The following is a 997,504-nucleotide window of genomic DNA, read 5'->3' as shown; positions in this document are numbered from 1 at the left end:
CATGGTCTTTTCACAACTTCAGCTGCTTAGAATCAGTTGGAGTAATATGGCGTTCAGTTTCTATATCTCCTAGGCAAGTGATGTTGTGAAATTTTTTTTCAATGGTAGAGGTAGAGAATAAATATACACTTCAATATGCTTTTTTTGGTTTCTCAAGAAATTATCATAGCCCTTAGCTAGTAAATATGTATAACTAGTTAGTTAAGTCTATTTCAAAGGTATACAACATATTTTGAAACCGTGGTTCCCCATAGATATAAAGTTCAGAGTAAGAACAATGCGTTCTTTTTCCTTGGTTTATCTCTGCACAGTATATCATCCACGATTGTGAACTTGTTTGTGGATATATTCCCAAATGCTCACCTCCTTAATATAGTTCCATGCATGTCATCCTAGCAAATGGAAAGAATGTTACCTTCTGCATCAAGATGACAAAGTTTTTACAATGCCTCGATTTTTTAGATAAGTCTAAAGACAATCCGCCCTTTAGACTTTCCATGGCCCTCCCCACAGCCACCTACAAATATGCCCATTTGTAATGATGTTTCAGGGAAGTCTAAGCTTCAGCAGCTTAGAGAAACAGAATTGAAGGCTCCTGTTTACTGTTTGAAGCTCTGATATTTTATTCTCAACAATTAGTTTTATCTAGAACTGCTTCTGTTTTGCTCCAGTACCTAAGGCTATAAGGAGGCCTATCTTTTCTGTGGTACAGAACTGTTGCAGAATGCAATTTAAACCTTTTTCTTGGGAAAAGGTTTCCATGACCATGCTATTTAGTTCTGTACAAATATCACGTCGTAGCAATACAAATAGTTGAGGTATTAGGGTCTAACTCCATGTTTTGACTAAGGAGAATTTTCAGGTATTGAATTGAAGAAGAAGGAAAATCAAGAATGAAGGTTTAATCCTTATTTCAAAATATTTTGCATTCTCCACTTTACCTGCAAATATGTGATATATAAATCATTTGAGATTTTTAAAAGATCCACCTATTTTGCAATATCTATAACTCTTCATAATATTAAGACTAAGTAGTCAAACAAAACTGATGGAATAAAATCAATTATCATTAAGAGAGGGTTGTTCAAGAGGTAATAGTTAAATTGCACAATTTATAATGAAAGTTTATATTGCCAGGATGAAAATATAATGAATGGCTTCATTACCAAAAAAGAAAATCATCCTAATTCATAATGATAAAAGGCTTTTCTCATGATATTCTTAATACTTGGGGAGGATGTACACTCTGAGAACCCATTAGGGCAATGGGATCATTCAAAACTAAAATTATGACAACATTGGATTCTTGAAAACTCCAAAATCTGCTTTCTCCTGTGTAATACTACCTATAATACAATGAATTATTGAAAATTTAGCTTTTATATTATCTTGGACACATTGAAAAATTAAAATTTTAGTTGGACAATATTAGGTGTTGTCCTAATATTGCATGTGAAGCAACAAGGAAGATCATAAAGTGCCAGAAGCATGTAAGTTGGGATAAAAACTGTAGAAAACAATTTGGAAAAAAGAACCACTTTGTGAAAAACCCTTTTGGAAAACAGTAAACTCAGAAAATGGAATATACCCCTATCCCACTGGCCAGGAATCTCACTGTACAATTATACCCTAAATAAACTCTTACACATGCACACGAGGAGAGAATGTACAGTAATTTTACGCAGCATTGTTACTAAATTTTTTTGGTTGTTAAACTGTTTTTTTTAGTCTACAAATATAGGAGTTGTAAAAATTTCATACAAACTTTGGATAACTGTAGAGCATACAGGTGTATAATATACTGCACAGCGTTGTTACTAATTTTTAACACTGGAAACAACCCAATATCCATCAACAGAAGCATAGAGAAATAAGTTGTGATAAATTTAGACAACAGAATATTATACAGCAGAAGACACCATTTTCAATTACACTCGTTATGACATGAATAAATCCCTAAGCATTATGTTGACCAAAAGAGATGGTTAGAAGAATATATGCATCCTAATTCAATATATGCAAAGTACAAAATAGACAAAAATAATATATTTTAGGGTACATATGTAGGTGATGAATCTATAAAGAGAAGAAGGAAAATTATTATAATAAATCATACTAGTGCTTAATATTCTGTGGGAGAAAGGGGATGAGGCCAGAGTAGGTTGTAGGAAACTTCTGTCATATATTTTGTTTTCTGGCCTGGGTACAGGAATGTTCACTTATCATTTGTTAAACACCAAACACATGTTTTTATACTACATTTGTGTGTCAGAGGTCCCTGAAACCACCCTTGGGCTCCGTGATTTACTAGAAGGAATCACAGGACTCAGAAAACTATTGTACTCACTGTAATGATGATTTATTACATCAAAAGGACACAGATTAAATCAGCAAAGGCAAAAGGAACATGGGGCAAAGTCAGGAGAAACCAGACACAAGCTTCCAGATGTCCTCTTCCAAAGAAGTTATATAGACATGCTTAATTACCCCCAAAACAATGTGTGACAGTGTGCAGTACTGTTAATCAGGGAAGCCTTCCCGCATTTGAGCATCCTGGGCCCATCAAGAGCCTAGGAAGTTTCTTTGAGCAACCCAAACCTGCTAAATTAACTTCTTCCTGCACAATTTATGCAATAGTTCATAATAAAACATACAATTTAAAATCATTGAGATGGTAGTGGTGCCTTTCACACAAGAGGAGAGGCAGCCAGGTTTTGAGTTCTTGATGCCTGAGTGCCTCACAGCCCTAGGGGAAGTGGGGGATGTAGGACGTCAGTACACAGTTAACAACTGTAAGAGACAACCCCCAAATGGACTTTTTCCCCATTAGTCCAAGTATACTCTAAACATATTGAAACAATCACTCTGGATTTTCCAAGATGGGAAAGTGATGGCAGGCGTGACTTTAAGCAAACATAGGAAGGAGATCATTTCCAAAAAGGGAGACTCAGCTCTGGAGTTCAGGGTTTGCAAACTGCCAGGTGGGATGGAGTGCAAATTGACCATAAATATGTTAGCTTTCCCCACACATGTCTATAATCTTTTTAGATACCTGGCAACAATTTAAAAAACAGAGATTTCTTGTAAAAATCTTGAATGTCAGTTTCTCTTGAAAAATTAAATCTGACAGCATTGGACCCATATTTAGATGGAATATTTGGTCTTCAGTTCAGCACAAGTTACTCATTTATATTAATGAACTGACCTCTGAAGGGTTGTGTAGCACCTGTTATGTGGGTTCTGTGAGTGGCAAAAACATGTGACCCTGTTACATCTAGTGCTTCAGATGCAAGACCGTGAATGAAAGAGGCCAAGCTAATACCAATGCAGGATGGACACCAAGTGACATCGTCTCTGATGAGGCCCCCTGGGTCCAGCCTGAATGACTTGGCATGGAAGGTTTAGTTGGGTGGATGTGACCATAGCAGCCACGTGGTTGCCCTTCAAGATCTCACAGCAACATGGGCAGTTAGAGAGTCAGCAGAGTCCATGTTAAATGGCTAACTCTCCCCTCCCATTTTTCCTGAATGGGTCCTGTCATGACAGAAAGGGTGGTCAGTGCTGAAGGAAAAGAGCCAAGAAATGTATTGATATTGGGCAAGTCAGCCATCTTGAAAAGGTGGGCTCAGAAACAGAGTTGATTTGATGGAGAGAGAGAGAAAAAAGTATATGGTGGTGTTTTACTATTACTAGTTTGATGAGAGTAAGGAAAGAAATTAATGTTCCAGTCTCTTTCTTTCTTCCCACCCAAAAAAAGTGATTATTGTCTTTGTTAGTTTATCTTCTCCCTTTCCCCCCACTTTTAGTGTATCGCTGCCAGAATAGCGCCTGTACTTGCACATGCCAAAGCAAGATTAGAATTGGGCTGGGAAAACAGCTCCCAATGACCGGAAGAAAAGGGGAAGATTGAGGGAAAGGGCCAAGTGGAGCTTCCCAATACAGAGCTGAGAAAGGGGGGAGGAGAGAAGAAAGTAGACTGGGGAAGAAGGAAGCTAGGAGGCTGCGTGAGAGCTGTGCTGGTATCTGGAGCTTCGTGGTGAGCAAGCACGTTGTTAAGGACAGCAAAATGAATACAAGGGTTGCTCTGTCAAGAATCGATAGAACCACCTTAATATTTTTGATAGACATGTTAAAAATTGGAATCTCTGTTTGTCAGGGGGGAATTGACTGGGTTGCGTTTCCTTGATCCTGATGCTTACAGAAACAAGGCAGTGAGGGTTTGGTATTTATAAGGTGACCCCAGAGCATGGAATCCAACACATTTAGATTCTATAGCAGAGTGAGCTTTCAATTAAGAGGGAGGGTCTTGTCCAATTTTAGAACTGGGCAGACAAAGGGTCAAACCTCAGTGGAACATACTTGAGACCATGAGCCAATAGGCAAAGACCTGAATCCAAAGGGAATCAGCAAGGACCTTACAAACAGTGATATGAGCAACCAGTGCTAACACAGAGGCTCTGATGGTTTGAAAGTCAGCTGAAGGCAAGTGAACCCTGAACTTAGTTGCTACTAGACCCACCCACAAGAAGGTCCTCACTGCTTTAGGAAGACTATTTGGTTAAACACTTTCTACTTATTTGCCTCATGGTGCCTGACCGTGCCCGGCTGCTCATTGATGGGGACTCATTATTTGGAACATAGTCAAGTGCTGATTTTTATGATTGCCATAATGCCAATCATAGTACTCGAAGCCCTGAAAATTCAAATGTATTCAAATGCAGCAATTTGAATTCAGTACATACTTACAGAATGACAATTGTTTATATAGTATTTGAATTTTGCCAATAATGTTCTTTATAGCATTTTGCCCCACATCCGGGCTCCCTTCCAGATACAACACATTGCATTTAGTTGTCATGTCTTTTTTTTTTTTTTTTTTAAAGGAAAGACAGAGAGAAGGAAGGAAGGAAGGAAGAAAGGGAAACATTTTTAAACATTTTCTTGTTTTATTGTATTCTGTTTCTCCGTTTTTGTTACATGGGCTGGGGCCGGGAATCGAACCGAGGTCCTCCGGCATAGCAGGCAAGCACTTTGCCCGCTGAGCCACCGCGGCCCGCCCCTGTCATGTCTTTTTTGTCCCCTTTTATATGGAACAGCTCCCCTGTCTTCCGATATCTTTAGAATTTTATTTTATTTTTACTTTTTTTTTACAACTGAATGGTACACTTTATTTTTCGGCATTTTAAGTAAAATATAATCATTTGTGCAGTAAGTTTCATAAACCAGTTTAAAATTAAGATGAATAAAGAAAAAATCTACAGATATAGATATCAGCATTTCTGAATTCTAAACATTAAACACTAACTTAAAAACCATTAGAGGGTGGTGCAACGGTGGCTCAGTGGCAGAATTCTCGCCTGCCATGCTGGAGACCCAGGTTTGATTGCCAGTGCCTGCCCATGTGAAAAAAAAAGGTAAAAAAACACATTTGATTAGCTATCAAAGCTGTATACTTTCTCCTAATATCAAGCATAAAGTTATTAGAAACATCGACTTTGCTAGAGTAATGTTGCTGTACTGTTAGTGAACATTTTCAAGTTTTAGTTTCAAGAAAATATAAAGACACAAATGTTTTTACAATTAACATGAAAATCTTATCTCTTATGATATCATTACATTTAAAATCTATTTTATCTACTATCATCATAGCTACTTGTGCTTTCTTTTGGTTACAGCTTACATAGAACATCCACTTCCACACTTTCACTTTAAATCTGTTTGTATCTTGGGTCTAAGATAAGTCTTTTGTGAGCAACATATAGCTAGATCATATTATTTAATCCATTCTGTCAATCTGCGGCTTTTAATTAGTGAGTTTAGTCCATTAACATTCAAAATTATTATTGTAAAGGCAGATCTTGGGTCTAATCTCTTATCCTATATCTATAAATACTGATCTTTCAGTATCTTATCAGTAACTTCTCAGGACCTTACCTGTGTCTTTCATGACACTGATATTTTTGAACAGTATAAGGCAGTTGTTTCATGCTTCAATATTATATTGAATATTATAGAGAAAGAAACACACACAAAAAAAGGTAAGGAAAAGGAAGGAAGAGAAAAAAAGAATATTAGCACTCAAGGGACATGTGAAATTATCCATTGTTACTTAATTTTATAGGTGAGAAAACTAATCTACAAGATAACTTTAAATTAATTCAAAAAGAGTAACTCAGACACTGAGTCTTCATTAAGAAGCGAGCAAATAAAGATTTGGTGAGGGCTGCAGTAGATTCGAAAGGCTCCGCGAAGGCAGCGGACCCGGAGCTCAGAGGATGGACAGATGTGGGGTAGACAGCGCACAGTGTCAGGTACCTTAGGGACAGGGTCCCCATCTGCGGGAGGTCCCCGTTTTCTAAGGATGACGACAATAATAACTCCTGTTTTCACGTCCTTCTAGAGCTTGGCCGCTCCCTTATCAAGATGAGGATTCCCAATCCCTTCCCCTTGGATTTGGGCGAACTTGTGTCTCTTTCTACCAGGAGAGTACAGTGGATGTGGCACTGAGTGACTTCCAAGGCTAGGTCAGAAGCTATGTCAATCTTCAACTTAGGTCCCCCTGCCCCCATTCGTACAGCTCCAGTTAATGACACATGAAGAAGAGAGTAGCTCTCTCCACTAGGCCTTGCCCCAAAGGTAGATTTGTGAGGGGAGTGAAGATGAAATGGGGTAGGGAAATGTTGTAACTGTTTTAAGCCTCTATGTTTTGGGTGTGGTTTGTTGTTTATAGCATAACCAGAACACTTTCCAACCCTCAAGGGCACATAGAGAAGAGGCAAGGAAACCAGGAGCAAGATGCTCAAAATCTTCCCAGGCATGCTTGTCTGGGGAAAAAACAATAACAACAAAAACATTTGGAGAATACTACAGAAGAAGTTAAACAGGGCCTTTTATATCTACCGGACCTCATAAATAAGAAACAGAAATCACACCCAAAGGCTCCAGTTTAAAAAGCCCAACTGTTAGCCCAGGCGCAAAGCATTGGCTCCACAGGGCTGTTCTGGATTAGCCCTTCAACCTCTTGCACTCCATCCTGGTCTTCACGATGAAGCCTACATCTCATCTTTCTCCTGCCTCTCTGATATATAGTGGCAGTCTTCTGGCTTCTCTCTGCCCTGACCGGAGTTCTTAACTCAGGCAATGGAACTCTCGACACAATCAGTAGGAACTCCTACACATGTAGACCTAAACTCCACAATGGCAGTCACAGCCGTTCTGCCCAAGAGCAGCCAAATTCCAAAGGATGTGAAGAGTTGTACAAGAACCTGAACCCTGAGTCTGCCTTAGGAAAATAAAAGCTACTATATGATAAAGACTTCCCAAATGTGGTTAGAGGTTTTCTCTCACGGGATGATAGCAGCCCCTTGACAGCTATGCAAAGAGCTGTCAATCTTCTCTAAAATTTATTAACAACTATTTTTCCTTTTCTTAAGTACAGCTTGGGAATAGTTTGGAGAGTTAATTGCAACTGATAAACTGTAATTAGGGACTTATGTTTCCCTAGAGTTTAAGACCAGTAGCTACAGAATCTTATTAGAGAATTTAATTAATGTATTTCCGTTACAGTTTTACTTACTAAGGGTGAAAACAGAGCAGTGATGGAAATGAAAATGAAAAATGTTGGGTTTATTACCATTTAAAAGCCTCATTATACAAGAAAAACAATCTCATAATGCAATCTACTTCAGCTAAATGAGTAAAAGTGCATCTTTGCACTTTTTTAAGTTGCCACGCCTCTTCCCAGTTTTAAACAAATTAAGACTCAAAAGGATGCTCCAGCTTCCAATGAAATTAGTTTGTCATGGATTGGAGGAAATATAATTTTGATTATAAGGGGCAAATGGAACTAAGATTAATTTAGCTAAGAGACAATTTAAAAAGAAACTACATTAACTTCTGATTACTCACAGAAGGAATACTATTTCACACAGTGTTCTCCATACTGTGATAATAAGACATTAAAGTTATTGTACCAAATATGCTAAATATTATACTAAATATATCCCCACCAATCTACAAAAATAACTAAAATTCCACAAATAAAGATTTGTTAATTTTCAATAAGGTGTTGTCTGCTAGAATGATCCTAAAATAGATGATATTATTTAATATATCAGTATTATTTTAATAATGTAAAATACTATTATTCCTGGAAATAGTTCTGTATCAGTTATGATCAGTTATTAAGATTTTATTTTTGGCCTTTGAAATAAAGAACTGCTGCCTTGGAAAGCTAAAGAAATAATCCTGAGTGCATGAAGATGCAGGATTGATACACTGTAATATGAAAAGGAGCTCAGTAGCTTTTTAGGAGAACTGGTCTGTGCAGGATGAAATAAATGCACAAAATAGAAGTTGAAGAGCAGTCTTCCATCACTTACCTCATCTGTAGTGGCAGAACTCAGGGTAAAGTGGATTGTAATTACTTAGAAATAATTTATGAACAAAACATAATGAAAGCTTCTTCCCTCCCTGTCTTTCCTCTTTGTCTGAAAATCCTACACTTCCCCACCCCGCCCCCAGTAAACCAGTCTTTCTTCAAGGTTTAGTTTATACCTTGCCTCCTCTGTGAAACCTTGCATTAACCCCTCCAATTCCTGGAGTAATTAATTGTTCCACCTTTTTTAATTGGGTAATTTTATATGTGTCTCCATTACAAATGGATAACCCCCTGCTAGAATATGAGCTCCTGGAATTTTGATGATACCTAAATAATATACGGGGTCTAATGGTTAACAAGTAAAAGAATTGTGGCACCTGTAATTTCTATATAAAGGGAGAATTCTCTTGAAGTTCAAATACAACCCATATGTAAGTTACTCTTTCTGCAGAGTCTTCAGGAACATTCAGAATAGAGACAGACGGAAAGCATCAGCAATATGCAAATTGAAAAACTATTGCCAGTTAATGAGTTTATATTGGCAAGCGTTTTGCCAACCTTACTTAATAAAGCAAACCTCCTAAGCTGTGAGATTGATGGGAGCCCTATTGCTTGGACCTGTATATTTGCAACCCAAAGAAACTGAGAATGCTCTGCAATTAGCAACACGTGCCCTGATGCAAGCAAACAGCCATTTAAGCCCATCCAGACATGAAGCAGAGCAAGCACGAGCCCAAAAGAGGTTCAGTAGAATCTGAGCAATGAGAAAAGGGTACAGAGCAGAAGAGAAATTCACTAGTTCAATTTAAGGAGGCATTTATGAATTAATCACCAAGCACCATGGTAAAATATTTTAGTTATTCTACCTTTAACTATATCTCGTTATCTCTCTATCATTTAGCTATGCTTAGGGTAACTGAATGGTAAACTATTTTTCTTATTCTGCCTTGTGAGTTCAGTCATTCTCAATCCTTTGACTACTTTTACAAAGAGTAGAAATAATCTCTCGAGTTTTACCATATCATAGACAACTGGATCTATTCAACCTGAATCAATTAAACTTTATCCAAAATTGCAAATGCAATCAAGATCTAAACGCTCAGAATTTGAGTTTACCAGGTAATGATTTTTCCTTGCATAATTTGCCTTAACAAGGTGTATTTCTGAGTGTTCTATATACTCCTCAAGCATGCTTTCTCACTAATCTTCCATTTTCAGTTTCTAGTACTGTGACTGATACATAGTAGGACAATTAGTATTTTTGCATTAATAAATGAATACAGGGTGGCCATAACTCCTTTCAGCTAATTCCCCAAAGTGAAGTATTAGTTTTCTTTTTAATTATGGGCATATAATCTATCTTGCTGATGTTAGTTGCAATGGGTTGAAATGTGTCCTAATTCTCAGTACTTGTAATTCTGATTTTGTTTGGAAATAGGGTCATTGCAAATGGAATTAAGCTAACATGAAGTCATACAAAAGAAGGGGGGTCTTTAATCCATTATGGCTAGTGTTCTTATAAAAAAGGGGGAAGGAGACACAGGCAGAAAAAGGGGAGCATGCCATATGACAAGTGAAGCAGAGATTCAAGCCACAAGCCAAAGAATGCAAGAATTGCCAAGCCAACCATCAGAAGCTAGGAAGAGGTGAGGAAGGATTCTCACCTACGGACTTAAGAGAAAGCACAACAGTTGAATTTTGACTTCTAGCCTCCAGAACTGTGAGGGAATAAATTTCTGTTGTTTTAAACCAACTAGTTTGTAGTATTTTGTACAGCAATCCTAGGAAAGTAGAGCAATAATAAATATCATACAATAAAATTATTGGTACAACAGTGACATCCTTTAAAACTGTTTGCTTTTTGTTTGTGTCTTCACATCATTATACATTATGTGTGCTTCCTTTTCTTTTCTTTTTTTTTTTTCAAGTAGTAACTGGGGTTTTGTTAATTAAAAAACATGTTCTTGCAGGACAGATGAAGGTCATGCATCAAAAATGGGGTCAACTAAAATGCTGATATACTATTTCCCTACTTTCACTTTAATTTTGGAATCCAGAAAATAGATGATTATAAAGAAAAAGGAAGTGGGTTTTTAGTTCATACCAAAAAACATTCTCAGAAGGCCTATCAGGTCAAGTTTTCATGTGTTATCTATAAAGCTTCAGATTTTTTAACTCTAGACCAAATTGGGCCAGAAAAAGGTCTTCCAAACCAAATTTAAACTGATTTGGGTCAACCTTTCAAAACTAGAATCTGGATGGGGCTCATGGTCTCAGATTTTAGTGAGTTCGTTTTAAGCCACAACATACTATCTTCCCTCATGTATTCCTCCAAAAAAGAGAAGCTAGATATTTCCTTTTAAGATGAAGACATATGCCAAAGTCATAACTGCTGCTAGAAATGCTAGAAATGGGGTACGTCGTAGAAAAATTATTTTAATTAACACTTGACTAATACACGGGGTTGCACATATTTTTGATTAAAGTATTTGGAACCAGACTGAATGTTAATATAATCAGTAGTTGTTACCATATTTATTAACACACCAAGATACAATTGTAACTGGGACCAAAGAAAAGACACAATGAATATAGACAGTTAAGAAAATACTTTTATTGATTGAATTATACAGAGCAACCACTTCCCAAAATTTAGAATCACAGAGGAAGTTCATGTAACCAATCAATTGGAAGGACCAAAATGCTAACCATCCCAATTCTCTCTAATGTGATTAAAATATCTTATTTCATTCCTCAGGGAAGGTCCCCGTCTTTAAGTGATCATATTTGTCATTCTCATGCAAAGATTTTGGGCAGTGACTCCAAGGAGAAAACTATTCTTGAGCTACAACCAGAAAATATCATAGCTTGTGGGAAGTCTAACTGGATTCAGACCAAGAGGCAGAAGGGCTCAGAAGTTGCGTGGAACTCATGCTCTCTGCCACCCTCTGACCAGCAGAGAGAGGGCTGGGTCAATTTTCAAATTTTAATTATACTATTGAGCTAGAATCTTTATTACATGGAATAAAGTCTCAGTCGATGAGTTCAGAAAGAGTTGAATCTTAAAAACTCACAAGAACCAACCCTTCAGGATGTAAGGCAGGTCTATAGATCATGCACTACTTGCTTCCACTCTTGGCTAGTGAAGTCTGCCTCTCGTGAGGTCTTGCTTATTGGGTATATCTACTTCACCAGCCCACTTATAAATAGGGAGACTAGCTCATACCACATAGGACTGTTGTAAGGATTAATGAATGAATTAATGCAAAGCACTTAGAGCAAGACCGCATTTCTTTAACCCATTCATTGTCCCTCTCTTCTCAAAGTGCTTCTCTTTCTTCAAGCCTCCCACACTTTCTGCCCTGTTTCCTCTCTTAGACTATAACTTGCTTCATATTTAACTGAGAAGACAAACAATCAGAAGAGAATCCACATGCTCCCACTACCACTTCAATTCCAAGACCAACCTCTGTGACCAGGTATTTTTCTTCGCCTATTACCATAGTTGAACTATCTGTGCCAAACCCTTCACTTATACTCCAGGACCCCTTCCTTGTCTTTTATACAAGGGCACCATTCCAGGAATGTTCCTCCTTCTTTCCTGTATCATCAGCCTCCCCTCTAGTAGATCATTCCCATCAGCACACAAACGTCACAATTTCTCCTATCATGAAGACATAAAAATAAAAACTCTCAAATCTCATGTCCACCTCTGGCTACTATCAATTTCTCTTTCTTTTTAGAGCAAAACTTGCAGCAAGAATTGTCTACTGCATTTCCAAGTCTTCTTCCCCCATACTATCTTAAAACCACTCCCATCAGGCTGTTACTCCAACTATGCCACCGATTCTGCTATCGTTGAGGCCACTAACCATTTCCACTTGGCCGAACACCTGGTCTCCATTGGCCTATCTGCGGTATTTGATCACTCCCTCCTCCTTCACTTTGGCTTCCAGGACACCTCCCCCTCCTAGTTTCCCTCCTACCTCATGGGATTCACATCCTCAATTTAATATCCTTGTTTCTCTTCTTCTCTCTTATTTCTAAATAATGGAGTGACCCAGTGTAACTCTTCACATCTTTTCTCTTTTCTACCTAATCTCTTCCTATACGATCTTGTTCCATTTCACACACTGGCAAATCTCAAATACACAGCTGCTGGCCAGGTAGCTCCACTTTTATATCTAACAGGGATCTCTAATGATGCATCTTCCTCACATGACCTACTTCTCCCAGTCTTCCTCACTGCAGAAAATGGCAATTTTCCCCTTTCAGTTGCTTAGCCATACTTGACTCCTCTCTTTCTCTTACCCCCAGGTTCACCAGTCCTACTGCTCTATCTGACACCTGCCAGCTCCTTCTGCCCTACTGCTCTATCAATCTGATACCAAGTCAAACAAGGAGCCAAGCAGAGTGCAAACGCTCCCCAAGAGGTGGAATAAGATCAGAACAACAGTTAATAAAAACTGAGAAGTCTGCAAGAATTATTCACCAGGATATTAATAGTGATGGTTGTCTCTGGAAAGGCATTTTTTGGTTTGTCTTTTGCTTGTCTTATTTTTCTGTCAAAAGCAAACGGAAGGAAAAGTTTTGAAAATTTTGTTTAATATAAACAAGAAAGAAAAGTTAGGTTCTGAGACTCTTATATCCAGGAGTGTATCTCTAAAATGTCCAGCACAAGGAGAGCCCAAACCCAGGGGCAGGATCCATTGACCTGGGTGGCCCCCGTGTCCCTGGACAGGGGTTGAAATGCATCCATCCCAGCAGCAATGGGCAATAGGACCACTAGCAATTGGGATCCACTTGCTGTCACGCCATGTTCACCACACAACCTTCTGGTAATAATTTAGTGTCCCAGGAAAATTGCCTAAAGGGAGAGTATGTACTCACTGACCATGCATCTAAGCATCTATCCTCCTGATAGTTACATTTTCTTCATTAAAAATTAATATATTTCTGGATTTATGTGCATTCTCTCTCTCTCTCTCCCTCTCCTTTTATTTTGATTTTGGTTTTAGGATAATGGCTTTTTTTTTTTTCTGTGTGATGTCAGCTGAGAATAACGTACTTTCAAATCAATTCCATTCAAAAATCCTATTTTAGTCTGTCTAAAGTGTTCATACAGGTATGTTCAAGTTTGGAGATGGGGCCTCTGCTTCTTACCTGGTAATGAGAATTGGATCTGAATTTCAGCTATATATTTGTAACCAATTATTGGGTCCTTACAGAAGATCAAATAGTGTGTTGAAACTATGGCAGAGAACAGAAGGAATACCCCCCTGAAAGAAGTAAACATGACTTAGAAGGATGGTGAAGTAATTAAACCTCACTTTGGTGAAGGGCTGCATGTTAAACATGGTTTTCATACCTAAAGCCACAAATTTTAATTTTCTCCTTGGAAAATGAATGACACAATTTATAGCAGGCAAATCTCTATGACTATATTTGCATGAAAATCACCTGGGGGAGTTTATTTAAATTGGAATCCTAGCCTTATGCACAAACCCTAGGATTCTGGCCAGCACCCAAACAGTGACCCTGACCCAGCCTTTTTTGGCTTCTTTGCTCAGCACTTTCAAATTCAACAAGGCTCAGCTCCACTCCTCACTCTTTGCTTTTCTCAGTACATTTCTGCTCTGCTCTTACTGATCTCTGGTCCATTTGGTTTGCAGCCTCCTATGCACCCCATGGATCTGATGCTTGTTAAGTCTACGTCACACTAATCCTTCTTTGATCTACCTTTATTCCTTGCAGCACACAGTTTGTGGTCAGCCTCACCCTGATGGTAGACCCATATCAGTAACAGAATAGTGGCTGTGAGCCAATGCCATAAGCAAAGGTATTCCTTAGAGTTCAGGAGAGAAGTAAAGGCCTCAGAACCTACATTTAAAAATAACCCAGGAGGTTATGATTTAGGGAAGTCTTCAATCGCATTTTGAGAAGCATTTATCAAGGTAGTAATGTTTTTTCAAACTCTAGGTCATAAACCTCTAGTAGCCAATTATATCAATTTAGTGGGTCACCACTGGAAATTTTTAAACAGACTAGACTAAAACAAAACAGAATAGATTAGAAGGCATCACAGAAAAAACAAAGTATCTCTTACTAAGGGTTGCAGTTAAAAAAAAAAAAAAAAAAGACTGGCTAGATCCAGGAAGGAATAACAGGAACATTCATTGCCAAATGCTGATTTTGCTTTCCACTCTGGAAAAGTACTTGATTTTCCCCTATCTTTTTTATATTTATATATTTCTTTACTGGGCCAATAGTATCTCAAGTTCAGGAAGTGTACGTGGTTTGCCACTGCTATGGTGATTCTGGTTTTGGTTCTCCCTGTTGCAGTTCTTCCCAAACATAGCATTTCTCATTGGAGTTTTAATTAGGCAGGGTTACAGACCCCTCCTCATTTAAATATTATTTATTCAAGGAGCATCACATGACATTTTTAATCTCATAGGATGGAGGGGGTGTTAACACTGAAGAGTAATAGAAATCTGCACAAGTATTTATAACTTTTCACTAGATCATTCAAGAAGGATTTAGAGATGATCAAAAAAGCCCTGATAATTTGCATTTCTTGTCTTGGCAGTGGGGCTGTGATGAAGGAGAGGGACTGAGAAATGAATTCTCTTACTGGTTAGCTGGTGGGATAACCTCCTATGCTGGTTTGACTCTGTTATGTGCCCTAGAAAAATCCATGTTCTTTTCATCCACTTTGTGGGGACAGACCTATTGTGGCTATGACCTTCTGGTTAGGTTATTTCAATTGATATGTGACCCAGCCCATTCAAAGTGGGTCTTAATTCTTTACTGTAGTCTTTTGTGAAAAAGATAAAACACCGTAAAAGTCTACAAAGCTTAGAGAAACACACCCTGGGAGAAACAGGCAAGGACCGACAGGAGCTGAGAAAGAAGGAGCCATTGAAATTAGAACCCAGGAGAGAAGCACCAGCAGACATCACCAGGTGCTTTCCTATATGACAAAGGAACCCCGGATGCCCGCAGCCTTTCCTCAGAGGAGATAACTTCCTCTTGATGCCTTAATTACGACATTTTGACGGCCTCAGAACTGTAAATTTGTAAACTAATAAATCCCCATTGAAAAAGCCAACACATTTTTGGTATATTGCATTCTGGCAGCTTTAGCAAGCTGAAACACCTCCCCACCAAGTGTTTCCACTCATTCCCTGCCATCCATCCTGACTACACATCAGATGCCCGTCCGAGCAGATGGGGAGGGGTTGTCCTACTCTTGACCCTTTTCCAATGGGGCTAATTAAATATATGTATAAATTGATTTTATTTTCATTTTTACTGTAAGTTGAATACTCTATGGCTTCTTACCTCTAAGCAGCCTGGAAGCTGCTTACTTCAATTTTTCCACTTGAAGTAAAGGTAAAACAGCACAGAGAAAGGAAGTCATTTGAATTTCAAGTCAGAGGGGTGTTTGCTTAACCAACCTGGTAAATAAGGAAGTCTAAAGAGCCAAACTTTATGGAGCTAGAGAAGGAATTTCTAAATTCCAAAATTCCTTATTTGAACCTATCAATGCCTGGTGGTCTTCGTTTTAGAGTGTTACTTGAAGGAAGTCTTGTGAAATAACATGTAGAATTGTTATTTCAAACAACTGAGCTTCTCAAAATCTTTAGGTTTGTGGGAAAAAGAAGAGAATCAAAGGTACTGTCTGGAGCTAGCCTTCATTTTCTCCCTTTCTGGGGCCTTGTGAGAGTAGAAGTGTGGGAACACGAATGCAAGTTTTGAGGTGTCCCCAATCTTGGGGCTCATGTGCTACTCAGGGAGCCTCCTGGGGAGCCCTGGCACTCTGCTTGGCTCCTTGTCTGCCTGGTATCAGACTGATAGAGCAGTGTGGCAGACGGAGCTGGCTGGAGAGGTGAGCCTGGGGCAGGGCTCTTGGCCTGTGTGCCCTGAAAGGATGGAAGGTGCTGGAGGAACCAGGGTACAACAGGCCCAGGTCTGGATAAAGAGGCTCCCATAAGAGGAGTCTTCACAATGGGACAGGTACCAGCATGTTCCCCTGAGGGCCATATGGTAATAACCACAGTTATTACCAATCAAGGTGAAGATCAAACAACTACCTATCGCAGAGACCAGCAAGTCAAGGGATACTGACCCCAGGAAGGCAGTAAGACGCCTCATACCCTTCTTAGGTTGGAGAAAGGGAGTAGAGCAGCGCTCTGGAAGGCTGAGAATTTATCCAGAGACTGAGTCACACAAAATGTATCATTTACACCAGCCCAGAAAGGAAATTGAATTTTGAATCATCTAATTTCTTAACTGAAAGGAGACTGTTTAACTATTAAACGAATAAGCAAGTTTCTCTGGTACTTTCTGAGGGTGGGGTGAGAAGAAGATAAACTACATCTTCTCATTACATGAATATATAGTCTGACTTATATACACTGGTAGAGTAAATCCACACGAATCCCAGAGAACGTTCTTTCTGTTGGTTTGCTAGTCTAGAAACTGCATTCAGAGGGTCAAAGACCTGGGCATGGGTCCTGTCCGCATCTCACCCCACTCCCTGCTCATGCAAGAAGGCATCATTACTCATCCTTGCAGGTTAAGTCATGTAGAATACTCCCCTCATTTCACAGTGAATTACTTCCTTGGGCCTCCTCCTCTTCTTCAGTGATAATGACTAAAATGATAAGGAACTGTATAATCTTTCACACCTGGAAGTCTAGAGGTAGGACAGGCTATACAGACTGTTGGATTCAGTGACTCTGAAAAACACTCTGAAGCCCAGGTTTCATTCCGTCTCTCTGGTCCGTTATCATTAGTGCTAACCCAACTCTTACACTGTTAGAAGATGGCTGCAGCAGTTCTGAGTCATGTTTAAGACATAACAATGTCCTGAAGCAGCAAGACCATTGCTTCCTGTGGTTCCCGAAAGCCCTCAGCCAATTTTCCCAGAGTCTCATTAGCAGGGCTTTATCACAAGCTTATTTCTAACCAAATGCTGGCAACAGTGAAGGAATTAAAAAGATGAGGTTAGACTATCTCGAATACAATTAGCCATGGGGCATCAACAACAAATATTCACTACATACACACACCAATCTTTCTCACTCCTGCAATGTACGTTTAAGTTATTTGTTCCTATCCCTCAAATACCTGGGAATGGGAGAGAGCTTTCTCCAACTTTTTCTGAAAACTTCAAGCTTTAGGTCCTTAAAATAGAATACAGGGGAAAAAAATGCATTAAAGAAGTCCAGGCAGCAACTTGCAATATTTTTCTTTTTCTCTCCGTATCATATTTTATTTAAAAAATAAAAGAAAACATCTCTCAATGTGAAAGCTAATCTTCCATCTAGCTTTGAAGCTTCTTGTGTCAAGAGTGTCTCATCTAGATTTACATTACAAAGCCATCTCCTGCTAACTTCTATTGCCCTTTCCCCATTTAGTTTTAAGGAGTTGCTTTTCCCTTATCAGCCTGATGGAAGCTGGTTGGTGATGGATCAAACCATCACACTAATTGACAAATATTTACAGGAGCGGAAAATGTAAAGACTAAAACAATGGGCAGAGAAGAACTGGGATATAAAAATGAGGATGGCAGAGATGAGTTCTCTGGAGGAGAAAGGAAAGCAATCCAGCCGACAGTGTGTGCAGTTATGAAACTCCAGACTGTGTGTGGCTTGCCTCAGATTCTTATTAGTATCTGAACTCTAACAATTTGGAATAGAAAAGGAAATGAGTTGCATTTTATTTGTACAATATATAGCACACTTTACAGCTACAAAGCACCTATACAGTTATTAGTGGTCAACTTCATTTTAATCCTAATTACATAGTTATGGAAGATAAAGAAGCATGTTTAATTTTTTTAAATGTTTTTAGATGCATATACATTTATAATCATCATATCTTTTTGTTGAATTGATCCTTTCCTCAATGTATAATGTTCTTGTCTCCTATGACAGTTTTTGACTTTAAATCTACTTTGTCTGATAGTAGTATAGCCATCCCAGCTATCTTTAGGTTACTATTTACATGGAATATTTTTTTCTATCCTTTCATTTTCCATCTATCTGTATCTTTGAATTTAAGGTGAGTCTCTGTGAACAGCCTATAGTCTCTGTAAACATGCTTCTTTACCTGCCTGTGTCTGCCTTTTGATTGCAGAGATTAATTAATTTACATTTAAGGTAATTAGTGATAAGGCAAGACTTACTTTTACCATTTGCTAATTGCTTTTTGTATGTCTTTAACTTTTTTTGTCCTTCATTTCCTCCAATTCTACATTTTTTTTTTTTGAATGTTGATATCTTTCATTGGATTTGGGAAGTTCTCAGCCATAACTTCTTCATATTTTTCCACCCTTTTCACTCTCTCTTTCCCTTCTGGAATTTCTATGATATATGGTGGTATATTTAATGTTGTTCCATTCGTTCCTCAAGCTCTGTTCATTTTTTTTTTCATTATTTTCTCTTTCTTCTCCTCAGACTGGATAATTTAAATGGTCTTACCTTCATGTCCACTGATCCTTTCTTCTGACTGCTCCAATCTGCTGTTGAGCCTCTCTTTGAATTTCTCATTTCAGTTACTGTACTTGTCAGGTTCCGAATTTCTGTTTGGCTCCTCTTAATAATTTCGATGTCATTTTAAAATTCTTATTTGTTCATGCATTTTTTCTTAATTTCCTTTAGTTCTTTGACAATGCTTTCTTTTAGTTCTTTGATTCTAGTTAAGAGACTTGTTCCAAGATCTTTGATTAGTAATTCCAGCATTTGGGCCTCCTCCTGTATAGTTTCTGTAATTCTATTTTTTTTCCTGACTGGGCCATTCTTTCCTGCCTCCCTGTATGTTTTGTAATTTTTTGCTGCAAACTGAACATGCTGAGTATTATATTATTGTCATTTTGAAAATCTAGTTCTCCTCAGTCTGCCAGACAAGAAAGAGAGAGAGAGAGAGAGAGAGAGAGAGAGAGAGAGAGGAGAGAGGAGAGAGGGAGGGAGGAAGGAAAAGGAAAATGTAAGAAAAACTTAAAGCAAGCAAGACACTAACAAGCAAAATACTTGCCCCACCCACCAGACACACACACACATACACAAAGTGTGCTGCCTTTCCAAGTCCCTCAGTAGACATTGGTGGCTGAGGCCAAAACTGAGGCCAGAATCTACAGCGGTCCCTCTTGGATCTGCCAGACTTATTTATTTTTCTGGTAGAGGGAGTGATCTGTAAAACTTTCTGCAGTGCCATTTTGTGTCTGTCTTGTTTTCTCTTTTCTGGACCATTTTAAATGGTTTGTCTCCTCTCTTACTGCCAGAATGTCAGCTGTCTGTCTCCCTGATGTTGGCTTTCCTGACTCCAGCATCCCTCTCCTCCAATCAGATGTGGGTGTGGAAACCTTATATCCACGTCTGTTAAAAGTGCATGTCATCTATAAACAGACAGTTTTTGAGTAAGGAACTCTCCTCTGACTACTACATTTTTACTCTTGGGCATGAACTTTGGGGCATTTATGATTTTGACTATTCATAGTCTTTTTCACCTTCTTCTCTTGTGTTCTAAAGATGTCTACTTCCTAAGTGACTGAATTTCACAGACGCGAGCACCTTTATATGTTGAATACTGCCTACCTCATGCCTATTTCCTGTTCTTTGGGTCTGTAAACACCCAGTGGGGAGGTAAGGACTAGTTCACAGGCTATGATTGGTCAAAATTGTAGGTGAGGTGACCAGAAACCATACAATCCTTGGAGTAAGGGTGTTTTATAGGAGAAGGCCTGAAAAGCCAGTGTTAGGTTCTGAAGAAGGCTTCATAAGCATCAGACCCAACTGATAAGTGAAAAGCTATAAACCAAATAGGCAAGATGTCTATCACTTTGCACAATTTTTTTCTCTGATAAAATACTGTGTGGCTAAGAATCCCACAATTCTGTGACTTACAGCAACAAATATTTATTTCTTTGTCCAACATCTGTAGATCAGCTATAGCTCTGCTTGGCTAGCCTGAGCTTGTCTAGACTTGGCTCCAGGGTTTGGGTCCACATGAACCAGATTGAAGGAATAGCCATTATCTACAACATGTGGTTCTGGTGGCCAAGGACAGAGTGCAAGCAGACAAGCAGAAAGAGGTGATTCTACTGCTCAGAACTTGTGTCTGTCATTGTCTTTGTATGCCCTGGACCACAGTCAATGTCAAGGAAAAGTATACTTGTTGAATGCATTAGTCAGGATTCTCTAGGGAAACAAAACCAATAGGAAATATCTGTAAATATTATGAGATTTATTATAAGAATTGTCTCATGTGACTGTTTTAATTTGTATTTCCTTAATAGCCAATGAAGTTAAGCATCTTTTAATGTTTTTTAGCCATTTGTATTTCCTCATCAGAAAAGAGTCTGTCCATGTCTTTTGCCCATTTTTAAGTGTTTTTTTTTTCTGTCTTTTTTTTTGTTGTTGTTGTTGAGTTGTAGGATCTCTTTATATATCCTGGATATTAAACCCTTACCTGATATGCGGCTTTCAAATATTGTCTCCCATTGTGTAGGCTGCACTTTTACTTTTCTCACAAAGTTCTTTGATGCACAAAAGTGTTCAGTTTTGAGGAGATTACATTTATCTATTTCTTCTTTCACTGATTTTCAACTTCATTCCATTATGATCCAAGACAGTATTTAAATTCTTTTAAAATTTATTGAGACTTGGTTTGTGACCCAATATGTGGTCTATCCTGAAGAATGATCCATGGGCATTTGAGAGAAGTATATATTCTGCTGTTGTGGGGTGTAGCGTTCTAGAAATATCTGTTAAATCTAGTTCATTTAATGTACTTTTCAATATCTCTGTTTCCATATTGATCCTCTGTCCAGATGATCTATCCATTGATGAAAGTGTATTGAAGTCCCCAACCATTATTGTAGAGGCGTCTACTTCTCCCTTCAGTGTTGTCAGCATGTGCCTCATGTATTTTGGGACACTCTGGATCAGTGCATAAATATTTATGATTGCTATTTCTTTATAATTAATTATTCCTTTTATTAATATATATTGTCCTTCTTCACATCTTTTAATTGTTTTACATTTGGAGTGTAATTTGTTTGATATTAGTATAACTACCCCTATTCTTATCTGGTTGTTGTTTGTGTGAAATATATTTTTCCAATCTTTCCCTTTCAACATATTTTTGTCCTTGGGTTTAAAATGAGTCTTTTATAGATAGCTAAAAGATGGTTCTGTTTTTTAATCCATTCTTCCAGTCTATATCCTTTTATTGAGGATTTTAATCCATTAACATTTAATGTTATACTGTACATGCAGTACTTTCTTCTACTATTTTGACGTTCATATTTTATGTCATATCTTATGTTTTTTCTCTCTCTTTACCATTTTTGATAGTCTTTATTTCTACACTCTTCTCAAAATCTCTCTATCCTATCTTTTCTTATTTGCCTATAGTGTTCCCTTTTCTTCACAAAGTCGCTCAGTGTTTATTTGTTAAACTATTTTAAACTCTCATTCATTTTTACAGGACAGTTTTTCTGGATGTAGAATTCTTGGTTGCCAGTTTTTCTCTTTCAGTATCTTAAATATATCATACTACAGCCTTCTCACCTCCATGGTTTCTGCTGAGAAGTGTGCACAATCCTATTGAACTCCCCTTTTATGTGATGGATTGCTTTTCTCTTGATGTTTTCAGAATTGTCTCTGTCTTTGACATTTGACAATCTTATTACAAAGTATCTGGAAGTAGGTGTATTTTGATTTATTCTGTTTGGGGTACACTGCACTTCTTAAATCATAATTTTATGTCTTTCATAAGAGATGGGAAATTTTCAGTGATTATTTCTTCCATCACTTTTTCTGCCCCGTTTCCCTTCTCTTCTCCTTCTGGGACACCCATAACACATATATTTGTGCACTTCCTGTTGTCATTCAATTCCTGGATGTCCTGCTGATAGTTTTCTATTTTTTTTTCTTATCTGTGCTTTTGTCTGTAGGATTTCAGCTGTCTTGTGCTCTAGTTCAATCATACTTTCTTTTGCCTTTTCAAATCTGCTGTTGTATGTCTCCATTGCATTTTTTAATTTCTTCGACTGTACCTTGCATTCTCATAAGTTCTTCCATTTTTTTTCAAACTTTCGAGCCTTCTTTGTGTTTGCCCAATGCCTTCTTTATATCCTTCATCTATTTTGCCATATCTTCCATTAACTCATTGATTTGGTTTTGCATTTTGTTTGAACATCTTTAATTAGTTGTTTCAACCTCAGTATCTTGTTTGAAATGTCACTTTATTCATTTGACTGCAGCATATCTTCATTTTTTTCCTACTAATGAGTTGTAATTTTTTGCTGGTGTCTAGGCATGTGATATCCTTGATTAGTTTATTCTGGAGGTCGTTTTCAATCTTTTACCTAAGGTTTTCTTGTTGCTTAGCTTTATTCTGTCTATTCTTTGGTGCTCAATTATTCTAGACCTTATTCTAGATCTATTCTAGATCTTATTCTAGACCTCTAGCATTTCTTCTGTTTAACTGATCAGAATTTTTCAGCTCTTGTTTTTTTGGTTCTTGCCCCACCTATGTGGAACCTTTTCATAAGGAGGATCTTCCCAGATTTGAGTGACCCCTCAGATTTTCCCAGATCAGACAGGCCCCAGTCTCAAGAGAAGGATGTAATCAGTATCAACTTTCCCCAAGCGTGAGACCCAGCAGGTTTTCACACTTCCCTGTGAAGCCTCAGGACTCTGTGCTTTTCCCATCCTACCCAAAAGGTGGTGCTTTTCTGCCTACAGCTCCCCACTGGCATAAAGCCATGTGGTGCCTTTAATTCCAGCCCCTCCTTCCCAGAGGTATGGTTGAGACAGAGACTGAAGTAGAAGGCACGCTTAAGCTCTTTCTGTTTTCCAGCACCTAGACCTGAATTATTTGAGGAAGGTATATCACTTGAGCTGAGTCCCACCATCCCTTTTCTTGGAGAAGATATGCCCTTTAGGAAATTATCTCCCCCCACTTGATTCATTTCTTTGTCCCATTTTTAGTCTCTACTATTGTGCCTTTCATCCCCATAATTTTTGTTATGTTTTTCCTATTCTTTATGCTCACATACTTTTTTCTTAATGTCCTTAATCTCTTTATGCATAATTCACTTCATCTCCTTGAATTGATTTAGGATATTTGTTTAAACTTCTTTGATTAGTTTTTATAACATCTGAGTCTCCTCTGAAGTTTTAATTTGTTCACTTTACCGAGCCATATCTTTCTGTTTCTTAGTATGACTTATAATTTTTTGCTGATGTCTAGGCATCTGATTATCTTGATGAGTTGACTCTGATGGTCAGCTGCTATTTCTTGTCTAGGGTTTTATTCTTGATTGATTATTTGTTAAGGCTCATCTTTGATGCTTGCTCCAACTTTTTTGGATCTGTAGAATAGTGTGAGTTTAACTGATCAGATTTTCTCAGCTCTTCTCCATCTGATTCTTGCCTGGGATATGTGGTACAGTTTTTATGATTGCACTTTTTCATGTGATTGTTTCACCGCCATGGAAAGGTTACTTTCCTCTGTTCCTTCTCTTGGAATCTTGCTCTGTTCTGTTTTCTTGTTTGTTTTTTAATAGCAGAATTTTCTCCTTAGCTCCTATGATGTGTTTAAATTCTCTCCCTCATTCAATGCCCAATTTCCTTACACTTTTCACTTCTGGGACTTTCTAGTTTCACAGCATTTCAGTTTAAAACTTTCTCCCCTGATAGATCGTTTCTGCGGCTGTATTAACTGCTCGCAGGTCATGGGCGGGGCAGAATTCCCTGGTTTGAGCTTTTTTCATGGGCAGCAGTGGAGTGTTCCATGGAGAGTTGCATGGTCGGATGATTCGGTGTGCTTCTAACCACACCAAGTGGCTTTGAATCCCTTCCAGAGCCTTTTGAGGGATCGGATACTGTCGCACTTTCACGGGCGGCTCTTCAACCACCACCGTGCCCTCTTCTGCCTTCACTAGCTCCTCCGCCACCGTCCTCGACAGCCTTGCCATCCTCACCTTTCCTCCTCCAGAACACCTACTAGGGGAGTAGAAACGATACAGAACAGCTCCCAGAGCCACAACAGAGATCAAAAAGACAGCATACCCCATCCTGGAACGGCTGACTGGCTGGGAGAACCTGCTCCGGTGAGATCACCGAGGGGCGCGGGCTTCCCCGGGCAGGGCGGCAAGCGGCCGGAGTCCCTTCCCTCCTCCTTCCTGGGCCAGCTGGCAGAATTGGGCAGGCGTTCCCCTCAAGCAACGGCGGCTGGCACCCCCACCACACACGGCCCCCTCGACCAACTGATAGAATTGGATCGGAAATCCCCAGGCCGTGGAGAATGGTGACCGGGGGATCCCTTCCAAACACGTGACTCCCCAGTCGGGCTGGGAACGGTGCACTGCCGCAGCGGCTGGCGCCCTCCCACAACACTTGGCGCCCCGGGCCGACTAGGAAATTCGGATGGGCGCTCTCCCGGGCTGTGGCGGCTGGCGACCCTCCCCACGTTCAGACTCCCAGGCCGGCTGGCACTCATCCAAGCCGCTTCCGCTGGCGAACCTCCCCCACGGCAAGAGTTTTCCAAAGTTAAAGGACCCACAGCACCCTTTACTAGTAGGACCTGCAGACAAACGTGTGCCACGAGCGCCACCTACTGGTCAGGATAGGAAAACAGAACCCAGAGATTTCACAGAAAAATCTTTCAACCTATTGGGTCCAACACCCAGGGAAATCTGACTACATGCCCAGACGCCAGCAGAAGATAACGGATCACGCTCAGAAAACTGAAAATATGGCCCAGTCAAAGGAACAAACCAATAGTTCGAATGAGATACAGGAGCTGAGACAATTAATGCTAAACATACGAACAGAAATGGAAACCCTCTTCAAAAATGAAATCAATAAATTGAGGGAGGACATGAAGAAGACATGGGCTGAACAAAAAGAAGAAATAGAAAAACTGAAAAAACAAATCACAGAACTTATGGAAGTGAAGGATAAAGTAGAAAAGATGGAAAAAACAATGGATACCTACAATGATAGATTTAAAGAGACAGAAGATAGAATTAGTGATTTGGAGGATGGAACATCTGAATTCCAAAAAGAAACAGAAACTATAGGGAAAAGAATGGAAAAATTTGAACAGGGTATCAGGGAACTGAAGGACAATATGAAGCGCACAAATATACGTGTTGTGGGTGTCCCAGAAGGAGAAGAGAAGGGAAAAGGAGGAGAAAAACTAATGGAAGAAATTATCACTGAAAATTTCCCAACTCTTATGAAAGACCTAAAATTACAGATCCAAGAAGTGCAGCGCACCCCAAAGAGATTAGACACAAATAGGCGTTCTCCAAGACACTTACTAGTTAGAATGTCAGAGGTCAAAGAGAAAGAGAGGATCTTGAAAGCAGCAAGAGAAAAGCAATCCATCACATACAAGGGAAACCCAATAAGACTATATGTAGATTTCTCAGCAGAAACCATGGAAGCCAGAAGACAGTGGGATGATATATTTAAATTACTAAAAGAGAAAAACTGCCAACCAAGACTCTTATATCCAGCAAAATTATCCTTCAAAAATGAGGGAGAAATTAAAACATTCTCAGACAAAAAGTCACTGAGAGAATTTGTGACCAAGAGACCAGCTCTGCAAGAAATACTAAAGGGAGCACTAGAGTCAGATAAGAAAAGACAGAAGAGAGAGGTATGGAGAAGAGTGTAGAAAGAAGGAAAGTCAGATATGATATATATAATACAAAAGGCAAAATGGTAGAGGAAAATATTATCCAAACAGTAATAACACTAAATGTTCATGGACTGAATTCCCCAATCAAAAGACATAGAATGGCAGAATGGATTAAAAAACAGGATCCTTCTATATGCTGTCTACAGGAAACACATCTTAGACCCAAAGATAAACATAGGTTGAAAGTGAAAGGTTGGGAAAAGATATTTCATGCAAATAACAACCAGAAAAGAGCAGGAGTGGCTATACTAATATCTAACAAATTAGACTTCAAATGTAAAACAGTTAAAAGAGACAAAAAGGACACTATATACTAATAAAAGGAACAATTAAACAAGAAGACATAACAATCATAAATATTTACGCACCGAACCAGAATGCCCCAAAATACGTGAGGAATACACTGCAAACACTGAAAAGAGAAATAGACACATATACCATAATAGTTGGAGACTTCAATTCACCACTCTCATCAATGGACAGAGCATCTAGACAGAAGATCAATAAAGAAATAGAGAATCTGAATATTACTATAAATGAGCTAGACTTAACAGACATTTATAGGACATTACATCCCACAACAGCAGGATACACCTTTTTCTCAAGTGCTCATGGATCATTCTCAAAGATAGACCATATGCTGGGTCACAAAGCAAGTCTTAACAAATTTAAAAAGATTGAAATCATACACAACACTTTCTCGGATCATAAAGGAATGAAGTTGGAAATCAATAATAGGCAGAGTGCCAGAAAATTCACAAATACGTGGAGGCTCAACAACACACTCTTAAACAACAAGTGGGTCAAAGAAGAAATTGCAAGAGAAATTAGTAAATACCTCGAGGTGAATGAAAATGAAAACACAGCATATCAAAACTTATGGGATGCAGCAAAGACAGTGCTAAGAGGGAAATTTATTGCCCTAAATGCCTATATGAGAAAAGAAGAAAAGGCAAAAATGCAGGAATTAACTGTCCACTTGGAGGAACTGGAGAAAGGACAGCAAACTAATCCCAAAGCAAACAAAAGGAAAGAAATAACAAAGATTAGAGCAGAAATAAATGAAATTAAAAACATGAATACAATACAGAAAATCAATAAGACCAGAAGTTGGTTCTATGAGAAAATCAAGATTGATGGGCCTTTATCAAGATTGACAAAAAGAAGAAGAGAGAGGATGCAAATAAATAAGATCAGAAATGGAAGAGGAGACATAACTACTGACCTCACAGAAATAAAGGAGGTAATAACAGGATACTATGAACAACTTTACGCTAATAAATGCAAAAATTTAGATGAAATGGATGGGTTCCTGGAAAGACATGAACAACCAACTTTGACTCAAGAAGAAATAGATGACCTCAACAAACCAATCACAAGTAAAGAAATTGAATTAGTCATTCAAAAGCTCCCTAAAAAGAAAAGTCCAGGACCAGACAGCTTCACATGTGAATTCTATCAAACATTCCAGAAAGAATTAGTACCAACTCTCCTCAAACTCTTCAAAAAAATCAAAGCAGAGGGAAAACTACCTAATTCATTCTATGAAGCCAACATCACCCTCATACCAAAACCAGGCAAAGATATTACAAAAAAAGAAAACTACAGACCAATCTCTCTAATGAATATAGATGCAAAAATCCTCAATAAAATTCTAGCAAATCGTATCCAACAACACATTAAAAGAATTATACATCATGACCAAGTAGAATTCATCCCAGGTATACAAGGATGGTTCAACATAAGAAAATCAATTAATGTAATACACCATATCAACAAATCAAAGCAGAAAAATCACATGATCATCTCAATTAATGCAGAGAAGGCATTTGACAAGATTCAACATCCTTTCCTGTTGAAAACACTTCAAAGGATAGGAATACAAGGGAACTTCCTTAAAAATGATAGAGGGAATATATGAAAAACCCACAGCTAATATCATCCTCAATGGGGAAAAATTGAAAACTTTCCCCCTAAGATCAGGAACAAGACAAGGATGTCCACTATCACCACTATTATTCAACATTGTGTTGGAGGTTCTAGCCAGAGCAATTAGACAAGAAAAAGAAATACAAGGCATCAAAATTGGAAAGGAAGAAGTAAAACTATCACTGTTTGCAGACGATATGATACTATATGTCAAAAACCCGGAAAAATCCACAACAAAACTACTAGAGCTAATAAATGAGTACAGCAAAGTAGCAGGTTACAAGATCAACATTCAAAAATCTGTAGCATTTCTATACACTAGTAATGAACAAGCTGAGGGGGAAATCAAGAAACGAATCCCATTTACAATTGCAACTAAAAGAATGAAATACCTAGGAATAAATTTAACTAAAGAGACAAAAAAAACTATATAAAGAAAACTACAAAAAACTGTTAAAAGAAATCACAGAAGACCTAAATAGATGGAAGGGCCTACCGTGTTCATGGATTGGAAGACTAAATATAGTTAAGATGTCAATCCTACCCAAATTGATTTACAGATTCAATGCAATACCAATCAAAATCCCAACAACTTATTTTTCAGAAATACAAAAAGCAATAAGCAAATTTATCTGGAAGGGCAGGGTGCCCCGAATTGCTAAAAGTATCTTGAGGAAGAAAAACGAAGCTGGAGGTCTCACACTGCCTGACTTTAAGGCATATTATGAAGCCACAGTGGTCAAAACAGCATGGTATTGGCATAAGGATAGATATATCGACCAATGGAATTGAATAGAGTGCTCAGATATAGACCCTCTCATCTATGGACATTTGATCTTTGATAAGGCAGTCAAGCCAACTCACCTGGGACAGAACAGTCTCTTCAATAAATGGTGCCTAGAGAACTGGATATCCATATGCAAAAGAATGAAGGAAGACCCATATCTCACACCCTATACAAAAGTTAAACTCAAAATGGATCGAAGATCTAAACATTAGGTCTAAGACTATAAAACAGAGGAAAATGTAGGGAGATATCTTATGAAACTTACAATTGGAGGCAGTTTTATGGACCTTAAACCTAAAGCAAGAGCACTGAAGAAGGAAATAAATAAATGGGAGCTCCTCAAAATGAAACACTTTTGTGCATCAAAGAACTTCATCAAGAAAGTAGAAAGACAGCCTACACAATGGGAAACAATATTTGGAAATGACATATCAGATAAAGGTCTAGTATCCAGAATTTATAAAGAGATTGTTCAACTCAACAACAAAAAGACAGCCAACCCAACTGCAAAATGGGAAAAAGACTTGAACAGACACCTCTCAGAAGAGGAAATACAAATGGCCAAAAGGCACATGAAGAGATGCTCAATGTCCCTGGCCATTAGAGAAATGCAAATCAAAACCACAATGAGATATCATCTCACACCCACCAGAATGGCCATTATCAACAAAACAGAAAATGACAAGTGCTGGAGAGGATGCAGAGAAAGAGGCACACTTATCCACTGTTGGTGGGAATGTCAAATGGTGCAACCACTGTGGAAGGCAGTTTGGTGGTTCCTCAAAAAGCTGAATATAGAATTGCCATACGACCCAGCAATACCATTGCTGGGTATCTACTCAAAGGACTTAAGGGCAAAGACACAAACGGACATTTGCACACCAATGTTTATAGCGGTGTTATTTACAATTGCAAAGAGATGGAAACAGCCAAAATGTCCATCAACAGAAGAGTGGCTAAACAAACTGTGGTATATACATACGATGGAATATTATGCAGCTTTAAGACAGGATAAACTTATGAAGCATGTAATAACATGGATGGATCTGGAGAACATTATGCTGAGTGAGTCTAGCCAAAAACTAAAGGACAAATACTGTATGGTCCCACTGATGTGAACCGACATTCGAGAATAAACTTGGAATATGTCATTGGTAACAGAGTCCAGCAGGAGTTAGAAACAGGGTAAGATAATGGATAATTGGAGCTGAAGGGATACAGACTGTGCAACAGGACTAGATACAAAAACTCAAAAATGGACAGCACAATAATACCTAATTGTAAAGTAATCATGTTAAAACACTGAATGAAGCTGCATCTGAGCTATAGGTTTTTTTTTTTTTACTATTATTATTACTTTTATTTTTTTCTCTATATTAACATTCTATATCTTTTTCTGTTGTGTTGCTATTTCTTCTAAACTGATGCAATGTACTAAGAAACGATGATCATGCATCTATGTGATGATGTTAAGAATTACTGATTGCATATGTAGAATGGTATGATTTCTAAATGTTGGGTTAATTTCTTTTTTTTCCGTTAATTAATAAAAAAAAAAACTTTCTCCCCTTTTTTCTCATTAAGCTTCTCTGCGTCTGTTTTCTTCCTTGTTAGGGTACCCTGCCTTGAGGAGCCAGATGGCATCAATCCAGATAGGTGGACCACCCCATAAAAGTCCATTTTGCATAGGGAATCCTGCCAATAGTAACTGGCTTGAATGTGTGCAGCACTTGACCCCAGTTCTGCTGTGGTTTCTCCCCTCAACCCAGCTTCTGTATGTCGCACTCCTCAGTGGCTAGTGATCTGCCTGAGGTCCCTGTGGACTTGGGTCCTTATGCCTGGGTAAGTTCTAACAAACTTCTGTGAATTCCTCTATAGTCTGTGTCACAGATGGGAGGAATCCTGGCTGCTGTCTCTGGAGAATTCCAAGCTTCACAGAACCAAGTGAGCTGGAGAGGAAAGGAATGGACATTCCAGCCTGGAAGTTTCCTGTATTAATATTTGTCTCTTTCTTTGATGTTGCGTTTGTGGAGTCCTTCTCCAATCTCTACCATCCTCCAGAATTCTGAACAAGTGGAATTTGTCCTTATATTCACTGAATCTCTGGAGAGGATTTTCAAGGTATGTCTTGTGTCACCATGTTGATGACATCCCATGCCTTTCATGTCCTTTTGTGATAGGTTGTAAGATTGAGGTATTGTTTTAGTTTGCAAGCTGCTGGAATGCAATATACCAGAACTGAAATGACTTACAAAAAAGGAAATTTAATATGTTACATGCTTACTGTTCTAAGCCTATAAAAATGTCCAAACTAAGGCATCCAAGGAAAGATACCTTATGTCATGGTCAGGTTTATGTGTCAACTTGGCCAAGTGGTGGTAACTGTTTGTCTGGTTGGGCAAGTGCTGGCCTGTCTGTTGTGATGAGGACATTTCATCGAATTAAATCATGATCATGTCAGGTGCATCCACAGCTGATTCCATTTGTAATCAGCCAAGGGGAGTGTCTTCTGCAATGAGTGATGCTTAATCTAATCACTGGAAGCCTTTAAGGAGGATTCAGAAGAGACAGGCTCTCTTCCTGCTTCAGCCAGCGAGCCTCTCCTGTGGAGTTCATCCAGACCCCTCATTGGAATCATCGACTTCACAGCCTGCCCTGCAGATTTTGGACTTTGCATTCCTACAGTTACGCATGAGACACTTTTGTAAATTTTACATTTGCGAGTGTTTAATTCTGTTTCTCTAGAGAACCCTAACAAATACACCTTAATTCAAGGAAGGTCCATGGGTCAAGAACACCTCTGTGAGGCCAGGGTGGCTCAGCAGGCAGAGTTCTCACCTGCCATGTCAGAGACCTGGGTTCATTTCCCAGTACCTGTCCATGTCAAACAAACAAACAAAAAAGAACACTTCTGTCAGCTGGGTAGTCAGGTGGTTGACATCTGTTGGTCACTTGTTCCTGGACTCCATTACTTTCAGCCTCTGTTCCTGTGGGGGTTCCTCACTTTGCTTCCCTGGGGTTGGCTTTCATCTCTTGGCTTCCCTTGGCTCTCTCCAGGTTCTGGCTTGCTTAACATCTCTTTGTGATGTCTGCTGGACTCCAAGCATCTCCAAACATCTGTGTCTCTGTCTCTGAAGCAATTGTTCTTCAAGTGTCTACATCTGCTCCTTCTGTTAGCTCTGAGGCTTCTGTCATTTTTTACTGTCTCCAAAATGTTTCTTCTTTTAAGGGTTTCCAGTAAACTAATCAAGACCCACCTCGAATGGGTGGAGTCACATCTTCATCTAATCAAAAGTTCACACCCACAACTGAGTGTGTCATATCTGTATGAAGTTAAATCAAAAGATTCCAACCTACAGTATTGAATTAGGATTAAAAGAAATAGCTGTCTCCACAAGATTGAATCAGGATTAAAACATGGCTCTTCTGGTGTAATAACACTTTCAAATCGGCACAAGTATCAAGGAAATAAAAGAGGCTCCAAGAGAGCAAGTCAGATGACCATAACTTGTAATGTAGACCACGTGTAGGAATGTGAGCTGCTTGTTATTATTGACAGATAGATTCCTGACTTGTGGAGCCCTCATCTTTTGACACCTGGAGCCCTCATCCTCCACCTGCAGGCTCAGCCTAACCTTTCTCCAGGCAGGAGACTATCAGACATTCTAGCCCAGGCCATATTTGTGGGCAGCCTAGCTGTGATTCTGCTCCCTTTCTTTCTTGGCTCCTTGCTCCTGAAACTTGAGGTCTAAATTCCAGTAACAAGATCCATTCTTTATTGGTCTTCTATGATGTGGGCTCATCTTTTTGCATCTTGGCCCTCTTTTACCTCTAGGACCATGGTTTGATTTTGCTGTTTCTTCCCCTGAGAACTGGAGTCCTGCCCGTGAATGTCACCAGTAACTGGGGCTCTACTAAATCATAGATTTCTTTCATTATGCCAGATGTCCCCTTGATTTCCAAGTATCTGTCCCTTTATTCCCTATCACTCTGCCCCATTCACCTTTTGGAATAAGCTTATTACTTTATATAATCTTCCCTCTCTGCCTTTCCCAACTGATCACTTGTTTGTCTTTCCTACGATTTTCAGATATAGGCTCCTGCCATTTGCACTGGGTTCCCCCAGTATTTCCATGCTGATCTTTATTCCTGATGTCAGGCCTCCCCTTTGGCAGGTGTAGCTTCATATCCAGAGCACTTTCAAATTGTCCTAAGCTGCTCTTCCTGGCCATAGACAGCCAGACTATCTCCCTTTACTGCAGAGATTTAATTAATGAAATAGCCATACTGTGGGCAGTTGATGGCTGGATCGTTGTCAACTCAGCAGGACAGCTCTAGAGAATATGGAATGCTCTTGATTTCCAAATATCTGTCCCTTTATTCCCTATCACTCTGCCCCATTCACCTTTCGGAATAAGCTTATTACTTTATATAAACTTCCCTCTCTGCCTTTCCCAGCTTGGCTTTGTGCTGTTTAAGCTTTTAATAAAGGCCTAGAAGGAGGCAAGAGAAAGAAGTTTTCTCATATTTTCAGATGATCTGTAGCTTGGATAGTAAATAAAGTCCTTTCTTACTTTGCGAATATTTGAATACTCCTCTGAAACAAATGAGACAAATACTAAAATTAATAAATGTAAAGACCATACTTAGGCTCTAATTGTTAACTTCTTGACTCCAGGAAAGGAAAGCTCTGGCTTACCATAAATGATTCACACTTACAATCCAGCAACACTGAACTGCAATGTGGCATCTTTTTACATAACGCTGTTTCACATTTTCTGGGCCTTGACTTGTCTTTTCCATCCAGAAAGTCTCCTTCCCACCCCCTTTCACCTGCCTTACTTTTTCACAATCTTGAAGAGTCTTTTGCAATCACCTTTCCCCAGAGACTTTCTGGACACCACCCAGCCTGTGATATTTGCTCTTTTCTGTAGTCCTTCTGCATTTCTCCATCCTTGTACCAAACACATGTTGATATAGGATACAGGCAGATGTCCTCTATTTACCACAGGATGCCGTGAGAACGCTGATGTTGGGGACTGTACTTTCTTCCTCCTTCATAACTGGTGTTTAGTTCAGGAGACATAGTAAGGGTTGGAAGGTGAAGATGCTGAAACAGGCGTGGTCCTCTTAACAGCTTCTGTTTCTCCTGACTCACCTTAGAAGAGTCAAGTTGTTTCAAGTTTCCTCTCTGGGTTCTACCTTCGATACTCGTTTGTCCCTTATGGAAGCCATTTCTAGGATGTTATTTTTAACTTTTCTGGCCTGACCTCAGGCAGAACTCCTTCTTTGATTTTCTTCTTATCCTGGGCACCCAGGACCGGGAGCAGGACCAGCCTCATTAATTCCTCTACCTACACCTCCAGCTTCTCTTCTCAGATCCAGCGAATACAAGAGGCATATCCTTAACAGCTTTCCCTATGCCACCTCCCCAACACCATACTTCCCTTGGCCAGTGTTTCGGTTTACTAAAATTGCCAGAATGCAATACCCCAGAAATGGGTTAGTTTTTAACAATGGGAATTTATTAACATACAATTTACAGTTCTTAGGCCATGAAAATGTCCCAATGAGACATTGACAGGATGTTACCTGGACTCTGAAGAAAGGCAGATGGGGTTTCTCTGTCACATTGGAAGGCACATGGCTGGCATCTGCTGGTCCTTTGCTCCTGGGCTCTGTTTCTTTCAGCTTCTGATTCCAGTGGCTTTTCTCTCTGAGTGTCTGTGGATGCTCTCTTAGCACCTCTGGTGCATTTCTCTCTAACCTCTCTCTTTCTCTGTGTGTGTGCATGTGTGTGTGTGTGTCTGCCTGACTTTCATCCTCTCATATAGGACCCCCTTGAATTGGATGGGTCACTTCCCAGTTGCAATAACCTAACTAAAAGTTCCAACCCACAATAGGTCTGTACCCACAGCAGTGGATTAAAAGAATATGGCTTTTCTGGGGTACATAATAGCTTCAAACCAGCACAGCTAGGAAAGTGCTAAAGCAGTGAGATCTTGGGCTTTTAGTTGACTATAACACAAGTCATTAGCTGCTACAAAAGCATTTGCTTCTGAATAATTCATTAGAAGTATGACAAATATCAAGGAATGAAGTGGCTCTATTACACTCTGGATAGACCAGATCCAATCTGAGCTATAAAGTTCTATCTGGGCATCTCATTTAAGATCTCATTTAAGAAAGACAATAGAAATTTAATCCCTTCAGAGGAGACAAACTAGAATACAGAAGGATTTCCAGGCACTCTCCTGGAAAACATAAAACCTATATGTCAGGGAATACTTGTCATGGAAAAAAATATTTTAGAAATAGTCTGCATAGATTTCTAAGTAAAGAATTAAGCAAAGATTTTTGTTCAACCTGGGGGAAACTTCCTCTGAATTTGAACTGTTCAAATGAAGAATAGACTGTTTTCATAGGCTGTAGACACTCGATTATATACATATACATGTATACATAGACTTTAATAGGTGTTGAGAGTCTGGGTACCAGCTATTATGTAGGGCATTCATGCACTGCAAGGGAAGTTGGACTGTATAATTTCCAAGGTCGCTTCAACATCTGAAATTTTGATCCTGTGAACTTTCTAAAGCACCCATTCTCAGCCTACTCTCTATAGTATTTATCCTTGTAGTTGTTAACCCGACTGTAGAGCAAGCTCCTTGAATACAAAGATACTGTATATTATTACATTTGCTAACCTATATACAAACTTGCTCAATATATATCTGATGAATGAATGAATGGATGCACAAATGAATGAGTAGATGAATCAAACGAAAACTGTGGGCTCCTCCAAGAGATTTTCTGTGATCTTGAGAAATTCATCATTTTTCTCAAGTTAATAAAATGGACACTGATGATTCTATCACTGCAATTTTGGAAGGAATTAGATAAAAATATGAATTTAAAGACCCTGGAAACATAAAATCATTACATAAAAGACAGTAATGTTTTATATAAAAATGCAGTAAAAAAGTATTTCATCAATGATCTTTGCTCCTGTTTCAAAACCTTCTATTAAAATTTGACTTTTTTCCTAATTATTGAGTTTTATAGTACTCATTTAAGACTCAGTTGCATTTTTATCTAAGAGATTAATATTTTTTACTATACTGTATTTCTCATAAGAAATCTTTACAGAGTCATAAAACCTTTCTGTGGCATGGGTTAGAATACATTAACTGAATAATATGTCTTTAGTCATATTACCTAAATTCAATATGATAAATAAAAGTACCTAGTACCTTATTGATGGTGGAGTTATACAGAGAAGTTTAGGTTTCATAAATGAGTATGAGTGCTGAATCATTATACTGATATTTCTTTTAGCCTCCAGTACCTTAGAGCAGCTAGAAATAAAAGCCTAAAATTGTGGAATTGTAAGCCATAGCAAACTCTGAAATCTGTTCTACAACTAATTGTTGGGATGTACTTTGAAATTTATTGCTTTCATGTATATATCTTATTTAAAGAGAAGGAGGAATATAACAGGGAAAATAGAATTTAACAAATGAGTATGACTGCTGAATCACTATTGGTCTTGGAGCAGCTAGAAGAAAACCCAAAAACTCATGGAACTGTAACCCATACCAAACTTTAAAATCTGTTTATCATTACTTGTTAAAATGTACTTGGAAATTTATTGCTTTTTTGTATATACGTTATATTTCACAATAAAATAAGTTTAAAAATATCTACTCTTTTTAATTATCCATAGCAGCCACAGAAGTGGCAACCCAGGAACACATTTAATCAAGAGTCAAAACATGAGATTGTTTTTTTTTAGACTAATAGGAGTGTGCCCTACTGGGTCATATGGACCAGCTCCCAGTAGCACCCCATTTATCCTATTCACAGACATAGTTATAAAGACATGGATGGTTCGTGACCAAAGCTGGATCCATCATAGCCCCAGGCTGGAATCCAGGCTTGAGGTTTAAATGCCAGGCCCTGTCCTGGGAGTTGTGCCTGTAACATGTTAACCTTGATGTCCAATTCTGCCCTATTTCTCAGGGTGTTCCAAATATCCGCAGAAATTTTTGTTGGTATGCATTCATTGCTTTTAGTTGTTTTTATTATGTGTATGCACAGTTTGATTTTTTTGCTGATTGCAGTGTCTTGCAGAGTATTAGGTGAGACTCTTTGGGTTGCAAGTAGCACTGGACATAGCTTAAGAAAGAGAATAGGAAATTTATTTTAAGGATATCAGTGGCAACTAATGAAACCCAAGAACCAGAACAAGGTACTGACAGTATCAGGGCTAGGATCCCATCTGTTGATGAAGCCCATTGCTTAGGTAATTATTAAAATTCAATTATTCCATTTGTTCAGTGATTTCTCTCTTTTTATCTTTACAGGCCTATTTCAAGTAGGTTTATGAAGATTGTCCTGGCTGAGACATTAGTTTATAAATAGGAGCGTTTCATTTTCTATCAATAGCAAAAACATTATTCATCATTCTATCAATATCAGTAACAGAATCCCTATTAATGTTACCTCTTTTGATATAATGCAAAATATTACTTAGATTCTCCAAGACCCCAAATTGCTTTCTGATTTTTTAAAATTAATTAAACAGGAACTATAGTTAGGTGTTTATTGTTTCTTAATTTTGTAAAAAAAGTTGTGTGTTTGGATTTGATGCATGTGAAATCTATTTACTTCATTCAAATCTGAAGGACCTGAGAAGCTACACATGCTTTATCAGAAGCTAAATTAAACTTCATACCACCAGAGGGCGACCTAATCTAGTCATGTGGATGCATGAATCTCAGGAAGGGTGAATTATAACCTGGAGTGAACTGTAAAATTGAGGAGAAAAGCATTGCAACAAGAACATATACTAGGAAAATTTAAATAGGCACATACAGGCCCATAATCTTCCAAGTTTTCCTATTCATAATTTCTTGCTTCTAAAAAGACCCGTTTCATTCATCAAGGACATATTTACTGTTCTCTACATATTTTCGTGAATTTCCTGAGCTATTTTTAATGCTTGTCATTGCCTGATTGCTGTCTGAGGTAATAACTGAAATGCTTCTTTGGGTGAAATGATAATGTAGAAAATAATGCGCTACAATTTACAACTCACTGCTTAAAACTGAAAGGTGCCCTGAGCCAGCCCTAACACATTGGGACCGCTCCTGCTTTAAAGATTCATGGAAGCATTTGTTCCATTCATTATGTTTCCTTTTCCCCTCCCCTGGGTAATTCCAGCAAGAACTCTCAAGGTCTTAGCCAAATTCCTGATAGTAGAAGGGAAAGACTGCCTTCTCTTTTGTCTTCCATAGAAACCTAAAACAGCTTGTTATGCAAACAGAAAATTTTATTGTATCCTTTCCTTGTCCTTTTCCTCTTCTAGTGAAATAATACGGATGATTTTTTTAGCTTCTTTTTCAGTCACAACATGGCACTCCTACTTGCTAACTTTCCTGTTGTTTTGCTGCCCATTTCTAAAACAAGTAGAAGAAAAATATTAGTTTTTCTAGTTGATGTCATTTTCAGCACCTTTTTGCCTCAACCCCCGGCTCTATTTTCCCAGCCAAGTAAGGAAGGCTCCATCTGTAGGTCCTTTGTGAAGTGGTTTGAATTCAAACTCACACCAGAGCCGGCCATTCAGTCTGAATTTATGCTGCTTTCCATTTCTCCAGCAGAACATGAAAGCACCACCCAAGCTTGTCTCCAAGCAGCCTGTCGTTACCTGAAATCAGCCCTTCGATTTTTCAGATGCATCCGCCAGGCAAGCCACAGTGTGCTCCCTAAGGAAGACTTTCCTCAGGAGGCTGCCGACACAGCCCAGCTTGCAGGGGCCGGTGAGGGGAGTTGCCTCTGAAGTTAGGTGGTTACTGTTCTCAGTGGTGCACATTGCCCACAGTGCCTAAACCCATGTGTCCCACTGCAAATATGTGGGCATTATAAAGCATGTTTTCCTGGCTCCAGACCTAAAAACTAACTCTGCTGAGACTTAACAAGTAGCCCCACAACCCATGCACAAACCAACATGCTGCCCAGACAGGGTTGTGTCATTTCTGCTCCAGCAAGAGAAGCCCTGGTTCAAACACAAGCAAGATCATGCTGGATTGAAGGGGATTGTACCAAACTCACACAGCAGAAGGTCAAAATACAAGTACATTTTCCTTAGTCAGGCAGCAGTTCTCCTTCTTCTGCTCCTCTCGTCCCTCCCCCTTCTCTTCTTCCTTTTCCTCCATCTTTGAAATTTTGATGAGAATGAAAAAGAAGCAAGAGAAAATCTGTTCTGCCCATCCTATCTCAGTAAAGACTGTGGGGAAAAAAGCTGGTCACTCTAGCGCTTAGCATAGTAAATATTAACTACCTAATAAGATGGAAAGTCCATTTTTCAACCCTTCTACTCTGCCTGCCCCAAAGAAATAGTAGATATATAATAATATTAGTTAATGTTTTGCAAGACTTTTGCTGTGCCAGACACCTGTGCTAAGCACTTGGTATACATTTTAGCATTTAATCTTCATCACAACATTTTCAGGTCAATATTTCTGCTATTCCAATTTTATAGATAGGGAAACAGGTTAAGAAGTATAAGAAATTTGCTCAAGACCTCATAGCCAGTAAGCTGCAGAGATGAGCATTGAACCTGCCATCATAACCATCCTTAAGTCTGGATTTAAATTGTCCACTAGAATACAGCCTGCATACAGGGAGTGTACTAAAAGTTCTACAATATCAATCATTAATATATAGCTCATTTAAAATCCTGTGCTGTAAAAATAGATGTTACTTCTTGCCAATTTCTCTAACCTAAAGAAAGCTTCACAATCTGCTGGACTTTGTGGCTGCACAGACCAAGGAAAGTCTTCAGGACCAAGAGATCGGTTCTGGCTTCCTCAGTGGTGAATGGGCCTTTCTTCTGTTTCTCTATCACTCCTTGGGCGGTTATAGCAGCTGTAACAGGGCAGTGCCAGGCAGAGAGACGGTGGGTCTCCCAAATGGCCAGATGTTAGCCCTTGAGGTTGACAAAAGCTTCTAGAACTAGATGTCCCTTGTTTTGGTTTGTTATGCTGCTGGAAAGCAATATACCAGAAATGTAATGGCACTGAAAAAGGGAATTTAGTAAGTTACAAGTTTACAGTTCTAAGGCCATGAAAATGTCCAAATTAAGGCACCAACAAGGCTACCTTCACTCAAGAAAGGCTGATACCATCTGGAATACCTCTGTCAGCTGGGAAGGCACATGGTTGGCATCTGCTGGTCCTGGTTCCTGGTTCTGATGCTTCCAGCTTCTGAAGCCAATGGTTTCCTCTGTAAGCATGTGTGGGTCTTCACTTTGTTCCCCCAAGACACAACTCTGGGTTTTGGCTTGCTTAGCATCTCATGGAAAGGCAAATGGCCACATCTGCTGGGCTCTCCCTGTGTCTAGGCATCTGCTCTGTCAGCACTCCAAGCATCTCCAAACATCCATGTCTCTGTCAGCTCTGAAGCAACTATTCTCCAAGTGTCTGCATCTGAGGTCTCTTCCAAATGTTTTCCCTTTTAAAGAACTCCAGTAAACTAATGAAGATCCACCTTGAAACAGCAGAGTCATATCTCCATCTAATCAAAAGGTCACACCCACCATTGGCTGTGTCACATCTCCGTGGAGATAATCAAAAGTTTCCACTCTGCAGTATTGAATCAGGATTAAAAGAAATGGCTGCCCCTACAGGATTAGATCAGGATTAAAAACATGGCTTCTCTGGGGTACATAATAGTTTCAAACCGACATATCCCTTATTTTAAATTAATACACAATGCATAATTGCAGGTGAAAATCAATCGATATTTATAAAGACTGCGCTGTGTGCTTGTGAACCTGCTGGACTCTGTAGAAGATAAAGAGGGAATGTGAAATGTGATCTCTAATGGATTTGGTCATTAGCAAAAGAAACAGGACTTGGAATTCCATGTTCCCTCTTAATTGTTCCTAATTCCTGGTCCCAGTCAGTCCCCCTTGGAGCACACTGTGCTTCCGGTGCTGCTGGAACAGAACCAGTGCTGTACAGCAGTGCTTTCTCAGCCTTCTGGTTTTAGAGGACTCTTTACACTCTTAAACATGATTGGAAATTATTGAAAAAGTATTGAGAATGCTTTGTTTATGTGGGTTATAACTAATAATATTTATCATATTAATTATTTAGATAAATTAAATATTAATATATTTAAACTTACAATAATAATAAGCCAATTGCATATAATATATTTTTATGAAAAAGAACTCTCTATATTTTTAAAGTTAGTGAGGGAAGTGGCATTATTTTACATTTTTCCAATCTCTTTCAGGGGTGATTTAATAAAGTACAGCTGGGGTCTCATATCTGCTTGTTCAGTTGAATGGAAAAGAGAGGAAAGCTACAGAGTAAAAGCAGAGGGATTATCAGAGAGAGACACATGCAATTATGGAAGGAAAGACAAGGGGACTGGAAGAGAGAGGAGGAGGAAGGGTGACAGAGCTAAACTGCTCTTATCACTATCTTTAGAATAGTAATTAGAGCACTAGCTATTACTCGGAACTCTTCGTCTTCCTTATCCTTCGAGATGAACGGTGTAGTGACAGTTTGCCAGATAGGGACATGTGATTTTTCCGGCTTAAGTGACCTAAAACTTACTAGCTTTGGGTTCCAACTGGAGCTGTTGTTAGGGCTAGAACTTCCCCAACCCTACACTTCATTGGTTCTTCCAAATTTGACCATAGGGAAAATGTGTAGGACGTTTCATCCCTTGGTCAGGGCCTGGACTCAGCAGTCAGACTGTGAGGAAGGCCTCCAAGGTGGCACCATGATCTCTGCCTCCTGGTTCTCATCGTTCTGTAACCGCTCCCAGTAAGTGTGGGCCAGACCTGCAGGACCGCTTCTTTAGAGCGATGGCAGAGGGATAGGCTATCGCTTCTCTGAGATTAGGTTATAAAATCTGTGACTTCCATCTTCTGAGCACTCTCTCTGAACCTTCTGTCTTGCTTGTTCTAATGATGCAAGTTGCCATATTGTGAGCTGCTCTATTGGAGAGGCCCAAGTGGCAAGGAACTGAGGGTGGCCTTGGCCCAACACCCAGAGAGGAGCTGAACCTGCCAGTAAACATGGGAGTGAGTCTGGCCCTTGATGCTTACCTCATTGAGCCTTGTAATTATCTGCCCCAGTCAACAAGCAGCCTCATGAGGGACCCTGATCAGAGGACCCAGCTGAGCCACACGTGGATTCTTTGTAACACACAGAACTGTGAGTTAATAAAGTTGTTTTAAGTGACTGTGTGGTGGGGTAATATATCATAGAGCAATCGATAACCAATACAAACTTCCTGGACATAAATTTCACCACTTATTAGCTATATGCTCTTGGACAAGTAACTGGAATTCTGTGCCTCAGTTCATTCATTTGTAAGATATTTATAATAATAATACTGACTGGATAGGGCTATTGTGGTACTAAATGATTCGATTCACATTAAAAAAGACAAAATCAAAACAACAACTGGCACATGATGAATGCACAGTAATTGTTACTTTTATCATTGTCTTTGAAAGTTCAGGGACCCATCACTCTGTCGATCCATCTGGAAAAAAAAACATGATATCATTGCCAGGCAGTTAAGGCTAACTGCTGCCCCTTGGAGAATTAGTCTGGAATTTTCAACATTAGCTTCCTAGGCTCCTTGGCAACTGCAGGTAGTCCTAAACTTGGGTTGGCTTCTCCATATACACTGGTGACCCCAGAGAGGCCGGTGCCTCACTGGGCCCAGAATATCCAAAAAGATTTCTGAAGTATTTGAGAAGCATCCTTCATAGACATCTTTTCATATTTGATCCCTTTTGTCATGTTATGATTTTACTGTCAGATTTTCAGAGCTCCAGTTATGGAGTTACCTGCTGAAGATATGGAGAGGGCTCTGGCTTTGGGAATTGATGAGCCATCATCACTAGGATGGAACACTGAGCAAAGCCTAGACCCTCACCTGCCATATGCTCCAAAATCGTAGAGAAACTTTTCCTCCAGGACTCTGACTCTGTGTTGGGAGGGGAGTGTCTACAAAAGGAAAAGACCAGATTAAAGTGGCACTAATCACCTTCCCTTTCCTTAGCAATAAATCAAATTTATTTTACCCTCTATACTTTTCTAAGCTTTCTTATTATGAATAAATGAATGAATGAATGCCTGAATGAATGGTATATTTAACACATCTGTTACCATGAAAGGAAGATTCAGATAATGGGTACTTCTGATTTAAAAGAAAAAATAACTGTCAAAAGGTAACAGATGGAATGTTAAGTACTAGCTGAATAAGCCTTGCAATTTTGCAGAAATGGAGCAGATGAAATGAACTCAGATCTTAAGGAATTCTTGCACTCTTAGAGATCCAAGAATGCCACAAATGCACCATCTGTTGACCAAGGCCAGGAAGCTGTCACTTAATTGGATTCCAAACCATTCTCTCTTGTCCCTTCCCAATTTGTTTTTCATAAGCTTAAGAGCAGTTGTGAGAGAAGTAGCCTTAGAAGTGGTCCCCCTGTCTGTGTTCATTCTGAGAGAGATTAAACGACCTTTAAATATAAGTGCTTTGGATCAATCTGTAGAATCTAATTTGACAATCCCAAATTTAAAGTAATTAAAATAATTCCTTTGCTTTGCTTTGCTAGAATGGAGGCATCAAAGTACCATGATTTGCTTTGGCTTTGAAATCAGATGCACCAGGGTTCAAATCCTAGCTTAGCTGTGAAGCTTTGGGGAGTTTCTTTAAACTAACTCTCAGTCTCCTCACATGTAAACTTGGGGTAAAAATACCTACTTTATAGGGTTAACGATAACCAATTATTATGACATGAAAGACAATGTTTAAGGTGGAATGTTACTTCAGGGTGTATTCGTTTTCTAGGGCTATCATAGCAAAGTACCATAAACATAGTGGCTTAAAACAAGAGAGATTTATTCTCTCAGATTTCTGGAGGCTGGAAGTCAGAAATCAAGGTGTCTTCAGGACCATGCCATCTCCAATGGCTCTAGGGAAGACTCCTTCCTTGCCTTTTTCTAGCTTTTGGTGATTGCTAACAAAGCTTGGCATTCCATTGTTTGTAGCTGCAAAACTCCAGCCTCTGCCTACATCTTCACATGACCTTCTTCCCTGTGTGTCTCTGTGTCTTCTCCCCTTCTCATCAGGACACCAGTCATACTGGATCATGGTCCCACCCCACATGTTAACTAGTGACATCTGCAACAGCCCTCTTTCCTAAATAGGTCACATTTTAAGAGACTACGGATTAGGACTTCAGCACATCTTTTTGGAGGACACAACTCAACTGAATACAGGGGTAGAGAGAGATTGAAAACTTGGTCTGCCTCTGGGAGTGGTGGTTTTAGGAGGAAGGCATAGCCACTGGCATAAAGCACTTTGCATATTCCAGAATAACCAACAGTACTGTTAAAAGCAGTCCCAGTCCCCAGGCCTTCCACCTTGACAGCTAACATCTGGATTCGAGATGCTCCTGGGCCCAATCTGTTTGTTATCCCCTCCTGGCAATGTTTTCCTGGCTCTGTTCTGCTCCTCTGAAAACTAATCATTCTATAGACTCAAGCCTCATCCTACTTTCTCAATGGAGCCCATTCTGGCTCCCCCAGGCATTGGCAACCTCATTCCTCCAAACAACTTGCGCATTTCTTGTCTGCTCCACTCACCTGACAGTTCAAAGTCCAACTTTCATTGAGGCTTCCATTACTGCTTGTAACATCTGGCTCTATTTACATTTTGCCTCTGTGGTTCCATGAGGGCAGGAAGTGGATTTTGAACTTCACTGAATCACTCATGGTAGCAGGCACCATGGACTGTGTTTTTTTACAGGCTACACTGCACAGCCTTACCATTCGGAGGAGGGAACACGTTACTGTGATGAGAGTCCGGTGCCCCTAGCACCAAATCCTGGACTCAGCAACCCTGTTCTCTTCTACCAGCTCCAGCAGAATGGCTGTTTTCACCTGTTTGCATTTGGACTTTAGTGATGATGATGATGATGATGATGATGGCATATTTGTGGAGCAATGCGGTAGACACTGTTCCCCACCATGTCTCCTTGGGCGCTGCCATTGCAGGGTACTTGCAGACCTGTTTCCATCTGCCTGAGCGATTTCTCTGACAGCTGAGCAGGCTGGAAGTACCAGAGAGTCAACACCCATAGGAGCAGCCTTCAGTTAGTATATAAACACTCCAACTTCCTTGCCCCTCTTTTGGGTGACTCTGAGGTGGGTACTCCTCTCTGACATCCAAAGTTCCCCAGGGAAATGAGCTTCACTTATAAACAGTGGCAAATGGTTTGAGAACCTACCCTGATTGGGTTTCTTCCTTTCCGCACCTTAATTCCTCACTCTCCTGTTGGTATTTCTTGGGATCATTGCCCAGATCCTTGTCTCAAGGTCTGTTCAGGGGAAGCCAGAAATTTAAACCTGTTCACTACCTGTCGCTGTTCTAAAATCTTTATAGACATTGGCTCCTTTGATTCTTCAATCACTCCACTAAAATATTTTATATTATTTTCACTTTGCAATAAGGACACTGAGGCAAGGAAAAATTAAGCATCTTATCTGAGTTTACAAAGCTAGTAAGTGTGGGTGCCAGAATTCAAAGCAGGGGGTTCCACATCGAGACTTTAAAATCTCCTGATTCAGGTAGATGCCCTGCCCATAGCAAAAGAATCACAATTTCCTTCAGAGATCCTTGGCAAAGTTCATTTTCTCTCAACTCCTGAATCTTTTCTTTTTAAAATTGTTTTAATAGAGATATTGTGGGTTTATGGATCAATCACACATAAAATACAGGATCCCCATATGCCACCCTACCACCAATACCTTGCACTGGTATGGAACATTTGTTATAATTGATGCAGCACTTTTTAATAATTTTATTATTTTACTACTAACAGTAGTAGCCAGCATTTGTAAAGAGATTCTATATTCTAGGCACTGTGCAAACAATTTACCTGGATTACCTCATTTAAAACACAATACACAAGCCTGTGAACCATGTCCTATTATTATTATTATTATTATTATTATTATTATTATTATTATTATTATTCATGATTAGGGAAGTTGTAGGTTTACAGAAAATCATATAAAAATACAGCATTCCCATCTACGCCCTATTGTTGACATTTTTCATTAGTGTGGTACCTTTGTGTAAATGATGAAAGAATATTACATTAAGGGTATATTCCCATATACCACCCTGCTATTAACAACTTGATTAGTGTCATACGCTTGTTATAATTTATAAAAGAATATTCTTATACTTGTACTCGTAACCCCAGCCCATAATCCACAACAGGGTTCACTGTGTTATACAGTCCCACGTTTTATCTTCTAACTTTCATTCTAGCTACATATAGGATTACCACAAGATCCAGCAGTCCTGCTACTATTTACGTACCCAAAAGAATTGAAAGACTTCAAAACTTCCCCCTTCAACCACATTCACACACAAAATTCTGCACTGTTAACTACACTCACAATAATGTGGTACCATTACCACCATCCATTCCAAACCGTTACAATCAACCTAAATAGAAATTCTGTACAAATTAAGCATCTTAATGAGAATTAAGGCTCCTCATTCCTTACCACAATATATCTCCTGGTATCCTATATTCTAGATTCTAGCTCAATTCGTTTATTAACTATAATTAGTTCATATCAATGAGATCACACAATATTTGTCCTTTTGTGCCTGGCTTATTGCACTCAGTATAATGTCTTCAAGGTTCATCCATATTGTCACATGCATTAGTACTGCCTTCCTTTTTATAGTTGAATAATAGTCCAATGATGTATATCATATGTTGTTTACCTAGTCATCAATTGATGGACACTTGGGTTGCTTCCTTCTTTTGGCAATTGTGAATAATACTTTGAGAAACATCAGTGTGCAACTATCTGTCTCAGTCCCTGCTTTCAATTCTTTTGGGTACGTAAATAGTAGCAGGACTGCTGGATCTTGTGGTAATCCTATAGGTAGCTTCCTGAGGAACTGTCAAACTGTCTTCCAGACAGGAATGCACCATTTTACATTCCTGCCAGCGACGAATGAGTATTCCTTCTTCTCCACATCCTCTCCAACACTTGTGACTTCTGTTGTTTTTTTTTTTCTTTTAATAGTAGCCATTCTAGTGGGTGGGAAATATCTCATTGTGGCTTTGATTTGTTCTTCTCTAATGGATAATGATGTTGAACTTTTTTCATGTGCCTTTTTTTTTTTTGCATTGGCAGGCACTGGGAATTGAACCCGGGTTTCCAGTATGACAGGCAAGAACTCTGCCTGCTGAGCCACCGTGGCCCACTCTAATTTTCATGTGCTTTTTAGTCATTTGTATATCCTCTTTGGAGAAATGTCTATTCAAGTCTTCTGCCCAATTTGTAGTTGGTTTTTTTTATTATTGAACGGTAAGATTTCTTTATATATTCTGGATATTAAACACTTATCAGAAATGTGGTTTCCAAATATTTTCTCCTATTGAGTTGGCTGTCTTTTCACCTTCTTGACAAAGTCCTTTGAAGCACAAAAGTATTTAATTTTGAGGAGGTCCCATCTATCTATTTTTTCTCTTCATTGCTCAGGCATTCACTGTAAAATTTATGAAATCATTGCCTAATAAGATCCTGAAAATTCTTCCTTACATTTTCTTCTAGGAGTTTTATAGTCCTGGCTCTTATATTTAGCTCTTTGATTAATTTTTAGTCAATTTTTGTATATGATATGAGATAGGGGTCCTCTTTCATTCTTTTACATATGGACATCCAGTTCCTATTGAAGAGACTATTCTTTCCCAATTAAGTGGACTTGTCCGCTGTGTCAAAAATCACTTGGCAATAGATGTGAGGGTCTATTTCTGAACTTTAAATTTGATTCCATTGGGCAATACATCTATCCTCTGCCAGTATCATGCTGTTTTGACCACTGTAGTTTTGTAACATGCCTTAAAGCCAGGAAGTGTGAGTCCATAACTTCCTTCTTTTTAAAGGTGTTTTTTGGCTATTCAGGGCCCCTTATCCTTCCAAATAAACTTGATAATTGGCTTTTCCATTTCTGCAATGTTGGCCGTTGGAATTTTGATTGGGATCACATTGAACCTGTAAATTATTTTGAGTAGAATTCACAGCTTAATGATATTTAGTCTTCCAATAAACATGGAATGTCCTTCAATTTATTTAGATCTTCTCTGATTTATTTTAGCATTTAGTATATAGGTTCTTTAGATCATTTGTTAAATTTATTCCTACATATTTGATTCTTTTAGTTGTTATAAATGGAGGTTTTTTTTCTTGATTCCCTATTCAAATTGCTCATTACTAGTATATAGAAACATTAGGGCAATTTTCCTGTCCATTTGTATCCCATCACTTTGCTGAATTAATTTATTAGCTCTAGTACCTTTTTGTAGGTTTTTTTTGTGCTTTTCAATAGATAGGTTCATGTCATTTGCAAATAGTGAAAGTTTATTTCTTCCTTTCCATTTTGGATGTCTTTTATCTCTTTTTCTTGCCTAACTGTTCTGGCTAGTACTTCCAGCACAATGTTGAATAACAGTGGTGACAGTGGGCATCCTTGTCTTGTTCCTGATCTTACAGGGAAAGCTTTCAATCTTTCACCACTGAGCACAGTGTTAACTGTGGGTTTTTCATATATACTCATCTATCATTCATAATACTGTCTTACCTTTGCTTTTCAATGCTTTAAGTCTACATGACTTTAATCTGCTTTTTCAAAGAGACACTTAATTGGAGGTGTCAGTTTTATCAGTTATATACCAAACTCCATTGTGGAGGCCAGAGCAGAGGCTGTGGAACAGAGTTAGTGCGTGCTGATATCTTGACACCTTGGTGGTTATTTTTCTGCTTGTTCCTTTGCCACTGTCACAGAAAGAGTGAAGGCCTTGGTTCTAACTACTGTTCCTTGGAGGACGGTGTGACCAATCATAGTGATGGAGACCTTAGGAAGAAGAGGAGTCAGCGGGTATGGAAAAGGGGAGTTAGTGGGGAGGGCCATTATTTATGGGGTTAATTCTATCATAGTCATGTGTTTGAACTAATGGTGATACATAGAGTTACAAATGTCAAGCAAGCAGTTAAAAAGTGAGATTGGAACTTAGGAGAGCTGGAGGTAGTGACTGAATTCATAGGAGAGGGAAAGATTTGAGTTTACAGGGTATGAAGAAGACTCAAAGATGAAATCTAGGGGACACCCATTTCTGATGTCACATGAGAAGCCATCAGAGAGGACCAACAAAGAACAGTCAGAGGAGCAAAAGGAGAGCCAGGGTAGTGCCACAACGTGGAACCCAAGGAAAGGGAGTAGTTTCAAGAAGTAGTAAAAATCAACAGGGTTGAATACTGTACAGTTGCTCTAGTTTGCTAGCTGCTGGAATGCAACACACCAGAGATGGATTGGCTTTGAATAAAAGGAGATTTATTTCATTAGTTCTTCAGAGGAAAGGCAGCTAACTTTCAACTGAGGTTCTTTCTTACGTGGGAAGGCACAGGGTGATCTCTGTTGGCCTTCTCTCTAGGCTTCTGGGTTCTGACAATTTTCCCCCGGATGATTTCTTCCTGCATCTCCAAAGGCCTGGGCTGAGCTTTGAGTGCTGAGATGAGGTATGCTGAGCTTCTTGGGCTGTGCTATGTTGAGCTCTCTCATTTAAGCACCAGCCAATTAAATCAAACATCATTCACTGCAGCAGACACGTCTCCTAGCCGACTGCAGATATAATGAGCAACAGATGAAGCTCACATGCCATTGGCTCATGTCCACAGCAACAGAACTAGCCACCTTCACCTGGCCAAGTTGACAACTGAATCTAACTACCACAACAGTCAAGGAGAACAAGAACCAAAATTAAAATGGAGTTCTTAGGAGGTTTCTCTTAACTTTAAGGCCATAGGCTACAATGTTGAGGTAGAAAACCAAGAAGAGTAGGGATATTGAAAATGTGAAAAGTGAATGTGCATGCTTATTTCATGCAATTTAGCAAATTAATCCTTTTGCTTTTGTAACGGGCTATTCCAGAACCACCTTAACATATGGGTTCCACCAATCTCCAAACCTCCTCAACATACTGTTTGAAGGCGCAATAGGTTTTTAAGTGAGAAATTTTTAAGATTCACCAAAACCTTAATTTGGGTTTTTTTTTTTAGTTGTCATTGGTTTTAAAGGTTAATAGAAAATCCAAAGGGAATAAGCACTCTGGATAATTCATTATTCTAGCTGCTAGAGAATTCTCACACATGTTATCAATTTTTAAAAGATTAGACCACAGTAAATTCACTTATGATTACAACTTTATAGAAAACAAAATAATTTTATTTGATGATTAAGAAAAAGACACTCCAGGATCTTGCTGTACCTCTGGGCCATTACCATGAGTTCAATTACAAAGAAGGAAGGGAAAATAAACACTAGATGAGAAGCCAGGAGATTTGGGCTCTAGTCCCAGCCTCCATCAATTCAGTTCACCTTAGGGGGCCTCAGTTTCTTCCTCTTAGAATGGGGCAAGAAGACTTCACCTGTGATGCCCAAACCTGTGCTCAGCCTCGATGATGTTTTCTTCACCTTTGTAGCAAAGAAAGAAGGTGGGGGGGAAGGCAGTGAAAGGGAGAGAGAGAGAATATAATGAATTATTCATAAACTAAGTCTGTTTATTTTTAATTCTGAGATTTGTTCTTTCTACCATTTTGTGTAAAACTTCCTTTTTTATATAAAACAATGGTAACAGCTATTAGTAGTTGGATTTTTAGTGTGCTTCAATAACAACATAAAATGCTGGCAACCCCATGATCCTGCTGAAGATTTTCTCTGCATTTTTACTGGCCTGTGGACCCACTGGATTAGAATGCTTATCTCCTCAGAAATTCTACCTTGTAGGAGAAGGTACAGATGCGGCTGGCACAGTTTAAAATCTCCAACTTTTATTTGGATGTCAGGTGAGAGTAACTCTGCTGACCGGCAGCATTACACGTCTCCCAACTCAGTGTTAGAAGCATTCTGCCCTTCAGTCAGCACCGGCGACTGGGCTTAACTGAGAAGGAATTTCAAAGCAAACCCCAAATTCTAGGACGTGGGAGCTCTGAAGGCCAACAGAAAATCACGCATCCTTGTAGCGTAGAGAGAAAGAAAATTTGCTTTGTTAAACTCCTTGAATCTTTTTAAAGGAAATTTCAACAGCTCAGATATATTGGAAATGAGTTCTTCTCAGACCATTGTTGTAGAGACAAACTGAACCAGGGCGTTGGCCACAGAATAGGTACCCTCAACCAGAACAAAAGTCATCTGCCTTTATTACGTGGGCCTGAGCCTGTCCCCTGAAATAAATGGCACAAGACTCTATTTGCTTCCTTCCCACCGTGTACCCTCCTATTTCAGCAGGAACTATTAAAACACAGCAAGTCAGAGCAACGTGTCGCTGGCAGCAACCTTAATAAATCTGTGCCACTGAACTGTAGGAAGAATTAAGATGCAGAAATTAGAAATTAAAAACACTGGGTGTAGCGTGAGACTTATCTGATTAAGTGCAGCTTCAAAACCCAATAGATCTCTATCTCAAAAAGACCAGAGGTAAACCTGGGAGAGGGGATGGACTGAAAATTCCACCTTCCCAGAGATGCTATAAATTTCAATATGCCATAGCAACAGAACACATTTCTCATTAAAGATGCAAACATAACACGACTCAGGACAAAAATTCCCTAGGAAACAAACACCAAAACGTGGTCGTGGTTTCACCCATTCACTAGCAATGCATGAAATCTGCCCAAAAGGTTTTGCTTATTGGGGCAGGAAATTGCTTCCTGAAATCAAAGGCATGCGTCTTTTTTGTGGATAAAGCTTCACAAAAGTCACATGAAAATGGAACTTTGAGACAGGAACACAAAGAGACCCAAGACAGGAATTGGAAACGAATACAAAGGAAGAGGAAGGGGATGGATCTGCAAGCTATAACTCAGGATTTTATACTGAGCACTTTACTAAGCAGTTTCTATTCGCTAAATTGTTTAATCTTTAAAACAACCTTAAGAAGTAGGTATTTTTATCCCCATTTTCCAGGAGATGAAACAGGCTCTGAAAGTTTAAATCAGTTGTTCAGGGTCACATAAACCATCATTTCAGGGTCTCACTCAGGACCCAAACCCAGGCCTGTCAAACATCAAAGTTTGTCCCATACAGTAGGGAGAGTAAGAGTTCTTGGTTAAACAGAGTGAAAGATCTGAGTTAAACAGAGTAAAAATTCTGGGTTAAACAAACCTGGAGACAAATGCAAATGAGCTATGATACTGCTGGTGGCTTACTCTACAACTTTAACAAATAGTTCCAGCTGGAGATGCTCTTAAAAATGAATCAGCTCAGTGGATGGCACATGGAGATCTGCCGCCCAAACTTCTGCAGGTGTTCCCAGCCTATCTACACTTCTGCTAAAACTCAGAAGCTGCTGCAACCCCCTTGAGACAGAGCCCTGACTTTGAATGATTTAATTTCAGGAGAATATCGCCAGACATGGCAAGTGAACTTTGACTCTATAATGTAATCATCTGATCTCAAAGTGTCAGAAAAACAAATGAAAAGACTTCCAAGTGTTCAGTTGCAGGAGTTGTTGGCAACTTTGGATCCTTGCCTGTGTTAGCAGTCACTATGTCTGTGGCTTTCATGAGAAAGATAAAGCAAATATCATTAGAAAAAACAATTTCCCTGCATCTGCCCTTTCCCTAATGAAGAAAAGAATTTGAGTCAGGGTTTTTGGCATGGCTTCCAGTTCTTTGGACCAAAGGAATACATCAACCTAGTAGCTTGTTGTAAAAATCTTTGAAAATAATATCATTAATTTCTTAATATTAAAAAAAAAAAGACTAAAATGTGTATGCCAGGTGGGCCATGGTGGCTCAGCAGGCAGAGTTCTCACCTGCCATGCCCGGGTTCACTTCCCGGTGCCTACCCATGCAAAAAAAAAAAAAAAATGTGTGTGCCATTTTACCTAAATACCTGTTGGCACCAAATCTTAAAGCATATGCACTTTTAAGAGTTATTTCTGTCCATAGGCTTAATGAGTGATATCTTCTTGTCCTACCACTAGTAAAAGAACTTCACAATTTAAACATCTGAACAAAAAGTACAGAAAGGTGTTTTATTTTCTGTTTGCCAATTGCCTAATAAGTAAATCTTGAGTCAATATATGGAGAGTACTTATGTATATGGGAAGATATTAAAAAAGGATGGCAGCTAGCAGAGGTTAGCTCCCTCAATTCTACAGTACTTTCACCGTTGCCTTTTATGCTTGCCCTAAGTGGAACCTGAGTTGAGGCAGATAAAGTCATGAGTGCAATTAGCTGGAGAAATGCATTTTCAGCAAATGGAGGACTCTTGCAGCTAGGAGGGAAGGCTAAAATGGATATTGCAGACAGATTCAATGTTGTGTACAATTCAGTATATCTCTAATATGGGTAAAGGCTATTTCTATTGTGTGCTTTCTTAGCTGCTATGTCCCCAAGTATGGTAGATCCTAGTTAGTCACCAAGCTTGGATTTGTCTCCTTTATGGCTAAATGAGCCTAGATTTACAAGGCTCTTCACCAGAGTGAAAGGGGCCAGCCTCTTTGGCCAACAAATAGAGTAGACCTAACAGGACCTCTTGGAATTAAATCTGTAACCCCTGCCAAATTAACATCAGTTGGTGTTGGCTAGCAAGAATAATAAAACACAATGAGTGAGATGCTGAATCATAAGACTGTAGCTATTTTTCATTAGTTTTTTTTAAGCTTACATCAGTCTTGTTGGTAAAACACACACAAGAGACCCTGTTATGTGCTAAAATCCTCAGGACCAATATTTTGGGACTCTTCTAGAGGATAAAATAAATTCATGAATTTTATTTCAATAATCAGACTTTGGATTTTGTCAGGCCTTTAAATTTATCTATATAAAAAGGTAGAGAGGGACTGAAAGGATAAAAATCACTGTTACTACAAGTATTCCAGCTGCTGTTGATATTGGTGCACAGAGCCTCAACATTCAAATGCTGCAAATGTTTTCAAGGCTGGCTTTGGCCATCCCACAGATATTTTATTGCAATTTGGGCACATTTTTGAAACCCTCATAATGGCTGATAGCTCTCTCCAAGGGTTTAAAAGTCTGGGAGGCTGTTTTTTATCCTCTGGAATGTAGTAGCTACATATCCTCTAAGACCTAAAGCCCAAGTCCTTGGGCTCCCTACTAAAAGTTACTAGTTTTGGGAGAAACTCAGCTTAAAATCAGGGTGTGGGAGAACAAGCCTGATGGGGAGTGAGTGGGAGAACAGGAAAAGTATGGTGAACCTGACATTTTCCACTTGGCTGTCCTAGAAGCAAGGTGTAGTGTGAAAAGGATTAGAAAGTACTGGGGTTGGAGTCATACAGACAATCTAAGTCTGAATCCGTTTACCACCTCCTAGATATATGGCCTTAGACAAGTAACTTAATCTTAGTTTATTTTTGCTTACCCTTAAATGAGAGGATAACTGACAGACCATGCATCAAAATACAATGCCTGAAATATATATCTTTTTAAAAAATGGTCATTTCCTTTCCTCCCATTCTTTCTTTCTACCATCCCTGAGGACAAGGATCCTGGCTGTCATGTTCAAAGTTTTATCTTATTGTGGGGAAATAATTTGATCTCATGATTAGAGCATTAATATTTGTGATTTCTTTGGGGGGGGGGCAGGGTGGGAATCTTAGAGAATTGATTAGGTACCAGTAGATTTCAGATAGAGAGGTAAAGTTCCCACTTTTCCCAAAACTGCAGTCTGAAACTACACCCTAAGAAACAATAGGCTGAGCCCTAGAATAATCCAAGATTGGGTTATAAACATTTTTGAGCACCTCCAAGAAACATAAAGCCCACCAGGCATCCAAGTGGATCCACCAATAGTGAGTCACGGCACTCTTTTTTCCCTTTCTTTTGTGATTGGGTTGACTGAGAAAGCAGGTCATATATCTTGATTTCAGTAAAGTATGTGAAAAAGGCATTCATGGTCTCCTCATGGACAAGAACTTTCTTGGGTTGTAAAATAATATATTTAGGTGGGTTCTTAACTTATTAAACAACCATAATTAAAGAGTAGAAAAGTTAACCCAAGAAAGCCTCTAAGACAAAGGTATGCCATAGTTTAGTGATAATTAGCATTTTGGATGGCATAATTTAGAGTCAACACTATTTTAAAGGACCATATAGAGATAGAAATAAATGAAATGAAATATAACAGGAAGAAATATTTTTTAAAGCTCATACTTAAGTACTTGTACATGGTCAAGATGGCGGGGGGGGGGGGGGGACTTGACTTTAGCAGTTCATGCAGGGGAGGGGTGGTGGTGGAGACGGAAACAACCCTAGGATTCTAGTAGTTAAATGCAAACAAAATAGGTGTCTCCAGTGCTGCCCCAAAAGTCAACTCAGCATCAGGCTGCATGTAAACGCTGTTCAAAACAAGAAGGAGAGCAATATTTAGGAGACAAAAAAAAAAAAAAGCAAACTAGGACACTTATAAATAAGGGCATTGGAGAGGATGGAGGCCTTAGAAACCACGCTGTACAGGGAATGGTGGGGTGAAGAGGAATCTTTTGCCAAGAAAAGTGAAGAGTGGAGGGTGGGTGGCAGGGTGAGCAGCACAGGCCCCTTCTAATGTCTGAAGTTCCACAACGCACAGAGTGGTTTCCGGCTCTGAAACGAGCACAGGAGCCAAGGGGTAGATTCTGCAGGGAGGCAGTTTTGATACAATTTAAGAACACCTTTTCCTAGCATTTCTGATGGGTCTAGAGCTAAGGAAAGAGATCTTAAGGCAGAATTAGGAGGCGGAGTTCATCCATGGTAAGGCTGTGAAAATGGTAGGGGTTTTCAGTGTCCTCAGCCACCAGCAGCCACCATCAGCCCAGAATTGCCATATACACCCCTTGTACGTTGTACTACATCTTTGATCTACGTCTCCCTACTGCCCCTTCTCTAGAACGCTTCTCCCGCCCCAGAGCTCCCTGGTCAGCAGACAGAAGGGGGCACCCTGCACCCTCAGCCTCAGCGAGGACCAATCCCACAGCCCCCAACCCTGGCAAACTATGTAAGGCTAGGTGGAATTCTGGCAGGGAACTGCAGATATTCCCCACTTCCCTCTTTAATGTCTACACTTAGGCGGGCACCCTAAGGTACAGAATAAGTTTAGGGAGTCGTGGAGGGAGGGCAGAGAGGAAGGATTCTGACGTCATTTGACTTCCGAATTGAGGATGGTACGGGGAGCCCCGGAGGCCCGCTGGGACACAGAGAGAAGTTACTGCAACGCTTGACAGTCCAGGGGTTTGGTAAATTGAACTTACTGGATTTTGGAGAGGGAAGAGGGCTTTCTTAAGGTGCAGAAAGGACTAACCAGGGAGTTGCAAACTTTGTAAGGCACGGACGATCACCTTTACTGCACCGCTCCTTCCCTGCTGCGGGGAAGCCCTTGGCACACCCGGCTCAAACCTTCCGCGGCTGAGGTCCCACTAAGGCATTTCGGTCGAGCAAGACTTTCGGGTCTGAGCAAGACATTCGTTTCCGAAGCACACACGCGCGCGCGCGCACGCACACACACGGACAAAGTGGGCAAAGCGGGCTGTTGGTGCCCAATCTTGGCCCGCTGGAGCGAGGCAACTGGCCTTTGCTTGTGAATCGGGGCAGGGTAGGGGGCATCATTCTATCGCCCCGAGGCATACGCCTCCGCAGAGTGTGCAGCGCGGTGCCGGCGGTGCGGGGCCGTGCGGGGGAGGCCCCACATCGCCTGCCCCCAGCCCTCCCTTGTGCCCCCGCCCGCTGGGCGCCTCGGGGGCTGCGCTCTCCGCGGGGTCCGCCGCCGCCGCGCACTTGGCTTCCGCGAGAGGCGAGAGGGGTGGGCGGGCTGCTTGGTTGGCGTTGGCGCTCTGCAGTGCAGTGTAGTGTTAGCCCAGCTCCCTATATGGTCGAGGATTAGCTCGTCGCTGCTGAGACTGAGCCAGGAGCGGGAGGAGGAGGAGGAAGAGGAAGAGGAGGAGGAGGTGGAGGAGGAGGAGGAGGAGGAGGAGGAGGAGAAGGAGGAGGAGGAGGAGAAGAAAGAAAGCGCAGCAGCAGTAGGCGCACGCCGAGCAGCTGCTGGGGAAAGCAGAGGCGCCGGAGGCGGGGGCACCGCCGACGCCTCGGGAACCATGGCCGAAGGGGGAGAAGGAGGCGAGGACGAGATCCAGTTCCTGCGGACGGTGAGTCTCCGCGGCGGGGGCGAGGCGGCGGGCAGTTGGGAAGGAGCGCGGAGCCGGGCGAGGAGGGCTTGCGCGACGCGGCGGTCCCGGGTGCCCGGAGCGTTCTCCGCACCCGCGGGCTGCAGAGGCCACCGGCCACCTTCGGGGTGTGTGTGTGTGTGGGGGGGGACTGAGAGGGGCTGCGCGGGAAGGGGCGCCTTCTGCAGCCTCCCTCTTCTTCCTCTACTGCCATCTCCACCCCCAGACCCGCTCTCCGAGCAACTTGCTACTTGCTTTGAAACCTTTGATGCCTAAACTTCCAGCCGCGGTTTGCCGGTGGTTGTCCTGATACAAAGGATCAGAGGTGGGAGACGTAGACCCGTGGTCTGTCCGCTCTGACACCCCCAAACCCCACTCCGTACCCTTTCCTCCTCAAGCTGCCTCACGCACTGAACCGTGTGGGAGAAGCCTGTGGGGCAGCGGCAGGTGCGAGGCTAGAGTCCGAGAAGCCGGCGCCGGCGCCGAGTCCCTGTCCTGGGATCGCTCGGGAGGGGGTTCACCCAGTGCCGTCCCTCGCACTTGATGCCCAGGCAGTCAACTGCTGCTGGAGCGTTACTTGACTGCCGGAGTGCAACAGCCATGACTTCTTGGGCTCTGGGCTCCCCGGCTCCTAGCAGAACGGGGAAACCCCTGACTGAGGACAGCGTCACTCAGGTCCTCTCTCTGGCACCGGGGGGCGCTGCCCCGCCCCAGATTTTAGGGAAGGGAGGGGGCGAAGCAGTTGCTGCCACACCAACCTTGCCTGTTAGGAGCTGGTGTAAAGCCTTTCATACAAGGTGCTCTAACCCGGTGCGGTGCGGGAGGGGAGGGGACGGGTGGTGGGAGGGAGCAGTGGGGATTGGGATGAGTCCTACCTCGGATTTGGGTCCCATGACCTTGAGCAAGTCACATAATCAGTCCCTCCTAACCTCAGTTTCTTTAGGTGCAAAATGGAGAAAATACAGCTAGCATTTCGGGCTGATGAGGATTAAATGAGATAGTGAAAGTCATAATGTTTTGTAAACTGTAAATTGCTCTATAAATGTTAGATAATTTCATGTGTGCTATCTAGCTCCCGGGAGTTAGAATGAAATTCTTTCTCTCCCTCTCCCTTACTTCTCCTTTTTAAGTGCTCCCCCCCCCCCCATACATAAGAACAAACACCAAATTGATCTGCTGAAGGTCAGTTCTGAGCTATTGTCCGTCTTCTGGGCTATTCCCTCCCCTTCTTGAAGTGTTTCCTTTACATTCCCTTCAGTCTCTCTTCCAAACATCGTCCCTCTGTTAGGGATAGGATGTGGGTCTTATTTGGGGAATTTGGAAGGACCCAAATCCCTCATGATACTACTGAGGGGCCAGAGGTTCATCTCCTCTTTATGGGTGTGATTTATAGACATGGACCCCATTTTCATTTCTTACTCTGCTCACAAGATGGTTCTGCTCATTCCAGCCCAGGTGATATAAAGCTGTCTGTTCCCCCTCAAAGCTCTGTGGAATCCCTTGGCTTTCCCCCCCAACAGGTGTCCTCAGTGTTGGATGAATGGCAGCTTGTGTCATGTCTAGTTAGTGGTTTCCTCTGCCTATTATTAGTGATCTTCTAGGCACCATCGGTTGAAGAAGGCTTCCCTTCTGACACGTAGGGCCTGTATTGAATAGGTGGCCTAGAGGACAAAGGCTTGGGATCCCATCTTGCCTGTTTCTCTTGGTTCCGTGTCCACCTTCCCTGACCTTCCCTCTCCACCAAGCAGTGAAACTGCTTTTTGGCACATGCCTGTAGCCAAGGTTTACTGTAGAGCAGTAGTTATTAAACTTCATTTGAGTCATGGGCATCTTGCCTCAGAGATCAGAGCAGGTTGACTCCTTCTAAAGCTCATCCCTTGTAGAATTCAAGGACCAGGTTAAGAACCCCTGTTGGAAAGTACTGTATATCAGTTATGGCTTAGAGAGGGCTATAAGTGGCTAAGAGGGGAATGACTCCAAATGTGGCATTATTGGTTCTTTCTCCTCTAGTAATCACCTTAAATACTTTTTAGGTGAATTCCTCAGTTTCCTTGTGAGCAGCTTAACTTCTTCACCTTTGGCTTACTGGGGAGAAGGTAGCTAATGAAACTAAGGCACAGGAAATGAAGATTCTTGGCCATGATTGCCCAGCAAGTTACTGGTAATTGTCATTATATGATTTTAGATTAAGTTTCCTGGCACTGAATATTACTCTAGAGGTTATCATCTTAAGATTGAACTCTGACACCCTCCATCTGAATCTGTGAACCAGACAAAGGCATTTTTTTTGAACCTAATCACCATTAGCCTTTGGCCTCTGAGTAATTTTTTTACTTTGTCTTGCAGTTTTTCAGGGAGTCTGTCACTGAGGTGTGCCAGTGTGATGGGAGTGAAACTTCCATTTCACACACAAATGGAATAACTTTACATTATTCCGTTTGAAGTCCCCTACCTGTCTTTCCTTAGGGCTTCCCTCTTATCCCCAGACAATATGTTTTGAAGCATTTTAGCCATATGTTAGCCATATAAAGCCTCCTTGTCTTAGCATTGTCCTGCACCAGAAGGTGGCTGATACTCGATGATAGAATAGAATCACATCTTTGCAACTGTGAAATTTTTAGCGGATTACCATCACAGAGAGCAGACCCCTTTAAACCCTTTTCTTAAAAATATTAAAACAATTTTATTAAAAGTTTGACGTTCAAGATGTACTGTTTTGATTAGAAATGAAACAATAAGGCTGAAACAAGGATGTGCTCTGAAATGTCTTAAATCGGTAAACCTCCTTTTAAAATACACCACAGAAGCATGGTATTGAGGATTCCACATCAAATTGTTAGTGCCTATAATGTCATGTTTATTAAAATAGTGACAAAAGCGAAAGCAGCTGGAATGAGCTCTGATGTGAAATGAGCTAGGATTACTGCAGCAGTTGCTACAGGTATGTGTGCTGGGCTATAGACGTCTGCTGGGTGTTGTTCATCTTGTGTCCTACAGCCCATTTGGAGCCCATCCTCTCCTAAATTGGGGAGTTTGGACTAAACAAGGGATTTGGAGGCTTAAGCTCATCACATTAACTCAGTGCTTCTGTACCGCAAAACTTAAGGTGGCTGTATGAAATTGCATACTCTCTTCTGGCCTTCTGATATCACTAATAGTCATTTATGCCAATGAGCAAGAGAGAGTCAGTGAGACGTATAAACCTGAGAGTTTTCTTTAAGGCTAAAATTTTCCCTTCCACTGCTGTTGGCAGTGGCATCATCCTCCCTTCCGATTGTTCTTGCTGACGTAGCCAGTGTCACTGACGTGGCTCTAAAGCTGCTCAGAAGCAGATAAACCTGCCAACCGCTGATCTGAAAGCCAGAAGTTATGGTGAGAAGAGTGACAATTACCCTATCTCCCAGACAGTTGGTTGAGCAGCTGGCACTGCATCATGTTTTGAGAGTGCCAGGGAACACTTCTTCCCCCTCCTCAGACTACAATGTCCATTAAAAAAAAAACACAGAAGCTTTAGCTTGTTGTTTTTAAAATACCACAGCCTTCTCCTTGCCACCCCCCCACTGCAAAGTTAATTTGAAACAGAAATGGAATTGAAATAGACATTAGTTTCCATTAAAGTTTGTTATAGGCTCCTAATTTAGCCCTCCTTTTAGAAAGTCGTACCCCTTCATCTAAATTTGCAGCTCTCTAGGCACAGGAGAGGGCACTTGGGATGACAATCAAGGACTGCTCCCATCACCGTGGCTGCCTCCCTAGAGTGACGAGGACAAATCCCTGAATTTAGCCGCGGCGTAACGTGAGCGCTCCCCTCTCTGGAGTATGCTGTCCTGGCTGGGGTGGCAGTGAACTTGCACTTAGTGTTTTATAGATTCCTGCTTGCTTTGCCCCTCAGCGGAGTCCATTTACATAACAGCTGCATGATGCCAGTGTCAGGCTTTTGGTAGATTTTCCTTGAGGAGGTAAGAAGGAGGAGGTGGGCACGAGCACCTTCTAGCTCAGGTCACAGTAGCTCAGGGGACATATGAGTAGAAATGAAAGCAAGTGTGAGAATGCAGATCCCAGACATCCAGGGCTGTGTTGTTGCAGGAGCTGGGCTCGGGACTTTTCTTGCTGAATTAGGTTTGATGGTTGAAATGGTAAAGCTCAGAATATGCCTGCATTCTGTGCCTACCAAGGTCACTTCAGGGTTTCCCACACTCTCAGTCTCTTCCCCATTGGCTTCACGGGGCTGATTTGATTAAATACCTGCATTGACCTAGTTGGACACCCAATATAGCCTCTTTCCAGGGACATTTCCCCGTGGATGGGAGAAGGAAGCTGGGACCTTCTCAAGTTGGAAAGGTAGGATCAGCATTTGAGATGGCAGCTCATACCTCTACTGCACTCCAAGGAAAGAAGGTGGCAATGGCTGCAAACTTGGAAATATCTGGAATGTGTTGTAGGGCAGCCCCTAATTGGAGTGAGACCAGGTCTGCAGTAAAAGGAGGTGTGTCTAATGTCTGCACAAATTTTTTTCTTATGCTAATATGATTATTAAGCAGGATGGAAAAACACAAGTGAAATGTATTTTTAACAATTTTTAATTCCTTATCAATGATTGGTTTAAAAGAAAAACAAATATATTCCTCTGGTTTCTTAGCATGGATCTGAGAAATAAAATGTTGAACAAGAAAAGGATGGGAGGAATTATCTTGAGAGCAAGCTTCTCTGTTAATTATTTTTGGGAAATTTGTATTTGAATAGGTCATATTATAACTGTCTATGTTTATTTGGCCTCTTTTGCTTGTTTCGTATTCATTTGTTTTCACTCTATCTTGGGAAATATTTTTTGTTTTCATATTATTTCATAGTCTAACTTTTCCTTTATCTTACTATTTAGAGAGTTTTTAATTTAGAAGATACGAGCTCTATCCTTTTTGAATTGACTTGGCATGCTTCTGAGTGATTCTCACCAATCTCTTATGTAGGCCCAGGAGTTCTTGGGTCTTAAGAACTCAATGCTTTAGCTCACTCCCCACAATATCATACCAGTATAAATCCTTCAAAATGAGCTCTGTCCTTAAAGCTACCCTTAATACAAGATTTATCCAATAGGAGTTGAATGGTGTAATAAAAAAATGAATTTAGAAGCAGGAATTCTCATTGCTAGACTTCACTGTGCCCTTGAACAAGTTATTAAGAAAACCGAGGTTCCATTTCTCCCAGTGTATGGAGCTATGTCCCATCTTTGCAGCTTCACAAAAGGAAACAACAGTAATTCCAGCAACACTCCGAATGAGAGAAGTGTGCAACACAAGGTATTAACATTGTATATCTCCTACTCTGGGAAATCAGTTCTTGTGACTGGATCGTATTATTGATGAGAAAGCCCCAGAGTTTCCCCCTCTGTCTCTGTCATAGGTTCTCACTTCTCTTCTAGAATTTTAGACTGTCTCCTGTTTTGGTCTAGCCCAAGTATATCAGGGCCCTTACTTGACCAAAGCAATACCTAACTTTCCTCCAAATATTTGATTCAAAGTCTTGAGAAGACAAGTCAGTTGGTGGAATGGACTTCAAAACGCCAAGTAGGCCCCCAGGATTATAGCCACCAAATAGAGTCTTCAGTTATCTTTTTTCCCTTTTCAGAAAATGACCAAAGCTACCATTTCCCATAGAAGCAACTTTTCCTATTAAATCCCCTATCTCTTCCTTTCAAGGCTATCCCTCCTTTTCCCTACCACCAGTTTCTTTCTTAAGTCCATTCTTCCTTTTCCTCACAGCAAGGGGGAGTGATTTTCTATAAAATCAACCCAGCTTTTCCTACCAGGGATTTTTGCTACTTAAGTCCCATCTGTTTGGGGAGTGGAAGCCTCTGAAAAGTTTCTCTCAGAAACACCTGGACAAAGCAGATCCTGCTGGGGTGGAACGCGTAGCCAATGCTGACACTGCAAGGCGACATTTCTCTCCAGGGAGCCAGGTTAGGTCTTTTGAGCAGGCCTCAGGCTGATGTCCTCTCAGCCATTTTCTTGCTTGGAAGCCAATGGGTAGTTTAGGGACAAGACATTTCCAGTTTCTGCAGTTTCCTTTGGGACAGTGAGTTTTGTCATCAGAACGTCTCTTCAATTCAGAGAGGGAAGCAAAAATGCTGTCACCTCTGCCCTGATCTATAGGGATGAGCCTACCTAGGTGCCAAGACTTTTTTTTTTTTGCTTAGAGACTGATAGTGCAATACTCAAAAATAAAAGTGCTGTGACTCCTTTTCACACACATCTAGCTTACAGCACTTTGCTGACTCTACAGTAATCCATTGGGCTCTTATCCTTTGAGGTGGGACACAGCTTTACAGGTGGGAGAAACTGAGGCATCAAAGCCATGTTTTGTTTTGTTTTTCCTTCCACCTCCCCAGACAGTGAAATCCTTCTTGATTAAAGATGTTTCACTCCACATACAGGCATGTCTACTTGAGGGGGGTCTTATTTTTATTGGAGTCAGCACAAATTACAGAGTCCTGGCCTCTGGGGTGACAGGTGCTTGCTGGAGACAGAGCTTCTGCTGCCTGTTTAGAACCTTATAAGACATCAACAGTTTTTCTCCTGCATTCAGTTTGTGTGTGGTTTTATGCTGTAGGAACCAGCCAGTGTGATGATCAAGTGCAGCCCAGCTTTAAGGAAAATTTAGAGATGAGAGTCTGTGTTGTTATCAGTGTCATGACCCATGTACAGAAGAATATCTTTCTCCCTGGTCTGCCTTTGAGATAAGACATTGTCTCAAGACATTCCCTGTATCAAAATACTGAAATGCAAAATTATTAGCTCAGTGGGTACCATTTGTGATTAGCAGACTTAACTGAAGGAGTAGAAATTGGATTGGAGAATGATGAGCATTTGGAAACATTATTGAGAGGGATGAGCCTGAGTGGGTCTGCAGTGGTGCCTGGGAAGCCCTGAGTCAGCAGAAGCAGCATCAGGAAGCAGAAGCTTGGGTTCTGGGGGGTGATAGTACAGGAAGCTCCATCTTTATCCACCTATGGCCTTTGATCAGAGGAAAGGAAACCTTGAGCTACCTGGGAGAAAGTAGCCAACTCTCTTTCAGGCATTGGGAAGAATCCTCTGCCATCAGGACTGGTGCTAATAAAGACGTTGTTCTAGATAATTTAGAACCAGAGATAACAGTTAAAAAAAATAAAGTCTCAGCTTTTCTTAGGATAAGGTGGCTCTACATCAAAGTGAGAACTAAGATGCCCCCTTCCTGACGTAGAGTGTTCAAGTGACAAACGTCTATTATCAGTTGTCATAGTTGCAATCCAAAACAAATACTGCAGAGTACCCCAAACCAACTTAAAACAGATCCTACAGCAAAAAAGAAGAGCGAGCCCAGGGAAACTGCCTTTCCCTCAAAACAGCAAATATAGGGAAGTGCTTTACTGGAAGTTACAGGCATCTCAACAGACCAGTGATAGTATCTGGCATTAACTCTGATAATTTCAAATTTGAGTTCTTTGATGGGCCAGAGCACAGAGAGCTAGCCAGTGGTACTGCAGGAAGAAATGGAAAATTCTCCATTAAGGGCACATAAATGTCTGTAGTGTAAGAAGTATTGATTAGAAACTGCTGCACTCCATGTCATAGACCAGGTCCAGACAGGAGATAATACGGGGGCAGTAGGAGTGATCCAGTTGGCCACAACCCCACATTGAACCAAAAACCAAATCCAAGAGTTAAATCAAAATAGTGAAACTAATCCTGGAGGAACGTGAGCACCTCGCAAGCCCTGCATCTCTGTCATCTTAGCTACATGGCTGTTGTTCTGTGCTATGACAGTGGCTCACTTCCAAGTTGCTCTCTCTTCTGTTCAGGCTGGCCAAAAGACACGAGTCCAAGAATAAACCATAAGAGATGTCTTGAACAAATCTCTTTTCTTTGTGAGAAGCATTTTCAGTTGCAAACGTATAACAGAGCACATACTAGCTGGTGGGTAAAGGCAGAACTAAAGCTTTTGCACTATTTGGTGACATTTCTATTGCCAGGTACCTGTAGGATTGTTGACCATTTCCTGAGTTTTAGTTCATCAAATGATGATTACATCTCAAGGATGTTTAGAAAATGCGAGTGAAGGGCTCTGAATCTCCTATAGGAGAACCAAACGTGGATATATGGACTATCTTCGAACAACAGTTGCTTACTGTAACTACATGATTGCCTGAAAAAGTTCCTATCAACTTAAAACATGAGCCATAGATAATGAGCTCCAGGAACACAGGAGTCTTAAATTCCTTCTCCTCCAAGTCCCTAGGTACCTGTAGATTGGAGGATTCACAAACTTAAAAATCTGTAGGGACCAGGCAGGTAACTAGATGTGTGAATTGGGTTTTATTTGCTAGGCAGTAAAATGAGGTGGGCCTGGTCTACACGTGCAAATAAAAAATTCTTAGACACTGCCAGCTAAGCCAAACACATCTGCAGCTGAATTCTTAGCTGCTGCCAGTTTGCAGCTGTAGATGAACATTTAGATTCTGTTTGAATGAATCCCCCCCACACTAGAATGCATATATTTTTATGAGTAGGATGAAGCTTACAACACACATCAGGGTCCTTGGATGAAAATGTCAACATAAAAGACAGGGTATCATTTATCATGTATAAGGAAGAGATTGACAGGCAGACAGATTAATAGAGCTTAATAAATGATAGATTCCATCATCAAAATGAATTCAGATTGTGCTTGTCTTTAAACACTCTTTAAAATTGCCATATACGTATAGATATCATGAAATTTAAAGTAAGCAGTGTGCTTTAGTTTCCTAGTCTACTTAAGGAAATACTGTGAAATGTGTTGGGTCAGACAATGAAAATTGATTCACTCAGGATTTTGAGGCCAGGAAAATGTCCAAATCAAGACATCATCATCAAAGTGAAGCTCTCTCCCTAAGACTGTGGTGTTTTGGGGGTTGGCTGCTGCTGACTCTTGGGTCCTTAACTTGTCACATCACAAGGCACATGGTTGCATCTCCTGGTCTTTTCCTTCTCTTTCATGTTCTATTTCAGCTTTTTGCTTCCATGGCTTTCTCCCTCTGTGTCTGAATTTTCTTCACTTATAAAGTACTCTAGGATTAGGATTAAGGTCCATCCTGATTGGGCTGGACCACACACACCTTAACTGAAGTAACCTCATCAAAAATCCTCTTGCAATGGATTCACACCCACAGGAATGGATTAGATCTAAGAACATGTTTTTCTGGGGGTACGTGCAGCTTCAGCCACCACACAATGTATCCAGTCAACATTTATTGACCAACTAAGCTACCTGACCCTGAGCAAGGTACTGGGAGTTTCCAGTACCTTGACATCTTCTTAGATGCTTCCCAACAGCTCAGTGTCAAGAGGGAGCTCATAGTCTAGTTTTGAGTTAGCAGAATATCAGTCACTTCAGACATATTTGTAACAATTAATCACACTTTTCCATGCAGCTTTTGTGCAAAAGTGTTCTTACTAGAATGTGTAAACTTGGGGGAATTTATTAACTTTTGTCCCTATTTCCTCATGTGTTAAATGAGGGAAATAATAGTGCCTGTCTCATATGACTATGGTGAGGATTAAATGAGTTGATCTATGTAAGGTGCTTGGAACAGTGCCCAACATATAGTAAGGACTCAATAAATAATAGCTGTTAATATTATCTTAATAAACTGTAAATATTGGTATTAGTCACGCTAGCTGCTACAAATGTCATTGGACATTTATTTTATGGCTGAAAAGGGATAATACCTGGTGATTATTCCATGGTCTTGAGTCCTGACATTCTGTTTAGCTACAAATATGGCCTGGCCTTGTGGATGCAAATGAGTTAGGCAATGATGTGGCCTCAGGAACATAAATTGGCAGATCAGTTCTCAGATGTTCTACTTTGCAAAGTCTCTTGATGCAAATGATGGTTGACTTTTCCACTGGCAATTTTTGATTATCCATTTTAATGGATGGGCAGTGTGACTTGGTTAATCCTAAACTGAAAAGAATTCATCTTGCTTGCCTTTTTTTTTTTTTTGCATGAGCAGGCACTTAGAATTGAACCCGGATCTCTGGCATGGCAGGCAAGAACTCTACCTGCTGAGCCGCCATGGCCCTCTTGTTGCTTGCCTTTTACATATATGTTTTAAATATGAAAATTTGCCGTTCTGGGAATTCATCTTATTTCCAACAACATAAGCTCACTCTACTGTAAAGGTTTGGCTATGCACTTTCTCTAATCACTTCTCGTCTCCAAGGGTGCAAAAGATAAACATAAAGTAAAGCTTGATTATGGTTACATACTTCAGTGCCCCTTCCCCTGAGTGGACCAAGCCTCTGATTAGCGCTCCTCCTCTTTCAAATGTCAATCCCATCTTCTGTCAATGTTTTCCATGGAGTTAAATTGGATAATGTTGGCTATTTAATTCCTTTAAGAAGTTTACCTTTTCTGAATGAGAGCAGATGTTTCCTAGTTTAAATGCTCTGTTCCTTAAGAGTGACAGGTATATAGGAAACCTAGGCATGCTGGTGCCATCTTGGTTCTGATTCAGTTGGATCATGCTAATCGGCTATTCAGTCTCACTCATAAAGCTGGCCCCAACACTGAAAGTTTAACTGAACTGAGTAGGTGGGAAATTTAATGAAATAATAATAATTAATAATTAAAGCAAACTCTCTCCAAATAGTAGAGAATGGATGGGCTTTTGATTTCCTTAAAGAAAGGAGATTTCTTCCTTAAAGAAAGGAGATTTCTTCTGGCCCTGAATCTGAAACTTTCACTAGCTGGCAATTAATTTCACATTTTAAGTCGTGAATAGAAAACTGAATTATGTCAGACACTGTAGTTCACCTTTTCCAGCATTGGTTTCCTATGCGATAGAAGGGTAAGAATCATAACTAGTTTGTAGGGAGGAGTCAGGATGAAATGACCAGACTCTGAATGTCTCCAGATTAAGGCCCTATTTAGTTATTGTTGGTTATCCCCTTGCCGCAGACACTGGCAGTTCCTGTTACTTAGGAAGTCCTCAGAAAATGCACTTTATAAAGTTAAGACAACATAAAGATGTTGGACATGCACATCAGAACCTGGGCAACAGTATAGTCTGATTTTGCATGTATAAAGCTCACTATTTTAATCAAATAAAAATTACATCAAAGTTATTCTGATGGCTTTATTTTTATACCCATATGTTTTACTGATTCATAATTAGGCGTAATTGTACATACAGTTAATATTAATTTTGTCTTGTCAGACCAATTCTTTTTTCATTGACTGTCTGCAGTCTCTCCTGTTATCAGCCTTAAAGTTGATGGTTTCTCTGCTACCATATGCCATTTCCTACCCACCATTATTACCGTTATCATCAGCATGGACGCCACTACCGGATGCCGCCTCTGATAAGAGAGTAGTAAAAGCTTAGAAGACAGACAGACTTGAGTGCAAATCCTGGCTTTGTCATTTGCTAGTTATGAAAACTGGAAAGTTTCCTCGTAACTTTTCGTGTGGCTATTGAGATAATTAAACGTGATTCTGCTTATAAGGCTGTAATGACTACAGTGCCTGAGTCATTTGTGTGTGTATTTTGTCTATGCTATGCTATGCTATGTGATGTGATGTAGTACATATTTTAGTAGTGCTAGATCCTGTTGCCCAGTGGATGGGGATTTTCTTTGTCACAGCCCCAGCACCATGCTCAGCTCATGCTCCTATGAACCACCTGGGATCCTGAAGCAGCTGCTATTCAGTGATATGGGAACTGTTTTGGGGGTAGAAGATGTGCTTAAGCTGTTTATTTACTACAATTCCTCACTCAATTAATTGAAGGAAATCTAAGTAACTTTCCCACCTGCTCCCTAGAAGCCTTAGCCAAATGAAAAACCTGTGGATGTGCACGTGCTCCTGCTGGGTTTTCTGAATGCATATGAAGGTTGAAGTCCCAAGTCGTGCTTTTAACAAACAATAGGAACCTGTGCCTGACTCCCAGATGCTTAGTAGGTGATGACAAATACGTTGACTGGCCACAAGGCTTTGCATATCACTCATGTTCAAATCCTGGTGAGGCCTCAAGAATATACCTAAGAAGTCAAGTGTTTCAGAAAACCGCAAGAGGCTCCCAGATCTAGTCTACACTCCCCAAATAAAATGAAAATTTAAAAAATAAGCATGTTTGTTGGGGTGTTCGGGTAAAAGCTATTAATCTCTCCCTGGCCAATAAGTTGAGTATAATTGGTCACTGGGAGAGGATATGGCCCCTTAACCCCAGACTTCTCTCTCACCATATGACATAGTATGTGAAATTCCTTCTAAATACTCCTTTGGATTAAGACATTATCTCCAAGGTAAATGCATTGTCTTGTTGGAGGAGTTAGATATAGATGTACCTACTCTTGGATTATCATATTATCTAGATATAAAACCTTGGTCTGGTATTTTGGGATTTAGGGGTTAAAAATTAATGAGTATAGGCAGTGCAAGGGTAGCTCAGTGGTAGGGTTTTTGCCTGTAATGCAGGAGACCCGGGTTTGAGTCCTGGACCCTGCACTTTCCAGACAGAAAAAAAAAAGTATGTGCATTTTTTTTTCTTTTTGGTTTTCTTTTTGGCTCCCCTTCCATGTGAAAGACCCAGGGTTGATTCCCAGCACCCAAAAAAGAAAAAAAATTAAGGGATTTTGGCAGGTAGGATTCTATAATAAATGTAATCACCTGGATCTCCTAGGGGTATTGAGGGAAAGAAAGGGTGCTTTAAAAAAATAAAAAGGTGGCACCTAAAAGGTATGGACAAGGAACAAAGATCCCCCAGTCTTATTTTGTAGATGCCAGAGTCTCAGGTGGAGCTCAGTGCTTTCCACTAATAGAGGAATGACTCTATTGTTAAATGTTTCTTTCTTCTTTGCTTATCTTTCTTCATCCTTGCCACTTGTCACCATCTAACATATTACATGTTTTAAGTATTTATCCTGTTTGTCCCTCTCTGACCACTCAAAGGCCAACATTTTATCTGTTTTGTTCTCTGTACTGAGAATGATGCTTGTCACATAGTATTCTCCTTAAATATTGATGGAATGAATGAATAAATTCTTCCATGTTGGTGTTCTAGCCCAGATCCTTACCTCATGAGCTCCAAAACCCCATCTGTGCATTCATGGGTGGTAAGACTGATACTAGTGAAACATGTTTACTATGAAGATAAAAACCCAAGCATATCACATTATCATCCAAAGTGGGGAACATGGGGACCAATATCTCAGTTTCTAAATTTTAAGTTCCATGAAGCCAGCTTGTGAAGACTGAGAAATGAGAAAGGCTCTGGCATCACATATGCATTTGTCTGAGTCTCAGTACTAACATATATATGGGGCATTTCTAGGTCCAGATGGAAATGGAAAATGGATATAGAACAATTCCATGTAAATGAGACCTGTCTGCTGTAGGTTTCATTGATCCCAGTTTGGTGACTATTGATATTTTTGTAGCCTTTGGGTTTCCATGTATTTGCAAACAAATGCTTATTTGATGAATTGTAGGTTATTTTGATGTCAGTCTACACTGGGAGAGATTTCTGTGTGCTTTTCAAATATCCAGTCTATACCAGATACAAACCAATAACCATCCTATATAGCCCCTTTACTTCCATGAGATTCTTGAGCACTTTTGATAGCAGATACCAGAATCTTCCACTGGTCTGTGAAGTTGCAGATTTTTTTTCTTTATTTAGAGAATACTTTATTAGTTTCTGTAATCAAATCCATGTAGCTAAGACCTTACATATTTAATACAGTGTGTTATCCCTGTACAAATGGAAAAAATTAAGTTTAATGTTTCTAGACCAATATGGCTGTTAATTTCTGTACAATGCCAACTCAACACAGTGCAACTGAGGTACTTTTTCCAAAGTTGACAGCACAGCCAAAGTTTCCAAAAGTTTAAACTATATAAATATGTGTATATATTTATTTATATAAAAAGACCAATAGCAGTATGTTATGCATCAACAGTTATAGCAGCAACAGTTTTCCAGGTTCTGCAGTCATCTGAACAAAATTATAGAGACAGCCAGCATACTCCATTAAAAAAAAAAGTAAAAAACCAAAAATCCCAGGAGACAGCAAGTTCTATTACTGTTATGTTACCTGGCATCATTTTTTTATTAGCTTTTTAATCACATCTGGAAAGAAAAGAATTCTAAAATAACATCATTAAAAACAGGTCTGACATAGCACAGTCACTACTACATATCATAAAGCAGGTACAAGATAATTTATACTCACAGAGGCATGACACAGTATTGTCCTACATCTGTAATACTAGAGGATACCATTAAAAAGAAGTTATTTGAGACTTGATTCTACTTTTCCGGCAGAGGGCCCACAGGTAGGTAGGACACAGCTCTGGCACAGTTCTAAGGACATTGCTCTTCATGAACATCAACTAAAAACTGTTTTGAAAAAAAAAATGTAGATTTGGAGCATAAATTCAGCTATCGCTCATCTCTATAGTTGGAAGAAAGTCATTTTATCAATAGTTCAAATTATTTAACAATCCAAATTGACTTCTATTTGGCTTTGAGTTGTACTTGACTACTTTTACATTGTTTCCACTTTTATCCCAATTTCCTCCTAGTCCTAGGCCCCTGTTGATGCCTACAGGTATCCAGTTGAGGCCCCTTCTTCTGAGAGGGGGGAGGACTGTAGTAGGGTCCTTGATTACTGTAGGGCTGTGCAGAGGTCTGTCTTTGTTGTACAAGTCTGTTAAGGTATTTTTTTTTAATGTTCACTGAGCTAAACCAAAGCTATGACTTTTCTCAAAGACTCACAAGACCATTATAGTTAGATAAAGGTCCTTGGTAATAATGTTTTAATTTTCATATAAGGAAACTGAGATGCTGTCTCTTTTGCATCCATCCATCCATCCATCCATCCATCCATCCATCCATCCGTCTAACAAACGTTTGTTGCGTTCTTACTGTGTGAAAGTCATATATGCTAGCAACTAGGGATTAATTAAAGGTGAGCAAGATATGTTCCCCATCCTCAAGTGTCTTCAAGTATAGCAGGAGGGTTGGACATCAAAGGGCTAACTGTGAAACAGGACAAAGGATATTTTAAATGAAGGTAAAGGTTAACCACTGTAGAAGAAATAGTCTGCTGCAATTAGGGAGTAAGGGAAAATTTTGAAAAGAACTGGGTGAATTCTATGGGGTGTTGGTAGATTGAAGTGAGATTAAAAGGACACCTGAAACAGAGGGATCATTATAAAGAAAAGTCCAAAGATGTGAAAGTATGTGGTGTGTTCAAGCAACTGTAAAGACTAAAGCATAGGGGGTGCATGAAAGATTGTGTTGAAGAATAAGACGGGAAAACTATTTTGAAAGCAAATCAGGATGATCTGGCTTTTTTCTTTAGATAATGAAGAACTAGGTAACATAAATATAATTGTCTAAAATTTCAAATATGTGCTCCATTAGTTCACTTCTGTATGCTTTTGATAAAGGAGAAAATATATAGAGATATTATATAAAGATGCTTTTTATATTGATTTGTTCAATTCATGGTTGTATATCTAGTGCTTTAGGAATCAAGTTGGCCTTTTAAGGTCAAATATAGATCATTTGAGCAACTGCATCCATAACGACTGAACTCTGGAGGTTTTAAACTATTAGAAAGAACCTCCACTGACAGGGAATTGGCCTTGCCCTTTGAATGGAAATGAAAGAACAGGCTCACATTGCACATAAACTTTGCTTCATGGAATGATAGCTTTTCTGTTGCTATAGAAGATTCTTCACTTTGGCTTAAGACAAGGGGTTTTAAGGTGACTGAAAAAGAAGTAGGTACTTCCAGAAGGTGTAGAAAATAGAAAGCAATTAGCACGGAAGTGGTGTAGTCCTGTTAAAAACCCTATTGAGGGCTCTGGCTGTTAAAAGTTAAGTATCAGCTCTATCCCTCAGACCTCAGACTGTTAAACTTGTGTGGCCTCCTCACCCTTGCCAGAAGGCATCCTTATTCCACGGCACACACAAGCCCTCTAAAACTATTAGAGGTGGTGTGGTGCAATCTTTTTCTTGAATGCACATTTATTTAGGAAATCAAAATTCAAAATAACACATTCAGGAGGTTGTTTGTTTAAAGGTTTGCTAAAGGTTTAGTGAGGAATATGACTGGAAAGTAATTGTTAATTATTGTTGTCTGATCTAAGTAATCTGGTACTTGATCATATTGTGCAAATTTTGTCTTCATGGTACCTACATTTCCCTTTCTCCACCTTTCTCCCTTGGGGCAAAGCCTTCTTTATTTTAGTTTTATTCATTAGGGTGTTCATATTAGTGCTCATATTTGGGTGCAGAGTGGCTCAGTGATCATTGATTGAGTTTTCAGTTATCGCTTCTTTGATTACGTATTCGGCAAGTTCTGTATCAGATCCCTCCAAGTGGTGTGCTCTTTCCTAATTATTGATGAGGCTGGACATTCAGAAATGAGTCACAAGATCCATTCTGAAGTAGACAATGTGAACTTCTAATGGGAATGACTTTTTTCCCCCATAAAATTCAAGAGGTGCATGCTTATGACTGAGATTAAGCCAAGGGTTTTGGATTTTTGTTATTGTTGTTCCTTCTGTATCCTTAATGGCCCATGCAATGCTGTAACACATACCATGTGCTGAATAAACATTTGTAAAACAACTTAATAAAATGAAATGGAGAAATAGAAGGAAACATAACTTTTTTTTTTTATCTGTTACCTTATGTACCAACCATAACTCTCTACCTCTGGTATTCACCTGTGCAGTGTCATTGATTCCCTGGTGTGAGCTTTTATCACGTCTACTTGCAAGTATCCCTATGTTTCTGGAGTGCTCAGCCTAGCTGTTCTCAGACTCCCATTGTTCCTTCGTAGATACACTTAAAAAGAGGTCCATCACTCATAACTTCTTTCTTCTTCCAAATATTCAGTTACTCCCCTGATTTCTTTCTTCAGGTATAGGGTCCCATGCTAAATTGTCAGATGAGCCCCTTTCCTCTTTATAATCCATATGGGGTTGTTAAAGTGAATGCCCTGGATAATACTCTTGCTTCCATTATAGTTTGGGGGATATTACATAGATGCAGGCATGAATGCGCATGCTGAGATGAAGAAATCCTTATGCTTTAGCTAAGATTGAACTGCAGCCTTTTTTTCTGGATGTTACTGATGTGTAATTGTTGTCTTGCACTTTGGATTGTTGACTTAATATTGTCATTTGAATGCCTGAATCTCTTTTCAGCCTTTTAATAAATTCAGACTTGGCATTCATTCAAATATGTCTAAATTTGTAAGATTACTCTCTTAATCTTTCTCCTTATACCTATTTATCTCTCGTTTTTTATGCCTTGCTCACTTTTTCTACCAGTTTTTTTTTTTTTTTTTCTGTTTTCAGTGGGATGGCATATATTATAGCTATGAAAGAATAGCCACTCAGCCACCCTGTCCCCAAGGTTATCTGTCCCCCTTTGTCAGACTTTTGGATATTATTCCATAGGATTAAACTTTAAGCTTAACAACAATGAAATATCTAGTTTCACAGGATTTTCTCTTTTATAAAGCTTATTTAATATTTGGGTTATAGTTTCATCTCTGCCATTACTTCTGTAGTCTTGGACTGTTGCTCACCCATCTCTAAAACGAGGAAATGGGACAAGATTTTTTTTTAGTTCAGTTCCAGTTCCAAAATTCTCTCACAATAACAGTGCCTGCATATTTCATTTGTGGAGAATAGCATAATCTATTAAGTATTTTCACTTATTCTTATATTCAACAAATATTTTTTTCAGTGCATACTATGTGTCAAGGAGTATGCTAGGCACTAGGGATGTGTGGACATATCAGGGTGGGGAACAGACATAAAGAGTTCCTGTCCTCCTGAAGCCTACGTTCTGGTTGGGGAGACAGACCATGACCACGTACACAATGAGTACACATAATTTCATATGCAATAAAAGCAAGGAAGGAAAATAAAGCAGACTCATGGGTTAGAGAGTGACAGTGAGTGGACATCTGGGTGTTTGCTTAAGGCAGATAAGGAGGATTCATTTGAGTCAAGCTTTATATGACATGAGAGAGGAGCCACAGAGAAAATATGAGAGTGGGAAAAAGAGAGTACAACAAGCAAGAGACCCAAAGACTGGGGAGGCTGGGGAGAAATGAGCAAGGGAAGGATGTAGGACATGAAATTAAAGGTAGGAAGGGATCAAATTGAATGGGGTCTTGTGGCTATGTTAATACTGTTATGTAGCAGACAATATTCTAAGTGTTTTATATAGTAATTCATTTACCCTCACATCACCGTTTAATGTTATTATCCCTGATTTACTCATAACAAAACTAAGGCCCAGAGAGACTGACTTGTTTAAGTTCACACACTCTGGACAAGCCTGAGCCAGGCCATCTGGCTCCAGAGACTGTGCCCTTAACTACTGTGTTCTACTGTCTGTCCAAGTCATAGGGTATTGGGATGTTCTGTTGGATGGGAAGCTATTGGGAGGTATAAAGATGGCGGGCCATAGTTCAAGAACTCCAGTTTCCATGTAGAAGGGCTGGAGTGGAAGCAAGGTGACTGGTTGGAAGGTGATTGCAGTGATCCAGGTGAGAGATGGTGGTGGCTTAGGCCAGGGCTTAGTGGAACACTGAGCTATGTCTATGTATCTTTGAGCTTAATATATGTTTTGGTTTTGTCTTTATTTTGGGCGTAGGAGGAGGGTGCATTTGATGGATAAAACACATTCAGATTTATCAGCACTCTGGTAAATGCAGAAGACCTTGCCTCATTTCCAAGTAGCTGTTTTCCAAGAAGCAGTATACTCAAGTGACAGAATCTTCCTTGATAGTTTTATGGACAGAGTTGAGAGAACCTATTTTAAGGTTGGTTTTCAAAATGGAACTTCTTCATCCTTATTTAATACTTAATACATTAGAGTAAAGTAGACAAATATTCTTTGGAGGAATAATATTGTAAAATGGATTCTTTCCCTCAAATATTAATTTTTAAATGTTCTTGGTACCTCAGCAAGAAAGGGTACACTTACATAATTAAGAAGGCAAAAAACCTATCCTTAAGTTCATTCTACCTATTATAGGTGTTTAATTTCTTGAGGTTCTTGCAAGTTAGATCACTAGCTAATTCTTAATTTTAGAAGCTGTACTGAAGCATAGCCTGGTTTAATTAAGTAATTTGAGGTAGCAAATTAGTTGTTTAACTAGGAATAGGCTTTTAGTTTCCTTGTTCAGCCCAGTAATGACAATGCTTCTATTATGCTGTGACAAAAAAAGTATATGTACACAAAATATATTTATATATTGTGCACTATATATTAATATGTAATATGTTAATGTACAATTATATTAACCACACAATATTGTTGACATATGATTATATTATATATGATGTATATGTAACAAACATTTTAAAATTATGGATTAAAGAAAGTTTAACATGGCTTTAGACGTGGAAATATGACCATACTGTGTTTCAAACTCAGGGTTACTAGTGTAACATGAAGAATCAACTATCTTTTTTTTCTTTTTTTATACATGGGCAGGCACCGGGAATTGAACCCAGGTCTCTGGCAAGGCAGGCGAGAACTCTGCCACTGAACCACCGTGGCCCATCCACTATCATTTTTTGTTTATTCTTTATTCTATTCATCTATACATACATCATTTTTTAACATGTATTTATTGGGAATATATTATGTGGCAGGAATAGCCAGTCATTAGAAGTAGGGAGAATAGGATGAAAATCCAAGATAGCTAAGCCACAATTTATGCTCATAGAAGCTCACAGCTCAGAGATGGAGATGATATTTATGATATTTTGCTATGAGTGCTATAATGAAGAAGGGTGGAGAGTTAAGGAGTCATAATGAAGAGAAAGGACTATTTTAATAAGGGCAGTAGGGAAAGGCTTCATGGTAAAATATTATTTTTAAGTATTTAAAAAAATAAATATGAGATTTCTAGGACACATCTCTGGGATTTCCATTTCTGCGAATGTTTTTACTAGATATTAGAATCACCATTCTCCTGCTAACAGGTACAGGACACTGAGAAATACTGGATAAGATATTTTTGAAGGCTCTTCTTTCATGGATGTTAGACCTGTCAGGAAAGTGTGAGATTTTCTTTGGCTCTGAAATTATAAGCAAACTCTAATCCACAGCTTCAGTATAACCATTGAGCTGGATTTTCTTTGGAAATATCTGCCAGTACTAGTGGCCTGGAACTAGGGGATCTGAGGCACAGCCTAGGACCCAAAACAAGGTGGGCAGTCAAATTAGGCACCCTGGTGAAAAGCTCAGTTTCTCAAAGGGTGATCATTTCAGTTGATGAAACAGAAGACCTACCAATCAGAGGCAAAATTTCTTCTCAGCAGCCTGTATCACCTTTTGCCCTGGATGTAATGAAAAAGAGAAAAAAATTGTTTCCTGAGAATTCCTAACTACAAAATTCACACTTTTTATGTATCCACAAAATTCTAAGCTGGACATTTTTAGTTTAAAGTGGTGTTGTTTTGCTGGTACCGTATTTCTCAAAGAAATGCACTTTAAATATATTCCCATAGATACCTAGGAATTAAACGTTTAAACATTAAAGGCTGAAATCCTACAGTTGGGTTAAACAGCAGATTAGATAGAGCTGAAGAAGGAATTTATGAAGCAGAAGATAGAGCCAAAGAAATTACCCAGGATGCAGCACCTAACACAAAGAGAAGAGAACTATTAAAGAGACATTAAGATACATGGAGGACAGAGTGAGAAGGTCCAAGATACGTGTAGCCAGAGTTCAAAAAGGAGAGAATAGAGTATATGAAGGAGACTATGTTTGGGAAAAAAAAATAATGGCAGGGAATTTTCCAGAACTAATGATGTATACCTAATACCAGTACTCAGAAATTAGAAAGGCTAACATATTGAAGTAGACTACATTAAAAGGGATCCACTCCAAGTCATATCAATACTGAATGACAGCAGAAGACAGTACAAAATTTTTAAAGTTCCAAGATAAAATAAGCTATTCAGTGAAATTCTCTTTTAAGAATAAAGACTAAACGAAGACATTTTCTGAAAATGTTAAAACAGTTTGCCACTACAGAAATTAACTGATAGATGTACTTCAGGAGGAATAAAAATGATCCCAGAAGGAAGGTCTGAGAAGAATTAAGAAATGGTAAGAAAAACAAAACAAAGTTAAACAAAACCAAAAACAAAATGACAAAGTCTATTTGATGCAGTAACAATAAGTCTAAATTGTAGGGTTAAAAAATCCATATAGTCCCAAAACTCTGGATAATAATAACATATAAATTAGGAAGAAAGTAATTGATGATAAAGTATTCTTAGGTTCTTTTATTGTTAGAGGAGTGTAAAGATATTTATTTACTTTAGACTTTAAGTTAAATGCGCAAGTTAAAATTTCTATGGTAGTCTGTTAAATAATAGAGTGCGTAACTTTAAAGCAAGTAAAAGAGAAAATATGTAGTGGGGGAAGATTCAGTCGATTGAAAAGAAGACACAGATACACACAGAGGAAGGCAGGAAGGAAGCAAGCAAGCAGAAAGAGTAAAACCTGGAAAAATAGGAAGTACAAAATCAGATAGCTGAAAATAATTTGGATATGGCAAAATCACAATAAACTAAATGGGTTATAATTGTCAGACTGGATAAATAAGGCATTAAGACAAAGAAAAATTTTAAATAAAAATATATTATTAGAAATAAATGAGGACACGTCTTCATAAGAGGGTCAGTTCACTAGGAAATTGTAAAAGTTTTATTGGTATATATATGAAAACATAAAGCAACAAGCTCAGTGCTATAGAAGAGATTGATAAATTCACTCTTTAGTGGGAGATTTTTTTAACCCTTTTCCCAATAATTCATTGATCAAGCAGACAATCAATAAGGATATGAAAGATTTTAAGGATGCTAAAATAAGCTTGATTGAATAGAAATGTATAGGCACGGCATCCAGCCATTACAGAATACATATTAATTTTAAGTACACATAAAAAATACTAAAGGAATCATGAACTAGGTCATGAATACAATTTTTACAAATTTTAGAGAATTAGTATCACACAAAAAATATTCTCTCCTCACAGGAAAACTTTTAAGTTAGAAGTAAATAACAAAAAGATAAGCTTGACGAACTATAGGTTTAGAAATTTCAAAAAGGACTCAACATTTTCAAGTCATCCATAAGTCAAAGAAATCATAATAGATATTGGAAAGCACTAAAATCAGAAGAGTCATGAAAATATGACACAACAAAACTTGTGTGCTATATCTAAAACAATATTTAAAGAAAAATCTATATAACTTCTTTAAAGCAGAAGTTGACAAATTTTGTCTATAAAGGGACAGATAATAAATATTTTTGGTCCTATGTTCTCTGTTGCAACCATTCACCTTTTCTGTTGTAGCACAAAAGTAGCTGTAGACAATATGTAAACGAATGGTTGTGGCTGTGTTCCGATAAAACTTTATTTATAAAACAGCAGGCTGGTTTTATATAGGTCTTCGTTTGTGACTTCTGCCTTAATGGCTTATAGTAGAAAAAGAGAAAGGTTGCAATATAAGAATAGATCATCCAGTGCAAGAGCTTAGAAAGAGAACAACAGCATAAACCCAAAGAGAGGAAGAAAAAAACAGTAAAGACAGGAGAAAAATAAATAGGAGACTTAAAGCCAAAAGCTCATTATTTTTAGAGACTACTTTAGCCTGTGTCTTTGAGAAGAGCCAGGCAAGGAGTAAGGTTTTTAACACTTTTTATTTGGAAGGTACAAGCCCAGGGCTGTGAGAGTGAAGGTAAAATTTGCACAGTTAACTGTCAAAGAGCACAGCATGTTGCACAACAAGGACTTTCACTCAGCAGTATGATGTATGAATCACATTTGGAAGTGTAAGTGTGTATTAGTTTCCTAGGGCTGCTGTAACAAAAGTAAAAAAGTACCGCACACCAGGTGGCTTAAAATAACAGAAATGTATGCTCTCACAGTTCTGGAGGCCAGAGTCTGGCATAAGATGTCAGCAGGCCTGTATTCTTTTTGAAGGCTCTAGCAAAGAATTCTTCATTACCTCTTCAGCTTCAAATTTCCCTTGACTTTTTTTTAATTGGGACACATGTCATTGGATTGAGGGCTCACCCGGATAATATTAAGAAGACGATCTCTTCTTAATAGCCTTAACTTAATTAGATCTGCAAAGACCCTCTTTTCCAAAATAAATCACGTTCACAGGTTCTAGATGTTAGGACATGGACAAATCTTTTGGGGGAGAGCATCATTCAAGCTCCTACAAAGAGAGATCTGGCTTAGGTGTAAGAGAGAGAAAGGAGGTAGTCAAGGAAATCTGAGAATGCACATAAGGTTTGTGTTGCTGTAGGCAAATTCTACAAAAAAAAAATATAAAGCAACTTATAATTCCAATCTTACCAAACCTTTTAAAAGAGTATTAAAAAGAAGAAACACTCACAAATTAATATATGAGGTCAGCACAATCTTTATACTAAATTCAATCAAGCATTATTTAGGAAAGGAAAATCAGAGGCCAAGTTCATCTTTGAACATAGATGCAACAATCTCAGATTTAAAAAAAACTGTCAGACTGAAGTTGTCAATAAATGAAAAAGTTAGCACATTATAACTATCATTTGGTACAGATACTATGGAAAATTCTCTGGCACCACCTGCTAATGTGGTCACATTGCACATACATACACGCTATGGCTAAGCAATTCCTATTTAGATACCTGTGTTCATGTATAGGTATGCCAGTTCTATTTTCAAGTATATTCATAATTTCAAATAACTGGAAACAACCCACATCAACAGTAGAATAGATAAAGTGTACATATGATACATATATAATCATATGTTTTTATAGAGAGAGAGCAGTGAAAATGAATTACAGTTACCTACAACAATGTGGGTATATTTCACAAATATAATGGTGAAAAAAATAAGTCCTAGAAAAATAAAAACATTTGTGTCCTCTTGTATAGAAGCATAATTAAACAATGTATCATTTATGGGTAAATAACACACAGAAAAACTATAAAGGAAAGCAAGAGGCTGATAACCACAAATTAAAAATAGCAGTTAGCTCTGATAGGTGGAAGGGAGCGGGTAGTTACAGGGCTTCCAAAGGCTGGTAATATTCTGTTTCTTGTATTAGTGCTAGGAGTGATTTTTATATCATATGGAATTTTATAATAAATACATAAATAATAGGCATTTTCCAACAAGAGGCAAAAGGGTTCCACATAGTCAGACCCAGAGGAATTAAAGAGTATGGCTGGGTCCTGGGAATGCAGAGATGTGGCTCCCGCTGAAGTTTGCAGTGGTAAAGGTCAGATTGGGGCAGATTAGAATTACTGAAAGCCTTGTCTGACTTTAGCATTTTAGGGGGAAGATTTCTGACCATATATTGCAGAGGATTTTGAAAGAGTAAGACTAATGACTAGGGCACTGGTTACAGTTTACTCCAGGCAAGGGATGACAAAAGTGTCATCTAAAGTAGTGACCAGTTGTATAAAGAAGAGAGAAAGGACTTGAAATGTATTTCAGAGGTGAAGTCAACAGATTTGGGTGCTTGGTGAATATGAGAGATGAGAAAGAGTCAAGGATTCCAGCTGACATAATCACAGGGTAAAAATGCCGTTACTGGGCAAGCCACGGTGGCTCAGCAGGCAGGATGCTTGCCTGCAATGCTAGAGGACCTGGGTTCGATTCCCGGTGCCTGTCCATGTTAAAAAAAAAAAAAAAAGCCCTTACCTGACATGGAACACCAGAAAAGGAATGCTTCATGGAACACTGGAGATGGAATGCTTTCATAATCTAAGAGAGGTGAGGAAAAGATGATGGATGGAGCTTGAGGTGTACATGGGCACTTTTCTCCAGGAAGGGACTGTCCAAAGGACGTTTGGCCACTGCACTTCTTAAAACCCTGTCCTGGTACTATTGCCTGCTTTCCTTTGAAAGACAGTATGATTTATCTTGTGTTATTCAGTCATACTTAGCATCTCCTGACCTAGTTTGGCTCCTTTGATTCTTTTTATTCTCTGACATCAACATTACCTTGTTTAGCAGTGGTGAAACTGCTAAACAAGGTGCAAAAGAGTAGAGCTTACCCTCTGAGCAGTGTCTGACCTATGCACATGGACAGGGGCTCTAGGAAGTCCTGTTCTTACCATCTGTCATGCTGGGAAAAAAGCCTTGTGTCTTAGTTTGCCTGGGCTGCTATGACAAATACCATCAACTGGCTGGCTTAAATAACAGGAATTTTTTGGTTCACAATTTTAGAGGCTGGAAGTCCAAAATCAGAGTTTTGTCAGGGTATGCTTCCTCTGAAGTCTTCTGGTGGTGGCTTGCTGACAATCAATCTCTGCCTCTGTCAAATGGCCATCTGTTTCTTTTGGTTGCCTCCTGTGGGTTCTACTCCTTCTCAGTTATCTGTATCTCTATTTTGATATCCTCTCCTTATAAGGAGTCCAGTTATGTTGGACCTAGGTCCACCCAGATTCATTTAATTTGCCCTATTCTAAATAGAATCTTTAAAAATCCTATTTACCAATGAGTTCATCCCCATTGGACAGGGGGTTAGGACCTGAACATGGCTTTGTGTGGGACATGATTCCATCTACAACACCTTCCTAGACAGTCATTTGTTTCTTTAGGTGTTGGAAGCTTGTTCTAGAATGCCAGAATCTCTCTCAAATATTTCTGTCCAGGGAATCAGGAGATCTGAATTCTAATCATGACCTAGCCACAAAGTACAAGTATAATCTTGGACAAGGGACTTGTATTGCATTGCTCTGCTTCTCATCTGTAAATGAAGGTGTAAGAACTAGAAGGCTCTCCTCAAACTTCAGCATGCTCTAGATTACCTGAAGGGCTTACTGCAACACAGATTCCTGGGTCCCATCCTCAGAATTTCTAATTCAGTAGGCTGGGGTGAGTGAGAATTTGTGTTTGGACAAGTTCCCATGTGTTGCTGCTGGTTCAGGAACCACACTTTGAGAACTCCTGGAATAACATGGCCTATAAAGTCTTTTTAGCTCTAGTGTCCTATGATGATTCTCTGGGAAAGTAACACATTGCAGCCCTTTTCAACTGTGGTTCATCATTTGAATCACACAAGATAGTAAATGATTGGACTGTTTTCTCAGTTCTCCCAAGGATAGTATATAATCTGCACCAATCTAGATACATTGGAGGGAAGTTAATTCATCACAGAGATCGGATGTCGTCAGACATTGCAGCTCAGTTCTTTTGTGAATCCCCTGTTGAAAAGGATGATATCAGAGGCCCAAGCAGGCTGAGCGGACTTCAGGATTGAACTTTTACTTCCTCCGACATGATGTCCAGTCTGCAGGAGGGCAGAAACCCTGTCTTACCTGTCACTGCCTTTGGTCCAAATAAATTTAAAAAACGTTAGAAGATACTAGTGCTCAAAGAGACTGTAGGTCATTTCTAGACCAGTTTTATAACTTTTCAGAGGAAGAAATTGAGGTTCAAGGATGAACTACCCTACACGGCTCCCTGCAGCAGGACCAGAACTAGAATTTAGGCCCTAATGATCCACCTGGGCAGCCCAGGCGCTCCATGTGGACTCTTACATGGTAAACAAATGATTCAGCAGGGGACGTGAGAGGATCAACATGGGAGTGGATGGGCAGGGTTTCTTCCTTCCAGTGTGAGCAGCAGGTCCTGCCTTGCAGCTGTGATGGGGTGGATTATTTTTGCATTTAGGATGGTGGCATATGTTACATAAGAACCCCTGCCAGAGCTTTCCATTGACTTCTGGCCCCTGCCATCTGCAAATTTCCATTATGTGGGGTTTAGAAAACTGACGATTTGTTGCATTGCCTGAAAGCTCAATTTTCACAAATTAGGAATAAAATACAAGAAACACTGATAAAATAATTTTGTAGCTGTTGAAAGCTGAGACATATTTCTTTCTCAACAGAATTGGACTTTAGTGTTAGTTTCTAAGACCATAATTCCTTTATGACAGTTTCCTTTACATATCTGGTTGATGAGTTGATATATATTAAATAATTATTGAAAATATGTTAATAGGTGGGATTTCCATAATATGCAGTAGTTTAAGAAATTATTTTCACTTTCAGAGAAATCAGGGGTCCTCAGTTTCATGTACATGATGTTATCCAATGGTTTTATTTCGTGCAGATAAAGCCAATTTGTATAAGTCAGTTTCCTTGTTTGAGATCCTTGTCCCGCCCTGCAAATCCCAAATCAGAAACAAGATGCTTCTTTGCAAAATTGTGTAAATTTTCATTAAAAAAATTTTTACCCCAGTATCTGAATCTATGCCTCAGATTCTGGTTTCTATTGCTCCCGGAGTCAAACTATAAATTTCCCTATCATACTTGGAGACAACTTTAAAACAATTTCAAGGAAAAAAGACATTTTTATTGATGGAAATTGCCTTGATCGTTTTCACATTTGCTTGGGACCCATGGTCCTCTTTTCCTTTTCCACCTTTCTCTTTTGAAAAGGGAATGTCTGTCCTGCCATTGCATTTTGGAAGCAGATAGCTTGTCTTCTGTTTTCACAGATCCACATATGGAGAGGAGTTTTGCCCCAGACCGTACTCTGAGTCTCATCTATAAATGATGTAGAAGAGATTTTGGACTTGGACTTGGTGCAGGAATGTTAAGACTTTTGAGGATTGGGTGAATGGACTTTGCACATGAGAAGAATATGAATATTGGGGGTGGGGGGAGAAAGAATAGACTATTATGGATTGTATGGTGTCCCCCTAAAATGACATCCCCAGTGCCTTAGAATGTGACCTTATTTGGAAATAAAGTGCTTGCAGAAAGAATTATATAAATTAAGATGAAGTCATACTGGAGTAGGGCAGGCCTCTAATCCAATCTGACTGATGTCTGTATAAAACACAAGACAGACAGACACGAGAGGGGAGAATGCCATGCGGCAACAGGGGTAGAGGTTGAAGGGTTGCATTTACAAGTCAAGGGAAGCTGAGGATTGCTGGCAAACACCAGAAACTAGAAGATGCAAAGTAGTCTCTTCATTACAGATTTCAGAGGGAGCGTGGTTTCAGACTTCTATCCTCCAGTACTGTGAGAGAATACATTCCTGTTGCTTTATGCCACCCAGTTTATAGTGCATTCTTGCAGTAGCCCAAGGAATAAATCTCACAGCTCAGAAGTTCTCTTCAAACTCTGTCCTCCGGGTCCCTCTTTCATAGGAAGTGTTAGAGGGCAAATTGTGATGTGTGCCAAAGTATGTCAATATCAGTTTCTCATCTCATGAGGTCCTAGAGGGGCGGAAGCATAAGGTTTTGAAAGGTCACAGAATTGATTTTTTTTTGTTCGTTTTTTTTCTATCCTGCTTCAATTATTTAAAGCAGAAATGAACAACCACATGTCTACCTTTAATAATGGAGATAAGAAAGTGGAATTGGGGAGCAGTATTTTCATACTTTTCCACCTGCCCATCATAAAAAAATAAGCAACCATTGAGTGAATGCATGGAGGTCTCTTTACTACAAGTACAGTATTTTGCTGCATGGTTATGGCATAAAATAAAGAGAATCTGTTTGACCTCTAAAATTTCTGAATTCCTTAAAAGCTGGGGATTGGCTCTCTGCTCCCTGATTTGTTCACCAAACCTTCCCCCACAACCTCCTGACTTTCTCAATGTGTCCTTCATTGTCAAATGCAAAATTAAAAAACCTTCATCTTTCATTCTCTTTCTCTTTTGTAGCCTAATAAACCCCTTTGTGGTTATCTCTATGCTGTCTTATTCATGGCACCGCCTGCTGAATCACATGAGATAATTTATTTTGGGTTATTTTGTCACTCTTTTGTGCCTCCCCTCTCCTCAGTGTGACTTCCCAGATGCTCTCACTTCACTCTCTTTTGAATTTTCCTGCTCTTTCCATTTTCAGAGTGATTTGTGCTCATGCATGCCCTTTTTATTTTATTTGTTTGTTTTTTGCACGTCCTCGAGGTAAGAGATTGTTCCTGTCGGTGGAAAAACATTTATTTTCCTTTCCTGTCTACACATTTTGATATTTTCAAAATAGTTTGCCATTTACTATTATGCTCAGTTCCTCTTGTTCCAATTTCATTTATCAGATAAAGGAAGGGAAGAACAAAGTGATAGAAGTCCTGTCCCAGGAATAGAAGCAAAAAGCAGAAACTTTTACTTCAGTTTCTGATTGTCTGTCCTGGCTGCAGACAGTTTGACTACTTCATAATTCAAAAAAAAGATGTCTTGGGCATTTGCATTATTTCTATACAGTGGTAATTCTTGCTATCTTCTGGCTTTGGAACAGTGATTGGTGAATGGAGAAAGGTTAAGAAGATTTCTAAAGCTGGCAGCTGCTAGCAATCTTATTTCAAGATTGAGAAAAATCTCTGCCAGAGCAAGAGTCCTGACACACTTGCTGTCTGTCACAAGCTTAAATTTTAAAAAATGTGAGTTCACTTGTTGGGATTTTTGCTGTTGTTTTTTTACAAAGCGGTATAACTGAAGATTAATGAGCGGCTACCTGTCAGTACCAGCCCTTATCAAAGGTGAGGTTTCAATCCGCCCAAGAAAGCCTGTGCTATAGGTGGACACTCCCCTGTTGACCTTGTTAGTGAGCTTGCACGTGCTGAAACATGCTGAACTGTGGAACAAGTACGTTTTGGTAATGTAGAGTTCAATAGTGAAAAGTAATTTCTTCCTAGAAAATATTTTCCATTGTTGACCTCTTCCAATGGAGGTCTAAAATTAGAAATATTAGACCTCGCCGTGGCTGTGTCCTCCATCAAGTGTTTTCTCATGATGTTGTTAGTCCTCCATTTCTTTATTTTTATTTATTAGTTCTCAGAGGACAAAATTTTTTCCTCTTGACTCTAACTTTCAAGTGCAGTTCTAAGTGAGAGACTCTTAATGAGTATAATGGTATAAATATTTAAAAAATTATTTCTTTAGACAACCAAGGTCTAGTTTCAGTTCCTGTAAGGTTGGCTTATCAGATCTCCAGCCAATACAAAGCTGAAGTGGTGAGGTAGGGAGTGATATAATATACAAAAGTAAAAGACCCAAGCTAACAATATCATATTTTAATAAGTATCATTGAAAAGTCTTGGGCTTATGCATGACTATTTATATAGGATGATGGAAGCCCTGGAATCCACCTTTTTGATTCTCTTCACATTTATAGATAGGAAAGAGAAGCTCACATATATGAAATGACTTCCCCAAGTTTACACAGCTGATAAAATAGCACAAGCAGAACCAGAATGCATGTTTTCTGGTTTCTAATCCATTGCTTTTTTGCAAGTTCAGTATGAAGTAACTATAACATGCAGTTGCCAAAATATATCATGCAAAGTAAAGTAAAACAAAAATAGAGCAGAGAGTAAGCCCATCTACTCTTGGACATTCAATAAATATTTATCGAGTACCTATTATGTGCCAAGTATTGTTCTAGGAATGGCATTAAAAATGGCTATATAGAATGCCATTAAAATTCTGTCATTTAAAAATGTATTTTTATTGAAAAATCTTCACACACATAGAGTCCATCCTCAGAATACAATCAGTAGCTCACAATATCATCACATAGTTGTATATTCATCACCATGATCATTTTTAGAACATTTGTAGCATTCTAGAAAAAGAAATAAAAAGAAAAAACTCATACATCCCACACCCCTTACCACTCCTTTTCATTAACCACTAGTACTTCAGTTTACCTAATTATTTTTAACCCTTATTCCCCTTTATTTATTTATTCATTTAATCATTTATTCATCCTTATTTTTTTACTCATCTGCCCATACCCTGGATAAAAGGAGCATCAGACATAAGGTTTTCACAATCACATGGTCACACTGTAAAGGATATATAGTTATACAATCTTCTTCAAGAATCAAGGCTACTGGAACACACAGTTTCAGGTACTTCCCTCCATCCACTCCAATACACCATGAACTAAAAAGGTGATATCTGTATAATGCATAAGAATAACCTCCAGGATAACCTCTCAACTCTGAAATTTCTTAGCCAATGAAATGTTATTTTGTCTCATTTCTCTCTTCCTGCTTTTGGTCAAGAAGGCTTTCTCAATCCCATGTTGCTGGGTCCCAGCTCATCCCAGGAGTCTAGTCCCATGTTGCCAGGGAGATTTACACCCTGGGAGTCATGTCCTGATTAGGGGGAAGGGCATTGAGTTCACTTGTGAGTTGACTTAGAGAAAGAGGCCACATCTGAGCAACAAAGGAGGTTCTCTGAGGGTGACTCTTAGGCATAACTATAAGTAGACTTAAGTTCTCCTTTGCAGGAATAAGTTTCATAGGGCTAGGAGGCTCAGCCTATTGGATTGGTTGTCCCCACTGCCCGTGGACTGCTTGTGAAATTCCCCAGATGGGAAAATTTAATATTTCCCTCCTTCTCCCCAGCCCCCTGAGGGAACTTTGCAAATACTTTTTTATTTTCTGCCCAAATTACTCTCGGATATATCGGGGCATCACACTAACCTGTACAAACCAGCAAGATCTCGTGCTCTATTCAAGATTCCATGTAATTATGTTGTTCAAATAAACTGACCATACAAGTTAAATTATATAATGCACTACCCAAAATATAAACTTTACACTATATAAGCCTCTCTCCCTTTGGTCTCATACAGAAGTTGAAATTTTAAAATATGAACCATATTATCCTTTACCCTGTATTCTGATATTCCTTAGTCTTATCCAGATGAGCTTCATTCATATCTCTAGTGGAAGTCTGATCACTCTTCAACCTTTTTTTTTTTACATGGGCAGGCACCGGGAATCGAACCCAGGTCCTCTGGCATCACCGGCAAGCATTCCTGCCTGCTGAGCCACTGCGGCCCGCCTACTCTTCAACTTTTTTAACAGTTGCTGTATGGGGTAATGTTGACTTTCATAGCTTCAGGGCCATTTTGTCATTTTAAACAGCCATTTAATTTTTATATATATTTTTTTGTTTGTTTTACATAGCAGGCACCAGGAATCGAACCGGGGTGTCTGGCATGGCAGACAAGAACTCTGCCACTGAGCCACCATTTCCCACCCTAGCCATTTATTTTTTTATGTATTAAAAAATCTCTTAAGGATTTAATGGCTGTCTTCTGAGCTGTAAGGTGCTTGTGTCCAGTCTGTCTCTGGATAACCACTTGGCAAAGAGCATTTCTGCAATGAATGGAGGTTTGAGTGAGATGGCCTCTAAGGTTCTCTATAGATCTTAAGTCCTATGGTCCCTGGAAAAGTTTCTATGAATATTTATTTGATAGTATTTTAGAGATATGTACTCAGTACGGGACAGGTAGTATCAGATTCAAATACTGTCATACATGGGCCTGACTTGGTCATGGCAGAGCTTTAAAGGGAAGGATGCGTAGTCTCCACTGACCTGCTAGAAAAAAAAATGGATGTTTTAATATTGAAGAATATTTAAATTATAAAATTAATAGTTATGTTTCTGAAAGTTCAAACATTATCCAAATACATGTATGAAAGTGAAAATATTCCTATATTCCACCCCTCCATAAAACTGTTTGGTTTGCATTTCACCTATTTTTTTTCTCTAAATGTATTAACATATGCCATCTCTTAATAAAAATCATATCATTTTATATTTAATTTGCAACTTGCTCTTTCACTTAATTATCTGAGATATCGTTCCATGTAAGTACCTTACATTTTAAAAAGTTATATTGCATTCCATTGACTGGTCATGCAATAATTTTTAATAATTGTTGATCTTTTTTCTATTTCTAAAAAATCAATGCTATACCAACTTCTAAGGGACCCGTGGGTTTGTAAAATAAAGATAACAGGCAATTATTAGAATTTGAGTGGCATACAAAACATTTTTTTAAGTGTGTGTGTGTGTGTGTGTGTATGTTCGATTGAGAGATATAGCTGATAGGGAATTAATCATAAAAATGTATCAAGCAAAAGGAGATTGTAATTTCTTTACAGCGACGATTGTGATATTCTATTGTTTCCTGCAATTGACTTCAGTGGTTTCAAAGCAGCACTACTGAAATGAATGGGGGAAAGTCTCCTAGTGTTATGTCTGAATCATCAAATGAAACCTGCACCAAAGTAACTCAGACAGCTACAAGCCCAGGGACCCCAGAACTATTTGGAAGGAGAGTGGATTGGTTATACATGGGTTTACCTCCAATTTTTCAGAGTACCTTATCAAATTAGAAATCCTTGTTGATATCATAAAAAATGGTAGGCAACTTTTCCTCTGACCCATACTCTTTTTTAAGACACCAGAAAAATAAGTGGCAACCAGGCCTAAATGTGTTCGCTTAATTTGTGGAGGTCCTAAAAGCACATTATAAACAAATTAGTGTTGAATTTCTGAACCAATATTGATACATTATTATTAGAGTCCATAGTTTATTCAGGTTTCCTTAGTTCTTCCCTAATGTCCTTTTTCTGTTCCAGGATCCCACATTATGTTTAGTTGTCATGTCTCTGTAGGCTCCTCTCGGCGGTGACAGTTTGTCAGAATTTTGCTGTATTTAATGGCCTTAACTTTTTTAGGATTATTGGCCAGGTACATGTAGAATGTTCCTCTGTTGGAATTTGTCTGATATTTTTCTCGGACAGGGGTTATGGGTTTTTTTTTGAGGCAGATCACAGATGGTAAAAGTTTCATTTTCATCACATCATGTCAAGGGCACTTACTGTCAACATGATTTATGACTGTTGTTGCTGGTCTCGATCACCTGGCTGACACAGTGTTTGTCAGGTTTCCTTGTTGTAAAGTGAGTCTCCCCTCTCCTTTCCATACTGTACTCTTTGGAAGAAGTCACTATGCACGCCCCACGCTTCATGCGTGGGGACTTATGCTCCACCTTCTCGGGCGGGGGGGTATCTACATACATTATTTAGAATTCTTCTTCTTGGGAGATTTTGCTCTTCTCCCCCATTTATTAATTTATTTAATCTTTAATTTATATCATTATGGATTCATACATATTTAGATTATACTTATATAAAATAACTGGTAAAAATCCAATGTTAGTTTCTTTATTTTGTTGTTCCGAATGTTCCAGCTTTGGCCATTTGAAACTCTTTCAATTGGCTCCTATGCTACTTTTACCTGCTCCATCAATATGTGTGTGGGGTTTTTTGTTTTGTTTTGTTTTGCACCCTTTATTTTCTGGCACTACCTGATGCTCCAGGTTCATCTTGTATATTCCCTGCCCCAGCCCTAAAATTAGCCAGTTCTCCAAAGATGCCTGATTCTTTACATTGGAAAATGATGGAGAAACCAAGGTCCAAATGCTAAGTGTATTTGTTGATATTGGGGTGTTAGGCTCATTTTTGCCCATTCAGCTGAGAGAACTAAAACATGTATGTGAGTATACTAACCAAAAAGATTTATGCATATCTATGAATATTCCTATATGTAATCATATGTATCTATATAAAATTAAATGTGAGTTCTTACTGAAATTTCCAACTCTACTCATAGCTAATAGTGTATGAGATTTATTCACAAACAAAAACTTTAGTATTAGAGTATTTTACTACTCTCACTGAGAGTTTAGGTTTCCTACTATAATTAGCTTTGAAAACAGAAGCCCATTCCCACTTCTGTTCACTCATGTAGTCATTTAGAGTCACTGTTAAAGCTGTAACTGGGCCATTTCTAGAAAATAAGCATAAGCAATTCCAAATGCCCCACTTTCCGCAATCAGCACTTTGTGGACCCATTTTCTCATCTCATACTCTATTTTATAGTATAGTGTAGTATATTTACTATACTATTTACTATATAGTATATAGTAAATATATATATTTACTATAGTAATAGTATATTTATTATGTAAATAGTATATTTACTATACTATTACAAGGCCTGTAGTATATTTACTATAGGCCTTGAGATCTACACCAGACCTAATATGAATTATTCCTTTGAAAGTGCTTCCCAAATGGTGAACCTACCCTGTGAGGTCTTCTGACATTTATTAAATCGAGTAAAAACATTTAGCAGCAAATCCAGAATTGTTTCATCTTCTTCACTCCTCTAAGTTATGTGAGTGCACTTTTTATATTTAGTTTGAATATCAGTGAGAACAACTTAAGTCAGCTATAAGATGGTAAGGTACAGCCACGTCTGATTTTTGCCTTGGTAAGGCATTTCTGTTAGTCATTTGCCAAGGGAAGCAATAAAGATTTTAAGTGGGATATTGATGTGATTTCATTTATTTTTTGAGGGATTATTCTTGATGGTGTGTAGAGAAGGAATTTTAGGAGAGCTGGAATGGAAGCTGGGAAAACCATTATGGAGCTGTTGCAATCAGCAAAGCTAGAGATAATAATGGTTTTGACCAGATGGTGGCAGTAGAATTGGAGAGAAGACATCATATTTGAAATGTATTTGGGAGGTAGAGCTAACAAGACTTTCTGCTGGATTGAATTTGAGGAAGGGACAGGGTGACCAGCTACTTGGTTTGCCTAAGACTGTCCCTATTTTATCATTAAAAGTCCCGCAACCCAGAAAGCTCACCTGGGATGGATGGTCTCCCTAGTGGGGGTTACCCACCCTTTAAAATTAGGACTTGGCAACCAAAACCATTCCAGCCAATCCTAAAGAACACCTAGGGCAATATATGAGATTCTACAAAGCTTTCATGTACTAGGATAACTTTCCAGAAACCTACAACCTCCAGATGGGTCCCTGGACCAGATAAGTCCTGAAACATAGAGGGCCCAGCCTCTCCAGAACATCGGCTAGTTACATCTCCCTATGCCATATTAGTGACAGACCCTTCTAACATGAAAAAGTTAGAATAGCCATAGCCCAAATACCCCTGAAGAGTGGGATAGAAAGATCAAAGGTGATGGTGGAGTTATACAGAGAAGGTAGGGTTTAACAAACAAATATGATTGCTGAATCATTGGATTGTTATTTCTTTTGGTCTCTAGTGTCTTGGAGCAGCTAGAGATAAAAATCTAAAATTATGGAATTGTAACCCATATCAAACTCTGAAATCTGTTTTACAACTAATTGTTGTGCTGTGCTTTGAAATTTCTTTTTTTTTTTTGTATATTTGTTATTTTTCACAAAAAAGAAAAAGTCGATTGCAATGATAAAAAATATTTATTACTTCTAGACTGCTGTGTTCTGGAGCAGGTAAAAGGAAAAATCTGAGATGAAGAAATGGTAACCCATGACAAACTCTGGGATCTGTCCTGTAACTGCTTATTGAAGAGTGCTTTGAAAACGATTGCATTTTTCTTTCTTTGCTTTGTATGTATGTTATATTATACAATTTAAAAAGTTAAACACACACACAAATTAGGGGTTGGATTCACAGATTATGAAGGTTCTCCTCAGTTCTAAATTCCTGTGTTGCTATGAATCTGTGTGAGCCTCCTGCAAAGCAATTTCCCCCAAATGGCAGAAGTTCTAAGGGTGATCGTAGTGTTTTTTTTCTGCCAAGACCTGGGCAGGCATTTCAGAAGGAGGCATCCCCTATAGGAATAACAACGGGTATCATTGTAACACCTGTGTGAAAGTAAATACTTTCCCTGTAGGGGAGATTTCTTTTCTATAAAAGAATAATTTCCCAACCAGTTAGCCCTGGTACATGGAAGGCTGTTAATCCTTCTTTTGGAAAGAACTTTGAAGAGCAGCCTGGACTTTCATTCATCTGAAGGCTGCCCAGAATGAAAGGAAAGGTTTCCATGACCTCCTGAGGCCAGTTTTGTGACACTTTGGCAAATGGTCTAAATTGTATAGCAAAAGGAGTTAGCAAACAGGAAAATGTGATGAGTATTTATTGTTACTACTTAAGACAAATGTTTAACATCCCATTTTCTCAGATACATGTGGCATTGATGAGAATCCTTTAGAGATGCATTCCACATTGTATATATATATATATATAGATAGATAGATAGATAGATAGATAGATAGATACATACATACATACATACATACATACATACATACATACATACATACATACATACATACATACATACATACATTGTAGCTATTCAGTTCAGCCTCTCTGCAGCATCTGCCGAAAACTGCTCATAAAGGAACCACATAGCAAAGTGTCTATTTGTTAGTGTTCCAATCCACTCAGTTCTGTTTCTCTCTTTGGAATCAGGTTTGCTTCCTTCCCTGCCTCTTTCTCCCAACATCCTTCTGCTATGACATTGCCTCCTATTTGCTTCTTTTCCCTGAAAACTGCACACACAAGTGCAAACATTTTGACAAATGTGATGCATATGAAGCCTTGAACTTACCCATGGGGAAATATCAAGAGTCTTTTCAAAATCCTTTAAATGAGAGCATCTTTTACAAAAAGAAAAACTGTTGAGTGTCAAGTATCACTTCATAATGCAGCTCTTAACTTACTATTCAAGAATGCCAGGTCTTTCATCTACTTTGCAAACCTTCCCTGGCATTGATTTAATCAGCTTTTTGTGCGTGGTGGGAATTTGAGGGGGGGAAGGGGTGGTAGTTTCTCGCTAACTCTTTATAAAATAAGTAGTTCTTTCTTTCAGGGAATAGTTTATTGAGGCTGATCTGGAAGCTTACCATTTTCTATGATGCTTAATTTCCTTAGCAATTCACGAGTGAAGAAGTTGTACATTTTTATCCCATCTCTGACCAGACTAGTTTAAAACCACTTGACAGAAATACTCACCACATATCCTGACAGCTAAAATTATGTCATTAGCTGCATTGACCAGGTTTGCCATCCTTATATTTTCTCAATGAAGTGTGTGATTGGCAAAGATTGCTTTATCACTATTAAATTATGAAGATTTATAACTCGCATTCATGATTTAATGGCAAGGAAAATAAGACTCATTGTTGTAATAACATCTAATATTTAGCACCGTGCAATACCTCATTTAACATTCTCCCCGCTAGCCCTAAGAGGTGTATATTATTATCCCCACTGAAGAAAGGAGGAAACCAAAGTTTGGGAACATTAAGGTATATAAGCAGTATATACCATACTGCATTAGAGTAACTAATATACATCACTGGGATGGGTTTGCTACTGCTGTGGATGCCATAAAGCCATCAAAGCCATGAGATGTATCTTGAGGCTTCTTTGCTGTGCTTCCTCATGGAATCGCAAACAGCTCTTCAGTCCAGTCTTAGGACATTCAGAAAGTCTAAACCTCCTAGGCTGTTGCAGCTGGCTCCCTGGAAGTCTTTTGGTCACCTGGGTTGCCAGAAGAAAAGGGCGGCCTTTCCCCTGGTCTTCTGGGCTGGGTAGCACTGATGTATTCATCTTGGGTGGAGCGGAGGAAAGGTTGCTATTCCCTGATCACTGCGCTGTACAGGTCCCCACCATACCTCTTGGCTCAGTTATTAGACCTTTTTCACTTTTTCCCTTTGCAAGCCTTCATTTGTTTATTCAAAAGTAGTTCTTAAGCCATTAAGTTACGTCATGCAGGACCTTGGAGTAGACGCCCAGGGGGGAAATAAGACCTTCAGCTAGGACATTCAGACGGAGATCAGATGGATATCAGAGTTGTTCTTGAATTTGGGAAATAGATAAGGATTATGAGTATAGATTTTTGTGAGTCATGAGGTTCACTGAATCTAAGTGAAGCAGCATGTTTTTCTGGAAAGAGCCCAGAATTTGAAGTGAGAAGGTCTGTGTTGGAGTTCTGTCTCTGAGTACCTGCATGACCTCTGGCAAGCTACTTAACCTCAGCTAAACCCAAGTTCCCTTATCTCTTAAACAGAATAATTATTCCTAGTTCACACATTGTTACAAGGATAGCAATGCACTCTGCTGACATACTTTGTAATTGTTATCAAAATTTGAGTGATTATTATTATTGTTACTATTATTAACAAGTGAGAAAAACAGAAATAACTTGGGTGGACCCACATGGAACTGACCCCCCTGGTTACAATCTTCCACTTTGGAGTGGGCTTGGAAGTCTGAATTTGAATTGCATATGTGGACCTGTCAGTGTGGGATAGCTGCTGTGGAACAGACAGAAGAAACAATAGTAACTAAGAAGATGTTCAAATAAGTAATACATGTATAGAAGAAGATTAAGTCACTTAATCTCCCTGAATCGTGTTTCTTCCTCACAAAAATGGGAATGATTATATAGACATCGTATGATTATTCTGAAGATTAAATAAGTTAAAAGATACGAAGAGAGCTCCTCTCCTAGTCTCTGGCACTGGCTAAGTGGGCCCAGTTACTGTGTAGAAGCACCTAGTGTTAAGCTTAATAAGACCTGCAAATTGCTTGGGACACTTACTCAAGTTTTCTCTAGATGGGCTTATTATAACAGGACCTACCACAGAAGTTAGCAGCCACTTCATTGGAGACCTTATTGACAAAAAGTTCATATAATGAGATAATGGGGAAATTGAAATCCATGAAAACTAAACATTTAGACAGATGGGGCAAATGGAAATTTTCTCTTTTGTTCCCATTGGTTAGGGCCTGTTGTCTATCTACACTGATAAGATTTAGGATCTGGTTTCTGCTGTATCAGTCTTTAACAGAGCTAAAATAAAGGACTTAGAAAAAAACAGGTGAACCTGGAGTCCCACCGCAGATGAGGTATTTATAGGTAAAGAGGAGAACCAGAAGTAGAAACAAAAACCAGCTCAATCTTTTGCCCACAATTGTATAGAGAAAAAGGAGAGATTAGTTAGTTTCATTCACTTTAAATGTTATAGCCAAATAAAATATAAACTGTATGGGCTTATGGATTCATTAACTTCAGTAAGCATCATAGTTAGGCTGTCAAATAGAAAAGCTATTACCTCCAAAACAGTAACTAAAATGATGGATTGCTATGGTAAATCACAGTTCATCAAAAATAATTTGCAGAAGCTCTTATCTGAGGTTTATATAAAGAGCCTTTGTGGTATTCATCATATAAAAAGCACATATAAAAAGCTTATCCTTTGGGGAGCTTACTATTGGCAGATCTGAGAATATTTTTGTTAAAATCTAGTGATTTGATGATTTCTGTAATTTAAGTATACAAATTAGGCCCCTGGAACTGAATAAACAATAAAAATATCAAGACTCTGAAAACCTAATCTGTTGTTTGTTTGTTTATTCTCTTTTTTTGCATGAGCAGGCACCGGGAATCGAACCCGGGCCTCTGGCATGGTAATCTGTTTTTAAGAATTGTCATCTTGGACTAGGTTATCAGCTCCAGCTTAGCTTTGATCGAAAGGATAGTCACTTTAAAATTGAATATAATAATAGCAACATAGGCTTTTGTTGTAATGCTGAACAGTGACACCTGTGATTCTATTTTCTCAACACTGGTGGAAGTTTCCTCCTGGACAAGTGGGTTCCTACTGCTGTGGGTCCAGCCTTAGCTCCTGAGGTCCTGGGCTGCGGAGAGGTTCAGGCAGGGTTGGCTACGAGGCAGGGGGCCAGCTGACCTAGGAAGATCCTAGGAGAGCAGTGGAAAGCAAAGCCAGGCAGGCCCCCTGGGAAGAGGCTTTTCCAGGAGTAACACGGTACAGATGGAGGTTAGAGACAGAGGCCCAAATCAAAGCATTGTGCAAACCCGGATAGGGAACGAAGGCACAAGGAGTCTTCTGAGCTATGGCGTGGAGTCTCAGGTCCATTTTAGGTGATACCGGCCTGCCTGCACCTGAGCTCTGACATCTGAAATGTAAGAATTTCGTCCAAGGCATAGTAAATCAACCAGTTGGTTAAGATTGTGGTTTGTTCTCTGGGGGCCAATGCATGATTTAATTTCCCTCTAACATGGCATGTATTAGGCATCCAATAAGTGGTAGATAATGATAGTTAATAAATAGAAAAATATGACTTTTTGAGGCCACAGGTCACAGTATTGTTCATGATTAAGCTACCCTTGTGCTTCTTCAGAAAGGAGTGATTTGCTACATTTTTGCTTTTCGTGCTGTTTTATAATGCCTATTTAAAATGGGCGATTATAAATATACAATAAAATATAGAATTTATTTATGAATATTTTAATAGCCTCTACTTTTACTAACTTTCAATTACCATTTAAAGGTAAACGTACAGCCCACCCCCCAAATCCCCCAACATTGAACTTGATCACGTTCAGGGTCTTTTTAATGAGAAGTATTTTACAAGAATAGCAAACTTGTGTTGGACCAAATGGGGAAACTTTACCGAGGATTGTGCCCAAACTCTTTTTATACCAGTATAGTCAGTAGTGATATTTGCCAGGGGCAAAAGAACACATCGCTGCTGTTTACATGAGCAGCATATGCCAGAGGGCGCGACCCTCTTCAGCTCCTCCTATTTCCTTTATGCTGGCAGATTAGGGATATGAGGAGAGTCTGGAGTTGCACTGGGTCCAAATCCTGCCTGTGTGACTGTTGGCAAGTTAGGTAGCTGCTCTGAGCCTCGCTTTCATCTTCTGTAAGATGCGGATAACTCTGCCAACTTCATAGGGTTGTTGTAAGGTTAACCGCAATGCGGGCTCAAGCTGCTGGGCCCCCAGGAAGCGAGGTGTGGGTTTGTTCGGCTGCTGGGCACTCCCCCCACTGGGGCGCTGCTGCCCCCCGAGACCTCAGACCCGTGCACCAATGAGGCCCTTTTCCCACCGACAGATTCTCTCTGCCTCTGTTAGGCTTGTGTGGAATTTGATTGACAGCATCTCTAGCTGACCTATAAAGAGAGGGATTTAGACAAGTTTGAAATGCATCAAATTCAGTCCTGTTTGCACATTGCACGCGCGCACCCTTTGATGTGTTTCCGCAAAGGGGGAGGCAGAAACATGGGGTCTTGCCAGGATTCAACCCGGAACCACAATGGAGCTGAGATGCCTAATCCCTGCCCCTGAGTCTAATATTCACAAAAGTTTTGACTTAGCCTCCTTGTAAGAGCTGTTAAAATAAGAAAAATGGGATTGTAGAAAAAAACAGGAATCATTCCAACTGAACCTACTTTCTTCCAGCACTCATTCAACTTATACAACTGAGGCCCACTCACTTTCTTTGAGCAAAAAAAAAAAAAGAACTGCTGCCTTCTCCTGAGAGGCGCTGAGCGTTGCTTTACCAAAGAGCAGTGATACTCCTAGCTCACGTGGCTGAGCACCTACTGTGTGCCAGGCATTATCCCAAGCACCCTTCTGTTCTGTTTGTTTTAGAATATTCTAAATATTACTCTAAGCGCTATTCCAGGTGCTTAGAGTATTCCAAGTACTTTTCTTTTTTTCCTCAGATATACCCCGAAGACAGGTACTCTTTTACTCCCAAACTCCACCCTGACCACCTTGCCCCCCGCCCTCGCCACACCTTATGCAAGGCGCCATCCCCCCTGCTTGATATCCCTGTAGGCTCACAGCTATTGCCTCTCTCTGCATGCACTTCTGTCTCCTCCCTACACAGCAGTCCACATGGTGCTTTCAATGCATATATCAGCTGGTATCAACCTATTTTCCTACTCATTAAAAGAGATGCCACCGCCACCCTATAAACAAATAAAAACTTCTAATAACTTTCCAACATACTTAGAGTGAATTCCAGATTCCTTACATTGTCTTCAAAGCTTCTACAGGCACAGCTCTTTAGCCCCCACTCTCAACCTTGCTCACTCAGCTGCAGCCACAGTGGTTTCCTTGCAGTTTCTCAGCCACCCCCTGATGCAGTGCTGCCTCCGGGCCTTTGTACTTGCTGCTCGCTGTCCTTGGAATGCTCATTCCCCACATATCTTCATAGTTCTCTCTCTCTCACTTCACCGAGATCTCTGTTCAAATGTCATCTCCTCAGATAGGCCTTCCCTGATACCCTATCGAAAATAGTATCTCTGTTACTCCCTATCCCCTTATCCTGCTTTATTTTTCTTAATGGTGTTTATGACTATGTGGCATTATATTATACATCTATTTTAATGCATTTATTATGTTTTTCCTCTTAAGAATGTATGCTTCATGGGGGCAGGGCTTAGTTTTGTTCATTACCGGACCCCAGCACCTAGAACAGTGCTGTATTATTAACAGTTTTATTGAGATATTATTTAAATACAATAAAACACATCCGTTTAAATGACTGATTTGGTGAGTATTGACAGATGCATTCACCCACGGACCCGTTACCACAATCGTAATAGAGAATGATTTTCCAGTGATTTCCTCCTGCCCCTTTGCCATCAGTCCCTGTCCGTTCCCCAATCCCCAGCCCCAGGCAATCACTGATCAGCTTTATTTATATCACAATAGATTAGATTTGTCTTTTCTAGAATTTCCTATAAATGGAATCATACAGTATGTACTCTTTTGTTTCTGCCTTCTGCCTGGTATAATGTTTTTGAGATTCATCTATGTTATTGCATGGACTACTTGTTTGCTCCTTTTTATTCCATTGTAAGGATATATCACACTTTGTCAGCTCACTTATTAATGGGCATTTAGGTTGTTTATCATCTTTGGCTGTGTTGATTAAAGCTGTTATGAATGTTCTTGTACAAATCTCCTTAAGGATATATGTTTTCATTTCTATTTAGTAAATACCTAGGAATGGCTTAAATGTATGTTTTCATGAATTTTATAAATGAGAAATTGGAGACTTAGGTTAAGTGACCTTCCCAAGAATACATGGCCAGCAAGTGGTGGAGCTGGGGTTTGAACCTGGGTGGTTTAATTCAAAAGTGCCCGAATTCGGAATCTTTGTTCAGATGCATTTGTTTTATTAATTAGCCCAAAGCAGCTTGAGAATCTGGCATGAGCTTTAGGAGACAGGAGAGCAGCCTGGGGTTTGAGTGGAAAGCGGACACCCACTTTCCTCCTTGGTTCCCTTCCCTCTTGCTCTCCTTCCTGCTTCTCTTCCCCAGCTTTCTCCTCTGAGCACACAGCAGTCGAGGCTGCATTGAGGGAGAAGCTGCTGCCACAGCTCCTGTTCCCGTCGGAGCACATGGCATATTCTCCTCTAACTGGAGGCGTCTCAGCCTGAACGCAGCTGGAGTCTGCGTTGCCCGTGGGCCTGGAGACAGTTCACAACTGTGCCGGCATAGCCTTGCTACTACATCTTTGCTATCTATGGCAAGAAATAGATGCCAGCTATCAATTCTCATATTTCATAAGGAAGCCCCCTTTTCCCTACCTGGAACTCGCCAGTGAGTGCTCATTAACTGTGTGGCACAGAACTATTACAAAAGATAGAATCTGTCAGCAAACTCACAGAACTAATTGGAAAGATGATAAACAAATATATACCCAAACATCACATGTAAAAAAAAAACTACCTGCCTGGAACTCTAGTGCACTGGGAAATATAAAATGGCATAGCTCCTGTGGCAAGCAATATGGTGGTTCCTCCAAAAATTAAATATAGAGTTATCATATGAGTCGGCAATTCCACTTACATACCAAAGAAAATGAAAACAGGGTCTCAGTTACTTGTACAACAATATTTATAGCAACGTTATTCACAATAGTCCCAAGGTGGAAACAACCCAAGTGTCTATCAACAAAAAATGAATGAATAAATAAAACCCAGTGTGCACGGGCAATATAATATTATCTGGCCATAAGAAAGAGTGAAGTTATGAGACATGCTACAACATGGAAGATATGTGAAACCATTGTACTCCGTGAAATAAGCAAGACACATAAGGACAAATATTATATGATGCCACTTCAAAGAGATGACTAGAAATAGCGATTTCATAGAGATAGAAAGTAGATTAGAGGTTATTAGGGACAGGGGAGGCAGGTAAAGGGGAGTATTTGTTTGTAAAAATAAAAATCAAATTAAAATAAAAAAATAACTACCTGCACATGCGTGGTTTTCTCTATACTAGCAGCGTTGGGATCATGTGGCGGTGGTAAACGTTTTGTTGCAGAAGGATAACCTTGATGGAAGAGAATGGCGAAGAATTCACTTCAGAGAGGTTTAGCCTTATACCTTGCTAGATTAGTCCTAGCAACGAAAGGCAAAAGAAACCTCAAGGATGGCAGGTGCTCAGGTCTCAGGCAACATCACAAATGTAAAGTCTGTGCTAACTGAGCAGCAGAAATGACATACTTCGTGGAAACATTAAAGCTCCTCAACTGAGAGAAGCCCTCGTTTCTATGTTGCTCCCACATAGATAGAGCAGGAGTGGCTTCACCAATGGTTTCCAAACCTAGCATGTGTGAGGAATAACCTGCTGGCGTGGTGAAAATACAGATTCCCAGCCCCTCCTCCTAGTGACTCAGAGCTAATCAAGCTGGGATGGGGCCCAGGAATCTGCGTTTTAGCAATTCTGAGATAATTCTGGTGTGTGTTGCCAGGGAACCACACTTAGGGAATGGGTGATCAAAGCCCAGTCTTCCTCTCCTAGCAGGGCTCAGTGGGAGCTCTGTGCAGCCGAGCGCCGGGAGGTCAGCAGAGGGGCCTGTGTTCCGAGGACTGAGCAGAGGCTTCGTGCGTGGCTCCGGGCAGGCGGCCAGCCATGACCACGTGCAGACCTCTTCAGAACCATCTTCACAGTAGCCCTTGAGAATGAATCCGACAGGTTACTGTTGCGTTATTTATAAAACATCATTCTTGCCTCCTACAGTGTGGTCTTTTATTTTTTGTACCGAATGCTCTGCAGCTCTTGGAAATAACAACTCCCTGTTGGCTTGCGTTACGTTTATTGTTTGGTATTTCTGTTTCCTATTGTCTTTGCCCCTCTCTGTTCCAAAATGAACAGGCTGGTATACCGCCCCCCCCCCCCCCCCATATAGTGGGATTGTTAGGAGAATTAAATAATTTAATGCATGTAAAGTATTCAGAACAGGGCTTGGCACGTAGCAACCCCTTAATGAATGTAATTGTCATTGTTGTCATTATCACTGTCATCATCATCATCCAATGTATATACACCTGTGCATTTGTGAGTGCATACAAGTGTTTACGCCCTCTGCTCAAATGCCTCTAGTGGCTCCCTGTGTTCTGTTTGATAGGACTCAACTCCTTAGCCCGGTGGCCAAGGCTGACCTCAGCCTTCCTTGTCAATCTCAGCTTTCTCTTTCAACCAGGAAGTGTTTGCATTGTATTCAATTATTCCCCATTTCCTCTTATGCTTTTCCTTGTCTCTTCTCACACTAGACTTTATACTTGGAAAGCCCTTTCCTGAAACATCGTAAATCATGACTCTGTCTCATTACCCAGGACAAAACACAGAAATCATCCCCTCCCCCAAAGTTTCCTGAGCCATCCCAAACAGCATTAACATTTTCATCCTGTGAAGTCTCGGGGTGACGAGGGGGGCAGGGGTGTACCTCTGTAATTTATCTGTACTTCTCTTATGGCACCTAACACTTTCTACCTTGTGATAGAATCAGTTGATCATGGATCTTCTCTTCCCTGTTAGAGAATAACAGCTGTAGTTCTAGGATGTGGCTGACCTATAAACTTCTTTATAACCTCACCCTGTCCTAAGTGCCCCTTCCCAGCACTGTGAGCCATATATGGTGGCATCTCCGTGTACATTGGTTGAATGAAAAACTAAAAAATTGAATGAACATTGCAATGAACATGTGCACATGTCAGCCTTGGGCAAAAGAAAGAAAACAAGCAGATTTTGTATTTAATGCCCTCCTTTTCCCACCTCTTTATCTTTTGCTAATGGTCATGTTTCCAGTGTAGTGTATGCTCCCAGTCTTCCCTCTCCTTCTTCTTGCTTCACTCTAATGAAAGCATCTTGCTTCTGTGTGAGATATTTGGCTTGCTAATATTTGATGACTAATTTTTGTGAATATGCTAAATGTTGACACAAGGGTCAGCATTTTTGTGAATATGCTAAATGAAGACCCAAAGGTCTTCTCTTCCATTTTAATCAATACAGATTTCTAATGCTCAGTTTGGGGAAGCAGAGGATCCTTTGGCTGTTGGATTCTGGCCTGTGGCTTGAGGAATATGGGCACTACTGGGGTGTTACTGGTTACTGGTACTAGACACTACAAACAGCACTCTCTCGAGATATTTGTAATGGTATTTTTTCCCAAATATTTACAGATGTTGTGATGAGTAAAATGAAATTATTTAAAGGTATTACTGAGCACATACTTTTTGTCAATTTACATATTCACAATTATAGGATGTTAAAGTAAAAATGACTATTGTGTTGACCCCAACAATGTTTTTTTGAATAGGGGGTTCTTACCCTCAAAAACTTTTTCATGGTATCTGTAGACTGTGTCATCCAATAGAGTAGCAACCTCTGGCTACTGAGCACTTGAAATGTGGCCAGTGGAACCAAGGGACTGAATTTTTAATTTTATTCAATTGCAATGAATTTAAATAAAAAAAACTGGTAGTGGATTGTGCTATTGGAAAACTTTAAATATGTTTGGAACAACTTGCGTATGTGAATCTATTTGCTCAACTGTAAATTTTATGAAATCTAAATATAGAGTATTTCCAAATTTGACATCCGAATTGAGGTGTGCTTTAAGTATAAAATATACATAATGTTTTAAAGACTGTAACTGAGAAGTTAGAAATTAACAAATGATTGTGATTACTGAATCATTGTATAGAAATTTCTTTTCCTTTCTAGTATGTTCAAATAGCCAGAAGAAAACACCTGAAATTCCTGAACTATAATCTAGTTGCCTTGATCTTTGATAATGATTGCATAACTGTCTAACCTTAATCTTGTGATTGTGAAAACCTTGTGACTGGCTCTACTTGTACTGCCTTGTCCTGTTTTCACCTTTAGAGTCTTATGATCACAGAAGATATCCCCTACTGTTTATAGTGAAGGCATTTGAGTCAGCCCAGAGCCAACCCAGCCAATACTAAACTATCTTCCTAGACAAAGGTGGATCTAACCAAAATCGGTCCACCTGACATGTGCAGTAGCTTAAACTTGAACCAATAAGTGACCTATATCTCATTATAATACTAAAATCATAGCCATCATCATAGTAATACCACCATTTTCTTACATACGTTCTGTATCAATCTGTGCATCATCAGTAATGAAATCATCTCTAACTTTGTCATCTTGAACCATTATCCTAAAAGCTGCCCATGTTTTGATATATAAAAAACTACATTATTACAGTTTGAAGAGACAGATTTTTAGGCCAAGAGGCCATCTGAGCTCCTGCTTTGCATGTAGCAATAAACCCGCTCTCTCTTTGTAAGCTGGGTGTCATAGATTGACTGACAGGTGCATTGGGCAGAGAACCCTGCTTTTGTTTGGTATCTCAACTTAGTATAAAAATATATAATATCTCATTAGAATTATATGTATATATGTTTAAATATTATTTTGGATATCATAGGTTAAATTAACTATTTATATTAAAATTAATTTCACTTTAAAAAAAAATGTGGCTACTAGAAAATTTAAATTCCATCTGGGGTTCACGTGATGTTTCTTTTGGACATTGCTGCTCTAAACCATGTCTCACAGTGATTAACTGATTCTTCCCAGCACAAACCTGTTCATGGTCTCTATTCCCCAAGCCCCATATGGAACAAAGGGGTCCTATAATTGCCTTAAAATAAATGGTTCGTTAAGTGAGATGGCTGCCTTCCATGCACACCTCATGAGTATTCCCTTGCAGCACTCCTCTGCTCCCCATCTGTACTTTTGCTATAAACGCTTATTTTAACCAGAGCAGCAATTTTGCTAGCAGTTTATCCATCCATGAGCACAAGCCTGGCAGAAATGAAAGATAGAGTAATGATGAGAGACTTCAAAGAGTTGGGCCTTCATGGGCGCACTCATTCAGTTAAAAAGTAGAGTGTCAGACAATGCATTGGCATGCTTTGTTTAAAAAGTCATCTCCTGAGATGTAAAGAATTGGCAAAGTGGACTGAGTTCTGTCCCAACAAGAAAAATCCAGGTTGGTGAGCTGGAGAAGAAAGGAGTCTTAGTAGGGGATTCTGTCCTTGATGCTCATCAGAATAATATTAGGGATGACTAGGCAGGGGTTCTCTAGACTTGAGCAAGGGAGGCTTCAGAAACTTGAGAAAAGAGCAGCAGATGTGACCCCAAGGCAGGAAATCCCAATAGAAAAGAGGGCTTAATGATGTTTGGGAGTCTCCAGAATTAACTTTGACACTGCCAACGCAAATTATCTCAGCAAGGAAGAAAAGAAGGTATTTAAGAGCATATATTTAAGAGCACTGCCTTCTTTTCTTCTTTCCTGAGATCATTTGTAGTTAGTATCATTTGTATCATTAAAGATGCTTAGGGAGCTCCCTCAAGAGTTCAGAGATAAAGAAGTCATGTGCCAAAGATGGACAGAAGGGCTTAAAACCAAGAGGACTATGCAGAGTGGCAACAACATGTAAGAACTGTACTCAAAAAGCTGAGGGTTCAGATCAGCTGATGCTTGTGAAAAATTTTGGCAACACTAAAAGCCATTTTAGGTTGGTGCAAAAAAAAAAACAAAACACAGTAATAAGAAGGGAAAATCTGAATAGACCTTTTCCTTGGGGCCACAGAGCTTATGTTTATCCTGAGATTGGAAGAATGAAGCTTAATAACAGGGAATTGAAAGTTTATGCTCCTGGCCTGGATGAATTATATCCCATTGGAACAAGAAACCATCAATAAGGATCACTGAATTTCTGACAGAAACTTTAGGTTATTGGAAGGACAAGAATGGCCAATGACTGGGGAATTTTTACAAGGCATGTTGGAAGAAAGTAGGTTGTAAAAGCTCTAGTGTAGTGAACTCAGCATCAATTCTACCAAGACTGCAGTATAGATTATGAAGATTGTTGTGAATTTTAGAAAAAAACTACCAGTGATAAAGGAGCCAGTTTGGGCTGACCAAAAGTAAATCATCTCAGAGCAGCTATTAAGAATAAAAATGGCATTTTTAAGAATAAAACACATTATTAAGAGTAAGAAAGGAATTTGGGATAGTATTTTACATATATATCTGCAGTTCATAAGGCTCAGAGAAAGGTCTCTTGAAAGCGTTGTGAACCACATTGAGAAACGAAAACTGATGATTCCCGAATTTTGGTTGATAACTAATGTCCATACTCAAAGTATATTTGTCATTTGTTATTTACTAGTATGAAAGCTCTATGACAGCAGTCTTTATTTCGTTTTCACTGTTTCCATAACACCTCTGTGCTTACACATAATAGGTGATCAATAAATGTTTTTTAATGACTGCATTAATTTGAGAAATATAGGTTGATAATCTATTATTGATTATCACAGAGTATTCATCTTCTATTCATGTGTCATTTGTTTTCTTCTTAGTCTTTCTTCATGATTTAATAATTTTATGAGTGAATTAGGTAAATTTAAAAATATGCATATCAATTTGCAGATGCCATGTAGCTTTTCGGAGTAGCTAATATATTGAATGGCAGAATTAAAAAAAGAGATCTTGACACTTAGGAGCTGCAGTCTTATCTAAGAAGGTGAGTTCTAATAGAATAAATGTGAGGCCCTGCGTTTATTTCCAAAAAAGCTAAGAGATCCAGTAGCAGTGGTGCATTGTCAGTGAATCCAATACTAGTCAGTGTGTGTGCGGTGCCTGCCAAAAGAACTAATGTGAATTTTGGTTCCATTGAAATTAGACAAGGATGGATTGGAGGTGTTGGCAGGAAAATGACTGGGATGGTGCAGAGTCTGAGAACCATGTGCTGGAAGGAGCCCTCAGTGCCACAGAGAGCGTGTAGTCTGGAGGGTGTGTACATGGCCTCTGAAAATACGTGGGAAGCAGACTTGTTAAACATAGTTCAAAAGGGAATAATTAGAATCAATCAGTAGAAAATAAGGGAAACTGATTTGAGCATTTTTAAACAGCTAAGATAAAATGGACTATCACAGAAGGATGAAATGATGTCTGGATGACATTGGAAGTGTGTTAATTTCAGAGAGGGCATTCTAGCGCTGGGAATGTAACATTTTATTCATTCATTTAAATGCTACTAAAGGCATTGCAGATGATTTAAGAACTATGAAAAATGAATGACCAAACATTATTTTTATTTTTATAAATAAATATTTCCAGTTGCCAGAAGCTGTGCTTATGTTATCAAATCACAAAATGTACAGTTTATTACCAGATGTTAAAAAATTCTATCTTTTGGCTTTTCTGGAAAGAAATTCAGAACATGTAAAGCAAATGAATAACCAAAGAAAAATTATAGAGAACTTGCCTTTATGTCCTTTGAATTCTCATTCTTTCTTTTCCTTTTTTTTTTTTTGCCTCTCTACCTTTTTTCCCTTTCTATCTCATTTTGTCCTTTTCCTCAGATAATCCTTCTTTGACTCTGCTGTCATCTCCAAAGTTTTTAGTTACAATTGATTTAATCTAATAAATGGAGACATCAGATTGAAATAATGAAAACAATCTGAATATGATGTTCTATAATAAACTCAGCTTTTGCAGTTTAAGAACATACGCATAATGTAACTCTGTGGGAGAAGGAAAAAAAAAAAAAAACAGAGCCTGCGGGCTACAGTAGCTCAGTGGCAGAGTTCTCACTTGCCATGCTGGAGACCTGGGTTTGATATCTGGTGCCTGCCCAATGGAAAAAAAGAAAAACAGAGCCTGAGATTCCTGCCCAGGTTTGTCCCAATGAGGATAATTTCTAATAAGCACAGTTAATGGTTGGGTACTAGGATTGTCAGTAAAGGGGTCTGTTCTTAAAAAAGTTAAATAATGCCTTGTGTACACTATGATTAAAAGTGAAACTAAGTCCTTTTTATTATATACATAAGTAAGATATGACTACAAATTTCAGGCCTTCTGACATAGATCCCTGAAAAGAAACCAGTAGCACAGTTGTTTGATCTGGTGGACACTTCGTTCCTCCTAGTTCACAAGCTCGGGGAATTTGTAAGGAATCTAGGAGATCTCTTGATCTAGCCCCACCAATTTGCAGATGTAGAAATTGAGACCCACAGAGATAACTGACATATAAAGTTGCGTGGCTTCCCTGCAACTCATGATCTTTCATAGCAGAACTTTTCCTATGCCTTGCTTATGTGACAAATATTTTCCATAATGAAAACATCTGACTGGGTATTGTTAACAGTGTAGGTAAGAGGTTTACAGTGAACTCTAGTTTTATTCATATTTTGTTATTCTGCCACTAAAAACCCTTTTGCTTTCATCAGATGCCTAATCATGCCTGTGTTTTAGAGAAACAAGCCTAGCTACCAATTCCAACAGGTAAATCACAAAAGGATGTAAGGACTGAGTATAAGGGAAAAACAAATCCCCATCGAGATTGAATTACCTCAGCTCATCTGAGTATCTAAGTCGCATTAGATTCTGGGTCATAGTCTGGTTTTGCAGCTGTAGAATGGAAAATCTGCTTCCCCGTTGAAGCCATTCTTTCTCTCTCTTTTCCCCTTGCTTGTTCCTTAACCATGAGGACTGGCTAACTACTTTGTTTCTCTTCTTTTAGAGTCAGCAGGGCAGTTTTCAGCAGCTCCCGTAATGGTCTGGGTGGCCTACCTCTAAGGCTGCCCTTGCCTTTGGGGTCTTCCTGACACAGCTTGAGCTAAGAGTATGGGAAAGAGATGAGGTGGATAGATGGACTTCCTGGCCCAGTGCTTAGTCGTGTTCAGTGCTTGCACCATTCCTATGGGAGACCCATTACTCCCAAAGAAACGCAGTGAGTAATCTCCTGTCCCTCCTCGTGGATGCCAAGGAACATCTTGGTCTGCCGTCTCTGTGGCACATCACCTCAGCCAGCGGTCTGAAGGAGGGAGAGCAGTTGAAGAAAGCCTCTTTCTTGAAGCAGATTCCAGTGCATTGACATCTGAGAAACAAGGCTAAGACCCAGTTTCACAACACAGTCCAGAAAAAAAAAAAATTAAATCTGAAGGAAGGCAGTGTCTTGCAAGTTTTACCTACTTTGTCTACCATGAAACAGTGGGGCTTGTTAGTCATCAACAGAAAGTGTCCCCAAAGTTTGGGGAGAACCTTCAGTGGGATCTTACTTTGCACCCCAGCATTGTTAGAAGTACTTTACATGGGGCATTCGTTCTCTGCTTGGTAATAGTATTTATTATTATGTGCCAGATACTACTTTACACATCTGATTGTAGAAAATTATTTAATCCTTAAAAACAACTCCATAATCCCCAGTTTGCCAAAAAGGAAACTGAATCACTGGGAAGTCATTCGCTGAAGGCCACGCATCTTGGAAGTGGCAGAACCAAGCGGGCCGGCTCCAGAACCAGGTCCTAACCCATAAGCTCTTTTGTCCCAGCCTGAGCTCGCTGGCTTCTTTGTGGTGTGCTACAAGGTGACGCTCAAATTCCTGGAAATGGTATTCAAATAATTCATGATTCGGCCTCAACCTGTCTTCTTTCCAATCAGATATTCCTCCTTTAAGTACTCTCCTTTTTTTTTCTATTAGAGGAGGTGGGTTTTCAGAAAAATCATATGTAAAATATAGAGTTCCTATATACTTCCCTATCATTAAAATCTCTCCTTTTTGTGGTATATTTGTTACAATTCATGAAAAAAGCATGTTTATGTTGTGCTATTAACTCTAGGACATTTGTGTTTACTGTGTTGTGCAGTCCTATGTTGTTTTTTAAAAATTTTTATTCTACACAACCTGAAATTCTCCCTTCAGCCCAGCCCACATCCACATGTATAATTTGGTGCTGTGAATTCCGTACGCAGTGTTGTTGGGATGAAGGCAGTCCCCTTTCATCCTAACCAGAACCAACCATTCACCTGTTCCACCTCGGCACCTTTGTTCAGTTTTACCTGTTTGTTGAAATCCTACTGATCCTCTAAGGCTCAGCTCATGCGCTGCTTCCTCCATGAAGCCTTTCCTTCTCCTCCCAGCTGTAGGAATTCCTCCTCCTTGGTGTTTGAGTTGCACTTTTATTGTAGAATCTTGTCTGTTACCTTCATGACAAGTACTCAGTTTGCAATCCCATATCTATCCATCTATCTGTCATCCATCTGTCATTTACTATATTATCTATATCATCTATCTGTCTCTGTGTATCTATCTGTCTGTCTGTCTACTTATCTGGTCAATCATCTATTGCTTGTGCCTCTCCCAGCACTGCACCATAAGGTCCACAAAGGATGGCCCCTTGTTTGTTTTTCTTATCACTGCAAACCCAAGAACAGAGCTTGGTACATAGTAGCGGCTCAAATATTGTTTTGAATACATGAGTAAATAAATGAATATTCATTTGTACCTTTCCTTTAGTTTATTTTTTGTTCGTTTATTTTGTACCTTTCCTTTAGTAGTTATCACACTCTGCTTTGTGTTTTAGTGTTTTTTGTTGTGAAATGCATCTGTGCAAAACTTGACTTATCAACCCCTTATGCTCCAAGGCTTACAGAATGGATAGTATCTTATTCATCACAAGATACATTAAAGATACATCGCTTTAATACCAAATATAATATGCCTAACGCATAGATAGTGCTCATTAAGACATATTTATTCACTTGAATTGGAGGAAACTCATGACACTTTCAGCCATCACACGACCACTTATTCACTTGTTTCTGTGCTACCAACAAGTATTTGAAAATGCATCTTTTTTCCCACTGTGGGAGCCTTGGTACCATAGCAACCAAATTGGTTTGATTTGGAAGCATGTCCTAGAAACTGAAGTCTTTTCCTTCTACCTGCTGCTATTAAAATAGTGCACTTAGACACTTTCCAAAAAAAGACTATTGTTTCCATTTGAGCAGATCTGAGTAAGTAGAGCCCTTCACTCTTTACCCTTTGATACGTTTTTCACCTGGCCTGCCCCACCTCTACATTTCAGCCAGTTACTGATGAGTTATTTTGAGGTCTGTAATCATGATGTCAGTAGATCAACAGTGCTAATTCCCTTGATGCCCTATTGGCTCAGAAATCCAAAGTCCAGAGCTCCCAAGCCAGATGTGCTGAGAAAAGCAAGCAGTTTGCAAGTTGGTGCTGCTCACAGACTGGACACAGCCGGACATAATGAGTGCTGACTCTCAATTCTTGGCTAATGTTTCTCGTCTTTCATGTAGGTAATCACTACTGTGGCCCAGATACAAAATAAACTTATTGGAGTTGTTATGTGTAATGGTTTTTCCATTTTCCAGCTGGGCATCTTGTGGATTTTGTCATGCCAGTATGTTGGCAGCTTTGGTGCAAGACAAGCAAGGCTGTGAGCCAGCTTGGTGAAAGTCAAGTAAAGCATCCAGAAGAACAGGAGGGAACACAGGAACTAAGGCAGGGCTCAAGGTAAAATCATGTTCAAGGTCATCTGAGGCAGGCAGGGAAGATAGATGTCAGACACTGGAAATAGAGAGAACTTCTAGCTAGAGACTAGTGCTTTGCCATACAGACTATAGTCTATAGCTAGGGAGATACAGACCCTAGAATTTAACTACCACGAGGCAGGGATTCTGGTCTCCTGTATCTTACTTTGATGCCCAGCTCCAAGAAGAATACTTGGTGCTCTGTGAATGTTTGATGAGTGAATAAATGAGCCCAGGACAGATAATTATTTTTAATTGATATTTATTTTATAACTTACAGTTTAGCAGCAGTTTTCTCACACACTATCTCATGGGATCCTAATAATAAGTACTGTTTTTTAAAAGTATTTTCTAATATTTTGTCATAAAACTATCAAACATACAGTGAAGTTGAAAAAATTTTACACTGAATATACATACCCTACTACCTAGATTCCACCATTAACGTTTTATTATGTTTGCTTTGTCACATCCATCTAAATACACATCTCTGTATCCATCCATCAATCCATCTTATTTTCTGATGCATTTCAAAAAAGATCCACAAACTACATTTTGAAATATGTCTCTGTCCTAGTTTGCTGAGGCTGTCAAAATACTGAATTCACTCTTTGAGGGAGTGAATCATTTGTTTTAAGTAAGGCAATGGAAGGAAGGCCAAGGCACTGAGGGTTGCTCAGTGGAAAGTGGCTTTGCAGGACCTTGGCCTCATGTCTGGAGCCACTTCCCCTGCTTGGAGTTGCCTGTCAACAGACAAGACACGAGGGACAAGGACAGCTGGAGCTAGGGCGAGACTGAGGCCTAGCATGAGGACTCATACCCTTTTTCTGGGAACTGGTGAGTGATTCTTCAACCGTGGCAGTACAAGGTTGGCAACACACCAGTTCTTTTTGCCTTGTAGTCCACAACAAGCATGGCCCAGCTGCTAGGCTGCTGCCCAAGAGTCCAGGGTCTGCTATGAGATGAGCTTGCAGGGGTCTGGTGAGCTGAGCCAGCCGTTGTCACTGCCTCCTTTGGAGCCCTGCTGAGCATCTACCAGTTTGTTGACTGGACATTTCAGATTTCAGGCAAGTTGCTGATACCTGGAAGGCTTCAACTGAAGGTTATTCACCTTTGCCAAAGAGGTGTTTGCAACCATGAAATGGTTGTATGCTTTGCCAGATGATAGCTAATATTTGTTAGCACATGTGCCAGGCACTGTGCTAATTTTTCTATGTGTTATTTTATTCGATCCACACAATGATGCTGGGAAGTAGACACCATTGCTATTCCCAAATTTCAGGCAAGGAAACTCAGACTTCAATCTTGTTACTTCCTTCCTCAGGAAAGGAAGTTTTGGTGGCTCTTCAATCGAACATGGTTTAAAGAGCTTGAATGTCTGGACTTTAAGGCCCTCCCTTTTTCATGGAGGACCTCGCCTCTCGCAGTGATCTCCTGCCACCCCCTGTCCACTGGAGACCCAGGCAAAAGACGAGGCACACTTTCTCTCCCTTTGCTCGTCACCATGCCTTTGCTAGCTTCCTACCTGCTCATCTCTCCCTTTTCTGTCTGCTCTCATCCATTAAGACTCTACTGAGATTTCAATTCCTTCATCAGGCTTCCCAACTACTCCAATATATGTGAACCTTTACCTTCTCCAGTCACAGGACTTCTTATTTAGCACAAAACAGTAGACTCCCTTGCATTGTTTATCGTCTCCATGTTTGTGTTGGCGCCTGTGTTTATGTTACACGTGCTTTGCAGGCAGCGACAGCGTCTCATACTTCTCACATGTGTCTCTCTCTCCGTTGCTCCTATCAGTGAATTTACTGGGTGATCAATTCACTTTGAGTTCGTTTTCCAGGAATGTTGGATATATGCAGATCAAGTCTTCTCCTTCCTGGACTCTCTTGAAATAACCAATCTGTATCTGCAAACAACCGACTGGGAAATCATAGGTCATCAACTTCTGCCCTAATAGAAATACATTTCCATATAGTGTTCTTGCATCCCTACTTGTTTCTGCTTTTTCTACTTTCTAGATATAAATGTTAAAGCAAATCCAGTAATGCATTCGTACCTCAACTACCAGATGATAGACTCTCAACAAGTTACTTAATTTCTTTGAACCATATTTCTGTGTCTGTAAATGGGTTGAGTAATGCCTACTTCATGTTGCAAACTCTATGCAAAGGGTCTGCTATCATGGATGATCAGCCTGCTTTTAGGAGAAGTAACAGTTGTCGGTGCTACACAGTGGCGTCTCAATATGTATTGTTGGTCTTTTCCAGATATTGGCACAGAGCTGCTCCACATTTGTTTCTGCCCAGGATAACTCCCAGTCATTGACTTGATTTCTGTATTACGGTGTGTTTTACATTGCATATGATCTCAGTAAAAGGCATCAAAATGTTTAATTCTGATGCAGACCCACAACCATTAAATCAGTTTAAGTGATTAAACTCAGGGCTGCTGGAAGTTGTGAACGTGAACGAGAAATAGGCAGCAACCATCTCATTTGTCTCACAGTTATAGTGACTGCATGGAAATGCAGTTGGTCCCCAGAGTTTACGTGGAGAGTGAGACAGGCAGATCTGGGAACTGTGTCCTTCAGGGTAGGCCCAGCCCACCGCTGTGGGTTACAGGGTGGTACGCCGACAGCAGTGGGCTCCTTCACTTGGAGAGCAGAGTATGTCTTCAAGTGCCCTAATGGCTTAATTTATGAGCTGCTTAAATGGGCTGTGAGGCTAAAATCATATTGTTTCATTAAAAAAAAGCTGCGAGTTCTGACATTGCAGTCTTTAAAAACAATCTGTATCTCGAAATATTAAGCAAACAACTATTTCATGGTAAAGGATTTCGACCTATATGGAATCAGTTCTAACTCCCCAAACTAAATGTTTAAAACCTGACTCAGGTTTTTTCCCCACAGGCTGCCAGTATATATGTTCTTTTTCTACAAATGCAAGATAGATAAAGGGGGGGGGGCAAACCAATTTTTAATATTCTGCGGTAGGAATAGAGAGAAGGAGCCAGCAGCTATAACAGGTAATTGCAATTTACAGGCAATTAAAGAAAAGAAATCTTGCTTTAGCCAATGGTTTAAAGCACTATCTTCATTATGCCTTGAATCAGAGATGCTGTCAGAAAGCAAAATTGGCTGGTTTTAAGATGGTATCTTTTTATTTTTCCAATCAGAACTCCAGTGGAGCAGTTAATCCGTAGTGAAATGTTGAAAAGATAGGTAACTAGAAAAGATGAACAGGAAAAAATTAAAAATAAAAACACGATAAATCAAAAAGAAAGAAAAAATCTGAGTAATTGATTGCCTTAGCTGGGGCTGTCTTCCTAGCTTAACTGACATGAAACCAGTTCTAGTCTCGTCCCTCACTTAGCAGTGCTTTTCCTAGCATCCTGGGCTCATTGCTTTCTGGGTCTCTGGGCCTCCTTTTGTATCTCTTACACAAGTGCACACACATACACACACACATACACACACATACATAAATACACACACATACCTCACCAGCCAAATTTCCTCCTTTCTCGATCACGGCCAATGGCACCTCTCTCTGCCTTCTTTGCTTTGAGGATCCCTAACAAAAGGAAGTGACATATATCCATGGTTTAATGGCATCAAGAAAGGTTTCTCAATGAACCAGGTGAAACATGCACCTTTGGGAGAGTTTGAAGTTGTGTCTGCTGGCCTGAGTTGAATCTCCCTAGGGTTAAAAAAATGTCTTTCCATACCATAGGATTCCATCCACAGCAATTTTGTGCTCTGAATGGTAATGAAATGGTAACATTGTGATTGAGAACAGGTGAATTTTATTGCACTAAAAATTCAATGAACAGAAACGTGACTGTGATAGCATATGTTCAGGGCATTTTGAAGTCTCCCAGAGACTTCCAGGACACTCAGCAGCTGCACTCATCTGCTCCATGACTGTGGTCCTTTTCCCAGCCTAAAGCAGAGCTTGCAATTTCATCGCTCCTTGTTTCTAAATAAACAAAACAAAAACACTGTTATTTAAAAAAAACTATCATGAGTGTTTGTTATAATTATTACACTGTTAATAGTATAGCTATTTTAAAGTCAAGCGATATATTTTATTAAACATGTATTAAAAGCAAATGTGTATAGTGGAGATGACTCAGCCTTTGGAATAGGGTTGGGCTTGAGTCCTGGTTTTCCTACTTATTGGCTGTATTTGGACACGTTGCAAAATTTCTCTAAATCTGTTTCCTTATCTGCAAAATGGGGATTTGCATATTAAAGATTATCCTAAGATATTAAGTGAGATAATGCATAGAAAGCACTTAAAACACTGCTTGATTCATGGTAAACACCCAAGAAATATTAATTGTTATTGCTGTCATTATTTTTATTATCAAGTCCTTACTGGTTTGGACACTGAGATGAGACCTGTTCTGAAGCTAGCAAAATTGTGGCCCTAGGTATCAGGAATGAGCAGAAACAGAGGCGAGGAGATAAAAGAAGTTGTCACAGTCCTCAAAGAACCTCAAGACCCCTGAAAGGAGGCAAATCTATCCAGATAAGCTAAAGGACAGAATGAAAGGAGAGGGGCTGAGTTCTGGGTGAAGTCAGATGGGGAAGTTTCAGGGTTCCTAACTCAAGTATGGCTGTTGTGTTCTGAACCACTCTGTAAAATCTGATGTGGTGGTGTTGATAATGCAAGAGAGCCTGAGGGAGAGAGGGCAGAGCACAGACTGAACTCAACATGATTTTTTTTATTGTGGTTTAATTTTCTGACAGTAAGACACACAGATCTTAAGTGTACAGTTTGATGAATTTTGACATTTCTGTATGTCAATGTAACACCACACTGATTAAGATATAAAGCATTCCCCATCAACCCAGAAAATTTCTTTCTGCCTTTTACAGTTGACCTCCCACCCCGAGAGGAAACCATTTTCTCATTTGCATCATAGTTTTACTGGTCTGGTGCTTCATATAGATGGAATAATACCATATGTACTTTCTGTGCCTGACTTTAAGAAAAAATTAAATATATTTTTTTATTGTGAAAAATAACATATATACCAAAAAACAATAACCTTCAAAGCACACCACAGCAATTAGTTATAGATTTCAGAGTTTGGTACAGGTTACACTTCCACAATTTTAGGTTTTTCCTTCTAACTGCTCCAAGACACTGGAGATTAAAAGAAATATCAGTACAGTGATTCGGCAGTCATACTTATTTGTTAAATCCTGTCTTCTCTGTTATTACACCACCTTCTCCTTTGATCTTTCTCCCAACCTTTAGGAGTATTTGGGCTATGCCTGTCTGGCTCAGCGTGTTTTTTGATATCATTCACGACATTGAATGCATCAGTAGCTTGTTCCTTTTTATTGTTGCGTAGTATTCCTTTGTATGACTGTCCCACAATTTGTTTATTCATTCTCTTCTAAAGGATATATGGGTTTCCAGTTTGGGGCTATCATGAATAAGGCTAACTACAAGCATTCGTAGTTACATATTTTTATGCACATGTGTTTCATTTCTGGTGGGATGACTCTCCAGAGTTGTCCCAAACTGAGGCAGAGGGCCAGGTGTTTATATTTGCCATTTGACCAATCACTGAATGAGGGCTGCCCCTTGCAGGGAGTATAAGGTTGGGTGAGTTAGATCCCCTTTGCTGAGGGAAATTCCTAGAGAGAGACTTAGCTGTGAACCATGAGTAGCCAACACCTCCTTTGAAAGGAGGAAGATGGGTGATATACCACACATCTACCTCACCTAAGAAATCTTCTCCCACCCAAGGTCATATTTCTGTTTTCTTCTAAATGTTTATGGTTCTAACTATTTGGATATCAAGTGAGCTAGAGGGTTGAGTTTGTCCTTTTTCTTTTTAACATACAGGTATCCAATTGTCCCAGCACCATTTGTTGAAAAGAGTTTCCATTCCCTATTGAATTGCCTTGAGGCCTGTGTTGAAAATCAATTGACCACATACGTGTGGGTCTATTTTTAGATTCTCTGTTGTTTCATTGATCTATTTATCTATCCTTACACGAGGCAATGTTTGGAAAGAAATCTGTCAGAAATAGTGTAACCCTTTTTAACTGGGAATGTGAATCGGTAGCATAGGGAAGGAAGGAAAGCAGCATGTATCATACAGATTTGCTTAGGCAGATATAGAGAATAATGGACCCTAATAGATAAGACCTAAGTAAACTGGGGAGTATGTACTCAGAATTGGCTAGGATATGCTACAGTCACAGACAACTCCTGAAATTCCAATGGCTAAACCCAGTAGAAGTTTATTTCTTGCTGACATCTCTGTCTGATGTGAGTTGGGTGGCTCTACTGGGTAGTTTTTCTCCAAGCGAGGACTCAGAGACCCAGCCTCCCTCAGTCTTATAGCTATGCTATCTGGAACTTCTACCTTCCAAGGCCTTGTGGACAGGAAAGAGAGAGCTAAATGACTGAACTAGACCGTTTTTTTGTTTGTTTGTTTTGTTTTGCATGGGCAGGCACCAGGAATCGAGCCTGGGTCTCCAACATGACAAGTGAGAATTCTGCCACTGAGCCACCATCGCACCACCCTGCACAAGACCTTTTTAAGTGTCCAGCCTAGACATCCTCACTTCTACCCACTCATAGCTAACTATCCAGAACCCAGCCACACAACTGAACCTAACTACAGGGCAGGCTGGAAAATATAGTGTTGGTAAGCATAAACATTGTCTCTGCTAAAAGTGAACCTAGGAAGAAGTGTGCCTGTGAATAAGTGAGAGTTTGATAACTTTGGTACTTTTGAGAGGCAGTATAGCACAGCTATTAAATGCATGAGCTCTAGAGCTAGATTGCTCCAAGTTCAAACCTGGCTCTGCCACTTACTACCTGGGTGACCTTGAGCATGCCATCTAAATTTCCTGGTACCTCAGATTATATATCTATAAAATGTTATTGGTAAACTTTAGGGACACCCAAATCAATAGTCCAAGCCCTTGATCTTGAGGCTTACTCTTTTGCAGCTTGTGTAGGTAGTGGAGAAGCTTAGCGTACCCATAGGGATGCCTGTGAGTTACTTCCGGAGGACCTCTTTTGGGGCTCAGATGTGGCCTCAGTCTCTCTAAGCCCAACTATGCAAGTGAAAACACTCCTCCCTATGTGGGACATGACATTCATCAGTGAAAGTCTCCCTGGAGGCATGGGAGATGACTCCCAGGGATGAGTATGGCCCTGGCACCATGGAATCAACAATTCCATCCTGACTAGAAGGGGGAAAAGAAGTATAAATAATAAAGTATCATTGGCAGAGAGAGTTCAAATAGAGTTGAGAGGCTACTCTGGAGGTTACTCTTACACAAGCTTCAGTTAGACATTGCTACCTATCATAACCTGCCAACCCCCAACCAGACCATTCCAGCCAATCCAAAAGAACACCTAGGGCAATATATAAGATTCCACAAGGGTTCCATGCTTAGAGTAACTTTCCAGAAGCTTACAACCTCCATATGGGTCCCTGGACCAGATAAGTCCTGAAACCTAGAGGACCCAGCCTCTCCAGAATGTCAGATAGTTCCATCTCCCCACTTCATATTATCAACAGAGCCTTCCAATATGAAAAAGTTAGAATGGCCATAGCCCAAACACCCCTAATGGGATGGACAGAAAGATCAAAGGTGATGGTGGAGTCATACAGAGAAGATAGGATTTCACAAATGGCTATGTATGCTGAATCATTAAATTGATATCTTGTTTAGTCTCTAATGTCTTAGAGCAGCTAAAAGTAAAAACCTAAAATTGTGGAATTGTAAACCAAACTGAACACTGAAATATGTCCTACAACTAATTGTTGCGCTGTGCTCTGAAATTTATTGCTCTTTTGTATATATGTTATTTTTTACAAAAAAAGAAAAAAAAAGGTAGTGATGATAAAAAAAATATTTATACCTTCTAGCCTCCTACATTCTGGAGTAGCTGCAAGGAAAAATCTGAGAATCATATGATAGCCCATGACAGACTCTGGGATTTGTCCTATAACTACTTGTTGAAGAGTGCTTTGAAAACTATTGTTTTTTTCTTTCTTTGCTTTGCATATATGTTATGCTACACAATAAAAAGTTAAAAAAATGTTATTGGTAATATTCATCTGAAGGGTTGCTTTGAGAATTTAAAGAATTAGAATATGTGATAGTTAATTTCATTTGTTGACTTGGCTAGGTTATTGTGTCCACTTGTTTCATCAAGTACTGGTCTACTGATTACTATGAGAGTATTTCTTAGATGGGATTTGCATCTACAATCAATTGATTGTATTAACAATCATCAAAAGAGATTGCCCTGAACAATGTGGGTAATCTCCTCATCCAACCAGTTGGGGGTCTTAAAAGTCAGGGTTTTAGAGCTCAGAAGAAGAATTTCTGCCTCAACTACATATTGGCTCTTGCTGGAATTTCCAGCCAGTCAGCTTCCCCTGGGGAATAGTACTGTGAATGTCAGTATCACTTTTATTGGAGTTTTTAGCTTACTGCCTACCCTAGGGAGTTCAGACTTACCACCCACCCCAGTTGTATAGAGTCAATTCCTTATAATAAATTTCTTTATATGTTTATACATAAATTGTTAGTTCTGTTTCTCTGGAGAACCCTGACTAATACAGCATAACGTAAGCACTTAATAAATAGTAGTTATTATCATGTGTAGCCATAGAGGCCCTTATGCATTATTTGAATAAGTACAGTTAAGAAGCAGCCAGTTTGGGGCACGCCAGACCGCCTTCTTCCCACTGTATTCAACATTTTCTCCCAGAGATTCTAGAACCTCGTTGGGGAGACCAGAACAACAGAAATGAAATAATTCCTTGTCCCCTATGTCTGTCCCTGAGCTGCATACCACGTTTTTTTTAATTAGTTAAGTTATAGGTTTTCAGAAAATCATGCAGAAAGTACAGCAGTCCCATATACTTCCCCGCCCCACACATGATTTTCCCTTTTATCAACACTTAGCATTAGTTTGGTTTGCAATTACAGCCAATGAATAATTGCAGTTAGTTTGCAGTAACAGCCAATGAACCCAAATTGTTTGAATGAGAAGTAATTGAAGTCTTAGTGTTTCTTTATGGAATAAACTACAAAGGTGTTTGCGCCGTAAATGTTTGTCTTGTCAGAAGTTAATATTAGGACAGAAAGTACATTGGAAACATGTTTTAGTATTACATTTAATCCAAATGGAAGACTTTTCCTCCTTTTAAATGGCTGTGGATCATGTCACCCCTCTACCTGTCAGTCTCTTCACACCCACATAAGAGGTGAAAGACAGTAAATCCTGATAGTGTTCTGAACAGGAAAAACTAAAGGAGGGCAAACAGATATGGTTACTGCTTTATGTGACTTATGTGACTTATGTGACTGCTTTACTGTCACATAAAGTTCTAGGGATGCTCGCCCATAACATGATATATCAGTGTAATTTTTTGGAATTTGAGAGGTTGCCGAAATGAGGATGGAAGTGATGCTTGTTTGTGGATGACTGGTCACCTAACTGTTCCCTTCTACTCTCTAGAAGAGTGGAGTGAAGGGTCCTGTTGGGCAGATTGGAGCTGAATAGACACTGTTGATAGACATTTGGCTCTGATTTGATGCCTTCTGTCATCATTCTATTTGCAAAATGTCCCACCACCCTCGATTTTATTGTTCTCCTGTTGCTTGTTTGTTTTTCACCCAATTGGAAGCAAATACTAGAATCCATAAGTTGATAAGAATGAAACTGAGGTTGAGTCATTGAACTCTGCTCTAATTTCTAAATTGGCACTTTCTTCCCCTGAGGACCTTAAAGAGGCTCCCAGGGGCCTCAGGCTTGGCAAAGGGCACTGACCAGAGAGCCTGCTCTTGAAGTCAGGAGGTGGCCTAGGGGTGGGGGAGTTAAATAGGTGCCTATTAGCCACCCCAGGAAACCCTTACAGCAGTCTATTTTAAGGCATTTTCAGACAGGGAACATTTATCTTTGAATGACTTCTAAAGTTCTTTTCGCCATGGGAAAGGCTGAATGAGAGATGGCTGAGTGATTAACTTCTAGGGTGATAAGTACTCTAGAATTTTCTAAGGAGAGGGCTAAAGATAGCAAATTCCATATGCAGTATTTATCAGAATGCCAGGGGAGACAATTCACACATTACTTGGTCTTTATTCATTCTACAAAATGTAGCCAGTCATATTTACACAAGTTGCCAAGCCATACCCTTGGTAGTGTTTTACAGCTGGTATGGACTGTATTCTATTTCTCTGGCACCATGAATATTCCTTGGGAAGCCATGTAGCAGCACTTATACAGTGGGCCCAGCCTTATACAGAGATCCCCAAATGTCTTTTGCTTATAAAACTCCCAACTATGCTGCCTATCTTGGTCAGTATCATGGCATTGAAACCTTTCTAGCAAGCTTTTTAATTGCACTAGTATTTTTAGGAAGAGGTGGTTTATTTATAGTATATCAAATCTACGTTATTCTTCCATGATTTTGATTCTTAGTGTGCTGGTTTGAAATTGTTGCGTACCCCAGAAAAGCCATGTTTTTTCCCTAATGGGGGACCTTTGGATTAAGTTGTTTCCATGAAGATGTGACCCACTCAGTTGTGGGTGGAGCCTTTTGATTAGGTGATTTCCATGGAGAGATATCTCTGCCCATTCAAGCTGGGTCTTAAACCACTTATTGGAGTCCTTTAAGAGGGGACAATTTTGGAAAAAGCTCAGAGCCCACAAGGACAGAGATGTTTGGAGATGCAGAAAGAAAACACCCCTGGGGAAGCTGTTTGAAACTAGAAGCCAAAGGATGAGCAGATGCAAGCCACATGCCTTCCCAGATCAGGCTTTCTTGAGTCAAGGTTTCTTTCTCTGGATTCCTTAGTTTGGACATTTTTATGGCCTTAGAACTATAAACTTGTAACTTAATAAGTTCCTTTTATAAAAGCTAACCCATTTGTGATATATTGCTTTTCCAGCAACATTAACAAACTAAAACACTTAGGATGTCTGTCTGGGTTTCCATCACCTTATATGGATCAGTAATCATCTAAATTGTATCTGACCTCCAATTTTCTCTCCTCTGTCTTCAGTCTATTAGAAAAATCTTCTGAAACCTCCATGTTGGAAGCGTTCCTTGTTCACAGATGGACAGAGGCTCCCTACTGCCCAGATGAAGGAGAACAGTTTCCTTAGCTTGCTAACATCTGGATCCACCAACATTTCTAACATATTCCTATTAATCTTAGAATATTGGAGAGAAAAATTATTTTAGAAAAGGCCAAGGCCCATGCATCATAGATAAGGAGGCAGATTTAGAGCAGTGAAGTGATTAGCTGAAGGTTACCCTGGGAATTAGCAGCAGGACCCCTAAAATAGAAAGCCTTTGAAATCAGGGATTTTTATCTTGTTCATTGATCACCAGTGGCCAGAACAGCAGGTGCTCAATAACTGTTTATTGAATTAATTCATGAAGATACAAGGCCTAGGACATCAGTCCTCAGACCTTCAGTTCAACCCTCTTTCCACCTCCCTCCTCTTCTCTACCAACCTCTTCTGCCTCAGCCTAATACATCAACATCATGTTCTCCTGATGTTTGTATCTAGCATTCTTTCAATTCTGAGGGCTCCTCTCTGTTCACTTCTTCCTTCCAGGCTCAGTTCGGTCCTGCCATTCATTGAAATCATTCCCGAAAGCCCTGATCTGGGCATTCTCTCCCTTAATGGGGCTCCTGTACTGTTTTTAATACATGCAACTTATTGAGCCCACAGTGCCTTGTATTGGCGCTGTCCTCCCATGAGCACATTCTATTGCATGCCCACTTCAGCACCCTCTGTCCTGCAGGTGCTCTGTATTTTGTCAGTGTAACATGGCAGTGCTGTGGGGTGGTTGCCGATTTTCAGACTCTTTCAACCTCATCCCATCTTTTTTTCAATCCTGTAAGTCTCTGTTCTTTCCCTTAAATACTGCCTGCCTTCATGCATCTCCTGCCTTGAGTGCTGGGGCCATGATAGTATAATGATGATTTCTGGAACCCAGGTAGCAAATATGACACAGGAATCAAGGAAATTAGAAGAGAGGCATCCAAATTAGACTAGAATTTGAGTATTTTAAAAGATTAGTGAGAGTTGGCCAAACCAAAAAAGATCAGAAAGGGTATTACAGGCAGATAGAGCCAAGTAGGGTGGTGTTTTGATATTTTGATACCTACAAGTAGATTGTGTGGCTAGAGGTAAGAATGCCTATGAGGAAGTGGAGGAAATGAAGCAAAGTGTGCAGGTAGCAGCCAGATTCTGTATTACCAGCATTTAAAAAAAAAAAAACCTTCATTAAAAAATGAACAGATGTTTTTACCTAGAACTGCTGGGCAGTCTAAAAGTTTTTAAATAGTAATTGATGTGACCATATTTCAAAAAATTCATCAGGCAATAGTGAGAAAACGGAGATAGATGGAGGACGTGCCTAGTGGAAGCAGGGAAAATAGATTGGATTTAGGGGTTATATGCAGGAATCTCAGGGAGGCATGATGGGGCATAGCTATGAGGATCAAGATCATATGGGAATGGAAATGTGAAATATGAGGAGGCCAAAGTCCAGGACACACATATAAGGAAAGGGGAGGAGGAGTGTAGCATGATGCCAGGTTTGTATTGTTGTGGCAACTGGTTGTCTGGTATTGTCATCAGCTGGAGAGGAAACAGAGCAAAAATTAATTTTTTTAATGAATGCAACTTCAGGATAAGTCACATCTGAGGTGCCTCTGTTAGGCTTGGTATTCTCTGACAAAGAGGACTGGTGGTCCTTGTTGATGACCCAGGAACCTGGGTTAACATCAGCATTTTCATGAGTTCCCAGTGCCTCTTTTGCCTTTTGCACTACTTGGTCTGATTGTGCACAGGGAAAAGGTAAGTTCTCTTCACTAGGTCTTCAATCTCAGTCTTCCTTGGGGAATCTTGCCATTGTGACATGTAAAATAATGTTTCTAAATCCAGCCTGTGGAAAAGTGCCTTCACTGCTCATGCTTCTTTTTAAACCTTCAGAGTCTAGCTACCTAGAACACCTGTCTCTCTCAAGGCACTTGAAAGGGTAAAGTGAAGGAATGGATTATTAGCTTATTAAATGACATAAACCAAAGCTACCAGGTTTTGCCTAGATTATCTAAATAATTCCTTGCCATTTTTCCCTTCTCCACTTACATGGTCCCAGCAAGGTACAAAAAAGAAGAAAGCTAAATAGTTTTCTGGGAAATTTGATGTAAAACCAGCCATTCACTGTGTCTTTTCCCTTATTCTCTTTTTTTTTTTTTTTGCATGGGCAGGCGCCGAGAAATAAACCCGGGTCTCTGGCATGGCAGGCAAGAACTCTGCCTGCTGAGCCACCATGGCCCGCCCTCTCCTACTTTTTATGTATACTCCAGATTGTTTGCTGGATTTGTTCAGCACTCACCATTTCATTCACAGAAGATGTGATGCCATGTGATTAATTAATAAGTGTTTATTGATTACTTCTGGGTCTCTTGGCAAAATTGAATTAGTGTCAGGTGCTATCCCTTTGCATTCAGTGGTAATTTTTTCTTTGTTACAGCTTCTTTGGAGAAGATGGAGAAACATATTCTCTGCTAAGAACAGTGGCAATGGAAATTTTCTCTTTTATTCTTGTAAATGCCAGGATACTTAAGTTCAACTGATTATTTTTAGCTGAGTGATGAGCATGTGATTCAAGTCTTATTTTTTATTTTCTGGAGTTGCCACTACTACTCCTTTTATAGATAGAGTTAGGAGATCCCAAAGTTAAAAAGCATCTACCTATCTTCCTACATTAAAAGCACATCAGAGGGGCCTTAAAATCTGAATGGCAAAATCAAATACTCATCCATTACTGAATTTGGGCAGGAATGACTTTCCTCCATGTCAAGGATTTTTACAAAATGGTTGATACCAATGCTGTCATTCCTTTTCTCTAAAAATGTCTACCATTGTAAAACAGAAAACACTTCTTCAGGAAAAAGAGTTTAAAAAGAACTGAAATCTTTAGAAAAATCTTTTTTTCTTCTATGTCAACAGTTTCATTCTGGAGTTTCATTTCATTCATATAGTCTGAAATGCTCCTCCTTTCCATCACCATCCCCCTTGCTTGCTTTTTCTCTTTCTTAGCAGAATATACAAAATAAGAATTAGAACGCTGGAATTCTTAGTAGTTTCTGCAACTAACTTGATGCTTCAGCTTTCTCATAATTACAGACCAATTTCCAAATTCAAAACAACTAATGTCAGAGAACCATCCTCTTGGAGATGAATGCTTGCATATTAATATTGGATATGATCCCACCCTTAATTGAAAAAAAATTTCCATGAGCTGGTACTTTTGAATCTAATTGGATTTATGACAACATGTACTAAAATGGTAATTGCTGAGAAAATAATGAGCAGGACCCCAACATTTCTGCTACAACTACCTGCCAGTATTTTTATAGCTGATTCTTAAATATGAACAACACTAAAGATGACTGAGTAGTTGAAGAAAGTCTGAAAAAGTTGAAGAGAAATGAAGATGATTAGACAGAAAAAAATGCCTCACAGAAAGCAAATAAGACAAAGGAAAGTAGGCTGTTTTCTTATTATTCTGAGAAAAATTTAAGTAAATACTGCATCCATAAACCAAGATGCTCTAAAAAAGTAGTAAAAATCAAAACATTAAAATATGACTATTGAAATAAAAAACCAATAGAAATATAATGGAGGTGGGCAGTAATACTGAAGCAATCTCTTAGAAAGTAGAATAAAGAGTTGAGGGATGAAAAATATGAGAGAAAAGATAAGCCATAGGGGATCAATCTAGGAGATCCAGAAAGAGAAAAGAGAGAGAACAAAATAATCAAAGACAAATTCTCAGATAATTTCTTAGTACTGAAGAACAAGAATGAAAAATTCATTGAATAAAACATGACCTACAGAGAAAACACACTGTTTCTAAAAGTTCTGGGATAAATGGAGACTTGTGTAAGCTTCTTGAAAAAGAAAACAAAAAAGGAAAAAACACAACAAACACAAGCAAACAAACAACAACAAACAGGCAACCAACAAAGAAACAGGAACCATAGAAACAAAGGATGCAAAATGTTAATGGAGAAAATTTTCAAGTTTCTGTGTAAATTTTTTTTTTTCAACATAGAATTTTGTGCCCAGCAAAATTAGCAGTGAAGTGTAAGGGTAGAATTCAGATATTTTGAAGTATGTTCCAAGAGGAAGGAAAAAAAAAATTAAACAAAGAAAAAGGGAAGGTGGAATCCTGGAAATAATGATTTCATCCCAGAATAGTAATGAAGGAGAGTTCCAGTATAACAGCTGGTCTGTACTGACTCATTGGTGATAATTAGTCATGATTGGAGCAGGAGAAAAGATTGCTTTAGAAGGGAGGTATCAGAGAGTAGGGATGAATGGGGGAAACAGTCCACAGGTTCATTGCTATCCTTGATTCTTTAGATAATATAAAGAGGTGGTACAGACAAATACTGCAAGAGAGAAAACAAAGGAAACTAGAAACTCCAGGAAAAATAAAAAGTAATGCAAAAAGGAAATATAAACGTATCGTAAATATTTAAGGAGTTATTATATAGGCACTGTTTATTGATTTCAACTTTTAGAACCAACCTATAGACAAAGGTTTATACTAGCAAGGACATAAAATGCCAACAATCTTTCACACTGTAGAAGTGTAAGTACAGATGATGCCATTTCAGAGTTGGAAGTTGAGGAGGAGTAATAAAAGTGAGGTGTAGGTAATCATATAATCATAGTTCTTCATTATCACAGAGTAAAGTTGTTATTAAAATATTGCCAGTATTTGCTTCCCAGTGCCTGCCCATGCAAAAAAAAAAAAAAAGCTGTTGGTATGTGTTTGGTTCCCGGAGCCTACTAATGTAAAAAAAAATACTACTGTAGGTGGAAGCAGAACTTAAGGGCTGAGTATGGAATCAAATTACAAAGGAGATCAGTAAAGAAACTAAAAATAATAACTGATAGATATTATCTAAAATTTATAGATTAAAAAATAATTACAGAAGTATGTTATTTAGGAAATGGAGATAATCAGTAGGAAAACTGAAAACAGAAACATTTAAATAAAAGTGGTCACTACTGGAAAATAGCACAGCACCTGGGGTTTGGTGAGGCGGGCTCTGTAGTTTTTCATGAATGTCATTTCTTGACTGCTTGATTTTTAAATATATGTTTAAAAATGTATATATATAGATTGCATACATATGTATAGATTACTTTGATTAAAAGTTAAGAATTTAAAGACATATGTTAAAAGTAAAATTTTATTCTAATATAGAAAATAATGGAGTGGAAGAACATTGAAATAGTCATCATATTTTGAAAAAAAACTGTGAAAATAGATGTATAATATCATAAATTACTTGAGAAAGTATATATTATGCATGTGGCCAGACACTGAAAAGTAATCTGCAGATAGATGGGTACTTTGTGAGAAATGGGGAATGATTTTCTCTTTGTAAAATTTTATTTAATATTTTTTACATTGCTTTTTCAAGGTTACAGTTTAGTATTTATGGCTTGTTATTATATGCAGCTGTTTTACCTTTCAGGAATATTTATGAAAATGTAACATGACAGTGAGTTACATGAGAAAATAGCATCCCATAAATATATTGCCTTGGAACCAAGGTCACTTTGGCTATGAAAGAGTTACAATGCAGAAGACCATTTGTTTAGGCTATACTAATCAGTTTCCAATTTTTCTCATTTCAATTTGTAAATTATTGCTGAAAACATGGTTTGTGTTTGTGGTAAATGGATTTTATGTCACCTGATGCGTCAGCTTCATTGCTTGAAAATCTGTACTTTCATTCCAAGCAGACTCTTGCTGTTGGGAGACAGCAGGCAGGATGAAATCTTGGTTTTTAATATGCTTTCCAAACAAAAGCAATCATTATGTATAGACTATTTATATTGTCTGTTCTAAGCTTATAAAATAAGAGTTTTTTTGTTAGTCTGCTCTTTTGGCTGGGTCCAATTGGACTTCAATACCTGTACTGGGCTGCTTCAACTTCTGCTGGTCTATTGAACACTGACACTTCCAGACCATTTAGGAGCAAGCCACCACGGAAGAGAATTCCTATAAAGCTTTCTACTAAATTGCTTATCTTTTTTTTTTTTTTTTTTTTAACATGGGCAGGCACCGGGAATCGAACCCGTGTCCTCTGGCGTTGCAGGCAAGCATTCCTGCCTGCTGAGTCACCGTGTCCCGCCCTAAATTGCTTATCTTTGTATGTTGCCTGCATCATGATCTAAATAGAGGAAATTTTGGCCCATTTGTTTTTTACAGTTCATTCATGGAGTGGTAAGTGCAGAAAGAGTTCACATAGCAGTCCTGACTGCTATCTTTAGAAGGGTCTCCTTGCAAGGTTTGCCCTTGACTGGCATCTGGGAACTTGCCACTCATCTCATTCCCTAAGGTATAAGGGTAGTCTGCTGTGCCTGGATCATTTGTACAAATAAAGCAGTGTATGCTGAACACCTGCTTTCCTTCTGGGGATGCGGAATTTTGTAACTTGCTAGGCAGAGGGTGCCTATGTGACCATCCCAAATATAAAGCCTTGGGTTCTGAGTCCCTAAAGGGATTCACATGGCAGAAATATTGCACATGTTAATGTGCTTCCAGTTGCTGGAGAAAGAAACATGCTTAAGTGTGGCCCTCACAGGAGAGAAAGAACATAAGGAAATATGCGTATATGTCTCCAGACTCCATTTGTGTCTTTTTCCCTTACGATCCAGCTCTAATAAATCCTAGCCATGAGTACAATTATACATTGTACCCCATGAATTCTTCTCATGAATTTCCAAATGTGGGGTGATATTTGGGACCCCAAAACCGTGGAAGATATATTAATAATGTCCCCTTCCTCTCATCTCTTCATCCCTTAGAAGATCAGATTTGAGAATCATTCCCAAACACGAACATCTTTTCCTGGCAATCTGAACTGCTGGGCCTCTACTGAAGTCTCCATTTTCTTGAAGTCAAATAACTGTACTTTTGAACAACTTTAAGACCTCAGTGTGTTTATAAACAGAGTTTAAAAGAAGCCATATTTTTGAGGGCTGGACAAGATGCAATTGTTGGATCATCAGATTTGTAAAATAAGAGTGTGTCATTTTTCTTTTAACTGCAAATGAAATCAAATAGTACTTTCAGTTTCTTTCAGGTCCTTTGCACACTTTTATAACTTATGGGGGATTGGAAGAGGGTATAGGACTCTTCCGCCATGCTACAGCCATGTTTTCTTTCTCTCTGCAATGTTGTCTCCTTAAGTCTCAGGGCTTTTATGCTTGCTATTCCCTCTGTGTGGGACACTATTCCACCCACTGTCCACCTTGCTAATTCTTACTTATCCTTTAGCCTTTGGCTAAAAGCCACTTTCAAAGGGAAACCTTTTCCCCATCGTTGGCTATGTCTCCTGTGTACTTTGTGTTCTGCATTTTGTCGTCTTAGTACCCATCAATTAAATACTTACTTGTTTCACTTACTTACAGTTTTATGTCAGTCTCTGCCATTAGACTATACATTCAATGAGAAAAGGGATGGTATCTGTCGTGGATATCCTTGCAGCCCTAGAGCCTAGCACAATGCCTGGCACCTAGCGAGCCCTCAATAAATCTACATTGTCTAACAATGAAAAAGAACAGCTCTGTCTTGGCGTAATGGTAAACATTTTTGGTCCTGTGTGTGTGAGTCTCTTAGGCTGGGCTGTCTCAGGAGCATAACTTGAGATAAGATTTGAGCACAGGTAGTTTATTTGGAAGATGATCCCAGGAAGCCCCGGTAGGGGAGTGGGGAAGTGGGGCAGGGAAGGGAAGGATGTCAACCCAGAGTGAACAAATAGCTCACTGTGGGCATCGGGGACTGAGTTCTGCTAGGACCCTCAGACAGACTCTATAGAACATACCTCAGAATTGTTCTGAGGAGTGAGGGATCAGGTATTTCTTTTTGTTCATTCCCTCTGTATTATATGAAAGCTAGCCCCTGGGTCATTAAATCCCTGACTCTTCTGGCCTATTGCCCTTGAAGGCCCATCAGGCTCCTGTGGTCAAAGAAGCCCCTTAACCAGAGAACAGAAAATGCTTGCAAGAGCAAGTCAACAGTCTCTACTAGAATGAGGTTGAGAGGACATGAGTGGGTCGCTAACAGTGTCTCTGAAAGTCAGAAATCCATTGTGATGAAATTGAAGTAAGGAGAATTTATAATTGTGTCCTATATTGATGAAGGAGTAAAAACCATATAAATATGTATGCAGTTATTATTGTTCAAGTATATTTTAGGAAGCGAGCAATGACAGTGAATTGCATGAGAGGCTAGAACACTGTAGGTCTATAGCTTTGATAGTGACAAAACTCATGGTGCCTCTGGAGTTGGAAACCCTGAAAACAGGCTTTTCTAAAGGCCATGGATGAATGCTGGTACCACCTTACCTCTGTTATATGGAGTCATCTCTATCGAGAGGGAAATCATTGACAGCATTTGTCTTTGAGCATGTTTTCCAATTGCTTTAACATTTTTTGGGAAACAATTCTGCTAGGTGGAAGTTACCCAGTAGAATCTAACTGCTGATCTGACTTAAATAAGGAACTTTCTCCATACCTACTGACCTTCCCCTCTGTGTGGTGGTGATGATGTTTCTGTAGCAAGATTGTTACAAGAGCCACTGGAACCATTCAAAGAACTACACAACATGTATGAAAATGCCCCATTAAGCCATTTCTGGGAAGGGGGACATGGGGAGAAACTGTTTAAAAATAGGGTAGGAAATAGGAAATGTTAATTATTTATAGGGAAGGAAGCAGTTATGTTCTGTGAACCTTGAGCCCAGTTGGGCCCACTGTGGCTGAGGAGAAAGGAGAGGAAAATTCAACCACCTAGTATGATTGGTCAGACTCAGGACTGGGAACATCTTCATTATGGATTTTATGTTTGGTATGTTACCAATTTGGTAAATCCTTAGGCCCTCTATTGGATGCTGATGCAGGATGACAAGCTTGCATTCCAAACCAGGCAGGCTCACAGTACTGGATTCTTGGATCACAATATGTGCTTCCTGTTGGTTTTCCTGATATATCCCAGGGAAAGAAAATAAGCAGCTACTGAGCAAGAAATATGTGTCAGACTGTGTTCGATGTTTAAGCATATGATCTCATTGAAAGCATCCAGCAGTCATGCGAGATGTTATAATCTTTTCAGATTTTCAGATCAGGACAGTGAGGCACAAAGAAGTCAAACAACTTTCCCAAGATCACTTGGGCTAGTATTGTGACAGAGGTAAACTCAGCTCCATTAGGTTTGAAGTTTGTGTTCTTTGTACTGTTCTGTGTGACACGTGTTGCCTCTGCAGTCTCCTGTGACCTTGGGAAATCAGGTGAGCTGTTAAGACTCTTGTTTTTTGTGTTGGAGACAGTGGAAGACGCCACAGCCAGGATTTAGCTCCAAAGACCACATATTTAGCACTGCATGGTATTGTCTCCTTCTCAGAGCAAACTAACCCTTATTGTTAGCAAAGTGTCAATCCTAAAATAATCTGAGAAAGTAGGGAAGAAAGGACACTATTATGGGGTACACAAGCTTTGCAGTAGAGTTCAACATTGTTTAAAATATTTTCTGAAGAGCCCAAAAGAAATATGGGAACATCAGACAACCTGAGTATGTAATAATCTGGGCTCAGCGGTCTGAGAGAGAGATATTTTATAGTTTATGTTCTAACTTTCCATGTGGTTTAGGCTGGCCCGGTTTGCTGATCTTTTGTTTTTAGGCCTGAAGGCAGGAAGTATGAGACACCCTGTTTTTCTACCCAGTTGAGTCACATGTTGTCACTTTGGCTGCTGAGCTGATTTTCTCCTGGTATCTCTTTGGGGTGTTATCCTGTGAAGGGAACTGTAATTTCAGTGGAAGAATTCTTTCCTCCTTTCAACACTTGGCTGAAGCCTCAAATTAATTTGATTCTGAGATGAAAAGCTCATCTTTAAATCTCTAGGGCTTCCACCTACCAAATATGTACCGATTCTGTTTTTCACAAGTCAAGCTAATTTCCAAATAATGTGGCAACCATTTAGAGCAATAACAAGAGGCAGGGAAATTGATCTTGTAAGCCAGTTCTGAAAGATTAATGGAAATAAATTGGGAATTTGAAAGGTAAGCCGAGCCATATTACTCTACAATATACCACTAGTCATAAGGAGTTTTTAAAAATACTCATACCTGGGTTCCAGCGTCAGTGATTCTGATTGAATTGGTATGGTATGGGGTTCAGGCTCAGCGTTGGGATTTTACAAGTTCTCCAAAGTCTGAGGACTCCTGGACTAGAAAATAATTTGTATTATTCCAAGGAATGTGATATCAAGGTAATTTCAAAGAAAAATGAGAAAATTTGCCCAACCACATGAAGAAGATGGTGGTTTCAGGCCCAATTGTGAGAAACTCATGCCCTCCCTGATGGCTGTGTGCAATTTAACGTTTTTATTAGTCACAAACATGGGGCTCTATGTAAAGCATGTCTTTTAAGCGGTAGACTGATTATAGGAAGGCATTTCAAATACAGAGATGATGTTTCATATTTTATTCTTTCTTACCCACACCTCCTGGATCATTCCTCTATTTGCCAGTGTCTATTTAACCTTTTTTTTTTTTTTAAAGCTGAACCCACTCAGGGCCCTTCTATCTCCCTCACCTGTTACAGAATGCAATGCACAGAAGTGGTTCAACCCGGGCCTTTCCGAACATCAGGGCTAGGCTCTTAGATGATTGACAGGCAAACCAGAGAGACAGGCAGAACATAAAATTTGAGCTGGTGATAGAATCTGGGCCAGCCCCAGTGAGTGCAGCCTACCAGGAACAGAGACAGGAGCTCTGCTAAGTCCTTCCACTGTAGCTGGAACCCCATGTTTATCAGACATCCTAGAAGTCATATCTGGCTGCTCATTGCAGTGATGAACGTGGACATTACTCAATCTAAGGAGCTTGCTTGTTAAGTCCTCTCTGGTTAGCTGAGTGATTTATCTTGGGGTCTGCTTGCTCTGAAACGGAGTTCTTGATGTCAGGCTGTTCCTGCCCCTTTGGATGTCTGCCCCCAAGGGAGTGGATGTGAGTCTCCATCAACAAGGAGTTGTCTTTCAGGGACACAGGCATTTTGGATTTATATTCATGACCTTTCCAAGGTGTCTGAGAGAATGCAGTTGTTTGAAGTGATCTCAGATCCAGTTGTAAGCCCACCCAAGTTGTTCCTACAAGCTGAACTTATTCTGGTCCAAGATATCACACCTTGCACAGGTCTTCTTTAAGACTCACTTATTTAGATTGGGTCATGAAGTGCATCCATCCTGTGCAGATGAGGAGTGGGCATCCTTTGCTTCCATGGTCTAAGGCTGACACCCTGAGGGGCATGCCCTATCCATGCCTAAGAGGGACAGTCTGGTTTTCACCTGAACGGTCTTCTTCCTGCTTGTGCCCACCTGTGCACCACTTCACCTGCTCTTTAGGATAGTAGTGGGATTTTATCAGAGTTCTCAAACCCAGATGATCATGGTGGCCAGATTTCCTACGAATGAAACAAGCCAGTGCAAGAGGCAGTAGGTGCTGGTGACTGTGGTAAACCTGGAGGACAGGTGACCCATCTAAAGGGACCACCTGCTACTCAGCCCCAGCCAGTGTTGTCAAGAAGGGATTTGCAACAAAAGTTGCCAAACCTTTGAATCTCTCAAGAGAAACTTTAAACGCAGAATTTTATATGAAATTTCCTGATTTTTAATGTTGTCAAAAAATTCATATTTTTAAAACTGTGTTTCAGACAGACAGAAATTTCTGTGGGCCAGAAAAAAAAGAGCCAGGGGCTACCTCTTCCCAGATCTCTGCTCAGAAACAACCTCATTCTATGCTTTGGAGTCTCTGTAGCTCCACTCCCCCCTCCCCCCCCCCACCCCCCCCCCCCCCCCCCCCGCTTCTTCCCACCCTCAAAACTATAAATTAATACCTGGGAGGGACCTAGCTTTGAGGTTAGCCACTGCCACCAAGATAACAGATGACCTGAGTTGAGAGAGGATATTCTTACCTCTCACCCTTTCACGTGGAATGCGATGTGGGCACCTTCTTTATTTGGCCTGTTTTATAGGCTGTTAAGCCCACAAGACGAATGCTTCCGTGACCAAATTACAATGGTCTTCATTTCCTTGGTGAAAAACTAAGCCAGGTATTTTTTATTAATTGTACTATAAGAAAGCAATAATGATTGCCGAAAAATTGGAGCTTATATAACCCAGACAAGGGAATATAAAACGTTTGATTTTTGTGATGTATCAAAAGCTTAGCATATGGAATACAGTGTGTGTGTGTGTGTATAATACATTTCAACCCTTTTTCTATCATCCTTTAAGATAGAATATCCAACTTGGGGCTCATGGAAAAATGATCCTGTATAAATTGAAAATAGATCGAAATAAAATGTGATGAACACCATGTTTATAGAAACTATTAAAGATTTACCTTTTTTGTTTTTCAGATTTTTTTTTCAGTTATTTAGATCTTATAATATATCAGTGTCAAAGCAAACGTGGTATATTTTGACCGGAAGAAATTGTCAGAGGCCATATGTGTGGGCATCAGGCACCTGCCTTGTAACAGCAAGGAGGAGTTTCTGACTTGTAGTGTCTTTACTCTCAAAAACAAAAGTAGTGAAATCGTTTGGAGATATTCAGTGGTGTTTGGCAACCTCACTGTCAGAAAATCTGGGGGGTTTGAGACAAAGAGGTTAACAATTAGGTCACTGAAAAGCATGAGTGTCCTAAAATGCGCGGTCCTGACACAACACATGGACCTATAATGTTTTCATTTTGCATAAAACAAGAAATGGATGTATGCATGGGATTTCAGGGAATTCATTTTCTCGGAGAGGTTTTCTCCGTGTTCTTCTCACCCAGGCGTGTAACACGCGTTTTAGTTGCCTCCTGCAGAAGTGAGGTCACGTTGTCCGGAGCACGGTGAAGCAGGAGAACTGAGAAGGGCCTGGCAGTTTAAGGACTGATGGGGAGGAGGGTGCTGCAGCGCAGACCCACATGGGCAGGGCCGAACCGCAGACCCTGGCTCCGAGGAGAGCGAGCCCCCAGCTTGGAGGAGCTCAGTCACACAGGAGGAGGGCGTGGGTGCACGTGGGGCACGGCGGGTTGTCACGTGCACGCAGCACGCTAACCACGGACCCCAGATGGTGCCGACATATCCCTGCTTCCCTACGTTGAATGCTTTGTTTTCCCAGACTGAGGAAAACCGTGCAGTCCCTGGACCTACACAAGGGCTGGGATTTAGACTGAATGGAGGAAGAAGAGACCTAACAACATAACAGACACCTTGGTAAGGAACACAAGCTTTAGAATCCTTCCCACCTGGAGCTAAATCCTGATGTCACCGTTGGCGTGGGACTTAATCTAAGTGTCCGTATCCCCATCTGTGAAACAGAGATAAGTGGTGGTGAGGTTTAGATGACATATTTCCTTGTTAGCTAATTTAAGAACAGCACTTATAGTACTATTAAGTTGTATACTGTTAACAATTTAGTAAACCAGTTGAGCCCAGACCAGACTCTCTTTTCGTGTACTCACAAATAGACCCTTCCCGGTGCCTGCCCATGTTAAAAAGAAAAAAAAAAAAAGACCCTTTATTACCTCCCAACCCCACAGGCGAGGCAAAAGTAACATAGTAGCTGATACTAAAATAAACCTGCAAGATCAGTATGTCTGTTATCTATAGTTATAGCTATAGCTATAAAGATATAGATAGGTGATAGATATAAATTCAAACTATCAAATCCTCAGCCTTCTTTTGTAGTAAACTTTTAGCTGAAGTAGTACAGACAGAAAAGTGCTGTCATAAAAGCACAGTCCAGTGAATTACCACAAAGTCCACATACCACCCAAGTGAAGAAATTAAATGTTACCAGATTCTCCAAAGCCCCTGTCATGCCTCTCCCCTCCCCTGCTCACTCTCTTCCCCCAAAACAAACTCTAACCCTATTTCTAATCCCATGGAAAAGTTGTGGGTTTTGGAATTTTGTTTAAATGGAATTATGTGTTATGTATTCTTCTGTGTCTGGATTCTTTTGCTCAGCATTATATTTGTAAGAATTAAGAACCTTGTTGAATGTCCTAATGTAAGGTGACCTTATGTAAACTGGGAACTTCCTGGGTTTTGTTATTGAGTTGGTGTAATTATTGATAGCACAACTTTCATCCTCCAAAGTGTCCTGGTTTGGATAATAAATTGAACAGTCAGCTTCTCTTACCATCAAGATGAAAGAGATGAAATTTTTCCTCCCACATATGCTCCATGTGTCCCCCCTTTTTTTTGCTTATTTTTTCCCTTTTTTTCATGTAGCTGTGCACTTATATTACAATTGACTTTTTTTCCTTTTTGTAAAAAATAATGTATATACCAAAAAGCAACACATTTCAAAGCACATTGCAACAATTTATTGTAGAATAGATTTTAGAGTTTGGTATGGGTTACAATTCCACAATTTTAGGTTTTTACTTCTAGCTGCTCTAAGATACTAGAGACTAAAAGAGATATCAATGCAATGATTCAGCAATCATATTCATTTGTTAAACCCTACCTTCTCTGTAGAACTCCACTATCAGCTTCGATCTTTCTCCCACTCTTCGGGGTATTTGGACTATGCCCATTCTCTTCATGTTGGAAAGGGCTGCTGATAATATGGGATAGGGGGATGGAACAAGCTGATGTTCTGGAGAGGCTGGCCTCTCTGCATTTCAGGACTTATCTGGTCCTGGGACCCATCTGGAGGTTGTAGGTGTCTAGAAAGTAACCCTAGTACATGGAACCTTTGTAGACTCTTAGGGTTGGCAGGAATAGTGTTGGTTGGGGTTTGGCAAATTATGATAGGTGGCAATGTCTAACTGAAGATTGCATAAGAGTGACCTCCAGAGTAGCCTCTCGACTCTATTTGAACTCTCTCAGCCACTGATACCTTATTTGTTACACTTCTTTTCACCCTTTTGGCCAGGATGGCTTTGTTGATCCCACGGTGCCAGGGCCAGGCTCACCCCTGGAAGTCATCTTTGTTCCCCTTTTGTAACAACTTTTCCATTCACCGCCCCCCATCCCTCTGCCCCCTTGTGAGGGAGATGGTTGTACCTGACTCTCTTTGTGATCACCTACAGGGGGAAAGCAGATGAGGCCCTGAGGGGTCTGTGAAAGCTGCAGAGAGCTTGGTTCTGCCGCTATTCTGACTTTCTTCTTGGAGAATTCCTCCATGTGGGCTATATGGAACAGGGCAAGGATAAGGGACAGTTACCTAGAGCAGTGGCCTAGAGGTGTGTGCTATCTTAGAGACTAAAAAACATTGGCTGCTATAGCAAAGTGCCTGAGCTGGTCCCCATTAGGGACTGGAGGTGTCATCACTCTGACCCTTCCCCCAACTCATAGTCTAAACATATTGAAGTTGTAATCTGAACAAGAGGAATACTCTGTGGACCTTCTTTTATAAATTTTTAGGGCCCTTTTCTTACCTCTGATTTCTGAACTGCTGTTTAGGCCAATCATCCTGACCTTTAGGTCGAGTCAGTCTGGGCAGGTAAACTTTACATAAACTGTTACCCCTGGCACCACTGGGATCCAACCACCCTGAAAAAGCAGAACCAGGTTTTCCTTCCTCTCATCCCTTTCCCTTTCCCTTTCCCTTTCCCTTTCCCTTTCCCTCTCCCTCTCCCTCTCCCTCTCCCTCTCCCTCTCCCTCTCCCTCTCCCTCTCCCTCTCCCTCTCCCTCTCCCTCTCCCTCTCCCTCTCCCTCTCCCTCTCCCTCTCCCTCTCCCTCTCCCTCTCCCTCTCCCTCTCCCTCTCCCTCTCCCCCCTCCCTCTCCCCCTCCCTCTCCCCCTCCCTCTCCCCCTCCCTCTCCCCCTCCCTCTCCCCCTCCCTCTCCCCCTCCCTCTCCCCCTCCCTCTCCCCCTCTTTTGCTTTCTTTCTTTTCTTCTGTCCCTTCCTTCCTTCCTTTTCTTCTCCTTTGTTTTCCAAATACTCTAAATGAATACATATTCATTTTTAAAATGACTTAAAAATAATGTTCAAGGCCCAAGGACTCCTTAGTCAAGGCAGTAAACTCTAATTGAGAAATAGGAGGTGAGCATTTCCCCATGATTATTATAATGTAGTGAGTAGGTGGAGAATCAAAGCATTTATAAATATTTTCTGCAGAAATGGTTGAAAGTACTTAGGGAGAGGTTGGTTTGGGGAAAAGAAATAGAAATCAGTTTAAATGTATTCCAAGAAGTTTTTCTTGGTCATATATATTTCTGTATAATGTCAAAATGTCAGTTGGGAATGGAATTATTAGACACTAATAAAATAAATTCAGATGTGCATGTGATTGAGTCATTCATAAGAGGAAGAAACAGGAAGATTATGACAACCTCTGAATTGTAAATGAGAAAGGGTAATGGACAGCACAGCTGAAGTGGCATGATTAGTAAAGGACAATGGAATTCACATCTCCTAATTTGATTTTCTCTCCCCAAATATTTAAAGTACAGATGGGGCTTTCATAAACCATTGCATTGAATATGGGGGAAGCATTAACCAAGTGCTTGATGTTTCTGGAATATTTGTCATGCAGATTCACAATCTGCCTTTGATAAATATTCTTTATTCATCAGTTTAACCTAGACCTCTATTTTAGAGCCTAATTCACAATGGAAACATGAACAGTTAGGCTCTTGTTGTTTTTGTTAATACTGTCCTGAACTTTACATATTAATCAGTTTTGCCAGCCTTAGGCCACCAGCTTTGAAGATGCATCACTTAGGGCAAATCCTGCCCAGGCTAAGGGCAGGGGGTCTCCAGGGACTAGTACTTAAGGACTTAGAAGACTTGCTGCTGGGATATCAGATTTGTGTTTTATCAAGTCTCGATGGGATTTGGTGCTATCTGTTGTCAGGAAATCATATGCCTGTAAGGGCTGGGACCATCAAGGCTGAACATGGTGTCAGCTGCAGGAATGTGACGGTGGGTGAGTTTCCCACAGATGGGTGTGCGTGGGCAGTGCTGGCCTCGGCCTCAGTTACAAGTGTGCCTTGAGGGTGCCAAGAGCAGCCAAGCCCACCAGCAAATGATGAGATACGGAATAATTTCAATGAGCATTTAATAGCATTTCACTTTGGTACTTTATTTTAGTTTGCATCTTTATTATGAAGCTGTGTAGAAATTATTGAGTGGCCGGGACAGCTGCTTTGGTCATGAAGAATTTTAAAGACTTCATTTCTGAACCAGGACTCTATAAACAGGTTTGAAACTTAATAACTTATGACGAGTCCCTTTAGCACGTCTTAACTATCTGCGTTGATATTTTTTAACCACGTGTAAATAGCTAGTAAATTAAACCAGTTTATGATGACACAGGGATTTTGTTGTTTTTTTTTTCTTTTTAAACTCTGTGTCAATATCTTCAGTTAAATTAACAAAATATTTGGGTTTTGTGAAGATAAGTAAGTCTAGGTTTAAAAAATAAGATATGCTTAAAGCAGCTAAATTAAGTATACCGAAAAATGCTGAGATTTGTTTTCTTCTGTTGGTAGGTATCAGATGCTTTTAGTGATCAAACAGAGATGGATTGAAATATTCATGAAGGGCCAGTAGTACATTTTATTCTATAATGTGTGCACCTGATGCATATTAAATATAAATCTCCTTATTATGTAAATATATACACACACATATGCAAGAAATGTAAACATGAGTATTTTTAATGCTAATAGGTTTAATGAAAACTCTGAAGATTGTCCTAGGTCAAATTCTGAATTTTACTTAGAAAAATAATTCTGTAACAAAATTCTCAGTACATAGGTATAGCACAGTGATTTAAATTAGTGCAATTTTAGAAAACAGAAAATGAATTGTTTCCTTTTTCGGTGAAGTAAATAGTCACCATTTTGTCTCTCATTAATTTCATTGCTAATGATTACATTCAAGTATTTCTGTGTGTGCCTGACACAAAATGCTGATTTTAAATGGTCAATAAGAATTATTTATGATTCCTTCAATTCCTTAAAAATATCCTTACTCCTAATTGGCTGAGTTTGTCCCTTAAAGGTAGTCCTGGAGGATTTCTATATTAAAAAGACAGGAGAGCAATGCTTAGCCAGCCATAATTTTAGAGGACTTGAAAAAAAATACAGTTGCCAATAAGCATATGGAATATCATGTCAACTCAGATAAACAGTTGTTTTGTATAGATAATTCTCACTTATAATAGCAAGCCACATGTTCCTGTTCTTTCAGAAGTGTTTTGCTTCTCGCTTTCCGAGATGAAAGTGGTAGTAAAATAATAGATTGCATCTGGAATAGCGCCTGTTATTAGTAGAAATGATGACGGGTTGTAAAATCAAAATATTGCTTTGTCGTAGTTTTTTATCTTATAGTGTTGACTATAAAAATGATGAAACACATTGGTGATCTTTAGAGGGAGGAGAACTCACTTTTATTGAGTTACTGTGTATGCCAAGCACATGTATGCTCACTTGATTTTCACGACAATCCTAAGAGAATTCTTGCATCACCAATTAGACAATTGAGCCCCTGGAGCTGCCTAGTAACTTGGCCAAGTTCACAGCAGTGGGAATGGCTGTATCAGAAACCAGGCTTGTCTGATCTCAGAGCTCAGGTTTTTTTGCACCATATCGCTCTCCTTAGTGTGCTGGTTGTTCATAGCACAACTAGTATCACTGAAATAGACAATTGATATAGTACAATAAGCAAATCAGTGAAATAAGGGCCTAATATGATTTTTAATGAAGGGTAACTATTGACTGCTGTTTGTTACTTTTTAACTGTCAACTTTGAGAATCACTATGCTTAAGTCACTGTAAAAAATATGCAAGTCAAGAAAACTATCAAAACTGAGAGGTATTAACCATTATAACAAAGTCTTAATGCAACTGCAAAGTAAAGTTCATCATAAAAGTATAAACAAAAGCCGCACTGGTGGTTCAGTGGCAGAATGCTTGCCTTCCATGCTGGTTGCCCGGGTTTGATTCCCAGACCATGCACCCAAAAAGACTCCAACTACTTAATTTCCTTTTGAAAACTGTAGACAGATTTTTGTTCTCTATAGATAGAATGTATACAACTAGTCTATATATGGAATTTGTATGTTTAAAATATGTTGTTGGGTTTTTTTAGTATTAGATGTCAAGTGTCCTGAGGGGTCATCTCCTGGGAAAATTTAGAAGCATACAACAGAGCATGCATGCTGAAGTCAGATGACCTGAGTTTAAGTCCTAGTTCTTTCACTAACTAGCTGTGCAACCTCAGGCAAATGGCAACCTTCCTTGGAAAGCCTTGATGTTCTCACTTGGAAAATAGGAATGATAAAATTTACCTCCCAAGGTTGCCATGGAAGCCCTGTGAGATGACGTTTAAGGAAGTATTGTAAACTACGTAAAATGTTTTCTGAATCGAAGGTGGTGATATTTTTTGTCAAACACGTAAAAGAAAACTGTGGTCTTCTTGGGCGAGTATTTTTAGTGCGCAAGACAGCTTAGTGCTATGAGCCAGCATCCATGGCTGGTTTTTGTTCTTTAAGGGCCACAGTCCTGGCACTGGAGACTAAGGCTCTCAACCACTCTCCTGATATACTTGAAGTTTGTTTGAGTAAGATATGACCTTATAAACTGTCTCGTGTCTGCTCTCCAGAGATGTTCCCTGGGCCTTTTAACTGAGTTTTTCTGGCCAAGATTCTAGCTGCTACACTTCTGTAGAATGCCTAATGGGACCAGGGGAGCTTTTGTCTTGGCTTTCATAGTAGAAAGAAAAAGTCCCGTACAGATTCCAAGAATCATGAAACCTCTCTGGTATACTGACCTTTTCTTTTAACCTGTATTGAATGAGTGTTCAATAAATATTTTCTCTGGTAGAAAGCAGAGTAGTCAGCTCCCTGTTTAAACTGCCTGATTCTTACAAGTAAGACCAGTAGATAATAATGAGGTGACTTAACCAAGGGTCCTTCAGCAACAGGTGTCAGAAACCAACTCAAATGAGCTGGCAAAGAGGATAATGTATTTGCTAATGAATAACTGAATAGTCCAAGTGGTGCTGCTGGTTTCATATCCAGTTGATCTGAGGAGTTAGACGATGTCATGCAGACTTTGGTCTCTTTCCCTTGCTTGGCTCTTCTGTCCTCTGCTGCATCTTCAGGTAGACTCCCTTTGTGGTGGCTAAGAGGTTCATAGGGGCTCCAGGCCATAGCTTCATTTCAGCTGTATCTCCTGGAGAAAAGGATATGATCTCTCCCCTCACATCCATTTGAATTTCTGTTAAGGACTCTTAATAGCCCTACACAAGAGTGGCCAAGCACTATGTCCAGCGGTAGGGGTTATTCTGGGGATGCAGTCTGAGTTACTGCTGTGACTGGAAAGGTGTAGCCATTAATTTTATCTCATGGGGTAGGTAGGGTACAGTTCAAAAGGAAGAGATGCCAAAAAATTAAAGATGCTCACTATCTACTGGACAGAACTGGAACCAACAAATTATTTTTTAATTGAGGTATAGCATGTGCAATATAGTGCATACATCTTAATTGTAGAGTTTGATGAACTTTTATACATGCATACACCCATGTAGCAATGACATAGATAAAGATTTTAGGATGTTTCCATCACCATGAAGGTTCCTTTGTGCTCCTGTCCAGTCAATACCTCTCTCCCACTCAGAAGCTCATGGCCTTGAAGTGGATCTTGCTTGGTATGGTAGAAGAGCAGTGATGGAGTAGTGGCAGCCAGATCATAGAGGGTCTTAGAGGCCACTGGAAGGATGTTGGCTTGTATTCTGAGTAACATGGGAAGGGACTGGAGGGGAGGCAAATCATTTTACCCAGGTACCAAGACCTGAGAATTTGGAAACTGGTTTTGTGTCACTGGATATAGTTGGATAGGGTTCACATAGCTTCATAGTAGTGAAGTGGAGAACTTGATCGTGGTAGTGGGAGAGAGTGACTAAAGTAAAAAGTGGGGTGGAGTCTAGAGAAAATGCAAGTGTGAAATCAGAAGAAGGGCATTTTCTCCTGGTTTGGCCACTGAACTCCAGATTATTCATGAGTTATTAGGTATAGTCATCATCTGAGCAGTTCTCTCAACATATGTATTCCTTCTCTTCCCCTTTTCTCTCATCAAAAGAGACAAATGAAGTAATATTCTTTTGTATGGCACAGCATACAAAAATGTTCTTTTGTATGCTACTGCTTAGGCATATTTAGGAGGAAAAAAAAGGATGGCCATTTAAATTTGTGTTTCAGATAAATGACAAAGACTTTTTTTTAGTATAAGTGTGTCCCAAATATGGCATAGAACCATATCCATAACCAGTTTTGATGAGACTTTGTACAAAACATTATTTCTGATATGACCTAAGGCTTTGGGGATATTGTGATAGAATGAATATATTTTGCATATGGAAAGAACATGTCTTTTGGGGGTCAGAGGGTGGAGTGTGGTAGTTTGAAGCTTTATGTACACCAGAAATATATGTTCTTTAATCCATTCTTGTGGGTGTAAACCCAGTGTTTACAAAAAGTAGGACCTTTTGATGAGGTAAGTTAAGGTGTGGCACACCTCATTCAGGATGGGTCTTAATCCTATTATTGGAGTCCTTTATAAATGGAATGACTACAGAGAGAGAGAGAGAGAGAGAGAGAGAGAGAGAGAGAGAGAGAGAGAGAGAGAGAGAGAGAGAACATGAGCCATGGGAGAAAGAAGCTAAATCAGTGAAACCCAGAAGAGAAGGAACAAACCAGCAGATGCTCCCATTTGCTTTGCCATGTGGCAGAAGAGCCAAAGATCTCCAGCAGTCAGTCTTCAGGAAGAAAGTATCACCTTGATGATAACTTGATTTAGACATTTTTATGGCCTCAAAACTAATAAATAATAAATTCCATTGTTTAAGCCAACCCATTTTATGGTATTTGCTTGGAGGAGCCTAGAGAAATAAAACTACAAAAAAAGTCTTCATTATTGATCTGAAATTCAATTTTAAGTGGATATGTGTACTTTATCTGGTAAGCCTACTTAGGAACATAAAACTTAAACTTGTAACATTTCTGGTCTGAACCTCAGTTGTCAAATGGAGAAATGGATCTTTTAAAATGTATAGTCATCTCCATACTCAAAGTGAGCCATGACTAGAAAAGTACCCATCCCATATCCATCAAAGGTAAGTTTTCATGAAAATCTGCTTTCTATACAATGTGCATTCAGATGGAAAAAAAACCCTAAATATCATAATGCAGAACTTTTAAAAATTCAGGAGAGAGTCAATTTTTGACTGCTAAACAATGGCCTTTCTATCAGAGAACACTAATGGGTAGAGAATTCCATATACTTTCATTATCCAGTTGGCTTGGCCAATGGTCTAGGTAACTACAGTCTATCTGGAAATATAGATCAGACTGTCTTGTTCTAGAGACGCGATTAGAGTCCTCTTTCTGTGCAGCACTCTCCTTTCTGGTACTCTATCCTATGAATACCAGCTGCCTTGGTCTTCTCAAGACTACCTCCTCAACTCATACTCCACCTGGGGTTCCCCTCCCCATGCCACAGACTGCAACTCTTACAAGGCAGAAAGCTGGGACAATTGTAGGGCTTACTTCAATGGTTTCTCATCTCTCAGGGCTCACTGTCCTTCATTGCTGGATATTTGGCATCTCGAAAATCATTGTTTCATATACAATATTTGTTTTTTTTTGTATGTTTTGGTTGTTAGAAATAGAAGGGTAAACCTACGCCACAGGTGGAAGTACAGAAGTCACTAGGTAGGGAGTTTCTCACTCCTTGAGTTCTGGCTAAGCCTGAAAAATAATGCATAAAAACCATCTCTTGGAGGGAATCAAGAACTTATCTTGTAGACTAAAAGAGCACAAAACACTCAAGTGAGTTAGGAAATGCTGTTCCTCATTCTTCCTCTCCTGGCCTGGGATGGCAGGAGATATCCTTCATCCTTGCCTGCTACATGATCGTTGGGTTCTTCCCCATAACTTGGGAGATTCCTGAAAGAACCCGGGTCCCATGATCAGTGATATCAGGATTTAAATAATTTCCTTAGCTTAGGGCAGTCCATGGTAGGGGTAAACCCCAAAGAGTGTGGAAGTTCAAGTTTAAAAAGATTCTGTTTCCTTTCTTTCATTATTTTATTTTATTTTTATTTTGGACATAGAAAAACTGAGCATCACATGACTTGGGGCTCTATGTACAGTGATAAATGATAGTGGAAGGAACTGTACGACTGGTTCATATACTACCCCTTAGGAACTATATGTCATAGCGTTGATTAGGCAGATATTTGCGCCTAGTCTGCTAGTTCATCAGACTCAGTAGCATAATTGCTCCTCATGTATTTTTAAATAACTGAAAATGATGCTTTGCTTCTTCAGAACACTTGGCTTGACAGGCCCAAAGACTCCCTAATTTGGAATCATCTGAGGTGAATTGGAATAAATAGGCAAGTAGCCTCCATACTGGAAATTAATTATTCATTGCATGTCCAGGTGTTGAAAATAATGTTACAAGGTTAGACAAACTTTTTGTCATGGAAGTTTATCCTCATTATTCAAACACAGGACCAGCCATTCATAATGGATTCAAGAAGAAAAGCTTATCAGGTAAAAAAAAAAAAAAAAAAAGCCACTTCTCAGAAAGCAGTGGACAGTCGTGAGTATCTGGTGGTCTTCTGTTAATCTAATTGTAGGGGATAGTTGGCATTGAGATGTAGACATTTCTCAGAGCAGTTTGTTCCCCCACTGTAAGTTCTTTCATTCTCTCGAAGTGATCTGAGTGGTCTTCGGGCACCCACACAGCACGCCAGTGGGGAGAAGGTCCAGAAGGATTCTGTTCCCACTCTCCATCCCTGGCTTAGAAGCCAGCTTCCTGCTGGCACCCAACTTCTCAGCCACTCGTGCCTGATTTCTCATGTTTTCAGCTGTTTGCAAGTCTGCTTACCTAGTCCTGAAGCTGTTTTGCTAAGCCCCTGTTTTAGATTCCTTGGCCGCTCAAGCAAATACCATGCAATGGTCTGGCTAAACAATGGGAATTTTAATGGCTCAAGATTTCAAGGTTAGGAAAAAAGTCCAAATCAAGGTATCATCAAGGTGACGTTTTCTTCTCAAAGACTGTGGCATTCTGGGGCTGGCTGCTGGAGATCCTTGGTCCCTACCTTTCATGTGACAGCTCACATGATGGCATCACCTCCTGGTCTCTCTCTTCTCTTCTGGGTTCCATTGATGTTCTGTTTCAGGCTGTCCCCTCTGTGTCTTTCTCTCTGTCTGAATTTCATTCTGCTTGTGAAAACCTCCAGTAATAGGATTAAGACCCCTTCTGATTGGGCTGGGCCACACCTTAACTGAAGTAACCTCATTGAAAAGTCCTACTTTCGATGGGTTCAAACTCTCGGGAATGGATTACATTTAGAAACATGGTTTTCTGGGGTACATACAGGTCCAAACCATTAGTGCCCCTGAGAAAAGTTATGAGATTTCCAGATTAACTTTTAAATAATAAACTCCTCTTCTCTCAGAACACTTAACCACCATCTTGGCATCTTGGGGGCACATATGCTTTCTGCCTTTAAGAAATCTGAAGGCAAACATATGTAATTGCAAGTATCAAAGCAAAAAAAGGTATATTAAATTCTATTCAAATTTACATAGTAAGAAGAGTTTATGTCACCACATATGAATATGAGAAGGAATAAGATATAAGCTTGGTTTTAAATAGGATGCAGGCAGAGTGAAGACACGATACCACCTGTTCCCCATGCCTACTCTGTCCTTAAAGTCAGCCCTCTTAGTCCTCTGAATGATTTCTTTTTCCAGTTATTTACCAGCGAAGCTGCCAAAATCTGAATTTAAAAACTTAACCACATCAGCTGTCATTCCAGCTCTCATTTTCGTTGCTGCTCATTCACAAAGGATCATGAAGACTTTGGAAGTTTTAGAGCTTTCTGGGAGCCTGAATCTTCATTAGAAAATCATGTTTCTGTACAGTTCTCTTTCCTTTGGTAGGACAATGATGGTGCTTATGTACCATGCTGGCGGCTGTCATTTCTGCAATGAGATTTACATAAGTGGGGAGAAAATTGTCAAATGCTATGCCAATTTCCAGTTTTTGTTTCCTATCTTTTGCATATTTTCTGCAACAGTCATCTCCATGAAGACATTTTAGGGTCAAATGAACTCTCTTCCCCCCACCCCCGAAAAAATTTGTCACAGTCGTCTGTTAAGAAATCTCATATTACTGTGAATGTAATATCAAATTTATGTCAGTGACACCTGTTGTGGCTATTCAGTGGGCTACATGTACAGGAAAATGTTGACTTAGGCAAATTAAAGATGATAACTATGATTGTGAAGGTGATGCAGCCTTATTTCCCTCAGATCCAGTTATGAGTTTGTAATTTGAGTAGATTTAGAAATTTCTGGTGAACGAACACGGATTTTGGACTTAAGTGCCCTTTTGGTCTGTGGCTGGGAAGACCATGGACTGTTCTGGGCACTGACTTGCTGGTGACCTCTTACGGGTGCCAGAGTTATGTTCCCAAGCTGGGTTTGGGCTTTGATGCCGCTCTTCCCAGGGGAGAGAGCTGACAGCGGAAACCCCAGCTCTATTTAAGGCCTTTGGAGAGGCAGCAGGTGGCGGAGTGTGGATTTCCATCAAATAACTTGGTTGTCACCAGTAGGATCACTTTGAAGCTACCCCAATCATGTTTGCTGGCAGAGGTCTCCTGCCTTCTGGGGAGAGGAGAAGAAAGCTCTATGCTTTCCCTTCAGGGCCAAGAGTTTGTAACCAAGACTCAGTAGAATGGGACTCAGGCAGTTTCCTGCACCCTGCAGATGGAGTGGTTTGGTAGTTAACTCTCTGAAGCTGAGGAGTGTGGCTAAATCAGGCTTCTGCTGCACTGTTCCATTTTTTTCACAACTGTCCTCTCCTTTGCCTATTTCACACCCTCCCACTTCTGCGGTTTCCTGTTTGCAAACAGATTTGCTCGTTAAATGGAGAAAACCGTGTTCGTATGCATTTGTGTCAGAGAAAGGAGGAGGAGAGCTTGTCTTCCTGGGGGAAGGCCAGCTGGGGTTGAGTGTTGGTAATGAGAAAAGGATTCGTAGGAGAGAATAAGATTGTATAGCTTGGTTTCTCCACTTTTCTGTTTCTGTGCTCTTCTTGAGGGTGGGAATGGCTTCCCATCTCTGTGCCTAGAAGACAAGTGTAACATCTTGATAATTAGGATTTTTTTTAAACAAAGGTTATTTTTTTCATATATAAAATGACTCACCTATTTTGAAGAGGAAAAAATGAGATATTCTATGAACCACCTGAATTCTGGCATTTGTGCTTTTGGGAGGGGACTTGATGTGCCCTTTGAGAAAAGGGAGCTGTATTAGTCAGGGTTCTCTAGAGAAACAGAACCAACAGGAGAGATCTGTAAATATGAAAAGTGCCTCATACAACTGTAGGGATGTTAGAGTCCAAAATCTGTAGGGCAGGCAGTGAGCTGGTGGTTCCAATGAAGGTCCTCAACAAACTTCCCAGAGTGACTGGCTGTCTGAAGTAGGAAGAAAGAGTCTCTCCTCTGAATTATCCTTAAAAACCTTCAGGTGATTAGTTTAAGCATCATTCATTGCAGAAGATACAGCATTTAGCTGAATGCAGATGTAATCGGCAGTGGATGCAACCAACATGCTCATAATTTAAGTCCATAAAATGTCCTCATAGCAGCAGATAGACCAGTCCTTGGCCATCACCTGGCCAAGTTGACACATGAACCTGACTATCACAAGAGCTAACCTGCATAGCCCAGAAAATCTGGTAAAAATATTTCTATCGTCTAGAAACTCTTCTCACTTATTTAAAGGATTCTCAAAAGATTGATGTCTTGGGCAAGAGTTCATTACATTTTAACAAGTTTCTCAAAGGCTGAACATTAGAAAGAGATACTCTAACAAGTGTGATTTCCAGAAGGACGTGAAAGAGCTCTGAAACCAAAACGGAGAACAGTTTAATTCTTAGTGGAAGCGCCATGTGAAAGTGGGGAGAGCTGACAACTCAGCACAGCCATTGTCACTAAGCCTGGGCACCTCCTTGGGGCTTTCTTGGCAGCCCTAGGGGTCAAGAAGATATCACTGACCTCATTTAGAGACAGGAGAGATGGACCTGGCAGAGAGCATGGTCTTGATGAAAGGTCTGATCTAGGACAGGCTAAATCTCTTCTTCCAGTGTCTTCTACAGCCAGCCTCCCACGAAATTATGAAATAGGTGAAATGTGTTTTAGATGCCTCTCCGTTGATGACTCTTGTCTTGTGCACTACTCCCCACTAGGCCCTGCTTCTCCTGGTCTCCCCATAAGTTCCTTGCTACCTTCCCCATCAAAACTTACCTGCTATATTCCCCATGTGTCTGGGGCTGATTCTCCACCTGATATTATGCTGTGGTTGATAATAATGGTAATAACAGAGGGTGTTTCATATTTATACCTGAAACGGTTCTTATTGGCTACTCTTGTAATATCAGGAGAGAGAATTCTGAATACCATGGCAGGCCCTTAGGGAGTCTTCGGGAAATGTTTACATATTAATTTTCAAATATCTCTTGGTTGTATTTAAGGTATATTCTACTGTATTTATTTAGGTTTAAAATGGATATTTAATTTGCCTAATGAGCCTCTCTATCACCATTTACAATGCATAAATGTATTATTGATATCTTCAAGAGCCCTAGATTTCTTTCTACCCCTCCACCAAACAACAGAAATCAATGGATCATACCATAAAATTTCAAGTATTTTCATTAATTTAAAAGAATGCTTTTATGCTTTTATGACAAAATTGCAGAAATCTTAAGAGGAAAAATCATGTTAGGGGCCAAACAACTGAAGACTTTCTGGAAAATACTGGATTAGAGCTATGATTTGAAAGTGATTTGGAGAATGGGATGGTGAGCTCGGGGTAGAAAGTTAAATTATGTCCTGGATCCATTTAGTTGATATCTTGGAGACCAAACAGTTAAAAGGGAGACCATGACTACCCAAAGTATTTAGGATCTAGAGATCCCCGTGGATATTTTGCCTACAATTCTAAAAAGCTAACCAAACAGTTCTCAGCCCAAGGAAAATAGCTTCCTCAATGCACTGAGTAAGAGTGAAACTAGGCGGATGATATTTGAATACTGACTCAGAATCAGTGAGTGACAGGACATGTCCTACCTTGAGAGGCACATAAAGGTTTTAATAATCAGTTTTTATGGTTTACCAATAAACCCCCAAACATCCTTGTGCTCTTGTAATTTCAGGGTGGTGCGTGGCACCTGCTCAAATATGTGCATGCATATGGGTTAAGAATCTGTCCTGTCTGATATGATAGCCACTAGCCACATGTGGCTATTAAGTACTTGGCATGTGGCCAGTCTGAATTGATATGTGCAATAATTGTAAGGTGCACACTGAATTTCAGAGACTCAGTACAAAGAAAGAATACAAAATAGTTCAAAAATAGCATTTTATTGACTACAAGTTAAAATGTTAATATTTTTGATATACTGGGTTAATTAAAATATATTATTAAAATAATTTCCCTTGGTCCTTTACTTTTTAAATGCGGCTACTAGAAGATTTAAATTTTCATGCAGGGCTAGCGTTAGACTTCTGTAGGACAGCAGATCTAGATATTCATGTGTGTGTACATCTGTTAAATGTTTTTCCAAATATTTCTATATTTTCACTTTACTCTTTCATTTAATACCTGTCTACCCAGGGAATCCGAATCACAGAGATGAATAAAGTTTCAGTATACTCCCTGCATTTGGCAACTTGCCATTTGATAGATGAAATAATCTTCTTTTAAAATAAAATTATCAAAATGCAGTATATTACATGCTATCTGTGATAGAAAAGTATACCACAATTTGGGGGGCACAGAGGCCGGAGAGAGAGGAAGTGGCCACTGCAAGCCAGGGAAAGGAGTTGACCTTTTAATTAGAACTTTAAAGGTAGAGCAGAAACAGACCAAGGGAGAAAATTGGATAAACTTACTCCAGGTAGGGAAAAAGCATTGAGAAGCCAAGTCATAGAAGAGCTGGGCAAAGTGGACTGACCTTGGAAAATTATTGAGGAAAATGATGTGTCCTTTAGAATAAGACTAGCCTAGAAAGATAAGTCCTTAAAGGTTTTTGAAGAGGAAGTAACCTCAGATTTATATTTTAGGAAAACTAACTCTGGAAGGTAAATTTAAAAACCACAGGGAGGCCAGTCAGAAGGTCATTATCAAGAGGCATGAGGACCTGGACTTCAGACTCTGGGAATAAGGTTGAAGACAAGGTGACACATTCAAAAAATATTTAGGCAGTATAGAGAACAGAATTTGGAAATGGAATTGCTTTGGGGCATTTGGGCAATCAAGTGACAGAAGTCAGAATGCAGTGAGTTAGGGAGTGAATGGACATAAGGAAGAGGCATCAGTGAGAATAGATGACTCTTGATTTCTAGAAGCTTGAAGGTGCAGGGAGTTCAGTCCCTTTTGGTGGAAGGCGTGGAGATGACGTACAGCCAGCAGGCTGTGTGTTTTATGATAAAGGCTTATACCTTTGGAGTGCAGGAAGGGAGGCCCAGGTAGAAGGAGAGAAACTAGGGATATGAGAATAAGGGGATAATTAATAGGGAAGGGTTCCAGAAAAGGCATGGATAGTGGGTGGGAATCAAGAATTAGACAAAGGCAAGAAGTTAAATTAGAAAAAGCTACTGTGAAAAGTAAAAGTTTCTGAAACCCCAAGTTCTGGGTTTCTTTTGGCAGTAACACGGCAGGCCATCAGTTCTTCAGCCTGCAACAAGTACTGTAGCATGTCTGTCCTGTTTCTGCTTCCTGTTAACTTTCCTGGACGGGGCAGGGAATCATTTCCAGTTAGGAAGGTTGGTACCAGGTCTTGGAGGTGGGTTGTGTGCCACAAAACAGTCAGAGGGATTCTACGGTCTCTAATCATACGCACTTATAAGTATTTAGCGCTTGTCCTTTTATGAAATTTACATGCTTTTGGTTGAACTTTGGCTTGAAAAGATGTAAGGGAAGAAATTTAGAGAGTGCTGGACTCTCTAAAACTTGAGACCACATAGAATTCTCTTAGGCTTTCTGGGCTTCCTTATCTTTGTTTCTACTACTTGGGCATTAGATCTGATTATGGCTAAGGCTCCTTTTAAATCTAAAATTCTGTGTTGGTATGATTCTAAGTTGAATTGGTGCCCATTTACAAGATGTGAAACAGAATGAAAAAGTGACGCAGTGTGGGCTCATCAGTAAGGGAGCTGGTACTGATGTATTATATATGTATACAATTGCCACGTAACTTTACTCGGGCATCTGTAGTACAGGGACAGTTTGCCTACATAAGCAGCATATGCTTCAGCTCAATGTATGCCAAGCACACTTGAGAACTTTCATATTTCCCAGCTGAAGTACAACACAGCTGGCCTTCTAAATGATTTAAAGTCTTCCTCTCCACCAGCAGAATTAAAAACTAAGAGACTGTTATGGTTCTTCTAAAAGGACGAAGATGCAATCTATAATTATGAATTTATCAGATAATAGGTGACTTTACACAGCAATCCTTAATGTGTTACCATAATCACACTTTCTCCTTTAGAAAAAAAAGCCTTGCTTTCAAGCATTTGGGTTTGCTAGATAGGTGGAATAGGAAAAATGGATGTGTTGCTCACCTAGCAGAGCTGAAAAAGAGGATCTAATCGGTTTCTTCCTTATCTGCAGCTGAGCAACCAAGAGTTAGAACATTCAGTGATTCAGGAAGTTGGGTGTTCAGCAGATAACGTTAGGTTTCAGGTCTAAGGTTCTGTTTATAAGTCCATACAAAACTTAATACTTTCCTGCTTGTGATGTTACTTTGTACTGGTAGTTAAATTTGACTAATGTTTTTATATCACCATAGAAGAGTAAATTGAATTCATGATTCATTGGATTTCTTGTAGGCGACTCCTTTCAGAGTTGAGGTACCTTCTTATCCCTTCTTATTAATTCTTGCAACATCCTAAGAAGGTGGGGTCCTCTATTTGCAAATAGGAAGTTAAGGCACAGAGAACACAGTTTCACCAAAGCAAGTCAAGGATATATTAAGCACTAGAATCAGATTTCCATATTTGCAGCATGTTCTTTTCCTTCCCTTTAGAAAGAAGAAAGAATTAAAATTTAAAAGTTGAACTGATACCTTGTATTATTTGCCTAAGAATGGAAGCTGTTCACTTCTGATAAGGCCCCATGATTAAATATGCCCAAATAAAAGAAATAAAAAAGCAAAAATATTCTGGATCAGTCCCCACTGTTGGCAAGATGAAATTCCATCGTGTCTATTGCCTGTGCATTAGAAATGGTAAGTTGTCTTTCTAAAAGTGCTTCTTGAACACTTGTATTGCATAGGCACTGTGCCAGAGTCTGAAGTTGCATGGTGAATGATAGCCACAACCCCTACCCCTACCCTCTCAGAGCTCACAGTCTAGTGGGAGATAGAAGCAGGGAAACAGATGATGCAGATGGTATAAAAAACAGAGCAGCACCACATGACATGGGAACATAGAAGAGGGGCTACTCACTCTTTCTTGAGGTGTTGTGTTTTTGGGGAAAACTGTATAGAAAAGATGTCTGAGGGTTAACCAAGCTAAAAAGCCAAGCAATTTGGGATGTTGAGAGGAATAATTATGCACGTTGTTCATTCTATCTGTAACACAAAGGTCTGGAGATAAGAATCTTAGTGAATTGAAGAAAGAACTGAAAGAAAGCTGAATTTTAGAATTGAAAGTGGTATGCGATGGGACTGGAGAGAGTGGCAGAGGCCAAATATTACAAGACCTTGTAGGCTGCATCAGGTATTTGGAAGGGCTTTAAGCAGGTGAGTTTATCTTAACAGATAGTGATAGATTGGAAGGAGACAAGACTGAAGGCAGAGAGACCCTTGGAGTATCTAATAATGAGCTATTTTTAAAGCCATGGTCTGGACTAGGATAGTGGCATTCAGATTGGAAAGTATCTGGCTAGTTTGGGAAAGAGTTAGAAGGGCTTGGTGATTAACTGGACGTGGAGAAAAAAGCAAAGGAGGGGGATTCAAGGATGATACCTAGATCTCTGGTTCTGAAACCCAGGTAAATGGTGAGACAAGGAAAACTGGAAAAGGCTTTGAGGGATGGGCAGGAGACAGTGAAATTGGTTTTAGAAACCAAGTTCAACTTTAAATATCCATGATAAAGTCAAGGAAAGATCCCCCGTGGGCAGTTGGATATATGGGCCAGAAGCCCAAATGAGAGATTTAGGCTTTAGATGAAGATGTGAGACTCCAGCAGAGGGTTCAAAGCCATCTGAGCAGATGAGATTGTCCAAGTAGGCAGTCTAGAGGAGAATGAGCAGAGGATCTAGCGAGAGAACCCCAAGGCAGGCACCATATAAAGGAAGGAGAGAGGAAGAAGAGTGTGCCGAGGAGATTGAAAGAGCTTCGGTAGCCAGTCACAAAAGGCTGCATGTTTTATGGGCATTTATGTGAAAGGTCCAGACTAGGCAAATCCATAGAGACAGGAAGTAGATTTGTGATTGCAAGGGGTTCGGGGGAGATGGAGTAGGGAGTGACTTCTAATGGGTATGGGGTTTCTTTTTGGGGTGATGAAATGTTTTAAAATTAGACAGTGGTAAAAGTTGCACAACTCCTTGAACATACTGATAAACCCTGAATTGTGTGCTTTAAAATGGTGGATTTTATGGTAGGTGAATCATAGTTCAATAAATCTGTCCTGTAAAAAAGGAACATCAGTAAATCAATGCCTTAATTAGGGGAGGGGCAGTGTTAGTGCAGAGAGGTAGAGAGCAACAGGGAAATCCTAAATTGGTGGTCAACTTTCTCCAGACTTTTTTTAAGTCCTTTAGTAATCATGCTGAGCCATCCCTTCTCAAAGGGCAATTGGTGGTGCCAATTATGCTTATAATTCAATAAATTTAATTAAAAACAACACACCAACATGAGAAGGACATCTCATTTTAAAACCACAAGACTATGAAAAGTGTTTTCCTTGCTACAGTGGACAGATAGCAGTCACAAAGTAAAAAGATTCAGAGACAGACAGCCAAGGTTTTGAATTAACATCAGTTTTCACATTGTTCATGATTGAAGTTTCTTTTCTTTTTTTTTTTATTTACCACACAATAAACGGAACCTATTTTTGAAAGAAAATAAAAAAGCAATTTAAAGTCTTTTGAGTTAAGTCAAGAGTGTTTTTCCCATTTTTGCTTCTGTGGGCTTGGCCTCAGCTTTCAATCTGTCCGGGATCCTGCTGTGCTGCTGTCTTCTTATTGCTCAATTCTTATTTACCCAGGAGATAAAATGGAAGAGAAGTAGGGGTGCAAGTGTGGTTCAGAGGTCGAATTCTCCCCTGCCATGCAGGAGACCCAGGTTTGATTCCCAGCCCATGTACTTCCCAAAACAAGCAAACAAAAACAAATAAAAATTCAACAAATGGTGCTGCAATAATAGGATACTTACATGGAAAAAGAATGAAATGTGACCCCTGCCATACAGCATACAAAAAAAAAAAAAGAAGAGAGAAGCGAGGGAGCACACATCGGGACTCGGTCTGCTTAACTCAGGAGTGAGAACAGATGTATGAGCAGATTATTAAGGAAACCAGGCTCACGAGCTGATTGTAGTAATTAGTAAAGTACAAGTTTCTGGCCTTTATGCTGTAATGATCAGTTCCTTGTAATGCTAGGTTTGGACCAGCTTTTCAGATATAAATGATTTATGTGCACTTATTAAAGCTGGGAATGCAGAGACTCAGAGGAGGGGATAACAGTCCTAGGTTTTTTATTCGTGGGATTAAGTCAGAGCTGGAAATGAAACCAGGGCTTGGACCTCCTTGGACTCCGATACCTTGTCTTGCTTTGACATCAGCTGCAATGTGGACCCAGCCTCCTGGGGTATGGGAAATGGGGAGTGTCTGAGTGAGGACTTAGAAACTGGACTTGCTGAAGGGCATATGTGAGCCTTCTCTGTCCCTGGGCACTGGGGACTAGGCCAAGCCAAGTCCTTCTGAAATGGACATCTTAAAAGCCTCTGTGAGGTTCTGATGAAATGTGCCATGACCTTTAAGTAACTCAGCTAGGCCTTTGGGGACAGGATCACAGCAGAGCCCAGCTCATCTGTCTTTGGAATGCCTCTGAAGACCTGCTGTGATGGTATCGGGTAGTAACTCCATAAAAGCCAACCCAGAACACCAGTTATTCCCAAGTGTAGGGCAGGAGCTGTTGCTGCCAGAATGGAGCAATGGCTCACGCTTCCCCGTGACTTGAAAATATGAAGCTCTGAAGAAGCAGGATGGAATTTTGATATTCATGTGTAATTCTCTGTGTTGTGTAGGTCTAGCATGCTGGTAGAAATAGGGTCTTGTTAGCAGGACCAGAGGAGCACAGGGGAGGTAGAAATTCAATAATTATATTGTCAATAGTAATTCCTGTCTGATCAGAGATACTAAGTGGACTCCAACTTATAAGCAGCCTGTAGTTTATTTTAAAGTTGGCTATTGAGGATGTGGAATGAGTTTTCCGAAATGAATGGTAGTATAAATATAGGGGTTTATGCTGATTTGCAGTTGTTATGTACCCCAGAAAAGCCATGTTCTTTTAACCCAGGCTTGTGAGGGCAGACCTGTTGTTGGGTGGGACCTCTTGATCAGGTTATCTTCATGGAGATGTGACCCCACCCATTGAAGATGGGTCTTAGTTTACTGGAGTACTTAAAAGAACCCATGGAGAGTTCAGAGCCAACACAAAGAGCAGAGAGATGGAACCAAGACACCGATGTTTGGAGATGCTAAGCTAAGAGATGGAACCCAGAGTCTGCCCAGGAGAAGCTAAGTGCAGAACCACAGACGTTTAGAGTGAAAGCCACGGAAACAGAAGCTGAGAGAGGGTCAGCAGACATCGCTATGTGCCTTGCCCTGTGACAGAGGAACCCAGAAGAAATTGGCCTTTCTTGAATGAAGATATATACTTGTTGATGCCTTAATTTGGACATTTTCATGGTTCTAGAAATTTGTAACCTAATAAATCCCCTTTGTAAAAGCCAGTTCATTTCTGGTATATTGCATTCCAGCAGCTTTAGCAAACCAAAACAGAAGTTATGTAAAAGAAATGAAATTGAGCAGAGCTGGAATTAGCCAAATGATGAAAATGGAAATCTAGGGAGCATAACAACCAGGCAGACTTCTGAAGGGGAGCAAGAAAAGAGTTACGTTGGAAGAAGGATTAGGACCCCATGCTAGAGTCATATGAAGTACTCCAAATTATTAACCCTAAGGACTAAATTGTCACTTTTAATTATGCTCATGTAAGGCTGATTAAGTCAGCGAATTTATGCTGGCCAAATTCATGGGAGTTTATCAATCAGAGTATCAGTTCATTAATTCTTATTTAGAAACATCCTTCTGGTGAGTGGAATAACTCCTATTTTTATATCACTACCATCTGATGGGTAAAACTTCAGAGTAACCCAGCTTTCACATTTTGTTCTGAAGCAGAACAAAGAAAGTGAGAAGATTTTAAATAAGGTTGAATTTAGTCACATAAAATGTGGAAAGTCTTCTGCTTGGACAAATTTATTTGGTGACAAGAATAATCAAATCATCCACATGAGGTTGGTGGTGTTGGATGACCTCTAACATTTTTACTCTCCACCTTCAAATTTTGCTTCCCTTCATTGCAAAGCAGTTTCAATCCTCTTCATAACTGTATCACTTTCCTTCACATGGAACACATTTGTAAACTGCTATCTGCCTACCTTTTAGACAACTTCCTCAGTTACAGAGTGTATTAATTTCTTATAATCCCACAAATGTGGATGATCCTTTTCAGCATTTTTGACTCTGACTGTTTTACTTAATGCCTGGTATTCACAGTGAAATTTGGTGTCCTTTGAAGGATATCAAGGAAGCAGCAATGAGTGACTGCCACTTAGCAGGTAGGTGATCAGAGTCTTCTTCATTCCCTAAGTAAATGCTGGACCTTACCTTTTGCCCATTAAATTAAAAACCATTCAAAGAATACTAGACCATGCAGAGAGAATGAAATGGCCCATTTCCTGTTCTTAATAAAATAAGAGTCTAGGTAGACTATCGATAAACAAATAACCAATTGGAATAGTATAATTGCTAGAATGAAGGGATAAATAAATTAGTGGACCATTGGTAAAGGAACCTCAGAAATCCAGGGACAGCCTCATTGGGAAAGGCGTCATTGAACTGAAACTTAATAATGGATTAGGAATTTGCTACATGATAAAGGTGGAAATTTAGCTCTTTCTAGACATACAGAACAGCAGGTTTATCAGAGAGATATGAGGGAACCTGGCATGTGCTGGGACTCCACAGTAATGCTGAAGCATAGAACTATAAAGAGCATAGGCATTTGGGAAGGTGAACTTGAACTTGCATGGGTAAATAAAACCAGATTATGAAAGGCTTTTAATCCCTTTAAATAGTTACATGTTAGCCTGTAGGTGGTAGGAAGCCACTGAATGATTTTGAATAGCATATTTTGATGGCATATAGTGACAGATTCATTTGTCATTCTCATGCAGCACAAATATTAAGCTTGACATAGACTTATGGACAAGGAGGGCTGCATTTATTTCCTCTGGCAGTAGTTGAGGTAACACTGCATATTACTTTGAGTATATACAAAGATGCAAAGATGTTTACTTTGAGTATATACAAAGATGCAAAGGAATACCAAGCTTTGAAAACATTTTATTAATGAGGCTTAAGTGAAATGTTCCACTTTTTTATAATGGAAAATTGATGTTCAATTGCAGAATTGTGTTTCTAAGTGAGGGCTTGTAGTTGGAGCAATGTTTCAAAAAAGTTTTAATTAAAAAAATCCATTGTTGGAATGAGCGGAGACTCAGCATCAAGGGATTGAGAAAAACCCTAGAATGAGCTGAGACTTAGCATCAAGGGATTGCGAAAACCTTCTCGACCAAAAGGGGGAAGAGGGAAATGAGACAGAGTGTCAATGGCTGAGAGATTCCAGAGTCGAGAGGTTATCCTGGAGGTTATTCTTATGCATCAAGTAGATATCATCTTGTTATTCAAGATGTAATGGAGAGGCTGGAGGGAACTGCCTGAAAATGTAGAGCTGTGTTCCAGTAGCCATGTTTCTTGATGATGATTGTAGAATGATATAGCTTTCACAATGTGACTGTGTGATTGTGAAAACCTTGTGTCTGATGCCCCTTTTATCTACCTTGTCAACAAAGGAGTAGAACATATGGAATAAAAATAAATAATAGGGGGAACAAATGTTAAAATAAATTTAGTTTGAAATGCTAGTGATCAATGAAAGCGAGGGGTAAGGGGTATGGTATGTAAAAATTTTTTCCCTGTTTTTGTTTTATTTTTCTGTTGTCTTTTTATGTCTTTTTCTGAATTGATGCAAATGTGTGGGAAATGATCATGATGATGAATATGCAACTATGTGATGATATTGTGAATTGCTGAGTGTATGTGTTGGGAATGTTTGTGCTTCTTGTAATTTTTTTTTTTATTAATAAAAAATTTTTAAAAATCCGTTGTTCAGTAATGGCCTCTAATGCATTCAGGATTCATTTACTAAATTGCGTCTCTTGGCCATGCCAATATGCCTAAGCTATACAAGTTCCTGATTCTTGTGCATTGTCCTTCTATCTGGGCTGGACTGGTGAAGTGGCTCTCCCACTGCTCTTCCTTCCTATAATTTCCTCTCCCACTCAGCACAGTGAAACAGAGCAGTTACGGGCACAAGCGTCAGAATCAGACCCCAGTCTGCATCCTGCCTCTGCCCCTACCAGCCCTGACAACTTGGACCAGCCATTTAAACTCACCAATCCCCTATTTCCCCACTGATAAATGGGGAAATCACAGTGCCTGCCTCACAGGTCTGTTGTGAGGACAATGCAGGTCAAGCCTTTCGTTTACTCTTGGCACATAGGACATGCTCAGTAATTGTTAGTTTGGGGTCTTGTTAGGCTGCCTTCAGACTTATCTTTTTTCAAAACCTGATTAGGAGACTCCTCTGCTTGAATCATTTTCTACAAAATGAAGTTCAAATTGTATGACAGACCATACAAAGCCCTTTGTAGACCAGGTTGACTAACCTTGTTTGCCTCTTGGCCCCTTCTCCCTCTGCTCTCATTAGCCCCTGGCTAGTTCAGACCATGCACATTTACGTGACCATAGTGGAGTGTGTGCTCTGCTCTTCCTTCCGCCTGATTGAGCCACTTTTAAGAAACTTGTCCTTGACTCTCAAGCCTGTATAAAGGCCCTTTCTCTCTGAAACCTCACCTGACACAACAGGCTATATCATAGTTCCCTTACCTCCATGCCAATGATTATCTGTTCTTTGCATGGGTGTTTCTGCATAGAACAACTCTATGACTTATTTATCTTTATTTATACCATGCATTCTATAGGTGCAAAATCAAGATGGGAATATGGGAATTATTTTACCTATGCAAGTCATTATAGTAATGTTCTCTAGCTTGATATGGTTGATTAGGATTATGGATAGAATCTCATCATAAAATTTAGATCTGTCTTTTTGTGTTGCCATACATCGATCAGAATTAGACTCCTTAAAAGTGAGCCACAGATGAATCCTATTTGCTGGTGTTGATCTTGACAGTATTTTATTTATTCAGCAGCTCTGTTGAATATCGACTTTGGGTAAGCCACTTAATTTGCCCCCAAATGGAGACAGAATTACATGAGATGTTTCTGTCAATGAGATGTCTCAAGATAAATGCTCCTGCATTTCCTATGACTTTGAGGAATATAAAACTATTGGGAGAAATTGCAGTCTCTATCCAACTCTGGAGAGGCCTTGGGAAATTCTGACTCCTCATGTCATCACTGCAATTCCGCAATACTTTGTGAGTTGGCAGATGGGCCACTCATAGTCCTGATTTAGCTCCTGAATTTCTGGTAAAATCTGAAACTAGTAAGTCAAGGAGAATCATGCTGTTTGCAAAGAAGTCAAAAGGAGGCTCATGATAGCGTTTCAGATGTAAACTTTCAAAATAATCGTGTGTGGTCCACAGTGTGTTGTCTGATGCCCACTGTTTGTTTTACAATTTCTGCTAGGTTGTGACTCACCATTATCTTTCTGTGATTTTTTAAAATCTTTAAATAAAATGCATTGATATTTTCCTTCATTGTTTTTAACTTGCCTCCTTGACTCTCTGATCTTAATATGAAAGCTATAAAATCAGAAGCATTATTTGAAATAACGTTAATGAAAGAGGGAGCAGGTGTGTATCAGAAGAAAAATTCTAGCAAAAAGCGTAGGCTAAGCATTCTTGTTAAAATCTACATCACACTTACTTCTGAGCTTCTCAACTGTCAAGGCAAAAGAGAAAAATAAAGTAAATATCTAGAAGTGAATTAATACTTTGAAATTCTTTGATTTCAATACTTTGAAATTGCTCAGATGAAAATTTGTTTCTTTGTTTTTAAGAAAATGTGGCAAATGAAGGCATCCACTATGGTCCCTCCTATGTTTTAGCCTTACTTCCAGATTGGAGACAATGTTGCATTCAAGAAATGTACTTCAGCCTTGGAACTGAGAATGGGCATTTGTTCCTGAGTTTGAAAGATATCACGCTATAGACACTATTCTAAGATTTTTGGGTAGTCTTTAGAAAGGTTTCCCCTGGAAGTGGCATCTTGCCATACATTTTGTGGTAAGGGTGTTTTGTTTTTGTTTTTACTAGAGGAAGCTTAGTAAATACAAAACTATACAAAAGTTACATCATTTATAGAATGCTGTCACATACATATAAATTTATTTAAACCTTACCATAACCTTCTCAGGTATTATTATCATCTGCATTTTACAAGAAAAAAATTGAGGCTCATAGCCAGTTCACTAAATTATCAGCTGACTGGTGGTAGAACCAAGATTGGAAATCAGGGATTCTCAGGCATAGTTTTTTCCATTCCACTTGCTCAAACACTTATTGCTGGATCCTATTGTTACTGGTTGATAGTGCCTCTGAAGGATGCGAGGATCCAGCAGAAAATAATGTGTCTGAGTGTCTGCTAGAAAACTATACTAGTATCAGAGTTTAATGTTCTACGTTTTTGTATGTTTAACTTTTTTTTATTGTATAGTATAACATATATACAAAGCAAAGAAATAAAAAGCAATAGTTTCCAAAGCACTCTTCAGCATGTAGGTACAGGACAGATCCCAGAGTCTGTCATGGGCTACCATATGATCCTCTCATATTTTTCCTTCTAGCTGCTCCAGAATATAGGAGGCCAGAGGGCTTAAATATTTTTTTTTATCACAATCTACTTTTTTTGTGAAAAATAGCATATATACAAAAAAGCAGTAAATTTCAAAGCATAACACCACAATTAGTTGTAGAACATATTTCAGAGTTTGACATGAGTTACAATTTCACAATTTTAGGTTTTTACTTCCAGCTGCTCTAAAATACTGGATACTAAAAGATATATCAGTTTAATGATTCAGCATTCATAGTCATTTGTTAAATCCTATCTTTTCTGTATAACTCCACCATCACCTTTGATCTTTCTATCCCTCTCTTTAGGGGTGTTTGGGCTATGGCCATTCTAAATTTTTCATATTGGAAGGGTCTGTCACTAAAAAGTAGGGAGATGGAACTATCTGAGGTTCTGGAGAGGCTGGGCTAGGTTTCAGGACTTATCTGGACCAGGGACCCATCTGGAGGTTGTAGGTTTCTGAAAAGTTACTCTAGTGCCTGGAACCCTTGTGGAATCTTATATATTGCCCTAGGTGTTCTTTAGGATTGGCTGGAATGGTCCTGGTTGGGGGTTGACAGGTTATAATAGGTAGCAAGGTCTACCTGAAGCTTGCTTAAGAGCAACCTCCAGAGTAGCTTCTTGGTTCTATTTGAAGTCTCTCTGCCACTGATAGCTTATTAATCACATTTCTTTCCCCCCTTTTGGTCAGAATGGAATTGTTGATCCCATGATGCCAGGTCTGGATTTGTCCCTGGAAGTCATCTCTCATGTCACCAGGGAGACTTTCACCCTTGGATGTCATATCTCATGTGGCAAGGAGGACAGTGATTTCACTTGCAGAATTGGGTTTAGAGAGACTGAGCAACAAAAGAGGTTCTCCAGAAGTAACTCTTAGGTATGCCTAGGGGTAGTCTAAGCTCCTCCACTACCTATATAAGCTTCATAAGAGTAAGCCTCATGATTGAGGACATGGCCTATTGATTTGGGTGTCCCTAAGGTTTGACACAGTCTCAGGGGATTCCCTGATGGTAAGGTTTAATAGTTCCATATTTTTCTCCAATCCCTCAGGGGACTTTGCCAGTGCTTTTTGATTATCTGCTTAATATACTCTAGGATGTATCCAGTTATTATAATAATCTATACAGGATTAAAGGACCTTTTTCTTATTCTGTGCTCCCTGTGTTTCAGTTGTTCAAATGCACTATACAGATAGGTTGATTTAGATTATGCACTACAGAAAATTTCAGTTCCAGAACAAATAAACCTTTTTTCCATTGATCTTAAAGAGTATGTGTGGTTCTAAAATATAGGCACTGTCTTCCTTACCCCTGTGTCATTCTTAGCTGTAAATATCAGGTTATATATGTAAAACAGCCTTTCAAAATCCAGAAATAATAATCACCACTCTGGACTTAATGTGTCTGCTCTAAAGGCTTATAGTCTAGGCCCCTGTTTTCATATAAGCATTTGCTAAAGGTGACCATACCATTGTTGTTCTTTTGTTTCTGGCTTATTTTGTCTCACCAAATGTCCCACATGTTCATTTACATCGTTGCATGCCTCACGGCTTTGTTCCTTTTTGTAACAGCACAACCTTCGTTCATAAGTATACACCATTGTTCGCCAGTCTGCTTCTCCCTTAGTGCATCCTTCAGCCACCTGCATTCATCGGGCATCATGTAGAAGGCCCAAAGTCCACAGTCCATCAACATTCTCAATTTTATATTATTTCGTTGTTCCCAAGAGAAAGAAAACTAATAAACACACCCTCGCCAAATAGGAAATCTAAACCTCCTCTTAACTCTTGTCCCTGTCCCCATTATTTACCTCTCCTGCTCCTATGGTAGTGCTGATGGTTTCCTTTTGAACATAGCTCCTAACATGCGATAGCAGTTTTCCCCCTAGACCCTGGACTTAAACACTCTTTATACAAAGTAATTCTTGTGAGAATGAATTCATATTTCTAGTGTTAATCAGTGGAACACGTAGGTCTATACAACTCCTTTCGATCTTGTTCATCTTCACTATGGTAATATTACTTACAGACCTAGGAGAGAACCACCTTCACTCCTATTTATTCCCTTACATTGGAGTTCAATCTCATTAGCCAATGGTTCACCCATCTCTAGCTTCTATGTATCTCTAAGTCCTCTATATTCTGTATTATAAGCCTCTGATTATCGCTTTATGCTGGGCATAAAAGTGGACTCATACAGTATCTATCCTTTTGTGTCTGGCTAATTTCACTCAGCATTATGTCAAGGCTCATCCATCTTGTTATGTGCTTCAGGACATCATTTTGTCTTACTGCTGCATAATATTCCATCATATGTCTGTACCACATTTTGTTGATCCACTCGTCTGACGATGGCATTTGATTTGTTTCCATATTTTGATGATTGTGGATAATGATGCTGTGAACATAAGTATGCAAACGTATGTTTGTGTCATTGCTTTCAGCTCTTCTGGGCATATACCAAGTAGTGCTCTTGCTGGGTCATAGGGCAACTCGATATTTTGTTTTCTAAGGAACCAACAAACAGTCTTCCATAGTGGCTGCAACATTATACATTCCCACCAGCAGTGCATAAGTGTCCCAGTTTCTCCACATCCTCTCCAACATTTATAGTTTCCTTTTGTTTAATAGCAGCCATTCTTATGTGAGTGTGAGGTATGAGGTGGTATCTCATTGTAGTCTTGATATGCATTTCCCTTATAGCCAATGAAAATGAGCATCTGTTCATGTGCTTTTGAGCCATCCGTATTTGCTCTTCAGAAAAGCCTATTCATATCTTTAGCCCATTTTATAATTGGGTTGTTTGTTATTTTGTTGTTGAGTTGTATGATTTCTTTGTATATACAGGAAATCAAACATTTGTCCAACATATGATTTCCAAATATTTTCTCCCATTGGGTTGGCTGCCTCTTCACCTTTTTGACAATGTCTTTTGAAGAGCAGAAGCATTTGATTTTGAGGAGTTCCCATTTATCTATTTTTTCTTTTATTGCTTGTGCTTTGGGTATAAAGTTTAGGAAGCTATCTCTTATTACTAGGTCTTGAAGATGTTTCCCTACATTTTATTCTAGAAGCTTTATGGTGCTAGTTCTTATATTCAGGTGTTTGATCCACTTCGAGTTAGTTTTTGTGTAGAGTGTAAGATAGGGGTCCTCTTTCATTCTCTTGGCTGCTATTATCCAGTCTTTCCATGAAAAGACTATTTTGTCCTAGTTCAGAGAATTTGGGGGCCTTGTTGAAAATCAGTTGACCATGGATTTGGTGGTCTATTTCTGCACTCTCAATTCGATTCCATTAGTCAATGCTTCTGTCTTTGCGCCAGTACCATGCTGTCTTGACCACTGTGGCTTTATAATAGGTTTTAAAGTCAGGGAGTGTTAATCCTTCCACTTTGTTCTTGTTTTTTAGGTTGCTTTTAGCTAAAAGTCTCTTCCGGGGTCTCTTTCCCTTCCAGATGAATTTGGTAGTTAGCTTTTCCAAAGCTTCAAAGTACGTTGTTGGAATTTTGATTGGTACTGTGTTGAATCTGTAGATCAATTTGAGGAGAATTGACATCTTATCTGTATTTAGCCTTCCTATCCATGAGCTGTGAATGTCTTTCCACATATTTAGACTTCCTTTGATTTCTTTTGGCAATGTTATGTAGTTTTCTGTGTATAAGTCCTTTATGCCCCTAGTTAAGTTCATTCCTAAGTACTTAATTCTTTTAGTTGCTATTTTAAATGAAATTTTTTCCTTAACTGAAACCTCAGCTTGGTCACTACTTGTGTATAGAAATATTTCTGATTTTTGCACATTAATTTTATATTTTGCCACCTTGCTGAACTTTTTTATTAGCTCAAGTAACTTTCCTGTAGATTTCTCAGGATCTTCCAAGTACAGTATCCATCATCTGCAAATAATGAGAGCTTTACTACTTCCTTCTCATTATGGATGCCTTTCATTTCTTTGTCCTGCCTGATTGCTCTAGCTAGAACTTCTAGCACAGTGTTGAAAAATAATGGTGACAGTGGGCATCCTTGCCTTGCTCCTGATCTTAGGGGAAAGCTTTCAGTCTCTCTCCATTGAGTACGATGCTGGCTATCGGTTTTTCATATATTCCCTCTATCATACTGAGGTATGATACTTTGATTCCTATCTTTTGGAGTGTTTTTATCAGAAAAGGATGCTGAATTTTGTTGAATGCTTTTTCATCTTCAATTGAGATGATCATGTGATTTTTCCCTTTTGATTTGTTAATGTGCTGTATTACACTAATTGATTTTTTTGTGTTGGACCATCCTTGCATTCCTGGTATAAATCCCAGTTGGTCATGGTGTATAATTCTTTTAATGTGCTGTTGGATTCGATTTGCTGATATTTTATTGAGAATTTTTGCATCTATGTTCATCAGGGAAATTGACCTGTAGTTTTCTTTTCTTATATCATCTTTACCTTGTTTTGGTATTAAAGTGATATTAGCTTTATAAAATGAGTTAGGTAGAGTTCCTTTTTCCTCATTTTTTTGGAAAAGTTTGAGGAGGATTGATGTTAGTTCTTTATGGAATGTTTGGTAAAATTTCCCTGTGAAGGCACGTGCCCTGGGCTTTTCTTTATAGGAAGATTTTTGATGACTGATTGAATCTCTTTACTTTTGATTGGTTTGGTGAGATCTTCTATTTCTTCCTGAGTCAGTGTAGCTTGTTTGTGTGTCTCCATGAATTTGTCCATTTCATCTAAGTTGTCTAGTTTGTTGGTGTGTAGTTATTCATAGTATCCTCTTATGATTTCTTTTATTTCTTCAGGGTCTGTGGTAATGTACCTCTTCTCATTTCTGGTTTTGTTTATTTGCATCCTCTCTCTTTTTTTCTTTGTCAGTCTTGCTAGTGAACCATCAATTTTATCAATTTTCTCAAAGAACCAACTTTTGGTTTTATTGATTCTTTCTACTGTTCTTTTTTTCTCCCATTCATTTATCTCTCCTTTAATCTTTGTTATTTCTTTTCTCCTATTTGCTTTGGGGTTAGTTTGCTGTCCTTTCTCAAGTTCCTCCAGGTGTGCTGTTAAGTCCTTGATTTTGGTCTTTCTTGTTTTTTAATATAGGCATTTAGGGCAATAAATTTCCCTCTCAGCACAGCCTTTGCTGCTTTCCATTAGTTCTGTTAAGTTGTATTCTCATTTTCATTCATCTCCAGATAGCTACTGATTTCTCTAGCAATTTCTTCTTTGACCCACTGGTTGTTTAAGAGGGTGTTATTTAATCTCCATGTATTTGTGAATGTTCTCGTTCTTTGGTGGTCATTGAGATCCAGTTTCATCCCATTGTGATCAGAGAAAGTGCTTTGAATAATTTCAATGTTATTAAGTTTATAAATACCTGTTTTGTGTCCCAGTATATGATGGATCCTGGAGAATTTTCCATGAGCACTAGAGAAGAATGTATACCCTTATCCTTTGGGTTGCAATGACCTATATATGTCTGATAGGTCTAATTCATTTATCAAGTTATTTAACTTCTCTCTTTCGTCATTGATTTTCTGTCTGGTTGTTCTATCTATAGAGGAGAGCGGTGTGTTGAATTCTCCTACTATTATTGTTGAAACATCTATCACTCCCTTCATTTTTGCCAATGTCTGTCTCGTACTTTGGAGCTTCTTGATTGGGAGCATAAACATTAACAATTGTTATGTCTTCTTGGTGAATTTACCTTTTAATTAGTATATAGTGTCTTTCTTTGTCTCTTATGATGTCTTTACATTTAAAGTCTATTTTGTCTGATATTAGTATAGCTACTCCTGCTTTCTTTTGTTTACAATTTGCATAGAAAATCTTTTTCCATCCTTTCACTTTCAATCTATTTGTATCCTTGTGTCTAAGATGAGTCTCTTGTAAACAGCATATAGCTGGATTATGTTTCTTAATCCGTTCTGCCAATCTATATCTTTTAATTGATAAATTTAGTCTGTTAACATTCAAATTATTACTGAAAAGGTGTTTCTTGATTCCATCATCTTATCTTTTTAATTTTATTTGTCAGATCTACACATTCTTTTCCCTCTTTCTCTTTGTATCATTTAAATTATCCTCAGTGCTACTCTTCAATTCTGTGCCCTTCTCCAGACCTCCCTCTCCTGTCTTTTTTTTCAGCCACCAGAACTCCTTTTAGTATTTCTTGTAGGTCCAGTGTCATGTTAACAAATGCTTTCAGGACTTCTTTGTCCTTAAAAGCTTTAATCTCTCCCTCAATTTTGAAAGACAGTTTGGCTGGGTACAAAATTCTTGGCTGGAAGTCCTTCTCTTTCAGGATCTTGAATATATCATACACTGCTTTCTCACCTCCAGGATGCTAGTTGAGTAGTCTGAAGTCAGTCATAGATTTCCCTTGTATGTAGTAGATTGTTTTTCTCTTGCCACTTTCAGGATTTTCTGTTTCTCTTCACATGTAACAGACTGATTAGTATGTGCCTTGGGGAAGGCCACTTTGGATTTATTCTGTTTGGAGTTCTTTGGGCTTCTTTGACTTGTTTATTTATGTCCTTTATAAGGAGAGAAGTTTCCCCCTTTATAAGGGGGAAGTTTCCCCCATTATATCCTCAACTACTCTTCCTAGCCCTCTACTCCTCTCTTCTCCTGGGACACCAATGATTCTTATATTTGTGTGCTTTGTTTTGTCTGTCATTTCCCTGAGTTCCCATTCAATTTTTTCCATCTTTTTTGCCATTTGCTGTTTTGAGTCTTCAAAGTCAATTATCCTGTCCTCTATGTCACTTATTCTTTCTTCTGTCTCTTCAAATCTGGTGTGGTGTGCCTGTAGTATGTTTTTTATTTGGCCAGCAGAGTTTTTAATCTCTGTGATATCCGCTATTTTTCTATTTGTTCTTTCAAATTTCTCTTTATGCTCTTCTACTTTCTTCTTGATCTCCTTTATGTCATTTGCTATCCCACTTATTTTATTAAGCAGTGTTGTGTGAACATCTTTGATTAGTTTTTCCAATGTCTGTGTCTCCTCTGGTGTTTTAATTTGGTCATTAGGCAGGGCTATATCTGTCTACATTGTGATATGCTTAGGGTTCTTCTGCTGTCTTCATGGCATATAAATATCTTGATTGATTTACTTTGGGAGTTGATTTCTTTCAGTAGTCTAAGGCCTTGTGTTTGCGGGTGGTTGTACAGCATGGGGCAGGGCACAGGTGGGCACCCAGTGTAGTGATTTGTTTCAGGACAGGTATAGGTAGGTCCAGGTTAGGAATGTTGTGCTGATACTTGTGAATGTGGGCACCCAGTGGCCAGGGAGGATGTAACTGTGCAGGTACACTGGTCTGGGGTGGGGTGTAACCCTGGTATGTGCTGGTCTAAGGCATGGGGACCTTGTGTGCATGCATAGAGCTGTAGCAGCAGGTCAGTGTTATGCCTTCATGGATTGGGGGCAGATGTGACCCAGCTGAACAGGTCGGCACTTTCTCAGAGCTGGGAAGTGAGGCTGAGGGTCATGTGCAAGCACAGTTCCAGGACTGCTGTAAAGTGCCGTTCCCAGAGCTGAATGACGTGTTTGGGGGCCTGTGCACATGTGTGGGCCTGGGAGTGCCATAAATGGATGCGGATGCGCAGAGCTTGGGGTGGGAGGGGTGGAGTGAGGCTGTGTGACACTATGGGCATGGGGACAGGGATAGCCTAGGTATGGAGGTTAGTGCCCTCAGCCTTTATGCACCGGCAACAGCCTACAGGAAACATAGAGGAGGAGGTAGTATTCCGGAGGGGTGCAGGAGAGGTGGGTTACACTTGGGGTGGGGGTGTGTGGCAGGTGTGTGCACTGGTGGCTGATGGGGTGGGGACAACAGGAGTGTGGAGAATGGGAATAGGCAATGTGGTTTGACTGCGTGGGGTGTGGGGTGAGTTGCCGGTCACGGAGCTGTGCTGGTGAGGGTCCCGTGCCCAAGAAACGTGGCCTGGCTTGCTTCCTAGTCCCAGACTCCTGTCTGTGCACTCCTGCAGGCTCTGCAGCTCCATGCCTCTACACCAGGCTCCAGCTTTCTGCCTCTTGGTTCCTTGGCCTCTGCAGCCAGGGCTGCCCCATGTGGTGCAGAAGCTCTCCCAGGTCAGCCGCACTCCCAAATTACCACCTCAGTCGCCCACCTGTCCCATCTCTAACTTTTCTATGGAGCAGAAATAATCTCCAGCTGCTCTTTTCAGCCATCTTCCCTGAAGTCTGCCTAATATTCTACTTTTTCTTGGATTTGGTCTCAACCTCATTTACAGGGTGGATGTTGTAAGATATTTCTGATGAAAGCTCAAAAAAGATTGAAATTAAGATGACTGGTGGTTAATAATAAAGAACTCTGCCCCCAGCTTCGATTTGGCACATTATGAGTGGTCCCCTTGGTGCATCTTTATGACTAATATTCCCCCCTCCCTGGAAAATACTTTTTTGACTGATGACGTAAAACAACTCGATTTTATTTTCTGGAACTTGATGGTGTATTCTAACGTGTCACTGAAACTTTACTCATGACTCTCTCTGAAATGAATGTTTATGCATCTTTGCAAAGTTCCCCTCACATCTCCTAGCAGCACTAGTCCCCAGTCAATGGCATCACAAGGAAAAGGTCAACATTCACTAATATAAAACATGAAATTGAAATCTGACATTGAAGAAGTATCATTGGCTGTGTATTCCTCTCCCTGTTCCTGCTAGGTAGGATTGTTCTGGATAGGGAGCTCTGATCCAAAGAGAATAGCAAAGGGTAGGTCTAAAGTAAACTAGATATACTCATGTAGGAAATAGGATCTTGGTGAAGCCTCTCTGAAACCCCTCTGTTGTAGTCTGCTAGCTGCAAGAATGCAATATACCAGAAATGGAATGGCTTTTAAACGGGGAATTTAATGAGTTACTAGTTTACAGTTCTAAGGCCAAGAAAATGTCCCAATTAAAACAAGTCTGTAGAAATGTCCAATCAAAGGCATCCAGGGAAAGATACCTTGGCTCAAGAAGGTCAATGAAGTTCAGGGTTTCTCTCTCAAGTGAAAAGGCACATGGTGAACACAGTCAGGGCTTCTCTCTCAGCTGGAAGGACACATGGCAAACACGGCATCATCTGCTAGCTTTCTCTCCTGGCTTCCTGTTTCATGAAGCTCCCTGGGAGGTGTTTTCCTTCTTCATCTCCAAAGGTCACTCACTGGCTGTGGACTCTCTGCCTCTCGTGGCTATGTTATTCTTCTCTGCTCTCTCTGAATCTCTATCATTCTCCAAAATGTTCCCTCTTTTATAGGACTTCAGAAACGAATCAAGACCCACCCAAATGGGTGGAGACATGTCATCACCTAATCCAGTTTAACAACCACTCTTGATTAAATCACATCTCCAGGGTGATGATCTAATTACAGTTTTCAAACATACAATGCTGAATAGGAATTAGAAGAAGCATCTGCCTTTATAAAATGGGATTAGGATTAAAACATGGCTTTTCTAGGGTCCATACATCCTTTCAAACCAGTACACCCTCCTTCCCCCAGTCATTGAGCTCTCTATGGCGATCCTCTCCTGACTCTCCCACTCACCAGGTATAGAATGCTGTCAGGTGATGTCTATTATCTGTGTATAGTAAGCACCTAGGAGAAAGGTTCATGTCATTGTATTCTTCACCATGTTTGGCCTGTAGTAGTTGAAGCCCACCCTGATACTCCTGGAAGATTTGGAATTTCCGGGTAAGCCTATTGCTCTTCATGCAGATAGTACAATGGTACAGTTCCTTCTTTCCCTGCATCGGTCTACATCTTTTGTATTGCATTCTAGTTAATAGGCTGAATTCATATAAAATGACAACAATGATACTTAACATGTGAGTACTCATTATTAATAATGATGGTGTTTATCTCAGGTTTAGTAAGCTCTTGGTCAAAGGATTTAGCTTTCTCTCCCTTAATTTCCTTTATGAAAGTTGTCTTTGTATGCAGATATTAAGATCTGTACTTTGAAGATTTTAATAATCCTCTCTCAAATATCTTTGATAAACAAAATTCTCTTCCTCATTAAACAAATAACACAACCAAAAGTATCTCAGAGACATGTTTCTGGGTCTTCCTCTACCCATGTAAGACAGAATAAATGCCCATGTAGAAGCAAAACCTCAATCTAAGTTTATTTCCATTTTTTCCTCCCTTCTTTAAAGAGGAAGATGAAAGAGATAATTTCTCAGGCTCCCATCCAATTCTAAGACTCCTTGATTCCTTGTTATTTGCTAGCACTCACTTGCAAACAGTTAAGTCAGATACCTTTGTGGTTTGATTTTTTCAAAGTGAATAATGAAAAATCAAATGTAGTTTAGGTGCCGGGATTTCCCTAGAGAACAGGGGAGAAGAAAGGGAGCCACGCAGGATTAAGAAATGGTAGCACACAAAGTTAGTTAAGTGGGGTCAAGCGCATACTTGCAAGAGCAAGAGCCCTGAATAAACTGACATCCACATATTTATTGTGTTTTTACATGGGCACTGCTTTTAAGGAGTAGTCAAAGCAAGATTTATTTTGAACATCTGTCATGCCTGCAAACCTACAAAGTTTGGTTCCTCGCTCCTTGTCTCAGGAGCTATTTATTTCTTACCAGCATGCTCTTTATTCAGGTCTGTTCGGGCTCTTGAGTCAGTCAGTGTCCTTGAGCACAATTGCTTCAGCAGTTTACTATATTGGCAGGGCACGTGTGCCTGTGCCTGGTGTCCTCAGTCAGCCCTGAGAACACTAGTTTCTGCAGCCCCTACCTGAAGTTGCTCAGGCAGAACGTTTCCACAGTAAGGCCAGATTAAATAAGGTACAGCCCAGGCACAGATACAAAGCCCCACAGATACCAGGGGGCTTTTGCCTCCGCGGGTACTCTGATGTGGCTTTGTCAGCAGTCGGAGGCCTGCTTCATGAAAAACCTGACCTGGGCCCCAACATTTAGAGAGAACATTTTAATGGAAAAAAAAGTTTAAGTTGCTAACATGATTCTATAGGGTGCCATGTTAGGCTTTTCACTAAAATTTTTCAAGTACCTGAGATAGCATGACCCTACACCTACGGTGCAATATGAACATGCTGTCACTTCTCTTCCCTTAAGCCACTGAAATTCATTAATGTGTAAAAGCCTGAGACTTCCAAAAAAAGCAGAACTGTGACTGCTAATAAGCTCTCCAAAAGAACCTACTCGTTAAGCCATCTAATTGCCAGTGGCTTGGACATCTTGGGAGAGAAATGACTTTGTATTAGTGAGGGTTCTCTAGGGAAACAGAAACAATAGGATGCATATATTAAACATTATGAGTTGTTTTTTTTTTTTTTAAAGAAATTGGCTCACTTCTTTTTTAATGTGTGAATGGGCAAGTCAAAATTCCATAGGGTGGGCTGCATGCTGGGAGCTCCAATGAAGATTTTCAATAAATTCCCCAGGAAAAGCTGGCCGGCCAAAGAAAGGATGGAAATTCTCCCTTCTGACTGATGAAATGATCACCTGCCCTTTTAAGGTCTTCAACTGGTTGCATGAGAATTCTCTCAATGCTGAAGGCAGTCTCCTCAGTTGCAGCCAACTTATTGATAATTTAAATTTATGAAATATGATCACAGAAAAATCAGGCCGGTGCTTTCTTGACCAAACAACTGAGTGCCATAACCTGGTCAAACTGACACCAGGATTTAACCATCACAGATACTTTAGGTTTAGTGACAGTACACTGCAACAATTAGTCTCTCTTTTTTTCTCCCACTCTGAACCTCCAGGTTTCCTGGCACTGTGTTAGAATAATCTTTGAAATAGATGATGCAAGAGGCAGATCTTTCAATGTGTCTAAGCGTTTTTAAGAGTTACGCAACCAGGATTCTCAGAGAACTTATAATTTTATTTCCACTGAGTTATTATGAGCTGGCATGGAAATTTGTGAGGAAGTAAGAAAACATTTTTTCTTCAGCCCAATGAATAGCCTGCATTAGCAAAGTGTAGGAGTCACTACACTCAAAGAGATTAAAATTTTTCTCATAAACATTCTGCCTTGCAACAATAGCCAACCTCTTCTGAAAAATATTAAAAATCTGAGACAATAAATTTCACATACATAATACTCACTTCAAAGTTCCTCTTTCTTCTTTTAGCTTCTAGAAGGCAGACCCTGATGATCAGGGTACTTTTTTGAATGGTGCTCTTATTTACTGGTTAAAATGTGCTGTTGATGTTGCTAAAGTTTTTATTGGGCTTTAATGAAGCTCTTTGAAGGGAGGAAGCTCAGAACTCTGAACACTTCCCTACCAATACTCCCTCGCATCCCCTCCCAAAACACTATTTTAAAGGGACTTCTTCCTTTGTGCATTTTACTTAGATTTATTGAGAACTCTTTGAACGTGTGTAGGAAAATCACAAAAATTCAATGAATAATGTAGGAAGCTATTTAAAATGGTTGGATAGCTCTGACAATTGGCTTTTGGAAAAGCCAATCTCTGCTAAATATTATATGACATAAGATTTCTTTTCAAAAGATTGTTAGTTATTAGTGTTTCTTTTGGAAATGGAAATAGCAGCAATGGAATAAAGACGTTGCGTTGGGTCACTAATACACCTTAAGCTAGAGGTTCTCCAGGCACACAGGGCTCTCTGGCTGTGTGGGCTCTGGGTTGGCCTAAGTTGAGAGGAGCACATGGACAGGTGAATGAGTGAGAATTAGAAGAGGTACATACTGTTTGCTGTGAGAAATGTGACTGCTAATAAGCTCACCAACTGATGGTAGCCTCAGAAAAGAGAAATTAAATTGCTTTCTTATCTTTTTTGGGGGGCCCACATTTCCCATCCTTGCATTGAAAAATAATAAGAGTCAGGGATCCAAAATAGAGTGGGTTGAAGTGAACTGCCCTAAATAAAAAATGTTGACAATATTAAGAGTAGACAAGAATGCAGGGTGACTAGAATTCTCATATGCTGCTGGTGGGACTTTATATTGGTACTATCAATTTGGAAGATGGGTTGGAAATTTCTATCAAACCTAACATTTCTATTTCAGTGTATCTAGCAGGAGGTAAGCATAAGAATGTCCATTTCTGTACCACAGGATACTATGAAGCATTAAAGGAAATAAGTTATACCTGTAGCTAGCTCAACCCAGAATTTCTAAGACACATTGAGTTTTTAAACAGTAAGTATATTTATGCCTTTTGTGTGATGTGATATTGTTTCTGAGGCTACATTCCCATATAAAACACACACATGCGCATATGTGTAGATGGACTGGAAGGACACAAATCAAATTTTTACCTCTGGGGAAGAAAGGAAAGGACACAGATAGATGGTGACTATAGAGGGTTTAGTCTTTTTCAAATACTTCCAAATTTTTAATGAGTATGTGCCTTAGGGTGCTATGATAAATGCCTCACAGTGGATTGGCTTAAACAACAAAGATTAATTGTCTCACAGTTTTGGAGGCGAGAAATCCAAAACCAAAGTGTTGGCAAGGCCATGCTTTCTCCGATGTCTGTAGCTTCTGACGTTAGCTTTCCAGCAATCCCCTGCCAACTAACCAACTGTGTCTGGATCTCTTCTGCTTATAAGGACTTCAGCCATATTAAGTGCATCAGGGGCCACTCTGGTTCCGTTTTCCCTCACCAAAATAGCATCTGTATTAGTTAGGGTTCTCTAGAGAAACAGAATCAACAGGAAACACTCGCAAATATAAAATTTATAAAAGTGTCTCATATAATCATGGGAACACAGAATCCAAAATCTGCAAAGCAGGCTGTGAAACCGACGATCCCGATGGAGGGTCTGGATGAAAAACAGGAAGAAGCCTGTCTCTTCTGAATCTTCCTTAAAAGGCTTCCAGTGATTAGATTAAGTATCACTCATTGTAGAAGACACTCCCCTTTGGCTGATTACAAATAGAATCAGCTGTGGATGCAGCTGACGTGATCATGATTTAATTCTATGAAATGTCCTTGTTGCAACAGACAGGCCAGCACTTGCCCAACCAGACAAACAGGTACCACCACTTGGCCAAGTTGACACATGAACCTGACCTATTTACAGGTTATTTCACACCTGTATGACCAGGGGTTAGAACTTGAACATGTCTTTGTGGACAACATGACGCAGTCAACCTCAGTATGTACTGAAGCATTCCTTATCAAATTTAAAGCTTAAAACCGAAAGGAGAGTATTGTCCCTTTTGTGGTAGGACTGGGTAGTTAGTGGACCAGGAGGGGTTTTTACATCCTCATGTGACCTGTCAACACATATTAAATAGCAAACTACTTGACTTACTGGTAATAGGAGCCACTCAGTTACCCTCATTTATATTGCTTACCCTCCTAGAACCTCAAATGTGATGACTTATAAAATACTAATGAGACAGCTAGCTCTTGTTTAACTCATAGGTACAGCACTAATATTGATTATGCTATTTTTTGATGAGAATAAATTCATGTTCCCTTCATGGCTGAGTGAGTTTTTTAAAGAAAACCAAGATGAGTGTCACAAGCAGGAGCTTTTGAGAATCAAAAATCATATGTAGTGATGTAAAAAGGTGACTAGAACAAGTAGAAAAATAGCCAAGTGTCTGTTTTTAGATAAAAGGAAGAGTAGTTTGATACCTTGAGAGCACAAATAATATTATTGAACTATATAAATGTGGTTTTCAAACAGTACAACTACATTCAACCTGCCAGCCCTCATCCTGGTTTTATCTTCTGTTTGAGGAAAAAAATTCTGTACCAAGACTTTTTCTTACCTCTGGACTCTGAAAGATCCCAAGGCTCCTATCACTTAAGATTCCCTTTCTTGAGCTTTGCAACAGTGCTGCATTTAAATTGTGTTTTGGGGTGATTGTGAAAATAGTCTTGAGACAGAGTCAACTGTTTATCCAGTGTTTTTTGACAATGATAACCGCTTTTATTCTATTGACATGAAACTTTTTCTAGTCCCTGTAATTCTACATCAGTTTAGGTTTTCAGTGTCGGATTTATATGACGTAAAGATGGAAAAAATAATATAATCCAACTGTTTGGCTTAAATTCATCTGGTTTTGCAGCCCTAGAAGTAATGTCTGTTGTGCGGGCTGCAACACATTAGTTTATTGATCAACCCTTCCCCATTGCCTGAAACTTTTATTAGTCTTTTCTTTTAGTCTTGACGCATGCCAGCCTTCTGGTAGATGATGAAATTGGGCCCTGCAAGTCATTGATAACTGCTGTATAGCAGTGTATTTTATTTTGTATATACTCAGATATGATTTTGGTCAATGTGTAGGGAGCATAAAACTGTTGCCTGGGAGGCACTGACTGTACACCTTGGATGGATTGTATGGTGAATAAAACTGTTGTTTTTTTTTTAAAAAGTAAAAAACTGCTGCCTGGGGTTGGGCCAACACCACTCAACTTGCTTTCTCCCTCCGGAGAATGGATTATCACAGAAGAACATCTTGGGTTTTCTTAATATTAAAGGTTAGGCATGGGTAGCTTTGGATTTCTCTAAAGCAATTTTGATCATTCATCTTTTCATTTCATAAGCACATATTATATGCCCTAAATTTGCCAAATGCTGTGCGCTGGAAATAGAAGATGAATAACAAGTAATAATACTCTCAAGAGTTTTAAGAACATTAGTGAAGATGTATGTGTAAATAAACACATGCAGCGGTAGATGTTTGAACAAGAGTAAGGAAAGGTAAAAATAAGTAGCTAATTCATATATTGATTCTGTAGTATCTTTTGGGGGTAATGAATTTAACAAAACTATTCTATGTTAAAATTAGCATTTTAAAACAAAAATGAACATGTATGAAAGTACCCTTATTCAGATTTTCTATACATTGATTGTCCTTCTCTCAAGCTTTGAGATACCTTGTTCTGAAAATTATTTTTTACCTTGTCCAAAGTTTTGGATAAGTTGATGCATTTCATTTATTTTCCCATACAAACCCCATCCTCCAGATTGGCAGACTCATGTATTTTCGTGTGATCTCATTGGCACAACCTCACCTCCCCCCCACACCTTCATTATATTTAATCTTTGTGGATATTCAACAGTTCCATTCATTGTTCTTAAAGTGCAGCAATTTGAGCTGCACACAATGTTCCCAGTGAAATGCATCCTCATTGTCCAAATCCTAGGATAATCTTTTTTCTTTTCTCTTGCTTTATGGTACTTTTTCTGATGGTGGCTGACATTTTGTTGGCCATTATTCTAGGCAGTAGCACACTGGGCCAATGTCTGCAAAAGTAGTTTGGGATGCCTCAAGGCCTCATTTCTAAGTTGTGTCTGAGAAAGCCCATCAAGCAGCAGGTAGAATGTGGAGTGTTTTGTTTTTTGCCAGTTAAAATATTGTCTCATGCTTTCCCACAGTAAAATTCAGCATCTTGCTATTTCTTGATTATTTGCCAGTCACAACTTCAGAAGTTCACTCTGCAAATCACCCCATGTCTTTGCAGCTATAGCACTTATAATTAATAATAGCAGCAAGAGCTTTTTGTCATCTGTGCATTTGAAGATTTAAAAATGTCCTTCTTCTAGAAGGTGTAGAATTGGGTAGAATCCATTTATTCCTCCCCATATTTCCATGTCTCCGAAACTATCTCCTCTTAATTATACATAACAACATTAACCAATTTCATGGCATCTATTTGAAAATAGTTTTGTGTGGAATCTTGGCAATGTTAAAAAATCAATATACCTATATTTTGCACCTAAAAATATACAGCACTGCTATGTAAGGTAAAAGAATAAAGGTAAAATGAATACTCATATACTTACTATTCAGCAAAAGCCACAAGGCATTACTATTAATCATGTGTCTCTCCCTGATTACATTCCTCTCCTTCCTACCCAGTGGTAAACTTTGACCATATTTAGTATTCATCATTCTCTTTTTTTTAAAATTCTTTTTATTAATTAAAAAAATTAACAACAAACAAAAATAATAACATATTCCATTCTACATATACAATCAGCAATTCTCAATATCAACACATAGTTGCATATTCATCATTTCTTAGAACATTTACATCGATTTAGAAAAAGAAATAAAAAGACAACAGAAAAAGAAATAAAACGATAAAAGAAAAAAAAAGATTATACATACCATACCCCTTATCCCTCGCTTTCATTTATCACTAGCATTTCAAACTAAATTTATTTTAACATTTGTTCCCCCTATTATTTATTTTTATTCCATATGTTTTACTCGTCTGTTGATATGGTAGATAAAAGGCGCATCAGACACAAGGTTTTCACATTCAGAGTCACATTGTGAAAGCTATATCATTGTTCAATCATCATCAAGAAACATGGCTACTGGAACACAGCTCTACATTTTCAGGCAGTTCCCTCCAGCCTCTCCACTACATCTTGAACAACAAGGTGATATCTACTTAATGCATAAGAATAACCTCCAGGATAACCTCTCAACTCTGTTTGGAGTCTCTCAGCCATTGACACTTTGTCTCATTTCCCTCTTCCCCCTTTTGGTCGAGACGGTTCTCTCAATCCCTTGATGTTAATTCTCAGCTCATTCTAGGGTTTTTCTCAATCCCTTGATGCTGAGTCACAGCTCAGTCCAGAATCTCTGTCCACATCGCCAGGAAGGTCCACACCCCTGGGAGTCATGTCCCATGCAGAGAGGGGGAGGGTGGAGAGACTACTCGTCATGTTGGCTGGAGAGAGAAGCCACATCTGAGAAACAAAACAGGTTCTCTTGGGGGTGACTCTTAGGCCTAAATTTTAACTAAGCTTGACCTATCCTTTGTGGGGTTAAGTTTCATATGAACAAACCCCAAGACTGGGGGCTCAGCCTATAGCTTTGGTTGTCCACACTGCTTGTGGGAATATCAAAAATTCAACTTGGGGAAGTTGAATTTCTCCCTGTTCTCACCATTCTCCGAAGGGGACTTTGCAAATACTTTTCCACTCACTGATCGAATCACTCTGGGATTCATCGGGGCATCACTCTGGATAAACCAACAAAATCTCATGTCCTACCTGAGATTCCAAGTACTTATGGTGTTCAATCAAGCTATCTACATAAGTTATATTAGGAAATGCATTAGTCAAAATATAAATTTTGTAACAAATAAACATTTTTTGCTTTAGTCTCACACATAAGGTGACATTTTAAAACATTAATTACCATCTATTTTCAGCACCCTGCAATAATGACATTCCTTTGTTCTTCCTCATGCAAAAACATTTTTAAAATTTGTACATTGTACATTTCACTATTATTGTACACTCTAGGCATTCCTAGATTATACCATCTTAATCTTTAACATCTATCTTTCTTTCTGATTTCATTTATGTCCCCAGCCCTCCTCCCTCTATCATCTCCCATGCAGCTTCATTCAGTGTTTTAACATAATTGTATTACAGTTAGGTAGTATTGTGCTGTCCATTTATCATTCTCTTGCCTCTCTTTAGAGTTGGCTACGTATAGATGTATCTCTAAATACTGCTAAACAATATTCATTTGGTTTTGCTTATTTAAATCTTTATATAAATGATATCATACTTTATAAGATTTTCTGAAACTTGTTTTTATTATTTAACATTGTGATGTTTATAGATCTTTTCAATAAATTGTTAACAGTCTTATGGTACTGATGGTATATATTTTTACAATGTATTAATCCTATCTGTGTATTGGGTTTTGTGTATATATATATATATATAAAAACATATATATATATGTTTATGTGCATGCTAGCTCAAACTACACTGTTTATCGACATTCTTGTACTTGTGCAAGAATTTCTGCAGGGTTTCTACTTAGAGGTGAAATTAATGGGTTGTATGGAGCTCGTAGATCTTCAGCCATATCATATAATGGCGAATTGTATTCTCGAGTGGTACTTTTACCAGTTTATATTACCACCATCAGTGAATGAGTCTTCCATATCTCCATCCTTGCTGTAATGGTTTTATTGGACTTTTATAATTTCTGTGAATCTGTTGGACTGAAATGGTGCCATGTTGTGTCTTTATTTTTATTACTATTGAGGTTGGACATCTTTTCATATGTTTATTAGATATCGTTGTTCTTTGAATTGCACTGTCATGTCATTTTCTCATTTTTTAATTGGGTTACTTTCTTTCCTATTTATTAATGGTACTTTGAGCTGTTAAACTGTTTGCTATGTATTGAAAAGATTTCTCTGCTTTTGGCTTATCTTTTTTACTTTATCTGTCTTTTAATGAAACTATATGTTTTTATTTTAATATAATCTGATGCATTGGTCTTTCTCTTAAGATGCATGATTTTGTTTGTTGTTTAATGAAGTAATCCTTATATATTCCAGTATAAAACATAGTCTTTTTTCTTCTAAAATTTTAAAAGTTTTTCCTTCTACATTTAAATATTTAACCCACTCGAATTTGACTGTTTTGTGAGTTGTGAAATAGATATACATCTTTATTATTTACCCATGTGGCTAACCAGTTGCTTTAGTATCATTGCAAAGATTTGTACTTTCACCCCTATTAATATACGGATTTCATATGTTTGTATGTGTATTTCAGTTAAGATTCCATTTGATTGCAAGAAACAGAAAATGTTACTGCAATGACTCATTAAACAAGTATGGGGTTTATAGATCTTATGGAATAAGTAGTCTAGAGAAAAGTGACTCAGGGTAGAACAGCAGTTTACCTCTATCATTAAGGACCAAAGTTCCTTTTACGTTACAGCTCTGCCAGCCTTAACTTTTTCCTTCATGTTTGCAGAGTGGCTGCAAACATTAAATCTGCTTTCAGCGCAAGAAGAGATGGGGAGTGTAAAGGCCGAAGTCCTGTTCTTTGTGATGCTTTGACTTTCAGGAAGAGAAATTTTCCCCAAGGACTTCTGCCTAAATCTTATCCAATAAAACTGTGATGTGCTATCCTTAGTTGGAAAAAGACTGGGAATTTAAAAAGATTATTTAATTGGGTAGTCTCTACTGGAGAGAAAAGTAAAAGGAAATGGGGTAGGAAGGAATATTGGATGAACCAAATTACAGTATCTTCCATGTGGTCTGTTTCTGGGCTGTACTTTTTCATAGGTCTATATGTTTATTTCTGCACAAACACCATGTTATCTTACTTATTATAATTATAAAAGCGATGCTTACATGTGCGATAGGGCAAATTCTTTCCTACAAACCATCTCCCATTTCGTATTCTTTTTCTTTCAAGGGTCTCAATTATTCTTGGTCCTTTTATATTTTAAACAATTTTTAGAATTACCTTATTAAGTTACACACACACACACACACACACACACACACACACACAATTTTCATTGGTATTGGACTGGATTTATAAGTTAAAATGCAGAAAATTGGAACCTTCACAGTATATTATTTTTATCTTTGGTCATGGTGCATTTATTCAGGTCTTCTTTAATGTCTTTTAGTAAAGTTTATGATTTTCTCTTTAAATTGATGGATTTAGAGACATAATGAAAAGTAACAGAAAGAATGGAATTAATAGCACATTACCATTTAGGTCAGGTAATACACATTTTACAGTGCTCATACAAACAAAAGGACACACATTAAACACCTTAGGATGTTTTTCTGTGGGTGCTGTGGAATAAAAATAGGAATGAAAAGGAATATAGCTGTGTTTGTTTATGGGCTAAGTTACTCTTGAATTATTAACTCAAAGAACAAAAAGTTAAAAAATTAAATTTAATGTCTGTAATCTTTTGTTTAATGTATTTTTCTGGTTTTCTTATTTTTGTTGCTATTTAAATCTTAGTTTAAAAATTTTGTTTATACTTCTTTGCTTCTGGGACATACTTTTGCTTTCTTGGATGTTGATGATGGAACCAACCACATGGTAAAATTCTTTGTATTTTTAACTGTTTGTCTTTGTGTTCATTTGGAATTTCAATGCAAGCAATTATATAGTCTGTAAATAATGACAACTTTTTTTCCCTCTTGCCATATTGCATAGTAATGTTGAATAGAACTAATAGTAGTGGGTATACTTGAACTTGCTTTAATTTTTGAAGAGACTGCTTCCAAGGTTTCATCATTGAATATGACTTAAGCAAGTTCTCTTCGTTTCCTAGTTTGCTAAGTTTTGTGTGTGTGTGAAAGAGAGAATAAATATTCAAATAATTTTTCTGTAACCATTAAGATAATCATATGGTTTTCCTACTTTAATCCGTTTACATGATTGAGTACCTGAAAATATTTTCTAATGCTGAATTAGTGTTAAAATTTCTGGAATGTATTTAATTCAAATATGCTGTATGGAATCTTCTTCTTACACTGTTGGATTCAGTTTGTTGTTATTTTGTTGCTTTTTAATTTATGCTCATGAATGAGATTAGTCTTTGTCTTTTCTTATATTGTTCTGGCATCATTTTAATCTCATAAAAGGAATTGGGGAGTATTCCCTATTTCTTATCTTTTTTCAAAACATTTCAAGACTAAATCAGCTATATCCATAAAATAGTTCTGTGCTCATGGGCAAGTTATTCAACCTCATTAATGCTTCACTTTACTTATAAATAAAATGGGAATAATAATAGCATCTATGCCAGAATTTTTTTTTTTTTTAGAAGACTAATCGAAATAATCCACATGAAGCACTGAGCTCACTGGCTGACATATAGCAAGTACACAAAAAATGACAGACGTGGCAGTATTATCCTTAGTTCCTTTTCAACCATAAAAACTTGGTCTTGTCTTTCCTTCTGGAAAACTGATTGATTTTTGTGTGTTGTAATTATATGAGCATGGTATTTAAAACCGTGAAATGCAATATGATTCATTCTCCTAAAGCTCAGTTAGTATAACCAGAGAATTATCAGAAGTTGGGTCTAGGGAAGCAGGGGCTTGCTACTGTGCTTAAAACTAATTTGTTCAGGTTTGATGTCAGAGCAGCTAGCAACAGGTAGATAAAAACAAAGCCTCTTTATGTTGCCAAATTTTCATTCAACAAAGAACAAATTGGATCCAACCTCATGCAGAGCCTATGGGAAATACAAATAAATATGAGATCTGGCAGGTGGAGGTTGACAGGAGCCCATTTAGGTAGGGAGCACATAGGTAAGAGTGGGCCACCTTCTTCCCTAAGGTGATCATCGCTGCCTCAATCCCACAGGGCTTTAGGGGTAAAGTAGTTCACTGGTTCCCCACTTGGGGAGATTTTGCCTCCCAGGGGACATTTGGCTATGTTAGACACATTTTTGGTTGCTTACAACTAGGGGTGTCACATTACTACTGGTATCCTGTGAGTAGAGACCAGGGATGCTGCTGAGCCTCAAACAGTCCCTAGGAGAACCCCACTGAAACAAAGAAGCATCTGATCCAAAGCATCAATGTGCTAACTTCAAAGCCTGCTTACAGTAAAGTGATTCTCAGACACAGTATCTCTACATATCATTTGGGTTCCTTGACCAAAATTCCACAATTCCAGGTCTCATCTTATAGAGATTCTAATTTCAGCTTGGTAGAACCCTAAATCCTACATCTTTAAACATCCATAATGTTTATGGATGTTTTCACCATATGAAATGATGGCATAGACAAGTGTTACAAGTGTTTTGATGAATGCATTTTCCAAGTACATAGAGGATGAAAAGAAAGAATAGTAGGGCAGTGGCAGTACTGTTTGTACTTAGAACTGCAGATTTGGATGCTGCCGAACTTTCCCCAACTCATCCTTCTGGTGGTAATGATGATTTCTCAAGTCACTTGCCTTTGTACGACAGCGGTTCTTACCCCAGTTACACGCACAGCACAGCTGAATGGCTTCTATCATTATGAAGCACTTTGTGCTCAGCCAGCCACGTCTTCAGGGTCACTTCAGTGGTGCGAATCTGCCATCATTCCAGGCAGGCTGCAAACAGGGCTGAGTGCTATAGCTTAAATTTATAGCACTCTTCACAGAAACTCATTTATTGTCCTTCTAGTTACAGTTAGGGTTAAGGATACTTAGAGGAAATTGCACATTGAGTTTTATCTTCTTTGCCAAATTGTTCAACCTGGTTTTCTGACGATCCATTTCAGCAAGAGCATTAATTAATGTCACTTTGACCAAAAACCTGCTGGTACGGATCAACTTTGTATAACATGTGTTTTTTAGCCAGTGCTTATTTGGCACTTACAGTTTTCCAGGAATTGTTCTAAGTACTTCAAATATGTTAGATGATTTAATTTTCGCAACCCAATGAGGCCGGTGCTAGTACTATCCCCATCTATTAGTCGAGGAAACTGAGGCAGAAGGGAATGAGTAATTTTCCATGTCTCATGGCTAATACAAGTGAGGACTGAAACCCAGACATGCTTCCAGAGCCCATGCTCTCAGCCACTTGACCAAACCAACTCTTGTGGATGCTTTATCAAAACTCCGTGTTATAGAATTTTAACTTTACAAAATTCTCATGCCCTAGAAGTTCATTGTTGAAAAATCTCCATATCAGATGCTGTTAGTGAATGTTCTACTTTGTACATTTGGAGGTTTTATTTTTCCTTCTTTATTTCTGAAAATGTCCTAAGGAACTTACTGCTGTGGAATATGAACTACATGGCTTTGAGCCTTATGTGCTCCCTACATTGGAATCCACAGAGGACCTCTTGCTGGAGGCTGGATTATTATTTCCTAAAGAAGAGAGTAAGAAAGAAAAGCAGAGAGGGAGGAATAGGGGAGAGGACGCAAGTTGTTGTCAGATCACAGGACTGTAGTTCAGTAAATAAATTCTCAGTTTTCACTTTTTGTATTATCCATAGGAATTTCATTTTCTTTGCCACACAGCCGGGTCATAGACCACTGACTGGTAGGAAAAGTCCATAGAGAGGTCAGAGTCAGAAACTGGTGCTAGTGCTTGTGAGTGACTTCTGATTATGTCATGACAAATGGAAACAATTTGGTTTCTCAACTGGATACCATCGGCCCCTTTTATTAACTTTTGCATTTGAAAGTTGAACTATAATCATAAGGCAATCCATGTAAAACATTACCTTTACTTGTTGTGTTTTTTCATCTAAGAGGGAAATGTAGCCTGTTTTAGTTTGCAGGCTTACTGGAATGTGGTATATTAGAAATGGAATGGCTTTTAAAAAGTGGAATTTGTGAAATTGCAAGTTTCACAGTTCTAAGGCTGTGAAAATGTCCAAATTAAGGCAAGGCTGTAAAAATGTCCAATCTAAGGCATGTGGGGAAAGATACCTTGGTACAAGAAGGCCAGTGGCTTTCAGGGTTTTTCTCTCAACTGGAAGGGCATGTGGTGAACACGGTGATGTCTGCTAGCTTTCTCTCCCAGCTTCTCATTTCATGAAGCTCCCTGTGGGGCATTTTTCTTCTTCATCTCTAAAGGTCTCTGGCTATGTGGGCTCTGTCAGTTCTGGTGGTTTTCCAAAATGGTTCCCTCTGAAAGGGTTCTCGTAAGGGAGCCTCCATCTTGAATGGGTGGAGACACATCTCCTTGGAAACCATCTAATCAAAAGATACCATCCACAATTGATAGGGTCACATCTTTATGAAAACAATAAAAAGACCCTGTCCAACAATGCTGAATAAGGATTGAAGAACTTGGCTTTTCTGGGGTACACAACAGGTTTAAACTGGCACGTAGCTAAAAAAAGTTTGTGAAAGCAATATATGATGCCAAACATTTGGCATTTTCAATATGAATTAATCACATTGTTTTATGCCATCTCATTCATATATATTCTCTGGAACCAAGTTAGCAATTTTTGTACATCTTATTGTTGAGCATTTGTTTTTAATTTGTTGATTTGGACTAATATTAGGTAGTTCATGATTTAAAATGTGTTTAATGTTGCTTTACTGTGTTTCTGAAACAAACAAATGAAAGTTTTAAAGAAGACGTAGACTCAAGGATTTCAGTGTGAAATGGCCCACCACAGTGGTTCTGGCAGGACTAAATAGGGAAGTAATTTTGTAAAGAAGTGACATTCAATAATGATGATGCTGATAACAATGACAATTAACACTAGAGGTTATGACCACCTTGCTGTATCAGCAGATTGCACATGGTTTGAAAATGTTGCATTTTGTTTGCTTGTTTATATTCTCCCTCATTCCAAACAGGCTTTCAACAGAAACCTCAATCATAGCAATTCTCCATTTATCTCGAAATCACTTCAGCAGTATTTGTGCACATTTAAAATTTAATTGGCAGTCTAATAATCAGCAAAGACTTTTGAACAGGCAAAACAGATATCACAATACAGTAAGTCCATGTAATTATTCACCAAAAAGGGTCGTAATCAAAATGTTTGTGTTCTTATGTTAGAATAGTTCTACTCGTTTTGATAATTAGGATTTCCAGACCTTACAGTACATTACAAGGTGGGAGAAAAGGGGGGTTGTAAATGGCATAAACAGTGGCAAAACCTTTCTAGTTGACAACTAGAAAATGACCTGAATCCTGGAAATCAGAAAAATAGAAAAAGTAATGTGTCTTAGTGCTACTGAGCATAGGCTGCCAGACCCCCTGAGGGCATCGATGTTATAGAGCACAGTATAATTCTTTAATTAAGATAAGCCTAAATTATTAACAATGGGCCAAATTATATTCAATGCAGGCAGTTTAATAAAGGAAAAATTTATAAAGCACTTAAAAAGAGAATAACCCAATATTTTTCAAGAAATTAGAAAGCCCCTAATAATGTGACAATATTATATTAAATGTGTTACTTATCTAAAATATTAAAGAAGGTGCTTCTTTGATGTTGTTCAGAGTGGTAATCATCAGACTGTTAAGCCCTTTATTGTCTTACAAGATGCAGGGACCCCAGAGTCTGGAAATGAAGGGGTGGACACAAAATAAATGTGTCCACCTTGTTCATTCATTCAGAAATTTTCTGGATATGCCTCAGCCACATGCATAGAACAGCGAGATATTCTATGTTACATTTTACTTAGAATTTTCTCTTGGTTTCTGCCTTCATCCTATCACCTGGTATCATCTTTGGTAATTTCAGACTCTGTGGACAATTTGTTAGGTGTTCTGTGTAAGACAGCTTGAAAATCTGTCCCATTCCATCATGCTGCAGTTACTGGAAGAGGCAGCCATTGTCTGAAATCCAGTTATCTCACACCCTGCAGGTTATATTGGAGTGATAATTGTGAGATGCCCAATGTCCCTGAAATAAATGTAAGGGCTGTATAGTGAGCATCTTTTGAAATTAAATTTTTACTCAGGAGCACTAAGTTGGGACCCACACGTCATGGAATTTTAGTGGGTGTTTACTCTGTTTCCTGGGCTAAGCTCAAAACTAGGACCAGGAGGCTATCACACACTAATGTGGACTGGTAAATGACAGTAATTATTCTGCTCTGGGAAGAAGCTTGTTAGAACAGGAAGTTTTCTTAGCAGCATCCCTTCAAGTTAAACCTATTTGCATTTTAATTTCCTTTCTGAAAAATGGAAGGTTTAAAACGCATTTCTCATTTTGCTAATTTCACTTACTACCTGCTGAATGATAGGACAGTTTAAGCCCCTTGGCATGCTAGATTCAATGTGAAATCGCCACCGTCTCTACTTGGTGGTCACATTTATTCAACAGTCCTTGACTGCTCACTAACCCTGGGTAAAGCCCAGTGCTTGATGCTGGAGAGACAGTGACGGGTAAAATAGAACCTGCCTGCCCTCATGGGCTTATATATGTGTACTTATGGTGAAGAGACAAACAAGGAAGCACATGAGTAAGTAAGGATTGTGATCAGTGCTGTGATATGTATTCACAGCTGGGTAAGAAAGAATAGGGGTGAAGGGCTTTCTTCACAAGGGCAATTGCATCTGAGCTCAGACCTGGGGGGTGAGAGAGCCAGCCACGCACAAAACCTAGGGGAAGAGCTTTGCAGGTGGAGAGAACAGAGAGTTCAGAAGCCATGAGGGGAAAGGGGCTCATCACATTCAAGAAACTGAAAAAATGCCAGCATGAGTGGGTCCCAGTGAACTGGAGGGAAAGGATGGTAGTTGAGGTAGAGGTAAAGGCAATGGACAGCTCATGGACGGTCTTGTGGGACAGACTAAGGTTTATCCTCAAATGAAAATCCAACTGGACACTGTCAAAGAGTTAGCAGCAGAATGGAATGATCTGATTTAGATTTTGAAAGGATTCAATTTGACTGTTAAGTCAAATCTGAGCTGGAGAGGGCAAGAACGGATGTAGGGAGATGAGTTAAGTGGTCAGACCAGAGGTGGTGGAAGTTTGGGTTAGGAGATCGGTGGTGAGGGTGACATGAAGTGGACAGAAGGGATGTGTTTTAGTGGTGGCAGCGACAGGCAGAGCTGATGGATTGAATACAGGGGTAAGGGAGAGAGAAATCAAGAATGTGCCTTAGGTTTGGAGTTTGAACAATTGGGGCAATGGTGTTATTTATTGATGTGGGGAACACTGGGAAGGAGACGAAAAGATCTGCTTTTGGTATATTTGCAATGAAATGTGTCTTAGCCATTTAAGTAGAGAAATATGTCTTATTTTTCCTGATCAAAGTCCCATCTAGGGAAGAGGGCAAACACATAGTAGTTCTTAGGTTTAGTGGATGTTGTTACATGGCTGAGAATCTGCCTCTCAGCTTTTCAGTCTCCAATGGGAAATTTTAATTTCTGACCCTTCCTTATCTCACCATTCTGCCGCAAGAATGCATGCACGCGAGACTCAAAGAAGAAACTCAGAGGAAGAATTCAATGTGTATTGTTTTGATGAAAGTCAAAAGTCAGCAGAGTTTATACTTCATTCTTACTTGGTGCTGGGGTACTGGATTTCTACGTGTAAATTTTTTTGTTCTGTCATAAATAGCAGTAGAAAGTACTTTAGGTTGGGTAATAGAGATGGGCATTGATTCCCAAGGTTCTTCAACCCTGAGACAGCTCAGTAAGACATGGTAGGCTTGTTTCCCTTGTGTCTTTACGCAAACTCTCAGGAGTGTCTCAAGTGATTGCCCATGTTAGAGCCCTAAGGATAGTGAAAGCAATTTTTTAAAGAGTATTCTTTCCCCCCTAATATTTATTTTTGCATGGGAAAGTTCTAGAATGGGAACTAGGAAGCTAACTTCTATGACCTAGAGAAAATTACAGTAATTACCATTGACCTCACTAGCTTCTGTTTTCTACAAATTTGTGTTCTCCTCATGAGGATGAGACAAAAGAGACAGGGTAAAAACATTTTAAAATTTAGACTTAGGATAACTGAGCTTTTCCCTCCCAGATATGGAGGCTTCAAAATAAACACCAGTATTACTCCGAAAATTGGTATGAAAACAGACTTTATGTGCATCAGCCTTATTTAACTGTCCAAAACTCACTCCAGCATAGAAACTTACGTCTTTCATCGCCTCAAAATAAATGGTTTCTGGTTCACTGTATCTGTCCTTGCCCTCCATCCACAGTACTATCCACTTCACAACGTTACCTCTTTCCTGCAGTAATACAGCTGTTCTCCGACTGATCTCCATACCAACCCATCTTCCGCACAACATTCAAAATGATCTGACATACACATCTCAATATCACTAGCCCATTTTATACCCCTCTGTGGTTTCCCATTTCCTAAGAGATACGATCTAAACTTCTTTTATGATATAACCTCCACATAGTGGCCTTGCATGACTTAATTCCCACTCTTTTCCCATCTCCCTCCAAGGTTTGCCACCTAAGCACCCATCTAGGTGCTATCAGTGCTTCTCAATTGCCAAGCTTTGCACCTACCTCTCCTCGGCCAGCAGCGCCCTTCCTTCCCTTACATACTCTGGAAAGTTCTACAGGGTCTCATGACCTTGTTTAACTGCCTCCTACTGTGAGGAAATGTTTCTCTGTTGCCTCCAACAAATATAGTTGATTGCAGACTTCTTTATGTCACTGTATTGTATTTCTCGCCTGGCAGTCCAATTCTTTATTTACATCCCCAATTAAAATGGGAGATCTGAGGTCAGCAGCTGTGTTTAACCTTGTATTCAAGAGTTTAGCCTGGCATATAATAAGTGTTAATAGATGAGAAAATGAATATATACAGGTATTAATAACTTGGAGACAGCTTGCATTTCTTGTAGTGTCAGTTAAGGTAATCTTTAGAACTTGGAATTAATCACTATAAATTTCCAGAATCTCTTTAGTGTCACACAGAGATCCCCTGACTTCATCCAGCCAATAGCCATTAGAGTGGCTAGATGAGAATGACAATAACTGGTTGCAAAATGATCACTGTTATTCAGAACAACTGGAATTGAACCTTTATTAATGGTAGGTCAGGAGTATTCTCTTTGCCTGAAAGTACTTCCCTCCTCTTTCCACTCCCATTTGCAGAGTGCTTTCCTCTGAGCAATATTAGATCTTTGCACTCCTGAAGAGGTAGAGGTTGTATTTTGCAATGTTGTCTGTTCAGGTCAGGGAATCTGCTTGTGCTCCCTATGGGAAAGATATGAAAATGTCAGGCTTCTTTGTGGATAAGTTAACCCTCTAAAGCTGCTTTGTCCAATATGGGAACCACTAGTCACGTGTAGCTATTGCAATTTAATTAAAATAAATATTATTAAAAACTCGCATTTCTCAGTTATACTAGCCATATTCCAAGTATTTGATAAGCTTCCTGGGGCATCGATTCCCTTATTTTCTTCAGGATTCCAACTGAAGAAAGTTCGAGGTTTCTATCTTTGAAGAAATTTGTGTTGTTCAGCAGAGTTCAAAAACTTCGATTGTAACATTTTGTTGGTCATCTACTTCAGTAAATGATGATAGTAATAAATACCATTTAGTGCACATTTACCATGTGTGACAACTTTCTCTATAAAATCTCATTTTGAGAATATGGAAATGGAGGGTCAGAGAACTGCTTAACTTGCCCAAGCTCCCCAAGTTAGAAAGTAGCAAAGCTGGGATAATTATTAATATATGTTTTAAGATGATTAATTTGATAGATAGAAATGGTCTTGCATTGTCGTTTCAATCATCCATGTCTCTGACAGTAAAATTTAATAGAGCAAATCTAACCCTGTGAGGAGGCTTTGTTTCAGGGTCACCAGCTTCGGGTTTCTTCTCTCCACCTTGTCTTGGCTCTCAGTGCCTTGAGGTGGCTGAGCCTTCCTTTGAGGGGCTCCCTCTCAGGGAAGCAGAGCTCTGCCCAGCTGCCTACAGGGATTATGGGTGCAGGTTATCCCCTCTGCCAAGTTTCCTAACACCCAACACCTCATTTATAAGGAAAGATTTGACTTCATGACTGCTTTTTCACCTTCCCTTTTTTTCCAAATCTAAAGCAGGTTTAATTGAGACTGGGTGGGATAAGACTGAAGAGAAGTCCCTGAGGCAAACCAGTCTGCTAGTAAAAAAAAATAACTCTGGTAGAAAAAAGAAAAGAATTCTGAAAGGGTTAAGGAGGGAAATGATTTTTATTCATGTTTCACTATGAGTTTAAAAATACCCTGATCAGAGGAGATTGTTGTAGGCTTCATAAAGAAATGGATAGGGTGGGCCACGGTGGCTCAGCAGGTAGGAATGCTTGCCTGCCAAGCCTGAGGACCCGGGTTCGTTTCCCGGTGCGTGCCCATGTAAAAAAAAAAAAAATGGAAATGGATAAACGTCTCCGAAGGAGAGAACAAAGACAAAGCCTGGACCGCAAGATCCGAAGGTGGACAACGCTAAGGAATAAGGAAATTTGCATAAAATAACATGGGAAAGGAGCTTCCACAGATGATGGCAAAGTAATGAGAGTTTTGCTAATGGAGCGAACGTGAGGTTTATCCATGAATCAGTTATTTTTGTGTTCTGTTTCAGTGCAGTTGGAATCCTGAAGAAAATAAGGGAATTGAGGCCCCAGGAAGCTGATCCTAGTTTTCATTAGGTCTAAAACGGCACAGCGCATGGCAGGCGATGGCACATTCCTCGTATAGTCAGCCCCTGAGGACGAACGGGTTTACCTTGGTTGCCCATCCCAGTTGAGTAGAAGTGGCTGCCGGGAGTGTGGGGAGAGGAGGATGCCGCCTGATTCTCTACACCTTCCCCACGCTCAGAAAGGAAGGTGGTGGTACAGGTGTAATGTATTTGTGACTCAAGGGCCTGAGAAAAATGTCTTCAATACTGAAGACTTCTGATGAGTATTAAATATCTACTGCTGCATAATAAATTTCCCTGAAACTTAGCAGCTTAAAGCAACAAGCATATGGTATCTCACAGTGACTGTGGGTCAGGAATCTGAGAACAGCTTGGCTGGGTTCTCTGCTCAGGGTCTCCCACAAGCTGCAGCCATCTCAGTGTTTGACGGGGTGGGGGGGGGAGGATCCACCCCCACCGGCTGCTAGCAGGTCCTGGTCCTCACTGGCACCTGGCCAGAGATCTCAGTCCCTCACCTCCTAGGAAGGCTCACACCATGGCAGCTGGCTTCCGTCAGAAGGGGCAAGCGAGAGAGCGTGAGGGAACATGCAACCTGGAAGCCACTGTCTCCTTGTAACCTAATCCTGAAACTAACGTCAGATCATTTTGGCTGTATTCTTTTCTTCAGAAGCAAGCTCCTGGTTCCAGCCCGCGTGTGAGGGGCAGGGATTAGACACTGGTGTGAACACCAGGAGGTGTGGGTCATGGGGGCATCTTAGAGGCTGCCTCCCCCATAGAGCTTAAGTAGTGTGGCAAAGGCAGTATAGTGAATAAGTTACAGAAATACATGTGTTTTATCAGTGATGTATTTCAAAATTCAGTCGCACCACGTATAGTCCCACACTGAATGTAAAAAGAACACAAATGGCGTAATAAAACCATGTGAGGCTCCTGACAGTCCCCTGAAGTTTAGTCAGATGGCTTTTTGCGATAACATCAAGAGAATGGATGTTTTGACAAGGTGTAGGAGTGAGGCAGTCATTTTGGAATATGGGTCCCAGATGCTGGTGTTCCCGTGAAAGGAAAGTATTCAACCAAAGGGAAGCATAAAGACACCGAAATCCTGGGAGCTCAGGGGAGCAGGGGGACAAAAGGCAATCTGGAAAGTGGAACAGAAGAGGTGGGAAAATGTCTCAATGATAATTTAAACTTATTTTGAAGTTTTGCTTAGGGGCAATCTACCCTTCCCTGTTAGAGATGGAAATATCCATCAGTTCTCCCTCTCTCTTCTCAGTCATACCTTTCCCAGCCCTCACTAAGGCAGAAGCATTGAAACTTCAGGAGAGGATGAGCCCGCAGGAGGGAACTAGTTCTGTAGGCACATTAGCAAGAACATTGCTCGAATGGAAGAACGCCCAGGGGCATCTCTCACCTTGCCTGGCCTCGCGCTCGTGGAATTTAGTGGCGTTAGGCATCTGACAAGAATCTGAGATTGCCAGTGCCTTTCTAGACCAAGAAAATTTCCTGCTAAATAATTAGTTCTTGAGTTTATTGGCTGCACTTTAGTTGGAAAAACAAGAGCCCGAACAGTGCATTTATACGTGTAATTGATTAGCCCCAAGCCATGTACACTGTAGCTCTGCATGCTGCAAAGTCACCCCTGCTCCTGCTCTGATCTCACAGTACTCTAAGTCCAGTGTTTGCACATGCAGTTGACAGAGCGCAGAGTGCTGAGACCAAACTGTCGGGAGCAGAGGGGCATTGTCTGTTCCTGGGCAGAGCTCCAGCCCTCCCTGCTAAATCTTTAGCTGATTTGAAAGACCTTTTTCTTACTGTTTTGGGGAATACTTTGTCAGTTTATGGATTGTGTACGTAGCCTTTATTTAGACTGCAGAGCCTTGAGGATTCCTGTCTCTGTTGGTAAGTTTTGGCTCCCTGATTTTGCTCATCTTTAGTATGCACATGCGATGGATGCCAGGGAAAAAAGGCTCCCAGAAGGCACGCTCTGAACCACTGGAAACAGAGCAGTCCCATGAATCTTGTACTTGGTTACTCTTCATGGACTGAGGTAGGAGACATGTTTAGTGACGTTCCAGCTAACAAGTTCCAGTGCCTACCATTCTCCCTCTCATGTCTGCTGTGGTGATTGAAAAACTCAGAAATAGGATGCCCTGTCACTCTTACTGAGGCCTCCTTAGATGACTGAGACAGCCCAGTGTTGGCAGAGACAAAGTATGTAAGAGTTGACATGTCCCTTGATTGTTTCTAGCAGACCTGAATTCTAATTTCATCTCTACCATTGCATGGCTTTGGGTAAATGATGTAGACTCTGAGCTTTATCAGTTTTCTCATCTGTAAAATGAATACAAGGTATTGCTAGTATTTAATGAACTACTGTTTATAAAGTGCCTAGCACAGAGCTGCTACCTAACAGGCACTCAATAAGTGGTAGTTTCCTTCCCTTTTCCCCAGTGGACAGCATTGTTTGTCTTTACCACAATTCCTACCTGTGCTCTAATCTTCTCCTCTCGCTCCCTGCTCCTGCTCCACCATATGCCATTCAGGGGTACTAACTATTCCCATTTGCCTGGTCGATGCTCAGATATATCCTGCATAGCTCAGTTAGAAGCTGTCAGGATTTTCAGGAAAGAGAGAAGACATTATTCTGGCCCTGGAGAAGCTTCTGATCCCCCCGCCCCAGGGAAAAAGCAGTGGAGGGGATGTCCCTGCTACCTTGTCAGTGAGGCAGTCAGGCATGGTAACTGCAGGATTATCAATGCATCTATAACATATTCACTAGCCTGCCAGAATATGGCAGCATGGTGGGGTCTGGAAGATCTAAGGACCAGAAAGCAACTCAGAGAGTGGCCTGGGAGTTACACAGAAGGGAAGATAAAGTCCCAGGCAATTTGGGAAATTACAATAAAGGCTAAGAATTTGGGTTATCAGTATCTGTTATGCTTGTATCCTGCTTCTCAGTTTATGGATTGTATCTGTATGCCTGATCAGTTTTCCCCACTATAGTCTTTCACTTGGGCATTAAATTCATTTTGTAAATGAGGCTCCTAGAAGTTAAGGATTTGCCCAAAGCCAGCCAGTGAATAATTTAATCAGACTTCAAACCCATGTCTTTAGAATTTCGTTTTGGTACTTTCCCTGGTAAATCATTTATCACAGGCTTAAACTGTCTAGGGCACCAGACACCCCATTGAAAGGCAGGAAAGCGCCTCATGCCCCAGCAACAAGATGGAGCTTGGTAGCGGGGCAGACCTGTGGCAGGGCCTGGTCGCCTCCTTTGTTCCCAGTATTAGATTTGAGTTCAGAGAATGAGAAGGATCTAACCTTTATTTTGACTAAATAGTCAGATTTGACTATGGGGTGGGAGAGAGTAGTGCTGAAGGAGAACGGAATGAGTCGTTTCCTTTGTCTGACAGTTAATTCTAGGACAGAAACAAGACACTTCTCTTTTAACCTCTCATTTCAAAAAGCAGGACTAATAGTGTGGTTTGGATCAGTAATCTGCTGGTGGGATTTTAAGTTGTGAAAATTTAAAGCAGCATCTCAGTTGCTAGAAAAGAAGCCAGAGAAAACAACCAATCCTCCTACATCATGATTGTAACTTCAGAAACATCAATGATATGTCTATGAAGATCAGAAATGGGCTTCTTAAATATAATGATTATTGTAAAAGCTACAAAATACCAACATCTCTTGAGTGCTTGCTAAGTACAAGTACTGTTTTAGGAGTTTTACATTTACTAACTCATTTAATCCTCGAACAGTGTATGAAGAGATAACTATTACTATCCTTATTTCACATTTGAGGAAATTGAGGCAAGACGTTAATAAAATTTGCCAAAGGCTACATGGCTAGATACTGAGATAAGATTCTAACACAGCCAGTCTGATTTCAGTTCCTGGTACTCTTCCCTACTCTGCTGTAATGGATTTTATATGAAAATTGAAGTAGCAAAAAAATCAATCAATGCCCAAGACAGAATTAAAGAACAACTTAATTCTTTAACCGTAATTACATAAAAACCTACAGCAATATGTTAGTGCCAGCAGAGTTTTTTTTTTATCTCTGAATGTTTAACTTATCTGACAGAAAATATTCAAAAGTAGCATTGACAACAGTACCCTGGCTTTTTCTGCTTCCTTCTCTTTCAGGGCTCCAGCAGTTCTTACTGTTATTGAAACTAGGGTTTTCTTCCTTAGGAGCAGTAACCTGAATTGTAGGCCATAGCTTCAAGTGGGAATACAGCCTGGCATCAAGATATCTCTCTAAGCTCTACATGCACTAAGACCTTTGTTACAGCATTTGTCAACTTAAATTGAAGAAAGGTTAGAAGGTTAAGTACTATCTTAAAGCAAGATTTATGGAAAAGGTAAACCTTAATTACCATTCACAAGGCTTTTAGGCATATCTATCTACTTCTGATGCTGTTCCAGAGGTGGCTGGTTTTCACAAGATTTTTCCAGGTTTGATTGTCATTAGCTTAGGCTGTATGGAGGCTTCTATATTTTCATACTCTGGGGCACACTCTCCATATAAAAGCCTAGCGTTGCACTTGATGGAAGGAGATAACATCTGCTCTTACGATTACCTGGGTGAGACAGTCCAAGTATCTATTGTTTATCGGTAAAAAGGCAGAAATGTAAAGTTGGACATATGGCGATTCTGTAGGTTTAATGCGAAAAGGACCAATCAGTGTAGTGTAAATAGTGGCAATTTAGCCTCCATAAGAATGTATATCTGTATGCAAATGTTGACTATGCCATTATTATACCACAAACTGTTTATACTTAGAAAACAAGCAGGTGGTGTTGCATTGTCTTTGTGGTTCTACAATAGGCAACACACAGGCTTTGGTTTGTGAGTTTTCTATTTTAAGAAAAAAATGAAGGTGTTTTTTAGGAAGTGTTAGCTTCAGGGGGGAAACATATGGCTAAATCTAGGCTGCATAATGAATGATTAATCCTTTAACTCTGTAGGAGAGGGCAGTGAGACAAGCATAGACTTTCCTTTTCATTGAGTCTTCTCCTAGGATCCAGTGGATAGATGATTGGATTGATTTCAATTAGGAGTTTTGAGTTCTTGCCAAGCTAGGCTTGGGATATGAAATTTCCCCTGATACCTGGTAACAGCTCCTATCCGAAGAGACATAGTGGGAATTCCATTCAGTCAGAGAACATCTTCTCTGTCTGTTCCTTCAGTGCTTCCTGAAGTGGGGGCTGCACTTGACACAGCACTTTGAAGACACTGGAGGACTGTAAGACATGGCTCCTGACATCACAGAGCTGGCAGTAAAGAGAAGACCTGAAGGCTAAGAAACAAAGAGTTGTACTTCTACTGAGCACCCTCAAGCTAAAGTAACTGGCCAAAGATGACAGGCAAAGCACTTCCATGGAAGACTTTGCTTAAAGTAGCCCATTATTCCATTGTACTTAATGTTGACCTTTTCTTTCCACCCACCTTCCCATCCAGTAGTGGTCTGGGCTTAAAAAAAAAAAAAAAAGAGGCAATTAAACTGTGACTTTGAATTGGTGTAACATGCTGAGCTATTTAGCTTCATCATCAACTTATTTGGCATTTACTGGGCACCTCCTCTGTGCAACTTGTCCCCATCTTCAAGGATCTTAAAGCCAGAAGTGAAAGACAGGTCACACAGCAATTAGGAGATGGTGCTTTGCAGGGGTGCTGTGAAATCACAATTACTGATCTTCCTACATTAGATGATACATGTGACCAATCTTAAAAATGCACATGATTAGTCTTGGGAAAATAAGCGTGATAGCATTCTAGGCCAGAGAACAGCATTGCAAAAGTTCGAAGGTGAGAGAAGGCATAGCACTTCCTCAAGTACTATAGGGCCGAAGTTTAGCAATTGGATTAGGGTTGGTGGGGAAGGGGTAGGAACTGAGGCTATAGAGAGGCAAGCAGAAAGGCACAAAATTTGAAAGTTATAAAGAAACCACCGAATAATTTTGAGCAATGGAATGAGCTGCTCAGATTTGTCTTTTAGGGATATTATTCCATCAGGTGCATGGAAGGTTGATGGAGAGAAGTGAAAACAGAATTGGAAACTCAGTAGGGAAGCTATTATAGTACTCTAGGGGCCTAAATTAAGAAAGGGCAGAGTGGAGAAGTAAGGAAAATTCTAATTAGATGTGTAATATAGAGGAGTTATGGATGAATTCCAGGTTTCTGCCAGGGGTATGTGAGTGAACGATGATAGTGGACACCAACATAGGGAGTGCAGAAGGAACACGTCTGGGAAGGAAAAGATAATGAGATGAATTTTAGATGAATTGACTTTATGCATCAGGGATATCCAATGGAAGTGACTAGCACCCTGCATTTAAACTTAGGGATCTGTAACTCAGATAGGAGACAATCAGAGTTACAAATAGTATGAATTAAAAGCCTTGATTTGGATGGAGTCGCTTGATAAATAATATGAGAAGAACAGAAGTTTCTAGGTAAACTCCAGCTCTAGAGGGATAAGAATGGCTGACTGAGAGGTTAGAGAGCACTGGGAGAGGAGTTTAATTTGGCTTAGAAGCCAAAGGAGAACCTACTTTCCAGAAGAATGAAGAGATTACAATGTCCATTGCCACACTTGGGAGGTCAAGTAAGATAAGAAAATAAGATTTCCCTCAGATTGGATAAACTAGAAGTTGCTGGCGGCCTTGGGTGAAAGCAGTTGGCTGCAATGTGTTGAGGATTGCAGAGGAAGGTAAGGAACAGAGGTATGGCTGCATAGAGTTGAACAAATGCAAGAGGCTTTGTCACAGTGCCACAACGGATAGAGCTCAGGAAACATGGCCTCTGGGTATTGGTCCTAGGAGAAGAAGTATTAGGCAAGAAGTCTACATTGCTAAACAAATAGCAGCAAAAGCACTTTATTATCTACTTATTTGCACATAATGCCAGAGGGAGGCTTAAACACAGTTTGTGCAGTCACGAAACACAAATCCTTTGGTGCATGAGTATCAAGATTCTAAAACTGGATAAATTGACCGAAAAATAATCTTTTAAAATTCTTCTTCCACAGAGTTTGTTCTTACAGAATACCAGTCACAAGATGCTTTAAATATCTTTTTAAACTAACCTCCAGAGAGGATAGTTAAGTATTCTGTTTGTAAATAACTGCAATCCAATCTTGGTAATTTCTAATTGTGTTTAACCCTCACTTTCAGTAAGCCTATTCTCCTCTCATATTTCAATCTCTTCTGCTGTATTTTTAGGGATATTCTGTCTCATTCTGACCTCTGTGAATAACAGATGGTTACCATCTTTCATAAATCAGTCATTCCCATACTAGCAGAGAGCAATAATAAATTTCCTTTCTGCTTGAAATTCCCTAGGCTAAATAATTCTAATAAAGCCTAAAGAATTGATCCCCTTGAATGCCAAGATGATTAACTAGTTCACGGACACAGACTATCTGTAGGCATACAGCTTGTGACATAGGACATTTTTAATCAGAAAGAGAAGAGTGCAAGTTATTCTGCCATTCCATTGTTTTTGTTTGTTTGTTTGCTTTGGCATGGGCAGTCTCTGGGAATTGTACCCGGGTCTCCAACATGCAGATGAGAACTCTGCCACTGAGCCACCATGACCTGCCCTCCATTGGTTTTTATTTATTATCTTTTGAAGCTTTGCATGGAATGTCTTCTCTCAAAAGGAGGGTGGTTTAAGGTTCTATTGGATAAACCCTGAAGAGGTTTGGACTCAATGACTCCTGAAGTGCTTCATCTCTAAATATTCTATGATCCTACATAGACCATTTTGCTTTCTCTTATGTTGGTTTTGAGGCATGGGAGAACCTGATAAGGAGTGAGGCTTCTTAGGGTTTTGCTGGTAGAGATGAGTATTGTTTGGGACTATTACTGGGGAAGTCTCCTGCTTTGGTATTATTTCAGTTGGGCAATGCTGAATCAGATATTATCAGAGTAACAATTAGTTGCAGCTGTAGGGTAAAATAGGGGCTTGCCTATCTCATTGATCTATATAAAAAGAGTGGATGACGATGCTTAATTCTAAGCTGACTCAAGGATTTACAATCTAAAATTATAAAAGGAAAGACTCTCAATCCTTGGGACAATAAATATTACATTATTACTAGCATTTTGCATACAACACATGGATAGCTACCAATAGATGAAATATGATTTCAGAAGTTTATTTAGAATATATATTTGCTTCTAAGTCACATATATTATTTAATAATGCAGTATACCAATTGTAACATATTCTCCACAGTTTCCCTCTTCCCAGGTAGAAAAATGTGCCAAAAGAAAAGTTGTTTGGATACATATTAGATTGGGGATGTTGTTTAGAAATTCTGACTTCTGCCACTGAGAAGTAAATGCATTATTGTGGATATATCAAGAAACCTTGATTCTCATCCAAAATCAACCACTTCGTAACTGTGAATAGTTCCTTTATACATTTTGGGCATAGTTATTCCTATTACAGGAATAGAAAGAGTATTGTTGATTCAAAATAGTTTTACTCACTCTCCTTTGAAGCTATCAGAAAGTTATTCATACCTATCAAGGGTGGGGTTAGGGAGTGGATTGGGGAAAGGAGAGGAAGGATCAAGAAATATCATGGCATAGATAGTGCAAGTGAATTGAGGCAATTCAATAAAGACCCTCTGATTGGTTGGCTACTTTTCTGTTTTAAACTTCTCAATTCATTGTAAGTTTATGATTCCCTTTATCTGGAGGATTCCATGAGGAATTGGTCTCTCCTGGTGAGTCACTTAAAGTTGACAGATCTTCCTAGTTCCTATATCTAGAGAAGAAGATCTTTGAGGCAATGTTATAAAGACGTAGGGAAAAAGAGAAAAAAGGAATCAGGTTCTGTTCGAAATGAATGCACCTAATGAGGAATCCAAAATGAAAGGCTTTAGTGATTGGAGAGTTTGGGGTCACTAATGGCCTAGCCTTTGGATCCTTAATTGAATGAAATGAGGACCCAATATGTGATTATGCACCCGTTATTTTTCTTTTATCACATCCAAGACTCATTTATTTACCCCTATGATTCCATACCTGTAGCATAACATCTGCCAACTTTAACTTCCCCAGTTGAGTTTGTGGCAGTACAGTTTTCTATCCTCACTGTGGGAGTTCCTAAATACCTATGCCCCAAACCCTTTCCTGGATGCTCCTGCTCGTTTGGACTGGGCAGTAGGGCCCAGACATTAGCATATTTTTAAAAGTGTCAACATTCATTTGGGGTTGAGACCTAGTTTGACAGCACAGTCAGATTTTTTTTCCTCTGTAGATTCATCAAAATGAGAAAAATCTATGAAGAAATTAGAATGGAAGGAGTTATTTCTTCCTTCCCTTTATATTCAGAACAAGCAGGGCCTTGTGTCCTTGAGAGTTGGGGCTTCTTTTTGACCTGGGATGTAGCTGAGGCTTTTTTTCCCCAAAACCTCTTGGAGGTAAAAAGTTAGGTGGAAGAAGAGTTCTATGGCCCAGACAGGGTGAGGCCAAGTGACTAAATCTGGGAGACCTTTGTTTCCTGGGGAGTAGAAGGAAAAGCATGGTAGAAGGCTTCCTAGTTGGAAGAGACCTGCAAACCTGCCCATGTACTCTATCTGGGAATTGGTTGGCCAAGATGCATGGAAGCTTGGATGCCAATTCTGAAGCACCAAGGCCTTGGGGGCCACAGTCTCTGTGTTAGGATGGGTAAAGTAGTGACAGCCTTCCACCAAATGAACCATACAGGCTTGGGCAGTGGGCACCTCTGCAGCAGTGGTGAGTGACTAAAGACCAGCTGCCTTTCTCTGAATTTCATCACTATATTAATCTTCTGGGATTATTGAATAAACCTGGAAAGGGGAACTTCCCCAAATATGACTGAGATTGAGATTTTTGCAAGTAAGAAATCAAAACCAGACTTCACCATGTTTGGAAAGAAGACAATATTGTATTTCTTTTGTCTGAGAGGTGTGGAGGAAATTGTAGCCTATTAGAAAAGAAATTAAGCAGTCAAGCTTTAAAAATTGAGTAACTCCATCTCCTATGACTTCAGTTTTATTGGTTTTCTATTAGAATTTTGGTTTGGCCAAGAACTCTGAGGACTTTTGCTCCGAGAGAACATTTGCATTTCTCTAGATAAGCTGTAGGTCTTTGCTCCAGAATTTTTTATGACAGGGCTCGGGGGTAGCAGTGTGTTTGCTCACTGGGGGAAGTGGAGACAGATGGGGAGAGTGGCCCTGGGGCTTGAAGCTGTAGTTTTACTTGACATAAGATTGACAAACTGTTATTCATCTTTTATTCAAGAAAAAGCAAGCTGCCCTTTCACCTACAGCATTCCAACTGTATTCATAAACCCACCCCAATAAGATGAGCAAGTGAAGAAGCAACATTGCTAAGTGGAAGTGGTAAGAGTGACTTATGCAATTTTCTGAAACCCTTTCTTCACAGAGGAGTCTCAGTTTAGTGGGAAGAGCTTGGGTTTTGGAGTCACACAGAACTGACTTTAAACCACTACTCACCAGCTTTGACTAGGTTTTATATCCACAGGACTTAGCACTGCGTAGCATATGCTAGGCACTCAATAAATACTTAATGCATTAATGAATAATGAATGAACAAAAGAAATAGTCATCTGACTGTGGACAGATTCTTAGCATACCTGAGCCTATGCCTGTTGAATGAGCATCATGATAACTAATTTAAAAGGGTATTTAAGGATTTTATAAAATGTAAAATGCTTAATCCAGAGCCGGGTGCAAGGTGGGATCTCATAAAATTCTACTTGGCTCCAGGCCTGTCCCTTCCATTATGGTAAGAGCCTTGCTATATTGACATCTTCAAGGAGGGGAAATTGCTGCACATAACATTTGACATTGAACCCCAGTCTAAGCTCTAGGAACCTACCCCCAAGTCTTGCTGCAGGAGACTAAGTTAAAGAAACTAAAGTTTCTGCTTCCTTCTTCCTGTCAGCAGAAACAGGCTTTGCCTTGGTCTCCTGAGTCCTCAGTCTCTTCCTGAGAAGCATCTTAGAATCCCTGACTATGTCTGGTTTTGATTCCAGACCTTTGGGTACTTTGGGTCTATAATAGTTTACTTACATTTGACACATCATTCTGATCCTCTATCTACTTCTCCTAACCTTCATCTTTTCCCAAAAAACACTTGTGACATGTTGTTTCCCTTATGGTAGGTATTGGGGAGTACAAGATAAGCAAGATGGAGATGAGCAGGATGTAATCCTTGCCCCCTAAGCAGAAAAATTTTGGTGAGAGGAAGAGGGACAAGAAATCCAATCATCACACTATAAAGGGGCAAATTCCCTGATAGATACATATTCACACAGGAGCTCAGCCTAGGGCAGTGAAGTCAGGAAGAGGAGAGAAGTAGCTCACACATCCCTGTGTTCTTGCCTCTGTCTTACTCAGATACCTCTGGTCCTAAATTGTATCATCATTTGTCAACCACTGTTACCCAAAGCCTGTTGGTGCCAAAGTATTATTCATTCACCTGGAGTACAAGTACAGGAGGGTGGGTGCCCTGTTTGCCTTGTTCACCCCTATATCCCAGCCCATAAAACAGGGTCTGGGACTTAACTAAGAATGCAAATATTTCTTGAATGTCTATATGCCTTAGTTCTGAATGAAGCTGGAAGAAATGGATGGTTATTTTAGAAACTAGTTATCGGTAGGATAGTTCACAGGACTTTATGTACCATTTAATGAAAGCATGCATTTTTTTTTTTACCTTTAAGTGACTTATTTTCAAAGACTTGCCCATCCAATTGTCAGCCTTGAATTTCATTAAAATCCGCTAACTTTATTAAGCATCTTTTTTGAAGTGGCACAGTGTTCCCTAGCTATTCAATTGTATCTGAAATACAATCTGCTTTGTTCTTGCTTTCAGATTTTACGACATCCTTTAGTAAATTGGAGTGATTATGCATACGCACAGAGTATTAAGAGTGTGTCCTATTTGCTGGGTATGTTAGTAGGGTGTTAGGTTTGTTTTTCTACAAATCTTAATGTGGAAAAATCCATAAAGTACCCTGTGAGTCATTACCTTATACAAGTAGAAAGAATCTTAATAATGTAGTAGATTTCTCAGAAGCAAAAATGGGTAGTACTGTGGCCCATTCTTCTGAGTATAGGTATTGTTAGAAGTAAAATAAAAGTTAAAAGTAAATCTTATTTGGCAAAAAGTGGGTGGACCGTCACAGGAGAATGAATTGTAAGGCCCAAGAAACTCATTATGCCCCAACCCAAAAGCAAAGGATCTCAAAACCAAAGATAAAGCAAAGGAAATTGGAGAATAAATAAGGAATAGATCTAATAATGTACAAATGCAGGGATCATTGAACAATTGGGCAAAGTCTCTCAGTAGTACTGTGAGAGAATCAGAATTGGATCTGTCTCTGGGGCTCCAGAGCTTGGAGTGCACCAGGATGAAGACATGACCACAAGCTCAACAGCATTTATGATGTCAACATGGAAATTTGAAGTGTACTGTTTGACTCCCTTTTTAAAGTAGATTCAGAGGAATATTAGATCCAGAGACATAAATTTCTACTTGACCCTTGTTATTTCTGATGTTACTCAATGAAAACCATGATTTGCTTTAGTGATCTGGCTTTTTTCCCTCCATTGTTCTCCTTGGCTAATGTGCCTAAAGCACCTGTGTGTGGTCACTCACCCTGGAGTGTGTTCCAATTGGGTGCGAGGATAGTACTCACAATATCAACATCACAAAGAGTTACATGAAGACCCTCCTATGGGAGTCTGAAATTCCCTTGGTACCAATTAGATCATTATTTCTACATCCTGTGAGAACAGAAAGTCCTAATAAATTGATGACGATTAATCCTAGAAAGGTATGTCATAGGCCATTGCACTCTTTCCTGTCGGATAGAGGCACATTCTGCCCAAGGGATGATTAAGAGCATATGTAAACCCTACTGCCTGTGTATTTCCCTAATCAACTCAGGGTAAGGCTTTCCCCTTTGCTCTGACTCCTCCAACTTTCAAAGGGACTAAGCCATGAAGGAGGTTGAGTAGATTTTATAATCAGTCCCCAAACTCTGCCTTCTCAGCCCTGTTAAAAGCTAAAAGGAAGCAAAACTCTTCTTCTAGTTGCTGGAGCCAAAAGGGCCCTGGAGACTTGTGGATGCCCTTTTTGTTTATCAGTCTTTAACAGAAGCAAATTATTCCAGCTGAGACCAAGGACCATTTGGATACTTTTAGCAGGGGAATAAAAGAGTATAATGAATACCAGAGGTTTTGTGGGCAAGTTATTTAATAGGAACTAAAGTATCTAACCTTTCTTTCAGTGACTGAGCACCCATGTGTGCCAGGCACTGTTCCAGGCATTGGGAATACAATGATGAGCATAATAATATCCATGGAAGTTACACTCTAATGAAAGGAGAGAGATAAGAAATAAGTAATATGTACTATTAGGTAGTAAGGACTATTTGGAAAAGAAGACAGTTTAAGCAAGGCAGGAAGTGCAGAGTGGGAATGAGATTGTTCTTTTATTTTGGGTAATCAAGAAACACCTCTCTGATAAGGTGACATTTGAGCAGAAACCTAAAGAAAGGGAGGGAGGGAGCCATGTAGGCATCTGGTAGGAAGCATTCTGGGTAGAAGAAACACATGCACAGGGCTGGAGACAGTTTCCTGTTTAAAAATTTGAGCCCCACCACCACCACCACAAGGAGGCCTGTGTAGCTAGAGCTAGGTAAGCAAAAGAAGAGAGACTGTAGGAAGATGGGAATATTTTTAGGTCCTTGCAGGCCAAAGTAAGAACCCCAGCTTTTTCCTGAGTACATTTGAAAGCCACTGAAGAGTTTGGGATATGGAATGACATGATCTCTGGGTTTAAAAGACTCCCTCTGGCTATTGTGTAGAGACAAGATATTTGGTAGGGAACAAGTTAGTAAGTATTTGCAATCATTGTAACAAGAGATGAATGGCTTGATCTAGATGGTGGCAGAGAAGAGAATGCAAGGTGGTCTGATGGGTGTATTTGAGGATAGAATGGGCAGGATTTGTGGATGGCATGGCTATGAGGTAAAAGAAAGAAAGGGTTCAATATGACGCCAAGATTTTTTTTTCCTGAGCAATCTGAAGAATGGAGTTGCCATGTCCTGAGATAGAAAACGCTACACCCTACAGGAGGAGAATGCTTGGGAAGGTGATCAGGAATTAGATTTGGTGCATATTAAGCTTGACATGCCTATTGGATATCCAGTGTCTGGAGTTCAGAGGAGAGTTTCACGCTGGTGGTACAAATCTGGGAGTCATTCATATATACGTTAATAAGGGCATGAAACAAATGAGATCACCAAGAGAGACTGCAGGTGAAGAAGGGATATTCCAGCAACATTAGAGAGAGGGATTTGAGGAGAAGCCAGCCAGGCGAACTGTGAAGGAGCTGCTAGGGAAGCAGGAGGAAAGAGGAAAAGTATAGGAAACAAGCCAAATGAGGAAGACAAAGCCAATTTTGTCTCTTGGTGTCCTGAAATTTTCATTTTATTGCAGTTGCAACAAGTAGTAAGGAAACAGATGGGAGCCATCCCTAATATTTAGCAGATTCTAGAATGATAAGAAGTACCCAAAGGGTAATCAAACTAAAACCAAAACAGAGACATGTCCCTAGAGATCAGTTTATTCTCAGCCTATGAGAGCTAGATATCCAACAGGGCTGGTCACCCTCTTCCCTCAGTCTGTAGGCTTTAATTTTATAATCTGTAAAATGGAATCAACAATATTTTTATGTCTCATTGGACCATTGCCAAAGCAAACAGGGAATCATAGGTTGGTTTGTAGAATTCCAGTGATTTCTGTGTTGACATCCCGTGTTGGCTCAAGGGTCTTTATTACACAATTTTATACATAAGTATTTTCACTGATATGGTTAGTTGTTTTCAGAAGATGTGACTCCTTCATTAAATTCACAAACATTTGTGCTTATCTACTCACTGCCAGGTGTTATGCTCAGAACTATTTACAGGTAACTGAGAGGCTTCTGCCCTGAAGGAGCTTAGGATCTCAGGAGAGAAACAGTAAAAATGAGAGCTATTTACATCTACAAGTAGATGATCAGTGCCATTACTCCTTATAAAATAATTTGTGGATAATTTCTTGCCATTCTAAAAGTCCATTTATTTTTCCATTTAAGAGATACTTTGAGGTAAAGTCTCAAAAGTAGCTCTCAGTCATGTTTTTGCATGTATTTAGCAGGTAGCTCTAACTTTATTCGTTCCCTAAAAGAGTGCCTGATGTTCAAGATGAATGGATAGGACACATCTTCCTTTAAAAGCAATAAACAGTTATAGATTTTCCTCTGCAATAAAATCTGCACTTAAATGGAGACCCTGCAATCTGCTGGATTGCACTCTGTCCCACATGCTCCCTGCTCACAAGCTTCTTAGACCAGTGATGTGCAGCTCTAACTATAGGGCTGTCATCAGCTACCTAATGATCTACTTTAAATAGGGCTGTCAGACATTTTGTTTTGTCCCAAAGAGTTCTTTCCAAATGACCCAGAGAGAATAAGGAGAGCCAAGGTGCCCCCAGCCATCAACTCAGAGATGGCAAGCTTGGCACTTTACCATTCTGGCCTTGGGCCCAGACCCAGGGTGTAAGAACGAAGCAATAGGGATAGAAGAGGCAAGTTCCATTCATTTTCAAATTCAACATTCTTTAACCAGAAGACTATAGAAAGAACTTTGCTTCGTCAGTGGCAACCTGTGAAAATGTGAAATCCAAGCAAAGAGAGCTGAAGGCTGCATATTCTTGTTCAGGGACAATCACTCAACACCACCCCAAGCTGAATCCTTGACAGGAATAGCTGGCAAGTGTGAACCTCATGGCTTGGAGGGCTACTGACATATGATATATCTTGGATTTTAATCATTTTCCCTCTCTTACAAATTTTGGATTCACATTCACTCCTTCCAATGTTGTCATGGGCATAGAGAAATTTTGTTTGTTTTTTTGTTTTGCTTTTGTAGCCTTCTGTCTGTTCTCTCTGGTGTTGTGATCTCTGATTTGGTTACTTTTCAATGTTGTTTGACCATGTGAGAGGGCTGGGAAATATCTATTTTTATCAGAATCATCATCATGAGCCTTAGAGTCAGACAGACATGAATTCAAACCTATTACTAAGGTCATTCTCTTGGGGCAAGGGAGCCAGTATGGCACCATTGTGAAGAGTACTGGCTCCTGACCCAAGAAATCCTAGTTTCAAGGTCTGGCTCTATTCCTGACAAGCTGTGTGGCATTAGGAGAGTTACATAACCTCTCTGTGCTTCAACCTCTTCATCTATAAAATAGAGATACTACTAGTATCTACCTTATAGGGTGCTTATAAGGATTAAACTGAGAAACTGTATCACATGGTGACATATAAGGAGTATTCATTCAATATTCACTGTCATCTAACTCCTCTGAGCTTTGGTTTTCTCATTCTTAAAGTAGTTGGCTTGTTGTGCAGATTAAATTAAATAATCTTGGGGAAAATCTTAATGTGGCATCTGGTATAGAAGTACTGAATGAATAGTTGATATTATCCATAGCAATAATTAAGAAACAGAAATTTAAAACTTTACAGATAAACTCAAAAGCTTCTTTGTTTTCTCCGTTACTTTATTTTTTTGCATGGGCAGGCACCGGGAAACGAATCTGGGTCTCTGGCATGGCAGGCGAGAACTCTGCTGAGCCACCGTGGCCTGCCTGCCATTACTTTTTAAAATCAACATCTCTTCCCTTTTCATTAAATTATTCATTTCTTACTCATAATTGAAAAAGTGACCCTTTTTACAATAACTGCAGTTACGTGATTGAGAATAGGGAAAGCTCTTCTAATATGATAGCATATCCCAATGAAGCAACAAGTTTTTATCAACACATGGTGTTCCCAGCTTGGATGGAGAAGAAGTTTCTTCTTTAACAGAATTTATCATTAAGTATCATTAAGTGGGGTTACAAAGTTAAAAAAACACCCATTCAATAAATTATATTTGGGTAGTATAATATGCATATGGCACCATGCTAGTGAGTATCAAGATAAGTACAAATGTGAATCAAATGTGGATTTTGCCTTCTAAAGGCACAGAGTCAGCTGAGAGGATGGATAGACACTTTCCAGATTGGATACCTGGCTCTATCCCTTAGATTAATTACTTGGGTCCTCTATACATGTTTTTTTCTCATTTATAAAATGAAGACAATAGTACCTACATCACAATGTTGTTGTAAAGCTTAAATAAATTATTGTGTATAAGTGCAGCACCTGATATGTAGTCAGGGGTTGGTAAATATTAGCCATTTAAAATTAGGTGGGGAAAGATGTGTATTTAAATAAACATAAGGCAAGGTGTATTGTGATATTGCTATGGAAAGTCAAAGAGAGGAGAGATTAGTTGGGTTTCATAGAAGAATGTGGTATTTGAGCTAAATTTGGGAGGATAAATGAGAAATGAATGTGGAAAAATAGGACAAATCAGGGCAGCTTTATTATTAGAGACAGCATGAGCAAGGGCATGGAGGTAGAAAAGTCCCAGAAACTCCACAGGGAGAAACTGGGAAAATGGTTCGGGAACATAGAGATTCTCCAATGCTAGTTCAAGAAGTTCGTGCTTAGTATTGTGGACATCAAGAGCCATTGAGAATTTTTTTGGCAGGAAAATAATAGGTGAGAGCTATATGTTTGGTAAGAGACCAGAGGAAATACGTTCTCTATGTTGCAATAGCCTTGTCATTTCCTCATCTGTCATTTCTACAGTCATTTCTTCCTCTGACCCATTTGCTATAGAACAGGAGAGAGGGAAGACTCAGATATATGAGATAATGAAGTTGGATGTTCCATTAACAAATATGGGGAACACAGAAGGATGGGTAGATTGAAAAGGAAGCCTTTTAGTGTATCAGGGGCATATTGATTTCAGGTGTTGGGAAGTTCACAGCTAAAGTTAGGGATAGGTGGAAGTTTGGAACCTGAGAGTGGCACCAGGTGGGAGATACATATTTGCATAACAGCTCATTAAAAGGTAAACTGGAGGCCTGAAGAATAGATGAGATTGCCAAGGAAAAATGACAAAGAACAATTTAATCTCTACTCCTGTATTAAGGGCTGTTAAGAGAAAGAAGACAGAAAGGATCCATCAGAAAGGTGGAACTAGAGAATACAGAACTGAATATGGAAATGGAAAGGTTTCAAGAAAACATTTTATGGAAGCCTGACATTACTTATTTGGGAGACAATAGGGTAATAGGAGTGAATGGGGACATAAGGCTAGAAATGGAAGGTAGAATTCGACTTTGGGGTACTTAAACAGGCAGAAATATTTTGACCTTTTTATGGTAGAAAGCAGGGAAGCTTTATTCATGCAATCTTAAAGATACTTTTTCTGGGAACCTAAGAGATTCACATACTTCATCTAAGCTCCTTGAGAACAGAGGCTGCATCTGAGGGTATTATAATTTCCCCTGCCATTACTGGTTATTGTGCCCTCTGACTTCTCTTTATTTTGCCTCTCTTTCTCTTGAAGATAGGAGATATGGTTATTCGACATTTACTGAGTTGAAACTGTTTTTTGTCTTACAAAAAAGGGAAAATTTCATGGTCATGTTCCATTGGAATCTGAATTGAAACAAGTTGAAAATACATTGTCAGGAGACCATAAATTTATAGGAGTACAAACTCCCACAGTTGAATTATTTTCTCTTTGAAAAAAAATCAACCTTTCTCCTTCCTTGAGTAGATGAAATAATGAGGGTAGGATGCCGTCTAGAAATTGGAGGTCTTGATGAAGTAGAGCAGCTATTGTGGAGGTAAGAGAATGAAAAAGCAAGAAGGAGAGATTTAGGTTCATAGACTAGTACAAAGTAGGTATGGGTTTTAGAAATGGAACTATTCTAGGTCAAGGGATGTTCATCAAAATGTGTTACAAAAACATAGTGGAAATAATTAGGCCATGGTGTTCATTTTTAATAGATCATCCACACAACCTTGAATTTACTCCAGACAATGGCTAAAGTAGAGTGGAGAAAGGCAGTTAGTTGGTCTGTTAGCCTTCACCTCCATTATTCCAGTATTAATGGGATTTGGCTTACAAAAACTTGTGTATCCCAGAGCAGCCTAGCAAAATACTTTGTCATTGGAAGGTAGTCAGTAAATGTTTGTTGAATTAAAACAATTTTTTTAAATCAGATTTTCTGAAAAAGAGTCAGATAAATGGTGGGGGAAGAAAGTAGGATATTGGCTGATTGCCAAAGAAGATGTGGAGTTTGGCTATCACATACCTCAAAATAGAAGAGTTTTTGCACGTAAGCAGAAGAAGAATACTCTGAATTTGGCAGTGGAGGATATTAGGAAAATGCTAGCTTCTGGAGAAAGGAGATAAAAGGTGTACAAGAATTTGCAACTTCCTATTGAAGGGTCTTCCTTACAAGTGGTATCCTCATACAATTCCAGGTTTGATTTAATGCCAAGAGAGTAAGGAAGAGAGAGAATATGTCAGAGGGGAGAAAATTGCCAAGCCGTGTAGAAAGCTAGTAAGCTAGGAATGGCTGACAGCGAGAGGGGCTTGTGTTCTTGTTTTCCTAGAAAGTGAGAGAATTAATGAGAGATGGGTTAAATTAACTCATCTTATATTTCCAAATGGAACTTTGCTACATAGATTTCAGTATCAAGCACTCAAGGGCTCCAGATGTCTGTCTATTTAAGGTTTATGGAGATAATAGTTGCTGTCTGGAGCTAAGGCAGGTACAGGCTGTCAGGGCCAGTTGGCGTCTGCAGCCAGGTAAGCACTGAGCATATGGTTCTAGACAGAATGTGGAAAAAAGTCAAATGTGTTTGGAGAAGAGTAAATGTGGTCCAAAGTCCCACACCCATCTGTATGTTACCCAGAGCGCCAGCCTAGGGAAGTGCTGTTTCAAGGCTGCTATTCAGCAAGTATTTATTGAATTGAGGCATTAGCTGAATTGCATTAGCTGATTGGCAGCATGGATTAGGGGGATGTGAATTTTAGGATAGCTGAATCTCAGAAAACAGAGAGCCCTAAGGCTGCTAGTGCAAGGCTAAGTCAAGGTGATTCACATACTTGGGAGTGTAAAGAGAATGGGAAAGGACCTCATGGAAAGAAACCCTCAGAAGCACACACTGAAGGAAACTTTATCAACAGGTTTGTGAAAAGTCTGGTCCATAATCAGACTCTTGTATTTTACTGGTGAACTGTGGCCAGGTGAGAATTATTTAAATATTTTTCAGTGTGGAAAGGGTGTGCTCCTGGCATTTTGGACAGAAAAATTATGTGCTTTATGGAAAGCGCCTTGCATCATAAGACATTTAGCTTCCATGGTCTCTGCTTCCAAATGCTAATAGCGCCCCTTAGTCATCTTGACAACCAAGAGTGCTCTCATACTGACAATGGATGCCCTTTAGGAGGGCTGTCTTACCCCTAGTGGACATAGGGGCTAGAAGGAAACTCCACCTGGGGAAAACCTTCACTGTCTTCTGAGATTTCATTGAACCTACGTTTTGAGAGCAGTGATACTCTGGACTCTTCTTCTGTCTCAGTTCAAATACAGACCTATGAGTTCTGACCTCTATAAGCCGAGGCTTCTGAGTTTAAGATACTCAATTTGATTCGATGAACAGTGACATCTTAGTGCTCATGAGACTGTGGTCCTATAAATGTTTTCTCAATCTTCTTTTCCTGCATCAGTAATTTGTGGTTTTCTGCATTTATTTGTAGCCCCTCATCTCTCTCTGGCCACCTCCAGTCAGACATCTTTGTGGTGGTCGATTACTAGTGAATCTCTTCACTCTCCCACCAGGTGGTAGGATTTTTATTTTTCTATTTGACTAGGCACATGACAGATATAATTTAAGAAAAATCATTTGTATCGAATCTGCCTTTCCAACACTGCAGGGCGTACATTAGCATTCAGGGCACGTGAGTGAGACAGAGAAACAGGGGAGCCCTTGCTAAGGAGAACACACTGACAAGTTCTTGTCTTTGGTTTTTCCTTTAACTTAACTGCACCTCCAAAGCTTTTTGATATTTTGAAACTGAAAGTTCTGCTATGGTGGACAGGCAGCATGGACTGACAGATTGGAGGAGTAAGAATGGAGGGATGGCTAAGGAAAATGTTTTCCCCTCTCAGCTTCAGGCAGGGTTGGGCAAGAGGTGAGCATATCAGTGTAAATGGTGGTTTACCTTTTTTCCAAGACCCAATAAGAGGGCTGCTATTAAAACAAGGTCTCTGAAATTATAGGAAGGCTGATTTTGAGAATGATGTGTAGGACAGAGGTTTCTTCTCTGGAAGTTTATAGTGTCTATTCTACTAGACCTTCAAGCCCTCCTTCAAATCTGAATCTTCAAGGCTTCTTTCACCCTCTCTTTCACATGTACTGAAAACTCATCTCTTGTTACCCTCCACGTCTTTTTTCTGTCATCTCTGGAAAATATGTACACCCCAACCCAGAAACAGTCTGTTGCCTCCTCCACAGCCTGACACAATACAAGCTTTCCTTCATCTAACCCCACCTCACGCTTCTCTCTTCTCTAGTTTCTCTTCCCCTCAATCATATGTTATTTTACTCTGTGTTGGAGAGATTGCTTAGATTTAATTTTATATTTGTTCAACTGTTGAAATCATCTGCCCACCTAGATTGTGTATATTGTATACATCTCAGAAGTGAGGCCAATGCTATATGTGTATGTGGTGTGCTCATTCCATATACTCAACCCCACTCACACCATCCTAGAATTGAAGAGAGTTCTTACTCATGGTAGGTTTTCAGCTATGCCATGTAAATATGGGGTGGGGTGGGGCAGGGCAGTAAGAAAAAAAAATTTCCTTCCCTAATATTTAAGAGCATGTGCCTCCCTCTCATTAGAGATTGCCAGTTTACCTACCTCAAGTACTAGGGAACTTGGGGTTCTATAATAATCATGGAAGGTATTCCTTACACCTCGTGTTTGTGTCTGTTTTCCTGGTAGGAGGATGAAGTGGTACTCCAGTGCATCGCAAACATTCACAAGGAACAAAGGAAGTTCTGCCTGGCAGCTGAGGGACTGGGGAATCGCCTGTGCTTCTTAGAACCAACTTCAGAAGCCAAGGTAAGGTTGATTGCCTGCCTGCCTCGTCCTCCCTTGGCCCTTTAAGCACACATTTAGGGGAGGGAGCTGCTGAGAGATGGTGATACTGGTGATAAGAAAGAAATCTGAAAGAATGTGTTAAATGGAAAGCACAGCAGGTTTAAGACATAACTCTCCCCCAGTCTGGGAGACATTGATGTAGGAACCTGGAGCAGCATGAGGAAGCAGAAGTCATCTACCGTGACTCGAGAGCAGAGAGGAGAACGTTTACTCCCGTCTGCCTGCTGATGCCATGTCACATTGTGTCTCTTCAGCTGAACTTTCCTTCCTCAGTTTTCAGGCTTTCTCTCTTTTCATGGTCTGTCTGTCAAATGGACCTGGGTGCTGGGCATTCTCACGGAGCTTTGCAGTCCTAGCAAGTCCTCCAAGTTCAGTTTTTCTCACAGAACCTTTTTATGAGAAAATAACTACATTTTCAAAAAGCCCGCTTCACCAGACTGTAATTTCTCCAAATAAATGCACATGACACAGACACACTCGGAGGGTGTGAGCGAAGCCCTAGCCCAGATATGCACGGCGATTGCCACGTCTCTTTCACGCAGCTGCTTCTCCCTCCCACGAAGGCCACGGATCCACGGGGCCAGTCCTGACATGGTCAAGTCCCATTAAAATAAATGGTAGAAAAAAGGGACGAGGGACATTCTTCTCTTGTTAAGGATCTCAGACTTGATTTCCCTGAGGTCTTTCCTCATTTGTTCTTACTCTTAGCGAGGGATTTTGTCTTTTCATTCCCAGCCATCTGAAATAATAGGAAGATTATTCGATTAAAAGTAAAGAAATTAATACTCAGCTGTCACCCAGTTATATGCCCATGGGCTTGTTTACAGTTTTCTCATCTCCACATGAGGGGCCATTTGGGACCCTGGAGAGAGCAGTGGCCTGAATTAGAAACCGAGTGGTACCATTCCTTGAAATAGTCAAGGACACATGCTCTAGAACCGGAGTGTCAGGGTTTGAATTCTATCTCCACCTCTTACTACAAGTTATTTAACTTTTCTAGGCCTTTGTTTCTTTATCTGCTTTATGGGATGGTAATAGGGATTACCTAATAAGGTTGTTATTAGGGCCGCGTGAGTTAAAACATGTAAGGTGCCTAGCATCTGTAAATTGCCCAGCACATAGGTAGTTCTGTATAACCGCTGGTTATTTTATCTAACCCTGGGCAAGATATTAAAATCGGGACTCAGTTTCTTTATCTGTAAAATAGGGATAAATAATTACCTTTCAGAAAATACTGTGAAAATAAAAAAAAATAATATTCTTAAGTGCATAGTACTGATCCTAATACAGCACACATAATAATGGCTTGATAATTAATAGTTAATAATAATATTTTTAAGTATAATATTGGTATCCCTACTATGAAGTCTGATTTTGTTTCAAAGGCAGAAAGATCATAGATAAGCCTTCAAACTTGTAAAATCTTGTACTATAGAGTGAAAGTCTTGGATTAAAAGTCTTTCAACTATAGAGTTACATAATTCTGTAACTTGACTATATATTTGTAGTTTTCTTACTTAAGCCAAGATACAAATAACTGCATATTTGAACCTAAGAATCCTTTGCATCCCTCAGATTTAAAAGTGATAGCCTATACTTACTCATAAATGCATTGGGAATGATACAGTATCCTTCCAAACACCCACTTGACTAAGAGATTGTTTTTAATTTTTCATTTTAGATATAAAACAAGATAATAAGACTGAAGAATTTTTTTTAAAGATGTACAATATATCATCCATAATTTTACCACCTAGTCGCAGCTGTTTTCCTTCCGGCCTTTGCCCACATGTGCATTCATGTTTTCACAGTTGTGTCCATAGTGGGTAGTCAAACATTCGCTTTTTTTCTCTAATGTTTCAACCATTTATATATAAATAGCAATATATTTCTATATTGCTGTGCAGTCTTCGTGACTATTTAAAAAAGTCATGCATATGGTTTTGTTTGTTTTATTTCCTGGAGTAAATGTCCAGGGCTAGAGGGTGTGGTGCTGAGAACATGAACAATCTTAAACCGCTTTTCCAAAAGTATATACCAATCATGACAGTTTACATATCCATTAACAATTCATGAGTGTGTGTCCTTTTTATATATAGTATGAGGAAAGTGTACCATGAGGACTTCTCAGAGAAGACCAGGGTCAAGTTATGGAAGGAATAGAGTAGGTATTCGAATTTTCCACTTATCATTCCTGGGAGCAGCCTGCTAGATGACCCCATTTTCTGGAACTTGTAGACTTTCCTGCCATCAGCTACAACTGTACAAACCCCTCCTCTGGCTGCCTGTCTCCTCCCTTTTCACTAACTGTGTCCCCTAATTCTCTTCCATCAAATTTATCACCTAGCTGTGCCATACTTGAGTGCTTAGAACCTAACATAAGCCATGCAGTGATGTGAGAACGTGTGTTCCTGAGCCTGGCACTGTCCAGGAGGGACAGACAACAAATACTGTTTCTCAGCTGTCTACAGAGCCAATCAGACACTCAGAGACATAACACTGAGATGAATTCTAGGGAGAAGAAAGACCTAAGATGATGAAGTCATGAGATAAAGTACCCAAAAGATATTCTTAGTGTATGAGCCCTGAGAAAAGGAGGTCATATAGAAGCAAGGAGTGAGAGGGTAGAAGAATCAGGAACAAAAAGCATTAGAAAATCCACACTTGGTATAAACACAGAGGCTGTTCAGCACTTGGGAGAGCTCCTGTGACTGCTCCTGAATGCTATGGCCCATTCTTCCCTGAAGGTCTCCTGAAACGAGGTTTGCTTATTAGTTGATGGAAGGACGTCATTCAACTTCTCTTTCAAGTGAGCACAGGTCCAGGAATTAAAAGGAAGCGTGTTTGGTAGGAAAGTCTCAGCTATAATCAGAGACCAGGAAACATGAAAAAGAACCATTTCTTCTTTATCTTAACAATAGCAGCAAATACTTACTTACTGTCAATTTGTTCCCAGTCACCTGGAATTTTCTTACTCTGGTCATGAATGTTACATCTTATCTGTTTTGTATTTTCAGTCCCCACCCTGGGAGTGGTGTCTTCTTTGGTTCAACTTCATATCCAGGCCCATAAGACTCTCATAGATTCAAACAGTTCCCAAACTAATAAGACTCAGAAGTTCTATCAGTTTTTGCTTCACATATTTTCAAGCTCTGTTATTGGATTCATGTACACATAAATTTTTTTGTTTGTTTTCTTGATGAAGTGATTCTTTTGTAATTCGGAAATGTCCCTATTTATCCCTGGTTTTATACTTTGTTATTATTATAACTATACGCTTTCTTATGCTTACTATTTGCATGTTCTATCTTTTTCCATTCTTTTATTTTCAGCATGTTTATATCTTTATATTTAAAGTGTGTTCCTTATAAACGGCATATAATTAGGTCTTGCTCCCCACCCCACCCCCATCTTACAACCTCTGCCATGTAATTGGAGTGTTTAGTCCTTTTACATTTACTGTAATAATGGATACTGTTGGTTCTTCATCTAACATCTTACTATTTGTTTTCTTTTTGTCCCCTCTGTTTTTTGTTCTTCTGTTTCTGTTATTCTTTTTCTCCCTTCTTTTGGATAAACAAAATTTTTTTTAATATTCCTTTTTTATCTCCTATTGGATTTTTAGCTATATATTTTTGCATTGTTTTTTAGTAGTTCCTGTAGGATTACAATATAAATTCTTAACTTGTAATGGTCTTCTTTGAGTTAATATATCACTTAACTTATGTCGTTTATGTCATGTATTTTACTTTTACATGTTGTAAGCTGTGCAATACATTCTTATTTTTGTTTTAAATAGTTAATCGTCTTTTAAATAAATCAAGAAAAGGAAAAAGTTTTATTTTATAATACCCACATATTTACCATTTCTAGAGCACTTCATTCCTTCCTCTAGATCCAGATTTCCATCTGGCAGCATTTTTCTCCAGCCTTTAGCAAGAAATCCTTTAGCATTTCTGGCATTGAAGATCTGCTGGAGACAAACCATCTCAGTATCTGCCTTGATGAGAATGTTTTTATTTTTCCTCTATTTTTAAAGGCTGTTTTCCCTGGATTTAGAATCCTGTTTGTCATTTTTTTATTTTTCTTTCAGCACTTTAAAAAGTGGTATTTTAAAAATCTTCCAGCCTCCATTGCTTCTGATTAAAAGTTAGCTATCCTTCCTATCATCATTTCCCTCCATACAATAAGTCTTATTTTCTGGAAGATTTTAAGATCTTTTTTTTTCTCTGTAGGTAGTGTAAATGATATTTTTGAGGGTATGTTTCTTTGTTTTATACTACTTGGGTTTTTGCTCAACTTCCTCAATCTCATGGTACTTGTTTTATATCAAGTTTGGAAAATGTTTTCCATTCTTTCTTTACATATGAATTCTGCCACATTCTTTCTTTCCTTCTGAAACAATAGTTACTTGTATGTTAGACTGTTTTATATTGTCCCTCAGGTCTCTGTGACTCTGTTCATTTTTTAATCAACTATTTTTCTCCCTGTATTTCCATTTGAATACTTTATGTTGAACTGTCTTCAGGTTTACTGATTCTTTTATTTAATGTCAAAATTTTAAAATTTCAGATACTGCACTTTTCAATTCTAAAACTTCTGTTAGTTTGCTTGTGTGACTTACATATTCTTCTGAAATTCTTTCTCTTCTCTCAATGTATCGCTCTTCACCTGTAAATTCATTAGCATATTCATATTAGTTATTTTAGAGTCCTTTGCTGCCAAAGCCAGTATCTGGATTATCTGTGAATCTGAATCAAATGATTGACTTTTCATTGATTATGAGTTACATTTTTCTTTGTTTATCTACTAATTCTTAATTGTGTATTGGACATTATGGATGCTATATTGCAATTATTCTAGTTTCTGTTATCTTCTGTAGTGTATTACATTTTGTTCTAGCAGATAGGTAAATTGTTGGTGAATCTCCTTGATCCCATGGAGTCTTGGTCTATTTAGTTTTGATCTTAATTCTAGCATTTAGTCCTTAGTCTTGGCTTGCAGTCCTTTCAGGTTTCAATGAAAATCAGGTGATCTCTAAGCCTCCCTAAGTAGCAATACCTGAATGCCAAATTCTGTCATTCCAGAGCTGTGTAGCTGCTTTTGGTCCACCATTTAGTATTGCAGGTTTTGCTTTCTGTTGGGTCCTTAGAATGTTTTGAGTCAGCCAAAATCTGAGGTGAATTTGTATGCTGCATTTGGACTTTCCTCATCTATGGTATTTCCCTCTTTTTTAACAATCTTCACTTCAATTTCCAGCCATTCTAACAGCCCCAGACTCAGACCCCTGACACCACAGCAGATATTTGCTTGGGTTCTGTCTCCCATGGGCCCCATGAACTTGGAAGTCCCTCAGGGGAAAATGCAATTAATTAAATGCAGATATCACCTGGTTGGCTTCCCTTTTTAAAAAAGTGATGTTTCCTCCAGTTTGTGTCTGCATTAAGTTTCTTTCCAGTGCCTTCAAATGGTTACTTTTCTGTAACTGTCCAGAATTTATATTTGTTATAATCGGGAGGTTATTCTGATATGAGCTTTTCCTCCATTACATAAACCAGAATCTCTTCTTTGGAGAACTTGTATTAAAAGGAAATATATAGAATGGTAGCTGAAGCAGAATCCAGATTAAAAGAAGCAGCTTCCATAATGGAGAAACATAGCACGTTTCTAGGTAAAGAGCAAAGAGTCTCTGGAAAAAAGAGAGATGGAAATTGCACAAGAGAGAAAACTAATAGATGGGACTATTGGTGAGAGGATTAAGTTGAGTACAGCTTTTTTTAGCAGATGCAAAAGAAAAAATCAAAGATGAAGGTACAGATTGTGAAGTAGCAAGGATGGAAGCCAGACGTGAAAAGGAGCCCATTGTTGGAGGAAAACACGTACTTTGGAAAATTGTTTAGGTTCCTCATTTGTATAAAAAAAGAGAGGAATTAACTGAGATTAAATTGAATTCAGGTCTGTGTAATGAAATTCATATGGTGGGGAAATAATTAAGGTAGGAGGAATCAAATACAACTTTAAAGTTACAAGTTTTAGTTGTTTCTGAAAGACATATCATTTAGTGGAATAGAGACTATGAGAGAAGAAATAATATGTCCAAGGGTGAAATTGGATGTTATGGACTGTGTTTTGAACTCAGCATTGAATTCAAATGCCTGTCCTATATCTGAGTGGAAATTCTGATAAGCATTTAGTAGTATGGATCAGGAATTTAGAAGAGGTCTGGGGTAGAGAAAACATATAGGAGTTACTGACTTAAGGACAGTAAAACAAGTTGTGAGAGTGAGTGGAAAAGTATGGATTAAAAAGCAAAGAGTATAAAAGCTAGAAAAATTTTGATATTTTAAGAATGTGTGGAATAAGAGGGACACACCACAGGGAATGAGAAGGAGCATCCCAAAAGATCAGAGGAGACACAGGCAGGTGTGGTGTCACAGAAGCCACAGAAACCGAGGGAAGAGTGTTAAGAAGGTACATGATGTAGTGGCATGAAGGTCAATGGTGCTCTTGGTCAGGGCTCTTTCAGTAGCATGATGAGGCCAATGTAGAATAGGTAAGGAACAAGAGGAAAGTACAAAAATAGAGACAACCAGGGCAGGCATTTTTGATAAAGAGAGAGTGATGTCTAGAGAGGGTCTCTGTTGGAGGGATTCTTAGAATAGGAGAGACTTAAGCATGTTTAAATGCAGATAGGAAGGAGCATGTAGAAAAGATACAGGAAAGCAGAAGGACAATTGAACATGCAAAATCGCTGATATTATGGAAAAGGCAGTTATTAAGAACATAGATGAGGAGTTGGCCTTCAAATAAAGGAGGAGCTCAAATTTCACTGAGTAGGAAGAAAGAAGGATGGGGTAGAGGTAGAGCTGTAGGTTCTATACAAAAGGTTTACAGGGTTAGCTGCCTAGAGAAGGGTAATAGTGTTGTACAGTAGTGGGAGAGGCTAGTTGAGGTTGGTGACTGAATATTTAATGCTACCAGTTTTCTAGATTATGTCATTTTCTGAGGTAGCCCTTAGCAGTCCAGGTAGGAAGAAAACAAATAGTTAAATTCAGCCATGGTTCAAAGTACTGTTAGGCAAATATGATGAAACGACAAAGAGGAAGGACAGTTTGGGAAGCTGGCAAGAGTGATTCCAATTGTGGATCATGTAATTTTTAATTTAAGCTGAATGAGGAGAGAAATAAAAATGGGAAAGGACTGATAGTGAAAAGATATAAGAGCTATAAATAGTAATGAAAGTAATTGAGTGGTAAGCAAGCAGGCTGGAAGATGAGTGAATGGTTAGAGAGGGGTATCTTAGTCAGGGGTCCAGGGTTCAGCAGTTTGAGCTGAAGACAAGTCCTAAGTGCATGGCCATGCAAGAGAGAGCATGGCTGAAACAGACTGTAGGAGATTCTTGGTGAGGAGGAAGCAAAATAACTGAGAGGGCATAATACGAGATGGGTTATTCATATGAATGTTCACATCACCAGGGGCAGTTATGAAGAGGGGCCAAAGAATTCAGTGAGGGAAGGGAATATCAAGGAAGTACTAGCCTGCACAGAGGATGGGATTGATATATGAAGCTTAAAGGAGAAGGAGTTAATACCTAGGCGTAAAAAGGATACAGAACCCACCTCCTAAGCCCAAAGTACTTGAGGTATGTGAGAATGTACATCCTGTAGTAGGGAGGTCCTGATGGGAAGCCTGGTTCCTTGGGAGGAGCCAAATTTAGTGGCTAGCAATGGGAGGTGGTCTCAGGGAGAAGGCAGGGGTACGGGTGATAACGTATTGGTCATTGAGTAGGTGTTCCACTAGGTTTGGAAGATAAGAGGAGCTGGGGCAGGAGAGGGCATTAAGTAGAAGAGACTGAAGAGAGGAAAAGTGGTACAGCAGAGGATTTACACTGTAGGTGTTGTCTAAAGAAAATAAGGGTACAACCCTTCATGGGTTTAGTCCTGCAGTCTTCTGGAGTTCGGCGAGCATGTTGTGTCCTCACAGAGTTCAGCTGCACCAGAAAAAGAGGTTGAGGGGCTTATTTGCAAGACTGAACATTCTCTGTCTCTTTGTTATCAGAGTACCTGGCAGTGGTGGGTAATTGTTTGCAAGTCCAAACCCTGCTGTCCACCATGTGGGGATAAACAGAGGTGACTGGGAGAATTTGGTATGGTCCTGCATGCATGGGTGGGCTACCCTTGGTTTGGTCCTGTGGAGCCAATGTAGGTGCTCTCTGTTGAGTATTTCTTCTACATTGGGGCATGGTTCGAATTGGGCCAGAGATTATTATTTTCATTTGAAGGCAGGATCAAAAGACTCATTTTCACATTGGTCTTTATGTGAATTCTTCAAGTCCAAGGGTTGAGATACAATCCTAACTATGTTCAGATCCTGATAAACCTAGCTTCACATCTCAGTTCTTCCCAATTAGCAGCTAAAAGGTTTATTTTCAGGAAGTTTTCTTTTTATTTCTACATCCACATTGAACTCCATGCACTGCTATTTATAACAGTCAAGAAATGGAGAAGGGAAAGAGATATGCAAAGAGATAGCATAAAAGTCAGGCGCAACATATGGCAAGTTTATTAATGCATTTGTCATTTGCTGGAACTTCTTTAAGCCTCATATACCTGGAAGGATCTAAGGGCCTACTTGAAAAGAAAAAGCATCCCACCTCTTAACCCTGACATCTCTCCTCATCTATATTATCCTCCTTCCCATTTAAGTTATTTAAACTGTGGTGATAACTCATGTGCTTGAGGCAATACCAGCCCCTTGTTTTATTTAAAGGCATCCGAACCTTAGTGGTGGGAATCTTCACAAAGAATTTATTCAGTGTGTAAAGTAGCACCAAAGCTATGCTGTTCATTTGTCATTTACTTGTTCACAGCAGGCAAATGGCCCCAGGTGAATTATGCGCAGGTATTACTCATTCAGGGCCTCCCTTGCAGCGCTTAGTACTTTGCTCTTCAGACCTAATAGCTGCTATTTTAGTCCCAATTAGCAGTATTTTTTTCTTCCTCCACCAACTCCTGAACTTTGTGATCTAATTAGATTACAAAGACTCAGTTTTTTTTCTTCTTCTGTGATTAGAACATCTCTCTTCTAGTTGTTGCTTTTACAGAGAAGAGAAATTGTCTTGCATTTATGTTAGCACTTGATTTTGAAGAATCGAAGCCATGTTACATCTGTCATGTTTAGTTCTCATGGGATTTCTAAAATCTGGGGGATAAAACTCAAGTCATGATTATGACCTTTTGTGTGATCCTTTCCAGTTTGGTGCATATCAGTAATTTACAAATCAACTACTGCCTATAAAGAGTGCTAGATGGCAATTTGAGAGATCTGGGTTTGTTCCCTCTCCAACTTGTTTTAAAATGTTGTGCAAAATAATCTCTCCAGCCTTAGTCTGTCATGTGAGGACCACTTTGTAAAGGAAATATTTAAAATTGTTTTTGAAGTTAAGATTTTCAGACATTTAATTTCGTGCCATAAATTCTCCTTTTCAATAGTGTGCCCCTTTCATTTTTTAAAGTTTCATTCCTTTTAAATAATGACCTAACAAATTATGGGAACGTAAACATTTTTCTATTTGCAAACATTATCTTATTTGTTCATAATTTCCTAACTTGCAGCAGATTGGTGATTTTAAATTATTCAAAACGCTACGGCTAATCAATTTGTTTTTCTTCATCCACATTATTTCAGGGAATGATTACAAATTGTTCCTAACTCAGTTGTTCTAGGATTTAGCTGCTTTCTCTATTGGGAGGTTTTCAAAACATTTTTCTTCCATTCCACTTAAACTCAGCTGAGGCTTATTATTCAAAGCCTTTCGAAGATGAGAACAAACAGTCCAAGAAAGCTGTTTGCATGTCGCCCTCAGACACCATTTTTCAGCTACTTAGTGGTTGACAAAATTTTAAAAACCCTTGACCTAATGCTCTTTTTCTTATCGGAGCACTTTCATCAAGAATTTTTGCCTCAAACTCTATTTTAGCACTTCACTATTATATCCCAAGTAATTTCTGTTTCAAAAGAGAACAGATTTTCATCTTTCTGGGGTGGTTCAGGTGAATCAGTGCCTAAAGAACACAGAGGGTGGAATAATTGATCTTTCCCTCACCTCTTCAATCCTAAGAGCAGTCACCTCAGACTTGAAATTTGAATTATTACCCTAATAGGCTGTGGAACCTGATTTCAAATAACTTTACTTCTTTTACCTAAAGATGGGAAGAGTTTTTGGAATGTAACAGAAGCTATGAGACTGAGCAAACATAAGAAGATTTAATATCCTTCAGCAAAATCTCCAGCAGACAGATAAAAGAGTATTACATTTTTGTAAAAAATATAGCCAAGAAAGATAAGTACTTTTTGATGTTCATGGGAAGTTTTCCCAACCTCATCTGATCATATTTCATAGTGAAAAATGAATCCTGTGGTTCAGCTTACCACTAACGTTCCCAGGTAAGTTATGTCAAGAATGCCTTATCTATAAAGATGATAAATCTGGCCCAGTACCCATGGGTCAAATAGGAATTGGCACAGAGCTCCAGAGGGCTAGTGATTCTGAAACTTTAAGCAAGCATATCTTTCAATCCCCATCCTCATCTTGATTGGGGACTAGAAGTTTGCCTTTATTTTTTTAAACAAACTCTCCCAAAATCCTTATGCAGGTGGTACACAGCCCATACTTTGAGAAATTATGTTAGGGCTAAATTTGCAGTTGACAGCCCTACACACCTGTTTCCTCATTTGACTGACATCTTAATGGAAAAAGTAGCTCAGTAAAGTGTTCAGAAATCATCCCCAAATTAAGCAAAGCTATGACCTTTACTTCATTAGCAACATGTTCAAACTTACTTGCAGCCTGCCATAGAAAGTTTCCATTTGCTGTAGTAATGAATGAACTCGCTCTGCCAAAAAATGAACAGGTTTAGTAGGAAGCTAAATGTGGCTTTCAACTACATGTTGTTTATTGAGACCATAAGGACGAAGGCCACTGGAGAGCAACCAGCTAATTTGAAGAATTTATCTTCATAGGGTTTGACAAACTTTGCTTACATCACCATAAGCAAGGGCTTTGCTTTTAGAGATGTGAAGTGGCTTTGTCAATTTCTACTAATGTGTCCAGTTTCTCTAGTGGTGCCAAGATAATTCAGTCATTATTTATTGGAGATAACTTCTGGTTAACCAGGAGGGGAAAGGGAAAGTGCAACACCCCTCCCCTTCCACATTGTTGATGGAGAAGCTCAGTAATCCTCGGTTAGCTACTTAGCAGAACTGAGGAAGAGAATTTAAGGTGAAGGCCCAAGCATGTGATTTTGACTGGTTGGGCAGAGGCAGTATTTGGCATGGTATTTTCCAGCCAGTCCCAACAGAAACTGCATATTAGGAAGAAACTGAGTCTCCTAATGGTTCCCTTGTGTTTATCAGAGCCAGCTCATGTGCTGGGTGAAAGGTATCAGTGACTTCAACAGGGAGGGATTGAGAAGAAAGGGATTCTACAGATCTCCACAGTTCAATGGGCATTTTATTTGCACTCTTTCTTCGTACTTACAATCCCATCTCATAATGTTAAGTTTGCTAGCTGCAGGAATGCAACACACTAGAGATGGATTGGCTTTTAATAAAAGGGGATTTATTTCATTAGTTCTTCAGAGGAAAGGCAGCTAACTTTCAACTGAGGTTCTTTCTTATGCAAGAAGGCACAGGGCAATCTCTGCTGGTCTTCTCTCCAGGCCTCTGGGTTCCAGCAACTTTCCCTGGGGTGATTTCTTCCTGCGAATGCAAAGGCCTGGGCTGAGTGCGGAAATGAGGTATGCTGAGCTGCTTGGGCTGTGCTATGTTGAGCTCTCTCATTTAAGCACCAGCCAATTAAATCAAATGTCATTCATTGCAGCAGGCATGCCTCCTAGCTGACTACAGAGGTAATCAGCAACAGATGAGGTTTCATGCCATTGGCTCATGTCTGCAGCAATAGAATGAGGCGCCTTCACCTGGCCAAGTTGACAACTGAATCTAACTACCACACTATTGAAGAAGTTATGGCCCAAGGAGGTGATGAGTCTCTCTATTAACACTCCACTCAAGCAGTGCCTATTATTTATTGAACATTTTAAAAACTCTTATGACTGACTAGTAGTATTAAATCCCTACCCAACAAATATATTTTAAAATCTTTAACAAATGGGACCAATTTGTATTAATCCTTGCAAATATAACCTCTAGTAGTAGTACTTTAGCTCAAACATTATGAGGCAGTTGGGGCAGATGAAGTCTAGTTGTCTGTGGGGAAGATAGGAAGATTTTTTTTTCCATCTTGGGGAAAAATATTCGTAACTTTACTTCCACAAAGGTACCCTGCCAAACCTTTTTTTTTTTTTTTTTTCTGGCATGGGCAGGCACCAGGAATCAAACCCAGTTCTCTGGCATGGCAGGCAAAAACTCTGCCTGCTGAGCCACTGTGACCCACCCCTTGCCAAACTTTTTAAATCCAGAACTTAGTTTACAATGATATGCTTGTTTTTCTCAAAGCAAAATCTCCATGTAGGGTGCAAAACTTAAAATTTCATTTCCACATTGGAATTTGGATTCAGTGTAAGAGCGGGAAGGAGGCATTGGGGAAAAAGGTTCTAAACCTTTAGAAGTAAAGCTCTTGTAACCGCCCTTCATCTCCTCAAGCTTTGTGTGCACTTCAGACCCTGAGTCCATGAGCCTCACAGAGCTAATACTTCAGCCAGAGGAGGAGCCAGCACACGGGACCTGTGCAGAAAGGTTAAGTGATGCTAATGGCAACACACTTAAGGGGACAACATGGCATATAGGCACCGGGTGTCTCTATTCTCTGCCAGCCTTCAGTTCAAGCTTGGCATTTTCTCAGCTCTTGTGGGTGTCTCATAATACTTTCTCCAGCTTCCCCTACCTTTTATATAATAAAAAGACCAAGAGACACAAATTCTTCCCTCCTGCAGCTGCTAGGTACCATTGCCTTGGTAATAGAGAAGAGCCTCACCATGGTTTATAAATTCTGTAACAACCACGTCACTGAGAGGGAGGAAAGGAACATGTGGAAGGTGCAATGTTGTTCCATATTTCCCCCACCAAAATGAAAGTAAGCCGAACTCAAGACTAAAACATAAACATTAGCTTGAGATGACATTTGTTCCCCCTCCCCACCATCAGGATTTACCCCATCTCTCCCTATTTCTGCCTATCTCACCTCATTTTAACTCCACCGTCCTTCACTCTGCGTTCCTCTTCTAGCTGGCATTTAGACCCCTAACATCCCTGAAACACATAGGTTGGTTGCATCTCCTGTCTGATCTACTGCTTGTCCTCTCTCCTGGTCTCTGCTATTTTTCTAACAGGCTCTTCAAAATAGCATCTTTACAATTTCCCATCATAGCTTCCATTGAAAGCCACAATTCTAAGGATTCTAGGGTCCCATTAAGTATCCACAGAGCTTGCATAATACCTGTCCTACTCATTGGGTTTTTATTTACAGCCATATTTTCTAGAACCATATAAAGAGCCAGTGTTTCAGGTATCTCTGCCTGTAAGCACTAGCTATTAGGGCTGCTCATCAACACAGCTTGTTTTTCCAGGTGCAAGTGTTACAAGTTTTCACCTATTGGTACCTTAGTTATTTAACATGCCAGCAGTGCACTGCCAAGCAGGGAAGAAAACTTGGCTCAGTCCAGAACCAAATCAACAATCCAGACTGTCAGTTTATGCCTTTTTCCCAACAGGCACTTTTATAAGCCAGCTGCCCAGTGCCTTGTCTCTGATTCTTTGGCTACCCCTCTTCCTTATTTTAAAGGAAACAAGCTTCACAGTGCTAATTTTTACCAGACTCTTGATAACATTCTTTCTAACTGTGCCAGAAGCAACTAATACTTGGCAGAATGTAGGTGTCCAGGTTCCTTAGTGTTACTTCTGGATTGAGCCATATCAGGAGAGGTCATGAAAACTACAATCATGTAGTTCTCAAATTATCAGGTTATTCACTTGGAAGCAATTCTTGTATTTTGATGAATTGGACTCTAAAGAAAGACCTGGAGTGAAAATCAGACACTCTGCAGGGACCTGATTTTGCATGTTTGCTTGATTTAGTTTCTCTGCAGTATCTTTCAAAGGGGGCTCAGAGCTCTGTTTCAAAATCACCTGGAATATTCTTTTTAAAAATTTATAATATTTATGTATTAATCAATTTAAAAAAACAATAATAATACAAGTTAGCATAAGTAACAGCTTTTATAAAAAATATATTTTCATGAGAAAATTGGTGCAAAGTATGGCCTTATTTTACATTGTTTCAAATCTCTTTCATTTCTGGCTTAATAGAAGAAAGCTGGATTCTCTGTTCTTTCTGCATTCAATCTGTTTTTCCCCCATATATTGTTATGAGAATTTTTAAACGTTTAGAAAATTGAAAGAACTATACAAAGAAGATATCCATGTATCTACCATCTAGATTCCACTGTTAACATTTACTTTATCATTTTATCACATATCCCTCCCTCTATCCATCCATGGGATACTCTTAAAGCACCCACTTGGGAAAAGAGTGCCAGAAATTGAAATTTTGGCAGTCTTAACCCAGGAGATTCTTGGGCCCACCATAGTGCTTCATTAAATCCTACAGGATGTTTTTGTTAGCTCTTGTGAGAAATATCTGAACAATATTAGCAGATTAATTGATGTTGCCAGCATTGAGTTAATAAAATCTCACTTGAGTTAATAAAATCTTCCTAGGAGAGGCTAGGCTTAAAGGATCTGTGGATTACTATTGATTAAACCAGACAGTATGTTTGGGTACTCAAAGGTTGTGAAAAAAAACAGCAATTCTGGGTGGTTTTTAGCTCTTTTTCACTTTGAGTTAGCATTTCTCAGCAAGATTTTTGTCAAAGGATATTTGTCCTGCAATTGGGATTTCCTGCTTCTAGGTGACAGTGGTGCCTCCCTGACAAAGGAAAAACTTCTTTTTAAGTAAGTGTTCATTTGCACTCCCCAAGCACAAGGGTGCTATTTATTATTTTGAATAGAATCAACACTTTTCCATATTTTGATAACATTCTCCCTTTTCCTTGCCCATAATCAGTGTATCTCATTCTTCTCCTCTACTTGGAGCGTACCTTCAGGCCAGGAGGGCGTCAAACACTCTGCTGGGGGCTGAGTATTTCTGCTTAGTAAGTCTCCTGGCACTGTAGTCCTGTCTTTCTACAGCTGTCAGTTTTCTCAGGATAATCCATTCATCCCTAATTGAAGAACCTAGAGGCTGTCTCTATGCTGAGAGCATTACATCGCTGTGGTTGATTCCCGACATCAGAAAGGATCTTTAAAATTTTATCCTTATAGAAGGAAATGACATCTTCCCACTCCCTCCAGAAAGTGTGTTTTCCATCTCTAAGTTTAAATTTCATGTGCCTTACTGTTTAAGGCTTTTGTTGCAATGATGTCCAAGCAAAAATTCTAGCTCATCTGTTTTGAACAGTTTCTAAAAATGTTTTCAGAAAAATCCTCTCACCTTCGTAGCAAAATGTTACATTGGAAAAAAAAAGTAACAAGATCTTATATATTTTAACCTTGTTCCAAAATAATAGCCCTTACCACAAAGAGTCAAAGTCCCCTCTCTTAAATTGATAAAATCTGGATCCACTTTTCCTATATGTATATGTCCATGGTGGAAACTTGTACCATCATTTGTGGAGTCAAATTGCATTATGGAAGAGAAAGTTTACACGGTGAATTGGTCTCAGATTTTAGAGCTTATAAAAAGTGACTCATTTGCCACGTATTGAGATTTTTCTAAAGTTCTTTAGCACTGACAGTCCCACTAACTTCAACTCATAGTCTTTGCATCTTAGGTTCTGTTCCAAAATAGAGAACTGTTTCTGACATAGTCCAGGGCAATCTATCCTTAACTCTATATTATAATACAAGAGTTGGGAGGGAAGAAGCCTACTGGAGTTAGGATGAGAACTCTCTCTTCAGTGGGACTGTTGCAATGTAGACATTGGATTAAGAAAGAGTTGGGTTTGAATCTCAGGGTTTAAATGTTTTTTTCCAGCAGCACAATCATGGGGAAGTGATTCGACCTTTCAGAGTCTCTGTTTCCACTTTTGCAAAATGATTATAATAACCTCTCTAATATGTCTGAGATAGGTATTAAATGAGATACTATTTACAAAGCATTTAGTGCAACGCCTGGTATAATTATAAAAAAATATGTAGATACACATATACAGATTCTATTCTTATTTCTCCACTTGCCAGTATAAATTTTACAAAACTTCTTTCTGGTCTCAGTTGAATCCTCTGTAAAGTGGTTATAAAAGCATCTATTTTTGTGGTAATTCAAAAGTTGGGCAACAGCGTCGATAAGTTAAACATTCATTATGTGACTTTATTCGTTGTCAAGTATCCATAACTTTCCAGAGGTGATAAAAGTAGGCTTAAAAAGCTCTTGATACCATAAAGCCTTAAATAAAACCTGGTGGGGTGGGGAGGTGTTAGATTGGTTAATGACTGACTGGCTCTACTTTTGCAGTATAAGCACAATACAAATAATTATGTATTATCTATAATAGATTGAAAGTCTGTAAATGAGCTCATGTCTGCTGTGGTGGATGAGATAATGTCTGTAAAGTGCTTTAGGTTCTTTAAAAACAAACTGCACTTGCCATCTGGCTATCCCATGAAAGGTTGGTCTCATCCAATACCACTGCATCCAGTGGGTCCTAGTTGATGAGAACTTTTGCTAGAGGAGAGATGATCTTCTGCCCAGAAGAGCTTGGGAAGTCTTCTATATGATGATCTTTGAGAAGGAATACATGGAGCCATGACAGGGAGATGGTGATCAGTCCTCGTTAGGCAGCATGGTGAAAACGACAAACACAATGCATGTAGAAGCCAAGACAGCTGCTCAGGCACAGTATATCTGTCTCTCTAAATAGATTATACGTTCATTAAAGGATAGAAACCACATCTTGCTTTTCATCTTGTTCCCCAGAGCAACTTGCACAGTACTGAGTACCTACTGAATTTGTTCTCTAAATACAAGCTGACTGGTTGATAGACATGGGAAAGGAAAGCGAGGTTAATTGGGCTGACTTTGGCTGCCAACCCTCCAGGAAATCTCCCTCTGTAAAGAATATCTGTCTTCCGGATGTCTCCTTTTCTCCCCCCTCACCTTCCTACTGGCCTCAATGGGAGGCTCCAGTAGGTGGCTGCCAAGTGGAATTGCTCGCTGTGTGGTCCTTCTGATAGGATTTCACTTAGTGTGGCTTCTTCTTGTTGAGTCTCATCCTTTCTGTACTCTGACCCATCCAGTAGAAACACTGGTCATCTTCTAGTCCTCCTCCTCATCTCACACATCCAGTTCATCACCAGGTCTTCCCCCTCCTGATTCTTCAAATCCATTCCTTTATCTCCATCTCCATCACCACTGCCACTGCCACTACCTTAATTCAAGCCATCATCACCTCTTACCCAGTTTAGTACAACCACTCCTAATTTGTTTCTCTGCCTTGGTCTAGTTCCCTTTAATCCATTCCCCGCAATGCAGCTGGAATGATCTTTCAAAGATGCAGGTTTGATTACATCACTTTGTTTCAAATCCTTTAATGGTACTCTGTTGCTCTGAAGATAAAGTCCAAACTCCTTGGCAGGGCACTAGCTGTTCTGTGCACTGGGAATACCAAAAGTAGAATAAAACGCAGATTTTTCAGGGAACCTGCAGTCTAGTGAGACAGGAAGATGTCAGTGCTTGAAAAGCCACATAAGCCACAACAGACTGTGTATAATTCTGTAATAGAGGGACAGCGATAATCTTCTGTGTATCTAACGACATACTTTTCTTCCCAAGGGCTTGGTTAGTACATACTAGTATAGTGCCAGGTGCATATTGTAGATATTGAATAAGAATTGCTAAATGACTATAATAATAGGGCCATGAGATTCCTACCATCTTAGACTTAATAAGCCTCAGAAAAATACTTTTAGTGCAATGAAGAAGGTATTACGTAGATTTATGGAGCATGGAAGATGTATATACTTTCCACTCCACTATTTTTCACATAATAGGACTAAATGAATACCCCGATCCTGGCTTTTCCCAGGCCCTGGAATCTCAAGGTTTTCTTTAGGACACTTGAAAATGTAATGCTTCTCTAGAAAAAACACAGGGTTGGGAGAAGGGTGAGGAGCCATTTCAGACCAGATGTCAACAGAGCCCTTCTCTTCGTGCTGAGAATCATCAAACACATACCCCAGGCCTGCCAGGTAGAGTGATGGAAGCCCTGGCTCCAGAGCACAGAAACGGCGAGCTGACCTCCTAAGGGACTCTCACAGCTGCGAACAAATTAGCTTTGATGAATGAGTGGCCTTTGCCCAATCTTGGGGAAGTGGGATCTCAGACCTGTGTGGAGTTTAATTAGGGAGGGCAGCTGGCATAGCAGGTCAGATGACTCTGCTCTGCTTTGTTCATGTCACAAGTTGCTAGTTGCATTTTCTTTTTCTCCAGGTATTCCTGTTGCCTTGTTTCTTCCACTGCCCACATTTGTTTTGTGTGCTATAGGTGTGGCATGGCCATATCTCCAAATGTAGAGAGTTCAAGCAGGGTCAAAACTTTAGGATTAGATAAACTATCCTGGAAAAATCTATATAAACCAGTGACAGATTTGGTACTCTCATTCAAATTGCCATCTCCCTGTGCCTACTTTTAAGTGACCCATTCGTCCCAGGAAGTAAACCTTGACCACCTTGGGACTTTTAAGATCTGGAGGGAAAGGACAAATACAGATGTAGCCTGCCTTGTGCCTGTGTTATTGGTGGTATCCTTTCAGGGAGGATGAATGGCACTGACAGTGGAGATTCCCTGACTCCTGCCCAAGCAAACCAGATACAGAGGGAAGAAACCTGACTTAGAATCACACCCCCCATCTAGGCGCAATATCTCCAGAGCTGTGAAGATTTCTGTCTTAAAGAGAATAGGATAAATAGGGTTATTGTAAAGGTGAGCACAAATGTTGAGAGCATTCAATGGATAGCCAAATGCACTCTTTAAAGTACCACCCATAACTTTGCAGAAATTCTTAAATAGAAAATCCCCAAATCACATACTGGACTGAAGTGAGAAAGAGGAAAAACTTTAACTCTGGCTTTCAGACTCCTTATTCTGGGGACAGGAGATTCGGGCTAGGCTAGGAGTAGTGAAAAAAATCCCTGCAAAGTCATCTGAATCGTATCATATTTGGGGGACTAAGTTGGAGAATATATGCTGACAACATAAGGTCTTTAGGGAAATGTTTTATCATATAATTGTATGTTTCTTGTAATGATGCTAATTGTACTCTAAAAACACTCAATGAGAAACTCTGCCCCTCAATACAGCTGCCTGTTCTTTCAGGTGTCATACAAATTAGTTAATTACCTGCAGCAGGAATGGGCTTTGTAAAACAAAGCAAGAGACATATAGACTAAAGGCTATATGTTGTCTTCTCATTTTACACTTTTCTTCTTCCTTAAATTATTTTCATAAAGAGAGCTGGGCAAATTCCTGTAATATCAGACTTCTAGGTAAACAACTAAGTTTGAGGTTTCCTGATCATAGACACCCTGAATAGAAATCTATTTAAGTAGAAAAGTGCTCTAGTCCTTAGTAAAAAAAATACTTAGTAGAAAAGTACTGAAAATGTAAATAACCCATAGGTCAGTAGCCTTTGGGATAGGAGCATCAGTTCCTGGATTGGGGCTTGTTAGTAATTGCATCATGTCCCTCACCAAAGGCAAAATCAGGGAGGTGGGGCAAGATGGAAATTAAGGGTGGTATGGAATTTAGTTAGTCCTCCAGGGCAGCTAGCAAATAATCACAAACTGTCTGGCTCAACTGCTCTCAGGCCAGGGAGTCATGCAACCCTGCCACGCCCCCCTGAGCCATGCGTATGTGCAAACCAGGGCACTGTCCCCCAGACTTGTGCATCCCAGGGTCCCACCCCTCAGACCACGCAGGCCCACAGCCACATCCTCCCTGCTGGGTGCCCATTCATCCATGCATCAACCTCTGGACCCCTGGACCCCAACCCTCTACCCCGCACACATGTACACCCTTGCCCCAACCCCTGGCACAAGTGCCCTTCTCCCACACCTGAAAGGTGCTCATGTGCACATCTGTGCTATATAGCCCCCCCTGCACATGCGTGCACCCTGCTCCAACCACCCCTGTACCTGTTCACCTGCACCGGGGCCCCAACCACCTAGACATCACCTGCCCCTGACCCACATCCCACAACTCCTGTGACCTGTGCCTCACCCCTACACACACTGATCATATCCTGGCCCCCCAGGCCCCTCCTGCTATTGAAGAACACACCCATGTCCAGCCCTTCCTTTGCCCCTACCTCTGTACCCAGTATCCCACACCCTGATACCATGACCCCCATGTTCCACGTGCCCACCCACATCCTACCTGGGCACCAGCCCCATGCATCCACACAGCCCCTCCTATCCACCTCCCACTGTACCCTACCTCTGTGTCCCCCATGCTGCACCCTGCTCCTGGGCTCCAAGGCCTGCCTGAGCTGCATGCTGCTGCCATGACCCCTGTACTGCACCACTACAACCCTGTGCCCTACACCCTACCCTTGAAGGGACCAGCATAGCATCCCCTACCCATGCCTATACCTGCACCACGACCCATCACCACCACACACCCTGCATCCTGCTCCACATCCATCCTGCAAATATAAAACTTGAGACTATTGAAGGAAATCAACTTCCAAAGTAACCCTATCAAGATATTTGCATGCCTCAAAGGCAGCAGAAGATCACTAAGCATATCAAGAGGCAGACAGATATAGCCCAGCCTAATGACAAAATTGAAACACTAGAGGAGACACAGACTTTGGAACAGCTAATCAAAGATGTTCAAATAACTCTACTAAATAAAATCAGTGGGATGGCTTATGACATAAAGGAGATCAAGAAGGCCATAAAGAGAAGTTTGAAAGAATAAATAGAAATATTGCAGCTATTACAAAAATTAAAGATCCTATAGACCAAATAAAAAGTATACTAGAGACACATAACAGCAGATTTGAAGAGGCAAAAGAAAGAATTAGCAAACTAGAGGACAAGACAACTGAATTCAAGCACACAAAAGACAAATGGCAAAAAAGATGGAAAAATTTGAATTGGATCTCAGGGAAATGATGTCAAAACAAAGTGCACAAATAAAAGTATCATTGGTGTCTGAGGAGAAAAGAAGAGTAAAAGGCTAGGAAGGTTAGTTGAAGGTATAATGGGGGGAAACTTCCCAACCCTTCTAAAGGACATAAATATGCAAATCAAAGAAGCCTAATGAACTCCAAATAGAATACATCCAAATAGGCCTTCCCCAAGACACATACTAATCTGTCTGTCATACGTTGAAGAGAAACAGAAATCCCGAAAGTGGCAAGAAAAGAACAATCTACAACACACAAGAAAAACCACATAAGACTAATTCAACTAGCACCCTGGAGGTGAGAAGGCAGTGGTATGATATATTCAAGATCCTGAAAGAGAAAGACTTCTAGCCAAGAATTCTGTACCCAGCCAAACTGTCCTTCAAAACTGGCAGAGGGATTAAAATTTTCACAGACAAACAAATGCTAAGAGAATTTGTTAACTAGAGACGAGCCCTACAAGAGATACTAAAGGGAGTTCTACCAGCTGAAAAAAAAAAGACAGGAAGGGGAGGTCTGAAGGAGGGCACAGAATCAAAGAGTACCACTAAGGGTAATTTAAAGGATAAAAAGAGAAAATGATGTATATATCTGAAAATAAAATCCAAAGGATAAGATGGTGGATTCAGGAAATGCCTTTACAGTAATAAATATAAGTGTTAATGGACTAAACTTACCAATTAAAAGATGCAGATTGGCAGGATGGATTAAGAAATATAATCCAGCTCTATGCGATTTACAAGAGACTCATCTTACATACAAGGATACAAATAGATTGAAAACGAAAGGATGGAAAAAGATGTTCCATGTAAGCTTTCCAAAATAAAGAAGGAGACAAACATCAGACAAAATAGACTTTATATGTAAAGACATCATAAGAGACAAAGAAGGATACCATATATTAATAAAAGGAACAGTTCACCAAGAAGAAATAATAATCATAAATGTTTATAGTCCCAATCAAAGAACTCCAACGTACATGAGACAAACATTGGCAAAACTGAAGGGAGTGATCAACTTCTAACAATAATAGTAGGACACTTCAATACACCTCTCTCCTCTATAGATAGAACAACCAGACAGAGGATTAACAAGAGAACTTAAATAATTTGATAAGTGAATTATATCTAACAGACATATATAGGTCATTATACCTCAAAATACCAGGATATGCATTCTTCTCTAGTCCTCATGGAACATTCTCCAGGATAGATCATATGCTGGGGCACAAAACAGGTCTTTATACATTTAAAAACACTGAAATTATTCAAAGCACTTTCTCTAATCACAATGGAGTGAAGCTGGAAATTAATAACCAACAAAAAATCAGAACTTTCACAAATAGATAAAGGTTAAATAATAGACTCTTAAACAACCAGTGGGCCAAAGAAAAAGTTGCTAGAGAAATCAGTATCTATCTGGAGATGAATGAAAACAAGAATACAATATATCAGAACTTTATGGGATGCAACAAAGGCTGTTTTGAGAGGGAAATTCATTGCTCTAAATGCCTATATTAAAAAAGAAGAAATAGCAAAAATCAAGGACTTAACTGCCCACCTGGAGGAACTTGAGAAAGAACAGCAAACTAACCCCAAAGCAAAGAGAAGAAGAGAAGTAACAAAAATTAAAGCAGAGTTAAGTGAATGGGAGAACAAAAGAACAATAGAAAGAATCAATAAAGCCGAACATTGGTTCTTGGAGAAAATCAATAAAATTGATGGACCCTTAACTAGGCTGACAAAAAAAACTGACATTAAGATTTTTGAAGATGTTTTAATTAAGGTGTAAATAAGGTCTTTGACGATGTTATTAGTTAAGCCACTGAAGAGAGTGAGCTTTAGTCCAAAATGGCTGAAGTACTTACATGCAAAGATAATTGGGTACAGAAAGAGAAGCCATGGGAGAAGCAAAGAAGCTGGAAGTCAGTGACACCCAAAAGTAAAAGGGGAAGTTATGCATTGACTGAAAAGCCAAGGAACCTCAAAGATTTCTGGCCAGCCAGAAGATACTGACCCAAGAGGAAGCATGCTTTGTTGTCTTTGAAACTGTGCACCAATAAATTCCTGTTGTTAAGCCAACCCATTGTAAGGTGTTTCAGCTGAATAACTAATACAGGGTCTTAAAACTTTAATAAGGGAAAATTGTCTGCTTTAGAGTAGGTAGTTCCAAGAGCTGGCACATCATCTTATTTTTTAGGACATGGAGGTTAGGGAGGTGGATGAAAAATATACAAAACATTCGGAAATTAATGGAACTTTAAAGATCACCAACTCCTTCATCTTTATTTTTTAAATGGAAATACTGAAGTCAGAGAAGTTATCTCTGTCTTAGCAAAAGGTTTGCTTCTGCTTTTCTATTGCTCCATGGAAACAGCTTCCCCAGTCTTGGAAGGTTAGACATACCTGTCAGTGACTTCTGGCCTTCATTCTTCACTCCTGTTATTCTCATGGTGTCCCTGTTCTGCCAATATCATGGAGAAAACAAAGGCTTTGAATACAAGGAAATTTGAAGCTGTATTCCCAAGGGAATTGGTGTAGCATGAAACTGGATGGTTTCCAGTTTACTCCTTAAGAGCAATGGTTTACTTTTTCTTCATATCTTTCTCAGTACTAAACGCTGTGTTTTACATTAATGTAATCCTTAAATAATTGACGATCAAAATGTTCTGTTTGTGAAAAAATATTTAACATTTTCATCAGTAGAAGACGCAATGTAAAGTTAAATGTACCAACTTTGGAGATAGGCTGGATCTTACTTGAATCTAGACAGACTAGAACTGAAGCTCTGACTCAGACAAATACCAGCTGTGACCTCAAGCTGATGATATAATTTCACTATGCCTTAGTTTCTTTGACTATAAACTGGGATAATACTAGATGCTATCTTATAGGGTTGTTCTAATGATTAAATGAGTTAATACCAGCAGAGCACTTAAAACACTTCCTGACTCAGAGTGCTCAATGATTATCAGCCTTTACTATAGTCAGTAGCCAGAGATGGTTGCTGAAAAATGTTCCACAATAAGTATGGATTTCATGATGCTAACTGAGCATGTGATAGATAAGAATGATTGCTGTAGGGGATCATCAGTCCCAGACAGTTCCCTGTTCATTCTGTTAAATAGCTCTTAAGCCCCTCTATTGCCTCTTTGTACACTATGGTACCCAGGTTTTCTTAATGAGTAAATAGATTCTGTAGTCTGGTCACTTGTTATCTAGAGCCACTTTCTGGTCCATGTGTTGTCCTCTTACAAGTTATTGTGGATGAGAGCCTTGTGGTTTTCTTCCTTCGGTCCCTCCACCCCCACCCCAGACCTTGGTGTAGAGGAGTCTGCTTTTCCTTTCCCTTCTCCAGCAAGCTTGTTGGGAATGTTTCCCCCCCCTGCATACCATCAACCCTCACTCAAGTTGATCCTGACATCTTAGTACTTTTTAAACTTGGGAATTTTCTTCTTCCAGTCCCTCAGAATCCAATTTAAACCCATCTTAACTTGAAAAAGGGAAATTCACTTTTTACATTTCCATTCATCCGTCCAGTTTGCTCCTCAGATATGTTTTTGCATGACTGATCCGACTGATATGAGTAGATATCCTCATTCTGGTTTTATTTCCACAGTCTGTTCCTCCAGATCTCTGTGTCTGCAACTTTGTGCTGGAACAGTCCCTCTCTGTCAGAGCCCTGCAGGAAATGCTTGCCAACACAGGTGAAAATGGCGGCGAAGGGGTGAGTACCTGAATTATGTCCTAGATGGTGGTTGGGGCACACCACCACCCCAAAGCACACTCTATATTTCATGTCTCCAGTTTTGAACAGAAAACCTTGGAACTCTTGAAGCAATCTATATAGAGATAGTACATCTTTCTCGCTTGGTTTAGTTTCCTCTCATTCATCAACATAATCCTGATTCCTTTAGATTGTCCAGCTTCCACCAGAAAATATAAGAGACCACTGTTAATGCTGCCTGAGCAGAGCATGGGACAATCAACCTTCTCCCCTTATCACCCCCTTAATCCTCCAGAAAATGTGAAGTGCCTGATAAGGCTTTGAAATTGAGAGTGCCTGCTTGGCAATTTCATTTTTCTAGGGGAAGTCTGCAAGGATTTCTGACTTCCCCGATGGAGCAAAACCTTGTTGTTGAGATTTGAAGTAAATTTCATACAGAATTCAGTCTTTGACATATGCTCAGAACTCCTCAGTTTCACTCACAGTGAACAAATACAGAGCTGCCTTGAGTTCCTATTGTTAGTAAAATGGTCCCTCGTTGTTTAACTGAGGAGCAATGCCCCATATCTCCCATGTTAGTAGGTCTCTCAGGAGAGACTTTGGCCAAATCGTTTAGAATCATCCTTGACTCTCACCTTTCCCTAATGACTCATATTCATTATCATCAAGTGCTTTCATTCTACTGCATGAGAATCTCAAATTCAACCACTTCTCTCCATCCCCCACAGATAGTCCATTAGATGACTATCCTCTGCAACAGCCTCCTGTTTTTCTTTTTTCCATATTTATCCTCACCTCCAATTTTTTCACTCAGCAGTCATAATGTTCTTAATTCATTTGAATGAACTCATACATAATCCAGAAATCTTTTTCAGTAAAAGAGTCAATGACCTTAGAATCAAGAGAACCAATATTTACATTTAGGTCATCTTCCTTTTAGGCAAGTTTTATAATCTTTGTGGTCTCTCATCTACAAAATTCAGAGGTATAATTAGATCTCTAGTGTCCCTAACACCAAATGTGTCTGAATCTATGTTCTTTTAGTTTATAACAATATGCTTTAGTCAGCCATCTGAGAATAGCTTTATTTTGATCCTTAGAGTCTTAACTCAGATGACATTTTGTTCCCTTGTTTGATGTTCATTTAAGTCTATGTTTACTTCCCATTGCACTGACCTCAGAATCCCATGCTTTGTTCCATAGATACGCACCCTCAAATACTTTCAGTTCAGGGAACATATTTTTTAAATTGATCCTTCTTTTCAAAGACTAAGAACTCATCATTTATAGAAATTTTGATGAGGTGGACATAGTTGATTTGAAATATCACCATTTGAAATATCAAACAAGATCAATTAGACTGATGCCCACAAAATAGAAATTGGGAGAAAAGGGAGAAGATATTTTTAAATGGAGAATCATCTCTTGGACATTTTCTTATCCTCTTTTGTTCGAAAAGTGTATTTAAAAGAACTTCTTTTTGTTAATTATTTAGCTTTAGGACTTAAGAGAGACCTATAGATGAGAAACAAATTTTAAAAGTTCTGATTATAATCCTTGTTCTTTCTTGCCAAGAACTTAAATAATAGCCTTAACTTTGTCTTAAAGAAGAATAAGGAATAATTGATCTTTCAAATGAAATGAGAAGGCCAACTTAGTAAAATTGAACTCTTACTTTTGGAACATATGAATAAACCTATCTTAATTACAGTGAAAGTTTACTTAATCTAGTTATATGCTTCAGGGGAGCATCTTTAATGTATAATATTTTAAAGCTGATAAATTAAATTTTCTTGTGAGAGCCACTCTTTTTGAAAACTAGAGTCCAAAAGAAAGGATCCATGACACTGTGTATTAAATATCCATTGGATAATAATGGATTATTATAACTGTTGGGTGAGACTTGGAAACTTCTCCTATGCCATTTTGTCTTTCTGTTCTATTTTATAAAAAAAAAAAAAAAAAAAAGAATTTTAGTTAATTCCCATCTTGACTTTTATTATTGTTGTTAATAGAGTTTTTATAATTATCCATTAGAGTTCTTAGAGCTAGAAGGAAGGGATTTGAGAAGAGAGATGGAGTACAGATGTGAGAGGGCATTGTTTTAAAATTATTAATACTTTTACTATTCATTGCTGATTCTACTATGTCATTTCCTGGATAACAGTTTGTCATTATAACCCTTGTCTAACCCCTTCAAATTTTGTCTGGGCTTTCAGTCTTTAATATGAGAAATACTAATTATAAATAACCTCTTGAGTCTGGTTGTTCAGATTTTCTGAAGTAATTGAAGTAAACATTTACTGTTAGTACTGAATTTTATTTTTGAAGATAGTATTCAGCAGGGAGGAAAAAGAAAAAGAAGAAAAATAAAGAAAAAAGTGAGTAAACATGACAGAACATCATTCTCTGGAGGTCCTGGGATGTTTGAGTAAAATGTCACCTCTTTGGCATGCACTTCCAATCCGTTTGGAAATAGGCATTTGCTGCTTTTAAATAGATATTATTTTCACTAATAATCACGATTGCCATCAAACAGGAGGCTTTGAAGAGTGTAATTTTTCCTTTTAGTCATGAAATTGGTCCTTCTGTGGTTGTTGTGCAGCAAATGGACATTTATTTTTAAAATGACTTCAATATTCATTCACGTAATGAGTATACAGAAGTCTTTTTGCAAGAATCTATCATTCTGCAGCAATTTTTCATACTAACAAAGGAAACAAAAATGTCCAGCCAGTTTAATAGTAGAGAGTTTTTATTCCTGAAATGTCCTTAGCTATGGCCAGTAGCCTTGTATTGAAAAGGAGAATAAATTGGCCAGGAGGACCTGAAGCACAGAACACACTCTAGATAAACTCATCTTGAATCACTTTCTTTCTGGTCTAATACTGCCTGATATTCTTCTGGGGAAAATTACCAAGGAATGGATGCTTGGCACTGTGCCCAGTGAAATGGCTGGAGTTTGAAGTAAAATGCCCATATCCAAGTATTAAAGTATTTCCATATTTTTGATTGGCTAAATTTTACAAGACATCTACAGTATATGGAATTCCAGGCCACCAAGAGAGGACATACAGCTAAATGAGATGCCACTATGTCCCTCTGAACCCTCAATCCCCTCCATCCTATGGAAATGACTTCAAGTTTAGAGGAAGCAGCATTCATAGTGAGAGAAGCCGCTAAACTTTAGAGTCAGGCAGATGTTTGTTTGTTTCTCTTCTTACTATTGAGATGACCTCTGTGGCAAATTATTTCCTCTTTCTGTACTTTATATATGAAAATTAAGCAAGTGTCCGGCAGATGCCTGCAGATGCAGAAATGAATACTGCTTTCTTTCTTTATCTCTATTCACTTCCTCCAATCACAGATCCTTCAGGCATATTTCAACTCCCTCAGAGAAAGGAAAGCACCATGCTATATGACCAGGGGTATGTTAAATCTAGGACCTCATAACTCCATATGGGTTTTGACGTGAACTGGCGGACTGCTTCTAAAATGAAAGGCCACGATGAACACAATTACCAATTGCATGTCTTCTGAAAACGACTCTGGTTTTATCTAGAAGTTGGCTTAATCATTGTTGGAACTTTACAACTAAAAAGAGAGATAAAATATCCAAATATAAATATTTATTTATATGTTATTTATATGAACTAATGTTATGGTTGCCAGAAAACATAGGATTTGTGCTTGAGTTTCAATGTTAACATATCTGGAATGCCACAGTCAGCCTTCTAATCTTGATTGGGAAATGTGACCTGAAAAGTTTTATTTCTGCAAGAACCTTTACCACAGATATATCCTCACTGAGAGGTTCTTTACTTCCCTGTACTACTTATATCATAATCTCATTAACTCTAACAGGAGCTTTGGGCTCCTTTCATTTGCCCTTGTGTTTAGAGTGGGGAAAACACACAGCACAGTTCCCAGAGAAATGTGTGTGCACATTGCAGTGCCTTTGTCATGTGTTGGTGCTTCCTGAAGATGATGTGCTGCACTTGCTGAAAAGCTAGGGCTTGTGTCTTGGCATGACACGAACTTATAAATGGCCAGTGAGGCATAATCTTATTTTAATGCTCTTCTTCGTAACAGTCATTAAATTGCATTTCATAAGATTTTTAACTTGCATCTAAGTTCAGACATTCATCCATTTTATAAAGCAACAAAAATCCAGTATAAGTGTGAGAATATCATTTAAAAGAATCTGCTAAAGACATCTACCCTGAGACTGTTAAGTGTTCAACAAATCAAAACAGATTCTGATGAAAGGAATTAGAAACCCCTTTTCTGAAATCTGAGCTTTTTGAGAACCTATCTAGAATGAAGAAGGCTAATAGCATCCTCGCCTCTTTCTTCCCGGGTCCCTGAGTTCACACCATCATTTCTCTATCATTGAAGAGAGGGGGTACCCCCATCATCCACATTTAGCCTGTCAATCTGAGGTTTCCACTTTCCCTTCATAGTTGTCAGGAAAAGCCAGAATGAGAATTTATTTTGATGGTGGGGGAGACAAGACCGATGGAGGAACTGTGTACAAAATTCTAAATAACCTCATTCCCATCTACAGTTTTTTTAAAGATAAATAAATCATTCAATCAAGCATGAGAGTAGTCAGCATTACAGACCTGACAGTAAGCATTGCACATTAGAATAGTACATACTATTTTTTCCTTTGGAGAAAAAGTACAAAGTCACTTCTGCACATATGACGATGTAGGTCCTACGCTCTGCCCATATAATCTATACTCACTTAGGTCCTGCAGACAGCTTCAGGGTGCACCAGGGAAGCCTCGCTTGATGTTAAAATTCTGAATTCCTTCATACTAGTTGGCCAAAAACCCACTGCCTCAAGTACTCCAACTACCTCCCCATGCCTTCACCCAGGACCTGCCCATCCACGGGCCAGTGCCATTCAGTTATTCATCTTTACTGTTTTATCTGCTGGTGCCTAACTGGTAAGAGGAGGATGCCATTGAATTACATCCCCAACTTGCATGGCTTAACCCTACTTTCTTTTGAAAGGTAGAAAAATGTTCTGATTCTGAATGTTTCTCTCTCCTTTTCTAATCTGTGTCTGGTCATCCATACCTGCTCCAAAAATAATATTTTGTCTTAACAAAATAATAGCCAAATCTGTTTGGGCGAATTGCCCTGATTTGCAAAAGCTTGGGTGGTTTAATATGTCAAAAATGCCTCTTTAAGTCTGCCCCGTGGTAGAGTTTACTTTCCAGATTTAGGGTTTACCTGACAGATTTACTCATGGGAGGCAGCCTGCTTTGGTGAGGAAGCTGGGAATCAGGTTTAGATTTCACCCCAGGTCTGCCATTATCTGGTCATCTGATTTGGGCAAACCTCTCTCAGCCTCTGGGCTTTGGTTTCTCTGTCTCTAAATGATGCCCTCATTTCTATGCAACGCATTCTCCTGTCTGTGAAGGTTGTGATGCACCAAACATGCCACTGCTTCACTTCCTCTGATGTGACCTACTGGCCGTCGTCATCCCTGATTAGCTGCAGAAATTTCAGCCTGTTTTGTAATCGCCATTGTTCTTGACGCTCTGACGCCTGAAGTTTGAGATAGAATGAATAAATATTCTCTTCTGTGGTGCGGGCAGAGAAGAGATGTCCACAGTACATCCAAGACAGTAACCCTAAAGCACCACGTGAAGTCTGTGTTGAGGCACAATTCCCCTGCAGTAATCTTCCCTGTGGAAGAATGTTGGATGTATTCTATAACTTTGGCAGGATTGTTTTGAAAGGGCCAGGCAGATTATTTTGCAAAATCAAATTATAAGGAGAAGCCTCCAAATGAAGGATTTTAATGTGTTTCTTCATAGGCCAAATTGTTATTAAACGTGTTTCTGCTACTACACCATTCCCTTCCCTTCCTGACTGTTCTTTTTCCTCCAGTGCCATGATTTTAGGATTTTACACAGTTGTAATGTATTTTAACATTTCTCTGGTAAGCTGATATTTACGAAGATTTGTGCAAATAAACTCATACGTAAAATGCCTTCTTTTGCACTGGGCTTTTTATTTTTAAGAGAGAAGTTGTAGGTTTATAGAAAAATCATGCAGAAAATACAGAGTTTCCATATATACCCTCTTGTACACACAGTTTTCTGATTTTGACACTTTGTGTTAGTGTGGTACTTTTGATGAAAATATTGATGAAATAATATATTTATAATTATACTAAAACTATAGTCCAAAGTTACATTAGGATTCACAGTTTGTGTTGTACAATTCTGTGGTTTGCTTTTGTTTTATTTTTCAAGTTTATTCTGGTAAATTACAATCTAAAATTTTTCCCTTTCCCCCACATTCAAATATTGACTGACCTTTTAAAGATATCATTTTTAGCAAAAATATGCTATCCCAAAGACCTTTGTCATTAGATAGCATCCTCTCTGGTATGAGAAAAATCTGATTAATTGTTTATAGAGTTTCTAAGAAAAAAGAAATCTCAAATTGCCTGACGTAGGTATTGACCATTTTCCTTGGGTGGATTTTCTTATATGAATATAATAATGAGAAAGTGTAACCAAATTTAGGCTGTAGCATGTTGCTTACTTGCCAGTTTCTTGATATCAACACTGTCCTGAAAAAAATAAAATAAAAACTTTCAAGTCTAATGCCACTGCTAACTTCTAGCTAAAATAACAAAATATCCAACAGGTAGGAAATCCATGCCCTTCATTCTCATTGGGTTTTTTCTTTATAGTAAACATCGGTAGAGTCCTTAAAAGAGTTGAAAGCTTTCAGCAAGACCTGTGCACACTAAAATATCCATTTACTTTTTTGTTTTTTACTTTGCTAGCTCAGTGACCTCTCCGAATGGGTATGTTATTCTCTCCTTTAATATACATGTACTTTGCATGGACAGCTGACTCCAGCTGTATGTGTAATGAACCGGGCCTTTCACTTGTAAGTGTTCAGGAAATTTCCATTCTTTGTGCCTCTGCAATTTAAAAAACCACCACCACACCCACACTTCAATCTCGTGGAAGTAGAGGTGGCTGCACACTTGGAAATTCATTGCAAAGCTAGCAGCTTTGTTGAACCACTGCTCTGTAATTAGGAGAATGACTTGCCTGTGGACTCTTTTTCTTTTTTTCCTTCAAAACATTGAAAATTGTCTTCAAATTCTCTCTCTTTTCTTCAGAATATGGTCTAGTTGGCCTGAAGACATAAGAGGACACAGGTTTCAAATGGTAGAATGTCAGAAGTGTGCAGCCTTGCCTAACCCAAGCTCCTTGGGGCTTCAGCCCACTTCCTATGCTATTATGCAACTCCAGCTCGGATCTACCATAAATCTGGAGTTCATAATAAAAATGAAAAAAGCTAGTTCAATATGGTCCCTTTCTCAAGCATTGTACCCTAAGTGAAACTGCAGAAGAATCCAATGATAATTTCAACCGTTAAGAATAACCACTAAGATTAACTAGCTTTTTACATTTCTTCATATGCTGAAAGAAACATTTTCAAGTGAAAGAACCCACACAATTAATGTTTAAAGCTCCACACTCTACCAAATCCTCCACTTTTTGAATGTAGAGCTTCAGCTTTAGTGGAGTTGTCTTTTCTTGGGTGAAATTGGTTCATTTTGAAGTCAGCACCTCATGTTTAAATCAACATGTCTCTGTGATCGTGGCGATGTTTTGCAAATGTGTTAACACTTAGCTTTGCTAATGTTACACAAACCCTGGAATCTTTTCATTCTTGCTGTGGACATCTGAATGCTCTGATAGAATAGCTGTGTCATGGTGATTTCACTCATCTTAGAAAGCTTGAGCTTCTTCCTCATAGCTCGACTGAAAATGGTCATTAAAAAAATGTAATTGCAAAAATTTAAGCAACAGTATTAGTTTTGTAAAAGCGTGAGGAAGGATTGGGAAGTCTGAACATTCTCCAGCACATAATATGTAGTTAGTTATATTCTTAAGGGGGGTGTTTTGATGAGAGACTTTGCTGAAAAATTTTTTGGAAAAATAACTGTTTAGTTGTGGGAGCAGGGGTAGAGGCGGGGTTGTAATAATGGAATTCAGCTGCATTTTAATGAACATACCTTAATCCTCAACTGTAAGGCATTTGGATTTAGGGAGAGCATCTTATTTGAAGACACTTGGTTACCTGTTCCTCAAAAAACAAAAAATAGCATCTGGATTCAAGAAATCCTGGGAGAATAGAAACCTTCCCATTTATTTATTAGAGTTTTCCTTTGATCACATCACTTACTTTTAATAGCTGCCAGGGTTTAAATGATATATTTGAGGATAGAATTGAAAGAACTAGAGAAAACTCCAACTTACTTCCATTTCATGAACATTTAATGAAAGCACCTACTTGGTTGTTCTGGCAAAGAAAAGCTAGCTTGTGCCAGGGAAGCCCTAATCTCAGTGGTATTTTCATCCCCATTTGAATAAAGACTCAATGGCAAATGCCTCAGCCCTTGGACTACCACTGTCTGATTTTAGAATGGAAGGATCTGGAAGAAAGCAGAAATAGGAACAAGAGGTTTAGGAGGAGACCTATGGGATTGCAGTGGCCACCTGGAAAGTAAGAGGCAAGCTGAAGGCAGGGAGCTTCTCCTCTCACCTGGTGTCTCCCACCCTTTCTTAATATTTGGTTTTAGGCTGAGGAGGAGAAGGGGCTGGACCTTGCTCCCAGGAGATGCTGCTGTGGCGTGAGGGAGGAAAGGGCCAGCCTCATCAGGGGCTGAGCATTCTGGCCTCCATTCTGGAACCTTCTGGGTCTTGGTCAGCAAAGTGGGCTCTGAACAAAATGTGGGCTTTGAACTAAATTAGTGGTCCTGAAACATCTGTCCCAAGGCCAATGTGTGCCCGCGATAAAGGATTTGCAAGTCAGCAGGAAATGATGAAAAGACATGGTAGAATTCTTTCTTTAAACACGTTTTAGAAATGGGAAGCCTGCCTCCTTTTTTTTTATTTTCTGAGATTATGCCCTTCTTACAATTTTAAGAGTACAATGGTTATGAAGTTGGTTTATTTTCTCTTTGGAAATTATAGTGATAGTAGGTAGCAATTTCTTTACTCATTTTTTAATGCCCTTCCTGGGCAAAATGTAAAATTAGCAACTCTGTTGGGTGTCACTGGTGCTGCTATTGTCCAAGCTCTACCGGTTCTTGAAATTGTTCTCCCAGGCCTGTTCTAGCTCTTGAGATTCCACATTCTCAGTCATTTTACCAAATACCTGACGTGTGTTTTGATTTAAAGCCTATTGCGTTAAGATAGATGTTTTCTTAATGAAAAGAACCTGGGCAGTCAACCACACGCGCTGATTTCATAGGCACCAGTTGGGCTCATTAGGGCACCGGCCAGCTCATTTGAGAATCACCTCCTGCCATCTCGCTAGTGACGCTCAGCTGGGGGTTAGGTTCCCCTACCCCATCTATCTGCTGCTAATGTGCTTTCATAAGGTGGAGGCCAGTGGGCAGGAGAAGCAGCATATTCTTTCAAAAGCATGGATTGGGAGATGTTCCGGTGCAAATGATTCGAGGTTTCATCTGAGGTAACAGCCTTTGAGGATTTGCTTTAAACATCACCTCCTCGGGGTTGGCTCTCTGTGTGGGGTGCGACCTTCTCCGAAAGTTTGCATGTCTTTGGTGAGATAGTAGAATGGTAAGTTTGAAGCATTACTTTTTTCTTTTTTTACTATAGATATATCTTTAAGTAATTCATTTTTGTAAAGTTTAGGACTTGGCTTCAGGAATTTTCAGAATTACTCGTAAACCACAAAAATCTCCAGATTTTTCTCCTGTCAATTCATGCAGATAACTGAATTTTAACTCCTGGGGCATCTTTACTGAATGCAAGCAGTGAGCTAAGGTGCTGAGCCTCTAAACGTAACCTCCAATCTGTGCACCGCCGCAGAGAATGAGAAGACCTTTTGCTCCAGGGTCTGTAGGACCGTCTCCCCGTGACACTTCACTCCCCTTCAGCTTTACCTCATGCCTTTCCCCATGGGGATTTTCCCCTTGCGAGTGGTAAAGGGGCTGCTTGCAAACCCTGACCCAATTTTAAGGTTTATGCAAAGTCTGAAGATCATGTCCTGATGTGGTATATCTCAGATTCCTATTTCTCTCTCAGCCTTGAAAAATTCCAATTGCATGTTCCTAGTACAACATAATCTAGAGGTTTCCAGCATTGGGGGAAGTGGAGGGTGGATACTTAACAAAATGCTGGCATTTCACAGCTGCTTGCTCTGCCCAGGGTTGTAAATGTTGCAGTATAAGATAACAGTGCAGTCCTGCCTCCCTCTTCTACCCCCGCTCCCTCCCTGGGCAGCTCTCGCCCCCCTGCCCCCTCCCCCAGTGATGCTAAGGCCTGGAAAACATCAAAGTGGCAGGAGCCACCCTCTGACTTGAGGCAGTTGACCCAGGTCACCAGAGGAATGAGCAACTGCTGTTTCCCAATCCAACACTCCTTCCAGGCAGCCACGTCAGTGTGGAGAGCAGGTGAAACAGCGTGTATCTGTGGATCCATCATTTATTAGCTACACTAGATTCGTAGTGGGAGAAACAATAGGTCTGTAGTATTCCCTAATGCTCTCAAAAAGTCAGCCTTCAGTTCACCAGTTTATATGGAACTCGGGTCCTCCTCTCATGTGCCAGTTTGAAGCTATTAGGTACTGCAGAAAAGCCATGTTTTAATCGTGATCCAGTCTTGTGGGGGGGCAACATTTCTTTTAATCCTGATTCAATACTGTAGGGTGACAACTTTTGATTCGATTATCTCCACGGAGAGGTGATGTGCCCAATTGTGGGTGTGACCTTTTGATTAGATGGAGATGTGACTCTGCCTATTCAGGTGGGCCTTGATTACTTTACTGGAATCTTTTTAGAAGAGGAAACATTTTGCAGAAAGAGAGCCGATGTAGATGTTTGGAGATTCAGGCAGAAATAGCCTGGGTGCTAAGCAAGGACTCTCAGAAATAGCCAGAACCTGAAGAGAACCTCCGACCCCAGCAGATGCTAAGCAAAGAGATGAAACCCAGAGTTTTGTCCTGGAGCAGCTAAGTGAAGGCCCACAGATGCTTAGAGAGGAAACCACTAGCATCAGAAGTGGGAAGCAATGAAACCAGGAACAAGGGCCAGCAGACACCAGCCACGTGCCTTCCCAGATCACCCTTCCTTGAGCCAAGGTATCTTTCTCTGAATGCCTTAGTTACGACGTATTTATGGCCTAGAACTTTAAACTTACAACTTATGAAATTCCCTTTTTAAAGCCCATTCCGTTTCTGGTATATTGCTTTCTGGCAGTATTAGCAAACTAATACATCTCATAACCTCATTCTTTTCCTGTGGTGTGTATCCTCCTTGAGCTCCTTACTGTTTCTCTGTCCAAGTGGAGATACCTAGGCTTGGTCACTCCACCTCTCACACTATTTCAGCTGCAATATATTTTTTTTTATTAGATTTTACTAGACTGGGCTATTCCCAGGACAAATAGGAGTGGTAAAGTCACTTGTGAAATCCTGGTCTTGATGGGTTCAGTTCCCACTGGGTTCTTGTTTCACCTAATTTTTTACACATGTGAAAATGCAAAGCATTCCAGTGTACTGCCTGTCCTTTTCCCCCATATTGTCTGTCTTTGACATGTGTACTTTTTTTTTAAAATAAACTAACTTCATTTTAATTCTATTAAAAGATCTTGGTATTTTTCTTGTACCACTTGTATCACTCAACATCCTCCCACATTTATACTTGTTTATCCAAACTTATCCCCCTGTAAAAAAGGAGTTTTTTGTGTTTATCCTTGTTTAATTCCTTTGTCCCCTATCATACTTTGTTACTAAAATACCATCCTAACACAAGAAAAACTATGTAAAGAAATCAATTTTCTCAATCCCTTCTTCTCAAGACTGATTATTTCAATTGCTGTTTCTCGTAAAAATGCACCAAATGAATGTAGACATTTCTGTGTTCCACATTACCCCATGTACCATCTGATAAGGGCCATTTTGATTTGTCCTCAGGCTCAAGCTCAGATATGAGGCATACTCCCTCCCTAACCAAAGGTCTTGTTTTTAACACACATATTTATGTTTTTCTTTCCAAACCAAGATGCTTCATATCTATAAGGTTTATCTTAACTGTGATTCTTGGATGAGGGGAGGGGAGCAAATGTCTCCATCTAAATCCAAACTTTCCTGACAAATCCCAGTGGGCTCCAGAGAAGGAGGTACCTAGGCAGGCTGCACACCAGGGTTCACAAACTTCCCTGAAGCTTTGATACACTTTTCCAGACTAGGTCCTACTGGCTCCAGACAGTCCAATATGTATCCCCTGAGGCCTCACGGTCTTCTTCTGTCCCCAGTGGAGCCCCTGCAATTTTTCACACGGGGTTTAAAAAAAAAAAAAAAGTGGTCATGGTGGTGGTTCTCCAGTAAGGAGTTACCTGGGTCACCATGTTAACAAAATAGATGGCAAGGACAGTCACATTGGTGTTCTCCTGCCTTCTAAGTTGCCTTTCGAATTTATGTCCTTAATGTACAGTCTATTGATTGACATATAACATCAACATAAGGTTGCTATAATTTAAACTAATTGCTGCTTGGAGATTGTATCGAAAACTCATCTATACATTCCAATGGCCTTTTCACATACTGTGTTACCCCATTCCTGTTTTTAGTATCATTTTTGATTCCCAAATCTCTCAAGGTACTCAACATGTTCCAATATTCAGTCATTATCCTCTCCTTGGTGTTCAGTTGCTCACTGCTTGGTCAGGGGAATGCATGCCCATCTTTCAGCACTCCAGCAGATGTCTTGGAAATTGCTCTTGCTTCCAGGCAGGCAGTGATGAGGTGGCCCAGGCTCGCTTTCATTTTTCTAACAGAAGATATAAACCTGGGCAACTCTCTAAACATTCCTGGTTTCATTTCATGGAGAAAATTAGAGACTACGCTCTGAGGTTACAGATGCACATTACACTGCCTTCCATGACGACTGGGAGGAGATATTGATAGGATACCAGAAGAGAGGTTACTTAAATCATCTTAGTGATAGAGTGAGAACTTGTTTTTTTTAAAAAGCGTGTATTTGTTTCACAGTGATAATTGCACTACTACTAGCCTTATGGTTTTACCTTTCCTTACTTAAAGGGCTTAGTAAGCTACGTTTCCCTGGAATCTATGGCTATCTTGTACTGTATTGTCCTTCCCAAAGAAGATGTTCTCCATACATTTATTTTAAAAGCACTTAGGAAGTGTTGACTGTGAGTTGTTTCTGTCCTTATTTCATGGCAGAGATTTCTGCTGTGTCAAGGAAGATTTTCCTTGATTCTCCAAGCTACAGAAACAACTGTTGGTGCACACTGATTGATAACTGGATGGCCATTTATGTCCCATATTTGTCTAGTCTGTCCTGTCTCACATTACCTGTCTCTCTGGCTCTCTCTCTCACTGTAGACTATCACAGGTTGCTTCAACATATTTACTTCTTTGGTTTCTAAAGATCCTTCACCATCATCAGCATCTCTCCCAGTGGAAAGAGCTGAGATCAGCTACAGTGTTCTTTTTGGTACCAAGCCATCACATTACTTTAATGGGAGCCGCCAGCCCCACTGGGAAATGATTGGCTTATTTTGTTTCTCCAACCATTGAATGAGACAAGCATCAGCACAAATAACATTTCAGTTTTGTTTACTTTGGGGTTACTTTTCTTCAAATTGTGACCAATAGTGAGTGTTTTTGAGCCAGTTCTTTCTTCCTCTCACAGATAAAAGACGCAGCTCCTTCTTCCCCTCACAGATAAAATATGCTAATTTTAATATGTATTCTTATACCCCCTTGCCCACAGAGTCTGTCATGGTTTCTTGTAGCTCAAGGGAAGCCAGGTTTTAATGTCAGCCCCTGTGGGTTCTCCTCCTGTTGTCAGTGTGATGAATTTGCTGCCTACACAATGGGGAGAAAATAGATCAGCTGGTGATGGCACTATCTGGGTCCCAGCTTCCATCCACAAATCAGCAGAGAATTTGTTTTTTTAACTTTTATTTTTATGTTTAGCAGAAGAGCTCTTTAAAAATAAAAACTAGCTGGTGGGAGGAACACTTGGATCCAAGCCTCTGAAAGGTGGGCCTTGAAAGCAGCAGTGTGAATAGCACCACTGGAGTGTGAGACGATTCAAAACACTCCTGAGAGAGACAAATCCAGCTGAGCATTATAAATAAGAATGCGGAATGCTGATGTGCACCCATGCTGGGAAACTGGGTGAGAAAATAAGATCTCAGGTGACCAGCTGGGGATGGAGGTGACCAAGAAGTAAGAGAAGAAATAGGGAAAGTCCCTTTCCCCCTGGCCTTTGCCCCTAACTGTACCTCTTCTGAGCTCTGTAGAGTCCAGAAGTGTCAGGAGGGAGTTCTGGATTGCACAGGAGGAGCTCAAAAGGGTCCAGCTGACCCTTCATTGTTGTAAAGATGGGTAGATCCAGGGTGATCACTGTGTGCCAGGGATCTTTATCTGTCCAGCTTGAGTTATCTCAAGTCCTTACCACATGCAGCTTTTGTAATAGGGATTTGTATCTTTCCGTGTATCACATAAATTGGAGCAGAGTTGAAAGATAGAACTGAACCTTAATGTTTGTTCTTTTCTTCTGTGGGGTCCTGGATAAATGATATAAGGACGGTTCTGGACAAGAAGAACTTGACTGCCAGCATCATACCGATTGTTTCAAAGAAGGGTCTGATATGCAGACACTCTGGGGCAGTCCCAGAGGGGGTGACTGTCAAGCCTGCCTTTGCATCAGAATTCCTCAGGAGCCCAGACTCTACTATGAACCTACCAAATCAGAATTTTAGGGAAGCACTCCCAGCCTCTGTGTTGTTGTTGCTAGTTGGCCATTTTTAAAGTCCCACTGGTAATTCTGATATATGGCTGGGGATAGAAACCACTTCTCTAGAATGAATTCATGAAATGTTTAGAAGAATCATGTTGTTACCTTCAGAACAGCTTATGGTTCATGGGCAGGTAGGAAGTATTAGGGTATCAGGAGCACCTGTTATTCTATCCATGCACAGAAGCCAGCCTCTCTACCCAAGACCACTTCATTTACTTCAGGAAAAAAATCAGCCTGTTTGTTTGTTGCACTTGAAAGTTTAGACTTGGTCCCAAGCTTATTATGTGGGTGCAGAGAGAAAAGAATGAGTAATCACTATCCAGTGGGCTCATAATTGGGACCGGTTCAAGGTGGATGGAGGGATGAAAGGTTTTGTTGAACTGAGACACAAGAAAACCAATAGACTTAAGGAGTGTAAGAGGAGAGGGAGAAGGATCACACAAAAGACATAATTGACTTGGTTTTAGGTATTTGCTTAACAGAGGTTTGATGATAAAAAGTTGTATTTTGTGTTCTGTAAATCACTAGTGATTTTTTTTTCTAGAAAAATAATAGATTAGAAACAGTGCTCAATATTTCATGCAAAGGTAATTTGACCTTTCAAATGTTAAATTCTTTATAGGAAAGTTCATATTATATTGGGTGAAATGAAATGAGTGGGCACAGTACCTGGTCTTGACACTAAGAGGCCCCTGGTACTCCTGTTCATTGGAGACCTAATGAATGATGAGAATAATGGGTGGTTCTGAAAACACCAAAGCAATGACTGGTAAATAAATTTGACTGACAAGGTTCTTTTATTTTAAGAGTGAACTTGGCAATGTCAGATTCTTTAAAATCTGTTAACTATAGGAGAAAGGAGGAAAATTAATTCAGAGACAAAAAAAAAAATCACTGCACCTCTTTCCAAAGTATACTTGTATTAGATCTAAACATCATTAATACCTTGAAAAATATCTCCTATCAATTTGCTGTTTTAAGAGGCACCATGATAAAGGCATTGGAGCTGCCATTTTGGCTTTCTGGTTTTCCTGTGGCATCTACATTTAAAGAAAACCACAGATGTTTCCAGGATGACCCCTTGTCCAATTTGGAGGCACTTCCATCCCTGAATGGAAAGTGTTCCTTCACCTGTTTTAGAATCAGTGCTTATAAAATTCCAGGACTAGTGGGGGGAAAAAGAAAGATCAGTGTGAAATTCCTTGCTGGTCTGTAGTGATGCATTCAGGGTTTAAGTCTGCCAGGGGCAGTGTCCTGAGTGTCCACAGGGAAGCATCAACCTGGGGTTACAGTAACGGCTATTCTGCAGTCCCTGACTGAGCCAAGCCATCGCTCTGATTTTACTTACCCCGGTGGAACAAATCTGTGCAAAACAGAAACCACAGAGGTATTTTCCCAGAAGAGAATGCCTGGTTGCTGGGTAGGCTCTTGCTGCAATTGATACTCATGACCCAGAATCTAAAGTTTCTCACATTAGGCTCTGGTCTTTCACCCTCTTGTCCTGAAATATTTCCATGTGGCTGTGAAGTTAATGATGGAAACAAAAAAGAGATCACCAGAATCTTCTCTCCCAGGAAAAATAATTCTAGGAGCTTCTAAGAGTTGACTGAAAACAGTAAATTATAACCCTTGGGAATGGTAAATTTGACATCCAGTGACTGGGAATGGAGGATGGAATGTTTGTTTTGTGTGTGTGTTTTCCCTGCCTAAGGGCAAAGTTTACATGCTTAAAAAATGAGAGAAGGGAAAAAGAGAATATTCTGTCTTTGCACAGTGCTTCTGAAGCTGCCCTTCCCTTCCCTCCTGTGACAGGAGGTGGGGGGAGTGGCAGCCCTCTGGGTGTGTGAGGGGAGGCTCCCCGGAGTCATAGCCACCCTGTTGACCTTACTGCAAGGCAGAGGGGTGACCGAGCAGTGACTTCCATGGGCCTTTCTGCCAGCACAGATTCAGTCACTTTTTCTCAAGAGGCAGCATTATGCTGTTGTGCCCGCTGTCTCTGACGCTGCTCCTGACTTTTCAGTGAGGCAACTGGAGACACTGCCCCGATCGCTGACCCTGGGGCTGTAGGGCTATGAACCCCACGCCTTCCTCCTCTTTCCTCAACTTCATTAAAATTCTTCCTTAAAAAGTTGGTTTGGTTTTTAACAATCCCAAGAGGCCCGTGAAAGAGACCAAGAAAGACATGACCCTCCTCTTAAGTGCATTTATCTTAAAGGCTTGCACTGTCCTGGTTGAGTTGCCCCCTAATGTACTTGAAGGATTTCTTAGAGGGGAAACCTCTTCAGGGGATACTGTCCTGAGATTGTTACTTTCTGTAGCCAATCTCTCAGGTGCCTCTGACTATGGGTTTTAGATCCATATCAAGTGTGCCATTATTAGTAGAAAATCAGAGTGTCAGTTTAGAAAAACAATACCTTCTATTTGTGTAGTGTTTTATGAGAACCATATAATATAAAGAGGTATCTTTGTTTAGCCCAGGGAAAGCAGAATTTGGCAGCTACCTAATTAAAGAATCTGATGCAGAGAAACTAGTGAAGGAGTGAGTTGTATCCGCACTGGGCTCTTTAGAGTTGCACCCGTGGTAAAGGAATCAGGATGGCGGTGGTGTGTTCATTGAAGTCCCGTTGTCTCATTCCCTGCCACTCACTCCTAATCACAGGTCAATTTATTCTGGACATGTGCCCCTCCCAGACCTGGATGACATTTTCTAAATTCCCAGGTACTAATACAAAGCCCATAGAGGAAAAATTGTCCCTATTACTAGGAAGTTACAATCGAAGACCTCTCTGAAAAGTGCCACATCAGTTCCTTAGGTGTCATTCTGAGCTGAAGGTGGGGGCAGGGGTTACCCAACTATTTGTCGACCCCTCCTAGCAAAGGGGAATGCTTGAGTTGAATCTGCTCTGGCCTTTTGGTTAGAGGGGTGATTGGTCAGCCTGTAGCAGCAGGGCAAGGTAAACCTGGAATCCAATGGCTGGATGAGGAAACCTATAGACACTGAGACCCCAGAAACAAGAACAGGATCCAAAGTGAAGGGTCCCTAAAGCAGCGGTCAAAAGAAGCACTCGGTTTGGGACCCAAGTGGGATGGAATCCTTGTGGCAAGAGATTTTTCCCTTTGGAGTCTGGGCCTGACCCCGGGGTGAGGGATAGAGAACTTTGGAGTCGCATTGAATAAAGACTGCCTCTCAGTGGGCTCCATCTACCACCTCTGCAGTGGTACCTCGATGCAGGCATGCTGGGTCTGCATAGCCAGCTGGCCTGGAATGTCCTGGGGTAGGGGGCAGTCTTCAGGCAGGTTCACTGTTATGGATTCCTGGCAAATTGATCACACCCTTGAAGAACTGAAGGTTTAATGAACTTTGAGGCATTTTTATAGCACTCCATTTCTTTAAACACATGTGACATGTTGTTGCCCCACCCCCACACTTTTAATTTAAAGGATGTAGTGATTGTGTTAAAGAAAAAAATAGGGGGGGAAAGGGGGAATATCTACTGATTATGCAGCAAACGAATGGCTATTTGACTTTTATAGATTTCTTGATTATTCTTGCATAGATATAATAGTTAAAGGTGTTTCGTGTTCTGCTTTTATCACAGTGGCATATCATAAATGTTTTTCTGTTTTCACATAGCCTCTATAATTGTCTTTTTTTAATGGTTTGCAGGATAGAACATGCTAAAGACACCCCGTGATTTTTTTCTTTTGTATATTTTTTTCTTTTGTATATTTTGGTTCATTCCAGGTTTTTTGCTTGGTTTCCCCCATTATAAGGCTTTTGTCACAACTGTGTGCATACGTTTTTGTTCCTCTTGAATTATTCCCAGAAACAAAAATTGCTACAGCAAAGATTATGGACTTCTTTACAGCGCTTTTTATATTTTGTCAAATTGCTTTCCATAAGGGTGGTATGCACTGTCACAGCTAAACTCGGATTGCATTGTCTGTTTTCCCATTTTTTTAATTTAGTAGATATAAAATGATACATCTAAGTTGCCTTAATTGTTGTTCTTTTCGTTAAAACTAGAAAGATAAAATATCTTTCATATGTTTCAGTTTTATTCCTGATATGAATCATTTATTCATATCCTTTGCCTATTTCTTTGAGTCTTGTTTTCCTTCCCTGCATTTCAATGAGATAGTAACCCTTTTGTCATGATGATACGAAGTATTCCTGCAGTCTAAGTGTGGGTTTTCCCACTGTCCTGGAGTTCGGGAACTTGGTACAATCATATCGGCCTTTTATGTCCTTTCAGTGCATCTGTTGCTTCAAAGCATGGTTAAATATTAGATCTGTTTGTGAACATAGACTGTTTGTTCTGTTACATGCCCGTTATCCTAGAAATTAATTTTAAAATGAGATTTTTAACTCTATTATCCATCCAGAATCTCTTTTATGTTTCCTCTGCATCTAACTGAATGCTTTTCTGCTTTGCTATCCAGATATCAGAACCATTTGTGTAATAATCTTGCCTTTCACCCATTGTACTAAAAATCTGTTTCATCTTAAATTACATTTTCTAATTGTCAGATCTGTTTGTGGGCTGTTTAAATTTTGCTACATTCTCCTTTTTTGAACAAATACCAAAGTGACGTAATTTTGCTTCATAACACTTACTAAACTTTGGTTCCTTTTCAGAATAGAATTCTTGTTGTTTGTATTTCCAGATAAATTTTATAGCACTTTTGTTGAATTCCAAAACATCCTTTTGGAATTTTAAATAAAAACTACCTTAAACCTGTTTACGTTAGGAGGATAAGCATTTATAAATATTAACATTCTTATTCAAAAACAAAATGCACCTTTCCATTTCATAAAGTCAAATTTTGTATTATATAGAAAAAGTTTTTGTGGTTTTGTTTTGAAGATTTCACTTACCTAAGTGAATTCCTAATAGTTTAATATTTTATACTACTTGTGAGTGGAATCTTTCATTATATTTCTAACTGAATATACTAGTTGTTACTTGCTTTTGTCTATTTCTATTAGATATTAATGTATTTTTAGTTATTAAGAATTTTTATTATTTAGTTGTTGCCTGTATCAAAGGAAATGCAAACCTCTTGGCCAATGTAAGGTGTCTCTAACTGTTGAGGAAGTATTGCTTTATAACCTTCTAGAAAGACCCTTTTCTTTGATAGCCAAAAAGTGTAGACCAGAAGTGGGGTATGAAAGGACGTAAAATTAAAGCACACATATGCACATCCAGAAAAGAATCTCATGCCCTGCAAGGCCACCCAGGAGGGTGACCACTGAAGTTTTCATTCGGTTATGTTAGATTAAGGAAGGCGTCTTCCTGGAGTTTGAAAGACTTCGTAGAGCCCAGGACCCCCAAAGTGGAATTTGGGGTTACAGTTTACAAAAGGAGATGGCTTAGAGTGCTAACAAGCTTAAAGTATTTATGTGTGGCAGGTAAAAGTAGATGTGCTCTCAAATACTGTATCTAGTTTCCTCTAATGGAAGGCAGTCAGTGTCTTCTGGGATGCCACCAAAAGAAATAATTAATTTTGAAATTCCAGGGAAATGATTGAATTAATGATCTAATGGAGCATCTGTCCTCTGGACATGCCATCAGAACCTTTGCCAACCCTGTACTGCCCCACTCCCGTCCTGTGAGATGTGCTGATTCTCCTTCAGCCAATGATGGCAGTCAGGGTCATTCATGGCAGGGACAAGGCTGCCATCCTTGTGACGTCTCACAGCCCCGAAGTCTGGATCCCCGCTTCCTTCTCGTAGCCTGTCACATCTTTCATGGAATGTTCTAGACTTGACATCAAATAGTGAAAAATTACATTGTGGTTAGACCTCATTTCAAATCCAAGCTCACCAGTTTCAAGTCAACCATGGGAAATTTCTCAAATTCTCTTTTGCCATCTATTAAACGGAGACAAAAGCACCACCCCTTTTGAATATTGAAAAATGTTCAATATTTACGTATCATTTATTTTTTTCAGGAAATACCTCGTGAGTGCTTCCTATGTGCCAGGCACTGATAGAAGTGATCTTGATACGGCAGAGAATGCACCAAAGACCCTTACTCACATAACTTATGTTCTGGGGGTGGGGTGGATACATGTCAAAAATAATGTGTGAAGTCATCGTCTAATAATAAATGCCGTGACAAAATAATACGGCAGAAAACTCTGATAGAGTAAGGGTGACTATTCTTGTTCAGAGTGTGATCAAAGACGACTTCTCTAATAAGATGTTTTAGCGCAGACAAATATTATTGATGGAATAAAGGGTAGGAATGAGCCATGAGAGTTTTAGAGGAAGAGCATTCCAGGCAGAGGGAAACACATGTGCAAAGGCCTTTTAGGAGCATGCTTGCCTAAGAAAAATGGGAGGTGTCCAGTGTGGCTGGAGCAGAGGGAGTGATAGGGAAAGTTGTAGTGGTAAGTGAAGAAATCATAAAGGTGGAAGGAAACCAGGTCATGTCAGCAGGGATTGGCAAACTACAGCCAGCTGGCCAAACACAGCCTATGATCTGCTTATGAACAGTCCTCAATCTAAAAATGGTTTTTATGTTTTTTAAAGGTTAAAAAAAATCAGGGCAGGCCACAGTGGCTCAGCAAGCAGAGTTCTCGCCTGCCATGCCAGAGACCTGGGTTCGCTTCCCGGTGCCTGCCCATGCAAAAAAAAAAAAAAAAACAGAGATTACATGGCCTGCAAAGCCTAAAATAGTTTCTACTGATCTCTTGCAGAAAATTTTGCCAACTCCTGATGTAGGGATTTAGAGGACATGATGAGGAGTTTGCCTATGTGTGTAAGACACCACTGGAGGTTTTGAACAAGGAAGTAATACGATGTGATTTACATTTTAAAAGTATGGCTCAGCTGCTGTGTTAGCTGCGACTGTGAAGGGGGAAAGGCAGAGCAGGGAGGACGGTTAGGCCTAATTATAGGAGAGATGAGACATGGCAATTGATTGGACTAGATCAGGAACAGTGAGGCTGAGGAGTTAGAATATTTTGAAGGTGGAGCCGAATGTTGCTTTGGATTGAATGTTGGTTGTGAGAGGGACTCCTTCATGTGCAGGTGTGAGAGAAGCACCTTGCCTGGCTCTAGGGTTTGACTTCGCCTGTCCTTCCTCCATTTTGCTGTCATTTACTTTCCTAAGGTCCTTTCATTGTGACACTCTCCTTTCATAGCTTATACCAGCGGCCCTTTAACTGGGAAACAAAGTCCATCCACTTAGCCAGGGAGTCACAGCTCTCCATAGTCTGATGGCTTATACCCATTTCCTAATTTGCCTCCAGCTGATCCCTTTCCTAGACTCCCTCTGCATGCACTAGGCTGTGAGTCACCTGCTGGTCCCCACATGTGCTTGATCCTCTCCACCTCCAGGCCTTTGCTCATGTGGGTTCCTCTCTCTCACCATCTCTACAGGTAACAGTCCTATCAGAAGCTTATGGTCAACCTTTTCAGTGAGGCCATTCCCTAAAACCCAGTTCACCTTTTACCCTCCAGTTCTATTCCAAAGCTCTCTGTCTTCACCTCTTTAATGGCTAGGCTGTTTCTATTTCTACCATGATTTTGTTTATGTCCAAGTCTTTTGTCCTCTACTGGACTACAGAGAGGGAGACAGTAGAGCATATGGTTAAGTGCCTTTTGTCTTAAATCCTGACTCTGCCCTTGGAGCCTACATGACTGTGAGCAGCTTACTTAACCTCTTTAAGCTTCAGTATCCTGGCTGTAAAATGGGGTGATAACCATAGTTACTGAGCAGTGCTGAGAAGATAAAATGGGATGATTCATGTGCAGCATTTGGCATGGTTCTGTGCTTTTGCCCTAGGTTAGAGATCTTCAAGTCCTAGTTATGTGACTTCACCTCCAGAGAGAAGATGAGGGAATTCTTTTCTATCCTGTCTTTATGGGCGCTTTGTGCACTCTTTTGCACATAGGCAAATTAGTGCATTAGAAAAAGCAGGGCAGAATGAGCTCTGGAGCTAACCTGAAGTTCTAATTCCAAGCCCACCACATCCAGCTGGACGACTTAGAGTGAGGTCTACCCCTTTGAGCTTCACATTCCTCAAATACAAAACAAGAGAAATATTTCCTCTCTTGAAAAGTGGTTGTGAGGATGTGCCCAACGGCAGGTGTCACCATGATGATTGTCAGAAGTTTCTGCAGAGAAAACACCTTTCCCATTCTAGCACTGAAGCTTGGTTATTTCTTTAGTGGTCCTTGAATCAACAGCATCGGTATCACCTGGAATTTGTTAGCAATGGAAACTCTCAGACCTACTAGAGCAGAATCTCTGAAGTGGGTTCCAGCAATCTGTGGTTTACCAAACTCTCCAGGTGATTCTGATGTCCACCAACACCTAAGAACCACTGCCTGAAAGGAGGGCCGTGTTGGAATGTAAAGGCCACCAGCAAAGACTCCTCGCACTAGAACTGAAGTCCCTCTGCTTTCCTACAGCACTATCAGTAAAGGGTATGAGTACTGAAGGTTATTTCCAGAAGGGTCAGGGAATGAGAAGACCACAAGCTCCTTAGTGCTAGGGAATCTTTGGGGAATTCAGCAGCTCTTGACTTTTTACTTCTTATTCATCACAGAAATTATGGGAACAAAGAATTGGAAGAAGTTGTGGCCCATGGAATTACAATTTGGTCAGTAGTTCAGCCTGAAACATAAGATTAGTTTGGGTGTATATACCCATATATAAGCCCTATGCTGCCATCAGTGGAAGAGCAGACCTGATTTCAAGTTTTTAGAGAAAATTTCAGTCAAACCGACAAGATATAAAAATTATTGAATATGAATAGTTTTAATTAAGCTGTTGACAGACATTTGTAAATACAGAAACTATAAGTGCAATTTATTTCAAAAGATTTGGAAATGTTGTGAATAGCATTGTAATTCCTTCACAGCATTAAACTCGAATTTAAATTTCTCTTTAGCTATGGAAAAAGAACAGTCACATATATATATAGCTATCAGCTTTTTTGAACATGATACCACATTTAATCTTTTTCCTTTCTTTAGGCTTGTTGTATGACATGAAAAACCATCCCTTGTCAAAAGTGATTCTGTTAATCCAAACAGAGTTGAAACAAAATTACTCAAGGACTGATTGTGCAAACCTCTGCCTTTTCTCCATTACCTGGTTCCCTCTTCCCCCTCATTGCTCATTGTCCTAATTGAGGGTAGCCAAAGCTGAGAGGCAGGACATTAAGCCAGCCCCTTGGGCTGCTGGATGCGTTTTGGGTACATAAGCGGCACCTCCGGCATATGAAAGGAAAATATGAGCATTTCCATTTGTAATTGATTTTTATCTCAGGCTTTGAATTCTTTGTGTGCACATTGGAGAAGGGTGTCAGTGCTCAAAGAGTTTTTCCTAAAGGGTTGTGTCATCGAAAAAGTTTGACTACTGGTTTTAAGGACATGTTAGCACAATGGGCAGAGACATGGAAAAGAGGTTGAAGATGTTGGTTCCAAATAATTCTGGAATTCTCTGCCGATTTCAGTTATCCATGCTGTATACTCTCCTGTGTCTAGAGTAAATTACAGTTTCGCCTCCTATCATGGACCATGCAGTTGAACATAGGGATGTGTGACTCAGGTTAAGAAAAAGGTAAGAAGCAAACAGCTGTGGCTCCATGTAGGGTTGCGTCTCCCTCTTGTGCCTCCCTCTCCCACTATTCCAGCTGCCACTGAGCCAAGAGAGTAGCCAAAGTGGAGCTACATGGTGAGGCAGAGAAGATAGCTAGATGATCTCTCAACTGAAGGGCCTATTTCTGCATAACTGGTTACCCTTCTGAAGTCCTGGATTTAGAGCCATCTCTTACTGGCCCGATTGGTGTAAACAGGGTCAATTTAAGGGAGTGGGTAGAATGTAAAGAATAGAATGTAACCATATACCCACCTGCCATACTGCCTTTCTGTTGTTAGGCTGTAGTTACATCACATTTGTTTCTCTCTCTCTCTCACTCTGAACGCTTCTGAGAAGTTTCAAAGGAAGGTAAGCAGTACCTATCTGATTTTCCTGCTTCTGTGGTAGAACAGCTCTGGGATTCTCTTGACCCTGGGCAACTAAGAACCTGTAAGAAGAGGTTTGGCCCCCACACATTCTCTCCCAAGGCTGGTACGTGACTGTGGTCACAGTCCGCGTCCCGCCCGTAGGCCAGCCACTCATTTCTAGATTGAATTCCTTGGGAGCCTTGCAATGGGTTTTCTCCTCATAGACTACGTCCCAGAAATCTTGGGCTGCTCTGCTCTCCGAGAGGCCACCGTTGGGTGTATGCTGATATTTTTCATCCTTGCTTCTTACAGGCAGCACAAGGGGGTGGCCACAGGACCCTGCTGTACGGCCACGCGATTCTCCTGCGGCACTCTTTCAGTGGAATGGTGAGCACAGCCCAGGTGTCCTTCCTCACCATCACTGGAGTGGGAGGGATGGGGCAGCCTTGGATGGGGTGGTCGGGGAGGACAGGAAACCAGCAATCCTAAGGTAAAACAGTGGGAGTAATTTGGAATATAGATAACTGTAGGACACTATTGTCTTAGCATTTTCTTCATAACACTTATCTAGATTTGTCATTTGTGTCTCATCAATGTCTGACCCACACATTCCATGAGGAAAAGAACCATATCTTTCTTTTTCTCCACCAAACCTCACTAAGCAAAGTACCTAGATGTATTTATTGGATGCTGAATCAATGAACAATCAAGCGGACCATGGAATGACCAATTTCTTTTATGTGCAAATATAGCCAGCTTAGAAGAAAAAAATCAATCAAATGGGATTTTTGTGAAATTTCCCTTCTTTTGCCTAGTTAAATGAAATGAAATGATATCCATTGCCTTCAGACCTGACAGAATTTAGAGGTATTATTTTAATTCAGAGGCAGGAGGCTACAAGGTGCAAAGTAGCCTCAGAAGGCTGATTAGGCTATAATTATCATGGATCTAGAAGCTGAGTGAACCAGAATGGTGAAAACTCAGCATGAAAAATAGTTCTCAATTTCTGAAAACAACTTGTAGAGTACAGACACCGCAGATCTTTTTCAGGAAGTGTTAAGATGAGTATTGTAACTCCAGTCAAGAATAGTGTGTGCCAACTCCATAACAATCATTCCCAGTTCCTATGTGTATCCTCATTTGCTATCAGTGTAAGGGAGATTTGTCTTCTTTCTCTAGCCCTAGTGGAAAGCTGTTACATTAATTCAAGACTTTATTTTCACATGTTTATACCTGCAGCTTACTGCAAAGTTCATTTCAATGCTTGAACCATCGAATTGGCAGCAGAGTAGCAGCTGCTTTTTAAATAATTTATTTATTGCAGCTTTTTTTTCCCCTGAGCTATGGTAAGAAGTTGACCTTTTATGCCTGCTCTGTTGTAGTCCTTCATGGCAAAAGACAGAATAAAATGACCAAGTGGAATTTTATCAGAGGAGGAGATGGGGTGTTTAAGGAATGGGAAAACTTTATAAACTGACAATCTCTAGAATTGAGAGGTAATAATTTATCTTTTGGAATGTGGTGTTTATTCATAGAGTAAATAAAATCCTGGTACCTCTCTTTTTCTACCCAAGTAGAACAAACAAAACCTCGGGCTTTGAAAACTTAGTCTAACATCATGGTAGAGATGGGAAGGCTTGTATTATTTATTAGATTTAAACCCTCCCCCCCCACACACACACACACAAAAATAAAACAAAAATTGAAACCTATTCGCACTTAAAAGTAATTGGCTAACTTTAAAGCTGATGTTAAGAGCAGCTCTGGGATAGCACCTGTGAGATATGACTTTGCACAATGCAATACTCTACCATCTTCCTGTTGCAGAGATCACAAAATATAGCTCAAAAAGCATGCCCCATGTGCATATCTGCCTTCCAAGCTAATGCCAAGTCCTGCCACTGCACCCACTAGTGCACCCTAAGCTGGCACTTGGGGGAGAAGCTATGGGTTTCTTCCCTTTATGGAGTTATGTTAAACTTATTTTTAAGTTTTATGCCTACATGTATTTTTATAATTAAAAACAAAAGTTATCTGAGAAGTTCTAAAAGTTCATGGAAAATTTGTAAACCAAAAAATAAATAGAAGATGGGAGAGTCATCCATGGTCCCACTATCAAAGACAACTTCTGTTATCACTTTGGCATATTTCCTTCCAGTCTGGTTGTTAGGCATTTAAATGTTTGTGTTCATGGTAACTATACATATACACTAATTGTATGTTTCTTTTTTAGCTCAGTGTATTATAAATAATATGTTAGGCTATTATAGATTCTTGATAAATCCCCTCTATAGTCACATAATATTGTATCAAATTGAAATGCCAAAGTTCCTTTTGCCTTTCCATGATTGTTGGCCATGTATGTTCCTCTTATATTTTTTCCAGTTTTCGAATTTCTTGGAGTATCTTTGCACTAAAGCATCTTTAAAATTTCAAACCTATTCCTTCACACATAGTCCTGTAAGTTAAATTGCTAGGTCATCAGATAAGAACACTGTTGAGGTTTTAAATATCCTATATTTTCCAGAAGTATTGCACCCAATAACTTTCCAATGAGCAAGGCAAATAAGCCCTTTTCACAGTAGCTCAATGCTGACATTGACAACTGGGAGCCGAGTAGTGGTGAGACCCTGAAACCCAGTGGAAGTTTGTGCCTTGACTAGCATTTGCTCTTGTTTCGCAGTATCTAACATGTTTGACTACATCAAGATCCCAGACAGATAAACTTGCCTTTGATGTAGGTCTACGGGAACATGCCACAGGTGAGTAAATATTTCCAGATCTCTTCCTTACTGGGTCGCAGACTGAGACTTTTGAGAAAGATACTGAGTATCTTAATCTTTGAAATTCCAAACCAACCTGGTCAAGAAATGGGTCTGGTAAAATTTTGGAAAATAACAAAGCAAAGAAAGAATGTGTGATGGAAGCATAGGATCTAAGAATGAAGAATATAATGCTTTAATGCAGTCTGCTAGAGTCTTAAAGAAAAGCTATTTTTGTAGGTTCAGTTGCGGAAACTTAAGTAGACAAGTCATTGCTCCTTATAAGGACCACTGGTACTAAATGACTTGGTAAATACTAAAGGAACCATAATAAAGACTGAAAGAATAAAGTACAGTGTCTAAATCAAAGAAATAGTTCCATTTTATTCTGTTCTTTCTAAAAATAAGATTTCTCAAACTTTGATCAATGGTATCCACTTTCATGGTTCTCATCATTCCAGTGTGTCCCCTTTATTATTACTCCCTTCATATTTTTCTTTAAACTCATCTTTTTTGCTTAATTTCATAGATAAAACTCCTATCACTGCTATCAGTAGATAACTGGTATTACTTTCCATAAAATTAAAAATAACAAAAAGAAAACCAACCACATTCATTAAATAACTGAGATGTAGACAGATATTAGAAAAGTGTTCAAGATACACGAGCTCCACATTTAAACTTTTCTCTGATGAAACTGGAATGCTTAGAGGAGTAATAAAGAGGAAAGCTCTCACTATATGACTGAGCATCATTTAATTGTTTCCTACCAACAGTGGTAAGCAGCATATATTTTGGGAGACACTGGCTTTTGTCCATGTGTGCAGTCAAAAACATTGACAGTCAAAAGGTGGGCCTTAAGGAAGGAGGTGACCAGGATGGCGTTGGGCATACTGTGCCCTAAAGCTGGAAATGGGCAGAACAGAGAGGCCAGAAGAGAAAACAGCCTGATGTATGCTGCTAGAATAGTCTAGCTTGGATAATTTAACATTTTCCCTAGAAATAGGAAGGGAGTTCTTATATTGTGTAGCCAAAGAAGGACAAAAGTCTGTGCTGTTAGCCTGCAGCTGCTACTGGTTTATAAGCAAGGATCTAGATTGTCTGATTTATAGATGATCTAGAAAATCACTAGGCTAAACCACCTGCATTTTGCACCATAGTATCCTCATAGTGCCCAAGGAGATCCTTTTTCCTCTTCTTCCTCTTCTCATCTTTTTGTACAAAGCAGAACAGCAGGCCTGCCTCTGCCCATTACATTTTTTATTTTATAAAATAAGATTATATTTGAATTTGATTTAAGATTTCTTTGTTTTCAGCCAAAGTGTTATTCTTAAAATACAATTTTCTCCAAGGTTTTGTCAGCCTTTGCTGAAAATTACAAAGTGAGTGAAGTGCCATGCTCTCTGAATCTAAGCTAGCCTCTAAATATACACCAGCTGTCAGTCTTTGAGCATATAATCAGGAAAGTCATATATGGCCACTCTATTTATATCAGTAAAATGACTTTAGACTTCTTAAGAGTTGGGAAGAAGTTGTGAAACACCATTTTCCAGTCCAGCATTCAGGAAATCTATTTTATTAATTTGGGGAGGGGGGTCTTCAATAAAAAGAGTGGAAAGCTAGTGGCAGAGAATATTAACTCTCTTCAGTACTTCTTTTTAAATTCCTAAAATCAGGCTTGGTATGAATTCTACTAACATATGAACCAACCCAAGTTCATATTGGCTAATCAAAGGCTGACTTTGGCAGAAGACAGGCGCAATGAGGTTGACCAGCGATGCGTGAAAGCCTAGAGCCGAAAATCATTTACTCTCATTTCACCTTCCTTGCCCCCAACCCCTCTCATGTTTTTCTCAAAGGAGTCTAGCTTGGCACTTTTGAGAGGGCAGAGAGAATGCACATGCAGCCTAGCTAAGATTCCAGTATCACCCTCATGCGTCTCCTAATCTCGAGCGGAGAATCACACAGAATCCAGCCGCGGCACATCCTGTGTCCTGGACCTAAGTATTTCCCTGGGTCTTTCCCAGAAGGTGACAGGAGAACAGATACACTCCTGTCTTGTGGGCTCCTTCAGGACCACTTCATCCCAGATGCCTTCGGTGGTCCCCAGAAGACATGGAGGATATACATATTGTTTCCCTTCTGAAATATGAAAATCAACCTCTTTTGTCACTTAACTTTAAATTGAATCAAAGTAATACCCTTAAATAATTTAAAGAGATAAATAATACCCCAAGGCTTATGAAAAAGAGCAGTCTCCTGCTCTACCCTTCCCCACTTCTAAATTGCTGCCCCCGAAGTATCTACTTTCAACTCTGCTAGGATTGTTTACTACTTGCGTGTGAATAATGTGTGTGTACACTTCTATTTCCTTGTTTCTTCCAAAATGGGCATTATCTATTGATGTCCTAAATGAGTGATAAAAATTTAGCTCTTATGTTTTCCTGTCCCTTGTATTCTTTTCTTACCTTCTTAATATATTTACATCTATTTTTGTGTAACTATCAGTATTCACTGCTTATGTTGCTGTAACTGTGACTCTTATTTGCAAGTGACCCCATACTAGATTACAATTAGGTTTGCTTTATCCTATTACTTTTAAGTTTTCCAGTAGTTGTTTGATTAGTTTTCTGTGACCCAACCATTCTTTTTTTTCTGAACTATCCCACAGTGCTGAAAATATTCCCTGATGAGATTCCATCACGTCAGCTGTTGTGTCAGTTTCATTTTCTTCTTAGAACCATCCCTCATGGAACTGTCCATCAGTTCCATCCATCAGGACTGGATGCAGCCTCAGTCTGCCACAAAGAGATTATCTTGGAACTTTCCATCACTGCCTTCCAAGGAATTCCCTTTGCCTCTCTTTTATGTTCTGTATTTCCTAGATTTTGTATTTCTTTCTTCTTGGTTTAGCACCTCACTCTGGTGGAGCACATTTTCCAGTAGCTCTTACAGAAAAGATGCTTGAGGGTAAATTTTGTTATTTGAAAGTTGCTTAATTCTCACCTCACAAGTAATTCCATAGGTTAGTTGAATTCTATGTTGGAAATATAATTTTCCCATAACATTCTGATGGCTTTCTTTTATGTTTCTAGCTTATGATCTGGCTGTTGAGAAGTCTACATTCTAATACCTGGTCCCTTCTAAAAGACCTGTTTTTATTTTCTGAAAACTACCAATATCTTCACTTTTGTCCGGGATTCTGAAATTCCAGTGATTTATCTTGGATTCTTTTTGCTCTGACATCTCACAGGAATGGGCCTGAATGGATCTCTCTTTTCCACTATGCTAGGCACTCTGTAGGCCTTTTCAGTCTGAAAATGCATATCTTTTGGCTTTAGAAAAATTTTAATATTATTTCTTTATTTTCTCTGTTCTTGCTTTCTAGCATTCCTTTAGATTGGTTTTCTAATTTTCTTCTCTCTCTTCTAATCTGTTTTTCTTAATTCTTGTAGAATTCTTCAACTTTTCCCCACAACGCTCTTATATCTTTCCTTCCTAATTTTATACTCAGGTTCAAAAAGGATTCTTCTTTTTCTCTGGTGGATTCCTTCATGGATGCTTTCATAGCCATTTCATGACTGCAATACATTGTCTTTTCTCTCTGAGACGATTTACTTAAAAGAAAACCTTTAAAAAGAAACTTAACCTTCTGTAATCTTTGTTTTCTTCAAGTCCCTTTTCTCCCTTTTTGTTGTGTGTGTGTGTTTGTTTTCCATTCACGTTAGAAAACTACCTCAGTTGTCAGGTGATACTTGGTCTCCATTCATGTTTAAGAGCAGAGCACGAAAACCCCTATAGAAGCATTGAATGACACTTGTCACCTATTAAGCCTTTTTTTTTTTTTGATAACCTGTCATGGATGGGATAATTCCCCAGAGATGCCCCCCTCAACTGGAAGTATCTTTTATCTGGGATAGCTTGGGCCTAAAGAGTAATCTTTAAACTTGGGGAGGGGAGTTAGTTCATTCTGGTAGCTGACGGGTAGAATCTAAGGGAAAGGAGTTGGAGTTTTACTAATCAAGTGTAAACTTTTCATTATTTCCACTTCAATAAGAAACTTTACTTCATTGTTTAACACTGCCTGGTGTTCTCAGGACCAGACCCTTGGTGGTTTACCATTCCGAGGCTTAAGCTTCAAACTTCAGTAGGGTGGAGGAAGGAGAGTCACCTGGCTGTGCAGGGTAGGGAAAGGGATCTGGGGAGTTAGATGCTCCTTCAGATCTTTCAACCAAACCTCCTGCTTTCAACTACTGCCTGCAGAAGCAACTCGCCTCCACTGCCAGAGCCTTGGAATCTGCAGCAGGAAGGGACTTATTTCTTGGTGGCTTCTTGTCCCCCTTCTCTGTACACTGTGGCTTGGCTTTCAGCTTTCTCTGGACTGAGAGTATCCATCTGCTTTCCTTTTTTTTTTAAATTTTTTTCCAAAAAGTTGATTTCTCTTCTCTCGTCAGTTTCTCTCCTGTTGTCTTAGTCCGGTGGGATTAGACCTTTTAAAAATCCCTTCACTGACATTTTAACAGAATTTATAGGGAGGAAGGGAGCCGAGATAAAAGCAGGTATGTGTGTTCAGTAGACTAATGAAGTCAGTTCTTACAAAAAGAATTTGCAGCTATGAAGAAGACCCTGTGTAGTAAGACAGCTCGAGGTTCGTACAGTCTTTGAGGTCTCCATCGGGCTTCCCCAGACGCTGCCGTTCTGTCCCTAGTGGGAATGAAAATGACAGACGTTGTTAAGAGCAGACGCAAAGCCAGCAGAAATGGTTTCAGATAAATGGAAAATTGAGGGCTGGAGCGTATGTGTATGTTTATTTGAGGGATGTCATCAAGAGGAAGGCCACGAGGGGCAAAGTTGGGGGCATAGGATTCTACAAGGCATCGACTAACTGCAGGAGCCTTTGCAGGAGAAGCCTGCTGGTGGACGATACACCCTGCTTCCAAACAGAGGTCGGAGGGAGAGAAAGTTCGAATTGGCGATGACCTCATTCTCGTCAGCGTGTCCTCTGAAAGATACCTTGTAAGTATTTCCTAATGTAGGCATTTTTCAAAAACTTTTCAGAATTTTTTTCTTGAGGAATAGAGGCTGAGGAGAACAGAACCACAACAGGTCTGGGAGGAGAGGGTATTTTTATGCTGTGTGTCTGAAAGGTGCTTAACTCCTCCCCCTGCCAGATTATCACAGTGCCTGGAATACAGCAGCTCTCTGGGGCTATGGTGCTATGTTGGAAAAACTCTGCTAAAGCCACTATATGAGAGCAAACTATTGACACGTTAGCTACCATTGCTTAGTAATAAGTTTATCACAGGGCTTTGTTCTCACTCAAGCCTGAAAGAATGAGATACAGGAAAAATAAGTGTATATTGGGGAAAGAAAGAATTTAAAGTGTTTAAACATGTCAGTTGCAGAGGGTGGAAGAGGCGGGTGATACTTTGCCTCCAGGAAATGGGTACTAGACAGATGTCGATAACATCCAGCCTCTAAGGGGGTGAGGGTAGGGGTACCTGAAGGTCAGAGAAATGGCGAAGATCCGCTTTGTTTTTTATTTTAAGTTTCTCAACAGTTTCTCACAGAGCTGATGCTATCAGCTTGTTTTACTTTTTAACTAGTCCAGATGCTAGAGCAATTTTTCCTATTTATGAGTTCCCTTATCCTATAAAGTTGACTTTGTGTTGTCTCAGGGATCCAGCTGAGGTAAGGAAGTCAGCACTTATCTGCAGTTTCCATGGCTGAATACTTCCTCTTCCCTGAATAAAGTGTCCCTATTTGAAGCTGTGTCTAGATTGTGTAAAGAAATCTCCCACAGGCTATGTAGAAAGAACCAAATGATAGTGAGAAATGTTTAGTACGATCCTTGAAATTCTGAGTGAGATGCTTCTGTCAGGACTGGTCTGGTGATTTAAAGGCGCTCTCATTTCTGTTTCTGCCACAGCATCTTTCAATATCAAATGGTAACATACAAGTGGATGCCTCCTTTATGCAAACCCTCTGGAATGTACATCCTACATGCTCAGGAAGTTGCATCGAAGAAGGTGTGCTTTTTTTTTTACTATGTATTCAGTCCTCAGCCTGCCACTTTGTCTTGTGCTGTGTATATTGACATTTTCTGCTACTTCCCAGCTCCCACCTGAATGTCTTGGTACATAGGTATTATGGTTCTAGTTTACCTGAATTTCATGCTGTCATGTTGGTGTGGATTATTTTCTGGCTTGAATTCTGGTTACATGAGCATCCCTGATTTTATTTTTCAATCCTATAGAGCCCAGTATTGTTTTCAGCACTATGTACATTCAGAACATGGAAATACAGCTTCCCTCTCCTGCTCAATTTTCATTTTTATTTATGTTTATTAGCTAGGAGTGTACAGACCTCAGCAACTTCAGTTTTAGAAGAAGTTATTTGCCAGGCATGTGGCATATTTCTCCCTAATGCATCTTTCCAGACAGGTGGGGGAAAGATTTCCTCTGTAACAGAGGTGTGTTTGGCAATTTGTGTTATACTTGTATTTATGGGAAGCCACTTAAAAATAATGACGTATTTTTCAGTTTTTTATTTTTACCTTGGAAATGAGGTTATCAAAGTTTGTTCAACATTTACTATTTCTCAGAACCACTCTTTCAAGTTATGTAATAAACATAGTGGCCTACATCATGCTTACGTAATACCATAGCTGACAAGCCTAATCAAATGTCAAGCACCAATGGATTATTATAGTGTATAATCTTGCACTTTATAGCAAGATCAGAGTTTTCAAAAATATCCATCAGAGGCTTTAGCCCTATTTTTAGTCCCAACCCTTGTAGTTTAGAATTGGGAATATCCTTTTATGGTATGATATTTGAAAACAGAGGGAAAAATAGGAAGGTGTCAATGTGATACCTCACTTACAGAAGGCATCATAGCTAAACTGAATAATCGGGAAATGACATTCTTAACTTTTTCGGTACCATGTAGAAAGCTTTAAAAGGGCAAGATTTGGTTAGCTCTCTTCCTTTGTGCCCAAATTAGCTTGCTACCCAAAATCTATTGCCAGTCATTCCCTTTCTATCAGGATTCAAGAAGCTTTGGGTTTAAATGTTCCTCAGGAAAGGTTTGACTCAATCTTAACCTTGTTAATTTTTTTCATTTTAAACCATTGGAATAATTTTATCATTTCTTAGTCCCAACAGAGGGCTTGTGGGGATTAATTAAGGAATGTTTGCAAATCATGTCAAAAGGAGTCATCTAGAAGTGTTGAGTGCCGTTGTTGTAATGAAGTCTGGAGAGCTCATCACACCGAGTCATCTGGCTGTGTGGAAAACACCCTTCATCATTCACTGATGAGAGATGCACTTCAGCCTTTGAGTGTGAAAGTAGTCTTCATCATGATACCTCCTTGCTGACAATTGGCCAATATGTTTGAATTAAGGAAAGTTATGATGTACCAGCACTCAGGAGTTTCCTCTGTATGAGGAGAACATTGATTGAAGGAGTTGAGGACTGTAAATTATGGGCACCAAATGGGGCATGACCTTTGCCATCATGAGATGATGGAGAGTTTAATCAAGAGAGTGATCAAGGAGGGTTTAAACTTTCTAAAATAACTGACTGTTAAGAATCCCTCTGACCATATCATGAATTACTTTTTTTTTAATTAGAGAAGTTGTAGTTTTACAGAACAATATGCGCAAAATGCAGGATTCCTATAAACTAGCCTATTAACACCCTGCATTGGTATGATACATTTGCTGCAATTGATGAAAACACATTTTTATAATTGTGCTATTAACTATAATTACAGTTTAACTTGGGGTTCACTGTGTTGTACAGTTCCATGGATTTTTAAAAAGTTTTTATTCTAGTACCAAATATATAACCTAACATCTCCCCTTTTATCCACATCTAGATATATATATTTCAGTGCCGTTAATTAAGTTCACAATGTTATGGTACCATCACCATCATATACTATCATATAACATTTCCATCAACTCAAATAGGAACTCTGTTCATTTTAAACCTTAACTCCCTATTCCCTATCCCCACCCCAGCTGCTGGCAACCTATATTCTAGTTTTTGACTCTATAAATATCTTACTCTAATTATTTCATATCAGAGAAATCATACAATTTTTTCCTTTCACTTCTTATTTCACTCAACAGGTACCTTCAGGTTTCATCCATATTGCTGCATGCATCACAAATTACTTTTAATATAAAAAAAGTTACAATTCAAAACGTTGGTACATGAAGATAGGGGAAAACTAGACAAGGATTTCTGAATATTTGAGAAGTTTAAGGAAAACTTTTCTAGGATTAAAAATGACTTAGGAAATATTAGACTATCACTGTACACTGATAACACTCTTTTCTCCTCTGGTATGACTTCTCATTCTCACTGTTTTAATCCAGTACCAAAATAGTTTAAGACAGCCCTTAAAGTGACCTAATTATATGCTTAAAAAACAAGAAAGACGGGTAGAGACTTGGATTATATTCAGTCCTTATGTCTGCTGAGTACAGAGTAGCTTGGATAATTTTTTAACTCAGAGGAATAGCAAATCCCAATCTTTGTGCAAGATAAAGCTCAGACTTAATTTTTTAATTAAGGCTCAGAATTTATTTGAGGACTAATCAGTCATCATGTCCTTGAAAGAATTTGGTGTTGAGTGTATTTACAACTAAATGTAGCAACTTGATTTTGCTTGTGGCCTCTAATGATAGTAATTGACACGATTTTCCCCTTACCTTTGGTGTCAGACTTGCTTATCTCAGAAACCCTATGAGCTTTCAGTGTAACAATCACCTTGCCTTTTTTGTCTCTCCTGCCTGTTGACTGAATTCATGAATCTTTAGTTTTCCAAATGCACCTCTATTGGCTCAGTCCTGCATGAATTTATCTTTTTAAATGTGGTTTTCTCTGTTCTCCATATTGAACTTCCATCGGTTCATGGCAGAATGTAACTCTCTTATAGGATATCTACTTGGTGGGCATGTAGTACGTCTTTTCCATGGACATGATGAGTGTTTGACGATACCATCTACAGATCAGAATGACTCCCAGCACAGGTAAACCAGTAGTGTCATCCTTCTAGACATTTCCAGTCTCTTGTAGCTCAGACTAAAGAGTTTGTACTTGGATTTGTCAACAGATGAATTCTATGTTAGTCAATTGACAGATCTTCCTGTAGTCATGTGTTCCAGTTTGTAAAACAGGATTGGCAGTACAGTAGAGTTTGCTCACAGTAATAGCTAAATACAAGTGCTTCTTCTTAGGCAAGAAATTCAATTTGATTTGGTTGCTGCCCAGTCTAAGGAGTTTCTGGTGGCATTAACTGTACAGTGAAGCACCCGTTTTAGAAATGGGTATTGGGTTATTCATTCTAGTAAATCTGTACATTTATACAAATATTTACCAGGCTCTTCAGGGGCAACTCGTCTCTATTCTTGTTTCATATTAAGTGACTTAAATTGGAGTTTGGTGATTTGGTTTTGCTTATTACAAATAGGATTGGAGAAATCAATTAACAGCCTCTCCAACAGCAGTTGAATTTAATAGGGTTAGTGCTAAGAGCAACACTTAGAGGGGGCAGCTGAGACTAATGCTTTCTTTAACCCTCTGATTGACTCCTTAATGGATGCTTTTCAGTCAAAACCATGAAATAAAAGATATTAATCCAGGGCTTAAGTTAATAGTAAAGCATACTCTAGTATTCTGTTTATCATATCAAAAGCTTGGCTTCCATAACTATAGAAGTCTAGTAGAAAAAACTCAGAACTCAAACCCAAACGACTGAATTTGGGATGGCCATGATATCCATAATTTACCATCCTTTTGCATTGTTATGCTTCTGAGAACATTGTCAACTGTATTTCTTTGACTTCATTAGAGACATGGAATTATATGTCTTTACAACTTGGAGAAAGATCATCTAGGTCAGGCTCCTGCCACAGGTTATACGACTGGGCATTGCAGACAGGAGCTAGAAGCAGAGCTACTGATTACCCATCTGGAGCTCGTTCCTTACTTAACATGCTAAAGGATCCCATGAACAAGATGCTTGAATATATTGTTGTGCATCTTAGAAGCCATCTTTTGGCAACATGTATACTTTATAGTTCTGAATTTCTTTCTACCTTCTATGTATGTTCTCTGAATAACCCTTAATGGGAAGAAGATATGACCCAGAGCAATATCTGGGACATATAAAGTGCAGGTCCCTGTCAGGTGCAGTGTTAGTTCACATACTGTTTCCCTGGTCCCACTCCAATGGTTGACAGTCATCTCTGACCAAGGAAATTAGGCCGTGACGATCTCGCATAGGACTAAGGATTTCTTACCCTAAAGAATGTCATGTGATCCTCTCCAGTTGTGGTATTTCTTTTCCTTTCTCCCCCCTACAACTGAAACTATGCACTAGCCTATGTTCTTTCTCTTTAATATCATACTCTGCTGCATCAAGGGGAATATTTGTGGCCATCCAGAGTTCCCAGTGGAACTGAAGTTTACTGAATTTGCAGAATTAGCTACATCTAAGGTGAAACACACCAGACCTTCTCTAATTCTTTCTTCCCATCCTATTCTACTTGTAAGGGTCACAATATGGAAAAGGTAAAATACTAACCATGCGCACTGTAATTGGGTCCTGTACCCATCTTTAAAATTAGAACCAAGTTAGTAGCAGCAAGGGCAGAAACTACACTGCCTGTAGAGGCTTCACATTTGTTGGGCATTCTATTAAGTGGTTCAACAAGCTGTTCATTAAGGAAGACCTAAGCAGGCAAGCCTTTGAAGGGAGGTGCTGAAGAAGCTGAAAAGGAAGGAGAGGAAATCTAGAAGAAAGCACACACCAAAGCAGGCATACATGCCACCACTGCAATAAGAGAGGAAAGGTGGACCTCACTCCAACTGAGAATTCCATGATTTCTAACTTCTGTTAGAAATTTGCATATAAAAATAAGAGGTACCCCTTACCTTATAGGAAAGAATAAATGGGATGAGACTGGAGTGAAAAAGCAGCTGTTCAATACTCTGACTCTGGATTTTTTATCATTTGGTCTCTCAATCTCAAAGCAGGGTGTCTTGGTATTATTTAATGTCTAAATGAGGTGTGTCATCATTGTCTTCTGTCATCAGGTAAGTCCTCAGAACTGACTAGGAATGCTAAAATCTGTGGAGCAAGAAGGAATAGAAAATAGGGAATGAACTGAAAGGTCTTAGCAACTGCTAAGGCACATAAGAGATTCAATTGTGATGTAGCTGACTTTCCAGAGGAAATCATATTTTTATTCTTCCAAAGCCTGAAAGCAAGCCAGGCTGGGTAGAGAGAGGCTGACTCTCCTAGGTTAGCAACCCAAGACCAACAATCTAACATTCTGAGCTCTAATTCCTTGACTCTGCCACTGGCTTGAGCACCTAGGATATGTTACGTACCTATTGAAGCCAAGGCTAAGCTGTCAGCCAGGCTTTCGGAAGCTCCTCAGCTCTCTACCCACTGTACTCCCTTCTTTTGAGCAATTGTTGTAGAGAATAGGAACAGGTTATTTCGACCTCTCCAACCTTGTGAGGTTGACCAGAGCAAGCCACTTGAATGTCCTGCATTGGAAAGATAAATCTTCAAGAATCCTTCAGATGTCAGAAATAGGGAGTTCTCTGGTCTTAGCTCCAGTGCTGCCTTCCCTGAGACCTAAGTTGAGTGATGTAATCCTCTCTACTTGAAAGATCTCTCCAGTCCCCACTGAAGGGGAAGAAGCATCAGTGAAAATCTCAGTACATTTCCTGAGTGGTCAGGAGGATAACGTAGTATCGTTATGATCCTTGGCCTGTCCTGGGACACCTGGGTGTCAGAATTCTAAAGTAATGTAGGATTCCCTCCCCACAACCTAAGTATTACCTGATAACATGTACTTTTGAAAAAGTTTTGGAAATGTCCTTGATAATCCCATCACTCAGGGGTAAGTACTGTTAATGGTTCAGTATATTTCTATGCCTTTAAGTGTTCTTTTCTAGGCATGTTTATAAACATTCATTTATATTCAAACAAAATTTGGGTAAATCTATAGTACGTATTATTTTATTCAACCATGAACATTTCTGTGCATGTTTACTTTAAAAAGCACATGAAATTCTCCCAACCACTCTGTGATGTAGCTAAGGCATAGAAAGTTGGAGGACCTTTCCCAAGGTCACACAGCTCATGTTCAATCTCAGTTCTGTCCGACTCCAAGCCTACATTTTCAGCTAACTCACAACTGTACTACTTCTCCAGAGGAAAAAAAATAACTATACATTTCCTCTTCACCTCTGTCGATTACCTGTTGTCTCCAAATCAAGATCAGGCTTTCTCTGGGGCTTGAATAATTCAATTGTGATACGCAAATCCTCTATGGCAGAGATGGGATTTTAAATTTCTGAATTTAAATATGGTTAAATGATTGGTTTTGGTTAAAGGTCACAGAATTCTAAAAAGTGGCTGGATTTGGGGTATCAGGAAATCTGAAGATCAGTGTTGGTAGGATGTACTCTTAGAAACTGTGATTATTTGTTTAATTCCACAAAGCTGTGCTGTAGATAGGTTGGTACCCTTCTATAGATTTTAAAAACAGAGACTTTGTTGATTTATTAGAAAAACCTCAGACAAATCCAAGTTGAAAAACATTCTATAAAATATGACTGATGCGCCTCAAGACTGTCAATGCCATGAAAAACAAGGAAAGACTGAGAAACTGCCCCAGATCAGAGGAGAAGAGGGAGATATGACAACTAAATGCAAGGGGAGCCCTGGATTGGATCCTGAAACAGGGAAAAAAGACAGTAATGGAAGTACTTTGGTGAAATACAAAGAAAGCATCAATTTTAGTTAATTAAGAAGTGCCAATGTTGGTTTCTTAGTTTTGGCCAATGTGCCATGGTGATGTAAGAGGATGAGATTAGGGGAGTCTGTATGAGAGGAAATGGGAGTTCACTGTACAATCTTGACAACTTTCCTGTAATCTGAAATTGTTCCAAAATAAATTAAGACACATTAAAATGTCCTTAATGCAGGAAAGAAAGCAGAATAATAAAATCATAAATACTACAAACTCCCTACGACAATGGAAATGAGTTTGCACTGTACTGCATATATTTCTTAAAGGCACAACTAGGCTGTAAAAACAGATAAACCTACATCCATGCGCTTAGACTGAAGGAAACGGTGCCTTCTGCATCTGGTCTCATGGTGTGTGATGGCTATTTGACTCCCATTGTGGAAATGGAGATACTCTTGTGCCGCTTTCCTTGTACCTCCTGATAGTCTGCAAGTGTCCGTGATAAGTGTATCTATATGACAAGCGGGTCCATTTCCTTTAGAAGCTTTGATCCATCATTAAAAAGTAAGACTGAAAACAGTGCCTCCCTTTGACTTATGTTTTGCATTTTGCTGACACCGTGAGGGTTTGGAAGAACAAAAGGATCTGAGCAGCCTCTACAGGGAGCTGTTCCTTGCCTGGTGCTGATCACGTAGGAGCTAATCTTCAACTCTGCTCCTAGGAGGATATTCTATGAAGCTGGGGGAGCTGGGATTCGAGCCAGGTCTCTGTGGAGAGTAGAACCCCTTCGGATAAGGTAAGAAGGGGTCTGAATCGTGTTCTTTTCAAGACTGTTACTTTCTTTCCCAGTAGAGTCTATTCTCTGAAATAGTTCATTTGTCCTCTATCTGGCAAACTCAGCTTCCTCCTCTTAGAACCAACAAATCTGACCTAGCCTATAAAAGTTCGGTAAGTTTTTTTTTTTTTTCAATAAACAAAACAGATACACTCATACACATGTGTGTACACACATACATATGACTTCTAAATTTCTGTAAATCTTAAACTGTTCCGAAATAGAGCTTGAAGGTCTGTGTCCTGAACAGAAGCTTGGGCTTCTGTTGCTCTTGCTGTATGAGTTGTAAAGTCAAGCTCAGACATGACTTCTGAGAGCCATCAAAGATAGTTCCCCATTTGTTTTCCTAAGTAGATTTCCTAGAACCCAAACAAGTCTTCTCCCTACTCTCACGGGCTCCAGCAGAAAGTTAAGTTTAAATGACAGACAGGTGGTCATGATGGCACAGGGTGGGGAGACTGAAACATCTCTGGAAATATAGCAGTGAAGACAATGGTATTTATCAGGTCTTTTCGGAGACAGTATTGTACATGGACAGATTGAACAGGAGGCTGAGCTTTGAATAATGACATGTGGTCACTAAACCTCAAACTAGGGAAGGAGGGGCTAGTTAAGTGCAAGACCTTTATTTTGTCAAGAAGTTTTGCAAGTTAGGTGGGAGTTAAATTGCTTAGGGCAAGAGAGGAGAATTAAATGCGACCACCTTTGGTTTTCCTTCTCTGCCTTCCCCCTAGGCCTCTGCTCAGTCTCTCCCTGAACATGTGTTCAAATAAAAGCCTTTCTCATGAAGGGAGTATGCCTCCAAGGACGTCCCCAAGATAAATAACCTGGAGATCAGGAGAAAATGTTGGAATTTTATTTGTACACAACACACCCACAAAACACTAATACATGCAAAACACTAGTACATGCAAACATTTTACTGAGAAAATGGTGTGGAGACTGCTGGTTTAAAAAATGGTGGTGGTAAGCTGCACTCCCCTGTTAGTTGACTTTGTGCTATTTACATTCTTTTGCAACCCACTTAAAATTATAAAAGTAACAAACTTTTGTTCTCAAAATATTAGGCTTTGATTCTTGCTCAATGATATTTTCAAAAAGTCAAAATGGGTATGGATACATCGTTCTAATTATGGTTGGTTGGTTCATTTCCCCAGGGGCCTAAATAGGAAAAATTTAAGCCTTTTATCAATGTGATTTGTATTTGTTGGTGACCTGAAGAGTTGAATAAAGTGGAGAATCACTTAAAATTTTGATACATGCATCTCTTAAACATTTTCTAACAAAGGTTAAATTTTGAATTCCAGGTTATTCAGTGGATAATTTATTCTCTAATACTTTCGGTAATTTTTATTAAATGCCAATGTTTTGATATAGGACCATAAAAAAGATTGACATTCAGCATGGGGTCCCCCTTATTCCAATCCTCTTATCCTGCTTTACTTTTTCCCCAAAGCATTTATCAACCTCCTAACATACCATAATATTTCATTATTTTTTATGTTTATTATTTGCTTCTCTTGGAGAGTATAAGCTGCACAGTATTTTTACTATTTCTTTTGTAGGTAGAATTCTTTGTGGTAATAAAATGTTTATGTTAAGATAGCACATTGGGAAAGGCTCTGCTTACCCACAGAAGGCAAGCTTCTCAATCTTTTTGTGGTTCCTTGCATCAAGACACTTCAGTGGCGTGAAGGAAAAATTGGAAACTTGGGACTTACAGTTATATTTAAAATATTGACTTGCCCTCAGGATCAGGCTGTTGCTGCTGACCTTAAAGGGGGTTAAGAGAAAGCACCCTAGGTCATAGGCATGCTGAGTTGTGGTCGCACATGAAATGCTAGAGCAAGCCAGGAGACTTTGCGTCGTCCTTTAAAGAATGAGCCCCAAAAGCGTTCTGAATCTGGCAGCAGAAGGTTTAAAACAAAAAACAGGGCAAATGTTGTAAGCTACTTATTTTTTGAGCACATGCCATTTTTCTGTCTCATTTCCCAGTTGGAGTGGCAGTAACATCAGATGGGGCCAGGCCTTCCGCCTCCGGCATCTCACCACAGGCCACTACTTGGCCTTGACAGAGGACCAAGGCCTCATCCTACAAGACCGGGCAAAGTCAGACACCAACTCCACAGCCTTCTGTTTCCGGGCATCAAAGGTAAGATGTGATGAAGCGGACTTTAACCTTGTTCTAAAAGTGAAAGCTCTGAAACCTCCCAGTAGAACTATGCAAAGAAATTAAAGTGGGAGAAAATGGAATTGGAAATTGGACTTAAAATTTCCTTAGATGTTTCCTTCTTTTGTTTTTTGAACTGATTTCATAGAAGAAGTATACCCTAAAGTAAAGGTTAAAGACATGGGCAAGAGGAGAGTGGAAAACCCTAGAAAAGAGAAGGATTGCTGGCATGAGTATTGTTACTTGGAGGCTGATGGAAAATCCTGCCGTTGTTGTCTTCATAACTTGTGAGTTACATGAAACCAAACCCAGCTGAAGGGGAATGACATGCTTCCCTCCTGTAAAGCAGTGGTGCAACATGGAAGCACCTGTTTCACTGCTGTTTAAAGCAAGGAAGGAAATTTCTTTGCAAGCGCTACAGAGAACAGGCACAATTCTGCCAATAATCTATATAATGTGAAGTTACTTGTAACTATCTCATCCTTTTCTTTAGCTGTGTCTTTCTTCCAGGCCTCAGCTCTTTCCCATCAATCCCTATTCTTCATTAAGGGAGGAAGGTCTGTCAGGTTAACTCCAAACTTGTAACTTTGCCATTTAATGTGTATATAGATCACTAATTTTTTGAAAAACCTCTAGTTTTGATGTTCAGCCCAGTTTTGATGCTGCAAAAGCCAGAGCTGGATCTACTTGGATGATCAAAACTGCATGCTGAACTAACTTCTGACACACAGTTGAATGCACTGTCATGTCATGATTGTTCTGGAAAAAATCACTGAAGCCTACGAAAGGCTCTTCACGGACATCTGCACAGTTACCAGGAAGTCTGCACCTCCTTAGGAGAGTTCAGCAAATCCTTTGAGAGCTTCATCTCTAGTTTTCATTCTTCTTTGTTCTTTTCCAGAAATAAGTGTGGTATTCTCGACACGGTTTCAGTGAAAGGTTATTGAAGATTCAATTCACATAGGACGAGGTGTGAAGCCAGCAGCTGAATTTTATATGGGGCGAATCTGCATCCTAATACATAATAGAACAGCCTTTCCGCCCTACCCCTCTTTGCAGAAGGGGGCTTAGAATCCTTGTTCCCTCTTTTTATGGTCTGACAGTCTTTTGGGCAGATAATCTCTTTAGCATATAGGTGTTTCTCCTTCAAATTTCAGTATGTCAAAATGAAGTTTTCCCACACATTTTTTTTTATAGTTAAACAATTTTATTTACATAGTCAAGCAGTGTTTAACATTCACATCTATTATGTCACATCATACAACTGTAAATACAAAATTACTACAGTACAATGTATATTCTCTGCATGATCCAAAATATTTGGTGGCCCCCAAAAAACTCTTGTTAAAATTCAGCAGCTTGGGCAGGGCACAGTGGCTCAGCAGGTAAGAATGCTTGCCTACCATGCCCGAGGACCCGGGTTCAATTCCTGGTGCCTGCCCATGTAAAAAAAAAAAAAAAATATTCAGCAGCTTATCAAAAATTAAAACCGCATTCTGTTTAAAATGAAGATCTAGCACAGTGTTAGACTTAAAGAAATATCAATTTTAGTACATTCTGAGAAGTTGCAGAAGGGTACGTTTGAACCCACACATTTTTTTAAAAACATTAAAAATATGAGTTCCTCACCAGTAGCTTCCCAATAAGCACATCTTCTTCTCTTCCTGTGGCCTAAATGCCTCGTTGTGCTTGTTCTGGTTTTCTGAACTTATTTCCTTCATGTTACCTCACTCTCTTTTTCAGATTCTCTGCAATACAAAGGGGGTTTTAGCTTGAAAGTAACTAAAAGTAACCCAAGTAGTAGTTAAGGGCAGTGCAACTCATTAAAAGAATCAATGAAGCCAAGTAACAGAAGTCCTAAGAAGAGTGACAGACAAGACCCTGTCCTTCCTTAAGAGGTGACTTGGACATGGAGCACGGGTGAAATGGAGAGGGTGGGGAGATAGAAGCAGAGGTGGCAGTAAGAAAAAGACTCATGATGGCCGAGGACCAAAGAAGTCCCTTTCTAAGATGTCAATATGGTCCTGTCTTCATTTGTTTACTTCCTACCCCTTCCTCCTCTGTCCCTTCCAGCTGTGCTGCCCTTGAACAGAGCAGTGACACTACTATCTTTACCATTTCACAAAGAGACTTTTCCTATGACAAAAGGGGAATCAGTTGACCTTACGGGCAGCTGGTAGATTTCTTTTTCAAGGTCACATTTCCATCCCATTCCTTTTTTGGCTCAGCTTTGTGAGTGTGGCTCAGCATTGTGCCAGGTCTCTGGGGAAAGACAGAACAACTCAGAGCCCCTAGAGAGCCCCAGGACATTCCTTTCACTTGGTACCAGTTCTGGCCTACAAATACATTTACCCCACAAAGGCCCATTTCTTATTTCTCTAAGTCTGCCCATTTCCATGCACTTGGAGACAAACACTGATGGCTGGAAAGTCATGGTGGTTCCATGGGGGCCACTGGCATAGGCTAGCTGACTTGTGAAAGTCACCCATGAGTCACATTGTCCCTGTCACTTGGTTGCATAATTACATTTCATTGAAGTCACTGTGTTTGAGATTTAAAAAAACCCTAAATATAGTAGTATTCAACCCAGCCACCTTAATTTTAATTTGAAAGGAACTGAAATTAAAATGACCTAGGCCCCATAGCAGGTGAAGATATGATGGTATACCCAAAGGATTGAGGCTCCCTTGGGAAGTTATGAAGGCAAGATATTTGGCATCATAGATTGTGAAGCTACCAAAAAGGAATATGCAGGGCACACACATCTCTACCATATGTAGTCCACAAAGCTGTTGGAGGACGAACACTAAGGATCCCCTGATATCTCTGGACTTCCTGAGTCCTTCTTAATAAGCATTCTTGCCTTGGTTGTTGCAGGCTCTTCTGGAATGCTCTCTACAGTGTGCCTGCCCCTCACTGGGGAGCAGTGGTGTTCTCCAGAAGAAAGAGGTTTATGGTTCTATTTCTTAATTATGTGAGGGCATTGAATCATCCTGCCAGCTCTCGTACATTATAGGCATTGTATATAGAGTAGATGGCAGACAGTGGGCCCAAGAGAGTGTCTCAAGGACCTGGGTGGTGGCACAGAAGTTGTGAGAACTCAGCAGGAAGGCTGAGAGGTGGATGTGGTGAGTGGGGGCCTTTGTGAACTGACAGGGGAGGGGAATTCATCTGGTCCTCTCTGTTGGAGAACTTGGAATACAGAAAAAAAACACTACTGGTAAGAGCCCAGTTTGGGCTTCAGTTATGTGGTCTGGGAGGATATTGGGTTTATTTGGCCATGAGTCATTTGGTGATGACAGGCTTCCCACCCCATGTTTTCTGTCAAGTAGTATTGGCCTGTGGCAGCTGTGGCTACTAAATCAGGGGCCATGGAACAGCTGCAGGTGTGCACATATTTTCAGTTTCTTAATGCTGCTGAAATGCAATACGCCAGAAATGGAATGGTTTTTATAAAGGAGATTTATGAAGTTATGAGCTTACAGTTCTAAGGCCTTAAAAATGTCCAAACTAAGAAATGTCCAAACTAAGGCATCCAGAGAAAGATACCTTCACTCCAGGGAAAGGCCGAATGGCAACCAGGATTTCTCTATCAGTTGGCCTGCATCTGAGGTTCTTGTTCCCGGTTCATGGCTCTGTGCTTCTCATTCCAGTGACTTCTTTAAGAATCTGTGAGCCTTCATTTAGTTTCTCTATGGTAAAACTCTGGGTTCTGGCTTGCTTATCATCTCATGGGAAGGAACATGGCTATGTCTGCTGGGCTCCTGTCCTGCCTTCTGGCTTCAAACGGTTTTCGTAGATCCTGGGGGCCCTTTTGGCACCTTCCTCTGCAGCTCCAAATGTTGGTGTCTGCTTCCATCTCTGGTCTTGGTAATGGCTACCCAAGAATTTACAGATGTCTGTGTCTGAGCTTTCTCCAAAATGTTTCCCCTTTTAAAGGATTAGTAAACTTATCCTTAGTAAACAAAGGACCCACCTCCAATGGGCAGAGCCACACCTCCATGGAAATAATCAGAGTATCATACCCACATTTGGAAGTGTTGCATCTTCATGGAAACAACCTAATCAAAAGGTTCCACCCTAAACAATGGGTCTGGCCCCACAAGATTGGCTCAGTATTAAAATAAAATGGCTTTTCTGAGGTACATAATAGCTTCAAACCACCATATGTCCCAAGAAGGATGGCAGGTGCCACTGTGACTCTTGTATGTTCCTGATAGGACCAGGGATATGAGTGAGCCTTGCTGAAAGAGGACCAAGTCTGAATGCCAGCTGTAATTATTAGCCTGGGCCTGGCTCAAAGAATAATTCTTAAGTCTTGGAGTAAGCTATGTGAAAACACGTAGAATAATGAGCAGAATGTGATCATGGTCAAGGTTTTATTTTATTTTGTTTTATCCTCTTTCAGCAGGATGATCCAAATCAAACTGAAGGTCAGGAGGTCTACATTGTTTCCTCTAAACTTCAGCATTACATCCTTATTGTTTCCTAATCTGGAAGCAATGTAGTATAAGATACAGCATGGTCATAAAGTCATACAGACCTGACCTTGAGTTCTCTCTGTTCTCTGTGAGACCTTGAACAATTCTTAATCTTGTTGTACCTCATTTGACTCTGTCATAAAAATTTAAGATCTGATCCCTGCCTGCCTTTCTCCCATATCTTTTGCACTCATTCATGTGTTGTCCCGTGCTCCTGCATACTGAATGTTTATTGGTACTTTTATTCTCACTACCAATCACATGCCTAGAATGCCTTCTCTCTGCCTCTCCTCCAAAAATTTCCGCTAATAAACTCCTTATACCTCAGATAAGTTTTAAATATACCATACAGGAAGTGGTGACTTGGAGCTACATACCCCAAGAAAGTATGTTCTTAAGCTTAGTCCCTTCCTGTAGGTCTAAACCCTTGTAAATAGGACCTTTTGATGAAGTTACTTCAGTTCCAATGTGACCATGGAATCTGGGTGGGTCTTAATCCTGTTACTCAGGGCCTTTGAATGAAGGCCACAGGGACCAGCCAAGAGATGGAAGTTAACCAAACCTGGAAGAGAAAGAAAAAAAGGCAACAGAGGCTGTTATACGCATTGCCATGTGAAAGAAATACCTAAGACCAAGCGTTGCTGGCATCCAGCCCCCAAACACCACAGTCTTATGGGATAAAGCATCACCTTGATGGTGCCTTGATTTTGGACTTCTTCTGGCCTCAAAATGGTAAACCAATAAATTCACATTGTCTTTAGCCAACCCATTTCATAGTATTTGATTTATCAGTCAAGAAACTGAAACATAGGAGGGAACTCAGTAGGCTCCCATTCACAATTCTGATATAGCTGTCTTTGATGATTAGGTTCTGGTGACAGTTTGGCCAGGTAATGATACCCAATTGTCTGGTCAGGCAAGCACTGGCCTAACCATTACTGCAGGGATATTTCATGACTGCTTAATAAACTAGAAATCTGACTTATTAAACCATCAGATGCTGATTAAATCATCAGTCAGCATCTGTGGTTGATTACATCTACCATCAACTAAGGGATGGAAAAAATACAATCAGTTGGATTTAATCCAATCAGCTGGGTACTTTTAAGGAAGAAAGAATTTTCACTTCTTCAAGCCAGATAGCCTCTCCTGTAGAGTTTGTCAAGGGCCTTCATCAGAACTGCCAGCCTCGTGGCCTGCCCTACAGATTTTGGACTCTTTTATCCCCATGAGTGCATGAGACACTTTCATAAATCTCATATTTACAGATATCTCCTGTTCTTTTTCCCTAGAGAGCCCTCACTAATATACTGTCACTCACTAAACCAGGAGCCCCTGGACAACAGGGACCACACACAGCCCCTTTTTTGATACTCCCACCTCCCATAGTATAGAGCATGGAGTAAATTTGAAGAGGTAAATAAATGTGATTGTATATTAGAGAGTGAAATCCAATTCATTTTAACCCCCCTGTGGTGGTTTGGAGACATATGTACCCCTGAGAAACATGTTCTTAAACTTAATCTATTCCTATGGGCATGACCCCATTATAAGTAGGACTTTTGATGAAGTTACTTCAGTTAAGATGTGGCCCACCTCAATCAGGATGGGTCTTAATCCTATCACTGGTGTCCTATATAAGTGGAATGAAATTCAGACTGAGAGAAAGCCATAGAAAGTAGTCAGAAGCTGAAAAATCAATGGAACCCAGAAGAAGGGGGAAAAACCAAGAGACATTGCCACGTACCTTGCCATGTGACAAGCTAAGGACCAAGGATTACCAACAGCCAGCCCCTGAAATGCCACGTCCTTTGGGAAGAAAGCATCGCCTTATGACATCTTGATTTGAACTTTCTTTTAGCCTCAAAATGGTGAGCTAATATTTCCCATTGTTTAAGCTGACCCATTGTGTTAGTATTTGCTTGAGTAACCTAGGAAACTAAAACACCCCATCAGCTTCATAGTAGTATTCTGTTATCATTATGTAATCATTCTCTCTCATATCATCCCTGTAACATTAATAAAAGAGTCATTTTATTTTGAACATCTAAGTTCAATTTTTATGAACTTGATTTCACATAATTTGTCAATGGTTTTGACATTGCAAGGCCATTCCCTGAGAACTGTCAAATAATGTGATTTAATATTTGTTCTGGCATGGAAGTCTATTTAGAAGTCATTTCTCAATGTCACTTTACAAGACTGAATTCCATTCAGGAAAGTGTGAATTAACAATGATAAAGCAAGCCTTATTACATGTAACAGTTTAGTTTATAGCCATTTTAATTAGTGGACAGTAAGTCTTGAATGGTTGAGATAGAATCTCAAATTTCACCCCTTTCTTTGCAAAAGGGCATAGAGCCATCCCTTCCCTAATTAGAGGAAAAATTTCCTTGATATATAACAACCTGAAGCTCAACTTAGTAAACATTTATCAGACATCTCCTGGCAAATGTGCTAAGTACTGGCCAAATGTGACTTCTTTTCCCACTTTTCAGAAATCATGATCTCTTCTCTCTGCTGTGTGTGGAAAGCATCCCTGTCTTCTGGGATCTTCCAATCACAGCTTCTCCTCCAGCAGCCCTAAACTAGATGGCAGCTGGGCTCTTGGTGCATCCCATTAATGAAAATATGAGCACTGAAGTAGTGCCGTTTATGCCAGTGCCTTTCCTTGTTTTGCCCATTTCCTCATCAAGTTATCAGTTGGGGAAAGCAGGGGAATGCAGCAAACAAAGGAAGAAGAAAGAAAGAATATACATTAAGGTTCAAATATCTAGAGATAACACTTTATTAAAGTTTCATTTTACATGAAATCTGTGAAGTGTTTTTTAAGTTTAAATTGATTCTTCTTCCCAAGTCTATATTGTTAAAAGCAGAGGTGGTCAAGGAAGACCATAGACTTTGAAATTGAAGTTCGAAGTTTGAAGTTGGGCTTTGGCTTTGAATCCTGGCTCTGTAACCTGCTATTCAATCATAATGTCCCTGTTTGTAAAAATGGAGATGAAGAAATTTATCTTGAAGGATTAGGGTGAGGATTAAATTAGACCAGGAAAATAACCTGAGAATTTGTTTCCTTATCTATAAAATGGTAGTACATTGCCTACCTCAATGTAATGGTATAGGAGTTAAGTGAGAAAGATAAGGAGAACAGCCCACCCAGCACAGCGACTTCTACTCAAGAAATGTGTCCTTCCTATCTAGCTAGTTGAAAAAGCTGTCCTCAGCGTGCTGTAAATGCTGGAGGGGCTTCTTCCCTTCCCACCCAGCAGGGATCTTATAACCAGCCTCAGGATTTTTTAAGGCATAATAAGACGTTTCATTCTAGGGCAGAAATTGACAAGGGAATTGGAGGGGTATAGAAGTTAACCCAAAGGTAGTTTCTCAAGAGATACCTAGTAAAGAACAGACAAAGTCCTTGTTGGTTCAGTCCAGATTCCATGAATGCACCTCATCTTCTCATATCTACTTTGCTTCTGAAACATTTTCTGGGTGCCTTAAATAACCACAAATTTCACTCTATTTGATTAATATGAATTAGGGCCTACTCTGTTCCAAATATCATGCTACAAACTAGTGCCGCAGCCTACAACTTAACCCATCTCAGGCCTTGCTTCTTTTGAATCCATCAGTCACACAGCTGCCAGAATGATTATTTTAAGATGCATCCCTGTGTCAGCCCCCTGCTTAAAATTCTCAGTAGTTTTCTATTACCTACATGAGCTTTTCCCCAAAGGCATTCCAAAAATATTTCCATGAAAAGAAAAAAAAGGCAAAATGTCACATTAAGCAGAGTTCAACAGGTTTTATGCTTGCTTGCTTGTTTGTTTTTTGCTGCAGGATCGTAAGTGCTTATATGCACTTAATGTTCACTCTGACTCTTAAATGAAGTCCTCTTCCCCAGAGAAGGTCTGCTAACACTGAGTTTGAGAAACATGAACCTATATGGAAAGTTCAGAATCCTTAATCTGGTGTTTGAGTCCCTTTCTAGACTTCCACCACTCTGGTGCCTTCCCTGCCCTTCTTGCTAGAATGTCATTCCCTCCCATAGTCCCCTTCTCTCCGCTCATTACCAGCTGATCTCAAATCAGGTTTCAGTCTGATTTAAAACTGTCCTTAATTCCCCAGCAGAGTTGGTCTCTCTTCTAAACTCCGGTTGTATCCTGAGTACAGATCATATCACATTATTAGTTAGTAGGCATAACTCCTAAAATGTATATGAACCCAGAGTCAATTTTTCCATAAAGTAATAGGATACATTTTCAACTTCATTTTGAAAATAGCCTTTAAACAACTAAGACATTGGTTCAGTTAATTACTTAACTGTGGTAATGATAATGGCAGTAGTAACAATTCAACTAGTTATGTTCAAATGACAGATGGGCATTGGAATCACATCTGATTTTGGATTCTGGTTCATTGCTTACTATGGGGCTTTGAACAAATTGCTCAGTCTCTGTAAGCCTCAGAAAAAAGCAAAAGAAATAAAAACAGTAGGGCCATTGAAACGTTTACAGAAAATGCTTGTAAAGTCATATATAATACATGCCACTTTGTAGGTCCTTGGTAAATTTCCTTGCTGGAGTTATCCTTATAGAGTTCTTAGCATAATACTGCTCCAAGCCATGTACTGGACAAATAAATATTAAATAATATCCTTCTATAAATATTAAACCAAACTGGAGAGAAGGAAGTTGATCATCTAAGCCATATGCTAACATGAAAATTATGATGTAGTCACAAGCATTTCCTTGGTAAACTTTCAGTGGAAGCAGGAGATGATTATTAATAGCCTTCAACACATATTAAGCCATATAACCTGTTCCTTCTCGGTATCAACTCATCTCATGTAGACAAAGTTGATGGAGATAAATATACAAATTGATACTTATAGACTAATTAAAACATTATATTTAAATTAAAACATCCTATTTTAAGCAGAACACTGTATATAACACAAATTAAAATCCCAGTCTTGCCCTTAGAGAGTTTCCAATCTGGTAGAGGGCTTTAAGTGTGCTGACAAATGTTTCATATAGCAGAACATATGCCTTATCTCTCACCTTGAGAGGTGAAGCAAAATGTCAAGAGAACAGAAGATGCTACACTGTCTTCCAGGTGTGGAGATGGGAAGGTGAATGAGATATAAAGACTTAGAGATGAGGTAGAAGAATTCCAAGCAGAAAGTAAAATATCAGCAAAGGCCCAGAGGAAAAGAACATTTGATATACCCAGGTAGCAGCTAATGGTCCAATTTGGTTATAGCACATGGTTTATAAGGGTTTCAGAAATGAGAATTGTATTCTGTGGGACTGGTGAGTTGTTTAAGGGAGGGATTGATTTAGCCCTATCTTTTGGTAAGTTTCCCTTTCTAGCACTAGAATAAGTGCATCTGGGGCCATATTCAAGTACAGAGAGAGGAACTTTAGTTCATTCTCAAGTCAGAAGGAAATCATCAAACTGCTGTCCATTGAATCAAGCTCCTCTGTGGTTGCCCTCTTTCCTTTCTTTACTGACTTGTCATTTGTTGTCATCATTTAAGTTCGGGTTTGGATGGTTTTGCTTCAGTTTTAGTTTTTGTTGCTGCTGCTGATCTTCATCTTTGAAATTACAAGTGGCCACTGCAGCGATTACCGTAGAACTTGGGAAGGTGATGCAGTTTTGTAAAAGTAAAGACACAAAAGAGACTCTTTGTTCTGTAGAGACAAATGATCCATTTATTTCAGTAACTCTGAAAAACCACCTCCTAGTGTTTATTTTCCTTGGTAAAGCTGTGTTTAAATAAGTGAAAAGTGAGAATAATGGACAGGCCGTGCTCACTGATAGCTTGGGGATATGCATTATTTTAACCAAGAGTTCTTAGAGATCAGTGTAATTATTCATGTTTATCAATCGCAGTATTTATTACTTTGGGTTCACTGTATTGACTATGTTTAAGAACAGGCTAGACATAAAAATTATGGTATCTTTTAAGTTCTGCTACTAGACTCAATGTCTAAAGATCTATGGATAGTTCTCAGATGAAAGTCTAGCATCCATTATGTTATAGAATAAATGTGTTACTGACCAATTGCCTATGAAGAAAATCCTAGTATATAAAATTTGATTTTCCTGTTGGCTTTATTATAAAATCAGAAATGTGTCACTCTGCAAATGTTCATTTTGAGAATGTCATATCTAACAGTTCAGCCAAAGTTTCAACATGCACATTATTTTTTAAAGTGCTCAAAATGATTCTCTAAACAAGTGCAAAATAACTAATGTTGCTTTTTGAAGAGCTGAGAAAAAAGAAATAAAGACTTAAATGAAAAAAAATATATTTGAAAGAAAAATATTCAGTTATATCTATTGATTCACCTCAATGTTTATTAAGTAACTTCTGGATATTCTGTATTAGAGATCCAAAATTAATTGAAATCAGGCCCATGCCCTTGATTCTTTCTTAGTCTAATAAAAGAAAGCATCATATGAGTAGATACATCTGTATTTTAATGTGCTAAGTGCTAAAGAAAGGGATGAGACTGTGCTGGGGGGCAAATACAGCAGGAAGGCCTGAAACAGAAATGGAGGCACCTGAGCAAGGGGTTTTTTTTTCTTGCATGGGCAGGCCCTGGGAATCGAACCTGGATCTCCACCATGGCATGCAAGAACTCTGCCTGCTGAGCCACTGGGGCCTGCCCCAAGCAAGGTTTTGACACACGAGTAAGAGCTTAGAATAGTGGGAAAGAGCCCAGACTTAGGAGTCAAGATTAGAAGATTTAAATCCTGGCTGTCATTATTTCTTGAGTGTTCTTGGACACATTAACTTACTTTCCTGCCTTCGCTTTCTCATTGAAAAACGAGATAATATTTTTAGCCACATTATAGGCAGTTATGAAAAGTCAACCCATGTAGAGAACTTAGAGCACTGCCTCGCACCTGGCAACGACCCAATACACCTGTTGCTGCTGTTCCATTGTGACGAATGGGAGGGATGCATTGAAAGCAGAGGGACTAGCATGCTGTTTTTCATTCTGCAAAAAAAGTTCAAAATGCTCCCTAGCTAGTGACTTTTATAAATAAATGAGCAATTTAATGCAAGATGTGGAACAGAAATGGAGATAGAGTAGAATTGTTTAAAATAGAGCCACAGAGCCCCTGATTGATAAATAATGAACAGAATTACATTGCCTGGGGGGGGTTACTTCATGACACATTCTGTGGCAGGAACTTCAGGTTGTCCCCAAGTGGACCCCTAATACGTAGTAACTTCTTCTTTTCCATATTGAAGAATGAAACCCATTTAACTGCAACACACAAATGAGGTCCAAGGAGACTAATATGCAAATTATTGCATTAGACTTAAGGTACAGTAGTCCTTACCTGCTCAGTCTGCTGATTTCCACAAAAGGTATTTATATGATGCCAGCAGATAAAGCCACTGAAGCAGAAGATTTAAGCTATAATAACCACTTAAATTATGGACAATACCACTGGTCGAAGACAAATCAATTGGCTAATTAGGGTTTATTATTAAAGGTCTCCAGGTCAGGGTGAGGAAAGTATAAAACATAATGGAGAATTACATAAAATCAGAATAGAAGAGACAATCTAACCAGCTACTTCCTTTCCCCACAGATTTAAATAATCACTTAAGTAGCCTGTTGATTTTTACAAATAACAACAGATAAGGGAAACAAGCCTTTCTGAAAGCCAAGCTTGGACAGGCACAGCAGGATTCTTTTGGTAATTGGTTACCTGGCTTAAAACTTCTACATAAGTGATTTGTTTTATGTATCGAGTTGCTATGTAATCACACATGCCTATGTTTGTTTCTTTTTTGTGAAATAGGAAATGAAGGAGAAATTGGATTCAAGTCACAAGCGAGATATAGACGGCATGGGGGTTCCAGAAATCAAGTATGGGGATTCCATCTGCTTTGTCCAGCATATAGTTAGTGGCTTGTGGGTTACCTACAAAGCACAAGATGCCAAAACATCACGCCTTGGACCTCTGAAAAGAAAGGTAAGGAGTCAGAATTGTTTTATATTGAGTTGGAAGCAACCAGGCCGTAGAAATGATTCTGAGAATCCGATAACATGAAGTACTTATTACTATTCTGAAGAGTTATTCTGTGACAGTTTGTACACAGTTCCTCTGGTGCATCAACCTAATGTGGTTACTTTGCTCCCTGTATTCAGTGCAAAACACAGTTAAATACTTGACAAATCTGTAAGGCTGGGGGAAAGTCAAACAATATACTCTAAAATATGATCTAAATGACTTTGAATGAATATGCTGTTTTGGGATTATCCACATCGTTGCTCTCTTCACTTAGGTGGATAATTGCATTATTGTGCAATTTTCATAATAGCCCAATAGAATCACTATGGAGAAACTGCAGATTGCATAATAACAAGCTCACAAAAACCAACATGAAAGACGAGATCTTGTGGAATGATGCTGTACCCACAGAGAATTTATCAAAATTTGAGTGGTCTGTTCTAGCCTGCTACATTGGGAAATTGACCTAGATACATGCATTGTCTTTTTACTAGAAAGTCAATTGCCACAGTAATGTTTCCTCTGGATAGGAACCAGAAAATAGAAGCCAGGAATTTGATGCATTTTCTTAAGAAAACTTTACAAAGTAAGGGTTTAGGTAGTTAAAGAGTCTCAGAATAAGATTGTGGGAGATATTATACACTGTAGTTCAGATATATTAGCACAATGTGCTGGTGATGAAAAGTTTGCCACAATGCTGGTTCTTGAAGAAAGGATGTCAGGAACAAATTTAAGGTAATGTCTTTCTTTTGTGTAAAGCAAAATATACCTGAAGAATATTCAGAAAAGGAAAAATAAAATCATTAAGAGAGGATAGAAAATGGAATAAAAGACCACACAAAGAAGTTTGTGTGAACCCAACCCTCCCTCTGAAAATAATTGTAAATGCTGGATAAAATACAAAAACAGCAACAACAAAAACCAAAAAGACAAATGAACAGTTTGAAGGTATCAGTAAACAAGGCAGCCAGAATATGAATGCTAAAGATCCCAAATAAAAGTGAAGGTCAGTAAAGTGAACTCCATCATTGTCTCAACTTTTCCCCTTAACATATTTCTGATTTGTAGCACTTGGGAGAAAAGAAGGCTCTTGTGTTACTGTCATTAGACTAGAGAGACACATTAGAAATAGGGTCAGCCAAGGTTTCTGGGACTTGAGGGGCCAAGATTCCGGAGTGCAGGGAACTAGAGAAACATGAACCTAAAAGTCTTCTTGCAGTTGAACATGATGATGTGTGAAGCCAAGATAGCAGGTGTGAAGCCAGAAAGCTGTAGCATCTGTGATGCTGAAGAACAAGGCAGAGATTTTGACATAATGGCAGTACTAGGAAGACAGAGGTTGGGGTTCAGGGTCTCCAAAATTGGAGTGGCCCTGGAAGACAAAGTGGGCTTTCACTTATACCCAAGAAGAACTAAAGTCCAGGAATAAGGACTATACCTGAAAATAACGGCAAATAAAATAGAGACCAGAAATCCATCCTTTACTCTATCAGTCTATCTATAGAGAATTAAATCCTCTATAGAATATGATAATATCATCCAGAGCCTCCACAGTGTTCATATATGGCATTTGTTTTCAGTAGATTAGAAATAACTAGACTTATCAAGAAAAAAGAACAATAACCAAAGCCAAGAAAATAAAGCTATAAGAAAAGATGCTCCAATTATCCATAAATTGTCATTATTTGATAAGTTCTTTAAAACCAGCTGATTAACTACATCAGGAATAATGGAAGATGGAGAATTTCACAAGACAAACAGAATTTACTTTTTATAAAAGAAAAAAATAGAAATTCTAGTAGTTGAAAATAAAGTGATTTAAGCATTCAATTGATGGGTTTATTAGATGATTAGATACCACAGAGAAGAAAATTGGTAAAATGGAATATAGGTCAATTGAAAATATCCACACTGAAGTTCAGAGAAGAAAGAAAAGATACAGAATACAAAAACACCATAAGAAATGAAGGAGAAATGATGAATGGAAGCAGGAGAAGAGAGAGAAAAAGGGGCAGAAGCCATATTTGAAGAAATAAAAAATTATCCAAACAGACAAAAGATATCAAGTCACAGTTTTAAGAAGATTTACATGTCCCAAAGACATGTAAATTCCCAAAGAGAATTAATTCAAAGAACACCATATCTACCCCTAGCATAGTAAAATAGATGGAAACTAAAAAGAGAGAACAAAAACAACTTGTAAAAAGCTTATGGTGAAGGGGAACATTAGTTTCAAAAGCACAACAGTAAATATGAAGTCACCTTTTCAAAAGAAATGGTGGAAGCACGAAGACAATAGAATAATGCTTAAAAAGTTCTGGAAGGAAATAACTTCCAACCTAAATTCTATATAAGCAAAAACATTCTTAAAAAATAAGACTTCAAAAGTGAACACAAAGTCATTTTAAGACAACAAAAACTGAACTTGTTGCTAGCAAAACATATATCAAAGAAATGCAGAAAGCACTCATTCAGGCAAAAGGAAAATGGTTCCAGATGAAAGCATGATAATGCAGGAGGGAATGAAGAACACCAGAAAGGGTAACTATTTGGTTAAATGTAGATGAATATTGACTGTTTAGAACATTAATAACAATGTTTGCAGGGTTTAAAAATTTAGAATTAAAAACTCATAACAAAAATAGCACAAAAGGTGGAAGCAAAGTAAATAGAATTGAAATATTTTAAGGTTCTTGATTGTCAGCTAAGTGAAAAAAATACTGATGTAAGTTATACTATAATAAATAAAGGAGGCATATCAAAATCTCTAGAATACCCAGTAAAAAATCATGAAACAAAATATAACTAAATAGAGGGGAAATTGTGTAATGCAAAACATCAATTAATCCAAAAGAAGGAAAGAAAGAAGGAATGATGGAACAAAGAATGGATAGAACAGAGACAGGTAGTAGTAAACCTAGCTATATTAGAAATTACATTAAATATAAATTCATTAAACATTACAGTTAAAAGATGAAGATTGTCAGATTAAATAAAAATAAAAACAATACCCAAAAGTATGCTGCTTACAAGAAACACAATTTGAATATAGGTATACACAGAAGTTGAAAGGATAAGAATGGAAAAAATATGCTTGTTCATGTACTAACCTGAAGAAACTTGGTAGAGCTATGTTATATCAAGTAAGACAAGAAGTATTACTAGAGGTAAGGGGCTTATTTCTTAATAATGAAATAAGCAATTCAACAGGATGATATAACAATTCCTTATACTTAACAAGGGTAACTAGAAAACATTCAAATGTGTAGAAATTAAGCAGTTCACTTTTTAGTAACTCATGGGTCAAAGAGGAAATTAGAGCTATTTTTAACTGAATGATAATGAAAATACAATACCAGCAAAACTTGTGGAATGTAGGTAAAATATTTGAAGGAAATTTATAGCCTTAAATGCATATATTCAGGCTTATAAAGTTTAGAGGGAGATATGTAGCCTTAAGTGCATATATTAGAAAAGAAGAAAGGCTGAAAAATCAATTATTTAGGAAGCTATAAAAAGAACCACAGATAGATAGCAGAAATCAATGAAATAAAATAGATTAAAAATACGTAAGAGAAGATCAACAATGGCAGTAGTTGGATCTTTAAAAAGGCTAACAAAATTTATAAACTTAGCAAGATTGATGAAATAAAAAGAGAACACAAATTAGCGTTGTCAGGAAAGAAAAAGAATATCATTACAAATCATAAAAATATCAGAAAGTAAGAGGATATTATAAATAACTTCTTGCCTGTAAATTTAACAATTTAGATGAAACGTTCAAACTTATTGGAAAAAACTGATCAAAACTCACACAAGAAAAATAGAAAATATAAATTGTTGTGTGTTTAATACAGAAATCCAATCCTGTAAAGAAAACCATAAACCCAGAAGGAATTACAAGCTAATGCCTCCGTTTATTTAAGAAAGAAATAATGATCTTATACAAACTCTCTGGACGGTAGAGAAAAAAGAAATGTTTTCTAAATTATTTTATAGGGTCGACATAATCTTGACACTGTAACCTGAGAAGGATGTTGTAAGAAAGGGAAATTACAGGCCAGTTTCTCTCGTGAATATAGATGCAGAATTCTAAACTAGACATTAGGAAATTGCATTTAGTAATATGTAAAAGGAACAATGTGTGGGAATCAGGTCTCCCTTCCCCCAAGGATAGCAAGGTTGGGTTAACATTCAAAAGTTAGAAATCAAAAATTGAAAGTGAATAGAGGAGGTACAGGGGTAGTTTAGTGGTAGAATTCTCATCTGCCATGCAGGAGACCCGGGTTCGATTCCCAGTCCATGCACTTCCCAAAAAACAAACGAGCAAAACAAACAAGTTCAGCCAAATGGTGCTGCATAACAGGATACTCGCATGGAAAAATAATGAAATGTTACCCCACCATACAGCATACAAAAAGGGAATAGAAAAATCCCAATAGGTATAAAAAGACATTAGATAAAATTCTGTAAATTTTCATGAGAAACACTTTTAAAATAGGAATAAAACGTAATTTCCTTAATTTAATAAAGGATGTTTAAAAGCTATCTTCAACAAACATCATTTGCAATGGTAAAATACTTAAAGCTTCCTCACGGAGGCAGAAGACAATACAAATTGAACATTGTTCTGCAGGATAGTCTTGGAATAGCAAGACAATTTTGAAGGGCGAAGTTAGAGAACTTACACTAGGAGATATAAAATAGTGTTATATTGGTACAATGAGTGGCATATAGATCAATGGCACAGAAACAGACTCACACCCATGTAGTCACATTATTTATAACAAATAGTGCTAGTAGACTTAGAGTAACCTTTCCAATTAATGGTGCTGGATCAATTGATTTCTCATGGGGGAAAAAAAGAGACAATCATTTTAAGCCCAACTTTACATCTGTAAAAATAAATTCCAAGTTAATTAAATATTTAGGTATGAAAAGTAAAATAAATCTTTTCAAACGTAACATTGGTCATGGCTGGGATTAAACGGGTTACTTAAACAGAACAATCGAGCCGATACACTCATTGTCATTTGACCTAGCATTTTCACTCCTAACTATATACCCAACAAAAAGGAGTATACATGTGCATCAAAACCCACGTGCATGAATAGTTATAGCAGCTTTTATTTTGTAATAGCAAAAAATTCAAAGCACCCTAACAACCCTTTAATAATAGAATGTGTATGTGAATTGTGGTATGTTCTTACAATAGAATGTTATGCAGCAATGAAAATAATGTCTACAATAACATGGATAAATATCACAATGTTAAAGAAGCTTTACACAAAAGAATGCATAATAAATCCATCTGTATGAAAAAATAGGTAAAACTATTTGATAGTAATAGAAGCCTGAAGAATGGTTTCGTTTTATGGATGCTTATTAAATGAAAGGGATAAGAAAGAGGCTTCTGGAGTGCTGAATAATAATGTGAGGCATCCACAATGATTATTATAGGAAAGTAGGAGGCTTATGGGGCCTTTCTTCAGAACTTCTCATAAATAACATAATGCACAACAATCAATCTCCATGGTACCACCTTGATAGGACATTAAATTCAACAGATCTTTGGTTTCAACCGCAACACATTCCTTACAGTCTTAATGTAGACAGTATAGAAAATCATTATTTGAAAAGCCTCCTTAGAAACCAGAACTGTCATTTACACTGATGTGATATCTTTAAGGACTGCGTGTGTACCTTTTCTTTCTGCAAGTAAGAAAACAAGTGCCAAAGAAATTGCAGTGTCTCTGGATCAGAATGCATTTGGACAACATAACTTCTCAGAACAGAAGTGGTCAAATTTTTGTATATTAATCTATCTCTAGCCTCTCCCACTCAAAGTAATTTCATGCAATACCCACTATCTTCAAAGTTTCTGAATACAGAAGTTTGTTCTTGGCATGTTCTTGGTCTTCTGTTCACATGTAATCCTGCCCTTCAGACCTGGGCTGAACATAGGCAAGGCCTTGAAAAACATGCATTTACTTCAAAACTAGCAAAAACTTCTGTATACTTGAAAACCCAAAAGCTCTTGTTAATTTGTGGACTTAAGTCTCAAGCTTACAGCTGGGTGAAGGGGAGAGACAAAAACATCAACAAGCACTGTACGATGCAGGAGTCTACCCCACATTAGAAGGGAGCCTGAAATTCCTGGAAGGTTCCGAAAAGGAAGGGTGTGGTATTAGAAGAGAACCTTCAAGGTGGGAGATTTGATGGAGGTGGCAGAGAAAGGCTTTACATGAAGACAAAACAGTAGGAACAAAGATAAAAAGGCAAGAAAGCAGGAATAGTCCCTTTTGTCTACAGGACATCTTTGAATGCTCCAATAAGAAACTGAATCCACCCCAGAGCTTTTGGAGACTTTTTCAGGGGATAGTCATGACAATAAAATCTTGCTCCAAGAAGGTCAGTCTGACCTGGGAAGGTGGATGCAACTGATCATTGGGAGACTGGTCAGGGGCCTTTGTGTTATTCTAAGTCATAGGACCTGACTCACTAAGGTCATAGTGACATTTGAGGAGAGTGGAATTTGTGGCTTTGGGCTCTGACATGGGGAGAGGCCACTCTGAGAATCCTGTCTACTCGGGAGATCCGGTTGGTGTCATTGACTGCTTGGGCCTATCCCTACCTTCCTCTTCCAGGATTGCCAGAATCTATGTGAATTTGGGAGGTACTTTCAGAAATTCTCTCTAAATGGTGTTACAAAGCTTGGAACAGGGTTTCATTGCTCCAGCAGGTTAGATTCCCTCTCTAAAAATACAAAGTATGTCCAAAACTTTGTGAAGGGTTTTATGAAACAAGCATAAATAAGAACCTAGAAAAAACGATGGAAAACAAACACAGTGAAAAATGCAGTGAATGGTAACTCATCTTAAAGGAAGCACCCCTTGTCCCATTTCATCTTGGGCCTCTTCTCTCCACTCTTGAGCTGCCTTAAGCTTATAGCATAGGATTCCTCCAAAAGAAAAAAGAACCTTAGGAACTGGGACTGGGAGATCAATAGGAATCATAATAACAAAAAGTTCTAACAGCTGCATTTCTCCAATTCTCATTACTTTCTTGCTTTATTGGTGGTTTGAATATGTTATCTGAACAAGCAAAGCCTAAGAATTTTGGTCTTCAGGGACCAGAAATCTTGGTCTGAGGCCAAAGAAAACTTAGTGACATTGTATTGCCAAACCTAAATGCAGCATTGTTAACCAGTTGCTAGAAAGTTCTGACAAAAGTAATCATTTGTAACAGTTGATGAATCAAACGGTAAAATTATCTTTCATTAACTCTTTTAAGCTGTACTGTGTAATTGGGATGCAAAATAATTTTCTCAAAAATAAATATAAGCTTTGTAGACCAATATACTTCGTGTGTATAGTCAGTGTATTAGGACATGCCATCAGAAGAATAGAAAATAAAGAAGAAATTTCACATTGAAGGGAAACTAAATTATTTTTTGTGCTAAAAAGGAATGTAGCCAAAGGTACTTATTCTGAAGATATTTTTGGAGCTACATGTTTCACTTTCACTGACTCTTACAACCTACAAGTATTCTCCCTTTAACCCATTGCCAGGGAATTTGAATCAGTACCAGGTTCAAAGCATCCCAGTTAATATCTGTACATACTTGACTCTTGCAAGGGAAAAAGTTGCTGACCTCCATACCACAACTAACCCCATCCAAAAATTGCATCATGATATCCTTAGGAATCAATTAAGTGTGTTTAGCTTCCAGATAACTGATCGCGTGAAGTCAGTAATATACTGTCTCTTACACACAGACACACACACAAATTGAGCACCTAATATATTTTTGGAACTATCCTAACAGGCTTAGATGTAAATAATCTAGTCCTCCAAGCCACCTTCTAAGATAAATCCAGTAACATTTGGTAAAGGTGAGGCAAAGGGGGGCAAATGCCCAATGTCATACAGCTGCTAATAGCACAGTAGTTCTAGTCAGAACGAAGGTTGGCTGAAACCAGAGCCTATGCTCTCAAACCCGGTCTCTAGCCTCCATGAGAAATAAGTAAACTACCCAAACCACCATCCCAAGCTGCTTCCCCAGTTTTACAACTAACCCAATGTAACTGTTCTTTAATAGAGAAATCCAAGCCTGATCCCAGTAGAAGGTTTTGCCTTAAATTGTATTTCTTCTTCAACTTACCTTTCAAGGATAAACATCTGAACAGAGTGATTTTTCTCAGCTCTGAGGGCAAGATTTTGTGTTCATTTTAAGAGAAAAATCTGTTAAGAAGTATGTTTTCAACCATTTCAAATAGGCCATCCAGACCCAAGAAATTTATTGTAGCTCTTACCACTGTGGCATATGAAATTTCATTTTTGTCAAAGCACCATATCTCAGGAATGATTCATCTGTCATAATGGGGCATATGGACAAAATAACTGTGTTAATGTTCTATTTTCAAAATGGCCCCAGAAGAACTTGATTGGGAAAAAGGAGTGAGAAGAATGAGGAAACTACTGCAGGAGCTATTGGCTGCCCAGCTGTTGGGAAATGTGTAATCTGAACTTGGTGTCTGTTACACTGTGGGCAGGTCATACTCCACCAGGAAGGCCACATGGATGATGGACTGACGCTGCAGAGATGCCAGCGTGAGGAGTCCCAGGCTGCTCGTATCATCCGGAACACAACAGCCTTATTCAGCCAGTTTGTCAGGTAAGTTAGTGCCTTCCTTTTTCCACCTGTCAGCTTCTCTGTGGCCTTACAACCTTCATCACCCTTTTCTAATACTAGGAGTGTTGTCAAGAAAAACCGAACAGCAGCAAAGAGTTTTACAAGAGAGCTTGGAACTAAAACTTCATTCCCATATTTGTGACCTCCTACTGACTTTCTTTGTTTTAACAAATTTCTATGCCAATATATTGGTGTGGTAGTTAGGTTCAGGTGTCAGCTTGGCCAGGTGATTGTGCTTGTTTTTCTGTTATTATGGATGTAAATCATCAGCATGTGCAATTCATCCATGGCTGATTACATTTGCAGCCGACTAAGGGGAGTGCCTTCCACAATGAGTAACATTTAATTTGATTAGCTGGAGGTTTAAAAGAAAGAGGTGAGAAGGGTCCTCGACAGCTCAGCATACCTCATTTCAGCACCTGGAGCTCAGATCTATATGTTTGGAGATGCAGAAAGGAGCCATCCCGGGAAAGGCCATTGGAACCCAGAAGCTGAGAAGGAAGCCCAGTAGATGTCACCATGCCTTCCCATGGGACAGAGAAAGCTAGCTAAAATTTGTAACTAAATAAATCCCCTTTATTAATAGCCAATCCATCTCTGATGTGTTGCAATCTGGCAGCTTTGGCAAACTAAAACAATTGGTTATATTCAGGTTGGTGTGATGAATACACGTGGTTGTCCATAAAATTAAATGAATAGAAGTGGAGCGATTAAATTCGCTTCTGCATTACCATGTAAGAAGGGGAAAAGAGGAAAGAAACGGATCCACTATCTCTGTACTATTTTAAAAGGGCATCTTCATTCAGAAATAGTGCTATGGCTTGTATCAAAATAGATTTGCATTGGAAACCTTGGGTTACCCAGCCATGGCTGAGGCTTAAATAGGAAAAGTATCTGAACTCCCTGCTTGCATCATAATCCCTCCAGGCTCAACAGAACTGTGTGGATCATGCCCACCAATTACCATGAGAAACTAATTCTGTTGTAAACATTGCAGTGTTCCAAGCCACTCTTCTCTTGTAGGAAAATATCTCTAAAGCCGAAAGGATTTAAATTGCATGTGTGAATTTGCATGAAAAGAGAGGTTGTGTTTTTTTTTTATATATATATCCTTTTCTTGCTGTTGAAAGATTGATTCAAGAAATGTGTATTAATTAGGATATAGGCTAAGCTGCTGTTACAGTTCAGGATAATTTTTTTTTCTCTTTTAATACATAAAATAGACACATGGTTTAGGGAAAATAGGCAGCCCTGCTATGGGTTCTCAGGTTCCTTCTTTCTTACTGCTTTGTCGTCTCCTACAGCAGTGGTTTTTAAAGTGATTCCCTGGACTGGTACATCACTATCACCTGGGAACTTGTTAAAAATGCCTATTCTCAGGTTTCACCCAGACCTACTGAATCGGACACCCTGGGAGTGGGGCAAGAGAATAGTTTTAATAAGCCCTCTAGGTGATTCTGATGCATGCTGAAGTTTAATAGCCATAGCTCTGGAATCCACAGACATCTTAACTGTGGCTGTATGTTAAAATCATCTGGGACCTCTTTTAAAAAACACCCTGATGCTGAGGTTACATCTCAAACAAATTGCATCAGAATTTCTGGGGGTGGGATCGATACCAGCATTTTATTAAAGCTCCCCAGTTGATTCTAATGTTCAGACACAGTTTAGAATCACTGGCCTGGTATGTTTTCTTCATCCACATGTTCAAAAATAGCTCCCTAGCAGCCTGTCTGAGTTCTGTCCTGCAAGAAGGGAAAGAAAGAGGAAACTGTGGACAAGTAAACTGCTTTTCTGAAGGGTATGACCCAGAAGTGACATAGTTCACTTTCTTTTACAGTACAGCAGCTAAAACTTAGTCAGATGGCCACTCTTATCTGCATGGAGGTTGAGAAATATCATCTCTGGCTGGATGGCTATGTACCCAGTACAACTCAGAGGGATCTATTACTAAATCAGGGAAGGAGAGAGTGGATAATAGCAGTATTCCTGCCACAGGATGCAAGGGGAGAGTGGATAATAGAGATATTCCTACTACAGGATGCCTGCAAGTCAGTGATCCTTTCTCTACTTTTGGTGTAGCCGCTGATTTCTTGTGATCACTGAGCAAATTATTTCCTCCTTTCTAAGCCTCATCCAGAATATACCTCCTTTTTATATATATATATGTTCTAGATACAAATCCCTTATCAGGTATATATTTGTTCTAGTTTGCTAGCTGCAGGAATGCAATACAGCAGAGGCAGATTGGCTTCAATAAAAGGAGATTTATTTAGTTAACATATAGTTCTTCAGAGGAAAGGCAGCTAACTTTCAGCTGAGGTTTTTTCTTACATGGGAAGGCACAAGGCGATCTGTGCTGGCCTTCTCTCCAGGCCTCTGGGTTCCAGTATCACCCCTGGGTGATTTCTTTCTGCATCTCCAAAGGCCTGGGCTGAGCTGTGAGTGCTGAGATGGGGTATGCTGAGCTGTTTGGGCTGTGCTGTGTTGAACTCTCTCATTTAAGGACCAGCCAATTAAATCAAATGTCATCCATTGCAGCAGGCAGCCTCCTAGCTGACTGCAGATGTAATCAGCAACAGATGAGCTTCACATGCCATTGGCTCATATCCACAGCAATACGACTAGACACCTTCACCTAGCCAAATTGACACCTTGAATCTAACTACCACAATATTTTGTGAATATTTTCTCCCAGGTCACGAAAATTTACACATGTTTTTTTTCTTAAGTTGTTTTACAGTTTTAGGTCTTACATTTAGGTCTTTGATCCATCTTAATTTTTTTGTGTGTGTTAGGTAGAGGCCCCTCACTTTTAAGAAAGGCATAAGGGCAGAGGTTAGGAGATTTGGGGGCCAGATGAATAAAACTTTCCAGATATAGGGTGATGATTCCAGGGTTAGACCAGACTTCATGAAGACTCATGTTGTATGCCACCGTGGTTTTTTTTTTTCGTGTATATCAAACCATTCATTCCGATAGTGTTTTTCTTTCAAGAAACAGCCTATATAATGGGAGAAAATATTTGCAAAATATATATATCTGATAAGGGATGTAGCATATCTGAAGAACTCTTTCAACCTTACCTTTAATAAAAAGACAACCCAATTTTTAAAAACTGGGGAAAAGACATGAATGGACATTTCTCCAAAGAAGATATACATATGTCCAGTACACATGAATAAATATTAAACATCATTAGCCATCAGGAAAATGCAAATCAAGCAGACTTCATACACAATAATATGGCCCTAATTAAAATAAAAGCATTTATAACAGCATTGGTGAGAATGTAGAAAAAGTGGAGACCTCATGCATTGCTTTTGGGAATGTAAGATGGTATAGTCTCTTTGAAAGTTCCTTAAAAGGCTATACCCAGTGTGACTGTATGACCTAGTAATTCAACTCCTAGGTATATAATCATGAGAAATAAAATTATTCCATCCAAAAGCTTGCACTTGAATATTCATAGCAGTATTATCCATAATAGCCAAAAGTGGAAACAACCCAACATTCACCAACTGGGAGGAGATAAATTAAATGGGAATATCAATACAATAGAATATTATTTGGCAGTAAAAAAGAATGAGGCTCCACTTATATGAAATATCTAGAGGAAGCAGATTCGTAGAGACAAGAAGTAGAATATAGGTTACCAGGGACTGGGAAAGGGGAAAACGGGGAGTTACTGCTTAATGGGTACAGAGTATCTGTTTGGAGTGATGAAAAAGGCTTAGTAATGGATGGTAATACATATTGTAATTGCGAGTAACACCTCTAAATTAAAAAATGCTTGATTAAAATGGTTAAAATGGTAAATTTTGTTATATATAAATGCTACCTTAATACAATTTAAAATAGTTTTAAAATGAATGAAGTACTGATACACATTACAACATAGATGAACTTCTAGAAACATTAAGCTAAATGAAAAATGCAGTCATAAAATATATCATATTGTATTATCCTGCTTATTAAAAATGTCAGAAATAGGTAAATCTATAAATACAGGAAATATATTAGAGGTTACCTGCGGCTGGGGTGGTTGTGGGTGTAGAGGAGAGTGACTGCTAATGGGGATGGGGCTTTTGTAGGAGGTGATGAAAAAGTTCTAAAAATTGGAGTAATCACCACACAGCTTGTGAATATGCTAAAAAAAAAATGATGAATTGTACCTTTTAAATGGGTGAATTGTGTCCCAGTAAAGCTGTCATTTAAACAAATGACAGTGGGAGTTACATGCATTACAATGGGAGAAATTATTTATTAAACAGTTTCATTGAGTTATATTTAACATATCATGAAATTCACCCTCTTCAGAGTATGAGTAAATTATATTTACAGATCTGTATAACCATCACCACAATTCAAGTTTAGAACATTCCATCATCCAAAAAATCTTTTATGTCATTAAGTTTACTCCAATTGCCACCACCTGCCCTAGGCTTCTACTAATCTACTTCCTGTCTCAATAGATTTGCCTTTTCTGGATATCTCATGTAAAATAAATCACATAACATATGAAGTGCTGAATTTGGCTTTTTCATTTACCATTTGTTTTTGAGAATCATCCATATTGTAGCATATTCTAGTAGTCCCTTTTTATTGCTGAAAAATATTCTTCCTTTGTATATATGTACACACACACACACCCTATTCTGCTTATATGCTCATCGGTTGATAAAAGTTTAAATGTCCTTTGACATGTATTTTCATTTCTCTTGGGTATATGCTTAGGGATGGAACTACTGAGTTGAATGTAAATCTGTTTAACTTTTTAAGAAACTGAAAAATTGTTTTCCAAAGATGTTTCATTTTACATTCCCCTCGGAAATGTATAAGAATCCAAGCTTCTCCACTTCCATGGCTTCTTTATTGTGTGATTTTTGTATTATAGCCATTCTAATGGATGTGAAGTGATATCTCCCTGTGGTTTAAATTTGCATTTTTAAAATGATTGTTGGTGTTCCACACCTTTTTATGTGCTTATTAGCCACTCATATATTTTTTTAATAAACCGTCTAGTCATTTTATTTTGGATTGTTTTCTGATTGAAATTTGATGATTCTTTGTATCTTCTAGTTACAAGTCCTTTATCAAATTTATGACTTTCAGATATTTTCTGCTGGTCTGTGGCTTTTCTGATTTTTAGTACTGTCTTTTAAGCACAAAAGTTTTTTTAATTTTGAAGAAACCCAATTAACATTATTTTTGTTATGTGTTGTCCTTTTGGTGTCATAGCTAAGAATTATTTTCCTAAATCAAAGTCACAAGATTTTCTCCTCTGCTTTCTTCTACAACTTTTTAGTAATTTGACTGTTTTTTTTCTTTTGTAATTTGGCTTTTATATTTATGTCTATGATCAGTTTTGAATTGGTTTTTCTGTATTAATGGATTGAGAATGGAGTATTAAGGCTCTATTATTGTTGAGTTATCTATTTCTTCTCAATTATGAAGGGTTTTGCTTCACATAATTTGGGGCACTATTTTGCGTGTATATATGTTTATAATAGTTATAGCTTCCTGATTCATTGATTCTTCTATAATCATAAAATGTTCTTTATTCTTTGTGAGCATTTTTTGTCTTCAAGACTTTTTAATAGTCATTCCAGATGTCTTATGTGTAGATTATGATTAGTTTGCCTGGTATATCTTTTTCAATCCTTTTGTTTTCAACCTATTTGCATCTGGGAATCTAAAGTATATCTCTTGTAGATAGAATATATTGAATATATTTTGTTTTTTAACTAGTCTGGCAATCAACCCTTTTTATTAGAGTGTTTACTCCATATGTATGTGGTACAGTTATACATATAGTTGGATTTATGTTCACCATTTTGCTATTTGTTTTCTATGGTTCATGTCCTTTTTGTTGTTCTTTACCTCCTTTACTGCCTTCTTTTGTCTTAGGTATGTTCATGTATACCATTGTAATTCCTTTGTTGTTTTTCCCCTTGTTTTTTTTTAGTTATTTTCTTAGTAATTGCTTTTCAGAACTCAGCAAATATTTAACTTGAAATTATTGACTTCAAATTAACACTAACTTACCAAGTAAAATAAAGCAACTTTGCTCCAATGTTGTTCCATTTCCTCCCTTCTCTTTTCTGTTAATAGTGTCATATATTTTACGTTGTGTTTATGATTAATGCTTTATGCAATTATCTTTTGAATTAGTTATAAGAACAAAAGACAAATGCATACACATACTATCTTATATATTTATATTTTTGTATCTTCTATTTTGTCTTTAATAATTACCTTTTCCAGTGCCCTTTATTTCTTCATGTGGATTCAAACTACTTTCTAGTGTCCTTTTTCTGAAGCCTGAAGGCCTTTGTTTAGTAGTTTTTATAAGATATGCCAGCTAGCAACAAATTCTCTCCATTTTTGTCTGGGAATATCTTTAGTCTCCCTTTATTTTTTTTTTTCAGCATTTTTTATTGTGAAATATAACATATTTACAAAAAAGTAATAAATTTCAAAGTACCTTTTAAGAAGTAGTTCTGGAACAGATTTCAAAGTTTGGTATGGATTGTAGTTCTACAATTTCAGGTTTTTCCTTTTAGCTGTTCCAAGACACTGAAAACTAAAAGAAATATCAGTGTAATGATCCAGGAGTCATACTCATTTGTTAAGTCCTAACTTCTCCTCCTTCTTCTTTGATACATCTCCCAATCTTTAGGGATGTTTGGGTTATGCCCATCCTCACTCTTTTATGTTGAAAAGGGGTGTCGAAATAGGGGAGATGGAACTGGTTGATGTTCTCAGAGAGACTGGCAACTCTGGCTTTCAGGACTTATTTGGCCTAGGAACCACTGGAAGGCTTTATGTTTCTGAAAAGTAAACTTAGTTGTGTGAAACTTTTGTAGGATCTCAGACAGATCTCTGGTTGTTCTTTAAGGTTAAGAGGAATGATGTTGGTTGGGGTTTGGCAAACCTGGTCATTAGCAATATCTAGCTGAAGCGTGTTTAAGAGTAGCCTCCAGAATAGTCTTTTTGACTCTATTTGAACTCTCTTAGCCACTGATACTTTATTTTTCCCTTTTGGTTGGGGAAGCATTGTCAATCCATGGTGCCAAGGCCAGGGTCATCCCAGGAGTCATGTCCCATGCTGCCAGGGAGACTCATACCCTTGGACATCATGTCCCATGTAGTAGGGAGGATAATGATTTTACTTGCAGAATTGGGCTTAGAGGAGCCACATCTGAGCAACAAAAAAGGTCCTCTGGAAGTAACTCTTCGGGATAATTATAGTTAGGCTTAGCTTTTCTACTACAGGAATAGGTTTCTTAAGAGCAAGCCTCAAGATATAGGGCTTGGCCTGTTAACTTGGCAGCCCCTAGTATTTGAAAGAGTATTAGGGATTCCCAGGTGGGAAATTTTAATAGTTCCATATTTTTTCTCCAGTCCCTCAAGGGACTTTGCCAAATTTTTTTAATTAATCTGTCCAATCTGCTCTAGGATGTATCTGGGTATTACATTAAGTTATCCTGAATTACAAGTCCTTGCTCCCATTCTGGGCTCCAGGTATTTGTTTTGTTTAAATGAACTATCCACACAAGTTGAGTTAGATTATGTGCTACAGAAAATTTAGGTTTTGGACAAAATAAAGCTTTCTTCCTTTGGTCTCAGACAGTAGGTGAAGTTCTAAATTCAGACACTGTCATCCTTTACCCTGTATTCTGATTAACTTAGTCACAATCCTATCTACTTCATTCTTACCTCAAACTGAAGTCTCATTTCTTTTTCAGTTTCTTTAACAGTTGTTGTATTCAGCAATACTAACTTTCAGAGCTGCAGAACTCCAAGTGTGAGTCTTAGAGGTTGCATAGGTATCCACAGTTCCAGGGAAATACCAGGTTATACCTATGTAGCACAGCATCTCAGAATCTAGAAATAACACTGAAAGCTCAGGAATAATTGTGAGTGTTATAAGAGCTTACAGTCTAGGCCCCAATTTTCTTAGAAGTGTTTTCTAAAAGAAACCATACAGTATTTGTCCTTTCGTTTCTGGCTTATTTTGCACAACATAATGTCCTCAAAGTTCATTCACCTCGTTGCATGCCTCAAGACTTTGTTCCTTTCTGTAGCCGCACAATATTTCATCATATGTATACTCAACAGTTCGCCTTTCTGCTTCTCAGTCATCATACCCTTCAGCCACTTCCAGTCATTGGTCCTCATGGCTGATGTTCAAAATAAACTATCCAGGTCTTACAGTACCCTCACTTAGTTGTACAATAATCATTCCTCTCAATTTTAGACCATTTTAATTGCTCCAAAAAGAAAAATAACAGATAAACATACCCTCACCAAAGAGAAAATCCAAAACTCCCCTTAACTCTTGACCACCCCCAATTATTTAACCCTTGTTTTGCTGTGGCACTGATGTCTTCCTGTTAAATATAGTCCATAGCATGCAGTAGTAGTTCTCCCCCTATATCCCTCTATTATAGAATCTGTACGAGATTTATACCTTTGAAGTGGCTCATGAAAAAAACTTATTTATATTTATAGTGTTAATTGGTGAGGTACATGGCTCTATACAACCCCTTTCATCATATTCACCTTCAATATGGAATGTTATTTACAACCCCACTAATGAACTACCATCGCTTCTATCCATTTCTGTACATTTAGCTCAACCTCATTAGGTAACCATTCACCTATCTCTAGCTTCTGTGTATCTCTAGGTCCCCTATATTCTACATTATAAGACTCTGAGTTTACTTTTATCAAGGCCATACAGTATTTATCCTTTTGTGTATGGCTTATTTCACTCAGCATTGTGTGCTCAAGTTTCATCTGTTTTATCATATGCAGCAGGATGTCATTTCGTCCTACTGCTGCATAATATTCCATCATATATGTAACACATTTTGTTTATCCACTCATCTGTTGATAGGCACTTGGATTGTTTCCATCTTTTGGCAACTGTGAATAATGCTACTATGAACATTGCTGTGCAAATGTCTATTTGTGTCACTGTCATAAGGCAACTTAATATTGAGTTTTCTGAAGAACTGCCAAACTATCTTCCACAGTGGCTGTACATTCCCAACAGCAATGAATAAGTGTTCCAATTTCTCCACATCCTCTCCAACATTTGTAGTTTCCTGTTTGTTTAATAATAGCCTTTATTGTAAGTGTGAAATATCTCACTGCAGTTTTGATTTGCATTTCCCTTATAGCTAATGAAGATGAACATTTCTTCATATTTTTTAGCCATTTGTATTTGCTCTCCACAAAAAAAAAACTCTATTCATATCTTTTGCCCATTTTATAATTGAGTTGTTTGTTCTTTTATTGAGTTGTATGATTTATTTATAATTACTGGATATCAACCCCTTAACCGATAAGTGATTTTCAAATATTGTCTCCTACTGAGTTGGCTGCCTCTTCACCTTTTTGAGAAAGTCTTTTAATGCACTGAAGTATTTGAGTTTGAGGAATTCCTATTTATCTATTTTTTTCTTTCATTGCTTGTGTTTAGGTGTAAAGTTTTTAAATTACCTTTTATTACTAGGTCTTGAAGATGTTTCCGTATATTTTTTCCTAGGAGTTTTATGGTACTGACTCTCATATTTAAGTCTTTGATCCACTTTGAGTTAATTTTTGTTTAAGGTGTAAGGTAGGGATTCTTTTTCATCCTTTTGGCTATTGATATTCAGTTCTCCCATGCCCATTTATTGTGTCCCAGTTTAGTCGATTTTAGGTCCTTGTTAAAGATCAACTGACCATAGATTTGGTGGTCAATTTCCACACTCTCAGTCCAATTCTATTGATCAGTGTGTTTATCTTTATGCCAGTACCATGTTGTTTTGACTTCTGTGGCTTTATAATAACCTTTAAAATCAGAAAGTATTAAATGTATTTCCACTTAGTTCTTCATTTTAGAATATTTTTGGCTATTTGAGGTCTCTTTCCCTTCCAAATAAATTAGATAACTAGTTTTTCCAAGTCTTCAAAGTAAATTGCTAGAGTTTTGATTGGTGTTTCATTGAATCTGTAGATCAATTTGTGTAGAATTGACTATTTTTTGAGGGGTTTTACAACAGAAATTTATTAACTTACAATGTATAATTCTTAGGCCATGAAAATGTCAACTCAAGGCATCAACAGGGCAATGCTTGGATTCTTCTTTTTTTTAATTGCGAAATTGTCACACTCATACATTCTATACATGGTGTACAATCAATGGCTCACGATATCTTAGAACATTTGCATCACTCCAGAAAAAGATAGAAGAAAAAACTCATACATACCATACCCCTTACCCCTCCCTCTCATTGACCATTAGTATTTCCATCTACACAATTTGTTGTACTCCTTACCCCTCCCCCCATTATTTATTTATTTTTGTCTATATTTCTTTACTCATCTGTCCATACCCTGGATAAAAGAAGCACCAAGACATAAGTTTTTAAAAATCACACAGTTATGCCTTTATACAATCATCTTCAAGAATCAAGGCTACTGGAACACAGCTCAACAGTTTCAGGTATTTTCCCCCAGTCACTCCAATACACCCTAAACTAAAAAAGGATAGCTATGTAATGCATAAGAAAAACCTCTAGGATAACCTCTTGACTCTGTTTGAAATCTCTCTGCCACTGCCACTTTGTATCATTTCTCTCACCCCTGTTTGGTTAAGAAGGGTTTCTCAATCCCTTGAGGCCAGGTCTTGGCTCAGGCCAGGAGTTCTGTCCCATATTCTCAGGGAGATTTATACCCCTGGGAGTCAATCCCACAAAGGGGGGATGGCAGTGTGTTCACCTGCCAAGTTGGCTTAGAGAGAAAGCCCCATCTGAGCAACTAAAGAGGTTCTCTGGGTGTGATTCTGAGGCCTTATTTCATGTGAGCTTAGCCTGTCCTTTGCAGGATTAAGTTTCATAGGGGCAAACCCCAAGATTGTGGATGCTGCCTATTAATTTGTTCGTCCCCACTGCTTGTGAGAATATCAGAAATTCTCCAAACGGGGAAGTTGAATATTTCCTCCTTTCTCCCCAGCCCTCCAAGGGGACTTTGCAAATACTTCTTTATTCATGCCCACATTACTCTGGAATATATTGGGGCATCACAGTAACCTGGACAGACCAACAAGATCTCATGCCCTATTCAAGATTCCATGTACTTATGTTGTTCAACTAAACTGACCATACAAGATAAATTAGGTAATGCACTACCCAAAATGTAAATTTCCCATCAAATAAACATCTCTCCCTTTGGTCTCACAGAAGTTGAAGTTTTAAAATATGGACTATATCGTCGTATGCTGATTTACATTAGTCCTATCCATATTAGCTTCATTCATATCTCTCTCTACTCAAAGTCTGATCCCTTTTTCAACTTTTTAAACAATTTCTGTATGGGGTAATGTTAACTTTCATAGCTTCAGAGCTCTAACTCTGAGTCTCAGATGTCACATAAATGCTTGAAGTTTCTGGGAGTGACCAGGTTATATACAGACAGCTCTGTATCATGGAATTAAGAACCCCTGAAGATATGTGACTGCTGTAAGACCTTACAGTCTAGGACACTTTACAATAGGCCCCAACCTGATAATCCATATTCTTGACTTCACCAAGTTTTATATTATAGTCAGTCCATACAACTGAGGCATGATAATATGTCTTCTTGTTCCTGACATTTCATTCACCATATAGTCCATAAGGTTCATACACCTAGCTGCATGCCTTACAACTTCATTCTTTCTTGTGGCCACCCGGTAGTCCATTGTATGGTATATACACAAAGAATCCATACTCCTCCCCCATGTTGCCCCTCCTGTTGACATTTAGTTTTGGCACAATGTCTTTCCCACAATTCTCTTTTGCTGGCCAGTCTGCATCAGACTGGCTCCAATCTGCATCAGACTGGCTCCAATCTCCATCTCCCCCCACTGTCAAAAAGAAGGCCACCCAGAATCTGTCAAAACCCAGGTGCCCACAGCAGCCTTTCTCAGGGATTGGGGCAGGCACTGTGCAGTGGCTAGAAGGTCTCTGTGCACAGGCAAACCAAGTCTGCTGGCTTCCCAGTTCCCCACAGGAGGTCCTGGCTGCAGAGCTGAGAGGGAAGATCTCCCAAGCTAGCTGCAGTTCCCCCAGGAGTGAAGGAACCCGCTCCTTTCTGCACGCCATCACTTGGAGTCACGACCTAGTATACTCACCCTGTTCTCTCCATCCCAATTTCTCCATCCCAATTTCTGTTCTCTCCATCCCAATTTCTCCACTTTTTCATCCAGGACCTAGCTATACGGTGTAGAAAACTCTCTGGACACACTCACCCTGAAACTGCTGCCCCAGTCACTTTTCTGTCACTTCTCTAGTTGTTCCATGGAGCAGGAGTGAACTCACCCTGTCTTAACCTGCCATCTTTTAGTCTTCTCACTTTTAAAGGCCCCCTTCATTTTAAAAGGATAGTTTTGCTCAATATAGAAGCCATGGCTATGGCTTCTTGTTTTTGATGGAAAGTCAGCTGTTAATCTTATTGAAGTTCCCTGATACATGACAAATTGTTTTTCTCTTGTTGCTTTCAAGATTTTCTCTTTGTATTTGGCTTTTAACAGTTTAACTATGATATATCTAGGTTCAACTCACTTTATGTTTTTCTTACTTGATATTTGTTGAGCTTCTTGAGTGTGTATTTTAATGTTTTTATTCAAATCTGGGATGTTTTCAACCATTGTTCCTTCAAATACTTTTTTTGCCATTTTTCTCTCCTCTCCTCTGAGGACTCTCATTATGTATATGTTGGTCTGATTCATGGTGTCCCACAGGTCTCCGAGTCTCTGTTGATTTTTCTTCCTATTTTTCACATTGGATTGTCATTAATGATCTACTTTCAAGTGCACCCATTTCTCTTCTGCCAACCCAGATCTCTTGTTAAGTCCCTCTAGTGATTTTTTTCCATTCTAGTTATTGTATTTTTAAACCCCAGAATTTACATTTGATTCTTTAGTCTCTTTATTGATATTCTCTATTTGATAAGTCCTTGTTGTCATAATTACCCCTAATTTCTTAATCATGATTTCTTTTAGCTCTTGGAAAATACTTATAATAGCAAATTTGAAGTCAGCATCTGGCCCCCTTAGAGACAATTTATATTAACTGCTTTTTTTCCCCTATGAGTAAGCCATATCATTTTAAAACTTAATGTTGAACTCTTAAGCTTTTAGATAAAATATTGCAGCATCACACCACCAAATATCATTGTTGTTGCTGAGTTTTTAGTAGCTTACCTGAACTAATTCTGTCTCTTCTGCAATGTGAAGCTGCTGAGGCTTCTGTTCACTTTTTTCCTCCATGGATCTACATAGCTTAGTGTCAGTCAGTGTCTGGTCAGTCGTTGTGCTTAAACATCGTGAACCAGTATGGCTTCCACCCTTTGCCAGTGACTCTATAAAACATTCAAAGTTCAGGTATTTTATAAGTCTATACTGGATTTTACTTTCTGCTTACACAGGTACTCATTTTTAGCCAGAAATGAAGAAATAGCTAAGTTCCTCCCCAGTCACTTCTGAGTATGTGTGTGGCCTTGTACATAGCCCACCCCACCCTGTTAGAATTTCTGACCCATGAAGTTGGAAGTTGGATAGAAATAGCCCCAGACTGAAACACCACAGACCCCCACTGTTCCTAACAAGATCCAGGAATTTTTTTTAATAATTCAATTTGTTATATGGCTTTGGTCAATTCCTAGAGGCCTGAAATAGTAGTTTTTGACAATTTTGTCCAATTTTATCATTGTTTATTGGGAGAAAGGATTTGCTGAGCTCCTCACTTAGCTATTCTGGATGTCCCTCCCTGAAAGGAGAAATTTTTAATTCTTCTAGCCACATGATATTTTAGAAGAAAATGAGACTAATAAAAAATAAATCAAGTTGACAGGTAGGGGCTGAAAAATCATAGTACCTGAGTTTTGCAAGAATTGGGACTGGAAGGAAGAGAAAAGAACTTAGAATTTTCTTTTCTCTCTCTTTTGAGAAACCAACAGTGCATGCTCTATACCAATGGAAACAAGGAGGAGTGGATGGCCTTCCAGGAGAGCAAATTAAGGTTAAAGGAATAGGAAGGAACAAGAAGAGCAGTAAAGAAGGAAAAGTTAATGTTTCTTTGTACTGATTCATCCTCCTCTGTACAGTTGCTTGGAGAACTGTCCAGTAGGACAAATGGACAAAGTGATAGATCATGGAATCTCAGTAATCCCACCGAAGAAAAGATGCTGGCTAGTTGCCCTCTGAGTTTAACCTTAGGAGTAAAACAATATATAAATAAAGGGCTATGGTAAATATTCTGGATCACCTAGAATCTTACTTGAAGTTAACAAAAGAAATGACACAGGTACAAGAATGTAGTGGGACAGTGACTGTGCAGAGTGGAAGAAGACTGAAATGAGATAGGTGCCAATTGTTATTTTTGAATTGAGGCATTATCTTGTCTTCTGGGTCTTCATGCCGAGGTTTTTAGAGTAGAATGTGAGCACCATCATGCTGTTGAGAGGTCCTGTGTACTTTGATCACTGTTCCCAGTGTCTGGCATGCAGTATGTGCTCTGTTTTGATGGAACAAGGGATGTGTGTCAGTAGAGTAGAGAACTATTATATTGATGTTTCTGAAAGGAGCAAGATGAAATGATCAGCAATGAGAATCCACCAAATGAAATATCAGACCCTGAAGGACCCTGGCAATCATAAAGTATATGTTTACCGTTTTCCAGGTGTGGAGGTGAAACACAGGAGACCTAGGAGCACTCCAGTGTCTCATGGTTAATGGGAATGACAAAACCAAAACCTGGGTTTTCCAATGGCTTGTGTCATGTTTATGCTGTTCCATCATGGCCTCTGTGGAACTGCAATTTTGGGCTCTGAGTAATTGAGAATTGGATGAATGTGTACACAACATCAGAGCTTTTCCTTGGTGGTGCTAAGAAAAGATTGTCATCAAGCCCTAAAGCAAAGACTCAATAGGCTCTGAAAACACTCAGGCTTTGAGATGAAAATAATTCCAATTTTGAATAAAAAATGCCAACTGCATGCAAAGAGGGAACAACACTACTGGATGAAAAAAAAATGCCTACAAACCTTTTGCTTTATCTTTTCTTATTACAGGAAGACACAGTTTTTAGTAACCGTCCTTAGTATCTCTAGTAAATTCAAAATGCTTTAAAGAAAAAAGAAAGCAGATATTGGGCATGGAAATATTGAGAAAAAGTGTATTCATCCCTTTGTGAATCTAGAAGTGGGAAGTCACATCTGATTGGATTTTGTGTTTCCAAACCTTCCCCTCATGTCCTCATGTCGTTCTCTTCCCCACTGTCTGTATCCAATAATATTCCAGAGAGATGGCTCGTTACTGAGCATCTCGAATGCCAGGTTCTGCAGAAGTGGAGTGCACACTGATGAAAGACATACACCCCTACCTGTAATAACCTTCATCCAGTAGTGTTGTTCTCTCATTGCATGCAGTTGGCATTTTTTATTCAAAATTGGAATTATTTTCATCTCAAAGCCTGAGTGTTTTCAGAGCCTATTGAGTCTTTGCTTTAGGGCTTAATGACAATCTTTTCTTAGCACCACCAAGGAAAAGCTCTGATGTTGTGTACACATTCATCCAATTCTCAATTACTCAGGGCCCAAAACTGCAGTTCCACAGAGGCCATGTCTGTTTCCTTCTTCTTCTCTTTAACCTTTCCTTTTGAGAGTGCTCACTGTTAAACCCCTCATGGGATTGAGAAGATGAAGAGTCACTTTGCTATCTTTGGGAGTTTGCAGTGTCTTGGTATCAAAGGGATTAATCACAAGGTTTAGGAATCTTAGAAAGACCTACAGAATAGGAGAAGTATGATAGTTGGGGCGGGGCGGGGCACTGAGGCACAGAGGAAGGATATTGATAAATGGGGAACACTGAGAAAGAAAAGGAGGAAATAGAGGGGGGCCACATGGGGAGAAGAGGATCAGAAGGAGGGACACAGAGAGTGAAAGAGATATTAACATATGGGACAGGGAAAGCTGAGGTATGTGTGTACATGCATAGAAAATATTAAGAGAAAAGCCCATGCAGGGATATGAAAGAGAGACAGAGAGAAAGAAGACAAAACTATAGGCGGTGGGAGAGACCAAGTTATAGAAACCCTCCCAGCCTTATGTTTAACCTATTCCAAGAGAAGTGTGATAGTTTGAAAGAATGAAGGTTTGATATGTTTATTTAATTTTTTTTTCTTTAAAAAGAAAAAGCTATAGCAGACATCAAGGATAAATGTAAAGGAAGCATCTGCTACAGTAATAGAAAAGTCACTCACTATTCAAATTCTCTCTTTGGAGTAAGTAGAAATTGTCATTTGGCATTTAGTGAGGGCCTGTTTGGCACTAGGTGCTGAAATATCACAGCAGTTTTCATAGAATGGGTTATAAATTGCTTAAAAGTAAGGCTAAAGGGAGTCATTTCTCTTTACTTATAAAATGGTTTGAAAATCAAATCTGAATATTCTTTCCTATTGCTCTATTGGTAGTAAATTTCATTTTGTAACCATTCCTGTAGCAAGTACCTCAGGAAGCAGTTCTTGCAGCCAATGTGGGTAATGATGTTCATTTTGGGACATAATGAATGCTTGTTAGAACCCCTGCTGGGGGCTCCATGCCTCAGTGAGGTTGATTTCTTGGTTTTTAGTGGAAACAATCGCACAGCTGCCCCCGTCACCCTGCCAATAGAGGAGGTCCTCCAGACACTACAGGACTTGATTGCCTACTTCCAACCTCCAGAAGAGGAGATGCAGCATGAAGACAAACAGAACAAGCTCCGCTCACTCAAAAACAGGCAAAATCTTTTCAAGGAAGAGGTAAATGGAAAAAAATTAAAAGTTGATATTCACTTTGTGTCCAGAGGTAAAATTTAGCTGCATTTCAACATTGTTTCTACGCCTGCATGTCTTTATGAAAGAGCCAGAAAATAAGAAAGAGAGAAAGCTGGGAAGAAAAGAGTAAATTGGAAGCTGACCTTCTCTTTTAGCAACCCTTGTTACATTAGCCATGGTTGGCACACTTGAACTAGGTTGCATCTCTCAAAATTTGGTGGCATGTGTGTCAAAATCTGTTTTCAATGAGTCTCAGCTGTTAGAATGTGGCATTGGATGGGGTTCTCAAGTTTTAGAAGACATCAGAATCACTTAGGAAACCTGTTAGAAAAATAGGGAAGCCCAGGTTCCACCACATGAGAAATGCCTGGAAAGCAGATGTTGCTAGGTCTTACACAAGACCTAGAACTTCTGAGTTGCTGGAGTTGGGGCTGGACATGGAGAACACACTAAGTGGGGAGTCAAGGTCCCTAGGTCCTAGTTCTGGCTATGGCCCTCGCTGTCTGTAACCCAAGATAAGTCACAAGCCTTCCCCAGACTTGGAAGTGTTGCTCTGGCATTAACAGGCATTGGTTGTTCTGCAACCTTCCATGCATGAGAACAGGGCTTGTCCCTTGGGCATCTCCCAAGTTAGTGATGTGGGATGCAGAACCATCCCTGCTCAGTTTCCTGATCTAAGCAGACTTTGACTCAGGGGACATTCTGTATGCCTTATAGGTTACTGAAACTACATTTATTATCGCAACACAGACATTTTTTTACTGAGTGGCACATTACTGTAAATTAGCTGGAAAAGTCATTGCTGATCCTCTTATAGTATTACCTCCAAATCTTACCCTTCTTTTGTGGGAGTGGAGGAACAAGCATAATTTTCTTCTGTGACTGGATGGATTTTCTTGAGCTTATTGGAGATTTAAAAGAAAAATAGATACTATGTTCAGGACTGTTTCTGGGTGAGTCAGAATAATTTCACATCAGACTGAGGGCAGGCTTTTGTAAGATCATTTACACTTCCTCCTCAGTATGTCCTTGGTTTGAATTAAACACATGGGGACAAACCCATCAGAAGAGATTGCTGATTCACTCCCAAAATGGATGCTATTTAAGTCTCTAAGACATAAAAATTCGTGTTTTGTTTTGGGAGTCAAAAATGAGACATAACTGACACCATGAAGGTCTATTGCAATTACATTTTACCATTATCGGCTTTAAAAGGTGAATGATTTGGGAGGGAAAGAGCCAAAAGGATTCTGCTTTCTTAATCAGGACATTTAACTTTCCCCTAATTCTCCTTCTCAGGGAATGTTGGCCCTTGTGTTAAATTGCATTGATCGCTTAAATATCTACAATAGCGTGGCACACTTTGCAGGGATCGCAAGGGAAGAGAGTGGCATGGCCTGGAAAGAAATTCTGAACCTCCTGTACAAATTGCTGGGTAAGTACACAGAACCCTCTCCCTGGGAAGATTCTGAGGGTGGTATGTATAGGATTTTCACATGAGAAACCAAGGTTATCATCCAGCCTCATTCCTTGGAAGCCCTTTCTTAACCATTTGAGGAACCCAGCTGTTCATTCTAACCGGTAGCTAATTGTACTTTCCAAATTTGGAGCAAGAAATCAGATAGTGGAGAGTGGAAGTAGAGGAAAATCAGTTTTTCCATAACTACCTCGTGAAACCCTGTATAGTTACTTAAGCTTTCTTAACCTCAGTTTCCTTATCTTTAAAATGAAGGAACAGGGCGGGTCACAGGGGTTCAGCAGGCAGAGTTCTCACCTGCCATGCCAGAGACCGGGGTTTGATTCCCGGCACCTGCCCAGGAACAAGACTAGAACATGTCTATGGAGTCTTCCAGTTCTAAGATTCTGAAAAGATATCATATCTGTACTTTAAGGGTGGATACTATCTTCCCACCTTTCACTTCCCACTTACCAGACAGATAGGATTCCACAGCTCTGACTGGTTATTTCATTTTGTAGGAAAGAGGAAGTCAGAGGGAGTAAGATTGTTTCAGTCTGTCTTCTCAAAACACTAAGTGTGTGTGATGATGTTTTCCTGCCTGCTGTAAATATTTGCATGATGGGAGGTAGGCAGTGTGAAGACAGTGTCAGCCTGTGCAGAACTGTGACTGCCAGTGATCAGACATTGTGTCAAGGCAGCCCATGAAGGCCTTCCTCTAATGTGTGTGTCCATTGAGAGGAAACCCATAGAAAGTTGGGCAGGCCAGCTAGGATTCCAGAGAAATCCATCTGCAGTCATCCTCAGTGATAAGGGTCAGGTTGATTGGATAGCAGCTGCATTGTGTGACCTTGTAAAGTCTCTTCCAATTCTGATGTTTGATAATGATAGGACTCATACTTAATAGCAATATGTAATAATTATTGTTGTAGTGCAGTAATGGCTAACACTATTGAGCTTTGTGTGTCAAGGTGTGCAATATTTCTTCTTGATGCTCAGAGCAACAATTTGAGGTGTGGGTACTGTTATTGTCCCCATTTTATTGATGAAGCAACTGATGCACAAAGAAGTTTCCTTAATTCCTAAAGTCACATGTGTAGTAAGTGGGGGGGGGGGGGGTGGGAGCTGTGGTTTGGACCCAGGGAGTCTAACTCCAGAACTTGACCACCTTGTTGCAGCCACCCTGAAAAGCAGTTTTGGAGTTCAGAATGAATTCTGTCCTCTGCTGACTGCTGACATGGAAAGCAGAAGCCCTCAGGAAAACCTTTCCTTGTCCTAAATTCTTTCCCAGCCTCTGTAAAGCACCAGTTCCTGAAAAAAAACCACAGCATGAAGGGCAACCTACTTGGGGCCAATCAATTTACATGGACTTGTTCCAGAGTTGCCTCTACTCTTTTGTCCTATATAGGGAAGGTATTTGGTCTAGATTGGTGACAAATAACAGCATATTCTGTCCCTCTCTTTCTAATGACATCTACCAGTGGTTCACACCAAACATAAGCAACAGGACCAGCTGGAGGACTGGTTAAAGCACAGATGACGGGCTCCAGAATTTCTAATTTAGTAGATCTGGAATGAGGCCCAAAAATTTGCATCTCTAACAAGTTCTCAAATGATACTGGCGATCTGGTCCAGGGACCACACTTTGAGAACCACTGCCATATACTGATGCTGTAGATATTGTAGTGTTACATGTTTAGTTGTTATTAATCTATTAACCAGCCTTTCCAGCTGCATTCATTTAATTCCTGTCCTTAAACATTGAATACTTGCTATATTAAACAAAACGTTATGAGCAGTTGAGTTCTTGGTAACCAAACAGATATTAATTTCTTATCACTCTCTGACATAATTTTACAGTGAAATGTACTTATTATCTTGGTCCCCACCTCGAGTCTAAGTTTCACGAAGGCAAGGAATCTGCCTGTCTTCTTCCCCACTGCTCTTTTCTCAGCAACACGAACGATGCCTCTTTCATAGCAGGTTCTCTGGAAATAATTGTTGAATGAATGAGTGAATGCTAGATTTTTACTCACCTAAAGGTAGAATTGTATCAAAGGGTTAGGGAGGGGAAGACTGTTGTTCTATTCCTTTTCGTTCCTAAGCAAGTGAGGTACTTAATAGTACTTCCTAAGTTCTTGCGACCATCGCTACACCCTTTAACTTGCACGTTCTAATTGTCCTTGTTTCCAGCTGCTCTCATTCGTGGGAACAGAAACAACTGTGCTCAATTCTCGAATAACCTTGATTGGCTAATCAGCAAATTGGACAGACTAGAATCTTCCTCAGGTAAGAATTGATAGGAAACTTATAACTGGAGAAGGGGAAGTGACTTCCTCTGCCCTTTCTGTACAAAGAAAACAACACTGAATCTTTAACCATTCTCCTTTCCACTAGATTGCAAGCAGTCCTCAAATAATTACTCAACAAAAAAGAAAGTCCTACAACTCACGGGCACTCCTTCCACTTTATTTATCATCTCTAACCCAGACTCTAACAATCGTTCCTTTTCTATTTAATTTTTCACTTTTTACCTTCATCTCCGCCCCCTGGATCCTTTAATCGTCCCCCACATCCCTCCTACTCCGGAGACATGCTCTCCTTCTAACTGCCCCTTGAACTCTTGTTCTCTGGGTTTCTGAATACTCTCTTGATATTGTCCTCCTAAATATTTTGGTTAGAAGCAGGGCCGAAGGTCAAACCGTAGAATTAGAGGAAGTGAAGATCCTCACTCACTCACCTTCCAAATCACTCTTACCCATTTTTTTTTTTTTTAACATGGGCAGGCACCAGGAATCGAACCCGGGTCCTTGGGCATGGCAGGCAAGCACTCTTACCTGCTGAGCTACCGTGGCCCCCAAATCACTCTCTACATCATGTTTAGGCTTCTTGAGCCTCACAGAGAATTTGAACCAAGAGCATGATCATCATTGGTGACTGCCCATGCCACAGGGCCACGTTGTTTGCATCCTCAGCCATGAGTTAATATGACAGGTGTGAGCCCGCTCTAGGAAGCCGAAAAGTTTTGATCCCTTTCTCACAGTCTAGAGGTGTCAGATGCTTAAACGACAGGCAGGGGCAGGGCCCCTTAGGAGTCACCCACCTACACATGTGCGTTCCTGAAGTCTCCCCCTTCCTCCGCGTCTCCTCCTGTGTGCCAGTTATCTTTTAGGGTCTTTATGAAAACCGAGAGGAATTTTATCAAGACCAGTGAAGATAGTGGCCAACTAATTCCCTTGGATTTTCATCATGGTATTATTGTTGTGAATGCCAAGCTACAGGGGTCACCAGTTCATTTTTCTTAAGCCTTCCCTGAATAATGAAGACCATCCAATGTGCTAAAAGATGGCAGAACCGAACAGTTTTGCATTAGTGAGTTTGTGGTTTGTTTATGCCAGCACGTCTAAAATAAAGGTAATTTCTGGAAAGGGTCCTAGAAAACTTCTTATTTGATGGCACAGAATATTACCTCAATTCTCGAATTACCTTTACAGCTTCTTTAATAAAATGTGCATCTGCTTTTATATCTATTTTTAAAGTAAGTATTGTTAGGTTCAGTCAAGTTAGAAATTCTGCTTCACAACTGTGTGTCTCTATTGTGCCGTCAGAAGGACTGTTTCTTCATCTGGGAGTTAGGAGATGGGGTTAGTGCTAAATTAAACCCAGCACTGAATTGCTGACTGGTTGGCCCCCAGAGGCTCCTGAAGTCTACCAGAGAAGACTGCATCTTTATTCTGTCTGGACATATTTAATGGATTCACAGGATTGATGATATTTCTGTCCCCTCAGGATGGTGTTTTCATTCTCCACTTTCTAAATTACTATCCATTCTGCAGGTTATTTAATATCCAAATGATTTTTGTGGCATTTGTGTAGGTATCTTGGAAGTTTTGCACTGCATCTTGACTGAAAGCCCAGAAGCCTTAAATCTGATAGCAGAGGGTCACATCAAGTCCATCATTTCACTGTTGGATAAGCACGGGCGGAATCACAAGGTGGGTATTGAAAGACGAACCCAAGCAGTGACTGACTTTGCATGGCTTTTCCCTCCCTGATGCTTACTAGCTCGTTCTGTATTGCTGAAAGCTTGTTGGCTTGTCTCTTTCTTGACTTTAATAACTACCTTGGAAACCAGGGTTCTGAAAGACCCTTTCTTACCTAGGAGCATACTCCTAGCCAGACAGCCCACTGGACTTGGATGGTCTCCTTGGATGCCACCTACCTTCCCAATTCCTACTCACCAACACTAGTCCTGATCATACAACTTCCTGTGTGAGGCTCTCTGCTAGGCTCTGCACTCTGTACAAGGCCAACTGTACAGAGCTACCTCCTACCCTTTGTCTGTGAATTTAGTAATGAAACAACTAATACCAACCTGTTTAGAGAAGATATGCATGAATTGATTAAAAATAGGATAGAAAGTCTTGGCAACATGTGAAATCAGATTTATCATGAGTCAAATATACCAACAAGCAAGAGAACTGAAGTTGCTGATCCCTCCCTTTGATACAAAACAGCTGAGTGACTTAGGTCCTCTGTTATTTCATCTGTGAAATGGAGATAACACCACCTCATGTATTGAAGATAAAATACTTGGTCAATTTTTTGAGGTTTCTTATAGTTTTAAAGTCTCTAACTTTATGAAATTATACCTAAAAAACACAATGGCCAATGGGAAATCTATTCAAATAATGTAGACTTTATGTTGACTCTTCAACATTTGCACAGCAGGGGGGCCATTGGACTGGCTCATTAGAGGGCAGGCAAGGTACTCGAATATGGAAGGTTGAAGTGATGAATTTCAAGAGAAGATGGCATGAGTACACATGAGGGACAGCAGCTGCACTCCTGACTTCTCAAATGCGGGAACTCAGCTTAGGTACTGGTCCTTACAGCTCAACTATATTTTGGAGTATTGTGCATTTGAGATGCATCTTGGGGAATCCACGAGAATGAGCCTCTGCAGTGTTCCTTTTCATATGCTTCACCCTTAGGAAGCAGAAAAGCCATGGTCCTTAGCACCTCTGAAATTGCTTGACATGGAATAGAAAGAAATATGTGGGGCCTGTAATTGCTTTCCCAAATGTGGTAGATCAAAGCAGACATGAGGCACCAGCTTCAGTCCAGCTTCTTCGTGTTCCAACGTGTTTCTTCCTGTCTGCAGAGCGTAATGGGAATAATTGATAACTACCTGAGTCAGAAGCCATGTGCAGATGTCCGAGGAGCCCGTTAACAGGAAAGCCACTTCTTTGGTTGTTCCAGAGACTTCTTGATGATAATACTGCATAATACACCTAAATAATCACCATCACTTTAGCTTCTTGAAGCTAAAAGCCACAAAGCATTTAATGGATACCACTTGGTGGCAAGTTGATAATTTTATAGCCCATTTTGTGGTTGAGAAAACTGAGGCCCTAAAAGCTGAAATACTCTCTTAGGAATCAATACCGAATCTATTGTCTGAGTGTACTAGAGAGTAGTCTTTAATGTTTTAAAGCCAAGTCTCTGTTTTGGAAATTCTGGTGAAGTTCAGGCAATGTGATCTAAGCACATACAGATTTCTTCAAGGACGCCCCACTGTTTTGTCTTTTGATAGACTTAGGGGTGAAGGTTGCCTTGCCAAGAATTCAAATGCTCCCTTAGAGATTATTCAGTTGGATAGTTTTTATTTCAAAGTGAAACCTGTTCTCAAATCATCACCAGTGTTATCTGTGGTGACTTTGCAACGAATGTACTGAGTGCAGGCCAGAGTTCCATTCAAATGCTTTCCCTTCGGTTGGAAAATGCTAAGAAATGTCTTCCTATTCACGGTGCTGTGTCCTAGGTTGTCAGGAGTCTCCAACTCATTCACTTAGTTTTTCATAAAGACATTGACTCAAAAATGTAGACTCTTATAGCCACAAGTGATCCCATGAATCCTGCAACAACAGAAACAACAGTAATAATGATAGTTAATATTAGTTTTTCATTGACATGCCAGGTATTGCCCTAAGTGTACATTGCACCTTTTTCAATCTTCACTGTGATTCTATGAAGTAGCGTTATTATTATCCCCACTTCCCAGAGGTAGAAACAAAGCCTGAACATTGGCCCTGAAATGTTAAGCAACTCACAAGGGGCCTCATGTTAATATAGACTAGGACCAAAATTTAGGTCTCCAACTCCACGTTTAATATGCTCTCCAGAGTTTTTCAAGTCATAATCTATGGACATATTCATCCAGGTCCATCCATTCTGTGAGAATATGTTTAATTTTGTATTTTTATTTGTATTATCTAAAGACAAAATCTTCATGATGAAAAATTCACAACTGAAAGTCATTTCCAGAGAATGAAGTAGTGTTTCTAGGACTGGAGTTTAAGGGTCCCTATGGGTCTATAAGGTGGTCTTTAGGGTTCATGTCATTTTTCTTTTAAAAGAGATTTATCCATTTCTTGGTTTTGAGAAACCCCTTTCTGTCCCCTCTGATCACATGCTTAGAATTGCTACTATATACAAGTGACAATTATCATACCTTCCTGCCTCTCTAAAATTTAGCTGTTGTGACCCTTATTTGGTAAACATTGTGAATTATCTAAAGTGAAGTCTAATTTGAGGTTGACATTTATAGGGAAAGAACATAAACTTTGGAATGAATAGACTGAATTGAGTTGTTAACCCCACTCCCAACTTTCTGAGTGTACTTTTGCCCCTTTGATCTCTCAGTAATTCTGCTCTTGGTGATCCCTGAGTATCCTTTCACTTTTGACTTCTCCAGGACCCATCCAAATCCTACCCTTTAACCTTCGTTCAAATGTCATTCCCTCCATGGAGTTTTCTCTGATTCCATTTGGAATTGGTCTCCTCTCCTCTACCTTACAGAGCTTGCACTCTGTTTAGTGTTTGTTCCAATCTCCCTTTCGTTATGGTTATTTTTACATGTATATGTCTTTCAGACTGAATTTCTTCACAGTGGGGACAGTCTTTGTAATCCCCCCAGTGTCAAGTGCATATGTTATACATGGTAGGCATTAATACATGTTTTTGAAAGTTTAATTAAAGAAGAAAAGGGATGAATGAGTATAGCCAAAATCCCCTTTAGTCTCACCTTGAATTGAGGCAGCTCATATATAGGTACAGGTCTCATCTCATCCAACAGATGGCTCACCCATAGTAAGAAACACATTATGTTAGTCATAAAGATATTACTGTTTGAGGTTGAGCAATTGCTGAAAATTATAATAGTAACCCTATAATTTCCCCACGGAGTGAATTTCTAATAATAAAAATAAAACATCTTCTTTTATGTGCCCTACCACCTACCTGACTCCAAACCTGTCCATTTGTAGTCCTAGTTGAATATTTATCTTCTTTGTCTCACAAAGGACTTTGAGCTATCCATGAGAAAAAAATATAATTACAATAATAATATTGTTTATCCTTAGAAAGTATAAATCAGAATCAAAGACTTAGCCTGGGTTAGGGAGAGGACTAGAACACAAATAAGCAGACCACTACCTCCCACACTATTGCAGCAATAGCTCCATAAAATCAGCTCTGAGTTTCCAAGTAGCCACACCATGTAGAGGCATTCTCAGCCACCCAGTTCTCATCTGCAGGGAAAACAAAATCCATCCCTCAAGGCCTGCAAAGCACTCACTTCTCAAATATGGGACATAGCATAAAAATCCCAGGGTAAAGACAGGTAGATCTTTTTTTTTTGTTTTTTTGCGTGGGTAGGCACCAGGAATTGAACCTGGGTCTCCAACTTGGCAGGCAAGAACTCTTCCTGCTGAGCCACATGGCCCACATAGATTTTTTTAAATATATAAAGTTGCTTTTATAGATAAAAGCAAAGAACAAAATGCAGCAGCTATATGATGTTCACGTGGGCATGCAATAGTTTCTTATTTTAAAGTAGAATACCTACCTAAGCCTGTGTTTGGGGTAGAACAGAAGATATTAAAGCAAAATGAGAGGATCTTGAGTGAAATGTAGTGAATGGGATGAAAACAATTACAACCAAAAGCAAATGAGCTCCACAAAATGTACCAAAGAAACTCTCATATTAGACATATGTCTTGATTAGGAAAGTCCAGCTTCTATGACAAGCCTGAATTCTCAGTGTTTTAGCACAGGAATATCTATTTTTGCTCACATCACAGTCTGAGTCCAGTCAGTAGGAAAGGCTTCAATCTGCATAGTTATTCAGAAACACAGGTTCCTTCTATCTGTGGTTCAGTCCTCTACTCGGGCCAGGCTTCTCAGGCTGTGATGTGCTTCCAAATGTCTGAGCTTAGAATGCAAATCTTCCTGATTTGGAAGTCAGGCCTGAGAATCTGAATCCCTAGCAGTCCAGGTGTTGCCAAAATTGCTGGTCCAGGAATCCCTCTTTGGGTAAAGAGACTCTTGGGCATTGGAGTCCTTCACTGGATCTCTACATCTAGCTTGAAAGAGAGAATGTGTGGAGGACTGTGTCGGGAGGTTTTAGTAGGCCAGCCTGATGGTGTCGTACATCATGTCCATCTATTTTCCCTTGGCCAGAACTCAGCCACATGACCCCACCAAGCTGCAAGGGAAGCTAGGAAACATAGACTGTGAGCTGTGGAGGAGAAGGAAGTGGGTTCGGTGAGTTCTCGGCAGTATTCAGCATTCATAGATGTTCCATCTCAGTTGTAAACCTCAGAAGACCTCTAGGTATTATGCTCTGTACCCTCTGTGGGGGACTTCCTATCTATACTCCCTTCTGTTTTAGAGGACTCCATCTAAACATTTCCAGAAAAAAAGTGTGCCCCTATTTTCCAGTTTTACACAACGAAAAGCCTAGACAGTGGCAACCATGATTCTTGGCGGCATCATTTAATTATAGGTGAGGCACTGCTGTATCAGGGCATGTGCTTTTTATAGAGCCCTTTTCTCTTTTTTTGCTCTTTGTGTTGTATGTGGATTAAGCTCTGCTTTCCCTCTGACTGTGTCAACAAGGCTTCTATAGCCACCATTCCAGAGCAAAGCAGATGAAAGTTTGATAGGCCACATAAAAAGTATTTTATTTCCTGGCCATTGATGGCTCCTTTCTTAGAGTGAGAAATTATCCTCAGGATTTCAAGGTTCCACCGTTGATATGTTTCACGGAGTGGTAATGTAAGATTCCTCCATAAAACTGCCTTTGGGATTCTTTTCTGCTTGTCCTATAAATGTGTTTTGTATATATCTGGAACAAAATTGACATTCAGGAAGTCAGGTAGAAAATTGGTTTGTGAGAATTATGGATACCAATGCCCCATCAACAACCTGAAGCCATCCAGCCCCTCTAAGCATTGGGTCTTTGGAGGCCATTTAGAAAGACTGAAGCAAGGGCTGCCTGCCTCCTTGCCTGGGAGCCTGCCACATCATTGCTGTTATTTTTTGAGTACTATTTGCACATTCCTCTCTGTAGGGGAGAGACAGAGGAACAGTGCCTGGCCCAGCACAGCTTGCTCTGCTATGATAGGAACACAAAATCTGAATGAAAGAGGAGGTGGTACAATGAGACAGAGCAGCTGAGGGGCCAGCCCACTAGTGGAGGTGGCCAGGACCGTTGCTACTTCCTAGGCAGCTGGAGAACAAAAAGGAGCAGAAGTGGCTTGGTGACTAATCTGGTAGCTTTGAGGGCCATGTGGGTTCTTGCAGGTTTGCTTTTACTCTAGATGGGAGGAAGAAAGCAGGTGGCATCGTTTAAATACTGATTTCTAGGAGTGTACTGGTGTCTTGATGAATTTTAACGATATTACAGCAAGAAACCTAAGAACTGGAATCTGCCTTGCCACCACCCCTATCCCACTGACATGATATTACCAGAAATACTACACCCAGAAATGTTAGCTAAATGGGAATCTATGTGCCCTTTCATTAAGAGTTGTATGGGTGCTTACTAGTCCTTCACACAGAGGGCAATAAATACTGGGTAGAGCATGCAGCTTAGGTGTGAGGCCTAAGCAGGGCCTTACACCCCAACCCACTGCCCTTGCACAATCCTGAGAATGCATGCCTCCTTCAATTTTATACCCTAACTGTCTCAGTTGCTTCACCTAGTCCTGGCCCTGGCTGGGACTTGAAGCCAGCCTACCTTTAGAGCTCACATTCTTACTTTAATAAAACAGTGACCACAGGTGGTATGCAGAATTCGGAGGAAAGGGGCTAAGGCTAGGGCAGAGGGACTAAAAGCCGGGCTCAACCTCATTTTCTTGAGATGCAGCAGAATCTTGGAGCATCAGCCACTAATGCCTGTTGAGGTAGGTCCAGCTCCCTTGACTTTGAGCTGGTCTTTCCACCCAGCACCTATCTTCTACTCTTCACAACTACTTCCATCATGTATCGTGGCACTGAAGCCCTGGCTGCTGCACCAGCCTGGTGGTCCTAAGGTCTGGCCGGGTGTGTCCTGCTGCAGGTTCTGGATGTGCTGTGCTCCCTCTGTCTCTGCAATGGGGTCGCAGTGAGAGCCAACCAGAATCTGATCTGTGACAACTTGTTGCCCCGGAGAAACCTACTCCTGCAGACGCGGCTGATTAATGATGTGACCAGGTAAGGCCACCAACATCATCCTGAATGTTAAGCATAATTTTGCTCATCTTGTCTCCAAACAGAAAAGAGAGAGAGCTCATCTGTACCCCAAAGCTGCCCACCCGTAGTTTCTGAAGAGATGCAGGCACATAGCATGAGACCAGGCAGTTACACAGTTTTATGACTAGAGCTTTGTTACCCCTTAGCAGAGTTCTTCAAACTCTTCCCTTGAAATGGTCAAGGATGGAGTATATGTAGCACATGAGGGCTTAGGAATTTGGCCTGAAGTGGTCTGCCACGTTTTATCTTAAGCATTAAGGCAGCTCTTGTACCCTCCTACTAATATAGTCTTATTTATTTTGATATACCAACTTTTTTCCTAAAATATTTTAGTAGAATGGCTGTTCCCAGTTGATAATGGTTTCTTACGTCCTCTGGTACCAGGTCACTCATGCCCCCCAGGGCCATCTGTGAGAGCCATGATGAGACACATGGACCTAAATGGAACACCTGGCCTGCTGGTCCATATTGGTGGCTAATGAGTCATGTGAATTCCTTGTGCCTGGATTAGGCAGGCCTAAGGTTCTTTGGCCACTTGCTACCTAGGCTCACACCCTAATTGCCAATTGCTCCTCCAGTCTAGAGCAGCCTGTGTCATCCATACAGGCTTCCTTTCTTCTAATTATCAGCTGGCTTCTCCTCACCCACCCCAAATAGAACATAATCCCAGCCTGGTAACAGTAGACCTCTAAGAGTATAAATTCAAATAGAAAAAAGAAATCTAGATGATTTGACCCCTAAGCTTTTAACTACTTTGCTGGATAATTAAAAGTTCTAGTCCTTTACTAGTTTGCCTAGTAAATATAATGTTCTTAAGAGACCATTGGTATTGATGCATAGGTGACAAAATTCCTGTAATGAAAATGGGAGAACTTAGACCAATTAAGCAGAAGAAATTTAAGCAATTGAGCAGATGGAGCTTGTGTAAGTCATTTTTCTCACTTACAGAAAGAAGCAAGAGTGTGTAATCATGTCAAGTCTGTGTAATGTTTCCAACATCAGTCACGCATGGTTTACATTCAGTAAATGTTTATCGCATTGAATGTGATGTTTAAAGAGATACTTCATATATTTACATTGTAGTCAGTGTTGTCGAGAGGATTCCCACTAAGAACTTTGATCAAGATATTAGAGTCTCTAAGCTTTTTCTAGTCCAGAACAATGTGAAAAACATAGAACTGCTCGTCTTAGATTTAATTGACCCAATGCCTCCCGTCCTCTGGCTCAATTTGCTTTCTCCATTCTTAAGACTCTAGTACCACATGTCCCCATGTTTAATTTCAGTGTCCGGCCAAACATCTTCCTGGGAGTTGCTGAGGGCTCAGCCCAATACAAGAAGTGGTACTTCGAGCTGATTATTGACCAGGTGGACCCCTTCCTAACAGCAGAGCCCACGCACCTCCGAGTGGGCTGGGCCTCTTCCTCAGGCTATGCCCCATACCCTGGAGGTGGAGAAGGATGGGGAGGCAATGGCGTTGGTGATGACCTGTACTCCTATGGCTTTGATGGACTTCACCTTTGGTCAGGTGAGTACCTTGCCAAAACTTTGACCCCTATCTCTTAACTGATGATGATTAAATCTCAAATTGTTCAAGTTGAAATTGTCACTTTCACGTGAAATGATAAGGACTCACGAGTCTCAATTAATAACATAATTCTTGAGAAGAGCATCAGATCTGAAATGATACTGTCCTGGATTTAAATCATGGATGGGGCACTTCTTTGCTGTATTATCTGGTATTGATCATTTAACTTTTCTAAAGCTCCGTATTTGTATCTGTACCATCCTTACTGTGCAAGAATTATTAGAATTAAATGGGAAAACAGGGAAGGAGGAAAAGGCTCAGCATTTATTTACTGGGCAATGAGGTGCATGTTTTCGTACATTTCCTCTCTTTTTAACCTCATGATGACCCCTTGTGGTAGATATTGGTCTCGTGTTAATAGATGTGAAAACTGAGGACAAAGATGTTTAAGTAATTTATTGAAAATCTCATACTGGGAGCCAGATCTAACTACAAGTCTATAATCTTGTCAATTCAACATACTGCCTCAAAATACAATTTATAAGATGTCTGAATTAGTGCCTGATGCACAGTAGGTGCTCATCTCTTTAAAAGAAGGCAAAGCTTCCTTTTTAAAAGATAAACAGTGATGCTTTTCTCAAACTTGTTTTTTTTCATACCTGTGGAGGAATGGGTTGGCTTCTGCCTGAGTGACAAAAGCAAACTAAGGTTTTCACACAAGAACAAGAACTCTACTTTCCTTTCTGTCATCCAAAGCATGTCTTTTCTGCGTGTTTCGTATCCCATTATAAGTCCCTTATGTAAGTATTGTATTATGTGTCTCTTCTTTCAGGAACCATAACACACATTCTTCCTTAAATCCATTGAGAAGGAAAAGTGTCTCTCTACAAGATAATTCTATATATTTTCTTTTGTAATTGAAAATTGTGGAATCCATCAGTTTCCTTCTTCCTTTAGCTTTCAGATTAAAACCTAATCACCCAAGTCAGCAATTAAGGCAGTTAAGTTCCTGATGATATGGTTTTTATTTTTAATTGGTCAATATATTTCCTTTCTTTTTGTGCTGTGTTACATTCATTTTAAGCAGTTTGAAACTTTGGGGACAGTGTAAACTTATTAATGTGTTTATCCTGAATCATTTGGGGGAATAAATAAGAAAGACTCTCTGTCCATGTTCTGTGTGTCCTAAGGGACAGGGTAGTACAGACAGAAGCTGAAACAAAATGGCAGGATGATGGGTTATAGTGAAGTTAAAGCCTTGTCTTAGTGTACTCTCATCCTCCCTACTTAACTTTCCCTAGTTCAGTCTTTTTGGCGGGTGGATCATCCCTTCTTGGCACTCAGCACCTCACTGTGGAACTACCAAGTCTGTGACGATGCAGTAGCACCTTTAGCTGGTCCATATGCCTCTGAGGTTATCAGATGCCATATAGTTCTCAGAAAGCTGTCTCTGTGGATATGATATAGGAAGAACAAATCATTATGCTGATGCAGCTCCTGAGTTTGGGAGGATCGAATCTGCGAGGCAATGAATGGAATTGACTTAGTGGAAACCATTGCCTTACTGCGTCTGATTGCTGATCATCTCCCACCATCTCTTCACTATAACCTGGCAGTATTCTCTGGTGCAAAGAAAACTACCCATTTTCAATGTAATAAAACAAAAATTTACTTTTCTGGTCCAGATTTTACAGCGCTGCAGGAACTTTATAGCACTTATCCCTTGATAGATGAACACAAGAAATAAGTCAGTAGGCAGAGAACCCACTTATCATAGATGTAGAAAGGGTTGCTTTCTGTGCATTTCAGGGCTTGAGCATCATGGCTAATTGTGTGTGATTACAAGAGTGTACAGTGCTCCATTCTCCCCATCATCCCTCTTCCCCTGTCTCCTCTGAGGAGATGCTGGAAATTCCAAACCCACACCCATCTCCACTAGCAGTGACTCTTGTGAATAGAACTGGGAAAAGATGCTTTGTGACATAGCTTTTCAAAGGCCAATTATTGCTCTCTAAACACTACCTATATTTGGTTCTGCCCAAAGCAGGTACACTCAAGCAACTTGATTCCTCAGTCTCAAATATCTGATGACAGACAGAGGAACTAATGTCTATAAGATTTACACCTTTCATTCTCACTAAAACCCAAGGCTTCTTTGGGTCTTGGCATCATTTTGAGCTGGAAGGTACACAGAGAACATACATCATGCAGGGGGCCCTGAGGATGTGTGTGTCAGCACGTGCTCCTACTGAAGAGAACACGTTTCTGATAATGACTCCCACCAGGAGAACGGTGAATTTCTGATGAAACGGTAATTGTCTGATGAAGAAATACAATGGAAATGACATGCCAACCTACATGCCACAGGAGGGAATGGAGGATGGTTGGGACTGATACTGGAAACTGATCGTGGTGATTTTTTTCCCTTTCCTTGAAATTTAAATGCCCAGTTTCATTAACCTAAACTTGTCTGTGTCCATACATTAAGCAACTGCCTTGAAGTGGTCTTTAATGTACTTCTAAAGTACAGTAGATGTTGCAGTAATGGGAAAGAATTGCAGTGCCCCTAACATTTTGTCAATGGAAAGAGTCAAAAAGGAAGAGCATGGCTTTGAAAATATGCCTGGGTTTGAATCCTACTTTTGCCACTTACTGGTTTTGTGGCCCTGGGCAGATTACTTAACCTTTCTGAGCCTCAGTTTCCTCAGGTAAAATGGAGATGCTAAAAATGAGATAAGGATCCTAAAGTTCCTTATCTTTAGGATACCCAGTAAATATGATTTCCCTTCTCTTGTTGTCTGTGATGTCCACTGTAATCTTAAAGACCAAATCCAGAGTCCTGGACATCTTTCTGAAGACCTTAAGAGTAGCCAGTTAGAAGCCTGGGTGCTAGGGGATGAAGAACCCGAGTCCCATGCTGAATGGGAAAAGAAGTTTCAAAGTGATGTCCTGGGACCAGGAATGAGGTTTTTCTTCAGATAGGAGGGACGCAGCCTTAACAGGTCTTTGTTTAGCCATGGAAGCCCATGAAGTCGCTTTCAGGCATCAACCACAGAAACAGCCCCCTCCTCACCTTCCTGGGTGAACTCAGCCACTGTGATCCCTTCCTGGAGAAATGGCTCTTTTCTTTTGATACCATCACTTTCCCTAACCTCCATTTGGAGGTGAACTGTGCTCAGAGCACATACAAACCAGACCAGCCCACTCTCCTGTCCTGGACACACCAGAGAATGTCCCCTGAGTCTTCAGCAGCAGAATGTAAGGTTTCTTACCAACAGTTTGTTAACAGCTAAGGGGGCAATTTCACAGGAGGAACTCATATCTCCCCTTCCCTTTAACAGCTTCTTCCCCTGAAAAACTGGAATAAGCAGAGAAATTTCCCAAGAAAGCAGTGGTAAGGAAGTGAATGAGTGGAGTAAAATCATGTTTCCTCATTTAAGACTTCTAATCCATCAAGGAAATGTTGCTCTGCAGTGAAATTTGTATGCAGGGACTTCATTCCTATCTCCCCACCAAAATGAGTCTTGGTAGGGTGCTGGTTTGTCTGTCAGAACACACCCTGCTTTGACTCAGACCTTTCCATCTTCAGTCTATGTGGAGAGGATCCTAAGGGTAACCATAGAATACCAGCATTTTTATGTCTTTGGGTCCTATCACCTTTCTACTGCCTAGATGTTGGTATTTATATGATGCCAAACTCTGCATTTGGGGCTATGGAAATACTGGCTGTTAGTGTTTCTTGTTGCCTCCATTACTTACCCGAAAAGACAAAATCCCACAGTGAGACATCCTTGGGTTAATTTGGAGATAGACGGCATATGATTAAGTGGCTTTTTCCTTTGTCCTAAAATGTTAGTTTTAGAATGGCCTTTCCAAGCTTCCCTTCAGATGGGCCTGAGCTTCTCAATCAAGGGAGATTTCTCCTCTTATTCAGACTATCAGAGGCAATGGGACTCCTACTCTATTAGTGGATAGTCTCTAAGTTATTCAGTGTTCCTAAACCCTTAAAAAAGCAGTTGCAGAAATTCTTAGAAAATCTCTGAAGCAAGTTTCCTTTTCCTTTCTACATGTCTTGATTGTTCTAAAAGATCCAGATACATTAAACGCATTCAAAGTGGCTATTGTTAGCACTACTTTTCAATAAAGAGATTTTTGTGCTCAGTCCTCACTGCTGTAATTTTCCATGTTATCATTTTCCCCCATATCATGAATGGTATGAGATCCCTGTGATGTTCTGGTGAGAATATCTACCATTAGCCTAGTTATTAAGGTTTCTGGAGTACTCACGATTCTTTAAAAAATTATAATAATAATAATAGCATGGGTTTCAGTGTATCAGGCGTTCTTCCACTCACTCTACACACAGTAATGCATTCAGAACTCACAGCAACCCTAAGAGGTAGATATTATTATTATTCCTTTTTGACAGATGGAGAAACTTGAGTCTAGAAAAGTGAGTGACTTGCCCAAGTTCACTAGTTAGTAAATGACAGAGCCAACATTCAAGCCCAGGCAGTCTGTTCTAAACACCACCCTTGGCCTCCACCATCTGCTGCCTCTTGAGTATTGTTGAGGACCTCTATAATTCACTGCAGCAGCATAGGCGTGACGGTGGTACCCCACAGTCATGGCTTTGCTGTAGGTATTGCTGTGCCTACCTTGCAGGTGGTAAAGCCAATCCTCTGGTAAGATCCCACGGCCAGCTTCAGGTAGCAGGTGAAGAGTTGGCATTTAACCCCAGGCTTGTAAGAATGTAAGACATCTTCCTACCTGCCTGCCACCTCATCACAGGGTAATCGGAAGGACCAATATCTTGTTTAGATATGAGGTGCAGGATCCTTCTGAATCATTTGAAGCCTTGAGAACCCTCAGGATTCTTCCTTTATATAGGAACTGATTTATAAAAGAGAATGTACAAAAGCAACTACATACATCCTTCATTTTCCAATCCCCAAATCTTCTTACTACTCAGGTTTAAAAATGAGATACACTTTATCAGATGACCTTTTACAACTTGGCTATTACACAAAATGGATGCTTTTATTCAAATAGACTTCCCATTACATTGCTCTAAGCACTTGTTATGGATGTATATGCTACTTATACAGTGTTAATCAAGTCTCTCCTTTAGTTTATAGATAATATTAGCCTAAACTCTGTGTATTTTCTACTTTATGTGTTTTTTGTTTGGTTGGTTTTGTTTTGTTTTGGATTTGGTATCCTAGGTGGGACCTGTATGTGTTTTAAAGTAGGCTCAGCTTATGATTTCAATTTTCCTAAATAATCTTTGGTGAGTGTTCCAAAGGGAATTTCTACTTGGAGACTAGACTCTTAGAATAAGGGAGGTAAGAGACAGTCATTCAGAACAAAAAAATAATTACTTCTCCTGACTGTTATCAACCAAGAGAGCAAGCCAAACATAAGAACTTCCCACCACCATTTCACTGGATGGCAGTTGGCAACCATGGCATGTTAAAGGCTAAGTAAAGCTTAGAGCTGAGCTTCTGATGGCATAAGAGCACTGCTGCAAATGAAAAACATGCCCCATGGAAGCTGCCCTTGATTGCTACTGGCTGAAGCTCAGGCCAGCTCAGAAGCCAACAGTAAACTCATAGAGGCTGGGAAGAGGGCACTGGAGTCACAATTCAACACTGTCAGTTTAGTCCTAGTTTATGATTCTCAGAAAAGGGAAGGACTTTGTGACTTGTATTTTTATCCAACAAATACCTGGACACTTTAAAAGGTAATTGTCCAATCACACATTTCAATTATATCCTGGTTTTCCCAAGTTCATAGAAATTTCTTGGGATTTGTTTCGGTGACTAGAGTGATATTTTCCAGAAGTCAAACAAATGAAAAGAAAAACACTTTAAATCAAATGGGGAAATAAGATCATCTTTTAGAGTGAGATAATTATAGCAAGCTTTGCTGAGTTTGAATAGCATAGATTCCTTTCATAACAGACTTGAATAATGTAAGGAAGGAAAAAAAATTCTGGACTTGGAATATCTAGGTCTCCTCAAATGGAGAATTTTGAAATATGTCAAACCTGAATATTCTTTGAATTTGGCTTAGTTTGGGGTTTTTAAAAAGAACATGTACTTTAAATACAGATCCAGCAATGAGGAGCTTGTTCCTCCATCTCCTCAGCGAAGGATAATATTAAAGTTGTGAAATCAGAGTCCAAGGCTATCCCAGACTAATTTGTAAATGTTTGTTGAATGTATTATGTGCTATCGCGCTATCAAAGTTCATGTGGTTCAGATCCTACCTTACTGTCCAGCTTTATTCTCTTCCACATCTCTCTCATGAAGCCACCATCCAATCCCCACATTTCAGCCTTACCAAACACCAGCTATTTTGCAAATATGCCATAAACTCTTTTTGCACATACTCTGCCTTCTCTCTGGACAGTTTGTTGCTTTCTCATCTACCTAGTAGTTTGTGTAACCTTCAAGTCTCAGCTCATCTCATGCTCCCAGGCAGATGTGGCTCCTTCCTCTGTCTCTTTGGGCATTCTCCTACATTCCAACACTTATGCTCTACTGAATCATTTATTTGAGGGTTCATTTCCCAACAGAATGTAGGAAGGGAACTGAGTCTTCTGTCTTTGGTCCCCAGCCCTCAAGCACAGTCCTTGGCACATACTACAACCCCATTACTGTTTATAGAAGGGTGAGAGGAAATACAATATGGCTTTATCAGTAACCCAAAATAATTAGAAGGGGATAGTTTAATCTTTTATCATTAAGAAGGCTATAATGCTTTCACCATTTTAAAAATCCACCATCTAGTTTTAGAATCTATTATTAATAGAGAAGTAAGCACTGAAAATATTAAATAGTTCAAAGCTGAGATTAGAAATGTTACATAAAGATATATGTACAAAATTTGTAAATAACCCACATAGCCACCAGAGGGGATTTCCAAAAAATACCTTTTAATGGCATATTTCAAAGACATTAAAAATTTTTCCAAAAAGTATTTCATTAAACAGTAAAATGTTTAGAATATGATAAATGGGAAAAAATGAGTTATAAAATCTACAATAATCCCAATTTGGATTATTCTATACATATGGAAGACTGAAAGTATTTACATCAAAATGTTAATGGGCATTATTTTTAGATGTTTTTATTGAGGTAGATTTTCTTCCCAGCCAAAAAAATATATATATTTTTATAAATGCTATTTTTTTCCTGAAATCCCATTTTATTACCTAGCTTCTGCCCCTTTGTTGCTGTCTTCCAAATCCAGAACAGCAAACCTTGTAGGGGGGTGGGTGGAATGGTGATAATGATTTATTTTTAGAATTTCCAGAATAGGATGTTGTGAGATTTAAAAACAAAGAGGTGATTTTCTCACTACTTTAAGTCAGGTCAGGAAATACTATGAAAGAGATGTGCAAAAGTCACCAATATAGGGTATAACTTGCAGTGTATTTCCCTACCTAACTGCAACAATAAAATTCTTAAAAACAAAATTTAAAAATATGCTACAGGGTTCACTTCCCTGACCATGCAACTACTCCCCTCCCCCCAAAAGACAGCTACAGCTGAATGGGGAGGCTGCCTTTAATGGCGTCTGGATCCCCTGATACAGTGGCCATATCTTCAAAGGAAGTAGCAGGAAGAACAAGTTCTTTGGGCACTGATGAATAAACACACACATTTACTCCAGAGAAGCTTCACCCAGCAAAAACAGTGTGTCCGTTACTTCACGTACCAGGCCAGAGTCTGAATACACACTGAGTGGGTTGAATTCTTTGTTTTCATAACAGCTTTATAACTTCCCCTGAGACTCATCTCTTCTCAGGCCCTCATCAGCACTTAAGAAATCATTTCTTGTTGCTGTTCTCATACAGGGAAAGCAAAACTGCCTTTCCAATGCAGTAGCATATTAAACTTCCTGGGTACCTTCCCACGTAGCCCGCTGCCCACTGGTGGCCTGTGAGCATTTCCTTAGCCCAGCTTCCCTGCATGCCATCCCTCTGCCTGTCCCTGCACATGGTGCATCCCTCTGGAGCCCCACCCTCCTTCTTACTGATCTTTGCCCACCAGGCCGGATACCCAGAGCCGTGGCCTCCATCAACCAGCATCTCCTGAAATCCGATGACGTGGTCAGCTGTTGTCTGGACCTCGGAGTGCCCAGCATCTCCTTCCGCATCAATGGGCAGCCTGTGCAGGGGATGTTTGAGAATTTCAACACGGATGGGCTCTTCTTCCCTGTGGTGAGCTTTTCAGCAGGTGTCAAGTAAGTCATGGCTGAGAATTCACGGAGAGTAGCCGCTAGCTCCCTCCCCACCTACCTGCCCTATGAGCTGCAGAGTGAGACAATGTCCTCCAGGGTTTCAGCAGCACAAGTCAGATTCCCCCAGGGAAGTGATGGTGAAGGGTGAAGAGCAGTCCATCATTCATTCTGTAAATATTTGTTACGCATTTATCTCCTGCAAGGAATTAAATAATGTACTCAGATGAATATTAAGACAAATCCTGTCTATAAAATTAATAATTATAAAATGTGAGCTATAAGACAATAAAAATCACCTATGATCACAAAATTTAGCTATAGCCTCTATATTTTGCTATATTTTCTTCAAATGTGTAAATATCTGTTTTTCAATTGGCATCACACTGACTATGAAATTTTATATCTTAATTTCCATTCAGCCATAAGTCATGAACCTTTTCCCCAGACATTAAGTGTCTTCCCCAGAACAATTTTTTATGGTCATATTATATCCTTTCATTTGGCTGTTCTGTAATATAGCCATTACTTCGTTAATTTATATGTTGATTCCATTTTTGTTGTAAGAAAAATTTATGAACATTCTTGAGCATAAATCTTTGTCTGAATTTCTAATTAGTACCTCCTAGAAGTGGGTCGAAGGGTATGAACTTTTTAAAGTCTGTATTTGTAATTGTGTGGCCGAACTGATTTTAAGGAGAATTGCGTACACAGTTAAGAATTCCTTATCGATAGTACAGTCATAAAAATGTGCTGTCATCAATTGTAACAAATATTCCACACGGAAGTGGGGTGTTAATAGGGTAGTATATATGGGAATCCTACATTTTATGCACGATTGTTTTGTAAACCCACAACATTTCTAGTAAAGAAAAAAATTTTTAAAAAGAACTCATCAACAATCCTAACATCTAAAAAGTTCTGAAAACCACACATTTTTTTCTTAATTAATATAGCACAGAACCTGACCTGAGCTTATTTTGTGGCAAAAACTAATGTGAATAGATGTGAGGCTGTTTATAGTCTTTCATTTACTCAACTTCCTATGAATACTTATATAATTAAATACAGAATATTAGTGTACTCGTTATGGGGTACCATCCATCACCCTATTTAGTATAAAGTACGTGTAACCTTGTTTTAGGTTTTGTTTTTTTTTTTTTTTAAATCTGAAGAATTTTGAAGTCTGAACATATCTGCTCCAACAATTTCAGATGAAGGCTTTGGGCCTGTAGTAATCATTAAATCAGCATAATAAATGACCATTGGACTGGAGACTCATTAACTTTTACTGTTGCTAGTTATTTTGAATCCTTCCCAATTTGAAAAAAAAATTATGTCTTAAAGCTTTAATTTTCTGTTTCCTTGATTACCAATATGTTGAAATATTTTTGCACATTTATTGTTCTTAGGCTTTCTTTTAGCCCAATATTTTTGTCAATTTTGTGATCTCAGGCTTGTTGATATTAATTTTTATTGATTTGTACACATTTTTTATGTTAAGGCTGTTAAGCTTCTGTTAACCTTGTTTCTCAGTGAGTTACTTTTTTATTTTTTTTTCTTCATTTCATTGGTTTTTTTGTTTGTTATTCCCTTTTACAGAAGTAATACACGTGTTTTAGTTTCCTCAAAGCGTATCCCATACAATGGGTTGACTTAAACAATGGGAATTTATTGACTCAAGAAATCCAAATTAAGGCATCATCAAGGTGACGCTTTCTTCCTGAGGACAGCCGTGCAGAGCTGGCCACGGGGAGCTTTGGTCCTGGGCTCCTCTGTCCACAGCAGTGCACATGGCAGCCTCTCATTCCCTTCCGGGTTTCGTTGACTTCCAGCGTCTGCCTGTTCCCGCTGTGCTTTTCTCCATCTGAGTTTCATTCTACTTATAACAGACTCCAGTCCGAGGATTCAGACCCATCCTGACTGAGTTGAGCCACACCATAACTGAAGTAACCTCCTCACCCATAGAAATAGATTTAGTTTAAGAACCTGTTTTTCTAGGGTATGTAGCTCCACACCACAGCAAGTCAAAGAAAAGACCAAGAACCCGTAATCATACACCGGAGAGGAGCATGTTACCTCCCCACCTGTACATCTGAATGTGTTTGTGTTGACTTGGGCATGCACTGTGCATGCTGGCTTTCCGTATACTGTGGCTAACTGTTCTGTTCATTGCTCTGTCTGTCTTTCCGTATACCAGTTCAGTGCGTTCTGATGATTTTAACCTTATAATACATTTTAACATCTATAGGGCAAGATCCCATTATGAACACTCTTTCCCAAAATTTTCTTAGGCATTCTCCATCCCTGCCTTTTAAAGGGATCACAGTTGTGTGAGCAGGAGGTGAGTCAACTCAGTCAGAGGCCTGCTGGTTTTCATACAAGCTATTGGAAAAGACCGTGGAAGGAGAGAATTGGTAGTAGCACAGTAGCTGAGCAGGACTTAGAGCTGGTCACAAAGAAGCCATCACAGAGGTCCAAGTGTCCAAATGATGGAGATTTCAGAGCTGAGGCACTGTATAGGCCTCAGCACCTCATGTAGCTTGGTAAACTGAGACAAGTTCATATATTTTCCAAAGATGGATTAAAAATGGGTCCTATTCAATTAAATAAACTAGGAATAAAAAATTACAATTAAGGAATGATACTCTACTTAGGAAATCTGAGAGAGATGTATGTGTGTCTATATGTTACAATTGCATATTTACATACATACTCATGTAAATGAGTATAATATATGAAGATGAAACATTAGTATTGCTTGAGATTAATGTAGCAAATGGAGATCCTCTATAGTAAAGCTTTACTAGGGTTGAGACTCTATCAAGAATCCAAGCCAGAGAATGTTACATTAATCCCCAGTGACTATAATTCTAAAGGTTGAGAGGCTCTTTACCTGTGTTTCTCTGTGCAAAGGATTATCTCTTCCTTAATATCCCTTTTTAAGTGGAGCTTAACATGTTATTCCCCACTTCTATCTATATGGGACCTGTAGAAAGCAAGTGGTCTCATTGAAGACAGGGCAGTGGGCACTGAAAGCACAATGACTGGTTGGAGCAAAGATCCTCTGGCAGTCAAGGGTTGCCCCCATTCCATTCTCCAGGACTAAAGAGAATAAGTAGGAATCTAAATACAACATAACAGCAGTGGGGTCATCCACATGTGAACTCACTGCCTTCTCTAGAGAAACAAGATCATTCTGAGCAATCAGTTGCCAGGACTGCACCAGCCTGGGAACTGACTGAGTAGTTAGTGGTTTTTGTCACCCACATCAGTGCCCTCTCTTTCCTTATTTGTTTTGAACACATCACACTCTCCTATTTTACTTTCTTTCAAAGACACTGTGCCTACTTCCCAAAGCATCTCCTCTAAGTAAACTGCTCAGCTAGAATTCTGATTTCTGGAGAAAGGGGTCTTTCTCCAGAAAAGGGTCCAGTCTGCTGACTAAAGGACTGCTCCATATATTCTGCATTAAGAGACTAGTACATCTACTCTTGGATGTTGCATAATGATTTTTAATCATTAACTCACCCATGCACTCTCCCTCAGACTAATGAGATAGGATTTTTCAGTGTGTGAATCTTTATTGAAAAGAATTGCACCTAGCAGGTGAGGAAATAGGTGTCTGAGAGATATCCATGCGCAGAAGATATTTCTAAGCATCTTGTTTTTCTGAATATACAGTCAAGGAAAAGCAGAATTTCACGATAGCAAAATTAGATGTCTAACCCATTTATCTGGCACAATTGCTGAGAGAATTTAAGAAACTGAAAGGTCCAGATACAGGGACCTAAAAAAGTTCTAGATCTAAGAAGTCCTTGCTTATCAGGACACGTGGTGCACTAAAGAACAGTTTCATAAGGTTCTGTGTCTCTTGAGCCTCCTTTCTGTCAGGGAAAGATTGGCTCTAGCATATTCCTGTCTATGGATCTCAGAACATTACATGATCTGAGGAGAAGTGGACTCACACTAGCTACCTGCCTAGTTGACAAATACATTTTACTGAAATACACCCTCTCTGTCACATGTTGTCTATGGTCAGAGTCATTGCTCGTCATGTGTCGGAAATCAGCCAACTGTTTTATTTTCACTTATGAGGAAATGTGACTAATAAACCAAAAATTATTTTTGAGTCAGTTGGTAAGGTATGATTTGGTGCTCTTTGTACTACAGTAGCTTGGTAAAATAAAAAGTTTGAAAAAGAAACCAGGATAATAATTCCAAGTTAATTAAAATATTTTATTGGAAATAAATGTGTTTAATAATGAAGTTAAACAGAAAGCATTGGTTTTGCTCAGTGCTGCAGAATATTTGCCTGGTTTTACAGTGTCCCTTATAGCTGGGTACAGGCTCATTCCCATTATAGAAGACATGCAGAATTATTTCTCATGCATATATTTTAACTTCTGGTTTCTAAATTCAATTTCTCTTTTACAGGCTCTATCCCTTCCATTAATGTTCTTTACTATGGTCATAGTTCTGAATTTGTGACCCCACAGTTATTTTCATAATTACTGTGTTGTTAATATCACCTGATTAGGATGTTGTGACCAGCAGTCATCAAAAAAGCAAAGCCTCATGAAGAGCAAAGATCTTTTTCAATTAGATTTCTCTACAGTGAATTCAAAGGCAGCATTAGTAATTACCAACAAAATGCACAAATCAATATGTACTCTCTTTTCTAACTGTTATGAATGTGCCTCCTTAGTTTTCTTCTTAGGGTGGTTTGTTTATGGACGTATGTTGGTGGTGCGGTTGACCCTCAGCATAACAGTCCTAGTCATTATAGAACAGAATTCGGTTTGGGAAACCCAAAAGGAAGCCAGGAAGCTCTTTATTAAAAGGTGGTCTAACCCCCCACGTGAAGTACATTATCGAAAGCATTATTACAGTATATAGTGAAATATGGGTACTGATTTCTGTTTTGCAGAAAATTGATGAGCTACTCACTGTAGTAGAATATGCTTTATAGCTATAGTTAAAACTTCCCATAGATCTATTTAATCATCTTACATAATTCTTCTACGACTCTTTCCTAATTTATGAAACCAGTAATATCCAAAGACGGTTGATATTTGTGGTTGCTGTTTGTTTTCTCTTGGTATCCACCAGACTCGGCCAAAATTTAGGTAACCAACAGCTTAGCTATTTCCAGCCTGCTATGGTCAATGTGGAAATTATTGCTCAGATAAATATACTTCTGTGGAGAACATAACGAGGGCTGGTTGGATTGCCTTGGGCTTTCATCAAACCCTGGCCAGAAAGAAGTATGACTGTGGGAATGTACATAACTCAGATTGTTCTCCAGTCATAGCAGTATGGACTAAAGATGCAATTATGAATCATAACTTATGAGTTGAATTCAGGTCAGCAAATGGCTTGCTAAATCTTTTCCCTCTTAAGCACAGCCTGTTTCCTTTATTTCTTTGGAGCACTATCCTTGCTCTCTGGGAGGAATTCAATACCAGATAAAAGTATTGAAACATCTAGTAAGTAAAGCAAAAGTGACTTCGTGTGTCTTTGCTAGTGAGCTATGAGTATTGTACAATATGAATATGGTAGGTCAATGAAAGGAAAACTAATAACCCTTTTGAACACAGTAAAGCTTTATCTTGATTTTTACTGTATTTTTAATTCTTGGATTAGACTTTCAAATCTGGGAACTTGCGATAAATATTCTCATCTAATCTGCAAATTGGCAAGTAGAAATGCACAAATCTCAAAGGATGAAATTGAAAATGCTGGTGGGAATTTTTCAATATAATTTGCTGTTTTCAAATTTAGTCCATTAAATTAAAAAACAAACAAACAAACCTACTTATGCCCAAACTGCACTTATTCGCAGGCAGCTATTACTGAAACTTTTACTCGTCTCAGAATTGGAAGAGTCTAAGAACACACTTAATTGCTGTAAACACTGTAGGAAGAAAAAAACTTTCTTTGAGAGTTGATGGAACATTTGAGTTATAGGAAGAATCCCAGAAATTGATGCAAGAGCTTTAGTGGAAGCGATTGAATTGATTAATGAAATTGATTTTTAAAATTCATTAATGTAGAGTAAAATCTGAAGATAAAGAATTAATTTTAATGAACTCAATTCTTAAATTTTCTTTTTAAGTCCAACATTTTTATGATGCTGGAAGATTGAGTGGAACCCAAGGAGTGGGAAAGAAAACACCCAGAGAAGAGAGAATTATATTCTAACTGGAAATTTCTCATTTAGGAATGAGGTGAAGGATTTAAAAGATAAACATTAGATAGGTAACTGATTTATTGAAAGAAGCAGACTAGGTAGGTGTAACTCTATTGTTTCACCTTTTATCCTTTCAAATCCATGCTCTGAACTTCTGATCTTGGGGAGATCCATAGTTTTTAATGCACTTTTTAGGAATGAGAATAGTCATGACAGTGATTTAAAATTCCATTTATTTGAATTTTTAAATTCCACATGTGTTTCTAATTTAAAGTTTGAACCTTTCCCTTGCTCTGGTCTGCTGTATGAGGTTAGCTCCTTCTCCCCATTAACCAGCTTCTGTTTTGGACCCCTCTAGACTGGGGCCCAGGAGGGAGAGAGACTTGGGAACAAACACATCCTTTTGGAGTTGGTGCAGTTGTCATGTCACATCAGGTCTTTGTATGGCCGTTGCACAACTGTTGCCTCTTTCTCTTCTGGGATCTTCTATGGTTTTCTTGGAGAGCCTCATCGCTGGGAGCCTCCTACTCCATTCCTTTTGACAGGAACCTCACCATCCTGGCTGGCTGCTGCCATATGGCTGGCCTCTTCCATCCCACCCTCCTGTCTCACCCAGTCCCTGGGTCTCTGCTGAATCGTTTGCCTTTTTGGGCAGTATTCCTTTTCAAGCTGGCTGTGACAGCTGGCTCATTCCCTGAAGTCTTTGTTCTCCAGGGAGTACAATGCTTGGCCTCACCTAGAGTGAAAGTACAGCTTTTATTCCATGCAGCTTTATCTCTCTCTCTGTTTTTTCATCAGACAAACCTGTCCATCACTGAACTCCAGGGGATACTTGTCAAGCTTCTGAGTGATTTCTTGAAGCCCATATCATTATCATAGATGGGGATAACCATCCTCTCCATCCCTTTCTCCCTGACAGTTCTCTCCAAATGCATTCGTTACCTTTTCTTATCAATCTGGAAGTAAATGCTAGGCTAAGGCTACTCAGACTGGTGTCACAATTTTTGAGTATATCCTGAGTAGGTAAGCTGGCTTCTTACTTTAGGATGTAGAAATATTTGGCATCCTGTGAGTTATCTGCCTTTGGGACCTCTGTAAAGACTATGAGACAGATAGGATCCCATTTATAATATCCACACATAATTCGAGTGGGTTTGGGGTATTTTCTTTTCCTTCTTTTGATTGAAACATATAGTTTATCCCTACTTACTTCCTTTGAACTCATCAATCTGAATCTCCCAGAGGAAGTGACAATGTTAACCACCAATATTGATAACAGTTTGTTGGATCCTTTTTGGCAGATTCTTTGGGCAGGTTCTGCAAGGACAGTGAGGGAAGGAGCCTCCGATGGTGGAAGTATGTGACACCAGCTCCCATGCATTCCCACCTGCTGGGCAGCAGGGGCTTTGGAAGTAATCCAGGACCTTTTCTTCCATCACTGAAGCATGGTATAATGGTTTTTGAAACTGAATACTTCAGTGAGCAGTAAACACTGATTCCTAGCTATGTTCATTTTTCCTGTTATGGTTTTGGGGGCCATTAGATAAGTTTCAGATTTACAGCCAAATTATCACTGTCCTTTTAATAGCTAAACATAAAAACAGAAAGCACTGTCCTCTTTAAGAGCTGCCTGTAGCTCCGCCTTTCTTCGTTTATCTCTCCAGAAGACAACACCAGATTTTAAAACTTAAGGGAAATTTTAAAACTAAACAGAACTGGCAAGAGAGCTCATGAATAATTAAGTTCATCGAGAAGTCCTCGTAGAGATCATTTACTTGTCCTTGGAATCCGTACACTAGTGAGTAACTCAGAAAACAGTTGCTTACCAAGCTCCTGGTCCTTCAGCTGCTCACAGGAAAGTGCTCAATGAGAAGAGAGAAGCAAGAAACTTCCCACGCTAATTCTTTGCTTGCAAAGATCCAATTTTATCCCCTAGTTTGAACATGTCAGTAACTCAATCTGTTATGTTGCAATTGAATTGGAAACTTCTCAACAAATAATTTCAAAGCTTAGTCATTAGTTCCTGAAGGTTCACTAAATTAGTAGCATTGCAGGCTAATGACTCAATTTTGTTTTAATCTCATTGTTCATATTCCTAATACACATAGATCATGCCCTATTGCATAACACTCAATGTGGGAACATTCACAAGGAACAATTGTGTTTCTAATTCTATGTCATTGTTGTTTAGTACTTTAAAAGGGGAAAGTGGGAGGTTTCATATGATTTCTGTAATTAATTTAAAAACATTATATAAAATGTTGTTTGAACAAAGTATTCTTATCGGGAGGAGAAAAAAAGCCCTAATGTCTCTCACTTGGAGAGATTTTTATTTCCAGTTTCTTAAGTAGAACATTCCCATAACCACAGTTCTGTAGGTAACACTGAAGGTAACAGTGTAGGTAACAGTGAAACTGGCTTGCAAGGCTGCCCCACCAGAAGGTTGCAATTGGAGGAAGTGAGCCCATAGAGGTGTCCTGCTCTGACAGCTTTGCTAGATCTTAACCCTTCCTCCATGCACCTTTGCCGTCCCATTGACCCAACCCACCAGCAGTTGCTAACAAACCTAATCCAAAAACAAAACTGAAGTCTGATTGCTTCTTTCCTTCTTTGTCGTAATCACCTTGTCAAACCCACACTCACCTCTCCCCGTGACTTCTTTGTGAGCCTCCTAATTGGTCCCTCGATACATCTATATAGAGCAGATAGGAGATCTCCTATGTCCTCTCCTTTAAAGCCCATCAGAAACTTCCACCTGGAATAAAATTCCAACCCCTTGCAGTTCACAGGCTCTCCCGAACCTGGCCCTTCCCACCTCACTTCATCTCCTGCCCTTCTGGCTCATGTAGTGTCATCTATGCTGCCCTCCTTCTTGTAACCTGATCTGCACAAGCTCTTCCCCACCTCAGAGTTCCTTGAACCTGCTATTCCTCTGCCCAGAATGCTCGTCCTCCAGGTTTTAGACTCATTGGCCTCCTTATCCCTCAGGTTTTAACTCATGTGTCTCCTCCTCAAAGAGGCCGTTCTAGACTCCATCTCTAGGAGCCACCTTCTTCACCAAGCTAGTTCACATCTCCTCCTTTGTTCCTTCTTGGGATGTCTCCTAATTGGCAATTATCTGTCTTAGTTATATGCCAATTTGTTTAGTAGAATGCCTACTCTGTGAGACCAGGAATCTGTGTGCTTGCCCATTGTTGAATCCCAGGTCCAGAACTTGGGGCAAGCTGTAGAGGCTTAATAAATATTTGTTAAAGGGAGGGAGCAAATAAATGATTGCATGTAGCTATTATATGTATGTATTGATTTTTTTTTCCTGTTGAAATTATTGTTGAACCTGCAGGGCTGGTTCCTGCCCTGTTTTAATTACTTAAAATTGTGCTATATTTCCTTGTCAGTTTAATGTGGTTGTCATTGATTTGTTAAAGCTATAGATCTAGTTTAAAATCTAGGATCGTATGAAGTATTGTTTTGAAACGTTCCACTTTCACCTTTTCTGGTAGCAATCCTTGTAGAGGGAGCTTTCAGGGTCGCATATATACGGCCAGCATGATGAGTTAGAATGGTGGAAGACTTCCGCATGTCGGCAATAGTGTCCGCCATTACAGTGGGCACCGACTGTTATCCCCTCTTTTTAGGAGGCCTGTGCAGGGAGTGGGGCCTGGATGCCAGTGGGGAACACTGCCCCCAACAAAGGTACTGGCACACTAGTGAGCAAACACCTGGCCTTCCAGCCTTCTATACTGTGGCCACCTGTCCCTGTGGTGCTTCCCTTAATCTTCATGCCCTAAGAAAAGAATTTTCTTTATTCCCCACATAGTTGTACCATGTTCTCTTTAATTGACATGTGAGTAATCTCTCTCAAGAAGACTTGAAGATCTCATACTATAATTTCAATAATATGGTCTTTTAGGAGAATAACCTCATCACCGTTATCCAGTTACTCTTTTACCTTTTCAATACTCTAGTAATATCTGTGATAATGATTTACCTGCTCGAGTAAACTGATTTTTTAAACCTCTGATAGGTTATATATAAATTAATTTTGAAAGTCTTTTAGTTGATACGCATTGGGGTCAAGGGAGGATCATGCACTGATATCTCGTTACTGTTCCATTGATTTATTGCACACTTTAAGATGTTTGCTGTGCTGAATTGAATTCAGTCAATTCCCAAGAAAATTATTTGGGGGTGGGGGGAGAACGATCTTTAAATTTGACTTATTTGGGCAGATATATTTTTAACCTCTCTATGCCTAATCTCTCCAAATGACACAGAATGCGTTTCCTGTTGGGTGGACGTCATGGAGAATTTAAGTTCTTGCCTCCCTCCGGCTATGCCCCTTGCTATGAAGCTTTACTTCCAAAAGAGAAGATGAGATTGGAGCCTGTCAAAGAGTATAAACGTGATGCTGAAGGTGTTAGAGATCTGTTGGGTACAACCCAGTTCATTTCCCAAGCCTCTTTCATCCCATGCCCTATAGACACCAGCCAGGTAGGTTCAAATCACCAACCAGAGGCAACCCACATAGATGAAACAATAGGGTGTTAAGTCCTCCTCCTTTCTGTGTCACCTTTGAACCATTCATAGGTTCTATAGAATTGTTGTGTCATATCAACAATCATTACTCCCCATGTTTCTACATACACATGGATTGTATTCTTTAGGGATCTCCCAACCAGTGAACATGGGCAGGTACCCACCATGTGCAAGGCACTGTACTAGGCTCTGAGAAGCAAAGGCAGAAATATGTCAATTGTTATTCTCTGGGAATTCACCATGAAGTTGAGAAGATAAGAAGCAAATGTATTATTTTTTACAGTAGAATAACTACAAAATGAATATTATGTACAAAAAAATAATAGAGACAGCCTTTACGCTAGAATGTTTCTGGAAGTCTGGGTAGAAAGGATGGAATTCAGTAGGACCTTTAAGCTTAAATGAGGAAGGGAGCCCAGGAGTGACAGAGCAGGAAGGGATACAAGGGGCCTAGAAGTAGAAGCATACAAGGACCCGTGATGATGAATAGTCTTCCATGGCTTGATGACTAGATGAGGAAAAGCATTTAGATGAGTTGGAGATAAAACTGAAAGAAAAAACTGGCTTTCACAGAGGGTCCTGTGAGTGCTGATGGATGGATATGTTCTCTCCCTTTCTATGGCCTGTATTTTGAGAGAGACTCATTCACATAGTATGACAAGGGATTTACAACAACTTTCAGCATCTTCTACACAACAGGGCTATTCAATCATATTCTAGGTGCCAGGCACTTCTGTTAACAGTTTGTATGAACATAGCTCTCTTTTAGCCTATAGAAGGTCTCTAACAGGCATTTGCCCATGATGCTCATTTGGCCTGATTCCGTTCAGCTGGTCTGGGCAGGGCGGAGGAATGCATGAGGGTGGGAGGGAGGTAAAGAGTAGGAGGGCAAGGGGGAGAGGGGGGAAGTGAGTATGAGTTTGCTTCTTACCTCCTGTAGTTAATGACTGATTGTGAATTCCCGGGAAGTAGAGATTGTGGCATTTCTTTGCCTACTTTGCCGGGCCTGGTGTAGCACCTTGAACATAGAGTGGGTTGAGAATCTTAATGAGAAACTGGAGTGGAGTTGGTGAAATGGAAGTGATCCTAGGAATTATGTTGTCTGGCTCCTATATATTCTAGACAAGAAACTGGAGGGCCAAAGCACAAAAGCAGCTTTTCTGTGGACACAGGGCTGCTATGCCCAAGCAGGGAGAGAACAAGCTTTCCTCCTGCTTCCTCAAGTATGATTTCTGTTTCTCCATGCTGCCACTCAGTACTCAGTAATCAGAAACATGAGTTTGCTCTGGGAGGGCTTCCTGAAGAGAATGGCTTCAAAGAGTTCTGAAAGAGTGAAAGGGAGGTTTTGAGGAGGGAGTGAAAGGGGGGGTCTAGACAAAGAAGCAGGAAGAGTTTTCTAAATATCCAGAACTGAAGATATGGATATGAACAAGCAGAGATACATCAGTAAGCCAGGAGAAGTTCAAAGTCTGAACTAAAAGCTGCATTTGTGTGAATCCTGTAAATATGGAAATGTTACTGGGTAATCAAATAATAGGAAAGTTCTTGCTGGAAAGATGCAATTTATTATCTTGAATGAGATCTTGTGAATTTTTTAGAATCAATCATTCTGTGAAAATTGCCAAAGGAAAAGTTAAATGTAGAATACACAAAGTCACCTCAGTCTCCTTTAGTCCTTCTCCCAAAACACATTTGGTCTGAAGTTATAGATGCAGTTCTGAGCTATATGTGTGTTAGTTGGTATTTCCCTGGCTTTTTAGTAATTAGATTACTGAGTTTTTTCTTTAAATTTTATTTGAACAGTAGTGATTATAACACATTCAAAATATTTTATTGCTGATTTTCTTAATATGACTTGATATCGTTTTTCTCCAAAAAAAATTATTTTTCCATGAGCTAAAATACCAAGAAATAATTTTTTAAAATGTTTTTTATTGTGGTAACATACAAAGCACAAAATTTCCCATTTTAACCATTTTAAGGATAGAATTCAGTAGTGTTAATTTCATTCACAAAGTTGTGCTATCATTACCACCCTCCATTACCAAAATCTTTTTATCATCCCAGACAGAAATTCTGTATCATTAATCAGTGACTATGAATTTGCATATTTTAAGTATTTCATATAAGTAGAATCATATAATATTTGTCCTTTTGTGTCTGGCTGATTTCACACAACATGTTTTTACGGTCCATCTATGTTGTAGCAATAACTCCCTGTCCCCTCTCCTTTTCAGCTGCTAGTAACCTATAGTCTACTTTCTGTCTCTAGGAATTTGCATATTCTAGTTATTTCAAATAAGTGAAATCATACAATAGCTATCCTTTTGTGTCTGGCTTATTTCACTCAACAAAACATCTTCAGGGCTCATCCGTATTGTAGCATGTATCATTACTTCATTCCTTTGTATGATTGAATAATATTCCATCATATAGATATATATATGCCACATTTCATTTATCCATTCATCAGTTGGTGGACACTTGGGTGGCATCCACCTTCTGACCATAATGGATGATGTTGCTATAAGCATTGGTGTGCTAGTACATAATGAGTCTCCGTTTTCCATTTCTTTGGGATATATGCCTAGAAGTGGAATTTGCCAATACATTTTATTAGTGAAAGAATTAATAGTCATTGTTATAGAGTGAGAATTACAGAGCAAGGTAGGTGATGCATAAATGAAATGTGTTAAATGCCCAGGTCCTTCTAAAGTGGGCGGCTGTTTCTCAGTTCATTGGATAGCTGCCAGGCCAAAGTGTGAGCAGTCTTCCAAGAGGTTCAAAGAAACGCAAAAACTGGATTTTTATATTAGCTCTCTCATTCCTTAGAAGTTATCAACTAACTAAAAAATGTGAAAATAATAAAGAAAATTGAAGGTTAAAAAAGAGAAAGAGGGCCCCGGTTTGTGACCTCTGTGGAGAGATAGGAGTAATGTCCCAGAAAAAAATCACAGAGAATGAAGCTTTTAATACCCCCTGGAGGTAATCATGCAAGGCTTCTGAAAGGTGGTGACATTTGAACTTAATTCAGAAGGATAAATATTGAGGGTGTTTCCGAGGTGACACAAAGTTGTGTGTTATATATATGGCATGGGATATAAATAAGGGTAAGGGGAACATAAGCAAGGGCACGAAGCTACAAAACAGACCTTTTGGGAGCATTTTAAGTTTGGAGGGGTTGTGTATGGGGGGAGACCAGGTGAGAACACTGAAGAAGCTGTGTATCTGGTTAATACACCTCGTCTGTATCTCAGAGGTATCAGAGAATGAATGGAGGTCACTCAGGAGGAAAGTGTCATGATATGATTTTTTTTTTTTCACCACAGACTCATTATTTTGGCTACAGTATCAAGGATGGGGTGTTGGGAAGCCAGCTGTATACAATGGTCCGTGTAAAAATAATAATAATGAGGTCGAGTGATGTAGAAGAGGGCTATGTCAGACTTGCTTAGGAAATAAACATGATAGCCTTTATGGTTGATTAGATGAGTGGGTGATGGGGTGGGGAGTTGCTGCTGAAATAAAGGGAAGACCCAAGGTTGACTTCCAGGCTTGAAGTAGGGGTGGAAGCGTGCAACAGCAAGAGATGCAAGTTTCAAAGTTCAGCTTTGGACAGAATTCATTTTGGTGGAAGCATCCCACAGACATTTGGTGCTGTGGGCCTGCACTTCAGCAAAGATCATGGCTAGAAATGCAAAGACATGGTGGGAGAGATTTCCCAAGAAGAGAACATGACATGAGAAGAGATAAGGGCCAGGAAGCATTCACATGTGAAAAAGATTCGTGAAAAATCTGCAAAGTAGGCGAGGGGACCATCAAAAAGGCAGACTGTGAGCAGAAGGGAAGCCAAGGCGGGGAAAGAGTTTTGAGGAAAAGGAGGGCTGGAAGCATCTGGATCAAATAGGGTGAAGTCGAACAAGTGCTTCCTGGGTGACAGGCCAGTAATGGGGTTTGGCTCCCTGACCCTTATAGATTTTATGATAGACAGATATTCAATACAACTGGAACGTATAGTTCTAACTTTTCACGCGTTCCTTTTCCTTTTAGGTTGTTTTGCCCCCTCACCTAGAGAAGATCCGAGACAGACTGGCTGAAAACATACACGAGCTTTGGGGAATGAATAAAATAGAGCTTGGTTGGACTTTTGGCAAGGTGTGTATATTATTAGAGTTCTCCAGAGAAACAGAAACAATACAGATATATGTTTATATGTGTGTACACACATATACATGTTACGAACACACGTATATATGATTTACTGTAAGGAACTGGCTCATGCAATTGTGGGGACTGGTAAGGCTGAATTCTGTAGAAATTCTGGTGAAGGTGAAGTTGTAGTGTTGAATTTGAAATCCTTAGAGGAAGCTGGCAGGCTGGAAATTCCCATGAGATTTTGAAGTTAAAGCCTTGAGGCAGAAATTCTTCTGATGCCTGGTACCCTCAGTTCTTGCCCAGTAAACCTCCCAGCTGATTGGATGCAGCCCACCCACATGGAGGGTGATCTCCTTTACTCAAAGTCACTAATCCCATCTGCAAAATATCTCCACAGCAACAGCTAGGCCAGTGTTTGACCAAACAGCTGGACACCGTAACCTAGCCAAGTTGACCCATAACATCTCCCATCACGGTACATGGATCACTGGCAGGCTGGAATGAAGGGCTAGATGGCCTTGTTACTGGATGGGCTCTTCAGAGGCTCAAATGTGTACGAGAACCTCAGGAACCAAAATTTACTCCCTTCTTACTGCCATCTGTCTGTCAGCAGCAGCCCTGCTTGTTTATCTAGCTGTTATCTGGAGTGCTGAGGAAAACAGCTCTGCACAGAACCAAGAGTTTGCTTCCCTTCTTACCAACAAATGATGGTTTCCTTTATTTACGGAAAGGTTGGATACAATCACTCCTCAGCAACTCCTTCAAAGCACTCACCATGTCCCAATCCCTGCAGAAAGAAGTCTTCCCTGAACAGTGGGGGAAACAGGCTAATTCATTGTTTTGAATCAGAAGTTGTTTAAAAGGGTTTTCAGATGTATCATGAAGATTAATGAATACTCAGAGAAGGTTGGGGAATCGTGTTCACTAGAAAGCATTTTTCAAAGATGTTGTAAATTGACTTTGCTCTGTGATTTATATAAGGTTATGAAGGAAGACAGAAGGGTAGGTGAAATCTGAAGCTTCCTCTACCCTGTATCATGCACATTCTAGCTTAGTTATTCAAAGGGTCCCTTGCACTCTAACATTTATTTATACAACTACCATAAAAATATTCTCCTGATATATGGACACAGTCCCATGACCTCCCCTTTTCTCCCCACTGCCAGCTTCAGACTCTCCTCCCCAGAGCGCTCTTGCTCCTGCCTGGAATCACCTGAGCCTCTGGCTTATCAGTTGTTCCCCTACCGCCACCCTAGAGATGAGTCCGCAGCTGCGGGTCTGGTGAGCATGAAGTGGCAGGGGAGCAGAGAGCCTTTCTTCCCCTGTCTCCAGCTGTGCCAGCCTCCTGGCTGGTTTCATCGCAAGCCAATGGAGCTTCCCGTTCTGTCTCCTCTTTCCCTCACTGAGGAGCCCTACTCCAGTATAAATGACCCCATAGGCCCTATTACCATCTGGGTGGCCTCCAACTTTCCCAAAGAGAAGGCAGAAGATGGGGTAGAAGGAGCAACTTCATCCCTTAAAGCTCTCAGTCTCGGAAGGGCTGCGTGCTTGCTCCATGTGTAGGACCTGCGGTGGGGGGAGGGGAAGCAGGGGGACCATATGCTCTACCTCAGGGGGTGAGAGGAGGGGCAGTCCCAGGCTGAAAGTGGCAGGTGACAGCCATGGAAAGAGAAACTCCTGGAAGCAACCAGGACCAGAAATTGTCCTTGGGGTTTAAGTTCCTGCCTTGGCAGAAGAAATTCATCTCCTACCAATCCATGACCCTGGAGCCCCCTTTTCTGGACCTAACTACCCTTGTCTGTCCCTGCTGGAACCCCCGCCACAAAAGCCTCCCCAGTGACTGGGAGGTGGGGACGTCCCCTCCGCTCTCTGGTTGTCTCTGCCTCACAATTCAGCCACTGCAGGGCTGGGGAGATGTGTGGTTGCCGTCCCATATGGTGAGAGAAAGAGAAGACATTTGCTGGCCCGCGAGGGCCTGTGTAGTCCAGCCCCTCCCTTCCCATCCCCTCTGCACCCCATCCACCCGGTGTCCAGCCCCTCAACATGCCCTGCCCCTCCCCCCACCGTGCTGATGTGCCCCTCCATCAACTGGATCCCTAATCACCTTTCACTTCTTGGCTGATTGCTGTGCCCTGGGAGAGCCCTCCAGCTGCCCATAATGGCCACCTCTCTGCTGTATGCTCTCAAAACCCCACAGCCCCTTCTTTTAAAGAACTTAATCACAATTGCAACTTAGTGTGTATTTCCCTAATAATTGTATTGCTGTGTCCCACCTCCCTTAGACCGTATGCTTCACTAGGGTGGGAATTTTGTCTCTCCAGGCTCACCATAAACTCCTGACGTCTAGCTCAATCCTACCACATAGAAGACACCGAGCACAGAAGATCAGTTGGACAAAGGAATTAGTTATGGTCTCAGATCTGCGCTGTCTAGTATGACAGCTATTAGGCACACATGGCACTGAGTACTTAAGATGTGATTCCTGTGAACTGAGATATGCTTAAAATATGCACTGAATGTTCAAAGACTTAGTATGAAAAAATAATGTAAAATATCTCATCAATGTTGATTGCATGTTAAAATGATAGTTTTTTGGAAATTCATTTTTTAAAGTAATTTCATCTGTTTTTTTGTGTTTTTTTCATGTGGCCACTGGAAACTGTAAAATTTGAGAAATGTGGTTCACATAGTATTTCTGTTGGGCAGTGCTGGTCCAGATTCAGTAGTCCTTTAAGTGTAGCTGTTCTTTTCATAGCATTATGATTACATGCATTTTGGACTAGCAGGAGCACGGCTGCCATGTGTAAAATTGTTTCTCTGGGAAAGTATGTTCCGAATGCAGGTGCTGGACTAAAAACACATGGACAGAACACAAGCCATTAGTAACTTGGAGATGGAGTATATCATCTACTAGAGAGAAGATTGTCTGTTTGCCTATCAGCATATGGCTGTCTTTGTCTTTCCTGATATGGATTGCCTGGGCCATATTTCAATGTGTGTTCTTTTCTGTTTTCCAAGGCAGGGCCAGCTGTCTACACTTAAATTATATTCTTTCTTATGTTGTCACCTAGATACGGGACGACAATAAAAGACAACACCCCTGTCTTGTGGAGTTTTCAAAGCTCCCTGAAACTGAGAAGAATTATAACCTGCAAATGTCAACTGAAACCTTAAAGTGAGTGTTTAATTGAGTTGAATTTGGACTAAACAGTGAGTGGATAATTTAGTCCATTATAACTGAACTGCAAAGGTATATTTCTCTCTCCTTGAAACCCTGGCACCTTTTGATACATTAGAGGGAATGGTGATTACTCATCCCACAAAAGGATTTATCACAATGAATAACCAATCCACCATTATTATTTAGTGTGTGTATTTTTCAGAGACCATTTGGTATTTGCCAGGGCAGGAAAAAGGTAGCAGCAGAAGAAAAAGAAGAGAAACAGAGTCAAAAGGATACATGCCTCTTGCCATTCAAATTCAATCAAGAAAAGATAAGGCAATTCTAAAAACCAATGGGAAACCAAGGTTTGATTCACTAAAACTCAACTTTAAATCAACGTTGAGCTCCTCCATGATTCCACCTATAGTTAAAAGTCTAATTCAGACCCTAACTTTCCTAGCCCAAGTTAATCTCTCCATCTTCAATCCCCTTTGTGATTGTCGCCTGTTTCACACAACAGAGTCTCTGCTCTGTATTTTTCTGTTCTCTAGTTGTCAGTGCAGAATATTTCAATACACAGCTTTGCTGATGGAATGATGCTCTGTGATGGTGGTCTGTTTCACGGGGTCCCTGTGCGATGCCTTCAGTTGCAGGGATGCTGCCTGAGCTGCTTTGGTACCTCGTGGGTGTCAAGCGCAGCTAAAGGCACGCAGCCACTATAAATACTTGTTGGAATGTGAATGTAACTTGAAGATCCAATCTGGTTCAAAGAATCAGAGAAGTGGGATGCAGAATTATCGAGAATTTTTAAATTGGAGCACCTTTCAAGAAGGGCTACAAATTACCGCTCTCATTTGTTTTCTTCTGCTTTACTGTCATCTGAACCAGGGGTGGGCAAACTATGGCCTGCAGAACAGTCGGGCTGGCTACCTGTTTTTGTAAAGTTTTATTGGAACACACCCCAAACTCCTTAGTTATGTGTTATCTATGCTGCTTTCACCCTGTGGTGGCAGAATGAGGGGTTATGGCAGAGACCATATGGGCCGCAAAGCCGAAAATATTTTCTGTGTGGCCCTGTGTAGAAACAGTTGGCTGACCACTGGTCTGAATGAGTGGCTGTCGTCACTTCCCTGTGCTGTGCTGTGGGCTGGAGTCCGTGCCATCCTCCACCCTCTTGACCTTAGGCCTCTCCCTCTGTTCCACACAGAACCCTCCTGGCCCTGGGGTGCCACGTGGCTCACGTTAATCCTGCTGCCGAGGAGGATCTCAAGAAGGTTAAACTGCCCAAAAAGTAGGTGATCTTTTCAGTGACTCGAGGGTTTAGTGCTTCATCCTGAAGATTCAAACTGGGAGGGTGGGAGACCCATGTACAAAGGTTAAAAGAAAAATGGAAGGGAGTCCCCAGCTATTAGCTAGGACCAGTTTAGGTGGCTCAGTTACTTACGCTGTGTGTAATAAAGGTATTGAAAGGCTGTCCCTCTTTGCCTTCTGCCTGGGCCTCACACCACTACTGAGCTGGTCTTGACACAGAAGGCATGGAGCCCTCAGATGGGTTTACTGACTTTGGTCTACAACAACAGCAGTGGGCATGGGGACCTGAAAATAGTTAGTGCCATGGCAAAAATTCACTCCTTAGGCATCAGGCCAGCCTTATACATCCTTTGTGGAAATGGATGTAGCTGTCAAGATTTAATTTGGCCTCCTAAAGCCACATGTGTCCTTCTCTCCCTCTCACCCCCTACATACACACAGCCACATGTCCTCATACCTTCAGACTCACTCAGGCTACTCTGTGGCACTCACTTGCTCCAACCTTAAGTGCACATGCTCTCACACACAGACATAATAATTACTTAGGAACCAGCAGAAGTCTTCAACTTCTTCCCTGATAAACTCCCAAGCTGCCAAGCCCCACTCTCAGATGCAGTTCTGGGTACCAAGAGGCACATCTGAGAGGTGGCAGCTAGAGGGGCAGAAACTGCTAACCTAGGCTGCTTGGCTATTGATTCTGCCCAAGATCAGAGACTTTAAGTCCTGAGGAGGTAGACAAGAGGTGGTCTCTTACAACTGCCATAGACCCTGCGTCACTTGTGGCTCAGAGGCTCCTGGAGAAATGAGCCCTGAAAGAAGAAATGGGAACACTTAGGTTCTGGCCCTGGTCTGGGAAGTCAGTGGCCCTGTAACTGTGGATGCCTCTGGACACATACTACCCATAGCTCTGATCAGCTGAGGTTGAGTATCTGCTGCTCTCCTGAGAATCATTCCACAGCACACCCCGGTCTTCTCTCACACAATGCCTGTACCTGAATCTATGCATCTTCAAATTATCTATCATGTTAAAGGCATTTGAGACTGTGATACCTGGACTGGACAGCTAGGCACTGAGTCCACTGCAAGCTCACAAATACTCTGATGTCTTGATTTTTTTTAAATCCCAAGAATAAAGCTTTAGGTTTCTAAGACTGAGTGAACCTTCTGTGTTGATTTATAAAAAACCATACAGCCCAAGGTCCTGTCCTTGCCAATCTGGTTATAACATTTTTAGCTTTGGAAGTGGAATAAAGGAGCTACCTATAAAGTTGCAGCATTCTAAGTGTGCCACCATTTGTCTAATGCATCAGTAGTTTTCTTAGGAATAAGGATGGATTTATACTGCCCACCATATTCTCCAAGAGTTTCCTCTGAAATCTGGGGATCACATTGGCAAAATAAGATGGTAGATTAAGGACTTCATGTGTGAACTTGAAATAGAGCTGATTTATCCATTCTGTCAAAGGGTAGAGCCTGTGACTATAGCCTCATTTATAGCATTCTTACCATGTGCTATTGGTATAAAATCTGTAACTAGAGGGCCCTAAAGATCTGTTCAAAATATATATTTTTTCCATTTATTTGTAGCTACATGATGTCCAATGGCTATAAGCCAGCCCCTCTGGATTTGTCTGATGTGAAGCTATTACCTCCTCAAGAAATTTTAGTGGATAAGCTTGCAGAGAATGCACATAATGTTTGGGCAAAGGACAGAATAAAACAAGGATGGACCTATGGCATTCAACAGGTGAGAAATGCCGGTCGGACATGCTGGGGAAGTTAGGAAATGTGATCAGCCATCACGATGTCATTTTACTTTGGTGGGTATTACAGTGGAAGATGGAGGTTGCCCTTGTACTTTATCTCTCACATCTCAGTACCTCCATAGAATCATGGGACGGAACAGAATTTGTAAGGGTCGCATTGGCATTGACTCCAGGCACTGTTCAAATTTGCAGGGCTGTATAGGCTCACCTTCACCTTTATCAGTCTAATTCATTTATCACGTGCCTTACCCTACACTTGTGCCCACTGCCTGCATCATATCTTACTCTGTCTTCTAAAGTTGAGCTTCCTTGCCAATTACCAAAGCTAAAGTAGAGTTCACACAAATCAACATCACAGGTTGGCGGTATGTCTGGGATAGTCCTAAGTATCTGCTAGTGAGGCTGAAAAGGAGGGAAAGCAAGTCTTGGGGGGGGGGGGTAGTGAATTAGCCTACCTACTGAGAAGCCTGTACCCCTTTATTTAGCCCATCAGGCCAAGGATTGCAGAGGAGAGTTCCTGGCTTAAGGAAAAGGTAACCTGGAAGCAGTTAGGCAGAGTTTAGGACCAGAGTTAAGCCCCTAACTATGTGGCACACTTCTTTCTTTGAAATGCTTCCCTCATCTACATAATCACCAATGATAGAGTTAGTATCAGGAAAGTTCAAGGGGAGACACCCCCATTTGTTAGTTCATACCTCAGTCTCCAAACTTGCACATGTCTGGAAGCCAGGAAAACTGTAAGAGACCATGGCACGTAGGGTGGGGGTTAAAGGACCATATTGTACATACCAGTTTATGGTGACTTATTGCAGCAGTTTTCGTTATTGTCTTCCTGGTCTCCCCTACGGAATCAAGAAGGACTTTATCATGAATGTGTGTCCACTGCCATTAAAGGATGCACCGTGGCTCTGTTACCTTTCTGATGTTTTTCTAAGACCTGTTAAGAGGCTGTTGTGAGGAGGCTGTAACAATTTAACTCATGGCATGATCTTCCATAGGGGAATACTCATGCAAATCCCCATCTGCCCTGCCTTGAGAATGGAGGTCTCTAACCAATTTTGAGACACTTCATTTTATTCGCAGGCTACCATTATTAAGATGTGTTTTTTTATTGCTAGCTTTGAACACTAGTAAAAATTTTCTGTTTATACTCATTTGATCCTGAAAAGAAATAGCAAATATGTGTACTGCTAAATATCAAGACCCTGAGGGAAGACTTAAGAGACTGGTGTGAGCCAGCCTGGAAGCGAGGACTGTTGCTGGGGAATATGTGAGTGGAACAAACTATTTATAATATTAAAACGTGTTTTCTCAGAACTTCCTTTCTCTGGCTTCACATAGGATTTGAAGAACAAACGAAATCCCCGTCTGGTGCCATATGCATTACTGGATGAGCGTACCAAGAAATCAAACAGGGACAGTCTTCGTGAAGCTGTTAGAACATTTGTTGGTTATGGGTATAACATTGAACCATCAGACCAAGAACTAGGTAATGAGTTGAGATTGTTCATTCTGACTCCATTTTATTAGGCAGGTCTTCTTCTTGGGAAACACTAACTTTAAATAGGTCTAACTTGTACTGTTTGAAATAGTACTGATGCTGATGAACACTAAAAGACTAAATGATTTTTTAAAAACAAAAGGAGGCGGGCCGCGGTGGCTCAGCGGGCAAGAGTGCTTGCCTGCCATGCCGGAGGACCTCGGTTCGATTCCCGGCCCCAGCCCATGTAAAAAACAAACAAACAAACAAAATATAATAAAACAAGAAAATGTTTAAAAGATGTTTCCCTTTCTTCCTCCCTTCCTTCCTTCTCTCTGTCTTTCCTTCCCTTCCTTCCTCTCTCTTTAAAAAAAAAAAAAAAAAAAAAAAAAACAAAAGGAGGGGACTGCACTTGATGTGAAACATTGTCACATTGACAGATGTTTCTATGATGTGTTTCTATGTTTCTGTGACCCATCCCATAGGAATTAAGTTATCCTGCAGGGTAGCTGAGCCCTTTAGGAATACTTGGTCATAAAACAAGAACATATTTATTATTTTCCAAACATGCGAATATCATCGTACTTTTGGACCAGGTAATCTAATCTCCAAATAAAATTCTAGCATTGATTAAAATGACCAACTTACGATTAATGAATAGATCATAGTTATCCTATAATGCAGTAATTCAAGAGGTATCATAGGCCGCTGAGAGAGAATTATATAACGGTTAAGGGGATGACTTTGGAGTAAAACAAATCTGGGTTCAAATCCTTGCTCCTCAGTTTGTTGGATCTGTCATCGTTGTTCAAGTGATTTAACAATTGATTTAGCCTCTCTGAGCCTCAGTTTCCTCATCTTTTAAAAAGGGACAGTGTTACTGACTTCGGAGGGTTGTAGGAAGGAAAAATGGAAATACAGTCTGTAAAGGAGCTACCACAAAGTAATCACTCAGTGAATGGTAACTTCTATTGTTGTTATGATATAAGGATGATGACGATTGTTAATTATGAACACCTGCTGTATTGGTAGGTGGGGGATCTATGGTCAGTCTGTGTTGCTGACAAGTTACATTCTTTTGAGGAATGTCACCTGACTATTTAAGGACTCTGTTCTCTCTTTCCTTCTTGTGCCCTTTACTCCCCTTCCTTTTCACAATAGCTGACCCAACTGTGGAGAAAGTCAGTATAGACAAGATCCGATTTTTCCGGGTAGAACGGTCTTATGCAGTGAGATCTGGAAAGTGGTATTTTGAGTTTGAGGTGGTGACCGGAGGAGACATGCGGGTCGGCTGGGCCAGGCCAGGCTGCCGGCCGGACATTGAGCTGGGGGCCGATGACCAAGCCTTTGTGTTTGAAGGCAGCAGGGTGAGTACGGATAGTGTCTGCACAGACCAAGTCTTTTCTTCTCATTTTTCAGGAAGCCAGAAGTGTATTGAGTGTCTGGATCTCTGGTTTCAAAAGTGAATGGCCATACCACTGGCTAATTTAGACCATTGGATGAGCACCTCTTATGGCTGTTATTTTTACTCTGGTGAAGAGGATTGCATGGCCAAGTCTTATTTATACTCACCTCCATATCTGCTCTTGCACCTGAGCCCATTGCCTTCATACCAGAGGAGGTTCATAGAACACCATATAGCCAATATGTTATGAAACACACATGTATGACTTAGCTCTACCCTTGAAAATCCTACCAATTATCCCTAGAGGGAATCCTGTTTGTTGTCCTAGCAGACTAGGAATCAGGAGATTTGGACCACCTTTTCTAATGAGTCTGTGTCTTCATTTCATTGATCTGTAAAACAAACGAATCCTCCCTGTGAATCCTCTGTGATAGAGAAATGAGTGCCCTGTAGAAATCATGTGCCACTGCCTATTAGGAAAAATCGCTGATATAGTCATTTCTGCAGCAGCTGGAGAGTTCTTAGTACTTCCATATCTCAAAGCCCTGGGATCTTGTTTTCTAGGGCCAGCGCTGGCATCAAGGGAGTGGGTATTTTGGGCGTACCTGGCAGCCAGGAGATGTGGTTGGATGTATGATTAACCTGGACGATGCTTCAATGATCTTCACACTGAATGGGGAGTTGCTGATCACCAATAAAGGCTCTGAACTCGCCTTCGCTGACTATGAGATTGAGAACGGTAAATCTACCATCTGCCCTCCATCCCAATTCCTTGAGATCAAAGGAAAATCCAGAGAAGGCTGGATTTGAAACTGATGTCAAAGACTCACCTTTATAGTATGATTTATGAAGAATCAAGACACATGATAGTAATAGTTCATGTATGCAACATAAATATAAGTTCTGAACTTCTAGAAAGATTGACCAAGTAGCTCTCCTCTAAATCCTTCCCCGCTCTTTAACATACAAGGTTCTCCGGGTTTCCCAGTATTACAAAAGAAACACTAATTACATGTTAACTAATGTCCCTGGCAGAAAATAAAAAATAATGATTTAGAGAATTATCCTTTTATTCTGATTCGAATTGTCACTCTCCATATTTGTGTAATTAAATTTGATGCTTTTCTTAGAACTGCTGAAACACAAATCTGTGACTTAGCTCTACCCTTGAATGAAATATAATTTATTTTGTAATTATTTTACAACTGTGAGCTCCAAGCACAGTTGCACTTGTAAATGGCCATGAATAGACCACAATCAGGGCAGTGCTTTCAGCTACACAAAGGAACAATGGGTGTTTATGATTTTCCTACATAAGTCCACATGTTGGCACATGGGGGGAAGAGTACTGGACAGGGAAACCGTGAACTTGTTTCTAACAAGCCGAGTCTGTAAAGAGGAGATAAGAATCTTTGATGTCATGCAGAGTTATAAGAACTTTCCAAAGGAGAGCGATCCAAGGCCTTGCTACTCAAAGTGTGGCCCACTTGCTGGAAATGCAGCCTCAGGGCCCACGCCAGACCTGCCGAATCAGACTGCAGTCTAACAAGATCCTCCAGTCATTTAATTTATATGCACTTTAAAGATGGAGAAGCAGTGGCCAAAAAGCAGTGGCAGTATTAAGCTCATTTCCTAGTTGTAAGAATAAATAAGATGAAAACATGAAAAACTGACTAATAATGCAAAGCAGGATGGAAATTCTGTAAGAATGGGAGATGAGCTGGATATCAAATAAAGCACCCAAGGTGTGCACTGTCTAAGGAGAAGGCATTCCAGTCAGGGGCTGTTCCTGGACTGATAGTCTGGAATTGGTAAGCTTCAGGATATGCTGGAACCATTTGACTGGAAGATTTATAGAGGGAATTTATGGGAGATGAAGCTATAAAGGTAGATAAGGTACAGATTAAGCCCATTCATTCACGAAACTTTATTGTCTACACTGGATCAAGCACCCTTGGACTTGACTCTTCAGGAGTTGCCCACTAGGAACGGGTTTGAGCAGAGAATGCTGTAAAGGAGAGGAATGCTTTAGTGTAAACGTGAATTGACCTTCAAAGTAACAGTCCGTTAGGAAGCCATTTTGTGATAGAATTGTACTGTAACATATCCCTACATTAAACTTCAGTGTTGTATCACATTTTAATAACATTGACTAGATAATTGGAAAGCTCTTTCAATTCTGTGATGGTTCTAGGAGTTGGTGAAGGGGCAGTTGAAAAGAAGTCAGCATGCCATTCTTTGATAACAATAGCTCAGAGACCCAGAATAACCATATAATATCTCTCTATTCTCTGCATAGAGAGGAAAGACGCAGCGGTTCTTGCCTGAGCTCTTAGGAAAAGCATCTATTGAAAATAAAATATCTTATGCTTTGCAGCACCCCCATAGAGTAAAATCCCCTGTGTAGTTGTTATTTGCCCTGTTGCTAGCTGGCCAGCCCTGATTCAGCCAGTAGGAGTTTTATGCAGTAAGAAGTTTTTAGCCTTTTGGGGAAAGAAAGGGGAGTAGATATTATAATTCATGGCTGGATTTTTCCCCTGGGTTATTTATGTCTCCATCCTCTCTGCATCTTAGATGATAGACTCTTATCTGCCTCATTAGAATTTGTTCTAATCATTGTTCCCTACCCTGGTCGCTGGCCTGAATCATCACGGCTCTCAGCATTGTCACCTAAAGGCATCTGAAAGCTCAGGCTTCTCTTTTATTCCCTTTAAAGGAAAGATAGTTGAAATCCTGACTATCCTGCTAGACCTCAGAATTCGACCTCTAGAAGAGGCCAGGTCCCGGCCGCCTGTGCTGCCCCTCTGCCAGGCACACCCCTGAGGGACAGCCTGCCTCCTGCTCCAGTGTTGGGGCCTTCAGGGGCAACCTCCCAGGCTACTTAGTCAGGTGGAGGGAGCTGATGGGATGTACCCAGCCATCAGGTACTCCTTCCCAGGAGAAAAGTGCTGGCACCTAGGAGGATTCATCTTGCCTCTCTGTCCTTCCTGGGCTTTCTTTCTCCAATCGAAGTCTTGGATTTAGCATGTCATCTTCTGCCTTATAGAACAGCCTCAGCAGTGCCCACGCAGCCCCAGGAGGTACTGCCACTCTTTATCTCCTGTTGCTTTGGTGTCTTTGACGTCCATTGTCGGGCTTTTTCTTGTGCTGTGTTTAGCTCCCCCTTGCAGAGAGGGCTTCTGTCCCCGTAGGGGCAATACTTTATTCTGTAATAAATGCTGTCTCCTACCCTGGAAACTAACCGCTGTTTAAATCTGGGGCGCTCATTCTCTTTAACATTCTTGCCCTCTCTTGCACACTGATTGGCAGCTGGTCTATGAGTCAGAGGGTCTGGGATCTGGTCCCATTTTCTCACCAGCCCTTCACATGACCTTGGTCAAGTCAGTAGTACCTCAGATGCTCAGTTTCATCCTCAGGAAAGTGCTATCCCCTCTGCTGTTAGGAATGTCAAGGGGCCAAGTTCTTTAGGGAAAAAAAAAAGGGCTTCATGCAAATATTCCTTTTTTCCCCCTTCTGCATGTATCTTACCTTGTCGGTGAAACTGTGGCTAGGAAGGTATTCATATTACCTGAGGTTAACGTTGTGGCTGCTTCCTTCTCAGGCTTTTCCACCTGCTGCTCGCTTATCTCACTATCCAAGTTGATGGAGAAAAAAGGAGAGATTTCCTTTAGTTTCCCATTTCTGTGGTCACATCAAGATTAGGTTACCCTTGCTTAACAGAAACCATAATTCTGTCTTGGGAGTGGGCATAAACTTTGACTCAAAATTCACTCTACTGTACCCAGTGTCCCCATTTCTGTAAGCTTCTTAGGACCTGAACAGTTTCTTCTTCTTTCACATCTTACCATGCGTTCTCTACCCCCCAATGGAGACCTAAGAAATTTCGCTGACAAGCAGTCCTATTTAATACCATATTTGGATTCCCAAGGGTTCATTATTTATTAAAAATCTATATCCATATAATTGAAATGGAATCATCTGTCACAATCTCTAGCACAAACAAGCCAAAAGCAAAGCTGTGCTCAGGAAGTGGCAGGAAAGAATGTGTGTCTGACTGGCCAGGCCACCTGCCTTCCTGGGGAGCAGGGTCCCCTGCCTGCTGTCCAGCCTCCGTGGACCTGATGGGAGCTCCTCAGCCAGGAGGGCATTAAAGCACTCTCTTATTTGGAAATGGTAGTAAAAGCATCTCTGTTATCAGTTTCTGGAAGTCACCAACTTAGCTTGCAAAGGATTTACTTATGTGGCGTATTATTTAAATAGAAATCCTGTGGCTTAGATAAAAGCATATAAACATACCCACTCTAAGAAGAGTGTACTTTGGGCTTCATCTCAATGAAGGAAAGTGCTCACTGTTGGATGTCCCTTCTCCCAAAATTGGCCTTTAAAGTTCCTCTCAAGTTAACATTACCATTCTAAGAGTGACTCCAGTTTTCTTTGCGGTGAGCTTGTACCCTGGACTTAGCCACCGGCCAAGGGGCAGTTCTTCCCGTTCCACGTGCTCTCTGCAGCTTCAGTTGCCTTCCAGCCACCACCTTCCCCAGGCTCCCAAGTGCAGGGTAATTAGTGCTTTCCCTGCTTTGCTGATTTGCTGGTCCACAATTATGGTTTATAAATAGCCCACATACAATAATGCCAAATAATTAAAACTCCTGCTTTGGTCTCTTCCAAATGATAATTTCATAATGTGATCAGGATCCAGACATGCACTCAGAGAGACTATAGTGGTAGGAGGGAAAGGGGGCATTTTCTACCACTCCTACCCATAACTTTCCTTTCTGCTTAGATAGGGAGGGAAACAGTAAGCTAGGAGTATGGGAGTTTATAAATTATATTTGATAAGTGAGGGAAGTCATAATACTAGCATTTAAAAATGTTTTTGAATCACACTCTCAAAACTGGAGGACCGCTGAATTCTTGTAGTCTGTCTTCTCACTTTGCTGGTAAAGACACTGAAGCCTGGAAAACTTTATTTGTACCAAAGTCACTGTTCAGGGGTTTTGTTTTGCTTTGGGTAGCATTTAAAATTTCCCAGACTTAATATAAATGTTAACCAAGGTATAGATAAAGAATTTCACTTTTTCTTTTACTGGTTTTACTTTTCCATTTTATGTTTATTAATGTCTTATGAATAACCTTACCTAGGTGATTGTTGTTTGTTCCTTTTTTAATCAAGCCCACTTTTTTTTTTTGGCATGGGCAGACTCTGGGAATCGAACCTGGGTCTCCAGTATGGCAGGCGAGAACTCTGCCACTGAGCCGCCATGGCACTGCCCCATTTTTCTTTTTTATATACCAAAAGTAGCCAGAGAGTCCAATTTCCAGTTAGCATCCTATTGTTGAGTTTGAATGCCAGAAAGAAAGACCCATCTTTGGGGCTCCAACCCTTAAAGAAGCAAAGTTTCAACCTCCTCCCAGCTTCCTGGGGTTGGAACCTGCTGGCTGAAGCAGTGCTCTGTTTAACCATTCTACAGGCTTCGTACCCATCTGCTCTCTGGGACTGTCTCAGATGGGCCGTATGAATCTTGGGATGGATGCCAGTACCTTCAAGTATTATACCATGTGTGGCCTTCAAGAGGGCTTTGAACCTTTTGCTGTCAACATGAACCGAGATGTTGCCATGTGGTTCAGCAAGCGCCTCCCAACGTTTGCCAACGTGCCAAAGGACCATCCGCACATAGAGGTAATGCACCGCCCTGGCGGGTCAGGTGGGACAAGGCGCTAAGCTCCTGCAAGTTTCTGTCAACAGGCAGCTACTTCCCGAATCCATGCTCTGGCTGTGTTATAGCCACTTCCCTGCTGGCTCTCACAGCCATCGTTGCAACTCTGATGAGATGCAGTAGCTCAGTTGCATCTCACAAATTACAATAATTTGCAGATAGAGCCCCCAGAGGGAAAGCTACTGTATTTTCTCCAGAACTTTTTATACTGGTGTGTAACAACACGTTATCCAGAAATCTTAAGTATTATTTCTTTAAAAAGCTCAGTGCCCATACTTAAGATAGTATGTCCTGGATTCATTTGTGTTCATAGCGTAATGTCTTTGTGGCCCTGTTTAATTTCTTTGGTGCCATTTCCAGGATTTTAAACTGAAAGACAGTAGCTGATATGAAGCTATCACCTTGTAGTGAGAGCTGTGAGGATACAAATATTGTAAGCAATCTAATTTGGATTCTGGTTCTACATCTACTTGCCTCTATTTTGCCCATGCTAGCCATAGTATTTTCAAGGGCAGTAGAAGGGACCTAGTGAAAAATCAGACATACCCGCTGCTTAGCAGTATTAGTTGGAGTAGATTCTGTGGCTTGCTTCAAGCTGACTATAACTTCCCTTAACTCATCCTCCAACCTGAATTCAGTAAACCTCAACTCAGAATTTCCTATTTCCCTCCCCCCAACACACAGTCTTAAAGAGTAGAGATTTTATTTCTCTGAATCCTCCCTGCTCATTACATTAGAAAGGTGGCCCTAAACTTTTAGAAGTCCTGAATCCTTTGACAGACTAAAGGAATCAAGAGGCTTTCTGCTTAGAAAGAATATATAAGCCATATTTTTATATTTAATATTTAAGTATGCTTATAGACCCCTTAGCACTGTTCTTTAGAGAATAAGGAAAATGTTCATATTATAAGGAAATTATTATTATAGGTCTGAGTTTACATCCCCTACCACATACACACAGACATTTCAGAAATCCAGTTTTGATCTTTACTCTCCCAGCCCCCTTGCAGACGTGTGCCCTGGGACTGGGATTTTCCCCAGTGTTTAAAGGAGCCTAAGTCCTTCAGGTGTGAGTGGTGGAGATGGGAATGGAGAGGGTTCCTTCTGCAAGCACTCTGCTGTCTCTTCTTGAGCCTGGGTTCCCTGGCATCCTTTCCCTTAGCTGTTCTCATGCCCAGGGACAAGGAAAAGCTTTGACATGATAAAGGTTGGTCTTAGTGGACACTGTGCTGCCTCACACACCCACCCCCATTTGGCACCCCTCCTCTACCCCTGTCCTTGCAGAAAACCCACTGGGCATGTTTTCAGATCTCTGTTTTCTCCACCTAGAAGAACATTGGTTACTTCCTGGAGGGCAGTGTCCAAGTGATAATGCAAATAAAAAAATAATAGTTTTGGCTATCATTAGTGACATCTTACTGTTATGGTTCTCAGAACGCCTTGCCGTATGCTATATCAATGAGGGAAGGAGGGATAGGGTCAGGGTCAGGCCCCAAGGCATGTCAGGGTGAAGACCGGTGGTGTTTCCAGGTCGTGAGGATTGATGGCACCATGGACAGCCCCCCATGCCTCAAGGTAACCCACAAGACGTTTGGCACTCAGAACAGCAATGCCAGCATGATCTACTGCCGCCTGAGCATGCCTATCGAGTGCCACTCCTCCTTCAGCCACAGCCCCTGTCTGGACAGTGATGCTTTCCAGAAAAGGTGAGGGTGAGGCCTTCCAGCTCTCAGAGGTGCTCCGTGTGTCTTTTGTAAAGTTAGCCTTTTTTTTTGTTTTAACTCTATCTCATCACAAGAACTCGGGTGGGTGGGGTTTTCTCTGCTTTCAGTCAAGTAAATAAATGAGGATTTGTGTGTGTCCATGTGCACACATGGACATAAACTTGCATGTGTGTTTGTGACGCATAATTAAGGGACCAATCAAGCCAAAAGTGGAAAAGTTTCTACTCTTCTTGAGCTCTCTGAGTCCTTACCCTGCTTGCCACCCACAATTCCTATGTTTTAGGAGTAAAATGAATTTGCGTATGCAATTGTCGTTGCCTTTGTGTGAAGTTAGAAGTGTCTAGAAGCAAATACTGCCATCTTTGCATGATAATGAACAATGTCCAACCCAACAACTGTGTGAATCATGAATGATATGAATTCTTCCTTCTTCATAAGGATTCCTTGATGTTTTTCTTTTCCTTGACCTCTATTTTTAATTAATGATGTATGTCTGAATATCTGGAGCTGTTTTGCCCAGGTTTCCTCTAGAGTTTTACTATCTATCAAACCCTATGAACAAGCCCAGCAGATTGAGGAAACAGGATAATCTACTCAGATGTATCCCTACCTATATTATTTCTATCGCGTCACACCCTCTACAATTCGGGCTGAAGGACAACAGTTGAACAAGCTCCAAGACTATTTGGAATCCCTCATGTTTAGGGAAGTATCCAATATCCTACACTAGCTCAAGAAGAGTAGAAACTTTTCCACTTTTAGCTTGATTGATGCATTAATTATGCATCACAAACACACTTGCAAGTTTGTGTATGTTTGCACATGTGCATACACACTCATCCTCATTAGAGGTAGATCCGTTGCCTGTCAGAATTGTGGATTCTCTATACAGCTGAGCAGCAAATAATAAATCATGGGTTATTTTCCCCCACAGGAAACAGATGCAAGAAATACTATCTCATGCAACAACAGTAAGTAAATGCTCAATTATGGTTTTAATTATTTGATTCTTTGCTGTGCCTGGTAATATGCCCCATACAGCAAAGATCTATCTAGAGATCCTCTTTAATTGCCAATTACACTGTCTTTTAATATCCATCTTGATACTTCCAAAACACATCTGTGGCATTTTTCAAATGAGGGAAAGAAACAGATTTATTTAGTATGAAGAAGTTCTACCTGGAGCTACAAATTGGATGTCATTGTGTACTTGTTGCCCATTTGCCACCAGGGAGCCAGTACTGTCTTTCTAATGGAAACTAACCATTGCAGGACAGGATTAATTTAATCCTTTTGTTTACTCTTTTAAGTAAACTTCCATGAGTCAGTTCTCCCATCTCTCCCTGCAGTGCCAGGAATGCTGCTGAAAGCAATTAAATGAAAAGAAGGGGCAGGAAGCCAATCCAGAAGATGGTAGCTGCTTTTGGTCCCTTTTTCATAGCTGGTTATTGCCAGAAATTCTTAATTTCTTTCACTCATCCCTGTCTAGCACATGGCAAAACATTTCTTTGAAAGAAATGCACATCACTGCTTTTATGAAGGTATGCTACAATCCCGAATTTGTAGGTTAACCATCATGGGGAATAAGATACTTGCTGCCATATATCACATACTTAGTCTGTGCAGGGCACTGTTATGAACACTTTGTGTGACATTCCCATTGAACCCCCACGACAATCTCATGAGGTAAAAGATATTGTTCATTCTGCGGCACAAGGAGGTCACACGATTAATAACTGGCAGTGCCAGCGTTCTAGCAAAGATTTATCTAGCTTACCTCTTTTTCCTCCAGGCAAGAAAATGTGACAAAATACCAAAAAAGGATTTAAATCATTGAAAATAAATTTGCCCAATCTCATATGGGAAATGATGATGCATTCACTTATTTTATTAAGCATAGTATTTCTAATACACCTGACAGTTGTGACACCTGGTAGGATGGCTGTGCTTCTCAATCCTGTCTGTCATTTGGGCATGGCAGTGACACAACCCATGTTTGGTTCCTAGATAGGCTTTTTCTTTTGCAGCCTCTTTTTCAAGAATTACCAAAAAGCCGTGAACCTTCCTATGGAAGTGGATAATGTAATGGAAGGGCTCTGCCCCTTGATTGTTCTCTCTGAGGGCAGAGACTGTGCCTGCTTTCCACCACCACCACCCCCATAGACCATGTCTGCCTTGGTGCCCAGGAGATAGTTGCCACTCTGGGTTGACCATTCTGAATGGTTGCCACTGATTTTATCAGCAGTTTTTTTCTGGGCCAAGGGTAGTGGATTAAGTACTTATTTCTTCAGGTACTGAAACAAAACTGAAAAGGGGAAAATGAGGAAGCCAAATTCTCTATTCAGCCCTCCCTTCAAGTGTAGAGTAATCATTACATCTCTAGAATAGTATGTGCCCTTTTTAAGAAAAAAGGTCCAGTCAGCTGCTGTGTCACTCCTGCCTCTGACTGGTGGCCACTCGCTCACCTTGTGTTTTGTCCACAGCAGTGCTTCTACGCCGTCCGCGTCTTTGCTGGCCAGGACCCCTCCTGCGTCTGGGTTGGATGGGTGACCCCAGACTATCACTTTTATAGTGAAAAGTTTGACCTGAATAAAAACTGTACGGTGACTGTGACCCTGGGGGATGAGAGAGGCCGAGTCCACGAAAGGTAGGGGGCTCCCAAAAGAGGGGGGGCTGTGCCTTACGCTCCCTGCTCCCTTACCCCAGCACTCTTTTTCCTTACCATCCCCCCCCCCAAAAAAGGAAGCACCCCAACCTCTCTTACATGGGGAAAATGAAACATAGTCTAAAATCCTTAAGTAAACAGGATTACTGTATCAGCTGAGAAGGAGTGTTAGTGAAGATAAAGGGGCATTTCATCAGGTCTATAAAGCATGAGCCAGGGCTGGGACATAGGGATAGAGAGCTGGGACCTTTACCATCTGTCTGACTTCGGGATGTCTGAGCAAGCCCCCAATTCTGTACATCGGGACAAGACAGAGAGAATCCCTGCGTGTTTAAGAGCAGTTGATTCAGAATAAAAAATAAAGATGCACCAAATCACCCAGCAAACATAGAACTCCTTGTCCTGAGGATATTTGATATCTAAAACCATAAAGAACCTGAAAGAGGCATCGCAAATTCATGAATAGTAATCAGTGATTAGAAATTAGGGGTCTTTTTACCTCAAATAAACGAAATCATGCAAAAAAAAAAGAAATTAGGGGTCTGTAGGAAGTGTGTTTTAGGCAAGCCCACCCCTCCCCCAGTGGCCCGCTGGTACTGCCATCAGAGGGAGAGTCCTAGGCTAGGTGGGCCCCAGAGGTGACCCGAGACAGCCTGCCTTGGTATCTCCATGTACAACTTCCACCCACATGAGGTATGATGCAGTCTTCTCTCTATACAGACATACGGAGAGATGTAAGAAGTTGTTTCTCAAGCCGGGCTTCCCTCCCCTGCAGAGTTAGGAATGTTTTGAAATCAGTGCTTTTTAGATATTGCTGGCCTATCAAAGACTAGTGGCCAGAGGTCGGTCATATTCGGTGTGTCTGGAGGGACTTGTGTGGGGAGGTTAGGAGTGGGCTCTGGAAGGGACTTGCTGGGTTGTGAATGAGGTTCCAGTGCTTCCTAGAAGTGTTGACCTTGGGTCGGTCAGTTGTCCTCCCTGGGCTTCAGTCTCCTCATCTATAAAATGAGAATAATAATGCTACTTGTTGTGAGGATTAAACGAACTAACTACATAAAAGAATGCTTAGAGCCATGCCTGGACTAAAGGGCCAGGACTCAGGCACTGGTAGCTATTACTGCTGTCGTTACTGGATGCCCATTGTGTTAAGAGACCCAGAATAAATGCTGTTAAGCAGCATCTGCTTTAGGTTGGAAAAGAAACTACATGAAAGCAATTGAGCAATCCAGAATTTGCCCTTCACCCAGAAGGGTCTCTGCTAGTTGGGATTATTGCCCCCATTGCTGGCTTTGCAACCTTGGACAAACTCAGATATGTGTCAGAACCTCAGGGCCTGCCTTTACTGTGAAAATCTACCAACGCATTGACATGTGCGATGAGACGCAGTGTACAGTTGGTGCCCAGTAGTGCTTAGGTCTTTGTCCTTCATAATGATAAATCAATCTGGGATGGATTCTCAGCTCTTTTAGAACATTTTTAACCCCAGCCTTTAAAACATTACCAAAGCAAGCCACTTCACACTCCCGGTTTCAATGCATTATTAATTGAATTCTGTCTCAGTCATAAATGTATTTTTAATCACTAAAAACCAACAATAACATGGCTGCAGTTTAACCTTTATTGAAATTTCACTATGGCCATAACTCTGGGAGAGGCAGTTGGCGCTGGCCGCTGCCTGAGGCTATTTGTTTTAAGAAAACAGTCTAATTAGTGTCCCAAAGAGGTAAAGAAACTTTCAGGGTAGGCAGAGTCTGTTCTAGGGTATTTCTACCACACAGTGCTGAATGCCTTCTCCTTGCCCCTGAAAGGACCCTGTCCTCTACCCAGCTGAGGATCACAACAGGAAACCAAGTGGAATCAAATCAGATTGACTTTAGGATTTTAAAAAGGCTTCTGTAAGATGGGCATAGAGTCATGCTCTCATTTCACCTGAGGAAAATCACCTACGGTTCCTTCAAGGAGCCCCGCCCTCAGATGGTGTACACCAGCACCAGGCTTAGGCAGAGACCAGATCAGCTGCCCCTCACCTATAGCCTGTTGTGAGGGACTCTAGGAATCACCTCTGCTGTCCATTCATCATCACCAATGCCCAGGGTTTGCACTCCTACAGTTATGGAGACAGACTTTAGAGCCTTAAAGGCTTTTGTTTTGTAATGGTTTGCTTTTAAATATAAATGCTATAACTAAGGACCACATTCCAAGGTCTGATAGACAGCTGGGTGAGAAAAGCATCCAAGTTGGTAGTTAGCTAGAAATATAGGAGTCAGAACTCCAGGAAACTGGGGAGGAAAGGATGATGGGGATCAGGGAGGTGGGAAGGCATCAGAGGCCAACTCTGCCTACTTTGCAAGTCTGCCTGGGCCCAGGCCTGCCATGTGGGGGAACGTGGATCTGATTTGTTCATGTGTTTTATGGCCTATTGCCCTGACCACTGATCTGGGACTCCAAATCCAGACTTTTATTTTTGTTCTCTTATACCAAATCACTACAGAAGTCTGCCTAAGGTTACCTTCTTTGTGCCTTAATTTTCCTTCTTAAAAGTGGGAATGACAGCATCCCTATTACTTATTTTACAAAGGTGAACTGACATTGAGCTGGGTAACAGTTATCTGAGTTGGGCTCTTTGAAGGCAGATAGTCTTATAGATTTCCACATCCCTAAACTGAATAGTGGTTCGTGTTTCGTAAGCTGTGTTGAAGCTGAATGAATTCATTTAAGAAAAAAAAAAAAAACTGTTGGGGCTGATTAGAAAGCTCCATAAGGTTTCTGGGGCATTTCATTCCTGAGTCAGATCCCACGCTGCCCCAGTCCAGATTCTCTGTCTCTTCTTCTCTCTTTGGCTCCTAGTGTGAAACGCAGCAACTGCTACATGGTCTGGGGTGGGGACATTGTCGCCAGTTCCCAAAGATCAAGTCGGAGTAACGTGGACCTGGAGATCGGCTGCCTTGTGGACCTGGCGATGGGCATGTTGTCTTTCTCGGCCAATGGGAAAGAGCTCGGCACCTGCTACCAGGTAGGGCGGCTTCTGGGGAAACGCCAGCAGTGCCCGAGGTCTGGGTGCTCATGGCTGTGCCCCTCATTCTCCATGGGCAGCATGCTCACCACACCGTATGACGCCGAGGAGCCCACATAGAACACAAACCATAGGAAAACAAAAGAGGGAAAAAGAACAAAACGGCTTAATATTATATAGAGAGGAAAAGCAAAATTTATTTATTGGTTGATCAGAGATGCAAGAGATCTTTCTAATGGTTGAAAAAGGTTTTCTTTGGCAATGGGCTCTGAAATTCTCTTTATTCCATAAATATTTCTCATGCAAGTTTTACTTTACAAGGTGCCAGGTTTAAAAGGTAGAGATACTCCGGAAATTTAGATCTATACAAACTGATAAATTTGCCAGAGTATTCATTTTGCAGAAAAGTTATTCATATTCCCTAAAAATCCTTTACAAGGTCCTTTAAATAAGTAAGGTATTTCCCTATTTCATTGACTCTGAACTTTCATATAAACACCAAGGAAAATCATCATTTATACACAGCTAGATGAGCTGTCATTAGCCATGAAATGCCTGATGTCCTTTAAGGAGCATTTCTATTTTCAATAGATGTATCTCATGTCTGGACAAACAAAATTATCTCTCTACTAGAGAAGAAAAACACTAAATGCTCCCTTCTTTATAGTGCACTTTTGGCCTTCCAGTCTGAGTCTTACATGTCAGAATTAAGAAGTCTTAATTTGATTTTTATCTTCTAAAGCCTCCATGTTGGACTGGTTATATGTGGCTTCAGGAAGCATATCCCTGATGAAAACAGGTTGGCAATTAGATGGGTTAGAAATAGGCTGATGAGAAGGAAGGAACAGGCCATTTAGAATGGCAGGCATGATAGAGGCTGAGATTCTCCCTCCAAGATCACTTTGCTTCTGCTGGGTGCTGAAAACCACCACTGAGCTGTGGAAAATCATGCTGTAGCCCACCACTTGTCCCTGGGATTTACTCCATCAGGTAGTGTGTATGTTGGTAGCATTGGTTCCTGTGACTGAAGGGAAAAGGATGGGCAATGGGCTCAAAAAAGAGCTCAGCCCCTAAGAACTACCCTGAGTCTTCAAGTCTACTTTTCAGCATGGTCTGGTTCTCATGTCTTCCTTGCTCCAGACCTCAGTTGCCCCATCTATAAAATCATGGCTGCCATCCTTTCAAAGACATCAAATCAATAATTTAGGGCTGAAAAGTATTTTGTACATTATGTTTGAAACCAAGAAGGCCCACTCTTGACCATAGTTCAGTAACCCATTCAAAGCATCTCTACTTTTTCATTGGGAAAGGAGAATTAGGATGAAGGGAAGTGTGGGAGACCTCTGTCATTAGACAGTGGTGTGTGAGTTGTGGCAATCTAAATGACCCACAGGTCTCCCTGTGGGAACACTGGATCAGTAAACATTGGCTGTGACTTTTGACTCAGAACCCCAAACTGGTCATCAATCAGCATAAATGAGTTATCTGGAAAGTGTTCTCCCAGTTGGTATGAGAAATCAAAGATAATCCCAGTCTATTAAGGCCAGTGTTCCCCTAACGATTCCTTTAGAATATAAATCCTCAAGATATTCCTCAATTTAAAAATATTGTAGGGGCAGGTAAGCTTAGAAAAATGCCACATGCTATGTCAACCTCTTGAGGTTTTGCAGTGAACATTATTACATGAAAAACCATGAGAAATACTTCAGTAAGAACCCTGTATAACTAAGCATTTCTTAAAAAGCATATTTTTACTTTAACAAATTTGTAATAACCTCTATAAGTCTAGAGTTCGATGGAGTAAACCTAGGGAAACGTTAAGAAGTTAAATTTCTATGTGAAACATTCTTGACACCGAAAGGGTAGAAATGGAGAGTAACGTGTTTGTAGAGACAGAGAGTTGTGAGTTCAGAGAAGCACAAGCACATTTCATGGAGCATATGCAAGAAAGACTTCATGGGAAGAAAGCATCTGTACTGGATCTTAAAGGAAAAGAAGAATTCTTCCAGAAAGAAAGTGTGGGAAAGGTGTTCTAAGTTGAAAGAATGGCACAAGAGGCCTTATGGAAATGGGGAAGCACAAGGTGTGCTTGAGGAGCAATGGACAGAATACTGTGGGGGTTTTATGGGGAGTGACTGTGGGGAGAAATTCAGCTGGAAAGGTAGGAATTGATAGGAAATGGGAAGTTACTGAAGGTTTCTGAGCAGGAGGGTGACATACAATGTCTAAGGAAGCCAACAGATTTTTGAGTTGCCAACCTAGCTATCTACAGCACGTGAAAACATCCAGATTTTATGGAATGGATAAAACCCAGCTTCCTGAATCAGCTCTGGATCACAACCTCAAGACTGAGAAGCCTCTTGGCAGCCAATTATTCGCCTGTGGCTAGACAGAGGGGTCATGTTGGGAAGCACAGAGTAGTCACCCCAAGCCTGAAGTGTTCGGTGGCCAAGAACAAATGGACCAAACTCTTCCTGGGGTTCTGGGACAGTCTGCTGGACTCAGCTGCCCCATCTCTACAGAACCTACTCCAATGTTGTAATGCTCTGTATACTTCTTTCTCCTGAGAAGAAGTAGACTCATTGATGCTACACACAAACTTGGTCCAGCAGCTGGGGCTCAAGCAGACATTTTTGGAAAGAGATCTTTGAGAAACCGAGCATTGAGGCAGAAAGGTAGAGTATTATTCTCCTAGTACTTTCACGTGATGCTGCAGTCTCCTAAGAAAATGTCTGTGCACATTACTGCTGCCCTTCAGAATCCCTTAACTCTTCCCATTAACTTTTGAAATGAGTTAGATTGAAGGGTCTTCCTTGAGCTGCAAACACCTCAAAAGCACATTTAAGCCTAGTTGGGATTTGGAGGTCTAAACATTTTTTAAAAAGAAAAAGAAATGGCACCCACGGCAGCAGTGACCTGTCTGCCTCAAGAAAGACCCGGCAATGTTGAGATGTTATAACAAAGATGAGGACGTTGCAGTAGTTTTCATCCCATCTTTCAGACTAATTCCTGAGTGACTTTGAGCTAATCAGTTGTTTTATCTTAGCTGCATGTTGGCACCTACCTCCCAGAGTGCCATCCTCTCCTCCATGCATATAAATCTTGATGACTTTCCTCAGTGTTCCCAGTCACGACTCCAGCCCTGGGGAATGTTACAGTAATGGGGAGAGTGTCAGGGCTCATTGCCAGGGACACTCAGGAAGCTCATACCCAGCCAGCCCCCTTCTCATTCCGTGCGAGACAGTAACGTGTCCAGCTGTGCATCTGGGCCCCTAGCAGTGGGATAATTGTTATTCTGAAGCTGTAGCCATTTTCATTTTTCAATTAGCTTGAGAAGAGCAGGGCAGCAATATTTGTATACTGGCTTTCTCTTCAGAAAGGACCAGTAACCAAAATAATGAGAGCAAGATTCTCTCTAACAGTATTTCTAGACCTCTCCATTGAATACTGCTATGTAATTTGAAAACCTTTTTTCTGTTCCACTTAATATAATCAGTGAATAAATGAGAAATAAAATGTATGCAAAGATAACTCCTTAGTGATTGCCACCCGAGTCATACCACTCAGCGAACAGAGCCAGCTATGAGATACAGATTTACAAGAGGGGTTTACTTTCAATTCAGTCCTGTTCCTATGCCCTGACCTTCACACATGATTAGAAATAAAATGTCTGTTATTGCAAGAACAAAAGAGATCAGCCATTGATAAAAGATAACTTAAGGAAAAAAATAGCACATCACTGTAGCCCCAAATCTAGGTTCACTGTGCATTCCATTAGAATGCAAACTCTCCTTCCAAGATGTGCTCTCCTTGAGGGCAGAGCCTAACTCTCATGTCCACTGATATGTCCCCTGTGCCTAGAGTAATATGTGGCACCTAGCAAGTGATCAGTATTTGATGTCAGACTGACCATGCTGAGGACACACCTACTTCAGTTTTATTTTGTTTTTTATTGCTGCATAACACATTACCACAAACTTAGTGGCTTAACAGAGCACACATTTATTATCTTGCAGTTCTGCAGGCCAGAAGTCCATGGGGCTTGGTTGTGTTCTCCACTCAGGTACTTCCAAGGCCAAATCAAGCAGTCAGCCCAGCTGGGCTTTTCTCTGGAGGTCTGGAGAAGAAATCCCCTTCCAAGCCCATTCAGGTTGTTAACCGAACCATTTTATTTTGTGGTTGTCGGTCTGAGGTTCTGAAGCCCAGGTTTCCATGCTAGCCATCAGCAGGGGGCCACTTCCTGCTCCCAGACGTCTCCCACATTAATTTTCATGTGGCCCCTCCACATGGTTCAAAGTCAACAAGAACATGTTCAGTCTTTCTTGTGCTCACACCTCTTGGCTTCCCCTTCAGTCCTCAGAGAAAATATTCTGCTTTTTAAGGGCTTATGGGTTTAATCAGACTCAACCACATAATCTCCCTATTGTAAGGTCAACTGATTAGTAACCTTGCTTACCTCTGCAGAATCCCTTTTGCCAAGTAACATAACCTAATCTCAATGGTACCACCAGGGGCAAAGGGCATGAGTGTATCAAGAATTTTGCCTACCACGCCACCAATGATCACTTTTCCCCTTGTGTACCTGTAGATGTTCAAGAACCCACATTTTGTGTTTCGTTCTTATTGTAGTGACTGAAGAGAAATTTCCGTTGTTCAGCATGGTGGGAGCGTACTCTGCATGGTAGAATTAAACCTATCCCCGAGCCCCCTAAGTGCCTTCAAAGCACCTACTTTCTGCAGGGAGGTTTGAGGAGAGCCCTGGAGTTTGACCGGGTGGTTTATGAAGCTCGCAGAGACCAGTCCTCATGGACTGGAAAACGTATCACCCCTTTCGATGATGGCCCCTGCTGTGCTGGAGTGATTTAGTTGCGCATACAAAGCCCTGAGATGAGTGCAGTCATCAACCCCAGCTTGCACAGCACTCATGGGCCTTCTGCTGCTGCAGCCACCAGGCCCTCTGCTTGCTGAAAGCTGCAATGACTTGAGGGTGGCAAGTTATTCTGGATTTCACATAATAAACATTGGGGAAATCTGAACACCCGACCAGGGTCAACTCCTGCCATGTGGTCAAAATCAGAACAGCATCAAATCAGAGTTTCACATATGTGTCTATCACTGCTTTAAACCCAGGATCTGGCAGAAAAGCAGGCATCTAGGAGGCACCAAATAATTATTTGTTAAATTTCTTTCACAAATCTTATCTGGAGCGCAGCCAGACAGCTTTAGCACCAAGTGTTCGTACCTGTGCTAGGAGCCCTCTGCAGTGAACTGACCCATGTACTGGGAGCAGGTGGGCTTTAACCAGTCTTGCCTTTTTCATCTTGAGCAAACAATTGCTCTGGTTCTGCAATTTTAAAGCCATTTACAGCCATAAAATTTTGTTTTTTATAATTCATATATCTAAAAACATTGAAGAAGTTCATTAGTTAAAGGCAGCCTATAACAAACATTCTTACGAAAAGAAAACCTGCTGTATCCATTCTCTCATGCATGCAACAAATAACCCAAGGTCTGGTGGCTTAAAACAATGCTGATTTGTTTTTTCAGTGTCTGTGCACAGTGTAGCAGTTTGCTCAGCTCAGGTTTTCACACCTGTAGTTAAGGTGTCAGCCAGGGTGCATTCTTATTCGGGCGCTTGGTGACCTCTTTATAAGCTCACAGGATTGTTGGCAGAATTCAATTCTTTGTGGTTGTGAAAATAAGGTTCCCATTTTCTTGCTGGCCCTCAACCACCTGTTAGATCCTCCAGGCCACCCGCAGTTCCTTGGCACGTGGCTCTCTCAGGGACCCTCTAACAATATGACAACTTACTTCTTCGAGACCATCAGGAGAATCCCTCTCTCCAGTCTGCTAAGATAGTCTTATATGATGCAACAAAACTAAGGGAGTGACTTTCCCATCACCTTGCCATAGTCTATTGGCTAGAAACAAGTCACAGGTTCAAGCGAAGAAAATCAAGCATGAGTGTGACTCATTGGAGTCACTTTAGGATGCGTCTGCCACATGCATCTTAATTTGGGAGATGAGATTTGCAAAAATTCCCTAATGTCTGAATTTGCTTAAAGACAAAGTCCCAGTGTGTAGGTGGACTTCATGTTTTCTTCCATAAGCCACCAGCGACTTTCCCTGGGAAGCACTGTAGGAGAAGGTGCCCCAGAGGCTATTTGCTCTAAGTCTGATCAAAACCTTATAGCAGGATGGATAGATGATTGGGTGGGTGGGTGGATGGGTAGATACATAGAAAGATATGGCAGATGTGGCAAAATGTTAAAAGTTGGTAGATGTGGGTATGGGGGCAGAGTAGGGGTATGTCAGAATTCTCTGTGTGGGTTTTACATTACATTTGCTACTGTCTTATAAGTTTGAAATTATTTTCAAAATGAAAAGGTTTTTTTAAGAAATCCTACAGCATAGTGAGGAAATGACAAGTGGAGCCCTTGTTGTCAGCAATAAATTTATGTTCTTTATCTAAGTGGCAGTCAGAAGACAATCAGTGAATCTAAAACCACTTAACATAAGAACTGGAATTGTAAGGACAGAAGAGGGGGTGGAGGAATTCATCCTCTGCTTATAGAACCCCAGTTCTCAACTAGGGGCAATCTTGCCTCCCCAGGGTACACATTTGGCAATGTCTTGAGACATTTTTGTTTGTCGTGACTGTGGTGATGGGGGTGCTGCTATTGACATCTAGTGGGTAGAGGCCAGGGATGCTGCTAAAAATCCTACCGTGCACAGAATAGTCCCCCCACCCCACCCACAACAAAGAATTACCTGACCCCAAGGATAATAGTGTCAATGTTGAGAAGCCCTGCTGTGGTGTGTCCCTGTGCTTGTCAGACTAATGTCCATTTGCCTTCGGAAATTATCCTGAATCACCTTGACCACTGTGGATTGTATTCATCTCCTTTGGGCAGGAATGCTGGTGCTGCCAGCTGCACCAGTTATCTGGGGTCTCTGAAATGCAAGCACATCCCATTGATGTGTCCAGCAGGCACTGCGTTGGGTATGGACCTAAAAGCCCCCACCTGTGACCCTCCTCCTAAGTACTGGGGAGAAGTGTTGGGTAGGGTTACCTGAGAGAGAAAGCTGAAGGACAGGACTGTTCAGCCCCAAGTAGGCTGAGGATCTAAGGTAGGGAGCAGTGACAATACCTACTAATGGGCACCAGGTCTTTTTTTAATGGTAGAGAATGAGCAGCCAGTTTTAGCTGTCCAGGTTCAGCCCAGGTTAGAATAACGTTGTTGGCTAAAACACCCAATGACTTAGCCAACTATGATTTTATAACTCTGGGCAAACCTCTCAATCTGTTTTGGTTTCCAGGTGGAGCCCAATACCAAAGTGTTTCCAGCAGTCTTTCTGCAGCCCACAAGCACTTCTTTGTTTCAGTTTGAACTTGGAAAGCTGAAGGTATTTATCTGTCCTCTCCCTGAACAGACAACAAAAGTCAGAATTGCCCGTTAGAGTGAAAATCCTAGGCCTCAAAAAAAAAAGGGGACAGCCTTCTTCCTTCTCATACTCCCCTCCAGTTTTAGTGGCCCTGTATCCTGCCTTACCTATGAGATGCAGATAACAGAACAGTGTGTTCTCATTTCTCCCTCTTTCTTCTTCCTCTATTGGGTGCTGAAAGAATTAATTAACATTCATGCAACCCATTATGCAAGGCCTTAATTAATACCGGAAAAGCTATTAGAGATCCCTTGGATACATTTGTCTCTCTTTAACCGATAATAACCAGGTGCATTATTTAACAATTGACAATCTACACTGTATTTTCCTCTTCAATGCCTTTCCGCCTTGCCCCAGAATGCCATGCCTCTGTCGGCAGTCATATTTAAGAGTGAAGAGAAGAACCCAGTCCCACAGTGTCCACCTCGCCTGGACGTCCAGACCATCCAGCCTGTGCTCTGGAGTCGCATGCCCAACAGCTTCCTGAAGGTGGAGACAGAGCGGGTGAGCGAGCGCCATGGCTGGGTGGTCCAGTGCCTGGAGCCCTTACAGATGCTGGCGCTCCATATCCCCGAGGAGAACAGGTACTGGAGAGACCCAGAGAGGAAGGGGCAGGCCTGAGGGGCAGGAGAGGAAGGGCCAGACAAGCCCAGAAGAGTGCTAGGAGCATCGTCACTGGCCCACGGTCCTGCTCAGTCCCAGGATGACTGCTGATTTACCCCAAAACTTCTGTTTCTATTCTTTCCCTTCACCACTTCCATTTTATGCCCTCAAAAGCTACAGGTAATTCAATAGGATATGCTTGCCACAGGACCTTCATTGTACCTCTTATTGCTAGCACTCAGGGAATATTTCTATGCCTTTAATTAAAAATTCAGTGGCCCTACAATACACATTTATTTATGACAAGAAGGAAAAGAATGAGGCATGCTTAGCTTGACTTAGAGAACCAAGAGTCAGGCTCTTGGTCTCTCTTCTATTAAGAGGTACTCTTGGATTATAGTCTGGATTTGATCCCAGCTCTATCACTTTCTGGATATGTGGCCTTGGATAATTTACTCATTCACTCAGAGCCTCAGTCTATCTATGCAGTGAGAGAACAGTACCTGTTCTCCTGCTGGGAAGAAAAACCGAGATGGTAGAAATAAGTATCTAGTGCCAATTTCCATATATAGTAAGAATTAAATAAAATTTGTTATATGGATATTACTTTGCCTTGATCTCTCTGACTAAAGCAGTAGACTAATGAATGAGAGGATGGGGTTATGCATCCCATTTAGATGCATGGGATTGCCCATGGGATATGGGCAACACAGGGAGGGTCTGGTACAGGAAGGGAGCAGAGAAGACCATGAGCCCAGCCCAGTAAGCCAGTTCCAGAGGGTAATCAGATCCAGGATAGACAAAAGTTAGGAGGCATAAGACAAATGCAGGATCTAAGCAGAGATCAGAGCTAGAGTAATGGGCACCTGCAAATTAGCAACACAGGCAAATAGAGCTCCAGGTCAAGAAGGAAAAATTTATTTGAATTATGCTGCTGATCTGAGAATGGAAAGTCTTTCCTCCCTGGAGAAGAGAGTTCAGATGTGTGTCTTCCCAGGGGAGTAGATGCTCCATGGATGTTAGATTGAAGATTACTTAGATGATGTAGATGGGACGTTGATGGAGACCTAAGCTACATCTTCTGAGGGACTCATATCAGGAACAGAGGATTCACTTGAACCTACAGATTTGAGGACTGGCTAACCTGTGACATATACATAAATGTTTTTCAGTGGGGGTGGGGGGTGGTATTTTCCTTAATAAGGGGTGTTATAATTATAGTAAGCCAGGGTCTTTTAAGGCTTTTGAGAGGCTTGTAGTTAGAAATGGTAGACTATCAATAAATTGGGATATGGACCAGAGCTGAGTGAGGAATGCTAGCTTATGAGAGTAAGTGTGCCAGAAATTGCCCCTGTCTTCCATCCCCTTGGCTCTTGTTGGGTTGGGTGAAATCCCGGGGGATGCTGAGAGAGAAAGCTGAGCTGAATTTGGCATATTCTTCATTCCAAGGAGTGGATAATTCCTTGTCCATCCTCAGGTGTGTGGATATCCTGGAGCTCTGCGAGCAGAAGGACTTGATGCAGTTCCATTACCACACACTGAGACTCTACAGTGCCGTGTGTGCCCTGGGAAACAGCCGAGTCGCCTATGCCCTCTGCAGCCATGTGGACCTCTCCCAACTCTTCTACTCCATTGACAACAAGTACCTCCCTGGCCTCCTTCGATCTGGCTTCTATGATCTGCTCATCAGCATGCACCTGGCCCACGCTAAGGAGAGGAAACTGATGATGAAGGATGAGTACATCATCCCCATTACAAGCACCACCAGGAAAATCCGCCTGTACCCGGATGAGTCCAAGAGGCATGGGCTGCCTGGAGTGGGTCTAAGAACATGCCTCAAGCCAGGGTTCCGGTTTTCTACCCCTTGCTTTGTGCTGACCAGTGAGGAGCACCAGAAGCAGAGCCCTGAGATTCCCTTGGAATTTCTGAAGACGAAGGCATTGAGCATGCTGACTGAAGCAGTGCAGTGCAGTGGGGCTCACATCCGGGACCCTGTTGGGGGGTCTGTGGAGTTCCAGTTTGTGCCTGTGCTGAAACTCATTGGAACCTTGCTGGTCATGGGAGTGTTTGATGACGACGACGTCCGGCAGATCCTCCTCCTGGTTGATCCCTCTGTGTTTGGGGAGCACAGTGCAGAGACAGAGGAGGGAGGAGAAAAGGAGGAAGTGACCCAGGTGGAGGAAAAGGCAGTGGAGGCTGGGGAAAGGGCCAGCAAGGAGGCAAAGGCTCCAGTCAAAGGCTTATTGCAGACCCGATTACCCGAGTCCGTCAAGGTGCAGGTAATGCAGGGCAGCAAAGGTCATGCCCTTGGAAAGGGCCTGGGAGGGAGAAAGTGCAGCCAGGTGCTGAGGCTGGGGCGGCGGGCTCTGAGCTTGGGGCTGTGGCCTAAACCTGATGCTAAGAGAGTGTAGCAGAGATGCTCAGAGAGACATTGACCACCATGCTTATTTATAACATGGAATGAACTCTCCAGCATTTCCCAAGCCAAAATGAAAATGTTAACCCTTGCCAGTAAAGCCTTTGGCATTGTTTTTCTGGTACCAGGTCGTATCTTTCACTCTTTGGAACGAGAAATGACTGTCTAGACAGGGGACAGAGCGGAGCCTTTGCCCGAGGAGAAAGCCAAAAGTAACTGACTCATAGGGTGATCCCTCTTGTCACCTGCCCTCATTTGGTGCCAAATCAGTGGCCTATCAGAGACTTCACTTCATTCATTGTAAAATATGGATGAAAATATAATAAAACATAATATTAAAATATATTTTTATAAAATATAGTATGAAAGACAATTATCACAAAATGTAACAAAGTAATCAGTAGTAGAAGCCTTTATCCAATGAGATGGAATTGATAGTTGGTTAGTTCAACAAACTATATAGAGTTTATAGAATATAAAAGAGAAGCACAACACATTTTACATATCTTCCCTAAATAATTTATTAAAACATATAAAAGTTCTATGTTGAGGTAGGTCCAACATATAGCTATATATATCGTTTTAATTGTGGTAGCTTCTAAACAGTACAAATTTCCCATTTTAGCCACGTTCGTATGTCCAACTCAGTGATGATGAGTGGGTTCACAATGTGGTGCCATCATCACCACCATCTACTACCAACCCTTTTTTATCATCCCAAGCAGAAACTCTGTACTTATTGAGCAGTAACTTCCCAATCTCCCCACCCCAGCTCCCAGCCCCTGGAAACTTGCAAGCTATTTGGCTCTTTCACTTTGCTTATGCTAGGTATTTCACAGAAGTGACACCATGGAATATCCATAATTTTACATCTCATTTCATTCATCATGATATCTTCAGGGTCACATGTATCAGAACTTCCTTTTATGTCAGAATAGTATTCCATTCGTCTGTACATACCACCTTTAATTCATCCATTCATCTGTTGTGGACACTTGGATTGCTTCCATGTTTAGCCATTGTGAATAATGCTGCTAGGAACATTGCTATACAAATATCTGAGACCTGTTTTCAATTCTTTGGGGTATATACCTAGAGATATTGGTGCTGGGTCATACTGTAATTCTTTGTTTAACTTTCCTCAGTGGTCACACCACTTTACATTCCCAGCAACAATGACAAGATTCCTATTTCTTTGTATCCTCACCACTTGTTATTTTCCATTTTCTTATAATGAGAGCTATCCTAGGGGGTGTGAGGTGGTATCTCATTTTCCTCTTGGCTGATGCTGTTGAGCACTAGATCTTTTCTTTAATGTGAGTCCGCAGCCTGGCTCCATTTTCTTTTACATGGATGACACCATCTACAGTTGGTACTTTGGGTGTCTTCAAAATAATCTGTGGATTTAAAGGTACTTATAAAGCAGCGCAAGTGCAGAATGTTTCTAGACCTTTGTTTTCCCCCCAATTTTTATATTCTTCTAACTCATACACAATTACAGTGATTTTTAAAGACAGCCTGTCTTTTACAGATGTTTTGCAGGTGTTCCCTAGTCACTCCATTTAGTTTTGTATTTCATTGGTTTATGTACTATTTAATTAAGTGATATTATAATAACAAATGTGACTGGTGTAAAGCCCTCATTTGCCTGGTGGGAGCACAAGTGTGCAGATAGACCAGAGATTGTCCTGCTGGAGGAGAGTGTTCATAGGTGAAGGACACCCATCATCCGGGCACAGATGACAGAGCAACAGGTGTCCATTAACTACGTGGTCAGATGGAGGTGGTTTAATAGGACTTCTGCTTTAATGAAAATACCTAGAATACTCTGAGGATTAAAGGAGATAAAGAACAATAAGTACTTGGCACAGTGTCTGAGAAAGGATTGGTACTAGATGAGTTAGGGCTCCTGTTGCTATTGGTGTAAGTTATAGTAGTGATAAGATTAGAACTGGCCACAAGCAACAGTGCAGGTAAACAAAAGACAATGAAAGTCAGGGAGGGAGAAAAAGTCTCCATTTTCCATTATCCGTGGCTGAAAGACGTCAAGAAAGGGAGGGACTGCTTAATCCAGTTGCTTTCATACTGAAGTAGGAGCCCAGGAAAACTTGGGTCTTTCACTTTGCTTATTCTAGGTATTTCATAGAATTGGCACCATGGAATATCCATAATTTTACATCTCGTTTCATTCACATGATATCTTCAGGGTTGCATGTATCAGAACTTCCTTTTATGTCAGGATAATATTCCATTTGTCTGTACATACCACATTTAATTTATCCATTCATCTGTTGTGGACACTTGGATTGCTTCCATCTTTTAGCCATTGTGAATAATGCTGCCAGGAACATTGGTATACAAATATCTGAGTCCTCTTTCTTTCTCGAAAATGCTGTTCTCTCTCCCTGGGTAGATTTTTTCTATCTTTAGTGAGCTCCTTTTGCTGTTGTTCCCTGGCCTTAGTGGTGAAGAGCTGGTCTCAGGATTCAGGCCAGTGGGGATGATCGCTGCTTCACCAGCGCACGTGAAGTGCTCATTTATGAACGCACACACATGCTTGCATTGCAGATGTGTGAGCTCCTCAGCTATCTCTGCGACTGTGAGCTGCAGCACCGAGTAGAGGCCATCGTGGCCTTTGGTGACATTTATGTCTGCAAGTTGCAGGCAAACCAGAAGTTCCGCTACAACGAGCTCATGCAGGCTCTGAACATGTCCGCAGCCCTGACGGCCCGGAAGACCCGGGAGTTCCGCTCGCCCCCACAAGAGCAGGTGAGAGCCAGTCCCTGTGTTTCCATCCTCTCCCTGTGGAATAACGTGAGAACCAGGACACGGGAAAACAGGACAGTGCCTGGGACAGCCACAAGAGCTGTGGAGGATTAAATGCCCCCCCCCCAACACACACACAAGCAGGAGACAGGCCCAGTCCTCTGGGAAGGTGTCACCACGCTAATGACAATGAAGGAATGTCAGCCAAGTATATCTGGTGGGAAAGTAACTTTTTCTAAATTGCATATAGGGCAGGGAGGGATTCTTTCCTTCTCTTCCTCGATCCCCCAATCCCCTCATCACAGGGCCAAAGACCAAATCACTGTTGGGATTCAATTTTCACCTCAGCAAGGATCCACCACTTAGAAGAATTTCTATCCAGCCCTTGCAAAAGTCACTACCTCTCTATTAGAGATCAACAGAAAATGGTCAGCCTGCCCTGATGTATGATAGTTCACAGGCTTCCTTGTCCCATCTGTCCATACCGCCAGTGCTGCCCCACCCTCGCCTCCCACACAGCTACCCCAACCCTGTGAAGCTTGGAGAACAAGATTCAGCAAATGAGCCGTCTTTGGGGAGGTGTGGTATTAGTTCCTTGATGGGAGGTGTGGAATTAGTTCTTTGCACTCCCTGACTTAACAGTCAGCTTTGCCCATTTGGAAAGGCTGCTTTGAAAAGATGCATTTTGTAGAACAGTTTCCATTTATCCCCACTGCCCACTTACGCCATACAGGCTGGTCAACTGCTGCTTCCTATGTGTTCCAAAGAGGAGATAGATCTTTCAGTGAAGAAATTAGTTTTCTGTCTCTGAAAGCAGATCTTTGGATCTCATATATATTTAATAAACAGCCCATCCATAAATTGTTATCAGTATAATTACCACCAATATATATTAATGGCACAACTGCAACTAGGTCCGATTAATTTCCTAACTATTTTATAGAGCCTAGATGTTTATATTGCTTTAAAATGAGCCACATATCTTGCCTTTGAAAAGATTCCCTTGAAGAATACTGGCCTAGCTAAAGGATAGGCAAAGCTTACTATTATTTTTGCTAGAGGCAAAGTGAGAAAGCCCTTTGGATTGATGGCAGTAGATCACTTTGCAGTGGCAAGGAAAACACACGAGTGCACTGTTTCCATAGTCGCCTTCCAAGTATTACTCTTGAAGGTTGTCAAGCTGTTTTTAGATGGTGACAAGCATGATTGTCATCTTCCCCATCACATTGGGCCAATGCCGGCTCTTTCCTTTATTTGTGAAGAATGGGAGGGCATAATGGTGTGGTGATTAGAGCACCAGCATTGGTGTCATGTTGTGGTGACCCATCATGGCTCCCCCATTACTCTCTGTGGGCTTAGGCACATGACCTCTGTCTGTCTCAGTCTCTTCATCTATGAGATGTGGTTAACATTTGCTTTTCTCTCCCAGGTTCTCATGAGGCTCACATGAAACAATTGAAGTGCTTAGCACAATGTCTATCATAGAGTAAACATCCTATTCTGCAAGTGCGAAGAGCTATCATTGGTATTAATGTTAGAAATATGTTCATTTATCTCATGGCATGTCCAATGACCTTCTGTCAGTGACTCAGTGAGTAGAGTTTACACGTTTCCCTTAGCTGGCTGAGACTCAGGTTGTCCCTCTAATACCAGTCCTCATGGCCACGTCTCATGCTCATTGCTCCCAGAAGGACAATGTTGGCCCCTGCCTTCCTTTCCCCATCCTACATCCTCTTTGGCCATTCCAAGGCCTACCATCACTTCCTCCTTTGGTCTTCTAAACAGTCCTTTAACCAATCATTTCATAATTGTTTCAGAAGCATCAGTTAAGAAATTCTGTTCTAGTGTATTAGACCATTGACTCTTAAACTTGAGCAGACATCAAAACTACCTTAAGTGCTTAGTAAAGCACAGACTTGCCCCCACACTTACAGTCTCTAATTTACTTGGTCCAGAATAGAGTTCAAGAATTTGTATATTAAGTATCCAGGTGATGTGGTCCAGGAATAAAATGAAAGAGGGGACACCTACTGCTATGGCCCATGAACTACCTCTCCTAGACTTTTAAATAGCTGCTAGAAGGAGCCTACACATAGAGTTCTCTATTTAATTAGATATTTAACATCATCCAAGGACAAAGGGAATATAGATCGATTTCAGAGGGCAGCAAGGCAAAATCACTTGAAAAGTAGGATACATGGAAATGAGAGTTTTAAAAAGATCATTATCTCATTGCTGAATATTCTTTGAAGAGAAAATAGAAATTTTCATCCCTGTATCCACAGAGTATTCAGATGGATGAAAAGTCTACTTGGGGGATATAATTAAGAGCAAAAGAAGATAAAACCAAGATTAATCCCCGTTGTTGGCAAATTAAACACAGAGTCAGCCGGCCATTCACTTCCAGCCAGGCTTCGTGAAAGGCATGCCCTGCAGCAGAAAATTCAGCTCACTCGTCTTACAGTTTTAAGCCCTGCAAGCTGATTGGCCGTTTCTGAAATATTTCACCAAAAGAAAGAACTATCAGTAAAGAAATTAGTTTCTAGCTCTCTGAAACCAGATCTCTGGATCTTATTTTTATTTAACAACTATCAGTAAATATTGTGGATATGGTTACCATAATTTAGTGTCATGACACAACTATAACAATTACTTTCCTAACCTATTTTGTAGATATGATTTTATTACAAACAAGACCTCTACTTTCTTCTAAAATTTGATTTACAGTAGGAGCTTTGAGTAAGAGTCCTCCTAATATTAAATAATAATAATTTAATAAAAGAGATTATAAAATTTTTAACCTAGAAATCCTAAATCGAAAAGAAAATGTTCCTTTATCTGGTGTTTGGGTTTACCCTTCCTGAAGTGCAGAGTAGACAAGATTACTACTTGTTATTTCTCCAGTCCTTCCAGGAGTAGTGGGTCTGTGGAAAGAATTCCAAGGAACCTGGGTGGGAAATTAATTACAGCTTTATTTTCACCCATTTTCTACTAAACCCTGAGAGTATTTACTTCAGTTATTAGTATACACAACAAACCAGGTACCTGACTTTGTCACTAACAGAAATCACACAGCTTTTCATATCACATTACAGTGATTACAGTCTCTTTACAACCATAGTGGATGTGGGACCCGTCCCCAAATGTTTTTATCTAATGAATTAATAAAAAAGTACACTCTGTTACCATATCACACATTTGTTCTTGTGATTTTGATAGCTGGATTTCAGTACAATTGTTTACTTTTATAATACTATATGCGTATATATATAATTTTATGTATTTAGGATTTTAATCTGAGAAGCAATCCATGGGTTTAACCAAACTACTAGAGGAGTCCGTGGCATAGAAACAATTAAGAATCCATGGGACAAAACACTAAAGGAAAAGAGCAGATTGATTGCATAAGCATGAAACCTACAAGTCAAAAAAAAACCAAAGATGAAAAGAAAAACTCATAAACAAAATTAAAAGCTCATTGAAAACTGAGAAATATATCTGCAGCATGTATTGCAAAGTGTCAATAGTCTAGAAGTGTGCCAAGCACTCACTGATTAATTTTAAAAAGATAATTGCCCAACAGAAAAATGGAGAAAAAGCATTGCCAGTAAATTCATAAAATAAATAAAAAATTATCCTTGTGTGTAGAAAAATAAAGTTCAGCCTCACAATTAAATGCAAATTAAAAGAAACATGATACGACTTTTTTTCCCATTAAATTGAAAAATATTTGGAAATGTGTTAACGCTCATTAGTGAATATGGCAAAGTAAACACACTCATGTAAATGTTGTAATAATGTAAATTGTTGTGAGCTTTCTGGAGAGCAGTTTGGCAATTTATATCAAAAGCCATTAAAATGTACAAATCCTTTGATCCAGTTATTTCATTTCTAGGCATTTATCCTAAGGACATAATCAGAGATGGAAACAAAAGTTAAATAAAAGGAAGTGCAGGGGGTAGGGGTAGTTCAGTGATTAGAATGCCCATCTTTCATATGGGAGACCTGGGTTCGATTCCCAGACCATGCACCCAAAAAACAGGAAGTTCCAAACCAACTTTAATTCATAATGACAAAAAATGGAAACAATTTGTATCAGGGAGTCCATTTTTATGTAAATTCATTTATGTGATGAAATGCAAGTAAGTATTAAAAATCGGGTTAGGAAATTGAGAAAATGCTCGACATAAATTAAGTAGAAAAATCTGCTATAAAAAAACTGTACCTAGAGTAAGAGTCCCATCTGTTTGTGTGTCTATAAAAACTAGAAGATATTAAACATTTTTGGTGGGGTAACATTTTTCTTTATGCATGCAGTTTCCAGTTTTTCTGTAATTAATAAGTTAGCTTTGTAATCAGGAAAAAAGGTGAATGCTTCTTTTAAATGTTACCAATATATTTTTTAATTAAATAAAATTTGCAAACAATGTTAGGTGAGTGGCTAAGGCAGAATCTGAGTCCTCTTGATGGGTACTGAGAACCAACTAGCCATTCTTCTTTTGTCCCTTAAAGATCAATATGCTGCTTAACTTTCAACTGGGAGAGAACTGCCCCTGCCCTGAGGAGAGTCGGGAGGAGCTCTACGACTTCCACGAGGACCTCCTCCTTCACTGCGGTGAGCTGTCCAGAGAGAGGGGTTACCAGAGAGAATTCCGTTCCTGAGTCCTTCCTTAGAACGGGAGGGGGTGGGAAGTTGTTTTCGTATTTAAAATAACTAGAATACTAACTGTTTAAGATGTGGTTCTATACAAACTCTTGCCCGGTCAGAGAAAACATCAGAAATAACCCTGACAGAATATACAACTGAAAGGCCATCTGCCTACAGATTTTGCTACTATTTAGGAAAGGAGGCAGCTCTCTGAAGAAGGAAGGACCGTAACTAAATCCTACATAAGCCTTGCCCAATTACTTAAGTTGGGTAATGGGGTTTCTGCTCACGGCTGAGCCAAGATTTCAGCTGACCCTTTGCTTTTTATCTATCAGGATGATAAAAGTATTTTAACTTCTGCCCTTAAGGATTTGAAGCCACCGATCCCTACTTTGGTTCCTGTCTGCTGATTTTAAGTGGCTGTCAGCATCTGTTCTATTTGTACGCGGACAGGTTAAGTAATATATGCGTAATAGATTATCTTTTCATTTGGAATAACTGAATGTCAGCTCTCTTAGAGACTCTAGAGTCCTTTTTTGGGTATGATTTAGGGAAAGTTAAGTCTTGGGATTGAAATTACCTGATAGTCTTCTAAACCAGAAATTATCTTTTTTAAAAAAAAAAGTTCCCCAAGGACATTGTGCGCGAAAATATGTATGGGAGGCCACCACCTGTGTCCTTTAGAAAGAAGGGTGAGAAGCAGCCTCTGTGTGTCTCTCTGCCCCACACTGACTGTATATGCTGGTCGGGGTTTTCACTCTGTCCTCTGGCTTGCTTGATAGGAGTTCCCCTAGAAGAAGAGGAGGAGGAAGTGGAGGACACCACCTGGACCGGAAAACTCCGGGCCCTGGTGGGTAAAATCAAAGGCCCACTCAAGCCAGAGAAGGAGCAGCCAACTGAGGAGGAGGAGAGATGCCCCAGTAAGTGGCAGTGCCTTTCCGTCACAGTACCCCCAACCCTGTGCTCTTTGAAGAATTAATTAAGGCAGTCTCTCTGATTCTGTAAGATAGATGTGGGCTTCTTAGCTTGAAAGAAAGCATCTGTTGTATATTTCGGGCTAAAACCTTCTTCTGATTTAGGGAACTTGTTTTCAGAATCTTCTGAAACCCAACGGATTGATCACTTGGTAGTTCTGTTTTTATTATCTGTCTACTTAAAAATGCCTTTAAATAGATTTCCTTTCTTCCTGCTTTTATGTTTCCATAGTCGTCGTCTTCTAAATATTGTCATTTCTGCCACTTCTGTTTGTGGTTGCTTAGCATTGAGAACTTCCCCACTGAGGAAGTAAAATAATAGTGAAATGGGGATAAAAGATAAAGATATCGGCTTGTGTTTGGTTCAGTTTGGGCTGTGACTTTGATGATAGCATCCTAGAGGATTCTGACCTTTTATTTTTCACCAATGCCAAGCCTTGTCCCAATTCATTTCTCTAATCTGTAGAGTACAGATGACTCCTACCATTTAAACCCATGTTGAAACAATACAATAATTTGTTCTACAGAATAGTGACAGTCTCTGAACGATTAACATTTCAAGAGGAGAATTTTCTGAGTATTCTATTTAATCAGTCTGCTGTTTAATACAGATTCAGCAAATTTATCACTTGTCTAAAGAAGAAATATCCTAGTTTTAATATAGTTGCCTTGTATCATGTTCTCGGTTCCTATCAATCTTAGAACATGCTCCTAAATCATAGACTAGAGCAATAGACTGTCAAAATGTGATCAGTTTGTCTGAAAACATTCTTTGGGGGTTCATACATCTTATTGCCCTTTATACTGACCTCTCCTCTTCATCTGAATATCTCTGAAAGGAAACCATCTTGCAATTAATCCACAGGTGCATTGAAGCCTCTGGAAAAGTAGAAGAGGTATTTGGCAGGAGTTTCCCTGGCAACGCTTGATCAGTTTTATCTGTCAACATGGAAAGCATGGTATTTGGTGAGGGTAGGCCGGCAGGATTCTAAAGACACAAAGAAGAGAGTTTTTAAACTCCCTCTGTGGTTACTGCCAAAGCAGAAGTAAAAATAGACAATGCTGACCAGTATGTCTTTTTTATTACCTGCCAGGAGTCTATTTTGAAAATAGATGCTTCTTTCATACTTTCTAACACAGTATGTCATGACACTTGGGTGTCTTTCAAGGTGACCATTTCACATTAGGGAAATGTAGTCAGACAGATGAAATCACCTACAGTCTGGCCTGTGAAATCTGTCTAATTCTAAGAATGTTGTCCAGGCTCCAAGGATTATATGCATTTCAGCACAGCTACCCGGGCACCAGGGTAGACAGATCAGAGATGTGATAGGATGTGCCATACCTGAGAGGCCACCCAATGTAAGAGGCCGCGTCTTCACCCTTTGCTGCTTCCCCTTCCTGCAAGGAAAGTTTGAGATTTCAAGCTTTGTGTCCTGAGTGTTCTCCCTGGGGTCCCAGAAATAGAGGAAATGGCCAAAGTAGCCAAGTATGTCTGGTTGTCAGCACATGGGCTCCCTGCCAAATGCTCCAGAGGCATGGAACATTTGTCTCACTCAGGACTGACATTATAAGAGGAAGTCTTGGGAAGGGTTCATTCACCTTCCCCCACCACCAACACCCCCACCCCCACCCAGTCACATATAACGATTGTTTTTACTTTGATCAAATGGAGACATTTCTGAATGCATAATAGCTTACAATGGAGGGGCCAAAACTTCTTTAAAATTATAGGTGGTTTTGTTTGTGTTATTGCTTATCCAATTTACCTTATCCTTGCAGTAGATAAAATACTTAGTGTAGATATGATAATAACATTCTTAGCAAATTGACAATTTACCAAATACTGCTGCATCTATTAATTCACTGATTTTTGTTTTCTTTTGCTTTTTGATCTTGCATTGTATAATTGAAGAAAATATCAGAAGAATTAAGGGCTATTTTTGTTGTTGTTGTTCAGTCATTCATTTGTTCCACACTTAACCTGGGTCCAGAAAATTTTCCAGGTGGCTCATTGCTAGCCTAAGGTAACACTAAATGAGCAAAGCTGTGACTTGATCTCACGTTTTCTGACTCTGAGTCCATGCTCTTTCCATTGTACCATGAAGCTTGCCAAAAGAAAAAACTTGGCATATATATCATATTACCTTTTTATCTAACTTACATTTGTGAGATAATTCACTGTTGTGATTGGTTATTATATGTAGAAAATCTGAACCAAGCAGAGGTTAAAAATTTAACACCTTCAACCAAGCAAAGATCTGCACTCAGAGTTCTCAGAGAAGGTGATAGTGAGCCCTCCCTGCATGTTCTCCTTTCCGAGCAGTTGGTGTTGGTCAGGTGACCTTCAGGGAAACCTTAACTTTCCTAGGAGTGGGGTCTGTTAGGGTTCTCTAGAGAAACAACCACCAGGAGAGATCTGTAAATATGAGATTTATAAAGGTGTCTCACACAGCTGTAGGAATAGAAGAGTCCAGAATCTGCAGGGCAGTCTGTGAAGCTTGTGGCTCTGCTGAAGGGTCTTGATAAAGGCCACTGGAGAGATGTTTTGGCCGAAGAAGCAGTGAAAGTCTCTCTTCTTCCTTAAAAGCCTTCCAGTGATTGGAATATCTTGTTGTGGGAGCCACGCCTTAGTTGATTGCAGATGCCACCAACTGACTGAGGATTTAATACACCAGCAGCCTTCCAGTTTATCAACCAGCCATAAAATATCCTTGCAGCGATGGTCAAGCCAGTGCTTGACCAGACAACTGGGCATCATCATTTGGCCAATTTGACACCAGAAGCTGACCACCACAGGAGGAGGAACAGTATCCTGAAACTCAGGAGAATGCTGCTAGATGACTCAATATTTACAGGGATTTTCCAGCCTACCGAAACTAACTCCAGGCCACATTGTCCATGAAAGCTGTTAAAATAGTATCAAAAGACCATTTGATAATGAAGTAGTAAAAACTTCATACTAGCAGGCTACTATTAGTAGGTTACATTTTTCTTTTTCATAAACCAATCCAGCAAATCCCTTAGACATAGATGTAGAAAATATTTTGCCTATTAATTCTGGGCTAGAGTTTCTTAGACACTGTAGTTTTAGCAGAGCTTCCTTGAATATGAATATATAACCTCTGAATTAATCTGCCTGAAAAGGACAATATACTTTTAATGCTGAAAACTAAAATTAGCATCGAGAAAACACCTGTCACTTTGCATATCAAATCTGATGCCTGATCTCTGTCATTCTTGAATGATTTTTCCATTTCAGATGGGAGTTTTCATCATCATCTCTCTATGAAAAAAATGTCCCAAGGGGTTTTATGCTCTTGAGAAATGTGAGGAGAAAAGAAGGAATCTCCTTGATGGTTCTGGTCTCTTTTCCTGGAGGCCTTGTGATGACCTATTGCAATTCAGCTTTGGGTGACATTAGTTAAGAACTTGATTCTAGGTGAATGTGATGGAATCTGTCTGAAAGAAGTGTTCTTCTGTTGCTGCCTGGTACTATTTGTCACATAACACTACCACTCAGAGCCAAGAATCTGCAGTCTTAACCTTGAATAGTATCTGCTCTCCCTTGTCATTTACTGAATGTCGTCAGTTCCTGCTCTGATGAAGAACTGAGCTAGAAGTGACCCTGGAGTCGACCCTGAATCCACCAAGCTCCAATTCTGCTACTCATGTAGCTTTTGCCCAGTCACTGCATGGCTTAAAATCTCCCCCACCCAAAAGCTACAGCTTGTTTAGTGCTAAGGAGGAAAAAGCCTACTGTTCACCAGCAAAATAAGTCAGGGCCCCCTGACACCAATACTACATATAAGCAAATTAGTGGTAAGTACATCTGTGGAACTCAGATGATATTTTTAAACCTCTTGTCTAAATTCTCTCCCAACAGCCTCTCCCCAGAAACTCACAGGTACTGACTTCCTTCAGCCTCACCCTCCTTCCCCCCACCCCAGCCATATCCTAAAATTTCTAACATGACAGTATGACTTTCCACCTTGTATCAGTTATTTGTGTATTGGTTTGTTTTCCTTATTAGACATCAGTTCCTTTGAAGACAGGGATCATGTCTCACACATGCCACATTCAGCTCAATGGCACAAACCTTTTGCACTCCATTGGTATATTAGTCTCTGGAGATTTCACAAAGATGAAGAAAACAAGGGCCTGAAATGAGTGTGGACAGGGAACTTGGTATAAGCATGAGGTCAGATATGCAAACAAAATATGTAATTGGCCAGAGGAGAGGGACAGGGAAATTGTCCATAAAGAACATAGATGAGTAGATGGTATAAGAAGAGAAAGGCACTTTCGGTAAAAAAAAAAAAAAAAAAAAAAAAAAGAGCAGCTTCAACAAAGGCCAAGGGGCAGAAAAGTACAAATCATGGGAGTGGCAAAGAATTGAATAGCTGAATCATAAAAGGGGGAAGGTGAAGTCTGGGGAATATATAAGACTGGAAAGATATGGTGGTGTTAGAACACGGAGCATCTTGATAATCCAATGGTTAAATTGCATTCAATCTGAGAGCATTACATATTTGTTGTGCCCATGTATTTTATAATACTTGGCTTACGATTCTGGGCAGAGGGCGTGGGGGGGTGCAGAGGATTCCCATTTATATGGTACCCACTTTGTCCTGAGCATTGGCTTAAGACTTTCTAGAAATATTATCTCATGCAATTCTCACAACAGCCCCGTGCAGTAGACAGTTTTATTCCTGTTTCACAGCTGAAGAAACTGAAGTAATGACAGCTTAGGTAAATTCCCACAGTCACACATCTAGTAAGTGGTAGCATAAAAATTCAAACTGTTGCCAACCTGAGTCCAATTCTCATTCATATTATGTGCATATCAACACTCTGCCTCCTGTAAATAATGGAAATGAAAGGTAGCTCAGGAGTAAATCACCAATTTACTCAACAATATCGAGGTAGTTATGAGCACAGCCTCTGGAGTTAGGCTACTTAGTCTTAAATCCTGGCTCTGCCACATAATATCTGTGAGATCTTGGGCACAGAGTTTCTCTGTGTTTCATTTTTCCTGTCTGTAAAATGGGCATAGTATTGATACCTCACTGGTTTGAGGTGAGGATTAAATTTGTGAAATTGGTTAATATTTGCAAAGTGTTTCAAAGCATGCCTGGTACATTATAAGCACTTAATTTTAGCCATTTTTTGCTATTCAGATGTTTATTGGTTACCTGCCATATCTCAGGTGCTGTATTAAGCATCGGTACTAATTTATAGGATTGCAGTGAGGAGAGCCCGGAAGTGTGGGGGCCTGTTAGGATGTCACTGTCATGTTCCTGATGAGCAGTAAAGGGTTGAGTAGGGGTGGGGTGGCTGGCGGAATGGTTGCCCCCAGAGCTATTCATATCCTAACTCCTAGAGCCTGTGAATAGATTAGGTTACATGACAAAGAGGAATTCATGTTGCAGATGAAATAAAGGTTGCTTGTCAGCTGACTTTAAGATAGAGGGATTAGCCTGCATTGTTGGTGTGGGCCCAAAGTAATGACAAAAGTCCTTAAAGTGATTGAGGAGAGCAAAAAAGAGCCCAAGGGATGGCAACAAGGATGATTTGGCCCAAAGTTGCCCGAGGAGGGGAGAAAAGTGGGAGGCCCCTAGAAACCGGAAAGGGCAGGGAAACTTAGCGCCTGCAGAAATGAATGCACCCTGCTAGCATCTTGATTTTAGCCCATTGAGATCCATCTGAGACTTGTCACATACAGAATTGAAAGATAATAAGTGTGTTGTAAGCCACCAAATCTGTAGTCATCTGTCCCAGCAGCAATAGAAAACTAATATAGGAGGTAACAATAAAAGGTGGATTCCAGATGTCACGCGGGTTGTAAAGGTAGCATTGGCATATTTTGTCAACCAGTTAGAAATGTGAGGAAGAGAATGAAGTTAAAGGTGGCCTTTATGGGTCCCTGAGAGATTGGTGATTATGTTGAGAGATATGGAGACCTGAAGGGAGGGCAGGACCTCACTTTTACTTAGCTCCATAGATGTTGCAAGAAGATTTTTTCATATACCGTGTCATTAACCTTGATAACCCTTCATGGCAGGCAAATCAGACATCATTAGTCCTCATTCGAAATGGGGAAATGGAGAATCCGAGGTGGTGAGAGACTTGCCCTAATCTAGGCACTAATCATAAGCGGTAGGTGGTAAAGCGAGAACCAGAGCTCATTGCACCTGGCTCACAGTCCAGTGCTTCTCAGCAATAGGTGCATGGAAGGTCCTCTGCATTTGTTTTATTGATGTCAGGAGTCCCTATCATTTAGCAGCATGTTTTTTTGTTTGTTTGCATGGGCAGGCACCTCGAATCGAACGGGGGTCTCCACATGGCAGGTGAGAACTCTGCCGCAGCACCACCGTTGCCCACCCTAGCAGCACGTTTTAGTGATGAAGAAGAGAGTTTGGCTCTCAGAAGAGAGAGAATCTAACATTAACTGAACACTAACTTTGCAGCAGCGAATTGTGTTACATATTTAATGTACTTCATTTGATTTTATCCTCATAACAAACAAGCAAGTTTAGTAACAGCCAGGTTCCCGTTTTGCATGCTAAACAACTAATCCTGAGAGAAGCAAGATAATTTGGACAAGGTCTTGCAGCCAGTAAGGAAAGGGGCCAGGATTTGAATCATGCTCTCTGAGGGGTTGAATTTCCCCAAAGGAAATGTTCAAGTCCTAACGCCCATACTTGTGGATGTAACCTTAATTGGAAATAGGGTATTTGTAGATGTAATTAAGGCAGGGGTTGAGACAAGATCATCCTGGGTTAGGGCAGATCCAATAATCCAATGAGAGTATCCTTATAGGAGACAGAAAAGGAGAAGACTAAGAAACACACACAAAGAAGAGGTGCTGTGAGGAGGGGAGCAGAGATTGGAGTGATGCAGCTATAAACCAAGGAATTCCAAGGATAGCCAGCAGCCAGCAAGTGCTAGGAGAGAGGCATGGAACAAACTCACCCTCCAAACCAATCTCACCAGCACCTTGATTTTGGACTTCTACCTTCCTGAACTGTAAGAGACTAAATTTCTTTTGTTTTAAGCTATCCACGTATGCTGATTTAAGGTATGTCCTGTGAATCTAAGTACCCTCTTTCCAGGACCCATGGTCCTTCCAAGTCACAGCTCTGGGGTGCTTAGGAAGGGGCCAGCAGGGGGAGGACAGAGGGTGAGGGGAAGCATGGATATTTAGGGTATGTGCCCCATAGTCAGCTTATTTTCCATAACGAGTAGACATAGAAACTAAAATGGAATAATTCGATTACTTTCCCAGCCAAGGCAGAGACCATAGGCCCAAGTACTTCTGCCGCCTTCTCTGCCCCATCTCCCTTTCAAGGATTTTTCTCCCTAACACATCAGCTAGCATCATCTGTTCTCTCTGTGCGCTTCGCACCATCATCATCGGTCATTTAATTGCTGGATGTTTTTGAGAAAATGATTATGAGGCTGGTTGAATGATTTCAAAAACAACAGGCTAATTATCTCCAGATGATGGATGGAAGCCTCAGGGCCTGTAGAGAAGGACTGGAAGTATCTGCTGCAAACACTGAAGCACTGTGGTGGCTTGCAAGGTTGCTCTAGCAGTTATGGATGCCCAGCAGACTGGGGGCCCCATCCTAAGGGTGAAGCCGTTTGCTTTTACATTTGCCTTCAACCTTAAAAGTGGGAAGCTCTGACCAAGGTAGAAAACTACTGTGAGAGGGAAAATTTACCAGAAATATCCAACCACCTCAGGGCTGTCTGTGCACAGCTTACCCTGAGAGCCATGACCTGCCAGGCTGGCGCAGCCGACGCAAAGTGTGCTGCCCTGAAACCCACAGCCAATGGTGGGGACTCCATATCCAGTGCTCCCTCTTCTGTCCACTGCTCACTCTCATGGCTGCCTCAGCAGACCACCTAGTTACAGGAAGTTTGCTTTTTTATTAAAATGAAATGTCTTCCTTGCTTAAGTAAAAAAGTGAAGTAAGGAGGATTAGACTAATCATGGCCATCCCTGTTGGGAAGACGCAGTCTACACCATGTCTGACTTTTCTGTCTTATTCAGTCGCTGTGAGCGTTAAATGATCCATCAGGTAACGTGTTCAGCACGGGGTCTGGTACACCGAAAGCTCTTATTTAACTGCTGTGATTGTGAGGAGGAAGAGGAGATTCTAGTCGAGCAACTCAAACTTCTACCCTTATCTTCCCACCAAGAAAGCCAATGGAGAAGGAAATAAATGTGTATGTCTGGAAATTAAATATAGAGCTGGGATGAATGAGACTTGGGTACTTTCTTAGGTCTCTGCTGCTTACTGTGGAGGCTGGGGCTGGCCCCACACCATTCATCCATGTCTGGGGCTCTGACAGTCACTGCTGCTTTCACTGTGCCCTGATGACACGTAGTCAAGGGAGCAGTTCCTTGTCACCTGGGAGCTGTGCTCCAGGTTGTCTTCACAGGCCTTTCCTTTCAAGTGATCTGAGAGCCTGGGAACCAAGTCCGCTGTGATTCTGACAGCATACTTGTTCCAGAGAAATCAGGCAAAATGGTCCCTATGGCACAGGCTGGGTCACAGAGGTACAGGGAAAGCACAGAGAATTAATGATGAATTTTCTCGAGGTCTCCTTGGACTCAGTGGCTTGAACTTCCTCCATGACCTCCTCTGATAATAAGTAGTAGAAATTTGGCTATTTTGCAATGCAGACCAGACTTTGAACCTAGAGGAAGCTCTGAGAGCACAGAGTGCAAGCCTTCCCAAGTAATTCTTCTCAACTAAATCCAGAGGGTATCACTGCCCATCTGATCCCTGACATAGGAAGTTTCCTTTCTCTGCCAGCAATCAGAACAGTCATTGCAAAGGCCATCAAGTTGTCATAGCTCATCTCCTCAACATAAATGATGAGTGATGTGCAATGATGGCTTGATAATGGCCATTTACTCCTCATGGTCAGAAACCTCTGGAGTTTTAAGATTTTATTTCTTCGATCTCAGGTTTTATTATTAGAGTGATACAAGCTGGGTAATGTCAGGATAGGACACGTTGGCATTAAATATGGCATCAAAATGTGGGGGTAAAATTCTTGGTACTAATCAACTTTGCTAGACTAAATGAAAGCCCATTATTTTAATAAATTAGTACAGCTCTTTCAGGAGCACAGTGTGTTGGATGATCATAGAATCCTACAATATTAAAGCCACAAGTGACTTGACTTCATAGAAATGGAACAGAGGTACAGAGAGGTAAGGTGACTTGTCCAAGGTCACACAGCCAGACCTGGAATGAAAAACTCTTATTCTTGTCACTACACCACACTTGCATGCATTTTCTTCAGCATAAAGTTTATATTACCAACTCTGTTTATTGGTAAGAAATCGAAGCTCTGAGGTAGTGAGTCATGTGCCCACCTCACAGTCAGTTAGAAAAAGAGGTAAACCTGCATGATGTGTAGGACTTTATTTCTGAATGCATGTTGTAGTTTAAGGGTCTCTCTAGATGGTATCATATAGCTGGCATCAAAAAAGCTAACTATTTTTCTGAATTTTATGAAGCTATTGATATTTAGTACCTCTAAAATGGTAAAGTAGATGGGTTTGTATTCCAGTAACCTAGGTTTGAACCTTAGCTCAGCCATTTACTTATTGTGACAATGGGCAAGTTTCTTGAGCTCTATATATTTCGGTTTCCTTATCTATAAAAGGAGAATAATGATAGTCCCAACCTCATGGGATAGGGATGAGGGTGGTGTATTACAACTCAGTGGGATAGGGATGAGGATGGTGTATTACAGTTCAATGAAACGGGGCTCATTTTAACACTCTAGTACCTCCTTAGACGTCTCTATACCCTCAGCTTCTGGACTGACTACACAAAGTATAGGTCATAAGAACTTCAGCTCCACCTTTATCATTTCGGATGCTTTCAGCAAAAAAGCAACAGAAAACCTAACTCAGAGTAGTAGCCAGTAAGGGTCTTCCCTGACCCACTGAGCTAAAGGTTTACAGGTGGAGTCTGCTTGGGTTTGAGTCAATCCAGTAGCTCACTTTCCCCACAGTCTCCTCATTCCATGTTCCGACTTTGCCCTCAGGCTGGCCACAAATAGTGGCCTTGGATTTGGGCCTCATATCCATGTATCCCAGGGAACAACGGAAAAGCAAAAAAGCTTCTCCTGCCCCAGCATTCCCAACAAGGGTCCTGGACCACCTTTTATTGGAAACTTGGGTCACGTGCCAACTCACGGACCAATGAAGATGGAAAGGACTGATTGACTTAAATCCACAGAGACCTGCCCCTTTGGAGGTGGGGTTAGATTGGCTTTCCCTGAGGAGACCCGTACAAAGTCAGAATTCTGTTAGACGGGGAAGGGACAAATGGATATGGGTATGTTGTCGGTAGTATTCATCATTATTCATTCAGCATCTTTAATTTACTCAATGGTTAGTGCTGAGATGTGGGCAGTTCTAGCCCCTGACGTTCAGAAGAGGAGCTGAGGCAAGAAAACCAGGTTGTAGGAACTGAAGAAGGCGCCGTCTGTGAGCTGTGTAATTATCTAGAGGGCCATGGCGGTTCTACAGCAGGTACTTTCTGTATTTAATGTTGTTCCAGCTTAGCAGAAACTCTGGGCCAGATCCCAGCATACCTCCGTTGCATTAGCAGCCTACCTTTTACTCCAGTTCTCTCAGCACAAACCTAGAAACTGGGTCTCTCCCATCCAGGCCTCTGTGGGCGCTTAGTAGATTGGCTACAGAGACTCCCCAGTCTGACTTGCAGCCTCAGGAGAGGAGTCAACTTTTCTCAACCTAGGTCTTTCTATCAGCGGGTGTGTATTGGTTTCCTGTTGCTGCTGTATTAAATGACCACAAATGTAGTGGCTTACAACAATGCAGTTTTATTATTACCTAAAAATTCCAGATAACATAGATCAGCAGGGCTACATTCCTTCTGGAGGCTCTAGGGGAGAATCCATCGCTCCCCTTTCCCAGCTCCTAGCAGCTTCCTGCATCCCTTGACTAGTAGCTCCCTTCCAACTACAGCATCATTCTAACCTCAGCTTCCTTCGTCACATCTCCTCTGACTCTGACCCTCCTGCCTCCCTCTTATAAGGACCCTGATCATTACATTGGGCCCCCCTAGATAATCCACGATAACCTCCCTCCTCAAGATCCTTAATCACATCTGCAGAGTCCCTTTTGCCTTGTAAGGTTACACGTTCACAGGTTCCAGGGTTTTGGGTACGGACATCTCTGGGGGACCCTTATTCAGCTGACCCTAGGGAGGAGAAACAGCAGCAAAAATAAACACATGTGTTCTTACACTTGGAAATGACCCACCCCCTGTTAATGCCACTAGAGCATTTACAGCATGCTACAGGTTACCTTTTTAATCTCTTAGAATTTAAAAATAAGTATATGGTATTTAGATGCACATAATTATCTTTCTTCTCCCATTGCGTGAGCATTGCAAAGTACTTTCTAAGATTTACCTGAGTACAGTGCAATGTAGTTCTCTCTCTCTTTTGAATGTAACTGAAAGGCTTCTAAATTCTTTTCCAAACTAACCCCGATTTAAAAGTGCACTCACAGGAACCTAGCACCAGTGTGAGCTCTGGATCTGTGAGCTGCAGGGATTTGCATCACCAGTGGCCAGTGTCTGCCCTTTGATAGTAAGCATGCACCCTGTTGTATGATGGCCACCCTGGTCTGAATTTGGAAGTGAAAAGAAAAGGCTCTTTCCAGACCCCTACAGCCTGAGAATTTAAATCGACTCTGTGAAAGTAAATGACTTTTCTCTTATCATAGCTGGCATTACAAAACTGGTCATTCAAACCTCTAAAAACGGGTTGTGCAACTAGAGCGGGTGATTCTCTAGAGAACTTCCTTGTAGAGGGCACAGCAAGGTGGCTTGGGGGTTCTGAGTTCCGAGGAAGCAGGTTACAAAATGACAAGTGGAAGGAAGTAAACAATTTGACGGTAAGTTATACCTGGACTCCCAAACTAATATACTAAGATGAGCTCTGATTTAAAACACTCTAATCTTTTGTTACGTGGAATGCCTAACTAGTCCAAAAATCTGATATGGAAGTTGCTATTTTTAAAGTATTTTTCAGGCATAAAATCTCCCTAAAGCAATGCAGTGCCTTAGAAATATTTCCATTCTGAATTAGCCTGAACAATAATTTAAAATGTGGCTTATAGATCATCTATTCAGTGTAATTGCCAAAATGTGACTATCCCTAATTGGGCTAATTGCAAAAGTAGAGCAATTTAGAATGTTAATAATAATCTTATAAATGAAGCCATTTATAATTATCAAGGAAACCACATGCACACGACCAGCTTCCCGAAGACATTGTTTCTTAAAAGGATTTGCTTTGTTTTTCATCAGAATACAAATTATTGATTACATATATTTCTTCCTTACTTTTTCCTTTTTGAAAAGAACACTACAGCTTCTTTAAAACCCCTGGGCTGCACTGTCTAGAGCACTTGACAGAACCCTCTCGAAATTCAGTTGAATCAGTGCATGAAAATCCTAGAATGACAGCAGGGTCTGCAGAAGCATCTTCTTTATTAAGCATCTACATTTTACATGGTGAAGGTTCTGAAGGAAATAATATGGCATTTATTTCGGAGGGAGTAGGGGAGAGATGGGGCCATAGGTTGTGGCAAGCAGTAGATTTAACCTGTCTGCCTCAATCTTACTTTGTTTCTTGCATCTCTCCCACTTGAGTAGTTGAGTTCCTCATGATAACTGTTCAGCATTAAAAATCGTTAAAAAACAGCAACAGCATTTCCACAGATGAGCTTAGGAAAGCAGCAAATGTTAACAGTTGGTAAATTTTTAATGCATATGTCTCTCTCTAGTTAACAAAGAGGCTTCAGCTGTATCTCTAGAAGCAATGCTCCTATTGCTATTTGGAAATCCTACCAAAATTGTCAGTGTTGCCCTGTTGATACCAGAGGGAGTGCGGGGAGGGAAATATTCAGTACAGAGACTTCTTGTGTGAATCTTCTGTTGAAGGAAAATGGCATTTCTAAGTAGTCACAGCAAAGAGTAATATATTTTCCACCAGATTATTACAAATATCCCTTGGAAGGCCCCTCTTAACTTCATGATTGAGCTTTTTCTTCCTTGCCTCTTTGGTCTCAAAGCAATGTGGGCCTATCCTAGAAAAATGAAGGACTTTAGATAAAGGAGCCATCAAAAATAAAACAATACGGTAAGATCCTATCATTTCTCTGTTCTAATTTCTTTTAAATATATGTATTACTATAGAAGTTATACTGTCTTATGAATCCTCTCATCTTCTAAATATCTCTACAATACAGTTTTACACAGTAGTCTACACATTAAATGCTTTGCATGTACATATTTAGTTTCCCCAGCTGGGGAAAACTAGGATTATGTTTTCATAGAGAGTTCTTAGCTCAATCTTGGGCACTTAAGAGATGTCAGAAAATACTATTTGATTAATAAGCTACTTTAAGAGTGACACAGAGGTAATTCAGCTAGTCTGACGAGCATAGCAGCAGCTGGTGAATAAGATATGTCCTAAGGTCTAGACACACATCAATGCCGCTGCAAATCCTTCTAGAGTTGACAGCCTTGGTTTCCAGTGTTAATGAGAGCAAAGTCGTTGCTGAATGTTCAGCTAAAGAGGGAGCAAGGAATTGAGTGCCTCCATCTCCAGCCCACAGCCCACCTTTTCTCTGCGTGGCCCATTGTGCTGACTGGAGGGCAGGCTAAAGAAGGCCATGCAGCCTCCGCCTGACAAATGACCAGCTCCCTCCTTGCTCTGAGGATGACTGATCTTAAGACCAAAACAGGGAAACATTTGGGGCCCTTTAGCCTAGCACTGAGCCCTTGGAAGATGAATAAATAATGGCCGAGGCCCTCGCTGACAGCACGGATGCAATTTTCGAACTAATGCTTCCTTGAGCCTCACTTAATTTCTCAGTATGAAGGCTTTCACTCTTCTTACATTCACATTTAATCCCCCTCTCACCCAGAAACGTAGAACACTTTCTGAGCTGCAACTTTCCAGGTTCAGGTCAGGGCTACTTAAGTAGAATCACTACAACCTAATGAAACAGGGTGTCGTATTAGCTGGAGGGGAAACTTTGCTTTCCAGTCATGGCCTTCACTGCAACGGGGACTTTTATATAGCTTACAGGCTCTCAAGCTTGTTGTCTCAGAACTCTTTTGCACTCTTAAAAATTATGGAGGGGACTTCCGGAGAAGATGGCGGCTTAGTAAGACGCGCGGGTCTTAGTTCCTCCTCCAGAAAAGCAACTAAAGAAACAGAAACAATACGAAACAGCTCCCGGAGTCACGACAGAGACCAAAAAGACAGCGTACCCCATTCTGGAACAGCTGAACGGGCAGGGAGAATCTGCTGCGGTGAGCTACCCGAGGGGCGCGCGTTTTCCCGGCCGGGGCGGCTGGCGACTGGGGTCCCCTCCACGCACGTGGCTCACCGGCCTGACTGGGAACGTTGGATAGCGGGGCCCCCCCCGTCACGCTTGGCGTTTCGGGCCAGCTGGGCAATTAGGACCGGCACTCTCCCAAGCCGCGGCCGCCAGCGACCCCCACCTCCACGCGCGGTTTCCCGGGCCAACTGCGGTGCAGACAGATGAGCGCCACGAGCGCGACCTACTGGGCAGGAAAAGAAAAACAGAGCCCAGAGATTTCACAGAAAAAGCTTTCAACCAGCTGCGTAACACACCCAGGGAAATCTGATCAAATGCCCAGACACCAGCAGAAAATAATGGATGACGCTCGGAAAACTGAAGATATGGCCCAGTCAAAGGAACAAACCAATAGTTCAAATGAGATACAGGAGCTGAAACAACTAATGCTGAATATACGAACAGAAATGGAAAAATTCTTCAAAAACCAAATCAATAAATTGAGGGAGGACATGAAGAAGACATGGGCTGAACAAAAAGAAGAAATAGAAAATCTGAAAAAAAAAATCACAGAACTTATGGGAGTGAAGGACAAAGAAGAAAAAATGGAAAAAACAATGGATACCTACAATGGTAGATCTAAAGAGGCAGAAGCTACAATTAGTGAACTGGAGGATGGAACATCTGAATTCCAAAAAGAAACAGAAACTATAGGGAAAAGAATGGAAAAACTTGAGCAGGGGATCAGGGAACTGAATGACAATATGAAGCGCACAAATATACGCATTGTGGGTGTCCCAGAAGGAGAAGAGAAGGGAAAAGGAGGAGAAAAACTAATGGAAGAAATTATCACTGAAAATTTCCCAACTCTTATGAAAGACCTAAATTTACAGATCCAAGAAGTGCAGCGCACCCCAAAGAGAATAGACCCAAATAGGCGTTCTCCAAGACACTTACTAGTTAGAATGTCAGAGGTCAAAGAGAAAGAGAGGATCTTGAAAGCAGCAAGAGAAAAACAATCTGTCACATACAAGGGAAACCCAATAAGACTATGTGTAGATTTCTCAGCAGAAACCATGGAAGCTAGAAGACAGTGGGATGAAATATTTAAATTACTAAAAGAGAAAAACTGCCAACCAAGACTCCTATATCCAGCAAAATTATCCTTCAAAAATGAAGGAGAAATTAAAACATTTATAGACAAAAAGTCACTGAGAGAATTTGTGACCAAGAGACCAGCTCTGCAAGAAATACTAAAGGGAGCACTAGAGTCAGATACGAAAAGACAGAAGAGAGAGGTATGGAGTAAAGTATAGAAAGAAGGAAAATCAGATATGATATATATAATACAAAAGCCAAAATGGTAGAGGAAAATATTATCCAAACAGTAAATTAACTAAAAGTTAATGAACTGAATTTCCCAATCAAAAGACATAGAATGGCAGAATGGATTACGACCCAGCAATACCACTGCTAGGTATCTACTCAAGGGACTTAAGGGCAAAGACACAGACGGACATTTGCACACCAGTGTTTATAGCAGCATTATCTACAATTGCAAAGAGATGGAAACAGCCAAAATGTTCATCAACAGACGAGTGGCTAAACAAACTGTGGCATATACCTACGATGGAATATTATGCAGCTTTAAGACAGACTAAATTTATGAAGCATGTAGTAACATGGATCGACCTAGAGAACATTATGCTGAGTGAGTCTAGCCCAAAACTAAAGGACAAATACTGTAAGGTCCCACTGATGTGAACTGACATTCGAGAATCAGCTTGGAATATATCATTGGTAACAGAGACCAGCAGGAGTTAGAAACAGGGTAAGATAATGGGTAATTGGAGCTGAAGGGATACAGACTGTGCAACAGGACTAGATACAAAAACTCAAAAATGGACAGCACAATAATACCTAAGTGTAATGTAACTAGGTTGGAACAATGAATGAAGCTGCACCTGAAATATGTTTTTTTGTTTGTTTGTTTGTGTGTTTGTATCTTTTGTTTTTGTTTTTTTCTTTTTCCTTTATATATATATATATATATTATTAGTATTATTATTTTAATTCTCTTCTCTATATTAACATTCTATATCTTTTTCTGCTGTTTTGCTAGTTCTTTTCCTAAATCGATGCAAATGTACTAAGAAATGATGATCATACATCTATGTGATGATACTAAGAATTACTGAGTGCATTTGTAGAATGGAATGATTTCTAAATGTTGTGTTAATTTCTTTTCTTTTTTTTGATTAATAAAAAAAATTTAAAAAAAAAAATTATGGAGGACCCTCCCAAAATTTAGTTTATGTGCAGTTATATCTATCAATACTTTCTGTATTAGAAATTAAAACTGAGAAATTTTTAAAATATTTTTGATTGAGTCATTTGAAAATAATAATCCTATTATGCTTCATAAATAACACACTTTCATGAAAAACAACTGAACTTTCAAAACAAAAAAATAGTCAGAAGAGGGGCATTGCTTTACATTTTTGATAAATCTGTTTTATCCCTGGCTTAATATATGTGATTAATTATGAAAGAAATCTGGCTTCAGATAGATACGAAGGTAGATACTCAGAAAATGGAGTAGTTTAACAGCTTTTTTCAGATCATTGTGGATATTCTTTGATTCTGTATCAAAACTCCGCAATGGTATTTTCTTAAAACTTCTTTGCGGTTTGAATCTGAAACCATATTAAGGAACATTTTGTACTTGATTGCATAAAAAAATTCACAGCCCATCTTGCATATATTATTAGTGGCAACAAATACTATTGGTTGTTTTCCTTGCAGTGACAGGTTTAGTTATTCAGTTTTAAGAAAATGTCTGTCAGTTACCCAAATCTCAAAAACCTGTTTCCATGAAACAGGAAACTAGGTTAGCTCGTACTTGGGTCGTACAATTGCACAAGTGCTTTTTCTCAAGCAACCACTAGACTTTCATGTGTAGCACAGGATATTAAGAGATGTGTATACAATGGGATATTATTCAGCTGTAAAAAGAAATAAAAATATGATACATGCAACAACATGGATGAATCTTGAAGACATCATATTCAGGGAAATAAACCAGAAGCAAAAGGACACAAATTGTATGACCTCACTTATATAAAACAATTGGAGTAAGTATACTCATAGAATCAGAATCTAGAATGTAGATTACCAAGCCCAGGGCAGGAAAGTAGGCGATGGTGAGTTAATGCCCAAATTGTACAGAGTTTCTATTTGGGTGATAGAAAAGTTTTATTATGGATGGTGGTGATAGAATTGCAACATTGTGAATGCAATTAACAGCACTGAGTTATATATTTGACTGGAGTCAAAAGGGGAAATTTTAGGTTATATATTACTGGAATAAAAATTAAAAAAATACATAGGACTGTATATATATTTTATATATATGACACAAGCAGGGAACTGTAATGTAAACCATGGACTATAGTTAATAATACAATTATAATAACATTCTTTCATCTATATTTAACATATGCCTCATGCTAAAGCAAGGTGTTAATAATAAGGATGTATATGGGAAAATGATTTTTCCATAAATCTCTTTAACTTCTCTAATTTAAAAAAATATGTATTTGAGAGTTTACTGATAAAACTAATAACTTTTATTGCTTCACTAGGGATATTCTCCTGTGAAAGTAGGCATTTTTCTGGGGGTGTTGCTGTAAAGAATACAATCACTGCCTTTGCAGTTTGGTGTCACTATCTTGATTCATTCTCAGGCACCAACAGTTTTACCCACCACTGCTTTTGCACCAACCACACAACTGTCAATGCAATGAAAAAGGTAACTAACATATCAGGATGATGGAAATACTTTTGGTAGGACTAAAGGGTCTTGGAACTCCAAGGGTTTGTGACCGGATTTTATAAGTGCTGGTATAGATGGTAGTAATAGTTAACCTTTACTTAATTCACATTATGTGTCAAACAGGATTATATGTGTTAATTCCTGTAATCCTCAGATGTATAGATACATGGACAGATTAACACATTCTAAAAAATGTGCTCTTTTTAACCTCTCAGCATTGGTACCATTCGACTGCTCTCCTGCTTGTACTTGAAATTCATTAAAATCTAAGGAAATTTCAGTAGCACTGTCAGGGATATAAAACTCTATTGTCTCGGTCTTAGAAGTGTTTAGACCCTTAGAAGTTCACTGATTCAGCCCAGGCTTGCTTGGTGGGTGCTGAGTCTCTGGTATACATTAGACTACAAAATTTATGCTGTGCTTTTCAGGGCTCTTGAGAAGATTTTCTTTTTTCTTTCTGCTGGTCTTGTTTCTCCACATAGTTATTGGAACTTGGTCTTCGCAATGTGAAATCCTGTCCAACGAGAATGATTGGAAATGTCATTCCTTCCTGCTAAAGTGCTTCTGCCCATCACTGACAGAATGCTCATTGTTGCTTTCTCCTCTTCCGGCAGGAGCTAGGGCCACATCAGTTTTTGTTTGTTTTACCTTGCTTTAGCTTGGTCTTATGCACACATGAGGCTATCCCATTCTCCAATATTTATGTTGAAGGCTAACCCAGACAAAGCAGATTGGGGTGCTTCCGGCCCCTTCCTTTCTGGGTAGCAGGCTGTTTCCTTTCTCCTCTGCCCTGTAATGTGGTGCTTTGCTATGCAGATTCCACACTTCAGGCCACAATTGTTGATTTGGGTGTTTGAATCAGTGTGAGGCTCAGAGCTTACCCAAATCCTGAATTAATCTGCTCCTGGGCTAAGGGAAAGCTAATATGTAGTTGGTTTTGTTATAATTCTTTGTAGAATTCCCTTCTGAAAAAGGATGGCCCCTGAGCTGGTTCACACTTCTACCTGATTGTGGCTTTTCCATGAGTCTGGGCTGTGATAATGTGCTTCATCTCTGCAGAGAATCTGGTTTAGTGGTGAGAAGTATAATTCCTTCAAACCAAAGTTTAGGCTTGAAAGGGAATTGTACTTGACAGGACTAGAGAAACTTAGGTTGGGTCCAGGTGTCTATATGTTATTGTCTTGCTCTCATTCTTACTGTGAATACTAGCTAGGAGAAACAACAGGGACTTTAACATTTGGTTATTGAAGAAGCAAGTTTCCTGAGAGGAGCCCATTCTTGCCCATCAATAACTTTTTCCCTTAGAGAGTACAGATGTTATCTAGCCTAATGAGTATTAGTCATCAATCCTTGCCTACTGAGATCTCTTAGGAACATCTTTTAACTTCTCTCTGACTTGGGTATCCTTTTTTAAGTTTTCAGCTTATATCTCCATCTGAACCTAAAACATCCACAGGGTTGATAGACACAGCAAGAAGCTAAATTAATTCTCTATATCTAGAACTCTTTTGAAGTTTTGGTAACCAAGTTCTATTTTTGTATCCTTCTGATGAGCCAAGCCTGTAGCTAAAACAGGTATCTGCCATGTATAATGATATGTTGGTGGAAAACTGGACTATTAGAGATGGCACAGAGTACTGATATGTACCTGTGTGAGTTTAATCCCAGTTCTGTCACTGATTCACTGTGTGAACTTTATCACCCCCTTAGCTTTGCCTTTACCACCAGATCTGAAGTAAGGATCCTGGTGCTATCCCTACCTCACGGGAATGTGATAGGCAGAGGTAGATATTGGTGCAATTATGACTTAAAAGCGGCATTTCTTGCCTCCACCAGAGTATGTTGTGGGTATGGGTACGGCATAAGTAGGGATGAACAGTGTCTGCCCAGCCATTCCCATGGGACCCCCTTCCTCTCCTCCTCCCGCTCAGATCTAACTCTCCCTCTCCATCACCTTCGCACACCAACTCCAATCAGCAATGGTTAGAAGTCATTTGGTCCAGTATCTGAAGGTCCCATAGCTGGTTTGAGTCCCACTTCAGTGATCTTTCCTTTACTTGTTTAGTCAGTGACATTTCTGTGCAAACTGTATAAGCCTAACACTTCTGGATTCAAAGTCATAGTGGTTTCTCTCAATGCTTATGAAAGCAGTGCAGAATACATCAGCTGACTCCTGGCAGAGGTCCAGGGCAGTGATATCAGTTTGGTGGACAATGATCAGGCATCCAATTATAAAACGTTTACACTTGATAGAATGTTGTAAGTCCCCCTACTCTACATCCCTTACTGTATTATTATGTTTGTATCATCCAAAGTAGCTTTTACAATTCTTGAATCAATGGCTTGGTTTTGTGATCTGTAGTGTCTTTTAAATTCTTGGAGAAATTCCAGTATTTAATACTGCTTTACTCTAAAGAGGCTTCCTCTCATGGCTTTACCCACCCAGAGTCAGTCACTCCCAGCTCTGGATCCCATGGCACTTACATGTACCCCATTTCAGTATTTACTGCATTGTATTAGAGTTAAGAGATAAAAATGTAAACAACTTTTGTCTGACCAAGAAGACAAGGATAGTGTCTTATCCGTTCTTCCCTTTCCAACGTATATTCAAACATTGCTCAATCAAAATAGATATTTAGCACCCTTAACTCAAAATATAGATATTGTCTTCTGTATATGGCTGGCACACTTGTCTTTCAACAATGTATTCTGCTTTTCTGCCTGCCATGCCTTATCCATAAGAGTTGATGATGTCGAGTGAAGCGGCTGAGATACCCAGCTCTCCCTGAGCTGTGATGGCCTCAGTCATGGCCCTTCCTGCTGTCTTTCCAGCGACGCTGAAGGAGCTCATCTCACAGACAATGATCCGCTGGGCCCAGGAGGACCAGATCCAGGATGCAGAGTTGGTCCGGATGATGTTCAGCCTCCTCCAGAGGCAGTATGACAGCATCGGGGAGCTGCTGCAGGCTCTGCGGAAGACCTATACCATCAGCCAGGTCTCCGTGAGTGACACCATCAATCTGCTGGCTGCCCTCGGCCAGATTCGCTCCCTCCTCAGTGTCAGGATGGGCAAGGAAGAGGAGCTGCTCATGATCAATGGGCTGGGGTAGGTCATTCATAGCTAAGTGTGTTTCTGTCAAGAGAGCTTCAAGTGGAGAAACTAGTTTATGTCCATATAGGGATGTTCCAGAATCAGATCATATCAAATCTTTGTATGCCAACAAAGGAGTTGGTGATCCTGATTGTATTCATCATGGGATGATCTCTTTGCCAGATCAGTTATCTTTGATAACCTGGCTGAGAGACCAGACTACCTGCTATTCATAAAGGGCCATCGCCAAAGGAAGTATAGAGGAGTCTTAGAGAAAAACAAAATGATGTAGTCTTAATAACCCCAGGGAGGCAATGTAAAAATTCTGAGAAGGGGACAGTGTATGCAACCCAACAAGAGAGAAAAGATTTGAGCACTTGAGCTTTTGACTCTTTGGAAATCGAAGATTCCTGCCTGAATTCCCTCCTTTTTCTCAAGACTGACGTATGGAGTAATTTTTGTCGGTTCTATAAGACACCCATAATAGTAGCTCACGGCTCTCCTTGGAGGCAATGTACTCAAAAAGATCGCTAGCGGTTTGATCATTTAAAGGATTTTCCTTAATGATGTAGTCTAGCATTTCCATTTTGCAGATGAAAAAACTGAGACCCAAAAAGATTCTTTGACCAGCCCACAGTTTTACCTGATTAAAGTCAAGCATTAGAGCTATAAACTTCCTTCCCTCAACTTTCCATCCCACAATGCTTGAACCAGCAAACCAAAGGAAAATTACCAAGACCCAGGAAAGGGATTTTGAGGATCCTCGGGGGTGAGGGGTCAGGAAAGGGGAAACACATTCATTCCTCATTTCCAAACAAGGTCTTAAAAGCATCTTAATTTCTCTTATATGAGAAGAGAGAAAAGGGTACAGAACTGTCCTCTCCCGTCTCCCCCAATCCTTGAAGTAGATGTAGCTGCCATAGAAACTGGTGGTATTTTCTCTTCCCAGCCACAATAATCAGAAAAGGGGATTAGATTGGGGGTACAGAGGAAGCAAACTGCCCTGTAAGGGTTTGCACAGCCAGTTAGGCTATTTCTCTATTCATTTGCAGTTTTATTATGGAAAGTTGTATTGAATGACGTAAAAAAGAACTATTTATATATTTCTTTGCTTTTTAAAGACAGATGTCCAAAAGCTTCATTTGTTTCTCAATTGTCTTAAACAGGTACAGGCCTATCTTTAAGGAAACTGAAGTAGGTAGAGACAGCTATAAGGAGAAAAGGATAAAACATAGAAGACCAAGATTTCATAAAGGAAGAGAAGTTCAGTGATTTGAGCTGTCTCACAAATTATTGCAAGCCAAAGAGTCCAAGAGACAACTTTTAAATATGTCATTAGGAGGAAACGTTTCAGAGCTATCAAGTATTTAGTAAAGTAGCCCAAAACAATTCGTATGAACGAAAAAAAAAAGGTGCTCCACACAAATTCCACCTGGCCTCCTGCGTCTTATCTCTTTAGCCTATCCCGTTAACTTTTTTTCACCCCCATTTGTACATCTCTGTGTTTTCATCCCTGACTTTTCATATCTTAGGAATAAGGAAGTGCTAAAGTCTCTCTCTGCTCCTTACCCTAGAGACATAATGAACAACAAGGTGTTTTATCAGCATCCCAACCTCATGAGGGTCCTCGGCATGCACGAGACGGTGATGGAGGTGATGGTGAACGTACTGGGTGCAGAGAAATTGCAGGTAACGCTGGCAGGAGACACCCAAGGTGACTGGTTCAAGGCCCCAGGGCGGGTGTCTGCTGCCACAGTTATTCTTCTCTGGGAGAGGGAGGGAACTGTACAATGCCAGGAAGGAGCAAAAAGCTGGGATAATACTGCTGGGTGGAATCCAACCGTGGTAAGCACTCCCACTCTAAAAGCTTCGGGCTTTTCTCCCTCATCCCGCTGGGCCATTCAGCGGCTCAGCTTGCTTCCTGTACTCTGCAGGCCTGCCCCTCCGCAGATGGAATTCCTCTGGGTTCCATTTAGGAGCCTGTTATGTTTTGTGCTGAGTTAGGAGAAGGCTGTTCTAAAGAAGACAGAGAGAGTGATCTTAGTAATGCTCCTGGCAGTGTTCCCTCTGGCATGTTCGTGTTTCCTCTATGGGGTCTATAGTCAGGAGCTCCTATTGGGAAGGGTGAAAGGAATAGGGATGGGGCATAACTGGGCATTTATCCCAACTCATCTGGGATCCTCCTCAGAGGTAAATAAACTCCGAAGGCAGCAGATAGGGTATATTTTCAAATATTGAAAATTCCAGAGTGCCAGTGTCCTAGGAATAAATGATTTCCAATGCTGCTTCACCAATTGAAGGCAGAGTAGCTACCAAATTGGCCTTCCTTCTTACTTACTCCCTCTTATCTCTTGGGAAGTTGACATCTCTCCATAATATCCCTGAACAGATGTCTGGATGCCTCAGCAGGCAGGTTGGCTGTCTCTTTCAGAACCTCATTTCATAGAGCATTCTTCCTGACTCTAAAGGAGAAAACCAAGGCCCTTCTGGGATCCTTAGCAAGGTTACACTGACACACACCCTGAGCATTGTAAGATGTAACCCTTCTCTGGAGATGCTCATTACTTTGTTAAGCATATTTAAGCCAAGCACAATTAACAGTAACATAAGATGGCATCTCAGTACAAAATTGTATAATTCAGATTAGAAGTGATACAGGAGTCCCTAAGGAATCAATCATCAAAGACAAAAGTAGTTGGAAGAAACTTCAGAGAGTCAAAGAGGGTGATGTCCTTCAGACCTCACTAACATAGGGGCCAGCCATTCCCAGAGGACTCGGATTTGACATGGTGTGAGCTTCCAGCATTTCTTGCTGAAATTTCCCATCAGAGAGTTCTGTCCACTCACTCCTCAGTTGGAAACAACAGTAGACAGCAATGGGGTCATATCCCATCGCACATGACCTCTAGAATGACTGAGATTCTTATTTGATGTCTCTTCTCTTTGGAGGAAAGTTATTTTAGGAACTATAATTATTTCTCAGTATTTCCGGAAGACTCTTCTTAGATGGTTGCTCTCTGTCCCTTCTGTGAGCAAGTCATGGAATAAACTGGAGATAAGGAGAAAACTCGTTTTCTGAACCATTCACAACTTGTGAGACCTCACTAACCTAAGACTCTTCAAGGTCAGACTTCTGGAAAGTCCACCTGTTACTTCCGCTGACACTTCTTACTTCTCCTTACAGATTGCTTTTCCAAAGATGGTTGCTAGCTGTTGCCGCTTCCTTTGCTATTTCTGTCGAATTAGCCGACAAAATCAGAAGGCCATGTTTGAGCATCTAAGCTACCTGCTGGAAAATAGCAGCGTTGGCCTAGGTATGTCCTGTTATAACCTCTGGGTTCAGACTCAGGGATTATACTCCCTCCACTTATGAGATAAAGGAAAAGGAGCCATGTGCATGCTTCAGTGTTTTTTTTAACTATAAGAAGAAACCCAGCTTGATCTAAAAACAAGTGAAATAATGATACCTTGTCTAGGCTCCTAAACCTGTGTAGAGATGTTTCTACCAACCAGGACAGGTGACAGATTTTTGTTGGCATATTCATACAATTTTACCTTACTTCTTTGGGCACCAGTAGCTCACGGTTTGTGAACTGCTGCCTGGGATTGCGGATATAGTCTAGGGACTTTATCTAGGGACTCCTCCCAGCCCACTCAGCTGACCAGTGGGCATTGCTAACGAGACCAAGGTCATGGGTCCAATTTCTCCTTGGCAGACTGGCTGCAGACCACATGCTCAGTCGCAGCAGCCAACCAGCAAATATTTTCCTTTGCTGCAAGGCGGAATGGCCAAGAGCAACCATGGATAAACGGTATAAATCCATTACCACCACTAAAAAAGAAGCACAACGACATATGCCCTACTCAGTCTTCTGAACGTAAACTGAATGAATTTGTGGAAGACACAAATACAAGCACGTGAAATCTGAAATCTGTTTTTTTTTTCATTTATCAAATGCAACCTTAAGTTTTCAGCCTTTTTTGTCAGGTGCCACATAAAATTTTTCTTAGTTCTAAAAAAAAAAACCTTCTTAGTTCTAGTCTAAAAGCCAAATAAGAAAAAATCAAAGACAAGGTTGGGTGACCTGATGTAATTGTAGGATGTAATGCGGTTTGAGACTGTTTTAAGCTGCAGGCAGTGGCCTCCAAAGTGGTCAAGTCATTTGGGCTTAGTTGATTAAGTCATCCTTGAGTCTTTTGAGTGATCATCAAATTGGGGAACTTAAGAAGTCTCAGGTTAGAAAAGCACTTGAAAATGCATGGTCCCAGCTGACTGCATGAATCCATACATATTCAGCATTGAATGTTAGGAGGGAGATTAGCAAATAGAGCCATTCTTGGGTTAAGTTGGACAGGCTGCCCTCTTAGAGAACAGCGATGCGATGCAGGTTTCCATGTGTTTGCTGCCCTCGCCTGTCTGTTTATATACACTGCAACCTCAGTTAAGCACTGCTGGGTGGTCTTTCTGTCCCTTCCTTGTGCCTTCTCCCCTTCCTCAGCCTCCCCATCAATGAGGGGATCCACCCCGCTGGATGTGGCAGCTTCCTCTGTCATGGACAACAACGAGTTAGCCCTGGGTTTGGAGGAACCAGATCTCGAGAAGGTAACTATTGCTTGGAGGGCAGTGTGCTTGCTCTCCTCTGCCCACCAGCACAGCCAAACCAAGGAAAAGCTGGCTAAAAGCTGAATTTTCATCAGAACATCTACATCTTGATGGGAACAGGGTAGAATATAAGTAATTGGTGGAAACATGATAGTTATGATCAGCATCTCCTATGAACTGTGATAGCCACTTCGAAGACATGAATATGCAGACAGTTGTGCTGTCTCTTGTGGATGCCCAGCCTCATGGGTGTATATGAAATATTACCAGACATTTTGAGGTTCCTAATGCAGTACACTCTTACCTAACTTATAAGTTTATATAGTAAAGAAAGACGTGAAATAAAATTGTATAATCAGCATAAAAGTAAAGAATGTCTACTCCTATCCAAGTACAGATAAGACTAAACTGAGCTGCCCAAAATTGGGATTGTGGATTGCACACCTGATGGTGGTATTCATTTGGGGCTGCTTTACATACATCCTTTCCCTAGTGCACCTTGGGACTCTTTCCTCGCCTAGATGGCTAATGAGATTACCAAATGTGATTTCTGAGCATGGATATGTGAACAAAGCTGCCTGGCCACATGGGAGCTGGTCTACAGTCTGGTCCACTCAGAGTCAACCAGTAACTCAGTATTCTGGTCTGGCAATGTCATGGCCAAATGGATCCCCAGTGTGTTCTCTCTCCACCATTAACTTTCCAGATGTAACCAAGTAACTCCATAGGCCTATTTTTAAATGGCAGCTCCCTTTTACCAGAACTGGGGAAACCTGGTGTATTTCTATATAACAGAGATAATTAGTCTTATTGTGCACTTGGAAGCAAAAGTAGATTGGGGTTCTGATTATAAATCTACTATATTACTAGACTCTTTCTCTAGGGTCTAGGGAAATGAAAGCCTTTTGGTTGCAGAATTCCACAGGCCTCTCAACTATCTCTCTAAAACATTGGGCACTTACTTTTTTTTTTTTTTATTAATTAACGGAAAAAAAGAAATTAACCCAACATTTAGAAATCATACCATTCTACATATGCAATCAGTAATTCTTAACATCATCACATAGATGCATGATCATCGTTTCTTAGTACATTTCCATCGGTTTAGAAGAACTAGCAACACAACCGAAAAAGATATAGAATGTTAATATAGAGAAAAAAATAAAAGTAATAATAGTAAAAACAAAACAAAACAAAAACCTATAGCTCGGATGCAGCTTCATTCAGTGTTTTAACATGATTACTTTACAATTAGGTATTATTGTGCTGTCCATTTTTGAGTTTTTGTATCTAGTCCTGTTGCACAGTCTGTATCCCATCAGCTCCAATTACCCATTATCTTACCCTGTTTCTAACTCCTGCTGGACTCTGTTACCAATGACATATTCCAAATTTATTCTCGAATGTCGATTCACATCATTGGGACCATACAGTATTTGTCTTTTAGTTTTTGGCTAGACTCACTCAGCATAATGTTCTCTAGGTCCATCCATGTTATTACATGCTTCATAAGTTTATCCTGTCTTAAAGCTGCATAATATTCCATCGTATGTATATACCACAGTTTGTTTAGCCACTCGTCTGTTGATGGACATTTTGGCTGTTTCCATCTCTTTGCAATTGTAAATAACGCTGCTATAAACATTGGTGTGCAAATGTCCGTTTGAGTTTTTGCCCTTAATTCCTTTGAGTAGATTCCCAGCAATGGTATTGCTGGGTCGTATGGCAATTCTATATTCAGCTTTTTGAGGAACCGCCAAACTGCCTTCCACAGTGGTTGCATGATTTGACATTCCCACCAACAGTGGATAAGTGTGCCTCTTTCACCGCATCCTCTCCAGCACTTGTCATTTTCTGTTTTGTTGATAATGGCCATTCTGGTGGGTGTGAGATGATATCTCATTTGGGCACTTACTTTTGTACTGTCCCTGGCAGGTGGTGACCTACTTGGCAGGCTGTGGCCTACAGAGCTGCCCCATGCTTCTGGCCAAAGGATACCCTGATGTTGGCTGGAATCCAATTGAAGGGGAGCGCTACCTGTCCTTCCTGAGGTTTGCCGTCTTCGTGAACAGTGAGTCCCAGTTTTCCATGCACTTCTGACCCAGGACAGCGTAATCATGGGTACAAGCAAGGAAAAGGGGTTCCTTTAAATTGCTTCCCATCCATAAATATCATAGATCTACTGGTGCTTGGCAGCAGGCTGAAAAATTTTAGGAAGGATCAGGCCAATGGACAGAGCCCTGAGTCCCAGATCCATCAGTAAACTCACTGCCTGGGTGTGGGCTTGTCACCTCTCTGTGCCTCTTCTCCTTCTAGTAAGGAGGGGGCTTGTTAATATTTTTATATCACCTATTTCAAAAGCCAAATGTTAATGTGCCTCTAGATGCTTAGATTGTTTATTGACGGGGTGAATGAGTGGATGGATAGATAGATAGATGGATGGATAAAATAAAAAATAACTGAATAACAATAAAAGGTAAATGAACTCCAAGGAAAGAAAAATTGGTACAGCAACCCTAAATATTATCCTTCTTCGTAAAGTCACCTCTCATTTACAATGAATTCCAAGTTTCCTCCAATTTTTTGGTTGTATTAGTTTAATGTGCTGAATATTTATGGTTGTATTAGTTTAATGTGCTGAATATTGTATAAAATAAGTGGACTACTTTCTTGAAAATGAATCTAATCTTCCATGACTTTGTTATAATATTAATTCACTAAATTTACATTATAGTTTTGATCCTTCTCCCAGATTGGCATTCTAAACTAAGAAATCCAACTGCACTGGTGTCTTAGTTTGCCCCCAGATCTGCTATGACAAATATCACAAGTTGAGCTGAATTAAAACAACAGGCATTTATTGTCTCATAGTTTTTGAGGCTCGATGTCTAACACCAAGGTAACAGCGGACTTTGTTTTCTCTGAACTTGGTTGTATTCTGGTGGTTGAATCTCTGCCTCCATCACATGGCAAACTGTCTCTTTTTGACTCCTCCTCTGGTTTCACTACTTTGACCAATTTTCTTTGCTTACAAGAACTTTGGCCATATGAAATATATATATATATTTCAATTTATTTTGTATTATCAAATCTATCCAAACAACATACAAACGTGAACATTCTTAACATACAAACATTCCGTGTATGGTGTACAATCAGTGGCTCACAATCTTATATTAAGGTCCACCCTCATTCCATGTGATCACATCTTAACTAACAGGAGATTCAAAGGCCTTAGTTACAAATGGGTTCATACTCAGAGGACTAGGGTTTAGGACAAAAATATGTCTTTTGTGGGGGATTTGATTCAATCCCCAACAGTTGGGTAAGTGATCTCAAAGAGGAATTTCAGCTAATAAGCAATCTTTTCTATTGTGCTAGGTATAAGAGTTTATCTCAAAATATATTGACATGGATGTGACATCATCATATTCCTGTATGTTTTCTTGTCTCCTTTCCCTTCACCCCACTGGCTTACTTTCCAACACTCTACTAAGCTGTATTCTTAATATTTAAATGAATTCTATTTCCTGGTTTTCTCTTCTATCCTGCCAGACAAGGATCTTGAGATGTCGGTATTTTGTTCCCCTGGGATCCATACAGCCAGGTTTCCAATTCACAATCTTCTGCTTCTCTCTGCGAATTCTTTAATGCCCCTCCTCTCTTTATTCATCACCAACATCACTAAATTCCATTCTCCCCTCTCGAGGCCAGTTTCAGAGTATACTCTAATAATTTGTTTTACTTTCCATGCCAGAATTAATACAGAGTGACTGTAGTAGGAATGATTTTTAAAGTGATTTTTAGGATTCACAAGACTCACCATAGTCTGTGTAAATAGACTATAGGATAAGGAAACCAGATCAAGGCTGGACCAATGGACTCATCCTTAGTCACCTACACAGTCAAAATCAGGGGCTTTGTGAGTCACCAGTGAAACCATCTACATGCATTATTAGAGTAAAAGAATCCATTGTCTATACTTTCATCTGGATTGCCTGAAATCTGTCACTGGCTTTTTCTGGCTAGGTACAACCTTACTGAACTAAACTCTAGACCGAAATACTTGGTCAACCCCATTTGTTTTCAAATTATTTTATCTCTCTTTAACATAACATTCTCTGCAGTATGATATCATAAAGCAACAAGCTCTAGAAAATTGGCCCATCAGTAAATAGAGCTGTGCATTTTAATTTTAATGTGCATTGTTTCCTCACAATATAAAAGCCACATTCATTTTTGGCAAAGGATGTCAGCCCCTGCTTTCAGATAACTTACAGTCTAGTAAGGGGTCCAGACTCTACAGAGGACACTGCAATAAAAAGAAGACAGGAAGATGGTGCTAAAGGGCTTCAAGAGGGGGCACTCCTCCTGTTGAGATTAGAAAAGGCCCCTCAGAGGAGGTGCTTTTAGAGGTAGGCTTTGAAGGGTAGATTTCTGGATACGGATATGCAGGAGGGGTGTTCCAGTTACGGAGCAGCATGAGCTGTGGCCTGAGGTGGAAACATGCTGTGCCAGGAAACACATGTCAGTCTGCGGGGTGGTTGCATGGATGGAGTGGTAAGAGACCCATCTTAAAGGGCAGATGCGGCTATACTGAGGCAGAACCTGTGCCATGCCAAAAAGTTTAGTTTGATTCAGGGTGTAGAGAACTGAGAAATGTTTACAGCAGAAGAGAAACATGATGGGTACCATGATTATAAAAGGGCCAGCTAGTGAAAGAGAAGGACTGGGACTATGCTCAGGGTGGAGTAATGAGTTGCTGAATTCTAGTGTTAGTAGCAGGGATGGAATGAAGGACAGGCATCTGAAAGAAATTGTAGAGACAATTTATGGAACTAGATGGTGAGGACAGTGATGGTGGCCAAGTATAGATATGTTGAGGTCACGTTGAAGCTTAGGGATTGGAGGGAAGAGAAAATAGAAATAGTAAGCATGTCAGAAAGAGAAGATGGTTTGGGATCGGAGTTAATGAATTGAGTTTGGTTTAGATCATGTGGGGCCTGCATCCTGTGACCCCCAAATAGAGATGCTCCTAGTTGGGTTATGGAATGGGGATCGATCAATCAATAGATTGGGACTGAATAGATTTGCAGATTATCTGTGGCTGAAATGGTAGGAGTAGATTGTCACAGAGGAAAGGTTGAAAAAGAGAGAGATGGAGAATATGAAACAGAAGAATATTTCTGAATACAGCAAGAGTAGATCAATCAAAACAGAGCAAGATGCAAGACTTTGGGCTGTAGGGTGGAGTTTCTTGAGTTCATAATGGGCTCCATCGTGTCCTAGTTGTGTGACTTTGGGCAATTTACTTAAATTTTTCTAGCCTCACTTTTTCTTCTATGTAAAATAGAGATAATAATAGTATGTACCTCACAAGGTTTCTGTGAGCTTCAAATGAAATAATCCATGAAAAACCTAGTTCAACAGAGTGCTCGTAACATAGTTAGCCCACAGCCAATGTAGTTATTATTGCTGTTGACCCTTACAGAGTACTAGGTCATTTGAAATAGGAAGCTATTTATTTATTCCTTGGAATCACAAAACATTTAAATTCTTAATGTCAATGGGGTATGGGTAATTAAAAGGGACTTCCTGGCCAATCTTGTGGCTTGACATTTCAGAAATAGTGCTTGAATCCTTATCTGCTGCTCAGTCATGAAAGATGAAGGTGAATGGGTGGTCATGGTAGATGGTGGGGGTACTCATGGTGGGTGATGGTGGATGATGGTGAGTGATGTCAAAAGTGGTGAATGGATGATGATCGTAGGTGGTGGAGGGTGGTGGTAGGTGGTGATGGTAGATGATGGAGTATTCATGGTGGGAGATGGTGAACGATGGTGGGGTAGATGGTGGTGGGTGGTTAATGGTGATAACAGTGATGGTGGGTAATTATGATGGGGTAGCAGATGGTCATGGCAGGTTGTGAGTTGATTGTGGTGGGTGGTGTGGTAATAATAACAGCTAACGCTTATTGAAAATTTACCAAATGCCAGGCACTATCCTAAGCACTTTTACATTTAGTAACTTAAATTCTACAGCAGTCCAGTTAAATAGAAACTGTTATCATTGTCATTTTAGAGTTTAAGTCCCTGAGGCTCAGAGAAATTAAGTACCTTGCCTATACAGCTAGAAGTAAGGCCAAGATTTAAGCCCAAGGAATTTGACTTAAAAGGCCAGAGATACCCAAAGCATTATGCAATATTGCCTTCCTAGCACTATTTTCCTAATGAAGAAGGAAAAACAGCGTTTTCTCCCCACTTTGAGCTTGTCAGAAATTATAGTGTCATTCTTTACTGTTTAGAGCTAATGTTTATTTTAATGTGCCTTATTAAGGATCCAGAAGTGAAGCCTTTGCCATTTAAAATAATGGAAATTGGAAAATCCTTTCTAATGTATTATTTTTACTGGTATTTCTTATCTTTATGTTCATCTTAAATCTTCTTCAATAAGATTTGTCTTTAAAAGAACTTCTGAAAGCGTATAATTTCCTCTACTTTATTTTTATTACCTTGCTGGGAAACCTTGGGTTGCATTCAGCTCTAGGAGTAATGAAGTCGAGAAGCTTTTATTTAATCAGCAGTTGTAAACTCTATAACAAGGCAAGATACAGATGTGTTTGGGTGTTTGTGATTAATCTCTTCCTAACATAGATCCAGAGAAGGAAAATGTTTCCTACCAGTCCACAAGAAGAAAGGAAAAAGTTATTTAATGCTTTGTTGGTGTTCTCGATGTTTGTGTTTCAGTGATGTCTGGCTCAGGGTACAAATATGGTCATGAGGAACACAACATCTCCTAGTTTAGCTGAATCTGCTTGCCTAGGCAGACTGATCACTTGTAGTCATAAGGTGGGCATCTGTCTTGTGAAAAGTGTACGCAGGGCCATGAAGAGTGAAAATAGACATGCTCTAAAAGTTCTGCTCTCAAGTTACTTGCAACCTTCAGCAGAAATGAAGCAAGCCCAAGTAGAATTATCAGAAATAATGACAAATGTCATGGAATAATGACAAAAAAACAAAACTGTATCAAGTTACTTGCAACCTTCAGCAGAAATGAAGCAAGCCCAAGTAGAATTATCAGAAATAATGACAAATGTCATGGAATAATGACAAAAAAACAAAACTGTATGATCACCCACACCTACCTTCTTAGTGTCACAGGTAATTACTGGCATCCAAGGATGAAGGTGTTTACTAGAATCTCGTAGAGTTAGTCTAGGATTCTGTGAGAAAGAAGGCAACTGTTGAATAATCTTCTGAAGAAAGAAATGGATATAGTTTAACAGAGTAGTATGGGGAAAGCATACTGATGGAGCACTTGAGCCAGAAGACACGAATCTTTCTGGACCAAGCGCATAAATTTACATCTTAGATGTGAAGTGCATAATTGGTGTTGATGCTTCAAAGAATCAGCTGATTCATGTTTTTAGGATCAGAAAGGATGTAATGACCAAACTTACATGTGATTAGTACTAAAGACTGGGGACAGAACTCTTGTTCTCATATTTACAATACTATTGGGAAGACTCACAAACTCTTAAAAAGATAACTAACAGTAAAAGATTTATTTAAATAAAAGTTTAAGACAAATGTGAACAGTAAGTTGAACTCAGGAGATACTTATGGCTAGAGTAGGGAGAGGTGGTTCTCCAGAAAAGGCAGAACATAATGGTACATTTGTTCTGGGATATGTCTAGTTGGGGATTGGGTGCTTAACATCTGTGTTACACCTTCTTACTGGTTATAATGGAAGTACAGAATCTCTTAGCTTATCTTCCTCTTTCTTCCACTGTGCCCTCTCTCTAATTTCTGTGCCTGAGAACGGTAAGAAAATCAGTCAGTGGGAACAGGAAAGGACTTAGAGAGATAAAAGCAAGGAAATATGATTCTATCTGTAAAAAATCAGATATGAGACAGTGTCAAAACCCAGTAGATGTGTCAAAAACAACACACTAATAGAAAATAAATTCCTCAAACAAAGAAGCCAATTAGCAAACCAAACCCTAGACCATCAAACAAGAAAACCTCTGGCTGTGGTGAAAGACCATTTGGCTCTATCCCTTCCATGCTGAGTGAATAAGTTCAGGAGCTCCTTGTGGGCTCCACATTGCAGATCTGGCTGAGAATTTTGACAGTGGGTCCAAATGCCAGAAATTTATATGTATGTGGGCTTCATCAATCATTTTATTGACAATAATAATTAATGAAACCTGATATCTAAATAAAATTGAGTTTTAGCTGAAATATTAAAGTAGGGTAAAAAAACTGCTTCATCAACATTATTCACCAAAAAGATGCAGTATTATGAGCCTGGTACTCATCACAAATTGATTTTCATCAACTCCCTGAGAATGATATTTATTAGGTGGACTCTGTTCTTTTAGAGCACAGCTCAATTCTGCCTTCACATATTTATCTCGCTCAAGTTTTATTTCACATATTTCATGAAGAAAAGCATATAGACCCAATTCTAGACACATGGGCAAAATTTTAGCTAAATTCTGGGATTAAATATGGGTCTCTCAAATCCTGGGCTACTGTGCCAGTCCATCCTGTGTGATTCCATTTAGTCTCATGACTTTAAATTCCTATATGTTGATGACCCCAAATGTACATTTCCAGCCATATCCTCTTCTCTGAGTCCAAAACGTGTTTATCCAGCTGCCCATTTGACATTTCCACTTGGAGATCTAATAGGCAACTCAAATTTGATTATGTGTTAAGGATTGAATTTGTAATTATCTCCCCCAAGAATTCCCATCTCCCTAACTAGTACCACTAGCCTTTCAGATATCCAAATCTTGGGTGGTATCTTTGCTTCAGGCTTTTCTCTTATCCTCATCACCAATCCAACCTAAATGCTGTTGATTCAGCCTCTAACTAAAATCCATCTACTACTCTCCATCTTGGCTGGAAGCATCCTCCTCCAACTGCCATCTTCTGCCTGACCACTGCAGTAGCATAGGAACTGATTTCCCAGTTTCTACTTTTGCCCCTATATAGGTCAGTTTTTGCTGCAAAACAAACAGCTCATTGAATCTCTAATCTATGTACTTCTAATCTCATAGAAGCACAAGCATTTATTTCTTGTTCACTTATCAGTGAGATGGTTGGGTATAGCTCTGTGGGTCAGCTGGAGTGGCTCTGTTCCACTCGTCTAATTCTGGGGTCCAGGCTTGCCTATCTTAGTTACCATGTCTCTGCTGTTCCTGGATCAGTGACTAAAATATATTGGCTCAATGAACTGCTGAATTAATGAGCAAATGGGCAAAAAGTACCTGGTTTGCTCTTTGAAGACACATCCCCAGCTCCTCCCTTCTGGAGGGGCTTAAAGAGGAGATCATGTTTCCTCACCACTTACAATGACCTGGTTCATACAAGTTGCCTGATACCACATCAAAGCTAGAACTTACCAAAAAAAAAAAAAATTGGGCCCTGGCCATCACCCTGCTTTATCCTTCCTTAGGTAAACTAAGACTGTCTCCAGACTCATTCTTTCTGAGCCCCCACAGCTCTCTCTTACTGCACTGGAACTTGATCGAAGATGTATTCCTCTTAGAATTAATTGAAATCTGAAGAAATGGGTACCCCAGACTCCTGTCAACAGAGGCTGATAATTGGTCTAGTTAAGCAATGCTCTGATGGGTAGTCACCCTCAGCTTTCCATCTAAGTCTTGGAAATGGTTTCTCATCATCAAAGTGCATTATAATATATTGTGCATGGTTTTGTTCCAAGTGCTAGTAAATTGAACACTGTACTCCTTGCTCTAAAGGAGTTCCTAATCTAAATCACATTAATAATATTCACTAACATTTAATTACACTCTTACCATGTATGAGGAGCTGGACTTTATGCATTAAGTATATTATTTCAGTTAATCCTCAGATATATAACGTAATACTGTATTTATTGTCTGTATTTTACAGATGAGGAAACAGAGGCAATCATGTTAAGTTTCTGCCTTGTGTCTCAATGAAGTTTGTTCTTTCATTCAAGAAATAATTTTGAATGCTTATTATATGCCAGATGTTACCTACACCCTTGAGCACACAGGGTTAGATAAGTTAGATAATTCAAACATAAGCTCCTGTTCCTATGGAGTATACAGCCTAATGAGAATAACAGACACAAACAGTTCATTAATTACAATTGTGTTCACTGTTTAAAGGCAAAGGATAGGATGTTTGAGAGGACCAGGTCTTCTGGAGCTCCAATGTTTAAAATGGCCCTAAAGGATGAGGAAGACTTACATAGTTGTTTCAAATGAAACGAGGTAGAAGAGATCCCACGCAGAGGAACTTAAAAACAGGGTCTGTAGTGAGGACAGAGAGTGGGAAAAGCAGTAAGCTGAAGATGAAACCACTGCATTACAACTTAATTGTCTCTCTAGTGAGAATGACTCTTTTCCCAGGAGTAAAATGGGGAAAATCATTTCCATTTCTACCCAACTGCTCAGCAACATTGAAAAGGGGGTGCTAAAATGAAGACAGATTTGAGAGTCTTTGAAGAAAGTCAGCGTAAACACTCCTACTGTTATTAAATTCACTACTTATTTTGGAACTCAAGCAAAAACATTGTTGTAAGCCCTAGGGCAAAACTAGTTTACCTTAAATCACTCTCTGCTTGTAAAATACTCGTGTCAATTATTCAGCTTCCCCACAGTGGTTTTGGTTAGCAATCAAACCTTGTTGCTACAGGTCATTAGGAAAAGAATGTTATTCTATCTTCTAATCTTGCCATCTCTTCTACTTTGTGAAACCTTTGGAAATTCTCTTCTGTGACCCCTTTTTAATCAGCAACTGTGGTTACACTTCAGTTCTTTCCTCTTGTAGGGTTACTTCTGCATCCCCCACAGATAATCCGCATTTTAGTAAACAAGGGACGGCTTCCCAGATCAGTTGTTGGAGCCAGCCTAAGACATAGGACTTTGATAATGTAAGGATGATTTGGCAAACAGAATCCAATCTGAATATAAAATGCACACTGTGATTTTTCAATTTCTGATGTGCTTTTGTGGTTTCATATCCCATCTACCCCATGAATCACTGTGGGAAGAGCTAATCTGGATTTAGCCTGCTGATAAAAATTTTGGCTGAACCACAAGTATGTCCATCCTGGGAACTGAAATAATTAGAGTACAGTATTTAAATAACCTCAAATAACAGGATTTTCCCCCATTTTCTGACATTTGAAACTTCTAAGTTCTAGCTTCATTATTCTTGCAACTAAAAAATGACAATTCAGAAGGCTGATGCATGTGCCACCTGCCAAAGTGTTGGGGCTGTTTCAGTTTAGTGATGCTGCCAAAATGCAATATACCAGAAATGGACTGGCTATTACAAAGGGGATTTATTAAATTACAAGTTTACAATACTAAAGCCATGATTATGTCCAAATTAAGGCATCAACAAGAGAGTACTTAACTCAAGAAAGGCCAGTCATGTCTGGGGTTTCTCTGTTGCGTGGGAAGGCACACGGTGACATCTGCTGTCCTTCTTTCTGAGCTTCTGGATTCAAATGGCCCTCTCAGCTCCAATGGGCCTTCTGGCAACTCCTGGACAATTTCCTTTTGCATCTCCAAATGTCTATATCTAGGCATCTGCTCTCTGTGTTGGCTCTGAGCTCATTCTTTTTCTGTGGGCTCTTTTAAGGACTCCAGTAAACTACTTAAGACCTGCCTTGAATGGGCAGGGTCGCATCTCCAGCTAATCAAAAGGTACCCTCCACAATTGGGTGGGTCACATCTCCATGGAAGCAACCTAATCCAAAGGTGCCACCCCAAACAATACATCTGCCCACATAAGATTGATTAGGATTAAGAGAAAGGGCTTTTCTGGGGTACATAATAGTTTCAAACCAGCACAGGGGCCAATAATATTTTAAAGTAGTGAACTATGAGTTAGGTCTATGACTAAGAATATTTGCTTTTTCATATGTTGGTTCTCACAGTGCTTTTCTCTAAAAATCCCTCTTGTAATTAAACATCTATATCATGTTTGAATCTTAGATTCCAATTGGAATAAGCAAGGTCACTCAACCTCTTACTTAGTTTCTGTCCTTTGAAAACATATTGGTTCTTTCCACCATACTGTTATTGTGATTATGCTACCCTTTTAGCATCTCCAGGGAATTTTCTTTACATGGATTCTGATTTAATAAAAAATAATTTTTTGATGTTGTGCATTGGATTAAACTTGAAGAAAAATGTCTTTAAAAATATTTAGATTCATCTGGAATGATTGAGCTGTGAAACAGTGATTGCATGCTTATGGGCTATTTAAATTCAGCTTAATGAATATTTTCTTGAATCAAGTTACATCTAAAACTTACAGTGATATGTATTTGCGATCTTGAATTTTACCTGACGTACAGAAGATAGAGTTATAAAAAAGGATGTCAGCAAGCCAAGCTGTAGGATGGAACTGCAGCTGTAAATTAAGGTAGACTCTCTAGGGCTGCAGGACACTTCAGACATGATAAAGTATGAGTTTTGTGAGGGATGATCACAAGTTAATTTTGAGCATTCTGACAGCATGATCAGGCCCTCTGCTCCTTCTGACATAATAGGAGAAGACTGATAGACTCACTCTAAAACTGAGAGAGGCATGAGCATCTCAACAGGGCCAGTGAGACCTGTTGAAATTGTGGTGTGTGTATTCACACAGCAATTAGCTACACAGCTGAAATAGGAAACTATATCTTCTAGGTTCCTGTTCTAATGCTCTACTCAAAGCACTTCTTCCTAAGTTGACTCATAAAAATTTTCATTAAATAGAATTTAAACAATTGTGATGTTTTAAAATATGTCCACAAATTCTTTGATGCTCTTCTCTTCAAAAGATGGAACCTAACTCTCCTCCCCTTGAGTGTGGCTTGGACTTACTGTATCATTTCTAACAAAAAAAATATGGCATAAGTGATGATGTATGACAAAGTTAGAAGGTCATAACAGCATCTGGTTATAAAAATCATCTTGGCTTCTTCCTTGCCCTTTCTCTTGGATTATGTGCTCTATGGGGATTCAAGTATCATATTATGAAGACACTCAGTAAACCCTTGGAATGGTTCATCTGATGAGCAATTAAATCCTCCACCCACAATCCAGGAAGGAATTGCTTGTGGCCATGTGAGTGGGTCATCTTGAAATTGAATTCTTGGCCTCAGTTAAGCCTTCAGATGACTGTAGTTTAGCTAACCTCACAAGAGTCCCAAATTGCAATCACCTAGCCTAGCCAACTGTCAAATTCCTGGCCCACAGGAACTGAGATAATAAATGTTTATTGCTTTAACTTGCTAAATTTTGAGGTAATTTTTACACAACAATAAATAACTAATACAATAGCCTATCAGGATGCAATCTCTGTTAAACCCCTCAATCCTCCAAGAAAAGCCTAATGCTTTTGTAGATAGTTTTCTCCAGGCTTAATCCAATCTAATGTTGAAAAAACTCTTGCCTTTGAGTTTTTCCCCCAGCAATAAATTTTCATATGCAAATGACGATTTCATCTGAGAGGGAGGGCATGTTTTAGGATGTTTGTTTGGACAAGCTGTAGGACTGCTTTTGAATATAAGCCTCAGCTCTGAAAGAAGCATTGGCTTTCCCTTCCTGGTGTCACAGTTCCATTGCTTAATTACCTCTTTAAGAAATAGAGCTCTGTCTTAGTTGTGTAAGTTTCATCCAAAGAAAAATACCAACAAAATACAATTCTTCAACCTTTAATTTCTCATAGAACTATTTTATAGTGAAGACCGAGACAATTTTACCATAAAGAAAAATATCAGATTCTTCACCTGGATGAGGGATTTTAGAAATGGATTGAGGTCTATCCTACCAAACTAATCATCCTAGGGGGCATATTAGAATCTGTAGGAATACAGCTAATATGTCACTCCTCCAGATGTTAATTTAGGCTTATCAGCTTGAGTTATGGTTTTATCTCCTCTCAAGGAAGAAAGCAAATACCTTTTAATGGGCCCCTATGGAGTTAATAAATTTGCAAGGTTCTTTTGTTCCCTAAGTCACTCGTTAATGAATGAATGAATAATCAATGACATTGTAATGTATTTCTTGCCCTCTGAGTACTTAAATATAGTGAAATAATCTCAACTGTACAAAATCTTGAGCTGAAGAATAAGATTCTATTCTATAATCTTTAGTCTCAATACTTCATATAAATAGTTCCTGACCTAATTTATCAATGCTCCTTGCTCTTCATCAGCATTACATCCTCATCTTACTAGTAACAAGCTCAGTTAAATTCTGCCCTCCCAGCCTGTTGAATTAAAAATAAATTCCTGGATTTTCCTTTCCAATAAGAAGGAAATGATGCTTCTTTTCCTTAGGTGAAAGTGTGGAAGAAAATGCAAGTGTTGTTGTCAAGTTGCTAATCAGACGCCCAGAGTGCTTCGGCCCAGCCCTGAGGGGCGAAGGAGGAAACGGTCTGTTGGCAGCCATGCAGGGTGCCATTAAGATCTCAGAGAACCCAGCCCTGGACCTCCCTTCTCAGGGATACAAGAGAGAAGCGTAAGTGAATGGAATTGCTTCCGGCATGTGATATGGTCAATGAGCTGCCAAATAATATCAGTATATAAATGATGAAGGAGATGTCAATAACTTCTACTAGAGAAAGCACAGGATAAAACTTTGAAAATCACTTTGTCAAGCACATTGTTGTCTTGACTCTCCCAGTGAGCACTAGTGGTCAGTACTACCTGCACCCCTTTCCATTCCTCCTACTCCTTTCAGACCAACTGAAAGCATTGCCTGGAAAATGGCACAATCAACAAACTCTTCTGGCCACAATTGAGCCTCACCCAACAGCATCATCACAGGAGAAAGCTGTGTGGAAGTTAAATGGACTTTATCAAGGTCGTAGTCATTGTCTAACTCCAGCACCATTCCTTCAGTGTTTTCAGCTTTGGTCATGCCATACCTCATCTCTAAAAAGTGATAGTGCCCTCCACATACTCATCTGATGGCTAACTAAAAAAAGTGTTTTGATGCCTTACAGAAAAAGAGTTACAGAATGTGAAAAATCACAGCATTAATAATCATATTTAAAGGTTAAGACTATAGTCAGTGGATTATCTGATTTCCTTGACCTTTATCATGACTTGTGACAGTTTCCTTTTCTTTTATCACAGTCTCTAAATTAGACCCCAGAATCTAGAGAATGGGTAAAATCCAGCAGAGGTAACTCTCTGGGCAGCTGGCTTTTTTTTTCTGTCATCAGTTCTGGAGGTGACCTGGTAGAGCTGGAACAAACCCAAAACATAAGTTGTCCCAACTCCCTCGTATAACATGACAGAAAACTGAGGCCCAAGGCATATATCTTGGTAGCAGCAGAGCCAGGACATGGATTCAGCTTCCTGACTCCCAGTCCAATGAACTTTCCATGTAGTGCTCATCTAAGAGAATGGAATGAATTGTTGGTAGGAGCTTTGGGGATTACGTGCCACTCTGTGAGTATTGTGGTCTCCATGCTCAATTCATAGCAGTATGCATATCTTAAAGCTCATGGGACTGTAGCTATACCACGGATAACTACATGGATCCTTTGAGCTTTATGAATAAACCCATCTCTTTGACTTCTGGAGGGAAGAAGATATCCAAGGGAAAATATGTATGATTGATACGAGAGAAGTAAGTGTTTCCCTATCAGGCTGCTTATTCTAATAGCATGGAAGGGGATATTTAGCCTGGTGCTTGCCAGCCCTCCTCACATCTCACCTGTGTTGATTCTCTTTCAGCAGCACAGAGGATAATGAAGAGGAAGAAGAGATCGTGCACATGGGCAATGCAATTATGTCATTTTATTCAGCACTGATAGATTTGCTGGGCCGCTGTGCTCCTGAAATGCATGTAAGTATTACAGTTTCAAGTGAACAAATTTGAAAGGCTTTAACCAGGAGTACTTTAGATTTCCTGAATGGAATTTCCTCTATCTTTGGCATTTGCTAACATGCCTTTCTCTCAGTTCTTTTTAGCTTTACATCAAAATTAGTTCCATCTCTGATATCTGATTCTGTATCTTTCTAAGGAATGGCTCCTGGGTGAATCCTTATGTTGTGTGATTTCTCAGTGGCACTAGTTGGACATATCCTCTGCATATTGTGTTTCAAAAGCCTCCCCAAATTATATTTCCATGTGCCTCAATTTGGCAAAAAAATGTGACCAATTTGATTCTTGATCATGGCCAGTAAAATGGCTCCATGTAGAGATCCTCTTTTCTTGATGACCATGGCTTTCAGCTCTAGAAAAGCAATCTCTTTCCATTATCATTTCCCAAAGGCAGAACTTTGCATACCTCTAGAAAGAATCATTATTTTTATGGGAGGTTTCCTCAGACTTCCAGTTTTGAACTAGAAAGTTGTGTTCCTACCCTTTCCTTCTTCACCTCTGTTGGAGGCTGAGAGAGGTTGGCCTCATTATGGCTTGTGGAGAATGGTGGAGTCCATGAGGCCTGGGGGCCAGGCTCTGGAGGGCTTAGAGCACTGAGGTGGGTCTTCCGGGGGAAATTTGTTGGACTAGCCAACACACAGGGACACTGTGGCCAAGCTTTGCAGAATAGGCATGCATATAACAGTGTCCTCAGTTCCCAAAGGATCTCAATCTCTTGAGATGAAAGCATGTTGCCTCGTGTTCCTCATTCATGGGTTTTGAGCCTATGGCTCTGAGGCCTTGGGAGTAAGAGGCTATCATTTCACATTAAAAACAGAAATGAGCCTTTTACTGTAAGAGAATGGCCTGACAGTTCTTTGAGATAACTTCATTTTGGTTTGGGGGACATTTCTTTTTTCTTTAATTTTAATAATAGATGTTATTTAGCCTCAAATATTCAAAATAATCAATAGATCTCAGAGCTTATTCAAATTTCAACAATAATCCCACTAATGATTTTTTTTCTCATCCAAGATCCAATCCAGTGTTCCCTTTAATCTAGAACAGTTCCCCAGTCTTTGTTACATCCTTACCTTGACACTTATGAGGAATACTGGTCATTTATTTTATAGATAACTTTGAGAGGGTTTTGATTATTTTATAGGTAGCAGTTCTTCTGGCTTAATCCGGCCCTGGACTTTGCAAAGTTTGTCTTTTATAATTAAAACAAGGACTTCTCATGACAATCATGGAAATAGGGGGTCACTTTGTTTCAGTTTTAGAACATTTGCTTTATTATGTGCTGGTATTAAGTCCCTCTGTGCTCCCATTTTTGAGACCCAAAAAGTGTTTAACTTTTGTCAATGTTCTCATCTCTGGAGGAAACTGAAGTCTCATTGCCTTTATTGCCTTTGCCTAAGTGAAAACTCTAATTACATATGTTGCTGAGTTTTGTCTATATTATTAAAATTATAAATACTTCAAAGAGAGTCAACCTCCACGTACGTATTCACCATGTGCATTAAAGGGGAAGGTAAGATGTGCACCTGTCATTTTGAGGAACCTAGAAGACAAAAGTAGATGATAACTTCTGACACCGCTTTCATTATTTAGGTAAAGATAAAGTATTTTTTTTAGGCAAAATTGTTATGATCTTTCAGCTAAAAATAAGAAAAACGCATCTTAAAATTTTGAAGGTTTTACTGGTTTTTCTCTGAAAGAGGAATCTTGGAGATTTTACATGTTTACAAATCTGTTACCCCAAACTCTTGAAAATAAACCCTCATCAGGAACCTCATCCAGTCTTTGGGGATCATGGAGAATGAACATCATGAGAGAGGAAATAATTTCTTTTTAGTACAAAATTAGAAAAGAAATGATAGTCTTTTAGATTATGAAAAAATGTCTGGTAACTTTTTAAAAAGATTCTTCTCCTTCAGAACTCAGTTGCCTGCCTGTCTCTCTCTCTTTCTCTGAATTTGAATTCTAATTCAAATTAGAATAATTCTAATTTGAGTTATTCCCAAATATCTCCCAAAGGCACTTGGATTGCAGATTAGGTCTGACCTGAGTGGTAGTATCGAGGAGAATGTGTATTTGGTCACTGCCAAGCTAACTCTACTGTGCTGTTTTTTTTTTTTTTTTAATCCTAATGAGAGACAGAACACATTCAAGTAGTGGCTTTCAAACTTTTTGACCAAAATCCATAATAAGAAATATAATTTATGGTGCAACCTACTACACACATGTTCCAGAAACACTTCCCTTACTTAGAGTAATTCACTCTAATATTTTCCATTTTATGCTAACCTATTTCATGCTTCTTAATGGTGGTCATCATCCACTAACTTAATTTTACAGCCCACTAGAGTCATGACCTGTAATTTGAAAAACAGTGCAGTAAAACATCTGCTCTTACCTTTTTGCCATTTTGTCATTGTCTTGTCCAATACACAATCTAGCTTATTTCCAAAGCCGTTCATGAGTATTTAGGAAAGCCAATCCAATGTGGAAGACTCTAGGCTGAAGCTACTGTGGATAGAAGAAAATCTAAATCTTGATGAGGGAGGCAATGAGGATTCTAACCCTACTGGATAAATGGAGCCTTACCCAAACTTCCCCGTCTCTCTGTCCCTGTGCTTTGAAACAAATAAAGGGATCTTGAAAGGGAGCCAGGCAAACACTAGGATGTTCTGCAGTCCTGGTCAGGGGAGGGTCAGAGACCCAGCGTGTTCGTGCTTCAGCTCCCCTTGAGGGCTCTTATCAACTCAGAAAGCAAGTTATAAACTTTTCTCCTTCTCAGGAAGGCAGGAAGCATGGGATAGCTGAACCATGAGAGCCCTGTCCTGGGAGGACTTTCATCCTTACTCCTCCTCCAACCACACGCACACATGTGCATACACACATGCACGTGCATGCACACACAGACACGCAGACACACGCACACACATGCTCAGACCACTCCATGGGCCTCTATTCTGTGAGGAAGAAGTGAGAGGAGGCAGCCAGGATGGGTGAACCGGCATTCTCTTTTCTGGGCCACCAAGCATCATCCCCTGCATGCCACCTCTGGTAGATCCTGCTTGAGTTCATGATGGCGCCATCTGGGCTGCACATCTGTGCCCAGAAGCGTTCCTACAGCTGCCCCTCCAGGGTCTGTCCGCACACACGGGAGAATATGCATCTGTAAGGCTCATGGGCTCAGGTCATTCACCCTGAGGTGACTCCATGGAGACACTCAGGTCCTCGCTGACATTCTCTTCACTCCTCTTGCCCCCCTCCAACCCCATTAATCAAACTCCTAGGAAATCTACATTCATGCACCTCTTCGACGTGGAGCAGAATTCTAAAATACAGGATTGTGTTCACACTGTGAACACATCTGTCCTGGCCACTGAGAGTTCCTGCGTTGCTCACACTGAAAGCCACCAACAGGCTACAAATTCACTGCTAAGACTTGATATTGCAACTGCGTGACTATTTCTTAAGAGTTTTTCCCTCCATAGCACCTCTGCTAGAATATCAGGAGAGAGTCTCTGTCCCTGTGGCCCACGTGTCCATGGCAATTAGGAAGCATAGCAGTGTGCCCCTCAGCTTAAAAGAACCATGTAATGCCACAGGTTTGGAGGTGAGGTTGAGGTAAGGGTGTGGGGACTTCATACAGCTGCGTTTTATTCTGTATTTCAGCTTATCCAGACAGGAAAGGGGGAAGCCATTCGAATCAGGTCGATCCTACGCTCCCTGGTCCCCACAGAAGACTTGGTTGGAATCATCAGCATTCCCTTGAAGCTGCCTTCTCTGAACAAAGGTAAGGGAAGCAGCCCCAGGCTGAATCATCCCCCTCCTTCCTGCAGCTGTGCCTCCAGGCCCTTAATTATGGGGCCCACTGAGCAGGGGTAGTGAGCAGGGGTAGTGTCTTGCTCTTGTTTCTGGTGATGAAGAATCTGTCTCTTGTCTATCCAGACCGCTACTGTGGCCTCTGCTCCCCTGTGTCGAGCCCACGGTTGTCCGTGCCCCACAGCTTCCACGCAGTCCACTTCTCACAGCCCTCTGGACCCCAGAATGCTCTGGAAGGAGACTGATAGGACAGGACAAATGAAATGTCTCCCCATGGGCTTCCTTTTCCTCTGCCTCCATGTCCCCAGGAATATGTAGCCGGCCTAGGCCACAGAAGGGCAGACCTGGCACAAGCCTGTCCACAGTCCCATGCATGTCAGGGCTATAGACCACAAAGTTGTTTCCCCAACGTGACGCATTGTCACTTGCCATCAGTCAGTATTAACTTTGCAAAGCCTCTATCTCCCAGAAGCCTTCAGTTTCACTGGGTCAGCTGCTATGGAGCTGGTGGAGAAATTGCAAAGGTAGCTTGACTGGGAATGTTACAGTGTTCCCCAAACTGGTGTTCTGTGGAACTTTCTGGTCGGAGATGTTAATAGGTATGCTTAGTCATAAGGAGCTTGGGTCAAAAGACAAAGAGCTTTGGGAAATGATGTGGAATAGACCACATTTTTATAACTTTATGAAATACATTAAGATTATAAAAGCTCTGAGAAAACTTATGAAAAAGAAAATAAATGTTAACCCAGTGTTTCTACCCTTTTTGAGCACAGAACACTTTTAACAGCCAGCAGAAACAATATTCTTCGGAACATCAGCTACGGCTGAGAGAATGATTCAGCCTCAGCCATTCAGATCCATCTCCTTTGGTGCTGGGGAAGGGAGGGGAGGGGAAAAGATGGGAGGGGAGTTGTCTGTCTGAAGGGCCCCTTCCCTCCTTGCTCTCCTGGAACCGTGCACTAATCCCAGGGCACAGTGAGAGGTTCTATTCGGTCTCAACAGCACTTGAACTTTATGGCTCTCAGGGTGCCTTGTAAAGTTCCATTCTTTTCAAATATAGTTTTTAAATAGTTTCAAGTATAACATAATCATTAAGGGACTCGCTTTCCCTAGTCTTTGGTACATGACAAAACAGGAGGCGAGGGACAAGAGGAGGAGGAAGATTGTATTTCTTTTATTAAAACCCGTGATGAAACCCTGTCTTTATTCTCCATGCCAAGCAACTTTCCCCACTTTGTCTTTGAATCTCTGTGTTAAAATAAGATTAGGATTCGTGGATGATCTCTGGCCTAAATGTTACCGCTCTAATCAACACGTAAACCCTCTGTCACAGATTTAGCAGCAGTTTTAGAATTGCCCATGATTGTATATATTCTTAGCATATGGGCCACAGAATTTTCTAACTGGTCAGAAAATCTACTTTTCACATTTTACTGTGTGGCACAGGGCGAATCAGTTAACAGCTCCGTGCTTAGTATTTCCAACGCAGCAAATAAAAGCCAAAAGGCCAGTCTTCCTACCACTTCTTCCTTGTCATCTCTCCTCCTATCCTCACCCGAGATCCATAGCAAATACAAGTAGATAACTCTCTGCTTTCCACAAAACCTGAGTTTCTTGGGAGGAGCTGAAATAACAGTGATATGATGGTAAATGTTAATCAATTCTCTGGGAGAAAAAGTAGCTGAGTGTATATATGCACAGGCATGTACAACTACGTACTTTCACACACAAAGTTATTTTAAAGTGTATTGCTATAAAGGATATGTCATGCACAACTTATAAATAATAGTTAAATTGACAGTTCTCTTAATTCTAAATTCCTTATAGCCTATTGACTTTCAGACTAGTTTCTTCAATTTTTTTGCCAAATTCTTGTATCCGTAGCTGTTCTGAGTTTGTGGTCAATGAACAAGTGGAAAAGCATGATATTTTCATTTACCTTAACAATTAAGATGGAAGTGAAACAACAAACTAACTCTACTCATTCATAAGTGATGTGATGTGTGAAACTTCTTTGCCACATCAGATAAATTTTTCAAATACTCGAAGATGTTTCCTCATCTTCTGTGCTATTGATGACATAGTGGCTACAGACACAGCACACTTTTAAGTATAATCTGCATTAACATTTTCCTCTCACTTTCTTATGTCTGCAGTCAACAGAGCAATTAATCAAGCCCTGATTCTTAGCAATTCCCCATTGCTGTAGCATAAAAACACTCACCATGGCCAATTTTAAGCTATCAAAATGATGCCACTGAACACAGAATTTCAAACAAAATCCACATAGCACTCCACCATACTACATTTCTACCATACAGATACAATAATTATAAATAACCTCAAGAGGATAATTCATAGTAAGATGGAGTAAAAGAATTAGGAATTGATGACTTTGAGTATTTATTATCTTATAAAAATAATTTAATTGTGTTTTAATTTTTAATAATGGATAATTTAATTATGTTTTAATTTTTAATAATGGCTATGTTCAAAAACTGGCTCACAAAAATCCTGCAATTTTAACAGTTGGCTCATCCAAGTTGGCACAAACTGGCCCCAGCACATCATTAGAATATTTCACATAGCCCTGTGCACTATTAGAGCAAACAAGACACACAAGCCATGCGTAGCCTCTTGAGAATTGTGGAGACGGAAGAGGAAAGATGACGTTTTCTGTGTGTTTCTTCAGATGGGACAGTCAGTGAGCCCGACATGGCAGCCAGCTTCTGCCCTGACCACAAGGCACCGATGGTGCTGTTCTTGGACCGCGTCTACGGCATCAAGGACCAAACCTTTCTGCTCCACTTGCTAGAGGTTGGATTTTTACCTGATTTAAGAGCCTCCGCCTCTCTAGACACCGTAAGTTACTAAAATAAGAAAAGTTATTTCTCCCATCATTGTTATAAAACTAGTAGCAAAACTGGAATGAGAGGCAGGTATTTTCTATATACTAATTGATTACATGTTAATAGCCACTTCCAAGGATGAGAAAAAGGAGGCATCAAGAAATGGGAGAACTTCATTTATTAGGTCTCAGACTTAGATGTAGATAAATTTGACCTCAAATATCCGGTCTAGCTCCCTCCATTGCCGAGTTCCTTGATCTCAGCACTGCTGGCATTTGGGCTGGTTAATTCCTTGTCGTGTGCAACTTGCCTGTGCATTGTAGGATGGTTGGCAGCATACCTGGGCTCTAGATAACAGAAGCACCTCCCCCTAGTTGTGACAACTGACTGCAGACTTCACCAAACGAGAACCACTGCTTTGCTGCCTATGGAAGTGGCTGACTGGCAGCATTATAACCTAGAAATACTCTCCCCACTCCCCTTAAGTGGGATGGACTGACTGATTATCAGGAAGAAAAGGTCTCAATCCAGGGGCATGACAAAGGCCAGTACCCAAGAGGCCAAGGGCAAAACAAGTTTGGAGTAGAATAAGCTACTTCAAAAGACATTAAGGTAGGAGACCTCAGGAGTTAAACAGCAAAGATGTCAGATGCCCAAAATCAGAACTCAGCAAAGACAGTTTTCCAAGAAACCCGAGTCCAAGAAGAAGAGCATACTAAACTAGATCAGCTAAAGTCTGAAAACTATCTTGCCACATAGGGTTGTATTTTAATTTGCTAATGCTGCTGGAAATGCAATACACCAGAAATGAACTGGCTTTTATAAAGAGGATTTATTTAGTTGCAAATTTACAGTTCTTCATAGAAAAGGCAGCTGCTTTCTTCTGGCTTTCTCTGTCACATGGGAAGGCACGTGGCAATGTCTGCTGGTCTTCTCTCTCAGCTTCTGGGGTCAAATGGCTTTCCCTGGGGTGATTCCTCTCTTGTCTCCAAACATCTGGGTCTGAGCTGCTGAGCTCTCTTCTGACCTCATTTTAAAGCCTCCAACTAGTTAAATTAAACTTCACTGTTACTCATTGTGGAAGTCACACCCTTTAGCCAACTGCAGATGTAATCAGACATGGATGAATTTCACATGCTGGTCATTTAAGTCTCACAGTGACAGAACTGGGCACCATCACCTGGTCAAGTTGACACCTGAACCTAACTACTATGGGTTGCTTTTAATGAGCCAGAAGTATGTCTTGGTCTGTTATAAGGTTTCTCAAAGGCGCCACCTGGTGTCCCATAAAGGTAGAAATCTGAGCTCTGTGATGGGTAGTCACCTGGCTAGTACCTTCATTGGGATTTGAATAGATTACCCAGAAATGGAAAGCACTGTGAGCCGCAATCGGGATGGGAGTGTCATAGGTACATGAGATGAGAAATGGTATACTTATGAAGGTGTTAGAGACATAGGAAGCCTTTTGGATAATTAAAGCAGTGCTTCCGCAGCTTGCTTTGCTTTGGGCCTGTCTATAATTTCCTTGATTAAAAATTATAATAATAAAATAGTAGGGTTTTAATTTGTGGAACCTCCCCAAGATTCCCAGTAAATGCATTTATTCTAGCATTTGATGTGCAAACCACATGCTTGTCCAAGCAGCATCTACAACAGAGATAAATTCAGTACATACCTCAGCAGATAGATATTCTTGCATTCTCCTTTCCAGCCACTGGAATCAAAGCATTTTAGCAACTCTCTTTCTGTTAAAGTAATAAATGTTAACGATTAGATATCTTTTCTAGCATGGTCACCAGAGCTTCTAGAAGCAAACTTTTGACCATTAATAGGAGAGCACAGGACTGTGTACAGTTGAAAGAAAACAGTTTTTAAAATCGTTAAGTTATAAGAAATATGTTAACAGACACACTGACTGTGATAATCACAGGAAATGATGACAATATTAAATGTCCGTGGAATCTCAAGGTTTCTTTTGAAGTTCTGCAGTTTTCAAAGAGAGTAGTTAAGCATGCTTTGGCTATTTTTAGTGTCACTAAATAAGTCTTCTTTGAACTTAGCCTGACAAATGAACAAAACGGAACACTGTGAACGAGAATTATGCAAAGAGTTTAGGGATAGTTACAGGTTTCTATTCCCTTCACACTTTTTCCAAATATGCAGTTAGGGTCCCTATAGAGATTGCCTATCTTCTCATTTATCAGACTGTAAACTGCTCGCAGTGCTCCTACATTAACTGATGTGAGTCAGAGTTGTGGGTTTTGTTTTGTTTTTTGTCTGTAAAGCTGTCACAAAGCCCATGACTTTGAGACATTTCTTGGCCTGTAACCATTATAAATTTACTAATCTTAAAATCACAATGCTAACTTGTGAGCTCCCATAGAGTAAGAAAAGAGAGCTTCTGTCTTTTGGCTTTGGGTTATGTGTTTTTTTCCTATTAATTTAATTTTTGTTTTCATTTAAAATGCAAAACAAAAAAAAGAGAGAGAGAGAGAAAAACAACTGCTGGCAAGGTGGAAAGTTGTCCCCTCTGTTGCTTTGAAACATCTATATGTTTAAGCTTCCCTGAGCTGCAAATGGGAGCTGAGTGCACGGGGAAAAGCTTGGCTGTGCCTGTCCCAGGGAGATTGACCAGTGTCCCAATCTGCTTTCCCTAGGTCTCGCTAAGCACCACAGAGGCTGCGCTGGCACTGAACAGGTACATCTGCTCTGCGGTGCTCCCGCTCCTCACGCGCTGTGCCCCCCTCTTTGCTGGGGCAGAGCACTACACCTCTTTGATCGATTCCACACTACAAACAATATACAGGCTCTCCAAGGGACGCTCCCTCACCAAAGCACAGAGGGACACCATAGAAGAATGTCTGCTTTCCATTTGCAAGTAAGTACACCACCTCATGTTTCCATGCCTGCGCGTGCACCCATGTCAGCAGCATTTGACTGAGTAATCTAAAAAGTGGCGAACTCAGTCTTAGTTCCAGACTGCAGCTCTCCATGCACAGCCCTTCCTCAAACAGTCTTCCCTTAGCATGTGCTGGGTTGGCCTATTGGCTCCTTCCCTGAGGCTTAGCTCCCCTCTTAGGAGTGGACAGAATGGTGGAGGCTGGCTTGAACCTTAGCGTTAGCACCAGGACAGGAGGTATCTTTCAGACCTGATGTGTCCTCGTTAAGAACTGATGTTTTCGTGTCCAGGATAGACCCAGTTTCCCTCTAGATGAGTGGGTTTTTCTTTACACAGAGACCAGAGCATGACCCAAAGCTTTCTACCTATGGTTAAAATAAAGACTCCTCAGTCACAATGGAGAGTGAAAGGCAATCGTTCTCACCACTGCAGAGAGGGGGCATGCCTTTCTGAGGCCGGTCAAAGCTTCCCACAAGCCCCGGATCCTCGGGAATCCATATCAAGTCTCACAGAGACAGAGGGAGAAGGACCTTCCAATAGCAAGTCTCAGAGGCAGCTTGGCTCTGTGGTCTCAAGCCCGTGGTTTTCCATGGCAAGCTGCATATTAGAATCACCTGGGAAGCTGCTCCTCTCTCAGTGCCCAGGCTGCCCCCCCAGACCACGGTATCAAAACCTTTCCTACAGGACCCCGGCCTCAGCAGTTTTTGAAGCTTCCCAGGTGATTCCAGTGTGCAGCAAGATGGCATCCCCTGCCTTAGGCTGTCCTAGAGGAAGGACCCTCAGGCCAGCTAGGCAGGGCCCTGACTCCTGGAGAAGGAGCTGGATCCCCTAATCGCAGAGAAGAGAGAACTGTGCATCCCACGGCCAGGACTACCCAGACAAATGAACCAGGTCCTCAGTCCTTTTAGAACAGCAAGCTAAAAGGCAGTCTTGCACACATTTCAAACATAGTCCTGGCCCCTATGTTTAAAATGCTTTATGATAATTCATTTGTATGTGCTAGTTTTATATCTAAGGCCTACAGGCTTTGATTCCTAGGGAACAAACCATGCCCAGAGGAAGAAACTCTCATTACAGTGTACTGGGGTGCAGGGGGGAAGGAGGGCCCAGGCTCCAAAAAGAGTTTCTCCTTGAGACCCCCTATCAAAATCAGGTTCATTCTAAGGTTATTGAAATAACTGCCAGAGAATTAAGCTAATTACAATGTTTTTTTTTTTTTGGTCTCGAAAGAGAGAGACACTCGATAGTGAATTTACAGACTTCTAGGAATTAATAGGGCACCTAGGTTTTTCACTCTGCCCCCTTCTAAAGGAAAAGTAGTTGTTTACATCTCTTGTTTATATGAGCCTCTACTTTTCTTCCCAGTGCTGGCAAAGGGGATAAATAATGAGTTTACACAGAAAGAACTCTCTCTTAGCAGAATCGATTCTGTAATTGGCTGGTAACTGCATCAGTAATGCCTGCAGATCTTATTCTACCTTTTTGCTAGATCTAAACCCAACGTGCATCTTAGGAGATAAATTAGCCAAGGAGCTGTCTCACCTCATAAGCTGTTTCCTAGTAATAAAGCCACACTGGTGAGACAAGTCTTTACTGCAAAGGAATCAGACCATGGGGAAATTAGAATTTTACATCAAGCAAAAATAAAACTCACAGGCCTTTTAATATACTTTCTGGGGCTTTTATCATTCCTCTTCTTGGCATCATAAGCTCTAGACATAGTATAAAAACCAATATTTAGATTTTTCATTGTTCATAAAAAGTTAAAATTAGAGGTTATTTTACTCCTTGATTTTAGTCAGGTTACTCAGTCTTAGGTGATATTGCTAATTAGCTAAAAAAAAAAAAACATGAAAAATTGACTAATTTTACAACAAAATCCTTAGATTCAGAGACAAGGCTATTTGTTTGCTGTATACATTGACCACACATTTTATCCCAGGGCTTTTTGTCCCAAGGCCAGCTCTAGGAAAAGTTGGGAGATAGATGAGAACTCGTTTTTAATCTCCTTTTGCATCCATCCTCCTTGTTATAGAAACCCTAAGGCTTTCTTCCCTGGCATCCCAGTATTTAACATCAGAGTGACTTGCTTTGCCTCCCTGGCTCCTGAGGGGTCTGTGGAAGGAATTCAGGCCTTCAAGGGCTGAGCTTAGATGTCAAACCGCGTGTGAGTGTATGCGCTTTTCTGTGGAGAGAGTCCGTAGCGTCCTAGGTCTTAAAAAGTTTTAGCAACCTGCAGAAGAACAAATAAATGCTGTTTATCTTTCCTTTATCTCAAGATTAACTTGCCCCAAATACCAAGACCCTAAACTCATAATTTGGAAAATTGTTCTTTAGTTACTACATTGTAGTAAACCTCCTTATAAAGGACATTTTTGACTTGGTTTTGTTTTGTTTTGTTTTGTTTGAGGACAAAGCCTCCCAAAGAAATGAATGCAATAGTGAGAATTTCATGGGCCAGCTATATCCCAGTGGCCCTTCAGGTTCACTTCGAAGCCCACAGTAGATGGCCTGGGATTCTAGCTATGCAGCTGGCTCACCCTCGTTTCTCCCTTTGGAGCTTTCTAGAGGATGGTCAGTCCTTAGAAACAGCTCTAAAATCAGCTGTACCTTCTTTCTGTTATATTCTTTGTGCGTAATCAGTGAACATATTTGAATATGCATAAAGCATAGGACATCTTGTCACATGGTGATTAGAATTTAATCTTAGATATCCCAAATCATCAGCACTTGTCCATTTTTCTGTATTTTAACTATATTCCGTTTTTAAAGTGTTTTATCATCAGCTGTGGTTTATCCAAGATCTTGTGTTTTGAGGCTTAACTCTAAGCTATGTTGAGTCTGTCTTTCTTTCTGCCTGTCTGTCTGCCTATCCGTCTTTCTCTATCTTTTTTTCCTTATTCCATACTGCAGTCACTTGAGGCCTTCCATGTTACAACAGCTCCTGCGACGTCTTGTGTTTGATGTGCCACTCCTTAATGAATACTGCAAAATGCCTCTTAAGGTAAACATGTTTGTTGTTACAGAAATACAGTCTGTGCCCTCGGAAACGTGCCTTGTGAAACAGGATATCTTGAAAGTTTGGGGTGCAACATATGCACATTGAATGTGTTACTCCTTTGTGTTAGTAGTTAACCAGCAAGATAGAGCCCCAAATCAAACCACTTTCTAAAGGTCCAGGTTGAAAAGAATAGCTTTGCTAGATTAGTTAACTGCTCCAATTTTCTTTCGTTGTTTTCCGCTGACTACTGGTTTTTTAGAGAGTTTGTGACGGGGACTCGGGTTTCGCATTCTTCTGCCATCACTGGGTTTTCGAAATATTTTCATTCTCAAAAAGCTTTGAAGGCCCTGTGGTTTTTTATTTAAGTGCAGAAACTTAAGTGTCCCTTTCCTACTGTGTTTCTTTTTTTCTTTTTAACAGGTCCTCTTTTTGTTTCTTCTCTGCTTCTTTTACTTTTTCACCAAAAGGTAAATGCCACAGAGCGCTCTCTTTATTTTTTTTTTTGGCTCATTTGTGATTTCCTCTTGAATTATAAACATTTCATTGGCGGCACTGGGAGCCTCTCTGCCCAAATTCTTTATTTTCTACTTCTGAAGCACCTGCCATATTTGCCTGGTCTAAATGGCCAGACACACCCAAAAATTCTACTTACAAGTTTTATTAGAACTTTTCCTTCTTTTCAGAAGCAGCCCAAGCAAGAATTCCAAGAACATTTTACTGGAATAAGCAGGATTCCCAGAGGCCTTTAGTTCAACCCCCCATCTCCACACCAGGCAGAAAACAGCTTATGTTTTCCACAGCCCTGCAGGGGCTCATTCTTTTCTCTAATCCTAACAGTCCGTTTTAATCTCAAAAAATACTTTGGCTAAAAACCGTGTTTTACAGTTTAACTCGGCGTTACTTCCTGGGCAGACCTCTGCTGTCAGCCAGACGCTGGCTCTTGATAAGTCCTTATCAATACCATTCAGTCAGCTCACTTTTACCTCTTAGGTCAAGGAGATTTTTCTTAGAGGACAAGGCTCGCACCTGGTGGCATAGGAAAATTAGCAGTACACTTCTGCCCTCTAGTGGGCAGATGTGAAGCTGCTGTTACACGGCTGGGCCATCCACAGACTCGAGTAAAAGGCGAGGAAGCTATGGGCGGTCATCAGTGTAGGGAAAAGCATCAGACCTACAGTTTGCTGCCCACCATCCTTCTTCCTCCATCATCACTTCCATAATTACAAGCAGAGATCTCAGAAGAAACTATTCCCACCCCCACAGGCTGAAACAGCACCTGGTGGCTACTTTCCGAGGGTGCAGCATTTTCTTTATCTGAAGTAGATACAGTCCCCCGGCAATTTCCAGTGGCTGTTCAGGGCACATTAGGAGTCACAAGAATTAACCAGGCAGATTCAGCCAGGCTGGCGCTCATTAGGCATGAAAACAGAATATCCCCAGCGGTGTGTGCGGGCCTTTTTGTACACAATCCAACTGCTTCAGATGTTGGTTTTATTCTCATGATCTCTGGTTACTCTTTTGTTCTCCCGGCCTGTCTTGGATGCCTCTGGGTGTTTTCTATCCCACCTCACTGCTGCAATCCTGCTCTGAACTTCGCAGCTTCTGACAAATCACTACGAACAATGCTGGAAGTATTACTGTCTGCCTTCAGGACAGGGGAGCTGTGGTCTGGCCGTGGAGGAGGAGCTGCACCTAACCGAGAAGCTCTTCTGGGGCATTTTTGACTCCCTCTCCCATAAGGTAATAACAGCTGTTCCTGAGCAAAGGGGGAGGACCTCGATGACCCGAGTACCTATGAGTCATAACAGCAAATGTTGATTCAGCCTTTACCGTGTGCTAGGAGCTAAGCTTTACAAGCCTGTTACTTTAATCTTCACTCCAACTCTCTGCAAAACGAACTGCGATGATCCTTATATTAAGGTGAAGAAAAGTCTCAGAGCCGTTGAATAACTCGTCAAACTCACAGAGCTCCTAACAAAGGACAGCGAGTACAAGAGTGGATGGCAGAATGATTTCCCCGGGCCTGTCTGAAGGATTTATTCTCCATTCCTTCCTCCCTCCCCATCTCCTGGCCCCACGCCTGACGTGGTATGGCTTCTGTTAGTCATTAGGCTCAAGCCAAGAAGAAAAATCCCACTGTCTCCTCCAATGTTGGGATGTGGGATTTGCAGAAGATTTTAAGACCGTTCTCGTGGAGATTCTTCACAGCCACTTGTTTGACATAAAGGAGGCTGGATGAGAACTCAGAGCCTCTAACTCTGAGATATTACTCCACTTCTCTTAACCCATTTTATTTAGATGCATGAGGTCACTAGCTTTAGAGGCAGAAAGTGAGTAGACCTGGTTGTTCTTAGGGAATTCTGGAGCATGTGTGTACCTTGTCCACCTGCACTTATATCCTCATTAGCCCTGGAAATCTTTGGTCTAGGATAAGCCGGTCAAAAGTTGTTTGTGACCCCATTATTTGACTGAAATTCACTCCTGGCTGGGTCCAAGAGAGAATGGACATGCTGTTGGGAAGTCTGGTGAGGATATGTCAACATATGACCCTGCAATGCTTTCCAACACTTACTCTGCCCTCTCCAGTTCTAGGCTGGGCCACTTTCTAGTTTAGACTTTTGTGGCCTGGTGGGAACCACTTAACCTTAGATGCTCTTGAAATGAACTATTTAGGAGATAATGCTAGAATGTAAAGCAATTGGGGACCTGAGGGGTTTAAAGATTGTCATTTCATTTCCTGTGAGAATTCAGTTTCTACCAGAAAGCTTTAAATGGGTTATATGCTATCCTTTTTGGTTAACACAGACCGATGTATACATTTGATTTTATTTTCAGCTAACATTTGAATGGGTCTGCCTAATCGTATGTTTACACTTTCTCTACTAACGTGGTCTTTGCTTTTTTGCCCCGCAGAAGTTCGACCCAGATCTTTTCCGAATGGCCCTGCCTTGTCTCGGTGCCATCGCTGGAGCCTTGCCGCCGGATTACGTGGACACCAGAATCACAGCCACACTGGAGAAACAGGTCTCGGTGGATGCAGATGGGAACTTTGACCCCAAACCTATCAACACCATGAAGTGAGTCCAGAATCATCGCTCCCTCGGTCCTAGTATTTGCATAGGAGCCAATCATCCTCTTTCAGAAAGTAGCAGCAAACAAAAAGCTTCCCCTCCTTCCCTCTTGCTACCACTGTTCGTCATTTCCCTTGACACTTTCAATCACATCAGGAACTGGATTTTGTCTCCATTTTTTTTAAGGTTTAACCATCCATATCTGATTGTGTAATGTATTATTATACTCTGGGCCTTTTTTGCGGGGAGAGTGGGGTTGGTTTATTTTTACTAAGAGATGCATGTCCTCCATAGAATAAACACTGCCTGAGGCATTGAGAGAACCACCCTGACAAATGATGCAATTAATTTATTGATGAGTTTTTTTTTAACAAAGTCTTCACTCTTTGTGAATTAGGCATGTACAGTTCTAATACCATTGTACATCAAAATAGCCCCATAAATAACACTCAGCCGAGGTCTGGTAAGAGTAGGGTGATGGCAGAACCACCTAGGGTCCTTTTTTGAGAGGCCCGACCTACTCTTTTCCATGGCAAGGGATGCTTTAAGTTTGGAAAAATCCTACAATAATGCCTTTTAATTTCTCCCTTCAGTTCTCCAGCATTCCTCACTGGTATTGGCTAGAATACCAGTGAATAAGCCACAGACGTGTGTTTATTCTTTGAGCAAAATATTTCTCACTTTTGGCTTGTGGCAGTTTTGCCCCAGTTAAGAATATGTGTCATGGGGCGTATAGTCTTTTATCTCTAAGTGCATTGGAAGTAAAAGGCCCCAAAACTGTTTTAGAATGAGCAGGGAAAGTAGAACTGGTCCTAAGTGAGCACTTTGGATTTGTGTTTTGTGACAGTGGCTCTCACATGGCATTCTATGGAACAGAAGTGTAGCCTGAGCCCTTCCCAGGGGATGTCAGTTTTGATTATGTATAAATTTCATCTTTGGGGTAATTCAGTACTTCTTCCCTCAGACTGAGCCTGAGCTGAGTGTATGGTGGGAAACAATTCAACCTGCCATAAGGAAGAGGTAAAGGGCATGAGTAAAATATCAAACTGGAGCCAAAGAGAAGACAGATGTTGGCTTTGGAGAATTTTGCCCTATGATAATGTGGGTGCCAAAATTTGACAAAGTAAAAGTAAATGTGCAATAACTTAAATGTTTTCATAGACATTATGAGACAGAGTTATACTGTAATGGCAATTATGTACTAATGATGAGTGGTTCTGTGCTACTTTGAGTTCTGGTTTCTTCACATCTACCTCTGACATCAGTTTGGTTCTGGGAGTAGTGTGCAGAATGGAGACTACTTCTGGCTAACCTAATCAGAAAATGGCCTTTATAAGGGGATATGGAGTTACCAAAATCCAGTGAAAGACTAACTAACCAGTCCTCAGGAAGGACAGGGACCAGGGAAAGATTGGCATCAAGACAGAAAAGCCAATTGGACAAATCTTCAGGTGTCCCTGTGTTGGGTGAATCACCTTGAAGAATTTTCTGCCCTTGTCTCACCCCACTCAAGAGGCAAATACTAGTGATCAATGAAAGGGAGGGGTAAGGGGTATAGTACGTATATATATATTTTTTCTGTTTTTGTTTTATTTGTTTTTCTGAATAGATGCAATGTTCTAAGAAATGATCATGATGATGAGTATGCAAATATGTGATGATATTGTGAATTACTGATTATATATGTAGAATGGAATGATCAAAATAGGAATGTTTGCGATTGTTTGGTGTTTTTTGGTATTTAAAAAAATAAAACAAAAAATAAGAAAAAAAGAGTCAAATGCCAGGGAGAATGAGAGTGATTTGCCTACTCATGTGCACATCCCTTGCCCATCCTTAAGACTAGTTTCTCTAATATGATGCTAATAGAAGAGATAAGAGCTACAGGGCAAACAGAAACAATGGGTAGACAAACGACACAAATCAACCACTATTTTGTAACTTTTGGTCTTCTCATTACCCATTTCGGCCATTCCCAGATTGGAGCAGTAAGATGACAGGCCAGTTTCATTGGATGAAGGGATCCCCTTTATCTCATTGGCTAGTCTGGACAAAGGGGTTCTTCAGGAGCCAGGAGAATCCCGAGCAGATGGAGGAAAAGTACCTACTCAGTGGAGACCTCTGCAGAGACAGCCTGTGATTCACTGTGGGTTGGTGTGGCCTAGCCCGGCTGTCCTGCCATGTGTGCTTGAGAATGTAACTGTGTGGGAAACCCAGGCTCAGCTTTGGGCTTAACTAGTTGATCACATTCAACTTCTGACAGCCGATGGTTGGTTCTAGCCATTTTCTACCCTGTCTGGCTAAAGGGCTTCGGGAGGTTATAATTGTTTTTTTCCCTTTTTCACAGCTTTTCCTTGCCTGAAAAATTAGAATATGTCGTCACCAAATATGCTGAGCATTCGCATGATAGATGGGCCTGTGACAAGGTAGGGATTATCATCCAAGTGACAGTTGTCAGGGAAAAAAAACAAAGCAGCCCAAGAACAGAAAGGGTCGACTCCTAGAAATCTGCCTGATTTGTCTCAGTGATAGACTCACAGTTCCAAGAGCATCCATTATTCCAGAGCAGCAATTTCCCAGGGTTGATGGAGGTCAGTGAAATAGGCGGCGGCAGCAGCTGCTGGTGCTGCTTTTTATATTTCTTGAGAATGATCGATTCTAGAAGTGTTAGCTTCTTCACATTGCATTTCCTGGAGTTTGTGCCCAAGCACGTGCTCATGTGTGTTTGACATAAATCCTTACAGGGTGGGCTTTTATTTAATATCTTTATTGAAGAAGAGAGAAAATGAAATTAAAAGCCTTATCCTTGCATTTCTCCAGAGGCTGAATTTTATTCCAGGGGAGGACACAGGATCGTCTTCTGATGGTAGACAGCAGTACAACTTCCAGACACTCCCTTATGAATAAGCCTATCCATCTGGTATTTAAAATTCCTCACCGCACGAGGGTCAGGCTGCTTAATAAGTTTAATTGCTCTGTCAGCCCTTTAATGCTGGCAGACAAAGTGAGAGAACTGTGCCAAAGATATCTAGGATTCCTGTGGGCAGCCAGTTAAGACCCCTGGCCATTGCTCAGCTGAGCTGCAGCTTACGGCACACTGGAGTGGACCTGTCTCCATCCCAAGACCAAGAAAACCATCACGATGCAGTGTACCCGCAGGGTCGGGACACCTTTTACCCCTGGCTCAGCCTCTGTATTGATGGGGCAGCTCTTGTTCTTTCATGACCCTTATTTGGGGCTGATGATAACAACCATCATTGTAACCATAGGATAGACCGACACCTCATGACTCTGGAGCAGGGGTTGGCAGTGTTTTCCTGTAAAGGACCAGATGTAAACGTTTTAGGCTTTGCATCCCATATAGTCTCTGTCGCCAGTGCTCACCTCTGCCATTGTAGCACAAAAGACTTTAGACAATCCATAAAGGAGCATGACTGTGTTCCAATAAAATTGTATTTACAAGAAATGGAGCCAACTGGATTTGGTCCACAGGATTTGGTCACCCCCTTCTCTAGAGCATCTGTTTCTAGAAATCTTTACATGTGGCCTTTTGGCCAGCTTATGAATTGAAGAGAAGCACCTCCATGAATCTAAGCCATCCCTAAACCATGTGGACTTCACCTCCCAATTTTCTGGTGAATTAGTATAGTTGTCTCTATCCTGATGCTCATGCCCTTAGTCTAAGCTCCCATCCAAGCTGCAGTCACCCCTTGCCTAGATGATTGTGATGGCATCGTAACTGGCCTCCTCACATATATCTTCTCCAGTCTGTTCTTCACACTGCAAACAAGTGGATGTGCACATTAGAATGTGCAGATTTGGTCATATTCTTCCACTGCTCCTCCTACCCGACCCTTTCTTATTGTTAAAATCCTTTAATATCTTCCGATTGTTTTTAACATAAAGGTGAAAACCCTAAATGTAGTCTGATAGGCACTGCCTAATTGGACCCCTCCATCATCTCCAGCCCTTTCTTCATCCTCTGTCCACCCTCTTTTAGGCCCCTCTTCACGTGCAATACATGTGCCTAAAACAGTCAGGGCACAATGCACTCATCTGCACTCACACACTTGCACTCGCCATTCCCTTACTCTTCCTTCCACTGATAATCCAGGTATGAGTTCTTGGGATATGTCTTTCTGAGGTTCCTCAGGCATTAGCCTTCTTAGCACCTTGTTCTGTTCCTTTGAAGTATTTTCATAGCTGTCTTGAATATTTATAAGTGTTTTCAACTATATATTTACTAGTGTGGTAATTCAGTTGATCTTCCATCTACCACTAGACTGTTAGCTTCATGAGGGCAAGGAGACATGTTTGCTCACCATTGCCTGTACTTCCCTACCCTCAAGACAAGAGCCCACAGTCTAATGAGAGAAACAAAATAAAGCAGCCATTATGTACAGTTGCTGTGAAGGGCATGAGCACAGGAGTAGAGAACAGAGGAGTTCTAATCCAATATCAGAGTGCAGGAAGGCTTCCTAGGGCCAGTGACAGCTATAGCACATGTCGGAGGAGGAGCAGGGGCTGTTCTGCATAGGGGAGTAAGCACAGCACAGTCCGTGGGGGCAGCATATGCAAACCCAGAGGCAAGGGAGAGTTGAGGGGTTTAGAGAGGCACAAGTAAATGTCACTGGAGCATGGATAGGGCAGGGGAAGAAGAGTGGAAATCTGGAGAATTAAGTAAAATTGTCTCTATAGCTTCACAGGCCATAGGAAAGAGGGTGTAAATTTAAATAAAAAAAAAATTAAAGCAGTAGAGTGCCCTGATGAGGGTAATTTTCTAAGCATCACCTGACAATGTAGACCACAGAGCCTATAGAGATTTGGCAAGACTGGGGGCAGGGAGACGAGTTAGGAAGTCATTGCAGTAATCCAGGTGAGAGCCAGTGATGGCCTGATCTAAGGTGTTGGGGAGGAAGATAGAGAGAGCAAGACAAATGAGTAGGTCTAGAAAGTTGAACAAAAGTGAGATGGTACAGAGGAAAAGTGGCGCCAGGGAAGACTCCCTGTTTCTCATTGGAAAGTGAGTGTCAGCTGGGCCATTCATTGGGATCTAGAGAACACAAGAAGATGAGCCAGTTGGAGGAATACAGTGCCAGGTTCTGATTTGAGCTTAAATGGGTTTGGAAATTAGGGAAGGGATCCAAGTTGGAAATACTTGTTTGAGATTAATCCATTTATAAGTGATAACTAAAGCCATGGGCCTAGATTAGATCACCCCAGGGAGACTGTGTCTCTGGAGAAGAGACAGAAATGTGAAAAACATACATATTTAACAGATGGTCTAAGACAGAAATTGAGAAAGCAGTGAGGAGCCTTTGGGCGGTAATGGTGAAATCAGAGACTCTTGCTTATCTCTCTACCTCCAGTGTCTAGCAAAGAATCTGGTACATACTATAGCAGGCATTCAGCCAATATTCATTGAATGACTTGAAGTTCTTAAACTACTTCTATGGCTCTAGGAAACATGAACAACTACAGTTTTGCTCTGGGGTTCTCAGGCAAAGGGTATAAATCAAATCAGCCATCCACGTGGTGGGCAGGAGGCCCATCCTCCATGCCTGTTAGCCCTTACTTCTGGTCTTGCCTGTGAAGATGGCATGCTGACCTGAGAAGCATTGTTCTCTGTGTCTTTTGAAGCATTCTTCTGACTTACATGGGCCTGAAATACAAGTGAGTTAGTGGAAAGGACAGCAACTGAAATCAGAGGGACTAAAGGAGCAGAGTTCAAGATTCAGGGGACAGGATGCCTGACAGCTTTAAAGCATTAATTAGACATTTTGGAGAGGGATTTCCAAGCTCTGCCACAGTCCATTACATCACTTTTGTTCTGTGAAAATAGAAGCAGGGATTGGGGTCATACAGCAGGGCTCTTTCAGGGCCAACGACATTCAACTGAGAACATTTCTACAGAGTCAGAATGGATGGAAATACGGAATTTCCCTGGATGAAAATGTGAAGACCCACCCACTGATAAGGCCTTTCAAGACATTAACAGAGAAGGTAAGGAATGAGCATCTGTGTTGCCATGCTGATTTTTTTATGCTTGGAAATTATTTCAGACAGTGAGAGGAGTTCAAAGCACATTTATCCTCAAGTTGCTTTGAGACTTTCTAGGACTCAGTAAATGGCTCATAAGCCTGCCAATGGCAAAACCCCAGAACCAGTTTTCAAGAGCTGAGCCTCACATTATATATTTGGCTCTCAGAGTCCAACCTGAGCCAAAATGCATTTGTAGCTGTCATGTAACTGAACTAAGAAGGGGTTTTGTTTGATGATTGGAGAGGAGGAAAGTATTGCTGGAGAAAATTCAATTAGAAATGATTTCCAAGGACATAGAAGATAAAGGGAGTAGAGAAGAGAGGCCCCACGGATACATGGACAAGTCTCTTGTTTTTAGCTACCAAAAAATTTGGTTGAACTCAACTCTGAATTCCTATCCTGTAATCAGTAAGAGTTCTTTGTAATCTTTAGTACTAGTGGCACATTTAAAGGATGGCATGCACGTCTTTGAATGCATTTGACCACCTATAAAATTGTGCATACATTAAAGGAGAATTCTAAATCTAAGAAATTCTATTTCCCAAGCTCAAATGATTTTTTGCAGATGCATTTCAGTAATGCTCCCATCTTAAAGAGCTACTAGACAATGAGGAATCACTCTCCTTACTTGCTCCTCTCTTTTTCTGAGACTGTTGGGTCTTATCCTTAAAAACATCAAAAAGAGACTGATGATGTGTTTCAGGTGAGATGCTAAAAAGGATAGCTTGACCTAGTGAAAGGTCTGCCAAGCTCTTCTTCTCAAATGTTCTTCCAGGAGAAGGAAATTTATCGCTGGCCTGCCAGAGAGTCCCTGAAAACCATGCTGGCTGTGGGCTGGACTGTGGAGAGGACCAAAGAGGGAGAAGCCTTGGTTCAGCAGCGGGAAAATGAGAAGCTTCGAAGCATGTCCCAGGCCAGCCAGGTAAGACAGCCATGCCAAGAGGCTGACTGGATCGGTAGGATGGAGAATCTGGGAAAGCTGTCCCTGGGGTATCATCGTCCAGGACCACCTAAGACAAAACCAGGGGATCATTTGAGAGAGCACATTTCTTTGACAGTCAAAATTGGGGTTGCTGATAAGAATAAGGGAAATAATAGCAAACCTAGTGATTCTGCCTTTACTTTCCTAGGGCAACAGCTATAGCCCGGCTCCCCTCGACCTCTCAAATGTTGTGCTCTCCAGAGAGCTCCAGGTCAGTGTTGATACTTGTGTTCTCCAAAATAGCATGACATGCTTTCTGAACCCCCTCGAGTGTAAGACATATTACACTCCAAAGAGTTAAAGAAGAAAAGAATGCCAATATGAAATCTCCATTAAAATAGCAAAATTGAGAAGGGCCACATCATGCAGAAGTCGCAGAGAAAATCTTAGCAGGTTTGACTAATCATCCAAGAAAGGAAAGGTTCAGCACCTTTTCCAAGAACATCATAGCAGGTGGTGACTCAGGCAGAGGAAGAACAAACAGCAAATTACTATTAAAAACCCTAATAATAAAAAAAAAAAAAGCTGATATACCAGCCAGTAGAAGACTCTATGAAACTAAATCCCTGGATGGAGGTGTCTGATCCCTGTAAGTCCCTCTAATCATAAGGACAGACTGCATACGCCATAGCAAATTCTCTCAAGTTTCCCATGATGGTACAAGACATACAGCCAAGGGGATGACAATGAACGTTGTAAGCGCCTCCTGCCAGTCCTCCCGTCCTGTCACCCCTGCCCTTGGTGGAGTAGCCTGCCTGGGCTCGAGCAGTTACTGTTCCTGGAGGCCCTCACGCCAGTGCCTTGGGCCTTAGAGAATGCATCCTTCCAGAGGACACCCCTCATTTCAAGTCATTCTTTTGTTGGCTTCTGAAGGATGAATTTTACTTGAGAAACCATATTCACAGCAATTTTCTCCAAGATATGGCTGCTTTTAGTATAAGTCAAAAGCTTTCGGGGATTCTAGGTTTTGCCCCTCTCCAGCCATTGGACCCCCCCTCCCAACCCTCTCGTCAGGTTACGAGTTTGGGCTCGATGCCCTCTCCATGCCTCTCCCTTCAGCCCTGTGACAGATGCTGTGTGCCAGAATGCAATTCCAAGTGGAAATGTGTGCTTCTCATAAATACATCAAACTGCCAGGATAATAAGTTACAAGGGAAGGACAGAATTAGCAATTGTTTTCTGTGTGTAGGGGAAGATATAAAACTAATGAGGTGCGTAAGCACATGCTAATTAATGATGGGAAACAGCCATGTGCTGCTAGCATTTGGTCGTGCTCTGTTCCCGAGGCTGCCTGAAATAGCTTGGCAGATAGAAACCCCTTTTTCTTGCTTGGGCTCTCTTTGACCTGCATATCCTTGATGGGACACAGGGCATGGTGGAGGTCGTGGCTGAGAACTATCACAATATCTGGGCCAAGAAGAAGAAGCTGGAGCTGGGGAACAAAGGTGAGCCTGGTTCACAGCCTCCTCCACAGAAGCTGGGCTGTGGGGGGGGGGGGGGGGGGGCTCCAGGTGTGTTTTCCCAGAAATGGAAAGGAAAAGCCACATATGTTACTCCCTCTCACCTTACTGATCTCAGGTGGTGGCAGTCATCCTCTCTTGGTACCATATGACACCCTGACAGCCAAGGAAAAGTTCAGGGACCGGGAGAAGGCACAGGATCTGTTTAAATTCCTCCAAGTGAATGGCATTGTAGTCTCTAGGTAAGTAACCCTCCACATGATGCGAGCAGGGCGGGGGGGGGGGGGGGGCTTTGGTATGATCTCTTCCTCTCCATGTATTTAATTGCCTGTCTACAAAACAGATCAGAAAAAGGATAATACTTAATTTTTGAAAAGAGAAAAATTTTATTTTGGAGCATGAAGTCCTATTTTCTGACATAAATGAAACATGTGATACCAGTTTTCAAAAAATCAAGTACTGCAAAGGACCGTGACAAATTATACATGTACTGAGTTTTAACTTAAAACTTACGAACATGCATTCATTTACAAAACATTGCACTGTAGGCCAAGGCCTCTTTTCTTTGCAAATGGTTCTATGGATCAGAATTATAAACTGCTATCCATAATGCATCCTCAAAGTTTTGAAATTTGGGTTTCTTTAAAGAGCAGTGAGAATTTAAGGGATGTGCAAAACAATGTACATGTAGTAATATAGTTTTAGATTTTTTCCGTTTCTTCCACTATCTTTTACAGTTGTTTCATGCACAATTAATTCAGCAACTACTTATTTGGCAACTTGCATTTACAGATCTTTGCAAAATACACTACTTATTTTTCATATAATCAGCAGTTCTCTTCACACTTTGTTTTGTTGTTTTATGTGATATTTAATTACATTACCTGGTAGCAATAGCAGGCATAGCTAATATAAGCAGCCCTGAACAAAAGGAAACTGACCCTTGTGAGTGCACTTGAGCTGGAGAGAGCAGAAGGGGGAGGGGCCATGAGCTCTGGTCAGTGTTTACAGCGGGAATGGAGAGGAGTGGTTACCCAGCAAGAGGCTAAGGAGGGGTTGTTAAACCACAACAGTTTGACTTGAGTGGAAAAGATGGTGCAACGTATCTAAAAAGAGATATTGATGAGTCCCTGGGAGAAGTCACGTTACTGTCTTGGGTTTTGATAGGTACAACTATCTGCCTCTTTCATCTCTCATCCATTCATTCACCTAATATTTATTTATCACCCACTGTCTATCAGGCATGATTCCAAGTGCTGCTGACACAGGCTAATAGAATGTGATCCCATCAACAATAAACTTACAGTCATTTAGGCTAGTGGAGGATTTTACACTAAGTCCAGGATATTACGTGATAGACACATTTATGTGAAGGGATGTCCTCCCATCCTTACCTCTCCTGGCCAGAATTCTGACTTCATTGTCAGGTATCCAGGGAATTTGAACTTCCCCTGACTGAGTGACCTCAGATCATTTATCAATGCTTCAGTTTCCTCAACTGTCAATTGGGGACAGTAATGCCCACCTCATCAAGTTATTATAAAGATTAAAAGAAAAAAAAACTGTACAAACTATTAGCAAAATACCAGGCATAGGTATCAAGATTGCACAATTCAATTGTTTATTATGTTCGTTATTGTCTATTTCTCCACACTAGAATATAAATTCTACAAAGCCGATAATTTTGGTTTTATTTATTGATGAATCCACAGTTCCTGGAAGAGTGCCTTGCCCCTAGCAAGCTCTCAATAACTCCTGGATGAATGAACAAAGGAACGAAGCAGTCAGTCAATCATGATTTCCTAAGATTTTTAGTCTGAGACTTACCTATGTGAGAATTCTCTAGATGAATGTTTTCTATGAGAACGGTCTTGGCTGTCTAAGTCTTAGAGGCAGAACCTGGTTTCTCTCTGACCACGTGTCAGTGGTGGACTGTGCTGCATGGAATCATGCTTGCTGAAACCTCTGTAGAATGAAAAACAAGCTAGTGTTCCTATTAGGATATAGCCGTTCTTCCTAGGAGAAATGTTTACTGAGCAAACTGCCGTTTCTGCTTTTAGTTTCCTCAAGAAAGTAAAAATCTATACAAACATTTCTATTGTATCTCATACCAAAAAATAACAAAACTTATTTGCCGTATTGTCAAGCAGGAAAGGTCAGACAGCAGGAGACAGCTCCAGGGAAACATTCGAGAAAGTTTCCTATGGTCATTTTAATCCTTTTCTCAACACCAAGATGGATGCATAGTGTGATTTGCTGACAAATAGCTTGCTCGTAAAAATGAAAAAGTCTTCTTTACTATAACTACAAAGGAAATAGGGGACAAAACGAAGAAAGATCATTGAATTCTTCAGCTATATCCTGAGTATTTATTTACATTATGCCAGACCCTGTTGTTGGCATCTGGATTTCAGATGAAGATGGAAGGTCCTGGCCACCAGGAATTCCTAGCTTCCCCTACCTTTGTCTGAGACCTGCTCCATTCTCAGCTCCCCGTCACTCACAGACAGCCCATTCTTCCAGATGCTGAAGCCAGAAACCTTGACTCCTCTTTTTCCCACAATCTATACCCAAAATCCTTCAGGAAATCCTGGTAGTTCTACTTTTAAATTGTACACAGAATCTGCCCACATTTCACATCCTCCCTTCTGTCACCACTGTTGCTGAATTGCCTCCTGCTTGGACTCCCTTCTTTGACCCCCCCCCACACACACACACAAACAATCTATTTTAAACATAGCAACCACACTGATTCTGGGTAAGTCGCATTACATCACTCCTCTATTCGGAACATCTGCAGCTTTCAATCACGCTTTTACCAAGGCGAAATCTAAGAATGGTCCACAGAGCCCTGAAGAATTTGATCTGTCATCCATCCCATGCCCTCTTACTGCGTGCTCACTTCCATTCCCTCCACACTGGCCTCTTTCTAATGTTCTTTCAACTAAGGACACGTGCTCCTGCTACAGTACTTTGCCCCTCCTGCTCCCCACGCCTAGTAGACACTTCCTCTGAGGTCCACATGCCTCAGCCTTCACCACCTTCAGTCCAATGTCATCCTCCCGACGATGCCAACTCCCGTTACCGGGTTTAAAACGGCCGTCAGTTCACGCCCACCCCCGACACTGCTGGGACCTTTCACTGGACTTCAATTTTTATTTTCTCCTCTCCCCCCCACCCCCCCCAAAAAAACTTAACTTCTAGCGTGTTGAATGACTGATAAATATCCTAATAATAAAAATCTTTGAGGAAATTATTGTAGCTTAGATGTTGAATGTCCACCAAGACAGAGTCCAAGCGCAAGGGGAAATCAGTCAAATAACGAGTCATGTCACCAAACCAGAGTGACCATTAACATTCGGGAAATAAAGGACCCAAGTAGGATTGAGAATGCAATGAAGTCACATAGTTTTCTCTGTTGCTTCCTGGGATTTACCTATTTCCAACATAGGGGAATAAAGGATATGGAGCTGGATTCCTCCTCCATGGAAAAGAGGTTTGCCTATAAATTTTTGAAGAAGATCCTGAAATATGTTGATTCTGCTCAAGAGTTTATTGCCCATTTAGGTAAGTAGCCAAAAAAATTAAATTCCTTTATTTAGTATTTTACTTATTTTATATTGTAGTTTGTGATTCATTTAGAGTATGGTTTGGGGAGTAAAACAATGGCTGAGATTTTCTTTTCCCACTTAAAAAAATATATATCAGATTAGTCCTTGACTTCCCTACTGGGTTTTATTAACCCTTTTGTCATTTTTCAAACTAGTCTATTTTAACTTTTCCATTGTTTGGCTTTGTGACTATGGGCGTATGATCCTACCCCTCTAGAGCTGCTTTCCCATCGCTAAAATGGACTACAATTAGAGAATTAACGTAAGAAATAACTAGCCAGCACAACTGAGAAGTACTTTGTAAAAATATAAGGTATTTTGTAAAAATTCAAAAAGACTTACAGCGGCCTTCAAAAAAAAAAAAAACTACTGTTTCTAAAACGCTGTGACTTTTCTTACTCTCTTCGACTTTGTGTTAACTGTCTTTGTAGAAGCCATTGTCAGCAGCGGAAAAACTGAGAAGTCTCCCCATGATCAACAAATCAAATTCTTTGCCAAAGTAAGTGACTCTCTGCACTTAATCAAATCACTTTTTCTTTTTTCCCAAAATCTCTACTATTGAGAGTACACGTTAAGGGTCTCCAGTAGAGAGACCCAAACTACCAGTGGCTCCAACGAGACAGCCATATATTTCTCTCTCTTGTGACGGCTGGAGGAAGGTGGGCATTTGGAGATGGTGGGCAGCCTGCTCTGTTCCCCTCCCTCATCCAGGAACCCAGGTTCTTGTTGCTCAGGAAAGGAAGAACCTGAAGTACAGTTCATGTCAGCCCAGTCCAAGCAGGCTCACTTGCCTCGCTTCTGTGCAAAAGAGGAAAAGAAGAAGGGAAGGCAGGTTGCCTTCTTTTTAAGGCTCTATCTAAGTGGCTAGAATGTAGTCATTTTCGCCTCCCTCAGCTGCAGTGGAGGCCAGAGAATGTATTCTTTAGCCGGGCTTCCCTGTGTCCAGCGAAGACACAGGGAGTTGTGCGGGGTGAACCCGCGTGCCAGTGGGCAGCCTCTACACACAGCCCTACTCAGAGAACTAGTGAGGCTGTGTCTTCACATGTGTGGTAGCCTTGCGCTGAGAAGCAGAGACAGCTGTCCTGAGGCTGGTGGTGCTAAGCCATGCACCAGGTATGCTGACTGGATGCTGAGCCCAGGAAGCTCTCTCTAAGCAGCTGACCCTTGGGACTCTCCTGCAAATGTAACTCGGGGCTGCCTGCATGTTTCTTTGGGCCCTTAGTTGGTTGCCCTCACCTTTCACATATCCCTAGGGTCTCTGGTTTGAAAAAACAGAAGAGCGAAATGTGAAGGAAGCCTGGGCTCACAGGGTAAAGTTTCCTGGAAATGTCAGGACCCGTCTTCAGAGGCTTCTTGCTCACCGAGAATGAGCTCTTTAAAAGGAACCAAAAGAAGGGCCTTGGTAACTTCTTAGAAGTTAATTCAGGGTGGGTTTTCCAGGTTCTCCTCCCGTTGGTTGATCAGTACTTCACCAATCACCGCCTCTACTTCCTGTCATCCCCCTTGAAGCCCCTCAGCAGCAGTGGGTACGCCTCCCACAAAGAGAAGGAAATGGTGGCCAGGTGAGTCCACAAAATAAAGAGAGGGTCACGGTGCTGATGTGATTTTAAATTCCCAGATTCCTGGAAAATAAGTGGTGAGTCCTTTGGAGAAATGGTGATTGGTGGCTCAGAGGTTTTTGGTTATCATATTGATTTTGAGAGAAAAATGTGTTCATAAACCTAACTATACTATTTTGGCAACGAAGAGAAGTGTACTGTTTGGGGGGTATTGTTAGGGCTTGAGGAAAATTTTTGTATGCTCAAGTCAGCCTCTAACCTGAAATAACACTTAGATAAAGCCTAAGAGAACTCTGAAGCTTGGGAAAAGGGAACACAGAATAGTAAAAAGAAACAAGCCTGATACTGTTTGCAACCCCATAATCAGGCTTTTCAAGATTAGAAAAACAGAAGAATCAGATCTTATGCGATGACTTGAGATTTGAAATCTAGAGTAACGTAATTCAATATAAATTCCTAATAGGAAAAAAAAATTTCCACCAAAAGCAGCCTTCCTGCTCACTCTGCTAGGCAAAACGTGTGAATACAACAGGGATAAGAGAAAAGGCGATGTTAATGATGAGTCTGAGATAGAGTCCTCTACGGCTCAGGGTCTCTCTGTTTTCAATTTATGAAAGACACGGAATGAATTAGACCTTAAACAGCAAAGAGTTAAGGCCTCTAATGAAAGCAGTCCATCAGCTCTTTCCCCAGTATCCACAGAGGATAGACAGTGTGCATTATGCTTTCTAAGTGCTCAGCCTTAAATACCACTTTAGGATTTAGTTAACATTTATTCATCCCTAATCATGGCTAAGCACTGAGTGCAGTTTTTCACCTGTCAGCATCCACTGCCCATTTGTGTCAGTCTCACTGTGAGACATCAGTGTTTTGAATTCTAATAACTATCTATTATGAGCTCCTTTATGCAGAGGAGAAAACAGCAGTTGAGTGAGGTCCACTCCAGTGCCCCAAAGGACCCAGCTAGTAGGCGGGAGCAGAAGTGAAAGTCCAGTCTCCTCTCTCCACTAGTGCCACTTCTTCTGCCCTGTAATTATTTAATCTCAAGAGAGACTCCTTTGCTATAAAAAATGAGGATATCCTAAGTATTTTCAGGATGCATCAGTATATTATGTAGAGAGCTAGAGAAATGAGGAGCAAAGTGAAATATTCAGATAATCCAACAGAGGGCAGGTGTGTCTGTTTCCTTCATCTATTTTTCTTAGATTATTAATACATGGAAATGTAACATTTGTTCAGTCAGGCACCATTTGTTGCGGCTGCAATACAACGCCGAGTTGATCAGCCTTGCAAATAGCTTTCAAATACATCATGTGCTCTTCGCCCTCCTGCAGAAGTGGTCGTGTTTGCATTGAATGTGTTCACTTGTCCAGAGCCCTTTTGTTTCTGCTACTTGCACTTGTCCCACCTCTCCTGTCCCTGATGTCATTCACCAGTGGTTCCCAAACTTTCTCACCTGGGACCCCCATCACATTCTGAAATGGCAGGTGGAGTTCCTGGGGACTCTGGCCTCTCAAAACTCTGGGCCAAGGACAATGCTTCTATTTAAATCATGGGCTGTATAAGGGATGAAAAGGAACCGTTGGAAAATTCAGGCCCTGGCCTTAGCATGCCTCAGAAAGCGCTTCCGGCAGTGGGAGGACAGATGGCCAGGTGGGGGTGAGGGGCAGTGTTAGCTTGAGGATCAAATAACCCAACCACCAGCCTTAGGAAGAAGAGGTTCCTTTGCATTTATAAAGAGCATGTGTCCACTTGGAAGCATTTTCACTGGGAATACCTGAGTCTACCCACCTCTAATTCTGAAAATTAAGTAAAAGGGTCTTCTAATTACTCTCTGTTACAGAAGAGAAAACCAACACACAGACAGCCCAGCTAGTTCCAGGCAGAGCCACAGAATCCGCATTCCTCAGAGTTGTTCCCTCCCCCAAATCCATGAGTTTTCATCAACACATATCGCTGAAAAAAAACACACCATAGGAAGAGAAAAATGAAAAGCAGCAGCCATTATTTAATTTCACATTAGCTGGCTGCCAATTTTTCTGTTAACTTATTCTGAGTTTTTCTGAGCTCTAGGACAAGGGGTTCCAACTTACTTCTGCTTCGAAAACAAATGGCCCCCAGCTCATGCACCCCCAAAAAACAACAGCAACAAAACAAATGACCATTCATGGGGGACTCTGATTTTTCTAGTAGACAGCTCCAAAAGAGCCAGGCCACGAATTTACAAGTGCTTAAAGGTTAAACATACATCCCTCAGGATGCATGTCTTCTCAGTGAAGCTGTCCATCCAATGCCATCTGCCCTGTGAGGGGCGAGCCCCATGATGAGTATACATGAGAGCGTGGAATGAATTCAGCTCAGACTCACTGGAACCACGGCCGGTGCCAGGTGTTTGTACCCTGCTTCTCCTGTTCCCATTCCGCCACGTGACTGCTGTCTGAAGGGATTCCAGAGCCCTTACCTAGCTGCCCCAGTGTCAGGGCAGGGTTCTGAGGATTCTCTTCCCAAGAGCCTCAGGAACACAGGTCCAGTGATGGCCACAGTCCCCCTGGACATGGCCCATCTGTGGCGTGGTCAGAAACACTCCTGGGACTCCTTTCTAACTGTGCAAGGCCCTCTATGAGGTAGTGTGGAAAGCAAAGCAAAGCAGTGAAATACAGCCAGACTTTCAAGGGTTCTACATTAGCTAGGGTTCTCTAGAGAAACAGACTCAGCAGGAGATATCTGTAAATATAAAATGTACAAAACTGTCTCACATAACCGGGGGTATGTAGAGTCCAAGGTCTGTAGGGCAGGCCATGTGCTGGCAGCTCCAGTGAAGGTCCTCAGTGAGCTCTTAGGAAAGACTGGCTAGCTGAAGTAGGAAGAGTGATTGTCTCTTCTGAATCCTCCTTAAAAGCCTTCCAGGAGGGGGCGCACGGGTGGTTCAGTGGTAGAATGTTTGCCTTTCATGTGGGAGACCTGGGTTGATTCCCAGACTATGCACCACCACCCCCCAAAAAAAAGCTTCCAGTGATTAAATGTAGTTCACTCATAGCAAAGACACCTCCCTTTGTGGATGCAGCCAACATGATCAGATTTAAGTCCATAAAATGTCCTCATAGCAACAGCCAGGCCAGCGCTTACCCGACCAGACAACCATGCACCACCCCCTGGCCAAGTTGACACATGAACCTGACCATGACAGGTTCCATGGTGGAAAATATAGGTGCAAGGAAGAAGAAAGATCAAAAAACATAAAGCTTACTGGATGGACTTTCCTAACTTCCAAGGACACAGGTAGGATGGCAGCCCAGTCAGGCCTGAAAACAGAGAAAAAGCAATTTCTTGAAATATGCTTTTCATTTAACACAGTCTCCCCACACCTTAACCCTTAACATCCTTCCCATCCTAGCTTCTTGCCATCTCCCAACTAAAGCCCCACAGTCCCAGAAGGATTGCAAAATGGTTTGCAATCCATTGCAACGATGGAAACATGCTTCCTTCCAGAATCTTCATTTATTCCTGAACGTCATACAAAGGAACATTTCAACACACAGTACTCTATAGCAAGGCATCATTTTCAACCAGATCACTACAAAATACTGTAATGTCACAGAAGCATTGTTTTCAGTAAGGTTGGGTTTCCTGTAAAGTACCTTTCATGATTCTCCAAAAAGACAGTGTGAACCACACGTTTTCCAAAGTGTGGCCTAGAGGATTCTTTGAGAGGTAAATAGTTCATCTTCGTAAGACAATCTATATGCTCTTTGTTTTACTGTGGGCAGTGGGGATGGGGGGAAATGATTAGTCCTTGAATCTCTGTGCTCTTCCAACTTACATTCTTTTCTCTGCAGCCTGTTCTGTAAACTTGCTGCTCTTGTTAGACACAGGATTTCCCTCTTTGGTAAGTAAAGAGAAGTATTGTCAAAGTCTGCCTTCTTTGCTGTAATTGTCCTGAACTTGCATTTTGCCTTTATTTGTGGCTCCCTGAGACAGCCTGAGCCTAGGGACTAAGGTGTCACCTAAATTTGCCATAGAAGATTGACCTGATAAATAGCCTCTTTAGCCTTTTAACAGCTCAGATTTTCCACACCAATGAATGTTTTTAAGCTCTGCATCTAACATCCATCATACCATGGAGACTGTCAGGTCAGAGATAAATGCATTGTCCCCAAACATGGACCGGGTACTATGTGTGGTGTTGGTTAATTGTGCTCAGCTATAGTTTGTGCATATTGAGAAGGTTGCATTTTAAAAACAGGCTGCATGGTTTGGGTACTCACGGGTGATACATTTGATTCTAGGGAGTGATTCTACTACAATGGTGAGCTGTCTTCACATCTTAGCCCAGACACTTGACACAAGGTAAGTCTTCCCAGTTTTTTCTAATATTTTCTTGAGACTCCCTCTCTGACCCTCTCTTCTCACTTATTATTGTGCTGAAAAGAAGACATACGACTACACTGTGGGAGCTGAGAAGAGCAGGGTTGACAGGGAGATGAATTTCACCCTGGAAATTGGCACTCCCTGTTTCACAGTTCACATGATGGAGCGCCACTGTCTCAGCATATAGTGAATGCTAAAAGCTGAGCATTTGATCCGTTCTTGTCTTCGCTTACTGAGAAGTTCATCTTTCAGAAGATAAAGTAGAAGATGTGTCAATGTGTCACTTTGTGCCTAATTCTCAACAAAAAAAGGAGGAGCTGTCTGATGGGTGGAGAGGGCCTAAGCATCTGGGGGAGGTGAACCAGATCACGCAAAATTCAAAACAGCTGAAAAGGAATAGGGAGATTCATTTTCAGAAAGATCAGAGACAAAGATAGGTTTGAGCTCATGCTTGGAGGTTCTGGATGAAAGATGGCCCAACAGGAAAGGAAGTCTTTATTTTAAAAAAATAAATAAATTCTGACAATATAAGCATAAATGATCTGATGGGTAAGAAAGAAAGAACTGGTGAAAGGAATGATGGGGAACGTTCCTTAACACACTTGTCAGGAAGAGCCCTAGTGGAAATTGGAGAAGGGGGCATATACCCCAAGGCCCAGTGCAGTAAAAAGGCACAACCTGAAAAGTCACGGAAGGAAGATCTACTATGAGCTGAGTGAGAATGGTTATAAAAGAAAGAAAAAAAAGATATAGGGATTTTAAGGGTTTCAAGAGAAACCAGTATGTTATGGAGATATTAAGACAATATGAGGTACTCAGGATCAGACCACAGCGTCCCAGGAACAGAAATCCCTTGCAACTGGGATGAGGAATCATTATTCATCACTCCAAGAGGCATGCCAAAAGCCTCAGGAGGGAGTTTGCTTAAACTACAGCACAGGCCAATGTGTTTGATGATTATTCCTGAGAACACCTGAGTCTAAGCTAACTTCATGCATGTTTACAGAATAGGGCAAGCCTCACTGACTTTATTACCTTGTTTTAATTTTCTTGATTGATTGGATGATTATCAGGAAAATGCTCTAGATAAAAAGCATCTGTCACTGAACCGACTCAGTCATAACATTCTTCTGAATAAGTTGAAGTAATATGGAAAACCATAGATGACTTGTAGGCTTTGTTTCAATTCTAAGTTTTGTGAAACAGTTTTGAGGGAAGGCCTTAGATGTCAATGGCTAATGTCCATTCTTGCAGGGCACGTGCCAGCATTTTTCTCGTTGCTCTGATTATGCTGTTTTAAAAGGGACTGGCTGCCCCTTTTCTCTTCCCACCCCTCCCTGCCTCCCATCCCCATCGAAGCTATTAGAAATCTAATTTCTAATTAGATCAGTTGATTTATTTCCTTATTCTCATTCTCTAGGAGGTCCTCCATCATAGGACAGTTCATATTTCTAGCTAGTCTTATAAAGGTTGCTTAGTCCATGGTGAGCTGCAAGTAAAGCTCCCCTTCCCCATCCCTTTAATTAGATAGTTACAGAAGGATATGACCAGCTGCAACATTACAGAGATAGCAAGCATTGAGTTTCATTTTAAGTCATTCTCTAAGTTTCTTAAGAAGTCGAGCAATAATTTCCTCAGAGCCTGCTGTCATCTCTAGTCCCCTTTGGGGTTGTGTGGTCCAGATTTCTTCCCGGATGCTTACTATTCTCTGCGTTTCTTCTGACACAGTGTCATCGAAAGACTACAAATCACCAGTTTCAGTTTCAAGAAGCAGGTTGGCCAAAGGCTCAGATTATGCTTCTAGTTTTGAACATTGTTTTGCTTACAGGACTGTCATGAAATCAGGTTCAGAGCTGGTGAAAGCTGGGTTACGAGCATTCTTTGAAAATGCTGCAGAAGACTTGGAGAAGACTTCAGAAAACCTGAAGCTTGGGAAGTTTACCCATTCCAGAACACAGATTAAAGGCGTTTCTCAGAACATTAACTACACCACGGTGGCGCTGCTACCCATCCTGACATCCATCTTTGAGCATGTGGCACAGCATCAATTCGGGATGGATTTACTCTGTGAGTCGTACAGCTCTTTGTCATGGATTTATATGCACATGGCCACAGAGAGGAAGTATATGGCTCACTTACTTGTGTTGACCTTGAGGGTGGAGTGGAGAGTAGAGAGGTACTTATCTCCTGCTTTTTCCATCTTAGGTTTTAAAAATGAAGCAATAGACTTGGAGAGAAAGAAATCCCCAAATTTGCAAATGTGATATTTGATCTTTTCTCACTTTTGTACTGGGCCAAAATTTCCCACCCAACTAGGCTAGCTCCCAGCAATTGTACTCCTGCTTAATTTGAGAAAGTTGTCTAAACAATACAGCAGGAAATAGAGGTTTTCTCCCAGGGTTTTCCAGACACCAGTTTTCCTGTTAAGAAACCCTAATGTATTCATTGTATACCAGGAGCAATGGAAAGAGGCTAAACGTTTTCATTCCCTGAGCCTTCCGAAGACCAGTCAGTTTTATTTTACTTTGTGTTTAGCACCATGCACAGCACCCCCACCCCAAGTACAGATAATCTGCCCCCAAGCTTCAGTTTCACATTTTAAATTTTGGCATATGGTTTAATATAATCAACTGTCAGTAGCTCAGGCTGTGTCTTCCATATCCCTAAATAGCTGAAAATCAGGTATTTCTATAGGGTGTGGGGGCAAGGGGATACCCAAAAGCATTCTTTTGTGTCTTGGAAACAATTTATTTCCTTTGTCAAAAAATAAAATATTAATTTAGTTTGATGATGTTAAAGTAATTACAGCTTTATTATGAGTTGCAGACATTGTCAGAAGCAGGTAGCCTCCGGATTAAATTATGAGTTCCTAAGTAGAACATGCCCTTCCCTAAGGAAACATGGTAAATTCCTGATATGATTAAATTGACTTTTTTGGGGGGGCATGGGCAGGCACCAGGACTCAAACCCGGTTCTGGCCTGGCAGGCGAGAACTCTGCCACTGAGCCACTGTTGCACCGCCCCAAATTGACTTTTGAAAACATGTCTAGCAGAGGACTTGGGAGGTGCAGACATATGAATTTTTCTCTCTCTTTTAAGAAGGTAGGGCTGGCATATTTTCGCTCCCCCTAGGAAATGAGCAAAAGATTCATTCACGCTTCGGATTTTCTTCATTCTTCCTTTCAAGGGGAGGAACTATTGCTCTAAGTAAGGTCTGGTCCATCAGGTGCATGCGGTAGAATGATTTGCGGTCGGTGGTAGAATCCTCACCTTTCCTGCAGGGGACCCGGCTCCAATTCCCAGACCATGTGCCAAAAAAGAAGAGAAAAAATCTGAAGCAGTGTCTCCCTCTATTGGAAAAAAATCCCATTATGGAAGGGCCTATTGGTGAGATTATCCCTTCCCCTCTGAAGCAATAAGATCTCTATCCTAAGCTTTACACACATTTGTTCTGGTTCTGAACTGGGCTAGTATTATGGTTCCGAATACAGATCGCTCAGTGGAATACAATTTCCTATCAGTGTTTTCTCTCCCACTTCTGCTACTAACATCTGGGTAGAAAGGGGTTGTACTTGTTTGAAAAAAAAAAAAAAGATCTTTTGCTCTTGGCAGGTGCTTGACACGCGATAGGGTTTTTTCCTGTTCGGCGTGAAGGAGTTGGGGCTGGGACCAACGCACCTGATGACAGCTCTTCTTTGTTTCAGTGAGTGACGTGCAAATTTCATGCTACCACATACTGTACAGCCTCTACTCCCTTGGGACAGGAAAGAACATCTATGTTGAAAGGTAATTAGTGGACAAAAGAGGTTGGCACATTGGGGCTTAGAAAAATGTTACTTAAAAAATAAAAAACCTTTAATGACATCTTTTCATTGAGATTATGACTTCTGTAGTGAAAGCTGGGGAGTGTATGTGGCTGGAGAAGAAATATAGCCAAGCTAAATCATGTGCTAGTAACCAAAAAATGTGGCAAAAGTGTCTTTGTCTTCATAATCACAAATTCCAAATAGCTTCTAGAGTTCCTGTGGCTTAAGCTTGCTGAGAAGCTCAAGGGACATGAGGCAGTTTGCTTTAGTGTTTAATGAGTTTCTGTGTGATACAACCCTGGACCTTTACCATTCTCAGCTGTCAGATTAGCTGCAGTTTAAAACAAGTGCACACTCTGCTAGCAGAAATGCTCTTCAATAATCCTAAATCTGAACAAGCTTGTTTGCAGAGGTATTTAGGGTCCAACTTTGCCATCTTATCTGACTGAACCAGTGGAAGCCTTTGGTGACTCCCTGCTGCTTAGCATCAAATGTCATAAGTTTTGTTGTACTACTTAAATGCATGGGGAGGGGTGGTAGCACAGATACAGTGTTGACCAAGCTCTGGATTTAGATTATCCCTAGAAGGTTTTTTATCTTTCTTTTTTTTTTTTTGGTACTTTCAAACAAGGAAACTGGAAGGAATTTGATATGTACTTTAAAATTACTTCATCTAAATATCCCCTTGGTATCTATCTACTGTCCATGTGCCTCCTCTATTTATGATGACTTTAATAAAACAAATATCAACAATAAGCCCTTGTTTCACATAAAAAAAAAAAAACTTACAGAAATGTCAGGGCATACGTTTACCACTCTGATTGCAATTTCTCAATAAAAAAATTTCTCAAAAAATAAAAGGCTGGCTCCTTCAAAAACAGTACACAACTAAATGTGTTATTTTTTTTTCTAAATTTGTTTTGATTATGATTTTAATCCCTTAAAATTGGCTAACATGCCTTATTGTTTTAAATAAAATATGGGTAGTTTTGTGATTTAGGAATAGAAACGTGGCAGACAAAAATTTTAACTCTATTTCATACCAAGTCAACCGGAGAACCAAAGCTTTTTTTCTGTTTAATATTGAATTTCACTAAAAAATATCAAGTCATTTCTTTCATCAAGTATTTGTGAATATTTTCTCAATATCTTTTCTTACTCTCTCAGTTTATATGTATGTATACAGATAGATATATGTGTTTCTTTTGTACTATTCTTTTGTAAAACTTATACATTTTTCTTTTAGAAAAAAAAAAAAGTCAAAGAAAGATCAACTCTGAAATGTCAGACCAGGAAAAAAGAGTGCTCATCACGTGACTTTTTATACTGTATTCGTTTATTCATTCTTGGTTTATTGTGCATCTGCTCTCACAGCACTGTGACTGCTGGTGCCTGTGGCATTTTTTTCGCTGTCTGTTGGCAGCAGGCTTGGAGAAGCACCCAGGTGAAGGCTGCCCTGTTGTCAGTCTGTTGGTTAATCAAGCAACAAGGGAATTGGAGATCTCACATCTTCAAGTTCTGCTGCTGACATTGTTAATGGCTTTTGTTTATTTTCTTTTGTATTGTAAAAGCAAGACATGCTTGTTCAAAAAAAAACAAACAGTGCAGATGTATATCAAGTTAAAATCTACTGTTTTCCTCTCCCCAGACTACCCCCCATCTGAATCCAATTCCCAAATCAAGCTACCTTTAACAGTTTCATAAGCCTTATTCCAGGAGTTTTCTACACACGTATTTTTACACATGGCATCATGCTATCCATATTGTTTTGCAACTTTGTCTTGTTGAATGAAGCTGAAAAATGAATTTCTTTATGATACAACTCATATTTTAAAATTTATCAATTATATACAATATTCACTAACTCCGTATTTTAAGAGGTGAGCAAGTCAGTACATTTATATTTCTGTCTACCTCCCTGTCCTTTCTGCCTTCCCATTTTCTTCAATATACATTCTGTTTATAACCAATATTCCCTGATTTATTTACCTTAGTTTATATTTAAATGATCCCATGAAAGTCACCGACCCTTTTGACCCATGATTTTCCCATTCCTACATTTTTTTTATCAGCTGGATTCATCAGGTGGTTTTTTTCTTCAAGAGTGCGTAGATACAATTGAGCTTCACATATTTTGGAATATCATGACGTGACTTTTATATGTGAACAATTTCTGTGGCATAAAATTCTTAGGTCTTTTTTCCCCCTTAAGAAGGGTGCAGACTTGTTTCTTTGTGTTCTGACAAAGTATGTTGCCCAGACCTACACTTACATGCGACTTTGCAGTGGAAAGAAAGAGTCATAGGATTCTTGGAGCTCAACTTTGCTTACCCCATATCACTCCTCTCCACTCCTCAGAACATAATATGACCCTTTAGTCTCCAGTATTGGGTCTCTCCTCATCTCGCAAAAATTTATTTTATTATATACTTGTGGGTTTTTTTCCTTATTAGCTATTCAAGGAAAGCAGTTGTTGGTTTACATTTTTTTTAAATTTTCTACAGCTCTCGTTTTCTTTCCAATAACGTTCAGCCAATTGTTACTTGCCGTTTTGTGTTTTAACAGTTATTTTCAACTTCTTCATGTCATTGACTCTTTATTTTCTTGATTTTCTGAGTGTTTTACAGAAGTGTTTTTGCTATATCCTTTTTTTCTAGATTATTCTTCCTCTAAACTAGGTTTCTCTTCGATTTCTTGTTGAGTACCTTGCTAGTTCTCAAAAAAGGAGATGGTATGTGTGGGCTTGTGTGCTGAGGCAGAACAGAGTGAATGGGAAAGAGCAGGCAGCTTCAGATCTGAGAAGTTGGCTCAGGGCTAACTCTTTCTCACAACATCAGCAGTGAGTTTAGCCTTAGACACGCATCTACCCTCAGCCTTTGGGGTCTTCCCCAACAAAAGCAAGCAGCGGGGCCAGGTAGGAGACTGGGGTTTCTCTCAGTGCATCCTACAGTCATTGGGCCTTTGTTTAGGGAATCGGTGCATGCTGCTTCTCCACTTAGAGGACTCAGGTCAACAGCTGTAAGGCAAGTTACTTCCCCGTCTTTCTTCCACTTCACCTCCAATCGTTTCTCCAGGTCAGGAGCCCAGGTCATAGGAGTAGGAGGTGGCACATACCCCTTGCCAAACTGGCCCGTCTGCCACTCTGCAACATGGAACCAGTTCTCCACACACTTGTCATTGACCGAGTCTCCCAGGGCTTGCACCCTTAATCCTCGTTGTTTCAAAGGGTCCCTCAAGATCCCCATATTTACTTTAGAGACATCTGTACTCTGCGTTAGGCCTGGAAACGTGTGTTTCCATTTCAGTTGGAAATAAAGTACGATTGGTCTGTACTTTGTGGTTTGAAGTTACTACACATTTTCTAATTTCAGCATAAGTTCAAATTTTTTCCCAACTTTTTTTCCTGTTTTCTGGTGGCTTATACAAAGGAAAGTATAATAAAGCGACCATTTCTCTACCATCCTTTACTGAAGTTTCCATGACTGATGGATGTCTATAGAGTCATGAGGAAATCACTGAATATTTGGTTTTCAGCTATATCTGAGGTGTAATTTGTGGATTAAAAGTTCCAGACACCAAAACGATGGGGATGACTCTAAGGGGGCGGGGGGGGGGGAATTCATTGAAATAGAGTAGAGATGTTTCTTTTGGAATATTTCCTAATCGAGATAATACTGAGAATGCCAATGACTAGTGGAGTTTTCAGGTAAAAAAATTTAGAGAAGGGTAAAAGTTTTGTACATTTAACCATGCATAATACTTGTATTCTTTAATGAAGATATTAGATTTGATAGAGCATTTGGCAGGGTTCAAGAAAACTAACCTTGGAATTTGATTACATCAAGCATTGAATCTGGTTTGTTTGTTTGGTTGGTTGTTTTTTTCAAATGAAAGCAGTGTCTTTTCTGTCACACTTTTATTCATTCTTTCCCTTCTGCCCTACCACAGAACAGTGGACATTTGTTTCTCATCAGACATTCCACACATTCTCTGAACCTCTGAGTTCTGTCAATAGCTCTGCCATACCCCAACCGGCCCTGTGCTCCTGTCACTGCTATACATTACTTTCTGCTCCTTAGCCTTCCCTGGCAGGGTACATGAAATCATTCAAAATTGCAAAGCAACAGTATGTATAAAGCATAGTTATTATTAATAGGATGACTTTGCTCTGTCTGTGTCCCTGGCAGTAGACATTTGAGAGGTAAACTCCAGACTCAGGTAATAAAATTGAGAGATCAGCTAAGAAAGCTTGTTCCAAAGTAGGAATAAAATTTGAACCCTCTTCAGTCCGGCATTGACTGCATATCTATTGTATGAAAAAGTATATACTAAGCAATAAGAACTGACGAAAGCAGGAGTGTTTCCATATCCCATAATAAACACTTCAACCTAGGTTTTTTGATTGATAACAGAGCCATTTCTTCAGATCAGCCCTGCCTGGATGCTTTCTCCATACTCACATCAGCCCGCTGGGGGCGCTAATGACAGATAAGCATTAGAAGAGCAGGCCTTTGCTGGGCTCAGTCCCTCCCTGCCTGCTTGTCCTGCCTGTGGATCCAGCAGGCCCTGCGTGGAGGCCAAGGGCATCCACCCTGGTACTTCACAGCCAGGAATGTTAATTGGCAGACTCCTGAGCTTTGCTTATACAGAACTTTTGACAGCTAGGCCAGGAGAGTCTTTGTTTATCTCTTATGGCCAAGCAGCTAATTAGCATCATTATGCAGTCCAAACTAGAAAAAATTGTCCTGTTACGAGCCTGTTGAGGCTCAAGTTTGTCAGTAATTAGCATCAGAGAGGACAGGATCATTTCCCTCAAGCCATTGCAGCTCCTGATGACTGAGACTCCTCAAACATCTTTTGCCCCAAGGATTGCCTTTGTATCTGTCTGAAATTCCAGAAATTCACTTCCATGAGCTCCTGACTTTGTTTTGGTGAAAAGAGAATAATTGACCAGTTTACCACTGAGGCAATTCAGAACCAACTATATCCTACGTTCGTCTCCCTGTAAACTAAAATTTGCTATCAGATTTGAGCCCTTACCCCATGTCATTCCTCATTTTCACCCAGATTTTCTTTAGTCAGTACCCTCCCTATGGCATTTCTTTTCTTTCACAGTTTGTCTCCTTATTTCCTCCTTCTCTAAAAGCAAGAAGAAACACTATTCTTTTACTCATTGGCCAGTGTGTTTGGTAAAAATACTGAAACTGTGGACTGAAAAATATATCCCCTTGTATGGTCCTCAGGTCTGAATATATAAGCTCTCACTCTCCTCAACTTTCTCGAGTATAGACCATTCAGGTCTGCAGTTAAAATGATCCCTCTTTTCTCTTACTTGTCCACCACCTCGAGCTTGGCAAAGAAGGTAAATAATTGGGGCAGGAAAAGGGGGGGGAAGCAGGACTGGCCCAAGACTTACTTAGAAGTAAAACAACCTCTTAAAGTTTCCCATGGAGTCACTAAACCTCTGCAGTCTCCAGCTCCCCTCTCCCTTTCTAGCCCTGATGTAGCCTCCAAATAGAGCCCAGGGCAGCATCAAAATGCAGGGCTTGGTTGAATTTATTTTGTTCAAGGGCTGCTTGCTAATCTGCTTCAGGAGCATTCCTAGATGAGGGGATTTAACCATATTTACAGAATATTCACGGAAGGGGCAGGGCAGAGCTGGGCCATTAGCCAAAAAGAGATTGCCCATTTCAGGGCAGTCAGTTCACTGTTGCTGGGAGCTGTGTTTAAAGTAATCTGCTCAAGTATTTCACAGTCATACATATTGTCAGTCCTAAAAGCCAAGGCTAAGATGAGGATAAGAAAGCCACATATATTAATTTTCCATTAAAATAATGAAAAGATCATTTTTCCCATAAGTTTGGTAAGTTGACTGCAGATTGGATGGTGGCTCCAAGGAATATATAGCTTTCTGCTAGCTCACTCACCCACCCACTCCCTCCTTTGTCTCTCTACTATGCCTCTCTTAAGAGTAACCACCAGATTTGTCCTGAATCTCAAGCAGAACCCTTCTGTATACCTTCAGGCTAGGCCCCTGTAGACTCTGATTTTACCTCTGATACTCTTGTCAAGTTATTTTTTCAAGACCAGTTGAAGATCACATTTGTAATCCATCTCGAATGTGTCCCTTTATGCTATAATGAAGTACAGGTTGATTTTAATTCCTGTAATTCATCTATGAAGATATGCTATTTTATTACATTGCTTCAGGATTCTATATAAAACTATTTTTATATCTGCTCTGTACTCAAAAAGATCTTTCTTCTGAAAGACAAAGGCTAAAGTTCAGAAAATCAGGCTTATCTCTAAGTAAAAACAAAAACAAAACAAGCAGTCTTCCCTAAGCTTCCTACCATGAGTAAATGTTTGTGGTCCACTTCCAGAGACTCTGTGCTTTTGATTTTCTGGTTTATGGGTGGTGCTGCTGAAATTGTCAGCAGTCACAGTGAAGGGCCATTTACCCGAAGTCATGGCTCCAGGCTTCAGTGGGGCACTAAAGGAAGTCCTAATGGTCGATTGCCTCTCCAGTCTGACACAGTTGCTGTAGTGTGGTAAGCGTTGGCTCTTGACTGTGCGTTCCCCCTCTCCAGCTGCCAGTTACCTCTAGAATGATTCTGTAAATCCCTCCAGGGGCAGCCTGACACTCTCAGTACCCACGGATTCTGCTTGTGGGCTTCATATACACAGCAGAAGCCTTCTATCTAAGTGGGTCAGTCACAGAGAAAGGCAAAGCAAGGTACAAGATGAGCTCAAAACTGAAAAATCAATCCAATTCTTAATTGTAGACCTATTGTCTACATTTTCTACTCATTATCTTTATGTCTTGGTCTAACAACTCAGATTATGGGCTTATTTGAAAAATTATTTTCCCTTATTTAGGAACTGACATCACATGTATAACTCACAGGACAGGTATATAGTCTGTCTGTGCTTGGGTGCCAGTGAGTGGCTGAGAGAAGAAATTGACAGTGGGGAACAAATGGCTATTATCTCTTATTCATCAGTAAGCAACAGATGTCAGCCCCCCCCACAGTGCCTTTCCAGCATTGTTGCTGTATTGTCTCACTGGCAGAAAGGACCTGCTTGATTAGGCTGTACAACCCAAAGTCTAACCCTAGATCTGTGAGGGGAAACAGTAGTTCAGTTCTAGCCCTACTGTGACCAGCCAAGTGGATGCTTCCCATCACTTTCAGTTGCAGAGACTCAGTTATCTTGCAAGCAAACATAGGTCCTTTCAGTTGGGGAAAATTCTGAACTAGGAATCCCAAGCATTTGTTTGCTTGTTTCTTTGCTTATTTCATAAAAAGCCTTAAAACCTAGAGCTTAATACTTGGGAGATACTCAAATGTTTATGGAAGGGGAGGGAGGGGAGGAGTAAGTAAGTGTTATGGGTCCCTCCTTTGAATCAAGCAATGTTCTTTAAGACCTATTGCTCTTCTTGCAAGGCAGGGCTTATATTTTGTTTTATTGATGCTATTGTCCTGTCATCCACTGTGCCTGCTAATGGACACAGGGTCTCTATCAATAGCAGAGAATAGACACAAAGAAATTACACAAGTTTCAAAGTATTTTAAGAGCAAGGAGGATCAATCATAATTTGGATGCCTGCAGAATTTGCTCTCAGATGTACTGGGAGAGAAAAACAAAGCACCTGAGCCTTGAAGAACTGGGTGCTAAGTAGTGAGACCAGTATAAACATCGGTTTAGTTTCTGGACCAAGATAGGGAGAGGGAGAAGTGCATGCAACCTTGCTGAGCCCAGGGCCTAGAGATGGCCAGTGGAATAATCTTTTGGGAAGGGACCTGAGACATTCTGGTAAGGAGCCTGGCCCACTGGTACATGGGGCCAACATATGGATGGCACCACTTCTAAACAGACTTCTTTGCTTCTAGGCAGCGGCCTGCCCTTGGAGAATGTCTAGCCTCACTGGCAGCAGCTATACCAGTGGCATTCCTGGAGCCTACCCTTAACTGCTACAATCCTCTCTCTGTCTTCAACACCAAAACACCCAGGGAGAGGTCTAGTAAGTATCCTTCCAAAGAGGGCATTAACCCATTCATTGTACTGAGAGTGGAGGAGCCAGGAAGCCCAGGCAGGCAGAGAGCAATAGCCTTGCAACACTGTTGTTTCACATGGTCTGAGAGAGGCCAGGGGGGTGAGAATTAGGATGCATGTCTCCCTTTTATGGAGAAATGGACGTGGGCAAATACTGTTAGGCTTTAACTTCCTCTTCTGTAAAATGAGGGGACAATGTAAGTGATTTCAAAAATCCCTTCCATCCTAAGACCTCAGGTTTTCTTGTTTGTCCTGAGTCTTAGTTCTCCTTCTCTGCTTGGGAATATGACTACTTATCTGCAGCCTCCCTCTCCAGAGTGTCATCAGAAGCTCATGTACACTAATATCCTAACTATACTTTTCAAATCCAATGATGCTGACCACATGATCTCCATTCCCATGGAAAATTAAACATAGAAAAGTACCACAAGGAATTGGAATTATATGAGGAAGATAATTTATTAACACTTGATGCACTAACCTCTAGAACAGGGGTTGGAAAACTATGGCCCCTGGGCCATCTGGTCCACTTTATTTTTATAAATAAAGTTTTATTGGAACAAAGCCATACCTACTCACATATTCTCTATGACTGCTTTAGCAAAAGTAGAGATAAGTAGTAGCAAAAACACATGAAGTAGAAAGAAGAGAAACTACATTTTTTTTTTACTCTTTACCTACCATCTTAGGGTTGACAAACAGGTGAACCAGAAAGGAGACTCTTCTAGCAATCCCCCGGGTTCCTGCCACACTTTATGTTGTCACACTATTCCTTCCATCTAAGATCGCAGAGTGTCAACCAATGGCAACTTTATTCCCACTTGATTCTCATTACTTCACATAAAAGGAGCACTTTGTCCCCAGAAATGAACACCAAGACAGTTTAGACAAGGCCACTTAGTAGAATTCTATTCCTGAGCTGAAATACAGTAGCAACAAGTATTCTCAGAGCTTGCCAAGATGCTTCAACTTTCCAAAGCCCCATATGAAATCCACTAAAGATAAACTTCTCCCAACCTCCTCAACCTCAACTCACTCTTTCTCACTTTCTTTGAGACCAGCAAAAATCTATTTCCAGCTTGTCTTTCTCTGGAAACTGAGTGACAGAGATGGCTTAATGGACTCTAAAGACCATAGGCTCCATTCATGATACAAAGTGGATGGCCTGAAGGATACAGGAGAGGAGGGATGTTTAGGATGACAAATGATGTGATCCTCTAATTTAGAAATATAGTATGAACTGATTTATCAAGGCTTCAGTCAATTGGACATCTCTGTTAATTGGCTCTTGGTGCTTTGTTAGCAGTACTCACATTATAGTTCCAATGATCTATAGGAGGTATTCCTGACTCATCCAAAAAAAATTAAAATATGCTTAGAACAGGTTTAATACTGTTGTATATGCCAGTTATTCAAAAAATAGATAAATCTTTGGTTATGTGTTGTAGTGATCTATTAATCAGAATTGGATTTACCAAAACATCCTGGTCACCAGCTAGTTTCTCATATCCTATATGGCATTATCCACCAGAGAAAAAGAAGGTCCAATTCCAATGTATGCCACCTGCCTATATTGTAAAGAGATAATGTTCTGTGATGCTGTCTTCTTGAGTGAAGAACTGCCTGCCTAGTGAAGTAAACAGGAGTTTGGAATCTAACTCATTAAATCAGAATCACTTGAAAGGCTTATTAAAATAAAGATTGCTGGATGCCAACTCTAGAGTTTCTAATTCAGTAAGTCTGGAGAAGGGCCCAAGAATTTGCATTTTTAACACTTTGCCAGGTAATGCTGATGCTGCTGGTCTGAGATCCACTTTTTTGAAAACCATTGATCTAGAATGTGGAAGGACAGTGTGTTCTAATGATTCCACCCAGTATGGTCTTATGTCTAGTTTTAATAGGACTGAGCTGAGGCTGTTTTTTGGCTCAGCAGAGTTCATTCTGTGGGTTTATTATGGGGCATTTGAAGCATAAAACATCTTCTGAATCACAAATGTTTGTTCCATTCAACAACCAATTACATATAAATAACTTTTAAAAGTCATTGTAATGACTCAAGTGCAATAGCTTCAGGCATTTCTGTGGTTTTCTTAAGTGGGGGGATAAAGAGTCCATGATGATGTATTGTGTATGTGACATTTAAACAACACACACACACATGCCTGACCCTTCTCATTGATAGTCTTATAACAAAAATTGCAGACTTAAATTTATGGCAGTTGACATTGTTCTAGGTGCAGAGCCCCAAGGCAGAAAAATTGACTTCTCTGTGTTTACCTATTTATAAGAGTGAATGTTTACAATTTTTTTGGTTTATGAGAGTCTCCCCAGACTCCCATTTTTATTTCACTCATGACTGTTGTTGCTCTGCTGCAGGATTCAGGCAGACTTGTTCTTGGTAAATGACTGGCAATGACAGTGGACTTGGGTCCATGTATTTCCCTTCCACTGTAAATCTCAGATTCAGAGCTCTTTGACTTTCATGCTACTAGTCCTTTTATATTGTCTGGTTTTTGAATGACATTGGTCCGTTCCTGAATTCCAGTGAAGAGAAATCTTTGGACTCCTGCCCCTACCCCCCAACAAAAGACTGTAGAGATAACAACAGAAAGTCATTATTGTGCAAAGGATGTTAGAGCCTCACTGGCTCTCCTGGGTTCATCACTTTGCAACTGCACATACCCAATAGAACTGCCTGTCCTAGGTGCAGGTTCATTCTCTCAAAGATAGCCAGGATGGCACTATTCTGCATCTCTCTTCCAGGCATTTCTCCATAGGAGAAATCAAAATAGTCCTTTTCAACTGGTCAATATTCCCCAAGGCCATGGACTTTGGTGTGGCCTCTCTTATTTTCTTAACCCGTCAATTTGAATGGACCTAAAATCTAGAGAAGAGGGACACCTCAAGTCAGCAGCAACCCTAATGGCAAAGGACCAATGAGTCTAACCTAATTCACTAAACATAAGATTTTATTTGAAGTCTTCTGCTTTGTCCTTAAAATTAATGAGAACTTTGTATTTTATTCCTAATATAAAAAGAATAATTTCCCTAAACCTTCTAGTGAAATTGATGTTCCAGGAAAATGTTCCACATCATTCCTTTGGTGCCTGATGCTTTTGCCCCAGTTTGAAAACTTTAGTTCAAGAGTGAAGTCTGCATATGATCTGCCTTCATGAAAAACTTCAAGGCCCCAAGCAAATCTTGCAGAAACAATTCAATGAATGGATGTACATGCAAAGCTTTGGGGTTCTCCATTCAGAAACCTCCCAGGTGCCTCCACTGAGAGCCCTTATTGTCTTTAAGATGGAAGACAGAAATCTCACCTGTTAAGAACCTCAGGATGCTTCTGGTCTCTTCCCCCGTCTTACAAGAAAGAGTGTCATTTACCTTAAAGAAAGCAGGACAGATAGTCCCCTTGGCTTCTTCTGTCCCTTATGCTTGTATATGACAACTCTCCTTGAACTCCATCTGTTGCCACTTCATCCTGTCTGTCCCAGTTCAATGAAGTGACCTGAATTATTTAATCTGAGGAAAAAATAGAGCTAAAGTACTATTTCTTGTAAATAAACCTTCAGAAACAAGAAGTTGTAAGTGATTGGCAGGAAGATTTGGCAGAGGTCACCTCAGGTGGTCAATAGCTTCTGTTGTAAATACAGAAATCGACACATGCAAAGTTTTTTCAAAATTGTAACCAGATGGAAAGTATTGTTGTTCCGCATCCAGCTGAAGGGGTATTTGATGAGACAGTTTTCCTGTTCCTTTTCTAAACACTACAGATATGATCCAGTGATTTAGGTAATTGAACCATGTCTTGACAAATAAAACCTAATTGTTTTTTCTCCTCATATTACCCCCTTTCCTGCAGTGAAGCACTAAAGCCCAAGCAAGTAGGAGATGAGGGAGAAGTAGGACTGGCTTTATCAAAGAGAATTATAAAATTTCTCTCAGCCATGTCTCTATTATACTCCTTAACCATATGTATAATTGTTTTGACCTGAATATGACATCTAGGGGCTACATGTCCTCTGGAAGCTGCAATCTTTACACAGAGGGCAAAAGCCATTCCTCATCTAGGGTCCCCAAATGTGGAGTGGAAGCTTATATCTAAGGACCAAAGGAAGAGTGCAACAGAGGGAGGGAGGAGGCACCAGTTGTGCTTCTGAATTACTGTCCTGTGGTTCTTCCTGTACCCTTTGGTCAGTTCTTGGAATGCCGGACACAGTGGAAGAGATGTGTCCTGACATCCCCCCTCTGGACGGCCTGATGAAGGAAATCAACGACCTGGCAGAGTCAGGGGCCCGGTACACGGAGATGCCCCATGTCATCGAGGTGATCTTACCCATGCTTTGCAACTACCTGTCCTACTGGTGGGAGCGGGGTCCAGAGAACCTGCCCCCCAGTGCCGGGCCGTGCTGCACCAAGGTCACCTCAGAACACCTCAGTGTCATCCTGGGCAACATTCTGAAAATCATCAACAACAACCTGGGCATTGACGAGGCCTCCTGGATGAAGCGCATTGCAGGTAAGACGAATGCCTGTCCTCGCCCAGGGACCAAGATGGCTGGATTCTGTTTTCTTCCCTGGTTGATCCCATAATGGTTTTACGCACGCTCTATTGTTAAACTTTTTTTTTGTTTCTCAGTTCCTTAATAATAAAAAGAATTTATTTAGACCCTTATAGAACTTCCTCGGGCAGACCCTCTTGCCCATGCCCCGCTAAGCCAGGCCCCACAAATCTCCAGGAAGCCTACTCCTTGATGAACTCCACCCAGCTCTCATGATCATCCCCTTGTTTTCTTTTAGCACTTAGGAGCCTCATTTGCTCTGATAGTAATAATTGTCCATAATTTCCTTGATAAGTGACCTGTGTGTTTTCATATGTATAAAACTTGCTCCCATCTAGGCTGTAAATTCCTCAGTGTCATTTTGCATTTGTATTACACTTTCTGCTTTCTAAGACAGTTTCTAACATAGTATCATAGGGTTGGGACTTTGGTTTTTTTCTTTTATTCTTCTGTCTCCCACTGAAAATCCTGGTATGCAGTAGGCTTTCATTCCTGGAGTATTACTTATTCCTGAAGTAACCTCAGAAAAGGAGACTTTGAAAATGAATAAGCACCCTTTCTCTAGTCAGAAAACCATGAATATTTATTATCCTCCGTCTCAGACTATATGCTGAGAAGATAGAAGCCAAGGCAAAATCATTGCCTTTGATGGACCTACATTTGGATAGAGAAGTCCATCCATCAGTAACAGCTTCATGCATATAATTTGGGCAAAGAAACACAGTGGCTAGAGCCAAAGGGGACTATTGGCCCAACTCTGGGAATTTACCATCCTAGACAGACCAATGGATAGCCCTCTGCAAGACCAAGGAAGAAAATTTTCTACCCCCTTTCTGTCTCTGAAATGAAGTCAAAATTATAAATATTTTGGTGCTGATAATATAGGCTTCTGTAGACACATAAGTAGAATAAAGTTGGTGTTCTTTTCTTACCCATTAATCCTAGCCTATATTGTTAACTGTAATGCAATTTGCCAATGAACTCTAGTTTATAAATCTGGATTTAGGGAAGGAAAGAAATGGAAGGATCTGCTCCCTTACCTCCCTAGAGGTTCAAAGAGGAAAAGTATCATAGCACAAAGAGAGCTGATGGGGATAGAATGGAATCCTGTTTTCCTCCAGGTGAATCCAGATTTCAGTCAATCAGGTCTCTTAATTCCAGGTGAATAAACAAAATCCCATTTAGTAACCCCAAATCACCCACATCAGGAATAGTCCTTCTGATTACAAGTCCAAAGCAGAGCTACTCCTGGGTGTTAGGTGGAGTGTGAGTGACCTTGAGCTGTGAATGGGAACCAGCACAGCACTTACAAATCGTGACTTTCTTATTTAATGCATTTCATCAGAGAGCTCCCTTAACTTTCTCTTTCTAAAACTTTTTTTTATAAAAGTTAAAAAGTAAAGTGGTATTGAAAAGAAAGATTTCTGAAATGTAAACTGTTTCCAATTGAAATGCCCTGAACTAAAGAAACTTTGCAATATACGTTTGCATGCATGATGTTAATGGTTCATGACTCCTATTCATTTGATTTCATTCATTCATTCATTCTCTGATTCTGATCTTCATTGTGAATTAGACCAATGGGATGGATGTTCCATTTAAGAAGTCGGGTAAGACATTTTATTGTCTTTAAGAAGGCTGAAAGCATAGCCCCACTGATTCCTTGTTTCTGCTCTTTGACTTTAGTGACTACCCAGCCTCTGTTCATTTAGAGTTGACCCAATTCGGCCCTCTGTCTGACTCAGGGCCCAAAGGAGCTTCCACTTACCAGGTTGACAATTTCAAGTGGTGACTGAGAGCTGTGATTGGATTATTATGTTTTTAACAACAGACTAAAATAGCCAGAAAGTATATGTGGAGTGCCTAGTCTTACTCAGCACAGTGCTGGTTTAGTATGAAAAAAGTCTTCCTTCAAGGAGTTTATCATCTAGTTAAGGAGTCGAAACCAATACAAAAGTACTATAAAATGAAACAAGGTAATCTGTCATGAAGAGCTGAGAGTTGTGACATACCTCATGTCTGCCTAAGGAGTTCGAGGGGAACAGGGGTTTCTGGGAGGCCCAAAGCAGCAGGGCAGGAAAGGGACTTTCTCCTGTAGGCTTCCTAACTATGGCTTTAAGGAAGAACGTGCCAAAATGAAGATTAAGGAATCTTAAAGAAAGGAATAAGGGACTAGTGTTGTCCTGCCTCGATGGGTTTCACAGCCTCAGTTTTCATCATCATTTCTTTCATTTTCATCAATTACCATGATATGTGAAACGATGGTGAGGCCTTCTGTTTCCAAATGCAGTGTATGCCCAGCCGATAATCAGCAAAGCCAGGCCTGACCTGCTGAAGAGTCACTTCCTCCCAACTCTGGAGAAGCTGAAGAAAAAGGCTGTCAAGATTGTGCAGGAGGAGGAGCAGCTGAAAGCTGATAGCAAAAGTGACACTCAAGAGGCAGAGCTCCTCATCTTGGACGAGTTTGCAGTCCTCTGCAGAGATCTCTATGCCTTCTACCCAATGCTGATTCGCTATGTGGACAACAACAGGTATGGAGGAGATCTGGGGACGTTTGTCTGTCTCTCTTCTGGGGCTAATTTGGACAACAGAACAGGATGGAACAATGATGTCAGTTAGTTTTATAGGCGAGATAATGGGAGGTCCCAGCTACCGCCACCAGCTGCCCCACTCCCCCTACATCCCGGTGTCGTGCAGTGATTCTGTATGGTGAGTGGCAGGGCCAGTCCCCTCCATCCTCACCATCCTCACAGGCTACTACAGGTTAAATAAGAACAGCAGTGATGCATATCTTCCCCTCTGTTATTCTTTTACTCATTCATTCAACAGATACTGGTTGGCATAGGTCTAAGAATGTGGGGGACTGGGAGTAAACAAAACGAAGAACTTTGCTCTAGGGAGTTATCATCCTAGTGGGGTTGAGGATACCGACAATAAACATATTATAGGAGTAAATTACATAGAGCAGGGTGTAAAGGGACTTAAGAGTAACTGGGTGAGCTGGAGTCACAGTTTTAAATAGGGTGTTACTGAGAAAGCAACATGTGAACAAAGATCTGAGGGATTTGAGGTAGAGAAGTACACAGGTCTCAGGAAGGAGTGTTTAAGGAAGAGAGAACATCTGGTTGCACATAGTGAGGAATGAGTGTGCAACCATCTAGCGTGGCTGGAGGAGAGTGAGGGGTGAGAAGAGCAGGAGGTGATGAGGTCAGAGAGGCAACACGAGTCAACATTTAATACCTTGGAGGCCACTGTGAGGACTCTGGCTTTTACTCTGAGTGAGATGAGAAGCAATTGGAGATTTTGAGCAAATTAGTCATGTGATCTGATTCACTGCCCCATCAACATTTATGGGGCAGTAAGCAGTGGAGCCAGTTTGTTCTCAAAGACCCAGGCAAGTATTGATGGTGGCTAAAGCAGTGAAGGTTGAATGAGGTTGTCTGATTCTGGATCTCTTTTAAAGGTAGAGCTCTTGGGTTTTCCAGATTGGAAATAAGAGAAAAGAGAAGAATATGACTCCAGGTATTTTAACCTAAGAAAATGAAAAGATGGCATTTCTAGCATTGATTTCAGCAAGATTATGGGCAGAGTTTCTGAGGGGATGATCAAGAGGTCACTTTTGGACATGTGAAATTTGAGCTGCCTTTTAGATATAAAAATGAAAATGTTGAGTGAGCAGTTGGACATATGAGTCCAGGGTTCAGGGGAGAGATCTGGTAATAGACATATGGATCTGGGAGTCATCAACATATTGATATGTAGCCTTTAAACCATGCAACTAGAAGAGATAAACAGAGGATTGAGGAAAAGAGAGAAAAGATCAAGGATTGAGGTCTGGGTCTTTCCAACATTAAGGGGTCAGGAAGAAGAGGAGAAAGCAGCAAATGAGACTGAGGGAGAGCAACCATTGAGGTAGGAGGAAAACCTGCAGTGTTCCGTCCTGGGTGCCAACTTCACAACATGTTTCCAGGAGGAAAGAATGATCAGTTGTTTCAAATGCTATTAGATGAGAACTGAGAATGGACTATTAGATTAAGCAGTGTGGAGGTTCTAGGTGACCTTGACAATACTTTCAAGTGGAGATGAAAGCCTCTTTGGAGGAGGTTAAGAGAATGGAAGAAAAGGACTTGAAGACAGCAATACAGACAACTTGTTCTGTGGTCATTAATTTAAAATGAGACCCATCAACAAGTTTTCTTTTTCCCCAACTGAGTTCAGTTGCCAGGTACAGACTCAGAGCAGGAAGAGTGTTGAATTTAATCAGGGATGGGGTTTTGCAAAATGAATGTGACAACCAAAATGGGCTAGGATGTTGAGGGTGTATGTAAGAGGATAATTATTAAGATTGGTCATAGAATTTAAGCTGAAAGATGGAGGGGAGTGAAGACATGAGGGGGCTAATGAAAAGGCAAAGGAACAAAGGATTGTTGGTCCCATTGGGGTTGAAGGATTGTTGGACTCTGGGTATCGGTCAACAGTGGTGTGGTCAGAGAGTGAGATGCATGGAAGTTAAAAATTTTGGATGAAAGGAGGTTGCAGTTATGGAAATGACCATGGAATTGAGTTCTGAGGCATGTGGGGAGGGCAGGATCCTCAGAGGCCACAGGGTTGGGTGGATCATCTACCCGTATTTTGAAATCACTGAGAATTAAGACTGATGCCAAGTTATGGAGAAGTGAGCCAGAAGCTAAAAACATGGATAAATGAGGGGGGTGAGCTGAAGTTATTAGACAATTTGGTGCAGTCTGATGGCATGAGATTCAAAGATAGGAGGCTGTAGGAAGCACCTCACAGTGGATGTCTCTGTTCTAACATCTGGGCATCACTTAGAGAAAAGAGATAGGAAAAGAGAACACAGCACAGTGAACTTACCCAAACCTGCTACCCCATTCTTCAAGAGTTCTTCCATCAGGAAACTTTGTCCAGGATGCCCAAACTCTCCCTGTCCCTCACCTTCAGCCTTTCATGCTGACTCCATGTATCTCCCCTGTTCTCCCATCAGTCACTTTCCTCAGGTCATGACCATCTGCTCATCCCTTCTGTTCCTCTAAACTTCAAAAGCTGTAAAGCTCTAAAGTTATTAATTAGACAAGTTTATTCATGGAATGCCAGAGATATTCTGTGTAATTCACTCTTTTTTCCAAACTCAGTATGTTCATTTGGTGCACTTAATTGGGTGCACCAATTATAATTAAACAATAATTATTTGAAAAATATGAAGACTTTGGGATGATAAATCTGTAAAATCATAAAGTGTATTGATAACGTACACACTGACTTTTTCATTGACTCTTAGAGTATAAGATTAGAGACCTTTACATCTTAAAGTTTAAGGTCTAAAATATAAATTTTAGAAATATCAATTTTAAGATACCCTATTATAGATATTGAGGAGACCTAGGAATATTTAGGGGAACTTTGCTAACTTTCTGAATGACCTTCCATTTTGCCAGGGACATGAAATATGTCCATTTTAACATTTCTCTTAGTAGATAGATTGTACTATTCAGAATAATTTATTTAAGATTACTTATATTAAGCACTTCAACATAACACCATATTTACATACATTTATATAAATATATATTATATAAGTACATGCATACAATATATTACATATTAAACAAATGTATATATTATAAATGATATAAATTATATGTATATTAATAGTACATGTATATTATATATTTTAAATAAATACATAATATATATATATGTAATTCCTAACTTATCCATAGGAAGTTATACATCATACTCACTTTCTCAAAAGAAATCCTGCTTTTGAGGTCATCAGTTTACTCATTTCTGATAACATAATTATATTAGCACTTTAGAGAAGGTATTTGTCAGAATTAGAGGTGAAAACAAAAATAAAAGTCGAGTAGGTTTGCTCCTGGAATAGCTCTTTAATTGCATTTGTCACTATTGATGATCAAGACTCAAGATGGACCATGTTCTACTTGCACAGTGTTCGACAGCTGCTAAAAATGGCAATGTCAGCGAGTCTTTGAGATCATCATTAATTCATTCACCCCCACTTTTCAACTCATCTTGCCTGAACCGCAGGGAGCATCATGGCCGTATGACTCCTGCTTAAAAATGCATCCTTCCTACATGTATGCCTTTACTTTTTCAGGTTATTTCTTCATCTAAAGGAATTACCTGACTTGGAATTATGGACTTGAAAGTTGACAGGGCATGACCTCACCTAAACTCCACTCAGAAGAATAAATACCTCCTTCCTTTTTCCTAACCCTGACTGTCCCCCAAGGTTGTGTGAGGGAGAAAAGGGAGACAAAACAGGTACAGCGTTGCCATGTGTCCACTCCATACCAGGTTCAGATAGTTGAAGTTATTTTGAGCTGTAACTCCTACCCGTTGGCTCTAATTTTGCTCTCTTGAGCCGCACAAAACGTATCTCTCTTGTGGCAGCCCTTTAGATATTAAAGAGACCCACCTTTCCTCTCTTTAATCCTGTCCTCTCCTGTTTTTGCTCATCATGTGAAATCTTTGTACTTCCTCCAGCCCTGTCACAGCAGTATTTCAAGTTTCAGTGTTCTGAAAAGAAGCTTCCATTGGTCAGTGTTCAGTCTGAAGCTGATCCAAAATACCAAGAACTGCAGGTGTAGTGTGATCAGGGCAGGGCAAATCCACTCCTTGTGCCAGGAGATAAGTCAAGATAGGTTAATCAATTCTCTCTATAAGAGACAGCGGCTTCTTAGCTTCCGTTCTGAGAATCAGAAACACTCTGAATATAGAAATGAACAATTTTAAATGGTGTAATCTTTGGTGTAATACAACCCGTCTCTCGAACTGAAGGGAATGAGAGTAAACCTGATGTGATGGCTGCCTCAGGCTGGGTCCTGTGCAGGAGGCTTTGAGACAAAGCTGAATAAGCTCTTACTTCTAAGTCAGACAACGTGACTGTGATTATAGGAGCATGGCTTTATTTTCTTTCAAAAACGGATTACTTGTCTTTTGACAATGGAAATCTGTCTCTCCTTAATTTTGTTATTACCCAAATTCTACTCTTGTGCTTGTTTCCTCTACTGACATACTCAGTAATTTCATTTTGTGCTGCTCCAACCATATATCCACATGGTAGATTCCCAGATCATTACCTCTAAACCTTCTTCCCGACCTACATCCTTGCTTTTTCCAACTGCCTTTTGGCAGCTGCAGTACAAATGATAAAAGAGACCTACAGATCAGTTAAATACCTCCAAAGGGATCAAGTTCCTTAATATTTATTGACAGACATTGAATTCTATGGGAAACTGGGGACAGGGAGAAGAAGAGCCTGTTTGCATTATTTGGGGGCCAGAGAGAGAGTATGAACACATAGGAGAGGCGGGGTCAGGATCACCCCACAAATACCCACAAATACCATCTCAATCTGGCTTGAGAGAGAGGTGAGGAGAGTTTGTGTGCATAAGGGAGAATGTATGGTTTTCCACACCCACCGTTGTGAACCTGCAGAAAGAATTTCACTAGAGAGCAAGAGTTAAAATGCGCCTCCTCGAAGAAGAGTGGCCAAAGCAAAACTTTTCCTGCTAAAACTGTATCCCATTTTAAGACAAAGTGCTCAAAATCTTCTTCCTTCCAGGAAATGTTTGTTTCTTAAGATTTTGTTCTCAGTCTCCTAACTACTCATACTTCCTTCCTCTCACTCCTTCCCACTCAAGGCATAGTCAGAATCTACCAAGCTCATTTAAACCAAGATCGAAAGAATGAGCAGCTGGCAGTTCTGATAAAACCTGCCATCTGACCCTGAAAAAGCATGCCTGACAAATCAATATGAAAGAAATCAAACAGCATTACCAACTTCGAACCTCAAGTTCAAATTACATTCAGCTGCTTGCAATTGATTATAGTGGCTTAAAAAAGTTAGAAGCTCAGTTTCACATAGAGGAAGTCCAAAGAGATCCATCCAAGGCCAGTATTTTACTCTTCTTTAGAAATCCTCACTCCTCTGTCATGGGCTTCCATCTCCAAGGTTACTTAATGGTACAATATGGTGACTAGAATTCCAGCCATCATATCATCATTCCAGGCAGGAAGTAGAAAAGACAAAAGGGCACTTTTCAGCTACCTGATCTCATTTTAGAGAGCTTTCCCAGAAAGGCCATCTAACAACTTCCACTAGCATCTCACTATCTGGAACTTGGCTGCATGGCTTTACCTAGCATCAGGGGAGGCTGGGTAGTGTGACATTTAGCAAGGCACAATGCCACCTTGAATAATATGGAGTTCTTTTTCTAAGAAAGAGGAGAATGGGTAGAGGGTAGACAACCAGCAGGGTCTACCATATGAAAGAGAAGCTAGTCGAAGTGGAAAACAAGACAGGTTAGACCAGAATGTGCCTGAGGCTGGAACCCAGAACAGTAAAGAATTCAGGAGATGAGAAAGGGCCCAAAAGTGGTCCTTGGCCTCATGAATCTTTGCCTTTCCTTCCTTAGTCAAGGGTGTGCTCCATGAATGGGCAGTAGGTACAGGCTGCCCAGAGCAGTTCATTCTGATGTCCCAGGGTTTAGGAAGTGGCTTTTGATAGCTACTACCCTGCATGCAGCAAGGAAGTCATATTATTCAGACCATATTTGTGAAAACCATAGTTTTCTTTAACCTACAAAAGATGATAGATGATTTAACTTCTGCATGACTCTGTGCAGATATTTGAACAACTCACCCAGTCCTTTGGAAACATAATCTGATATTGAATACTCAAATGTATGAAAGGCAAGATAAATTTTAGAAACTGAATGACTAACACAATTTAGCTTTGTTGCTACTGTCAAATTTCTCAACCTAGCCTGGTTTAAAAAAAGAAATGATGATAAATGCCTATTTATTGGAAATGTCCAAACTGTTTATAGGGAACCTCCAACCCATTTCAAAGGACATAGGAAATTTCAGTATTTGACCTCCTCGTGCATGTACTCAAAATCACCATAAGAAATGTATTGTCTTCCATATTTTGTTCATAAGACTGGCTTTGAAAGGAAAATGCGTAGGACCTGACCTGTTTACAGTGGTTGGAATTTCAGAGGCCGAACTCTGTGTCAGTGACTACAGTAGATATCAACAGTGTTCAAGATTCCCCTAGTCTCATGAGCCTTCTATGTGAGAAGAGGCCTATTCCCAGACTTAGAGCTTAGCCTCAATAAACTCATCAGCCTAAAGAAGGGAAAACCCTACCTTCAAAGACTTTGAAATGTTGATTTCTGACATCTGTTTGCTAAAATAATCCTTGAAACCTTTGGTAAAATGGAAGAAATTATTGTAAGTTCTTCAGAAATTTCTACACGGATCATAGGCCTGTATCTAAGCATGTAAAGAGTGTAGTGATACGTAGATCCCTGATGATTGCCTTGGAATGGTTATGCAGTTTTATCAGGATGCATGTGTGCAGCCGATGTCAGTATAAGTTTTAGGGTGAGAACATTTTAATCTTACCAAATTTCATATATTTACCTTTCAATTCAGATCTAACTGGCTCAAAAGCCCTGATGCGGATTCTGACCAGCTCTTCCGCATGGTGGCAGAAGTCTTCATCCTGTGGTGTAAATCTCATGTAAGGACACGAGTGGGCTCTACCTTAGAGACGCCTGAGAAAGGTACAGACCTTGGAAGCATTCTTGTAATATGTGGTTTTTCATTCCCTACCCCCTCTTAGAACTTCAAGAGAGAAGAGCAAAATTTTGTGATTCAGAATGAAATTAATAATCTGGCATTTTTAACTGGAGACAGCAAAAGCAAGATGTCAAAAGTAAGTCCTAAGAAATTAGTTGCACAGACTGTTCAACCTCGACCAAAGCTGTGATGTGACTGAATCTCACAATATGGAGGATAAGCTTGTACCACACTTAGGTCAGAGCATGTTAACCAATGGTCTCTACTGTGGTTTCTTGAGAATGAGCCAGAAGAAACTGCTCTCAAATAAGCATGGTCATCACATTTTATGAATAAATAGCTGCTTGTATGTCAAAAAGTTGATGGTTCAAGACTTGCCTAAGGCATTTGAGAGGTCTCCAAAACAAAAGCTGCTGTTAGTGGTTTTAAAATAGAATGTCTTCCTGTGTAGTGAAGCTTTAAAAATACACATACCTAGAGCCACCTTTTGATTACCAAAAGTAAATTACTTGTGAAGGCTCTGATAGAACGCAGTCTTGCATTATGTTTGTTTTCCTCCTATCTGAAATATTCAGTAGCTGCTTTATATCAGCTCTGTTGGCCTCTTAATGCCTTCTGTTTATTTTCCACGTGAGTTGCCCTCAGAAACATTTGTCAGTCTCCCAGCAGGAAATGTTTGAAAGAGGTTATACCGGACATCTGTCTGATAAAAAGAGTAGCCCATAGGGAAGAGAACAAGCAGGAATATAGGAGGGGAAAATTGGCTTCCGAGTTCCTGCTGAATCAGCTCTGCACAGGGAGGCTGCATTATTTTGATTGTAGATAATTTTCACATACTCTCCTTCTGGTATACATACAAAAAGCAAAGCCTACTTAAATGTGATGTTTTGTTACCAGCTGTTATGGCTTACCCTTGATTCTGCCACCACCACCCCCTCCCCCAGAAATGTGCTTCAATGAGGGGTGACTGTATATGTCAAGTATGCGTGATAAGTAATACCTGAGATGTGCATCTCTCTCATTGCTGGTACAGTGCTGCCTTTGAGGAACATGAAGGTGGAGTGTGCATGGGGACCCCTTAGAGGTGAAAATCAGTTCTGGAAAGATGGGAATCTTGGGTTTGTAGTGAAGTCCTTATTGACATCTTTCCAAAGAACCATTGTGATGGAAGACCTGTGTATGTGGAGCTGCAGACAAGGGGCTGGTATGACACCAAAAATGAAAACTTCAGCACCTGGAACTTCACAAAGTGTGGCTAGCTCTGGTCTACTGCAATTACTCTCAACTCACCATCCTTTTCATCTTTTGGCTATGTCGACACTGACACATCTTCCTGCATCCAAAAGTTGACTGTTAGAGTTTAGAACATGGTATGCACTGCTTAATAAGGTTTGATAGATAAAATTGCACAGACACAAAACAGAAATATCAGAAGTATATATATTCACATTGAAGAGGAATCTTTGCAAAGGCACCTGATGGTGGATCCTTCTATGTTTTAAGTAATTTTTGAGTTTCCAACGTTCATTTTGCATTTAATTTTTTGCAAACATATCTGCTTCTTCTTTGAGGTACTCAAGGTAGACTTTTTCCTTCTTATACTATCTCAGCCTCTCTTTCGCCCCCTGCAACAGTCATAAAGTCAATAAATACCAGACAGATTGCATTATTATTGTCAGAAAATAGCACCACAATAATGGAAATGGCTCTAATATAAGTTTTTGGATCAAAGATGAGCAGAAATGGCAAAGACATCTCAACACTGGTGATGAATGAATACTCAGGGTCTTTGGGCACACATTTGGAAAGAGATGAGGTGATGGAGAAAGACATTTCAAAACTAACCTACTAACAAACTAACTTGATGTTTTGTTTATTGAAATTACTGAATAAGGAAAAGGGAATGCTTGTCTTGTCAGAGGATGGTCATATTCAGTAATCTGTTTGCCTCCCCTGTTGGTAAGGTCAATGTATAGGAGCAAAATATTTCATTTTCACTTCCATTGACATTGTACACCAATTATTTCTGAGCCACATGGGATAGGGTCAAAGGTATAGTGTAATGAAGGGGAGGGCTCTCCCTAGATGTTAAATAACATTTGCCGTGTTACCCAGGGTAACAAGCATTCATACGTTTCCTGTTGCCTCAGTTGAGACACAGAGGACAGTGGTAAATAAGACTAAAGGATGAACAGTCCTACCATAGCCCAACTTTTGACTAGAGGTATGGCCTTGCATTATTCACTTAGCTTTGTGCCCCAGTTTCCCATGAACTGGGTTGAGCTTACTATCTGACATCTCCCAGCTTTCTAGGATGCTCAGTTTAAAAGTCAATTTCAGCAGCATCTCTAGGATAAAATAATATTGCATAAATGCAGCATATATTTCAGATGGAGAGATACCATGCCTCCAACAAACAGCAACTCTCATAGCCATTGCTGATATTTTTTGGAGGTAGAACTACATATTGAGGGGCCTAGAAGGGTATTCTTCCTTAACATCACTTGAATCCCCATTGCCTTTGCCTCTGCAATTAGATGTTCTCTCTACTCCCTGATCCAAATGGTCATCTGCACTGCGCTTGCTTTTATTTCCACCCTTAACTGAGTTTCTGGGGTTGTATAAATGAAGCTGGCATCAGTGCATATGGCAGGCAGCCTTTGTGGGAAGCATGTGAACACGAATGCTGCATGCCCACACACACTGCATATGCCATTCTGAATGGGAAGGAAGCAGAGAAAATATATACAGTGGGCCAAGCCATTCATTCCTGATTAATTGGAAGTCAGTTCAAAGATGTGTCATGTTTTTTTTTCTGGTGGCTAAAGCAGATTTGTTGGAGAGCTTGTTGTATATTTTGTTCATATAACACCAGTTTGCAAATATGTTAAGCCAACTGTAGCAAAGCTGAGCAAGTATTTTTGTTTTGTTTTTAAACTTGTTTTGTTTTCTGGAAAAATGGCAGCAGCTTCCTTGGAGGGGAATGGTAAGTTAGAACATGTTGAGCCCAAGAAATGCCAATTCCTTGACCAAAATTGAAAGCAATAAAATAAAAAGATTTGTGATGCCGGAAATATTAGAGTGCCTCATGGTTTAAAGTCACTCTGCACAGTGAAATGTGATTTCTGTGTATTGGAAAGAACTGGGAATATTTTAGAAGATGTCTCTCATTTGGGTTTTGCAAGGATATCCAGAATTATATGCATGAGTTTTCATTCTGCTCTAACCCCGCATCTTCCCACTCTCCTTCCTCTCATCCACTCCTGCCCTTTCATTTTTATTCCCTTTGCTTTTATACTTGTGCAGGTCTCCCTCTATGTCTCCCTCTCTGGGTCTCCCCCTCCCATTTTTCCCCCTCCCCACCCTCTCCCCCTGCTCTCATCTTCCTCCTTCCTTCTCTTAATTTCTCTTTCTTGTTTCTTCTTCTCAAACTAACTTCTGGAAATTCACCTTTCACTCTGAAATCTAATATTGGCTTGACTTGTATTTACTTCACTTCCCCTTTCAGAGGGGTTAAGCACTTCACGTGGCAAAGGGTCACCTTGTTCAGAAGCCTGATGGAAGCCCTCCCTGTGCTGTCTTAGGATAGTATGCCACCCTGCAATGTGTCCTCTGTCAAACTCCCCTAATCCCTTAAAAGTCTCTTTTTTTTTTTCCGTAAGTACCACACATAAAATCATCTGTTTGATCAAACACTACTTTGGAAACTGTGGAAAAATTAAATGATGTTGAAGTTAAAAGAATTCATACATCTATTGAGAAAATAAAAAAGTTGCAACCAACTTTTTTAAAAAGCATTTCCAGCATTAGGGGGAATGCACGGAGCTAACTAATCTTAGCAATACTAAAAGAAAAGAATGAAACAAGACCCTGTAGGGTGTAGGGCCCTTTAGCCGATGGTATATTCAAAGGTCATAATTTGGGCAAGAAGGAAGCAGATTACAGCACAAGAAGGGACATTCTCCATCCTTTGGGTTGTGGGATAATCCTAAATCAGATATTCCTAGAGTCCTTTTTTTTTTCTTTTTAGCAGAAGCACAAGGATTGGCCGTTATTCCAATTCTCCCTTCTCTTTTTGTAGCCACAGATCTGCTGGAGGTGAAAATGTGGTGGGTAGAAGGAAGAAAGAAAAATAGGACCATTGGTTACATGACAGATTGTAGCCCGAGCAGATGAAAAGGAGGTGGGAGGGAGAAACGGTGCTAGATCTAGAGTTCATGTGGGCACCCCATCTGAAGCCCACCCTCGGTCTGAGTTCCACATACTCTGGGCAACAGGTCTCTTAAGATGACCTCAGCCCAGGAGTGGGTTGCTTGGCCTCAGCAAAAGTCCTTAATGACCATATTAACTTCCATCCTAACCTCCCACTTGCTTTTCATGTCATGCTCAACTGGTTCCCAAAGTAGTTGAGTTTCTATTGTGTTGGCTCAGAAACTGGGGCTAAGAAGTTATGACTAACATGGTGACTTATGCCTTGGACCCCTGCTTTTCCTGACTGACTCTTCTCCCTGTCTCTTTCTTTTGTCTTTCCACACAGGCCATGCAAGTAAAGGTACAGGTCAAATGCATGATGTGTCTTTTCTGTCCTAGTATTAGCGGTGCCAGGCTCTGGCCACTCTCTGCACTGTGATCACCATGGGGGTGGTACAGAATGGATTTCCTGCCTGGAGATCCCCCAGGCCTGCTCCAGGGAAGACAACTGCCTGTCAAAGAATGAATGTAGGCCCACCCGCCCTCGGAATGGGGAAGCCAGGGAAGCCAGCCAAGCCTCGCCCTATCTGAGGTCTCCTTGCTATCTCTGCTCCCTTCCTCGGCTGCCCTCTTTGCAGCCACCATACTAGCTGCAGAGATAGGGACAACCAACAAGTCTTGAAAGCCTGGGAAACTCACTCCTGCGCTATGCCATGCAAGGGCCAGACGTCCTATTTTCTGTCAAAGGTCTCAGTCCTTTCACACTATAAACCTTCTGCCTCTTGTACAAGGCTTCCATGATTCGGAGAGTGTTCAAGGACTTAATTCAAAGATTTGAACCAGCAGATAGCCATGAGTCTTTGCATTAGATGTCCAAATGGTGGAACAAAACCTGGGACAGTTTTTGAGTTACCACTATAAGTTCTCAAGTGGAAATTTTTCTCTGTAATTAATCAATATGTTCCTGCTGCCATTGTCCCAAGTCCTCTGTCTTAAGTTATGTGGCAGAGAAAAGGAAAATACACAGGAACCTAGTCACAAACAATCCTTAGTTTGAAGGGGAAAATAAAGCCATGTCAAGAGACACTGGATGTTGGCTCAGATTCTTACTTGCTGTGTGACCTAGGAAAAATTACTTAAGGTTTCTGAGCATCATGTTCTTATTTATACAGCTGACTTAATATCTCAGGGTTTTCTGGTGGATTCAAAATGTTTTAAAAGTACCAGGTATATTGGAGTCATGTTTTCTTATTCTCAAACTAACTTCTGATATACGTAGCACTTAGCTTTTATAATAGAACAACATGTGGTTGGTTAAATAAAAAGAAAGTGAGCAAGAAAAAACTTAAATTGTATGATCAAATCCACATAGTTACACTCAGCGTATTTTTTCCTGTTGTTTACTGTACATTACCTTTTACATTTATACATAGATGATAGCACATTGTTTCAATACACAAAACCAGGTTCTTTCCTTTTTGGATTTATTTGAAGGATTTTCAAGTGTAATTTAGACTATAGATGATTTTTACCTTGAGGCACAATCTTTAAATTCTACGCCTGATGGTAGAGCATTTAAGGAACCTAGTAGGTGCTCAGTAAACGACCCCTATGCTCATGGTATGTGTGTGAACCAGCATTTGCTTTTGCTGTGTTCTGGAACACAAGAAGTCTCCTCCTCCTCTTAGCCCCCTTCTTCCCCCTTGTTCATAATTTCTCACTGCCCTGCCCCCTGCTGTCCTGGGGGCTGACCTGCCGTTTTGGAGCACTGAGCACAAAGTGTCCCTGCAATCAGTAGAATTGTCTGGCATGTTTGGCCAGCAAGCCCTCAGGAGATTTGGTGTAATATATGACATAGTGACCTAAAGGTCCAGCTGTTTCAAGTATGGTGAAAGGAATCTCATCCTTTTAAGAGTGCCCATTAATTATTAAGAATGTCTTTCACACTTTGGAAAGTCATTTAAAGAGATCAGTCCCAAGGAAATGTTAATTCTGACCAAACTCTTCTCCTCAGAAAAGCAATTCCTCAAAAAATGAATTTTGCCCTTTTGCAAGTCTCAAATGCTGGTTCCAGGGGTCACCTGGCCCCCACACTGCCCCCAGGGCATTGCCTCAGTATGTCATCATAAACCACAGTGCTGCCTTCTCATTGCTTCAAACACTCCAGGGGCACTTCAGAAAGTAAAGCTTTAATGAGCACCAAGTCCCTCTCCCTCAGGGTCCCTAACTTCATTCCCACAGTTTCTGGCTGTCCAGCCCTCCTCACGCCCAGCAAGTGTTCACTCAACAGAGGCAAAGTCCTTCAAGCAAGTCCCACGTGGCCAACTTTGCTCCTCCGAGCCCCACACCATGGTTGCTGCAGCACCCCTCCTTGAGCCCGCTGGTTCCCACCCTATGTTGAGCGCTCTCAGTTGGTTGCCTGGGGCCACCACAGTCCAGTGCACTGAATTCCCCAAAACTGCTACTTCAGGCCTTGCACTCTCTCTCTCTGAAAGGGATAAGAAGTTATAAGCAAAAGAGGGGCAGAACTCTCACAGACTCAGGGAGTTCCTTTCTATTTTCAGGTTTTCCCCTCACTCTCCCACAGCCAGACCCTGAAGCAGCTCTGCTTTAGGAGTCTCCTTTTCCCACAAGAATTTGCATTGCCTCGTGATGAGGGGATTGGCTGGGAAGCCGGTGCTCCAAAACACTAAATCAGCCCTGGAAATAGAGCCGTTGCAATTCTCTGGTGGATGCTCGTTCACATTTTTACTGACTCCCCAGCATTAGGATCTCAGTTTTTTTCTGGGGTCATTTTTAATCAATGATCACATCATTCCTTTTGAAAAATACCAATTTGTTTGTTTGGTCCAGAAGTGTGTGAGCAAAGATTGTGTAAGTGTTTGTGGTGTGTCCAGTTCTGTGGTCTGGTGTGCATGCCCCCAAGGAGAAGGCTCAGGGTGAATGGTGGTCTTTTCTGGCCACCTGGTATATCTGACCTTTAACGTGTTAGTAAACTGTACTTGTGCTGATATGCCTTTCAGGTGAGGCAGTTCCTTTCAGAGAATTGTTGAGCCCCATCTCTGTTTATTTTCACATCCTCTTCCAGTCTGGAGGACAGGACCAAGAACGGAAGAAGACAAAGCGGAGGGGAGACTTGTATTCCATCCAGACCTCACTCATCGTGGCTGCACTCAAGAAAATGCTGCCCATCGGCTTGAACATGTGCACCCCCGGCGATCAGGAGCTGATTTCCCTCGCAAAATCACGTTACAGCTATGTAAGCCGCCTGTCTGCACTGACTGAGCATGTGGTGCAGGGGTGGCAGCGAGAGCCATTCAGCCCCTGGAGGGTCAGTCCTCCTTCCCAGGGGGCGGATGGCCAGAGACCAGGCTGCACAGAGGAAACATGCCCTCATTGTAAAAACTGGCTGGGAAGTCAGTGCCATACCCCTGGGGACAAGTCTCCTCTTATGCTCTTGTAATAAGTATTCCAGCAAAACTGTCCATACACCGTCCATATGCCCCTCTACGCTTCTTCACTTTTCCAAAATGACCTCTATGAATAAAATATAGCTTCTCTTTTCAGAGGGACACAGATGAAGAAGTCAAGGAACATCTGCGCAATAACTTGCACTTACAAGAAAAGGTAATGCCACAGGAAGACCCTGAGAGCACACACAGGCTTTCCTTCTGAGTAGGAAATCATGCACACACTTAAATTACTCATGTTTTTAAAATGTGCCACAAAAAAATAGCCTCAGTGTTCTTGTTTAATTGGCAGGACTAGCTCACTGCCCTTAACTTTTTCTGCCCTTAATTTTTACTCTTTCCTTGCTATCACAAAGAGGATGCAAAGAGGCATCCAGTAAAGTATGCCATCCTACCTCCCACTATGGGAATATCAAGCCAAAGCAGGGAGGGTTAGACTAGGTCTCAGAATTTACTGGTACAAGACTTCTTAAACAATGAAACAGACACCTGGGAGAAGTTTTTGCATCTCTTGTTCTGGAGAGATTTTGAAACAAAATACTTTCAGGTCTAAATGAGGTTTAATCCGAAAAAAAAATAGTTTTCTTTTTAAAGGCTTCTTGAGAGTTTCCAGACCTGTGACTCTGAACAACTCTTTGGATACATGGATCCCTAAGATGGAGGACTAAACTGACGCAAAATAACTTCTCCTTTCTACCTCATGCATACGGGAATGCTGGATAAAATATACCAAGAAAGCCAGAGACCTGGGTTCGATTCCCAGTGCCTGCACATGCAAAAAATATATATATACATACACACACACACACACACACACACACACACACACCAAGAAAAAGGCATTGAAAATCCCAGATGCCCGAAAAACAAACAAACAAACAAACAAAAACAAAAAGCAAGATACTCTAAATCATAGCAATGAAGAGAAATCAATAAAGTTGGGGCTCATAGAGTTTTCTGGACCAGATAACTGGTCCAGAATAACCTTTAAGTGTTGGACCTGATTATCCATGCTGTATACAACACAGAACAAGAAGCTTACACCAAATTCACTACATTCAGTGAAATCCATTAACTCCTTGTAGAGACAACCATGAAACCACACAGAGAGTCTCCATTCCCTAGGATATAGACTGGGATGCTGCTAAATAAAACTATTCCTGAGCATAAGTTCACATAAAAAAAAAATGTACAAAATGTGCAAGGAAATCCACCACTATTAGAGAGTCAACAAATGCATTGAAGGAAAAAATTTAAGTGCACAGTACTGAAAGGTAATTAAAAATAATTACGTGATGAAAAGTAATGAATGTTGCCAATGGCAATGCAATATTTTGAATGTAAATCATATCATTAAATTGTATATTTGAAAGTGGTTACAGTGGGAAATTTCATACATGTTACCATGATAAAAAGTAAATAAGTATGACTGAAATATTTAAAGAGATAAGGGTAGCAATAGAATCACTAAAGCAAGGATTGGTTGCTGATTCTTTTTTTGAAAAATGAGAGAGCTTTGTAAAAGGCTTCATAGTAATTCTGAAAATTAAAAAAAATGGTTACTGAAATTAAAAACCTAGTTTATAGGTTTAAAAAATAGGCTAGACAGAGCTGAAAAGATAATTATAAATTGGAAAATTGATTTAAGGAAATCATCCAGAATGCCGCACAGAAACTAAAAGGATGGAAAATATTACTGGAGAGTTAAGAGACACTCAGACAAGAATGAGAAGTTCCTACATAACCTTTATACATGTTTCAGAAGAATTAATAGAGAAAATGAAAGAGAGGTCATAGCAGAAGGGATTCTTGGTTGCTGCAGAACCACAGTAGAAATAAAAAGCTTTTATCAGCACAAGAGGTACAGGAGGGTTGTTCATCTCACGAATATGCTTTAATTTTCAGTCTGATGACCCAGCTGTAAAATGGCAACTGAACCTTTACAAGGATGTTCTGAAGAGTGAAGAGCCTTCCAATCCAGAAAAGACAGTGGAGCGTGTGCAGAGAATTTCAGCAGCTGTTTTCCACCTAGAGCAGGTAAGAAGTCTGCCCTGAGCGATGAGGAAGCAAGTCTAGCCTAAAGAATACAAAGCTCTGCTCCACAGTGAGCTGTCAATTCGTTACAAGCACCATCATAAGATTGAAAAAACATGGAACAAGGATCATTCCAGATTATCTCCGAGCACCATCTTGGTGCCTGTTCTTTTCCATCCCAGTGCTTTATGAATTTTTGACATTAGCTCAGATGACCCGTTGAAGTCACCTACCCGTTTGTAAAACTGCTAATGAGCAATAAGTGGCCAAAAGCAGTTGAGAGAAGGAAGAAAACCTAAGACCTCCACAAACTGAATCATCCGCCGAGTACATTTTGCTGGCTATAGTTGAAAAACCAGTATCTTCAAGTTTTGAGAAGTCTGAACTCTAGGTGACTGTCTTCTACTACCTGGAGATAGTCAGGTGTACCATCTACACCTGCCCATGTGATTTCTTCTCAGGTGGAACAGCCTTTGAGGTCCAAGAAGGCAGTCTGGCACAAGCTGTTGTCAAAACAACGGAAACGGGCAGTGGTGGCCTGTTTCAGGATGGCCCCTCTCTATAACCTGCCCAGGTAAGTACATTGTCATTTTCTTCTGGCGTGTAGCCAGTGATGGAAAATAAGGTATCTTTCCACAGCTGTGTTTTCTTCTGGCCCTGACACTTCTAAGCCAAGAGGTAGAAATTGGAGTCCTTGGCCTGTGGTGCCAGTGCAGTCTGCATATAGTATAATGGCCTGCTAAGGTAATTGAGGTAAATGTAAAAACCAAAGCCAGATGAGATTTCCTAGTGCCCATGCCTGCCTCAGCTCACCATTTTGTACCAAAAAGTCAGCCACATAAACATATGGAGGCTTGCTACCTTTGCTGATGTGGGATTCTTTGTGAGTCTGTAAAGCTTTCTGGGTTGATTAGAGAGGAAACTCTTGTCTAAAACACTTAACCCAAATTCCATGAACAGATCAAACAATATTTCTCTGCTCAGACACTTAGCTGACACCAAAATTATAGTGTTCCCCCCTCAGCACGTCCAGAAATATAACTTGGAATCCTTTAGCATATGTTGTTTGCCATTAAGACGAAGAAAGGGCATTGACCAGGGATGCCCCAAGAGGCCAGTCAGGGACACAATACCTTTATCTGGGTGTTTTAATCTATACTCTTAAGTAAAAAATATGTGAATTTCTTCCCAAATGTGTCTAAACACACATCTTGTGCCAACATCAGAAGGAATATGGGTGGCACGGTGGGCCAGAGTTGACCACCGACTCTGTGTCTTTGGCTTTGTGGAAACATTCTCATCTTCAGACTGATTATAGTGTGGGTGAGGTGGGCTCTGGATCAGCAAACAAAGCTGGTAAATGAATATCAGCCTCTGCTTCATTAACTTTCAAATCAATAGGCACATCCTTTCCAGTCCTAGGCAAGTATGTTCTAAATCCCGCATAAATAGATGTGTTACTTTGGAATATCAGACAAAGGACCACTTCTATGCATCACATTTTCCTTGCATCAAATTGTGTATCTTGGCCATCATTTGTCCATGCTGGCCTGTAACCCTGGTTAGGGTTGTTCTGAGCCAACTGGCCAACTAAGCTTTCCTGGTTAGGATCCTTGATGATAATGGAAAATTGTGATCTCAGAGACACACAGCTACTCCTCCCAGTCTCTGCAGGAAACAGATTAGTGCCTTTGGAAGAGGATGAGGCACCAAAAATCCAGTAGAATTCATGAATATTAAGATGAAAAATTAAACCTTTAAGTCTGCTAAAGCCTTGATAGAAAAAATGAAATTCAGAGCCCAAAAGAAAAAGCAAAAATGCACAGGGTTTTGTTTGTTTTCTAGAAGTCATGAAATATCATAAAGCATTCCTCTTCTTCTCTGGTAGAGATCCATGCGTGATGCCATGCTAATTTGACCCTCAGGAGGGTTCAGTTCTAAACCCTGGCCAGGCCAGCCAGCAGAAATTACATCTCAAAAACAAGCATTTTTCTTAGAAATGTTAGGACTATCCCTTCCTATTTGGGCTGCTCCTTTAGCAATTCTACTTTCCCATGAGTAATAGTAGGTCCAGGAATTCACTATATTGACTGGCTTCTAATACATTTGTTTTAAAGGGGTCACCCTGGCTATTCTCCTTAACATAGAAGATTGTAAGTAGATTTTATAATAACAAAAAAATTTTTTAAATTAAAAAAAGGAATCTGCTGGTGGAGACCACTCCTCTTCACCATTTATGGTGCCCTAAACTGCATGGAGTCTCCCTAGGGGTTATTTTATTATGTGAAACTGTTTCTCTGATGTTAGTTTTTAAAAGAAAACCTATATGCTTTTCTCCAGACACCAAATTAACAATTTCTTCCTGAGCACCTTTCAACGGGTTTGGCTGGAAAATATTAATGAAAAAACTCAGTATGACAGGCTTATTCTCTTTTTAATGGTAATGTAACCTGTGGAGAGATCTGTTCACTCTCTGCACATCCCTCCTTTCTTGACCATGATTTACAGTTACCATAAAAACACAAATTTGTACAATTTTTTTAAAGAACTCTGATTGGTCAGATTTTGAAGAAAGATGACAAGGGCTGGTTCTACCAGAAGCCAAAACCAAGGTCTTGAAGCCTCTGGTTCTTACCTCCTCAAAACTCTCCTCACATTTGGAAACCACTTAACTGCCATTCAGTGACTAACGTTCCCAGAAATCAGTCCTGGCTTGTATGGAATGAATGGCTCGTGCCAGTGTTTCAGTGCTCCCAAACTGCTGGGTCGCAGCTAGAATCCATGAGACCCACAGAAAATGTACGAACAAGCACAACATGACCAAGTCTTCCCTTCCTAAGCAAAAGTTGGAGCACTTTCACCTCCTCTTTGGGAGGCCCTGTGAGGTAAGGAAGCCATGCTTTGCTGTTTTCACATGATTTACGCTGGATTACCTACACAGGGGATCCACCAAAAGGAGCCATACTGGCGAATTAAGCCAATCCTTTGGGACAGTTCCTTGGCCTGATGCATTATTTTTCATTAGAGGGGAAATATGATAGAGACTCTGTGAGACCAGAGTAGGGTTACAATTACAGCCATGTCTTGCACGAAGCATTGTTATTTTCAGAAGATGCTCCAGATGTACAGGAGCTGCCAGGTTTTTAAAATTAATCCTTACGGTTTGCTTCTGGCTATCCTGACCAATCAGAAGACAAGAATTGTACAAAAGACTGCCCTGCTTACTAACCATTAATGGCCCAAACTAAAATAAGGTGCTCCATGGATCCCTCCTGACTTCCCTCTCACCCCTTCCGCTCAGGCACCGCTCTATTAACCTCTTCCTCCATGGCTATCAGAGATTTTGGATAGAAACAGAGGAGTATTCCTTTGAAGAAAAACTAGTACAAGATTTGGCTGTAAGTACCAACTCAACTGGGAAAAGATATGAGTGTGAATGGATTTGATTTTTGGATTCATGTGTGTGTATTTTAACAGTTAAACATTCACCAAAGAATCAAGTGTATACATTTGAAGCAAACTAATTTTATAAACTCCCAGGGGGAGGCTCTGCTAATGGTCATAAGAGCCAGAGGATGAATTTTTACTTGGAGGTGATAGTACTATTATCCACTTCATCACTGTCATCATTAACAACTAATATTTCTTGGGATGCACAGCCATGCCGGGGGGATTTCATGCTAAGTTAAGCTTTGAGCACCTTTGGTTGCAGGAGGCTACCCTACCCCCACCAAAGCCCTGCATTCTTAGTATCTCTGCTTTGGGGAAGGTACATCTATATCCCCTTCCTGCATCTCCCATGTCTATAATTGGCCCTTCAGCAAATGTAGCATGCCTTGTCTCTAACAGACTTCATGCTCTAATGACACTCATGGGACAGGGAAAAGCTGGTTGCAGAAGAAACCCATCCTGGTTCAGAATAAAGCAAATGCCTTCTCTTTTGTCCAACTTTTGGTTCTTTCTTCCCCTTCTCCTTATTTCTCCTCTGCTTATCTTTATGTTATCACTTACTTTCTCCATTAGTCTTATCCCCCATTTCTCATATTCATTTCTCCCCACATTTCTTTCTCTTCCTATCTTTACCTATCTCTCTGTTTCTTTTCCTTCCCTCCCTTTTTTTCTTTTAATCCCCCGTTCCCCCTCCATCTTCCTTCCATTTGTCTTTCTGCCTGTATTTCTTTTCATACATTCCTCTCAGTGAGAAAGACAGTTCCTTATCTTTCTCAGTTCCTTGATTTGGGTGAACCACTTCTTCTGAGCCCTTCACATGACCAGTGTAGTTCTCACCAATTTCCTGAGTATAGTCCACCTGCTGGCACTGCCAATGACACTTTCTCTCAAGCAATAATTGCTATTTCCCTTTCCATAAGGTGAAATGGAGGAGGAAGCTGCGAGGTGGGCAGCTTCAGGATGGCATCTTACAGGAACAACAAAATTTTTAGTATCAAGAGTAAGGTTAGGAAAGAGAAATGTTTTGCCAGGGTGAATCCAGAACTATTGGACCCAAAATGGCACTGGTGCTTTGTAGCTCCTGTCCCCCACCTCTATCTCCAGATCACCTGACTAAGAAAAACTCCAGACCTTCGCCAGAGGAATCCAGTCTCTTGGGTGACTCGCTAGGGTTTCCTTCCTGTTCTAGGTGCCCACAGCTTGCTTGGGAGGTCTGCTGAATGGGGTGTTTAGCTCTCCCTGTGGTCAGGCTTTTTCTTTTACTTTTTTTGTTTTAACCTAAAACTGGAATGTTTCTTTGATTGGCTGATAAATATATATCCCAAACCTTGCATCCTTAGGGCTTCTGTCCTGAAATAAATATATGGTGGTTTCTTTTTGTGCTTTTGGTCTAATGCACACTGTGCTTTCCGCTTTACCTTTTTTCTTATTTGCATGCAATTGCATGGCATGTGTGGAGATACATGCCTAAAGCCTGTCTGTGTTCATTTATGTAGAAATCTGCCAAGGTGAAAGAAGAGGAGGAGGAAGAGACGGAAAAGCAACCAGATCCACTTCATCAGATCATTCTCCATTTTAGTCGCAATGCTCTCACTGAGAGGAGGTCAGCACCTTCAGAGTGCTCTGCTTCTCCCAGGCATCAGGGATGATTGTGTCTATCCCATACCTTTGTCTTGTAGAAGGCAGCGGGCAGAGAGGGGATGCGCTGCTTGGTGCCCTATCATTGGCTGTCAAGAAACTTCTGGGGGAATTACATCAAGCCTCAGCCCTCTCATCATAATATACTGAGTCTGAAGATTAAGCAGCCTAAAATTGTTGCCTTCATCCCTGAATTATATGTCAAGTCAATGCTGATTTAGATTTTCAGAATAGTTTCCAAGACTCGGGGTGTAGGGGAAAAGAGGGCAGAAGTTTCTGAATAACTCACTAGTAAATAAAACTGAAGATTTTTATGGCTCTAGTGATTTCTGTGGGTCCAAAAAGTAGCCTGCTAAATATGTTTTTCGTTCTTTCTAGCAAATTGGAAGATGATCCTTTGTATACTTCCTATTCCAGCATGATGGCCAAGGTATGCCTGAGCTTTCTGCCCATCGTTTCAGTCTTTCTGTCTTCTTTTAGACCTCTTCAGGTACTGGTTGAGATCTAAACACCAGCCGTTGCACAATTCATGTGCCAGAGGGGTGAATTTAGGAAACCACCCTGCTATCCTGCTAAAGAAACGCTGGAGCTTTGGAAAAACTGAGGGTGCTGGTGTCTGGTTTCACAGGGCAATGCTTAGGGCAGCTAAATGGGCTTAGGCATACAGACTCTCCTGATGTCTTCAGTGAAGATTCAGAATATGTCAAGCAGTTTAGCATGCTTGTAAACAGGGCTAGAAACTAAAGGGCCATTCCAGTGTTCAGGAAGAAGCAGAGTGACCAGAAACATTTCTATATCAAATAGAGGGATGGTGACATCTGGAATGCTGAGTGAATGGCAGAACTGGTTTTATTATATGGAAAACTTTCATGTTTTGGGGGTCAGAGTAGGTTATGTTGGGGCATAGAGGCACCTACTCTTTACGCAGCTGTCCCTAAGGGCTGCAGTAGAAAGGTGCACTTTAAGTTCACACCTTCTGTGTCCCAATCCTACTGCCAAGTCCTGGTTCTGTGTCTAGACAGGGACAGCTCCCTTCACTCCTGTCTCTCATCTATTATACGAGAACCTTACTAGGTAGACAGGTACCCAATGACAGTGTGATCTTGGTGTTCCCATTTCTGAACGCTTTTATAACTGCAAAGATGACAATTAGTCTTAATGTTATCCTACAGTGGTCAAAATGTTCCCAGGTTTATTAAGTTTGAAGTTCCTGAGCTGCCTGTGAATTACATTCTGTCCCCTGCCCTTGTTTATTAGACTCGTCTTTAATTTGGCTGTTGTTTCCTCCTCCCCTCTCCATGGAACCCAGAGTTGTCAGAGTGGTGAAGATGAAGAAGAAGAGGAGGACAAAGAGAAAACATTTGAAGTAAGTTTTCACTAAGAATGAAGACCGGGCCAGCCAACAGGGCCAACAGATTAGGCTTTCAGAGGTGGATGCTGACATCTGTGCATCTGGCTCACCCCCCATGGGTAGCCAATGGGCATATCTGACTTGATGAAGCACCCCCACTGTTCTGTTGTCTGTCTGACAAAAGGTATTAGGAAGGCAGTCAGTTAGTAAACCAGTCAGTTTGCTCTTGTGGGAAACTTACACTTCTACCCAAGTATTGCAGTAAAAAGGGCCATCAATATGCAAATGTCTATTTATCCTAAAATTAAAAATCAGAACAGTAGAGATACTGGGATGATTTTTGTACTACTATTCTGTAAATCATAATTTATATGATTTTGTGTTTGAGACAGTGCAGAACCACTGACTCTCCAAAGGTTAAGCTACTTGTATATTTTTACTGTTTGATATAAAAAGTATATAACAGTAAAATGAATGAATGTAACTACAGTTCTAGAAAGTCTTGTCATTCTAGTAACCCATGTCTTTGGTAGATGGTCTTCTTTAACTCTAGTCTGAGAATCCTAGATTAATGGGAGATTCCTATATTCAAGCAGATATGCTCAAGTTGACCCCTAGGCATTTCCCTCTATGACAAAGCATTGAAAACAAATACATCTTGGTCTTGGGTTACGTCCTATAAGTATCAAAGGGGAATGGACTGTGTTATAAAAAGTGGAAAATTGATCATCAAAACATGAGTAAATTATGGGTGGACATTTTGGGAAAGCTGGGTAATGTCAGGAAATCACTTTTAAGGGTCTGCTTTATCCAAAATCTGTTGCCTTCCTTAAGTGTTTCCCGTGACTCACTTCACCACAGGAAATTCCCAGGAAGAGAAAGGAGGGGGACAGTTATTCGGATTTTTTTTCTCCTCTGATTTTTTTTTTTTGCAGGAGAAAGAGATGGAGAAGCAGAAGACCCTCTACCAGCAAGCCCGGCTGCATGAGCGTGGCGCTGCAGAGATGGTCCTTCAGATGATAAGTGCCAGCAAAGGTGACTTTTATGATTTCTATGATTCCTGATTGGGCCCATGTAACTACCACAGATGTTTCACACTGTGACATAAGCCATTATCAATTAATCGTGATAAAGCCCACTGTTTTGTTGTGGCATCACATCTGTTGTAGGCATCATTTGCCCTTTGTTTCCACGATTCAATCACATCTTCTCCCTGGCAGGTGAGATGAGCCCCATGGTGGTTGAGACACTGAAGCTGGGCATCGCCATTTTGAATGGCGGCAACGTGGGTGTGCAGCAGGTAACTGGGTATTCCCGTTCAACCAATGGCATGCTGCAGAGAGGGCCACCCACAGTCACCTTTGCTGGCTTTGGTCCTTGGTGGCCAATTATATCAGAGTAGCTGGGAACACAGACAAATAAAACTTGGTTGGGAGTCTACAAACCAATGTGTAGCTGATAAAGAGGTTTTACCCAGGATTAGAAGAGAAAAATATTTAGTTTTTTCATCCATAAGATGATTTTCAAGCTAGGCAGCATAGGGCTGTGTAATTGGAGTTCTCAGCCTTAGGTGTTCATTTCAACCCTTATTAACTGCATTACTGTGATGAAGGAGCCGCCTCTGTGAAGTGGGACTGATAATTCCCCCTTCTACCATTTGGTACTGCCATTCATTCATTCTTTCTTTCCCCTGTTTATTGATGGGTGACTGCACAAGGACCCGGCTCTGGTCTCGGGAGTGGGGCTATACCAGTGGCTTACACAAATAAAAAATCCCTGTCATTGTGCATCTTAAATCGTAGGAAGGATTAAATGAGAAAACGTATAGAGGCTTACAGTTGCATGCCTGACACATGCTATTTGCTCTAGTAATCTAAACTGGAACTGCCGCAGATGGGAGGGATGCACAGTGTCTCCTGGGTGCTCTAGGCCCTTGCTAAGAAGCATCTGTGTGCCCAGGAAAGTGACAATCCAGACCAACCCTTGACATTGAGGAGGGTTATATCCCAGGGCCTTTGAAAATCTCCAGGTTCACAACTATCATTATGGCATAATTTTTTTCCAGCCTTTAATTCATCCCAAACAAAATTTCTCATTGATAATTATCATTTTCTAAGACACTCTCTACCTTGTTCTTCTCTTCCATCACCTTGCCTGTCAGTTGGCTTTGCTTTCTTGTAGGCTTTTTTTTTTTTTTTAACAGAAAAAAAAAATTATAATGTAAAGTTCCTCTTTCCCAGCAACAGAGGAAACAAAGTCTCATTGTGAAAGAGATACTGAGCCCTCAACTAGGCTCATTATTGAGTACATCCCAGCTCCTGTGTGCCAGGCTCATAGCATGAGCCATTCAGATGATCCCTCAGCACCGTTAAACATTTTTATATCACAGTCCTGGGGTGCCCTAAGTAGGAGAGACTTCTCACAGTAAATCTATGAGTGCCAAACCCAAACATCTACTGTACTGCTCTATCAGTAGTAACCATGGTCCACCCCAAGAGATTCTGACTCAGCAGAGGGGCTCAGGCATATATACTGTTTTTTTAAATTCTCTCATGATTCTGATTAACCAGAGTTGTGATCCACTGCCCTGGGGCTAAGCCTCCTGCCTGCATAATTGGGGATTAGCTATTGGTCCATTGGAATTTAGGAGGGTCAGTGTTTGTCACATAAATAGTTTTCATTGCTCTTCCCTTTAAAAATGTGTCTCCCTTGCAGAAAATGCTAGATTACCTAAAGGAGAAAAAGGATGCTGGATTCTTTCAAAGCCTTTCTGGTCTTATGCAGTCTTGCAGGTAAACATGGGAAAACCACACATAGCATTTTTTATCTCTTCACTGTTCAAGGGAAAAGATGGGGTGGATATCACAAGGTAAGCTTAATTGTGGACATACTGGGAGAGGAGTAACCTACCTTAGAAAGCTAAAGAGGGTGGGTATTGTTCCCCCAGTCTTCAGGATCATATTCAAATAGCATTCAAAGTAAAAAATATATCTAATCTCTACTAGCACCCCTGACACACACACATACCTACCTCCTTGCTGTTTTTTATTGCCCCACCTTCTATTTTTTATTGCTTTCCTCAGAGACTGAGAACACACATTGAGTTTCACCTCAAACAAATATTCTCATAGAAGTCAAACAAAAAGAAGAGAAAAGAAAGGAAATCCTTCACACGTGACTCAAGAATATATTTTCATTAGATCCATTAGATAATTTATTAATCCATATCATTAATGATTCTTTGAGCCTGAATAGGTGTTTTGTGGGTAGATATTTTGACATATGTACATTTTGACAAGAAGTACATCTTGACATGAGAACATTTGACATAGCCTAAAAAACAAAGTATTAAACTCTTCTCAGGTTGTGTAAGCCTCACCTCCTGGCTGAACAACCTCTGACGAATGAACCATATATAACCAGATGTCATAAGTTTATCATTCTTGCTCATTTCAGAAAAAGCCACACATCTTTCCAAGAAAAGTATCAGCTTTTCCTTGAGAATTCATGTGTATTTTGAATAATCTACAACTCATTCTAAAAGAAATCCAAGTTACAATTATCTGGCTCATTTGTCTCCAGTTAATATGTGTAAAAACAGAACATTATGTTTTCCTTGTAAAATTTGGAGGATGGGCAGCCCTTCCTTTTGTAGACTTTATAATTTTCTAACCTTATTTGATTAGGAAGATATTATGCCCTTATTTGATTAAGAAGATATTATCGGGAGCGTATCTGAGCTGCAATATGATCCCTTGTCCTTAGTTCTATATTGCACATGAAATTCTTAATTAACTTCCTAAGAATTCTCTCGGTAGTTTGTAATACTTGAAGTCTGTAATACTTAATATTTATAAACTCCTTTATACTAATGGCTTGAGGAGACAGGAGGTATACTCTGAGAGGCCAACCTCTTTCTAACAGAAGTTTTAAGGTACATAATGGGCTTTTTTCTAATTATAACAATAATACACTTGTAAAATATTCAAGCGGTAGAGAAATTAAAGCATTCAGAATCAAAGGTCAGAAAGTCTGTTGCACAGATTGTCTCCTGAATCAAAACAGCTGCTCCAAAACAGCTATGCTCAAATGTCTTATTCCCACATTATCCTCTCTGACAGCAAAACCAAAATAGAAAGATAGTCTTGAGTTGTTGGGCACGCCCCTTTTATAGCAGAAGCTGGGAAAACCAATGAAGAAAGCAAAAGAATTTTCACTCTTCTCTTTTTAAAATTCATCTAAATTGCAGAATGTCTGTGACTCTGAGAAGGGGAAAAGGGATGCTGGATTTTCCCCCCAATGTCTTTCTAGTCCAACAATAACTTATTTTGCCCAATAGTAGAAGTAAGGCAAGATTTTGCAGAATCTTAATGGACTCAGCTGTGAGCTTCCCTGGAAAGCCATGTTCTTATGGGACCTTGTGCTCACAAAACATGTTCTGCGAGACGTTTCAGATTAGGAAAGGAGTTAGACTCTGTTGGAAAATAGAGTGAATCCTAATTAGAAATTACATGCTTCTACAGTGAATCCAAGTTCTAATTTTATAGTTGCACTAGGGAATATAAGTAGGATTTGGTGGTGGCTGTGATTGGAAAGGGTGAGGACAAAGATGAAAGCCAACTTCTTACAGATTCAAGAACACCCAGTGATACCAACGCCTGTAGAAAATTTATTCTTGGCTCCATATGGCTCCTGAGCAACCCAGGGATCATAAAATGGTCTGGCTTTTTGATATTTGAAAGTCTGTAGGTCTCTCCCTTGATATTTACCCTAAGCACTAAAAACTGAAATTCCTTGTGAAATTCCTCAGTGAAAGTAGGTTAGGTGAACATTAAAAAGGGAGTTTTTAAAGTAAACTTTCCCTTGAGAAATTTTAGAAACAGATATTTCTTATGTATTTGTGAAGACTTTATAAATTTTTATCCATAAGAAAGAACTCAAAGTGGAAAAACAACCATGGTCTCAAGTGTTTATGATCCCTGTCCATGCATGTGACAAGATGATGTGAGTAACAGACATCCTTAGACAATGATGCTGAACACAAAGCGAAGGAACTATTAGACTTTCAACCACACTTTAATTCATTAATCCATTTATGAATAGTACAAGGACAGGATATTCATATTCAACAGATACATTGACGTTAGAAATCCCTGCTCCCAGAGTGCATAGCCCTGAACTTTATTTTCTTTTGTCTATTAAAAGTGTCCTTGATTTGAATGCATTTGAAAGGCAGAATAAAGCTGAAGGCCTGGGAATGGTTACTGAAGAAGGAACACGTAAGTAACTAATGAATGTGAAGGTCACTCTCTTCCTGATTGAAATCTTAATTAACTATTTCTGGTTAGAACCCCTGCTTGCTGCTTCTTATAATCTGCCAGGATTTGTTCCATTTCAGCAAATGTCTCCATCCATAGCTTTTAACAAAGCCAGCATCCAGGCTGGATATATTCTTGAGCCAGTTTTAATTACAATTTATTGTGCTGTTTATGATTTTCTTACTTTGTATTCTTTTATTTTTCTCTTATCACCAGTCATTGTTCGCGAGCGCGGTAAGTTTGAGTTTCTGGCCTGAGTTTCTATCATGTATTGTAAATCCTAAAGATTTAATTGCCTCTATGTAGACACATTTTAGGCTTGGTGGTTGCATGTCAAGTTTAACTCAGGAGTTTGGTGTTTAATTAAAGAAGTGTTTTCCATCTGTAAAGCATGAGTTATGGACTGTGAACCATTTACTTCCATTAGCCTAGTCATTTCATTACAAATGCATCCTGGGGCTAAATATTTTAATTTTGTTGGGTGCTGTACTCTGCAGCCTCTGTTCCAGTTTTATTAGATTTATCACCACTTACCCAAAATTTCTAGTCTAAACCATCCATCCCAGCTTCTTAATCATCTTTTCAATCATCTGCATTGGAAGGTGTTCTGTGTTTAGAAGCCAAACAAATGCTCACCAATATTTTGTGTTTTCAAGGTGAAAAAGTACTCCAGAATGATGAGTTTACACGAGATCTCTTCAGATTCCTACAGTTACTTTGTGAAGGACATAACAATGGTAAGTTGAAACGGATTTATCAAGGGAAAACAATGTTGAGGTGCAAAATTATAATTCAATTCAGCATGCCCCATTTAATAAAACCAGTCGCTCACTCAAAACATCAATTAATCCATTCTTCAACAGGAAACCCTATTTAAAAATGACCTTTACCTTCATGGCTAATGTTATTTAGGGCCACCAAGAGTAAGTCGCTTCCAGGATCTTCAAATGGTGAATCTAAACATCCAGCCTTTTCTGTCAAGTCCACTAGGGCTCATTACAGTCCAGTTTCTGGCATCACTGGAAGGGGAATGCTCAGAGCTGAGCTCTGACCGGCAGGGTCTGCCAGGTGCCCTGGTGAGGCTGGACGTGCAGGGCGGCTCCGCTGAGGCCTGGTGAGGCTGGACGCGTAGTGTCTCTGCTAGGCTCAGCGGACAGGGCATGACAGGGACAGCCCTGACCTAGCGCTGATGCTCTCAGACTTTCAGAACTTCCTGCGGACTCAGATGGGCAACACCACCACTGTGAACGTCATCATCAGCACCGTGGACTACCTTCTGCGCCTGCAGGTGAGTGACGCAGGCCAGGCCCATGGAGGGTGGCGCCTCCCACATGCCCTTCTTAGGCCCAGGACGATAAGGCAGGAGTGCGGACACCTGCGTCCACACACTCACGGCCAGTCAGACGCCTACGGTGTGTCTGAAGACGGAAAGAGGTGGGGTGGGGAGACGGTGAGTGGTGGTAAGTAAAGTATAAAATTATGGGTTGTAAAACTCTGGTTTACTTTTGTTTTGCCAGCAAAAACCTAGCCGGAGTGACCAAGAGCTATAAAACAACCCATGGAAAAACATATTTTTAACTAGAAGAAGGAGTTAAATAATATGGTGGAAGTATTTTAGGTTAACATGTTTTTAGTGCTGAGAAATCACTTGGTCTACTTGTTTGAAGGAAAAATCCAAATTATAATGAGAAAATCCACAAGTTAAAAAAAAAAAAAGAATCTCTATTTTCTCCTTGGTTATTCATCTCTGTGATTCTATCAGTTACCTGTTTGTAACCTGGAACAATCTATTTAACTTCCCTTTGTTCCAGTTTCTTGTCCATAAAATGGGTGGGATCTGTCTCATAGAGTGGTAATAAACATCAAATAATTTAATATATGTAATGTGCTTGGAATAAAGCATGTTAGCTGTTATATTGCTGCTGCTATTATAATTATTTGTAAGATAATCATTATCTTTTTTATTTTTTAATCTTTTTTTAAAATCATTATCTTTTAATAAATTTTTCATTTTGGATTTCTATCAGAGTTTCCCAGTTCCGGCTGAATACTGTCCTTTCTCCTTTCTATTCCTCCTGTGAAGGGATATTTGTACTAGGAAGATGTGTACTTCTTTACAGAATCTCCAGCTCCCATCATACCAAATGGGTCATAGAGATGTAGAATTCTCTTATATTCTTCCTAAACATTGTTTTAGCTTCACCAACTGAAGTCAAAATACTAAATCTACTTGTTTTAGGAATACTAAAATCCACTTGTTTTTCTTAGGAATCAATCAGTGATTTCTACTGGTATTATTCAGGGAAGGACATTATTGATGAATCTGGACAACACAACTTTTCCAAAGCTCTGGCAGTCACCAAGCAGATTTTCAATTCTCTTACAGAATACATCCAGGTATGTGCTACAGATTGCATGCTTGACAACATAGTAGTTTTTTAAAAAAAATATTCCCACATAGAACATTTTTAATATCCCCATATTTTATATTCCATCCAGAAAATGTAGATGCACATATTGGACTGCGCATTCAGACCTAATACAGACAATATCACTTATCCATAGTACCTACATTCTGTGAAAAGCTATGGTTTGTGGTCCTCCACTGTGTCCCACTCATACTGTTGTCACACTTCATTTGCATTTTTCTAATTATATTTGACTTTCCCTCTTAGACTGAAAACTTTTGAGAGCAGAGAGATTCTTATTCAATTTTAAAGTCTTCATGTCAACCACAATGTCTGGCCCTTCATAGATGTTCAATAAATGTTGTGGAATGGTAAAAATGATTGCTGAATGAAGGAATAAAGGAGTAAATGATATTGTCTTGAGCTTGGAAATTACAAACAGAATCTATGTGATCCTACAAATTTGTCAGGGATAACTCCATAGAAGAGGTAACTTGGGAAGCACATAAGCTATGTGCAATGGCAGTCAGATCTATAAGTGAATTCAGATTGCATTTCCAGATCTTGCAATCTTTCTCAGTCCAAAGCCATCTTCTCCATTTATTGCCCACAGTTGTCTAGCGACCGTGAAAAGGAATAGAGAATATATTCAGACCAAATTTTCAATTTAGTAAAAATCAGTAACCATGTCACAGCCTTCGGTGATATAAGAATTTTTTAAGCAAAACTAATGCTGCATACCCAGATTACTACAATCAGAAACTAATGACTCTGACATTTGTTTATTCATTCATTCGGTAAAACCAAAACATGTCTCTAATGCTCTGGTTCACGAAAAGAAATAGAATATATTGCCTGTGCCCTCAAGGAGCTTACAGTGCAACTGAGAAAATGCATATACTTGTGAAAAATTACATGATACAAGATGATCATGTATGATTTAAGATAATCACACTCATTATGTGTAAGAGTCATATATGTGCTCATAAATGGTACGAGTTCAGAGGGAGTCAAGGTCTTTATGAGCTGAGGAGCTCAGAGTCATCTTGGGGACATGTGAGATGTGAATGGATACAGAGGAGGAGGTACATTCGGGGTCAGTCATTTGGAAAAGTTGCAGAGGTAGGATTGTGCATGGCTTCATACAGAATAATCTCAGCAATTACCTCAATCTTACTGAAACGAAAGAGAGAAGCAAGGAAAGTAGCGGGAGAGATCTTATCTCTTTTTTTGTTATGTACCTTCACTTCTTTCACAGAAAACATTCTCTCTTCCAAGAGTGCAAGATAGTGGTTGTATTTCCAGGTGATATGATTGACCTGAAATTTGTTCTACAAAAGGCACTGAATTCTCATCTAATTGAAGAGCCATATGATGAGCTAACTAGCACATTCAGATCATATTTTCTTATTAAAATAAACACCAAACTAAAATATCAACTTGGGAAGTAGGGTCTAAAGGGGAGAAGTGATCCTTGTCAGTTGATCCCTGAAAGGACAGGGAGATAAATCTAGGAACAGATGACTGATCTGAAATTTCACAGAAAGAGAAATACCTAAGGAAATCTTTGAACATATTTGACAGGCATCTGATTTGCATTCTGCAGAACCCATCCAAATCTTCAGAATTTCCCATAGAGCATTTAACCCAAAAATAAAAGAGAAGATCCTTTTTGCAAAATGGGAGTTTCAGTCAACAGGGCTTTTGTTCCGAAAATAATCCAGTGATTTCTCAGGACCAGACACTGAGTATACATGAACAATGATTTTGAAACAAAGTTATGTGACTTGGGGATGCAGCCCCCTTTATCCCATTCACCTCTCCCCTGGGAATTCTGCCAAGATTTTCTAGAACTTTAGGTACTATTGGTGTCCTATTTATAACTTTCATAGTCTATCGATTTGGAGATTGATTAATGGATAGAAAAAAACTATAAGAAAGAGCTAAGAAATTGTTAGTACAATGATGATCTTCAAAAATAGGAAGGTTTATTAATAGGGAAAATGGAAATTGGTGATTAACAAAACTGTCTCTGGCTTTCAAAAAATGATAGAAAAATGGTATTATACCTAAAGTTAGGTTAATGATAAAATTTTAGCATTTATTACACAGACTTCTCTCACTGAGCAGATAACCTTTTATGTATAGCTTTTCCTAAAACAATAGGTGGACCAGATCATGGTTTTCAAATTGTGTTTTGTGGAACCCTTGCATCCCTCAGAACCCCTTTTGGTCCAAAGTGTGGGTGAAGGTGGACAGGATTGCCCTTCAGCATGGTTTCAATCAGAACGTTTAACTCTTTTAAATACTCTTCTTCAATGTGTTTGAAGAATGTACTCTGAGGCTAAAAGAAAATCTTTGAAAATCATCAGACTGTGAAATCCCTCCTAGTTATAGTTTCCTGTGATCAAGGGGGGGAAAAAAAGTACTATCTTTTTTTTCTTGGGAAAAAAAAATTGAGATACAAAATATGTGACTTTTGGAAAATGTTATCTACTCAAACAAGCAGGTGTCAAATGCCCTTATTAGGGCAGGTTTCAGAGTAACTCAGGTTAAGTGAAACAAGGATGTCTTCTTCTCCTTAGGGCCCTTGCATTGGAAACCAGCAGAGCCTGGCTCACAGTAGGCTTTGGGATGCGGTGGTCGGCTTCCTCCATGTATTTGCTAACATGCAGATGAAACTCTCTCAGGTACTGTGGCCTGTTCCCTGCACAATTCATTAGTGTAAAATGCTAAGTCTACCCCCACTTCCAAGTTTTCCTGTTCTGGATATGGTTGCTTGATCAAATGGCTGGGACAGCCATGCAGACCAGTCTCATTTTCAAAACCTAGGGTTAAAAGGTGCAGTGAGGAATGAATGCCTCCAAGGGGTCCCAGTCAGGCTTTTGCATGGTTGCAGCTTCTTTCCTTGTATCCTACCAACCAACCCTTTTCATAATTGCCTCAACACTTGCTTGTCATAGTGCTAATCCTTTTTGCTTCCTTGTCACTGTTTTTCCATTTATAAATACTATATACCAGCCCAGTATGATCTGTCAAATGTCTGCATGTTTCTATAATTCACATATCCCTTCTCTCACCTTTGCTTTCCCCCATCTCTGCCTCTCCTCTCTCCCCATCTCTTTGGCAAGATGAATCAGAATCACTCAGAGCATTTATTATGATCAAATAAATGTAGCATATGTAGTAGTCGATTGCCTCTCTCCATGGCAACACACGAAGGAGAACTTCAGGATGTTTCAGGCTGATTAGAGTAACATGTGCAGCATTAATTTAAATAATGTATATCTAAAATTTTCAAGGCTGTCACATCTGCTTCCTTTCTTCTGGAATGTGCTATTTAACCCCTCCATTTTTCCCCTTTTGACTCTGGCCTTATGGGAGGAGAAAGTTCTTGGGAGGGCTGCTGATTTGGCAGGAATATGTTCACTCCCGTGCAGCCAGGACTATGCAGTGGGAGTCTAGGGAAACCGGAGCCCCAGTCCTGCCGCCTCCCCACCAACACCTTTTGGAAAGTCACTTCTCCTTTCTGGTTTTTATCTATCTATAAAGTATGGGGAGCTAGAATAAACAATCTCTGAAGTCTCTTCCTGATCTAATATGCTATATTTCTATGACACAAAACACAGGAGAGGGAAAATCCCTCTGAAGTTTGATGGGCTAGGGGGAAATCTATGTTTATTGGTTTGTTGTTTTTTTTTTTTTGAGAGTCTGTAAAAAGTGTGACCCAGAATGCATTTTTCAATCTTGCCCTCATGTTGCCCACCTCAGATCTTCAAGGGATTATTTCCCCTTTATGACACAGGGTATAAAGCACAGAGCTAACTGTGTTGCTGAAATTAAAACCAAACAGACTAGTATCAAAACCATCCGGAGGAATAGCCTCAATTATATAACATTTTAAGGGACCAGTGGCACCCTGATCACCACCAACTGGAACCAGGAGAACCTAAATTAATCCAGAAAGCAAGGAGAACCCACTTGGTGATTAAAATCTTGATACTTAATTGGATTTCCCTAGAATTCCCATAAATCTCACTAGTAATTCTCCAGTATAAAAAACAGTAATATAAACTACTAGAGACACCTAAAGGCTCTTTGGTGGATTGGATTGTTCAGTACTTTGGACAACAATTGTTGTATCTGTCTCATTGTACGGATAAAAGGAAGAATGTAAAGATGCTCTAATAGATGAATCTACTGAGTAAGTCCTGCTACTGTGAGTCTCCCAGTGCTATAAGCAGTGGATGATAAGACATCCTCATTCACAGTTAGAAGGGAACTCATTTCTGAGATTGGCACAGCCTTACTCTAACCTTTCCAGAGCAGGCTCTTCTTGCTCACTGCCCTGTACTTTGCTGAGGCATCAGATAGCTCAGGGGTATCTCCTGTTTCTGTTCTAGGATTCCAGTCAGATCGAGCTGCTGAAGGAACTCTTGGATCTCCTTCAGGACATGGTGGTGATGCTTCTGTCCCTCCTGGAAGGTTGGGCTGTTTGGTATAACTAGGCATTCACACAACTGTAATTGGTCTGAGCACTAACCTTACTAATCCTGCAGATTATCCCTCTGGCAGGTCATTGATACCATATGACATTGATTAGAAAGCCAAATTTTCAGAAACAAACAAACAAAATGATGGGCACATGGTCTGATGGACAAAATCTGAGACCAACTCATTTTATGTCAATAGGGAAAGCCAGAATGAACTGGGGAAAACCTCCAAGCTTTGCTCTTCCCTATCCTCTCCTTCTCCCCATTGCTTTTCAGTACATCTGGCTGCCAGTGTGTATGCCAGCCATCTAGTTAGGCACTGTCCTAGGTCTAAGGGGAAAAGAGGGGCACCCCTTATCCCTATGTGTCCCCAATAATCTGATAGTGAAACTAATTCCTAGGCCCCATGCCAGATAAAAGGCAGTGGCACAGGCATTTCCTTCTTCACTTTGTTTCTCTCCCCAACCCCCTTGGCTCCTAGTGGTGTAGTCTTTATGGCTTGCTGCTCCTTCCTACCCATTCCTAAATCATCACAGACATAGAAAGAGCTGACTGAGTTGGCACATAACTCTTTTAAAAATAACTATCTGACCAGTTACATGATGACTTGGGTTTATTTATATATTTGTGTGTCTTTTTTGAACCTGCCTCACAGGAAATGTGGTAAATGGAACTATTGGCAAGCAGATGGTTGACACATTGGTAGAGTCATCTACCAATGTAGAAATGATCTTGAAATTCTTTGACATGTTCTTGAAACTTAAAGACTTAACGAGCTCAGATACCTTCAAAGAATATGACCCAGATGGTAAAGGGATTATCTCCAAAAAAGAATTCCAAAAGGCCATGGAAGGGCAAAAGCAGTACACACAGTCAGAGATTGACTTTCTCCTTTCGTGTGCAGAAGCTGATGAGAATGACATGTTTAATTACATCGATTTTGTAGACCGGTTCCATGAGCCGGCCAAGGATATAGGGTTTAATGTGGCAGTGTTACTGACAAATCTTTCTGAGCATATGCCAAATGATTCTCGCCTGAAGTGTCTATTGGACCCAGCAGAAAGTGTGCTAAATTACTTTGAACCATACCTAGGACGTATTGAGATCATGGGTGGGGCCAAGAAAATAGAACGTGTTTACTTTGAGATCAGTGAATCCAGTCGAACTCAATGGGAGAAGCCTCAAGTGAAGGAATCTAAGCGACAGTTCATCTTTGATGTTGTCAATGAAGGTGGGGAGCAAGAAAAGATGGAATTGTTTGTGAACTTCTGTGAGGATACCATCTTTGAAATGCAGTTAGCATCTCAGATCTCTGAATCTGATTCAGCTGACAGACCAGAGGAGGAGGAGGATGAAGACGAAGTGTCTTATATGTTAGAAACCGAGGATGAAGAGGAAGAAGACAAGTCTTTTGAGTCTGCCTCTGCATTTGCCTTTGCCTGTGTCTCAGTCAAGAGAAATGTTGCCAACTTTCTAAAGAAGGCAACCCTGAAGAACCTCAGGAAGCAGTACAGGAAAGTGAAAAAGATGACAGCAAAGGAGCTAGTGAAAGTGTTTTTCTCTTTTATCTGGATGTTGTTTGTAGGGATATTGCAGTTATTTTTTACCATATTGGGAGGAATCTTTCAGATCCTCTGGAACACAGTGTTTGGAGGGGGCCTAGTAGAAGGGGCAAAGAACATCAGAGTGACCAAGATCCTGGGTGACATGCCTGACCCAACCCAGTTTGGTATCCATGATGATGCTATGGAGACTGAGAGAACAGAAGTGACTGAGCCGGGCTTCACAACTGAACTAGTACACTTGGTAAAAGGTGAGAAGGGAGATGTGGACATTATGTCAGATCTCTTTGGACTCCATCCAAAGAAGGAAGGTGGCTTAAAGCATGGACCAGAAGTGGGTTTGGGTGACCTTTCTGAGATTGCTGGCAAGGATGAACCACCTACCTTAGAGAGTACTGTACAGAAGAAAAGAAAAGCACAGGTAAGCATAATGTGTTTGTATCCTATTTCTTTATCCCCAGAAAAAAACTTGTCACTATATTTTGCAATCAGTACTGACACCAATTGCCAAGGAGCCAACATTGTTTTTAGAGACTGGCTCTACTCCAAGTATCCTGATTTTATAATTCCAGTCCTGTCATGTCCAGACAGATCAAATGGTCTTCCAGTTTACACTGAGGAGTTCAAACATGATGGTTTGAACTTTTATTCCATATCTTTATTAGATTAGTTCTCATGGTGCACAGGTTTATTCAGTGAAAGCATAGCATACCAAGTAGAAAACAAGAGGAGACTTATTTTGTGAGAACATTTCTGCAATGTCTTAAAAGGTCCAGCTGAATACGTATGATTAGCCCAGGCTCCCAGTGAGTTTTATCATGCTTGGGTCATTTTCATCCTTCTGATGCTTCTACCATCCAATTTGCAGTTGGTGCATCACGGAATTAGATCGTGTGAGTAAGAGAACAGTAATTCGGAGTCTCTTGGCCACAGAAGGCTCTGGGTATTCCCCTTTCTTATGGCATCCAGCTCACAGCATCATTCTAGCATGAAGGAGGGTATGGAGAGAAGTGAGGAGAAGAATAGAGTCCAAAGACAACTTTATTCATTCATTGCATTGATATTTATTGAACAGTGAATTGTACTTGTCACTTTTTAAGCCTCTGGGAATTCACTGAGGAATGAGAAATGCAACGTCCCTACAATTTAGTGGAGAAGATGGATATTGGACAAGTCAATACAAGCATGCAGAATGTTATAAAGGAGAACTGTCAGGTACTACAGGAATGTATAGAAGGGAACTTCCATCTGGTCTGGAGAGTCGGTGAAAGAAGCATCAGAATCATAGGGATTCTTAGAATATTAATTTATTTATTGTTTTGCTCCCCGATGTAGCCCCAGGGCCTAGAACAGAGTCAGACACATAGTAAGGATTCACTCGGGTACTGCTCTGTGCCAAGCTTGTTCCAGGTTATAGGAACACATTGGTGAATAAGAAAGACGACATTTTAGCTTTCAGGGAGCATAACTTCTAGTGGGAGAAGATAGCAAATAAGATAATTACCTTGTTTATTTTAGTGTGCATCATAAGTGGTAATGTGTGTCAGAATGGATATGGGCCCTGCTGTAAATGGAGGGGTCCAGCAGGCTTTTGGGGAGGTGTCACCTGAGCCAAGTCCTAAAGGATGAGAAAATGGCAGGCATGTGGAAATCCAGAGCAGAGGATATGGCCAGTGCAGAAACCCAATAGGGAAAGGGGCATTTGGGTGTAGGAAGTAAGTGAAATGACATAAGATAGAGAGAAATGCTGGGACTAGATCATGTCAGACCTGTAGGCCTTGGCAGGGAGTTTGAAATTTATTCTGAGTAGAACAGTCATCAGCCAGAGGGGTTAGGGTGGTGGTAGGAGGACTGAAGACAAGGCAGGGAGCCCGTGCTGGACTGGATTGGGTACAGTCTGTGTTCTCTCTCTCCCTGGTCCCATGGAGCAGTGGGACCACTGGCATGGAGCTCTGACAATGTCCTGGCAAAAGCTTTATCTTTGAGTTGAATAAGAATAAGGCAACTGCGTTTTCAAGTTTGACATCTCTTCATAGTCATTTGATATGGTAGGATATTAACATTCTGTGTTCCTGAGAGAAGCAGAGGCACAAAGATTGCCACCAGGGCTTGTGACCAAGGAGAAGAACACGGCCAGTGGAACAGCACATTGCCATGAACTCACTTCCCTGAGAAAACCTTGACCAATTGTTATGTTTTTCTAGGCAGCAGAGATGAAAGCAGTACATGAAGCAGGAGGAAAAATAGAATTTGAGAAGGCAGAGTAAGTTCTTGATTGTGTCATGTATTCTAATTTCTATGTTAGCTCTTGATAGGCTCTATTTAATAGCATCTACTCTTAAAATAGAACATTTTATTTCTACTCATAAAAGAAATCGCCATTGTGCAATTCCTGGGTACATTTCTTTTTGTCCCAGCTATATAAAAAATATATTCTATTAATCTTGTTAACTTTAGAATTCTGATAGTTGGTCAGAGTTTTACCGTCTGGGCAAAGAAATTATCAAACACTCAAACTTAGCAACTTCATGTAATGTTGATGATAGTAATATCTATCAGCCATTTAACATCTGTTATATGCCAGGCCCTGTGCTGAGCTCTTTTATACAATATCTCATTTAATTCCCCATACAAGTTTAGAAGAAGAGGTACTATTGCTCATTTCCATGAAGGCTTAGGAAATAAAAACTTTTCTAAAGGGAAAAAAATGGTTAGGCCTGATTTCAAAAGGGTAAAAACTTGTATATAATTTATATACATCTCTGACTATGGCTCAATATGGTCACCACTCATCAAATCCAAATTTGACTTCCAAGCACTGTGGGATAATAAAGACCTGAGATTCTCACCTTGTTTCTGAATAAGTATATCTCCTATCCCTCTCAACCCAGATTTCTCTTTAATTTAGTCTCCCTTTTTGGGCCAGACCTACCTCTCCAGCCTCCTGAGTGTGTTTCTCCTTCCTGCAGCAAGGAAGATGGGGAAAAGGAGGACAAAGCCAAAGAAGAAGAACAAGCCGAGTACCTGTGGGCAGAAGTGACAAAAAAGAAGAAGCGACGGCGTGGCCCGAGAGTTGAGAAGCCTGAAGCCTTCATGGCTAATTTCTTTAAAGGGCTGGAAGTCTATCAGACCAAGTTACTGGTAAGGGCTGTGGCCTGGACCCCATTTGTGAGGCTCCCGAGAGGTAGTCACTCGCTATTTCACAATTTGATTAGTTATGCTTCCTCTTCTCTCTCATTTCTATTATTTTCTTCATCCTATATAACTGCCTTTTCCTTTAGTTGAAGGAAAAGAAAAAAAGGATAACAAAAATTTAAGTTGCAGTCCCTAGGTTCTCTGGCCCAGAACAGGACATCTCTCTCACATGTTTTCTCTCCAGAAGGGTGGGAACGCTTCTTTCTTGCTGATCCTTTCTGTGTATTATGTGGGGCCTTAGCTGATTCTGGGCTGAAATTTCAAAAGTAATTTGTTCATTTGGGATGCAGAAAGAATTTTCATATAAGGTTAGGTTCCCACACTACTCCTCAAAAGCTGTATTATTCTACATGCAAACAAACCTCAGTCCAACTCCTCATATTCTTTTTCTGATCAGTTGACCCCCTGAGGTGGAGTTGTTGATGGCAGAACTCCATTCCTGACCCCATTAGTGAGAGCCCCTCTGTAGAGAGATTGGGAACTTTCCCCAAGAAGCTACCTTTCCAGTCTTCAAGTGGGGGCGTCTCTGAGGACGATGGCGGTGAGAGTGGGAATGGTGCCCCCTGAGGAGGCAGAGTCCGATGCGCTGACTGTGACTCAAAGGGACAAGGAGTCTGGCTGCATCTAGGGTGGGAGCTGCAGGGCTGTTTGTGGGCCTTAGTCACACATAATTTCCAAATAGACTACTTCCTGCTGGAGTGATCATTTAAAAAAAAAAAAAAAATACCCACAGCAATGTCACGGCAGTTTTTGAGTTATCTGCTGGTGGCATGGTTAGCCATTTGGATTCCCTGAGAAATAAACCAATTTGAGCATGATTCTATGTAATTTTTTTTAATCCACATTTCTGAGTCTTTCAAGAATGGTTTCAAAAGAATAGGACTAGTTCTGTATGAAATTTCTATCCAGAATACATCTTCTGTGTGAGAGAGAGAATTCTCACCCTTTCAAAGCTCTTCTACTTCTGCCTGTCCTTTTCTTTTCAGCATTACCTGGCCAGGAATTTCTACAACCTGAGGTTCCTTGCTCTGTTTGTAGCCTTCGCTATCAACTTCATCCTGCTCTTTTACAAGGTGATACTTCATTCAGGGGTTATTCACTTAATACAGAAGTTATGCTCTTAATTCAACAAAAATTCTAATGTCTAGGGGAATTTCTAAGATATTGGCTTCTAAAAAGGATACAATCTTTAGCAATGAGAAGAATGGAGAGACTGCCAGTAAGGGAAGCCAGTTAGGAGACTATTTCATTAGTTCAGACTTACTCTAGTCATTTCTTAATTCATTTTTCAAATATTTGTTAAGCATCTACTATGTTGCTTTGCCCTACATTCGGAGCTATGAGGTATTTCAAAATGAACAATAAATATAGCCCCGTCCTGGAGGAATGAGGTAACCAGAGCCATTATAGTTGATACACGTTAAAATCATTATGAAGGAAGAATTAACAGGAGTTGGTTAATGGAGATGAGAGGGGCTAGTCAAGATAAATGAAGATTTTCAGTGTTGGTAACTGGGTCTTGTATACTGTAGGAACATAATATATTAGTAAATGAATCAATGAATAGTAGGTCATGGATTCTTGACATAGTCTTTAGCTGGCTTTCCTAACTCTTGACTCTTGGTCCACCTATCTAAAACCACCAATCTTATTTTATAAAACATTGTTTTGTGCACATCTACCTTCCACTCAACAAGCAACAGCTTCTTGTTACCCATAGGAGAAAAACAGAAGTCTCTAGAGGGGTGCGGAGTGTTTGGTTTTAAACACTCGAGGTTGAAGTGATGGCAGGACAGCCATACAGGTGTGAGATCACCAGCAGGCGGTTAGAGCTTTTGTTTGAACTAAAAGCTCAAAGGTGAGGATTTGGGTGTCATCTGCATAAGAATGGCAGTTGAGGCCCTGAGCATAAATGGCAGCTCCAAAAGAACAGAAAATATTGACTATGTGTGTGTCTGTCTGTCTTGGTTTCTTCCCAAACTACAGCATCTCAGAGATTACCTCCTATGGCATATGTAGCATAGGATTGTAGAAAACGTTCTAACTTTTAATTTTTTGCTTTCTATTCAAAGAATAGGTATTTTTGTGTCTCTCTTAAGATTTTTATTTGTAATTAATAAGACACTGGGGGTTCCCAGTGATATGTTACCTAAGACCCCATTCAAGTAATGTTGAGCCACTAAAATTTTCCCAACACACTAGAAATATGAAATACATGGGGCTAGTACAGAGGCTACAGGTTCTAGGCTACAGGTTCTTTCTGAAGTGTATAAGTAAGTATATGTCTTGGGTCAGGTCACTGAAGAACCTTTAGAAGAAGAGACAGAGGATGTTGCAAACCTGTGGAATCCCTTCAGTGATGAGGAAGAAGAAGCAGCGATGGTGTTCTTTGTCCTGCAGGAGAGCACTGGGTATATGGCCCCAGCACTGAGGGCCCTGGCCATCGTCCACACCATCGTCTCCTTGGTCTGTGTGCTGGGCTATTACTGCTTGAAGGTGCGTAGCTTGCCAGCCACTCCGAATTGAATGTGATTCCTTGAGGGAGGAGCACCACATTTGAACCGAGGCAGCCTTTTGATCTCTAGGAGTCTGCTGATAAAGTGAGGTTCATAGAGCAGCATTGGCATTACCTGGGAGCTGGTTAGAAATAGAGAATCTTGGGCCCACCTTAGACCTTTAAAATCTGAGTCTACAATTTAATGTGATCTCCAGGTGATTTGTACACATATTCAAATAGGAGAAGCATTCCTCTGGGTGTCACATATCAGGTACCTCTTACTAAATGTTAAACCATTAGAGTGATTAGGCTAAGACACAGTGTCGCTAATAATGAGGGGTTCTTTAAATTTAAGTCAGATTTTTATAAAAATTCTTCCCTTTCAAAAAAGTATTAACTATTTGAGATATCAGAAGAAAACTTATTGATGAGGTACTCTTTTGGTTATCTATTGCAACAATACAAACCAACTCATAATTCAATGACTTAAGATAACAACCATCTTTTATCTCTGATTCTGCATGGTAACCGAGCAATTTTGGCAGTTCTGCTCCATGCAAAGGCAGCTGGATCTGCAGTCATCTGGGCACTCAACTGTGCTGGAATGCCCCCCTGGTGGCTTGCCAGGGGCGGATGACCATAGATCTGGGTTCACTTGGGTATCTGGGCCTCTCTCTCTTTACAGGTGGATGAAATCACCTGTAAATGTCCTGATTTCATCCATCTCCTTCTACATGTGGCTCCTCGGCATGTTCTCTCTAGCAGGGTAGCTGGACTTCTCACATGATAGCTCAGGGCTTCAAAAAAAAAAAAAACTGCAAAAGTAGAAGGCACTAACTAGCCTTTCTTAAGACAGGCCCAGAACTGACATAGTGTTATTTGTGCTGCATTTTGTTGGTTAAAGCAAGTCATAGAGCCAACCCAGGTTCACTGTTGCATACAGAATGAGGTGGACTACTCCGTATTTGAGCCCAGTATTTGGGCAAGGGCATAAATACCAGAAGCATGGTTTATCGAGACCATCTTTCAGGACTTCAGTTATGTCAGTCTTCATCCAGCTCTTGGTGTTAAGTCTAGCTCTCTCTCTACTCCACTAAGCATTTTTTCCTCATTACTATTCTTATAACATCGTTTCTTACTGCGTCTCTTAAGTAAGAAGTCTCCTTGGCTGTACACTATCCACCAAGACTTGAAATATGTTCCTATCCTTGTGGACCTTACTTTCATCAGTGAAATATAGTATCACTCAGGAAATCCAGCTACCCTCCTGGAGAGACCAGGTGTGCCTGACTAAGTAAGGGCTCCGTGGGAATGACTGAAGCATGGATTTCAGAGCCAGGCTGCCTGGGTTAGATTCACAGCTCTGCCACTGACTTGACAGTTCCTGTTTCTTCATCTGTAAAAATGAATTTTATAATACAAGCACCACCCCCATTAGGTTGCTGGAAGGATTAAATGAGTAAATATTATAAAAGTACTCGGCACATGTTAGCTATTATTCCTTAATTTGCAGCCCCTAGAGCTCAAGCTTGTTGGATGAGGTGAAGATATGCTGACCTGGAGAAAATAAAAGAGAAATACTACGTAGGGAATAAAATTGTGGAAGCTGTACTTACAGAGGATACAAACTCCTAGAAAATTAAAGGAGGAATTTTGTGAGTCCTAGAGATCAGAACTGCTCCAAAATTTGATGTAATATTGTCATTATTCAGTCATTTCAAAATACAGTGGGCCAATATTAGCCCCAGTATAGCTTTACCTTTGCTTTCTGACACACATCATTCATTAGCCAGCAGCAATCATTGATCCCTCACAGCGTGCATACCTGCATTAGCATTTGCCACTTTCCTGTCATTAGCCTTTTATTTCCTCAGAGTTGTTTGTTTTATTGAAAGGGAAAAAAGGGCAAGAGATAACTCTTCGAGTCATTTTCTAAATTTTGCCTTTTTGTTTTAGAAATAAAGGAGCAATGTGGGACATATAGATATTATGAGCTTTCAGAAAGCATATTAGAAGAAACAGTCTGAGGACCAACCTTTCAATGATGTCACCAAGCAACCATTGGCTTCCTAGATGAATGAGAAGCCCTGGCACAGTCTGAATTAAGCTTTAGATACTCTGACTTCTCACCTGGGATTTTAGCAGTATCTTCTGATCTCATTAACTCTGTGCCATATTGAAGTGTGTGTGTTTGGTGATGGTTAGAGTAGGTGGATTATTTCCATCCATTTCAGTGTGCCTCTTTGGTAGTAGGTCTTTATAGAAATGCCACCCCATTTAGTCTAAAATCAAAACTACAAGAGAATGGGGGTAATAGAGCACAAATAAAGTATTCTGCTGCCTGGCAGGAACTCTTCTGGGGAAGAATCTCAAGAAGGAAACTTGAATACAAAAGACTATATAGAGTCCACTGAATCATTTCATTCTAACTATCAAACTATATTTGATAAACCAAACTCCAAAAGCCATGAGATGACTGTAACCTGAGCCACTGAAGGAGGTTGGCACATTTCATCATATTCCTGTGGCTGACAAATCTATTCTAGAATTATTTGTACTTTCTAAATCTTGCCTAGAATTTTAGGATACCTAATGTCTTTGGCCCTGTGACTCATCTAAATGTAGTCACCTCCCCAGGATGACTCAAAGTGGCAGTTTATATTATAACCAGCTGTTCAAACCAAACCTTTGAAAAATGGCCCAAATCAGATCAACTTTTGGAGAGTGGGTATATTAGCCAAAGGAGTGAGAAGAGATTTATTTGGCTTTGGTTTCACAATTAGACCCCCAAGAAAAACTCATTTTACAAACCCCACTACAGAGACGCATAATCTGAAATGGGAAGGGTAATTGGTGACAAATGCCTAGGAAATGAGGCTTTAACCAGAAAGCCTCTCCGAATGATCTGGTTTTCCCATACCTAGGTGCCTTTGGTGGTATTCAAAAGAGAAAAAGAAATTGCCAGGAAGCTGGAGTTTGATGGCCTATATATCACAGAACAGCCATCTGAAGATGACATCAAGGGACAATGGGATCGCTTGGTAATCAACACACCGTAAGTGTCTCTCCTCAACTCCCAAAAGAACCTCTATTGTAAATAGAATAACTCTTTCCTCACCAGCTTTGGAAACTGAGTAGCACAAATATTTTGGTGTCTAGGACTTGTTTTCTGCCCTGTCTATTCAATAAAATAGCCTATGTTCCCTCAAAAATGTGTTATGTATCTATATGCATTTAATGAGGAGAGGGAAATATTATAAGAGGTGCCGAGCATATTTGATTAAGACTAGAAAATCCAGTCCAATGTTATTTAAAATACTTTTCCACGTTTTATTCCTATAGAGTACGTCCAGGGCTTAACTGGCCCAGAGTTTCAGAGAGAAGCTAATTAGCTTCTCAGAGTCCTCATATGGCAGAGCAGTCTCACGACAGTCCCTTCTCTGTAATCTCCTCCTTCAATAAATAGCCTGGGGGGTAACAGAACTCCTCTGAACATAAAATTGAAAATGATCCACTTCCCAGCCAAGCCGGATAAATGTGCCAAGAGGCAAATCCATGGACAGTTAAAATAGTGCATCTGGTGAGGGTATGAAGACATATGGAGTTAAACCTGTAATCCCACATGGTGTAATTACTACGATAGTGGAAAGAGCACTGAGATTGGGGAACAAGTGAGCTCTGCTACACAGCAGTCTGTGGACTTGCAAGGTGAACAAGCCTTTGATACCTCAGTTTCCATATCAGTAATAGAGGGATGCAAGTACTACTTCCTGCAGATCTGAGAACATCAATGAATGTATGTCAGGGGTACATGGCCTCAAGCTGATAGTCTCTTCCTTTTCCCCTGTTCAGAAAATGGCCAACACCATTTGAAAGGTAATGCTCTAATACCAGTTTGTTCATAATTATGAAAGTAGGAGTTGCAGTATAAATTAATGTAATGCAAAAAGCCTGTAGAGAAATAGGACTAAAATTTAAACAAAGGTGACTGCATTGAAACTCTTAGCTGTGCCAATTAAGACATGAAGGTCTAAAAACAGAAATCCTTATCTCTGGGGGAACAAAATTGCTATTTATCCAAAGATGATCAGGTAAACTCAGAAAGGAAGCTCTCAAAGGTACAGCTAAGCATTTTTTTTTTTACAGTCTCTAAGAAAAAAAAAGTTCTTCTTCTCTTACAAAGTAAAAATGTAGAAAGTGAGCAGGCAATCCATAAGCCATTCCTTGTCTGCCAGACCTGTCCAACCTCCTTACATAAAGAAAAATGTGGAATACTATTAAGTCTTCTTTCTGATCCTTCGTCACTACATTAGAGAAATTTTGGGTATTATTAAATACTTTAGTTCACTAGTAAGCCATCTGCAATTTTATCAGTCATGGCTGTGTCTATTGCACAAGCTGACATGACCTAAAAGACCCATAAAATTTCTAGAAGCTCAACTTGTAGAAATTTATCTTATGGAGATAATGAGAAAAGTACACTAAAATGTCCCAACCAAACTATTTGCTAAAAAAAGTTATTGTAGCAAAAAAATTGAAGTGCTTAAAAATCTGTGAATTAGGAAACACACATATAAGTACAATAACTTTTTAAAGTTTTAGATAGGCCAACTTTTTTTTTACATAATAATAGTATCATAATATTACAAAATGGTACTTTGTAACCTGCTTTTTTTATTAACTGAATGTCATGGACAGCTTCCTTTTTTATTTTTATATTGTTAAGCATACATATAGAAGAATATATAAAATATATGTAGTATATTTTAAAATATAGTAACAAACCAAATAAAACATTGCTGAAAGCCTAGCAGTTCCCCATGTTATCCTTCCTAATCACTGCCCCTTCTTCCCCTCGCTAACTGCTCTCCTGACTTTACTGCTATTCTCTTGCTTTCATTTATCATTTTACCCCCTAGGTTTATATCCCCAAACCATATATTGTCTCATTTTACATACTTTGAATTTTATATAAGTGAATCATGACTACAAGCATTGTACTGTCACTTAAATCTTTTGTTCGTTATGTTTGGGAACTCACCTATGTTGATATGTGTGACTATAGTTTGTTCACTTCCAAAGCTGTAGAGTTTTCTGAGTATATTTTTTGTCTATTTATTAATTCTCCACAGTGGATGTTTCAACCGTTGGCCAGTTTTTGACTACTGTGAAACAATGCTGCATCAAACATTCTTATACCTTTTGCACATGTAGAAGCTTCTCCAGGGTACAGACTCATGAGAGGAATTTTTGAGTCATAGGATAAGCCCTGTGTTTGTCCCAATTTATATTCCAGCCAGCACTGTATTTGAGTTCCTGCTTCTCTGTCTCCTCACTTATACTTGCCATCGTCCATTAACTTTGCCAGTCTCATAGTAGTGGAATGTCATCTCATTGTTCGTTTCCCTGATGATGATAGGTTGGGCATCTCATATTGTTTTTCCTGACCATTCGTATATAGATGCAGCATTTATTTATGTGTTTCCATTCTGAAGTTCTGCTCTCTAATCCGTAGTCTCAGGAATATTACAAAGTAAAAATAACATTATCTACCCTCAAAGAAAATATATTTTCTATCTAGTCAGGGGATTATTTGAAAGTATTCTAAGACCAAGGTAAGATCATGTCTGTAAAAGGGCCCTGTCCAGAGCCTGTGGTCAGTGGCCCTTCAGAATTGCTCATGGAATCTTCTACTCATCCCAGAATATGACCAAAGATGAGTTATATGTTACGGCCCATTTGTATAAAGATTTAAGAGAAAGGAGAATCATTGTGGACAGAGGAAGCCTGGTTTGATTTTAATTTTTGTTTACTTTAGAATCTAAAAGCAATATATGAAAAAATCAAGTAGCAGAGAAATGTACAAAGAAGGTCAAAATAATTGTTATGTCTGTTAGCGGTCTACACCAGCATTTGGTTTTGCTTTTAAACATTTAGATGTTTAAGACAAAGAAACTGCTTTACCTAACAGTGAAAAAAATTGCTTCTCTACCCTGCTAGGGGAAAGGTAGTATTTGCTACCTGCCCCCCCCACCCCACCCCCAGCTTCCTTATCACCAACTTGGATGGTCTCTGTAGAATAGGAGATCGTTGTGTTTCAAAGCCAACAAAAATAATGACGCAAATAAAGGAAAACAAAAACTCACGTATAAAGTGGCAGAGGCTCCTGGGACTCAATCCAGCCTCAGGAGGAACCCTCCCAGGACACACTGGATAATTCTGGAGAGGAGCAAAATATTTTAAATAGTTTTTACCAATACTTGAGAGTATGGAAATGGGTTGGAAGAACACTTGGGCTAAGAAAAACCCTGTATAAATTTAAACTAAAGATGACTTCCAACTGGAAACTCCATAAAGTTGGGGGTCTCATCTACACTTTCCGCCACTTTATCCCCATTCCCTACTCCAGCGAATGACACAGTGAATGAAGATTAAAGATTTCAAGGCAAGGATCAAGAAATCTATTTCCATTTGGTCTTTATTGCAAATCCTGGCTCTGAACCATATGAGGTACAAAATGCAGAGTGACTTTCCAAGAGTTTCCAGAAGTCAATACAAAGCAATTAAATAAAAAATCAGTAGACCTGTGGTGACTCAATTTCAATCAAGTTGAATTCTTCAGTGCTTGCCTTGGTGTTAAGACCTCCCTTTTTCATTTTCTTTTTCAGATCCTTTCCTAATAATTATTGGGACAAGTTTGTAAAGAGAAAGGTAGGCTTTGTCAGTGGCAATGAGTTCCATGATTACTGTAATAGTTGTTGTTTTTTTTAAGTTCTCCATATACAAACATGAATAAATTAGATATTAATTTCTCTGATCCTACCTCAAGATGAGTAACAGAAGGGTTTATATATTAATGTGTATAGGTTTTCAGCTTCATTCATACGCATTAAGCACAATCATTGTCATTTTCTGCATACTGAATCCCTGCAAAAAGATCACCTTGAGAGGGAATTTTCACCTAAATGCTCTATCAGTTCTGTGATAAATCCCCTGGGGGCATTTTTTCTCTTTTTTTTCTGTTGCTCTTTGAATCATGTCTTAACCCCTTAGAAAAACCAAGAGCTTAGGAAAGCCCTGAAGACCCCTAGGCTAGAGAAAACATTGCTAGAGGTTTGTGGCCCCAACCTCACCGGCTATCTTCTCTGCTATAGGTGATCAACAAGTATGGAGATCTCTATGGAGCAGAACGCATTGCTGAACTCCTGGGCTTGGACAAAAATGCCCTTGACTTTAGCCCAGTAGAAGAGACAAAAGCAGAGGAGGCTTCCCTGGTGTCATGGTACTGAGCTTAGGAGTTACAATAAAAAGTCTGGCTAAAATAGATATTTTTTCCAGCCCTCTTCAGTGTGCTAGAAGAAAATATAACAACAATGGTCTTTATTCACTCAGGCTCTGGTCTGGCTTAGGTGTTCCTTGTAGGTTCTAACATATCGGGAGAACAATGCTTTAAAAAATTTTAAGACCTATCAGTATTTATGCCTGATTTGCAGCTGAAAGAGAAAGACTAATTAAAATTTTAAGATGTGTGATTCAACCATTCTGTTTCATGGGGAACACATACAATTTGATAAAGCTCAGGGCCGCATTTACATTATGAAATTAAGATTTTTTTCCTTATTAAACATTTAACTAACTTTGACATTTCTAAGTTTTGAAACTATTTATTCCTCTTTAGGCTAAGTTCCATCGACATGAAGTACCATATCTGGAAGCTGGGGGTAGTTTTTACTGACAATGTAAGTATTGCACCTGGAAAACAGATTCTGCATCCCAGGTTCAGGGTTGCTCATTCAATGCCACAGGAAAACAATTTCCTCTGGAGGAGGCCCAGAGAGACTCAGAGATTGCTGAGCAAAGGCCAAGAGCCTGAAAGGTGTTGGAGGATCCAACTTCTTTCTTGTACAGTAGTGTACAAGTGCTGGGGTTTCACTTACTTGGTGATTCTTAGGCTAACTCACAGCAGCTCCACACCTAGGTTCCAACTAAGCTACAGCACCTAAATCTCCCCTATCCTCACTCTCTGTCCCCTAAGATGAGGGGGGAAAATGGCTTAATGAGTGCGTTGTGAGTCACGAATGCCTTAAAAGCTGCTAATTTTCTTCTATTTCCACAGTCCTTTCTCTACCTTGCATGGTACACAACCATGTCAGTCCTGGGCCACTATAACAACTTCTTCTTTGCGGCTCATCTGCTGGATATCGCAATGGGTTTCAAGACGTTGCGGACTATTCTGTCATCTGTCACTCACAATGGCAAACAGGTATTGGGTTTATACTGATGTGCAACAGAATTGCACCTAGATATGAATAGAAAAAAATAATAGCTGGTATGCTAGTGTGTGATGGGAAGGAATGCATATTATGCACATTTCTTGTTCAACTAAACACTTGAACTACTCTTCGTTTTTGTAAAAACGTTGCCAATTTAAAACGCAACTGCAGCCATCACTTGTAAGGCGTAATAAGACTTTGATTCAGAAAATCATTTAGATCAGCAAGTTGTCAACCAGGGATGAGGGAGAAGGGTATGGAAAAGACAGAGCAGATGATGAGGGAGGCAATGGACATCTACAAATGGGAGATCATTTCTTTTCTCCTTGGATTTTTATACACCCATCTGGGTTAGCAAGTAGGCAAATGTAGCTAGAAAACTCCCCAGTAACTCTGATAGAGTTTCCAATTAAGATTACACCCATTTCAATAGCTGTACTATCTTCAGCCTCATCTGTATGCAGTCTATCTTCTACAATATCGTCAAGGTCACTCCGTTGATTGAAACCTGCAATGTCTCCTTTTTGTCTCTATAGCATATCATTCCTCACTAAGTACAATTACATACTCGAAACATGCTCCATCCTAGACCCATGTGTAAGAAAGGGAGAAGAGAAAGTTTAAAAGTTAAAATGTACCAAGATTGTGTCATGTGCCAGGTACCATGAGAGCCTCACAACTCCCTGGTAGAGTATAACATCTACGCTCACTTCACAAACAGGATGCCAAGTCTCCTACCTGAGACCACACAGTAGCAAAGTGGGTAGATTTTAACCTATTTATTCCTTGGAATTGAGATTCTTTCAGTTTTCTTGAACAATTGCTCTATGGGATTGCGATCTAAGTTCTGGGCAAATTATTGTTCATCCCTCAAGAAGCCACTGATCTTACAGCACATGCCCACCCTATTTTCTGTAGCTCCTAGAGGGGCAAAGAGTTTATTTGTTAATCATCATCTCCCCAGCTCACTACCTAGCCCATAGCATAGGCCAGATGTGCAGGTCCCGGTATACTCCTCCTCATTTATGGTGCTAACCACTCACCTGGAAATAAACATGCCCTATGATCCCTGCAGAGGTCCTCAGAAGGCTTCTTAATTATGAAAAATGTCACTTTGCTTCTTATGGTAACTTCAGAGCTATGACAATTATGAAGTCCATGGTTATTTATGAAATAGTGTAATGCAGGGATACCCACTAGTCAGTAGAAACTTTGGCTTATTTATAAGTAGCTTCAGAGTAGAAGCTACATCATGACACCTCATGTAAGTGCTATGGCTGTAAAAAGGAGGTAACTCTCAAAGCAGATTCACTATTCAATTCTTAAATCCCTTTGGCGTTTACATATGCCCAAACCAATACCCCATCATTATTCTTTTCTCCCAATAAGACTGTTTGTCTATGGTCTCATCTTTCCTTCTCTATCTGCAATGTAATCTTCATTTCCACCCCCTCATCCTTCCCTTCTTCCTCTCCACGTTTGGCCTCACTTTTTCCTCTGTTTTTCTTCAAATCATACTTTCAAAGTAAAGAAAATCCCATCTCCTTTTCCTTCTTTCTCTCTTCCCACCTCTAGTTGGTTCTGACTGTAGGTCTCCTGGCTGTGGTGGTTTATCTCTATACCGTGGTGGCTTTTAACTTCTTCCGCAAGTTCTACAACAAAAGCGAAGATGACGATGAGCCAGATATGAAGTGTGATGACATGATGACGGTGAGAGCCCACCTTGGGGCTGTCTCATTGGGAAGGAAAGGCTGTGGGTGGCTCATAGGACTAAGGACGAGTTATAGAGTTATAGAGTCAAAATAGAAATTAGAATACTGATGTCTCATCAAAAAGGGAAAAGTAGCCTGGTAATAAAGAAATGACGGAAATATGTTTCATTGCCACTTGTCTCTTAGTTGGAAAAGGAAGCACACCACAAAGTGGTCGCCGTTCATCTAAATTTGTCTGACGTAAAGTTGAGACACTTGTAAGTGTACTTGTATCTAAACTTCATGGAAGTCAAACTTTGATTCTTTGTTTCTGATAACTGGGAGCAAGTCCCATGAATCTGGTACTTGGTTTATTTCAGCAAGCCATGAGGGGTTCTTTCAGAACATCCACCACGAGCTGGAGAACATACAGCAGCAGGATCACGTCAGGGGGTTCATGTCAGGCCACTGTCCTCATGGGAAAGAAAGGAACAGCTCAGGGTGGGCCCAGCACAGCTGCAGTAGCATCTCTAGATGTTCACAATGATTGGAGTTTTAGAAAAGAGCCTATGTCCAGCCTGTGGTCATTTCTCTGTAAAACAGGTAATACTTCTTGGCTAAACTTTCCTTATGCTTTTATGGGGTAAGCACCCTTGGGGCAGCAACACTATTACTAGAGCATCACTATGAAAAGTGCCCATCTTTAGGCTGCCCTCACTTCTGACCTACCAGCAGTAAGACTGTTCTTTCCCTCTGAATCCAACCCATTCTGTCCAGGGGAGAGAAAATGTGCCCTGTTCTTTAGTGGGGGACAATCTACTCTCTGAGCCACTACCCACATATCTATATTGGATCAAGCAGCATGGGAGGAGAGAAAAAGTCTTTTTATCTAAAGTAATGTAGGAAACCCATGCCTCTTCAGGTATATGTAAAATGCATGAAGAGAGAGAGGCCTTTTCCTGGAATCTTTAGCCCTGCCTTAAGTTCAGGCTAGCACTCTTAAAATGAAATGAGGGACAACGAGTATCTGGCATCTGCCATAGTTATCAGGGCTTTTAACTTACTCCTTCTATAAATTCTTTTGTATGACTCAAACAGTTCAAAACTTTTAAAAATAGGCAAAAAAATATATATTTTAAAGCCTAAGTGTAATGACAGTTTTTCCATCTTCATAGACACCAAAGGTAGTGGACAGCATTTAGCAACATGAAGATGACATCACTGAAGACTCCCCTTCCCCTGGCTCAGGGCTGTGAACTAACCACCTTGCTGAAAAAAAAAAAAAAAAAAAAAAAAAAAAAAAAACTTTGCTACTTTTACCCAAATTGCCATTATTTTTCTTCTCTAGTGTTACCTTTTCCACATGTATGTGGGAGTGAGAGCAGGGGGTGGCATCGGCGATGAAATTGAAGACCCTGCTGGTGATCCTTATGAAATGTACCGCATTGTCTTTGACATTACCTTCTTCTTCTTTGTCATTGTCATCTTGCTGGCCATCATTCAAGGTATGGTTACCAATTATTTTAAGAACCGAGTTCAATAAATCTAGTTCTTTCTACCTTCCTGCATCGTTAACTTTATTTAAAAGCTTGTCATCTACTTGTTAATTCAACATTGAGTGTCACCATATATCAGTCCTTGGCTATATTTAAAGCCATAGATATATACATCTAGGTGCTGCTACTAGAAACTTGATAATCCTTACAGAGGAACTCTCTTCTTCCACTCCCCATTCTGAAGTGATCATTTCCTGGATGTCTGTGTCTCCTAAGGCTAGTCTTGCATCCTGCCTCATGATTCTTGCCCTCATAACTTTCCTCCCAAGTAACTGAGATGGGGAAAAAGCAAAGAGAAGAACTAGGAGAGCGTGACATGTGTTTTCTTCCTCCTTCTTCTTTGGTTTGGTTGGGAGTTTCGATATTTTAGTCAATAGCCTGTCAGGAATTGCAGAAAGAATTTAGTTTGAGTCATCCAGAGTTGAGGCGTATATTATATGCAAGATATTCAAGTGTTGAAGTTCTAATAAGCAGTTAAATGTAATGGGTCTTTCAAGAGACAAGGTGGGACCAGAGAAACAGGATTCATCAGTGGTGGTGGTTAAAGAACTGGGTGTGGTTCTCGGGGAGAGAAACAAAGACATGGAGGAGGAACCCCTGATACATATCAGCATTTAAAGAATAGGAGAAGACTGAAGACTGAAAACGAACAACCAAACAAAATAGAATGATGGATAATGACAAGAGAAAAGGGTTCCAAGGGAGAGCGAGTAGTTAACATCAAATATTGCAGGAAGGTGGCATAAGAGGAGAAATGGTTCACCAGAATGCAGTATTTTTAAATACAAGTGTTCTATCTAATCTAGTTTTTAATTGAATAGTTTAACATAATTCACTTTTTTATTAGAGTGGCATCTGCCATTTTTTTTCCTGCCATTTTTCTACTCTAACCACTAAACAGATTATTTAAGGTGCTCTGTCTTTGTATTTAAAACCCCAGGTCTTATTATTGATGCTTTTGGAGAATTAAGAGACCAGCAGGAACAAGTGCGAGAAGATATGGAGGTAATATTCTTCTGACTACTAATAATTCCAAGTCCATTTTTGTATTCCCACAGCAAATCCATTTTTTAAACAGTAAGTTCTGCTCTAATTTAGGGCCTGTTCCAGGCAAAACTCCAAACAAGGTTAGTTTTCCACGCCTGTCCAATTCTCTTCTTCGTGCCAACTCTGGGCCCTTCGTTGCTCCACTTGGCATGCTCTGCACCCTCCTATGATCCTCCCAGGCCTGCAGCCTACACCCCTGTCCCAAGCTAGCCAGGAGCTGGATGTGCCTCTATGGAATAAATGACTAATAGCCCAAAGCACTAATGAGAAAAATATTTTTCATTGTTCTTCAATTCAATCAGAGATCTGGGTCACCTTTTTCCCACCTGCCTGTAAGGTCAAAACAAACAATGCCTTACTGCCTCTTTTATTTTTCTTAGACGAAATGTTTCATCTGTGGCATTGGCAATGACTATTTTGACACGACTCCTCATGGTTTTGAAACACATACGTTACAAGAGCACAACTTAGCCAACTACTTGTGAGTATGCTTGATTGACAGATATGATTGAGGCAGGGGAGGGAGTCACAAAATGAAACCACTTCTCATATGGCTCAGTCTCTGCCAATGCTATTCTTCCCTATTTCTCTGAAAACGTGGAACAATCAGAAAAGAACTTCCCCACATGCCTATTACCCTCATTTTTGTCCATATACTCTGCCTTTCCCATGTCCTGACAAGATATTTGCATAAACTGTTTCTGACTTTGGCAAAGGCCAGCCCCTCTGTGTGTGAATTAGAGCCCGTTCCTTTCTCACCTTCTCAAGACACATACGTCCAGCAATTTCTTTCTCTCTACTGGCTTTTTCCCATCCCATACAAGTATGCTATTATTTTTTTCACCCTAAGGAAAGAAAAAAATCTATGATCTCATCTTTATCACCAGCTATTGCCCTGCTTCTTTTCTTTCCATTTCAGCAAAACTTGAAAAGTGTCCATGCTCATTGTCTCTAACTTCTCTCTTCTCATTCCTCTCTAAACCTGCCCCAGTCAGACTTTCCTCCCCATCACAAGACTTGCTCTTGTCAAGGTCACCAACCACCTGTTGCTGAATTCAATGGTCAATTTTAGGCCTTACCATATCATTTTTTTGATACTGCTGTACTCCAGCACTTAGAGAATAGGTCCCCAATAGGCATTCTTGCTAAGGTAAAGCATTCACTGAAGAATGAGTCATCCAGAGCCTATTATGTGCCAAAGGTTTCTTATAAACTTCTATAGAATTTATAGAGAATATAGATTATATTACCTAATTCAGCTTCCATAAGTGATCATTTTTAAGAAAAGAATGCTTTGTTCCTCAGCCTAGCTCTTATTCTCTAGTTCTACATTTTATTGTTTAGGATGGGACAGGTCCTTTGGGAAAACTGCTGTTGTCAAAAGAAGTGGCAAAGCTATGTCTTTTTTAGAATATAATCTAAAAAATAACTTCCAAATACCATTTCTCACATCTGGAGTATTTTAACATTGCTACTTTTCACTGGGCGAGTTGACATGTTAATGGAGGTAATGGGATGCATGTCCTTCTGTGGAAGATGAGTATATTTGCCCATTTGTCAGTCCTAGTGAATATAGAAGAGGGGAAGAATGTTATGTGGTTTGGGAATCACTTCTATGTCTTCTCATAGCACTTACCACACTTGGTATTATAATTATCTCTTTTCTGTCTGTGTCCCCTTGAGGGAGAGAAAAACCATCTTATTCCCATTTGAACTTCCCAACTAAAATGACATTTGTCAATTCCATATGTATGTGCTAGGAGAGGGCTGATGTCCTTACATGTCCAAGTCTCAAACACAATAAAGAATATGGGCCCTGCCTTCTATCTTAGTCTTTGACGATTAAAGGAAAAAGGAACCAACGTAAGTCAGGTACTGTACACCAGAACCTGAAATCATAAATATAAGAATACTCAAAATCTGGGGCACAGGCCCTCTCCATCCCTAGGATGTTATTTCTACTTTCTTTTCCTTACCACTAGTCTCACAGTTTTTTGCCTGAGGGGTGTGAGACTGGTTACTCTAGAAGTTGTCTCTGAGGTCAGATGAGCGGAGAGAGCAGCCCCAGCTCCCTGGGAAACTTGCATATCATAGACGCAAACCTTAGACACTTACCATGGCCCCAGGAAGTGAAATGACACTGGCATTTCCCTGTTTTCTATAAGGAAAACAAAACTATGCTTCTGGAACATTCAGAGCATCTTACTGAAATTAAATACTTCCCACCTTTTCTCATGGCAAATTTCCTTGAGACACACAAGTAGTGTCAATTTTTCATTCTTATAAGATCCTAAATTAGTTTATTAAAAATTGTGTGGCAAGAGTTCTGGCCACTGGGCGGGCCACGGTGGCTCAGCAGGTAAGAATGCTTGCCTGCCATGCCCGAGGACCCGGGTGGAAACTTAATTTCCTGCCCATGTAAAAAAAAAAAAAAGAGTTCTGGCCACCATTTTATTTTTAGATTAGGATTTTCTAAACAATAAAATTATATCTGAAACTTTTCCTCACAGGTGATCTTAGATTCAGGTTTGGGGGCCATAAAAAGGACCTCTCCTCATAAAAATCCACATTAATTTTGTGATTAATGTTATTAAGAAATAATGGTGTTATTCTCCAATTCTCCAAATTCTCAAAGACATAGTAGACAGTATGATGCTAAACAACATTTTTTAATCCCCTCTCTACAGTTTACTTGACTAAGTGAAATTAAGTTTCCTAGCCCAAGGACCCTAACATTGTCTCTGTCATTTATTATACCTTTTATCCTTGTTCTAGGTTCTTTCTGATGTATTTAATTAACAAAGATGAAACAGAACACACGGGCCAGGTGAGAAGGAAAAATGTTTTTAAGAATCCTACCACTGTGTTGTCTTCCCTGGTTATCTCAAGTTACAACATAAAGACTCTTCTCTAGTTATTCCCTAGTGATACTTTGGGCTTTACTTTATAATATAAAGAATGAACCCCTCCTTGAGACTTACAGCAGAGGAGAGGTTGTCTGAAATAGAGAGCATGGCCCCACTGGTTTCCTGTTCCTCCAATAGGAGCTCCAAAGCCCTCCTAGCTATCCCTCCCAATAAATGCTGGCATGGTTTTTTGCCTCAGAGTAGATTAGCTGGAGGTGGGGACAACATCACAGAGAGAAAAGACAGTGACAAAGGGAGTAAGTAGGTGGCTGTAACAAAGGGCAGGAGAATCAGAGAAAACCTGTGAAAAACAGCACCAAAAAGATACCCACGTGTGTGGGTGGCAGAGGGAATGTGGAGGTGCAGGTGTTGACGTTAAAGTGAAAGTATGTGTCAAAGGGAATCTGTGATTAAATATGAAAGAAAGAAATGTAAAGATAGAGAACAAGGGAAGAAAAGGTAAGTAATCAAATATTCAGAGATCATTGGATTTGTGGCCAAACTTCACGGTTCAGACACTTAACTAAAGGAAGAGGCACTTAGTTTCTGGGTTTTGCTTTAGCTCTCCAGGCACTGCCTAGGCTAGCACTAAATGTTTCCTCACCATGCCTCCTTCTACCAACTACAGGTGACATGGAATCATCTCACTGCTAAGTATTTTTAGAGGCAGACATTGAGTTGACTTCAGTTGTTGGGAGGATTATTCTCCTCACTCTCAGGATAGCTTGGGATGGTGATAGAGCAAGAAAGAACTTGTCCCATCGGACCATACAACACAAACAGTAAACTCTAATGTAAATCTATAGACTAGCATACCATAGAATAGTATAATTCTTATAGAGGGAATATATGGGAACTCTACTTTCTGCATAATTTTTCCTATAAATCTACAACTTCTCTGATAAAAAAAAAAGAACTTACTGTGGTTTTAAAAGAAGGACCCTTTGTTCACATTATTTCAGGAATCTTATGTCTGGAAGATGTACCAAGAAAGGTGTTGGGATTTCTTCCCAGCTGGTGACTGCTTTCGTAAACAATATGAAGATCAGCTTGGATAAATCTGAATGAAAGAAGCTCCACAATTCTGGACAGTCGACTTCCAGCAAAATAAAATCGTTCTTTTACAGTATTGCAACATCTTTGAAAAGGAACATTCTCTAAATACCCCCCTTACAAAAAAGTGTTTGTTAAAAAATCTGTGCTGTTTTTAAATTGATTTGGCTTTTTGTGCCTAGTGGACATACATTATGGAAGATAATCTGTGAAAATGTTAGGATGGCAAATAATTGACACTTGAAAGCCTTTAGGTTTTACAGTTCGAATGTGACTAATTTATTGGGATGGCAGGATTGGGGAAACGGGTAGAGAAGTATGAAGTCTGGAATGCATACTACCTGAAATGTTAAGCACCTGAATGTCATGACAGTGTCCTATTATTGACTTTCATGGTCTGAACTACAAAACATTTTAACTGCAGTCTAATTTTTCTCATGGTACTTGCTAGTGAATGTATCCAGAACCAGCTTGAAAGCTTTAAGCAGTTAAAGAATTAGGAAAAAAAAAAATCAACACTTTGTCGACACTGAAATATCGATTAAGTGCCTTAAAACTTTAGATATAGCTATGCAAGTTTTTTTTATGTTTGTGGTTTAGATGGATAGACAATTCCATTAATTAGTTGTGTTGATCTTTTGTCTTATTTTATGAAAACTGCACTTGAAGGTTATGCATATATATTTTTTCAATAACAGCTTATCAACTGCTGTTACTAGAAGAAAAGTACCGTACTGAAAATTCAGAGAAATCTCAATCCTATGCCAAAATTGAGTAATGCTTTATGGTCCCCTTGTAAGTAGTGATGCTGCTACGTTTAGGTGAATCTCTTCAAATAAAATGAAGTGCCCACTGCAATAAAGTTATACACAGCCAATTCATGGTTTGGTCTCTTCTCATGTATCACTTCTGGTTGATACTACAATCATGGTATGTCTGCTAGGAACCAGGGGCATGAGACAAATAGCCTAAGGGTCCCCACAGGCAGAAGAGAAAAAATCCATAGACCAGTGTTTATTTTAAGCATTGTTTGCCTTGTTGCTTACATATATTCTCTTAATCAGCAGCACCTGGTTTGCTGTAAACATTGAGGGGGTGGGCTGGAAACAAAGGCCATATACTCTAAGGGTAACATCCCCTACCCTTAAGGAAATCTAAGCCAGAAAAATGTATGATTTGAGATACTGTCAAATATAGAGGTCGGCCTTTACTGCAGGAAGAGACGTGAACTACACTGACTTAGGGCATGCTAGTAATTTAGCTGTTCTTGAAGCGGAGCCTGTTCTCTTAGTTACTTACAAGGCAACCAAAGTTGCTTCAGGCACTTTTTATTTTTAGGAAATCATACTGTCCAGCCAGTCTTCAAGTTCTTCCTCAGTAACACTTTTTGATGGAGTTCGTTGCTCAGCTTCCACATTCTTTTCTTCAGTCACAGCTGGTTCTGCAGGAGCTAGGGAAATACAGGCAATGTTAATAACCTCACATTAGTCCCAACAATTAAGGGATGATGCTTCCCTAGGGCTTGGTCAAAAACAAAATTCAGCCCTAATTATTACTTTCCTTACAACAAGGGGGAAATACTCTCATGATTACATCTTCTTAGGGAGCAGGAGCAATAATATCTAAACAAATTAATAAATGGGGTAGAGGGGTTGCTCTTCCATGTATTTCTGAAGTCGAATTTCACAGTTCACTAGTTTTTTAAAAAGACCAAGTGCTCAGTAATCTTACTATTGTAGTGCTTAGGAATAGTTAGTAAAGGTTCCTGAATGTGGCTGGTGGAGGGGCACCCGTCCTGGGCCTCTCCATGTCAGGTGGTCTACCGTATCATGAAACAAGGGCCAGTTAGGAAGTGGGGTTCTTTTTAAACAATAGGATCAATATAACAAGAAAGAAGTATGAACAGTTGATTAATAAGCCTCTTCAGACAGTCGATTAAAAGGTCTGTTGCTGAAAAGCTGGGAGCTACAAGGATCTTAATGCATTTTTATAGCAGAGGTTCAATTTCCAGCCTCAAGTTGAATATTGCAATCAGGCAGGTGGCAGCATTGGGAGCTGGGTATATCGAGTGAGAAGAATGTCAGAAAGGTCAGCTCAGGGGGAAGCAGAGAAGTGAACACAGAAATAGATGCCAGCGGACGGCGCTGAATCGATGTCAGACACCAAGAGAAAAGTGCACAGATGTGATCAGGATGGGGTGATCACAAAATCATCAGAGTCAAGCAGATGGATGGGGAACAAAGGAAAAGCCGTACCTTTATCCCCTTGAACCTCCTTCCTATCCTCCTCAGGTTTCAGGTCTAGAGATGTCTTATGGGGGAGGACACCAGCTTCCTCTTTTCCAGGCCCATCTAAATTAAGCAGCAGATCTAGTTCTTCATCCAAATGGTCTGCCACTGATGGTGGTGAGGAGGAGGGTTTCTGAGAATCGTTTGAAGGACCCAGTCTTGGTCTGTCTTTACCCAAGTACATGGATTTCAGCTCAGAGGCAGAGCCCTTCCCTCCAGGCCCCAACGGCCCTTTTAACTGCATCCCTAGGCCCTTGCCATTATCATTTCTCTTTGGTTTCACCTGAGGAAGCTCTGAAGGAATTGTGGTCTGAAAGAGAAGCATAATAACTGAATTTAAAAGGCGAGTCTTGCAGCATTTGCTTAAGTAGAAGCAGAACACAGGGGGTGGAGGAAGCCCAAGGGAACCATGAGTTTCCTACTGTACTTCAAAGGGTAGGAAGCTCTGCTTTGATAGGAAGTTCACAAAATGCTCCCCATTCCGGCCCTGCCCCAGCAGCCTTCCTTATTGACTGGGGGTACACGGGGAGACCTCAGTGAAAGACTAGGCTTGCGCCTCCCATCCCACCCACATCATCTGTGCTTTAACTATTTCAGAGTTGAAATGAAAAAGACCACATCTTTCCTGTCACTGGCCAGAAGAGTGGCAGTACCACAGGTCTATTTGGATTTATGCTTAAATCTGTGATGAGATTTGAAAATCTGTAGAAGTCTTGAAGAAGAAATTAGCAAATCAGACCTGCTCACTGTACTTAAGTGCACTAATAGAGAAGGGGACAAATTCACCAAGCAGAAAACAAAGTATGACTCTCAATAATACATTTGCGCACACAAAAGAAAACATGTTTGATTACAAAACTATAGTATTAGAATTCAGGACAGTAGTCACTTTTTGGGGGGGATGACTAAGAATAGACAAGAGAGGTACTTCTGGGGTGCTGGCAATGGTCTAGATTCTTGATCTGGAAGCTGATACCTTAGTTATGAACACTTATTTGTGTACTTTTCTGTGTATATACATATATTTCAATAGAAGTTAAAAACTCCCCAGGTGATTGTAACATGCAGCTCACATTGAGAACTACTGTTCTAAAGGGCAGCCTGCGTGGGTAGCTAGCAATTAGCATGGCGTGATAGTGAATAAACCCAGAAAGAGTTCAACTTCTTTCTGGGGCAGTGCCCCCTTATTTTTACATTTAAGCATCCTGAGCAGATCCAGTGTGTGAATAACACCTCAGGTTTTTTACATATTTAAAACAGTATGGCTTTATCCATAAACCTAAATAAACGTCCAGCTCTGTCAGTGTGTAGTGCACAGTGGGGATGTGGTCCTCCTCTATATCTGGGAATAATTCAATTAGTCAGGTTGTGTGTGTGTATGTTTATTCTTTAATTCCCTAGGCAGTTCTAAGGTGCCCACAAGGCTAAGACTACCGCTCCAGGGCACGGAAGTGAGGTAGGGAAAGAGGTGATTTTTAGAACTTTTTAGCCAGGTTTTCAAAGTCATTGCAATTATTTTAGACCTTTACTCTAATATCTGCCGCTGAAACAACATCCTTCACTTTCAAATGCTCTCAAGGTTTTCTTTATCTCTCCTGTGTCCTGAGCCCCACCACATTTAGGTCAATGTTTCCCGAAGGTTCTCTATTAACAGTTCCTCATTGTGTGGGGCAAACCAAGCACTTCAGAACTTTTGAGCATCACTAGAATTCCCCAATCCCAACCCCACCATGAAAAACCAATAGCTCTTTTCCAATCACTAAGGCGACCTCAAATACCCTCAAACATTTCTAAAGAGCCTCCAGGTAGACTTCCCATTAGAGGCTAAAGGGAGCCTCTCCAGTACTTTGCCCTGCCCCTATCCCCCTGCCCTGGCTTTTGGATTGATGAGTGCAATGGAAGTAACCAATTCATTGCTATGCTCAAATTTAGCATAACATTCAGCTGCAGAAGGAAGTTGATAGTTTTTAGTTGCTGAGATTGTATTTTAAATTACTTCTGTCCAGGATTCCACTCCTTTTTTTTTTTTCATTCATTCAATCAAACCACAATTAAATTTTGAAGTTCTTCAAGGTCTAGCCCTTGGCCGCCTCCTCTCCTAGTCAATTTATCATTTGCTATCTTACATTGATATCTCCCAAATTTATACTTCCCACTCTTAATTCTGAGGTATAAATTTCCTCATCCAGTTGACTCATATTTTCACTTTGATATCTCAGAAGCACAAACCAGAACATTTAAACCTTGCCCTTTCTGACCCTATCTAATGCTCAATTGTACAATCCAGAAACACAGAATTCTTCCTTGACCCTTTTTTTCCCATTTCCAATATACCACCAAGTACTGTTAATTTTAGTTCTGAAATGCCTCTTGATAAAGTCCACTTCTCTGCATCTCTCTGTCATGACTATAGTCCAAGTGACTGTATCATTCACCTAGATCCACGCAACAACCTCATCATTTGCCTGCTCTTGCCTGGACATGCAACATGCATGCATGCCCCACCCCCTCACAAATCTCATAATTCATTCTCCATTTGACAGCCTGTGTGTTCTTTATTATCATCATCAGCATGCAGATCTGACTGGGTCATGCTCCTTTAAACTCCAGCTCACATGTTCTCAAACTTTAGATATCAGCTTATCTGTCCTTCAGGAAAGCCACTCCGAACCACTTCAAAGTAGATCAATTCAGCTTTTCTATACTCTCATGAAACAAAGTAATTCTTTCATGGTACTTATCACAATTTGTATATTTCTATGATTATTTGGTTAATAGCTATCTTTCCCAAAAGATTAAGTTCCATGAAGGCAAAAACTACGTCTGCCTACTCACCACTGCTTCTCTTGTGCCCAACACAGAATATGGCACATAAATACTTTCAGTAAAAAAACAGCCAGAATTTATTCTTTTATGTTTCATTCAACTGCATTACAGTTGTTCTTTTAAAATGTTTCAAATATAAAATGTAAAAGAAAAACTTGAAAATTATTTCATTTTCTCTTAAAACTTTACAAAACACTGTACCCTTTATAAAAAGAAAAGCTGAGTCTGAGATATCCTGCAGCAGATAGCGTTTTCCTCTTTTTCTTCCCCTGCCCTAATCCACACCAGCTTAGGGGTTTCAGGGTTTTTACCTGAACCAATTCAGCAGCAACATTGAGTCGGAGTGAAAGAGGCAGTTCTTGAAGGGCTTGAACCAATGACTCACAGTTCACGTAAAGTGCCGAATTCTATATTAAAAAAAAAAAAGTGCAGGTGATGGTTAAATATGACCTTTTGGAAATATGAGAGCAGAAGATGATAAGAAGTAACAGTAAATAATCATCCACTGGCATTACATTTAGTTGAGAGTAAGTCAGATTTATAAATCACACTTGCTAGGGCTGTGATTTCCCTCATCCCCATATGTGGATCAGAAAAACCAAAACTGCCCTCAAGAGCCCAGGGTTCACACCATCAGTGTGGCAGCAGTGTCATGCTCGCCAAACATCAAGGCTGCATGTGACAGTCCAGGTCTGTAAACTGGGGAGGTTTTTGAAAGAAACATAAGCATTTAATAGGTTCTGAATTGACACCTCTCCCGAAATTCAAATGACTGACCTTAGAAAGAAAGGGAGAGACATTTAGGGGGAGAGACATTTAGGTGGTGAGAAGGGGCCGAATGGCCTAGCCAATGAACAGGTGAAGTCTGCTTTCCTCTGACCAGAAAGCTGGAATGGACACCTACCCCTCTCCCCAATATGGCACTTCATGGAGGTCAATGCTAAAAGCTTCCTTTGACACTACTTTTCCATCTGCAGAAATAATGTCATATCAATATACCAACCTCACAAATTAGAAATTATTTGAAAAACATTCCAGATTATCCCACGGCCCCTGATAGCTTCTTTGAAGAACCCTGACCACCCAAGAGAAGGAAAAATCTGAGATGTAGTCACAGGGACGTCACACACAAAGGCAAACACTAACAGCCACCTAACATCTATCAAGCACTGTCACAAAGCCCAAGTAAGACTATATCTTATCCTACAATCACGGACCTGAAGTTAGGAGAAAACCCAGTGGCCATCTCGTGTACTCTCCGTTCCAACACAGGAAGGAATATCTCTGATACACGGATTTATAACCCTGGATGGCAAATCATTCCTGGTGGGCTCAATAACAGCTCTGCCACTAAGTTCAGAGCTACTCTGACCACTAAGCCTCACAATGGCAGTATAAAGTGATTGAAAGAAATGAGTTGGATTTGCACCTGCCATTCTGAAATTTTACCTGAGATGGCTAGAGTTCTTGGGAAGCAACACTGGCAGCACCAACCAAATGTGGCCCCTTTCCCTGGAAAAAGAAATTTATATTTATAAAATATTGTATTCTTAAGGAACAGGGAGGAGGCAGGTGAAAAACAAAAGCCCTGATAAGAAAATGGGGAACTCATTATATATTCACATCTTTCCTTACTCCTTGGGCTGAAGTATGTACCCCAGAAAAAAAAAAACATGCGCTTAAACCATTCCTGTGGGTGTGAACCCAATGTAAATAGGACCTTTTGAAGATGTTTTTTTAGTTAAGGTATAGCCAAACTGAAATGAGGTTGGGTCTTAATCCTCTCTCTGGAGGCTTTAAGAAGAGAAAGCCACATGGAAGAGCAGAAGCTGGAAATCAAGGGAACCCAAAAGACAAAGGAGAAGACACCACCACATGCATTGACCATGTGACAGAAAAGTTAAGGACCCAAGGACTGTCACCAGCCAATACTAGAACATCACAGTCTTCAGAAGCAAGCATCACCTTGTTCACCTCAGTTTGAACCTCTCCAAGACTCAAAATCCTGAGCTAATTCCTGTTGCATAAGGCAACCACTCTGCAGTATTTATGATCACAGCTGGGAAGCTAAGATGGTCCTGAACACAGCATTACCAATTCCTTGTTGTTCCAAGTTTGGACAAACCCTCTTTGTCCATTAGGAAATTGTGGTCTTGAATATTTAACACACAAGGAAGTCACCACATTGTAAACTAGAAATCTCACTCTTCCCGCAATCCTGCCAAGGTGTCTGCAAAGCCTCACTGAGTGGCTACTCTCTTCCTTGAGCCTGTAAGAACAATTGCCTCTGCAATTCCTGCCAACCACTCACATATTGCTCCCTTAACTCTCCAGAGAAAGACTGTTGAGACATGCTGGGGCATAGGTAAAAGTGTATAACTTTCCTCTGCTCTCTTCTCCAACACATGCAACATGATTACAGGGCATATAATAACCAAGGAAAAGCTTATGAGAACACACAAAGATACAGGGAATGGCCAGTGCTTGTGAGCCATGTTCTGGATGAATTGTATTTAGCTTAGTCCCCTACTGGATTGTCTTCTTCCCCCACTTTTCTAATACCCACTCATCACCCAAGGCCCAGCTGACACTACCCCATCTCCAGGATGCCTTCCCAGACACTTCATTTACTGATTTCTCCTTGCCGGAATTTCTGGAGCCTAGAACCTGCCATACAAACGCCACTTCATAAGAAAACTTTCTTTTTTTGGTTATCAATTTTTTCCTTTTAAGGGTTAAAGCTGAAAGCCTGAGACATAAAGCTAGGCAAAATGACCACTTATAATGCTAAAGTATGAATTCTGAAAATAAGTTTAACTTCAATAAAAACTGTGAATTAAGATTTTTGCTACATGTTTAAAAGAACTGGTGCGTTGTTTTGCCTGGAGAGCCCAGTCCCTTCATCTATCCACCTGGCCCACCCTGATGGTCACTCCCAATTGGACTAAGCTGACCACCCACTAATAGGAGCCAGACAGCACCCAGCTGAAAGACAGTGGGCAGATGGCATGCCGAGAGAAAGGGCGATACCTGATGGTTTCTCCCTGTCCTGAGGCTGGGAGGGAGAACAACACCTCTACATCCCATTTCTCTGCCCTCAGTATATACATAACCCTGTGCAGGATGAGAATCTGTAATCCTTATGATTCCCCTCTGGACAGGAACTTTAATACACTCTGAGTCTCAGTCTCTGTGTAAAGGCACACTATCTGCTGAGAAAAGAACCTGCTAGAAACTCCACTTTACAACGAAAAGGCAGCCTTTACTCAGACCAATGCACCTCCCTCAGAAGTCATAGCATTCACCAACATTCATTTGGAACTCAAGGACCACACATACACCTTACAGTGGAAGTACAGCACTTTGAAATAAGTTGGGAAGCTTTTTCAGACACAGATGCTCAGGCTTCACTCAGGAATGGACTCAATGCAGAGTGTGGCCCTGGCATCTGTATCCTTCAAAACCAGGCATTTGGGAACCCCTGCTTGTCACCCAGAACTTAGCAGTTACTCAGAGAAGGTCTACTGAGTAAATAAGTCACTATATCGACAAAAAATGAACACTGGAATGAAAAGGAATTTCAGAAAAGTTTAAAAATAATTTCTATTTCTTTTACCCGAAGTTGTTCTCCCACTCATTCCCTCCTCACATATTCTGTACACTGTCCAAAAGACACAGCTTAAATAAATGAGGGGTGGTCTTTCAAAAATTCCACTCCTGGCTCTAAGGGACCAACTCCCCTTATGGTCCCATAGCTCCTGTGGCAAAGGCGGAGCACCCTGACCGCAGGCCACGTCCTCTTCACCCTGCACAGCAGCCACAAAGAAACGAACGTGACGCGAGGGTGACGCCAGCTCCCTCTCCTGTCGGGGCTCCCTCGGAGGACCTTGAATATGTCCCACCAACAAACTCCTATTTCCCTCATATTGCAAAGACAAAACATATTTCTACTTTTTCCTCTTTCTCTTTATTGTCTTGTGTCATTGGGAACAGGGAGGGCATGAGGAGTGTGTGTGTCTGTGTGTATATCAAGTAAGCACAAAGAAAGGAAAACTAATGATAAGTTAAGTGAGACAGAAGATAGTTTTGATGGTGAAATGATGAATTCAGTTTTGGATGTATCCTACCAATACCTCTAACTCAAAATGTTCAAAAGCAAACGTACTGTCTCTCTGCTCTTCTTTTACTCTATTAATAGCACCATCTCTTACCTTGTTTCTTAAGCTAGAAAACTTAGAGCCGTTGAAGATATTTGCTCTTCTGGTGTCTGCTATCTGGTCAGGGACCACAACCACCTAGTGCTCCACTGAAGTCTCATCTCTCCGTAACCTCTTTTCCACCCATACTGTCCCATTCTAAGTCAGGCCCTCATCTTTCCCCATTTGCCCAACATAATATCCAGCTAACTGGTTTCTCTGCCTCTAAACTCTCATCTGTTCAATCTCTTCCTTTCAGTATTGCTGAGGTCAAATCTAGCCATTTTCATTTTCTTGCTAAAACAAAACTTGTTAAAAAATAATAAAATTAATAATAAGAGCTCATTTTTAGTGTCATATATATATATCAGGGGCTATACTAATGTGCCGTATATTTATTATCTAATTTAATCTTCATTACATCTCTCAGTTACGTTTTATCATTTTGCAGATGGGAAAACAGAGAAGGAAAGAAATGTTCCCAAGTGGTAGAACCAGGATTCACACTCAGAGTGTCTCCAAAGTCTATGCTCTTTCCCACATTCAAGAGAACGGTCATCAAACTGCTGATACGCAAGACCCCCACTCCCTGGTGCTGATCTGCCTCTTAAACCTCCCCCTCTGGAGATACTACACACTTTCCACTCAGAGCCCAACCCGTTCTTCCAGACCTCCTCTCTGCACTCATGTTAGGACCTACCGTGATTGTGTTCATCCTAAAAAGGCCAACTGGAACACTATCTTTCCCAGGGTGCCATTCTTAATCCCATCCAGCCCAAAGCAGCTCCTCATGCTGTATTAATTCATTCATCACACCACTTATCTTGTGTTGCATTCTTTTTCATTTATTATGTAAATATTTACTGAGCACCTACTATATGCCAGTCACACAAAGGTAATGGGCTAGAGCACTGAGCAAATAGGGTGTTTGTCTTATTTATCTATGCATGAGCTACACCTAGTAAAATATCTAGTATATAACAAATGCTTGGCATCTTGATGAAGACTCCTGGAGTTTTCTGAAACTCTCAGAATATTTAAAATATTTTCTGATGGCCAACATGGTTCAAAGGGAGTTGAAATAAAAATACAAGTTTGACTTTCATCTTTTCCTCCACAATCCTAGTTTGTATGTTTTCAGTTTGTCCTAGAATTCTAAACTGCACCTCTGGCACATGCCCAGGCAGACTCAAGTAAAGGCAAAAATCCTATCTTTTAGCTTACTGTACACATACTCTCTGAAAAGTGACTCCCCTCCCTTTGGTCTGTATGGTAATCCAATATCCATCCCCAACAACCAGGCAAAAAAACAGTCAGGATGTAGAATCTACAGCCTCATACCTAACCGGGAACAGAACCGGGAAGAGGGTACCTTACCTCTGGGCTTCTAGTCTGCTGCTCAACCACTTCTCTGAAATTGAGGGCAGATTCTCTAATTTAGCAAACACCATGCTCTAGTTCTGGACTCAGGGCCGTATGACAAGCCACCACTAATTCTTTGTGCATTTTTAAGGGGGTAGGAATACTGTTATCTCTTATATGGAAAGAATGAGTGAAATCCTGCTTGGAAAATAATCAGAACTCCTTGGGAAGAAAAGATGGCACAAACACAAAGCAAAAAAAGTATTTGGGGTGTATGAATTTCCTGAAAGACTTCGACAATATTTGCTCTCCTTTTATACCTTTATTCCCCTAGTTATAGGAGAGTTATTTCAAGCTTTAGGGTTAAATATCTCACATAACCAAAAACTGTTCACATCTAAAAGAAGTATCAAGGAGTGGCAAAAGAAGGAAGGCCACATGGCAAAGTAATCTACTCAAATTCATGGCTATAAACTTTCTACCTTACAGCCTAGTCTTTACGAGTAACTCACACAAATGGCCAAGTAGAAAGGTGAACCCTAGGCTCCAAAGAACTGAATTAATTAAGCCCCTTGAAAATTTTCCAAACAGTTTTGGTAACCAAGAATAAACTGAACATGAATTATTAGACTCTTTTCTCTATGACAACTCTATCTTAGCAATAATGTCAAAGGTGTTAGCATTCAACCTTGAGAAGAGTCAGTCAACAATCCAGACAAACTTTCACTTTACCTGTTTCGGATCTGTAGTTTCACCATCCCATTCTTTCTCCTCAGCAAACCGAAACTGTGAGAAGGAGTCCCCTGTAAACAGAAAGAACATAGAATTTTAAGTGAAAGCCAAATCTCTCAGTTCTATATATTTTCCTGCCTCCAAAAGCAAAAGTGCTAATTCTGAAGAGCAAAGCTCTCCAAATTCAGTGATATCATTCAAAAGAAGGCCCTGGCTTCCACAACTATACATAACAATCTGTGCATGGCAACCACTTGAAAATATTGTTGGCAACTGAATTTAGAAACTCATATGTATGATTTAGGGGGTAGAAAAGGCAGAAAAAGAAGAAAAAGAATTTAAGGAATGAACGGGTTCCAGACTGACCCACAATAATAATAGATAAAATATTTCTTTGAGGAGAGGTGATCAACCTCCAGTCATCACTCCAAAAATCCCCTAATCAGAATGTCAAATGCAAAATAAAAATCAAAGAAGGTATATTAGATCAGTTAATGTGACTCATGTTGCATTGCTCTGAGCTTTTGGGATAAGGGAACATGAATATGTAAGATGAAAATACACGAGCAGAAAAGATCATACTGTGTCTCAAGTTTAGTCACAAAGCTTATTTTGTAAATGTGTGCATATCTGATTATTGCTTTAAGAATAGTTAATTTATAAATGAAGAATTATTCTTTGCCTAGCTAGCTTTCAGGATCCCCCAAAATTTGGTTCTACCTTATTAACCCATATTTACTTCCTATTTCTTCACAGACTTTCCACTCCAGAGTCTGCCTCTTTTTACATTCCTTACAAACTTCATAATGCTTCCTTATCATTCCTTCTTTATCCTTTATCCTTTCTTCTTGCCTGGAAAACCAACTCATCTCTACCCTTTCAGATTCTATTATATTACAAGATTCAGGTACAGGTCCACTTCCTTCTCCTCTGAGAACTCTCAAAATATTTTCCCTATTTCTAAACCTATTTTCTACTTCTAAATTAACAGAGGGGAATAAGAGGTAAAGAATTTAACAATGAAAACACAAAGACAAAATTAGCACCCACCATGACTATTTCCAAAACACACAGTTCACAATATTAACATTCAACAAAATCAAATTCAGGCAAAAGGACCAAGAAGAAAACTTCTTATCATGAGAAAGTATAAAATCACTTCTCTTAGTCATTGACAAATCAAAGATTATGACATAAAGAACCTGAATATATAAGGTTGACTTGAATGTGTATGTATATATAAAAGCATACGTGTACATGTATTTATTGTGCTAATGTGTAGGTACTTCCTTTGTAAATACCCATGCAATGTTAATTTATAAGGAACGTAAGGACACAAAAAAATCAATCAATGCTAAAATGTAGGAATCATACAAAACATATTTGCCAGTGATTATGCAAGTAAACAGAAATTAATCACAAAAGTAAAAATAAGCAAAGAGCCAAAATATTTAGAAATTTAAAAATTCTCTCCACATGGCTTTTTGTTCAGAAATCAAAACTGTAGATAGAATTAGAGTATAGAAAATGGTAATAAATTAATACAAACCAATCCATAAGATATGACTAAACTTCATCTAAGAGAAGAAGTTAAAATTTTAAACACTTTCATTACTAAACAAAGAGTGAAAACAAAGCAATCAACTATTTTACAAAATTAGGGGGGAAACATAAGAAAAGCTGGTAAAAGAAACCAAAAGAATCTCTTTTAAAAAAAATTAGAGAAATAAATGTACCTATATTCTAACAGAAAGGCAGGATTATGCTTAAAACTAAATTAATGCAACTGCTATCAAAAAATTTTTTTTTGAAAGAGTGACCAGTGCAATTAGAGAAGAACTGTCAATACTGGAAAGAAGGAAATAAAAATATGATTATGTGTAGAAAATATACTCGTGTACCTGAAAAACTCAAAGGAATGAGTTTTAAAACTATTAGAAACAATAAGGGGTTCAGAAAGATCTGTTCAAAATTTTACAGACAAATAAACAGGTTCCTCATATACAAACAAAATCCAGTCAGAAAACAAAATGGAAAAAAAAATTCAAACTCATAGTACTAATAACATACACAAAATTCCTAGGAATGAAATAGGAATAAATGCTTATTTAGCAGTATTTTTTTTTTAATAAAATTTACCTATGGTAATGAAACAGGCTTTTTGTTTAAGTAGTCACAAATTTATAAAGATCCCAATTTTACTTGTAAAATCTATAAACTCAATATCAATCCATATATAAGAGGATTTTTTCCAACTTGTCCAAACTACTCAAATCCATCCGAAAAAAAAAAAGATGTAAAACTAAGATAAACATTTAAAATCAATCCTATTGATTATCAAATTGTATTCAAAAGCCTTGATAAATAAAACAGATAGCCTCTGGTGAAAATATAAATCAAACAGAATAGAGTTTAGAAATACTCAGGTATTTGAATATTTAGTATTTCATAAGGAGTGGAATATCCTATCTGTAGATAAATAATAGGTTAATTAATAGTGTTAGGGCAGGGGGCGGGCCGCGGTGGCTCAGCGGACAAGAGTGCTTGCCTGCCGTGCCGGAGGACCCCGGTTCGATTCCCGGCCCCAGCCCATGTAAAAAACAAGCAAACAAACAAAATATAATAAAACAAGAAAATGTTTAAAAATGTTTCCCGTTCTTCCTCCCTTCCTTCCTTCCATCCTTCCTTCCTTCTCTGTCTTTCCTTCCTTTCCTCCCTCTCTCTTTAAAAAAAAAAAAAAAAAAAAAAATAGTGTTAGGGCAGGCCACGGTGGCTCAGCAGGCAGGAATGCTTGCCTGTGATACCAGAGGACACGGGTTCGATTCCCGGTGCCTGCCCATGTTAAAAACAAACAAACAAACAAAAAATTGTGTTAAAGCAACAGCCAATCATGTGAAATATTAAGCTAAATCTCCATACCTTATTTCTCATACTAAAACAAATCATAGGGTACACGGGTGGTACAGTGGTAGTAGAATGCTCATCTGCCATGCGGGAGACCCAGGTTCGATTCCCAGACTGTGCACCCAAAAAAACCCAACCAAACAAATTCTATATAGATCAAAGATTTAGACATTAAAAAGAGAAAGAAAGGAAACCATGACGTTAATGCAAAAATAGCAGGGCTGATATTCTTTATGATCTTAGAGTGGGGAAGACATATTTAACATCCACAAAGAATTTAATATAAAAAACAAATATATATGATAAAAATCATAAACTCAAAAGATGACATACTGAGACAATCACCTGTGGTACATATTGCAGGTAAACTGTTAACGTCTCTAGTATACAATGAGTTTTGACAAATCAAACAAAATAAAACAACCCAGTAGAAAAAGAGGAACGGTATAAAGAATACAAGTGGCTAATATACCTATGAAATAAGTAATACATGAATCAATTTTTTAAATCAGTTTTTAAACATTGGCCAAATAGCTAAATGCTTTCTTCATCCCTGAGCCTCTACATTATAAATGATCACATGATTGCATAAATTACTAGATGGTATAGTCAGCACAAAATAGCAATAATACAAATAAGGCATGCTATATGTATTTACTGCTAATACTGGACTATCACTTTCATATATAGGTAAGATCCCAACAATGGCTGATTAGCTTGTTGCAAAGCCAACCTTTTTGCTGAGAACTAGAAAATCTAAACAAACAAACAAAAAATCTATTTGAAGAAGCAGAGACCTACCAAGGCAATGAGAACTTAAAGGACCAAAATCCCAGATAGAGAGAAGCATAGGAGGCAATCTAAGATTAAAGATTGCTTTTCCTCTAAAAGCACTTACTGACAGATAGAAAACCAGGGCATAAAGTAGCAACCAAAGATGTCATAAAGCTGAAAGGAGCTTCTGCTAGTTCTTATGGCTCTGGGCATGAGGCACGACAGAAAGGGCATCAGAACTGTGGTCATCGGTCCTCTAGCTAGACCTGAAAGAGTTAAAAGTTCCACTGCCCAAGCCCCAGCAACTGAAGCTTGCAAAACTAATCTCCAAGGGCCAGCTCTTTTGAGATAACATATCAGTGTGGAATTTTTGAGATAACATAATCAGTGTAATGAGAAAGCCACAAGTAAGCAACTCTTTGAAACAACGTATAAGAAAACTACAAGCACCCAACTCCAGGAACCACTGATAGTCACCGAACAAAAATAAAAACAGTCACTGTAGGCTAAAGTCCCTATAAAAATAGCTAAACCTGCCCTCCCCAGACTGTGACTCCCTCCCAAGAACTCCTGTGCTAACTCCTTTAATGGGTACTTTCACTTTAACAAATCTTGCTGTTTTCCTTAACTGTATTTCCTCATCCTCGAATTCCTCCTGGCAGGGAAACCTGTTGGTGATCCTTGGATCCTCTGCCACATGGCAAGGCTGGTTTCTCCCTTCTCTTTTTCCAGGTTTCACATTCTCCCCCTGCCCCTCCCCCCAACTCTCTCTCTCCTTTATGCAAGCTTCTGTTAGATAGTGCTAATTGCCACGGTCTGCTAAACCCCAACCAACATCACTCTTGTTAACTCTTAAGAACAGTTCTTAAGAACTGAGGGCTTGAAAGTTCCATGCACTAAGTTTGCTTTCCTATAACCTATAATTTCCAGAGGGTTCCTCAGTCAGACAAATCCCGAAACCCAGAGGGACCAGCCTCTCCAAGATTATCAACTAATTACCCTATCCTTTAGTGTTGACACCCCTTCTCAGCATAAAAAAGTCAAAACTGGCATTGACCAAAGAGCCCAATAGAGTAGGGATGGATCAAAGGAGAAGGAGGAGTTATAACAGAGAAAACAGAATTTAATAAATGATTATAACTGCTGAATCACTATAGAGATATTTCTTCTAGCCTCCAGTATTTTGGGTACAGCCAAAGGGAAAATTTTGAAATAGTGGAATGGTAACCCATAATAAACTTTGAATTCTGTAACTACTTGTTGAAGTGTACTTTGAAAATTATTGCTTTTTCCTTCTTTTCTTTGTATATATGTTATATTTCACTATAAAAACTTTTTTTGTTAATTTTTTTATTTAAGAGAGCATATAATACACTTAGAACCACCAACAATGGGTATCTTAGTCAGCTTAACCATAGGCATATTTAAATAAAATATCCATATAATCACTGTAAAGCCTATGCTTGTGCAGTAAGTTTCATAAACCAATTTAAAATTAAGGCAACAAGGAAAAAAATCTACATATTCAGATAGCAAAGTTCTTAAATTCTAAGTATTGAACACTAACTTAGATACCACTTGATCAGTGAAAACTGTGAATGTTCTCAAAATATCAAGTAGAAAGTTTTTTACATATAGCTGCATTGCTGCAGTAATGACCAATGTTACTAAATATTTTTCTGATTTCAGGAAAACACAAATATTTTTACAATTAACATATAGAAATCTTAACTACCTAAAATGGATATCTAAGTTAGCTTATCCATAGGGATATTTTAAAAAAATCTAAGTAATCATTGTAAAGCCTATTTGTACGATATGCTTCATAAACCAATTTAAAATTAAAACAAGGAAGGAAAAAAATCTATAAATACAGATATCAGAGTTACTTGACTTCTAAATAAAAACCTTTTTTTGAAAGAAAAAAAAGGAATCAAACTGAACTACTGGAGTTGAAGAGCACAATAACAGAAATGGAAAATTCCCAGTGGAGTTTCAACAACAGATTGGAGCTGACAGAAGAAAGAATGAGCGAACTCAAACCCAACACCACTGAAATGAGTCAGGCTGCGGAAAAGAAAGTAAAAGGAATTACAAAAAGCAAACAATAGTCTAGGAGACCTCTGAGACATGATCAGGTTTACCAATATACACATTATGGGAGCCCATTAGGAGGAGAGAGGGAGAAAGCAGCAGAGGGGATATTCAAAGAATAACAGAGAACTTCCCAAACTTAGCAAAATAAGTGAATATGCACATCCAATAAACCTGGAGAACACAAAGCAGGATAAACTTAATGAGAAATATGCCCCACTACATACTGATCATACTGTCTAATGCAAAGGCCAAGGATGCAAAGCTACAAGAGAAAAACAGCATGTTATGTATGAGGGAGTCCTGACTGGAACTCCATTTGCAAAAAATATATACAGCAAGGTCCCCTCCCCTCATACTTTATACAAAAATCTATTCAAAATGAATGAAAGATCTAAACATATGAGTCAGAATTATCAAACCACTAAAAAAGAGTGTAGGAAAGCATCTCAAGGATCTTGTTAGTCAAAGCCTTCTTCTTAGACTTTACCCCAAAGCACAAGCAACATAAGAAAAACTAGAAAATTTAAAACTTTTACGCCTCAAAGGACTTTAACATGAAAGTAAAGTGAAAAACTGCACAATCAGAGAAAATATTTGGAATATCCAATGTGTTTAAGATGCAGAACATATTTAAATACCCTACAACTCAACAACAAAAAGACAAACACTGCAATTAAATATTGGGCAAAAGACTTGAACAGACATTTCTCCAAAGAAGATATACAATGCCAAAAAGCACATGAAAAAAAATGCTTATCATTACCCATTAGGGAAATGCAAATCAAAACCACAATGAGATACCATTTCATACCCACTAGAAGGGATACTACTAATGAAAACAGAAAATTACAAGTGTTAGAGAGGATGTGGAGAAATAGGAACATTAATTCATCGAAAGCAAAATTGTACAACTGCTGTGGAAGACTGTTTGGTATAGGATTACCATTTGACACGGCAATCCCTCTGCTAAGTATACACCCAAAGGAACTGAAAGCAGGGACTCAAACAGTTTTTCACACTGATGTTCATAGTAGCATTATACACAAATACCAAAAGATGGAAGCAACTAAAGTGTCCATCAACCAATGAAAGAATAAGCAAAATGTGGTATATATACACAAAGGTATATTATTCAGCTGTAAATAAGGAATGAAGTTCTGATATCTGATAACATGCATGAAACTTGAAGACATCATGTTGAGTGAAATAAGGCAGACAAAATGGACAAGTATTGTATGATCTCACTGATATGAAATAATTAGAATAAGCAAAGTCATCAAGTCAGAATCCAGAATATAGGTTACTGGGGGGTGGGATAGGAGTAGAGAATGAGGAGCTTAAATTGTACGGAGTTTCTATGTGGAATGATGCAGAAGTTTGGGTATGGATGGTGGTGACTGTAGCACAATATTGTGAACTTACCTAACAGTACTGAATTAATATATTTATTGTATATTATATATATACTTGAATATATGTTGCTAGAACATTTTTTTAAAAAATTCATGAGACTGTACAGCACAAACAGTGAACCCTATGGTAAACCATGGACTATATAGTTAATAGAACAATTATAAAAATGTGTTTACATCAATTGTAACAAAGGTACCATACTAACACAAGGTGTTAATAAAAAGTGGTATAAGGGAACCTTATATTTTATGCATGATTTTTCTGTAAACCTACAATTTCTCTAAAAAAAAATACATAAAAAGAGTTTAAAAAAATAAAAACCATCAGGCACACCAGGTGACAAGAACAAAATGAGTGAAAACTAAGAGAGAGAGAAGAAACGACAATGGAAGAAGATCCACAGGAGATTAAGATATCAGGGATATCAGACATGGATTATGTAATTGCCATGTCAAAATTTAAAGAGTAGGAAAAAAACATAAAATCATATGCAATGGCATCCATGAAATCATCTGTGATCCACATAAAATAAATGACACATACAAAGAATATAAAGCAAAGAAGAAAGTGTTAGAGAAAAAGGAGATTCCTAAAACGTATTGTTTTAGTAAACAAACTTCAAAACACAACTATTTAAAGAATGCTTTTTAAAAAGTTCTCTTAAGTATATGGAAGCTAATTTTAAATAACTTGTTTGCTTAAATGACTACCATAGAATATCAACCTCTCAAATCATCTCACTGAAAATGAAATATTGTTGAGATTTGTCAAAACTATGAATCTCAGGATCAAAAATTCTTTTGGAAAACGTTGTTAACAAAATTCTTCTTTCTGAATTATATTCTGAATTATATATTATTCAAAAAGAATAATGATATTACCAAATGTATTCTGTATCTTGTACACCAAATATTTAGACATGCATGATAATTTAGCAATGCATTCAATTCTGCTTCTGCTTTATGTGCTTTCAAATGAGCTCCTGGACTCACATGCTAACAATATGGTGAATCTGACTGAAGAAGTACAGAATGGAAAATGAGTAAGAAAAAGCAGCACCCAATTGTTGTGACAATGGAACATAGCGAAGTTTGAGCGTCTTTGGAGTCATAAGCATACAAAGTTTGGTTTACTCTTCAGGTGGGTGTTAAGAAAGTTATTATAGGACAGTGTAATGAATACAGCTAATGACAGAAGGCAGAAGAATATCTTTATTCTTCTTCAAAGATTAATTCAGTGGCTTACAAGAGATTTTGGAACTTCCTTGTATAAATATACATGATCTTCAAACAAGATGGAAGAGCAGCACATAACAGTTAAAGAACATGCTGCCTAAACAGCCAGAAAAAAAAAATACCATAACATTCTACTTACAGATAAGAATGAAAAAACAGCATGCCTGGTAAGTCCAATGATTACCCACTAAGAGGTAATCTATTCACTGAAAATGTATCAAAACTAATATACCTCAACCAACAAATGAATGGATAAGCAAAATGTTGTACATAAAAACAAAAGAATATTATTCATCAGTGAAAAAGAATGAAACTCTGATATACTGAAGATATGTTGAGTGAATTAAGACAAACACAAAAGGAGAAGTATTGTATGATCTTATTTACTTGAAATAATTAGAATATGCAAAATTCACAGAGTCGGAAACTAAAGTAGAAGTTACCAGGTGCCAGGGTAGGGGGTGGTGAACAGGAAGTCAATGCTTAATTGGTATAGAGTTTCTGTTTGGGATGACAAAAAAATTGGGTAATGGATGATGGTAGCATAACATTGAAAGTAATTAACACCACTCAGTTGTATATTTGAAGCTGGTTAAAGTGGCAAATTTGGGGTTGTTATATGTTACCAGGATAAAACAAACAAAGAACACCATGGAACTGTACAACACAAAGAGTGAAACCTAATGTAAACTATGGACTATAGTTAAAAATATAATTAAAATAAAATTATTTCATCAATTCTAACACAGATATATACTAACACAAAAGGTTAATAACAGGGAAAACTATGTGCGGGGAGTGAGTTATATAGGCACTCCGTACCTCCTGCAGGATTTATCTTATAAACCTACAACTGCTCTAATAAAAAAATGGGGAACGGGATAGTGATTTACCTATTATTTCATTTGAGCAACATTGCTGAAATTGGTGTTCATTAAATGAAACCTTAAAGATGGTGATATCAGGGGTACGAGGGGAGTTCAGTGGTAGAATTCTTGCCAGCCATGTGGGAGACCCAGGTTCAATTCCCGGCCTATTACTTCTCAAACAAACAAAAGAAAGCAACAAAAACAAATAATCAAATAAAAATTCAACAAATGGTGCTGCAATAATGGGATACTCACACAGAAAAAGAATGAAATAAGATCCCACCATACAGCATACAAAACATAGGTGATATCAAGACAATTTTTTATATCTTAAAAATGAATTACAAAAAAAAAAAAAAAACTACAAATGGTACAGCCACCCTGGAAAGCAGTTTGGCAGTTTCTTTGGAAGCTAAGTATAGAAATGACATTATGACCCAGCAATCCCGTTACTAGTTATACACGCGGAAGAAATGAAGGCAGGGACATGAACAGACATTTGCACATGGATGTTACAGTGGCATTATCATGATTTCAATAGATGGAAACAGCCCAAATGCCCATCAACTGACAAGTGGATAAACAAACTGTCGTCTTTATATACAATGGAATATCACACAGCTGTAAGATAGAATAAAATCATGATACATGCAACAATGTGGATGGACCTTGAGGACATTATGTTGAGCAAAATAAGCCAGAAACAAAAGGAAAAATACTATATGGTCTCACTAATATGAACTGACTATACTGAGCAAATTCTGAGAGTTAAAGTTGAGAACACAAGCTATCAGGAGATGGAAAGAGGGTAGAAACTGGGCATTCAACGATTAAGTGGGACAATGTCTAATAAGGCTCATTGTAAAGGTTCCTGGATTGTAAGCTTTTACAGCAGTCACATTTATTGCTGAGTTTTAACTGTTATTTCTAAATTCTGAGATGCTGCCTTCTTTGGTATAACCTGGTAGTTCTCTGGAACTTTGAATGACACCTGAGACTGTTGGAGTTCTGCAGCTCTGAAAGTCAGCATTACTCCATAGAGCAACTGTTAATGAAGATGAAAAAGAGAACACAATTCAATTAGATATGAAGTTGACAAGCTGACAGTGGTGATAAATTAGCATATAATGTCAAAATTAAATATTTTTAATTAAATTTAAAATTGAAAGGCTTGATTAAATATAAATCTTTATAACAAAATTTTAATAATTTTGTTGAAATTCTAGATTTTTTTTCATGCAACCTACAAGTCCATTCTATGACAGTGATATTTAATTTTAGCTTCAGCCAAATGCAATTTAATACTTGAGCGTTTGGCCAAAACACATATTTGGTATACCGTTCATATTCAATTAGTGTCATTCTTTGAGGTCATTTTAAAAATTAGGTAGCTGTATATCAATTGAAACAAAAAAGACACACATTAGTTCAACTGTTAGATGAATAAAAAAAGGTTCTAGTACAGTATGAAATAGATAGGTATCGATATATATATATTCACGAATTTCACCAAAAATACTAGCACATGCATACAAATAAGTCTTAATTCTATACCTATCTTAAGAGTGAGTTTCTGTCAAAGGGTAGGGTTGAAGGAAAATTTTCTTTTGTAAATAACAAGCACATTTTGCTTTGGAAACTGGACTAAATAAAAGTAAAGAAATCTACAAAAATGCTAATATTTCTTGAGGACAGAGACATTCTTACAATGCATTTAGGATAGAAAATCCATAGATCTTAGCAGCTGGGACCACAGGTTTCATTCACTCTAACTGTATGGAAGTATGAATAAAGTTAGGTCTAGAGAGACTGAATGGCCTGACCAAGGCCACATAGCCAGTTAATTGCTGGTCACCAAGATCTCTTGGTTCCTAACACTGACACTAAATCTATAATTAATAAGGCCTTTTCTACTACTTGCACTAGGCTTCTCAGCTCTTTGAGAAGTTCTAGAGAGCCAGAACAAAACTAAAAGCTCAATAAATATTTGATAACATTTGCTATACTATTTGATATATTGGCAATGTTTGAAGATATGAAAATCCAAACTAAGGAATCAAATAAAACTAAGGACAAGTTATTTGTCTGAGAAAAGAATTCCTCATTAGGAAAGGAGTCACCTTGATGGTTCTTTTAAATAACTTCTAGGATACCTTTGAAACTAAGATTTCTTTTATAGAACTCTAAAGTACTCTGATAATGATAACATCAGTGAAATAAAGATGAGATATACAAACTCCATCACTATATTTACAATACCCAGGATGCTTATCCTGCCTAACTTCACAAACTGGTCAGTGGCGAAGTAGACGATAAACATGTCAGAAGTCCACAGAATGAATATGTTTCCTAAAGACTTACCATCTAATTATAGATATTACAGCTCTGAATTTTAAACTTACCCTTTCAGCCCTTTCTGTAAAAAGGGCTTTTACGCAAGCAAGATTACTTAATATAACCATAAAGACTTCAGGTGGAAGTTAGGGTAGGATCATAAGGAATCATCTTCATACCAGGAGAGAAAAACCTGCAAAGGCTTCTGTTCAGTCTCAACACCACACATCACGTGTACAAGAATAGTGAGTGTGGAAGATGGAAGATTTGTCCAAGCCTAGTAATGCCTGGTTCCAATAATTTGGTAGTGGCAATTCCCACAGCATCTGTTCAAGCTATTAGGGTCTTTTTCATAAAAAGTCACCCTGGAACTTTGTGGCACTCTCTTTAGGAGACCAATTCTAGAAAGAAAGAGGAATGTGGTTGAGTAATTCATTTTAAGCTCTATTTTACTGACTTTTCTTTATCATGGTCATTTTCCTTTATTTCCACAGCCCTTAGAAGATGCCCTCAATCAGGATACCAAATCTTTGGGAAATCACAAATAAGCTTTTAGGTTCACAGTTCACAGTCTTTAGAGACAATAGTCAAAATAAAATGCCCCTTCTTCTTTCTCTGAAACTCTCTATTCTCACCTATGAAAGATGGTAAATATAATCGGAAGGTCAAGGATGATACTAAGGTTAAGAAATCAATCCAGAGAAAGTCTACTGCTCAGCCCATACAACAAATAATTCCTCACCACCTCCAATTTCCAGCTTCCACGGATGAGACTCTCTAGAAGCACATATCACCCACTTCAATAGTTATTCTAAAACAAAACAATAGCTAACATATATCTTTGTGAAGAAGACTATTCTAGCCACTACAGTGATTATAAAACAGGTTGAGCCAAGAGGACAAGGGAGGTAAGAAAAATCTTTCCTCCTGCTCAAAAGTGACTTATAATTTGCTTTCTCACCAGATGTGGTGCCCAAAAAGCCCCTGAGCATCAAACATCCACACTGAGCACTACATGATAGGATGTGCCCTTTTCCCAGTGACCCTAAAGGCTATTTCCCCATCTGCATGGATTATGTTCAAGGAAATGCCAAATATGCTCATATGCCATAAAAAAGTTCTAGGCTTTATGAGAGAAGGATGATACCAACATTCTGGAATTTGGAATCTAGCTGTTTTCCCAAAAATAGTCAGTGGGTACTCTGTGTTAACCCTGTACCACTGAATTTTACTAGACTGATCTTGTAAAATTTCTTAGTTCAATCATTTTCAGTACACTTGTAACATCCAAACTTCTCAAACTGTAATTATGCACAGGAATATTATACTATTTTATCTACTTTTCTGTGTGTCCATAAATTTTTATAATGAAAAGAACTTTTCTTAATGATTTCAGATGTATTCAGCTGATATTGTAGTCCAGAGAACGGCAATGGTTGTGAATGCCAAATGGAGGGGTGGTAAAAGTCACGGGATTAAGACGAAGGAATGTCAGTCAGGATGTTGGCTAGGACATAAATAAAGACCCTGAACTCATACTGGAGATGGTGTGATTCAGGTATTAGGATAAAGATAACTGCAAATGAGGGATCAAAGTTCTCAACGAGTGACGTGCAGTTAAGGAGGTGATGCAGCCCAGCAAACTTGTCTCACAGAATGGAGGGTTAAAAACAAGGGAGGAGGAGGATCCAAGATGGCGTCTTAGTAAGGTACATGCGTCTTAGTTCCTCCGACTCCAAATCAACTAATAGGTGAACAGAAACAGTACAGAACAGCTCCCGGGGCTACAGCAGGGAATGGACACACAGCGTAACCAAGTCTGGGCTGGCTAGTCTGACTGCGAAACTCGGCTGCGGTGAGTGAGATCCCCGAGCGGCGGGCGATTTTCCGAGCAGCCGCAGCTGCGGCGGTCCGAGCTAATCCCTCCCTCCTTCCCGGGCTGGCTGAGAGACTCGGAGAGACAAGCTTCCCAGCCAAGGTGGCCGGCGCCACACTTTTGCGGGCGGCTTCGAGTCTCGGCTTCGAGTCTGCGACTACAAGTCTTGGATCAGAGGGCTATCCAAAGTCTGGGCTGGCAAGTCTGACTGCGAGACTTGGCTGCGGCGAGACCCCCGAGCGGCCGCAGCTGTGGCGGTCCGAGCTAATCCCTCCCTCCTTCCCGGGCTGGTTGAGAGACTCGGAGAGACAAGCTTCCCAGCCAAGGCGGCTGGCGCCACACTTTTGCGGGCAGCTGCGAGTCTCGGCTTCGAGTCCGCGACTACGAGTCTCGGATCAGAGGGCTATCCAAAGTCTGGGCTGGCAAGTCTGACTGCGAGACTTGGCTGTGGCAAGACCCCCGAGCGGCCGCAGCTGCGGCGGTCCGAGCTAATCCCTCCCTCCTTCCCGGGCCGGCTGAGAGTATCGGAGAAGCAAGTTTCCCAAGCCAAGGCAGGCGGCGCCCTTCTTTTGCAGGCGGCTTCAAGTCTCGGCTTTGAGTCCGCGGCTACGAGTCTCGGATCAGAGGGCTATCCAAAGTCTGGGCTGGCTAGACTGACTGCGAGACTTGGCTGCAGTGAGACCCCCGAGCGGCGTGCGATTTCCCGATCAGCGGCAGCTGCGGTGGTCCGAGCTACTCCCTCCCCCCTTTCCGGGCCGGCTGAGAGTATTGGAGAAGCAAGTTTCCCAAGCTGAGGCAGGTGGCACCCCTCTTCTGCAGGCGGCTTCGAGTCTCTGCTTCGAGTCCGCGGATACGAGTCTCAGATAGGAGGGCTATCCAAGCCACAGAAGCCCCCCCCCACGGGAGGCTTCCTGGTCCGGTGGGGAATCCCCCAGGCCCGCTGCGGCCCGCAACCAGCCACAGGGTCCCCTCAAGCCGCGGCAGCTGACGCCCCCACCACGCGCGGCCCCTGAACCAACGGAGAGAATTGGATCCGAAATACCCAGGCCACGGAGATCGGTGACTGGGGGAGACCCATTCCAAACACTTGAGACAAACGGGTGCCACGTGCGCCACGTACTGGGCAAGATAAGAAAAACAGATCCCAGAGATTTCACAGAAAAATCTTACAACCTTGCTGGGTCCAACACCCAGAGAAATCTGAATAAATGCCCAGACGCCAGCAGCAGAAGATAACTGTCCACGCTCAAAAGATTGAGAATATGGCCCAGTCAAAGGAACAAACCAATAGCTCAAATGAGATACAAGAGCTGAGACAACTAATCCTGAATATACGAACAGAAATGGAAAACCTCTTCAAAAATGAAATTGATAAATTGAGGGAGGACATGAAGAGGACATGGGCTGAACATAAAGAAGAAATAGAAAAACTGAAAAAACAAATCGCAGAACTTATGGAAGTGAAGGATAAAGTAGCAAACATAGAAAAAATAATGGATAGCTACAATGATAGATTTAAAGAGACAGAAGATAGAATTAGTGATTTGGAGGATGGAACATCTGAATTCCAAAAAGAAACAGAAACTATAGGGAAAAGAATGGAAAAATTTGAACAGGGTATCAGGGAACTCAAGGACAATATGAACCGCACAAATATACGTGTTGTGGGTGTCCCAGAAGGAGAAGAGAAGGGAAAAGGAGGAGAAAAACTAATGGAAGAAATTATCACTGAAAATTTCCCAACTCTTATGAAAGACCTAAAATTACAGATCCAAGAAGTGCAGTGCACCCCAAAGAGATTAGACCCAAACAGGCGTTCTCCAAGACACTTACTAGTTAGAATGTCAGAGGTCAAAGAGAAAGAGAGGATCTTGAAAGCAGCAAGAGAAAAACAATCCATCACATACAAGGGAAACCCAATAAGACTATGTGTAGATTTCTCAGCAGAAACCATGGAAGCTAGAAGACAGTGGGATGATATATTTAAAATACTAAAAGAGAAAAACTGCCAACCAAGACTCCTATATCCAGCAAAATTATCCTTCAAAAATGAGGGAGATATTAAAACATTCTCAGACAAAAAGTCACTGAAAGAATTTGTGACCAAGAGACCAGCTCTGCAAGAAATACTAAAGGGAGCACTAGAGTCAGATACAAAAAGACAGAAGAAAGAGATATGGAAAAGAGTGTAGAAAGAAGGAAAATCAGATATGATATATATAATACAAAAGGCAAAATGTTAGAGGAAAATATTATCCAAACAGTAATAACACTAAATGTCAATGGACTGAATTCCCCAATCAAAAGACATAGATTGGCAGAATGGATTAAAAAACAGGATCCTTCTATATGCTGTCTACAGGAAACACATCTTAGACCCAAAGATAAACATAGGTTGAAAGTGAAAGGTTGGGAAAAGATATTTCATGCAAATAACAACCAGAAAAGAGCAGGAGTGGCTATACTAATATCCAACAAATTAGACTTCAAATGTAAAACAGTTAAAAGAGACAAAGAAGGACACTATCTACTAATAAAAGGAAGAATTCAACAAGAAGACATAACAATCATAAATATTTACGCACCGAACCAGAATGCCCCAAAATACGTGAGGAATACACTGCAAACACTGAAAAGGGAAAGAGACTCATATACTATAATAGTTGGAGACTTCAACTCACCACTCTCATCAAGGGACAGAACATCTAGACAGAAGATCAACAAAGAAATAGAGAATCTGAATATTACTATAAATGAACTAGACTTAATAGACATTTATAGGACATTACATCCCACAACAGCAGGATACACCTCTTTCTCAAGTGCTCATGGATCATTCTCAAAAATAGACCATTTGCTGGGTCACAAAGCAAGTCTTAACAAATTTAAAAAGACTGAAATCTTACACAACACTTTCTCGGACCATAAAGGAATGATGTTGGAAATCAATAATAGGCAGAGTGCCAGAAAATTCACAAATACGTGGAGGCTCAACAACACACTCCTAAACAACGACTGGGTCAAAGAAGAAATTGCTAGAGAAATTAGCAAATACCTCGAGGCAAATGAAAATGAAAACACAACATATCAAAACTTATGGGACGCAGCAAAGGCAGTGCTAAGAGGGAAATTTATTGCTCTAAATGCCTATATCAGAAAAGAAGAAAAGGCAAAAATTCAGGAATTAACTATCCATTTGGAAGAACTGGAGAAAGAACAGCAAGCTAACCCCAAAGCAAGCAAAAGGAAAGAAATAACAAAGATTAGAGCAGAAATAAATGAAATTGAAAACATGAAAACAATAGAGAAAATCAATAAGGCCAGAAGTTGGTTCTATGAGAAAATCAATAAGATTGATGGGCCCTTAGCAAGATTGACAAAAAGAAGAAGACAGAGGATGCAAATAAATAAGATCAGAAATGGAAGAGGAGACATAACTACTGACCTCACAGAAATAAAGGAGGTAATAACAGGATACTATGAACAACTTTACGCTAATAAATACAACAATTTAGAGGAAATGGACGGGTTCCTGGAAAGACATGAACAACCAACTTTGACTCAAGAAGAGATAGATGACCTCAACAAACCAATCACAAGTAAAGAAATTGAATTAGTCATTCAAAAGCTTCCTAAAAAGAAAAGTCCAGGACCAGACGGCTTCACATGTGAATTCTATCAAACATTCCAGAAAGAATTAGTACCAACTCTCCTCAAACTCTTCAAAAAAATTGAAGTGGAGGGAAAACTACCTAATTCATTCTATGAAGCCAACATTACCCTCATACCAAAACCAGGCAAAGATATTACAAGAAAAGAAAACTACAGGCCGATCTCTCTAATGAATATAGATGCAAAAATCCTCAATAAAATTCTAGCAAATCATATCCAACAACACATTAAAAGAATTACACATCATGACCAAGTAGGATTCATCCCAGGTATGCAAGGATGGTTCAACATAAGAAAATCAATTAATGTAATACACCATGTCAACATATCAAAGCAGAAAAATCACATGATCATCTCAATTGATGCAGAGAAGGCATTTGACAAGATTCAACATCCTTTCCTGTTGAAAACACTTCAAAGGATAGGAATACAAGGGAACTTCCTTAAAATGATAGAGGGAATATATGAAAAACCCACAGCTAATATCATCCTTAATGGGGAAAAATTGAAAACGTTCCCCCTAAGATCAGGAACAAGACAAGGATGTCCACTATCACCACTATTATTCAACATTGTGTTGGAGGTTCTAGCCAGAGCAATTAGACAAGAAAAAGAAATACAAGGCATCAAAATTGGAAAGGAAGAAGTAAAACTCTCACTGTTTGCAGACGATATGATACTATACGTCGAAAACCCGGAAAAATCCACAACAAAACTACTAGAGCTAATAAATGAGTACAGCAAAGTAGCAGGTTACAAGATCAACATTCAAAAATCTGTAGCATTTCTATACACTAGCAATGAACAAGCGGAGGGGGAAATCAAGAAACGAATCCCATTTACAATTGCAACTAAAAGAATAAAATACCTAGGAATAAATTTAACTAAAGAGACAAAAGACCTATACAAAGAAAACTACAAAAAACTGCTAAAAGAAATCACAGAAGACCTAAACAGATGGAAGGGCATACCGTGTTCATGATTGGAAGACTAAATATAGTTAAGATGTCAATCCTACCTAAATTGATTTACAGATACAATGCAATACCAATCAAAATCCCAACAACTTATTTTTCAGAAATAGAAAAACCAATAAGCAAATTTATCTGGAAGGGCAGGGTGCCCCGAATTGCTAAAAACATCTTGAGGAAAAAAAACGAAGCTGGAGGTCTTGCGCTGCCAGACTTTAAGGCATATTATGAAGCCACAGTGGTCAAAACAGCATGGTATTGGCATAAAGATAGATATATCGACCAATGGAATCGAATAGAGTGCTCAGATATAGACCCTCTCATCTATGGACATTTGATCTTTGATAAGGCAGTCAAGCCAACTCACCTGGGACAGAACAGTCTCTTCAATAAATGGTGCCTAGAGAACTGGATATCCATATGCAAAAGAATGAAAGAAGACCCATATCTCACACCCTACACAAAAGTTAACTCAAAATGGATCAAAGATCTAAACATTAGGTCTAAGACCATAGAACAGTTAGAGGAAAATGTAGGGAGATATCTTATGAATCTTACAATTGGAGGCGGTTTTATGGACCTTACACCTAAAGCAAGAGCACTGAAGAAGGAAATAAATAAATGGGAACTCCTCAAAATTAAACACTTTTGTGCATCAAAGAACTTCATCAAGAAAGTAGAAAGACAGCCTACACAATGGGAATCAATATTTGGAAACGACATATCAGATAAAGGTCTAGTATCCAGAATTTATAATGAGATTGTTCAACTCAACAACAAAAAGATAGCCAACCCAATTACAAAATGGGAAAAAGACTTGAATAGACACCTCTCAGAGGAGGAAATACAAATGGCCAAAAGACACATGAAGAGATGCTCAATGTCCCTGGCCATTAGAGAAATGCAAATCAAAACCACAATGAGATATCATCTCACACCCACCAGAATGGCCATTATCAACAAAACAGAAAATGACAAGTGCTGGAGAGGATGCGGTGAAAGAGGCACACTTATCCACTGTTGGTGGGAATGTCAAATGGTGCAACCACTGTGGAAAGCAGTTTGGCGGTTCCTCAAAAAGCTGAATATAGAATTGCCATACGACCCAGCAATACCATTGCTGGGAATCTACTCAAAGGAATTAAGGGCAAAAACTCAAACAGACATTTGCACACCAATGTTTATAGCAGCGTTATTTACAATTGCAAAGAGATGGAAACAGCCAAAATGTCCATCAACAGACGAGTGGCTAAACAAACTGTGGTATATACATACGATGGAATATTATGCAGCGTTAAGGCAGGATAAACTTATGAAGCATGTAATAACATGGATGGACCTAGAGAACATTATGCTGAGTGAGTCTAGCCAAAAGCTAAAAGACAAATACTGTATGGTCCCAATGATGTGAATCGACACTCGAGAATAAACTTGGAATATGTTATTGGTAACAGAGTTCAGCAGGAGTTAGAAACAGGGTAAGATAATGGGTAATTGGAGCTGATGGAATACAGATGGTGCAATAGGACTAGATACAAAAACTCAAAAATGGACAGCACAATAATACCTAATTGTAAAGTAATCATGTTAAAATACTGAACGAAGCTGCATCCGCGCTATAGGTTTTTGTTTTGTTTTGTTTTGTTTGTTTTGTTCTTATTATTATTACTTTTATTTTTTTTCTCTATATTAACATTCTATATATTTTTCTGTTATACTGCTAGTTCTTCTAAACTGATGCAAATGTACTAAGAAACGATGATCATGCATCTATGTGATGATGTTAAGAATTACTGATTGCATATGTAGAATGGTATGATGTCTAAAAAAAAAAAAAATGGTCAGCACAATACTGCCTAATTGTAATGTAATTATGTTGGAATGCTGAATGAAGCTGCATCTGATCTATAGTTTTTTTTGTGTTTTTTTTCTCATATATTTTTGTACTTTTTATTTTTATTTGTGTTTTCTCTCTGTGTTATCACTTTATTTCTTTTTCTGTTGTCGTGCTATTTCTTTCTCTAAATCGATGCATATGTACTGAGAAATGATGACCATACACCTATGTGATGATATTAAGAATTACTGATTGCATATGTAGAATGGATTGATTTCTAATGTTGTGTTAGTTAATTTTTTTAATTAATTAAAAAAAAACGGAAAAAAAAAAAAAAAAGGGAGGAGCTCCTTTTATCCAGGGCATGGACAGATGAGAAAAAAATATATGGATAAAAAATAAGCAAATAATAGGAGGATAAGGGGTAAAATAAATTGGGTACATGGAAATGCTACTGGTCAATGAGAGGGAAGGGTAAGTGGTATGGGATGTATGAGATTTTTCTTTTTATTTCTTTTTCCGGAATGATGCAAATGTTCTAAAAAATAATCATGGTGATGAATACACAACTATGTGATGATATTGTGAGCCACTGACTGTACACCATGTATGGACTATATGTGTGTGAAGATTGGTCAATAAAAATATTTTTAAAAAGTGTGGAAGGGTAAAGGACTAAAAGTGGCGTGGTCAGCTGGCAAAGGCGTTGGGAATGGCTGGCTACTGTGACATATAGAATACCATAATCAACATCTTGGGGGGTGGAATGGAACCCAGGAGTCACCTCTAATGTAAATTTCTCTAGAACTGCTCAGTTTAAAATCTAAGGGCTCACAGTTCACAGAATCCTTGAAGGCAGATATATGACAAATCTTATTTTTCCCTGTTTCCTCTGAAGCTCTGAAGAGATTAAAGAGCAAATTCAAGGCACTAATAAATAGCAAAATTAGTGTGCCAAACAGCTTTATGAGAGAAAAATAATCTTTTTCATAGGTTACCTCTTTAAAAGTGGATACTTTTTCTTCACTGCCTAGAATCAAAACGCACCATCTTGTACTGTCAAAATATACAAAAGGTTTATATGATAGGGATGGGAAAATTAATCAAGCCTGTCAAATCTTACATCTGTACAAATCCCTGAGAATTTGTTTCTACTAATTCTTTAGACAGTACAACATATTGATTGAGGCTCTTTGGGATAGCGACACCTCAACAATGGAGTACGTGCATAATCTTTCCGTCTCAGATTTTCACTCTTGCCCCTGCTTAGAAACCTTCAGTTTCCCGGCACTTACAAAACTCTCAACTTGGTATCAGGACATCAAAATTCAGTCTCAATTTCCCTTCTAGCCTCATTTTCAGCCCCTCAATATAGAACCCGGCTGCAGTGCTCACCATTCCCTGTGCTATGAAAACAGACTTGCTTTCTGGCCTTTGCTCAAGTCTGGTATGCCCTTTGCATGTCTCTCTCAGTGGTAAAATCCAGTGGTCCTATAAAACCCAGTTCTAATGTCATCTCCCCAGTTAAACCAGCCTGGAATCCACAACACAGAATCCTTCAGCATCTGTTGTTGAGATCCCAATGCACAGGCATCATGCCCCAACACACCGACATCTCCTCTACCTGCCTGGACTCCCTGAGGAGCCCTGGCTCTCAGCAGGATGCCTGACACATGGAGGGCACACGGTAACTTTCTACAATCTCTCCGCAGGGACTGCAAACAATAGTTACCTTGTTTTATAAATTTGCAAAAAGACAGCTTTCATCTGCAGAAAAAAAGTCTCCACATTAATTTTTTTTTAATTTCTGGATATTATGATCCCAGGTAATTTTTCTTTTCTTTTTTTATATTTTTCTATAATAAGCATGCATTCTTTTTAAAACTTTTTATTATGAAAATGTAAGCCTTGATAGAATAGTAAAATGAATGTTCATATACCCATCACTCCGAATCAACTATTACTAGTATCTTGCCTTTTATTTTTTATTATTCATTGATTTGGAGTCTTTTAAAAGCAATCCTCAGCATCATAAAATTTCATCTAGATTTATTTTTAATTAATATCTCCCCTTTCCTCAGGCCTGAGAAAAAGGAAAAAATATTACCAAGTTCCACTTAAACCAAATTCTACTGAAAATTAATGGAAAGATCAATGGCTGCTGTGTTTAAACAAAGATTTCATTTTAAAATCTCTTAAATCAAAACTATTCCAACTCTAAATTCCTGCAGAAAAGAAAACCCAAGACAGATACATCCCTTGATTGCCTAAGTCATTTCAAGAGAATCACCTTTCTTTGAGTTAAAATCTTTTTCCATGGTGGATAACTCAATCTCAAATTCTGATGAGAAATTGCACTGATATGCCTTAGACGAGAAGGGACTATATGAAACAGAAAAATATGAAATCTTTAAAAATTTCAAATTCCTTTCCCAAAGCCTTAGAAGGGGTTACATTCTGTCCCTTCTGTTTTATACATCCATCCACACAGTGATATGCTTGTCTTCTTAATTTACTTAGCAAAGATACAGTCCACCTAAAAGCTTATTTGGATTTCATTTATAATTTGTCTGACACCCAAAATGTAGACTTCATCAGTTATTTCAGTTAGTATAAACCATCACAAAAACAGTCCAGTGTTCTAGGTCTGCATACAACTCACATCAGCATCTTGCAACCACACATAATTTACAAAGATGAAAAATAGTAATATCAGTGCAAAACCACTATTCATTTAATCGCACTTTGCAGATACTGCATTTATTACAAATTGAAAGTTCGTGGCAACCCAGATTCAAGTAAGCCTAACAGCACCATCCTCCAACAGTGTGAACTCACTTCATGTCTGTGTCACATTTTGGTACCCCTTCCAACACTTCAAATTTTTCATTATTATTGAATCTGGTATAGTGATCTTTGATGTCACTATTGTAATTGTTTTGGGGCGCCACAAACTGCATCCATATAAGATAGTGACCTAATCAATAAATGTTGTGTGTTTTATGACTGTACCACCGATTGACCATTCTTTGTCTCTGTTCCTCACTTCAGGACTCCCTAGTCTCTGAGACACAACAGTTTTAAATTAGTCCTATTAATAGCACTGCAATGGCTCCTTAGTGTTCAAGTGAAAGGAAGAGTCACATATCTCTCACTTTAAGTCAAAAGCTAGAAATGATTAAGCTTAGTGACAAAGGCATGTTGAAAGCCAAGACAGGCCAAAAGTTAGTCCTCTTGCACCAGTTAGCCAAGTTATCACTGCAAAGGAAAAGTTCTTGAAGGAAATTAAAAGTGCTTTTTCAGTGAACACATGATAATAAGAAATCAGAACAGCCTTATTGCTGATATGGAGAAAGTTCAGTGGTCTGGATAAATGATCAAACCAACCACAACATTCCCTTAAAAGTGTAAGCCGAATCTAGAACAAGACAGACTTTTACTTTAACTCTCTTCAATTCTATGAAGGCTGAGAGAAATGAAGAAGCTACAGAAGAAAAGTCTCAAGCTAGCAGAGGTAGGCCCATGAGTTTACAGAAAGAACCCATCTCCATAACACAAAAGCACAAAGTGAAGGAACAATTGCTAATGTAGAAGCTGCAGAAAGTTATCCAGAAGATCTAGCTAAGATCAATGATGAAGGTGGCTACAACGACAGATTTTCAGTGTAAATCAAATAGCTTCTGTTGGAAGAAGATGCTATCTAGGACTTTTGTAGCTAGAGAGAAGTCAATGCTGCCATCAAAACTTCAAAGGACAGGCTGACTTTATTAGGGGCTAATGCAGCTGGTGACTTTAAGTTGAAGCCAATGCTCATTTACCATTCTGAAAATCCTAAGGCCCTTAAGGATTATGCTAAATCTACTCTTCCTATACTGTATAACTGGAGCAAAGCCTTGAACACAGCACATGTGCTCGTAACATGGCTTACTGAATATTTTAAGCCCAAAGTTAAGACCTACTGCTCAGAAAAAAAGATCCCTTTCAAAATACGACTGCTCATTGACAATGTACCTGGTTACCCAAGACTCTGATGGAAATATACAATGAGATTAATGTTGCTTTCATGCCTGCCTCTTGTGGTAAAAATACACATTCTGCAGCCCATGGATCAAGGAGTGATGTCAACTTTCAAGTTTTATTATTTAAGAAATACATTTCATAAGGCTATAATTGCTTTAAGTAGTGATTTCTCTGATGGATCTAGTCAAAATTAATTGAAATATTCTGGAAAGGATTCTCTATTCTAGATATCATTAAGAACATTTAGTGATTCATGGGAGGAGGTCAAAATACCAGCCTTGGGGAGTTTGGAAGAAGTTGATTTCAACCCTCATATGATTTTGTGGGGTTCAAGACTTCGGTTGAAGACATAACTGCAAATGTGGTAGAAATAACAAGAAAACTAGAATTAGAAGCAGAGTCGGAAATGTGACTGAATTGCTGCATTCTCATGATAAAACTTGAATGGAAGAGGAATTGCTTTGTATGGATGAGCAAAGAAAGTGGTTTCTTAAGATGGAATCTACTCCTGGTGAAGATGCTATGTTGAAGCGACAACAAATGATTTACAGTATCACATAAATTTAGTTGATAAAGCAGCAGCAGCATTTCAGAGGATTGACTCCAATTCTGAAAGAAGTTATACTGTGGGTAAAATGCTATCAAACAGCATCACTTGCTACAGAGAAATCTCTTGTGAAAGGAAGAGTCAAATGATGCAACAAATGTCATTGTCTTAGTTTAAGAAATTGGCACAGCCACCCCAACGTAAGCAACCACCACCCAGGTCAATCGGCCGCTATCAACACCAAGGCAACACCCTTTACCAGCAAAAATATTACAATTCATTGAGGGCTCACATGATGGTTAGCATTTCTCAGCAGTAAAATGCGTTTTTTTTTTTTAATTAAGGCATGTACATTGCTGTGGTTTTTTTTTTAGACATAATGCTATTGCACACTTAATAAACTACAGAATAGTGTAAACATAACTTTATATGCACTGGGAAACCAAAAAAATATCGTGTGACTCACTTTATTGTGATATTCGGTTTCTTGAATATAGTATGGAACTTAACCTATAATATATCAAAGTATGACTGTATACAAACAGTGCAACAATATAGAAAAAGCACAGTATCACAAGTACAATTACATTCTCCCTTCCAAACATGACTGCAAAACTCAATAACTTGGTCCCACAGCAGGAATCAATCCTTGCCTGAATGTCCTGGCCTTTCATTCACTCCTTATTTCTTTTCCTTTCATAACTTCTTTTCTCAAAGAACTTAAGTACTTTTTGAAAGCTGATTTGTGCCTCTTACTACTTAAGCCCCTCAAACTTTGTTCAATCTACTTTAATCTAGCTCAGTCTCTTCTTACAAGAAAAGTTCAAGTTAAGATTTCATGTTAAAAATTAAAATCCCCAAACTCTACAATCCCATGATCAGATAGCTTAAAGCATGCCCTCAGAAACTAATTTGGTTTGCTAGTAAAAGTGGCTGAAACCTTTCTCAGGGATATGGATTTATTTTTGATCTCTTGCTTACTGCCTAAACAATCCCTAGTCTTATAAATTAAAGAACTGAAAAGTCTTACTTATAGTCTTATCTTGATTTGTCTGTTTTCTTATTGTACCTGAACTCAGTTCATTGAAATCTTCTCTTTGATACTAATTCATATCTTCTTAGTATAAAATCCAAATTCATATCTACACCTTCAGCTGCTGGCATCACTTCTTTTAACTTCTGTTCTAATTTGTAAGATTCTATAAAGCCTCTTTTTTAAAATAACAGAGGGATTTTAAATAGAATTCACTGCTCATACACACAACGTTCTTTTAAAAACATTCCAATTGAATAACTCTAGTAATAGTAAAACTCAAGCTGAAGAGAGTAATCCATTAGTCAATACACTTTTACTGAGGTCAACTTACACAGGCAACATAGAACCTGTGGGAATGACTTCATTGTGTCCTCAGTTCTTCAGTTTCCCTATTTAAAAACTTATAGTTTTTTTGTACACCTGGAGTTAGTTTTGAAGATCCACTCCAACACAGACATGTGCTTGAACCCATAGGACCTTTTGAAGAAGTTATTTTTAGTTAAGTTGTGGCTCAACTGAATTAGGGTAGGTCTTAATTTGAATTACTGCAGGTTTTATAAAGAGAAGAACCAGGAAGTAACAGAAGCAAGAAGGGAGAGGGCTCACAGATGACAGGAAAGCCAAGGAAACCCAAGGATTGCTGGGAGGCAGCACAATAGTACTACAGTCTTCAGGAAGAAATCAAACCTTGGTGTCTTTATACATGTATTTCTATCGAGAAATCTCACACACATACAGTTCATACATAGACTATAACAATGGCTCACAATATCATCACATAGTTGTATATTTGTATTAGCTAGGGTTCTCTAGAGAAACAGAATCAGCAGGAGATATCTGTAAATATAAAATTTATAAAAGTGTTTCACACAACCATGGGGATGTAAGAGTCCAAGATATGTAGGGGAGGCCATGAGCAGGTAGCTCCAATGAAGGTATTCAATGAATTCTCAGGAGAGGCTGGCTGACTGAAGCAGGAAGAGTGATCGTCTCTTCTGAATCTTCCTTAAAAGCCTTCTGGTGATTATATTAAATGTCACTCATAGTAGAAGACACTGACCTTAGTGGACAGGCAAATGCAATCAGCTGTGAATGCAGCAAAAATGGTCAAAATTTAAGTCCATGAAATGTCCTCATAACAAAAGACAGGCCAGCGCTTGCCCAACTGAACAACCAGGCACCACCACCTGGCCAAGCTGACACATGAACCTATGACAGTCCACCCCTTGTCAACTTGGTAGCTATATACATCATCTTAAACCACACTTCAAATACAAAACAATAACAGATACATTTTTTTTTCTCGCCTAACAATACTCAACTGTCCTGTGTATGACCAGAAATGCATTAAATCTCTCGAGAATAGGGTGTAAGTCCTTGGGTAATACTCATAAACTTGATATCTTAAAACTTAAATACTATAACATGAACAAAACAGCTTATGTCACATGATAAAGGGGATAAAATAAAGAGGAAAACAAAAATATTTGATTTATGTGTAAATATGTAGATACTAATTCAAAGCAAGGAAGAAATAGCCATACTATTATAGTCCTCTTTTCTATAACTGATCACATCCAGGTATGAACATGACCAGTTACTATGATCATGGTCATAGCTCATATTTATCACTACTTCTTCCATTACCCATTCCATGTTCCCTTTATCCTCAGCAAGCACTTCAGCTGGCCATGGGTCTTTGCCTAGTGGGGTGACCCAAACCTTCATTCCTTAAGTTTCAGAGCCATTGGTAGTCCTGCCTGGATTAGGTTGCTGCAGTTTTCCATTGATTTTTAATCACAGGGCATGGTAGTACTAAGAGATGCCCTAGGGGATTTCCTATATTCCAGGAAAACTCTTCATTACCTCCATTGTGTAAAAGCAGTCCTATTTCCACCTGACAGTTAGGATCGATCACCCCAGCCAGTAAAGTAATTCCTTTCTTGGCATGTTCATCCAGGAGCATGAGTAGCCCAAAGTGGCCAGGTGGCAATCTTAGATTCCAGTTCAATGGAATCACTGTTGTTTCTCCTGGTGGAAGCACTTTCCTTTCTGGAACTAAAACCTGTATACCAGCTGTGCCGGTTTGAAAGGATGTACGTACCCTAGAAAAGCCATGTTTTAATGCTAATCCCATTTGTGAAGGCAGCTGTTTCTTCTAATTCCTATTCAGTACTCTATGTTTGAAACTTTAAATAGATTATCTCCCTGGTGACGTGACTCATTCAAGACTGGTTGTTAAACTGGATTAGGTGGAGATGTGTCTCCACCCATTCCAGGTGGGTCTTGATTAATTTATTGGAATCCAATAAAAGAGGAAACATTTTGAAGTAAGCTAGGAGATTCTGAGAGAGCAGAACGACACAGCCACAAAAAGCAGAGAGTCCACTAGCCAGCGACCTTTGGAGATAAAGAAGGAAAATGCCTCCCGGGAAGCTTCATGAAACAGGAAGCCATGAGAGAAAGCGAGCAGATGATGCATGTTCACCACATGCCTTTCCAGATGACAGAGAAACCCTGACCATGATCACCATGTGTCTTCTCACATGAAAAAGAAACCCTGAATTTCATCAGTCTTCTTGAACCAAGGTATCTTTCCCTGGATTCCTTAGATGGACATTTCTATAGACTTGTTTTAATTGTATGTGTCTTACCCAGACCTCTTTGTCACTAATCTTCCAATCATGCTCCTTCCAAGTCCCTGACCATCCAGCCAAACCATTAGCAACAGTCCATGAGTCAGTATACAAACACATCTCTAGCCAGTTCTCCTTCCAAGCAAAATGAACAACCAGGTACACTGCTTCAAGTTCTGCCCACTGGGAGGATTTCCCCTACCACTGTCCTTCAGGGACATCCCTGAAAGGGGTTGTAGACTGTAGCTGTCCACTTTCAGGTGGTACCTGCATATTGTGCAGAACCATCTGTAAACCAGGCCCAAGTTTTCTTTTACTCAGGCTACTTACTGTAAGGAACTCTCCAAGAGGCCACAGCTCTGGTCTAGGAAAGAGAATGTAATGTGACAAGAGTGCAGACCATGTACATTTGGGCCACTTTCTCTTGTAAATTACTTGTGTCTTCAGGACCTGCTCTGGCCCTATCTCGTTTATACCATTTCCATTTTATGATGGAGTGCTGCTGCGCATGCCCAACTTTATGGCTTGGTGGACCAGACAACACCCAGTTAATGAAAGGCAACTCAGGTCTCACAGTTAAATGTTCAGTCTCTACTAAGGCCCAGTAGCAGGCTAAAGCTGTTTCTCATAAACAGGGTAGTTATCGACAGCAGATGGTAAAGCTTTGCTCCAGAATCCTAAGGGTCTGCATTGTGATTCTCCTATAAGGGCCTGCCAAAGGTTCCAGACAGCATTTCTATCTGCCACTGACACTTCCAGCACCATTGGATCTCCTGGACCATATGGTCCAAGTGTCAGAGAAGCTTGTACAGCAGCCTGGACATGTTGCAGAGCCTCCTACTGTTCAGGTCCCCACTCAAAATTAGCTGTTTTTCTGGTCACTTGGGCTGACGAGATAAATGGGCTGGAGTAGCACACCCAATTGAGGAATATGTTGTCACCAAAATCCAAAGAGATCAACTAGGCATTGTGCCTCTTTTTTGGTTGCAGGAGCGGCCAGATATAGCAACTTATCCTTCACCTTAGAAGGAATATCTTGACATGCCCCACACTAGTGGACACTTAGGAATTTCACTGAGGTGGAAGGCCCCTGTATTTTTTGTTGGATTTATCTTCCATCCTTTGACATGCAAATGCCTTACCAATAAATCTAGAATAGCTGCTACCTCTTGCTCACTAGGTCCAATCAACATGATATCATCAATATAATGGGCCAATGTGATGTCTTGTGGGAGGGAGAAATGATCAAGGTCCCTGCAGACAAGATCATGACATAGGGCTACAGAGCTGATATACCCCTGAGGTGGGACAATGAAAATATATTGCTGACTTTGCCAGCTGAAAGCAAATTGTTTCTGGTGGTCCTACTGACAGCTATTGAGAAAAAAGCATTTGCTAGGTCAATAGCTGCATACCAGGTACCAGGGGATGTGTTGATTTGCTCAAGCAATGATACCACATCTGGAACAGCAGTTGCAATTGGAGTCACCACCTGGTTGAGTTTATGATAATCTATTGTCATCCTCCAAGACCCATCTGTTTTCTGCATAGGTGAAATAGGAGAGCTGAATGGGGATGTGGTGGGAACCACCACTCCTGCATCCTTCAAGTTCTTAGGAGTGGCACCAATCTCTGAATCCCTCCAAGAATCTGGTATTGCTTCTGATTTACTATTTTGCTAGGTAGGGGAAGTTCTAGTGGCTTCCACTTGGCCTTTCCTACCATAATAGCCCTCACTCCATGAGTCAGAGAGCCAATATGGTGATTCTGTCAGTTACTCAGTAAGTCTATTCCAATTATGCATTCTGGAATTGTGGAAATAACTACACAAAGGGCCCAGGGACCCACTGTGAGATGGACCTAAGCTAAAACTTCATCAATCACCTCACCTTAATAACCCCCCACTCTGACTGGTGGACCAGAGTGACATTTGGATCCCCTGGAATTAACGTCACTTCTGAACCAGTGTCTAATAATCCCCCAAATATCTGATCATTTCCTTTTCCCCAATGCACACTTACCCTGGTAAAAGGCCATAGGTGTCCTTGGAGGAGGTTTGGAGGAGAGTTAACAGCATAAATTTGTGGCACTGTAACAGGGTCCTCCCCCAAAGGGACCTGCCCTTACCCTCACTCAAAGGGCTCTGGGTCTATAAACTATCTTGTCTAGAAACTGATGAAGTTACTTTCTGTTTTTGTAATTAAGTTAGACTTCTGTTCACTTGACCTAGAACTCTTCTGCTTATACAGCTCAAACAAGAATTCAGTACACTGCCCATCTGTTGTACTCCTGAGTACTCCATGATCTACCAGCCAATGCCACAAGCCTCTGTGAGTCTGATTATTCTGACTCCTGTTTTCAGTCTGCTGTCCATTATGACAGCCAAGCCCACCTTGTCTTGGTGATTAAGTGCTGCCACCTGGCTTCTGCCAACTCGGGATCCAACCGTCCCCACTCTGTTTAAGGATTCCAGCTCAGTGACAGTAGTTACCACAGTAATATTTGGCCTACAGAGAAGGGCCACTACAGAGTTTTTCAGGGATGATGGAGCTAATCTCACACATTTATTTCTCACCATTTCTGGTAGAAGGTGCATCTCCTAGACATTCCTAGGGTACATGAGCAGGCTTTCTCTCTAAGGCCTTGGATACCCTCATCTACATTATACCAGAGCAGTTCTGGCATTCCAACCTCAGATAATATAGGCCACTTTTTGACCCATGTTTCAGCCAACCATCCAAACAAGCTGTTAATGCCTTTTCTAATCCCTCAAGCTATAACACTGAATGTAGAATCTTTGCTTAGTGGGCCCATATCAATAAATTCAGCCTGATCCAGCTTTATGTTCCTTCCAACAATATCCCACACCCTTAAAATCCATTCTCAAACATATTCCCCTGATTTCTGTCTATATAAATTGGAAAACTCATGCAGTTCTTTTGGAGTATAGTGTACCTCTTCGTGGGTGACACTTTATACCTCACCTTTTGGGGCCTGTTTGGATTTCATTCCATTTACAGGTCTGGAAGAAAAGAAGAGTGGTAGGGTTGGGTCATGAAAAGAATTAGAAGTATCTTCCAAGCCAACTACTTCAGGGCATTCGTTTTTTGCAGTTTGATCTTGTGAACCAGGATTAATCACTCCAGGCAGATGAGCAAGGGTTGTTTCCCTATGGGGAGTAATTATGTGCTTCACAGGCACTGACGGGTTAATCCCTTCAGGTGGAGATTGGGTGACTGACTTCTCAGGGCAGGCTGGAGGTGGGATAGCTATGTCCTCAGGGCAGACTATTACAGGTTATCTAGAAAACACTCAGCACAATTAAGGGTTTCAATGTCTCCACTGCCATCATTATCAATCCATATGTCACCATCCCATTTTTCAGGGTCCCACTCTCTTTCAATCAATGCCCTCACTTTAATGGCAGACACCATGCAAGACTGAGATTTCAATTTACATTGTAAAGCTACTACTCTAACAATGAGACTCTGAGTCTGATTTTTCAGAGATCTCAAGTCTGCAGCTATAGGAAATAAGATTTTCCTTCAGGGCACTCATAGAAATGTTTACATCTGTCATACATTGGCATGTAAGCATCTCATTTGAAGCCTTCAGCAAAGCCCTTTCCCTGATCAATATATCCAGCATATCTAACAACAACTAGCCAACACCTCTACACCCCCTAATTCCACAAAACTCCATAAAGGTGTCAAAAACATCACCCGCAGCCTGGCCTCCTATAAGCACACAGAATCAAATGGTGATATTTTTACTATTTCCTTTGTCAGCTCACCTCACAGACTGGCAGTGCCATCCTGATTATGGGACACAGAGTCATTAGCACCTTTGAGTCTAGTCAGAGTAGAAAACTAATTGTAAAAACTCATTTTTAAGATTCTGATTCTTAAGAATCACTCCTGGTACCAAACTATATTAGCTAGGGTTCTCTAGAGAAACAGAATCAGTAGGAGATATCTGTAAATATAAAATTTATAAAAGTATCTCATGCAATCATGGGGATGTAAGAGTACCAGATCTGTAGGGGAGGCCACGAGCTGGCAGCTCCAATGAAGGTCCTCAATGAAGTTTCCAGAGAGGCTGGCTGGGCAACTATGGATGTAGGAATCCAAGATCTGTTTGGCAGGCCTAGAACTGGCAGCTCCAAATAAGATCCTCAATGAACTCCGAGGAAAGGTTGTCTGGCTGAAGCAGGAAGAGTCATTGTCTCTTCTGAATCCACCTTAAAAGCCTTCTAGTGATTAAATTAAGTGTCGCTTATAACAGAAGACACTGCCCTTAGCTGACTGCAAATCAGCTGTGGATGCAGCCAATGTGGTCATGATTTAAGTCCATGAAATGTCCTCACAGCAACAGACAGGCCAGTGCTTGCCTGCCTGACCAGACAAGGCACCACCACCGGGCCAGGTTGACACATGAACCTAACCATGACATTCATCACCATGATCATTTTTAGAACATTTGCATCACGCCAGAAAAAGGAAAAGGAAAAAAACTCATACATTCCACACCCCTTACCCCTCCCTTCCACTGACCACTAATATATGTCAGTCTACCTGATTTTTTGCCCTTTATCTCCTCCTATTATTTATTTTTATGCTTATTTTCTAACTCATCTGTCCATATCCTGGGTAAAAGGAATATCAGACAGACACAAGGTTTTTACAATCACATGGTCACATTGCAAAAGCTTAATAGCTATACAATTGTCTTCAAGAATCAAGGCTACTGGAACACAGCTCTACAGTTTTAAGGTATTTCCCTCCAGCCACTGCAAAGCACCACAAACTAAAAAGAGATATCCAAATAATGCATAAGAATAACCTCCAGGACAATGTCTTGATTTTATTTGAAATCTCTCAGCCAATGAAACATAACTTTCTCTCATTTCTCTCTTCCCCTTTTTGGTCAAGAAGGCTTTCTGAATCCCATGATGCCAGGATCCCAGCTCATCCCAGGAGTCCTGTCCCACATTGCAGGGAGATTTACACCCCTGGGAGTCACGTCCCACGTAGTAGGGGGAGGGCAGTGAGTTCACCTGGCAAAGTTGGCTTAGAGAAAGAGTCCACATTTCCTTTCACCACAAAGAGTTCTTTGGGGGTGACTCTTAGGCATAATTACAAGTAGGCTTAGCTTCTCCTTTGCAGGAATAAGTTTCACTAGGGCGAACCTCATGATCGAGAGCTCAGCCTATTGAATTGGTTGTCCCCACTGCTTGTGAGAATATCAGGAATTCCCCAGATGGGGAAATTGAATATTTCCTCCTTTCTCCCCAGCCCCCCAAAGAGACTTTGCAATACTTTTTTATTCCCTGCCTAGATTATTCTGGGATATAATGGGGCATCACACTAACCTGTACAAACCAACAAGATCTCATGCCCTAATCAAGATTCCACATAAATATGGTATTCAAATGAACTGACCACACAAGTGGAATTAGATAATGCCTTACCCAAAATATAAATTTTGTACCAAATAAACATCTCTCCCTTTGGTCTCACACAGAAGTTGAAGTTTTAAAATATGGGCAATATCATCCTTTAACCTGTACTCTGATTTACCTTAGTCCTATCCAGATCAGCTTCATTCGTATCTCTAGTCAAAGTCTGATCACTTTTTCAACTTCTTAAACGTTGCTGTATCGATAAGGCTGACTTACATAGCTTCAGTGCTCTAACTCAGAGTCTCAGGTGTCACATAAATACCCGAAGTTTCAGGAAATGTCCAAACCTTGGTGTCTTGGGTTTGCACTACTTCTAGCCTCAAAACCAAGAGCCAGTAAATTCGCGGTGCTTAAGCCAAACCATTTTGGGCTATTTGATGGCATCTCTGGAAAACTAAGACAGTAGCACAGAATGTCCCCAAAATGAAATGAATAGATGCCTCAAGATAAAGGAGTTTGGTCACTCGAGGAGGAAAGCCAGTGTGGCTGGAACCTGGTGAGAGGTGAAGAGAGAAGACGAGACTAAAGAGAAGGTTGGGTTTCTTATGTGATTCAGCATTCTTTCACCATTTATCGTTATAAAGTTTCACTGCTTAATACTGTAAGATACAAGTAAATTCACGCTTATTGAAACACAACTAGTCCCAGTTCTTATCTGATAAACAGATTTCACATAAGTACATACACACATTCTCAAGTGACTACTATCCTTAAACATTTTACAGATTAAGCAACATAACATAAAACAGTTAAAAAAAAAAACAAAAAACAGAACAGTAGATGTCAAAATGGTCACCCTGAAAACAAAAGGAGTGAGGGATACAAAAGTTCCCTATCAGCATGAGGTAACATCATTCTAACACTGTTATGGCTATATGCCATTTCCTTCCACCGCCCAAGATATTCTTGGGAACCTGGAATTAAAATATGAACGTACAAAATTTGGGAAGCTATCCTGATCTGGCCATCAGCTCAGGGAAAGGTTTCATGGTAACCCCTATAAGAACTTGGTCACGGAAAAATCCCCATTACTAAGAACGTATCACTCTAATAGGACTCCAGAGTCACTAATTCCAAATCTCTCTAGAGAAACAGACCTTCATATAGTCAGGATACAAGAGAGAAGGAATGCGGTCAGAGAGGAAATGAAACTAGGGAGAAAGCATACACATGATAGGAGCAACATGCTAAATCCATGCTGCCTGCTTCCAGGTTAGACCAGAGGTAATGTTCAGCCTCCTGGTTCTCTGTGCTCATAGTTCAGCCTCTGCTTCTACTCAGAACTGCCCACAGACTCTAACCCTGGTGACAACTGAAACCCTGTCTCCCGGACTTAAGCTATGTAAGGACACAGTTCATTTAAAGAGTACCCTTCCAAATTCTATCTCTAAATATGAATCTTGGCCTGTGTTGTGATAACATTGAACTACCAGCCAATCACGTCTTTGGCAGTCACAGATCTGACAACCAACCCAAGAAAAGGGAAAAATTAACCATGTAAGCATACACATTATCAAAAAATTGTCGAGTTTAAATTTAAAAATATATATGTATTGAAAAATACATATGTAAATTAGGTAACCTATTCTTTCTGTAAAGACAGTAAGTTGCCTTAAAGAACTTTATGTCTATAAATAAGAATTAGCAGCTTCTAAATGTCACATACAACTGTTACCAAAAAAAAAAAAAAAAAAAGCACCTACTTCCCTTTGGCAGGAGGATGGCTAAACTCTCCAGATAAGAAAAGCAATAGAAAGCAGTGCCAAGATTTATTACATTTTTAAAAGTCTTAATTGTATATTTGGTTTAGAAACCCTGACATTTCAAATAGCTATTTTTTCCCTCATTCTCCACCAGAAAAAAAAGAAAGCCTTAACAATTTCTCCTGGAAAAGGGCAACAAAAATTGAAATTTTATTTTATGACAAAATACTACTTTAAAATTAAATTACTATTCTGACATACAGATCATTTTTAGCAACATTGCATCACCACACTGACAGTTACAAATAAATGAGCTTAATATCTGTCACTGAGTAAAATTTAACTTGAGAATACAAAATATACTTTCTATAATTCATTGAAAATAGGCCTGAGGAGTAGAAGGAAGGAGTTGAGGATCACCTCCCTTAGCAGTGGAAGCTCTGGATTAAAAGGAGAAACAAAACCGTCCATATTTCACATATAGCTAAGTAGAGGAAATAAAAGGACAAAATTTCTTATAGCTGTTGGTGGGGGAAGGAGAGGCTGCAGGGGTGCTGGACTTGTGCGGTGGGTACATGCACTTCTCTTTCCCTTCAGCATCTGAGCTCTGCAGGGGTAAGAGACATGCCACTCCATAAGCCTCACAAAGCCAATGTGTGGGCTGAAGAACCTTATAATCCCTCCAATTAGAAATCCAAATTTAATTGCATACTAAATTTTCCTAAATCCTAAAATTTCCTAGAAGAGAATCCCTCTGAATTTACTCTCGTCTTGATTCTGCTTTTCTTTGTCTCCTATCTCTAAATTACCAAGACAGAAAATGTACGTAAAATGGGACTCTTCTACCTGCTATCCTTTTCCTTAGAAAACAAAATAGATTCAAAACTATATGAATAGTTCATAGTTTACATTAGGGTTCATTCTTTGTGTTATATAGTTTAATGAGTATAATAGTCAGTGCACTCCAGGGAAACAAAACAGGGTGTTGGTAAAATTTGTGTGTCAACTTGAAAGGTTATGGTCTCCAGTTGTTTGTTCAAAAACAATAAAAGCAATAACAGTCATATTTTCACCTAACATAATTCAACTGACCTGTGCACAACAGGAAACACACTAACACTTTCCCCAGAAGAGGGTGAAAGTCCTTGGGTGATATTTACTCTTAAACTTGATATCTTATAACTTAAATACTATGAAATGAAGTGTATGTACCTTACGTTATATGACAAGATGATGAGAGGGAAGAAAACAAAGATATTAGCTTCATGTGTAATAGACAAACATATCCATAACGGAACAAGGAAGAAAAACTTATGACCATTACAGTCCTCGTTTCTGTAACTGGTCATAGCTCATATCTGCATCTGTCTTCTCCCACTACCCATTCCATATTTCCTTTACCCTCTGCAAACCCTTCTCTCCTCGAGTCCACAGGAGTAGCCGGGAAAAGCGGCGGAATGGTATCCACAGAATAAGTCAAAAAGGAAGTCATCTTCTAGTGAGGATTAACATAGGACACAAATATCTTCACATTTTTCACCCATTCGGAAAGGTCTATGCATATATACTTCTTCCCCAGACACACCTGTCACCAGTTTTCCAATCATGCTCCTCCCACCCCTTACTCTCCAGCCAAACACTGGCCACAGCCCACTAGTTAGTATACAAACACACACCTCTGGCCATTTCTCCTTCCAAGCAAAATGAACAACTAGGCACACTCCTTTAAGTTCCACCCACTGGGAAAACTTTCCCTCACCACTGTCCTTCAGGGACATCGCAGAAAGGGAATGTAGTGTTGCAGCTGTTCACTTTCAGATGGTACCTGTATATTGCGCAGAACCGTTTGTAAACCAGGCCTGAGTTTTCTCTTCTTCTGTCAACTGCTGATGGGAACTCCCCTGAGGCCATAGCTGTAGGCTGGGAAAGAGACAGGAATGTAGCAGAGTGGGGCCCTGGGCATTTGGGCAACATCCTCTTGCAATTTACTTGTGCCTTCAGGGCCTGCTCAAACCAATCTCACATATACTACTTTCATTTGATAATGGAGTACTGCTGTACATATTCAATGTCATGGTGTGGTGTGTCAGACAATACCCAGTTCATGAGAAGCAAGTCAGGCCTCAAGATAACTTGGTGGTCCTTGGCTAAGAGTTCAGTCTTTATCAAAGTACGGTAACAGGGCAATAGCTGTTTCTGTATATGTAGAGGAAAGCAGGGCATTGCTTCAAAATCCTAAGGGTCTGCCCTTTGATTCTCCTATAGGAACCTTACAAAGCCTCCAAAAACCATCTCTATTTACCACTGAAACTGCTGCACCAGTAGATCTGCTGGATCACATGGCCCAGTGACAGAGCACCTTGCACAGCAGCCAGGACCTGTTTTAGAGCCTCCTCTTTATTCTAGTCCTCACTCAAAACTAGCATGTTTTTGGATCACTTGGTAAATGGGCTGGAAAAGAACCACTAAATGAGAAACATGTTGCCTCCAAAATTCAAACAGACCAATTAGGCATTGTGCTCTTTTTGTTTGTAGGAGAGACCAGATGCAAAGCTTAACCTTTACCTTGGAAAGGATATCTTGACATGCACCACACTACTGAATGCCTAGACATTTCACCGAGGTAGAAACCCCTTGAATTTTTGTTGCCTTACCAATAAATCTAGGGTAGTTGCTACTTTTTGCTCACTAGATCCTGTCAACACAATGTTATTAATATAATGGACCAGTATGATGTCTTGTGGGAGCAAGAGATGATCAAGGTCCCTGAGGATTAGGTTATGACATGGGGATGGAGAGCTGATATACCCCTGAGATAGGACATTGCTGGCCTTGGCAGCAGAAAGTGAACTGTTTCTGATCGCCTTTACTAATACGTATTGAAGAATAAGCATTTGATAGATCAACAGCTGCATACCAGTGGATGTGCTGATTTCCCTAAGCAATGATACCACATCTGGAACAACAGCTCCAACTGAAGTCACCATCTGCTTAGGTTTATGATAATCACTGTCCCCCTTCCAGATCAATTTGGTTTCTGCACAGGCCAACCAGGAGACTTGAATGGGTATGTGGTGGGTATCACCAACACTGCACCCTTCAAATCCGTGATGGTGGCACTAGTCTCTGCACGTCCTCCAGGAATGTGGTATTGCTTTACATTTTAATATTCTATAATACTATTGCTTTCTTTTATTTTATTAATTAAAGAAAAAAAAGAAATCAACATTTAGAAATCATTCCATTCTACATATGCAATCAGTAATTCTTAACATCATCACATAGATGCATGATCATCATTTCTTAGTACATTTGCATCAGTTTAGAAGAACTAGCAACACAATCGAAAAAGATATAGAATGCTAATATAGAGAAAAAATAAAAGTAATAATAGTAAAAAACAAAACAAAACAAAAACCTATAGCTCAGATGCAGCTTCATTCAGTGTTTTAACATGATTACTTTACAATTAGGTATTATTGTGCTGTCCATTTTTGAGTTTTTGTATCTAGTCCTGTTGCATAGGCTGTATCCCTTCAGCTCCAATTACCCATTATATTACCCTGTTTATAACTCCTGCTGGACTCTGTTACCAATGACATATTCCAAGTTTATTCTCGAATGTCGATTCACATCATTGGGACCATACAGTATTTGTCTTTTAGTTTTTAGCTAGACTCACTCAGCATAATGTTCTCTAGGGCCATCCATGTTATTACATGCTTCATAAGTTTATCCTGTCTTAAAGCTGCATAATATTCCATCGTATGTATATACCACAGTTTGTTTAGCCACTTGGCTGTTGATGGACATTTTGGCTGTTTTCATCTCTTTGCAATTGTAAATAATGCTGCTATAAACATTGGTGTGCAAATGTCCGTTTGTGTCTTTGCCCTTAAGTCCTTTGAGTAGATACCTAGCAATGGTATTGCTGCGTCGTATGGCAATTCTATATTCAGCTTTTTGAGGAACCGCCAAACTGCCTTCCACAGTCGTTGCACCATTTGACATTCCCACCAACAGTGGATAAGTGTGCCTCTTTCTCCGCATCCTCTCCAGCACTTGTCATTTTCTGTTTTGTTGATAATGGCCATTCTGGTGGGGGTGAGATGATATCTCATTGTGGTTTTGATTTGCATTTCTCTAATGGCCAGGGACATTGAGCATCTCTTCATGTGCCTTTTGGCCATTTGTATTTCCTCTTCTGAGAGGTGTCTGTTCAAGTCTTTTTCCATTTTGTAATTGAGTTGGCTGTCTTTTTGTTGTTGAGTTGGACAATCTCTTTATAAATTCTGGATACTAGACCTTTATCTGATATGTCATTTCCAAATATTGTCTCCCATTGTGTAGGCTGTCTTTCTACTTTCTTGATGAAGTTCGTTGAAGCACAAAAGTGTTTAATTTTGAGGAGCTCCCATTTATTTATTTTCTTCTTCAGTGCTCTTGCTTTAGGTTTAAGGTCCATAAAACCGCCTCCAATTGTAAGGTTCATAAGATATCTCCCTACATTTTCCTCTAACTGTTTTATGGTCTTAGACCTAATGTTTAGATCTTTGATCCATTTTGAGTTAACTTTTGTATAGGGTGTGAGATACGGGTCCTCTTTCATTCTTTTGCATATGGATATCCAGTTCTCTAGGCACCATTTATTGAAGAGACTGTTCTGTCCCAGGTGAGTTGGCTTGACTGCCTTATCAAAGATCAAATGTCCATAGATGAGAGGGGTTATATCTGAGCACTCTATTCGATTCCATTGGTCGATATATCTATCTTTATGCCAATACCATGCTGTTTTGACCACTGTGGCTTCATAATATGCCTTAAAATCAGGCAGCGCGAGACCTCCATATTCATTTTTTTCCCTCAAAATGTTTTTAGCAATTCGCGGCACCCAGCCCTTCCAGATAAATTTGCTTATTGGTTTTTCTATTTCTGAAAAATAAGTTGTTGGGATTTTGATTGGTATTGCATTGAATCTGTAAATCAATTTAGGTAGGATTGACATCTTAACTATATTTAGTCTTCCAATCGATGAACACGGTATGCCCTTCCATCTACTTAGGTCTTCTGTGATTTCTTTTTAACAGTTTCTTGTAGTTTTCATTGTATAGGTTTTTTGTCTCTTTAGTTAAATTTATTCCTAGGTATTTCATTCTTATAGTTGCAATTGTAAATGGAATTCGTTTCTTGATTTCCCCCTCAGCTTGTTCATTACTAGTGTATAGAAATGCTACAGATTTTTGAATGTTGATCTTGTAACCTGCTACTTTGTTGTACTCATTTATTAGCTCTAGTAGTTTCGTTGTGGATTTTTCCGGGTTCTCGACGTACAGTATCATATCGTCTGAAAACAGTGATAGTTTTACTTCTTCCTTTCCAATTTTGATGCCTTGTATTTCTTTTTCTTGTCTAATTGCTCTGGCTAGAACCTCCAACACAATGTTGAATAATAGTGTGATAACGGACATCCTTGTCTTGTTCCTGATCTTAGGGGGAAAGTTTTCAATTTTTTCCCATTGAGGATGATATTAGCTGTGGGTTTTTCATATATTCCCTTTATCATTTTAAGGAAGTTCCCTTGTATTCCTATCTTTTGAAGTGTTTTCAACAGGAAAGGATGTTGAATCTTGTCAAATGCCTTCTCTGCATCAATTGAGATGATCATGTGATTTTTCTGCTTTGATTTGTTGATATGGTGTATTACATTAATTGATTTTCTTATGTTGAACCATCCTTGCATACCTGGGATGAATCCTACTTGGTCATGATGTATAATTCTTTTAATGTGTTGTTGAATATGATTTGCTAGAATTTTACTGAGGATTTTTGCATCTATATTCATTAGAGAGATTGGTCTATAGTTTTTTTTTTTTTTGTAATATCTTTGCCTGGCTTTGGTATGAGGGTGATGTTGGCTTCATAGAATGAATTAGGTAGTTTTCCCTCCACTTCGATTTTTTTGAAGAGTTTGAGGAGAGTTGGTACTAATTCTTTCTGGAATGTTTGATAGAATTCACATGTGAAGCTGTCTGGTCCTGGACTTTTCTTTTTAGGAAGCTTTTGAATGACTGATTAAATTTCTTTACTTGTGATTGGTTTGTTGAGGTCATCTATGTCTTCTTGAGTCAAAATTGGTTGTACATGTCTTTCCGGGAACCCGTTCATTTCATCTAAATTGTTGTATTTATTAGCGTAAAGTTGTTCATAGTATCCTGTTATTACCTCCTTTATTTCTGTGGGGTCAGTGGTTATGTCTCCTCTTCCATTTCTGATCTTATTTATTTGTGTCCTCTCTCTTCTTCTTTTTGTCAATCTTGCTAAGGGCCCATCAATCTTATTGATTTTCTCATAGAACCAACTTCTGGTCTTATTGATTTTCTCTATTGTTTTCAATTTCATTTATTTCTGCTCTAATCTTTGTTATTTCTTTCCTTTTGCTTGCTTTGGGATTAGTTTGCTGTTCTTTCTCCAGTTCTTCCAAGTGGACAGTTAATTCCTGCATTTTTGCCTTTTCTTCTTTTCTGATATAGGCATTTAGGGCAATAATTTTCCCTCTTAGCACTGCCTTTGCTGCATCCCATAAGTTCTGATATGTTGTGTTTTCATTTTCATTTGCCTCGAGGTATTTACTAATTTCTCTTGCAATTTCTTCTTTGACCCACTCGTTGTTTAAGAGTATGTTGTTGAGCCTCCACGTATTTGTGAATTTTCTGGCACTCTGCCTATTATTGATTTCCAACTTCATTCCTTTATGATCCGAGAAAGTGTTGTGTATGATTTCAATCTTTTTAAATTTGTTAAGACTTGCTTTGTGACCCAGCATATGGTCTATCTTTGAGAATGATCCATGAGCACTTGAGAAAAAGGTGTATCCTGCTGTTGTGCGATGTAATGTCCTATAAATGTCTGTTAAGTCTAGCTCATTTATAGTAGTATTCAGATTCTCTATTTCTTTATTGATCCTCTGTCTAGATGTTCTGTCCATTGATGAGAGTGGTGAATTAAAGTCTCCAACTATTATGGTAGATGTGTCTATTTCCTTTTTCAGTGTTTGCAGTGTATTCCTCACGTATTTTGGGGCATTCCGGTTCGGTGCATAAATATTTATGATTGTTATGTCTTCTTGTTGAATTGTTCCTTTTATTATTAGATAGTGTCCTTCTTTGTCTCTTTTAACTGTTTTACATTTGAAGTCTAATTTGTTAGATATTAGTATAGCTACTCCTGCTCTTTTCTGGTTGTTATTTGCATGAAATATCTTTTCCCAACCTTTCACTTTCAACCTATGTTTATCTTTGGGTCTAAGATGTGTTTCCTGTAGACAGCATATAGAAGGATCCTGTTTTTTAATCCATTCTGCCAGTCTATGCCTTTTGATTGGGGAATTCAGTCCTTTAGCATTTAGTGTTATTACTGTTTGGATATTATTTTCCTCTACCTTTTTGTCTTTTGTATTATGTACATCATATCTGATTTTCCTTCTTTCTACACTCTTCTCCATACCTCTCTCTTCTGTCTTTTCGTATCTGACTCTAGTGCTCCCTTTAGTATTTCTTGCAGAGCTGGTCTCTTGGTCACAAATTCTCTCAGTGACTTTTTGTCTGAGAATGTTTTAATTTCTCCCTCATTTTTTTTTTTTTACTTATTATTACTTTTATTTTTTTCTCTATATTAACATTCTATATCTTTTTCTGTTGTGTTGCTAGTTCTCCCTCATTTTTGAAGGACAATTTTGCTGGATATAGAAGTCTTGGTTGGCAGTTTTTCTCTTTTAGTAATTTAAATATATCATCCCACTGTCTTCTAGCTTCCATGGTTTCTGCTGAGAAATCTACACATAGTCTTATTGGGTTTCCCTTGTATGTGATGGATTGTTTTTCTCTTGCTGCTTTCGAGATCCTCTCTTTCTCTTTGACCTCTGACATTCTAACTAGTATGTGTCTTGGAGAATGCCTATTTGGGTCTATTCTCTTTGGGGTGCGCTGCACTTCTTGGATGTGTAATTTTAGGTCTTTCCTAAAAGTTGGGAAATTTTCAGTGATAATTTCTTCCATTAGTTTTTCTCCTCCTTTTCCCTTCTCTTCTCCTTCTGGGACACCCACAACACGTATATTTGTGTGCTTCATATTGTCCTTCAGTTCCCTGATCCCCTGTTCAAATTTTTCCATTATTTTCCTGATAGTTTCTGTTTCTTTTTGGAATTCAGATGTTCCATCCTCCAAATCACTAATTCTAGCTTCTGTCTCTTTAAATCTATCATTGTAGGTATCCATTGTTTTTTCCAGCTTTTCTACTTTATCCTTCACTTCCATAAGTTCTTTGGTTTCAGACTTTCTATTTCTTCTTTTTGTTCTGCCCATGTCTTCTTCATGTCCTCCCTCAATTTATCGATTTCGTTTTTGAAGAGGTTTTCCATTTCTGTTCGTATATTCAGCATTAGTTGTCTCAGCTCCTGTACTCCTGAAATGTATTCATTTCAACTATTGGTTTGTTCCTTTGACTAGGCCATATTTTCAATTTTCTGAGCGTGAACCATTATCTTCTGCTGGTGTCTGGGCATTTAGTCAGATTTCCCTCGGTGTTGGACCCAACAGGTTGAAAGATTTTTCTGTGAAATCTTTGTGTTCTGTTTTTCTTATCCTGCCCAGTAGGTGGCGCTTGTGGCACTTGTTTGTGTGTGGGTCCCACCAGTAAAAGGTGCTGTGGGTCCTTTAACTTTGGAAAACTCTCGCCGTGGGGGAGGTTCACCAGCCGAAGCGGCTTGGAAGAGTGCCAGCTGGCCCGGGGATCTGAATGCGGGGAGGGTCGCCAGCCGCCGCAGCCCGGGAGAGCGCCCGTCCGAATCTCCTAGCCGGCCCGGGGCACCAAGCGTGGCGGGAGGGCACCAGCCGCCGCGGCCCAGGAGAGTGCACTGTTCCCAGCCGGACCGGGAAGCCACGTGTTTGGAAGGGACCCCGGTCACTGTTCTCCACAGCCTGGGGATCTCCGATCCAATTCTCCCAGTTGGTCCGGGGGGCCACGCGTCGGGGCGGCGCCAACCGCCGCGGCTTGAGGGGACTGCCTGTCCAATTCTCCCAGCCGGCCCGGGAAGGAGGGAGTTAGGGACTCCAACCGCCTGCCGCCCCGGCCCGGGGAAACCCATGCCCCTCGGCGATCTCACCACAGCGGGTTCTTCCAGCCAGTCAGACATTCCAGAATGGGGTACGCTGTCTTCTTGATCTCTGTCGTGACTCCGGGAGCTGTTCTGTATCGTTTCTACTCCCCTAGGTGCTATTCTGGAGGAGGAACTAAGACCCGCACGTCTTACTAAGCCGCCATCTTCTCCGGAAGTCATAGTATTGCTTTTGATTTATTACTTTGCTTGGTAGGTCCAGTTCTAGTAGGTTCCACTTGGCCTTTCCTACAATAGCCCTCACTAGAAGATGGTAAATAAAGACAGAGCTAAGATTAGAAGTGAGAAAATGCAGGTATATGTGGGGACTTGTAAGCAGTCTGATACTAGTAAAGCATAAAATTTGAAGGGAGTAATAAAGGTAGGGATTAAGGTATAAACAGAAAAAAAAATTTCTGGATAAAATCTCACAGCTATAAAGTCAAGTCTCCCAATATTAATATGTATATTCAATGCAATTCCAATCATAATTCAATTTGGAATGGCCATAGAGGAGAGAATTTGTCAAATTCTATTCTATCGAGTGAATGTCCTTTCTGAGTTGATTTGTAGTTGTGCTTGTAATTAAGGACATCTTAATTTTCTTTCTCACATTGCTATTTTTTCTTCAAATCAGTCATTTTCTTTCTAAATCTTTGCAAAATGTCTTTTGCTTAAAAAAAGTCTTCAATTTTAAATAAAGGCTGTTAATCTTTTTCTTTATAGATTTTCTGAGTGTCAACTCTTACTTTGGAAAATGTGTTTGTAGTTTCATTTTTTACATTTACATTTTAAATTCTGTGTTTCATCTGCAAGAGTAAATGCACAAGAACAAATAAAACCTTTCTAAAAATTTTAACAAGAGAGAATGCACACTATCTACAAAACAAAATACCAGACTATAAAGTCACACATTGTACAGTATGACCTTGGCAAAGGAACAGAGAAAGAGTATGCACATCAGAAATAAACTCATGCATATATTTTTGGATGTGATGAAAATAGCATGTCAAATCAGTGGGGAAAGAACACAGTAGTCAATGAATGGGGCAATTTGCTATCGACAAAGGAAAAAATGTATATATTAGGCTTCCATTTTATATGCCACAGACACATACACAATTCTAGATGAATTTAAAATATAAATGTAAAAAATGAAACTACAAACACATTTTCCAAAGCAAGAGCTGACACTCAGAAAATCCATAAAGAAAAAGATTAACAGCCTTTATTTAAAATTGAAGACTTCTTTTTAAGCAAAAGACATTTTGCAAAGATTTAGAAAGAAAATGACTGATTTGAAGAAAAAATAGCAATGTGAAAAAGAAAATTAAGGTGTCCTTAATTACAAGTACACTTACAATTCAACTCAGAAAGGACATTCACTGGATAGAATAGAACTGGAAGACACAGGAGAACAATGGGTAAATTAAGCTAATATAGAAAAAGATGCTCACACTTATTAGGCATCAGAAAATTCAAATTTAAACCATCATAACAGATTACTCCACTTTTTAGTTAAAAAAAACTGGCAAAACTTTAGAAGGCTGATAAATCCAGTGTTAACGATAAGTTGGAGAAATGGAATATTAATACACTATTAAGAATGTAAATTAGGACAGCATTTTTTGGAAGATAATTGGGCAGTAACTACTAAAAATGTCCAAAGCTAATCTACTTGTAAGACTCTATGTATATGTGCAAGCATTGTTTATAACAATGAAAAACTGGTAACATCATATGTCTATTACTAGGAAAATGGTTAAATAGCTCACAGCATATCCATACTATAAAATACCATTAAACCCTTAAAAAGAATGAGGCATATCTGTATAACAGAGAAAGTTGTCTGTGGTATACTGATGAGTTAAAGAACACCACTGTGTCAGGGATCCCCAAGACCACCTCCACCCTAGGTTCATGATTCCTAGGAGGGCTCACAGGACTTGGCAGATAGTTGCAGTCATGGATCTGATTTATTATAGTGAAAGAAAACAAAGAAAAGTCATGCAGGAGAAAAGGCAGATAGGGCAAAGTACAAAGAGAAACCAGGCACAAGCTTCCAAGAGTTGTCTCTCAGTGGAGTCACACAAGACATGCTTAATTCCTCCAGCAATGACTTGTGATAACATAGGTGAAGTGTAATCTACAAGGGAAGTTCATTAGATTCTAAGTACCCAGGGTTTTTATTGGGATTTGGTCATGTAGGCATTCTCTGTCTAGCACAAACCCAAATTTCAGACTCCTTGAAGGAAAGCAGCATAAACAACATCATTTGGACAAAAACCACAGTCACTCTTACCAGTTCTAGAATGGTGGGAACCCACTCTAAATCCAAGTTACCAGACATCAGCTAAAGGCCAACCTTGCAAGCATTCCTTTCTATCAGGTCTGCTATGAAAACTCTTTTCTGCATAACCATGAAGAGTAAAACCAAACAAAACAAACTGTGAAATGGAAAGAAGCTGTATTCAAAATTGGAAGACCTAGGTGAGAGTTCCATCTTAGTTTCATTTTCTCATCCAGAAAATTAAATCAAGTTTTCATACATTGATTCAACAACATTGGTTAAGCACCTATTACACACTGCTCCAAATGCTGAGGCTACAACAGCAAATAAAAAAAATCCCTGTCCTCTTGGAAGTCAACTTCCATCTACACAAGATAATGTAGTGTGCCAAGTGGTGGTGAGGGCTGTGCAGAGAAACTGTAAGAACAGCTGGGACTGGGGACAGACAGTGGGTGGGTGGAGGATGATTGCGATATTACTGTGGTATGGCCAGGGAAGGCCTCTCCAATGGACAACAGTCCACAGAGACCTAAAGGAAGCAAGGTAGGGAGTCAGGCAGATTGCTGGGGGGAAAGCATTCCAAGAGGATGGAATGGTGCCACGGCCTTGGGAAGGTGCTTAGCACATCTTGGAAAGGAGGCCAGGGTAGCTAAAGTGTTGGGCCATTCCCTTTCTTCACAAGACTGGTTGAGGATCTAAAGACAATGTATAATCTTGGGAAGTTTGAGATAATATCTTATCTACCAAAAATACTTTCAGAATTCTACATTTTCCCATTTTGACATAACTTCAGTAAGATGTACTGCTTATAGACAAGGAAAAGAAAAGATTATTCTTTTTTTTTTTTTTAGATGGAATGGCCTTTTTTAATTTGTTTACTATTTTTAGTTAATATTTTTTTAAAACTTTTTTATTGTTTAATATAACATATATACAAAGCAAAGAAAGAACAAACCAATAATTTCTAAAGTACTCCTCAACAGATAGTTACAGAATAGATCTCAGAGTTTGTCATAGGCTACCATTCCATCATCTCAGATTTTTTTTTATCATCACAATAGACTTTTTTTAATGAAAAATAATATATTTACAAAAAAAACAATAAATTTCAAAGTACATCACAACAATTAGTTGTAGAACAGATTTCAGAGTTTGGTATGAGTTACAATTCCACAATTTTATGTTTTTACTTCTAGCTGCTCTAAAATACTGGAGACTAAAAGAAATATCAATACAATGATTCAGCAGTCATACTCATTTGTTAACCTGGCCATCTCTGCATAACTCCACCATCTCCTTTGATCTTTCTTCCACTCTTTAGGGGTATTTGAGCTATGCCCATTGGTGCCAGTTTGAAAGGATGTATGTACCCTAGAAAAACCATGTTTTAATTGTAATCCCATTTTGTAAAGGCAGCTGTTTCTTCTAATCCCTATTCAGTACTGTATGTTTGAAACTGTAATTAGATCATCTCCCTGGAGATGTGACTCAATCAAGAGTGGTTGTTAAACTGGATTAGGTGGAGACATGTCTCCACCCATTCCAGGTGGGTCTTGTGATTAGTTTGCTGGAATCCTATAAAAGAGGAAACATTTGGTCTGAAGTCTGTCTGAAGTAAACTCAAGCTTCAGACCCCCTGAGCCCGTCTGTGTCTTTCTTTCTTTCTTCCTTTCCTTTTTTCTCTTCATTCCTTAATATCCTTCGAGCTCCATTTCAATAGGAAGCAACATTTGGCGCTCAACATGGGGCTCGAAGAAGAAGACTCCAAATCAATATTAAGGAATCAAGGAAAAGTCTCATTAGAGGCACGTGTGTCCAGCCGATAGAAGAGGACTCAAGTCATATTGAAGAAGTCCAGTTAAAAATAAATAACTGGACTTCCGGAGAAGATGGCGGCTTAGTAAGACGCACGGGTCTTAGTTCCTCCTCCAGAAAAGCAACTAAAGAAACAGAAACAATACGAAACAGCTCCCGGAGTCACGACAGAGACCAAAAAGACAGCGTACCCCATTCTGGAACAGCTGAACGGGCAGGGAGAATCTGCTGCGGTGAGATACCCGAGGGGCGCGCGTTTTCCCGGCCGGGGCGGCTGGCGACTGGGGTCCCCTCCACGCACGTGGCTCCCCGGTCTGACTGGGAACGTTGGATAGCGGGGCCCTCCCGTCACGCTTGGCGTTTCGGGCCAGCTGGGCAATTAGGACCGGCACTCTCCCAAGCCGCGGCGGCCAGCGACCCCCGCCTCCACGTGCGGTTTCCCGGGTCGACTGCCGTGCAGACAGACGAGCGCCGCGAGCGCCACCTACTGGGCAGGAAAAGAAAAACAGAGCCCAGAGATTTCACAGAAAAAGCTTTCAACCAGCTGGGTCCCACACCCAGGGAAATCTGATCAAATGCCCAGACACCAGCAGAAAATAATGGATGACGCTCGGAAAATTGAAGATATGGCCCAGTCAAAGGAACAAACCAATAGTTCAAATGAGATACAGGAGCTGAGACAACTAATGCTGAATATACGAATAGAAATGGAAAAACTCTTCAAAAACCAAATCAATAAATTGAGGGAGGACATGAAGAAGACATGGGCTGAACAAAAAGAAGAAATAGAAAATCTGAAAAAACAAATCACAGAACTTATGGGAGTGAAGGGCAAAGAAGAAAAAATGGAAAAAACAATGGATACCTACAATGGTAGATCTAAAGAGACAGAAGCTACAATTAGTGAACTGGAGGATGGAACATCTGAATTCCAAAAAGAAACAGAAACTATAGGGAAAAGAATGGAAAAACTTGAACAGGGGATCAGGGAACTGAATGACAATATGAAGCGCACAAATATACGTGTTGTGGGTGTCCCAGAAGGAGAAGAGAAGGGAAAAGGAGGAGAAAAACTAATGGAAGAAATTATCACTGAAAATTTCCCAACTCTTATGAAAGACCTAAATTTGCAGATCCAAGAAGTGCAGCACACCCCAAAGAGAATAGACCCAAATAGGCGTTCTCCAAGACACTTACTAGTTAGAATGTCAGAGGTCAAAGAGAAAGAGAGGATCTTGAAAGCAGCAAGAGAAAAACAATCTGTCACATACAAGGGAAACCCAATAAGATTATGTGTAGATTTCTCAGCAGAAACCATGGAAGCTAGAAGACAGTGGGATGATATATTTAAATTACTAAAAGAGAAAAACTGCCAACCAAGACTCCTATATCCAGCAAAATTGTCCTTCAGAAATGAAGGAGAAATTAAAACATTTATAGACAAAAAGTCACTGAGAGAATTTGTGACCAAGAGACCAGCTCTGCAAGAAATACTAAAGGGAGCACTAGAGTCAGATACGAAAAGACAGAAGAGAGAGGTATGGAGTAAAGTGTAGAAAGAAGGAAAATCAGATATGATATATATAATACAAAAGCCAAAATGGTAGAGGAAAATATTATCCAAACAGTAATAATACTAAAAGTTAATGGACTGAATTTCCCAATCAAAAGACATAGAATGGCAGAATGGATTACGACCCAGCAATACCACTGCTAGGTATCTACTCAAGGGACTTAAGGGCAAAGACACAGACGGACATTTGCACACCAGTGTTTACAGCAGCATTATCTACAATTGCAAAGAGATGGAAACAGCCAAAATGTTCATCAACAGACGAGTGCCTAAACAAACTGTGGCGTATACCTACGATGGAATATTATGCAGCTTTAAGACAGACTAAACTTATGAAGCATGTAATAACATGGATGGACCTAGAGAACATTATGCTGAGTGAGTCTAGCCCAAAACTAAAGGACAAATACTGTAAGGTCCCACTGATGTGAACCGACATTCGAGAATCAGCTTGGAATATATCATTGGTAACAGAGACCAGCAGGAGTTAGAAACAGGGTAAGATAATGGGTAATTGGAGCTGAAGGGATACAGACTGTGCAACAGGACTAGATACAAAAACTCAAAAATGAACAGCACAATAATACCTAAGTGTAATGTAACTAGGTTGGAACACTGAATGAAGCTGCACCTGAAATATGGTTTTTTGTTTGTTTGTTTGTGTGTTTGTATCTTTTGTTTTTGTTTTTTTCTTTTTCCTTTTTATATATATATATATTATTAGTATTATTATTTTAATTCTCTTCTCTATATTAACATTCTATATCTTTTTCTGCTGTTTTGCTAGGTCTTTTCCTAAATCGACGCAAATGTACTAAGAAATGATGATCATACATCTATGTGATGATACTAAGAATTACTGAGTGCATTTGTAGAATGGAATGATTTCTAAATGTTGTGTTAATTTCTTTTCTTTTTTTTGATTAATAAAAAAATTTAAAAAAATAAATAAATAAACAAATAAATAAAAAAAAAAAAAAAAAGAGGAAACATTTTGGAGAAAGCAGGAGATTCAGAGAGAAGAATGACATAGCCATGAGAAGCAGAGAGTCCACCAGCCAGCGACCTTTGGACATGAAAAAAGAAAACGCCTCCTGGGGAGCTTCATGAAACAGGAAGCCAGGAGAGGAAGCTAGCAGATGACGCTATGTTCGCCACATGCTCTTCTAGCCGAGAGAGAAACCCTGACTATGTTCGCCATGTGTCTTCTCACTTCAGAGAGACATGCTAAACTTCATTGGCCTTCTTGAATCAAGGTATCTTTCCCTGGACGCTTTAGATGATATTTCTATAGACTTATTTTAACTGGGACATTTTTTTGGCCTTAGAACTGTAAACTAGCAACTTATTAAATTCTCCTTTTTCAAGGCCATTCCATTTCTGGTATATTGCATTCCAGTAGCTAGCAAACTAAAACACTATGCTAACTTTTTCATGTTGGAAGGGGCTGTTGATAATATGGGATAAGAGGATGGAACTAGTTGATGTTCTGGAGAGGCTGGTCCTCTAAATTTCAGGACTTATCTGGTCCAGGAATCAATCTGGAGGTTGTAGGTTTCTGGAAAGTTACCCTAGTACATGGAACCTTTGTAGAATCTTATATATTGCCCTAGATGTTGTTTAAGATTGGCTAGAATGGTTTTGGTTAGGGTTTGGCAAATTATGGTAAGTAGCAACATCTAACTGAAACTTGCATAAGAGTGACCTCCAGTGTTGCTTCCTGACTCTATTTGAACTCTCTCAGATACTGACAAGAAAAAAAGATTACTCTTTTAATTTACATATACTTGAAAAATAAACCTTTCAGAAAGTAAATGTTTATTTATCATATTTGAACATTTTCCCATGTTTCTAACAACAAAAACCTCAAAAATCTAGACAATTAACAAAACCACTAAAATGGTCATCTTTTGACTGTTGTACTATAAAGACTCCAAATAACATAGAGATTAAATACTCTAAGACTACATTAATCATTACATTAAAATAAAGATGGCCATTTAAGTCAATATTGTGAAACTTGTTCCAACTAATGGTAGGATTATTTCCGTTAGTACCCAGCAAATTTCCTGCTTTCATTGCCATCCCTACTGGTGGCTTGTGAAGTCTTCTTTGTTTTGCTTTGTGGTTTTGTGCACACCATGAGCTTACCTAAAAACTCTAAAATAATATTTAGCTTATTATAAGGTTCATACTATCCCTTAAATTTATCCCCTCATGTACTAATGCATATCTTAAATGATCTGTTTCTCTGCTTTTCCATCTGTACTAGTCAGGGTTCTCTAGAGAAACAGAACCAACAGAAGATAACTATAAATATGAAATTTACAAAGGAGTCTCACACAAATGTGGGAATGGAAGAGGCCAAAACCTGTTGGGCAGACTGTGAAGCTGGCAGCTCAGATTGAAGGAGAGGCTCACTGGCGGAAGAAGCAGTGAAAATTCTCTCTTCTTCCTTAAAAGACTTCAAATGATCACATCAAATCCAACTGATTAGATTATCTCATTTGCAGGGTAGGGGGTAAGGGTTTAGGTTGATCATAGATATAATCAGTTTCAGCTGCAATCAGCTGTGATGATTTAATAAACCAGCCTAATGTTTTATCAATCAGGCACAAAAAGTCCTTACGGTAATGGTTAGGTCAGCGCTTGCCTGACCAGACAAGTGGGCAGCATCATTGGGCCAAGCTGACACCAGAACCTAACCATCACACCATCCTATTCAACCCAAATGAGTGTGATATATGTCTCTGCCTGGGGGGGAAAAAATCAGCATTCAACTTGCCTTCTCATTCCATTGGAGTTTCTTTAGTTTTATTTTTGATTTTGAAAAATACTATTCTACTGAGCTGTGATTTAAATGGAAAAAAAATATATAGAGTAATTTGAATTTTAAAGGTTTTTTTGTTTAGCCTTCTTGTCAAAACTTAGAGCAAATAATGTACAGACTGTGGTTTTTAATTTTCTTCAGGTCAGGTCCTTTGAGACTCACGGAACAGCTGTGGTTCCATTTCCCAGTATATATACATATGGAAAATCTGGCATAAAATTTGAGGCAGTTCACAAAGCCAGGCTGTGAAAATGATGTGCAAACAAATGTGCTTTCAACCAAAGGAGTGGGGAATGACCAGCTGGCTACAACCCTAATGTTGCAATACCACACTCCACATAACAGCAATTAGCCACAAGGTGTCAAGGCAAGTTCTTCTCACCAGGTACAAAACTCAAGGCATGCAAAACCGATCATATTTTGCTGGTGTTCATGCATCACTGATAGTGCTAGGTTATTATTGCTTGATACTGAGAGCTACTTCCTCAAGGGAAAGGGATGACGCCAATTACCTGTTTGAATAATGTATAGAGTGAGCTAATCTCTGCAGGGCCTCCACAACACCTCACTCCATACAAACCCAGATGATTACCACATTAAAGCAATCATCTCAAGTACTGTAACTGTCCGTGTGTTTGTCTCTCTTATTGGTCCACTGACAGTTCTCTAGGTGCAGAGCCCGTTCTTTTCATTATTGCATACACATGGGACTAGTACAGTGCTTGGCACACAATAGGCACTTAGTAAATGTGTGCTTAATGTATGAATAATGAACAAATCTATGCTTGCAAGAATGATTGGGCATATGAATAATAAATGTACAAATCAAAGAATAAATCAATAAAGAACATAAGTATATAAGAATACATCAACAAATGAATATGAGTGATCTACCTGCCATAAAGAGGATGTAGAAATGGAAATTAAAAAAAAGAAATTAAGCCTATTATTTTCAGGAAGTTTGCCAGGACAGAAATACAAAATACGGAATTATATGTTTGCAATCAGAAACTTTCTGGTAAGCCAAAGACCTCAAATGAGAATAGGGAAGAAGGAAAAGAAGCCAGAAATCTTTAATTGGAATTTATCTTAAACTGTTCTCAAAAACGGAGAAAGAAAGAAATTAAGGATGAATCTCAAAATGTAAATATTCTAACAATTACCATTATTCCAGACAAGTAATGAGTGTAAATTCATGAGCTGGTGAGCTATGAACACAATCATTTAAAAAGGAAGAAGTCCTAAAATATTTCTGGGAAAATATACTTTAAAATATTCCTTTTGTTATTAATAACCAAGTTTTGAAAATTCACCCCCAAGGAAATTTTATTATATAGAAAGAGATTCACACAAACACACTAGCCTTGCTTATATTGGAAAGTATATTTTTTCCTGAGGATTTCTGTTTTTGAACGATTTTTGCAATGCATAGTGATCTAATATAAATTCTTTAAAAATTAATTTTTGTTCTTTTTATACTTTATATTATCTTTCCTAAATGAAAATTGTGGTTGCTACTACCAGGAAAATGAAAACTACCTGAGACATCTTGGAGTTAATATAGAAGCAGCTGGGGCATGTACTGTATGGGTTCCTTTCTTTGCTTTAAGCAACACCTCCGATCAGCTACTTCTGGCTCAGACCAAATGTACAATAAATCAGAGAACCAGTTGGAACAGAATATGGTCACAGTGTTCCATCAATGATACCAAGTTCCTTCTGTTGGTTTCTCAAGCAGAAAGGAGTGGGAAGACGGAACAACTCGAATGCCAAAAATTTTAAATAGCTCTTAACCAGATTCTAAAAATGGAAAACTGGGAAGCAGCTGCTGAATCCTGTTAAATCTCCAGAAGGAACCCACTCTGGAAAATTTGGTTATAACACATGAAGACACTGACAGGCCTTTATCAGGATCCCACTTCCTTTTCTGTAGTCTCCACTCAAATATTTGCCAAGATCAAGCAAACTACTGGCCCAAATATACTTTTCGTTGACAGCTAGTACCAAAACCCTGGCTACAAGTATAAAAACTGAGAGAACACATAAAAAAAAAAATGTTTTTTTCTCCTTTAAAAAACACATAAACACAACCTTCAAAATCTGTTAAATACTTATTCCTCCCCTGTGGCTGATCCTTCAAGATTTACACTTCAACATAAGGCTAAGGTTTTGGCTTTTTTTATCTTACAATACCTCCCGAAACCTAGAATTATTGGGTCCAAGGATAAAAATATACTTTGACACTACTTTTATCTCTTGCTCTGTCATTTTATTGAATGATGCAATTTGCAATTCCACTTATAATATGTTCATCCACTTTTACCACAAATATTTATTAAGTATCTATTATGCACCAGGGGCTGAAGTTAGAAAAAGTTAAAGTACTCGATCTCATAGAATTAATATTCTATTACTCATATGTCTACTAGAAACATATATTTTAGTAAATTTACCTATTTTCTGAAATCTCTATCAATTACTTCCACAATTACATTTACAATTTTAATAAGAAGTATAGGACAACAATGATGTCTTAATTTATATTTATGTAATTGCCTATAACGCTCTATATTTTTCCACATAATTTTTTCCTACCTTGTATTTCCTTGCTTGTTAATGGTTGTATGCAAATTATGTGATTAAAAGGTGATATCTGGGAACTAGAGCTTGGGCCACATTTTGGATACCTAGTTCTACAGAATAGCAAGATCCCTTAATGTTCCTTTGATGAAAGCATTTTTTCTTCTTTAACTTTCTGCAAGCACTTAGTGTCATAGCTGTTTCACAGCCATCCTCCAGTTTTCAGTTTCTGCCTCTGGTGGGCATCCTCTTTCAATTCATGCTAATTTACACTTTTTTTTTTTAACATGGGCAGACACTAGGAATCGAACCAGGTCTCCGGCATGGCAGGCAAGAACTCTACCACTGAGCCACCATTGCCTGCCCTAATTTACCCTTAACCTTGGGTACGGCAGTAAGGATTTGTGTGTGAGTGTGTGTGTGTGCGTGTGTGTGTGTATGTGTGCATGCATGTGTATTATCAGACCTGGGTTTTAGTAGATGGTGTCTTTAAAGTTTAATCTGTTTTTTCATGGTTGTTATTATTTGGTTTATATTTTCCTCCACATAGTTCTTAAATATATACACTGTTGTTAAGGCACAATGACAATTCCACATCTCTTAAGTGAATTACTGCAATAGCCTTCTGTTGCAGTCTGTAGACCTGCCAGAATGCAATATACCAGAAATGGGTTGGCTTTACAATGAGGATGAACTTACAAATTTACATTTCTAAAGTAAGGTATCAACAGGATGATACCTTCTCTTAGGAAAGGCTGCTGGCATCTCGGACACCTCTGTCACATGCAAAGGCCTATGGCTGAGGTCTGCTGGTCCTTCTCTCATGGGTTTTCATTGTTCTAGCTTCTGGCTTTGGTGGCTTCCTCTCAGCTTCTCTGGGGCTTTCTCCACAAGTTTCACTTTCTCTTAATTTCACCTTTAGCATCTGTATGTGTTATAGCCTCATATAAAGGACTACAGTAAGAGGATTAAGACCCACCTTGAATGAGGTGAGTCACGTAACAATTAAAATAACCTAGTCCAAGGATCTCACCTACAATAGGTCTGTACCCACAGGAATGGAGTAAAAGAACACGGTCTTTTCTGGGTACAGGACAGCTTCAACTACCACACCTCCTGTGCTGGTTTGAAACGATGTATGTATCCTAGAAAAGCCATATTTTAATCCTAATCCCATTTTGTAAAGGTAGTCGTTTCTTCTAATCCCTATTCAGCATTGTATGCTTGAAACTGTAATTAGATCACCTCCCTGGAGATGTGATTTGATCAAGAGTGGTTGTTAAACTGGATCAGATGGAGGCATGTCTCCACCCATTTGGTGGGTCTTGATTAGTTTGCGAAGTCCTATAAAAGAGGAAACATTTTGGAGAATGAACGAGATTCTGAGAGAGCAGAACGACATAGCCGCAAGAAGGAGAGAGCCCATGAGCCAGTGACCTTTGGAGATGAAGAAGGAAAATGCCTCCTTCATGAAACAGGAAGCCAGGAGAAGAAGCTAGCAGATGATGCCATGTTTGCCATGTGCCTTTCCAGATGAGAGAGGAACCCTGTGTTCACCATGTGCCTTTCCAGATGAGAGAGAAACTCGGACTGTGTTCGCCATGTGCCCTTCCACTTGAGAGAGAAATCCTGAACTTCATAGGCCTTCTTGAACCAGGGTATCTTTCCCTGGATGCTTTAGATTGGACATTTCTATAGACTTGTTTTAATTAGGACATTTTCTTGGCCTTAGAACTGCAAACTAGCAACTTATTAAATTCCCCTTTTTAAAAGCCATTCTGCTTCTGGTATTTTGCATTCTGGCAGCCAGCAAACTAGAACACCTCCTTACTGGCTTACCCATCGCCAATGAAGTCGTCCCAGGTCCCTGGCAACTTACCAGGTAAGCAGACTAATCCATTCTCTATATTATATTAAAAGTTACCTTTCAAAAATGCAAATCTGATCCTTTCACTCCATTATTTAAATCTTTTTTCAATTGCCCTTCACTTTTTTAATGTTAAAAATTCCTTAATAACTTCTACTTTCAGCCATATCTATCCTCCCATCCAAAATTAAATCTGACAAAATATATGAAATTACATTTTCACTGGACACCAGACAACTAAGGATTGTCTCAGCTTATTACCTGAAGAGAGTTTCTATGCCATTGTGCAGGGAGAAGGAAACAAGGTAGAATCCAGCAGACTCTAGTTGAGAAGATGGAACTAATATTTGGGGAGATTAAGGTAGCTAGAGTTTGCAAGAGAGAATATCAGAGAGGAGAGAGCTACACAAAGAGAGAATTCCAGAGATCAAAAAAAGACCCCCTCAAGTATTCAGGAGACTACTTCCCAAGGCCAGGAAAACAACCATCCAGTAGGATTCCAAGGAATGGTAGCCAACATTTAAACAGGGCTAAGAAGAGAACCTGTTCCAACAAATCAGACTGGAAAACTTCATGATTCATGAGGCAGCATTTAGACTATTCAAAAGGGTCTTTTCAACAAATGGTACTAGAACATTAGGATATCCTATGCTTTGCCAAAAAACAAAAACAAACTTTGTTCTGAATCTGATTTTATATATTAAAAATTAACTCAAAATGTATCATAAGCCTAAATGTAAAATCTAAAACTATAAAAATTTTAGAAGCAAACATAAAAAGAAAATCTTTGCGGTCTTGGGCTAAGCAAAATTTCTTAAATGACAACAAAAGAATGATCCATAAAATAACAAACTAAAAACTTCTTTTTGTCTAAAGACACTTTCCAGGGATCGCAGATTGGGGGAAAATATCTGTAAATCATATATCTTGAAAGAACCTGTGTACAGAATATACAAAGAACCGTGAAGACTCATCAACAGGAAACAAAACACCCAATTTTTAAAGATGGACAAAATATTTTAATAGACACTTCATAAAAGATAAACAAATGGCAAAAAAGATACTCAACATCTTTAGTCATTAGGCAAATGGCAATTAAAACCACAAGAAGGTATCAGTACATACCCATAATGGCTAAAATTTAAAAAACTGACCACACCAAGTGTTGGCAAAGACGTGGAGGAAGAGTAACTCTCATTCACTTCTGGTGGGAATCAAAATGTAATAACCACTTCAGAAAAGTTTGGTAGTCTATTTAAAATTTAAATATCTACCTGCCATATGATTCATACATTCCTTTTCTAAGTATTACTCAAGAGAAAGAAAAATATATACCCACACAAAGACTTGTACATAAATGTATACAGAGCAGCTTTATCTGTAATAGCTAAAAACTGAAAAGAACTCAAATATCCACCAACATGGGAATTGTCAATCTGTGGCATATCAATGTACTGGAATATTATACAGTAATAAAAAGAATGATCTATACGTTCATATAACAACAAGGATGAATCTCAAAATAATTATATGGAGTAAAAGGAGCCAAACAAAAATTGACTACATTCTGCATGGTTCCATTTATAAATAAATAATTCTGCAAAATGTAAATTAATCCATAGTAACAAGAAGCAGATCACTGACTGTCCAGGGAGGAGGGGTGCAGGAGGTAGAGATTGAAAAGGAGCACAAGGAAATGTTTTGGGATTATGGATATGTTCATTAGCTTGACTGTAGTGACAATTCCATGGATGTACACATATTCAAAGCTTATAAAACTGTACAGTTTAAAGATGTATATAACTTATTGTACGTCAATAATACCTCAAGAAAGCAGTTTAAAAAAAAATCAGCCTCCTTATCATGGATTATATATCACCCAATACAATCTGGACCCCATTTAATTCTCCTAACCTCTATTCTCTCCATTCTGTAATCAATACTTCAACTCTACTGAATTTATCTTAGTTTTCCTCAAAAATATTGAGTTTTGGGCGGGCCACGGTGGCTCAGCAGGCAAGAATGCTTGCCTGCCATGCCCGAGGACCTGGGTTCGATTCCTGGTGCCTGCTCATGTTAAAAAATATATATATATTGAGTTTTTTTCTTTCATGTTAACTATTTCTTCTAGCTATACTGTTCGTTAATCCAATGGTATATGGGTAAAGTGACTCAGCAGGGGTTGAGGGTGGGGCTGGGGGCTGGGAAGTAAGCCATGATTTATAGTGTATACCAATATCTATAGTTTAAATACTGCAACCATGGCCAATTTCAAGGTACCAATAGTTTAACAACTAGCTTGCAAAATTCCTGCATTTTTAACAGTCAACTTTCATGAATTAGTACAAGTATGTCCATCCCTTCTATAACCTGCTGAAGCCTAATTATCCATTTTCAGGTCTCAACACCAGTTTCTCAGGAAAGCCTTCTATGGTCCATCCAAGCTGAGTTAAATGTCAATCCTCCATGCTCCCGTAATACATCATATTTTTTACTACCATAGCATTTATGATAGTCTATTGCAATTACCTGTTCAATCCATAAACTCTAAGAGGGCAGACACATGATTAAATTTGTGCTGGTTTGAAAGGATTTAAGTACCCTAGAAAAGCCAAGCTTTAATCCTATAGGATGGAAACTTGATTAGGTTATCTCCATGGATATGTGACTCACCAAATTGTGGGTATCAACTGTTGAGTAGAGGGAGATGTGACTCCACCCATTCCAGGTGGGTCTTGATTACTTTACTGGCATCCTTTAAAGGAGGAAACATTTTGGAGAAAGCTTGAGAATGTTGAGGGCAGTAGAGACATGAGAAGTATAGAGTCCACCAGCCAGCTACCTTTGGAGATGAAGAAGAATGCCCCTGGGGGAGCTTCATGAAGCAAAAGGCCTGGAGAGGAAGCTAGAATATGTCACCATGTTCGCCATGTGCCTTTCCAGTTGAGAGAAAACTCCTGAACTTCATCAGACTTTCTTGAGTGAAGGTAACCTCTTGTTGGTGACTTATTTGGACATTTTTATAGACTTGCTTTAATTTGGAGATTTTCACAGCCTTAGAACTGTAAACTGGTAACTTAATAAATTCCCTCCTTTAAAAGACATTCCATTTCTGGTATATCACATTCCAACAGCTAACAAGCTAGAACAAAACTCCAAGGGGTAGATGCTGTGATCATCCTACTCATTACTGCATCCTCTAGCACAGTTGCTAGCCATAATGATACTCAAAAAGGATTAACTGAGCAAAGTAAAAAAGGAACAAATTACTAGTACATGCAACAACAGAGATGAATCTCAAATGCATTAACAAAGGGAAAGAAGCCAGATGCAAAAGGCTATACAATGTAGACCCCATTTATATGAAATCCTGAAAATAATAAAACCACAGGAAAAAAATTAAATCATGGTTGCTAGAGGTTGAGGGTATGGAAAGGAAGCTGCAAAGGGATACATGGAAACTTTTTTGGTTGATGGAAATGTTCTGTGTTTTGAGTGTCATGGTCAGAGACCATGTACATGTATGAAAACTCATGAAACTATGCCTAAAACAATGAATTTTACTGTATGTAAATTATACCTCAATAAACCTGTATTTAAAAAAAAATAGCTGAATCAATCAATGTCGAGGAGATAATGGAGATGTGCCAAGCAGAGGAGTAAAACACAGCCTGAATTCTTAACCAACTTACAGCATAATGGAAAGGAGGAATAGAGGTTAGATAAGCACACAGCTATTAGTTCTATAGAGGGTTTCAAGGTATTTGAAATACGGTATTTGAAACTGTCCTGGATAAAAGAGTATGATTTGGGCAAGGAGATATGAAGATGGGTAGGATATTTCAAGTAAAGGGAAGAAATGTATAAACAGAGACAAAAGGCTGGGTGATGGCCAGGGGACAGGAAAGAATCCAATTTGAGTAAGGCATTATCTCTAAGTGCAATATATTGGAAAGGGAGGTGGGAACCAGTTTAGTAGGCGGTTGAGTGCTGTGGTGGTTTGAAGTTGTATGTACAAAACATACTCTTAATAACCCATTCCTATGGATGTAAATGCATTGCAGTAGGACCTTTTGATGAGGTTATTTCAGTTAAGATGTGTTCCACCTCAATCAGAACAGGTCTTACTTCTATGAGCGGAGTCTTTTGTAAGAGAATGAAATTCAGAGAGAAAAGAAAACCGCCGAACCAAGAAGGCAAAATCAACAAAACCTGGAAAAGAAGTGAGAGACCAGGAGATGCCGCCACATGCCTTGCCAAGTGACAGAGGAGCCAAGGATTAAAGGCAGCCAGTCTTCAGGAAGAAAGCATCACCTCGATGATGACTTGATTTGGACATTTTCCCAGCCTCAAAACCGTAAGCCAATAAATTCCCATTGTTGAAAGCCAATCCATTTCATGGTTATTTGCTGGTGCAGCCTAGGAAACTAAAACAACTGCCTAAATAAGGAGTCTGTACAAATTCAGGAGATGTTTATGGGCCACTGAGGGAGTAGCAGTGGTAAGAATACCCTTGAGCCTATAACACAGAAAAGAGGTTCATGTGATGTGAAAAGGCATTTTTCAAATGTAGGTTTCTCAACTATTTCTCAAGACCAAACTGTGTATTTTCTCTAATTTTAATCCAGTTACAGTATGGCATGAGGACTAAAAACAGCTGGAAAGTCCCAAAGACTTTGCTGCTGTGTTTAAATCATTTCATTAATCGGAAATAGTTTCCTCTTGAAAATGCAACATTGATTCAAAAGCCTTTAATATTGCTGACTGGCAGCTAGCAAACAAAATTGTTCCCAGGGGGCATGCCAACTCATTCTTTTAGGTTACAAAGCTGAGGATCCTGAAAAACCAGTCAGGTTATTTCTTACCTATAAGTAAAAATTCAAGTGCAAATAAGTACACAGAGTGCAGAATCTAAATGACTACAGTTCTGTTGAAATTCACAAGCAAGAATGCCAAGGTCATAATTTCTGTGTATATTCTCGTCATATCATCTATATTTGTATTCAAGAATTTTGTTTTCTTTTTCTCCTTTCTAAGTCCTTTTCTAGGACTAAGCAATTGTAATTGCTTTATTGCAAATGAGTCCTTGAAACCCTCTGGGACTTAGAAGGTCACTTCTCCACAAGGCCACATTACATCTGATTATTCTTCGCTGCCTAAAGATTACACCAACTCTAACGTGGAAAAGCGGATAGAGTTTCAGAAACACAAATTTTTTATTTTAAATATAAAAAGATCAGATTGCACAGCCAGATAGGTCATTTAAAATATCATTTTAGTGATATCTGTTCAACTACACAATAATTACTTTAATATATAATAAACTTGGCATTTAGCTGTAGGTAACAAGTCTATAACTTCATTTATATTCATTTATATTTCACAGATCTCATTGTTCAGTTTCATAAATGACAATACTGAATCAGTGAAGAGTACTATTTTTCTATCAGTAGTAACTATAAGACATTCTTCCTCCCTTTCTCAGGAAAATTCTTAACCTAGGTTGGAGCTAGAAAGAAAAATTGGTGAGATAAGCAAGTCTTGGTGCTGTCCCTTTACATTTCAAAAGGGAATACAAATCATTTAGGCATAAAGTACTGATTTGTATTTTCAGTTCTTCCCCTGCCCTCAATTAATTGAGAGTCTTGTTACCTAAATTTTCCTGCTTCACTTTCATTTGATTTTTATACCAGCTTTGAAATATAATTAACATACCATGCAACTCACTTATTTAAACTATACAATTCAATGGCTTTAAATATATTCACATAGTGCAACTTTCACCACAACCAATTTTAGAACATTTTATCACCTGAAAAAGAAACCCTACTCAATCACAGTCACTGTCCATTCCTCCTCAACACCCCTACCCCACACACACACACACTCAAGTCCCAAACAGCCACTAATCTGCTTTCTGTCTCCATGGATTAGCCTCTTCTGGATAGTTTCTATCAACAGAATCATATGATATTTGATTTGTGGTTGACTTCCTTCACTTAGCATAAAGTTTTCAAGATTGTTCCATGTTGAAGCGAGTCTCAGTGATTCCTATCTTTTCATCGCCAAATAATATTCTCTTGTACAGATATACACATCTTATTTATACATTCATCAGGTGATATTACATCATTTTCTTTGAACCCAGATTGTGCTTGCCTCTATAGTCTAATCAGAATACATCATTTTTGACTTAATCATATGTTTATCTTTAGCAGTCTGTATATACAGTTTGATGATCAATTCTCCCATCCCACCCCAAATTTGCTGAAGCAACTACATCTACTAGAACCATTTATCATTCTTTTGGCCATCAGGACCTGCATTTACTTCCTAATTCTGGAGGGTCCCTCACCTTGTGAAACAGAGTCCTCCTTCCATTAAAAAGGCAGAAAATGCCAGATACTCCCTTTCTAGCTTCCTACTCCAGGACATGCTGATGGTAAATAATCATGCCCAGTCTCAGAACCAAAAACTCATTATGGGAATAAGGAATCTCACAAAATCCATTCTAGTGTTGGGTGGTGGCAACTAAAACCAGTTTCTAAAGGGGCAGGAGTGGTGGCCATGCCCACCGCCCTGTGTCTAATATTAGTGTGGATGGTGTGAACTGCAGTGTCAGGGCTTAGTGGCAGCAGTAGCAGGTCTTCACTTGACCACTGTTCCTGGCCCTTTGGCCTCTGCTCCTGGTTCTCAGGCCTCCCAGAGATGCTGTAACATTTTTTTCCTTTATCAGAGAAGTTGTGGGTTTACAGAACAATCATGCATAAAATACAGGATCCCCATACACCACCCCACAACCAACACCTTATATTGGAGACAAAGCTGTGCTACCATTGCACCATCTGTTACTAAACCATTTCCACTATTCCAATTAGGAACCTGTATGTTTTAAGCCTTATATTTCCTATCCCCACCCCCTTCCCTAGAAATCTAATTCTAGTTCTGACTCTATGACTTTGTTTATTCTAATTCTTTTAAAGCTGTGAGGTTATACAATATTTGTCCTTTTGTTTCTGGCTTATTTCACTCAAATATGTCTTCAAGTTTCATCCATGTTATCTATCACGTTATCAGAACTTCATTCCTTTTTATGGCTGAATAATAGACCATTGTGTGTTTATACCACGTTTCAGTTTGCTAAAGCTGAATGCAATATTCCAGAAATGGCTTAGTTTTTATAAAGGGGATTGATTATTAAGTTACAAGTAACAATTCTAAGGCCATGAAAATGTTCAAATTAAGGCACCAACAAAAGGATAGCTTCTCTCAAGGCAGGCTGATAGTGTCCAGGGTTCCTCTGTCATATGGGAAGGAACATGCATGGCAATATCTGCTATCTTCCTCTCCAGGCTTTTGGGTTCAAATGGTTCTCTCAGCTCATTCTGCATCTCCAGACATCTGTGTCTTGATTTCATCTCTCTGCTCTCCAGTGGACTCCAAGTTCTCTAATAAAGGGCTCCAAGAAAGGTTTAAGACCCACCTTGAAAGGACAGGGTCACATTGCCAAGGAAACAACCTAATCAAAAGGTCCCACACATCAATGAAAGGGAAGGGAAAGGGGTATCATATGTATGAGTTTTTCCATTTTCATTTCTTTTGCTGGAGTGATGCAAATGTTCAAAAAAAGATCATGGTGATGAATATATCACTATGTGATGATATTGTGAGCCACTGATTGTACACTATGTATAGAATGTTTGTATGTCAAGAATGTTTGTATGTTCATTTGTTAAGGTTTGACAATAAAAATATTAAAAAAAAAAAAAAGTCCCATACACAGTTGGGTCACATCTTCATGGAAATAACTTAATCAAGAGGTCCCACCTAACAGTTGGTCTGCCCCCACAAGACTGGATTAAAAGAACATGGTTTTTCTGGGGAACATAACAGCTTCAAACCAGCACACTACATTTTGTTTATCCATTCATCAGTTGACAGACACTTGGGTTGCTTCCATCTTTTTGCAATTATGAATAATGCCACTATGAACATCACGTGCAAGCATCTGCTCAAACTCCTGCTTTCAGTTCTTTTGAGCATATATTTAGCAGTAGGATTGCCAGGTCATATGGTAAATCTATACTTAACTTTTGGAGGAACCACCAAACTGTCTTCCACAGCGGCTATACCATTTTACATTTCCATCAGCAATGAATGAGTATTTCTGTTTCCCTATACCCTCTCCAAAACATATTATTTTTTGAGTTTTTTAATAACAGCCATTCTAATGGGTGTGAAATGGTATCTCATTGCGATTTTGATTAGCATTTCCCAACTAGCTAATGATGCTGAGCATATTTTCATGTGCTTTTTCTGGCTATTTGCATATTTTCTTTGTAGAGAAGTCTGTTCAAGTCTTTGGTCATTTTTTAATTGGGTTGTTATTCTTTTATTGTTAAGTTGAAGGATTTCTTTATATATACTGGATATTAATTATTTATCAGATATATGGTTCCCAAATATTCTCTCCCATTGTGTAGGTTGTCTTTTTAATGCAATTTTATTGAGATATATTCACACACCATACAAGCCATCAAAAGTTTACAATCACAGGCTCACAATATCACCACATAGTTGTGTGTACATCCGCATGATCAATTTTAGAATATTTTCATTATACCAGATAAGAAGTACAAATAAAAAAGAAAACCCAAATATTCCCATACCCCTTATTTCCACCTATTATTAGCCCATAGTATGTGGTATAGTACATTTGTCACTGTTGATGAAAGAATATTAAAAGATTACTTTTAACTATAGTCAATAGTTAACAATCAGTACATTTTTCCCATATATCCCTCTACTAACTCCCTGCAATAGTGTCATGCGTTTGTTCTTGTTCATGAAAAAACTTTTTAATAATTGTACAGTTAATCAAAGACACTGTCCACAAGATTAACTGTCATACATTCCCATGTTTTAACCTCCAATTTTCCTTCAAGTGACATACATCATTCTAAACTTCCCCCTTCCACCACACTCACTCACCACTCAGCAGTGTTAATTATTCTCACTATAACATGCTACCATCTGTAGGTTGTCTTTTTACTTCCATGATGAAGTCCTTCGAGGGAAAAAAGTTTTTCATGTTTGTTTTTCTGATGAAGTCTCATTTATCTATTTTTTTGTTGTTGCATGTGCTAAGAAACCACTGCCTAACACAAAGGTCCTGAAGACACTTCCTTATGTTTTCTTTTAGGAGTTTTTTAGTTCTAGCTCTTATATTTAGATCTATAATCCATTTTGAGTTGATTTTGTATATATTGCAAGGTAGGGGTCATTCTTTTCATTTATTTTTGCAAATGGAGAACCAGTTTTCCAGCACCACTTTGTCATTGATGAAATTACTCTTTCCCAGTTGAGTGCTCTTTACCACCTTGTCCTTAAATGCGAGGGTTGATTTCTGAGTTCTCAGTTATATTCCATTGGTTTATATGTCTGTTCTTGTACCAGTACCATGCTGGTTTGTTTACTAGGGTAATAAGGTTTAACACCAGGAAGTGTGAGTCCCCCAACTTTGTTCTTCTTTTTCGAGATGGTTGTTCTAGTTTGCTAGCTGCCGGAATGCAATATACCAAAAACGGAATGGCTTTTAACAAGGGGAATTTAATAAGTTGCAAGTTTACAGTTCTAAGGGCAAGAAAATGTCCCAATTAAAACAAGTCTATAGAAATGTCCAATCAAAGGCATCCAGGGAAAGATACCTTGGTTCAAGTAGGCCGATGAAGTTCAGGGTTTCTCTCTCAAGTGAGAAGGCACATGGCGAACAGTCAGGGCTTCTCTCTCGGCTGGACAGGCACATGGCGAATATGGTGTCATCTGCTAGCTTGGTCTCCTGGCTTCCTGTTTCATGAAGCTCCCTGGGAGGCGTTTTCCTTTTTCATCTCCAAAGGTCGCTGGCTGGTGGACTCTCTGCTTCATGGTGCTGCAGCATTCTCTGCTCTCTCTCTGAGTCTCTCTGAATCTCTCATTCTCCAAAATGTTTCCTCTTTTATAGGACTTCAGAAACTGATCAAAACCCACTCAAATGGGTGGAGACATGTCATCCCGTAATCCAGTTTAACAACCATTCTTAACTAAATCACATCAACCAGGGAGATGATCTCATTACAGTTTCAAACATACGGTATTGAATGGAGATTATTCTACCTTTACGAAATGGGATTTATATCAAAACATGGCTTTTCTTAGGGGGCATACTTCCTTTCAAACCAGCACAATGGTCTTAGCTATTTGGGACTCCTTATGATTCCATATAATTTTTGTCATTGGCTTTTTCATTCTGCAAAGAAGGTTGTTTGGAATTTTAATTGGGATTGCACTGAATCTATAAGTTGCTTTGAGTAGTACTGACATCTTGCTATTTAGTTTTCTAATCGATGAACATGGAATAACCCTGCATTTATTTAAGTCTATTTTAATTCTTGTTTAACAATGTTTTGTAGTTTTCTGCATACAAGTACTTTACATCCTTGGCTAAATTTAATTCTCAGATATCTGATTGTTTTAGTTGCTATTGTGAATGAAATTTTTTTTTCTTGATTTCCTGTTCTGACTGTCCATTGCTTGTGTATAAAAACACTACTGATTTGGGGTATTGAACCTAGACCCCACCACCTTTCTGAACTCGTTTCTTATCACTAGGAGTTTTATTGTGAATTTTTCAAGATTTTCTGTCTTCACCTGTAGATAGGGAAAGCTTACTTCTTCCTTTCCAATTCAGATGCCATTTATTTCTTGCCCAATTGCTCTGGCCAGTACTTTCAGTACAATTTTGAGTAACAGTGGTGGTGACAGTAGCCATTCATGTATTATTTCTGATCTTAGAGGGATACCTTTCAGTATTAGGTAGAATTGAAGCTATGTACTTTTTATATATGCCCTTTACAATGTGGAGGAAACTTCCTTCTATTTCTAGTGTTCTAAGTGGGTTTTTTTTTTGGCTTGTTTTCTTGGCATGAGCAGGCTCCAGGAATCAAACCTGGGTCTCTGGCATGGCAGGCAAGAATTCTGCCACTGAGCCACCATTGCCCGCCCTCTAAGTGCTCTTATCAAGAAAGTGTGCTGTATTTTTTCATGCCTTTTATGTACCAATTGAGATGATCATATGGATGTTTATCTTCATCCTGTTAATGTAGTGCATTACATTATTGATTTTATGTTGAACCAACCCTGCATATCAAGAATAAAACCCACTTGATAATGGTATAAAATTATTTTCCCCTTCAATTTTGCACAAAATCTGAACAGAATTAGAATTAATCCTTCTTAGACTATTTGGTAGCATTCTCCTGTGAAGCCATCTGGTCCTGAGCTTTTCTTTTTGGGGAGGTTTTTGATGACTGATTCAATTTCTTTACCTTGTGATTGGTCTCTTGAAATCACCTATTTCTTCTAAAGTCAGGGTAGGTTGTTTGTGCGTTTCCAGGGATTTGTCCATTTCATCTAGGTGATCTAATTTATTGGCAAATAGTTATTCATACTGTCCACTTGTAGTCCTTTTATTTCAGTGGGGTTAGTAGGAATGACCCCCTTTTCCTTTCTGATTTTCATTATTTGTATCTTCTCTCTTTTTTACTTCATAGGTCTAGCTAAATGTCTGCCAATTGTGGTGATCTTTAAAATAGCATTAGATTTTGTTGCTTCTATTGTTTTTATGTTTTCTAGTTCCTTCATCCCTGCTCTAATCTTTATTTCCTTCTGTCTGATTGCTTTGTGTTTAGTTTGCTCTTCTTTTTTCTAGTTCTTCCAGTTCTGAGGTTAGGTCTTTAAGTTGAAGTCTTTCTTCTTTCTTAACGTAAGCATCTAGAGCTGCAAATTTCCCTCTCAGCACTGCCTTCACTGCACCCCATATGTTTTGGCATTTTCATTTTCAATCACCTCAGGATATTTTCTAATTCCACTGCTGATTTCCTCTTTAACCCACTGGTTAAGAGCATGTTGTTTAATTTCTACATACTTTTCTCTCTCTGTTACTGATATTTAGCTTAATTCTGTTATGGTTAGAGATTAACATTGTATGATTTCAATATTTTTGAATTTCTTGAGATTGTTTTGTAACCTAATATATGGTCTACCTTGGAGAACGATCCATGTATATTCAATAAGTTACGTGTATTCTGTTTTCATTGGATGCAGTGTTCTACATGTCTATTATATCTTGTTGGTTTAGTATACTATTCAAGTTTTATACTTCCTTACTGATCACTTGACTAGATATTTGATTCATTATTGAGGATCATGCGTTCAAGTCTCCTATTATTAATGGAGAACCATCAATTTCTTCCTCCAAAATTGTCAGTATTTGCTTCATATATTTTGGGGCTCTGCTATTAGGTGCATATATATTTATAATTGTTACAGTTTCTTGATGGATTGATCCCTGTGTCAGTATGTACTGACCATTTTTGTCCTTTTTAACTGTTTTTGATTTAGTCTATTTTATTAGATATTCTATAGTACCAGCTCTCTTTTGGTTGTATGGTATATATTTTTTCCATCCTTTCATCATTGACCTACTTATATCTTTGATTTTAAGATGAGTCTTTCATAGACAGATATAACTGGGTCACGCTTTTTCATCCACTCTTCTAATCTCTGTCTTTTGAGAGGAGAGTTTAATTCATTAATCTTTTTTGGGGGCGGGGTGGGGGTACATGGTCCAGGAATTGAACCTGGGTCTCCTGCATAGAAGGCAAGCATTCTATCACTGAACTAGCTGTGCACCCTCATTTACATTTAACGTCACTCTAATAATACAGGTCTTCTCCTACTTGCTATTTATATCCTTTCGGTCCCTCACTTCTATTAAAGACTACTTTCAAATTTATTTGTTTTCTTGTGTTGTACCATACTGAGTGCATTCTCATTTCTACATAGATATATCTTTATCTGTTTTCCTTGTGGCTACCAGAGGGTTAAAATTTATAAATACATGGGTGGGCCACGGTGGCTCAGCAGGCAAGAATGCTTGCCTGCCATGCCAGAGGACCCAGGTTTGATTCCCAGTCCCTGCCCATGTAAAAAAAAAAAAAAAAATTTATAAATATATAACAATTATATTCAGTTCATTACCAACTTAACTTCAATAACATGCGCATATATTTTCCTAGACCCATCTACCTTCACTTTTATTATTATTATTATTATTTTTTACTTATTACCACTTATATCTTTGGACATTACATGTCAAAAAAACCCAGACTTATCATTACTTCTTACCATTTGCATTTCAGCACCTGTAGGAAGTAGGAGGTGGAGTTACATACCAAACAATACAATACAATAATACTAGCACTTATAATCTCCTTAATAATAACCTTTATATCAGATCTTTATTCTTTTATAATGCTTTCAACCACTGTTTAGTGTCCTTTCATTTCAGTCTGAAGAACTCCCTTTAAATGCTTGTAAGGCAGGTCTAGTGATGATGCTTTTGTTTTCGGAGAATGTCTTCATCTCTCCCACATTTTTGCAAGAATGTCTCACCAGATATAACATTCCTGCTGGCTGTTGTTTTCCTTCTGCACTTGAAGTATTTCAGGCGACTGTCTTCTTGCTTCCATGGTTTCTGATGAGAAATCAGCACTCAATCCAACTGGGACTTCCTTGTTTGCAACACATTGCTTTCCTCTTGCAGCTTTCAGAACTCTCTCCTTGTTCTTTGCATTTGATAGCATAATCAAGATAAGATAGGGTATTTTTTCTTCATGTTTTTCCATTTGATATCCTCTAAGCTTCTTGGCTGTACATTTTCACATATTTTGTTAAGATTTGGAAGACTGAGATGTTTCTTGGGCTTCAGGTCTCTTACATGAAAAGTCTGCCCAAAGTGAATGTACTGTGCAGGTTTTCCCGTCTTTTCCTATGCTTTTGCCTGTTAGTTGTTCTGGAGTTCCCTGTTTACAGGAGTTTAATTGTCCCCTCTATTTGTCAGGGGACAAACCTCACTCTCCCAGACATCAGAAGCTGACAGGCCTTCATCACACACTGTCTGCCGTACAGTTTTTTACATTTTTTTCATTATCTTATGCTGCTTTTGCCTGGGACAAATTCTGGGAGGAGGGCCAACCAAAACAGGGGGAGACACTCACAATGGGTGCAGACCAGCTCCAAAATGCCCCGAGGAGAGTGTCATGAAGGGCATCAGAAACATCTCCAGTGTCTCCCTAAAGCTGAGCTTTCCTACCTGCCCAACAAATGTAGCCCCTCAGCTAATTCTTCCCTGAAGCCCCCAGGAAGCCGCCTCTGCCCCTGTCCAGTGTGCACTGAAACAATACCTGCCACCATTCTTGTCCAGGAAGGTTGAAACTATAGCTGCCCACAGAGTCCGACCCAGGATCTGAATTCGCTAATCAACAGCCATGAACAGTGGTCAGCTGTGCACACCCTTGTCTTGGGGAAGAGGACTTTTAGGTTCCTTTCTGTTAGCCTCAGTTGGCCAGGGACTAGGTCCTGCGGTGCCCTGTGGTGAGAGCGGAGAGCAGGTGCCAGTAGCCACCATGCACGGAGAGAGAAATGTACAATTCTTTACTATAACTTATCAGTCCTTTCCTCCTGCTCTTCCTTGGATGCTGGTGCAGTGTTCTGGCTTCTGGAGTTTCAAAATAACTGTTTCAAATAGTTCCTGCCTGTTTAATAGTTGTTTTTGTGGAAGGACCGAATTCTGGAACTCCCTACTCTGCCATCTCCCCCGTCAGTTCCTCAATGCACTGTTAATGAATTCCTTTTAAGCTTAAATTAGTTGTTGCTCACAACTAAGACCCTGACTGATACAGCATCTTGGTCAACTTAGAGCAATTTTACACGTTTTTTTGCATTATATAGTCTCATTAACCATAAATTTCCTCAAAGCATAGATGGGCTCCTACACAAGGAGACACAGTCAGGAAAAAGTATATATAATATTAACACTTTGCATTGCATAGATCTTCAATAATTCAAAAAAGAATGAAAAACAAGACAGCTAAGTACATGTAAAAGAGCATGATCACTAGGGTAAAAATGTCCCAAGTCTAATTTGCTGTTCATCACTTTCTTGCTATAAAACCATGAGGAAGTGACAAATTCTGTGCCTCACTTTTTCTCACTGGAAAAAAAAAATGAAAATAATAGCATCATTCTGTAGGACTATTTCCAGGATAAGAGATAATATATGTAAAATACCTAATACAGTATCTGGTACACATTAGATAATTAATAAAATTTTGTAGTCCTCTCCTCACAAGCACCCATCCCTCAATGACAAATCTAAAACAAATTGTTTCAGGAAATTCCTTCTTCCAAACAGGCAAAAGGGAATGCAAAATCAACTCCTGGATCAACCAAATACAGTGACATCAGAGTGAAACAACACTGGCCTTCTGTATGTTTAGTCTAACAGTTAGCCCACTGTCTTTCCTATATTTCTAGATTTTCTCAGTACCTCTTACACGTGCAATAACTTGTTAAATTATTTAACAATTGTTAAATTCAATTTTATTAATGCCATTGCCCTAAAAAAATGAATTAGATCAAGCCTAAAGCTACAGAATTACCTAAGAATAGGTTCAAATTTTCCTCTGTGGGGAGGATACGGTTAAGCACGTTAGCTTGCTCTGTTTGCATGGCCTCAAGCAGCGGAAAACCACAGCACATGCCTGTTTGCTTGTTAAGCGGAAAACAGCTTAAGCTGTTTGTCTGCTTTGTTGTGTCACTTGCATAGCTTTCTGATTTGCTTATCTGTGGCATTTATTTATCTGGAACATATCCTCCTACTCCTGCGAAAATTCTTGCTTTGTTCTTAAAATTAAAGATACCACCTCAAGGCCAACTGGTGCTCAATGGATAACTTAACTCCAGATGGCCCCTTTACCCAATAAATAGCTAGCAGAAAATAAGCAGGCGACTCTGGCTCTCTCTTGGGACAGAGACTTCCTTGCTTTCTGACTTCGTGTCAGATGTTTTCTTCTTGTGCCAATTCTCTGCAGGACAAAGAAAACTGCCCTAGGTGGTGTCACCCACACCCTCAACTCTTTGACCAAAGTGTAGTCAAATACCCATGTGTACATATGGCCCCGTGTATGTGGGATGGGCAGGATAGGGCAGGAAACTACTGAAGAGGAAATGGAGCAAGCCCAAAAGAAAGTAGAAGCCCTCTATACAAACAGTAGAGGAGCTTTGAAGATTATCTGGTTCAACTGCCTCAATTTACAGATATAAAAAAGTGAGGACCAAATTGGGTTTATCACTTTTCAACGTCAACCAACTCATTAACGGTACAGAAGGGATTAGGACCAAGTTCTTCAAGTAGCTTTTTCCACCAAACCATGAAAGAAAATGAAAATGTTTATAGACTTGGAATGACATGGCTTCTGGACCACTGGTGGGCCTGTTCTACAATATCCGAGATACCACTAGGACCTGCCCCACTCCAGTTCTCTGTTGACCCCTGCTAGGGCTACGTTAACTGTTTCTCTCACTCCAGCTGAGACTGCAAAGATCGGAACCAAATCCATCCCCTCTCCCTGCAGCTCAAGACACTGCTCTGTGTTACAAGCAGCAAAATGAAACAAACTATCACGATATACTCCAGGAATTTTAAGGGATCTCTCAGAGGAAAGCATGGGGTTTCAAAATCTTTTACTTTGCTTCAAAGGATTATGTTTTTAAAGACAGACACTTCCTCTGAAGAGACAAAGTAAAAATATTAAATTTCCTAAAGTCTGCTCATCAAGGAAGAAGGAAATGTGACTTTGCTTGAGGCCAGTCTTTTGCAAGCTCCTCATAATTTACATCGTAGTTGCCATGGAAGCAGAGATTTCACATTGCCATCTGCATTTCATTCCCCTCACTGCTCCATTTCAATGATTGTGGGTAAGAGTTAAAATTCAGGAATTTGTAAGAATCATACAGCTTAGCATGAAGGTTGGTTACATTAAGTCCTAGTAATCCTTAAAAACAATAAAGCACTAGAAATACCTCTAATGAACTGTTTATTAAATTCCCTACACCAAAATAAACTCTACATGGGCTAGATTTAAACCTTTTTTTTTTTTTTAAGTTAAACTACTAGGAAAAAACATGGATAAATTTTATTTTTATAGTCTCAGGGTGAGTAAGGAAGACCTTTATAAACATGATACAAAGTGCTTATCACTACATAAATATAAAGCATCCATACAGCAAAAAACTATGGAAGAGAAAAGATAAAAGACACAGTAGGAGAAATACTTGTAACACAGCAGATAAAGGACTGTTTTTTATCTCCAATATCTACTTATAAATCAATTTAAAATACTAATAATCGAGTCAATGAAAAACTATAGGAGATAAGAGGCTAGTTTATGCAGAGGGTTCTACTGGGAAACAGAGAAACCTGCCAAGATTTTAATAGTAACGTGGGGCTAAAATAACAAAACTAGAGATTTGAGGGTTCTCCAAAGAATGACGAATTTCCCTCACATGATTTTGCTGAATTCTAAAGTTTCTTTGGAGAGACTACAGTGTCTCTGTACATTTTTAATATCCCATAAAGTAGCCTTGAGCCACTCGAAGCTGTCTGCCTAGACGGTCTCTTAAATTTTCTCCCTAAAAACTAGTTATTTTTTGGAGCTCGAATTTATTAGTGCTTTCGCTACAAAGTTACATAAATTGTGAGTGGCCAGCTCCTAAACCTATTTTTCCTTTAAGCCCTGTTAAATCTTGCGGCGCAATTTTGCAGAATCCCAGGTTTCTCAGGAAGGCATATAGCAGAAACACTTTTACTTCTACACCCTGGAACAAAGAAGATATTTTGTGCCTATTTCCTTAGAGAGAAGAAGGCTGAATAATAGGCCAGAAATTTAAAAAAGACAAAGGTAAAGCATGCAGAGGGGAAAAAAAAAAAACCATAAGAGCTGTCACATGAATAAATGAATTGCTCGTTCACAATTAAGTTGATTTCTACTGCATTAATGACTAATAATGTGGGTAAATACTCATATGGTACTATCTCAAGGTTGAACAAGAAAGCAAGAATCTTTTCTTCCAGTTAACACTAATGCTTCCTGTCATAAGAAACAAAATTGTCACAATACAAAGGTGAGAGCTTCTTAATAGCAGGGCACTGTCACTGTTCCTTGGAGTTAGCAATTTAGCTTTAGAAGTAAAAGAATCTTGGTTTTAGATGCTTCATTCCTATCCCCACAGCCACCAGTCACAATGAACTGAGTATTTCATTTCTGAAAAGTTTAAAATCAAAACAATTTTAGAATGACTAAAATGACTGTAATCTATGAGATTCATAAAATTATAACACCACAACTTTGTATTTATCTGGGACTTTTTTAAAAAGCATTCAAAACACTTAGTAAGCAAGCTATTGCCTGGTAAGATGAGTCTCTTAGTGCTCTCCTTGGCATCCGTATAAAGCACACATTCATTCCCTTTCTCTGAGATCTGTCTGTGCGAGGTAGGGGAGGTGATAGAAAACAGACAAAGTGGGAAGCTGTGAACTTTTCCGGACAACAAATAGGCTGTCTTTTTGGAAATCACCAGCAGGAAAAAGAGAGAGAGAGAGAGAGAAATAAAAATAATACAAAGCAAACACAATTACTACACACCCAATATCTGCAAGGCATTGTGCTTGGGGCTGTAAGAACTCAGGAAGCAAAGGGAAAAATGAGGGTGGAAGGAATTGGGGTCTGAAGATTGTCTTAACATTCACGTGCGTGTCATCATCCGATGACTAAAATACTACTGTACACAGACTTACATTTTCATGGAGCACTAGAGGTCATTTCTGCTGTAGGATTTTAAAAAGTTACAGAGAGACTACACCTCATAAACTGCTGAACTCACCCACAAAGAGCCTCCCTCCTTATGCCAGGACACAGTGAAGCTGGAATAAGAGAAATATCCTGCAAATGGGCAAAAGTATTTACTCCTGTAGGGACAGACCTGAAAAGAAACTGGAAATGACTGAAGCCTAGCTGATCGTAAAGGCAGCTCTATACCAAGGAGCAGGAGAGACATGCTAAGTCCACATCCACTTCTGACCAATTATCACTTTGAATAAACCACCTAAACTCTCTATTCGTCCATTTCTCCATATACAAAATGGGGCCAGTAATATTTTAAGAGATATCAAGATATTAAATACTCTCTACTAAAGTGCTCTGAGCTCTCTGGAAGAAAAGCAACATTAAACCACTGAATCATTATGACTCAACTTTGAGTTGGGGGAGAAGTTTAAAACAGTGAGAATCATTCCAAAAACTAAACCGCACTCAATCCAATGCACTAAAATATTCTCCAAAAAATAAGTTTTACATAAATGTTCTTTATTCCCATCAAGACCAGCACCAGCAGTGCTACCTTTTCTCATCACTCCCAGTATCAAAACCACCTGTGTGAAATGCCATGTTAGAGACTGAGAGAAATACCTGGTTAAAATGTGCTCCGCTGACCAAACATCACTACAAAGGCAGCTCACCTCTTGAGGAACAAGGGAAAAGGGCATCCATAGTATGCACAAAATCAAAGTCACCAGCTATATATTTCTGTGTTTATGCATACATGCTATTAGAACTAAAAGATTTTTTTTTAATCCACAGTTCTGTAAAATTTAAACAGTGAACCCTAAAGCAAACCATGGACTAAAGCTAATAATATGATTATAAAAATGTTCCTTCCTCAATTGCAACAAAATACCACACTAATGCAAGCTGTTAATAACAGGGTTGTAGATGGGAACCCTGCATTTCATGCATGATTTTTCCATGGAAGTACAACTTCTCTTTAGGAAAAGATGAAAATCTAATGGCTATAAATTCTACAGGAAAATTGGAATAACAATTAAGAATCATCTTAGCAAACTTCCTATTACTTAGTGGCTGCCAACTACTAGCTGTTGACTTACCCAGAAACTGGGTTTCTTCTCAACTATACATGGAGTGATAGATGAACCCCAGTGTGCACAAGAATCTTCACAGAGGAAGAAAAGAGAGGTGAAACGCAGCTCAGTTTACTATTTTATATATTGGATTTCCCTATAACTGGATTTGATAAGGGAGAAGGGGGAGACCCATACTTCAAGGACGATTTGTGTTACCTGTATCTTCCCTGCATTATGTAATTATCAGTGGATATTTGGAAGCAGCGTAAGGTGATAGAAACACTCCGAGATGTGAGTTTAAAACTCAGCTCCACAACTCACTGGCTCTGTGACCTTAAGAAAATTATGAACCCCTCTTAACTTCCTCATTTGTAAAAGATTCAGTACTATCAATCTCACAGAGTTAGTTAGATTTAAATGAAATAACACACATGTGCCACTTGGAAGAGGCATGAGTACAGTGTTCCTTACACATTCTCCTTGTTCACTATGTGCAAAGATAACAGAAAACCAACCCTGGTTGGAAACTATCCTACACAGTATAGTTTATCCAACATTATCAGTTACACTGTGATGAGGGACAAAGAGGGACATCATATACTAATAAAGGGAACAATTCAACAGGAAGATGTAACACAATATGAAGCAAACACTGACAAATTTGAAGGGAGAAACTGACATTTCTACATTGCTACTCTCATACATATCACCTTCCACATACACGGACCTTTCACAACACAGAAATTCCACTCAGTCGCAAAGAAACCCTGATTTTCTCACAGATATTTAGAGCAGTTACTTCACTGTATACCTTCACAAATCTATTTATTTCATCTTTACAACAGTCCTTTGACAGAAATTGAAAGTTTGGAGTTAACAGCCCATTATAATGTTTCCCATTTAAAACAAAGCAATGTAAATTCCTGGTTCATACTCTTTATGCAGAAATTTAGATTTTCAGTAATTGATAGCTGGAGCTTAGGAGGAGGTATCTGTATACTGTTAGATGAAAGACAAAAGTTAGATAAAATACGCATAATTGGCAGAGACAGTAGATTAGAGGTTACCAGGGTGGTGAGGCAGGGCTAGAGGAGGGAGAGTTACTGCTTACACAGCACAGAGTCTCTGTTTGGGATGATGGAAAGAAATATTTTGGAATTAGCGGTGATGGTTACACAATATTTTGAATGTAATTAATGCCATTGAATTGTATCTTAAAAATGGTTAAAATCACAAATTTTATGTTATACTTGTTTTACCACAAAAAAGTTTGAAAACAATATGCCCAGTATTACTTTATTTTGTTTTTTGAAACGTGTGTGTGTAATTGTACAGAGAACAAATATTAAATAGTGTCCATGAGAAAAAAAAAGTTACCAGTTATGGAGAAAAACTGTTTACGAATTATAAAAAAAAAAACACGGAGACGTGTTCATGTTATAAGAAAGGATTATGAAATAACCTCAACAATATAAACTGTTTATAGAAAAAATTATTTAAATATGGGTATCTAAACAAGATTTTTCACAAAGTTTAAGACCTGTAATGTTGAGGACAATTTTTTATAAAAGGACAAAAGTACAATATAAAACATCACCAAGGACTTCCGGAGAAGATGGCGGCTTAGTAAGGCGCGCGGGTCTTAGTTCCTCCTCCAGAACAACTACTAAAGAACTAGAAACAGTACAGAACAGCTCCCGGAGCCACGACAGAAACCAGACACACAGCGCACCCCATTCCGGAACGGCTAGACCGGCTAAAAGACTCCGCTGAGGTGAGGTCCCCGAGAGGCGTGCACTTCCCCGGGCCGAGGCGGCTGGCGGCCGGAGCCCCTCCCTCCCTCTATCCTGGGCTGGCTGAGAGCTTTGGATCGGGTTCCCCAAGCTGCGGCGACCAGAGCCTCTTCCACACACGTGGCTTCCCGGGCCGGCTGGGAACCTTGGATCAACGGTCCCCCAAGCCGCGGCGGCCCTCCCACGCCAGGTGGTAGCCTCGGAACAGCGGTCCCCCCAAGCCGCGGAGGCTGGCGACCGCAGCCCCCTCCACACACGTGGCTTCCCAGGCCAGCTGGGAGCATGGGAACAGCGGTTCCCCAAGCCGCGGCAGCTGGCAACCCTCCCCCACACGCGGCTTCCCAGGCCAGCTGGGAGCCTCGGAATAGCGGTCCCCCAAGCCGTGGAGGCCGGCGACCGCAGCCCCCTCCACACATGTGGATTCGCGGGCCGGCTGGGAGCCTCGGAACAGCAGTCCCCCAAGCTGCAGAGGCCGGCGACCGCAGCCTTCTCCACACACGTGGCTTCCCGGGCCGGCTGGGAGCCTCGGAACAGCGGTTCCCCAAGTCATGGTGGCCGGCGCCCCTCCCCCACAGGTGACTTTCCGGAGGGAAAGGAAAGAGTCTCCAACAGCAGTAGAGACTGAGCCCAACCTAACACCAATAGTGGCATTAAGGAACAACTTCTGACTACTAAAAATAGGCCCTCAGCTCAGGCGAAACTGATCAAAGCGGAAGTCACCAATTGGGCTAACTGAAAAAGAGGAAAGGGGGCGAAACAGAGCCTTCTGCGGCTGTTTCTATGGAGGCTTCCTTGCCTCTGGGCTCAGCGCTGGGATTACATAGGTTACAACTGCCCCGAACGCAGAAACAGGCTGCTTCTAGGGCTCTCTACCCCCTGAACCTTCCCCGCGGGAGGGGTGAAACGCAACTGAGGTGGAATCCCTCTCTCAAGGAATTCAGATCCCAGGACTTCACAATTTGAAGCCATTAAAACAAACCTACAAACTTTCCTCTGTCTCCACCACACACCCAGCAGTGAGAGTCTTCCAAAGTTAAAGGAGCCACAACATCTTTTGCTGGTGGGACCCGCAGACAGATAAGCACCACATACTGGGCAGGATAAGAAAAACAGAGCCCAGAGACTTCACAGGAAAGTCTTTCAACCTGCTGGGTCCCACACTCAGGGAAATCTGATTAAATGCCCAGACACCAGCAAAAAATAACAAATCACACCAGGAAAATTGAAGATATGGCCCAGTCAAAGGAACAAACCAATAGCTCAAATGAGATACAGGAGATGAGACAACTAATTCTGAATATACGAACAGAAATGGAAAACCTCTTCAAAACCAAATTGATAAATTGAGAGAGGACATGAAGAAGGCATGGGATCAACAAAAAGAAGAAATGGAAAGTCTGAAAAAACATATCACGGAACTTATGCGATTGAAAACCACAGTAGAAAAGATGAAAAAAACAATGGAAACCTACAATGGTAGATTTAAAGTGACAGAGGATAGAATTAGTGATTTGGAGGATGGAACTTCTGAAATCCAAAAAGAAAAAGAAACTATAGGGAAAAGCATGGAAAAATTTGAGCAGGGGCTCAGGGAATTGAATGATAATATGAAGCACACAAATATACATGTTGTGGGTATTCCAGAAGGAGAAGAGAAGGGAAAAGGAGGAGAAAAACTAATGGAAGAAATTATCACTGAAAATTTCCCAACTCTTAGGAAAGACCTAAAATTACAGATCCAAGAAGTGCAGCGCACCCCAAAGAGAATAGACCCAAATAGGTGTTCTCCAAGACACTTACTAGTTAGAATGTCAGAGGTCAAAGAGAAAGAGAGGATCTTGAAAGCAGCAAGAGAAAAACAATCCATCACTGTCATGGTAAGGGACAGGTGTCAACTTGGCCAAGTTGTGGTACCTGTTCATCTGATTGGGCAAGCGCTAGCCTGTCTGTTGCAATAAGGACATTTCATAGGATTAGGTCATGATCACATCAGCTACATCCACAGCTGATTCCATTTGTAATCAGCCAAAGGGGAGTGTCTTCTGCAATTAGTGATGCTAAATCCAATCATGGGAAGCCTTTTAAGGAGGACTCAGAGGAGACAGGTTGCATTCCTGCTTTGGCTGGTGAGCCTCTCCTGTGGAGTTCGTCCAGGCCATCCATTGGAGTCATCGGCTTCGCAGCCTGCCCTGTGGATTTTGGACTCTGCGTTCCTACGGTCACGTGAGACACTTTCATAAATTTTATATTTGCAAGTGTTCCCTGTTGGTTCTGTTTCTCTAGAGAACCCTAACTAATACATCTTGGTACCAGGAGTGGTTCTTAAGGAACAGAATCTTAAAAATGGGTTTTTATGAATGGTTTTCTACTCTGACTGGACTCAGAGACACTAAGGACTCTGATTCCCATAATCAGAATGACACTCCCAATCCATGGACTGAGTTGGCAAAGGAGATAGTCAAAATATCATCATTCGATTCTCCTAATGCTTCGCTTGTACAAAGCCAGACTCTGGGGGATAATGTTTTTGACACCTTTACAGAGTTTTGTAGGAATAAGAGTTATAGAGATGTTGGTTGGTTGTTGTTAGATACACTGTCTACATTAAAGGGTGAAAGGGATGGGCTTAAGGCTTCAAACAAGAAGCTTAAGTGCCGTCTGAAAAATGTAGAGGTTTCTATGAGTATCCTGAAGGAAAATTTTATTTCCTGTAGCCGTAGACTTGAGATCTCTGAAAATCAGACTCAGAATCTTATTGTTAGAGTAGCAACTTTACAACGTAAACTGAAATCTCAGTCTTGCATGGTGTCTGCCGTTAAAGTGAGGGCATTGATTGGAAAGGAGTGGGACCCTGAAAAATGGGATGGTGACATATGGATTGATAATGATGTTGGGGGTGAGGTTGAAACCCTAGACCATGCTGAGCCTTCTTTAGATAACCCTGTAATAGTCTGCCCTGAGGACATAGCCGCCCCACCTCCAGCCTGCCTTGAGGAATTGGCCACCCAACCTCCTCCTGAAGGGATTAGCCCTAGAGTTATTAATCCTGTTTCACCAGATGAAACTGCAAATGAAAGCCCTGAAGCAAATGGCTTGGAAGATATTTCTAATTCTTTTCATGACCCACCCCCACCACCCCTCATTTCTTCTAGACCTATAACTAGACTAAAGTCCCAACAGGCCCCTAAAGGTGAGGTACAAAGTATCACACATGAGGAGGTATGTTATACTCCAAAAGAACTGTGTGAGTTTTCCAATTTATATAGACAGAAATCAGGGGAATATGTGTGGCAATGGATTTTAAGAGTGTGGGATAATGGTGGGAGGAATATAAGGCTGGATCAGGCTGAATTTATTGATATGGGCCCACTAAGCAGAGATTCTGCATTCAATGTTATAGCTCGAGCAGTTAGAAAAGGTGTTAACAGCTTGTTTGGGTGGTTGGTTGAAACATGGATCAAAAGGTGGCCAACATTACCTGAGGTTGAAATGCCAGAACTGCCCTGGTATAATGTAGATGAGGGGATCCAGAGGCTTAGAGAGATTGGGATGTTAGAGTGGATTTATCATGCAAAGCCTGCTCTTACACCCCAGGAATGTCCAGAGGATGCACGTTTTACCAGAACAGTGAGAAATAAATTTGTGAGACTAGCACCATCATCCCTCAAGAGCTCTGTGGTTGCACTTCTCTGTAGGTCAGATATTACTGTAGGAACTGCTGTCACTGAGCTGGAATCCTTAAACACAATGGGGATGACAGGATCCCGAGTTGGCAGAAGCCAGGTGGCAGCACTTAATCACCAAAGACAGGGTAGACGTGGGTATTATAATAGACAACAAACTCAAAGGAGGCATCAAAATTATATGACACGCAGAGATTTGTGGCATTGGCTAGTAAATCATGGGGTGCCTAGAAATACAATAGAAGGGCAGCCTACTAAATTCTTGTTGGAGCTGTATAAACAAAAGAGTTCTAGGTCAAGGGAACAGAAGTCTAACCTGAATTACAAAAACACAGAGTCACGGCCCCTTAACCAATTTCCAGACTTGAAACAGTTCACAGACCCTGAGCCCCTTGAATGAAGGGGAGGCCAGGTCCCTATGGGGAAGAAACCTGTTACACTGCCACAAATTTATACTGTTAACCTTCCTCTAAGTCTTCCCCAAGGAGACCGATGGCCTTTTACCAGGGTAACTGTGCATTGGGGAAAAGGAAATGATCAGATATTTCGGGGATTATTAGACACTGGTTCAGAAGTGACATTAATTCCAGGGGACCCAAAACGTCACTCTGGACCACCAGTCAGAGTGGGGGCTTATGGAGGCCAGGAGTTTTAGCTCAGGTCCGTCTCACAGTGGGTCCAGTGAGCCCCCGGACCCATCCTGTAGTTATTTCCCCAGTTCCAGAATGTATAATTGGCATAGACATACTGAGCAACTGGCAGAATCCCCACGTTGGTTCTCTAACTCGTGCAGTGAGGGCTATTATGGTGGGAAAGGCCAAGTGGAAGCCACTAGAACTGCCCCTACCAAGCAAAATAGTAAATCAAAAGCAATACCGTATTCCTGGAGGGATTGCAGAGATTACTGGCACTCTTAAGGACTTGAAAGATGCAGGGGTGGTGATTCCCACCAAATCCCCATTCAACTCTCCTATTTGGCCTGTGCAGAAAACAGATGGGTCTTGGAGAATGACAGTGGATTATCGTAAACTCAACCAGGTGGTAACTCCAATTGCAGCTGCTGTTCCAGATGTAGTATCATTGCTTGAGCAAATCAATACATCCCCTGGTACCTGGTATGCAGCTATTGATCTGGCAAATGCTTTTTTCTCAATAGCTATTAGTAAGGACCGCCAAAAACAGTTTGCTTTCAGCTGGCAAGGTCAGCAATATACTTTCACTGTCCTACCTCAGGGGTATATCAACTCTCCAGCCCTATGTCATAATCTTGTTCGCAGAGACCTTGATTGTTTCTCCCTCCCACAAGACATCACACTGGTCCATTATATTGATGATATCATGTTGATTGGACCTAGTGAGCAAGAAGTAGCAACTACTCTAGATTTACTGGTAAGGCATTTGCATGTCAGAGGATGGGAGATAAATCCAACAAAAATACAGGGGCCTTCCACCTCAGTAAAATTTCTAGGTGTCCAGTGGTGTGGGGCATGTCGAGATATCCCTTCTAAGGTGAAGGATAAATTGCTGCATCTGGCCCCTCCCACAACCAAAAAAGAGGCACAACGCCTAGTGGGTCTTTTTGGATTTTGGCGACAACATATTCCTCATTTGGGTGTGCTACTCCAGCCCATTTATCGAGTGACCAGAAAAGCTGCTAATTTTGAGTGGGGACCTGAACAAGAGGAGGCTCTGCGACAGGTCCAGGCTGCTGTGCAAGCTGCTCTGCCACTTGGGCCATATGATCCAGCAGATCCAATGGTGCTGGAAGTGTCAGTGGCAAATAGAGATGCTGTCTGGAGCCTTTGGCAGGCCCCTATAGGAGAATCACAACGCAGACCCTTAGGATTTTGGAGCAAAGCCTTACCATCTGCTGCAGATAACTACTCTCCCTTTGAGAAACAGCTTTTGGCCTGCTACTGGGCCTTAGTAGAGACTGAACGCTTAACCATGGGCCACCAAGTTACCATGAGACCTGAGTTGCCTATCATGAGTTGGGTGTTGTCTGACCCACCAAGCCATAAAGTTGGGCGTGCACAGCAGCACTCTATTGTAAAGTGGAAATAGTATATATGAGATAGAGCCAGAGCAGGTCCTGAAGGCACAAGTACGTTACATGAAGAAGTGGCCCAAATGCCCATGGTTTCCACTCCTGCTGCCACATTACCTTCTCTTTCCCAGACCAGAGCTATGGCCTCTTGGGGAGTTCCTTACAGTGAATTGACTGAGGAAGAGAAAACTCGGGCCTGGTTTACAGATGGTTCAGCACGATATGAAGGTACCACCCGAAAGTGGACAGCTGCAGCATTACAACCCCTTTCTGGGGTGTCCTTGAAGGACAGTGGTGAGGGGAAATCCTCCCAGTGGGCAGAACTTCGAGCAGTGCACCTGGTTGTTCATTTTGCTTGGAAGGAAAACTGGCCAGAGGTGCGTTTGTATACTGACTCATGGGCTGTTGCTAATGGTTTGGATGGATGGTCAGGGACTTGGAAAGACCATAATTGGAAAATTGGTGACAAAGAGGTCTGGGGAAAAAGTATGTGGATAGACCTTTCTGAGTGGGCTAAAAACATGAAGATATTTGTGTCCCATGTGAATGCACACCAGACGGTGACTTCAGCAGAGGAAGATTTTAATAATCAAGTGGATAAGATGACCCGTTCTATGGATACCAGTCAGCCTTTTTCCCCAGCAACTCCTGTTATTGCCCAATGGGCTCATGAACAAAGTAGTCATGGTGGTAGGGATGGAGGTTATGCATGGGCTCAGCAACATGGACTTCCACTCACCAAGGCTGACCTGGCTACAGCCACTGCTGAGTGCCCAATCTGCCAGCAGCAGAGACCCACACTCAGCCCCCGATATGGCACCATTCCCCGAGGTGACCAGCCAGCTACATGGTGGCAGGTTGATTACATTGGACCGCTCCCTTCATGGAAGGGGCAGTGATTTGTTCTAACTGGAATAGACACATACTCTGGATATGGGTTTGCTTTCCCTGCACGCAATGCTTCTGCCAAAACTACTATCCGTGGGCTTACAGAATGCCTTATTCATCGTCCTGGTATTCCACATAGCATTGCTTCGGATCAAGGAACACACTTCACAGCAAATGAAGTGCGGGAATGGGCACATGCTCATGGAATTCTCTGGTCTTACCATGTTCCCCATCATCCAGAAGCTGCTGGATTGATAGAACGGTGGAATGGCCTTTTGAAAACTCAATTATGGTGCCAACTAGGTGGCAAAAACTTGAAAGCCTGGGGTAATGTTCTCCAGGAAGCTGTGTATGCTCTGAATCAGCGTCCACTGTATGGTGCCGTTTCTCCCATAGCCAGGATCCATGGGTCCAGGAACCACAGGGTGGAAATGGGTGTGGTGCCACTCACTATTACTCCTAGTGATCCACTAGGAAAATTTTTGCTTCCTGTCCCTGCTACCCTGAGTTCTGCTGGTCTACAGGTTTTAGTTCCAAAACGGGGTGTGCTTTCTCCAGGAGAAACAACAGTGATACCACTGAACTGGAAGTTAAGATTGCCACCTGGCCACTTTGGGCTACTTATGCCTCTGGATCAACACACCAAGAAGGGGATTACATTATTGTCTGGGGTAATTGACCCTGACTATCAGAAGGAAGTAGGACTGCAACTACATAATGGAGGTAAAGAAGAGTTTTCTTGGAATATAGGAGATCCCCTGGGGCGTCTATTAGTACTACCATGCCCTGTGATTAAAATCAATGGAAAACTGCAACAACACAATCCAGGGAGGACCACTAATGGCTCTGAGACTTCAGGAATGAAGGTTTGGGTCACCCCACCAGGCAAAGAACCACGGCCAGCTGAAGTGCTTGCTGAGGGGAAAGGGAACATGGAATGGGTAGTGGAAGAAGGTAGTGATAAATATGAACTTCGACCACGTGATCAGTTACAGAAACGAGGACTGTAATGCTGTTTTGTTTGTGTTATACTATTTAAGTTGTAAGATATCAAGTTTAAGAATGAATGTTGCCCAAGGATTTGCATGCTATTCTGGAGAGATTTAATGTGTTTCCAGTTATATGCAGGACAGTTGAGTATTGTCAGGTAAAAGAAAAAATGTGTGCTTATTTGTTTTCATTTGGAAATTAAGTATGGTCTAAGGTGATATATATATGTGCCAAGTTGACAAGGGGTGGACTGTCATGGTTAGGGACAGGTGTCAACTTGGCCAAGTTGTGGTACCTGTTCATCTGATTGGGCAAGCGCTGGCCTGTCTGTTGCAATGAGGAAATTTCATAGGATTAGGTCATGATCACATCAGCTACATCCACAGCTGATTCCATTTGTAATCAGCCAAAGGGGAGTGTCTTCTGCAATTAGTGATGCTAAATCCAATCATGGGAAGCCTTTAAAGGAGGACTCAGAGGAGACAGGTTGCATTCCTGCTTTGGCTGGGGAGTCTCTCCTGTGGAGTTCATCCAGGCCATCCATTGGAGTCATCGGCTTCGCAGCCTGCCCTGTGGATTTTGGACTCTGCGTTCCTACGGTCACGTGAGACACTTTCATAAATTTTATATTTGCAAGTGTTCCCTGTTGGTTCTGTTTCTCTAGAGAACCCTAACTAATACAATCACATACAAGGGAAACCCAATAAGACTATGTGTAGATTTCTCAGCAGAAACCATGGAAGCTACAAAACAGTGGGATGATATATTTAAATAACTAAAAGAGAAAAATTGCCAACCAAGACTTCTATATCCAGCAAAATTGTCCTTCAAAAATGAGGGAGAACTAAAACATTTTCAGACAAAAAGTCACTGAGAGAATATGTGACCAAGAGACCAGCTCTGCAAGAAATACTAAAGGGAGCACTAGAGTCAGATACGAAAAGACAGAAGAGAGAGGTATGGAGAAGAGTGTAGAAAGAAGGAAAATCAGATATGATATATATATATAATACAAAAGGCAAAATGGTAGAGGAAAGTATTATCCAAACAGTAATAACACTAAATGTTAATGGACTGAATTTCCCAATCAAAAGACATAGACTGGCAGAATGGATTACAAAACAGGATCCTTCTATATGCTGTCTACAGGAAACACATCTTAGACCCAAAGATAAACATAGGTTGAAAGTGAAAGGTTGGGAAAAGTTATTTCATGCAAATAACAACCAGAAAAGACCAGGAGTAGCTATACAAATATCCAACAAATTAGACTTCAAATGTAAAACAGTTAAAAGAGACAAAGAAGGATACTATCTACTAATAAAAAGAACAATTAAACAAGAAGACATAACAATCATAAATATTTATGCACCGAATCAAAATGCCCCAAAATACGTGAGGAATACTCTGCAATCACTGAAAAGGGAAATAGACACATCTACCATAATAGTTGGAGACTTCAATTCCCCACTCTCATCAATGGACAGAACATCTAGACAGAGGATCAATAAAGAAACAGAGAACTTGAATATTACAATAAATGAGCTAGACTTAACAGACATCTATAGGACATTACACCCCACAACAGCAGGATATACCTTTTTCTCAAGTGCTCATGGATCATTCTCAAAGATAGACCATATGCTGGGTCACAAAGCAAGTCTCAACAAATTTAAAAAGATTGAAATCATACACAACACTTTCTTGGATCATAAAGGAATGAAGTTGGAAATCAATAATAGACAGAGTGCCAGAAAATTCACAAATACATGGAGGCTCAACAACACACTCTTAAACAACGAGCGGGTCAAGGAAGAAATTACAAGAGAAATTAATAAATATCTCGAGGCGAGTGAAAATGAAAACACAACATATCAAAACCTATGGGACGCAGCAAAGGCAGTGCTAAGAGGGAAATTTATTGCCCTAAATGCCTATATCAGAAAAGAAGAAAAGGCAAAAATGCAGGAATTAACTGTCCACTTGGAAGAACTGGAGAAAGAACAGCAAACTAACCCCAAAGCAAGCAAAAGGAAAGAAATAACAAAGATTAGAGCAGAAATAAATGAAATTGAGAACATGAAAACAATAGAGAAAATCAATAAGACCAGAAGTTGGTTCTATGAGAAAATCAATAAGATTGATGGGCCCTTAGCAAGATTGACAAAAAGAAGAAGAGAGAGGATGCAAATAAATAAGATCAGAAATGGAAGAGGAGACATAATCACTGACCTCACAGAAATAAAGGAGGTAATAACAGGATACTATGAACAACTTTACGCTAATAAATACAACAATGTAGTGAAATGGACAAGTTCCTAGAAAGGCATGAACAACCAACTTTGACTCAAGAAGAAATAGATGACCTCAACAAACCAATCACAAGTAAAGAAACTGAATCAGTCATTCAAAAGCTTCCCAAAAAGAAAAGTCCAGGATCAGACGGCTTCACATGTGAATTCTACCAAATATTCCAGAAAGAATTAGTACCAACTCTGCTCAAACTCTTCAAAAAAATCGAAGTGGAGGGAAATCTACCTAATTCATTCTATGAAGCCAACATCACCCTCATACCAAAACCAGGCAAAGATATTACAAAAAAAGAAAACTACAGACCAATCTCTAATGAATATAGATGCAAAAATCCTCAATAAAATTCTAGCAAATTGAATCCAACAACACATTAAAAGAATTATACATCATGACCAAGTAGGATTCATCCCAGGTATGCAAGGATGGTTCAACATAAGAAAATCAATTAATGTAATACACAGTATCAACAAATCAAAGCAGAAAAATCACATGATCATCTCAATTGATGCAGAGAAGGCATTTGACAAGATTCAACATCCTTTCCTGTTGAAAACACTTCAAAAGATAGGAATACAAGGGAACTTCCTTAAAATGATAGAGGGAATATATGAAAAACCCACAGCTAATATCATCCTCAATGGGGAAAAATTGAAAACTTTCCCCCTAAGATCAGGAACAAGACAAGGATGTCCATTATCACCACTATTATTCAACATCGTGTTGGAGGTTCTAGCCAGAGCAATTAGACAAGAAAAAGAAATACAAGGCATCAAAATTGGAAAGGAAGAAGTAAAACTATCACTGTTTGCAGACGATATGATACTGTACGTCGAAAACCCGGAAAAATCCACAACAAAACTACTAGAGCTAATAAATGAGTACAGCAAAGTAGCAGGTTACAAGATCAACATTCAAAAATCTGTAGTGTTCCTATACACTAGCAATGAACAAGCTGAGGGGGAAATCAAGAAGCGAATTCCATTTACAATTGCAACTAAAAGAATAAAGTACTTAGGAATAAATTTAACTAAAGAGACAAAAGACCTATACAAAGAAAATTACAAAAAACTATTAAAAGAAATCACAGAAGACCTAAATAGATGGAAGGGCATACCGTGTTCATGGATTGGAAGACTAAATATAGTTAAGATGTCAATCCTACCCAAATTGATTTACAGATTCAATGCAATACCAATCAAAATCCCAACAACTTATTTTTCAGAAATAGAAAAACCAATAAGCAAATTTATCTGGAAGAGCAGGATGCCCCGAATTGCTAAAAGTATCTTGAGGAAAAAAAAACGAAGCTGGAGGTCTCAAGCTGCCTGACTTTAAGGCATATTATGAAGCCACAGTGGTCAAAACAGCATGGTATTGGCATAAAGATAGATATATCGACCAATGGAATCGAATAGAGTGCTCAGATATAGACCCTCTCATCTATGGACATTTGATCTTTGATAAGGCAGTCAAGCCAACTCACCTGGGACAGAACAGTCTCTTTAATAAATGGTGCCTAGAGAACTGGATATCCATATGCAAAAGAATGAAAGAGGACCCGTATCTCACACCCTATATGAAAGTTAACTCAAAATGGATCAAAGATCTAAACATTAGGTCCAAGACCATAAAACAGTTAGAGGAAAATGTAGGGAGATATCTTATGAAACTTACAATTGGAGGCGGTTTTATGGACCTTAAACCTAAAGCAAGAGCACTGAAGAAAGAAAGAAAGAAATGGGAGCTCCTCAAAATTAAACACTTTTGTGCATCAAAGAACTTCATCAAGAAAGTAGAAAGACAGCCTATACAATGGGAGACAATATTTGGAAACGACATATCAGATAAAGGTCTAGTATCCAGAATTTATAAAGAGATTGTTCAACTCAACAACAAAAAGACAACCAATTCAATTACAAAATGGGAAAAAGACTTGAACAGACACCTCTCAGAAGAGGAAATACAAATGGCCAAAAGGCACATGAAGAGATGCTCAAGGTCCCTGGCCATTAGAGAAATGCAAATCAAAACCACAATGAGATATCATCTCACACCCACCAGAATGGCCATTATCAACAAAACAGAAAATGACAAGTGCAGGAGAGGATGCGGAGAAAGAGGCACACTTATCCACTGTTGGTGGGAATGTCAAATGGTGCAACCACTGTGGAAGGCAGTTTGGCAGTTCCTCAAAAAACTGAATATAGAATTGCCATACGACCCAGCAATACTATTGCTAGGTATCTACACAAAGGACTTAAGGGCAAAGACACAAATGGATATTTGCACACCAATGTTTATAGCAGCATTATTTACAATTGCAAAGAGATGGAAACAGCCAAAATGTCCATCAACAGACGAGTGGCTAAACAAACTGTGGTATATACATACGATGGAATATTATGCAGCTCTAAGACAGAATAAACTTATGAAGCATGTAATAACATGGATGGACCTAGAGAACATTATGCTGAGTGGGACTAGCCAAAAACTAAAGGACAAATACTGTATGGTCCCACTGATGTGAACTGACATTAGAGAATAAACTTGGAATATGTCATTGGTAACAGAGACCATCAGGAGTTAGAAATAGGGTAAGATAATGGGTAATTGGAGCTGAAGGGATACAGACTGTCCAACAGGACTAGATACAAAAACTCAAAAATGGACAGCACAATACCACCTAATTGTAATGTAATTATGTTAAAACACTGAATGAAGCTGCATCTGAGCTATAGTTTTTTTGTTTGTTTGTATTTTATATATATTTTTTGTATTTTTTCTCTATATTATCATTTTATTTCTTTTTCTGTTGTCTTGCTATTTCTTTTTCTAAATTGATGCAAATGTACTAAGAAATGATGATCATACATCTATGTGATGATATTAAGAATTACTGATTGCATATGTAGAACGGAATGATTTCTAAATGTTGTGTTAGTTAATTTTTTTTAATAAAAATAAAAATAAAAACATCACCAAGAACAGATTTTCATCAACATGCAACCTTCTCAAAGAGAGCACCTTAGTTGAAGGTCCGCCCATCGGAAATGCAGAGCTTTCTCATCTTAGCCCTGGCTGTTCTCTGTTAAGGGGTGAGCCCATCTTTCACTGCTAACAGAACCGATGGATCACCACGACCAGACCAGTGGGGCACAGGATACTCACGTGCATGACACTCTGACAGCAGAAGCAAAAAACTGAGTCCCTAGAGTCCAGCGACTAAAATACAATTTGGCTAGAACTTTCTAAAAATTCATTAGTAAAAATTAAGTCAACACTTATTTATAGGCTGGCTATACTGGTTAGAGATTATCAAATAAAAGACATAAAAAAAAAGATTACAGAGGAACTACATCATATAAAGAGGCACCAACTTAACGCAGTAGCCACGTCTATTTTAAACAAAGGCTGAGATGAAATGTTAGACTTTTAAACCAATTAGGTTTAAGGGGATTAAATATATACATACAGGATCCAAATAATACTAATCCCCAAACACAGTCAACATTTAATTTGTTCTATTAATCAAGAGGATAACAGACAACGAAAGCATCATTAATTTGGGACTGGAGAGCACATTATGGAATATAAGGGGCTTTGAGCAGATTTACATTCCTAATTAGGTTTTGCTTAATCTAATATTAAAATTGGTTTGCAGTATTTCCTACACCCCATGGTGGGGTGATTAGCACTGGGCTGAATGCCAAGCGCAGCCAGCCCAGGATGAGATCTAATGCTAGCAGCTCTCGAAGATACACAAAGTACTTGAACTTATTAAAGTGTCTATATTCCCTGTAAACTGAAATGCAGCCCAGTGAGTCACAATAAAATGACAAAGAATATAATTAGGATTCATATATTGAGTACTGTTCCCCTAAAATCAGTAACGAGGCAGTAATGTTCTCTCCTTCTACTTTTTTTCATTATCCAGGAACACAAAAGTAGACTTAAACAAATGTAAAGGTATGTCTTGAACTTGGTAAGGACATCGCAACACAATCAGCTGATACTAAAAGGAAACTCACATCCACAGAAATCAATGAAGAACACTGGAAACTGTAAATATGCAGATAAATATTAGAAATCGTTTGTTCTTCTCTTTTAATTTCCTTAAAAGTCGCTGGCAGTTTAAAGCACAAATAACAGGGCGCACGGGTGGTTCAGTGGTTAGAATGCCTGCCTTTCACGCGGGAGACCTGGGTTCTATTCCTGGACCATGCACCCAAAGGAAGAAAAAAACGCTAAAAATAAATAAATAAATAAAGCACAAATAACATTGTTAGGTGGAGTTTATAGCATTCAGAGAAGTAAATAATAGCACAGAGAGTAGGAAGGGGCAGGGAATGGAACTATACTACCTCAAAGGGCATATATTTGAGGTGTGCGAAGAATGAAATATCAATTCTCTGTAAGTTAATGTACAAATTTAATGCAATCCCCCCCAAAATAGCAATGCACCCTTTTTTTTTTTTTTTTTTAACATGGGCACGTAATGGGAATTGAAACCGAGTTTCCAGCATGGCAGGCGAGAAATCTACCTGTTGAGCCACCATCATACCGCCTAGCAATGCACTTTTTTACAGTAGTTTTAGTTATTTTTATAAAGTTCAAATAAGAATAAACACACAGTAGCTAGAAACACATTGAAAAGAAATAGCTATAAGATATATTAAAACACACACACAACAACTCTTTGATTAAAACAGTGTGGTACCAGCACACGCATAGACAAAGACATCAATGAAACAGAAAGTCCAAAAAGAGATCTAACTATATGTAGAAATCTAACATATGACAAACAGATATTTCAAATCATTGAGGCAAAGATGGCCTTTTTAATAAATAGCACTGGTACACTGATAGCGATTTGGAACAAGACAAAATTAGATCCATTCCCCACCCACACAGAAGAATCAACTCCAAACAGATCAGAGATTCTAAATGTAAAACACGAAACTAAAGGGTGGGGGAGATGAAGTAAAATCTAATTCAAAAAATGTATGATCACCATATTTAACTGTACAGTCTCAATTGTGGAGGAGACTTCAAATAAATCTTGCATGCTTTTTAGTTGGTTTTTGTAGTGGAGAATGGGAAAAGCATATGTACAGATGTGTGTGAATAAATATGCATACATATATATAAATATACATACATATGGAAACAAACATACAGCTAGTGCCTCTACCCTGATCTTCAGAACTATTTTCCACTGAAAGGAACCAGGAACCTGAGACAAATGGCTGGCTCCAGGGTTAGGATAAGAGAGGTACAAGATGAGTTTAGAACATCTTGAATACCAGAAAGTTAAGGAAATACTAAAGAAATGATGAGGATGGCCCGGCACACTTCCACTTCCCACCTCTGCATCAGCTGTGCCCCTGCCAAGAGCTGCCCACCCCCAGGTATCTACAGGGCTGACTCTCTCACCGACTTCACGTCTGTACAGAGATATCCCTTCTTCATGAGGCTGACCCTGACCAGCCTGTTGGAACTGCTGCCCAGCTCCCCCGCCTCCACTCTCCCCCTGCCCTCTCCTCCCTCCTGCCCCATCAGCATCTGTGCTGTACCACCGTCTCACACACACTGTGTTTTGTGATTGCCCTTACTGCTCCATTTTACTTAGATTTTTCATCTCTTTCAACAATGTTCATAGATTTCAGAATTAAAGTCTTACACTTCATTTGTTAAATATATTGTTTCATTCTATTTGATACTATTATAAAAGAATTGTTTTCTTTGCCTTTATGGTTTACCCCTTGCTACTATGTAGAAATAAAATTGAGTTTTGTATATTGAGCTTGTTTCCTGTAACCCTGTTGAATTTGTTTATTAGTTCTAAGAGCTTCTCAGTGGATTCTTCAGGACTTTCTACACATAAGATCAAGCCATCTGCAAACGAAGATCACTTTTCTGCTTCTTTCCAATCTGATGCATTTTTTCCCTTGCCTTTTGCCTTGGTTAGAACCTCCAGTATTGTGTTGAACAGAAATGGGCCATAAGCGAGCGTTCAATCTTCTACCATTAAGCATTATATTAGCTATGGGCATATCACAGATACCCTTTAAGAGACTGAGGAATTTCCCTTCTTTTTTCTAGTTTGCTGAGCATTTATTTTATTTTTTTATTTGCTGAGTATTTTTATCATAAAGGAGTTTTGAATTTTTTTAATTGCTCTTACTCCATCTATTGCGATGGTCATTTGGCTTTGTCATTTATTCCAATGACATGATATATTACATTAACTGACTCTTGTATGGTGAATCACCCTTGCACACCTGGATCGGATCACACTTGGTCATGGTGAACAATACTATTTTTTTCCTTTTTTTTTTTGTTACATACAATACTTATAACGTGCTGTTAGATTCGGTTTGCTTTATGGATTGAATCGTGTCTACTGTAAAGACATAATCAAGTCCTAGCTCCCAGTCCTGCAGATGTGAATTCATTTGTAAACAGCATTTCTGAAGATGCAGCGCATTCAGATGAGAGCAAACTGGATGAGGGCGAGCCTTCAACCGACATGACTGGCGCAGCTAACAGGGTGGAGCTGTGGGCACTGTCAGGAGACGATGGAGAGCAAGGCGGCCATGTGACGGAGGCCAAGGCTGGAGTACCGGCCGCCCGCGAGCCACACCACAGTGCCACCGACCTCAGAGGAAGTCCACCCCGACGACACTTTGATTCAGACTCTGGCCTCCAGAACTGTGGTACTTCATTACAACAGTCCTGGCAAACTAAGACAGTTTGCCGGTATTTTGCTGAGGGTTTCCACATCTGTCTTCATTGGAGACATGTGGTCTGTGGTTTTGTTTTCTTGTGATGTCTTTGTCTGGCTTTGGAATCGGGTAATAATGACCTCTTAAAATGAGTAGAGAAACGTTCCACTTTTGATCAAGCAGGTCTAATAAACGGTTAGAGAGGGAAAAAATGATGAGGAAGATGGAAGAGTGGAGTGGACTGAATTTACTCCTGCTCTGTGGAAAAAGGTAAGAGGACGGGGAGAAAATGAACAGAACTGCAGTCCTGGAGTATAAGTAAACAAAGGGGGCCTCTAGGTGTTTAGGGGGAGAGGGAGAGACATGGGGAATCTGGGTGGGTCCACCGAGCATGGTTCCCACTGGGGGAGTAGGCTGTGGCATGGGGGGAGGCACAGACTGGAGCGAACAGACCAGCCCTCCATTCCATGTTGCTTCAGCTGCTGGCTGGGGAAACCTCCCAGAGCAGATCCACGGTGGACAGTGCCCATGAGAACCCTGGAGGTGGACCCAACCACCCATTGCAGGGGGCACTGGAAGAGATCACGAGGCCAGGTACTAGAAGTCACCAGCCCCTTAGGCTCAGTGTCTGGAGGACCCACGAACTGCAGCAGGTCGGCTGATGTCCCAGGCCTTCATTGGCCCCCCAGCCCCCCAGACCAGGAGAAGCAACCCCCGCCTCCCCATGCTGTGCACACAGTCCTCCAGCCTCTGCAATCCTGAGAAGCACGCCTGAGGGAGGATGTGCCTCAGCATCGCCACCTGCTGGTGAGAAGCAGTAAGTGCAGTGAGCCTGAGAAGAGGTGACACCTCAGCACCACCACCTGCTGGTTAAAAGAGGTTAGGTGCAGGTAGGCTAACTTCCTATCTGCCCAGGTTTTCACTTTTTATTATTTTCATCTTTATGTCTACATATATTTTATGTCTACATATATTTCATATATCTATTTTCATTTTTAAATTTCTCATTATATATATATAATCTATATATATTAACTATTCTATTTTATTATTATTATTTTTTTTTCAAATTTTCTCTCTTTGGTAGGCACCAGTCTGAGTTCATTCCCAACATATCTTGGGGAATCTCCTTCTGACTTTGGGGTCCACTACTGCCTAGGTGTGTTTTGTTGCTGTTGTTTCATATTTTTATAATATTCTTATTTTATTATTTTTTTTCTTTCTTTTTTTTGGGGCGGGGGGGTGAATGAACTGGGAATTGAGCCCAGGTCTCATGTGTGGTATGCAGCCATTCTACCACTGAAGCACCCATGAACTGCACCCCGTGTATGAGATACAGGCCTTGATTTTGCAGGGAATAACTGACAAACCAAGTGCAAAAGGAAACCCTCAATGCAAAACCAAGTAAATACAAATTTCAGCTGAGTGAAGGAAAACAGCTTGCAAAATAATCTTATTAAGATAATTAAACGCCCCAAATACAACAGAAAATCACAAAGCATGTGAATACCCAAGCAGAAATAGCCCAGCAAAAACGACCAAATCAAAACTCTGAAGGGGACACAGAATATGGAACAACTACTTGAGGGTATTTATAATGAAGTAAAACATACCCAGAAGATACTAGAAGAGCATAAAGAAGAACTCGGCAGGCTCAACAGAAAAATGGCAGATTTCACAGAAATGAAAGCTACAGTAGACCAAATTAGAGATATACTAGAGACACACAACAGAAAATTCAAAAAAGCAGAAGAAAGAATACGTGAACTAGAAGAACAATTGAACTAGAGTGCACAAAAGAACGAATGTCAAGAAAGATGGAAAAAATGCAACTGGATCTTAGGGAAATGACAGACATCAAGAGGCACAGAAATATAAGATTCATTAGTGTATAAAAAGGAGAGGAGAAAAGTAAAGATTAAAGCCTTCAAAGACAAAGATTGAGAAAACTAATCAACAAAGAGACCAGCCCTACAAGAAATACTAAAGGGAGTCCTTCCAGCTGAAAAAAAAGAGACAGGAGAGGGGGAGTCTGGAAGAGGGCACAGAATTGAAGAATACTAGTAACAGTAATTTAAAGGATAAAAAGACAGAGAAGGAAAGTAATATATAGATCTGACAAAAATAAAAACTAAAGGATAAGATGGTAGATTCAAGATCTGCTTTTACAAGTAATTATTTTGAATGTTAACAGACTAAACTCACCATTTAAAAGATACAGACTGGCAGAATGGATAAAAAATATATAATCCATTTATATGCTGTTACAAGAGACACACATCTTAGACTCAAGGACACAATTAGATTGAAAGTAAAAGGATGGAAAAAGATATTCTAAGCAAGCTGCAAACAAAAGAAATCAGGAGTAGATATACTAATATCAGAAAAAAGAGTTTAAATATAAAGTAGTCATAAGAGATAAAGAAGGATACTACATATTAATAAAAAGGACAATTCACCAAGAGGAAATAACAATTATAAATGTTTATGCTCCCAATCAAGGAACTCCAAAGTAGATGAGGCAAACATTGGCAAAACCGAAGAGAGCTATATTTCAACAGCAGCAGTAGGAGACTTCAGTACACCACTCTTCACTATAGAACAATCAGGCAGAGGATCAACAAAGCAATAGAGAACCTAAACAATGGGACAAATGAATTAGATTTGACATACATACACCCCAAAACACCAGGATATACATTCTTCCCTAGCACACACGGAACATTCTCCAGGACAGATCATATGCTGGGACACAAACTGAGTTTATACATTTAATGAGATTGAAATTATCCAAAGTAATTTCTCTGACCACATCAGAATGAAGCTGGAAATTAATAACCACCAAAGAACAAGAGCTTTCACAAATATACAAAGATTAAACAACACACTCTTAAATAATCAGTGAATCAAGGAAGAAATTGCTAGTGAGGTCAGTAAATATCTGGAGATGAATGATAATGAAAACACAACATATCAAAACTTATGGGATGTGGCAAAGGCAGTACTGAGAGGGAAATTTATTGTCCTAAATGCCTCTATTAAAAAACAAGCACAAGAAAAACTCCAGGACTTAACTGCTCACCTGGAGAATTTGGAGAAAGAACAGCAAACTAACCCCAAAGCAAATAAGAGAAATAAAGACTAAAGCTGAAATAAATAAGCTAGAGAATAATAAAACAATAGAAAGAATCAACAAAATCAAAAGATGGTTCTTTGAAAAAAAATCAATAAAATTGATGGACCCCTAGCTTTATTAACAAAGAAAACAAATAAAATCAGAAATGAGGGAGGGGCTGTTACCACCGATCATGAAGAAATTTCAAAAATCATAAGAGAATTGTATTAGTTTGCTAAGTTGCCAGAACACAATACACCAGGAATAGGAATGGTTTTTGAAAAGGGAATTTATTAAGTTACAAGTTTACAGTTCTAGTGTTGAGAACAAACAAGACCAGGCATATGAAATGGACAAATGCCTAGAAACACATGAACTACTTATACTGACTTGAGAAGAAATAGAAGATCTCAACAAACCAACTACAAGCAAAGAGATTCAATCAGTCATCAAAAATCGTCCCACAAAGAAAAGCCAAGGACCACATGAGTTCACAGGGGAATTTTATCAAACATTCTAAAAGAACTAACACCAATCCTGCTCAAACTCTTCCAAAAAAATGAGGAAAAAGGAATGCTAGCTAGCTCATTTTATGAAGCTAAATCACTCTAATACCAAAACTGGATAAAGATGCTTCAAGAAAGGAAAACACAGACCAATCTTTCTAATGAACATAGATGCAAAAACTCTTAACAAAATACTAGCAAACTGGATCCAACTACATTATGACCAAGTGGAGTTTATACCAGGAATGCAAGGGTGATTCAACACAAAATCAATCAACATAATTCAACACATTGATGAACTGAAAGGGAAAAATCACATGTTCATATAAATGGATGCTGAAAAAGCATTTGACATAATGCAGCACCCTTTCCTGACAAAAACACTTCAAAAAATAGGAATTAAAGGAAACTTTCTCAATATCATAAAGGGCACTGTTTTAGTTTGCAAGCTGCTGGAATGTGATACACCAGAAATGGAATGGCTTTTAAAAAAGGGAAATGTATTAAGTTGCAAGTTTACATGTTCTCAGGCCACAAAAATGCCCAAATCAAAGCAAGATTATAGAAATGTCCAATCTAAGTCATCCAGGAAAAGATACCTTGGTTCAAGAAGGCCAATGACATTCAGGGATTCTCTCTCATGGAAAGGCACATGGCGAACGTCTGCTAGATTTCTCTCCAAGCTTCTTGTTTCATGGAGCTCCCTGCAGGGCATTTTCCTTCTTCCTCTCCAAAGGTCTCTGGCTGTTTGAGCACTAAAACTTTTTCCAAAATGGTTCCCTCTTACAGGGCTCCAGTAAGCAAACCCCACCTTGAATGAGTAGACACACATCTCCATGGAAACCATAAAATCAAAAGTTACCACCCACAGTTGGTGGGTCACATCTCCATAGAAACAATCAAAAAGCTTCCATCCAGCAACACTGAATGAGGGTTAAAGAACTTGGTTTTTCTGGGGTACATAAAGATTCAAACCAGCACAGGCATATATGAAAAACCCATAGCCAGCATTAAACTTAATGGTGAGTGCTTTAGTTTGCAAGCTGCTGGAATGCAATATACCAGAAACAGAATGGCTTTTAAAAAGGGGAATTCAATAAGTTACTAGTTTACAGTTATAAGGCTGAGAAAATGTCCCAATTAAAACAAGTTTATAGAAATATCCAATCTAAGGCATCCAGGGAAAGATACCTTGGTTCAAGAAGGCCGTTGAAGTTTGGGGTTTCTCTCTCAAGTGGAAGGGCACATGCCAAACACAGCGTCATCTGCTAGCTTTCTCTCCAGGCCTTTGCTTCATGAAGCTCCATGGGGGGTGTTTTCCTTCTTCAGCTTCAAAGGTCACCGGCTAGTGGACTTTCTGCTTCTTGCGGCTATGCCATTCCGTCACCCTTCTCTGCTCTCTCAGAATCTCCAGCTTTCTCCAAAATGTTTTTATACAATTCCAGTTGACTAATCAAGACCCACCCAAAAGGGTGGAGTCACATCTCCATCTAATCAAGTTTAATACCCACAACTGATTGAGTCACATCTCCATGGAGATAACACAATCAAGTTTCCAACCTGTAGTGCTGTATAGGAATTAAGAGAAACAGTTGTTCCCACAAGATTGATTAGGATTAAAACCTGGCTCTTCTAAGGCACACAAATCCTTCCAAACTGGCACAGAGAGAGACTGAAAGCATTCCCCCAAAGATTGGGAATGAGACAAGGATGCCCATGTCACCACTATTACTCAACATTGTATTAGAAGTCCTAGCTGGAGTGATTCGACAGGAGAAAGAAATAAAAGGCATCCAAATAAGAAAGAAGTAAAACTTTCATTATTTGCAGATGACATGATCCTATACTTAGAAAACCCTGATGAATCTATAACAAAGCTACTTGAGTTAGTAAACAAATTCAGAAAGCAAGAAACAAATTCTTGCTTAAAGTAGAATTTCAAGTGCCACTGTTAACTGTAGGTGTGCTATAAAGATGAAGGAAGTGCTGAAGTTGAATGACCTACATTTTGCAATCATTATACTGGCTCAGGAAAGAAACATGTCAAGGGAAAACTTCTGATGATGAGCAGGATAGCTGCATCGTCTTAAGGTGTGTTTATTCATTGCAAGAGAAAAAATAGTAACCACACAGTAGAGAAAACGAGCAATACCTTGACTAGGTGATCAAAATCAGCATCAACAATGAGGGACAAACAGATCCTTTTGGGCCTCGAGACATGATAACAATATCATTTACATAGTATTCCAGCTGGGAATGTATAATTCAAATCTAATTGTGAGGAAATATCCGACAAATCCAAATTGAGGAATGTTCTATTTTTAAAAGGTGAGGACTTTTGCTCAAAGGAAGATGGAGGATACGTATTTTCCTATTCCTCCCACTAAGTACAACTAAAAGTTCTGGACATTATATATAAAACAAACATAAGAAGATTGAAAGATGGAGAGAAGAAAGCCCAGGAACATCACAGTAGTGAGTTTCCTGAGTTTTCTTGTTGCTTTATATATTCCAGAATTAGAGATGAAGAAGCTGGCAGTCTAAAAATGAAAATGGGCACAGAGAGAAGGAAGGAAGGGAGAGAAGAAGAGAGGAGGGAAGGGAAGGAGGAAAGAAGGGAGGAGAGGAGGGAGGGAGGAGAGGAAGGGAAGCTGGCAACAACAAAAGTCTGCTCTCTTCAATCAAATAGAAGGTATATGGAAGTGTCTCAAAAAATCTCATCTAATAAAAATCTCAACTAAAAAAAAAAATGACAGAACTAGAATATCTTTTTACAAAGCCCATCAAGCACCAACTATCTGCTAACATCACAAAAAGAAAGACAACCAGAAATTATGCGCCTTCTGTAGTCTTTCCAAAGGACAGAGCCTAAGTCTGATTCAGTCTCTGGGTCCAATTTACAGGAAAAACAAAATATAGAGAGACATGTTTAACTTCACAATGAATCTGCAATCTGCAAAATCCAAAATATATGAAACTACACGTTGATTCCACAACAGATAAATTATAAGGAAAAGAAAGGGACAGAGGGGAAGCCCATAGATCTGATTTGTCCAATACAGTGATCATTAGTCACATGTAGCTAAGCTATTGAGCACTTGAAATGTTGCTAACCTGAACTGAGATATGCTCAAAGTATAAAATCCACACCAAATTTCAAAGACTTAGAACAAAAAAAAAAACAGAATGTAAAGTATCTCAATTTTTTACATTGATTCCAATGCTTAAATGACCTTATTTTAGATATGTTCGGGAAAATAAAATACATTAACAATTTCACTTATTCCTTTCTACATTTTTTTAATGTGGCTATTAGAAAATTTTGAATTATACACATGGCTTCCATTATATTTCTACTGAACAACACTGCTATAGTACAAAGGTTTAAAAGAACAAATTTTCTTAATGAGGTAAACGATAGTACCTAGAGCTATATTTTGGATGGCAAAACTATTTTTGAAAACACAAGGAGTTGGAGTTCAAGGCTATTCTGGAGGCTACTCTTACCCAAGCTTTAGCTACACATTGCTAATTGTCAAGGTTTGCCAAACCTCAACCAGCATCATTCCTGTTAACCCTAAAGAACACCCAGGGCTCTGAGCAACTACAAAAGTTGCACCCATTAAGTTTACTTTCCAGAAACCTAAAACCTTCAGATGGTTCTGAGGCCAGATAAGCCCTGAAACCTAGAGGTGCCAGTCTCTCCAGAACATCAACTAGTTCCATCCCCTATCCCATTTTGTCAGCACTCCTTTTCAACATTAAAAAAACTAGAATGGGCATAACCCAAATATCCCTAAAGATCAGGAGAAGGATCAAAGGAGAAGGGGGAGTTAGAACAGAGAAGGTAGAATTTAACAAATAAATATGGCCACTGAATCATTACACTGGTATTTCTTTTTAGTCTCAGGTAGAAGGGAAAAACCTGAACTTGTGTAATTATAACCCATACCAAACTTTGAAATCTGTTCTACAAGTAATTGGTAAAATATACTTTAAAATTTATTTTTTGGAGATATGCTATATTTCACAATACAAAATGTTTTTAAAAACACAAGGAAGTAATTACTGTAATGTGCAGATTCATTGTGAATTTAAACACGTCTCGCTATATTGTTTTTCCTGTTTCTCTAGGGGTAGGGACAGGTTGTGATAAGCATGGGGCATAAGCAGTGATCTGAGGTAGCTGGTAAAGTTTTATTTCCTGACCTAGGTATTTGTTTTCATTATATTATCAATTTATTTTGTGTGGTTTTCTGTATCTTGTGTTTTTATAATACAATTACATGAAAAGAGAAAAAATATTTCATTTTGAGCTTTCTGACAGAAAAGCAGATTCTTATATGTATCTAAGAAAAGAAAAGTAAATGCTACTGGCAGGCCTGGAAAAGATTAATCAACTTTTTAAAACTGTTTGAAGGTTATTTTAAATAACCATAAAAGTTTAATCTCATTTAGCTCTTCCTATGTACTTTAAAAATCACTCTGATGATATAAAGCTAATACTTTTAAAAGTCTTGCTTTATTAAATAATGTGGACAACACAAATTGAACATTGCTATAATTTGTGTGTCAAAGAAAACAGAACATTTTATAAAATTTAATGAAGCATGTTATATCTTCCCAATCTATAAAATTACAGCATCCTTTTTGTAATTAAGCCTTTTCTTCTAAATTATATGGTTTTGAATGATTAAACAGGATTTCCTCAAAGTGGAGAAAATTAATCTACTCATTTTAATGGAGGTTAACGCTATTAAGTTCTCAAACAAATCAAACCGTCCATGCCCTTTAGTTTTTCCTTTAAAAAAAAAAAAGATTCACATTACTGACGTATATTTTCTTAGCAAAAGACGAAAATAAATCTCAGACTTTACCCCAAATTTCAATGTCTTAAAACATTAAGTTGTGGTAATACTACATATCAAGGTAAATACAATATAATTCTAACCTTAAAAAGACAAAAGTAATACCTCTCAAAAAGGAGTCCTCCAAACAGGAATCCACTGCTGAACTTGTTAAAAGCAGAAAAATGCTCAGGTGCTATTCAAAATCAATTAAATCAGAATCTACAGGGGTGGAGTTAAGATGCCTATATTTGCCCTACCCCCACCCTGCCCAAGATCTCCATGGAATGTCAATTGTCCCTAGACAGCAAATGAGAAGGCATCGCAATGAACCACGTGAATCCCACGTCCTGTTTGGCAAACACCTCAGACTAAAATCACGTAAGGAAGGGAGGGACAAGCAAAAGGGATGCTACCTTCAAATATATAAGACTCAATATACACAGATTCTCCAACTGAAAATCATTTTATTGAGCACATTTTAAGTATTTGGTCCCATCCCTGAAATATTACAAAGCACAAATAAGAATTGTAGTTAAACAGCGTTCCTACAAAATACATTTAACTTTCCCTTTCTTCTTCTCTGATCACAATCTCCTCTCCAGAATTTTCAGAACCTTATTCCCAATTTACCTGCTCTTTACTGGCCCTTCCCAGCCAATTATTCCTTCCCTACCCATCCCTGATTACCTTCTTCTACATGAGCCTAACAAAACCCCAACCCTGGGTTCACGATATCTTGTCCAAATGCGACAGGATACAAGAGAGAGCCACAGCCACAGATCAGGCCTGCTATTCCTTGTCAATAATTGGTGATATTCCTTTTTTAGAGTAGTCTCATTCCTAAGTCTAGCTATATTTTAAGTCTAATACACTTTTATCTTTCTCCTAAAGGACATGTATTCGCTCCTTTTCTGACTATAAAAGTAATCCATGATCAAAGCCAACTGCTTGAAAACCACAGAAAGACAGCACTGGTTCCTGAATTCCTATTACTGAAAGATAATCACCATGGCCCTAGAATCGATCATTTCTGTCTCTGCTTCTGTGTATATATGTGTATACAGAAAAAAACCTGAACTGCCATCAAAACATATATATTGCTTTTTTTTCTTACTTTTATTCATCCTTCTACTCATTTTTGTTCCTCTTCCGATCCAATTTCCCTCATGTTTTATATTAACTCGTTGCTCTTCCTGCCTTTAAACTTGTGCCTCTTAAGTCATAGTTTAAGTTTAATTTAAATTTAAATTTATATTCCACTAGGGAAGAGTCTCCTTAATCTGCAAATCTCACCATCACTCCCTTGCTTAAAACCCCTGAATGGCCACTAAAGAAAAAACAAAGTCTAAGATCCTCAGGACACAGAGGGCGCTGCCCTCTACCTTTCAGCCTGACCTCTACCATGACCCCTCATGTACTTTTACACCCCAACAACTGCACACACACATGCACACCCCACCAGTATACTGGGATTGTCACTCCTCCATCCTTGGCTCTTGCTGTTTATTCTCTCTGGAATAAATGTACTCTCTTATTCACCTAGATAACTCCTACTCCTAACTTTTTTATTTAATTCATTTAAATATTAACCATCATCACTCTCCAGAAAGAATTCCTGATTCCCACCCCAGGCTGAATTAGTGCCCACCTCTGATCACTGTGACAGCCTGTGCATTCCTTTGTGCTTAGACTTACTACATGGTTCCCTGATACTCATTCATACATGTATATATATCACCTCTAGACTGTGAGCTTGAGGGTAAGGGCCACTTCTGATCCATCCTTGGATCCTACTGCACAATAGTAAATAATGTTGTGCTTAGAAAATAAGCACATGAATGTTCAATGTTTAATTTTTTTTTTATATAAGGCTTCTCATTATTTGGTTTTCAATAGCGTAGCAGAATTTACATTTGTCCTTGGTAATTTCTTTGGGCTTTTCTACAAAGTATAGCTTCAGGCACTTATTGTTGCCATAATTCCTCCCACTGAATTTAGATTTTTATATTAAAAATAAAAAAGTTCTCTATATTAAGGTTCTTATTCTCTCTACGCTGCTGCGGGGATGGGATGGGGGGATGGGGGAATGTTGATTCGGTCAAACCTCCCTGGAGATTAATTTTAAAATCAAGAAACATTTGGGAGCACCTACTCTGTGCCAGGCGAGACTAGGTGTTAGCAAGTCCCTCTGCACCAAGCTTCAAAACAAGGAGCATGTGATGAAGGCACTGTGCGGGGCCAAGTTCAAGTTCCCTGGCTACCAGAAAATCCCTGTCTCCAAGAAGTAGAGCTTTACTAAACTAAATGTTGATGAATTCAAAGACACAGTGACTGAGAAGAACTTCATCACAGATGGTTGTGGGGTCAAGTATATCCCCAATTGGAGCCCCCTGGACAAGTGACAAGCTTTGCACTTGAGACAGTTTTGCCAGTGCAGCCCTTGCCTGACTTGTGCCCACCAATAATCTATTTACTGGCAGACCAAAAAAAGCATTGCTAAAATTCTTTCCCTAAGGATTCTATCAATTTTACATTCTCACTATCTCTGTAATGAGGGTGCCTCCCCCACCACACCTTCAACACTGATTATCTTCTCAGTTACATTTGTCAGTTTGATAGGAAAACAGTATTTCACTTTAAACTATCATAATTTCTATTCTTTAGAAAAATATGAAAACAACATTTAATCTCATTAGTTAACAGCCAGCTCTATTCTTAACATAATTTTAAAATCTGACTCAATACCAGTAGGAAGAATCTCATTGAATGAGTTCATTTGAAGCACCCATCCTCTTGCCTTACCCCTCTATGCTGGTTTGAAAGGATGATGGACCCTAGAAAAGACATGTTTTAATCCTGATCCTATCGTGTGGGAGCAACTGTTTCTTTTAATTTCTATTCAGTACTATAGACTGGAAAATTAATTAGATTATCTCCACGGACATGGGGCTAGCGTACCTGTGGGTATTAACTTTTTTTTTTTACTGTGCTCTAATGTTCTTTTTTTAATTATTAATTTAAAAAAATTAACAAACCAACAAGATACCATTCCATTCTACATATATAATCAGTAATTCTTAATATATCACATAGTTGCATATTCATCATTTCTTAGAACATTTGCATTGATTTAGAAAAAGAAATGAAAAGACAACAGAAAAAGAAATAAAACGATAATAGAGAAAAAAAAGTTATACATACCATACCCCTTGCCCCTCGCTTTCATTTACCACTAGCATTTCAAACTAAATTTATTTTAACATTTGTTCCCCCTATCATTTATTTTTATTCCATATGTTCTACTATTTTGTTGATATGGTAGATAAAAGGAGCATCAGACACAAGGTTTTCACATTCACAGAGTCACATTGTGAAAGCTATATCATTGTTCAATCATCATAAGAAACATGGCTACTGGAACACAGCTCTACATTTTCAGGCAGTTCCCTCCAGCCTCTCCATTACATCTTGAACAACAAGGTGATATCTACTTAATGCGTTAGAATAACCTCCAGGATAACCTCTCAACTCTGTTTGGAATCTCTCAGCCATTGACACTGTCTCATTTCACTCTTCCCCCTTTGGTCGAGAAGGTTCTCTCAATCCCTTGATGTTAATTCTCAGCTCATTCTAGGGTTTTTCTCAGTCCCTTGACGCCAAGTCTCAGCTCATTCCAGGATCTCTGTCCCACGTTGCCAGGAAGGTCCACACCCCTGGGAGTCATGTCCCACGCAGGGAGGGGGAGGGTGGTGAGACTGCTCGTCATGTTGGCTGGAGAGAGAGGCCACATCTGAGCAACAAAAGAGGCTCTCTTGGGGGTGACTCTTAGGCCTAAATTTTAAGTAGACTTGACCTATCCTTTGTAGGGTTAAGTTTCATATGAACAAACCTCAAGACTCGGGGCTCAGCCTTTAGCTTTGGTTGTCCACACCAATTGTGAGAATATCAAGAATTCGACTTGGGGAGGTTAAATTTCTCCCTGCTCTCACCATTCCTTGAAGGGGGCTTGCAAATACTTTTCCACTCACTGATCAAATCACTCTGGGATTCATCATGGCATTACCCTGGACAAACCAGCAAAATCTCATGTGCTACCTGAGATTCCAAGTACTTATGACATTCAATCAAACTATCCACACAAGTGATATTAGGAAATGCTCTAGTCAAAATATAAATTTTGTAACAAATAAACATTTTTGCTTTAGTCTCACATATAAGGTGACATTTTAAAATATTAATTACTATCTATTTTCAGCACCCTGTAATAATGACATTCCTTTATTCTTCCTCATGCAAAAACATTTTTAAAAGTTGTACATTGTACATTTCACTATTGTTATACACTCTAGGCATTCCTAGATTATAACATCTCAATCTTTAACATCTATCTTTCTTTCTGATTTCATTTATGTCCCCAGCCCTCCTCCCTCTATTATTCTCACATGCAGCTTCATTCAGTGTTTTAACATAATTATATTACACTTAGGTAGTATTGTGCTGTCCATTTCTGAGTTTTTGTATCCAGTCCTGTTGCACAGTCTGTATCCCTTCAGATCCAATTACCCAATATCTTATCCTATTTCTATCTCCTGATGATTTCTGTTACCAACGACATACTCCAAGTTTATTCACTAATGTCAGTTCATATCAGTGAGACCATACATTATTTGTCCTTTACTTTTTGGCTAGTCTCACTCAGCATAATGTTCTCTAGGTCCATCTATGTTATTACATACTTCATAAGTTTATTCTGTCTTAAAGCTGCATAATATTTCATCGTATGTATATACCACAGTTTGTTTAGCCACTCCTCTGTTGATGGACATTTGGGCTGTTTCCATCTCTTTGCAATTGTAAATAATGCTGCTATAAACATCGGTGTGCAAGTGTCTGTTTGTGTCTTTGCCCTTAAGTCCTCTGAGTAGATACCTAGCAGTGGTATTGCTGGGACATATGGCAATTCTATATTCAGCTTTTTGAGGAAACGCCAAACTGCCTTCCACAGCGGTTGCACCATTTGACATTCCCACCAACAGTGGATAAGTGTGCCTCTTTCTCCGCATCCTCTCCAGCACTTGTCATTTTCTATTTTGCTGATAATGGCCATTCTGGAGGGTGTGAGATGATATCTCATTGTGGTTTTGATTTGCATTTTTCTAATGGCCAGGGACATTGAGCATCTCTTCATGTGCCTTTTGGCCATTTGTATTTCTTCTTCTGAGAAGTGTCTGTTCAAGTCTTTTTCCCATTTTGTAATTGGGTTGGCTGTCTTTTTGTTGTTGAGTTAAACAATCCCTTTATAAATTCTGGATACTAGACCTTTATCTGATATGTCGTTTCCAAATATTTTCTCCCATTGTGTAGGCTGTCTTTTTACTTTCTTGATGAAGTTCTTTGATGCACAAAAGTGTTTAATTTTGAGGAGCTCCCATTTATTTATTTATTTCTTCAGTGCTCTTGCTTTAGGTGTAAGGTCTATAAAACAGCCTCCGATTATAAGATTTATAAGATATCTTCCTACATTTTCCTCTGTTTTATGGTCTTAGACCTGATGTTTAGATCTTTGATCCATTTTGAGTTAACTTTTGTATAGGGTGTGAGATACGGGTCCTCTTTCATTCTTTTGCATATGGATATCCAGTTCTCTAGGCACCATTTATTGAAGAGACTGTTCTGTCCCAGGTGAGTTGGCTTGACTGCCTTATCAAAGATCAAATGTCCATAGATGAGAGGGTCTATATATAAGCACTCTATTTAATTCCATTGGTCAATATATGTATCTTTATGCCAGTACCATGCTGTTTTGACCACTGTGGCTTCATAATATGCCTTAAAATCAGGCAGCATGAGACCTCCAGCCTGTTTTTTTTTCCTTAAGATACTTTTAGCAATTTGGGGCACCCTGCCCATCCAGATAAATTTGCTTATTGGTTTTTCTATTTCTGAAAAGTAAGTTGTTGTGATTTTGATTGGTATTGCATTGAATCTGTAAATCAATTTAGGTAGAATTGACATCTTAACTATATTAGTCTTCCAATCCATGAACACGGTATGCCCTTCCATCTATTTAGGTCTTCTGTGATTTCTTTTAACAGTTTCTTGTAGTTTTCTTTGTATAGGTCTTTTGTCTCTTTAGTTAAATTTATTCCTAAGTATTTTATTCTTTTAGTTGCAATTGTAAATGGAATTCTTTTCTTGATTTCCCGCTCAGATTGTTCATTACTAGTGTATAGAAACACTACAGATTTTTGAATGTTGACCTTGTAACCTGCCACTTTGCTGTATTCGTTTATGAGCTCTAGTAGTTTTGCTGTGGATTTTTCAGGGTTTTCAACATATAGTATCATATCATCTGAAAAAAGTGAGAGTTTTACTTCTTCCTTTCCAATTTTGATGCCTTGTATTTCTTTTTCTTGTCTAATTGCTCTGGCTAGAACTTCCAACACAATGCTGAATAACAGTGGTGATAGTGGACATCCTTGTCTTGTTCCTGATTTTAGGGGGAAAGTTTTCAGTTTTTCCCCATTGAGGATGATATTAGCTGTGGGTTTTTCATATATTCCCTTTATCATTTTAAGGAAGTTCCCTTGTACTCCTATCCTTTGAAGTGTTTTCAACAGGAAAGGATGTTGAAATTTGTCAGATGCCTTCTCTGCATCAATTGAGATGATCATGTGATTTTTTTGCTTTGATTTGTTGATATGGTGTATTACATTAATTGATTTTCCTAGGCTGAACCATCTTTGCATATCTGGGATGAATCCTACTTGGTCAAGATGTATAATTCTTTTAATGTGTTGCTGGATTCGATTTGCTAGAATTTTGTTGAGGATTTTTGCATCTATATTCATTAGAGAGACTGGTCTGTAGTTTTCTTTTTTTGTAATATCTTTGCCTGGTTTTGGTATGAGGGTGATGTTGGCTTCATAGAATGAATTAGGTAGCTTTCCCTCCACTTCAATTTTTTTGAAGAGTTTGAGCAGGGTTGGTACTAATTCTTTCTGGAATGTTTGGTAGAATTCACATGTGAAGCCGTCTGGTCCTGGACTTTTCTTTTTGGGAAACTTTTTAATGACTGATTCAATTTCTTCACTTGTGATTGGTTTGTTGAGGTCATCTATTTCTTCTTGAGCCAAAGTTGGTTGTTCATGCCTTTCTAGGAAGTTGTCTATTTCATCTACATTGTTGTATTTATTAGCATAAAGTTGTTCATAGTATCCTGTTATTACCTCCTTTATTTCTGTGGGGTCAGTGGTTATGTCTCCTCTTCCATTTCTGATCATATTTGTGTCCTCTCTCTTCTTCTTTTTGTCAATCTTGCTAACGGCCCATCAATCTTATTTTCTCATAGAACCAACTTCTGGTTTTACTGATTTTCTCAATTCTTTTCATGTTCTCAATTTCATTTATTTGTGCTCTAATCTTTGTTATTTCTTTCCTTTTGCTTGTTAGTTTGCTGTTCTTTCTCCAGTTCTTCCAAGTGGACAGTTAATTCCCGAATTTTTGCCCTTTCTTCTTTTTTGAGATAAGCATTTAGGGCAATAAATTTCCCTCTTAGCACTGCCTTTGCTGGATCCCATAAGTTTTGATATGTTGTGTTTTCATTTTCATTCGCATCGAGATATTTACTGATTTCTCTTGTCATTTCTTCCTTGACCCACTTGTTCTTTAAGAGTGTGTTGTTGAGCCTCCACGTATTTGTGAATTTTCTGGCACTCTGCCTATTATTGATTTCCAACTTCATTCCTTTATGATCTGAGAAAGTGTTGTGCATGATTTCAATCTTTTTAAATTTGTTGAGACTTGCTTTGTGACCCAGCATATAGTCTGTCTTTGAGAATGATCCATGAGCACTTGAGAAAAAGGTGTATCCTGTTGTTGTGGGGTGTAATGTCCTATAAATGTCTGTTAAGTCTAGCTCATTTATTGTAATATTCAAATTCTCTGTTTCTTTACTGATCCTCTTCTAGATGTTCTGTCCACTGATGAGAGTGGGGAATTGAAGTCTCCAACTATTATGGTAGATGTATCTATTTCCCTTTTCAGTGTTTGCCTCACGTATTTTGGGGCATTCTGGTAGGTGCATAAATATTTATGATTGTTATGTCTTCATGTTGAATTGTTCCTTTTATTAGTACATAGTATCCTTGTCTCTTTTAACTGTTTTACATTTGAAGTCTCATTTGTTGGATATTAGTATAGCTACTCCTGCTCTTTTCTGGTTGTTATTTGCATGGAATATCTTTCCCCAACCTTTCACTTTCAACCAATGTTTATCTTTGGGTCTAAGATGTGTTTCCTGTAGACAGCATATAGAAGGATCCTTTTTTAAAATCCATTCTTCCAGTCTGTGTCTTTTGATTGGGGAGTTCAATCCATTAACATATAGTGTTATTACTGTTTTGGTAGTACTTTCCTCTACCATTTTGCCTTTTGTATTTTATATGTCATATCTAATTTTCCTTCTTTCTACACTCTTCTCCACACCTCTCTCTTCTGTCTTTTCATATCTGTCTCTAGTGCTCCCTTTAGTATTTCTTGCAGAGCTGGTCTCTTGGTCACAAATTCTCTCAATGATTTTTTGTCTGAAAATGTTTTAATTTCTCCCTCATTTTTGAAGGACAATTTTGCTGGGTATAGAATTCTCGGTTGGCAGTTTCTCTTTTAGTAATTTAAATATATCATCCCACTGTCTTTTCGCCTCCATGGTTTCTGCTGAGAAATCTACACATAGTCTTATTAGGTTTCCCTTGTATGTGATGGATTGCTTTTCTCTTGCTGCTTTCAAGATCCTCTCTTTCTCTTTGACCTCTGACATTCTAACTAGTAAGTGTCTTGGAGAACGTCTATTTGGATCTATTCTCTTTGGGGTGTGCTGTACTTCTTGGATCTGTAATTTTAAGTCTTTCATAAGAGTTGGGAAATTTTCAGTGATAATTTCTTCCATTAGTTTTTCTCCTCCTTTTCACTCCTTTCTCCTTCTGGGACACCCACAACACGTATATTTGTGCACTTCATATTATTCAATTCCCTGAGTCCCTGCTCATATTTTTCCATTCTTTTCCCTATAGTTTGTTTCTTTTTGGATTTCAGATGTTCCATCCTCCAGTTCACCAATCCTAACCTCTGTCTCTTGAAATCTACCCTTGTAGGTTTCCATTGTTTTTTTCATCTCTTCTACTATACCTTTCATTCCCATAAATTCTGTGATTTGTTTTTTCAGACTTTCCATTTCTTCTTTTTGTTCATTTCTTGCCTTCTTCATATCCTCCCTCAATTCATTGATTTGGTTTTTGATGAGGTTATCCAGGTCTGTTCATATATTCTGAATTGTTTCAGCTCCTGTATCTCATTTGAACTATTGGTTTGTTCCTTTGACTGGGCCATAATCTTCAACTTTCCTGATGTGATTTGTTATTTTTTGCTGGCATCTAGACATTTAATTACCTTAATTAGTTTATTCTGGAGATTGCTTTCACTTCTCTTACCTAGGGTTTTCTTGCTAGATGAGTTTGTTGTCTATCTGTTTTTTGACCTTCAGTTCAGTTTTTTCTAGACCTTTAGTTTAGGTTTTGTTTAACAGAGGATAATTTTTCAGTTCTTGTTTTCTTGTTTCTTGCCCTGCTTGTAAGGTACCTTTTTCCTCCCCACCCTTAGGAGGGTCTACATAGGTAATAAAGACTCCAGCCAGGTTTTCCCGGACTAAACTGGACTGCTATCAGGGGGAAGGAGTCACCTGCATCAGTTTTCCCCGAGTGTGAGACCCAGCAGGTTAAAAGACTTTCCTGTGAAGTCTCTAGGCTCTGTTTTTCTTATCCTACCCAGTATGCGGTGCTTGTTTGCCTGCGGGTCCCACCAGCAAAAGATGTTATGGCACCTTTAAGTTTGGAAGGCTTTCCCTGCTGGGGGCGTGGTGGAGACAGAGGAGAGGTTGTAGGCTGGTTTTAATCGCCTCAAATTGCAGAGCCCTGGGTTCTGAATTCCTTGAGAGAGGGATTCCACCTGAGTTGGGCTTCACCCCTCCCCTGGGGAAGGCACAGGCGGGAGACAGCCCTAAAAGCAGTCCGTTTCTGCCTATGCCTGGGGCAGTTGCAGCCCGCGTAGTTCCGCCACTGAACCCAGAGGCAGCCAAGCCTTCATAGAGACAGCCACAAAAACCTCCATTTCGTCTCTTTTCCCCTTTTTCGGTGAGCCCAATAACGACCTCCACCTCGACCAGGCTCGCCTAATTGGGAGCCTATTTTTAGTAGTCAGAATTTGTTAATTAATGCCACAATTGGTGTTTGGTTGGACTCAGTCCCTGCTACTGTTAGTCTTTCCTTTCCCTCTGGGAAGCCGCCTGTGGGGGAGTGGTGCTAGCTACTGGCTGCCACAGCTTGGGAACTCAGTTCCGGGGAGACTTGCAGCTGGCCCAGCTGGTCCTGACTGGGGCACGCCGTGTGTCCAGTCACTGTCATGGCTCTGGGAGCTGTTCTGTATTGTTTCTGGTCGTTTTGTAGTTGTTCTGGAGGACGAACTAAAACACGCACCTTGCTAAGCCACCATCTTAGCCCCTCCCTCTCGGTATTAACTTTTGATTAGATGGAGATGTGACTCTACCCATTCCAGGTGGGTGTCGACTCGTTTACTGGAATTCTTTAAAAGAGAAAGCATTTTGGAAAAAACTTGAGAGCAAGATAGCCAAGAGAATAAGGAAAGCCCACACAGCCAGAGGCCTTTGGAGTTGAAGAAGGAAAACGTCCTTAGTGAACTTCATGGAACAAGAAGCCTGGAAGAGAAGGCTAGCAGACATCACCATGATTGCCATGTGCCTTTCCAGTTGAGACAGAAACCCTGAACTCCATCAGCCTTTCTTGAGTGAAGGCCTTTCTTGGTGGTGCCTTAATTTGGACATTTTTATCAACTTGCTTTAATTGGAACATTTTCTCACCCTTAGAACTATAAACTAGCAACTTATTAAATTCTTCTTTTCAAAAAGCCATTCTGTTTCTGGCATATTGCATTCCAGCAGCTAGCAAACTAGAATACCCTCCTTGCCATTTTCTACATTTCCTGAAGTCACTAATATTGAACGTGTAACGGACCACAAAATAACTAACTACATCTTATAAGATCTGAGATAGTCCCCACTCCCCTTATCTAAGTGAGCATGGATTCCATTATCCACATGACTATTTCTCTCCCATATTTAGCACATGATATATCAGGTCTTTCCTTCAAAATAAAAAAAAAAAAAATCCAGAACTTCCTAATTTGTACTTATACATTTTTTTTTTCCACATGGGCAGGTACCAGGAATCGAACCTGGATCCCGGTCTCTGGCATGGCAGGCAAGAACTCTGCCATTGTGCCACCATCACCTGCCCTATACGTCTTCCTTTGAAGTTGCTAGTTATTATTTCAAGAATTTTGGTTATTGGTATCAGCACGTTCAAAAGTTACCACTTTATTAAACCTCTTGGACTGTGATAGCTTAATGAAGAGAAAAACTGTCCTGACCAGACAGGGTTTGCCTCATAGAAAATTTGGTTTTGGAATCAATATGCCCCAATAATATTTCTTATATTTAGGTACTATGAATTCTCCTGGCATAAGAATCCATCTTAGAATGTAGTCAACACCTCTTGAAGGCATAACTCGTTTCCCCATGTAACTCAACTTCTTTCAGATAGATTTTATTTTAGGCTATCTAAAGAAAAACTGTTGGCTTTTATTTTCCATAAAGAAGGAGGAGGAGGAGGAGGAGGAGGAAGGCAACAATAAGAACAAGCAGCAACAGCACTACTACGTGCCATTGTTCTAAGCACCTTACACATTACTCAGTTTGTTTTCACAACCACATGCAGAAAGTACCATGATTCCCCATATTACAGATATGATCATGCGACTTGCCCTAGATCAGATAGAGAGTAAGTACTGCTGCCAGGATTTGCACTAGGCATTCTAGCTCCGCAGTCTTCTTTATTAACCCCCACACCATGCTGCTTCCAGCGTATTAGCCTCACGCAGGAGACTGACACATCTGATTTAAAAAGAAAAACAAAATATAGAAAAATAAAATAAGTTCTTCACCAACCTGGAAACTATGGCTGTGTTAGTCAACATTTATCACTATTATTATTCATGTAATCTCTCAACACATTATTTATCAAGCTCTAGTACATGCAGATCATTCTTCACGGTGCTGGGGAAGGACAAAGGAGTACTTAGGGCAGTGTGTGCCCTAATGTGCCAGGGTGAGAGATACAGAGAATAACCCTAGTATTTCAGTAAAGAGTCTGCTGCAAAGAGATGGTCAGAAACTATTTTGCAGAACAGGTGAGATTTAATTTGGAATTGAGAAAAGAGTAGAATTCAGATAATGTGGGGTGAAAAAAGACACTGGAAAGGTCATTAAAGCAAAAAGAACTTACTAGAAAAGAAAGGAATAAAAAACCAACTTGAGGTAGAGGTGCTTGATCTAGTTGGTAAGGAGAATTCTTTAGGAAAATGGGAACTGAGAGAGTCATAAAGGTAAGCTGCGATCAGATTGTACATTGAAATGATGGGGTGTGAGATTTAGACTAAATCCCAGAGTGCCAACAGGGATGCTTAGAAAGCAATGACAATGAAAGTTGAGCATCAGAGATATTCATCTGGACATTTTTCTTTCTATTCTGAAAATGCAGAGCATTTTGGATTAAACAAATCCACATATCTCAAATAAACTTGAAGAAAGGAGAACAAAAGAAAAACTCAGGGCATATCCTAATACTGTCTTACCTCACCTATCTTCGAACCTTTCTGTCCATCCTTAGAACAAATGTGTACTTCTTAGGGGAAAGGGAAAGGAAGGAGAGGAAGACCCCAGAGGGAAACTGGGAAGGAAATGGCTAATAGCAAGCCACAGTTCACTTTCTTTAAGGACAGAGGTGTGAAATGCTCTGTGGAGAGAAAGTAAGTGGCAGTTAACCTATTCAATATTGCTTATAAGCATGCAGTGTTTAACCTCTTGGCAGACAACTTTATGTTGTTTACCAGCAGGAGAGTCCTTAGTCATGGAACCATTTTAGCAGAATGTACCAGGCCTGTTTACGATTACTTATAGCTAACAAAATTGGAATCCTTGGATTTATGGGGTATAATTCCTTGGGAAAAAAAACTCAGAAGTTGTGCAATCTCACAGTATAAAACAGAAATGTTTCCTAACAGAGACAATTTCCTTCTGTGTCAGTTACATAACACAGGCATCACTTAGAGACCTTGCACCTTAAATCAGGACCACAGCATCTTAATGCTGCCAGATAGGACCTAGGGAGAAAGGATGGCCATCCTGGACCTTGCCCTGGTTTGTCTGGGCCAGAGGACTATTTGTAGCTGTGAACATTAGGAAATCTTAATGCTTTTTGTGATCTTATTTTACAATATAAGCCTCTCTTCTTAGAGCTTATTTCATAAAATACATTTCTGCCTTACTTCTGATACTTTTTTTTTGTGATCAAATTTTTAGACATTCACAATTCCCTGTACAGAGCTCATGAATGAATGGTGAACTTACATCTACTTTACAGCTATAATAAATAGTACCATATACATAAGTTTAAAAAACACCAATTAAAAAAAAATCTTATACTTCCTGAATAGCCTAAGAACACATTTTAAAGAAGGAAATTTTATACTATAATTAGAAAGTTTTTACAAGGCTAAGGTAAACTATATTAAAAAGGGAATTGCCAGAAAAAAAGAACAGAATGAGCTTGGTAATTATCATGTTTTTATTCCATTTCAATTAAACTTATCTATCTAAACTAATCTTAGTAGATAGAAAAAATAAAAGAATTAGTAATGTAATACGAGTTAGTCAAATATTGTTTTACTAATTGAAGGAATAAGTACTTGAGAATTTATTCTATCTCTACAGCATGGGTTTAGCTCCCATAATTTTAATGGTAATTATATATAACCCCACAATTATAGTCAAGCAGATGCATTAATGAAGAATAATCAGTTACTTCATCTAAGCATATTAGTTAATTTATTCTGTGACTTATGAATTTTAAGAGATGCAGTTGTGAGAGCCTGCAATGTTACAAATGTAGAGCAGATCAGCAAACTTTTCTGGTAATAGGCCAGACAGTAAATATTTTAGGCTCTGTAGGTTACATAGTCTCTATTGCAACTATTCAACTCTCTGTTATAGCACAAAACCAATCATAGGCAATGAGGAAATAAGTGGCTGTATTCCAACAAAATTTTATTTACAAAAAATAGGCAATAGGCCACATATGGCCCTCAGGTGGTAGAATGCTGACTCCTGAAGTAGAGTATCTCCATCTCTAGTAACCATTTACTTAATGGTAATGCCTAAAGCATACAATAGGGGTGATAAGACCTTAGCCCTTTCCTCAAAAGAATAATAAAAACTGAATAATATAAAGCAGCACATACTGAGCAGTGATAAATTGAAATAAAGCCGGGTTTAGACTATGGGAAAGGGCGCTGAGGCAGTGAGGGGCTTCCAGGTTGGGGAAACTGAACAATACTAAGGAGTCAAGAACATAGCCGAAATACTTGAGGACAAGTGGTGGGTATTCATAATGAGCAAGAAAAAGAGAAGGTTGGAGAAGTTTTAGGAGTCATATTTACAGAACATAGGTTTTATTCTGGAGGTGTTTGAGCAGAGGGTAACAAATACCATACAAAGTTCTGTTTTACTGGAAACTGTACATATTCTTATTGAATGTACTAGAAAATGAATGTACTAGAAAATGTATATGAACCTTTCAGCAGGAGCACACATATATATATTTTTATGTGTGTGGTATATATAATCTATATTATATAGAGACATACATGTATACTACATTTAGCTCATTAAAGTAGAAATCACAATGCAAGTAGTTAATAAATTAAGACTAAAAAAGTAGTGACTGCTCAAGCTATAGGGAGAGAACATGTTTGAGAAGAAACTGAACATGCAAGACAAGGAATGATATAGAGCTAAAAACGGAACTCAAGGACAGAATAAGGACACTGGGATGAAGGAGTCAGCCTCAGAAAGAATGAGATATTCACTATTTTTGAGAAAGAAGAAAGGAGTTGAATAGAAGATGCAGAAAGTTTTTAAATAATCATAAAAGTAAGACAAAAAGTTTGAGGGGAATGCAGAATTGTTGCAAGAGTTTGGTAGATGGTCAGAACTACATGAAATAGGGGGCAAGGACATTTTCAAGACCCTAGAAACCTAGAGGTGATTATTAGGTACTCAATAAGAGATAAATACAAAGATGGCTGTTAGACTTGGCATAACTCTGTACAGTAGTACTGCCCAGTAGAACTTTCTGCACTCATGGAAATATTACACATCTACACTGTCCAGGACTCAGTCAGCAGAGTTTTATGAATTTCTTGAGGATCTTTAAATATCAAAAAAAAGGTATTCCTATATGCTTACTTATATTAAATCATACCTCAGATAATATTTACCATAGTACATCATTTTTAAATGCTTTATTATGTTGTTTTGGTTTGCTAAAGCTGCTGGAATACAATTTACCAGACATGGAACAGCTTTTACAGAGGGAATTTATTAATTTACAAGTCCACAGTTCTAAGAACATAAAAATACCCAAAGTAAGGAATCCAGAAAAAGATACCCTGGCTCAAGAAAGGGCCGATGACATTCAGGGTTTCTCTGTCAGCTGGGAAGGCACATGGCCAAGTCTGCCAGCTTTTTACTGGCTTCTCTCCTGGCTTCTCCTTTCAAATGGCTTCCCTGAGGGTGTCTTCTTTCTGCATCTCCAAAGATCTCTCTCTGTGTCAGCTCTGATGCTTCTTCCGAAATGGTTCTCTCTTAAAGGGCTCCAGTAAGAAACCCCACCTTGAATGGGTAGAGACACAGCTCCATGGAAACCACCTAATCAAAAGATCCCACCCCCAACTGGATGGGTCACGTCTCCCTGGAAACATCTTAATCAAAAAGATCCCACTCAAAAATATTGAACCGGGATTAAAGACCATGGCTTTTCTAGGAGACACTATAGTTTCAGACTGGCACATTCCACCATGTAGGACCCCAAAAAGACATGTTCTTTCCATAAACAAAATACATTCATTCCATTAGAAGATCACAATGCCTTAAAACTGTTCCGGTAATAATAACAAATACAATACAAAGTCTAAAACAGTACAGAATCTCATCAAGATCAGTTACAAGAATGGTCTCTCCTAAGGCAAAATTATCCTCTGGCTTTAGCCCTGTAACACTGAGAATAAGTTATCTACTGCCAATATATAAGGGATTAACAGTCATAGGATACTCCCATTTCCATAGGGAGAAACTGGAAAGAGCACAAGGGTCACTGGACCCAAACAATTCCAAAAATTTTCAGGGCAAACTCCACTAGTTCAACCCTCTCAGAAATGCGGTGGCAGCAAGGCTCTCCCCACTCTCCAAGGCCTAGGGCACCAAAATTCCTTCTGAACATTGAGGAAGAAAGCCCACCCTCTGCCTTCAGGGCAAACTCACCCTCTCCAAGTACGTGGGTAGGTCTGCTCTCCTGACCTGGGGTTTCCGTGGTTCTGCTGGAAAAAAAAGTTGTTTTTCCTTCCATTTATTCCATTTCTGTTTCTTTTAGTCCAGACGAGCAGTGGTTCTGTTCATACAGATCCCATGACACTCTTGATGGCTTTCTATGCAGTATACTGGGATCATACCCATCGGACAATAGGACTTTCGACAAATCCTTTCTGGATAACTCCATCTTCAATCCTCACTTGTCCTGTAATGGCTGACTATTTCCATGTTTGGTTAAATCCTCACATGGGGCACTATTCTCTGGGGTCTCACTTTCTGGAAGCCCAGAATTTTCTACACCATCCATTTCTAGTTTCTTTGTACCCAAGAATTCAGTTCTCAGCCTCTCTGTTTCCTGTTGCATTTTACTATAAAACTTCAAGAAGAAGCCAGGCTGTATTTTCCACATTTAGTTTGGAAATCTCTTCTGCTAAATATCCAAGTTTGTGGCTTTTAAATTCTACCTTTCATTCATACCAGGACACAGTATGGCCAAATCTTCTGCCACTTAAAACAAGGATCCCCTTCCTTCCAGTTTGCAATAGCACATGCATCATTTCTTTCTAAGGCCTTATCAGAAGTATCTTTAGAATCCAAATTTCTACCAACAGTTATCTACCAACAGTATCTTCAAAGCATCCTAGACCTTCCCTATAAAGCTCCTCACAACCCCCCTACCATCTTCCCCTTATCCATTTAAAAAGCCATTCCAACATATTTGGTATTTGCAAACTGCAGCACTCCACTTCTCTGGTATCAAAATCTGTTTTGGTTTGCCAAAGCTGCCAGAATGCAATTTACCAGAAATGAAACAGCTTTTCTGGAGGAAATTTATTGTGTTACAAACCTACAGTTCTAAGGCCATAAAAATACCTTAACTAAGGCTTCCAGACAAAGATACCTTGACTCAAGAAAAGGCCAATGACATCTGGGACTTCTCTGTCAGCTGTGAAGGCACAAGGTGATGTCTGTTAGCTTTCTACTCAGACTTCTCCTTTCAAACAGCTTCCCTGGGTGTGTTTTCTTTCTGCATTTCCAAAGGTCTCTGTCTGTGTCAGCTCTGAATCTTTTTCCAAAGTGGTTCCGTCTTAAAGGATTCCACTAAGAAACCCCATCTTGAATGGGTGAAGACACATTTCCACGGAAACCACCTAATAAAAAGGTCCTACCCATATCTGGATGGGTCACATCTCCACGGAAAATGCAATAATAATAATAATAATAATAATAATAAAATCCCACCTAATAATATTGAATCAGGATTAAACAACATGGATTTCTGAGGTACACAACAGTGTCAAACCAGTACATATGTCTTACACTATAGTATTGAACATGCTTATAGAATTTTTCAAAACATTTTGAAGGATTAACTAAGCATTCAGGTGTAAGCATGCATACTTCTCTATAGAACAATATCATCAACCCATAATTATTGGCATTATTTGAAGGAAGTAAGCAAAAAATTATTGAAAAAATGTGGCTCCTACCCTGAATTGAGTAGAGAAAATATGTAACTTTTCAAACTTTTTTAAAACTATAAATTAAGGTTGCAATATAAATTATATGGCTGGTTATGCTTAAATGTAGGTTTAAATCTTCTTTTATGTTATCTACAAACATCCCTATGGCAAAAAACTTTGTTTTAAAAAATACTTAATCATGAATATCAAAATTAGAATTGAAAATTCATTCTTCATTAAACTATGTGCTACCTTTTACATATCTTCTAGCTTTTAAAGCAATTCAACAGCGACTTCATGCAAAACCCTTGGATCTTCCTCCCTCTACTTCTCTAAAATAAAAACCATAAAAGTATTATCCTATCTCAACCTAACATTTTTGCAAAGTGTCAGAAAACTAAAGGATTAGTGCTATCAGTGGACAAAGAGAAATCTGCCCCAAATCTCCCTTCTGATACCTTCCTTTAAGACAAAACCAGGGCTACTCACCTGAACCCCACAAAATTAAGGTGAAATTGGTAAAGAAGAAAATCTTTGAGGACCATCTATGGCACTGTGGTTGTAGAAATGTTTTTTGTTTGTTTTTAGGTATCAGACCATTCCACTGTCCTTAATTTCCCTGGTGCTCCAGTCAGAACAGTAACAATGCTGCAATGATCAACTGGCTATTAGAATCATAAGGCAGTTTTTATAAAATAAGTGTATAGGTTAATGGCTGTTAATTGCATAAGACATTTGAAAGTAATTTCTGTACATAAGCTTAGGCGAGGACTGATGATATTAACTAATAAGGCTGCAGCAAATGAAGTACATAATTAAAGGGATTTTTATCAAGCAAGATACCATAGCTAAGGTAATTTACATGCTGAGTTTCTCTTTAGTGAAGAGAGGATCCTGAATCATGGCTTGAAAACATCATGCTGAGTGAAATAAGTTAGACACAAAGGGACAGATGTTATGATTCCACTTATATGCAATAATTAGAATTCAGAGAGATGGAAAATACAGTACAGGTTATGGCATGGGATAGAAAGCAGGGAGTTAATGCATAATGGATATAAAGTTTCTGTTTGGAGTGATAGGAAAGTTCTGGTAATGGATGGTGGTGAGGGTAGAAAAGCATTGTGAATGTAATTAATCCCACTGAATTGTACTCTTGGGAATGGTTGGGATAGGAAATTTTATGATGTATATATGTTTCCACAATTTGAGAGAGAGAGAGAGAGAGAGACACTTAACAAGTAAATGTAATACATAGTCCTAGACTGGAGAAGAAAATGCCCAAGAGGACATTATGGGACACATGAAAAAATTGGGGTATGGACTGTGAGCTTTCCTATCGATGCTGAATTTCTTAAACTTGGTGTATTTGTTTATAAACTGCCAGAATGTGATATACCAGAGATAGAACAGCTTTTAAAAAGGGAATTTAGTAAGTTACAAGTTTACAGTTCTAAGCCTATAAAAGTGTTCAAAGTAAGGCATCCATGGAAAGATATCTTAATTCAAGAAAGGCTGATGGGTAAGGAACACCTCTGTCATCTGGGTAGTCATGTGGCTGGCATCTGCTGGTCTCTTGCTCCTGGGCTCCATTGCTTTTGGCTTCTGTTCCTGTGGGGGTTTCTCACTTTGCTTCTCTGGGGCTGGCTTTCAACTCTTGGCTTCCCTGTACCCTCTCCAGGTTCTGGCTTGTTTAACAGCTCATGGGAAGGCACATGGCAACATCTGCTGGGCTCCAAGAATCTCCAAACACCTGTGTCTCTGTTCTCCAAGCATTGGCATCAGTGTCAGCTCTGCGCTAACGTTTCTTGTCAGCTCTGTCATTTCTGAGGTTTCTCCACATGTTTTCCCTTTTAAAAACTCTAGTAAACTAACCAAAACCCACCTGGAATAGGTGGAGTCACATCTCCATTTCATCAAGAGGCCACACCCACAATTGGGCATGCCAAATCTCCACGGAGATAATCAAAGGTTTCCACCCACAATGTTGGATCAGGATTAAAAGAACTGGCTGCCCCACAAGACTGGATCAGGATTAAAACATGGCTTTTCTGGGGTACATAATACTTTCAAACTGGCACAGATGGTAACTTGCCTTAAGGGGTGGTTACATAAGTGAACATCTTTGTTCTTAGGAAATATACATAGAATTATTAAGTGTTTGAGGAACATGATTTATTCAACCACTTCTCAAATGTTTAGAACATAGATAGATGGACAGACAGATAGAATAATATGGCAAATGGGGCAAAATGTTAAAAGACGGTGTATATGGGTATCTGGGTGGGGGATACATTGTAGCTCTCTCTCTGGGTTTTGTATTATTTTTCTAACTATCCTGTGAACTTGAAATTATTTCAAGATAAAAAGTTGTCTCGGAAAAAAAAAAAAGAGAAAAAAGCATTCCCTATGTCTCAAATTCTCCTCACATTTTTAAACCTATTTTCTCTTATTTTGGCAAATGAAGATACTGAACTATATTTTTCTTGTTACAATCTTGTATGCACTGTTTTTCCAAGACCCCTGTTCATTTGTACATTGTACCACTTGTTTAAAAATAGCTTTTCACATGGGAAGAAAAAAACCACTTAGAAATTCTCAATATATCTATACCTGTAAAACACATACTAACCAAAAGCATTAAAATTTTGAAAAGTAATATTCTTCAGAATCTAGAAAGTATTATAAGTAATTATTCCTTAGCCAGCCTTATCCCTGGTTAAACAGACTCAACTCTTACGATTTTGCAGGAACACTATCATTTCTTCCATTTTTAACTACTTTTCTATGAACCCTTTTCTTTTTTACAGCTTTCCTAAAATATGAAAAAGACATCCATAATTAGTATAATGGGAAGGCTACTTCCCAACATTGTATGTCAGGTCAGAATTACAGCAGCTCTATGAGAACCTGAGAGACAACACACAGACTGGGTTACTGCATAGACTATGGCATCTGAGTTTTAATTCCAGCTCTACCACCCATTGGCTGTGGCAGCATGTTTAAAGTAAAACTAATGCCTTAGGTTTCTCCTCTTTAAAATGTAAATGTTGGTGGTACCTAACTCCTAGGGTTGTTGTGAGGATTAAACAAGTTAATATATGAGGTCTCCTAATAATGTTCATGTGTAAATGGTAAGTAAATGTTCGCCATTATTATCAACAACACTATACACACACTGGTTATTCACTTCAATGATTCTCTAGTGTCAACTCCATGTATATGACACACTAAAGGCACAGCTCCTAACCACACACTGATAAGTCAGATTTCATTCTATCATAGAAGATAAAAATTAAGTAGGGGCAGTTAACAATAAGCTTGGAACTTGAATTTCAGGGCTCCTTGCTTGCCCAAGACCCTTCTAAGGCCCTGGGAGGTCCTCGAGATATCTTCGCATGGTCATATGTTTTTGCAGAATTCACAAAAGGAAGATATTTTAACTTTAATCTATTAAGACAAATTTTTCTTTCCATTCCAACTTCATACTTTCCCTTGTGTAGGGTGGCCTTGGTGTGGCCCTGGGCCTTTAGATCTGGATAAAGTGAATTTGAGTAGTGAACATATTCGGTTTGGGTTTAATAGGATATATTTACGTGGTTTGCAGTCACTTATATACCACTAGCTGTCTTTGTATAGACATAGCTTCCAGGAATACTACCACTGCCCACTGTGCCAACTCACCCATGTACAGGGCTGCAGAGCCTGGCAATGGAGTACGTAGGTAGTGAAGAAGAAACAAAGTCTGAGATGTGTGAAGTCAGAAGCTAATACAAGCAAAATTCTCCCAACAATCAAACATGTAAAATTGTAAGCTAAGGATTTGGTTCTCTTCGACAACTAATCAAAACGAATGTTCTTCCTGATCAATAATGCAAGAAACTGCAAATATCAAAGAATATTAAGGATAAGCCACTACAACAAGAACATGAACAAACTGATTACTAAGGGTTATAAATTCAAAGATTAGTCACTGTACAAGAAAACTTGAAAGCTGTGAAATCTTACAGCTCATGTAAGAAACAAATTTGAAAAAGGTTTCCCCTAAATTTGACATCAGAAAGCAGGTCAGTAAGGTGAAATCAGGAGATGGATCTAAGGTAGACAGGGCCATAGAATTGGCTGGGAAAGTGGACCTGGGAAAATTGGAGGTTAAGGAGATAGTGCTACCAGCAGATCTAAGGCTGAAGAATACATGATGAAGATTAATAAACAGTGTGGAAGTCTGAAATAACAGGGAATAAAACAAGCAGGGCACTCTTCAAAAAGCAACCAATTGGGAAGAGAGAAGGAAACATGGTGATCTGTGTCAGGGAATGGGCAGGGACGCGAGTAGGTGGACATGCTGCCTAATGCGTGAAACCTGAAATCAGTGCATGAAGGGGCTAGACCACCCTTGCCAGAGAGATTGTACAGGTTCCAATGGTCACAGGAAAACTGTACTGGGGAGGTGCTCCCAGGACTTTAAGGCAATGGCCCTAGGCTCCAAAACAGGTCCAAATGGGTCTTCAGAGGGTACCTACCCTTACAGATAAGGATCAGCATAAAATCCAACGAAGCAAAATTCATTTCTTTCCTTCCTTGATGTGGTATTAAGTAATAATCACTGTGGAATACTACCTAAAATGTTCCTAATCAATAAGAACCTCTGGCCAGATAGTACTCACCTGTATTAAGGTTCTCTAGAGGAAAAGAACCAATAGGAGATATCTATAAATATGAGCTTTATAAAAGTGTCTTACACACCCCTGAGAATGCAAGACTCCAAAATCCATAGGGCAGGCTGTAAAGCTTACAACTCCAATGAAGGGTCTCAGTGAACTCCATAGAGAGGCTCACTGGCTGAAGAAGCAGTAAAAATTCTCTCTTCTCCCAAAAATTCTTCAACTGATTTAATCAAGTCCAACTGATTGGGTTATCTCATTTGCAGGAGACACATTTTAGTTGATCACAGATGTAATCAGTCCCAACTACAATCAACTAACTAATGATTCAATAAACCAGCCAGGAAATATAACTGTTAGACCAGTGCTTGCCTGATCAGACAACTGGGCACTGTCACCTAGCCATCACATCATCTAATAATAATAATGGTCTCAAGCAAATGTCTTTTAACTCAAGGAGATCATCACTGGATAAGATGAAAATACAAAGTCTTACAATGATTATACTCAATGCTTCCTGCTTATAGAAAATTTTATCTTAGTGGGGCTTTATACAACATGAAATTGGAAAATGTGGTGCCATGCCCAGAATTATCAGATATGCTCAGCATATAAAGTTCATACACTGAGCCCAAATTTTTGTTATTTTTGACACCTTCTATTTCCCATGCCCATTTTGTTCCCTCCCAGGTCTTTTTTTTTTTTTTTTTTTTTTTTTTTTTTTTTTAAAGAGAGAGGGAGGAAGGGAAGGAAAGACAGAGAGAAGGAAGGAAGGATGGAAGGAAGGAAGAGAGGAAGAAAGGGAAACATCTTTTAAACATTTTCTTGTTTTATTATATTTTGTTTGTTTGTTTGTTTCTTACATGGGCTGGGGCCGGGAATCGAACCGGGGTCCTCCGGCATAGCAGGCAAGCACTCTTGCCCGCTGAGCCACCGCGGCCCGCCCCCCTCCCAGGTCTTTATGTTTACTGTTCGGCACTAAGATACAGAAATGTTAAGCCCTAGCCACTCAGGAAGTCTAAAGCCTTATTTCCAAACTCATGATTTCATATTTTGACTGGTGATTTCAAGCAAGTTACTCACACCTGAAAGCTTCAGACAGTTGAAAGAGTGTTGCAGTGCGACCCTTGAGTGCTACCTAAGTAAAAGAGTTTAGCTTTCAAGGCTGTTAAATTTACAGATGCCTCAAGAATTTATCAGATTTTTTAATTCTTTAAACAGACCATAAAACTAAAGCAAGAATTCTCTACCACCATTCCAAAATTAGAATATTTCAGCAAGCAACCTAAATTTGCACACAAAATGAAAAATAAAAAGGCATTACTGTGACTAATTATTCTTTACTACCCTTTTCAAAGATAGATCAAAACATCCTTTAACAAATGTCAATCTAATTTTACTGCTAAAGATTAGCAGCAGGTGATAAATGGGAAACACAGTGTCCCTAAATACATAGTGAAGCAGTTCAGTTTAATCTTCACATATATAAGAGGGAAATTAATTCAGAACAAATAGAGGCATAAGGCATTAAACTACTAAGGAACAAAATCAAAAGTATTTGTAACAGACTGGCAAAATAAAAGTATGCTGCATTACAACTGGCTAAAAAATATCTTTCCAGTCATTTCCTAATAAATGCTGTAAATCAGTCATCCACTTGGAACTTACCAAAGGGGTCCTATAAATACACCAGCAACCTGATTAAAAGATTAGAAAATGGTCCTACTGCAACAAACAAAATGTTTCTGTGTGCAAGCCACCGAAATGCAATATATAAGAATTAGAATGGCTTTTATAAAGGGAATTTAATAACTCACGAGTTTACAGTTCTAAGGAAGTGAAAGTGCCAAATTAAGGCAACGACAAAAAGTAACCCTCACTCAAGAAAGGCTAATGCCATCTGGAACACCTCTGTCAACTGGGAAGGCACTTGGCTGGTATCTGCCAGCCCCTTGCTCCTATGCTCAATTGCTTCCAGCCTCTGTTCCTACAGGAGTTCCTCACTTTGCTTCTCCGGGACAGGCTTTCATCTCTTGCTCTCTCCAGGTTCTGGCTTGTTTAACACCTCATGGGAAGGCACACGGCAATATCTGCTGGGCTCTAAGCATCTCCAAAATCTATGTTTCTGTTCTATGAAGCAGCTGTTCTCCAAGCATCTACATCTGCTCTGTTAGCTGTCAGAGCCTGTCAGCTCTAGCTCTCTCCAAAATGTTTCCTCTCTTAAAGGATTCCAGTAAATGAATCAAGACCTACCTGGAATGGGTAGAGTCACATCTCCATCTAATCAAAAGGTCATACACAGAATTGGGTGTGCAACATCTCCACAGAGATAATCAAAAGTTTCCACCCTACAATACTGAATCAGGATTAAAAGAAATGTCTGCCCTCACAAGATAGGACAAGGATTAAAACATGGCTTTTCTGGGGTACATAATATTTTCAAACCAGCACATCGAAACAACAGAAAAAGTTGTCAAAAACCTTCCAACCATTTTACAAATGATCTACTACCATCTCTCTCAGCCCCACTGTTTGTGATTTCACTCCTAATCTTCTAGGAGTGAGAAGAACCTGTTCCAAACTTGAAAAGATTTAATTAGGGAAATAAAGACCTGATTCAGGAGAGCATCTTAACATTCAGCCACTTAAGACAGAAAGTAAAGCATTACACTAATGCTGTTTTGAGTCCATCCGTGACAAAGAACCACAGAAGTAATCCTTAAAGACAGTTTATTAACTAAATACTTTGTGAGCCCGAATAAATGTTCATAAATTTGATTTCATAACTCTTTTCTCAAAGACTTTGAATAAAATATTCCTTTTCTTTTCACACCAAATGGCCTTTAAATGCTTTTTTGCCGAAAATGCTATGGGGGGTGATGCGATGGTGGTTCAGCAGGCAGAATTCTCACCTGCCAAGCTAGAGACCTGGGTTTAATTCCCAGTGCCTGCCCCTGCTAAAAAAAAAAAAATATATATATATATACACACATATATATACACACACACATATATACACACACACATATATACACACACACATATATACACACACACATATATACACACACATATATACATACATATATATATATATATATATATATATATACACATACATATACACACACACTTAAAATACTATGGGGCATACTAAGTGGGAGATTCGGGTTCAATTCTATGCCCATGTACTCCAAAAACAAAACAAAACAAAAAACATTCAACAAATGGTGCTGTGATAATGGGATAGTCACATGGAAAAGAATGAAGTGTGACCCCTACCACACAGCATACAAAAAAAAAAAATGCTATAGGCACACTCAGTGGATCTAAAATAAAGATCAAGTCAAATATGAAATAGCGAAGCAAAAGTAATGTATTATACTTCAATAAATACTGAAATCTGATTGCTGGGTAACCATGATTTTTAAGTATTCCATTTCTTCTTATGCACAGATCCTATATTTTAATTGCATACACTACTGTTTTAGTTTGTTAAATGCTGCTGGAATGCAATACACCAGAAATAAGTTGGCTTTTTAAAAAGAAATTTATTAAGTTGCAAATTTACAGTCCTAAGGCTATCAAAAATGTCCAAACTAAGGCATCCAGGAAAAAAAAAAAAAACTTTGACTCAAAAAAGACCAATGACGTTGGGATTTCTCTGTAAGCCAGGAAGGTATGTGGTGACATCCGATAGCTTTCTCTCCTGGGTTCTCATTTCAAAATGGCTTCCTGGGGGTGGGGGGGTTCTTTCTTCATCTCCAAAGATCTCTTGTCTGGGTCAGCTCTGATGTTTTTTCCAAAATGCTTACCTCTTAAAGGACTCCTCCAGTAAGCTACCCCACTTTGAACGGGTGGAGACACATCTCCATGGAAACCAACTAAACAAAAGTTCCCACCCACAATTGGTTGGGTCACATCTCCATGGAAACAACAAAAATGACCCTACCCAGCAATACTGGGAAGGATTAAAGAACATGGTTTTTCTGGGGTATACAACAGTTTCAAACAAGAACAACCCATTCTTTAGAAAAAATAGAGTTTATGACTTCCTGTAGGTGCTTCTTTTTCAGAATGATTACCAATGACAGATACTGTACACACAATGACTAAGTTGTCTATAGCATTAATCTTAAACCATTATCCCTCTCCACTTAAAGAAAGGCAGCTTTCAAAAACAAATTTTAGTATTCAAATTTGTAGGATCATATATCACAGTTATTTCAGTCAGCACATACCCATTCAATTAAGGGACTTATTAAAATCACTTATTTTCCACTAGAAACTATATTGGATATCTTCATTAAATTCCTTAAAGCAAATAGTGTTACAGCAAACCCAAGTACTTAAACTATTTTATGTCATCTATTTTTTTTTCCTTACTAACCAGCTTAGTCCTTGGAATTCATGTAGTAAGCAGAATGCAAGATCTAACTGGTAAGATCTCTTTCTCATTGTTGGAAGTATAGCTAACTTGCAACAGAGAAAATAGCTCATCATAGTCAAAATAATCCCCCTGACAGAACAGAGAAACAGATCAAAGAAGGAATGAAACATCCACAGTCTTCACACTTATTAAATAGACTGGTTTCTGAGACTACATTGTTCTCAAGGGAAGTAAATCACAATGAGAAGCATAATCCAGAATCCTATGAGGTGAGTTTGACTAGATGCCCAGCATTGAAAAATTAGAAAGTCTTATGAAGTCAAGATGTAGACCACAAAGAATATCATTCAGATGCTACAAACAAGTTACGTGTATTGACATGGACAGAAATCTGAAGAATAAGTTCAGAGAGCGTTTGGTCCCTTTGGAATACACACTACTTAATAACATATACCCAATTTGGCAAGTTTGTAACAACTATTTACATATCAATAATATGGTTTGCATTCTCCATTTCCACCAGTGGATACACATGTTGAAAAGTCATACAATAAACTTCTCAGTTGCATGCGTACACAGAGAAGATGGTGCCATGAAAACAAACACATTTCCCAGTACATGACTTCTTTTCATGGCACCATCTTCTCTGTGTATGCATGTAACTGAGAAGTTTATTGTCCTGGGAAATAATGGCATTACGATGATCACATTTTTAGAAGAGTACAGCTATGAGAAATTTAAACTATAACAGGAATAATATGTAAAGCCCGCATCCTTGGGCAACAGTGAGAGAAAATGATAAATGGTCTCTGTGGACCCGAGTTATTTTTATACTACAGATCTTGACACATTAGTGATTAAATCAATATAGTGGGTATCACCATTTTCAAATGATATAAACAATAGACTACATCAAAGTATTCTGCATGCAGTAAAAAATAAATAAATAAATGACTTACTTATTTTTGTTTTGTGTATGTGTGGGGAGGAGAAAGAGTAACAATATGAAGTTTAGTTCTTGCTTGGATCCTGTTCAAAAAAGTTTGAAAGCCCCTGGCTGAAACACTCCCCATATAAGACAGCATGATGATAAGTGCTTAGGATGAAGGGAAATTTGAAAGAATCACACTCCTTCTTACATGCTGGCAGCTCCAGAATCACAATGGTTCCTCCAACCTGGTCACAATCACATCCCTGGAGAGAAGTGCATCATATTCTGAGACAATCCAGTCTCTGTGTTCTACTCACTACTGGACTGTAATGGTCTTTCAGAAGCAAGAACAAGCTCATGAAGTTCGAGAACACATGGTTAAACCAGAGTCACCTGTCCATCTCATATGGAGATCCAGAGAAATGAATCTAGGATTCTAAACAGGACTTGGTGGTATCTCCCTCACCCTGCAGAAATATTCCAACTGAATAAGGCTTAGAACATAAGTTGGGAGTGGCTCCCAAAAGTGTCGCAAATAACAGACTGAGACATCTTCCACTGGAGTTTCTGTGTTTTGTTTTGTTTTTCTCATGCCCATTGACTGTGCTAAGGCCTGTATAATGTGAGTCAGAAAAAGTCTTAACCTAGGCCAGGACATAAGACAATTATATAATGGCCAATAACAAAAGCATACATCTAAAATACAGAATGGAAAATAAACTTAATTTTCAAATATAAGGTTCAATCTGTTAAAATGTCTATTTGTTTTCTCACAGAACACTCCCCAGGCCCCAGTTATCCTTATGATAACCAATGTGACATCACCTACAATTTGTTCTCTTTCTAGCATCATTACATCATAAATTAACACCAGCTGTGACAGAAGTCTCAGTGACAAGCTCAAGCTGTCCCTTTGTAAAAGCTAAAAGCAAAAAAATAAAAAAGAGGATCACCACAAATTGAAAAATGTAGTCATACTACATCTTTTAGAGTTAGGGTATCTAAGAAAGAGGGAGTCTTTGTTTGGGAAAATCAAATGGCTCTGCCTCAAAAATAACCCCCAAAATCCAAACCTGCTAAGACACTTATGAGAGATAATTGACCTTTTCTAAAGAAACTCATCACAAAATAGATCAAATAATAAATCTGCAGATCTGTCAAATGTGTGTATAGCCAACACATTTTTATACACATAACTTGAAACATATTCTCTGACAATGTCAAAGGTCCTAAAAGTATTTGAAAAGAAAATTTAGTGAAGCTTCATTCAAAACACTATTTGAATATGAAAAAAAAGAACCAAGTCAATGAATAACATAATACTAATGATTTCCACTTATAGCAAAGGTTTAGATCACAAGTTAATTCTTTGTTGGTTACATGTTTGCAAATATCTTCTCCCAGTTTGCTGCTTGTTTTTCCCTTTGTTATATATTTTGTAGAATATATGTTTTAAATTTTACAGTGAGTAGCCATGCAAAAACTGTCCCGAACTACTGTTTTGGGCATCCAGAGACCAGGGGAGTTCAGTACAATATCCAGGAAAGTGTGGGACAAAGAGACTGAGTAATTCCGCCCATGGCTCCTGAAAACCATTCCACACCCTCGAGGGAAGCAACAGCAGGAGACCCAATCCTTTACTGGGGGGCACCTATAGACAGAGACAGACAGAGGAGTCCTCCAACTCAAGTACAGAGAGGGACACAGCACAGTACTGAGCCAGATACTGACTGGCTAATGTAGAACATGAGCTCCCACAGTTTGAACCCATCCTAGTGAGATGTCACCAGGTACAATTGTTTGGACCTTGTCAGAAGCAGAACTGGTAAACTGCTTAACAGCCGGCCTTCTTGGGCTGAGGGACAAAAGCAGCCAAAGCCCGCCATCTATTGGGCAGGCTGGAAAGTGCAGCCTGTGACATGAAATGAAAAACAAAGAGATTTTTCAGGTCTTTCCTGACCCTCTCCCAGAGTCCTTTGGATCTGGTCTACACCCCTCATATGGATACATAGCACTCTTTTGGCTGGGAAATACTGATGAACCATCTGCCAAAGAAGATCCTTAGGGAATTACCCAGTCAACAAAATCATAGACAAGAGAAACTGGCCTTCAAAATAAACCCATCAATATAATCACATGTCCAGATATCAGCAAAAAACCACAAGCCATACTAAGATGCAGGAAGATATGGCCTAATCAAAGGAACAAATTAAAAAGTTGGAGGAGACACAGAATTTGGAACCAGTCAAAGATGTTCAAACAAATCTAAATCAATTCAAGGAGATGACTACAGAGATAAAGGATATTAAAAAGTTCCTGGGTGAGCATAAAAAAGAATCTGAAACAATACATAGAAAAATAACATATCTTATCAAAATAAAAGATAAAATAGATGAAATTAAAAATACGCTAGAGACATTCAACAGCAGATCTGAAGAAAGGATCAGAGAGCTTTAAGACAGAGCAACCAAATCTGAACTGATAAAAAGAACAGATGAGAAAATAATGGAAAAATTTAAGTACAGTCTCAAGGAAATATTGAAAACATGAAGCATACGTATCATAAGCGTCCCAGAAAGAGATGAGAAGGGAAGAGAAACAATATGGGTATTTGAGGAAATAATGTCCAAAAACTTCCCAACCCATATAAAAGGCATAAATATGGAACACCAAAAAGCCCAAAGTACTCCAAACAGAATAAATCCAAATAGAACCACTCCAGACACATATTAATCAGACTGTCAAAGCCCAAGGTGAAAGACAAAATTCTGAAAGCAGCAACAGAGAAGTGATTCACCACACACAAGCAAAGCCAGATAAGACTAAATATCAAGTTCTTTTCAGAAATCGTGGAAGTGAGAAGGCGATGGTACAATCTATTTAAGATATTGAAAGAGAAAAACTGCCAGCCAAGAATTCTTTATCTGACAAAGATATCTTTCAAAAATGAGAGAGTTTAAAACAGTCACAGATAAACAGAAACAGAGACAGTTCATTAACAAGATATCCACCCTACATGAAATACTAAAAGGAGTTCTACAGGCTGGAAGGAAAAGATGGGAGAGAGAGGTTTAGAGGAGAGTATAGAAATGAAGATGATTGCTAAGGGTGAGTAAAAGAATATAAAAAGAGTAAAATAATACATATGTAAAAAAAAAAAAAGCCAAAGAATAAAATGGTTGAAGTGTTGCCTTTCCAGAAATAACATTTAATGGCAACGGATTAAATTCCCAGTCAAAAGACACAGATTGGCAGAATGGATCAAAAACTGCGATCCATCTATACGCTGTTTACAAGATACTCATTTTAGACCCAAAGATAAAAATAGGTTGAAAGTGAAAGATTGTAAAAAGATATTCCATGTAAGCAGTGACCAAAAAAAAAAGCTGAGGTAGCTATACAAACATTAGGAAAAATAGTCTTTAAGTGCAAAAATGTTGAGACAACGAAGGACATTAAATATTAATAAAGAAGAAATAACAATCATAAATATCTATGAACCTAATCTAGGTGTACTAAAGGCATGAAGCAAACACTGGCAAAACTGAAGGAACAGACATCTCTACAATAATATGACAGACTTCAACACATCACTCTCCTCAATAGAGCATTTAAACAGAAGATCAATAAGGAAACAGAGCCTAAATAATATGTATAATAAATGATCTAGACCCAACAGACATATATAGAACATTGCACACCAAAATAGCAAGATATACATTCTTCTCAAGTGTTCATGGAATATTTTCCAGGAAAAATCACATGCTGGGGCACAAAAAAGGCTTAATAAATTGAAAAAGATTGAAACACACCAAGCAATTTCTCCAACCATAATGGAATGAAGCTGGAAATCAATAACATCAGAAAACTGGAAAATTCACAAATATATGGAAGTTAAACAAGAATTTTTAAACAATCAGTGGGTCAAAGAAGAAAATGCAAGAGAAATCAGTAAATATCTCAAGACAAATGAAAATGAAAACACAACAAATCAGAACTTATGAGATGCAGTGAAGGAAGTGCTGGGGTGGAATTTATAGACCCAAATGCCTACATTAAAAAGCGAGAAAAAAAAAAAGCTAAAATCAAAGACCCAAATGGACACCTGCAAAACGGGAGAAAGAACAGCAAAGTAATTACAAAGCAAGAAGAAGTAAAGAAATAAAGAATAGAGTGAAGATAAACAAAATTGAGAACAACAACAACAACAAAAAATAGAATCAATAAAACCAAAAATTGGTTCTTTGAGAAGATAAATAAAATTGACAAACCCTTAGGCTAGACTGATAAAGACAAAAAGAGAAAAGATATAAATATAAAATCAGAAATGAGAAGGGAGTTGTATTAGTCAGGGTTCTCTAGAGAAGCAGAGCCAACAGGAGATATCTGTAAATATTAAGATATTTCATAAAATTGTCTCACAGAACTATGGAGATACAGAGTATAACTTCCATACAGCAAGCTGAAAGCTGGGAACTTCAATAAAGGTTTTCAATGCATTCCCCAAAATAAACTGACCAGCTTAAGTAGGAATGAAAATTCCCTTTTCTGACGCTGAAGTCATCATGTCTCCTTTTAAAGCCTTCAACTGATTGGATGAAATGTCTCCATTACTGAAGTCAATCTCCTCTGCTGATTTTAGATGTTATCAGCTTTAGATATAATCAATTTCCTGATGATTTAAGTCTGTGAAATGCCCTCAGTAATAGTTAGGCCAGTGTTTCATGGACCAAACAACTGGACACCATTACCTGGCATAGTTGACACATAAACCTAACCATCAGAGGGTACCACTGACCCATAGAAATAAAAAAAAAAAAGAGGATATTACGAACAATGTATACCAACAGATTAGACAATATAGATGAAATGGACAATTTCCTAGAAACACACAACCTACGTTGACTCCAGAAGAAATCAGCAAACCAATCACAAGTAAAGACATTGAATCTATCATCAAAAACCTCCCAAGAAAGAAAAGCCCAGGAGCAGATGCCTTCACAGGTGAATTCTACCAATCATTCCAAGAAGAATGAATACAAATCCTACTCAAACTCTTCAAAAAAAAATTGAAGAGGAGGGAACACTACCTAACTCATTCTATGAGGCCAACATAACCCTAACAACAAAGCCTAATAAAGATGCTATAAGAAAAGAAAATTACAGACCAAATTCTCTTATGGCTATAGATGTAAAAATCAACAAAATATTTACAAACCAAATCCAATAGTACATTAAAATAATTAGACACCATGACAAATGAGTTTTATTCCAAGTATGCAAGGGTGTAAGAAAATCAATTGAGGTAATGCATCACATTAAGAAATCAAAGGGAAAAAATATACATGATCATCTTGATTGACTTAGAAAAGGCAGGTGACAAATCTAGCATCCTTTTTTGATAAACATTTTGAAAGGTAGGAATGAAAGGAAACTTCTTCAACACAAAAAAAGGGCATACATGAAAAACCCATTGCTAACATTATGCTCAAAGGTGAAAGACTAAAAGCTTTCCCTCAAAGATAAAGGATGAGACAAAGATGTCCGCTATCACCACTATAATTCAACATTGAGCTAGAAGTTCTGCCCAGAGCAGTCAGACAAGAAATAAAAGGCATCCAAATCAGAAAGAAAGGAGTAACACTTGCACTATTTGCAGAAGACATGATCCCATATATACAAAAATCTCCAAAAATCTATGACAAAAGCTACTAGAGCTAATAAATGAGTTCAACAAAGTGGCAGGATACACAATCCACATGCAAAAAAAAAAAAGGAGTGTTTCTATACACTAGTAATGAGCTATAAAAGAGGAAATCAAGTACATGTACAATAGCCACTAAAAGAATCAAATACCTAGGAGTAAACTTACCCAGGGATATAAAAAACCTATATTCAGAAAACTACAAAACACTGCTGAAAGAAATCAAAATGGATTAAACAGGGGTGCAAGAGTAGTTCAGTGGTAGACTTTTCACCTGCCATGAAGGACACCCGCATTCGATTTCCAGCCCATGCACTTTCCAAAACAACCAAACAAAAATTGAACAAATGGTGCTGCAATAACAGGATACTTACATGGGAAAAAAAAAAAAAAAACATGAAATGTGACCCTGCCATATAGCATATACACACACACACACACGAAAAAAAAAAAAAAAAAATTTAATCAAACACCTAAGTATAAGAGCCAGTACCATAAAACTCCCAGAAGTGTAGGGAATCATCTTCAAGATCTAGTGATAGATAGTAGTTTTAGACCTTACACCCAAAACACAAACAATGAAAAAAAAATAGATAAATGGGACCTCCTCAGAATAGAATATTTCTCTTCCTCAAAGGAATTCTCAAAAGGCAGCCAAGTCAAATGGGAGAAAATATTTGGGAACACATATCCGATAAAGGCTTGATATCCAGAATATCTAGAGAAATCCTACAAATCAATAAAAAGACAAACAACCCAACTTTAAAATGGGCAAAAGGCATGAACAGACATTTCTCCAAAGAGGAAATACAAATAGCTAAAAAGGCACAGGAAAAGATGCTCAACTTCACTAGCTATTCTGGAAATGCAAATCAAAACCACAATGAGATAACTTCATACCTATTAGAACAGCCAATGTTAAACAAACAGGAAACTATAAGTGTTGGGAAGGATGTGGAGAAATGGGAACACTTATTCATTGGTGTTGTGAATGTAAAGTGGTACAACCACTGTGAAAGATGGTTTGGACATTCCTCAGGAAGCTAAGTGCACTGGTTTGAAATGACGTTATGTACCCTAGAAAAGCCATGCTTTAATCCTAATTCCATTTGTAAAGGCACCCGTTTCTTCTAATCCCTATTCAGTATTGTATGTTTGAAACTGTAATTAGATCATCTCCCTTGAGATATGATTTAATCAAGAGTGGTTGTGAAGCTGGATTAGGTAGAGGCATGTTTCCAGGCAGTTGGGTGGGTTCTGATTAGTTTCTGAAGTTCTATAAAAGGGGAAACATTTTGGAGAATGAGAGATTCAGAGAGAGCAGAGAATGCTGCAGCACCTCGAAGCAGAGAGTCCACCAGCCAGCCCTCTTGAGAACAAAAAGGAAAATGCCTCTCGGGGGGCTTCATGAGACAGGAAGCCAGGAGAGAAAGCCAGCAGATGACGCTGTGCTCGCCATGTGCCCTTCCAGCCGAAACAGAAACTGTGACTGTGTTCACCATGTGCCTTCTCACTTGCGAGAGAAGCCCTGAATTTATTGGCCTTCTTGAACCAAGGTATCTTTCCCTGGAAGCCTTAGATTAGACATTTTTTTTTATAGTTTTTTTTTATTAATTAAAAAAAGAATTAACAAAACAATTAGAAATCATTCCATTCTACATGTACAATCAGTAATTCTTAATAACATCACATAGTTGCATATTCATCATTTCTTAGTATTTGCATCAATTTAGAAAAAGAAATAAAAAGACAACAGAATAAGAATTAAAACATTAATAGAAAGAAAAAAAAAAACCCTATACCTCACATGCAGCTTCATTCAGTGTTTTAACATAATTGCATTACAATTGGGTAGTATTGTGCTGTCCATTTCTGAGTTTTTATATCCAGTCCCGTTGTACAGTCTGTATCCCTTCAGCTCCAATTACCCCTTCTCTCTTTATTTTTTTTTTTTAATTAACGGAAAAAAAGAAATTAACCCAACATTTAGAAATCATACCATTCTACATACACAATCAGTAATTCTTAACATCATCACATAGATGCATGATCATCAATTCTTAGTACATTTGCATCGGTTTAGAAGAACTAGCAACATAACCGAAAAAGATATAGAATGTTAATATAGCGACAAAAATAAAAGTAATAATAGTAAAGTCAAAACAAAACAAAACAAAACAAAACAAAAACCAATAGCTCAGATGCAGCTTCATTCACTGTTTTAACAAGATTACTTTACAATTAGGTATTATTGTGCTGTCCATTTTTGAGTTTTTGTATCTAGTCCTGTTGCACAGTCTGTATCCCTTCAACTCCAATTGCCCATTATCTTATCCTGTTTCTACCTCCTGCTGGACTCTGTTACCAATGACATATTCCAAATTTATTCTCGAATGTCTGTTCACATCAGTGGGACCATACAGTATTTGTCCTTTAGTTTTTGGCTAGACTCACTCAGCATAATGTTCTCTAGGTCCATCCGTGTTATTACATGCTTCATAAGTTTATCCTGTCTTAAAGCTGCATAGTATTCCATCGTATGTATATACCACAGTTTGTTTAGCCACTCTTCTGTTGATGGAGATTTCGGCTGTTTCCATCTCTTTGCAATTGTAAATAATGCTGCTATAAACATTGGTGTGCAAATGTCTGTTTGTGTCTTTGCCCTTAAGTCCTTTGAGTAGATTCCCAGCAATGGTATTGCTGGGTCGTATGGCAATTCTATATTCAGCTTTTTGAGGAACCGCCAAACTGCCTTCCACAGTGGTTGCACCATTTGACATTCCCACCAACAGTGGATAAGTGTGCCTCTTTCTCCGCATCCTCTCCAGCACTTGTCATTTTCTGTTTTGTTGATGATGGCCATTCTGGTGGGTGTGAGATGATATCTCATTGTGGTTTTGATTTGCATTTCTCTAATGGTCAGGGACATTGAGCATCTCTTCATGTGCCTTTTGGCCATTTGTATTTCCTCTTCTGAGAAGTGTCTGTTCAAGTCTTTTTCCCATTTTGTAATTGGGTTGGCTGTCTTTTTGTTGTTGAGATGAACAATCTCTTTATAAATTCTGGATACTAGACCTTTATCTGATATATCATTTCCAAATATTGTCTCCCATTGTGTAGGCTGTCTTTCTACTTTCTTGATGAAGCTCTTTGATGCACAAAAGTGTTTAATTTTGAGGAGCTCCCATTTATTTATTTTCTTCTTCAGTGTTCTTGCTTTAGGTTTAAGGTCCATAAAACCTCCTCCAGTTGTAAGATCCATAAGATATCTCCCTACATTTTCCTCTAACTGTTCTATGGTCTTAGACCTAATGTTTAGATCTTTGATCCATTTTGAGTTAACTTTTGTATAGGGTGTGAGAGATGGGTCTTCTTTCATTCTTTTGCATATGGATATCCAGTTCTCTAGGCACCATTTATTGAAGAGACTGTTCTGTCCCAGGTGAGTTGGCTTGACTGCCTTATCAAAGATCAAATGTCTATAGATGAGAGGGTCTATATCTGAGCACTCTATTCGATTCCATTGGTCGATATATCTATCTTTATGCCAATACCATGCTGTTTTGACCACTGTGGCTTCATAATATGCCTTAAAATCAGGCAGCGCGAGACCTCCAGCTTCGTTTTTTTCCCTCAACATGTTTTTAGCAATTCGGGGCACCCTGCCCTTCCAGATAAATTTGCTTATTGGTTTTTCTACTTCTGAAAAATAAGTTGTTGGGATTTTGATTGGTATTGCATTGAATCTGTAAATCAATTTAGGTAGGATTGACATCTTAACTATATTTACTCTTCCAATCCATGAACACGGTATGCCCTTCCATCTATTTAGGTCTTCTGTGATTTCTTTTAACCGTTTTTTGTAGTTTTCTTTATATAGGTTTTTTGTCTCTTTAGTTAAATTTATTCCTAGGTATTTTATTCTTTTAGTTGCAATTGTAAATGGGATTCATTTCTTGATTTCCCCCTCAGCTTGTTCATTACTAGTGTATAGAAATGCTACAGATTTTTGAATGTTGATCTTGTAACCTGCTACTTTGCTGTACTCATTTATTAGCTCTAGTAGTTTTGTTGTGGATTTTTCCGGGTTTTCGATGTATATTATCATATCGTCTGCAAACAGTGATAGTTTTACTTCTTCCTTTCCAATTTTGATGCCTTGTATTTCTTTTTCTTGTCTAATTGCTCTGGCTAGAACCTCCAACACAATGTTGAATAATAGTGGTGATAGTGGACATCCTTGTCTTGTTCCTGATCTTAGGGGGAAAGTTTTCAATTTTTCCCCATTGAGGATGATATTAGCTGTGGGTTTTTCATATATTCCCTCTATCATTTTAAGGAAGTTCCCTTGTATTCCTATCTTTTGAAGTGTTTTCAACAGGAAAGGATGTTGAATCTTGTCAAATGCCTTCTCTGCATCAATTGAGATGATCATGTGATTTTTCTGCTTTGATTTGTTGATATGGTGTATTACATTAATTGATTTTCCTAGGCTGAACCATCCTTGCATACCTGGGATGAATCCTACTTGGTCATGATGTATAATTCTTTTAATGTGTTGTTGGATACGATTTGCTAGAATTTTATTGAGGATTTTTGCATCTATATTCATTAGAGAGATTGGTCTGTAGTTTTCTTTTTTTGTAATATCTTTGCCTGGTTTTGGTATGAGGGTGATGTTGGCTTCATAGAATGAATTAGGTAGTTTTCCCTCCACTTCGATTTTTTTGAAGAGTTTGAGGAGAGTTGGTACTAATTCTTTCTGGAATATTTGGTAGAATTCACATGTGAAGCCGTCTGATCCTGGACTTTTCTTTTTAGGAAGCTTTTGAATGACTGATTCAGTTTCTTTACTTGTGATTGGTTTGTTGAGGTCATCTATTTCTTCTTGAGTCAAAGTTGGTTGTTCATGTCTTTCCAGGAACCCGTCCATTTCCTCTAAATTGTTGTATTTATTAGCGTAAAGTTGTTCATAGTATCCTGTTATTACCTCCTTTATTTCTGTGAGGTCAGTAGTTATGTCTCCTCTTCCATTTCTGATCTTATTTATTTGCATCCTCTCTCTTCTTTTTGTCAGTCTTGCTAAGGGCCCATCAATCTTATTGTATTTCTCATAAAACCAACTTCTGGTCTTATTGATTTTCTCTATTGTTTTCATGTTTTCAACTTTATTTCTGCTCTAATCTTTGTTATTTCTTTCCTTTTGCTTGCTTTGGGGTTAGTTTGCTGTTCTTTTTATAGGCTTGTTTTAATTGGGACATTTTCTCGGCCTTGGAACTGTAAACTAGCAACTTATTAAATTCCCCTTTTAAAAGCCATTCCATCGCTGGTGTGTTGCATTCCAGCAGCTAGCAAACTAGAACACTAAATATCGAGTTGCCTTCAACCTAGCAGTCCCACTACTCAGGATATACCCAGAAGAACTGAAAAAGAGAAGCAAACAGACATTTTCATACTGATGTTCATAGTGGCATTATTCACAATTGCTAAAAGATGGTGTTATAGTTTGCTAGCTGATGGAATGCAACACACCAGAGATGGATTGGCTTTCAATAAAAGGGCATTTATTTACGTATAGTTCTTCAGAGGAAAGGTAGCTAACTTTCATCTGAAGTTTTTTCTTACATGGAAAGGCTCAGGGTGATCTCTGCTGGCCTTCTCTCCAGGCTTCTGGGTTCCAACATCTTTCCCCAGGATGATTCCTTTCTGCATTGCCAAAGGCCTGAGCTGAGATGAGGTAGGCTGAGCTTGGGCTGTGCTACATTGAGCTCTCTCATTTAAGCACCAGCCAATTAAATCAAACATCATTCATTACAGCAGGCATGCCTCTTAGCCGACTGCAGATGTAATCAACAACAGATAAGGTTTACATGCCATTGGCTCATGTCCACAGCAAGAGAACTAGGCACCTTCACCTAGCTAAGTTGACACCTGAATCTAACTACCACAGATGGAAACAACCCAAGTGTCCAACAACCAATGAATGGAAAAACAAAACGTGGTATATAAGATGATGGAAAATTATTCAGCAGTAAGAAGGAGAAAAGTCCTGATGTGACAACATGGATGAATCTTAAGAACACTATTTTGATATATGTCAGACATAAAAGAACAAATACTGTATGTTCTCACTAATATGAACTCTGCTGATTTGTAACTGTTATGTACCCTAGAACATGTTCTTTTCATCCTAAACAATCTTGTGTGGCCAGACCTATTCTTTAGGGTAGAACCTTTTGATTAGGTTGTTTCCATAGAGAAGCAACAAACCCAAATGTAGGTATGTCCTTTAGATTAGATTCTTTCCACAGAGGTCACACTCAAGGTGGGCCTTGATTAGTTTATGGAGTCCTTTGAATGGGGAAATATTTTAGAGAATGCTCAGACACAGACATTTTGAGATGCAGGGGGAAACACCAGAAGGACTCACAAGATCTGCAAGAGCTGTCTGAAACGAGAAACCGGGAGAGGGGCCCATGTGCCTTTCCATGAGATGCCAGAAACCCAGCGTTTGGCCCTGAAGAAGCAAAGTGGGGGCTCACAGACATTTAGACTCAGCCACTAGACTCAGAAGCACAAAGCAACGAACCAGGAGCAAGACCTTAGATGCCAGCCACATCCCTCCCCAGTTGACAGAGAAATCCTGACACCACTCGGCCTTCTATCGGGGACAAGGTATCTTTCTCTGGATGCCTCAGCTTGGAAATTTTTATAACTATAAACTTGTCTTAAAAAAATTCCCTTTATAAAAGCCATCCCATTTTTGTATATTACATCCCAGCAGCATTAGCAAACTAATTTTAATATGTAAACTCACAGAGATAAAATCAAGAATATAAGTTATCAGGAGATAGAATGAGGGTAGGGAATGGGGAGTGGATACTTAATACATGCAGAACTTCTAACTAGGTTGAATTAAAATGTTTGAAAATGGATAAAGACGATGGTAGCACATTAAGGTGAGTAAACAGCACCGAGTTATGTGTATGATTGCGACTGAACGGGGAAGTCTCAGGTCCTGTATGTCATGAGGAAGATGAAGATAAAACATGGAAATGTGTAACACAGTGAACCCTGTGGTGGGCAATGACTGATTAATAGTATAAATATAAAAATGTTCTTTAAAAAAATAGTATGAAATGATTGTTAAAAGTTCTTAGAGATCTAAATGCTATGATATTATAAACCCCCTTTCACTTATAGGGACAATGTGATATTACAAATGAAATTTTGAAGTGGATTGGATGGATAATTTACAGATGACATAAATTAGATCACAACTTTCTTTTAACCACCTTGAAAAACCATTTAGATCCTTATTAGCTCTTTTAAAAATCAAGTAATTACCAAATCTTTCAACAAAGCGAAGTCCTTTTATTTTTCCTCTTATCAATCAACCTTTTGGTTCTCTACTCAATGCATGTGACACTAAGTTTTTAAGCGAAGTTTAACTTAACGAAATGCTGCTTTGGAAAATATTATCTTCACGGATGTGCATGGAGTATATTCTACACTAGATTATCCTGAGGATTTCTTTTATAATTCAGTTTCTCAAAAATTCCAACAAAGTAGCTCTTTTGTTAAAAGATCTAACACAAAATCAAAATTTTCTTGTTTTACCTTTAAAATTCACTCAAAATGTATGATTCAACACTATAAAGTTTAACATAAAAATATTTTAATCACTTCACTTGTCACAAATCTTCAAGTAAAATTGATGTTTAACATATTTACCCAACACACAACAGATACCTCCTGAGTGAAACTGCTCGAAAGCCCTATGCAGCTCTGAATGCTGCTCACAAAACAAAAGCCTTCTACCTCTCTCATCCCCTACCCAATTCAACAAACATTTAGCAAGCAGGCAACCACACTGTGGGAACTGAAGGGGAATTTAAAAGTTAATTAGGCCATGACACCTGCTCCTAAGCAGATCAGAGAAACCACAACACCTAGCCCAGCGGGAGGAGGCTACTGGGACTGCAGTGAGTTGAGTTCTGCAGTTGTCCTCAATTGCCTACTAAATTATAGGAGGAAAAAGCGGTTTCTTTGGACAGAGTTTTCACAACAGTAAGTACAAAGAACAATGCCCGTATGTGGTACTCTGGGATGAGAGTCAATATTAAAAAAAAAAAAAAAAAAAAAAATCACCAAAAGTTCTTTTGAAGAGAAAAACTTGAAGTGAAAAGGACAGAAATGCCCTTCCATTAAAGCCTGCATATAAAGAACCCTTAACGTACATACTAGGCTGACACAGCAGAGACAGAATCTCCATAGAAACAAGAGTGGGCAAAAGCTGTTCAAACTGCTAAATATGCAGCTCAATGAAACAGAAAATTCATGGCTGAGAGCATTCTAAAGACATTTGTTCTTACAAATTCCAGCAATTTAGCTATCAGAACAGTTGAATTCCATTCTGAGCCATGTCTGTAATCACAGCAGAGAATTGTCCCCTGACCAGTAATCATAATTTAGTTTCTGGAGAGACTTTTTGTATACCTCAATGTCAATTTTGTCATAGATCCTAGTACTTTGTCTCTGGGCACAACCACAGGGACAGAGTCTATAAGGTAAGCTTATTTTCCATAATAATGGTATATCAGCTGGTTATGTTACCACTGAAACAGCTTTACCTCCAAGGGAATCTGATAAAATGGGCCTTACGGGAAAAGCCACTTTTCCTCTATCCTCAATGCTTTACTTTAGGCCTTTCTGGATTATTGAAAAAGCCTTCTCCATGGTCTCTCTTTCCCCAGTCTTACATGCCTCAAACCCATCCTTGTTTAAGCTCAGAGTTAATCCTTTTAAATTCCAAAATTTATAATAGCACTCCCCTGCTTATACTCTTCAATGGTTCATTAAGTCTTCACAGTAAAATGCAAATTCTCAGGCATGGCATAAGAGGGGCTTTATGATTTAGTCTCTGCATAATGTTTTTATTTTTAAATAACTTCAAACACAGAAATGTTGCAAGAACAGTTAAAAAAAAAAAAAAAAAACTCCTGATCCTCTTCATCCAAATTCACCATTCACTAGCCCTATAACATAATTTCAGTAAGAGTAGGAACTGTGTGATATAGTCACAGTGTCTGGCACATAGTTGATTCTCATTCAATTCATGGAAGAAATTAATCCATAAGTGAATAAAGGAGAAATTCATGAATGGAACAACTTCTGGTTAAACAAAGTGGAATGTATACAAATATTACCTCTACATTATCCTGACAGCTCACTTAAATAATAGAGAGATTTTTAAAAACACTCTCTGTTCATTAGAACAAAGAGAACCACAGAAGAGTTGACAGCAGCCAAAATTTGAAAAGTAATTAACTTGGCAGCCCTAGTACTGCAAACCTAAGCAAGGGTAGCCCAGAAGAAAGGAATAGCAACAGGGGGGTACAAGTAGGATTGAAAAGAGAAATGCTGATGGAAAAAATCTTAGAGTGAACTATTACAGTCTCCAGATTCCCTACCCAACCCAACCCAATCAAGGTAACCACCCCTCACCCAGCACCAGCAGAATAACTTCACTTGAGAAATCTATTCACCTAAGTCAACAAGCACCTACTCTGTGCCAGGCTCAATCCCAGATGTCCAGAAATTTCAGAGAGTAAAGCAAAGAAAATACACATATCTATACTAAACTTCATAGAGCTTACATTCAGTGGGGAGAAACAAGTAAGTAAATCTGAGAGAGAACAGAATGGATGCCCGCCATGGAAGAAGGGAAAGCAGCTGAGAGTACAGGGAGTGTGGTGCATTTCTTGCTACAGGGCAGAAACCTGAAAGAAATGAGGAGTGAGCCACAAAATCGTCTAGGGAAGGCGCATTCCAGACAGAGGGGTGCACAGACCTCAGCATTGGTGGGCGAACAGCAGAGCAGCTGAGGCAACTGGATTTAGAGATGGGCAAATGAAGAGAAGAAAGCTCTGAGATGCAGCAAGAGCCCCGATCATAGAAGGCCTTGGAGGCTGATATAAATTCAGCCTGAACAAAAATTCTCCAGCTGGGCTGCACACTGAAATCACCTGGAGAGGTTTAAAAAACCTGTGTCTGAATCTCATCCCATAGTTTCTCATTTGAATTTTGATTGGCTGGTTAGGAGGTATATTTCAAACTCTCCCCAGGTGATTCTAATGTATGGCCATGGTTGGAACCACTGATTAAATGGACTCTGAACCTGGGAAAGCGAGGAACAGCTGAGGAGGTGAGGGGATATGAAGGGCTCCATTGAAAACAGGAAGATTAAAAAGGACGACAAACTCAAGAGTAAGACTCCCAGACACTCCAGCCTCTTTACCTACCTCACTCCTCCCAGAAACCCCTGACAGAGAAAATACTGGCCAGACTCTCATATGCCTCAAGTAGGAGACTGAAATGCACGTGGCTAAAAAACAAGAAATTACTGCGCCCAGAAAGACAAACAGCTGGGGCTCTGCTAATGCTTTAATTCCTTACAAAAGTATGGGTGTGCCTCAACTGATACTATAGGAAGTCTCAGGAGCGGTAGAAAGAAAAAGCTAAGAAAATACACATATCTATACTATGTAGATGCAATTGGGGACTAAGTAATTACTTAAACAATTTGACCATTTCAGACTCCCTCGAAAACAACATTTTGGCACAAAAATGTTAGCTGTGCTATGTCTGTGGTGGTCAGAAAATATTGCAGCAAGAGGTTTCTATCAAGTAGAAAAGACATCAACAATGCAACTGTTTTAAAAGTTTTTCATTTTCAAAAATTATATTCAAGAACTCTTTTGAAACTGTATGTATAAACACATTCAAGCATGTATACATTTAGATATTAACGCAAGAGACCACATGCTATCTCTAAAAACCTCCAACATCTGAGACTATCAAATAATGTCTCTTAATTGCCCGCATCAGCTGCTCTAGTTGCTGCACAAACTGATATGAGGAATCAAACATCAGTAAATAATTTATTTTTGCATATGTTAAAGTAAAATTTAAATACCTAAATGTCTAAAGAGCATCAATACTTTAAAGATGCCACTGATGCAGGGAGGCATTAGAATAAAGAAACAAAACTTCAAATATCTTTTTAAGAAAGACACTAAAAATTGAGAGAGGGCGGAGGAGGGTAGCCATCAGTATGCTCCCGGATATTACTGCAGGAGTCTGAGAACCCAAGTGTGCATCAAAAATAAAGGATGATTTTGGGGGGTTGTTTAAATATGACCATTCAATTCAACTCATTTTAACCCTCATGCATTGGTGTTCAACCATATGCTAAATTCCCTGCCAGGTGCTAGGTCAAGGATGAAAGGCACAACTTCTACCTGCTGTCTAGGTGCTCAAGAGCAATAGGCGAGTCAGACACCCAAACAAGCGATTAAAATCTGTATAATAACACGGGTCCAAGTTAGAGAGACGACATCAGGAAAGGAAGGACTGATTAACTACACTAGAGCATCAGGGTCATTCCAGGGAAAGTTTGAGGACTGATGAGAGTTTTGAAGGAAAACGGAGAAGCTGACTAGGGAAGAAGTGATAAAACTACCAGCAAAAGGGCACAAAGCCTTGAAAGAACATCGTGTTTTCAGCAAATCATTAGAAATCTGTTATCATTAAAACAATGGTGACTTTCTGAGAGAGGAGGTAGTAGACTTCAGCAAGCCCAGATCTTGAAGAGCCTGGTGTGACATTTGTATGCCCAGCACCGAAACCTTTATAAAAGCCTCTATGTGGGAGGAAGGTAAATATTTTAACTCTCCCAGGCACCTCTTGCTTCAAAACATTCTTTACGGTAGTTCACAATTAAAACTGTCAACTTAACATTTATAGCCATTATTCCCCCAAACCAAAACTAAAGTTTAAAAGAGCCCCTGAATCCCTTCATCAATTCCCCTTGAACTCCCTGCATGCTCTCAAATCTCATTATATCTGAGCCCACATTCTTCCACTCTTATCAACCCTGTCTCTTTAAGGCCTTTCCCTTCAACCACTGATACTCTGCCCAAGTAGTTCCATGCTACATGAAACAGATTTCCTCCCCAACATACCTACTAGACACACTTTCTCTAATGGCACCTCTGCATCCATCTCCTACAGCATATTTTCTCCTCAAAACCTCAATAGTTCTATAATTCTATGCACAGTTTCTAATTCATTCTCTTTCCTAATTCACCTGTCTTCTAATGAATGTAACAATGGACCATTGTCAGGAATTATGCTACTGGCTTTATGTCTACTGTATTTCTGGTTTGGCAATGAACACTAACATTGTTCTTTAGAGTTCCCACAGAATAAAGAGTTGAAGATTCGAACAAAACAAAATTACCTAAGGCTAATTAAATACAATACACATCTTCTCCTACTTCCTTTCAGACTTTGAGTTACAGATTCCTTTTTCTTCTTTTTCACTCTCTCTGGCTTCTTTCCTCAACTCATCAACAAGCTCAAGTCTCCCCAGCTTCAAACCATTTCAAACATATCACATACTCATGCATACCCTTCCCTTGAACTTGTCCTCTCCCTCTTCTTCAACAAACTTTAAAACAACAAGCTACACATACCTTCTCCCATTTTCTTCTCATTCATTCTTCAAACCCCTACACTCTGGCTTCTGCACCCACTGCTCCACTGGAGTTGTTCTCCCTAAGGTGACTCGAATGCAAAAATTAATGACATTTTAAATTCCTCATTTTACTTGACTTCTCTGTGGCATTTAGCATTGTTCATCACTTCTACCTTGAAACCTTTTTCTCTCTCCTTTCTACCACATTCTCCTCTAGTTTCTCTCTCTCTGGCTTCTTCTCTGACTTCTGCAGAATAAATATTGATGCTCTCCAAGAGTACAGATGTCCCCGAGCAGAATACTCACCTACTCTTTTTGTTCTCGTACACATTCTGTATATGTCCATTAGGTGTTGGTCACATAGTCACATATCTATCCACCCCACCTACCTTAAAGCTTCTGCAAAAGCGGGAACCATGGATTGCTCCTTGTTTGGTAGTACTTTCCCCACCAACCTCTCCCAGAGACCTACACAGTGCCCAAACACAGCATTCAAACATTTCTAGAATGAAGGATAAATCAATAACAAAAAGTTAATAGAAGTTATTAGTACTTCTTAAATACACGCATGTATAATATTATGATAGTTCTGTTTCTATTTCCTACAAAATCTAATATATTTTAAATATTTAACCAAACAATAAAAGTTTATCATGTCTTCAATATCACTACCTCCATGGCATCCAGTTCATTCAGTCTCAAAGGCTATAAAAAGGTTTAAGGTCCTCCTTTATCCAAATAAGCCAACGTGACCTCAAAAGCTAAATTCACTTCCTACTAAAGAACAACCATTTCCATCTTCCACGATAGGAATAATGAAAATTTTATTATTTCACTTCTCCCAGCTAGGAGGGAAAAGGTACCTACTAAACAAGATCTAACCAAACAAACAAATAAGGTAGGAAAAAAACTGAGATAAAGGCTACTTCCTGAGTCCTAGGGCCATGTCCATTAGTACATTATCATACATATAATAAATATAAAAATAATTGTAAGAAGAAATTGTTTAGGAGAGCCCATGATAGCATAGGAAGGATGTTTGATAGACTTCCAAGTAAAAATGTATCTTAACTGAAAAGAATGCTTACATTCCTCAGGGAAATCACTTTCAACTCCATCTATAAAGCCAGTAAGACCAACGCCAAACATTAATTTCCTGGAATAACTACCACACACAATTCAATACCTCTATCTAAGTAAGCACAGCCCTAGAGCTCAAAAGCCATTAAATTTCAACAGCAAGATCTCTAGATCACCCAGGGTTTATGTAGCTATGATAACAAAAAATCTGTTTTAGAAGAAAATTTTCTCTGTCTGGTGTAGCTTTAGAAATAAAAGCCTATATCAAGATGGCTATATAGATAACAGCAGCTCACAAAGAGAGGGAACGGATTAATATCTTCAATTAGTAATAAGTCGATTCTATTTTTCATATTAAAAAATTCACTCTAGGTTTCAGGGATATGGATGGAGAGAGTTAAAAGAGACAAGCACTAGAGAAGACAGAAACCTATTCCCTCAACTATTAAAATAAGACTCTTAAATTTATCCTATATTGCCTGTTTAGATATTACCAAATGCTTAGCCATAATTGGTAACACCTGCAGTATTTATTGGTTGAAGGGAAATGAAAAATTAAGTCTCATTCATTACAATTTCAGTATAGTTTTTTCTGTTTCTGAGGCAGGCACCAACACTCCTGATGGAACATAATTACAGGGAACCCCTGAAAAGACAAAAAATTGAATAAATTATGCAACAGTTTTAAAGTTAACTTGGGGGAAAAAATGGCTCCCCCAACCAACATAAATGGAAAATTGGCAGAGATTAAACATGTATCAGGTTTTTGTATAACAACTCAATTTTACCTAATTTTCTGAGATGGTTGAATTAGATGTGGAAATGAAAACGACACAACTGAGGAAAACACTGCAGCTAAGAATCAGTCAATCAACCAATAACTATATTTGAGTGCCTAATATGGCACTATAGGAACACACCTACATACACACAAGAACAGCAAGTCTGACAAGACCCTTATCCACAAGGAGCTAAAAAAAAAAAAAAATTCAACGACACACAGATTCCCAATTATCCCAGTATTAGTGTAAGAAAGCAAAATGTTTCCATCTGCTTCTAGCCCCACAGACTTCACTTTTCTTAATTGAGAAGATTGATACCTAACTTATCAGTATCAATATGTTCTCAATCATTTGATTTTCCACCTCAAAAGGTCCCTGAAAGGGCCACTGAAAGTGTCACAGGACACCTGGACAGGGACTACCTATCCACAAATTTAACACAAAATGAAAAGCTTGTCATTCAGATCCATGCATAGTACTGCATTTCTGTTTTTTAAAACAGCATCCATGGCCTTACCTATACAAAACCCTATCAATCTATGCTGGTCAGCATTCAAGGTACTCTATTAATTATGCCTTGGTGCTGAAGCCTTTGCCTTAGTGACTCAAAGGGATTACTGAAATGTGTTTCGGCATAGGATTACTATTTTTTTTTATCTAGACATCAACCGGATTGTAAGTAAGAAGGAAAATGTAAACCAAACAAATTTTTCTGTTTGAGTGTGAAATTAAATTCTTTATTAGGAATGTAATTGGGCAGAAATGTCATTAATATTTTATGCCCTACTTGCTCCTAATACTTAAAAATCTCAAATCAATCCACAATGTACGTTGCTTAAAACTACAGTGTATTGCAGAGAATATTCTAGACCAGAAAGGTATCTCAGTTATCTGATCTAAACTTTTGCCTCCCAAACTAAACTAGTTATGAAAAAGATAGCAACTTTTTTAAAGACCTTCATGAACTTCAAATTTCTGACAATAAAATGAGCAATCAATCAGAATTGATAAAAAGGACCATAAGAAACACGAAAAAAAAAAAGTAATGGGAATTAAATATAAAAGCACCAGTCTGCTAACTTACATGTAACATTTGCCTTTTCAAAATCAAACACTAGTAGTTCACCTCTCTCCTGATCACCCAGTTACTAACTCCTTTGCAACCAACAGGAGACAGAATGGGTCTGGCCACAATTGTCCTGAACATTCTGTGGAGTAACATAATTCACCTTTAACAAAAAGCTAAGAATGGCAAAAAGTAACAAACCAAGAGTGACTTATTTCATTTATTCAGCACCACAAAGAAGAGAAAGTATTTGCCAAAAATTGAATTTGAGATAATTGAAGAGTATGTCCTTAAATCATAATTTATTGGGTGTGTTAGATTTTCATTTAAGTTCAAGTTCTACTTTAATGCTTTCTTAAAGAGACTATGCCAAGTATAATGTAACCTTTGGTGGTAACCCCAGATCACTCATTATAAAGTGCTGCTCTTGGACTACTGATATCCATACTGCTATTTATCGCCTCAGTAACTTGCATTTTCAGTCATTGCTTTTGGTGGTGTGTCTGGTTGCTCTGTCTTCTGTCTTGACACTAGAGTGTCAGATGTTACTCCTTGCTATGGTCAACGTGCTTTTCTCTACTTGACCGCCCTGTCCCATTTTGTTGACCCTACTTTTCAGCCTCCATCTCTCTGCTCCCACTGATCCCTTAACCTGAAATGCCCTCCTCCTACACTATGTAGCCTCACCCTTGACAACATATGTCTCATCAAACTTTCCAATCTCTGTCAGTCTGATAGCTGAAAATATGTATTCCAGTTTAATTTTAATTTGAACTTCTCTTATCATGAGTGGGTTGGGCATCTTTTCACCATGTTTGAGCCATTTGCATTTCATTTTCTGTGAACAGTTTGTTCATAGCCTTTGCCCATTTTTAGTAAGGTCATTAAAGCTCACTATATATAATGAAAATTGGTCCTCTGTGGTATGAGTTCCACTCCCAACCTCCCTCACCACCACCACCACCACCCATAATCATTTGGTTTTACCTTTGGTTATGGCAGTTTGCCATGAAGAAATTCTTAATTTTTATATAATCAAATTTAATAGTTTTTTTCTTTCATGGTTTCTGGATTTTGTATCATATATAGAAAGAATTCTGACATTAGAAAATTATGTGTTCATAATTTGATCTAATACTTTAACAGGTTTTTTATTTATTGTTTTACATTTGAATCTCTGATCTGCTTAGACTTCTAACCTATTAAAAGGTATAAGTTTTGAATCAAACTTATTCCCCCCAGATGGTAATTCCACTTGAACCAACACCATTTATCAACAAATCCATGATTTTTCCCAATGAAATACTCTGGAGATTTCTGGGTTTGGCTTTTTTGCTTATGTTCTGATTCCCTGATATTTGGAATTTCTGGTATTCACATCAACTAGGCTTGAAAGTAGTTTAGACTTAAAGGATCACCTTACATCTTCTTAACATACTACAAAAACTTATTTGATATGTGAGTGCCCAAGGGACAGGGTCACATGTACTCTTAATCTGCCTAGAATACAGCAAGTGCTTAATAAATGTTCTCTGAATGAGTAATGAACTCCATTTTTTAAGCCCAAGCATACATTTATAACTCTTTTTGGGCTTGGGGAAGAGTCGCACCACTGATGAGTAGCTCTGTGAATGTCCCAAAGGGTAATGTGTCAATAACGTCCTCTGTCCACTATGGACTTTTTTCCTTTGACAATGAAAGTTCTTAAGTCTAGTCAGTATCCAGCTGCCTCATTAGAGTCCATGAAATATAACCACAATTCAAGGAGTTACATTACAACTACTTTGGAAAACAGTTTGACAACTACTTATAAAATTAAACATACCTACCTTATGACCCAGCGATTCTACTCCCAGGTATTTACTTAAAAGAAATGAAACCATATGGCCACAAAAAAAGGCTTGAACATGAATTTCCATAGCTGTTTTATACACAGTAGCCAAAATTAGAATGATCCCAAATGTCCAGCAAATAAATAGATAAATTGTGCTATATCCATACGATGGATCAGCAATTAAAAGAAATGAATTACATGTAACCACAAGGGTGAATCTCAAAATTTTTATGTTGTATGAAAGAATATGTACTGTATAATTCCATTTATATGCATTCCAAGAACAGACTAATCATGGTGATAGAAATCAGAACCATGGTTACCCGGGGGAGGGTGGGGAAGAGGGAGAAGACCTTTCTGGAGTGATAGTGATGTTTTATATCAGTGGTTTTCAAACTATAATCCCTGAACCAGCAGCACCAACAGCACCTGGGAACTTATTAAAAATGGAAATTTTCAGTCTCTACCTGAGACATAATGAATCTGATACTCTGGGGGTTGGCTCAGCAAGCTCTGGTTTAACAAGCTTTCAGGTGTTTCTCATGCATGCTAAAGGTTGGGAACCACTATTATGTAACTCATTTGTGATGGCTCTTATACAGGTGTACACAACTGTCAAAATGCATCAAATTGTTGCTTAAGAACTCAGCAGTTTATATGTAAATTACATCTCAATTTTTTAAATTTGGATACAATTTTTAAAATAGTATCTTTAATCCAAATCTTTTCCTCCTGTTTTCCTTATCTTGATAATGCCAACATTACCCACCTAGAAGCTTAAATAAGAAAGTGCTCTCTTCCACTCCTTCCCCTCCCTTGCTTTATAAAGTCAATCACCAGATCTGGTAAATTTTCCTTGGACGAAATGTCTTTCGTCTCCAGTCTCTCTCCTCCATTTCTAATCTTTCTAATCCCTCGTTCAACAGACACCTTCATCGTTTACCTGGCCTATAAGAAGAGCAATCCATCTCTCCTTCTTTCTCTAGAATGCCAGGCTATCTCGCCTACGTAATGAGTACACTCATTTCTTTCTACTGCTTTTTAAAAGCCATAGTCCCTTCTGTCTTACCTACAGCATACAGTTTACACTCTTTAGTAGGACAACAAAAATCTCTGGTGACCTCTCTCAGCCCACATATCCCTCTCAAGCCAGTGGTCCCTTAAACATCACACTCCACCAACATAGGCACAGTTAATGTTCTCCCACTAGGCCAAATACATTCTTGCCAATCCTAATTCAAACTGTTTCTCATGCTTAGAATGTATCTTCCCCATTTCCTCTTCCCCACTTCTCATGTAATCCTTGCTACCCTTTAAATCCAACTAAAACATCACCTCTCTATCACCATTACCTTAACCAAAACCAATCACTCCCTTCTCTGCACTTACATTTCCTTCCGAGAATTCTTATCTATGTAGGCCTCACTCTTTTCCAGAAAATTTTGGTCTTCAAGAAACTGAAGGTTCTTCATATCTTCGTATCACCCCCGTGCTTATGACCTTTCAATAGTTCCCTATTACCTACTAGATAAAGTTCAAGCTCCTTAGCAGGAAGTCCAATACAAATCGTCCCCAGCACCAGAAATACCTCTTGAACCTCATCTCTCCTCATGCTCTATGCTCTATACTCTAGCCATAGCCAGTCCACAAAGCACCAAGTTCTTATGCCCCCATACTTTTCCATATGCTTCTCCCTCGACCTAGAATTCCCTCCTTTCCCCTGCCCACTCCCCTTTTTCTTCCCCTCCTCCCATGCCTGATTTGAAGCTAGAGTGCTAAAAGTCAAACTAGAGCAAAATAGTAGCAGATTAGGCCCCAGAGTGAGGAACAGGTCACAAAGATCAGAAGCCAGGTAAATCGAATCAGAGCAAAAAAGCAAGAAGCTGAGCTGATCATTATCAGCAGAAGCTGGGGAAATCATAACAAGTAAAGCATGGGATCGCTCTTAAGAAGCTCAGTTTAGTGGAGATTGGACATACAAACAAATTTCTACAGTGCAATTTATAAAAGCAATGCTATTTTAAAAAAAAGCAATGCTATTACAGGAAGGAATAAGATATCAGTGGTTTTCAAACTATAATCCCTAAACCAGCAGCACCAACAGCACCTGGGAACTTATTAAAAATGGAAATCTTCAGTCTCTACCCGAGACATAATGAATCTGATACTCTGGGGGTTGGCTCAGCAAGCTCTGGTTTAACAAGCTTTCAGGTGTTTCTCATGCATGCTAAAGGTTGGGAACCACTATTATGTAACTCATTCGTGATGGCTCTTATACAGGTGTACACAACTGTCAAAATGCATCAAATTGTTGCTTAAGAACTCAGCAGTTTATATGTAAATTACATCTCAAATACATTCTTGCCAATCCTAATTGGCAATTTATAAAAGCAATGCTATTTTAAAAAAAAGCAATGCTATTATAGGAAGGAATAAGATATACATCAAATATACAAAAAGATACATATTCAAATAAATAAAAGCATATTATTGTGAGATTGAATCATAGTTCAAAGAGGTCACTAAGCAGAAGATGCTGCTGAAATCCATCATCATCAGTGCTGTAGTGTAGTCACTACTAAACTTCCCTTGAATTATATTCCCTTAGGCAAGTTATTTAATCCTTCAGAGGTTCGATTTCCTCATTATAAAATAAAAGAACTTGATTAGATATTGAGGTTTCTTTTAGTAATAAAATATTCACAAACTAACAAAAGCAGAATCCTAGACACTGGCTATATGGATCTTTTTCAACATGGGAGATGAAGCCTAACTTTTTGACATTTAATTATAAAGAAAAATCAAATCAATAGAGAGATGGAATTTTTATGTCATGTCCATGAATGTAACACTGAATTTTAAAATCCTGAAAATTGCAGTTTATAATGGAACTGCTGACACAACCTCAACCATGGCAGCAAATGTACTACCATGATCAGGTCGTTATGGTAACAAGAATACTTGGTTAAAAGAGGGAGAGAGCGAGCTGTGTGCATGCATGTGTGTGTAAATGTGTGTTTGTATGTCACAGATTTTATTTCCACTCTTATCAGAAACATTGAAAAATGTTTTACGTGTAATTCAGAACTACACTGATCATTCAGAACACAATGCTCTTGTTAACCCTTTGGGATAAACAAGGAAAATAAGACTGGATTCTTAAAACTAACTCTTTCAGAAGGGTTCAGGGAATGCCTAATCATTGTCTACCGCCAACTCAGCTTAATATCACCTTCTCTAGAAAACCTCCCTGACATCTCCATATTAAACTAGGTTCTCCTTATTGTGAAGTCCAGTTTTATCTTCTCTTCTATAGCTACTAATGTAACTACACTCTAAGGAGGACATTCATTTATATGCTTGCGCCCCCACTGCATTAGCATGTGCTGGGAAACAGACTATCCCTTAGTCACCTTTACACAACCAGTGCCTAGAACATTGCAGATGCTTTAGATGCTACATAAACTGTTCAACTGAGGACTAAAGCATCACTTTTCTCAAATTACAAATATGAAATCTCTATGCAGGAAATAGCTTATCAAGAATATTTCTTATAAAACATTTCTATTTCATTTTTCTTTTTATTTATAAGAATTTCTCTTCTAAGGGAAATTCGAAAGTAAATGACAAAATTTATGGAAAGAAAAATAGTTTGCAATTCCAATCTTGGGTTCTAGTCACATAACTACTGTTACTCAGTTGTAAGACCTACATCCTTGAGTAAAGATCAACTTCACGCATGTTCTGGATCCTCAAATAGAAAATGAGATGTCCGAGTCACCTGAGGAGACTCGTTCCTGCCTGTGACCAGCGTGACCAAGGAGTTTAGGAAAACAGTAAAGAAATATGACCATCACATAGAAAATTTTAAATAAATGATTCTCAACTAGGTTTGGGGGAAAGAGTAGAATATACTTATTCCTAGAGTGGCTTTTTCAAGCCCCAGCCCATCCTGGAAGAATGATTTATCAATTCCTTTCCTACCTCCCTGAAATATCCGCAAGGAGAAAAGTTATGATGGATTTGGGTTGCATGTAAATGGGAGAGAAAGAAAAAAAGTGAGGTTAAAAACCATCATTTAAAACAGAGAAACAGAGGGAAAAGAAAGACCTATTACAAAGATGACATGCAAGAGTATATTAATTCTCGGGGCGGGCCGCGGTGGCTCAGCGGGCAAAGTGCTTGCCTGCTATGCCGGAGGACCTCGGTTCGATTCCCGGCCCCAGCCCATGTAACAAAAACGGAGAAACAGAATACAATAAAACAAGAAAATGTTTAAAGATGTTTCCCTTTCTTCCTTCTTTCCTTCCTTCTCTCTGTCTTTCCTTTAAAAAAAAAAAAAAAAGAGTATATTAATTCTCACATACAAAGACTGCACGGAATTCTTTCATATCCTCTAGTATTTGAGGTGAGAATTAGCAGACCCACAGCTCATATTGCTCCATATTCTCTTTCTTCATATTCCCCTTCCCAAACCTGCTCTTCATCCTGCTTCCCCAATTTCAGCAAATGGATTCTCCACCCACATAAACAAGAAAGACTTCTGGGGGCCATTCTCAACACCTCCCTCTCAATCACACATACCCAAACATCCAATTTACCAGCAACTTCTGTCATTTATTTCCACCACCAAAATATTCCCCAAATCTATCCATTTCTTCCCTTTTCCACTGTTATTTCATCTGCCTAAGGAACCATCAAGTTTTGCCTAGAGCGTTAACAAAACTTCCTTACTAGTCTATCAATTTCTTTTCTTACTTTGCCACACAGAACTCAAAGCAGTCTTTTAAAAACATATCAGATCATATCACTCCCCTGCATAAAACTTTACTATCATTTCCCCCTTATCTTGATGCCTATCATCACAAAATTACAATAGATTATTTTCACTTGTTCATGCCCACACTGCATTCGTGCCTTAGCTACCACCTACTATTCCTCACTCAAAGAGCTCATCCTAGGAATTTATCCCAAATGGCATTATATAATACTACCTAATCTTGTGGTAGTAATTCTCTTATCTCTGTCTTTCAAATCATTTATATAAAAACCACCCCAACATTAACTCCTAGAGGATACCCAAAAGTCCTCCATTCCAAAAACTATATCTATTCCTACTTATCAAAAGGTGTCCTCGGCTGTCTTGACTCTGTTCTGCAAACAGAATTTAAGACACAGACTTTGACAAAATATTTTTAATCTAAAATACAACCCACTGGACTTCCAGGAAGATGGCCAAATAGAGTAGCTAGAGATAAGCCCTGCTCCACGGAAAAGTTAGAGAAGGGACAGGAGGGTGACTGAGGCGCAGATTCAGGAGTGTGGCTGACCTGAAAGAAGAGCCTTCTGCACGACACAGGCAGTCTTGGTTGCAGAAGCCAAGGAACTGAGAGGCAAAAAGCTGGAGCCTGGCACAGAGGTGCGGAGTCAGGGACTAGGAAATAAGCCAGGCCACATTCTGTGCGCACACTACCCTCACCAGCGCAGCCCCATGACTGGGATGGTGTGCATCCCACACCCCATGCACTTGAACCCCATCACCCACTCCCATTCCGTGCGTTCCAGGTGCCCCCAGCCCACCAGTCCCCAGTGCACATATCTGCCCCCCACCCCCACCCAAAGTGCAGCCCATCACCTCTCCTGCTCTCCAAGCCCTACCTCCCCCTCCCTCTTCCCTGCAGGGTGTTGCCAGCACATAAAGGCTGCAGGCATTAACCTCCATACCCTGGCTACCCCTGCCTCACTGCCCATAGTGTTGCACAGCCTCACCCCACATCCCTGACTCTGGGCATCAGTTTATGGCACTCCTATGCCCACACATGTGCACGGGCCCCCAATCACATCATTCAACTCTGGAAACCACATTTACAACAGTCCTAGAACCGCAAATACGCACAGCCCTCAGCCTCACTTCCCAGCTCTGAGAATGTGCTGACAGGTCACATCTGCCCCCAATCCACAAAGGCATAATGCTGATCTGCTGCCACAGCAATACGCATGCATACAAAGGGCACCATGCCTTAGAACAGCACACACCAGGATTACATCCCACAGACCAGAGCACCCGAAAAGCTACATCCTCCCTGGCTGCTGGGCACCCACATTCACAAGCATCAGTGTAACATCCCCAACATGTGCCTATACCTGCCTTGAAATAAATCACCCTACTGGTTGCCCCATTCCATACCCTGCTCCCTGCTGTACAACCATCCTGCAAACACAAGGCCTTAGACTACTGAAAGAAATTAACTCCCAAAGTAAATCAATCAAGATATTTACATGCCATGAAGACAGAAGATCACTAAGCATATCACAATGCAGACAGATATAGCCCTCCCTGATGACCAAATAAAAACACCAGAGGAGACACAGACGTTGGAACAATTAATCAAAGATGTTCATACAACTCTACTTAATAAAATAAGTGGGATAGCAAATGACATAAAGGAGATCAAGAAGACAGTAGAAGAGCCTAAAGAGGAATTTGAAAGAATAAATAGAAAAATAGCAAATATCACAGAGATTAAACACTCTATTGACCAAATAAAAAACATACTAGAGGCACACAATGCCAGATCTGAAGAGACATAAGAAAGAATAAATGATAGAGGACAGGATAACTGACTTCAAAGACTGAAAACAGAAAATGGCAAAAAAAGATGGAAAAAATTGAATTGGATCTCAGGGAAATGATAGACAAAACAAAGTACACAAATATAAGAATCATTGGTGTCCCAGAAGGAGAAGAGAGGAGTAAAGGGCTAGGAAGAGTAGTTGAGAATATAATGGCAGAAAACTTCCCAACCCTCATAAAGGACATAAATATACAAGTCAAAGAAGTCCAAAGAATTCCAAACAGAATAAATCCAAATAGGCCTTCCTCAAGGCACATACTAATCAGTGTGTCAAATGTTGAAGAGAACATCCTGAAAGCAGCAAGAGGAAAACAATCTACTACATACCAGGGAAACCAACTAAGACTGAGTTCAGACCACTCAACTAGCACCCTGGAGGCAAGAAGGCAGTGGTATGATATATTCAAGATCCAGAAAGAGAAAGACTTCCAACCAAGAATTCTATACCCAGCCAAACTGTCCTTCAAAATTGGGGGAGAGAGTAAAAAGTCTTCACATGAAAAGAAGTCCTGAAAGAATTTGTCAACAAAGAGACCGGCCCTACAAGAAATACTAAAAGGAGTTCTAACAGCTGAAAAATAAAGACAGGAGAGGGAGGTGTGGAGGAGCACACAGAATTGAAGAGTATCACTAAGGGTAATTTAAGGAAGACAAAGAGAAAGAGGGAAAAGAATATATAGATCTGACAAATAAAATTAAAAAGCTAAGATGGTAGAATCAAAAAACGCCTTTGCAATACTAACTTCGAATGTTAATGGATTAAATTTACCAATTAAAAGATACAGATTGGCAGAATGGATTAAGAAACATAATCCAGCTAATATGCTGCCTACAAGAGACTCATCTCAGACACAAGGATACAAATAGATTGAAAGTGAAAGGATGGAAAAATATTTCCACACAAGTTGTAACCAAAAGAAAGCAGGAGTAGCTATACTAATATCAAACAAAATAGACTTTAAATGTAAAGACATAATAAGAGACAAAGAAGGACACTGTATAATAATTAAAGGGTCAATTCACCAAGAAGATATGACAATCATAAATGTTTATGCTCCCAATCAAGGAGCTCCGAAGTATATTAAGATAGACATTGGAAAAAATTAAGGGAGCGATAGATGTTTCAACAATAATAGTAGGAGACTTCAATAAACCATTCTCCTCTATAGACAGAAGATCAACAAGGAAATAGAAAATTTAAATAACTTGATAAATGAATTAGACCTAACAGACATATATAGGTCATTGCACCCCAAAGCACAAGGATATACATTCTCCTCTAGTGCTCATGGAACATTCTCCAGGATAGGTCATGTGCTGGGGCATAAAACAGGTCTTTATATATTTAAAAACATTGAATTATTCAAAGCACATTCTCTAATCACAATGGGATGAAGCTGGATCTAATAACCATGAAAGAACGAGAACATTCGCAAATTTATGGAGATGAAATAACACACTCTTAAACAACTAGTGGGTCAAAGGAGAAATTGCTAGAGAAACCAGTAGCTACCTGGAGATGAATGAAAATGAGAATACAACTTATCAGAACTTATGGGATGCAGCAAAGGCTGTGCTGAAAGGGAAATTTATTGCCCTAAATGCCTAAATTAAAAAGCAAGAAAGAGCAAAAATCGAGGACTTAACAGCACACCTGGAGGAACTTGAGAAAGAATAGCAAACTTACTCCAAAGCAAACAGAAGAAGAGAAATAACAAACATTAAAGCAGAGATAAATGAATGGGAGAACAAAAGAACAATAGAAAGAATCAGTAACACCAAAAGTTGGTTCTTTGAGAAAATCAATAAAATTGATGGGCCACTAGTAAGACTGACGAAGAAAAAAAGAGAGAGGATGCAAATAAACAAAATCAGAAATGAGAACGGGTGCGTTTCACAGCCCCTGAAGAAATAAGATAAATCATAAGAGGATACTATGAACAACTATACACCAACAAACTAGACAACCTAGATGAAATGGACAAATTCCTGGAGACGCACAGACAAGCTACACTGACTCAGGAAGAAATAGACAAGCAAAAAGATTCACTCAGTCATCAAAAATCTTCCTACAAAGAAAAGCCCAGGGCCAGATGGTTTCACAGGGGAATTTAATCAAACATTCCAAAAAGAACTAACACCAATTCTGCTCAAACTTTTTCCAAAAATTGAGGAAAAAGGAACTCTACCTAACTCGTTTTATGAAGCTAATATTACCAAAACCAGGTAAAGATGCTATAAGAAAGGAAAACTACAGGCCAATCTCCCTAATGAACAAAATAGATGCAAAAATTCTCAATAAAGTATTAGCAAATCGAATCCAAAAACACATTAAAAGAATTATACCCCATTACCAAGTGGGGTTTATACCAGGAATGCAAAAATGGTTCAACACAAGAAAATCAATTAATGTAATACAGCACATTAACAAATTGAAAGAGAAAAATCACATGATCATCTTGACTGATGATGAAAAAGTATCAACAAAATTCAGCATCCTTTTCTGATAAAAACACTCAAAAGATAGGAATCAAAGGTAACTTCCTCAATATGATAAAGGGAGTATATGAAAAACTGATAGCCGGCATCGTACTCAATGGAGAGAGACTGAAAGCTTTCCCCCTAAGATCAGGTACAAGACAAGGATGCCCACTGTCACCACTGTTCTTCAACATTGTGCTAGAATTTCTAGCTAGAGCAATAAGGCAGGACAAAGAAATAAAATGCATCCAAATTGGAAACGAAGAGTAAAACTCTCATTATTTGCAGATGATATGATACTATACTTGGAAGATTCTGAGAAATATATAGCAAAGTTACTTGAGCTAATAAACAAATTCAGCAAGGTGGCGGATATAAAATTAATGTGCAAAAATCGGTAACATTTACACAAGCAATGACCTAGCTGAGGAGTCAGTTAAGGAAAAAATTCCGCACAAAATAGCAACTAAAAGAATCAAGTACTTAGGAATGAACTTAACTAGGTCCATAAAGGACTTGTACACAGAAAACTACATAACATTGCTAAAAAAAAAAATCAAAGGAGATCTAAATGGGTGAAAAGACATTCCCTGCTCATGGATAGGAAGGCTAAATATAGTTAAGATGTCAGTTCTCCCCAAATCGATCTACAGATTCAACACAGTACCAATCAAGATTCCAACAACTACCTTAAAGATTTGGAAAAGCTAATTAGGAAATTCATCTGGAAGAGAAAGAGACCCTGAATAGCTAAAAGCATCCTAAAAATAGAAGAATGAATTGAGAGGATTAACCCTCTCTGACTTTCAAACCTATTATAAAGCCACAGTGGTCAAAACAGCATGGTACTGCACAAAGATAGAACCATTAACCAATAGAATAGAATTGAGAGTGCAGAAATAGACCACCAAGTCTATGATCAACTGATTCTTGACAAGACCTCCAAACCCTCAACTGCAACAAAATAGTCTCTTCAATAATTGGGCATCGAAGAACTGGATATCAACAGCTAAGAGAATGAAAGAGGACCCCTATCCTACACCCTACACAAAAATTAACTCAAAGTGGATCAAACATCTAAATAAAAGAACTAGCACCATAAAGCTTCTATAAGAAAATGTAGGGAAACATCTTCAAGACCTAGTAATAGGAGGTAGCTTCCTAAACTTTACACCCAAAGCACAAATAACAAAAAATAGATAAATGGGAACGCCTCAAAATCAAATGCTTCTGCACCTCAAACGACTTTGTCAAAAAGGTGAAGAGGCAGCCAACTCAATGGGAGAAAATATTTGCAGATCATATATTAGACAAAGGTTTGATTTCCTGTATATACAAGGAAATCATACAACTCAACAACAGAAGAACAAACAACCCAATTATAAAATGGGTTAAAGATATCAATAGGCATTTTTCTGAAAAGCAAATACAGATGGCTCAAAAGCACATGAAGAGATGTTCATTTTCATCGGCTATAAGGGAAATGCAGATCAAGACTACAGTGAGATACCACCTCACACCTAAAAGAATGGCTGTTATTAAACAAACAGAAAACTATAAATGTTGGAGAGATGTAGAGAAACTGGGACACTTATGCACTGCTGGTGGGAATGTATAATGGTGTAGCCACTATGGAAGACTGTTTGGCTGTACCTTAGGAAACTAAATATCAAGTTGCACTGTGACCCAGCAATAGCACTACTTGGTATATACCCAGAAGAGCTGAAAGCAGTGATACAAAAAGACATATGCACACCAATGTTCATAGTAGTATTATTCACAATCACCAAAAGATGGAAACAAACCAAATGTCCATCAACAGAGGAGTGGATCAACAAAATGTGGTATATACATACGATACAATATTATGCAGCAGTAAGACAAAATGACGTCCTGAAGCACATGACAAGATAGATGAGCCTTGAGGACATAATGCTGAGTGAAATTAACCAGAAACAAAAGGATAGATACTGTATGATTCCATTTTTATGACCAGCATAAATGTATAATCAGAGGCTTATAGTACAGAATATAGGGGACTTAGAGACGCATAGAAGCTAGAGATGGGTGAACCGTTAGTTAATGAGGTTTAACTCCAAAGTAAGGGAATAGATAGGAGAGAAGGCAGTTCTCTAGTGGGTCTATAAGTAATATTACTACATTGAAGATGAACAAGATTGAAAGGGGTTGTATAGACCTAGGTGTCCCACTGATTAACACTAGAAGTAATTCTTGCAAGAATTACTTCAAAGATAAGATTCTTGTACAAAGAGTGTTTAAGTCCAGAGTACAAGGGGAAAACTGTAATTGCATGTGTGCTGGTTTGAAAGGATGTATGTACCCTAGAAAGCAATGTTTTAATCTGAATCCCACTTTATAAATCTAGCTATTTCTTCTAAGCCCTGTGTACTGTATGTTTTAATCTGTAATTGGATCATCTCCTTGGAAATGTGACTCAGTCTAGAGTGGTTGTTAAACTAGATTAGGTGGAGACCTGTCTCCACCCATTTGGGTGAGTCTTGATTAGTTTACTGGAATCCCATTAAAGAAGAAATATTTTGGAGAAGGTGGAGATTCTGAGAGAGCAGAACAACATAGCCACAAGAAGCAAAGAGCCCACCAGTCAGCGTCCTTTGGAAATAAAGAAGGAAAACGCCTCCTGCGAAGCTTCATGAAAGGAAGCCAGGAGAGAAAGCTAGAAGATGACACCATGTTCACCATATGCCTTTCCAGATGAGAGAGAAACCCTGACCCTGTTCGCCATGTGCCTTCTCACTTGAGAGAGAGACCCTGAACTTCAGCGGCCTTCTTGAACCAAGGTATCTTTCCATGGATGCCTTTGACTGGACATTTCTCTAGACTTGTTTTAATTGGGACATTATCTTGGCCTTAGAACAGCAAAACTAGCAACATATTAAATTCCCCCTTTTAAGAGCCATTCCATTTCTGATATAATGGATTCTGGCAAGCAGCAAACTAGAACAGCATGCTATGAGCTATGTTCAAAAGGAAACCATCAGCACAACCACAGTCACAGTAGAGGTATATGATGGGGGGCAGGACAAGATTAAGAGGAGATTTACATTTCCTGTTTGGTGAGGGTGTGTTTACTGGTTTTCTTTCTCTTGGAAACAATGAAATTATTCAAAATTGAGAATGTTAATGGACTGTGTGGACTTTGGGCCCTCTACATGATGCCCGATGAATGTAGGTAGCTGAAGGACATGCTGATGGAGAAGTAGATTGGCAAACGATGGCGTATACTTATGAGTGAAGGCTGTGCTACTCCAAAAAGGAACAAAGTCGTGAGGCATGCAACAATGTGAATGAATATGTGGGACATTTGGTGAGATGAAATCAGTCAGAAACAAAAGAACAACAATGGTGTGGTCATATTTGGAAAATGCTTATGAGAAAACAGGGGCCTAGACTGTAAGCTTTTAGAACAGACACATTAAGTCTGGAGTGGTGATTATTATGTTTGGATTTTGACAGGCTGTTTTATATATATAACCTGATATTCAGAGATAAGAACGAAGTCAAATAGGTTGGGGTTAAAGTAATTCAGAACTTAGGGGTAAAGAAAACAGTGTCTATATTTTATAATCGCACATACTCTTTGAAACCAATGAAAGAAAGGTTTATTTGATCTGGACCTGAAATTTTCTGTAGTACATAATCTAATTCAACCTATCTGTATAGCTCATTTGAACAACTGAAACATAGGGAGCACAGAATAATAAAGAGGTCCTTTAATCCTGTATACATTATTATAATGTCTTTATATATTCTTGAGTATATTAAGCAGATGATCAAAAAGTATTGGCAAAACTTCCGGAGAAGATGGCAGCTCAGTAAGACGCGCGGATCTTAGTTCCTCCTCCAGAACAGCTACTAGGGAAGTAGAAACGGTACAGAACAGCTCCCGGAGCCACGACAGAGACCAAGAAGACAGCGTACCCCATTCTGGAACGGCTGACTGCCTGGGAGAACCCACTGTGGTGAGATCACCGAGGGGCGCGTGATTCCCCGGGCCGGGGCGGCAGGCGGCCGGAGTCCCTCCCTCCCTCCTTCCCGGGCCAGCTGGGAGAATTGGACAGGCGATCCCCTCAAGCCATGGCGGCTGGCGCCCCCACCACGCGCGGCCCCCCGGACCAGCTGGGAGAATTGAATCGGAGATCCCCCAAGCCGCGGAGACCGGTGACCGGGGTCCCTTCCAAACACGTGGCTTCCCGGTCCGGCTGGGAACGGTGGATAGGCACTCCCACAAGCCGCGGCGGCTGGTGCTTCCCCACCACGCTTGGCGTCCCGGGTCGGCTGGGAAATTTGGGCAGGCGCTCCCCCAAGCCACAGAAGCCGGTGCCCCCACCACCACGCTTGGCGTCCCGGGCCGGCTGGGAGATTTGGATTGGCACTCCCCCAAGCCACTTCGGCTGACGACCCTCCCCCACAGCGAGAGTTTTCCAAAGTTAAAGGAGCCACATCATCTTTTACTGGTGGGACCCGCAGACAGACGAGCGCCAGGAGCGCCACCTACTGGGCAGGATAAGAAAAACAGAGCCCAGAGATTTCACAGCCAACCTGATGGGTCCCATACCCAGGGAAATCTGATTAAATGCCCAGACGCCAGCAGAAAATAATGGATCTCGCTCAGAAAATTGAAGATATGGCCCAGTCAAAGGAACAAACCAATAGTTCAAATGAGATACAGGAGCTGAGACAAATAATGCTGAATATACGAACAGAAATGGAAAAACTCTTCAAAAACCAAATCAATAAATTGAGGGAGGACATGAAGAAGACATGGGCAGAACAAAAAGAAGAAATAGAAAAACTGAAAAAACAAATGACAGAACTTACGGGAGTGAAGGACAAAGTAGAAAACATGGAAAAAACAATGGATACCTACAATGGTAGATTTAAAGAGACAAAAGATAGAATTAGTGATTTGGAGGATGGAACATCTGAATTCCAAAAAGAAACAGAAACTATAGGGAAAAGAATGGAAAAATTTGAACAGGGTATCAGGGAACTCAAGGACTATATGAAGCGCACAAATATACGTGTTGTGGGTGTCCCAGAAGGAGAGGAGAAGGGAAAAGGAGGAGAAAAACTAAAGGAAGAAATTATCACTGAAAATTTCCCAACTCTTAGGAAAGACCTAAAATTACAGATCCAAGAAGTGCAGTGCACCCCAAAGAGAATAGACCCAAATAGGCGTTCTCCAAGACACTTACTATTTAGAATGTCAGAGGTCAAAGAGAAAGAGAGGATCTTGAAAGCAGCAAGAGAAAAACAATCCATCACATACAAGGGAAACCCAATAAGACTATGTGTAGATTTCTCAGCAGAAACCATGGAAGCTAGAAGACAGTGGGATGATATATTTAAATTACTAAAAGAGAAAAACTGCCAACCAAGACTCCTATATCCAGCAAAATTATCCTTCAAAAATGAGGGAGAAATTAAAACATTCCCAGACAAAAAGTCACTGAGAGAATTTGTGACCAAGAGACCAGCTCTGCAAGAAATACTAAAGGGAGCACTAGAGTCAGATACAAAAAGACAGAAGAGAGAGGTATGGAGAAGAGTGTAGAAAGAAGGAAAATCAGATATGATATATATAACACAAAAGGCAAAATGGTAGAGGAAAATATTATCCAAACAGTAATAACACTAAATGTTAATGGACTGAATTCCCCAATCAGAAGACATAGACTGGCAGAATGGATTAAAAACCAGGATCCTTCTATATGCTGCCTATAGGAAACACATCTTAGACCCAAAGATAAACATAGGTTGAAAGTGAAAGGTTGGGAAAAGATATTTCATGCAAATAACAACCAGAAAAGAGCAGGAGTGGCTATACTAATATCCAACAAGTTAGACTGCAAATGTAAAACAGTTAAAAGAGACAAAGAAGGACACTATCTACTAATAAAAGGAAGAATTCAACAAGAAGACATAACAATCATAAATATTTATGCACCGAACCAGAATGCCCCAAAATACGTGAGGAATACACTGCAAACACTGAAAAGGGAAATAGACACATCTACCATAATAGTTGGAGACTTCAATTCTCCACTCTCATCAATGGACAGAACATCTAGACAGAGGATCAATAAAGAAATAGAGAATTTGAATATTACAATAAATGAGCTAGACTTAACAGATATTTATAGAACATTACATTCCACAACAGCAGGATACACCTTTTTCTCAAGTGCTCATGGATCATTCTCAAAGATAGACTATATACTGGGTCACAAAGCAAGTCTTAACAAATTTAAAAAGATTGAAATCATACACAACACCTTCTCGGATCATAAAGGAATGAAGTTGGAAATCAATAATAGGCAGAGTGCCAGAAAATTCACAAATACGTGGAGGCTCAACAACACACTCCTAAACAACGAGTGGGTCAAGGAAGAAATTGCAAGAGAAATTAGTAAATATCTCAAGGCGAATGAAAATGAAAACACAACATATCAAAACCTATGGGATGCAGCAAAGGCAGTGCTAAGAGGGAAATTTATTGCCCTAAATGCCTATATCAGAAAAGAAGAAAAGGCAAAAATGCAGGAATTAACTGTCCACTTGGAAGAACTGGAGAAAGAACAACAAACTAACCCCAAAGCAAGCAAAAGGAAAGAAATAACAAAGATTAGAGCAGAAATAAATGAAATTGAAAACAATAGAGAAAATCAATAAGACCAAAAGTTGGTTCTATGAGAAAATCAATAAGATTGATGGGCCCTTAGCAAGACTGACTAAAGAAGAAGAGAGAGGATGCAAATAAATAAGATCAGAAATGAAAGAGGAGACATAACCACTGACCTCACAGAAATAAAGGAGGTAATAATAGGATACTATGAACAACTTTACACTAATAAATACAACAATTTAGATGAAATGGATGGGTTCCTGGAAAGGCATGAACAACCAACTTTGACTCAAGAAGAAATAGATGACCTCAACAAACCAATCACAAGTAAAGAAATTGAATCAGTCATTCAAAAGCTTCCTAAAAAGAAAAGTCCAGGACCAGACAGCTTCACATGTGAATTCTACCAAACAATCCAGAAAGAATTAGTACCAGCTCTCCTCAAACTCTTCAAAAAAATTGAAGTGGAGGGAAAGCTACCTAATTCATTCTATGAAGCCAACATCACCCTCATACCAAAACCAGGCAAAGATATTACAAAAAAAGAAAACTACAGACCAATCTCTCTAATGAATATAGATGCAAAAATCCTCAACAAAATTCTAGCAAATCGAATCCAACAACACATTAAAAGAATTACACATCATGACCAAGCAGGATTCATCCCAGGTATGCAAGGATGGTTCAACATAAGAAAATCAATTAATGTAATACACCATATCAACAAATCAAAACAGAAAAATCACATGATCATCTCAATTGATGCAGAGAAGGCATTTGACAAGATTCAACATCCTTTCCTGTTGAAAACACTTCAAAAGATAGGAATACAAGGGAACTTCCTTAAAATGATAGAGGGAATATATGAAAAACCCACAGCTAATATCATCCTCAATGGGAAAAAATTGAAAACTTTCCCCCTAAGATCAGGAACAAGACAAGGATGTTCATTATCACCACTATTATTCAACATCATGTTGGAGGTTCTAGCCAGAGCAATTAGACAAGAAAAAGAAATACAAGGCATCAAAATTGGAAAGGAAGAAGTAAAACTATCACTGTTTGCAGACAATATGATACTATACATCGAAAACCCGGAAAAATCCACAACGAAACTACTAGAGCTAATAAATGAGTACAGCAAAGTAGCAGGTTACAAGATCAACATTCAAAAATCTGTAGCATTTCTATACACGAGCAATGAACAAGCTGAGGGGGAAATCAAGAAATGAATTCCATTTACAATTGCAACTAAAAGAATAAAATACCTAGGAATAAATTTAACTAAAGAGACAAAAAACCTATACAAAGAAAACTACAAAAAACTGTTAAAAGAAATCACAGAAGACCTAAATAGATGGAAGGGCATACCATGTTCATGGATTGGAAGACTAAATATAGTTAAGATGTCAATCCTACCTAAATTGATTTACAGATTCAATGCAATACCAATCAAAATCCCAACAACTTATTTTTCAGAAATAGAAAAACCAATAAGCAAATTTATCTGGAAGGGCAGCGTGCCCCGAACTGCTAAAAACATCTTGAGGGAAAAAAACGAAGCTGGAGGTCTCGCGCTGCCTGATTTTAAGGCGTATTATGAAGCCACAGTGGTCAAAACAGCATCGTATTAGCATAAAGATAGATATATCGACCAATGGAATCGAATAGAGTGCTCAGATATAGACCCTCTCATCTATGGACATCTGATCTTTGATAAGGCAGTCAAGCCAACTCACCTGGGACAGAACAGTCTCTTCAATAAATGGTGCCTAGAGAACTGGATATCCATATGCAAAAGAATGAAAGAGGACCCGTATCTCACACCTTATACAAAAATTAACTCAAAATGGATCAAATATCTTAACATTAGGTCCAAGACCATAAAACAGTTAGAGGAAAATGTAGGGAGATATCTTATGAAACTTACAATTGGAGGCAGTTTTATGGACCTTAAACCTAAAGCAAGAGCACTGAAGAAAGAAAGAAAGAAATGGGAACTCCTCAAAATTAAACACTTTTGTGCATCAAAGAACTTCATCAAGAAAGTAGAAAGACAGCCTACACAATGGGAATCAATATTTGGAAACGACATATCAGATAAAGGTCTAGTATCCAGAATTTATAAAGAGATTGTTCAACTCAACAACAAAAAGACAGCCAATCCAATTACAAAATGGGAAAAAGACTTCAACAGACACCTCTCAGAAGAGGAAATACAAATGGCCAAAAGGCACATGAAGAGATGCTCAATGTCCCTGGCCATTAGAGAAATGCAAATCAAAACCACAATGAGATATCATCTCACACCCACCAGAATGGCCATTATCAACAAAACAGAAAATGATAAGTGCTGGAGAGGATGCGGAGAAAGAGGCACACTTATCCACTGTTGGTGGGAATGTCAAATGGTGCAACCACTGTGGAAGGCAGTTTGGCGGTTCCTCAAAAAACTGAATATAGAATTGCCATACGACCCAGCAATACCATTACTAGGTATCTACTCAAAGGACTTAAGGGCAAAGACACAAACGGACATTTGCACACCAATGTGTATAGCAGCATTATTTACAATTGCAAAGAGATGGAAACAGCCAAAATGTCCATCAACAGAGGAGTGGCTAAACAAACTGTGGTATATACATACGATGGAATGCAGCTCTAAGACAGAATAAACTTATGAAGCATGTAATAACATGGATGGACCTAGAGAACATTATGCTGAGTGAGTCTAGCCAAAAACTAAAGGACAAATACTGTATGGTCCCACTGATGTGAACCGACATTCAAGAATAAACTTGGAATATGTCATTGGTAACAGAGACCAGCAGGAGTTAGAAACAGGGTAAGATAATGGGTAATTGGAGCTGAAGGGATACAGACTGTGCAACAGGACTAGATACAAAAACTCAAAAATGGACAGCACAATAAAACCTAATTGTAATGTAACTATGTTAAAACACTGAATGAAGCAGCATCTGAGCTATAGTTTTTTTGTTTGTTTGTTTGTCTTCTGTTTTTTTACATATTTATTTTATTTTTTATTATTATTTTTATTTTTATTTTTTTCTCTATATTAACATTCTATATCTTTTTCTGTTGTTTTGCTAGTTCTTTTCCTAAATCGATGCAAATGTACTAAGAAATGATGATCATACATCTATGTGATGATGTTAAGAATTACTGATTGCATATGTAGAACGGAATGATTTCTAAATGTTGTGTTAATTTCTTTTTTTTCTTTAATTAATAATAAAAAAAAAGTATTGGCAAAGTCCCCAGAAAAATGGGAGAAAGAATATGGAACTATTAAACCAGGGAATCAGGAAATCCCCTCATACTGTGTCAAACTTTAGGGACACCCAAATCAATAAGCCATGCCCTCGATCATGAGGCTTACTCCTGTGAAGTTTATGTAGCTAGCATAGAAGCTTAGACTACCTATAGGCATGCCTAAGAGTTACTTCTGGAGGACCTCTGTTGTTGCTCAGGTGTTGCCTCACTCTCTCTAAGCCCAACTCTGCAAGTGAAATCATTGCCCTCCCCCCTACATGGGACATGATATCCAGGGGTGAAAGTCTTCCTGGTGATGTGGGAGAGTACTCCCAGGGATGAATCCAGACCTGGCACCATGGGATCAACCATTCCATCCTGACCAAAAGGGGGAAAAGAAGTGTAATTAATAAAGTATTAGTGGCAGAGAGAGTTTAAGTAGGGTCAAGAGGCTACTCTGGAGGTTGCTCTTAAGCAAGCTTCAGGTAGACCTTGCTACCTATCATAACCTGCCAACCCCCAACCAGGACCATTACAGCCAATCCTAAAGAACACCTAGAGCAATATATAAGATTCCACAAGAGTTCCATACACTAGAGTAACTTTCCAGAAACCTACAACCTCCATATGGGTCCCTGGTTCAGATAAGCTCTGAATCCTAGCCCATCTTCTCCAGAACATCAGATAGTTCCATCTCTCTACCACATATTAGTGGTAGACCCTTCCAATATAAAAATTTAGAATTGCCATAGTTCAAACACCCCTAGAGGGAGGGATGAAAAGATCAAAAGAGTTGGTGGAGTTATACAGAGAAGATAGGATTTAACAAATGAATATGTATGCTGAATCATTAAATTGGGTTATCTCTTTTAGTCTCCAGTATTTTAGAGCAGCTAGAAATAAAAACCTAAGATTGTGAAACTGCCAAACTCTGAAACATGTTCTACAACTAACTGTGGTGCTGTGCTTTGAAATTTATAGCTTTTTTGTAGATATGTTATTTTCCACAAAAAAAGAAGGAAAAAAAAAAGTTATGAATTTAACCAATGAGTATGACTGCTGGATCATTATGATATTTCTTTTAGTCTCCAGTGTCTTGGAGCAGCTAGAAGAAAAAGCCTAAAATTGTGGAACTGTAACCCACACCAAACTCTGAAATCTGTTCTTTAACTAATTGTTGTGGTATGCTTTGAAATTTATTGCTTTTTTGTATATAAGCTATTTTTCACGATTTAAAAAAAACACAAAAAACAAGTGGGTCACACAAAAATTTGTATGATTCCTGAATCATTATATTGATATTCTGTAGCCTCCAATGTCTTGGAGTGGCTAGAAGGAAAAGCCTAAAATTGTGGAACTGTAACCCACACTAAAACTCTGAAATCTGTTCTATAACTCCTTGTTACTATGTACTTTGAAATGTATTGTTTTTCTGTATATATGCTATGTTTCACACTAAAAAATGCTTTAAAATATATATATATAACCCACTGATTTCTATTCATCCATATGGTTATTTCCTTCCCCAGCCAGTGTGAAGTTGGCTTTAATAACTGAAAATAATCACACTCAATTGAGACTATGAATATTTGAAATGCCCTAAAAATATGTAGTTGCCACAGAAGAAATTCTCAACAACAAATCCTATCAATCTAAGAACTAGAGAACATCAAGAAGGGCTTAGTTACAGATTAGATGCCTAGACCCTCTGCTGATGAGGGTATCAGCAAAAAAAAAAAACAGAGCCCATACAAATAATCTTATCTGTCCCCCAAAAAGTGAGTACCTGCCATACCGATGAAGATGTGGTATCAGTGAAAATCTACAAAGCAGAAGTGATCTCACTCTAAAAGAAAAACTACAGAAAAGGACAAGAGTGTTAGCGGAGCTTTCGTAAACATGACAAACCTGAAGGACCCCAGGAACTGAAATCTGAAAGTATGTGATGTGAACACAGCTAACATGTCATCTTGTGACTGTGCATTTACATGTTAGTGTGTCCCCTACCCTGAAGATGCTTAGTGACAGAGATCTTACTCTTTCTTCTTAATCTTTTCCCAAGAACACAGTATGGTTCTAGGATCTGGAACATAAATAGCACTTAATAAATATTTAATGAGAGGTAATATAAGTATGTAATCTCCTTGGGATATATCTATTTCATCTACTAGGATATACCTATAAAATCAAGCCTTTCTAAAGTGTGGTCTGGAGCCCTCTAGTGGTTGCCTGTAATTCAAGAAGAGAATTCCTAAAATTGTAAGGATGACAAATACAAAGCGCCAAACATCAGGGCACAGTAAAAAAGCGGGTGGTATGTAGAGAAATAAACTAAAGAAATTTTAAAATGAAAGATAAAAAAGGTCCAAATAAGAAAGTAAAATGCAATGGTCCCTACCTCAAAGTTGTTAAAAATTTCTTTGCACATATAACTCATATTTAAAACCTAGGAAGCTTGTGAGGGTGTTTGGGCAAATTTATAGTGAAAATGAAAGAATTAAAATTAAATATGAGAATAAAGGGACTTGCAAAATAAAGATGGGAGTTGAGATATCTGAATAAGAGAAAACTGTGCTTCATTATACATACCAAAGAGAATGCAAAATTCCATTTCCCTGAGACTTTCTCTCCTTCTCCTCATATTTGGGAGGGGAGGGATACCAAGCCATCTACCCAACTAACTTAACCAATTAGATTTCTGAGCAATTTTATTCATGCAGACAATTCCTTGCTTCAAAGTAGAAAAACCATCCAACAGAAAGTAAAAATAAAGGCAGCTTTCTAAAAATAAGATTAAAGTCAGTGATAGCAAAAACAAGTCTTGGCAAAAAGTAATTCTCACAATACCTGAGGTATATGCATTTTGGGTTTTAACTCTACAGGTCACTGCTCAAGTCAATGTTTTCCTATTAATTCGATTTATAGCTGCCACACTGGAAGATGATGATTTGGAATAAAGTAGGAACTTACACCCAAAATTATTTGCAATCTTTTATTCTAGTTCTTTACTCAACTATTCAATCACAAATCATACAAAGGTCTTTAGGAGAACCTGCATGCCCCCCTAACGTTGGTATCACATTATGAATGGTTGAGGAGGAAAATTACAGAGACAATCTGAAAAGGAAAAAGAAGCCTTTTGAACCACCCCTAAAGAGAGGGATGGAAAGATCAAAGGTGATGGTGGAGTTATACAGAGAAGACAGGATTTAACAAATGAATGATTGCTGAATCATTAAACTGATATATCTTATAGTCTCCAGTATCTTAGAGCAGCTAGAAGTAAAAACCTAAAATTGTGGAATTGTAACCCATGTCAAACTCCGAGATATGTTCTACAACTAATTGTGGTGCTATGCTTTGAAATTTATTGCTTTTTTTGTATATATGTTATTTTTCACAAAAAAAAAAAGGAAAATAAGTCGATTGTGACGATAAAAAAATGTTTAAGCCTTCTAGCCTCCTATATTCTGGAGCAGCTAGAAGGAAAAAAATCTGAGAGGACTGTATATTTGGTAGCCCATGACAAGCTCTGCGATCTGTTCTGTAACTGCTTGTTGAAGAGTGCTTTGAAAACTACTGCTTTTTTTATTTCTTTGTTTTGTATATATGTTATAATACACAATACAAAGTTTAAAAAAACAACCTAAGTCAGATCATGCCCCTTCTCTGTCCAGATTGGCTGCTCATTTCACTCTGCCTCAGTGCAAGTCTTTACAATGGACTACAAGCTCCACATGCTGTAGGCCCTCATGACCTCCTACTATCCTTCCCCTCCCTTCACTCTACCCTAGCTGCACGGCCTCCCTGATGGCTCCTCAAGCACACAGACCCTGTTCTACCTCAGGTCCTTTGCAGTCTCTATTCCCTCTGCCTGGATGCTGTTCCCCCAGATGTCTCCAAACTCACTCCCTCCTTTCCTTCAGGCCTTTGCTCCAAAGTCACCCTCTATGAGCCTACTTAAAATTGTAACCTCACCCTGATCCAGCCTTCTCTATTACCTCTATCCTGCTTTATTTTTTATAGCATTCATCACCTTTAAATATACTACATAACTCAAAAAAAAAAAAAAAAGAGGTCTTTTGGCTCAACTTTTACCATTCATCTTATCTATACATAATAGTCCTAGGAATTATTTACTGAGCTTTCATAAGTAACTGGCAAATACAAGTAATATAACACACATACTCCCTATTTGGTAAGAAGTAAGGAATACAACAGACATAATCAGAGAACATAAAGAGTGCTACACAAAACTACCAACCATTTATGACATAAGATAGCACATGACAGGAGACACAGCCAAGGATGTACCATCTGTGAGCAGCTAGAGAGGACAATATTCTACAGCCCTCCAAAGAAATGGAAGCCACAGCAGCAGCTCTGAGCCTAGGTGAACACAGAATAGGATAATTTCCATCCATCACCTTCAAATGGCTTCTCATATTTTCACCTTCACCATTCTCATTCATCTAACCACTTTGGAAGAAGTGAAGAAAGACAGAAAAGAGAGAAAAAGAAACAGAGTGATACATGAGAATGAATTTCAGTAGGGGAGGATGCCCCACACAGTCTATTTCAGGACATCCTCCCTGGAAAGGTTGAGTGAACAACCAAATGCTCTGATTTCTCAGAGAGGAGCTGGGAGTACATACCTTGTAGGAAAACAAAATCCACAGGATTAAAAAAAAAAAAAAACCCTGACATTGATTAAAAAATATGCACATAATATTACGTTCATTGGTCCTCATGAACACAATGGTTGCTTCTGATAGATTTATAATTTTCTTTTTTCAGATCTTTACAGGATTATTACATTTGTTGAAAAGCGGCTTAATAATCAATGAATTAAAGCACAGTATTAATTACCAACATGTTCTATTGTATTTGATAAGCTAAATAAGCAAGGTGGTCTTTTTCAGCAATAAAGTAAAAGAACTGACCCTTTAAATGTATTTGAGTTAGCCCACACCAAAAGTTACCCTTGGTAGGCTGGGACAGCATCTGAACTGCATATTCCAGAATAAGTCAAGAAAAACCTATAGAAAGCAATGAACCAAACCAATGGTCAGTCATTACCATGTAAAATTACATTTCTTTTGGTAGCATGCACAATGTTAAGTAGGGGAAAAAGTTCAAACCAAGTATCCAACCTATATTTTTTTATACAAATAGTCATATTAACAAATGTTTTAAAAGACATTTAAAAGACAAATGTTTAAAAGTTAAAACAAATGTTTTAACTTTATAAAGTTAAAATTTAATTCTTTCTTGCATGTGGATTATCGAAATCAGTATTCAAAATTCTAATGTCTAACAACTTAAATATGTGTGGTCTTTGTCTGGATCCTAATTTTAAAACCTTGTAAAGAAACAGTTTCTTAGACATGAGAAATGTGAAATGTATTGAATGTTATATGACATCAAAGAGACATTAGTTTTGTCTGGTGTGATAACGGCACAGTAGTCACATAAGAAAATGTCCGTACCTTAAAAATATACATACTGAAGTATGAAGAGGTGAAATGAAATTTGTTTTAAAATACTTCTGCAAAGAAAAAAGCTAGATGAAGCTAATGTGGCAAAAATCTTGATAGTTACTGAATCTGGGGAATGGGATCATAGAAGTTCATGTATTATTTTCCATAGTTTTCAAACACTGAAATTTTTCACAATAATTTTATTGAAATGCTCCCTTACCCAGATATATTCATAAAGGAGTCTATGGACAGTAGAAAAAATCTTTTGTGATACTGAAAAATTAAAGTACAAAAACTATGAAACTGACTTTATTAGAGGCATTCTTTTATATATAGATTCAGAATTCTATCTAATTTATGAAAAATTTCAAACATCAAAATGATGAGTCATAATGCTTTATGCCAAATGCATGTGCCCAAAGATGTGTGATATGAAAACAGGTATGCCTTTCATAAAAAAGACATGTTTTCTCCACTATAAATTTTTAAAATCCATAATATACTCTTTTCTATCTCAAAGACTTTTAAATTATTTTCCTTTTTTAGAGAAAACTACATGACAAAAATACATCTCAGCAAAATTTCTGCAAATAATGCATAGATAGCTTAAATGCAGTATATTTTCTTCCAGCCAAAAGGACTAACAGGGAAAAATGAACATTTTCAAAAACATTTTCGAATCTTATTCCATCTATCTCTGTGTTAAAATACGTCGCTTAACTGTCTGTTAAAACAGACTCTTCCCCATTCTACCTGATCACACTCCAGAGCTGCAGCTTTTCCTGGATTCACTTCTTAGTGACAAGCTGCTCAAACAGAGAGCACCTATCAAAACGAATGTGATCATCTGCGCCTCTCTTTCCTCTTTTCAGGGCATACTGCTGCCCATCAGGAGAAGTAATTAATGGGTTTGTTATGTATGGAAGCGTCATCCTATCAGTTTGCTCTCTAGCTTGAATAGCTCATATCAGCTCTTCATTCATGCCAATGTGCTCCCTGTCCGGGGATATAATAAAGCCTTACTTCCTTTTGGATCTTTCTCTCACTATTGAAAATACTCTGCGCCAGAACAATGTGTTACAGAAGCACAAGGACAGAAGAAATCACTTCATCGTTTATAGAAAGGAAGCTAACGGATTGAAAAGTTGGTAAAGAGAAGAAACAAATAGGGAAAGCAAGAGTGTACAAGGGAACATCTATGCTTCCAGTCCAGATGATTTTTTTAAAAGCAACTTGATTTAGGAACTCGTGTATTTCCGAAACATGGAGAGCAGAACTTTTCCAGAGGGTAAAATGTCTATCGATAAAATCAGGATTTCTCACTGCTGAAACATTCAATGAATTTTTAATAAGTTCTGAACACTCAAATTGCCTATGGTCAGTTCAACTGCTGCTATCAGATAGAGAAAGGCAAAATTCACCCTTCTATTTCTATAATCCTTTCAAAATGGAATCTGCATCTATTGTATGCTATCCTAACTAATACTCCAGATTACCGGGAATACAGAGATAAAGACACTCCAAGAAATACAACACATGGTAAAAGGAAAGTATAGAAGGCATTTCAGGTATCGAAGCTTACTGTTTCCAGCCAGAGTTCAAATTACTGAGCTTCAAACAAACCACTGCCAGGTAAGATTCAATTTTATAACATTAATTTATATCTTGACTACTGAAACTGAGCCTGCTGATACTATGAATGAGCCAGTAGATTTGAATTTCATGCAATCTTGCCTTAAGCCTTACCAGATTTTGGTAAGACTTGTTTTTTACTTATGCTGTATAAATTAATCATCCATAACTAGATATAAAACATTATCCCCTCCAAAAAAAGCATTCAATTTTCATTAGATTTGTCTTATCTTTGATAAAAACCACCACCATCACCACCACCACCACCCCCGCCTTTTTTTAATGTAATAGATGAAAAGATACATGAAGAGAGCCTTGGGTGGCATATAATAGCCATTCACAGACACTATTTGTAAAATATATTCAAATGAATGTTGTTTCTCCAGGCATTTAGTAAAACAAAGAAAAATTAATAATAATAAGTTTTTCAATTTCTACTAACACAAAAGAACAAAACTCAATAACTTTTTTTATCTTGAGCAACAATAACAAAAAAAGTTGTCATGTCACTCTAATTCACACTAAAGAAAAGCAATCTCTAGTAAAAGCATGTAAATAACTCTAGTAGAATGGAGCTAATTTATCCTAAAGATACTGGGTATATTGTTATAACAGACTAAATGAGGATATTTTGTGATTTAACAACAAAACAAAAGGATGTCTGGTACCTTAATACCTCAAAAGCTTTAACTCAGACTAACAGTACAAATTATAAAATGCAAAGAACTAACATATCAAAGGATGTAGTGACTTTTATAGGACACAGTATCTTTTAGAAATTTCCTAGAAACTATTCCATAATGAGACTTCTAGATGATCTTTTGTGAAAACAATAGAAAGGAATTGTCAGATCTCCCTCCTTCACATGACAAAATTTTAATTCTCTACACAGATTTTTACCAAAAATTCAGTTTTCATATAACTTCAATTGGAAAAGCTATATTCAAAGCTTAATATTTTCATAATCTTTTCATATAACATAATTGACAGTTCTATTATCTTAGACGCTAAAAGATAAGGGAAAAAGTAAAAGCAAATCAGAACTAACTATAAACATCTTTTGATAATACTTACAAAGCTCTTAGAAATAATTATTCAGTACTTGTCTAAAAAGCAGTCATATTTGAAATTCTCCTCTTATATTTCACTGAATTCTTTCATAATTTCAAATTTTGAGAATGAACTATATGATCCCTCTACTCCTTTAAAACAGTCTATAAATAAACTTAAATATCATAAATCTATTGCATTTGAATTACAGAAATTCACCATCAGTTTCCAGTACCAAAGGAGAACAGCAATTTAAATCCAAGTAGTAATTGTATAATGTACAACTGGTTTAGAGAAAAATATTTATTCAGAAATTTCAAAATACCACATTCTTATACCAGCCTCCACTAAAGTATTGCTTTTTACCTATAGTGTGACTCACCAGGACTCTTAAGGGTTCTTTTCATCTGTTTCTTCCTTATTATGATAATATTATAGTTTGTGAAATGATGTCTGTGAAATGTGTAAGTGAAAAATGCTAAACAATATTCCAATCATAAGGCGCTATTCCAATGAACTTGGTCGAAAATATAAAGTTAATAGTATGTTCAAACAATTTGCTTTCAATAAACAGAATTAAAGAACACATATAATTATATTCCTCAAATTTTCTGGATTTTTTATTTACCCATAGTTATGTAAGCAGACACTCATATCCCACCTATTTGGGAACTTTGCCTTTATGGCTTATCTTCTAATAACAATGGATAGGTAAAAGGATATTATCTACCCATCTCTTTATTCCTCATCATCAGTCTCAATGAATCTGCATTGTCTTTCCTATGCAGATCGACACTTTTCTCTACAATAATCCATCCTAAATAATGACATTGAGGTATTAATAACAGCTTTTTTAAAAAAAACCTACAGTATTTTAGAATAATGTATGCTTTTACTCTTCATTTTGTTGAAAAAGTGTAAGAATGAAAAATATTAATTTTTAAATGCATCATTTAGCAATATTTATTAAAAAGTTGAAAACTGCTTCAATTTTAGCATCTCATAGATAACAATGGGAAAGTAATTTTATATTAGTACCTGAAAACTTGGTTTATTTATGGGAGTTTTTCCCTGGTAGACAGATTTAAAAATTAAAGAGGTTTTGAATATTCCTGAGAAATACTCAATGATTACCTAATTGTTTCTATAATTTAGAATGCAGTTTATGCACACATATCTCATATTATAAAAATAATATGATCAGGTATTATTGGTTTCCCTCCTATAAACAGAATAAATATTTTGGCTAACATATCCCTACAACAACATCTATTCTATATTTTTAGATTCTGCTCACTCTAAATCATTCAAACTATACACTTCATTTAAACCATAAGAAAACAAGTCAATATATAAATAAAAATAAAGTATATCTACGTGAAGTTTTGTTTAGATGCCAATCTAAAAAAATAAAAATATTTTTTTCTCTGAAATAGCAGACAATATAATTTTGATGCATAAATGTAGAAATACACCTAAAATTCATTTTTAAATGGTAATACCTAAAGAGACTGGCACAACATAGTAAATTTAAATATAGCAATTGTATGTTTATTTTTATCTTCATTATTGTAACTTCCAAATTTTATTTAAATTTTTTTAAAGAATTTTTTTGATTCCAGTTTCATAAAGTTTTTAAAGCTTAATTAAACAGGCCAGTTTATTTGTTCCTTGTAAAGGTTAATTTTCTCTATTAATTGACCCAAATTTGAATAAGGATGACAATTCATCATGAAGATTCATCTCCTCTCTAGCTTTTTTCCTGCTGTGAAAGAATAATCTTTGGTTTGTGACATCACGATCTGTGGCTGGGGAAATGACTGTGATATCAAACAGATGATTACATCCTTTCAGTGTGAACTAGCACCAAAAGAGATGTGAGCACTATCATTTCTAGACATAAAGAGATGCATGACAGGAACTGAATCAGGGAAGGACGATTCCATAGCATGTGTCACTTTTTCAGCATCAATGATTAAAGATAAAAGTACCATTTCACAGATACTTGATTAATAATTTGAAAGGGGGATTCAATTTAATCATATTAATTAAATTCATAGATGATGATAAAATACAGAAAATACCAGCAAGCAAGCAGAAAATAATGAAAGAGAAACCTAGAGAACTGAGGAATCAGTGTAAATTTCACCTTGATTGAATTAAAATACTGATGCTAACTCAGGAAATTGAGAAAAATTATCAATGCATCCAGAATGGGAAAGACAATTTCCCTGAATGAGAAATAGATTCCTAAATATCAATCTAAGGTGAGTAGACTGATTCATGTGGTATATTATATAATATTGTAACATGAGGGCAGTGGGGGAGGACAAGTGAAAATCTTCATTTTTAAGAAAATGAAGTTATAAAAGAAGGAGCTCTGTAATTTTACTTAATACCATTAAGAAAAGTTCTATGAAAGTCTTCAAGGAAAAGTCTGAAAAAAATAATAAAATTAAGTTGGGAGTTAGCTCAGAAAAGGGGGCAAAAATGAGAACTCCTCTTACAAAGATGTAAACATAGTCTCTCCTCTTTGTATCTTTGCATGCAGCTATAGCTGCAAAGGAGAAAGCAGAATAAACACAAGTGCAGTTTATCCTTTGATTAGTGGCAGGAGACCCAATCCAAACTATCAACTATTTGTGACTTGGCCCTATAGATTAAGAATCTATATAAAGCTTATGTGTATAAAACAATAATAATTCCATGCATAACTGCAAGCCAAGCTGAAGTCTTATTAACTATAGTTAGACAGCCTTCTTGAGATGATAGTGTATCAGAGAATTCTTAAAGCATTTATCTACTCCTATGTATAGCTAATTACTACAGCTTTATTTTTCAACACTGTTTGAAGATCCTGCCATCCTCCATTTTTCACATGGTACTGAAGATATGAGTGAAGTAACTCAAGAATTCAGACCAATCAGAAAACATTACTACTTTCACACACAATGCTGGCCTTCTTGTTTACTGGTTCTCACTGTATAAATGCAGCATTAAATAATGTGCTCATTGAGTAACAAAGGTCACAGTTTCCAGTTTGGTTATCCCAATTAAAATTTTGTCTTATTTATAGAACTTTTTTGTGTGTACTGGCTGGTGTTTAATCTAAATCTATCAGGCATAGATTTATCTAGGCATAGTTTTAAAATATATATATATATATAATTATAGATATATCATTATATCTATATAATAGTACATAACATGACACTACTCTAAGCACTTAGTACTTCATCAACTGCATATCTTTTCTTCATTGGTGTTGCAAGGACATATTCTCTACATGCAGCAATTTCTAGGTAACTTGTGGTAATAACCTGCAGAAGAATATTCCATACCACTTTGATAATACCTCTATTATAATATCTTGTTAGATTGCATTTGAAATCTATTTATATAATATCTACCTTGCCTCTAAACTCTGCATTCCTCATGGATGAGGGCTTTGAGAGTGAGAACCACATTTCATGTGTCTATTCCCCAGATAAGCACAGTACTGGTTACTGGGCAGATGAGTGTTAAATGAATATGAGAATGTATCTGAATACATTCTCAAGTACAATCTCATCAAACTGGCTGAAGAGTGAACCTAAAACATAACTCAACTTCCCTTCACTGGTAATGGGCAAATAAGTCAACTATAGAAAAATCTCAGTGTGAGGAACATTTTAGAGTAGTCATAACAAATAACAGCTATAAGGTTATTATGTAATATCATGAGGTGCTCAAAAATAGGATAGAAAGTTTAATATCTCTTAAAATTCTGTTGTATTTAACATGTGGAAATCATATTTAACATGCCATATTGTTATCCAGAACTTCACAACAGTTCAAAAGGACCTAAACTGGCTTTACTCTTAAAAAGTGATTATAGGAGAATTTGTAAATCTTGTAAGTAAATGGAAGAGATCCTACAGTCAACTTTCTACTAAAAGATGAAGGTAGACAAAATGACATACTTAAAATATTACATTTATTCTAATGTTCTTTCTATATGTGAGGAAATAGCTAAATCAAATTCTCTTTCTGAGACTGAAAATTGCAGCATGATCAGACACTCAGGCTTTGTGATCTACTAAATCTATGCCAACAATGGTGCTCTTTTTATAACTATACATTACCACTTTAAAAGAAAGGACAAAAGCTAGATAAACTCTGTACTGCATCTTACGCTCTATGTTAGAAAGTAGGGTAAGAAGAGACAGACATCACTCCAGAATTCATCTCCATATAGGACCGGGAGGAGTCATAGAAATGCTCAGGATAGTTGGATGAATGAATCCATCAAGTCCTCAGGGATATCTGTGGTTTGAGGTTGTTGTGTACAATGCTAGACTTCTTGAGCTTTGACATCCCATCATTTTTTAGTCGTGAAGCATTCTTTCAAGCAAGATCTTAGATAAAATGTTAAGATAAAAAGCATATAAAAAGCAGATCTGCCCTGGTTGTATTGAAATAAGATATCTAAAGCCCTACCGACTAAAAGGTCTCCGTCCCACTCCATTTCTCCAGGCGCGTCCCTCCCCACACACCTTGGAATACCTGATACAGTGCCCTAGCTGCTAAAATAATACCATACAATGGGTTGGCTTACCAACAGAAATTTGTTGGTTCACGGGCTCAGAGTCGTGAATAAGAAATAAAAAAGACAATGTGAGAAATACTAAGAATAGCGATTTTTATCAATTTCCCTAGAAAATATGAAGTAGATAAAATTCATTTAGTTTTCAGCACATATAGCTTAATACATAATTATTTTTTTGCTTGAGTTAAATAATTATCTGCCACCAAGAAACACTCACTTCCATATTAGAGCTCCAAATGACCTCTTTCTTAATATTTCAAGACAGATAGTAGAAATACATCCATGTTTTTGACAGATTTCTCAATTTCAATGAAGCAAGTAGCAAGAGTAACTTTGCCATTGTCATGACCAGATCAAAAGGCACCAAACCATCAAAACCAATTTTTTAAAGTAGCCAAAAGCTTTTTAAAAGATACTACAAAGGAAAAAATAAAAACAACCACACAAAACTGTCCCCAAACAAAATTGTCTATACAATATAGCAAAATGGTCTATTATTGCATTACGGCTTACTACATGCACACTACAGAAGGGAACAGTACACTACAAAGAAAAGTAAGGGGTTTTGAATCAGACTGAAGGGAACCATACTGCACTTCTATCAAATACTTGTTATGTGACATTAGGCAAGTTACCTGACTTTCCTTTGGGAGAAGGAATTATTAAAGTATCTAGTTTTTTTCTTGCTTACCTCTCTTCTCTTTCAATCATCCACTTTCTGCATCTATACTTTTACAATGTCATATTTGTTAAAATTATGTTCTGCCCTAGAGAATGTCTCCTTCTCATACATCAACTCCTACTTTTGGGGGACTGTACCACCCAATTGGAAGGGACACTGTCTTAGTCTGCCAGGCTGCTATGATAAATAGCAAACAATGGGTTAGCTTAAATAACAGAAAGTTATTGACTCTCAGTTTTGAGGCTAGAAGAAGTCTGCATTCCTGTGGGCAGGAACAACAGGTTCAAAATCAAGTTATAGGCAAGGTCAACTCAGCAGGTGAACTCACTGCCCTCTCCCCTGCGTGCGACATGACTCCCAGGGGTGTAAATCTCCCTGGCAATGTGGGACAGGACTCCTGGGATGAGTGGGGAGCCAGCATCAAGGGATTGAGAAAGCCTTCTTGACCAAGAGGGGAAAAAAAGAAATAAGACAAAATAAAGTGTCAGTGGCTGAGAGATTTCAAACAGTCAAGAGGTTATCCTGGAGGTTATTCTTACGCATTATATAGATATCGCTTTTTAGTTTTTGGTGTATTGGAGTGGCTGGAGGAAAGTGCCTGAAACCATAGAGCTATGTTCCAGTGAGCCATGTTTCTTGAAGATGCCTGTATAATGATATAGCTTTCACAATGTGACCGTGTGATTGTGAAAACCTTGTGTCTGATGCTCCTTTTATCCAGGGTATGGACAGATGAGTAAAAAAAATATGGACTAAAATAAACAAGTAAGGAGGGGACAAAAGGTAAAATAAGTTAGGTAGATGGAAATATTAGTGGGCAATGAGAGGGAGTGGTAAGGGGTATGATATGTATTTTTTTTTCTTTTTTCTTTTTCTGAAGTGAGGCAAAAATTCTAAAAAATGATCATGGTGATGAATGCACAACTATGTGATGATACTGTGAGCCACTGATTGTACACCATGGATGGACTGTGTGTGTGTGTGAAGATTTAACAATAAAAAAAAAAATTAAAAAAAAAAAAAGTTATAGGCAAGGCATGCTTTCTCCCAGAATCTGTAGAGTTCTGGTGCTGACTGCTGCTGGCAATCCTTGTGGTTCCTTAGCTTATATCTCTGCCTCCTGTCACGTGGTAATGTCCTCTCCTTTTCTCTCTTCTGTTACTTCGTGTTCTCTTTATAATGCCTTCTCTAAACTAGATTAGGCCCACCCTGGTACACTGGCCACACTTTAACTGAAAATAACATTTTCAAAAGGTCCTATTTACAACAGATTCATGCCCACAGGAATGCACATTAAGAACATATCTATGTTGGGGAGCATAATTCAACCTAACACAGACACCATCAATGTCTTCTGTATAAGAAGCACAATATTAAGCCACAAGTCTTAAGTATAGACTTTTCTGAGCAATGGATAGTAGAGGTGAATAAAAATCATTTAGAATTAATAACTAACACATATTCTCTCTCTCACACACACACACACACATACATACATATAAAATCTTTTTTAGAGTGGCATCTTGTTTGGTAGCCAATAAAAGCAAAGAGATAAAATAAGCACATTGTAACTGGTGAATGAGGAAAAATTAAAATCACACAATCACTTGTGTTTTAACTTGTTTCACAAATGTACCCTCATTAACCTAATTTAATTATTAGAAATGTTTTCACTCTTCAAAGAAATTGATAGACAAGTCAATACACAGGAATAGCACCATTTATAATATTGATAACTCTACAATAAAGCACAAGTAAACAAGAGGGAGAAATCTGAGAGGATGTTATGGTAACCCATGACAAACTCTGGGATCTTCCTGTAACTACTTTTTGAAGAGTGCTCTGAAAATTACTGCCTTTTTTTCTCTCTTTGCTTTGTATATATGTTATATTATACAATTTTTCTAAGTTAAAAAAATAATAAAGCATAAGCAAACAGAAAAAGCTAAAGTTTAATCATTATAATTTTACCTCTAGTCTGAGACAATTCTTGGGCCTCATTCTAAGAGAACTGGTTCCCCTGAACATTTTAAGGATAAACAGAACATGTGCACAGTATCAGAATAAACCCCCCAAAATATTTATTATTTACTGTCATTGTTTTAATCTGTGTCCTTGTGGATACTCCTCCCTCCAGGAGGTTAAGCTTAATTTCCCTTCCCCTTGAATGTAAGCTGGTGGCTCACTTCTAATGAACACAGAATAGTGAAAAAGTGAAAAACAGCAACTTTTATAGTGGTGAAACCTAGCAAATACCATCTTAACTATTAACGTCAGCAGCTGACCTCATGTGTCCACAGATATGATACATCAAGAAGGACACATCACCACTGTGATATTCTTCCCCAAAATCCACAATCTCAGTCTAATCATAAAAAAATCAGAAAAAAATTAAGTGATATTCTACATAATGCCTAAGCACTAATCTTCAAAAGAATCAAATTCAGAAAAGACTGAGAAACTTTAAAAAATTAAAGGAGACTAAGAAGACATGAGGAATAAATGCAATGTGGGAATCTGAGTTGGATCCTGGATCAAAAACAAAAGGATACCAGTGGGAAACACTGAGGAACTCTAAATAAAGTCTGTAGTATGCCAATGTTAATTTATTCATCAGTTTTCATAAATGTACCATGGTTATATAAGATACCAGCATTAGGGGAAGCTGAGTGAAGGGTTTGGGGGAACTCTCTGTACTATCTTTATAACTCTTCTGAATATATTAAAAAAAAAAAAAAGAAAATTAAAAGTTTAAAAACTAAATAATTGGGCCCTAATGCCATTTTTAGTATGAAATGAATCGCCCTATTCTACAACTCAACCACTTTCCTCACTTATTAGAACAGATTCATGCTAGCAAAATAGCTAGTAGCAAACATATTGGTCTGTAATACAATAAATCACATCCAATAACTATAAATAATTTATTCATCCATTCTCCAAGCATTATAGTCATGAACCATGTGCAATGTACTGTCTTATACTAATGATAAAAACATCTACCTTCAATAACTGTACAATATCTTAACTGTACAATATCTTAACTGTATTATCACGTTAAGAGGCATGGACTCAGAAAAGCTTCTCACCTTTCCAAGCTAAAATGGGTGTTCTGCATCAGTTATCCCAAAGTATTCTGTGCCTACCACATTGAACCATAAATGCTAGTTTCCTTGTCCAAATCCACTCACAGGTGATATTTGTCAAGAACTGCACAGAAACTAAGATTTCATACTGTTTACAAGCTACTGTTACTGCTTCATTGATTCTGGCAGAAGACATAGGACTTCTGGGTCAAAAGACAAAGGATTTTATTACCTATGGCAAAAGCAGTAGCCAAAGTTTCACATTCATTTGCATTGTTTCCCTATGCTTCTCAGTGCCATAAGGGTAATGCAAAGATCCCATCATGGATGGCTAAACATGTTATGGAAAGGAACACTGAGCTTGTGGGACTCATTGCTTTTTAATTAAGTGGAAACAAGTCTGATCTTCACGTGAAAAAGAGACTATCTCATCCCTCAGCTTGCGTGTTGCAGATAAAACCATAAGAAGTGACCTGAGTAAAGAGTGGTAGGACTTGAATTCTTGGTATACGCAACAAGAATGGATAGGAATCCTCAGGGTCCATGTTAGATTGCCTCCCCCAACAATAAACATGCACCTTAAAGGCAAAGAGTGCATGTTTAGCCATTTCTGCACCCTCAGTACTTGGCACGATACATGACACACTGTAAACATTCCTTACGTGTGTGCTGAATGAATGACAACAAGCTCAAAATCCTGTCTAAATCTAAAGTCTATTACTCTCAATTTTGTGACCCTGTACACAGTCACTAAGCCTCTTTAAGCCTCATTCTTTTAATTTATAAAAAATATTCAATACTATAAGCCCAAGGGAAGAATTATCTCTAAAGACTCTTCTCTCTCTAAAATGAAAATGTTCTACAATTCTCTAAACATCAGAACAGAAAGCCCAGGTGCCTGGTCATCTCTCTGACAAATGTGACTCATATATTATTCCCACCACGGAAGTAAAAATTCAAGATAACAAGCTTAGAGTTCTATTAGGTTGATTTTTATTCCCCAAGATTATTCATAATAAACTCAGATGCCAGTGTAGATTTTTATAAAGATTAAACTCTGTATGTATACAAGGCACCAAAATGGCTAATCTAAATCGCTTACATTTTAGTTAAGTGCATTTGTTTTTCTTCTGTTGTCCTTAAGGGCTGTAAAATACATGGCATAATTATGGTAATTTCTTATCATAACGCTTTCACCATAGACCCTGTTTTCTCATTTTTAATCATCATGTAAGTTCCCTGTATCACCTCTGTAACTGTAGAGAGTAGAAAGCATCAACAAGCCCCAAAACAGAAGCTGAGTGAGATAAAAAGAGTTGAGGGTGATTGTGCTTTATATTCTCATTCTATATGTCAGCACCACGCTTGGATATTTTAATCACAGCCCCTTTAACACAGTTGTGCTGTATATTCTACAACAGTTTTTCTTTGCCTAAAAAATAACCCTTCACTTTTGTATAACACTTCATAATTTTAAAAACAATTATTCTATGATACTCACAATCACCCTTGATTAAAGCAGACAAGTATTATTTCTAACTTACAGATAAGATGGAAAAGAAAGGAGATTGCAAGAGTTTCACTCCCTCAAGTTCAGATCGCCGATATGTGAAAACCAGAACCAAGACTCAGATCACCTGACACCCATTAATCAATCAAGTGCTCCTTCTATTCTACTAACTAAATCCATACAGTACACCTCGGTTATACTTATTGAAACAGATGACTTTAATCTCGTGATCTTAAAATTATGGCTGCCCTAGGGCAGGCCACAATGGCTCAGTGGCAGAGTACTTGCCTGCCATGCAGGGACCCGGGTTCGTTTCCCAGTGCCTGCCCATGTAAAAAATATATATATATAGTTGCCCTTTTCCCAAAACCTTCTAATCCATACATTTCATGCTTTTTATATTAGAGGAGGTTTTACACTGAGCTTCATTAAAAATTTATCAAAAAGATTTTTTTACTCTCTCCTTCTGGAACAAGTGAATTTAACTTCCACTTAAACATGGCAAGGATCATAGGCATTTATTTGCTGTCCCCCCCAACACTTCCCTAAAATGATGGCAAAAATTAAATTTAAAAAGGAAGATATGAGTTGTAAGAATGAACAGAATAAGCGGTGACAACAGCAGTCACATACTAGATGCCGATGATTAGAGCATAGCATGTAGATATGCAGTGCATATAGGGCAGCCAGCTAGACATTTATTAAGCAGAACAGAGTGTGAAATACAAACCAAATCCAAAAATACTCACTAATGTTCTGTCATTAAGCTATTTCCAGTAAGAATTACCTAATTATCTAAATGAACAAATATTTAGTTCTAAAAATGAACTTGAGATATTCCAGTTGCGTTCACTATCCTACGGCACAGGTCTGTGGGACCAGGACCAGAAAGTGGGATGCAACAGCCACAAATGATGATAGTGAAAAAAATGACTGCTCTGGTGACCAAAATCTGTCATCCAAATGAGTATTATTTTGGAGACTTTAATTTGCCATGAAACAGATTTTAAAAGAACAAATCAAACTGAATAAACACTGAGTTTATTTGGAGTGATGATAAAATTCTACTAAACTGCCCAATATATTAAAATAATAGTAGGAGGACTGAGCAAATAAAATGAAAAATACATGGAAATAAGTGAAGCTAAAACTAAAATCAGAAGATCACAAAGCAAATCTGCTCTGAAGTGACTGAGCATAAAAACAATGTAAAAACAGATCCATTTATATGAAAATGTTCCCAACTGATGCAATCCTTTATGATATAAAAAAAAAATTAGAAGATGAAGGTCAAGAACAAATACCTAAATGATAAAAAACATTTCATGAAGGATCAATATTTTCAGTGTTTGATAGTATTGAATCCATCAAGACATTTATAGAGATCCTAGCCAAAAGTGTTAAGCCAGACTTTCTAATTCTTTTCTAAGAGGATTACTCTACAGAAAAGAATGAAAAAAGTAAGCAAAATAAAGTGGAAGCTAAATTAAGTGCTAAAAAAGAGCAGGAAGAAAAATAAAGTGCTGAAGGTGCAGAAATGAAATATCTAGAAGAAAAATAAGATATTTGCTGAAATTTGGGGGTGACTTAGATGTCAGATCTGTAGGGAAGATCTACAACCATGGGGAAATAAAATGAATAGACTTAGAGGAGCAAAAGAAGAAATAATTCCATTTAAAAAAAAGAGCTCAAGAACCACTGGCTAAAATCAAAGAAATAAATAATGATAATATACAATTAAGGAACTAAGAAGTGATATGAAAAGTACTAGAAGGATTAGAATAAAGAAGCATTGAAAAAAATCACAGATCAACAAATTTTGAATTTGTTAATAGAATTCAAAAGTTCACAGATTTAAAGGAAAAAGAAAGGAAACAAAGCTTCCCAGGCTACATCTGCTAAAGGAAAATACAGTTTCAAGGCAAGAAAATGAAAGTTGACAGTAATGAAGAATATGATGAAAATGATACAACTGGACCAATAAATCCAGACAAAGGAGAATCTACATCAAAACTGCAGAAAATACAAAATAATGTTAGAGACCAGTAGTGTCGCATATACATTTTTAGTTATTAAATTGCTTTTATTTGGGGAGGTTTTTAAAGAGAGAAAAAGAAATTAGGCATACTTCAATGTCAGCTGTTAAAAGAAAAGAGTTTTTCTTACTGTTTAACTTGTCTTCTCTCATTAACCAGTTAAGTGCAGTGTTAAAAATGTTCAGAAATGTAACTTTTCATTAAATTACATTGAGGAAGATAAGTAAAAGCCTTAAATGAAAATATGCATAGACAACTATACTAACTAACCTATCACCTAACCATTCCATTTGTATATATTTCACTTATATATATACAAATATATATATTTATATATATATATTATTTTATTATTATTTTATATTATTTCACTTAATATAAACAAAGCTTACAGACCAGTACCTAAACAAAATTTCCCCGTGTTTACCTTCAATATTGTTCCACTGCATTCTGTTCAAGCTGTAAACATTTTTCTAACTATGGTTATCTGTGACATATTGAAAGGAACAGAAATTGCATATGGCATCAATTCAATGACTCGCCATTTGCAAAAAAAGAAGTGGCGGTGAAAAAAACTGCTAAGGACCTAACTTTTCATGCCTGAAGATCAGTGAGAGTATGGTATCATTTTCAAAGTTCGTGTAGCATAACTTAGAACTCTTAGAATTCTGCTCTAAAAGAAATGCTGAAGGCATGATTATCTTTTTTTCGGAGTCTACAGAAAGAGTCCTCAAAAGACATCTGAATGATAACCAGACAAAACAGTAGATTCTCTGCCCAAAGTGCATAACAGTTAATCCATGCCAGGGGAGTTTCAAAGAAGAAAGAGTTTATACTACATTCACTTGTCTCCCCAAGTCTAAGGAGTTCAGAAATTTTATGGGCTCAAACAAGGGGGATGGATTTGTTACTATTATAATAGCGCATATAAAAAGACTGAGGCTAGGCTAGAACAACCATTACAATAGAAAGGATAAACAAGAGTGAGGCTAGTTAAATTTCAGTATTTTCAGGTATTAACGTCTGCCTATTTTACAACACAGAAAGCAAAATATCTATATTACGATTCAGTACTCATTATTATTTATTAATTCTTAATTTCTGTTACGTGAAGACTCCCAAAAGTATAATTTCAGAAGAAGTATGACTTCAAGCAAACCATTTCCCCTTTCCAGGTCTTCCACTTATAAAAGTGAGGATGCTACTTCCGAGGGCCAGAAACCCAACAAAATGGCAGCAACTACATGGCACAAGTGAGGGATTCCCAAAAGGATTGTAGCACCTGAAAAATCTTCCACAGTGTGCTGGTTTGAAAGGATATATGCCCCCTAAGAAAGCCATGTTTTAATATAAATCCCATTTTGTAAAGGTAGAATAATCTCCATTCAATACCGTATGTTTGAAACTGTAATGAGATCATCTCCCTGGTTGATGTGATTTAGTTAAGAATGGTTGTTAAACTGGATTAGGGGATGACATGTCTCCACCCATATGAGTGGGTCTTGATTAGTTTCTGAAGTCCTATAAAAGAGGAAACATTTTGGAGAATGAAAGACTCAGAGAGGGCAGAGAATGCTGCAGCACCACAAAGCAGAGAGTCCAACAGCCAGTGACCTGTGGAGATGAAGAAGGAAAACACCTCCCAGGGAGCTTCATGAAATAGGAAGCCAAGAGAGAAAGCTAGCAGATGACACCGTATTTGCCATGTGCCCTTCCAGCTGAGAGAGAAGCCCTGACTGTTTGCCATGTGCCATCTCTCTTGAGAGAGAAACCCTGAACTTCATCAGCCTTCTTGAACCAAGGTATCTTTCCCTGGATGCCTTTGATTGGACATTACTATAGACTTGTTGTAATGGGGACATTTTCTCGGCCTTAGAACTGTAAACTAGCAACTCATTAAATCACCCCTTTTAAAAGCCATTCCGTTTCTGGTATATTGCATTCCAGCAGCTAGCAAACTAGAACACACAGTCTACTGTGATAACTGAAATCCATCATTACAAATCCATTTATTAAAACTTTTTTTTCCTTTTATAGAGAGATGTATCAAGTAAAAGAGTGGAGAACGCATATGTTCAATTTTAAGACCAATTATTGGACAAACACAAGTAACCACGATTCATGTCAAGAAACAGAATACACAAAATTCCACCCCCAGCACCTGCCGTGTCCCACTCCCCAATAACAACCCCTAAAAATTACCACCCTAGGGATGACCGCAATCCTGATTTTTGTAATGATCATTTCCTTGATTTTCATTTTACCATCTACATATACGTCTCTTTACAATACAGTTCACTTTCTCCTGTGTTTGGACTTTATATAAATTGAGTTACACAGAGTGAGGTATTGTGCGTGTTGTCTCTTTTGCTCCACATTATGTCTGAAAGATTCTTCCATGTATTTATGTATTCATTCCTCTATTAATGGACATTTCAGATGCTTCTATTTCAGTCTCTTCTGAACAAGACTGCTAATAACATTCTTGCTCATGCTTCCTGGTGCACATATGCTAGAATTCTCTACAGTATCTTCCAAGGGTGGAAATGTTGAATCTTCAACTTTACTGACAAGTAACAAACTGTCTTCCAAAGTGAACATATCGACACACACGTACACCAACTGTGTGTGAGAATAGAAATTCATTCATTGAATTAATTAGTGGTCTTCAAAAATGCACTGTTATGATGGAAATTCTACTAGAAGAATAACAGCACATTAAGTTAGGTATACTCTTAGCCAAAGGCCTTTTTTACAGAACAGCATTTGAGAACTGGACCAGAGGTCTATGTACAGCCAAGCTAATTTTGGAAGAAAAAAACTATGTATAAACAATGGTCCAAAGCACAGATTCCCTTGCCTGGGAACCCAAGTTTGGATTACATAGCTCTGTGATGACACTAGCCATCGTTGAGGGCCCACAGCATATCCTAAGATGACCAGATCCTCCTCATCAGTTACAACCCCCCTCACCGTAATCTCAACATCAAACATTCTACTCTGCAGCCACCAATTCTCACCTTTCCAACTCACACTCCCCCAAAGAGTACCACAATTCTTCTACCTTAAAGGAGTCAATAGTTTGTTGATCCCCTCACCTTTCCAATGCCCCTCAACACTCTCATGCCTTCACTTCCTTCCTTACCCAGGTCAATCATAATCACTGCCTATTTTACCTATCACTTTATCACACTTACTTGACTAAACCATAATCATAATTAAATCCTACCCTACATCCCTTTCTGCCTGTATCCCTCTATGCTAGCAGAAGGCACACGGGGGGCAAATATATACCTATTCTTACCTTAAATTCCTGAACACTAAAGTCATATGGGCCCCCCACTGCTATCCAGCAACCATACCATATTTTCCTATTTCATTCACCCATTCCCTACACCACTACGCCTTACCATCTACTCCCTCCAACAGCTCCTTACCTCATTCACAGCTTTCTTATTTCACTAATAAATAGAATTAGAAGAGGACTTCTTCAAGCCTCCATCATCACCTCTACCTACCTACCTATATTTTCCCTCCTATTCAGCTAAGAAACTGTCAAAGCCCCCAGTAATGGACAACCTCTCTACCTGCAAACTAGATCCTGTCATGTCATACCTACCAAATAACAGAGATCCAGCAATTCTCACTCCTCTTGATATTAATTTTGCCCTCCTTTCTGGATCTTTCTGTCAACAAATAAACATACAACTATTTCTTTCATCTTAAAAATTTTTCATGACCTACTTTCGCCACCAATCCATTATTTTTCTTCCCTGTATAACAGAAGTCCTTAAAGTTAAGAATTGTTTATACTTGCTGTCTCAAATGTCTCTCCTCCCATATTCTTTCTTAAATCCAAACAAAGAATTTATTCCACCACTCCAACAAAACTGCTCTTGTCAAACTCACCAGTAACTTCATGCTGTTAAATTCAAGGGTCAATTCTTGAATGTTATCAGCCTCATTTAAATCCGTAAATTACTTCTTCCTGGAAATACTACTCTCCTGGTTCTTCCTTCTACCATACTCACTTTCCTTTGCTGGTTGTAGTACCCAGGGCTCAATATTTTTCTGGCTAAAATCACTCCCTTTATCATCCCATACAGTCTCATGACTTTAAATATCATCTATAGTCTGACATCACCCAAATATATATCTCCAGTCCAGGCCTGTTTCACAAACTCCAGGGGCCTTTGTCCAATGGCCTACTCAAAATCTCCAGTTAGATATTGTCCAGGTCTCTTCCATCTGCCACCCTAAATTTAGTCTCCACCCTGTTCTGCCCTAGGAGGCTATACTGTCTGGAGTACAGCAACAGGCTTCCCTTGTCTTCTGGCTCCCAGTAAGGTTAGGCTTAGGGGAAGCTCTGGCAGGAGAGGACAAAAAAAACCAGAGTATTTCTTTCCCTTTCTCCCTGTGGAATCCTCTTTACTGACTATATCCCTTGACCAAATGTGATCCATTCTCTTAAAATAACCTTCTCTAAGAGAATCTTTCATTTAGGGTTCCAATAACTAGGTGTGGTAACATCTCTGCTGGTCCCTGCCCTCCAAATACTGACCTATCTCTGTGCTTTCCCTACATCCTACCCATTCATTTGCGAATGGTTCCTTTTAAAGCTCCCTTCCAATTATATTGACTGTAAAACCTATTTCCTATAGGAACCCTGGATGATATAAAAGTCTAACTGGCATTTCAATTTTAACAGGTCCAAAACTGGGCTCCTCCTATACCCACCTCCATTAACAGCAGCTCCTTTTTTCGAACTGTTCAGTCCAAAAATCTAGGAACACCCATATACATCATTTTTATCTCATACCTTATAAAATAGATCTAGAACCTAATATGTTTCATCACCTCTACTGTTGCTACCCTGGCCCAACCACCATCATCACTTGCCTGTATTATTGCAATAGACTCCTAACTGCTCCCTCCCCTGCCAGGTTTCAATCCATTCCAAACAGCAGCCAGAGCAATCCTGTTAAAACATTAGTTAACTATTATAACTCCTCTTTCAAACCATCCTAAGGCTTCTCATTTCATTCAGGGTAAAGACTAACACCTTACATTGATCCACAAGGATCCACACAGTCTAGCTAATTACACCTTCTGACCTCATCTCCTACTTGCTCACTTTGTTCCAATCACATGGTCTCACTTCCCATATCTCCAGCACACCATTCACACCCCTACCTCAAGGCCTCTGAACTGGTCCATCCCTTTGTCTAGAACACACTTTCTGCAGATGTCTTCAATGCTTGCCCCTTGCCTTCCTCAGGTCTTTATTCAAATTTCACCTTCTCAGTAAGGGAGAACAATGTGGCAATATCTAGAAAAGTTTATGACATATATACCTAACAGACCAGCTATAATTTCTATGGATTTATTTATACAAACAAGAACAGCATAGTAAAAATCTGAATCATTCCTAGGAGTATGGTCAGTCTATCTATAAGGTACTCTTAAGATTTTAAGATCAAAGAATCAATTCCATTCCTCAAAAGTAAAGTTGTAGCACCCTACTCCAACCTGTACGAAGAACACATACCACTCTTTTCAAGCATAAAGTACAGCGAGAAGAAAAGGATCAATCATCAGCAAGGTGGGAAAGAAATGCAAGCACAATTTCAACAGATGTGATAAGCTCATCTTCCCAAGAAACCGATCACAAATTAAACCAGTCACTTGAGAAGAAGTCAGTAAAAATGAGTTTTTATTACTTATTTTATTTATATGAGTTTTTTTGCTTAAAACCAAAGGAAGACTATAAGAAAAATACATATGAAACCCAAACCATGCCAGGTTCTAAAATAGAAATAATTATTAGAAATTATTATATATTATAATTATTATATAATTATATAGACTATAATTATATTATATTTTTAATTATTAGAAATTATAATAGAAATAAAACGATAAACCAGTGGATATGACTGCTAGGTTATGCTGGAATTTTGAGTCATCTTCAAGAATTTATACAGCATCTCTTACTGCCAGAGACTACTAACTTCATACATGATTTTTCTAATTAAATCAACATGTAACTTTTATTGTACTACTTCAATTTTCTGCCCTAAACTTTTAGCAGAATGGTTGATAAGAACTGAAACTGACAAACCCATATTTTTTCTTTATTCCCTTTCCCCCATTTTGAAGAAAAGAACTTATAAACCTGTAATTGGCCAAAAATGCAGATAACAAGAGGGAAAATACTCAAAATCATCTTGCATTATTAGTCCTGAACAATCACAGGGTTGAATACTATCAGCAAAGCTTAACTTTCATGGGCTATGCCATGTCCATCATGGGTCCTAATGACAACAGACCGGACCTTTATCTTCTGACTCATAATCTAATATTCTCTACTCACCTCCTTCTTTGCTACTCAGAAAGGTTTATTCCATTAAATTGGAGGATAATCCATCACTTTATATTCTTAGTCTGCTATAGGCCCTCAAGAATATACACAGATGAAAAAGATGAAAGGCAGAACTCAATAGCAGTATAAAAGTGGGAGGCAAGAGGAAGTTCAAAACAAATTGTCCAGAAAAATTAATTCAATTTTATTTCCCTGCTCCTCCCATCTTCATCCTTTAAATTTTTAATCTGACCATGATATCATTTTTATTGAGATAATTGTATATCCACATGCAATTGTAGGAAATCATATAGAGAGACCCCACATGTATATCAGTTCCTATCCCACTATTTCCTGTTACTACTCTCCAGCTTCACACAGCTGCACATCACTCAAGTGAGAGTAGATCTTAGATGACAGCTGGTCTAGAAGGAATGGGCTTTTCACTTTACTGTTAAAGAAGACTGTATCATCAAGCAATAGAAGCAAAGTCTGGTGTTCAAGTACATATAGCTTTACTGTGTGCATATCCACTAACGCGCATATTCCTGGCTCTAAGAGAAGGGGGAAAAAGAGCATATACTATAGAAACTTTCCAAAGATTTCTATTAACATTAAATAGCGATTCCTTGGAAATCACAGAAAGCATCTAATTCTGTTTCTCAAGCTTAATAATTTATTAAATTCAACATTTTCCATACATGTAAAGGCTTTTATCCATCTCGACAGACTCGAGCCATTCTATATCAAAACATGGAAACCCTGATTTCCACTTAAATAAATGTCATTTTTCCCTTACGAACATTTAGAATCATTACCCTTTACTTGGATTTAAAATCCATAGACCAAAAAGATGTATTGTTAGTCACAAAAATGCAAATTAAGAGTAACATCAATAAAATGTCTATGCAGCTTTCACAGCACTAAGCAGTCTGCTTGCCATTGGAATTCATACCTGCAGAGCTAAGGAGGACACTGAAATCAGTTCCCCTCTGTGATTCTCCACTCTCGTTGTCAACCTCTTTTTCAATCTCTTGGTATCGATCCCAGTTAGAGACGATCTTCCTTTTAGAATAACTTCCCTGTTCCTCCTCTTCTCCATTGCTCTCTGCATTACTGTCATCTTCAACCTGTAACAATTAGAAATAAATCAGGAAGCACACAGTGGAAATTTTTATCTTAGTGGCATTAGCAGTAAAACAGAACAAAACAAAAAACAGTATATTATAACAATAAAGAGCAAATTTATAGACCAAGTTGCCATAGGATGTTAAATAATATTTCAAGAGAAATTCATTACACCAGAGTGTCCTTTCAGGGTGAAGTTTTCATTTTGTGGAAAGGAAAAGGAAATCTGGGACATTACTGCCTTAAAATGTATGTAACATATCTTTAAAATCTGTCCCAATACAAGCTATTTAAGTAGTTGTTGCATCTAGTTGAAACGTAAGACTTTAGGAAAGAAATAAACACTTCCTTTCAATTTATAAACACACCCCATCTATATGTTTTCTTTTCTTTCTTTGGGCGGGGGAGGGACGTGGGTGCTTGGTCCAGGAATCAAACCTGGGTCTCTGCATGGAAGGCAAGCATTGTACCAACTGAACCACCCATGTACTCTCATAAACATGTTTTTATAATCTTTAAATAGAATCCCTGCTCAGAAGCATGTTAGAAGCCAATTCTCAGTCCTTAGCTCTATAAAGGCAAAATGCAGAGTGTAAGAAATTCTAGAGGACAAAAGGCTCAATTTCTTTAACATATAAATCACAAAATCAAAAATGATAAGGACCTATAGATTAAAAGAGCTTAAAAGACACATAACCAATTGTAATACAGGGACACTTAATTGTACTCTGACTCAAGGAATCTACAAAAGAAAATAATCACTTATGAGACAATTGAGGAAATGTGAAGAATGACTAGATATGTGATTATTAAGGAAATACAACTATTTTTATTTATTTACTGTTTGGGGTGATACTAGTAATGTGATTTTTTTTAAACAACCTTATCTTTTAGAAATAAATATTGAACTAATTATTGGTAAAAAGACATGACATCAGGGATTTGCTTCAAAATAATGCTGGACAGGAATGGTAGGTAGAGATGAAAAAAGACTAGGCATAAGTGATCATTGCTAAAGCTAAATGATGAGTACCTGGAAATTCGTTATTTTATGTTTTCCATTTTTGAATATATTTGAAATTTTCCTGAATAAAAAGTTAAATTTTAAAAAAGGAGGTATGCAGAATCTAAAGACAAGGTTCTAAGAGGCATCCCAAATATTATGAAACCTCATCAAGAAAAAACTAATGAAATGTATTTTTACAACACATCTGCACAGGATAAGTTAGTATGGACTCTGTTTTTTACAATATTTTAATATTTATAATAAAGCATTTATTAACACACATTAAATTGGGGGAAGGAGCAGGGAGAAAGGCCAGGAAAAAAAAAAAAAGAAAAACTTCACCTTTCCATCACAGGGACAGTATCTCTACTCACCTTAGTTCATAGTCTTCCAGATTTGTTTTATGTATATATATTTTTATATAAAATTATTTTTGGTAACTGACTTTTTTTTTCCATCAATATTCTCACTTTTCCATTTCATCAAATTGTTATTTAATCTAATACCCAAACTCTTCCCCAATTTCCCTAACTAATCCAAAAAATTTCTTTCCTAGCTGATTTGTTCAAACCAGTATTCAGTTCAAGACCATGCATTATATTTGACTGCTTTGTCCTTTAAGTCTCCTTTGATATTGATTTATAATCCCTTTGATATTGATTTACTGAAGAGACCAGGCCAGGTATTAGGCAGAAGGGTCCACCTTCTGTCTGGCTTCCTTCCTCATGATTTTGTTTATAGTTTGTTTTTTTCATCCCTGATACTTCCTATAAACAGAACCAAAAGATACTGATGGGTTCAAGTTTAATACTTTGGGGCTAAAATACATCACAGATGTGGTCTGAACCTTATGTCCCAACACGTCAAATGACATAAGTGGCTGAACCAGTATAAGTAGTGAAAGATTGGCCAATGGATAAGGGTGATAAATTTGGTCTCCCCTTGCATCTAAGAAACTGGTCTGTGTGGTGTTACTTGAGGCCAATACAAATTTCTAGTTCTCCATTGACCATTCACCTAACAAATTTAACACTAGTCAATGATCCTCACCTGAATCATTAGAGTTTGTGAAATTACGGAGTAACTGACCTTTCCAAATCACTTTCAGCCCTTGAATATCATGTTAAGCCTCTGGGACAGGACAAAACGATGGCAATCTACATTCAAATCTAAGGACTGCAAACATTGCTAGAAACCGAGAGGTCTCCTGCTATTCCTGCAAGTTTCTCCAAACCAAAAGATGCTGACAGGTTAAAGGTATATGGCAAAATGTGATATGACAAAATGAGATCAGCTGTATAAATAGCAACATATATCGGAGCATTCTAAACAAAATACTTTTGTAAGATATGCAAAATTGGGGGCCAGAACTAGAGCTAAAAATAATAGCAAATCCAATATTTTTTTGTTGGACCACTGGGTAAACAAAGTTCAGAGAGGCTTCTCCAGTTAGTACATAACCCCTGAACAAAGCTATAACACATAGCAGAAATATAAACCTGGGCAAGATAATTAGTTTGATGCAGAGAAGATGATGGACCTTCAACAGCTGAGGAACCATTAATACAATGAAACAACAATGAAATGGGAGGCAGGAGACCTAGGTAGAATTAGTGGACCTGCCATTGCCACCATTTAATATTTACCGAGTATCTATATTAGGCTGGGCCTCACACAGCGGAATGACTCATTAGTCCCCAACTTGTAAGAATCACCAAACAAGGATTTCATTTTCCCCATCCAACTGCAAAGATACGAAGAGTTGTTATTAATCTCCACCACAAGGGAGTAGTAAGAGGTAATAAAGTTTGAAAAACATTTTATATTATTTACAGAAAGGTGTATCTTAGAAATTTCTAGAGATTTCATGTTTTCATTTTATAAAGCTCTGGAATAAAATTTTTTAAATGCAAAGCCCCAAGAAAGAAAGAAAGAAGTAAGAAAATATAGATGAAAACAATGTGAAAATTGCAAATGTAAATGCGTAATTATTTAAATATTAGTCTGATAATTTTCACTGTAACATTTCATATTTGGATATTGTTCATTGGTTGCAGTATTCATAAAGTAACAGGAACCCAATTAGGTTAACTAGGCTGATAGGTTAAACTACTACTAAGCTATTTCTTGTCCAATGGTACTAAAAAAAAAGTCCATTTAAAACAAGTTGAGATCCCCTAAACAGGATAAGAGTGGCTTAATGTTTTACAGTTCTTCCCAAAGGAAACAGTTCATCTGAATTTGCCTACCTTTCAGAATGAAAATAAGAAAAATGATTCTGTAGATGACAACTCAAAGCTAATCATGATATTTAAAACTCTCCAGGAAGGAGAGCTAGGGCAAAACAAAAAACAAAAAAAACATAGAATCTGGCATCTATACCATTCATGGACATATGTAACTGAATTGTGAGAGTGTGAGTTTTCTTTCCAAATGTAAAACACAGTATCAACGGGGGAGAGTAGACGGTGGTGGGCAGTCATAGCATCCAATCTTTTGAGCCAGGGAGAAGTAGGAGGAAAGCATTTCAGGCTGAAGGAACAGCATAACAATGTACCATGTCATGATTTGGGGTATGGTAATTTGAAGCCTACCCTAGAAAAAAAATGTTCTTAAATTTAATTTATTCTTGTCTACGTGAAGCCACTGTAATTAGGACATCTTGATGAGGTGACTTCAGGTAAGGTGTGGCCCAGCCTAGTCAGAATGGGTCTTGTGCTGGTTTGAAAGGATATATGCCCCCTAAGAAAAGCCATGTTTTAATATAAATCCCATTTCTTAAAGGTAGAATAATCTCTATTCAATACTGTATATTTGAAACTGTGATGAGATCATCTCCCTGGTTGATGTGATTTAGTTAAGAATGGTTGTTAAACTGGATTAGGGGATGACATGTCTCCACCCATTTGAGTGGGTCTTGATTAGTTTCTGAAGTCCTATAAAAGAGGAAACATTTTGGAGATTCAGAGAGATTCAGAGAGAGCAGAGAATGCTGCAGCACCACGAAGGAGAGAGTCCACCAGCCAGCGACCTTTGGAGATGAAGAAGGGAAATGCCTCCCGGGGAGCTTCATGAAACCAGAAGCCAGGAGAGTAAGCTAGCAGATGACGCCGTGTCTGCCATGTGCCCTTCCAGCCGAGAGAGAAGCCCTGACTGTGTTCACCATGTGCCTTTCCAGATGAGAGAGAAACCCTGAACTTCATCGGCCTTCTTGAACCAAGCAGCTAGCAAACTAGAACAGGTCTCAATCCTATTACTGGATTTCTTTATAAGAGAATGAAACTCAGATAGAGAAAGCAAGCCATGAACAGGGCAATTGGGAGCCGAAATCAAAAGAACTCGGAAGAGAAAGGAGAGACCAGGAGACACTGGTCATGTGACAAGTTAAGGACCAAGGGCCACCAACAACCAGCCCTAGAACACAACAGTCTTGAGAGTCTTGAAAAAGCATCGCCTTGATGACGCCTTGTTTTGGATGCCTCAAAAACATAAGCTGATACACTCCCATTATTTAAGCCAAACCATTCCATGTATTTGCTTCAGCAGCACAGGAAACTAAAACATGGGATCTAGACAAAATTCAGCTGTAGCTATGGACAAGGGGCCTAAGATCAGTCTAAGGCTAATCAGCCTCTCACTCCTAATGAAAAGCAGGTCCCAGGCTCAAAGAGAACAAGGAGAATCCTCACTGCTCCCTGCCAGGTATTAGTCAAGAACACACTTTTTACCAAGGGATAATAGCTGTTCAAAACAAAACCCAGGGAAGTTAGCAATGGAACATTTGAAAAATGAAAAACATTTTGAGGACTCTGGCAAGATAGTACCAGCATAGTTTTTTATCTTCCCATAAAAGCATGCCAACCAACTGGGATAGTAAAGTCAAAAATTCATGGAAAATATCCATTAAAACCCAAGTGTCCAAGTATCTCCATAAACCCTCAGATATGAATGAACAGAAACATGATGGTCACAAGATCTGCAGGGTACCAGCATCTGTCAGAAGAATCAGAGTGACACAATGGAGCATCTAACAGAGTGAAAAATCCCAAAATAAATGGCAGTAACTAACTAGAAAGTTTGGCACACCAATTTAAGAACAGCAGTTAAAAATATAGTTTTACACACTCCAATAGCAGGTGAGTGCAAGGAGTTTGCGGCATAATCCGAACAGATAAAATAAGTTTGGCCCTATGGATTCCCAAAACTAACTGGCCAAAGTCCTATGCAGGACAAGTCCCCATTCTGAAGAAAGTGGCTGGGGGCAGAAATCAAATTGAACAGAACAGGAGCAAGAAAGACAAAGGAAATAGAAGGGCCAAATAAAAGGGGGTGGGGAAACAGAAAGAAAATTTGAGAAGTAAGGCCCATATTTTTTAACACTTTAAAACAACAGAAGAGGGGCTCTAGAGCCAACAAGTTAGAAAATCTATCCTATTCGGTGTCTCCCTTCTAAGAGTTCCAGAAAACCAATTTCACATGGAAATGAACAACATCAAAGAAGCAAGGTCAAATCCCACATAAAGTCAGTATAAGGAAGAATAGGCACTTTTTAATAATAAATTCCAGAAAGAGCCCAAAAAATGTTTTATCATAATATAGTTTCACTGTTTTAAGTAACTAGAAATTCCACTCTCACTCTTTAGGGGCAAAAGACAAAAAACAAGGAGCAGCTGTCCAGACCCAATGTTGCTCAGAACGATCAATACATGAACAGGAGTGGGGTGGGGAGAATCTGAAAACAGAGAAAAAAACAAACCCACGAAGCAGCTGTTCAATGATGCATCTCATAGGGATCTTGAATCCATCTCTTTCCTTCTCCAAATTCTTCTATCTTTCTTACAAGTGTTATTTTGTTTCAGAGCATTTGATAAAAATGAGAGGCATGAAAAAGTAATTACCATTTGGTAGCAGAATCGAGAATCTGGGACAGTGCAGCTGTTCCCTCTGGTCCCTGATCCTCCCATGCTGTTTAACTTTCCTTCCAACAGTACCCCCTCAGAGCTGAACAGTGAGCATGCAAGGGTAAAAACTTAAACAACTTTCCATTTCCTAGGAGTTTTATCAGAATGAAGTTCACAATACTGTCGGATCAACAAAACACAACAGGTTTCAAAAAACTTATTACGTAGAAGCCTTCTCACTGTGACAGTCACCGAGGCGGGCTTGATGAGTCTCATCTGTTTCACATGTTCACTCACCTCCTTCCTGTTACTTGAGTCTTTGTGTGTGGCAGTCTCTTTTCTCTTATAAGTTTCTCCCTTTCCTGTCAGACCACACTTTGATCATACAAATATTTTTGTCCTGGGAGGCAAAATATAACCTGACTCTTTCATAAAATATTTCCAACAGGAGTTTTTGAATCAATCAACAAACGTCTCTTCATCAAACCTGTGACCCCAATGTTAAGCTAAAACCCAGGGGGCCCCTGAGAGTTTGTATGTTATCAAGTATCTAAGAATAAAGAAACATTTTAAATACTTAGAGAACTCCCTCCTCTGGTGAGCTGCTCCATTTTAAAACTACATAGATGTTTTTGTCTAAGACAAAAAGGTTTGTTCTATTTTACATTCAGAGTCCTAGATCACTGCCTTCTAAATAATCTCTTGGGTTTGTCAAAATAATGTTTGTCCAAGTATCTTTTCACCTACAATGAGCCATCCTACTGATCCCAAATTCACCAACACAGTCCACCTCTTAACAGTTCACCAAAAAGACTAGAACTGAGTGTTCAAAGTTCCCTACAAAATGAGGCAGAGCAAAGCAAACACCAGTACATGCCATTTTAAACTGCATAAAGATCTCATCCTTTTCCCAAAAAAGTTAAGCAATTTCCTCAGAGAAGTTCCTTTCCATCAATTATTTTGAAATGTCCATCATTTGACATTTTTCATGTAATATCACTGCCACAACATAGCTATCAATCTAGTAAGATGCCAATTACCAAGAGAAGTGATTGCACTAAGCCTTACTCAGAGATTCTACAAGGATTAAAACCTGTCACCTGGCAACCACTCATTCCATGAAAAATGAAGAATTGTATTGTCTTATATAGTTCTTCTGTACATTAATGTGTTTTATCCAATGCACATAACAAGTTCAATAAGTTCTTGACTTTTTATTGACATCATCAACCCTTTTCCATACCTCAAAACAGAGGGCTTCCTACAAATGTTTTCTCCCTTTAGAATAGACCTACTGAATGATGTCCTTACATCAGAAATATAAATGCAAGGAGGCAGCTGAAACAATATTTCTCTTAAAGCATCCTTGTAATCTAGTTTAAACTTCTAGTTTTAGAGATGAGACAAGGTCAGAGAAGGACTTGTCCAAGGTTTTACTTATAGGGGAGGTAGGATGAAACTCTCCTAAAATGCAATCCAGTGATTTGATAAATGTATGTCTCTCCACTGAGCAAAATACTACTAAAATAAGGTCATTCTTTTTAACACTTATATCTCTTGGTTTCTAAAGCATTTGTGGAGGTTTTGCTCAAAATTTCTGACAACCAATGGAGAAAAATGAGGCTGCTCAACTGGCAGAAAAGGTGTAGCAAACCAGAGACTGATGATTCAAGAATCCTTGCTGATGTTTGAAACTACCTTCCCTACATCATGACACCATTTTACATCCCTTCAAAACTCATCCTCATCTACGTACCCACTACAAAAATTTATCAACCATGCAAGAGAACAAATCTCTGATTCAAAAACTCACTTGGTACAACCTAGCCATAATAATTACTGAAGCTAATCAAATGGCAAGGTTCAATGTGATGATACTGTGAACCACTGATTGTACACTTGGATGCAATGTATGATATGTGAATATATCTCAATAAAACTGCCTTTTAAAAAAAAAGCAAATTTCACTGGCTTGGTAGTAAGAACCAGTTACAATTAAAAGCAATAAATATGGTCCAAGACTGAGGAGGGCAGTGCATGACCACTGACAATGAAGAAAAATAGTCAATTAACCAAGGGGGTTCATGAGCATTTGCGATAATTGTCCAAGGTACTTCAGAGACTAACTAAAACAGAAGTGTCTGGACACAGGTCATGTCAGCTGGTGACAAACTGACAAAAATGTGGGAAAAAAAAAAAAAGGATACTATGCAGAATAGGTGCAATCTAAACTTTACTCCACCTATTCCTCTTGATGCCACTGTCTGCCAGCACACCCCTCTTCTCACACAACTTCACAACTCACTGAAATGGACTCTAATTTTCCCTATGCTCTCATTAATAAGTGCTCTAAATTACAGTTATACAGCTAGAAATTTTTTCTGCCTTCATATTCACAGACAAAAAATACCACAAAACCCCTGTCACATTACATTCTTCAGGTCCCTAGATTGAATTGCAATCTTCCTTATTCTTCTGGCAAAAAGCTTTACGTTTAACAATCTAGGCAAAACTTCATAAGACATAAGATATAATCCCCACAGATCTTTTTAGTGATTCTGTCTTTTTAGACAAGGGCCAAATGCAAGCACTAACTAGTAAAAGCCATTTGATTTGCCATTTCACATTAAAGAATGACTGGACTTACCAGAATTCTCTTCCTTTTTAAGCACCTACCTACGTTGGACAGTCCATATACACACAGTGACCCAATGAAGAGAGGTAAATCACTGGAACCAAACATCTGTAAAGTCTTTCTTTGGGTGTATATTTATCTGACACTTATAAAGCAACTTAATGTATGCTTCCACCCTTCTCTAGCTTTTCAGCATTTGAAACTCCTCCTTTTGAATTTACCCTCCTTTTCGGTTATTTCCTGATGAACAGATCTGTATAAAATGCATAACTTTTCTCTTTGGTGAGCTGGATAATTTCCTTTTTTTACATTAATGCCTTTTCTTTATCTTCAAGCATACTTACATACAACAACATTAACATATGAATAGAAAAGCAAGTAAACAGTCACAGCATCCTTGTAAGCAGGCTCCTTGAAACTCTGTAACAAACTAAATGAATTAAATAACTACTGCAAAATTCATATTTAGAGATTTCAAGTGCAAATATTTTGTAAACAGAGTAAGACAGCATTGTTTGCAATGAAGACAAGTGCATGCATTATACTTGAAACCTTCTTTGACCACGCAATACATGACATCTGAAAGGCATTCAACTAGCACACTCTTCTTTTCTGGCGGAATTGTGTTTTCTTCCTCCTCAGCCATGAAATGAATGACATCATGGCTACATATTAGCAAAAATCTCTTTCTTCTAATAAGTACTATTTTAACCAAAATGAAGAAATCAGAAAAAGAAAATTCACCTTTCAGAGTCAGAGAGATTCAAGAGACAATTCCCCCCGCGAAAGGATAGAATACCATAATCTACATTTCCCTTCTGCAGCTCTTTTCAAGTGTGACCTTTAGGAAGCTCTTCCAACATTAGCGAGGAAAAATTTTAATTAAAAGAAAGGGCAGCAAAGATGCCTGAGGAAAGGAGAAAGCTCTTTCCTTGCATTAAAAAGTAGATTTTCTCAAAGCTCCCAGTCCACAAATATAAAATGCAAATCCCAGGACCTGGATTATGCAAAACACAAAGGCCAAGGGCCTCGAAGCTAGGCCAAGGGATATCTAAGCCTACAAAACTGCATGTTGATGAAATCCCGTTGGGGTCAGCAATACTAACATAATGTGTACTTCACCTTTACATAAATGTAGGCAAGCAACTATTTATCTCTGCCTCACAGAAGCTGAAAGCAACCCTTAATTCCACCACCTCTAGATTCCCACCAATAGCCTCCACTCTTTTATGGAAGAAGCACAAATTAAACTATAACTTTCCTCTGATAAGGAGGCCTTGGAATTTAAAATTGAAATCAAAACGCTACACAAGAATGAACCTGAAAGAGCTTAAGACAATCAGGGCAGGGCTCTATCTTGGGCAAAACAAGTACCTGCTAGTTTTCTGTGATATACATAACACAAAAAGACTCAGTAACCCCAAAACAGCACCCCTACTGGGGTTTGCTAGAGCGAGGCAATATTGACTGAACTGGAGTACACTGAAATTCAAAATCTTTCCCTAAGAGTAACACCCTGTCATTATCACACTGATAAGGAGAGAAAAAAAGAAAATGTCTGCAGTGTGATATGTCATAAAGATAGTATTGAATGGGCTACCTCAAAGGTGGCCCTCGAGTATAAAATGGAGAGGAAAGCTTGAAATCAAGATAGCTCTATAAACAATCCAGAGTGCCATTCCCCCACAAAATCGTTAAACAACTAGCAAAAACTGGCAAAGTCATTTTCCTCAAAATCTGGGGAAACAGTTAAAGGGCTGTAGTTACTGGGTGAATGCCAAATCAAGAAAACGCAGCTTTAAAAATGCTAGTACAGCATGGGCCACCGTGGCTCAGCAAGCAGAGTTCTCGCCTGCCATGCTGGAGACCGGGGTTCAATTTCGGTGCCTGCCCATGCAAAAAAAAAAAGGTAGTAAAACTCTGGCCCCTCCCAGAGTGGTGTAGAGCCAGCTTACATTCCCATCGTGCCACCCTGGCCCTATCCAGAGGGAGCAGTCACTCCTATGCCCATACTCCAGTGCCTGTATGCAGGTTCCAATTTATCAGGCTACAACAGAAAAGACTGAACCAGGAAACTTATCTCTGCCTCACCCTCCCAGAATCTGACATGCAAGCAGAAGCTGCTTGCAGACAGATACAGCACTATAAGAAAAAATGTAAGTCAATGAGACTTGAGACACAAGATTGTCTGCTTTAAGACATTCAATAGAGCAACCAGAGGGTATTTCTTAGGGAAAAGGAGCACAATAAGATTCCTGTAAATGAGAGTATTTCTAAGGGAATCAACAAGCACCAGTTCGAAACAAAAAACAGGCTCAGAAAAGACAGGGAGGACAGGAATTCACCTTGGGCTGATCTTCTAAGTAGGAGGGCTAACTCTCGAAGGACAGCTCCATCCAATGGAGAGCTAATTTACAAAAATTGCAAAACGTGTTTTGGGGGTTAAGTTTATTTTTATTAGCTCCCAGCATTCAAGGAAATGTATGTACATCACTAGCTGGATACTAACCTAACAGACAGTTCAGAGTCTAAATCACAGAGAGAAAAAACTAAAGCACATGAGGAAAACAATGAAAAAAACAATATGAAAATCTTAATAAAGTGACAGAAATTTTTAAAAGAAAGCAAACAGTATTACTGGAGATGAAGACCACAACAACTGAAATTAAAAACTCCCTAGAGGGTTTCTAGAGCAGACTAGAGCTGGAAGAAGCAGCAGTGCTCTCGAAGACAAGGCAATTGAAATGATTCAGGCTGAGGAGTACAGAGGGGAAAAAAAAGAATTTTTAAAAAGCAAACAAGAGACAGGGCTGCCCCTGCCACCACCAACATGGAGACCTTATACCGACTCCCATTCTTAGTGCTCAAATGTCCCAACCTGAAGCTGAAGAAGCCACCCTGGGTGCACATGCTGTCGGCTATGGCAGGGGACGCTCTGGTGCTGGTATCTTCCTTCCTCATCACCACAGGAATAATTTATTGTTATTGTTGAACCTCCAAGTATTAGCTCTATGACTGACAAACACGGGCATCAGAGGCCAGTAGCTTTCCCGGTCTAGAGAATAAATGGACAATATATGATGGAAGGACTTGCATCCAGCTTCCTGTTCACAATGGGAGGTTTAGGATTCATAATCTTGGACATCCAATGCACCAAACATTCCAAAACTCAGTAGATTTCTTCTCCTGCTCATTGGATTCATCTGTGTCCTACTGAGTTTTTTCCATGGCTAGAGTATCCATGAGAATGAAACTGTCTGGCTATCTGATGGGTTAGAGTATTTTTTGGGGAAGAAATCAATGGACACTAGATTTGTTGCTGTTAATGAAGTTTTAAAGGCTCTACCAATCCTCTAGTATGAAATACGGAAAAGGATGAAAAGCAGCAGAGGAAGATGCATCTACAGAGAACAGGAAGCTTATTAAAACTTGAGCTAGAATTTCTTCTTGGTAATATCAGAGAGACAATCTTATTACAGTATTTTTTTCCTGTTGACCTATGGCAGCATACCCATAATGTGAAGTGGCATTTTCTTCTTAGTCTTTTTATTTCTAGAAGGAAACATACTCCATTTCTACAAGAATAATATTGAATAAAGGGATTTTTTTGTAACTCCCTTAAAATTTTTTTGGAGACAACATTTCTGACTTTTAGAAATTAACGTAAAATCAGGAAGGGAGAGCCTGTAACCTGAGAACTCTGGACAGCTGATCAGCTTTATCTATGGTGCTTTGCCTTTAAACAAAGTATGCGGTAGAACATTATTTCATATATGTATGTAAGATTGTTTCCTGAATAATAAGATTTATGAAAGGAGCAGAAATAAATAATTTTTCTAATTAAAAAAATAAAAGCAAACAAGAGCCCCAGAGACCTGTGGGACACCATCAAGCCTTCCTCACCAAAAGGGGGAAAAGAAATATACACAGGGAAGTCCCAGAGGAGAAGAAAAAAAGGGGCAGAAGCAATATTCATAGAAATAAGGGCAGAAAATTTCCCCAATTTAACCAAAGGCATGAATATGCACCACAACCCCCAAACAGGGTAAGCCAGAAGAGAACTATGCTCAGACACATAGTAGTCACATTGTCAAAAGCTAAATACAAGGAGAGAGTTCCAAAAGCTGCAAGAGAAAAGCAACATGTTGTGTACAAAAGAGTCCTAATAAGATTAACTTCCAATTTCTCACCAGAAACCATGGAGACCAGAAGGCAGTGAGGCAAAATATTTAAAGTGCTGAAGAAAACAATTACCAAATAAAAATTTTACATCCAGCAAAACTGTCTTTCAAAAATGAGGGAGAGATTAAAACATTCCCAGATGAACAAAAACAGAGAGTTCATCACCACTAGACCTGTCCTATAAGCAATGCTAGAGGGAGTTTTTTCAACTGAAAGTAAAGGATCCTAGAGAGTGAATCAAAGCAGTATAAAAAAGAAAGACCTCCAGTAAATACAGTACTACAATACAGTACTACTGTATTGTATATTTTGGCATGTAACTTCCCTATTTACTTATTACAGTTTCCAAGATACCAATGCATAAAAAGCAATGAAAACTCTTTGGTTTGGACATACAATATAATGTGCACCAACTCAAAAAAAAAAGTGGGGATAGAGGAGAATAAGAACAGCATATGTGTGTGCTATTAAAGTAGTTAAGTCAGTAAAAAAAAAATCAAACATGATTGTTAGAGAATTATGTTATTGTATTTAAGCTCTGTGGTAAGTATAATGGAAATAAACGAAGAAAAAAACACAAAAAGAAAAGAGAAGGGAGTTAAAATGCTACAGTACAAAAAGAGCAAATAAACACAAAGGAATTAACATAAAAATTGAGAGACAAAAAAAGCGTAATACTTACAAAGACCAAAAAGCAAAATGGCAGAAGAAAGTCCTAGTGACGTTAAACGTAAATAGATTAAACTTTCCGTCAAAAGGCAGAGTTTGGCAGAACAAAAACATGACATAACTATATGTTGTTTACAAGAGACTCATCTTAAATTCAGACACCACTAGGTTGCAAGTGGAAGGATGAAAAAAATACATATGCCATGCAAATAATAACCAAAAGAGAGCCAGGGTAATAATACTAATATCAGATAAAATAGACTTGAAGTTGAAAACTTTTATGAGGAATAAAGAAGGTCACTGTATACTGATAAAGGAGTCAATTCAACAAAAAAGACGTAACAATTATAATGGCAGAGTTCCAAAATATATGAAGCAAATATTGACAAATTTGAAAGGATAAATAGACACCTCTATATTAATGGTAAGAGACTTCAATGCACAACTTTCAATAATGGATAAAACATATAGACAGAAAAGCAATAAGGAAATAGAAGACCTGAATGATACTAAAAACCAACTAAGAGACATATAGAATAGCAGCAGAATACACATTTTTCTCCACTGGTCATGGATCATTCTTCAGGATAGACTATATCTTAGGTCACAAAATAAGTCCAAGTAAACTCAAAAATACTGAACTCGTAATACAATATAGCTCCTCTGACCACAATGGAATGAAGCCAGAAATCAATAAAAAGAGACTACTCAAAAATTCACAAAGGACTTCATCATGAAAGTAAAAATAACCAACAGGGGGGGAAAAAAAAGATAATCAACAGAATTGGAAAAAATATTTAGAAACCACATTATCTAATAAGGATTTAATATTAATTTGAGGGGGAAGTACATAGGCCAGGAATCAAATCCAGGTCTCCAGCATGGCAGGCGAGAATTCTACACCTGAACTACCCTTGCATCCCCTTATATAGCTTTTTAAATGCAATTTTATTGAGATATATTTACATACCATACAATCCATCTAAATTATACCATCAGTGGTTCACAGTATCATCACACAGTTGTGCATTCATGACCAGAATTACTTTTAGAATATTTGCATCACTCCAGAAAAAGAAATAAAAAGAAAAAAGAAAACCCCAAACATTCACACCCCTTAAATCTCCCACTTATTGATCACTAGTATTGCACTCTACCCAATTTTAGGCTTACAACGGAGGTAGGTTAACTAAGAAAGTGTAGTATCGCCAGAGATAGACATACAGTTCAGTGGAACAGAACAAACATCCAGAGGTAGATCCATGCAAACACAGGCAGCTGACTTTTTTTTTTTTTTTTTTTTGCTAAATAGTTATACAATCATTATCAAAGATCAGGGCTACTGGATTACAGTTCAACAACTTGAGGAATTTCCTTCTGGCTATTCTAAAACACCAAACATAAAAAGAATTACCTATATAGTGAGTCAGTAGTCACAGTCATTTGTTAAATCCTAATTTCTCAGTTACACCTCCTCCCTCTCTCGGTTGATCTTTCTCTCAATCTTCAGGGATATCCGGGCAATGACCACTTTAACTTCTTCACGCTGGAGAGGGATGTTGACCTTATGACATAGAGAAATGAAACTGCTTGATGTTCTTGGAGATACTGGTACCTCTGAGTTTCAGGGCTTTTCTGGTATAGGACCAATCTGGAGGTCTTAGGTTTCTGTAAAATAAACTCACTAAGAAAAACTTTAATAGAGACTTAGATAGAGCCCAGGACACTCCCTAGGGTTTTCAGGTGTACTGTTTGTTGGGGCATAGCACACTGTGGCAATTTGCAATATCTGGCTAAAGCTTGCATATGAGTAACCTCCAGAATGACCTCTCAACTCTATTTGAAATCCCTTAGCCACTGACATTTTATTTTGTTCCATTTCTTTTTCCCCTTTTGGTCAAGAAGGCATTCTCAATCCTACAATGCCAGGACCAGGTTCATTCCTTGGAGTACTATGTAGCCTTTAGAGTCAGGCTTCTTTCACTTAGTGTAGTGCATTTGAGACTGATTCAAATTGCTGTGAATAACACTTCATTCTTTCTATGTTTAATTATATTCCACTGTATCGATGTACCATATAATATATTGGTATTATATTACATTGTATAGACATATCCATTGACCAGCTAAAGAATCTTTGAATTGTTTCCAGTTTGGGTCAATTACTAAAAGAATCACTATAAACATTCACATAAATAAGTTGTTTTTTTTTTTTAGGTAAATACCTATTTAAGAGCGGGTTTCCTGGTCACATGATAAGTGCATATTTAACTTTACAAGAAATTGTTAGCATTTGGTATTGCCAGTTTTTTTAAGCATTCTAATAGATATATAATGGTACCTCAATGTGGTTCTAATTTACTTTTACCTAATTACAAATAACATTGAGCATCTTTTCATGTGCTTATTTGCCATCAGTACATTTTCTATGGTGAAATTTGTGTTCAAATCTTTTCCCCATTTTCTACTGGATTGCTTACTCTCTTATTACAGAGTTTTGAGAGTTGTGGTTTTTTTTTTTTTAACATATTTTGGATAAGTCCTTTGCTGGATAGGTGACTTGGAAATATTTTCTCCCAGTCTGTGACTTATCTTTTCATTAACTCAACACTGTCCTCTTTCCTAGAACATGGTTTTTAATTTTCACAAAGTCCAATTATATTTTTTTCTTTTATTGAACATACTTTTTTGGTGCCAGATCTAAGAAATCTTTTCCTAACCCAAGTTCACAAACATTTTTTTCCTATATTTTCTTCTAAAAAAAAAGAACTGCGGGCGGGCCGCGGTGGCTCAGCGGGCAAAGTGCTTGCCTGCTATGCCGGAGGACCTCGGTTCGATTCCCGGCCCCAGCCCATGTAACGAAAACGGAGAAACAAAATACAATAAAACAAGAAAATGTTTAAAAAGATGTTTCCCTTTCTTCCTCTCTTCCTTCCTTCTATCCTTCCTTCCTTCTCTCTGTCTTTCCTTTAAAAAAAAAAAAAAAAAAAAAAAAAAAAAAAAAAAAAAGAACTGCTATCCTTCCATTTATTTCAAGACCATTGACTTTCAACTTGCGAAACACAGTTATAATTGCCGCTTTAAAGTCTTTGGTAATTACATCTAATCCTCCTAGGTTGGCATCTATCGATTGTCTTTTCCCTCATGAACTGTTCAAATTTTCCTAGCATGTTGAGAAATTTTAGTTTCAGAATAACAGTCTGGATATTATGTTGTTTAGATCCTGTTAAAGTCCTCTGGAGAGTAATGTGGGTTTCTTCTGTGTTTCATTTTATCAGGCAATCAATTTGGTTAGGTTCAGTCAGTGAATAATAATCTCACTGTCCGTGGGCAATAATTTCAACTTCAGTTCAGTTCTCAAAGCTCTTGTAGGTTCTGCTCCAAGCATGCAAAGAGGGAGGGCAAGCCTGGACCTCACGCCAATTCATAAAAAGAATTAAAGGACGGAGCCCCACCCCCACCCCCATCTTGTCCTGTTCTCTTCTCTCTAGAATTCCCTCCATCCTCTGGCCCTTTTTTTTTTTTTTTTTTTTTTTATTAATTAAAAAAAATTAACTAACACAACATTAGAAATCAATCCATTCTACATATGCAATCAGTAATTCTTAATATCATCACTTAGGTGTATGGTCATCATTTCTCAGTACATATGCATCGATTTAGAGAAAGAAATAGTACGACAACAGAAAAAGAAATAAAGTGATAACACAGAGAAAACACAAATAAAAATAAAAAGTACAAAAATATATAAGAGAAAGAAAAAAAAACAAAAAAAAACTATAGATCAGATGCAGCTTCATTCAGCGTTCCAACATAATTACATTACAATTAGGCAGTATTGTGCTGCCCATTTTTTTTTAGACATCATACCCTTCTACATATGCAATCAGTAATTCTTAACATCATCACATAGATGCATGATCATCGTTTCTTAGTACATTTGCATCGGTTTAGAAGAACTAGCAGTATAACAGAAAAAAATATAGAATGTTAATATAGAGAAAAAAAAATAAAAGTAATAATAAGAAGAACAAAACAAACAAAACAAAACAAAACAAGAACCTATAGCTCGGATGCAGCTTCGTTCAGTATTTTAACATGATTACTTTACAATTAGGTATTATTGTGCTGTCCATTTTTGAGTTTTTGTATCTAGTCCTATTGCACAGTCTGTATTCCATCAGCTCCAATTACCCATTATCTTACCCTGTTTCTAACTCCTGCTGAACTCTGTTACCAATGACATATTCCAAGTTTATTCTCGAGTGTCGATTCACATCATTGGGACCATACAGTATTTGTCTTTTAGTTTTTGGCTAGACTCACTCAGCATAATGTTCTCTAGGTCCATCCATGTTATTACATGCTTCATAAGTTTATCCTGCCTTAAAGCTGCATAATATTCCATCGTATGTATATACCACAGTTTGTTTAGCCACTCGTCTGTTGATGGACATTTTGGCTGTTTCCATCTCTTTGCAATTGTAAATAACACTGCTATAAACATTGGTGTGCAAATGTCTGTTTGAGTTTTTGCCCTTAAGTCCTTTGAGTAGATTCCCAGCAATGGTATTGCTGGGTCGTATGGCAATTCTATATTCAGCTTTTTGAGGAACCGCCAAACTGCTTTCCACAGTGGTTGCACCATTTGACATTTCCACCAACAGTGGATAAGTGTGCCTCTTTCACCGCATCCTCTCCAGCACTTGTCATTTTCTGTTTTGTTGATAATGGCCATTCTGGTGGGTGCGAGATGATATCTCATTGTGGTTTTGATTTGCATTTCTCTAATGGCCAGGGACATTGAGCATCTCTTCATGTGCCTTTTGGCCATTTGTATTTCCTCCTCTGAGAGGTGTCTATTCAAGTCTTTTTCCCATTTTGTAATTGGGTTGGCTATCTTTTTGTTGTTGAGTTGAACAATCTCATTATAAATTCTGGATACTAGACCTTTATCTGATATGTCGTTTCCAAATATTGATTCCCATTGTGCAGGCTGTCTTTCTACTTTCTTGATGAAGTTCTTTGATGCACAAAAGTGTTTAATTTTGAGGAGTTCCCATTTATTTATTTCTTTCTTCAGTGCTCTTGCTTTAGGTGTAAGGTCCATAAAACCGCCTCCAATTGTAAGATTCATAAGATATCTCCCGACATTTTCCTCTAACTGTTCTATGGTCTTAGACCTAATGTTTAGATCTTTGATCCATTCTGAGTTAACTTTTGTGTAGGGTGTGAGATATGGGTCTTCTTTCATTCTTTTGCATATGGATATCCAGTTCTCTAGGCACCATTTATTGAAGAGACTGTTCTGTCCCAGGTGAGTTGGCTTGACTGCCTTATCAAAGATCAAATGTCCATAGATGAGAGGGTCTATATCTGAGCACTCTATTCGATTCCATTGGTCGATATATCTATCTTTATGCCAATACCATGCTGTTTTGACCACTGTGGCTTCATAATATGCCTTAAAGTCAGGCAGTGCAAGACCTCCAGCTTCGTTTTTTTTCCTCAAGATGTTTTTAGCAATTCGGGGCACCCTGGCCTTCCAGATAAATTTGCTTATTGGTTTTTCTAATTCTGAAAAATAAGTTGTTGGGATTTTGATTGGTATTGCATTGAATCTGTAAATCAATTTAGGTAGGATTGACATCTTAACTATATTTAGTCTTCCAATCCATGAACACGGTATGCCCTTCCATCTGTTTAGGTCTTCTGTGATTTCTTTTAACAGTTTTTTGTAGTTTTCTTTATATAGGTTTTTTGTCTCTTTAGTTAAATTTATTCCTAGGTATTTTATTCTTTTACTTGCAATTGTAAATGGGATTCGTTTCTTGATTTCCCCCTCCGCTTGTTCATTGCTAGTGTATAGAAATGCTACAGATTTTTGAATGTTGATCTTGTAACCTGCTACTTTGCTGTACTCATTTATTAGCTCTAGTAGTTTTGTTGTGGATTTTTCCGGGTTTTCGATGTATATTATCATATCGTCTGCAAACAGTGATAGTTTTACTTCTTCCTTTCCAATTTTGATGCCTTGTATTTCTTTTTCTTGTCTAATTGCTCTGGCTAGAACCTCCAACACAATGTTGAATAATAGTGGTGATAGTGGACATCCTTGTCTTGTTCCTGATCTTAGGGGGAACGTTTTCAATTTTTCCCCATTAAGGATGATATTAGCTGTGGGTTTTTCATATATTCCCTCTATCATTTTAAGGAAGTTCCCTTGTATTCCTATCCTTTGAAGTGTTTTCAACAGGAAAGGATGTTGAATCTTGTCAAATGCCTTCTCTGCATCAATTGAGATGATCATGTGATTTTTCTGCTTTGATTTGTTGATATGGTGTATTACATTAATTGATTTTCTTATGTTGAACCATCCTTGCATACCTGGGATGAATCCTACTTGGTCATGATGAATAATTGTTTTAATGTGTTGTTGGATACGATTTGCTAGAATTTTATTCAGGATTTTTGCATCTATATTCATTAGAGAGATCGGCCTGTAGTTTTCTTTTCTTGTAATATCTTTGCCTGGTTTTGGTATGAGGGTAATGTTGGCGTCATAGAATGAATTAGGTAGCTTTCCCTCCACTTCAGTTTTTTTGAATAGTTTGAGGAGAGTTGGTACTAATTCTTTCTGGAATGTTTGATAGAATTCACATGTGAAGCCGTCTGGTCCTGGACTTTTCTTTTTAGGAAGCTTTTGAATGACTGCTTCAATTTCTTTACTTGTGATTGGTTTGTTGAGGTCATCTATCTCTTCTTGAGTCAAAGTTGGTTGTTCATGTTTTTCCAGGAACCCGTCCATTTCATCTAAATTGTTGTATTTATTAGCGTAAAGTTGTTCATAGTATCCTGTTATTACCTCCTTTATTTCTGTGAGGTCAGTAGTTATGTCTCCTCTTCCATTTCTGATCTTATTTATTTGCATCCTCTCTCTTCTTCTTTTTGTCAATCTTGCTAAGGGCCCATCAATCTTATTGATTTTCTCATAGAACCAACTTCTGGCCTTATTGATTTTCTCTATTGTTTTCATGTTTTCAATTTCATTTATTTGTGCTCTAATCTTTGTTATTTCTTTCCTTTTGCTTGCTTTGGGGTTAGCTTGCTGTTCTTTCTCCAGTTCTTCCAAATGGATAGTTAATTCCTGAATTTTTGCCTTTTCTTCTTTTCTGATATAGGCATTTAGAGCAATAAATTTCCCTCTTAGCACTGCCTTTGCTGCGTCCCATAAGTTTTGATATGTTGTGTTTTCATTTTCATTCACCTCGAGGTATTTGCTAATTTCTCTAGCAATTTCTTCTTTGACCCACTCGTTGTTTAGAAGTGTGTTGTTGAGCCTCCACGTATTTGTGAATTTTCTGGCACTCTGCCTATTATTGATTTCCAACATCATTCCTTTATGGTCCGAGAAAGTGTTGTGTAAGATTTCAATCTTTTTAAATTTGTTAAGACTTGCTTTGTGACCCAGCATATGGTCTATCTTTGAGAATGATCCATGAGCACTTGAGAAAAAGGTGTATCCTGCTGTTGTGGGATGTAATGTCCTATAAATGTCTATTAAGTCTAGTTCATTTATAGTAATATTCAGATTCTCTATTTCTTTGTTGATCCTCTGTCTAGATGTTCTGTCCATTGATGAGAGTGGTGAGTTGAAGTCTCCAACTATTATGGTATATGAGTCTATTTCCCTTTTCAGTGTTTGCAGTGTATTCCTCACGTATTTTGGGGCATTCTGGTTCGGTGCGTAAATATTTATGATTGTTATGTCTTCTTGTTTAATTGTTCCTTTTATTAGTATATAGTGTCCTTCTTTGTCTCTTTTAACTGTTTTACATTTGAAGTCTAATTTGTTGGATATTAGTATAGCCACTCCTGCTCTTTTCTGGTTGTTATTTGCATGAAATATCTTTTCCCAAACTTTCACTTTCAACCTATGTTTATCTTTGGGTCTAAGATGTGTTTCCTGTAGACAGCATATAGAAGGATCCTGTTTTTTAATCCATTCTGCCAATCTATGTCTTTTGATTGGGGAATTCAGTCCATTGACATTTAGTGTTATTACTGTTTGGATAATATTTTCCTCTAACATTTTGCCTTTTGTATTATATATATCATATCTGATTTTCCTTCTTTCTACACTCTTTTCCATATCTCTCTCTTCTGTCTTTTTGTATCTGACTCTAGTGCTCCCTTCAGTATTTCTTGCAGAGCTGGTCTCTTGGTCACAAATTCTTTCAGTGACTTTTTGTCTGAGAATGTTTTAATTTCTCCCTCATTTTTGAAGGATAATTTTGCTGGATATAGGAGTCTTGGTTGGCAGTTTTTCTCTTTTAGTATTTTAAATATATCATCCCACTGTCTTCTAGCTTCCATGGTTTCTGCTGAGAAATCTACACATAGTCTTATTGGGTTTCCCTTGTATGTAATGGATTGTTTTTCTCTTGCTGCTTTCAAGATCCTCTCTTTCTCTTTGACCTCTGACATTCTAACTAGTAAGTGTCTTGGAGAATGCCTATTTGGGTCTAATCTCTTTGGGGTGCGCTGCACTTCTTGGAACTGTAATTTTAGGTCTTTCATAAGAGTTGGGAAATTTTCAGTGATAATTTCTTCCATTAGTTTTTCTCCTCCTTTTCCCTTCTCTTCTCCTTCTGGGACACCCACAACACGTATATTTGTGCGGTTCATATTGTCCTTGAGTTCCCTGATACCCTGTTCAAATTTTTCCATTCTTTTCCCTATAGTTTCTGTTTCTTTTTGGAATTCAGATGTTCCATCCTCCAAATCACTAATTCTATCTTCTGTCTCTTTAAATCTATCATTGTAGCTATCCATTATTTTTTCTATGTTTGCTACTTTATCCTTCACTTCCATAAGTTCTGCAATTTGTTTTTTCAGTTTTTCTATTTCTTCTTTATGTTCAGCCCATGTCCTCTTCATGTCCTCCCTCAATTTATCGATTTCATTTTTGAAGAGGTTTTCCATTTCTGTTCGTATATTCAGCATTAGTTGTCTCAGCTCTTGTGTCTCATTTGAGCTATTGGTTTGTTCCTTTGACTGAGCCATATTCTCAATCTTTTGAGCGTGGACAGTTATCTTCTGCTGCTGGCGTCTGGGCATTTATTCAGATTTCTCTGGGTGTTGGACCACCCAGTGAGATTTTTCTGTGAAATCTCTGGGATCTGTTTTTCTTATCTTGCCCAGTACGTGGCGCACGTGGCACACGTTTGTCTCAAGTGTTTGGAATGGGTCTCCCCCAGTCACCGATCTCCGTGGCCTGGGGATTTCGGATCCAATTCTCTCCGTTGGTTCAGGGGCCGCGCGTGGTGGGGGCGTCAGCTGCCGCGGCTTGAGGGGACCCTGTTGCTGGTTGCGGGCCGCAGCGGGCCTGGGGGATTCCCCACCGGACCAGGAAGCCTCTCGTGGGGGGGGGGCTACCGCGGCTTGGATAGCCCTCCTATCCGAGACTCGTATCCGCAGACTCGAAGCAGAGACTCGAAGCCGCCCGCAAAAGAGGGGTGCCGCCTGCCTCGGCTTGGGAAACTTGCTTCTCCAATACTCTCAGCCGGCCCGGAAAGGAGGGAGGGAGTAGCTCGGACCACCGCAGCTGCCGCTGATCGGGAAATTGCGCGCCCCTCGTGGGTCTCACCGCAGCCAAGTCTCGCAGTCAGTCTAGCCAGCCCAGACTTTGGATAGCCCTCTGATCTGAGATTCGTAGCCGCGGACTCAAAGCCGAGACTCGAAGCCGCCCGCAAAAGAAGGGCGCCGCCTGCCTCGGCTTGGGAAACTTGCTTCTCTGATACTCTCAGCTGGCCCGGGAAGGAGGGAGGGATTAGCTCGGACCGCCGCAGCTGCGGCCGCTCGGGGGTCTCGCCGCAGCCAAGAGTCACAGTCAGACTTGCCAGCCCAGACTTTGGATAGCCCTCTGATCCGAGACTCGTAGCTGCGGACTCGAAGCCGAGACTCGAAGCCGCCCGCAAAAGTGTGGCGCCGGCCGCCTTGGCTGGGAAGCTTGTCTCTCCGAGTCTCTCAGCTAGCCCGGGAAGGAGGGAGGGATTAGCTCGGACCGCCGCAGCTGCGGCCGCTCGGGGGTCTCGCCGCAGCCAAGTCTCGCAGTCAGACTTGCCAGCCCAGACTTTGGATAGCCCTCTGATCCGAGACTCGTAGTCGCGGACTCGAAGCCGAGACTCGAAGACGAGACTCGAAGCCACCCGCAAAAGTGTGGCGCCGGCCGCCTTGGCTGGGAAGCTTGTCTCTCCGCGTCTCTCAGCCAGCCCGGGAAGGAGGGAGGGATTAGCTCGGACCGCCGCAGCTGCTGCTGCTCGGGAAATCGCCCGCCGCTCAGGGATCTCACTCACCGCAGCCGAGTTTCACAGTCAGACTAACCAGCCCAGACTGGGTTACGCTGTGTGTCCATTCCCTGCTGTAGCCCCGGGAGCTGTTCTGTACTGTTTGTGTTCACCTATTAGTTGATTTGGAGTCGGAGGAACTAAGACGCATGTACCTTACTAAGACGCCATCTTGGATCCTACTGGCCCTTTTTTGTTGTTGTTGTTCCTTTGGACAAAAGGACAGATTTCTACAAGAATTTTAACTGTCATTGGTGCTCAACAACTTGATCTCCAAGGTGTCTGTCTGTCCACCATAAGTCAAAAAGGAGGATTCTCCCCTATATTCTCGGGCTTGTATTTTCTGGGTCTTCTGCCCAGAAATATGAGATTTCTCCTGGATTTTAGCTACCACATCACTGCTGCAACTCTGCTGGGATCCTGCCTTTGGCTCAACGCCAGAGAGAAAAGGAAAAATGAGAATCTCACTTCACTTGTCACCCACGCAGGTCGATTCTCCAGGTTTTGATTCCCTTCCCAGTCTTCCTGCTTTACTTTACTTTTCTGAATCCTCAGGTGCTCTCTCCACGGTTTTTAGTTGCTATTGGCAGAAGAAATCAGCTGTAGGTAGCTTACTTTAGCTTGGGCTCCCCTCCCCATTACTTTTAACATTACCAGCTGAGGCAGCAGGGCTCAGGACCAATCCATGATAGATTACATACACCTGAGCAGAGATGCCAGCTCATCTCTTCCCTTCCAACTTGAGAAAACTTCCTCACTGATCCTATAAAACCATGACATTAGGTGCACAATTTTTATTCTTTCAGGTGTCACTATTCATTTTGTACCCTTTTTTAAAAATGGAAGGGAAAGAAAAACAAAAGCATCTGATCTCTGGAAGACTGTCAGAGAGTCCCTGCTCTGTCTGCTACCTTCCTTCTCAATCACACCACCCTTAAGAGGCCGGAAGGGGGGTAGGGGGGGAATGACTCACAGTAAACAGCTGTTCATCAGGTATGTTGATTAAGACTGAGAAAACCTAATCTATACATGTCCAGGCTGGTACTGGCATCAAATATAGAAAGCTTATGTAAGAAAATGTGACAGATGCTTCTTTCTTTGGCAGAGGCATTTAAACTCATTCTGGCTCCATTGATGGCAAAATAGATGAGTGTATCCAGGGAGGAGACCAGAGAGTAGATTTGGTTTTCAGATATACAAACAGCCAAAACTCTCCTTCCTTTACTGCTTTTAGCTGTAATAAGAAAACATAAAACCTGTTACCAGAAAATGAATGTGAATGTTTCCAGAAGACTGGAAATAATGCCATGCATATATAGAATTCATTATTCAGTCACATAACAATTATCCATTGAGAGGCTATTCTATACCAGGCATGGTTTAAGGTATATTCAGTATAGTACTGATTCAGGCAAAATCCCTGCCCTCACATTCTACCAGAGGACTCAAACAACAAACAAATGATCAAATAAATATGCTTATACAAATACCTAAAAGTAATTTTTAAGTAGTGATAAGTGCTACAAAAATAAAATAGGGTAAGGGGATGGAGTATAATGGGAGAGACTCTTTTAGTTAGCATAATCATAAAAAGCTCTAAGGAGATAACATTGAAGCATAGACCCAGATGAAATAAGGGAACAAGCCATGCAAAGACCCAGCCCTGGGCAAAACATTCTAGGCAGCAAGTGTACCCTCAGGAGAGAACCATGAACAAAATTCATGGTTCAGGAATAAGCCACAAGGTCTATTAAACTTGATTGAAACTTGGAGAAAATGAAGTAATGAGGTCTAAGTAAGACATGAATGGCCTAATGAGCCATGGCAAGAAACTGAATTTTATTCTAAATGCATGGGAATCCAGACCTATAGAGACATGAAAAATGTAAGCCTTAATCTGACCATCTCTTTCACCCTCAATCCCAGACCAAAAAAGTTACCTTAAAGTCAGAGCGAAAGCTAATGTTCAAATCCACTTCATACTCTGTGGATGTCAATTCAAAAGTCAAAACACAAATTTAAAGATGAATAAAGCATAATTAACCCATCCCCCCCAAAAAAAAACCCTATTTGTGTTTCATAAATTATACTCCCAAATGCCAAAGTATTCCTTTTCTATTAAAGAAGAAAAATAATTGAAGGACTACATTCAGCTTTCTAAATTGTAGTTTGATTATAAAAATTTTCAAATACAGTACAATGAATCCTTAAGCACCCATAATGAGCTTCAATAATTATGAACACTTTGCCAATTTTGTTTTTAATCTATTTTCCCCCTTCCTCAACAAATACACATAAACACACACACACACTTTTTAATGTCTTGGTTTTTTCCTGGACTACTTTTTTATCTCACGTATCTATCATTTTACCCATATTTCATTTGTACCTCTAATTTTAAAACTTTCTTTATCATACCTGACAAAATAAATAATAGTCCCTTAGCATTATCTAATACCTAGTCCATGTTCAAATTACCTCCAGACGTCTCAAACTTTTCCCCTCATATTTGGTTTGTAAAAGTTAGGAGCCAAACAACGCCACTATCTTGGACATTGTTGAGATAAACCTCGTAAGTTTCTTTTTTTTTTGCCCCCATGTCATTTATTTGTTGAAGAAACCAGGTTATTTCTCCTTCACAATTTCCAATATTCTGGATTTGACTAACTGCTTCTTTGTAGTGTCCTTTAACTTGCTCCTCTATTTCACACATCTCCACAACTTACTAGTTAGATCTAGTGGTTGCAGTACAGTTTAGCAACCATTGGTGATCACTATTTTTCATTAGGGACTGGAAAATGGCAATTTCTTAATCCTTTCTTTTCTTCTGCAAATATTCTCTTTTTGAAAAATTCTTATCAACTATTTAGTTCTTCTGAAGCACAGTTCATTCAGGAAAGAATAACTACTTAATTACTTTCCTTAACTTATCAATGTTTTGAATTGCACATTGTTACCCAAGCAATCTCCAAATACGACCAATGAGGTGGGCTTTTTAAAGTATCATTAAGAATGAATATTTGTTATATTTTAATTCATTGCATTTATTATTCTTATTGATGCTGAAATAGTCTCACCCAGTGGAAGCTTTGGTAACCTTTGATAGTATTCTTGCTTTCTGCCCACACCTGTCATCAGTCTTTTCTCCAATGACCCTGGTTTCTTTAAGTGGGAAATGGTATTTAAGAAAGTACAATCTGAGTGCTGAGTGTTCACTGTAAATGGTTTGTTTTGCTTATATGTCTTTTTAATGGAAAATACATATTTTTTAAGAAAGATAAAAGTAAATCATGAGTTCATACAGCTATTTTCAATTCCAATTTTAAAATACAGGATTTTTACTTAATTTATTCAATTTTTATATTTTTGTGCATTTTATATTTAATATATTATATATTTAATTATATTTAATATTTTATATTATTTTGGATATTTATATTGTATCTCTTTTCTCTTCCTCTGGAAATCTTAGTTACTAACAACATGAACAAAACTTATTTACTTTACCCTGCAATATATATTTAATAATTTCAAAATAATTATAGCAATATCACTATTAACTCAGAGAAGAATCTGAGTGCTGTTTAAAATTTCTCTGAACTTTTTGTTCTTAGGATATATCCTAAGTAGGGATTATACAGTCAAAACATTTTAGCGTCACTTGCAATGAATTTTTCTCTGTTTAAGTGATACTTGATAGGTTCATTTCTGTTTCCTTGTTGCTATTGTTGTTGTCGTTGTTATTTTGTTTTCAATTTCAAGTCGTATTGGATTATAAAGCAAAGCAGCAAATAAATATCCATGAGTCCATACTGGCATAAAAAATTATTGTAAAATTAGTAAATGGAGGGGGTGGGCCACGGTGGCTCAGCAGGTAGACTTCTCGTCTGCCATGCCGGAGACCCGGGTTTGATTCCCAGCACCTGTCCATGCAAAATAAATAAATAAATAAGCAAAAGGGGGAGAAGAGATAAATCTTCCATGCAGAACAGCTACAAATATTTTAGATAGCTAACGCTCCATCAAAGAGGAGAGCATAACCTCCCAGTTCTTAAGTGTGGGCTGTGCAGAATGACTTCCTTCCACAGATTGCAGTGAAAAGGGAGACAAAAGAGTAACTTTACAGAGAGAAGCCAGAAAAATACTACCTCATCCAAATAACAAAAGTCAACATCAACAGTGATAAATCACACTGATGGTATCATCAGAAAACCATCAGACAAATGCCAGGAGAGAGGCATAAACAATATACCTGGTCAGTGGCCCTCAACTCTGCCAAGGTCATTCAAAACAGCAAAAGTGTGAGAAACTCGAGGCTGAGCAGAGCCTAAGGGGACCAGTCAGTAAATGTAATGTGGTACCCTGCATGGGACTCTAACACAGAAAAAGGGCATCCGGTAAAAACTCAGGAATTCTGAAAAAGAATTGACTTTAGTTAATAATAATGTATCAATATTGGTTCATTAATTGTAACAAAGGTACCATAGGAATGTGAAATGTAAAAAAAACAGGGTATGTGAGAACTCTCTCAACGATCTCAATTTTTCTGCAAATCTAAAACTATTCTATAAAATAGTCTACTTATATATACAGATAGGTACATACACGTGTGTGCGTGCATGTGTGTGTGTGTGTCTACCCCAGCAGGATACATGTTTTAAGACCACGTGGAAAGGAGAAGAGCAATCACCTTATCCTATTCCCGTGAGTTGTTTCAGTTTCTAGAACAAGACTGACAATCAACTTCTAACCAACTAAGCAACTGAGGTTCTAGGTCTTAAACTATTTCTAAACTCTCTACTCTCCACCTACTTCTTAAATATATGGGCATGTTTAGAACATATTTGTTAGACATGCTTAACTCTTTAAAAAAAGTTCACAATAGCAGTACCACAATCATTGTTATGGGGAAATGGGGTTGGTGATAAGGACAAAGCAAACATTACACAGATTTGAATTCTGAACAAAAAAGCCCAAACGTAAAGTAATCCAAAAGTCTAAAACAGTGGTCCAGATGTTGGCTAGGCTTAGGGTAGGACAAACCTTACTTAAATCAGACACTTTTTTAGAGGCATGGGGGGTGTTTATGCTATATTTTAAGGAGAAAAAAGCTAGTATGTTTATTATGAACCATAGAAAAGATGAGTTTATTTTTATTAAAAGAAGGCATGAGTTTAGAAGGTTGAGAAACACTGACAGGGTATGACTTCCCCGTGATAGGATAGGGTGAAAGGATAAGAACTCCATCAATTTTCAAACAAAAATTTTCTTATACTTTATTAAATGTACCACTTTCTACCTGTGATAGGCAGAATATTGGCATCCCAAACATGTCCACGTCCTAGTGCCCAGAACCTGTGAATATGTTATGTTACACAGCAAAGACGAAGTAAGGTTACAGATGGATTTAAGGTTGCTAATTTGCTGACTTTAAAATAGCAAGCATATCCTGAATTACCCAGGTAAGCCTGATGTAATCACAAAGGCCCTTAAAAGTAGAAGGGATCAGATGGTAGAGTGACGGGAAAGAGATGTGAGGACAGAAGCAGGGTCAGAGAGATATATAGTGTTACGTTGAAAACAACCTCTGAAAACCAAGGTGCAGAGTAGGTTTACTGAGCTAGGTGACATGCATGGGAGCAGAACTAAAAGAAAGTTACTGCTTAAAGAAAAGTGGCAGGGAAATAGTTTATACACCTGCTTAAAACAATGAAAGGGTATGGGGGAACAAGGAGGGGAAGGCAAGGAGGACGTGAGTTATATGAGCTGTCTGAGGCAGGACATCTTTGCGTGACACAAATCTGTAGAAGCTGTCCAGGCAGAATGTTTGTGAAGGAATGGGCTTATCTGGTGAAAAGCAGCAGACTTGCTAGTGTCAGCATGACTTGTTTATCACAGTTCTCCTTTCCCATGGAGGCAGGGGTCTTATTTAACACCACAAGGGACTGTTGGTAGGTCAGCCTGCCTCAGGTGCTTTTTGTTTCTTCTTTATAGTTTCTTGAGGAAGAATGGACATTTAAGCAAATTAAAGATGATTAGTAAAGCTATTTACCACCTTAACTTCACACAAGCTTTGAAGATGGAGGAGGGAGCCAAGAAACAGGGAATGAGAGCAGCCTCTAGATGCCAGAAAAGAGAAGGAAAGGGGTTATTCTCTCAAGCCTCCAGAAAGAAACAAGCTGGGCCAATACCTTGATTTTAGCCCATTGAGACCTACGTCAGATTTCTCAATTCCAGAACTGTCAGATAATAAATCTGTTTTATTTGAAGCCACTAACTTTGTGGTAATTTGTTATAGCAGCAATAAAAAGTAATACACTGACTTATAGAGCGAACATTGTTTCAAGCAGGAGAGCCCTTTTATCCCAACATCAGGTAGTTTTTACCACATGCCAATAAAGAAAAGGAAAAAAAAAATACCATCCATAAGGGTGAATTAAACAATTACAAATAAGAAGAGAATTAAGGGATCAGGAACTAAAACAATTGTGATATTGGTAACTACAGCAAAAAGCAAACTAAGCTATTCATTTCATTGACAATCAGGTGGCCCAGTACTAAAATATCTTTCAATTTCTTCTTCCACTTCAGAGTGTCTTCACATTCATAATTGTAAAAAGCATCTATCTATTTGTGGTTAGAAATTCAGCCATTAACATTCATTATTTAGATCAGAAAACAAAGAGAAAAAGGGACGCCATTTTGCTCAGAGAATATCAACTAAGGAAATCTGTCAAGTAACACAAATTACCATAAAGAAAAAGGAAAAAATTAAATTGGGAATGTAAAGAGCTTCCAATATGAGTTTTCATGAATGCACTAATAAATGTGTAGATACAGAGAGGGCCACAGTTGTTTCTATAATGAATGCAATCAGCTCCCAGTTACCTGCACTAAAAAAGGTGCCTCTTGGGGGGGTGGGGCATGCAGACGGCAGGGTACCAAGTCACTCCTAACGTAAACTGCAACTGTCAACTCCATTTCTAACATCCAGAAAACTCAGAGAGTAGACTAAACAAAAGTCAATATATCAGAAGAAACTAATAACCCAAAAGGAAAGACTGATTTCCCAAATTTGTTGTTTATTGCTCAAAATGTAGTCCGTAGACATAAGCTCTGCCTTGACCCTAAAGCATTATGATCACTAATAAATGACACTATACTGAAATTCCACATATATAATTGTACATACCAACTTTGGAATTTATGCTACAAGCCAATTTCAATTGACATTCTCATCTAGAAATATCTATGCTAAGGCTAAAATATTAAGTCATATACATTCAACTCACACGTTTGCTAATTATCCCTGCCTGAATCCTCCTTGGCCATGATGTCCACATCAGTCATCAATGAGAGATAATGCTTCACAGACCCAAAAGATAAGAAACCCCATCATCAAAAGTAGATTTTTCCCTGTAACTTTCTCTTTGATTCCCACTCTTCTTTTTGTCTCTGGGTAAGATTACACTATTCCAGCAAAGGAAGGGCAGGAGAAACACAAAAGAGAATGATGACTGTACATCATTCCTCAGATTTTCCATCTGGTTTGAAATAACAATCCAGGAATCAGTTTGAACCGAGGAGTAAAGACGTATAATCACTACCAAGGTTTTGCTATTGTTTTAATCTACTCAGCTGAGGTTTGAACATAATCAGCTTTGCAAGCTTTCCGTAGTCCTTCAGTAAGTGACTAAAGCAGAAATGAATGGTACTCGCATGCGGAAATGTTGGATGCTTGCCCCATCTGCTGTTCACTGCAAAAAACTGATCTTTGGTTGCTGGTTTCATTTCAGCTGTGAATAGACACATCTAGGCAGATGATGCCAGGGACTGGTCTGAAATTTTTTTTTTCATTGTTGTTCCAGAGCTGGAAACGGGTCTTGGAATTAATACATGTATTTCAACCTTTATTTGACAGATGGCTTGGTTGTCCTTTATTTGATTAGGCCAAATATCATTTACACATTTGCTTTCAACTCTACTATTCACTTCTTTTTAAAAAGAAAAAAAAATCCTTAACCAGAACTTCTGTAAAGAAGAATAAATCATCACCATTTTAATCACTTTTAAGTAATTTGCACTTTCAGAACATATACTTATAGAGCACATTTGAATCCAACACTGGATTTTTTAAAAAACTGCAAGGATGAAGGATGATTTAATTAACTAAGGCATTTAAAAACCGAATGGTCCTTATAAAGGAATTTTACATTTAAATATTTTATACCTGAGAAGGAGAATGAGAATGAATTAACATTTATTTGCTAAAGAAGTCTCACTTTTAAAAAGAAACTACTACTGAGAAGGGAAGGCAAATGGGATGCAAAAGTTTCCCAGTCTTTCTAATTTCACCTCTCACAGCAGCCCACTTAGAAACACGTTTAAGGAACTAGAAGTTTGGGGGATGGGGGATGGGGGCATGGCTTTTACAGCTTGGGTAGCATCCCCAATTTCAGGAAACTGGCCAAAGACCCTAATTCCTAAATTGTTTGTAAGAAACCTTAAATCCCCATCTCCATATTTTACTGTTACTAAGGATAATAAGGTACATACTGATTAAACTAGAAAAGTTGAAGTCAATAAATCTAGAGGATGAACTACAATTCAGTATAGGCTAACCATTGCTATCTTAGAAAAGAAATACACATACTTTGATAAGAACTTGAAAAATAAATAATAGTTCTAGGAGGGAAAAAAAAAAAAAACAATCCACAATGAGTTGTTTGGATCATTCATACACAAAAAACTAAATCTTCTCCCAGAAATCAGAAACCCCAAGTTCAAGTGTCAATCCTCCATCAACTACTAAGCTGTATCCACCCAACTACAACCTCTTCATCTATAAAATTTACATTTAACACTGCCTAATGCCTCGTACACAGGTAGGCTCTGATAATCAATTCAACGTGAGGAGTTATTTTAGGGTATACTCTAAAGCAGCAGTTGGTTTCAGTGGATTTCACTTTTATTAGTTAATCTTTAATCATGAGTAAAACATGCTCATGGGAACAAAATAAAAATTCAAGTAGTAAAGAAAATATAAAGGAAAAAGAAAAAGTTTCCCTCATCTTCCTTATCTCCTTATCTTACTCCCCAAAAGTAACCACCATCTGTTTCTTACAGTCTTCCAGAAATTTTCTATGCATATACATATGAATATCTTTTCTTTGCACAAATGGAATAATACTATATGAACTTTCCTGAAGTAACTTTTCCCCTCTATATTGGATATGTTTCCATACCTATTTCATTCTTTAACAGTTGCATGGTATTCCTCGACACAGACATTCACAATTTATTTAACCAGTCCTTTCAATAGAAATTTATGGACTGCTTCCAGGCTTTTTCTATTTTAAACAATGCTACAATGAGCAATCTTCTATTTATTTATTTGCTAACTTGTTCAGATACGGTAACTTCCTAGATATAGAATTGCTGGGCCATAGGCTTGATTTTGATGTTAATTGCCTCATATTTGGGTTGTACCAATTTCCACCAAAAGAATACAAGGGTATCTAAGTTTAGCCAATATTAATATGAACAATATTTTTTAAAAAACAGTTTTAAAGGCTTTTCTGCATATAGTTTTATTAGAAAGACTATCTCCAAAGATTTAAAAATGTTTGTTAGCAACTTAATTTATGTTTTCACCATCCCTCTGAAGCAAATAAAATCACTTTGGAAAAAACTTAATAATATTAAATTGGAGCGCATGAAATGTTCTATTTTAGGTTAACAAAGTTCTGATCTAACACTATAGCTATAAAGACACTACTAAAAAGCTGGCACACTTTCCCTCTTAGGTTGAACAGAAAAAAAAAGATCTCTCTAGTCTCATTATTCGATACATAAAACAAACACAACACATACTTATAACAAAATTGTAGTGTAAATTTAACAAACATGTACTCTTGACAATATATTATTAATAGCTTAGGAAATAGTTAAGGAAAAAAATTAACAATAAAATTTCTTATGGAACCTACATATCAAACAACAAAAAGTGAATCATACATTCAGAGAACAAAACTTCTTTCCTATTTAATAGTTGATCAAAAAATGACAAAAGTAAAAATGGCAAGGAATACAAATTATAGACAAAATTAAAATCAAGCTTGAATAATATATAAAACAAATTAGTTTAAAGTAGATAAAAGAAAACAAAATAGAGGAAAAGTATTCTATAGATATAAGACCTCTGGAAACTATCATTTCTATTTTATTCTCACAGTTTAAAAATTTTGTTATTTGCATTTAATTGGAAAGCTTAATAGACTTAAAACGAGGAAAATAAACTCCAATACTATTTATATCTTGTGTTTAAACATGGCCCTTAGGAAAGCAATAGCTTCATTTAACTGAGCCGTCAGAACCTAAAGAAGGTTTTGGTTCAGATAGTCCACCAAAGGCAGTGAAACAAAGGCTTCCCTGACCTGTACTCCCAAAATGACACTCTACCTAACAACACTCTTTTACTCTAGCTTGTCCCAGTTACCTTCTAAGTGATCTTCCAAATTCTAATACTCATTCTAAAAACAAACATTTAACTCTTTTAGAAAATCACAGTGCTATATCATGAAGAGTATGTAAACTTCCAGGAATTTACAATTAATGGGGACATACAAGTAAATAGTGAACTATGATACAATGCAGAAGGAAAATAGTGCTATATTTACAAAGTACAAAACTGTCAACTGAGGAAAAACAAAAAAGAAGCACCATAAATAAAAGTGACATTTGAGATGATGTGAAGATAAATAAGATTTTGAAAAATGGAAATTGTGAAAATTGTTAATATTCCTGTCAAGAGTTTTTGACAAAGTATAGAAACCAATTCATGCTAATTTATGCAGACAAAGAGTTTACTAACAGAATTTCAGGTAGCTCATAAAATTGATGAGACATCTATTACAGAACCAGGCTTTAAATACAAGCAGGAAGTAAGTGGTTGAGAATTCAGCCATAGCAGCATAAGAGAAATAGATAGTTAGAATGTAGCCATCAGAGTGAATAACCTCTAACTGTCCCTGCATTTATACGTTATTGCCTCAAAATTCAAATCCTAATTAAGATATTGTTAGGTCAATTGACAAAATCTCAGAAAGGTTAGATAACACTATTATATCAACGTTAATTTCCTGATTTGATAATTGTACTACGGTTACATATTTCCTTGCTTTTAGAAAATATACACTGAAGTATTTAGGGATAAAGCAGTATCATGTCAGCCATTTACTCCGAAAGGTTCAAAAAAAAAATAGCATATGTGCGTATGGAGAGAGTGTAAGAGAGAGGAAATGGGAAAGGCAGAGAATAAAGCAAACAAAGTAAAGTGTTAGCATTTGGGAAATCTGGGTAGAGTTTCCCAGTTCTTATTCTTAGAACTTTTCTCCTATAAATCTGATATTATGTCAAAATAATTATTTTTTAAAGTAAAGCCTAGGTCACATGTTCCCTGTCTATACCAGATATTCTACCAGTACAATTAGACAAGAAAAATTAATAAATGGTATCCAGATTGGAAAGGAAGAAATAAAGCTATCTCTAATTGCAGATAACATGATCTTGTATAGAGAAAACTCTAAGGAATTCACCAAAAAAAACCGATTAGAACTAATAAACAAATTCAGGAAGGTTGTAGGATACACGATTAATAAACAAAAATCAATAGAGCAGGCTGTGGTGGCTCAGCAGGCAGAGTTCTCGTCTGCCATGCCAGAGACCGAGGTTCGATTCCTGGTGCCTGCCCATGCAAAAAAAAAAAGAAGAAAAATCAATTGTATTTCTATACAACAAAATAAACAATTTGAAAATTAAATTAAGAAAAAAAATCCATTTATAAGAGCATTAAGAAGAATAAAATGCTTAGGAACAAATTTAACAAAACAAGTTCAACACTGGTACACTAAAAACTACAAACAAAAAATGTTGAAAGAAATTAAAGAAGTAAAGAAAAAGAGACACCCCAGGTTCATTGATCAGAAGATTTAATATTGTAAATATGTCAATACTTTCCAAATTGATCCATAGACTCAAAACAACCATATCAAAATCCCAGCAGCCTTTCTCTTTTTTTTGCATAAATTGACAAGCTGTTTGTAAAATTTTTAAAACAATGCAAGGGACCCAGAGTAGCCAAAACAATCTTAACAAAGAAGAACAAAGTTGGAGGACACACATGTAGCAATTTCAATACCTATTACAAATCTACAGTAGTCAAGATAGTGTGGCATAAGGACAGACATATATATCAATGGAATCAAATTGAAAGTTCAGAAATAAACCCTTATTATTTATAGTCAACTGATTTTCAAAACAAGGGTGCTAAACAATTTAATGGATAAAGAAGACTTTTTTCAACAAATGAGGTTGAGACAACTAGATATCCACCTGCAAAAGAATGTACTTGGACCCCTACCTCATTATATATAAAAAAAAATTGTACCCAAAATGGATCATAGCCCTAAATGTAAGTGGTAAAACTATAAAACTATCAGAAGAAAACATGAGTAAATTTTCATTACTTTATACACTGAATTAGGCAATGGCTTCTCTCAGATATGACACCAAAAGCAAAAACGACAAAAGAAAACTTTTTTTTTTGAGGGACTTTATCAAAATTAAAAATTTTGATAGTGTCTTTTGAAAACACAATCCACAGAATGAAGTGAAATATTTGCAAATCATAGTTCAGATACAAGTTTAGTACCCAGAATAAATATTTTAAAAATCTTATGACACAATAAAAAGGCAAATAACCCAATTTGGAAATAGGCAAAGGATTTGAATAGACATTCTCCCATAAAAGATACACAAATAAGGGAACGAAAAACTCAATAGATGAAATTAAAAATACACTAGAGACTTCTGGGAAGATGGTAGAGTGGGGAGGATAGAAGTCATCCCTGCTCCATGGGTCAATATAGGAGACGGGGAGAGAATGATCAGACTGCAGTCCCCAGGGGTGAGTGAGTGGGCAGATTATCCAGGAGGTTTGGAGGGGGGATAGAGGCAGGTGGACTGGGCACAGAAAACGGGGTGGGTTGATTGGCAGGGACCCCCACTGGGATGGGCGGCGGCACAGAGAGTGCAGATCAGATGGAGCTGACTTCTCTCTGCTCTGGCTCACCCCAGTGATGACAGGGGAGGGCTCTCTGCACAGATCCACAGCCAGCAGTGCCCAGAGAGAGCCCAGAGGCAGGCCAGCTGTCTACCATGAAGAGCCACACCCCTGGGTGCTGGGAGAAGTTGCCCGGTTAGGCACCATAAACAGCTGCCCCATTGGGCATGGTTCTGCAGGTTGGCTGCTCCTCCCCCAACCCAGGTGCTGATCTGCTCCCCCATACCACCCACAGGGACCAGCCATCCCAACACTGTGGCCTGAGAGGCCCATGCCCTGCTGCAGTTTCTCCACAGGGAGCCTTGAGGTATCTCCTTCTGACTTTGGGGCCTAATACTGGTGAGATGTGTTTGTTGATGGTGGTATATTTTATCATATTTTTATCTTATTATTATTATTTATTTAAAAATTTGGGAGGGAGTGCAGGGGTCAGGAATCATGCCTGGGTCTCCTGCATGGTGGGCAGGTATTCTGCCACTGAAGTACCTGTACACCCCAGCCTAGATTTAATAGGACCCCAACAATAATTATACCACTGCATGAGATCCGGACCTTGGTTTGGTGGAGAATTACTGACAAACCAAGTGAAAAAGGAAACCTTCAACACAAAACCAAGTAAATACAAAACTTTAGAAGAGTGAAGGAAAAAAATTTGCAAAATAACCTTATTAAGATAATAAAATGCCCTGACCACAACAGAAAATCATAAAACTGTGAAGATCCAACCAGAAATGGTCCAGCCAAACAACTAAATCAAAACTCTGGAGAGGACACAGAACATGGACCAACTACTCAAGGATATTTATAATGAAATAAAGGATATCAAGAAGACACTAGAAGTACATAAAGAAGACTTTGGAAGATTAAATAGAAAAATGGCAGATCTCACAGAAATGAAAGATAGAGTAGACCAAATTAGAAATATACTAGAGACGCATGATAGCAGATTCGAAGGAGCAGAAGGAAGAATAAGTAAGCTAGAAAACAGAATAATTGAACTAGAGTGCACAAAAGGACAAATGGCAAAAAATATAGAAAAAATGCAACTGGATCTTAGGGAAATGATAGACAAGAGGTGCACAAATATAAGAATCATTGGTGTACCAGAAGGAAAAGAGATGAGTAAAAGGCTAGGAAAGTTACTTGAAGATACAATAGGAGAAAACTTCCCAACTCTTATAAAAGACAAATAGGCAAATCAAAGAGGCCCAACGACATCCAAATAGAATAAATCCAAATAGAACTACTCCAAGACACATACTAATCAAACTGTCAAATACTGAAAAGAAACAAAGTCCTGAAAGCAGCACAAGAAAAGCAATCTACTACATACAAGGGAAAACATATAAGCCTGGCTTAAGACTACTCAGCAGACACCATAGAAGCAAGAAGGCAGTGGTATAATTCATTCAACCAAGAATTTATCCAGCCAAGTTATCCTTCAAAATTGAGGGAGAGATTAAAATCTTTAAAGAAAACAAAGATTGAGAGAGCTAGTCAACAAGAGACCTGACCTACAAGAAATCCTAAAGGGAGTCCTGTCAGCTAAAAAAAAAGACAGGAGAGGGAGATCTGGAGGACAGCATGGAATTGAAGAATATGAATAATTGTGATTTAAAGAATAAAGAGAAAGAGAAGGGAAAGAATATAGATCTGAGAAATAAAAACTAAAGAATAAAATGGTAGAGTCAGGAACTGCTTTTATACTAACTACTTTGAATATTAATGGACTAAACTTACCAATTAAAAGATACAGCTGGCAGAATGGATTAAAAAATATAATCCACGTATATCCTGCTTACAAGAGACACAAGTTAGACTCAAGGACACAATTAACTTGAAAATAAAAGAATCTTCTATGCAAGCCATAGCCAAAAGAAAGCAAAAATAGCTAAACTAACATCAAACAAAATAGACTTTAAATGTAAAGATGTCATAAGAGACAAGGAAGGATACTGCATATTAATAAAAGGGACAATTCACCAAGAAGAAATAACAATCATAAATGTGTACGCTCCCAATCAAGGAACTTCAAAGTACATGAGGCAAACATTGGCAAAACTGAAGGGAGTTATAGACACTTCAACAGTAATACTGGCAGACTTCAATGCACCACTCTCCATTATAGATAGAACAATTAGAGAGAGGATCAACAAGGAAATAAAGAACCTAAACAATGGGATAAATACATTATACCAATAGACATATATAAATCATTATACCCCAAAACACCAGGATATACATTCTTCTGTAGCGCATGTAGAACATTCTCCAGGATAAATCATATGCTAGGACACAAACTCAGTCTTTATAAATTAATAAGATTGAAATTATCCAAAAGCACTTTCTCTGACCACAATGGAATAAAGCTGGAAAATATAATCACCAAAGAACCAGCACTTTCACAAATATATAGAGATTAAACAACACACTCTTAAATAATCAGTGGGTCAAGGAAGAAATTGCTAGAGAAATGGGTAAATATCTGGAGATGAATGATAATAAGAATACAACATATCAAAACTTATGGGATGTGGCAAAGGCAGTGCTGAGAGGAAAATTTATTACACCAAAATTAGTTTTCACCACTCACCTGGACAATTTAAAGAAAGCACAGCAATTAACTCCAAAGCAAATAAAAGAAGAGAAATAATAAAGATTAAAGCAGAAAAAAAAACACTGGAGAATAATAAAACAGTAGAATGAATCAACAAAATCAAAAGTTGGTTCTTTAAAAAAAAACAATAAAATTGATGGACACCTAGCTATCTAAGAAAGAAAAAAAGAAAAAGGATGAAAATAGACAAAATCAGAAATGAGAGGGGCGTTGTTACCACAGATCCTGAAGAAATTAAAGAAATCATAAGAGAATATTATGAACCACTACGTGCCAACAAACTAGACAATGTAAATGAAATAGACAAATTCCTAGAAACGCACAAATTGCTTATACTGACTTGAGAAGAAATAGAAGATACAACAGAACAAATCAATTACAAATAAGGAGATTCAATCAGTGATCAAAAATCTCCCTTCAAACTCAAGCCCAGGATCAGATGGCTTCAAAGATGAATTTTATCAAACATTCCAAAGAGAATTAACACCAATCCTGCTCAAACTCTTCAAAAATTTTGAGGAAAAAGGAACACTAACACATTTTATGAAGCTAATATAACTCTACTATCAAAATCAGATAAAGACGTTACAAGAAAGGAAAACTGCAGACCAATCTCCCTAATGAACAAAGATGCAAAAGTTCTTAACAAAATCAGGAAATCAATAACAGTTGGAGAACTGGAAAATTCACAAATATATAGGAGTTAAACAGCATGTCAAAAAAGAAATTGGAAGAGAAATCAGTAAATATCTCAGGATGAATGAAAACAAGAATTCAACATATCAAAACTTATGGAATGCAGGGAAGGCAACAGTGAGAGAGAAATTTATAGCCGTAAATGCCTACATTAAAAAGGAAGAAGCAGCTAAAATCAAAGACCTAACTGAACAACTGAAGAAACAGAAGAAAGAAGGCAAACTAATCCCAAAGTGAGTAGAAGGACAGAAATAACAACGATTGGATTATAAACAGACAAAATTGAGAATAAAAAAAAAACAATAGAGCAAATCAGTAAAACCAAAAGTTGGTCCTTTGAGAAGATTAATAAAATTGACAAACCCTTAGTTAGACTGGCAAAGGCAAAAAGAGAAGATTTAAATAAATAAAATCAGAAAGGGGGGGGTCATCACTATCATAAATATCATAAGAGAATACTATGAATAACTGCATGCCAACAAATCAGACAGCATAGATGAAATGCAAAATTTCATAGAAACACACAAACAACCTATATTGTCCCAAGAAGTAAAGGAAGATCTCAAAAAAACAATCACAAGTAAAGATATTGAACCAATCATCAAAACCTCCCAAAAAAGAAAAATCCAGGTCCAGGCATCACAGGTGAATTCTATCAATCATTCCAAGAAGAATTAATACAAATCCTGCTCAAACTCTTCCAGAAAAATGAAGTGGATGGAACACTACCTAATTCATTCTATTACAACAACATCACCTTACTACCAAAGCCTGATAAAGATACTACCAGGAAAGAAAATTACAGAACAATCTCTCCAACGAACACACATGCAAAAATCTTCAACAATATTTTTACAAATTGAATTCAACAGCACACTAAAAGAATTACACACCATGACCAAGTGGGTTTTAGCCCATTTATGCAAGGGTGGTTTAACGTAGGAAAGTCAATTAACGTAATACACAACATTAACAAACAAAGGGGGAAAAAACACATGATCATCTTATTTGACACAGAAAAGGCATTTGACAAACGTAGTGTCCCTTCTTGATAAAAACACTTCAAAAAATAGGAATAGAAGGAAACTTCCTCAACAGGATAAAGGGCATTTATGCAGAACTCACAGCTAACCTCATACTCAATGGTGAAAAACCGAATGCTTTTCCTCCAAGATCAGGAACTAGGCAAGGATACCCACTGTCAGTGTTATTCAACACTGCTAGAAATTCTGGCCAGAACAGTCAGGCAAGAAAAATAAATAAAAGGCATTCAAATCAGAAAGGAAGAAGTAAAATTTTCACTATTTGCAGATGGCATGATCCTATATAGAGAATGTCCTGAAAAATCTACAAAATTCAGCAAAGTGGCAGGATACAACATCAAAATGCAAAAGTCAGTAGTGTTTCTATATACAAACAATGAACACAGGAACAAGAAATCAAGAAAAACACTCCATCTACAATTGTAACTAAAATAATCAAATATCTACAAATAAATTTAACCAAACATGTAAAGGACTTGCACACAGAAAACTACAAAACGTTGCTAAAAGAAATCAAAGAACAGCTAAATAAATGGAATGGAAGGGCATTCCATGTTCATGGATTAGAAAACTAAATATCGTTAGGATGTGAATGCTACCCAAATTGATATACAGATTCAATGCAATCTCAATTAAAGTTCCAACAGCCTACTTTACAGAATCAGAAAAGTCAATTATGAAACTTATTTGGAAGATTAAGGGGCCCCAAATAGCCAAAAACATCTCAAGAAAGAAGAATGAAATTTTCTCAATGAAACTGAGAAAGAAGAATGAAATAGTCACACTTCCTGACTTTAAAGAATATTACAAAGTTACAGTGTTCAAAACAGTATGGGACTAGCATAAGGATAGATACACTGATCAATGGAATCAAATTGAGAGTGCAGAAATAGGCCCTCACATCTGTAGCTAATTGGTTTTTGACAAGGGTACCAAATCCACTCAACTGGATAAGAATAGTCTTTTCAACAAATGTGTTGGGAAAACTGGATATCTTTATGCAAAAGAACGAAAAAGGATCCTGTCTCACACCATACACAAAAATTAACTCAAAATGTATCAAAAACCTAAATATAAGAACCAGGATTATAAAACTCTTATAAGACACTGCAGGGAAGTATCTTCAAGTTCATGTGGTAGGCAATGGTTTCTTAGACTTTAAACCCAAAGCATAAGCAACGAAAATTTAAAAATCTATAAATGGAACCTCCTCAAAATTAAAAACTTTTGGGCATGAAACGAATTTGTCTCAAAAGTGAAAAGACAACCTATGCAATGGGAGAAAATATTTGGAAACTACATGTTCTAGTTTGCTAGCTGCTGGAATGCAATATACCAGAAACAGAATAGCTTTTAAAAAGGGGAATTTAATAAGTTGCTAGTTTACAGTTCTAAGGTCAAGAAAATGTTCAAATAAAAGCAAGTCTATAGAAATGTCCAATCTAAGACATCCAGGGAAAGATACCTCAGTTCATGAAGGCTGATGAAGTTCAGGGTTTCCCTCTCATCTGGAAAGGCACATGGTGAACACAGTCAGGTTTCTCTCTCATCTGGAAGGGCACATGGCAAACACGGCGTCATCTGCTAGCTTCTTCTCCTGGCTTCCTGTTTCATGAAGCTCCCTGGCAGGTATTTTCCTTCTTTATCCCCAAAAGTCGCTGGCTGGTGGACTCTGCTTCTCGTGGCTATGTCGTTCCACTATGCTCTCTCTGAATCATTCTCATTCTCCAAAATGTTCCCTCTTTTATAAGACTTCAGAAACTAATCAAGACCCACCCAAATGAGTGGAGACACACCTCCAGCTAATCCAGTCTAACAACCACTCTTGATTAAATCATATCTCCAGGGAGATGATCTAATTATGGTTTCAAGCATACAATGCTGAACAGGGATTAGAAGAAATGGCTGCCTTTACAAAATGGGATTAGGATTAAAACATGGCTTTTCTAGGGTACATACATCATTTCAAACCAGCACACCACATATATGATAAGGGTTTAATATCCAGAATAGATCAAGAAATCCTACAACTCAACATTAAAGACACACAACACAATTTAAAAATGGGCAAAAGACTTGAATACATATTTCTACAAAGAGGAAATACAAATGGCTAAAAAGCGCATGAAAAAAAGTCTGTGATTAAACCAAGAGCCATTGATTGTAAACCTTGGATGGATTGCATGGTGTGTCAATAAAACTTTTTTAAAATAATATGAAAAGATATTCAATATCACTAGTGATTAAGGAAATGCAATTCAAAACCACAGCAAGATACAATTTCACACCCATAGAATGGCTATTATTAAAAAAAAAAAAAACAGAAAACTATGTGTTGGAGAGGATGTAGAAAAATAGGAATACTCACTCATTGCTGGTGGAAATAAAAAATAGCACAACCATTGTGTGAGATAGTTTGGTAGTTCCTCAGGTAGCTAAGTATATATTATTACCATATGATCTACAATCCTGCTATTAGGTATATACCCAGAAGAACTGAAAGCAGGGATTCAAACAGATATTTTCACACTGATGTTCATAGTAGCATTATTCACAATTGTCAAAAGATGGAAACAACCAAAGTGTACATGAACTGATGAACTGATAAACAAAATGTGGTATATGCATGTAATGGAATATTATTCAGCCATAAAAAAGGAATGAAATCCTGATACATGCAACAACACGATGAATCTTGATAACATTATGTTAAGTGATATAAATCAGACACAAAAGGACAAATATCGTATGATCTCACTATTATGAACTAATTATAATAAGTTAACTCACAGATTTAGAATCTATAATACAGGTTACCAGGAGATAGACTGTGGTTAGAGAATGGGGTGATGATGATGAACATGTACAGAATTTCTGTTTAGGTTGACAGTTAGGTGTGGAAATGGATGGTGGTGATGCTGGCATATTATTGTGGGTGTAATCAACAGCACTGAACTACAGAGGTGGGTATGGTTAAAAGGGGAAACTTCAGGATATATATATTACTAAAATAAAAATTAAACAATATAAAGCACAGGACTATACACCCTACCAGAGGTGATGAACTGTAATTAATAGTATATGAATGTTCTTTCATGAATTATAACAAGAGTATGATACTAATACAAGCTATTAATAATAGGGTAATGTGCTGGTTTGAAGCTGTTATGTACCCCAGAAAAGCCATGTCTTTTTCCTGATCGAATCTTGTAAGGGCAGCCATGTTTCTTTTAATCCCGACTCAACACTGTAAGAACATTCAGTGTTGATTGGATTGTTTCCATGGAGATGTGACATACCCAATTATGGGTGTGACCTTTTGATTAGATGGAGATGCGACTCCACCAATTCAAGGTGTGTTTTGATTAGTTCACTGGAATCCTTTAAAAGGGGAAACATTTAGAGAAACCTCAGGTGCAGACACAGATGTTTGGAAATGCAGAAGTTCTAGGAGACACCAGGAATTGAGAAAGCTGACAGAAGTTAGACAGTTGCTTCAGGGATGACAGAGATGCAGACAAGTGAAGATGCTTGAAGCGCTGACAGAGAGAACAGATGCCTAGAAACAGACACTCGGATTCTAATCAGTGTGTTAGACTCAATGAAGCCTAAAGTTGAGTGTCCACTCTGGTGAACGTCCATGCTATGTTGAATGGATCTCTGAAAGCTTAAGGATTAGAGCCACACCAGGATAAAATTAAGCACATCAATTTCAGGTTCTTTTTAACATCTTTTCACAAAACTCACTCAAAAGCATAGTATTACCCATAACAAAATACAATGCCCCCACGATGCAGTCATAGAAAATTTTTAGACCAAAAAGGTGTGGATTATTTTCATTCAAAAGAGAAAGGAATAAAAATTATTAAAGCATTTACTCTTGGCACCTCAACATACACACACATATAAATGGCTTCTAAGAAAAGAAACTGAAAACTAAGAGAATTAACTCCATGTCCCTAATAAGTTACCAATTGCTTCTATAAAACAAATATAATTATGTGTCATTATGGTCTTTATTTCTCCTTTTGACATTCCAAAGTGCATCAAGAAAGAGACATCTAAACTGAAAATGCCTTTAAAACCACTTAAATTAAATTCACCAGGAAAGGGTTAGCAAGTAAACCTGCGAGTGTGGTTAGGATCCAATGACCTTCACAACCACTCTATAGGTCATTTGCCCAATGCTGTGAAAAGTAATCACTACTTTTCCTTGGAAAAACGCAGCAGGGGCTTGGTGCCTAATCCCACACCAAACAGCCCAGTAGTCTTGAATTATGGCCTACCCATTTTCCACCCTAGGAAAAGGTTAAAACTAAGACTAACAATACTATGAATGGCAAAAATTGAAAACCAGATTCTCCAAATGTCCATAGCCAAAAAACAAAATAAAGAACTCTATGTAAGTACACACAATAAACTATCTTAATAACACTTAAAAAAAAAAAGATGATAATGTGACCTCAGAAGTCTTCAAAATGGAGTATGTATACACTTGTGGGTTCCTGTAGATTTTCTAAGGAGCACCTGAGCATGGTTGTTTGCAAGGGAATAAGTTCCAGATATTCAATTTCCTTATTTTTTCCAAAAAGCAGTCTACCAAAAAAGGCCCCTGAAGACAGGGAAACCCCTTCCCAGCCATTCTCAATGACTGTGGTGCACTGCCCAATGTTCTTAAATATGCATGCAGATATTGAGAAAGTATAACCCTACAGACCATGTAACAAGTACTTTTTCAAATCAGGTAGTTTCCAATTCTTTACTTCCAACAAAATTGAAGGAATCCCTAATCCAGTTGTCAATTGACAGACTATTCAGTTTTTTATATTAGTAATTTGGGCATATAATTTTAAAAGTATTCAAAGAATTGAATGACATTTATATAATAAAACTCCAATCATGCCCATATACCTAAACAATGAACAATGATTCTCAGTGTTTACATTTATAAAAATAAAAATTAGGAACAAAATTAATGCTCATTCAGGCAACAAGTAATATTCATCCTGGATACCTAAAATCATTAAGGAAAATGAAATACATTTATAATAAAAATTTACTTTTATGTTTAATAATTGTGAATCAAAATCAAGTGTATATTAATCAATGTAGAAGTAATTAAATCTAGAACAAAAATTTTTATTCCCAAGCTCTGTTAAAAAAAATTTTTTAAGTCAAAATTTGTTCTAGGGAAGCATGAAAGGGTGATCACTAAAAGATTTTGAAGTACCAAAGTATATTACATTGAATAGTGTTCTGTGGAAGATATAGAATAAATACAAGCCAAAGAGAACAAGGAAGAATGTAAATCTTCTGACTGAAGAAGAGTTTGTCAATATATTTCTTAAATGGATGATGGTGAACAGCAAATCACTATAGTATTTAGAATTTGTCAGGTGCATTTATAAGAATGATTTAACAGTTTTATCTAAAATGTAAATATATACAATATGTTGGAAATTATATATTTTGAAACTCTCTGAATCACTGATAAAAAATTAATATAAACTTTAAAGTACAATATATTACATGGTTTCTCAAAAAAAATTTCCAGGCAGAAAACAAGTAAAAAGTTAGATTAGTGGTCTGTGTCAATAATGCAAATGTGTAACTGAAATAATGATCCATATGAAAAGCAGACCTCAAAACAATATATGTGAACAAGGTCAAGGATGCCAAAAGAGTTACAATGTTTGAATAATAGTTTGCATCAACAAAGGAGAGGCCAATTCCCATGGATTACCAAGAACTAATCTTAAAGTGATTTTCTGTTGCTTAGGCACATTCACTTTCTCACCCAATTTGTTTCAGACTTCCCTGAAAGGAGGAAAACATAGCCTGGAGGTTGTCCTTTGATTTTGAAGATTTAAGAGGCCCCCATTCTATGTGGCTAACACAATAATAGTGACTCCTTTCATCAACAACAAAGGCAAGGAAGGACTAAATGCCTTAGAAACCTGTCAGCAACTTAATTTGACATAGTTTCTTCTTTCAAGTTCCCACTAAACTTGAACATCAAAGCCAGAGATTTCTCTTTTCTGAGTAAAATGGTAACAATGAAAATGTCAAAGACACCTAGTATCAATTATAACTCAAGTATGGGATTTATAGTACGTTTTCAAAACAAAAGTTTGGTCAGAAAAAAAGTGCCTCCAAATTCTGCTATTCTAATACAGCAATAAACATCTGTTTTATCTTTTATTGGATTAAGTAATCAAACATGAATTTTTTCAGGGGTGATTCAATGATAGAATGCTTACTTGCCATGCGAGAGACCTGGGTTCAATTTCCAGCCCATGTACCCAAAAAACAAAAAAGAATATAAGCAGCTGCCATATAAACATCCAACAGAAAGCAAAGATCTGTTGACAACCATAATAACTAAATATGTTATCAATAATGCCTTATATTGAACTATCTGGAAAAAGAAGGTATGTGAAAGAGGACCATTCAACACTTGTCCACACCTCTTTTTCAAATCTCAAAGTCAGTCCAAAGGCAGTGTAGAGTAGTAGTGGAAAGAACTCTGAGCCAAAAGGCCTTTGTTGAATAAAGGCTCTGCAATTTTGGTTGAGTGACCTTAGTTAAGTTACTTAACCTCTCTTGAGTTATTTAACTGTACGTCAGTTTTCTCTTCTCATACTAGTGCTTAATAAATGTAAGTTTCTCTGAGAGGGGAAAAAAGAAAAAAAATTGTAAGGCTGCCAATAAGACTTTGTTTTCCTCTCTACTGATAGCTCATCAAATATATATATAATCCTGCTTATTCCTAGTGTTTGCTTAAAAATTTTTTAATAAATGCATCAAGTACAATATAATGCTACTAGTGGGTGTACAATGAAGATAACTAATCTTTTGATAGCTTACCCAAGTTCTGTAAGCTTAGAATTCATACCATCTATAAAGGGAATGATTTAAGACCAAGAGACTAGAAGCTGCAATGCACCTACCTAAATTACCTTGACAAACTAAGATCTAGAAGTTGTTTTTTTAAGTTTTATTTTGTTTTGTTTTCCACTGATAAGCCACATATATGTAGTAGTCTAAAAGAGAAAGAAATTTCTAAATGTTTTGTTAGTTAATTTTTTTAATTAATAAAAAAATAAAAATAAAAATAAAAGAGAAAGAAAATGGTTCAACTGTTACAAAATGTCTAAACAGTTGTCTAAACAGAAAGACAAAGGACAGAAGGAAATAGACTGTGATAACTTTAAAAGATGTGTAGTTTTCCATACATGCTTCTTATTTAGCAGTTTGCAACACAGAGAACTACCAGGATATATAAACATTAATGAATCCTGCAGGTGGATAGCCAGTTCTTACACAACCCTATTATTACTTTTTTCTTTAAGATTGTTTCAGTTAATCTCCATTTGGAGCATAAATGTGCCATTGGATAAGAGAGCAAAGAAGTTCCAGGTAGGTCAACCTTGTTTCATTTAATCTTTAGGCATCAAGAATGGTACTCCTAACAAGACTAAATAAGAACAACACTTCAGATTCTGAAAAATGGAAGAGACCTGAGAGGTCACTGTTTTAGTTTCTCTGTTAATAAACACCATACAATGGGCTAATAAATAATATACAATGTAACCACAGGAATTCATTGGCTCATGGGTTCAGAGTCTAGAAGACCTGCTTCCTGCCAGGGTCAGTATCTTCTGGCTGGCCAGAAATCTTTGGGTTTCCTTGGCTTTTCCATCAGATGGCAATGCACATGGCCACATCTTCTCTTCCAATTTCTGTTAACTTCCAGCTTCTGGCTGCTCCCTGTGGCTTCCTCTTCTCTGTCCAATTTTTTTGTTTATAAGGACTTCACCCATGTTGAATTAAGGTCCACCCTCATTCAGTTACGGCACGGCTTAACTAATAGTATCTTGAAAGGTTCTATTTAGAAATGGGTTACACCCCAGAGGTTGGGACCTGATTATGCCTTTTGCAGGGGACATGGTTCAATACCAAAAAGTCAGTAACCCAAACCTAAATGAAAGAATAATCATTCCACCATCCCATCTTCCAGCTTGGCTGAAAACATGGTGGTGGCGGCTGCAGCGGTTAGTAATAGTGGTGGTTGCAACTATCACCGATGCCCCAAGCTCTGTGCCAAGCATTTTACAGATGCTGACATAATCATTAAACGATCAAGTGAGAAAATCCTATAAGAAAGTAGAAAATGGAATTTTAAGAGCATCTCACAAGGGCTTAAAGCCTAAAATTTTAGTAGAATGGGTTACAATATTACCCTAAACTAAAAATAAAGTCATATTATTCTTTTTCTCTAGCTGATGTACCATCATTGCACTCAAATTAGTTCAACAGCAATGAATAAGACAATAACACCCTCATTCACTCAACTCAACAAGTTAAAGTCACTTGTTATTAGAAATCTGTGTACCAGGCACTGTAGTAGGTAATGAGGGTACTGTTCTTAAAAGTATTATTAAGACATTATCCCTGCACCCCAGATGTGCCTACTTTATTCTCAGTAAATTGGTAATTGGTTCATAAAAATCTAAGCAATAAAACACAACTTTTCAGAGGCAGGATGGCATACCTAGTCAGTGAATTCTAGATGTAATTCCAGCTCTGCTACTAGCTATGGAAGCTTAAGCAAGTCAGGTAACCTGTAAAAATGACCAAGTATATATATTTTGGAGTTGTTCTAAGGTCAAAAATGTGACATCTAATGGACACTATATTGGTCTTAGCTTCCTTCCTCAAACTGGCAAACAACTGACTCTAAACATTTCTTTATACATCATTCAATTTTTATTACCTACCTTAACCTTAAGAAGGTTAAGTATAATAAGCTTAATTTTCAGTTTTATATAACTTAGTTTTTTCCAATTCTGTATTTCTGTATACAACTACTATCTTCAGGGGAATTTTACTTAATATGCCCTTAAGATACTGCAAATATTTCAGTAGGAAAGTATGATTCAATCAGAATAATATATGGGTTTCTTTCTTTTCTTTTTTTTCTGTATGCTGTATGGTGGGGATCACATTTCATTCTTTTTCCATATGAGTATCCCCTTATTGTAGCACCATCTGTTGAATTTTTTGCTTTTGTTTGGTTTTTCATTGTTTGTCTTTGGGAAATGAATGGGCCAAGAATCGAACCCAGGTCTCCCATATGGCAAGTCGGAATTCTACCACTGAACTCCCCACCCACCCCTACGGGTTTCTTTTTATTATACACAAGAATTCAAACTGTAAGTGCAGTTTTGTACTAAAAATGTTAAAAATTAACAGAACAGCTCATAAAAACCCAGAAATCTGAACAAAAAGCTAACTCACTCCTATAGCGGGGATACCAATAAGCGCTTGCTCCGACCTTTAAGAAATTTCCTCTTATTAATATGTGAATTAGATCAATCATATTTACTATTAAAATTCAGACCTTGCTGCTGAAACATTCAGAAGTGGGAAATACAAAAAGATTTCTACAAAGATGATTTTTACAAAGATGTGTAATAAAAGAGAAACGCCCACAAATCCTGTCAAGTCCCCATAAAGCACTTTTGTCTCCAGGTGCAAAGTTTAAGACCAGTGAGGGGCATTCCTACATTCATTGAAATATTTTTTATTATTATTATTATTATATTATTATTATTATTCGCCTACCGTATAACAGGTATTGCCACGGCAGAGAACAAAACAGACCCAGAAAACCCTTCCCTCCTAATACAGATAGGGTCCATCGAGGTCTTGGCACCTGAGACCACCCCCTGCTTGCGCCCCCGTAAAGGTTAACCACATAGGCACCCCACCGGATGCAGACGGGCCCTGGGACCTGCAGCCTGACACACAGCCTCGGCCCCAGGGTTCTGAACCTTCCGGTGCCACGGCCGCCCTCGACAGGAAGGGAAGGTCCAAGGACCCGACCGTCTCCCGTCAACCCCCCCCCCCCCCCCACGCAGGAAACAAGTGGCTCCCACAGCGGACGGGCTCCACGCACGCCGCGCGCGCATCCCCGCCGCCCGCCGCCCTTCCCGCGCAGGCGCCGCCGCCGCCCGGCTCGCGCGCGCCCCGCGACATCACGCGAGGCCGTGGCCCCCGCCCCACCAGTTCCCGTTGCCCGCGGCCCCCGCCCCGCGCGCCGTGGTTCCTTACCCTCACGCTCGTCCCGGCGCCCCGGCCTCTCTGCTCCCGGCGGCCACCTCGCGGGGCGCCTCCTCCACGGCCCCCGCGGCCGCCGCGGAAACCCCGACCGCGGGCCCGGCGGCCCCCTCTGTCCCCGCCGCCGTCTCTCGCTACCGCTGCGGCCTCTGCCCGATCCGGGTCACGGTCCCCGCCGGGCCGGTCGCGGTAGGGCCGCCGCCCACGGCCGCCCCGGCCTCCGCGTTCCGCCTGCATCTGGCCGCCGTCGGCGGTGCTGAGCGCGCAGGAGCCGGGCGGCCGCAGAGACGCCCCTGCTCCACCGGAAACCGGCCTCCCGGAGAAGCCGCGAGCGATTGGGCCCCGGCGGCCGCGAGGCGTGGGGCTGAGGGACCTGAGGACAGAGGCAGCCGCGGCGGGGGCGGGGTGGCCCGTGGTTCGGGAAAGGCTGGGAGTTCCGAGGAAAGGCCCGACCAGTGCAAGCTGGAGGTGGGGGGACAGGGGCTGGGGGGGGGCCCCTAGGGATCAGCGATGGATGTGGGGGGGAGGACCATGCTAAGTAAAAAAAATGTAAAAACGATATTTAGCTCACAGCTGTACAAAAATGGGCCGCCAGCCAGATTTGGCCCTTTGATCATCATTTGCTGACCACATGTATAGCAAATTAGTATTTTTATGAATGGTTAATCCATACCAGTAAGCCATATTTTGATTATGTCAGTTTACAGTGAATTTATGGAGACCAGATTCTGTGAGTCCTTTTCAAACTCTCCAACAAGTATTTCAGATCATGATCTCAATAGTATTCTTTCAAAATGGCGTACATATTTTGTAAAAAGAACTTGAAATATAAATACTGTGGATGTAAGTAATTTATATTTCAAGTGGCTGTAAGAGTTCTGTATTTCAAAAACTGAAATCTCATAAAAAGTTACATTTTGTCTGAAAAAAAGATGAGGATTAGCATTTATTTTCTCCATGAGTAAAAATAATGCCATCCTATTTACTCGTTAGAAAAGTTTGTGTTTTGGCAAGATCACTTCCCTCATTCTAAGTAGGAAACTGGGATTTGTAAAAGCAAACTTTGATCACAGTTCTACTGAGAGATGGCCCCACAATAGGGCAGTAAATTATAAACATAAAGAGACATCCCTGCCAGGAGCTGAGCCCCATGGCTGTCCTTTCTCTGAGTTGGTATGTCTCTTATTAGGATCAGTAAAATACAGGTATTTAGAGATGTGTCTTGGGATGAGCAGGGTTAACAGAGTTTATGAAAAAAATCCAACCATATACTCTTAGAATTGGAAGAAGTCTTAATGGTCTTCCAGTGCAACATCTTTATTTAGCAGTTGAGAACAGCCCTGTGATAAGGAACCAGTTCTAGTCTTGAACCCTTGGCCTTTAGTCTTAAAATTCAAGCTCCATGTGTACGAGTGGTTCTTCAATGTAGTATGCATCAGAAAAAACTGGTATAAAGGGACCTGTTAAAAGACAGATTTCTGGACCCCCACCCCCAGCGATTCTAATTCAGTAAGCCTGGATGGCCTCAGAATTTGCGTTTCCAACAGTTGACAGGTGATAGATAGCAAAGCTACAGCTACAGGGACTAGACTTTGAAAACCACTGCACTGCATCACAAGATGAGTTGATTTCCTATATAATACTCAAGTTCCAAATCTAAATATTAACCCTATAGTTTAGAAAAGCAGTGCTTTTAAGTTTAAACAACAATGGCTAATATAATGACTAGCATGAAGCAGTTTCTGTTGGGAATTCCTGCTGGACATCTCAGGGTTATAAGAGGACTCACATTGATATATGTCTGTATTATGACAGAAATATCATCTCAAGCCAAATTCTTTTTTTTCCTGCTAAGCCATCCCATAGGAATTCTTGTGAGAATCATGCAGTAGAAGGAGATAATATAAAAGCATGAAGGAAGAGGCAGCTGAACCTAATAATTCCTATTAACCATGGTGATGGCATGCGTCACAAGTTACCAGTACAAAAGAATGGATCTGGGATTGGCCACCTGCTAAAGTACATGAACCATCTTGCCTTTAAAAAAAGAAAATTTTATTGTCAGATGCTTCAGGGGAAATTATGTAAGAAGAGAGAGTGAGAGAAAGTAAATATGGTAAATTGTTAACATTTGGGGAACCTGAGTAGAAGAAATATAGGATTCTTTGTAGTCTTCTTGCGTCTTTTTCCTAAGTCTGAAATTAGGTCAAAAGTAAAATTAAAAGTATACAGTATAGGGTACATGGATGGTTCAGTGGCAGAATGCTCACCTTCCATGCAGGAGACCCGGGTTTGATTCCCAGACCATACACCCCCCGCCAAAAAAAAAGTCTACAGTATAATTTTACAACAAAGGACAAACAACCCACTTTGAAATGGGCAAAAGACTTGAACAGACATTTCTCCAAAGAAGATACACAATTAGCCAAAAAGCACATGAAAAGATGCTCAATTTCATTAGCCATTAGGGAAATTCAAATCAAGACGACAGTGAGATATTTCACATCCACTAGAATGGCTAACTATTAAAAAAAAAATAACAGAAAATTACAAGTGTTGGAGAGGATGTGGAGAACTGGGAACACTTTTTCATTGTTAGTGGAAATATAAAATGGTGCAGCTGCTGTGGAAAACAGTTTAGCAGTTCCTCAGAAAGTATGTATAGAATTACCATATGACTCAGCAATCCCACTTCTAGATATATACCCAAATGAATTGAAAGCACACACTCGAACAGGTATTTGCACACCAATGTTCATAGCGGCATTATTCACAATTGCCAAAAAATGGAAGCACCCCAAGTGCTCATCAACAAGTGAACAAAATATGGTCTATACATACAATGGAGTATTATTCGGCCATAAAAAGGAATAGAGCTTTGCTACATGCAACAACATGCATGAACCGTGAAGATATCATGTTGAGTGAAATAAGCCAGACACAAATGGATAAATATTGTATGATCTCATTGATATGAAATAATTTAAATAAGCAAATTCATAGAGTTAGAAACTAGAATACTCATTACCACAGGCTGAGATGGAGGTAGGGAATAAAGAGGTAATGTTTAATTGGTACAAAATTTCTGTTTCGGGCAATAGAAAGGTTTTGGTAATGGGTGGCGGTGATAATTTTGTGAATGTGATTGTATTTGCGCACTGAATTTTATATTTGAGTGTGTTTAAAAGGAGAAATTTTAAGTTATATATGTTACTAGAATAAAAATTTTATATTTATAGTTATAGTTACATAAAGAGAGATGTGGATTCTTTTTAATGAATAAAAAAAGAATTAATTCCTATATGAAACACTGGAATGAAGCATGGGCAAAAAAAATTTTTTTAAGATTTTAAACATTGATAGATTGTGATTGGCAAGTCAAACACGCATTAGATAAATTGGTGCAAAGCAGTAAAAGAAATCAACTGGAAAAAAATATTATAGAAAGACACAGACCAGGACAAATATAAACTAAGAAAATATGATCAGGTCAGCTCTGGAAAATTTTTATGTTTGTCTGTCTGAAAGCAATAAGTTGTGAATTTGATGTTTTTGATTGTTTACAGTTGATTTATCAAGAATAATTTCACAGCTCACCCTGAGAGACACCAAAATAGATGGTGTGTTGGAATGTATTCTAGCAAAACATATTCTTTGTATCAATCCATTCCTATATAAAGAATCTTTTGATGAGTTTACCTGGGTTAAGGTGTAGCCCAACTAAATCACAATAGGTCTTTTTAAAAATATTTTTATTGAGAAATCTTCATATACATGTCCATACATGGTATACAATCAATGGCTCACGATATCTTCACATAGTTCTATATTCATCACCATGATTATTCTTAGAGCATTTGCATCACTCCGGGAAAAAAAATAAAAAGAAAAAATTCATACATCCCATATCCCTTACCCATCCCTCTCATTGACCACTAGTATTTCAATCCCCCTATTATTTATTTAATTTTTATCCTTATTTTTATTTGTTTTTTGGGGTTTTTTTTTTTGTTTGTTTGTTTGTTTTACTCATCTGTCCATACCCTGGATAAAAGGAGCATCAGACACAAGGTTTTCACAATCACACAGTCACACTGTAAAAGCTGTATCATTCATTATACAGTTGTCTTCAATAATCCAGGCTATTGGAAGGACAAACAATTCAATAGGCTGAGTCCTAGATCTTGGGGTTTGCCCCTATGAAGCTCATTCCTGCAAAGGAGAGGCTAAGCCTACTGATAATTACACCTGAGTCACCCCCAGAGATATTAAGACTATTAATTGGCCAAGTTTCCTTTATCATAAGGGTATTAAAATACACACACTGAACAATCCTGGTGCTGTACTAATAGCTGGCCTTTGTCTAACATAAGAAAGTTGTGTATAGTCATATGTCCGCTCAATTTGGGGCATCTATAGGGAGTGGGTAAGAGCACTATACAAAGTCATTGTTTCTGTACAGCTAAGGAGAAGATGTACAGTAGATGGGGCACAGCACTGAAGTTTAAGACTGAAAAATTTAGCCTCGGAGACTAAGTTGGCTTAGCTCTATGTGGCGCTTAGTCCCCAAATTCTGCTGGTTTAAGAGGAACTTTTGAGCTGTGTGCCTGAATATTATAGGTCCTAAAATCTGATAATTTATTTCCAAATTGTAATTCAAACAGTATCAAGGAGACTAGATTTGTCAGAAGTAATTTAGGACTTAGTTCTATTTTCGAGGTGGGTTAGGGAATAATATATAAACACTTTCATGAAATCAAACCTCCTAGAATAGAGTAGAGCAAAGCAGAAAGAAAATCATCTTTCCTAGGTTCCTAAGAATGGAGTAAGCTTCTATTCTATTGCTATCTTTTTTCTGCAAAGAGCTATATAGCTGGATCATTGTGTAGAAAGCAGACATTCTTTCATGGGAGAAAACCTTTATATATTATCTTACAGGTCTATAAAACTAATGTGAAGTTTACTTGATATACCACATTAATTATGGCTAATTTGTTTTGTGCCACCAGAAATAGGTAGAAATTGTCATTTTCAGAAAAATAATCTTTTGAAACTAGAATAGGCCTTGAAATTAGACTTCCGGAGAAGATGGAAGCTTAGTAAGACGCGCGGGTCTTAGTTCCTCCTCCAGAAAAACAACTAAAGAAACAGAAAAAATACGAAACAGCTCCCGGAGTCACGACAGAGACCAAAAAGACAGCGTACCCCATTCTGGAACGGCTGAACAGGCAGGGAGAATCCGCTGCGGTGAGATACCCGAGGGGCGCATGTTTTCCCGGCCGGGGCAGCTGGCGACTGGGGTCCCCTCCACGCACGTGGCTCCCCGGTCTGACTGGGAACGTAGGATAGCGGGGCCCTCCCGTCACGCTTGGTGTCTCGGGCCAGCTGGGCAATTTGGACCGGCACTCCCCCAAGCTGCGGCAGCCAGCGACACCCCCTCCACGCGCGGTTTCCCAGGCCGACTGCCCCGCAGACAGAGGACCGCCACGAGCGCCACCTACTGGGCAGGAAAAGAAAAACAGAGCCCAGAGATTCCACAGAAAAACCTTTCAACCAGCCGGGTCCCACACTCAGGGAAATCTGATCAAATGCCCAGACACCAGCAGAAAATAATGGATGACACTCGGAAAATTGAAGATATGGCCCAGTCAAAGGAACAAACCAATAGTTCAAATGAGATACAGGAGCTGAGACAACTAATGCTGAATATACGAACAGAAATGGAAAAACTCTTCAAAAACCAAATCAGTAAATTGAGGGAGGACATGAAGAAGACATGGGCTGAACAAAAAGAAGAAATAGAAAATCTGAAAAAACAAATCACAGAACTTATGGGAGTGAAGGACAAAGAAGAAAAAATGGAAAAAACAATGGATACCTACAATAGTAGATCTAAAGAGACAGAAGCTACAATTAGTGAACTGGAGGATGGAACATCTGAATTCCAAAAAGAAACAGAAACTATAGGGAAAAGAATGGAAAAACTTGAGCAGGGGATCAGGGAACTGAATGACAATATGAAGCGCACAAATATACGTGTTGTGGGTGTCCCAGAAGGAGAAGAGAAGGGAAAAGGAGGAGAAAAACTAATGGAAGAAATTATCACTGAAAATTTCCCAACTCTTATGAAAGACCTAAATTTACAGATCCAAGAAGTGCAGCGCACCCCAAAGAGAATAGACCCAAATAGGCGTTCTCCAAGACATTTACTAGTTAGAATGTCAGAGGTCAAAGAGAAAGAGAGGATCTTGAAAGCAGCAAGAGAAAAACAATCTGTCACATACAAGGGAAACCCAATAAGACTATGTGTAGATTTCTCAGCAGAAACCATGGAAGCTAGAAGACAGTGGGATGATATATTTAAATCACTAAAAGAGAAAAACTGCCAACCAAGACTCCTATATCCAGCAAAATTGTCCTTCAAAAATGAAGGAGAAATTAAAACATTTATAGACAAAAAGTCACTGAGAGAATTTGTGACCAAGAGACCAGCTCTGCAAGAAATACTAAAGGGAGCACTAGAGTCAGATACGAAAAGACAGAAGAGAGAGGTATGGAGTAAAGTGTAGAAAGAAGGAAAATCAGATATGATATATATAATACAAAAGCCAAAATGGTAGAGGAAAATATTATCCAAACAGTAATAACACTGAAAGTTAATGGACTGAATTTCCCAATCAAAAGACATAGAATGGCAGAATGGATTATGACCCAGCAATACCACTGCTAGGTATCTACTCAAAGGACTTAAGTGCAAAGACACAGACGGACATTTGCACACCAGTGTTTATAGCAGCATTATCTACAATTGCAAAGAGATGGAAACAGCCAAAATGTCCATCAACAGACGAGTGGCTAAACAAACTGTGGCATATACCTACGATGGAATATTATGCAGCTTTAATACAGAATAAACTTATGAAGTATGTAATAACATGGATGGACCTAGAGAACATTATGCTGAGTGAGTCTAACCCAAAGCTAAAGGACAAATACTGTATGGTCCCACTGATGTGAACCGACATTCAAGAATCAGCTTGGAATATATCATTGGTAACAGAGACCAGCAGGAGTTAGAAACAGGGTAAGATAATGGGTAATTGGAGCTGAAGGGATACAGACTGTGCAACAGGACTAGATACAAAAACTCAAAAATGGACAGCACAATAATACCTAAGTGTAATGTAACTAGGTTGGAACACTGAATGAAGCTGCACCTGAAATATGGTTTTTTGTTTGTTTGTTTGTGTGTTTGTATCTTTTGTTTTTGTTTTTTCTTTTTCCTTTTTATATATATATATATATTTTTTATTAGTATTATTATTTTAATTCTCTTCTCTATATTAACATTCTATATCTTTTTCTGCTGTTTTGCTAGTTCTTTTCCTAAATCGATGCAAATGTACTAAGAAATGATGATCATACATCTATGTGATGATACTAAGAATTACTGAGTGCATGTGTAGAATGGAATGATTTCTAAATGTTGTGTTAATTTCTTTTCTTTTTTTTTGATTAATAAAAAAATTAAAAAAAAAATAGAATAGGCCTTAAAAATTCATTTCTTCTATTCATTTCCTTTAGAAATGAAAATCCAATGCACAGGAAAGTTAAATGATTAGTTCAAGGTGATCTTCCAATCTTCTGGAGGAGTGGTTATAAAGAAGTAACTTTGGAAGTTTAAAATGTTAAGTAAATGCTTTTTTATTTAGTAGTTTACTTGTAGTATCCCCTGTGTAAAAAAATGTGACCAAGTTCCAGTAGTGTTTGTTTTCGGACCACGGGATTCTTGTTTTCTACTTTCTAAATTTCCTTTTTTAATTTTGTTACAACAATCATGTTTTGCTATTGTAATGAAAAATAGAGATAATTTCTATGGTAGAAATATTCATAATCCTTTACAATGTTTTAAAATAAAAACAGTGTCACTGACTAAAATCATCCTCCTTCAGGTACGATTATTATAGGTAATTAATTTAAATTAAATTCCTTATTTATCCATAGGGTATTTAGGAATTGGGTACATCAAATGTGCTAATAGCATTTTCCATAACTCTTCAGTTAAATTGTGTCTTTTCATTTTTATTCTCATCAGTCATTTTTAGGATGATAATGTGAGGTTCATGCATCTTCTCACTGTCTGAAAGATGTCACTGTTATACATGCTGCTTTATGTTGGGTTCACTGCAATAAAATGTACTATTGGCTTAAAAAAAAGAAAAAAAGAAAAAGAGTCACCCCAGAGAGGCTCTTTTGTGGCTCAGATATGGCCTTTCTCTCTAAGCCAACTTGGCAAGTAAACTCACTGCCCTCCCCACTATGGGGGACATGACTTCCAGGGGTATAAGTCTCCCTGGCAACATGGGACAGAAATCCCAGGGATGAGCTGGGACCCGGCATCATGGGAACTTTCATGACCAAAAGGGAGAAGAGAGAAATGAGACAAAATAAAGTTCCAGTAGCTGAGAAATTTTAAACAGAGTTGAGAGGTTATCCTGGAGGTTATTTTTACGCATTATATAGATATCCCTTTGTAGTTTGTGGTGTAATGTAGTGGCTGGAGCCATCTTTGTAGGTATAAAGTGGTTCCAATTTGCATTTCACTAATAGCTAAGATGTGGAACATCTTTTCATGTGCTTTTTGACCATTTGTAAATAATCTTTAGAGAAATGTCTATTCAAGTCCTTTGCCTATTTTTAAATTTTGGTTGTTTTTTGTTTTTACACTGTAAATATTCTTTATATATTCTGGATATTGAACCAAGATCTAATATATGGTTTGAAACTATTTTTCCCATTCTATAAGTTGTCTTTACAGTTTCTTTATAATTTCCTTCAATGCACAAAAGTTTTTAATTTGGTGAACTCAAACTTTATTGTTTCTTTTGTTGCTCATGCTATTTTTTTCTGTATGCTGTTTGTTAACTTTTTTTTTTTTGGAATTTCATAGGCTAAGAATCAAACCCAGGTCTCTTGCATGGCAGGCAAGAATTCTACCACTTAACTACCCTCGCATCCCCTGTTGCTCATGCTTTTGATGGCTTATCTAAAAATCCATTCCCAAATCCCAGGTTATAAAGATTTGCCTTTATATTAACTTCTAAGAGTTTTATAGTTTGTATATAGGTCCTTGATCCATTTTGAGATGATTTTTGCATTTGGTGTGAGGTAGAGGTCAAATTGCATTCTTCTGAATGTAGACACCCAGTTTTTCTAATACCATTTAATGAAAAAAGTATACTTTCAATGCTGCATGCACTTAACACCCTTGTCAAAAATCAATTGATGTGTGGATCTATTTCTGGACTTTCAGTTCGGATCTATGTGTCTATCTTTGTGCCAGTACCACATTGTTTTTATTAGTGGCTGCTTTGTAATACAATTTGAAATTGGGAAGTGTGAGTTCTCCAATCCTATTCTCTTTTAAGATTACTTTGGCTACTTGGATTCCCCTTGCAGTTGCACATAAATTTAAGGATCATGTTTTCCATTTCTACAAAAAAATTACAGCTGCTGGGTTTTTAATAAGGGTTACATTGAATTTATGCATTGCTTTGGGTAATATTGGTATATTAACAGTATTAACTCTTCCAATCCATGAACATAGTATATCTTGCCATTTATTTAGGTCTTCTTTAATTTCTTTCATCAGTGTTTTGTAATTTTCAGAATACAAGTCTTTCGTATCCTTAATTAAGTTTATTCCTAGATTTTTTTTATTATTTTAGATACTATTTGTGATGATTAGGTAGTGTTGTCAGCTTGGCTAAGTGATAATGCCCAGTTGTCTTGTCATGCAATCACTGGCCTGACTGTTGCTGCAAGGATATTTTGTGGCTGGTTGATAAATTGGAAGGCTGTTGTGTTAAACCACCTGTCAGTTGATTGCAGCTGTAGCTGATTACATTTATGATCAACTAAGATGCACCTCCCATCAAGTATATAATCCAATCAGTTGAATATTTTTAAGGGAGAAGAGAGAAATTTTCACTGATTCTTCAGCCAATGAGCTGCTCCTGTGGAGTTCATCCAAATCCTTCATTGGAGCTGCCAGCTTCAAAGCCTGCCCTACAGTTTTTGGACTGTTCTATTCCCATGATTGCATGAGACACCTTTATAAATCTCATATTCACAGATATCTTCTGTTGGTTCTGTTTTTCTAGATAACCATGACTAATACACTGTTGTAAATGGGAATTATGTTCTTCATTTTCTCTTCAGCTGGTTCATTGCTAGTCTTTAGGAACATAATTGTTTTCTTGTGTGTTGTTCTTGTACCCTACTACTTTGCTGAATTCATTTATTAGCTCTAATAATATTCTTGTAGAGTCCTTTGGATTTTCTATATGTGTTCTAGTTTGCTAGCTGCCAGAATACAATATACCAGAAATGTAATGGCTTTTTAAAAGGGGAATTTAATGAGTTGCTAGTTTAAGTTCTAAGGCCGAGAAAATATCCCAGTTAAAGCAAGTCTGTAGAAATGTCCAATCAAAAGCATGCAGGAAAAGATACCTTGGTTCAAGAAGGCCGATGAAGTTCAGGGTTTCTCTCTCAGGTGAGAAGGCACAGGCACAGTCAGGGCTTCTCTCTAAACTGGAAGGGCACATGGCGAGCACAGCATCATCTGCTAGCTTTCTCTCCTGGCTTCCGGTTTCATGAAGCTCCCCAGGAGGCATTTTCCTTCTTCATCTCCAAAGGTTGCTGGCTATTGGACTCTCTACTTCCTGGTGCTGTAACATTCTCTGCTCTCTCCGAATCTCCTTCATTCTCCAAAATATTTCCTCTCTTATAGGACTCCAGAAATGTATCAAGACTCACCCAAATGGGCGGAGACCTGTCATCTCCTAATCCAGTTTAACAACCACTCTTGATTAAATCATACCTCTAGGGAAATGATCTGATTACAGTTTCAAGCATACGGTATTGAATAGGGATTATTCTGCCTTTATGAAATGGGATTTAGATTAAAACATGGATTTTCTAGGGGACATACATCCTTTCAAACCAGCACAATATGTAAGATCTTGTCATCTACAATTAGAATTTTACTTCTTCCTTTCCAATTTGGATGCCTTTTATTTATTTTTTCTTGACTAATTGCTCTGTCAAGATCTTCTGGCACAATACTGAACAGCAATGGTGAAATTGGCATCCTTGTATTGCTCCTGATCTTAGGGGAAATTTTTAAGTCTTTCATCATTAAATATGGCCTTTATCATGTTGAAATTTTTCCCTTTTATTCCTAGTATTCTGAGTGTTTTTATCAAGAAAGGATGCTAGATTTTGTGAAATGCTTTTCTGCAACTTTTGAAATAATCATGTGGGTTTTTCTCCCTTAATTCTATTTATGTAGTATACTGCATTGCTTGATTTTCATATGTTGAAACACCCTTGGATTCCTGGGATGAATCCCACTTAGATATGATGCATAGTCTTTTTAATATATCATTAGATTCAGTTTGCTAGTATTTTATTAAGAAGCTGTGCATCTATATTCATAAGGGAAATTGGTCTGTAATTTTCTTTTCTTGTGATGTCTTTAGGAGGCTTTAGTATCAGAGTAATGCTGGCCTCAAAGAATGAACTAGGAAGAGTTCCCTCCTCTTGAATTATTTGGAAACGCTTAAGAAAGATTGGTATTAATTATTCACCATGTGTATTTTTAAGCTTTAATTTGGCCTTGAAAGAGAAGGAGGGGGACAAGCTGTTATCAGTACTCTCTGCATGATAACAACATGAGCTGGTTATGATGATATCCTGATATTATTGATTGTAGATACTATTAAAGTATTCCACTGTGGTTGCTATAGAAACTATGAAGAGCAGCAAGGAGAGGTTCAAGCATACAGCTTCTCAAAGAAAATATTTTTCAGTAAAGCAAGATCTAAGCTTACCTTATGCAAAGCCTCAGAAGTCACCAAGGCCACCAGACAAGGAAAGAAATTCATTTCATACACGGTGTTCCCTTTTTTTAATGTTGTTTTGCTTAGTTTGTAATTTACTGGCAAAAAATAATAAAGAAGCAATCTGCCAAGTTTTGGAACACAGAAATTTGTATTATTCTGGGATTCTTCATCTTCTGTTCAGTAGTGGAAAATAAATTTGGATGATTATTGCACTTTGCTATTGCTAGTACCTTAGAAAGAAACACACTTTAGACAGTGTGGTGAAAAAAAAAGGAACTTTATAAAATATGAGTAATCAAATAAGAACTCAGAGGATTTCCACCCCCATATAACCCCATATTTCATTTGCCTCCACAACCCAAAAAAATCCATTGATTTACCCCTCTATAAAACATAATCTTTTACACAAAAGCTTTTTAATGATTTGAAAAGGTTTGTGGGACAATATCATGTCCAAAACTCAGTTTTCATGCTCAGTTATTATAAACAAAGAGAAATCAGCCCTTTAGCCATGGAATCTACCTCATATTCCAAAAACCTTTGTCTGTGGAAAGAGTTGTACATTCTTAGTAGCTTAGGAATGAGAAAGAATCGTTCTCCAAAAAATGAAGCAGAAAGAAAAGTGGAAAGAACTGGGGGAAATAAAGCTGGCAAGGAAATCTGTATTAATTTCAAATAGTAGAAATGAAAATAATTTTAATGTCTTTGGAAGGAAGAGGGAGATCAAAATGTTAGTTCCCATTTCAGTTGGAAAATTCCAATTTCAACAGCATCTCTTAAACTGTAGCTCCCTTTTTCTTGGGAAGTTCAGAAATTATCTTCAATCTTACTACCTAAAGGGTGGTTCATGGCCCAACTGCATTTAGAACATTTGGGAGCTTTTTAGAAATACAAATTGTAAGCCTCATCCATCTGCAATTTAACAAGATCCTGCAGGTAATTTAAGTGCACATTAAATTTTGAGAGGCACTGATTCCAGGCCTGGGGATTCTTTAGTTGTACCAAGCTCCAAGTAATGCCAATGCTGCCTGTCTGACTATACATTGAGTGGCAAGGATCTAGAGCAGTCACTGGATTTCCACTCTGACTGCACATTAGAATGACTGGAAGAATTTCAAACTGAGAGGGTACCCAGGTGTCTCCGGCATAGATTCCAAGAACTGGCTTGGGATGTGTTATAGTTTGCAAGCTGCCAGAATGCAGTATACCAGAAATGGAACACCTTTAAAAGGGGAATTTATTAAGTTGCAAGTTTACATGTTCTAGGGCTGTAAAAACATCCAAATTAAAGCAAATCTATAGAAATGTCCAATCTAAAGCATCCAGGGAAAGATACCTTGGTTCAAGAAGGCTTATGAAGTTTAGGGTTTCTCTAACAACTGGAAAGGCACATGGCAAACAAGGCAGCATCAGCTAGCTTCCTCCCCAGGCTTCTTGTTTCATGAAGCTCTCCCCAGGGCATTTTCCTTTTTCATCCCCAAAGCTCTCTGGCTGCATGGGCTCTTGTGGCTCTAAAGCTTTTTTCCAAAATGGTTCCCTCTTAAAGGGCTCCAGTAAGCAACTCCACCTTGAATGGGTGGAGACGCAACTCCATGGAAACCATCTAATCAAAAGTTACCACCCACAATTGGGTGGGGCACATCTCCATGGAAACAGTCAAAAAGATCCCACCCAGAGGAGGGGCCAAGATGGCGGCTTAGCAATGTGTGCATTTTAGTTTGTCCTCCAGAACAACTACTAAATAACCAGAAACAGTACAGAACAGCTCCCAGAGCCACGTCAGTGACCAAACACACAGCGTAACCCAGTCTGGACCAGCTGGACCGGGTGCGAGCCCCCCAAAACCGTGAGTTCCCCAAGCCATGGCGGCCAGCACCCGGCACCCCTCCCCCACAGGCAGCTTCCCAGAGGGAAAGGAAACAGACTCTAAACCTGATCAAGGCGGAGTTCGCTCATTGGTTTCACGGAAAAAGAGGAAAGGGAAGGAAACAGAGGTTTTAGTGGCTGTGTTTCTACGGAGACTTGGCAGCCTCTGGATTCAGCGGCGGGACTCCTCAGGCTGCAACTGCCCCAGGCATAGGCAGAAACGGGCTGCTTTCAGGGCTGTCTCCCACTTGTGCCTTCCCCAGGGGAGGGGTAAAGCTCAACTCAGGTGGAATCCCATTCTCAAGGAATTCAGACCCCAGGGCCTGGCAGTTTGAAGCTATTAAAACTAGCCTACAACCTCTCCTCCGTCTCCAACATGCCCCCAGCAGGGATAGTCTTCCAAAGTTGAAAGTGCTGCATCATCTTTTGCTGGTGCGACCCACAGGCAGATGCACCACATACTGGGCAGGATAAGAAAAACAGAACCCAGAGACTTCACAGGAAAGTCTTTTAACCTGCTGGGTCTCACCCTCATGGAAAACTGATGCAGGTGACTCCTTCTCCCTGATAGGAGGACAGTTTAGTCTGGAAAAACCCAGCTGGAGTCTATAATATCTACATAGACACTCCTAAGGGTGGGGAGGGAAAAGGCACTGTACAAGCAGGGCAAGAAACAAGAAAACAAGAACTGAAAAATTATCCTCTGTTAAACAAAACCTAAGCTAGAGGTCCAGAAAAAGCTGAACTGAAGGTCAAAGAAGAGATAGACAACAAATTCATCTAGCAAGAAAACCCTAGGTAAGATAAGTGAAAGCAATCTCCAGAATAAACTAATTAAGGTAATTAAATGTCTAAACACCAGAAAAAAATAACAAATCACACCAGGAAAATTGAAGATATGGCCCAGTCAAAGGAACAAACCAATAGTTCAAATGAGATACAAGAGCTAAAACAACTAATTCAGAATGTACGAACAGACATGGAAAACCTCATCAAAAACCAAATCAGTGAATTGAGGGAGGATATGAAGAAGGCAAGGAATGAACAAAAAGAAGAAATGGAAAGACTGAAAAAACAAATCACAGAACTTATGGGGATGAAAGGTACAGTAGAAGAGATGAAAAAAACAATGGAAACCTACAAGGGTAGATCTAAAGAGACAGAGGTTAGGATTAGTGAACTGGAGGATGGAACATCTGAAATCCAAAAAGAAACAGAAACTATAGGGAAAAGAATGGAAAAATATGAGCAGGGACTCAGAGAACTGAATGATAATATGAAGCACACACATATACATGTTGTGGGTGTCCCGGAAGGAGAAGAGAAGGGAAAAGGAGGAGAAAACTAATGGAAGAAATTATCACTGAAAATTTCCCAACTCTTATGAAAGACCTAAAATTACAGATCCAAGAAGTGCAGCGTACCCCAAAGAGAATAGATCCAAACAGACGTTCTCCAAGGCACTTACTAGTCAGAATGTCAGAGGTCAAAGAGAAAAAGAAGATCTTGAAAGCAGCAAGAGAAAAGCAATCCATCACATACAAGGGAAACCCAATAAGACTATGTGTAGATTTCTCAGCAGAAACCATGGAGGTGAAAAGACAGTGGGATGATATCTTTAAATTATTAAAAGAGAAAAACGGCCAACCAAGAATTCTATACCCAGCAAAATTGTCCTTCAAAAATGAGGGAGAAATTAAAACATTTTCAGACAAAAAATCACTGAGAGAATTTGTGACCAAGAGACCAGCTCTGCAAGAAATACTAAAGGGAGCACTAGAGACAGATAGGAATAGACAGAAGAGAGAGGTGTGGAGAAGAGTGTAGAAAGAAGGAAAATTAGATATGACACATAAAATACAAAAGGAAAAATGGTAGAGGAAAGTACTACCCAAACACTAATAAGACTAAATGTTAATTGATTGAACTCCCCAATCAAAAGACACAGACTGGCAGAATGGACTAAAAAACTGGATCTTCTATATGCTGTCTACAGGAAACACATCTCAGACCCAAAGATAAACATAGGTTGAAAGTGAAAGGTTGGGAAAAGATATTTCATGCAAATAACAACCAAAAAAGAGCGGGAGTAGCTATACTAATATCCAACAAATGAGACTTCAAATGTAAAACAGTTAAAAGAGACAAAGAAGGATACTATGTACTAATAAAAAGAACAATTAAATATGAAGACATAACAATCATAAATATTTATGCACTGAACCAGAATGCCCCAATATACGTGAGGCAAACACAGCAAACACTGAAAAGGGAAATAGACACATATACCATAATAGTTGGAGACTTCAATTCCCCACTCTTATCAGTGGTCAGAACATCTAGACAGAGGATCAATAAAGAAACAGATAATTTGAATATTACAATAAATAAGCTAGACTTAACAGACATTTATAGGACATTACACCCCACAACAGCAGGATACACCTTTTTCTCAAGTGCTCATGGATCATTCTCAAAGATAGACCATATGCTGGGTCACAAAGCAAGTCTCAACAAATTTAAAAAGATTGAAATCATACACAACACTTTCTCGGATCATAAAGGAATGAAGTTGGAAATCAATAATAGGCAGAGCACCAGAAAATTCACAAATATGTGGAGACTCAACAACATACTCTTAAACAACCAGTGGGTCAAGGAAGAAATTACAGGAGAAATTAGTAAATATCTCGAGGCGAATGAAAATGAAAACACAACATATCAAAACCTATGGGACGCAGCAAAGGCAGTGCTAAGAGGGAAATTTATTGCCCTAAATGCCTATATCAAAAAAAAAAGAAAGGGCAAAAATTCAGGAATTAACTGTCCACTTGGAAGAACTGGAGAAAGAACAGCAAACTAACCCCAAAGCAAGCAAAAGGAAAGAAAGAACAAAGATTAGAGTAGAAATAAATGAAATTGAGAACATGAAAACAATTCAGAAAATCAATAAAACCAGAAGTTGGTTCTATGAGAAAATCAATAAGATTGATGGGCCTTTAGCAAGATTGACATAAAGAAGAAGAGAGAGGATGCAAATAAATAAGATCAGAAATGGAAACGGAGACATAACTACTGACCCCACAGAAATAAAGGAGGTTATAACAGGATACTATGAACAACTTTATGCCAATAAATACAACAATGTAGATGAAATGGACAAGTTCCTAGAAAGGCATGAACAACCAACTTTGACTCAAGAAGAAATAGATGACCTCAACAAACCAATCACAAGTAAAGAAATGGAATCAGTCACTAAAAAGCTTCCCAAAATGAAAAGTCCAGGACCAGATGGCTTCACATGTGAATTCTACCAAACATTCCAGAAAGAATTAGTACCAACTCTGCTCAAACTCTTCAAAAAAATTGAAGCGGAGGGAAAGCTACCTAATTCATTCTATGAAGCCAACATCACCCTCACACCAAAACCAGGCAAAGATATTACAAAAAAAGAAAACTACAGACCAATCTCTCTAATGAATATAGATGCAAAAATCCTCAATAAAATCCTAGCAAATCGAATCCAGCAACACATTAAAAGAATTATACATCATGACCAAGTAGGATTCATCCCAGGTATGCAAGGATGGTTCAACATAAGAAAATCAATTAATGTAATACACCATATCAACAAATCAAAGCAGAAAATTCACATGATCATCTCAATTGATGCAGGGAAGCGATTTGAGAAAATTCAACCTCCTTTCCTGTTGAAAACACTTCAAAGGATAGGAATACAAGGGAATTTCCTTAAAATGATAGAGGGAATATATGAAAAACCCACAGCTAATATTGTCCTCAATGGGGAAAAACTGAAAACTTTCCCCCTAAAATCAGGAACAAGACAAGGATGTCCACTATCACCACTGTTATTCAACATTGTGTTGGAAGTTCTGGCCAGAGTAATTAGAGAAGAAAAAGAAATACAAGGCATCAAAATTGGAAAGGAAGAAGTAAAACTCTCACTGTTTGCAGATGATATGATACTATACATCGAAAACCCTGAAAAATCCACAGCAAAACTACTAGAGCTCATAAACGAATATAGCAAAGTGGCAGGTTACAAGATCAACATTCAAAAATCTGTAGTGTTTCTATGCACTAGTAATGAACAATCTGAGGGGGAAATCAAGAAATGAATTCCATGTACAATTGCAACTGAAAAAATAAAATACTTAGGAATAAATTTAACTAAAGAGACAAAAGACCTATACAAAGAAAACTACAAGAAACTGTTAAAAGAAATCACAGAAGACCTAAATAGATGGAAGGGCATACCATGTTCATGGATTGGAAGACTAAATATAGTTAAGATGTCAATTCTACCCAAAGTGATACACAGATTCAACGCAATACCAATCAAAATCCTAACAACTTACTTTTCAGAAATAGAAAAACTTAAAATAAGCAAATTTATCTGGAAGGGCAAGGTGCCCTGAATTGCTAAAAGTATCTTCAGGGAAAAAAACAAAGCTGGAGGTATCATGCTGCCTGACTTTAAGGCATATTATGAAGCCACAGTGGTCAGAACAGCATGGTACTGGCATAAAGATAGATATATTGACCAATGGAATCGAATAGAGTGCTCAGATATAGACCCTCTCATCTATAGAAAATTGATCTTTGATAAGGCAGTCAAGCCAACTCACCTGGGACAGAACAGTCTCTTCAATAAATGGTGCCTAGAGAACTGGATATCCATATGCAAAAGAATGAAAGAGGACCTGTATCTCACACACTATACAAAACTTAACTCAAAATGGATCAAAGATCTAAACATCAGGTCTAAGACCATAAAACAGTTAGAGGAAAATGTAGGGAAATATCTTATAAATCTTATAATTGGAGGTGGTTTTATAGACCTTACACCTAAAGCAAGAGCACTGAAGAAAGAAAGAAAGAAATGGGAACTCCTCAAAATTAAACACTTTTGTGCATCAAAGAACTTCATCAAAAAAGTAAAAATTACAAAATGGGAAAAAGACTTGAACAGACAACTCTCAGAAGAGGAAATACAAATGGCCAAAAGGCACATGAAGAGATGTTCAACATCCCTGGCCATTAGAGAAATGCAAATCAAAACCACAATGAGATATCATCTCACACACACCAGAATGACCATTATCAACAAAACAGAAAATGACAAGTGCTGGAGAGGATGTGGAGAAAGAGGCACACTTATTCACTGTTGGTGGGGATGTCAAATGGTGCAACCACTATGGAAGGCATTTTGGCGGTTCCTCAAAAAGCTGAATATAGAATTGCCATATGACCCAGCAATACCATTGCTAGGTATCTACTCAGAGGACATAAGGGCAAAGACACAAACGGACATTTGCACACCAATGTTTATATCAGCATCATTTAAAATTGCAAGGAGATGGAAACTGCCAAAATGTCCATCAACAGACGAGTGGCTAAACAAACTGTGGTATATACATACAATGGAATATTATGCAGCTTTAAGACAGAATAAACTTATGAAGTATGTAACAACATGGATGGACCTTGAGAACATTATGCTGAGTGAGACTAGCCACAAACTAAAGGACAAATTATTGCAAGGTACTGAAAATAGATCGTAATTAATATTTTAAAATGTCACCTTCTGTGTGAGACTAAAGCAAAAAATGTTTATTAGTTACAAAATTTATATTTTGACTAGTGCATTTCCTAATATAACTTATGTAGATAGTTTGATTGAACACCACAAGTACTTGGAATCTCAGGTAGGACATGAGATTTTGCTGGTTTGTCCAGAGTGATGCCCAGATGAATCCCAGACTGATTGGATCAGTGAGTGGAAAAGTATCTGCAAAGCCCCCTTCGGGAAGTGGGGAGAATGGGGAGAAATTCAACTTCCCCAAGTTGAATTCTTGATATTCTCACAAGCAGTGTGGACAACCAAAGCTATAGGCAGAGCCCCCAGTCTTGGGATTTGTTCATATGAAATGTAACCCCACAAAGGATAGGTCAAGCCTACTTAAAATTTAGGCCTAAGAGTCACCCCCAAGAGAGCCTCTTTTGTTGCTCAGATGTGGCCCCTCTCTCCAGCCAACACAACAAGCAGTCTCACCACCCTACCTCTCTCTACGTGCGACATGACTCCCAGGGGTGTGGACCTTCCAGGCAACGTGGGACAGAAATCCCAGAATGAGCTGAGACTCAGCATCAAGGGATTGAGAAAAACCCTAGAATGAGCTGAGACTCAGCATCAAGGGGTTGAGAAAACCTTCTCAACCAAAAGGGGGAAGAGTGAAATGAGACAAAGTGGCAATGGCTGAGAGATTCCAAACAGAGTTGAGAGGCTATCCTGGAGGTTATTCTTATGCGTTAAGTAGATATCACCTTGTTGTCCAAAATATAATGGAGAGGCTGGAGGGAACTGCCTGAAAATGTGGAGCTGTTTTCCAGTAGCCATGTTTCTTGAGGATGATTGAATGATGATACAGCTGTCACAATTTGACTGTGTGATTGTGAAAACCTTGTGTCTGATGCTCCTTTTTCTACCTTGTCAGCAAAGGAGTAGAACATATGGAATAAAAATAAATAATAGGCGCAACAAAAGCTAAAATAAATTTAGTTTAAATGCTAGTGATCAATGAAAGCAAGGGGTAAGGTGTATGGTAGGTATAATCTGTTTTTTTTTTCTTTCCTGTGTTCGTTTTATTTCTTTTTCTATTGTCTTTTTATTTCTTTTTCTGAATTAATGCAAATGTTCTAAGAAATGATGAATATGCAACTAAGTGATGATATTGTGATTTACTGAGTATGTATCCTGTTTTATTTTGTTTCTTTATTTTTTTAATTAATAAATAAATTTTGAAAAAAGATCCCACCCAGCAATACTGAATGAGATTAAAGGACATGGCTTTTCTGGAGTACACAAGAGAATCAAACCAGCACAGGGTGGGATGCAAACATGAGTACTTTTCATAAGCTCCCAGGTGATTCTAATGAGCAACCATGGATAAAATCCCATTGACAGATGGAAGGGCATACCGTGTTCATGGATTGGAAGACTAAATATAGTTAAGGTGTCAATTCTACCTAAATTGATTTACAGATTCAATGCAATATCAATTAAAATCCCAAAAATGTACTTTTCAGAAACAGAAAAAACCATAACCAAATTTGTCTGGAAGGGCAGGGTGCTCTGAATACCTAAAAGTATCCTGAGGGGAAAAAAAATGAAGTCAGAGGTCTCACGCTACCTGACTTTAAGGCATATTATGAAACTACAGTGGTTAAAACAGCATGGTACTGGCATAAAGATAGATATACTGACCAATGGAATAGAATAGAGTGTTCAGATATAGACCCTCTCATCTATGGACAATCGATTTTTATTTATTTATTTATTTATTTATTTATTATTTTTTCTCTCTCTTTTTTTTTCTATTAATTAACGGAAAAAAAGAAATTAACCCAACATTTAGAAATCATACCATTCTACATATGCAATCAGTAATTCTTAACATCATCACATAGATGCATGATCATCATTTCTTAGTACATTTGCATCGGTTTAGAAAACCTAGCAACATATCCGAAAAAGATATAGAATGTTAATATAGAGACAAAAATAAAAGTAATAATAGTAAAGTCAAAACAAAACAAAACAAAACAAAACAAAAACCTATAGCTCAGATGCAGCTTCATTCAGTGTTTTAACATGATTACTTTACAATTAGGTATTATTGTGCTGTCCATTTTTAAGTTTTTGTATCTAGTCCTGTTGCACAGTCTGTATCCCTTCAGCTCCAATTACCCATTATCTTACCCTGTTTCTAACTCCTGCTGGACTCTGTTACCAATGACATATTCCAAGTTTATTCTCGAATGTCCGTACACATCAGTGGGACCATACAGTATTTGTCCTTTAGTTTTTGGCTGGACTCACTCAGCCTAATGTTCTCTAGGTCCATCCATGTTATTACATGCTTCATAAGCTTATCCTGTCTTAAAACTGCATAATATTCCATCATATGTATATACCACAGTTTGTTTAGCCATTCTTCTGTTGATGGACATTTTGGTTGTTTCCATCTCTTTGCAATTGTAAATAACGCTGCTATAAACATTGGTGTGCAAATATCCGTTTGTGTCTTTGCCCTTAAGTCTTTGAGTAGATACCCAGAAATGGTATTGCTGGGTCGTATGGCAATTCTATATTCAGCTTTTTGAGGAACCGCCAAACTGCCTTCCACAGTGGTTGCACCATTTGACATTCCCACCCACAGTGGATAAGTGAGCCTCTTTCTCCGCATCCTCTCCAGCACTTGGCATTTTCTGTTTTGTTGATAATGGCCATTCTGGAGGGTGTGAGATGATATCTCATTGTGGTTTTGATTTGCATTTCTCTAATGGCCAGGGACATTGAGCATCTCTTCATGTGCCTCTTGGCCATCCATATTTCCTCTTCTGGTAGGTGTCTGTTCAAGTCTTTTTCCCATTTTCTAATTGGGTTGGCTGTCTTTTTGTTGTTGAGTTGAACAATCTCTTTATAAATTCTGGATACTAGACCTTTATCTGGTATGTCATTTCCAAATATTATCTCCCATTGTGTAGGCTGTCTTTCTACTTTCTTGATGAAGTTCTTTGATGCACAAAAGTGTTTAATTTTGAGGAGCTCCCATTTATTTATTTCCTTCTTCAGTGCTCTTGCTTTAGGTTTAAGGTCCATAAAACCACCTCCAATTGTAAGATTCATAAGATATTTCCCTACATTTTCCTCTAACTGTTTTATGGTCTTAGACCTAATGTTTAGATCTTTGATCCATTTTGAGTTAACTTTTGTATAAGGTGTGAGACATGGGTCTTCTTTCATTCTTTTGCATATGGATATCCAGTTCTCTAGGCACCATTTATTGAAGAGACTGTTCTGTCCCAGGTGAGTTGGCTTGACTGCCTTATCAAAGATCAAATGTCCATAGATGAGAGGGTCTATATCTGAGCACTCTATTTGATTCCATTGGTCGATATATCTATCTTTATGCCAATACCATGCTGTTTTGACCACTGTGGCTTCATAATATGCCTTAAAGTCAGGCAGCGCGAGACCTCCAGCTTCGTTTTTTTCCCTCAAGATGTTTTTAGCAATTCGGGGCACCCTGCCCTTACAGATAAATTTGCTTATTGGTTTTTCTATTTCTGAAAAATAAGTTGTTGGGATTTTGATTGGTATTGCATTGAATCTGTAAATCAATTTAGGTAGGATTGACATCTTAACTATATTTAGTCTTCCAATCCATGAACACAGTATGCCCTTCCATCTATTTAGGTCTTCTTTGATTTCTTTGAACAGTTTTTTGTAGTTTTCTTTATATAGGTTTTTTGTCTCTTTAGTTAAATTTATTCCTAGGTATTTTATTCTTTTAGTTGCAATTGTAAATGGGATTTGTTTCTTGATTCCCCCTCCGCTTGTTCATTGCTAGTGTATAGAAATGCTACAGATTTTTGAATGTTGATCCTGTAACCTGTTACTTTGCTGTTCTCATTCATTAGCTCTAGTAGTTTTGTTGTGGATTTTTCCCGGTTTTCGACGTATAGTATCATATCGTCTGCAAACAGTGAGAGTTTTACTTCTTCCTTTCCAATTTTGATGCCTTGTATTTCTTTTTTTGTCTAATTGCTCTGGTTAGAACCTCCAACACAATGTTGAATAATAGTGGTGATAGTGGACATCCTTGTCTTGTTCCTGATCTTAGGGGGAAAGTTTTCAATTTTTCCCCATTGAGGATGATATTAGCTGTGGGTTTTTTCATATATTCCCTCTATCATTTTAAGGAAGTTCCCTTGTATTCCTATCTTTTGAAGTGTTTTCAACAGGGAAGGATGTTGAATCTTGTCAAATGCCTTCTCTGCATCAATTGAGATGATCATGTGATTTTTCTGCTTTGATTTGTTGATATGGTGTATTACATTAATTGATTTTCCTAGGCTGAACCATCCTTGCATACCTGGGATGAATCCTACTTGGTCAAGATGTATAATTCTTTTAATGTGTTGTTGGATATGATTTGCTAGAATTTTATTGAGGATTTTTGCATCTATATTCTTTAGACAGATTGGTCTTTAGTTTTCTTTTTTTGTAATATCTTTGCCTGGTTTTGGTATGAGGGTGATGTTAGCTTCCTAGAATGAATTAGGTAGTTTTCCCTCCACTTCGATTTTTTTGAAGAGTTTGAGAGAGTTGGTACTAATTCTTTCTGGAATGTTTGATAGAATTCACATGTGAAGCCGTCTGGTCCTGGACTTTTTTTTTTAGGAAGCTTTTGAATGACTGATTCAATTTCTTTACTTGTGATTGGTTTGTTGAGGTCATCTATTTCTTCTTGAGTCAAAGTTGGTTGTTCATATCTTTCCAGGAACCCGTCCATTTCATCTAAATTGTTGTATTTATTAGTGTAAAGTTGTTCATAGTATCCTGTTATTACCTCCTTTATTTCTGTGAGGTCAGTAGTTATGTCTCCTCTTCCATTTCTGATCTTATTTATTTGCATCCTCTCTCTTCTTCTTTTTGTCAATCTTGCTAAGGGCCCATCAATCTTATTGATTTTCTCATAGAACCAACTTCTGGTCTTATTGATTTTCTCTATTGTTTTCATGTTTTCAATTTCATTTATTTCTGTTCTAATCTTTGTTATTTCTTTCCTTTTGCTTGCTTTGGGATTAGTTTGCTGTTCTTTCTTCAGTTATTCCAAGTGGACAGTTAATTCCTGCATTTTTGCCTTTTCTTCTTTTCTGATATAGGCATTTAGGGCAATAAATTTCCCTCTTAGCACTGCCTTTGCTGCGTCCCTTAAGTTTTGATATGTTGTGTTTTCATTTTCATTCGCCTCGAGATATTTACTAATTTCTCTTGCAATTTCTTCTTTGACCCACTTGTTGTTTAAGAGTGTGTTGTTGAGTCTCCACATATTTGTGAATTTTCTGGCACTCTGCCTATTATTGATTTCCAACTTCATTCCTTTATGATCCGAGAAAGTGTTGTGTATGATTTCAATCTTTTTAAATTTGTTAAGACTTGCTTTGTGACCCAGCATATGGTCTATCTTTGAGAATGATCCATGAGCACTTGAGAAAAAGGTGTATCCTGCTGTTGTGCAATGTAATGTCCTATAAATGTCTGTTAAGTCTAGCTCATTTATAGTAATATTCAGATTCTCTATTTCTTTATTGTTCTTCTGTCTAGATGTTCTGTCCATTGATGAGAGTGGTGAATTGAAGTCTCCAACTATTATGGTAGATGTGTCTATTTCCCTTTTCAGTGTTTGCAGTGTATTCCTCACATATTTTGGGGCATTCTGGTTCGGTGTGTAAATATGTATGATTGTTATGTCTTCTTGTTTAATTGTTCCTTTTATTAGTATATAATGTCCTTCTTTGTCTCTTTTAGTTATTTTACATTTGAAGTCTAATTTGTTGGATATTAGTATAGCTACTCCTGCTCTTTTCTGGTTGTTATTTGCATGAAATATCTTTTCCCAACCTTTCACTTTCAACCTATGTTTATCTTTGGGTCTAAGATGTGTTTCCTGTAGACAGCATATAGAAGGATCCTATTTTTTAATCCATTCTGCCAGTCTATGTCTTTTGATTGGGGAATTCAGTCCATTAACATTTAGTGTTATTACTGTTTGGATAAAATTTTCCTCTAACATTTTGGCTTTTGTATTATATATATCATTTCTGACTTTCCTTCTTTCTACACTCTTCTCCATACCTCTCTCTTCTGTATTTTCGTATCTGACTCTAGTGCTCCCTTTAGTATTTCTTGCAGAGCTGGTCTCTTGGTCACAAATTCTCTCAGTGACTTTTTGTCTGAGAATGTTTTAATTTCTCCCTCATTTTTGAAGGACAATTTTGCTGGATATAGGAGTCTTGGTTGGCAGTTTTTCTCTTTTAGTAATTTAAATATATCATCCCACTGTCTTCTAGCTTCCATGGTTTCTGCTGAGAAATCTACACATAGTCTTATTGGGTTTCCCTTGTATGTGATGGATTGTTTTTCTCTTGCTGCTTTCGAGATCCTCTCTTTCTCTTTGACCTCTGACATTCTAACTAGTAAGTGTCTTGGAGAATGCCTATTTGGGTCTAATCTCTTTGGGGTGCGCTGCACTTCTTGGATCTGTAATTTTAGGTCTTTCATAAGAGTTGGGAAATTTTCAGTGATAATTTCTTCCATTAGTTTTTCTCCTCCTTTTCCCTTCTCTTCTCCTTCTGGGACACCCACAACACGTATATTTGTGCGGTTCATATTGTCCTTGAGTTCCCTGATACCCTGTTCAAATTTTTCCATTCTTTTCCAGATAGTTTCTGTTTCTTTTTGGAATTCAGATGTTCCATCCTCCAAATCACTAATTCTATCTTTTGTCTCTTTAAATCTATCATTGTAGGTATCCATTGTTTTTTCCATCTTTTCTACTTTATCCTTCACTTCCATAAGCTCTGTGATTTGTTTTTACAGTTTTTCTATTTCTTCTTTTTGTTCTGCCCATGTCTTCTTCACATCCTTCCTCAATTTATCAATTTCATTTTTGAAGAGGTTTTCCATTTCTGTTCGTATATTCAGCATTAGTTGTTTCAGCTCCTGTATCTCATTTGAACTATTGGTTTGTTCCTTTGACTGGGCCATATTTTCAATTTTCTGCTCGTGATCCGTTATCTTCTGCTGGCATCTGGGCATTTAGGCAGATTTCCCTGGGTGTTGGACCCAACAGGTTGAAAGATTTTTCTGTGAAATCTCTGGGTTCTGTTTTTCTTATCCTGCCCAGTAGGTGGCGCTCGTGGCACACGTTTGTCTGCAGGTTCCACCAGTAAAAGGTGCTGTAGATCCTTTAACTTTGGAAAACTCTCACCGTGGGGGAGGTTCGCCAGTCGAAGTGGCTTGGAAGAGTGCCAGCCTGCCCGGGGGTCCAAACGCAGGGAGGGTCGCCAGCCGCTGCAGCCCAGGAGAGCGCCCGACCGAATTTCCTAGTTGGCCCGGGGCGCCAAGCGTGGCGGGAGGGTGCCAGCCGCCGCGGCCCGGGAGAGTGCACCATTCCCTGCTGGACCGGGGAGTCATGTGTTTGGAAGGGACCCCCCCCCAGTCACCGTTCTGCACGGTCTGGGGATTTCTGATCCAATTCTCTCAGTTGGTCCGGGGGGCCTCGCATGGTGGGGGCGCCAGCCGCCGCGGCTTGAGGGGACCGCCTGCCCAATTCTACCAGCTGGCCCAGGAAGGAGGAAGGGAGGGACTCCGGCCGCTTGCCGCCCTGCCTGGGAAAGCCCGCGCCCCTCGGCGATCTCACCGGAGCGGGTTCTCCCAGCCAGTCAGCTGTTCCAGGATGGGGTACGCTGTCTTTTTGATCTCTGTCGTGGCTCTGGGAGCTGTTCTGTATCGTTTCTACGCCCCTAGTAGCTGTTCTGGAGGAGGAAAGGTGAGGGTGGCAAGCCTGTCGAGGACGGTGGCAGAGGAGCCGGTGAAGGCGGAAGAGGGCATGGTGGTGGTTGGAAAGCCACCAGAGCAGGAGGAGAAAGGGAAGGATAAGATGGCAGATGGAGCGCCGCCGGCGGAGAAGGGGGAAGAGGAGGGCTGGATGGCGGCGGGAGCGCCGCCGGCGGAGAAAGAGGGAGAGGAGGGCTGGATGGCGGCGGGAGCACTGACTGCGGAGGACAATCGATTTTTGATAAGGCAGTCAAGCCAACTCACTGGGACAGAACAGTCTCTTCAATAAATGGTGCCTAGAGAACTGGATATCCATATGCAAAAGAATGAAAGAGGATCATATTTCACACCCTATACAAAAATTGACTCAAAATGGATCAAAGACCTAAACATTAGATCTAAGACCATAAAACTATTAGAAGAAAATGTAGGGAAATATCTAATAAATCTTATAATAGGAGGCAGTTTCTGAGACCTTACACCCAAAGCATAAGCATTGAAGAAATAAATAAATAAATGGGAATTCCTCAAATTTAAACACTTCTGTGCATCAAAGAACTTCATCAAGAAAGTAAAAAGACAGCTTACACAATGGGAGACAATATTTGGAAACGATCTATCAGATAAAGGTCTAGTATCCAGAATATATAAGGAGATTGTTCAACTCAACAACAAAAAGACAGAAAACCCAATTACAAAATGGGCAAAAGACTTGAACAGACACTTCTCAGAAGAGGAAATACAAATGGCCAAAAGGTACATGAAAAGATGCTCAACTTCCCTGGCTATTAGGGAATTGTAAATCAAAACCACAATGAGATATCATCTCACACCCACCAGAATGGCCATTATCAATAAAACAGAAAACGACAAGCACTGGAGAGGATGTGGAGAAAGAGGCACACTTATCCACTGTTGGTGGGAATGTCAAATGTACAACTGCTGTGGAAGACAGTGTGGCGGTTCCTCAGGGAGCTAAATATAGAATTGCCATATGACCTGGCAATACCATTGTTAGGTGTCTACTCAAAGGACATGAGGGCAAGGACACAAACAGACATTTGCACACCAATGTTTATAGCAGCATTATCTGCAATTGCAAAGAGATGGAAACAGCCAAAATGTTCATCAACAGATGAGTGGCTAAAAAATCTGTGGTATATACATACGGTGGAATATTATGCAGCTGTAAGACAGAATAAAGTTATGAAGTATGTAACAACATGGATGGACCTTAAGGACATTATGCTGAGTGAGATTAGCCAGAAACAAAAGGACAAATACTGAATGGTCTCACTGATATGAACTGACATTAGTGAATAAACTTGGAGAATTTCATTGGTAACAGAGACCATCAGGGGATAGAAATAGGGTAAGATATTGTGTAATTGGTGCTGAAGGGATACAGATCATGCAACAGGACTGATTGGGATAGCATAATATTACCTAACTGTAATACAATTATGTTAAAACACTGAATGAAGATGAATGTGAGAATGATAGAGGGAGGAGGGCTGGGGGCACAAATGAAATCAGAAAGATAGACAATAAAGACTGAGATGGTATAATCTAGGAATGCCTAGAGTGTACAATGGTAGTGACTAAATGTACAAATTTAAAAAATGTTTTTGCATGAGGAAGAACAAAGGAATGTCATTACTGAAGGGTGTTGAAAATAGGTGGTAACTCATATTTTAAAACTTTACGTATAAGACTAAAGTTAAAAATGTTTATTTGGTACAAAATTTATATTTTGGCTAGTGCATTTCCAATATAACTTATGTGGAAAGTTGAATTGAATGCCATAAGTACATGGAAGGGCATGAGATTTTGAGTAGGGCATGAGATTTGTGGTTTGTCCAGAGTGATGCCCCCAATAAATTCCAGAGTGATTTGAACAGTGAATAAAAACGTATTTGCAAAGTCCCCTTCGGGGAATGGTGAAAAAGAGGGAAAATTCAACTTCCCCAAGTTGAATTCTTGATATTCTCACAAGCAGTTGGGACAACCAAAGTAATAGGCTGAGCCCCCAATCTAGGGATTTGTTCATACGAAACTTAACCCCACAAAGGATAGGTCAAGCCAACTTAAAATTAGGCCTAAGAGTCACCCTCAAGAGAACCTCTTTTATTGCTCAGATGTGGCCTCTCTCTCCAGCCAACACAACAAGCAAACTGACTGCCCTCCCCCTGACTATGTGGGACATGACTCCCAGGGGTGTGGACCTTCCTGGCAACATGGAACAGAAATCCTAGAATGAGCTGGGACTCAGCCCCAAGGGATTGAGAAAATCTTCTCTACCAAAAGGGGGAAGAGGGAAATGAGACAAAATAAAGTGTCAATGGCTTAGAGATTCCCTCCAGAGTCGAGAGGTTATCCTGGAGATTATTCTTACACATTAAATAGATATTACCTTTTTAGTTAAGGCGTAACAGAGAGGCTGGAGGGAACTGCCTGAAAATGTAGACTGTGTTCCTACAGAGGGACAATATTTTGTCCTTGCTTTTTAGATAATAGTGACAAAATTTCATAGATAGCATATGGAAGAGATGGAATTCAAACTTAGGTCTTTAGGACTAAAATCTGAATTTCTCTGCCCTAGAAAATTCTCTAATTTCAAACTTCTTATGATCCAAAGATATCGGATAACAAATAATTTTATAGAGGTATCTTGGCCACATTACAATCACTACCACTGTGCAAATCTAAAGGTGGCCCCTTTATATACTTGTGATCAATCTTTTTCTTTTATTCAAATCATTTCTTGTATTGCTATTTTTGAGTCAGATATGAGAAAAAATGATTCAGAATGTGTAATGTAGTCTCAATATGTCATAAACTTTTCAGAGGCCTCTATACAGTTTTATTTTTATAAACACTCTGAATGGGAAATCACTAATATGAGAAGTTTCCATGTCCAATGTATGAAGATAAAAGTTTGAGGTGGAAATAATTTAATGGCGTAAACCTTTTCGAGGGACTGCAAATGAAAAAAAAAATACTGAGGGACAGTCTTTAAGAGGCTGCCTGGTACAAGGGAGTGCTGGCTATAGGAGATAGAGTACTGTGCCAGGTACCATGAGGAAATGGTTTCCTAGGGAAGAGTATCCATTTAAAGGGGGAATTTCCAGAGCCACATGCACATGCCCAAGACAAAATTCTTGTACAAAAAGGATTAGAGGGGTCTGTGCTGGTTTGAAAGGATGTATGTCCCCTAGAAAATCCATGTTTTAATCAAGATCCGATTTCGTAAAGGCAGAGTAATCCCTATTCAATACTGTATGTTTGAAACTTCCTGGAGATGTGATTTAATTGAGTGGTTGTTAAACTGGATTAGGTAACGACATATCTCTACCCATCTGGGTGGGTCTTGATAAGTTTCTGGAGTCCTATAAAAGAGGAAACATTTTGGAGAATGAAAGAGATTCAGAGAGAGCAGAGAATGCTGCAGCACCACAAAGCAGAGAGTCCACAAGCCAGTGACCTTTGGAAATGAAGAAGGAAAACGCCTCCCGGGGAGCTTCATGAAACCGGAAGCCAGGAGAGAAAGCTGGCAGATGATGCCATGTTCGCCATGTGCCCTTCCAGCTGAGAGAGAAGCCCTGACTGTGTTCGCCATGTGCCTTCTCACTTGAGAAAGAAATCCTGAACTTCATCACCCTTCTTGAACCAAGGTATCTTTCCCTGGATGGATGCCTTAGATTGGACATTTCTATAGACTTGTTTTAAATGGGACATTTTCTTGGCCTTAGAACTGTAAACTAGCAACTTATTAAATTCCCCTTTTTAAAAACCATTCTGTTTCTGGTATATTACATTCTGGCAGCTAGCAAACTAGTACAGGTTCCTACGCTTTGGTCTGGGGCTATTCCCTAAATTCATTGTATGAATAAGCACTGAAGTAGAGCACTTGATTTTTTACTTTTTGTTGTTGTTGTTGTTCTCTCTTGGCATTCAGGAAAGGCTTTATCAAAACACTAGGTGGATACAATCTTATAAAATAGATTCTCAGAATCTAGATTCCAGTGATAGAGACAGCACATTAAAATATTAAAACGCCCAGATTTTAACAAAAGATTACAAAACATACAAAGAAACAGGAGATGATGGATCAGGTAAAGGAAAAAAATTAAAACATTAGAGACCATCAGTGAGGAGGACCAGACCTGGGACATATGAGACAAAGACTTTTTTTTAAATGATCTTAAATATGCTTAAAGAGGTAAAGGAAAACACCGACAAAGAATTAAAGGAAAACAGGAAAACAATAGATGAACACAAAGAAAATATCTATACAGAGATGGAAATTATGAAAAGAAAACAAACAGCACCAAAGACCACAGTAATATAAATTAATGATTCCTTAGAGAGGTTAAACAGCAAATGGAAGCTGGCAGAAAAAAAGAAGCAGGTAACTTGAAGAGAAGACAACTGAAATCATCCCAAACTTCACAAAAGACATGGAAATACACATCGAAGACACGCAAAAAATTCCATACAGGATATACCCAAATTGACACATGCTGAGACATAATCAAACTAACAGATGCCAAAGATAAAGAGAGAATTCTGAAAGCCACAAGGAAGCTTCAGTATCAGTGCCAATTTCTCACTGGAAACTAGGGAGACAAGATGGCGACACGATGATATTTTTAAAGTGCTGAAAACAAAAAATTACCAGTCAAGGATTCTATACCTATAGAACTGTCATCTAAAGCTAAGGGAGAGATTAAGAAATTCCCTTTAAAGCTGAGGGACTTCTTCAGCACTAGAGTAGCCGTGTAAAGATGCTAAAGAAAGTTCTGTGGGTTGAAAGGAAAGGACACTACACAATAAATTAAAATCACATGAAGGTGGGCAATTGTGGGTCGGTGGCAGGATTCTCATCTGCCATTCCAGAAACCCGGGTTTGATTCCCAGAGCCAAAGAAAAAAGAAAACAAACAAACAAAAAAAACACATGAAGAAATAAGGATCTCTAGTAAGGGTAACAACATAGATAACTATAAATTTTTGGTTTTCAACTTTACTTTTGGCTTCCTACAGGATCTAAAAAGCAAATGCATAAATATAATGATATATCAGTGGTTTGAAACTCAATGTATTTAACATACGATTTGTGACAAGAACTACATAAAGGTGGGGGCATGGAGCAATATAGGAACATGGTTTGAACGTATGAGTGAAGTTAAATTGGTATCTAAGAAATGAGAATGTCATAGATTTAGGGTGTTAAATTTAAGTCCATGGTAACTACAAAGAAAATAACGCAGAATATGAAAGCTCCTAGAGACGAAAAATAGAGTACAGGTTATCAGGGGTCAAGGGGCAAGAGGAATGGGGAGTTAATGTGTAACAGGTGTAAGGTTTGCATTTGGGGAGATGGGAAAGGTTTATTAATTGATGGTGGTTAGGATACCACAACAGCGTAAATATGAGTAATCTCACTGGATGGTATTCTTGGGAGTGGTTGAGATGAAAAAGCTTATGTTGTATATAATAGAAAAAAAAAAGGATGAACAACTGAAGAGACAATGACTATTAAATGCCATATATGCTCCTAGATGGTATCCAATAATGGAGGAGAAAAGGGCCAAAAGTCTATTTCGGGGACATATGAAAAAATTGGAATACAGACTCTAAGCTTTATATCAATTTTAAAAAATAAGTATTCAAGGAGTATGACATATACAACCTACACTCAAGTGTTCGGAAAATGGATTGATAAATACATAGACATATAGTCAGACAAGGAGATGAATAGATAGATTGATGGCTAGATTGAATGACAGCAAATGTGGCAAAATGTTAAAATTGGGGGCTCTGTGTATCTGGGGGATAAGAGTTTGTTGGAGTTCTCTGTGTGGGATTTAAATTATTGTTGTAACTATTCCTTAATCTTGAAAGTATTTCAAAATTAAAATAAAAAAAAGCTCTTCTCTCTTTACTACCTATCATCATGTCAAGGTGCCTAGATTTTTTGCTATTAGGATAAGATATTTTATATACAATCATATATATATGATGTATCTATATCTATATATAGATGTTATATATATAATATCTCTGAAGGAAAGATTACAAATGGTAACAGTGTTTACTTCTGGAAAAGGGGGTTCAGGAGACTGGAGGTGAATGGGAAGGGGACCTATTTCTACCATAGACCCTTTGAACAGATTGAGTTGGATTAAAAACCCTGAATGTTTTATCATGTAGATACATTTTTAAACTAGAAAAGTAAAAATGAGTCTCTATTTTGAAAAGTTGGAATTTGTTAACAGGGGATTGATCCAATAAATTATAGCACATTTGTTATTTCTACCCTTGAGATCATTGCAATCTAAGATAACTTAACACCTTCTCTCTCATCTTTTCTGCTCCCCAACAACCCATTTCCTTTCTTTTCCTTTCCTTTGCCCTCCTCATCTTCCCAGCCTTCTTTAAAAAAAAAAAAATCCTATTGGAACCACAAGAGGGCAGCAACCACACATATAAAAGGTGTGCTCAGGCATTCCTAACCTTAAAACATAAAGGGATGATGCCATTACATAATTGTCCTCAAAACCTTAGAGATTTTCATCTTGCTCTGAATATGTGTGAGGCCATGCTTAACAATCTGCTAGAAATGATAAACAGTGGATGGAAAGAAATTCATGCTGGTGAAATGAAGCTAAATGTTGGGTTTCCTTCTCTTCCAGGTACTGGCCAAGAAGAGGTGAGACAGAAAAGATAACAGCCTGGAACCTAAGACTTAATCCTAATATAAATTGTTGGATCAGAATGGAAAGGGAATCTTACCACAACACAACCACGGTCAATGATACTCCAGTAAATCACCAGCCTTTGGAACGCCACGGATTGTGGGAAGTCATCACCATAGCATCTGTGACAGCTGTTGTAAGCCTGATCACCATCGTGGGTAACGTCTTAGTCATGATGTCCTTCAAAGTCAACAGTCAGCTCAAGACCGTTAACAACTATTACCTGCTCAGTTTAGCCTGTGCAGATCTCATCATTGGGATTTTCTCCATGAACCTGTATACTACCTACATCCTTATGGGACGCTGGGCTCTGGGGAGCCTGGCTTGTGACCTGTGGCTTGCACTGGACTACGTGGCTAGCAATGCTTCTGTTATGAACCTTCTGGTGATCAGTTTTGACCGTTACTTTTCTATCACAAGACCCCTGACATATCGAGCCAAGCGTACTCCAAAGAGGGCTGGCATCATGATTGGCTTGGCTTGGCTGATCTCCTTCATACTCTGGGCCCCGGCGATCCTCTGCTGGCAATACTTGGTTGGGGAGCGGACAGTGCCCCCCGATGAGTGCCAGATCCAGTTCCTCTCTGAGCCCACCATCACTTTTGGCACTGCCATTGCTGCCTTCTACATTCCTGTTTCTGTCATGACCATCCTCTACTGCAGAATCTACCGGGAAACAGAGAAGCGAACCAAGGACCTGGCTGACCTCCAGGGCTCTGACTCTGTTGCAGAAGCTGAGAAGAGAAAGCCAGTTCACCAGGCTCTGCTCAAGTCCTGCTTCAGCTGCCCTTGGCCCACCCTGGCCCAGAGGGAAAGGAGCCAGGCCTCTTGGTCATCCTCCCGCAGGAGCACCTCCACCACTGAGAAGCCACCCAAACCCACGGACCCAGGTACCGACTGGGCCAAAGCCGAGCAGCTCACTAGCTGTAGCAGCTACCCCTCCTCAGAGGAAGAGGACAAGTCCACCACTGACTCTGTCTTCCAAGTGGTCTACAAGAGTCAGCCCAAGGAAAGCCCAAAGGAAGAATTCAATGCTGAAAAGACCTCAGCATTGTCTGTTAAGACTCAAACTGAAAAAAATGACAATGACACCAAAAAATACTTCCTGTCTCCAGCCACTACTCATAGACCCAAAAATCAGAAATGTATGGCCTATAAGTTCCGATTAGTGGTAAAAGCTGACAGAACCCAAGAGACCAACAATGGCTGTCACAAGTTGAAAATCATGCCCTGCTCCTTCCCGGTATCCAAGGACCCTTCAACAAAAGGCCTTGATCTCAACCTCAGCCATCAAATGACCAAAAGAAAGAGAATGGTCCTTGTCAAAGAGAGGAAAGCAGCCCAGACCTTGAGTGCCATTCTTCTGGCTTTCATCATCACATGGACCCCTTATAACATCATGGTTCTGGTTTCCACCTTCTGCGAAAAGTGTGTCCCAGTCACCCTGTGGCACTTAGGTTACTGGCTGTGCTATGTTAACAGCACTGTCAACCCCATCTGCTATGCCCTCTGCAACAGAACTTTCAGGAAGACCTTTAAGATGCTGCTTCTCTGCAGATGGAAAAAGAAAAAAGTGGAGGAGAAGCTGTACTGGCAGGGCAACAGCAAGCTACCGTGAAAAGTTAACTTCCCTCAAAAGAGTGGCTGCAGTCAGCTTCTCTGAGGATGAGTGAGCTGATTCTGGCCTATTTATTTTTGAAAAGGCTTCTGTCATTCTGTGTTGCTGAGGATTTTGTAAAGACTTGAGGTCTGTTGCCAAAAACAAAGGAGCTGCAGCAGTTGCTGCCATATTGAATGATTCTAGTCTCTGACCAAGGTTGCTGATGCCAGGAGTTTAATATTGAAGTTAAAAAACAGGAAGAGGCACAGTAGGTCACAGCACTGACTTAGGGAAGCTTGGTCTACCCATCTGTGGAGAACAGCAGGAACAGGGCAGAAGCCTTCCCTTTTGGAAACATGTCATAAGGTTTTGTGCAATATGTATGTGGCTATGTGTCATCTCATACCACTGGGAGTAAGGAGAATGTAAGTCAGTGTCTCCTGTTAACAAGAGTGATATTCAGCTGACTCCTAAGAACATATATCTTCATTAACTGATCAATATTTATTACACAGCTGTAATGTGGTTTGTATTGTGGTATGTTTTTCTGTCCTAATGTTTGAGTGAAGTGCTTGCTCTTCCCTTTCACAACCAATGGCAATCCCTAGGGCCCAGGGCACTACAATTGAAGCCCAGGAAACCACCCTCCCTCTCAGAAAGAATCCTACCACTACAAGGACACTGAAACCTGATCTTGTAAGGGGATTCTATTCTGCTAATAAAGATGATTAAGTCTCCTCAGTCAGTTATTTTAGTTTTTACCACCAGTAATTTTTCCTTTTGTAGAAACACATATTGCTTAGAATATTTTGAGTTCATTTGAACCCATTTCTTCATGATCCGTTCACTAGGTGAAGACTCCTCCAGGCTAATTAATCATGATTCTCTTAAATTGTTTTCAGAGTTCTTATGTTCTAATTTCTTCATGGGGCAAACCCGAGGCAAAATGTGGAAAACAAACTTTGGTTCCACTGCCTGCTTTTGGACTTCTTCCAGTACACTTTTAAAGGACTTTCACTCACCCCATCCCTAATTCACACCCAGGTATAAGCAAGTTATTGAACTGCCTCAAGTCAGAAGTGCTTTTTAGGTAGGTGGGGACAGAGGGGAAAGAGGCTTTCTTTTTATAGGCCCTTCAAATAAGGGCCCAGAAATGGCTTACTTATTCTTCAAATTCATGGTCAAAGAGAAGCAGCCCAAAAAAGTACAGTTGAGGGTCCAGTAAGCTGGCTATGATATTAAAAATGAAAGCTTCATCTTTAATATCAAAGTATAGATTATGGTAATATATAAAAATAAAAGTTATAAACATGCATTAGAGTGACAAGATTATTTTTTAAAAAACAAATTTAATTGACATTTCTAGTATGTATACTAAAGTGGATCTAAAATGTTTCTTTGATAATTCTGAAACCAATGTGCAAGAAATAAAAAATGTAAAATAGTGCATAAAATTAGTAAAAGATCCATAAAGAAAGCAAGAGTATAGCATATAACCAGGATTTTAATGATCAAGCACTCCTGTCAGACAGAAGTTCATTATTTAACCTGTTATTTATATCCTCTGCTGTGTTTAAGTCTTCAAATTTCCTTTTACTTAGTTCAGGCCAGTTCTTTTTCAGCCTCATTTGCTAAGTGTAAAAATGTATTAGATAGGGACTTCAATTTAGAAGAGCTACAGCCCACCATTAAAAAGCATAATCAGCTCTTTACATGAAATCCCACAGAGGCTTCCAGGCAGTAAAAACCCAGGCAGGACAAAACTGGTCATCCCAGCCCTCTCCTCCAACCTTGTAGGGACTTGACATTGAGATGAAACATCTTAGAAGCAATGTAGCTACAGAGCCCTTTGTGCAGGGCAAGTTGACACTGGCCAAGTAGAGAATATTAATTGGCTCAGTTTTCCAGAACAGAGACTCCCAGACCTATCAACAGGGTGTGATTTCATGAGCAAACCTGCTCCACCAGCTCCAGATAAACTGTTGATGCTTTTAGGTAAAGGCTTTGATTGCTGTCAGAATTGAAAATCCCTCCATGAGAATACCACTTTAAGCTCATTTATTGTCAACACTAGAGAAGGGAAGAAGCTAATCTGAATAAAAGAACCCAGAACTGGGAGGCTGCTGAGAACACACTTTGCACAATCCACAATTGCACAGGATTTAGCCCTTTTTGTTCATTTCTTTGTGTGAAGTTAATTAGGAGACCTATGCTTTCTTCTTCATTCTTGGCTTTGAGACAATCTGTTTTGCCAGCTCTCTAGGACCTTTGACATAGAGAAAACAAATCTTGCAAACAACAAAGGGAAACTAGACTTCTCTAGAATAGGGTCTCTGACAAGGTCCTCAGAATGAGCAAGCCCAATTGTAAACTACAGAGACGTGGTGAGTGGGTGGGTGGAGCGTGTGCGAACTTCAGATCTTAGGCCTTCTATGTTTCCCAGTCTCCCAAGCTCTGTCTATGGTAAACCATGTACAGCATTGACTTATCTTTTGGATACTGTAATGTAGCTAACATTGTGATTTGTTTCTCTTTAGCTGTGAATTTGATAGCTTGCTGAGGAATCTTTGTTTTTCTTACCATTTTTGGTTAAACAAAGCATTTCACCAATATTCCTGGCCTCTGTTTTGCTCCTATGATGAATGTCCTTTAAGGGCCATGCTGTTGTTTGCCTCCTTTTAATTGTGAAATTTGTACCTAAGCCTATGGATTGGAATATCCACTTGACAGATCTCCAACTCTACTGTAAATACTGGAGCACAGCAAGAATATGGATATGGAGACTAGGCTGCTTTTCTGTAACATATTAGCATTACTTTGGATATTAAAGAAATTAAACTACATGGTAATCCAATGCCAAGTGTTTGAATAAAAAAATGATTCCAGGTTACCTTGTTAAATCCACCTATATTAGGGTTTCCATACAAATTTGCATAGCCTGGCCTTTTTAGAAGTGAGTACTTGGTACACAATGGGGGTATACATTCCTCTCGCAATCTTTCATGATTTCTTCTTTATAATGACAAGATTTCTGTGACTGACATGCTTCTCTTCCTCACTAGGACAAGGAGGTGGAACAGACCTTAAACCATGGCCCCTTTGAGGCCATGGGACTCTCACAAAACAGAACAGAAGCATTTCCTCTTCAATTGTGCAAAGAGCTGGTGCCCCTATTTCATTCCCATAGTAAATGATACTAATCTGACGTCCCAAAGCTGTTTAATCATCAAGTTTGAAATCATGTAAACTCTTGCCCAATAATAACCTCAGAGAGAGAAAGGGAAGGGGAAGGGAAATACCTTTTTTTTTAATGTCAGAGAAGGAGCCAGAAGCAAAATACTAAGTTTACAGAAAAGTTGCAACAATAGTACAGAGAATTCCTGTATCCTTCACCCAGTTTCCCCAATTGTAAATATTTTGCCACATTTTTTCTCCCCTCCTCCTCCTCTCTCACACACATACACTTTTTCTCAACCATTTGGGAATAAGTTGCAGACGTTATGCCCCTACCTCTAAATATGTCAGTGTGTATTTCCTGAGAACAAGGAGATTATCTTACATAACCACAATACAAATATAAAAACTAAAAAAATTTAACACTGCTATAATATTGCTTTGTAATCTATATGTCCATTGTGGGAATTTCTTTTCCAGTTCAAGATCCACTTCAGGATCACATAGAGCACATTCAATCCACTTATTTTTTTTAGAAGTTCTTTCAGTTTAGGGTTTTCTGGTGTTTCCTCATTAGATTTCAGTTCAATTTTGTGTTTGTATGCTTTGTTTGGGGCAGTGCATCAGTGCGTCACATCAGGAAGTACGTGGTGTTGTTTTGTTCCATTATTGACAATGTGAATGATCACTTGGTGAAGATGATGCCCCAAGTTTTCTCCACTTTAAATTTACTGAACAATTCTCCTTTGTGATGAACAATTTTGGGAAAGGGACTTTAAGTTTATATGAATGTCCTATGGGTCATCAAACTTTCATTCAATAATTTTTGCATCTATTCATGTCTCTTGTCCAAATAAATTATTACTATGAATACAAGTTGATGATTTTCTAACTCCATTATTTCTTCTACACTTTCTGGTAGGCATTCGACTGTAAAGAAGACTATGCCTCCTCATTTATCCATCTATCTAATCCTATATTAATAGCACTGCCTCATGAATTCTTATTGTAGTCAATTGGTTAAAATCCACTACTGTCATTACTTATATCCTTAAATTGTCACAAATTTAGCCAATGACAGACCCTTCTTGATGACTCCTGTCATCCTCTGATATATCCCCAACATTATTTTTGGGCACTCCTCTGCTTTCTGACACAAGATGTTTCAGACTTTTCTTAACTATCCCTATACCCGCCTAGGAATCATTTCCTGAAGGAGCCCTGGTTTCTTTAAATAGAGAATGATACTAAAAACAAACAAACAAAAACATCTGGACTCAGAGTATTCATTGCTATTAGGCCCTTTCAGTACATAGAACAAAGAAATATGTACAAGTGTATGATTATTAAAAATCATGACTTTACCTTGATAGCTACGATTCCAATTTCATGCCACAGGGTTTTTCTTCTAGTTCATATTTGTATCTTCCTTCTCCAATAGTGGTAATCCATGAATATAATATATTTACTCATTTGCTCAATCATACAATAGTTTCAGAATTGCAATGCTCATATCACTGTGAAAAACTAACCATTTAATTAGAGTTCCAAGATTTGTTTGCAGTTCTTTTTGTCTTAAGATTGAAGATATACAGTAAAATTACTATGTTCAATAATGGATCACTTTATAAATACTAACAAACTGATTTTGTTAATTATCTTGATGTCAAATTTTAATTATCACGTAATTCTAAATGTTTGATAGTTTTTTACTATAATTAATTAGAAATGTTTAAAAATAGCCAGTGGGTTTTTTTAAAAGTTATCTGTCTTTGTTTTTTATTTTCATCCTAATTGCATTATAGTAAGAGATTATATGAAACAAATTCTTTGAATTATTGAGGCTTGTCTAACGGCTATGGTTGTTTTTATGAATATTCCATGTTGAAAAAAACGTATTCTCTAATTGTTTGCAGAACTTATTCAAACTTTGTTCAATTCTATATCCTTACTAATTTCCAAGTGCTTGATTTATAAAACAAGAGAGGTAGGTATAGGTGCACACTACAATAACAGATTGGTCAATATTTCCTTGTAATTCTATCAATTTTTAATTTATATATTTTGAGGCTATATTCATAGTTTAGAATTACCTTCTTTTATGCATTCTGATACATACTTTGAATCATAAGCATCTCGTTACATCCAGGGAAACAAAAAGAGCCACCGAAGGGAAAAGGAAGAGATTATGAGAACAATTTGTACATATCAACAAAAGTTCTGGAATCCTCTTTGTAGTTTTCCTCAAATCTTTTGCAACAATTTACTTTTATCTGAAATATCTATTCTACTTCATCTCTTTTTCCTTCTCTAAATCTAAAGGAGTAATTAGTATAAGAGGGGATTTCATTGGTACTGAGAAAATCCCCTGCCTCAAAAAATACCTCCCCATCTACTTCCTCATGTCTGAAATTTCTATTTAAGATTTTGAGAGCTTGAGATTCGTTGTATTTTTTTCTTAACAGCTCAAAACTTGAATGAGTAGCGAACGTACATGCTCCAAGGCAGATGGGCACAGGAATGATCCAAAGGAGGACAAGCTCTCTGAGGTCGGGATCTTTGAGTTATAAAGACTTGGAGGGGCCCTTTCCCCTCTAGTCATGCCGATAAGGAAAAAAAGAAACAGTACGTGGAAAAAAAAAATGACAGAAGATGATTTTATCTCAGGATTAAGACTTATTTTAATATACATAATGTATAGTACTTCATATAATTTATTAATGTCATTTTCTATAGGACACTGTAATTAATTCAGTGACATCAATATTGACCTCATACAGATAAAGGATGAAAATGGGTTTTCTTGTGTACCAAGTACAAAACATGTGCTAAAAACTTATCACATACAATAGTTAGAGGAGACCAACTTTCAGGTTGACTCAAGTTTACAGTAGTTGCTTCACTCGGTTTTTCCTCAAGATCTGGATGCCACCCAGCATTGCCGTGTCTGCGCAAGTGCCAGCTCTGGACTGCCCAACTACCTCCTTTTGCCAGAACCACTTTTGCCTGTTTTACTGCTGCCACTGCTAGACCTGCCAGATGATTTTGAAGAGAAGAGTCTTGTCATGAACTCAGAAACATCAGGCAATTCATGGTTGGAATTCAGCATATTCATTGACTGTTCCATCTCCTGCAGGGAGAACAAAGCACAAGAATATAGATGGAATGCACTAGGACATTTTGAGTAATTTGACTTTTAATAGTTCTCATTAAAGGAAGGAAGAGAAGAGTAGAACAAGTAAAAGGTACCTGCTTCTGAGCAATGATCTAATGTCACTCTAACAACCCATTACTAGTAACCATGTTTTATACCTTGTTTGTACCATACCACCCTAAGCATTTTGGTCTATGGTAAATGCTCAATACTATGATTGTCTAGAGTTTGACTTAGCTTATAATTTTCATAAAGGGTATTTTCTCTGATAATAGATATATATGATCATACTTCTGGCATCTTATTTTATGTTTTCTGCTTAAAATGCTTTCTTAATGTTTAAACTAGTGCTTTTTAAGTTCATGCTTTTTTTAGATGCATATAACTAGAATATACCTTACACTGTATATCAAAGTATCAAGACAATTTGGAAGATAACTGCTGTATTTCCAAGAGTTGATTTCTAAGTCCCTTAGCCTAAATCTATGAGTACTTTATGTCTTGGATGACCTCAATTACATCATTTAAAACAACCAACATAAATGTTACCAACAAGTCACTGGTAGGACAGGATAAGGATTTGGCACTTTAGTTTTGAGTTTCTGTCCTCCTCCCCCTCCTTGCACCCCCCTTTTTCTTTAATACTCCTTATTGTGAAATATATATATACAAAGAAAAGGGAAAAAAAAGCATTAATTTCCAAAGTACTTTCAACAACTAGTTACAAAACAGATTCCAGAGTTTGTTACAGGTTACTACTCCGCTATTTCAGATTTTTCCTTTCCTTTTAGCTGCTCCAAAACACTGGAAGCTAAAAGAAATATCAATACAATTTTTTCAGCAGTGATACTCATTTGTTAAATCTTAATTTATCAGTTTAAACTCCTTCCTCACCCTTGATCCTTCTCTCAATCTACATGGATCTTTGGGTAATGCCCATTCTAACTTTTTCATGTTGAGAAGGGGTGTCAGCAATTAGTGATAGGATAGATGTAATTAGTTGATAATCTTGGAAAGGCTGGTTCCTTTGGGTTTCAGGATTTATCTGGCCTAGGAACCCTGGGATGGTTATAGGTTTCACAAAAGTAAACTTTGAGTGTGAAATTTTTATAGAGTCTCAGTTAGACCCCTAGGTGTTCTTAAAAGTTAAAAGTAATGATGTTGGTTGGGGTTTGGCAAACCATGGCAATTAGCAATATCTAGTCGAAGCTTGCATAAGAGCAGCATCCAGAACAGCTTCATTTGAACTCGACTCCATTTGAACTTTCTTAGCCACTAATGCCTTTTGCTACACTTTCTTTCCCCTTTTGGTCAGGAAGCTTTGTCAATCCCATGGTGCCAGGGTCAGACTCATTCCTGGGAGTCATGTCCCACATTGTTAGGGAGACCCCCACCCCTGAATGTCATGTCCCACGCAGGGAGAGCAATGATTTTTCCTACAGGGCTTAGAGAAAGAGGCCACATCTGAGCAACAAAAGAGGTTTCCTAAAATGAACTCTTAGGCCTCATTATAGGTAGTCTTAACTTCTCCACTACAAAAATAAGTTTCATAAGGGCAAGTCTCAAAATCAAGGGCTTGGCCAATTTTATTGGGAGTCCCCAATATGTGAGAGGGTACAAGAGGTTTCCCAGCTGGGAACAATAATAGTTCCATATATTCTTCTCTGGTCCCTCAAGGGACTCTACCAACACTTTTTAATTATCAGTCCGCCATAGCCTCAGATGTATCTAGGTATTACATTAAGCTATAAAGAGTTACAAGGCCTCATTCCTGTTCTGGGCTCATTGAGTTTTGGGTTATTTAACTGAGCTACCTAGACAGGCTGATTTAGATTGTATATCACAGAAAATTCAGGTTCTAGACAAAATAAACCTCTGTGCCATCAGTCTCATATATTAGGTGATGTTCTAGAGTATATACACTATCATCTTTTAATTTGTATTCTGATTTACCTTAGTCTCAGCCAGATCAGCTTCATTTTTATCTCTAATTGAAGATTTATCTCTTTTTCAGTTACCTTAACTGCTATTATGTAAAGCGATGCTAAGTTTCAAGGCTGTAGAAATCCATTTCTGAGTCTTAAGGTCACAGAGGTATTCAAAGTTCCAGGGAAATACCATTTTATACACATAGAGTTCAGCATCTGAGAATCTAGAAATACACTTAAAACTTCGGATCAAGTGTGGTTGTTATAAGAGCTTACAATCTAGGCTCCAATTTTCTTAAAAAAATTTCCTGAAAGAGACCATAGCATATTTATTCTTTTGTTTCTGGCTTATTCTGAACAACACATTTTCCCCAAAGTTCATTCAGTTCATTGCATGCCCTATGATACCCTTCCTTTTTGTAGCCACACAATATTTCATTATATATATATAATATATATATATATTCACATATGTGTATATATATACATATATATATGTGAATATATATATATTAATATATATTCACTTTTCAGATTCTCAATCATTGTTCCTTTTGGCTCCCTTCATCCATTGGGCATCATGGATAATGTCCAAAATAAACAAACCATGTCTTGCAGTGTTCTCATTTGGTTGTTCAATCAGCAGCACTCTCAATTTTAAACAATTTTCAATGGTTCAAAGAGACAAAGAACCGATAAACACAGCCTCATCAAATATCAAATCAAAATGTCCCCATTTATATCTCTTATCCTCCACGCCTCCCCCCCCCAATGATTTATCCCTGGTATTGCTGTGGTACTGTTGATGTCTTCCTGTTAACTACTGTTAACTACCATAGCATGCAATTTTAGTTTTTCTCCAAACCCCTCTATTATTGACTCTCTGTACAAGATCAAACCTTCGAAGTAGTTCATGCAAGAATATATTTATAATTGTAGAGTTAATTAGTGGGATACATGGCACTATACCTCCCTTTTCAATCATATTTACCTTCAGTACGGCAATGTTACTTATAACCCCACTAATTAGTTATCATCACTTCTACCCATTTCCTTACATTTAAGTTCAACCTCATTGGGTAATCTCTAGCTTCTGTGTACCTCTAGGTCCCCTATATTCTACAGTGTAAACCTCTGAGATTTCCTTTACCAGAACCATAACAGTGAAATCATACAGTATCTATCCTTTTCTGTCTGACATTTCACTCAGCATTATGTCCTTAACATTCACCTATGTTGTCACATGCTTTAAGACCTAAATTCATCTTCCTTCTGCATAATATTCCATCATATGTATATACCACATTTTGTTTATCCACTCATCTGTTGATGTTTCCATCTGTTGGCAACTGTGAATAGCTCTGCTATGAACATTGGTGTGTAAATGTCTGTTTTCTTTTTGGTTGGATTTGCATTGAAGATCTCCTTTTACACTTGATATGTCAGTAATTCCCTGCCAAACCAATGCCCAGATGTCATTGAAAGGATACAATTCTACTCGAGGGTCTATTAAAAGCTAGGCAGGGGTGCATGGGTAGTTCAGAATGCCTGACTGCCACACGGGGACACTGGGGTTCGATTCCTGGTCCGTGCACCACCACCACCTCACCACCCCCCAAAAAACTCTCAGCAAATAGGCCTGAAGCCAGAAGGAGACACTCCAAGATATATTGGGAATGAACTGAGATTGGCATCCACAGATTAAAAACAAAGAAAAGGAGGTGGGGGGAACTAACATGGAGTTTGCCAGACTGCACTTATTGCTTCTTCCCAGAAGATGGCACTCTTGAACTACCTTTCCCCACCAGGGCCCTCCTCACCTGGAATGTATTGCTGGCTGAGCAAAATGGTATGTGTGGCAGGACAGGATCTGTCCCTGGCACCGGGATTGGCTGTTCCCGCTGTGTGGGGCTGGGCAGCTGGTCACAGTGATCAGCTTCCAGCTGAACTGATGTCCATGGTGCCCTACGGGACTGCTATTTGCAGCATCCAGAGGAACGATTGATCTCAGTGCATGGCAGGGTGGCTTTTGGTGGTGGGCAGCTAGATATGCCTCTGGGCTCCTCACAGATGCTGCTGGCTGCAGAGCCGGGTGGAGAAGTTTCCCAAGCTAGTTGTTGGTATAGGCTAGACTGGAGAGACAGTCTGTTCCTTCAGACCCACACTTCTCCATATGCCACCACCCACCCCTGGTGGGTTAACAGCCAAACAGACACCCCGTACTCCCCATCCTGATCTCCCCACTTCTGTCCAGGACCTATGAAAAGGAAACGTAGAAGAACCTCTCCAATCACTTACCCCCCAGAATGTAGTTTTTTCTGTCCCCTTCTCTTGTTGTTCCATGGAGCCTACCCTATTCTGCCATCTACGCAGAAGTCTGTCCTTCCCCTATTTGAGCCAACAATCTATAAACTGCTGTTCCACTTTCCCACTATATTATTAATACAGTGTCTACTTCATTTGAATTTTATGTGACATTCCAAAGATGAGCTTAAAACTGATATTAGTTCAGATATAAAGGAAAATAGCAAACACTACATTATCTATCATTTTAAACTGAACACAATTAGAGTATTAGCTTGGACTTTCTCCTCAAAGAGAATTTATACATAAGTTTTCAAAAAGAAAGTGTTTTTACAGATAAGAGCAAGAAAAGGAATACTAGAAACAGACATTTTTTGAAAGTGTTAAAATAACCACAAATATTTGCAAAAACTAATTAGCTTAAAACAAACAAACAGAAAACTAATTAGCTTTGGTTACAAACTATCTAACTTTTTATTATGAAACACATGTTTTTGAACCTAATCAGAGATGTGTTGATAAACATTTAACAAATGGTCCTCTAAGGGAGAAAAGCACTAAACTGTAGCATTTGCCAATTTCTACAGTGTAATACTCTTGTCATAGCTGATTTCAATCTATTAATGAAACCATCTTGCAATACTTTCTAAAAATTTAATAATCAACAGCTGAGTCAATGAATTACTAAACCTAACTTAGTATAGGCATAACTCTGAGATATTGCCAGACCACTGTAGTAAAGAAAATGTCACAATAAAGCGAGTCACACAAATTTTTTGGTTTCCTAGTACATGTAAAAGTTATGTTTAAACTATACTATAATCTATTAAGTGTTTAATATCATTATGTCTCAAAAAAATGTACATGCCTTAATTAAAATACTTTATTGCTAAAATATGCTATACATCTAAGCCTTTAGTGGGTCATAATCTTTATGCTGGTGGAGGGTCTTGCCTCAGTGTTGATGGGTGCTGACTGATCAGGGTGGCAGATATCCGCTGAAAGTTGTGGTGGCTGTGGCAATTTCTACAGACAACAATGAAGCTTACTACCTTGACTGACTCTTACTTTCACAAAAGATTTCTCCGTAGCCTGCAATGCAGTTCAGTAACATTTTACCCACAGTAGAACTTTTTTCAAAATTGGAATAAATTCTCTCAAACTCTGCTGCTGCGTTATCAACTAAGTTTAGGCAATATTCTAAATCTTTTGTTGTCATTTCAACAATGTTCACAGCATCTTCACCAGGAGTAGATGCTTGTCCATAAGAAGCAACTACTCATCCATTCATGTTTTATCATGAGATTGTAGCAATTTAGTCAAGTCTTCAGGCTCCAATTCTAATTCTACTTCTCTTGCTATTTCCACCACGTCTGCAGTTACCTTCTCCACTGAAGTCTTGAAGCCCCCAGAGTCATCCAGGAGGGCTTCTTTCAAATTTCTGTAAATGTTGATATTTTGACCTCCCATTGACCTCCCACAAATCACAGATGTTCTTAATGGCATCTAGAATGGTGACTCCTTTCCATAAGGTTTTCAATTTATTTTGTCCAGATTCATCAGAGGAATCATTATCTATGGTAGTGATAGCCTTATGAAATGTATTTCTTAAATAATAAGGTTGACATGACTCCTTGATACATGGCCTACAAAATGGATGCTGTGTTAGTAGGCATGAAAATAACATTCATCTCATTATAAATCTCTGTCACAGCTCTTGGGTGACTAGGCGCACTGTGAACAAGTAGCAATCTTTTGAAAGGAATCCTTTTTCTGAGCAGTAGGTCTCAACATTGTGCTTAAAATATTAATGGTGTAAACAGATATGCTGCCATCAGGCTTTGTTGTTCCATTTACAGAGTAGAATACATTTAGCATAATTCTTGAGGGCCCTAGGATTTTCACAATGGTAAATGAGCATTCGTTTCAACGTTAAAGTCACCAGCTGCATTAACCCCTAATGAGAGAATCAGTCTGTTCTTTGAAGCTTGAAGTCAGGCATCAACTTTTCCTCTCTAGATATAAACATCCTAGAAGGCACCTTCTTCCAATAGAATGCTGTCTCTTCAACATTGAAAATCTGTTGTTTAGTGCAGTCACCTTCATCAATATCTTATCTAGATCTTCTGGAAAACTTGCTGCAGCTTCTACATCTGCAGTTGCTGCTTTACTTTGCAGTTTTATGTTATGGTGATGGCTACTTTTCTTAAAACTCATGAATCAACCTCTGCTAGCTCCAAACTTTTCTACTGCAGCTTCCTCACCTCTCTCAGCCTTCACAGAACCGAAGAGAGGTAAAACCTTGCTCTGGATTATGCTTTGGCTTTGAAGGGAATTTGTGGTTGTTTTGATCTTCTATTGAGCTTAATCAAAATTAAGCTTTTGATTTAAAGTGAGGGAAATGTGGCTTTTCCTTTCACTTGAACACTTAATGGCCTTTGTAGGGTTACTAACTGGCCTAATTTCAACATTGCTGTAGCTCTGGGAATAGGGAGGCCTGAGGAGAGGGAGAGAGACTGGGAACAGCTGATTGGTGGGAGAGTTAGAACAGGCAGAACATTAAGTGTATGGCATCCTAAAACAATTACAATAGTAACATCAAAATCACTGATCAGTGATTTTACATATACATATGTGTATATATATATCTGTGTGTGTGTATATATAAAATAACCGATATAGTAATAATGAAAAAGTGCATCAAAATTACCAAATTGTGACAAAAAGACACAAGGTGAGCTCATATTGGAAAAATGGTGCTGTAGTCTTGTTCAGTGTATGGTTGCTGTAAACCTTCAATTCTAAAAAATGCAACATCTGCAAAATGCAATAAAGCAAAGGGCAATAAAACAAGGTATGCCCTGTATATTTTTTCTCCCCAATATATTTTTATTAAATAATAGTTTCTCCTAAAACTGCCATTATGAATTCTGTTTCATTTTGCATACAGGAAAAATTACTGAAACAGTTTTCACTTAATAATGTAAACCAAATAGCAATAAGGATACACCTCATAATTGTCATCTGTTAATAAGCTAGAAAATTTATAACAAATTATTTTAATTTACATAATACATATATATAAGCTTAATATAAGACCCAACAGCTGAGATAATATTTAATTTTTCCCACCTTAAAATCAATGAATGTACATATAATAACATTTAGATTTAGAAACAAGATAAAAAGAACTTCCTGCCTTCTAGCCCACTTTCAAAAGCTTTAGACACAAACATAAGCATGCCTTATAGAATGCCCAAACTACTCTAGAAACAAGAGGAGAACAGTTAAGTGATTTGTCAAAATTCAAAATGCCGGCAGTTGGGAAAATTAGAAATAGGGCTGTACTTTATCCCAGCCTAGAGAAGCAAATAACAAACTGCTATAAATTTTACCTTCTTACCCTGTCACTTGGTCCAAACCAGACTTATCTATAACCTTAAGATCATGAAGTATTTATGAACCAACTCAGGGTCCCTAATTTAGATGAATGTAAACTTATCCTAAAATTGACCTACAAAGAAATGCTACTTCATCAGATCTCTGAGGTTCTCATATCAGGATATGCTTTTAGTCCTTTTCCTAAAACTAGGCTAAAAATCAAATCATCTAGATTTGACTTATTTTAATTATTTTAAATATATAATTATTTGATATAATTAAAATTGCCAAACTTTTGAGTCAATTTTCATAGCATGAAACAAAACATTTTTCTGAATCCTTTCCATTTTTATTCTGTAGGCCAATTATTTAGATGAAATTCCTGTCCTATGCTCTCAACTACCAACTCTTTGAATCAAACTCAAACCAATCAAGCAAAATAGCTATTCATTAAAATACCCACTCAAATTTATTCAATAAATTCAAATTTATTGAATTTATTGAATAAAAAATATTCAATATTTTGAATTTGACAAATTATTACCTGTCAAATGCTTAAGTAAGGGCTAGGGGTAATTTTAATTGATAATTTTAAATGATAATTAAGATAAAAACACTTGGGTGGTGCAACAGTGGCTCAGCAGGCAAGCCTGCTGAGCCAGAGACTAGTTCAATACCCAGAACCTACACGCGCAAAAAAAAAAAAAAAAAAACACTTAACAGTAATATTTAAAGCAGTCTCCTTTTATTAAATAGGAGCTGAGGAGGTAAAGAGAGAAAAATCACAAATAATCTCCCCAGATCTCAATAAATATAAAACCCTTGTCAATTCTAGAGTATCTAAGGCCCTGGAGAAACCTGGGACTTCATCACTTCCCAGGAAACCTCAGTAATAAGGGGAAAATTACTGCTTCCTGTCAGTTTCAGTCAAAGAAAAAAGAGAAAGTACACCAAGGCAAGTAGGTCCCCTACCTGGCTTCAACCAAAGTGACTTGGATAGTCTGCTGCTTCTTTCTTCTCTCCCACCCCACCCTGTTCCAAGGTTCATCTATTTCCCTCTCCCAGGGTAGCTACTGCTAATCAATCATTGCAGACTGTAGAGTCCTGCTAGGGATGAAAGTGTTTAAAATTCGTGGCTGCCAAAACTACAGTTAAATCAAATGTGTTAACATGCTCTAATAATCAAGAATAAAATGAATGTGGTAAGGGTCTTGAGCCTCTGCAGAAATATATCATTAGCTCTATGTCTGAATCCATTCTATGCTGAAGCTCTTGAATCAACAACTCTTTAGTGTTTACTATGTTCAAAACACTTTTCAAGGAATGGACTTTAAATCCAATGTGACTTCTAGTATTCCTTCTATTGATGCCACACAGAGTTAACTGGCTTAACTGATACAAGGATTGCATAGAATATATGACTTTCAACAAAATTAATCACATACTTATTTAGCAAACATTATTATTTATTTTATGTATATACTGTTTTATCATTAAAGAAAAATCTCCTGAAGAATCTATCTTCGACACAGTTTTTAAAAGTCTAAAGATTTTCATATGGAGGCTAGTATTTAAAAGAGACAAAGTGGTGGTGCCAAATTTGAAGCTTCTACTTCATAATCCCACTTCTCATTGCAGAAACAGGATAATATTATGATACAGTTTGAAATCCACTATTCCATATTTTTCCTCTTGGTCTCTCTGAATTTCTTTTGTGTATATGAACATATAAAGTGAACATGTACTCTGAATCAAGTTTTTTTTAAGTATAGCCATTATATGATTATCATTTTGCAAAATGTTTGGATTAGGTACACCAGGATCATTACGTATTTCGACTATTTTAACAGGTGACGTACAAACAGGCTAAAGCTAATGTGGCTATATAAAGAGACCCAGGCCTTTATTAGACGGACCCAACTGAATTTAGTTCCTTCAAAGGAAATAGATTAATTAAATGCCAGACATAATACTGTGTTAATACAACCTCTAGATGACTTTGGCTGGGGAACTAGAATAAAGTTCAAAAACACCAAGCCATCTAGCCACAACTTAAACTGATGCATTGGGATATGGGTTTAAAGATCCACAGCTGGATAATCAGCTTACCCTTCTCATATCAGGATCACTTGTATTGACCACTTTGGGCAAAAGTACAAATATCAATAATGGAAGAACCATCATCATAACCTGTGGAAGAAATAGACATTTCAGGAAATATTTTTCCTACTTAACAGTTAAAGAACAAAAATTGCATGTTATGAACAACCGATTGTTAAATTATAGATTCAAATGTTGTATGCAGAATAATATTAGCAGCAACTAACTTGATTCTACTGAAATTAGCTATGTGGATAGTAAAGTACTTGTAGAATGTTAAGAGTCTTATCTAAGGACGTTTGGACTTTATAGACACATCACTTCTTATTGGTGCTATTTATCATATTGCAAAGTTCAGGGATTTAACACAGTTTGCAAACAGAGCTTTCTATTCATGCTCTTCAATCTGTGGCTTAGCACTGGGATTGGTGATCCTGATGGACATGTGAGCTTCTCTTTTCAGATTACTTTGCTATTCTTGGGGAAAACATTGTGAGCAGTCCTAGCACAGTAAAGTCACAGCACATCAGGAGCAAATTTGACAATATATACTAGAAACTTCCAGAAGCTGCTGGGCAACATGTACATTGTTTTTCTTCTGCTCCATAACCAATCTAGAGCCTGACTTTTTACCCTCTGGATTCTTTTTAATCTTTATTTTCCTATTATATGTGTAAACATAAACAACACGTATGACGTTATTTCTATGTACCATGGTTATGCTAGTAAATGTGCAATGATAAAAATAATAGCTAATATTTACACAGCCAACATTTATATGGCACTTTCTGTGTGCCAGGTACAAATTCATTTAATTCTCTCAATAACCCTAAGAGACTGATTATATAATCTCCTTCACAGATGAGGGATATGAGTGGATGACTTGTCCAAGTCACATTACAAGTGGTGGGGGGAGGATTCCTTTCCTAAAAGTTACACTACATCACCCCTCTCAATAATACACACTCTTTAGAGTCTGTTTTGAAAAATAACCTCTTAGAAGCCTCTAGATCTGGATACAATTCCATAGAATTACAGAAATGACAACATGGAAGATATCTCTCAATAAGCTTTGGAATTTTATTGTTGCAATCCAAACTACCCTCCTGCTTCTCTAGCTCTATAAACAGGTTCTAGGTTCTAATTTATTCCTCTGTAGAGGATGTACAACCATTTGAGCATTCCTTTTTGTGATCTAAATAGCTATCAGTGAGATGATAAAAACTTAGACAATTCTAAGACAATAATTCAACTTTTGAAAATAGCAAAAAACAAGAAAGAAAGAACCAATTTATTTCTAAAGAACGTGTTTTACTAGTGGTTATTACCAAGCACTTAAATCACCACAGAATAACATCTCTCTTATTTCACATGTTAAAAAATAAGAAAATTTTACTGATGCCATAATGACATAAATGACAGCACACTCATCAACAGAATATGCAAGTACTATAAGGGATGAAACAGGCTGTATGTGTGACTCACTACATACTATTATTTTATTTGACTCTTAAAACATTTCATCATAAATAAATATTTATCCAACTTGTATTGCACATTTCAACATCAAATCTACAATGCAGTTCTCAATATATTCTTTACATTGCATATTCCCAAAGCCACTATTTTTCCGAAATCTATAAATTACTCACAATTATCCTTTCACCCCACAATCTGACTTTAGCTTTCTATCACATAAGGAAAGACATTTTTAACTGCCTGAAAGCAAATTAGGGATTAGTAAAGATGTTTTACTTTAGCGTGATACATACCATTGGGTTCATCAGAAAGTCTGTCCAGCCCCACGATTCCCTTTTAATAAAGTAAGAAGGTGGACCCGAAGATTTCATTTGAAGAGGATAGGGCAGTCTGACCACTTCTGATGTTTTGATGTAATTAACATATCTTGCCCTAATAAAGGAAAAAAAAAGCATCAGTAATTCCATTAAAAACATTAGTAATTAAAATAGTTGCTTATATTATCTATGCCTCATGTTTATCATTAGCTTTTTCCAAAATGCTTTGATCTTGAAAACTAATCAAAGTAGCTTTATGTGTCTGTCTAAAATATTTAGCAAAATATAGAGGAGAAATACAAGACTTGGACTCAAAAGACTTAGTTTCTGTCATAGCACTGTCATCACCTATTCCTACAGTTAGGCAAGTTCCTTAACTTCTCTTGTTATATCAAAGTTCTTTAAACTCCTTCCAGTGCTTAAATTATTTGATTATATTTAATAATGAATAATTTTATTATAAACATACTAAAATGCTAGATTTTACTTTTTTGATGGTGAGATATATGTTATTGGGTGTAACCAATTTTCAAGGCTATACTACAGGAAAAATTTATGATTCAAGAAAGCCCTGCAATGCGGAGTTAGGGTCAGAAAGGAAAGGGAGGGGTGGAGGATTATTGCTTAACGGGTATAGAATTTCTGTTTGGGGTATGAAAAAGTTTTGGTAATGAATGGTGATTATGGTAACATATTATTGTGAATGTAATTAAAATCACTGAATTGTACATGTCAGTGGTTAAAATAGGAAATTCTGTGTTGTATATATCTTTCCATGATTAAAAATTCTGAATGGAAGAAAGAGAAAAAGGAAGGAAGAAAGGCAGGAAAGGAGGGAGGGAGGCCTACCAGAATGCCATATGCACAAATGAAGAAAAATTTCAGAAGTTGGTGGATGTGGGTATCAGGGCGAGGGTTGAAAGAGATGGGTATGCTAGGGTATTATTTTTGTAACGGTCTTGAAAGTTTGAAATTATCTTAAAATTAACAGTTTAAGAATGGAAAACGGGGCAGAGGGTGGGAAAGAATGCCATAAGTAACACTGCTTTTTCACCAGAGGTGCCACTAATTTTAATCAAAACCCTAGCCATGTGCACACATATTCCATTATTTTTTGAAAATTGCCTCTATTTTTTCTATTATTTCCTCTGGAACTTCTATTAGACATGTATAGACCTTTTCATTCTTTATGTCACCTATCTCCTAAATTCTTTTTTTTTTTTTTTCACATTGTCTATTTCTCTATGTTATATTCTGGGAAATTTTTTCTGATCTACTTTCCAGTTCATTATGTCTCTCTTCAGTTGCTTAATACACACACAGAGTTTTATATTTCAGTGCCTATGTTTATGGTAGAAGTTCTATTTTATTCTTCTTTGAAATCTCTCTGATGTATTTTGGTACTATCTTGTTTCTTACGGCACCTTTCTTTCATTTCTTTAAGTATTTTAAATACCTTTTAAACTATTTTATAGTCTATAGCAATGGTTCTACTGTCTTAAGTTCTCAGAGGAGGGGTGTAAATCTCCCTGGCAATGTACAACATTACTCCTGGGGATGAGCCTGGCCCTGGCATTGTGGGTCTGAGAAAGATTTCTTGACCAAAAGGGGGAAGAGAAATGAAACAAAATAAAGTTTCAGTGGCTGAGAGATTTCAAATAGAGTCAAGAGGTCATTCTGGAGGTTATTCTTATGCATTATATAGATATCCCCTTTCAGCTTTTGGTATTCTGGAGTAGCTAAAGGGAAAATACTTGAAATTGTTGAACTGTAATCCAATAGCCTTGATTCCTGAAAATGACTGAATAACTGTACAGCTTTTAAGGTACGACCATGAGATTATGAAAACCTTGTGAGTATGGGCAGAAGAGTAAGAAAAAAAAGACAAAAATAAATAAACAATGGGGGTATAGGAGGTATGGGATGTTTTGAGTGTCCTTTTTACTTTTATTCTTTTTTTTTTTTTTTTTTTTTTTTTTTTTTAAGGAAAGACAGAGAGAAGGAAGGAAGGATGGAAGGAAGGAAGGGAGGAAGAAAGGGAAACATCTTTAAACATTTTCTTGTTTTATTGTATTTTGTTTGTTTGTTACATGGGCTGGGGCCGGGAATCGAACCGAGGTCCTCCGGCATAGCAGGCAAGCACTTTGCCCGCTGAGCCACCGCGGCCCGCCCTACTTTTATTCTTATATTTATTTTTTTGAAGTAATGAAAATGTTCAAAAATACATTGTGATAATGAATGCTTAGCTATATGGTGATACTGTGAACCAGTGATTGTACAATTTGGCTGATTAAATGGTATGTGAATATATAATATATCTCATTAAAATTGCATTAAAATGGTAGATGAAACAAAAAAACAAAAAACAAATAAAAATAATAAAGTTCTTGGAGGTCTGACTCATCTGCTAATTGAATATAGACTATTTTCCTGGGTTAATTCATAAATTCACTTTATTTATGTGTGGGCCCTCTAGAGAGGTGATACATTGGCTATGTCAGGAGTCCAGGGATTATGACCAGGGACCATCTTGTTAATTGACCAGCTTGGAATTTCTGGGTTATATATGTAGTAATAAATTCATTCCCCAAGTTTCTAAAAAAGGCATACTGTGACTACCAATTTTTAGGGGAGATTTTTCTCTCCAAGGGCCAGGTCCAGACTGTTAGTTCTAGCTTTTTGGATTTTAGTGCCAAGGGTTAAAGGGGGAACAAAGTCATAGATCTAATTCTGACCCCAAGCAAGCCCAAGGTATTTTTTTTTTTGCATGTGGATATCCTGTTGTTTCAACAACCATTTGTTTAAAAGACTATAGTTTCCCCACTGAACTGATATTCTTCCTTTGTAAAAGATCAGTTGATTATATTTGCGTGGGTCAATTTCTGGGCTCTCTATTCTGTTCCACTGATCTACTTGCCTATTCTTTCACCAATACCATATTATCTTGATTACTCTAACTTTACAGTAAGCCACAAAGTCGGATAGTGTCAGTCCCCTGACTTTGTTCTTCAGTACTCTGTTGGCTATTCTAGATATTTCGCCTTTTCATACAACTTTTAGAATCAGTTTGTTGACATCAACAAAACAATTTGCTGGGATTTTGACTGGGATTGTACTGAATCTATTGATCAGGTTTGAGAATAAATGACATATTAACAATGCTCAGTTTTCCAATCAATGAACATGGAAAATCTCTATTTATTTAGACCTTTGATTTCTTACATCAGAGTTCTATAGTTTTCCTCATATATTTCTTCTACATATTTTGTTAGATTTATACTTATGAATTTCTTTCTTCTTTCTTTTTTTGGGGTACTAAGGTAAATCATGTTTTGCTTTTATTTTCAAACTCCAATTGTTAATTGCTAGTATGCAGGAAAGCAATTGTTTTTTGTAAATTAACTTTGTGTATCAGCCACAATTCTCCAAAGAAACAGAACCAAGAAAGGGTGTGTGTATGTGTGTGTGGTGTACTAAGAGATTCATTTTAAGGAATTGGCAAGCCCAAAATCTGTAGATGCGGTCAGTAGGCTGAAAATGCAAGGGGGAGATGACAATGTAGTTTTGGAGGCAGAATTTCTTCTCTTTAGAATCCTCTGTTCTTTACTCTTAAGGCCTTCAATTGATTAGATGAGGCCCACATACGTTATTGAGGGTAATCTCCTTTACTTATAACCAACTGACTTTAGATGCTAATACTACCTACAAAATAGCTTCTCACCAACAGCTAGGCTAGTGTTTGACCAAACAAATTATCACTATAAACCTAGCCAAGTCGGCACAAAAAATTATCATCACACATGCTAAAGCAGGAGAAAGAAAACCCTACTTGTCCATCAAAAGGAGCCAGACACAACAATGATAGAAAAATCCATCAAAGGATTAATATGCTGCTGATATAAAGGATGAGACGGCTCCATGTATGACTAATTGTATACTCATTCCATTTGAATTGTAGTATATTTATTCATTACATTTTTTAAAAATGCAATATAAAAAAGAAAGGAAAGAAAAAAGGAAAAATTTTTAGTGTAAACACAAACTCAAATGTAAATGTTATGGTACTAATTGAATATATCTTTATTATATCAGCTCAATTTTGGGTCTCAACAATCAACCTAAATATGCTTGACATATAGCAAAAAGGTCACTAATGAAATAGAGTTCTTCCACCTCAATACTTTTTACCATTGCATAATCTGTGATTTATTATTGCAACATAGGAGGATACCTTCTTAGCTGAAATAAAGAAGAGATATTGCCATTTAAAGTTGCTTCATATACTTCCCAGTCAGGTAAGAGCAAAGAGGTGCTATTGTCTTGAAATAGTAAAATAAATAAATAGATAGATAAATATATTGGTAGATAGATAGATTAAATAAATAAATAAATTATCCAACAGACTGTGGACATCTATGCAACTGATCCTAACTTCAGGTGGGTTTATACTATTCCATACTTACAGTCTAAATTAGTCTAAAGCTCTTTTTACCTCAGTTTCAAAGCACATGTTTGTCAATTTAGGAATTTCAAAATTCCTCCTCTTCCAGATTCTAATACTATGTTTTTCTTCCTTGTATTGTGATACTCACTTTGAGATAAACTCCATAATATAATCTGGAATCCTAAATTTCCCAGAAATCCTAAATTTCCACTGCATACTGAATATTCCAGAAAAGAAGAACTACAGAAATAACTTGATCACAGTAGTATCAAATAAATACTAAGAGATAGTATGAAAATGTTCCCATGAAAAACAGGTGATAAACTGTTTATTATTTGCAAAAAACAGGTGATAAGCTGTTTAATATTTGTAAAACTGCTTCATCCTCTCTTCTGTTGTACCCTAGGCATTTTTTAGGAAAGAACCACATAAGTCTTGCTTGCTATTATGTCCTCAGAGTCTAACACAGATGCTGGCCATAATAACTGATCATTCAATATTTACTGAATAAATGAAATTAGTTAAATAATAAAAAAAGATTGATACTATAGAAAAACACTTAACCACATTTCATTTACAACTTTCATAGTGCATTTGCTCCCATAGTAAGTAATCTTACTTCTTCTCTGTGTAATCATATTTGGAGTTTTCAAATAAATTCTAAATGAGAGCAGAAGGCTCAGCTTTACAATCTTATCAATAGCCAACTGTTAACAATATAAAGATGTTTTATAAATTTAAGGAATATCTGTAGTTTAAATAGGAAACTTTTCAATCTTAACTCTAAATTCTGAAATGAATATATGATGAGGTATTCAGTAGCCCAACCTCTGGTAAAAATTAAATCAAGTATCCTCACCTCATTTTTCCTTTTGAAGTGATGTCCACTCGGACAGGATCAAATCTGTAAGCTGGAGATACAACTTCCACTACATAAGATCCAGAAGGTATATCATGAACCACAAAACTCCCATCTGTCCTAGAAAAATGAAAACTATTTTTAGTCACTTCTAAACAAGAGTCTATTCTTCACTTAAGTTTTAAATCATAACCTGTTAATTCCCAAGCTAATGCTAATAAAAGTGGCATTAAAAGCCATAAAGGCAATATATGACTCTAGTGTATTTCTAGAGGCAGATAGCTGATTACAGGATACAAGGGCTGTAGAAGGGAGAGGGAGTTATTACTCAATGGGTGTAAAGTATCTTTTCTTTTTTTCTTTAAATTTTGGTACATGCTTTATTGAACCCTTTGACTATAACAAACAGATGTGATAAAGCCAGCCTAAGTAAAGGGGGTCTGAGTATGTATACACATGGAAGCAAGTGAATTAAGTACAACTTCATGGAAATCCAAGTACAGTATAATCATATGGACAGACTGTATTAGTCGTGGAAAAAGAAGCATCATTCATGACCCAAGTCAGTTTCAGAAGGCCCAACAGCAGAAATATAGAGGGATTCTATATTCTGATTCTCCCACTTTCTCAGAATCAGATGTTCTTTTTTAAATAATTTTTTAATTTTTTAAAAATATAACAAACACAAACATTCTTAATTATGATCATTCCTTTCTACACATATAATCAGTAATTCACAATATCATCACATAGTTGTATATTCATCACCATGATCGTTTCTTAGAACATGTGCATCAATTTAGAAAAAGAAAACAGAAAAAAAATCATACATACCATACCCCCTACCCTTCCCTTTCATTGATAACTAGCATTTCAATCTACTAAATTTATTTAACATTTGTTCCCCTATTATTTATTTTTATTCTGTATGTTTTACTCATCTGTCGATAAGGTAGTAGATAAAAGGAGATTCAGACACAAGGTTTTTCACAATCACACCATTGCGAAAGCTATATCATTATACGATCATCTTCAAGAAACATGGCTACTGGAAGCAAAGTATCTTTTTGAGGTGATAAAAAAGTTGTGGCAATGGATATTTGAAATGGTGACATGATATTGTTTTTGTAATTAATACAACTGAATTGTATACAAGAAAGTTTTTTTTAAAAAAAGAGCCATTATCAAGAGTTATCTCCCACTTTAGCTCTCATAATTACATTGAATAAATTCTAAAAATACCCCAGACCACGCCAGAGCAGCAGAGAACCTTGACATAGAAAGTGCTTCTATTCCTTCTATGTGATAGAGATGACAGGTGGCAGGAGCACAGGTCCTATTATGAAACCATGTTCTCATTTTCAATGAAAGGAAACTATCAGTATAAATTATTACTACAATCTTAGGGTTTCGCTTTCGCCATTTCCATCTAACAATTTATTATAAAAAACGGCATTCTGTTCTAATTTTAACTTGCATTTTTTTCTTTCTTTCTTTTTTTCACAAATAATAAAAGGAATTTAAGTACCTTTGTTCCACTTGTGACAAATAGTTCCCATTTACTTTGGTTATTTCTTTTCATATATGTAGAAGTTTAAAATGTTCATGTAATTAAAAGCATCCATCTTTTCCTTTTTGATTCCGTCTAAACCTTCTAGATGTAGAAAATCGTCCCATTAGGAGCTGATAATTTCATTTTCTCCTAAATTTTAAAAAATTTGCCCTTCATTTTAAAAATTTCACAGATCTAAATTAATTTGTTTTAAAAATGAGAAACTGCTATTCTCAGGGAAAAGTTTCAGTTTCAAGAAAACAAATTGGTCTAAAGGCTCAACTTTATCAGAGAATTCCCAGCACTATAGTAATATGTTAAAATCATGCTTCTTAGATCATTAATTAGCTCTTTCACAGGTAAAGGAATAATTGATATGGGCCACATCCACTGCATTTACTAAAAAGAGGAAAATGTGCTCCTTGCTACTTTAAAGCTCACATTAACTAAACCAGAAATGAAACATAAACATCAATTCACTTATTCCTGGATGTCTTCTACCTGCCTTCCAGATCTACTCTCCACATTTTTGTTATCTGCCCCAGGACACTGAACTATTTGAGTATAGAAATAAGCTCCCTTGCCCTATAGCTTCCAATTAGGTTTGGCCAATGCAGACTGGAGGGAAGGAAGAAAATGAGGTTAATATATTTCACTCCCAGTTCTTTCCCTGAGGGATCATCTCTGGCTGGCTGTGTGGAGGGACAGCGCCTCTCAAGGCAGTCTCCTCTTTCCTTCCAGGTTCCATTAACTTCTACTTCTCTTCCTCCCTTCAGACTTAGAGGTGTAAGCCCTACACAACCTGAATTTTTCCCTACACCCTGACCATACTGGAATTATTCTAATTTGAATATGCCATCTGTTTGCTGCTGGGTCCCTAGTGAAGCAAATTCAAAATATTTTTCTAGATCCAGGAAAAATAATTAAATGATTACTAAGCAACACAAATAATATCAAAACTAACTCCCTAATGCAAATGTGCTTTTCATACTAAGGTAAATATTTTACTTTAGAAAAATACATTTTATATGAAAATCTAAAATCTCTAAATGATGTCTATCTCTTAGCTTAAAAACTGAACTCCAAATCCTTAAATCCATGGCCAATTGATTTTTTTTTTTTTTTTTTTTTGCATGGGCAGGCACTGGGAATTAAACCTGGGTCTCTAGCATGGCAGGTGAGAACTCGGCCTGCTGACCCACTGTGGTCCATCCCATGGCCCATTGATTTTTAACAGGAGTACCACAGTCCACTCAATGGAGAAAGAATAGCCTCTTCTACAAATGTTGCCAGGACAAGTGGATATCTGCATGCAAAAGAATGAAATTAGATGACTATCTTATACCATCTACAAAAGTAATCCAAACATGATTATTTTTGGTCTTTCTATCAAAGACCTGAACCAAGAACTAAGACCACAAAACCCTTAGAAAAAGCACAGAGAAAAATCTTCAAGACCCTGTATTAAGCAATGGATTCTTAGATATGGCACCAAAAACACAAACAAGATAAAAGACAAATTCAACTTTATAAAATTAAAATTTTTTGTACAAAAAAGGACATTACCAGGAAAGTGAAAAGACCACCTACATTAAGGGGGGAAATATCTGGAAATTATATATCTGATATGGATTTAACATCTGGAATATATAAAGAGCTCCTAAACCCAACAAAAGACCCAATTTTAAAAATGGACAAAGGAGTCCCGAGGTATATGGCAGAGAAGGGAGCTCTAGGACTCACTCAGTCTTTCTACCCGAACAACTATTAAACAGGCCGAAACTGTCTGAAGCAACTGTTTTGAAACTTCCAAAGCCAGGAGAACACTGTACATACAACATGCAGGGAAAAGTGAAAGAGGCTGATAAATTACAGCAAAGAACTGTAAATTGCCAACTAAGTGTTCAGTCCTTGGCTAGCTCCTGCTGACAGAATAGGGACATAAAAATTCTCTTTCCCTAAACAGCAGTGATCAGGGCTTTTCATCTTTGAGGGCTACTGTTTCAACTGGCCCTAGACAAAGGTGGTGGCAAGATTGTTTCAATCCTCCTCAGACTGAAGGGAGTAGAGATTTAAAGACACAGAACTTCCTCAGGGGTGTGGGGGAAAGTTAGATGAAGGACTGCATTTGATGGGCAGGCCAGGAAATCTCGGCTTCCAGGAGCTGCCCAAGAAATTTTGGGCACCCTTCTAACCCTCTCCACAAGGCACATTGGGACTAGTCTGTACCCACTTCATGGGTCCCTCACCCTGTTTTGGCTGGGAAAGACTGAACTGAGAAAGTCTTCCAGGGTGACCCTCTTCCCAGAATTTGCCCTCCAGGCAAAAGCAGCAAGAGATGATGAAAGGAGTGTAAAAAACTATAGAGGCAGATAGTGCAGGACAAAAGCGGTGACAACCAAACTCCTGTAAACAGGGGAACTCCAAAACAATGAACAAACAAAAGCCCAAGACAAGACAAAGGCCCAGTAAGACAGGGAAACCCTGTAGAGCACTCTCACCTTGGGCAAACCTTCATGATAGGAGGGGTGAACTTCAAAAAAAAAAAAACCTGTCTTACTGCCAGCTGGTTATAAAACCAAGAAACAGACATCACAGGGAGTATATCCCAGTGTTAACATTTTAAATATTAAAATATACACTGTGCAGGAAAGGAGTACAAGACAAACAAACAGGAAATGATGGCCCATCCAAAGGAAGAGTATAAAAATACAGAAAATACCAAGAAAATGGACCAGAATGTTGAAATAGCGAATAAAGCCTTTAAAAAGATGATCTTAAAAATGCTTAAGGAGATGAAGGAAAGTATAGTGAAAGAATAGAGAATATCAGGGAATCAATGAATAGACAATATGGGCGTCTAAGAAAAGACAGAAATTTTAAAAAGGAACCAATCAAAACTACTGGAGTTGAAGACCATAATAACTGAAATGAAAAATGCCCAGGGGGGTTTCAAAAGCAGAATGGAGCTAGTGGAAGAAAGACATAGTGAACCTGAAGACAGGCAACTGAAATGAGTCAGGCTGAGGAACAGAAAGAAAAAAAGAAATATTAAAAGTGAAAATAGCCTAAGATAGCTATGGGATATCATCAAGCTCACCAATATACACATTAAGGGGAGTCCCGGAAGGAGAAGAAAGAAAGAAAGGGGAAGAAGGAATAGTCAAAGAAATAATGGCAGAGAATTTCCCAAACAGAGCAAAAGAGGTGAAAGTGCACAGCCAAGAAGCTCAGAGAACACCAAACAGGAAAAGCATGAAGAAAAATATATCCCATCATATATCAATTACACTGTCAAATGCAAAAGGCAATAAGAAAGTTCTGAAAGTTGTAACAGAAAAGCAACATGTTACATACAAGAGAATCCTAACAAAATTGAGTGCTGATTTCGCATCAGAAACTATGGAAGCAAGAAGACATTAAGCTGAAATACTTAAAGTGTTGAAGGAAAAAAACTTGCCAGCCAAGAATTTTATATCCAGCAAGACTCTTTCAAAAATGAGGTAGGGAGTACACCATTTTCAGATAAACAAAAGCTGAGGGAGTTCATCACAAGACATGCCATACAAGCAATGCTAAAGGGAGTTCTTTATACTGAAACAAAAGGACACTAGACAGTGGTTCAAAGCAGCAAAAAGAAATAGAGACCTGAGATAAAGGTTACCATTTAGGTAACTATAAATGCCAGTATTATTGCATTATATTGTTTGATATGTAACACCACTTCTTCTTAAAGGTGCTAAAACACAAACGCATAAGAAGTAATGATAAATCTAGGTTTTTGGACATAAAATGTACAAAGACATAAGTGGTAATAAGTTCCAAAAAAATGGTTGGGGGGACAGAGGAGTATAGGAAAAGCATACATACAGGCTATTTAAGGTAAGTTGGCATCAAACTAAACATAACTGTTACATATAAATATATCCAGGTAGAAATTAAAAGTTACTCAATCTGGTACAATACAAGAAAACAAGTAAATATAAATGTACACTTTAATAGAACTGAGGGACAAAAAGATAAAAGACTTACAAAGGCTAAATAATAAAATGGCAGAAGTCCTGTATTATCAGTAGTGCTTCAAATATAAATGGATTAAAAAATTGGCAGAATGGATAAAAAAGCATCACCCAATTATATGCTGTCTGCAAGAGACTCACCTTAAAGTCAAAGACACAAGTAGGTTGATGGTAAAAGGATGGAAAAAAATATAACATTTGTAGTAGTTAGGTTCAGGTGTCAACTTGGCCAAGTGATGGTGATCAGTTGTTCTGTTGCTGTGGACTTAAATCACCAGCATTTTGAATTTCATCTATGGCTGATTACATCTATGGTAGGCTAAGGGGAGCGCCTTCAGCAATGAGTGAGGCTTAAAAAGAGTCAGAAGAGAGGAGCTCAGAGCCAGCTCAGACCCAGACACTTGGATACACAGAAAGGAACCGCCCAGGGGAAAGTTGTTTGAACCCAGAAGCTGGGGAAGAAGCCCAGCAGACGTTGCCATGTGCCTTCCAAAAATCAGAAAATCTGTAACTAAATAAATCCCTCTCACAAAAGCCAATTCATCTCAGGTGTATTGTATTCTGGCAGCCTTAACAAACTAAAACACCATTCAAGTAGTAAACAAAAAAAAAGAGCTGAGATGGCTATACTAATATCTGAAAAAAATGGACTGTAAGTCAAAATAGTTAAGAGGAGCAAAGGTGGTCATCACATACTAATAAAGGGGGTAATTCCACAGGAAGATATAACAACTATAAATATATATGCACTGAACAGTACAGCCCCAAAATATATGAAGCAAATACTGACACATTTGAAGGAAGAAACTGATGATTCTACATTAACAGTAGGAGATTTAACATATACTCTCATTAATGGATAGAACATTTAGTCAGAAGATCAATAAGGAAATACAGGATTTGAGTGATACACTAAATCAACTAGACGTAATAAACATATATAGAATACCGCACCCAACAAAAACAGAATACACATTATTCTCGAGCACCAATGGACCATTCTCCAGGATAGACTATATGTTGCGTCACAAAACTAGTCTCAATAAATTAAAAAATACTGAAATCATACAATGTATATTCTCCAACCACAATGCAATAAAGCTAGAAATCAATAACAGATGGGCAAACGGAGAATTCTTAAATATATGGAAATTAAACATACTCCAACAATCAATGGGTTTAAGAGAAAATCAGAAGAAAAATTAGAAAATATGAAAATACAACACACCAGCACTTACGGTATGCAGAAAAGGCAGTGCTGAGAGGCAAATTTACAGCTCTAAATGTTTACATTAAAAATGAAGAAAGATTAACCTAGCCTCAAAACTGGAAGAACTAGAAAAAGAAGAGCAAATCAGAAGGAAGGAAATAAAGATTTGAGTAGGGAGAAATGAAATAGAAAACAAAAAGAAAAAATACAAGCAACAAAATCAAATATTGATTCTTTGAAATGAACAACAAAATCAAAAAACCTTTAGCTAGACTGAAAAAAAAAGACAGATACAAATAATGATAATCAGAAATGAAAAGGGGACAGTACTACTGACCCTGCTGAAATGAAAAGGACCGTAAGTGAATATCATGACCTACTGTATGCCAGTACATTAGATAACCTAGACAAAATGGACAAATTCTTAAAAACACACAAATAACTTAAAATGATTCAAGAAGAAACAGAAAACAAAAAACCAGTTAGTCATAAAGAGAATGAATTAATAGTCAGAAACCTAGAGGAATTCTACCAAACATTCCAAGAAGACTTAACTCCAATTCTGCTTAAACTCTTCCACAAAAATGAAGAGAAGGGAACACTCCAGAATTCATTCTAAGAGGTCAACATCACTCTTATACCAAAACCAGACAAAGATTACACAAGAAAAGAAATCTATAGACCACTATTTCTTACGAATACAGATGTAAAAATCCTCAACAAAATACTAACAAACCAAATCCAAGAGCATATTAAAAGAATTACACACCATAATCAAATGGGAATTATCGCTGGTTGAGTCAACGTGAGAAAATCAATTAGTGTTTTACACCACATTTTTAGAATGAAGGAAAACCCATGTGATCATCATCATCTCAACTGATGCAGAAAAGGCATCTGATTAAATACAGCTCAGTTTCTTGATAATAACACTTAGAACTCTGGGAATAGAAGGAAATTTCCTCAACCCAATAAAGGGCATATATGAAAAGCCCAGATAACATTTTACTTAATGGTGAAAGACTGAAAGCTTTTCCTCTAAGATAAGGATGTTCCTTGTAGACAAGGATGCCCACTGTCATGACTATTATTCAACACTGTACTGAAAGTTCTTACCAGAGCAAAGAGGTAAGAAAAAAAATAAAAGGCATCCACACTGGAAAAGAAGAAGTAACTTTCCCTATTTGCAACTGATAAGATACTATAGTTAGAGAGAACAAAAGAAATAGACACAAAGCTACTAGAGCTAATAAATGAATTCAGCAAAGTGGCAAGGTACAAGATCAACACTCAAAATCTGTACTATTTTTATACACAAGGAATGAACAATCAAAACAAGAAATCAAGAAAAAAACTCCATTCACAATAGCAACCAAAAGAATAAAATATCTAGGAATAAATCTAACCAAGGATGTAAAGGACGTGTACACAGAAAACTACAAAACATTGCTGAAAGAAATTAAAGGAGACCTAAGTAAATGAAAGGATATTCTGTGTTCATAGATTAGAAGACTAAATATCATTAAGATGCCAATATTACCCAAAGCAATTTATAGATACAATTAAGTTCCAATAAAAATTCCAACAACCTTCTTTGCAGAACTGGAACAGGTAATCATCAAATTTACATGGAAGGGTAATGGGCATCAAATAGCTAAAGCTACCTTCAAAAAGAAGAATGAAGTTGGAAGACTCATACTTTCTGATCTTAAACCTGATTACAAAGCCACAGTTATCAAAACAGCATGGTACTAGCACAAGGACAGATAGAGATCAATGATCAGAATTGAGAGCTCAACCTTAATTGAGAAATCAACCCTCACATTTATTTATAGCTAAACTCATTTTTGACAAGGTGGCAAAAACTACTCAATTGGAAAAGATAACCCCTTCAACTGGACCTTCATTTGCAAAAAAAAAGAAGAGGACTTTTACCTCACACCATATAGAAAAATCAATTTAAACTGGATCAAAGACCTAAATATAAGAGCTAGAACTATCAAACTCCTAGAAGAAAACATAGGGAAGTATCTTCAGGATTGGTGTTAGGAAATGGTTTCTCAGACTTTATAACCAAAGCACAAAGAAAAGCAAAAATAGATATATGGGACCTCATCAAAATAAAAAACTTTTGTTTCTTACACGACTTCATCATGAAAGTAAAAAGACAACCTATGCAATGGAAGAAAATATTTGGAAACCACTTATCTGATAAAGGATTAATACCTAGTATATATATATAGAAATCAATCAACTTGACAAAAGAAAACCAACCCAATTTAAAAAGTAGGCAAAAGACTTGGAACAGATATCTCTCCAAACAAGATATACAAATGGCTAGAAAACACATGAAAAGATGCTTAACATGATAAGTCATCAGGGAAATGCAAATCAAAACCATAATGAGATACCATTTTACACCAATTACAATGGCTGCTATTAAAAAAAAAAAACAGAATATAACAAATGTTGAAGAAGATGTTGAGAAACAGCAACATTCCTTTATTGCTGGTGGCAATGTAAAATGGGGCAGCCGCTGTGGAAGAGTTTGGCAGTTCCTCAGAAAGCTAAGACTATACAGCCCAGCTATCCCACTATTAAGTATATACCCAAAATAACTGAAAGCCGAGCTCAAACAGATATTTGCACACTGATGTTCACAGCAGCATTATTCACAATTGCCAAACAATGGAAGCACCCCAAGTGTCCATCAACAAATGAACAGATAAATAAAATGTATATACATACAATGGAATATTATTCAGCCATCAAAAGGAATGGAGTGCTGATACATACGATAACATGGATCTTTGAAGACATCGTGTTGCGTGAAATAAACCAGACACAAAAGGACAAATATTATATGAACTCAGTGATTTGAAACAAAAGAATAAGCAAACTCATAGGCAGAATCTAGAATATAAGTTACCACGGAATGGGGTGAGGACAGGGAATGGAAAGCTAAGAGTGAAAACGTGCAGGATACCTATTTGGAATGATAAAAATGTTTTGGCAATAGATGGTGGTGATGGTAGCACCACATTGTTAATGCAATTAACAGCACTGAAATGTTTATCTGAATATGATTAAAAGGAGAAGTATTAGATTGTACATATGGTGACAGAATAAAAAGAATAAAAAGAATTTTTAAATCCATGAAACTACATCATACCAACAGTGAACCCTGTTAAACCATAAACATTAATTTATACGACAATCATAAAAATGTGCTATCATCAACTGCAACAAATGTTCCACAACAATGCAAGGCATTGCTGGTGGAGTGGGGTGCCAGTTTGAAAGTATTCTGTAGACCAGAAAAAACATGTTTTAATCCTGATTCAATCTTATGGGGGTGGCCATTTCTTTTAGTCTTAATTCAATACTGCAGAGTAGAAACATTTGATCAGATTATCTCGACGGATGTGGCACACCCAATTGTGTGTGTGACCTTCTGATTGGATGGAGATGTGACTCCACCCATTCTAAGTGGCTCTTGATTAGTTTACTGGAGTCCTTTAAAACAGGAAACACTTTGGAGAGAGCAGAGCTGACACAGATGTCAACATTTGAAGAACAGAGACATGGATATTTGGATATGCTTGGAGCCCAGCAGATGTTGCCATGTGCCTTCCCATGAAATGTTAAGAAAATAAGAACCTGGAGACAGCCAAGGGAAGCCAAGAGATGAAAGTCAGCCCCAGAGAAACAAGGGGAGGAACCCCCACAGAAATAGAAGCTGAAAGCAACAGGGCCCAGGAGGAAGGGACCAGCAGAGGTCAGCAAGTGCCTTCCCAGCTGACAGAAGTACTCCAGACCCATCTGCCTTTCTTATTAAGGTATCTTTCCATGGATGCCTTAGTTTGGACATTTTCATAGGCTTAGAACTGTCAACGTGTAACTTGTTAAGTTCCCTTTATAAAAGCCATTCCATTTCTGGTATTTGTATGCCAGCAGTTTAACAAACTAAAACTGGTGGTATAAGGAGATCCTATATTTTAGGCATGATCATTCTGTAAAGCCATAACTTCTCTAGTAAGGGAGGGGGGAGAATTTTTTTTAATGGGAAAAGGACTTGAATAGACATTTTACCATAGAAGATATACAAATGGTCAGTAAGCACATGGAAAATGCTCAATCATTAACCATTTAGCAAAATCAAATCAAAGTGCAATGAAATATCACTTGACACCCAAAAAAAAGGCGGCTATTACTAAAAATACAGAAAATAACAAATGTTTATGAGTATGCAGACAAATAGGAACCCACATATGTTGCGAGTTCTACACTGTAGAATGGTGTAGCTGCTGCAGAAAACAGTTTGGCAGTGTTCTAGTTTGCTAGCTGCTGGAATGCAACACACCAGAAATGGATTGGCTTTTAATAAAAGGGGATTTATTTTGCTAGTTCTTCAGAGGAAAGGCAGCTAACTTTCCACTGAGGTTCTTTCTTACATGGGAAGGCACAGGATGGTCTCTGCTGGCCTTCTCTCCAGGCCCCTGGGTTCCAACAATTTTCCCCGGGGTGACTTCTTTCTGCATCTCCAAAGGCCTGGGCTGAACCACGAGTGCTGAGATGAGGAATGCCGAGCTGCTTGGCTGTGCTACGTTGTGCTCTCATTTAAGCACTAGCCAATTAAGTCAAAGGTCATTCATTGCAGCAGGCAAGCCTCCTAACCGACTGCAGATGTAAATCAGCAACAGATGAGGTTCACCTACCAGTGGCTCATATCCACAGCAACAGAACTAGGTACCTTCACCTGGCCAAGTTGACAACTAAATATAACCACCACAGGCAGTTTCACAAAGAGTTAAATATAGAATTACCATATGACCCAGCAACAAGGTATATACCCCAAAGAACTGAAAGCAGGGAGTTAAACAGAAACCTGTACATCAATGTTCACAGGAGCATTATTCACAATAGTTAAAAAGTGGTAACAACCCAAATGTCCACTGAAACATGAATGGATAAAAAATGTGATATATCCATATAATGGAATACTATTCAGCTATAAGAACAAATGAAGGGCAGTGCAATGATGGCTCAGAGGCAGAATTCTCACCTGCCATGCTGGAGACCCGGGTTTGACTCCTGGAGCCTGCCCATGCCAAACAAAACAAAACAAACAAATGAAGTTCTAATTCATGCTGTAAGAATGAACCTTAAAAACATTATGGGGGGCAGCACATAGTGGCTCAGCAGGCAGAGTTTTCACCTACCATGCCGGAGACCCAGGTTTGATTCCCAGTGCCTGACCACGCAAAAAAAAAAAAAAAAAAAAAAAAAAAAAGCAATCCTATATACAATGCTATTTGATGCTCTTAATAACTCTATGGGCTGGTGCAATCACCACACATCTTCACGGAGGAGGAGACTGGAACCCAGAGAGATGAAGCAACTTGCCAATGTTCACAGAGCCTTGATGGCGGAGAACAAAAGTGAGCCCAGACAGTCTGGCAAGCAAAGGTTTTTCTTAATCTTTGTACTCTAGCTCTACTTTTTGTAGTGTGAGCCTGAGGATGGAGGAAACTCTTTCAGTATTACTCTAACACTCTCCTTGGTGGGTAGAACACAGGCATGAGACAGACCTGTGAGGACACGTAAACAAGTTTTATTTGTTAATCCAATATGCCTTATTTTTCCCTTCTAGGAGAGGAACAGGCAGCGTCATAAATTGATTAATATTTATCTTTTCTATTTTTAAGCAGTACAAACTTGGAGTAGAGTCGCTCTTCTTGAACTCAACTGTTACACACACACATACTCCTAGACATTAATATTTCACTGAGCACCTATTATATGAAAAGCACTGTTCTTGAGGCCATCTATAGAGCTGTTTATTTAACACTCTAGATCCCTGTTTACTTGAAAAAGGATTGGCAAATCTTTTGTAAATGCCAGGTAGTTAATATTTAGGCTCCATGAGTTTCTGCTACACATTTTCCAGTTCATAGCTGTTGTTCTGCCTTGGTTTATTTTGTATTACTTTAAAAGTGGAGAAACAATTCTTAATGATTGGGTCTTGGAGAAACAGACTTTGGGCCCTATTTTGTCCATTAGGCCAGAGTTTCCCAACCACTGCCACAGAACATACATTCTAGAGATGAACACAGAAATCAAACAAGATGGCAAACACATACATAAGTAAACATTTAAAATTTGTAAAGGAGAGTGTAGAAAGTACACTAGAGTGTTGCAAGCACAGTTGTCTGCATCCTTCCTCCATGGCATTGGGCTTTCAGCTACCAAGAAACAAGAAAAGTTATTGATCTCAGGGGAGCCAAGATCCTCCTTCACTGAGGGATCTGTCATACCCCCGAGTACTTGGCTGTATAACCAGGTGGAAGAGGACAATCCATCAATCTACACATATCTAATAAGTATTGTGGATAACATGTTTTTTTTCCCCATGGGCAGGCACCTGGAATCAAACCCAGGTGTCCAGCATGGCAGGTGAGAATTCTGCCACCAAGCCACCGTCACACCAACCAGTAACATGTTTAAGTGTGCTTAGACAATGTTTTTTTTGTTGTTGTTGTTGTTTTACCTTAAACAGCATATTAACCTCACTGACCACTTCTTCTCCATGGCCAGCATTCATTACCGTGGTTCCAAACATCCTTGAATATAAGCATTGAGCTACTGCTGACCACCTGCAAATTAATCTTATCTTTCTATACATATAAATTATATATTACTTGGTGACCACTACTACTAAAATTATACAAGGGAAGGAGGAATTCTTGGAGCTGCTATTTTATATATTCTAAGCCTAAAGTGTGAGAAAATTTATGATTCTTTATTAGACGATTTCACACTTCAACCCCTTTCTTCATTAAAAATATTCTCTTAAAAATACTGTACATATTTTTTTAAAATGTTCACTCTACTGCAATTCTTGGGGTGCTGCATAGGATGTAAGAGATATTGATTAAAGAATTTGACTCAGCAAAGATAGTAGGTGTGTATCTTATTTGTGAGCCTACAGAGAGAAAATTCAACACTTTTCATTTCAGTTTATAATGATAAAAATTGTTTGGGAATATTTTGCCTACATTGGTTCTCAAACATTGTAATTCAAATTAAAATAGTAGTGTTTATCATTATCATCAATGAACTATTTAATAAAATTCATAAATATGGAAGACATAGGATAAGATTCAAAAAGGCTCTACAGCACTCTGTGATTAAAGGGGAGGCTGGATCTTCCAACTCTCAGGTGAATTTTGTGAGGCAAATGAAATATACTCAAAACTGATATTCTTGAATAGTGGTTCTCAAAGTCTGGTCTGCACCCCTAATGGCCTTTGAGAATATTTCTGGGCTTGGAGATCTCAACTATTTTCATAATAATATGAATTTATTATATGTTTTCTTCATTCTCATTTTTTCTTGATATTTAAATGGAGTTTTCTAGGTTACATGAGGTATGGTATTGCAGCAAACTAAACACAGAAGTGAAAACTTCTATTAAGCCACATTAAAGAGTTATACAAGATGTAAATAAAGGCAACTCTCACTAATTTCTGTGGTTTAACTAGAAAAGTTATTTTTAAAATATGCATAATTTACATTAATGCATAATTGGTTTATTATTGACAATTTAAAATAAATGTGTAAATGGACATTTTTTCTGTTTAATTTCAAAATGGTAAATATTACCAGCTATTACTGACATAAATTAAAGCTCTTTAGAGTCCTTGATAATTTTCAAGATGATTAAGGGGTGCTGAGACCAAAAAGCCTGAGAACCACTATTCTAAAGAAAATGTCCTTAGAATAATAAGAATAAGAATAATTATAGGGGCAGGCATGGTGGCTCAGCAGGCAGAGTTCTCGCCTGCCATACTGGAGACCCAGGTTCGATTCCCGGTGCCTGCCCATGTAAAACAAAAAACAGAAAAAACCTCATGGTAAGTGAAATAAGCTAGACACAAAAGGACAAATACTGCATGATCCCACTTATAAGAAATATCGAGAATAAGCAATTCACAGAAACAGAAGTGGATTACCAGGGACTAGGGGAAAGGGGAATAGGAGCTATTTCTTAAAGGGTAAAGAGTTTCTATTTTGGGTGATGGAAAGTTTCAATAACAGAAGGTGGTGATGGGAGTACAACATTATAAAATGCCACTGAATTATACACTTAAAAATGTTTAAAATGACAAATTTTATATTTATGTTATCACAATTTTAAAAATGTACCCTATAGTGTATAAATCTTGTTGGATTCTGAGTTGAAAGAACAATTATACAAAAGCATTTTGAGATAACTGGGAAAACAAAAATGGATTGAGTCTTAGCTATTAAGGAATTATTTATTTTGTTTAACTAACAATGGTAATTTTAAAATATCTTATGTCTAAGAGATATGTATTAATGCTTTTACGGGTAAAGTTATATTAAGTGTTGCATCATTTTTAAATATTCCAGACAAAAACTGAGGTGCAGAGGAGACATAAAATGAAACAATAGATTGTGATGCAGACTTAAGGATTCACTAAGCTATTCTGTTTAGTGTATGTCTGGAAATTTCCATCATAAAAAGTACCAAAAAGGTATAACGCATAATCTTAGCATCAAAAAGACTGAGAACCACCTAAACATCAAATAACAGAGAACTGGGTAAATAAATAGTGATCTACATACACAGAGATGATAGTAAGAAATGATGTGAGGACTCCTTAGCCACAACTCCCTGCATTTACAATAGACAACTCCCCCAAACCACCCTCAAAAAGCATAAACATAAGTAAAAATTGGGTGCTAGTTTTCAAAACCAGCTAGAAGGCAAATCACTACCTCTCTTCCAATAAGACTGCCACCATAAGCACCTCATATTAATTTCCAATCAATCTTTTTTATATACAAATAGAAGAACATGCAATGGTATCTTTCGTTAATGCTATTAACAAATCACTAAGTAAAAAAAAAAAGGCTACAATGTTAAAAATCCTTGTCCATATGATTCAAAAAAGGCTGGCTGAAAAGATACATTAAATGTTAAAGGTTTTGGAAAGAATGTTTGTGTTTGTATGTTATGTTTAATAAAAAAAAGTTAAGGGTTTTTATCTCTACTTTCTTGTCTGTCTTCTCTTCAATAAGCATATACAGTATTACCTATATATTATTTCAAAGTAAAAATAAGTGCTTTTTAAAAGAATTGTGTAATACAGAAGAAAAAAAGAGAAGATAAATTGTCAATTAAGGCTAATTTCCCAGAGCTTAAAGAGAGCTTTATCATTAAAGTTTCATAAATTAAGATGAAGCCAAAAGAATGTTCTATTGCTAGATTATTAATGACAGCATTAAAACAATGGTTGCAAATTTTTTTGCAATAATTTATTAATTTTAGGTTGGTTTTCTCATTCAAGGACCTAGATGACCTGAAAAAAATTGCAAATCAAATTGAGAATTAAATGTCTACAATTAAATTGTATAACTTTTAGATACCATTTGCTGCTGCACAAGCCCACCAAAATTTTTTTTTCCTTTCTTAAAATCTTCTCTTTCAGCTAGCAGTTTCACTTTGCACGCAGCAGTGGAAAGATTGAAAACATCATATTTGAGTCTACACATTTGAAAGCAGCCTGCTCCAAAGAAGAGTGGTAAAAAATTCACCACGTCTTTAAAATAGGCTGAAATCCCATTTCTACTAATAGCTGGAAAGGACAGAAAAAGAAGCGTGTAAGCAATGTAGAGAAACCTTAGTCTCCCATAAATGCCAAGTGTGATGCTGCAAATCCCTCAATGAATTCAAGTGCAAAAAAGAACAACAATCCCACTCCCAGCCAAAAAAAAAAGTGCTTTGATTAGACTTCGGGGCCCATTAATTTTAGAAGCAGCAACATTAGTCTCCCAGTCTATGTAATCACTAGAAACCCCCTGGGCTTTGAATTCCCACTTGTTTAGCCTTTCTACGCAACACCAAGCTACCAGAAGACTGAAAAGAATGCAAAAAAAGGTCAGCTTCCTGGGAAACCAGATGAGACTCAAAGGAAAGAATTCAGAAAGAGACAAAAAAGGCTACCTGTTTCAAGATCCAGGAGTGGTCGTGCCCATAAAGAATCAGAATGGGGTTGAAAACAGCTGAAGCACTTCTCTGGCCCTTCTCTTTTGAAGTACTGGGTCAGGACGAGGAAGGCATCCGACTGCATAGACAGCTAGCGACCCCCGCCCCTACATCCTGACAGACCTCGTCTCACATCCTACACCTACCTACCAATCCTAGGGGAATCCCCTCCGGCCTCCATCCCACCCGCTTTCCCTCTGCCCTCAGGATGCTCACTTAAGGAAGCCTACGTGTTCTTCTCCGTCTACGAGTACCCGGGCAGCTGAGATCCAGTCCTGGGGTTTCACCCCCGGAACAACTGCACGACCTTCGATCTTGAAGCGCTCTCCTACGCCGACTCCGCTCCCTCCAGAACCCTCGGCGGCAGCTCCGGGTACCTCCGAGCCCTGCGCATCCCCCGAAAGCAGCAGCAGCAGCAGGACAGAAACGAAGCCCCGCGGAGCGGCCGCCATGACAGCAGCTCTCAGCGGTCAGGCCCGCAGCCCCGAAGCCGGTCCAGTCTCCAAGCCGCTGCTAGGACCGCGGCCGCCGATCTGCTGTCGTCATCACTGGGCGCCCGATCCTGGCGAGAGCGGTGGGCTCTAAACGGAATGAAAGCAGTCTTGGCCAATCGGCTTGCGAGGCGGAAGTGAAGTAGTAGTATTAGCGCCGAGTTTTCCCAGCTCGGGGTAGGCAGGCCGGGAGGTGAGTCTGCTAATGCTGCTGAAAAGAGGCCGCCCACACAGTCAAAGTGGTATATTGGTGTTTCTGTGGTGGCCCCGGAGGGCCGACACCTCAGGAAGAAAGGATGATAAAGGCTGAGAGGAGCCAAGGATCTGAAGTGTCTGCAAACGAGGCTCTGGCTTCGAGAGTAACAGGTTCAGAGAGAGCATTTTAAAAGCTTACAGAGATTCCCCAAGACGTATTAGACTAAAAGGCAAGTTGCAAATTAGACATTATAGTATCTCCTATTTGTGAGGCTGTGTTTAAAGGAGATTTTCTTGTCTCTCCATAGAAAATATCTGGGAAAAAATGCATTAACTATTAACTAAATGTTGCCTCTGGTGAAAGCAGGGCGGTTAGAGAACGTTATCTGACACTTTACACCATTTGTACTGATATGAATGCTTTACCATGAGCATCACAACGTTGGGGGAAAACCTGTCAGTGTTGCTCGTAGGGACTAGAGTCAAGATTTTAAAGACCATATTCTCCAGTTCTTTCATTTTGATAATAAAAGAGTGACGTGCTTAAGTTTTTGTTGGCCACCAACCAACATTGCCCTCTCTACTGCAAACTGCTATTGAAGTGTTCTCCCTGTGCAGTCTAGCGTTGGCCTCTCAGGAAAGAGTAACAAAAATTGAAAGAAGTGAAGGAAGTGCTATGGCCCAGGCAGAGGCTGAAGAGGCGTGACTTGAGGCCACCCCATTTTTTGTTCTCCCAAGATTCAGCAACTGCCACTAAGGGGTACTTTCCCCAGTCTTTTTCTGAAAATGATTATTTCTTCACATTTGAACTTGGGAGGAGCAAGGTTGCTCAGAAGAAAAATAAAACAAAAGTTGGCTTTTGCTTATCTGCCAGAAAACTTATTTGCTGAAGAAACTGGTAAACCAGATTCAGGAAGCACATAATTACCTGTAGGATTTCTTTAAACTTTTTTTAGAGAAGCTTTATTTTCATTTGATTTACTTTAAAATCTGTTTAAGTTTTTAACAGTTAACACATTCATTCACGTGTGAGATAAAGTAAACATCAGTTCAGGACTGAGGAAATAAAACTCAGGGCTGCTTATGTTTGTGATGTACTTAGCAAACAGGACCAGTAGCAAGGCCATCAGAAAACAATGTTTCTCCAAGGCCACATCACAGCTACAAAATTACTAACAATGTTGTTCCTTACAGTCATTTCTGCTTTCTTATGAGTGACTTCCCCAGCACTGCTTCATCCTCCTCCTTCCTGAACAAAGATTTTTGAGCTACCCAATCTAGAGCTAATCATTGATTACCCCAGACCCTCCTAAGAATTGTTCAGCACAAGCCTAAGTTCTATAAAATGCCTTCCTCAAAATAGATGGTAATTAATATTTTAAAATGTCACCTCATGTGTGAGACTAAAGCAAAAAATGTTTATGTGGTACAAAATTTATATTTTGCCTAGTGCATTTCCTAATATAACTTAATGTAGATAGTTTGACTGAACACCATAAGTACTTGGAATCTCAGGTAGGACATGAGATTTTGCTGGTTTGTCCAGAGTGATGCCCTGATGAATCCCAGAGTGATTCGATCAGTGAGTGGAAAAGTATTTGCAAAGCCCCCTTCGGGGAATGGTGAGAACAGGGAGAAATTCAACTGCCCCAAGTTGAATTCTTGATATTCTCACAATCAGTGTGGACAACCAAAGCTATAAGCTGAGACCCCAGTCTTGGGATTTGTTCATATGAAACTTAACCCCACAAAGGATAGGTCAAGTCTACTTAAAATTTAGGCCTAAGAGTCACCCCCAAGAGAGCCTCTGTTGTTGCTCAGATGTGGCCTCTCTCTCCAGCCAACACAACAAGCAATCTCAGCACCCTCCCGCTGTCTACGTGGGACATGACTCCCAGGGGTGTGGACCTTCCTGGCAACGTGGGACAGAAATCCTAGCATGAGCTGAGACTCAGCATTAAGGGATTGAGAAAAACCCTAGAATGAGCTGAGACTTAGCATCAAGGGATTGAGAAAACCTTCTCGACCAAAAGGGGGAAGAGTGAAATGAGACAAAGTGGCAATGGCTGAGAGATTCCAAACAGAGTCGAGAGGTTATCCTGGAGGTTATTCTTAGGCATTAAGTAGATATCACCTTGTTATTCAGGATGTAATAGAGAGGCTGGAGGGAACTGCCTGAAAATGTAGAGCTGTGTTCCAGTAGTCATGTTTCTTGAAGATGATTGAATAATGATATAGCTTTCACAATGTGACTGTGTGATTGTGAAAATCTTGTGTCTGATGCTCCTTTTATCTACCTTGTCAACAAAGGAGTAGAACATATGGAATAAAAATAAATAATAGGGGGAACAAAAGCTAAAATAAATTTAGTTTAAATGCTAGCGATCAATGAAAGCAAGGGGTAAGGGGTATGGTAGGTATAATTTTTTTCTTTTCTGTTTTTGTTTTGTTTCTTTTCTATTGTCTTTTTATTTCTTTTTCTGAATTGATGCAAATGTTCTAAGAAATGATGAATATGCATCTAAGTGATGATATTGTGAATTACTGATTGTATATGTTGGTGTTTTATTTGGTTTGTTAAATTTTTTTAATTAATAAATAATTTTTTTTAAAAATGCCTTCCTTACTGATACAGCCATGGTTTCTCCAGTGTATAGTTCTCCTTTCTGCAGCAAGCTAAGAAACCTAAGTTTGTTTGACTACAGATATGTTCCTGGTTTTCGTCATCTGATGGGTTTTATCTTATTTTGTGGTACAAAATTCAAACGGTACAAGAGTATACAGATTGAAGTCTCCTATTTACTTTTCTCCCTAACCCACTTTTAGTTCCATTGGCTACTCAAGCAAATACCATGCAATTGGGTTGGCTTAAACAATGGGAATTTTATTAGCTCATGGTTATGAGGCTAGGAAAAAGTTCAAATGAAGTATCACCAAGGTGATGCTTTCCACCAAAGTCTGGCATTCTGGGACGGCTGCTGGTGATCCATGTTCCTTGGCTCCTCTGCTATGCCAGTGCACATGGCAGCCTCTCCTGGCATCTCCCTTCTCTCCTGGGTTCCATTGAACTTTAGCGTCTTGCTTCCCATGGCTTTCTCTCTGTCTTTCTGAATTTCATTCTGCTTCTAAAGAACTTCAGTAATAGGATTAGGACCCATTCTGATTGTAGTGGGGCAAACCTCACACCTTAAACTCGTTACCTCATCAAAACCTACTTACAATGGGTTAATGCTTACAGGAATAGATAGTTTAAGAACATGAGTTTCTAGGGTACATAGCTTCAAACCACCATACCCCATTTTTTGGATCCCCAAAAGTCATGTTCTTTCTACATACAAAATACATTCATTTCATCACAATATCCCCAAAGCCTTACCCCTTTTCAGAAACAATGCTAAGCACAAAATTTCATCTAAATCAGTTATGGGTGTAGTCTATCTTGGGATACAGTTCCCCTGAGGACCTGTGAAATGCAGTGGAGTTATAGGCATAAGATAAACATTCCCATTCCAATAGGGAGAAATTGGAAGGAAAACAGTGGTCACAGTCCCAAACAATTCTGAAACCCAGCAAGGCAAACTCCATTAGAATTCAAGGTCTGAGAGTCATCTGTAGATCTATGTTTTGTCTTCCAGGCCTGATGGAGCAGCAACCCCATACCTTCCAAGTACTTTTGCAATAACCAAGCTCTCAGCCACGGAGACTTTATTTTTCTCATTTCTCTATTCCCTCATTTGGTAAAGAAAGCTTTCTCATTCCCATAATGCCAGGTCCCAGCTCATCCCTAGGAATTATGTCCCACATAGAGAGGAGGGCAGTGAATTTACCTGCTGAGTTGGCTTGGAGAGAGAGAGAGGCCACTTTTGAGCAACAAAAGAGGCTCTCTGAGGGTGACTCAGGCGTAATTATCAGCAGGCTTAGCCTCTCCTTTGCAGGAATAAGCCTCATAGGGGTGAGCCCCAAGATTGAAGACTCAGTCTATAATGTCACTCATAAATTTTGCAAAAATCTTGTCGGTTTTGCATGCAGTTCACAGGGATCTAAACCATCAGACAAAAGGATTTTCCACAAATCCTTCATACATAACTGCATTTCCAATCCTGACTCCCATTGAAATGGATGACTGGAACTATGTGCAGTTATCCTCACATGGTGCCCTATCCTTGGGGCACTCACTTTCTGGAAGCTAAGTGAAATCCCTAATAGAGTCGCTTTTGACCCTAGTCTCAGAGTACTATTAGTTAGGCTCAGAATTTTCCAAACCATCAATTTCTGGTTTGTGCCCAGGTGTTCATTTCTCAGCTTATTCCTTTCCTCTCTCATTTCATTATAAACTGCAAAGGGAAACCAGGCTGCACCTTCCACACTGAGTTTGGAAATTTCAGTTAAATATCCAAGTTAATAGCTTTCAAGTTCTGCCTTCTATCAGACATCAAAACTCAATTTCACCAGATTCTCTGCCATTTTCAAACAAGAATAGCCTTCCCTCCAGTTTTCCAATGATACATTCATCATTTGAGGAATTAAATCTTTGTAATATGAGTTGCAAATTTTTTTCTAGTTTATTCTTTGTGTTTTGACTGCTGCCCTCCATTTTTTACCCTTCTCTTCATCTCTCACTTTTTAATAGAGAGATATAAAACTACTAAAAATAAACAGAAGCAGAGGAAAAAGAGGAGATCTCTTTATGGGCTTAGCCTAGAATGAGAAATGAGTAGTTGGAGACTGTTCTACTTTGCTAGGTTGCTGAAATGCAGATACCATGAGATGGGTCAGCTTTTAACAATAGAAATTTATTAACTCACAAGCTTACAGTTTTGAGACTGAAAAAAATGTCAGGTCAAATCATCATCAGGTGATGCTTTTTTTCGTGAAGAGTGGCTGCCAGCAATCCTTCATTCCTCTGTCGTATGGCAAGGTACATGGCAGAGTTTGCTAGTCTTTCCTTTCTCTTCTGGGTTTTGTTGTTTTCAGCTTCTTACTTCCATGGCTTTTTTTTCTCTTTGTCTGAATTCCATTCTTTTGTAAAGTACTGAAGTAAGAGGATTAAGACCCACCCTGAATGAGGTGGGTCATTTCTTGAACCAAATTAAGCTCCTACTCACTGAAAGATCCTACTTACAATGGGTCCACACCCACCAGAATGGATTAACTTTAAAAATACTTCTCTGAGGTCCATACAGCTTCCAACTGTTACATAGGCTTTTATATCCCCCATGTTTTTTAGTTCCTATTGTGAAAATACATCTTTGACTTCTCCTCCCTCTACCTCCCCCATATTTAATGACTGACTTATTGGAAAAGGTCTGCTTCCTCAGTTTTTTATCCATTTCTTGGCACACAGAAAATTAAAATTGGATCTAAGAGGTGTTATGAGTTTAGTGGAGAGCAACTAAAAATGGATAAAGCTTTTGCACTCAGCCAAAGATATTTTTCATGAAGGACACAAACCTTAAAATGCTGATTTTAAAATACAAGGCTCTTCTTATTATGTTCATTTTCCAGGAAATACTGGGCAAATCTCTGAGACAAGCCCTTGTTTCAGTCCCAGCCATGGCAGGTTTAAGCATTTTTGAAGCCAAGGTAAAAAGATTATGATGTGATACAACCCTCCCCACCACTACCAGCTGTTTTTAGGTAGTATACAATTCTGTTATCTCTGTTGTTTTCAAAGTAATACACAGGTAATACATAGATATTCAACTTCAAATTGTACAAGAGTTATTCTATAATGTAGCCTTTGCACTTGTGCTTTGTAAGAGAAATTCTAGTTATAATGGAATATTTGAGAAAGAGTTTATGCTGGACTTGCTTTCTCTGCCCAGCCAGATCTGCTTTCTATCTTTCTCCACTCTGGTTTGTGTGCTGGAATCCTGGATGCATAAAAACTGAAAAAACTCACTTTTCAGCTAATTGGAGGTATCATGTAGACTATCCTATTCAGTATCCCTTAACACTGCCCATATCTGAAGAAAGTTTAATGAAGGGATAAGTTTATAATCACTCCTTTGAAGTGTTCCATCTGCTTCCTGCCAGGATCCTGACCCATAAGATTTCAAGCAGACCTTATTTTAATCATGGTAAATAATGATAAAGTGAAAATTGATCAGTTTTTGTTTTTGTTTTTAATCCAGGCCCTTCACTTTACTTCCTCTTCCGTTTTTGCTGTCTGATTCTTAGCATCTTGATATTCTGGCCACAAGGGGGTGAACAAGGATAGGGACAGAGACAAAACTCAAACCCCACTCTTTAGTAATTAAATGTTGGATCAAACCAACAGAAGTTAACTCTGGTTTTCAGGTAATAATTATCCTCTTTTGAAGACCCGCCATGTTTCTAGTTTTTTTGCAATATTTTTATAGTCAGAAAAAAACAATAACGCTATTTTTAAAATGGAGAAGCTAAAATTACCAAAAATAATATATTTAAATATATAACAAATTTTAAAAATTTAAATCAGCAAAAAAACAGTTGTCATTCCTACCTATCGCTTTCATAATCACTTTTAGTGGAAGCGCTGATGATGGTTTTGTTTTCTGTCCCCATCTCTGTCTCAGTTTCTGCCTGAAGGCATCTCTCAGTGTCACAGTGCTTTTCAAACTGTTCTTCCCACATCAGCATTCTATTTAAAAGAAGCAGGTGGTAGATTATTAAGTGTAACTACAAAATAATGATAATCATACTTTTCTTTTATATTTAAGTCAATGAATTTTCTTTTTAACTAATACTAGCAGAATGCTTGAGAAATACCGGCTGATCTAATCCCCAAATACATGGTATTTATTGTGATTTTTGCCCTTTGAGTTTTCAAATCTCATTTACTTCAAGTAGATTAGTTAATCATTTCACTCAAACTGGAGCCAATTCCCTTAATTTTCAAAAATGCCTTTCATCTGTTAGGACTCTGCTTTCGGCTCTCTGAAGTTTCCTGTGGATGTCTTCTGAAATGGAGCCTGTCATCCACTGTTCTCTGAGGGAGTCAAGAGGCTGCCTAAACTTGCCTCAATGTCATGGAAAAATAAATTATTATGGAAAGGCTTCAGTTTCTTCATATTACTCTTAAGTTCTCATCCTTTCCATCAAATATCAATCATCACTGATATTAAGAAATGATGCAAAATTCTAAACATCTCTGGAATATTCTAGCAAAGTACTTTGTAAATGCTAAAATATAAATATTGCTAATTATTGTATTTGAACAATAGTGAATAAGAAGTCAAAGTGTTAGGATGAGGGAGTTATATACATTAACTTCTCTTTGTGCTCTCAGGCTCTCTGGGCCTGCTTCTGACCCAGCTTCTCACCTCTTGTGGCTGCAGTGTAGAAGTATTCAACACACTACAGGGCCCTAGGTCCCAGGACAAGTTACAGAAACTAAGAGTATAATAGTTGAACTCCAACTTCACACAAGGCTACCCAGCCCTTGCTCTTTCACTCCTTGTGCAGGCCTTATATTGTCTGTTGGGAGGGACCAGTCCTTATAAAGCATTGGCCCCCTATTTACATCTGTACATAATAAGTACGGAAGCTGGCTCTTCATGTCTTTATTTAAATCTGTCTTTTCATCTCCATCTTTTCCACATTTGTGGGAAAATTCCTCTACTTCTTGTGGAATCTGGACTTCTCGTTTTATAGGACTAGACTTGTTGGTCAAGATTTTTTTGGTTTTAACTCAATCATATCACATCTATGGCAGTTCTTCCAACTAGCATGCAGAATATTTCCTAGGCGTAGATTCTTCTAAAACTGACAGTTCCTCTGAATTTTCACTTGTATATCTATCACTTGGGGATTTTGTAAAAATGCACATTCTGACTAGGTTTGGAGTAGGGACTGAGATTCTGCATTTCTAAAGTGCTCCCATGTGCTGCTGGCCAGCAGACTACACTTTGAGTAGGAAATATGTAAAGATGTGATCATCGAAGTATGGTCCTTTGTTCATGGGTGGGCAATGAGGATAGCCCAGTCTAGATGCTAAAATATAAGTCTTTTCTTTAGTTCTTATGATCACATGACAAGTTAAGGACCATTAGAATTTGGTATTCATGAGCTAAATTAGTACAGTATTAAGTTTATAACAGGGCAGCATTGTTATTCTCGTAGGCCCTAAACACTTTTGCTGTTGTGGGCCCCTTGCACCATGGGCTGGTTTGAATCTGTTGTGTACCCCCAGAAAAGCCAAGTTCTTTAATCCTCATTCAGTATTGCTGGGTGGGAGCTTTTTTATTGCTTCCATGGAGATGTGACCCACCCAATTGTGGATGGGAACTTTTGATTAGATGGTTTCCATGGAGATGTATCGCCACCCATTCAAGGTGGGGTTGGTCACTGGAGCCCTTTAAGTGGGAATCATTTTGGAAAAGGCTTTAGAGCCAACAGAGCTGAGATACCTTTGAAGATGCAGAAAGAAGACGTCCCTGGGGAAACTACTGAAGAAACCTGGAGAGAAAGCTAGTAGATGACATATGCCTTTCCAGCTGAGAAAAAAACCTCCAGTGTCGTCGGTCTTTCTTGAGTGAAGTTAACGTCTTGTTGGTGCCTTACTTTGGATGTTTTCACGGCTTTGGAATTGTAAACTTGCAACTTAATACATTCCCCTTTTAGAAATTTAAAATTTTTTTATTTTAAAAAGTCCCTTTTCCATTTCTAGTATACTGCATTCTGGCAGCTTTTGCAAACCAAAACATACCTTAAAAAAGTTTTAAAAATTATAGTTTTGGGCTGGATTGGTATAAAAACTAATTATAATCTAGGCAGATTTGCTATTGTATATTCATTATTATTACATTCACTCTTATTTTAAAAGAAATTAAAATTAAAACATGGTTGTGGGCCCCTACAAGTACTCAGGACTCTTGGCACTCTCTCTGCCTTGCCTAATGGATAAATCAACCTTGGTTTACTGAGGACTTTTAGTTTAGAATTCTATGAGGAAGACTGGCAGGTTGCCAAGCTCCCGTAATTAACAAGCAGAGGCAGATAGTTAGAATTCCTACAATTTTCAGAAAGGATACTGTCTGAAACACTGAACATCAACAGTATTATGAGTCGGCCATAGTTCTCAATCGCTGCTATTCTTGTTTTTTAATTATAAGTTACTGTTGGTGTGCCTCACTGGTTAGGTGTGGGTTTAACCCTGGAAAGTTTAGTGATACAAACTAACATATTTTTGCCTATAATTTTCCAAAACCCAGACTTGAAGACATGTATGATTATTTTAAAAAATCATTCATCTCCTTATTGCTTAAGCAGATGTATACATAATTTCCCCCAGTGTGGGTAATTTTCAGTTGTCAGAACATGTCTAAGTTAATATCATTATCTTGTAAATAAATAGTCAATTATGATACGAGAATTAGATTGTGACCTCCATTCACATGGGCTCTTATTTTTGAGAAACAGGAGGTGAAGTTACCAGTAGCAATGAAACTTCCATGCTATTGGAGAGTCTTGTTGACAAACTGGATTGCATAGAAACTTGACCCAAACTTTCGGTCATTGGACATTCTCTTCTCATAGAAATATTTTGTTTTGATGTTATTTATTGCCATGCAATAAACCTATTGTATCTCTAAGTCACTCTTTTAAAATTTTTTTAAACTTTTAAAAATTGTATAATATAACATATACAAAGCAAAGAAAGAAAAAAGCAGTAGTTTTCAAAGCACTCTTCAACAAGTAGTTACAGGACAGATCCCAGAGTTTGTCATGGGGTACCATACCATCATCTCTGATTTTTCCTTCTACCCGCTCCAGGACATCAGAGGCTAGAGGGGATAAATATTTTTTTTTTATCATCAAATTGACTTTTTTCTTTTTTGTGAAAAATAATACATTCAAAAATCAATAAATTTCAAAGCACAGCACAACAATTAGTTGTAGAACAGATTTCAGAGTTTAGTATGGGTTACAATTCCACAATTTGAGGTTTTTACTTCTAGCTGCTCTAAGATACTGGAGACTAAAAGAAATATCAATGTAATGATTCAGCACTCATTTGTTAAAACCAAACTTCTCTGTATAACTCCACCATCAGCTCTGATCTTTCTATCCCACTCTTTAGGGATATTTGAGCTATGCCCATTCTAACTTTTTCGTGTTGGAAGGGGCTGCCAGTGATATGGGGTAGGGAGATGGAACTAGCTGATGTTCTGGAGAGATTGGTCCCTCTAGATTTCAGGACTTATCTCATCCAGGGACCCATCTGGAGGCTGTAGGTTACTGGAAAGTTACCCTAGTGCATGGAACCTTTGTAGAATCTTATATATTGCCCTAAGTATTTTTTAGGATTGGCTGGAATGGTTTTGGTTGGGTGGCTTTTGGTTTTTTGGGGGAGTGCATGGGCTAGGAATTAAGCATTTTACCATTGAACCATGCACCCCAGAAAAATGGCTTTTAAAAAGTTTTGCTGTGTATTATGAATTAATTCCACTTTGACATTTTTTTCGATTAATTTTAGATGTCATTCTGGTGGGTTTTTTTTTTTTTCACTTCCTTAAATGATATACCACATCTAGGTGAGGAGACTGGCCTAGAGACAGCCAAGCTTTACTGCATTACACATCTCAGTTTTCAATTTTAAATATACAGAAAATTACTTATCTGTCTTCCTCTCTGATCTGTAAGCTAGCTACATTAGGACAGGACCATTCCTCTTTTATTTATCCTTGTATACCCAGTGATTAGCACAGTACGTGGCACATTATAGATGCTCAAATATTTGTTGAAGAAATGTAATGAGATTATGTTTGTAAAGCACATAAACATTGTATGTTAACAGTCTAAATATCTTATTATCATTGTTCTATACATATTTTGGAATAAGACTTCTCTAAAGATTTCATTTTATCATTCAAACTGCAAAGACAAAGTTCTCCAAAAGTTTTGACTTAAATTAGAGTAGTGAGTTGGTTTGCTATATTCTTGCCTGACTTCTTCAATTTCTGAGATTGAAGTTTAAATGATTCTGTTTTCAGTTTTCTCAGAAATAGAGAGAACTCAAAACACATAAAGGCATTTTGCTGCTTAGGATACAATTTTAAATTGGAAAGCAGAAGCCCCATACAGTGGGAAAACACACAGAGAAAGGACCTTTTCTCATGTAATCACTGAGAATTCTCTCTGCTATATTACTTTCTGTATACCTGGTGTCCTAGTTTGCTAGCTGCCGGAATGCAACACACCAGAGATGGGTTGGCTTTTAATAAAAGGGGATTTATTTCATTAGTTCTTCAGAGGAAAGGCAGCTAACTTTCATCTGAGGTTCTTTCTTATGTGGGAAGGCTCAAGGATCTCTGCTGGCCTCTCCAGGCCTCTGGGTTCCAACAGCTTTCTCTGGGGTGTTATCTTTCTGCATCTCCAAAGGCCTGGGCTGAGCTGTGAGAGCTGAGATGAGGTATGCTGAGCTGCTTGGGGTGTGCTATGTTGACCTCTCTCATTTAAGTTCCAGCCAATTAAATTAAACATCATTCATTGCAGCAGGCATGCCTCCTAGCTGACTGCAGATGTCATGAAGCAACAGATGAGGTTCACGTATCATTGGCTCATGTCCACAGCAACATAACTAGGCACCTTCACCTGGCTAAGTTGACAACTGAATGTAACTACCACACCTGGCCAGCAATAACCTTGAGCTGGGTATGCATGAATAACTAACATAGCTACTGGTGTCCCATGTTTTTCAGAGCATGGGCCAGGCTTTCAAAGGCCACACAGCTATAGAAGTCCCTTCCTTGTTCTTCCAGTTCCTGTCTCTAGGGCAAAGCATTTAAAGAAGACTTCTCAAGGCAGTCCTTCTTTCTCAGAAACTCATCTTCTTCTCAGAAGTTGCAAATAAAGGGATAACTCAGAGTGCTCAGCTCTTTTGCCTGACTTCCCATTCCTATTTTTTAAAGGAGAGAAAGAGGTACAATGATTTGGTCAAGATAACATAGGAAATAATAATCAATAATATTATTAGACCCAGACATTCACTACTATATTATCTTACTTTTAAGTCAGCTTGAATGTTATTATCAAGCAGTGTAACTGAGAAGTTAGGATTTGGGTATGTGTATGATTACTGAATCATTATATAGATATTCCTGGTATATTAGAGAAGACAGAGGGAAATGCTCAAAATCTCTGAACTATGATCCAGCTGCCTTGATCTCTGAAAATGATGTTATAGCTTTTATCTTGTGCTCTTGTTGATTGTAAAAACCTTGTGATTGATTCCCACTAATACCCATTTTACCTGTTTGTTTTTTTTTTACTTTGGAGTCTTGTGATCACTAAAGACAGCCCCTAATGTTTATTAATGAAGGGCCTTGGGCCAGCGCAGAAATAACCCACCCCAATTACAAAGTTATCTTCATAACAAAACTGGATCTAACCAGAATGGGCCTACCTGACATGCACAGTAGCTTAGACTTTAACCTGTAAGTGACCTATACCTCATTGTAATACTAAAAATCACATCCATCATCATATTAAAGCCACCATTTTCTTACATATGTTATGTGACCAAGCATGCAATCAATCTACACATGCTGAATAATTAGATCATCTCTAATTACATCACCTTGAGCCATTATGCTCATTATCCTAGAACCTGACCATCTTTTGATACTATAAAACTATAAGAATTACTGCAGTTAGGTTGATAGGCTGTCTCATCTCCTGCTTCAAGCCTAGCAATAAACTCTTTGTCTCTTCGAAAGTCTGGTATCTCAGGTATTGGTCATTTGAGTGCATTGGGTAAAGAATCCACTGCCTTTTTTATTTTTATTGAGAAATATCCACACATGTACAGTCTTACCATATGATATAATCAGTGACTTACAATATCATCACATAGTTGTATATTCTTCACCATGATAATTTTTAGTACATTTGCATCACTCCGGAAAAAGAAATAAAAAGAAAACAAAAGAACTCATACATCCCATACCCCTTACCCTTCCCTCTCATTTACTCATTATGTTTTTAAAATATTTTTATTGACAAATCTTCAGATATATTTCATACATAGTGTACAATCAATGTTTCACAAAATCATCACATAGTTGTGTATTCACCACCATGATCATTTTTTAGAACATTTACATCACTCCAGAAAAATGAAAAAAAGAAAAAGGAAAAAACTCATACATACCATATCCCTTACCCCTCCCTCTCATTGACCACTAGTATTTCCATCTATCCAATTTATTTTACCCCTTAGCCCTCCTATTATTTCTTTATTTTATATCCATATTTTTTAACCCATCTGTCCATACCCTGGATAAAAGGAGCATCAGACACAGGTTTTCATGATTGCAGAGTTATATTGTAAAAGTTGTACAGTTAGTCTTCTTCAAGAATCAAGGCTATTGGAACACAGTTCAACAGTTTCCAGTACTTCCCTCTAGCTACTCGAATACACCATAAACTAAAAAGGGATATCTATATGATGCATAAGAATAACCTCCAAGATATCCTCCTCACTCTGTTTGAGATCTCTCAGCCACTAAGGCTTGATTTTGTCTCATTTTTCTCTTCCCCCTTTTGGTAAAGAAGTCTTTCTCATTCCAATGATGTCAGGTCCCACATTACCAGGGAGATTTTAACCCTTGGGAGTCATGTCCCATGTAAGAGAGAGGACAGTGAATTCACCTGCCAAATTGGCTTAGAGAGAGAGGCCTCATCTGAGCAACAAAAGAGGCTCTCTGGGGGTGACTGTTAGGGCATAATTACCAGTAGGCTTAGCCTCTCCTTTGAAGAAATAAGATTGAGGGCTCAGCCTATTGAATTGAGAACCCTCTGCTTTTGATCAGTACCAACAATTCAATTAAATACCAAAAAAATGAAGCTTAGTTTAGTGAGTTAGGAATCAGGGCTTATATATTTTTACACCCCATAGAAGATCTCTCTATATGGCAGTACTAACAAGTTTTAATTCTATAATTGTATGTGCATATGTTCATACAATAACCTTACCGATGATCAGTCCATGGAAAAAATATAGCTTACAGCAAATAGTGAGGCATCCTGTAGATTTTCAGAAAATAGTAATCAGAGTCACTTTCTTGAGCGAAAGTCTTGATTGATATAATTAAGAAGTTCTGATAAGGGGGTTAGAACTAGCACCCATAGATTTCACCTTATTATAAGGAAGAGCTTTCTAAGTCTGACAAAATAGAGTGTTCCCAGGAATGGTCAGCTATCTAACAGGAATGGGCCACTTAGCCACTTGGTGGGGATGCTGTAAAAGTAAATTCAAGTAACATACAGCTGTACATAATGACTTCCATCTTGGGATTTTGTGATTCTTTATTTGGAGTCTGAGCAGTTGTTGCTTTAAACTGCTTGAGGTTGTATTAATAGAGCTCAAAGGAAAAATAACCACCATTTCTCAGAGGCCAAGTGAAAAAGGCTGAACAAACACAAAACAAAGTGCTAGCTATTATTAGTAATAAAGGAGAAAAAAATTACAATCAGTTCCATTAGGATAGGTCATACCACAGATTTGCCAACTGATAATTATGCTATAAATTTAGACAGGAAAACAATTAAAAAATTTATGAGTTATAATTTAGCCTGTGAGACCATGAGTAAATCTACAAACCTCAGAATTATCATTCCTAAAATAAATCTCCTACCATTCAGTGATTCTCAAATGTCTGTGTCAGAATCAACTGAAGCTTATTAAACATCAGATGACTAGCTCCCAACCACGGAAACACTGACTCAGCAGAGCTGGGATGGGGCCCTGGGCATCTACATATGTATAAGCTTCCCCTGTGATTCTGATGTGCCCCAAGTTTGAGAGCTATTGACCTATCTCATAAGAATAGCATTTGCATTAAATGAATAGCTTAATAAAGTTCTTAGAAAACAAAGCATAACATAAATGTTGAGTTTCATTTCTAAGCAGAATGTTCCCTGGGTGGCTGTTAATCATTAGCAATATTTTAGAATAAAAAATTATGTCTGTGTATCAGTATTCTAGTTTTTTAGGCTGCTCAAAGCAAATACCATGAAATGGGTAGGGTTAAACAATGGGAATTTGCTCAGTTTTGAGAAAAATGTACAAATCAAGGCATCAAGGTGATGCTTTCTTCCTGAAACCTGGCTGCCAAGGATCCTTGGCTCCTCTGTCACATGGCAAGACACATGGTGGCATCTCCTGGTCTCTGCTGATTTTCATTGCTTTCAACTTCTTGGCTTCCCTGGCTTTCTCTCTCTCTCTCTCTCTCTGTATATATATATTCATTCTGCTTATAAAGGACTCAGTAAAAGGATAACAGGTCTACTTACAATGGGTCCACACTCACAGAAATGGATTAAATCAAAGAACATGTTTTCCTGGCGTACATACAGCTTCAAACCACCACAATCAGGACACTAACACATTTCTCTCTAGCTCCAACTCTATACTTAAAACACTGTAGAGGTTAAGACCACACACACCAGTTTTGGGATCAAATCAGGGTTTGAATCTTGGCTGTTTCAATTACTACCCTAGGATTTTGGCATAGCTGCTTTACCTTGCTGAGCCTCAGTTTCCTCATGTGAGGAAAAAACAGAAATTAGAGTACTTATCACAGGTTCTCATGAGGATTGAGATAATGTAAATGAAGCATCTATGTAGCTTTAGACATGTGGAAAGTACTCATAAATGGAAGCTATTATGGTGACTAATCATTAGATTGGTTTCAGTGCAACCTTATTGTGATTAATGCAGGATTACAAATAGGATCAATTTTCTATTACTATGTATTAGTTCAAGGGAGGATGATACATATCTGTGTTTCTATTATATGCACAACAGTAAAATGTTTTAGTTATTTTAAAGTAATTTTATCTAGTCCAGTCCAGTCTTCATTTGCTTATGTCACTCAATCAGAAATAAACTCTCCTATAGTCACATAGAGAGGCCATTTCCCCCCCCACCCCCTACTCCTTTTTTTTTTTCATGAGTGGGCACCGGGATAGAGAGGCCATTTTACAGATAAAAATAATGGCCTCAAATGGCCACCTGTGACATATTCTAGGCCATACAGCAGGCACAAGCTATGACAATCCAAAATCTGGGATGTGGCAAAAACTACAATGCTTTTCTAAAATAAAAAATAAATAAGTCTTGCAGTGGTGAAAGCACATGTCCTAATTACAGACAAAAAATTATAATAATAATCAGTAAATAACATTAATCATAGTTCTTTTAAGTGGAGTGCTAACAATTTTTCAGATAAAGAATCTTCAGAAATTATGTTTCCAATAGAGAAGTTCAATCTCCTTATTCCAGACTTACCCAACTCTGGTTCTCATAGGTTCCTAATCTCTTTCTATAAAAACTACTTTTCTTTCATGATTTCACAGGGGCATAGATAGGGGTGGTCAGGGAAGAAGGCTCAGAAGTTAACAGCGAAGTCCTTGAATCAAGGTGGGCAGTGTTGACAATAGAGTTGCTGAACTCCCTACTCCCACCCCTCTCTGGGAAGTGGGCAGAAGAGCAACCAATTGGCAGGGGTAACAAACTTTATGCCACTGGTAGAGATCCTGATGAACTGCTGAAGTTCCCTGGGTTATATCATAGTTATCAGCACATATATTGAACAATGAAATTGTGAAGGGTGCTGTGTTGGGTACCTTTAGTGAACAAGCAACTTAACATTAATTCTGTAACAAAATATTCACTCTTACAATGAATGTTCCATATGTAAGGCAGCTAAACCCAATGGCAGTAACAGCGGGTTTGCCGATGTACTCACTGACAGTATGACAGGGTCCTGTTACACTGAGCACATCTCTGCTTGACAGAAAAAAGGGGGCTACTGAGTGGCTATAGCCAAGAAGGTTGGATGACTGTTAGGTGTAGGCACCTGGCTTTGGTCTAAACATTCTGGTTTAGTAATAAATATGCAGTAGCTCTTTGTTCCTTTGTTTACTCATTTATTCAACAAATTTGTATTGAACACTCCTTATTTAGGATGTATGGAGATAGGAGCTGGGCATACAATGGTGAGTTGGACAGACATCCCTCCTACCCAAGAGGCTATTTAACAAGTAAATTAGTCCAGCTAATGATACTTCTGTTCCATGAGGGGGAAATACTGGGTACCCTCAGAGCACATAGGTGGGGTACCTGACCCATACAAAAATTGGAGGGGAAAAATAAGCTAAGACTTAAAGAATCAAGGAAGAGTTAATTTAGGAGAAATTAGGGTGGGTGGTTGGAGAGAAAAGGGAGGTGGGGAGGGAAGAGTCTTCATGGCAGAGGGAACGGCAAATTTGAAGGCCCGAAATTGAAATTGCAGTGGGTCAGATGAACTGGCTGAAGCATACACTAGTACCCTGTGGGAGTATGTGTGTGTGTGTGTGTGTGATTGAGAGAGAGAGAGAGAGAGAGAGAGAGACAGAGAGAGAGACAGAGAGAGACAGACAGACAGAGAGAGACAGAGAGAGACTGAGATAAGAGGTTGGAGAGAAAAGCAAGACCAACAACATGAAAGGCTCAGTAAACTGAGGTAAGTAATTTCAACTTCATCCTAAAACAAGATACAGTTACCGAAATTTTTAATTTCTGAAAAGACTTGATCGTGCACATTAGAAAGATCCCTCTAGCTATCTGCTACAAAGGAAAAGGGAGAAAACATAGTAATTCTCTTAAACTTTGGCTTCAAAGACAACCTGCCAATAGGTTCATAAAGTTTAATTATCCAAAATGGAAACCTATATATAGTATTTTCTGAATGTATCCAGCTAGACTAAGGTGCATTTAGGTCACCCGCAGCAGTGAGTCAGTCATTGATTCTGAGCAGATTCTGAGCCAAGATGAAGAGGGTTAGTCTCTTTTTTGTTTCTATTGTAGGTATTGGTGTTTTATGCCTTATTTTTCTAGTAACTATTTCCAATTAACAATAAAATATAAGTAACAAGGCAGTTTGGTCAACATCACTAACAAAACTATTCCAATCAAGGCGGTGCAACGGTGGCTCCAGTGGCAGATTTCTTACCTGCCATGTCGGAGACCTGGGTTTGATTCCTGGAGCCTGCCCATGCCAAAAAACAAACAAACAAACAAACAAAAAACTCCAACTAGAAGGCAAAGAAAGGAATTCTACCACAGTAAACTTGTAAAGTGGTTGTCTGACAAAGTTTGTATTTGATATGCAGAATACAGTCTCAAGTTGCTAGTCCAAGGATGGAGACCATGTTTTCTTCCAGAAAACTGAAGTAATCAATCCCTATCCAGATGCATCCACCAAAATGAAAAACATAAAACACAAAAACACACACAACCACACCCCTCATCACACATCACTTATGCCCTTGTCTTCTTTTTTCATGTGTGTACCTCCTTAGGGAGCCTACAAAACCTTATACACAGCAGGGACATACAGGGTCTTTTTCTTCAGTGAATATATGGTTTTATATCTCTTTGCATTTATGTTCACACAATACATCATCACAACACACTTGAAAATTTGAGTAATTCAAGGGTTCAAACTTTTGGGTTAGAACTGATTAAAAAAAATGAAGTAGGAACTTCTAAAAAGATCAACCCAAAGGGTTTTATTCTCATATCCTTCCTCAAGATGAACAAAAGAGGGTTGCCAGATGGACCCTAATTATGTTCATTTCATGTGCCTCCTGTCTTCCAAAACTTTATTTAAAATATTTGAAGTTAAAATTATTGTCCTTGGAGGATAAATGACAGATTCCTGGACTTTTCATGGCACTCTGCTGTATGCCTCTTCACTTCTCTGACAGAGCAAGTCCAGAAGTGCTGGTTTGGTGTAGAATGCTTGCCTGCCATGCGGGAGACTAGGGTTCAATTTTCAACTCATGCACCAGCCCCCTCAAAAGAAAAAAGTGACGGTGGCATGGGTAATCTAAGGACAGAGACTGGTGGAAGGCTGCCTTATTGCAGCATGAGAATGTTCTAGTCTTAATTTTTGTTCTGCCATCTCAGGGAGAGATACACAGTTTATTCTTCATATCAAAAGCTCAGTTTAAACACACAAAATGATGGCAGGCTTCTTTTAGAGAAGCTTCTGATACCTTTCCATTTAATTTTTTCTTTATACCTTGCTATATACTACTCAAATCAGGAAAGCCTGATTTAGAGCAGTTTCAAGTTTCCATGATATATATATATACTCCCAGTATGACCAGATTGAACTAGCGAGCTATCACTGAACATGAAATTGGGAATAGATGTGCACAATCTTCTCTCCCAGAAGCCAGTGAGAGCTGATTCCAGCATATCAACATAGTTGAGCCAAGTCAGATAACTCCAGCCAGTGGTGTCACCCTAGTTGTGGATCCATTCATTGCCTGGAAGATGGTTATTGCTGCCATGCCCCACCCAAATTCCTGACTCCAGAAATGATGAGTTTAAGAAAATGGTTGAAAGGTGGTTGTTTTATGCCACTATTTTTTTTTTTTTTTACACTTTGAGTGTTTTAGTTTCCCAGCTGCTAAAATACCACACAATGCATTGACTTAAAAACAGAAATGTATTGGTTCACTGGCTCAAAGGTTAGAAAGTGTTCTAGTTATTTGCTAGCTGCCAGAATGCAATATACTAAAAACAGAATGGCTTTTAAAAAGAGGAATTTAATAAGTTGCTAGTTTACAGTTCTAAGGCTGAGAAAATGTCCCAATTAAAACAAGTGTATAGAAATGTCCAGTCAAAGACATCCATCCAGGGAAAAAGATACCTTGGTTCAAGAAGGCTGATGAAGTTCAGGGTTTCTCTCTCTAGTGAGAAGGCACATGGCGAACACAGTCACAGTTGTTCTCTTGGCTGAAAGGGCACATGGCGAGCAAGGCGTCATCTGCTAGCTTTCTCTCCTGGCTTCCGGTTTCATGAAGCTCCCCAGGAGGCGTTTTCCTTCTTCATCTCCAAAATCGCTGGCTCGTGGACTCCCTGCTTCGTGGTGCTGCAGCATTCTCTGCTCTCTCCGAATCTCTTATTCTCCAAAATGTTTCCTCTTTTATAGGACTCCAGTAAACCAATTAAGACACACCCAAATGGGTGGAGACATGAAGTCACCTAATCCAGTTTAACAACCATTCTTGATTAAATTACATTTCCAGGGAGATTATCTAATTACAGATTCAAACATACAGTATTGAATAGGGATTATTCTGCCATTGCGAAATGGGATTTTGATTAAAACATGGCTTTTCTAGCAGATATACATCATTTCAAACCAGCACAAAGTAAGGAAGGCTTACTTACTTCCTTATCTTCTGGCTGGTCCGCAATCTTGGATTTTCCATCACATGGCAATGCACATGGTAGTGGTGTCTTATTTCTCTTCCAGTTTTGTTAACTTCCAGCTTCTGGCTGTTCCCTGTGGCTTCCATGTTCAATTTCCTTTGCTTATTTGGACTTTAGCCATATTGGAGTAAGGTCCACCCTCATTTAGTTTGGGCACACCTTAACTAATAATATCTTCAAAGGTCCTATGTACAAGTGGGCTCATTCACCCCTTTTGTGGGAGACATGGTTCAATCTCCAACACTGAGATATAATTTACATACCATACAGTTCACTTATTTAAAATGTACAATTCAGTGGTTTTTAGCTTTTTAGGATTGCGTAGACATTATCACAATCAATTTTAGACCATTTTCATTATTTCCTCAAAACCCATACCCACTAGTTTTCACCCCCAACCCTTCCACCTCCAAGGTCTACATAACAAATAATCTATTTTCTGTCTCTATAGATTTGCCTTCTATTTCATATAAATTGAATCATATAATATATGGTCCTATGTGTCTGGCTTCTTTCATTTAGCATAATGTCTTCTTTTTAAAATATTTTATTGAGATATCTTTACACACACAGTCCATCCAAAGTATGCAATCAGTGTTTTACAATATCATCACAGTTGTGTATTCATCACCATGATCATTTTTAGAACATTTGCATCACTCCAGAAAAATAAATTAAAAAAGGAAAAATCTCATACATCCCATACCCCTTACTCTTCCCTCTCATTGACCACTAGTATTTCAATCTAGCCAAATATTTTTTGCCCCTCACCCCTCATTATTTATTTATTTTTTGCCTTATTTTTTTTTTTACTTATCTTTCCATGCCCTGGATAAAAGGAGCATTAGACACAAGGTTTTCATAATCACACAGTCACATTATAAATGTTCTATCTTTATACAATCATCTTCAAGAATCAAGGCTACTGGAACACAGCTCAACAGTTTTAGGTACTTCCCTCCAGCCACTCCAATACACCATAAACTAAAAAGGGGTATCTATACAATGCATAAGAATAACCTCCAGGATAACCTCCCAACTCTGTCTGAAATCCCTCAACCACAGAAACTTTGTCTCATTTCTCTCTTCCCCCTTTTGATCAAGAAGGCTTTCTCAATCCCATGATGCCAGGTCCTGGCTCCTCCCCAGTTCTGCCCCATGTTGCTGGGGAGATACATGTCCCACATAAAGGTGAGGGCAGTGAGTTCACCTGCTAAGCTGGCTTAGAGAGAGAAGTTATATCTGAGTAACAAAAAAGATTCTTTGGGGGTGACCCCTAGGCATAATTATCAGTGGGCTTAGCCTGTCCTTTGCAGGGATAAGTTTCATAGGGTCTGTGTTAGCTAGATTCAGTTGTTAACTTGGCCAGGTGAGCATACCTAATCTTGTTGCTGCGGACATAAGCCAACGGTACGTGAACCTCATCTGTTGCCAATTACATCGGCAGTCAGCTAGGAGGCTTATCTGCTGCAATGAGTGATGTTTGACTTAATTGGCTGGTGCTTAAATGAGAGAACGCAATGTAGCACAGCCTAAGTAGCTTGGCATTCCAAATTTCAGCACCTGAGGCTCAGCCCAGGCCTTTGGAGATGCAGAAAGAAGTTACCCCGGGGGAAAGTTGTTGGAACCCAGGGGCCTGGAAAGAAGACCAGCAGAGACCATCCTGTGCCTTCCACGTAAGAAAGAACCTCAGGGGAAAGTTAGCTGCCTTTCCTTTGAAGAACCAACAAAATAAATCCCCTTTTATTAAAAGCCAATCCGTCTCTGGTGTGTTGCATTCCAGCAGCTAGCAAACTAGAACAGGGTCGAACCCCAAGATCAAGGGCTCGGCCTATTAAATTTGTTGTCTCCACTGCTTGCGAGAATATCAAGAGTTACCCAGATGGGGATCGTTAGTATTTCCTCCTTTCTCCCGAGTCCCCCAGGGGGACATAGCAAATACTTTTTTATTCTCTGCCCAAGACTCTGGGATGTATCAGGACATCACACTAACCTGTTACAAACCAACAAGCTCTCACACCCTATTCAAGATTCCATCTAATTATGGTGTTCGAATAAACTGACCACACAAGTTAAATTAGATAATGCACTACCCAAAATACAAATTTTGCACCTATTAAACATCTCTTCCTTTGGTCTCACACAGAAGTTGAAGTTTTAAAATATGGACCATATCATCCTGGTTTACCTAAAATAAAACCATATATTCTGGTTTACCTTAGTCCTATCCAGATCAGCTTCACTCGTATCTCTAGTCTAAGTCTGATTGCTTTTTTAACTTTTTAAACAGTTGCTGTCTAGCATAATGTCTTCAAGGTTCAACTATATTATAGCATTTATCAGTACTTCATTTCTTTTCATTGCTGAATAATATTCCATTGTATGGATATACCATTTTATTTATCCATTTATCAGTTGATTGACATTTGGATTGTTTTTACTCACTTTTCGGCTATTATGAATAATGTTGTTTTAGATATAATATCAGCATAACTTTCTTTTTTCTATTTAATATTGAAACATATAAGTTAATTGGGGTTACTTCAGCATCAGTTTTCTTATAGCTTTTATTATTTTTATTAAGGTATCAGTGGATTATAATTTAGGCTTACATTAAGATTTTAACATTTAAATATCTACTTAATATCCATAGCCAAGGAAAAATATAGGTGGAAACAGCTTTGAGTTCTTACTAAATGTGGCAAACTAAATTTAAGTGGAACTTTTTACTGTCCTGATCTACCTTTAACTGGAAAGGTACAGCATGGGAACAATTTTGTGTGGTGCTGCAGTAGCAAAGATAAATAATTAAAAGTATTTATATAACAAGTATGAACATTTAAGATATATTTTAGATCTTGAAGAGAAATAATTATTATCAAGTTCACCTGAAAGTTAGTAGAAATTGATCAAAACATGCATAGGAGTAAATAAATGTCATACAAAAGAAAAAAAAATAGACATTTATATCCTGAGAGAATAAAACCAGTTCTTTGAAAAATCGAAATTCAGATATATGTCAAAATGATGGCAGTATCTATAGTTCAATGCCATATTCAAAGGGCAAACTTTGCTAAGTCTGCTGCATTTCTATTCCTTTTTCCCCACCTCCTTTTTCTTACTATTCTGGGAAAGGAACATAATAGTTAGAAGCACAGGTTCTGGAGTCAGGCTACCTGCTTTGCCACTTATTAGCTGTGGAACCTTGTCAAGTCAGTTAAATTCCCTGTACTTTCATTTCCTCAAAAGGACAATTAAATCATTGCTGTGAGGATAAAATGAGTTAATACATGTAAAGTCCTCAGATCACTGCTTACTACAGTTAGTCTTCAATAGATGTTAGATATTTTGATCATGTCCAGAAACACTTTTCCTCTGAGAGCTTCATGAGCTTCTAAAACGGGAGAAACGTTTATGCTTTTTAGCATTATATACACATACATGCACAATGTGAACAAGAAGCTCAATGATTAGAAAAATGCTTAATGTAAAGCTGCAGTCAACAACTCTTGGGAGAAAAATTAAGGTGGGGGGATTGTGGGGGGGAGGGGAAAAAAATCCACCTGAGAGCTTTATAAAGCTATCATTTAGGCAAGTTGTCTTGGGTAAATTGATATAAAATGTATAAAATTTTGGAAAAGCTCATGAATGGAAGTCAAGATTTGAGTATAGAAGTCCAAAATGTGCTTATGGGGTGCTATTACAGCTTTGTTGGCGCTTCATACAAATATTGTTTAAGTTCCATGGATCACAAACTGAATCAAGTGATTCAGCAAGTCCTCTTAGTAGAGGCAATGAATTTGAGTGCTCTTCCAAATAAACTATTGAAAGATTTCTATAAAAACAGAAATTCAAAACTTATAATCACATAGCTGTTGCATATTTATTGAAATCTTTAATACATTAAGTATACAGAGAAAAGGCAAGATCAGGTTATAGTGAACGAGCTAAGCTTATTAGGGATTTTAGCTGAACAGCTATGCTTCTGACAGCCTTCAGGAATATTAAAATAAGGTTTCATTTGATTTAAAATAGTCTAAATCTGTTTTCCCAAGCCAAATTCAATGCAGCTTTATTAACATAAGTCTTCTGCTGTGGTGCCAAAGCAGACACTATACATTATGCTGAGGACTTACCATGAGTCAGAGCTAATTATTATTTTGGGATGTTGAACTAAAAGCAGGCCTAATAAGCTAGGTAAATAAAAGCCTACTGCACCTGATATTTCAGTTTCCTTATATGTTTAAAACTCAGGATCTCTGACCCTAGTCCACTGCTCTTTCCCCTCTATTGCACTTGTGACACTTCTTATGCTAAGGACATCTTCCTTCCAAATTTTTAAAAGGAAAACTTAAAATTGTTCTTTACCTAAGCAACTTTCTCTGGAGTTAAAAGTTCAGAAATTTCATTTGACAATTCAGGGAATGTATTTATTTTAGGCTAACCACACCTTAAACGGAGCGCTTTTGGCATATGTTTTTTTTCTTGGGCATTAGGAATGCAATCTGCAGTTGTTACCTAACCACCATATAATGCCAATTTCACCAGGTAATGTTATTTAGCTAAAATGGTATCATAGGGAGGAGTTGAAGAGAAAGTATACTTAAAGGCTATTATTTTACATAATTAACATGCAAATTATTTTTCTATATAAGATGACTGCGAAACAAACCCAAGGGATATCTAGTTTTGCTTTTGTACGTTATTTACAATTAAAATGTGATTGTTTTCGCGAACAGCCAAAAGTAACAATTTGGAATGTGTTGCTGCTACAATTTAGGAAAGAAAGAGTGAAAAAGAGATACTTAGGATTTACCAAGAAGCCATTGACTCAATATGACTCAGGACACAAGAACTGAAGAGTGTACAGTCTAGTAGTTTACAAGAGCTAAATTAAACAGGTACAAGGATATACATAGCATGTGAAAAATAAAAAAGAGTAAAGTATCATAAAACCAACTTTATTTTTAGCAAAAACAAACTATATGCGTCTATAATGGTGCATTCTCCTCTGCTTTCAAAGGTATTAATGGCTAAACAACATAGTCATTATTTCAGTGTAACCAATAACAGTATGACACCAAACAATATTGGGATGTTTGATAACTTTTGAAATTCTTAACCTAAAAGGAAAAAAAGTTGATCTGGAAATGGTACTCTGAATTCTTCTGTGTTAAATTCTCACAAGGAATATTTCCCAGCAGTACCGATTTTACAAGTCATAATATGCAGGGAAGAGTGCAAAGAACCCATGACAAAATTTCCTTGAAAGCTGTTATCTTAATCCACTAATGCCTTTATTCTCAAAAGGCATCACAGTATGGATAATGAATATATAATTATGAATATCACATATCTAATTAGGAATGAACAGGGATGGCCCTGACATACAAAACTCCCTATTAAACTTAATCACTATAGCTTTGATTATAAAGGTCCGAGGGATCTATTGACACAAGGACAAATAGCTTCCTTTTTCTGCAGCCAATTATCTAGTAAAAATTAACATAAAGGAGAAAAAGATTTTAAAATGTTCAATATATTACCTTATGCATTTGAGTACAAAATTGCATAGATCTGGATCTCCTTAAAAGTACAGATAAGAACCAAAGCTTTCAAAGTCTTTTCCAATGGTATGATTTTAGAATCACAGGACATTTACTATTTTACAAGAAATTTTTAGGGCAAATTTTTTTGTGCTTGTTTATATCAAGCACATAAAAAGTAATCTATTGACTGTGGCCAGCCTCGATACCTTTAGCTCAGTGCCTCTGCTTAACATCCTAAAACAATGACATCAGTAAATAAAGAACTTTTAGACATATCCTTATACATTCCTGTTAGCATTCACTGGGACATAAAACCACCTTGTTAATTTTCCAATAAGTATCACAGGAAACTTACTTTGAAATATGACTGTTAGTGAGTTATATACTTAGAATGACTAACGGGCAAGAAGATTTGCACTCATCTAACTTGAAGAAAAAAGTCCCATAAATCTAATTTTAATTGTGAAGATCTGTTCTTTATATACAAATTTAAATACTTAATTGTTGAATGTTGTTCTTTTGGTATCTTTATCAGTCAGAACCAGTAGGATATAATGTGTATATTACATATATATATTTCTATATACATTTACATATGTTAAGAAATTTATTCTAAGAAATTGGCTCACATGATTGTGGGGGTACTGGCAAGTCTGAAATTTGCTGGGAAGACAGGCAGACTGGAAACTGAGATAGGTATTGATGTAGTCTGGAAGCAGAATTTCTTGTCCAGAAAACCTCAGTTTTTGCTCTTAAGGTCTTCAGTTGGTTGAAGGTAATATCTATTTAACATCAACTGATTGTAGATGTTAACCACGTCTACTAAATACCTTCACAGCCACACCTACATTAGTGTTTGAATAAATAACTGGTAATATAGTCTAGTCAAGTCGAGACATGACTGACTATTACAGTATCTTTAAATATGTGGCTTATAATGGCTGCATACATATGTTTCTAATCTATCAGTGTTACAATTTACTCAGATCACTGATAGTAAGCATTACTAGAATGCACTCGAGAAAGCTCTTACATTTATACAGTCAGCTGTTGCTTTTTCTTAAGAGAACAAGAGACAGATCAAGTTAAAAGTAATAGGCATGAAATTCACACCACTAGTAATATGACAAATGTGGGTATGCCAGCTGCTACAAGGAGCTCATGGAAACTGTCTATACTTTATAAATATCTTTTAATTAAAGTATTTGATTTCAAAGATAAAATGCAGTTCCACAAATATAACGCTATTGAACAGCTGCTTTAGCGATTAAAATAAAAGTGCTAAGTTTCATGTCATTTAAAAACAAAACTCATAACTAGGTCCTCCCATATCAACTTATATGTTGAGGGAATTATTAGGCCCATGGCCTGATATAGAAAAAGAAAGTCATGTTATTTTCCTTTAGTTCCAATTACTAAAGTGTATCTTTTTTCAAAAAAAGGTTGCATGAATGTAATACTAGCCTAAAACATTAGCCACTCAAAGATTACACCAAAAAAAGCCAATTATAATTATTATAGTTTAATTAATTCCAAACTTATGCCAATATTTACATAATTGATGAAATGTATAGAAAATAATTGCTGTTTAATTCTTCAAAGTCTAATTTTCTAGTTATCATCAGAAACAAAACAAACGTTTGCTATTTTTTATTTTGAAGATTTGTGGAATGAAGTTGTTAAACTCTTCAAAGAAATATGAAAAACCCTAACTACATGGAGTCTGAAAAAAACAGAAATGATGGATTAAATTATTAGACAAAGGCAACAATAACATGGTCCTGAATCAATGTTATCAGACATTCTTAAAAATTTTAACATGTTAGGTGTATTTTACTGGCTTCAGTTGTGCAGATACACTTTTAACAAACTAATTTTATCTTTATTTTTTTAAAAACGCTCATAAATGACCAAAAAAACAAAAAATATTTGTATTTTTTAAGTTATTAACAAAGATACTTAGAATGGTGGTAACAATATTCTGTAGTCTGTTTTGTTAATTGGTTTAATAAATGTGAATCAAAGAAAACAAAACTATACCAGATTAAAATCACTAATAATATAAATGTGGAGAACAAAATTTTATTGCTCGTTTTTAAAAACACTTAAAATGTTTCTAAGTGGAAGCAATCCAATGTGTCTTTGAGCTGACGAAGGGTAAGAAATTCTGCCTAGTTAGTACAGTAAAAATACCGATGGGTGAATGATCCTTCAATAAATATCATTAGTACTAGCACCAATTTGTAAGAAAATCCTTCTCATAAATACATAATATTTAAGGCAACTATCTAGGCATAAGATAATATTCAGATAATTTTTCATACACGAGTACGTGTGTATATACATAAATATAAGATTTAGATCGTTATTAGTTTTAAGTACTTTTGTTTCTTTTATTCATTATTAATTAAATTCCCCCCATTTCTAGCAATAAGTGACTTTCCCCCAGGACCGAATGCAATTTTTTTAAAATTAAGAACACATAATCTAAAGAACAATCTATAGGCAGAGGAAATGACTCATTAAACAAACTTTTTGTAGAAAATGTTTTAATACAGAGTAAATTTATCAAGATCTATTTGGATAGGGCTGAACCTTAAAATTAAGTCAGTTCTATACTAACTGAATATTCATAGTACCGCTGAATATTGTTACATCAGTCTGAATCGCCATTTACAAATTATGTTTGTTGGCTAGATGAAATACACAATAGTGTAAGTTGAAATTTCATTCCCACTACTTAGTATAATTTAAATCGCCCTACATGATGTTTATTTTCAAAATACAGAATTATATTGTTTTTCCTGATAAGCCTTTTCCCTGTCAAAAAAAAAAAGTTATGCAATTATTAGCAATGGTCTAAGAAAATAAACTCCTAAATTAAGAATTCTTCAAAAATAGTTCTCAAATATTTTTGATTCTTCCATATATGCAAAGTAGGAAACAATATACCAAAGAGAGGTATGTAGAGCATGAGTCCATTTGAATTAAAAAAATATATATGCATAGAAGAAAATCCGCTAAGTTGGACACAATAATTCCCTCTGGGTGGCTGAGATTGTGTGTCTTTAATTTTTTTTCTTTTTGTTACTTTGTTTTTAGAAATAAGGATGTATTACGTTTTTTAATTTTAAAAAAGAACCTGTAGGGGGGCAGGCCATGGTGGCTCAGCAGGTAGAGTTCTCGACTGCCATGCTGGAAACCTGGGTTCGATTCTCGGTGCCTGCCCATGCAAAAAAAAAAAAAGGAACTTATGGGGGATAAAACCTCATTATCTCACATGACTTTCACTCATTTTAAGATGAAAGCAGAAGAGAAACAAAAAACATCCAGTGGAGGCCCTCAATTCTAAGAAAATTTATCTATTTCACACATTACATGAAAATACCTTAATCTTGCACTGCACAGATGGCTCTTACTTGCAGGGTTCTTATGTAGAATATAGAAACCACATAATAGAAAAACAAATATAACAACCGTGGAGACTTAGAGCTACATCACCGAGAAAAACATGTTCTTAAACGTAATTCATTCATGTGGATGTGAACTCCTTGTAACGAGGACACTTTGATGAGGTTACTTCTTTTAAGGTATGGCTCAAAATAATGAGCCTAGTTCCCACTACTGGAGTCCTTTAAAAGAAGAGAATTCACACACTGATAGAGAAAGCCACAGTGAGTAGCCAGAAGCTGGAAACAGAACCAAGAAGCCAGGGGAGGCTACCAGCTGCATTGCTATGTGACAGACAGAAAAATCAAGAACCAAGGACTGCCAGCAGCCAACCCCAATAGGTCAGACTTCTGCGTGAAAGCATCTTTGATTTTGGATTTCTCCTAGCCTCAAAACCGTGAGCCAATACAGTGTCATTGTTTAAGGCAACCTACTGCTTGGTGTTAGTTTGGCAGGTAGGAAATGAAAGCATTTAAGGACCAAACATATTTTAGCTAAGGCTTTTACTAGTGGCAAGAAAATTGTAAACCAAGATTCTACAACTAGAAAAACTAATAGAAGAAAAACTGGAGATTTTTATCCCAGAACTTCTCAATTTTAGTTGCTATGCTTTATAAACATCTTTCTGGATTACTAAATTACTTCCTCATACAATGTATGCCCGAAGAGGTCACAAGCTTGTATTCATTCAATAAGAATGTATTAAATTCCTACTTGCCAGGCTCTGTGCTAGGCAAGTGACAGAGAATGTGCTCTGAAGTGACAGAGAATATGGTCCCTGGTCTCATGGAGCTACTAATCTAGCTGGAGAAACAGGTAATAAGCAATAACAAAACAGTAATAAGTGGTGTTAAAGAACAGGGCTGGGATGAAAATGGACGCAGGGACCCTTAACAGTCAAAGAGGCTATAGAGAAGGCTTCCCAGAGGAACTGATGTTTAAGCTGAGAGCTGAAGGTTAAGAAAGAGATAACTGGGTGAACTGGAGGAAAGGAGCATCATAAGGAAACATCTGCAAAGAAAGTGCAATGTTTTCAAAACTGAAACAAGTTCATTCTAGCTGGAGCATTGGTGGGGAGGTTTTGAGAGATTTTAAGCCAGACTTTCAGACTTTCCTAAGAGGCCTCAGGAATGACACAGTAAGATGTGTGCTTTACAAAGATTTTTCTGGACAGCATTATAGAGAATGAGTACAGGGATGTAGGACCAATACCAGAGAGAAAGTCAGGAGGCCATTGGAATAACTAGGCAATAGCTTAGAGTAAGGTAATGGCATGAGAGGTGGAAAGAAGTGGAAGGATATGAGAGATATTTAGGGGATTGCATGAACAGGATTTGATGAGTGATTCAGAGATGATTCAAAGATGATTCATAGGTTTTGGGTTTGACAATTACTGATATTCAAGCTATTTAATGAGAAGTGAAACTCAGGATCCAGAAGTAGATTTTTCTTTTTTTTTTTTTGTCCGTGTGTGTGGGCGGGCGGGGCAGAGGGAAGTGGCAAATGAGATAAATTCTGGATATACTGAATTTAGGATGTATACAAGATATCCAAGTGCATATTTCTGGTAGGCAATTGTATATATAATTTTAGAGCCAGAAGTTAGGCTTACAGCAAGATATGTATTCCATGTTTTTCAACCTTTAAAAACTCCAGTGTCAAAAGGGGAAAAAGAAGTGTAATTAATAAAGTGTCAGTGGCAGAGAGTTCAAATATTTGGAGTTGAAAGGTTACTCTGGAGGTTGCTCTTAAGCAAGCTTCAGGTAGACCTTGCTACCTATCATAACCTGCCAACCCCCAACCAGGACCATTCCAGCCAATCCTAAAGAACACCTAGGGCAATATATAAGATTCCACAAGGGTTTCATGCACTAGAGTAACTTTTCAGAAACCTACAACCTCCAGATTGGTCCCTGGTCTGCATAAGTCCTGAAACCTAGCCAAGCCTCTCCAGAGCATCAGATAGTTCCATTTCCCTACCCCATATTAATGACAGACCTTCCAATATCAAAAATTTAGAACGGCCATAGCCCAAACATCCCTAAAGAGAGGAATGGAAAGATCAAAGGAGATGGTGGAGTTATACAGAGAAGATAGGACTTAACAACTGAATATAAATGCTAAATCATTAAATTAATACCTCTTTTAGTCTCAGTATTTTAGAGCAGCTAGAAGTAAAAACCTAAAATTGTGGAATTGTAAACCATGTCAAACTCTGAAATATGTTGTACAACCAATAATTGTTGTGCTTTGAAATTTATTGTTTTCTTATTTTTCACAAAAAAAGTTAATTGATGTGATAAGACAATCTTTAAGCTTTCTAGCCTCACATTTTCGGAAGCAGCTAGAAAGAGAAATCTGAGAGGATTGTTTTTCCTCTCAGATTTGTTTTAAGAAAGAGTTTTCCCAGGAATCCTAGAATACACTGAATCACCAGAATTACTTGCCTCCAGAATTATTTTGACTTCATTTCTCAACCAATTTACAACATGAAGCCTGGATTGGAATTATAGTGCACCCTCCAGGATTCAGGAGCAGAGTAAGCATCCATTTACCGTCCTACTTCAATCTAAATTTAAAAAGAGAGAGGGAAAAAAGGTTTATTAGCCTTTTTGTGTAAGGTTAGTCAAATGACAAACTGGGGACTGTCCTGTAACTACCTGTTGAAGAGTGCTTTGAAAATCATTGCTTTTTTATTTCTTTGCTTTGTATATATATGTTATACTATACAATAAAAGAAATAAAAAGTAATGGAGACCCAACCAAAACCATTCCTGTCAATCCTAAAAAATACCTAGGGCATTATGTATACGAATCTATAAAGGTTCCATGCACTATGGTAACTTTCTGGAAACCTACAACCTCCAGATGGATTCCTGGACCAGATAAGTCCTGAAATGCAGAGGGACCTGCCTTTCCAAAATATTAACTTGTTCCATTCGCCTATCCCATATTATTGACAGCCCTTTCTAACATGAAAAAGTTAGAATGGTCATAGCCCAAATACCCCTAAAGAGTGGGATAGAAAGATCAAAGGTGACGGTGGAGTTATACAGAGAAGTTTGGTTTAACAAATGAGTATGAGTGCAGAATCAGTATACTGCTATTTCTTTTAGGCTCCAGTACCTCAGAGCAGCTAGAAATTAAAACCTCAAATTGTGGAATTGTAATCTATACCAAACTCTGAAATCTGTTCTACAAATAATTGTTGCAACATACTTTGAAGTCTATTGCTTTTTGTATGTATGTTATTTTTCACAAAAAAGAAAAAGAAAGAGAAGGAGTATAACAGAAGAAAGGATTTAGTAAATGAGTATGGCTGCTAAATCAACATATTGATATTTCTCTAGGTCTCCAATGTCTTGGAGCAGCTAAAAGAAAAAATGAAAAATTGTGGAACTGTAACCCATACCAAACTTTAAAATCTGTTGTATAACTACTTGTTAAAATATACTTGGAAATTTATTGCTTTTTTGTATATATGTTATTTTTCACAATAAAAAAAGCTAGCCTCCTCTCCAAAATGAGAACCACCATTAGATAGATGGTAAAGGAAGCCTTGGAAATAAATGACGCTTCTCAGGGAAACAGTGAGTAAGAGAAAGGACCTTAAGACAGAACCATGAAGAGTATTAATACCTAAGTGCAAGCAGAGGAGGCGAGAGGCAGCAACAAAACCAAGAATATGCTATAGAAGCCAAATCTAAAATGGAAAACATTTCTCAAAAAAAAGAAAGAACAAATGTGTTATGAGCTATACAAAGTCTTCAGTAAAACTTTTATTTGAAATAACTTACAAACAGACATCAAATTTTTAAACTGGAAAATACCCTCTTTATAGGCTAAAAACCATTTTGAGGAACCATTTTCACTGAAAAGTGAGGTGATTCCTTGCCTTTACTGATTTTTTTATCCCCTATTCTAAATAGAGGAAAAGGAATCTGGCTTGCTGAAGGGAAAGGATAAGCCTCCTCCAAATCCCCTGAAATCCTTAGAAACTGCCTACAAAAGAGGTATCTGTCCTCATTTGCTGTTGTTGAGAATAAGCTGCTGCAGTTGGACAGAGTGGGGTTGGTGAGCGTATTGCAGGGCAAGTGAAAGGTGAGGTAGGTCCTCGTTCTCATTTGACTAACCTTACACAAAAAGGCTAATAAACCTTTTTTCTCTCTCTCTTTTTAAATTTAGATTGAAGTAGGAAGGTAAATGGATGCTAACTCTGCTCCTGAATCCTGGAGGGTGCGCTATAGTTCCAATCCAGGCTTCATGTTGTAAATTGGTTGAGAAATGAAGTCAAAATAATTCTGGAGGCAAGTAATTCTGGTGATTCAGTGTATTCTAGGATTCCCGGGAAAACTCTTTCTTACTTTAGGAGAAAATAGAAAACCAAAACTCTGATCAATTCGTCCTAGCTTTGGTATAAATCTACAATGTCATAACAGTCCTGGCTAGGTTTTGGACATAAAAAAAAAAATCCTTATTTAAACTTGAATGAAAAGATGTAAATTATAAGAATCAACAATAGTTCAAGTGTGTTTTGGGGCTCAATCCTCATCAACATACCTGGCATCTCCCATCTTAGGCAATATTAAACTTCCTAGTACAGAGAATAATTCTGCATACCAAAGCAATAATATATAACAAGCAATGCTGTTAAAAATACATTGGGGACCACATGGTAGGTTCAGCAGTAAAAGACTGCCATGCAAGAGACCCAGGTTCGATTCTCGGCCCATGTCACCCCACCAAAAAAATACACTGGGAGCCATGGAGCCACCCCTTCGTGTAACTACTGTATACAGTAACTGTCTTTTTTGTGTTTTAGGCTTAATTATACTCAATAAGAGAAAATACTATGGATATGTCATGTTCCATTTGTAGATGTAATTTATTTTTACATAAGTTTGATTTATTGAAGTGTGATTTTAGAAGACACAGACCTAAATAAAATGATAATGACAATAATATTTAAAATATTATATTATTTTAGATACATCACTGCAAAATGTACTTAGTGTCTGGGTATATGATGAACAGTATGTACTTTTTATTGCAATACTTGCTATTACTGAACCAGTCAAACTGTACTACAAAATAGAAGCGTACAGTGTTTAGTGATGAACTTTTTCATTTTATACTCCTGCTACAGAATTAAAAATGGGGGAACAGTGTGTCACAAAGATTTAAGACAATAATCATAGCCAGAAGAATTAAAGTTAAAGGAGAAAGAAACAACACGGGAGTAAACTTCTACCAACAGAAGTACAACAATACTATTTTCATCTGAAGTAAGCCAGAAAATAAAAGTCTGTATGAAAGATTATAAGCAGCCAAATTATCCCTCTAGTTGAATCAACTGCTTATGATTCTAATTTTTAAAAAATCAACAAAGGCAAGTGACATAATCATCTTGTTTTTAAAAAGGAAAAAAGCTAACTGGATTCATTTTATTTTATTGTGTTAATGCCTCGATGAAATACTAACTAAATCTTGCCTTTTCAGGCTCCCTAACAAGTAACTAAATGAACATTTAAATATGAATTTTGTTATCAGTATTTGATAGCTAATATGATTATTTGTATTCTTTATCCATTAATGTTTACTGTAACAATAGCTTATCAAACATAAATTGTTCTAAGGTTAAGAAAATTACCACCTCAAAGGTTAGAAGCATAGCACTGAACCTACACAACCATTTTAAGTTTAGGACATGACATGTATCAAGTATGTTTAGGGCTTTAGGATTTGATTCCGCAGTAGCCCTTAGTTCAGTGCAGGTATAATGATTCCCCAAGGCAGATACTGACACTTATATCCAATTCTCACACCTTGGGAGTAATTGCCAATTACCTTTGGAAACTAGTGCCAAAGATTAATTTTTAAAAATCCATCTGATAATAATACTGGAATCATAAATTTTAATCTTATTCTCATCTTGACATTTCATTATAAAATCCATTCACTTTATCCTTAGTAGATAAAAATTACTTAGCTACAGCCCTTTATTACTTCAATAAACTATCTGTTCCTGGGACTTGCAAAATTAGCAAAATCAAGTACTAAAACTCAGCAAAGGTAGAGGAGCTCAAAAGGCATAGAGATCTTGGGTACAGTCTTTCAGTTTTGTATAGTTAAGAAGCACAACTGCAAATGAGCAACAATAGACAGCAATTGTTCTAATCTAGGTCAATACAACAGCCAGAATACTTTGTAAACACTTTCTTTGGCTCTGTCTGAAGATCAACAAATATTTGATTAAAATGTTTGTAGCATAAGAGCTTGGTAGCAACAAAAGTGTTCAACAATACTTACCTTAAAAATTTTCATCCAAGAATCTTGAAATCACCTAAAACTAGTCAAAACTCAATAACTGAGAGGTAGGTAGTGATGGAAACAACTGCAAAGGTCAAGAACAGAATACGGAGCACATGCTAGAGAAATCGTCATGAGTAAAGACTGCTGCCTTACATAGCTCAGAATATATAAAATGGAGTGTTACATACTCTTTCAACAAACCCAAACTTAGGCACAAGAACTCAGAGTTAATAGGATAATACCATTTCTTACTATGTTTCATCAGTAGTTGTAATTTTTTACTGAAATTTGATTTATTGAAGTTTGATTTTAGAAAATACTATTTAATTAATTATCTGACCCAGATGAAACTATAACAGTATTTTAATTACTATAATATTTTAAGTATTAAAAGTCAGTAGTATTACACATACCAATTATTTGAGTTATTTTTCTATTTGAGGTGAAGGGTTTCTGATAAGCTATACGCACAATCTTCCTTGTGACCACTGAGCTGAATTTGTGAAATGGATACTTGAGGGAGGGTGTAATCTACAGCTATGAAAATAAAGTTTTGTGTGTGTGTGTATATATATAAAGTTAATAAACCTATAAAAGAATCAAACTCCTGTCCTTAGCCTCATTAGCACTATGCTCTAAGTTAAAGGTTCAAAGTGTTAGATAAAGATAGTGGTAACTAAATGAATAGGAAAAAGAAAGGTTGTATTTCATGATCTTGAGATCTCATAGAGACGAAGTAGGTTTACGATTCAAATTCCCACCTCCCGAAAAAACCTCTCAAATCACAGAAGGGCAGTAACTTGAAATGATTCTAATCTAAAGACTTAAGAAAATAACCAATTACTACAATTGATTTTTGCTGTGGGGAATGCTTAGCTATATGAAGTATAGCAACACAAAAATAAAACTCAGTGAAATATAACATTTTTAAAGCAGCAGAGATGCTTGTTCAGTATTCACATCAGTAGTCACTAACTGGGCAAATGCTAAAGATTTACATTCAAGTGCTTGAAGGATTACTGCAGAGAAATTTGATTATTTAAAATCTTTGCTTAGATGCCTGTCAGGTTTTTTAAAGACAAGATGATACACAAACCACCCAGTGGTGGCATTAAACCCCAATCACTTTCAAAACAGGCATGATATACAGCTATTACAACATTTCAGAATTGGTTTCATTGAGACTGAAAATTGTTTGTTTTAAAGACCTCATACAGTCTGCTGGCATTTCATACCAACCATTGGAGGAGGTAGTAATGTAAAATGCTAGAATTTAAAATACAAGGTCAGCACTAATTGTAAACATTTCTAAAGCATTGTATGTAATTCTTAAAACTTACGTAGTGAAAAAGAATTAGAATTCATATAAAATCAGAATTTAAAAAAAGCAAGAAGAAATATTTAGTAATTTTACTCAAATGATGGAAGCTTAAATGATACAGAACTGAAAATATTAGAAATCTATATAACATAAAAAATGAACATAAATTAGCCAACTTCATGGATATTTCCAGTTAAGCATTCGTACAAATATGTATTCACCTTTTAAAATTTTATATAGGCTTAACACATACATACATACATGCCATATGATTCTGGCAAAAAAAAAAAATCAGAGATACTAAAATATTCTTAAGTTTTAAAATGGTGTGGAATAGGTTTCAAACATCAACATTCTACATGAAAGTAAGCCCCTGATTTAATTCTATGATTTTACCATGCCAGAAACATGGTTGGCTTTAAAATTTTTAACAGATATTGGTATCACAACACATTGGCTTATTAATAATTAAGGCATTTTGCAAACATAGTATATCTCAGTGTGAACAAAAAATGTTTAACATTGATTATTTGCTATGTTTTACTATTTCAGTGTTCTCAACATAAGAAAATAGCTGTACACATTAAGTGTTTTCTTATAAAATACAATCTTACAAAATTAATGATGATTGGTCTTTGTGGTTCCTAGCGAAGTCCTGTCTTATTTTTCACATAGAATAAATTATATTCTTATGTAATATGCAGGATTGCATTAAAACCCAGTAGTTCTTAATGTCACCAAATAACCATATAAATCCCAAATGCAGCAAAGGTGAACAATCTTCTTAGTGCACTTTCACCTCATTGAAGTTGAAGCTGCTCCTTTTGGATATTTTCCACTTCAATGTGAAGTAGATTGTTAAGAGGTTCATTAGTGGTTTCATTATGTGGCTTTTTAAAAGAAAAAAAATGTTTTGACTTGATTTCTTTACAGTTCACAGTTCTCAGATGAGACTTTTTTTTGGAAATCAGATAGTCCAGGGATATTTTGAATAACCAAGCAGTCTTTAGTAGATGAAACCTCTCAATGCAATTGTAATAAATAAGCATCTACATCCTTAGAGAGTAAAACAAAAACATTTCATTAGCCAGTATAGTAAATATACACATACACAAATCATTTTCCTTTCTTTCCCTTCTTGTCAATTGATTTGCTTTAGTTTCCCTTTGTGGCCCCTGTGGTCCCTTTTCTTTTTGCATGCTGTATGGCGATGTCACATTTCATTACTTTTCTATTTGAGTATTCCACTACTGCAGCATCATTTGTTGAATTTTTTGTTTGTTTTTTGGGAAGTGCATGAACTGGGAATCAAAGCCAGGTCTGGACTTCCACACGGCAGGCGAGAATTCTACCACTCAACTACCCTTGCACCTGCTTTGTGGCCCTTTTGAGGGTAAAAGATGTGTTTTACTCGTTTAAGCTGCTTTTGTTTAGCACAAAACCTGGGATATAACAGGTCTCAATAAATGGTTGCTAAGTGTTGAATGAATATTTTTGTTCGAGAATTAAACTATTCTGTTTTCAAAACTAAGCAAAATCATTAGATCAATCACAGCAATTTCTTGAGGGCAATATTAACTCCAGGCCAACCTGATCATAGACTCCCTTTCTAACTTCTACCTTCAAAAAAATTACAAATTAATTGAGGATTTAATTTGTAATAGAGGTTTTATCATAGCTTACAAAATTTCACATAGAACTTTTAACCACTCAATACTGTCTTCAATAATAAGCATAATATCTTAAGGTCACTTTTACAATAAAGCCTCTCCCTTTCTAAAAAATTATAATTGAAGATTAATTATTATGGAAAATTTTTTTCAATTCTATTACCCAGAATACAAGGCCCCTCTAGAGCAAGGTGATATATTAGGCATGCTCTAAAAGTATTCCATTTTCAACTTTACTTCATTTCTTTTTCTTTATTACCAAAAGAACAAAAATAATTAAAACAGTAACAAAAAACTTACAGGAAATTGATTTCTATTCATAAGAATTCTACAGAGTAAAATCAGAATTCTACAGAGCAGCATACTTGAATGATATATAGTTTTGCATCTTTTCTTAAAGGTATTCAAGAAGAATTTTACAAGTAAGTCTATGATATAATTCCTTTTATTAATATATACATATATATATATTTTTTTAGCCAAAGAATGTTTTTATTTTTCTGGCTAATGCATTCTTATAATAACAGTATGTCCCAAATAGGGTAGAAATATTTCTTAGCAATAATTTTATTCTACAATTATATATATATATATATATATATATATATATATTTTTTTTTTTTTTTTTTTTTTGCACGGGCAGGCACCGGGAACCGAACCCAGGTCTCCGGCATGGCAGGCGAGAACTCTGCCTGCTGAGCCACCATGGCCCGCCCTCTACAATTATATTTTAACTATCAATGTTTTCTGCGATTTAAATATTAAAATCCAAAATAATGTACCTTTTCCTTTAAGAGATATATCAATCAGTAAAGACTAATGTTATTTTGATAGTGTGATTTAAACAGTTTACCTTTTCAAAAAGTGTAACATCAGCAAAGTGGAAATTAATTCCCTCAATCCATCTGATTGTGTTCCTCAACTCTTCCTGAGTGTCACTGACTTTCCTGATGCCTTTCATACTAGGATTGTTTACTTTTTTCCCAAACATTTTTCTCTAATTGGAACCAGGTGTCATTAAATACCCCCAGCACAGCATTTTTAGGACTGTATCTGAAAAACATTTAATGTGCTCCCTACTAAGTCACACTTGCACCTAGAGGACCACAAACATTTGCAGACATGAAATTGACTTTTATTTCTAATTTACTACATCAGAATAGTATTGAATTATATTGTCTAGAGATTTGGAAGATTATATAGATATATAATACTAATATGTTACTTCTATTTTTAATGTATAATCTTTAAGCTTAAATATAGATTACCTTAGCAATACTGCCAGTATATCCTGGAACCAAAGTAAGATGGTTTTCCTGTTTCCATAATCCACTTAATTGTTGTTTTAAAATCTGAATATTTCTAGGAATAAAAAAAAAAAGAATGCAACTATATTAGGATATAGAATTTGGTAGGATATATACTTAATGCAAGTAGATTTCAAATTTTCAAGTATTTATAATGGAGAAAAATACAGTATTTAAAGTCAAGCAATTTTTTAAGATACTTCATGTCAATCATCGAAATGAAAAGTTACATAGTCATCAAAGCATGTAAAAAAACAACTATGAATTCAGACAGCCTGTTCTTGGGTGTATTTTGAAAGCCTAGAAAGGAAATTATGCTTCTTAAGGAAACTGTTGGGATATTTTTTGTGGCTTCATGATAATCTGGCTCACTTAACTCACACATTTTCAAACTATGACAATACTCAAATTATAGTGAATATAATACAGTTTTTAGGACTGTAATCATTAATATGGATTCTCAGGTTAATGTCCAGGTGGCCAAAGGATCCTGCAGGATGCCTTCATTCACATGCCTCAACAGCTATTTAATCTCTTCTCTCTTACTAATTATAATGGATATGAGGGTTAATCTACTGCCATGCTTTTTTTTTCCTTCTAAAAACGAAGAGTTTGGTTTTACCAGAAGAGATGTGGGGGTTATTGGACTCTGGAATTCAACTTCCATGTGATTCTCATATATGAACAGAATCTCGATTAAATATGTCTCTGTAAATCAAATATTTTATACAGTGATGATCATGTAGCAAAACTGATTATCACCTAGTTTAATCAAGTTGCTTTTCTTTTTTTTTAAGCATGTAATAGAATTCAGTGGTGTTAATTACATTCACAGTGTTGTGCTACTATCACTACCACCCATTACCAAAACTTTTCCATGACCCTCCTCAAGCTGCTTTTCTGAAAAAAGTTTCATCTTTAAAGGTATACTTACCCATCGTTTATAATTTCTGTTTTGGATGATAGTTCTGACCACCACCTTTTAATGACTGCTTGAAGCCAGTTTAAACCAACTATTACGTATCTGGAATGACATTTTATTACAAAATTCAAGTGCTTTCATCCATGAAGTCTTTCAAAACAATAGCTCTAACCCCCTTAAAAAAGAGAAAAACAGACATACACACACTGTTCTTTCCCCTTCTTAAAAATTTACTTCACTATTTTCATGATCTATTTTACCAAACTGTTGAACAAACTTGTTTGAAGATGCTTTTTGAGATAGTTCTTTAGACTTTGCACATTGCTTTCCTAATAAGGCCATAAATTCTTTGAAAACAGAAACTACATACGTTTCATGAAGTCCAATGTAATAGTATAATACTTACAAGGCACAAAATCAAGGATATTGAAAGGAAAAATGAGTTGACGTTCAGATTAGCACTTACTCTTCAAATCTGCTTTTAAGTAGTGACTTTACTAGAGGCAACAAATCTACACAGCAGCCAAGTGAGATGTATTGTTTCTCTTCCTGTAAACTAAAAGAAAGAAATACTAAATTATAAAAATAAGAACAGGATATATTTTGTCCTTCTTTAAATTTACTGTTTCCTGAAAAATATTCTTTTTACCTATTGGTGAGCACAGGAAGGCAATCCACAACAACTCCAAGATCATCTATCCTGTGAGTACAAAAAGAACAGCATTATTTAGAAAACTGATTTCCTTATTTACTTTCATATTATAATCTTCTCATTACTTTTATGAAATTCATTCATTCAACAAATAATTGGAGTGTCTATGATGAGCTGGAGACATATTAATGAACAGAGACAAAAATACCTCATGGAATTTGCATTCCAGTGTGTGCATAAGAGCAGGGCACGGGGAAGGACAGATTTAAACAATAAACAAATAAGAAAAATACATCGAGTATGTTGATGGTGGTATGTGCATGAAGAAAAAAAGGTAGGAAAGTGAGACACAGAGTAGTTTTTTTTTTAAAAATAAGATGGTTCAGGAAAGCCTCTTCAATAAGGTAACATTTGGTCAGAGCCTTGAATAGGGTGGGGAAGGTAATGCTCACAAATCCAACTGAAAGGGGATTTTTTTTTAAGGTTAGTCTTCCCATACTGTTATCTATTACTTTTAAGCTAAGAGTCTCAGTTAAAGGTAATAGCTTTGCTCAACCTAATACTGAAAGTGGAGATAAAACAAACGGGTTTCTGTATACTGGTTACTGTTGGACTGGCGAATATAATTTAAACTACATTGTCTCACTGAAGCTAAACATAGGAAGTTTAAAATTTTAGCCAATAAAAAGGAAGAGGCACTTCTAGATATCACACTGAAAATTAGTATTATTGAACGCAAGGGATAGAAGGTCACACTTGCCTCACCAAATAGGCCACAAGTTCACTTATACTTCTCTTTCTCCAGAAAGTTAAAGCTACGTTCAATCTCAAATTCCGGCTGAACAAAACTTGTGCCATTGTTTCATGGTCCTGAGAAACCTAAAAAGTGATAATATAATTAATTTAAAAACACATCAAGACATGTTATGAAGACATTTTTTCCCCAATCAAATCATTCCTATAGATGTATTTTTTAATTATGCAGAAATAACTCCAGGCCCACAATAAAGAAAATTGCAAATGAACATTGTAAACAAATGATCTGAACACATTTAGGACCTGCTTATTTTTGCCAAGCCTTTTTTCTATCTTGCTATTTCTTTTTAAAATACCAATGATTTATTTTTTTAATTGATTTTTGTTTTGTTTTGTTTTTTTGTTTTTTGCATGGACAGGCACCAGGAATTGAACCTGGGTCTCTGGCATGGCAGGTGAGAACTCTGCCTGCTGAGCCACCATGGCCCACCCTAATGAATTTACTTTTAATTGTGGTAAAAAATACATAACACTAAAATAATGTTAACCATTTCAAGTGGACAATTCTTTGACTTTTAGACAATACTGTATGGCTTTTATCACTATTTCCAGGTTATTTTCATCACCTCAAGCCAAAATTCATACTTACTTAATAATAATTTGCATTCTTCCTCCCCTGTCCCTGGTAGCCACTCTTCTGCTTTCTGTCTCTGAATTTACTTATTCTAAGTATTTTAAATAAGCAAAATCATACAAAACCTGTCCTTTTTGTGTCTGGCTTATTTTAGTCAATGTGATATCTTCAAGATTCATCCATGTTGTAGCATGCAGCACTTCTTTTTAAGGCTGAATAATATTTCATTGTATGGATACACCACAATTTGTATAACCATTCATCTGTTGATGGACACTTGAATTGCTTACACCTTTTGATTATTGTGAATAATGCTGCAATGAACATTTTATAACAGTTTATAAATAGCTATCCGAATCCCTGCTTTCATTTCTTTGGGGTATATACCCAGGAGTGGAATTGCTGGGTCATACAGAATTAACTTTTCTATATGATGAAATACAGGGGTCAACATTTTTTTTACATGTGGATTTCTATGTGCCTCAGCACCAATTGTTGAAGATACTATTATTTTCTCAATGGATTTAGCACCCTTGTGGAATATAAACTGGCTGAAGATGCGTGGATTTATCTCTGGACTCTCAAATCTATTTCATTGGTTTGAATGCTTATTCTTATGCCAGTACCACATTGTTTTAATTACTGTAGCTTTGTAGTTAAGTTTTGAAATCAGAAAAACTGATTCCTTTAACTTTGTGCTTCAATTTCAAGGCTTTTTGGCTATGTGATTTGTTCACAAATGCCCTTTATTATGTTGACTTTACCTTCTATTCCTTATTTTCTGGGTGTTTTTTACCCTCAATGGATATCGGATTTTGTCAAATGCTTTTTCTGTATCAACTGAGATAATCATGTAGTTTTTTCCTTCATTTTATTAATGTAATACTTTGATTGACTTTCTTATATTGAACCATCCCTGCATGCCTAGAATAAATCCCACATGGTAATGGTATTTAATCCTTTTAATATATGTTGGATTTGGTTTGCAAGTATTTTCTTGAGGAATTTTGCACCTATATACATAAGGGATATTAATCTATAATTTTCTTTTCTTGTGCTGTTTTTGGCTTTGGAATCAGAGTAATGCTAGCCTTACAGAATAAGTCAGGAAGTAATGCCTTAATCCCTCCCCTTTCTATTTCTTGGAAGAGTTTGAGACGGATTGGTTTTAAAATTTCTTTAAATATTTGGTAGAATGTGGCAGTGAGGCTATCAAGACCGGAACACTTCTTTGTTGGGAGATTTTAAATTACATATTCAATTTCTTTATTTCTTTTTGTGTCACTTGGTAATTTGTATGTTTCAAGGAATCTTTCCATTTCATCCAGGTTTTCTAATTCGTTGGTATATAATTGTTCAGCGTACGCTCTTATAATCCTTTCCATTTCTGTAAGGTCATTTTCCAACTTTAGTTATTTGTGTTCTCTCTCTTTTTTTCTCTGTTAGTCTGGCTAAAGGCTTGTAAATCTTATTGATCTTTTTGAAAAACACAAACATTTGATTTCGTTGATTCTCCATATTGTTTTCCCATTCTCGAATTATTTCATTTATCTTTGCTCTCATCTTTACTATTTCCTTCTATGAAGTTTGGGTTTAGTTTGCTGTTCTTGTTCTAGTTTCTTTAGGTGTGAACATAGGTTAGTGATATGTAATCTTTTTTCTTTTTAAATGTAGACAGTTAGAGCTATAGATTTCCCTCTGAGCACCACCTTTACTGCATCCCCTAAGTTTTGGTATGTTGTACTTTCATTTTCATTCATATCAAGATATTTCTTAATTTCCTTTTAAGGAAATTCTTTAAATTTCTTAATTTCCCTTGTGGTTTCTTCTTTGACCTACTGGTTGTTAAATAGAATGTCAATTTCTGTGTTTTTTGTAAATTTTCCAATTTTGTTCTGCTTTGATTTCTAACTTCATTCCTCTGTGGTCCAAGAAGATACTTTGTGTCATTTCAATACTCTCTCTCTCTTTTTTTTTTTTTCACCTGGGCAAGCACCAGGAATCGAACCCAGGTCTCTGGCATTACATTCAAGAACTCTGCCTGCTGAGCCACCATGGCCCACACCCAATTTCAATACTTTAAAATTTGATTTGTGAACTAACATATGGGCTATCCTAGAAAATGTGCACTTAAGAAGAATATATATTCTGCTGTTGTTGGGTAGAATATTTTATATATGGCAGTTGGGTCTAATTGGCTAAAAGTATTATTTAAATCCTATATTTCTTTATTGTTATCTGTTTAGATGTTCTATAAATTATTGAAAGTGGTGTACTGAAACTTCCAAATATTACTGTAGAACTTTCTATTTCTCCCCTCAATTCTGTCAATCTTTGCTCCATATATTTTGGGGCTCCGTTGGGAGGTACAAATATGTTCATAACAGTTATATCTTCATGTTAGACCGAACATTTTGTCAATATATAATACCTTTCTTTGCCTCTTCTAATCTTTTTTGACTAAACTCTATTTTGCCTGTCAGTATAGCCACTCATCATAGCTCTTTTAATTACAATTTGCATGGTACTCTTTACTCTCAACATTTCGTGTCTTTGTACCTAAAACGAGTCTCTTGTAATAATGAATCATACTCGTTCATCCAATCTGCCAACTTCTGTGTATTAATTGGGAAGATTAACATCCATCAACATTTAAGGTAATAACTGAGACGAAACAATTATTTCTGTCATTTAGGTATTTGTTTTCTGTATATCTTCTATGTTTCTTGTTCTTCAGTTAATCTACATCTGCATTTTGTTGTATGTAGTCACTTTTTTGGTAGCATACTATTTTGATTCCCTTTGCTTTTATTTTATCTGTAGTTTTTAGCTGTTTTCTTAGAGGTTACTGTTCTAATTACAATTAACATCTTAAACTAATAAGTTGAACTAGTACCAACCTAGCTTTAGCAGTACTAAAGTCTACTACTACATATCTCTGTCTCTTCCCCATTATATTATTACAGCCTCAGATTATCTCTTTATATTCTGATGGTCACGAACACAGATTTTAAATGATATTTTTACACATTTGCTTGATAAGTCACACAGGGGAGGAAACAAGTTGTTACAAACCAAAAGTACACTAATATAAGATTTTATATATACCCATTTAGTTACCTTTACTAATGTTCTTTATTTCTTGTGGCTTTGAATTACTGTCTAATTCAGCCTAAAGGACTCCTTTTAGCATTCCTTATATGGCAGGTCTCCTGGTAATGAACTCTTTGAAACTTGTTTTTCTGTAAATGTCTTAATTTCTCATTTATTTTTGTAAGATAATTTCACTGGCAATTTCTAGTTGACATTTTTAAAGAACTTTTAACATGCCATCCCACCGTCTTCTGGCCTTTGTGGTTTTTGGATGAGAAATCTACTGTTAATCTTACCTGGGATCCCCTCTATTGTGACAAATCCATTCTCTTTTGCTGCTTTCAAAATCTTTTTGTCTCCGAGTTTTAACAATCTCACTGTAATGTGTCTTGGTGTAGATCTTTTAGTGTATCCTGCTTGAATTTGTTGAGTTTCCTGGATGTGAATATTCATGTCTTTCATCAGATTTGGGCCATTATTTTTTAAATACTTCTTTTTGCCCTTTTTTCTTTCTTGTCCCTCTGGGATTTAAGTGATAAATATGTTGGTATGCTTAGAGTTGTCCCACAGGTCTTTCAGGCTCTGTTCAATTTTCATTTTTTTTTTTTCTTTCTGCTCCTCACACTGGATAATTTCAATTGTCTTGCTTCAAGTTCACTAATCCTTTCTTCTGCTTGTTCAAATTTGCTCTTGAATTCATCTAATGAGTTTTCTATTCCAATTATGGACTTCGCAGCTCCAACATTGGCAGGGGTCTTTTTGTTCATTTGCTTTTTTTCACATGGGCAGGCACCAGGAATTGAACCCAGGTCTCCAGCATGGCAGGCAAGAATTCTGCCACTAAGCCACCATCGCACCACCCTATCTCTTCATTTTGTTCAAGAAAATGAGATGTTTTCCTGAATTCCTTTAGTTTTTTGTATATCAACTACTTTAGCTCACTGAACATATTTAAGACAATTGATCTAAATCTTTCACAAATAGTTCCAATGTATGAGCTTCCTGAGGGATGGTTTCTGGTGAATTCTTTTTTCACCTGTGAATCATCCATACTTTCCTGTTTCTTTGTGTGTACTGTAATTTTTTATTGAAAACTGGACATTCTGATTATTATACTGTTATTCTTCTAGAAATTTATTTCTCTCACTTCTCTGGGATTACTAGATTTTTGTTGTTGTTGTTGTTGAGGGCTAGAGTTTATAATCTGTGACTTTTCCAAACTACTTTTGCTTCCAAATGGGGATGGGAAAAAGAAAATAGAGACTAACAATAGGTATTGTCTCTTCAAGATTCTGTTGCTTTTCCCTAAGGGAGACTGGAACAATGGCTACCCTCAAAGCCAGCCCCTCTGCCAGCAATCCGAAGTAGGTGATCACAAGCAATGATTGGCAAGCGGACCACACACTCCTGGTTTTTGAGGACTAGATCCTTATAACCCACCTTGGCATAAGCAAGCTATATCAGGAGCCTGGGCTGCAGTCCCCACTGTTGCCTGCCATGTGGTTGGGGGAATGGGGGTCATGGTATCTGCTCATGGAGGGTGAAATTCACTGACATTTACTGCAATTCACCAGCTCTTCCTCCAGCTCTTCCTTGGATACTGCACAGTATTCCATTAGACTTTTGTATTTCAAAATAGTTGATCAGATAGTTCCTTTCAATTCAATCGTTGCTTCCATGGAAGGATGGATTTCTGGAGCTTCCTACTTTACCACCTTCCCACAATTCTCCTTTCCAATGATTTTTAAAATGAATTATTTTTAGCTGATCCACAAACCTAGGATTTAATGTGGGCTAGTCATTGTGAACTGAAAGGAGAAAGGAACCCCCAAAACTCAGTTGTATGACAAGTGTTATGGAGTCATCTAACTTTATTCACTCATTTTTATATAATAATTGTAAAATACTGTTTTGTAAAAGTTTAAATAATAAAGAACTTTATAAAATAAAAAGTGAATATACTCTACTCATAAAAATAGCTAATCCCATATCCCAAAAGTAATCACAGTTAACAGACTGTATCTTTTCAAACTATTTTCTAGACAAAGGCATATAATGTAAATATATAAACACTTTTTATTTTATTTCTATTTTTGGGTGCATGGGCCAGGAATTGAACCTTGGTCTCTCACATGGCAGGTGAGCATTCTACTACTGAACCACCCATACTAAATATTTTAAAAAATACTATATCCATATTTTTAAAAACCTTATTTTTCACTTATATATTATGAATATTTCATAATATTCATAATATTGCATATTCTCCAGTCTTCGTATACCATAATTTATTTAGATTGGTTCTAGTTTCTCCCTGTTAAGACAATGCATCAATAAACATCCTATGTATATAAATCTGAATACTTATATTACTGTAAGTTAATGTATAGAATTGCAAGGCTAGATCAAAGATTATCCACACTTGAACTCTGACACAATAATATGGCACCACTTTTAGACTGAGGTTTTTAGAGCAGGTACTAGTGAGCCAGGAAAAAAGGTTTGGAATAATAAGGGAGTAATCAATAAACTTATAAGTTAAGTGAGAGGTTAAGGAAACTCTTTGAAAAGTTGTGAAAATGAAAGCTCAAGTAAAAGAGGGCCCTGAAAAAATCTTTCACTGAGACGGTGATTCAAATGCACAATTGAAAATATTTCTTTAAGTATCTGCTCCCAGAAGGTTTATTCAATCAGTTCAACTAAATACTAATTGAGGTTCCATTCTAGGTTGGATTTCTGGGTTATCCTGTCATATCTTTTCTTTTTGAGTATGTACATTCTGTAATCAATCCTTGTTATTCATGGGTTCATATTTGCGAATTTGTCAACTCACTATAATTTATTTGTAACTCAAAAATCAATACTCATTGTGCTTTCACAGTCTTTGGTAGATATGCACATAGCATTGATAAATTTGAGTTGCCTGATACACATGCTTCCAGCTGAGGACAAATAATGATCCTTTCTGTGGCATACTGATTCATTTTTCTCATTTGTTAGTGCTAAAAAATGTCCAATGTTCTTATATGCAAGACAGCTGTGATGTGACTTATGGAGAAAATATGTTTTATATAAGCTTCATTCAGGCATGAATTATAGAGCTGTTGGCCTGAAACCACTATTAATGAATCAAACATCTTATTCAGTGAGCTTCAATTATATGCCTCCCAGTACAATTTATAATTAAACATGCTTACATTCATGTTCGGTTGCTACCACATATTCTGAAGGCAGTGATACTGTTTCTACATGGGGTTATATGGGGGCAATCTCTGAAAGGCTGGTGAAACAAAGAACTACCTAAGGAATTACTGTATGAAAATTTAAGGAAGAAGCAAAAGATATATATTGATTGGTTGACAAAATGTGTCCAGAGGCTCACAGGTACCTAATGCTTTATTTAGCCTAGTAATTACTAATTCAGTGTTCACAGACTTTATAGAACATAAGTACTGCACATAATAAGAATAGTAGGACTGTAGTTTCCACAATTATCTTATTAGTATTAGCCTCATTACTTCTAACTATCTGAAAACAGCGGTGTCTGTTGTTCACCCACCAGTCTCTGTCTCTGTGTAGAAGGCATAACAAATAGGAGCACTGAAATATTTGTGAAATAATTAATATGACAGTGATTCTCTTTATTAACACTAAGACTTAGTCATCATTTATTCTCCAGGGCCCATGAAAATTCAATATTAAACCAAATTTTCCTTGTTCCCTCTTTTTGAGATACCACTCACTTCTATTTATAGCACTGCTAACTTTCTATTACCCCAAGATATTTTTGTAAGAACATTTTTACTGGCAACTGGAATCTTTCTTTACATCATTTCATTATGGTTTAGTTAATTAGTTTATTTTCTACATTTCCTTCATCTTATTTATCTGTAATTATGATCCTAAATATGATGCTCATCTTTATTCACCTATATACATTTATGACTGTTTTAATTAGTAAAGACTTTTTTACTGCCTGCAGGTCACATAAAATGCTTTTTTCAGTTGTCATGCCAGACAGAAACAACACTAAGTTTACCAAATTAGTTCTAAAACTTTAAGGTATATTCATGCAAGGTGATGCTATATATCCATTTTGAATAATGTATATGAATTATTTAATCCCATGTAAAAACATTCATAATTTATTAAGTACAAAAATCAAGTTATTTTACAGTATATACAGCATAAAGAGAAAAATACACCAATAATTTAATATTGTTATCTCTGAATGTTTAGATAATGGAGAATTTTTTTTCCTTTGGGTTTATTTTCTAAAATATACAATTAACATGTAATAATAATTATTACTACAAACTTACGTGTGTATACTTATAAATTATCAAACCATTCCTTCAAATAGTTAGCATTTTAAAAACAGCTCTCCTGGGATATAACATTTACATACTGTAAAATTCACCCACTGAAAGTACTTCAATTATTTATAGTAAACTTACGGAGTTGAACAACCATCATTACATCACAATTCAGTTTTAGAATATTTCTATCACCCACAAGAATTCCCTTGAATCTGTTTCAAACAATCAATTTTGTTTGTGCCAGAACAACAGAAAACTTTACCAGGTTTATCTGACCAAACTTTTCACTCTGCAATTTTGAGAGCCTAGAAAAATGTGCCTGAATAACTGGTCTTTGTGGTAGTAAACATAAGTCTAATTTTTAGGTAAGAATTCTTCTTTTATCCTCTTCATTTAAACCTCTACTAGCCAATTGGCTTTTCTGGATATTTACAGTAGTTCGTCAACCATTTCATTTTACTTCAGATATGAGTAACTTAGAGAAATAGAATTAACTATGATTTAAACTTGATAAAAATAGAAAATTACACCAGAAAGTAACAATGAATCTATATTCCATGGTCTAGGAAAATAAAGCAAAGAACCAAACAAATAAGTAAAAAGAAACATAGTGAAACTTATAGAAAGCATTTACCTCAGTAAAAAACGCACTATATTTTGATGATGGGCTTTCTGTCTGTGAAGAACCAGAATCACTGGAGTTAACCAAATATGTTCGACTATCAAGGCGTAATTTTTCAGGCATGTGGCTGGTACAAGCCACTTCATTTTCTTTATTTGCCATGTCACAGTCCCCACTTCTAGGGGACTGTTTTTTTCTGTAACAAGGACTTGGGAAAGGATGATGAATTTTCTTTCTGCGATAGATCACCCTATGTAGTTTATCTGGGCTTTTCACAGCTTGTCCAACCGTTCTGTAAAAAGAATTGATTTTCTTAAATGAAAAAGAACCACATGAAAACCATTGAAAGTTTTCAAACAGAGATTTAATAGGCCAAATTTTGAGCTCATAATCTAAAATTTACTTTTTACTTTTATTTTAGTTTTAAAAGTAGTTTAAAAACCAAAATAAAAGTAATTAGAATATTTTTAAAAATCTTAACTCTTAAAAAGGAAAGCAAAAGAGAAATTAGAAACTATCTAGAAAACCATGAAAAGGATGATATTTAAAGCAAATGAAAACAAAAATGGAGAGAGACCTAATAACTAGATGATTTTAAAATGAAATATTAAAAGCCATTCCAGGAATAAGAAAATTATAACAATTTCTAATAACCTAGATTTTTTCTAAAAATGCAATACATAAACTATTAAGTTTGAATATTTTAAAATTTATTTTGACTAAATTGAAATATTTAATTTTGTTGGAGAAAGATAAAACACAATACAGCAAATCTCATGGTTTAATATAGTAGCTCTCAGATTTTCTGGTCTCAGAATCCTTTGTACTCTTAAATATTTTTGAGGACTCCAAAGAATTTTTTTTATGTGGGTATAATATCTGTTAATATTTAATGTATTAAAAACTAAAACTTAAAAAATTGTATAAATATGGTAGTTCATTTAAAAAACAACATACTCATATTTAATGAATCAAAAAAATATTTTTAAAGCTATATTTTCCAAAAGAAAAAAAAACAAGTGAGAAGAACAGCACTGTTTCAACAAACCTCTTAATATCCGGCTGAACAACAGAGAACCAGATTCTTATATCTGCTTCTGCATTGGTCTATTGTGATATCAAATGTCACACAGACTCTGGAAAACTCTACTGCTCACTTGTAAGAGAATGAAAATGTTTAAAGTTAACCATGCTTTAGTGTAACTATGAAATAGTTTCGACCTCCCAAAGGCCTAAAAGGATCTCAGGGGTCCTAAGATCACTTTGAAAAGAGTGGCTTAGTAGAAAGAACCTTGGCTTTGGAGTTCTGAGAATGAAAGCATTTTTAACTCTCTGGCTCAAGACCCTGAGCAAACCACTTAACTTCTCTGAGTTTTACTTTTCTCAGTAACTGGTAGGCATAATGATTCCTACCTAGAAGGATTGCTGTAAGGATTATAGATAACATAAATAATGTGTTTATTAGCATAATGCCTGGCACACAGGAGCTATTTCTTCGTAAGGCAAACTCTTCTAACAATTTATTATGTTAGTAATTTATAATATTTACTGTTTCCCACAAACTTAAAGCTCTTACCTATTTATGTAAGCAGCCAACTGTTTTGGAGATTTCTTAACCTGAAAAATGAAAGTAGATAATGGCAGTATATTTAAATTCTTTAATGGATTTATGTGAACTCTGTGATTGGTATCAAGAAATCTAAAATTCAAGTGTTTCAGATTAAAGGCTCTTCTGTTCCAATCAGTAGTTTCTATCATCAGTGACAATCACATCTTATGTAAGTATTTTTGGCAAAGCAACACATCTTTTGCCCTATTTTCCATGCCACTAGTCACATACTATTTACAGGGTATTTAATAATGAATGCGAGTATTAACGTATTTAAAAGAAATTGTATCAGTGTTAGTCTTGCAATGTTGAACGTAATGCACTTCTGAGTTATTAAAATATACAAATTACATCCTGTCAAAATAGTTTTTAGAACTTTAAGAATATAAATGATTTAACATTTTATTAATTCTGGGACATAAAGTAGAATATTACTCTCCCATTGTTTAAATAATTTAACCACTATCCCTATCTCTGACAGGTTTAAACTATCTTACTTGTTACCTAGAAACCATGAACTTACCTCCTTCATGTTCTTATTAGTGAAATTAGAGATCCTTTTTCTAGGAAGATCAATGGAATGATCCTCAATATTATCACAAAAGTTCCGTTTTTTAACATTGTGGGTTTCAGATGCCATAATCTCTTAAATACCTAAACAACAAAATAAGAATAAAAAATAGAAAACAGAAAAAGTAAGTCAGATTATGTCCTCAGAACATACATAAACACATAAAAGCTCCACTCTATGTAAAGAGTGAAGTGAGAATATGGTTCTAATTTAAAATATTTTAAACTCTTAAATACTCAGGAAACACAAGTCAGGGCATTCCAGGAAACGAAGCCTTTTTCTGTTTTCTTCAGTCTCAACCAGTTATAATAATCTTATATACATTTTTTAGCAAAGCAACATGTCATTCATCCTATTTTTCATATCAATAACCATATATTAAATTTCCAGGTTAAGAAATCAGTTCTATATAGTGGTATCTATGACATTTAAATTATAAAAAAGGTTAAAATTTTGGAACCAAATTACTGGTCAAATACAACTCCAAGCAAACAGAGGAACCAAAACTGGACTATATACATCTGACTTTTCTTAGGTCTAATACTTAAAATTTTCTTTCATTTTTCAGCTAGCTTTCCAAAGCTTTGCTCTGCCTCTGAAAAAATAATCCTCACTTTCCAGTTCTCCCAGTTATATCCAAAGAAGGAAAAGAGATGCTATGTCTTCATTTACATAACAGAGGAAATTAGTGATTTTCCCACTTGCACTCTGATTTCACACCTCAAATGTATTTTAGATTATGACCTAAACAGAAGTTCCTCTTTTATTACTTCTTTAAATATTTACTGTGCAGTCAACATATGCCTGGCCCTAGTGACACTGCATATATACATCTATCTAGCCCTAACCTTCAGTAGGTCTCTGGAATGGAGTCCATAGCAGCTATATTTTTCAAAAGCTCCATAAGTATTTCCATGGCACACCTCTAGTAATCTGCCTTAAAGAATTATCTAAATTTCCTAATGTGAATACTTGGACAATCTTTCCACCTGTACCCGCAGGTTAAGAAACCTTTGAGTAATCCTTGTTAACTACTAAAAAAAAAAAAAAGAAACCTTTGAGTGTGATAAAAAATACATATGTAAGTAAATTATAGCTTCAGTAGCTATTAAGAAAATGCAAATGAAAACCACAATGAGATATGATCTCATAACTACTAGAATGGCTGCTATTAAACAGGAAATTAAAAGTATTAGAAAGGATGTGGAGAAATTGGAACACTGAAAACTTCCCTTCCTCCACCTTGACTCTGAGGTTAGGAACAAGACAAATACACCCGCTCTCATCATTGCTATTCAATATTATATTGGAAGTCCTTGAAAGAGCAATTAAATGAGAAAAAGGAAAAAAAGGCACCCAAATTGTAAAGGAAGAAGTAAAACTATCTCCATTTGCAGAGTCCTAAAGAACCCAAAAGAAAACTATCAGAACTAATAAGCGAATTCAGTAGAGTTCCAGGCTACCAGGTTAACATCCAAAAATCAAATGTGTTTCAATACACCAGCAAAGAATATTCTGGAATGGAAATTCCCATTCACAACAGTTTTCTCCTATAAGAATAAAATACTTAGAAATAAATTTAACCAAGGAGGTAAAGAACTTCTACCCTGAAAACTGCAAAACACTGCTGAAAGGAAATTTAAAAGACTTAAATAAATGGTAAAACATCCCATGATCTTGGAGAGGAAGTCTTAGTATTATGATGTCAATACTACCCACTGTTATATAAAGATAAAACACAATACTTATCCATATTCCAGCAGCCCCCACTTTTTTTCCCCCCAAAACGGAAAAGCTGATCCTCAAATACAAAAGGAATTGCAAGGAGCTTGAATAGCCAAATCAATATTCCAAAGGAAGAATAAAGTTGGAGTATCATACTTCCTGATTTCAAAACTTACTACATATGCAGCAACAGCAGAAACTCATGATCCACCGACTCGTGACCTTTTCCCTTTCCCCTTCCCCCTTGCCACAACTCCTGACTCCCCTTGCCAAACATTCCCCAAAGCGAAAACCTCTCCAGATAAAGACTTATAGCACAAACTCTCCACCAATAAAGAACAAACAGGACAGAACAGGTGCAAAGAAGGAGGAAGCAAGATATTAGCCAATCACAATCAGACGAATCGCTAAATGCAGAATTCGGGACCAATCAGGGATGGCGAACTTCAGAGTATAAAAGGACAAAGACGTTACAACACAGGAGGACATTTTCTTTAGGCTCTTGAAGAAAGTGTCTGTTCACCCTCTTCCCCTCCCTCCATTCCTCTTCCCCCTCCCTCCTTTATAATAAACCCTTTTAACCTCAAAAAAAACCCCACCTTACTACACAAAACCATAGTAATCAAAACAGTGTGGTACAGTCATAAAGTCCAAAATGGAGCAACAAAATAGAATTGAGAGGTCAGAAAAAAGTCTACACATCTATGGCCAACTGATTTAAAATAAAAAAACACTATTACTTTGAAATATTTTTGAACTTAGACAGTTGCAAAAAAAAAAATGACAAACTCCATAAAGAGGACTGCAACATACCCTCACTTCCCCCAGATATCCACCCTTGCCACATTTTTCTTCCTCCCTCCCTCTCCTTCCCGCCCTTCTTTCTATTTATCTAACATTTGAGCATGTTGCACACATCATACCACTTAAAACATATTTCCATGTATATTTTCCTACAAACAAGTATATTCACTTATGTAATCAATCACCTTAAGATATCAAGTTTAAGAAATTTAACATCAAAATAAAGCTTACATTTTACATTCCCATTTTTTCATGCTTCGCTAATATTCTTTTGAGCCTTTTCTCCACCATTCTTAGATCCCATCCAACGTAATGTTTGCATGTAAATGTATTAATTTAATTTATTGTCCTTATTTCTTTAGTTTCTCTCTCTCTTTTTTTAACTGTGGAAAGATATATAGCATAAATCTTCCTATCCCAACCCTAACCAAGCATAGTACTCAGTGGGACTAATCACATTCACAACAATGTTGCAGAACCCTCACCATTACTAGAAATTTTCCTTTACCCCAAACAGAAACCCTACACTCATTCTCCTAATGCTCCCTCTTGCCTCTGCCCACCCCACCTGGCAAACTATACTTTTGAGTAGAGTATATCTTCTGTACTCATGAGTTTGTATATTCCCTGATATTTTCTTTGTGGCTACCATGTAATTTACCATGTTAAATTTACATCCTATGTCTAAAACAATCTTGTTTGATTCTGTAACAACTTAACTTCAATAGCATCCATTAACTATGTGCCTATACCCCTGTGCCCCTCACCTTAATGTAATTCTTGTCACAATTATATATGTATACATTATGAGTCCAAAACCATCGTTTTACCATTACATTTTCTGCAGTTTCCTTTTAGGTCCTATAAAAAGTAGAGTTACAAATAAAAAAATATAGCATTACCGGCATATATTTATCCACGTCATTATCTTTACTAAGGATCTTTATTCTTTATTTCTTCATCTGCCTTCAGTCAATTACCTAGTGTCCTTTTCTTTCAATTTGTGGCAGTCCCATCAGCATTTCTTTAAAAGCCAGTCTAGTGGTAACACCTTCAGTTTTTGTCTATCTGGGAATGTGTTACTCCATCCCTCATTTTTTTTCTTAACATTTTTTACTGTGAAATATGACATATATACAGAAAAGTAAAAAATTTCAAAGTACAGTTTAACAATAATTATAGAGCAAATTTCACAGTATGGGTTACAGTCCTACAATTTCAGGTATTTCCTTCTGGTTGTCCTAATAAACTAGAAACTAAAAAGAAATATCCATAATCGTGCTGGTTTGAAACAGTTATGTACCCCAGAAAAGCCATGTTTTTATCCTAATCCAATCTGTGGGGGCAGATCTATTGTTTGGGTGGGATCTTTGTGATTAAGTTGTTTCCATGGAGATGTGATCCACCCAACAGAGGATGGGACCTTTTGACTAGGTGGTTTCCAAGGAGATGTGTCTCCATCCATTTGAAAACACCCCCAGGGAAGCTATTTGAATCCAGAAGCCAAAGACCAGCAGATGCCAGCCATGTGTCTTCCCACCTGACAGAGGAGTTCTGGATGCTATCAACCTTTCTTGAGTAAAGGTATCTTTCTCTGAATGCCTTAGTTTGGGCATTTTTACAGCCTTAGACCTGTAAACCTGAAACTTAACAAATCTCCTTTATAAAGGCCACTCATTTCTGGTATATTGCATTCTGGCAGCATTAGCAAACTAAAACAGTATGATTCAGTAGTTTTATAATTCTTTGTTAATCTTAATGTCTCTGTTAAAACTCCTTCCTCTCATTTGATCACCCTCTTAATCTTTAGGGATTTTTTTGGCAATGACCATTCTAACTACTACATGTTGAAAAGGAATGTCAACATTATGGAGTTGGGGAATACAACTGGTTGATGCTCTAGGAGGGACTGGTACCTCTAAGTTTCAGGGTGTATAGGAACAATCCGGAGGTTTGAAGTTTCTGAAAAACAAACTTAATAAGTAAAACTTTTTTAGAGTCTTAGATAGATCCTTAGGTTTTCTTTAAGGTTTTCAGGAACTGTTGGTTGGGGCTTGGCATACTGTGACAATTTGTAATATTGAGCTAAAGCCTGCAGGAGTAACCTCCAGAATGACCTTTTGTTTCTATTTGAAATCTGAGCCACTGAAAACTTATTTTGTTACATTCTTCGCTTTTGAAAGACAATTTTACTAAATATAGAATTCTTGGTTGGCAATTTTTAGGTTTCAGCAGTTTAAAAACCTCATCCAATTGCCATCTTGCCTCCATGGTTTCTGGTGATAAATCAGCACTTATATTGAGGTTCTTTTGTATGTAACAAGTTGCTTCTCTCTTGTAGCTTTCAGAATTATCTCTTTTTCTTTAGCATTCAAAAGTTTGATCATAACATAGTGTAGAGTGGGTCTGTTTTGTTTACTGAGCATCTTGGATATGTATAATCATGTCTTAATTAAATCTGGGAAGTTTTCAGCCATTATTTCTTTGGGTATTCTCTCTACTCCAGTCTCTTCTTCTCTTTCTGGGATTCCATAATACATACATTGGCATGCTCTATGGTTTCCCAGAGGTTTCTCAGGCTCTGTTAATTTTTCTTCTTTCTGCTCCTCGGATTGGATTATTTCAATGGTCTTATCTTCATGTTTTCTGTGACTCTTTCTTCTGACAGGTATATGCTATTAAACCCCTCTAGGGAATTTCTTTTTTCTTTCTTTCTTTTTTTTTTTTTTTACATGGGCAGGCACCGGGAACCAAACCCAGGTCTCCAGCATGGCAGGCAAGAACTCTGCCACTGAGCCACCACTGCCCACCCTCTAGAGAATTTTAAATTTCTGTTACTGTGGTCTTTAGGTGGTTCCTTTTTCGTGATTTCCATCTCTCTATTGATATTCTCATTGTGTTCATCCCTTGTTTACCTGATCCCCTTTAGTTCTTTGTTCATGTTCTCCTTTAGTTCTTTGAACATATTTAGGAATAATTTAAAACAATCTTTGTCTTGAATATCTCAGGTCTAATCCTCCTCATTCATAGATTTCAATGCTTTAATTCTCTCCTTTGCCTGGGCTATCACTTCTTGCTTCTTTGCATGTTTTGTTATCTACCACTGAAATCTGGACGCTTTGAATTTTACTATGTTATTGTTGGAATTTAGACTGAGGTCCTGTTCCTTGGACATGTATCTGGCTAGTGTTATGACAGAACTTTCCTTGAATGTCAGGAGCTAACCAACAAAAAAAGAGAAAATACCTGTCCTAATTTTTGCAGAATGACCTGTGCAGTTGCTTTCCATCAGGGCTTACCTACAGATGTGTTTGGAAATAGCTCAAGACCAAAGCATAGGGGCTTCCCTGATCCCTTCTGTGCATGCATGTGTGGCCCTAGGAATTCATACATTTACATGGATATGAATGTCCTCTGCTTTAAATGACTCTCTCTCTAACATTTTTTATTGTGAAATCTAACATATATACAGAAAAGCAATTAATTTCAAAATATATTGTAAGAAGTAGTTATAGGACACATTTTAGTCTGGTGTAGGTTACAATTACACAATTTCAGGTTTTTCCTTCTAGCTATTCCAAGACACTGGAGACTAAACGAAATATCGATATAATGATTCAACAGTCATACTCATTTGTTAAATCCTATCTTCTCTGTTTTAACTCTTCCTTCTTCTTTGATCCTTCTCCCAATCTTTAGGGGTATTTGGCTATGCCCATTCTAATTTTTTCATGCTGGAAAGGGGTGTTGACAATATGGGGTAAGGGGATGGAACTAGATGATATTCTTGGAGAGGCTGGCCCCTCTGAGTTTCAGGACTTACCTGGCCTAGGAACCATCCAGAGGTTGTAGGTCTTTGGAAAATAATCTTAGTAAGTAGAATCTCAGATAGAGCCCTAGGCATTCTTTAGGGTTAACAGGAATCGTATTAGTTGGGGTTTGGCAAACCTTGGCAATTAGCAACATCTAGCTGAAGCTTGCATAAGAGTAGCCTCAAGAATAGCTTGTCGCCTCTATTTGAATTCTTTTTTTTATCACTGATACCTTATTTGTTAAATTTCTTTTCTGCCTTTTGGTCAGGAGGGCATTGCGGATCCCATGGTGCCAGGGCCAGGCTCATCCCTGGGAGCCATGTCCCACATTGCCTGGGAGACTTTCATGGCTAGATGTCATATTCCTCTTAGGAGGGAGGGTAATGATCTTCCTGGCAGAAAATTAGAGAGAGAGAGAGAGAGAGAGAGAGAGAGAGAGAGAGAGAGAGAGAGAGAGAGAGAGAGAGAGAGAGAGAGAGAGAGAGGCCATACCTGAGCAACAAAAGAGGTTTTCTGGAAGTAACTTTTACACATAATTGTAAGTATGCTTAGCTTCTTAACTGGCTTTCTCCTGATGTGATGCTTGCCCTGTTAGTGTAATCCTTTCACTGCTTCCTGGAGTTTTTAGAAAGATATTTCTGCCAATTCTTGCTGTTTGTTCAAAACTTCTGTGAAATGATGGATACCTGAAGTGACTCACTCTGCCACCTTGATTGGGGTGAGACTTTGGTCAACTGATTTTTTTTTTTTTTTTTTACATGGCAGGCACCAGCAATCGAACCCAGGTCTCCGGCATGGCAGGAAAGAACTCTGCCTGCTAAGCCACTGTGGCGCGCCCTCAACTGATTTTTGATGTGATGTTATATACATTAATCGGAGAAAGAAAGGTGTCTTCAAAAAATGGTGCTGGGAAAACTGGATATCAATTTGCAAAAGAATGAAGCTAGACCTAATCTCACACCATGTAAAAATTAACACTAAATGGATCAAGGACTTCAACATAATACAAAACCCATAAAAGTCCTAGAAGAAACATAGGGGTAACCATCATAACTTTGGATTTAGTAGTGACAGTGACTTCTTAAGTATGACACTAAAAGCAAGAGCAACAAAAGAAAAAAAAAATAAGATGGATCTTATAAAAAAAGAAAAACTTTTGTGTATCAAAGGACACTACTAAGAAAGTGGAAAGACAAGTTACAGAATGGGAGAAAATAATTGTGAACCATGTATCTGATAAGGGTTTAATATGCAGAGTATATAAAGAACTCCTACAGCTGAGCATTAAGAAGACAAACACCCTGTTTAAAAAACAAGCAAAGGACTTGAATAGACATTTCTCTAAAGAAGATATACAAACCCATAATGACAAAGAGAAAAGATTAGGTGACGGCAGCATTTTGGAAACTGCAAAGAAGAAGTGGTAACTGAATCACTCTTGAGAAACCCAAATCCTAAATCAGCAATGTGGAAAGGTGAGAAGCAGAACCCCAACATGTTCACAAATTGGCAATACTGAGGTCCTTCAAGAAATGGAAATAAAGGTGGGGCCAAGAACCTTTTCCATTTTTATGACATTAGATATCCAGATCCCCTTCTCCATTCCAGTAAAAGAATGGAGTTTTATTCTATGGAAAGTATAAAATAGAGTCCTTACAATGGGAAACACCAGGCACAAATGAAGGTAAGAATGAAGTTCCAAACAGGAGAATGAAGTAAAAGTTTACATAATGATAGCAATATAGCTCACTATTATAGCAAAGTTGATTTTTTTAAACTTTTTTTATTAATTAAAAAAATTAACAAAACATTAAGATATCATTCCATTCTACATATACAATCAGTAATTCTTAATATCATCACATAGTTGCATAGTCATCATTTCTTAGAACATTTGCATCAATTTAGAAAAAGAAATAAAAAGACAACAGAAAAAGAAATAAAACTATAATAGAGAAAAAAAAAAGATTATACATACCAAATCCCTTACCCCTTGCTTTCATTTACCACTAGCATTTCAATCTAAATTTATTTTAACATTTGTTCCCTCCTATTATTTATTTTTATTCCATATATTCTACTCTTCTGTTGATATAGTAGCTAAAAAGGAGCATCAGACACAAGGTTTTCACATTCACAGAGTCTCATTGTGAAAGCTATATCATTGTTCAATCATCATCAAGAAACATGGCTACTGGAACACAGCTCTACATTTTCAGGCAGTTCCCTCCAGCCTCTCCACTACATCTTGAACAACAAGGTGATATCTACTTAATGCATAAGAATAACCTCCAGGATAACCTCTTGACTCTGTTTGGAATCTCTCAGCCATTGACACTTAGTCTCATTTCACTCTTCCCCCTTTGGTCGAGAAGGTTCTCTGAATCCCTTGATGTTAATTCTCAGCTCATTCTGCAAAGCTGATATTTGTTAATAACTTTCTACTTGATATTTTGAGAACATTCACAGTTTGACAGCTGATCAAATGGTATCTAAGTTAGTTTTTAATACTTAGAATTTAAGAATGTTGCTGTCTGAATATGAAGATTTTTTTCCTTGTTGCCGTATTTTTATTTATTTACTTTGCATGGGCAGGCACTGGGAATTGAAAACGGGTCTCTGAGATGGCTAGTGAGAACTCTGCCTGTTGAGCCACCATAGCCTGCCCCCTTGTTGCCTTAATTTTAAATTGGTTTGTGAAACTTATCGCGCACATTTACAATGATTGTATGGATACTTTATTTAAATATTCCTATGGTTAAGCTAAGATATCCATTTTTGCTGGTTCTAAGTGTATTGCTTGTTTTCTTAAATAAAAAATATGTAAAAAAATTTTTTAATTATACAGACAAAAGAAAAAAAATTTACATAAGATATGTTGAGACCTCTAACTTTCTTTCTACCACTTGGCTTACAGAAGATGTCAGCAAGGCTTGAAGCTCTGCGGATGAGTACTAACGATTCTTCTGTGGGAATTCCTGCCAGTCCTAGAAGAACACACACACACTCCCCTGAAAATACTGACATCAATGATGGTCAAAGTTCCCAGAAAAGTGTTCTATATCTTGATTAGTATGTCAAAACTAATAGAACTGTACACACAAAAAGAATGATATCCGGGGTCAGATGGATTCACTGGTGAGTTCTACCAAGAATTTAAAGAGAATTAACCTTAATTCTCAAACTCTATCAAAATATCAAAGAGGGGACATTGCCTAACTCATTTTGTAAGGCCAGAATTAACCCTGATAAGGTGGCCTGATAAAAAAATCACAAGAAAAGAAGCTACGTATATAGCAGAGAAGCTTAGCCTACAATTATGCCTTAGAGTTACTTCCAGAGGACCTCTTTTGCTGCTCAGATGTGGCCTTTCTGTCTCGCTCTAAGCCCAACTCTGCAAGTGAAATCATTGCCCTCCCTGCTATGTGGGACATGACATCCAGGGGTGAAAGTCTCCCTGGCAGCATGGGAGAAGACTCCCAGGGATGAGTCTGGCCCTGGTACCATGGGATCAATGATGCCATCTTGACCAAAAGGGGGAAAAGAAGTGTGACAGATAAGGTATCAGGTCTGAGAGTTCAAATAGAGTCAAAAGGCTACTCTTTAGGTCACTCTTAACACAAGCTTCAGTTAGACATTGCTACCTACCATAACTTGCCAACCCCCAACCAAAATCATTCCTGCCAATCCTAAAGAAAACCTAGGGTATTATATAAGATTCTACAGAGGTTCCATGCACTAGGGTAACTCACCATAAACCTACAACCTCCAGATGGATCCCTGGACCAGATAAGTCCTGAAATGCACAGATGCCAGCCTCTCCAGAACATCAACTAGTTCCATCCCCCATTCCAAATTATTGACAGCCCCCTCCAACACGAAAAAAGAAGGAAGGACATAACCCAAATACCCCTAAAGAGTGGGAGAAAGATCAAAAGTGATAGTGGAGTTATACAGAGAAGGTAGGGTTTAACAAATGAGTATGATTGCTGAATCATTATATTGATACTTATTTTAGTCTCCAGCATCTTAGAGCAGCTAGAAGCAAAAAACTGAAATTGTGGAATTGTAACCCATACCAAACTGTGAAATCTGACCTACAATTAACTGTTGCGATGATCTTTGAAATTTATGTATATACACATTAAAAAAAAAGTCAGCCTTTCTGGGATACATAACAGTTTCAAGCCAGTGCAGGTGCCATTTTATTTTGGCATTCATTTGGATATTTGCTGTAATTGTTGAATTATAAGGAATTCAATGAGGTTAAAATCTGTGTTAATCTAAAGACTTTGAAAAATGGTAGCTTCAGGAGTAAAATGTTTAATTTTTTGGTTATCAAGGCCTCATTGAGAGTGGCTGTATTAATTAGTTTTTGCTGTGTAAAAAGTAAAATAAAAAAATCTCAGGACATACAACAATAAACTATACAAATTTTTTTTTTACTCATAAAAAAAAAGACATCACAAAAAAAGAAAATTACAGCTCAATATCCCTTATAAATACAGATGTAAAAATCCTCAACAAAATGAACTGAAATAAGTATTAAAAGGACTGTACATCTTGACCAAGTAGAATTTATCCCAGGAGTGCTAAGGTGATTCAACATAAGAAAATCAATCAATGTAATGCACTATGAAGGGAGAAAAACACATGATCATCCCAACTGATGCAGATAAAGCTTCTGAAAAAATCCAATATCCTTTCATGATAAACACTCAGAAAACCAGGAATAGAAGGGAACTTTCTCAACAAGATAAAAGGCAATTTATGAAAAAACTCACAGATAATATTATGCTCAATGGTAAAGAATTTCCCTCTGAGATTGTGAACAACAACAACAAAAAGCCTGCTTTCAAAAATGCCATTTAACATTGCACTGAAAATTCTAGCCAGAGCACTTAAACAAGAAAAAGAAAAAAAAATGTCAAAATTGGAAAGGAAGAAGTAAAATTATCTCTCTTTGCAGATAACATGAAACTATATATATAAAATACCAAAGAATCCACAAGAAAGCTACCAGGGCAAATAAACCAGTTAAGCAAAGTTGCAGGGTACAAGATTAATACACAAAAATCAACTGTGTTTCTACCAACAATGAACAATCTGAAAATGAAATTAAGAAGACAATCTCATTTACAATACAATCCAAGAGAATAAAATACCCAGGAATAAATTTAACCAAACTGAAAGACTTTTTTTTTTTTAATTAATTAACAGAAAAAAAAGAAAAAAAAGAAATTAACCCAACATTTAGAAATCATACCATTCTACATATGCAATCAGTAATTCTTAACATCATCACATAGATGCATGATCATCGTTTCTTAGTACATTTGCATCGAAACTGAAAGACTTTTATACTAAAAACTATAAAATTGCTGAAAGAAATTAAAGACCTAGAGAAATGGGAAGTCATACTGCATTCATGGATTGCAAGATTTAATATTGTTCAGATGTCACTACTACTAAAAGTGACCTACAGATTGAGTATGATTTCTATCAAAAGAGACTTTGTGGCAGAAAAAGAAAGGATGATCCTCAAATTAACACCAAATTGCCACAGGTCCCAAATAGCCAAAATAATTTTGAGACAGAAGACAAAGTTAAGGGCTCACACTTCCCAATTTCAAACTTACCACAAAGTTATAGTAATCAAAATAGCATGGTACTAGCATAAGGATAGATACATAGGCCAAAGGAATAGAATTGAGGGTCCAGAAATAAACCATCCATGGCCAACTGACTTTTTAAAAAATATATTTTTATTGAGGAATCTTCACATACATACAGTCCATCCACAGTATATAATCAATGGCTCACAATATCATCACATAGCTGTGTATTCATCACCATGAGCATTTTAAAAACATTTGCATCACTCCAGAAAAAGAAATAAAAAGAAAAACGAAAAACCCATACACTCCTTACCCCTCCCTCTCATTGACCACTAGTATTTCAAGCTGATCAATTTTTCTTTTCACCCTTTATTCTTCCTATTATTTATTTTTCCTTATTTTTTTACTCATCTGTCCATACCCTAGAAAAAAGGAGTACCAGACACAAGGCTTTCACAATCACATGGTCACACTGTAAGTTATATTGTTATACAATCATCTTCAAGAATCAAGGCTACTGGAACACAGCTCAACAGTTTCAGGTACTTCCCTCCGATACGTCTTCAGCAATACATCATAACCTAAAAAGAGATATCTCTATAATGCATAAGAATAACCTCCAGGATAAGTCTCAACTCCATATGAAACAGAGTTTTAACTGAGAGCAGTCACTGAAACTATTTTGTCTCATTTCCCTCTTCCCCTTTTTGGTCAAGAAAGTTTTCTCAATCCCACGAAGACAGGACCTGGCTCATTCCAGGAATCCTGTCCCAAGTTGCCAGGGAATTTTACACTCTTGTAGAGGAGAGGGCAGTGAGTTAACCTGCCAAGTTAGCTTAGCAAAAGAGGCCATATCTGAAAAACAAAAGCAGTTCTCTGGGGGCGACACCTGGGCATAATTATAAGTAGGCTTAGCTTCTCCTTTGCAGGAATAAGTTTCATAGGGGCTGTTCTAGTTTGCTAGCTTCCAGAATGCAATAAACCAGAAACAGAATGGCTTTTAAAAAGGGGAATTTATTGAGTTGCAAGTTCACAGTTCTAAGGCTGTGAAAATGTCCAAATTAAAGCAAGTCTATAAAAATGTCCAAATTAAAGCACCAACAAGAGGTTACCTTCATTTAAGAAAGGTCGATGAAGTTCAGGGTTTCGCTCTCTCTGCTAGCTTTCTCTCTAGGCTTCTTATTTCATGAAGTTCCCCTGGGAGGCATTTTCCTTCTTCATCTCCAAAGGTCTCTGGCTGCATGGACTCTTGTGGTTCTCTTGACTCTGAAGCTTTTTCCAAAATGCTTTCCCTTTTAAAGAATTCCAGTAAACTAATCAAGACCCACCTGGAATGGGTGGAGACACATCTCCCTTTAATCAAAGGCTGATACCCACAATTGGGCATGCCACATCTCTGTGGAGATAATCTAATCAAGTTTCCAACCTACAGTGCTGAATAGGGACTAAAAGAAAAGGCTGCCTCCACAAGATGGGTCAGGATTAAAACACAGCTTTTCTAGTGTAAATAATCCTTTGAAATTGGCACAGGGTTAGCTTCAAGATCGAGGGTTCAGACTATTGAATTGGTTCTTCCCACTGCTTGCTTGTGAGAGTATCAGGAATTCCCCAGATGGGGAAGTTGAATATTTTTTCCTTTCTCCTCAGTCACCCAAGGGGACTCTGCCAATACTTCTTTATTCTCTGACCAAATTACTGTGGGATGTATTGGGACATCACACTAACCCGTACAGACCAAGAAGACCTCACGCCCTATTCAAGATTCCATGTAATTATGGTGTTCAAATAAAGTTACCATACAAGTTAAATTAGATAAATCACTACCCAAAATATAAGTTTTGTACCAAATAAACATTTTTTTCCCTTTGGTCTCACACAAATGTTAAAGTTTTAAAATATGGACACTTTGGTCTCACACAGATGTTAAAGTTTTAAAATATGGACCCTTCATCTGTGCCAGTTCGAAGATATTATGTACCCCAGAAAAGTCATGTCCTTTAATAGTTATTCAAAATTGTTGGGTAGGATCTTTCTGATTATTTCCATGGAAATGTGACCCACCCAACTGTGGGTTGTAACTTTTGATTAGATGGTTTCCATGACAATATGTCTCTACCCATTCAAGGTGGGGTTGCTTGCTGAAGCACTTTAAGAGGGAATCATTTTGGAAAAAGCTTGCGAGTTAACAGAGCCCTCATAGCCAGAGATCTTTGGAGATGCAGAAGGAAAGAGCCCCCCAGGAAGGCATATGAAATGAGGAGAAAAAGTTAGCAGACGTCACTGTGTGTCTTCTCAGATGAGAGAGGTGTCCAGAACCCAAAGCTTCCAGCAGATGCCAGTGGCATGACTTCCCAGCTGACAGGGCTGTTCTGGATGGCATAAGCCTTTCTTGAGTGAAGGTAACCTCTTGTTAGTGCCTTAATTTGGACATTTTCATGGCCTCAGACCCGTAAACTTGCAACTTAATAAATTCCCTTTATAAAAGCCATTCAGTTTCTGGTATACTGTATTCCAGCATCTTATAAACTAACATCATCCTTTATCTTGTATTCTGATTTACCTTAGTCCTATCCAGATTAGCTTCATTCATATCTATAGTAGAAGTCTGATCACTTTTTCAACTTTTTTAACAGCTGCAGTATGGGGTAATGGTGACTTTCATAGCTTCAGAGCTCTAATTCTGTATCTCAGATGTCACATAAATTCCCGAAATTTCTGGGGATGACCATGTTATAGAGTAATAGGTCAGTATCTCAGAATTTAGAAGTAAAAGTTACAGCTCCAGAATAGATGTGGCTGCTATAAGAGCTTACAATCTAGGACCCTTTACAATAGGCCCCAACCTGATAACCTATGCTCTCAATGTCAGTTCCCCAAGTACTTGTATATTATAGTTAGTCCATATGAGTGAGGCAGGATAATATTTGTCTTTTTGTTTCTAACATTTTAATTCAACATACTGTCCTCAAGTTCATTCACCTAGTTGCATACCTCACAACCTTCATTCCCCTTTGCAGCTGCTCAGTAGTCCGTTGTATGTATATACTGCAGTTCCTCTTTTCACTCCTTGGTCACTGTACCCTTAGGCCACCTCCATCCACTGTGAATCATGAACACTGCTGCCGTAAACACCAGCCAACTGACTTTTGACAAGGAAAGGAAGACCATTCAATGGGGGAGAAAACAGTCTCTTCACAAATGGTTATGAGACAACTAGATATCCAGATGTAGAAGAGTGAGGGTGGATTCCTATCTCATACTATATTCAAAAAATAACTAAAAATTGATCAATGATCTAAACATAATAGTGAAAACTATAAAACACTTAGAAGGAAACATATGAGTAAATCTTCATGACCTTGACTAATCTGGGATGGATTCTTGACCAACCATACAAGCAACAAAAGAAATAAGTAAAACTTTTGGGCGTCAAAAGACATTATTATCAAGAGGGCAGGACAACGGTGGTTCAGTGGCAGAATTCTCACCTGCCATGCAGGAGACCTGAGTTTGATTCCTGGCCAAAAAGAAAAAGGCATTATCAAGAAAGTAAAAAAACAACCTACAGAATGAGTGACAATACTTGAAAATCACAGATTTGATAATGATTTAGTATCCAGAATGTAAAAAAGAACTTAATTACAACACAACAACAAAAAACAAGCTATCCAATTAAAAATTCTATATCCAGCCAAATTATTAATAAAGTCTGAGTAGAAGAAAGATATTTGAGATGTGCAAATTTTCAAAAATTTCTTCCTAGTAAGCAATTACAAAGGGAATACTCCCAAAAGAGAAAGATGCAAAATAGAGATCCAACAGCAGAGACAGGTAGAGAATTTCCAGGATGGTTATGACAGAAGATCTAGGGATAAAGGCTGTATACCAGAAGTAGAGGACAACCAATCTACAATGGAACATGTTAGCAAGCCCAAGAGAGATGGCTTTACATAAATAAAATTGATGTATAATGCTGGTGCCATTACAGAGAAATGGAGACAGCTGGGGAAGAGTCAGAAGGAAGTGGCATATTTTTCAAATAGTAAAAGAAAAGAACTATCAACCTACAATGTCATATAGTAAGAAAATATCCTTCTGGAATGAAGGGGAAAGTAAGACATTCAGATGAAAGAAAATTAAAAGAATTTGTCACCAGCATATTTACCCTAAAAGAATGGTTAAAGGAAGGCTTTCTTTTGCCCCCAAATAGAAAGGAAATGATAAAAGAAAGAATTTTGGAACATCAGGAAGGAAGAAAAAATACAGTAAGGAAAAATATGAGTAAATGTAATAAAGTTTCATCCTCTACTTGAGTTTCCTAAAATATGTTTGATGGCTGAAGCAATAATTATAACACTGTCTTATGTGGTTCTAAAATACATGTAGAAGAAATATTTAAGACATTCATATTATAAACTGAGGAGGGTAAAGGGAAGTAAAAGGAGGTAAGATTTCTACAGCATTTTACTTGGTAAAACAACTACACAATCAGACCCTGAGATGTACATATAATGCAATATGTGGAGTTATCACTAAAAAGCTACACAAATAGATACACTGAAAAAAAAGAGAGACAAGGGAAAACGGAATTCTAAAAAAAAAAAGTTCAAATATGCCACAGGAAGGTAGGAAAAAGAAAATAAACATAAAAGACAGAGAGAACAAATAGAAAGCAAAGAAAAATATTGGTAGACTTAAACCCTAATATTTCAAAACATTACATTAAATGTAAATGGTCTAAATATATCAATTTAAAAACAGGGATTGGCAGAGTTGATTAAAAAATATAACCCAATTAAATGCTTTCTACAAAAGACATACTTCAAATATGATGTAAGCAGGTTGGAAATAAAAGAACAGAAAAAGATGTATCATGCAAACATTAATCAAAGGGAAGTGGGAATAACTATATTAATATAAAATAAGGAAGGCTTCAGAGCAAGGAAAACTACCAAAGACAGAAAGGGATATTACATAATAAAATGTTCAATCGGGCGGACCATGGTGGCTCAGCAGGCACGAATTCTTGCCTGCCATGCCAGAGGACCCGGGTTCGATTCCTGGTGCCTGCCCATGTAAAAATAAAATAAAATAAAATGTTCAATCTACCAATAAGACATAGAAATCTTAAATGTGCTATGCATCCAAAAAACAGAGTTGCAAAATAAGTGAAGGACAAATTGAGAGAACTGAAAGGAGAAATAGACACACCCACAATGATAGTTGGAGACTTCAAAAATCCTCTCTCAACAATTGACAGAGCAACTAACACAAGACTATCATCAACCAACCAAGAGGACTCAACAGGACTTTATTGACATTCATAGAATTCTCCATGCAATGACAGAAGAATACACTTTTTTTCAAGTACTCATAGAGCATATACCAAGACCGACTATATATCCTGAGTCATAAAACAAAATCTCAACATATTTTTAAAAACTGAAATCATGCAGTGTGTTCTGTAATTGCAATGGAATGAAAGGAGAAATTAATAACAAAGATACATTTCTAATAATACATGGGTCAAAGGAAGCCTCAAGGAAAATTTTAAAAATACATTGAATTGAATGAAAATGAAGACATAACATATTCAAAATTGGTGGGTCACAGCTAAAGCAGTGGGTAAAAGGGAAATTTTTAGCACTAAAATGCATAAATTAGAAAAGAGCAAAAGTCTCAATAGTTTAAGTTCCCACTTCAATAACCTAGTACGTGCATGGGTGGTTCAGCGGTAGAATGCTTGCCTTCCATGCAGGAGACCCAGTTCAATTCCCAGACCATGCACCCCCCACCCCCGACAAAAAAAAGAACCTAGGAAAAGAAGAGCAAAATAAACCTAAAGCAAGATGCAGGAAGGAAATAATAAAGTTAAAGAGCAGCAATCAATGAAATTGAAATTAGAACAATAGAAAAAATCAATGAGGAGCTGGTTTCAAAGAACTAGTTCTTTGAAAAGATCAATAAAATGGATAAACCTATTAATAAGAGTAACAAATTTATATCAGGAATGAACAGATATCATTCTTTTCAAGAAAAAAGAATGCTTCCCAATTCATTTTAGGAAAATATAACTACCCTGATCCCAAAACAAGAGTGAGAAAGTACACAAAAGAGAAAAACTACAGAGCAATATTACTCAGAATATAGATGGAAAAAATCCTTTAAAAAATATTAGCAAATAGAATTCAGTAATACAAAAAAAAAATTATACACAATGACTAAGTGGGGCTTATTTTAGGGATGCAATGCTAGCCCAGTATTTGAAAATGAGTCAATGTAATCCACCATATTAACAAGCTAAAGAAGAAAAATTACATGATCATATCAACTGATGTAGGAAAAGCATCTGATGAAACTCAACATTCATTTATCATTAACAGGATTGAGAGAGGTTGAAAACAGTGATTAGAGAAAGTGGAAAGGATAAGCTTTCAATGAACTAAGAATAAAACAGGCATTAATAAAATAAAAGCAATGGTCAGGACATACTGAGAAGGGAGCAAAATACTAACTTCACTTATAACTATCCTGAACATTGTATACAGTGCAATTTTTTAAAAATAAAGACAATACAGTGATTGTTATGGGTATTTTCTTTAGAAAGCAGAAAACATCAGTGGCATGTAAATGGGGTGGAGGGATGAATTCTCTTTACATAGTCACTCTCTCCTAAGAAACATGAAGCAGATGACTGCCAAATCAATGATTAAAAATTTCTAAGAGTTCAGATACTACCTACCTACTAACAATGGTAAGAAAATCTCATCACGCAGGAATGAAACATGTCTGGACTTTTATCTTTAACAACTCAAGATCAAATTAACTTGTTTCTTTTTACTTTAATATACTACAGTATATTGATGATTTACATTGTATTTAACTTTACAATTTCTCTAGTCAATTTCATTCCTCTTCTTGAAAAACAAAACTTGGCTGTGTACAAAGAATCATGATAATTAATATTCCCTGCACGAGCAATTCTGCTCCAATAACTACCACCGTCCTATAATAATAAAATAGGAACAAGAAATAAAGAGGGTTTAGAGGTTAAAGCGGCAGGCTTATTTTTTTTTTTTTAAACCTAGAAAGATTAAGTACCTTGTGCCCAGTCACTTAGCTAATTGGTGCAGAGCTAAGGCATAAAATCCATGCCTTTCTACCTCATCTTTGTTTTCATTAACTGAATCCAATTCATTCCGTTGGAATTAATATTTTCAGTCCTGAATAAACAAACATTATAAGGCCTATTCAAGCCAAATAAGATAAGAGTACTAATTTTTCTGAGGAGATGGTAACAGATGGACATAAGGAAGCCCTACTTCCTATCCTTCCCTGCCCCTGTACATGAGTAAACATTTTCTCCTTTCTTTTAAGCCTGTTAGAACATTTAATAGGCAAAAAGACGTATCACACGTTTCCCCATAAGGAAGGTGCCACTCAAGAAGTGGAAGGGAAGGATGAGCACAGACCTTTTTTTTTCATGCAAGAATTTCAGTGAAGGGGAGAAGAAAAGAATGTAAAGATGAAATTTTCTAGTAAAGATGAGATTTTCTGTAACCTTCTTTAGCATCTGTGGATACTGATTCCTTCCTCTTAAATTTAGCTGTTAAATTCTCAGTAACTCCTGTGGTATCTGTAGTACTTATGTTTAATAATGTGATTTGTATCAGGTTAAAGAACAATATGATAAAAAAAGGGAGATGAGAAAGCCAAGGCTGGTCCAAATGGTATCAGTGTTCAAAATGAAATATTTAAAGACACTATTTTCAAAAAATGTTCTACGAAGTGGAAAAAGACTCATAAAATAATGGAATGTTTAAAAAGCAGAATAAAAATCTATATGCACAGAGGATGAGTTTATTGGTTTTCTGTCTCTTGGGAATAATGAAATTATCTAAAACTGAGAATGCTGATGGACTGTGGACTTTGGGCCTTCTACATGATGCCTGATGAATGCAGGTGGCTGAAGTATGCACTGAGGGAGAAGCAGACTGGTGAACGATGTTGTATACTTATGAATGAAGGCTGTGCTGCTACAAAAAGGAACAATGGCGTGAGGCATGCAATGATGTGAATGAACATGTGGGACATTTGGTGAGACAAAATAAGTCAGAAACAAAAAAAAACAATAGTATAGTCACTTTTAGAAAATGCTTATAAGAAAACAGGAGTCTAGATTGTAAGCTGTTAGAGCAGACACATTAAGTCTGGAGTGGTGATTATCATTTCTGGATTTTGAGAGGCTGTTTTATATATATAACCTGATTTTTAGAGATAAGAACGAAGCCGAATAGGTTGGGGTTAAAGCAATTCAGAACAAAGAGTTAAGGAAGACAGTGCCTAAATTTTTAAACCACAAATATTCTTGGAAACCAATGGAAGAAAGGTTTATTTGATCTGGAACTGAAATTTTCTGTAGTGCATAATCTAATTCAACCTATCTGTATAGCGCATTTGAACAACTGAAACACAGGGAGCACAGAACAAGAAAGAGGACCTTTAATCCTGTTTAGATCATTGTAATACCTGGATACGTCCTAGAGTATATTAAGCAGATAATCAAAAAGTATTGGCAATGCTTCTTGAAGATAACTGTATGATGATATGGCTGTCGCAGTGTGACTGTGTGGTTATGAGAGCCTTGTGTCTGATGTTCCTTTTGTCTACCTATATTTTTAATCCATACGTACAAGTAAAACATATAGATTAAAAATAAAATAATAGGGGGAACAAATGTTAAAACAAATTTAGTAGCTTGAAATGCTGGTCATCGGTGAAGGGGAGGAGTAAGGGGTATGGTATGTATGATTTTTTTTTCTGTTTTCTTTTTATTGCTTTTTCTGAATTGATGCAGATGTTCTAAAAAATGATCATGATGATGAATGTAAAAAAACAAAAACAAAAACAAACAAACTAAAAAAGGATTGGCAAAGTCCCCTGAGGGAGGGGAGAAAGAATATGGAGCTATTAAACCTTACCATCAGGGAATCCCCTGATACTGTGTCAAACTTTCGGGATACCCAAATCAATAGGCCATGCCCTCGATCATGAGGCTTACTCTTGTGAAGCTTATGTAGGTAGTGGAGAAGCTTAGACTACCTACAGGCATGCCTAAGAGGACCTCTGTTGTTGCTCAGATGTAGCCTCGTCTCTCTAAGCCCAACTCTGCAAGTGAAATCATTGCCCTCCCCCCTACATGGGACAAGACATCCAGGGGTGAAAGTCTCCCCGGCAACGTGGGAGATGACTCCTAGGGATGAATCCAGACCTGGCACCATGGGATCAACAATTCCATCCTGACCAAGAGGGGAAAAGAAGTGTAATTAATAAAGTATCAGTGGAAAAGAGAGTTCAAATAAGAGTCCAGAGGTTACTCTTAAGCAAGCTTCAGGTAGACCTTGCTACCTATCATAACCTGCCAACCCCTAATCAGGACCATTCCAGCCAATCCTAAAGAACACCTAGGGCAATAACATAAGATTCCATGAGGGTTCCAGGCACGAGAGTAACTTTCCAGAAACCTACAAACTCCAGATGGGTCCCTGGTCCAGATAAATCCTGAAACCTAGCCAAGCCTCTCCAGAACATCAGATAGTTCTATCTCCTTACCCTTTATTAACGACAGATCCTTTCAATAGGAAAAATTTAGAATTGCCAAAGCCCAAACAACCCCAAAGAGAGGTACGGAAAAATCAAAGGTGATGGTGGAATTATACAGAGAAGATAGGACTTAACAAATGAATATGAAAACTGAATCATTAAACTGATATCTCTGTTAGTCTCCAGTATTTTAGAGCAGTCAGAAGTAAAAACCTAAAATTTTGAAACTGGAACCATGTCAAACTCTGAAATATGTTCTACAACTAATTGTGGTGCTGTGCTTTGAAATTTACAGGTTTTTTTTGTATATATGTTATTTTTCACAAAAAAAGAAGGGGAAAAAGCCAATTGTGATGATAAAAAACAATTTAAGCCCTCTAGCATCCTGTATTCTAGAGCACCTAGAAGGAAAAATATGAGAGGTTCATATGGTAGCCCATGACAAACTCTGGGAACTTCAACCACTTGTTGAAGAGTGCTTTGAAAACCACTGCTTTTTTATTTCTTTGCTTTGCATATATGTTATATTATACAATAAAAAGTTAAATAAAAACCTATATGCATAGTCTAATCCTGTTTTTTCACAGGATATATATAAGTAAAATACATCCATTCAAAAAGGCTCTATAAAAACATTAACAGAAGTTATTTACTGTTGGTGGGAATACAGGTGATTTTTTTCCTCTTCATTTAAGTTTCTCTATTTTGTTTAATGAACATGAACTATTCTCAAAATCTGAAAAAATAAGTAATTTAATAAGATTACTATGGTCTATTTATATAACTCTCTTAGAGATAAAAAGTAAAAAAAAAAAAAAAGGCATAAATGCCAATATATAGAGGAAGCATTTCATAGGAAGAATCTATTTTAACTTTTCCAAAATTAAGGCAACTCCATCTAATTTTCTCAATTCTTGCTTTTTTACCTCTATTAGGACTTTGCTTCCACAAACTTTCGTATCTTCAGATTCTCCCTTTGAACTGATTCCTCACCTTATGCTTTCAAACATACTCAGATTACCCCAATCAACTCCTATATTCTTTCTCTGCCTCCCTTTCCTGCCAAATTTCCACAATGAGTGCTTTCTGGCTTCCATTTTCTCTTTAACCCTTTCCAATCTTGCTTTTATTCTGGGATCTCATCTGAAAATAAAAAATTCCATCTTCAAGAGCACTTGAAGCTTATAAGGGAGGCTTTCTAGAACTGATGATGCTCATAAAGGTGAGCCAAGCCAAGTCTGAATATTTCTCAATCTTCATCACCATTTCAGCTCTTTCATCACTTCATTGGCCCCTCCCTGAATCTTTTGTTGACATGACACAGCATTATTCCTGTCCTCCTTGCTCCCATACCATTCTTTTGATCCATTTCCCTTCAGTAACTCTTTTCTCTTTACACTGAAATTGGGAAAATATTCTTTCATAGCCCCAGCTATTTCTCTACACCGAGCCTCTCCCCTAGCTTCTGTGCATGGCATTGCTAGTTCCAAATCACATATAAAACAAATCTCTTCAGTTTCATCCAACTTCCTACCAATTAGCTGCCCCTTTCTAGCTAATACATTTTAAATTACTGGCATAACATTTTTCTGAGACTTGAAACTTGGGAGTTATCTTGAGTCCTCACTACTTCCTTGTGACCAATGACTAAGTCTTCTTGACTCTTCCTTTAAAATATTTCCTGGATCTATCCTGACCATCCCTTTTCCACCATCAGAACTCCACCCTCATCACTTCAAACCCAAATTTTGTAAGAATTATTTGATTTTCCTGCCACCAGACTCCCGTACAATCACTGCCTGTAGTGCTCATGTCAACACTATCATATCTCCAATAGTTCTCTACTATTTACTATGGAGTTTTTCAAGTTATGTTTGCAGTTTCCACATGAATTTTAATGGATGCTTCACTTTGTTCAAATAAATTTGGATATGCTGCATGTTACACGATTTCTTGGAAGTTAAATATATTACAAAGATTCTGAAAAGTCTGTATAATTTTATTTAACTCTGCGATTCCCAAACTCTTAGCCAACATCCTACCATCTTTTTTGACAGATAAATATGAACAACTTCAAAAACACAGGCATACTTCATTTTATTGTTTCATAGATATTATGTTTTTTATAAATGGAAATTTTGTGACAACCCTGTATTAAGCACATCTATAAGCACCATTTTACCAACAGCACATGCTCACATTTTGGTAATTCTCATAATATTTCAAATTTCTTCATTATTACATCTGTTATGGTGATCAGTGATCTATAATCTTCACTGCTAGGTTTTGCTACTACTGTTACTACTGCAATCCCTTTGGGGAACCACAAATCATGCCCATAAAGACAGCAACTTAATTAATTAATGCTCTGTGTATTCTGATTGCCCCACTGACTGACTGTTCTTCATCTCTCCACCATTCCTCAGGCTTCCCTATTCCCTGAGTCACAACAATATTGAAATTAGGCCAATTAATAACTCTACAATGCCTTTTAAGGGTTCAAGTGAAGGAAGAGTTGCAAGTCTCTGACACTATATCAAAAGCCAGAAATGATTAAGCTTGGTGAGGAAGGCATGCCAAAAGGCAAAATAAGCTAAAAAGCTAGAACACTTGCACCAAACAGTTAACCAAGAAGTTGTGAATGCACAGGAAAAGTTCTTGAAGGAAATTAAAAGTGCTACTCCAGTGTACACACAAATGATAAGAAAGCGAAACACCTTTATTGCCAATACGGAAAAATCATATTGTTATGTTCTGGATAGAAGACCAAGCCAGTTTAAAAGCCAAAACCTAATCCAGAGCAAGGCCCTAATTCTCTTCAATTCTATGAAGGCTGAGAGAAGCAAGGAAGCTGCAAAAGAAAAGTATGGAGCTAGGTTGGTTCATGAAGTTTAAGAAAGAAGTTGTCGCCATAACATAAAAGTGCAAAGTGAAGTAGCAACTGCTGATGCAGAAGCTGCAGAGTAAGTTATCCAGAAGATCTAGGGAAGATTTTTTTTAAAAGTGGCTAAATAAACAACAGACTTTTCAGTATAGATGAGACAACCTTTTATTGGAAGAAAATGACCTCTAGGATTTTCATAGCTAGAGAGGAAAAGTCAATGCCTGGCTTCAAAGCTTCAAAGGACAGGCTGACTCTCTAATTAGGGGCTAATGCAGCTGGTGACTTTAAGCTAAAGCCCATGCTCATTTACCATTGTGAAAATCCTAGGGCCCTCCAGAATTAAGCTAAATTTACTCTGCCTGTGCTCTAAACAGACCTTGAAAGCCCGGATGGCAGCATATCTCTTACACTATAAATATTTTAAGCACACTGTTGAGACCTACCACTCAGAAAAAAAGATTCCTTTCAAAATATTACTGCTCATTGACAATACATCTGGGTACCCAAGAGTTGTGATGGAGATGTACAACAAAGTGAATGTTATTTTCATGCCTGCTAACACAATATCAATGTTGTAGATCAAGGAGACATTTAAACTTTTAAGTCTCATTAATAGGAAATACATTTCATAAGGCTATAGCTACTATACATAATGATTCCTTTGACGGATCTGGGCAAAATAAATTGGAAAGGATTCACCACCTCAGATGCCATTAAGAACCATCATGATTTGTAGAATGAGGTCAAGATACCAACATTTGCAGAAGTTTGGAAGAAGCTGATTCCAACCTTCCTGGATGACTGCAAAGTTTTCAAGACTTCAGGGAAGGAAGTAACTGCAAATGCAGTGGAAAACAGCAAAAGAACTAGAATTAGAATTGAAACCTAAAGATGTGACTGAATGGCTGCAATCTCATATTGAAACTTGAATGGATGAGTAGTTGCTTCTTAGAGATGAACAAAGAAAGTGGTTACTTGAGATGAAATCTACTACTAGTGAAGATGTTATGAACACTGCTGAAATGACAACAAAGGATTTAGAATATTACCTAAACTTAGTTGATAAAGCAGTGGCAGGGTTTGAGAGGACTGACTCCAATTTTGAAAGAAGTTCTACTGTGGGTAAAACGCTACTGAACAGCATCACAGGCTACAGAGAAATCTTCATGAAAGGAAAAAAGTCAATTAACATGTCAAACTTCATTGTTCTATTATTTCAGTAAATGACCATAGTCACCCTAATCTTCAGAAACCACCCTTGATTAGTCAGCAACCATCACTACTGAAGGAAGACCTTCTACCAGTGAAAAGATTATGACTCATTGAAGGCTCAGATCATGGTTAGTATTTTTTAGTAATAAAGTTTTTTTTTGGGGGGGGTGCATGGTCCGGGAATCTAACCCAGGTCTCCCGCATGAAAGGCAGGCAAGGCATTCTAACCACTGAACTACCTATGCACCCACAATAAAGTATTTTTAAACTAAGGTATGTACATTGTTTTTTTTTTTAGATATAATGCTATTGCACACTAGGACTACAGTATAGTTTAAACATAACTTTTTGTATGCACTGGGAAAACAAAAAAATTTATGTGACTCACTTTATTGTGATTATTTGCTTTATTGCGGTGGTCTGGGAACCAAACCTGCAATATCTCCAAGGTATGTCTGCAAAGATGTTCCAAGAAACAGAGTTCACAGAATGGTTTACTACACCAATTCTAAAGCAATTATATAAGTGTCAAAGGTTTTTCATTATCAGGTCCCATACTATTAGAGATAATTATTTTTAACCAGAAAGGAGAAAACACAAAACATTTCCCATTATTTTCAAATGTTTTTTGAATTGTAAAATATAACACATATACAAAGAAAAGAAAGAAAAACAATAATTTTTAAAGCACATTTTAACAAGTAGTTACAGAGCAGATCTCAAGGGTTTATTACAGGTTACTATTCTACTATTTTAGATACTTCCTTCTAGCTGCTCCAAAATACTGGAGGTTAGAAGAAGCATCAATATAGTAATTCAACAGTCACACTCATTTGTTAAATCCTAATTTCTCTATTATAACTCTTCCTTCTCCTGTGATCCTTCTCCCAATCTACAGGGATCTTTGGACAATGCCCATTCTAACTTTTTCATGTTGATAAGGGTCTTGACAATAAGGGATAGGGGGATGTAATTAGTTGATAATCTTGGAGAGGCTGGTCCATCTGGGTTTCAGGATTTATCTGGCCTAGGAACTCTCTGGGGTTTATAGGTTTCAGAAAAAGAAAAATAAACTTAGTGCATGAAACTTTTAGAGAGTCTCAGTTAGAGCCCTAGGTGTTCTTAAGAGTTAACCGTAATCATGTTGGTTGGCGTCTGACAAACTATATGAATTAATAATATCTAGCTGAAGTTTGCATAAGAGTAGCCTCCAAAATAGCCTCTTGAATCTATGTGAACTCTCTTAGCCACTGATGCCTTATTTTGTTACACTTCTTTTTCCCCTTTTGTTCAGGAAGATGTTGTCAATCCCATGGTGTCAGGACCAGACTCATCCCTGTGAGTCATGTCCCACCTAGCGGGTATGGTGATGATTTTCCTTAGGGAGTTTTAGGTTAGAGAGAGAGAGAGAGGCCACATCTGAGCAACAAAAGAGGATCTCTGGAAGTAACTTTCAGGCATAATTATGGGTAGTCTTAGCATCTCCACTACAGAAACAAGTTCCATGAGGGCAAGTCTCAAAATCAAGGGCTTGGCTTATTTTCTTGAGAGTTCCCAATGTTTGAGAGGGTACCAGGGGTTTCTCAGATGGAAAAGTTGAATAGTTACATATTGTCTTCTTCAGTCCCTCAAGGGATTCTACTCAATACTTTTTAATTATCAGCCCACCATAGTCTGAGATGTATCTGGGAATTACATTAAGCTACACAGAATTATAGGGCCTAGTTTCTGTTCCGGACTCCATGAATTTTGGGTTGTTTAAATGAACTATAAAGACAGGTTGACTTAGATTGTGTGTTACAGAAAATTTAGGTTCTAGACCCAATAAACCTCTCTGCCTTTGGTTTCATACTGTAGGTGAAGTTATAGAGTATATACACTATCATTTTTTACCCTGTATTCTGATTTACCTTAGTCCCGGCCAGATTAATCTTTTTTTTATTTCTAACTGGAATCTGATCTCTGTTTTCCATTATGTTAACTGTTATTATATGCAGCAATGCTAACTTTCAGGGCTGCAGGACTCCACCTCTGTGACTGAGATGTCACAGGGGTTGTCAAAGTTCCAAGGAAATATCAGCTGATACACATATAGCTTGGTGTCTCAGAATCTAGAAATATATTTACAACTTCAGACTAAGTGTGGATACTGTAAGAGCTTACAATTTAGGCTCCAATTTTCTTTTGAATATTTTCTGAAAAAGACCATAACATATTTGTTCTTTTTTCTGGCTTGTTTTGTGTAACACATTGTCCCCAAGATTCATTCAATTTGTTGCATGCCTCATGACATTCTTCCTTTTTGCAGCCACACAATGTTCTACCAAATATATATATCACAGTTCACCTTTGTGCTTCTCATTCATTGTACTCTTCAGCCCCCTCCATCCATCGGGCATGATGGATAAGGTCCAAAATAAATAAACCATGTCTTACAATGTCCTCACTTGGTTGTACAATTAGCAGTGCTCTCAATTTTAGGATATTTTCACTGGTCCAAAGAGACAACCGATAAACACAGCTTCACCCAATATAAAATCAAAACTTCCCTAATCTCTTGTCCCTTCCTCTACCCCCAACTATTAACCCATAGTATGGTACAACTAAGTGAGGATCCTATGAGACATGGATTGTTCATTTTGGACATAATTCACGATGCCCAGTGGAAGGAGGTGGCCAAAGGGCACAATGAGTAAGAAGCAGAAAGGTGAACTGTGGAGTATGCACTTGATGGTATGCAGTGTGGTTATAGAAAGGAATGAAGTTGTGAGGCATGCAATGAGGTGAATGAATCTTGAGAATGTGGTGTTGTGCAAAATAAGCCAGAAATAAAAGCACAAATATTGTATGATTTCTTTTAGAAAATACTTATAAGAAATTTTGGGCCTAGATTATGGCTCTTATAGCAATCAAATTTATTTCTGGGATTTAAATGTTATTTCTAGATTCTGAGATGCTATGGTATGTATCTAAAACCTGGTATGTCCCTGGAACTTTGGGTACCTGTGTGACACCTAAGAAAGTTGGAATTCTGCAGCTCTGAAAGTCAGCATTGCTATATATAGCAAATGTTACAGAAACCGAAAAAGAGATCAATCTTCAATCCTCAAAAAATACTAGCAAATCAAATCCAACAGCACATTAAAATAATTATATACCATAATCAAGTGGGTTTATCCAAGGTATGCAAGGGTGGTTCAATTTAAGGAAACCAATTTATGTAATACACCACATTATCAAAACAAAGGGAAAAAACACACGAGCATCTCAATTGACACAGAAAAGGCATTTAACAAAATCCAGCATCCTTTCTTGAAAAAAAGAAAGAAACACTTAGAAAAATAAGAATAGGAGGAAACTTCCTCAACATGATAAAGCATATATAAAAACCCATTACTAAGATCATACTCAATGGTGAAAGACTGAAAGCTTTCCCTCTAAGATCTGGAACAAGACAAGGATGTCCACTTTCACCACTATTATTCAACATGTGCTAAAAGTTCTGGCCAGAACACTTAGGAAAGAAAGAGAAACAAAAGGCATCCAGATTTGAAAAGAAGTAAAACTTTCAGTATTTGCAAATGACAAGATCCTATATACAAAAAGTCCTGAAAAATATATAACAAAACTTCTCTAAAACTTATAAATAAATTCAGTAAAGTGGCAGGATACAAGAGCAACATAGAAAAAAATCAGTAGTATTTCTAACACTAGTAAGGAACAATCTGAGAGGAAATCAAGAAAAAAAATTCCATCTACAATAGCAACTAAAAGAATCAAATATCTACAATAAATTTAACCAAGGATGTAAAGGACTTGTACATAGAAAACTACAAACCTTTGCTAAAATAGATAAAAGAAGACTTAAATAAATGGAAGGACATTCTATGTTCAAGAATTTTGATATAAATATTACCCAAAATGATTCACAGATTCAATGTGATCCCAATAAAAATTTTAATAGCTTACATTGCAAAAATGGAAAAGTCAATTATTAGATTCATTTGGAAAGCTAAGAGGATCCAAACACTCAAAAAGCACCTTGAATAAGAAGAATGAAGTTGGAGGACTCACAGTTCTGACTTTAAAACTTATTACAAGGATACAGTAGTCAAAACAGCAAGGTATTGGGCGGGCCGCGGTGGCTCAGCGGGCAAAGTGCTTGCCTGCTATGCCGGAGGACCTCGGTTCGATTCCCGGCCTCAGCCCATGTAACAAAAAACGGAAAAACAAAATACAATAAAACAAGAAAATGTTTAAAAGATGTTTCCCTTTCTTCCTTCCTTCCTTCCTTCTATCCTTCCTTCCTTCTCTCTGTCTTTCCTTTAAAAAAAAAAAAAAAAAAAAAAAACAGCAAGGTACTGGCACAAGGATCAAAGAAGTTAAACTGAGAGTTCAGAAATAGACGCTCACATCTACAGTGAAGTGATTTTTGACAAGTCTGTTAAGTCTACTCAATTGGGAACAAATAATCTCTTCAACAAATGGTGCTAGGAGAGCTGGATGTCCATATGCAAAGATTAACTCAAAATGGATCAAGACCTAAATAGAAGAAGCAGGAAATTCCTAGAAGAAAATGTAGGAAATCATCTTCAGAATTTTGTGTTAAGTAATGGTTATTCCCAAAGCACAAGCAACAAAAGAAAATAATAAACAAATGGGATCTCATCAAAATTTTTATCACAAAAGTGAAAAGACAACCTAGTCAATGGAAGAAAACATTTGGATATTAAACCCCATAAGGGTTCACAACTCAGTAATAAAAAGACAACCAAATTAAAAAATGGGCAAAGACTTGAATAGAGACATCTACAAAAAGGTTATACAAATGGCTAAAAAGCACATGAAAAGATGCTCAACATCATTAGCTATTAGAGAAATGCAAATCAAAATCACAAGATACCATTTCACAACCACTAGAATGGAAGCTATTTAAAAAAACCCAGATTACAAGTGTTGGAGAAGATGCAGAAAATATGAACATATTCACTGCTAGTGGGAATGTAAAATGGTACAGCTGCTATGGAAAACAGCTTGATGGTTTCTTAAAAAACTATGTACAGAATTACCATACAACTTGGCAATCCCTCTACTAAGCATATACCCCAAAAAAACTAAAAGCAGGGACTCAAACAGGTATTTGCACATCGATGTTCACAAAAGCATTATTCACAATTGTCAAAGGATGAAAAGCAACTCAAGTGTCCATCAACTGATGAATGAACAAAATGTGGTATATACATATAATAGAATATTATTCAGCATTAAAAAGGAATGAAGTTTTGATTCATATAACAACATGGGTGAATCTTGAAGACATCATATAAAGTAAAATAAGCCAGACACAAAAGGACAAATAGTGTATAATCTCACACATAGGAAATAGAGCTAGAATCTAGAATATAGGTTACCAGGGGCTGGGTTGGGGGTAGGAAATGGGAAGTTAATACTTAAATTCTACAGAATTTCTATTTGGGTTGATTGTAAAATTTCAGAACTGGATAGTGGTGGTAGTAGCACACCATTGTGAGTGTAATTAGCATGGAATTAGATACATGAATGTGGTTAGAAGGGGGAAATTTTAGGTTGAATATATGTTACTAAAACAAAAATTAAAAGATAAAACAGAACTGTACATCACAATGAATACTATTGTAAAAAATGGACTGTGGCTAATAGTACAATTATAAAAATGTTCTTTCATGAATGAAAGGAAATGTACTACGCTAATGCAATGTCAAAAAAATACACTTTAATGTAAACTATGGACTGTAATTAATAGTACAAACAGGGAACCAGATAGAACAAGATACTTGAACAGCAGAGGCAGTACATCTAATTTGAAGGGCAGAGAAGCATCTGGGAGTAACATCTGGGAATACAGCTCTGGTCACATTATATCTGAGTCCTGAAGGACAAATAGTAGATAGTTAAAATAAAATGAAAGAAATGCTCTTAAAATGGCACCTAGAGTTCAATTTGGTTGTGAATAGAAAGCATAAACACAGAAACTGTTGGGGGAACTTTATAATGGATAGATTAGGTTGACAACAACTAAACTCATTCATCAATCTTAACACCACAGAAAAGTGGAGACAACAAGACAATGTGTGCCCCCTAATGTGATACAATAGGAAATACTACACAATGCTACTATAACATATTCTTGGCCCAAAATTTAACCTGAGTCAGCAATGCCACTTCTAGGTATACACCCCAAAGAACTAAAAGCAGGAACTTGAACAGATACAGTACAGCAGTGTTCACATAAGCATTATTCAAAACAGCTAAAAAAGTAGAAGCAACCCAAGTGCCTATCAAAAGATTAAAGGATAAACCAAATGTGGTACATACATTTAATGGAATACTATTCAGCAGAAAAAGGTATAAAGTTATGATACATGCTAACATGGATGAAACCTGAAGACATCATGCTTAATGGAAAAAAGTTCAGATAAAAAGTGAGATATTTTACGAATTCATTAATATGAAATAACTAGAATATGGAAAATTCATAGAGACAAAATAGAATACGGTCATTGGGTGTAAGGGTGGAGGAAGTAAGGAGTTAATGCAAAATGGTAATGGGTACAAGATTTCTGTTTGGGATGATGGGAAAGTTCTGGTAATGGATGGTGGTAATGGTAGCATAACACTTTGAATGTGATTAATCCTGCTTAATTGTATGCTTGCAAGAGGATGAGAAGGAAAGTTCTTGTTGCATGTTCTCACAATTAAAAAAAGAGAGAGCTATACTTAAGAAACAATGACAAATGCAATACATGCTCCTATTCTGGATCTAATAATGAAGGAGAAAGTGTCCAAAAGGATATTATTGGGACAAATGAAAAAACTGGACTATAGACTATAGCTTTATATCAATGTTAAATTTCTTGAACTTGATAAATGTATTTAAGGTGGTCACATAAGTGACTATCTCATTCATAGCAAATGTATACGGAAGTATTACCAGTTTGAAAAGCATGATGTATTCAACCTACTCTCAACTGTTTAGAAAATAGGTAAGAGACAGTTAATATGGCAAATGTAGAAAGCTGGGTATCTGGTGGAGGCCTCACTATCAGTTACCAATCACCAGCTTAAAGAAAATAAAGAAGACAGAAGCAATTAAATATCACCATAGGGATGCAATTAGAAAAACCCAGAAAGTAAAAAATTCTTTAAGACACATGACTGTTTCTTCAACAATTCCTTTGCAAGAAAAAAAACCACAAAAAGAACCTATATATTAAAAGAAACTTGAGAAGTAAATCAACTAAATGAAATGTGTGGGCATTGCTTATTTTTAAAATAAAACTGTTAAGATTTGTAAGAATAATGGAAATTTGACTAAATTTGTGATGATATTAAGGAATTATTATTTTTTTACTGCTCTGAGGTATAACTGATAATACACGTCTAAGGTGCGCAGATTGATGAGTTTTGACATATGTGTATACCCATAAAACCATTATACAATCATCCTCAAAAGTTTCCTGTCCTACTATGTAGTCACTCTTTCTCACTCCTATCAACTCCTCCCCAGCCCAGACAACCACTTGATCTGCTTTCTGTCACTACTGATTAATTTGCATTTTCTAGAAGTTTATATAAATGGAATCATAAAGTACATACTCTTTTGGGGGAGAGGTCTGGTTTCTTGCATACAGGATAATTATTTTGACAATTGTCCATGTTGTTGTAAGTATTAATAGTCCATTCCCTCTTATTGCTGAACAGTACTCCATTGTACGGATATACTACAATTTGTTTATCCATTCAGCTGTTGGTGCACATTTGGGTTATTTTTCCTTTTGGCTATTTAAAGCTGCATTGATAAAGCTACTATGAACAGTACTGTACAAGTCTTTGTATGAACATATGCTTCTAGTTCTCATGGGTAAATTCCTAGGAGTATAATGGCTAGATTACAGGTTGGTGTATTTTTAACTTTTAAAGAAAATTGCCAAGTTTTTTTTTTGTTGTTGTTCACCTGGGCAGGCACCAGGAATCAAACTCAGGTCTCCGGCATGGCAGGTACCAAGTTGTTTTTAAAGTTGTACCATTTTACATTCAGACCGGCACTATATACTGGGCTCTCCCTTTTCTTCCAGGTTTAATAGAGTTCAGCTTCTTGTTTCTGTGCTTTTTTTCTCTTTGTCTGAATTTAATTTTCTTATATAGGACTAAGACCCATCCTGACTGAAGTAGGCCACACCTTAAATGAAGTAGTCTTATGAAAAAGTCCTACTCATGATAGGTTTATACTCACAGGAACAGATCAGATTTAAGAACATGTTTTGCTGGGGTACATTCAATCAACTACACTCCACCCTCTAGACCCCCAAAAGACATGCTCTTCCTACATGAGAAATACATTCATTCCATTACAATATCCCAAAAGCCTTAAGTCATTTCAGTAACAATACTAGATACAAAGTTTCAATAAACTTATTTATGGGTGTGATCTGTCCTGGGGCACAAATCTCTTCCATGTGTGGACCTGTGAGATCTAGAGAACAAGTTATCTATTTCCAGTACACAAAGGAGAGACAGACATAGGATAAACATTCCCATTCCCATAGGGAGAAATTAGAAAGAAAACAAGGGCCACAGGTCCCAAACAACTTCAAAATCCTGAAGAACATACTCCATTACATTTCAAGTTCTGAGAGTCATCTATGGAATAATATTTTGTCCTCTGGGCCTGATGGAGTGATAGCCTCAATCCCTGCAAATGCATGCACAGTGGCCATACTCTTTGTAATACCCAGGGAACAGGCTACAACCTCTGAGAACACTGGGGTGGTAGGACTCTTCCTGAACAACACGGGAGAAGGCATGCTTTCTCTGAGCACCAGGGCAGACCCACTCCACACACACGCATTGGCCTACTCTTTCCATTTCTATTATCACCATCCTAGACCAAACTACCATCTTCTCTGTTCTGGACTATTATCAGCTTCCTAAATGTTCCAGCCACACTGGTCTTATGTCCTTAATATACCAATTTTATTTCCATCTAATGGCCAAGCCATCTCTTCTGCTAAAAATGATTCTCCCAGATCTCAAGGGGCTGCTGCTTCTTAGCTCAAATGTTAACCTCCCAAGAGCCCTTCCATAACCAACCAATCAAGAGTAAACTCACTCTCACTTTCAAATATGCTCTGTAGCGATTCCACAAGGGTTCCAGGCACTAGAGTAACTTTTCAGAAACCTAAAACCTCCAAATGGGTCCCTGGTCCAGTTAAGTCCTGAAACCTAAAGGGCCCAGTCTCTCCAGAACATCAGATAGTTCCATCTTCCTACTCCTATTATTAGTGACAGACCCTTTCAATAGCAAAAATTTAGAATTGCCATAGCCCAAACAACTTAAAGTGAGGTATGGAAAGAGCAAAGGTGATGGTGGATAGGAGTTAATAAATGAATATGAATGCTGAATCATTAAACTGATATCTCTTTTAGCCTCCAGTATTTTAGAGCAGCTAGAAGCAAAAACCTAAAATTGTGAAACCGAAACCCATGCCAAAGTCTGAAATATGTTCTACAACTAACTGTGGTGCTGTCCTTTGAAATTTATAGTTTTGTATATATGTTATTTTTCACAAAAAAAGAAAGAAAAAAGTCGATTGTGATGATAAAAAAGTATTTAAGCCCTCTAGCCTCCTATATTCTGGAGTAGCTAGAAGGAAAAACGTGAGAGGATCGTATGGTAGCCCATGACAAACTCTAGGATCTATCCTGTAACCGCTGTTTAAAGAGTGCTTTGAAAACTATTGCTTTTTTATTTCTTTGCTTTATATATATGTTATACTATACAATAAAGAAAGTTAAAAAAAAATACATTTCAAAAAAAAAATGCTCTGTAGCAACCCCTTGTTCTTTTTCTCCTTCCCTATTACTACCTGAAATTAGATTGTGTCTTTGCTTATTGTTTGTGCCCTACCAATAGAATGTGAGCTCCAGGAGAGCAGGGACCGTGTCCACTATATCTAAAACAGAGGCTGGCATATGGTAGGTACTTAATAATCAGATGCTGAATGAAGGGGCACAGCTAAAGAAAGATATGTCTACCATAAAATATCATGGTCAGTCAGGAGATAATAGTAAGAACATACACAAAAATGTCAATGTGAGAGTGTGCAGATGTGGTGGATGTTTGAACCATACCCTGATATTGCAGTTTTCCTTTCACATACATGATAAGTTTATATTTCCCTGCTACCTTGAAGTCATGTGACTTGCTCTGGCCAACGAACTATGCTGCCACCTTGAAGTCATATAACTTGCTCTGGCCAATGAACTATAAACAGAAGCCTTACCAGCCAGTTTGTGTGACTTACCCCATTACCTTCCCTCTATACACAATAGCCAGCAACAGGCCAGAGGGTAAGATTCTGTCTATACACATACCTGAGCAAGGACAAACTAGAGTAGAGCTCCCAGTCAACCCTCAAAACATAAATTGAGAAGAAACAAACCTTTGCCACTGAGATTTTTTTTTTGTTACTGCAGTATAATGTAGCCCATTCAGACTGACAAACCTTCAGGCAATGTTGTGGGCACAGAATGATTTAGTCCCAGTAACTAGTCATTTGCAGTGTAACTGATGCCACTAAATATATGTACTGAATTTCCTTAATTCCCTTTATAACAATCTTCTGATTATTACTTAGGTTTCCCAAGTAGGTCTACCAATAAAGAAAAGGGGGGAAGGGGGAAGCCATGTTATATGACATTTTAAGGATTCGTACCCCTGATGTTGTTTTTCAGTAAATTAATAATTCTCTCACATAATGAACGCCGCCCTATACAGGATTCTTGAGAATCCTGCTCCCTGCCTTTTCTCATCTGGAAATGAGCTTTTTAGGTGAGTAATTGTGCTTTTTCTTGTCTTATTTTCTGTACCAACTTACAATTAATAAATGGATAATTATTGACTTCAGGTCACTATAGGGAAAACTACACTAGAAAGACAGACCAGCTAACTTGGAGAAGTACCTGAAGCTGGTCAGGAATCTAGACTTTAATTGATAGACAAAATAGGCTTATACAAAGTTTTGTATAGGAATCATATGATATAAAACTGCTCTTGAACATGATTTATATGGCAGTTGTGGAATTAGAGTGATAGAAACAAGAAGGCCAAGAGTACTAGTTCTCAACTGCTGTGCTAGGAATCCTCCATAAATGAAAAACCAAATTTGAACCAATACATGTAATTTATTTTTGCTACAACAGTAAATATACGACTATGGATGATGACATTAAGTGATATGAAAGGCATACTGGAATGTCCAGCTGGCACAAAAGCAATATCGGGTGATGGACAAACATGTCCTTTCTGTGTATGAGGGCAGTCAAGGTAGTATTGCTTAATAGTTCTGAAAGGCAACCAGGTGAGTAATGAATTCTTTACTACCACTATGAGGTATTTTTATATTGTAGGAGTGACTGGGTTGTAATCTGGTCATTTAAAAGTCTGAGTTCTTTCAAAGTTCTTAGAGCACCTGTGCAGTTTTCCAGGGAGTTTGCCTCTCTTCAACAACAACCCATTCCTTCATTCCTTTACACAATCAACAAATATTAAGTACTTGCTATGAGCTAACTACTGTTCTAGGCACTGGGAAAATATCAGTGAACGAAACAAAGAACCCTGGCCTGCTGGAGTTTATATTCTAGTGGTTTTCAATTATATTCTAAAATCCCTTCCCCAATCCTATCATGTTGGAATTCTTTACAAACACCTCTAATAGAAATCTGTGATTAACGCTGAGACTAATAGCCTTCTCAGAGGTAATTATCTTTTTTCTAACCATAGAAAACAATGAAATTTAATATTACATCTGAAAAATATAATAGATTAAATAATGTGTACAATAGATTTGATAACAGTGGGATAAATACAGATGAGAAATAAATGCATGATGAAGCAGAGACTGAAGCCAGCACATTTAAGTTAGGAGAGTTTGTACTGTAAGGAACCTAGACCATAGAAATGTGACAGTAAGAGATAAACCAAGTGAATATACTAAAAACCACTGAGTTGTACACTTTAATGGGGTGAATAATAGGGTATGTGAATATATTTATAAATAACACTTATTTTACAAACAACCTGAATGAAATGCTGTTTAACATTTTATTAAACAGCATCTTATTAAGTTGGTGGCTTACATTGGTTTCTGTTCTATTTCCTTATTTATTTCATAATATTTCATAAATGTCAATAATATTTAATAATAGAGTTAAGCATTTGTTTTATAGAAGGAAATAAAGCATTGGGTTTCATGGCAGGATATCTTGTGATCTATGGACACTTGATATTGTCTCTGGTCACAAGTCACATTCATGGATTTGGGAATAAAAAGCATTAAAATGGGGCATGATCTGGTACCCCTCTGGTAATTACTTTTTTCATTGTATAGTATAACATATACACAAAGCAAAGAAATAAAAAAAAGCAATAGTTTTCAAAGCATTCTTCAACATGTGGTTACAGGACACATCCCAGAGTTTGTCATGGGCTACCATATGATCCTCTCACATTCTTCCTTCTAGCTGCTCCAGAATATAGCTAGAGGGCTTAAATATTTTGTTAGCATCACAACTAACTATTTTTCCTTCTTTTTTTGTGAAAAATAACATATATACAAAAACACCACAAATTTCAAAGCACAGCACGACAATTAGTTGTAAAACATATTTCAGACTTCGACATGGGTTTCAATTTCACAATTTTAGGTTTTTACTTCTAGCTGCTCTAAAATACTGGAGACTAAAAGAGATAGCAATTTAATTCCCCTTATTAATTGGCTTGGCTAGGTTTCAAGATTTATCTGGACCAGGGAACCATCTGGAGGTTGTAGGTTTTTGGAAAGTACTATAGTGCATGGAACCCTTGTGAAATCTTACATATTGCCCTATGTGTTTTTTAGGATTAGCTGCAATGGTTTTGGTTGGGGGTTGGCAGGTTATGATAGGTAGCAAGGTCTACCTGAAGCTTGCATAAGAGTAGCCTCTTGACTCTATTTGAATACTCTCTGCCACTGATATTTTATTAATTACACTTCTTTTCCTGCTTTTGGTCAGGATGTAATTGTTGATCCCAGGGTGCCAGGTCTGAATTCATCCCTGGGAGTCATCTCCCACATTGCCAGGGAGACTTTCACCTCCTGAACGGCTTGTCCTACAAAGGGGGGAGGGCAATGATTTCACTTGCAGAGTTGGGCTTAGAGAGAGTGAGGCCACATCTGAGCAACAACAGAGGTCCTCCAGAAGTAACTCTTAAGTATACCTATAGGTAGTTGAAGCCTCCCCACTACCTACATAAGCTTCACAAGAGTAAGCCTCATGATCGAGGACATGGCCTATTGATTTGGGTGTCCCAAAAGTTTGACACAGTATCAGGGGATTCCCTGATGGTAAGGTTTAATAGTTCCATGTTCTTTTTCCCATCCCTCAAGGGACTTTGCCAATACTTTTTGATTATCTGCTTAATATACTCTAGGATGTTATCCAGGTATTACGATGATCTAAACAGGATTAAAGGTCTTCTTTCTTATTCTGTGCTCCCTGTGTTTCAATTGTTCAAATGCACTATACAGATAAGTTGAATTAGATTATGCAGTACAGAAAATTTCAGTTCCAGACCAAATAAACCTTTCTTCCATTGGTCTCAAAGAGTACGTGTGGTTCTAAAATACAGACACTGTCTTCCTTGCCCTTATGTTTTGAATTACTTTAACCCCAACCTGTTCGGCAGGTTATATATATAAAACAGCCTCTCAAAATCCAGAAATAATAATCACCACTCCAGACTTAATGTAACTGCTCTAAAAGCTTACAATCTAGGCCCGTTTTCTTATACGCATTTTCTAAAGGTGACCATACCATTGTTGTTTTTTTTGTTTCTGGTTTATTTTGTTTCACCAAATGTCCCACATGTTCATCTACATCATTGCACGCCTCACGACTTTGTTCCTTTTTTGTAGCAGCACAACCTTCATTCATAAGTATACACCATCATTCGCCAATCTACTTCTCCCTCAGTGCATCCTTCAGCCACCTACATTAATCGCGCATCATGTAGAAGACCTAAAGTCCACAGTACATCAACATTCTCAATTTTAGATAATTTCAGTGTTTCCAAGAGAAAGAAAACCAATAAACACACCCTCGCCAAATAGGTCTGGTAATTACCTTTTGAAAAGCAAAAACTTCATAAGTTCACAGAATCTGACAGTTGGAAAGGACTTTGGAGATCATTTCAATCTTTCAGATGAAGTTAAGGAATTTGTCCAAGAATATCCAAGAGGAGAGCCAGGCTTAGAACTGTGACTTCTAGTTTTACTGCCTTTCTCACTGTAACACCAAGCTGCCCATTTTAAGGTTATGCTAGAGAAAGGAGGCCATGCTGTAATAAGCATGACTCATCACAGGTGGTAGGTTCCTGAGTAACTTGTTTAAACCAAAAGGAATTTCAGGCAGTGTATGAACTGAAGAAGACAGAGGTGGTTACATGAAAGAGGCAAAATGGGGAGACCTTTCCAAAAGCCCTTTCTCCCACCTCTACCCCCATCATGACCCAAGAACAGGTATGAGAAATTTGATACAAAACTTCTCCAAGGTTGCTGGATACAAGCTATAAATGAGAAACTTGGAGATGGGCAACAAACAGTATTCAAAACAATTGGAGTTAGCAAAGAAAAGTCAGATTTTACCCTATCACTTTGTAGGTGTAAGCTTTTTTTTTTTTTTTTTAAAATAGGCAGGCACCGGGAATCAAACCTGGGTCTCCGGCATCGCAGGCAAGAACTCTGTCATGGAGCCACTGTTGCCCACTTGTCTTTTTTTTAAATTTATTTCTCTAAATACATTTTTCAGAAAGCAACAAATTAACTAATATAGGTCAGCAAGTATAATGATTCATAATTCATTAATGTAACATTGACTGGTGAGCTATCCCATCACTGGACAAGCATTCTTAAAGATAGTTCCTTCCTCCCCAAAAGGAATTATATTCACATCTTGCTTGTAAAAATACAACAATCTATTATTTAAAAACATAGTCCTTTATTCTCTCAGTAAAAATTCATGAACAAACCTACGTCTTATTTAGTTATTTCAATAGAAAAAATATTTTAAAAACCTTTCCAAAAAGGGGGAAAGGAAAAAGAACTTAACAAGTTTAAAACAAAAACAAACAAAGTTTAAAAAAAATAAAAGGAAGATTAAGAGTTTTAGGAAGATAAAAGAGTTTTAGGAAGAATGTAAAAAACAGACACGAAGGGTCAGTTCTCATTAAAATCTCATTGCCTGTCTCTGTGAGTGACGGCATACATATGTATGATGAAAACGATCATGAGAACCCAATTCATTTCTGCCATTCTTTTAGCTCCCAGATTCAAAACTTCAGAGACTTTTATCCCATTGTTTTTGGCAGTTAATCAGTCATCATATTTAATATTTCTTTCTTCAAAATGTCTCTTTTGAATACAAAGCATAAAACATATCCAAATTTCAAAAGAACACACAAAATAATGCAACAACCATTAAAAGAACATTTTTCAAAGAATGGAAAAAAAGATGATATGCTGAGTCAAGAAAAAAAAACAAGTGAGTGTGACGATTGCACAACGAGATGATGATACTGTGAGACACGGACTGTATACTTTGAATGGAATATATGGTATGTGAATATATCTCAATAAAGTCTAAAACACACACACATACACACACAGAGGAGAAAAATGTATAATCCCAGTTTTATAAAAAGGAAAGCTGCTGTCGGCATAAAAAAAAATTTGAAAGGAACCACCACATCAAAATGTTAAGATGTTCTAAGGGTGATTATAAATGATTTTTATTTTCAATATTTTCTTTACATTTCCTACAATGAACAGGAATTATTTTTAAATTTAGAAAAAAAATACTATTTAAGTAAATGTTTCATTTTACAACTACTGTCCATTCTCATTGTTATCTCCATGCTGTCCTTCCAAGATTCCAACAAAAGCCTCTTTCCTGAGGTCTCTACACTGGTTTCCACCCAATTTTAATAACACTTTTACTCATGCTGCCAAAATTCATCATTCATACTTATATTCCTAAGACAACACATGCAAGCAGAGGCTAGCCACGTAAACAATCAACTTAAAACAGTTTCTCAATCTCAGCAGTACTGACATCTGAGGTAGCTCTTATGGGGTGTTGTGCTATTATAGGATATTAGTAGCATTCTTGGCCCGGATCATTACATGCTGCATGCACTCTCTAGCCCAGCTGTGATAACAATAAGTGTCTCCAGATATTGCCTAATGCTAGGAGGGGTGAGGGTGGGGGGCAGTGGGAAGGGAGGGTGGCAAAAGCGCCCCCAATTGAGAACCACTGACTTTCAAATGTTAAAAGGCATTTACTTCACTTCTGCTCATAAACATACATATCAAACCTGAACCTCATTAATGTACGTCTTACACAACACTCCTTATATTCTTGCCCCATATAATCTGATTTTTCTCAACAGAAACTTTCCAAATAGACCAGACTGCTTCCTAGAAAAATCATTTTCATACTCTATTCCAGATCTCTGAATACACTATTCCCTCACTAAAACTACCATTCTACATTTCCATTAAATGCTCCATAAAGATTCTTCAATTGTCAACTCCCTGCAGAAGCTTTACTGATTCACTCAAATCAGTCCTGCATACACCTGCTATCCTAAAGAGCACTATGTAGATTTTTGGTTAACCTCATATTTAAAATCAGATTGCTTTTTTCAGGTTTGATGCCCTGGTACATCTCTTTTGTAAAGCTGATTGGGCCTGCCATGCTAGGCACAGAGGTAATCAAAGCACGGAATACAGACACTCAAAAGCTTAATAACTCATGAATGAAATTTAAACATTCTATGGTAATAAAAGTGTAAAACACTTATTTCTTACGAAGTAATTTGCTTTTGAACTTTATTTCTTGTCATGGAGCCATTAGGTATAGCAATTCTGAGTAAAAAGTAAGCATTTAATACATTTTAGAATCACATATTAATAAATAGAAATTTTAAGAAATACATAGGTTTCTGTTTTCTACACTTTGAGAAAATGATACAAAGTTATTTAAAGTATATTCTACAACACAAATATCAACTTTCTAAACTTCATTTATCTTAAAATACTCAATGGATTTTATTGCTCAGTGTACAAAACTCTGAGCAGTTGTTTTTGTTGGATAATGTGTGTACGTATGTGTACACAAACGCAGGCACACACAAAATATCCCCAGAGCTGAGAGAAGTACATGAAAATTAAAGCTCTCTGGAAACTAAAAAAGTCACATTTAATGGAGGCAGTAGAGCACCTGCAAAAGCTGGGGGCCAACCTTGGACAAGTTAACTTTCCTGTACCTCAGTTTCTTCATCAAAATGCAGATAATAATAGCATCTGTCTCAAAGCAAAGCTCTCAAAATAGCGCTTAGAGTGTAAAAAGCACAAAAGAAATATTAACCATTATTATCACAATATTAGTTATTAGCCTAGTAAAAGCCTGAATGTGGAGAGTTCTTATTCGAACCTGAAACTTAAAAACAAACAAAAAACAGGATAATCTATTTCACATACGTTTAAGCTATTAGATATAGTTCCTCAGAATTTTTGGAAGAGTTAATGTGGTGATTGTTTACAGAAATAATTTCTCTTACAGTTTTTCTCAATCTGCAAAGAAACTGACACAGAACCTCTGTTTTCAAGGAGCTTTATGAGCCACAAGAAAACAAATCAACTCTTTGTCATCTAAGCCAATTTAAGAGCGTCGTGAAAGACTAAGTATTGTTACAGAATAACTCTCCAAAAAATCAATGACGTTGTGAAAGTTGCAATCAGCAATCTTATGCAGTTATGTCAAGTTTTTGTCCTGCTAAACAAAGGCTCATCTGTCAGGGAACCAAGGACCCGTCAGAAAATGAGGAAATGCCACCGCCGGGCCTACGCGGTTCCCGGGAAAACCTGCCTCAGACACGTTCGGTTCTTCCCCGTCCTCCGGGTGCAAATATCCGCTCCACCCGAAGACAAATAAGTGACATCGGGCTCTGTCCGCGCCTCGCCCGGCCCGGCCCCCGCGGGCCGATCCCGGCGGCCTCCAGTGCCTGCAGCTCTGAACTTCCCCACCGCGACCAGGGAGGGGGCTCCGTGGAGACCAGAGTTCGCCTCCCGGGAGACGGCGGCCTCGCCCCAGTCCCCGGGACCCCGACTCCGGCAGCCTCGCCGCGGACCCGACCGAGCGGAAGCCGCCGCGGGCCTGCAGGTGGGCCCACGACCCTTCTAGGCCCGGCCAGGGAGACCCTGCCCCTACAGGGCATCGGAGGGCGCGAGGCTAGCACCAGCCCGGCCTTCACTCACCGGCGCCTCATGGTACCGTGGCGCCTCAGTTCAGCTGATGATGAACCGCGCCCGGCTGCCTAAAGCGTCCCTCGGATCCCGGGCCGGGCCCCACTCTGGGCCATTCAAACGCGGCCGCACGCGCGGCCCGCCGGGATACCTCCCCCAGCGGGTGGCCTCGCAGGCTCCGCCCCTCTTCCCCCGGCCGTGAGCGACGCGACCCGGTGTGGGTGGGGGAAGAAGGCGCATGGCCACAGTGCCTCCTGGTGGCCACTGATGGGCACGATCGCCTTGCTACAGGGCAGCAAATAATACTATGCTATGGGAACTGTGATGGATAACAGTCAATGAAAGACCCTGCGGTACAGACAGGCTAGAGATCGTGCCTTGGTGTTGTCCCAAGAGGTGCAAACAATCTACTATAATAACATGGTCTAGGGAGAGATTTATTCATACTCAAGTTTAAATACAATAAAACATAGTATTTTAAAGCACTGGAGCTATATGATCTTGGACAAGTCACACAAAGTGTGTGCCTTGGTTTCCCTATCTGTAAAACGGAATAATAATAAAAGATCTGCCTCATAGGGTTGTTGTGAGGATTAAAAGAGTTAATACATATACAATGCGTAGAAGACTATCTGGCACATGGTAAGCACGACATCATATAATTATTGACTTTTTTTTTTAGTCCCAGACCCTGTGCTAAACTTTTAAAGAATATAAGGCACAGTCTCTGTCCTCAAGAAGCAGGTTTGGTCTCTGTAGTAGGGAGAATACTAATAAATTAGATTATGAGGTTAGGGTTAGGTCTGTCTCTGACATGATTTTGGAGTTATTGAGGGTAATTCTTTTCATCTTAGTGAAACCAGAGTCTACCCATTTTCAGAGTAAGCCACTGGTAAAAATGAACCAAATTATGATAGGAGCAAACCTGTTTTTTATGGGCCTCTAAGGCATTGTAGAAGCCAAACCAACTGCATTTGATGGAAAATTTTCTCATTGCCAAACTGTATTCTTTGACTCAACTTTTCATAACTCCATTCAGAACTCTACAGAGCTTGCCTAAAGATAAGGCTACTTAAGTTTTGGTCAACAATATTTTTGTTATATAATATTATGTGTCAGAAAGATATGGTGCCAGGTGCTGGAGTTTAGCTGAAGGAGTTCACAAGTGGCCTGGACAAACAGGGAAAGTTATCATCCCAATACATTGTAGTGAATGCAATGATAAAAGGTATATCCTAAATGCAGTGAAAACTCCAAGTAATGGGAGGCCAATCAAATAAACTAATCAAAGTTGTCATTAAGTAATAATAACAATGTATTTTTTCTCCCAAATAACAAGGCCACTTCATCCCCCCAAAAATTAAGTAATGGTAGAAACTTTGGTCAGAACTTTGAGCTGGTGGGAGAACTTTTTTTAGGATATATTTTACATAAGCAATGTCTTTGAGAGCCTCTCAGATTGTAACAAACACAAGCCCCATAGGTGTTTCTCAACAGTGAGACTGGATTCCAGGGTGTGCAATGTAGGACATTTCCAGTATAACTCAATGACTTCTCCTGAGTAAGTGTATTGTTTTAAAGAAAATGAAAACTCACATGGATGAAGTCACTCTCTCTTAAGCCATTTCTTCACTACCATCATCATAAACAAGAATTTCTTGATGATCCACTATTCAAAAAGTATTGGACTGGGCTCTCATTAGGAGAAGTGGGTAAAGAGAATGTAGTACATAGTCCTTACCCTCAAGGGATACTGGATGATTAGGAAAGACAAGTAACAGAGTTATGGGACTCTTAGGGAATTTACTTTTAACATAGAAGAATTCCAGTTAACACAAGCTCTCGGGTTCTGAAGGCCAAAGCAGAACCTCAATGTTCTAATTTCTGGAGCTTCTTAAGGCACAGGGTCTCAGACAGGTTTGTCTCCACACATTCTGAGGCTTACCCAGTCATGAGTGGTCTGCAGACTTCATGTGGCTCACGAATGTCAATGTAATTTAAGGCGAAAAAAATTAAACATTGCCTTCATAAAGGTACTTTTAAAACACATACAAGAATTACCATTTTAGTGGTGAATCAGTTTTCTTCACTGATACTTTTTTTAATCAATAATGTTGCATTTTTTTCCCTGGGTGCCTCCACAGATTTTTTTTTTAATGTTTTTAAAGAGTTCATTGAATACATATTTTTATTATTCTTGCACCAGTCCTTGTGCACAAAAAGATGGTTCACCACTGGCCTTCACAGTGGGCAGCCTTCTAAAGCATCTACTCCTCTGGCCAGTCCTTTATTCCGTCCTTCTGACTACCCTAAGTATTACTTCCATCTAAGTGAAAAGGCAACTGAGTTAACCTTTCTGACCCACACCCTTTCTTTAAAGGCCACCATTCCGGGACGGTGTGTAGACTAACCCTGACACATAAACCCACATGACAAAAGAACCCTCATGCAAAATTGTATGTAAACTTCTGAATGGTGAGTCAGGGGAGATAGCAAGCAGGAAAGTTTTAGCTGGGCCTTATAGGGTAGATGGAATTTTGAAAGGTGTGTTCTAGGCAGAGAGAGGGGAGTGCAGTATGAATTCTGGGACCACTGTTATCCTGATTTGAGTAGAGTGGAGAAAGCTTTGTATGGTAGCCAGGATCCAAGCTGAAAACGTAAGACTGAGTTTGTAAAGATCTAAAATTATCAAGCAAAGCAGTGTGGAATTTATCCTGTATTGATTAAGGTATTGAGGAGACAGTAAAGGTTGCTGAGCAGGAAAGTACTTTAGAAGGATTAATCTGTCACTAGAATGCAGGTGTCTAGCAGGAGGAAGAGTTGGCAACAAGAACCTCAGCTATGAAAGTGTTGTATCACTTCGGGTCAAAAGTGCTGGTCCAATAGATGGCAATGCTTGAAGAGACCTAAAGACATTAATAGTTTTTCTATATCTAACTACATACATTATTCAACCTCAGTACCTTTGGAAATTGCAGCCATGTGACTTTGGCAGTCAAAGTGAGATGTCAATCCTTTTTTTTTTCTTCTTCTTCTCTTCCTTTTCCTGCCTTCTGTGCAGACTGCGAAAAGAAGTGATGGCAGTAGGGTACATTTCATATAAAATGATGGTAGCATAAATGGTTCAATTTTGTTTCTTGTTTAAAAGATTCATGTTTATTTCAACCACCACTACAATACAATCCTTGGTGGCATAAGCAGCAGGGTTTTTCCCCCCTTGGTGTGCGTGTGGAAAGTGGGAGTGATAGGGGCAAGGTGAGTAGTAAGGCATCCCACTGGCAAGACAGTTTGTTTTTTATACAACTGCAGCTCTGTTATACCACTATAACTAGGAAGCAGGTGATCCCAAAACGTTTATGACTAGGACAATATTTTGATTTGTGTAGATTTTCACATTTGAATCCCAAGAAACCATATCTCTCCTCTCCCAAGTGCATTTCCTGCAATTAAGGTATACTGTCACCAAGTCGTAGATGCTAGGGAGCAGCAAGTTAAAGGGGAAAGACCACTAGCTTTGGAGCAATGCTCATCTCTACTGAGAGCCTAGATCACTGCCTTTGTGCCCTTTCTGCACCATTTTTACCTTACCTGCATAATTTAATAATCACCTTTCAGAGAATGTTGTGAAGTGGGGTAACATATAAAATACCTACATAGTCTTAGAAATGTAAATGAGATATACTGGAACTTAACATTTTAACTCTACTCCTTTGTGGGTAAGCAATCTTAATTGTATGACTCTCCTACAGAACTGTACTGACAAGTAGCTAAGGTATTTGTTCACAGCAACATTTTTTGAAATAGTGAAAAGTGGGAGCAACTTAAATGTCCATCAGTTGGATTTAGTTAACCAAATTATACATCCATGTTATGTACTCACCAGCTTTTGAAAAGAATAAGGTAGATCTGAGGGAAAGACCTGGAAGACATCTTAGACAGATTAAATGATTAAAGCAAGTCATGGACATGTATAGTATATTATGTTCCCATTTACATAAAACATTCATACAAATCGAACAGTCCTACATTGATGTATGTGGTTTAAGGGATGACTTTAGTTTGCCTTTCAAGTACTAAAAGATATCTATTATTCTTTTCAACTCTTCCCAATCTAACTTCATCCTCCTTCCATAAAGCTCAGTTTATAAAACAATGCTTTACATATGATCAGGTTGAGGCTTTTAAAAATTAGCATATAGGGGAAAAATGCCCGAAGAATCTGGTTTGATCATGTAGATAACTGATGCAGAGACAGTTTAACTCACTTCCAAGATAACTGAAATTAATCATCAGAATGAGTCCAGAGTAACCAAGCTTGGAGAGACCTGTTAGGCCATCAGTAACCTATCATTATGATTCATGCTGATTGTCATTCTCATCTTTTAATGAAATCTGTGGGAATGGCAACCCTCCCAGCTTCCTAAGCAAGTGTTGGAAGGAAGCACTACAATGGGAACTTGTGAAACTGTGAATTATGTAACAACTTTCCTGAAATGAGAAGAAAAAAGAAGGTAATAAAATGATTCACTAATGAAAAAAGAGGAAGAATAATTTCACTAACCAACAACTTCTCCCAGTACCACACTACTAGTTCATGTCATTGTTGACGGGGATACTTCATGATACTGCAGAGCCATGAACCAGAAATTGAAAAGCAGTTGTAACCCATGTGGAAATAATGCAGTAAAACATCAATAACTAGCAAAGCACGATCTTTTCAAGAAAATTATTCTTTCATTAAAGAGGTTTGAAAATTTAAGCAAAGATAAATGGAGAGTTTCTTCTTGTTATGACCCTATCTGGAACAGAATAAATTGCGTCACGAGTAACATAATATAAGCTGATCCTATTCAGAAGGTGTATTAGTCAGGGTTCTCTAGAGAAACAGAACCAACAGGAGATACCTGTAAATATGAGATTTATAAAAGTGCTTCATGCAGCCGTGGAATGCAAGAGTCCAAAATCCATGGGGCATGCTGTGAGGCTCACAACTCCAATTTAAGGGTGTTCTAGTTTGCTAGCTGCCGGAATGCAACACAACAGAGACGGATTGGCTTTTAATAAAAAGGGATTTATTTTGTTGGTTCTTCAGAGGAAAGG

At 38.9% G+C, this 997,504-nt stretch overlaps 5 protein-coding genes, 2 long non-coding RNA genes and 1 pseudogene across 13 annotated transcripts; 4 read left to right on the top strand and 4 right to left on the bottom strand.

Annotated features, from left to right (window-relative positions):
- Positions 1-56,920: 56,920 nt before the first annotated feature.
- Positions 56,921-555,401, top strand: RYR3 (ryanodine receptor 3). 5 transcript variants are annotated; one of them, XM_077127358.1, is made up of 103 exons: positions 56,921-57,090; positions 216,453-216,572; positions 241,436-241,543; positions 266,677-266,751; positions 269,048-269,126; positions 274,030-274,142; positions 275,056-275,155; positions 278,077-278,170; positions 282,633-282,707; positions 284,742-284,898; positions 297,225-297,398; positions 305,993-306,114; positions 322,799-322,967; positions 324,282-324,417; positions 326,632-326,727; positions 328,315-328,433; positions 334,844-334,977; positions 336,301-336,542; positions 344,603-344,795; positions 355,257-355,473; positions 359,569-359,673; positions 362,745-362,848; positions 364,044-364,127; positions 365,735-365,894; positions 367,255-367,402; positions 368,555-368,760; positions 369,363-369,537; positions 374,270-374,478; positions 376,046-376,221; positions 377,174-377,210; positions 378,723-378,886; positions 381,752-381,917; positions 389,238-389,324; positions 389,721-389,947; positions 391,444-392,245; positions 394,951-395,151; positions 399,661-399,763; positions 400,579-400,716; positions 421,836-422,109; positions 423,669-423,783; positions 425,279-425,408; positions 426,594-426,697; positions 428,633-428,768; positions 441,041-441,221; positions 442,451-442,559; positions 446,265-446,385; positions 449,107-449,276; positions 451,921-452,141; positions 455,076-455,166; positions 456,763-456,903; positions 458,077-458,240; positions 460,582-460,660; positions 464,148-464,237; positions 465,052-465,198; positions 465,407-465,469; positions 466,628-466,703; positions 466,837-466,960; positions 470,170-470,285; positions 470,761-470,828; positions 471,770-471,891; positions 475,725-475,774; positions 476,175-476,235; positions 478,085-478,323; positions 479,961-480,042; positions 487,955-488,085; positions 492,319-492,639; positions 494,973-495,213; positions 502,166-502,253; positions 502,356-502,448; positions 509,592-509,762; positions 510,071-510,130; positions 511,879-512,010; positions 512,469-512,581; positions 515,309-515,405; positions 516,954-517,060; positions 517,474-517,525; positions 518,405-518,461; positions 519,382-519,481; positions 519,667-519,746; positions 521,162-521,238; positions 523,652-523,725; positions 523,981-523,998; positions 524,421-524,501; positions 524,964-525,052; positions 526,033-526,161; positions 528,758-528,862; positions 530,576-530,657; positions 531,321-532,648; positions 534,432-534,490; positions 535,197-535,368; positions 536,409-536,495; positions 537,718-537,918; positions 540,844-540,974; positions 544,588-544,630; positions 545,074-545,201; positions 545,598-545,658; positions 546,036-546,182; positions 547,768-547,902; positions 549,232-549,388; positions 550,380-550,444; positions 550,867-550,967; positions 553,262-553,313; positions 554,355-555,401. In XM_077127358.1, the coding sequence occupies exons 1-103, from the start codon at positions 57,040-57,042 to the stop codon at positions 554,448-554,450; spliced, it is 14,601 nt and encodes a 4,866-aa protein (XP_076983473.1). In that variant the 5' UTR covers positions 56,921-57,039; the 3' UTR covers positions 554,451-555,401. The 5 variants fall into 5 exon arrangements, with proteins under 5 accessions (XP_076983473.1, XP_076983472.1, XP_076983476.1 ...); XM_077127357.1 differs by having other exon boundaries at positions 442,448-442,559; XM_077127361.1 differs by lacking the exon at positions 523,981-523,998.
- LOC143655869 (uncharacterized) lies at positions 492,391-500,774 on the bottom strand. Its single transcript, XR_013162321.1, has 5 exons — positions 500,504-500,774; positions 499,140-499,338; positions 497,636-497,751; positions 494,928-495,257; positions 492,391-492,762 (listed from the first exon to the last, which is right to left on the bottom strand). It is a non-coding gene; the product is annotated as an uncharacterized LOC143655869 (long non-coding RNA).
- Positions 555,402-555,757: 356 nt separating the features above from the next.
- AVEN (apoptosis and caspase activation inhibitor) lies at positions 555,758-831,021 on the bottom strand. The gene is made up of 7 exons (XM_077126736.1): positions 830,968-831,021; positions 819,068-819,535; positions 767,558-767,732; positions 565,850-565,920; positions 559,871-559,966; positions 556,701-557,043; positions 555,758-555,895 (listed from the first exon to the last, which is right to left on the bottom strand). Exons 1-7 carry the CDS (start codon positions 831,019-831,021, stop codon positions 555,780-555,782), a joined length of 1,323 nt encoding a protein of 440 aa, XP_076982851.1. The 3' UTR covers positions 555,758-555,779.
- LOC143655089 (oligosaccharyltransferase complex subunit OSTC pseudogene) lies at positions 779,103-779,549 on the top strand (annotated as a pseudogene).
- A 21,983-nt stretch (positions 831,022-853,004) lies between the features above and the next one.
- CHRM5 (cholinergic receptor muscarinic 5) lies at positions 853,005-854,655 on the top strand. Its single transcript, XM_077126628.1, has one exon. It carries the CDS (start codon positions 853,057-853,059, stop codon positions 854,653-854,655), a length of 1,599 nt encoding a protein of 532 aa, XP_076982743.1. The 5' UTR covers positions 853,005-853,056.
- A 5,799-nt stretch (positions 854,656-860,454) lies between these two features.
- EMC7 (ER membrane protein complex subunit 7) lies at positions 860,455-895,193 on the bottom strand. Its single transcript, XM_077127356.1, has 5 exons — positions 894,850-895,193; positions 877,778-877,897; positions 872,451-872,589; positions 870,688-870,768; positions 860,455-860,941 (listed from the first exon to the last, which is right to left on the bottom strand). Exons 1-5 carry the CDS (start codon positions 895,083-895,085, stop codon positions 860,789-860,791), a joined length of 729 nt encoding a protein of 242 aa, XP_076983471.1. The 5' UTR covers positions 895,086-895,193; the 3' UTR covers positions 860,455-860,788.
- A 33,603-nt stretch (positions 895,194-928,796) lies between these two features.
- On the bottom strand, positions 928,797-992,571 carry KATNBL1 (katanin regulatory subunit B1 like 1). Its single transcript, XM_077127355.1, has 10 exons — positions 992,417-992,571; positions 948,316-948,446; positions 947,760-947,800; positions 946,196-946,475; positions 937,520-937,638; positions 936,757-936,807; positions 936,574-936,663; positions 936,120-936,209; positions 935,147-935,240; positions 928,797-933,264 (listed from the first exon to the last, which is right to left on the bottom strand). Exons 2-10 carry the CDS (start codon positions 948,430-948,432, stop codon positions 933,232-933,234), a joined length of 915 nt encoding a protein of 304 aa, XP_076983470.1. The 5' UTR covers positions 948,433-948,446; positions 992,417-992,571; the 3' UTR covers positions 928,797-933,231.
- On the top strand, positions 952,342-967,124 carry LOC143655861 (uncharacterized). 3 transcript variants are annotated; one of them, XR_013162314.1, is made up of 4 exons: positions 952,342-952,476; positions 955,470-956,388; positions 957,622-957,842; positions 963,409-967,124. It is a non-coding gene; the product is annotated as an uncharacterized LOC143655861 (long non-coding RNA). The 3 variants fall into 3 exon arrangements; XR_013162315.1 differs by having other exon boundaries at positions 952,343-952,476; positions 955,470-956,248; positions 957,622-967,124; XR_013162313.1 differs by having other exon boundaries at positions 952,343-952,476; positions 957,622-967,124.
- Positions 992,572-997,504: the final 4,933 nt, after the last annotated feature.

Source organism: Tamandua tetradactyla, chromosome 14 (assembly GCF_023851605.1).
Source record: "Tamandua tetradactyla isolate mTamTet1 chromosome 14, mTamTet1.pri, whole genome shotgun sequence".
In the NCBI taxonomy this organism is placed as follows: Eukaryota; Metazoa; Chordata; class Mammalia; order Pilosa; family Myrmecophagidae; genus Tamandua; species Tamandua tetradactyla.
This window is presented reverse-complemented; position numbering and strand designations above follow the sequence as displayed.

Coding starts and splice junctions, on each gene's coding strand:
- KATNBL1 (XM_077127355.1), bottom strand. CDS start 948,432: ATGGCATCTGAAACCCACAATGTTAAAAAACGGAACTTTTGTGATAAT. Junction 935,241..936,119: donor ACAGAAATTATAAACGATGG/GTAAGTATACCT, acceptor TTTTATTCCTAG/AAATATTCAGATTTTAAAAC. Junction 933,265..935,146: donor ATACTGGCAGTATTGCTAAG/GTAATCTATATT, acceptor TTACTCTCTAAG/GATGTAGATGCTTATTTATT.
- AVEN (XM_077126736.1), bottom strand. CDS start 831,021: ATGAATTTCTTTCCTTGTCTGGTGGCCTTGGTGACTTCTGAGGCTTTG. Junction 819,536..830,967: donor CTTCTGAGGCTTTGCATAAG/GTAAGCTTAGAT, acceptor CCCCACCTCCAG/CTTGCACTGGTCGGGCCTTT. Junction 555,896..556,700: donor GGAGGTTCAAGGGGATAAAG/GTACGGCTTTTC, acceptor GTATTTCCCTAG/CTCCTGCAGAACCAGCTGTG.
- EMC7 (XM_077127356.1), bottom strand. CDS start 895,085: ATGGCGGCCGCTCCGCGGGGCTTCGTTTCTGTCCTGCTGCTGCTGCTG. Junction 872,590..877,777: donor ACTTCAAAAGGAAAAATGAG/GTGAGGATACTT, acceptor TTCCTTTATTAG/GGCAAGATATGTTAATTACA. Junction 860,942..870,687: donor GTGATCCTGATATGAGAAGG/GTAAGCTGATTA, acceptor TTCTCCCTGCAG/GAGATGGAACAGTCAATGAA.
- CHRM5 (XM_077126628.1), top strand. CDS start 853,057: ATGGAAAGGGAATCTTACCACAACACAACCACGGTCAATGATACTCCA.
- RYR3 (XM_077127357.1), top strand. CDS start 57,040: ATGGCCGAAGGGGGAGAAGGAGGCGAGGACGAGATCCAGTTCCTGCGG. Junction 275,156..278,076: donor AGGAAGTTGCATCGAAGAAG/GTGTGCTTTTTT, acceptor ACTCTCTTATAG/GATATCTACTTGGTGGGCAT. Junction 456,904..458,076: donor TTGACTCCCTCTCCCATAAG/GTAATAACAGCT, acceptor TTTGCCCCGCAG/AAGTTCGACCCAGATCTTTT.